The 1,011,008-nt window shown below is 42.2% G+C and overlaps 5 protein-coding genes, 2 non-coding genes and 2 pseudogenes across 17 annotated transcripts; 4 read left to right on the top strand and 5 right to left on the bottom strand.

Moving 5' to 3' along the window:
- The first annotated feature begins 15,748 nt into the window (after positions 1–15,748).
- KATNBL1 (katanin regulatory subunit B1 like 1) lies at positions 15,749–102,728 on the top strand. Of its 10 annotated transcripts, none has more exons than XR_008556149.1 (13): positions 15,749–15,881; positions 48,230–48,360; positions 53,359–53,399; positions 56,397–56,676; positions 63,829–63,947; positions 65,380–65,430; positions 65,518–65,607; positions 65,945–66,034; positions 66,642–66,735; positions 68,482–69,838; positions 71,746–71,916; positions 72,872–72,967; positions 102,709–102,728. XR_008556149.1 is itself a non-coding variant. In XM_054716386.1 (11 exons), exons 2-11 carry the CDS (start codon positions 48,244–48,246, stop codon positions 68,512–68,514), a joined length of 720 nt encoding a protein of 239 aa, XP_054572361.1. In that variant the 5' UTR covers positions 15,749–15,881; positions 48,230–48,243; the 3' UTR covers positions 68,515–69,940. The 10 variants fall into 10 exon arrangements, 4 of the variants coding, with proteins under 4 accessions (XP_054572361.1, XP_054572359.1, XP_054572360.1 ...); XR_008556152.1 differs by lacking the exon at positions 102,709–102,728 and adding an exon at positions 96,990–97,331 and having other exon boundaries at positions 68,482–68,726; positions 71,785–71,916; XR_008556151.1 differs by lacking the exon at positions 102,709–102,728 and adding an exon at positions 96,990–97,331 and having other exon boundaries at positions 68,482–68,726.
- A 10,771-nt stretch (positions 102,729–113,499) lies between these two features.
- EMC7 (ER membrane protein complex subunit 7) lies at positions 113,500–130,320 on the top strand. Of its 2 annotated transcripts, XM_008142955.3 has the most exons (5): positions 113,501–113,803; positions 119,434–119,553; positions 123,124–123,262; positions 125,706–125,786; positions 129,891–130,320. In XM_008142955.3, the coding sequence occupies exons 1-5, from the start codon at positions 113,568–113,570 to the stop codon at positions 130,041–130,043; spliced, it is 729 nt and encodes a 242-aa protein (XP_008141177.1). In that variant the 5' UTR covers positions 113,501–113,567; the 3' UTR covers positions 130,044–130,320. The 2 variants fall into 2 exon arrangements, with proteins under 2 accessions (XP_054572357.1, XP_008141177.1); XM_054716382.1 differs by lacking the exon at positions 119,434–119,553 and having other exon boundaries at positions 113,500–113,803.
- A 15,937-nt stretch (positions 130,321–146,257) lies between these two features.
- On the bottom strand, positions 146,258–147,847 carry CHRM5 (cholinergic receptor muscarinic 5). The gene has a single exon (XM_054716380.1). The coding sequence runs from the start codon at positions 147,845–147,847 to the stop codon at positions 146,258–146,260; it is 1,590 nt and encodes a 529-aa protein (XP_054572355.1).
- An 8,425-nt stretch (positions 147,848–156,272) lies between these two features.
- On the top strand, positions 156,273–335,882 carry AVEN (apoptosis and caspase activation inhibitor). Its single transcript, XM_054716381.1, has 6 exons — positions 156,273–156,626; positions 207,082–207,259; positions 327,046–327,116; positions 331,249–331,344; positions 334,301–334,664; positions 335,457–335,882. The coding sequence occupies exons 1-6, from the start codon at positions 156,390–156,392 to the stop codon at positions 335,570–335,572; spliced, it is 1,062 nt and encodes a 353-aa protein (XP_054572356.1). The 5' UTR covers positions 156,273–156,389; the 3' UTR covers positions 335,573–335,882.
- LOC129149220 (U2 spliceosomal RNA) lies at positions 201,174–201,305 on the bottom strand (annotated as a pseudogene).
- Positions 209,782–209,883, top strand: LOC114232059 (U6 spliceosomal RNA). Its single transcript, XR_003618108.2, has one exon. It is a non-coding gene; the product is annotated as a U6 spliceosomal RNA (small nuclear RNA).
- LOC103287467 (lupus La protein-like) lies at positions 215,026–219,928 on the bottom strand (annotated as a pseudogene).
- Positions 335,883–336,918: 1,036 nt separating the features above from the next.
- Positions 336,919–730,355, bottom strand: RYR3 (ryanodine receptor 3). The gene is made up of 106 exons (XM_054715636.1): positions 730,287–730,355; positions 727,903–728,135; positions 710,457–710,505; positions 708,760–708,879; positions 677,712–677,819; positions 644,441–644,515; positions 642,192–642,270; positions 635,887–635,999; positions 634,866–634,965; positions 631,551–631,644; positions 626,663–626,737; positions 624,618–624,774; positions 615,435–615,608; positions 611,618–611,739; positions 597,911–598,079; positions 596,158–596,293; positions 592,305–592,400; positions 590,433–590,551; positions 584,567–584,700; positions 582,017–582,258; positions 572,601–572,793; positions 561,912–562,128; positions 558,188–558,292; positions 555,802–555,905; positions 554,486–554,569; positions 552,681–552,840; positions 549,180–549,327; positions 548,192–548,397; positions 547,449–547,623; positions 539,084–539,292; positions 537,274–537,449; positions 536,355–536,391; positions 534,679–534,842; positions 531,202–531,367; positions 524,612–524,698; positions 524,051–524,277; positions 521,705–522,500; positions 519,463–519,663; positions 515,305–515,407; positions 514,390–514,527; positions 492,710–492,983; positions 491,064–491,178; positions 489,436–489,565; positions 487,973–488,076; positions 484,962–485,097; positions 472,370–472,550; positions 471,067–471,175; positions 467,025–467,145; positions 456,506–456,675; positions 454,004–454,224; positions 449,212–449,302; positions 447,171–447,311; positions 445,558–445,721; positions 443,420–443,498; positions 438,962–439,051; positions 437,943–438,089; positions 437,704–437,766; positions 436,557–436,632; positions 436,324–436,447; positions 432,465–432,580; positions 431,805–431,872; positions 430,804–430,925; positions 426,416–426,465; positions 425,954–426,014; positions 423,913–424,151; positions 422,422–422,503; positions 417,419–417,549; positions 410,881–411,201; positions 408,487–408,727; positions 401,031–401,118; positions 400,833–400,925; positions 396,356–396,370; positions 393,726–393,896; positions 393,359–393,418; positions 391,715–391,846; positions 390,918–391,030; positions 388,033–388,129; positions 386,342–386,448; positions 385,890–385,941; positions 384,627–384,683; positions 383,589–383,688; positions 383,348–383,427; positions 381,650–381,726; positions 378,156–378,229; positions 377,889–377,906; positions 377,385–377,465; positions 376,844–376,932; positions 375,627–375,755; positions 373,583–373,687; positions 364,453–364,534; positions 362,471–363,801; positions 360,518–360,576; positions 358,573–358,741; positions 357,340–357,426; positions 356,377–356,577; positions 353,224–353,354; positions 349,373–349,415; positions 348,788–348,915; positions 348,316–348,376; positions 347,860–348,006; positions 344,148–344,282; positions 342,492–342,648; positions 341,313–341,377; positions 340,816–340,916; positions 337,928–337,979; positions 336,919–337,025 (listed from the first exon to the last, which is right to left on the bottom strand). The coding sequence occupies exons 1-106, from the start codon at positions 730,353–730,355 to the stop codon at positions 336,930–336,932; spliced, it is 14,910 nt and encodes a 4,969-aa protein (XP_054571611.1). The 3' UTR covers positions 336,919–336,929.
- A 164,600-nt stretch (positions 730,356–894,955) lies between these two features.
- MIR9223C-1 (microRNA mir-9223c-1) lies at positions 894,956–895,041 on the bottom strand. Its single transcript, NR_130520.2, is given in 1 exon segment — positions 894,956–895,041. It is a non-coding gene; the product is annotated as a microRNA mir-9223c-1 (primary transcript).
- Positions 895,042–1,011,008: the final 115,967 nt, after the last annotated feature.

Below are 1,011,008 nucleotides of genomic sequence, written 5' to 3'. Positions count from 1 at the left end.
AACCTAGATTCTAATCCTGACTCCGAATGAACTAACTACCTGAGTCACTTTGAATTTGGAACTCTCTTGGCCTTAATTTCTTCATCTGTAAAATGAGGGACTTATACTAATTAACTTCTAAGGCTACCTTTCAGTTCTAAAATGTATAATTTTTGCACATTTTGCATGTTATTTCATATACATAGAAAAAAAGACTCAAATGATAAACACATAAAGGAGTAATGGGATTTCAGAGCACTTTTTAAAGTTGTATTTTCCGCCCTAGCTGGTTTGGTTCAATGGATAGAGCATCAGCCTGTGGACTGAAGGTCTCAGGTTCGATTCCGGCCAAGGGCACATGCCTGGGATGCAGGCTTGGTCCCCCAGTAGGGGGCGTGCAGGAGGCAGCCAATCAATGATTCTCTCTCATCATTGATGTTTCTATCTCTCCCTCTTCCTTCTTCTCTAAAATCAATAAAATATATTTTCAAAAATAAATAAATAAAGTTGTACTTTCCCATACTTTTCCTAGTTCTCTGCATTGTGGATTTAGAAAAATATAAATAAGTGTTTTTAAATATAATCATGTATGGTGATGGATGGTAACTAAATTCATTGTGGTAAATATATAGAGTATATATGGTATATTTGCATACAATTGAGTATGGGAAATAGTTTATTCTTATATTATTACATCTTAATTATTGTATTATTTTCCATATGAATAATTATAAACCTACTTTTGCCCCACCCTGTATACATATATCAAATCATTAAGTTGTACCCCTAAAACTAATTCAGTGTTACATGTAAATTACATCGTGATTAAAAATTTAAGGAAGAAAGAGAAAAATATCATTGTAATGAGGTAACATTGGTTAATAACATAAGTTTCAGGTGTACAAATTATAATTCAACTAGTGGCCCGGTGCACAGAATTTGTGCAGGGGGGCGCTGGGTTGTTCCTCAGCCCGGCCTGCACCCTCTCCAATCTCAAAGGATGTCCCTACTGCTAGTTTACAGGGATCGGGCCTAAACCGGCAGTCAGACATCCCTCTCACAATCCGGGACTGCTGGCTCCAGCCGCTCACCTGACTGCCTGCCTGCCTGACTGCCCCTAACCACTTTGCCTGCCGGCCTGCCCGCCCCCAACTGCCCCCTTCCGCCAGCCTGATCACCCCCAACTGCCCCCCCTGCTGGCCTGATCACCCCAACTGCCCCCCCTGCTGGCCTGCTCACTCCAAACTGACCCCCTTGCTGGCCTGCTCACTCCAAACTGACCCCACCCCTGCTGTCCTGATCACCTCCAACTGACCCCCACTGATGGCCTGCTCACTCCCAACTGGCCCCCCTGCTGGTCTGCTTACCCCCAATGGCCCCTGCCGTCCCATTCTGGCCTGATCACCCCCCGGCGACCCAAGGCTCCTTTTTTCTTTTTTTTTTTTTTTTTCAGCACCTCCTTGAGGGGAGGCCAGGGCCAACTGGAAGCAAGTATGTAGGATTTATTTATCTTCTATAATTGAAACTTTGTAGCCTTGAATGGAGGCCAGGGCGGGCAGGAAGCTTGGCTTCTTCCATTGCCGGGGCAACCCAAGCTTCCAGCTTGCTCCAGCTCTGTGGCCAGCCGCCATCTTGGTTAGGTTAATTTGCATACTCGCTCCTGATTGGCTGATGGGCATGGTTTGGCATAGCGGAGTGATGGTTAATTTGCATGTTTCTCTTTTATTAATGTAGATATCTGTATAATAGTACTAGAGGACCGGTGCATGAATTCATGCATGGGTGGGGTCCAGCCAGCCCACCCCGATTTGGGCTGATTGGGCTGGGCCGGCCATGGGGAGGGTCCGAGGGCGGTTGGAACTCCCAGTCGAACTCCCGGTTGAGGGGACAATTTGCATATTAGGCTTTTATCATATAGGATACTCACCACCCAAAGTCTAGTTTCTATCTGTCACAATACATTTGACACCCTTTACCCATTTCACCCTCTCTTCACCCAGTTATAATATGACATGATTCTAAACCTAGAAGCTTAATGGTTCTCTGTCCTGGAGTCACCAGAGACTCACCTTGGGACCTCTTAAAAATACTGATGCCTGATGCAAATCAAAACAACACTGAGGTGCCATCTCACACCTGTCAGAATGGCTATCATCAACAAATCAACAAGCGACAAGTGCTGGAGAGGATTCGGAGAAAAGGGAACCCTCCTTCACTGCTGGTGGGAATGCAGACTGGTGCAGCCACTGTGGAAAACAGTATGGTGTTTCCTCAAAAAATTAAAAGTGGAACTGCCATTTGACCCAGTAATCCCACTTCTATGAATATACCCCAAGAAAACAGAAACACCAATCAGAAAGGATATATGCACCCCTATGTTCATAGCAGCACAAACTACAATAACTAAGATTTGGAAACAGCCTAAATGCCCATCAGCAGAGGAGTGGATTAGAAAACTGTGGTACATCTACACAATGGAATACTACGCTGCTGTAAAAAAGAAGGAATTCTTACCATTTGCAACAGCATGGATGGAACTAGAGACCATTATAAACTGTTGAACAAAAATAGAGGCAAAGAAGCATTGAACAGACTGTCAAACTACAGCAGGAAGGTAGGGGAGGGTGGGGGGGTAAGAGATCAACCAAAGGACTTGTATGCATGCATATAAGCACAACCAACAGACGCAACACGCGGGGGCGGGGGGGCGGGGGGATGTGGGCAAGTGCCAGGTGGAAGGGGAAGCTAGGGGGAGGTCAATGGGGGGTGGGGGAGGAGACATATATACTACTATTTGTAATACCTTAATCAATAAAATAAAATTTTAAAAAATACTGATGCCTGGGCCACACCTCCAGTGATTCGAATCATTTGCTTAAGGTGGGACATGGGCATCAAGTTTTTTATAGTTCTCCAGGTGATTCTCCTCAAGGACAAAGAAGCACTGACTAGAGCATTGCATTTTGCTTAAAAAAAAAAAAACAATGTTTGAATTTACACAAAGTAATTTAAGCAAATAATCAGTTTTTGAGAGCCTTCCACCAGACTAAACTTGAATTAGAAAATAATGGGAATGCTGAAATTGTAAAAATACATGTTAAACTTTGTTTACTTTGTGCCTTTGAGCAAATATGATTTTAATTATAGAAACTGTGGGAAGGTACACCATGATTCCATAGGTTATACCAGTTTTCTTGTTTGACTTTTATAATTTGTGCCACCTACACATTTTTTGTAATTGTGTTTGTATCTCATCCCTCCACCACCTCTTTAGGAGTCTTAAGAAGCTGACTAGTTTTAATACTTCATGCGATTCTCTTCAGAGCAGTTGCCTTTGGATTGAAACTTGACCAAGTACATTTTCTTTTCAAACAACCATATTTAGAAGACTAGATCTCTCTGCGGGGGCGGGGGGAGCTTTTATAGATACGTTTTAAGTCTATGCCATTTAACTATGTCTATGATGAATCTATTCAGCTATCCTCACTGGTCCAACCAGTTCCCCAGTGTGCCCTAAAAGCTTTTAAGCCTTTTGACAGCTTCAGTAAAATGGGCTTCCATTGCAAACCCAAGTTTTTTGTGTTTACTATCATTATTGCCTTCTGAAAAGGACTGCCCTACTCTATTTTATTCATGATGCAATTTATTTCATGTCAGTAATGGGGCCTTAACAATAGGAAATTTTTGTCCATTTTGTCTGTTTGCATGGTCAAACCTCATTACTGAAAAACAAGTTTTTATTATAAGATCCCACCTTGCTAGTTATTGCTAGGTTTCTGAATCATTTCTGGGTGGATTACATTTTTTTCAAGTTCTGGTTCATGACTCTGCAGTGTCACGTCACCCTATCAGCAGTGGCATGAACTAGTAAGGTGCTGGCAGATGTTGGTTAACAAAAGCATTCTTCCTTAGCAATTAACTTTTTTTTTTTTCCATTTCAGGAGGACTGTTGTGTAATTCACATTTTAACAAGTTCCCATTATAGCACTTCCCTCCAACGCTTGCTTACGAAGCTGGGAGGATTGCCATTCCCACAGATCCCATTAAAGGATAAGAATGAACCATAGCATGAGTCATAATGATGTGTTACTGATGGCCTAACATGTTTCTTCAAGCTTGGTTACTCTGGATTCATTCTGGTAATTAATTTCAGCTATCTTGAAAGTGGTCTAAACTGTCTCTACATCAAGTATCTGAATGACCAATTTAGGTCCTTTGTGGCATTGTTTACTATGTGCTAATTTTTAAAAGCCTTAATTGATTGGTTCAGATATAAAGCATTGTTTTATAGCCTGAATTTGTTTGTTTGTTTGTTTTTTGGAAGGAGGATTTTAATGGACTTAATGTTTGTGTCCTCCCAAAATTTATGTCAAAGCCCTAACCCCAACTGTATTAGTATTTGGAGATGGGGCCTTTGGGAAGTACTTAGGGTTCCACAAGGTCATGAAGGTAGGACTCTCATAATAGGATTTGTGTTCTTATAAGAAGCGACACACAAAAAAAGTATATTATTGTCTAACCACTATTCTATACACCTGTAACTAACATATAATAATATTGAATATAAACTGTATTTGAAAAATAAAATTTAAAAGTCACTAAAAAATAAAAAGAAATAAGAAGAGACACAAGGGCTTGCTCTCTCACTTAGCCAGTGAGGACGCACAATGAGAAGGTGGCTGTCTTCAAGCCAGGAAGAGAGCTGTCACCAAGGACTGAAGCAGCCAGAACCTTGATCTTGGACTTCCCAGCCTCCAGAACTATAAGAAAATAAATTTCTGTTGTTTAACCCTACCAGACCTGAGGCCCTGAACCTAACTGTCCCCTATACCTGGACTCCTGAGCATTAAAGAGAAAAAATCAACATGATATAGAAAAATGTTAGTTACATGCAAACAAGTGGTTAGAATAAGATGGAACTTGGAGACATTGTAGAAAATAGGTACTAGGCAAAGTACAGAAAATTAGGTAAAGCAGTATAGCGGCAGATTCGGAAATTACCGAAAAATCGGTACAGTGGTCTGGTAGCCTTAAGCCCCTGAGTCTGTGGTATTTTGTTATGGCAGCCTGAGCAGACAAATACAAGGATGAAGTTGGATTCAGAAGAATTGAAGGAGAACATTAGTACCTTTTGGTACATATACATAACTGTAGGGTTGTTTAATTTGTAGGAGCTTATTTTGTAAATGGAAACATACTACACACTGTCCATTGACTTGGTTTTTTTTCCCCCACTTAGTCTATCTTGGGTGCTTTCCATGCCTGTCACTCAGATCTACCTCATTCTTTTTGAAGTCTACAGAGTATACATGGCATGGATGTATGATAATTTAGTTAACTAGTTCACCATTGATGGACATTTAGGTTGTTCCCATTTGTCTCTACTATAAAAAAAAGTTACTGTGAAAATCCCTGAGTAGATTGTCAACACAGTTCTGTAGGAGAGTCATACAATTAGAATTGCTTACCACAGAGGTTATACAGTTACAATGTCCATAGGTTCAAACAGGCCCTCCAAAATGTGCTAATTTACATTTTTAAGGGTTTGTGGACTAAATATTTTCTTGTAAGTCGAATAGTGTCAGTCAAAAATTCACATCCACCCAGAACCATGTGATCTTGTTTGGAAATCAGGTCTTTGCAGATGTAATTAGTTAAATGAGGTGGATTATGGTAGGTCCTAAATCCAATGACTGGTGTCCTTATAAGAAGAGGAAAGGACGAATACACACAGGGAAGATGTCCATGTGACAATGGATGCAGAGATTGGAGGGATGCAGCTATAAGCCAACAACTACCAGAGCTAGGAAGCGGCAGAAGGATTCTTCCCTAGAGCCTGCAGAGGGAGAGCATGGTCCTACCAACACCTTAATTTTGGTCTTCTAGCCTACAGAAGTGAGAGACTATATTTCTATTGTTTTAAGCCACCCAGTTTCTGGCACTTTGTTACAGCATCCCTAGTAAAATAGTACAGGTTTCTAAGAGAGGTTCCATACAAATGAATTAAGCTAACCAGGATTAGCTCAAGTGGAAAATAACAATAAAAGCTGCCAAATCAAATCCTAAACTTTCAAAAATTTGCACAAAAAGTTTAATTTCCTAATTGCTATGATTATTTCCTCTAATAAAGTGATTTTTTTTTTTTAAATCCTCACCTGAGGATATGCTTACTGGTTTTTTTTTTTTAGAAAGGGGGAAAGGGAGAGAGAGAGAGAAACGTCGATGTGAGAGAGAACATTGATTGGTCACCTTCCATACATGCCCTGACTGGGCATCCAACTTGCAATCTAGGTAATCGAACCCGCAACCTTTTGGCATTCAGACGACACTCCAACCAACTGAGCCACACTGGCCAGGGCTAATAAAGTGATTTCTTTTTTAAAAAAGTAGTTTAATTACAAAAGAAGGACATTTATTGTATAAAATTTATTGTATAAAATGGAAAATACAATAAGTAAAAAAGAAGATAATCAACAAATCCTGCCATGCAAAAAAATTTTTTTTCCATAGACATTTTTATTTCGATTCTTCTAGATGTTTTTGATTTATATTTATACTTACTTAGCATACTGTTTTATAACACTATTTCATGAAGATACATATTTTTATTTTTTAGAAAGGCAAAAGGTATGGCTAAATTTTTATTTCAGTTTTTCTTTAAATGTCTCTTACAGCTCTGCCAGATGTTCAGGCTCTGCTGCTTTTATCCAGCCCTGGCTATGATCAGGAGGCTCCACCCCCACCCAGCCTGCAGCTGGAACTACATCTCTTTCTCAAGACCCCTACTAGTCCCGCTTCTCTTTTTAGATAAGAGTAATTGTTTAGAATACTTGTGTTCTCCTTTTTAAAATATTCAGAATTCAACTAAGCTTGAGCAGCACTAGATAAATCTTTCTTTTAGATACTCACAATTAACGTTAGTATTTAAAGGGTCTGAGAAGTGCTATGGTAAAGAAGTATTTGTTTTTTTTCTTTTTTTTATTGATTTTTTACAGAGAGGAAGAGAGAGGGATAGAGAGTTAGAAACATCGATGAGAGAGAAACATCCATCAGCTGCCTCTTGCACACCCCTTACTGGGGATGTGCCCGCAACCAAGGTACATGCCCTTGACCGGAATTGAACCTGGGACCTTTCAGTCCGAAGGCCGACGCTCTATCCACTGAGCCAAACCGGTTTCAGCAAGAAGTGTTTGTTAATCTAGCAGTTACCAAACTTCTGTGGCCAAGGAGGCCTTTTCTTTTTCTCTTTTTTTCAACCTGTCAACATCTTGTAGAACCAGTGTTCTGAAGAATACAGCTAATTTTGGGTAAGAACTCAAGCCAGTTTAGGTTCAGACTCAATGTTGTTATTGCAAGAGTGGTTTTGCCTTGAAGTGAATCTAATCAGTAATCTTCTTACTGCTCCCATCTCTTTTTTTTTTAAATATATTTTATTGATTTTTTACAGAGAGGAAGAGAGAGGGATAGAGAGTTAGAAACATCGATGAAAGAGAAACATCGATCAGCTGCCTCTTGCACACCCCCTACTGGGGATGTGCCCGCAACCAAGGTACATGCCCTTGACCGGAATCGAACCTGGGACCCTTGAGTCCGCAGGCCGACACTCTATCCACTGAGCCAAACCGGTTTCAGCTGCTCCCATCTCTTGAGGCTGGGGACCTGCTGTGTACCTTTAAGTTCCCTTCCCAAGGACATTATCCTGCTTTTGATAATTGTTGCTCTGCCCATTTCATTCTCTTCCTGTCTGCCCCCTGCCCTTGAACTCCTCTTCACTCCCTGTTTGTTAAGAGGCCGAAGTAGTATTGAACCTCCTAAGCAACTGCATGATTAGACTTACTGTGTATGGTCATACCTTTCAGATATTCAGTACTGATTTCCTGGCTATTAGTATCACAGTGAGTCTGTCTCCCCAGCATTGGCCCCCACTCCGGGAGCTGGTCCTAAATTTTCTAGCTCAGAATAATATTTCCCAAGGCAGCAGCCAATCATATTGTGTTCTCTATCTTGAGGGAAAAAAAAAGCACTGAACAGATAAAGTCTTATAAGACTAGAGGATGTTTTGCAGAGAGAGACACAATCACTGTGCTAGGTACTGGTGTAGTGTCTTACATAGGTTATCTTATTTTCCAACAACACCTGAGAAAAGAGTATTATTATCCCCGATGTGCAGTTAAGTAAAAATGGTGTAGAAAGGGCCCAAAGGCAGTGACTTAGGCTTCCAATGGAGGTGAACCTTGCTCCAAAGCAAGTTTTCTTTCCCTTCTAGCTTGCTGCCCTGTACCATCTTCCACTTGGTGAGTGTACCCTAACTATAGGTAATCTACTTGGGGATTCAGATTTGAAAATTATAAATACCAAATATTTCCACCTGCTTCTCAGCTGTATCAAAGACAAATTGTCATAACAGGAGGATTCCTTACCATCCAACACTACCTACCACTCCTACCTTCCACCTGCCAGAAAAACCCCAAGTAAAACTGCTGCTTCTGTTGAAAAAGATAAAGTATGTATTTATATATGGAAATCTGTCCATGATGTAGTATTTGTGAAATGGGAATAAGACTAAGTTATATGACATGTGTACTGCCAGCCCATTTTATATGTATATTTGTACATATATGTTTACAAATACAGTACATAGAAAGATTCATCCACTTGTTAATAAGAGAACTCTGGTACCATGTAGGGGTGGTTGGGAGGAGATTTTTGCCTTGTATTTACATATGTTTCTGTACTGCTTTATTTTTGTTTTACAACCAGCAAGTATTATTTTTTTAATAATTAAAAAGAGCCTGGCAGGTATGGCTCAGTGGTTGAGCATCGACCTCTGAACCAGGAGGTCACGGTTCCATTTCCAGTTAGGGCACATGCCGGGGTTGTGGGCTTGATCCCCAGTTGGGGCGTGCAGGAGGTAGCCAATCACTGATTCTCTCTCATCATTGATGTTTCTCTCTCTCCCTCTCCCTTTATCTCTGAAATCAATAAAAATATATTTAAAATATAATTTAAAAGATAAATACATATTTACACATTAGGGAAAAAAACACCCTGATGCTTCTGCCACCAAGGAGGTCATTAGTATTGTGGTGGTGTTTAAAAATCATGAATCTTATAAACTAGCAGTGAGATTTGCTCATTTTCGTTGCTTTTGCCTTATCTGAAATGCTCCCTACTTCCTTCCACAGTCAGCACAGGAAGGTGGGGAAGGGAGGAGCAGAAAAAAAGGAATCAACTTCTCACTTTGCCAAAATCAACCACCTGGAATTTTCCAAAGGCTCAAATGCTGAGCAGCGGATGTAGTTACTCATGGGATGGATGAGCTATTGCTGTCTATAGATGTGAGAGATAAACATCAGTGGGCTGCCTCCTGCACACCCGCTACTAGGGATCAAGCCTGCAAACCAGGCTTGTGCCCTGACTGGGAATGGAAACTCAGTACATGGGATGATGCTCAACTAACTGAGCCACACCAGCCAGGGCCATTTATTTTTTAAGTTTCAACTGCCATTTTTTAAAAATTCTTTATCGTTTAAAGTATTATACGAGTCTCCTTTTTTTCCCCATTGACCACTCCCCCGCCACTCCCACTCCCCCCCCAGCACATGCCCTCACCCGCCTACTGTCTGTGTCCATTGGTTATGCTCATATGCATGCATACAAGTCCTTTTGTTGATCTCTTACCCCCTCACCCTCCGCCTTCCCTCATAGGTTGTACAGTCTGTTCGATGCTTCTGTGTCTCTGGTTCTATTTTTGTTCATCAGTTTATGTTGTTCATTATACCCCACATATGAGTGAGATCATGTGATATTTATCTTTCTCTGACTGGCTTATTTCACTTAGCATAATGCTCTCTAGTTCCACCCATGCTTCAACTGCCATTTTTATTATGTGCATTTCTACAGACTGGCATGGATTGACCTACATAATATGATACTTAGTATATCTCACTTTTGTTCTTAAATATACATTTGCATAGTACAATATCTCAGAAAATATATTTTCAAGTAGAAACAGTGCTTATCCATGAGTAATAGACCTTCAAGGGTTTCTAATGATTTTTTTTTTCTTTCTCAAATACCTTTATTTGATCATTTGAGATCTTTAAAACCTGCCAGGTGACTGCATACCTTTTCAATCTTCACTCCTGCTACTCTCCAGAGCTCTTTTCATTCCAATAAAATCAGGATAGACAGTGGTCCTGGTGTTACCAGAAAGGGAGGGTGTCTGGAGCCGGCGGCCTATAGTGTGAGTTCTTGGCTTCGTTCAGAAAAGATTTTGAAATATGAGTCCAAGTGATTTTGAGAGTATGGTTATTACATCTGGGGACAGTGAAACATGGAAGGGCCTAGGATAGAAGAAGCAACAGAAGAGAGACTAGGAGGGGCTACTTTGGCTCTCTAGAAACATTACGGGAAAGAAGTGAGCCAAACTGGGGCTCCTATCAGCTCACTAAAGAGAGAAAAGGGGGCCTTGGAGACAGGTTCAGGGGGTTAGCCCAGGACAAGCAGCTGCTGCCCATTGCTCCCCTGGTCGTAAGTCTCATGGGGGGGGGGGGCAGGGGGGTCCCTTAGAGCTTAATAGATGCACCCCTGTGGGGGACGAAGAAGAGGAAGGGAAAGGGGTGGGCATGCTCCAAGAAGGAGAACAGCACTTGGTCCTTTGTCTTGAGGATTTTAAAGGCTAGAGGTTTAGGGGAGGTCTTAGGGGAAGATTCAGTAGAATGTTCATCAGCTTTTCCAGGTGTGCCCTTTCTGGGTCATGGTCTCCACTGATTGGTCAGTGCCAGGGTCATTCACTTGCCTGGTTTGGATGCTTTTCTGGGCCTGGAGCTGAAATACAACTGAGGCCTAGATGTTATCTCCAGAGAGGAAAGGTCTAGGGGTCTAAACCACAAAGCAAGTGATATGCCGGGGGAGGAAAGACCACCCTGGGGGCGAGGTCAGTGCCAGTTTTGCCCACTGCTAGGCAGCCCAGGCTTTCCACCCTAGTGACCTGTATCTGGCTGTAAATTGCTCGGCCAGTTTGTTCAGCTATCTGTCTCTGTTCCCCCAGTCCACTTGCCAAGGAATTTCCCTAGCTTTTTACTATCCTGCCTCACTTACTTTGTACTTCCCCCCACTGTCTGGAACACCCTGCCTGTCGAAATCCTGTCTAGCATGTCAGGCCTGGCTCCCACGTTCCTCCACAATCCCTCCCCTAACTCTCCAAGAAATGTATGTATGACTTTGCATGAGACTTCTTTTCTCATGGGAGTGTTTATGGTTAGGGTTACTCCATACACTGTCCCTGAATGACGTCCATACCCTTAAGAGAAAGGGTGAGAAGCAGAAAGGCTAACTCCGCTGCCCTTCAGTCAGATGGAAGGAATGTTTAAGGCAGTGAGAAGGAAGGAATGAGGGAATGGCCCGGGGTTAGATCCCTCAGAGACTGGCCACTGTGAAGGTTAGCGGTAAACCCACTTTCTGTGCACAAAAACTGGTTCAGGGATAATAAAAATATGTTTGATCTGCACTTTTTTACACACCAAGAAATTAAAAACTTGACCTTTGCTGGTTTTCTCAGTGGTTAGAGCATCAGCCCATGGACTGAGGGGTCAAGGGTTCAATTCCAGTCAAGGGCATGTACCTTGTCTGCAAGCTCTATCCCCGGCCCTGGGTAGAGCACAGGCGGGAGACAATCAATTCATGTGTCTCTCTCACATCAATGTTTCTCCCTCTCTCTCTGTCTCTCCCCTTCCCTTCCACTCTCTCTAGAAATCAATTGGGAGGGGTGGAGGAGGGATTATCCTGGGTAAGGATTAACAACAACAACAAAAAATTTAAAAACTTGCCCCTGGCTGGGTGGCTCAGTTGGTTGGAGTGTCATCCCATGAACCAAAAAGTTGCTGGTTCGATTCATAGTCAAGGTACATACTAGGTTGTGGGTTTGATCCTCAGTTGGGGGGCATACAGGAGGCAACTGATCAATGTTTCTTTCACATTGATGCTTTCTCTCTCTCTCTCTCTCTCTCTCTCTCTCTCTCTCTCTCTCTCCCTCCCCCTTCCTCTCTCTCTCTAAAATCCATTTAAAAAATATCTTCAGGCAACAATTTAAAAATATAAATAGCCCTAGCTGGTTTTGCTCAGTGGATAGAGCGTTGCCTGTGGACTGAAGGGTCCTGGGTTCCATTCCAGTCAAGGGCACATGCCCAGGTTGTGGGCTCCATCTCCAGTAGGGGGCGTGCAGGAGGCAGCCAATCAGTGATTTTCTCTTATCATTGATGTTTCTCTCTCTCTCTCTCTCTCTCTCTCTCTCTCTCTCTCCCTCTCCCTTCCTCTCTGAAATCAATAAAACTATTAAAAATAAAAATAAATAAATAAATAACTTGACTGAGCTCCAAGGGAAAATAATTTCAACTTTATTGATTTAGAAGTGTCAATGAAGAAAATTGACCTGCATTTTCATCATTAAAATAGTATATATTTCAAAAGTAGCAATACAAGGCCATTTTTTACAATTTCACCTTAAATTATGCTGACACTTGGCAGTCACCTGAGCTCTATGGGCCAAGGCCGCTCATCCACTGGTATAACCCTCCAAACCTGAGTCTGGAGATGAACCTGCCTGAGACACCATGCCCTAAGAAGCTCGAGAGGTGAGAACATCAAGATTCTGCTCAGGCCTTCAGACCACCTGGGTCTTACATAGTGGAGATGCTTCTATATTAACACAGCAGATTTCCGAGTCCCCGTTATTTGTCTTACCACATCATGCAGCATCCCTTGAGTGTAAGTGCTGTCTCACACCTTTTCCACCTTCTGGTGAGGGCCCAGTACAAAGCCTCTTATATAGTGGGTCATCAAGAAATTCCTGTTTATGATAATGGTGATGAAGAAATAGCTTGAGAGAAAGTGACTTCACCCATGTGTACTGAATTTTATTTTCTTTACAACTGCACACCTACTTAGTGGAATGTTCTAAGTTGCAGATACCTAGAACGCAGGGCTCCTGCTTTCTTCACTCACCCTGCTGGGCTCTCTCTCGAGTCCCATTTGTTAACAGGTGTGGCCCCACACATAGGCATGTTCCTGCTTGTGCTTGGTATAATCTGAGAGTAGTTCAAAGGCATTGCTAATGCAAAACACATCCTAAAAATATTTCTCCCACGGACCTAAATTCATGCCTGAAAATTTCACCATTGCTTAATTTTTTACAGTAAGAGCCCTGTTACTAGGGAGGAAAAAGACATTGTTATTCTCAGGGCCAGAGAGGAGTAGAACAGAGTGAAGCAGAGTGTGCATCCAGAACAAACTGGAGCAGGACAGCGTGGACTCGACCATATTGGAAAGAAGCACTGCTGTCTAACCAGAGAAGCAAGTCACCCTCAGGAGACCCCGACACAGGCCACTTTGCCCCAGGGACACATCATAGCCATGCCCTTCCACAGCTGTGCTGTCTCATAATTGAGCTGTAACACTACTGAGTGGCCGCCATGCTGTAACATAATTAAGCTGTTGGCACTGAATAAAGTTTGGTTGACAGACCTTAACAGACACCTTATCAAAGGAGATGTTCAGATGGCAAATAAGCATATGAAGAGATGCTCCACATCGTATGTCATCAGGGACATGTAAAGGAAAACAATAGGATACTACAGATCTGTCAGAATGGCCCAAACCCAGAACACTGACAGTATCAAATGCTGGTGAAGATATGGAGGAACAAGAACTTTCATACATTGCTGATGGGAATGCAAAATGGCACAGCCACTTTGGAAGACAGCTTACTGATGTGGTTCAAACAACTTTCATATTAATATTAAGGTGCTTTGGCAGTTTCTTACAAAACTTAACGTACTCTTACCGTAGGATCCAGCATCATGTTCCTTGGTATTTGACAAAAGGAGTTGAAAACTTATGTCCACACAAAAACTTGCATATGGATGTTTGAGGCAGCTTTATTCATAATTGCCAAAGCTTGGAAACAAACAACCACTCACATTTATTATAAGATGTCTCTTTCTGGTTTAAATACTTAGGTGAAATTGTCAGTGAGATTCTATGGCAATGGTTTAAAGAGCTTTGAAAACAGTATAGGTATTCTTGCAACCCCTTTACCCCCCAAAAAACAAAACTTCTTACTTCTTTGCCTATCATCTACATTTAATAGATAAGGTGATACTTTTAAAAGTAGTAAATGTATGAATATATTATTTATTTTACATAGAGTGATTTAACAGGGAGCTGACTTTGTTTTTATTTTCCTTCATTTAATAGCCATTTCCCGACTGTGTACATTGTAGCTGTCACTATATAAGAATACAAAGGTTTAAGTTAGTTAAAAAAAATACATTGTTATTTTCACCTAATAACATCTTAGCTCTGGTTAGTTTATCTGCCAGGATACCCATTGCTCTGAACTCACATAGTATTTAGAATAAACCCTTTTATCACTGCATTCAACATAGTGTATTGGAATGATCTCTTTCCCTGTTTTCCCAAGCTACTGTGAGATTCTCCAGGCTATCTCAAGCACCTGGTACAATGTCAGTGTGGCACATAGTAGACCCTCAAAAATATTGTTGTGCCAAACATAACCAACCTGTTTCTTAGGCAAGCCCTGGAGAGTTCTGTAAGGAGTGCCTAAAAAAGTGAATCAAAGGATGTAGTCTTGCAGTGAGGATATTTTCCATCAGATGCATTACTTGAGCCCTGGCCGGGTGGCTTAGTTAATTGGAGTGTTGTCCCATACACCAAAAGGTTGAGGGTTCTATTCCTTGTCAGGGCACATACCTAGGTTTCAGGTTCAATCCTTGGTCTGGGAGCATGCCATGAGGCAACCGATCGATGTTTCTCTCTCACATCAATGTTGTTGTTGTTTTTTTATTCTCTCTCTCTCTCTAAAAGGAAAATAAAATAAAACATATTCTCAGGTGAGGATTAAAATAAATGCACTACTTGATTGGCTTCTGCAAGGGGTGAGAGGCCCATCAAAGACTACTTGCTCCTGTCACATTTTGGTTAACCTTGACCAGTGGCTTATTGTTGAAGATGGGTAGACTCTGCCTCCACTAAGATAAAGAGAATTACCCTCAGTAATTAAAAGCATGTCAGGGACAGACCCAAATTTAACCTCATACTTGAGTGTACCCCATTCCAAAGAGACTAAGCCTGCTTCCTGGGGACAGGGTCTGCATCATGCATATTTCTTGTGTTCTTATGAGTCTAACACAGAGTCTGACACATATTAGGAACACAAATATAATAGCTAACAATTATATAGTGCTTACCATGTGCCAGATACATTCTTCTAAAGCATTTTATATGTATTAACTCATTTAATCCTCACAATAGTGAGGCAGCTATTACTATTACCCCCATTTTACAGATGAGGAAACCAAAACACACAGGAATTTATATGGCTTACCCAACGTCACATAGCTCCAGAGTCCATGCATTTAAATCCTTTGTCCAGTGCATTTAAATGGAAGTGACTAGATCTCTCCCTTGTACCATATTTTTATAGCAAATGGTTTGAACCACTTAGGGTACAGTCTCCTCCCCTCCCCCCACTAGATGGTCATTAGCACAAGGTCATTCTTTGACTTTTATCATCCTCAGTTTCTAGCGCAGTATTACCGCGAAGTAGCAAGACTAGTGTGCGTATCTGTGACCACCAGGGGGCACTGTGGCCACACGCCCTCTTCCCCCTCCCTCCGGCGCTACCCGAGAGGGGCGGAGCCAGCGTTGGGCGGAGCCTGAGAGACGCCCAAGGGGAGCAATCCCGGCGGGCCCCGCGCGCGGCCGCGTTTGAATGGCCCTGAGTGGGGCTCGGCCCGGGAGCCCGGGGACGCTCTAGGCTTCCGGGCGCAGTTGGTCAGCGCCAGGGCTCGACTGAGGCGCCGCGGGACGATGAGGCGCCGGTAAGTGGCGGCCGGGCCGTGCGTGCCCCCGCCCGCAGCTGCCCGGCCGGGGCCGGACTTCTTGTGGGGCCTGGCCGCGCCCTGGGCCCACCTGCAGGCCCCGCGGGGCCTCGGCGCGGCCGGTGGCGGGGCTGCCCGGGTCGGGGTCGGGGCGCGAGGCCGCGGTCTCCGGGGCGAACCCCCTGCCCGGCCGCAGCGGGGAAGGTCGGGGCTGCGGCCCCGGGGGCGCGAGGGGGCGCGAGGGGTGCGGGCGGGGCGGGGTGAGGCGCGGACGGGACCTGCTGTCACTGTTGATCTTCGGGTGGAGCCGACATCTGCGGCCCGGGGAGCGGGGAGGACGGGACGCGCGAGGCGACCTGTCGGAGGGCAGCTTTTCCGCAGCCGCCTGGGCCCGGCCGCGATTTCCTGGTGTTCTGGCGGCCTCTCGGTGCCCTGACTGATAAGCTTTTGTCTGGCAGGACAAAAACTGGACATAACTGCATAAGAAATGCCGGTTACAACCTTAAAAGACCTCATTGTGTTTTCTGAAAAGTTGGTCAGTAACCACCTAAGCCTTTTTCTTTGCTCCCAAATGGACTTAAATATGGAGATAACAAAGAGTTGATTTGTTTTCTTGTGGCTTGTCAAGTTCCTTGAAGACAGAGTCTGTCTATGTCAGTTTCCTTGCAGATTAAAAATAAGTTACTGTAACAGAAATTCTGTAATAATCACCAGCTTAGCACCAGCACACATTCTGAGAAACTGGTCCACGTAGTAACTTAAACTTGTAAATAGCTTATCCTGCTTTTTTGTAAAACCAGCTCCAGACTGGAATCAGAACCTTAGACATTGAGGCTTTTTACTTAGGCCAATAACTAATGGTGTAATAATAACAATGGTTACTATTTATGTTGTGCTTTCTGTATGCAAGCCCTGTTTGGAGAGCTTCGATGCGGGACGGATACTGTTGTCCCCATTTGACAAGGAGGAAACTGAGGCACAGAGAACTAAAGTGACATGTACAAGGACACACAGCTAATAATTGCTGGGGCCCACGCAGGCTGGCTTCCAGCGTGTGACTATGCTGCTCTATCTAGTCTGTTGCCTTCTTTGTATGTGGCTTTTTTTTTTTTTTTTAGTTCACAAAGCGCTTTCATTTCATTTACTTCTCTCGGCTTGGATATAATATAGATGTGTGCAAAGTGTATTTGTGCCGATGCATACCCAAACACTATAAAATCGAGTTGTCTGCTCTTGTTGACCACACTTAAGTTTTGTACACTGAGTAAAAAATCCAATCCATTGGGTATTTTAAGATAAATGGAGTTCATAAAGTTCATGTTTGTGCTATAATTAATAGTTTTAAATCCTTTGTATCATTTCCTGAAAGTGTAGAGAACAGTTCAAAACCTACGTGTTCCCAAAAATTTTAAAGGGAAGGAAAAAAAGCCCAACACTAGGTGTTCCCGAAAATATACCATTAAATATTAATGGTTTCATTCTGAAAACGTTTTGAAGGTTACTGAGCATTTCGAATGATTATACTTAACCAACCGCTCCATTAGGTTCAAAAGCAAATTATTCAATAAGAAAACAGCAGCTTACACTATTAACAGCAGTGCATTTAAATTCATTCACCAGTTGTCCAGCTTTTGATTGCCTCTCTGCCCAGCTCAGTGTTAGCACAATAGCTATACAGCAGAAATGTGCCTGAGTAACCTCCCTAAAATTCTGAGGGAGGTTACTCTAATTTGGGGTATGAGATTAACAAACAAACATATATGTGTATATGTAATGCTCTATATTAGTGGGCGTATGCTGAACTGAACTGAGCAAATCAGTAAAGCTTCTGCAGAGAACTGACAATTGAAGGATGGATATAGGCCACTGAATAGAAAAGTATGAATGGGAATTTTAGTGAGGAAACTGTTCAAAGGCTTGGAATTGAGAATGAAAAGGATTCTTCTAGGAAGTTCCTTCTGAGAAAAATAAGATGTGGGCAAGACTGAGGAATGTTTTTTAAGACATATATCAAGAAGTTTAGGCTTGAGAGATATACGTGTGTGTGTGTGTGTGTGTGTGTGTGTGTGTGTGTGTTTGTGTGTATGTATATGAGCAGATAGATATATGATTTTGGAAGTTTTATAACTTTTCTTTTTTTAAAATATATTTTTATTGATTTCAGAGAGGAAGGGAGAGGGAGAGATAGAAACATCAATGATGAGAGATAATCATTGATTGGCTGTCTCCTGCATGCCCCACACAGGGGATCAAGCTGGAAACCCTGGTATAAGTCCTGACAGGGAATCAAACCATGACCTAATGGTTTATAGATCAATGATCAACCATTGATCCATGGAAGTTTTATAACTTTTAAATGTATGACTCTCAACTGGGGGCAATCGGCCTCCTCCCCACACACACATTTGGGAGATGCCGCTGGCATCCAGTGGATAGAGGCCGGGAATGCTACTAAACATGCTGCAATAGGATAGGCCCTTCATAAGAAATAATTACCCCTAGCATCAGTGGCCCTGAGACTGAGAATCACTATTTAAGTTGATTGTTTATGTGGCCAGTTCTGTTTCCATATGCTGTAGATAAGTATGAATGATGAGTTTTAGGAGCATGTGTACAAGCAATAGTAAGTTGGGGAGAAGTGGGCTCAGAGACCTCAAGAAAAAGAAGGCTGTTGTTAGTCCTGGGGAAGGGAGAGACTGGAGGAAATAGGATAAGAGCAATGAGAATAGACAAGGAATGGCAAAATGAGACAATTTTTTAAAAAAGGATTTTTTCTAAGTTTGAAAATAATGTATATTTATGGTAAAAAAAAATTTAGGAAATGTGGATAGAGAAAGTGTGAAAAAACAACACAGTTATAAACTCCCTCAAACAGGAAGAACAACTGTTAACATTTTCATGTAGAGTGGTTCCTTTCAAATCTTATAACTATCTTCTCTTTTATAAAACTAGGATTATACATTTTTCTCCCTGTGGTGGTTGGATGTTTTGTTTTGACTCAGCATATCATGAATATTTCTCATTTTTCATTTGAAAAATGTTCTTTTTAATAGTCAGTCTTTGTTTTTTGTATGTATTCTTTTGAAATTGGGAATTTTGCTTTATATTCACAGGAGACATTTTGAAGGAAGAAATATTAGAATATGATGACTGATTAACTATAGAAAAAAATTAGGGTAAAAGTCTACAGTGTCTCTAAGGTTTTAAATCTGGGAAACTAAAAGAATAGTGGAGCTACTGAAATAAATATACACGCTTGTAATGCTTTTCGTTTTAGGTATGTAAACTGCCATTCACAGAGACACATAATAACATTTTAATGAGGACCCTTGATGCCTATCACCTCACATTCTTCCTAAAACTCCTATAGTAGTTAATCTTCCTTTAATTTTCTTTCCTTTTAATTTTCTTTTCTTTTTTTTTTTTTACTTTTTGTTTTTTTGTACTAAGCTTTTTTTTTTTTTTTTCCAGTTCTTTCTTCGCAAATCTTCCCCTTTCACCTTATTGGAAAGATTTTTAGAAATACATTTTCTGTTAATATCCTAAATAAGGCTCAAGTTTATATTGAATTTTACTTTGAGGATTAAAGGACTAGTTTGGGATTTTTTTTTTAATGTATAGATTGCTACAGTTTATAAGCAAGAGGTGAGTATAATTCTTTGGGGGAGGAGAAATTATCTTTAAAAATGCTTGCCAAGGCCCGGTTGGTGTGGCTCAGTGGTTGAGTTTCGACCTATGAACCAGGACTTCCTGGTTGGATTCTTGGTCAGGGGCACATGCCTGGGTTGCCACTGGATCCCCAGTAGGGGGTGTGCAGAAGGCAGCCAATCGATGATTCTTTTTTTAATATAATATTTTTATTGATTTCAGAGAGGAAGGGAGAGGGAGAGAGAGATAGAAACATCAATGATGAGAGGGAACCATTGACTGGCTGCCTCCTGCACACCCCTTACTGGGGATCAAGCCCGCAACCCAGGTATGTGCCTCTGATCAGAATTGAACCCGGGACCCTTCAGTCCGAAGGCCAACGCTCTATCCACAGAGCCGAACCGGCTAGGGCTCGATGATTCTTATCATTGATGTTTCTATCTCCCTCTCCCTTCCTCTCTGAAATCAATTAAAAAATACATATATTTTTAAATGCTTGCCCAGTGATGGGATGCCTCATAATATCACACCAGTCAGTATTACATTGCTACTTTATCAATCATTATACTTATTCAGTTAACTAGAGGCCCAATGCATGAAATTCGTGCAAGAGTAGGCCTTCCTTCCCCCAGCCACTGGCACTGGCTTCCCTCTGGCATCCAATGACCCAGGCTTCCCTACAGCCTACGGCAGGCACCCAGGACCCAGGCTTTCCTCGCAGCCCTGGCTTCGTCTGGAAGGACATCCGATTTAATTAGCATATTATGCTTTTATTATTATAGATTAAGAACCATTGTTCTTAAGGACTCTAGCATAATCTTTTGTTGATTTTTTTAATTCTCAAAGGGCAATCTGCCCTTATATCAAGGTCTTAGGGTATCCTTCACATACTGATCAGGTACTACAAAAATTAATCACAAGTGTTAATAGATTGGTAATAGATTTGTCCCAAATCATGAAGATAGAGTGTTAAAATTAGTGTAATAGTATATTAACCTATGTTTTTGAGAGTCATCTATCTTATTGGTGTATCCTTTCATACATAGAATCTGTCTATCTTGAAAGCTTCAGAAATATCTTTAGTAGTTAAACAAGGGGTCAAAAAGAATCCTTAAAGGTGACATTGTTTTGTATATGTATTTACATATATTTTCATTTATGAGTTTAAGAAGACAATTAGAAAAGTTTAGAGTATTTTTCCTTCCTGTGAATATTTCCAGAAAAACAGTGGAATGTTCTAAGAGGGAGAGTAAAGGATATTTACCAAAATTTGCTAATAAGATAATCATCTACTTGGCTTAAGAAACTCCAAGTGTTCCCAAAGATTCAGATGTTTATATAGCCATTTAAGAAGAAATGTATAGTATACTATTAGTAAATGTATAGTATACTATTAGTAGTATTTGTTGAAAGTAAAAGTCTAAAAGGGAAACATCTCCCTCTCACCTAATCCCCCAGTCACACATAGCTTCTCTCTAGAAGTGACATTTGTCCCTGGTTTCTTCTATATCCTTCCAAAGATAATCAGTAAATATATAAGCAATCACTCATGTACACATTTTTTTTTTACCTAAGTGGTAGCATACTGTTCTGCACTTGCTCCCCACCCCCTCTTCCAGTATAAAGTCATTGAAAAAATTAAATTTATTGGTCCAAAATCACGATAAAGATGATGATAAACAACCACCTAGCTCTCAGAATTTAGCTAACTTCATGTTCCCATTTTTAATCCCAATTCCTTAATGTAGACTGCTCAGTGGACCTAGTTATTAAAACCGAAGAAGAGGTGGTGGGAATGGTAATTCCCCTTTAGCATCAATTTTATACTTTTTATTTCAGGGTGACTTACTTGGTTATAAGAAAGTTGGAATTCAGTTTGGTCTAATTGATTGTAATGATGTGTTATCATGTTGTACCTACTGAATTTCCAAAAATCTGTGTTTTCATGCTTGACCTGCCTTCCTGAATTTGACATTGTTTCTCAGACCAGCCTTCCATGGGAAACTGAATTAAGAGAAGGTGGTGTGATGAATCATCATTCAGCCAATACAAACACTGTCAGGGTTTATTTCAGGTACTAGGGTTTTGACTTGTTCTGAACATGGAATCAGATTAAGGGGACTTATTTTTATATTTTGAATATTTAATGATTATCAGGCTCTGATGACTTGGTAAATTCATTTCCTATAATAAACCTAGCAAGTGTAGGAGACATTCCAGGTAACTTGGTGGGGTACCCTTTCCCTGGACAGTGCATGAATAAGTACTGCTTGTATTTGTTTCTGTCCTCTTTTTCTTCTTCTCAGTGTTGTTCACTTTCTTCCCCCAGTCCTGCCCTCTCTGACACATTCTTTCAAAATGTTAACTTTAATTAGATTAGAACCTTAGAAGGGATTAAAAAGCTCCAAACAAAACTAAACACTCAATAGAAGATCATTATTCTAGCAGTCTAATAGTGTCTCATATAGCTTATAAAAGCACAGTTAACATTCTCTTTGTCACTTTTAGAGTGCAAGTGTTTGCTGCCTTTGTACAAACTCCCCTCCCCACCCCTTGTAAAATATACCTAAGAAAGAGATGTCACACTTAGGGAATCATGTGATCTTTTGAATCTGGCTTCACATTATTAATCCCAATTGGGATTTTGTTTTTGTTTGTTTGTTTTGAAGTCTTAGGATAAGTTATACCAGCTCTATACTGGGTCACATAATTGTTCAGCCCAACATTTGTTTTGAACACTTGTAATAGTTATGAAAATTAATTGTACACATTGGTTAAAATTTAGTGGAACACCTACTGAGAATCACTAGGCAAGTCCTGCTGTACTAGAAGCTATTACTCTGTAAAATGATTCTATGAATATCTTTGCTTTAAACCATGCTCTTCTACTTCATAGCTTAACTCAAAGAGCAATTTTTCTTCCTAAGCTCTTTAGATAAGTCACCAGGGATATCGGCATGCTTAACATATTGTATTACAATTGCTTGTTTTTGTTTTTTTCCCATTGTAAACCTTGTGGAGATGATGAGAATTTTATTACAGGAAAGGGAAGTTTAAGGGTACAAGCAGAAATGAGGCAGGAAATTACCAGTAGCTATAATGTAGTTATATTATAATACCAAAAATTCAGGTCACTGAATTTTATAATTTTTACAATTATTTTGTTGTTTTTTTTACATAAGAATTTGTGTGTTTTGAGGCTTATGAAACTATGTCCTATTAATGTATTGTTTTCTTATGTTAAAAAAGAAACTTAATCCTTTTATTTAAAATATAATTTTTTTACTGTAGAAAGTTGAAACAGAAAAGTAAATGATTCAACCGTTAATATTACTTTTTAGAAAGAACTTGTATCCTTTGTTTTTTCCCTCTCATGCTACATGTGCACATAACAGAAGAAACAACAAATTTGGAAACTGGTAGTAAAATTTGCTGACATCACAAATCGTGTTTTAATGAACCAAAGGCACTTGCTTCATTAGTGATGTTTATGTATAACTTAATAATACCTAACATATACAGAGTGATTAACCCAGACATTGTGGTAAGATTATTTTACTTAATCCTCACAACACTGCTCTGAAAATAGGAACTTAGGTAACTTGACTAAGATCACATAGCTAGCAAATGGTTAAAGCAGGACTCAGACCCAGGAACTCTGACTCTAGGACTGTGTTTCCCATCACAACATACCACCTAGAGCTTTCAGTTTAATCATATAAGAAAAGTACAACTTCATGTTAAATCTTTCAACAGCAAACTAAAACATGATATTTATTGTATGTCAAATTTTCAAAGGTAAAAAATTGATAATAAGGAATCTTCTGTTATTAAGGACTAGAGGCCTGGTGCACCAAATTCGTGCATGGGGGCGGGGGGCTCTTCAGCCCAGCCTGCAACCTCTTGCAATCTGGGACCCCCTGGGGGATGTCCAACTGCCAGTCCCTGTGGGATTGGGCCTAAACTGGCAGTCGGACATCCCTCTCACAATCCAGGACTACTGGCTCCTAACCGCTCACCTGCCTGCCTGCCTCATTGCCCCTAACCACTCTGCCTGCCTGCCTCATAGCTCCTAACCACTTGCTTGCCTGATTACCCCTAACCACTCGCCTGCCTGATCGCCCTTGACCACTCTGCCTGCCTGCCTAATCGCCCCTAACCGCTCACCTGCCTGCCTGATTGCCCCTAACCACTCGCCTGCCTGCCTGCCTGATCACCCCTAACCACTCCCCTGCCTGCCTGATTGCCCCTAATCACTCTGCCTGCCTGCCTGATTGCCTCTAACCACTCATCTGCCTGCCTGAGTGCACCTAACTGCTTACCTGCCTGCCTAATCACCCCTAACCACTCTGCCTGCCTGCCTGATTGCCCCTAACTGCTTGCCTGCCTGCCTGCCTGATCACCCCTAACCTACTCTGCCTCGGCCCCTGCCACTGCAGCTTTGTCTGGAAGGACATCCGGAATGACATCCAGAAGGTTGTTCGGCTGTCTGGTCTAATTAGCACATTATACTTTTACTAGAAACCCGATGCACGAAATTCATGCACGGCGGGGGTTGTCCCTCAGCCCAGCCTGTACCCTCTCCAATCTGGGACTCCTGGAGGGATGTCCGACTGCCCGTTTAGGCCCGATCCTGGTGGGATTGGGCCTAAATGGGCAGTCGGACATCCCTCTCACAATCCAGGACTGCTGGCTCCCAACTGCTTGCCTGCCTGCCTTCCTGATTGCCCCTAACCGCTTCTGCCTGCCAGCCTGATCACCCCCTAACCACTCCGCTGCCAGCCTGGTTGATGCTTAACTGCTCCCCTGCCAGCCTGTTTGCCCCCAACTTCCCTCCTCTGCCAGCCTGGTCACCCCTAACTGCCCTCTCCTGCAGGGTTGATCACCTCCAACTGCCCTCCCTTGCAAGCCTGGTCCCTCTCAACTGCCCTCTCTTGGGCCTGGTCCCTCACAACTGCCCTCCCTTGCAGGCCGGGTGCCTCCCAACTGCCCTCTCCTGCTGGCCATCTTGTAGTGGCCATCTTGTGTCCACATGGGGGCAGGATCTTTGACCACATGGGGGCAGCTATATTGTGTGTTGCAGTGATAATCAATCTGTATATTACTCTTAGATAGGATAGAGGCCTGGTGCACGGGTGGGGGCCAGCTGGTTTTCCCTGAAGTGTGTCACAGATAAGGGTGGGGGTTCCCTTGGGGTGTGGGGCGGCCTGAGCGAGGGGCCTATGGTGGTTTGCAGGCCGGCCACGCCTCCTGGCAACCCAAGGGGAGGCCCTGGTATCTGGAATTTATTTTCCTTCTACAATTGAAACTTTGTAGCCTGGAGCAGAGCCAAGCCTGGGGCTCCCTCCGAGGGCCAGCAGCCATTTGTGTTGGGGTTATAATTGAAACTTTGTTGCCTTAAGCGGGTGGGCCCGGCCAGGGTGTTCGGAAAGCTTTGCTTCCCCTGTTGCCGGTGGCAACCCTGGCCTGCTCTCTCAAGCTCCATTCTGCCGCCATTTGTTTGAATTTGTTTACCTTCTATAATTGAAACTTTGTAGCTTGAGTGGAGGCTTAGGCCTGCAACGGCTATGGAAAGCTTGGCTTGCTCTGTTACCTGGGAAACCTTGCTCTCTGTGGCTGTAGCCATCTTGGATTGGGGTTAATTTGCATACTTGGCCTGATTGGCTGGTGGGTGTGGCTTGGCTGGTGGGCGTGGCTTATGTAGCAGAGTGATGGTTAATTTCCATATTACCATTTTATTAGAGAGGATTATTATAGATTATTATAGATGTTGATAGTGGTCATTCTCTATTTCTGTTGCAAGGACTCTGGATGTGGAGGGCAGCTGTCCATCTCTGCCACATTTGCCAAGCTTATATTGTTACCAATATAGTAAATATAACAATTTGTTTTTTTTTAGATGTTTTATTTACTTTTTTCCTTTTTTAAAAAAAATAAATCTTTATTGTTCAGATTATTACAGATGTTCCTCTTTTTTCCCCCCATAGCTCCCCTCCACCCGATCCCACCCACCCCATGCCCTTACGCCCCACCACTGTCCTCATCCATAGGTGTAAAATTTTTGTCCAATCTCTTCCCGCACCCCTCATACCCCCTTCCCCCCAAGAATTGTCAGTCCACTCCCTTTTTATGCCCCTGATTCTATTATATTCGCCAGTTTATTCTGTTCATCAGATTTTTTATTCACTTGATTTTTAGATTCACTTGTTGATAGATATGTATTTGTTGTCACTTTGTTGTTAATAATTTTTATCTTTACATTTTTCTTCTTCTTCCTCTTCTTAAAGAATACCCTTCAGCATTTCATATAATACTGGTTTGGTGGTGATGAACTCCTTTAGCTTTTTCTTGTCTGTAAAGCTCTTTATCTGACCTTCAATTCTAAATGATAGCTTTGCTGGGTAGAGTAATCTTGGTTGTAGGTTCTTGCTGTTCATCACTTTTGAATATTTCTTGCCACTCCCTTCTGGCCTGCATAGTTTCTGTTGAGAAATCAGCTGACAGTCGTATGGGTACTCCCTTGTAGGTAACTAACTGTTTTTCTCTTGCTGCTTGTAAGATTCTCTCTTTGTCTTTTGCCCTTGGCATTTTGATTATGATGTGTCTTGGTGTGGTCCTCTTTGGATTGTTTTTGCTTGGGATTCTGTGTGCTTCCTGGACTTGTAAGTCTATTTCTTTCACCAGGTAGGGAAAGTTTTCTGTCATATTTCTTCTAATAGGTTTTCAATATTTTGCTCTCTCTCTTCTTTTGGCACCCCCATAATTCGGATGTTGGTATGCTTGAAGTTGTCCCAGAGGCTCCTTACACTAGCTTCATATTTTTGGATTATTTTTTCTTTTTCTGGTTGAGTGTTTTTTGCTTCCTCATATTTCAAATCTTTGGTTTGATTCTTGGGGTCCTTTGGTCTACTGTTGAATTTCTGTATATTATTCTTTATTTCAGACAGTGTATGCTTAATTTCTGACTGGTCCTTTTCCATTTTTTTTTTTATTTTGGCATTCTCATTAAGATCCTTAAAGGTCTCACTAAGTTCCTCAGAGGTTTCTAGAAGATTCTTGAGTAACCTTATAACTGTGGTTTTGAACTCTATATCCAGTAGTTTGCTTTACTCCATTTCTTTCATTTGTGATCTCTTTCTTTGTCTCCACATTTTGGCTGCTTCCCTGTGTTGATGGAGTGGCTTTGTATGGTAGGTGACCTATAGGGCCCAGTGGTTCCAATCACCTGAGGTGGACACTCTTGGTGCACCCCTTTGTGGGCTGTGTGCACAGTCTTGTTGTAGTTAAGCCTTGATTGCTGTTGGCACACTGGGAGGAATTGACCTCCAGGCCAATTGGCTGTGAGGACCCGCTGTGTCTATAATGGAAGAACTGCTGTGCTGGAGACACCCTTATGGGGCAGGACTTGCTTTAGTGGGGCTTTGCTGCTCACTGAATCTGCCTCTTGAGTGTGTCACTTATGTATGTGAGGAGTTGAAATCTGGTGTCGTCTCACACTGACCACTAGGTACACTGGCTCCTGGATCTCTAAGGAGGTGCAGGTCAGGTACTGTCTGAGGCCACCCAACAGGAGCTACAGCAAGATCTGAAGATTTCTCCTCTTTGCTTGGGGTTTCGAAGTTTTGGAGCTGACCCTTCTGCAGTTTGTTAGGTTAAGCTGTGATAGGGCAGGCCAATCATATGCAAAAGCCGCTGTGCACAGTTTGGGTGGGTTTGTAAATTAGTTGGGGTGGGGTCTCAGGGAATCATAGGGCATGGCAAACAGTGATGGCTGCCAGTCAGTCCTCTCTGCGTCTCCGTGTTTCCGCGTCTCCGTGCCCCACACCCCAGCGCAGTAAACAATGATTCCTGCATGCACCTCAGCAACAGAGCCACCCTCACTTTCCGACCCGATGGCAGACAGTCCTGCTTCTCCCTGTAGGAGTCCGGGTCCCCAGAGTCTTGCCGGAAACTGGAGTTCAAAGCAGTCTGGAGCTTGTGTCTCCCTTCAGATTGAAAAAAACAGCGCACCCAGTCCCTAGCCCGATTCGCGCACCTCCGTACCTCTGCTTTTCTGCGCCTGGTACATCCTACCTGGTCTCAATTTTCTTTTCTCTTTCCTTCTAGTTATAGAACTTCTACTCAGCCAGCTTTCTCGTGGTTCTGGGTGATAGTCATTTTGTCTTTTAGTTGTAGTTTTGTATGGTTGTGAGAGGCAGCACGTACAGGTGTATACCTTATGCTGCCTGGTTTTTTTCTCTAAATATAACAATTTAAAATAGGAGCTTAAAAGCATCCTATCTAATAAAAGAGAAACATGCAAATTGACCGTACCTCCGCTATACCCACCAGCCATGCCCACCAGCCAATCAGGAGCAGGTATGCAAATTAACTCAACCAAGATGGCGGCAGCCATGGAGCTGGAGCGAGCAGGAGGCTTGGGTTGCCCCTGGCGATGGAGGAAGCCAAGCTTCCTGCCCGCCCTGTCCAGCCCTGGCCTCCGTTCAAGGCTACAAAGTTTCAATTATAGAAGATAAACAAATCCCCAATACCTGCTTCCAGCTGGCCCTGGCCTCCGCTCAAGGAGGCGCTAAAAAAAAAAAAAAAAAAAAAAAAAGGAGGGGCTGGGAGCTTGGGTCACCAGGGGCCATGGCCAGCCTGCAAACAGCCATCAGCCCCTCCCCCAGGCAGGCCAGGCATCCCAACGGGACCCCCCACCCTGAAGGGGCTGTGGCCAGCCTTCAAACAGCCATCAGCCCCTCACCCAGGCTGGCCAGGCACCCCAGCGGGGACCCCCACCCTGAAGGGGGCAAGCAGGCCAGCAGGGGCGGACAGTTGGAGGTGAGCAGGCCAGTAGGAGAGGCAGTTGAGGGCGAGCACACTGGCACCGGGGGCAGTTGGGGGTGATCAGGCTGGCGGGGGCGGGCATTTGGGGGTTAGCAGGCCAGTGGCGGGGGGCAGTTGGAGGCGAGCAGGCCAGCAGGCAGAGTGGTTAGGGGTAATCAGGCAGGCAGGCAGTCAGGTGAGCGGTTAGGAGCCAGCAGTCCTGGATTGCGAGAGGGATGTCCAACTGCCAGTTTAGGCCCGATCCCTGTAAACTGGCAGTAGGATATCCTTCGAGGGGTTCCAGATTGGAGAGGGTGCAGGCCGGGCTGAGGAACATCCCCCCCACCCCCGTGCACAAATTTCGTGTCCCGGGCCACAAGTTGTCTTTATAAAAACTAAAACTGTAATTCCTTGGATAGACTGGATGAAGGCAAGTGACTCAAAAACTTCCTATCAAATTTGGTATAGGTTAGAAAGCTAAAGATAAATGAAGTAAAACTATAACCATTTAAGGATTTTGCACTGATAATGCTTTGTGAGTACCATTAAGTTCTTGAGCCATTTAAAGAAAGTTGGAGTAGAAATCATAGATGATGCATATGCATGATTTTTAGATTTTAAATGAAAATGTATTCACTAGCCTGGCTGGTGTGGCTCAGTGGTTGAGTGTCAGTCTATGGCCCAGGAAGTCATGGTTGGATTCCAAGTCAGGGCACATGCCTGGATTGTGAGCTCAATCCCCAGTAGGGGGTGTGCAGGAAGCAGCCAATTCATGATTCTCTCTCATCATTGATGTTTCTCTCTCTCCCTCTCCCTTCCTCTCTGAAATCAATACAAATATATTTTTAAAATATATTTTATTGATTTTTTACAGAGAGGAAGGGAGAAGGAGAGGGAGAGGGATAGAGTTAGAAACATTGATGAGAGAGAAATATCAATTAGCTGCCTCCTGCACACTCCCTACTGGGGATGTGCCTGCAACCAAGGTACATGCCCTTGACTGGAATTGAACCTGGGACCCTTCAGTCCACAGGCCGATGCTCTATCCACTGAGCTAAACCGGTTAGGGCTATAAATACATTTTTAAAAAAGAAATAAAATGTAGCTGAAACTGGTGTGCAGGAGGCAGCTGAATCCATGTTTCTCTCTCGTCGATGTTTCTAACTATCTCTCTCCCTTTCTCTCTGTAAAAAATCAATAATATATATATATATTTTTTTTTAAAAAAGAAATAAAATGTATTCACTAGCGTGACTAAAATTAAAATAATAACATCAAATAAGACTGTGGAGCAATTGAACTTTCATACATTGCTAATGGGAATGTTAAATAATACAATCACATCGGAAAACAGCTTAAGTTTATTTATACCTTAATAAAGCTGACTTTTAAAAATAAAAAAGGTCATCACCACAATACCATTCAACTAAAAATCATTAACAATAACTAATAATAATTATTTATGCTCATCCTCCCTCCCTCCCTCTCTCTCTCTCTCTCTCTCTCTCGCTCTCTCGCTCTCTCTCTCTGTCTCGCCATGTCCTGGAGTGAAGATTGAAAAAAAAAAAAAGTTTGTCAGTTTTCTTAAAATGTTAAACATACACCTACCGGTATGGCCCAACCATTCCACTCATAGGTATTTACCCAAGAGAAATGAAATCTGTTCATACTAAGATTAGTGAATGACTATTTTATAAAAATATGTTTTTATTGATTTCAGAGAGGAAAGAAGAGGGAGATGAGAGAATCATTGATTGGCTGCCTCCTGCACGGCCCCCGCTTGGGAATCGAGCCCTCAACTCAGGCATGTGCCCTGACCAGGAATCGAACCATGACCTCCTAGTTCATAGGTCTACGCTCAACCACTGAGCCATGCCAGCCGGGCAGTGCATGACTATTTATAACAGCTTTCTTGGTAATAGCTCAAACTGGAAACAAATTGTGGTATATCCACACAATAGGATACTGGTTCTGCAGTAAAAAATGAGTGGACTGTTAATACATGTAATGCATGGATGAGTCTCAAAATAAGTATGTTGAGTGAAGGAAACTGTTACCCTCTTTACCCCCCAAAAGAGTATATACTACATGATCCTGTGTTTATATAAAGTTCTAGAAAATGCTAACTATTCTATAGTGACAGAAAGTAGATCAAATGGTTGGGGAAGGATTACAAAAGGGCACAGGAGGAAATTTTTAAAGATGATAGATGAATTCACTATCTTGATTATGGTAATGGTTTAATGGGTGTATACATAAGTATACTTCAGATATGTACAATTTGTTATATGTAGTTAAATTTTAGAGATGTAAACAATTAACTCCTGCCCTGACCAGTTTCGCTCAGTGGATAGAGCGTCACCCTGCGGACTAAAAGGTCCCAGGTTCGATTCTAGTCAAGGGCATGTACCTTGGTTGCGGACACATCTCCAGTAGGAGGTGTGCAGGAGGCAGCTGATTGATGTTTCTCTCTCATCGATGTTTCTAACTCTCTATCCCTCTCCCTTTCTCTCTGTAAAAAAATCAATAAAATATATTTAAAAACAAAACAAACAAATCAATTAACTCCTTAAATCACATATCCAGCCAATATTTAAACCTCCTTGATTTTAAACAGGTTTTTAAAACTAGGATCTAAGCAGTGTCCACTCATTGCATTCAGTTGATACAGTTTCTTTTATTGATTTTCTTTTCCTTTTTTTTTTTTTTTTCTTTGAGCGAGAGAGGAAGGGAGAGAGAGAGAAACATTGATGTGAGGACAAAATATGGATTGGCTGCTTCCTGCATCCCCCCTACGGGGGATGAGCCTGCAACCTGGACATGTACCCTGACTGGGTATGAAACTGGCAATCTTTTGGTGCCCAACCAACTGAGCCATACCAGCCAGGGCAATACAGTCTCTTTTAATCTCAATCAATCTCTCTCTCTCTCTCTCTCTCTCTCTCTCTCTCTCTCTCTCCCCAAAGTATTTGTTGAGGAAACTGAGTTTTGTGTCCCAAAGACTTTCTGTTTTTCTAGATTTATCCCCATAATAGTGTTTATTAGTTTCCTCTTTGTGTTCTGTATCTTGTAGATGGTAATAGGTAGGTGAGACTTGATTATGTTCAGGGTAGATTTTTTTCACAAGAATATTTAATAGTCTTGTTTTATAGTGTTAACTGTGTATCACATCAAGGGCATATAATGTCTGGTTGTTTCCTTTTTTGTGAAGCTAAAGTTGATTAGTGGTTTAGATGTTGTCAAATTGATCTATCCATTATGAAATTTCCCATCAGCTTCTATATCTTCTTTTTTTTTTGCTTTTATTTATGGTCAGATTGAATAATCATTTCTGGGGAAACAAAAGTATGGAAATAAGGAAAGCTCTAGATACTGATATTTTGAGTATATATGGGCTTTGCTATGGTTGCTTAAATAGAGAGCTTTGCTTCATTTCACTTGTACAATTTCCTGTTTGTCTTCAGGACTCAAATCTAGTGTGACCTGAGATATTTTCCAGGATGCTTTGGTGCCTCTCAAATTAGATGCATTGCTGCTGCTTTTTCAGCAACTTATACTGTCTATTCTTTTATAGCACATAATTGTTTTGTATTTATTGAGTTTCTTGTCATCCTTCCCCACTAGGCCATAAGCTTCTTGAGAAATAAGACATGCACTTCTTTGTTTTTCTCATTTATTTTTTATTAAATTTATTGGCATAATATTGGTTAATAACATTATATAAATTTCAAGTGCACAACTTTATAATACGACATCTGTATACTCTTATTTTGTGCTCACTACCTAAAGCCTAATCTCCTTCCATCACCAAATATTTGATCCACTTTAATCTCTTCATCCTTCTCCACCCCCTTTCTCCTCTGTTAACCCCCAATCTGTTGTCTTTATGAGTTTTTCTGTTTGTTTTGTTTAAGATATGTACTTCTTATTCATCTCTTGACATATGATAGGTGCTCAGTAAATGTACGTTGAATTGAATACATATGCTTTCTTTCCTTTAATCATTTAAAAATGAACCTTAAAATACTAGGACTTTGTAATAATCTTCATTTGCTCACTGGAAGATATATATATGTAGTTTTTGTATATATTTAAATTAACTAAGAGTTGTTGAATTGCTTTAGGTTGTGTATATAAAAGTATAAAATCAGGCCCTTCCCACGAGAAGTTTTGCAGTCTAGTTGGCAAGAGGAAACACACCTGGGTCAGTTAGTGCCGATGTCTTACATGTAGGCCTTCAATTACGTATTAATTGTTAAAGTCCTAAGCTATGTGATAATAACTAAGTTCCATTAAAAGGTGGTGAAGGAAGAGATAAGTGAAGATAGGAATCAAGAAATGCTTAAGAGAGGAAGATTTGAACTCAGTGGTTATAGTCAGAGGCTGTGATGAACTAGAAAGTAGGGAAAGGGACTTCTCAGGGAGAAGAAACAATTTGTTTCCATAAAAATCAAGTATTAGGAGAGGCAGAAAGTTTTATAGCAAAAGTTCAGAAAATGTTATAAAGACCTAACGTTATAAAATATCCTTTCTGTGTTCAAGGATGCTTATAGTGAGTTTAGGAGTCCCTACCATTTCCCGTGTCTTTTTGTGAAAGCTTTAATGTGGTTAGTTTAAGATTTTGCCATCTTCTCAAAAACTGACTCCCTTGATCTCTTTAGTTGGATAAAGAAACTGGTGTGGGGAGAGGGGGGTAAATAAGTTAACTACTACCAAATGATTAAAACTTGAGATAATATTTTGAGTGATCAGTGTGATTTCAAAGTAATGGGCAAATTCTGGGGAGAGAAAGAGCACTAATGTTGGAACTTCACAGAGAGATCAAGTGAGTCAGTTTATGAGAAGATGGCAAAAATGTAAACTAACCACATTGAAGCTTTCACACACACACACACACACACACACACACACACACACACACACACACGAAAAAGTGGAGATTCCTGAACTCACTTTACCTTTTGCAACAGCATTGATGGACCTGAGAGTGTTATGCTAAATGAAATAAGCCAGTCAGAGAAAGACAAATACCATATGATCTCACATGTGGAATCTAATGAACAAAATAAACTAACAGACAAAATAGAAACAGACTCATAGGTACGGAGAATAGATTGACAGCTATCAGAGGGGAGGAGAGTTGGGGGGCTGGGTGAAAAAAAGGTGAAGGGATTAAAAAGAAAACAACTAATAGACAACAGTATGATGATTACCAGAGAGAAAGGGGTTGGGGGAAGAAGAAGAGGCGGACGGGTGGATACATGGTGACAGAAAGATACTTGACTTTGGATGGTGAACACACAGTACAATATACAGATGTACAATAGAATTGTACATCTGAAACCTATATAATTTCATAACTTGTTACCCTAATAAATTTAATAAAAGTAGAGAAAAAATTTATTGTCAGCAAGGTTTTTTATTCGTTTGGAGTGAGACAGGGTAAAAACACACACATCTCTACTTTATAGTTGAGGAAAATGAGGCTCAGCTGCTTCCAAGGTCACATAGCTAGTTAAATGGGAAAGGTAAAAATTTGAACATGGGTCTGTTTGACCTAATCTTTTAGCTATACCAGCCTTTAAGGTCAGATGAGTCTTTAATTTTTCACCCAAATAGTGAGTTGTGATAGCTACTGCATAGTGAGCACAAAGCTTTCAGAGAGCTGGGAGAGACATGGGCAACCTAAAGGCCTTTGCAAATTAAGCTTTTAAGGCCCACTGGTATTCACGTGAGAGGACTCACTCCACTTTATTGCACAGAGAGGGCACTGAGGGCATCTACCATCCTCAGGGTCAGACTTAGCCCACATGATTGAATAGAACAAAGAGAAAGCCAGAGGGGCTGGCGTTAGTAATCACCAGTCAAAACATAAATATTCCAGATGCTTTGAGGAACATTTCTGGAACTTCCAGGCCTGAAGTTTCTTAGGAAAAAAAAAAGAATGGATATGGCTCAGTGGAGCCATATTCTGTCATGTGCGTAGCTGAGTGTCCAAGAAGCCTGGTGAAAAACCATGAATGACATGTGCTCTGCACTCCAGTTTTTTAAAGTCAGGCTGTTGATATACATTTACATGAGTTTTAATGTACATACAGTTGTGTGATCACTTTCACAGTCAAGATACAGAACCTGTTTCTCACCACAAAAAGTTGCCTTTTATCCCTTTGTAGTCAATTTCTACCTTCCCCCCAGACTCTGACAACAATTGATATTTTTCTTTCCCTATAATTTTGCCTTTTCTATAATATAAAAATGAAGTTATAGCCCAGCCCTTATAGCTCAGTGGTTGAGCATCGACCTATGAACCAGCAGGTCACAGTTCTATTCCAGTCAGAACACATGCCCAGGTTGCAGGCTTGATCCCCAGTAGGGGGTATGTAGGAGGCAGCCAAGCAATGATTCTCTCTCATCATTGATGTTTCTTTGGATGTCTCTGTCTCCCTCTCCCTTCCTCTCTGAAATCAATTAAAAAAAATTTTTTTTTTTTAATGAAGTTGTATAGTACTTAGCCTTTAGAGTCTGGCTTCCCTCATCCTATCTAATAAAAGAGTAATATGCAAATTGATCATCACTCCAAGACCCAAGATGGCTGCCCCCATGTGGTCAAAGATGGTCATCACAAGATTGCTGGCAGGGGAGGGCAGTTGGGAGCAATTGGGCTGGCTGGGGAGCAATTATGCATCGATCAGGCTGGCACAGGAGAGTAGTTAGGGGGTGATCAGGCTGGCAGGCAGAAGGGGTTAGGAGCAATCAGCCAGGCAGGCAGGTGAGCGGTTGGGAGCCAGCACTCCTGGATTGTGAGAGGGATGTCCAACTGCCTGTTTAAATGGGCAGTTGGACATCCTTCGAGGTGTCCCAGATTGAAGAGGGTGTAGGCTGGGCTGAGGGATACCCCCCGTGCACGAATTTCGTGCACCAGGCCTCTAGTTTCATATAAATATTGAGTGATAATATCAGTAATAACTTACATGTAATCTCATTTTGATCTTCATAACTATATTTCCATTTCACATTTGAGATAACAGATTCAGGATAGAATAAATGACCTGCCAAAGTAACGAGCTAGGACATTATAAACCTGCATCACCTGTCTACACATTCACCCTTAATCTCTCATCTTAATGGAGAGGTAGGCAATATAGTATATTGGTTGAAAGTAGAGGCAATAATGACAATGCCTGGGTTTCAGTCCTGACTAAACTTTATTGCTGTTTGACCTTGGACAAATTATGTAACCTTTCTGTGCCTCAGTTTCGTCACCTATAGAAAGGGCATGATATGCTCATAATATGATAATGACTATGGCAAAAATATAGTAAGTTTTTTTATAAAGGCTAGCTATTATTTTTAATAATATTATTGTTATTTGATTAATACCAATGCAATGGAATTTTCCTGCCTTAAGAAAAACTTCCTGACCTCCCCATATTAAAAAAAAAAAATAGTAGAGGATGTTTTGCTCTTTTTTCCCCCATCTAATTTAAAAAATTATTAATTTCTCTTGGTAAGGTACTTGATTGTGAAGGTTTTCTACATTTAGATAAATAGTTTAGTCTTGGTGTAGTAAATCAATTCCACAAACTATGTTCCTTGGAACATCTGCATCTTTTTATGTATGTTTGGCAGAATTTTTAAAAAAAGGATGGTGGCTAAGTTTGGGACCCAGAGTTAAATAAAATTATGCAGCCTTCTCAGAGACTTTTATTTTAAACTAGAGGCCCAGTGCAAGAAAATTGTGCACTCGGGAGGGGGGGTGTCCCTCAGCCTGGCTTGTGCCCTCTCGCAGTCTGGGAGCCCTCAGGGAATGTCTGACTGATGGCTTAGGCCTGCTCTCTGCAGTCACTCGGACATTCTTAGCGCTGCTGTGGAGGCTGGAGAGGCTCCCGCCACCGCTGCACTCAGCACTCCCCCTGTGGGAGCGCACTGACCACCAGGGGGCAGCTCCACATTGAGCGTTTTCCCCCTGGTGGTCAGTGCACGTCATAGCAACCGGTTGTTCAGCCGTTCAGTCGATTTGTATGTTAGCCTTTTACTAGAGGCCCAGTGCATGATTGAATCATGCATGTGTAGGGTCCCCTACACGCTTTCACTTTTCGCGGTGGAGCTGGGTGCCTGTCCGCTGGTGCACCAGGCCTTTCAGAAGCCTCTGGCTCGGCGGAGGCTTCTGATGAAAGGCCTGGTGCGGGAGCAAACAGGCACCCAGCTCCCCCACTTTCGCTTTCGATCACGGGGGAGCTGGGTGCCTGTCCGCTGGTGCCGGAGCAGACAGGCACCCAGCTCCCCCACTTTTGATGGTCCGCGGCCGCTGAGGGGGGCTGCCGCGGACACCTGGCTACCCTGCCATTGAGAGGCGCAGCTGGGTGTCCGCAGCAGGCCCCCTCAGTGGCTGCGGATCTGGCCATTGAGAGGCTCAGGGCGCGGCTCCCGCCCCCTGCGCCTCTCAACAGCAGGGTAGCCCCCCTCAGTGGCAGCGATCCGTGCCTCTCAATGGCCGGATAGGCCACCCCGAGTCCCGCCCCCCAGCCTCCCGCTGCCCAATCGTGGGCTTAGCGGAGTGATGGTAATTTACATGTTACTCTATTATTAGATAGGATTATATAGGATATATTTATTGATTTCAGAGAGGAAGAGAGAAGGAGAGAGATAGAAACATCAATGATGAGAGATGTTTCTGCACACCCCACACTGGGGATAGAGCCCAAAACCATTTTCCTGAATTGGAATCAAACCGTGACCTCCTGCTTCATAGGTTGATACTCAACCACTGAGCCACACCAGCCGGGCCACAGAGCCTTTTTAATATATTGAATTAATTTTCAAGAAGTAGTTTAGCCCTAGCTGGGTAGCTTAGTTGGTTGGGGCATCGTCTCGATATGCCAAGGGTGTGGGTTCCATCCCCAGTCAGGGTATGTATACAAGAATCAACCAATGAATGCATAAATGAGTGGAAATAATAATAATATAAGAAGTAGTTTAACATGCAGCATATTCAAATTTATTTGAACAGAGTAAAACATCCATTAAAATTTCTTTGAATACTTTAAACATAGTTTGGAAAATTCAGTAGGAAACTATTGGGGATTTGAGGATTTTGCCATGAACACTATAGGCAGTGATAGTAAAGGATGATCTATAGGGGCCAGGAACAGAATGTTGTCAGGAAAAATCAGATAATTCTTACAGTAATTTAGATTTGAAGTGATGAGACTGGATATCTGACAGTGGAAAAGGGAAGGTCAGAATGGATCCAGGAAATATTCTGCAGGAAGATTGAAGAAGATTTAGTGATTGTTGGAAGGAAGGAGAGAGGAGTCAAATTAACTACCAGGTTTCTAGTCTGAGAGAAGATTGATGCCAGTAATTTAAAATGTAGCTAGGAAAGGCAGCTAGTTGGTTTGATATTGGAAGAGGTTGAAAAGATTAGTTTTAGATGTGTTGACTTGGACCCAGCAATGGCAGGTCAGGAAGCTGAATACATAGAAGTTAGTGAAGAGACTAGATCTAGAGAAATAGCTGAAACCATGAAAGAATATTTTTCCAATTTTAGTTTAGAGAGAAAAGAGTCATTGAAGATAAAGGAACCAAAAGGGAGTAAGGGAACAAGGAGAGTCAAGATAGTGCTGTGTCATGTGAACAGAACAATGGCATTGACATGATAAAAATGCTAAATGGTAGATGAAGAATGAGCAGTCTTTAGAGTTGGCTTGGCTGACCTTGATAAGCATTATCATTGTTTAAAGGCTTCCTTATAGCTTTAAGTGACCTTGAAGATGCAATTTTTTCAGAGGAGAGGGCAAAATAAAAGTAAGGTCGTAAAGGGTTAAAAAGAAAATGGAAACTAAAAAGCCCTCATTGTAGAAATTTGGCAGGGAAGAGAAGTGGAGAAAGAGTATAGGCGTTGATAGAGGAAACCTGAGCATGGTTGAAAGCAGGAGAGGAATCAGTTCAAAGGGAGAAATCGAAGATAGAGAGTATATGTGGGAGCTGACACCCAGATGAGGTGAGAAGGCAAGAATTGAGAAAATTAGATGGAGTGCCCTAATTTTGGAAAAGTTAAAATAGATTCTTCTTATAAAATGTTACCCTTGTGTGTTGGCATTTACAATGTTTTCACTTTTTTACTATAAGGGAGTTGAATAACTAAGCTACTTTTTTATAAGATAGTGACTTCATTATGTTAAAAATATTTCTTCAGATTATAAAAATAATTCATGTTCATTGTAGAAAATAGAGAAACCTGTAAGTGAAGAAAAAAATCACCTGTAATTTCATCAGCAATATATAACTTGTTAATGGTTTTATAGAGCCCTTTTGAATTGATTGACTTTATATATTTTTTAAAACCAGGATTATACTATATATTCAGTTTTCTGTTCTGCTTTTGTTTGTTTATTTATTTTAATCCTCACCAGAGGATATTTTTCTTATTTTTTTTTTAAGAGAGTTTGGAAAAGAGAGAGAGAGATTGATTGGTTGCATGCGTCCCGACCAGGGCCAGGACTGAGCCTGCAACCAAGGTACATGCCCTTGACCAGAATCAAACCAGGGACCCTTCAATTTTAGGGCTGAAGCTCTATCCACTGAGCCAAATTGGCTAGGGTTCTGTCCTGCTTTTTAAGATGCTATTATTCTGGAACCTTCTTCCACTTCACAAAATAGTCCTTGTAAGTAGTGTGTTTAATATTCCATTGTAAGCATTGATCCCATTTGGATCAACCATGGCATTCTCAGTTCTCTTTTTAATCTCCTTATTTTACCTGACCCAAATTCCATTGTTAAACACTAGTGTCCCGGTGCACGGATTCATGCACATTGATAGGAAATTAATTAGAAGAAATATTTTAATATTGCTATTTGCCCTTTCTCTATAATAGAAGTGTTAACCAAATTCATGATGGACAATGACAGATCAAAACTCACACCTGTGATTGGCGCCAGTGAGAGCTTTATATGTATTGATCATGCGTGAGTCAACTTAGCCTTTTATAGATATAGAATAAACTTGCTTAATTAGACCTGCTTTCTGATTTAGCTAAACTTTTTGTAGCCCAGTGAAGCACCCTAACTTCTCTTTCAGGTAATTGTCAGCAACACAGCAATAAATATCAACACGAAGCAAATTATTATTGTAGATCACGCAGAGAGAACAAAGGATAAAATATTTCACTGCAGCAGTGTTTGACTATATTCTGCACAGTGAGAAAACCTGAAGTCATTTTCAAGGTCCACCATTTCTTTTTTTTTTTCTGCAATGACAAATTTATTACAAAAGTAATGAGGAGAAGTACATTATATAATGGAAACAAGGTGTGAAATCAAAACCATACTCGGGGGGGGGGGGGGTTAAATATATAGTTTTAGATGTGTCGATTATAAAACAAAGAAAAAAGTAAATCACATTAAAATGAAGAGGTTAAAGAGCCCCCATATAAACATTACTGAGCATTGTGTCCACCATTTCTTACTTCTTTTCAGTCTCGTCAAGTTTTTAAACTTTCTAAATCTCCATTTTCTGGCTAATGAAAGAAAATAGGATTCTACTGAATCTCCTATCTACCTACTGCAGGACTTCTGTGAGGATCAAATGAGATGAGGCACGGGAAAACGCTTCACAGACATTTAGTTAAAGTGTAAAATGTTTGCACCTGGCTATAAAGTAAGTCAGGTTCCTGGGCTGAAGAAACTCCAAGGAGGCTAGTAGCTAGGGAGAGGAAGCCGGGTGTTGCTACGTGACATCATTACCCAGTGCCCACAGTGACCATTTCTGGGCTGGGCTGGGCTTGGATGTGGGCTGCATTTTGCGCCATGGGGTCTTGGCAGCATTGGCTGCGATTTGATGGGGTGTCACTCCGGGGTGGTAGCGGGGCCTGTGTCCCACTTGCGGGAAGCCGAGTGTTGCTTTGTCGGTGATAGGTCCGAAGTGCCGTTTCTATGTAAATGGCCAGTGCACGTCATGGCAGCTCCTGTGTTGAGCATATGCCCCCTGGTGGTCAGTGCACGTCATAGCGACAGTTGGACAGTTGGAGGGACACTTAGCAAATTAGCCTTATATATATATAGAATATATATAAATAAGTGCTACAGATGACCAGAGGAATTATTGAGAGTCTGAGTTGAATTTAGGAGGAAGGAATCAGTATCCCCAGGCTCTAAAGATTGTCTCAGAAAATCTAATCTTTTTTAAAAATAGATTTTTATTGATTTCAGAGAGGAAGGGAGAGGGAGAGAGTGATAGAAACATCAGTGATAAGAAAGAATCATTGATTGGCTACCTCCTGCACGCCTCCTACTGGGGATTAAGCCCTCAACCTGGGCATGTGCCCTTGACCGGAATTGAACCCGGGACCCTTCAATACACAGGTCAACGCTCTATCCACTGAGCCAAACTGTCTAGGGCAGAAAATCTAATCTTTACCTTCTGTTCCTTTCCCCTTCATTGAAGTTCTTGAAGAAAAAAGTCCAAGTTCATTCTTCCCTTTAATTTTTTGTGTGGTAGCTGCCTCATAGAGAAACCAATGATTTGTCTTTAAGCTCTATAAATTCCCTTTGGGAGTTTATAGGGAGAAATAAAGGTTTCCTTATAGGGAGGGGGAGGAAAGGATGGGAGGTAGTTTATAGTTTATGTTCATCTGTCCCTCCTTTGTCATTTCCTCAGAAAAAAGGTACTCTCGTCTTATTTGGCTATTCAGAAATGAAAAGTGTTGACTGTACTCTAGTTGGTAATGAATTGGATTCAATTAATGAAAACAAAGATGTGGTAGATTGACAAGGATTCATTCTGTGCCTTTAACTGGCTGACTGTTGTTGGGCAACTTACTTGATCTCTGGATTAAAAAAATAATTAGGCTGAAGCTTTAAATTCTAAAACCTCTTTATGTATTTTTTTAAAATATATTTTATTGATTTTTCACAGAGAGAAAGGGAGAGGGATAGAGAGCTAGAAACATCGATGAGAGAGATACATCGACCAGCTGCCTCCTGCACAGCCCCCACCGGGGATGTGCCTGCAACCAATGTACATGCCCTTGACCGGAACCGAACCTGGGACCCTCTAGTCTGCAGGCCGACGCTCTATCCACTGAGCCAAACCAGCCTCGGCCCTCTTTATGTATTTTATTATTATAAGACTAGAGGCCTGATGCACGAAAATCGTGCAAGAGTAGGCCTTCCTTCCCCCAGTTGCCGGCACCAGCTTCCCTCTGGCACCCAGGACCTGGGCTTCCCTCGCAGAGGGAGGCCCTGCCCACCCACCACTGCCCACCAGTCAGTGGCCTGGGCCTCCCTCTTTGGGGTGATCATGGAGCCCTCCAATTGATCGCCCCTCCAGCTGGTGGCCTAGGTCTCCCTCTGCAGTGATGGCTGGGCTCCTGACCAATCGCATCGCACCCACCTTGGCTGGCCTGGTGCCAGTGGGTGTCTTAGTGTAGTCCCGGATGGTCGTTCGGATGGCCATTCCGCTGTTTGCCGTTCGGTCAATTTGCATATTACGCTTTTATTATATAGGATAGTGATTATAAATTTTTAACCTCAAGACTCTTGGCAAGAATACCATACACACCCTTTGTAATATTGAGCATGACTTTGGTGGTGGTGATTGGAGGAGAATCACTGATACCAGAAATATTAGTTATTATAATTCTTTGTATACAATCATGCTTTGTTTTTCAAGAAGAGGAATGAAATTGCCTAGTGCAGTCTCAGGCTTAAATACAATATAAATAATTGAAATGCTATAGTATATTAATAGAAAAAGAAAGTTTAACTTAATTTGATCTTGAGCTGTAAGTAACAAGTTATTAGAGACAAAAGTCCAGACATGTTTCATTCCTGTGTGATGAGCTTTTCTCATTGGGAGTAGGTAGAGAGTATCTGAACACTTAGAGCTATTTAATCTCTTGATTTGGCAGCCATTATAGTAAATTATATGAATATATCTGTTTTCATCTTTCTGGTATGAAATGACTACTATATTAAGGCAGTTCATCCCTTCAGCTTCTTTTGCATGCCACTGTTTTTCTACCTTCTCAAGAGAATACCCATAGCAATTACTTTATTGTCTTTACTTAAGAAATACACACTATATTAAGTGTTCAGAATAGTTAAGTTAGTATTTTGTGCTCTTCTTGATACCTCCTTTATCTCTCAAGGCCTTGCTTCCTTTTATTCTTTTTTCATTAAAAGATTATTCTTTCTATTTTCTATAATCAGTGTCTTCACCCACTCTTGATCTCATTCTGATTATTCTCTTTTTGTATATTATCAAATGGCACCTCAGAAATACCTAGGAGCCTCAATAATTGCTTTAAACTATCTGAGTAGCACTGTCAAATGTTCTTGGGAAAAAAAGAGAATCCTTTATTATTGCCCAAGAAAGGTACTACCAAATTTATAAGGCATAAAGCAAAATGGAATTTGTGATATAAAAATCCTTTGTAAAAAGACTACCATTATAATGTTGATAATTTTCTTCACCTTTTTAAGCTTTATTGAAATACTAGAGATCCGGTGCATGAAATTCATGCATGGGTGGGGGGAGGTTTCCCTCAGCCCGGCCTGCACCCTCTCATAATCCGGAACCCCTCGGGGGATGTCCGACTGCCGGTTTAGGCCTGATCCCACAGGGATCCCTGTGGCATAGAGCCTAAACTGGCAGTCGGACATCCCTCTCACAATCCGGGACCGCTGGCTCCTGACCACTTGCCTGCCTGCCTGCCAGATCGCTTCTACCTGCCTCTGCCTACTTGCCTGATTGCCCCTAACCACTCGCCTGCCTGCCTGATTGCCCCTAACTGCTTGCCTTCCTGCCTGCCTGCCTGGTCGCCCCTAACTGCTTGCCTGCCTGCCTGCCTGATTGCCCCTAACCACTCTGCCTGCCTGATCACCCCTAACCCCTCTGCCTGCTTGCCTGATTGCCCGTAACCACTCACCTGCCTGCCTGATCGCCCCTAACTGCTCACCTGCCTGCCTAATCACCCCTAACCACTCTCCCTGCCTGCCTGATTGCCCCTAACTACTCTGCCTGCCTGGCTCATTGCCCCTAACCACTCCACTGCCTGCCTGATCACCCCTAACCACTCTGTATGCCTGCCTGATTGCCCCTAACTGCTCACCTGCCTGCCTGATCACCCCTAACTGCTCGCCTGCCTGCCTGATCAACCTTAACTGCTCGTCTGCCTGCCTGATTGCCCCTAACCGCCTCTGCCTCGGCCCCCACCTGCTGCTGCGGTTGCCTCTGCCTTGGCCCCCGCCACTGCGGCTTTGTCCGGAAGGTTGTCTGGAAGGACATCTGGAATGACATCCAGAAGGTTGTTCGGCTGTCCGGTCTAATTAGCATATTACACTTTTATTATTATAGATAGCTTACATACCATAACATTCACCTGATTTAAATATACAGTTTACTGATTATATATAGAATTGTGCAATCACCAACCCATTCAAAGTTTAGAACATTATCATCACCTCCCAAAGAAAACTTTGTTCACTTGCAGTTATTCTCACTTCCACCCCTGCCCTAGACAACCAATACTCTACTTTCTGTTTCTATAAATTTTACTTTTATGGACATTTCATATAAATGGAACCATATAATATGTGGTCTTTGTGTTTGGCTCTTTTCACTTAGCACAGTATTCATATATATGGTAGCATGTATCAGTACTTCATGCCTTTTTGTTGATGAGTAGTATTCCAAGTGGATATAACTTATATTCTTTACCCATTTACTAATTGATAGACATTTGGGTCTATCCCATTTTTGGCTGTTCTGAATAATGTTGTTATGAACATTTGCATACAAGTGTTCTGTGAACATAAACTTTCATTTCACATGAATAAGTATGTAGGAGTACTTATCTCCACATCTTTCTCAACACTTCTTATCTGTTGTTTTTATTATAGCCATTCTAGTGGTTGTGAAGTAATATCTCATTGTGGTTTTGACTTGCAATTTTCTAATGATGTAAAGTCCTTCACTCTTTAAAAAAAGGCAACATTGTATGGTCTTTAAAAAAACTGTTTTAGCCTATGAAGAAATGAATATTTTTCTATATAAAAGGGAGATAGACTATCAATAAATGTTATTTTCTAAATGCAAAATATTTAAATTCTATACATTTTAAAAATGTGTGTGTGTGTGTGTGTGTGTGTGTGTGTGTAATCAGGGTTAATTTATGGATAAAAGATTCTGGAAGTTTATACTAGAAAAGGTTGAATTAAATACAGAAGGTAAAAGCTGTTTCAACTAATTATCATTTTTACATAGTATAGAATGGACTTATTCATTCAACATGTGCCTATAGAGCACTTTGTATTGCCAGGTGGTGTTGTAGGCCCAGGGAATGTAAAAATGAAAACAAGCAAGATCCCATCTTTCAAGGAGTTTATATTCTAGTAGAGAAAACATATGCTAAACAGATATATACTGTATATCTAATAGTAGCAAGTATTATCAAGAAAAATGGTAGGGAAGGGTAAGGAGATAGGGAAGTGAAGTTAGGTACTGTGGGTCAGGGAAAGTCACTAAGAAAGCAAACCATCCTAATATATAAAAACCCAGGGTCTGTAACATCCCAAACGACCAAAGGCTAGACCGGCCAGAAGTCAGTGCTGGGTTGCCATGGAGACCCACCACTGACTGCCACCGCTGCGGGCGCCCCAACCCAGCACTGACTGCCGAGGGGGCTGCAGATCAGGCCCAAAGAGAGGCCTGGAGAGAAAAGCAGGGTCTGATCCGAGCCTCCATGGCAGCTGTTGATCAGCACTTGCCTCTCTCTTTTGCTCCGGGCCTGGCCAGCAGCCACACCTCTCTCTCAGGCCTCTGTTGGGGCTGCTGATCAGCCCTGCCTCTCTGACCAGGCCCGTTGATAGGCCCAGAGATGCTGACTGGCATAGAAACCGACCAATCAGAACCAAATCTGGGTGAATGTGAGGAGCCAATGGCTGCCTAGGAGGCAGAGCTTTTGACGCTGACTGGCATAGAAACCGACCAATCAGAACCTAATCTGGGTGAACTGCGAAGGCAGAACCTAAGGTGGGGGCTAAGGAGGGGTTTTAAGGGCAATAGCTGTTTGGTATAAGGTGTAAGAAAGCGGTTCAATTTTTTAATGACCAGTTTGGCAGTATAGTGCATGTGGCTGGCTATCAGTCCATATATAGGGATTATGTATTTCTGTCTGCCGAGAGCATCTCCTCCTGATGAAAAAGGCTCCCCTGCCCCATTTAAGCAATCCTATCCTATATAATCTATCTATACTACTAAAAGGGTAATATTCTAATTAGACCAGGTCAACAGGCCATCTTCCAGACGTCTAACTTCCTTCCTGACAAAGCCATGGTGGTGGGGGCCGAGGCAGAGGCCGTTAGGGGCAATCAAGCTGGCAGGGGAGGGCAGTTGGGGGCGAGATGAGGTTGGCAGGGGAGGGCAGTTGGGGGCAACCAGGCCGTCAGGGGAGGGAAGTTGGGGGTGAGATCAGGCCTGCAGGGGAGGGCAGTTGGGGGCGAGATCAGACCAGCAGGGGATGGCAGTTAGGGGTGATCAGGCAGACAGAGGCAGTTAGGGACGATCAGGCTGGCAGGGGAAAGCAGTTGGAGACGAGATCAGGCTGGCAGGGGAGGGCAGTTGGGAGCAACCAGGCCCGGAGGGGAGGGCAGTTTGGGGCAAGATCAGGCCGGCAGGGGAGGGCCGGGAGGGGAGGGCAGTTAGGGGTGAGATCAGGCCGGCAGGCGAGGGCAGTTGGGGGCAACCAGGCTGGCAGGGGAGGGCAGTTGGGGGAAACCAGGCTGGCAGGGGAGGGCAGTTAGGGGCGATCTGGCAGGCAGGCAGGTGAGCAGTTAGGAGCCAGTGGTCCCAGATTATGAGAGGGATGTCCAATTGGAGAGGCAGCCCTGGTTACCTGAGCCTCGGGCGGCCCCAAGGCTTGCCTGCGCCTCGGGCTGGCCCTGGGCAGCTGGTGGGCTGAGGGGACTGGGGGACTCCGGAGGCAGGCACGTGGAGCGGTTGGACCCGCCTGGGGGCAGGCTCGGCTGTGCCGCGCACCTGCCGCCCCGGCGGGGCTGAGGGGACTGGGAGCTGCCATCTTGTGGCTGTGGGCAGTGCCATCTTCGAGGGTGTGGCAGTCAATTAGCATATTTCCTCCTTATTGGCTGTTGGCTCCACCATCTTTGTGAAGGCATGATGGTCAATTAGCACATTCCCTCTTTATTAGATAGGATGTGTTTTCCTCTGGGATTGAGCTTTTGCCCTCTTTTCTGAAGTCTATAAGCCTGGTTGCAGGCCTCTGTGAGGCAAGTGGTAGAATAAAGGTTAGAGGTCTTAGTATTTACTATGTAAACTTTCACTTGATCCTCTTCCCCACCCCTGTATATAATATGCTCCTTTCACCCTCATTCATGACTGGTGTTACCCATCCCAAAGATTGTGTTTTAAATTTTCCATACTATAAAACTAGTCTTTTACTGGAATGGGGAAGGGGATGTAGGGATGGATCTAGGTGTCTTGAATGGATATTCATGTTACTTGTTCTTAAGTCCACCTTTATCCTCACTTATTGAGGTCCTCAGTATTGCCAGTTACTGAACCTTTTGGGGATTTTCCTTTTCACCTTTCCTCACTGTTGATTTAGGATTTGGCTTTCTCAGATCTGCCAAGTCATTTATCATTTCCAAAATGTTGTTGCCATCATTTCCTCTTCTTTGTCCTAATGGGTTTTATGTGTTTAAAAACTTTTTTCTGTCATTGTAATGGGGTCTCAGATAAGGGTGTAAGTGTTTCGTCTCCTATTTTTAAATGTCTCTCTTCCCTTAAAAAAAAAAAAAAAAAAAAAGCTTTGACCTGTGTTGTTCAGTTGGTTGGAGCATACCAAAAAGTTGCTGGTTCAATTCCCGGTCAGGGCATATACCTAAGCTGCAGGTTCTATTCTGGATCTCTGGATCTCTGGATCTCTCTCTCTCTCTCTCTCTCTCTCTCTCTCTCTCTCTCTCTCTGGTCAATAAGCATATCCTTAGGTGAGGATTAACAAAACAAAACAAAAAAGCTTAGCTCATGAACAAACCCTTTATGATCTAGATTCTGCCTATCTCTTCCAGCCTCATTTCTCAGCGTGCTGTAATCCACCCCCAGCCTAAGCTCCAGTCACATGCATCTGCTTAAGATAATGCCAGACAAACCATGTTGCTTCATGCCTTTCAATTCTGCACATGCTGTTTGTTCTTTAAGACTTTCCCAGTGAAGTTTTGCTCACTCATATGGATGCCCCTCAGTCAGTGCTTATTATATTAATGTAGTTATTTATTTACTTTTTTAAAAGTCTCATCTGAGAGGTTTCTTAACCTGGAGTACATTGGATTATTTTTTTCAAAGGTACAAGAAAGCTTTGGAGAGCTAGCTACAAGAATGAAAGAAAAATGTAAGGGTTAGGCATAAACAAGTCAGATATATATATATAGTTTGATTTTGGTTCCTCTGTCTGCTGCTTGGGGTGGTATATGTGATTTGGTTCAAAAATTTTAGGCTTCTGTAGATTTGAATGCCATAATTACTACTCTACACATAGATTTGATTTCATGACCTGTACGTTTAAATTTAATATATGGCTAGTGATATGGAAAATGGGGAGATTGACATTTTGTGTTGGGCCAAAATACATGCCATGTTATTATTACTGGTGACGTCTAAAAAGAATGAGAACAGAAAGACCCTTAATTTCATGAAATGCCCTGCTCTGTATTTAAGGTTTTTAAAAGTGTGTAGATTAGAACTGTGTTCTCTGCTTTACTCATAAGCCGTTTTTACATAGCGAGCTGTTTTCGTATTTTTGTATGTGTATTAAGGAAATGGTTAGGCTCTTTTGCTTTTTGTATTTTCCATTTATTCTTTTTATTTTGTTGTCTAGGTATTTAAGAGATTATGGCATCTGAAACCCACAATGTTAAAAAACGGAACTTTTATAATAATATTGAGAATCATTCCATTGATCGTCCTAGAAAAAGGATCTCTAATTTCACTAATAAGAACATGAAGGAGGTAAGTCCACAGTTTCTAGGTAACAGGTAAGACAGTATTTTAGTCTGTTCAGGCTAAGAATACCATGACAGAATACTTTAGACTGGGTGGCTTTAAACAACAGAAATTTATTTCTTACAGCTCTAGAGGCTGGGAAGTTCAAGATCAAGGCCCAGGCAGATTTGGTGTCTGGTGAGGGCCTACAGATGACTGTCTTTTCACTGTGTCTTAGCATGGTGAAAGGGGTGAGAGCTCTCTGGGGTCTCTTTTATAAAAGCAGTAATCTCATTCATGACCCAGTCACCTTTCAAAAGCCCAGCCTCCTAATAGGATTTCAACAGGAATTTTGAGGAGACACAGGTTTTTTTCATTTCATCACAGACAATTTAAACTATTAGGCGTATGGGTAATCTGGTTAAATTATTTAAAAAACAAGAGATACCAATTCTGTTTAACTTGCCAGAATTAAGTAGAATTAATGAAATATTGAAAACTTTATATTATATTCAGAAAGCTCTAAAAATTTTTTGGCCCGTATACTGTTCTGATAGGATATAATTTTGATATTTTAATTTAATATTAAAGAATATTTTTAATTTTTAAATTATTTATTTATTTTTATTGTCTAATATTTTACGTATGTCTCCTTTTTCTCCAATTGACCCCCCCCACCCTCCCCCCGCAGCCATTCCCACCCTGGGCAAGCCCCCACTGCCCCGTGTCTGTGTCCATTGGTTATGCTAATATGCATGCATACAAGCCCTTTAGTTGCTCTCTAACCCGCTCTCCCTACCATTTGTCTCTAGATGTATTTTTGTTTATCAATATATGTTGATCATTATATCCCACATATGAGTGAGATCATGTGATATTTATCTTTCTCCTATTGGCTTATTTCGCTTAGCATAATGCTCTCCAGTTCCATCCATGTTGTTGCAAATGGTAAAAGTTCCTTCTTTTTTATAGAGCACAGTATTCCATTGTGTAGATGTACCACAGTTTTCTAATCCACTCATCTGATGATGGGCACTTAGGCTGTTTCCAAATCTTAGCTATGGTAAATTGTGCTGCTATGAACATAGGGGTGCATATATCCTTTCTGATTGGTGTTTCCGGTTTCTTGGGATATAGTCCTAGAAGTGGGATTACTGGGTCAAATGGGAGTTCCATTTTTAACTTTTTGAGGAAACTTCATACTGTTCTCCACAGTGGCTGCACCAGTCTGTATTCCCACCAGCAGTGCACGAGGGTTCCTTTTTCTCTGCATCCTCTCCAGCATTTGTCGTTTGTTGATTTGTTGATGATAGCCATTCTGACAGGTGTGAGATGGTATCTCATTGTTGTTTTGATTTGCATCTCTCGGATGATTAGTGACTTTGAGCATGTTTTCATATGTCTCTGGGCCTTCTGTATGTCCTCTTTCAAAAAGTGTCTATTTAGATCCTTGGACCATTTTTTTGATTGGATCGTTTATCTTCCTTTTGTTAAGTTGTATGAGTTCTCTGTAAATTTTGGAGATAAACCCTTATCTGAAATATCATTGGCAAATATGTTCTCCATGCAGTGGGCTTTCTTGTTGTTTTGTTGATGGCTTCTTTTGCTGTGTAGAAGCTTTTTATTTATTTTTTTCTTTAATTGCTCACTAATTATTTTTGGTATATATTTTAAGGAAAGATATGCCAGGAAACAGTTATAAATGTGTATATTTAACACCAGGTATAAATGTATATTTAAGCATCACTGCTTCCTCTTTCCTTACTGTCAATAATTTGGTTGCAGTCTCAGGACTGCTTATCTTTTTTTTTTTTAAATAAATCTTTATTGTTCAGATTAATACAATTGTTCCTCTTTTTTCCCCCCATAGCTCCCCTCCACCCGGTTCCCACCCCACCCTCTGCCCTTACCCCTCCCCCCCCCCACTGTCCTCATCCATAGGTGTACGATTTTTGTCCAGTCTCTTCCCGCAACCCCCACAGCCCTTTCCCCCCGAGAATTGTCAGTCCACTCCCTTTCTATACCCCTGATTCTATTATATTCACCAGTTTATTCTGTTCATCAGATTTTTTATTCACTTGATTTTTAGATCCACTTGTTGATAGATATATATTTGTTGTTCATAATTTTTATCTTTACCTTTTTCTTATTCTTCCTCTTCTTAAAGAATACCTTTCAGCATTTCATATAATACTGGTTTGGTGGTGATGAACTCCTTTAGCTTTTTCTTATCTGTGAAGCTCTTTATCTGACCTTCAATTCTGAATGAGAGCTTTGCTGGGTAGAGTAATCTTGTTTGTAGGTTCTTGCTATTCATCACTTTGAATATTTCTTGCCACTCCCTTCTGGCATGCATAGTTTCTGTTGAGAAATCAGCTGACAGTCGTATGGGTACTCCCTTGTAGGTAAATAACTGTTTTTCTCTTGCTGCTTTTAATATTCTCTCTTTGTCTTTTGCTCTTGGCATTTTAATTATGATGTGTCTTGGTGTGGTCCTCTTTGGATTCCTTTTGCTTGGGATTCTGTGCACTTCCTGGACTTGTATGTCTATTTCTTTCACCAGGTGGGGGAAGTTTTCTGTCATTATTTCTTCAAATAGGTTTTCAGTATCTTGCTCTCTCTCTTCTTCTGGCACCCCCATAATTTGGATGTTTCGCTTGAAGTTGTCCCAGAGGCTCCTTACACTATCTTCATATTTTTGGATTCTTTTTTCTTTTTGTTTTTCTGGTTGAGTGTTTTTTGCTTCTTTGTATTTCAAATCTTTGACTTGATTCTTGCGATCCTCTAGTCTGCTGTTGGATCTCTGTATATTATTTTTTATTTCAGTCAGTGTATGTTTAATTTCTAGTTGGTCCTTTTTCATATCCTTGAGGATCTCACTAAATTTATTGGTGGTTTCTAGAAAATTCTTGAAAAACCTTATAACCGTGGTTTTGAACTCTATATCCAGTAGTTTGCTTTCCTCCATGTCTTTCATTTGTAACCTCTTTCTTTGTCTCCACATTTTGGCTGCTTCCCTGAGTTGATAGAGTGGCTTTGTGTGCTAGGTGTCCTATAGGGCCCAGTGGCTCAACCTCCCCCAGTTACCTGAGGTGGACACTCTTGGTGCACCCCTTTGTGGGCTGTGTGCACAGTCTTGTTGTAGTTAAGCCTTGATTGTTGTTGGTATCACTGGGAGAAATTGACCTGCAAGCCAATTGGCTGTGAGGTACAGCTATGTCTACGGTGGGATAACTTCTGTGCTGGAGACACCCTTATGAGGCAAGACTTGCTTCAGTGGGGCTTTGGTTCTCACTGAGTCTGCCCCCTGAGTGTGTCCCTTATGGATCTGAGGAGTTGTAATCTGGATGGTCCTACTCTGACCCCTGGGTACACTGGCTCTTGAATCTCCAAGGAGGTGCTAATTTAGTCTCTATCTGAGGCCACCCAGCAGGAGCTGTGGAGAGATCTGCAGATTCCTCTTCTTTGTTTGGGTTTTGGAGGTGCCCATTTGAGGCCCAGCTGTGAAGCAATGCAAGATGCTGTGGGGCCTTGGGCCTTCTTTTGGATATTCTGGGTCCGTGGTCGGCAAACTGCAGCTCGCGAGCCACATGAGGTTCTTTGGCCCCTTGAGTGTGGCTCTTCCACAAAATACCATGGCCTGAGCGAGTCTATTTTAAAGAAGTGGCGTTAGAAGAAGTTTAAGTTTTAAAAAATTTGGCTCTCAAAAGAAATTTCAATCGTTGTACTGTTGATATTTGGCTCTGCTGACTAATGAGTTTGCCAACCACTGTTCTGGGTCTCTCTGACTCAGCTGCAGTTTATTAGGTAAGTTTAGATTTCAAAGGACCAGGCCATTCATATGCAAAAGCCTTTGTGCACAGCTTGGATGGGGCGGAGTCTCAGGACAGAGCAAACAGCAATGGCTTCCCGTCAGCCCTGCCCTAAGAGGCCCCCGGGTCTCAGTGTCCTTTGGTAATCGCTGCAAGCACCTCTGAGAGAAAGCCGCCCTTGAGTTCCACCTGCTGCCAGACAGTCCAGTTTCTCCCCGTATGAGTCTGGGTCCACAGAGTCTTGCCCGGAACTGGAGTTCAGAGCAGTTGGGAACATGTGTCTCCCTCCGGATTGAAAAAGACAGCTGCGTACTCAGTTGCCAGCCCTCTCTGCGTGCGCCTCCGTACCTCTGCACTTTACTTCTGCAGCTCCTCTGAGTCTCAGTGTGCTTTTCTCTTCCCTTCTAGTTGTAGAATTTCCACTTAGCCAGCCTTCCTGTGGTTCTGGATGATGTCCGTTTTGTCTTTTAGTTGTAGTTTTGAAGTAGTTGTGCGAGGCAGCAAGTTCAGGTGTTACCTATGCCGCCAACTTGGTTTCTCTACAGAAGCTTTTTATTTTGATGTAGTCCCATTTGTTTATTTTTTCCTTAGTCTCCATTGCCCTAGGAGTTGTGTCTGTAAAGATATTTCTACGACAGATGACTGCTATTTTGCTGCCTATGGAGTCTTGTAGGATTTTTATGGTTTCCCATCTTACATTCAAGTCCTTTAGCCATTTTGAGTTTGTTTTTTGTGTATGGTGTAAGTTGGTGATCTAGTTTCATTTTTTTGTATGTATCTGTCCAAATTTCCCAGCACCATTTATTAAAGAGACTGTTTTGACTCCATTGTATGCTCTTGCCTTCTTTGTCAAATATTAATTGAGCATAATGGCTTGGGATGATTTCTGGGTTAAAGAGGAATCTTAAAAGTGCTTTTTGTTCACCATTGTAAGGCATATCAGCACTGATATAATTTCTCTTAAACCACTTTAAAATTCAACTTATTAAGTACCCTGTAAATATAATATGTGACTAGTGGCATAGAAAATAGGGAAATAGATATACCAAAAACATCTCTATATAATGTTGTTGTAACTAATGATTGAGATAAAGCAACTTTAATCTGAAAAACTTATCTGTTGAATCTCAGATTTGTTAATATCAATCACAAAGTTTACATATTTTTATTTAAAAACTTAAATGTGCTACAACTATCTATTTTAATTTTTCAGGTTAAGAAATCTCCAAAACAGTTGGCTGCTTACATAAATAGGTAAGAGCATCTTTAAAGTTTGTGGGAAACAGCAAATGTTGAAAGCTGGATAAGAGTAAAAATGGGGAGAAAATAAGTATTCTCTTTTATTATAATAATTATCTTATTCTCAAACATTTCCTTTTTGCTAGTCATTGTGCTAAACACATCAATATTATCTCTAATAGTTACCACAGTCCTACTGGGTAGGTTTCATTCCCCCCTAACAATTGATGAGGAAACCTAAAGATCAGAGAAGTTAAGTGATTTGTTCAGGGTTATGCACCAAGAAAGTGGTAAAAATGGCATTCATTCTCAGATTTGCCGAACTTTCTACTAAACCACTGTTTCTCAAAGTGTGATCTGAGGACCCTGGGGGTTCCTGAAGCCCATTCAGGGAGTTTTTGAGGTTACTTTAGTCATATCAATACTAAGACATTATTCATCTTTTTCATTTTTATTCTCTTACAAGTGAATAGTAGAGTTTTCCAGAAGCTACATTTGATATCACAATAGATTGAATGGAGAAGGAAATAATGAGAATCCAGCTGTCTACTATTAAATAAGATATTAGAGATTTTGTAAAGATATAGAACAATGCCATTCTTCTCACTGTGTGTGTGTGTGTTTGTGTGCGCGTGCGTGTGTGTGTGATTTTATAAAAATATTCTGTGTGAGCCCTGCCGATGTGGCTCAGTTGGTTGGGCATCGTCCTATGCACCAAAAAGGTTGCTGGTTCGATTCCCAGTCAGGGCACATGCCTGGATCCCCAGTCGAAGGGATTGATGTTTCACTTTCACATCAGTCTTTCTCTTTCTCTTTCTGTCTCCCTTCCTCTCTCTCTACAAGTCAATAAAAATATTTTTTAAAAATCTGTGTTAATCAGTAACAAGTCTATTATTTTTAAAAAAATATGTTTCTTTATTGATTTCCGAGAGGAAAGGAGAGGGAGAGAGAGATAGAAACATCAATGATGAGAGAGAATCATTGGTCAGCTGCCTCCTGCATGCCCCCTACTGGGGATCGAGCCTACAACCCAGGCATGTGCCCTTGGCTGGAATCGAACCTGGGACCCTTCAGTTCGCAGGCTGATGCTATTCACTGAGCCAAACCAGCTAGGGCAAGTCTATTATTTTTTAATGATTTAACACATTTTCTCAGTTTTAGTTCCTAATACAGTAGGTATCAAGTATTTCCCACATAAAAAAAATTATTTTGAGACCTCAAGAATTTTAAAAAAATTTTAATTAAATTTATTGGGGTAAATTGATTAATAAACTTATATAGGTTGGTTTCAAGTGTTCAGTTCTAAAACATTATCTGTATATTGCATTGTGTGCTCACTACCCAAAGTCTATTCTTCCCTCACCGACTCCCTTTATCCTTTACTAGCTTCCCACCCCCCTTTTCCTCTGGTAACACTATACTGTTATCTATGTCTATAGTTTTGTTTGTTTGTTCATTTGTTGTTTTCAGTTTTATATCCCACATATGTATGAAGTCATATGGTTCTTGACTTTTTCCATATGACTTAATTTACATAGCATGATATTCCCAAGATCCATCCATGTTGTCAGGAATGGCGGTATTTCATCTTTTCTTGTGGCTGAGTAGTATTCCATTGTGTAAATGTACAACAGCTTCTTTATCAAATCATCTATCAAAGGACATTTCCGTTGTTTCCTTATCTTCGCCACCGTGAATAATGTTGCAGTGAACATGGGAGTACATATATCTTTTAAAATAAATTAAGTTTTTGTGTAGATACCCAGAAGAGGGGTTGCTGGGTCCTAGGATAACTCTATTCTTAGCTTTTTTGGGAACGTCCATATTGTTTTCCATAGTAGCTGTACCAGTTTACATTCCCACTACAGTGAATAAGGGTATTTTTCTCTGCAACCTCTCCAACACTTGTTATTACTTGTCTTGTTAATAGCCATCCTAACAGGTGTGAGGTGCTATCTCATTGTAGTTTTGATTTGTATTTTCCTAATAGCTAGTGAAATTGAACATCTCATCATACCTGTTGGCCATTTCTATGTCTTCTTGGGAGAAGTGTCTGTTCAGGAGACTTCAAGAATTTTTAAGAGTGCAAAGCATCCTGAGGCCAAAACTTTTGAAAACCACTATATTAAACCATGAGATGTGAGATGTGTTCTTTTGTGGTTTCTTATTAAAATAAAATTAAGTATACTTCAACTTAATAAAAATAAACTTTAAAATATTCAAATATGTATAATTATTGGTCACTTTGTTAGAAAAAGTTTAGGTGATTAGAAATTGTTATAATTTTCTTACTTCAAAAATGGCCAGTAATATTTCATTTTAAAAGCATCTGCCCTAACCGGTTTGGCTCAGTGGATAGAGTGTCGGCCTGTGGACTCAAGGGTCCCAGGTTCAATTCCGGCCAAGGGGCATGTACCTTGGTTGCAGGCACATCCCCAGTAGAGGGTGTGCAGGAGGCAGCTGATCGATGTTTCTCTCTCATTGATGTTTCTAACTCTCTATCCCTCTCCCTTCCTCTCTGTAAAAAATCAATAAAATATATTTTTAAAAATTAAAAGCATCTAGCCAAAACCAGTTTGGCTCAGTGGATAGAGCGTCGGCCTGCGGACTGAAAGGTCCCAGGTTCAATTCCGGTCAAGGGCATGTACCTTGGTTGCAGGCACATCCCCAGTAGGGGGTGTGCAGGAGGCAGCTGATCGATGTTTCTCTCTCATCGATGTTTCTAACTCTCTATCCCTCTCTCTTCCTCTCTGTAAAAAATCAATAAAATATATATATTTAAAAAAAATTAAAAGCATCTAGTTATGCCTCTTTATTTTCATTCGGTATAAAGTATCGTCCTGTTCATTGCTTTTCAGATCGTTTGTAATTTCCCTCTTTAAAATTTAAGATTTTTAAAAATTCTGTTTACTTCTAATTTTACTGGATTGTAATCACAAAATGTGGCCTATTAAATTTTTCTGTTTAAAAACTTTTAAAGGTTTTAATGTGGATCTTTTTTCATTTTTACAGAACAGTTGGACACGCTGTTAAAAGCCCAGATAAACTACATAAGGTGATCTATCACAGAAAGAAAGTTCATTATCCTTTCACAAATTCTTGTTTTAAAAAGAAACAGTCCCCTAGAAGTGGGGGCTGTGACATGGCAAATAAAGAAAATGAACTGGCTTGTGCAGGCCACCTGCCTGAAAAATTACACCATGATAGTCGAACATATTTGCTTAACTCCAGTGATTCTGGTTCTTCACAGACAGAAAGCGCATCATCAAAATACAGTGGGTTTTTTTCTGAGGTAAGTTAAGTTTATAAACTTAACTATTATTCTTGCTATACTCTTATTTTTTTATTTGCCATAGTCTGCTATTTGAATAATTGCCACACATTGAATTCAGATTTATTTGAATGATTGTAACTCCTGACACAGTTTTCTTGATTAACCAAATTTGACTCAGTAGTTTATTCCATTTCTCTTAAATTAGTGATATCTGAGGTGACTTCAAATGATTGACAAGCTGGTGTAAATACCCAGAATGACAGGTTGGACAGTAGAGATTTAAAGGAATGTAAAAGAAATCCCTCTCCCTCTCCCTCTCCATCTCCCTCTCTCTCCCTCTCCCTCCTTCTCTGAAATCATTAAAAATATATTTTTTTTTAAAAAGTGGACCACCAAAACCAGTTATCCAAACACATTTTGTTGGGCTCTCAAAATTACCTAGTAGATGTTTTATTTTGGCAAACCTACTAAGGTAGGCTGTTCTCTGGATCTGGCAAAATTAGTTATTTGAATAAGCTCAAGGGAATTTTTAGGGGGTGATAAAAACATTCTAAAACTGGATTGTTATGATGGTGGCACAATTCTGTAAATTGGTTATAATAATTGAATCACATACTTTTTTTTTTTTTTTTTTTTTTTTTAATATATTTTATTGATTTTTTAGAGAGAGGAAGGGAGAGGGATAGAGAAGCTAGAAACATCGATGAGAGAGAAACATCGATCAGCTGCCCCCCGCACACCCCCCACTGGAGATGTGCCCGCAACCAAGGCACATGCCCTTGACCGGAATCGAACCTGGGACCCTTCAGTCCACAGGCCGACGCTCTATCCACTGAGCCAAACCGGTATCGGCTGAATCACATACTTTTAATGGATTAGTTTTATGGTCTGTAACATATCTCAAGAAAGTCATTTATTATAAGAATCATTTGAAAAAATGGTTTGATAAAATTTATAAACACACATGAATTTATAATAATTATTACTTGTTTATTGTATATGTTGTAGAACATAAACCCAAAGGAAAAAATGATCCATAATCTCAACATTTGGAAATAAAAGTATTAAATTTTATTTATTATTTTTTAAATAAATTTTTATTGATTTCAGAGAGGAAATGAGAGAGAGAGAGAGAGAGAGAGAGAGAGAGAGAGAAAGAGAGAGAAAGAGAACGAAACATCAATGATGAGAGAGAATCATTGATGGGTTGCCTCCTGCACGCCCCACACAGGGGATTGAGCCCCTAGCCTGGGCATGTGCCCTAACTGGGAATCAAACTGTGACCTCCTGGTTGGTAGCTCGATGCTCAACCACTGAGCCATGCCAATTAGGCTTTATTTATTTACTAGAGGCCCGGTGCACGAAATTGGTGCACGGAGGGGGGTTGTCCCTCAGCCCAGCCTGTACCCTCTCCAATATGGGACCCCTGGAGGAATGTCCAACTGCCCGTTTAGGCCCGGTGGGATCGGACCTAAACGGGCAGTCGGACATCCCTCTCACAATCCAGGACTGCTGGCTCCCAACTGCTTGCCTGCCTGCCTTCCTGATTGCCCCTAACCGCTTCTGCCTGCCAGCCTGATCACCCCCTAACCACTCTGCTGCCAGCCTGTTTGCCCCAAACTTCCCTCCTCTGCCATCCTGGTCACCCCTAACTGCCCTCTCCTTCAGGGTTGATCACCTCCAACTGCCCTCCCTTGCAGGCCGGGTGCCTCCCAACTGCCCTCTCCTGCTGGCCATCTTGTGGTGGCCATCTTGTGTCCACATGGGGGCAGGATCTTTGACCACATGGGGGCAGCTATATTGTGTGTTACAGTGGTGATCAATCTGTATATTACTCTTTTATTAGATAGGATAGAGGCCTGGTGCATGGGTGGGGGCCAGCTGGTTTGCCCTGAAGGGTGTCCTGGATCAGGGTGGGGTTCCTTTGGGGTGTGGGGCAGCCTGAGCGAGGGGCCTGTGGTGGTTTGCAGGCCGGCCACGCCCCCTGGCAACCCAAGCGGAGGCCCTGGTATTTGGAATTTATTTTCCTTCTACAATTGAAACTTTGTAGCCTGGAGCAGAGCCAAGCCTGGGGCTCCTTCCGAGGCTGGCAGCCATTTGTGTTGGGGTTATAATTGAAACTTTGTAGCCTTAAGCGGGTGGGCCCAGCCAGGGTGTGTGGAAAGCTTTGCTTCCCCTGTTGCCGGCGGCAACCCTGGCCTGCTCTCTCAAGCTCCATTCTGCCGCCATTTGTTTGAATTGGTTTACCTTCTATAATTGAAACTTTGTAGCTTGAGTGGAGGCTTAAGCCTGGCAAGGGCAGGCGGAAAGCTTGGCTTCCTCTGTTACCTAGGAAACCTTGCTCTCTGTGGCTGTAGCCATCTTGGTTTGGGTTAATTTGCATGCTCGCTCTGATTGGATGGTGGGCGTGGCTTGTGGGTGTGTCGGAGGTATGGTCAATTTGCATATTTGTCTATTATTAGGTAGGACTAGAGGCCCGGTGCATGAAAATTCATCCACTGGAGGGGGTGTCCCTCAGCCTGGCCTGCCCCCTCTCACAGTCCGGGAGCCCTCAGGGGCGGGAGGCAACCTGGCGATTCAGGGGAAGGCAACGCCCCATCACACCTCTGCTGCTGCCACTGCCGGCAGCGCAAGCCTCGGCTGGCCCTGGTTACCTGAGCCTCGGGCCAGCCCTGGGCGGCTGCCCAGCCGCCATCCGAGGCTTGCCTGTGCCTTAGGCCATCCCTGGGCAGCTGGGGGGCTGAGGGTACTGGGGGACTCCAGAGGCAGGCTCACAGAGAGGCTGGACCTGCCTAGGGGTGGGCCCGGCCCTGCTACATGTCTGCCACCTCAGCTGGGCTGAGGGGACTGGGCGCCGCCATCTTGTGGCTGTGAGCGCCGCCATCTTTGAGGGTGGGGCAGTCAATAGCATATTCCCTCCTTATTGGCTGTGGGCGCTACCATCTTTGCGACGGCATGAGGGTCAATTAGCATATTCCTTCTTTATTAGATAGGATTTTTAACAAAGCAAAAACATTTTTTTCATTCTAAGAAGGATTTTAACAGAAACAGTATACCTGAATGACATGTATATGTGAATTTAAATTTAAGAACAATAATAATAATAGTTATAACATAATAACATAATAGTTATTAGTCTGTAACATAGTATGGGAAGGGAGAGTTTATATATTATTTTCCTCCTGTGTTTTATCAATTTTAGAGGTTTCAGTTGTACTTAGATATTAATGGAAGCATTCATCTGTCTAAACTTTGTAAAAGAAGATGAGCCTTGCTCCCGTGAATTGAGTAAATGATGAGTTCTGTTCCTACAGCTGTTTAAATTCTTGTTGAGCCTAAGAGGCACACTTGCCTCACTAAAGCAAGAATGTTAAAGAGATACACAGTCTTTTTTTTATTCTTCAATTATAGTTTATATTCAGTATTTTTAATGTATCTTTTCATACTGTACACATATTTTATAATTTGATGTTTAACAAATTTAGATATTTTTCCATGTGATTCACAGTTCTATAATTTTTTAATAGATACACAACATTACATTGAATATACCTTAATTTCTTTACTATGATTTGGTAAACTTAGTATTGTTTCTCTCTGGCATAACAGCTTTAAAAGCATTTTCTGTGTCATATAAGCAGGAAAAGTTTTTTTTTTAACTAAAATGGCCATAAGTGGTATAGTTAAATGAAGATGAGCATCATATTTAGGATTATAATTACAAGTAAAGAAGAAATAAAGAAAGGTAGAAAATACATTATTATTAAACTAAAACCATAATGAAGTGATGCAAAAAAAAAAAAAACTATTCTTTTTGCCAGTGAAAATGTTCTCAAAAAATTTGATACTGAAATAATAGAAAGTGAGCAATGATAGGAGAATGAAGAAAGTGTGTATAGTATATGTAAGAAAAGAGGAAGGAAGGAAAATTTGGCTTAATATTGAATTATCATGGAGCCTAGAGAATAGGATGGTAACTAAACATTAGTGTTAAAGAGAATCACTGTCATAATAATTCATTCACAAATATTTATTGAAGGTTCTCTACTGTGTAATGCATTTTGCAGGCTTTAAGGAAATAGATTGGTGGGTAAAAAGTAGATACTGCTCCTACTTTCATGTAGTTATAGAAGTGAGGTGGCCAACACTAATCAGATAATCATAGAAACTACATACCTTGAAGGAAAGGAACATGTAATATATAACCTAAAAATCTGGCCTTGATTGGGATCTAGGTTGATTCCTCAGTTGAGTTGAAAGAATAAACATTGAGTGCAGATGCCTTTAAAAAAATTTAAGTTGTGTATTTGAATTAGTGCCATGGTGTAAGACATTTTTTCAAGGCCCTCTTTTTACTTTGCTTTCTGATTTATTATTATTATTATTATTATTATTATTATTATTATTGTTAATCCTCACCCAAGGATGCTTTTCCTTTTTTTTTGGAGAGAGGGAAAGACAGAGAGAAACATTGATGTGAGAGAAACACATTGATTGGCTGCCTCCTGCACACACCTCTACCAGGGCCAGGCTTGGGAGGAGCCTGCAACCCAGGTATGCGCCCTTGACAGGAATTGAACCCCGGACCCTTGTGTCCACAGGCCTAGGCTCTGTCCACTGAGCCAAACTGACTAGGGCTGCTCTCTTATTTTGATTATTTTTCACAAACCTTCCTTATACTCATACTTAACTAATACATTTATTGATTTATCTATAAAATAACCCTTTTTCCTGATTGGCTAGTGCTTGATCTAAAAATCTGAAAGTAATACCATATTATTTTGTCAAAGTTCAAATACACATAACCTTGATCTAATTGTTCCAGTTCTAAAATCGATCCTACAGAAGTATCTGTGCAAGTGCACATATTTACATGTATAAGAATGTTCATTGTTGCATAGTTTTAATAGGGAAAAATCAGAATCAATCTAAATAAACATAAAGACTAGAGAATATGTAATTGCTTTTCAAAAATGAGTTTGATCTATGCTTTGGCATTTAAAAAATCCTCATAATGTATAGTCAAAAAGTAAGGTTTTCAAAAATACACATAATATTTTCATTTTATAAATGCCTAATTTGTCTGTCTAGAAATGGTTCTGAAAAGATGCATAACAATCTGGTAACTGATTACCTCTGGGCAGTGATATAATATGTTTTGTGTGCAGGTAGAGTAGCTACTTTTAATCTTATGCAGTTCTGCATTATTTAAATTTTTAATAACAGGAATATATTATTTTATTATATAGAAAACATGAATAAATGAATCAATTTAAATGCTTGTCACATAACTGAATTTTTTTGGTTCCCTTCTCATATGCTATTCAATAGCTAATGACTAGGCTATCTTTACCTTTTCCTTTAATCCATATTATAAATTGAATCCTTTAATAGGTGACCTAAAAACAATTTATTTTATAAATTATTTGATATTTAAAAGAAAAATGGTAGCAGGTAAGGAAAAGTACTGGTAAAAAATAAATAGGTCCTAAGTGTATTCAGATCCTTTGTTTACAATGTTCAACTATAATATATATATCCTATCTGATAAAAGAGTAATGTGCAAATTAACCATCACTCTGCTACACCCACAAGCCATGCCCACCAGCCAATCAGGAGCAAGCATGCAAATTAACCCAACCAAGATGGCTGCAGCCACAGAGAGAGCAGGAGGCTTGGGTTTCCCCAGGATTGGAGGAAGCCAAGCTTTCCGCATACCCTGGCCTCCCCAGGCCTCCACTCAAGGCTACAAAGTTTCAATTATAGAAGATAAATAAATCCCAACAAAAATGGCCGTGGCCACGGAGCTGGAGAGAGCAGGAGGCTTGAGTTGCCCCTGGTGATGGAGGAAGCCAAGCTTCTGCAGCCTTGGCCTGCCTTGGCCTCCGCTCGAGGCTACAAAGTTTCAATTATAGAAGATAAATAAATCCCAGATACCAGGGCCTCTGCTTGTGTCGCCAGGGGGCGTGGCCGGCCTGCAAACCACCACAGGCCACTCGCCCAGGCCGCCCCACACCCCGAGGGAACCCGCACCCTGATCTGGGACACCCTTCAGATCAAACCAGCTGGTCCCCACCTGTACACCAGGCCTCTATCCTATCTAATAAAAGAGTAATATGCAGATTGACCATAACTCCAACACACAAGATGGCTGCCCCTATATGGTCAAAGATCCTGCCCCCATGTGGACACAAGATGGCCGCCACAAGATGGCCAGCAGGGGAGGGCAGTTGGGAGGGACCAGGCCTGCAAGGGAGGGCAGTTGTGGGCGATCAGGCCAGCAGGGGAGGATAGTTGGGAGGGACCAGGCCTGCAAGGGAGGGCAGTTGGGGGCTATCAAGCCTGCAGGGGAGGGCAGTTAGGGGTGACCAGGCCAGCAGAGGAGAGAAGTTGGGGGCAACTGGGCCTGCAGGGAAGGGCAGTTGTGGGAGACCCATGCCTGCAGGGGAGAGCAGTTGGGGGGGACCAGGCCTGCAGGGGAGGGCAGTTAGGAGTGACCAGGCCTGCAGGGGAGGGCAGTTAGGGGCAAACAGGCTGGCAGGGGAGCAGTTAGGCATCAATCAGGCTGGTAGGGGAGTGCTTAGGGGGTGATCAGGCTGGCAGGCAGAAGCGGTTAGGGGCAAAAAGGAAGGCAGGCAGGCGAGCAGTTGGGAGCCAGCAGTCCTGGATTGTGAGAGGGATGTCCAACTGCCCATTTAGGCCCGATCCCTTGAGGGGTCCCTGATTGGAAAGGATGCAGGCTGGGCTGAGGGACATTTCGTGCACCGGGCCTCTAGTATATATATATTTATTTTGTTGTTGTTGTTGTTGTTTGTTTGTTGTTTATATGTTTTGTAAATGGAGTCACCTTTGTATAATTTTTTAATTTTTAATTTTTATTTAATTTATTGGTATGACTTTGGTTAATAAAATTATATAGGTTTCAGGTGTACAACCCTATAATACATTATCTGTATATTGTATTGTGTGCTTACCACCTCAAGTCAAGTCTCCTTCCATCACTGTTTATCCCCCATTACCTTCTTCTATCTGCCCCCACCCTCCTTTCCCTCTGGTAATCACCACCTTTGTATAATTTTAAAATATGTCTACCAGAATAATTTAATTAAGAAAATTATTTAATATCATGTTTCAGTGTGCTTTTTAAGAAATTAGATTATTACCTTTCAGGTTTCTCAGGATCATGAAACAATGGCACAAGTTTTGTTCAGCAGGAATTTGAGATTGAATGTAGCTTTAACTTTCTGGAAAAAGAGAAGTATAAGTGAACTTGTAGCTTATTTGGTGAGGTAAGTGTGACCTTTTTGTTCAATAAAAAGTAATTTCTAGTATGCTATTTAGAAGTGCCTCTTCTTTTTTATTATTACTGGCTAAACTATGTTTAGCTTCAATAGAAACAATATAGTTTAAATTACATTCAACACCAGTTAAGAGTAACCAAAATAAAGGAAACCATCAGTTTTATCAGACTGAATAAAGCTGTTACCTTCTCTAAGATTCTTTTTTTTTTAATATATTTTTATTGATTTCACTAATGAAGGGAGAGGGAGAGTTAGAAACATCAATGTTGAGAGAGAATCATTGATTGGTTGCCTTCTGCATGCCCCTTACTGGGGAATCGAGCCTGCAACCCAGGCATGTGCCCTGTACCAGAATCGAACCCAGAACCCTTCAGTCCGCAGGCCGATGTTCTATCCACTGAGCCAAACCAGCTAGGGCTTCTTTAAGCTTCTTATCCATTATACTAAGAGATACCAATATTGGAAAACTAAACCTTTAAGAATCCCCTTTGAGTGAAAATTTTAAATATTACCTTCTCAAATGGTAGTGAGGCCTTCCTTTGCCACCTTATTTAAAAATATACATTTCTTTACTCCCTATCTTTTCTGTTTTATTTTCTCTGTAGCATTTACCACCATTTGCATGTTCTATATATTTTACTTGTTTATATGTTTTCTAGAGGCCTGGTGCACAAAAATCATGCACTTGGGCGGGGGGTTCCCTCAGCCCAGCCTATGCCCTCTCGCATTCTGGGAGCTCTCAGGGGATATCCGACTGCTGCGGAGGCAGGAGAGGCTCCTGCTACTGCCTCTGTGCTCGCCAGCTGTGAGCCTGGCTTCTGGCTGAGCAGCGCTCCCCCTGTGGGAGCGCACTGACCACCAGGGGTCAGCTTCTGTGTTGAGCATCTGGCCCCTGGTGATCAGTGCACATCATAGCAACCGGTCGTTCCACCGTTTGGTCGATTTGCATATTAGCCTTTTATTATATAGGATTGTCTGTCCCTTCATTGTCCCACCCACCTCCAACTCTCTCTCTCCCTCTCTCTCTCTTCCCCTCTCCCCCTTCTCTCTCTCTCTCTCTCTCTCTCTCTCTCTCTCTCTCTCTCTCTCTCTCTCTCTCTCACACACACACACACACACACACACACACACACACACACTAGAATGCAAGTCCTATCTCTTTGTTTACTGATGTACCCCCAACATCTGGCTAATCATACACACTTGGATTATTTGTTGAATGAGTGAATTTCTCAAAGGCAGTGTGAGGGTCATCCTATATAATAAAACCCTAAGCCGGCAGTTGGAGACCTCCCGAGGGGTCCCGGACTGCAGGAGGGCACAGGCTTGGCTGAGGGACACCCCCCCTCCAGTGAATTGGGCCTCTAGTATGAAAATAATTGAAGAAATTATCTAAGTAATGCTATTTTTGTACCCACAGGATAGAAGACCTTGGAGTGGTGGTGGATTGTCTTCCTGTGCTTACCAATAGGTAAAAAAAATATTTTTCAGAAAATAAATTAGTTTAAAAAAACAAATTATGACCTATTCATATTTTTATGACTTGTATTTATTTTAGTTTACAGGAAGAAAAACAATACATCTCACTTGGCTGCTGTGTAGACTTGTTGCCTCTTGTAAAGTCACTACTTAAAAGCAAATTTGAAGAGTAAGTGCTAATCTGAATCTCAAGTCATTTTTCTTTTTCAACATTCTGTGCCCTGTGAGTGCATTAGTAGTAGATTGAGTTCCTTAAAACATACATGGTTTCTCTTTTTAACTTGCTTATAGTCCATTTAAGAAAAGAATATGAAGTGACTAAAGACAATTACAGAAACATCTATAAACAAGTTATATAAAATACAGTTTTGTGAAATAAATGTTTAGAAGAGGGAAAGGTCAGTGTAATATTTGCGTTGGGTTATTTTTGAGTAGTGGAAGTATTATTTTATGTAAAGGCTTCTTAGATGAAAATACTTGAATTTTGTAACAAAATGTCATTTCAGATATATAATAGTTGGTTTAAACTGGCTTCAAGCAGTCATAAAAAGGTGGTGGTCAGAACTATCGTCCAAAACAGAAATTATAAATGATGGGTGAGTATACCTTTAAAGGTAACCTTATGCTTCTAAATTTTATTTTATTTTACTTTTTTTCCCCAGAAAAGCAGTTGGATTTAACTAGATGATAATTTTATTGTTTGATCATCAATATATAATATTCTCTTTATTTTCAGGGAAATATTAAATTGGGATACTGTTCATATGTGAAAATTACACATAGAAGTTGAATTTCAGAGCCCAGTAACCTCTTCCTTTAGCAGAACCCTACTCCTCATTTTAGAAGGAAAAAGCACAGCAGTGATTTAACCATTGTAATGAGTAAGGGAGAGAAAAAGAGATAGTCCTTAGTGGAATAAGTAATGAGGCACAGGAATGGAGGTATCTTGCAGAGTCCTTTAGCTACCTAGACACTAACCTTAGAATCCAGTTCTAAGAACTATATTATAATCATCATAATTTGAGTATTGCAATTAGATTTAGTATTTAGTTTCTGTGATTGGCATGTACTATTTTAAAGAGTTGCCTGACTTCAGTAGTATAATATTCTCTAATAAATACTTGAAAATTTTAAAACTATTTTCATTAAATGTATTTACTACCAAAGTTCATATCATATTTGCATTTTCTTTTTTCCTCCTAGAAATATTCATATTTTAAAACAACAATTAAGCAGATTGTGGGAACAAGAAAACCATCTTACTTTGGTTCCAGGATATACTGGTAATATAGCTAAGGTAATCTATATTTAAGGTTAAAAATTAATATTTAAGCTTAATTAAAATTTAGAAGTAATATGAAAGTATGCATTTATAAATGAATTCTTTCAAATCTTGAGACAAAGTAATTCAGTACTATTCAGTAAGATCTACAGTCAGTTTCATATTTGCAAATGCTTATGGTCTTCTGGATATGAATGTGACTTTGACAGGGAGCACAAAATTACCCATTGAATGTGTTTGAAATATAGCCACAGAAATAATGTGTTGGAGGTTGTTTAATGACCTAGTTCCAATCAAAGAAAAATATTTGAAAAAGTTAAAACTTCAGGTAAGGAAGGCATCTGAAGATTAAGTGAGGAATACAATTAAATGTTTTGGGGGTCTTATATTTTACTTGATATGCTCTTTAGGGAAGTATACTGTTCAAATCACAATATGAATTTGATATTGGTCTTTATTGATATATTTGTCTCTTAAAGGAAAAGGTACATTAGATTTTTAATATTTAAACTACAGAAAAGATTGGTATATAAAACACATATACGCCGAAACCGGTTTGGCTCAGTGGATAGAGCGTCGGCCTGCGGACTCAAGGGTCCCAGGTTCGATTCCGGTCAAGGGCATGTACCTTGGTTGCGGGCACATCCCCAGTAGGGGGTGTGCAAGAGGCAGCTGATCGATGTTTCTCTCTCATCGATGTTTCTAACTCTCTATCCCTCTCTCTTCCTCTCTGTAAAAAATCAATAAAATATATTTAAAAAAAAAGAAAGTCTAGAAATTAAAAATAAATAAATAAATAAATAAAACACATATAATTGCAGAAAAAAGTCATTGTTAAATGTTTCCACCCTTTTACTGAGCATATTGCTATCATAAATGGGCATTAGTCAGAAATATAAATATTTTTTTAATTTTAAAAAGTATAATATACTAAATAAGAGGATTTATGTTATAGACTTAATTGTAAAAATTTTCTTGGATACTTTTCAAGGACAGAAGCAAAATGATGTACCAAGCATGTGTTTTACCACTGTGTATAATTTAACTTTGTAGAATTTTTAATGATTAAAATATTATAAACAGAAATCAGTTTTCCAGAAGTATTTTTCTGTTGTTCTTTTGATAATGGTGGGGGCGGGGGAGAGACAATGAAGCATAAAAGCTGAAAGAAATTGGAATGCTTTAGAGCATACCTGATATATCACATTATTCTGGAGGGGTCTTAATATTCTTGGTAACAGAACTGAAAAATTAATGTTTTCTTAGAAATTTGCTTTTGATTATAATTTTTTATAAAGAAAGAAGCTTTATTATGAACATGAGATTAAGATAAAGACAATATGGAGTGATTAAAAGTTCTATGAAGTTTCTTAAGCTATGATAAAAGACCTCTTTTATAAGATTAAACACTCAATTATAATTTTCTTGAAGGTAGAAATCAGAAAGATAGGCTATCATCAAACTGAAAGAATTGTTGTTAATGATTTAATGATTTTGCCTAGCTATAAAGACAGAATTGCTTGATCACAAGAACCAAACCATTTACTCAGCATTTAGCAAACATTTATTGAGCCCTTGTTGTGTGCCAGGCCCTGTGCTAAACAAATGCAGATTAACAAGTTGAGTACACCACATCATTTACCCTCAAAGGTTACAAAGGGAAACTGAGGCAAATCAAGTAACAAAAGGGAGAAGAAAGGGGTTGTGTATATATATATTTACTGTACTAGCTAATGAAATACTTTTGTTTTATTTTCTAAGGATGTAGATGCTTATTTATTACAGTTGCATTGAAAGACTTCATCTACTAAAGAGCATTTGGTTATTCAAAACATCCCTGGACTATATGATTTCCAAACAAGTCTCATTGGAGAACTGTGAACTGTGGAAGAAATCAAAACCTTTTTCTTTTAAAGCCACGTATGAAACCAATAACAAAACCCTAACAATCTACTTCACATTGAAGTGGAAAAATATCCGAAAGGAGCAGCTTCAACTTTAATAAGGTGAAAGTGCACTATGAAGATTGTTCACCTTTGCTGCATTTGGGATTTATATGGTTGCTTGGCAAGAACTACTGGATCTTAATGCAATCCTTCATAAGAATATACTTTATACTATGTGAAAAAATAAGACAAAACTTATAACTAGGAAAAGCAAAGACCAATCATCATTACTTTTTTTAAGATTGTGTTTTATAAGAAAACACTCAAATGTGTGCAGCTATTTTCTTATGTTGAAAGACTTTGAAAGTTTTAAACATCATAGCAAATAATCAATACTAAAAGTTTTTTTGTCCACACTGAGATACTGTGTAAACAAAATGCCTTAATTATTAATAAGCCAATGTATATGATACCAAGATCTGTTTTAAAAAAAAAGTAAAACCAACCATGCTTCTGGCATGAAAGTTATGGAATTAAATCAGGGGTTTCCATTCATGTGGAATGTTGTTAAAACTTATTCCGCACCATCTTTAAAACTTGAGAATATTTTTAATATCTCTAAAAATTTTTTGCCGGAATTGTCATGTCATGTATGTATGTGTTATTACTATATAAAAGAAAGAGGTGAATATGTATTTGTATGTGTGCTTAGCTGGAAATGTTCATAGAGTTGGCTAATTTATATTCACTTTCTATTGTATATAGATTTCTAATATTTTCAGTTCTGTATCATTTAAGCTTCATTTGAGTAAATTTACTAAATATTCCCATTTTTTGCTTTTTAAAAATCTTGTTTTGTATGAATTCTAGTTGTTTTTCACTACATTATGATTTAAAGAATTATATACAATGCTTTAGCAATGTTTACAGTTAGTGCTGACCTTATATTTTGAATTCCAATACTTTATATTACTACCTCCTCCAATGGTTGGTATGAAATGCCAGCAGACTGTATGAGGTCTTTTTATTTCCTTAATACCATTTTTTGGTGTCAAGGACCCCACTTGTGGAATGTCTTCACAGCTGTATATTTTAGCCTGTCTTGAGAGTGATTGGGCTTTAAATACCACTATTGTTTCCTACATCATCTCATCTTTAATGAGCCCAAGATGCATCTGAGCAAAGATTCTTAGTATCAAATTTCTGTGCAGTAATCCTTCAAGCACTTGAATGTAAGTCTTTAGCATTTACCCAATTAGTGACTACTGATGTGAATCCTAAACAAGCATCTTTATTGGTTTAAAAATATTAAAAATGTTCTCTTTTACTGAGTTCTCCTTTTGTTTAGCTATATTCCATATAGCTATGTATTCTTCACAGTAGTAATTGGCTCTTTTCTTAAGTCTTTAGGATAATTTCAGTGTACTGCACTTCTGTGATTTAAGAGTTGAGTTATTTAAGAACTCATTTTTCAGGAGGTGGGAATTTGAATCGGAAATCTGAATCATCTCTGTGAAACCTTAAGATGATGAAATATAACCTTTCTTTGTTCCTATTCCTTTAGTTATCACTTTTATCTAATAGTTTGAACTAGTTAACTCAGAGCATGGTGCTCCTGAGGCTAAGGACAGGAGCTTTACTAGTACAGGTTCATTCATTTTACACACATATACAGAACTATTCATAGTTACAGACTGTACCTTTTCTTAGGTATCTGTCTCACAGATTCAGCTTTTGGTCACAAGGAAGATGGTGTGTATACTTAGCATAAACCCTCCACCTCAAATAGAAAGATATCTCAAATAATTGGTATATGTAATACTGTAGACTTTGAATCTAATATTTAAAACAATATAATATTAAAAATAATATAATATCTAAAATACTGTGTTATTATAATTTTCTCTGATAAGATCATTGACAAAACAATATCTTCTAAAATTAAACTTCAATAAATCAAACTTCAGTAAAAATTAAGTACAAATGAAACATATTAAGAAAATTCACTTCCTCGTTCACACTGAGTTCTTGTGCTTAACTTTGGGTTTGTTGAAGGAGAGTTGATACTCCATTTTATTTACTTGGAGCTATATAAAGCAACAGTCTTTAGCTCACAAAGATTATTCAATGGCACACATTCCTAATTCTTGGTCTTTGCAATTGGCCTTCATACCTACCTCTCACTGACTGAGTTATGATTAGTATTAGTTGATTTTAAGATTGTTGATAAAAGATGTTAGGTAAGTAAATATTATTGAACACTTCTGTTGCTATAAAGCTCTTAGCATGCTATTTAACCAGAAGAGTGTTAATATCCAGAAAGAGCCAAAGAAAGTGTTTACAAAATATTTTGGCTGTTGTATTGACCTGGATTAGGACAATTGCTGTCTGTCATCACTCATTTGTGGCTGTTCTGCTAAGCAGTATACAGAACTGAGGGACTACCCACGGTTTCTATGCCTTACTACCTCTTCTACCTTTTAGGTTTTCTGTACTGAACTTTGCTAACTTTGCAAGTCTAAGGACAGTTTATTGAAGTGATAGAGGGTTATAATCAAGTAATTTGTTTCTACTAGAAATAAAGTGAATGGTTTTTGTAATAAGTGATCATGATCAGAAAAATGGTTAAAAGTTAGAAAGCAAGCATTATCAGATGGTTTTAAAAATTAATCTTTTGACAGTAATTTTAAAGGTAATTGACAGATTATTACATGAGTCCTGAGATGTGAGGATTTGGGTATCTGTATCTACTTTGGGGAATCATTAATGTCCGCACTAAAGTCTAAGGGCTACTGAGAAATTAAATCCTTATCCATTCCCCTAAACATATTTGGTACATGTCATATCCTAACCTTAAAAATTGTGTGTGTGTGTGTATTCAAGGCTATATTTCTGGCCTTTGAAATAGTAATTTTCTCAAACTTGGAGCATTTCTACATTTGGCAAGTTATTAATATAATTAAATTAATATCAATGGTAACTAATTTGAGTAAAGATTATTACCTGTTAAATACTGATAATAGAAATCATGTAAATGTTTACTTAGTTACTTAAATGAGTCAAGGAATCTGAAAAAAGCACACACTGTAATTTAAGTTAATATTTTGTTACTCATTCCCAGTATCTCTTCCTATTTAAGAACAAGATGGTAATGTCAGTTGCCTTTATTGATTTAAAGGGGAAAAAATAGAATCACAAGCAGCTGACTCACTGGAGTGGTCCATTTGGATGCACTACTTCTTATCCTTCAATATAGACTATTATTTTCTGGATTACTTCAGGTGAAAAAAGTATTGCTGGACATTTGTTGGTAGGTATTTACTTCTATGTTATTCTTCCCCCCCCCCCCCCCCTCAATTTCCAGTTCTTCTAGCTGTGAAAATTGTCATAAAACAACACACAATTCCCCCCTCCTTTTTTATTCTGTAACAGGAATATAGAATAAAAAGTTCCTCCCTAAACACTGTATGCTTCTAATTTGTAGTGTAGCTTGATTGATTCAATAACAGCACCGACTATAACAATAAAAATAAGTACTGCATATAATATACTCAGTATACTGAGTATACTTTTGTGTCTTTTTTAATTAATTTATTTTAATTTTAGAAAGGGGGGGGAGAGAGAGAGGAGAGAGAGAGAGAGAGAGAGAGAGAGAGAGAGAGAGAGAGAAAGGTTGTCTCCCACACTTGAATCAAACCAACACCACCTTTTGGTGTACGGGATGATGTTCCAACCAACTGAGCCACACTGGCCAGGGCCTGAGTACATTTTCCAATGCTGTACTTATTTCAAGTATTGTAGGCATTATTTTCTCAGGGTTAGATTATTGATTAATAGTATCTGCTAAAATCAAACTTAAGTACAAAACAGAATACAGTTAACCCTGGAACAACCCTGGCTCCCCCACCCCCTGCAATCAGAAATTCACATATGACTTTTGATACACCCAAAATTTAACTACTAGTAGCCTTCTGTTGACCAAAGGCCAACATAAACAGTTGCTTAACACATATTTTGTGTTATATGTATTATATGCTATATTCTTTTTTTTAAATTTAAATATATCTTATTTTTATGTTCCTGGCATCTTCATTTCTCCCTCCATCATATCACTTCCACACAAAAGCATCTCGGTGATTTCATAGTAAAAATAGCTGATTTTTCCAAAGCTCTAAGAGAAGTTAGCAATGTACACATAAAACACTTTCAGAAATTATTTAAATTCATTAGTCACAATTGTTCTCTCTTTTATTGACATAAAACAGCTAAAGATGGGCTTTCCAGAGAACTCCAGTGAAGGCTTTACCAGGGGAAAAATAGTAGGACACACACCATGAAACCAGAAGAAAAGTTCACACCAGGTCAGTGATTTACAGCTCCTAGGTTAATGAACTGGTAAGACTTGGGATGAGGAAGAATAACAGTAGCAAGAATGCATTGTTGGCAGACTTGAGTAGGGGAAAGGGAATGTTGACCGAGGAAGGAGAGCTGGTGCTAAGTATGACAGCTGGCAGGTGGGTCATCAGAGGCCCATTTACACCATCAATACCTATGGGTCATCCTCACCACTGCACAGATGTCTTTTTGAGTATTAAATTGGCATCCTCTAAAGTATCTCTTTCCCTTTGGGAAGAAAATGTCCTGTTATTCACCACCTCCAACCTCCCTCATTCCTCAGAATGCTGCTGTTTATACTTGAGACATTCTTCAAAATAATTTTAGTTGGTTGTGCATTTTACAATCTGCACAGGGAAACTGAGGCACAGTTGTAACTTTTCTACAAAGTGTTCCAGCCTAACACCATATTTCTATACAAAGCCTTGTTGAGAGTATTACAGATGTCCCCCCTTTTACCCTCATTACCTCCCTCCACTCATTTCTCACCCAGCCCTAGGCTTTCACCACACTATTATCTGTCCATAGGTAATGCATATATGCATATAAGATCTTTGGTTGATCTCTTCCTTCTGAGATTCGTTAGTGTGTTTTATGCTTCTATGCCTCTGATTCTATTTTATTCACCAGGTTATTTTGTTCATTAGATTTCTTGTTCGTTTATTTTGATTTTCAGATTCAATTATTGATAGATATGTATTTGTTGCCATTTTATTGTTCATTTTGATCTCTTCCCCTCTTCCTCCTCCTCCTCCTCTTCCTTCTTCCTCTTCCTCTTCCTCTTTTTCTTAAAGAATATCCTTCAACAGTAGTTTTATGGTGATGAACTCCTTTAGCTTTTTCTTGTTTGTGAAACTCATTATCTGACCCTCAATTCTAAATGAGAGCTTTGCTGGGTAGAGTATTCTTGGTTGTAGGTTCTTGCTATTCGTAACTGAATATTTCTTACCACTCGCTTCTGACCTGCAAAGTTTCTGTTGAGAAATCAGCTGACAGTTTTATGGGCACTCTCTTGTAGGTAACTAACTGCTTTTAAGATTCTGTTTGTCTTTAACCCTTGGCATTTTAGTTATGTCTTGGTGTGGGCCTCTTTGGGTTCCTCTTGTTTGGGACTCTTTGCGCTTCCTGGACTTGTAAGTCTATTTCTTTCATCAGGAAGGGAAAGTTTTCTGTCATTATTTCTTTAAACAGTTTTTAATATCTTGCTCTCTCTGTTCTCCTTCTGGCACCCCCATAAGGTGAATGTTGGTATGCTTGAAGTTGTCCCAGAGGCTCCTTACACTCTCCCATAGTTTTGGATTCTTTTTCTTTCTGCTGTTCTGATTGGGTATTTTTTGCTTCCTTATATTCCAAATTGTTGATTTGATTCTCGGAATCCTCTACTCTACTGTTGAATCCCTGTAAATTATTCTTTATTTCAGTTAGTGTATGCTCAATTTCTGACTGGTCTTTTTTCATGTCTTTGATATTCTCATTAAGATCCTTGAAAGTCTCATGAAGATTCTTGAGTAATCTTATAACCATGGTTTTGAACTCTGTATCCAGTAGTTTGCTTGCTTCCATTTCTTTCATTTGTGACATGTTTCTTTGTCTTCACATTTTGGCTGCTTCCCTGTGTTTATTTCTATGTATTAGGTAGAGCTGCTATGTCTCCTGGAATTGGTAGAGTGGCCTTGTGTAGTAGGTGTCCTGTAGGACCCAGTGGCTCAGCCTCCCCAATCACCTGAGCTGGGCACTGTAGGTGTGCCCCTTTGTGGGCTGTATGCACTATCTTCTTGTAGTTGAGCCTTGATTGCTATTGAAGTCACTGGGAAGAATTACCCACAGGCATATAAAGACCAGCTGCGATTACAGCGAAAGACCTGCTGTGCAGGAGACACCCTATGGAGCAGGACTTGCTTCAGTGAGGCTTTGGTGCTCACTGAGTCTGCCTCTTGAGTATGTCGCTTGTGGATGTGTAGAACTGTAATCTGCTGTGGTCTGAGGCAGTTCACTGGGTGCACTAGCTCTAGGGCCTCAGGGAGGTGCAAAGTCAGCCACTGACTGGGGCCACCCGACAGGAGCTACAGAGGGAACTGCAGATGGCTGCTATTTGCTATTTGTATTGGGCTTGGAGGTGCCCAGGTGAAGCCCAGCTGTGAAGCAAGGCAGGCTGGTGCTAGTGCTGGGTCTTGGATCTTTTAATGATAGTTTTGGGGCACTCTGTCACCAGCTGCAGCTTGTTTGAGAGATTTTAGCGAAGTCTGAAGCCTGAGCCAGGACAGGCCATTCATATAGAAAAGCTGCTGCAAACAGCTTGGATGGGGCTGCAAATTGTATGGGGCAGGGTGTCAGGGAATCCCCAGGGTAGAGCAAACTGTGCTCCAGGCTGATGGAGACTCAGATATGACTACCAGTCAGCCCTGTGACAGGGGAGGTCCCAGCACAGGAACAGTGACCCCTGCAGCACTCTTGTCTGGGAGAAAGCCACTCCTGAGTTGCTGTCCCGATGCCAGACAATGCCATTCCTCCCTGTATGTGTCTGGGTCCCCCAAAGCCAACCGGGTGCTGGGAGATCAAGTAAGTTCATGCACCGGCCCTTTAAAATGAACATCTGGATCAATCTCCAGGTCACTCAGTCACAATCCCTGCTGGTTTTTACAGCCTTGTTTTGAAGACTTCTCTTCCCAGTTCTGAAACCCTGGGCTGGGGCTCTGGAGGTCTGGTTTGGGGCTAGGACTCCTTGCTCCTTACAGGCAGCCTCCACAGAGACTATCTCCCTTCCAGTTAAAAAAAAAACAGTTCATGTGGGTATCAGACCAGCCCATTCCTTGCCTCTGCCCCTCCTACTACCAGTCTTAGTGTGCTTTCTTCTTTACTTGTCTAGTTGTAGGACTTCCATTCAGCCAGCTTTCAGGCGGTTCTGAATGATGGCTCTGTACAGTATTTTAGTTGTAATTTTGATGTGGTTGTGGGAGGCAGCGAATATAGGCATTTACCTATGTCGCCAGCTTGGTTCTCTTTGTACATATACTATATTCTTAAATAAAGTTAACTGGAGAAAAGAAAATGTTATTAAAATCATAAAAGAGAAAATACATTTACAGTATTAAAAAATATGCATATAGGTGGACCCGCACAGTTCAAACCCATGTTGTTCAAGGGTCAATACCACGGTATTTTCTTTTATAGCCTGTAATTAATCATAAAACAAAAGGGCAGTTACTGTATACCAGGAGTTCTATGAATAGGCAGCCCCATAGTTGCCAGTATTTTTCATAGCAAAGCTAGTTATATAGTATTGCTTTGATACACAAATGATAATTTTCTGAATTATGAAGTTTTCAGAGATGCCAAGAGCCTGAATAAGGATTTAGCCCCTAAATACACTTGATTCTTGTGTTTTACAATATTCTGGACTTTTTTTTTTAATGTCTTAGACCCAGGCAAGTTTGTTGTGACTCTGAATTTATACCAAAGCTAAGAAAAGTTGATCCAAAGTATTTTCTAGGATAAGAAAGAGTTATTGTGGGTGTCCCAGAATTGCCAGGTTTACTTGTTTCTAGAGTTATTTTATTGGATTTATCAACCAAACTTTCATCATGGAGCCTGGACTAGGATTAGACCTCACCTTACAGGAGTTAGGAGCTAAGTTAGCATCCATTTACTTTCCTACTTTCATTTAAAAAGAAAGCAAGAAGGAAGAAAGAATAATAACTGCAGCTTAGCCTCAACAACAGCAGGAGAAATGAAGGTTGATACCTTTCTTTTAGGCAGGTTCTAAAGCTTACAAAATGTTTAGAAGAGGCTTATCATTTTTCTTTAGCCATCCAGATTCCTTTTCTGCTATTTAGAATAGATGATAAGAAATCATCAAAGGGGTGAAACCAGCTCACTTTTTAATCTCTTCTTTGAAGGTGCCTCTGCCTGTCCCTTAGACATTGGTGTTCTTCAAGATTCTGTCTTATGGTCTTCCTCACTCTACCATTTCCCTGAAAACTTTTCTTATTTTCATGGCTTCCTTTACTATCAACATTAATTCTTCTCATTTTGGGAGTGAAAGAAAGGCTATTTTTGGGGTTCAAGTAGACATGGATTTTTTTACAGGTTGAGAAAATACTGAACTGTATGTTTGTCATTCTCAAAAACATGTCTTGCCCTAAACCTAACTTAGCTCATAAATTATTTATTCATTGCCTACTGGAAACATCCATTGGGATATCTTGTAGATATATTAAATGCAATATATCCAGAATTGACCTCATTCTCTACCTCCACTTCCCTCCACCTACCCTACCCCGCCCCCACCCCCATACAGAGGGACAAAAAGTCTGTTCTTGCTGTATCCTGGGTTTCCATTCTCATTGAATAGCCCTAACATCAGCATTTATCAAGCCACAAACCTGTGAATCATCTTTGAATCATCTCCAACTCACTGAAATCCTGTTGAGCACCCCCCTAAATTTTACCTTTCTATATCTCTCCACCTTTCCTGCCATTATCGTAGTCTACATTATTACAGCAGCCTCCTGACTCTGGCACTGGTCCTTCATTCCTACAGCTCATTCTCCATACATGCTGCCCTGGAGTAGTCTGTAAAGCACAAGTCTTACTGTGTCACTCCTGAGGCCTCTTAGGACAGAGTCTGAACAGTGGGATTTATAATCTTTTAACAACATTTCCTCTCCTCCCAGTGCTCCAGCTAGAATAAACTTGTTTCAGTTTCCAGAAAGCATTACACTTTCTCTGCAAATGCTTCCTTTGTCTGAACACTATTGACCCCCAAGTTCACACAGTTATTCCTTTCTTAGCCTTGAAGTCTCAGCCTAACACAGTTCCTCTGGGAAGCCCTCTCTGGAGCCTCTTCAGCTGTAAGAGGTCTCTGGCCACAACTCTTGTCTCAACCTTGTTCTCTTAACACTACTTATCAGTGTTTTGTAATGCTTATTATCTATCTTCCCAGCTAGATTAATAGTTTCATGAGATCAGAAACTCATGTCACATCCCCAGTACCTAACATAAAGCCTGACAATTAGTAGGTATTTGAAGACCTGGGGTGGGGCAGGAGCCTGGGGGAGAGGAGCAAAGAAGGGAAATGGGGGACATCTGTAATACTCTTAACAATAAAAATAATTTTTTTAAAAATGCAAGGGTGTAGCATCTTTGGGAATACATTGTATGAGGAAGTAATTTAGTAATCCAAAGCTATTTCTAATAGCATAGCAGCTAAAAATGAGTGGTTCTAAAATAAATATATCCTGTTTTATTCTCTCACTTTTTTTGTTATAGATTAGTTTATAAATGCTTATGCTATAACAAAACAAAACTTCAGCTAACATATGTTTGATTCTTAAAGGTTGTTACATTTGTTTTTCTATTGTATTGTTTCTACATTCCACACAAAATCCATGCAAATGAGGACCATATATACAGTGCAAAATTAAGATATTTTCTGATAATGTATAAAATACATGTTGTTTTTTTCTTGGAATTAAGGTTATCCCTTTATGTTTCTTTTCTGCTTTCATCTTAGAATGGTTGAGAATCATATGAAATAATATGTTTCTTTTTTAAATTACTATTATTCTTTCATACCTATTTATGAAAGTATAATAATGAAAAGAAGAAAATTAAATAACCATACTATCATCCACCTAGAGGAACAATTATGTCTCTCCTTCTAGATTTTCTCTTATGTGTATGGGTTTTTAATACAAATGAATTTCATGTATTTAGTGTAGTTTCCTACTTTCCATACACTGGAAAAGCTTTTTGTTTAATCAAATACACAAAAGGGTTCTTTCCATGGGAAAAACACAAACAAAAAACATTTTCTACAAAGTCTATTTATTGAGGTGCTTCTAACTGAATACATTTCTCGTCTGCCTAAATAATTGTTTTTTTTAGTTTCTGCATGCTTAGTAATCTACCCCCGAAGATTAATCTCAGGGCTCCACCATCCCACCATGGCCAATGCCTGCCATGTTCTGCACTCTGTCACCTGCTGCCGACGCTCTCCGTGTTCCGTGCACCTCCTGGTGGTCAGCACACGTCATAGCGACTGGTTGTTCGGTTGTTTTGCGGTTCAGTCTATTTGCATATTAGGGTTTTATATAGACAGATAGATGTGGAGTAAAAAGAGGGTGATTTTCTTACAAATGGGCACACTAGTGAATGATCATTCTCCTATAGTGTATTAGTGTTTTTACAGTACTAACTAGGCAGAATTCCCCAGTCTTCGTCAACTCTTAAGATCATACTTTATATTGGCTTGCTTTCACAAATACCATTAAAATGTTTGTTTTAAAGAACAATTAAACTTTATTCTTCACATAGTTATTGGTGATTTAATCTGGTATAGTTTTGTTTTGATTCACACTTATTAAACCAATTAACAGCAAAACAGATCAATAGAAAAATGTTAGTACCCTTCTAACTAATTACTTTAAATATTCAAATATTTTATGAAAGATGACTATATAGCAATTGAAACAAAATAAATCTGTTAGGCTTTTAAGAATGTCCGATAGCCCTTACCGGTTTGGCTCAGTGGATAGAGAGTTAGCCTGCGGACTGAAGGGTCCCAGGTTTGATTCCGGTCAAGGGCATGTACCTTTGGTTGCGGGCACATCCCCAGTAGGAGGTGTGCAGGAGGCAGCTGATCGATGTATCTCTTCCATCGATGTTTCTGACTCTCTATCCCTCTCCCTTCCTCTCTGTAAAAAATCAATAAAATATTTAAAAAAAAAAAAAAAAACCCGAAGATTTATTCACTGAATAATTTTTTTTTAAAAGAATGTCCGATAATATTGATTCGGGGCCATTTAATTGTTGTCTTAGTCTAATTAATCAATCATTTCTTACTTGGCCTTACCCAGGAAGGTGGCCTGAGAGTGAATGGAGTGTGGACTGTGAATGGGTATGGGGTTTCTTTTTGGGGTGATGAAAATATTTTGGGATTTTTAGTGGTAATGGTTGTACAATTTTGTTATCATACTAAAAGCCACTGAATTATATACTTTGTTTTTATTTATTTTTAATATATTTTTATTGATTTCAGATAGGAAGGGAGAGAGAGAAAGAGATAGAAACATCAGTGATGAGAGAGAATCATTGATTGACTGCCTCCTACATGACCCCTACTGGGGGGTTGAGCCCACAACAGGAGCATGTGCCCTTGACCAGAATCGAACCAGGACACTTCAGTCTACAGGCTGATGCTCTATCCACTGAGCCAAACCAGCTAGGGCTGAATTAGATACTTTAAATGCCACTGAATTGTATGTAAAAAAAAATTCATATGCTGAATTTTATGGTATATGAATGATATAGCAAAAACAAATAGTTGAAATCTTAAAAAATCATTTCTGCTTTGTCAGAATCCATATGTTTAGTTTAATGTGTAATAATTTCATTCTACAAATCTTCAAAATATGAAATAGCTAAAGTTTGCTTTAAAGTTTCTGGTGATAACTAGAAATTATGCTTTGGTACATTATCTAAACTAGTTATTTTCTGTAAATGTCATTAAATATAGATATAAGTTTGGAATTAAATAATGATAGCTAAAGTGATTTTAATAATTGACATGTGCTTGGTGTAATCTTCAGGAGAATAGCTAAAGTTTTAGATTAGTATTACACCATACATTTTCTTAAGCTTTTCTTGGACAAATCATATAATTTTGTAATTAGGACTAAATGAAAATAGCCTGGCCTGTTGTTGTTTTTATCTTTATTAGGTTAGTGGAACCTAATAATTCTTTGAAACTATGACCTGATATGGGGGGGGGGGGAGACTCAGTATAAATTTTGTGTTTAAATGACATAAAAATTAGGGCTTTTCTTTTAAATGTTAATTCAGCTGCCAACTAAGGAACTGCATTTGAAATCAAATACTTTAATTAAAAGATATTTATAAAATGTCCACAGCGTCCAGGAGCTGCTTGTAGCAGCTGGCACACCCACATTTGTCATATCACATGTGGTATGAGTTTCATGTCTGCTACTTTTATCTCTTGATCCATCTTTTCTTCCAAGAAAAAAGCCACAGCTGACTATATAGAAGAAAAAGCTTCCTCAAGTACAATCTGGTAATATTTATTAGCAGTGATCTGAGTAAATTGTAACATTGATAATTTAGAAATATACATATATAACCACTATAAGCCAAATGTTTAAGATAGCAAAGAAACATATTTGGTTCAACATTCAACAGTTAAGTTGTTAACAAGTGTTTAAATCTATATGAAGAAAGAGCTTCAAAATTAATGTTGAATCTATGGGTATTTTTTTTCTTCATTAACTTAGACTAATTAAAATTTATTTTCTCATTCTGATTATACAGCTCTCTAAACATTATATATCAATTAAGTTTTCCAAAACATTTATTAGAAAATTAAGAAGTTGGTTTTATGTCCCAATGACTGCTAACAGGTATGATTGTGGCTATGTCTAAAGTTCTCTATTTACTGCATGCCATTGTTTCTGATAATGAGCTGGTTGAGGCAGTGAGACTGTATGTAATAAACAGATTACTTGCTATATGCTTGTTGATGTTAAGCACTATGTAGGTACAGTCACTGTCTTCAAAGAGCTGTTCCTTTTTTAAATTCAGATTCCCTTTATTTTTTAAATTTATTTTTCATTTCAGTTGACATTCAATATTATATAGTTTCAGGTGTACAATATAGTGATTAGACATTTAACCTTATGAAGTGATCACCCCATAAGTCTAATACCAATCTGATACCTTACATAGATATTAGTGTTATTGACTATATTCCTTATGCTGTACTTAATATCCCTGTGACTATTTTAATAACTGGCAATTTGTACTTCTTAATCCCTTTTACCTTTTTCAACCATCCCGCCAAAGCCCTCTCATCTAGCAACAATCAATTTGTTCTCTGTATCTATGAGTTTATATTTTGTTTTTTAGATAAGAAAAATCATGTGGTATTTATTTTTCTTTGTCTGACTTATTCACTTAGCATAATATCCTCTAGGCCCATCCATGTTGTCACCACAGCAAGATTTCTTTCTTTCTTTTGGCTGATTAATACTCCATTGTATATATGTATCACATTTTCTGTATCCATTTGTCTATCAACTGACACTTAGGTTGATATCTTGGCCATCCTATATAATAAAAGGCTCATATACAAATTGTCCCCTTGTTCGACTGACCGGGAGTTTGACTGCTCGCTATGACATGCGCTGACCACCAGGAGGTGGCGTAGAACAAAGGAAGGCCCCAGCCGCAGCCGGGGGAAGGAAGGCCCTGATCAGCCCTGATCGCCAGTCAGGCCTAGGGACCCTACCCATGCACAAATTTCATGCACCAGGCCACCAGTTGTAAATAATGCTGCAGTGAACATAGGGATGCATATATCTTCTTGAATTAGTGTTTTAGATTTCCTCAAATATGTAGAAGTGGAATTGCTGGGTCATATGATAGTTCTGTTTTTTAAAAATATGCTTTTATTGATTTTAGAGAAGGGAGATAGAGAAAGAGAGAAACATGAGAGAGAAACATCAATTGGCTGCCTCCTGCATACCCTCTACTAGAGATCAACCCTGCAACCTGGACATGTGCCCTGACCAGGAATAGAACCTCTTGCTTGGTACATGGATGACATTCAAACAACTGAGCCACACCAGCCAGAGCATTATAGTTCTATTTTTAATTTTTTGAGGAACCTCCATTCTGTTTTCCATAATGGCTACAACAATTTACTCAAAGAGTTGTTCTAAAATTCTAAATGTACTGCAATTCTAAAACTGTACTACGGAAAAGACTTTGAAATCTTTAGTTTTTATGTACACTTTTAGGAAGAACCAGATCTTAGCAATTTTATACTCAAATGCATATTTGAGTATATTGTTAACATTTTTTTCTTTATGTAGTACATGTTACTTTTTACTACATGCCTGGCTGCAGAAGAGTAAAGCTATTTAGGTGTTTATAGGTCCCTCAGACCCTTTATAATAAAAACTCAAGTAGTAATTAAGATTAATAGGGAGTTTTGTATACCATGGCCATCCCTGTTTATTTTTAAATTAGATATATGATATTCAAACTTACATATTGGTTCATTATTCACACTTAAGTCTTTTGAGAATAGTGGCATCAAGTGGATTAAGGTACAACTCAAGGACATTTTGTATCCTTTCCTGCATATTATGACTTGTTTAATGGGAAGCTGCTTGGAAGTTATCCTTATAAGAACTTGATCCAAAAGAATTCTGATCACACCCTTTCCAGATCATCTTAAATGTATCTCAGTTTTTAAAGCTTTATTGAGGTGTAATTGATATACAAAAGCTGCACCTATTTAATGGACCTATTTGATGGGTTTGAACATATACAGAGATGTGTACCTGTGATACCATTATCATAATCAAAGTATTGAACATTGTATCATTTTGTGTGTGTGTGTTAATTAAGAACACTTAACTATAAGATCTATCGTCTTATGAAAATTTTAAGTGCACAGTACAGCATTATCCACAATAGCTAAGGAAACAACCCACATATTCATCAACAAACGGATGAAGAAAATATGTTATATATATATACAATGGAATATTATTCAGCTTTAAAAAGGAAGAAAATCCTACCATTTGTGACATTATTCTAAGTGAAATAAGTCAGCCTCAGAAGGACAAATACTACATGATCCCACTTATATGAGGTATTTAAAGTTATAAACTTACAAAGCAGAAAACAGAATGGTGGTTGCCAAGGCATGGCGGGGGAGGGGGAAATTGAGGGTTGCTCAGTGGGTATGAAGTTACAGTTATACAAAATGAATGTGCTCTGGAGATCTGCCGTATAACATAGTGCCTGTAGTTAACATTAATGACTATCTTATTTAGCCATTAATGGCTTTGGAAACTGAGGTGAATGCTCCATCAAAGAAATGGATATAATTCAGATTTTTGCTAAAAAGGGTTATTTTTTTTCACTTTCCTTTACTTATGATACTTTTTTTGTTTGCTTTTTTCAACATGCCATGTACAGCTAGTGTAGGTAGTTAGTTATTGATAAAGGAAGGGACAGGTAGAATCAGACATTAAGCCTGATTATCTAGGGAGCTGAATCAGACATTAAGTCTGATTAACTAGGAAACTAGCATTTACAGACCCTCCCAAGGGATAGCTGCATCCTCCACCAAATGGATGCTAATCCCCAAGCAGACAAGAAGAACTGAGAACTGGCTTTCCAATATCCTCAAGGGACAACCGCCTGTTAGCTGGGATTATGGCGCGCATGTGTGTGTGTGTGTGTGTGTGTGTGTGTGTGTGTGTGTGTGTATAAAACAATAGGGGAAATTTCTTTGCTGAGCACATGGGTGGTGAGAGCCAAGATGGCACAGAGGAAGGTAAGCACTTGTACAGTAGAAACCAGATGTTAAGACAAAACTTTTGTGCATGTGCAATAGGAGCAAAAATGGCAACATAAAGGGGAGGAGTCTAGCCTGGGAAAATCAGGGAAAGGATCAGATAGGATAAGAACATGGGACCCTAAAAGATTCAAGAAAGGGATTGGTTAGAGGGAGGGCCCAGCACAAGCCCACAAAGAATTAAGAAGATTGGTTAGTTTGAAAGAAAGCTTATCCTTTTCCAAACCCAAGGAGATGTAATCAAAGCTTAAAAAAGGCTCATTTATTCGTGCTCTTCGCCCCTCCCCCCATAGCAGCTGTGTGGGCTGAAGTGTAGCACCTGGCAATAGTACAACTGGGAATAAATACTATCTGGACTACTAGGCTCATGGTGATGGTTTTACAGTTCTGGATCCTTACCTTCCTGGTGGGCACTTGTGCTTAATAGGCCCAGACTTCTTCCACAGCAGAGGTAGTTGAGCCACCTGGTCATGGATAGGACAGTGGGCACCTGGGGGCAGTCCTTTGTTTCTACTCCAATAAACCTTGCCACTATTGCTCACATCCTCCTATGTGTGAGTCCCTGAAATGCTTTTTTTAAATTTAATAAATCTTTATTGTTCAGATTAATACAATTGTTCCTCTTTTTTCACCTCATAGCTCCCCTCCACCCAGTTCCCACCCCACCCTCTGTCCTTACCTCCCCTCCACTGTCCTCATCCATAGGTGTACGCTTTTTGTCCAGTCTCTTCCCACACCTCCCACACCCCTTTCCCCCTGAAAATTGCCAGTCCACTCCCTTTCTATGCCCCTGATTCTATTATATTCACCAGTTTATTCTGTTTATCAGATTTTTTATTCACTTGATGTTTAGATTCACTTGTTGATAGACATGTATTTGTTGTTCATAATTTTTATCTTTACCTTTTTCTTCTTCTTCCTCTTCTTAAAGAATACCTTTCAGCATTTCATATAATACTGGTTTGGTGGTGATGAACTCCTTTAGCTTTTTCTTATCTGTGAAGCTCTTTATCTGCCCTTCAATTCTGAATGATAGCTTTGCTGGGTAGAGTAGTCTTGGTTGTAGGTTCTTGCTATTCATCACTTTGAATATTTCTTGCCACTCCCGTCTGGCCTGCATAGTTTCTGTTGAGAAATCAGCTGACAGTTGTATGGGTGCTCCCTTGTAGGTAATTAACTGTTTTTCTCTTGCTGCTTTTAATATTCTCTCTTTGTCTTTTGCTCTTGGCATTTTAATTATGATGTGTCTTGGTGTGGTCCTCTTTGGATTCCTTTTGTTTGGGGTTCTGTGCACTTCCTGGACTTGTAAGTCTATTTCTTTCACAAGGTGGAGGAAGTTTTCTGTCATTATTTCTTCAAATAGGTTTTCAGTATCTTGCTCTCTCTCTTTTTCTGGCACCCCCATAATTCTGATGTTGGTATGCTTGAGGTTGTCCCAGAGGCTCCTTACACTATCTTCAAATTTTTGGATTCTTTTTTCTTTTTGCTTTTCTGGCTGAGTGTTTTTTGCTTCTTTGTATTTCAAATCTTTGACTTGATTCTTGCAGTCCTCTAGTCTGCTATTAGGTCTCTGTATAATATTTTTTATTTCAGTCAGTGTATGTTTAATTTCTAGTTGGTCCTTTTTCATATCCTCGAGTGTCTTGCTAAATTTATTGGCCTTTTCTAGGAAATTCTTGAAAAACCTTATGACTGTGGTTTTGAACTCTATATCCAGTCATTTGTTTCCCTCCATTTCTTTCATTTGTGATCTGTTTCTTTGTCTCTGCATTTTTGCTGCTTCCCTGAGTTGGGAGAGTAGCTTTGTGTGGTAGGTGTCCTCTAGGGCACAGTGGCTCAGCCTCCCCAGTTACCTGAGGTGGACACTCTTGGTACACCCCTTTGTGGACTGTGTGCTCAGCCTTGTTGTAGTTAAGTCTTGATTGTTGTTGGTATCACTGGGAGGAATTGACCTCCAGGCCCATTGACTGTGAGGATCAGCTGTGTCTACGCTGGGAGAACTTCTGTGCTGGAGACACCCTTATGAGACAAGACTTGCAAAATTGCAAAAGCCTCTGTGCTCAGCTTGGATGGGGCGGAGTCTCAGGGCGGAGCAGACAGCCTTGGTTTCCTGTCAGCCCTGCCCTATGAGGCCCCTGGGTCTCAGTGTCCCTCAGTAATCGCTGCAAGCACCTCTGAGAGAAAGCTGCCCTTGAGTTTCACCCGCTGCCAGACAGTCCAGTTTCTCCCCGAATGAGTTGGGGTTCCCAGAAACTTGCCCGGAACTGGAGTTCAGCGCAGTTGGGAGCTTTTGTCTCCCTTCCGCTTTATAAAGCCCAGCCACATACTCAGCCTCCCATGCATTCAGCAGTCAGTCCTCTCTGCGCGTGCGCGCCCCTGGACCTCTGCCTTCCACAGCTCCCGAGTCTCAGTGTGCTTTCTCTTTTCCTAACAGTCCAGATTCCCCCCAAATGAGTCTGGTTTCCCAGTGTCTCGCCTGGGACTGGAGTTCAGTGCAGTCGGGAGCTTCCTTCTCCCTCCCACTTTAGAAAGCCATTCATGCACTCAGCCGCCTGTGCACACAGCCGCCTGTCCTCTCTGTGTGCGAGTCTCCGTACCTCAGCCTTTTGCAACTCCTCTGAGTCTCAATGTGCTTTTCTCTTTTCTTCTAGTTGTAGAATTTCCACTCAGCCAGCTTTCCTGTGGTTCTGGATGATGTCCGTTTTGTCTTTTAGTTGTAGTTTTGATATTGTTGTGCAAGGCAGCAGTTTAGGTGTTTACCTATGCCGCCATCTTGGTTTCTCCTGAAATACTTTCCTCTGACTCTTCGGAAGAATCCTATTTCACTGGCAGCACATCTTTGTTTATATTTAATCCTATATAATAGAAGTCTAATATGCAAATGGATCAAACGGCAGAACGACAGGCAGAATGACTAATCACTGACCACCAGAGGGCAGACACTCAATGCAGGAACTGCCCCCAGCCTGCACGTTCTAGGCCAGCCAAGGTGGATGCCAGCGGGGGGCCCCCAATCCCCCTGCCAGTTGACCCACAGAGGGAGACGCCCCACTGGTTGCCTCCAAGAGGCCAGTGGGAGCCCCCTGATCACCCCACTGGTCGCCCCGCAGAGGGAGGCAACGGGCGGCTGCGGCAGGGGAGGGGGGGACCGGCGAGCAGGCAGCTCCAGGCCAGCCAAGGCAGGTGCCAGTGGGGGCCCCCCGATCACCCTGCCAGTCTCCCCACAGGTTGGCCCTGATCGCCGATCAGGTCTAGGGACCCTACTAATGCACGAATTTCATGCAGCAGGCCTCTAGTTGAGATTATAAATCTGCTATACTATACATGCCCTCAGTGCTTGTGATGCTGAGGGGCACCAGGGAAGGCCAAGGCAGGCCTTGATCCAATATCGATGCTAGGGCCTCACTTCTTGTCACCCCATAAGAAAGGATTCAAGATGGAAAAATTTAGGAAAGCACAGAAGATTTATTAAAGTGAAAGTATGCACTCAAGAAGTGAGAGAGGGTGACCTCAGAGAATGAGACTTTCCTGATGGGGACTTGGAGGAAGGTTTTTATTAAATGTAGGCAAGGACGGGGGATAGGGTGGTCCTTGGCTTTTGACACTGGTAGGGTGACTGCTGACACAGCTTATCCTCATCCCTTCTCTCCAAATAGCAATTTCTTTTTTTATTTTCCTAGAACTGTCATGGCAATTCTGGAGGTGGAGTGGTCCTAAAACTGCAATTCAAATTTATTATAATGGGCCTGTTGATCACTCTTAGGTCAATAGGGCTGTCTAATCTGGTTGAGACCAGTTTTTGTTTGTCTCAACTACAGGAAATTGGAGAAGGAGAAAGGAGGGGTATGCAGAGGGTAGGAGAACAGGTGGCTAGTAAAAGTCACATCTGCAATGTTCCAGCCAGGACAGAAAAGGGGAAAAGTATCCCCCTCCTTTGTTCCCTATTATAGCTTTCCTGCCTCACTTATGTCCTTCATCATACTGAGTAATGGCTGCTTGGTAAATTCTAAGTATCCATTTTTCACTTTTTCTTTCATGAGTTGCTACAGCAACATTCTTTCTAAATTGCTATTTTTGGCTCTTCATAAAAAGTCACATTTTAATTATAAATGATATGCAAAAGTAAAGCTGTAGATCTCCTTTGGACTTCTGATACCATCATCCTATATAATAAAACCCTAATATGCAAATTGACCGAACAGCAGAATGACCGGTTGCTATGATATGCACTGACCACCAGCTCAACGCAGGAGCTGCCCTCGAGAGAGAGGCAACCGGTGGTGGCGATTTGGGGGTTGGGGCTGGCCGGCAGGTGGCGCCAGGCCACCAGTCAAGCCAGGTGCCAGTGCGCCGCCCCCCCTCCCTCCCCCCGATCACCCTGCCTGCCTGTCGCCCCACAGATGGCCCTGATCACCAGCCAGGCCAAGGGACCCTACCCTATGTATTGGAAACAGTCTCTTAGATTTAAAAATTAAAACCTGGCAAGGCTACTCTAACACTAAAAAAAAACAGGATGATGAAGTGATGACATGCATAGACTCTGGCTTGCACATTTTGTGGTCAGCCCTGATTCTTACACTTATAACTGTGTGACAAAGCCAGTTACTTAACTTCTCTCTGCTTCAGTTTTTCCACTCATAAGATGGGGAAAATGGTACTACTGCCTCAGAAGGATCATGTTATGTACTACCTTTTATAATCAGAGCAAAAAAATGTAGCTGCCCATACAACAGCAAGATGCCTTTCACCTGTATGAAAAGTATGGTCACTGGTGCATGCAGCATCCTGGATTGTGAGAGGGATGTCTGATTGTCAGTTTAGGCCCGACATCCCCTGAGGGGTCTCAGATTGTAAGAGGACAAGGCTGGGCTGAGGGACTGCCCCCTGCCCCACCCCACCCCCACAGGAATTTTGTGCACCAGGCCTCTAGTCTTTTATAAGAAAAAATGTATATATCATGTGAAATCATGGACTTTAAATATACCTATCCCTTGCCTTCTCCCTGAGATACCATTTTAGCTCAAGTATCACTGCCTGGGGGAATTGGCATTATACAGTGGTTATGCAATGCCTGCAGATTGTGTTCCTAATGTACAAGATAAAGCCATATGCCAAAAGCACTCCCTTTGTAGGGGTGTGGTTAGCCTAGAATAAATGCATTCTGTGATCTCTCTCAAATGAAATTGCTGAACTTTCCATTCCAAAGTTGCTTAAATTCTTGGGAATTTGAGTTTTCCCTTTTTTTGTTTTAATTAAATTTTTTATCATTTTTTTATTTTTCAATTACAATTGACATACAATATTAAATTAGTTTCAGGTTTACACCCCAGTGACTAGATATTATAAAATTTGCTAAGTAATCATTTCAAAAAATCTCATACCCATCTGACACCATGACTATAGTTGTTAAAATATTTCGTAAGCTGTACTTTTCACCCCCACAACGCTACTATAACTACTAATTTGTACTGCTAAATCCATTCACCTTTTTCATCTATTCCCCCAACCCTCTCCCATCAGGCAACCATCAAAATGTTCCCTTTATCTATGAGACTGTTTCTTTTCTACTTGTTCATTTATTTATTGACATTTTATTGTTCATGTTTTTAATCTGTTTTCTTCTTTTTCTTAAAAGAAGACCCATTAACATTTCATGTAATACTGGTTTGATGGTGATGAACTTCTTTAGATATTTCTTATCTGTGAAGCTCTTTATCTGACCTTCAATTCTAAATGATAGCTTTGCTGAATAGAGTAAAGTTGGTTGTAGGTCCTTGCTTTTCATCACTTTGAATATTTCTTGCCACTCCCTTCTGGCCTGCAAAGTTTCTGTTGAGAAATCAGCTGATAGTCATATGGGTGCTCCCTTTAAGGAAACTAACTGCTTTTCACTTGCTGCTTTTAAGATTTTCTCTTTGTCTTTAAACTTTGACATTTTAATTATGATGTGTCTTGGTGTGGGCCTCTTTGGGTTCCTCTTATTCTGGACTTTCTGTGCTTCCTGGACTTTTATGTCTAGTTCTTTCATCGGGGAAGGGAAGTTTCCTGTCATTTTTTCAAATAGGTTTTCAATTTCTTGCTCCCTCTCATCTCCTCTCGCATCCCCATGATGTGAATGTTGGTACACTTGAAGTTGTCCTGGAGGCTCCTTACACTATCTCCATGTTTTTGGATTATTTTTTCTTTTTGCTGTTCTGATTGGGTGTTTTTGCTTCCTCATATTCCAGATCACTGTTTTGATTCCCAGTGTCCTCTACTCTACCATTGATTCCCTGTAAATTAGTCTTCATTTCAGTTAGTGAATCCTTCATTTCTGACTGGTTCTTTTTTATGGTTCCTAAGTCCTTCTTCATGCTGTTGAAGTTCTCATTAAGTTCCTTGAAGTTCTCAGTAAGTTCCTTGAGAATCCTTATGACCATTGTCTTGAACTCTGCATCTGGTAGTTTACTTGCTTCCATTTCATTTAGATTTTTTTTTCTGGAGATTTCTCCTGTTCTTTCATTTGTGACATGTTTCTTTGACTCTGCATTTTGACTGCTTCCCTGTGTTTGTTTCTATGTATTATGTTGAACTGCCATATCTCCTTGAGTTGATAGAGTGGCCTTGTGTAGTAAGTGTCCTGTAGGGCCCAGTAGCACAGCCTCCCTGGTCACCTGAGCTGGACGCTTCCAGGTGTGCTCATTTGTGGTCTGTGTGAACTGTCCTGTTGTAGTTGAGTCTTGATTGCTGTTGGTGTCACTGTGAAGGATTGATTCCCCAGGCCAACAGGCTGTGAGGACCAGTTGCAACTACAGCAAAAGAGCTGCTATGCAGGTGTTGACCCTATGGAACAGAACTTACTTCAGTGGGACTTTGGTGCTCACTGAGTGTGCCCCTTGAGTGTGTCATTCTTGGAGGTAGTTGGGTTGTAATCTAGCATGGCCTGAAGCTGTCTTTTGGGTACACAAGTTCTGGGGCCTTCTGGAAGATGCAAAGTCAGCCACTGCCTATGCCCTGCCTGGGCCCACCTGGAATGAGCTACTGAGCGATCTGCAGATGGCTGCTACTTGGAGGTGCCCAGGAGAGGCCAAGCTGTGAACCAAGGTGGGCTGCTGCTAGGGCCAAGCCTGGGGCCACTTAGCGAGAGGTACAGAGCACACTGAGGCCAGCTGCTGCTTGTCTGAGAGACTTCAAGAAAGTCCAAAGCATGAACCAAGAGAGGCCAGGTGTATGGAAGAGCCACTGGAAATGGCTCATGCCCCAGTGTGAGGCAGGCAGGAGGCAGCCAATCAATGATTCTCTCTCATCATTGATGTTTCTCTCTCTCTCTCCCTCCCTTTCTCTCAGAAATCAATAAAACTATATTTAAATGAAAACTTCAGAGAATTGAGGCTCAGAGATTTTCAGGTGAACTGGGTTTCATTTATGTAGATTAGGATAAATGAGTCTGACTTCAGCTTAATACCCCAAAATAATAATTAACTCTGATTTGTGATGTCGTCTATATACTATACAACTTCTGCTTTGACACCACAGAGGAAGAATATCTTGATAGAACTATGCTAACTTTGGCTTAGAAAGACAGATTTAGACAATATTTTATGTTAACTGAAATCTTTTTTATATTTCTGAAACTTGGTGGAGAAGCTGAGCTAAATCTGCAATGCTTAATAAGCTTAGCTCCTTCACTCTAGTCTGACCTGCCCATTTTTTGTTTACTTAAGATATTAAAGACCTCAATAAATATACAATAGCCAGTTGATTATAAGCTTTGACTATCTGTATTTATAGAAACATTACAACACTTTATTTGGAAGAGCACCTGGTACATGCATTCATTACCTTCTGAGAGGATTTGCTGAGTCACTTGATTCTGTTTGTGATACTTCAGGACATTTAGAGAACTTAAACATTATTCCTATGAAGAACCTCAAAGCTATAATTGTGTTCCACAAGCACATTTTTTTACTGCTACATTCAAATCTTAATTTCCATTCATGAACTCTTCTGACATTTTATACCTATTTACCCAAGACAAGTCAGATTTATGAGAATCAGGTAATCTCTCCCCTTTATTTTTCTCCCAAGAGCTGTTAGTATTTTATTGCAGTTTTATATTAATAACCATCCTAATTATTTTAAACTTTTAATTTAATTTTTTCTATCACCTTTTATACCCTCTATGCCCTTTTCCAGCTCCACCCATCCCTCACCACCCCCGCACATTTTTCTAATCATTTGACCTGTTGATATTGTACATTTGTTATTGCAGATCAAAGATAATGCTAAAGAACACAAGTATTTCACCCTTTTTAGAAGCATAAAAGCCCTTGCTGTAATGGAAGGCCCTCAGAATAAAGAGTTTCTGGAAATTATAATAGCTAACACTGACTGCTGAGTGCCAGGCAGTGAGTGTTCTGAGTACTTTACATGTACTCACTCATGTTGTCCTCACAAAAACCATTTGGTACTGTAATTGTCCTTATGAGGAAATGGGAGTACAGAGAATTTAACTGACTTGTCCAAGGCTACCACCCAGCTCCTGAGTGGCAAAGCAGGCAACCTGACTCTAGAGTCTGTGCTCCTAACCATTAAGCTATAGTCCTCTCCCAGAATAGTAAGAGAAAGAAGGTGGGTGGGCATGAGGGCAATCTAAGCAAAATTCTACCTTTGAAAATGGCATTTAATTAAATAGGTATTACTATCATCCTTGGCAGTTATGTGAATTTTGTAATTCTTCAAAGAATCTATTTTATTCTCCCAGGATATGTGTGTAATGTTTTTCCTTTTGCATTATACATATTAAATCTTACATGGATATTTTGATTCGTTTTTATGAAATTTCAATTGTTCTTCATAGCAATCACTTCTCTATAATATATCTAAAATATATCTTATATGTTTATACCTGTTATAAAAAAATATTAACAATGTATCTTGGCTACTACAGCACCAAACAGATCTTCCCCATAGTGCTGTGCCTTCCCAGCTATAGGTAGAGCAAGGAAAGAAAAACTTCTGTTTAAAATTAATTTTGCTAAATATAGCAAGAAATCAAAGATGTTTCTTCTATTTTTCCTTAACTGTGAACATTTTAGAAGATATCAAAATCTCTTTTGCATCAAAATTGACAAGATCAAGTCTAATCTGTTGCTAAATTATAATCCACCAAAACCCTAATGGAGATAAGCAAAACTAAGAAAATTGATGCTAAAATAACTCTAATTAGCCTGTGCCTTAAGTTAAAGCAAGAAAAAGAAACAATTATGCTGCTATTATATCTAAAGAAGTTTTTTTAAATTATAGTTTAATCTGTGAAAGGTATTCATTATTTGTATATGTGAAAGGTATTCATTATTCAATATATATATATATATATATATATATATATATATATATATATATCCATAGGGCAGAAATCTCTAGGAAGAGTAATATGCCCAGGTCAGTGTGACTCAGTTGGTTGAGCATCATCCCATGTACTGAGAGGTCACAGGTTCTATTCCCAGTCAGGGCACATGCCCAGGTTTTGGGTTGGATCCCCAGTAGGGAGTGTACAGGAGGCAGCCGATCGATGTTTCTCATTGATGTTTCTCTCTCTCCTTCTCCCTTTCTCTCTCTCTCTCTCTAAACCAATAAGAACATATAAAAATGTAACTAGGACACCCTATAGTAAGAGTCACAAAATAAGACTTCTAATCTGAAGGTAAAGTTAAAATGATGTTGGATTCCTTTCTAATCTTAATTTCTTAAATTAGAAGGCTTGCATTCTGCCTACCTCACCCTTACTCCCCACCATAATATCCTTAAAATGAACAGGAGGATAATAGCATTTTCCTGGGAAGTCTATTGCCAGGGATACAGGTTTCATGAGTGAGAGTCAGTTTCACAAAAGGCTGCCTCCTTTGATCCTGGGAAGTTTAAGGATGAGGAATAAATGGTTACATTTTCTGCCTCTTTCCCCAAAAGTGAGTTTGGAGACAAAATTCTTAAGTTAAACCATCCTTTTCAGGCTTCAAATTCTTGTCCTCCCCTCTTTCTCTTGAACACTGTTTACTGGTGTTCTGGGTGTTAGAAATATAAAGATCAGCCCTAACTGATTTGGCTCAGTGGATAGAGTGTCGGCCTGCCGACTGAAGGGTCCAAGGTTCAATTCCGGTCAAGGGCATATACCTTGGTTTCGGGCACATCCCCAGTAGGGGGTGTGCAGGAGGCAACTGATCAATGTTTCTAACTCTCTATCCCTCTCCCTTCCTCTCTGTAAAAAATCAATAAAATATATTTTTAAAAAAGAAAGAAAGAAATATAAAGATCAGTCAGACTTGGCACTGCCCTCAAGCAGTTTCCAACTTCAGCAGAGTGTGTTAGGCTCAGTAGTGGAGGGAAATATAGGACTTTGTGGGGCTCACAGAGTAAGAAGATCTAACTAGACTGTGGGAAAGGAGGCCATAAAGAAAAGATTCACAGAAGTAACCCAAGTTGAAGGCAGGTGAATAGGAGTTAGCTAGTTGAGGAATGGCAATCCAGGCAAAGTAACCAGTGTGTCTGAAGGCATTGTGGATGAAGCAAAAGGCACACTGTGGAAGTGACAGTAGATTTATATGAGGGGCCAGATAATAAAAGATTTTGTGAGTTTTGAGAATAATATTCCAAGTCCTTAAATTTGAGTCAATCTATGTATATAAAAGCCTACTATGCAAATTGTCCCCTCGGGCCTTTGACCGGGAGACTGGGAGTTTGATCACTTGCTGTGATGTGCGCTGACCACCAGGGGGTGGCGCAGAATGAAGGAAGGCCCTGGCCGTCAGCCAGCAGCCAGGGAAGGAAGGCCCAAGCCAGCAGCCAGAAGGCCCCGATCGGCCCTGATTGCCAGCCAGGCCTAGGAACCCTACCCATGCACGAATGTGCCTCTAATATTTAATAATTCAAAGCAATTAAATTTCACTCAAATTTATTTGTTAGACAACTTATTCTGTCAATAGTGTGGAAAAAGACTTGCATGGGGCTCAATGGAAGGAAAATGCTCTGTTAGAAGGCTACGAGATGACCCAGGCCAGGAGGGAAGTCATCTTGAAATAAAGCAGAGGCAATGGAATAAAGAATAAGATAAGAAGGAGATTAAAGTGGACATTGTAGGAATAAGTGAAGTTGGTGTTTCAGTTGTCCATTGTCCTAAATTTAATTGGCATACCAACAAGGTTGCAGAATATATGATCAATATAGAAAAATCTATATTTCTATACAGTAGCAATGAGAAAATTGAAAATGAAATTAAGAAAACTTCCATTTACAGTAGCACCAAAAAGAATAAAGTACTTAGAAATAAATTTAACAAAAAGTAGTTTTATACTCTGAAGACTATAAGACATTGTTGAAAGAAATTAAAGAAAACCTAGATAAAGGGAAACATCTCGTATTAATGGTTTGGAACATATTGTTAAGATAGCAGTATTTATGAAATTGACCTACATAGTCAATGCAATCACTATCAAAATCCCAGCTGACTTTGCAGACATGGATAAGCTGACCCTAAAACACATATGGAAATGCAAAGGTATTAGCCAAAAAATCTTAAAAATGAAGAACAAAATTGGAGGACTCACACTTTGTGACTTCAAAATTTGCTATAAAACTACAGTAATCTGGACAAGTAGTACTGGCTTATGAATAGATGTATAGATCAATGGAATGAAATTGAGGTTCTTGGGGGAAAAAACCCTTAGATTTATGACCCATTGATTTTCCACAAAAACAAATGGGAAGAGGATAATTTTTTCAAGAAATGATCTTTATCCACATGCAAAAGAATGAATCTGGACTGCTCACATCACCCACAAAAATTAAAATGAACCAGACTTAAATATAAGAGCAAAAACTGTAAAACCTAGAAGAAAACATAGGTATAATTGGATTAGTCAATATTTTGTTCCATATGACACCAAAGGCACAAACAACAAAAGAAAAAATCAGACAAATTGGACTTTATCAAAATAAAAAACTTTTGTGCTTCAAGGGATACCATCAAAAAAGTGAAAAGACAACCCACTGAATGGGAGAAAATTTTTGTAAATCATATATCTGATAAGAAACGTATCTAGAGTACATTTTAAAAACTATTATAACTCAATAATTAAAAGTCCCAATTAAAATATGGGCAAAGAATCTAAAATAGACAGTTCTACAAAGAAGATATACAGGGCAGATAAGCACATAAAAAGTTGTTGAACATCCTTAGTCGTCAGGGAAATGCAAATCTAATTCACAATGAACTATCACTTCAAACTCACCATGATGAAAAAAGACAGATAATTACAAGTGTTGGCAAGGATGTGGAGAAATTAGAACACTCTTATAATACAGGTGGGAATATAAAGTGGTGCAACCACTTTGGAACAGTCTGATAGTTCCGCAACAATGAAACAGAGTTACCATATGATCTTGAATTCTGCTCCTAGGTACCCAAGAGAAATGAAAACATATGTCCTTAAAAAACTTGTACATGAATGCCGGTAGAAGCATAATTCATAATTTTAGGGGCAGAAATAGAATATTGGGGACCAGCTAGAATTGTGAGAAATGTAAATCATGCTCTGTTAACCATAAATGTTTTATTCTGATTAAAGAAGACACATTCTAACCTGGCTGGGAGCTTACCTGGAAATGCAGCCCATCCTCCCCATTGAGAGCTGCCTATTATCATGGGAAGATTAACAACTTTGTTGCAGAAACCAGAATCGCCAGCCCTTTGAAGACCCCCAGCCCTTTGCATATCACTAGCCCTTTGAAAATCCCTAGCCTATATTACCTGTTAACTGCCCATTTAGCATACCATTTTACCTACTTTCCCATGTAATCTTTGTCCTTCTACCCAATATAAACAGCTGACTTATGGAAAGAAGGAGAGCAGATTTCTGTGAATGACCAGCTGCTCTCCCATACTGCCGGCAGTATTGGAATAAACGCTCATATATGATTCAACCCTGTCTCTGCTTAATTGGCTCAAGTAGTGACAGCACGAACCCATTGATTGTCTGGTTACAATAATAGCCCAAAAGTGCCTTATGGACAATGTTTGTTTCCCCTTCCAATTCATACATTGAAATCATAACCCCCAAAAGTGATGGTATTAGGAGTTGGGGGCCTTTGGGAGGTGATTAGGTCATAAGGGTGGAGTCATCATGGATGAAATTAATGACTTAATAAAAGAGACCCTAGAGAACTCTCTTTCGCCTTCTGATATGTGAGGATATAGTAAGAAGACAGCCATCTCTGACCCAGAAAGCAGGCTGGCACCAGATAGCAAATCTGCCAGGATCTGAAACTGTGAGATACAAATATTTGTTGTTTAAACCACCTACCTATTCTATGGGATTTTTCTTGTACTGGCCTGAATGGCCTAAGACAAAGCATAAACAACCCAAATGTCCATCAACTGATAAATGGATAAACAGTGGTATTGTAAATGCAGTATATACATACAATGAGACATCATTTGATAATACAAAGGAATGAAGTATTGATATATGCTGCAACATGGATGAACCTTGAAAACATGCTAAATGAGTGAAGCCAGTTACAAATGACCACATTGTATGATCCCATTTAGATGAAATGTCTAGAACAAGAAAATCAATGGAGACAGAAAATATATTATTGGTTGCCTGGGGGTGAGGTGTGAAGATTGGGAAATGGCAGTTAAGGGGAATAAGAAGGATAACCAAATTTGATTATGGTGATGGTCACATAACTCTATGAATATACTAAAAGCCATTGAATTTTACACTTTAAATGGATGAGTAGCTCAATGAAGCTGTTTAAAAAAACTTAGTGAAGTAAAAAAAAACCCTAGTGAAGTAAAATAACAACTGGTTTATTACGCTCACAATTTTGGGAGTCAGGAATGTGGGCAGGGCACACAGCAGGAACAGTTCCTAGCTACTCCCCATGACTGGATCCTAAGCTGGAGTGACTTGACTGGCTAGAATTGTCTGGTATGGCTCAACTCAGGTCATAGGCATTGGTATGCTGGAACCAGCTTGGAAACTAGGAAAGCCAACTGCACAGCCCAACTCCACCATCAGTAGCATGACCTGATAGCTGTAATTGGTCATGGTGGGAGTGTTTACACCACACAAATGGGAAATACTACAAATCAAGATTTCCTCATTGGAGTGTTAAAGCGAAGTACAAAGAAAAAAACCCACACTGATTTCAGAAGCCTCTCTAAAAAATGCCTGTAGTTGTTTTGTTCTTTGTTATTTTTCTTTGTTTCCAACTAAGATCTTAACAGAAGGAACAAGCTGTTAGCATGAAGGAGGTGTTAATAAGATGGCAGAAGGAAAATTAAGACTAGAACATCCTCATGCTAAAATCAGGCAGGCCTCTACCAGCCTTGTTTTCCATGTGACTATCACCATGTGACATGCTCTTTCAGAAAAATAAATGACAGTAGCACTTTTGGCTAACAGACTGTTATGCATGTAAACACAGAGATTTAAAACCATACCTTCAGCCCTGACCTGTTTGGCTCAGTGGATAGAGCGTCGGCCTGCGGACGCAAGGGTCCCAGGTTCAATTCCGGTCAAGGGCATGTACCTTGGTTGCGGGCACATCCCCAGTAGGGGGTGTGCAGGAGACAGCTGATTGATGTTTCTCTCTCATCGATGTTTCTCTCTATCCCTCTCCCTTCCTCTCTGTAAAAAAATCAATAAAATATATTTAAAAAAAAACAAAACAAAAAAGATACCTTATTGAAAAAGACCCTGTAATCGGTGCCTGCTGTGTGCTGGCCTTTGTGGGTTCTGTACTAGTAAGCAGGTGCACACATGGAAAAAGGAAGTGAAGTAAGTGGCAGAAAGCATGTGGAGGGAGGAGTGTGGTTGTGTGTGCTGTTGTTTTGTTTGTTTTCCTGTTTGGTGGGTGTAGTTGGATACTGTTTGATTATTTTAGATTGAAGGAATCTGGGAAAGAAGTTCTTTGTACTCAAATAGCAACTTCAGATAGTACAGATCAGCGATTTCCATTCCCTTTCATCTCATGACTCACATAAACTAATCATACTAAAATTCTGTGGCTTACCAAAAAATATATTTTTTGCTAATCTGACAAAAAAAAAAGGTATAATTTTGATTCAATCACACAAGATGGCTATTGTTGTGTTGGCTGTTGTCATTTTATTATTTGACAATTGAAGGGAAAAGAGGTCAGTGTCCCTGACTAAACAGCCAGGTATTGCATGTTTTAAAAATCCTTGTGGGAGGCATGGATAATTGGAGCAGACTGACAAATCTCAGAGGGCAGGATGGTGAGGAAGATGAGAAGAGATCAACCAAAGAATATTTTAAAAAGAAATTCTTGCAGCATACTGGTTGAAAATTGCTAGTATAGATCAAATAGCAATTGTTTTCCAGACAGACACTTTATAAGATTACTGTGGACAGAATTTCTTTGTCTTCTAATTGGAATAGTTTTATTACTGATGTAGACTAAATTGCTGTGTTCTTCCTATTTTACAGTTGGTTGGGATTAGATAGGCTTTAGAAAGAAAAGGGTTTAAAGCACCCCCATCAATAATCTATAATAATAAAAGCATAATATGCAAATTGACCGAACGGCCAAACAGCGGAATTACCATCTGGACGACCTACCAGACGACCTTCTGGACGAAGCCAGGGCTGCGAGGGCGGCCGAGGCAGCCGTGCTGCAAAGGCCTACTCTTGTGCAGAGAGCCTCTAGAAACATAAGAGTCCAACCCCCTTTAATTTGCTCAGAATCTGTCTGATTTAATCACTTCAACTCACTGCTGCTAGTGACCTAACTGGACCTTCCTCGAACCTTAATATGTATGGCTTTAATAAATTTAGAAAATACTATAGGCTACTATTTTGGATGGTAAAATTTTATCATTCTATTAGGCAAGTTGTCTGAGGTAGGAGTTTAACGGAATTATTAAGTTTTCTCCCTTATCTCATGCAACCAATGGCTAGAGGGTTTTTTCCACTTTACAAGAAAATCAAGTCATTTCCTGGTGGTGTATTGCCTCAGGATAAAGTACCTTGGCTTACTAGACCTTTCATGTTCTTGACTTTGCTCATCTCATCTTGATATCACACACACATACCACACATACACACACACACACACCCACACCATATACCACACACCTCACACACCATGCACACACACAACACACATCACATACCACACTAAAACCACACACCACACATACAATACACACACACACACACACCATGCACACACACCATGCACACACACCACATAGCACACTCACACCACATACCATACACACACACACACACACACACACACACACACACACACACACACATCACTAGGTGCCAGTGTACTCTTCAGCCAGTTTGTCTGACACGCCCTGCAATTTCAATTCCAGGCTTTCAAACTTGCTGTTCCTTTTGCCAAGAACACTTCTCTCTCCCTCTCCCTCTCGGCTTCTCCCCTCCCCACCTTCTAAAATAACTTTCTTGAATCTATGAGTCTTAATTTATTCTTCACTTCCAATTTTTGTTTACATCAGGTGTGCCACCTTTGTGCTCTGAAAATGCTCTGCACCCCCCTGCCCCCCAATGATGGCACATAGGTATAACTGGCTATATTTAGTTTACCTATTTGTTAATAGCTTCTTAGGTAGGATCAGTCTGTTTAATTCACCACTGTATCCCCAGCTCCCAGCACCATGCATCCTAAATAAGAAATATTCAATACAAATTTTTTTTTTTTTGAAGAATGAGAAAACAAAGGAACAAAGGGCTTCTGAATGCTTTTAGCCAACCAGAATATTCAGATAAGACCCAGGTGCCTGTACTTATCGGTCTCATTCTTCTTGGCTGTAGCCACCAACTGGCACCTGCTTTTCTATGAGGGGAAGAGTCTCTCAGTAATGGAGCTCCTGTAACAGGACCCCGCCACGCTGTGGATGAGCACATCTGCAGACCCTCTGTCACTGCCATGGGGACTTGCTGCCTTACACACGGGTCATTCATTGTAAGACGGCATATTTTGTTGCAGGATGAAGGTACCAAATAGACAATAGCTGTGACAATAAGACACCCAACACAGTACCCTTTACAGCTTCATTGTTTCATAGATGTGCTGATAATTCTGATAAAACCCAGGGGGCCTCTAGCAGCTCATCAGGATCTCAGCTGGCAGATCTTCTGTGGAGGTTGATGCCCCCACCACACTGGTTTCTTTCCTCTGACGCGTTCCCAGGGAGGGGTGTGAATGGGGGGCTCAGTAACTGTATTGTCTGCACTCTCCAGCTCTGCCAGGGACTTCACTGTCAGCTTCTGCCCTTTTCTGCCTCACCTCACCCCCCACCTCCCACCGATGCAAAATCATAAAGTGTTTTGGAAATGAAAAGTTGTTCTCATAGGAAAAGATTAGGGACCTTTGAGAACCAGAATTGGGTAAGTCTGGGATAGGGCAATTGAACTGCTCTATTGAAAATAGAGTTGCTGAAGATTCTTTATCTGAACATTGTTCATATTTAGTTTAACCCAGTGGGTTAGAGCATCTGGCTAAAAGAACAATGATTAATGCTGTTTGCCGATTACTGTTACTGCTTTTCTATCTGGTATCAGGACATAGGCCTCTCACCACTGTAAGACCAATTTTTTTTTTTTTTTTTTTTCAGGAAAGCATGCTGGTTTTGAGGGAGATGTTTGGTCAGGGATAGAACATCAGTTTCCCAAATCTTGGATTCCATAGTTGTTTCTGCTGTGTGGCCTCAAATATAACACATGTCCATTTCAGGCCATTAATATCTTTCTGTAAAATGATCTCTTTGTGTAATTATAGGGGAGTTTATGAGGAATGGAAGAGACTAGATAAAATTACTTACTTTAAAATAGATAAAACATTTTCTTGTAGTGTGTATAATTGAAACACATGTATATTTTGCCATCTCCTGGTACTAATATATGGTCACAGAAAGCTTATTAAATTGATCCTATTTCTGCCTTGACTGGTTTGGCTCAGTGGATAGAGCATTGGCCTGTGGACTGAAGGGTCCCAGGTTCGATTCTGGTCAAGGGCATGTACCTTGGTTGCGGGCACATCCCCAGTAGGGAGTGTTCAGGAGGCAGCTGATTGATGTTTCTTTCTCATGGATGTTTCTAACTCTATCCCTCTCCCTTCCTCTTTGTAAAAAATCAATAAAATATATTTTTAAAAATAAATAGAAAATAAATTGATCATATTTCTAATTCTGTATTAATCATAACAAGGTCACATTGAAATAATCTAGTGATTAGTCACCATAATAAAACTGCCATTAATTGAGTGCTTTTCACATGCCTATAGCTGTGCTACATGCCCATTCTATCATCTCATTTAATCTTCATAACAACCCTGTGAGGTAAGTACTCTAATTCCTGTTTTCTCTCTATGAGAAATTGAAGCCCAGCAAGGTGAAGCCACTCGGCCAAGGACTCACTGTTAGTAATGGACACAGCCAAGATTCAAACTCTGGTTTGACTCCAAAGCCTGTGTATATATTCATCACCCCTGCACTGTTCTAAGCATTGAATTTAGCTGGAGAGAAATTTGTTAGTATCCTGATATATGAACATAATAATTTTGACTTCTGGAAATTTGCTACTGATAGCTACACAGGAATCCTTCTGCTTAAAAATGAAGTATTTTGCCCTAGGTGGTTTGGCTTAGTGGATAGAGCGTCAGCCTGCAGACTGAAGGATCCTGGGTTCAATTCCGGTCAAGGGCACATGCCCAGTAGGGGGCATGCAGGAAGCAGCCGATCAATTATTCTCTGTCATCATTGATGTTTCCCTCTTCCACTCCCTTTCTCTCTGAAATTAATAAAAATATATTAAAATTTTTAATACTTAAAAGAAAAAAAGCATTTATATTATACTTTGTTTTCTAAGTTTTCTACTTATTTAAAAATGCTTACTCCTGCGATGGGTCAGTAGCTCTCCAACGTGGAGCACTAGTCACCTGGGAAGCTTGTAAACATGGGAATACCCAGGGCCCCATCCCAGATCCACTGAGTCACATTCCCTGTGGGTGGGGGCCAGGCATCTGATGTTTAATAAGCTTCCCAGGTGATTCTGACACACATAGAAGTTTGAGCATCACTGAGGTATGTGAACAGTAGGAGGGTTATTTTTAGGAATGATAATTCTCAGGTTTGTAGATTTACTTAGGACCTCACAGGAAATTTGTGAGTGACTAAACTACAATGCATAAATTCCAAGCCATTATCCTATCTAAATGTATAGAATAATTCTCAATTGGCAACATCAGTGGTATGACCTCATGTAATAGAATTTATTATCTCCTTTTTTTTCCTGTTGAAAGATTGCTTATTAATGATAATAGCTAGCACTCAGATTTATATATGCTGAGTCTTTTTCATTTGGCATGTGAGAAATGATGATTGTATTTCCTGAAATCACTATTAATAAGATCTCAAGGAGTTTAAAACAACAACTGTTCGGACTCCAAATAAAGAATCACAAAATCCCAAGATTAAAATCGTCATATACAGCCATATGTTACTTGAATTCTCCTTTATGGCATCTCCACCAAGTGGCTGAGTGGCCTATTTCTGCTAGATAGCTGGCACTTTCTGGCAACAGTCCATTCCGTCTTAGAAAGTTCTTCCCCTTACTAAGCTGAACTCTATTTTTCTAGAGCTTTTGGTCCTAGTTTTAACCCCTCATCAGAACTTCTTACTCAAATCTGTTAAAACCTTTGCTCAAGGAAGTAACCCCCTGATGGCTGTGTTCTGGAAGGTCTCAGGATGCCTTGTTGTTTGGTGTAAGCTGTGTGCTCCATGGCCAGGCCACCTGTCAGGCTATTGTCTGTATAGATGAACTTAGAATTGCAGGCTTAGATGAAATTCATGATTCATTTTTAAAACATTTTTTAGTAATTCTATATGGAGATATTTATTTGGGGTACTTAAATATAGAGTACAAAAGGCCAAAGAAATGGATGTGATCTTATACTTTGTCAAAGTATTCTAAGTGTTCCATTTTACATTCATTTCATTAGCATAGTGTTGGATGTAGCAACCGGATTAAGAGTTTTACACATCGCTTTCTAAGTTGTTCAGAACTTTCTAAAAACCTGATGGTTGTCAACAGGTCTCTTCTAAGTGAGAAATATAATGTATCTCGGCTTCCTTTGATTCATTTGCTTTTTTGAGGCTCAAAAGGAAAAGAACATTTGTGTCCTCATTGCCAAAAAAATTCTGGGATGAAAGAAACTTTAAGACACGAATTTCAGATGGAAATGACACTGAATAGTAACATAAAAGAGACATTGCTGTTCAACTATAATTTATGGCAAAGGTCAGCTATGCATCCAAGAGCCAGTCTGTTCTCTGATATAATTTTCCTGGGGACAGAATGAAAGAAGAGCATTTTCCTCTATTCCCACTGATGCTTCCAGACTTTTGCCCTTCTATCATGGATCATCTTTCCTGAAATTATTGTGATCTCTTTTTGTCACTCTTAGCCTAGTCAAGATATTTCTCCACCACCTCCTTAGCATCAGGTTCTACTTACACTCACTGCTGACATCTTCAACATTCACATTGAATCTTCAGATGTAAAACAAAGTACAAGCAAATTCCCAGGTCTGAGTCAATTGTATTTATTTTATAAGAGACGAATATGAAGTTATAGACATGTTCTGACAACTGAAAAACACTGTGGGAAATTCTATATCTGCTTTAGTATTAAGGGATTGAATGACATTTGAACTAGAATAATACATGTCTTAAAGTCTGGTTTTTGGAAAATTATGTTGATTTGTATCACTAAATTTTCTAGGGTTAACTCCCATAGAAATTAACAGATAAAGTGCATTAACAGTGACTCATAATTAAGAATAGCAGCAACTGAAAATTATGACCAACTCACAGCACTGCTGGTGCAGTGTTTCGGACAGCCTTCTGTCTGAAAATTGTAGGAATTCTAACTATCTGCCTCTGCTCATTAACTGTGGGAGCGCAGCAGCCTGCCAAGTATTGTGTGGCTGCCAGTCCTCCTCTTGGAATTCTTAGTTAGAGTCTTCGGTAAACCAAGGCCAACTTATGTATTAGGCACAGTAGGCACAGTGCCTAGGGCCCAGAATACTTTTAAGAGCCCTCAAATGTGTCTTAATTTCCTTTAAAATAAAAATAAAATAATGAGTATATAATAATGAATCTGCCTGGGTTATATATGTCTTTATACCAATGTAGTCATAAAATAGAATTGTGTGTGTGTGTGTGTGTGTTGTGTGTGTGTGTGTGTGTGTGTAGGAAGGGGTCTACAAGGGTAAAAGTGCCTGGGGCCTCCTAAAATCATGTACGGCCCCGTGGTAAGCTCTAATACTCTGTTAATGTAGCTCATAAATACAAAAATTGAATAGTTCTTAATAATTCACAAAATATAGCATTTAGTGTTATATGAAATTCTATGGAACTGCTTGTGTGTGATCATAAGAACTAAAGAAAGAACCTGTATTTTAGTATCTGGAATGGGGGACCCTCATAGTCCGTCCACCCATAAGCAGAGGCCCATACTTTGATGATCATAGCTCTCCCCCACAGATCCCTGCTCAAAGTCTAGTTCAAAGTGTAGTCCAAAGCAGCATACATGAATTTGTTAGAAATACATACTCTTAAGGATCTGCCCTGGCCGGTGTTCCTCGATGGTTAGATGTGTTGGCCTGTGCACCGGAGGGTCTCAGGTGCGATTCCCCATCAAGGGCATGTACCTAGGTTGCAGGTTCCATCCTTGCGCACACAGGAGGCAACCAATCAATATGTCTCTCTCACATCAATGTTTCTTTCTCTCTCTCTCTCTCTCCCTCCTCCCCCTCCTTTCCACTCTCTAAAAAAAATCAATGTAAAAATATCCTCTGGTGAGGATTAACAAAAACCAAACAAAACACTTAATCAGAATGTACGTTTTTACCAAAAATCCTCAAATGATATGTATACATGGGGAAATTGAGAAGCAATTTCAGTTTCAGAAGGATCTATACCTAGGGAGTACCCTGCATTCTAATAAAGAGGACTTCTTCTTTATAAGTGATGTGATTGAGAAAAAAAAATCCTTTATCAACAACTCTCCCCTAAAAAATGAGTAGTTCAGATCCCATAAGAAGCAGAGGAATCTTCTAACAAATGTGTAAAATGCGCTCATAAAAAGATAGTAAGAAAACTATAAATCTCTTAGAAGAAATTACAAGGAAAAGTTTTGTGACATTGGATTGGTAATGATATCTTGGCTCTGACACTGAAAGTACAGGCAACAAAAGAAAAAACAATCATTTTGGATAACATCAAAATGTAAAAGCTTTTGTTATCAAAGGGCACTACCAACAAAGTGAAAAGGCAACCCATACAATGGGAGAAAATATTTGCAAATTATATATGTAATGAGTTAATATTCAGGATATATAAAGAACTCCTATAACTAAACAATAACCTCAAAACAACTCTTACAAAATGAGCAAAGGACTTGAATAGACATCTCTCCAAAGAAAATATGCAAATGACTAATAAGCACATAAAAGATACTGAATATCACTAGTTGTCTTAGTCCCTTTGGGCTGCTATAACAAAATAGTACAGGCTGGGTAGCTTATAAACTGTGAGAATTTATTTCTGACAGATCTGGAAGTTGGCAAGTCCAAGATCAAGGTACTAGTATGGTTTTGCTCTGATGCAACCAGCTTCCGGTTCACAGATGGCCATCGCTGTCTTCGTATGGTGGGAAGGGCTAGTGATCTCTGTGGGCTCTCTTTAGTAAGAGCACTAATCCCATTTACAGTGGCTCTGTCCTCACAACCTAATCACCTCCTAACGGCCCATCTCATAATACCATCGTTTTTAGGAGTCAGGATTTCAACATGTGAATATTGAGGGGACACAAACATTCAGTGCATAGCACTAGTCATTAGAGAAATACAAATCAAAATCATGAGATACTGCTTCTCACCCATTAAGATGGCTATTATAAAAACAAACAAACAAACCAACAGAAAATAATATGTTGGTGAGGATGTAGAAACATCTGAACTTTTGTGCGTTGCTAGTAGGAATGGGAAATGGTGCTGCTGCTGTGGAAAGCAGTATGCTGATTGCTCAAAGAATTAAACATAGAATTACCATATATCCCACTTCTGGATATATACTCAGAAGAAGTGAAAGCAGAGATTCGAACAGCTATTTCTACACCCATGTTCATAGCAACACTATTCACAGCCAAAGATGGAAGCAACCCAAATGTTCGCCACCGATGAATGGATTTTAAAAAGTGGTATATACATACCGTGGAATATTATTCAGTCTTAAAAAGGAAGAAAATTGTGACACATGCTACTACAACAGGGGTGAAATTGGAAGACATTATACTAAATGAAATAATCCAGTTAAAAAAGACACATACTGTATGATTCCATCTTTATGAGCTATCTAGAGTTGTCAAATTCATAGAAACTAAAAGTAGAAATGGTGGTTCCCAGGGGCTGGAGGCACGGGAACATGGGGAGTTGTTTAAGGGGTATAGAGTTTCAGTTTTGCAAGATGAAAAAGTTCTGGAGATTGGTTGCACAACAATGTCAATATACTTAACACTACGTAACCATACATCTAAAAATGGTTAAGAGGGAAATTTTATGTGTCTTTTACCTGTTAACGAAAAAAAAAACATTGAAACCTGTAAAGAATTTTAGTGAGTTTATTTGAGCCAAAATGTCGACATATGCCAGGAAGCAGAACCTCAATGAATTGAGATAATGCTCCGGAGAATGCAGGGTTACATCTATATTTATACCTTGAAATCAAAGAAAAGGGACGTAGGTGAGTTACATGAAATCCATTGAGGGAGGTGGGACAAAGCAAAGCGGGGAAACCTCTGGGATTGGGTGAAAAGTTAAATGATGGACATGTGCTTCTCTTACAGAGATAGATACAGGATACTTTAACGTAATTAACAGTTGACAATTAACTTGATAACAATAACAATGAAGGAATGTCCCAGTGCCATTTGTTGTGCCCTGAGGGGTCCGGGTAAAAAGGAAGTTACAAGTTACCCAGACATCTCACAGACATCTCACAGATATGTTATCTTAGAGGCAAAAAGGCAAATGGGCTCAGGAAAGAAGATCTAAGTTGATCTTTGTCAGGGAAGATATCGGACTAGGACATGACTACCCACTATAACCTGTTTGTAGTTAAATATTTAATTTTCAAACCATCCTTTGTGGTTATTTCAGGTCTCTGAGTTTGCAAGACGGCCACGTAGGCCTCCCCTGAGCTTGTCAGGTTAGCATGTGGCTCCTTTCTTTCACATACCAAAGTTTTTATAGAAGGACAGTAAGACTCAAATCAAGGCATGAAGAAGACCCTGCCTTTAGACTTACGCACAGACGTAGAGAGAGTTAATGTTTTATAAAGGCTGGCATGTGAGGCAATTGACACAGGGACAGTGCAAGGAGGGTTAGGGATGCTTTGTGTGAAGCTGGAGTTCAACTACTATTGCACTTCTCAGATCCTGTGACTGGTCTCAGAGCCAATCCTTTAGCCTCAGTTCCTGTGGTGCATTGGACATTCCTATACTCTCATCATAGGTCCTGGAGAAGCTGGGTCCAACAGGCCAGAAGAGCCCAAAAGCACACAGGGTAGTTAGTGTTACATGACTCCTTCACTCTAAGACATTGATTTCTTATTCACTACTAGAGGCCCGGTGCATGAATTTGTGCACCAGGGGTTCCTCAGCCTGGCCTGCGGGATTGGGCTGAAACTGGCTCTCCAACATCCCCCAAGGGGTCCCAGATTGCGAGAGGGCACAGGCCAGGATGAGGAACCCCACTGGTGCACGATCGGGGCGAGGAGGGACTCAGGAAGTTGGCCAGCCAGGGAGGGACCACAGGAGGGCTCCAGGGCGTGTCTGGCCCATCTTGCTCAGTCCCAATTGGCCGGACCCCAGCAGCAAGCTAACCTACTGGTCGGAGTGTCTACCCCCTGGTGGTCAGTGCATGTCATAGTGAGTGGTTGAGCGGCCTTAGCAGATCATTAGCATATTATGCTTTGATTGGTTGAAGGGCTGACTGGACACTTAGCATATTAGGCTTTTATTATATAGGACAGTAATTAACAATACTTATATTTTACTGTTTACAAAGCACTTTTGCAATAATATCCTGGGATGTTTAGAATTTTGCCTCTTATTAAAGATTATTGTTTTCTCCTCATGTTTATAAATGGATTGCATTTCTTCACACTTCCCAAATTTGTTTTACTTGGGTTTTTCACAGAATTTGAAATTTGGAATAAAGAGTACTCTGAGAGAACTTAGAGAGTAAACTTAAGAAAGTGAAATCTTTCCATTGTAATCTAGCTTTTCAGGACATGAAGGCAAATGAGATGCCTCTTGTACTCCCTTTGAGAAGGGTGGATGCCACATCCCAGTTAAGAGACTTCCAGAGGGAACTTCAGAAAGCCAAACCAGGATCCTAGTTGATGAAAGGCATTTTTAAATAGTAAGTGAATTGGCTCTAGTTTATTTGCATGAAAAAGATTAGCTAAGCTATTTTAAATAAATGAGGTTCAAAAACTCAAAAGGACAGCCCTCACCTGTTTGGCTCAGTGGATATAGCATTGGCCCATGGACTGAAGGGTCCCGGGTTCTATTCTGGTCAAGGGCACGTACCTTGTTTGCAGATTCCCCAGCCCTGGTCGGTGCATGCAGTAGGCAACCAATCAATATGTCTCTCTTACATTGATGTTTCTCTCTGTCTCTCCCTCTCCCTTCCTCTCTCTCTAAAAATCAATGTAAAAATATTCTTGGGTGAGGATTAACAAAAACTGTAAAAACAAAACTCAAAAGGACAAAAATCACAAGTAAAAAGCAGGGTGTTTGAGGATAATCACAGCTGAGGTTTCCCAGGTATTACCTCATTTTATTGCACCTCATAGATGTTGCATTGTTTATAAAGATTACCACTAACTTTATTATGATAATAGCTTTATTTTGGTGATCTGAAACTGAACCCATTATATCTCAAGGTATGCCTGTACTCTATTTAAAAACACACAAACTCATTGATTTTAATATAAGGGAAGTAGCTAAGGGCATGAGGATAACCAACTATCTCTTCTATGAGAACCAATGTAAGAAGAATAGCTTGTAAAGCACCATGACACTGAAAGATGCTGACAAGCAGAATACTGAGACCAGGAAAAAGATCAAAGCCATAACCAAAGATGCCACTTCAAGTGATCATAAAAACTCTAAATAAGGATGGCAATTGTTTTTTGGCTGATTTAAATTTTAAGAGTTCAAAGTAAATTCATATATATATTAGAGGCTCAATGCACAAAATTCCTGCAAGAGTAGGCCTTCCTTCCCCTGGCTGCCAGCACCAGCTTCCTGCTGGCACCAGGGAGTTTCCCTCGAAGAGGGAGGCCCCGCCCACTCACTGCAGCCTGCTGGTGGGTGGCCTGGGCCTCCCTCTTCCGTCCGATCATTGGGCTATGCCCAGGCCCCTGACCAATCGCATTGCACCCGCCTTGGCTGGCCTGGCGCCAGTGGGTGTTATAGCATGGTCCCGGATAGTTGTCTGGATGGTCATCCTGCTGTTCGGTCGTTCGGTCGATTTGCATATTACACTTTTATTACATAGGATACACACACACACACACACACACACAATTAGCTTTTGCCTTTATTTTTAAAAATAGCTTTATATCTCTATAACTTATTTTTATAAAAAAATTGCAAAATCAAAAAAACAAGAAAAAACAAAATAAATATTAGCTGTAAAACCCGGAGTGAATCTCTGTTGGTATAACCCAACATTTATAAAAATTCTGTGTTGTGTTTTGAGTGTCTCTGTTCCTATCCTTGTTTGCCCCCTTGTGGCCATGATACGAAGAAGCCAAGAGCCAGGCAGCAAAAAAGGAGAGAAAAGCAAAGGGCCTGGATAATAAACAGGTCACCTCTCACTTTCACGGTATTTTCCATAATTAAGATATATGGATCTCCTTGAAATCTATATGGGTCAGGGTCTTGGCCAGAAATACATGGGAGACTTGAAGGGGTGACTGTAAATTTTTTTTTCATTAAACTTTCTTAGAAGTATGGGCAGTGGTAAGGGAAACGGAAAGGGATGTCCTACTGATACCTCCCATGGCTGAACCCAACTGGAAGCACCCAGAGGACAAAGGAAACCAATCACTTATTTATTTACTTAAACTATGTTTTTATTTATTTCATAGAGAGGAAGGGAGAGGGAGAGATGGAAACATCAATGATGAGAGAGAACCATAGAATGGCTGCCTTCTGCATGACCCCTACTGGAGATCGAGTCTGAAACCTAGGCATGTATCCTGACCAGGAATCGAACCCGTGAGCTCTTGGTTGAACCAAGTTTTTGCAGTCCTTCACAATCCACCTTCCAAGGCACAAAGCAGTAAAGGTCAGAAAGTGGATCTGGCTGGGCAAACAGAGCAAGTCCAGTACGAAATCTTTCTAACATAGTTCTTTACAATTACAAGTTTCTTTTATAAGGTACGAGTCCAAGGGCTACATTCTGGAATAATTCTTGTATAATTTTTCACTGAATATCTATGCAATTCCTGGGGGAAGAAAACAGATGAAACTTCACGCTACCTGAAAACATTACTTAGGCTTCTCTCCTCCATCTAATGACTGTGGAGGTATAAGTTTTAGGGGTTCAAAACATTGGGTACTCTGGTATAAGAGTGAGAATAAGGTAGGGGGAAAAAGAGAAAGGCAGAAATGGGGATATAGAGAGCTCAGTTGCTGTTTGCTGTTGGTCTTCATCCACCCTTGCCCCACATAGAAAGTAAACTTCTCAGATCCTACGTGGGGTATTGAGACCAGCACTGATTATTAGTCAGACTAAACGGGTGTCTAAGACACCAGCAAAGCAGGATCACCAAAAATATGTGAAAGAAAATCAGAACATTTGGGGAGGAAGCTATTTTTATCCCAGCATATTTATAAATGTTGTATCGTTTTAGAAAAGCGGAATGTTATTTCATACTTTAGCATAGTTTTGATGATTGCTGGTGGTGGGAAGGGTTATAGCACATGAAAATATTTTTATAGCAGACTTGCTCCTTCCAAAGACCAAATGTGAAAAAAATGGCTATCTTCAAAAGACTTAGGGAATGTTCTCCTAAGAGGCTGTTGCTGATGTTCAGGAGAATAGAGTACTGACCCCCCCCCCCGCCCCCACACACACACCTTCCGGGCCAATATAGCCAGGGAACCGGTTATATTCATCTCCATTTGACCCCGTCTGGGGACCACCATTCCTGTGCCCTGATAAATGGTGGGGGATAAATGGTGATGGAGACTTGACTTGGGGTGGTGAACACACAATACAGTGTACAGACAGATGATGTGTTGTGGAATTGTGCATCTGAAAACTGTACCCTTTTGTTAACCAGTGTCCCCTCAATAAATTCAATAAAAAGGAGAAGGAAATGAAAGGCTTGCCGATCTCTGAAATCTCCGGCTTAGCCCCAAGATCAACATCGGCAGGTGTACCCCCTCCCCACAACGTTGTTATGCTCACCAAAAAGCATCCGAGATAGGACGAATGGTGTAGTGTCCGATAAATGTCCCCCAACTCTTTCCCTTTTCACCAGAGGCAACCCTTAGTAAATAGTTTACGTGTTTTTCCAGCTATTTTCTCTGTAGAGACATTATCTCTCTTGAACACACAAACGGGGGCCTTTTCATCTCATACGTCTTGGGGAATCTCTAGAAGTTCTTTTAAACGTTTTTTTTCCTGGATCTACGTCTTCCGAAGCCTTCGCCTCATTTGCAGACACGACTTCAGATCCTTGGCCCGCTCTGTCTTATCCTCCATTACTCCCGTGTGGTCCCAAACCTCGGTGGTTGCCACAGCAACATACTTGGCACCACTGTCCTTGAGCGGGCGGTCCTTTCCCTCGACAAGTTCCTCAGCCCGCGGGCCAATCACGAGCGCGGGGTGCGTCCGCCTCCTCTCCGCTTCGCACGTCGATTGGCCAAAGCTTCCGGGTTTGAGCCCGCCACTTGCGCCGAGGCCGGGCGCGCCGTGATGACGCAACCGGCGGCGCGGTGCCTGGGAGACGGGGAGGGCTTCCGGGGCCGCGGGTCGGACCGCGGAGAGCGGCTGTCATGGCGGCCACCCGGTGGGTCTTGCTCTGCGCCCTGCTGCTGCTGCAGCTGGCAGGGAGAGCCCGCAGCTCGGAGGCGCCCGGCGCTTCGGCCGAGGGGTCGGCAGGGCTTGGGGCCGGCCTAGGAGATCGCTTCAAGATTGAGGGGCGCGCGGTGGTTCCCGGAGTGAAGCCTCAGGACTGGATCTCGGCGGCCCGAGTGCTGGTGGACGGAGAGGAGCACGTCGGCTTCCTTAAGTGAGCGTCCCGAGGGCGTTGGGGGGCGTTGGGATGGAAGCCGGAGGGGAAATCCCCCCAGGAGAGCGAAGTGTCAAGACCTGGCGACGTTGCCGTCGGCGGGTGCAGGGGCGGGCGCCCCACGGTCTGTGCCCGGAGACCTTGGGAGGAGGGCGGACGCTTCCGCTCCCAGCCCCGCGGCTCAGAAACGCGGCCGGCAGGTGCTGGCCTGAGGGCCGGAGCCGGGGGCCGGTTGTATTCATCTCCGTTTGGCCCTGTCTGGGGACCACCACTCCTGCGCCCTGGGGACAGAGGGACCATTATTTGCCGCTTGCTGAATTCTTTCCTTTGAATCTCATCTGGCTTCCCTGGAATCTGGCCGTCTTTTGCATTCTTTTCAGTCTTTTTTTTTTTTAGCTTGATGTTGTGTAGAAAGATGCTAAGCAAGTGGGAGTTATGAAAGCCCAACGGGCTTCTAGTGATGACATCGATTGGGAGGCTGATGCTGCTTCTAAAATTAATAGGCCCCGAAGTCCCTAATCAAAGCACCTTTTTCGCCTGGAGGTGGGGTGGTTGTTCTTTTTTACACTTGAATTCATCGTGGGATTGGCAACATCACACTTGGCATTTATGTAAGACTAGGGTTTCTCTGTGTTGCTTACATGCATCCCTATCTTAAAAGACGTGTTGAATTTATTAGCGCTCTCGTTTTGTGGCAGCCTGATTTTCGGATGTCTAGACAACAAATGTGATGTTCCAATGTTTTAATCGCTGCTTGGAAAGGGAAACTGCGAACTGAAAGAAAATATCTAGGAAAGGAAGTGTTTATCTGGTGGGTTTGTACACCACCTAGCAATATCTGAAAACCAAACCGTTAAATGTGGACATTGAATTCTAAATTTGATTTGCAAATATTCAGATCATTCAGATGTCTTTGAATGAGAATTTCAACCTTAGGTTAATAAATAATGACAAGAAGCTTACAATCATTATTTTCATGCTATTTGTCATTAAAGATCTGACATTAGGGTGTTCTTTAGGTTTACCCTAAATAATGTTTTAATGATAAAGTTTTCATTAAACTTTGGAAAATTAGCCTTACTTGGCCATTTGGCCTCTCTCTGCTGCAGTATACAATTATTTTTCAAAGCATTATTTCCATTTTAAAATAACATCTAAGTAACATGTATTGAAGAAAATATAAATAATAAAGTAGAGATAACAAACCTTAATATTTCATTGTGTCTTTTCCAGCCTTTTTGGAGTCATATGTCCTATATTTTTAATAGTAAAATACAACATATACACTTTGTAACCTGCTTTTTTTGCTTAATATTTTGTGAGCAGCTCCTGATACCATTTTATGTTTTTACATTTGTGTGTAGAAAGTTTGATTAAGAATTAATATAAGGAGTTTGTCCTGGCAAACTTGTTGGAAGAGGGATAGGTAATTTGTCTTGTACCTGTTATGCATAACCAGCATGCAGTTTTGATTTACATTTATGCTTAATGGAGGTTATTTGGGACTTGGTTAGTAGAGATGAAAGGAGTTTGGCTTGAGGACTCCCCATGCCACTTCTTGCTTTTATCACTATGTATATAAACCATAATTTATATACATCCACTGAACCAAACCAGCTAGGGCGGTAGTTTTCAATTTTTGACAGGAAGATTATGTACTATACTTTCATTAACTTTTATTATGGACAATTACAGACATGAACTAAAATAAACAGAATGGCTTAGTGAATCCTTAGGTACCTATCACAATCTACTGTTTGTTTAATGTGTCCTCTATACTTCATTTGTTTTTTTTTTAGGCTATTTAAATATGATCCTAAAGATGATATGATTTCACTTATAAAAACATTATTTCGTATCTCTAGAAGATAAAATCTTAAAAAAATAACACACCATTATTGATTCAACAAAATTATTAATACCATAACTTTATCTAATAATACCCAGTCCATTTTTATGTTTTCCTACTTATCTTTAAAATGTTTTTGTGGCCCTGGCCAGTGTTGCTAAGTGATTAGAGCATTGGCCTGTGCACCAGAGGGTCTTGGGTTCAATTCATGGTCAAGGGCATGTACCTGGGTTGCAGGTTCAATACCAGGCCCTGGTTGGGGTGAGTGTAGGAGGCAACCAATCAATGTGTCTCTTTCACATCTATGTATGTCTTTCTTCATCCTACCCTTTTCCTCTCTCCCTCTCCCTCCCTCCCTTCCTCCCTCCCTCCTCCTTCCCTCTCTTCTTCTTCTCCCCCTCCCTTCCACTCTCTCTAAAAAATATCAATGGAAAAATAATCCTAAAGTGAGGATTAACAAAATAAATCTATACTAATAAAAGGGTAATGTGCTAATTAGACCAGGAGACCTCTGGGAGACCTTCTGGATGTCCTTCCGGACAAAGCCATGGTGGCGGGGTCGAGGCAGAGGCGGTTAGGGGCGATCAGGCCGACGGGGCGGGGGGCAGTTGGGGGTGAGCAGGCAGCAGGGGAAGGCAGTTGGGGGTGAGCAGGTCAGCAAGGAGGGAAATTTGGGGGTGAGCAGGGCGGCATGGGGGGCAGTTGGGGGCGAGCAGGCTGGCAGGGGGGGCAGTTGGGAGCAAGCAGGCCGGCAGGGGGTGGCAGTTGTGGGTGAGCAGGCCGGCAGGGGGGGGGGGGGAGTTGGGGGCGATCAGGCCGGCAGGTAGAGTGGTTAGGGGCGATCAGGCAGGCAGGCAGGCGAGCGGTTAGGAGTCAGCGGTCCCGGATTGTGAGAGGGATGTCCGACTGCTGGTTTAGGCCCGATCCTGCTGCGGGATCGGGCCTAAACCAGCAGTCAGACATCCCCTGAGGGGTCCCGGATTGCAAGAGGGTGCAGGCGGGCTGAGGGACCCTCCTCCCCCAGCCTCTAGTAAGTAAGTAAATAAATAAATGCTTTTATATATTTGTTATTTCAAATAAAGATCCAACAAGGAAGATCTACATCTGTACAGTTTTAAAGCCAAGTTTAAATTTTTCATTATAAAATTTATCTTTATAAAGTAAAATATTTATCTTAGGATGAAAAATCTATTTGCATTTTCTTTAGGCAATTACTTATGCTATTATTTATGTTGCACAGTCATTAGTTCAATTCTGGTGTGGCTTTTTTTGGACCTAGAAAAATGTTTTGAGATTCACTTAGTTAGGGCCCCATCAAGAAACAGAAGATACACTCAAATTAGGTAATTCAAGGAAAGCTTAATGAAAAGATTAAACAGTGTTGTCATGGTGTAGGGGGACAGCCCTAACATTTACAACCTCAAGGCCATTATTATTATTTTTTAAAATATATTTTTATTGATTTTTTTACAGAGAGGAAGAGAGAGGGATAGAGAGAAACATCGATGAGAGAGAAACATCGATCAGCTGCCTCTTGCACACCCCCTACTGGGGATGTGCCCGCAACCAAGGTACATGCCCTTGACCGGAATCGAACCTGGGACTCTTGAGTCCACAGACCAACGCTCTATCCACTGAGCCAAACCGGTTTCGGCTCAAGGCCATTATTATCATCTCCAAGAGGAAGGGAAGTAAAGGTTACTGGGAGCTAGATGGGAAGAAAGGACTGCCTGAAGAGGAGGTGGGGTTCCTAAGCTCCTTTTCTTCTCTTCCTCCAGTGTACTGAGAAGAGAGTCGTGGAGAGTGGATTTGAAGGGTAAATGGAAGACATCTAGTTTAGGAATAAAATTATCTTGGTGTTTACATTTCAATTCTGTTTTTAGTTTAGTGTGTACTTTGAAGTAACAAGGAATAACTTCTTTTTCTTTTTTAGTGAATATTGTGGAAGTGACAGGAATCAATTATTCCTTTAACAGTAGAAGAGCTCAGTGATAAGAAACATTTTAAAATATTATTATGATACTGGGAATTCTCTGATAAAGTTGGTCCTTTAGAAACAATCATTTGTTTTCCTGAAACAGAAACTTCTTTTTCCTCAGGATGGCAGTTTCTCATTATCAAAACAAATTAATTTTTATCTGTGACCATGAAATTAGCCCTTAATGGGGTGGTTTTCTAAACCCAGAAAGTTTAGAAGTCAGTTAGGAAAAGATAGATGGTATTTTTTGTTATTGTTGTTCTGTTGTTTGTTAATCCTCACCAGAGGATATATTTGCCTTTTTTTTTTTTGAGAGAGAGTGAAAGGGAGAGGGAGAGAGAGAGAGAAACATTGATGTGAGAGAGAAACATCAATTGGTTGCCTCCCACATGTGCCCTGACCAGGGTGGGGATTGAGCTTGCAACTGAAGTATACGTGCCCTTGACTGGAATCGAACCCTCAACCCTTCAGTCCAAGGTGGATGGTTTTAACTACAAAAAAGAAAGAAAGGAGAACAACAGAGTGCAAATTAAAATTAGAAAAAAAAAGCCATTTTAATTAAGAATTTATTGAAGAGGATTGGCAATATTGGAACTACTACTATTGTAGTAATCCTACCTAATAATAGACAAATGTGCAAATTGACCGCACCTTCGCTACGCCCAAGCCACGCCCACCAGCCAATCGGGACGAGTATGCAAATTATCCCAACAAAGATGATGGCTAATTTGCATATCAAGACAGCTTAGAAAGAAGCCAAGAGATGCTGAAGGGAGCAAAGCTGCGGAGAAACAAGCAAGCCGGGGGGAGGAGACAAGGGAGGAGCGGAGGCGGGGCCGGGGGACAAGAGAGGAGCGGAGGCGGGGCGGGGTAGAGTGCAGCAGGAAACCCTATTGCAGGATTTTTCCTGCAATGGGAACGCTAGTCTATATATATAAAAGCCTAAGCTACTGTTTGACCATTTGGTTGCTATAATGTGCACTGACCACCAGAGGGCAGATGCTCAACACAGGAGCTGCCCCCTGGTGGTCAGTGTGCTCCCACAGTGGGAGCGCCGCTCAGCTGACCAACAGGTGCCAGACGCCGGGCTCACAGGCCCTTGGCTGGCGAGTGCAGCTGGGGCTGCACAAGCCTCTCCCATGGACACTCCCCCTGCGCGCCCCTCCCTCATCCAGACCGGCCGGAATCAGACTAGCATTGGGACTGACTGGGCACAAGCCCGCAGCTGCTTCTCGGTCATGGGTGCTCGGTATTGCCCTAGGATGGGCGCTCGGAGACTGCAGTGGAGTGGCAGTGAACCTAGTGGGCGGTGGCGGCAGCTGCAGGCACAGCAGGGCCAGGATGAGTGGGAGTGCGCCAGCCGCTTCACGCACTACTACATTCCTTGGGGTATGTTGGACTGCCGGCTTCTGCCCCATCCCTGCAGGCCTCGCCGAAGGACCCCGCTGGTGCACGGGCCTCTAGTAATGTATATTGATAGTTTCCCTTGAATGAAGACATGGCTTCAGGACAGGAACTGTGCTTCTGTGCTTGTTATCTCTGTCCCACAGAGGGAATAGAAGTACTTTCTATGTCAGGGTTCTCTGCTACTGTGGAGTGTCGGGTATTTTCAGAACCCATTCAGTGTAATTATGGAAGCTGAAGCATGGGGCAACTCTTGCTAATTTGGGAGTATTTTTTTTCTAATTGCTCTGAATGTCATTCTTGGGGGAGTTGATTTGCGGGTTAACAAGATGATCTAAAACATTAGAAAAGAATAAGCTATTGATCAGAAGTGACTAAATATGATTTTCATTTTTCCAGGACAGATGGGAGTTTTGTGGTTCATGATATACCCTCTGGATCTTATGTAGTGGAAGTTATATCTCCTGCTTACAGGTTTGATCCCATTCGAGTGGATATTACTTCAAAAGGAAAAATGAGGTCAGAGCAACTGATTTAATTTTTACCGAAGTGTGGGCTACAGTATTACTTAAATTGTTTTAATCTGAGGATTGATAATATTGTAAAGTTGAACTTCCTTCTGCTCTGGTTTAAAAGTTATTTTAAATGTCTTAATGTGATTATATAGAGAAGAGATAAGATTGCTTACTATACAACAAAAGCACTGTGAAAGTTGTAAATGAAACGTGATTAAAGTTGGAAATAATTTAATTTTCCTAAATTGGAAATATTATCAATCACCTGTTTTTCATTGGGATTTTTTTTGAGAGAGAGTAAATCTTTTATTTATTATTATTATATTTTTAAAATTTATTTCAGAGAGGAAGGGAGAGGGAAAGATAGAAACATCAATGATGAGAGAGAATCATTGATTGGCTGCTTCCCACATGCCCCCCACTGGTGATCGAGCCCCTCGGGCCTGTGACCTTGACTGGAATTGAACCCGGGACCCTTTAGTCCATAGGCCGATGCTCTATACACTGAGCCAAACTGGCCAGCGCCATTGGGATATTTTAATAATATCTTAGTACCTATTTGATAGTGTGTTGACCTCAACATTTCTATTATTATTTTTTGGAATATTTAATGTGCAATGGAAATTCAGTATCTTTTGGGAAAATAATAGATTATATTGTAGAGTTTATTTTGAAGTGAGATGATGAGAAGAAAAAGAAAAGCACAGCGTTAGAGGCTGGCAGACTAGGAAAAATTTCAGAATTTGAGGTGAAAAGAATTTTGGATTAATTCAGGCTGTGAACATGGAATACCACAAATACATTTGCAGTTGGAATCGGTTGTGTAGATATCCAGAATGTTCAGATTCAGCCTTTTGTTATAACCTCCAATATATTTATTTGTTTTATTATTGTATTCTTTTTGTCTGACCTCACCAGGAAGTATATGAAGCAATTTTTAAAAAAATATATTTTATTGATGTTTTACAGAGAGAAAGGGAGAGAGACAGAGTTAGAAACATCGATGAGAGAGAAACATCTATCAGCTGCCTCCTGCACGCCCCCCACTGGGGATGTGCCCGCAACCAAGGTACGTGTCCCCGACCGGAATCGAACCTGGAACCTTTCAGTCCGCAGGCTGATGCTCTATCCACTGAGCCAAACCGGTTTTGGCATGAAGCAATTTTATGTATTTAGTTTTCTAGCTTTATTGAGGTATAATTAACAAATATGAAACAGCTTTAAATGGTAATATCTCTTCTTTGTTTGAGCTACCACAAAATTATTGCATGTTGCTGTAATAAAGCACAAGTCATGTAATGGCAAAAATAATTTGGGGGTTAGAGGAGCTACATTTTATTACTGACCTTTTCAGTATGTGCCAAGCCTATTCAGGTTGATTTATAGCTACCCCAAATTGAGATGACATAGAGATATGTTCACTTAGTACCATAATATTTACAGTTGAGTTAAGTGTTTACTTTTAAAATGTTTTTCTTCTTTTTTATGCTTTTTTTAGTTAAAAGTTTTTAAAGTATGATATGTAAATATGCTATAATTCAAATAGAGTAACACACAGAGCTCTCTTATCCTTTTTGTCAGCTGCATATTAGACCATGAGTCTATTTGCCATCATTTTCATAACCAACTCCTACTGATAGACATGTAGGATTTTCTTTCTCTCTTTTAGCATATATAGTAAACAGAGACAGTTATTCTGTAGTATTTTAAGTTCTTAATGTTATCACAAAACCAATATCAAGATGTCATTAAAAATGCATTCTTTGTAAAAAAATTTTTTTTATTGATTTCAGAGAGGAAGGGAGAGGGAGAGAGAGATAGAAACATCAATGATGAGAATGAATCATTGGTAGGCTGCCTCCTGCACACCCCCACTGGGGACCGAGCCCACAACCGGGCATGTGCCCTTGACCAGAATCGAACCCAGGACCCTTTAGTTTGCAGACCAACACTGTATCCTCTGAGCCAAACCAGCTAGGGCTAAAAATACATTCTTTAGAAACAAATTACTTTTCTCTCTTTTTGAAGTTCAGTTTTTATCTTAGATTATTCTACTTTGTCCAAATTCCAATCATATTTCTTGATGTTGGCTATTTAGAGCAAAGGTGAAGCTTGAATTGAAGCTAATACCTTGCAAATATGTTCATAAATAATCTGATGAACTAAATGATAAATGGATTGCTTTAAAGTACATGAACCTCATTAGGTCTGAACTTTCTCATTCTTTTTAGGGACAGAAAGATTTTTTTTAAATGTACAGGTAAAATTCTAGTATGTAAATATAAATCTTAAAGGACTTATCATGACTTTTTATACATTTTGAATTGCAAGCTTGGAGATGGGGGAATATGTAGATTACAGTATACATTATATACAGGTTAGAAAACTTTTTTCCCCCACTTATATGTGGAATCTAATGAACAAAATAAACTGACAGACAAAATAGATCCAGAGACATGGAAGCATGCAACAGACTGAGGACTTCCTGAGAGGGAGGAGGAGAGAAGAGATCAACCAAAGAAATTATATGCATGCATACATAACCCATGGACACAGACAACAGTGGGATGAAGGCCTGGGGAGGGGAGGGGAGTGGGGATGTCCCTCGTTTCCCCCATTGCCCCCCTCCACCCTTAGAAAAACTTTTTAAATTGCAAACACTGAATTCTGGAGGGAATGAGAGTTGTTAAAAGGGAACACTTGCCTGTTAAAAACGAAATTATTTTTATTCTTTTTACTCTGTTTGAATTTTGAATTTGTAGTCTAAGCAAATAGAAATATTTTTCTAAATATGGAAGTTTTATTTGCTTTTTTACCTTGGGAAAAAGAGTACTTCCTGCTTTAGCATTTAAGGACTGGTTGCAGCAGTGGGATTCATATTCTCAGATTCATTCCTGATGATTGGATGCCTGAAGCATAGATAAAAAGAAAACAAGGACCTTATCAAGTGGGATTCATATAAGATCCTAATATTCTTGCCCTGGCTCATGTGGCTCAATTGGTTGAGCATTGTCCCATGCACCAAAAGGTCACTGGTTCAATTCCAGGTCAGGGCACATACCCAGGTTTTGGGTTCAATCCCCAGTTGGGGTTTGTGTGGGAGGCAGCCAATCAATGTTTCTCTCTCTCCCCCTCTCCTCTTTCCCTCTCCTCTCCCTCTCCCTTGCCCTTTTCTCTCTAAAATCAATAAAAAACATTTTTTTAAAAAGATCCTAATATTCTTGACCAATGTTTTATAAGCGTACGTGGTAAGTTAGTTTAAAGTATATGTGGGACTTCCACTTCTCACATTTTGGCCGAATGTAAAACCTTAGAATGCTGGATAAAATATGTATCGTTATTTCTTTTAAATGTGTAGCTTGATTCCAAGTCTTGTGTTTTTTCTTTACATTTTGCTAAATATTTTAGACATATAGGTAAAGCTACGTTGATCAGACTTTCAAGTCAAAAGTTTAGATATCTAAGTATTTGGGAAAAGCTAAAGGTAATTATAAGTCATTGCTTATAGGCAGTTCTTTGAACTAGTAATGTTTTTAGTAGAATTACTGATTTCTTTTTCATGTTGTTTTATCAGAGCAAGATATGTGAATTATATTAAAACATCAGAAGTGGTCAGACTGCCCTATCCACTTCAAATGAAATCTTCAGGCCCACCTTCTTACTTTATTAAAAGGGAATCATGGGGCTGGACAGACTTTCTGATGAACCCAATGGTATGTATCAAGTTATAACAAAGTATCTTTACTAATCTCTAAGTTTTCAATTGCTTCTAAGCAGTTGAAAACTTTAAACCCCTATGAGATAGAAAGCCGACATCAGATTGTTGGGTGAAAGTATAATTAGTGGATTTCAGGAAAATAGTGCCTTGGGAATATATAATGAAAAGAATATAATGAGAATTGCATGGTAGATTTGACATTGTAATTTCCAGTCAGGGCACATACCCAGGTTGTGGGTTCAATCCTCCTGTCTGGGCGCTTGTGGGAGGTAACCAGTATTCTTCCCTCCTCCCTCCTCCCTCCTCCCTCCTGTCTCCTCCCTCCTTCTGCCTCCTCCCTCCTCCTCTTCCCTCCTCCCTCCTCCCTCCTGTCTCCTCCCTCCTGCCTCCTCCCTCCTTCCACCACCTCCCACCTCCCTCCTCTCTCTCCCCCTTTCCCTGTTCCTCTCTTGCTCAAATCAATAGAAAAGAATTAAGAAAAAAACACTAACAGTACATTCTTTAGAGGTAAATTGACTTTTTTTTTGCTGCTTTTGAAAGTTGAGTTATTGTTAGAATTGTCTAAGTTTTGATCGTTCTTTGCTGATAGCTATTCAGATTACAAATAGGAATATTTGGGACTGTACATCCTCTAGAGAGGAATAAATTAGTACCTAGAATCTCCTATCAGGGATAAAGAAACAAAAGGATAGAGAAGATAGGAGAAATCAGCAATGAGACTTCATGTTCCAATTTCTTTCTTTTTTAAAAAAAAATATTTTTATTAATATCAGAGAGGAAGGAAGAGGGAGAGACAGATAGAAACATCAATGATGAGAGAAAATCATTGATTGGCTGCCCCCTGCACGCCCCCCACTGGGGATGGAGCCTGCAACCTGGGCATGTGCCCTTGACCGGAATCGAACCTGGGACCCTTTAGTCTGCTATCCAGTGAGCCAAACCGACTAGGGCTCCAATTTCTTTCTTTATTATTATTATTATTATTATTATTTTTATTTATTGATTTGAGAGAGAGACAGACATTGATCTGTTGTTCCACTCATTGATGTTTTCATTGGTTGATTCTAGTATGTGCTCTGTTTGGGGACCGAACCCACATCCTTGGTGTATTGGGACAATGCTCCAACTAACTGAGGTACCCGGCCAGGGCTATATTCTGATTTCTGAAATTCATGGAAGCATATCCAAAGCTATAAGCTTCTAGGACATCTTTTGAATTGATCTGCTAAAGTAGTTGCCTAGAAATATATTGCTCTAGAGGATGTACATTAATGAGAGGTACATTATAGTTTTTTCTCCAAGAACCACAAAGAGCAGCCCAGCTGGCTATCAGGATCACCAGTCCCAGTGCCCGACTACAGATTAAAGAGAGTGAATAGATAGTTCTGTTTGCAAACTATTTGTGTTAACTAAAGCTATAAACTACAAAATGGTAGATGGCACAAACTCAGAGTAAGGTGTCTATAAAATCCAAACACATACGTATAGACAAGGCTTTTATATTCTGCAACAGTCAGACATTGAAGAGTACCTTGCTATCAGTAAAGCTGGTTCAGGAGAATTGAGGTGGTTGCTACTAGTTTTATTCTATACCAAGGGCCCAGTGCACGAATTCGTGCACCTTGAAAGGAACTGTGGGCCGCGAGGCTGCGGTGGGCACAGGGGTGGGTCTCAGCCCATTTTCTGCGCCCCTGCCCAGCCACTCCCGCCATGGCCCCTAATCCCCTGTCTGCTGGCAGCCCCGCTCCCGCCGCCACCACTCTCACGCGCTGATGGCACCTGCCCCGCTCACACCCGCTGATGGCACGGAGTGATTCAGGCAGGCGCCAGCAGTGGGTGCGAGAGGCAGCTGCTGGCCCCGATTGCCCCTCAGGAGCAGGGGGAGGTGGAGAAGCCCTGAGGGGCGATTGGGGCCTGCAGCTGCCGCTCACACCTGCTGATGGTGCCGAGTGATTGGTGCCAGGTGCCAGCAGCGGGTACGAACAGCGGCTCTGGCGTTGGCAGCAGGTACAAGTGGGACTGGTGCCACCAGCAGGTGCGAGCACCTGGTGGGACCGCAGCACGCTGGAGCAAAGAATTTTCAGTAACCACCAGAGGCTCCCCCCAGTGACAGCAACTGTTGCTCTGCTGTGGTCTGGTGCCCCTGCTCACCTGCTCCACCATCCCGCCGAGGCCAATGCCCACCATGTTCTGTGCTCTGCCACCTGCTGCCGACACCTGCTGCTGACATCTGCCATGTTCTGCGCATGCCCCCTGGTGGTCTGCGCACATCATAGCAACCAGTTGTTCGGTTGTTCTCCTATTTGGTCTGTTTGCATATTAGGGTTTTATATATATAGATACAACATTTAAATCTTTAATTTTATCATTGATTAGGTGCAGATTTTGTTCTGTTAAGTGGAAAGAAACATTTTCTGATTTTTTTTTTCCCCTCACAGGTTATGATGATGGTTCTTCCATTGTTGATATTTGTACTTCTGCCCAAAGTGGTCAACACAAGTGATCCTGACATGAGACGGGTAAGATGATTGCCTAGCTGTGGGTTTTTGAACCATATTCTGATGCCTGGTCCATCTATTGTGGCTGGGTAGCTTGGATCTTTCAGCTTTATCCTAATTTCCAAGCCAAATTCATCTAGAGGTTGTGCTAATACAGTATTATGTCCCTGGCATTTAGATAGTCATTACCATTGCACCAGATAAATTCATTTGTTTCTGCTTAATAAAGGCTGGTGTCTCTTCATATAGCCAAAACATTCTACTTAGTATTAGACTCTGTGCCTCACTTGTTATAGAGTTGAAATGTGTAATAATCCTGGTACAAATACACCTAACGCAAATATTTTACAAAATGATAGCTTCTTATATTCTATTTTTACTTTACAAAACTCTTTAGAGTACACATTTAGTTTATGTGTTCAGACACATGAAAGAAATTTGAATAGACCAAGGGAGAAAAATAAAATAGTGGCTTTCAGACTTTGTATCACAAAACTGGACTGGGGAGAGGAGTTGCCAAGTAGGATGCTTCAAGTTTAGTGCCACAGCTTTGTCTCTTTTAAATTGGCTTCCATATAAAATCATCCGTTTTTAAAAAAATCATTGTCCATTCTTCCACTTAAAACAATCAATAAATATCTTCTTAGTTCCAAGTTTTCCCATTATAATTAATGTATTGATGTGTTGACATCTTATTCATTCCTGAAAAACATTTACTAATCAATTCTAGGTTCTTGATACTGGGGAATATGCAACTGAATTATTATATCATCCCTGTCATCAATAAGTTCATAATCCAGTTAAATGTAGTGTAGGAAATAGAATGGATTTGTAAAAAATTCTTCTTGCTAAGATAAACATAAAATAAATAAAAATGTTTGCTGAGATAATAAGTTCTGTAGAAGGTGAGGCATTTTATTCCAAGCTGGAATGACAGAAAAAGCTTCGTGGAAAAAGAAAGCTTTATAATGTTTTATAATATTTTATTGCTAAATTTTGGCATCTCTGCTTCAGTGTTGGTCAGAAAGTGTACATCCTATAGATTCCTTGTATCTGTTAAGCCAGTTAACTCTCTGTGGCATCAACAGAGGCAGCATTAAAAGTCACATTGGATTAAAAATTAATTTACTTGCAAAGTACTTTGCACATGGTAAGCAGTATAAAAAGTTGTTCATTCAAGAGCTTCAGGTGTGCTCCCTCTCCCAGGAGTATGCCTGTGTCTTTCCCTTCACCCTCTTCTTCTCTCTCAGGCATGCATCTTCTAAACTCTAAGGGTCCCCATGAGACTTGCAACCAGGGGAGCAATGGTCAGTGGCAGCTCATGCTGGACTAATCCCCTGAACCTGTCTCCAAGGCCCCCTTTTTTCTGACTTCTCATTGAGCCAAAGCAGCCCTGCCTACGCTCTCCTGTTGCTTCTTCTGTCCTAAGCTACTCCTTGTTTCACTGTCCCCATCTTTAATAAATGTAATCTCAGAATAAAAACAAGAAGAGCTTCAGAATTGAACAGAATAAAAAATAGAGTTGAGCCCTAGCTGGTTTGGCTCAGTGGATAGAGCATCGGCCTGTGGACTGAAGGGTCCCAGGTTCAATTCCGGTCAAGGGCACATGCCCAGGTTGTGGGCTCGATCCCCAATGTGGGGTGTGCAGGAGGCAGCCAATCAAGGATTCTCTCTCAGCATTGATGTTTCATCTCTCCCTCTCCCTTCCTCTTTGAAATCAATAAAAATATATTTAAAAAAAATAGAGTTGATATATTTTTGCAGGGACTCAAGACTTATTACCATATACATTTAATTCTTTATTATTAGGACATGTTAACATATTTGATTTATATTTATAATGTTTCTTTTCCTGACCTTATTTGTAAAAGCACTTACTCCTTGAAAACCTATGTATAAATTCTTCCTTTGGGGAGAAAGTCCAAGCTAATACCCAAAAGGTATTAAATTTTAAGTGATAGATAATATAGTATTTGCTATTTTTTTCATGTCTGAATTAACAGTTTTAAGTTCACTTTTGGAATGTCACATAAAATTCAAATGAAGCAGACATTATATTAATATTGCAAAAGTGGAACAGTACTTTGTGGGTTTTTGGCTTAATAAAGGGGAAGACAGACCTTAAAGTAAAAGTGTCAGACCCTTATCCTGTCCTGCCAGTGACTTGTTTGTAGCATTTGTGTTGCTTGCTTTAGATGTTATAGTTGAGGTCACCCAGGTCATATGGCATAACTGTATTACTAAGGGCCTTAGGAATTAAGTCTTAGAAATACTGCTATTCTCTTCCAAATTATGCTGATACCTTGATAGATAATTAAAGATTGATGTTCTGGTTATATATATCTAAAGAAAGTGTGAGTTTAAAAAACACTTGTCAAAACAAGAAAGCATTGTAATCAGAAAACAAAGTGGCAGGAATATGATTACATATGTCTATTATTAGAGGAAATTCTAATATATAAAGAGCCAGGGTCCGTAACATCCAAAACGACTGAACGGACGACCAAACGCCAGGCTGTGTGTGCAGCAGGCTAGGGTGGGCACGGACTGGCAAGCGGGCTGAACTGCTGACCTCTCGGCCCCTCCTGGGTCGTGGGCGCTGCGGCAATCCAGCACTGACTGCCGCCGCCAAGGCGGGTGAAATGCGATTGGTCAGGGGGAGTCCCAGGCCACTGGCTGGGAGGCTCCGCGATTGCCCCAAAGAGGGAGGCCCAGGCTACCCAGCCAGCGGCAGTGGACGGGGCCTCCCTCTGCGGGGCAATCAATTGTGGGGCTCCCAGACTGCGAGAGGGCACAGGCTGAGCTGAAGGACCGCCTCCATCACCACCGAGTGTACGAATTTCGTGCACCGGGCCTCTAGTGCCTTTTATAAAAACACTAGGGGCCCAGTGCACGAATTCATGCACCTTGAAAGCAACTGTGGGCTGTGAGGCTGCAGTGGGCACAGGCGCGGGTCTTGGCCCATCCTCTGCGCCTCCACCCGACCCCTGCTGCCACCACTCTCACGTGCTGATGGCACCAGCTCCACTCACACCCGCTGACAGTGCGGAACGACTGGGGCCGGCGCCATCAGCGGGTGCAAGTGGCGGCTGCTGCCCCTATCGCTCCTAAGGAGCAAGGGGAGATGGAGAAGCCCTCACGGGCGATTGGGGCTGGCACCTGCTGCTCGCACCCACTGACAGCGCCAAGTGATTGGGACTGGTGCCCGGTGCTGGCAGCGGGTGCAAGAGGCAGCTGCCAGCCCTGATCGCCCATCAGAAGCAGGGGAAGGTGGAGAAGCCATGAGGGGCGATCAGGGCCAGCAGCCGCCACTTGCACCCACTCACGGCGCCAGGCAATCAAGACCAGTGCCAGGCGCCAGCAGTGGGTGCGAGCACCGGGTGGGACCATGGCGCGCAGGAGCAAAGAATTTTCAGTAACCACCAGAGGCTCGCCCCAATGACAGCACCTGGTGCCTCGCTTTGGTCTGGCGCTCCTGCTCACCTGTTCCACCACCCTTCCACGGCTGACGCCTGCCATGTTCCGTACTCTGCCGCTTGCTGCTGACACCTGCCATGTTCCACGCGTGCCCCCTGGTGGTCAGCGCACGCCATAGCGACTGGTTGTTCAGTTGTTTGGTTGTTCTGCCGTTTGATCTATTTGCATATTAGCCTTTTATTATATAGGAAGGATAAGCTGAGTCAGACCCTAGGCAAGCATTTATTGGACATTTACTAAGGATCAAAATGCATCTATAATAATAAAAGGGTAATATGCTAATTAGACTGGACATCATTCCAGACGAAGCTGGGGCCGGAGCGAAGCCGCCCAGGTCCCGGGTGCCTGCCAGCAGCCAGAGGGAAGCCGCCTGGGTCCCGGGTGCCTGAGGGAAGCTGGTGCTGGCATCCGGGTGGAAGGAAGGCCTACTCTTGTATGAATTTTCATGCATCGGGCCTCTAGTACTGGTATAAAGGAGGCACGAAACATGGTTTCTGAGTGCTTTTGGGTATGACAGTGCATCATTGCTTAAAACCAGTGCCTTTCACTTGTTCTACTCCTTTCCTTCTTCCTTCATGGAAGTGTCAGCTGTTCAGTGACCCAGGGATCCCTGTGCCTTTCATGCCATTATGCTTTCTTTTCCTGCAGGAGATGGAGCAGTCGATGAATATGCTGAATTCCAACCACGAACTGCCTGATGTTTCTGAGTTCATGACAAGACTCTTCTCTTCAAAATCATCTGGCAAGTCTAGCAGCAGCAGCAGTAAAACAGGCAAAAGTGGGGCTGGTAAAAGGAGGTAGTTGGGCAGTCCAGAGCTGGCATTTGCACAAACATGGCAACACTGGGTGGCATTCAAGTCTTGAGGGAAAACCATGTGAAGCAACTACTGTAAACTTGAGTCATCCTTAAAGTTGATCTCCTATAACTGTTGTGTGTGATAACTCTTCAGTACATGTTTTGAACTTGGTACACAAGAAAACCCAGCTTTTATCCTTGTGTGAGGTCAATATTGATGTCACTGAATTAATTACAGTGCCCTATAGTAAATGACATTAATAAATTATATGAAGTACTATACATTATGTATATTAAAATGTCTTAACCCAGAGATAAAATTATCTTGTCATTTTTTCCACTTAATGTTTCTTTTATTCCTGAAAGTTTTCTTCTGTCTTTCATTATCTGAGGCTTGAAGTTGATCCTTCCTGTTTAAAAAGTGGTTGATATTTTTAGAACAGCGTACACCATGTTCTTTAGCCAGATCCTTCAAAATTCTCAGCCCTGCCCTGCCATTTAGCATACCCCGATGATTGAGGTAAAACCATGTGTTCCTGACATACTTTCAGTTTTTATTATTATAGTTCGTTTCAGAGTATGGATATATGAATTAGAATACATGTTATCGATTTTTAAATTCTGCTTACCAACTATGGTATTCATTATTGAGTATCGGCTTTGTGCTGTGATTGATTCAAGGTGCCTGTCTCAACAGAGTTTACCACGAAGAGAAGAAGGACAACTAGTAATAGGGAGTGAATGGCCAGGGGAAGGAAATGCAGCAGGAGGAGAGCCTTCTAGAGCCTGAGGATAGAAAACCAACCTTAGAACTTCATGTAATATTGGAGGTATAGCACAGGTAGCTTTTCAGTTCCCTCATCTCTCCATCTCTGATTCTCAAGAGTTGTTGGAATATAAATTACTATTTTCCAATCAGGGGTGTCTCAAAAACTTATTATTTAAATAAGTTACAAAAATTTCACACCTTTTCTTATGGGTTGTTTTAATTAAAGAGGAACTCTGAGGCTATCGTATTGCTTCTAATAGAGGGCTCCTGTCCTCTCCTGTGTTAAAGACCTCCCCTATTGCTTTTTTTCAGGTTATTAAATCAGCAAAAAACTACAAAAAAGATTGGTTCCAAACTCTCATTTTCCTTTTTGTAATAGGTGCCATTGTTCATTTTGAAATAAGGTACATAAGTTTTCTTTTAAAGAAATAAGTCCCAAATGCAGGGTATTTACATTATATAAAAGAGGAACCAAATCTCTGTTTGTATTATAACACTAAAGTAACCAAACTGGTTATTTTATGAATGATTAATGTGAGAACTAGGTCTTTTAAATAGAGTAATTTATTGAAAATAAAATATTAGAACACTAGTTAAGTGAAAGTTATATTTTAAAGTAGAAAGAATATAGTAAGAGTCATAGTTATATGACCAGAAGTCATCTTGAAAAAATTTAAAAAACAGATTGTCAGAATTTGTATATGAAATCCCTAATGACTTATGACAAAGAAATTAGAAAGCACATCCAAGGAAATTACCATTTCAAGTGTTAATGAAGAATCTATGTGTGGTTATTTTACATAGATTCTAATACCATCTGAATATTATATATATAAATATATGTGTATATATATATATAAATATATAAATACACATATATTTCCTACTTCCTTGAGTTCTTTCTGCTATTCCCCATTTGGAGACGATATTATTTTGCTCTTGTTTAGGGCCTTTCTTAGATTCAGTTTACATGTAGTATCTCCTTTGAAATGTAAGCTTCATGTTTTAAAATATTTTAAATCTACTAAATTAAACCTGAGTAGTGACTTTGTGCAAAACAACTTTTTTTGTGCAAAACAACATACATATATATCCCTTATGTTGCAGAATGTTACTATATCACTTGCATATGAAAATCTTATCTTTGCATAGAACCTTCATCAAATGCTTAGTGTACTTACAGATACAGAAATGATTGTATATTATTAGAAAATAGGGTTTAGTGCGAAGAGCCCCTGTTTACCTGCTAACTTGCTTTGTGGCTTTGGGCAAGCCACTTTCCCTCTTCGGACCATGTCTTATTCATTGTATTTCCAGCATTGAGCATGTAGACACACAATAAATATTTGTTCAATGAATAAATAAATGGGCCTCAAGTTTCCTCATCTGTGAATTGAGGATTAGGATTCGATCTGTAAGTTCCTTCTCAGATCTAAAATTCTACTTACTTTTAACCCAGTCCTATTATTTCCTACCCTTAAGAATCATATGATCAGTGATCAGTGCCAGCTTTCTCATTTTTAAAAAAATGTAGTTTTATTGATTTCAGGGAGGAAGGGAGAGGAAGAGAGAAATAGAAACATCAGTGGTGAGAGAATCATTGATCCGCTGCCTCCTGCACGCCCCCTATTGGAGATTGAGACTGTAACCCAGGCATGTGCCCTTGACCAGAATTGAACCTAGGACCCTTCAGTCCGCAGGCCAGTGCTCTATCCACTGAGCCAAACAGGCTAGGTATAGGGCAGCTTTCTCATTTCCTACTTCCTTGAGTTCTTTCTGCTATTCCCCATTTGGAGACAATATTATCTTGCTCTTGTTTAGGGCCTTTCTTAGATTCAGTTTACATGTAGTATCTCCTTTGAAATGTAAGCTTCGTGTTTTAAAATATTTTAAATCTACTAAATTAAACCTGAGTAGTGACTTTGTGCAAAACAACTTTTTTTTCCCTGCTCATTCTTACAAGGAAGTCCTGATGGCCCAGGAAGTATTAATAGCACCCAAGTTTTGTTTTGTTTTGTTTTTAAAATATATTTTATTGATTTTTTTACAGAGAGGAAGGGAGAGGGATATAGAGTTAGAAACATCAATGAGAGAGAAACATCGATCAGCTGCCTCCTGCACTCCCCCTACTGGGGATGTGTCCGAAACCAAGGTACATGCCCTTGATGGGAATAGAACCTGGGACCCTTCAGTTTGCAGGCCGATGCTCTATCCTCTGAGCCAAACTGGTTAGGGCAGCACCCAAGTTTTTTTAAAAAATATTTTTATTGATTTCAGAGAGACAGGGAAAGGGAGAGAGAGATAGAAACATCAATGATGAGAATCGTCAATCAGCTGCCTCCTACACCTCCCACCCCTCACTGGGGATCAACCCTGCAACCCAGGCATGTGTCCTGCCTGGAAATGCAATTGTGACCTCCTAGTTCAAGCATGTCAAACTCAAAGGCTAACACAGGCCAAATAAACAAGGTTTAAGTTTATGTGGGCCACAAAAAACCAAAAGCTTCAATTTTCATAGAAACGTAGGTTTATTTCTATAGGGACATGTTGAATACAAAGGGCTGAAATAAATGAGTAATCGTTAACATAAAAGAACATTTTAATAAAAATTTTTTCTTGAACATTAACTTATCAGACACTGAATAACTGCACAAATGATTAAGCATAATGAAAACAAACCTATTTTTCTTGTTCTCCGAAAGCAAACACCAAACAAGTCAGTCCAAGACTAATGATGTGGCAATTGGCTACTAAAATATTTGCTGCTAGTATTAGTGGAGAGAAATGGTGCGCCTGTGCGTAAGGGAAATGAATGCAACACGATGATAGTAATCAGTCATTACCAAATGTAGTTCGTTATTAATAATTATGTATAACTGGATATTGTAAAAATTGAATTACAAAATTTTTATTAAAACGTTTCTTTCATACTGTTATATTGGCTAGGCCACAAAAATATTCGTTGTGGGCTGTACGTTTGACATGCTTGTCCTAGTTCATAGGTCAACGCTCAACCATTGAGCACGCTGGCTGAGCAGGGATTTTTTAAATCCTTGATAATCCCTTTAAAGTGAATTCTGATCAGCTGTGTACCACTTCATGAAGTCCGAGAAAGGAAATGGACTTAAATTGTAGCAGAAGGAATTTCAGTTGACCCTTGAACAACATGGGTTTGAACTGTGTAGATACACTTACATGCAGAGTTTTCACTTGACCACCCAGTTCAAATCTGTGTTGTTCAAAGGTCAATTCCACGGTTGGAAATCTGTGTGTGCAGAGGGCTGACTGTAGTTATGTAGATCTTTGTGAGGGAGGTCAGCATCCCTAACCCCCAAGTTGTTCAAATGTCAACTGTAGTTTGTTGTGAAGTTCTTGGCGTGGTAAATAAAATTGTGGAATCCCACTCTCAGATTTACTTTTCTTGGAGTTCTTAAAAAAGGGGGCAAAATGTCAGCTCTTAGGATGGTTTATATATGCAGCTACCTGGTGGTCTCTCAAGTTTCCTCCTATCCCAAAAAGTAAATTATTTTATTCCCAGAATGTGAAGAATGATAGGATGGATAAAATATTAGTGGAAGAGGAAATGAGATATAACAACAAAATTGGACTGTGGGGAAGGAGAGAGAAAAATCTAAACTCTTACAATAAGGGATTTCCTTTAACATACATCTGTTGATTGTCATCCAGTTTACCCCTTGTAACTGGTTCTCCCCTGAGGAGAGGGTGCAACCCGAAGGAGTGTTCTCCCAGCATCTGTATTTGTGGAATCTGGCCCTGCTTTTATAGGCATAGCTGATCGTTCCAGCGGGGACATCTAACCCAGGCTAGGCTGAAGGCTGTTCCCTGGGAATTTGAAATTAAAACTGCGGGACTAGAGGAGTAGATGGCAACATGAATTTACAAGATGTTTACGGCTATGTATTCTGTCATGTAAACTGCAAAGAAGAGAAAACAGGTTCAGAGAGAAAGTATAGGATGAAGCAGATGCATAGAGAGGAGCTGAAATGGGAGGTGAATTTTGAGAATAGTACCTTCTATCTTTTCCTGAGTTGACTGCTTTCTTGCCCTTGGGACCCGTGGAATACTGCTATATCCTATAGCCGTGGTCGGCAAACTGCGGCTCGCGAGCCACATGCGGCTCTTTGGCCCCTTGAGTGATGGCTCTTCCACAAAATACCACGGCCTGGGCGAGTCTGTTTTGAAGAAGTGGCGTTAGAAGAAGTTTAAGTTTAAAAAATTTGGCTCTCAAAAGAAATTTTAATCGTTGTACTGTTGATATTTGGCTCTGTTGACTAATGAGTTTGCCGACCACTGTCCTATAGTATAGTGCTGCCGTGTCTTACTTAAGCTAGCTCCAGTAGGTTTCCAAGTGTTCTAACTTACATACTTTTTCAGAACTGACCAAAATGATGTCCAACCTGCCAAAAGCCTCCTCCATTTCCTTTAGTCATATAAAATTGACTCTGTTGCCTTCATATTCATCTTGAATGAATGCTCAGAAGGGACTTTCTGACTTACGTCCTGGCTCCTGGCTCCATCACTTATTAATTGTATGATAAACTTGTTCACCCTTTGCCTGTCTTTATTGGCATGCCTCTCTCCTTCCAAGCTCTCCTCAGAGAAGGGGTGGTGTAGTCAAGAGAAATTGACTTCCAAGAGAAAGCAATTCTAGTCCTAGTCTGTGGTGCCTGGAACGTCAGGCATTATAAAACTAAAGGTTGTTCTAAAAGGCAAATCTGATGGGGTCATTCCCCTGTTAAAACCCTTTATAGACGCTCTATAGACTTCAAGATAAACTGAATCCTGACCACTGTCCCTCAGGATTCACTTTTTCCCCACATCCTGAATTTTTTGCATTTCTCCACTTTAAGCTCTATATGCACACTCATCTCTGGGCCTTTTTGATTATTTCTTCCTCTTAACTCTCTACCACACTTCCCCCCCACCCCCCCCCCACCCCACCCCCGCCCATCTTTTTCCCTGTCTACCTCTTACATCTTATTTACAACTTAGTATAGAAATTACCTTCGACAGAAGTCTCCCAGGTGCCCCAAGGTTTGGATAAGAGCCTCTTCTTTGTTTCCCTTTATGCCTGTACTTAATACCATGATAGTACTTCACTGTATGGGGTTCCTTGTTCTCTGTTTTCCCTCTCTGGACCCTAAGCTACCTGGGCTGTAAGGCACTAGTAATACACCAGTCCTGTTCTCAAGGAAGGGTAGAATGAACATCAGTTTCTCCTGTAAAACATTTCTGAAGTGGCTGCCACATAGATCTTCATAATGTATTGTTGGGATCCCAACTCAAATTATTAGACAAGGGTAGAGTTCAGAGACCTATGGCGAATTAAGCTTCTACTTCTAAAGGAACCAGAAAGATACTAGCCTTGCCAGAAAAACAAAACAAACAAAACATCCCCTCACAAAACCTAGGAATCTTGTCTTGCAACCATCTCCTACCTCAGGTATGCACATCCTTACTTAGTAAAGAATACACTGTGAAATACCTATCCTATATAATAAAGAGGTAATATGCAAATTAACCATCACACCCTCACAAGATGGCTGCCTACAACCAGGCCGGCAGTGGGTTAGTGTGGGACAACCAAATGTCTGAACAAGCAGGCTGCATGGGGCAACCAGGCTGGCAGGGGGTTAGTGAGGGATGATGAAACAACTGAACAAGCAGGCTGCGTGGGGCGACCAGGCCAGTGGGGGGGGGGGAGCAGCACGCAGAGGCAGTGGGGGGCAATCAGGCCATTGGGGGTGCAGTTAGGGGCGACCAGGCAGGCAGTCAGGTGAGCAATTAGGAGCCAGCAGTCCTGGATTGTAAGGGATGTCTGACTGCCGGTTTAGGCCCGATTCCAGGGATTGGGCCTAAACCGGCAGTCAAACATCCCCCAAGAGGTCCCAGATTGGAGAGGGTGCAGGCTGGGCTGAGGGGACACCCCCCCCCCATGCACGAATTTTGTGCACTGGGCCTCTGGTACTATTATATATGTTCCAAGGGCTATTAGGTGAGATGACACCATGATGGGCAAAATAGCATGAACTCTGGTCTCAGAGCTTAGAATTTAGTGGGAGAAATAGACCAAACTCATACAGATGTGTAATGAAAACGTTAATAGGTACTCCAAGGAAAAGTCGGAAGTGCTATAAAAGCTCATAACATGGGATATGATGAGAAGGCAGAGGCCAAATGGAGGGCCACTTCCCTGAGAAAGTGACCTGTGAGGTAAGACGAAAGAGAAGGAGTTATGCCGAAAGAACAGCATAGCCGGAGCACTCCAGAGGAGGGGGGGTACCTGGAGATGCACTGCAGGCCCGAATTCACCTGATCCCAGAGAGCACACCTGGCTCCTCTCAGGACAAACCGTAAGGGAAAGTATTGTGGGGGAGTTCTGGGGTGACCTGGCTGTGCCTGCTGCTAATCGGTCTTAGAGCAAACTGTTACGTGAAAATTATTGCCAATAGCCTAGAGTCTGGTAGAAATCTCAGAATTCCAGAACCTTCGAGATAATATAGTAATTGGAAGAAAAACAAGCCTTGCCTTCCCTCTTGCCTTGCTACCTACCCACCTCTGGTTCAACCTCAGATCTTTAAATGATGTGGCCCAGCGGAGGTCTGTGGCATAAAGATGCCTTTTCCCTTTTATCCTCTTTGGAGCTGATGGGGGTTGGTTGGGAAGGCCTCTCTGGGGGCTCTCAGCTCCTAGGTGGCGCGCTCAGTCCTCTGACTCTGAACTAGCTGCTCAACTTGAGATTCTTTTCTGTCTTCACTGCTTCAGGTTGTCTGTATAGAATTATGTGTGTGACTTTATGTATTTGATTTTCAAAGTGTTCTTGCAGGATCCTACTGACAACTCCTCTAATTTCTGCATTACCACCTGACCTCTGCCCTAGAGAAGGGTTTGAGATATGGTATAGGACAGTTAGGCTATATCCAGATGGGGCAAGACTCCTTTCTGAAAGGCATAGCATCCTGGCATGTGGCCCAGGAAGTTGGAACCAATGGGGAAAAAGGCCCAGAGGACTGTGCTCCTAAGAGCTTCTAAATGGAATGTTGCATGTAATCCAGATTCATTTTGTTACTCTTCACCCACCCTCTGTCTTCCGTCAGGTAAGGGTTCTATCCTTTGCAGTTCAGACTTTGGTGCTAATTTACTCTTCTGTGCCAAAGAGCATGGTGAGAGAAGCCTGGAGAAGGGAAATGTTTGTGCTTGGGGAGGAGGAGACTCTCAAGCCATCACCGGGGTGATTCTCTGTCCCTCATTCTGTTAGTTTCTATTCCTGAAAGGCAGGGACAGTGTCTTGTTTCCTTTTGCATCCCTAAGGTGCCCACATAGGTCAATAATCATTTGCCGAACAAATGGAAGTTTTTAGGCTGCCTGGATGGTGTTTCTTGGATCTAAGAAGACGGTGAAGGAAAGGGTGCAAAGGTTTGGGGCATTTGGAGGAGGTGGCTCCAGTGACTAGTAGAGGACAGAAAAAAAATGATTAAAAATGAAACAAGGGTTACTGATTCTGAATAGAACCTATTCATTGTGGAGATAAAAACCCAAGTGCTTTCATTACCACTTTTATAGGTCAGGATCAAGTTAATAATCCATTCTTCCTGGTTATGGATAGTGAATAGGTTAAGGTCTTTATTTTGTCCCAATCTGAGATTTAAACCTTCAGGGCCCCTGAGAGGTGGTGCTGGGAATTTAGGAAGGAAACGTTCCCTTGAATTTCTGAGCTGCACACTCAGAGAGCTTAGCTCAAACGAGGCTCCAGATGTGTGGGACTAAAGCCTCCAGAGGTACTCCTTGCAAACACAGAAGGAGCTTTAAAAATCTGGTTCCATTCCATTAGTTTCCTGTATTGTCTCAGGCCAGGAGAGAAGAAGCCAACATGTACTTGAAAAATGCTAGGTAACTGTCCCATGCCAGTCAAGACTGCCTTGCCCTGCCCGGTCCCTGTGCTGGCGTTGATGCTACATATCTTGGCAGTGGCTCTGAAATCCTTCCCATTTGATCTACAGTTTGTTCATCTATAAAATAAGAGTGTTTTCCTTGCTTGGATATTGTTATGGGTTGAATTGTGTCCCCCAAAATATGTTAGAGTCCTAACCCCCAGTACCTCAGAATGTGACCTCATTTGGAAATCGGGTGTTTATGGAGATAATCAAGTTAAAATGAGATCATTAGGGCAACCTAATTCAGTATGACCGGTGTGATTATAAAAGGGGGCAGTTTGGACACAGAGACAGTTGCACAGGGGAAGATAACGTGAAGAGACCCCGGGAGAAGATGGCTATCTGCAAATGCCCGAGGCTACCAGGAGCTGGGAGCAAGGCCTGGAGCAGACCTTCCCCAGGCCTTCCGAGAGAGCAGGGCCCTGCTGACGCTGGACTTCTGGCCTCCAGAACGGTGAGATAATACATTTCTGTCTTTCTAAATCATCCAGTTTGTGGTACTATGTTATGGTAGCCCTAGGAAACAAATTTTATTTATTTATTTATTTTCAATTTTCAGTCTGTGACTCATTGATAAGTCACAATTAGCAAAGTTTTTGTTGTTGCTCTTTTTTGCTAATCCTCACCCAAGGATATTTTTCCATTGATTATTAGAGGGAGTGGAAGGGAGAGGGAGAGACAGAGAGAGAGAGAGCAACATCGATGTGAGAAAGACACATTGATTGGTTGCCTTCTGCACGTGCCCTGACCAGGGCCAGGGATTAAACCTGCAACCAAGGTACATGCCCTTGACCAGAATCAAACCCGGGACCCTTCAGTCCGAGGGCTGATGTGAACATGAGGATTGCTGAACAGCACTTAGCAACACTGTGTGTTTTAGGAAGTGTATATGTGTAGAAAATCATTGCTAATACAACTCTTTGGAGGACTGCTCTTAGCAGGACCATAAGGGCATTTGTGGGGGGGCGGGGAAAGGGGGGACCTCTGATGGTATGGGGCTTATTTGAGGGCCATATAAAATAAGAAGATTAGGACTTTTTGGACAAATAGATTGCCATAAAGCACACTAATGTAGATAAGTCTGGATGATGGCTTTTTCATTATCGAAGCTAAACTTAAGATGGTTGCCTCCCCCACCCCACACATTAATTCATTGAGGGAGATGGGGGACAGTGCAGTTCATTGGGAGGATACTTTGCCCAGATGGATGGGCGCTCTTTGATTTTAATATGAATATTTATTTGAGTGTAAGTCTTTTGCTTATTATTACTTAATGTCACTAGAGTTGTTCAACTTGTTCTACTTGTGTCCTCATTAACTGAAGCAATTTTTGAACATAGTAATTTGACGCTATCCCTTCAATCTTAATCCAAAAAAAAAAAACCCCCAAAAAACTGCAAACAAATATTGGAACTTTACTAAAATGTTAGTTTTTCACAGTGATATGGGAGTGGCAATTCTGAAACTCTTAAAGGATTGAGCAAATTGAGCAAATGAGCAAATGATGATTCTCACTGTTGGAGAAGGGAGATACACATATGGAAAAGGAAGAATCCTGTGGTGTAGGATTAGAATTGCATATGTCAATATGAATTCATTGCTCTTAATAAGTGTTCACATGTACATATTTCTTTTTAAAAAATATATTTTTATTGATTTCAGGAGGGAAGGAGGGAGATAGAAACATCAATGATGAGAGAGAATCATTGATTGGCTGCCTCCTGCACACCGCCTACTGGGGATCAAGCCCACAACCCGGGCATGTGCCCTGACTGGGAATCGAACTGTGACCTCCTGTTTTTTTTTAAAGAATTTTTAAAAATATTTTTATTGCTGTCAGAGAGGAAGGGGGAAGGAGAGAGAGAGAGAGGGAGAGAGAGAGAGAGAGAGAGAGAGAGAGACATCAATGATGAGAATCACTGATCAGCTGCCTCCTGCACGCTCCCTACTGGGGATTCCCACAACCCTGGCATGTGCCCTTGACCAGAATCAAACCTAGGACCCTGCAGTCCGAAGGCTGACATTCTATCTACTGAGCCAAATCGGCTAGGGTGACCTCCTGGTTTATAGGTCAATGCTCAACCACTGAGCCACACTGACTGGGCCATATTTCTTAGTTTCAGTCTAATAGTAATGAATATATCCTGAGTCCTGATCTGAGTCAGGACCATTCTCTACTTAATAAAACCAGGGCTCCTTGAAGAAATGGCTGACTCCTGGGCTGGGGTAGGGAGAGTCAAGATGAGCCTGGAACTTTTTATTGTACCAGAAAGTAAGGGAGTGCTAAGATAATAGGATATGTCTAAAGGTCAGTCATCTTGAAGCTCTCACTGCTTAAATTTGTGACAATTTGAGCATTGAAATGATGATGGGAATGGATTTTTTTTTTCACTCCTCACCCGAGGATATTTTTTCCATTGATTTTTAGAGAGAGTGGAAGGAAGGGAGGGAGGGGGAGAGAGAGAGAGAGAGAGAGAGAGAGAGAGAGAGAGAGAGAGAGAGAGAGAGAGAGAGAGAGAGAAGAGAGAGAAGAGAGAAACAGAAACATCATTGTGAGAGAGACACATTGATTAGTTGCCTTCTGCACACACCCCAACCAGGGTTGGGAATTGAACCTGCAACCCAGTATGTGCCTTTGACTGGGAATCGAACCCATGACCCTTCGGTGCGCAGGCTGCCCCTCTAACCACTGAGTCACACCAGCCAGGGTTGGATTTTTAACCCATTTACTAAAATAAGAGTTATGCCCATCCAGCGTGGCTCAGTGGTTGAGCATTGACCTATGAACCAGGAGGTCATGGTTCAATTCCCGGTTGAGGCACATGCCCGAGTTGCAGCTCAATCCCCAGTAGGAGGCGTGCAGGAGGTAGCTGATCAACGATTCTCTCTCATCATTGATGTTTCTATCTCTCTTTCCCTCTCCCTTCTCTCTGTAATCAATAAAAATATATTTTAAAAAAGAATAAGATAAGAGTTATGAGTTCATAATGATAATAAGTACCTAAATAAATTAGAAAGGAGGAAAAAGCATTCCCACAATAGAATGCCAACCACTTGGCTATCATCATAGTAATAACATGCTTGGGTGAGATTAATAAATATATGCTATACTTATTGGGTGAAAACCTGATGACTCACAGGAAATTTATATAGGCTCAGTTTCTTTCCCCAAATTATTAATTGCAGAGAGAAAAATAGTAAATTTATAGTGGAGAAACCTGGCAGGGTGTTGGGGAGACCTAAACCAAGTGATCATTATTAACATCACCAACAATAGGGTTTTACATCACTTCCTTCTGATATATGTGATACATGGAGGATAATTTGCCCAGATGGATGGCAAATTATAACACTGTGTGATATTCCTGCCCAAATCTAGACAAACATTAAACTGAACTTAATGAGGAAAGATCAGACAAACCCATGAATGATGGAAATTATTTTTAAAAATTAGATTGAATGTACTCTTAAAAAATGACTATGTTATGAAAGACAAAGGAAAGCTGAAGACTTCTTCTAGATTAAAGGAGTCTAATGAGACATGACAATTACGTGCAAGTGTGATCCTGGATTAGATCCTGAACTGGAAAAGAAATCCTTATACATCATTTGGACAGCAGGCAAAATTTGAGTATGGACTGTATTACAAAATATTGTAGCAATGTTAAATTTCCTGATTTTTATATTTGTATTGTGGTTATGTAGTATAATCTCCTTGTTCTTAAGAAATATCCACTGAAGTATTTAGAGATAAATGGACACAATGTTTGCAATTTACTCCAAGTGGTTGAGAAAAAATATGTGTGAGTACACACACACACACACACACACACGAGCGTACAAATATGGCAAAATGTTAACAGTTGGGGCACATGGGTGAAGGATATAGGAGTTCTTTGTACTATTCTTGTTCCTTTTCTCTTAAGTTTAAAATTATTTTGAAAAATTTTGTTTTTTAATTTCCTTCGGGTTCCTTCTTTGATACTTAAAAAATGTATTTCCCTTCTCTCTCCCACTTGCCATTTGAGGTCCTTATTAGGTAAGAGTTTGTGTAATCTCACTCTTTACAATTGAGACGTCCTGGGGGGTGGGGTGGCGGGTGGAAATTGGTATCACTTACAATGGAGGTGAAATGACTAGGGCTCCAGCCTTTTGAGCAGTTGAAGAGGAAATGCAGCTGCTGTTGTTTTTTTGCAGGGTCTGTACCAGCTAAAGGGCTGTGGTTTGGGGTCTGCCCCACCTCCCTTGTTCTGGAGGGAAAGGGAAGCATTTTATCCCAGGAATCTTGTCATCATTATTTCATCTTAATTTGGTCATTGGTAACTGAGAGGAAAGGGAGAAATCACAGAGGTAGAAAGAGGGATGTGTATCCATTCTTAAGTGGCCAGGCCATACAAATGTGTGTGGGATCTCTAATCAGATGGATCTATCAAGCTAACCTGAGACCATTTTCATATTTAAATGCTTTGTATTGGACTACTGTGTGGTTAAATTTCTTTCATTTCCAGAATGATGCTTGTACAATAAAATAAAGCAGCCCAGTCCCCACATCCTTTGCTATAATTCCAGTATTTATAATAGACAACTGGATATTCCAATCCAGAGATTAGGTACAGATTTCACAATTACAAAGAGCCAAACATCAGCAACTCCCTCAAAGGACATTCACCAAAGGAGCAAAGCAGAGGCAGGAATATTGACAAAATGCTTTAACCAAAAATTGTACTGAAAAGAGATTGCTTAACAAGCCATCAAATTCACAGCCAACGAGAAACACGATGTTAGCAACATAGCAGCATCCAGTATGTAACTAGTCAAACAAAGCTGTACATAGTTTACCATAGAAGAATTTGGGAGTCAGAGTGCATAGAAGGTCAAAGATTTGAAGTTAGCACACCCTACCCCCGCCCCCCCTCCAGGTTCCTGCAGTTTACCATTGGGCCTTCATTCTGAGGACCTACCAGAGGCCCAATGCTAGTGCCCCCTGGTAGTGTGGGCATTTATTTATTTATTTTGGTCTATGTCAAAGGGCATAGGTAGTCTGCAAAACTTACTGTCTCCAAAAGCCAATGATGGGAGAAGGGGGTCCTAATAGATGGTGGCAGGAGAAGATTTGACCTTGGGTGGTGGGCACACAGTGTAATAAACAGATCTTATAACAGAAATCCACACCTGAAATCTGTATGTTCATGCTGACCAATGTCACCCCAATAAATTTTTAAAAAGCCAATGATAAGGAAGCATAGGCCTCTCCATTAATTTCACATATGATGAACAAAAGGTCCCAGGTTGCTGTGGAGTGTGAAAGTGTACCTTCAACTCCGCCACCCATCCCCACTTCAAGTTCTGCATTCTTTTGTTTGAACTGGCTTGTTTCTCTTATCTCTCTCTGAACAGTGAATGCCCAACATGGGCTTAAAGTACTGTTATTCTCCTGGAGTGATTTTCATTTTTCTCGGGAACCCAAAGCCTTAACCTAAAAAACCCAACTGTTTATCTAGAGCTGGTGGAGCAGGTTTGCTCATGAAGTTACACCCTGTTAGCATCACATAGGCTGGGGAGAGTGTCTCCTGGAGAACTGAGCCAATTAAGATTCTCTAGCAAATTCTTGGCAGGTGTCAACCTGCCCGCACAAAGGCTCAGCAGCTACATCGCTTCCAAGATGTTACACCTCAGCACTGGGTCCCTATAGGGCTGGAGGGGCGCCCTGGGCTTCTGCTGCCGTGGAGCAGTCTTGGGACTTTGTGAGAGGCTGGTTTGCTCTTCAGGTGTCAGGTGTAGCTCTCCTTTGCCCAAGTACACGCCCAATTCCCAGGACAACTAAGCCAGCTATTTTTACATCTCCTTAGCAAAGGAGGTTGAGAAAGAACTGGCCTATATTCAGCGAAATGAAGTCTGGAGATTTTTAAACACACTGCAGATACAGTCAACAGGTTAAATAAGGAGACCCGTCTGGCTCATCTTTAAATTTCTCCTCAGAACTGCACTGCTGCTTTCTTTGTGGACCTTTAATTATATGCACTATTTTATAGTTTCAATTTCTTGCACATTGGCTTATTTTCAAAAGTATCAAAGAAACAGATTCAGTTTGTTTATGTACACAGATTTCAATTAAATTTGGCTTTTAATCATCCTGATACTCTAATGTATGTTATGTCGATATAACCGATATATTTTCATACATTATTATTACCTACATTTTGTTTTTTTAAAGCCTCATCTTTCCTTTATAATGGCCATAGCCAGCTTCACTGGAGTTCTCATCTTTGACCATGAATTTGGAGAGGAATGAATAAGTAAGTCATTTCTGAACCATGATTCAAGCACCTATTTAAAAAAGTAATAAAACCTTTCCCCTGCTGTCCCTCCACTTTTGGCTGGAGGCTCCACAGTGACCTGCTTGTGCCTGGGTGTGAACTGGGGTCTGTGTGAAATGAGGGAAATTGGGGGCCTGCTATATGACCAAGGAATAGTTTCAAAAGCATGGGGTGAAATCAAATTTGTTTTCCACAATTTGCCTCAGGTTTGCCTTGCAAAGAGATTAGAAATCAAGACGGCTGAAAACAGTTTAAGAGAACCCTGAGGAATCGCCTGGAGAAGATCTTTAATCAGTGAAGGACTGTATTAACAACTATTCTTCCTAAGAATGGAACATGAATAAAGGGGCTTAAATGGGCACAAAATAGAATGCACAATATTTGTTAAGAAAAAAAAAGGGAAATCCCACTGGTAAAACCTAAAATAAGTGACTATGGAGACTGGACCATATTTATGAGCAGAATAGAGTCCCCTCTCTAGGATTGGGTGTGATCAGGTTTCAGGTCCTTCCAGCGCAGGATTCTGAAAGGAAGGATGGGGACCAGCTTAGATTTCAACGGATACCAGGAATTGGCATCAGTTGTAAAAGGGAATAGCAAGAGCTTTGCTCAGGTGTAGGGACAGGAAAACACCACAGCGCAGAACACATAATAGCTGTATAATAAATACTTTGTGAATAAATACTGACTGGTTTATAAAGAAAGTCTTAGAAGCCAGTTGAATACCACTCTTGTTAACAGGTAACACTGACTTACATTCCCCTGGTTCTCACTGACACAAGACAACTTCATAGACACATACATACTGCACAAAAGTCTATGACATGTTTGCACAGGGGAGACGTTTCCAACTGGTCCCTGCTGTTCCCCACAGAAGGTTAGACAAACGTCCCCTCAGTCACTGTCCACCGTGACCCAGCATGCCTCCCGCCTGTGAAGCCGCAAGCCCATTCACTTCAATGGCAGACTCCTGCGACATCAGGTGACCTTAGTCACAGACAGGAATAATTCAGTGGGGCAGCAACTGTGGCAGGTGGGACTCCTTTCTTTGGGCAACAGATCTCAAGCCTTTACAAAGTTCTCAGAGACTCAAAATGACAGATGTCTTTTTTGAGCATCAACAAATCCGAATCAGGAAGTGGATGATGGTCCTTCTTTTGAGGGGAGTGGTTAACTTTTCAGGGGAGCTTGCTGTTCCCCTGCCAGAACAATTTTTCTTCCACTTTTTTCTTTTTCCATCGGCAGAGAAGCAGCATCTTAAAGGTCTTCCGGAAGGTTCTGTTGCAGAGGGCATAGCAAATGGGGTTGACAGTGCTGTTGACGTAGCACAACCAGTAGCCCAAGTGCCACAGGGTGACGGGGACGCACTTGTCACAGAAGGTGGAAACCAGGACCATGATGTTATAAGGGGTCCACGTGATGATGAAGGCCAGCAGGATGGCACTCAGGGTCTGGGCTGCTTTCCTCTCCTTGACAAGGACCATTCTCTTCCGCTTGGTTATTTGGTGGCTGAGGTTGGGATCCAGGCCTCTCGTGGAAGGGTCCTTGGACACGGGGGAGGAGCAGGGCATGATTTTCACCTTGCGACAGCCGTTGTTGGTCTCCTGGGTCCCATCCGCTTTCACCACCAATCGGAACTTGTAGGCCACACATTTCTGACTCTTGGGTCTATGAGCAGCTGCTGGAGACAGGAAGTATTTGGGGGTGTCGTAGTCATTTTTTTCAGCTTGGCCTTTCACAAAAGTTTCCTTGGTCTCTTCAGCACTGAAGTCCTCCTGTGGGCTGTCCTTGGCCTGACTCTTGTAGACCACCTGGAAGACAGGGTCAGCGGTGGGCTTGTCCTCATCCTCCGAGGAGGGGCAGCTGCTGCAGGTAGTGAGCTGCTCAGCTTTGTCCCACTCAGTGCTTGGGCCGGAGGCCTGGGCCGGCTTCGCAGGGGTGCTCCTGCGGGAGGATGACCAGGAAGCGTGGCTCCGTTCCCTCTGGGCCAGCGTGGGCCGCGGGCAGCCAAAGCAGCTGAGCAGAGCCTGGTGAGCTGGCTTTCTCTTCTCGGTTTCAGCTACAGAGTCAGAGCCCTGGAGGTCAGCAAGGTCCTTGGTCCGCTTCTCTGTTTCCCGGTAGATTCGGCAGTAGAGAATGGTCATGACAGAAACAGGAATGTAGAAGGCAGCAATGGCGGTGCCGAAAGTGATGGTGGGCTCAGAGAGGAACTGGATCTGGCACTCATCTGGAGGCACCGTTCGCTCCCCCACCAAGTACTGCCAGCAGAGGATCGCTGGGGCCCAGAGGATGAAGGAGATGAGCCAGGCCAAGCCGATCATGATGCCAGCCCTCTTGGGGGTACGCTTGGCCCGGTACGTCAGGGGTCTTGTGATAGAAAAGTAACGGTCAAAACTGATCACCAGAAGATTCATGACGGAAGCGTTGCTGGCCACGTAGTCCAGTGCAAGCCAAAGGTCACAGGCCAGACTCCCGAGAGCCCAGCGTCCCATGAGGATGTAGGTGGTATAGAGATTCATGGAGAAGACCCCAATGATGAGATCTGCGCAGGCTAAGCTGAGCAGGTAATAGTTGTTCACCGTCTTCAGCTGACTGTTGACTTTGAAGGAGATCATGACTAAGACGTTGCCCACAGTGGTGATCAGGCTGACCACAGCAGTCACAGCTGCAATGGTGATGACTTCCCACAACCCATGGCGTTCCAAAGGCTGGTGATTCACTGGGGTGCCATTGACAGTAGTTGCATTGTGGTAAGATTCTCCTTCCATCCTGGTGCAAGAATTTACATTAGGAGTAAGTCAGGTTCTATACTGTTCTTTATCTAACACCTCTTCTGGGACAGCATCTGGAAGAGAGGGAAATACATTATCTTCACTTGCCAGCATGAATTTCTTTTCCACTCATTGTTTATAATTTTTAACAAAATACTGAATGTGGTCCCATACACATTTGGGGCGAGATGCTAAAATAAAATCTCTAAAGTTTTTTTGAATTCTCACCCTAGATATTTTTTTAAAAAGTATATTTTATTGATTTTTACAGAGAGGAAGGGAGAGGGATAGAGAGTTAGAAACATCGATGAAAGAGAAACACTGATCAGCTGCCTCCTGCACACCCCCTACTGGGGATGTGCCCGCAACCAAGGTACATGCCCTTGACCGGAATCGAACCTGGGACCCTTCAGTCCGCAGACCGACGCTCTATCCATTGAGCCAAACCAGTTAGGGCCACCCCAGATATTTTTATTTATTTATTTTTTTTGAGAGAGAGGAAGGGGGGGAGAGAGAGAGAGAGAGAGAGAGAAACAGAGAGAGAAACAGAGAGAGAGAGAGACAGTGATGTGAGCAACATCAATTGCTTCCCGTATGTGCCCCAACTTGCAACCTTGTAGTGGACATAAGGACACTCTAATCAACTGAGCCACCTGGTCAGGGCAAATCTCTGAAGTTTTGAACATTTTTATAAGGGCATCCTCCCTTTGCTTATGATTAATAATGCCTGAGTGCCTTTCATGTACAGGAGGCTGCTGCCCTCTTGTGGTTCTGAAAGGCAGTTTTTAAAAGGAACTGGGAGGATGAGAGCAATGGAAAAGGAAAGAGACTTGGATTGTTGGGGAGTATTAATGAGGAGAAAGCATGTTACATTGTTATTTTCTACTGCAATAGCCTTAAGGTCAGACACTTTTTAAGCTCCTGGTGATAAGTATTTAGCTATCGTGCACTGGAGAAAAAGACAAGTTGTATAAACTCTATAGTCCAATTATTTAGATTATTGAGTCTAATTATAAATTCAGTTATTAAACATTATTGAGGCATTGTTGTGAGCCAAGACTATATTACAAAACCTCACCCTGACTTAGTGCACAAACTCCCAGTGGGGACCTGGTTTTCATTGAGAGGTATGAAGTTTGCCCCATATGCTGAAGATGGTGACCCTCCCTTGGACTATTTGCAGTGTCATAGAAAAGTTTTAAAATATATTTTTTTTAATTTTTAATTTATTTTTTCTTTTTAAGATAATTTTTAAATTATAGTTGACATATAATATTAATTTCAGGTATACAACAGTGATTAGACATTTATAAAACATATGAAGTGATCACCCTGATTAATCTAGTATCCATTTAACACCATACTTAGTTATTACAATATTATTGACTATATTCCCTATGCTGTACTTTATTTTTTTTTATATTTGCATGATTTAAAATGTTTTTATTGAATTTATTGGGGGTGACATTGGTTAATAAAATCATTGGTGCAACTCTATAATACATCATCTGTATATTGTATTATGTGTTCACCACCCAAATATCTTTTTACTTATTTATTTATTGTTAATTCTCACCCAAGAATATTTCTTCTATTGACTTTTAGAGAAAGTGGAAGGGAGGGAGGAAGGGAGGTAAGGAGAGAGAGAGAAATAGAGACAGAGAGAGAGAGACAGAAAGAGAGAGAGAAACATTGAAGTGAGAGAGACACATCGATTGGTTGCTTCCGGAACTCACCCTGACTGGGCTGGGGATTGAATCTGCAACCCTTGACCGGGAATCAAACCTGGGATCCTTCAGTGTGTGGGCCGATGTTCTAACCATTGAACTACCATCGAGCAATACCTGGACCCTTCTGGTCAGGGCCAAATACCTTTTTAAAATCTGACTACAAAGTAATATGCTCTTTGTAAAAGTTGAAGCAATGTCCAATTGTATAACTTAGAAAACAAAAGTCTCCTCTAGTTCCGACTCACAGAGGAAGCAGTGCTAACAGGTTAGTGTGTATTTTGACAGCTTTTCTTTATGCATATTAACCAACATTTAAATACAGTTATTTTAAAAAATATATATTTCATTGATTTTTTACAGAGAGGAAGGGAGAGGAATAGAGAGTTAGAAACATCGATGAGAGAGAAACATCGATCAGCTGCCTCTCGCACACACCCCCACTGGGGATGTGCCCGCAACCAAGGCACATGCTCTTGACCGGAATCAAACCTGGGACCCTTCAGTCCGCAGGCCGATGCTCTATCCACTGAGCCAAACCGGTTAGGGCTAAATACAGTTATTTTTAAGTGGTTGAATTTTTTTTAAGTGGGTGAATTTTTAATGTTTACACTCTGAATGTTGTTTTTTACTTAAAAAATCATCACAGACTTCTTTTGCATCAGTAAATCTTTGGGATCAAAGAAAAATTTATTTTATTTATTTTTTGCCTTTTAATGATGGCTCACTATTTCACTTAATGAATGTACTATAATTTACTTAATTCCCCATTGATAAATTCCAAATTTAAAAATATTTTATTTTCTAGTTTAAAAATTTATGTACATGATAAAAGCTTTAATGGTTACACAAAGGAAAATGGTAAAAGATAGGTCTTCCTCCCACCTCTGACCTCCATACTCTCTAGCACCGTTTTCCAGAGGTAACCAGTTACCATTTCTTTTTTTCTTTAAGCTTTTTAAAAAAATGTCTTTTTATTGATTTCAGAGAAGAAGGGAGAGGGAGAGAGAGAAACATCCATGATGAGAGGGAATCCATGACTGGCTGCCTCCTGCACGCCCCCTATAGGGGATCGAGCCTGCAACCCAGGCATGTGCCCTTGGCTGGAATTGAACCTGGGACCCTTCAGTCCACAAGCTGATGCTCTACCCACTGAGCAAAACTGGCTAGGGCCAGTTACCATTTCTTATCTTTCCTTCCAAACAATAATGTGTGCATATAATATATATTTGATGATATATGAAAATAGCATTACAAAATTCCAGGCACCATGGCATGATGATAGGAAGCAGAGAAAGGAGGCTTTTTGATGGCCCTTAGAGCATGCTATGTGGCAATACCTGCTCTGACTGCTGGTCGGTTTTGACTTCTTTAGTAACAGTAATTGATATAAAGATGACAAATTTGTGAAGGGCTATATATTTTTTGTTTTATATTTTAAACTGTATCTTTAGATTTTTAAAATCTCAAATTCAATATGGCACTGATGACATTGTCTTGTAACAGAATCCAGATTCTCCTACCTTCATCATCCTGCACCCTTCTCTTTCACATCCCGACTAACGCAGTCCAATTTACCTATGAAATATTTCTCTTATTGGTCCCTTTCCATTCCTGCTGCTACCACACTGGTCCAGTCTCCTGATATCTTATACCAATAACTTCTTGGTATCACCAACATCCAAAAGTTGGCAAAGTAAATCCCAAGAGTGCCAGATCACCAGACTCACCAGAACCTGAAAAGATCAAAGTTACTTTGTACCCTACAATTATCTGGGCAAATGCCATCACAGACTGTCTTCCAGTTGTCAGTACCAGGCTGTGCAGTGCAAGAATTTTCTTCTTTCCTCCCCTCCTTCCTTCCTTCTTTCTTCCCTCCCACCCTCTCTCTCCCCCTCCTTTCAATCAATATTTATTGACTGTCTATTATGTGATAGTCTCTAATGCTGGGGGTACTATGGACAAGACCCTAGTGGGGGTATAGATAAGTATCTGGGGGTTGGTTCTGCATGCCATAGGGCACATATGAAGGGCATCTAACCCAGTCAAGTGATGGTGGGGAAAACACACTCGGAGGAAAAATGTCCAAGCCAAGACTTAAAACATGAATGGGCTTTAGCTGGGCAAAAGGGGTGGGGTGGAGTTGGGGGAGAATGTTTCAGCCCCACCAGGGAAGCGCTTGTTTGTAAGCCCAAAGGCAAAAGGAGGCACCCAGTCCTAGGAAGCCTGAGATGTGAGAGGTGAGCCTAGAGTGGTTGAGGGTGGGGTGAGAGGGGCAGGAGTGGACCTGAGAGACAAGTCCTCTTTCTGGGAGAACTGTGTCAGCTATTTCCAGACTCCCCACCTGCTCTGAAGGTGGTCCCAACACCCACGGTGCTGGGGAGACATAATAAAATGAACGGACTGCTTGTTGAGTTGTTCTAATCAAGTCTTCAAAATAGAAATAATTGGTGTTTTGGAAGGATTTAATTCCCACTTAATTTTAGTGAGCAATTTATAACAGATAAATTGAGTGCATATCCTCTCTGACCTGATTCTTTATTTGCAAAAATAAGGAAATTGGACTATAAAATCTAAGATACCTACATTTCTATGGTTTTGTATTTTACGTAACGTGATGGATAATTGTATTTGTCCACCTGATTAGGCTATGGTACCCAGTTGCTTGGTCAAACAGCCATGTAGATGTTGCTGTGAAGGTATTTTTTAGATGTGAATAACATTTAAATTAGTAGACTTCAGGTAAAGCAGATTACCCTTCAGAATGTGGGTGAGCCGCATCCAATCAGTTGAAGGTCATAAGGGAAAAGACTGAGGTTTGCCAAAGAGGAAGGAATTCTGCCTCCAGACTCAAGACTATGGCACTGACTCCTGCTGGAATTTCTAGCCCTCTGGCTTGCACTGCACATTTCAGACTTGCTAGCCCCCACAATTGCATGAACCAATTCTTTAAAACTCTCTCTCTCTCTCTCTCTCTCTCTCTCTCTCTGAAAAGCAGAATAAACTCGTTGATACATGGAAAAGCAGCTCATTTAGAGTGGCAACATCATCTCATAATTATACAACTGAACCTGGCATTGGGAGCTTCAGGTTCAAATCACAGCTTTGAGCTATGACTTTCAGCATAGTACTTACCCTCTCTAAATTTCAGACTCAAACTTTTAAAGTGGGGATAATAAAGAGTCATTACCTCATAGGAATATTTTAAGGATTAAGTGAGATAATCCATGTTAAGTGTTTCTCAAAGTGCCTGACACGGTAATATTCATTACAAAGCTGCAAGCCATCTGGCAGGAAGGACATCAGGAGACTCTTCCTGCTGTGGGAATGGGTCTGAGGCGTGGTCTATTAGGGGACAAAGTGGGGTGAGACCATGAGGCAGTACTTTGGTGTTTGAGATACTGGCTGTTTGAGGTCCTTTGTGGTACAAGTGATATGTCTCCCTTTAGTTTGTGTAGCTGGTTTTCTTCTAGGGGCAGAGCAACTTGTTCCCAACCAGCAAAACAGAATAACCTTGAAGAGAGCCAAGGCTAACACAGTCTTCCTCCAAGTCTGCTCATTAAGACTATTTCAAGATGCTTGATTGAAAAAAAAATGGTTCCATGGTCAGTAAGTTGAGAGAATGCCGTATCCTATATAATAAAAGCGAAATATGCAAATAGACCAAATGGTGGAACTGAGTGGTCGACAAGGGGTGGGGTGGGGTGGGGGGGTGGGGCTGGTGAGCAGGCGGCGCCAGGCCAGCCAAGGCACTTGCCAGAGGGGGGGGGCGGTGATGGAGGGGGGCAGCGGTGACCAGAGGCTCCTGCACGCCCCCTACTGGGGATCGAGCCTGCAACTCCCAACTGGGAATCTAACCATCATGGGTTGACGCTCAACCACTGAGCAACACTGGCCAGGCTCAGATAACTTTTATTACAGCATATTGTCATATTGTTTTATTGTCTAATTTTATTTATTTATTTAAATCCTCACCCGAGGGTATTTTTCCACTGATTTTTAGAGAGCGTGGAAGTGAGAGGGAAAGACAGAGAGGAATATCAGTGTGAGAGAAACACGTCGATTAGTTGCCTCCTGCACACACCCCGACCAAGGCCGGGGGCAGGGGATGAGCCTGCAACTGAGGTACATGCCCTTGACAGGAATCGAACTTGGGACCCTTTGGTCCACGGGCCGAAGCTCTCTACCCACTAGTCAAACCAGCTAGGGCTATTGTTGTCTAATTTATAAATTAAACTTTATCTTATGTCTGTAGGTACAGAAAAAACGGTATATAGGTTTCAGTACTATCCCCAGTTTCAGGCATTTGCTGGGGTCTGGAACATATCCCCTCAGGGGGACAACTGCGTGGTAGAGGCTGGGATCCCCTTAAACACTAATGCACAGGACAAGCTACCACCACCAAAATGATCTATCTCTAAATGTGCCAAAGTTGAGAAACTCTTGATTTGTGCTAATGTCTGGTATGAGATTTATATGTGGATGTTCACCTTGGTGAGAGCCCAAATCTGTGGTGTGTGTGAAACTTAACCTGTTTCTGCCTCCACCCCCAACAAAGCCCTGATTGGCAGAAATTTGCCAATTTCTGTGGTGTAACAGTTTCCACTGTGGCCCATTTCAAGATATCAAGTTTATGCATTGACCATAGAATTAGGAAGAGACAATGTACCACACCTTTATCAGTTCTGGCCACACAAGGGGGACAGGTTGTCCACTGGGTTCTTAAAAATAATATTCATATCCATCTGTATCTCCTCTATGGTGTGCAGAGAAAAGGATACAATGTTCTCTACTCTTCTCATTTTCCTGTTGTTTTAGTGTTTCTCTAGAGGTAGGATTACTTGAGTTCAACATGGGAATGAATAACTTAATCCTGAACACCATGGTAAATCTTAATTTTACAAGTAGAGACAAGGGGAAAAAAAGGGGGGAAATACTATTATCCTGCCCTGCTAGCATGGCTCAGTGGATGAGCATCGACCTATGAACCAGGAGGTCATGGTTCAATTCCAGGCCAGGGCACATGCCCAGGTTTCGGACTCCATCCCCAGTGGGGGGCGTGCAGGAGGCAGCCAATCAATTATTCTCTCTCATCATTGATGTGCCCTTCCTCTCTGAAATCAATAGAAATATATTAAAAAAATACTATTATCCTGACAACATTCTCTCCTGCATTCCCTCTCTTGACTAATGGCATCAACTATTTGGTCATTCAAGCAAGAAACCTGGGCATCAATCCTAACTTCTCATCCCCCTGACCTTCCCACTTATACGTGGACACGAAGTCCTTATAATTCTTTAGTCTCCTCTCTGTCCCTGTTATCTTCCTCCTTGGAGCCCAACTTAATTCAGGCCCTATTTGTGGCCTAGATTTTTCCAATGGTTTCCAAATGCCTTTGCCTAGAATTCTAATTCTCCTCCACAGAATAGCAACCAGGCAAACTCCTGCTCAACCCGCAGGCCCTGGCTTAAGGGTCTATTTCTCGTGAAGCCTTGGGCAACTACTCACTTAGGTATAGTTTAAATTTTCTTCCCCTGGGCCTTCACCTTGAACCACCCACTGTACTCACCACACTACTGCAATCATCTGTTTACAGGAGTATTTTTCTTGTGGGAAGTGAGCTATTTGAGGGCAGACAATGTTGGTTTTTTTTTTTTTTTTTAAATCTTCAGGACCTAGAACTGTGCCTGAAACTGAGTAGACAACTAAAACAATGAATAGTGTTGTGTGTGTGTGTGTGTGTGTGTGTGTGTGTGTCTTTTTTAAGCCAGAAAAGACTGGGGGGGAAGAAAACACTTGTTTTGCAACACTCATTGGATGATGGACATTTTAAGTCCTTGGTTTTATTTCATGTGGTTTCTGCAATACAAAGTTAAAAATGACTCCCATGTACCCTTATAACTAATTGCCCTCTTCCCTTGGTTAAAAATATAGACTAATCCATGAAATGGACTACTTACTATTTAGGTATAAAAGAAACCAAACATTAATGAGTCTCAAAAAATTTCTGCTGAGTAAGTGAAACACTCGGATAGCCGGCAGTGAGAATGCCAGTTCCCCCTTACCTAGCCCTGTTACACCAGGCGAGTTAACTTCTCTGGGGTTGTTTCCTCACATGCAAATGGGGATAACAGGGCCGTTAGCGGGATTTCGTGCTCCTGTGCTCAGTAAGAGGGAGCTAAAGCAGTTACTTCTGCAGGCAGTCTCTTGAGGACTCCAGGGCCTGGCCTCCCCATCACCAGTTTTGTGCCCCTCTCTCCCCTCCTGGTTGCTGGCTGCAGTCCACACCCACCTCTCCCCTGCGACCCACCCGCCTTTTCCTCCACACCTGCTCTTGAACCCCGAGTTCAGTACCTTTAAAATTATATTCATTCTTAATAATCAGGAAATTAAACTGCAAAAGTAGTTTTATGCAAATTCATCCATATTTGTGTGTGTGTGTATATACACATACACACACACACACACACACACACATACTTTTTTTACAAAAACGAATTTATATTATACAAACTGTTCTATAACCTGTCCTTTCACTCACCACTGTCCCTACCCCATACCCACCCCGTCCCACTGCGGGCTCCCCCAGGTCGGGCCTTCATCGGAGCCCCCAGCCCTCCCCGGCCCAGCTCCCGCCCCACCTGCCCGGCCCGGCCGCCCCGCCCCCGCCCCGGGCTCCGTCCCGGCCCGGCCCGCACGCCGCGCTGCAGGCACCGGGCCCCTCGCGGCTCCTGCGCGGCCGTTTCCGGTGGGGCGCGGCGCCTCCGCGCGGCCCGGCTCCTGCGCGCTCAGCACGGCTGGCCGCGGCCCGATGCAGACGGACCGCGGAGCCCGGGGCGGCCACGGACGCCGGCCCGGCCGTGACCGGCCCGGCGGAGATCGCGACCGCGAGAGGGCGGGGGCCGCGGCGGCGGCGGCGAGAGGCGGCGGCGGGGACGGAGGCGGCCGCCGGGGCCGCGGTCGGGGTTTCCGCGGCGGCCGTGGACGAGGCGCCCCGCGGGGCGGACGCCGGGAGCAGGGAGGCCGGGGCGCCGGAGCCAGAGCGCCGGTAAGAGGCGATGGTTGGGGGAGTCGGGACCCGGGCTGGCGGGGTCCCGGTCGCGAGCCAAGAGCCGTGAATGGCGTCCCGGGCGCGCGCGCAGGGACGGCCGCGGCGCCTGCGCGGGGCGGGGGGAGGGGGGAGAGCGCGCCGGGCGTGCACGTGGCGCCTCCGCGGGTGCGCCTCTCGCCTCCTCCCCGCTGGGTGGGCCCGGACCCAGCGGGGTCCGGGGACGTAGTGGTGCAGAACCCAGGGCCCCAGGCGGTGTCGGGGCTGCAAGCCTAGGGGGCCGGTTGGCTTCGGGCGGGTGTCAGTGGGAGTGGGTGGGAGTGGGGCCAGGGCGTGGTCTCCAGGACTTAACACTTGGGCAGCCTTGCCTTACGGGGAGACATTCCTGCTATTAGCAGAGAAGGGATTTTTAAATTTATTTTTTAGTCTGTTGTGTTCACTGTGCTATGCCTGGCACACCATAGGCACATAATAAATGTTTATAGAATGAAAGAATGGCCCCGATGGACTGGACTCATAATACTTGGGGATGGGATCAGATGCATAATTCTCCTTTATAAAGTGTAGTTCTCTTTTATTATATACTAGTGACCTGGTGCACGAAATTCATGCACATCAAAAGGGGATTAATTAGAGGAAATAATTTAATATTGCTATTTGCCCTTCCTCTATAACAGAAGTGTCAGAGATGAAAGAAAATTAGTAAAATGTATATGAAAACCTTCCTCCTGTCAGAGTCTGGGGCGCACCACGGGACTCAGAATCAAGTCCCTGCCCACCCACAGGCACCTCAAAATCACGTGAGACCCACACCTGGCTGGCCGCCCCCCTCCCCCCACAATTGGGCTAGATCCAGACCAGGCCAGTCCCACCCTTGTCAAGCCCTGCCGGGCAGGGGGCACAGCCTCAGGTCCCCTGTCAAGCCCCGCTGGGCGGGAGCACAGCCTGAGTTCCCCGACCCAGCACTGAGGGTGCACCTTGAGGTCCCCCGTCAAGCCCCACCAGGTGGGGGGGCGTGGACTGAGGTCACCCGGCCTGGCGCTGGGGTGGGGGGAGCAGCCTGAGGTTCCCTAGCCCAGCACCAGGACGGGAACCACACCTTGAGGTCCCCTGTCAAGCCCTTCGGGTGGGAGTTGCAGCCTGAGGTCCCCTATCAAGCCCTGCTGGGTGGGGGGCGCAGCCTGAGGTCCCCTGTCAAGCTCCACGGGGGCGGGGGAGGGCGTAGTCTCAGGTCCCTGCTGATTGCTCGTTAAGGCTCCTTATGGGAACTTGGCCTCAGCTGTGGGTGCAGCCATCTTTGTGACGGAGTGATGGTAAATTAGCATATTTCCTCTTTGTTAGATAGGACTAGAGGCCCAGTGCATGAAATTCATGCACGGCGGGGCGGGGGGGGCCCTCAGCCTGGCCTGCACTCTCTCCAATCTGGGACCCCTTGGGGGATGTCTGACTGCCGGGGATCAGGCCTAAACCGGCAGTCGTACATCCCTCTTGCAATCCGGGACTGCTGGCTCCTAACCGCTTATCTGTCTGCCTGCCTGATCACCCCTAACCACTCTGCCTGCCTGCCTGATTGCCCCTAACCGCCTATGCCTGCCTGCCTGCCTGATGCCCCTAACTGCTCTCCTGACGGCCTGATCGCCCCTAACCACTCTGCCTGCCTGCCTGCCTGATTGCCTCTAACCGTCTCTGCCTCAGCCCCGCCACCGTGGCTTTGTCCCGAAGGACGTCTGGAAGGACATCCGGAAGACGTCCGGTCTAATTAGCATATTACCCTTTTATTAGTATAGATATGTAGGAACCAGGCCACTGGCTTTTGTCTTTTTGCATTTTCAATCAATAAGTGTTTCAGCAATCAGGGCTGAATTTAATAGCGATGTGATCGATCTGCCGTAACACATTCATAAGGAAAGTTCTTAGAGATCACAGCAGGGAATGATATGGACAAACTGTTACTCTACTGATATTCCAGCTAAAGTAGTTAGATGACTGTGTTTTTGTGAGCTGTTCTGCTGTTATTTTAACACTAGAGGCCCGGTGCACGAAATTTGTGCATGGAGGGGGGTGGTCCCTCAGCCCAGCCTGCACCCTCTCCAATCTGGGATCCCTTTCACAATCCAGGACTGCTGGCTCCCAACTGCTCGCCTGCCTGCCCTTCCTGATTGCCCCTAACCGCTTCTGCCTGCCAGCCTGATCACCCCCTAACCACTCCCCTGCCAGCCTGATTGATGCCTAATTGCTCCCCTGCCAGCCTGTTTGTCCCTAACTGTCCTCCCCTGCAGGCCTGGTCACCCCCAACTGCTCTCCCCTGCAGGCCTGGGTCCCCCCCAACTGCCCTTCCCTGCAGGCCCGGTTGCCCCCAACTTCCTCCTCTGCCAGCCTGGTCACCCCTAACTGCCCTCCCCTGCAGGCTTGATCACCCTCAACTACCCTCCCTTGCAGGCCTGGTTCCTCCCAACTGCCCTCCCCTGCTGGCCATCTTGTGGTGGCCATCTTGTATCCACATGGGGGCAGCCATCTTTGACCACATGGGGGCAGCCATCTTGTGTGTTGGAGTGATGGTCAATCTGCATATTACTCTTTTATTAGATAGGATTTATAGTACAAAACTGCCTTTATGTTTTGAATTCTCATGTGCACAGGTAAAAAAAAAATTTTTTTTGTATTGAGGCAAAATTTCCTATAACGGAATTATTTGCAATATCTTCAGGGCACAGTAGGCAAGACATCCCTGAAGATAGCTGTATACAGAAATACAGAGCTGGAAAAAGATTTCAAGTGTAACATACTTAACCTTGTTAGGGTCAAGGTAAGTAAGAAGTAAAATATGAGTGAGGTATGAAGAAATACTTGGTGTCAGCTTATCAGGGAACGAGGGAAACTCAGACCAATTTAGTGTGCACACGTTACCTTTATAACAACATTATTTATATATACATATAACTTTATATAACTATAACAACTTTATTTTTAAAGCAGCTTAAAGTTATTTAAACAACTTTATGTATACGTATATATGTAACATCTTCAATTTGACAGGTTAATGGACTTGCCTACTGTCATAGCTAGTGGCAGAGCTGGGATTTATACCGAGTTGCCCTGAACTCCACTACATTTTATCTTTAATTTTTGTGAACCAATCACCACTTTTCTGAGAACAAAGTAGACACTCCTTGTCTACAGGGATCATATTTTAATAGAAATTGTAGTAATGGTTCTTTTGGGACTTACTGAAGTGTCTGGTGCAAAGGCCTTTAATAAAAACTGTCTTTACCTCGTTCAAGTGAGTGAATGAAGAAAGTGCTTCTGTTGTATTTATCTCTGTTGAACTAAATTGAGTAAAATGACAGTCTATCATTTAGAGGATGAATAATATTCTTTTCATTTATGCTAATACTGTAACCCTTTCTGTTAAATTTTTAGGGTTTATCTTTTTTTGGAATGGTTTTTAAAATTTCATCTTGTATTTTCTTTTAGGAGTTTCTCATTTCACAGTTTGATTCAGTGTATTAGTCATGTGAATGTGTGGCACAGTGCCTGGGCCATAAATAACAGTTGCAGCCCCCACCAGTTCTACCACTGTTACCACCACCCTCGTATTTTTTTTTTTGGGGGGGTGGGGGAGGAGGAAGATAGGAAAGGCACTGGCATGCTCCCAGGAGGGAGCGAGCCCCACCATCATGTTTTCAGGCAGAGCTGGATGAAGAGATGTGGGAAAGATTATTCCTTCATTTTGGTTTGGGTTGGTGACCTAAAGGTCCCTTCCACTTTCAGAGTCTGAAGTACTGTCCACATTTAGGCTTGCTAAGAATAACATTATTGGTGCCTAAAGATTAGGTGGGACAAGATTGATGGCCTTCCTGAGACCATCTTGTTCTCATATCTCATGGTGCATTTGTGCCAAAATGGAGATTAATTGAAATGATCAGAAAGAAAAAAATCATAATAGAGTTTTAGCTGTGTAAGGACCAGTTGCCTAACTCTGGAATTTAGTACTGTTTACATACAGACTTTGCTTTCTGTTTTAGACTGACCATGACACATACATGGCTTGTAAATGGAAAATAAGACAAAATAAAACTAGATAAAAAAACTTCTAGATACATAATACTCCAAGGTAACTACTTAGTTGAGTACATAGCATCTGCGAGTCTCTTGCTCCTAAATCAGTCCTTCTGCAGATGGTACGAACCCAAAGACCGCAGAGTGTGAGTAAGCATCCTATATAATAAAACATGCTAAGTGTCTAGTTGTCTGGTCATCTGTTCAACCAATCAAAGCGTAATATGCTAATGATATGCTAAGGATGCTCAACAGCTCGCTATGATGTACACTGACCACCAGGGGACAGACGCTCTGACCAGTAGATTAGCTTGCTGCTGGAGTCTGGCCGATTGGGACTGAGCAAGATGGGCCGGACATGCCCTGGTGCCCTCCTGCAGTCCCTCCCTGGCTGGCCAACCTCCTGCGACCCTCCCTGGTCCCCATCATGCACTGGTGGGGTCCCTCGGCCTGGCCTGCGGGATCGGGTCGAAACTGGCTCTCCAACATCCCCCAAGGGGTCCTGGATTGCGAGAGGGCACAGGCCAGGCCAAGGGACCCCACTGGTGCACAAATTCATGCACCAGGCCTCTAGTACATCATAAGACTAATTATCTTCATTGAATACCCACTGGGAGCATGAGGTACTTGATGCAATCAGTAACTTAAAAAAAACCCCAAAAACCCACATACTGGGGTTTGTTAGTATTATATTCATCTTTTCGATGAGCTATTAGCAAAGAGAAAGTCAAGGCCTATTGGCTTTCCTTGGAATTTCCCCCATCTTTTCCTCCTTATAGTTAATGATAGTAACTCACAATTATTGAGCACTTGGTATGAGATGAGAAAACTTAGGCAGTTAAGTAACTCACAGTTAGGAGAATTTAAATAATTTATCCTTTATCACTCAGCCAGCAAATTGCAAAGCCTGGATTCAACCCAAGCATTTTGATTTGAGGACCTGTTCTTTCAACGACTACCCTAACCTGCCTCTGGAGTGACTTTGAGATTTGAAAAGGGGATGTGTGAAGGACTGTTGAGTGATGCTTTTCACATAACCTGTTTTTTCCTGATGTTTCAATATGGTTATAAGGCTTTAAGGTAATACTGATACCATCTTCAGTTATTATAGATGTCAGATCTTAGCTTTCTTGCTCCATATCTATATGGCAGCTGCTTTTAATCATCTACACGAATAAAAGAGAAATATGCAAGTTGACCATACCTCCGTGACACCCATCAGCCAATCAGGAGCGAGTATGCAAATTAACACAACAAAGATGGTGGGTTAATTTGCATATGCAGGTGTGGAGTGGCTGGGCGGGGTGGGATGCCTGCTATGAGGGGGAAGGCGGGGGGCAGAGGGAGCTACAGGAGCGGCGTTCCGGCCCAGAGCGAAGACTTGCAGGCTCCCGGGCGACCGGGAGCGAGGACTTGTAGGCTCCCGGGTGGCTGGGAGCGAAGCCAGGGGAAGGAAGGCCTATTCTTGCATGAATCTTTGTGCAACAGGCCTCTAGTCTATAATAATAAAAGGGTAATATTCTAATTAGACCAGACGTCCTTCCGGATGTCATTCTGGACCTCCTTCCAGACGAAGCCAGGGCCAGAAGGACCAGCCAGGGTCCTGGGTGCCTGCGGGCAGCCCAAGGGAATCCGGCCCGGGTCCCAGGTGCCTGTGAGCGGCCGGAGGGAAGCCAGCCCAGGTCCCGGGTGCCTGTGGGTGGCCCAGGGAAGCCAGCCTGGGTCCCGGTTGCCTGCCAGCGGCCAGAGGAGGGAAGCAGCCCGGGTCCCAGGTGCCTGCTGGCTGGCGGCTGGAGGAGGGAAGCCTGGGCCCAGGGTGCTGGAAGGAAGCTGGTGCCGGCAGCCAGGGGAAGGAAGGCCTACTCTTGCACGAATTTTCATGCATTGGGCCTCTAGCCTAAGTGACTGAACGACTGGTCGACTGGTCACTATGACACGCACTGACCACCAGGAGGCAGATGCTCAATGCAGGAGCTGCCCCCTGGTCGTCAGTGCGCTCCCACAGAGGGAGCGCTGCTCAGCTGACCAACAGGCACCAGACGCAGGGCTCATGGCTGGCCGCCGCAGCCCAGAGACCGCAGCGGAGTGGCAGCAAGCCTACCGAGTGGCAGTGGTGGCGGCAGGTGCAGCGGGGCGAGATAAGCAAGAGCGGCAGGCGGTGTTGGATTGCCGGTTTTGGCCCAATCCCCGCAGGCTACGCCGAGGGACCCCATGGGTGCACAAATCTGTGCACTGGGCCTCTAGTGTTTTAATAATTTACTAGAGGACTGGTGCATGAAATTTGTGCACCCAGGGGGCATCCCTCAGCCAGGCCTGTGCTCTCTCGCAGTCTGGGAGCCCTTGGGGGAGGTCTGACTGCCGTGGAGACAGGAGAGGCTCCCACCACCTCCACTGCGTTCGCTAGCTGTGAGCCCGGCTTCTGGCTGAGCGGCGCTCCCCCTGTGGGAGTGCACTGACCATCAGGGGGCAGTTCCTGCGTTGAAAGGGATTGGGCCGAAACCAGTTCTCTGACATCCCCCGAGGGGTCCCGGATTGTGAGAGGGTGCAGGCCAGGCTGAGGGACCCCACCGGTGTATGATCAGGGATGCAGGAGGTTGGCCAGCTGGGGAGGGACTGTGGGAGGGCTCCAGGTCATGTCCTGCCCATCTCGCTCAGTCCCAATCGGCCAGACCCCAGCAGCAAGCTAACCTATGGGTCCAAGTGTCTGCCCCCTGGTGGTCAGTGCATGTCATAGCGACTGGTTGACCAGTCGACTGTCTGCCCCCTGGTGATCAGTGCACGTCCTAACGAGTGGCTGAGCGGCCTTAGCATATCATTAGCATATTACACTTTGATTGGTTGAATGGATGACTGCACATTTAGCATATTAGGCTTTTATTATATAGGATGTCTAATAAAAGATAAGGTAGTTGTTTATAGCTGCATTAAGGAAGGTAGTAATTGGAGGCATTTTTTTCCTGACCAAACTTTTGCTTTGCAAACAATAGTGTAAACCCTTTGCCTGAGGATTTGACATTTGACATTTTTATTGCTACTATTTCACTCAGTAAAAGGACTTTGATGTTCAAGTTTACTATGAACCTGGACGAAGACAGATGTCAAATCAAAGTTGCTGGCAGGTTTCTAAGGCACTTGCCCCTTCATTGTTGCTGGAAGGAGTCACCCTAATAGTGTCAGACAGAGATTAAAAGCTCAAACTAAATGACAGCCTCTAGACTATATATCTTTCTTTTCTTTAAAAGAAAGACTGAAGCACTTTTGGTTAAAAGCTGAATGTTTCCCCCCCACAAAATTGCTTTAAGATTAGCTCTTCAAAACCCAACCCATGAAATTGACTCTCCTGTTGCAGACTGCTGCTCAGACACTATAGCTGTTTTGGCATCCTTATCCTTTCTAATGTGTCCCATTTTGAGGTTTCTTTTTCTTTGTTTTTTTAAATTTTATTTTATTTTATTGATTTTTACAGAGAGGAAGGGAGAGGGATAGAGTTAGAAACATCAATGGGAGAGAAACATCGATCAGCTGCCTCCTGCACACCCCTCCACTGGGGATGTGCCTGCAATCAAGGTACATGCCCTTGACTGGAATTGAACCTGGGACCCTTGAGTCCGCAGGTCGACGCTCTATCCGCTGAGCCAAACCAGTCAGGGCAAGGTTTGTTTTTCTTACTGTCATTTCACTTACATATTTCCATTATTTTTTAAAAAATATATTTTTAGCCCTTTTAATAAAATATATATATTTTAAAAAATATATATTTTTATGATTTTTTACAGAGAGGAAAGGAGAGGGATAGAGGGTTAGAAACACCAATGAGAGAGAAACATGGATCAGCTGCCTCCTGCATGCCCCCTACTGGGGATCAAGCCTGCAACCAAGATACATGCCCTCGACCAGAATCGAACCTGGGACCTTTCAGTCCACAGCCTGACGCTCTATCCACTGAGCCAAACTGGTCAGGGCCATATTTCTATTATTGATACAGCTAACTTGATTCTTAAAACTTTCTGCTTGTATTCGGCCTGAACTATTTTTGATAAATTATGTATGATGCTGTACTTTAACATTTCTAACATTTTAAGTCATTGGTTCAGATAGTTTCAGAATATAAAATTTCCAGCATATTGTATATATAGACATATTAAATGGAACCATCACATCATTGCTACACCTGGATAGAGTCTAAATACTTTAGTGATTTCATAGTCACCATCATTCATTTAAGAATCACATTCAGCTCTTTAGCAGTGATAAGATTTACATTATTCCTTATTCCTTTTAACTTGTGTTTTTTAAAAAAAATATATTTTATTGATTTTTTTTACAGAGAGGAAAGGAGAGGGATAGAGAGTTAGAAACATCGATGAGAGAGAAACATCGATCAGCTGCCTCCTGCACACCCCCTACTGGGGATGTGCCTGCAACCAAGGTACATGCCCTTGACCTGGAATCGAACCTGGGACCTTTCAGTCCACAGGCCGACGCTCTATCCACTGAGCCAAACCGGTTAGGTCTTAACTTGTGTTTTAAAAAAATTTATCTTTATTGTTGAAAGTATTATAGATATCTCCTTCTTTCCCCCTGCCCCCCCCACTGACCTCCTCTATCCTGCCCCTGCCCCCCCAGACCACCACACTATTATTGTCTGTGTCCGTGGGTTATGCATATATACACATAATTAGCTTGTGTTGTAATTCTGTATCTCCTACAGAACTTAATTCAATGTAATATACAGGGTGGGGCAAAAGCAGGTTTACAGTTGTGAATATGGAAAATAACAATTATTAATAAATAATAATATAAAAATAAACTGTTTTGCATACTCATAACTGTAAACCTACTTTTGCCCTACCCTGTATTTTTGAACTAAAACCTATTTTAGTGATCATCTTTTCTGCTTCCCTGTAACAAGTTTTTTTAAAAAAATATATTTTATTGATTTTTTACAGAGAGGAAGGGAGAAGGATAGAGAGTTAGAAACATTGATGAGAGAGAATCATCGATCAGCTGCCTCTTGTACACCCCCTACTGGGGATGTGCCCGCAACCAAGGTACATGCCCTTGATCAGAATCGAACCTGGGACCCTTGAGTCCTGCAGGCCGACGCTCTATCCACTGAGCCAAACCGGTTTCGGCCCTGTAACAAGTTTTGATTAAAAACATGTTTTATAACCTTAGGTATACTTTTTTTCTTTATATTGAGTTAAGATTACATTGATAAAGATACAGTTTATTTTGATTAGCAATTATTACACATAAGGGTAATTTTATTGTAAATGTTCTTATTTTCCCTAATGAATTTACTAAGGTATCCATAGGTGAATATTACTTACTAGAGGCCCAGTGCACAGTTAAAATTGTGTGAGGAGGCGCCTTGCCTCCCACCGTGTGAGGAGGCACCCCGCGGGCAGCTGGGACCCGCACCTGACTTGTGCAGTGCTGGCCACCGTGGGAGTCAGGCCAGACCGGCGCCACCGGGAGCCGGACTGGCGCCGCGGGGGGCCAAGACCCATGCCTGACTTGCAGTGTCCCCAGCCACCCTGCCTGTGTCAGCTCTGGGGCTGCCCGAGACACTGCGCCGGCTCAGGCAGGCCCCCCTGTCTCTGTCTCCATCTCCACTCCGGGCCTCACCTGCGCACGCAACCTCCTCCTGTTCGGTCCAGTCGTGACCTGTTATGGAGTCCCGGAATAATGTGCATATTACCTCTTTATATATATATGGACTAGAGGCCCAGTGCATGACATTCGAGCACTCGGTGGGGGGGATCTCAGCCTGGCCTGTGCCCTCTCACAGTCTGGGAGTCCTCAAGGGATGTCCAGCTGATGGCTTAGGTCCACTCCCCACCTAAGCCAGCAGTCAGACACCCTTAGCGCCGCTGTGAGGGCAGGAGAGGCTCCTGCCACTGCTGCTGCACTCGCCAGCCATGAGCCTGGCTTGTGGCTGAGCGGCACTCCTCCTGTGGGAGCACACTGACCACCAGGGGGCAGCTCCTGCGTTGAGTGTCTGTCCCCTGGTGGTCAGTGCGTGTCATAGCGACCGGTCATTCCACAGTTCAGGCGATTTGCATATTAGCCTTTTATTATATAGGATTGCCTGGATGAGACAGGATTCAGCATCAGTTGTTTTCCTAATTTTTGTTTTTATAGATGTAAGCACTGAGAAACATTGGTAGATGGTAATGGTTGGAGTTTCATTATATGTGTGACTACATTCTTTGAATATCTTTAATTATATGCCAAAATAATTATTATAAAAAATGTTAATGATCTGTCAGCTGTCAACTGGATTAGGCTCTCCTTCAATTTTGTTGAAAGCAAGGAATTGGAAATGATCTGATTTGCAAAAGGACTTGTTACTCCGTCTTTAGAATTATACTCTCGCAACATCTGTCCCTATATTTAAAATGACCTCTCTGCTTGGGGACTCAGGGAACACACCATAGTCAGAGTGAGAATGGCTGAGAAGGGTTTTTTTTTTTTGGGGGGGGGTGGGTCTGGGGGAGGTTTGGGCTATGCATCATTTGCAGACTATGGTTTCCAGTTATTTGTCATTCTTAACCGTCACAGTCTCTGCTAGGATGGAAAATGGCAAGCTCTTAATTTGAGACCACCAGGCTGTGTTTCCTGGAGAATTAGGTACTAGCCCATTGGTGCTCTTTCCTGTGATTATTTCCCCCTGTATTGGGCAGCTGGCCTCTAAAGAGGTCAGGTAGCTCATTTGATCCTAACCACACCACAGCACAACTTTCTAGCCCTTTTTAGAAATTAAGTTATTATAAAGGTGTTTTCTATTCAGATGGCACTATTCCCAGATGCACTTTGAAATATCAAAGGAAGAATTAAAGACCATACTGACACAACTATTTCTATTCTATAGAAGCTACCGATTAACTTATTGGGGCATTAGATTCATTCCTTTTGAAATTTCATTTTTTTAAAAAAAATTTTATTGATTTTTTTTACAGAGAGGAAGGGAGAGAGATAGAGAGTTAGAAACATCAATAGGAGAGAAACATCGATCAGCTGCCTCCTGCACACCTCCTACTGGGGATGTGCCCGCAACCAAGGTACATGCCCTTGACCGGAATCGAACCTGGGACCTTTCAGTCCTCAGGTCAACACTCTATCCACTGAGCCAAATCAGTTAGGGCGAAATTTCATTTTCTTTTGCTAGAAGCCATATGTGTGGTGTGTGTGTGTGTGTGTGTGTGTGTGTGTGTGTATTTTGAGGTGCCAAGAGTAAAGGCTTTATACTTTCTTTTTCTTTTGGATGCAAATAATCAAAAATTTGGTTTTGTCTGAAAAAGGAGCACTGGATAGACATATGTTATAGATATTTCACTTTTGAGTGGATTTTGTCAGAGGATGTTGAAAAAAATACAAATCGATGTGCTTAATTTTATCCTGATGTTGCTAGGATGATGTTTTTAGAATTTGACCAACCTGATGTCAGTCAGCCTTAACTTGCTAAAAAGACAATTTTTGTAAAGAACACCGCTCCCAGGGATGCTTTCCCTGCCAGCTATTGGTATGTGCACCCAGGATGAAAATGAAAAACTACGTAGGAGATTGATAGAGTTACTTGTTGTACACTAACAGTCCTACATTTGTGTCCTCTTGCTATTAAGTACTGATATAAATATATCTGATCCCTATTTCTTTTTTTATAAAATATGTTTTTATTGATTTTAGAGAGAGAGGAAGGGAGAGAGAGAGAGAGAGACAGAGAGAGAAACATGGATGAGAGAAACATCACATCCATCGGCTGCCTCCTGCATGCCCCCAACTGGGGATTGAGCCCATAATCCAGGCATGTGACCTGTGGGGGAATCCAACTGGTGACCTCTTGGTGCATAGGTCGATGCTCAACCTCTGAGCTACCACAGCCAGGGCTGATACCTGTTTCTTTAACACCAAGTCAAACTTATGTTGTAGGATAGTAATCACACTTTTTAAAAAAGTCAATTTCAGAGAGGGAGAGAGAGAGAGAAACATCAATGATGAGAGAGAATCATTGATTGGCTGCCTCTTGCACGTACCCTACTGGGGGGTTGAGCCCACAACAGGAGCATGTGCCCTTGACCGGAATTGAACCTGGGACCCTTCAGGCCACAGGCTGACGCTCTATCCACTGAGCCAAACCAGCTAGGGCAGTAAACACATTTTAATATAATTAATCTAAGTAAAGCATCATTGGGATGACAGGACTGTTACCGAAAATCCATATATTAGTGGGTTACCAGTGCTGCGATTCTTCCATTTTTGTATTTAGCTGTGAGCAGTTACTAATGCTGAGAGATTTTGTTAATGGGTGTGTTTTCTGTGAAATAGTCGCCATATTTAGATTTCAATCATCTTTGGTATAAAAGAAACAATTACAGCTGCATTTTGGGAAAAATTTAAAATATCTAGTATTCCTTCTCAAAGTCTAATGCAGTGTGAATTTCATTTAAATAGAGGATTTGGAATCTCTGGTTCTGTTGAGTGTGAATCTCAAGTTCACATCCCAGTAGTTGGAATGATATTGAGAAGTAGGCTATTTCACCCTCATGCTTTCCTTTTGCTACAAGGCTGGCAATAAAATAACATGTCCTTGTTTAGTATATGGGCTTATTAGAGCCTAGTCTTATATTATTGAAGAAGGTTTAACCCCTGTTGCAGATTCACAAACTCCAAGTCCTTTCAAAGAAGTTACGAGTTTTCTGGGAGCAAAGGTTGGTGAAAATGAGTATTTCCCTTACTGTTCTTCCCCTCGCTCCCAGGTTACGTTTTAGCTTGCTGCTGCTTTTATATGTCAGTGTGACTTTGTAGAACAATTCCTGTTAAGTTTTTAGAAAGTATTTTTCTCTTCACAGCCAAGAGAATCATTGAGTTCAGAGGTGACCAGAAAACATTGTTTGAAGAGCACACATTTTCCATGCATTGGGAGGAGAAGTTAAGCAGCTGAGTTGATTAGATTTTCAGTTTTACAGTGTGGAAGTAGACTGAAAGGAGGTGGTTTTTAGACAGACCTGGTGGGGAGTGGGGCTCGGGTTTGCACCTCACCAGTTTTCCACGTGGCTTCCTGGTGGGCAGGGAGGGGCGGAGAAGGTGCTGTTGGAGCTTGAGGATGAGTGTCCACTCTGGGGGGTGGCACCAAGGCGATCCCTAGCTTTAGTATTAGACTTGGAGAATTATGGTCAAGGGTGTAGATCATATAATTCAGAGACAAATAAATAACCAGGGTATAACTTCTCAGGCCTACTAAGCATTCTGCGTTTTGTCTGTCTTCCTCCCCCCCACCACCTGTGTTTTTTAAAATCTTTCTTTCAGGGGGAGATACCACACGATGGTCAATGATGTATATTTTGGAGTCTTAACAGACTGGTTAGAATCCTACCTCCCAACCCCTCAGATGATCACTTTAGTGGATAGGCCAAGTACCTGTCCCTTTTCCTCCCGTCTCTCTTTCCACACACGCACATACTATATTTTTTAAAATAAAGATTTAAAAAATCTTTCAGAGGAAATGGTAGACATGATGTCACTTTACCCTTAAACACTTAAGTGTGTATTTCCCCAAAGCAAGGGAAGTTCTTACATAGCCATAGCACAACTGTCAAAATCAGGAAATCAGCATTGATATAATACTATTATCTGTCCTTACTGAAATTTTGCCCATTGACTCAGTAACATCCTTTATTAGGCTTTGAATCTTGAGGTAATGACGTATAGCTGTAGGAGAATTAGAGACTCATTATGGCAGGTGCCATGGCATCCTAACCAGTGTATTTCTCTTACGTTACTGTGGCTGAGTTCTCAGATTCCTGCTTCCTGCTTGTTTTCTCCCCCTGCACCCCCCTCCACCGCAGCCTCTAGACTTCTCATTGATTTTACAAGCTACCTGAAATTCTTTTAGTAAATTCCTTTTCTGCCCAAGTTAGCCATAATTCTATAGTTTGCAACCCGACCTCTGCTGTTGTGTTTTTTACACTTTCCATTCACACGCTGAGCTCCCATGCCACCTTTCTCTGTGACGCGTCTGGTTTTCCTCAATTAGCGTCTATGTGGAAGTATTTAGCAGGCAGGTGGTGCAGGCTGAGTGTTCCTCGGCCCTGTCCTTCGGGAATTCAGGTCAGGAGAACCCTTTCTGTTTCATTTGCTTTCGTTGCATTAGTTGAAGTACCCTGCTCTTGGTGGTTGAAAGCTCAGTAACTAAAAAGTTACTGCTCTCCCAAGGGCCCGGTTTACATAAGAGCTTTAATTCACATTGGGTTTTACATTTCCCTAGTCCTAAGGCCATTAAACTTTTTGATTTAATGCTGGCAGCAGATTCTCTATAAACTCTGAGGTTGAAACAGGAATTTTAGTACACAGAAGTTTTATATCTATAGAATCCCTTTTAACTATTTTATTCTCTTTTTTCTGTTTTAAACTCATTTGTTTGATATATTATTCAAGCTTGATTATTTTATCTATACTTTGTATCCTTTGCTACTTTTTACCTTTGAATTTTTTTGTCAATCATTAAATCGTTTTTAAAAAGCTGCTTATATAATTCTGTATTTTTTATGATATTTGAAATGTTAGATTCCATAGGTAATTTTAGTATTTATTTTTTCCTTAACTATTTCTTAAACTATTAGTGATGAATTGGCAAGAGTAGATTTTTGTTAAAATTAAACTAGAATTTATTTATAAAAGTGTGCTGTGTTTATTCTATGTACAGAATAATGGGATTGGATAATTTTTAAAAAATCTAGCAGGAAAAAATTAAAGTACACCGGCTTTTTAGTAGTACTCCTTTCTACTGTAAAACGAGGGCAGGACTAACGCAGGACAGAGCATTTCTTGTGCCTCATTTTTCCCCTCATGCATAATTTTTTATTGTTACACACAGCATTCTGGGTAGAAGACAGTAGCATCATAGGCACAGCTTTAAACCATGGGCACACAGACAAGTGTCTAGTAGTTAGAGCCATCTAAATTTTTAGCTTAATGATAAAATTCTAGGGTAATAACAGTAACGATACCAAGGCCATTCATTTTGATGATGGCTAAGGTAGTTCAGTTTGTGGCAACCAGTACTCTCCTTTCTAGAATGTCTTGTGCCTCCATTTTAAAATTATTATTAATTTTGTTTCTTTTGATAAATGGGAATTGTAGGTTCTTTATTGCTTCAAAGAGATGATGTAAACATAAATTAGGTTGCTTACAAATATTTAAAAAATCCTTATTAGTTTTCTTGGTGATACATTTCCTAATGAAACTATACAGAAAAAAAACAACAAACTTTAAACTTTTTTTTTTTTTAAAGTGTAGATCATAGTAAGTATTGTCTGAACTTAGATTCTCTTGGTGGAAGTTGATACAACCAATAAATGAGGCAATTTGACATCAAAATTTAGCCTGTGGCCCAGCAATTCTATATTTAGCAGTTTATCTTACTGAACAAGTTAGCAAATACAAGTAGGCAGTTGTTCACAGATGATTGTTCACTGCAATGTTGTTTAAAATAAGGAAAACCTGGAAACAACTTCCTAAATATCTATCAAGAAGGACTGGTTAGCCCTGACCGCTTTGGCTCAGTGGATAGAGTGTCAGCCTTCGGACTGAAAGGTCCCAGGTTCGATTCCGGTCAAGGGCATGTACCTTGGTTGCGGGCACATCCCCAGTAGGAGGTGTGCAGGAGATGTTTCTAGCTCTCTATCCCTCTCCCTTCCTCTCTGTAAAAAAATCAATAAGATATATTAAAAAATAAAAAATAAATAAAACACTAGGTTTCCATCATAGTGTGAGCTCATAGGATGGCATTGATGGGGTTAAATTTAAAAAAAAAAAAAAAAAAGAAGGACTGGTTAAATATAAGATGGTATGTCTATGCAGAGGAATACCATGCAGCTGTTAAAGAATGGGGCAGGTATGGAAAATGTTCAATACCAAGGGAAACACTTCAGATAAATTAGTGTAGTATCATACCATTTGTGTGAAAAGAAGGTACTCATTTATATGCATAGAATATTTCTGGAAGGCTGTCTAGGAAACGTGTAGTAGTTACCTTTGGCGATCAGGAGGATGAGGAAACTTCTTTTAATATCTTCTGTACTATTTAAATTTTTATTTTGTTATCATGAGCATGCATTACTCATATGTTGAGGAAATCAGTTAAACAATAAAACTTAAATTAACTGAAAGTGCTTCTTCACAGGGTAGGACCTGAAAGAAATCCTCACATTTAATTGATTATCGGAACCTCCCTGTGAAAGAGGCAGGCAGTCTTAGATGTAGTTTTACAGAGGAAGAAATAGTAATTGGGTGGACTTAGACATTTTTAAGGGTACAGCCAAGTAGTTGGTGATGGGATTGATAGTTGAACTCGAGGTTTCTGACTTCTAGATTGAGATTTATTGTTTTTTGTTTATGAATGAGCAAAACAACTAATTCTGAATTGTTAATTTTGAATTGCTTCTTCCTCTCCTAATATAATTATGTACTTTTCATGCTTTCCTATCAAGCATTTCTCTTTTCCTTTCGAATATAGCAAGTGGTTTGGCTGTGTTGAATTGTAGTTCATCCTTTAGATCTGTTGACTTCAGTTTTTCTAGTTTATTTAATATGTACCTTATTATTCTTTGAGATTGCAACAGGTGCAGTAGTAAAATATGGAGATGGGAATTTCAGGTGTCTACTAAATGACTTAGGAATTGAGGCTTCTGCCCTGTACCCTAAAGTCGAGGTGTGTGACTTCACCACACTCTACTTCCCAGGCTGTAAAAGGCATACTCCCATCCCCAAGTTCTAGTTCCTTAAACATACGTTCTAAGTGGGCTGCTGTGATATGTGACATTTAAAAAGATTCTGAAACCTCCATTTGCCTTTCCTTCTCAAAGTTTTTCTTCCTAAATTGGGGACATTTATAAAAAACAAGTATTAATTCATTTTCGTTCTATCACTTATACAACATTTAAATGTGAAAAGTCTTTAAGAGACTACTCAGTTTTAGAATGCCATCTTTATAGCTTGTAATCAGTTAAATTATCCTTGTTGATTAAAAAGCTTAAGTGTTAGATTGAGAAATGCTCTGTAAATACACATTCTGGAAGCTCAAATTGCTTAAAAAATGACTGTGATGGTGATGCTTTATTCCCCCCTTTATAAAAAACTAAATTTATTGGGGTGACATTGCCTAATAAGATTATATAGGTTCCGCCCTAACCCGTTTGGCTCAGTGGATAGAGCGTCGACCTTCGGACTCAAGGGTCCCAGGTTCGATTCCGGTCAAGGGCATGTACCTTGGTTGTGGGCACATCCCCAGTAGGGGGTGTGCAGGAGGCAGCTGATCGATGTTTTCTCTCATCGATGTTTCTAACTTTCTCTCCCTCTCCCTTCCTCTCTGTAAAAAAAAAATAAAAAAAAATAATATATATAAATAATATATATATATAAATATATATATATGAAGATTATATAGGTTCCAAGTGTACAATTCTATGACACATCATCTGTATATTGCATCATGGGCCCAACACCCAAAGTCAAGTTGCTCCCCATCTCTATATATTTGACCTCCTTTACCCTTTACTGCCCCTCCCACCCCCTTCCTTTTGGAAGCCACCACCCTGTGGTCTGTGCCTATGATTTTTTGTTTGTTTTTCTGGTTTGTTCATTGGTTGCTTTCAGTTTTATATCCCACATATGAGTGAAATCATATGGTTCTTGACTTTTTCTGTCTGACTTATTTTGATTAGCATGATATTCTAAAGATCCATCCATGTTGTTATTTTCTTTTACAAAAGTTCTGCTTACAGGATTTTTTTAAAAAACAAGTGAATAGTAGTTAAAAGCAAATGTGTAAATGCTTTTTGCCTATTCAAATAAAGGGCCATCGAGCCATCTGTCAAATGAAGGTTGGACTAGATGTATGAACTCCAAGGCCCTTGACCAGCTCCAAACAACAATGGAAAGAACCTTTCAGGCCACTCCCAGGCACCGTCTGTTGCACAGAAGGTGTGTCTGCTCACAGCTGAGACGAAACAGCCACCAAAGCACAGTTTTAGCAGTGAACAGCAGGTGGGGTAAGAAGTCCAACATTTTTTCAAATGGAAGTAACATTCATTTCATATTTGAGTCGTCGAGGGAACAATCATGGAATGCATGCAAAGCTGAGTATGTTCAAACCTTAGCTGAATAGGTTAAAACAACAGTAACAATATCTTCATAGTGATTGTAATTCTTTTTTTTAGAGAGAAAGGAAGGAAGAGGGAGAGAGAGAGAGAGGAATAGTGATGAGAGAGAAACATCTATAGGCTGCCTCCTGCACACCCCTGCTGGGAATCAGTCCCCAACCTAGGCATGTGCCCTGACCGGGAATGGAACCTGTGACCTCCTGGTGCATGGGTCAATGCTTAACCACTGAGCCACACTGGCCGGGTGTGATTATAATTCTTTATTGTCAATTCTGATTGCTTCCTGGATTGTTGATATTATTTCAAACCAGACTGGAAAATCTAAGAAACGATGTATACTCATCATTCTCCTTTGTGTTTCTCCTTTTGTTAGAATAGTACAGTCTTACTCATTGGGGAAAAGAGTAGGAATAAGAGAAACACGCTATAGAAGAATATCATCCTTTGTTGATGGGGTTTCTTATCTTTTGCATGTGTGGGCATTACCTCTGGCTGATCATCAATGTGTATGTCATGGTCAAGGGTAATTCAGGCAAGGATAATTAGTAAATGTGTGAGTTTAATATGCCATTTAATATTTTATCCTTAACATAGGTATTTTTAGGTGAAAATGTTGGCTCAGAGCACATCAGAATCTAACAATTTTTTAAAAATCTACAAGGATGGTTTAATTGATAATCTATATATATAAAAGCCTAAGTGACCGAGCAACCATATGACCAGTCGACTGATTGCTATGATGCGCACTGACCACGAGGGGGCAGACACTCAATGCAGGAGCTGCCCCCTGGTGGTCAGTGCACTCCCACAGCCAACCTCCCATGGCTGGCCAACCTCCCGCAGTCCCTCCCCCCCCCCCCCCGGTCTGGCCGGTCTCCCCACCTGCTCCTGCATCAGCCCCGATCACTGGCCAGGCCGAGGGACCCCACCTGTGCAGGAATTTGTGCACTGGGCCTCTAGTAAAGTATAATGATGGCATTCTAGAACTGAATAGTCTCTTAAAGGCTTTTTACATTTAAATGTTTATAAGTGAGAAAGAATGAATTGATACTTGTTTGTTATAGGTGTCCCAAATGTAGAGACTGACGTGAAGTATAAACTCCACATCTGTTATGGATTATCATTCATGAAATTTTAATATAGTTTCATTTGTTACTGAGCACTGATGGCTTAGAGTCAAGGTAGAAGTGAAATGTACAGAATAAATTTTGTGGAAAAAATCGCAGACTTTGGGAGTCGTCCTTTTCTTTTGGGTTATTAGCTTCTTCTGATATATTAACTTCTGTGTCCACTACCTTCTTTTCTGGATTGTAAAAACTGAGTTTGCAGTTGCAGTTTACATATATAGTGACTTTTTGGTGCCAAAGCCATCTGTACCTCCCCACTTCCAAAGCTGGTACATCTTTAAAATGACATATATCTTAAAAGAACTAGAGTCCCGATGCATGAAATTCATGCAAGAGTAGGCCTTCCTTCCCCCGGCTGCCGGCTCTGGCTTCCCTTTGTCACACAGGCCCCGGGCTTCCCTCGCAGCCCCGGCTTCATCCGGAAGGTCATCTGGTCTAATTAGCATTTTATGCTTTTATTATTATAGATTATTTAAAGAGGCACCTTTATTTTTTAGTGCAGGAGCTGACTGTATACATTGTATAAACATACAATTGGCCCGTGTCCTTCTCTATAACTTCACATATATATTAATATATTAATGAACATATAAGTTGTATATTAATATGCTATTTGGAAGCTTTTTATATTCCCAGTTGTTTCCTTTTTGTTTATGGTACTTTATATGACTTGATAGTTTTCCATAATGAATATTTTCTGGGCAAAAGAGCTTCTCTATTTTGTTTTCTGACATAAATAATGATGTTATGGGCTGAATGTTTGTGTCCCTCAAATTCACACATTGAAGCCCTAACCCCCAGGTGACTGTATTTGGAGATAGGGCCTTAAAGAGGTAATTAAGGTTAAATGAGGTCATAAGGGTGGGGCCTACCCTGATGGAGCTGGCGCCCTTATAAGAAGAGGAATGGAGAGATCAGAGTGCTCTCTTCCTTGACATTATGAGGATACAGCGAGAAAGCAGCCGTCTACAAGCCAGGACGGGGCCATCACTAGACACTGAATTTCCTGGCACCTTAAGTTTGGACTTACCAGTCTCCACAATTGTGAGAAATAAGCTTATATTGTTTCAGCCACTCAGTCTGTGGCATTTTGTTGTGGCAGTTCAAGGTGACTAATACAGGTGGCTCACTTTCTAACCACCAATAAATAGGTATTTAAAAAAAAAAAACCCAGTGGTTTAATGTGACGACTTCAGATGAAGTAGATTAAGAAACTGAAGGGAATTTTAATGCTAAGGACATCTGACTATTACATTATTGAAATGAATAGCGCAGCCTGCTTTTTCCTGGAGCTTACATATATCTGTTCTTTTAGTTCATATTTTTTAATTCTCTTATTATTTGTGATTGTTTACTTCACACATATGATTACCAGTAACATTTTTTCCCCTTTCCTTTAAATGGCATGTGGTAAAAATACATTGAAAAGTGTGTGTGTAAAGTAGGGAGTGATAGATTAAAACAAGATTGGCAAATTATTTATAGTTTTTGAAGCTGGGTTATGGGTACCTGGGGGATTTAGTGTACTGTGTTTGAAGATTTTTATAATAAAATTACAAGTAAGAAAACTAAATGTAGTCTCTCAGTTTTATAGTAGAAAAAGAATAATTTGGCATTTGAGATGATCATTTATGAAATATATGATGTTATTTTTGGGTGGATTATGCTTACCTTTATTATTTTTAAAAAATTTTAAATGGAATTTCTTGGGCATTGATTAATGAAATTATATAGGTTTCAGGTGTACAGATCTACAATACATGATCTGTATGTTGTATTGTGTGTTCACACCCCAAGAGAAGTCTCCTTCCATCAACATTTAACCCCTCTTTACCCTCTTCTACCCTCCCACCCCCTCTTCCCTCTGGTAATCAACATACTGTTGTCTGTGTCTATTAGGGTTTTTGTTGTTTTTTTTCCCTTCTTCACTCATCTTTAAATTTATGATTTGACTTTGTTTTTTTAAGAATATATATGATATTTATTTATCGATGATACCTAAATAAAGCTGGGAAAAATAAAGTGATTATTGATATGCTTGGATTGATATGTACCATATTTTTTTTGTTTTCTATATCTTGTCCTTGTTCTGTTTTCTTTTTCTTTTTTTAAATTTTCTTTATTGATTAAGGTATTACATATGTGTCCTTACCCCCCACCTTGCCCCCCACTGCCCCACTCATGCCCTCACCGCCCTGGTGTCTGTGTCCATTGGTTAGGCTTCTATACATGCATACAAGTTCTTTGGTTGATCTCTCCCCCTTACCCCCACCCTCCCCTACCTTCCCTCTGAGGTTTGACAGTCTGATTGATGCTTCTCTGTCTCTGGATCTGTTTTTGTTTATCAGTTTATGTTGTTCATTATATTCCACAAATGTCTGAGATCATGTGATATTTATCTTTCTGGCTGGCTTATTTCGCTTAGCATAATGCTCTCCAGCTCCATCCATGCTATTGCAAATGGTAGGAGTTCCTTCCTTTTTACAGCAGTGTAGTATTCCATTGTGTAGATGTACCACAGTTTTTTAATCCACTCATCTGTTGATGGGCACTTTGGCTGTTTCCAAATCTTAGCTATTATAAATTGTGCTGCTTTGAACATAGGGGTACATATATCCTTTCTGATTGGTGTTTCTAGTTTCTTGGGATATATTCCTAGAAGTGGGACCACTGGGTCAAAATGGGAGTTCCATTTTTAGTTTTTTGAGGAAACTCCATACTGTTCTCCACAGTGGCTGTACCAGTCTGCATTCCCACCAGCAGTGCATGAGGGTTCCTTGTTCTCCGCATCCTCGCCAGCACTTGTCACTTGTCATTTGAGAACAACTCTATTCCAACAAAATAGACAACTTAGAGGAAATGGACATATTCCTAGAAAAATACAACCTCCCAAAACTCAATCAGGAAGAACCTAAAAAATCTCAATAGGCCGATAACTATGGAGGAAATTGAAGCAGTCATCAAAAAGCTTCCAGCAAACCAAAGCCCGGGGCCAGACAGCTTCACAGGGGAGTTTTACCAAACACTCAAAGAAGAAATAAAACCTGTCCTCCTCAGACTATTCAAAAAAATTCAAGAGGAAGGAACACTTCCAAGCTCATTCTATGAAGCCAGCATTACCCTAATACCAAAACCAGATAAAGACAACACAAAGAGAATTACAGGCCAATATCTCTCATGAACATAGATGCCAAAATCCTCAACAAAATTCTAGCAAATCGGCTTCAGCAGTACATCAGAAAGATCATACACCATGACCAAGTAGGATTTATCCCGGGGATGCAAGGATGGTACAATATCCGCAAATCAATAAACGTGATACATCACATAAACAAATTGAGAGATAAAAATCACATTGTTAGCCCTAGCCGGTGTGGCTCAGTGGATAGAGCGTCAGCCTGCGGACTGAAGGGTCCCAGGCTCGATTCCGGCCAAGGGCACATGCCTGGGTTGCAGGCTCGGTCCCCAGTAGGGGGCGTGCAGGAGGCAGCTGATCGATGATTCTCTCTCATCATTGATGTTTCTATATCTCTCTCTCCTTCTCCCTTCCTCTCTGAAATCAATAAAGAAATATGTTTGTTAAAAAAAAAAATCACATAGTTATATCAATTGATTCAGAAAAGGCATTTGACAAAATCCAACACCCTTTCTTGATAAAAACCCTCAGCAAAGTGGGAATAGAGGGATCATACCTCAACATAATAAAAGCCTTATATGACAAACCTACAGCCAACATCATACTCAGTGGGCAAAAACTAAAACCATTTCACCTAAGAACAGGAACAAGATAGGGATGCCCACTTTTACCACTCCTGTTTGACATAGTACTGGAAGTGCTAGCCATAGCAATTAGACAAGAAGAAGAAATAAAAGGTATCCAAATTGGAAAAGAAGATGTAAAACTCATTATTCACAGATGACATGATACTGTACATAGAAAACCCTAAAGACTCCATAAAAAAATTGTTAGACTTAATAAATGAACTCGGCAATATAGCAGGATACAAAATTAACACCAAGAAATCTGTGGCATTTTTATACACCAATAGTGAATTTACAGAAAGAGAGATAAAAAAAAAAATCCCATTTACCATTGCACCAAAAAAATTAAGATACCTAGGAATAAACATAACTAAGAAGGTAAAATACCTATACTCAGAAAACTACAGGACACTGAAAAAAGAGATAGGGGAAGACATAAACAGATGGAAGAACATACCGTGTTCATGGATTGGTAGAATCAACATCATTAAAATGTCCATACTACCCAAAGCAATCTATAGATTCAATGCACTCCCCATTAAAATACCAACAGCATATTTCACAAACCTAGAACAAAATTTCCAAAAATTAATATGGAATAAAAAAAGACCCCGAATAGCTGCAGCAATCCTGAGAAAGAAGAAAAAAGTAGGAGGGATCTCAATACCAGATATCAAGCTCTATTACAAAGCCAATGTTCTCAAAACTGCCTGGTACTGGCACAAGAACAGATATATAGATCAATAGAATAAAATAGAGAACCCAGAAATCAACTCAAACCACTATGCTCAATTAATATTTGACAAAGTAAAGGACAGTCTCTTCAATAAATGGTGTTGGGAAAATTGGACAGATACATGCAAAAAAATAAACTAGACCACCAACTTACACCATACACAAAAGTAAACTCAAAATGGATTTAAATATAAGATAGGAAACCATTAAAATCTTAGAGGATTCCACAGGCAGCAAAATCTCAGACATATGCCGAAGCAATATCTTCATTGATACAGCTACTAGGGCAATGGAAACTAAAGAGAAAATAAACAAATGGGACTACATCAAAATAAAAAGTGTCTGCACAGCAAAAGAAACCATCAACAACACAACAAGAAAGCCCACTGCATGGGAGAACATATATGCCAATGTTATCTCCGATACAGGTTTAATCTCCAACATTTACAGGGAACTCATACAACTTAACAAAAGGAAGATACACAACCCAATCAAAAAGTGGGCAACGGACCTAAATAGATACTTTTCAAACGAGGACATAAGGAAGGCCAAGAGACATATGAAAACACTAGAGGCCCGATGCACAAAAATTCATGCAAGAGTAGGCCTTCCTTCCCTCGGCTTCCTTCCACACCCGGGACCCGGACTTCCCTCCTCCGGCCACCAGCAGGCACCCAGGACCCGGGCTGGCTTCCCTCCAGCACTGCCTTTATCAGGAATGACGACGTCTGGTCTAATTAGCATATTACCCTTTTATTATTATAGATGCTCAAAGTCACTAATCATCCGAGAGATGCAAATCAAAATGACAATGAGGTACCATCTCACACATGTCAGAATGGTATCATCAACAAATCAGATTTGACTTTGTTTTGACTTCTTGATCTGTTAAGACTGGGTTTGAAGTGGATTTTAACATCACGTTTAGCTCTGAATGATGGAGAGTAAGATGGTGAGATTAGCCTTGCATATTTATGTTCTGTAGGTCTGCCTTTCCATCATTTAGGATACAATCCAGATTCCTAACTATGCCCTATAAGGTCCATGATCTGATGGCTGCTTGCCTCTTAGGCCTACTGCTTTGCTTTTTCTTCTAAGTTTGACCCATTGTAGCTATGATGCTTGCTTTATTTCTGATTCTTGAATGTGGCAGGATTGTTCTCCTGCGGGCCTGTACATGTACTGCTTGGAACATTCGTCTCTACCCCCAGAACCTGGCCTGGCTTGCTCCCTTAGCCTGCCTGGTTCTCTGCTTCAGTGTTATCTTTGACTATTCTGTATAACAGTGCCCTCCTCCTTCTCCAGTTACCCTACTTTATTTTTGCAGTATTTGTCACTACCTGAAGTCACTGGGTTTTACATATTTATACAACCATTGTATATTTATTTATTCATTTGCTTGTTGTTTGACTCCTATGGTAGAATGGAAGCTGCTGTATTCCTCCACATTAAACTGTGCCTGGCATAGTACAGGCTCTCAGTAGCTAGTTGTGTGATTGCATAATGGATTCTGTGTTGAAGTCCGGTGTTACTTCCAGTATTCTGGAAACATTCGTATTCATCTTCTGTTAGCAGGTTTATGCTTTTCCTATTACAGCTAAAAGCAGTAAAGGGAAAGCAAACCTACTCTAAGGGCTCCTCCCTGGACACAGTCCACTGTTTTGCCATCAACGAAAAGAGCCAGAATGAGTTTAAATGCCTCTGCCAAAGAAAAGCCTCTTCCAGAATTCCTAACAGTTTCTTTCTTTGATGCCTTAACAGCCTGAACATGTGTAGGTTAGTTTCTTAGCCTACCACTCTCTCACCAACCTGATGAGCAGCTGTTTTCAATGAAGAGTGAACTACCCTCTGGCCTCTTAAGCCTGGTGTGGCTGGGAGGGAAGGCGAAAGATGGAGGCTTATAGCGGCCAGGTAGTTTTGTTTTCCTTTCCTGCCTCCTTTTATTAAGGGTCTGACATAAATAGTGACACCTAAGAGGAGGATAAAAATGTGCGCCAACTGTCATGGCTTTATAAGAATCAGTGATGGGGGTTTCTCTACCCTGGCAATACCCTCAAGTGGACAGTGAAATGGGCTCAGGCGTGCAAGCTGCCCTGACGTGAAGTGGTCAAGAGAGATGCTGCCTCGGCAAGTAACTGAAATTACGGGGAGGACGCGACCAAGGTGAAGGCAGCCCACTACGGCCTCTTTCTCCTGCTGATTGCAACGGAAAACTGTGGACAAATTGATCACTTGACTCAAAAAAGTAAAGAAAAGCTGGCAAATTGAGAAGGGAGTGGAAACCCAGAGCAGTGACCTGTCTGGGGGACCAGCGGGGTGAGTTCCTCCTTGTTTTTCTCTTCTCTCTGGCCTGGAGGCAAGGGCAGGCTCTCAGCAGAGCTGCAACCATGGTGCAAAGGCAGCTAAAATCCTAGAAAATCCCATACTTCTGGCCAGGAAAGCAGGAAAATGCAGGCTGGAAAGTATGGGGGAGTCCCTCTATGTTTTTTTTGAGTGAGAGGGGTGAGGGGGACTCTCCTTGGAGAACCAGGGTAGCTGGTGGTGTCAACAGCTGAAATGTCTGTAGAAATCCCGTCTTTCTGACCAGGGGAACCTGAAGGAAGGGGCCCCTGCAGTCCAGAGAGCTGTGGGAGAATGCTCCTTTCTTTCTCTCTCTCTCTCTCTCTCTCTCTCTCTCTCTCTCTCTCTCTCTCTCTCTCTCTCTCTCTCTCTCTCCCTCTCTCTCCCTCCCCTCCTCTCTCCCTCTCTCCCCTCTCTCCCTGCCCCCCCCCCCCCCCCTCTCTGCTTTGTCCTCGAGGGGCAATGTGGGCACCTGGAACTCCAAGAGAAACCCTGCCTTCCGGTTGGGGGTTGGGAGAGTCCTAGAGAGGAGAGAGCTGAAGGGGATCCTCTCAGGTGTGTGACTGGCCTGAGGCCAGGCCGCGCCCTGGGCTGAGCATGGGGACCTGAAGCAGCCAGAGCCTGAGAGCCGAGGGGACAGCGGCGCTTCGCCCGCAGCAGGTGAAACAGAACCTGCCGCCTGAACCTAACCACACTGATTGCCCGATAAAGTGGAACAAATAAGTGAAATCATAATGTCCACCAGAGGATTTTTAACAGTAAAAACAATGCTTTTTTTTTAAAAAAAAAAAAACACAATGTAAGCAACTTCATATTCAGAATTTTATCCTGTACCTAAAATTTCACAATATGTCAGGAAGATGTGATTAATTCTTGAGGCAAAAGGCAATCAAATGCCAGCCCCAGGATGGCCCAGATATTGGAATTAGGAGACAGACATTGAAGCAGTTATAACTGTGCTCCGCGAGTAAAACTGCCTTGAAAGGAATGGAAGGTTAGCTGTTCTTCTCTTAGACAGAAACATCGGGGGAAATGTTTGTGATTGTGGGTTAGGCAAAAATTTCTTAGCTATAGTACCAAGAGCGTAACCTGCCCAACCCCCCCCCCCAAAAAAAAAAAAAGATAAATTGTACTTCATGTAAATAAAAAACTGCTCTGGGAAAGACACTTCAGAAAATAAGAGCTCTGATCAGGTAGCTCAGTTGGTGTGGGAACCCTAGTCAGGGTACGCTGGATGATCAAGGCCCCTTTGCCCTACGCAGGTGCGAGGGCAGCGACTCAGTAGTGGCAATATACCAGTTGTTCCCAGCCCGGGGCACACGCCCCGCAGGGGGGCAATTTTTAAGGGGGACAATTCGAGAAGGAGTTATTAACTGAACTTTTTTCATTTCTTATGATTCTAGGGGCCTCATATACAGTATATAAATATATATTGTGACATGTTTATGCATTTCACTTCTCCATTCTATGTTTTGAAACTTTATTTGCTATTTTTTCATATCACTTCTTTTTAAAAAAATTTCTTAGTGATTTCTTCCTCAGTACTTCAACTGTCCTTTCGTTCTTTTTCTTTTTCATGGATGCCATGCTCTTTGGAAGCTTGTTTAGACCAAGTTAATGGCCTTTTAGGCTTCCTCCACGTGAATAGGAGTTCACTTTTTGAATGATAATTATGTCACGGGGAGGGGGGTGGGCATCAGGATTTTAGAGATGCTTAGGTGGGGCATGGCCAAAGAAAGGCTGGGAACCGCTGTCATATGCGTCCTGCGCAAGCGCACCCTATGCAACCTGTTTATGTTAATGTAGCACCAGCGTCACTAATGGCACGAGGCCCTCTTTCCTTTGACTGTGGATGTACGTTGCCACTGACCAGCTGGTGTGCGGCCGCTTTTGTGGGGCTCCTTTGAAGAACTGCTTTGTGCCATGGCTTCTGTAGTAGCGATGGCTGCGTGGTCTACAATAAAGCCTCTCCTAAACGCCTAGGACAGTGGTCGGCAAACTCATTAGTCGAACAGAGACAAATATCAACAGTACAACAATTGAAATTTCTTTTGAGAGCCGGAAACCGACTTCTGCGCATGGGCCACGGAGTTTCAATCGCACTGTACATGCGCGCCCGCACGTGGTATTTTGTGGAAGAGCCACACTCAAGGGGCCAAAGAGCCGCATGTGGCTCGCGAGCCGCAGTTTGCCGACCACTGGCCTAGGACTTCTCAGGCCTTCATCCGATACCTGGCGTCCGAGGAGCTGTGCTGCCGTGTTGGTTAGAGCGTCCTCCCAGTAAGCCAAGGGTGCAGGTTTAGTTCCCCGACAGGGCACATACAAGAAGCAACCAATGGCTGCAAAGTGAGTGGGACAACAAATTGATGTTTCTCTCTCTCTCTCTAATCAATTAAAAAAAAAAGAAAGAAAGAAAATGAGAAGCGAAGCCACCACACTGAGGTTATATGGAAGATATCTGGACTTTCTACTCAATTTTGCGATGAACCTAAAACTGCTCTAAAGAAGAAATCTATTAAAAAAAAAAAAAAAAGCCAAGCCACAGACTGGGATAATATATTTTTAAATCACATATCCAAAGAGGATTTGTATCCAGAAAATATATAGAACTCTCAGAACTCAATAATAAGAAAGTAAATAATGCATGAAAAAAATGGGGAAAAGATTTAAACAGACAATTCACCCAAGAAGATATATTGATGGTAAATAGCCTAAGACGCTGAACATCATTTGTTAAGGAAATCCAAATTAAAACCACAATGAAGAACCACTGTATGTCCATTGGAATGGTGTAAAAACCTGCCAATACCACATCTTCGGCAGTTTCTTATCAAGTAAACATATACTTAACGTGACTCAGGAGTCCCACTCTTGGGTATGTATTTACCCAAAAGAAATGTAAACTTATGTGTGTGAATGCTTATTGGGGCTTTTTTTTCCACAATTGCCAAAAGCCATGCACACCCCAAAGATCCTTCAGCTGGTGAGTGGATACACAAACTTTGGCACTTCCACACCATGGACTGCAACTTGGCAATCCGAAGGAATGAACCACTGTTCCTTACAACTCGGATGATCTGCCCTGAGTGCGCTCTGTGAGTGAAGGGCGTCTGGGAGGGGTGATGGGGCTGCTCTGCATCTCACTGTGGTGGTGCTTACGGGACTCCATTTGTCTAAACGCCCAGGACTTTGTATTTTACTATATGCGGATTGGACAAAGGAAATAATCATGGAACCATCGAGTCATGATTTTGGTCAGATCCTCAACGGGTAAGTATTCTAGGCCGAGAGGACTGTTACTTTTCAGGAAGTACGCTGGCAGTTAGTGGTGGGGCATCAGCCCCCTTCAGAGGTGGAAGGGAAGAGCCTGGCCACCGGCAGACTTGTATGTCAATCTGTGGTTTCTTTTTTTAAAGCGATGGAGCTTCTCTGGGTCAGGGTCTGTTCCTGTAGACTCTCACTGTCACTGCTTTTTGAGTGGCTTCAGGACCACTGTAGATGAGAATAAGAGGAGTTTCCCTTTTTCTCTTGAACCTTGAATGGGGATAAAGCCTCAAGACTGGTCTTGGGGATTGTGTAGCAGGAAGCAAGGTTTATCTTGCTGGGGACATTTTCTTTGGGATACACTCTGTTTCCTAGGGTCTCCTTCCTGTCCCTCTTTTCTCTAGGGCTGTCGGAGACTCCCATTCAGAGCTATCTTGATACATTGCACCCTGCACATGTTCTTTTCTTCTCTCCTTGTCAAGGTTGTGACAGTGACAGCGAGTCACTCTCAGGAAAGGGCTTTACACATCAAGTTCCTTCCATCTAGTCAGTGTTATCTCTGTACAGAAGTCCCAGCGGGCACTGTGTGGGGCAGATGAGCCTTTTTGTGCTAAGCGTATTACAGGAAGGTACAGCGTTTTCATCCTGCCAAAGCTGAGTTCACGACCTAACAGGCTTTAGCTTTTCCAAGTTTAATCCTCTTGAGCGTGGCGATTATCATTTTAAATTCACAGGCCTCCTCATTGGAGGAAAGCAATACTAGAGTTTAATTTATGCTTCTTCCACAAAAGCGTAGTATTCGGATCCTGTTGGTGGGATCTAGAGAAGGTGGAATAAAGTGTTGCTTTAAATTTCTATGGAGCAGAGAGAGCCTCGCACTTCTAGAAAAGATAAGGCACACATCATGTCGGTATTGCTGGCTCTGAGGGAATTTTACCAGCATGCAATTATTTAGGCTTGCTGTGCCGGCCCAGCCCCAGGGCCCGCAGCTGTGTGCTCTGTATAATCCTGGCCCTGGGATTTGCATTCTGTCCTGGCGGCTCCAGAGCTTTGGGAAAATCCACCTTTCTCTCATGCAGGGTAAAAAGCCATCCCCCTTCCGTAGGCATCTTTGCTGCCCTTTCTTTTAATTAAAGTTTTTTTTTTCCCTCCCCAGTGTTGGAGGAGCTTCCTAAAGGTCACACTTGAAAAGGGCTGCTGAAGAGAAATGCAGATGATCGTATTTTGTTCTTTTATGGGGGAAATTTTCTCTCGAATCTCTCTGTCTGAAAAGTGCATTTTCTTTTTTTTATTTCTCAATTTTGGTTAAAATAGTGTGGCTTGGAAGGAAGGTGGCTTTTTTGCTAATATGTAGCCACGATGTCATGCAGCCAGTGGCTGAGGAACAAGAGAACACTGTTCAGCCAGGACAGAAGACCCTGCCCGCCGAGCGCCTCTCACATGTCAAGCATTGTGTGGCAAAATAGGTCTTGGCTGTAATGCTTGCACTTGTCTTCATAGCAAACAATGCTGTCGTATTTCAGCTATAAAATATTTGCACTTGAAATCTCTATGTACGATTTTTGCAGTAGTTATTTGATTTCCACAGACTTTCTGGGAGCCCATTGACATGAGCGCCATGAGTGCTCGAGTCCTTTTTCTTCATGTTAATGTTGGCTGGGTAAGTGCTCTTTAAAAAAAAAAAATTATTGATTTTAGAGAGGAAGGAAGAGGGAGAGAGAGATAGAAACATCAATGATGAGAGAGAATCTTTGATCCGCTGCCTCCTACACTCCCCCTACTGGGGATCGAGCTTGCAACCTGGGCATGTGCCCTTGACCGGAATCGAACCTGGAACCCTTCAGTCCACAGGCTGATGCTCTATCCACTGAGCCAAACCAGCTAGGGCTGGGTAAGTGCTCTTGAAGAGAAAAGAGTTGAATATACACAATATTCAGCGAGCCCACAAAGGAAACATTATGCATTTCACACAATTCTGTCCACCAGGAAAGAGATGAAAAGGAGGATCAAGTCAAAGAGGAGCTTCAGATGGTAGAGACTAGCTCTCTAGAGAAGGAGGAAGTGTGTGTCACATTATTTCACAGATGTCAGTAAGATACACGGACAGAGAAAGACTTCTCAGGTGATAGGTCTAGTGAGCCATTCCTCATCCTTCGGTCAGTGTGTGTCTAGGGCTGTCCCACCTGAGTTAAATGCTTAGAAGGAAGAGAATCCTGGCCTCTGTACTTTAATGTGAAATGGCAAGTGAAGCAGCTTTTATCAGCGAGGGCTCAGGTGTGGTCCCTGTCTAAAGATAGAACCACTAAGAGTTATGTGGAGATATTATCTTGTATCATCTGAAATTGGACCCTGTTAAACTTACAGCTTTCGGCCATAAGGAGAGTAAGATTGTAGTGTAGTCAGGGGGTCTGAATGGAGGTAATACATGGAGCTTTCATGAGGCCCACGAATTCGCGCTGCGCAGCTGTAACGGGCTCCAGTTGCTAAGGCAAGCAGTGAGACTGGCAGTCCACCTGCCCGAGTTGTGAGGTGGGGCAAGTGTGCTCTACCAGGTGGCGGCATCAATCCTGTAATTAACAAGGATAGATTAAGAGCACACCTGTTCGGTATGGTTTCCTTGTTTCACATTTCACCAGTTTGTCACTGGATGACATCATCTTCTGTTTTAGTTTGCTCTGAGGTACTTCCTACAGGTTTTTCAAAAATGCTCATAACTCCCTTGTTTAATTGCACAGTTTTATTTATTGTCATTGATGATGTGTGTCCCCCTCTCTCCAACCTCCGGTCATATTTATTTATTCTGTCAGTGGTTTCTTACTATGAAGTAAGTGATTTCTTGCTATTTTAAATGATTATTATGAATGGGTTGCTGTGTTTTGTGGGTCAGATTTGTTCCCGTGTGTGGTTGGTAGGTTTGTGGAGTGGGTACATGGCCTATGTCAACTGCATTTCACCTGTGCACATGTAGTTGATCATGTGTAAGGAAGATATGCCTGTCTTCCAGGGCTTCCTTGAAGTTAAATAAGATAATTGAATGAGAATGAGTTTTGAGAGATGCAAGATAGTGTTATTGATACAGGGAATATGGTTGAACACATCAGATGATAACCCCTCCCTCCCTCCCTCCCTTCCTTCCTTGTTTTTAAAGTTTTATGAGAGTTTACTCAAGCTAAAAGGACAACAATTGTCAGGAAGCAAAATCTCAACGGATTGAGAAAAAGCTCTGGAGAATGGCAGTTTTGCAGCTCAGATGATTTTTGAATCATCAGTCTCTGGCTTGCTACATGTCTTTTGCCCCTTGAACAGTCTCATTATTTTTCTCCTGGTACTCAGAACTTTGTGTAGAACCTTCACAAAGGTGTTAGAAACTAAGAGACTTGGCCTTAGCTGGTTTGGCTCAGTGGATAGAGCGTTGGCTTGGGGACTGAAGGGTCCTGGGCTTGATTCCAGTCAAGAGCACATGCCTGGATTGAGGGTTGGATTCCCAGTAGGGCATGTGCATGAGGCAGCTGATCAATGATTTCTCTCTCATCATTGATGTTTATATCTCTCTCTCCCCTCCCTTCCTCTCTGAAATCAATAATAATAAAAATATTTATCTATATATAAACAGAAACTAAGAGTCTTAAAACAGTAGAGAAAATGATTTATTTTACTAAAATTTTGCTCAGCAAAGAGATGTATTTGCAGAAGCACAGGATTACATTTTAGACATATTTTCCTTCTTTCTCTGCTGTAAAGACCTTGGCCAAGTTTTTTCTGAATCTCATTTCATATCTAAAGCCTTGGGGCTTAAACCAGATGATCTACAAGGATGCCTTAAGAGAGAGAGAGAATTGTTTAAAGCAAATTTCCAATTTGCCTGCTTGGATTAATATTATGGAGCAACTTTGTCAAGGTATTAGTAAGAAGGTCTCTTTTAAAGGTAGAAAAGGAGCCCTAGCTGGTTTGGCTCAGTGGATAGAGTGTCAGCCTATGGATTGAAGGGTCTTGGGTTTGATTCTGGTCCAATTTCAGATGATACAAGATAATGCTTGTTCAGGCTCGTTCCCCAGTAGGGGGGTGTAGGAGGCAGCCAATCAATGATTCTTTCTTATCATTGATGTTTCATCTCTCTCTCCCTTTCCCTCCCTCTCTGAAATAAATAAAAATATGTTAAAAAATAAAGGTAGGAAAGGATATTATCTAGTAGTAAAGCCTTTATTTTATTTATTTTTATTTTATTTTATTTTATTTTTTAAAATATATTTTATTGATTTTTTACAGAGAGGAAGAGAGAGGGATAGAGAGTTAGAAACATCGGTGAGAGAGAAACATCGATCAGCTGCCTCTTGCACACCCCCCCACCGGGGATGTGCCCGCAACCAAGGTACATGCCCTTGACCGGAATTGAACCTGGGACCCTTGAGTCCTCTATCCACTGAGCCAAACCGGTTTCAGCAAAGCCTTTATTTTAAGGCATGGAAAAGAGTAGATGACTTCATAAAAAAATCTGGAATTATTGAACCTGTTGGGTGCATTGGATAAAGTACAAGAGCTTACACAAGATGATACTAGTGGCCCAGTGCACGAATTTGTGCACATTGAAAGGAAATTAATTAGAAGAAATATTTTAGCCCTTTCTCTATAATAGAAGTGTCAACCAAATTCACGATCAACAATGACAGATCAAAACACGTGTATGATTGGCACCAGCAAGAGCTTTATATGTATCGCCCATGTGCGAGTCAACTTAGCCTTTCATATGTCTATATATATATAAAAGCCAAGCAACCAGAAGGACAGAATGACGGGAATGACTGAAACGACTGGTCGCTATAATGTGCACTGTGGTGGCCAAACCAGCCCGATCTGGGCCCTGATTGGTGCCCCGATTGGCGCCCTGATTGGCCCCCCAACCACCCATGGCCCCTCCCCCTGTCCTGCTCCGCCCCCGATTGCCCCCTTACTCCGATCTGGGGCAGGGCCGGCTGCCCAACCTCCCACATCCCCTCCTCCCTGCCAGCCTAGCCCTGATTGGCTCCCATTGGGGCTGGCCACCGGACCCCACCTGTGCACGAATTTGTGCACCGGAACTCTAGTATAGAATAAACTTGCTTAATTAGACCTGCTTTCTGATGTAGCTAAACTTTTTCCAGCCCAGTGAAGCACCCCGACTTCTCTTTCAGGTAATTGTCAGCAACACAGCAGTAAATATCAACACGAAGCAGATTATTATTCTAGATCATGCAGGGAGAACAAAGGGTGAAATATTTGACTGCAGCAGTGTTTGACTATGTTCTGCACAGTGAGAAAACCTGAAATCATTTTCAAGGTCCACCATTTCTTCTTTTTAGTTGGGTCAAGTTTTTAAACTTTCTAAATCTCTGTTTTCCGGCTAATTAAAAGAAAATAGGATTCCACCGAGTCTCCTATCTACCTACTCCAAGACTTCTGTGAGGATCAAATGAGACAAGGCATGAGAAAACGCTTCACAGACATTTGGTTAAGTGCAAAATGTTTCCACCTGGCTATAAAGCAAGTCGTGTTCCTGGGCTGAAGAAACTGCGAGGAGGCTAGTCGTCGCTAGGGAGAGGAAGCCAGGCGTTGCTACGTGATGTCATTGCCCAGATGGACACTTAGCATATTAGCCTTTTATATATATAGAATGCAGATCCTCTGAGTGTTGCTGGAATAAATAATTGCTGGGCAACAGAGTTTTCAATCCTTTAGGAACCTCTGAATAAGGCTTACCGAAATCATCCTTTTATTGGCTTCTTATTAGAATTGTTAGCCACACAGTAAACGGGACATCACATGAAAAATCTTAAGTGATAAACATTTCAAAATAGCTGCTGATAAGGGATGTCTTTGAGGAAACTGTTTAACTTTATTGGAACAAGGACAAGCTCTCCATGCTGTCTAAAATGGCACATGGTGATGGTTACTTTGCCGCCTCGTTTTGTAGGGAGAGTTGAGCACTCTGTTCAAGGCTTTCTGATGAACTGTGAACAAGTGGGCTGACTGGGTGAATCTGGGGTGGGTGGGTGGGTTCTTGGCAGGTAAAAAGACATTTGGGAAATCATATTATTTTGATAAGCCAAAGAGATGATTGGAAAGGCAGTGGTTTAACTCGGATGTGAAGAAGAAACAAACCTTTGTGAAAATACCTATGCTGTTGTGAGCTACCTATGCAGCTCACCAGAGTGGGGGAGTCCCTGTGTTTCAGTTCACTCTTCTATGCTCTGTGGCATACAAGCACACAGACACTTGGGTTTAGCTAACAGTGGGGCTCACAGGTTTGGAGAAAAGTTTGTTGGCTGGATCAAAAACTCCTGTGAGAAAGATTTTATGAAAGATTCAGGTTACATTTTGCAGTTCAGAAGGTAAATATTGCTGAGATACTTTTGACCAAAGTGTGGTATAAAGGAAAAGGGGGACACTTGTGAGAGCAAAGAGGCTTCTACATGCAAAGAATGAAGGAGCAGGAAGGAGATAAGTGACCATATGAGAGCAACAAATACCCACAGAGTCTATCTCAGTGGCTATCTTTATTATAATGAGTTTTTTACATAGTTAAAAAAAATTCTGTTGTGCTGATTAGATAGTACTGTGAACTTCATTCTAACAAAGAATCTAGAAAATAGAAAATTTTGGTGACTGTCAGATCTGGGGTGTATTGTTTGAAGGAAAGGTGAAGAGCCTCGGAGGTACGGGGAATGGAGAGGAAAGCTGTACCCTCCACATTCTTGATTCTGCTAACAACCGGTGATTACCTCCTTCATGCCTCTCGTTTTTATAACTCTTAGAAACCAAGTAACACCTATGAGGAAGAGATATGAACTTGGAGAAGGAAAGAGGTGGAGTGAAGAACCCCATGATCTGGGACATTGAACACCTATTTTGTGGATTGGTTTACCTTTTCCTCTGTTCCCAGATACATTTCATGTCACTTTTTTAATGTATTGATGTCTGAGCAAGATGGAGACTGGACAGCTGTTCTTTTCTTTTCATTTATTTATTTTTTATCATTTCCCCTAAAGACTGGGTGGAATTTCTAGTTACATACTTAGAACAGTAGAAATTGTATTCTAATAAAACATTTTTGGATGCTTTTGTTGAATTGATTATAAAAACGCTCCTGTCCTTATAATATCTTTGTCCTTATAACAACATAGTATGGGATTTGACCGTTATCCTCTGATGTCCCTGATTTTCATGTGAAATCAGTTTTCCCAAACTTCTAACAGAGGGACACTCTTAAGGATAGCTTTTCAGATTTCATGGCTCTGGAGCACTCTCTGCCGTTTTTTTGAAATGCAAAAATGTGGACCTTTTCAAATCTAGTATGGCCCTGCCCCTCCCCCCCAGTTTTCCTTTTCTCTTTTTTGTATCTGTTCTGCTCAATTTGGATTCTCTTTAGGGTGGAGTTTTGTCCTGCAAAGGAGCTTTGCCCAGTTACTTTTTGGGACTTCATAGGGCCAGACTCGGCTCCTTCAGTCTTTTCTGTGAACTTGTACTCCCCAGCTATCGAGAGCCTGAGAGCCAACATTTTTAGCAGCTGTTTGCAGTGAGCCTACCAAACCAGAAAGTTTCTAGTGAGCACCTGCTGTTTATTTTGGGATGCTCAGGTTTCTTAGTGGCCCTTCTCTCAGCGGGCCCCAGTGCTTCCCTCTGCTTTCTCTCAGGGTGCTGGTACCATGCAGATCTTGTGACTGTTGGTGATTTGTTCCTATCTGCCCATATTCAGGGTGGAGACACCTTGCTGCCTCGATTTTTAAGATGTTTTCCATGGAGTTTTGATTTTGCTATTTTACTTTCTCTGTGTGGCGTTTATTGGAGGGAGGGGGTTGGGAAGTCTAAAATACTTTGTTATTACTGCCACCATCTTCCCATAATCCTTATGCTTGTTTTTCTTTTTTCTTTCAATGTATCTTTATTGATTTCAGAGAGGAAGGGAGAGGGAGAGAGAGATAGAAACATCAATGATGAAAGGGAATCATTGATCGGCTGCCTGCTGCATGCCCCCTACAGGGGATCAAGCCCACAACCCGGGCATGTGCCCTTGGCCGGAATTGAACCTGGGACCCTTTGGTCCACAGGCTGACGCTCTATCCACTGAGCCAAACCAGCTAGGGCTTGTTTTTCTTTTTTCAAGCTTGCTCGTCGTTGACCGCCCTGGGTTTTGTTTTGGTAACAGCTGTTACTCCTTGGTTAGAAGTGTGTTCTTTGCTAATTCTCTCCAAGTCTGGGAACCACTTCCAGCAGGAGATAGTGGCAGTTTCCTTCACTAGACTAATCTCAGGCTGTGTGTCCAGGGCTGGGGCTGAATTATCCTGTTCCCTCAGCCTGAAATGCCTTCCTCCTCCTCCTCTCTGGCCCACAGGGCTGGTCCTGAAGGCTCCCTACAGCCTCTCTCCTCCATTGCTGGTGCTTTTTCTCTGCTCCCATAATATCTGATGGATGTTGTGTCATGTTTTGTCACACTGCTTTAAAGTATATGTTTACTTTTCTGATTTCCTCCCGGGACTGTGGGTTCTGAAGGTGAGGGACCGTTTCTTAGTTTTGTATCCCCACTACCTGACCTGGTGCCTGGCTTGCAGGAACTACTCAAGAAATGCTTGTTGCTGCCGAAACTGGTTTGGCTCAATGGATAGAGCGTCGGTCTGCGGACTGAAGGGTCCCAGGTTCGATTCCGGTCAAGGGCATGTACATTGGCTGCGGGCACATCCCTGGTAGGGGGTGTGCAGGAGGCAGCTGGTCGATGATTCTCTCTCATCGATGTTTCTAGCTCTCTATCCCTCTCCCTTCCTCTCTGTAAAAAATCAATAAAAAATATATTAAAAAAAAAAAAGAAATGCTTGTTGGGGGAATCTTGGCAACTGTGTCGTTAAGGAACAAAAGCAGCCCTCTTTGTATGCTTTGTAGGATAGATAGGAGGAAAGATAAGTGCCACTTAGAGTCATATTTAAAGAAAGAAATGTCTTGAGAAGGAACTGTAAAGGTGACTGTATTCTCAAGATTTGTGGTAGGAAGGAAGCAGCCCTGGCCAAGTCACATCTGCTGAGTCCTTTTTGATTATAAGCACTAAGAGGTTGTTGGAATTTAAGAGATTTAGATCAAACAGTGATAATGATTAAGGAATTGGAATTTGTGCTTATGAAGGAAGCAATATAGTCAATCTGGGTAGAGAACACAGTCACAGACGCAGGCATAGGGTAGACCGGCCCAATGTGATTTCTACATAATTCAGCGTGAGGGCTGGACTAGGGCTACGAGGTTCCCTCTGGTTCCATAATTCTTTACATGTTAGTTAAGTTCTCTTCCTCTGGTGGTGGGTTTTGGGGAGAATCTTAAAGTTGGCCAGATGAACAGTTATTTAGTAGTCTGTGATTTTCTGGGAAATGGAAGGTTAAAACCTCAGTAACCAAGGAAACCAGTCCTATGCTAGTGGATAAGAGAGGTGAAAATTTAACTGAGGGGAGTCAAAAGAAAATCTGGCCACTTTTCAGCATTAAGCTCATGCATTGCAATCCCAGGGGAGGTGAAAGAGGAAGGTGACCTGAACTACCCACGTGCCTCCTTAGCAGAAAGAGGGAACTGTCAGTGGCGCTGGTGGGGGAGTATGGTTTTTTGTTTTTAATCCTCACCTGAGGATATGTTTACTGACCAGAGAGAGAGAGAGAGAGAGAGAGAGAGAGAAGAAAGAGAGAGGGAGAGGGAGAGAGAGAGAGAGAGAGAGAGAGAGAGCGAGCGAGCGAGCATGGTTCCCTCCCACACCTGACCAGCAGTTGAACCCACAACCTTTCAGTGTATGGCATATGTACGCCGATGCTCCAACCAACTGAGCCCATCAGCCAAGGCTAGCCTGAATTCTTAATGAGGTTCAAGATGTAAAACAGATAAAATCAACCTGATTCTATTGCTCCCCCTCCTTCCCACAGGGACTCCGTATAAAAGGACTTCCACGGAGTATAGTTTAAAATCTCCAATTAGTCCAATTGCTGCAGTTTAATTTTCCAAACTACCCTTAAGTCATGGAAGCATAAAACGCTGAAGGTCTTTACAGTAAGTCTAGCCCTTGCGTGGGCTGACAGCAAATGGTAGAATTACCTTTCTGTGCCGCCTATTTTTAGCCAACTCTCTGAAACAAAATCACCCACCTGAGACAGATGTAAGGACTTAGGGAAAGAAGATGCAGGGATTCAGGACGAGTGAGGAGGCCTGTGAGGTGTCACTGAACAGCTGCTTGGAGGATTGGGGCACCATATTCTCTGGCATAAGATCCCTGTGCCCCTCTTCTCTCCCAGGGGCTGATCACAGGGAGGGACAAGGAAAGAAGCTGCTATCAGTCGAATTTGAATATAGTCTGGAACGCTTTTCCCTCATTCTTAGTGGCCACAGAATTTTGGACCTCAAATACTATGTACATTGTTCTAGGCTTAATAGATAATTTAGATGTATGCCATATGTTGCATTTACTATTTTTCAAATATGATCATGCTCTAATGTGTGTTTTATACACAATGACTAATGGAAACATTCTTCTTAGTATACCTGTATACTATATATATAGTATATACATTTTTATTGACATTTAGCTTATTGAAATACATAAAGCTGTTTTTGCTAGAACTTTTTTCTAATACAAAATCTGCTATTGAGCTCTTTAATTTTTTAAAAAAAATATTTTTATTGGTTTTAGAGAGGAAGGGAGAGGGAGAGAGAGATAGAAACATCAATGATGAGAGAGAATCACTGATCGCTGCCTCCTGCACGCCCCACACTGGGGATCGAGCCCACAACCTGGGTATGTGCCCTAACTGGGAATCGAATCATGACCTCCTGGTTCATAACCACTGAGCCATGCTGGCTGGGCATTGAGCTCTTTAATTTTAATGGTTTATGAAAGTTTCTATTGTTAAAAAGATAATTTTTTAAGTAGTGAAGCGACAGTTGCTGCTTATAGACAACAATATGGTGATTACCAGAGGGAAAGGGGGTGGGGGAATAGGAGAGGGGAAAGGGGGGATAAATGATGATGGAAGATGTGACTTGGTGTGGGGAACACACAATACAGTGTACAGATGATGTATTACAGAATTGTATACCTGAAACCTGTGTAATTTTTGTTAACCACTGTCACTTCAATAAGTTCAATAAAAAATGATTTATAAATGTAAAGGTAATTAACATAATGATATATTTTAAAGCTTGATAACATTTAAAATTTTAAAGTAGGGTGCATTAATACAATTTTCCAATTATATACATTGTAACATTTTCGGTTGGATATGTTTGACATTAATTGAATTTGGTTTCCAGTGATTTTGTGTTGGAGGGTTTCCTGAAATGTGTTCTCGCTCATGTCTTTCTATCCCACTTGTTCCCTTCGATGGTATAATTACATTTTGTGAGGAACATAGGAAACTGTTGAAAAAATGTGATTGCCTGTTTCAACCTCTTTATTAGGGTCAAAGCAGGAAAGCCTTTTGCAGCCCTTTACTCCAGAGGAAAATAGAACCTTCAAAAGCTAGGTTCCTGAGTACAAAAGGCTTTAAATTGCATCTGTTGTCTCTTGTTATATATTACTAGAGGCCCAGTGCACGAAATACGTGCTCTCGGGGGAGGGGGGGGTCCCCCTCAGTCCGGCCTGTGCCCTCTCGCAGTCCAGGAGCCCTCAGGGGATGTCCGACTGCTGCAGAGGCGGGAGAGGCTCCTGCCACCGCCGCTGTGCTCGCCAGCCATGAGCCCGGCTTCTGCCTGAGCGGCGCTCTCCCTGTGGGAGCGCACTGACCACCAGAGGGCAGCTCCTGCATTGAGCGTCTGCCCCCTGGTGGTCAGTGTGCATCATAGCGACTGGTCGTTCCGCCGTTCGGTCTATTTGCATATTACTCTTTTATTATATAGGAATAGTAACTTCTGAAGTTTTACTGGCTTATCTGAATGCTCTTCATGAGAAAGATCATCTTTTAAATAACTCTTGTCAGACTGTTGCTTTTTTAAAAGAAAAGATAGAGGATATTTTAAAAAGAATGTTGCCCAAACATACTGTTCAAAGGCTGGCCAGTTAAATTAAGCAGACTGTAAATTAATGTAAATTGTTGTACATTAAATAGGACCACAGCTTCAGTGAATGCATCTTTTTATTGGTTCTGTTGTGCATAGAGTACCTTTTGTCTATTTGTCCTATCCATTATTGAAAGTGGGATGTCGAAGTTCCAGCTAGTGTTATACTTGTACTGTTTCTCCCTTCAGTTCTGTCAGTTTCTGCTTTATCTATCTACTAGAGGCCTGAGGCACAAAATTCGTGCAAGAGTAGGCTTTCCTTCCCCTGGCTGCTGGCACTGGCTTCCCTCTGGCATCTGGGACCCAGGCTTCCCTCACAGAGGGAGGCCCCGCCCACCCACCTCAGCCCGCCGGTTGGTGGCCTGGGCCTCCGTCTTTGGGGCGATTGTGGAGCCCCCTGATTGATTGTCCCGCCGGTTGGTGAACTGGGCCTCCCTCTGTGGGGCGATCATGGGGTGATGGCCGAGCCCCTGACCAATCGCATCGCACCCGCCTTGGCTGGCCTGGCGCCGATGGGTGTCATAGTGTGGTCCCGGATGGTCGTCCAGAAGGTCTTTCAGATGGTCATTCCACTGTTTGGCCATCCAGTCTAATTAGTATATTACACTTTTATTATTATAGATTTTGGGGTTTTATTGTTAGTAGCATATGTTTCTATGTGTATAATTATGTCTTTTAGGAACATGGACCCTTTTATTTTTGTACTAGTAGCCCGTTTGCATGAAGATTCGTGCAATAGACCTTCATTCACCTGGCTGCCTGCACCAGTTTTCTGCCGGCACCGGGGACCCAGGCCTTGGCTGTGGCCACCGCCTTCTACCTTCTTTCAGGGTCCGGGCTTGGCCCTGGGCGGTGGCCTTGGGCTCAGCTGCACCCAGCGTCCCTGCGACCCGATTGCAGGAGCAGACCCCTAGGTCAGCTTGCTCCTGCCATCGGAGCAGGCACCCGGCTGGCGCCCAAGGCCCGGAAAGCCCTTGGGCTCCGCCGCACCCCAGCCGGGTCCCTGCTCCGATCGCAGGCACCCGGCTGGCGCCCATGGCCCGGAAAGCCCTGGGCGGCTTTCCGGTCCATGGGCTCCGCCCCCAGCCAGGTCCCTGCGATCGGAGTAGGCACCCGGCTGGCGCCCAAGGCCCGGAAAGCCCCGGGTGGCTTTCCGGTCCATGGGCTCGGCCGCACCGCACCCCAGCCGGGTCCCTGCTCCGATCGGAGCACGCACCCGGCTGGCGCCCAAGGCCCGGAAAGCCCTTGGGCTCCGCCGCACCCCAGCCGGGTCCCTGCTCCGATCGGAGCACGCACCCGGCTGGCGCCCAAGGCCCGGAAAGCCCCGGGCGGCTTTCCGGTCCTTGGGCTCCGCCGCACCGCACCCCAGCCGGGTCCCTGTGATCGGAGCAGGCACCCGGCTGGCGCCCAAGGCCCCAGCATCCCTGCAACGGTTTCCTGGTGGGCGTGGTTGATGGGCGTGGCTTGGTTGGTGGGCGTAGCGAAGGTGCGGTCAGTTTGCATATTTGTCTATTATAAGGTAAGATAATGTCCTCCTTTGTCTCTTATAACAATTTTGCCTTAAAGTCTATTATCTGATATAATAAAAGCCTAATATGCTAAGTGTCTGGTAGTCTGGTCAACCGATCAAAGCGTAATATGCTAATGATATGCTAAGGCTGCTCAACCACTTGCTGTGACGTGCACTGACCACCAGGGGGCAGACGCTCTAACCAGTAGGTTAGCTTGCTGCTGGGGTCTGGCTGATCAGGACTGAGCGAGATGGGCCAGACACACTCTGGAGCCCTCCTGAGGTCCCTCCCTGGCTGGCCAACCTCCCACATTCCTCCCCAGCCCTGATCGTGCACTAGTGGGGTCCCTCGGCTTGGCCTGTGCCCTCTTGCAATCTGGGACCCCTCAGGGGATGTTGGAGAGCCGGTTTCGGCCCGATCCCACAGGCCAGGCCGAGGGACCCTGCTGGTGCACGTGCACCAGGCCTCTAGTTTCTTATATATATATTTTAAAAATTTTTTTTTATTTCTTTATTGATTAAGGTGTCGCATATTTGTCCTCTTCCCCCCATTCCCATCCCACACCCCTCCCCACGGATGCCCCCACCCTCCTGTTGTCCTTAACCATTGGTTAGGCTCGTATGCATGCACACAAGTCTTTTGGTTGATTTCTCCCCCCTACCCCCACCTTCCCCTACCCTCCCTCTGAGGCCCGACAGTCCGATCGATGCCTCCTTGTTTCTGGGTCTGTTCTTGTTCATCAGTCTATGTTGTTCATCATTTCCCCTAAATGAGTGAGATCATGTGTTACTAGAAATATAAGAACCGAATGTGAGACGAGCAATAATAGTTATGCTGACGGCAAATGAATCAGTCTGTAGTGAGTTTCTTTCTGGACCAACAGTTCTTTAGAGACCTAATTTCAATGTCCACCAGTTCCTTATGTGTACATGTTGGCACTGACTTTTCAGCTCTGGATGGTGGACAAATGTGGTAATGCAGGTCCGACTCCCTTTGGTTTGGTCTCACCCGGACCCAGGAGCGCGCGGCCTCACCCGGTCCTGGGATCCAGCCTCACCCTGACCTAGGGGCGTGCGGCCTCCCTAGTTTCTTATATTTGTGTAGTCACTATAGCTCTCTTGCATACTATTGGCGTGAAATTTTTTCTCATTTATACTTCATTATAATGACATTTCTGTCTTCAAATTTAATGTGTCTCCTATAGAACTCATAAGTTGTATTTTAAAATATTCATTCTGTCAGTACCTGCTTTTTGATTGAATTGTCTATTCTGTTCACATTTAGTGTTATTGATATAGTTGAATATTTGTCTGCCTTTTTATCTTTTGTTTTCTCTGTCTCATGTATATTTTGTTCCTCTCTCCTTTTGCATGAAGTGAGTATTTTTTAAAAAGTATATTTTTTATTGATTTCAGAGAGGAAGGGAGAGGGAGAGAGAGATAGAAACATTAATGATGAGAGAGAATCATTGATTGGCTGCCTCCTGCATGCCCCCTTCTGGGGATTGAGCCCACAACCTGGACATGTGCCCTGACTGGGAATTGAACTGTCACCTCAACAGATCGACGCTCAACCACTGAGCCACACCATCTGGACATGAAGTGAATATTTTTAAACTGATAAGAACAGATACTACACTTGATCTTAGCCAAAAGGCCGAGAAGCGATGAAGTGAATATTTTTAATGTAACATTTTAATTTCTTTAGTTATTTTTTCACTTTTCAGTCATTTCTTATATAAATGTGCAAAATGTACTGTATACATTTTAGCTTATCAGAATCTGCTTTAGATTTATACTTAATTCCAATAAGATAAAGGAACATTACTCCTATATAGACTGTTCCCCTTTCTCTTTTTTATGGTATTGTTAATACACATTACATCTGTATGTAATAAAACCAACAATACATTGTTATAATTCTTACCTTATGCAATTTTATATCTTTTATTTATTTATTTATTTTTTATTTTTATTTTTTATTTTTTTTCCAATTTTTTTTATTAAGGTATTATATGTGTACATATTTTACCATTGCCTCCCCCCACCCCCCTCCCATATATGCCCTCACCCCCCAGAGTTTTGCATCCATTGGTTATGCTTATATGCATGCATACAAGTCCTTTGATTGATCTCTTATCTCCCCCACCTCTCCCTAACTTTCCCCCTGTAATTTGACAGTCTGTTTGATGCTTTACTGTCTCTGTATCTATCTTTTTGTTCAAGTTTATAATGTTCTTTATTACCCATAAATGAGTGAGATCATGTGGTATTTTTCTTTCATTGACTGACTTATTTCACTTAACATAATGTTCTCCATTTCCATCCAGGTTGCTGCAAATGATGAGAATTCCTTCTTTTTTATGGCAGCATAGTATTCATTGTGTAGATGTACCACAGTTTTCTGATCCAGTCATCTGCTGACGGGCACCTAGGCTGTTTCCAAATCTTAGCTATGGTGAATTGTGCTGCTATGAATATAGGGGTGCATATATCCTTTCTGATTGGTGTTTCTAGTTTCTTTGGATATATTCCCAGGAGTGGGATTACTGGGTCAAATGGGAGTTCCATTTTCAGTTTTTTGAGGAAGCTCCATACTGTTCTCCACAGTGGCTGCACCAGTCTGCATTCCCACCAGCAGTGCACGAGGGTTCCTTTTTCTCCGCATCCTCGCCAACACTTGTCGTTTGTTGATTTGTTGATGATAGCCATTCTGACAGGTGTGAGATGGTACCGCATTGTTGTTTTGATTTGCATCTCTCGGATAATTAGTGACGTTGAGCATGTTTTCATGTGTCTCTTGGCCTTCCTTCTGTCTTCTTTTGAAAAGCTTCTATTTAGGTCTGTTGCCCATTTCTTTATTGGATCATTTATCTTCCTTTTATTAAGTTGTATAAGCTGCATGTAGATGTTGGAGATCAAACCTTTATCAGTGATGCCATTTGCAAATATGTTCTCCCATGCAGTAGGCCTTCTTGTTGTTTTGTTAATGGTTTCTTTTGCTGTGAAAAAGCTTTTTATTTTCAATTTTATATCTTTTAAAAGCTATGAGAGAAGAAGAGTAAGCATGTACTTATAACTTTTGTTATATTAGCCTTTTTATTTTCCTACTAGAGGCCTGGTGCACGAAATACATGCATGGTCGGGGGGTGTTCCTCAGCCCGGCCTGCACCCTCTCCAATCTGGGACCACTTGGGGGATGTCCGACTGCCGGTTTAGGCCCAATCCCAGGGACATCCCTCTCACAATCCGGGACTGCTGGCTCCTAACCGCTCGCCTGCATGCCTGCCTGATTGCCCCTAACCACTTCTGCCTGCCAGCCTGATCGCCCCCTAACCGTTCCCCTGTCGGCCTGATTGACGCATAGCTGCTCCCCTGCAGGCCTGATCACTCCCAACTGCCCTCCCCTGCTGGCCTGATTGCTCCCAACTGCCCTCCCCTGCCGGCCTGATCACCCCCAACTGCACTCTCCTGCCGGCCTGATCACCCCCAATTGCCCTCCCCGGGCGGCCTGATAGCCCCAACTGCCCTCCCCTGTCGGCCTGATTGCCCCCAACTGCCCTGCAAGTCTGGTCACTCCCAACTGCCCTCCCTTGCCGGCCATCTTTTGGTGGCCATTTTGTGGCGGCTATCTTGTGGCGGCCAACTTGTGGCCATCTTGTGATGACGTGAGTGTGGCCATCTTGTGGCGATGTCGTGCATGACGCCACCTAGGCTTTTATTATATAGGATTTCTAGTTTTGTTCATTTGTTTCTGTGTATTTAAGTTTCCATATGGAGTCATTTCCTTAGTCCAGTACAGTTTTGCTCCCAGCTACCTCCCATGAGCAGGTATTTGCAAATGTATTGTTGGGCCTATAACATGTAGAAATATAATTATGCACACATTGTTTTATAAAATTGCTTTTAAAATCAGTTATGGGAGTAGAGGCCGTATCAGATACATGATTTGCAAATATTTTTTCCTACTTTTTAGGTTCCATTTTCAATTTGCTGATGATTTTCTTTGCTGTGCAGCAGCTTTTTTGTTTGATGTAGTCCCATTTGTTTATTTTTGCTTTCGTTGCCTTTGCTTTTGGTGTCATATCCAAAACATCACTGCCAAAACTGATGTCAGGGAGCCTCTGAGCTATGTTTTCTTCCAGGAGTTTTGTGGTTTCAGGTCTCACTTTCAAGTCTTTAATTCATTTTGAGTTGATTTTTGTGTATGGTGTGCTGTGCAGTTTTCCTAGTACTATTTATTAAAAGACTGTCCTTCCCCTATTATATAGTCTTGGCTCCTTTTTCATAAATTAGTTGACCATTAGTGTGTTTTTATGCCAGTACTATACTGTTTGATTACAATAGCTTTGTAATAGGGTCTGGTGTTTTTCTTTCTCAGATTGTTTTGGCTATTTGAGGTCTTTTGTGGTTCCATACAGATTTTAAGATTGTTTGTTCTATTTCTGTGAAAAATGCCTTTGGAATTTTGAGAGAGATTACATTGAATCTGTAGATTGCTTTGGGTAATATGGATATTTTAACAATATTATTTTTTCCAGTCCATGAGCACAGACTATCTTTCCATTTGTGTCTTCTTTAATTTCTTTCATCAATGTCTTATAGTTTTTAGTGTATACCAGACACGTTTCAGAATGATGATGTTAGTATAATAATGCTGTCTGTATATTTATAGTTTTCACATTGCATTCATCAGTATTTTATCTCAGATCTTTGCAAAAGGAACCAAACATAAAATCTTTAGGAGTTTTTAAGATACACCTTTTTCTAAGTTACATCAAATGTCTTCTAACCTTCATTACTTCTTACTACCCTCTTGTGATGGAGGCTAATGACAACCGTCCTTGTTACTGCGGTTGGTGGGGGTAATGAGATCCTTGTCAGTGCTTTTTCTAAGTTGGGGATTAGTGAGTATCCAATTCTGTGAAGTCCAGCCTATTACAAACATTTGGTTAATATTAAATGATGATGATGGCAGGGCCATTAATTCTGTCTAGGTCTCCTGCCTCCCATGTCAGTGCTTGTTTCATTGAGTTCATAGTTCCTTAGGTGTTTCAGATCAGAGCCCTCTTTCATATCAAGCTAATTACTTTGTCCAGGTTTACATTTTTGCCATGTGTTATACCTATGTTCAGAAGTTTTGTATTAACTGGGGAAGTCTCTGAACTCTGATTACCCAGTGGGCCAACAAAAGAATATTGGATTTTCCCAGATTAAACCTTTCTAGTATTTTCAGCTCTAGTTCTAGCCCCCAAATTCTTATTAGCTACAAAGCTATTTTCTTTAGAATGTCCCTGGTATTTGTTATTTATATAGCATATCTCATTCAGTCACATGCCTTTCATCTGCTAGCATCTTTTCTTTCTGAGAAACTTCTAGTAATGACAGGAAAGCTCTAGGGTTCAGGCAGTCTTTGCAATGCCTAGGTTATAATGTAGATTGCCATTTTTGTTTTTGTGCTGTCAAGGAAGCTTATGGTGATATTTGAGGGCTGAGAGTGATCTTGGAAGCTCAGTTATTTCAGCGTTTCATGAAAACGTATGCAATTTGAATTGAGGATTACTGACTAACATTAAATCTGTTAGGTGAGTGGTTGATGGGTAACTAGAAATTTTTAGTGGAACAAATAATACCACACAGAGAAATTCCTAGATGCAAGGGTGAAAACATAGTGGGTGGGTCAGTCTTCATTACCCAAACTCATTGGTTATTCTTATATTACTTATGTGGGCTTAGCCTTTTATCATCTGTCATTTGATGTAATGTTTTATAAAGTTCAGAGCACCCTCTATGATGTATTTTAGCCAAAAAAAACCCCACACTTGAACATGACTCCATTGGGCAGTTAGATTTTTAAAATTTGATATTTCCTAGAAACTAATCTACAAGCAAGCACTATAGGGAAGCAGTCAGACAGAAGATGAGTCCTTCTGCCTGACTCAGTAAACCAATATCATAAAAATAGAGATGTGCTATATTCAAAGAGACTTAAGGGACAAACAATTTGATACAGTGCATGGTCTTGAATAGGATACTGACTTGGGTAAGCCAGCTGTAAAGGAATTTTGGGGGTTAGGGAAATTTGGAAATAGTCTAGATGTCATATGAAATAAAATTTACTGAAATGGAGAGGTCGGAACTCACCAGATTTTCTTTTCAAAATATTGATGAGAAAAATCTGGTTACCAAAAAATAGTATATAGATAGAAAAATATATAGACAGAAAAAAAATCTGGAAATACATGCAATAAAGTGTCAGTAGTGGTACTTTCAGGTGATGGGATGATGGGGTTTCATATATTATTTTTTGCTTGTTTTCCCCTCCCAAGTTTTTGCATGTCCTGTTTCTGTGTTGACACAAACTTATTTTTAAAAAATATATGCTTACTCATCCTGTACAGATGGGTTGTTTTAGTATATTTCACAAGTTTTTTCCTTGATAAGATTTTATAATTTTTAGGATACTTTTTTGAACTGGACTTTAGATCCTATATGCATCTCTCTTTTCTTTACTTTTTTATTATGGAAAATATTAAACACATAGAAAAGTAGATAGAATAACATAATGAATTTTTATGTTCCCATCATCTGGCTTTAGCAATGATCAGTTATGCCCAGTTTATTTAATCTGTACCCACCATTCCTTTCCACCCATTATTTGAAGTAAATCCCACATCATTTATTTTCATTCATAAATAGTTCACTATTTAGTTATGAAAGATAAAAACATAACACACAATACTAAATATATAAATAAAATAATATACTTATTATAATCAAATATGCAGTCATTGCTCACCTTTCTTCACTTGTCTCATAAGTGATTTTCTCTAATTATATTGTTTGAATCAGAGTTCAGATAAGTTCCCGACATCACAACTGGTTATGTTCCTTCTCCACCATTCTTTCCCTTTCAATTTATTTATTGAAGAAACTAGGCCCTTTATTTTTAATAATTTCTCACATTCTGCATTCTCTCTCAACCTTTGAATGCCTAAGACAGGAAACTGTTCTGTAGAATGCATCTGAGCAGGGTTCCCATTTAAAGTTTACAATATAACATATTTATGGAATGTTTGTAAAATCTGTAAATTGAAAGGGTCCGTTTCTATCCTGAAGTCCTTTGAGTTTAACACTCTTACAGCCTTGATTATTTCGGTAGGAGGAAACAACTATTGAAGTAGGATACAGTGGGGTGGACTTGAGAGAGATCAGTCACACAAATTTTAAAGTAGGAACTTGCCAGATTTCCTTTTCAAAGCTAAGTGAAAATTTACCCTGAAAGTACACTCTGGTGTAATGGGATTATCTTGAAATATTACTTAACTATCCTCAGAGAGCTCGGTCAGTAATGTGCTCTCTAATGTGATACCTTGTACTCCTGCTGAGGCTACTGAGGTCAAGATTTACATTGACTATGTATTGATTTTCTCCAATGATTGCAGGTTGAAGATGGCAGTGATGCAGAGACCTATGGAGAAGAGAATGATGAACAGGGAAATTATTCTAAGAGAAAGATAGTCTCTAACTGGGATCGATATCAAGATACTGAAAAAGAAGTCGATAATGAAAGTGGAGAATCGCAGAGGGGGACGGACTTCAGTGTTCTCCTCAGCTCTGCAGGTATGAATTTCAATTGCTCACACACTGGTTGTGCCATGAACGTTGCAGAGACATTGATGTTCCTTTTTAAGTCACATCTTTTGTCCCTTGGATTTTTAAATCCAGATAAAGGACAGTGTGTCTAATGGCTTGCAAGGATAGAATGGTGTTTCTCTATGTGGAAGGCAGAGTTTCCGTGTGCTGATGTAATGACTTAACCTTTTGCACTCGGATGTCGAGTGTGACTCGACACGGTTAGCATCGGTAGCAGCTCGTATGTCGAGCCTCACTTGACACGTAGTTTCACCGCGGGGGGAAGGAGGATTTTTGTCTATTTTTCCAGTATCTTTTCTTGTTTTCATTATCATGAAAGGACAAGTAAAATGTAAATGCCGTCTCAACTGATGCCGAAAAAGAAAAAATGAAAAACCGATAATGCATGTGAAATTTATTAGGAAACTAGTACATGATCTTGTTGGAGAATTCAGAGATGGTACACTAACTTCCAGGGGTAGATTATTATCCACTAACTTAGAACAACGTTTAGATGGAAAGCTCCATAATCACACCTCACCCTAACAAAAAACACAAAGATTGTGTTGTTTGTTCTAACAGAAAAATCAAAGGAGGAAGAAGAGAGACGATTTATATTTGCGAAACATGTGAATGTAAACCAGGTCTTCATGTGGGTGAATGTTTCAAAAAATATCACACCATGAAAAATTATAGAGATTAAAGTTACTCTTTGAATGTATCAATAATTTGAAATATAAAAAAATCCAAATAAATAAGTTTGTATGAAAAGAAACTCCAGTTTTTTATTCTACTGCTGCGCTTTGTAAAATCTGGGGTATTTAAAAAATTAAATCCCGAGTAGAATAAAGGAATCGAGAAAAAAGCAAGCGAGTGCAAAGGGTTAAGTTGCCGTTGAAGTGGATAATAGTCTTCATAGAAATGAAAAATGCTGAACTATACTCCTCTCAAGTGGGCAGTCTGAGAAACAGCAGGGTTTTCTTTGATTTCAGAGGAATTGGTCCTTATGTTTATAAAAAGCTTTATAGAGTTTCTAGAATATATGATATTTTTTTCCTTATTTTATAGCCAGAAATGTGCATGTTAGTGGATATGCACATATTGGAGACATATACACCTGAATACCAAAACTTTCCTTTTTTGGTTTGAACAGTCTTCTCTTTCATTAGGGTAAAAATCTCATTCCTTCTAGGGCCAGCTGTGTTGACTCTCATCGATGTGGAACTGGAGGGTAGTTACAGGAGATAATGGGGCAGGGCTGGTTTTATAGATGGCCACTCCCTGTAGGATGGGACATAAGAAATTGAAGGATGAATGGAGGACAGACTAGTGGTTTTTAGGGGTTAGGGATGGGAGGGTGGGAGGTGAATGTGGTTATAAAAGGGCAGTATGTTGGAGCCTTGTGGTGCTCCATCTGTGCAAGTGATAAAATTGTGTAGAACTTACACACACACACACACACACACACACACACACACACCCGCACACACACCCAAGTGAGGGCAAATGAACCAGGGGAAGTCTGAATAAGATTGGTGGATTCTGCCTGTGTCATGTCCATATCCTGGAGGTGATAGTATACTGTAGTTTTACAAAATGTTATCATTGGAGGAAACTGGGCCAAGCATATGAGATTTCTCTGTATTATTTCTTATAACTGTACTAGAAGCCTGATGCACAAAAATTCGTGTAAGAGTAGGCCTTCCTTCCCCCGGCTGCCGGCGCCGGCTTCCCTCTGGCACCTGGGACCCTGGCTTCCCTTGCAGCCCGGCTTCATCAGGAAGGTCGTCCAGAAGGACATCTGGTCTATTTAGCATATTATGCTTTTATTATTATAGATTATTATAGATGTGAATCTACAATTACCTCAATAAAAATATTGCCAGGTTAAAAAAAATTTAAAGGATTAAGATGGGAGAAGCAGTGAGATAATATAAAAATAATATTTTCAGTTTGTTTTGAATTCCCTGCTCCCCAACCTTTATGTTGCTTTAGAGTTCTGCCTTTTTTCCGGTCTGCCTGTATATTTTGAGTGCCTGAACCAGACTAAGAGTTATAAAGTGATGAGTTCTCTCCCAGCGTATTAGTTGGAAAGAAAGAGGTAAGTGGAGCGAGTATTAGTGTGAGTCAGAAGAGCGGGCTCAGTCTGGTGTCATTATGTGTAAGGGGCACACAGTGTAACCACCTTAGGTAGAGGATTGCTGATGGCATCCAACTCATTGACTGTTCAGGGCCTGGTGACTCATCTTTTTGCCACTCAGATGAGTATTTTTCTCTTGTTATCTGCATTTTGGCCAATTATGGGTCTAAAAGCACTTTTATTCAAGGTTGGAGAAATATGAAATGTGTGCTGGTTAGCTTCAATTTTTATCAGTTGTTCTGCTTAAAGATTTCCGGGAAAATTGAGGTAGTGCAATAAAATTAACATGTGGACTACCTGTGGATTTAATGGAATCAATTGTGCAGTCAATTGCCACGACAGTATCTGGCACTAAAAGATACTGCAGACTGTTCTCTTGGGCGGCACATGTACCAAAATTGGAACGATACAGAGATTAGCATGGCCTCTGGGCAAGGATGATACGAAAATTCGTGAAGCATTCCATAGTTTTGAATGTCAACTGTAATGGAAAAAAAAACCTGCATAAATGTTTGAAGGCGATTCAGAATTCTAGTCTAAGGCAGCAGTTATGCACATTGGCTTATGGTCTTGGTTATTTATTTTAGCATTTATTTATAACTTAAACCTGGCATGGTTTGGGTGTCAGGTATATATATATATGTGTGTGTAAAAATATGTATATATATATATTTGTAGTCTCTTTGCTTACTGATTTCTTAAGTGGCTTGCTTATCTGTGATTGGTTTTTGGGAGATCACAACTGTCACATCTTTTGATATGTGCTTATATTTCTTCCTTCCTCTGATTTATTATTTCCTTGTCTCATACCATAAGCCTGGGAATAGCTGTCCTGCTGTCTTCATATATGTTGGAGTGGGCTGTATTGGTTTACTTTAAGAGGTGGAGTTCATTCTGTGGTCATAAAATATTAAGAATATCCTCTAGACAGGCTGACCATTCTCCTTGGAATGATTCTGCCCTTGTTTGTGTAAATCAACATAACAACCCAGGAAAACATATCACTGGTTTATTAGATGTGCACATCACAAACTTTCTAGATATCGCCAAATTGCTCTCCAATGTGGAGACGAGCTACAATTCCTAGAGTCCACTGTCTTTGCCAATATGTAGCACTGTTAGAATTTTTCACGGTGGCCAGCTGGCCGAATGGTATCTAGTTGTGGTCTGTTTAACAATTATTTGAGCCCCCACCATTCCCGGGTACTGTTGTAAAAGCCAAGTATAAAGCAGTGCACAGAACAGACAAAAACACCTGCGACACGGCGTTAACATTAGGGGATGGAAGACTCAGGAAGGAAAATAAAAGTAAAGTATATAGATCTTAAATGGTGATAATTGCTCAGGATGGAAATGAAGTGGGGAGGGGCTGTTACAGCTTTAGAAAGGGTGAGCAGAGAAGGTCTTTCTGAGAAGGTGGCATTTTGAATAAAGACTTGAGGAAGGTGCGGGAGCAGGCGTTGAGGCTCTGTGAGAAGTGTTTCAGGCAAAGGGAGTAGCAAGTTCCAAGGCTTTGAGTCTCTGAGATGAGCGGCCACTGGAAGGTTTTGAAGAGAAGAGTAGTATAGCTAATTCATATTCTAACAGGATCACTCTGGCTGCTGTGCTGGAGTAACCTGAAGACCGGAGAGGGAGGGAGCAGGTAGACCAGTTGGGCTATTGCAACAATGCAGACAAGCGTTGATGTTGGCTGTGGCCAGGGTGGTAGCAGTAGAGGTGGTGAAACATGGTTGGGTTTTGGATTTATTTAGAGGGAATTGCATATAGGTCTTGTGACTATGGAGAATAAAATAAAACTATGCACAGGTATGACGCCAAGTTTTTGGCGTAACAGCTAGAAGAAGGGGGTTGCCGTTATTTGATATGGATAAAACTGTTGGAAGTGCTCAGTTTTGCACATAAATTCATATTAAGTGAATTATATTAAGCGAATGATGTTATAAATATCCAAATGACCCTTGGCAAAAAAAAGGTTCCCCACCCCAGATTTACAAAGATGTGGGTAGGTTGTAGGGAAAGCACAGAGATAGTACAGTATGGGGAGGGCGGGTAACAGCAGGGGTGTTACCAGCCCTCGCTCCCGGAACTCTGAAGGAGGTTCATGGAGAGCAGTTTACCGGGAGAGGATAAATCACCTTTGGTCAAGAGATCTAGCCAGTGAAGGAGACTACACAGGGAGAAAGACAGGGGAATAAATACTCTGGTTTTTAACTCTTGTCTCCTCCATTCTCCTGCCAGGGCTTCCCATAAGCTTAGCCTGCTGGAGGCCAGAAGGCAAGGGAGGCCTGTTACTGTCATCCATATAGACCAACTCCTAAGGCAGAACAGGATGGAGAAGGTTAGGGGGTGAACCCGGAGTAGCAAATGGAAGAGACTCAGCACAGCATAGAAATTCTTTACTAAGTACAAAAGTAACCAAAATTGGAAGTAACTTATCAACATTGAACATTTTGATTTTTAATATTAGACATTCAAGTTCAGCTATGATGTTATGGTCTTTCTTTAGTGTGGTTTAATATAAGGATCACAGGCCTCTTAAGTTGAACAAGTGTGGATTTGAATGCTATTCTACCATGTTTCTGTCCGACTTTAGGCCAGTGATGGGCAACCTTTTGAGCTTGGTGTGTCAAACTTCGCCAAAAAACTGAGCATAACTCGGGTAGTGTGTCACTTTGAGGAAAAAACATTATTTTGCAAATGTTTCATCCTCGGCATGCGGCCGCCTCAGCAGGCCGCGTGTCATCAGAAATGGCACACGTGTGTCATAGGTTCGCCATCACTGCTTTAGGCAATACTATTTCTCTCACTAGGAAATGCAGGAATAGAAAGAAATAAGTGCTTGATTTGATAATGTCAGCATGTTATCTGAAATTCACCATTAATTTTTGTTCTGCTTTAAATGTAACTATGGTGCCTAGATTTAGTATTTATCTATTTTTTTCTGTTGATAGCTTAATTAACTGTATTCAGTAAAGTCAAATAAAGTCATTTTCCTCCTTGAATGTTACACATATAGCAATGGTTGCCAGTAGAATTTACATATCCTCATTTTTCTGAGAAATTAAAAGTTCTTCTTGGGTATAATAGAACTGATTATTGAGTGTATTTATGGACTAACTGATGGTGGTGGTCTGAGTCTCTGAGCATTTAAAAGTTGGTGGTCTTAGGTTAATTCATAAAAAGTCTTTTCCTCTTTCTCCCATTTTGCCACCTATAGTTGTTCCTCTGTTTTTCTCCTCATTCTCAGTGTCTGCCATGTGGCAAATGAGTAATTCAGACTTGGTTTCTCAGACAAGGGCTCTGCACTTTGAACTGTTCTTTATATTTTATTTTTTATTCTAGAATTAGCTGTGCTAGGCATACACCTCTGTGCAGTTCTCAAATGTTGTTTTTGAAGGCAGACCTTTAGCCGAGAGTACATCTAGTTTAACTTGTTTTCTCCCAGTAGGATTTCCATTGTAACAATGAATTTTTTGCAGACCATTCATAAATTTAAAGAGTAAATTTCTGTTGCACACACTGTTAGTGTATATGTATATTGGTATATTCACTTTGGAAAACAGTTTGCCATTTTTCAGTAAAGTTGAAGATTCAGTCTTTCCACCTTTGGAAGATACTCTAGAGAAATTCTAGACATGTGCACCAATGTTCATAGCAGTATTTCAGAAGAGTCACTTATAGAAGCAACTCAAATGACCATGAACAGTGGAATAAATACATAAATGAGCAGACTAACCTAAAATGAAAAGACCCCCCCCCCCCATTTCCTCAGTAGGATTCTATTTTATATACTAGAGGCCTGGTACACGAAATTTGTGCTGGGGGGGGGGGGCGTCCCCTCAGCCCAGCCTGAACCCTCTCCAATCTGGGACCCCTTGGGGGATGTCCAACTGCCGGTTTAGACCTGATCGGGCCTAAACCGGCAGTCGGACATCCCTCTCATAATCCGGGACCACTGGCTCCTAATGGCTCACCTGCCTGCCTGCCTCATTGCCCCTAACTGCCCCCCTGCTGGCCTGGTCACCTCTCACTGTCCCCCCCACCCGCCCCCTGCTGGCCTGGTCGCCCCATGCAACCTGCTGCTTAGTCGTTTGGTTGCCCCTCACTAACCCCCCTGCCAGCCTGGTCGCCCCACTCAGCCTGTTCGGTTGTGATGGTCGCTTAGGCTTTTATTATTATAGATAAGTTCAAACTTAGAAAAAAGTAAACTGTGTTATTTAGAGATGCCTATTTAAATGGTAAGATGAAAGTCAAGGAAGTGATTATTACAGAATCAGGATTGTGGTCACCTAGTGGAGAGGAGGGGTAGTGATTGGGGAGGGGCATAGAGCAGGTGTCCAGGGGGTGGGGGAGACTTCTGTGATGTTGGCAGTATTCTAGTTCTGACCTGGATGATGGTTACTTTTGTTTGTTTAATAATTCTTTAAATTGTGTATGTATTACCTATTTTATTTAGGTATCTCACTATACAAGGACAAAAAAAAAATCTAAAAATGATAGAATTTTAGTTGCCACCACAGACGGTGGGAAGTGTTTTTGGCGAGGTAGTCCTTCAGCTCGTGCAGGCAGCATGCAGGTGCCTGCTCTGTCTGCGTTGCTGGCCATGGCAGTGGGAGCTCCTGCTTCCAAGTGGAGGATGTAGGAAGGGGGCTAGTTAGTATGAAATCAGACCTTTCTTGGTAGGATTGGGAGTCTTCAGATTTTTTTTTAGGACTCTTTCTGTAAATATAATGATGCTTTCAGCCTTTCTTTTTAAACAGTATTCTTGCAATTCTGTGTTACGTTTCACAAGCTTTGAGGATGGTATCATACTCTCATTTCACATTCAGGCATAAAATGTTAGGTCTTTAAGCAATCCGCCCCCCTACCTTTTTTTCCCAAATGATGAGTCATTGAATTAATGCTTTGTTTCTTTCTTTCAAGATGTCACAGATAACTAGAGTTAAAAAATGTTTACTGCATGAGCAAAATGCATTGGAGCAATAGTGAAGATGATCATGTAAAAAAACTATGTGCAAGTCTATAAACTGTTTTTAAGTGGGACAAATAAAAATGAAACGGTTAGACTACAGTTTGGTCAGCAGAGTTGTCTATGCATATTTTCATTTATGTATCTTCTTCAGTGTAATTTTATGAAAAGTTAATTTTGGGAGATTTTAATATAATGACTTTCGTGTCCTTTTGCCAGCAATTGGGCTGGAAGGGAAAAGGAAAAGAAAGCATAGCAGTCTAGCAGCCTGTACTTTTAAATTAAATTCTGGACTTTTTCTTCCCATGAAGCAGCAGGATAGTGGTATTGTCCTCATCGATTCAGTTCATTTTTTCCTCTTTTTAAATGGTATGTATTTTATTAGTTTTACTAATATAGCCTCATATTACAAAGGCAATTTAATAAAAGAATCGTCCTTTGATATTTGAGGCATTTGAAATAACACAAACAGAACTATACATTAAAAAAATTCTTTATTTGGATAACAACAACCAAACAAGACAGGTTAAAACACACAAGACAGTCTTCCCTTTCTTACAACTGGACATTGAAGTGGGCCCAGTTGGCCTTTCTCTTTCTGACCTCCAGAGATGCAAGCAGCCGAGTACGTAGACATTTGTTTGCTCAACTCCTGGTGTCTGCCCCGTTCTGTGTTTTCTGTTGTTTTGAGGCAGGTTCTTCCTTGTTTTTGCTGGTCCAGCTGCACCGTTTTCATCAGGTTCATCATGGTTATCCGCTTTCATTCTCCTGCCCTGAAGCTGTACTTTCCTTTACTAGACCCAGCCTTGGCAGCTTTAATTCCTTTTCCTTTTCATCTGTGACCTTTTGATTTCCATTTGTTTAGGGATTCTTGTTGATCCTCTGTGATTTTTTTCAGTTCCGCTTTTCTACCTCTCCTAGGGCGTCCCATATCTCTCCTTTGTTCCTGAGTTGTAGGTTACCATTATTGGCTTCGTCTTTTTTTAGGGCTTCTTCAGCTTTTTCTTTAAATAGGATTATTCCCCCTTTTGTTTCTCTGATAGAGTCTATCCTTTTCATTAATATTTATTTATTAAATTGATTGGGGTGACATGGGTCAATATGAACATACAGGTTTCAGGTGTGGGTTTCTATGTTACAAGATCTGTATATTGCACAGTGTGCCCCACCACCCAAAGTCAAATCTTCTCCTGTAAAGTCCATTTAATTTTACTTCCCCACAATTTGAGGAAAGGAAGTGTGGATCTACTCTAGAGGTTTGATCATCTAAATCACCCAAAATTTCAGTAAATATCCTCTCTTTTCTTCTAGAGTTTTCATTTCAGCATCTATAGTACTTCTGTTTTTCTTCTTGTTTAGCTCTTAATTTAGCTTACACTTTATTTTGCTTCATGCTTTTTTTTTTTTTGCAAAGTAATCTTGAATAGTATTCGAAGGCACATGGATTTATTCTTTTGGGCAGGTGTTTTTGTAAACTTTAGCCTTTTTAGTACTATCAGACACTGAAAATATTGATTCCTTCAATGCTTTGTATAATGTTTTTCTCATTTGAAGATTTTGTTTTTGACCCTTATCTTTTAATCTTTCTTTTATGTCACCAAGGGTTGCATCAATTGGGAAGTCTTTTATATAAATGGGTCTATTTTTACATAATTCTTTTATATTTATGAGTCATCAGAAAGACCTTTTATACTCATGAGAGAGGTTTGCATGGAGAGCTTCTGCTTTTTATCTTTATCTTCATTTATTTCCTTTGATTTTCTTAATGCTTCTGTTAAAGTTTAACATGTTGAATTTTATTATTATCGCCACAGGTATCCAGATTTCATTCAATTTGACAAGTTCCTTTAAAAATTGTCTCATGGCAAATTAGTTACTAAAATAATACTCGATTTGATGACAGATTTTGCTCCCCGAGTAGCCATTTTTTCAGTCACCGTTTTCATTTTCAACAAGTGAGGAAAGCTGTGGAGTTGCAGAATATCTTGCACGTGGACCCATTTAACTGAGTGGCACTATGGCCCAATTATTTTTTTAATTTTTAATTTTCTAGATTTTTTTCTGAAGAGTTGTAAAGATACAAAGAATTCCCTTATACCCTTCACCTAGGGTGATATCCTTTTCCTGTTCCAAATCAGGACACTGTGTTAATATTTATTTATCTCCTTAGTCTGCTCTAATTTGTGGTAGTTTCAGTCTGTTCTGGACCTGTCACTGTTGAAGAATACTGGTTAGGTATTTTGTAGAATATTCCTCAACTTGGGTTTTTCTGATGTTTTCTCATGGACTAAGGCTATGGATTTTAGGGGAGAATACCACAGACATGATGTGCCTCCCTTGTTGGATCTTATCAGTGAACACATAATACCAACATGACATTACTAGTAATGTTAACTTTGATCACTTGGTTAAGATGGTGTCTGTCAGGTTTCTCCATTGTAAAATCACTTCCCATTATCTGTTTATTAGATGAGTGACTAATTGCTACTCACACTCTCGGGGATGGGGATTAAGGGAGAGTATCAAGGAATTTATGAGCATATGTTAAAACAATGACAGTAAACAGTAAGTAGCTTGAGGCTATGCAAATACCCTGGTTCTCCTTAAAGGCTCAGGGGAACCAGTTCTCTCAGACTGAGTCAGAGGGTTGCCTCAGATAAAAGTTCAAATTGTAGATGAATGGATAAAGAAGAGATACAATGAAATATGACTCAGCCATTAATAAGAATGAAATCTTGTCATCTGCAATGATATGGATGGACCGAGAGGGCATTGTGCTGAGTGAAATAAATCAGAAAGACAAATGCCAGATGATTTCACTTTTATGTGGAATCTAAAAAACAAAATAAATGAACAAACAGAACAGAAACAGACTCATAGACACAGAGAGTGGACTGATGCTTGCCTGACGGGAGGGGTATTGGGGGGATGTGTGTAAAAAGATGAAGGGATTAAGGAGTACAAATTGGTAGTTACAGAATAGTCATGGGGATGTAAAGTACAGCATAGGGAATATAGTCAATAATAGTGTAATAACTATGTATGGTGTCAGCTGGGTACCAAATTTATTAGGTGATCACTTCATAAGTTATATAAATGTCTAGTCATGGGGTTGTATACCTGAAATTAATATAATATTGTACATCAACTGTAATTGAAAAAAAATTATTATTATTATTATTATTATTTTTATTTTATTTTTATTTTTTTTCCCAATTTTTTTTATTAAGGTATTATATGTGTACATATTTTACCATTGCCACCCTCCACCCCACTCCCATATATGCCCTCACCCCCCCAGAGTTTTGCATCCATTGGTTATGCTTATATGCATGCATACAAGTCCTTTGATTGATAGAAAAAGTCAAATTGTGATGACTAAATAATTGACCTTTTTGTTTAAGCTTTATTGCAGAGCTATCTATATTATAAACAGTGTTGTTCATGTGTTATTGACTCTTCTGTCAATCTCTTAAAAGAGTGGAATCCTATCTAATAAAGAGGGAATATGCTAATTGATCATCACTCTGTCACAAAGATGGCTGCACCCACAGCTGAGGCCAAGTTCCCATAAGGAGCCTTAAGGAGCAATCAGCAGGGACCTGAGGCTACGCCCTCCCCCGCCCCCGTGGGGCTTGACAGGGGACCTCAGGCCACACCCCTCACCCGGTAGGGCTTGACAGGGGACCTCAGGCCGTGCCCCCCACCTGGCAGGGCTTGACAGGGGATCTCAGGCTGTGTCTCCCACCTGGCAGGGCTTGATGGAGGACCTCAAGGCACGCCTCCCGCCCTGGTCTGGGCTGGGGGACCTCAGGCCATGCCCCCCGTCCTGGCACCGGGCCAGGGGATCTGAGGTTTCATCCTTTGCCCGGCAGGGCTTGGCAAGAGTGGGACTGGCTGGGTCTGGATCTAGCCCAATTGGGGGGGGGGGGTGGCTGGGTCTGGGTCTCACGTGATTTTGAGGTGCATGTGGGTGGGTGGTGACTTGACTCTGGGTCCCGTGGTGAGCCCCAGACTCTGGCAGGAGGAAGGTTTTCATATACATTTTACTAATTTTCTTTCATCTCTGACACTTCTATTATAGGGAAAGGGCTAATAGCAATATTAAATTATTTCCTCTAATTAATCCCCTTTTAATGTGCACGAATTTCATGCACTGCGTCACTAGTCATTTATATTAACTGAAGGGGATTAATGAGGGCACATCTGTGAAACAAGTAAAACATCAATAATTGATTTTAATTTCTTCCTCATTAATCAGTTACAAAATGCTTATTTTTATCTCAGCATTTGTGGCTACCAAGTTAAGAAACTATATATGCATGGATTGGCAGAAGTAGGTTTATAGTTGTTGGAAGGAAAATAAATAATAATACAAATGAATAAATAGTAATTCAAGGAACAATTATAAACCCACCTTTGCTCATCTCTTTTTGTATATACGCTGAATGGCCAGATTATTATGATCTCAGAGATCATAATAATCTGGCCACTCAGTATATATCCTATATAGGTGGTGATGGGAGCCTCTCGTGACACTTTGGGGGATGTCTGACTGCCAGCTTAGGCCCGCTCCCCACCTAAGCTGGCAGTTGGACATCCCCCAAGGGGTCCTGGACTGCAAGAGGGCACAGGCCGGGCTGAGGGATCATGACTAGGGGAACATTACTCTTCTTACTTGCTACTTGTTTCATTTATACTGAAAAATATGAAAAACAAAATATGGATTTATTTCCCATTTAGGTATTTGACTACCTATTTTAGTACCTGAGGCTTTTATGCACTCATTTATGCTTTGCCTGCTCTCAGGCAGTGTCTCCTAGGAAACCCAAGCATGTATGTTTAATATTCATACTTTATGCTCAGACTGTATATGGCCAGCAGGCCACACACAACTAGAGAAATGGGAGGGAGTGTTGAATGGGAGGGAGTGTTGCCTGAGAGGCAGTCCATTTGGAGTGTTCATGAGTGGGACTATGTGTACTAGGACACCCTTATATAAGCAAAGCAACAGGTAAAGTGAAATCATTTCAGAGTAGGCTGCTTGGTGAGCTCTTGTCAAGTTAAGACACTCCCAGTGCACTGGTAGTTGAGTATTTGAAAGGTATGCCGCTAACAAAGATATTATTAAACTGGTCTGTGTAGGAGTGTGCATGTCTGTCAGCTATACTGTGTAATTCCTAAATAAGAATCTGCTGTTCCTGATGGAACTTTAAAATAATGTGTTTTCAGCGCTACATATTTGATTTTCTTGTACCTAATCACCACGCCGCCTGGTTGCTATGAACCATACTAGTTTGCAATGGGATCATTTAATAAAATAGCACTAATTCAACCAGAATATTCGAAGTCTTCTCTCGTGTTACCTTTATGCTTTTTTTTTTAAAACTTGAAAACTCAAAATCAGAGTGAAAAAGTGACTTGCTTCTTGCTTTGAAACCAGAGAACAGATAATTAAAAACTCTCATTGCATAATGAATTCACAGCTGGAACAAGTTAGTGTTCACCTGGATGGTTTCTTCGAATACCAGTCTTCAGTCTCTTGCATTGCTCCTGCTATTCAATAACCAGCAGTTGACTTAAGAAAAACATACAGCCACATATAAGTTGCTTTTTCCCTGAGCACTTAAGGTCTCTATTGCTTCTCTGCACATGCCTTTTAGATTCCCTAGGGTGCCAAACTACGTTCTTTCAGTTGAGTGATGTTAGTGTATTTTGAACTTTTGGTGTCTTTTCCCTCATTCTTCAAGGAGCATCATAGAATGTACATCCAGAAACAGAACATATTATTTGGTCCATATCTTTTCAATTTTTAGATGGGGAAACAGACTCATATAAGTTGGGGTTTAACCTAAGGCCATGTAGATATTTGTTGGAGATGAATTGCTCAGATAAGTATCTTTTCTATAGGGTCACAAATGATTTCTAAATCATAGTAGTGTACACTCCACTGAATTCCAGTTTTTATTTGGGAGAGGAATTTGAGTAGGTTTCTTTGGGTAAACTATTATCAGTTGGTATGTAGAAAGGAAGTAGAGATAATTTTTTTTGTTCTGAGTTAAAAATTAGGAATATTTTCAAGTGTATAGACGCTCCTAAATATGTTAATATTTTTCATAAATATTCATATAGAGTGCAAAAGAAACTTGAGGTACTATATAAGTCTGTTTTTTATCTGTCTTGTTCCTATACCCCTACTCCCTGCTCTTGCCTGACATGGACATGTATCTCTTCCCTCTATCCACCTTCTGAGTTTGTTTTTGTTAGACCTGGGGTTGAGGTTATTACTCACTAGTTTCTAATTTATGTCCTCCTAATGTATCTTGGGTGTGGGAACCCTAGGAAAGGCAAAAACTGAGGCTGATTTCCATTTTTATTAGACCCTTCAGGGACCAACTTAATTTTCATTTGGTATTTTTGTTTACAGTTTTTTAATGTACTGATTTTCCTTTTAGCTCCTCTGTCCACATGGATTTACCGTAGTCTAGTACCACACTATAATTTAGTGCCACAACATGTGTAGAGGGTGCTCGGGAAATGTGAACACTACAAAAGTGCCACTTTGTTCAGAATGGCCAATCTGCAATGCTTCTCTGCCTAGAGAGAGGTGTTCTCTCATTGTCTACTCGGATCCGACATTTTTCTGGACCAGTTTGTTGTAGTTTTATTCAGGAGCAGTGAGTTTTGAAATAGCCTTTCTGATGTAAGCTGGCTGCTTTAACGGGGAGCATTAACTTACCTGAAGATCATATTTTTGGATGACCATATTTTAGAGTCTAATAGAGAACCTGTGATTCTCCGTTTGTAGAAACAGAGTTTCAAGGTTTAACATTTTACAAACGTAGGTATAGGGATAACTGAAAAGGGAAATATGCTTGGATCATCCTTTCAAAGTGTCCTTGAAGGAGAGAGAACATGTGAATTGTGTGTGGTAAAGTCACTGGTTGGGATACAGCAGCCTGACACTAAGGATGCTACCTACCGTAGTAGCCTCCTAACGAGAGCGACTGTGAATGCATGAAATTGGAATTTTTTGTGACATGCAGTATTTTATGTGCTTGTGAATGAAGGCAAGGGGAGAGTAGGAGGAGGATTTGTTTGACCCTGTCCCTTCTTCAGCACTTGTTGAAGTGTTGACCAGGTGACCTTTTATGGCAGCAGTATGTGAGAAACAGTATCTTTCAATTGTTTGCTGAAGGCAAGCTTCCCTGTCTCGCTGTAAGGTGTTTATTGTGGTGGTTTTGCTTATTTTGTTTTAAAAAGAGAACGGGTGGATTTTCTGACTCATTAGAGTGAGGATATGCACATTTCAGACTTTTTTGGTCCTGACTTGAGCCAGGAACACATTGTTTTAAAGTAAGATATTAACTTGCTACAACTAGCTTGTGCCTTTGTGACCACAAGTTCAGGTATTTCTTTTCTACATAAGAAATTACTGTTGAGAGTTGATTTCCTACCCAAGGGATCCTGTAGTATTGATTACTTTCCTTCTATCCAGATGTCGCTGTGTCACAGGAAGCTGACTCAGGGGGAAGGTTAAAGAAACTAGCCTATGATTCTGTTGCCAAGGACATTGTTTCAAAAGTTCTTCTGGCCATCTGAGAAAGGAAAGTACAATAAATGGTTTTCTGTGTTTTTTTTTTAAATCCTCACCTGAGGATATGTTTTTTTAAAATTGATTTTTAGTGAGAGAGAGAAAGAGAGACAGAGAGAGAGAGAGAGAGAGAGAGAGAGAGAGAGACAGAGACAGAGAGAGAGAGAGAGAGGTGGGAAGGGAGGGGAAGGGAGGAAAAAGGAGGGGAGGGAGGGGAAGGGAGGAGGGAAACATAGATTGGTTGAGGCCTGTATGTGCCCTTACTGGTGATTGAACCTGCAACCTAGGAATGTGCCCTGACTGGAATTCGAACCCACAGTCTTTTGGTGTATGGGAAGATGCTCCAACCAACTGAGCCACCAGCCAGGGCCAATAAATGTTTTTTCCCCCCCAATAAATGTTTTTTAAAAAAATCTTTGTCTCAGCCATATCCAGTAGCTCAGTTGGTTAGAGTGTCATCCTGATTTATCAAGGTTGCGAGTTTGATCACCAGTCAGGGCACATACAAGAAGCAACCAATGACCTAGCCGGGTGGCTCAGTGTTCGAAGGTCAGTCTATGCACCAAGTGGCCCCTGGTTCAATTCCCGGTCAGGCCCAGGTTGTGGGCTTGATCTTCAGGGTGGGTAGGGGGGCTGCAGAAGGCAGCTGATTGATGTTTCTATCTCTCCTTCTCCCTTCCTTTCTCTCTACAACCAATAAAAACATACTTAAAATTTTTTTTAAAAAAAGAAGCAACTACTGAATGAATAAATAAATGGAACAACAAATTCTCTCTTTCTCCTCTCTCTTTCTCTCACTAAAATCAATTAAAAAAACCTTTGTCTCTTGTCTTGGTATTTATATTTATTTAAAGTATTTGTATTGAAGATAATTGTATATTATGGTTATGAAGGTCCTTTTCCTGATACTTAGAAACCTTAATAAAGATGTATAAGTTATAACTAGCTCTAACACACTTATCTCAAGTATTGCCTGCTAGAGTTTTTCTTCCCAGACCTATTTATGGAGGACCATGAAAAAAATCTGATGCAAAAATGGCAAAAATTGATATTAGTTAAAGCTGAGAGGTAAGTACATGGGTTGAAATAATTCAAAGTAAAATATTTAAAAATAAATAGAATCTCAAGAATATATTTCAAAAGACTTTAAAGCCTTTTAGGGAGAAAAAGAGATTGCTCATTTGGAAGATTAGGTTCAAAATAGGAATCATTTGAGATTTTGAAATAACAGTTATGAAACTTCCTTAGTATATAGGAACTAGTGCTGGAGATGATCAGTAAATGGAAATCATTAATTTATTACATAGTCATAATAAAATATTACATAATACATTTATGACATAACTAGTGGCCTGGTGCGTGGATTTGTGCACATTGAAAGGAAATTAATTAGAAGAAATATTTGTGCGGTAATTACGTTACTGCAAAAATTACATGTCAAAATAGTATATATAATATAGTATTATAAAATTAAAACACGTGTACAATTGGTGCCAGCGAGAGCTTTATATGTATTGCACATGTGCGAGTCAATATTTATTTCTAAATTGCCAGTGTGCATCGTATGTACCGGCCGGTCGGATGGACGTACAGTCAGTCATTTAACCTTTTATATATATAGACTAGAGGCCTGGTGCATGAAATTCGTGCATGTGGTGGGTGTCCCTCAGTCAGCCTGCACGCTCTCCAATCTGGGACCCCTTGAGGGATGTCCAACTGCCCTAAATGGCAAGGCAGTCGGACATCCCTCTCACAATCCAAAACTGCTGGCTCCCAACTGCTCGCCTGCCTGCCTTCCTGATTGCCCTTAACCGCTTCTGCCTGCCAGCCTGATCACCCCCTAACCACTTCCCTGCCAGCCTGATTGACGCCTAACTGCTCCCCTGCCGGCCCTATTGCCCCTAACTGCACTCCCCTACCAGCCTGGTTGCCCCTAACTGTCCTCCCCTGCAGGCCTGGTCACCCCTAACTGCCCTCCCTTGCCAGCCTGGTCACTCCTAACTGCCCTCCCTTGCCAGCCTGGTCCCCCCCAACTGCCCTCCCCTGCAGGCCTGGTCACCCCCAACTGCCCTCACCTGCAGGCCTTGTCACCCCCAACGGCCCTCCCCTGCAGGCCTGGTCGCCCCCAGCTGCCCTCCCCTGCAGGCCTGGTCGCCCCTAACTGCCCTCCCTTGCCAGCCTGGTCACTCCTAACTGCCCTCCCTTGCTAGCCTGGTCCCCCCCAACTGCCCTCCCCTGCAGGCCTGGTCACCCCCAACTGCCCTCACCTGCAGGCCTTGTCACCCCCAACGGCCCTCCCCTGCAGGCTTGTCACCCCCAACTGCCCTCCCCTGCAGGCCTGGTCACCCCCAACTGCCCTCCCCTGCTGGTCTGGTCATGCCCAACTGCCCTCCCCTGCAGGCCTGGTCACCTCCAACTGCCCTCCCCCTGCAGGCCTGGTCACCCCTAACTGCCCTCCTCTGCTGGCCTGGTCACCCCCAACTGCCCTCCCCTGCAGGCCTGGTCACCCCCAACTGCCCTCCCCTGCAGGCCTGGTCACCCCTAACTGCCCTCCTCTGCTGGCCTGGTCACCCCCAACTGCCCTCCCCTGCAGGCCTGGTCACCGCCAACTGCCCTCCCCTGCAGGCCTGGTCCCCCCCCAGCTGCCCTCCCTTGCAGGCCTGGTCCCCCCCAACTGCCCTCCCCTGCAGGCTTGGTCCCCCCCAACTGCCCTCCCCTATAGGCCTGGTTCCCCCCAGCTGCCCTCTTCTGCTGGCCTGTTCGCCCCCAACTGCCCTCCTCTGCTGGCCTGGTCACCCCTAATTGTTCTCCCTTGCAGGCCTGATTGCCCACAACTGCCCTCCCCTGCTGGCCATCTTGTTTTGGCCATATTGTGTCCACATGGGGGAAGCCATCTTTGACCACATGGGGGCAGCCATCTTGTGTGTTGGAGTGACAGTCAATTTGCATATTACTCTTTTATTAGATAGGCTATGTTTCAAAACATATTTGAAACATTTTTTTGGGGGGTGGAAAATGATATTTCCTCTTGAAAAAAGGTTGCTTTTCTTCAATATATCCTGCTAGATATATAGATATATATGGTTTGTAGTTTAAATACTTAAGGTCTATCTCACTCTCAAAGTCAAGTAAATTACAGAGCCCACAAACCTGGAATCAACTCAAGGAAACTAAAATGTTTGGCACTGTGTTATAGGTGAAAACATATTATAAAGGGGGCTTCGTGGTATTTCCAACAGTTGAATTCCATTGATTTTTTAATACTGAATTCTGACTCTTATTATGACAAATTCTCACTGTTTCATTTCCATGCCTTCTTAATTGCAAATGATGTAATTTTCTGAGATTTTGTTAATTTTAGTTACTTCTGTGAAAATTTAACCCACATTATAGATGTTTAGTCCTTGTTTACCTACTTGTGATTTATGTGAATTGTAGGTCTTGGTTGCTTGATCATTGTTGAGACAACAGATTAATTGAGTCGTATTCTGCATGTCTCAGCTGCACTGTTTGCCACCTGTGCCCCCTAGGGCTAGCAAAAACTATTGCGTCACATACCTCACTCCAGGAATTTTGGAGTATTTGGTGGTGTCTGTAGTGAATCGAATGCATATGTTAAAATGCAGAATACCTTTGTGGATCTTCTAGATGGCACAACAATTACAGCACATATACCTTAGGAGCCAGTCCAAGAAGGGGCGGGGAGAGCAAGGAGAGATGGGATGTGTAGGGTCTCTTCTAGCTAGCAGGGCTCTAAGCTTACCATTTCAACCCAGCCACACTAGATCTACTTTTATATGGTTTATACTAGTATATCTTGATGGTTTATCTAAGATCTTGTTTGAAAGAATGTAATACTACTAAAAATGATGGGATATCAAAGGTCAAAAACCTTGAGTTGTGCACACCAACATCAACCCCCAGATTTCTGTGGGGACTTAACCTCACCCACGTGCCTGAGCATCTCTAGAGACTAGTGGACTCCATCCCGACACACATGTTGATGAATTCTAGAGTGAATGCTGGCCTCCTTCATCGCTCTTCCTACCTTAATTTCTATCAGAGAGGATAAGGTATAGAATAAGCTTTAGTCCTTGTCCCTGCTGTGAAAGAGATCACCATTGTTGGGATAGATTTAATAGTAAATTGGACACGTTGGCTCTGAAACTCAGAAAGGAGATTGGACTTGGGTACTTGCATAGATTCATTCCTCACACAGGGAGGGAGAGAGCATAGAACAATAGTAAGATTTTAAGTCTGCCCCTTCGCCACTCTCATCTTTGAGTAGGAAGCTGATTGTAGTATCACTTCAATTTCTTTTGCAAAATGCTTATCCAAATTCTCCTGTAATCACTTCTTTAATAGCAGGGCCAATTTAGATCTTTTTGGATTATTGATGAAGTTCTAGATCACAATGTTATGGCAAATATGATTTCCATATGTCTAATACAGCAAATAGGGGATACATTTGATGTCTGTATTTGTACACTTCATCTATAATAATAAAAGCATAATATGCTAATTAGACCGGATGTCCTTTTGGACCACCTTCCGGATGAAGCTGGGGCTGCGAGGGAAGTCCCGGTCCGGGGTGCCAAAGGGAAGCCGGTGCCGGTAACCGGGGGAAGGAAGGCCTACTCTTCCACAAATTTTGTGCATCGGGCCTCTAGTGATAAATAACATACTTCACAGACCTGCTCTCATTATAGCCAGTAGTCTAGTAGTTGGTATAATTGCCCCAGAAAGTTCCCCACTTGGGGACTTTTCTGTACTTGTCCTTTTTGCTAATTACTAGTGAGCAGAAGATCAGGTATATTTTAGGATCGTATTCTTCTGCTTGTTTGATGAGATTGCCCTTGAGAATGTATTAGAATACATTTCCAAATTCATTTTGCACATCTATTGATTAACTAGTCCTGTGCTTACCTTGGGAATAGACAAATAAATGAGATGTGATCCTCATTCTTGAGGCCCTCACCCATGAGGATTCAGAGTTTGGTAGGCAAGATGAATGTATAAATAGGTTTCCAATGCAGTATAACAAGATGCCATAAAAGAGGTATGATCCAAGTGCTGTGAAAGTTTGTAGGCATGAAAAACTTTCGTATTACTACAGGTTACCCAGAAATTGCTGCGTGCAGAGGAGTGTCCTTGCAACACATGAAAGAAGACATGCAGCTGATGAAGGATTAAATATTAGAGTAGCACCATCTAATATTTAATCCTTAGATTGGGTTCTAAGCCTGATAGATTTAGATTATGCACCCCCACCCCCTGCCCCGGCATATTTAGATTATTGCACCAAGAAAATTCTGTAAACAAATGAAGACATGGAGACAACTGAACTGGAAACTGTTTTTGATCTTTGCTGCCCAAAGAGCATATTATACATTCATATAATAAGCAGTAAAGAGGAAGCCCATGTATATTTCTGACAGTGACCTCAAACTATGGGTCTATTAAAGTGGTAATGTTTTATGATTGATCTGCATTCTCGAGTTATTTCAATATCACCTCCAATATCATATGAAAAATGTAATTTGGCAAGATCTTCAAACAACTGTTGAATAATAGTGGTAGTAATTAACCAGTACATAAGACTGGAAAAATGCTTTAAGAATTCTGTCACATACCATTGTTCAAGCAAACTGTAACTATAGATAACAAGACCTCAGCTTGGCTTGTAGTTATTCATAGAGTTGTTATTCTTTTCTCATACATCATCTATATTGTCTCTGAGTCTAGGAGGCTAAGACACCAGTGACTATTGTTTTGAATTGAGACTGTTGCAGCTAATCAAAGGATAAACTGTACCTGTGCTCTGTGTGGAGTATTGGTTGTTCTGTCCTTTGCAGCTAGAGCTGCATAAAGATGATAAAAAAAAGGAGAGATGGTGCACAAGCAGCTCTCGTTTTGTCTCCTTTGCTGAGCTCTTACTCCCAAATTGTTTTTATTATTTTTGCAAATTTTTAAAAGACTTTTGTAGAACACAGTAGGTTGGCTTATTAAAGAGATTCCTCCTCTTTTATGAATTCATATTTTCTTCTTCCCACCCCCATTTTATAATATGTGCCTTCCACATACTAATTAATCTATGTCATGGGATCGCCTCATAATCTTTCTTTAGGAGTCTCTCATTCCGAGAGATTATTTTTCATTTTGAATGTGTGAAAAATCTTCTCAGTTTCCTGAGTAGCATCAGTATTACTATTGGAACTCAGGTGAAATTTTGCTCCTAATTCCTCAGTTCTCTAGGTTCCACTTCCATTATTGTCTGGTTAGTTGCTGGTATTTTCCTCACTCCCATTTTACCATCATCTGTGAATATTATTAATGTAATGTTTACTGCCTTTTGAAAATTATTAATGAAGAAAACTGTGAAATGGTGCTTTTTATATTTAATAGTTGATGCTGTGAAAGCATCAACTGCAATGGAAGGGTCTTTCTCTAATCCGCGCCTCTGTAGTGCCTCTGTGATACGCCTTGAAATGATAGTGCTCACATGTCTCGCAGCTAGTTCACACTGAAAGGATATAATCATCTGTTTGATATCACAGCCACTTCCCCAGCTACTGATTGTGATGTCACACATCAAAGACTATTCTCTCTCAGCAGGAAGACGCTGGAGAGGAGCTGAATCCCCATGATGAACTATCATCCTATTCAAAGCTGGTCAATTCATGAAGAAAAGTGGCCATAATAAGCATCAAATATGCCAGCTAGTTGAAATATCCGGTTGAATTAAGCTTGGAAAACTTTTCCATTATACTGGAATGTTAAAGAAGGCCTTTCAAAAATTTTAAGGAAAATTTGAAAGTTATAGTAATGCAGATGCCAGTAAACATGTAGTGCCAGTACCATTGAATAAAATGTTAACATTTAAAAATGAATTATAGGTATAGTTCTAATTTTATATACAAAACTATGTTGCTTGCTATTTCAGACAAAGTTAACATACGAAGTCAACAGAGACACTAAATGGAAGTACTTTATTTTGACCTGAATACCTACTTTCATTTTCTCATGGGTTAAATAAAAAGTTTATAGCCTTTGGATGTTTTAAAATGTGCAGAAGATGAGGATATAGTGATAAATATCATTGCAAGGACAAAATATTTGCTCCATTTCAATGAAGCATCCAGTGACACACAATCCTATTATTTTTATAATATACTTTTATATAGCATGCATAAAATACATTAGGCAGTCATTGACTACTTCCCAAGAACCTTCAACATTTTTTTTAAGTTGTTAAATCTATCAACACAAGGGGAAAACTTCCATAAATCAAATCTTCAGGTACTAGCATAAAATTCCTTGTCCATTTGTACCCATGGGATACTAAATAATTTTTGACTTTTTAATACATAATTGATAAAATTAGCTAATTGATGAAATTTAACTAATTGATAAAATTAGCTAATATTTTTTATTTTTCACTAAAATGAAGAGGAAAATGTAGGTTAGTCCACATTACTGTAGTGTTTTAAAAGCTATTTTTAAACTTCAATGATCATTATTCAGAATGGATTATGATAGAGAAAAACCTTGATTTAGATGGGAAAGAAAATGAAGACTCATTGGGACTGTTGCTGACCTGAATGAAAGGGGAGGGGAGTTGTATCACCCATCGATTGCCATTAGGAGATAAGTCATAGAAGCAAAGTCCCCAAACTGGTGGGATATGAGTCTCTGAATGTTACAATGAAGGCATAAAATCCAGAAGACTTCAGAAATATAATTTTATACCCCCTTCAATTCTATTCATTGGAAACAAATTGTTGAACATAATATTGTTACTCTCATATTTTTTTTTGCTAAAGTTAATTAAATTATTCAATTAGTTGAAATATTAATGTTTTCACTTACCAAATACATAATATACAGACTTTCAAGGCATATCAGTTTACAAAATATATCATAATAAGGAGGAAAAGATGAAAAGAATTAAGGATTCAGGTAAATCTCAATGTAGGCAAAAAGTAATACTTTACTTTTAATTAGAGCTGATAATACAAAGTAACTATATTTAAATTTCTTAATAAATAAACATTTTTCTTTGCAACAAATTGATACATTACACTGTCACTGCTTATATTTAAATTGCTGCTTTCTTCTGGTCCTGGAAATTGATGGGTGAATTTCTATAATGAATTCAGATGCAAAAGACTTATGATATTTAAGGTTATTTATAGATTGCCTTGAAAAGAGTGACGGGATCATGTAATTCTCTCTATTAAAATTTGAAAAGAAAGAATTCAGTGAAATAGAAGAGAATAGTTTCAAATTTTACTGTTTTTTAGACAAGTACTGAAAATTACTTCTGATAAATTTCCTTGTATTGTCAGATCTCCATAGTTAGGTGTGATTTGCTTTTGTTTCCCGTATCTTCTGTCTTTTAAGATAATAGAAATATATTGTTTGTTGTAGAATTTCTTTATGAAAAGATTGGCCTTTGAACTTTTCCTATTGAAGTTATAAGAAAACTAATAGGGTTGAATTTTGGCTAAAAATCTATGTAGGGAATTAAAATCCTGACAATCCTGTGTGTGTGTGTGTGTGTGTGTGTGTGTGTGTGTGTGTGTGTCTAGAAGTCTCCTTATGGGGTGATTTCTAGGGAATTTCTAAAAGGCACTATACCCTTTAAAATTCTTTGATGGCTTCAGTAGTTCTTTGCATTTTACAGTTTGGACCATTGATCTGAGTTAAAACTGTTAAAATACCAGACATCTTTTTGTTCTATTGTTAAATCAAAAAAATGTCTTTATTTAGTCTCTTATAAAAATATGCCCAGGACCTTCAGGGTAAATTCAGCCCATTCCACTGAAGGGTCATACCCAGTTCACTAGAGATTGTTTTTCTTTACTGTGAATGAGAGGGACAGCACAGCCTGCTCTTTTTTTGTTATGACAAAAATCAGTCATTGAGCTTTGTCCTTTTGCATTAATAGAAATAATATAAAACACACATTAATTTTTTCCTGTTTTACCAAGTGCCTTCGGAAGCAAATTTCATTTGAATATGTTCAGTTAATAGCATCTGTGAATGGCTCTTGTGCCCCATTCATGGCTCTCTCCATGCATTTTTTCCCAGCCATTAAATAACACAAAATTGGGATTTTAAAAACGAAGACAAAGATGGGACCAAGCCAGTAAAAACTGAATGGGATTACTTGGGTGTTTTATTATTATAGTTAGGAATGATTATTTTATGTAGCATAAGTGAAAATAAGACTTCACCCCAGAAGGCTTGAGTTTGCATAAGGATTGCATAAAATTGAAATCTCCCGGCTCATTCACAGCATCAGCAGGTTTAGTTTCATAGTCAACATATAATTCAGTGTTATAAAATTAAATCTTACCTGGTAGTGGTTTGTTTGAAGCTCAGTGATTTGAAACTCTGGCTGGAAATTGTAAGCTTCGATACCTGAGATGCCTTCTCTACGTGCCTTTCGTGTTTTCTTTTGCCACTGTGTTTGATTTCTTGCAGTGCCTATATCTGTATTCCTGGTAATCCTGTAGCATTAGTCAGGGCAGCATGCAACAGATGAAGATTCCATTCGGATAGGGTTATAGAAGTCGAGGGTGAATTTTGCCTTTATCTGATGGCAGCAGTTGATCTGACCACGGACAACCTGAGTGTTCAGAACTTATTAAAAATTCATTGAGTGTTTCAGCAATGAGCAATCCTGGTTCTTTCTATAGACGCATTGCCTTCTGGAAAAGTTCCGTCCATATTTCAGGATGATGCACACTCCAGAATCAAGTTGCTTAAGAAATTATCTGGACAGAAGCATTCCTTGTTTTTCCCAACTTTTCAGTCCATTAGCTTCTTTCTGTAGAGACTGAAGGGATTTCTTCTGTCCTCCTCATGCTTCTGTAACACACCGTTCTGCTACACTGTTTTTGAATAGGGAGGGAAAAATCCAAAAGGAAGTACAGCTTTATCATATCTCCGGACAGTGAGTATAGTTGGCATGAATGAAGAGCTGATGTGAGCTATTCAAACCAGACAGCACACTGACGGGATGACGCTTTCATACATAATAAGCCCATTAATTACTTCTCTGATGGACAGCAGTGTGCCTGAAAGGGAACGAGGAGGGAGCAGATGATCGCACTTGGCTTGCTAGGTGCTCTCGAGCAGCTTGTCACTGACAAGTGGATCCAGGAGAAGCTGCAGCTTTGGAATATGATCAGGTAGAATGGGCTAGAGGTGTTTCGGCAGACAGTTAAGTGACGTATCTTGGAAGGAAAAAGAGAGCAGAGCACAGAGTTAGCTGGAATAAGGTTCTAACATGCTTTTGAAAATGTTCATTTTCTCCTGTTAGTCCTTTTGGCTGGAGGAAAGGACTCTGCATTTAACCTATGCATTGTTTGCAGTATTTGCTGAGCTCTTTCCTCTTGGTATAGTTTTCCCTAAAGAAGGGAAATAATTTTTTAAAAGTCTTTGAGATAGAAAAGTGTGTCATGAGTTTTGAAGATTTGTAGCAGGGAAAAGGCAAGCCTGTTTTTACACATCTTTGGGCACATGCATTTTGTTGTGGAAAAAGCATTGCGAGTCATCACTAGGTAGACAATTTTAGTAGGGTCTTCATTTAAAATGTTTCTTAAATTAGATGAGATTCTAAGTAGCTGTATAAAAGAATAGATCTAAAAATGACAACTTCATGATTTTTGTATTCCATTTTTTTAAATATCAAAAGATGTTTTTTCCTACTTGCCCACAGAGTCTGGAGTGTTTCTGGACAATAGAATGCTTATGTTTTAAAAAATTAGGAAAAATATCAAACATATATAAAACTACAGAAATATAATATGTGAACTTCTATAAACCCATTGCCCAGATTCAGTCATTACCAAGATGTTGCCACATTTAGCCTCATTTATTATTTTTTTTAGCTGAACTATTTTAAAACAAATCTCATTTCATCCCCACATACTTTAATATGTATATTTAAAAAATATGGACACTTTCCCACATGTCCACTGTGCCATTATCATACCCAACAGTAGCAATACTTAAAATTAACAGTAATTAACAGTGGGGCTGATGGTTAATAATTCTTTGGGGTCATATAATCATAGATTTTTAAAAAAATTAGAATCCAGACACAGTCCACACTTTGTAACTGGTTATTAGGCCTTAGAATTTTAAACATTGACTTAGATGATCACATATGGGAAAGAAGTAAAATTCCGTTTTATAGTGGTCTTCTCCATACACTTATAATATGAATACCTACATAAGAAAAAAATATCTCTAGAATATTTTCTGGAAGTTTTTCCACTTAACATTATTCATGAATCGTTATAGGGTAACGATTGGCCACTGGTTAGATTCATTGCTTCCTCTAAGTTCTTCTTGACTTGGTCTGGAGGAGGTGGTTCATGATTCTACCCCACGCTCTTGAGGCTCCCTTTGGGGTTGGACAAATTCAATCAAATACATTCCAGGGCCAGTTCTACTTTATTGCTTGAAAAATACCATTTTGCTTGTTTGCCTCATCAAAAAAAATAGAACATCTCTATAATAAATACTCCAGGTGTTAAGCCAATGATTATGAAGCCATTTCCAACATTTGAATGTGACTTAGAGTTCTATGAAGATCTAGAAAGAGAGAAGTAAAAATCAGATGGCCCCATTGTGTTCATGAGGACCACTGCCTATAATACTATGTGATTATACATGATTGTATTATATTGATAGATAAATTATTATATATATTTTCAACAATATCAGGTTTCCCCCCCTATGAATTTCTATTTCCTATAAGATTTGAACTCCCAGCTCCTTTCTGAAAAAGCAAAGCCTTTGTCTGGCTGCCCTCTCTTCTGCTGAAATTCATTCTCATGTATATTCTCTCTGTTTATCTTCCCCCCACCCCCCATCTTCCAAGTTGGCTAGATGAAGGAGAATGTGAAGGTGAAATATGGGGAGCCATTAAAGGGGCATGGATGGGAATTATACCTAGGCTCAAAGCCACTACTGAAGACCATGCTCCATGTCTATTTGAGGGATACAGAATACAGCCCTCCTGAGGTCTTCAGATCATGTTTCCTGTCATATGTCATGTTATGGCGTGATTGTTTGGTAGCTTTGTGTAGCACTCTTATTTTTCACATTATGCCCTGTCTCATATCTTGCTGAACAAGGCGTATAGGTATGTGTTTATTACCTACATATGTGCTTTTCTGAGAGCTCAGTAAGTAGTTACTATTACCATTATATACAGATAAGCTGAATAGAAAAAGGAGAACCAAAATGCTTCTTTTTCTAAGTTTTCTTTGTAATTTTTCTCCTCAACATGTGTACTTTGCAAATGTCCAGGTTCCACTGTATGGTTGGTGAGAGTGGTTCTGGAGGGAACTGGATGAATAGATTGTGAGTGCATTTTTGGGTGCAAGTCCCCACTCACTTTCAAATCATCATCTCCCAGTGGACTAACTGCAAACGGAATTAATAGGAAAACATTGGCCGAAGCAGTGACCTGTGGAGTTCCAAACCCAAAGTAGGGGACCTCTGCCACTGAGAGAGTCACTTCTCCAAGATTTTGCTGTTGGTATTCCTGATGTCGATCTTGTTTTTAGAAGCTACATTTATTTTCACTTTCTATAGGAATGGACTTGATGCTTTGAAGGAAGGAATGGTCTCTGTGAATAATATTGTTCAGCAATCTAGAAGATCTAGTAGCTAGTGGCGTGGCTGGCTTGTTCTCCCCACCCCAAACCCCCATTTGAGGGGTTCTTTTTTTTTTTATTGATTTTTTTTTACAGAGAGGAAGGGAGAGGGATAGAGAGTTAGAAACATCGATGAGAGAGAAACATCGATCAGCTGCCTCCCGCACACCCCCTACCGGGGATGTGTCCGCAACCAAGGTACATGCCCTTGACCGGAATCGAACCTGGGACCCCTTGAGTCCGCAGGCTGATGTTCTATCCACTGAGCCAAACCGGTTAGGGCTGAGGGGTTCTTTTTGATGCGTGTAATAAAGCACAATTTTCTTTTGTTCAGATTTTCCAATTCCCATTATTGTCATGTTTAATCTAAACTCTCCCATTTCCACTATGAAGTTGATCAAACAACTTCAGAAGTTTCATAGGCATCATAGACTTTTAAAGAGCTTTATATATAAGATAAAATCTCCCCCTAAAGTTTTTTTTTAAGGTATATTTGGTCCATATCTAGAAATATGCTCACAGCTGTTTTTGAGTCTTTGTGAAATTATAACTGCTTTTATAAAGAAAAAAGTATGTCTTTCATTTCTTAAATGAATAGGATTTGTGATTAAAGGTTTCATCTGTGGCAACTACTTTTTTTTAGGGCATTTTAAATATTCATAATATCAATTAAATATAATTATTTTTCAGTTAATGTACCAAGAAAAAATGTTGCATTTTAAAAGACTATTGTAGAATCATGAAAGCTCTTTCTAAAATAAATATGTTTGATGGCCTAGAACTTGTGATGTCTTGATTTGAACTAATAAAGCTGTAATACCAACAAGTTGAGCCTTTGGATTAAGTTGTAAAAGTAAATAAATTGAATTGCATGAAAAAAATATGCTTGCCAGGCTGGTGTGGCTCAGTGGTTGAGCATCAACCTATGACCCAGGAGGTCACAGTTCCTGGTCAGGGCACATGCCTCGGTTTCAGGCTCGATCCCAAGTAGGGTGTGTGCAGGAGGCAGCTGATCAGTGATTGTCTCTCATCATTGATGTTTCTATCTCTCTTTCTTCCCCTCCTTTCTGAAGTCAATAAAAATATATTTAAAAAAATGCTTGGCTGCTGCTCTTGTTAAAGATGTCAAATCTTTGTTGGCTTACACGGGTCATTCTAGATCATTGGGAGCTCATTAATTGTAATAATTGACAAATACTTGATTCCTTACTAGGTACATGACACTACTCTAGGTTCTTTGAATGTATAATGTATCTATTTTTCATAGCTTTGAGGCAGAAACTGTTATAATTTCTACTTTATTTTTTAAAATTTTATTCTTCAAATACAGTTTACATTTAGTATTATTTGGTGTTAGTTTCAGGTGTACAGCATAGTGGTTAGACAATCATGTACTTTATACTAAGTGTTCTCCCTGATATTTCCAGCACCCACCTGGCACCATACACAGTCACTTCTATTTTATAAAGGCGGGAACTGAGATGCAGAGAGGTGAAGTAACTTGCTCAAGTTGGCCCAGCTAGTTAGACCTTGAATTGTGGTATGAATCCAGTGAGAGTCCCTCACTGAGAAAAAGATCAAGGAGACATGCCCTTTAAGTGTGAGACTCTTGAGTATAATTTTGAGAATGGTACCTCTTCAGCATAACCAACATTCTATCAAAATGGGGTCTGCAGTTTCTCTGAGGTCACAGATGACTGGCAGATGACCCTAGTAGTTGACTATCTTTGAGAAAAAGACAGTGAATTTAATATAGAAGGACTGTTTCCATCCTAGCTTCCATGCTTAGAATTTATAAAGGGGTGATTTTATTTTTCTTTCAAAATTGTTTACTTTATTCTTTTATAGCCTCTCAAATAACAATATATTTTAGAATACTAGTCATTTATGTTTAAAGACATTTAAACTGAGTGTGGTGCTATGAGAGGCTTATGAACTAGATTTGTTGTACTTTATAATAAAACTAATTATTAAGAAACAATTAAAGGGGACATAATGTAATACTTTTAACAATAAAGATAAAAAAAGAAATTGCTTTCTTCATAATGTATCACAATCATATAAACTGTGTTTTCACCTTCTTATGTGGACTTGTTTTATGCTTATTTTTAACCTTCTTTAGATCATTACTCTGTCACAGCACTGCCTAGGGCCTTAACCTGTGTCCTGGTGTTTGGTCCTTTCCAATCTGTCCTCCTCCTGATTTTTACTTCTCTTAGTGAGGTGCAGACACCACTAGAGGTCTCCAGCCCACACAGTAGGAAGCTCTGATTTTGCTGGCACACCCTACTCAGTGGAATGGATATGTCCCTTGGGAGATTGGTTACTAATATTTCTCATTAAGTATTTATTATGTGCTTCTTATGCTCCAGGTCCTAGACTAGGCTATGTCCTGGGGGTAAATTAAAAAAAAAAAAAAAGGTAGGGTCTCTGCCTCCCAGAACCCTGCAGTCTAGTGAGGACACTGAAGTGTGCGCACATGGTGGTCACAGAGCGCTTGTTAGGCACGGCCACCTCACATCCTCTTAGATCCCAATTACCAGGGTCGTTGAGACTTCCAGGTTTAGCAGAGTCACTCATACTCTTGACTTTCTCTGTAGCTCTTCATCAACAGTGAGGTCACTTCTGCTTTCTTGGTGAGCCTGATGCTGCATCTTAATGGCTCCTGCCAGCCTGATGCTCAAGGGCAAGTAGGGTTATTCGGCTAGGCTCCAGGTTTTGCTTCTGATGCCTTTCTCAGCAGCGGATCTTTAGGGAAGCACTTCATAAGGAGTCAGTCTCTCCCAATCCCAGGGAACAAGGCACCCCCCACAATTTGGGACATTTCCATTTTGCTTTGTTAGAGATTTCCTTTAATAGAGGATCTGTGTCCTATATGCATTTCTTATAGGTTAGTGGGTTCAAGTAAAGAGTTGTCTCATGGTAACATGTTTGTGCACTTACTCTGCGTGAGCCACGAAAAGCCCCTAGCACAGTGCCGGGCACATAGAGGGCAAGTGTTCGCTGTCAGCAGTTGGCATTATTATGAAGGAACTTGATTTAATTTTAGTGCTGGAAGGACCTTCAGAGATGATTTAGTTCATTTCATACAACAGGTTTTAGTCTTTTTTCCCTTTTTCATTCAGGCTGTATAACTGCAGTTGTTATCTCTGTTCCATATTGGGAAGGCCAAAATTTTGACTCAGTCACTATCAACTTATCGATTACAGGATTTCATAAGAATTTGTATGTGGATAAATATTTTGAACAAAATGGCAATTTTGAACTTTAAAAGAAGTTAAGGGTGAAATTGGGAAAGTACTAAAAAATATTTCAACATTAACAGTGATGATCTAGAAAGCCAGGCAATTTGTTCGTCTTTTATCTGTAGCAAGAGTTCCAGGGGAATTCTGAAAATAACAGGTAAATGGCCTTTCAGAGGGTAGACCTACTGTTTTTTAAAGTGTAGAATTCTTAAATACTCAGGTGAACAATTATTGAAGAAAAAGTAGCTTGGTTTCAGAAATGAATAACGATATGGATAAATAGAAACTATTGGGTTATATTTTAGATTTTAAAAAATATTTGGACAAAGTTTATGCCTTAACGTTGTCAAAAAATAATTAACAGAGCCACTTTAAAATGGAGCTTTAAAATTGCATGTCTTGTGCCTCCAATCTTTGGAATGTTAAAACAAGTCAAAATAACCTTTGGACTGGAACTAAAGCAACATTGTGCCCCAAAGAACTGTTTGCAAAGATAACAAGAAATCAGTTATTTGGACTACTGGACTAGGAATTAAAAACATTGCTTGGAATTAACATCACTATGCTGTATTATATATCTGCACCAATAGAAATGCCTTCCTTCTATTGATGTAATTGCTCACTTTCCCTTTCTCATAAATACCCCATTGCCTTTGTCTCCTAATCGGAACACTGTTTGGGCTTCTGCCTGAATTAGTGCATCCTGATCTCAAACACTTGTTGCCTCTCACTTTGAAAGGCTTTTTAATTTTTAGATAAGCCAAGTCTATTTAAAAAACCTTAATAAATAGCTAAATATATAAATAATCTTGGGTACCTTTAAGTGAATAGGTAATTGTCGGAACCAGCAAGAGAACTATAGGAATAGACATCAGCTATTGCAATTGGAGGAGTTTTGGGGATCCTCTAATACGAGAAAGTTTTCAGTTAACATTTTAATAAATTAATTGACAGGTAGAGGTAAGAGGAAAGCTCTAAGATTCGCGGTAATATATAATGCCATTCGGGATGAGTCCTAGGGTAGGGCGTATGAGTGAGAAATGGTATTTGCATTTAGTGTGGGCGGGAATAAGTGAAAATAATCTCGATAATAACTATGTGATGATATGCAGGAAAGTGAGGGGGTGGTTATAGGAAGGTTTTCATGCCTTTTCTGTTTTTTTTTTTTTTTTTTTTTAGGGATAGAGAGTTAGAAACATCTCTGAGTCCTGTGTGTCATGGTAAGAAATTGGTAGACCAGCAAGGAGATTATTGTGTTGCTTTAAGTAAAATATGATGGTTTCTATCTTAGTCCACAGACTGGGTGGCTTAATCAACAGGCATTTGTTTCCCACAGTCCTGGAGCCTGGGAAGCCTGCGCTCAGGGTGCGGCATGGGCGGGTTCTGGTGCGGCCCTCTTCCTGCCCTGCACATGCCTCCTCCTTGCTGTGTCCTCACAGAGCGGAGAGAGGAAGCTCTGGTTTCTCTGCCTCTTCTTAAAGGGCACTAATCCCATCATGGAGGCTCCACTCTCCTGCCCTCATCTGGACCTAATTACCTACCTCCCAAAGGCCCCTTCTCCTAATGCCATCACACAGGGGATTAGGGATTCAACATGAATTTAGTCCATAACAGTTCCTTAGACTAAGATAATAACAGGAAAGGAAAGAGATAGACAGATTAAAGGAATATTTTGGAGGTATAAAAGATAGAACTTGCTGATGAGTTGGCTGTCTGGGTGTGATGGAGAGTGAAGTGTTACAATGACTCAAATGTGTCTGGGGCAACCGAGGCTGGAGATGCCATTTGCTGACATTGGAGAAGCTGGGTGGGGAGCAGCTTTGGGAAGGGGAAGATCAAGGGAGAGAATATTGAACAAGATGGGCAGTGGATCCGGTAATTCTTACCTTCTCAGACACTGGGGCATGTGAAAGAATACTGTATAATCATTGCATTGAGAATCAATATACTCCTGTATGTTATAGGTATTTTTGGAAATAGGTATTTTTCTTGTATTAAGTGATGGTTTTTTTCTTGTCTCAGCTATTTACATGCAACAGATACTTATCATGATTCTTTCCTTGTAGATATTCTAGGGAGGTAGGGAAGTAATTGATCTTTCAATTTTCCTGCAGGGGCTGTGGCTTGGAAAAAACACTCTAGGAAAAATGGGGTGTGCTCCTCCCTGCCTCCTTGTGCCCCAACCCGGTTGAGAAAAATTTCTTTCTTTAACTTCTATGAATGCTTTTTGACCTGCCCAAATTATTATTATTTTTTATCCAAATTCTTCAATGCTTTTTAATTTCTTGGTCGCACTGGCTTATAGGCAGGAAGGGCTTTTCCTTCTCAGATAGTCCAGACACCTAATTTTTCTAGATAAGAAAGCTGCACATCTGCGAGGCTGGCATTTACTCAGGGATGCAGACCTTGCAACAGGTTAACAAGTAGATAACCCCAAGCATTGGAATCCCAGCCTATAGTTCTTTCCATGAGACATACTGTTTACTTAATTTTTCTCATAAGAGAAATCCTTATGGATAAGGAATAAAATGTTTTACAAGAAATGCTTGATAAGTTAAAAATGGCTATATTGTTCTGTAGAGAGATTTCGTATTTGTAAGTTGATAGGATTGATACAACGTCCTCAGGTGAACAGTTTAACACCTAAAATAACTGCATTGTTCTAGGCACAGGCTGTACAAAGGTGACTAAGGAGAAACTCTGTTCCCAAGCAGTTGACATGGAGAGGGGGAGACACGCATCTAAATGAACAACGTTGTCCCTAGTGTGATACTCACTAAAGGAGCCACAGGGTTGGAGATAAGATGGGGCTTGCAAGCCGGAGGAAGTAGATAGTTTTGCCTGGAGAGACCAGGGAGGTTTTCTAGAGGCGGTGCACTAAGCCGAGTTGGCGAGTTGCTTTTTGAATCCCTTCTAAGAAGCCCACTTTATTTTTCTAGTTTATTGCAAAACACTAACAAGAGGCTTGTTGTGTACTGAGTGAAGAATGTGATTTGAGATTATATATAAAACATTGCAAACATTTCTTACGGGTATGGCAACAAAACCTGCCACGCACACGCAGACTCTCTTTTCCTCTTTTTAACCCATGTATTCTAGTTGCCATAACAACCTGATTATGGTAGTGCACTTGTGACTGTGGTTGAGATTGTGTCAGCAGTTCCTTTATAAGCTGCAATTTTCAGGATTTCAAATTCAATGTCATGTTCTCTTCAGTGACATGTAAGTTCCATCTATCTATTGATTTCATTTTCCAGTATAGTTGAGTACCTAAAAGTCATTCTCCCTTCCCCTCCTGTTGAAAAAGTCCATATATTCAGTGCTCAGGATTCTGCTTTGGTTTGCGAATATTTTTTTGCTAAAAGAAACCTCCCTATCGGATCAAGTTCTCTTCCTTTATAATGAGGAAATTGAGGCACCAGGGGGTTAAATAATTTGCCCAAGGGCAAATAATTCAAAGGAATTTAGTAGTCAGCACACTTCCACACTGGTGGTGGTCAGCAGCAGCCCGTACTTAGGGAACCCTTCGGCCTTTGATTAGATCTCACAATGACATGCCTTTAATTTACTTAACTATGTGTCTCTTTGTATATTTGATGTATGTCCTTTCTCATCTAATAGCATTCTTTTGTCACACACAGTCTGGATTGAGAAAATTTGTTGATATGTCTGTCCAGTCTCCACTAAATGGAGCTTCTCAGAGTCAGCCAATTGAATTTCTCAGAGTCATGCCTTACCCGTTTGTCCAGCATTTGCTGCGGAAGAACAGCTCAGCCTCTTCTTCCTTCTTGCTGTGACTCACTTCACCTGGCTTCTCATTTTCCTAGCTGCCTGCTTCTAGTTCTTAGACCGAATGACCTGTCATGGGTGTGCTGTCATTTGACTTTGCCATGAGAGCATGAGAGGAGGAGATGGGGACAGAGGAAGTGAGCAGGACTCCTAGGCAGAAGGAGAAGCCCATGAAGTCTGGGAACTGGAGGGAGCTGGCGTTTTGAGGGCTGTTACTTGGACTGAAGTACACAGTGGTCAGAGACAAGTTGGAGAGTCTAAGGGGCCTGAACATAGACTCGCACTGGACTTACTGCTAAGGAATTTGAACTGTATCTAGTAGGTAATGGGGACCGATTGATTGAAAGGTCATAAGGGGAGTGGTATGGGATTACCTAAAACTACTAGAATTGAAGACTGAAATGTGAATAACAAAAGTGAGGCATCGATAGATACACATTCCCCAAAGTAGAAAAATGTTAGTGCACAGAAGGAGCAGTGAATTCTTTTAGAAAAGAGGTGATATTTCAGCTGGATTTTAATGGGTAACTGGGATTATACCAGGCAGCGAAGTGGGAGAGATGGCATTGGAGAGATGAGAAGCAGTTTGAACAAAGGATTGGAGGCAAGGACATGCTTGGCGCACCGATGTTGGTGCGGTGTAAGGTCTGAGAGGGCCAGTGGCTCGAGATAAGGCTGGATAAGTAGGCTTATAAAACGTTCACTAAAGGTTTTTGGTGCCTCAATAAAGAGTGCAGACTTCATGTTCTGGAATAGATAGAAGGACGCCATGGTCTTTCAGAAGGAGCAAGAAGGCATTGAGCTGACATAGAGATATAGCTCTGGCAATTTAGAGACTGCCACGGACAAGGAGAGAGGTAGAGGTTCCTATTCTACTAGACCAGGTCAAAAGTGAAGGTGCCTGTTGAAATAGGGTGCTGGCATTAGAAGGATTAGAAATGGAGGGTAAGAATTGAAGAGCAGACACTGTCCCTGCTTTGAACAGGAAGCAGCAGGGTCACAATTAGCAATTATGTGGATTTTAGCCTTCTCCATTTTGTCTTGTTTTTGCCCTCAGCTTTATTGAGTAGTCAAGAATTGCATATAATTAATATGTACAATTTGGTGATTTTTGGACATATGTGTATAATCATGTTACCACCAACACTGTCAAGGTAATAAACATATCCATAACCTCCAAAAAAAAAAAAAAAGAATTGAAGAGTGGAGGCATTTCAGAGGTAAATTTATTTATCAGATGTGGTGATTGACTGCAGAGAGCAAAGGAGGGGAAAGATTGGAAGAGGGAGTTTTTTCATTCAAGCTTCTGGATGGATTATTTTGCCATTTATCAAGGTAAGGAAGACAGGAGGAGGAGATAGATTTGGGTTAAAGATAATATTTAAAGAATTATATCCAAATTTTAAAAATTCAGGTGTAGTTTACTTACAAAATGCTCAGATCCTAGGCAAACATTTTGATGAGTTTTGACAATTGTGTACACCTGTGTAATCACCTCTAAAACAAGATGTAGAATAGGGGTTCTCAACCTTTAATGCTAAAGAGACATCTGGATGACACCTGCACAGTCTGTAGCACCCTCCCCGAGTTTCAGATCCAGGAGCTCTGGGGCAGGGCCTTGGGAATTTACATTTCTAACAATCCCAGGTACTGCTGGTTAAGGGGCAGCACTTTGAAAATTGCTGAACTTTATGGTCACATCAGAAAGGCTTTTCTCTCTTTTCCCCACTCCCCAGGGAACCATGGTTTGATTTATATCTTCATGATTAGTTTGCCTGTTCTTGGATGGCCTACAAATGAAATTATATTGTATATAATCTGGCTTTTTTTCACATGATATAATGATTTTGAGATTCACCCATGTTATTGCATGTAGTTTATTACTTTTTATTGCTGAAGAATATCCTATCATATGAATACAGCAACATTTGTTTATTGACTCATAGACATTGGTTTTAGTTCCAATTTTGGGCTATTATGAATACAACTTCTATGAATATTTATGTACAACTCTTTGTGGCCATATATGTTTGTTTCTCTTGGGTAAGTATCTTGGAGTCGAAATGCTGGGTCATAGGGTTGGTTTATGTTTCATTTTCTAAGAAATTGTCAGATCATTTTTTCATAGTGGTTGTAAATATAACTAGTTGAATTTTGATTAAATATTCATTGGATCTAGTGAGGTTGGTAGATATTGAATAGACCAGTGGTTGCCAACCTTTCGGACCTCACGGACCACCGGTTGGCGACCACTGGACTAGACTGAGGGACTTTTGTCAAAGAAGAAAGGGCTGGGTGGACAGGGAAGTTTGGCAAAACTACCCTTTGGGTCATACACTGAGTTAAGCAATAGAGATGCATCTCTTCTGCAAACCCTACGGAAATTTAAATCTGTGGTTGGTCTTAAAAAATATAAATCACTATTTATTAAAAGAACATTCATTAAACAGTTATTGTGTGCTGGTCACATGACAGTACATTGGTCCCAATCCCTACCCTGATAGAGTACATTCTTGTATTTTAAGAAGGTTTAAGACAATCAATGTCTTAAGTTTAACCTGCTCTTAAATCTAGTTTATCTGAATGTCATTATTTCAGAAATCCTATATACCAGGAAATCCTGACATAAGCAAAAATCCTCAAACCCCCAAACTCCAAAGCATTTCAAGTCATTGGGAAAAAGATGGATTTGTAAATCAGTGATGTTGGTCCAAGTGGAGTCATTGCCTGGGAAAAGAAAAGGGATTAAAAACTCACACTATATAGCAGGTTAAAGTCTATGTGGATCAAAAATTTTAATATAAATTTAAAAATTCATAAAAATATTAGAACAAATCACTGACAAATTCTTTCCGAGTGTCAGAATGGGGAAGGTCTTTCTAAATATAGCAAAGTTCAGAAACCGTAAAAGAAAACACTGAAATTTGATTAATAAAAATTAAGAATGCCTGCATGGCAACAAACCATAATGAAAGCCAAAAGCCAAATGATTATGTGCATGGAGGTGGGGTTGGTGGAGAGGATCATCACTTATATCACAGAGAACTGATTTCCAATGTATATGATGAGTTTTAACAATCTTATTAAAAAAGGGCAAAGGCTATGAGCGGACTGTTCACAGAAAATGAAATGCAAATAAATGAAAAATGCTCAACCCACTCATGATAAGAGAAATGCAAATTGAAATTAAACTGAATACCTATTTTCAGCTATCAGAGATCAGAAAGTTTGATTAAAGGTGAAGTTGGGTAGTTGGAGAAGGGCATTTGGGTTGAGGGAATGGGAGGAGCAGAGAAATGGAGGCCGAGAAGTCGGGTCAGCAAATTAGAGCAGGGCATGGACTGGGGATTGGGGGCAAGCCTGCTGACACTAGCAAGGAGTGACAACAAGCTAATGTCAGGGGAGAAGATAGGGAAACCAGACACATGAAAAGCAATAACTACAAATGTTCATTACTGTAGAGACCAACAGCCATAGAGGTATCAGCAGCCCCAAAATGTCACTTTATAATGATTGATCAGGGTCATCACAAAGGTTACAGTATGCCCAGCATTTTCCTTTTAAGAAAGCATTCAAGTAGAATTTTAAATGAAATTAAGCACACTTAATAAATGGTAATTTAAAGATAGATTTTATTTTCAGTTTTCTCAAATTTAATTTTTAGGGAAAACTATATTTGAAGATGATGAATAAATGGAATACATCTGAACTGTTTTAGTTGCTTATTGCTATTCTTAGCTTCTCTTGCAGTGACTTCTGTTACAGCACTGAATGTTTAAGACAATAGTGGCCACTCCTTTGTCTCTCTCTGGTTGCTAAAGAATAGGTGGTATAATTTACAGATTGGGAGGGACTCATACTAGACTTACTGCTAAGGAAGTGGAGTCACAGCAAGAAGGAACGGCAATGCTTGGTTTTGAAAAAGCAAGTAATATGTGTAATTTAACAGAATGGTGCTTTTATTTTTTATTCCCATTCTCTCTCCTCCCCCATGTTTCTTATCCTTTTACTACTTCTGCTTCATTGGCCATTCTACTCTCAGAGTTCTAAAGTTATGATCCTCTTTTAAATGAGGTTATATCACTCTTCATGATTAGTTTAGTATTGGAGGCAAAAGGTTAGATCAGATAACTACTTGAGATGCCTTTTGGCCTAGGATTATCATTCTCTGCAGCACTCCATGGTTGTACTAGTAAGCATTGTACATTGTGGATTGTGCCTTCAGATTTTACAAGTATTAGGGGCAAATAGGGCACCAAATATTTAATGAGATTCTTGGCTACTTATATTTCTAACAAAGAATTTAATTATATGCTCAACCAAAAAAGTTAATTTACATTTTCCTTCTCACTCACAATTTGGTTGCTGTCTAGATTTAAAAAAATTTAATTCTGTGCCCAAGTATATCCAACAGCTCCTTTGAGTTACTAAGGCAAAAGCTTAAGCAAAAAGATAAACCTAATAGAGTACTTTGACTGCTAATCAGCATAGATCCCCATAGGATTTTCTGATAGGCAAGGCTGAAGGTGCTATTAAAAAAGAAAAAAGACTGGGATGTTAAATAACTGGTATCTTCTATGGCTTCTGAAAAGCAGGTATTATTTTGTATTGGATTTTTGGAAGGCACTGTTCAAGATGTTAGTACTCTGTCCAGTGCAAAGCTGTAGGAAAGATGCCTATTTGATAACTTTTAGTGGTCCTTTCAGGAACTTGTCTAGGCAGAAAATCTAATGACGGAGAAATGGTGATACTGATAACTCAGGTGTTATTCATCTCAATTAAGAATTGGGTTTGTGAGACTCTGAAGTAGATGGAAAAAAAATCTTGTTTCCTGATACTGGGATACTTAGGCATCTATGTGTATCCTTGAAGTGCTTTGTTTTCCTCTGTAGCTCCCTGTGGACAGGGCCATGCCAGACTTGCTGTTCCTGTGAGTATGTAGCTGTCCTCTTACAGTGCCATGTTAGGCACTCACATGTCGTTATTGGTGATCGGCACATTTTTGTCTATATCAGAAAATTAGGTGAAATTGAGTTGGCATTCAAGCAAATGCATGTTTTATTTATGCTATTTTTTCCATTTATGCTGTTTGGGGAACCATTTTTTTTTAAAAAAAGTTAGTACTGTTTTATCATTCATGCAATTTCATATCCTTTCAAAGAATCATTGTAATTTTTTGCCATTGAATGTATTGATGTCTGACTCAGAAAGAAAAGAAATACTGAAATTGCAGTGAATGAGACCTAATTTCTCATTTCCCTCTAACCAACAAACATGACAGGAATCAATGTGGCAGGCAAAGCAGGATACATTTTGGAGTTGTCTTCTAAGATTCAGGGAAGAGGTTGCAAGATGTATTCTGTCTTCTCAGTGCTTTGCTTCTTCCAACTCCCTCCATCTGTACCTCTGGAACCTAGAGTGAATAGTTTTCTCTTTTGACCTGGAAAACAGAACTGACTTATATTTCTAAGTGAAGGCGCTATTAATCCCCCTCCTCTCATTGGTGAGCTGCTGTTATCTATATAGCCACCTTGGTTACAGACTATCTTTCTAAAGCTAGGCCAGACAGAATTTGCTTCTATATACATCTTTTGTTCCTACTGCTACGTAAACCCTGGGTTATCCAGAGATCTTGCTATTGAAATTGAATGGATTTTTGAGCTCTAGAGCTGTGCTTACTTGGGTGGAGATGGTGAATTGTGTGTGGTAGGTATTTAGGAAATTAATGTTTGGTATTGGTCTTGCCCAGCTATTTCTCTGAAGAATAGAAGCATCCTTGTCAGTTAAGATACATTTGAAGTCTATGAATGAAATTTTTCTCTTGTGCTGTCATGGTTTTACCTAAACAATTTCTTCTTAGCTCTAAAGGATGAGATTGATATTAAAGAAAAAGGGGTGGGAATCTGTAGATTGAAGTCTGAAAGGAAGTAAGAGAGGATATATTATACTAGAGGCCCGGTGCATGAAATTCATGCACGGGAGGGGAGGAGTGGGGGCTATATCCCTCAGCCCAGCCTGCACCCTCTCCAATCTGGGACCCCTCGAGGGATGTCCGACTGGCTGTTTAGACGGGCAGTTGGACATTGCTCTCACAATCCAGGACTGCTGGCTCCCAATTGCTCGCCTGCCTGCCTTCCTGATTGCCCCTAACCGATTCCACCTGCCAGCCTGATCACCCCCTAGCCACTATTCTGCCAGCCTGATTGATGCCTAACTGCTCCCCTGCCAGCCTGTTTGTCCCTAACTGCCCTCCCCTGCAGGCCTGGTCACCCATAACTACCGTTCCCTGCAGGCTTGGTCCCCCTCAACTGCCCTCCCCTGCAGGCCTGGTCCCCCCCAACTGCTCTCCCCTGCAGGCCTGGGTCACCCCCAACTGCCCTCCCCTGCTGGCCATCTTGTAGTGACCATCTTGTGTCCACATGGGGGCAGGATCTTTGACCACATGGGGGCAGCCATCTTGTGTGTTGGAGTGATGGTCAATCTGCATATTATTCTTTTATTTGATAGGACAGAGGCCTGGTGCATGGGTGGGGGCCAGCTGGTTTGCCCTGAAGGGTGTCCTGGATCAGGGTGGGGGTTCCCTTGGGGTGTGGGGCAGCCTGGGCGAGGAGCCTGTGGTGGTTTGCAGGCCGGCCATGCCCCTGGCGACCCAAGTGGAGGTCCTGGTATCTGGGGTTTATTTACCTTCTACAATTGAAACTTTGTAGCCTGGAGCGGAGCCAAGCCTTCTGCTCGCTCCGTGGATGCAGCCATTTCTGTTGGGACTTATGCATCTAATATAATTGAAACTTTGTAGCCTTAAGCGGAGGCCTGGACCGGCCAGGATGTGCAGAAAGCTTTGCTTCTTCCATTGCCAGGGGCAACCCTTGCCTCCCGCTTTCCAGCTCAGTGGCTGCTGCAATTTCTGTTTGGATTTGTTTACCTTCTATAATTGAAACTTTGTAACCTTGAGTGGAGCCTAGGCTGGCAAGGGCAGGCGGAAAGCTTGTCTTCCTCTGTTGCCGGGGAAACCCAAGCCTCCCTCCTGCTCTCTGTGGCGGTAGCCATCTTGGTTGGGTTTATTTGCATATTTGTTCCTGATTGGCTGGTGGGCATGGCTTATGGGTGTAGTGAAGGTAAGGTCAATTTGCATATTACTCTTTTTTTAGGTAGGATAAGTAATGCAATTGGTCAATACTGCTTTGTTTGTATTTCCACTCTTTGCTCTTCTGGAACCCTAAGGATAAAGAGCAATTTTATGCTCACCACACACTGGAGATATGGGAGAGGTAATATCAGTAGCATCATTGTTGGCAAGGGTGCACTGTACATGCTAGATGAATTCAGAAAGAGAGGGTATTAAAAATGTGCATAATGGTTATAGAATTATTGAAGTTAGGCAGAGAAAATGTGCTAAAGATGATGGATGCAGAGCTTCTGTTTAAGAATATCTGTCTCAAATAGATTGGGGAGGAAATTTGGGTCAGATATATCTGGAGCCATTTGGGCAAAATGTCTCCTGCCTTCAAGGGGACAAGAGGAGCACGGGCTGGGGAGTAATGAGATGAGGAGCCCCATGCAAAAGAAACGGGGATTAATGCAGGGGGTTGAAGGCTTGTTTAATCTTTATTTAATTTTTGGCTCAGGGAATAAAGGCAGACGTATTAAATTGACATGGTCAAAGTAGCACTTGTTAAGAACCTGTTTTAGGAAGACTGCGAAGCAGTGGAACCCAGGGGACCAAACGGTATTTGCCTCCTTCCCACGCGGAGGCCTTCATGAAGCTCTGCTGCTGAAGCCGTCTTCTCTCTCACACACTCACCCTTCTCTTAATTACGCTTTCCTGGCACGCCATGCTCTCTACCTTGTACTGCTGTTTTATCTGATTTTTCTCCCGAATCCACTTTTCCCTTTCCTTTAAAAACTCTCCCTAATTCTCATTTCCGTCCTGAAACTTCCCCCAGTGCCCCAGTGCAGTCAGTTAATCCTTTCTTTCTGTGTCCTCTTGGCCCTGGCTGGGTGGCTCCGTTGCTTAGAGCATTGTCTGGGTTTGCCAAGGTTGTGGGTTCGATCCCTGGTCAGGGCACATACAAGAATCAACCAATGAATGCATAAATAAGTGGAGCAACTAATTGATGTTTCTCTTCTCTCTCTCTCTCTCTCTCTCTCTCTCTCTCTCTCATCACTAACAACAATAATAAAAGGATATTTCCTTCCTGCATCCTCTCTCTACCTCGGACCTGTGCTCTCACAGTGATTGTCATGACTTGTTTGAGTGTCTGTCTCCCTTACTGCTTTTGAGCTTCTTGAGGGCAGAGGCAGTGCCTTTCATCTTTGAGGTCCCAGTGCCTAGCAGGATACTTGGTATATGATAGGATATCAATACTAGTAAACATTGAAATGAGTTGAATTGTCATATTTATTTAAGAGTTCAGTAGATGTTTATGTTCTCCATTAATTGAGGTTCTAACAATGTTTTAAGAATAAAAGCACAGACAACAATAGGGTGTTCCAAAAAATGTATATATACACTTTGGTGTTAGAGAATATGTACTATCGGTTTACTTTAAATTTTTTGGTTCATAAGAACTGAGCTAAATAAAATTACTTTTGTTCCTTTAAAGTTGATAATCACCTTTACAGCAACCATGTCATAGCACTTGTATTAATAATCTGAACTGTTATTCATTGATTTTGGAGTTGATCAGAATCCTCCTATATAATAAGAGAGGAATATGCTAATCATCCGTTATGCCTTGAGGCGTAATGACCAACGGTGTAACGACCAGATCACGGATCTGCAGGAGGGTGGGGCAGCAACTACAAGTGGGCAGTGAAAAGCTACAGGAGGGGGCAGGGCAGCAAGCAATGAGGGGGGTAAGGGGGAGCTACAGGAGGGTGGCAGAGAGCTACTGGTGCACGGATTCGTGCACAGGGCTACTAGTATATTTATATGAATTGTCAGATTTAAACAACCTTCAGAAACTTTATTTTAGATGCGTTCTTTAGCTCCTGCCACTACAGTGATGGTTTTTCCCCTTACATTTTTAGTACCTTGAGCTATTTATTGAAAGATACTAAAAGTGTTAAAAGTATTGTTGCTCTCTTTATTGTTATGCCTCTTATATCTTTAAAATATTGATGTTCTTTAGACATTTAGGGATTTAAAATTTACTTTTTAAATATACAAAATAAATTATTAGTTTAGTGATGCTTGATTCTTTTTTTTTTTTAATATATTTTATTGATTTTTTACAGAGAGGAAGGGAGAGGGATAGAGAGTTAGAAACATCGATGAGAGAGAAACATCGATCAGCTGCCTCCTGCACACCTCCCACTGGGGATGTGCCCGCAACCAAGGTACATGCCCTTGACCGGAATCGAACCTGGGACCCTTCAGTCCTCAGGCCGAGGCTCTATCCACTGAGCCAAACTGGTTAGGGCGATGCTTGATTCTTTATATCAGTTTGTACAGCAACTGAGAAAGCTGATATAGACAATTAAGAGACAGTATTTAATATTCTTATATGTATATTGGATATTTTAGAAATTGCATGTTGTTTCATGTTAATATCTGATTGTGTATATACTTGAGTATGTCTATACATATAGTATAGACAAAAATCAAAAGATTTTTCCTGTCATTCTTGAAAATAAAAAACCTTTAAAATGGTTGGAATTGTTCATGGATTTTCTACCGAGCAGACACTCATTATTGCAATAGTTTCCATCCATACAGACATTGCATAGCTATCATTCATTTCCAAATGATTGTTTCCAAGGGAGTCTAAGCAATTATACTTCATGGTAAAATTACTTCTTTAATTTAGTAGTTCCCAAGTGCATCTATATATCATAGATATTTCTGTTTTTCTTGTCTGTTTCTCTCACTCTTTCATGATGTTTTTCACTTGTTCCATTCCATTAGTTGGGGTCCAGGGCTCAGTTTGCAAGAGCTCGGACTACCCCAGCTGCTTGGCTTTTCCCTTCCTCACACGGGGAGCAATCATCGTTCTTTCTTTGCCCATATCAGTTTCCATCTGACGCATATGTGTCTGTCCACCTGTGTTTTCTGTAGTGGGTTCTTGTAGTTAGATGGGAAAAGGGGCTGGCAGGGTGATCTTTGTTTGCCACCTGTAACTTAATCCTCCCATTTCCATGGAGGACAGCTGCAGGGGGGGTGGATCATTGCTTCAGTGGACCCTTCTGTCATCTGGCCTCCCACCCCACCTCACACCCGGCTGCCCTTGCACTTCACCTACCCTGTCCCGTCAGTTGCTATACTGTTCGCCCATGGAGTTTGCTTCCACTTCTAGGTCTTGTCCCCACCTCCCTCTGTCTGGAATGTTCTTTCTCTGGATACCTGCCTGGGCCACTTCTTTCTTTCAGATTTCTGCTTGGTAGCAAGAGCCACACCACACGCCCTGTCCCCTGCCTGGCTTCCTTCCCCTGGCTCCATAGTCACATCAGATCTGTCAGGCTCAGTGCTTATTTCTCCCCACTAGAACGGAAGTGCCTGGGGGCAGGGCCTTAGCTTTGTTCCCTCAGACTTGGGGGCTTCTAGACTGAGCCTGGCACAGAGTAGTTGCTCTCTATCAGTTGATCAGTTGAATGAATTTCTCTGGAGAAGTTTTCCAGCTGGTGTTGGAGCGAGAGTTGATTACATGATTGGTTAGGAGATCTGGGGAGTCTAGCTGCACCATCCCTGCCAGCACACATTCAGAGACATCTGTGCCTCCCATCTGGGCTTCCCTTCTAAGGTTCACGTGACTAGGGCTGCCAGGTCAGTTACCTCCCATTTTTTACTGCTGTCATTTCTTCTCTGTTCTTCTGGATTTAGGCTTAAAAATGTCTATAGCAGTTACTTAAGTGAGAGTTCAGGAGGGAGTGGAGGTGAGATTTGTATTTAGTTCACTGTTAAACCAGAAGTTGGGCTCTTTATTCATTCCTATTTCATTTACTTATACATTAATTTATTCCATGCATTTTTAAAATATCAACTTTGTGCTAGGCACTCGGACTGAAATTATATATATATATATATATATATTTAGTTCCTGCTCTCACTGAGGCTGTGTCCTAGGGTTAGTCAGTGGTGAATCTTGATGAAAAAGATCAGGATTTTTTTTGTACTATTCTTGTCTTTGTAAGTTTGACATGATTGAAAAATAAATGCTTTTAAAAAACATTTCACTCAGGAACTAAATGGCAAAGAGCCTTCTATGGCATGTCCGATATCCGGATGGCTTTGTGAACCACTGAAGGTTTAAGGCAGTTGAGTGCTAAGGTAAGTTTTGGGCTTTAGAAAGATTAATAACTCTGAGTGTAAACTAGGATGGGTTTGAGGCATATGTGACTGGAGGCAGGGAGAGCAGGCTGGAGGCTTTTGCAGTAATCCAGAAATGATGAGGGCCTAAAACGAGACACTGAGGATAGACAAAGGCAGCTTTCCCCCTAATATCCATTTTATCGGATTCCCTGGGAGCCAAAGCTGTTTCTGTGGTAACAGAACCCACTGACATCCCATTATTAAGGAAAGTGAGATTGTTCTTATAGACTAAGGGTCTCTGGTGGTGGCACCAGAAACGGTACTAGGATTTATGACAAAATTGGCACTGCCCTGGGCAAGAAGACTTGCCGGAAGGTAACTGGGTGATTACTGACAGCTCCGTGGCTGCAATTCTGAGACATTGCCCAGACTAAATTCAATTGGTCTGATAGAGAAAATATTGGAATTTGCACTAATACAGTTGTTTAAAGTTATCTCAGCCAAGTATTATAACCCTATTATATTGGGTTGCATATTTCTATATCATTGGACAGCCTTTGCTTGCTCTTGTTGCTATGGAGAGTCTGTCCCTGCTATGCTAGGCTAATCTGTGCATTAAGGATTCTCTATATATCTTCTTTTTGGAAGAGCCTTTCTGTCATTTTTACTTCAAGTGTTTCTCTCTCTCTCTCTCTTTTTAAAAAAAATCTTTACTCCTTGAGGATATTTTTCCCATTGGTTCTAGAGAGAGTAGAGGGGAGAGGGAGAAAGAAAAGGGTAGGGAAAGAGAGGCGGGGGGGGGGGGGAGAGAAGAACATCATGTGACAGAGATACATTGATAGGTTGCCTCCCACACATGACCTGATTTTAGGGGCGGGGGCAGGAGCACACGTGGAGCAGGGATCCGACTTGCAACCCAAGTTTGTGCCCTTGACCGGGAATCAAACCTGAGACCCCCCCAGTGCGTAGGCTGATGCTCTAACTACTGAGCAACACAAGTGTTTCTCTTTTAACAAAAGAACTTTTGGTAAATTGAATATTTTAAAATTTCTATTGACTTCCGTTCCCATGTGGGTATTGTTCTTTGTGCTTACTGTTATGGGAACTTCATCTAAAACTACAGTCCACACAGATCCTAGTTTTCCCATATAGTGTAACAGGTGATTGAGAAGAACTGCAGATCTGCTCAATTCCTTGCACAGGTAATAGGCCCCCAGCACTGAACAAGGCACAATGGGCTTCTCTGATCTGCTCAGGGGCAGGGGTTATGGCCTAAGTAATTTTTATATTCCCTGCAGTTGCCGCAGTGTAGCTGCTGGATCACTGTTGAACTGGGCCGAGGAAGTGGAAGGCTGTGTCCTGGGAGCCACATTAGCTGCTTGGGACTTGCAGGCAACTTCATTCAGCAGGTGTCTGTATGTGTTGAGTAAATATGGTAACATCAATTTTACTTAAAGATTTGGGCTGAAGGAAGTGATTAAAAACATTAAAAAATTTGTGGTAAATACATACAACATAAAATTTACCATCTTGGTCATTTTTCAGTGTATGATTCAATAGTGTTAAGTATAATCCAATTTGAAACAGATCCCTAGAACTTCTTCATCTTGCAGATCTGAAACTTTTTAGTCATTACATAACTCCCCTTTCCTCCTTCCTCACCTAAGCCACCATTCTACGTTCTATGAATTTGACTACTCTAGATACCTTATATAATTAGAATCATGACATATCTGGTTTTTTGCAACTGGCTTATTTCACTAATGTCCTTACGGTTCATCCATGTTGTAGCATGTGACAGGATTTCCTTCCTTCTTTTTTTTTTTTTCAGAATACAGAGATTTCTTTTTTTTTTTTTTGACATTTTTTTTTTATTGAGGTATTATATGTGTACATATCTTACCATTACCCCCCCCCCCCCTTCCTTCCTTCTTAAGGCTGAATAATTTTTTCATTGTATGCATACATTTTATTAACCCATTCATCTGTCAATAGATACTTGGTTTGCTTCTCCCTCTTGGCTATTGTGAATGGTGCTGCTCTGAACATGGGAGTGCTAACATCTTTTGGAGATCTTGATTTCAGTTCTTTTGGATATATAACCAGAAGTAAGATTCCTGGATTATATGGCAGTTTGTTTTTAATTATTTGAGGAACCTCTGCTGTTTTCTGTAGTGGTCACAACATTTTACAATCCTAACAACAGTGCACAGGATTCCAATTTCTCCACTTCCTCAGCATCACAAAAACATTTCTATTAAAACATGTATACTATGGTGTTGCATCTTACGGATTTCAAATGAATTTTCAAGGTTAAACAGAAGACTTCATATAAATTTTGACTTGATGATAGATCCTCTAATGAAAGTGCTTTGGTGGAAACATTTGAGAAGATCTGGATTACAAAAGAAATGCTCAGGGTAATCGATATGAGGAGAATTCATGAGTGTACATGGAGATAAAGAACATCTTCTTAAAGCAGCGTGTCTCGAAGTACAACTCCATCTTTAAACACTTAGCACAATAGGCATGTAGGAGGGAAGTGAAGACTTCCTGAATGGGAGCTGGAAGAATGATGGTAAAGGGAATTGACAGCAGGAAGAACGTGCATTAATGTAAAAAAATGTGATCTCATAATTTTATAGTCATAGAATTTGACATTGAGAGCTAATTTACTGTGCTTTTTCTTCTCTGCAACTGGATGTAGTGACTGTGAGTTTATTTAATGAGGACAGGTTCACTATTTTTATTGTGATATTTCATCAAGATCTGACACTAAGTCTTCTGGTGCCGTCATGATTTGGGTCACAAAATCCTTGGAGTGGACTTAAAAGACTTGACAAACACCATTTTGTTAGCTAATCTGTTATGACCGAGTGTTTTGATGATGGTGATTTAGGGTAGGCTGTTCCTTTGTTTTCTTTTTCTTTGAAATAACTGGAAGGAAGAAAGAACACTTACTATTAAGAGAGCAAATGCTGAAAAACTCAAGTATTTAGATACCTAACAAGATGTTCTACTTTTTGCAAGTATTGCCCATTATGTGTGACTCTAAGTCAATCTTTATTCAAGTGTTTATATTTTCAACATGAATGTTGAGTATAAGCCTGTTGTCTTATGTTTCTTTTTATATATATATATATATATATATACATATATATATATATATATATATATATATATATAATTGATTTTTTACAGAGAGGAAGGGAGAGGGATAGAGAGCTAGAAACATCGATCAGCTGCCACCTGCACACCCCCCACTGGGGATGTGTCCGCAACTAAGGTACATGCCCTTGACCGGAATCGAACCTGGGACCCTTCAGTCCGCAGGCTGACGCTCTATCCACTGAGCCAAACCGGTCTCGGCGTCTTATGTTTCTTTTTTAAAAATTTGCCTTTTTTTAATCCTCACCCGAGGATATTTTTTCCATTGCTTTTTATAGAGAATGGAAAGGAGGGAGGGATGGAAAGAGGGAGGGAGGGAGGAAGGGAGGAAGAGGGAGAGAGAGAGAGAGAGAGAAAGAAAGATTGACATTGATACAACGAGATACAACGATGTGAGAAAGACACATTGATTGGTTGCCTCCCATATGACCCTCGACCGGGGCCAGGGATCTAATCTGCAACCCAGGTATGTGCCCTTGACTGGGAATTGAACCCGTGACCTTTGGTGCTTGTTCTAACTGCTGAACCACACCAGCCAGGCATTCTGTTTTGTTTTTTAATATGAACTGTGCAGTTACCAAAACTAAAGCTAAAACAACCAGGCAAGAACAGATATCAGTTACACTCTGACAGGGTACTAGTGGTTTACTGGTATGTACTTGGACCAGAGAGCTGGTGATGGTTTTATCACACTGACCATGTTCTCTGGTTGGTATTTTTCAGGTACCTGTATAAAGAGGCAAGTTATACTGTTTGTCTGATGTTAATCTTGAAAAATTGGATGTTGGAAAATTAATATTTAGAAATTAGTCTAATATTTTTGAGTAACATAGAATGTCAGAAGTGAAAAACAAACAACAAAAAACAAATCAGTTTCAGTTTAGGAATTAAATATTATCACATTATGTTTAAGCAAGCACTTTCCAAAATGCCTTCTTGGAGCACTAAAGTTACAGAGTGTTAATGTGGTATCCTGTGAAGAAAGGGTTTTGTTGTTGCTTGGGTCAATCAGATTTCTATACTGTTTCTCAGAGCCTTTACTATTTCCATGTTCATTGTGAATTGCTCAGAATGAAGTATAGCATCCAGCATTTCTGAAATATTTGTGGCACTCTTTTTTCTTAGAGCATCTTGCAGGACTACTATTCTGTAGAACAAATTGTAGAAAGTAGATTAGGAATTACTAGAGCCAGAGTTTTATTGTAGGTCACAGGAGGGAATTATGGTGCAAATGAGGTTGAATCCCTATTGTCAGCCAGAGAGATAAGAATCCCACAGATCACATAGACATTTGAACTAGATGTTATGTGTGCATCCTGATCCCCAGTTTCACAATCTGACTGAAGTCTGCTTTGGGGACACAGCACTGGTGGTGAGCCGTTCTGCCAATCAGTGAATCCTGTATTTACACTTTCAGAAACTAGGGAGAAACCAAAAGGTTGATTGATAAGAGGCGGGAATAAAAGGAAGTTATTTTGTTGAAATATTTGGTGTTACTTGATTTTGAAAAGAGATGATAAGTGCCTAAATGGTTCTTCAAGGTTGTTAAGAGGAAACAGATGCTGATTTACATTATATCTAAGTCCAAATTATTATTTTCAGCTCACTGTACCACATCATCCCCATCTGTGGGAAGGGTATATAGAATCATAGAATTTTAGAGTTTCCAGAACTTTTAACAATTATTTCATGGTATTTTTAAGGACAAGAAAGCTGAAGTCTAGAGATATTAATGTAACTCAATTCACAGCTAGTTTATGGCAGGGTTTAGACTGGAATTCAGGTCTCCTGTTTACTAGTTTAAAATTCTAGTGCATGTTTTCAACTTTCCAGTGTGGCAGTGAACTAATTCGCTCCCGCTCCCGCTCTCCCTCTCTCCCTCTCTCCCTCTCTCCCTCTCTCCCTCTTTCTCCCTGTATTGTTCCTTTAGAGTTTACCTCTGTAGGGGACTTGCTCTTTAGCATATTTTATTCAGTTGTACATGTTACTCCATAGATAACAATTGATACCGATTTCTAGCCTCTGATTCTATCTCCTAAGACAGTGCCATTTTATACTGGCAATTCGTGAATTATAATTGATGATAAAATTTGATCAAATTCTGTTGACCACATTGTAAATTCAGTGATACTTTAGTAAAGAAGAGGGTGGTGTGAAAGACTGCTGGGAGGTTTCAAGGCTTTTTAATGGCTGGGAAAGTGACAATGCCATTAAAAGAAATAGGCATATCTGATGCTGTGGGTTTGGCAGGAAATGTGATGTTTGTGGTTAGCCATCTAGAGCTACCATATCATTTATTCTGAAAATGTAATTTACACATGCTCAATCTAAAAAACTGAACAATATGGCATGTTGATTACTATGTTACTGCTAATAGGTTCTATGTAAATGTGTAGCAAGTGGTTCAGATTTGTAGGAGTTCTTTGTATATTCTAGAGATAGACGTTCATTTTTGTTGGTTACATTTGTGAAAATATTTCCTCCCAGGAAATGGTCTGTTTAAAAATGTTTTTATTACCTTGCACAAATAATTTAATAAATTAAAGCAATAGCCCTAACTGGTTTTGCTCAGCGGATAGAGCGTTGGCCTATGGACTGAAAGGTCCCAGGTTCGATTCCGGTCAAGGGCATGTACCTTGGTTGCGGGCATATCCCCAGTAGGAGGTGTACAGGAGGCAGCTGATCAGTGTTTCTAACTCTCTATCCCTCTCCCTTCCTCTCTGTAAAAAATCAATAAAATATATTTAAAAAAAATTAAAGCAATGGATCGTAGATTTGAAAGTAAGAACTACTATAAAATTTGTGTGAACCATGAGAAAGAAGACACCTACTAAGAAGGGCTCCTGGTGGCTAACTGGGCTCAATTAAAAAACAAACAAAAAAGCAAAAAAACAGAACCTAGCTGCCATTTCTACATCGGGACTTCTCATGCAAACCTCACTTCAGGGAGAAGCGTGTGTTGAACTGCCTGCCTCTGCATTGAACTAACTGCCTGCCTGCACCGTGTCCTGCCATCCAAGCCAGCCCTTATAAAGGAGTTCCCGGAATCCTATTTACGCCAATAGGTCTGAGGTATTTTCCATCCAATTGGAGCTATGCTGCTTAGACCAGCCAGAGCAGCTCTGTTCTGACCAATCAGGACAGTGCCTTCTGGACCAATCATACTGTGAGGATTTGGAGTCTTCATTTGCATGTGGACATACCAATTAAGCCAGCTCCCCTCTGGCTATGTGGGTGCACTTTCCCTTTTCTTTTTTTTTAAAATATATTATTTCGGAGAGGAAGGGAGAGGGAGAGAGAGACACAACAATGATGAGAATCATTGATCAGCTGCCCTTCAGTCTGCAGGCTGATGCTCTGTCTACTGAGCCAAACTAGCTAGGGCAGCGCACTTTCCCTTTCTATCCAAGACTGAACACTGCTTCTCCCCAGCTGAGCTGAAACACTATGTCTTAACTTAGTGCACAGAGCAGTGCTGTGCAAAGCAAACCAGCAGGGAGCAGAACATACTATTGAGGAGCAGAGCAAGGGCCTGGCCCCAGGGCCATCTGGCCCTCGGGCTGCCCCACACCCAGCTGTATCACAATTGAGCTGTTTGGTGCTAAATAAAGTTTCCTTCTTCACTGCATCCCAAATTGGGGATTCCTGTTTGTGTTGAATTGGCACCAGCAGCCATCGGTTGGCACTTGTAAATAAAAACAGGAGAAAATCTTGGAGATATTGAGTTAGGCAAGTATTTTTTTTTTAGATAGAACTCTAAATGAATAAAGTATAAAAGAAAAAAATTGATAAATTGGTCTTCATCTGTTTTAGTCTGGTTGGGCTTGCTATTCCAAAGGACCATAAACTGGTGGCTTAGATTATTTCTTTATTTTGGATATTGCCTTCTTTTTAACTTTCTGTTGAATTTAATGGGGTGACATAGGTTAATAAAATTATATAGGTTTCACATGTACAATTCTATAATACATCATCTATCTGTTGTATTGTGTGTCCATCATCTAAAGTCAAGTCTCTTTCTGTCAACATTTACTCACTCATTATCTTCTTCCACTTGCCCCGACCTCTCTTTCCCTCTTGTAATCATCAAACTGTTGTTTTTCCTGTGGGTTTTTGTTTTGTTTAATCCCCTCACCTTTTTCACCCAGCTCTGCAACCCCTCTCGTGTCTGACAGCTGTCAGTCTTCTTTCTGTATCTATGAGTCTGTTTCTATTTTGTTTACTTTACTCACTAGATTCTACATATAAGTGCAGTCCTATGTTATTTGTCTTTCTCTGATTGGGTTATTTCACTTACCATAAAACTCTCCAGGTCCATTGATGTTGGTAACATTTCCTTCTTTTTTGTGTAAATGTACAACAGTTTTTTATCCACCCATTTACTGATGGGCATTTGGGCTACTTCTAAATCTTGGCTATTGTAAATAATGCTGAAATAAACATAGGAGTGCAGATATTTTTTCAAATTAGTGTTTTAGGTTTCTTTGTTTATATTCCCCAAAGTGCAATTGCTGGGTGATAAGGCAGTTCCAGTTTTAATGTTTTGAGGAAACTGCATACTGCTTTCCACAGTGGCTGCACCAATCTGCTATCCCGCCAACAGTGGACAAGGGTTTCCTTTTCTCCACATCCTTGCCAATAGTTTTTTGATTTATTGATGATAGCCATTCTGACAAGTGTCAGGTGATATCTCATTGTGGTTTTAATTTGAATTTCTCTGATGATTAGTGAGGTTGAGCATCTTTTTATATGTCTGTTGGCCTTCTGTATGTCCTCTTTGGAGAAGTGTCTATTAAGATCCTTTGCCCATTTTTAAATTGGATTTTTTTTTTGTTTTGTTAATCCTCACCTGAGGATATTTTTCCATTGATTTTTAGAGAGAGTGGAAGGGGGAAAGAGGAGGAGGAAGAGGAGGAAAAGGAGAAGGAGGAGAGAAAGGTGAGAGAGACACATTAATTGCCTCCCACATGCACCCCAACCAGGGTGGGAGATCTAGCCCGAAATCAAGGTCTGTGCCCTTGACCTTGACCCTTCAAACCCGGGACCCTTCAGTCCATGGGCCCATGCTCTATGCCAGGGGTCCTCAGACTTTTTAAACAGGGGGCCAGTTCACTGTCCCTCAGACCATTGGAGGGCCAGACTATAGTTTAAAAAAAACTATGAACAAATTCCTATGCACACTGCACATATCTTATTTTGAAGTAAAAAAACAAAACAGCAAAAACACCCGCATGTGGCCTGCGGGCCATAGTTTGAGGACGCCTGCTCTATGTACTGAGTCAAACAGGCTAGGGCAGATTGTTTGTGTGTGTGTGTGTGTGTTGAATTGTGTAAGTTCTTTATAACAACTTATCAGATGTATTATTGGAAAATATGTTCTTCCATTCAGTAGGTTGTCTTTTCATTTTGTTGATGTTTTCTGTGCAATGCAAAAACTTTTTAGTTTGATGTAGTCCCACGTCTTTATTTTTTCATTTGTTTTCCTTGTTTGAGGAGATATGTAAGAAAAAATATTGCTATGAGAAATGTCTGAGATTTTACTGCCTATGTTTTCTTTTACCGTTTTTATGGTTTCAAGAATTACATTTAAGTATTTAGTCCATTTTGGGTTTATTGCTGTAAAAGGTGGTCTGGTTTTATTTTTTTTGCTTGTATCTGTCCAATTTTCCCAACCCCATTGTATGTTCTTGTCTCCTTTGTCAAATATTAACTGACCATAACCGTGCTGTTTTGATACTATAGCTTGTAGTATAGTTTGGTATCAGGTAGTGATTCCTCCATCTTTGTTCTTCTTTCTCAAGATGGCTTGGCTATTCGGGATCTTTTGTGATTCCATATAAATTTTGGGAACATTTGTTCTATTCTGTGAAATACTGCCGGAAGCCAATTCCAGCATGTCATAATTGCAAGAGTTTCATCAAAAGGTTGATGGAACTTGGGGACTCAACAAGGGCTGAGTCACATATGTTATCGCCTATTGGAATGGCTAAAGGCATTTCCCCAAACCTGAAAAGGATGCATTAAATTGATTGCTTGCTGCCAGACAGCTCAGGGCATCTTAATCTACATGTTATTGCCTCCTGCTGGCCTAACACCTGAACAGCCGCAGGCTATTCCCCAATCTGACAATGGACTCTGTAGACAAACTCTATCCTTTGAAGTGTATATCTACCTCGCCTTAGGGCAATTTGGGTTAATAAAAAGCAAGGGTTCCTGAGACGAGGAGAACTTGGTTTCTTTAGCCAGGCTCCTCTGCACCCCCATATGACTTTCTTTTCTTTTTTATTTTAAATTTCTTTATTGATTAAGGTATCACATATTTGTCCTCATCCCGCCATTCCCATCCCACACCCCTCCCCACACATGCCCCCACCCCCCTGTTGTCCTTAACCGCTGGTTAGGCTCATATGCATGCACACAAGTCCTTTGGTTGATCTCTCCCCTTTATCCCCACCCTTCCCTACCCTCCCTCTGAGGCCTGATAGTCCGATTGATGCCTCCTTGTTTCTGGGTCTGTTCTTGTTCATCAGTCTATGTTGTTCATTATTTCCCCTAGATGAGTGAGATCATGTGCTATTAGAAATACACTTATAAGAACCGAAAATGAGACAAGCAATAATGGTTATGGTGACAGGCAAATGAATCAGTCTGTAGTGAGTTTCTTTCTGGGCCAACAGTTCTTTTGAGACCCAATTTCAGTGTCCAACAGTTCCTTATGTGTACATGTCAGCACTGACATTACAGTTCTGGATGGTGGACAAATGGTGGTAATGCAGGTCCGACTCTCTCTGGTTTGGTCCTGGGCAACCTGCAGTGATGCACAGCTGCTAACTGCTAGTACCCCCATATGACTTTCAAAATTAAGTTTTGTCTCTGGACTCTTATTTAATTTACACACAGCCCTTCTCCAGATTGCTGAACCCTTCTAGATGCCAGATCAAGACCAACTGGCGCCAAATGGCATCCAACGTCCGGCATTAAAATGCCGTTGCTATCTTGATAGGAAATTGATTGAATCTATAGATTGTTTTGGGTAGTATGGACATTTTAATGATGTTAATTATTTCTATTCATGAACACAGTATATGCGTCCACTTATTTATATCTTCAATTTCTTTCTTCAGTGTCTTATATAGTAAGTCCTTGGGTTACGTCAGAGATCCGTTCCTACGGCGTGACGTAACGCGATTTTCGCCGTAAGTTGGAACCCACCTACATAAGCACCTACGTCACTCACATGGAGCACATACACAGCAGTGATGAAGTGAAACAGTAAAAAAAATTAAGAGAAAGATAATTCCTGACCTTTACTTGTGGTAAATAAATAATAAAAAACATAAAGCACATATGTACATACGTCGAAATGACGGAACTTTTATTTTTAATAAATAAATGGGAGATGGCGATGTAACCATGAATTGCCGTACGTTGAGTCTGATGTAACCCGAGGACTGTCTGTAATTTTCTGTGTACAAGTCTTTTACGTTCTTTGTTAATTTTATTCCTAAGTATTTTATTATTATTAATCCTCACCTGAGGATATTTTATAGAGAGTGAAAGGAAGGGAGGGAGGGAAGGAAGGAGGGAGGGAGGGAGGGAAAGAGAGAGAGAGAGAGAGAGAGAGAGAGAGAGAGAGAGAGAGAAACATATTTTTGCTAAGTGATAGATTGAGCCTCAGCAGTGAGGAATTACTTTTATTTTTATTTTATTTTATTTTATTATTTTTTTTTTAAAATTTCTTTATTGATTAAGGTATCACATATTTGTCCTCATCCCCCCATTCCCATCCCACACCCCTCCCCACACATGCCCCCACCCCCCTGTTGTCCTTAACCACTGGTTAGGCTCATATGTCTGCACACAAGTCCTTTGGTCGATCTCTCCCCTTTATCCCCACCCTCCCCGCCCCTCCCTCTGAGGCCCGACAGTCTGATCCATGCCTCCTTGTTTCTGGGTCTGTTCTTGTTCATCAGTCTATGTTGTTCATTATTTCCCCTAGATGAGTGAGATCATGTGCTATTAGAAATACACTTATAAGAACCGAAAATGAGAAAAGCAATAATGGTTATGCTGACAGGCAAATGAATCAGTCTGTAGTGAGTTTCTTTCTGGGCCAACAGTTCTTTTGAGACCCAATTTCAATGTCAAACAGTTCCTTATGTGTACATGTCAGCAATGACATTTCAGTTCTGGATGGTGGACAAATGGTGGTAATGCAGGTCCAACTCTCTCTGGTTTGGTCCTGGGCAACCTGCAGTGACGCACAGCTGCTAACTGCTAGTATGGCAAGGCGACGTCGGCGTCTTCCATCTCTGGACTGCTTCTCTTCTGTCTTCATGGTTGGAGTAGTCCTGTCGATTCCTCTCTGTTGCTGGAATCCACATGGTCTCGGAGTTGTTTTCTGAAAATATACAATAATATTCTTGACCAAAAGTTAATAAAGGAATATTTTCTATAAATTTGACTTGGGATCCTATTTCATTTTTTGCCCAAATGATTTTCCTCTGGCTTGTTTTGACACCTTGTGTGTTTTTCATGGGTGTCTTGCTTTTAGCCTTACAATTAATTTTCTAAAGTATTAATTTTCTAGATGTAATTTACTTACAGGTTATTTTTCCTTACATGATATTCCTCTACTATCCCCTTCTTTTTTGATTTAAATGTTAGGAGGCTTTTGAAAATTTTATAATGTAGTCTTGATGGCTTTTAAATTTTATTTTTTTGCACTATAATATTACTGGTTTTTAAAAAAATATATATTTTATTGATTTTTTACAGAGAGGAAGAGAGAGGGATAGAGATTTAGAAACATCCATGAGAGAGAAACATCGATCAGCTGCCTCTTGCACACCCCCTACTGGGGATGTGCCTGCAACCAAGGTACATGCCCTTGACCGGAATCGAACCTGGGACCCTTGAGTCCACAGGCCGACCCTCTATCCACTGAGCCAAACCGGTTTCGGCTAATATTACTGTTTTAGGTTCATTACATGGTGCACAATTTTATCATGAGATGAACTACCAATAAAAATTTTAGTTAACACTTTAGGAACACCTTTTTGTCCAGTACAATTAATTTTTCTAGCATATTCGCTTGTTTCAACTAGCCAATTTAAATTTGCCTGAAAACTTGACTACTATTTTACTGTCAAATTTATTACTCTAACAACAATCTTATTTTACCCTGTAAATATTAGTGGAAAGGATTATTTGCCTTCTTGAGTAGGTCCTGAGCATTCCTGGTGGTAGGCTGGATTTATATATCATAAACCCACTTCCCCACACCATGGGTACAAGACAACTCAAACAATTCTTGTTGGAGTAAGAGGGCAGCTGCTGTCGGCCAAGTCTCTGTCGGTCACCTGGGTCCTGATCTAGTGAGGAATTTCTTTAGTAATGAAAGTTATTTTTTCAAACCAATCTTTTACCATTATGGGTTTGCTTTCTCTTTTTGTTGATGCTGATTTTAAAAGTTAAACATATTTGATAAGTGGAATATGAGCTGGTTGATCTGTCTTAATAACTTGGGATCCGAATTTTCATTGCAAGTGGAAATGACTTATTAACTGATCTGGTGATTTAAAAATCAATATGTTGAATGAGGCTTCACTATTTAAAAAAAAATAAACTTGTGGAACCGCCCTGGTCAGTGTTTCTGAGTGGTTAGTGTCAGCCCGCGCACAGAAAGGCCATAGGTTCAATTCCCAGGCAAGGGCGGGTACCTGGGTTGCAGGTTCATCCCTAGTCAAGGCCCATGCGGGAGGCAACCAATCAATGTGTCTCTCTCATATCGATGTTTCCCCTCCCTCCCTCCCTCCCTCCCTCCCTCCCTCCCTCCCTCCCTCCCTCCCTCCCTCTCTGTCTCCCTTCCACTCTCTCAAAAAATCAATGGAAAAAATATCATCGGCTGAGTATTAACAAAACAAAAATACTTTTAGAACCTTTTCTGACATTTTGAGGGAGTTATGTGCAGTCATAAAAAGTATGTTGGCCATGCACATATAACAGAATTGCACATTTATTGTATTTGGTCCATTTTATGATTAATTTTCTTTAGAAAAAAGAAATCATCTCTCTAAGTATCTTAGTGAGTTTCGATCGTTGAGGTTATTTTTAGAGGCAGAGCCCTTAGATTCTTCTGGAATAAAGATTTCCCCTTAGATGCCTTACCTCTGAGACGTAGTGTTTCGACGCTACATATTTTGTTGGAGCGAACTAGTTTTTGATTTCTTACTTCTAACTTTCTGAAGTTTCTCACTGAGTCCTTCAACACAGCCAGTGTTAATGTGTGATATAGTCATATTAGAAAGTGATTGAATCATAGGCAGCATCTTATCGGTATTGTAAAGGTAACTGGGGAATGGGGCAAAGCTGTGGGGAAAATTTGTCATTTTAACAAACTGAACCTTACAGATGAAAAAAAAGTCATTTGTCATGTTTGCAGCCATTTGATAAAGAGATGGACAGAATGTTCTTTTGTATTATAGTGATGACTGGCTTCTGTTGTAGCTCTCCATCTGGTATTGATTATTGAAATACTGAAGGCTTTTGTTATTGGCCACTATCTAGTTGTCCTGTGTTCTAGCCTGGGGTTTCTCTGCATCTTCACATGAAGCTGGGCAAATCACTCAGCTCTAACCGTGTCCCCTCAGAGCTTCATAGTCTTGCTCCTGCTTCTAAAAGACCATTGTGCTCCAGCAGGTCAGAGAGGGAGAATTCTCCTTGGAATATGCTCCACTCCTCTCAAAGACACAGAGTGCTTGTATGATACTGTGATTTCTAATAAGAAATATTTGTTTGGTCTCTGTCCCCATTTCTGGCACAAAATCCTAAAACCCTTGGAATTTCCTTGGTGATTAGAGCAATAAAGGTGTCTTTTGTTATGTTAATAAAGTGGCTTTTGGATAGCCCCTAAGGATGGGGTCGGGCTGCCAAGAGAATCTGTCATGTATTAGAGGGCTGGAACTTTCCGTCTCACCCTCTGGACCTTTGGGTTGGGGAGACCCTGTAGAGTTTGAAGCAACTGCCAATGGCCAGTGATTTAATTAGCCACACTGGGCTGGTGACCAGGTGGAGGTTCAGGGAGAAAGGCATGCTCAGAGTGCAGGGAAGCTGTGTGCCCTTCCCCCACACCGTGCTCTCTACATCTTTTTCATCTGGCTGTTCCTGAGTTATATATATATCCTTTGCAATAAACTGGTAATCTGGTGAGTAGAATAAACTCGTTTCCTGAGTTCTGTGAGCTACTCTAGCAAATTAATCAAACCCAAAGAGGGGGTTGAGGGACCCTTTGGTGTATAGTCAGTAGGCCAGAAGCACAGGTGACAACCTGGCCTTGTGATTGGCATCTGAAGTGGAGGACAGTCTTGTGGGTCCAAGACCTTAACTGTGGAAGCTGGTGCTGTGTCTGGGTAGATGGTATCAGAAGTGAGCTGAGATGCAGGACACCCAGCTGGTGTCTGAGAATCGCTTGGTGGTGTGGGGGAAGCCCACACGCTGCAGTCCCTGTCAGAATAAGGCTGTGATGACCTCTGATTCTGGAGCTGCCAGGCTGTGAGAAGGAGCACGGTTCTCCCAGGTTTTCTTCATCTCAAGCCCTCATTGATCAGGCTGTGTCCTGTAAAGGGAATGTTTGAAGCAGTGGCTTTCAAACTTTTTGAACAGGATCCAAGTAAGAAATACGGTTTATATTGCTGTCCCTTCTCCACACATACCAGACATAAGAGATTCATGAAACATATCTTACATTTACCATGTACAGTGTTTTTGATGTATCCTATTGTTTATTTCATTTTGATACCATTAAATTGATTTTACAAACCACTGATATGTCAAAACCTGCAACTGAAAAATAATTCAGTCTCAAGGAGACTCCTTTATCATTTTCCTTCCTAATTGCATATTATTCCTGTTGCAGTTTAACTTCCTCATAAAAGTAATGCTCCAAAATGTGTCTGTTGTAATGTCTATGTACATACAGTTTGTCTTGTGCGTGTCTACATGTAACTGACAAGATCATGTTACTGAACTGAAGGGGTTGGTTTGCCTGTGTGAGTTCATCAAAGCCCAATCAAATGCAAACAGGAGTTTGCATCTGAGAAAGTAAAGGTTATTTAAGGAAATGGCCCCAAGCCTGGAGTCACAGGTGAGGTAGTGCTCTGAGAACACCTGGCTCCCTGATGGCTTCTAGGGGATGGGTTCTGTAGGGGAAAATCATAACATGGTGACTAAGGGAGCCAGGGTCCTGGTCGCTAATGATGGGTTGGAGCCAGAGTAGGGGGTAGTTGGTCATCAGGTCCTGATATCAGCCACAGGGTTGCTTTGCCTGGTTTCACAAGGGTGTGGTCAGTGGGGTCATTCTACTTTTTTGGGCCAGGAGCTGAAACACAACTGAGGCCTAGATGTTATCTTTAGTTTGACTGGAAACTCTGTGGTCAACACACCCGAGGCTTTGCTACTAAGACCGATGCTGACCAGAACCTAAGTGTCCTGAGGACTTAATGATTAAAGGAGTCGGGGCAGGCAGGCGTTACAAGGAAGGAGGGAAGCAGATGAGTCTTGGTGCAGGACTAGGCTAGTTTGAATCAAAAGGAAAGAAAGGAGAAAAGGTCCTATTAAAACACTAGAGGCCCGGTGCACGAAATTCGTGCATGTGGTGGGGGTGGTCCCTCAGCCCGACCTGCACTCTCTCCAATCCCGGAGCCCTCAGGGGATGTCCTACTGACGGCTTAGGCCCGCTCCCCGTGTTCTCTCCCTGTTCTCTCCGGGCGAGCTCCATCCATGGCTTGCCTCACCATGCATGCAATCCCCTCCCACCCACCTGTGCGTGCAGTCTCCTCTTGAGCGGTCGTGACGTTATAGTGTCCTGGACAATTTGCATATTCTCTCTCTCTCTCTCTCTCTCTCTCTCTCTCTCTCTATATATATATATATATATATATATATATGAAGTTTCTGTGTGGTTGCAATTACTGTATGACTTTTCAACATGCGTATTCACTGGTGGAAATGGAGACTTCAAACTATTTTGTAATATTAGTTACAAATTTGCTAAATTTGGTATATGTTATTAAATAGTACATATTACAAAAAGGACCAAAGGTTCTCAGAACTTGGTTTTTATTCTTTAGATTTCTGCTCATTTGCGTCAGGAGTGATAGCTTGTTTATAACATCTGATGCTTTCTTAGTGATCTGCACCTTGACCTGTTAAGATGTACTTATTAACCAACTTGATGATTTTCTAATTTTTACAAACTAACTTTATAGGATGCTGGGTAGTACATTTCCCTGGAGATCAGTGCCATTTCTGAATCAGTCCTGTCCTTGTCAGTGTGGTGACTCTGGTGTCTTATTCTCTCTGTGATCTCTGTCTCTTTCTGTCAGGGGGATTATTTGGACTATGATGAGATATTTTCTCTGTTGCAAATTAGTTGTACTTCTAGCTGTGAGAAAGAGATCTTTCTAACCAATCGGCTCTTGTATTTTGCCTACTACATGAATTCTAATGACCAAGGTCTTTATTAAGAAAAAAAAAAAAAGGATGAGCCTGCCCATGGTGGCTCAGTGGTTGAGTGTCGACCTATGAACCAGGAGGTCACGGTTTGATTCCTGGTTAGGGCATATGCCAGGTTTTGAGTGTGATCCCGATTGTGCAGGAGGCAACCAATCAATGATTCTCTCTCATCATTGATGTTTCTATCTCTTTCTCTCTAAAAATCAGTAAAAATATATTTAAGAAGAAAAAAAGATGAAATTAAATATTTAAAATTAAATACTTGGTTTTGCTATAACCTTGTTTATTTCATTTTATTTATTTATTTTAAATATACCTCCATTGTTTTCAGAGAGGGAGGGAGAGGGGAGAGAGAGATAGAAGCATCAATGATGACAGTTATTGATCAGCTGCCTCCTGCACGCCCCCCACTGGGGACCGAGCCCGCAACCTGGGCATGTGCTCTTGACCAGAATTGAACCCGGAACCCCCCCAGTCTGCAGGCCAACGCTCCATCCGCTGAGCCAAACCAGCTAGGGCTATAACCTTGTTTATTTTAATGAATTTAGTGAAAACATCCAGCATACTTTGTTTTTTGGCAAATACATAAATTTAAAAAAAGGTTTTAAAAGGTGTCTTATAAGCCTAACCAATGGACACAGACACCAGGGAATGAGGGCATGAGTGGGGGAGTAGGGAGGGGGCAATGGGGTGATGACGACACATCTGTAATACCTTAATCAATAAAGAAAAAAAATCTAAAAATATTACACACACACACACACACACACACACACACACACACACACAAAAGGTGTCTTAATTTGATAGTTATGTGCTGGGTGAAATAACGTAAAAATAAACCTATACAAAAGATCCTATAAATGGAATTTCAGTTTTGAAAGCTGCCTTATGTTTTAAGTGAAGAGGGATAATGGTTTATGATTCAGACTAAGATAATGTACTCATTACTTACACTGTACCTGTCACTGGCAGTCATTCTGAAAGAAAAGCACCTGCAGGAGCTTGTAGCTTCTGTTTTTCCTCAGCGGTAGGTGGTGTATGCAAGTGAAGTACGGGATCTGCCCAGAGAAGGGAAGGAAAGGGGGTGTTTACAAATCATGAACTCATGGTTATCATGATTATCATGCCATTAGTTCTTACTATTTCTTAAATTATAACATATTGCTTTTCATTCAGAATTTCATATTTAATCCGATCATCCTAAGTTTTGGATTCATAGTGACTATTCCCATATCATTTTTCATTTAGCAGGAAGGTATTCATTCATAGGCTGTTTTATATGAAAGGAAGAGGGAGTATTTTGCTTAAAGTCTTGAAGAAAAGAGTTATGGATTATAATTTATGCATATTTTATTCATGCTAACATTCTTTTGTAGAAAGTCTCCTTATGTCCAGGACCTGGCTTTTACTTGGTTTAAACTGAACTTCACATTAGTATTTAATTAATAAACTGTCTTTAGGGATTACTAAAGTGGTTCTTTTTTGCTGATGGACCCAAAATAGTAAGTGTGTCATGCTTCACTTGTGTCAAGACGCTATCCTGAATCCTATTCTTTTTTTTTTCTTTCTTTTGGTGTTTTTGATATATTACAAAAAAAAAATCTTTATTGTTGAAAGTATTACATGTCTCCCCGCTCCCCCCCCCCCCGCCCCTTTTACCTCTTCCAGCCAGCTTCCACCCCCCACCCCAGGCCGTTACCTCCCTGATGTCTGTGTCCATGGGTTATGCATATATGCATACAAGTTCTTTGGTTGCTTTCTTCCCACCCACCCACCCTTCCCGGCATTCCCGCTGAGGTTTGACAGTCTGTTCCATGCTCCTATGTCTCTGGGTCTACTTTGTTCATCGATTTATTTTGTTCATTAGATTCTACATCTGAGTGAGATCATGTGATACTTATCTTTCTCTGACTGGCTTATTTCGCTTAGCATAATGCCCCTCAGGTCCATCCATGCTGTTGCAAATGGTAAGAGTTTTTTTCTTTTTTTATTATAGCTGTGTAGTATTCCATTGTGTAAATGTACCACAGTTTCTTTTATTCCCCAATTAAATAGTCTCAACTCCAGTACATAGTTCTGCTCATTCCTGAAAGATTAGGAAACCACAGACAGAGGGACAGAGAAAGATTATTTGTAAAATGATGGAAGGTATTTGTTAATTTTTTCTGTTGTCTTGGGGACTTTGCCATATTAGGACAATTTCCTAATCTGGTCCTCAAATGCGGTTCATTTATGGGATTCCTTTGGTAGATCCCAGACAGACAGGACTGTCCCCCCCTCCCCCAGCAGCAGTTATGCCATTTATAACCAAGCATATTTATTTTCATCAGTCTGTAATCACATAATTTTAATTCAGTTCCCTAGTAGTTTAATGCCTTATGTTCCTATTTGTTCTGAATAAATTTCCCTTCTGAGATATGTGAAGATTAAATTTCTCTTGCCTGCTTCACTGTGTATTTAGGGATACTGTGTTTCCCATTTATCACCTGCCGCTAATCTTTAGCGGTGAGATTAAATGACATTTGTTAGAGGGTGTTTTGATCTATCTTTGAAAAGGGTAGTAAAGAGTAATTCATCATAGTAATGCCTTTTTTTCTTCTTCTATTTTGTGTGCAAATTTAGGTTGCTTGCTAAAACATTCGAACTTTGTAATGGTGGTAGAGAATTCTTGCTTTAGTTTCGTGGCTTGTTTAAATAATAAGAAATCCGATAAATCCTTGAAGCATTTGTAAATGCAGCAGCCTTGAAAGGTAGCCTCCTTTCCCGTGGCAGCTCACGAGGCTGGCGCCAGCACCAGTCCGTAGTTTTTCTTGTTTTCCTTTGACCTGGGGGTTGGCACAGGCCTGTCTGTTGAAAGACAGTCTGCAGCTATGAGGTGTCCACCACTCGCTTGAAATCACTCACATTATGAAGTCAGGACCTTGGCAGTGTGATGTTAGACTTCCTGGGTGACTGGACGTAACATTTCTGTGCCTCAGTGACTAACAGTCCACGCAATGTGTGTGGGAAGCAGAATGCGTCAAAGCACAACTAAGACTCTGGTGCTAAGGTGATAAAGTGCACGCTTTATCTGCTGGACATATTGATGATTCTGGGTCACGCATCCCGTTCTCCACTTCTCTGGGTCTAAAGCCCCACCACGAGCACCATTTCCCTCTCCCCAGTCAGTTGCTTCTTGGCGAGCGCTCTGCCTGTTTTACTCCAAGCTCCTGTACCGTTTATTAGTCCTCGGAGTGCACTCAGCCTAGACTTGCTGGCCGCAGCCCTCCCTGCCATGGTTCTTTCCGGCGGGCGGGGGCGGGGGGGCGGGGGGGACCTCTTCCCTGCCAACTTCACAGCCCCATCTTGCTGGCCTCATTTCCGTTGTAAAATTTAGAAACATCTCTCTGCCTCCCACCAGGTCCTGGGCAGCCAGATGTGCAACATTCCATCACTGCTGAAAGTCCTGCTGGGCAGCGCTGCCATTGAGGGCTGTGTTAGATGCATCCAGTCCAAACTCTCACACCTGCCCCACATTTCTCTCAAGACTTGTGACATATACTCATGGTCACTTTACAACTTTTCCGCATTTTCACTTGGCTGCTTCCCCCCACCTGGAAGCACCCCCTGCTTCACCCTGCTTTCCACTTCTCTAAATCCTACATCATTCCACTTTAGTTATGCTCAGTATGTGCAGCTTTATTATGTTGAGCAGGTTTTAATTTATTTTTCAAGTTTACATTCAATATTATTTTGTATTATTTCAGGTGTTGAGCTGGTTTTTGTTACTTTTTGGAGGATGGGGCCAGACCGGACCCCTGGTCCTCTGAATGCCCTGTATGCTTTAGGCATTAAGTGGATAGTTAGTGGAGATGGAGATGGTCTATATTAAGGTCTATAAATTACCACCCGAAGGCCACATCTGGCCAACTGCCTGCTTTTGTAAATAATGTTTCATTGGGAACACAGCCACATCCACTTATTCATTTATTGCCTATGAGTGCTTTTGTACTGTAATAGTGAGTTGAGTAGTTGTAGCAGAGATCAAGTGACCCACAAAGCCTAATATATTTACTATTTGGTCTTTTGCCAAATAAGTTTTCCAATTTGGTTTGCATTTGTAATATTGCAGGCTCCCACAGTTGCATGTCTTAGAATTTGGAAGTCCCAGAATAAGTCAATTAATATGCTAGATGAAGTGACTCTGATTAGTTTTTATTAATACATTTGCTTGGCTATTATATTGTAAGGTTACATATAATTATCACCAACATTATGGAAGTTAAACACATGTTTCAGGGTAGAATAAATTCCCAAGTACTCCTTTAATTGCTCAAAGAATATTTGACTAAATCTTACCTTACTGATTCTTTTTTTCTGCCTAATGAGATTGTTTCATTGAAATGAAACAAAGAATGGTAATTATCAAGTTCATTTCCACTCTTTTTACCTTATCCCTTTCTACTGCAGTTTGCCTTAATCTTGTAAAAACTTTCTAATTTTAAAATACAATTTACATTCTTAAAATATGTGTTCTTAGACCAATTTAGAAAGTATAAGATTTATTTTATATATTTATTAAAACATATATGATACTGATTAGAATACCTGTAAAGCAGACATAAAGTCAACATTAATTTATTCATTCCTAACAAAATTTTGATTAAGCTTAGTTTATAGAACAAAAAAAGAAAAGAAGAAACATTAAAATATCAAAAGTGAAGCAGACAATGCATTTCATGAAATAAACTGTTCAAAATAGAAGAGTCTTTGAGATAACACAGATCCATAAGAATCAGATCTTACCCCACATCAGGCTTTATTGATAATTTACTAATAATTGGTTACACAATTTATAAGACATATTTTAAGGGGTTATATGTCATAAATTTAAAGATTCCAGATTTAATAACCATAAGTAATCCTAGGCAGATTTGGTACGTCCTGATAAAATAATTCCATAGATCAGGATTCTTTTGTTGTTGTTGAAATAGGAAAAGTTAAAGCCAACATTTTTCTTAAAATGTTCTAAAAAGTCAATCTGAAAGAGGTTGAGTTACTTGGGAACTAGTTATGCCTTCAAGAGGTGTTGAAGATGAGTCCTGATGCCAGAGGAATTAATGCCTCCTAAATATAAGACATAATCAGGGACACTGAGTCAAAAGCCAAATTTTCTATAATGGAGATGCCATCTAGCTAGGACAAATTTCTCCTTATTAAGCTCTTTGAGCCCAGGAGGCTTAGCAAGGTGGCAACAAGGGAAAGTGCCCTTGTTATCATAGTTCTTGAAATAATAACTAGCAACTTCAAAGAAGTATAAGTACAAAGTAAGATGCTCTGGACTTTTTTTTTTTTAAGACCTAGTATAGACAGTGATAAATAGTGGAAGGAAATAGACATGTGGAAAATGGAATCCATATTCACGTAGATAAGGAGAATCAGTGAAGAATGGGGACTATCTCAGAGCTTATAGTTATCATTTGTAGATTATTTTTAAATTTTATTTTTCAATTACAGTTTACTTCAATATTATTTTGTATTAGTTTCAGGTGTACAGCATAGTGGTTAGACAATCATATACTTTACAAAGTGTCTCTTCCCTGGCCCCCAGTATTACCAGTATCCACCTGGCACCATACGTAGTTATTATCATGTAATTGACTATATTCCCTATACTGTACTTTACATCCCCGTGACTATTTTGTAACCACCAATTTGTACTTCTTAATCCCATCACTTTTTTCACCCATCCCTCTCATCCCTCCCCCTCCCACCTCTGGCAATCATCAGTCTGTCCTCTGCATCTATGAGTCTGTTTCTATTTTGCTTGTTCATTTATTTTGTTCTTTAGATTCCACATGTAAGTGAAATCATATGATATTTGTCTTTCTCTGACTTATTTCACTTAGTATAACATCCTCTAGGTCCATCTATACTGACACAAATGGTAAGCTTTCATTCTTTTTTATGGTTGAGTAAAATTCCGTTGTATAAATGTACCACAACTTTTTTATCCACTCACCTATTGATGGGCACTTGGATTACTTCCATAGCTTTGTAAATAATGCTGTAAGACTATGTGGGGGGTACACACATTCTTTTTTAAAAAAAATATATTTTATTGATTTTTTACAGAGAGGAAGGGAGGGGGATAGAGAGTTAGAAACATCAATGAGAGAGAAACATCGATCAGCTGCCTCCTGCACATCCCCCCACCGGGGATGTGCCCGCAACCAAGGTACATGCCCCTGACCGGAATTGAACCTGGGACCCCTCAGTCCACAGGCCGGCGCTCTATCCACTGAGCCAAACCGGTTAGGGACACATATTCTTTTGAATTAGTGTTTTGGGTTCCTTTGGACATATATCCAGAAGTGGAATCTCTTAGATTATACAGCAATTCCTTTTTTTTTTTTTGGTTAATCCTCACCAGAGGCTATATTTTCCATTGATTTTTAGAGAGAGTGGAAGGGAAGGAGGGATGGGAGGGAGCAATGAGAGGGGAGGGGGGGGGAGAGAGAAAGAGAGAGAGAGAGAAAGAAAGAAGAAACATTAATAAGAGAGAGACACATTAATTGATTGCCTCCCACATGCACCTTGGTCAACCCAGGGAATCTAACTTGCAACCCAGGTATGTGACCTTGACCAGGAATCAAATCCTCAACCCTTCAGTGCGCTGGCCGATGCTCTAACTACTGAGCAACATCACTGGGCCCATTTTTAATTTTTGAAGAACTTCCCTACTGTTTTCCATAGTGGCTACACCAGTCTGCATTCCCACCAACAGTGCACCAGGGTTCCCTTTTCTCCACATCCTCAAGAACACTTATTGATTTACTAATGGCCTGGTGCACGGATTCATGCACATTGAAAGGAAATTAATTAGAAGAAATATTTTAATATCGCTATTTTCCCTTTCGATATAATAGAAGTGTCAACCAAATTCACGATTGACAGTGTCAGATCAAAACACATGCGTGCAATTGGCACCAGCGAGAGCTTTATATGTATCACGCATGCACGAGTCAACTTAGCCTTTTATACATATAGAATAAACTTGCTTAATTAGATCAGCTTTCTGATTTAGCTAAACTTTTTCCAGCCCAGTGAAACACCCCAACTTCTCTTTTAGGTAATTGTCAGCAACACAGCCATAAATATGAACATGAAGCAGATTATTATTTATTTAACTGCAGCAGTGTTTGACTATATTCTGCACAGTGAGAAAACCTGAAGTCATTTTCAAGGTCCACCATTTCTTCTTTTCAGTCAGGTCAAGTTTCTAAGCTTTCTAAATCTGTTTTCCAGCTAATGAAAAGAAAATAAGATTCCACCGAGTCTCCTACCTACCTACTCCAGGACTTCTGTGAGGATCAAATGAGATGAGGCACGGGAAACCACTTCACAGACATTTGGTTAAAGTGTAAAATGTTTGCACCTGGCTATAAAGGAAGTTGTGTTCCTGGGCTGAAGAAACTCCAAGGAGGCTAGTCGCTAGGGAGAGAACGTCAGGCGTTGCTGCATGATGTCATTACCCAGTTCCCACAGTGACCGTGTCTGGGCTGGGCTGGGCTGTGGGCTGCATTTTGTGCCATGGGGTCTCAGCAGCGTCAGCTGCGATTTGGTGAGCTGTCGCTCCGGGGTGATGGCAGGGCCTGTGTCCCACTTGGAGGAAGCCGAGTGTTGCTTTGTGGGCACCAGGTCCTCAGTGCCATTTTTCTGTAAATGGCCAGTGTGTGTCACAGCAGCTCCTGTGTTGAGCGTCTGTCCCCTGGTGGTCAGTGTGCATCATAGCAACTGGTCAGATAGTTGGACACTTAGCATATTAGCCTTTTATATATATAGATTGATGGTAGCTATTCTGACAGGTGTGAGGTGATAACTCATTGTGGTTTTAATTTGCATTTCTGTGATGCTTAGTGATGTAGAACATTTTTTCATGTGTCTATTTGTCTTTTGTATGTCCTTTTTGGAGAAGTGTCTATTCGGGTCCTCTGCCCATTTAAAAAATTTAAAAATAATGTTTTTATTGATTTTTAGAGAGAGAGGAAGGAAGAGGGAGAGAGAAATAAAAACATTGATGAGACAGAAACAACATTGATTGGCTGCTTCCTGCATGTCCCCTCCTGGGGATCAATCCTGAAACCCAAGCATGTGCCCTGACTGGGAATTGAATCAGTGACGTCTTGGTTCATGATTCCATGCTCAACCACTGTACCACACTGGCCAGGCTCTGCCCATATTTAAAATTGGATTGTTTGTTTTTTTGGTGTTGAGTTGTATGAGTTATAAATTTTGGATATTAATTCCTTATCAGATGTATCATTGTTGAATATCTTCCCCCACTTGGTAGGTTGTCTTTTCATTTTGTTGATGGTTTCCTTTGCTGTGCAAAAACTTTTTAATTTGATGTAGTCCCATTTGTTTATTTTTTCTTTTGTTTCCCTTGCCTGAGGAGATATATCAGAAAAAATACTCTGAAGAGAAATGTTTGAGATTTTACTGCCTGGGTTTTCTTCTAGGAGTTTTATGGTTTCAAGTCTTACATTCAAGTCTTTAATCCATTTGAGTTTATTTTTGTATATAGTATAAGAAGGTGGTCTAGTTTCTTTCTTTTTTGTTGCATGTATCTGTATAATTTTCCTCACACCATTTATTGAATAGACTGTCTTTTTCCCCATTGTATGCCCTTGCTTCCTTTGTCAAATATTAATTGACCATAAAGGCCTGGGTTTATTTCTGGGCTCTGTATTCTGTTTCATGTCTGTTTTTATGCCAGGACCATGCTGTTTTGTTTAAGGTGGCCTTGTAGTATAGTTTGATATCAGGTAGCGTGATTCTGCCAACTTTGTTTTTCTTTTTCAAGATTGCTATGGCTATTTGGGGTCTTTTGTGATTCCATATAAATTTTTGGATTATTCTAGTTCTGAGGAGTACACCACTGGTATTTTGATGGGGATTGCTTTGCATCCATAGATTGCTTTGGGTAGTATGGACATTTTAATGATAATTCTTCCTATCCATGAGCACAGTATATGCTTCCATTTATTTGTATCTTCTTTAATTTCTTCCTTTAGTGTCTTATAAATTTCCGAGTTTATATCTTTTGACTCGTACTAAATTTATTCGTAGGTATTTTTTGATGCAGTTGTACTTTGTAGACAAGTGTTCAACAATAGCTATAAATGCAAAACATGGTAAGAAGGGTGAGGGACTAAATTAGATGCTATTAAACCAATTAATTCAGCAAGATTCTTCTGATTAACTAGTCTTTTAAGAGTCAGATTTAAAAACTGTAATTGTTAGGAATAGAGATGGCTGTTAACTAGTAGGAATGAATGTTTCCATATACTTATCAAAGGAGTACAGATTAAGTTGGTTAAAAGTAAATTACCCTTTTCCAAATCAATAAACTAGAAGATAATATTCAATATTGATAAAGGTATAGTGTGAGAGACACTGTGATTATGTAGTTAATGGCAATTTAAAATTGACAAAAATGTAAGGAAAACATAATAATATTATTCCAGATATATAAAAAAAGTTTTTTTCTCTGTTCTAATAACTTTACTGTTCTGAATCTTTCATAAAGAAGTAGAGGATCAGATAAAGATTTGTGCACAAGAAAGTTAATTCAATCATCATTTATAATGAAAAATGGGAAACCCTCTAAATTTCAACCAATATTGGAACAGTTAAGTTGTGTGGTAACCCCAAGAGGGAATATTATACAGCCATTAAATTTGGGTCATAGAAGAATATATGGTAACTTTGGACAGATTTGTGATTCAATATTGATTTTAAATGTATACTACAATGCATGCAATTTGGGTACAATTGTTAACTCAGGACATCATGATGAAAATAAAATGAGGGTTTATCTCAGGATGGTTAAATAACAGTTAATTTGAGGTTTCTGTAAATATTTTATGGAAATTAAAAAAATTCTTATTTTTACTTTTATAATTAGAAAAAAATGTTATTAAAAATGAATAGCTGTCCTCCCCTGTAATCTGTGCACCCCATCGTGGGCTCTCTAGTGGCCTGATGTCACAGGCAGCCAACAAAGGCATTGGTTTGCCTGCTCTGAGTCCAGCCTGGCATGAGTTAGGTGTTCTATGCATGTTTCTAGGTTTGAAATGAATCTCTAGGGAGGTTAGACCTAATTACTTTGCCTCTTTCTCTCAGTAGCCTAAAGAGAACAGAAACCTTAATGTAGAGTGTCACTTTGTTAAAAACTAAAATTCAGTGTGAAAAACTATGGTCACAATAAGTGGTTGAAGCTAGACTTTGTAGGAAAGCAGTCAAAAATTATCAAGGGCAAACATAAATTTAGTGATTGAAAATTGAAAGATGAGGAAGTATATTGAGAAAATGAATCATCAAACATTTATTATCTTTTATGTACTTGCCACTGTGCTAGAAGATCCAAAGGTGAATCAGATGTGGCCCTTGTCCTCAAGCTCACAGTCTAATGAGTCAGAAGGACATACTCACAAGTGAGTCATTAGGAAGGCAGGTGACAAGTCCTCTGGCAGAGCGATGACTAGGCTGTGTGGTCTCAGAAGAGGGCCGCTAATTCAGGCTAGGGTGGGCGAAAGGAACTTTTCTGGAAGGGTATGATGAAGGGAGATGACGGTTAATCTTAAAGTGTATAGGATTGAGGTAGATGAAGAAGAAGGGGACAGATATTACAGAGAAAAGGGACAGCAAGAGCCAGGGCATGGAGTAGAGACACATCCCAGTAAATGGGAGGGTGAGGGGGCGTGTCTGTTACTAGAGTGTGAAGTGGCAGGTAGGGGTCAGACTGAGGAGGTAGGCAGAGAACAGACAACAGTGCCCTCCGCCCTGTCCTTAAGATTTTAGACTTTATTTTCTACATAGTGGCCTTTCAGGGGTTTTAAGCACAGAGTAACCATGAGATTTGCAAATTAGGAAGACTCTCTGGTGGAATATATGGCATGTGACTAGAGGTACAATTCTAAAGGAGAAAGAGCAAGCAGTTAATGGCCATTGAAGTAAACAGGACAGGGAGGAGGATAAAGATCATAGCAGGATTGTTAAGAGTAGGAAGGAAAAATCAAGTGTGTATATTTTAATACTAGTTTGTTAAAAAATTTCTTGCATCTGTGTATACACACACAGAAAAAAATAACTGTAAAGTAAGAACCTTATTAAGACTATGACATCACCAATGTTAATTATCTTTAGGTAGTAGGAATTTTTTCTTTGTGTTTTTCATGTATTTTGCTTTGAACGTGGATTACTTTTATCATCAGAAAAGGAACATGGCCTTTTAAAAATAGTGGGAGAAAAATAAAAGAGTACTGGGGTTAAGATATAAATAAGATTTAGGGATGAGACTGCTATAAGAAGGAACACGATAAGGTATTGACCAAAATAATAATGATAATAATAATAATAATAATCCTATCGAATAAAAGAGTAATATGCAAATTAACCATCACTCTGCTACACCCACAAGCCACACCCACAAGCCAATCAGGAGCGAAAATGCAAATAAACCCAACCAAGATTGCTGTGGCCACAGAGAGCAGGAGGGAGGCTTGGGTTTCCCCGGCGATGGAGGAAGCCAAGCTTTCTGCACACCCTGGCTGGCCCAGGCCTCCGCTTAAGGCTACAAAGTTTCTTTTTTTTCTTTTTTCTTTTTTAAAATATTTTATTGATTTTTTTACAGAGAGGAAATGAGAGGGACAGAGAGCTAGAAACATTGATGAGAGAGAAACATCGATTCAGCTGCCTCCTGCACACTCCCTACTGGGGATGTGCCCACAACCAAGGTATATGCCCTTGACCAGAATCGAACCTGGGACCCTTTGGCCCGCAGGCCGACGCTCTATCCACTGAGCCAAACCGGTCAGGGCAAAGGCTACAAAGTTTCAATTACCGTATTTTCCGGCGTATAAGACGACTTTTTAACCCATGAAAATCTTCTATACGCCCAGTCGTCTTATACGCTGGAAAATACGGTATAGAAGATAAATAAATCCCAATAGAAATGACTGCCACCATGGAGCAAGCAGAAGGCTTGGCTCTGCTCCAGGCTACAAAGTTTCAATTGTAGAAGATAAATAAACCCCAGATACTAGGGCCTCCGCTTGGGTCACTGGGGGGCGTGGCCGGCCTGCAAACCACCACAGGCCCCTTGCCCAGGCCACCCCATGCCCCAAGGGAACCCCCTGATCCAGGACATCCTTCAGGGCAAACCAGCCGGCCCCCACCCATGCACCAGGCCTCTATCCTATCTAATAAAAGAGTAATATGCAAATTGACCATCACTCCAACACACAAGATGGCTCCCCCATGTGGTCAAAGATCCTGCCCCCATGTGGACCCAAGATGGCCACCACAAGATAGCCAGCAGGGGAGGGCAGTTGGGAGGAACCAGGCCTGCAAGGGAGGGCAGTTGGGGGCAATCAAGCCAGCAGGGGAGGGCAGTTGGGAGGGACCAGGCCTGCAAGGGAGGGCAGTTGGGGGCGATCAAGCCTGCAGGGGCGGGCAGTTAGGGGTGACCAAGCTGGCAGAGGAGGGAAGTTGGGGGCGACCAGACCTGCAGGGAAGGGCAGTTGGGAGGGACACAGGCCTGCAGGGGTGAGCACTTGAGGGGGGTCCAGGCCTGCAGGGGAGGGAAGTTAGGGGTGACTAGGCCTGCAGGGGAGGGCAGTTGGGGCAAACAGGCTGGCAGGGGAGCAGTTAGGCATCAATCAGGCTGGCAAGGGAGTGGTTAGGGGGTGATCAGGCTGGCAGGCAGAAGTGGTTAGGGGTAATCAGGAAGGCCGGCAGGCAGGCGAGCAGTTGGGAGCCAGCAGTCCCGGATTGTGAGAGGGATGTCCGACTGTCCGTTTAGGCCCTATCCTACCATCCCTCGAGTGGTCCCAGATTGGAGAGGGTGCAGGTTGGGCTGAGGGACACCCTCCCCCCGTGCACAAATTTTGTGCACCGGGCCTCTAGTAATAATAATAATAGGACCAAGAGAGGTAAGCAGGCACAAAGAGACAAATACTGTATGATCCCATTATATGAGGTTTCTAGAGTAATCCAGCTCAGAGAAACAGAAAGGATAATGGTGTTTGCCAGAGACAGGATGTGGGGATAGGGTGGGTTGGAGTTGGGGATGGAGAGTTGTTTAATGGGTACCCATTAAACAAAAAGAATGTAAAATATCTCAATAATTTTATATATGATTTTATAATAATTTTATATATTATAATATTTTGGAGATATTTAGTTGAATAAAATATATTAGTATTAACTGCACTTGTTTCTATTTTTTTTATAATATGGTTAGAAAATTAAAAATTACATGTATGGTGCCAGTTATTCAACAATACTGCTGTGAAGAAAAATTTCAAATATAGATCAACTTTTTAAAATGAGCTAAACTATAGTGTCTAGAACTGCATTGGGTGATAAAGCTTTAATTGTTTAAAGTATTACATATGTCTCCTTCCCCCCCAATTGACCCCCTCTGTCCCCCCGCCCCCGACAATACTATTTTTTAAAACATAGGAAGTAATTACTACAAACCGAGGGCAGTGGTTAGTAATAGGGGAAGGACCTGGCTGTGAATGGGCTGGAGCAGAAGGAAGATTCCTGCTGCACCAGCTTCTATTTCGTGACCCAGGTGGTGATTGCAGAGGTATTTACCTCTCTTAAGCACATCCAAGTATCCCAGATTTGGCCAGTTGGAAGCCCCTTTAGCTAGCTGTTCTTCTCTACTTGAGACATACCTGATAACTTTTTTGTTTCTTCCTTACTTTCTCACATTCAGGATGTTCCAAACTCATCTTATACCTGCTCTATCCCAACCCTAGAATTGGCCATTTCTCTCAGGAGCCCTAGTTCTTTTTTGTTCTAATAGTTTTAAAGACCAAGATATGGACACTAGGTCATACATTGTTCCTGAGGTGTCTTTGCTAAGTGGCCAGAGCTAGAAAATAGATATATGTGTGTATACACGTATATACATATATTGATACATACATGCATAAGAGCATACATGCATATGCATGTATACATCTCTACATACATATATAGTATATATTTTTGTAATCATGAATTCACACCAGTACTTCCAATTCCAGTCTATCCCCATGGGTTCTTTCTTGCTTTTCTCTCTTCCGTACTTGTATGTTCCTCCCCACAGAATGAGAACCATGACACGCAGCGATATCAACCCATTCACTTATTTGCACAGTGCCATAGTTCATCTAGTATAGTTTCTACCACTACAAAAAACAAACCTACTAGAAAGAGTTCAGGATTTATTGGCTATTTTGCCCCCACAATTCAAAGACACAGTCAAATATGGTGTTTATAAATTTGAATTAATTCTTTCTCCCGTTCTCCTTCAGTGTGGTTATATATAGAATTTGTTTAAAATACAAAGGAGTATGTTTGTTTATTTTGGTTTTAGGTGTTTCTTCCTCTACTTGCTTTTACTGATTTAATTTTCTATCTATCTATCTATCTATCTATCTATCTATCTATCTATCTATCTATCTATCATCTATCTGCCTGCCTACCTATCTGTCTAATTAACTAATGAAGGAACATTGCCATCTTTAAAAGTTAATACTATATAAGACACACCCAGGAAAGTGTCACATTCCCTCCTATATCTCTCCTAACCCACTTCCTCCAACCCTTGTAGGCAATTTCCATCACTGTTTTCTAGCTTATTCTTATGTTTCATTTTGTAAGAATACCTTTTCTTCTCACATACTGTGTCCAGACTAGGCAAATCTGTAGAAACTGAAAGTAGATACATGGTTACCTAGCGGGTAGGGAGGTTGGGGTCAATGAGGAGCTAATGGGCACAGAGTTTCTTTCCGGGATGATGAAAATGTTCTAAAATTGTGGTAATGGTTGCAAAACTCGATAGGTACTAAAATCCATTGAATGTGAATTGCGCACTTTAAATGGTGAGTTGTATGGTATGTGACTTACATCTCAATAAAGTTATTATTTTTTTAAAAAGGTAGCATGTCTGATGTACTCTTTGTACTTTGCTTATTTTACATCTAACTAACTATATCTCCTGGAAATCACTTCCCATAATTTCATGGAGATCTTTTGCTCTTTTCAATAGTTTCTTAGTTCTTCATTGTGTGGATATAAAATAGTTTATTCAGCTGACATCCTGTTCTTGGATTTAGCTGGTTTTCAGTTGTTTTCCATTATAAACGGACCACAGTGAATAACCATGTGCACCTGCACTCTCCCACTCGCTGTTGGAGGGTTATCTCCAGGGTGCATTCCTAGAAGTGGGATTGCTGGGGCAAAGGGGAAATACATGTGTAGTTATTAGGTAATGCCGATTTTCCTCCATAGAGGAGGTCTTTTTTTGCAATGAGTGAGTGGCTGTCTCCCAATAACCTTACCAACAGAGTATATTATCAAGCTTTTCAATTTTTGTCAATATGATGGCTGGAAAATAGTATTCCATTATGTTTCAGACTTGCATTTCTCTTATTGTGTGTCAAATTGAATATATTTTATTATTTTAAAGACCACTTTTATATCTTTTTGTGAATCACCTTTTCATGTTTTTTTTAATTTATTTTTTGCCTGTTTTTCTGTAAATTTTTGTTCTTGTTCTTCTGCCATTTAAAGAAACTCTCTGTGCCTGGCTGGTGTTGCTCATTGGTTGAGCATTGACCTATGAGCTAGGACAGTGGTCGGCAAACTGTGGCTTGCGAGCCACATGCGGCTTGCGAGCCATGGTTTGCCGCTTTGTTGACTAATGTGTTTGCCGACCACTGACTAGGAGGTCATGGTGTGATTCTGGGTCAGGGCACATGCCCGAGTTTCAGACACCATCCCCAATAGGGGGCGTGCAGGAGGCAGCTGATCAGTGATTCTCTCTCATCGTTGACATGTCTTTCACTCTTTCTTCCTTCCTCTCTGAAATAAATAAAAATATATTTTAGAAAGCTCTTTGAAAGGTATTTACCCTTTTTCTCTGTTGTATGTTGCAAATATTTTCTCACAGATTGTCTTTTTGACTTTGCCTATGCAAAAGTTTTAATTTTTAGCCAAATTTTCATATCTAGATTTTAAATCGTAATTAGGAAGCTTTTCCTTATACTCATGTTAAAGAGGAACTCGCCAATACAGTATTTTCTTCTAGTACTTGTTGAGTTTCGTATTTTACATTTAGATCTCTGATGCATTTGGGGTTTATTCTGCATAGTTAGAAATATCTTATTTTATCTTTTTCCAAATAGCTATTCAGTTGTACCAATCCTATGTATTAAAAAGGCTGTCTTTATCTCAGTGGTTTGAGATATATCTCTAACATATGAAAGATATGGATCTATTTCTGGACTTTCTGTTCCATTGGCATCTCTGTATCCATGTACTTACACACTGTTTTAACCAGAGGGGTTTTTTAACGTGTTTTAATATTTCTCATGGTTCTTCCTTTTCAATGTGTCCTATCTGTTCTTATGTGTTTATTTTATTTTTTTTCCATTTTTTTTATTAAGGTATTATATGTGTACATATCTTACCATTGCCACCCCCCACCCGACTCCCATATATGCCCTCACCCCCCAGAGTTTTGCATCCGTTGGTTATGCTTATATGCATGCATACAAGTCCTTTGATTGATCTCTTATCTCCCCCACCTCTCCCTAACTTTCCCCCTGTAATTTGACAGTCTGTTTGATGCTTTACTGTCTCTGTATCTATCTTTTTGTTCAAGTTTATAATGTTCTTTATTACCCATAAATGAGTGAGATCATGTGGTATTTTTCTTTCATTGACTGGCTTATTTCACTTAACATAATGTTCTCCGATTCCATCCAGGTTGCTGCAAATGATGAGAATTCCTTCTTTTTTATGGCAGCATAGTATTCCATTGTGTAGATGTACCACAGTTTTCTGATCCAGTCATCTGCTGACGGGCACCTAGGCTGTTTCCAAATCTTAGCTGTGGTGAATTGTGCTGCTATGAACATAGGGGTGCATATATCCTTTCTGATTGGTGTTTCTAGTTTCTTTGGATATATTCCCAGGAGTGGGATTACTGGGTCAAATGGGAGTTCCATTTTCAGTTTTTTGAGGAAACTCCATACTGTTCTCCACAGTGGCTGCACCAGTCTGCATTCCCACCAGCAGTGCACGAGGGTTCCTTTTTCTCCGCATCCTCGCCAACACTTGTCGTTTGTTGATTTGTTGATGATAGCCATTCTGACAGGTGTGAGATGGTACCTCATTGTTGTTTTGATTTGCATCTCTCGGATAATTAGTGACGTTGAGCATGTTTTCATGTGTCTCTTGGCCTTCCTTCTGTCTTCTTTTGAAAAGATTCTATTTAGGTCTGTTGCCCATTTTTTTATTGGATCATTTATCTTCCTTTTATTAAGTTGTATAAGCTGCCTGTAGATGTTGGAGATCAAACCTTTATCAGTGATGCCATTTGCAAATATGTTCTCCCATGCAGTAGGCCTTCTTGTTGTTTTGTTGATTGTTTCTTTTGCTGTGAAAAAGCTTTTTATTTTGATGTAGTCCCATTTGTTAATTTTCTCTTTAGCTTCCATTGCCCTAGGGGCAGTGTCAGTGAAGAATTTCTTTTGGCATATGTCTGAGATTTTGCTGCCTGTGGATTGCTCTAGTATTTTTATGGTTTTCCGTCTTATGTTTAAGTCCTGTATCCATTTTGAGTTTATTTTTGTGTATGGCGTAAGTTGGTGATCAAGCTTCATTTTTTTGCATGTATCTGTCCAATTTTCCCAACACCATTTATTGAAGAGACTGTCTTGACTCCATTGTATGTTCATGCCTCCTTTGTCAAATATTAATTGAGCATAGTGGTTTGGGTCAATATCTGGATTCTCTATTCTGTTCCACTGATCTATATGTCTGTTCTTGTGCCAGTACCAGGCTGTTTTGAGAACAGTGGCTTTGTAATACAGCTTGAAATCTGGTATTGAGATCCCTCCTACTTTATTCTTCTTTCTCAGGATTGCTGTGGCTATTCGGGGTCTTTTTTTATTCCAGATGAATTTTTGGAGAGTTCTTTCAAGGTCTGTGAAATATGCCATTGGTATTTTAATGGGGAGTGCATTGAATCTATAGATTGCTTTGGGTAGTATGGACATTTTAATGATGTTGATTCTCCCAATCCATGAACATGGTATGTTCTTCCATCTGTTTACGTCTTCCTCTATCTCTTTTTTCAGTGTCCTGTAGTTTTCCGTGTATAGGTCTTTTACCTCCTTAGTTAAGTTTATTCCTAGGTATCTTAATTTTCTTGGTGCGATGGTAAATGGGATTGCCTTTTTAGTCTCTCTGTCTGTAAGTTCATTATTGGTGTATAGAAAGGCCATAGATTTCTTGGCGTTAATTTTGTATCCTGCTACATTGCCGAATTCATTTATTAAGTCTATTAGTTTTTTGATGGAGTCTTTCGGATTTTTTATGTACAATATCATGTCGTCTGCAAATAAAGACAGCTTTACTTGTTCTTTTCCAATTTGGATGCCTTTTATTTCTTCTTCTTGTCTAATTGCAATGGCTAATACTTCCAGTACTATGTCAAACAGGAGTGGTGAGAGTGGGCATCCCTGTCTTGTTCCTGTTCTTAGGGGAAATGTTTTTAGTTTTTGTCCATTGAGTATGATGTTTGCTGTGGGTTTATCATATATAGCTTTTATTATGTTGAGGTATGAGCCTTCTATTCCCACCTTGTTGAGAGTTTTTATCAAGAAAGGGTGTTGGATTTTGTCAAATGCTTTTTCTGCATCAATTGATATGACTATGTGATTTTTATCTCTCAATTTGTTTATGTGATGTATCACGTTTATTGATTTGCGGATGTTGTACCATCCTTGCATTCCTGGGATAAATCCTACTTGGTCATGGTGTATGATCTTTCTGATGTACTGCTGGAGCTGATTTGCTAGAATTTTGTTGAGGATTTTGGCATCTATGTTCATGAGGGATATTGGCCTGTAATTCTCTTTCATTGTGTTGTCTTTATCTGGTTTTGGTATTAGGGTGATGCTGGCTTCATAGAAGGAGCTTGGAAGTGTTCCTTCTTCTTGAATTTTTTGGAATAGTCTGAGGAGGATAGGTTTTAGTTCTTCCTTGAATGTTTGGTAAAACTCTCCTGTGAAGCCATCAGGCCCCGGGCTTTTGTTTGCCGGAAGCTTTTTGATGACTGCTTCAATTTCGTCCATAGTTATTGGCCTATTGAGCTCTTTAGATTCTTCTTGATTGATTTTTGGAAGGTTATATTTTTCTAGGAATATGTCCATTTCCTCCAGGTTGTCCAGTTTGTTGGAATAGAGTTGTTCGTAGTATTTTGTAACAATCCTTTGTATTTCGTCGGGGTCTGTTGTTATTTCACCTCTTTCATTTCTGATTTTGTTTATTTGGGTCCTCTCTCTTTGCTTCTTGGTGAGCCTGGCTAGAGGTCCATCAATCTTGTTTATCCTTTCAAAGAACCAGCTCTTGGTTTTGTTGATCTTTTGTATTGTTTCTTTGGTCTCTATGTCATTTATCTCCACTCTGATCTTTGTTATTTCCTTCCTTCTGGTTACACTGGGCTTTTCTTGCTGCTCTTTTTCTAGCTCTTTGAGTTGTAGGGTTAAGTAATTTATTACCATTGTTTCTTGTTTTTTGCAATAGGCTTGTAGAGCTATGAACTTCCCTCTCAAGACTGCTTTCGCTGTTTCCCATAGATTTTGGATTGTTGTGTTTTTATTGTCATTTGTTGCCATGATGTTTTTTATTTCTTCCTTGATCTCTCTGGTGACCCAGTCCTTGTTTAATAGCATGCTGTTTAGTCTCCATGTGTTTGATTTCTTTGGATTGTATTTATTGTAGTTGATTTCCAGTTTTATGCCACTGTGATCTGAGAAGACGCTTGATATAATTTCTATCTTCTTGAATTTGAAGAGACTTTGCCTGTGACCCAGCATATGGTCTATCTTTGAAAATGACCCATGTGCACTTGAGAAGAATATATATTCTGTGGCTTTGGGGTGAAATGTTCTAAAGATGTCAATTAATTCCATCTGGTCTAGTGATTCATTTAGGATTGCTGTTTCTTTGCTGATTTTTTGTTTAGAGGATTTGTCCAGTGGTGATAGTGGGATATTAAAGTCTCCTACTATGATTGTATTGCTATTAATCTCTCCCTTGAAATCCTCCAGGAGTTTTTTTATGTATTTGGTTGCTCCTATATTGGGAGCGTATATGTTTACCAGAATTATTTCTTCTTGTTGGATTTCTCCCTTTAGTATTATGAAGTGGCCTTCTTTATCTCTTGTTATGGCATTTACTTTGAGGTCTATTTTGTCAGATATAAGTATTGCTACCCCAGCTTTTTTTTTCATTTCCATTTGCCTGAAAGATATTTTTCCATCCCTTCACTTTCAATCTGTGTGAGTCTCTTGTTCTGAGGTGGGTCTCTTGTAGACAGCATATATATGGGTCGTGTTTTTTTATCCATTCAGCTACTCGATATCTTTTGATTGGAGCATTTAGTCCGTTTACATTTAAAGTTATTACTGAAAGGTATTTGTTTGTAGTCATATCTATTTTTGTGTCTGTATTCCTTCTTACCTGTTTATTTCTTCTTTTTACAGTATTCCCTTTAGCAATTCTTGCATTGCTGGTTTGGTGGTGATAAACTCCTTGAGCCTTTTTTTATCTGCAAAGCTCCTGATTTCCCCTTCAATTTTGATTGATAGACTTGCTGGATATAGTATTCTTGGATTCAGTCCTTTGCTTTGCAACACTTTGTATACCTACTTCCATTCACTTCTAGCTTGTTGTGTTTCTGTTGAGTAATCATTTGACAATCTGATGGGTGTTCCTTTGTAGGTAACTCTCTGTCTCTCTCTTGCCGCCTTTAAGATTCTCTCTTTATCATTTATATTTGCCATTGAAATTATGACATGTCTTGGTGTGGGTCTTTTGGGGTTGATCCTGCTTGGGACTCTCTGTACTTGCGTAACTTTTATCTTTCCCAAATCCGGGAAGTTTTCTGTCATTATTTCTTCAAATAGATTTTCTAATCCCTGCTGCTCTTCTTGTCCTTCTGGCAGCCCTATTATACGCATGTTACTTCGTTTCATGTTGTCCCGAAGCTCCCTTAGGCTTTCCTCCTGCTTTTTAATTTTTTTCTCCAATTGCTGTTGAGATTGAGCTTGTTTCTGTACCTGATCTTCTAACTCACTAATTCGGTCCTCTGCTTCTTGTAGTCTACTGTTGAAACTTTCCATGGTGTTTTTGATTGTAGCTATATCACTTTTCATTTCTTCCTGATTCTTGCGTAAGTTGTTTATTTTCTCATCCATCCGATGTATAAATTCCATGACCATTACTCTAAACTCCTTTTTGGTCATGTTGCAAGCTTCAGTTTCACTGATTTCCTTTCTTGGCGACTCCACATTTTCTTTCCTCTGTGAGTTATTTCGTTTCCCCATTCTGGCTATCACCAGAAAGCTCAAGCTTCCGTTTGTGTGGACCTGGGCCGTGTGCTGTGGGGACTTCGCTCCACCCGAGTTTCACTGAAGTGCTCTGACACTAGGACGTGTGGCTGCCTTTGGTTGGTGGGAACCAGACTTGCCCAGGGTCAGTGTCCCCAGTGTTCCGTGTGGTCTCGTGTGCACACTTAGAATCAGGGGCCCTGTCTGCACCACACTGTTGGTATGTGCCGAAAATGAGATCCTTAGCATGTGCCAGGAGTCAGAGTTTCCCTGTGTCTGCACCAAGACTAGAGTGTCAGAGTCTCTGTTGCCTTGTGCGGTTTCTTGTTGAGAATCAGGGTCCCTGTGTGTGCATGCACCAACAATTGGGGTCGCTGGCTCTTAGTGTGAATGCGCTGTGAGTCAGGGATCCCAGACAGCTGTGTCCGGCGTGCCAAATTCCCTGAAGTGGAGCTGCGTCCTGAGTGTGCTCTCTCTACTGAGCCAAACTGGCTAGGGCGCACACTCTTAATTTCCTGAAGGTGAGCTGGCTATGTGCACTCTACCGGAGTCCCGGAAGGGGGGCGGAGTCCATCCTGCGCACCAAATTCCCCAAAGGGAAAGCCCCTCTGTGCAAGCACCAAGATTCCCCGAAGGGGGAGCTGTGACCCGCAAGCCAAATTCCCCCAAATTCTCCGAAGGGGAGCCCTCTGTGCGCACTGACAGATTTCCCCAACAGGGAGCTGCTTCTGTCCCGCGTGTGCGCCAAATTCCCTGAGGGGGAGCGAGTCCCTGCGCAAAGCTCTGTGGCTTGGGCGAGGGGCGGATCTATCAGTTACAATGGCGCTATCTGCGCGCCTGCGGGGAGGGGGATAGGCTCTTTGACTCACGGAATTCTGCTGGGAAGTCTGGATTCTTGTTGTTTGTTGGTCTGAAGCTGTGATAGCAGTTCTCTGTCCCCAGTGACTGCAGGGTCCTGGTTTGTGTCAGAAGCCAGGATCTGAGTCTCAGGCAGCTCTGTTTCTCAAGATGGCGTGGTCTCCGCGTCCGCAACAGCCGCGGAGATGTGTCCGCTTTGTGCGCGGGGCTCCGCCGTCTAGGACTGCCTGGTTAGGCAGCCCCTTGGAAGACGTGCAGAATCTAACTGACCCTAGCTCATACACACACACCACACACGTCTACACTCTTCTCTATGGGTTCCTCACTCACACTGTCTCTCTCCCTACCTTCCTGCCGGTCGCCATCCTCTTATGTGTTTATTTTTACATTTGGACTTTATGAAGAATAACTATAAGCCAGTCAGAGAAAGACAAGTACCATATGATTTCACTCATATGTGGAATCTAGTGAACAAAATGAACTAACAAGCAAAATAGAGATACTCACAGATAGAGAGCAAGTTGATAGCTTTGGTTGAGTGGGGGTGGGTGGGTTCTGGGCTGGGGTGGTGGTGGTGGAGGGATTGAGGAAAAACAGAAAAAAAAAGAGAGGAAAAAAAACTCATGGACTCAGACAACAGTGTGGGGATTTCTGTGGAGGAAGCTGTGGCGGGGGAGTGGAATAGGGTATGGGGGGTAAATGGTGATGGAGGGAGACTTGACTTGGGGTGGTGAACACACAATACAGATGATGTGTTGTGGAATTGTACACCTGAAACCTATATAATTTTGTTAAGCAGTGTCACCCCAATACATTCAATAAAAAGAAAAGGAAAAAAAGAATGACTATAAATCTACTCTAAAAGAGTTCATTGCTATCTTGGGGGATTCCATTAAATTTTACATTAACTTAGGAAGAACTGACATTTCTTTTCCACTCATCCAATCTATATATATAAAAGCCTAAGTGACCGAATGACTGCACGACCAGTCGACCATTTGCTGTTGTGCACACTGACCACCAGGGGGCAGACGCTCAACGAAGGAGCTGCCCCTGGTGGTCAGTGCGCTCCCACAGCGGGAGCACTGCTCAGCTGACTGATGGGTGCCAGACTCAGGGCTCACGGCTGGCCGCAGCCTGCAGACCACAGCGAGCCTACCGAGCTGCAGCGGCAGCAGCGCAGAGTGGCCAGGATGAGCAGGAGAGGCAGGCAGGAGCAGCAGGTGGCGATGGACTGCCGGTTTCGGCCTGATCCCCACAGGCCACGCCGAGGGACCCCAATGGTGCACGAACCTGTGCACCGGGCCTCTAGTGTAAGTATAATTCATTCACCTCCTCCCCACTCTGTGCAATTGTTTACTTCCAAATATGCTGTGGACCCCACATTACAGTGTTGTTATTTTTGTTTTAAACATGAGTTATCTTTTCAGGAAATTAATAGAAAAGAAGAAAGATGGTCTTTTATGTCTCCTCACATATTCGCCATTTCTAGTGCAAGGGTTACCTTTTTATTTGTTCAGGTTTAGGTTGGTGTTCTAGAAGTGGTGGAGAGGACAGTCTTGCCTTGTTTCTGATTTTATTTTTGGTCATTTTATTTTGACTCAGTGGGCTGATTTTCAGTTTCACAGGCAATGTGTACACGTTAATGACAGAAGTAATTTGTGTATGAGAGTTACCACGGCGTTAGATCTCATGTCAGGTTCGCTGTATTTGCCACTTGGCATATTGCTAGTCACCCTATCATGGGCCTCAGGAAATACTGCAAGGTAATTTTAATATTAGGTGAAGCAAAACATAATTAGGAATACAAATCTGCGCAAATCCCCTGATGTTCCATAATGTGCGGTGCAGTCCCAAATTAATGATGTTTTGGTTGTCTCTATTATCTTCTTCATTAAGAGAACAATTGTAGTGTTGAATACTTGGGAATTAGTGTTGTTTGGAACCTGCATGCATATTTCTGGTCTCTTTAAAACCAAATCAGTTTAAAAGTTTCACATTTGGTTTCGGACTTTGTTTAAAAGCAGCCATGGCTACTGTTGAGGCAGGAAAGGAAGAAGCTAGGAACATTCCCTGTCAAGTGGAATGCGGAAACTGAGACAGACAGCCGAACAAACTGGCCGAGCAATTGGCAGCCAGGTACGAAGGTCACAGGGCAGAAAGCTCCGGGTGCCTAGCAAGGGGCAAAACTGGTGCCCGACCTCACACAGGGTGGCCTTTTCTCCCCTGGCATATTGCTGCTTTTTCGGTTTAGGCTCCCTGACCTTTCACATTGCTGGTTATGCAGTTTAGACCCCTGACCTTTCCTCCCTTAGAGATAACATCTGGGCCTCAGTTGTATTTCAGCTCCAGGCCCAGAAAAGCAGCAAACCCAGGCAGGGGATGCCAGGAACAGCTGCAGCGACTAATGACCCTGGTGCTGACCGGGCAGTGGAAACCACAACACTGAAAGGGCACGCCTGGGAAAGCTGATGAATGTTCTATTGAGATTTCCTCTCAGGCCACCCCTGAACTCCCAGCCTTTAAAAGCCCTCAAAACAAAGGGCCCCCCCACTGCTCTCCCTCCTGGGAGCACACCTGTGCCTTTCCCTTCCCACCTTCTTCCCCCAGAGGCGTGCCTCTCCTAAATTCTCTGTTCCCACGAGACAGGCAACCAGGGGAGCAATGGGCAGCGGCAGCTTGTCCCGGGCTAACCCCCTGAACCTGTCCCCAAGGCCCCCTTTTCTCTGACTCTCCAGTGAGCTGACAGCAGCCCCAGGTTGGCTCACTTCTTTCCCATAATGTTTCTGGAGAGGCAAAGCAGCCCCACCTCGTCTCTCTCCTGTTGCGTCTTCTATTCTAAGCCCTTCCTTGTTCCACGTCCCCAGCTTTAATAAATGTGCCCTCAAACTCAGCTGGAGTCGTATTGTGAAATCTCTCCTGCAGGACGTCGGGAGCCCACACACTAAAGGCCGGCCCGAGGTAGACCCGCTCCGGGCCGGGCCCCTTTCTAGTAACTCTGTGTTTGCTAAAGCCTCTTTATATCTTTTTTCCTATTATGTCTTTTACATGATAATCTTTAAACAACGTATTCCTATCTATAAACAAGTGTTAGATTTTCACTAGTGAGTATTAGAAAGTTCTCACCGAATATAGATTTTAGTCGCTGGCCTAGAGAGACTCAGTTTCCCCCTTTGCCATCTGCGGGAATGGAGTGCACATGAGTGCCATATGTCACCAGTCTGGTTGTGATGATTGATTTGTTCAATCCCCAGTGAGACAGGCTTATCCCTTCCTAGAGACCACGATAGAGCGGAGATTGAAGCCACTAAGCGTTTCAAATGGGCAGAACTGCAACTAAAGCGCCCTGTTTGAGAGGGATTAGGTTACACGCTGATGGAAATCTGGACTTGGTGATGTTTTATATTGTACTTTTCTCTTATACCAAGAATTGTCCTTAACATTATAGGAAATAATTTTATGAGAAATCTCATTTAGATGCCCATACTTAAGTAACTTTTTCTATGAATATTTTACTTCTCTCAATTTTTTTAAAAACTTCTCATAAACCTAATTTTAATGACTACTATTCCATAAATGATACTTTTATATATTAGGCAAAAACTACCATATGATGTAGAATACCTTCCAACTATGTATTATCTTTGTAAAACAGAGAGAGCATGTGGGGAGCACGGGCATTTATTATGGTTCTTCTAAAAGACATACATGTGTTCTTTCACTTAAACTTGACAATAGATCTATGCAGTAGATAGTATTAATTCTTATTTTACATAAGAGAAAGTTAACAGATTAAATAACTCTCCTAAGGTCACAGAGCTCATGCGTTGTGGAGCTGAGCTTTAGACACACGTCTCTTTGACTTCTGTTACCGGATGCCTGTTCCGAAGATCCACAGGTAATTTACATAATGCAAGGAGTCTGTAGGTGACACACATCTTTCCTGAAGGCTAGCGTTTCTGCCCTTTCCCCTCATCAAATTCAGTTATTGGAAGGTCCAGCAAAAAATGGTGAATAGACTTGCATTTCTCTCTCTCTCTCTCTGTCTCTCTCTCTCTGTCTCTCTCTGTCTCTCTCTGTCTCTCTCTCTCTCTCTCTCTCTCTGCCTCTGAAAGTTTGAAAGTTCTTGTGTGCCTTGAGCGAACATCTCTCTCTCGATGTATAACTGAGAAGAAACAATGTCATTCACTAGCTGTCAGCCTGTAAATAATGTGAAGTTTACTGATGTTCCTTAATTGTTATTGCAATGGTGTGTGTAATTTTTAACAAATTAGATTTCCCTCTTTTCATATTGTCAATTAGATGGATACACAGTGATTTGTCAGTGTTTGCATATCATATATATGCTTTTATTTTCAGAGCTCTGTATTATTAACCATTGTGTTTAGCTCTTCAATGGACCCAGTTTATGGCTCAGAAATTATTTTATAAACCCTTGCCCTTAGATTTCAAATGTAATTTATGCTTTTAACAAAGAGTTCTTCTCCCACTCGGCCTTGCTGTACTAAATACTAAATAAAATGTGTACCTCTTTTCCAGACATTGCATGATTTCTAAAAGCCACTTTTAATGAAAAGTGTCTAGTACCACGTGAAAGGCTCTGTAAAATATTTTATCATTTAAATGCGACTCATTAAGGAGAAAAGGGAAAAAATGAATGCTCGGATGAAAACAGCCGAGGCGGGGAGTGTGCTGCGGATTTTGTTGTGCTTGCCGTGGATTCTCTTCCTGTGCTGAGAGGCAGTGGCGCTGCCTGGTCTGCGGAACAAGCTGTGAGGTGGAGTTGGCTTGACCAGTGTGGCATCGGCATGGAGGTGGTTTTGGTCCTGGGCATGGTGGGAAAAAGTGGAGATGCCGGAGCGTGTCCCGAGAAGATTAGGAAACATTTATGGAACATCTATAAATGTTTTTGAGAGAAGATTTTAATGAGTTGGATTCAGTGCAGTTTAGTTCTTGGAACTGTTCTCACTGTTTTAGGTTCTCCCTTCTAATTCAATGTTGAGTCACAGCGATTCATTGGTTTAAAGTTGCTTTTCTTGCAAAGAACTCAAAGCACTTCCCTAGGGAATATCTGTGATCGTGGTGTCGGCCCCGAAGTGGGCAGGTGGAGAGCTGAAGCGACAGGTAGCCAGCAGTGGCAGTGGAACTAGTGCGCCTCCTGCCTCTCGGTTAGAGCTACCTTGTGTCTACCGGCCAGAGCTCAGAAAACGCCCATTCCCTGGCAGGTCTGTCCCTGCAGGAGTAAATGCCTTGGTCTGGCTGCAAACGTTCCTGTTATTCCAGCCTCACCAGCGTGTCCCATGAGACAGAGATCCTGAATGAGCAAGGCTTCCTCGGGTGAGTTGGGCCTTTTACGAGCTGCACTTTCTAGATCCTAGAGCAGAAATTCCACGAGTGCTCTGTGAGAGAGGAAGCCTGTGCCCACCATCGCTGTCGCCCTGGGCTACGTGAATGCACACGCATACCGCTAGAACTATCATCCGGTCGCAGTTACTTGGCCCACTTTTTGCCTCTGTGGCCAGTGTTCTTCCAGCAGCAGGACAGAGCCTGGCAAGTATGGTGTCTGTAGTAAATGTGTTAGCTTTGTATTGTTTTCATTTCTCTTTTGTTCTTTCCTGCTGGTGATTTCTAAGTAGATACTTTAATAATTGTGGGGCAAAGTTCACAGCTACCTCACCGCTGCCCGCCTTGTCTGTTTTTAACCCTCCCTCTAGCTCCCGTTGACAGGTCTCGGCGGAAGGAAAGGAGTGTGTGCCATCCACAGGTGCCAAGGGGACCCCCGCAACAGACTCATTTTGATAGGCTGTACCTTGCTCACTAAGCAGATGTTTTAATGCTTAAAAGAGTCCTAGATAAATGCAAAGTTAGGTGTTTATAATTTTAATACCTGGTGGATTTAGTAATTTTAGTCTTTCCAAAATTCTTTTGATTTTAAACATTTGAAAAATGAAATAATACATAAATGTTTTTTCACGGGTGGGTTGATGGGGGGATAGAAATATAGCAGACACTTTTAGCATCTAATCAGATTTTTTTACTTCCAAAACTAAATTGCTAATTTCAAGGAGCCGTGTGCAGACAGTGCCTGCAGTTAAGAAATTCTCCTCTTTGTCTACGCGATTTTGTATCTTACAGCAAACATTATTGTTAACAGAAAGAAGAGAGTCCTTCTTTCTTATTCAAACCTTGAACTCGTAACGTATCAGTATTTATCACATTACTGTTAGTGAATCAGTATAGCATAAAATCACTTTATAATTCCAAATGGGCAAATAGTTTGTTCACATGAGAGCCCTTATGTTTCTTCCCCCCCTGCATGTTTTACTTTGTCTTGTTCTCTGAATTGCCAGCCTTTTACCTAGCTTTCTGCCTCTCTCCAAGGTAGGAGGCACAAAATGTCACCTTCGTTCTGGGTGTGGAAGGAAAGATGTTTCTGCTCCACGCCTTCCCGAGAAACCTGGGTTCCTGCAGAATCGCACAGTAAAAGAACAGGGCTTAAGGGGAAAAGAGGGGTCAGAGCTGGCCCCTCAGAGCCTCAGTAGCTTTGTAAACTGATCGCTAACAAGCTCAAGCACCCAAACAGTACCTAGTAATTAGGGAGATAATTTGAGGGAAACTGGCCATGCTGCAAATCCCCATTTGTCACTCAGACCCATGTGACCGCTGTCGTCTTTGATGGTTTCTCCTTTCCCCAGCAGCAGTCCCCTGCATGAGCCAAGAGTCAGACCTCCTGTAGTTTTGTCCACTAACTGGATTATATATGTTTTTTAAAACATCGATTTGTATACAGTAGCCAAAAGGGGAAACTGTGATGCTCATTGATGGATGAATGGATAAACAATCTGTGGCACATACGTACAATACTAGAAGCCCGGTGCATGAAATTCATGCACGGCAGGGGGTTGTCCCTCAGCCCAGCCTGTACCCTCTCCAATCTGAGACTCCTGGAGGGATGTCCGACTGCCTGTTTAGGCCCGATCCCACCAGGATCGGGCCTAAACGGGCAGTCGGAATCCCTCTCACAATCCAGGACTGCTGGCTCCCAACTGCTTGCCTGCCTGCCTTCCTGATTGCCCCTAACCACTTCTGCCTGCCAGCCTGATCACCCCCTAACCACTCTGCTGCCAGCCTGGTTGATGCTTAACTGCTCCCCTGCCAGCCTGTTTGCCCCCAACTTCCCTCCTCTGCCAGCCTGGTCACCCCTAACTGCCCTCTCCTGCAGGGTTGATCGCCCCCAACTGCCCTCCCTTGCAAGCCTGGTCCCTCTCAACTGCCCTCCCTTGCAGGCCTGGGTCCCTCCCAACTGCCCTCCCTTGCAGGCTGGGTGCCTCCCAACTGCCCTCCCTTGCAGATCGGGTGCCTCCCAACTGCCCTCTCCTGCTGGCCATCTTGTAGTGGCCATCCTGTGTCCAAATGGGGGCAGGATCTTTGACCACATGGGGGCAGCTATATTGTGTGTTGCAGTGATGATCAATCTGTATATAACTCTTTTATTAGATAGGATAGAGGCCTGGTACAGGCCTGGTTTGCCCTGATGGGTGTCCCGGATCAGGGTGGGGTTCACTTGGGGCGTGGGGCGGCCTGAGCGAGGGGCCTGTGATGGTTTGCAGGCTGGCCACGCCCGCTGGCAACCCAAGGGGAGGCCCTGGTATCTGGAATTTATTTTCCTTCTACAATTGAAACTTTGTAGCCTTAAGCGGGTGAGCCCGGCCAGGGTGTGTGGAAAGCTTTGCTTCCCCTGTTGCCGCCGGCAACCCTGGCCTGCTCTCTCAAGCTCCATTCTGCTGCCATTTGTTTGAATTTGTTTACCTTCTATAATTGAAACTTTGTAGCTTGAGTGGAGGCTTAGGCCTGCAACGGCTATGGAAAGCTTGGCTTCCTCTGTTACCTAGGAAACCTTGCTCTCTGTGGCTGTAGCCATCTTGGATTGGAGTTAACTTGCATACTCGCCCTGATTGGCTGGTGGGCGTGGCTTGGCTGGTGGGCGTGGCTTATGTAGCAGAGTGATGGTTAATTTGCATATTACCATTTTATTAGAGAGGATTATTCAGCTTTAAAAAGGAAGCAAATTCTGACACATGCTGCAGCATGGATGAGCCTGGAGGACATTATGCTAAGTGAAATAAGCCAGTCACAACAAACACTTGTCCTGTACGATTGCGTGTATGTGAGGTTCTGAGAGGAGTCCAATTCAGGGAGATGGAAAGTAGAGTGGTGGTTGCCAGGGGCTGGGGTGGGGGCGAAGGCTTTGTTTAATGGTACAGAGTTTCAGTGTGTGACGATGAAAAAGTTCTGGAGGTGGATGGTGGTGGTGGTTGTAGAACACTGTGACTGTACCTAATGCTATTGGACTGTATAATAAAAATGATTAAAGTCGTATATTTTTTCATGTGTGTTTTATTTACCACAAATATTTTAAAAAATGGATTTGTAAAGTGTAGATGAAGGAATAGTCTTTTATCTGTTGGTTGTAAATATTTCCCCTACATGTCACTTGTCTTTTGACTTCATAGTTTTGGGCTCTACAGCCACTTTACATTTTATGGAGTTACATGAGTTTTGTTTTGTGTTTATAAAGGTCTTCCTCACCGCCAAGGTTATGAAATGTAAGATTTACCCATGTTTTCTTCTAGCACTGTCACATTTTTGTATATTTGTGTCTTTGCTCCATATTGAGTCTATTTGGGGTTGTCAATCTTGTGGCGTGGGACAGTGCGGCAGGGGCATTTCTTGTTTTATTATTTTAGGACTTTAGGGACACAGCCTTCGCTCTCTGTTGGATTCTTAGGAACTGCTGAATTTTAACTTGTGTACGGTTGTTGGGATGGAGGTGAGGGGAATGTGTGCCTCCCAGGCAACTACTTGACAAATTATAAGGATTTTTCTAACATGCTGGCCTATACAAGATCCCATTTCCTTCCTTACTGATGAGCAAATACTTTTTTTCAGTGTGTGAAAAGCATGGAACCAGGGGATTGACAATGACCCTTAAGAAACAAACATGTCATCTGAAATAAACAATCCAGTTTGGAAGCAAAATAACTGGCCTCGGTACCCCAGGCTTTCCTCTGAGATACCTCTTAAAATTCTCAGAGCGTGTCATGCCAACCAGCCTCGCGTGGCTGCCCTGGGGACAGAGTAGCCTCTGAGCACAGAGGAAAGTGACAGCCTCTAGTTCCATCATTTGAAGTCTCAGTGTGTGCTTGGTGGGTGTCAGCAGAGAACTGGAGTTGGGTGAGCAGGGACACGTCCCAGTGATATCGGAACACTGGAACACTAGGCCAGTGGTGGCCCAGATGCCACGCTGAGGAGACATTCCAAGTTTATAACCAATTTTTCTTTCATTCATGGTTTGGTGGAAAAAGCTAGGGACCATTGGACCATCACCTAGAAGAACTTGGTCCTTATTTCTGCTCTACCACTAATTAGTTATTTGACATTGGAAAGTCAGTCACCCACCTTGGGCCTCATTTTTTAAGTCTGTAAAATGAAGTAGTTGAATCTGATAATTGCCAAAGCCCCTCCGGTACCTCTAATAGTCTGTGTAATGTGTCAGCACAGAGGGCTTACCCTTACACGATTTATATATGTTTTTGAAATACAGTTAGAGGGACAGCACTCGGACTCCTTCGTCTCACCACTTCTTCCTTCTTTCTGGCCCTGGCCCAGGGAATCTGGGAAAGGGAGGAGAGCTATCTCCTGGGCACGGCTGAGGAGAAACGATGAGGTGCTCACTGCTAATTATTGGTTGACTGATATTGCCATTTATGAAATTGAACAATTAGGAGTTAGAAAGAGAATCTGATTTAAACTTGTAACCTATTGTGGTTGAAGAGAAATACGACACCAAAAGCTATTTTAATTTACTTATCTGGCTATGCAATCAGATTTTTCCTGTTTTAAAATTTTTAAAATTTTTAAAAATTGTTTTTCTGAGAACATTCAGACAAAATGTAGCTTTGTGGGAGAGTTGACCTTCTAGATCCCAGAGGGTTTCAAGGATTAATTTCCATAGAGCAATTACAATTGCGTGGTCCTAGAAAAGGGCTTAGAGAGAAGACAAAGGGGGTGGAGTGGGAAGAAGGTGCTTAAATACAGGCATAGATGCTAGAACAAGAACACATGCAATAACTGTGGCCTTGGCATTCTCACCGTGAGTTTCAGCAGAATTGTTGGCAATTAGATTCTCTATTCTGTGTGCTTTTTTTTTTTTTTTTTTTTTTGTAAAAACAAATGCTATCATTCGAGGATTTTCAGCTTTATAACCGAAAAGGATGAGTTGGTTTGCGCTCAGGGAATACTCTTTTGGAGAGAGGCATTACCTAAGAAAACAGTTTTCTCGTCAAGTTAGCAATCTTACTACATTTTGTACTGTAGCTTGCAATTTAACAATAGAAAAGTCTTTTACTGAAGCAAATAAATATAAACACTTTTGAATTACTGTTGTATTTTCAAGGGGGAACCATTTCAGCAGATGAATGACATGAATTCCACACAGTAGCAGAGTGGGGCCCTCCAGCTGTTTCTAGTTCTGATATTACATGTTGGCTGGATCAGTGGGACAAATTGCAACCTGGGTGATGTGAACAGTCCAAAAGACCATCCATTTGAAAAGTCACCTGTCTTATTATGTGAACCTCTTTGCTGTGTTTTCTGGGCAGGGATGAGAAAAGATCAATTTTTACTGCTGTTGTTCCCTTAGTGGCCCCCAAAAACATCTATGGAGTGAAGTGCAGGCTCCTTATTTAGGCATTTTACCTCTTGCTACCTGGACCTGATTCTCACCTACCTTTCCAATATATCATTCTTAGAGCTAATGCTTTCATCAAATTGGACTCCTTCCTCTTATCATTCTTGCCTGCCTCTGTCTTCTAACATGATAGCATTTTTTAGAACGGCCTTGACTTAGAACGGACTACTCTTCTTCATATCTTCTATCCAGGACCATTTCAAATACTGTTTTTTAAATACCATGAAACCTTCTCTTAAGCCCCCTAGAACTTCTGAACCACTGCACTTTTTTTTTTTAAACTGTCATAGCTTTTATTATTATTATTTTTTTATTTGAACCACTGCACTTTCTATGTCTTTTTGTGTTGTCATATCTTTGCCTTGTTTCAAAGCTATTTCTGTGTATTATGGATTGAATTACAGTTAGAGAGACTGTACTCCGACTCATTCATCTCACCACTTCTTCCTTCTTTCTGGCCCTGACCTAGGGAATCTAGGGAAGGGAGGATAGCTGTATCAGAGCTATCCGAGGGAGAAACAGTGAGCTACTCACTGCTAGACATAAAGCTTATGTTTAAGCTTTAACCCTCAGTATTTGTGAATATGACCTTATTTGGAAATAAGGTCTTTGCCAGTATAATGAAGTTCACATGAGGTCATGCCAGATTAGGGTGGGCTCTAATGCAATGACAGGTGTCCTTAATAAAAGAGGGAGATTTGGACATAGAGAGACAGAGGAGAGAGACAGAGGAGGAAGAAGGCCATGTGAACAAGAGGCAGTGTTGGAGTGATGCAGTGACAAGGGAAGGAACACCAAGGATTGCCAGCAACTCCAGAAGCAAGGAAGAGGCAAGAGGGATGCTCTACCAGAGCCTCTTGAGGTGCAGGGCCTTCACCTTAATATCAGACCTTTAGCCTCCAGAACCGCAGGAGGATACATTTCTGTTGTTGTGGGCTCCCCTAAGTTTGTGGTACTTTGATAAGGCAGCTCTAGGAAACCAATATAGTATGTTTATCTAATCTTTACTGCTGCCCTGCCCACGTTATGCTGAAAATTGATTGAGTTTGGGCTCTGATTTACTCATCATTTCCTCAGCATTGACAGATTACTTCAGCTGTTTTTTAAAATAAATTCATGTCTTTGAGGTATAATTTATGTGCAGTAACATTTACCCTTTTTAGGCAATATCAAGACAGGACATTTCCATCAACCCCAAGTTTTCCCCTGTGTCCCATTGCAATTCCCTCTCCCTACCCCAGCCCCTGGCAACCACTGATTGGTGGGTTTTGTCATTTTCATAGAATGTAGTCTTTTTTGTTTGACTTCTTTCACATTGCATAATGCATTTGAGGTTCATCTATGTTGTTGCGTTTATCCGTATGTTTCTTTTTATTGGTCATTCAGCTGATTTTTATTGAGTGTTGTTATGCACTAGCTATTGTGCTGATGCTCTGCAGATGCAGTAATGAATACCCACCTTCTTGAGGTTTATGGGTCAGACAGGTACAAAACAAAAGAATGAAGAATATCACAAGTGCTTTAATGGCGAAAGTGCAGTGTATTATGGGAGCACAGGGCAGAAACATTTCACTTAGATTTGAAGGACCATGGACCATGGAAGGATTCCCAGAGTAACTGATGTTGAACTTGAGACCTGAGGATGAGTGTTTACAGTCCAAGCAGGTGATGGGAGGAACAAATGCAAGCTTGTCACAGCTCATGAGAATTAATTGTTAAAAAATTAGGATTTTTTCAAGCTGATTGTTAAACCATTGCTAGCTTGAAATTGGCTATGGTGGGAGTATTTACACCATGGATGTTGTTGAGCACATCAAATCAGGACGCTCCCCCGCCCTGACAGTTTTCCTGTATACCATACTGGGTGGACAAATAGAGGAGATAGTTAACAATGAAAGCAAGAGAGAGCTTGGTGTTTTTGAAGAACTAAAACAAATTCAGTAGATATGAAACATAAAATGTTGAGGGGAGACTTGAGGGCCAGAGAATTAGCTAGGCACCAGATGTATTGGGGAAGGCAAGCTATGTTAATAAGCCATAATGTCCTTGTCTGCTTATTTTAATATGTCAGGTAATTTTTGATTGCATGTCAAAAATTGTGAATTTTATCTTCTTGGGTATTTCACACTCTTGTAGTCCTATACATCTTAGGTAGTTTTATTCTCGGATGCAGTTAAGTTTTACCTGGAAACGGTTTGATCCTTTGGGGTCTTGCTTTTAAGATTCCTTGGATGAGACCAGAGCAATGTTTAGCATCAAGTTAATTATTCCAACCACTGCAGCAAGACCCATTTGAATATTCTTTCTGATGCTCCATGAGTTATAAGGTTTTCTAGTCTGACTGGAAGGAACAGCACTATTCCTGGCCCTGTTTCGAGTACTCACATGCGTTCCTATAATCATTTTGGGTTCTTTTCTTGGCCTTGGGCAGTTCCTCACACCTTTGCAGTGATCAGAGTCTGCTGAATTCTTGAGGGGGACCCTCTCTGATTGCCATAGTTCCCTCTCTTTGAAGCTCCCCCTTTTCTGGAATTCTCTCCTGAAAACTGTTTACTTAGATTTCCTGGATTCTTAGTTTCATCTTCTCCTTGTGGGGAGTCTGCTGGACTGTGCCTAGTTTCCCCCAGATTTTTCTGTTGTTTCAGGTGGGAAGATAAGTTGGTTCCTCATGCTTCATCTTAGCTGGAAATAAATGTTAAACTTTATCTGAAATCAGTGAAGGGCTGTGGTTGAGCTTCGACCTATGAGGTCACGGTTCGATTCCTGGTCAGAGCACATGCCTGAGTTTGGCATTTCCGGCTCGATGTGCAGGAGGGGGCACGCAGGAGACAGCTAATCAATGATTCTCATCACTGATGTTTCTGTCTTGCTCTCCATCTCCCTTCCTCTGTGAAATCAATAAAAATATATGAAAAAAAATAAAATCAGTGGAGGGCAATTGACGAGAGCTTTAAAAAATGGGGTGACAGGATCAAATTTGCATTTGAATGTAATATAGAGAAGGGATTGTTCTGCTTACCTAGTGGACTTACTGGGGACCTGAGACAATTATGTTAATGGAAGGTACGCCAATTAGGACACTATCGCAATAATTCAGTTAAGAGAGCGTGGTGACCAACAACAGGGAATCATCAGTATGATTTGACAATAGTGTATCCGTGTAAGAAATACCTGTAAGGGCCCTTTTGGCTCTCTGAGCAGCACCACGGCGGTGGGCAAGAACAAGCGCCTTACGAAAGGCGGCACAAAGGGAGCCAAGAAGAAAGTGGCTGATCCATTTTCTAAGAACTGTTGGTGTGATGTGAAGCACCAGCTCTGTTCTGTACGAAAGATAGATAAACACTGGTCACGAGAACTCAAGGACCAAAATTGCATCTTGCTCTCAGCAGCTTTCAAGCATACAGCACAGTATTGTTAACTATAGTTACCATGCTGTCCATGAGATCCTTAGAACTTACTCTAACTGGAAGTTTCTGTCCTTGGACCTACATCTCCCCCTTTTCCCAGCTGCTGGCAACCACCATTCTATTCTTCACTTTTATGTGTTTCTTACTTTAAATTCCACAGGTCAGTGAGAGCATGCAGCATTTGTGTTTTTCTCTGTTTGGCTTATTTCACTTGGCATAATGCCCTCCAGCTTCAAATTATAGGGTTTCCTTTTTTTTTATATTCCTGTGTGTGTGTGTGTGTGTGTGTGTGTGTGTTATACATACATACATATATACAAGGGGTTGGCAAAAGTAGGTTTACAGCTATAATACAAATAAATAATGCAGTAATTAATAAATAATACAAAAATTTAAACCTACTTTTGCCAACCCCTGTATATGTATATATACATATATTTAATACATATATATCACATTTTCTTTATCCATTTAAGGATGTTTAGGTTGTTTCCATACCTTGGCTATTGTGAATAAAGCTGCAATGAATCATGGGACTGCAGGTATCTTTTCAAGATTCTGATTTCATTTCCTTTGGATATATACCCAAAAGTGGAATCCCTGGGCCATATGGTAGTTCTATTTTTTAATTTTTTGAGGAACTGCCATACTGTTTTCCCTAATGGCAGCACCAATTTACATTCCCACCAACAGTGCATACAGGTTGCCTTTTTTCCTCATCCTCGCCAGGATATTTATCTCTTGCCTTTTTGATAATAACCGTCCTTGCCTTTTTGATAAAAGCATGTGAGGTGGTTTCTTTGTGGTTTTGATTTGCCACTTCCCTGATGATTGATGATGATGAGCACTTTTTCATGTACCTATTGGCCATTTGTATGTCTTCTTTGGGAAAATGTCTATTCGGGTCCTTTGCCCATTATTAATGGAATTATTTGCTTTTTTTGCTATTGATTTGTATGGGTTCATCATTTATTTTGAATATTAACCCCTTATCAGATATGGTTTACAAAACTTTTCTTCCAGTTTTGTAGGTTGCCTTTTCAATTTATTGGTGATTTCCTTTGTTCTGCAGACGCTCTTTAGTTTAAGTAGTCCCACTTGTTTAATTTAGTTTTTATTGCCCATGCTTTTGATATTTTATACAAGAAATTATTGCCAAGGCCAATGTCAAAGAGTTTTTTCCCTCCTATGTTTTCTTTTATGAGCTTTATGGTTTCTGGTGTTACATTTAAATCTCCATCCATTTCAAGTTAATTTTTGTGAGTGTTGTAAGATAGGGGTGCAGTTTCATTCTTTCACTTGTGGATATCCAGTGTCACCAGCATCATTTATTGAGAAGACTGTTCTTTCCCCATTATGTGTTCTTGGTGGCCTTGTCAAAAATCAGTTGGCTGTAGGACTTTTTCTCTTTCACTGATCATGTTTATAGCTCATTGGTTCATAAATTTTTGCCATCCACTTGCCTTGAATGGAGGTAATTGTTAGAATATTTTAATTTAGAGGTCCATCCTTAGTTTCTTTTAATAATTCTTCAGATTTGAGAGCAATTGAAGATATTTATATCTTCTCCTTTCCACATGTTCTTATTGAGCTCCTTGATTTACCAGACAGTTCTGATTGCAAATATAATTCTGTATTTCATGTTTCTGTTGTATACTTTTAGCAAGCTTCATGAAAATAACATTTGATATTTTTCTTATTTTTTTATCCCATACCCCCTTTCTGTCACACAGATCACTTATATTTGTTTGCTGATTTATTCTTTGATTTGTACATTACTCATTTGCTTACTGATTCTTGCGTGCATAGGTTTAAGCATTATTCATACAATAAACGCACGTTTACTAACTGCCTACTGTGTGCCAGAAACTGCACTCGTCCCAGGAGTATGTGATGATGAAAAGAATGGGCTCTGACAGTTTAAGAAAACGTGAGATGATTGCTTTAGTGAAGGTGTATGTGAAATGCAGAAATGATCTTGGCTTTGTGTGGAGCAAGGTGGCAAGGATCCCCCACAAAGTTCAGATACCTTTGTACCTCAGTCTCAAGGAAGTAGAAAAACTCCGCAGCATCAGGGAACAAAAGCCTAGGCACTGTATCAGTGATCCATCACTGCTACCAGAGCAAGATCAGTGTGGCCTACAGTGACGGGGCCTCGGGCTGACACCTTATGGCAAACTGGGTTTGTAGCTGCCTTGCCATGCCCCCACCCCATTGATGGAGAACATATCTCTTTGCACATCATTTTCACAGCCAGACTTTGTGCTATGCTCCCACTCCCCACCCTTCCCAGTCAAATTGTATGTCAGATTTGCTACACGTGTAGTTAGTTATCCTTGTGGCTCTGATGTACTGCAACCTGAATTAAGTATCCCCCGCCGTGCCCCCCTGCCGCACACATCCACACAGTGCTCTCATAAGACATTTTGTCTGTCATTATATGTTCTGCAATTGCTTATTTATGTAACTGTGAACTCAGCAAGGGCAACAGTGGTCTATATAATTTTACACTTGATCTTGGCCAAAAGGCCAAGAACTGATGCCTATATAATTCTATACTTTCAGCACTAATTATAGTCTTATCTTAGTGAATTTTGTTAAATGAATAAACAAGAATCTTTATAGTTTTACAGTTTTCTTCATATAGGTCGCAACATTTCTTAAGTTTTTGTTGCTGCCATTGATGGGTTCTTTGCCCCACCCCAACCATTGTCTAATTATTTATTGATAGTATGTGGAAAAGTTATTGACTTTTTAAAATTTATTTATCTGTAATGAGCCTCCTCCTGAATTTCTCTAGTGTTTCAGGTAGATACCCTTGGCTGGTGTTACATTCTTGATATTATAGCTTGAGAAGAGGTAGTTGGAAATTACTGAGATGTTATAAAATTATTTTCTACTTTTAAAAATGCTTCCTTATTAAAGGAAAATTAGATATGTTGTTTCAGAAGATATTTTAGTTTTCCTATGTATTAAATCAATTAAGTATTATCTAAATAAGAAGTAAACTAAATTCAGATTTGGTTACCAAATTCAGATTTGATTCCCCCCCACCCCAGCCCCAGCAAACCTGAGCCAAATGATTAAGTAACATTAAAAATATATAGTTGTGAGGCAAATTTGCTGTTATTGATATTAATGAGTTATACAGCTGAACAAGGTGAACATGAGGTTGATTTGGTCATTGGAACATCTGATACATTGATGGGTGTGAATTTTGAGATTGTCTTTTCCCTCTTACTCCATAATAATGTTTTGTGATGATAAATTATATACTGTTATTTGGTGTAGAATTATCTACACTAATAAAAGAGAAAGATGCAAATTGACCGTACCTTTGCAATGCCCACCAGCCAATCAGGAGTAAGTTTGCAAATTAACTCAACAAAGATGGCGGATTAGTTTGCATACACAGGCGCTGAGTGGCAGGGGTGGGTTGCAGGCGTTCCGCCCCTCCCCAGCCACTCTGGGCCTCTGGGCAGCATGGGAAGGTGGAAAGGCGGCTCCGGCCAGAGCAAAGGCTGTGCCGGCAGCCAGGGGAAGGAAGGCCCATTCTTGCACGAATCTTTGTGCATCGGGCCTCTAGTTTCTAAGTAAAAGAAATTTAATATTTAGTATTTATATGTTTTTCTTTTTTATTATGATAGAGGAGCAATTTATAATGGGATTTTTTTTTTTTTTTAAAAACATCAAGTCCTGAAAAGTACTTTGAATGCCTTACAACAATGGCAGTTCTTTCTATGGTCCTCATAATTTAGGCGCTAATAGTTGATGTTTGGTCTTTGAAAGCAGTGAGTTACTCAGGTAGAGTTTCTAAACTTAATCTTTTTATTCATTCTCATTCAAGATTACAGTAGAAATTTATTGTAAAAAGCAAATGTGAGCTTTCAAACAGTCAATCTCAATACGTTGCTATCACTGTTTGCATTTCATTTAATCCTGTGGTCCCATGGCAAAAGGTTTTTTCCTTTGCTATGATCTGTTTACAGAATTGGTGCAGGCAACTGAATCTGAGTCTGAGATGGATTAATTGACATTTTTGGGGGAGAGCCTTGGTGTAACTTGGTTTGGGGGGCATAATATATCTCAGGATGGAGCAGCATCATAATTTCTACTTACTGTTTGGTGATTATGTTAACAACTATATATTACTAAGCATTTGTTACCCGTCAGTGACTGTGTTAAAACAATTGTATGTGGATAGCTCATTGAATCCTCAGAATCCCACAAGGCTAGGGACTATTCTTATTATCCCCATTTGACAGAAAGTTGAAGCAACTTTCTTTAAGATACACAGTCACTAAATAGTGGGGTCAAGATTCAAATTCAGATACTTGACTTTTCAAAACAAATATCCCTAAAATAAAATCCCCAATTCTGTTCCAGTGGCTCACTTCACTTCTTTCCTCTCTTTTCCCCTTTCTTTGAAAATTAGGTCTGAGGATCTGATTTGGTATCCTTCAGGCTGGTCTCACTTTTTCCCTTGGCACCCCTGATTATATTTGAGAAAATGCAGCCCCTCACCTTTCAAGGTGTCATTGACTATTCAGTGACATAGTATAGTGTCATTGAATCTGTCAGGTAAACTTTTGCTGTTTCTTGGAAACATTATAAGTAAGTGGATATTAAAGTCTTAAATGTATACCGGCGTATAAGACAACTTTTTAACCCAGGAAAATCTTCTATACGCCCAGTCGTCTTATACGCCGGAAAATACGGTACTCTGTGAATTTCCTTTTATATTCAGCTACTGTATTCCTTGTTAGCAGTGTTGACTTTATATGATCATTGGATCTGACACTCTAGACTCAGTTACCTGGTGCTAATAATAGTGTCCATGAAGGACCTCTCAGACTGAAAGTTGACTCTGGTCCCTGTGGATCTAGCCGGGGATGGGTTGCGTGAGCAATTAAGAGTAAGCTCTGGAAAACTGTGGTACATCTACACAATGGTATACTACGCTGCTGTAAAAAGAAGGAATTCTTACCATTTGCCACAGCATGGATGGAACTGGAGAGCATTATGCTAAGCGAAATAAGCCAGTCAGAGAAAGATAAATATCACATGATCTCACTTATTTGTGGAATATCATGAACCACATAAACTGATGAACAAAAATAGAACCAGAGACATAGAAGCATCGAACAGACTGTCCAACCTATGAGAGAAGGCGGGGCACTGAGGGGAAAGAGATCAGCCAAAGGACTTGTATGCATGTATATGAGCATAACCAATGGACACAGACAGTAGGTGGGTGAGGGCATGAGCTGTGAGGAGGGAGTGGCTGGGAGAGGTCAATGGGGGGAAAAAGGAGACTCATGTAATACTTTAAACAATAAAGAATTTAATTTGAAAAAAGAATATTCACAGTGGGGTTGGTAAAATAAATAATAGTACATGCATATAATGAAATAATATTCGATTATTTATTCCATTTCAGAAATAATTACATTGGGAAATGTTCAAGGATTTATAAAGTGATTAAAGTGGGTTATTAAACTATATAAAAAAACAGTAAGCTCTGGGCTTTGGTTCAGTCTTGAGTCAGAGCAAGCATGTCATCATGGGTCTTGCTTGTGCAAACCATGTGGCCTTTCATGACATGCATGATTGATAGTCTTTGTTGAGTAGAGCTGCTTTGAAACATTAGGAAGTCTCAGTGTGAGATCTCCCCTTTCCATTGGTGGCCTTCTGCGTAATGCTGGTCTCTGCCGTTTTATTCTATATCAGTTCTAAGACTTTTCCCCCTTCACATAGATGGTTAGTACATATTTTGTTGTAGTTTATGACTTTTCACTGCACTGTGAAGCCAGTCTACTGTGGTCTTCATGCTATTAGCTGATCACAGGCTCGGCAACCAACCCAAGACAAGGGAAAAGTTAACCATGTTAATGATATTCAGGTTATCAAAAAAGTTAAAGTTAGAAATAATAAAATATATGTAAACAGCATAATCCAATCTTTCTCTAGAGACAGTAAGTTACCTGGAAATACTTTGCAGCTATAGAATTATAAGCTTTTGAATGTCACAACTGTTAAAAAAAAAAAAGTATTTCTCATTTGGCAGGAGATGGCCCTCTCCGGAAAAGAAACCAAAGGAAAGCAATGCCAGAATTTATTCTATTTAAACAGTTTTACATATATATTGGATTTAGAAACATTGACATTTCAAATAGCTATTTTTTCTTCACCCTCCACCAGAAAAGAGAAAACCTTAGCATCTTCTCTTGGAAAGGGGTGTTACAAATTGAAATTTTATTTTGCAACAAAACTCTACTTTACAATTCAATGGTAATTCTGACTTAAAGGCAATTTTAGCAATATTACACCTTCACAATGACAGCTATAAATGCATAAGGTTAATATGTATCATTCACTAAAATTTAACTTGTGAACACAAAAGAATGCTTAGTATAGTTTATTGGGAATAGGTACGTGGAGTAGCAGGAAGGTTAGGTTCCCCTGCCTTCGTGCCGGAAGCCCTGGGTCAGGCTGCCCATGTGCCATATTCAGCAGAGGCAATGAACGGACCAGACTTGTAGACATCAGGTTGTATGTGTACTGGGACGGGGACCTGTGTGCAGTCGGTGCTCCCTTTCTTTCCCTTCAGCCTGTGAACTCTGCAGCGGGGACAAGAGTCCTGCCGCTCCATACGCCCCACAAAGCCTTCTGCCCAGAGCATGGGCTGAAGAGCCTCAGATGTCTTATAATTCCCTCTTTAGAAATCTCAATTTAATTATGTACCATTTTTTGAACTTTCCTAGAACAGAATTTTCCTGTATTTACCCGGGACACGAATCTACTTTTCTTTGCATCCATTTCTGAATTACCAAGATGGGGAAATGGCTTGGAAAGTAACTTGTCATCTCTTCTACTTGCTACCCCATTTTCTTGGAAAACAAAATGGGTTCAAAATTGGATACAAGTACACCACCATTTTCCTGGGTGACCATGATCTAATCTCCTCTCATCTGAAAAAGCCAGTCAGTTACCATCCTGCATTTTATATGATGTCATTATTGAGAACCATACAGGCTGTGCATATTATCAATCATTTCACCTTTTAAAAAACTTTATTACAATTTAAACTTATTCTAATTTCATTACAAAATGATACTACTGATGAGCAACTTTAGGTTCTACTCATTTCCTAACCATTTCAGACAGACAGTGGGTTTGGGATATTTTCCTCCTGTCCAGATAACTCTAAAAGCCAACATTACATCTTTATCTAAAATTGGATTCTGTCCTTATACATTTTCATTAGTTTTTTTCTGATTTAAAAAGCATTCATCCAGAAATTGAATTTCAATCTGATCAAACCTCTAGTTTTAACTATTAGTTTATAGGAAACGTAGAGGGGGAAAAAAAGAACAGATTAGACAATGATATGGGAGTACAAGTCAGCAAAATCCAGAAAGTGAAAAAACTGATAGGTTAAATGATCTGGTTTCCTCAATGAACTGTGAACACTAAAGAGGTTTAAGGGACACATCAACTAAATGCATCCTGGGGTATTTATTTGGATCATGATTTGAATACAGCAACTATAAAAAACAATCCTCCTCTCCCCCAAGAGAAACCCAAAACATTTTATGGATATATTTAATTATTATCTACATATTTGATAATGTTAATGTATTATTTTTATTTATTTATTTTTAAATTGAATTTATTGTGGTGTCATTGGTTAATAAAACTGTCTAGGTTTTAGGTGTAGAATTCTATAATACATCAACTGTACACTCTATTGTGTTTTCACAACCCCAAGTCAAATCTCCTTCCATATTCATTTATCCCCTCTTTAATCTCTTCTACCTCCCCCATCTCTCTTCCCCTCTGGTAATCACCATCCTGTTGTCTGTGTTGATGAGTTTTTTCCCCCCCTTAATCCCTTCACCTTTTTCACCCAGCCCCATAGCCCCCCTCCCCTCTGACAGCTGTCAGTCTAATTTATTATTTTTAATTACTGCCATTTATTAATATAATATTATTTTAGTATTTAAAAAGACCTTATACTTTAGAGGTATATACCAAAGTTAAAGAAAAAAAAAAAAGGATACTATTTGGTTAATACCCAGAAAGCCCCAGATGGGACTAAATTTGCAGAGTTGAATGATTTTTAAAAAAGGCCCTTAACTTGCTGAATTCTGCCCAACGGCATCTCTCTGAAACACAGTAAACATGAAACTGAATAAAGCTGGTTAATTATATTAAAAATGATTGCTAAAACTTGTCAAATAACATTTGGCAAACAGATTCCACTGACACCTTGCCTAGCTAAGGTTTCTCATACAGTGGCAAAAGGTTTAGAAGATATTTCTTCCTTTGAAATAGCAAAAGCAAACCCAACATTTATTACCCTCATCTTACTGCTAAAACATAAGAGATACACCACTGATACAGAGATACTACTCTGATAATTCACTGCCACAAATTCTACCTTGAGCTTTGAAATCTTGAAAAATATTGCTACTTTTGATAACACCCATGAAAAGCAATTCTTTTGAGAATACAATAAGACACAAATATACTCATCAAAGCAGAAACACTTGAGAGGGAGCATCCAAACAACAGGTGCTTCTTTATAGCTAATCCACCAACATTCCTGCAACGCCACAATGAATGTATTCTGAAAAGTTTTAAGAAAAGCTTTTGGAAACTCAGTCACATTTTAAATATGTCATGGAGTCTCAGTAGATGAATCTGCTCATGAATCCTTTGTAAATCGGTAAATTATTGTTCAGTTTATCGTTACTGTCTTATAATTTTGTGTTTTTATATATCAGATTTCCTTAAAACTCACCACTCTGTCTTTTAGATATGGAATGGAAAATTTAGATAAAAAGAAGCCAAGCATGCTCTAAGGCAGCTGTAAATAATGAGAATCAACACCCCTGCTACTGACTTTCATAAACAGATCTACCAAACACTAGGCAACTTGTGACTTTCCAATGAAAGCAGTGTGTATCATTGATATGAATAATGCCAGGACCAAACAGTGCTCATCAGAACGTGTTGGGTAATAACCTGGCCCCACATCTGTCATCAGTTTACCTTCCTGTTCAAGTCCAGTGCATATGTATGGCAGTATCAGAACTCCCATTCCCCAAAGGAAATAATTTTATCATCTAGAATACAGTACTGTGCGCAATTGCTTGGCCTTTTTTCTTACAGATTCCATTCATTTCCAAACTTATTTAGGGCAACAGCTGCCCTCCCACCCCCACTTCCTTCAGGAAGGCTGTTTCATACATTTATAATACAGTTAGATTCTCTTATCAGAGTCTACATTTTTTTCCTGGTATCCCCTGACCTCCCAAATTGGTTTTTAAATTTACATATATTACAATTCACTCTTCATGTTGTAGGCTCTCTAGGTTTTGAGAAATGCATGATGTTTTGTATTTACTATCATAGTATCATAAGAATAGTTTCACTGTTACAATCCCCTGTACTCCACCTGCTTTTATCCCCTCCCAAAACGCCTGGGAACAACTGACCTTTTTACTCCTGTCTCTATAGTTTCGCCTTATCTAAAATGGAATCATACAATATGTAGTCTTTTCCGACTGGCTTCCTTCACTTCCTAATATGCATGTTTTGTTGTGCCGCAGTAGCTTATTTCTTTTTATTGCATTGTACATATGCAGCATGGCTGTTTTTGTGCAACTTAAATGGGAAAATGCCTAGAGTGAGATTGTTGGATTGTATGGTAAGACTTTGTTTAGTTTGAAGTTATCATTATTATGGATACTCTTATTCTAGAAAACAAATGCTACTGATAGCCTTATTCTTTTAGGTAAGAGAATCTCCTCACTATGTTTTAGCATCTGATTGTCTTCTCTATGTTTTTTTATTCTCCATGTCATTTTATTGCATTAGCAATAAACTCTTACCCATTTGGAAGACCAAAAAAAAAAACAAAAACAAGAAAAGAAAAAAATGGTTTGGTAGATGGCATATAGCCACAGTAATGTTTTTTTAGACCGATCCATTGCCATATGCAGACAGAGAACTTTTGAATCTTTCATCCTCTTTGTTTTGAAGGTGACCATTTGACAGCCCCTCCTGTTCATTTAAAAATTTTTACTGTTTGTGTTGTCTTGTTTAATCTGTACAACATAAGGACAACTGGTCACTTACTGTGTGCCTGGGTACTCATATAAAATATGTTTGACAGGGGATGTCCGACTGGCAGTTGGGCATCCCCCAAGGGGTCCCCGATTGGAGAGAGTGCAGACTGGGCTGAGGGAACCTCCCCCCTACCCCGCCCCCCTGTGCACGAATTTTGTGGACCAGGCCTCTAGTTTTGTTATAAAGATCTTGCATTATACTGGAAACTAGAATTTTATCTCACACTTCTCTCTTATCAGAATTGGAAAAAACGATTGAAAGGCATGTAGCCTCTATAATTAGCTTTAATAATAATTTGAGAAGTTTGAATGTTGCAAGTATTTCATTGAAATAATTGGAGACAACTCATATTTCAGTGAGCATAATCACTACACTTGCAGCTGACCTTATTAGCTACCTCTTAAGTAGGACTTTCTGATAATTTGTATAGAGGTTAGTTGCTTCCCCAATCCATATTTATTCTCCTGAAACTCCTGGTTCTTATCTGGGCACATGGCCACTCTTGTGGCTTGATAAAATGATAGGACACAGCTCTGGCCAAAAGAGAAACGAGTGGAAAGGTTCTATGGTAGTTTCTGGGAAAACTAACTTAGCAGATAGATGATGCCTGCCTTCTGCCCCTTTTTCTTCTACTCTTTTTCCATCTTGCTGTGTGGAATTTTGATGGGGGTAGTAGGAGCTCTGGTCATCACCTTGGATCATGACTCCATAAGAAAGGCAGAGCAATGACCTGGAAGGAGCCTGGGCCACATACCAGCCTTTGACTGCCTAAGTCTTGACTTTTTTAGTTGACAGAGATAGAACCTTTTATCTTGTTTAAGCCATAACTTTCCATGTCTTTGTTTCATGCAGACAGACATAATCTTAGCTGACACACTATTTTACTTCAGATCAGTTCTAAGTCTTATGACTTCATTGTTCATGGGAGGATTGATCTCTCTATTTTTATTTATTCACTTTTATCTCATCACTTTCTCTTACCTGGAAAGTTCTGTGCCGGGATTTGATGTTAGCCTCGTTTCTGGAAATATTTGATCTGAGAAATTGTACTAGATTGTCTACAGTGGTACAGGGTTAACATAAATTATTCAACTATTTTGAGGGAAACAGCTAGATTCTAGAATGTCAGCATCATCCTTCTATCATAAAGCCTAGAACCCTTTCATCGTACCTGAGTATATTTGGCTTTTCCTTCTACGTAATCCTTGCAGATGGGGAAGCAACTTCTTAGGGACCTTGGGAAGAGAGGCACATCTATTATGTAGTGCTCAATGTGGATATTTGATGCTCAGGGGCTTTGGGGGCCCCACACCTGGTGAGAAAGCTAATGATAAGTCACTGTTGAGCAGAAGGAGAGATTTTTCTTACCTCTCTTGTTCTTTTGGCTCAAGCTGACTTTTTAAAGTTAATCACTGTAGTGGCTTGTATGGACTTCCTCACAAAGACAAAGTGTGAGCTGTTGCTTTGTTTTAGGGTAGTTATGTTTGAGTGCTTGACATCTGCATCGAGAGAGGCTCATCCATTGAAGCTTGAAGTTAGGGGAGGCAAGACTTTTTATGTCCTATAGATTTTATGTCCACAAATCTCTGAATTGATCTGTGGACTTAGGATCCACTTTTGACCTTCCAACTATCTTGTAGAGAGAACAGAGAAATTCAGAGAGAAGAAAGGGTATGTTTCATTTCCTATAGCAGTTATTGTAGTGACTGTTGGGGGCATATTCTTTTTTTAATGAAGATTGTGAACTTGTCAACCTACAAAGTTAGTTTGTGTTTTCCCAGATACATGGCGTCCTGGTTGAGGGCATATTTCAAGGGCTGTGGGGCAAATAAAGGAAGGTGATCACGATAAAGAAAAGCTAAGAACATGTAGCTGAAAGTGAAATACTCATCCAGAACTAGTGGTACATTCCTCTTGCTTTCGAGAGTTGGTTTCCAAAAGAATGCACCACAAAGGTCTGGGCCAGTTTTGTGAGAAAAAGATCCAAATATCTAGGACAGATGTCAGTTATGGGAATTGTCACTAACCCTATCATTGGAACTGGGTATTATTAGTTGGGGCACATTTCCCATCTTCATATACACCTAAATCTGTATTGTCGAAGCTGAAAGTCTTTGCAGGTTTCTTTTTGCCCAGATAAAGATTATTCCTTGTAACCCCATCTTAACTTCCACTGGAGAGTGTGGTCATGTTAAGTACTTTTGTTTGGCAGAAAGCCCTTCTTTGCTGATCGGGCTGAAAGGGTAAGCTTAAAATTCAAAGATGTGTTATCTATGGCTAAGCTTTTAGAAAGCATAGTACTGCAGAATTCTAACAAGTTTAGTGTCCACGTTGCCATTGATCATAAGACATGTGTTAGACCAGTGTAAGAAGTGAGGCAGAATGAGAATCCCGGGTATTATAAATAAAGTGTTGGTATATTTATTTCTCTGATGCTATCATTATTAGAATACTTAGAATTCTATGAAAACACTCATTTTTTAAAGTACTATAGTAGTTATTTAAAGGAACCCTGAGTGATTCTTTTCCCAAGTTTTTGAGTTTGGATTTTCATACCTTCAAACATTGTCAACATGTCAAATATTAGTGAACGAAATGGCATAAACTATTTATTGTTTGCTTTTGTTCTGGGGAATTCAGATAGCTGAGAAGCCTAGTGGAAACAGTGGAAAGAGCTTTATTAGTTGTAGATATAATAATAAATGCTAGGAGCCAAGAGGTCTTGGTGTCCAGCCAATAACTGGCTCTGTGGCCATGGTCAGGCCATCGAGCCTCCCCAGACCCAAGGTTCTTCCTTGTTCTATAAAGAGAAGGTGCATGAATGGCATCTGTGATTCCAGCTTTGAGATCTAGGGATATTTTGCCTTAAATGCATTCTGAGAAGGTCTCTGCCCTTAGGAAATTTAGCTTTTTTCCAGATTTCCTTATTTCTGTTTGGCTCAGTTTCAAAAGTAATAGGTACTTGTTGTTTACAAAGGCAAATAAAACCGGGGCATGTATTGTACAGAAAGGAAAAAAGTTTCCCTTAATCCCACACTCTGAGAGATAATCATTCTTAAAATAAGTATATAATTATCTCGACTTATTTCTATGCATATATCAGTATTTTTGTGTGTATATGTATATCTCTATCTTACTCATACTAAACTAAAACTTGATTTTTTTTCACATAACAGTTGAGTAATGGGTATCTATTCTTGTCAATACAGATAAAGCTACCTTATTTTTTAAATGGCCTCATAGAATGTCATTAACTAAAATTCAAGGCACACCAAATACATACTTTGACCAAATGGTCAAGTGTGAAATCATATTTAGCTGAAGCTAAAGTGAAATAATGCTGTTGTAGAATGGAATTCCAAAATACAAGAAAAACATCTGAAAATTGAATAAACCTGTTGGAATTTTTAAAAATATATATTTCTATTGATTTCAGAGAGAAAGGGAGAGGGGGAGAGATAGATATAAACATCAATGATGAGAGAATCATTGATTGGCTGCCTCCTGCACACCCCCTACTTGGGGGTTGAGCTCACAACAGGAGCATGTGCCCTTGACCAGAATCGAACCTGGGACCCTTCAGTCCACAGGCTGACGCTCTATCCACTGAGCCAAACCAGCTAGGACTATTGAAAAAATTTTATAATAGTTCTTGGCAGCCAGATTTAATTTTGATGATGTGCAGTCATTCTCATTTCTCACCACGGTCTTCTGTTAGATTGTCCCCACAGTCACGTGATGCTAAGTAAATGGTGGCCTTCAGCTGAGGTGGGTAGAGGAGCAAGATGTTGGGCTAGCTTTGCCAGGATGGAGTGTTGGTGGTGGTACTTAGCAGTTAAACTTGTCCTCTATTTAATGGTAACTAGATAAAGAGCAGGTTATGGACCAGGTAAAGACTTATCTCTTCATTAAACCCTAGACTTGGAGATTTGTTTGCTGATTATGAGTTTCATTGAAGGAATCCCAGAAATTTAAGCATTGTGCACTGCTCGAAACATTCGTTCAGAGTATTTTCAGAAGCATATGTAAGATTGCTGCCATCCCACATGTCTAATTGTCCAACATTTTTGCTGCTTCACACAATCAATTGAAAAAAATCTGCCATTAATTTTTTCTCTAGAAATGTGGCTTTAGAGCAATGTAATTGACTTTCAAATTATAACAAGATTGTTTCAATATCACCTGCACCTCAGATTTCATTACATGCACCCTAACCTCAGCATTGTGACAGGAATAGAATTATGTGAGACTTTTTATTATGTAAAAAAAAAAAAGTGAGCCCTCAAGGTACATCAGTTTCACTTTTTTAAAGCATATTCTAGTGAACAAATTTTGTTTTTAATAAGCTATCATTGGGTTTAGTAGACCTGCTACTTTGGTATTCTTATCTGCAAAATAGAAGGGTCTGGGGTTTTTGTTGCAGTTGTTGAAGCAGCCTAATGGTCACTTGCTGCTCCTCCGTGTCGTTTGAGGACATTGTATGAGTTCCAGTGCCTCTTAGAAGTCATGGAATTAGTCTTTGGCTGAAGAGGAGGGACGAGAGTGCTGTGTTCCTTTAATGATGCCTAGTTCTGGTCAGTCCACTGTGCTGTTAATTACTTTCTGAACATACAGCTGGTGAGTGCTTCCAAAACTTGGAATGCTTATGACTCCCAAGGCATGCTCCCTTCACCGTTTGTTCCATTGTTGACAACAGCTGGCTGTCACTCTTCTCTGCTGGTTTCCGTTCCATACTTATTCAGCTGGCGACACCATTAGTGAGAGACCAGGAGCTCTGAGCTCTCAGAAGGGGAATAAAGCAGGAGCAGAATCGAATCACTGCTAATGTACTGTGCTGTCTCACGTCACGAATGTCTCCAGTTGTCTCTACATGTGCACATATGTGATGTGCAAGACATGGGGTGGCACATTTGGTAACACTACCATCGCTTTCGTGCAGGTTGTGATAAAATTCAGGAAGAATTTCGGAAACGTTTTCTGGAAGCACTCTTAATTCTAGGATTCATCATTTTGATAAGTGTGAACACCTTCATATTCAGTGAGAGGATTGGAGGAGTTGCTATTCCTCAGTAGTCATTTTAACAAGCTTATTTTTCAAAATTAGCCACTTTATGCTTTATTTATTGGAGTTTTAAGTTGTGTTGAAGTTTGGTAACTGTAATCAAATGTGTTTTAGGTATCTCATTTTCCTTAAAGCTTTTTTTCCTATATTTTTTAATGTGTATACTTTATATGAATTGAAGATGACTTCATGGCTGTCGTGTGTGTGTGTGTGTGTGTGTGTGTGTGTGTGTGTGTGATTTTATAGTTTTTCCTAGTCTTGAAATTTTCACATTGCAAAATCGCAAAATCCAAGTCTGATAACTCCAAAATATTGTTTATTTTCCTTTCTCTTAGTTTTTTTATTATCTCAGTCTCATCTCTTGATAAGCCTGCTGGTTTTTAATGAATTTTGGACACAGTGTTTAAAAGATGGTAGAGATAATTTTAGGCTATGTCATTTTCTTCTAAAAAGGATTTCTTTTGCTTCTTATAGGCAGAGTCAGAGATTGATCTGATTCACAGATTTGCCTCAGACTTTGTGGGGGCTGGCCTATTCCTACGTCGTCCCTATTCTAAGATGTAGTTGTCAGGGGTCCCGCATGTGAAAGCCCTGATTTTTTAAGACTGAACTGCAGTTTTTGTTCGCCCAATGCCCTAAGGCTGGCACAAGGTCTCTGCAGCTTCACAACCTTCCTGGTTATGCTCAGTTTTTCATTCTCTCAGCACCCTCCATCCCCCCTTTGGAAATTAACCAATGCCTCAAAGGAAAAAGCAGCTCTAAATATTAGACTTACCTCCTGTGCTTTTCTTCTCTCTCTAGACCTTTGTCCCTTACGTCCTCAATGCTATGGTAGCTCTCTAATGTCTGCAGATAGATTATTTCTTCTTCTTTTTTTTTTTGGCCCGGTGTTCCTAGTTCTTAGCAAGAAGATTAGTTTGCAACAAGCTGTTTAGCCATTGTTGGAATCTTACCTGTATTTGAAAGTAAATATTCAGATATTAAAAGCCTTGTTTGCATTGCTGATTATATACTAGTATTATAGTAATTTGTACAATCATAGGATCATTTATAATATAGAAGTTCAGGAATGCCAAAAATAAGCTATTCAGCTATTTGGTTAAGTTTTAAAAATCCACTGAATTGATTTTTCAAAAGAATACCTCTGATTTGCCATTTTCAATTTCTTTATAAAAATTTTTATTTTTTGATTACAGTTTATATTTATTATTATTTGTATTAGTTTCAGGTGGACTGTATAGTTGTTAGACAATCATAACTTTACAAAGTGTTCCCCTCTCAATATTTCGAGAACCAAGCTGGCAGCATACAGAGTTATTACAGAATTATTGATTATATTCCCTATCCTGTACTAAAGTTACATCCTGTGAGTATTTTGTAACTACCAGTTTATACTTCTCAATTCCTTTATCTTTTTCACCCAGTTTCCCAACCCTTCTCCCCTCTGGCACCCATCAGTCTGCTCTCTGTATCTATGAGTCTGTTTCTATTTTGTTTATTTTATTCTTTATGATTCCACATATAAGTGAAATTATATTGTATTTGTCTTTCTCTTTGTGACATATTTTACTTAGCATAATGCCCTCTGTATCTATCCATGTTGTTACAAATGGTAAGATTTAATTATTTTTTCCTTCTTTTTTATGGCTGAGTAATATTCCATTGTATATAGGTACCATAACCTTTTTATCCATTGATCTATTGTTGGGCACTTGGGTTGCTTTCAGATCTTGGCTATTGTAAATAATGCTGCAGTGAACATAGGGGTGCATGTGTCTTTTCAAATTAATGTTTTGGGTTTCTTTGGATATATTCCCAAAAATGGAATTGCTGGGTCATACAGCAGTTCCATTTTTGAATTTTTTGAGGAACCTCAATACTGTTTTTCATAGTGGTTGCACTAGTCTGCCTTTTCACCAGCAGTGCCTGAGGGTTCTCTTTTCTACACATTTTCACCTTGTTGTTTGTTGATTTATTGATGACAGTCATTCTATCACGTGGGAGGTGATATCTCACTGGTTTTAACTTGCATTTCTCTGATGATTAGTGATGTTGAGCATCTTTTCATATGTCTGTTGGTCATCTGTATGCCCTCTTTGGAGAAGTGTCTATTCAGGTTGGCCGCCCATTTTTAATTGGGTATTTTTCATGTTGAATAGTTTGAGTTCTTTATAAATTTTGGATATTAACCCCTTATCAGATGTATCATTGGTGAATATTCTCTCCCACTCAGTAGGTTTTTTTTTTCCTTTTGTTGATGGGTTTTTTGCTCTGTAGAATCTTTTCAATTTGATTTAGTCCAATTTGTTTATTTTTTCTTTTGTTTGCCTGAGGAGATATATCATAAAAATGTTGCTAAGAGAAATGTCAGAGGTTTTACTGCCTGTGTTTTCTTCTAGGAGTTTTATGGTTTCGAGTCTTACATTTAAGTCTTTCATTCATTTTGAGTCTGTTCTTCTATATGGTGTAAGAAAGTAGTCTAGTTTCTTTTTTTTGCACGTATCTTTCCAAATTTCCCAGCATTTATTGAATTGATTATCTTTACCCCATTGTATATTCTTGCCTTCTTTGTCATATAGTAATTTGCCATATAGTGTGGGTTTATTTATGGGCTCTCTCTTTTGTTCCATTGATCTATTTTTATGCCAGTCCCATACAGTTTTTATTATTATAGCCTTGTAGTATAGTTTGATATCAGGTAGCCAGATTAATTTTTAATTTATTGATTTTTTATTAATTTATTATTTATTATATATATACTAGAGGTGTGGTGCATGAATTTGTGCACAAGTGGGGTCCCTCGGCCTGGCTGGTGATTGAGGCCTATCAGGAGGCTGGCCAGCGAGGTGAGGGACTGTGGGGAAGTTGGCTGGCCAGGGGGAGGGACAGCGGGAGGTTGGCCAGCCAGCCCCCGATCAGGGCCGATGGGGAGGCCAGCAAGCTGGGGAGAGGGGCCATGGGAGGTTGTCTGGCTGGCCAAGAGGGGAGCCATGGGAGGTTGGCAGGGGGGTGGGGAAGGGCTGCAGGAGGTTGGCCGGGGGGGGGAGGGACCATGGGAGGTTGGCTGTGGGAGCGCACTGACCACCAGAGGCAGCTCCTGCATTGAGTGTCTGCCCTCTGTGGTCAGTGTGCATCATAGTGACTGGTCGACTGGTTGTTTGGTCTTAACGGTCGCTTAGGCTTTTATATATAAACTAGAGGCCTGGTGCATGAATTTGTGCATGGGTGGGGTCCCTTGGCCTGGCTGGTGATCGAGGCTGATCAGGGCCATGGGAGGTTGGCTGGGGGGGAGGGGCCATGGGAGGTTGGCCATGGGAGGTTTCAATTGGGTTCATCGGGGCCAGCCAGCCGGGGGAGGGGCTGCAGGAGGTTCCGATCAGGACCATCAGGGGCCAGCTGGCTGGAAGGAGGGACCGCAGGAGGTTGGCTGAAGGAGCACACTGACCACTAGGGGGCAGCTCCTGCATTGAACATCTGCCCCCTGGTGGTCAGTGCACATCATAGCGACTGGTTGACCTGTCATTCAGTTGTTTGGTTGCTTAGGCTTTTATATATATAGATACTAGTGGCCCAGTGCACGAAATTCATGCATGGGGGTGGTTCCCTCAGCCCAGCCTGCACCCTCTCCAATCGGGGACATCCCTCTCGCAATCTGGGACCGCTGGCTCCTAACCGCTTACCTGCCTGCCTGCCTGATCACCCCTAACTTCTCTGCCTGCCTGCCTGATCGCTCCTAACTGCCTTTGCCTGCCTGCCTGATCTCGCCCACAACTGCTCCCCCCTGCCAGTCTAATCTTGCTGCCACCTGCCTTTGCCTGCCTGATCACCCCTAACTTTCCTCCCCTGCTGGCCTGATCTCGCCCCCCAACTGCCCTCCCCTGCCGGCCTGGTTGCGCCCAACTGCCCTCCCCTGCCAGCCTGATCTCGCCCCCAGTGGCTCTCCCCTGCCAGCCTGATCTCACCCCTAGTGGCCCTCCTCTGCCGGCCTGGTTGCCCCCAACTGCCCTCCCCTGCCGGCCTGATCTCACCCCAACTGCCCTCCCCTGCTGGCCTGATCTCACCCCCAACTTCCCTCCCCTGCCAGCCTGATTGCCCCTAACTGCTTCTGCCTCAGCCCACACCACCATGGCTTTGTCCAGAAGGAAGTTGGAAGTCTGGAAGATGGGCAGTTGACCCGGTCTAATTAGCATATTACCCTTTTATTAGTATTGATAGATTATATAGGATAGGATTGCTTAAATGCGGGGGGGGGGGGGGAGCCTTTTTCAGCAGGAGGAGATGCTCTTGGCAGACAAAAATACATAATCCCTATATCTGGACTGATAAGCAGCCATATGCACTATACTGCCAAACCGGTCATTAAAAAATTGAACCACTTTCTTACACCTTACACCAAACAGCTGTTGCCCTTAAAACCCCTCCTCAGCCCCCACCTTAGGTTCTGCCTTCGCAGTTCACTCAGATTACGTTCTGATTGGTCGGTTTCTATGTCAGTCAGCGTCTAAAGCTCCGCCTCCTAGGAAGCCATTGGCTCCTCACACTTCACCCAGATTTGGTTCTGATTGGTCAGTTTCTATGCCAGTCAGCGTCTCTGGGCCTGTCAACGAGCCTGATCAGAGAGGCAGGGCTGATCAGCAGCCCCAGCGGAGGCCCTAGAGAAAGAGAGGCGTGGCTGCTGGCCAGGCCCTGAGAGAAAGAGAGAGGCAAGGGCTGATCAACAGCTGCCTTGGAGGCTACGGATCAGACCCTGCTTCTCTCTCCAGGCCTCTCTTCAGGCCTGATCCACAGCCCCCTTGGCAGTCAGTGTTGGGTCACTGGAGGAAGAAGTGGGCTGGACCTGAGTTCTTGAAGTATAAATAGAATATAAATGGGCAGAAGTGTGTGGGTCTCCAGACAAGAGGGACGGATTAAAAAAGAAATGAGAATAGAATGGAATATGAAGTATGTTTGGAATGTGAAAAAGGCAGATTCTGGAACAGAAAGTCTGAAGAAATAGGAAGTGGCTTAATGAGGCAGGACCACATTTTGGAGGATTCTGAAAGCTAGGCAGAGAAATAATTCTTCATTTATAAATTAGCTGTTTTTAAAGCAAATAATAGGATAAGTACACTTACAGAATAAGCCTATGTCAAAGCTCGCTGTACAGGATCATCTTTCATGCACTTATGTTGATCTTACATGTTCATTTTCCTTTATTCTGAGAGTTTACTGTATCATGATTCATATTAACTAATCTAAGACACATTCTTTGAGTTTGGTCTTGCATTTGTCATTCTAAGCAGGTGATTTTTGGAATGATGATAGAGGTTCATAACCTTACCTCAGAAAGAGATTTTAAGTTTCGTATTGTGGATCAGGCTAGAACTGCTATCCTTCAGTCCTATTTTTCTCCTTCCTTTTCTGCTGTGCCCACCCCCAAAATAATAAATATTAGTTTCCTTGCTTGCCTTAAGCAGATGAAGTATGCTAAATATGGGTAGAGGGCCTGAACTGTTTGGTTGCCTCTCAATAAGCATGTAGGATGGTGGCTTACTGAGAGCTGAATGGAGCAGTAAGTGCAGGTTCTAACACTATTTCATGTGTGCACCTTGCACAGGCTGCTGTGCAGTGACGTGGAAGCCGGAGCCTTCCATTGTACCACTGAGTTCAGGATGGTTGGCTCTTCAGAAATGGCACTTTCATCCCATCCCGCAAGGGGAGTTTAGAGAATTGAGTGTTTTTCTTGGGCTTTTCCATAAAGTTGTATGTTTTTTATATTTCTAGGGGACTCCTTCTCACAGTTCCGGTTTGCTGAGGAGAAAGAGTGGGATGGTGAAGCTTCATGTCCAAAGCAGGTAAGATGGTTTGTGTTGAATGTGGTGGGTCGGCTCTTTTCAAGACTGGAAACTAACACCTCTGATATTATTGTTGAGCTAGAGTCTTTATGTAGGAAAAACTTTAGGAATTCATGGACAGTTTAGTTTCAGTTACCTCAATTGCTCATAACATTTTCAGGGAGCTTACATTTTACAGGTCCTTGGAGCTAGAGTTCACCTTTGTACTTGCCCATCTATGTGACTTGCTCACAGACTAGGTTGCAAAGGAGAAAGCTGAGAGTCATGATTTTTAGTGGACTACTTTGCCATTTGGGCTTCCTTCTTTTCCATTTCTGAAAATTCCTCTTAGGGTTGAAAATTAATTTTCCTTCCACATTGTTTTTGATGTTGAGAAAAATCCTTTACTTTATAGCTTTAAATAACTCTTCTCCCAGAATTAGGTGAATAAAGCTATAAAATAAGAATAGATATCATATATGTCTTTCAGTGAATCCATAAAGCCCAAATATTTTATTTGCTTTGTGCTCATGCTATGTTTTCTTCCTTAGGAATTTTGATTATTTTTTCATGCACGATTTCACTGATTTTTTTCATATGAAAGATAAGATATTTTCACCCCTTTAAGATGCACAGAGAATTGTTGGTGGCTTGTCATGTACTCTCTGATTAGACCCCCAGTGATTAGACAGTCTGTCCACAGTCTCAGACAGGTGGCTGAGCAGCAGACCCAAAGCCCAAAGGTAAGGCACCCTCCTCCCCATTCTGCTACCAGCTCAGTACACGCACTGTAGGCGGCTCGTTTTATGTCTGGGCTGGGGTTGTATTTAGTTGTTTGGGATGGACATTGTCTTATACAAATTGAGGAGATGGAAGTTACTGTAAAAGTACTGCCTGTAACTTTGCAAAGAGTATGTATTATACAAAAAGTTGGGAGTTAAAAATATTTGTATTTGTTTCAGCCTCTTTGGGCATATACATGAGAGTTCTAGGACAAGTTGAAATCACAAACTAAGGTCATTGATGAATGTGGTGAAAACCAAACAACTCACTTTGACTCCTTTTGTGTTTTTTTAAAATTGATTTTTAGAGAGAGAAAAGGAGGGAGGGAGGTGGAGAGAGAGATGCGAGAGAGAAACATGGATCGGTTGCCTCCTGCACGTGCCCCGACTGGGGAGTGAAGTCACAACCTAGGTACTAGTATGTGCCCTGACCAGGAATCGACCTTTTGGTGCATGGGATGATGCTCCAACCAACCGAGTCAAGTTAGGTCCTCAGAGGACATCCTTATAGGAGAGGGACCCAGCGCCCTCCTGCTGACTTGCCTTCGCTTGTTTGTGGCTCAGGTGCAGGCTGACAGAGACGGTAGCCTGGCAGCAGGGTTGGTGCTTAGCCGTGCTGGCTCCGTCACTATTGGGAGTTTCCCGAGGTCCATGAGTGGGATTTTCATGTCTTTCCTTTGGACATTGCGGGACATGTGTGGAGGGAAAGGGCGGGAGGAGAACTTCTTTGGGTGAAAATATAGATGTTTTTTAAAACCACTTTTTTTCTTATTCCGTCTTTCATTTTTGTTGACATAATGACTTGTTCAGCAGAGCTTCCCTGAGCGAGTGTTGCGTGCTTGCTGGGCCAGATGCAGTGGTTCCTGAGCCTGGCTTCTAAAGGTGCAGCCCCCAGGTCCCCCTCCTGACTCTGGTTCTGAGCGAGGCTGAGAATCTGTGTCTGGAAAGCTCCCCAGACTGGGGTCCCTGAGTCCCACACGAATGTGGCCAGTGCTTTAGCTCCTGAGGAAGGTGGGCTGGGCTGAGGAAAGGCTATGGAGACTGCTCTCGGAAAGGAAGAAGAGCAGAACTAAAGGAAAGCAGTTCTGGACTTTTTTTTAAAGCTGCAAAGTGGAGTTTCTAGCAGGTTCTTTCCTCACCAAGTACTGTACCTTTACAGAGACTCAGAGCGTAATGAGGTTCCTGGACAGAGAGGAGCTGCAGGATTAGATTCTCACTCCCCAGACAGACTTCTGTGCACACTGAGGGCAGAGGTGGGGGTAGGGGGGATTGTCTGAGTTGGGCTGCTCCCCTCTGCCAGCAAGGATTGTGCAGGAGAGAAGACACCAGGGTGTCCCATTGCAGACCAGGCTGTGACTCCAGCTGCGAGTGACCATCAGAGTTGGCCAAGTAGGTATGGGGACTGCGCTCTCCAGGCAAAAAAACTTGTGAATTATTTTAAAGCTAACTCATGGTTATTATTCCAATTAAACCTATTTTAAAGTTAACGCTTTACACAATTTACTTCATCCCACTTTGTATCTAAGGCCGTCAGCTTTAGCCCTTTAAGGGGGAAAGTGTTACAGTGGTATTTGATGGCAGGCTCCTGGCTCCGGGACTCCTGCAAGGAGACGAGGAGCAATCACCCTGGTGGCTCGAAGTGTCTTGGGCATCATGGAGGTGGGACAGTGTCAGCTGGGCCTTGGGTGACGGTGGGAATTAGAAATGTGGGGGAAGGAGACATTCCAGTAGCAAACAGCCAAATGCCCAATATTCAGAACGCAGCTCACAAGCACAGCAGGCCGTCCCCGTATCTGTGTGGTCGTCTCACGGACTCCTCATTGTTTATGATGCACCTTACAGTCATGCTGCACGTGATGCAAAAGAGGGCAGAGGAAGTTTGGATACTTTTAGCCAGACCCCAGCACGTCTCAGCGGTTCTCCAGAGAGCTGAGAGCAACAGGTCGTAGAGGGCAAGTTCTCACTCTTTGTAGGCTGAATGAAGGGGGTCTACCTGTGTGACTTTGCAGACCCCTTGGCTGTGGGAGGGTGAGATTTCCAGGTTGTAATTTGCTGACTGACCCAGGTGTTAAGCATTCAGGATCACACCTTACTAGTGGGTTGAGAGAGTTTCTCCAAACTGGCAAACAGGAGCTTGGCCATGCTGGGTGTGATCAGAGCACGCGGGTGCTGAGGTCAGGGCTGAGGAAGGGCTGACACCTACTGAGTTTCTCACTTTCTCATCAGGGCTTCCTTACCTCCGCCCTGTTCCCCAAATACATTCATTAATATTTAAATGTAAGTTCCTCTTTCCCAGGACTAGGGGCCCCAGTTGGTGCCACCAGCGTTGCTTCCCTAATAATCCAGCCATCTTCGGAAAATTCCAGCAGGGTGTTGAAAAGCCACCTTGTTTCTTGCGATCCGTGTGCCGTGGTGGGGATTAGGGCTAGAGTGGGTCTGGGTTTCATTTCGGGGCCCTTCTTGAGCACAGCAGGAATGACAGAGTATTTCCATCATAAACTCCTCTGCCCGAGACATTCCTGCGGTGGGATCGAGGTTAGACTGGATAGAGGAGCGCTGGATGCTCTCTAACTTGAAGTCGGTGATGATAGAATAAGACGTGCTGGGCCTGTGCTGTCCTTGGTAGATGAGGTGGTCAGTGATGTTTGCCTCTAATGTGAGGTCATTGTAACCACCTTCTAGTTTTTTCCTTCTCTTGGCTGCCAGGGCTCCAAGAGCAGCTGCTATGCTCTTGGTAAGCCATGTGATAATCTGGAATGCTTTTTCAAATACTGTCCTTTTGGGAGGTCATTGTATGGGTATGAATGGGAAGGGAGTCAAAGGGAGCTTAGTGTTGGCCATACACAGCACGCTGCCTGCTCGAGGGTGAGTTTCCATCCTCTGCTTTCTTGTTAGCAGGTACCTCAGGGGCTCCTTGGGCCGTGCCTCTCAACCCATCTTACTGCCTAGACAGCTCTTCCCCCCTCTCCTGAGGGTCAGCACCTGCATTTGAGGGTCCACTTAGATTCCACGGAATGCTAATTTTTCTTTCAGTTTGCCAGTAAGTCCAAGAGTGTCCGGTTTCCAGGTTATCGTGCATTCCTGACGGTGGGGTACGCACTCCCCGCTGCTGCTCCGGCGGCGTGAGCTGTGGCTCAGGAAGCTGGTGCTTGGTTCTGCTCATCTTAATGCGGAGATGATAGACATAACCATATCAAGTGCGATCTATGATCTGACTTACTCCCAGCTAAAGTAACTCGGGGGTGGGGGGGAGGGGATTTATTGAGTTACTTTCGTCCTCTGCTCTTTCATTTCTAGAAGGTCACATGTAATAATCACCAGGAATACATATGTATATGTGTGATCTATGTATCTTTCTTATTTATTTATAGAATTCAGCATTTTATGTGGACTGTGAGTCATTGGTTCAAGCCCTTCAAGAACTGCCTCTCCCCCTCCGACTCAATGTTGCTGCTGAATTGGTCCAGGTAAAAACCCTGATGGCATCTTCGAGCTGGCGTGGGTTAGGGCAGGAGAAGAAAGAGTGAAAAATAACCCCTGGCAGGATGTCTCAGACTCAGCCTTTCCTCTTATGAAGCTGAGGGTTTTGTATCAGGTAGCACTTTGTAAAGTTTTAAGGGAGAATGAGTTAATTTTTTAAAGATTTTTTTTTTTTTTTTTTTTACATTTTATAGTTGAAACATTTTAAAGAATCAGATGTAATGGAGTTGAATGAAATGTAAAAGTATAAAGTCTGGCTGGTACAATATTTATGTTTGGTACTAAGGATGCGGTGGTTGAGTAGACAGACATGGTTCCTGCCCTTGTGGGGCTTAATCTATTGGGAAAGGTGGGTATTAAACAGATTATCACACAAAAGTACAAATCGTGATAACTGCTAGGAAGGGTTAGCACAGTGTACTGTGGGATTATATAACAGTGAACCTGATCTACTCTGCTGTGATTAGGAATGGATTTTCTGAGGAAGGGACAGATAAGCTGAGATCCAAGGTAGAAGGCCATTTGAGTTGGAATTTAGACAAGGATCTGTTTAACAGCACTGCTGCTGCTGACACTAGCAAGAGCGTGCTGGCTGTGGATGGCACGTGGGCGCGGGGTTGGGGGGGCATGCTTATTGGTTAATCCGCACTTACAAGAGGAGAGGAGAAGAGGGGGTGCAAGTTAGGAGGCTGTCGCACCGGTCCAGGCGAGTAATGCTGTAGCTTGGAAAGGGTGATGACGGTAGAGGTGGCATAGAATTGGAGTTTTCTAAGAGGTACTTCCAAAGAAAAATTAAGAGGACTCAGTGAATGACTGAAATGGAGAGAGAGTGAGCAAAGAATTATTCTAGGTTTTTTCCCAGCTTGTGCAACACTGCTAGGTGGGACCAGGAGGGGTGAGGTTGGGATATTAGGGATTTGTGCCTCTGAGATATCAAAGTGAAAATAGAAGTCAAATAGACATAGAGATTTATAGTTCAGAATTAAGGGCTAGAAATAGAAATTGGGGAGGTGATCCTGTAAGATGGCGATTGAGAGGAAAGGACTGTATATAAGGAGCTTCAGAATTGAATTGTGGCTCGCTTGACTTTTTTTAAAAAGTGAAACCCTGGATAGTACTAATTTTAAATAGAATCCCAGCAGCTAAAATGATTAACTTTGCTCTTCAGTTGAATGTGATGCTGTTTCTATTGCACTCATGAGTCTCACATTTAGGGCAGCAAGTAGGAGGAGAGGTAGGGCAGAGAAGTAGAGGGGATTTCACTGGCCTCTGATGGGAATCCCTGTTCTTTAGGAATGTGGCGTGCATTTGGGGTTGTGACTGGGAGAGGCTGGGTGTCCCAGTGTTCAGGGTTCTGACATGTTTGGTTTGGTCCCACACGATGAGGAATGGTTAAACAGAACACACAGGGAACCACAGAGATGAAGGTGATGGGGGCCCAGGACTCAGGAGAGAAACAGGAAGTGTCGTGAGCATTTGAAAGTGAAGGATGTGTTGGTGGTAGGCCTTAGAGTAAAGGTAAATAATAACTGCAGTAACTTTGAAAACCAGGCTAACTTGTTTTAAAATCCCGCCCCCCCCGCCCCCCGCTGCTTTCTGTGCCATGATGCACAGCAGTTATTCTCAACTGTGTTTCTATATCAGAACCCCCCAGGGAGGTAATAAACAACCAAACCAGGTGTCCAATTCCAGACACCCGGAAACGAAATCCCTGGACTGGAATAGAGGACCACATTCCGGCTTTGTCCTGCACACTGACAATATGAACATTTACGTTTGTGCGTGTAGTCATACTGTCAGAAGCCTGAAGAGTTGTTAGCAAATTGGATCTGCTCAGGGTGCTTACATGTCCAAAGAGGGGACAGTGCTGCCAATTGTGGCCAACCTTCATTCTAAACTTATCTACTCTGATGCCATGTTGGTCACACAGGCCTCCTGCAGGACATTGTTCTCAGCCTAGCTCTGCATTGCAATCACCTGCAAATTTTTACCTTTTATTACATCACTAGAGGCCTGGTGCACGAATTTGTGCATGGGTGGGGTCCCTCAGCCTGGCCGGCGATCAGGGCCCTCTCGCCCAGACCCGATTGGGGCCGGCCAAGGGGAGGGACCGCGGGAGGTTGGCTGGCCATGGGAGGTTGGCTGTGTGAGTGCACTGACCACCAGGGGGCAGCTCCTGCGTTGAGCATCTGCCCCCTGGTGGTCAGTGCACATCATAGCGACCGGTCAACCGGTTGTTCGTTTGTAATGGTCGCTTAGTCTTTTATACATATAGGTAACGTAGAGACAGAAAAGTGCATGCAAAGGCAGTAGTTACCATGGACTTGGCATCCAAATCAAGAATCAGAATGTTGCCCGCACTGCTCAAGCCACCGTTTCCCCACTGCTCTGAGTCAGTTTCCCTAAAACCACTGTCTTGACTGCTAATGCTAAAGATCAGCTTTGCCTGCTTTTGGCTTTTTACAAATGCAATCAAGTAGTATGTTTTTCTTTCACGTCTGACATTTTTTTATTCAATTTGCCTCTTCACCTTTATATTAATGCTTTCAAGTACAGTGAACAGATCTGATTTGCTAGTTACCTCTTGGTCCTTTTACAGAGTTTAAATTTAACTCTCATCACAGACTTCAGTGTGCCTTCAGTAGACCTGTGGTATGTGATTTCTCAGGCCTGAGAGAGGACATGGCCCTTTTGATTTCAACTTCGAGTCAGTCAGCACAGGGCTGAGTGGGGAGTGCAGCCCTGTTATGTTTCCGTGAGGTCGCCCGCATTTACTCCATGTGATAGTAAGGAGGGTACTGTGACAGGCCCCCACCGGAGACCCTTTGTGAACTTCCTGTTCCGATTCTAAGGCAGTTTGATGGCTTCCTTAGCTTCTGTTTCTGCTTGAGCAAATGGCACAGAACTCACATTTTCAACGCGGCTATTATGCTTCTCTTTCAGACCGCCCTTCCTTTAGAGCTTCCTCAGGTGAAACCAAAGAGAAAGGATGAAGGCAAGGGACTAGGCATGCAGTTAAGAGGGCCCCCGGGGCCTGGAGGAAAGGGGTCCATGTCTGAGCTGAAATCTGCACCTGCTGGCTGCCCCGGGTCCCTGGGTAAAGCTAGCCCAAGACCAGGCCCTTCAGAGGGCTCCCAGGAACCCGCTTCCCCCCTGCAGTCAGCAGCGGACCACCTGGAAGAAGAATTAGATCTGCTGCTTAGTTTAGATGCGCCTGCAAAAGCGGGAGCGAACATCTTACCAGACCAGATGCCCCAGGACCTGGAATCTGAGAAAGATGGGGAGGTGCTGGCTCAAGAAGAAGAAGGTACGGTTTTCATTTTATTCCCTATCCATCTTCTTGATTCCATGCTTTTGTGAGAACAGCCTCACCCGTGTCACATCCACACACATCTCCATTGGTATCTGACGTCACTCTGGCATCGTCCACGGACATCTGTTTCTGTGCTCACATCTCCGCTTCCCCCCAACCTGACCTTTCTGACAACATTCCCCTCCGATATGCGGTTCCCAGAGCTGCTACCTGCCTGATCGCAGTGTTAAACATGGGGCTGCGAATTGAACGTGAACTATAAACTGGCCTTGAGATATTTGTAGCCCTCCGCTGTGCGGCAGCAGACATTTTAATCGACTGTCTGAACAGCCCAGTTAACCAGCTCTTCCTTCGTTTTACTGTTTTGATCTTGTTTTTTACAAGAGAAGGACACTTTCTTGTTTGTGCGTGTTCCATGAGGCGGTGGCCCATCTGATGTGGAGAGGCCCAAGGCGAGGCCCCAGCATATTCTGCGTTCAAGAGCCTTAATACTTTCCAGGATCGCTACAATAGTACACAGAAAACCGAGCGTTGGTCTTTTTAATAAACTAGTGAACTGTGAAATTCAACTTGAGAATGAATAGAGGGGCAGATTTCTACCCTATTCACTTGTTGAGGTATTATTGTATCTTCTTAGGGAGTAGGAACAATAATGGAATGTTTCCCCTTGCTTTAAGCAAAGTAATAATTGTGGCTGAATTATATAATGGAACAACACCCAGGGAAGCTGTCCCCCTCCATCCTGGGACTAACGTGAAGTTGTTAACATTGCCTTTATTCCCCTAGTTCCTGCAGAACCATCTGTGGCGGAAGAAAAGATTGTGGAACCCGAGCAACCAAGCACATCCAAAAACGTTACCGAGGAAGAGCTTGAAGACTGGTTGGACAGTATGATTTCCTAACGAAAAAGAGAAAGAAAAAAACATGCCTGACGTGTAAGGCCGGGCCCATGGCTGTCCTTGAGAGCAGCTGGTTTACGAGCTTGCCCCGCGCCAGTGTGTTCCATCAGCTCACACAGTGCACACCTACCTCTGTGTTTGACAACAGCCACAGTAATACATTTATGAGGCTCGGGGCATTTTTCTCTGACTTAGTCATCTCACACTCAGGAAGGGCGGAGATGCGCTTGTTTCCAGCACAGCAAGTGCTGCTGCTGAAGAGAAGAGAGCAAGCAACAGGGCATGCATTTGGCCAAATAAACCAATGCTGGTCTGTGGAGTGTTTTTCCTTTTTGTGAAGGGGTTTAGGGGTTCTGTTTGTCTCCTGTCCCTTTCCCAGCAGCCACAGTGTGGTTGTAGAATCATCCAGAGGTGGTGCATTACAAGAGGCCAAACCACGGATTGGCACGTATCACTTTATTGCAGTGGGCACTTCATTTTACTTAAGATTCACCTAAACATAGTGGCTCCACTACTTACGAGGGACCATAAAGCATTACTCAATTTGGCATAAGATTGAGATTTTTTTGAGTTTTCAGTACAGTACTTTTCTTCTAATAACAGCAATCGACAAAGCTGTTACTGAGAGAAAAATTATATGAATAACCTTCAAGTGCAGTTTCTTAAAGTAAGACAGAAGATCAACACAATTATTTAATGGGACTGTCCATCCGAAACATAAACATAAAAAACTTGCATAGCTATATCTAAAGAGGTTTTAAGGCACTTAATCGATATTTCAGTGTCGACAAAGTGTTGTTTTTTTCTGTTTTCTATTTCTTTAACTGGTTAAAGCTTTTCAAGCTGATTCTGGGTACATTCACTAGTAAGTACCATGGGAAAAATTGGACTGCAGTTAAAATGATTTTTTGTAGTTCAGACCATGAGTCACTCGTGGATATTGTCATGTGGCATTCAAGTGTTTAAAATTTCATGGATTATGCATCCAAGACTTCATACTTCTAGTCCCTTTCTCAATGCTGCCATCCTGACAAACACGTTACATTAGAACTGAAAATCTTGAAGGCATTCAACTAGAGTCCTTGATTTAACATTTTGAAAGGTTATCTCCCACAGGGTTTGTCCATTAGGCACAAAGAGTCCAATCAATTCCAAAATATCACAGAGATTTTTTTTGTGTGTGTGTGGCTTCTTTTGGGGGTTGTTTTTACACAGATTTTTTAAACAAACAATTTCTTGATGTAAGGGAGGCATTTAGAAAATGTCACCTTTCAAAAACGTTGCATATGAAGTGTAAAAGAGGATTTTAATTTCACTTTAAGTTGACAGTCCAGACTTGGGGAGTGTCTTTCATTCAGGTTTATCCAAGCTGATCCTCATATTGTTTCCGAAAGCAGTCACCAGCTGGGAAGAAATCCCAACACCTTTCTTGGTACATCTTCCAGACATACGATTCCTGAAATAATCGGGGGGGAAAGGTAACTTCTTTTTAAACCACAGTAAGCTGAAGCTCGAAAACTCTGTTTTTGCTCTATTTGTCTCCCTTTAGGAATATTGATGTGGATTTATATGAGGCTCAACTGGCGCATTCATTCTTGTTCTATTCACAGCCCATTTTGGCAGCAAGAGGTTTCTTCCCATTTCCTCCTCCAGAACACAGAAACCAGCTCAGTGATTGGCATAAAAATACTTAAAAGATCAGCAATAGGCTGATTACATGTAATTTGTAATTGGTAGAAGAATGCACGATGGGGACCATGGAGGGCTGGCTTAGGTAGATTAAAGCCAGCTCCGGAAACCCGCTGCCCTCTCCTAAATGTTCGAGCTTGAAGACTTCCTACAAACCCAGTGATGGTTGAAAACTTGGTTACCTGCCTCTTCTGCCTGTGTTCTCTGTCTTTACATCTCATATTCAATCATAGAATCCCTTTGACACACACCTTCATTCATACTCTCACAGCCACCCCTCCCCTCCCCCCACTCAGGATTATCTTTCTTATGCCATCCTCACAGCTGCCTCTGCTCCCCCTGTTCTTTGTTCTCACCACCCACTCAGCTCCTCCTTGTCTTTTGCTCTGTAATGCTCCCAACCTCCAGCTCCTTAACTCTGAAGGGTGTGGAAAATGCCAGTGTCTGTTGGAAGGATAACCAGGGCTCTTTTGGAATAGAATGGAATTGCTTTAGAATTCTGGCTTCTTAAGTCATGGTGGAGTGACGCAGAAAGCAGTGGGGAACAGCGTGATGCTGATGGGATCGCCTGTCTCCGTCAAATAGCCTGTGCTCAGCCGATTCTTGACACTTAGGCAAAGGAAGTGCTGCTGTGGGGGGTGGGATGCTTAATTAGACTTTTCCCCTCACCTGACCCGTGTGCTCTGTTTCATCTTTGTTAATCAAATACATCAGGAAGAACCTGGAACAAGGAAAAAAGGTATAATAAATGAGGAAAAGGCAATGTTAGATACTTCCGTTAGGAAGCCTAGTTTCATTTACTTAAAGGAATCAGAGGAAGGGTTCACATATGCTTTTTAGTATCATGCTGTCCACTAGGCCTTTCTGAATTGGGCAAGTGTGGCATAGACTCAAACCGTCGTTTTCTGATGATAATGTTAAAATTAGCCTTTTCATGAGAAGAGATCCCTTTTTACCGTCCCCAGAGCTTAAGCTAAGATCCCTTGTGAGGAAGCATTTTCACTACCATTTTATTGTTTAAAAATATCCTAATTCAAACAATGAAGTGGTATCCCAAACTCTTCCCGCATAGTTTTCAGTACACCTATTCATCGTGACATAAGAATGTAGATCAGTGGTTCTCAACCTTTCTAATGCTGTGACCCTTTAATACAGTTCCTCATGTTGTGGTGACCCCCAACCATAAAATTGTTTTTGTTGCTACTTCATAACTGTAATTTTGCTACTGTTATGAATCATAATGTAAATATCTGTGTTTTCCGATGATCTTAGGCTCTATAGCAGCGGTTCTCAACCTGTGGGTCTCTATGAAGTAGCAACGAAAATAATTTTATGGTTGGGGCTCACCACAACATGAGGAACTGTATTAAAGGGTCGCAGCATTAGAAAGGTTGAGAACCACTGAGATGCTCTAGCCGGTTTGGGTCAGTGGATAGAGCGTTGGCCTGCGGACTGAGGGGTCCCAGGTTCGATTCTGGTCAAGGGCATGTACCTTGGTTGTGGGCACATCCCCAGTAGGGGGTGTGCAGGAGGCAGCTGATAGATGGTTCTTTCTCATCGATGTTTCTAACTATCTCTCTCCATTCCTCTCTGTAAAAAATCAATAAATAATATTTTTTATATTTTTAAAAATAATGTAGAATTAAAATTACCAGTATATGGGGTCTCAAGGATACGGGATTTTTGGAAAATATTTAAGTTGCCCCGATTCTTTCAGAAAATACAGTTTTGTTTTTGTTATAGATAACTGAGCAATGCCAAAGTGGTTTCACTTGCTCAGCTGCGAGTGTCTGAGGTTTGGGTCTGTCTGGAACACACAAGCATCCCGGGAGGCCGGGCGCACAGCTTGCATTACACGGCCTCAGAGACAGCTGCCAGAGGAGCCGGCCTCGTGCCCTTCAGGAAAAAGACCGAGCTCTCGGTGAGAAAGAGAAAGTAGAAATATCTCTCTTCGGAGGGTGGGGAGAGCTAAACCCAGATTTTGAGTTCTCTCAGGGTCCCCTGCGTTTATAGCTTCAGATTGTGGCCCACAGTAGAGGCTGTAAACATATATTAGTTTCCTCCTCCTTTGTTTATCACACTAAGAAACGAGGCCTGGCCAGTATCTGACCTTGGAGACTTAGGCACTTTTATTTGAGAATGCACCATTTGGGTGGGGGGTGGTGGTGGAGTTTAAACATGAATAAGATGGGTTCTTTCCCCTGAAGCTCTCTGCTAGAGAGGCACAGAGAGAGAAACAGACTATTAGAATATAGAAGGCTAGCAGAAGACGTAGAAGAGTCCCAACCCAGGTAATGCTCTTCCTCTCTTCTCTATTCACTGGTCCTGACATGTGGCCGTGCGCTCACCTTTCATAGAAGGACATCCACCGGACCCCCTCCAATAAGATGCAAACTCTCTGAATGAGAACGAACAAGGATGACTACCCAGACTTGAGGGAGGGCATGCCAAAGTTAATGTTTAAAAATTTGTGTTTTTGTCTTAAGAAATTCTTAAACTGTTGTCTCTTTGACAATAACACCTTTCCCAAAGGCTATCCCTGTTCCATCTTAAAGAAAGTTTAGGATTTTCTAAATACAATGTGGACTCAGAGGGGAAGGGCTAGGCCAGGGAGCCAACCCCAGCAGTGTTGTTGGTGGTGGTTTTTCTTTTGTTGCAAATGATCTTAGAGAATCTGAATTATCAGGAAATCTGTATTCTCTATAAATTCTGTAAGTTGTAAGTTTCACAGGCAGTTCACAGAACATCATAGGCTCTGGATAACTTGTTCTGGAGTGAATGCTTTACCTCAGGTGCTGGGATAGAGCAGTGTGAAAATGTCCCCAAACCTCATGGAGCCCAGGTGTCACCAGGAGAGGAGGACATGGTGGGGACTGAAAACTCACTACGGAATCCACTGTGTGGACCCAAGGCCACCTTGACGAGAGCAAATGTGAGGGGTGGGAGGGAGAGGAAGAAGCAGGGCAATGGCTGTAAGTAAAAATGCAGCCACAGACTTTTGTCTTTGTCTAGGACAGTGGTCGGCAAAGTGCGGCTCTGTTGACTAATGAGTTTGCAAACACCTTCCCCTCTGAGTCCACATTGTATTTAGAAAATCCTAAACTTTCTTTAAGATGGAACAGGTATAGCCTTTGGGAAAGGTGTTATTGTCAAAAAGACAACAGTTTAAGTTCCTTGAAAGACCTATTACAGCTAGCTAACTACTTATTAGCCCCACTTATTAAAATCCTACCTATTAGGATTTTAAAAGTTTGTATTGGGATAGGAAAATTCCAGCAAAGGAAAAACATTGCTGGAGTTATGTGACCTTGAGATGGGTTGCGGGATTGACCTCCGCTCAGAGCAGGAACAGTCCATAACACAGGAACGGTCTATGAAACATGGGAGGCAGGGTGCATGCACAAGGACACGGGCTCCTGGGCCTTCTTGCCTAATTGCCACTACTTCTCAGAGAAATGGGAGGAAACAGCATCAACAGAGACTGAACTAAGTGACTGTTGGCGTTACTCTACCACTTCTTCCCCACCCCGAAACCCCTATCGACCAAGAGTACTCACAAGTAGTTGGCTAAGTTGTGCTCTTGTAATGTGTGTGTTTCAAAACCATGAGGGGTTGTGTCAAAGTAGTCATTGCCAATCCCACAGATGAAACACTTAGTCTAGAAAAATAACAGAGGCAGTAAAGGTATTAGGAGGCGTGCCATTACAGGCAGGTGGAAAAAGGGCGATGATATCTGCTTGAATTGCGACACTGAAAGATATTTCTCTCTCAGATGCTTCAGGCACTTAGTCATCCACTCCCTAGTGCCACACACTTAGCTCCTAGCTAGCTGAGGATACCTGCTCCTGCCCCAAGCATGGGACATGGTGAAGGCAGCAGGTGGAGCGGATGGGATAGTGTAGAACACAGAGGGTGGAGCACTAAATGCCCAGAGCTGGTAGGTAGGCACCCAGAAGAGGAAAGGAATGGAAAACAAATTTTATTGGTAATTCTGCCTAGGGCTGGCTGTGAGATAGAGAACTAGAGTTGGAATGAATACTCAGAAGAACATTACCTCCATATCTTCTCGTACTTGTTCCTGCTGGTCTCTCAACTCTCCAAAAGCATCAATAATAAGACCTGGGGTTTTAAATATAAAGACAGATAAAGTGATTTAAATAATCTGTTCAGGGTAGAGGAATGATAGAGGGAATGGCACAGACCACTTTGTTTTGTAAAGTAAATCATCAAGTTTATTCAGAGAAAACATACTCAGAAAAAAACAATGCTTGTTTTTAAATGCTGCATCCTGGCTAAACATTCTTCCTCTCACCTCACCTTTCTGCAATATGTGCTAACTACTCCCTCCTCCTAGAGACACTTTCCTCTCCGCCAGCCCCTCCCCCCTGTTTGGCTCCCCTCTCTTCTGTCTCCTCTGGAGCTCTCTGCCTTCTCCTAGCACCTGACGCAGGGATTCTCCTCAGTTTCTTTGCTTCTCTTGCTGGGAAACTTCTGCACTAACATCTTTGACCACCACGATGGGCCTCATTTCTGTTGTTTTTATTATTTTACATGTCTTACGTTATTTCATTCCTGACTTGCTCCTTGAAAGACCTATTACAGCTAGCTAGCTACTTATTAGCCCCAACGCCTGCACGTCTTGCAGGTACCATAACTTCAACTAAAGTCATCCCATTCCTCTTAATTCCTGACAAGCATTGGCTAAATCTCAGTATCCCTTCCCCGAAAGGAGAGAAAACCTGTCACACTTTCATAGCTCCTCTCCCAGCCCCCAGGAGTCAGGAAGCTGTGGGCCAAGGCTAGACCCAGGACCTCTAGGAAGCAGGACAAGCAGGTAATGGTCACTTTAGAGTGGGGAGTGGCAGGAGTGGCCCTCTGTAAGGATTCTCAAGTTTCTTGTATAGGCAAACCTCGGAGATTTGCGGGTTTCGTTCCAGAGCACCATGGTACGGTGAACCGTAATAAAGTGTGAAGGCCTTGACTTCAATTTGTAAAAATAAATGCAACATTTTATTGTGTAAAACCCAATAAAAGGAGGTAAGCCTATATCAGTGCCTGGGTGGATCTTTGGCTTTCTATATGGGCCAGGCCTCATACGTAGTAGATGTTCAATAAATGTTGAATTAACAAATGAGTGCATAAACCTCTCTCTATAAAACGAGGCTGTAGATGCAGGATGGTAGAGAGAACTAGATTAAGCCCTGTTCATACTTAACGTAACTGGCGAACATACCTTGAATGATGGCCAGCAAGATGACAATGACAAAGAAGAAAAAGGTGATGTCGAAGACAATGCGGTACATTTCATAAGGATCCCCAGCGGGGTCTTCAATCTCATCGCCAATGCCACCTCCAGCTCTCACTCCCACGTACATGTGGAATAGGTAACACTAGGCAAGAAAAATAATGCCAATTCAAATACAAGTTGCAGAGTTGTTTTTAGCAAGATGATCAGATCATTCATTTAATTAGATCAACGTATGTCAGCCCTGAGCCAGGGGAAGGGTGCCCGTCAACGATACCAGTATTCCTGCTGCTCACTGCGCTCCACTGCACCCTCCAGCCAGTTTGGTAAGAGTGCTGTTACATGTAGCCTTTAAATGACAATTTTTGCTCATATTTTAAAAAGTTTTGAACTTTTTGATACAAGAGAATTCATTTAAGACATGTATAAGTTAAAAGACCTTTAAACCTGATGAGTATGGCATATACCAGATATGAGTTTCCCCTCATTTAACTGTAAGGGCGCTGGGCTCCAGCCTCTGGAAAGAGGCTCCTTCTAATTCTTCTGCATTCCCCTTACACCCAGGAGGGGAGGGATTTCCGTAGCATCTGAGAGAATAGACTTTCCCTCTCTCTGGGCTCCAGCTCTCAGAGCAGGGCACCCTTCATATTGCCTCCTGCCCCTCCTGCCTGGATGGGTTAGGTCCAGAGGAAAAGGCAGACTTACAACCGGTAAATAAAAAGCCAGGGGCAGCACAGAGATGGGTCACACTGGTGCTCTGGCAACTGTAGTGTTGCTGTCACATGAATATTTTCCCCCCTCCCCCCACCCCAAGAAAGCATAGGAGAGTTTATAGCCAAGAAGTCTGACCCATTTTCTAGAGAAATGACCACAGGCTGGGGCAGTTCACTGTCACCCGTCCCTGCCTCACATTCTTAACTGGACATCTGGTCACCAGGAACCTCTAGAATTGCTACTGCAGCTGTGCTCGCTCACCCTGAGCCGTGCCCTTCTTGCCCACAAGGGGCTCTCACTGGGAATGCCCACCTGATCCTACTGCTGTTAGGTTTTTTCAGACTACGGTGGTGAAAGAACCCGCGCTGGCCCTCGCTGGTTTGGCTCAGTGGATAGAGCGTCAGCCTGTGGACTGAAGGGTCCTGGGTTCGATTCCATCTAAGGGTACATGCCTGGGTTGCAGGCTCGGTCCCCAGTAGGGGGCATGCAAGAGGCAGCCGATCAAGGATTCTCTCTTATCATTGATGTTTCTATCTCTCTCTCCCTCTCCCTTCCTCTCTGAAATCCATAAAAATATATTTTTTCAAAAAAGAACCCGCTCTGGCTTGGGGAAATAAATTGGGCACCAGATCCTTGGGACTCTGCTCTCAGAGACAGAATCAAAAGCTTGCCTTCTATGGATTAGATACAAGTATTCAGAACACTGCCACAAATACAGGTGACCGGTGACCTGCTCCTAGCTGAGCTGCTCTTCCACAAGCCTCAGGTGAGTGCCCAGGAAACTCCATCACTACTGTCTCTCTGGGACACCTTCCCCTGGGAATGCGACATCTATATTCTGCTCTGTAACTCTACCACTCGTAGTTCCCCAGACCATCCACAGCCCTTTCCTAACGCGACAGGTGGCCAGGGGCCTGAGAGGGCTCTCACCGTCATCATGTCGTCACACTTCATGTCGGGCTCGTCGTCATCCTCACTCTTGTTGTAGAACTTGCGGAAGAAGTTGAAAGCCACCACGGTGTAGAGGTAAACCACCACGGCCAGGAGACCCACGGTCAGAACCAGCTGCGGGGGGAGAGAGAAGGAGAGGAGGTGGGTCTTCTCCACCTTGAGATGTTCCTGGGCGAGGCCAAGGAAACAGGAGGGTGAGGCCGAGCGGGGGACAGAGGAGATCGTAGATAGAAACAGGCTATTGGGACAGAAGAGTAATGATGGGGTGTTATGGACTAAATTGTCTCCCTCAATTCATATGTTGAAGGCTTTACCTCCAATACCTCAGAATGTGACTGTGGAGGTAGGGCCTTTAAAGAGGTAATTGCATTGAAACGAGCCTGGCAGAGTGGCCCTCCTCCAATCTATCTGGTGTCCGTATGGGAAGAAGAGATTAGGACATGGAGGCAGCAGATGGCTGCATGTACATAGGGGATGAGCAAGTGGAAGAGCAGCAAGAGGGCAGCCAGGTGAGAGCCCCAGAGGCCTCAGAGAAAGCCAAACCCACCACACCTTGACCTGGACTTCCCGCCTCCAAAACTGAGCAGACATGTCTGTTGGTTAAGCCCCCTAAGCTGGAGCAGTCTGGTACCTGGGGCCAGTGTAAACTAGGGATGTCAGGATCAAACAGTGAAGGTGCCAGGAAGAGGATTACCTAGTTTTATTACAGCGAGAGCAGAGACCTGAAGCTTCATGATGCCGCTTCTACTTTAACGCTGCCTCTGGAGAAACGCAAGGTTCTCTGGACTGGCAGGTGGCCCTACGTTACACTGTTTCATAAATAACCATGGACTGGATAACTCACAGCTTTGAGGTTACTATGTGAATTATTTATGATGGTTAAGTGACATTTTTCATAACCAAGATATCTGCCCAGGACCTCTGCAAGGGTCAAAGGGCATGTTCATTTCCTGGTGTTAGGAGTTTCTACAAACAAGGAGCACACAGGACCTGCCCACCTGGCCTACACGAGGGACTAGGTGCTGAGCAGGAACTTTGAGAATCAATACGTTAACGTCTCTGTCCTGAAGGAGCTATGTAATGGGTGGGTCTGGGCGCCAAGATAAGTAGCAGAAGAGACATCTACAGGAATTTCTTGAACAATGAATAATAAGCTACCTAACTCTGATAGCAGGCTTTACAGAACCAGCTGGTTTTAGAAAATCAGAAAGAGCCCGGGCTTTGCACTGAAGGAAGAAAGAAGCTAGTTGTGCCATTTAGCAGCTGCGTGGTCTTGGGAGAGACGTGGCCTCTCTCAGCCTCCACTCTCTTACCTGCCATGTGAGCATAACATCTACCTTACAAAGCAGTTGTGAGCCTGTCGCAGTACTTGCCCATGGTACAAGTCGGGCACATTAAAACAAAAAATCTTGCCAGAGTGTATGCAGCAAGGCCATATAAAAAATTCACTGTTTAAACTTTCCATTTAAGTTACAGTCTTAACGCCATTAAGCCAAATCAATAAAAACTGAAGTTCAATATCTGAGTAATTCTAAAAGAACATACCGAACTGGCATTCCACAGGTCACACTGGGAAACACCACCTTTATAGGATCAAACTTCCCAAGATGCCCATGTTAAAATACATAATGCCTTCTCCCAGGAACCTGTAAGTAAGCATTCAGCTCTAAGCCAACTTCTCTCTCACAGGTTCTGTTATTACCTCCCCAAACTTCAGCTTCTTGTATGTGGCAGCAAATTTCTATCTCTAGCTTTCTCCATTCTTCTTTATCACCAACCCAAACTAGACGTATTAACTGTTGTGACTACCAGAAGCCTAGAAGAAATACTGAATGATCTAATATACCCTAATTAATAACTGATGACCTAGCATTTTTTCATTTCAGAACAAAGGTCAACTTGATTTTTTTCTGCTTGGAGTCTTCATGTATTTTTAAGGTGTACAACCTGATGATTTAATATATCTATACATGTAAAATGATGACCAAATCAAGGCAATTAATATATCCACCACCTCATATAGTTATCATTTCTCTCTCTGTGTGTGGTAAGAACACCAAGATCTACTCTCAGCAAATTTTAAATATATGGTACAGTATTTTTAACTATAAATCACCTTGCTTTACATTAGATGCCAAGAACTTATTCCTCTTAAAACTGGAAGTTCATACCCTTTGACTAACATCTCCCCATTTCCCTGACTCCCCAGCCCCTGGTAAACACTATTCTACTCTTTGGTTCTATGAGCTCAACTTTTTTAGATTCCACATATAAGTGAGATCATACAGTATTGGTCTTTCTGTGTCTGGCTTATTTCATTTAGCATAATGTTCTCAAGGCTCATCCATTCTATTACAAATGGCAGCATTTCCTTTTTTTATGGCTGAATAATATTTCATTGCATGCATGTATATACCACATTTTCTTTATGTTCTTCCATTGATGGACACTTAGGTTGTTTCCATATCTTGGCTATTTAGAATAATGCTATAGTGAATGTGGGGGTGTAGCTTTCTTTCAAGATATTACTGATTTCATTTCCTTTGCATATATACCCAGAAGTGGTATTGCTGGATCACATGGCAGTTCTAGATTTAATTTTGTAAGGAACCTCCATACTGTTTTCCAAAATGGCTGCACCAAACTGGGCACAGTTTGACTTCCTTCTTCTCTCCTCCTACAAAGGTTTAGAGGTGTGCAGACAAGTCTCATCCACGGAATTGCACTTAATTGGAATGCTAAAGGGTCTGAGTTTGTTGACAGAAATAGCCATTAGAGAATTTTAATCAAGGGTTCACCCTGACAATATTGTCCAAGATAGACTGGATATGGCAATGGTGATATAGATACATGTCTTTTAACATTTACTATACTAATCTGTATATAGATATACTACTATATCTATATTAACTCAGCTTTTTATACATAAACACACACATGTATGTATAGCTGTTTATGTATGTATATATATATACATGTCTAAATCATTAGTTCTTAGTTGGACACATATACCAGAAGTACCTGGGGAGTTTTTAAATTACAATGACACTTGTTAACCTCCAGTGAGTACATCAGATCCATTGAGGAAGGGGGAGGGATCTCAAAGTGATGATATGTCAATTACCTCCTTCTCTCCCCCTCTTCCCTGCTTTACCTAAATGTTAGGGGTTTCTGAATTAACCTCTTAAATGGTGGCTACAATTTTATTTTTAACTAGAGGCCCAGTGCATGAAATTTGTGCAGTCTGGCCTGCACCCTCTCTCAGTCTGGGAGCTCTTGTGGGATGTCTGACTGATGGCTTAGGCCCAGTTGGACATCCTTAGTGCTGCCCCAGAGGCGGGAGAGGCTCCTGCTGCTGCTGCACTCGCCAGCCATGAGCCTGGCTCAGGGATTCTGGCTGAGCAGCACTCTCCCTGTGGGAGTGTACTGACCACCAGGGGGCAGCTCCTGCATTGAGCGTCTGTCCCCTAGGGTCAATGCGTGTCATAGAGATTGGTCGTTCGCCGTTCGGTCAATTTGCATATTAGCCTTTTATTATATAGGATTGGCTGCAATTTTATAAAAAGATCATTAGAAAGGGGTATTACACACTGTACATGTACCTTCCTGTTATACACTAGTTGTGCCACTTGTTTTGGTTAATTTTCCACATCTAGGTCCATTCCGTCCTGTGCTAGTATAAACCCAGTACCTGTTTGCCATTATGAGTTACAGACGATAGGATGGTCCTCAGTGTCTTAAAGCCCATGGCGATATCCAGCAGGTGAGCAGCGAAGAAGAAGTTGTTGTAGTGGCCCAGGATGGACATGGTTGTGTACCAGGCCAGGTAGAGAAAGGACTGTGAGGATGGAAGAAATTAGAGGCTTTTCTGGCATCCATGCTTCCTGATGCTCACTGAACCATTTTTTCTCAACTTTGGGGACAGAGTGAGGATAGAGGGTTTTTAGATGCTGAGTTGCTGTGAACCAGCCTAAGAATTGTCAAGTGGAACCCCATCTACCTTACACGACTGCACAAGAGAGGCATGTCCCAGCATCGTCAGGCCCTCAATCTTTCTGCACATGCTCTCTAGCTTTGTCCTTGTGGCATTTAATGCCATTCCTGAACCTGGGGCACAGAATCTTGTTTCTCCAGATGCCATACTTACGTTGTCAGTAAAAACAACTCCCAGCTTCCAGATATGGTACTTCATGTCGATGGAACTTAGCCTAAAGGGGAATAAAAATTTTAAAAACATGTAAATGTCAGGCTTTAGTAAAGTGTTTAATAAGGGGGAAATTAAGTTTTTTCTCTCTCAGGTTTAATAATCTAAATATGACTTTGAGCTTCTTTATCAAGTTTTATGTGTTCCCTGTGAGACTGAGAAAGGTAGAATCACCCATCCTGAAATTTTAATTAGATTTTCTCTTTGAGTCAGGCATCAAGGCTGATAGGTCCTTACATTTTTTTAAAGCAGTGCTCTCCCAATATGTTAGAATCCAGAGGAAACACCTAAGCCAGACCGGAGCCTGGGAGAACAAAGATCTGATGGAGATTTTCCTCTTTAGCACCTTGAAAGGGCTGGAGAAATCAAAGGGTCTACTTTAGCCAGACTGGATTTTAACGCCTAAGCTCTGTACCATGACACCAGCGAGGCCGCCTCTGCTTTGGTCTCTTCTACGGGGCTAAAGTCCAGGGCGTTTTTGTCCAAACCCAGGAGTTCAGCAATGCGTTCCGCTCCGTAGAGATCACCATACTTGTTTATCACCTAGAGCGGAAAGGAGGACGGGGTGAGTTGGGCCACATGTCACTAGCCATGCTTTCTCTAGCCCCGTGTCCGCGGAGGTCTGCTGTACTCCGGGCTCTTGCAAGGGGTTCATAAAGACATGATTCAAAATGCAACAGGAAAATAAAGAGAAAAAAATAACCTCCAAAGAAAACAGAAATGATAAAGGCAATCAAAAGAAAATTGCTTTTTGAGCTGCTAGCTTTTTGGAGGGGAAAAAAAACAACTAGTGTGCAGAAAACAATGACTGTTAAGCTGTTAAAGGCAGATAAGGAGAGGAATGAAGCCAAACACCCACATGTGTTCATATACACCCCTTCTGTGACTTACTCTTCCCCGTCATAAAAGTAACATCAATTTTACTCATGTTTGTCTATGGAGAACTTAAAGCCTACATTTCTTTGGTGGGCATGGAACTCACCCCACTGACAAGGCATACCTTTCTCTTTACAAACTTGTCCCAGTAGTTATTAGGGAAAGATCTGAAAAAAAAAGAAAATGAAAAAGGGGGGTTCTTAACATCAAGGCCAAGCACATCAAGAGCCTTTGCAGTTAGTTAGCGTGTCTGGATCTGTGATCCTGGGGTGTTTGTCCTGCTCACTGAAGGATTCAAAACTTGATTGAACTTCAGAGTCTCCACAGGACTGACATATGGTTCCACTACTTTGAACCGACTTCTAAGCACTTGGAAAGCCACTCTGCATTTTCTATTTAAAATTATGGTTAAGAGCCAGGGACTGCGATGACAGGATTAGACAGAAGCAGATATGTTTATTGATCCCAGTATTGAGTAGAAACAGAACCCTGTAGGAAACAGCTGTTTTTAACCTTCGTTCATTGAGCGCCTAGTGTTGTCAGTAGCTGGGGTCGGTGCTGGGGATCAGTGGGGCAACGCATAGACAAGGTCCCTAACTACATAAAGTTTCCAGTCTGTGAATCATCTTTAGTTACTTTCTATAGCGTGTGGCTTAACCGGAATGCTCTTCCATTCCCTTCTCCATTCCCATATAATCCTGTGGGGTCTGCTTTCCTCGGGGTTTTAGATCGCTCTCTCTTTTGGAGGTGGTTTCCTAAAACATCCCATCCCTACCCGCCAGGGGGAACTTCTTTCTTCTGCCTGGCATCTTCTGCTAGTTCCACTGCAAATAGTTTTCTGTTGTTCAAGTCTGGAAAGAACTGTCACTTTCAGGTATGTCGGCAAAACCATTTAAAATATTTTGCTCCTCTGCAGAATGACAGGTTCTTCCTGGGAGGGTTCCTTGTGAGGCTAGATTCCAGCCCAGGAACTGCTGGCCCTTGGCACATACCTTTTTCCTTCTGCTCTCCTTTGAGTCATTCTTGTTGGATGTGGAACACACAGTCTCCTCTCCTAGAAATCACCCAAGTTGGTGGGGAGGAAATGGGGGCCTCCCCCTCTGCATGGGCCTCTCAGAACAACCCTGAGCAAATGCCACCTCTCCCCAGCAGTTGATAGTTTAAAAAATTTTTTTATATAGTTAAAGCAGCTTCTTGTCTTAAACATCCAAATGCCACCTAAAAGCAAGAACAAATGCTGGCTTTATAGAGTAAGTTACTAATAGGAGGACCGAAGTAATTATGCTGACTTTCTTCTTTGTATATATTTCTGCTACTTGATTTTTTTTTTATGCATTGCATTTAGAATCTAAAATAAAACAAGCAAAAATCAAGCCACACTTCCTCTGTCCACACTGATATCCCCTTTCTCTTAAATCCATTATAAAAACGGTCCATAACATACAACTCGGCCTTGGCCACATTTTGTTGTAAGTGGAAAATTACACAAGTGGTGCAGGGCCACTGACCAAAGGCTCTAGGCAAGACCCTTTTGCAGATGATCTTCCTTTGGTCTGAGTCTATTTTGTCCCCTGACTAGGTATGTAAGCTCCCTGGAGATAGAAAACATTTTTACTTGGTAATATTCCTTGGAGAGTGGGATAGAGAAAAGAAACTTCAGAAGGGAAGTACATAAATAAATGATACATCAATATATGAATGGTCGAGAAAAATAAGATGCTCAACCTCTTTGGAATTCACAATGAGATGCCACTGCTCACCTGCCGGCTGAGCAAAACGGATGGCAAGTGCTGGCAAGGAGGCAGCGAGCAGGAACTCTCCTACAGTGCTGGTTGGCAGGTCAATTGGGACAGACATTTGCATACTCTGGTCAGCAAATTGTTCTTCTGGGTCTCTATTCTACAGGAACTCTTTTACTTGTGCATGAGTTATAAAACTGTTCATTGCCCACTATTTGTAATAGCTAGAAATGAAAACACTTGAAATACCCACCGCCTGTAAATATCTGATAACATTCTCCTATCAGTGTTTTGAAAATGTTTTGAAACATTTCAGTTTTGCAAATGACAAAACTATGGGTACACACATCAGCATAGGTGAGTTCTCCTGCTATTTGACCCAGTGATCCCACTTCTAGGAATATATCCTAAGAAACCAGAAACACCAATCAGAAAGAATGTATGCACTCCTATGTTCATAGCAGCACAATTTACAATAGCTAAGATCTGGAAACAGCCCAAGTGCCCATCAGTAGATGAGTGGATAGAAAAGCTGTGGTACATTTCTTCCATGGAATACTATGCAGCAATAAAAAAGAAGGATCTCTTACCCTTTGAGAAAGCATGGAGGGACCTGGAGAGTATCATGCTAAGTGAAATAAGTCAGTCAGAGAAAGACAAGTACCACATGATCTCACTCATATGGAATTTAATTAATAAAATAAACTGATGAACAGAGTGGATCCAGAGACATGGAAGCATGGAACAGAGTGTGGAATCTCAGAGGGAAGGCGGGAGAGGGTGGGTGGGTGGGAGGTAATCAACCAAAGACCTTGTATGCATAACCCAGCTGGTGAAAGCCAGGGGTGGTGGTGGGGGACAGGCTGGAGGGAGTTAATGTAGGAAAAAAGGGGATATATGTAATACTTTGAACAATAAAGATTAAAAAAAGAGTTCTCAGACATGGCACTGAACAAATGATTCAAATGACTAACATATAGTAGAATTTCATTTATATACAGTTCAAAAATAGTTACAATGAACCAATATCTAAGGACACACACCTAAGTACTAAAACTCTAAAGCAAGAAATGATTATCACTTAAGTCAGGAGAGTAGTTAGGTAGGGGTTGGGGAGATAGGATAAAGAAGGATCATAACATCTGGGACCACAGAGCTTTCAGCAATGTTCTATTTTTTAACCTTGGTAGTTCAATTTACTATTATACTTCAAAATATACATATACATTTTATGTTTTCTATATGTGTGTTTAACAAGATATAAATAATATTAAAAATGAAAGCTCTTCATGATATATAGTTAACTGAAAACAACAGGTTACAAAGTATTACACATATTGCAATGCTGTTATTATGAAAAAAGTAAAGATTCATTTATCAAAAAAAAATTTAAAACATCTATTTATTTATGCATTGTCCTCCTTGTGGACACTTAAAATAAGTTTTAGCAGCTATCCTTGTTGGGACATTTTAGTGTTCTTGCCTATCTCCTTAGGATAAATTTCTCGAAACTGAACTGCCTTTTTATTGATATTTTTGGGCCATATCATTTTGTGCCACAAACATTACTGATAATTGCAGAAAGCTTACCAAAGAATTAAATTATTTCATAGTGCTCAATATTTCTTGCCGTAATGTCCAAGGATCCGAAATGGAGCTTGACCCTCTTCCTTATTTGAAGAGATTGGCAGGCACAGACTTTTGGTTTGCACACTCACTTTTCCCCTTCAATAAGAGTCTTCCCTTTCTAGAGACTATCTACAAAGCTCAGTCGTACCTTTGTAGAGCTGCCTCTCACAGTCTGCTGACCATCTTTGGGGAAGAAGCAATTTCCTTCTTCTAGGGGTCAGAGCTGTTGTTTCTAGATGTGCCTGTTTTAATTGTTACAGCTAAGCGTTTCAACACAGTTGCCTTTGTTCACCTATCCAGCTCTATTTCTTTACTTTGCTTTCAGGACATTAGTTTATCTTGCAGCTTTCTCACTTTCACAATGAATACACTAACATTAGAGCATTACCTTCACTAATGATGGCCATTTTTTGAATAGTTAGGGAAAGGGAATGACTAATAGCTTGATGCCACCATGTGCCAGGCACTGGGCCAAGCATTAACATCCCTGGACTGTAGAAGGTGGTATTCTCATCCCTCTATTACTGAAGAGGGAACTCAGGCTTAGAGTGTGTGTGTGTGTGTGGGGGGGGGGGGGGCGGGGGAGGGAGGGGAGAGGATAACTTACGGTGTGTTGATTACCAAGCGGTCCCATTGCCCCTTGATGTCATCTTCAGATGGCTGTTCGGTGATATACAGGCCATCAAATTCCAGCTTCCTGGCAATTTCCTTTTCTCTTTTGAATACCACCAAAGGGACCTAGGAGGGGAGGACACAGTTCCTCAGTGAAGGCTTCCTAATTAAAGCACTCTCTCCTAAGTATTTCAATAAACTGTCCTTCCACCTTCAGGGCAACAATCTCTTTTTAGTGGGATTCTTAGGATGCCTAATTATGTGTCCAGAGTCAAACCTCTTATCACTCCTTGGGCTAGTACAGCTTCCTTTCCAAAAGCTGATCTTACTTGGGCCATCCTTTAAGGTTTGGGTTAAACAACTGATATTAATGCAAACCGGACTTCTGAGCCATCCTCGTGAGAAGGCAGATGGGTCCCTGGGGAAGAATGAGTTAGGTCTCCTCAGACTCCTAGGCTGGAGTTGAACTAAGAAGGGATGATAGACTCTTCTAGAGTTGATTCGTTAGCCATGGGAATACCATGAAATATGCCACCCCCCATCCCCATCCCCAGTGGCTAGGGTCATATTCATCTCATGGCTTTGACATTTGGTGAATGAGACATGGTGTGATGGACAGAATGAGAGGGCTCACTGGGCCCGATACTTAGTCTTTCTGGATTGAGGTTTTCTTCCTCAGAGGCTTTCCCAGGAGCGTGCCTGCCAGGTAGGAGGGCTCTTATTTGCTCTCAACCATCACTCCCTGTTGTCTTGTTCTAAGTCTGATTTTAGATGCCAAGTGGTGGGGTGGCTATAGAGATCTACCACACAGAAGGGTGGGGAAATAACTCATCACCCCAACCATCACCACACACACACACACACACACACACACACACACACACTCACTCACACACACACCCCAAATATGGGACAGAGTCAGTGAGGTCAGAGGCTGCTGCTGAAATCCCGGGGGAAATCAGAAGAGCCAGAGCACCTCTAGCCAGAAAAGCTTAACTCAGACAGAACCAGGCTTTCTCCTTGGCTGGGAAGCCACTGGTTACTTAGCAACATCCTTGAGACCTTGGTCTCCAAACAGTTTCTTCCAATAACTCTTCCTTAAAGCTAATGGCATCCAAATGCCTCACTCTGCCCCTTTATTTCCAAGACAAAAAGACAAAACTTAGATCATGGTTTGTAAAGAGTTACCTCTTGTTCTTTCTTCTTTAAGACAATGAAACAACACTGAGGAAAGAAAAGACTAATGCTCGCAAGATGGCAAAGGCTAATAATAGGCATCGCACACTGGGAGGAATCAATGACTGCTGTCAGCTAATGGATGATGTGGGAGGGGAAACAAAGATAAAGCCACGCTGACTAATTTCTGCTGTATTTTGAAATGACTCTGAATAACAATAGTAATACCAAGTTTTAGAGCCGTTCTGATCGCTGGGATTCAAAGCATTCCCCTTCAGTCTTCTAGGAGTTTGTATGGCTTTGTAAGTAGGATTTGCACATTTTATTCCCTAGAGAGTGTTTCTCTAGGCCAGCAGTGTATCTGCACCCTACACAACAGGTGAGCTGCTCTGGGATGGTGACCTAAGGAGCAGCAGCTGGCACTCTTAGTTACTCTCTGACGTTCTATGCATATGAGTGCTTTTACGCATAGCAGTTCATTTAATCCTCCAGCAATGTTCAGGGATCAGTGGTATTATGATACTCATTTTTACAGAGGAGGAAACAGAGAGATGGCAGGTTAAATGGCTGAGCTGTGAATCCAACTCAGGTAGCCCGGCTATCAAATCTGTGCTTTTATTATTACAGTGGGGTCCTCTGTGTAGTTTAGGGCAGCGGTTGCCAACCTTTCGGACCTCACAGACCACCAGTGGTCCGCAGACCACCAGTTGGTGACCGCTGGTTTAGGGCACACGCTCTCTTCAGCAGGGTAACTGAACTTCCCTCATAATATCATAGTTCACTGGGAAGTGAGGGCCACACAGATAGAAATATATTTCCTGGGTTTTTCCCTGGGAGGAGATGGCTTGGTAAAGAGCCAAGGAGATGTCCTACTAAAGAGAAGTAAAAAAAATGTAAACAGAAAAATATGTGGCACAGTAGAAAAAGAACTGGACTTAGAACACCAAACACAGAATGACTGAAGACTCATGTAACTGTGTTAGTGTCTGAAGATATAACTGTGGCCCCAGCGAACCTGGTCTCCTAGTATTAATGCCCTGTGCAGCCCTCCTCACCCCTGAGCCACAGTGAAGCTGGGCCGGCCCTGTGACTTGCTTTACCCAGAAGAATGCAATAGAAATGACACTGGCAGTTCTGGGCCTGGGCCTTAAGAAGGGCTAGCAGCTTTCACTTCTGTGCTCTTTTTGGAAACTCCAAGGCACCAAATGCAAGAAGTCCAGCTACCTGGCTAGGGAGAGAATGTGGAGAGGCACATGGACAGGGCAGTGCGTTGAGTCTGCATGGAGAGGCCCAGCTATGCCAGCCTGCCAGCCGCTACCTCTCTACTGTGCAGGCGTGAGCCAGGGCCACGATGGACAGTCTGGCCCAGCTGAACTCCCACATGCCTGCTGATGTAGCCGCCTTCACATGGAGCAGAGGAGCTGCTCAACTGGCCCAGCCAGTTCACAGAATCAGAGAGAACAAACATCATTTTCAGCCACCAAGTGTAGGGGTGATTTGTTATCAGCAATAAACAGTAACTGAAACTGTAACTCATTAAATTTTCTCCTGATGTCTCGAAGAGTTAAAACTTAATAATTTTTGAAAGGTGAAAAGCATTTTTGTAAAAACTTCAATATAAATGCAAAGATCAGAAGAATCTCACATGACAAGGTTCATGTGTGATTTAGACTGATGCTTCTAATTTTATGAAATTCTACAAGTGGTGCCTGAAATGGGACTCAGAAAGCAAGGCTTCTCAAAGGATGGGGATGCAGATCTTCTGGGGATCATGTTACAGTACAGATTCCAATTTAAAAGGCCTGGGGCGGGGCCCACAATTGTATGGGTCTAACCAGCTCCCAGGTGATACTCAGGATGCTGCTCCACAAACCTCAGTCTATTAGCAGTCTTAGAGAACCAAGGGCTGGGTTCAGAAATGATGCTTCCTCCCCAAGGAGTCAGATTAGATTCAGAGTGGACAGCAACTCACCTTGAGGCAGTAATAGCCCACCACGCAGACTAAAGAGATGATGGTGTGGATAACGGCCAGCGCCCGCAACGTTGGGGCCATGTACCCAGTGCTCTCCTGAAGGACAAAGAACACCATTGCTTCCTCCTCCTCATCATCACTGAAGGAATGCCACAGGTTCACCACATCCTCTGTCTCCTCTTCTAAAGGCTCTTCAGTGACCTGGCCAAGACACACACTCTTACAAACACCAGGAAGAGCATCCGCCGTTGGGTCTCCCCACGTACTTTATGTCGCTGTGCAAATAGCGGTGACTCAGCATTCCTTGCTGAGTGTGAGATTTTGGGGCAACTTATTCCTAGGAATCCCCAGTAGCTCTAATAATTGCAAACAACACTTTAAAGAGACAATATGTATCTTCTGAGAAAAAGAAAAAATATTTAAAAATTAGGGAAGTTTTACTAAAAATTAGTAAAGGCCTATCATTCATGAATTCATTCCATGAACATTTATTATGTGCCTGCAGTGTGCAAGATCCACTTATCAATGCTCTACATCTTCATTTCTCTTGATTAGTCCCTCCTTTTCATTATTCAGAAACAACTGTTAATTCTCCCTTCATAAAGGTCTAAACATGGGGACCAATTATAATGGCTCTCTCTGTTACCTTATTTCTCAAGGAAATAACTGCATTTTGAAATGCCTTCCAGTTCCTAATAAAGGCTCAAAGACATAGCAGATTCCCAAAAAATATTTGAAGAATTTATCAGGTAATGAATAGAACCGTGAACTACTGGAATAGCGTCCTTGCAGGCAGTCTCTCCATTCTTCCCCTTGCTGAAGATGACACCCTTTTTAGAAGCCAGTGTCTTAGAAATGTCTTTAGATATTAGAATCTTAGCTCTAATTTCTATTATTATTTTTTTTAAATGAAGTACATTTAGTGAAGTACATTTAGTAAATGACCTTTAAATGAAGTATCACCTTGTAAAAGAGCAGGATGAAGTTGATAGCGAAGGCTACAAACAGAGCGAGGAACCTCAGGTTGTAGAAATTCCTGGCCAGGTAATGCTGAAAAGGAAAGGACAGGCAGAGGCGAGGAGCTTTGCAAGGAAAAGGGGACTTCCTTCTCTCCCACAGAAGGTCGCTTCTCGTTAGAAGTTTACACAGGACTAGTTCTGTTCTTTGGTAACCAGTATTCTAGGACAATTCTGGCCTTCTTGGGATTTTATTTGAGAGAGGAACCAAAAATGATGATTTAAAAAAAATTGCTTAGAATTATGCTCAAAGGAACCCTGGCCCAGCTTGTCCTTCAGGGAGCCAAATGCCAGACATGCCACCAGCAGACTCAAATGCTGCTATGAAGGCATGCATGTGTGTGTGGTGCATGTGCATGTATGTGTGTGTGTGTGTGTGTGTGTGTGTGTGTGTGCGTATACTGAGCACTTCACACAGAAATTAGTCTTTTGGGACATTATGGGTGATTGAAGTTTACAAAAAACCTCTCTGCAGTTCCTACCCTGCATGCAACCACACTGACCTTGGGTGCCTGTCCCTTTGTAAGTCACAGTCCCAGAGCCCCTGCCTCTCCCTTCTCACAGCACCATTCCCATCCTCACTGCCACCTTCCTGAGAAGATCAGCATTTGAGGACTAGGATGGCAGCTGCATGGGGAAAGCGCTCAATCTCTCTGTGGAGGGCTCTCACCGCAGGTGCTGAGGAAGGGGTTGTCCTGGCATCAGCAGCTGTACCTCAGGAGGCAAATCATCAGAGAACCGCAGAAGCTAGGCTGAGGGTTGATTGCATGTGGAAGAACAGCTTTTGGGGTCTGTTGTGAGAATCCACCTGACATAGGTAGAATCTTTCTGCATCCCTAATGATCCAACTACTCGTGAACTTTGGCCGAGGAGCAGCTAAGTCCCCACATGACACAGCTAGGAAGAGGAATTCCCATGCTGTCCGAGACAGCACAGGGCAGAGAGGGTACCCACAGTTGGCCAGGGAGCTGGAGCACTTGGCTTTTCACAGGTTAACCTCTTTTGCTTTTCCTCCAACACAAGAGGAGCAGGCAGATAAATGAGAAGAGGAAATGAAGAGGAATGAGAAAGTGAGGGAGCATAACTAACCAAATTTTGAAACAAAATCGTTGCCATTTTTCTGAGGTTTTCCTCGGGCCAACTCCTGCACCAGAGGTGGGGCCTGGGCTGGAGCGCTTACCAGTAACTTGGTCTGATAGATTTCCAGCCCTTTAAAGAAATTAGCCATGAAGGCTTCAGGCTTCTCGACTTTCTGCCCACGCCTCCGCTTCTTCTTTTTTGTTGCCTCTGCCCACAGGACCTTGGCTTGTTCTTCTCCGGCTGTCTCCTCCTTCTCCCCATCTTCCATGCTGCAGGAGCAAGAAACCCACTTAGCACGGAGGCCAGGGGGAGGCCTGGCCAGACAGGGAGACTGAATTCAAGTCTGGTAATTCCTTCTTGGGAGGTGGAAACCTCAGCTCTTTATCACCCATGGTGCCTCGACATCAACTGTGTACTTAATGAGTGGTGTCCACTTTGATGAGCCATGGTCATAGGTGTACAATAGTTATCAATACGTTTGTAGTCTTTTTCCGAAATTTGGCTTAACTTTTCTTCTTCAGAGAAGTCCTTTATTATTTATTTTTTAAGACTTAATTTGAATTAGCAATAGTACCTATTCCCCAAATTTGTGGTAGGGATTAAATGAGATATTGTGTAAATACCTTAGCATAGGGCCTGGCATGTAATAGGTATTGAATATATTAGACACCATCATCATCAACATTATATAAAGTTATGAAATGTCAGTGTTTGATAATTTGGCCAAATGGTGAAATTCTGACCTACTAGTGAGATGATAAAATTAACAAGATTAATAAAATGTGTTTATTGTATAGCTGGGGTAAAAGGAAATATACCCAAAGCTTGAAAAATACCTATCTATACGTATATATAAAAGCCTAAGAGACCTCTACAACCGAATGACTGGAACAACCAGAATGACCTATGGCATGCACTGACCATCAGGGGGTAGATGCTCAACACAGGAGCTGTCCCCTGTTGATTAGTGTACTCCCACAGCCAATCTCTTGCAGCCCCTCCCCCCGGCCGGCCAACCTCCCATGGCCGCCCCCACAGCCAACCTCCCACAGCACCTCTGGCCCCTCCTCCTGGGCCGGCCAGCCAACCTCCCGCGTGTGCCTCCCCCTTGGCCTACCAACCTCCTGCGGCCCCTCCCCTCCAGCCGACCAGCCCCCCTGATAGGCCTCGATGGCTAGCCAGGCCAAGGGATTCCACCTGTGCATGAATTTGTGCACCAGGCCTCTAGTTTCTTATATTACTACTAGATGTCCGGTGCATAAAATTTGTGTATGGGTGGCAGTCCCTAGGCCTAGCTGGCGATTGAAGCACAAACGTCTGGTGTGGAAGGACAGGTCCCAGCTGACCTCTGGGCCCTGGGCAGCACCTGGGCCCCTAGCCCCCGCATACCCTCCTCCACCTGAGTCATGGCGCCCAAGTTCCCACATGGAGATGTGGTGAGTGCGGACAGATGCCGCAGGCCAGGGTGCAGCATGGGCCTCTGGGTCACTCAGTGGCATTCATGGAAACCGGGTGGGCAGGGCGCTCTCTCCCGTCTGGCCTCTCGGACCAGTTCCTGTGCAAACCCACAGGGAGCCTGACTGCCCCTGTGATCCCAGCGGCTGCAGCCTGGCTCACCTGGAAGATGCCGCATAGGTGTGGGGTGGGTTCCTTGTGGGCGCCTGGCACCTGAGTGCGGGCGGGGCTTCCCTGGTGTGTGAGCCCTGGCATCCCAGGGGAGGGTAGCAGGGAGAGTAAGAGTGACACCCCACATTCTCACCACACCTCCGTCCCTGTCACCCCTGCCCCCAGGTAGCTGGTGAGAGGTCGCAGTGCATTGCTGACACCCGCCATGTTTCGTGCCATGTCCTGGTGGTCAGAGCACATCATAGCAAGCAGTCGAACTCCTGGTTTCCCAAACAACCACCCGAGGGGACAATTTGCATATCAGGCTCTTATTATATAGGATAACATTACTATAGTTATTTACCACAGCAATAGAATAGTAAATGCTATCAAGAACTGTCTAACATGAGTTTGAGTCCTCGAAGCTACCAAGAACTTACTCTGCCTTTTCGGGTTCCACTTTTCCTTCTGAGTCATGTGCTGCTTTCATCTCTGCTGCCTAGATAAAAACAACAGTCAGTCAAGTTCTCTCCGAATCAGTGCGTTCATGTGAAGAGCCATATCACTGGCCACTTTCATCTCCTTGGTCAGAAGTCCCAATGGCTTTCTCTTCTCCTGCTTCTGCTTCTCTCAGGGTCATGAAGGTGAGTGTCCTGCTACATATCCAGGTGCTCTGGAGAGATGCCAAGACAAAGATTTCAAACCTGAAAACTCCACTGCCCTCTTATTATTAGTCAACTCAAAGAGAAAACTTGTGCTTGGATACTGTCAGAGCCCCGAGGCAGTGGTCCCACTACCCCATGGGGTCAGGGAGAGATGGTCTAAATAAGAGCCTGCTTCCATCAGACAGGATACCTGCCTCATCTTTAATCCTCTTAGCACCCACTCCCCCACGCCCTCTGCCTGATGACCACTGCACTTCGAAGAAAATTCAAGCTCCTTACTGAGGCCTACATGGCTACAGGATGATGGCCTTTCATTCCATCTTGCACCTCTTGATTCCTTACTTCCTACACCCAAACACCAAGACCTCATTTTCTTTCCTGGGACATTCCAAATCCTTCCCTGCACCAGGACCTTTGCACCAAGCATCTCCTCTGCCTGGAGTGTGACTGCGGTGCATGTGCCTGATATCCTTCAGGACATGGTTCATAGGACACCTTGTTAGAAGCCTCCTTGACCGTCCTATTTAAAGTAGGGCCCACATTCACTCTGTAACACATGTCCTTGCTCATTTATTTTAGCATGTGTCACAAATGGTAATTATCTTATTTATTTGTTGTCTTCTTCCATTAGAAGTTAAGCTCTATTAAAGCAAAAATGTCTTTCCTGTTAACTGAGTTTTCATAGCCTCAGAACACAGCTTGTCATGTAGCAGGCCTTGAATGAATCCAATTATGTTTATGCCTTGGGGCTACATCAGGGAGCCAAATGGAGTAAAGAAATTAATGTTGTAAGAATACCTATGATTCTGTTGATTTCTTCCCTGATTCGAAAAGCCAGGTGAGAGTTCTCTCCTGTACATATCCTTAGCACCTGGCATTCATCCTTCCTAACGTTCTTTATGCCTATACAGATTTATCCAATATCTCTCTTTTTCACTGAATTATAGGGACAATGCATTTTTCACTTACCACTGTATCCTCAGAGCCAAAAACAGTGACAAGCACATATTAGCTAGTTAATAAATATTAATGTAATGAATGAATAAAAGTTGTCATTGGGCTCTGATCTCTTTACATTTCTCTCCATACCCCCTTTAGTGCTAGAATGATGCTGTGAGTTGGATGCTGTAACAGAGGGAAACACCCATGACCAAGGGTTGACCAAGGGCCAACATCCATGACCAAGGGGCTCTGAATTACTATTATCTTATTCTCTTAATCTAGTCGACTCAAAGTCCAAATTTAATAGTGGCTGCATCACAATAATGAAATGTCCCAGCAGATAAGACTCACTGGGACAATGTGCTAAATTATATGACACCATCTGAACCTTTTGGGACACTGCAGAATTATTATCTCACCAGAAAAACCTCCTCTTATGTTATACTTGGTTTTCTATGCTTTCAGTTTACTGAATGAACCTGTCTACCATGAGAACTAACCTTCTAATAAAAGTGTGGAAGTAAGGTGAGCATCACAGATCACCATGTTTGAACTCTACAATGTAAACTGAAGACCACCCAGCAATTAGACACTGAGACATCCATTTATGCCTTGCACTCCGCAGACATGGGAGAGCTAGAATGATGAAGTCAGGGCAATCATACGAGAGCTGGTGTCTAATACATTGTTGGCTCTCAGGGAGTTGGTGTCAGTACTAGTTGCAAAATATAGTAGCAAGTGTTTTTCTGGGGGTAAAGGAGGAGGATGGAAACAAATTATGCTTACCTGTACTTTCCTTTTCTTCCGCACAGTACTCTCTAGTGTAGGGGGTTCATCTTTGCCAATAATCTCAGAGAGGTCACCCAAACCCACTTCTGGCCCATGCTTTGAGCCACCTTCTTTCTTGGAGTGGAATCCAAAAAGATCTGACATAACATCCGCATCTCCTTTATCACCCTTTAAAAAGTGCACCAGTTCAGTGGTGATACCCGGCTCGGTCCCTTCTGCCCTCTCAGCCTCCAAAACATCATCATGGATACCAAATTGGGTTGGATCAGGCATGTCCCCCAGGATCTTGGTCACCCTGATGTTCTTTGCCCCTTCTACCAGGCCCCCTCCGAATACTGTGTTCCACAGGATCTGAAAGATTCCCCCCAAGATGGTGAAGAACAACTGGAACAGCCCCACAAACAACATCCAGAAGAACGAGAAGAACACCTTTACCAGCTCCTTCACAGTCATCTTTTTCACCTTCCTGTATTGCTTCCTGAGGTTCTTCAGGGTTACCCTCTTTAGAAAGTTGGCCACATTTCTCTTCACTGAGGCACAGGCCATGGCAAATGCAGAGGCAGACTCAAAGGATCTGTCATCCTCTTCTTCCCCCTCAATCTCTATTGTGTAAGAAGAGTCTTCATCTTCCTCCTCCTCCTCTTCTGGTCTGTCAGTTGAGTCAGATTCAGAGATCTGAGATGCTAACTGCATTTCAAAGATGGTATCCTCACAGAAGTTCACAAACAGTTCCATCTTTTCCTGCTCCCCGCCTTCATTGACAACATCGAAGATGAACTGGCGCTTAGATTCCTTCACTTGGGGCTTTTCCCATTGAGTTCGACTGGATTCACTGATCTCAAAATAAACACGCTCAATTTTCTTGGCACCACCCATTATCTCAATGCGTCCTAGGTATGGTTCGAAGTAGTTTAGCACACTTTCTGCTGGGTCCAACAGACATTTAAGGCGAGAATCATTTGGCATATGCTCTGAGAGATTTGTCAATAACACTGCCACATTAAACCCTATGTCCTTGGCCGGCTCATGGAACCGGTCGACAAAATCAATGTAATTAAACATGTCATTCTCATCAGCTTCTGCACAAGAAAGGAGAAAGTCAATCTCTGACTGTGTGTACTGTTTTTGCCCTTCCATGGCCTTCTGGAATTCTTTTTTGGAGATAATCCCTTTACCATCTGGGTCATATTCTTTGAAGGTGTCTGAGCTGGTTAAGTCTTTAAGTTTCAAGAACATGTCAAAGAATTTCAAGATCATTTCTACATTGGTAGATGACTCTACCAGTGTGTCAACCATCTGCTTGCCAATAGTTCCATTTACCACATTCCCTGTGAGGCAGGTTCAAAAAGACATACAAATATATTAATAAATCCAAGCCATTCTGTAACTGGTCAGGTAGCTATTTCTAGAAGACTTATGTACCAAATCAGTCAGTTCTTTTCTGACTGTGATAATTTGGAAATGGGCAGGAGGGATCAGCAAGCCATAAAGACTACATCACTAGGAGCCAAGGGGGGTAGAAACAGAGGGAGAAGGAGATGGCTATCCCAGTGCCTTTTATCTGGCTTGGGGCCTAGGAATTGGTTTTGTTATTAGGTTATTGGGGACACATAGGAATAAGTGGTGCCCCTCTCATCCCCTTAGACCTAGGAGAGTGACCAACTAGATGGCTGGCATACACACTGGCAGCCAGATGTATTGAAAAGCAATGGGGAAAGGGAGAGAATAGGGAAGAGCAAAGCTTAGAGGTTTTCCCCAGTTCATTCTGGCTTTCCTATTGTCATAAAATAAGTTGGTTTCAGGCTTTGTCCATCAGACCATGTTCCTCTCATTCATGTTTTTTTGATGAAAATTTGGCTTTCTAACCAATGTTATATGGCATGAATGACCTGCCAGGAGGATAATCTGCGTGATTAGTATGGTTAGCGCTTGGACCAATTACAGTTGTGTGAATGCCTAGTTATACCAAACAGCCCAACCTTCCAGGAGGGACAGAAGCATCACCACCATGTCCTGAAGGAGATCCAAGAGTTCCTTCAGCAGCTCGATCTGACTGGAATCCTAGAACAGAAACAGGAGATACCCCTGAGCTATCTGATCCCTCAGCAAAGTACAGGGCAGCGAGCAAGAAGAGCCTGCTCTGGAAATGCTAGGTGAGGGTTGCGTCAGTCTCTGGAATGAGTTCCCTTCTCATTGTGAATGCGGACGTCTTACCATCCACTGTTTGTAGCGTCAGGAAGCTGCCTGGAGCAGGGCATGGCCAATAGCATTCCTTTACAGCTTTCCTTTTATTAGCACAATGTGGCAGATATACCACTCATTGTCCAAAACTACTGAACAACCCAATCCACCAAAGAGCTGTTAGGTATCTCTATAGTTTATGTTGTTGTTCTTGATACTGGAGAAATGCTAGTGAGCTTTTTGGGAATACTATTGCAATGCAATTAAGGCATTGAGATTAAAATCACTAAGTGGGTTCTCCTTTTTTTAATGGATTAATTTAGGTTCTCCTGATTCTAGTTGGTGGTGATCTGGGTGCCACTGGTCCCTTAAAATGTTATATAATTGAGGCTATTCCTCCGGATGGTTTTGATACTAGTCTGTTTGGTTTTAATTTCAGCATTGCAGACAGGGCATTGGCGAGTTAGCACTGTGCTTTGCACCCTACATCACAGAAGGAAGACAATCCTTGGAGGATCTGAGGTGGGCAATCAGAGGGTGAGATTAAAAAATGCATCTGGGCCACACTCCTTTTACAGACTCTTTGTAAAGACAGTTACTTGTCTAGCTCTTTTTTTTTTTTTTTTTTTTTTTTAATTTCTTTATTGATTAAGGTGTCACATATTTGTCCTCATCCCCCCCTTCCCATCCCACCCCTCTCCCCACGCATGCCCCAATCCCCTGTTGAACTTAACCGTTGGATAGGCTTATATGCATGCATACAGGTCCTTTGGTTGAACTCTCCCCCTCCCCCCACCCTCCCCCTACCCTCCCCTATCCTCCCTCTGAGGCCCGATAGTCCGATCGATGCCTCCTTGCTTCTGGCTCTGTTCTTGTTCCTCAGTCTATGTTGTTCCTCATTTCCTCTAGATGAACGAGATCAAATGTCACTAGATATATACTAATAAGAACTGAATGTGAGACGAGCAATAATATTTATGCTGACAGGCAAATGAATCAATCTGTAGCGAGCTTCCCCCTGGACCAACAGTTCTTTTGAGACCCAATTTCGATGTCCAGTAGTTCCTTATGTGTACATGTCAGCACTGACCCCTCAGCTCTGGATGGTGGACAAATGGTGGTAATGGAGGTCTGACTCCCTCTGGTTTGGTCTCGGCCGATCCCAGGGGCACGGCGTCACCTGGACTAAGGGGCACGTGGCCTCACCCATACCCAAGGGGCGCGTGGTCTCACCCGGGCCTGGGACCCAGCCTCACCCGGATGGATCGAGGGGCGCACGGCCTCACCCGGACCCAGGATCTGGCTTCACCCGTACCCAAGGACGCTTGGCCGCTCCCAGACCCAGGGGCACGTGGCCTCACCCGGGCTTAGTTGCACAAGGCCTCACCTGGATCCAGGGACACATGGTCTCTCCCGGACCCAGGGACGCTTGGCCTCTCCCAGACCCAGGGCCACTTGGGCTCACCCGGGCCTAGGTGCACGAGGCCTCACCCGGATCCAGGGACACATGGTCTCACCCGGACCCAGGGACGCTTGGCCTCTCCCAGACCCAGGGCCACTTGGGCTCACCCGGGCCTAGGTGCACGAGGCCTCACCCGGATCCAGGGACACATGGTCTCACCCGGACCCAGGGACGCTTGGCCTCTCCCAGACCCAGGGCCACTTGGGCTCACCCGGGCCTAGGTGCACGAGGCCTCACCCGGATCCAGGGACACATGGTCTCACCCGGACCCAGGGACGCTTGGCCTCTCCCAGACCCAGGGCCACTTGGGCTCACCCGGGCCTAGGTGCACGAGGCCTCACCCGGATCCAGGGACACATGGTCTCACCCAGACCCAGGAACGTTTGGCCACTCCCAGACCCAGGGCCACTTGGGCTCACCCGGGCCTAGGTGCACGAGGCCTCACCCAGATCCAGGGACGCATGGTCTCACCCGGACCCAGGGACGCTTGGCCTCTCCCAGACCCGGGGCCACTTGGGCTCACCCGGGCCTAGGTGCACGAGGCCTCACCCGGATCCAGGGACACATGGTCTCACCCGGACCCAGGGACGCTTGGCCTCTCCCAGACCCAGGGCCACTTGGGCTCACCCGGGCCTAGGTGCACGAGGCCTCACCCGGATCCAGGGACGCATGGTCTCACCCGGACCCAGGGACGCTTGGCCTCTCCCAGACCCAGGGCCACTTGGGCTCACCCGGGCCTAGGTGCACGAGGCCTCACCCGGATCCAGGGACACATGGTCTCACCCGGACCCAGGGATGCTTGGCCTCTCCCCGACCCAGGGCCACTTGGGCTCACCCGGGCCTAGGTGCACAAGGCATCACCCGGATCCAGGGACACATGGTCTCACCCGGACCCAGGGATGCTTGGCCTCTCCCAGACCCAGGGCCACTTGGGCTCACCCGGGCCTAGGTGCACGAGGCCTCACCCGGATCCAGGGACACATGGTCTCACCCGGACCCAGGGACGCTTGGCCTCTCCCAGACCCAGGGCCACTTGGGCTCACCCGGGCCTAGGTGCACGAGGCCTCACCCGGATCCAGGGACACATGGTCTCACCCAGACCCAGGAACGTTTGGCCACTCCCAGACCCAGGGCCACGTGGGCTCACCCGGGCCTAGGTGCACGAGGCCTCACCCAGATCCAGGGACGCATGGTCTCACCCGGACCCAGGGACGCTTGGCCTCTCCCAGACCCGGGGCCACTTGGGATCACCCGGGCCTAGGTGCACGAGGCCTCACCCGGATCCAGGGACACATGGTCTCACCCGGACCCAGGGACGCTTGGCCTCTCCCAGACCCAGGGCCACTTGGGCTCACCCGGGCCTAGGTGCACGAGGCCTCACCCGGATCCAGGGACACATGGTCTCACCCAGACCCAGGAACGTTTGGCCACTCCCAGACCCAGGGCCACTTGGGCTCACCCGGGCCTAGGTGCACGAGGCCTCACCCAGATCCAGGGACGCATGGTCTCACCCGGACCCAGGGACGCTTGGCCTCTCCCAGACCCGGGGCCACTTGGGCTCACCCGGGCCTAGGTGCACGAGGCCTCACCCGGATCCAGGGACACATGGTCTCACCCGGACCCAGGGATGCTTGGCCTCTCCCAGACCCAGGGCCACTTGGGCTCACCCGGGCCTAGGTGCACGAGGCCTCACCCGGATCCAGGGACACATGGTCTCACCCGGACCCAGGGACGCTTGGCCTCTCCCAGACCCAGGGCCACTTGGGCTCACCCGGGCCTAGGTGCACGAGGCCTCACCCGGATCCAGGGACACATGGTCTCACCCAGACCCAGGAACGTTTGGCCACTCCCAGACCCAGGGCCACTTGGGCTCACCCGGGCCTAGGTGCACGAGGCCTCACCCAGATCCAGGGACGCATGGTCTCACCCGGACCCAGGGACGCTTGGCCTCTCCCAGACCCGGGGCCACTTGGGATCACCCGGGCCTAGGTGCACGAGGCCTCACCCGGATCCAGGGACACATGGTCTCACCCGGACCCAGGGACGCTTGGCCTCTCCCAGACCCAGGGCCACTTGGGCTCACCCGGGCCTAGGTGCACGAGGCCTCACCCGGATCCAGGGACACATGGTCTCACCCAGACCCAGGAACGGTTGGCCACTCCCAGACCCAGGGCCACTTGGGCTCACCCGGGCCTAGGTGCACGAGGCCTCACCCAGATCCAGGGACGCATGGTCTCACCCGGACCCAGGGACGCTTGGCCTCTCCCAGACCCGGGGCCACTTGGGCTCACCCGGGCCTAGGTGCACGAGGCCTCACCCGGATCCAGGGACACATGGTCTCACCCGGACCCAGGGACGCTTGGCCTCTCCCCGACCCAGGGCCACTTGGGCTCACCCGGGCCTAGGTGCACGATGCCTCACCCGGATCCAGGGACACATGGTCTCACCCGGACCCAGGGATGCTTGGCCTCTCCCAGACCCAGGGCCACTTGGGCTCACCCGGGCCTAGGTGCACGAGGGCTCACCCGGATCCTGGGACACTTGGTCTCACCCGGACCCAGGGATGCTTGGCCTCTCCCAGACCCAGGGCCACTTGGGCTCACCCGGGCCTAGGTGCACGAGGCCTCACCCAGATCCAGGGACACATGGTCTCACCCGGACCCAGGGACGCTTGGCCTCTCCCCGACCCAAGGCCACTTGGGCTCACCCGGGCCTAGGTGCACGAGGCCTCACCCAGATCCTGGGACACATGGTCTCACCCGGACCCAGGGACGCTTGGCCTCTCCCCGACCCAGGGCCACTTGGGCTCACCTGGGCCTAGGTGCACTAGGCCTCATCCCGATCCAGGGACGCATGGTCTCACCCGGACCCAGGGACGCTTGGCCTCTCCCAGACCCAGGGCCACTTGGGCTCACCCGGGCCTAGGTGCACGAGGCCTCATCCGGATCCTGGGACACATGGTCTCACCCGGACCCAGGGATGCTTGGCCTCTCCCAGACCCAGGGCCACTTGGGCTCACCCGGGCCTAGGTGCACAAGGCATCACCCGGATCCAGGGACACATGGTCTCACCCGGACCCAGGGACGCTTGGCCTCTCCCAGACCCAGGGCCACTTGGGCTCACCCGGGCCTATGTGCACGCAGCCTCACCCGGATCCAGGGACACATGGTCTCACCCGGACCCAGGGACGCTTGGCCTCTCCCAGACCCAGGGCCACTTGGGCTCACCCGGGCCTATGTGCACGCAGCCTCACCCGGATCCAGGGACTCTTGGCCTCTCCCGGACCCAGGGCCACTTGGGCTCACCCGGGCCTAGGTGCACTAGGCCTCACCCCGATCCAGGGACGCATGGTCTCACCCGGACCCAGGGACGCTTGGCCTCTCCCAGACCCAGGGCCACTTGGGCTCACCCGGGCCTATGTGCACACAGCCTCACCCGGATCCAGGGACACATGGTCTCGCCTGGACCCAGGGGTGTGTGGGCTCTCCCAGACCCAGGGGCGCTTGGCCTCGCCCGGGCACGGGATCCAGCGTCATCCGGGTCCAGGGGCACTTGGCCTCACCCGGACCCGGAGTCCGGCCTCACCTGGACCCAGGGGCATGTGGCCTCACCTAGACCCAGGGACGTGAGGCCTCACTTATACCCAGTGGCGTGTGACCACACTCGAGTCCAGAGGCGCGCAACCCCGCCCGCACCCGGGTCTCAGCGGGGCCCCGTCTTCCCGATCCCAATTCCTGCCGGTCAATCCCCCCTCAGCAATTCCCCTGGCCATCCTTCCAGAGCTCCAGTATGGCTGCTGCAGAACTCGTCGGGCGGCGGCTCGGCGAAGCTCCGGTGCACCCGGTGCATGGCGGTGGGCCAGTCTGGCGTCGCTGCGTCGGCCCTTGGGTCTGCATCGGTGGCCGGTCGCCGAGCATGCGCACCTGGCCGCTTCCGGGGCGTTGAGATTCTTGACGGACTCAGAGGTCAGCAAGCGCGGAGTCTCCCACCCCATGTCTCATAGGGGCTCGTCTGTCCGTGCTTGGCTGCCAGTGGAGCCGTCCCCTCAGCCGGAGACCGCCGGGGGAACTGCGCCGAGCACGTTCCAGGCCGCTGTTGTATCGCCTGAGCCATAGTTCTTTTGTGTCGCCTGAGCTGTAGTTCTTAAAGTGTGGTCTTTGGGTCACCGGCATCAGCATCATCCCACATACCCCTCTTTTATTCTAGTTGTAGAGCATCTACTCAGCCAGCCCTATGGTGGTCTTGGATGGTGTCTGCTCTGCTCTCTTGTCGTAGTCTCAAAGTTGTTGTGGTAGGCAACAATCAGGCTTCCGCCCTATGCCTCCATCTTGGTCCTCCTTTGTATAGTTAAGTCTTGATTGTTGTTGGTGTCACTGGGGGGGCTCTCTTTGTCTATAAAGGAAGAGTTGCTGTGCAGGAGACACGTTTATGGGCCGGGTCTTGGTGCAGCAAAGCTTTGGCGCTCACTGAATATTCCCGTTGAATGTGTCCCTTATGCACGTGGTTGAAATCTGGTATCATCTCCCACAGACCACTAGATGCCCTCGTTTCTGGGTCTCCAATGGGGTGTAGATCAGCTACTGCCTTAGGCACTCAGCAAGGATTACAGCAAAAACTGTAGTTTCTTCCTCCTGTCTGAGTGGCCCTGGAGCAGTCCGACTAGAACAGCAGATCATCTGGTCCGCTGCCAGAGGGCAGGCCACCCACATGCATAAGCCATTGCTTGGGGCGCAGGTGTGCCTGCAAGACTTGCGGGGCAGGTCTTCAAAACATGCGGGGCGGGTCCCAGGGCGGGGCGGGGTCTCAGGGCGCCAACAGGCCATGGTGCGGCGAGCCTCGATGGCTGTGAGTCTGGTCCTTCTGCCTTCCATGTATCTAAGTCCCCTCGTTCCGCACTCCAGCGCAGCAAACACTGATTGCTGGGCGCACCTCTGCAAGAGTCCCGCCTCTCCCCGCAGGCATCTGGGTCTCCCGGGGTTCGCCAGAAGATGGGTTTCAGGGTGATGGAGAGCTAATCTCCCTTAGGTTTGGAACAAAAGCCCCTTTCCCCCGCCACCAGCCAGACCCACGCACCTCCACACCTCATCCCCTCCGATTTCGCTGGGTGCGAGGCAACAGAACAGCCTTTAACCTCCGCCGCCATCTTTTTCAAACTTCTCAATTTGTACTTCTTAATCCCTTCATTTCAGTCAACTCTACTGAAGTCTAGCGCCACCGGGAGGTGCACGGAAAGGGCGCCCGGGCCTCCGTCCGGTGCGCGGTGCGCGCGTCCCGCGGAACCAGGCGCGCGAGGGCTGCGCGGCTGGGACAGGCGCTGGGCGGCCGCCGAGCTCCAGGCACCGCCATCACCGTGTTCCGGACGTCGCCGCCGCGGCGTCCCCCCAATTTATACTTTTTAATCCCTTGAATTCAGTCAACTCTACTGAAGTCTAGCGCCTCCGGGAGGTGCACGGAAAGGGCGCCCGGGCCTCCGTCCGGCGCGCGGTGCGCGCGTCCCGCGGAACCAGGCGCGCGAGGGCTGCGCGGCTGGGACGGGCGCTGGGCGGCCGCCGAGCTCCAGGCACCGCCATCACCGTGTTCCGGACGTCGCCGCCGCGGCGTCCCCCCAATTTATACTTTTTAATCCCTTGAATTCAGTCAACTCTACTGAAGTCTAGCGCCGCCGGGAGGTGCACGGAAAGGGCGCCCGGGCCTCCGTCCGGTGCGCGGTGCGCGCGTCCCGCGGAACCAGGCGCGCGAGGGCTGCGCGGCTGGGACGGGCGCTGGGCGGCCTCCGAGCTCCAGGCACCGCCATCACCGGGTTCCGGACGTCGCCGCCGCGGCGTCCCCCCAATTTATACTTTTTAATCCCTTGAATTCAGTCAACTCTACTGAAGTCTAGCGCCGCCGGGAGGTGCACGGAGAGGGCGCCCGGGCCTCCGTCCGGTGTGTGGGGCGCGCGGCCCGCGGGACCAGGCGCGCGGGGGCTGCGCGGCGGGGACGGGTGCTGGGAGGCCGCCGGGCTCCGGGCGCCGCCGCTGCGGCGGCGTCCCCAGCGTCCCGGGCCGGGCGGCCTGCGGGGGCGGCGGAGTTGCGAAAGTGAGTGAGTTTCCCAGGGTTTCGCCCGGAATGGGGTTCAGTGCAATCGGAGCCGGTGCTCAGCGCACTCCGGAGCCTTTATCTCCTTCCTGCCAGTGAACTCCGGCCAGGTCATCAGCCGCCCCCTCCTCTCCGGTTCCATCCTCCCCGCAGGCGCGTGTGCTCGTGTCTCCGCCCGTTTCTCCATACCTCAGGCTTTTACGGCTTCCCCGACTGTCCCCGTGGCCTTCTCCTTCCCCCCAGCTGTGGGCATTTCAGTCCACCAACTTTCCTGTGGTTCTGGACGATGTCCGTTCTGACCTCTAGTTGTATTTTTGAAATTGTTGTGCCCGGCTGCAGGTTAGGTGTTTAACCTATGCCGCCATCTTGGTTTTTTGTCTAGCTCTTTAAATTTCAGAGGGACATGTCCCAGCTCTGGTGTATGTCACGGCTTTATGCGAAATAGACATGTAGAATATTTGAGCTGGAAGAGACCTCAGAGGTTAGCTATTCTAATTCCCAATATTTTAGAGTTGATGAAGCAAAAAACCAGAAAAGGGACCTGACTTTCTGAAATTTACCAGTGAGGAGGTGGCAGGACCAGGCTCCTGTCTCTGAAGCCCCTCACCATGCTGCCCCAGTTGGGTTGACATAGGAGTCAATCAGCTGACATGTTACTGCCAGATAAGCAGCCCTCCCAAGAACTCTCTCTTCCCATAAGGCCAGAGTCAAAAGGGGAAAAAAAAAACATGAAAGGGTTAGATAGCACATTCCAGAAGGGAGGAGGCAGATGTGACAGCCTTGAACATTGTAGGTACACATTATTTAAATTGATGCTACAAATGTTATTCTAATCAACCTGAAACATCCTGAAGTTCTCCCTCATGGGTTGCCATGGAGAGAGATGATCATCTACTATATACACTACATTTATTTGTTCATAATAAATGCTCTGAGCGAGTCTGAATCATCTTGCCAGAGAGATGGGGAGTGGAAAGGAAAGGCGGAGGTGGGGAGGGAGGGGGAAGCAAAGGTGAGAGAGAAGGCGTAGGTGAATTAAAGAGACATGCAGATAGTGGACAGACCAGACAAGGCCATCAATTGTTATAAATTGACAAAGCAGTGACAAGGAAGCAAAAGGATTAGCACCATAAAAAGCAAATGTTGAGGCAATTATGAAAAGGATAGGTTGGTGGGACATAAGGAAGGAAGCTGCATCCATGCAAAAGCCTGTCTGGGACATTCACTCCCATCTCCCATTTAGACCCAGGGTTTTAAAAATGAGAGCTAATCTGCTTGACTTTTTTAGCCATTTGATCAAGCAGCCACATCTACAATGGGAATACCAAGGGGGTGAGGATTAATTTAGCATTTCACACCAACAACTCACTGGGGACCGGCCACAGTACCTGAGAGAGTTTCATCTGCATGTTAGCAAACACATGGAGGAAGCCGACCACCGCATCCCACAGCCTGCTGTGAGCCAGGCTCTGCTGGTTCCCAATGCAAGGGCCCTGTGGAGAGGAGGAATCCGATTTCACTGCAACATCACGAGCTGCTCTGAAGGGCTTAGCAAGGGCCCATGACACTAGCTTATATGAACAGATAGCTCCTCCCCAAAGTCACATATTTTGTGCTCAATATTTCCCCAGGATATTAGCACCCCCATCATAGCATCCTATGTCTAACAAAAGCCAATAGGAATTTCATAGTCCAGCGATGTCCAGAGATTTTCTTTTAGCCTTAGAATATTTTCTTCAAAAAATCTTACACTGAAGAACATCATTTAAAAAAGTTCAGTACTCTGGTTGAACAAGACTGAAGGGCACTCCTGCTCACTTTCATCCACACCTTGGCATACAAGGGGTCTGAGGAACTCAAGGGTTCCGTGGAGTCCAATGTGAAAATCAAGCCCTAGCACATCTGTTATCTGGCAAAGCTGCTTGGAGAATGCTATGAGCACATGGTTATCTGTTCAAATAAAAAACAAAACAAACCCAAAACACTGAATAATATTCCTGGTCAATTACTTTTAGGATTTTCTTACCATTAACCTGAACTTTAGGTATAATACCATCTCTATCTCTTCTGAAAGCCAAACACAGAGGGAAGACAATGACCAGTTTGCATTTTTCATGTTAATATCCTTTCCAATTTTTGCAGATCATTATTGATCTGCTATTTCTTATTGTAAACCCTTCCTTATAGTTTATTTTTCCTACCTTTTAATCAATTCCCAAATGACCCTTCAGTAAGAAATTTCCGAAAAGAACACTGATACTATCTCATGTTCTGGAAGAGTCTTGACAGAATTCCCAGGGAAGAGGTGAGCAGGACAAATATTGCCTGCTTCCTTAAATCATGTAGCCTTATTTAAAAATCACTGTTCATGTACATTTGGTATCTGATCCCTAGAAACCTCTAGATTCTTTTTGGAACAAAACCCTTTGTACAAAAAAACACACAAAGTGTCTGCTTTGTGTTAGGGTTAAGTGCTGCATGGGGCATTCTGAAAATTGGAATGGGTTCTGCAGAGAGCAAATCTGATGCTTGTCAAATCTGTTCAATGGTCTTCGCAGGCATCTCACATTCTGTGACACTTCAGATGAGTCACCTGTTCCTAGGTTTATCTCTCCAGGTGACAATGATCAATCTCTCCCTTAAAATCTTCCTTTAAATTTAATAGTCTTAGTTTGTCTTAATAAGCAAATATGATCTGACTGTGCCAGTTGATTCCTCCTATGGATCTTTAAGAAACATATGCAACATCACTGAGGACTGTGACATGGCTACTGATTTTATAGCAAATTATGCCCCAGGGTGTCCTCTTTTCATGGTAGCTAGACTGCTGTAGGCAATGAACAGAGAATACTGTGAACAGAAAAAGAATGCTACTAGTTCTAGACATTCAACCTGAAGTTCACTTGTGGACTTAACTGGCATTCACATAGCTTATGTACTTCTGAAGTTACCTTATCCATAGAGTTCATTTCTGACAAATTCATAGGATGTCATTAATTCTGTTTTTAATCTCAAGACTCAAGGTGACATCATTTATGCCTTTATTCCTTCATTCTAGCAATCACTTCTTTACTCCACTATCCACACTTATGGAACACCTATGATGTAGACATTGTGCTAGAAATGAGGAATTTTAAATTGAATGAGAACATTTTGTCTGCAAAAAGTTTTCAGTTAAGGAGGGAAAGCAAAATATAACTAGATAAATGCAAGTGTGACAATGCTATGAATGAGTCACAGTGGGGACCCATAAACCATAGCTTCTCACAGAGTGTAGGTACTATTGGTTCCTATTTACAGAAAAGAAGTGTTGTCAGCAATAGGGCTAGATACACAGTCCATCCGTGCACCCACATGTTCTGTAGGGAATGCAGAGCATGGGGATGTTGAAAATGTTCTCCTTGTGTTTGAACATGCATTCCGTGCACATACCTGGATGTATTCTGTAAGAGAATTGAAAATCTGCTTTGTGACCACTAGAGCTTTGGAAAAATTGTGCTGTCCAGATTCATCAATGATGTCCTTCCCTGAATAATACCAGTAGAAATCACTGATTGATTCCTAAGAACAGACAAGTAGTTTAGTATTTCTCTGTCTTCAGTTAGTGTAGCTAAACTCAACATACAGGAAGAATACAAGATAATCCACATCTCTAAGACCTCTTCATTAAGACAGGAGCCTGGCACTCTGGGAAGAAGCACAGAGATAGCTGATCCTGGCATCTCTGAAGGACAGATGTCCCTCTGTAGGAAAGAAAAGATAGGAGAGAGGACAGCTGGACCTGGGTGACCATGATATAGGACAATTTACTCAGAGGAAAAATGTACCCTAAAGATAAAGATAATGATTATCACCCAAATCATCATGATAACAACACAATAACTAACACTATAAGTGCCAGGCATTGTTCTGAACTTATTGTATATATTAAATCTCTCAATCTTTACCATCACCCTTTGAGACCCATTTTACAGACAAGAAAACTGGAACACAGGGAGGTTACATAGATCGCTCTGTTAAATGGCAGAAGTGCATGAAGAATCAGCAGAGAGAAAAGAGAATCCTTTTTATGTTTGTGTAGATTTTCTTGATATTATTTGGATTTTCCTTCAAACAATTAAACCAAGTGACTTCTCAACACTAAGAACTTGTAGACTCATTTTATTCGGACCACTTTCTGTAACCTTTTCCTAGTGAAGAATCTTTTCTCAGTCACAGGTTGTTTGATAGCTCCAGGACATCGTGGCTAGGTTTTCACTGGCAAAACTAAAATAAACCAGCATTTCATAATAGATGATATGGTTTTAAACCACTTTCCCAGGTCAGTCTTCAAACATTCAAATACACGTTTTAGGCACAGCAGGTTCTGGAATAATTGTCTTGTTGAATGCTGTTAGGTTACACTATTGGTGAGATGCTGTGGGAACTTAACTTTTGTTTAAATCAGTTAGCCTATGGCAAAATTGGTTCCATTATATGTTGTTTCACTTAAAGTTGAAGAACCTATTGATGATGTTGAGGACTTACTGTATTTTACTTCCTCTTACTGGGGTTTTACTATCTTCTGGGCCTCCCTGACCTCATGTAATTAGCTGTCTTTAGCTTTTGGAAGTACATCTGAGACATGCCACCATCCACGGCCCACTCACCTGAAGACGCAGAAGGTAGTCCACAGTGCTGATGATGATGTTTACGGTGGTGGTGTTACCCATCTGAGTCCGCAGGAAATTCTGAAAGTCTAACAACAGCAGGGTTGGGTCAGAACCTGTCTCTGTCTTGCCTAGAGAGCTGGTTGTGCTTTCTTTGCTAAACTCAGCAGAAGCACACTATGTGAAAAACCTTACGAGGGCATCCTGTTTAGGTCTTGGTGGATCTTGCAGGACAGAGTCCTGACATGAGCCCTCCCATCCCAGTGACACCAGAAACCGGACCTATTGAGCCTTGAGGGCCTTGACAGAAAGGGCTGTTAGTTTCACATCTGAAGATCCTGGAAGCAGCTTAGACTGGGTAGTACTAAATAACTTTAGTCATGAGTTCAAGGTCATTTTACATAGGGTTTCTTATTTAGGAATGAATTAACTGTTGTCCTTAAGTTAGCTACTGCTGGTATTGAATGTGGCTTCTTGAATGGAATCAGAATTTTGCACCTGAATGCTGTTTTCCCTTGACAAATCTCTCTGTTCCACTTACCATTGTTATGTCCTTCACAAAGTAACTGTAGGAATCTAAAGAGATCTCGTGTGAACTCGTCATTCTGGAGTACTTTTTCACCTTGAAAACAGAGGACACTGGTGAGCATTTGCTTGCTTCTCAACACAGAACACCTTCTAATACAAATGACTGCAAAAATGCTTCATGATCTGTGTCAGAATGCTTTGGAAAGTGAACTTTGTATGAATGCTGATCAACCTGATTAACCCGGAACTGAGGCTGCACAACACAATGATCGGCAAAGCTAAAATATTTAGCCCCAGGATGCATTTGTAAGGAAAATAACCGGGCTAGTGGCAGGAATGTTCACAGACCATAACCCTTGCTTGCTACATGGAAAACCCTTCTTTAATTAAGCATCAAACTGTTGAGTTAAACAAGTCATGCAACCATCAAGCCTAAAATGTGTTGGAACTGAGGCAATTAAATCGATCCCTTAGGATGCACCCATGGTAGGAACTCAAGCCAGAAACTCACACTTACCACGCTCACGAACAATGACTGGTGACAAGAAAAAAAGAGAAGAATACAAAGTAAGAAAACCATAAACACCATGATAAACTGTCTTTAGCTAGCACTGGCTCTACGAACACATCCAGCCTGGATGATGGTTTTATCAAAGTTACTGACGGAAATATTTTGCCGAAATGGAGCAAGTCCTCAAAGATCAAGGAGCAGGGGCTCTAACAGGAAATAGTTAAGATATTTTTTTCAGGAAGAGAGTGGCCTTCACATTCATTAGTTACTTACGTGTTCCTTCCTCAGTAACCATCCCCAGGCCTTCAGCTTTATTCTGCCTCTCAAATGCATTCAAATCAAGGACACTTGTAATAGACAAAGGAAAGCAAGTTTCAGGGCTGCGCACACCGGGAAAATAGATTTCTAACGTCAATGCACCTATTGACTAAGATCCTGTCCTTGGGTTTTCACAAATGCACTAACACATCACAGTGTGTTTGAGAGTCAGGTTTTGTGCCGCCAGTGTTTCCCAAGGAAGCCTAGTGCTCACAGACCTTGTCACATCGTGAAGAGGGGCAGAAAACCTTGTGGTGGCTGTCGTTTTGTCCAGTTGGAGTCCTTTCTTATGAAGATTTAAAAAGGCTTTTCAAATAAAGAAGGAACGATTTGTTTCTAAGATCTTTCAAGGGACATTTACAGTAAGCTGCATTAATTAATGTTCAACTCCCTATTTTCTTTGAGAATCACAAGGAACTGGAGCTTTTAGTGCTTAGGATGAATACTGATGGAGGGTGCAACAAATTTCTAGATTTCAAAGGTCAGACCCTTTGAGGATTCTGTATCATTCAGGAGCCATATAGTAGGTGAGATTAAGCTTTCTGGAGGCAGTGGTGTCCCTAGGAGTTCCTGAACTTTTAGCAAGTTGGCCTTCATTTTTGTCCCTACTTTCCCCAACCTTCCTAGTCACGGCCACCATCAAATTCTACTCAGTCAGGAACCTCTAGTACAACCACCAAGCTTAATAATGAGCACACTGTGTGATCATATTATTTCCAATTGGGGCTCATTCTATTTCTCTAACAAACTCTAGCTCCTTCCCCAATCGGAAAGGTTTCATAGAACGTCAGGTCTCACAAGACTATAGCTCTTATGGAAGCTTATGGCTGAACCCATTAAGATTCTGCAAAACCTACTCTGCCTTTTACCATTGGGCAACGGAAATGGCCATCAGCTTGGAAAGACATTATTGGAAAATCCAGAACCTCTTTTTCCCTTTTAGGGAGTCACAAACATGCTGCAATTTAGATGAATTTGAAAGAGAAAACAGTGAAAATTCCTGTTGCCATCTTGTTGGTTCTTCCCAGATCCTACTGTCAAAAGGGCCAGTTCAATAACACAAATGACCCCTTTCATTTGGTTTTGCTGTCCAAGAGGATAACACAGAACAGGACATTTGGACATGACTGCTTTGAAGCAGCAGTTCTGATTCAGGAGGCAATCTAAGCAACAGACATTTCTGACCCTTACTCTATCACGAAACACTCATTTCAAATGTTTAAATTTCTCTAATGCTTAAATGTTTTACAAATATGTATTATGTTTATAATCGGCCTAAGACGACTAACATACCTTCAAACTTCTGTTAGAACTCATTTGGCTTATAAGGGTATGTCATCTGTCCCTCCAAGTCAGCCTTATAAATGAGTTTAACAATATTAAGTATTGCTGACCACCAAGGGAACTCTTAGGATTTTAATTGAGACTTTCATGAGCAATATGGAACTGAACTGCCTTGATTTTTGCCACCCGAGTGCACATGCACAATTTTACCTTTGGTGAGTCTGGTCTGGCAATATTACATTTTCTTTTTCTAAGAGAGGTAATAAACAAATTGGCTCTCAGTGTGGGTGGGGGAGGTAAGAACAGGGACTGTATTGCAGCTCAAATATACTCCCTCCAGCCCCAGAGTACAATACTTACCCAATCAAGTAAGGTTAGTAAAATTATGAAGTCCACCATAAGAAAGAATGTTCATCCTCCAAATTTTCAAATGGAAAATGTAATGTTCCATTTTAAAGGATATTAACTGGAGGCAAATGAGCCAGATAATTATAACTTTGAATTATTTTTAGAATGAGTTGCAGACTGTTCAGAAATATATGTAAAAATTAGAGAATAAGCTGACACTTTTCTTAGATTTCTGGCTCATTTCTGAAATGAGCAGGTATGGTAACCTGACTTTAGGTTAAGAACTGTTCATTTGTCAGTAGGTTTCACCATGCGGGGAGGCTTACACACTTCGTAATATGCATGGAAAGTTTAATGCTTTGTTTTTTAGATTATGACAAAATATTCTCATGTTAGCATGTACCTCTGTCAAAATATGTACCCACCGAATATCTATTCAGGCTCCAAGGCCAGTTAAGACTAAAGATTAACAAAGTGCTTAATGAAAACATAGGCTTGAGTCATAATGAGGCATTCATCTTCTTTTCCGGTTTGATTTTTATGAGCATAGTAGAGGCCCGGTGCATGAAATTCATGCATGGGGGCGGGAAGGTGTGTGTCCCTCAGCCCAGCCTGCACTCTCCTTAATTTGGGACCCCTCAAGGGATGTCCGACTGCCATTGGGATCGGGCCTAAACGGCAGTCGGACATTCCTCTCACAATCCAGGACTACTGGCTCCCAACCGCTTGCCTGCCTGCCTGCCTGATTGCCCCTAACCGCTTCTGCCTGACAGTATGATTACCCCCTAACCACTCCCCTGCCAGCCTGATTGATGCCTAACTGATCCCCTGCCGGCCCGATTGCCCCTAACTACCCTCCCTGCTGGCCTGGTCACCCCTAACTGCCCTCCCCTGCAGGCCTGGTCACCCCTAACTGCCCTCCCCTGCAGGCCTGGTCACCCCTAACTGTACTCCCCTGCAGGCCTGGTCACCCCCAACTGCCCTCCCCTGCAGGCCTGGTCACCTCTAACTATCCTCCCCTGCAAGCCTGGTCATCCCCAACTGCCCTCCCCTGCAGGCCTTGGTCACCCCTAACTGTCCTCCCCTGCAGGCCTGGTCTCTCCCCCCCCCCCCCTGCCAACTGCCCTCCCCTGCAGGCCTGGTTCCCTCCAACTGCCCTCCCCTGCTGGCCTGGTTCCCCCCAACTGCCCTCCCCTGCAGGCCTGGTCCCCCCAACTGCGTTCCCCTGCAGGCCTAGTCTCCCCCAACTGCTCTCCCCTGCAGGCCTAGTCCCCCCACAACTGCCCTTCCCTGCAGGCCTGATAACCCCTAACTGCCCTCCTCTCCAGGCTTGATTGCCCCCAACTGCCCTCCCTTGCAGGCCTGGTCCCTCCCAACTGCCCTCCCCTGCCAGCCATCTTGTGTCCATGGGGGCAGCCATCTTGTGCATTGGAGTGATGGTCAATTTGCATATTACTCTTTTATTAGATAGGAGAGAAACTCACACTCAGTTCTGAGGATAACAACATAACAAAAAAGGAGGTGAGGGTGATTAACAAACCAAAAACGTGTGTGTGTGTGTGTGTGTGTGTGTGTGTGTGTGTGTGTGTGTGTCTCCAATGGACATTACATTTTCCCCTCTGAATACTATTTGAATATTATCCTGAAGGCTGGAGGAACAATACCCATCCATCCTCTTCACTTTCTCCAGTAGGTGACTCCTTTCTCAATAATTTCATGATAAGCCAGCTTACTTCATGGCCCTCCCCATATCATTTCCCCTTCCCTTGAATAGTGAAGAGTTTAAAAACTGATGTGGGTGGTTTTCCCATATTTACCTGCAAGACTGCATAAGACCAGAAAGGCTTTGAAAGAATCCAGCATCCTTTTTCTCCTTTAGGTAATCTAACATTTTCTGCAAGGGAGATACATTTTAAAAGAAAAAAACAATGGAAACTATAACACAAGTACTGATCCTCTAATTGTAATGGAGAAATGGCAAAGTCCTAGTCAAGTAGGCACATTGAGTCAGATCCACAGTGGTGGGTTGTTACCCTGTGGACTTAAACCTGCCATGTGTCTGCCCCCCACACTCCCTACTTAACAGAACCTGAATCATTAGGCGGGACATTTCTATAAAATCCACTGGAATTTCTGCTAGGGCAGCATAGTAGATCTTTCACATTCATAGACTTACAGCTTGAAGTCTCTCCTATTTGGGAATAAGCACCAAGACCATGATTTAGTAATGTTTGTGGTTGTGAGGTATAATCTGAACAGCTCCCACAATGAGTTTGACACACTGAAGCAAGGAGCTTAGCAGTAATGAGCCTCTATGAGAGCTCAGCATTTCTTTCACAATCAGACGTTGTTTCCTCTCTTCTCTGTTACTGGGAGGGCAGGAACTTTGTCTGGCATAATAATATTTGTTTGTTTTTTAAAAAGGCCCTTCAAGAAAATCAACTGATGAGGTGGTGATGGAGAGGGGTATCTTAGAAAATGGTAGTTCTCTTTTTTTTAAAAAAATATATTTTTATTGATTTCAGAGAGGAAGGGAGAGGGAGAGAGAAACATCATGGATGAGAAAGAATCATCTGTCAGCTGCCTCCTGCACGCCCCATACTGGGGATCGAGCTTATAAACTGGGCACATGTGCCCTGACTGGGAATTGAACTGTGACCTCCTGGTTCATGGGTTGACGCTCAATCACTGAGCCACACTTGTGGGGGCAGAAAATGGTAGTTATTAATAAGACATTTGTTTGGGATTAATAAAGGCTGGGAAAAATGATATTCCTAGTGGTAGTTAGGAGTTTGGATTCTCAAAAGCCTTGGGATTTAAGCCTCACGAATGCCAGAAATATTTGAAATGTCACACAGGCATCTGCATACAGATGCTTTGAGCCAGAGCACTGGTGGCACCGGTGCATGCCTGTCTTCCGCAGCCATTCCAATTCAGATTGTTGAACGAATTCTCTGTGCCAGGCACTCTATGCTAATGTGCTATCATTTAATGCCTGCTGGCAGGGGATTTTATGTGCATCACTCACTGCTGCACCCTGCACCCCTAGAGCAGAGCCTGACTTCAGGGCATCACCAGCAATCACTAAATAGTTGTTGAGTGAATGAATGAGCAAACAACAGGTATGTGGGATTAACTGAGCAGGCTCCTTGCTCACAATAGGGCAGCTATTTACTTCAATGAAAAGGTGAAGTAAAAATTTAAACTTTAGAAGACGTCTTCTAGAGCATAATTATGCAAAAAAAAAAAAATTAATGGTGAAAAAACAAAATGTTTTTCTCTTTGAACCCTGTGTAAACCCTCTCCATTAAGTACACATTTGCCTGTCAACTCCCAGCCTGCTTTGATTGGTGTCCCCAGCTACTCTGATCTAATGGGTCACTAAGGACAAATACCAGCAAAGATGACTCTGGGTGGTGGCCCCTGTAGCTGAGTCAATGCCTCTTCCCTGAAGTGTGATGGCTGTCGATGGGAATATCCCAGGAAGCCTGACTCCCTCTGAGAGTCCCCATTACCTGTTGCACGCCGGCGTTGCCTCCATTCAGAATGGCAATCCCCAGCTTCAGAGTCTCAACCACCATGGGGCTCCGCTCACCTGTTGTGAAGATTTGATTGAATCGCCAAGGAAAGAGAGGGTAAAGCCCACTTAAATCCCAGCAACTGGGCTTTATCGGGACTCTTTCATAATGACTTCATTTCACAGTATGAATTCTTGGTGGAAGTGACATGGGCCCATCCAGAAGCCCCGGGAATCACCTTTGCTGGCGCTTATCATCTGAAGGACCATCTCGGCAGCTCCGCGCTCATGCAGCCGAGCTTGCTGATAGAGGGTTTTCTGCTTTTCCATTTCTTTTTCCTAGAAAAGGTACACAGGGACAAGGTTTGCTTACCCCCAGGGAATTCCCTGTGGGGAGGTAAGTTGAGAGAGAGAATCTTTACCTGCCTAAGGAAGGCAACACACAAAGAAGAGCTTTGAAGTTTATTGTCAGATGCTACTCAGCTTTCCAGAACTGTCCACCTGCAATTCACTCATATTTTGATGACTAATTTTCCACTTTTGATAAGAAAGGCAACATGGTCCATTCCTCTTTTATACTCTGATTATAGGAAGTGACCTCAGATTAAAATGTGTTTGATTTCAATGTCCTGCCATACAAAGAGACCTGCGGAGTGGTCACCTGGAGTTTACCTGTGAGACTATAGAAAACACCCACTTACCTAGGAAGTTCAGACCACAGTCAACAGAGACTCTATTGGATATGGGATACCAGAATGCCAAGGCTTTCCAGAACTGTAATTATATTCATATATTGTCACTGTTGTGTACTTTGTCTATAAAAGAGTACAAGTCAACTAATATAGTTTTATCTTGGGAGATTTAGGGTTCTGCATTGCCTCAAAAATAAAAATCGCTATTACTGTACTACATTTACAGATCAGTAGGGCCCAAACCATCCCAGTGTCTTTGTTGCTTTGAATTTTCATTTTTGGATGTTTGAATTTGTCCTTCTTTGGCCCATTACTACCATACTTGGGTAGAAGTATAAACTTTCCCAGAAGAACTAACCTAGTAGGTGGTTTGCTGACTGACTGGCTGCCTGCTACCTTTCCTCAGGCAGGCAGGCAGACAGACAGACAGACAACAGAGCCACAGCTAACAGAGTGCTTTATCCAGGCAGACTTTTGTGTTTGCTACCAGATACACATGGTGGGTGGGCCACATGGCCGTCAGCACCCACCTCTGAAGGTTGGCTTTGGAGGATGGCCCTGTCTTCAGTCTTAGTGAAAACTTACTTCAAATGTTTTTTCCTTGTCTTCCTCCTCTTCTTCATCCTCCCCATTCTGACAACTCTGGATTCGGTGGAACAGAGAAAGGAGACAGGCAATCACATTACAGGTGGATCTGAAAATCAAGACTGGCCCGCTGTGCGGCAGGGGACAGGACGCAATTCACAGGACCTCACGCCTGTTGTAAAACCAAGGATGTTCTGACCACTGCAGGGCAACTTTCTACTCTACATGCCACCTTTGCAGTTACAAAGAGGTTCAGAGATGAGAATGGGAATGCCAAGACCACACAATTAATGAGGACCCATCTGGTTTAAACAGAGACCTGAATTCTCTCACCCAGTCAAGTTCTAGTGTAAATCAAGAGATAGGAGCACAGGGAGCTGTCCCTTTCGGAACAAGAACCAGGGGCTTGGGAAGAAGATCAGAGACACCTAGAATGTAAATCCCTAAGTGCCCCTTCCCATCGTGGCCACGTGGTATATCTGGCCAAGGAAAAGGTGCTCTGTACCCCAACACGTCCCCTTTCTGCCTGACACGAAGGTTTCCCATTTGAGAAGGAGCAGTTCCCTTAGCCCAGTGATGGGCAACCTTTTGAGCTTGGTGTGTCAAACTTCGCCAAAAAACTGAGCATAACTCGGGTAGTGTGTCACTTTGAGGAAAAAACATTATTTCGCAAATGTTTCATCCTCAGGAGCAGCAAATGTTTCATCCTGGCATGCGGCCGCCTCAGTGGCCGCGTGTCATCAGAAATGGCTACGCGTGTCAGTGCTGACATGAGTGTCATAGGTTCGCCATCACTGCCTTAGCCACTCTGCATTCCAGAGGTCACCGTCCCTCCAGGCGACACAGAAACAACATCTCTGGCCCTGCTGCCTCCTTTAGAACACTAGGATCTCCCTCTGTTTCTGAGCCTGTTTCCAAACGTACTGAACTTCCTTTGCCTACAGATGTGTTTGAACAGTTGGATGCATCTGAACACTGAGTGAAAATGCCAGGGCTGTCTGTATGTCCAGGCCCTGTTTAGCTGGTTTAGATCTGTCATGTGATCCTAGCCACTAGTACCCACTGTTTCTGCAAAGCCTCAAGGTTTCTTAGGAGGACAGTGGAGTGGTTTATTAGTGTCACCCGTATGGCACATGGACTGTGCTCTGCTTGGAGCTCATGTCATGACCGAGTCCCAGGCCTGCTGCTCAGCATGACAGATTCTGTGCTGAAGAGGTCTAAGGAGAGAGAATGACTGAGACAGTGGGCAGGAACCAGGTGTACCTTGGCCATCATGCTGGAATAGGAGGTGTACAAAGGGTCGTCTTCCAATTTGCTGGAAAGAATAAAGGAAATATTTAGCAGGCTACCTTCAAGGCCCAGTGGAAAAGACTAAGAGCCACATAAATCTTGAATGACATATGTACTAGTGAATTAATTAGACCCCCCCACCCCCACCCTGATTCTGAGAAACCAGTCTGGGAATCGGAGTGGGCACTGGCCTGCCATGGAATTCAGGGAGGAAGGTTACAGTGTGAGGCTGCTTAATCTATTAGACCAGTGAGTGTCTGGCATTATGATGAGAGGGCCGTGGCTTATGGGGTTTCCCTAGATGTTTCCTGATGGCCAACATGAGGGCAGCAAGGAGGGCGGCTTGAATCTGGCAGCCCCTCTGCAGGCACTGCCATCCGTGAGAGGAGGGTGTGGGAGGGAGCGGGTGCCTTGATGGTGCTGACCTCCGCTCCGTGAGAGCATTGCGGCTGAAGTGGAGAACGATCTGGTGCAGTGGGTCTGGCTGCTTTTCCGTCTCCGCCTCCTCCTCCTCTTCCGCCCTGGGGGATTTCTACACAGACCAATGCAAACAGGTTTTAGGCGTGGATTTCAGCACGTGCCACACAACTGCATGCGAGCAGAGAGAAGGCAAAGCGCAAGGCACAGAGTGCGTCAGACTACAAGCACAAAGAGAAACCACTATGTCACGTATTTATTTCAGGACAGAAGCCCTAAGGGTGCAGGGTTTGGCATATAAATGGATATGCTTTTTTTCAGTCAAAGAAACATTCCAATTTTGGGTTAAAACAAGATGAAAGGAAAAGCCAAAGCCTGACTACAGCCGAGGCCTCCACACCCCAATCAGCAAGACTCATGCAAGCTCTGGGCACCCGAGCTCAGGAGGGCAGCCCTGGATAGTCACTGAGAGGCTGGGCCTCTCATCTGAACTTGCTTTTGGAGAACTCGGCTGGAAAAGGGATGAGGCAAGAGTGACACAGCCCTGGAGCCATTTGGGGGCTAGTACTACTCTAGACTCAACCTGGCTCAACATTTCTCTTTCCTAACCTCACTCCTGATTCTAAAATTCTTGTTCCTGAGAGATGCCATTCTGGAGCTGCAAGCCTTACAGTTTCTCCTCTTGTCGAGTCTCTATCTCCTTTTACAGAAAGGGCTGATGCCAGAGGTAAAAGTGAGCTCTCTAGCAGCTGATGCCAGAGGTAAAAGTGAGCTCACTAGCACAGCTAGCAGGGTGGACCATATTCAGCAAACTGGTGAGAACTGCATAGATTGTGTGAATGGTTCAGAAGAAGTACACAGCCGAAATGATGCTCACTGTCAACTTCACACTAATCGAGACTGAAGGGCACATATGAAAACAATGAGGGCCATAAAAGACAAATGGAAGGAAAGTAGTGGAGAAAATATGAAAGGGAAAAAAAAAGAGGGGCAGAGGGGAAAAGAAAGAGAATGATAGGAAGATATAAAAAGAGGAAGAAACGTGGGAAACAGTGAATATGAGAAACACGGGGCAAGAGTAACAGAGAGAATAAGGGCTAAGAGAAAAAGATAAGTGAGAGAAATAAGAAAAAGTGAAAAAATAATCAACCATGGTTCGGCTAAAGGATAGGAGGGTTTATTTTTTTCCTGGACCAGGATGCAGCTCTGTGGTCTGCTACAGCTCCCTGCCTCCCCGCTGGGGTATAATTGTAAGTAGTTTTACAGTGTGATGTCTGTTAGAGATGGGGCATGACACATTTTCTGAGGGCCAACTACAGAAACATGGAATGTAGGAAGGGGATTTAGATGTGCCTTCCTAACACAGATGCAGGGCCTGGGCTCGGGCTGGCGGCCTCCTGCGACCAGTAGTGCTCAAAACTTAGCGAGAATTTCCCATGGCATGGCCGTGCATCCCAGGAAATATTAGTTGTTAATAATGATGACGAACAGGACAACAGTGATTAGCACCTCCAAGTGAAATTCATTCTCTGGCTCTTATGGTCATTAGCAGGGCTTCCCCCTGATAATTTATGCCATTAGTTCCTTTCAAATTTACACACTGGATTTTTGCGAATCTTTAACTGTTATAACGCACACACAAATACAGAAATCAAATTCATTCACACTCATATCTGCTCCCAGTTGAGTCAGTACTTACAGCCAAATCCTGTACTAGTCTCTCTTCAAAGGAATACTCCTCTGTTTCTATCCAAAATCTCTGATAGCCATGGAGGAAGAGGTTAATAGAGCGGTGCCTGAGCGGAAGGGGTGAGAGTGAGGTCAAGAGGAATCCATGGGACACCTTACTTTAGTTTGGGAGGTTAACAGTTAGTAAGCAGAACGGACTTTTGTACAATTCTTATCCTCTGATTGGTCAGAGTAGCCAGAAGCACACCACCATAAGCATTTATTTCAAAGAAATCAGAACCCTCTAACACAGTGCTTCCTAAATGTCTGGGGCACCTTCTGAATGAACTAACAATGGTTAGTGGAAGGCCAGGAGGTAACCACGATCCTGGTCTTACAAGGTCTTTATCACATTTCCTCTTAGGAACAGTCCAGAAGTATTTGTTTAATACAGCAGATTGGTTCTTCCTTTTTGGCCGACCACCTCTCCAGGTGATCCCATCTAAATCATGCTGTCGGTGAGTGGGTTATTCTCAGATATACTTTACAGGGCCTCCAAGGAGCCATGCCTGCAAGGCGCTCCAGCTTTACTTAGGAAGTCAAGGCTTGGGCGAGCTGCGCTCAATAGCATGACTCCAATGTGCCCTGTGGGTTCTGGCTGTGGCCCTGGTTGCTGAAAACGCTGAATCACTGGCGCAAGCCACTCGCTCCCTAGAAGCCAGGTTTGACTTCTGGGAAAATTAGCCACTGAATAGCAGTCAATGGGTTACCAAATGTGAGGATAGCAGTGAGGAGGGAAGGAGAGAAAAGGAAGATGAAGGTCAAGACCAGAGTCATCAAGACCCTGGCCGTGGTTTCCCGTAAAACACAGCCATTGCTAGCTTTCTTTAAAATCTGACCAATCAGAGCTATGTAAAAAAATTGCACAACTTTGTGTCTTTATGGTAATGTTAAATCATGGTCAAGGAAGGAGGAGTGTGCAGAGAATGAGCAGGTCCCTCCATAGGTTACATTACCATTAAAATGGGTATAAGCCTGTCATACTGAGTTTTTTCATTAACCTTTTCCAGCCAAACCCGTTGAAAGGTGCTCAGGAAGAAATTGTTAATTTTGTGTCTGGAGAAAAGCACACAGGTTTTCTTTTAAAAAACTAACATCAGAGAAACAGTTTCCACATAATAAAAGCAATCCCTTTAGCCCTTTAGTTTGGAAGGTTCCATGCAGTCTACGACATAACAAAATGAAGAAGGGGTGTGGTCTCCCCCATTAGCTCCTTAGACAGTTTTTATTGTTGCTGTTATGAAATCTCCTTACATTCCTCCACCCTAAGGGGAAATCCAGGGCAACCTCCCAAAACAACTGGGTTAGGGGTAGGATGGCTACGTTTCATCAAGGACACAGTGAATTCCTGAACTTACTGTTACCCACACAAGGGTAGAGTTGCTGAAGGAGCAACCAAAATATGAAAGGGTGGTAGTAGCATCCTCAGTGTGTTTTTTTTTTTAAAAAAAGCTTGTTTTTGAGAGGTGAAATTTCTGCCTAGCTGGTCCTGGAGATATGAGCTTAGAGCTGAGCTCTTCTGGAGGCCAAATTAGCACAACGTCAGGCACGAATCCCCACCAGAGAGGAGTGTGCATGCCTTATGATATTTCACCACTTCTTGAAAACAGACAAAACCCTATGCTTTTTGCTTTTTCTACTGGGCTATGAATTTCTTTGTTGTTTTTTGGCTAGGACTTCAGCAGCCTTCATTCCCATGACAGCTTGACTTAATTTTCAGCTTTTTATTAATGAATTCTATTTGATTCTGTGGTGCCTGATCCCCTTCCAAAGACACTAGTCTGTTTTCTCGAGAGACTTGGAGAAGCAGGTGTGTCTCAGAGGCCATGATTCTCTACCATCTTCAAAGACCCCAACTAGGGAAGCTCAACTGGCCAGTTGACTCAGGAGAGGGTTACAGGACACTCTGGACAAATGATGGTCAAGATGAACAATTTGATAAAAGTAAAGTGTCAAGCATAGAAATAGTACTTTATCTGATTTTCCAAAAAACCAAAAACCTACCTGGGATTCAGAATATACTTGTCCAAGTCAGTTTATTTTTCCCAACCAGGTGAGGATGTTCCTATTGATTTGAATGCTGATAAAGCAGAGGCTGATACATAATTATCAGCTTTGTTTATTGATCACAGACCTGACCTCACTAATTCTGAAATTAGTCTGAGGATGGAATGTGATCACATCACCAATGACAGTGAGTCCACGGGGTCAGTGCTGGCCCAATCTGTACCGGTACTCAGCACGTGTGTTCACACACATTCCAGACAAGCCTTCACATAATGTTAAACTCAGGGTATGGACTAAATACCAGGATAAAGGCATCATGTCCATGACTAGCCTCTTGGGACCGTGCCCTTTCTTCACCTTGAAGGCACATACACTGTGTAATGTAACTCAAGTTACATTTCTGTACCTGCTGAGGAAACACAGTGATTTTGGTGTCATCCAAGTGCCTGAGCAGAGAAATATTGTTTGATCTGTTGATGGAATTTAGAAGGAAGTAGTTGACAAAACAGTTCCTTTATTCCAGGGTGCCTTTACATCCTCACAAAGAACCCCACGTAGGTAAAACTAGAGAGTTTCCATATGCTTACGTGGCTGACTTCATGTGCAAAACAGTGAGCTGAGGAAGGCATGGGGTCCTAGGGAATCTCATCTGGTTTCAGTTTTTATGCTCACCTGGATTGCCTTAGCAGGCCATTATACCACATGAAGACTGTAATGGCTCCATGGGTGAAGGACTCCAATGTCTACCTCTTGGATCATGAGTGTCGGGGCCAGAAGAGAGCCCGGCTGTGGGAGGATACCTTCATTCCCACCGCTGGCTCACAATACAGAAGATGACAGAATACTTGCCTGGGCAGGTTGTAGAGAGGGGCCATCCTGAAACAGGCCACCACCGCCCGTTTCCGCTGCTTAGACAACAGCTTGTGCCAGACTGCCTTCTTGGACCTCAAAGGCTGCTCCACCTGAGGAGAAATCACATGGGCAGGGGAGCACAGGCTGACAGGGTGGCGAAGGTGGTCATCTTCAGCCCAGACTTCTCAACCCTGCAAGAATTTTGATTTCTCAACTGTAGTCAGTAAGATGTACCCATTAGTCCAGTGGTCGGCAAACTCATTAGTCAACAGAGCCAGATATCAACAGTACAATGATTGAAATTTCTTTTGAGAGCCGAAAACCGACTTCTGCGCATGGGCCACAAAGTTTCAATTGCACTGTACGTGCGCGCCCACATGTGGTATTTTGTGGAAGAGCCGCACTCAAGGGGCCAAAGAGCCGCATGTGGCTCGCGAGCCGCAGTTCAGTTTGCCGACCACTGCATTAGTGGATGATTCAATTTGTGGAGGTATTAAGTTTGCTTTCTTCTCCTAACTGTGGTTGACTATTAACAGAAGCTTTACAAATGGGTAGGGAACTTCAACAGGTCATTTGAGCTAATGGCAAACATTTGTAAAACACTGGAAGGGGAAAGAATTGAGGAGTCTTCTACCATGAAGCACCAAGATGACACCTGGGTGTGAGCTGGGATGATCCTTGCTTCTTGTTTTCTGTCTTACAAGAACATTATTAACTAAGATCTGAGTGTAGACAGCAGCTTTGTATTATCCAAGGTAGTCTTGCTTCCCCAGTCCTCAGCAGATGCTCCTTACCTGCTCCAGGTGGAAGACAGCTGCTGAAATTCTCTGCACACGCTCCACGGTCTTTTCTGGATTGGACGGTTCTTCACTCTTCAAAACATCCTTGTAGAGATTCAGTTGCCACTTTACAGCCGGATCATCAGACTGAAAATTAAAGCTCATACATGAGATGAGGCATCTCCGATACCTCCTGTACTGAAATAACCTTTCATGTCTAGCACGGTTTCATATTAATCAAGACGGTGTTCTATTATTGCCCCTCTCTTATTTTCTCTATTAATTATCGTCTTCTGGAATACCATAGATGCTGTGCAGGAACTTCTCATTCTAGCCCATATGTCCCTTAACTCTTCTATTCCTTTCTCTACACTGAATTCTAATTCCTTAAGGCAAACTTCCAATTCATAAATTCTTTTTTAAGCTGTGTCTAGTCTATTTTTTTTTACACATAAATTGGATTTTTAGTTTCAATGACTATTTTTGATTTTTATAATCACTATGAGGTCTTTTTCAATAATATCTTCCTTCTTCTTAACAAAGATTATGTCCAAGTCTTGATTTATGGATTCTATTGCTACTTCTATCTCTTTAAATATTTTAACCACACTTAAACTCCTTTCTGCAGTTCCTTAGGCTTGAATTCTTCACTTTGTTGCATTTTCTGGCTAATAGCAGTGGGTTTCCTTTCACACTTTGTATTTTTTAAATATGACCTTGTCTTTAGGAGGAGTTCTATTAATTGGCATCCCAGCCCATATCCCAGGGGGTGGAGTCTCTACAAGTGGTTTCATGGTTGTCTTTGCAGGAGATCCATGTATTTCACTGGTTCAAGGCTAATTTTATATAAGTTTCTTGCTCTGAAATTATGCACAATATGAGTAATTAAGTCCCACAGCTATCTTCCTTTAAGGTTATTAAAAACATCAGCCCCTAAAATACATATCTAGTACGGAGAACTCTACAAGTTTTCCCAACTGCATCAACCTCTCCTCAATACTATGATTTAGTATGTCTTCTTTTTTCTGCCCTTTTTGGGGGAGTATGTCCCCCTCCCCTATCATTCCTATATGTTTGGGATGAAAAGAAGAGGCTATTTGTGTCAGCCCAGTTCTCCATCTCATGGAATAATGTATCTGAGGAAAGAGCTGTTCAGATTCACAGGCCTGGGAAAATATCAGATAGCCTTTACAATAAAAAAAATTTATCTTCATTTTTCTGATTATATCAACTCAGATACAAAAAGTTTGTTTTCAAATCTCTAGAGCAGGAGGTGCCAAGATTTCCCCCAGGTGTCCTGCTTCACAGTTTAGCAAGCACCACTGTCAGTAAAGCTGAGGCCTGACCCAGCCCCGAGCCCCCTCCTTGTATTCATGCTCACAGGACCACATGAACACACACACCACAAACACCTACGGTCTCTGCTCACTCACTTCCGGGCTGAATGGGAGTGAGGAGAATGCTTTACTGGACGCCTCTTAGCAACAGCAAAGGAAAGAACAAAAATATAAAAATTAAGGGCAGGGAGCTAGTCCTACCAATTTAACACAAGTACTCTGAGACTGTTTTTAGAAAAACATGAGTAAATTAAGCGTGAAGATGGCACCCGGAAGCCAGAAGGAGGCCTGTGTGGGTCCTCATTGTCTTCCTGTGCATCACCTTTTCCTGCAAGTGCAAGTTATTCCGCAGGTGTTCCTTCACCTCTTCATCGGTGTCCCTCTGTGGAAAGAGATGTTCCATTTTATTCCCAGAGGTCACTATGCAAATGTAAGGTAGGGTGCAGGACGTATAGACAGCCAAAGGAGAGTTTTGCTGGGATCTTTATTCCAAGAACGAAAGAAGAGAAATGACAGGCGTGTTCCAAAGGGAACATGCTAACTCCCGAACCAGCTCCAACAATGAGGGCGTGCTGCCTTAGCGCACCTTGGGTTCTGTCCATCTGCTCCCACCCTCCACCCAGAGGAGGACAGAGCGCCTGTCCCCACCACCTGTCTTACATGCTCAGCCACGGCAGGCGGGCACTTACGCAGCTGTATCGTGATTTTGCGAGGGAGATCAGCTCCTGATCGCCCGGGGTGCACATATTCAAACCAATAGGCAACATTTTCTTGAGCGCAGCCACGATGAGAGAGGTCTGGATGGAATACAAGTCTCCCCTCCGCTTCGTCTTCTTCCGCTCCTGGTCCTGCCCTCCAGACTAGGAGACGAGGGTGACATAAACAGAGGGGCTCAGTGATTGTGAAGGGGGCAGCCTGCCTCCTTGTGGCCCTGTCAGCACAGGCAGGGCCTCAGTACATTTCGAAGGACAGTAAAAGGAGTGTGTTCAACAGCCAACCAGGTGGCCCTGAAACCCCAGCCCCCTCCTTGTGCGCATGCTCACAGGACCACATGAACACACATACCACGGACACCTACGGTCTCTGCTCACTCACTTCCGGGCTGAATGAACAGATAAAACTGGTGTTTTCAACAAATGATTTGAGAACTGGCCAAATGACTCTGGCTCACACTTTCTCATCCCTCACAGGGAGAGTTCATTCAAGGAAGCAGTGAGTTTCAGAGAAGAGTCCAGTGCACTGGGCTGAGGCAACCAACCCAGGACCCTCAGTGTCTACAACACACGGTGGTGGGGTAGGGGGGCTCAATCAGACAAGGCACTGCGGTGACCGCATTTTTCATGATGTCAGGCCCTGCAAGAGCAAAGCTTCCCAGGCAGTACCTTACTAGCAGGACTCTGCTTCAGCTAATGGGCACCTGCTGAAAGTGTAAGTGTGTGTGTGTGGGTGGGGGGGGAGGGAGTTGGGGGGGAGGCTGGAGAGCCAGAAGCAGAAAATGAAGTCAGGGACACCGAGGAAGAGCAAACTGGTGCTCACCAAAGCTCTGCTTCATGAGGTGCCCAAGAGTATCTGCAGCAATGAGGTGGCAGCCCTGCAATGTGCACGGAGCCCCAGGGCCCTGGGAGCAGGGCAGAGACCAGATGCCAACCCTAGAACTGGCGTCTAAGACCTGGGACCCTGGGCTGGAGCAGAGTTCATTTCATACAGGGCTGCCTTTCAGAGAGAAGAGGGGGGTCAGAATGAACAGTGCCTTGGGAGGATCTCTTTAAATTACTTTCCAAAGTGTGAAAGGTTCATAATTATTAATAGACACTCTTAAAACGATGCTATTTCTGTCACCCAGGTCTGGCAGCTGCACCTTCAGGTGGTTATTTCACAGAAACCTCAGCAAAGCCCCTGACCAGTGAGGGAATTCTACTGGCTGCAGGGCCACCGTGGGCCGGGTGCTCCAAAACAGCAGGTCAGACCCGGACCGCAGTGGGAGGCGGCAGTGAGAAATATGAGCGGGAGGAAGAAATGAGGCTAAGAAGCAGCGGCTTCTTGTGTTCCAGAACACGGTCAGAAAGCTGGCTCACACAGGACCACAGGAGTCCGCGCTATCACTTCCCGAGCGCTTGCAAGGTTCCGTCATGTTCTACCTCCGGTGCAGAATTCTAAAGGTTGCAGCTAAGGCTAAACTCATTTACAGTCTAAATTATCCTTGAAAATGTTTCAAATCATTCATGAAGGATACACCCCAGTTTTAAGTATATAAACTATGAGATACCCTGTACATCTTATAAATTTAAAAGATAACTTGCAGCATGCTGTTTACAATACAGTAAAAGTGCAAAATGTAACGATGTGGATTTGATTCACAATTTAAATAGTTTATTGCTCACTCTCTATTTTATCTCACCAGTCCCAGCAGTTTATGATCAAATGCTGCTTATAGGATGTGACTCCAATGTGCCTGCTACTGAAATAAGACATTTCTAATCCTCCCAACAACTCTAAAATAGAAACAAGTTGGTTTTATCGATGAGAACATGATGCTCAGAAAGTAAGTGATTCTTGCAAGGTCACAAAACAAGTAGCATCCGAGTCAATATGTAGACCCCAGCTCTCTGTCCATGGCTCCCTTTCCCCTTTCTAACCAAGGGCTACCTGGGCCCAGTTCCTGCACACCCCCCCTCTCTCCACATTCCTGAGGGAGAGTGCTCGGGACAATGGCAGCAGATACACGTTAATGAAGAGATAGAGAAATATTTCCAAGCAAGAACCTGTACGGATCACTGGAAAATTGCCTTAAGGTTTATTACACCATATATACATTTTATGCAAAAATTCATGGTTATCTGCTGATTTCAAATCCTGGAGTTTAGTCCTTGGAAAACCCTCTTTGAATCATAGGAACCTTGCACAAGAGGCAGGAATGTACAGTGTGAAGGGCTGGGACCACTGACAGTAAGTGGGATTCTGACTCTGCAGGGCACAGCAGGGGAGCATCTCCCAGGTCCTAGCCCTGTCAGTATCCCTATCCTTGTTAGCATGCTGGCCGCAGGGTGGCAGCTTAGGAAGGGAGCAGAGCTAGCAAGGAGACCTCGGGTAGGTTAGGGCGAGGCTTGGCTGGCTTCCCTGGCTTTCCCATTCCAGGGTGGGTAGGCCTACATTCACTCTTTGACAGGCAGTTGTCTTCCCTGGAGCAGGCCTGGGGACATCCAGGTGAGAACATCCATCATGTACCACCCCCCGCTGGTGATCACAGGGCAGAGGGTGGCCAGAGCCTGAGACCTCTAATACTAGAACAGAAAAGACACGTCATGCATTTGACCTGTACCTTTACTTGCATGGCCTGTGTGGAAAGACAAAAGAAAAGAAACAAGGAGAAGAGTCAGTCAGTAACAGCAAGGGTCCAAGGCATAAGGTACCACATGTTAGTCATAGCTTCTGAGCCCCAGTTCCTCAGCCAACACAACAGAAACTCAACCGCTCTGGGAGCCAGTTGAACATGGCATGTAGAGTGAATGGGAGATTAGGATGGAGGTTAATTTGGCCATAAAGACTTATACCCAGACCAGGCAATGCACCCCTGGGCCAAGATCCTCTCAGAGACCAGCCTTCCAGAGTGTGTGACATTCACACCCAGGTCTTCAGATAAATGCTCTAGACCTAAAGTCTTTCCTGCTCCCCCTTACTTTCACCTGGGTGAGCTGCAGACAATCTGTCATGTAACCAAAGACCCCATTTTGTTTTTCTTCCTTCCACCCACATTATCACCTCTAGCAGATCTGTGGTTACCAAAATATGTAAATGTCTAATTACTATGTTGTATACCTGAAACTAATCTTATATGTCAACTATAGTTAAAAAAATAAATTTAAAAAAAGAAGAAGAAAAAGAGAGGGCAGACCTGTGCTCAAGGGTGATGGGTGTGCTTCTGCTAAAAGTTTGCTTTTTAAAAAAAGGACTCTAGGAGTATCTCAGGTGGTTCAGAATCACTCCACAGCCTGAAGGATGGAGCACCTCCCTTCTTGTGTTGTGACCTTTATATACCTTAGGTCAAAGCCTCCCACATCCTACAGGTTCTCATTTTATTCTTTTCTTCACATGTTGCTAAGATTAGTTAACTCAATGCATTTTTGCTAATACTGGAAATAGGTGGTGTTTTGTTTTTTTTTTAAAGTTGCCTAAAGCTTTTTATTTTCTAAACAAAAATTTATGAATTCCTATAAGTTCAAAATTGTTTCATTTCCCCCAGTAGTTGAAGATGATTTTATGTGTGAACTTAAGGAAAAAACACAGACTTTTAAGGGATGGAGGAGGTGAAGAAGGAAAGAGGGCAGAGAGAAGGCGAAAGGAGAGGTAGAAAAAAGAGGGAGAGAGGTGAGAGGGAGAGGGAGATAGAGAGCACTCAAGCTGCAGATGTACAAGAACAAGAGAAATAAAAATAAAAACAAAAAAGGTGGGGGGCTAGAGGGATGAGAGAGAGAGAGAGAGAGATTGAGATTGAGAGAGAGAGAAGAATAGAGGAGAGAAGAGAAGGGAAGAGTGAATAATAGGCGATATTGGAGTAAGAAGAAACACACCCACAATTGTGAACACCCTTAAAAAACAGACATCTTCTAAACTGTTCCCTGTCCTTTTACAGTACACTGAAACCCCTCATGGGGTGGAGTGGCTTTACATAATGAGTCACTCCAATATTTCCTGCATCACAATTCTTTCATTGTTTAAAATCTTGGTCAAGGAACTGGCATTTCTTGGGCTAAATGTGTTCTAACTTACCATTGCCCTCCGAGGAAGCTGCTGCCATTTTTCCAGAAAACAAAACCAGTTTAAAAACAAAACAAAACAAAAAAAACATGTGCTCAGCTTCATTATGTTTAGCTTAACATACATTTGCAAACTGGTGTTATATGAACAAAATATACAATGAGCTCTCAAAAACCAATCTGCTTTCGCCTCCAGAGAACTCACACATCTTTGAACTGACCTCAGTTAACCAAGTCTGAGAAGGGTGGCCCACTGTACATTTTTCTCTGCTTCCCTTCCATTCGCATGGCGAGTGCAGTGTGTGGACATGCAGCATTCCAGTATAACGGCTGCCATGTGCACTGCGGCCAAGTCCACTTACACACCAGAATTCAATTACGAGGAGATAAAAGCAAGCACAGGTGACAAGTGACCATTCAGAGCAGGTAGTAGGGAGAACCTCTCATTTCAGGGAGGCAAAGGCAATGAGAATTCAGTTGATAATTGAAAGAATATCCCCCCTTCTCAATATGTAATTCTACATCCAAAAAAAAAAAAAAAAAAAAACCCAGCAGAAATGACTGTGAGTTGCTGTTTGGGAGGCATGTATCTCTCTGAAATAGTGCCCTGCACATATGTAATATTATTTTCCGCCCTAGAGATGCAATTTGATATTGACTTTTAAACAAAACATCCCAGTAGAGCTGCGGGGAGTCAGAGGAGGTAAGTGAATGAGGCAAGGCCATACCTCCAGTCAAGAGTTGGGCCAAAGGTAAGACTTAGCTTACTTTTAATCTCTAGTCCTATTTACTATCACATTTTGTGTCTCAACAGATGTAAAAGGAACAATATTAACATTTGTTGCCCCGAGGAACATGGCAAATATTATTTAATATCTAGGGAGGGTCCTCACATCCATTACACTATAACTTTGACTTTATCCCATGTGGCTCAGAAAAAAACTGGCATACAATGTCAATGGGAATGAAGTGAAAGTGTTTGCTCCTATAGACTAACCTTATCAACAGGGGAGACGCAAAGATTCTGAATATGACCATCCTCTGACAAGACAAACATACGCTCTTCCTCATACAGTGATGTGAATGAACATGATTTCAGGTTAGTTTGTTAGTAGGTTAGTTGTGAAATGTCAATTCTTTTCACCTCATCTCTTTCCAAGTGTAAACCCAAGGACCCAAGTATCTACTCAGCACCAGAAGGTTGGGATGTCTTTGCCATTTCTGCTCCTCTGGGATCTGAATCCTTGTATCAGAGTCATTTCCACTGCTTTGCTGTCATAGCTGATGATGACAATGAATTCTAGCTGGTTCAGTCCTGAGCCAATGGATATACTCCAAGGTGAAGGTAGCATGGAATCTGCCCGGGATTTATTTAGGTAGGCAGGGTCAAAGGGGAGCCTGTGGTGGCTGTAAGAAAACCCTTCAGAGGGAACTTAAGATAAATGTCCAGGGACCAGAAGTCTGAAATATCCTATATACCTGACACGAGCAGCAGATGTGTTTGCTAAAAGTTGAATGCAAAATAATTTTTTGAAAATCAAATAAACAATATAAAGCTCAAAAGGACCCACCATAGGTAAAGTTCCTAAGATTCCTCTTGAATGTGAATATGCACTCCTGATTGCTCCACTTTGCATGTACACAATTTTATTTATAAAACTTTATAGGAAAGTGTATATCAGATTCAAAACTTCAAGAATCATTTTTTTTTGGATGCTGGAAGAAGTATTAGTGTCAACATAGCTAAATGATGGAAGGGCGGGAAGTTCAGAGTGACTGAGCTGATCAGAACTAGCCAGACAGGGTGGAGATGAGTGTTGATTTTTGGGGTCCTACCAGCCCCTTGTCTGCAGCTCCACATACATAGGTCTTCCATATCAAAAGATTATTTGGAATGATGCCCCAAGAACTACACTACAAACCTATCTTTCCAGAACAGATTTTCACTTTTGAGGGGTCCGCAAGCATACTCCACCTTCATATTCCTCTAAGTCAGCACTGTACCAGCAACGAGAGAGACACACATCCCAGGTATTACATGTCACTTATACTTCACATACATAGTCAATACTCATTGAGGCATGCTTCTCAAGGGAAGAGAGTCAAAGGTAAGCCATAACAGCTGGTAACAAAACATCCCATTTAAGCCAGGGGTCCTCAAACTTTTTAAACAGGGGGCCAGTTCACTGTCCCTCAGACCGTTGGAGGGCCAGACTATAGTTTTACAAAAAAAACTATGAACAAATTCCTATGCACACTGCACATATCTTATTTTGAAGTAAAAAAACAAAACGGCAAAAACACCCGCATGTGGCTCGCGGGCTGTAGTTTGAGGACGCCTGCATTTAAGTAAGCCTGGCTTTTGTATATACACCTGAAGGAGTGTGTCTCAGAATTCTCTCCAATCAAAATAGCAAAGCCTTTCTGTGTAGAGCTGACCTAGAAGGACCTGGAGGCCAGTTCCCCTTCCCATATTCCTGCTATAGTCCTCCTTATATGTAACTTTTTTTTTTTTTTTGTCAGACAGATATCTGGTATGCCCTCTTTCAAACATTTCCTGCAGGGAGATGGACAAATGTCTCAGTTTCTGAATGCAACTCATGTGGAAAATAAACAGAAGGCATTAAGAGGTCAGCACAGTTGAAACAGAGCAGCTACTGGATGTTCCAGATAGGAGGAAAACAAGTATACTGTAAGAATATGTACTAATGAAATCCTCAAAGCAAAGTAATTTTCTAATCAGAAGGTGACTCTAGGCACCTGTATTTTTGCAACATCACCACACAGGAAGTCATTCTATTTTAAAATGCCTTAGGCAAGCCTTGAAACATAAACTTTTGGACATACAAGCAGCTATTTATTCATAAAAATGTGGTGACCATGCTTATTTGAGAACAGTTCTTCTGTTCATTCTCAAAGAAACAACAATGGAGGTTGTTGGTTTGACTTAAATGCTGTACAGAGTGGATTCCTTTATACATCAGAGATACATAGCTTAGGTGAAGGCTGAAAAGTCTTTGAAATTGATATCTAAGAACTTACTTTTGACATCTTGCTTTTGCTGTCTCCAGTTAAAAATGCCAAATTGTTAATTTCATTCTGAATCACAAAATTTTGCTCTTCCCTCTTGAAGTTCTAAGTGGGGGGGCGGGGAGAATAAAAAAGCAGACATTACAAGACAGTTCCCTGAGGCCTGTACCTTTCACGCTGTCTCTAAGCCCAGGGCCCAGGAGTCCTTACGTGAGACTTGCACCACAGTATGAAGACCTCTGCCACCATGCGGAAGAGCTGGTCAGAGTCAGCATCGGGGCTTTTGAGCCAGTTGGATCTGAGTTGAAAAGTAAAGGAATATGCATATGAAATTCAGTACTAATTAAAATAATCACACTCATTGGACACTGGATGCACACATTTATCCAGATAAAACTTTATTCCTATAAGGCTATCATCAATATACTCCTTCTATGCTTAGATATAGACATGTATTGTAGATATTTTAGAGGACTTACAATAACCATTTCCATTGTTTCCAAAGGATTCAAGGATTATTTTAGCAAACAGATGTTAGAAATCAACATTTCAAAACTGTCAAAGATAGGCTTTTTTTTTTTTTTCTTTAAGCGGATGAAGTAATTAAGGTCACACTCTAAGTTTTGGGACAAATGCCCTTTAATACATAAAGCAGGCAAAATCAGGAAAGTCTTGGTCGTTATGCCATCTAGTCTTGTCATTTACACTTGTCATTGTCAAACCTCTGAAATGCTGAGCACTTTACAAACAGTTCAGGCTTCATCACTTTTCCTTACAAAGCCAGTTTTATGAATAAAATCTGTAAGACAATATGTTTTTCACTGTTGACTGAAGTGCTTGGCAGAGACCAAATACCTCCTATGTCATCTGAAATTGTTTGGAAACTTCCCATAAATGGGCATTATCCATTTCTTTAAAAACATACACAAAACAGGCTTAACAAAACCAGCTGCATTTATTTAAAAACAAACAAACACAGTAGCAGCAAGAAGGCTAAATTGCAGTAGAATTCAGTCAACTTCTAAAAGTTCTCTTTCCCCTAAGTATCTTACACATTTGAGTTAAATTATATTTTGAAAGGGCTGGGTGAGCTGGCATTCTCAAATATCTATAAAGAGTGATGTAGAAATTAAATTGTCTATCGCCTTCCTTAAAGAAAACTTTGGCTTTCATGAATGGCCTGAAAAACCCAATGTCCCTTGGTGCATACAGGGTAATAGCTATCAAAAGCCAGTTCCCTAAGTCCTGGGACATCAGAATGAATTGCCCTGAGCAGCCTTACATTCTTCCTATTCACAGAGAGCACGCACCAGGCTAAGGAAGAAAGGTGAAGACTGAGGCCAAGACCACTTTTGGGTCCCTCTCTCATTTCCCGAATTCCTTACTGCCCTGAGTTCCAGCCTCACAGATGTTCTTATCTAATCCTTCTTGTTTTCTTTTCCAACCATTCTCTCCTTTATGTGGCAGACACTATAGGTTGTTTACTCAGTCTCTTCCCTTCATAGGAACAAAATCCCATTTTATTCAGGATGGCACTGTGCCCTGCTGAAGGTCACATTACCCAGCTTCCCCTGAGAGATCACCATGTGACTAAGTTCTGATCAATGAGCTGGAAGTGGTAGTTGTTGGATGAGCCTTCTAGAAAAGCTTTCTAAAAAGGGATCAGATAGCTGAAGGTGCCTTTTTGCCTTCCTGCTTCCTGTCTGGAATGATAATATGATGGTTCTAATTGGCATTTTGCACTATAAAGTAACTTTGAAGACGAAGCCAATGTTAAGGATAAAAAGACAAAGCACTGAGGGTCTCTGAGCAGCACCACACTAGTCCTGGGCTGGGTACCTCTGGACTTCTTTTATACGTGAGAGCTAACTTCTACTTTGTTTAGGCCACTGTAATCATGTATCCATTAGCCGGAAGCCAAATGCAATCCAAACTTGAGGCTTGAGATCGATAACGCTTTTTGATTTCTTTCATATTGATTTTTCAGGAGCACTTTTTCATGGTCAAGTGTCAAGTTTGATCAGAACTGGCAGCTGTTCATTCTTTCGTGTTTCGGTTTAAACAAGCCTTATAGGTTTGCACTGTGCCCTGAGTGGGAAGGGACGAGAGCCATAGTCTCTCCTACCAAAGAAAAGCACAGCCACAGGCAGTGTGGGTAGTAGCAGCACAGAAAACAACCTGAGGTCAACATTTCCTCCCTGGAGAAAGAGGACGATTTTGATCCCTTTGCCTTCATATGGGAAGGCAGTTTCTGCTGAATGAATTTGGTTTTCACCACTCTTCTTCTAAGAGGCAAACCTTTACTCTTTATTTCTGGTGAACTCCTTTCGTCAGGTTCAGAGTGGTGGGTGTGCATGAAGAATATCTAATTAAATGTCTCCCCCCATGTTCACAAACTCACTGCACCCCTCTCAAGCCAGATGAAGATGGTATTTGCAGATGAGAAGATCCTGACCTTGCCTTTCCTATTTTCTCAAAGCCTTTCTTCCCCTAACATGATGTACCAGGCTCATCTTCCCCTGCTTCCAGTCTCCCACAGAATTCATGACATCTCTTAATATTCAGACACTTGATCCTTTTGGAGGCACTAAGCTGATTCCTGAGTCTCTTTTCATCTGCACTGCATGCTGCCAAAGGGCCGTGGGAAAACGCAAGGCTGTAGGTGGGAAGAAGGTTGGGTTTAGAGGTAATGATCAGTGGGGGTGATGGCTGAAGCAACCCAAGTGGATAAAATTAATGAGCATATTAATGGAGAAAAGAAGCACAATAATAAACTCTTGGATGATGGCAAGAGTAAAGAGAGTTTGACTTCCATTCTCAAAAAGATAAGTTATCAGATTTTGAAAGAAAGTAAAGCCATGCTCCTATGTTCATGGTCAGGTTGTCTGACTTAGAGGGAGGAGCGTCTCTCAGCCTTATTCCTGAGCCTCCAGTACAAGACACAGCCTGAAGCAGTCACCACACAGGGTTCCCTTCAACAGGCTGAGAGATGGGTTTTCTCCAAAAATCACACTATTTAAAGTTGCTTACTTCCATGTTCTGATTTCCAGGGAGTTGCACTTTTTGAGAAAGTGAGTCAAGCCAGTGTGTCTTGTAGAGAGATTGTCCTGGACCTATGCTGACCTAATATCTTCTGGATGAGGAGATGGAGAGCTGATTTGCCCTGCCCTGCCCGCCCCATACCACACTTGGAATTCCTGCTTGTTCTGGGTCAGCCTCAGGCTGAACACTGACGCACGGAAGCTTCTCTTCAGAAGAGTGTTGCAGATGGTGAAGAAACTTGAAACACTGCCATGCCAGGGCTGAAGGAAGTACAAAGGTCTAATGTAACGAGGAAACACAGGGAGGAGGACAAGAGAAGATGGCACCCTTCAATATTTAAAGAGCTGCCACAAGAGAGATTGGCATTAGTTTTGTGTGCCTCTGAAGAGCAAGATCAGAGCCAATGGTAGGAATTACAGATTGAGCTCAAATGGTTTAAACTGTCTGCGACTAGAATGGGAGTTGTACGCAGGGAGAGGTGTATCTGTTGTTTATAGCCATAGAGGATAATCAGAGGCAGGAAATACACTGCTGGAAAAAGAAAGGGGGTATTTATTTATCCAGTTAGAGGGTGGATGAAGTGACCTCAAATATTCCTGCCACCTCCACCATTCTAGAATCCCAAGCCAGCTAATTCTTTTGAGTGAAGAAAGAACTTGAAAAAGGTAAAGGCACACACATAGAAGGAGGCATTTCCAAGCCAGGCTCAGATGACCATGATGCTCCCTGGTGTTCAGGGAAGAACGGGTTGAAAAGCAGGGATGAATGAATTAATGATGATCTCAAAGACTCTCTGACATTGCCATTTTTAGCACTGTCAAACACGGTGCAGGTGGAACACATTCTATCTTGAGTCTTGATCATCAATAGTGACAAATGACATTAAAGAGCTATTCTCAGAGCAACCTTACTCTACTTTCATTTTTGTTTTCACCTCAAACTCTGACAAATTCCTTCCCTAAACTGTTAACATAATATGTTAATCAGAAATGACTAAAATGATGACTCTCAAAGCAGGGTTTCTTTTGAGAAAGTGAGTCAAATGTCCCATAGATAGGTAAGGGATTATATGTACACACATACACAGTGTGTGTTTGTAAGGTATTTATTGTGAAATGCTAAATATAAGTAATCTTAAATTATTTTAAATAGTACATACAATTTGCCTTATAAAATAAATTCTAAAATGGGTATATTCAGACCTATTTTCTGCTCATGACAGAATGGCATAACACTCAAAATGTTAGGAATGTTCCCTCAAATATTCCTGAGGCTTTTGACTATCTACAATGAGGTATTTTAAAATCAAGCTTCCCCAAATTTGTATTTTAGGCCTGCAAGCGTTAAAGGGTGTGGTATAATAAGAAAGATCTATTTGGTCTTTGACTCCCACTAGGACCAACAATACTTTGTTCCTTTTCCTGTTTATGGTCATTAGTCTCCTATGTGCTCATTTCCCTCATCATTCAGTTTAAATTCCATAGTCAATCTTTATAATCACTAGTTTACATATACCCTTGACTCCCTAACCCATTTTTTCTTTGTCATACTCACTTTACAAACTTCCAACCCTGGTCAAATCAACCTCTCTTCCTACTCTGGGCCAAAACCTGGCAGCAGAATTGACTGGAGAAAAAGACTTTGAATTCATGATCATGGATCTCAAGTGGAGCCCTTAATGCTACTTGGCATCACACCACACTTCTTTGGTCTATCTGCTCTCCCACCTCTCCCTGGCCACTGTCTTATATCTTCTTCTTACTCCTCACATCTCTAAGCAACCTCTCCCCATCCTCACTCATAGCTGATCATCTTGCTTCCTACTTCACTGAGGATGGAAGCAACCAGGAAGGGATTCCTACAGATTCTACCCATCCATATACAGGGTACCCCTCCCAAAATGTATATACACTTTAATAGTTGATAGCTGTTTTGAAAATGAAATGTACTTTAATAAACAATGCCTTTATAATTATTCTGCCTTCCTGCCTACTGTTGTGAATGAACTATCTGAGGCTGATCCTTTGCCTGTTTAAGGGCATTGCTTTAGAAACAGATCTTGTAACATAGAAACCCACACATGAAACCTAAATGTTCATGTTGACCAAAATCACCCCAAACAATTTGATAAAATAAAATAAAAAGAAATCCTCTCTCACTCTGATCAATTTCCTCTTCTCTACTGGATTATTCCCATTAGTAAAGAAGCAAGCTGACAAGTCTCTCATCTTAAAAATTCTTCTCTTGACTCTACTTCTGTCTCCATCTACCATCCTATTTCTCTGTCCTCCTTTATAATAAAACTCCTTAAACAAGTTGTCTGTATTGCTGTCTCTAAATCCTTTCCTCCATTCTCTTCTAGTCCACTCCAAAGAGCTTTCATCTCCATTATTCCACTGAAACTGCTCCGGTCAAGGTCACCAATAAACTTCATTCATCATTCTTTCCTACTGGAAGGGCCTTATAAAGTTGGCACCCAGGACACATCATTCTGCTGGTTTCCTCCTGTCTCATTGGTTACTTTCTTTTAGTCTCAGGCACTGGTTCCTCCTCCTCTGTCTGACTTCTTCATGTTGGAGAGCACAAAGGCTGAGTCCTTAGAACTCTCCCTCCCCTTCAATCCTTTATCTCATCCAGTCTCCTGGTTCTTAAAGACTACATGCCAATATGTTGATGACTCCTAAATTCCTATATCTACATCGGACCCCTCTCCTGAACTCTGCACTCATATTCAACTGCCCACTCAACACTGTTATTTCTATATTGATGAGACAACTCAGATTTAACATGTCCAAAAGCGAGATCCTGATCTTCCTCTAAAAATCTTTTGTACCCACAATCTTCCTCAACTCAGCTGATAAAAACCCCATCCTTCCATTTGCCAGAATCATCTTTGACTTGACTCTCCTTTTTTCTTTCATCCCCTATCTGGAAGTCCCGAGGGCTTTACTTCGTAGTAGACCCAGAATCTGATATCTTCTGTCAACATTCATTATTACCATGCTGGCCTCAGCCAACATCAACTTTTTTTCTTTTACTTTTTCATTTTTTAAATTAAATCTTTATTGTTGAAAGTATTGCCTCCCTCCACCCCCATTAACTCCTTATAGCCCACCTCTTTTTAATTGTGGTAAAATACATAAAACATAAAATTGGTCATTACTGATATTTAGTACATTCACAATGTTGGGCAACTATTTCTAAAATATTTTCAGGACTCTAAAAGGAAACTCCAATCGCATTAAGCAGTTGTAACCCATTCTAGCCCCCACCAATCCCCTTCTAGTCTGGCAACCTCTAGTCTGCTCTGTCTCAATTAGCTCTTGACTGGATCATTGTAAACCTCCCAACTGGTCTCCTCACTTCCTTATTTGCCTCCATCCCTCACCATAGTGTTCAAAGAATGAGTCAGATCACATCACAGATGAGCTCAAAACCTCCAACTTCTCATTTCACTCAGAATAAAAGCCAGTCTTCACAGTGGCCTCCAAGGCCCTGACTCATGTTGCCTCTCTGACATCTACACTCTCTGCACCCCTCACTCTTCTCCAGCTGCACTAGTCTCCTTGTGATCCCTTGAACATCCCAAACACACTCCTTCCTCAGGGCCTGCACCAGATGTTCCCTCTTCCTGGAACACCCTTCCCAGACCTAACTTCATCTCTTTAGGTCTTTGCTCAAATGTCGCTTTCTCAGTAATGTTCTGTTTACAATAGTAACTCCACCCTACCCTGGCACTCCTAATTCCCCTTACCCTGCTTTGCACAGATTACTTTTATAAGTAAAGTGTATATTTAAATATAAAAGTATATATCCTACCTAATAATAGACAAATATGCAAATTGACCGCACCTTCACTATGCCCAAGCCACGCCCACCAGTCAAGCCACACCCACCAACCAATCAGGATGAGTATACAAATTACCCCAACAAAGATGGTGGCTAATTTGCATATCAAGACAGCTTAGAAAGAAGCCAAGAGATGCTGAAGGGAGCAAAGCTGTGGAGAAGCAAGCAAGCCAGGGGGGGGGGGGGGGAGGAGAAGGGAGGAGCGGAGGTGGGGCCAGGGGAGAAGGAAGGAGAGTGGGGCAGGCTGGCGGAGAAGGCGGGCTGGGGGACAAGGGAGGAGAGCAGGCGGGGTGGGGTAGAGTGCAGCAGGAAACTCTATTGCAGGATTTTTCCTGCAACGGGAACGCTAGTAATTATATAAATACTTATTTTGTTTATTGTCTGCATGCCCCACTCCCCTCCCAGAATGAAAGCTCCCTACACCAGACATCTTCATTTATTCTTCATTTATTTTGTTCATCCTGTTCCCCAATGCCCAACAGTCAGTAATATCTACTGAATGAATGTGTGACAGAACAGCAGAAGGGCAGGAGTGGGTCACTGCTGTCCTTATTCGACCAACTCCCTCTCACCTGTGGTATTTGAGGATGGAAGAGGTGGCCATGTCACTGACCATATAGAATCACTGGTCAAGGAAAGCATAGCTTGGAGGTCTCACACTAGGAATTATTGGGGGAGGGAACTGGTGGGGCCGCTGTGATCTCCCTCTATCACTTTAACACAACCAAACAACATCTTCCTCCCTGTGGATATGCTCCCCAGGCCTCCTCCGTACCTGTTGTTGTCCACATAGCGGATGAGCATGGGGTAGAAGGCATAGAGGTCTCTGCAGAGGACTGCGAACTCATCCAGGATGAGGAGCTCCGCCTCCTGAGTGTCCCCTTTGCTGTCAGCTTTCAGCTGCTCTTCCTCCTGCACAGTCTTGACAGCCTTTTTCTTCAGCTTCTCCAGAGTTGGGATGAAGTGGCTTCTGAGCAGGTCAGGCCTGGCTTTGCTGATGATTGGCTGGGCGTACACTGCGTTTGCAAACAAAGGGCCTCCCCCTCATTTCACATAGTATGACAATTGATGAAAGGAAAGAAGTGCCACTGAGAGGTTGAGGCTCTGAAAATCCATCCACTCAGGGTGGCACCTGTTCACACCTCCTAGTTCTTCCTAACAGATATCTTAAATCATTTTATAGTATGTTCATGCTGGTTTTGGCTCACTAGCTAGATTATAAACTCCCTGAAGGAAGCCTTTTGTTCATAATAACCAGTACTGTGCCAAGCCAAGAGTAGGCACTGAACTCTATGCTTTCTGGTTATTTTATAGAAAAAAATTGTTGCTAAAAATATAACCCAACCACAGTTCTCAGCACCCAACACTTGAGAACTATCAGCCCAATGCCTGGAGGCTCCCTGAGACCCTGAGGAAGGCAGACAAACTATTATCAGCAATAATGAGCTGAGAGGAAGAGGTGGCCACTAGAAGTCAAAGAGCAGAAACAAGCCTCAGTGGGACTTGGGACTATCATCCTGACCTTCTTAACGAGAAAGAAAAACTTTATGTCTCACCCTATTTCTTAAATGGAATATCCTATTGGTTCAATTCATAATAAAGAGCAGAACCTGAGTGCTTATATTAAAAAAGTGGAATGAAATGAATGAGTCATGAACTGTTGACAATGTTAATGTATATTTCAAAGTTTCTTTAGCTTAGGGCATTTTAACTGAAAATAGCCTGCTTTTCAGCATTTAAAAAATCTTATTTTATTTTATTTTTTTAATTTCATAAAGAAGACTGTTTTAGAAAGAGAAAGTGTCAGTAGCTCTCTGCTGAGATGCATTAACCAAGAAGTCGAAACTCAGAGCCGTGATGGCTTGGATTTCACTCCACACCTCACCCCTTACCCTTTACCCCTCACGGAGGTGCTTCTCTGCCTTGGAGCTATAATTGGAATGGCTATTCCAGATGTGGGTGATTTGGGGTTACTATTTAAAATTGATTTTGCTCAGGTACCAGGAATTAAGTGGCCTGATGGTAGAATTAATTCATCTGTGGAATAAAAGGCCAAGTTCCATTCCCCTCAGTGCCTCTCTTGCTGTGACATCTTTTCTCTCTGCTCCTCTAGGGGGCTAAGGGAGCTGTTCCTTTATCTCCTTCCTTCCCTTAATCCAGATTTACAAATGAGAGCTCATCAACAAATGCCTTAAGGTCAACAATATTCTTGGGCTAACAGGTAAGAAAAGAATGCCAACTTTATTTATTCATATCCACAGAAGCCCATCTCTACTATCTAGTAGCCATTAGCACTCAGTTCATTTCTGAGAAAAGAAGGAGGTAGGAACTTTTCTTCCTTGGTCATGCAGAGGAATGCCTACTAATTTATCTGGGAAGGGAAATACCCAGAGTTGGGCTGATACTCCCTGGGACTCAGCCACCATGTGTCACGGTCCAGGAGACTGACTATATGGGTGAAGCTGTTCTGGTGGACTCTTCTATCTAAACTATGGGTCCATCCAAAGCAAGGACTTTTCTATCTCCTCAGACTCTACTTTGACACAGAGGACACTAAATACTCATGGATTCCTGACTGTGGAAAGTATGGTTATTTGTTTTCCAAGTCTTTCCTTTCTTTGAGGTTGCTCTAGGAACAGAAAATCAGCTAACACCATTACCAAGAGCCTTCTGCATGCAAGGAGTTCCAGAGGAACACAACCCTCCCCCCTAAAAAAATCATCCCCAAACAAAGTGATACGACTATGAATCTAAATTAGAGAGTGTCCAAGAAAGCATAAAGTAAGATACAACTGCCAGAAACTTATAGCACGGCCCAGATGGCAGTGAATTTTATAGATGTGGAGAACATAAAGGACCACTTATCAAGAAAATAGGGACAATTATTACCAGAAGAGCAAAGGGGATTCTTAAGTACCAAAAGCAAATAAAGCCCGGATCATGTGCATCAGGTAGAGTTTATCAAGAAGGTCTCAGAGGCCTGGCCTAGCTGGGGAGCGGGCACGAGCACTTGCTCCAAGAAACTCTACAGAGGAATAAGTCGATTCTTTGTGCTGTTAAGTAACGGAGGTGGGTAGGGAGAACAGTTTAAAGATAGTCTAAGAGGTGAAAAGAGGCTCTAGGCATCTTGGTCCCTGAGCTGGGCTGGGGAGAAAGGCATCTGTGGTACCTGCGATGCGCTTCATCCAGGAGGCCTCATCGATGCCCAGGTTGTTGTTGATGATTTTCAGGATGTTGCCCAGGATGACACTGAGGTGTTCCGAGGTGACTTTGGTGCACCAGGGCCCTGTGCTGGGGGGCAGGTGCTCAGGCCCCTGCTCCCACCAGTAGGACAGGTAGTTGCAGAGCATGGGCAGGATCACCTCGATGACATGGGGCATCTCCGTGTACCGGGCTCCGGACTCGGCTAGGTGGTGGATTTCCTTCATGAGGCGTTCCAGCGGGGGGATGTCAGGACACATCTCTTCCACCGTGTCGGGCATCCCCAGAACTGGCCGAGAGCATACAGGAAGAACAAAGGGACAATAATTCAAAAGCACAATGATGCAACCTTCTCTCCTCTGTCCCACCCTCCCTTTGGTCAGTAGGTGTGAGTTTCCACCCCAGAGCCTTGCGCGAGGGAGCCCTGGATGTGGAGCTTCTGTCAGCTGAAGACTACAGCTTCCAGAGGCTGGGTTTTCCTCCCAAAGTCACACTCAGCTTGAAGCACTTAAACATAAGGTTAAAGGAGCATGACAGGGACCCTGCTGAGGGGCATTTCCCATGACCCCTCTGTGACCAAGCTGGTCTCTGGGCTTCTCCCTCCTGTCCTGAGTGCGTGCACAGCAGGGAAGGCGGGTCTAGTTAGAGAAAAGCCACTAATGGGTGTTTGGTTGTTAACTTGTGGTTCAATTACTGGGATGGCAGCTGCACTGCTTAGAAAAGGAAAGGAAACCTCCTCACATGTTGCCTCAGCTAGACCAGAGACAACAATACGTTCCATCCAGTTGGAAATTTTGGGAAAGAAACATTGCACATGAGTTGATTTCTACATTTACAACTGACCTGCGGTGAGCTGTCAATCACTTAAGCCTTTTTGTTCCTGCAGGCTTATGTGCAAGGAATAATAGCCCTGCCCTTTCTTCACACTGAATGACTGCAATCACTTCACTGAACAAGGACAGACGGGATGAAGTGGCAACAGAGTTCCACATTAAAGGTTATCAGATACAAGAGGAGCCAACGGAAGAAGCCAGGGGCTAGCTGCCCTGTTCTCTGTAAGGAAAAGGACACTTTCCCCCCAAAGCTGGGAAGAGAGATTAAAAGCATCCTGAGGTTCCTGACAGGTGAGAAGATAAAAAGGGCGCGGAGTGAGAGACACGGCAGGTTGAGAAAGAAGCACAAGCCCACAGCTCTACAGGTGCATCCCTTTATCTTACTGCTCCCCACAGAGTCCACCTGGGCTTGGGGGTGGGTACACACCACCCAAAGGCCAAACTTCTCACACTGGGCCAAAGCATCAGGCACGACAGTGGCTAGGGAGTCTGAGAAGCCACAGGAAAATGTGGAACATTTCCCCAGAGCATCAGTTCCACTAGAAGATTTGAGGAAGTGATTTTTGATACTAGAAGTCCAGTTCTCATGAATCTCTCAGGACAAAGCGGAAGCCTTCAAATAAACGTTTGTGTTCAGTGAAGCGGGTTATGTCTGCAGGCCCTGTGCTATTGGTGCTGCTGCTGGTTGGGGGTCTGCTTCAGACGTTGGGTCCACAGGAGCTGAAGGGTTAATGAGTGAGAGGCCAAGGCAAATTCTTTGGCCTTTAGAAATACTGGCTGATTGAAGGGGACTGTTTTGATTTCCCTCGTGATCATATTGCTTAGAGCAGACATACAAAATAACCCTGGCTGCCGTGGAGTGAATGAATCTGTAGCTGAGACAGGTGGTTCTGCTGGATGGCATGTGGCAACGCAGTGGACCCCGGGGAGCTCCCTGCTACGGAGCAGTCCCATGAGGTCCCAACACGCTTTCCCTAGGACGACTTTCTGTTGTTATCACTACGGCCTTTGGTAAGTATCAGGCTAAGGATCTCTCTGCCTTGGAAGTTAGGAGTGGACCAGTATTCTTTAACACCCAGACCATTCAAAAGGATTCACAGCATGAAAGCCAAAGACCCCTGGGTTCCCGTGATTTACAGTGGGAGGGAATTCCTTGGGCCAGGCATGGTCCCCTGCCCACCCAGGCTTTTGCAGAGAACAAGTCTAGCCTCTGTCTTTTAGCAGAACAACAACAATCAGGGGTGACCTCAACATGGGGGCCTGGGGAGACTCTCAAAAACAAAATAATTTTACACAGTGTCAGAATAAAGAGGTAAAGACAGAGGAGTCAAACTGTCTACCTCCAGCTCTGCACACAGAGCAATGCCAACCACCACAGTGCAACTGAAGCTTACAGTTGTTTGCTATAAAATTATAAATAAGAAGGCTCGTGTGTGTGTGTGTGTGTGTGTGTGTGTGTGTGTGTGTATATGTGCATGTTTAAATGGCATGTAGACAATACCTCAACAGGAATACTTTTTTTTTCCTGAAGGAAAACACAGCGTTGCTTGAGGTTTCTGCACTGGAGTCATTATAATGACCTTTAAAAGTTATTTATATGTAATTGGCTCTGGAGTAGAGGAAACATTTGAGATTCAGATGGTGTTTTGTACTTCAAATGCCATATAAAACCACAGAATGAATGCTGCTGAGTTATCTACCTGAAAAACAGCCTTAGCTGGGTCTTGTCAGAATCAGACACAACACTGTTAGGGAGGATCATTTGAACCCCTGCCCTTTCATCTTCTAGATAAACAATGTTTAACCTTTCTTATCTCATGGCACACATAAACTGATTACTAAAATTCTGCAGCACACCAAAAATATATATTTTTTGCTGGTCTGACAAAACATAGGTTTAATTTTGATTCATTCACACCAGATGGCTATTGTTGTGTTGGCTATTGTTATTTTTTTCATTTGACAATCTAAGGGAAAAGAGGTCAGTGCCCCTGACTAAATGGTCAGGTATTGCATGTTTTAAAAATTCTTGCAAAACACCAGTTGAAAATCGCTGTTCTACATCAATGGTTCTCAAAGTGAAGTCCTCCCACCAGCAGCAACAGCAAAGAAGTGATAGGATCTTCTGGGTCCAGACCCGCTGGATTAGAAACTCTATGGGCTGGACTCAGCAAGCTTCTTTCTAACCAGCCCTCCGAGGGATTCTGATGTATGCTGGGGTTAGAGAACCACTGAATTAGATTTTAAAGTTGTATATTCTTCACCGAGCAGCTCTTTCCTCAAAAAGAGGGCAGCAGAGAGCTTCACCTCTTTGGAGTGAAGGCAGAGCTTCCATGGAAACTGGACCTCCTTCCTCTGGTTGATTATCCCAATTAGGGTGTGCTGAGTAAACTGGCTGGTGATTAGGATGTTTTGGCCAATCTAATGTTCTGATTAATAGACCACTGCCACACATAACCAAAGATTTTATCTAGTTTTGAATAACTGGCACATAACAGTATTAAACCTTTTCTAGGCATCTCTTTATAATTTTTGGATGAGTCAGAAAATGCACCAGGATCTTGTAGGGTAGAAGAGTTACTAATATGAGTAACTGCTGGCAGAACACTAACTGTCAATTAATAGAGATGTCCATTTGGCTGAAGGCTTGATAAATCAGTTCATATTGTATTTCTAGACTGAAGACTCACCTCATTTGTCACCCTATACATTCCTGACCCTTCTTGATCCCTTCAGCCATCCACTTTATATAATGAATGAAGTCTACTTCAATAGAGTCTGTTAGGCCATCACTCATTCTCTGACTCCAGGCAAACCTGGTTACCCCACAATACATATTCATGCACAGTCTACTTTCCAAGAGCCATACACGTGATCAGCATTCACTCTTTGATTAACTGAATGCTGAAAAACATGGGCTCAGGGGACTTGGGTACTGAGTCCCACAGTATGTCACTGATGGATGAAGAACTATGTCATCTCTAATCACAACCTTGTCCCTTTTCTTCTTTGTGAGTAAGCAATGACGGGTACTTATTTTTTATTTATGAACATGTCTTATCAAATCAATGTAGTGGTATGTAAAATAAGAAGCAACATTTTTCAAATAGCTCTTGAGAAGGAGAACAATGGGACAGAGCTGATCCCCTCCCTCCCAAAGCCAATCTAGGTTTCCTCCATCTATTTGTCAAGCTCTCACTTTGCCTGCTGCTGTGCCTCTATGAGCTCAAGAGCAGAGTAGGTCTCTCTCTTTCCCAACATACTGGTGATACTGAGACAAAAGTGCACTATTTCTTGAATCCAAGTTGGAGCAGAATGAATGTATAAATGTCCAGCACGGTCGTGACTGGGCCCATATCTCTTTGGAACTGGGGAATAATGCTTGGTCTGGCATTTGCCTACAGATGTCACAGCCTTTTTCAACGTTACTAAAGCCACTCAGTTGCTCAGCTCCCACTCAGCTGCAAGATGTGACTCATTTATAATCATGAGAGGGTGGAAAAAACCCCAAGGTCGAAACATATTTTTGCTAGTCCAAGAAAGGAGAGAAAGGGTGAGATGAGGCTGAAGGGAATGAACTTGGAATTTTCATCAGAGACTTTGGAAAGTTGAGGCATCTCAGCAGTGTTTCTTTCTTCACCAGCCCTGAGAACACCAGTCTCTGTTGTATTCTTGCTCAGGAAAAGAGTTTTATAAAGCGGCCTTATCTAAACCATCCTGGTGATCATTTCTGAGGGCAAGGTGTTTCTTTTATCTGGAGTAGAAAAAGCAAATGGGGATAAGCCCACCTTGGCTGAGCACTCTGCATTCTTAGATGGGGAGACTGGTGGTAAAGAGTGGAGCATGAACCTGTACTCTCTTAGCACTCCCTCCCTTAGGATCTCATAGCAGCTTGAGAAGAGGGCCCGAACTGAATAGAATCGCTATGCTGTCCATCACTTGTTGGTCTGGTATATCAATATTTTAAGGAAAATATTAAGGTTCTGGTTTGAAATGGGTTACTGTTTTTTTTTTTAATTATGTTTTTTTTTAACATTATGTTTTTATTGATTTTAGAGCGAGAGGAAGGGAGAGGGAGATAGAAACATTGATCAGCTGCCTCCTGCACACCCCTACGAGGGATCGAGCCTACAACCAGATTATGTGCCCTGCCAGGAAAAAGAACAGGTGACCCTTCGGTGCACGGGATAACTCCCAACTAACAGAACCACCCTGGCCAGGCATGGTTTTTCTTGATATTGATTAGGCCCATGGTGTGGTAATTTTTACTTCATGTTACTTTTTGTTTCATGTTACACCAAATCACTGTAGTTCTTTCTAGTCGATTCAAGGTTTCTGTGTGAAGCTCCTCTATTCCACTGCCCTTCAGTGGGATCATAATTCATCCAGATGTGAGGACTCTCCCTCCCACCCTCCAGGAGCAGGTTTACAACCTGCCTTGCATTCCAGTTCTAAGTTCTTCTAGGATAGGGGGTGGAAAACCTTTTCTGTAAGGGGCCGGGGAGTAAATATTTTAGGCACTGCAGGCCAGACAGTCTCCGCTGCCATGACTCAGCTCCGCCGCTGGAGTGGAAGGGGAGCAGAATGTGCCATGGCAAATATGCCTCTTTGGCACAGGGATTATTTTGAGCTGATTATTTTTAAGAAACAGCACACAGAATCTCTGAAGAAGGATTAGAAGTTACCCTTTTGTCAAAGAACTCTACATTTATAAAAGGGATTTACATTAAAAAGGCAGTCTACCAGGAAGAGAGCTCTTACCAAGCAGGACTGTTTCATCTGAGAGACCCCTGAATGGCCTGGCAACCTTTGTTTACAAACAGCTCCTCTTCTCCCCTTCCCTACTGCCTCCTTCCCTTCCACGCCCCATGCCTTTGCCCCTTTCCTTAGCCCGGACAGTATTTAAGGCTCATTCCTTGGACTACCTTTCCAATCTCATATCTCTGTGGGGCACATGTACATATGTATGTGATTAAAATAGTTTTATTTTTCTCTTGTTAATCTGTCTTTTTACAGGGGTTTTAGCCAAGAATAATGCAGGGTAGAGGGAAAATTATTCTTCCTTCCCAACATAGTGCTAAAGCAGCCACAGCAACATCTAAACAAGTGGGTGTGACCTGCTCCAATAAAAGGTTATTTACAAAAACAGGCAGTGGGCTCATCATCATGGTTTGCCGACTGCTGTCTTAGAACTTAGGACAATGCTCTGTCCTTGTGTAATTTCACTTCCCTCTGGTGTTTTCCTGTTTTATTCTCCATGCAGATGGAGAACGGGTGGTCATCATCCTTGGAAACAGTCTCTCCTTGGACATGAAGAGCATAATTAGGTTATTAGTGCAGACCTGCCCTTCTGCTGACGCTGGAGAGGCGCCGAACAAGTCATCACATCCCCAGGGGGCTGGAGGAGAAGGCCCAGGGCAGACAAGAGAACCTGAGGTTTCAGGTTCTTCATTTCACAGGGGAAGAAACCAAAGTCTAACAGGAACAAAGGACTTGCCCATGCGCATTTTCCCAGCAAGTTGGAGACATGCAACATATCCAGCCCTGACCTCTGGCCCCTCAGAGCATGTCAAGCCGCAGTGCTGCAGGCCACCGCTCCCTGTCTGCACAGCCTTCCTTCCTGGGCTCTCCTCCCGGCACACACGGGCTGATGAGCTGTGGGAAGATACTTACTAGATCTCTCCCTGGGGGTTTTGGTGTTGAAGACCGAGAGCGGATTGTAGCGGTTAAGGGTGGGCTCCAGGAATGCCACTGGAATGGCAGCTGCCAGGGAAGCCAGGCATTCTCCAAGGGCAGGACGCTGTCTGGAAACAAACAAGTCCATTTAGAAGTGCTGCCACTCGCATGCTGGCCCCATGCGTTGGGGGGCCAGGCCCCTTCCCCAGGCCGCTTCTCTTTGATGACTCCATTGGACATCCCTGGGCCCTGGGCTCAGCAGGGCTGCATGCACGTCTTTCTCCCCCATCTTTTGCTGGACACTAACCAATGCTCTGCAATGGTCTCACTACTTGGAACCTAGTTATCAATTGGCTAAGGTGATATAATATGCTTTGTAGTTTTGTACTTATCTCCCAGCATGTCTGAGAGTAAGTTTTGCTGGCATCCAAACTGAATCTGATCCTCCTTGTCCTCAAAGTGCTTTGAAATCTTCTGTGTAATTTCTCTGTGTCTATTCTCTGATATGGTTGGAGCCTGTGTTCACCAGTGGGAACAGTAGATAATGGGCCAAAAGTACTAATTAGACACAAAATAAGATACCTAACTTCTAATAGAAATAATAGGTCCCAGAGCATCTTGCTTGAGTTAGAGGAAAGGCCTCTAACACCTATTACTTCTATCTCTTCCTTTCACAAACGTTTGAGTGTCCAGCATGTAATGCATTAAGCTCTGGATTTGAAATCTTCCTCTGAAACAAGCAACCAAACAAAAATAAAGTGCTTGGGATTCCCTAGTTCAGATTTTTGGTTCTCCCACTGAGAGGATTTGTGCTTGCTTGTGGGATGACCAAGTCTGCAAGCGTAAGTGACGGGAACCAGCCACTGGCTGGTCTGCGTGGAGCTAGTACTGAATAGTGTTTCCCCCTTGCAGGCCTGGGCTTAGCCTCGAGTTGTACTGTCTAACCCAGTGGGTCCTTTCTGCTGGTGAGACAGTACAGTGACAGTGCTGGCTTGAGGGCCCTGTGTGGGGCTTTTATCTGTTGCTTTCTGATGAATGAGAGAGCAGAGCCATCTGTTTTTCACCCACAAATATCTCCTCTTTGCCACCCATTGGAATGCAATCATGGACAGACCACACATTGGTCCTGTGAGTTACACATGTGATGTCAGCTCCCATATAAGGGAAAATTTCTTCAAACAAACCAATACTGTGAGTCCTTTATTAGACCACGATGCCAAGATAATCAGTGGGAAATGTAGACAATTGGTCTATAATTAAGAACTAGAAGGGCTTAGAGTGCTCAAGCCCATCTTGTTTGCTTTGCTCTGTGACTGATCAACTAAAATCGTGCACTGATGCTGTGAACATGAAGCTCACTAGCTAACCCCCTGATGCGGAGGGTGTCAGGCTGTATATCTGGGGAACCACCATGGAGAAAACTGCCAGCAAGAGTGGGCGCACTTGCAGCCAAGAGCAGACACTTAACCCACTGCTGCACTTCTGTGGAAACAGAAAGGCATTCAGCCCTCGGTTTCCCTGCAGCTCCCACCAGAACCTGCACCCAAGGCTGTGGAACCTGTCCTTCATGGTGACAACAGCCAACATATCTGGCAGCATCAAGAAGCCCGAATGTCAACACTGTAGGGTCTGTGGGCAGGGATGACAAGCATTTACTATGTGGTGGGGTGACTATGGGAGCCAGTGCTTCCCGAGGAGTAAGCCAGACAGTTTTAGCCTTTGTCTTCCTGTCTTTGCTAAGCTCAAGGCGGTGGGAAAGCGTGAGAAGAGAGGCATCCTTTTAACTTCAGGCCTGAGTGACCAACACCCCAGTGAACGCGGAGGCGAGGGCCCGTCTACCTCAAATACGAGGATCTACAACAGGCTGCTTACTCTTCAGTCAACACTCTTTTCGTTTAACCAATCACCGTGGCCAATGAAGAGAGATACTGTGTTTCTTCTCCTTCAGTCTTGCTTTTTGAGGCGGAGGAGGAAATAAAGAGCTAAATTGCGATGGAAAAGAAATGCCATGGGGAGGGCATCGAAGGGAAACAATGCTGGGCGAAAGTCAGGGATGAAAAGGAAGGGCAGACCTGAGAGCAAATTTTAGCTGGTCCAGGGAGATGAACCTGGGAAACAGCAGGCCCTGGGTTGTCTTGGTGCTAAATTGACCCATTATTCCCCTCTTTCTTACGCTGTCACCAAAATTAAAGTCATGAACTCATGACAGTGAATTTCTAGAACGTCAGTCTCATATGAAGGCAGTCCCGGGATGGAAGACAGTTTCCCAGTGCTGCACTGCCCAGAGGGGCACGCATGTCTCATCCTCCCGATATTAATTACTGAGAAACTGGAGTCTCCCAGCTCACCCCAGGACGCTTTCTAGTCTGGAGCTCACAATGATGCTAATTAGCCACTGGGCCAAAAGGGATATAAACAACACTTCTCCTGGCCTGAAAGTTCTATAAAAGTAAAGCTCAGAAGTCTGCCAATTAATGCTCCTGGCTGTGAGATACCAGAGGGAATGACTGTGACCTCCAGGCCCCAGAGAGACTGAGCTGATGAAGGCCTGCTGTTACAATACTTCTCTGGTCAATAGCGCCCCCCAGAGGGCAGTGTGGCTGTGGACCAATCACAGCAAGGGCTACACAAACAGCTCCATAGCAACCAAAGGATCTATCTTCTTGGAGTTTCTCACTGGATGTGGAAACTCTTTTGTCTTTCTCAGTTCACCCTGTCTAGTAGAGTATTTTTCATATATAGTACTTGGTCATGGTGACAGATTGAGGAGGGTTCAATTTGTATTTCAGTTTTTGTTACTTCCAAGTCGTTCTCTCAATTTTATTTCCATGGATCGGGACCTTGTTGCCAGGGACACAGGCAGAGACAAAGTCATCACAGCAATAATAATTACGCCTTGCACATATCTGGGGATTTGCAGCTGTGAAAGTTCCTCCATGTATATTGCAGAGGATGCTAAGGAGAGAAAACAACACATTGCAGAGGGCAGAAAGCAGGGGCAGGGATGGTACTAAAGAGCAATCTCAGAGGGTCAGGGACAGCTTGCAATGTTTGAGCAGCCTTGGTCAAAAGCAGCCAGGGAAAGAAGGAGAAGTAAATCTCTAAAGCATGTCTCACTTTCACAATACAAAAGAAAACCAAGGTGGTTAATAGCAGTAGCATCTCAAGTGTAGGATTTTAAATCATTAACTAGCAGACAGACAATTGGAGCAGCCTTAAGCTAGGTGCTTCTCCCAGCTGACTCCCACCACCACAGAGTGTACAGGCACAATATTCACAACGTTGCGGGGAACAGATACATAATAAAATTGCAATGAATATATGAATAAAGCATGAAAAGTCATATGAATCTTTTCTGGTCTGACATTTCAGAGTTGACCTTTATTTGACCTTTTTCTCCAAGAGAATAATGCACAAGCTTTTAAAAAATGTACAAAGAAACACATACACATATAGATGCATGTATATACATACATAAAAATGAAAGAATAAGAAATTGAGAAAATATTCACAAATGTTTAATGGAAGGAATTAATTAAAGACATCTTCCCTAAGTAAAATTCTTGACCAACTCCCATCAAATGGAAAATTTTAACTTAATTCTCTTGTTGACTTGGTATAATATGATTGAAACTTTTGTTTGCCCAGTTCTAAATGATAAACATATTCATATTTTATGTAAAGCAGTAAGGAAAACTATGCAACTATAAGGAATTAAAATCATAATCAAAATAAAGTAGTCATTAGTTTCTCAAACTCTTACATCCAGAAGCTGTGTGGAAGCTGTGATTATGAAGACAGACATTTCTTGAACATGTTTAGGTTACTAGCACATGATTTCAAGTCATAGTTCTTGAGTTTTTTTTTTGTTTGTTTTTTAAATTGATTTCAGAGAGGAAGGGAGAGGGACAGAGAGATAGAAATATCAATGATAAGAGAGAATCACTGATTGGCTGCCTCCTGCACAGCCCACACTGGGGATTGAGCCTGCAACCCCGGCATGTGCCCTTGACCGGAATCAAACCCAGGACCCTTCAGTCCGCAGGCTGACGCTCTCTCCAGTGAGCCAAACCGGCTAGGGCTAGTTATTGAGTTTTTGAAAGAACCAGAGTATTTTTTTTTTTTGAAATTGCAATAAGAATTTATGTAAGTTTTGATTTTAAACAAGGATTTATTGTTGACATGATAAAGGTACTATAAACTGAGGAGGCACACAGGGCATAGATATCAAGACACGTTTAGATGAAATAATTTCAAGTACAGATTGAATTCCTTCCAGTTTCCTCATTTGAAAGGGGGGGGGGGGAAGGAAAAGAAAGACTTCTAAGGATAAGACTAAGTCCAGAGTTTGGTTAATACTGTGTTTATCCCTTTAATCTTCCCCATACACTTAAACAGAATAACACAATGCATGGCATTTGACGGTGAAAAGCAGGGAGGGGGTCACAAAGGCCTCCACGCTCCAGGCAGATTAGAGAGCCAAGCTGACACCCACGCTCTCTGTCCATCAGCTTGTTCAGATTCAAGATTAATTGAAAAGCATTTCTGCTACCAAAGTGTGGCCTCCTTTGAAACTATAGCTAATCTGTCAGCCGAGAACGGTCAAGGCCCAGGATTGTATCAGATAGAAACTCATTAAACGCTAAGCAACTGCCTCATGTCCCTCGAGTTCCTCAGCCAGCTTTAACCACAGGAGTCCTGGAAGCGATTTGGAAGCTGTGATTATGAAGAAACGGGCATTTCTGTGACATTTTTTGGTCACTAGCACATGATTTTTAGCTTGGCTCTATTGCTCCTCCGCCAGCTATCTCCACAAAAGTCCTAAGTTTAAAAGCATCATTCCACTTCTTAACATTGCCATAAACATTGCATAACCTAGGCTCTCAAATTCACCATCCCATTTCAGCGAGCATTTTGATTTTGCTGGACTGAAAGGATGCTATCGTTAAGTAATGTTTTTCTGAGCCTGAACGTGTTAGCCTCCTGTGTTCACTCATTACCTTTCCACATAGATGTTCTTTCCTGTTCCCAGGGAGTAGAGGCTGCACAGTATGTGGTAGCAGGAAATCTGCACGTCACCCACTGGAAAGAACGAAAAGAGCGTCACTGCCTTGCACCATCACAGCTCGCCACCTCCCGCACACACGGAGAGGGTCTCCCAACAGAAAAACGCGTTGGCATCACCCGAGAGCCAGAGAGGTCTTTTCCTTTCTCTCCCTCCTCCTACCACCCTCCAGCCCTATAGCCTCTTTCTACCCAGGTTCTAGTTGCTGAACTGGGAGAGAAAATATTGATAGAAGACTCTCCTCCACTGAGCCATCCCAGTTCCTCTGTGGGGCTCAGGTTGGGGATCACAAGAAATCATTAGACCACCGGGTCCTTCCATATGGGATTTTTTTTTTTTTCTGAGTAGGAGGAGACACCGTAGTCAAATTTTAGCCAGAGGAACGTATTTCCTTGCTTTGAAAGGAAGAATGCAAGACATCTGAAGTTTTAATGTGCCTTTTATTCATTTCCTAGGAAGATATATACAATGTCTCTACCTCTTCCGAGTCGAAGCAAAATTTCTCATTTTCACCTGTCCCAAGTTCTCTGAGGGAAGTTTTTCAAAAGGCAATTTAATCAGATTGTGATTTTGCCACGTTTCCTAAGGGAAGGGCATGTTCCACCTGGGAACTCACAAGTTTATCTGCAGGCTACATGTCCCTGGTAATGTCTGCAACTCATCACATGGCTGGGACTAATTTACCACAGTGAGAACTAATTCAATTTTTAATTTTTTAACACGGAGGTGAGTTACTTCCATGACAGGAAATAATGGGCTGAGATGTTCCCACGCCACGCCCCCCAACCCCACGGAAATACTGACTTTCAGTTGTTCAGGGATATGGAAGACCCAGCTTTAGCTACTAACAACTAGTTAAATTAAATTAAATCATGTGCTAGCATTTAAAGCGTGAGACTGAAGCTTGGTGGCAGAATATTTGCAGGAGAGTTCTGTACATGATTCTGAATGCAAACTAAAGTAAAACCAATCGACTATGGTCTTCTGAAGCCCCAGATAAGGAAATGGTAGCAGCTTTCCTTTGCTCCTGGTATTCAATGAATAAATTAGGGCTTCTTAAGAGGAAAAGTGGTGTCTGAAAAGCCCTGGGAGCAATCCTGCTGGATTATTCAGATAACCTGTTCAAATTAAGTAGGAACAAAAAGCTGGGAGCTAAACCAGTGGGTGAAAAATTTTGGTCCTGAATAATAGTAGGAAAAAATGAAATACTATATACTCAAATTTGGGGATTTCTTCTCTTCCAAGAGTTTACTAATTAATTTTTAAATATAAAAAGAAAACGTGTGGAATGATTCTCTCTCTACTCCTCCCTCAAGGTCAACCTCAGAGACTGAGCCACACACACACACACACACACACACACACACACACACACACACTTCCTGTCTGTGGCCATGTGCATGTGAATCCACGGCATCTGACTCACAGAGTAAATCCACCCCGAACTGGTGCTGAGCCACATGCTCAAAGATGGACGTGAGGATGGGGAGCAGCGCCACCGTGGTGTAGTTAATATTTTGAGAGACGCCTTTAATCTGCGTTCTGGAATGGGTGAACTTCCCGAGCTTCAGGTTTTCTGAAGTCTTCTCTAAGTCTTCCGCAGCATTTTCAAAGAATGCGCGTAACCCAGCCTTCACCAGCTCTGAGCCTGACTTCATGACAGTCCTGTAAGCAAACAACGTTCAAAACCAGAAGCATTACCCGAAGCTTTGGCCAACCTTCTTCCTGAAACTGGTGACCGGCAGTGCAAACTGGGCAGACATTGGACTCCCCAGTCACCCGATGACACCGGGTCAGGAGAGATGGAGAGGGTAGTTAGCGGCCTGGAGGAACCTGGACCACACAGTCCCTAAGAGTAAGGCTAGCACTGGACGGTGTGCTCAGTTTGAGGGAATTTGTGTTCAACTCTCTGGAAACACAGAGGATGATTCAGAATGAAACTGATATTGGTCACTTGGTGTCTGTATCTGTCACAGCAGGCTACCTACTTCTGCAAAAATCTAATTAAAAGGACAGTGAGGGGAGTTTTTTTTTTTTGCAGCTCACTGTGGGATAAGCAACTTTGATAAGGCCTAGCGAGAAATATTCGCTCTCCTATGATGCTGGAGCTGAGAGAGAACAAAGAAATAAGCCCAGTGGTGCGTGGATTTCTACAGCTTGCAGGGTGTCCTCACTTGGAGGAGGGAAGGAAAAGGGACAGCCAGCCCTTTTAAAACAGACAACTTAATTCACTTCAAAAGCACGTGGGCATGGAGATTAGCTATGGATATCTGCGGCCCTCCTTCAAAAACCATTTTATAAAACTTAGAATTGGAACAAAGCCTACAAATCATCTATTATTTTCCACATGTCTACATCTTATTCATGAGCTGATGACAGGCTTGCTACAAGCACAGCTGCTTTTTACCTATGCTTTTATGATCACCCAACTAACCAGAAAAGTAAAAACAAGGACGTAAAGTCAGTGAGGCTTGATCCTATCCTGTACGTAGTCATGAGCTTTCTATCCTCCTCCTGACTTTCCAGTTGCAGTTTTCTCAGGAATGATGATCACACTGACCTGCGTTTTTTAAAAAGTGGACTCCCTCTCTCAAGGCCTTCCATGTTTCTGGGAGAAAAGTTCCCTCACTCATCCCACCTGCAAGGGATTTCAGTCCCTTGGGAGGCTTTGGTCTGATCTTGCAAACGTTGTGTTGTCCTAATATCTCGATGTATTTGTTTCTCTCAAAAACCTAAAAAAACCCTGAGATTTTTTTTTTTTTTTGTAACCATCCTTAGTTTGTGGTGGATTTTCTTCTGGCCACTCCGAGGCTGGCACCTCTCCGCTGCATCGGGCTGTATGTCTTTGACAAGAGCTCCACACAAGTGTGCTAATGAAAGCTCCTGCCAGTCCTTTCCACGGCTTCTCTCTTTCTTATCTCATCAAATATAAAATATTTATATTATCCGACTACATGTATTTTTAAGACTTCTTTCCTGTTCAGCCATCATTCCTACCAGACCCTCAGGCCATGGGCTCAAACTCTGTCTGCGATCCTGCATTTCCTCCCTGGGCCATTCCGGCTGCGGAGTGCCGTGGCTGCCCTCCCCAGGACTCTTAGGCCTTGCCACCCATCAGCAGCGCTTGCTTTTTTTGTGGAGAATTAGGTACAGAGTGGCACGGCACTGTGCCACATGATCTATTTTGTCTTCTCAAAGATGAACTTCTCAGGAAGAGAAGACAAGAATGGCCAGATGCTCAGCTTTTAGTGTTCAGCACACACCACAGTGGTAGCCCTCTGCCACGTGAACTGAGAAATGAGAGTGCTAACGCCAGGGTGAGAATCATCTTTCCCTGTGTCCCCCACCCCGCCCCCACCAGCTCCTGCAGAGCAGTGACATGTCTTCTTGTCAGGACAATCATGCGTGAGAGGAGAGGGTTAGAGAGGGAGTCTTGAGAAACGTTTGGAAAAGCTGGGCAGACTTACCTTGTGTCCAGTGTCTGAGCTAAGATGTGAAGGCAGCTCACCATTGTAGTAGAATCGCTCCCTAAAATAAAAAAATATCATTGTGACTTCCTGAACCATTCAACCCATCTTTCAAACAACCTTCTCAATACACACAAACCACAGCCCAGCATAATTAACCACCGACACACAGCATGCCAGGCCTATGGGCAGGAATGATGCGTTTATCTCTGGCCTGACATATTGCTTTAGGATGGATGTTGAAGGCAGAGCTTAAAACACTCATTGGTGTGGAAAATCTGAACTGTTTAAGGGATAGAGAGGTCATTTATCATACTTCAGACTAATTTTCTATGGCAAATTAAGGCGACACCTTGGTCCCCAGGCTCAGGTTGTCCGCAGGAGCCACAAATAAAGCCAAAATGTGAGTTCAGGATAATCACAAGAAGAATTGCACCCTTTAGCAATACCTGTCTCACTCACCGAAGAGGGAAATCCTGTGCCGAACAAGAGCAGCAAGTTTGCAGAACAGGCTGAAGCAGAAGAGAGCATGAGTCGGAGACGCACAGAGATTCAAGGATTAATTCGTCCCTCCCTCTGCCCCCCATGCTGTAACACAGAGAGCACTGAATGGCACTCTAGCAAGATGCACTGAGTTCTTCTCAAACAAGCCTCTGGACCACACCTGGAAAGCACATGGTTCTCGTAGTCTTGTTGGAGAGTCATGAAAGGCACCTCGTAGGCAGCTCCAACCTTACAGAGGACAAGCCTTCTGGAATAGAGTGTTCTGCAGTGAGCCGGTTGTTGCAAACCACCCCTTGCTATAGAGTACTATGATGTTCATTTGTATGACATTCAGGGATAAACAAGGGTTCTGGACGGAGACATAATTTTTCCATTGTTGCAATAGATGGCAAACTATTCTGCAGCCTTCACTGGGGTGTGAGCCCTTTGCTGGGAGATGGGCGGGAAGGTGGCGCTGGAAGAATGTTAATGGTTCAGGTATGAGCAATACTGTGTGGAGCACCAAACGTAAGAAATTGCTTTTCTTTGTCGTTTACCATTCATCAATGGGCCTGTCTGGGTTGCTGCCCTAGCTGGGTCCTTGGAGGCCAGGAACGCCCATCTGCTCTGCTTTTGTGCTTTCTGTCCCTAATCCTCGCTTTCCGCCCATATTGTCTGCCGTGGAAGCCCTGGAGGTCCAGCTGTGTCTACTGTTTTACTTTCCACAGTGCCTAAGAGAGGGCCTTGGGTAGCTGGAAAAGAGCCCATGGATGATTCTGAGCACACTGCCCATGGGCCCTGATGGACCCTGTGTAGGGGCACTAGGCTGTCATTTGACCTGTGTTGTCTGTGCTCGTAGGAGGAGATGCCTCTGAATTCTACCTGACACTAGCACAACTAGACAACCTGGCGACCCTTTCAGAAAGTAGCCCTTCCCGGAGGAACAGAAAGAGGGAAGGCTGAATAAAAACACTTGGTACTCCAAGGTGAGGCTGAGCTGGTTTCATTCAACAGCTTGTCACGGGCTCCACGCCCCACCCAGGGTGGAAGTCTTTCAGAGGACAGCTCAAACGGAGAAGAAATACTTCCCGAGTCGGGTGGGGATGAAGACTTGCTCACCTTACAGTGGTTTCCAGTGAACACCCTGGGCCTTGAGGGATGTCCCCTAGAAATCACAGCCCAAGTCCCTCATGGTTAGTCATTATTTCTGCAGTGGAAATAAGTTGGAACCCCCAGCCTAGAGCTTAAGAGGACTCAGAATGAGTTCATAGAAACTTGGCATCCAGCTAGTGTGAAATGAAATCTGGACTGCTTCTTTTTATCTCTTCCCCCGGAGTTCCCCCGCGCCCCCGCTCTGTATCTGGTATCTGATAACTCACAGAGTTGAGGGAAGGGGGCCGTCAGGAGGAAGGGGAGTTCTGTGGTTCTGTCCTGACCAGCTGGGCTGTGGGTGAAGCCACTTAATGGTGGTCAGTGTGTCAGTTTTCTCATCTGTAAGTACAGAGTAGTCACACTGCCCCTAGCTTTTGGAATTAGGGGCTTTCTTATTTCTGGTGAAATAAACACATGCTCTGTATACATACAAAATAACACCTTTCTAGCTAAAGCAGATGGTTTCCTGTTTGATCCTAATGCTAACATGGCTCCTCTTGCTGTGGGATGGATGTGCTTTCTCAGGCCAGCAAGGCCAGGGCCCAAAACTTCCACAGACTCCTCCTTGTCCCCTAGGGGGCCCATGATTTAAGCAGCAGCATTGTCCTTAGCCCAGAGTCATGAGAGGCCTAGGTCCCCTCTGAATTTGAAGGTGATAAATTAAAGGGACCCAGGAGAGAGCCTGGAAAACCTGGTGAATAGCATTCGGTGCAAAAGAGGTGGGGCAGGGGCGAAGGATGCCAACAGCAGGGGTCTGGAAATGTGAGCAGGTGCAGTGCGCACCACTGCCTATGCGGAGGGCGGCAGGCGCTGCCGGGTCTGAGAGCTATTTGCAAGGCTGATCAGCTCCAGGTTGTATGCCAGCCGTGACAAATGGTGCCTGGCTGAACAAATGTTACATTTCCATGAATTAATAACCTAAAAAAAATAGAAGAAAACAGACACACCTGCCCTCTGTTGATGTACCTGAGTATCTCATTTTTGCTCCTCAATTTCCTAACTTCTTACAAAATACACTGGGTGCATCCTGAAAATATTTAGAAATCGCTGGCCAGCAGTAGATTACAAGGGTATCCCATTTTGATAGCACGAGTTCTTCCTCTCTTAGCAAGTGAGGTTAAGTAATGGCAGTGCAGGGAAAATGACACTCGGTCCGGACAGAGGACTGGGCCTTTATTCCTGCCCTAGCTTACTCACTGTTGCTTTAGGCACTGTGTCAACCTGACCAAACCTCAGTTTCCTCATCTGCAAAGTGCAGATTATAATACACAGTGTTCTTAGAATTTAAAGCACTGGGATAATGATACCCGAGTGGGCACACTCTTCCTATGAAAAATTAAGCTCACTGCTTAGCCATGTGTGTTTAATAAATGCTAGCTAAATCCTAATGTTGAATATCTTCCCAAAGATGCTGATACTTAATAGCTGGGTCTTTATTTAGTACTAATGACCTGGTGCATGAAATTCGTGCACATTAAAAGGGGATTAATTAGAGGAAATATTTTAATATTGCTATTTGCCCTTTCTCTATAATGGAAGTGTCAGAGATAAAAGAAAATTAGTAAAACGTATATGAAAATCTTCCTTCTGTCAGAGTCTGGGGCGCGCCACAGGAACCAGAGTCAAGTCCCCGCCCACCCATGTGTGCCTCAAAATCACGTGAGATGCAGACCTGGCCGGCCCCACCACCATTGGGCTAGATCCAGACCCAGCTGGCCCCAGCCCCATCAAGCCACACTGGGTGGAGGGGGCGGGTGCGGCCTCAGATCGCCTGGCCCAGCACTGGGGCGGGGGGTGTGGCCTGAGGTCCCCCAGCCTGGCGCCAGGGCAGGGGTGCAGCTTGAGGTCCCCTGTCAAGCCTCATGGCAGGGGGTCCCCTGCTGATTGCTCATTAAGGCTCGTTACGGGAACTCGGCCTCTGCTGTGGGCGCAGCCATTTTTGTTATGGCATGACAGTCAATTTGCATATTCCCTCTTTATTAGATAGGATTATGTACTCTGTTCACCATCAGTGGATGCTAGGGAAGGATTTGATTATCTGCTTTCATTATAGTCTTTAACCTTTTGCACTCAGATGTTGAGTGTGACTCGACATGGTTAGCATTAGAATAAAGGAATCGAGAAAAAAGCAAGCGAGTGCAAAGGGTTAACTCTTTGTCATTTATAAGTGTAACTCTCCTTTGTCATTCATAAATCAAACACAGAGAGAACCTGAGGCATGGTGGAGTCCATCTCTGAGACTGATCATGAAGCATCCCTTTTGTTCTTCTCTGCTGAGGCATCCATATGTTATGCCCCATAACATGTAAAGGGGGTGGTGCTTTTTTTAAAAAAGCAAACAAACAAATAAACATTTTTATTGATTTAAGAGAGGAAGGGAGAGGGAGAGAGATAGAAACATCAGTGATGAGAGAGAATCATTGATTGGCTGCCTCCTGCATGCCCCACACTGGGTATCTAACCTGCAACCCTGGAATTGAACTGTGACCTCCTGGTTCATAGGTGGATGCTCAACCACTGAGCCTTGCTGGCTGGGCAAGGGCTGGTGCTTTTGATGAAAAATGTTTCCCTATTAAGAATTTAACTTGAATTATGTTGCTCTAGATTGTAAATCTCAGATTGTCCACACCAGAATTTGTAAGATATGAATCTGTTCCTAAATTTTAAGCTTAAAAGGCCTGATAAGAATGGGATTGAACACAGCATTAATCTGCTTCTTCTCAATGTTGTGTGTTTGCTTTTCTTAAGCTTGAGAATTACCTTCACCTTTTTCTAAATGTTATTTCAGAATAGAAGTTAACCTGATATATAAATTTTCCCTTAGCCCTACTAAAATCCCCAAAAAGTGCACTTTTCTATATATAATATAATAATCTATAATAATAAAAGTGTAATATGCAAATTGACCGAACGGCCGAACAGCCAAACAGTGGACTGACTGTCCAGATGACTTTCCAGACGAAGCTGGGGCTGTGAGGGCTGAGGCAGCTGGGGCTGTGAAGGCCAAGGCCCTTGCATGAATTTCGTGCATCAGGCCTCTAGTACATAGATATGAATAAAATTACTTTAAAAAACAGGTGATAACTAAAACCTCTGGGCCACCAATCATCAGGATACAGTTCATTTCTCCAAAAGACTCATTGAGTCTCCAGGAATCTGGAGGTTTATATAAACCACATCAGCACCAGGACCTTCTTTTTCTTGCGTAGACTCACCTGGCCACCATTTCTTTCTCCTTATGGGAGGCATACCCGCTACTGCTAAGGGGCTTCAGTGGGGATGACAGGAAGTAGAGGCGGTGATTGGTGAAGTACTGGTCAACCAGCGGGAGGAGCACCTGGAAAACCCACCAGAAGTTAACTTTTAGGAAGCCAGCCAAAGCCCTTCCTTTGACAAAGTTCATGCTCAGTGAGCAAAGGCCTCTGACCGGTGGCCTTCTAACACATTTTCCTCTTCTATGCTTGAACCCAGAGGTCCTGGTGTGTATGAAAGGATAAGGCCACCAATGAGCACAGACCCAAGTCAACATTGTTAGGGGTGTCCTGTGGGTCACCTGCAATGAGACATGACTTCCTGGGCATGGCATCCAACAGGTACCTGGTCCAGCAATACTAGCCTGGCACATTCTATCACTGCTTCTCAGAACACGGCTGACCCAAGGCCGCCCATGCAGTCAGTCCTCTGAATGGGGCTGTCTGGCAGAGACTGCTTACTGGCACCCAGATTCATCCCTCCATATTCTCTTAGCAATAGAAACCCCCGTGTTTCAGCTGGGCACAAGGTCACCAAACTGGAGAATGCACTATCCAGTCTCCCTTCTAGCTAGGTGAGGCTAAAGTGACTAAGTTCTAGCTATTGGGATAGAGCTTTTAAAAAAGTAGCAGCTTGCCCTCCCCTCTCCCTTCCCCCTTTTCCCACAGATGTGGGACAGGTGAGCCGGTTAGGACCACTCGGACACAGACTGCACCATAGGAGACGGTGGAGCATCAGAGAAGAGCCTGAGACCCTGGGTGATGCATGGAGCAGAGTGGGCTGCCTGCCTCCTCGGACCACCTTCCTGCCTCGGGAATGTTCCACAGGAGAGAAACATGAGAAATGTCTGTCTCATCGAAGCCATTGGAGTTTTGGATATCTTTGTGGGGTCGGCTTAACTTGTACCCTAAACCGTATGGATCCTAAGAAGAAAGTAATTGGGTAAGCACAGAGAGGCACTTACTTTGGCAAAGAATTTGATCTCCTGGTCATGGGGAGACCTTTCAGTTTTCCCACTGATGACAATGGCTTCTACAAAGACACAAGTGACACAAAGTTGGTCAGAGTTAAAAAACCAGAACCAGTCACAGCGTTTTAAAACAGAGAAGCTTTTCTCAAGGCCACGAACAGGCCATTTGACAAAGTATCTTTTATTTTACAAAGGACTTCGCAGTTGTGCTGGTTAGTTTCTTCCTGTGTCAATTGTCTAAGCTGTTGCACTATCCTTTTCTCCACTCATTTTTTTTTTAATTAAAAATAATTATTTTCTCTTTCTCCACGTTATTGATGAGAAAGGAGCTTCAGAGAGGGTAGGTCATATGCCCATGGTCTCAAAGCAAAACAAAGGGAAAGTTAAAATAGGACAAGTTATGTGAAAAAAATGACAAGTAGTTCAATCAAACCCAGCATGTGGAAACCAGCATGAAACTGATTTTTTTAAAGTTAGGTGGAGTGGGGGAGGGATCTCTGCCACTGTTGCCTCCCCAGAACCATATGCCTAAATGAATCATGAACAGCTACGGTATGAGGGCCTCATTCCTGGATAACGAAATATCAAATTCTTTGATATTATGAGATATTACGAGGAGCATACATGTTTGTGACATATGGCAAAGATACTTACCCAAATGGGCAATAAACTCTTGAGCAGAATCAACATATTTCAGGATCTTCTTCAAAAATTTATAGGCAAACCTCTTTTCCATGGAGGAGGCATCCAGCTCCATATCCTTCATACCTCTAAGGTTGGAAGCGGGTAAACCCCGGGAAGCAACAGAGATAACTACGTGACTTTGGTGCATCAGCAATCCTACCTGCATTGACTTCATTTTCCAAATGCGAATCCTTATTCTGGCTCAGTGACTCGACTCATTTGACTAATTTCCCTTTGTACCTGGAACTGCCTCCCTGAGCAGTTCCAGGTACACCTATACTACAATAATTTCTGAAAAGATTTTTTCAAACATATCTTTATAATTTATTCAACAGATAGTGAGCTGAGAATAAGTCAGAGAAGCAAGCAAGAACCCTTGCCCTCCTGGAACTTACATGCTAGCTTTAGATAGACAAAAATATAGAAAACAAGATATAAATTATATGGAATGCTTGAAGTTTATAAGTTTTGTGGAAAAAAAAAGAAAAGAAAAATTAAAGCAGGATGAAGGGGCCCCAGAGTGTCAGAAGTGCGGGAGAGCGGATTGCAGTTTTAAACAGAATAATCAGTGCTGCTCTCATGGGGTGCAGGATATCGGAGTAAAGGCTTGAGGGAGGTGAGAGAATGTGCTTATGGACATCTGGGGAAAGATCTTTGCATCTTAGGGAGCGGAGATGCAAAGGTCCTGAAGTGGGAGCATGCATGCTGAGTTGAAGGCATATGGCAGAGGCCAGTGTGGATGGCATAGAAGTGATCAGGCAATCAGGAGGGTGTAGGTGGGCAGGGAACTAAATCATTAGGGCCCTGTGTGCCATACTTTGAATTTTGCTTTTGCTCCGAGATGGGAGGCTATTGAAAGCTTTGAATAGAGGAATGACATGATATGACTTACACTGTAACAGAGTTACTCTAGTTGCTAGGTTTGAAGTTGACTGTGGGGACAAGGGTTGAAACACGGAGCCCAGGTAGGAGGCTCTTTCAGCAATCATGATGACAGCATGGAGGTGGTGAGAAGTGATCAGATATTAGCTATCTTACAGGTAGAACCATCAGAATTTCCTGAAGGATTGGACGTGGGTTGGGAGAAAAAGAGAGGAGCCAAGGTTTCTGGCTTGAGCACCAGAAGAAGGGACTGCCACTGAGGGAGGGGAAGCTGAGGTTGGAGCAGGTCTGAGCTGTGAGTAGCAGAAACCGGGAGTTCTCGGTGGTGTCAGGGACCTCGCTTCCTCATCTACATGTCCAAGTGCCCACCACAGGCTCTGGCCCATGGTAAATGGCCACTAGAACATGTTTCCCCAATTCAATTATCTTTCTTCTTTTCCCTTCTATTTCCTTGATTTTCTTGTTGGTTATAGTAAAGAGGAACTTTTCATTTCGGTGAGCAAGTGATTTATCAGCAAATCACAGTACGCATTCTTGGTGTTAAGATCAGGATTAAAATGACGATGGGAGCCTTTCTCACATGCCTCCCTGGAGGCTGTCTCCCGTGGCCTGACCTTTTCTGTTCGACAATATGGCAAATACGTTTAGTTATTTTTTTATGTGAGATATAACTGAAATATTTGTATAGGCTTTTAGTTGGTTTTCTGCTATTCAGTAGCAAAATTCTGTAGGAAACGAAAAGAAACAGCAGGTGGCTCAGCAAACATTTCTTTTAGGAGGAATGGCTCTATCAGATAGGAACACTGGCTTGCTTTTCACTCCACAAAGTGCTCAGCACACAGGTCCCCATGCAGCACAGCCACCACTGGCCTTTGACCAGCGGGAAAACAGGTTCTTCTTTTAAGACATAAGCAGCCAAGACCATTCTCATATAAAACATTCACCTAGATAATTCTGACAAACCTAAGTTTGAGATAAAACATCACTGATGCTTACTATTATTGTTATGTAACTTAATTAAATAGTATATAAAACAACAAAATGAAAGTGTCAAGAGAACTGTTGATTCTATGAGAACTAAGTTGCATATTTTGCAAAGACCTGAAATTGCAACCAAATACATATGTGTATGTATATATTTTTTAATCCTCACCTGAGGATCTGCTTTTTGATTTGAGAGAGAGAGAGAGAGAGAGAGAGAGAGAGAGAGAGGAAAAGGCAGGGAGAAGAAAAAAGATAGGAAGAGGAGGAGAGAGAGAGAGAGAGAGAGAGAGAGAGAGAGAGAGAGAGAGAGAGAGAGAGGAAAAGGCAGGGAGAAGAAAAAAGATAGGAAGAGGAGGAGAGAGAGAGAGAGAGAGAGAGAGAGACACACACAATGATTGGTTGCCTCCCATATGCACCCTGACCAAGGATAGAACCCACAACCTTTTGGTGTACAGGATGATACTCTAACCAACTGAGCCACCCAGCCAGGGCCAAATACATAGATTTTAAAGTAGGTATGGGTGAGAAAACTGTAAAAGATAGGGGAGGAAATAAAAACCAAAACCAAAACACCTAGAAGAATACTGAACTTCCATTGTTTAGCATGTGCCTTAAGTCTCGCTGCTTTAAAGAAAAGCCATGATTGCAGAGCTCTGAGGATGCACAATGGATGTGGTTTATTACCGCAATCAATGGGGAAGCATACGCAGAAAGGCCTGGCCTAGGGCCCAAGACTTGTGAATGACTGCATATTTACATGTTTTAAGTTACAATGAAATGTTTATGGTGTATATGTATAATTTGTCATGACTCTGCTGTAAATGAATTTTTTTCTATTTTATTAAAATATTTTTCCATTACTATTTACATTCAATATTATTTTGCATTCGTTTCAGATGTATCACATAGTGCTTAGAGAGTCATATACAAAGTGTTCCTCCTGATATTTCCATTAGCCACCTGGCCGCATAGATAGTTATTCCAATACTAGAGGCCTGGTGCATGAAATTTGTGCACGGGGGTGGGGTGGGAGTGGGGGGACAGGGGTGTCCCTCAGCCCAGCCTGCACCCTCTCCAATCTGGGACCCCTCGGACACCCTCTCACAATCTGGGACTGCTGGCTCCTAACCACTCACTTGCCTGCCTACCTGATTGCCCCTAACCACTCTGCCTGCCAGCCTGATAGCCCCCTAATAGCTCCCCTGCCGGCCTGATTGATGCCTAACTGCTCCCCTGCCAGCATGATCGCCCCCAACTGCCTTTCCCTGCAGGGCTGAGGGGACTGGGGGACTGAGGCTGGATGCTGTGGGGACTGGGTGAGGTGGGGCTGAGGGGACTGGGGGACTCTGGCTGGATGAGGCAGGGCTGAGGGGACTGGGGATCTGAGGCTGGATGAGGCGGGGCTGAGGGGACTGGGCACCACCATCTTGTGGCTGTGGGCCCCGCCATCTTGTGAGGGCATGGCAGTCAATTAACATATTACCTCTTTATTGGCTGTGGGCACTGCCATCTTGTGAGGGTGTGATGGTCAATTAGCATATTCCCTATTTATTAGATAGGATCATTGACTACATCCCCTATGCTACACTTTAGGTCCCTGTAACTATTTTGTAACTAACAATTTGTACTTCTCAGTCCCTTCACCCTTTTCACCCAGTTCCCCAACCCCCTCTCCTCTGGCCACTTTCAGTCTGTTCTTTGTGTATATGAGCCTGTTTCTGTTTTGCTTGTTAGTTTATATTGTTCTGTAACTGATTTTTAAAATTAATATTGATTGGTCCTGTTATATCATGAAAGAGGGCTTCATCCTGCAAAATAAAATTGTGTTTTGTTTTGTTTTTTCAAAGACACCCACTATCCTTGCTCTGACCCATTCTGTAGGCAGGTTATTAAATACCCAGAGAGGGAGACCACACCTCCAAGCCCGCCCAGCCGCGCTAACATCACCTGGAAGATGACTTACCTAGAAACCACGATGCCATTCACTTGGAGAAATTTAAACAGGTCCTGTGCCTTCTCTCGGTCCCTAGACTTCTCCTTGGCAGTCAAGGTGTCATATGGAACCAAAAGAGGGTGACTGCCACCACCTGGGTTGTTAAAGTGAGAGATGACAACATATTTGGCCCTTCCTTTGCACTTCTGGGGAAGCACACCTGCCCCAGCTCACCTTCGGGGGAGGTTGGGAACCAGGCTCACCTTTGCTCTCCAGCTCCAGCTTCTTCTTCTTGGCCCAGATGTTGTGATAGTTCTCAGCTATAACCTCCACCATCCCCTGTGTCCCACCAGACAGAGGACCGTCAGAGAGAAAGCAAGAAAACGGGCTCATGCCTGCCAGGCTTTTCAGGCAGCCTGGGGGGCAGAGCTCTACCAAATGCTAATGGTACATTAGTCTGTGCTTCGGCACCTCATCAGTTTTATATTTTCCCATACAACAGAAAACAGTTCCGGATTCTGCCTTTTCCTTATAACTTATTATCCTGGTGGTTTGATGCATTCACGAGAGACACACATTTCCATCTGGAAGTGCATTTTGGTGGCACTTGATCTGTCATAGGACCTGAGATTTGAGAGCTGGAAGTGCGGGTGAAGGAAAAGTCTAGAATCCCTGAAAGCCTTTAGCTTAGCAAACTAAAAATAGTCATGTCTTGGGGAAGACTACTGCAAATTAGATTTCCCAGATAGAATTCTTTCTATAAGGTTCATGAAACAGTGACCTCGAATGTGCACTTTGGAAAAAATCTTTCTCTAAAGCCAAAGGGTTGGTCTGAGGGAGCAATGGCCCCTGGCTGGGGCCGGTCACGCCTTGCAGTGTGTGCAGGAGGGCAGGACTGGGAGGAGGCAGCTTAAGGCCCTTAATTTCATCTTCTTGGTGTACGTGCCCAAGTCCTACTCGATTGCCTGTCTGCACCTTCTGGGAACTCAAGTGAATCTGCTATGGGATATGCAAGTGTCCTCATGGTTGGGGGGACCTACTGGGACTAGGAAAGCACCCCCGCCCAGGGGTCTTGGCACAGATTTTTGCCTAGCTATTATCAATTCTATTGTGGGTTTTGAAACAGTAACTTGTTCTTCCTTTTGTTGAGTGATTACCTGTTAGGATGTCCCTGGTCGAAGTACAAAGCCTCACCTTCTTAGATGGTTGCTTACTTCTGCTGAGCCCTTCCCTGTGGCCTCTGCCCAATGTGCCCCCTTTCAAGGTTTATATTTTAGTGGTGAGATGTTCTAGGCATTTCCCCCTTCTTCTTATTCTTTAAAACACAACAACCTCTTGGGAGAGCAATATATTCTGCACTTGGGGGCTTTAGCAAGCAAGCTGTGCTGTCCTGGAGGCAGGGACACTGACCTGCAGCTCCCTGGAGAGCGCCACGTTGCAGAGGTCCAGCGGGGCGGGGCTGTAGCTGTTGCCCTAGGGAAGCACAGGCAGAATGACCGGGGTTTGCCGTTGTTCTCCTTATTCTCACCAGCATCCCATCAGCCGCCAGAGATGGATCCCAGAGACCCCCAGGGCTCCCTATGGGTGGTCCTGGCCTGGGAACCCTCCAGGAGGGCTTACCAAGGCGGGCCCAGTGGTGTCCGTCATACCTGGCTGGCCTGGGACACGCTTCGAAGCTTCTCGTTTTCCCGTTGTTGAACTAGGGCTTCTGCTTCTTTGGTCCTTTCCACAGTCCAGCCCACAGCCAGCATGGTTTTCAGGGACTCTCTGGCTGGCCAGCGATAGATTTCCTTCTCCTGGAAGAAAATTGGAGCAGTAGAGCTTTGCAGGCACGCCCAGCACTCTGCCTGGCCTGTCTCCCTGTGGAAGTGGGTCCCATGATGGAGGGGGTGCTAACTGGTTCCAGGGTCCTCCCCCTAGCTCAGAATCCCTCCGCGGCACCCCACCGAAGCATGCAGTCTTTCTGGTGTTTTGAAATATAAAACCTCACAGTCTCCTGCCCCCAGACATCACCCACAGGCTGGCGATAAAGAGGAGCAAGAACAGAGAGTTAATTCTTTCATTCTAGTAGCTGGTTAAGAGGGGACTCGCCAGAACGCATCTGCCAAAGCTCTCCTTGGAGCTTGGGAAACAGAGTTTCTGAGATTGAGAATTTTCTTCAAAGCTTCACAGGTGGTCAATATGCACACAAGGTACGGATGCCGCCCTTTACGTGTGACCCCAGGCCTAACGTGTACCGAGAACCCTGTACGCTGATCCCCGTATCTTAGTTTAAAAAAACCCAAGAGACCTGCGTATTTCCTTGGGGACTCTCTTCTCTACTCCTATTATCTTCCCTGATTATCTCCCATCGCCCCTCTCCCCGCCTCAACAATCGAACAAAAGCCTTCCTAGTTCAGCTGCAAGTGGCCTACAAATGCATTTGGCTCAGCCTCTAAGTGCTGAGCTCTGCTTGCTTCTCTCTCCAAAGGGCTCTCAGAGCCTAAGAACAGACCAGGGGCTGACCTGCAGGCGTCCCGGGTGGTGCCTGCTGGTGAGTCCCTGAGGAGTTGACTGCGTTTGAAAGTCTCTAAGGAGCTGAGGGTGAATGTACCCGGACCTCCTCTGACACTGTCTCCAGGGCAGGACACCAGAAGCCCCGCAGTGTGACCTGAGGCCTACTCCTTACCTTCTCCGTCAAGGTCTTGAAAGGCCTTATCAGTGGATGGGTCTTCACGTTCTCGTCCAGGGAAATTCCATATTTCCACCCGCTCTGACTCTGCAGAAAGGTTCTCACTTCAATATCCTTGGCACCCAAGGAGCCCCGCTATGTGACCCTCATCCCAGCTTCTATCTTCACTGAATGAGTGGAATAATGGAGGGTGACAGAGCTTGGAAATTGCCCCCACAAAACGTCTAATGGATCCATGAAGGCTGTCAGGCTCTCTGCCCCTGAATGTTGAACTCTGCTCCTTCATTTCTTCTTGTTTTAGCTGCTGTCCCTTCCACTGACTCGCTTGTGTTTCAGGCTCACGACAGACAGAAGGGTTTCAAAAGACCCGAGAACAATGCTCTCGCAGTGTGCCAGGTTCTCAGGCAGGGACAGAAGTCAAGGCTAAAGGCCTGTGAGGACGGGACACGCTGGCCACTGCACCCCTGTCCGCCAACCCCATAGCAAAACTGGAGCATTGCAGGGAATCACAGAAGTTTAAGAATTTCAAGAGTCACTCAACAAACATTGTTTGCATGCCTTCTACTGTAGGTACCAGATTCTGTCCTAGGGACCGTAGGCACAGAGGCAAGCACGAGTCCCTGGCTTCCGTAACCTCACAGCTTAAAGACTCCTGGCTGCCCACTTGTGAACGTGCATATGTCTCAAGGTTCTGTCCCTTCTCACAGGGCACACTCTCCCCGGGTGATCCGATCAAAGCCCACAGTCCATATGAGGACTCAGTATGTCCAGCCCAGATGTCTCTCCTAATTTCCAAACCTACCTAAGCTCTGCTTCCATGTTTCCACAGGTTCCTCCAGCATGCCTGCACAGAACCTGCATTTTACTTTTCTAAATGGCTCCTCCTCTGGGGTTCCCTCGACCTCAGGGAATGGCACCAGCTTACACTCACTTTCTGAGCCAGAAATGTGAGAATCGTTGCCCCTCTTTCTCTGCATCTTCTCACATGGTTCCCCCTCCCATCTCCTGCCAGGATTTTAGATCAGGCCACCGCCAGCCATCACCTGGGTTACTGCACCAGCTTCTTACACAGGACCCCTGCCTCCAGTCCACCACCTCTCCGACCCATTTTCTACAGCACTGCTAGATGAGCTCTATAAAATCACACCCAACCGGTGATGTTAAAATTTTCTGGTTCCCAGCTGCCATCATGGCAAAATGCAAACACTTTCTGGCCTTTAATGCTATAGCAAAGAACTCATTGACTGTCTAGACTCATCTCACCATTCTTTCCCTGCCCGACTCCATGTCCTGCCATATTGAACTAGGGTTCCCTAAAGCCACCACACTCTCTCTGGCTTCTCTAGATCTGTACCTGCTGCCCCCATAGCTTGCAATACACTTGCTGTCCTGTGCCCGAACAACTACCTGTCCTTTACCACTTACTGTAGGTGTCACCAGCTCGAGGAAGTGTCCCGGGACCCCCATGACGGGATTAGGGACTCCTCCTGTGTGCGCTAACGCTGTGCTCATGCCCATCACAGCAGTGGACACCCTGTGCCACCATGGCTGATTTATTCTGTTTCTCCCACAATACTGTAGGGTTCTTTTATTTTTAATTTATTTATTAAAAAGTTTTTTCAGTTATAGTTTACTGTCAGTGTTATTTTGTATTGATTTCAGGTGTACAGCATAGTGGTTAGGCAATTATATACTTTTCAAAGTAGTCCCTCTGATGTTTCCAGTACCCACCTGGCACCACACATTGTTATTGCAATATTATTGACTATATTCCCAATGCTCTATTTTACATCCATGACTATTTTGTAACTACTGATTTGTATTTCTTAATCCCTTTACCTCTTTCACACAGTGTCCCACCTCCCCTCCCCGCTGGCAGCCACCAGTCTGGTCTCTGTAAGACTGTAGAATTCTTTTTTTTTTTTTTTTTTTTTTTTTTTACAGAGAGGAAGGGAGAGGGATAGAGAGTCAGAAACATCGATGAGAGAGAAACATCGATCAGCTGCCTCCTGCACAGCCCCTACTGGGGATGTGCCCGCAACCAAGGTACATGCCCTTGACCGGAATCGAACCTGGGACCCTTCAGTCCGCAGGCCGACGCTCTATCCACTGAGCCAAACCGGTCAGGGCAAGACTGTAGAATTCTTGAGGACAGGGAAAATATTCTTTTTCTTGTTAGATAATTGATGCCCATCTGCCAATGGTGGACAAATATGTTTCTTTTTTTAAAAAAAATATATTTTATTGATTTTTTACAGAGAGGAAGAGAGAGGGAGAGTTTGAAACATCGATGAGTGAGAAACATCGATCAGCTGCCTCTTGCACACTCCCCTACTGGGGATGTGCCCACAACCAAGGTACATGCCCTTAACCAGAATCGAACCTGAGACCCTTGAGTCCGCAGGCCGACGCTCTATCCACTGAGCCAAATCGGTTTCGGCATTGGTGGACAAATATGTTTCCTTGCAAATGTGAGGCTTACAGTCTAGTGAAGAGAGAGTAATCAAATACTAAACCAGTAAATGTATAGTTGATAACTGGCATAAATGTATAGCTGTTGTAAGTATAACTATGTAAAGGGAAATACTATGATGGAAAAGAACAAAGTGTCAAGAGGGCTAATGTCTGAGACATCTGGGAAGGAGGCATCCCAGGAATTCACATGTGGACGGGTATTTGCAGGATGAGCTGATGAATGGTGTGTGCATGTGTCTGAATGCAGATGGGCACCTGGCTCAGATTGAGGAGGGTTTCAGGCACGTATGTGTACATGTGAGTGCATGTGTATGCATGTGTTCAGTGTGTGTGTGTGTGTGTGTGTGTGTGTGTGTGTGTGGTGGGCAGTGGGTAGAAAGAAGGGGATGTGGCCGGAGGGCAGAGGGTGAAAGGAGAGGTGATGCTAGAGATGGTAGTAGAAGCCAGATTAGGCTGTGCCTATCAGGCCACATTAAAGATTTTGACCTTTATATTAAAAATAATTAGAAGCTGTTAAGGAATGTTAGCAAGGAGAAGGGGCTGTGATGGAGAACAGTGGTAGGATATGACCGGATCCGCACACTGAAGCTGTCACTTGCCTGCAGTGTGCAGGGCGGGCTGGGAAAATGCTCGAGGGGACACTAGTTAGGAGATCATCACAACCGTCTGGGCAAAAGAGGACGGCAGCTCGGACTACAGCCCTGGGGTGTGGCCAGAGACGGATTTGCACTGAGAAGAGACTAAGGAGGTAAATCCACATGGCTTAGTGATGGATGGGCCGTGGCCATGGACTGATGGAGGGCCACATTTCCCTCTTCTACAAGCTGGCCCAATGGCATATGCAACGAGTGCTGAGAAAATACAGATGCTCTAGAGCAAGGGTCAGCCAGCTATAACCCTTGGGCCAAGTCTGGCCAACCATCTGTTCCATAAACACAGTTTTTCTGGGCCCAGGCATGCGCCTTCATCTATGCAACATCTGTGGCTGCTTCTGTACTGTGATGGCAGAGATGAGCAGTTGCAACAGAGACTCTCTGGCCACAAAGCCTAAAATGTCCACTATCTGGCCTTTTACAGAATAGTTTAGCCAACCCCTGCTCTCGAACTATGAGGTATTGGCCCATTCTACAATTACAATGATTGTTGTGATCATCGGCCCCCAACAGGGATGATGGAAGAATAGAAGCTGAGCCCAGACCATTCCAAGGTTGAGCCAGTGGTGCAAGGTGTCCCTCTCCAGGGCACGTGGCATGGAGATGGTTTCTGTGGCCCCACTGTGGGCTTGCTCCTTGGCTTCACGCTGAAGCTGCAGCTGAGCAATGGCCCCAACCCTTAGCTGGCCGTCCCCAGGAATCCTGGACGTCTTTGGCACATTCCTCTCACTCTCCCGCCAGCATTAAAGGGCTGACAGAGCAATTATACGCATTAAGCAGGCTGACCTCATGTGGTGAGGAATTTTAAACACCAGATGGACCGGCTTATTAATAAGGGAGAGTCTGGGACTTATGCTGCCGCCTGCCATGGGAAGATGTGTATCCGCCCCCCTAGAATAAAATCCAGTCTCTTGGCAAAATGCAGGGGTAAGGCTTTTAATTTCATTTTCCCTTTTCCAAAAATGAAAAAAATGTCCAAGAGAAAATGTAATAAAAGTCTCCCACCCTGTATTAAGCATTTAGGTCGAACACATGTGAGCACGTACTTGGGTGCAAACTCCAGGGAATGCAATGTTGAGGAAGAAGTGAACACTCACAGAATCGATGGTCTTCTTGAGAGAAATACAGAAAGCAGAACCTGCAGCTTCTTCCGCCTATTTCTCTGACCTCCACCAACCCTGGGAGAGTGCTGCTCAGAAATAATGAATGCTCTCGGTCTGGCCAGCCTGTCACTTAGACACGTCAGGCAGATTTCCAGCATTGGACTCTCTAATGTTCTTGGGCCATTTTTCCCTCTGACAAATGTCAGCTGGAGGATAATCCCTACCTTGTCACAGGCCCATTTATCGTGTGAATGCTCAGCATACTTGGTGACGATGTATTCCAATTTTTCAGGCAAGGAGAAACTGAAATGAGAAGGAAAAAAATCAAATTACAACCTTGCCAAGCACCTCAGCCACATGTGCTAAAAAGATGGCCAGAACCAACAATCAGCCATCGAAGCTGGATTTGATCAATCAGCTAATCCAAAGCCGAAGCTGGACCCCAGGTACATGGAACTTTCTGAGCAGCAGGCGTGGCCGACCCGGCTCAGTTAGACACACCCAGGTCCAATCAGGGGACCACTCTGCAGGACGCTCTGCTGTGTAGGTGGCCTCCCTCCAGCTGTTCTGGGTTCTTTTGGCTCCTGAAGAACCACTTTGGCTCCTGGGCCAGACCTGCCTAGGTTACACAGTGCCTTCATCCAAAGACACTGGCCTGTCATCTTGTGGCTGCAATGTGGGAGTGGCAGGAATGATGGCTAGAGGACCAAATGTTACAAAAAACTGGGTGTCTACCTTTTTGGGTTCAGCGACTCACCTTTAAATACTAGAATTTTGGAAGTACACTAGACACCTGTTGTTTCCATTAGTTTAGCAGTTTTTGTCCCTTCTGTTGGCCACAGCACCTCCCTTTCCCTGTAAGGAACAAATCCTACATTGCACGCAGTCTTATGTGAACTGAGGTGGGCGCCTGACTGAACCATTCAGACTCACTCTCCCAGGAATTTGAATCTTGAGTCAGGCGAGACCAGGGCAGCACACTCTTCAGAAATGGGGGTTCATCCAATGGAGACACCTGAAGACTGCCCACTTGGCCACTCTGTCCTGGTGTCTGTTCCTGCTGAGGCTGGTTAGCCAGCCTTTCACTAGGTTCTGATAAGGACCCCTGATCCTTGCAATAAGGCCCCTTTCTGCTCACATTAGCCAGAGTTAGTCTCTATTACTCACATCACTTGAAGAACCACACTGATGTCAAGGTATATGCAAAGAAACCAGAACTCTCAAGTTAACATGGAACCACTCATCATTAGCACACAAATTGCTGGAGTATAGCATTGTCTCATAATGTTTATAAAAGCATCACATTATTACACCATTTGTTATCCATCAGCACACTTATATTTTCATTGAGTGAAGGGATCCAAAGTCAATACTGCCTTCTCTTTGGTCCCAGCTCGATGGCTTACCATGCCTCTTATCTCTTCCTTATAGCAGCTTCAATTCTGTTTCCCACCATCCATTCAGCTCAAGGCTCCATCTGATGGACTGTGTACTAATTGTTAACATATAACAGTTTTATATGTTATCAAAGCTGACAGCCCCAGGGAAGAGCTCAGGCTGTGGCTCTCATTTGAGAACTACTGCCACAAACCACAAGTCCGAGGGGCCGTATAAGATGTCTTACTTTCCCTGCTAACTCTAAAGCCGGTTTGGAGCTCTTCTCTTAGACTGTACCTGGAGATGCCCCAGGACACACAATCATAACTGGGGTGGACCCACCACCAGCCAAAATTGAGCATATGTTTCATCCATGGCCTAATCATCACCCAGGAGTGATGCTGGAGAATGAGAGGGAGAAATTTAAGGTGCTGTTGTAGGATTGTTCCCAAGTTTCAGCATCCCCTGGCACGGGGGAGAGCAGGACCAGTCTCTCAGGTAAGGACCCCATGCTGTTCTGCCGTCACACCTGAGCCTTGTCAGGACTCAGCAGAGTGCTACTTACAGAGCTGTTTTGATGTATGATGCAATTAGAACTGTACAGTCCTAATTAAAAAAAAAAGTGAAGATTTTGCCAAAAAACTCATTAATAAAGTTAATTGCCTCATTTGTCAGGTGGTTCTGCAATGTCTCAGATGATATTCATTGTGGAGAGCATCCGTCTCATAATAAATAAACCAACCCCACCCTCTAAAACAAAAGCCTAGCATATAATCATACAGTATGAAATCAGATATGGATGGATTAATCCTTCAGGAATCGAGGACAAGATCCAGTGCCTGATATGACTTGTGGTGTCAAGAGAAATGACAAAGTGCTGGTAGGAAAAAATAAAAAGACTCTTAAATTTCTTTCCACCTTCTGAAAGAGAAACACTGGCTACTGGGCAAAATATAAGACCAGCTTAGAGGTGATCTGGACTCACTTCATGGTGTTGATCGGTTTGGGGTCAAAGTTGCCGTCTGCATCCACTGAGATCTGCTTTTCCAATGTGGCTGAGATCCTGGTGTCTAAGTAATCCGGTGGCAAGGCCCCAGCGATAGCACTGAGACAAGGCAGGGCCATTCGGAAAAGATCTGGGTCATACTTCTGTGAGGAAAACCAAAGAGCGTGTTGGTACAGAAACCAGAACCCTGGCCACCAGGTGGAAGCATTCCCCAATTAGCTGAGAAAAGTACCATGCCCTCATTTGTCCAGGTCAACCAGCACGGGGAACAGGTAAGCCCTTTAACACACCTGGTGGAAACAAGGGGTCCTTGGAGGATGCCATCACAGACTGCAAAGCCCTCCAGTCACCATTTGCTTCAAGTTGAAAAATGTTAAATCAAGATTTAAATCAGTATCTCCTAGCCCTGGACAGGTGGCTCAGTTGGTTTGATACCAAAAGGCTGTGGGTTTGATTTCTGGTCAAGGTACATACCTTGGCTTTAATCCCTGGTTGAGGTGTCTGCGGGAGGCAACCAATTGATGCTTCTTTCTCATATCAATGTCTCTCTCTCCCCCCGCTTCCTCTCTTAAAAACAAAAACATATCCTTGGGTGAGGATTTTTTTTAAAAAAAGCTGTATCTCATAAATAGTTAATTGCAAGAAAGAGTTAAACAGGTTCTCGCTAGGCCAGAAATGTCTATAAACCTGCTTGCGGTAGAGGCATATAGTAACTGACCCAACCTGTAGCTGGAGAGGGCATAAGAAGCTGTGCTAGGCTCCTCAGTAGCTGATGTGGGCCATGTGTTGATATCACCAGCAGACTGCTCATAGCACATCCATTCTCTCTTGAACTGGCAAGGGAGGAATTCCAGTCAAATAACATGGGGTAGGGACAGCTTTGGCTCTGCTTACACAAACCAAAGGACTATAGGAGTGAAGACAGAGTAAGTGCAGGTGAACACCTACAACACGTTCCAGATTTCTGTAAGAAAGCCAGACCTACTCATGTTCTACCTCTAAAGCTGATGACCTCAAAACTTTAAATAAACTGGCTCGGGGGGCGTGGGAAGTCTGAGTCGCAGCTGTATTTCCATCAGGCAGTGTGGGAGGCTCTGGGTTCAGAGGCGCTCAGTTCTCCTCCTTAAACGAGTGGTTCTGATTAACCTCCCTCACTGTGGATTAAGTCTACTAGAATCCCACATCCCGATCTGAGTAGATGTCACGACTTCTCCTCTGGCTGGACCTGGCAAAGACCAGCTAACAGGGGCCCCACCTCCGGGAAGGAGTGGCAGTGGGCTCAGTCATGGAGACTGAGGCCAAGGGTGTTTTTGTGATTCACTCTGGTAGTCGCTCTTCCCTGTTCTAGCTTGGTGTGTCTGGCAAGTTATTCAATTGCTCTGAGACTCTTCCTCACCTGTAAAAGGAGGGTTAGAGCAGTTCCCATTTTAGGGGGTGGGGGTAAGGATGAGTGCCACACACTTGGGAAGTACTTGACGCAGTGCCTAGCACAGGGTAAAGCCGAAGAGCGATTAGCCGATTAGCCGTTATGATCTGTAGCAGCCGGGGGTGGCTGAGGGCCTTCCTCTCTGTTCGAGAAGCACTGCCATTACCTTGTGGGAGAGGGAGTCAAAAATCCCCCAGAAGAGCTTCTCTGTGAGGTGCAGCTCCTCCTCCACGGCGAGGCCGTAGCTGCCCCACCCCGAGGGCAGGCAGTAATACTTCCAGCACTGCTCATAGTGGCTCGTCAGGAGCTGATGGGTTCCAACAGGGCAGCACCAGTGGGGAGGGGTAGCGAAGATCCACAGGCATCAACAACATGCAGGGGAGAATAAAACAGCAAGCAGCCATCAGGAGAGCAAAACGAACATGAAAACAGGTGGGCCATCTAGAGACAGGCCCTCTCCGGGAATGGTCTGCTTTCCTGCCAAATGAGCTCCAGCCTGAACTGAAGCCGCCTAATTAATTCATGTGCCTCCTAAGGTGCCCCTAGCAGTTACTGAAAAATGGATCACTATTTCCACTCCAAATGAGAAAATTCTACACTCTGAAAGTAGTCACCGTGTGTTGTTCCAGTCAGTCAGGAGTAGGAAGAATTTCTTCTGAGACCTTTGCTTATGAATCTGGAAGGTGCTGGGTCATGCTGGTATGGGGAGGGGACTGTGAGTCTGAAGATTTTCTCTAGATTGATTACTGCCCAGGACTTCCTTCCCTATCTCTCCCATCTGATGGCCCTCCGTGTAACAACAGTTTCACATATGGCCAGCAGAGGGCAGAAGTACACTGCCAATGTTCCCATCCCAGCAGGTGGGATCCACATCCTCTAAGAGAGGAAAGGCGGGGGTTCGGAGTTGGTTGAAAAAGGTGAATGGATGAAGAAAACAAAACAAACAAACCAAAATTCATAGACACAGACAACAGAAGGAAAGGGGGCTTGGGGAAGGTAGAAGAGGGTATAGGGAGTGTAAACAGTGATGGAAGGAGACTTGATTTGGGGCAGTGAACACAATACACAGATGATGTGTTATAGAATTGTACACATGAAACCCACATAATATTATTGACCAATGTCACTCCAATATAGTCAATAAAAAATCCCTGATCTAAGAAGTAAAAGTGAGTTTACTGAGGACTATTTATAGGCTCCTCTGTGGGAGTCAGGATCTAGCTGACAGTCAGGCCTGCTGAGGAGGCAAGGCCAGCTTGAACTGTGAGAACCCTGGCTTTTCAGCCACGGTGCTTTCTGAGATCAGAATGGGGCGGTTAGGGTTGGAGAGACAAATGAGCCCTTGGAGGGCGGTGGAATCTCTGACAGTGAACAAGCTGCTCTGCTGGTGTGAAGAGAGAGGACTGAACTAAAGGCTCCTGGGAATTCTGTTTAATTTCAGTAAAATGCTTCTTGAAATCCTCGCTTGGACTATTTCTGAAAAAAGGAAAAAAAACTGTTAAAATCACCAGGCAGAATATTTGGCTATGGCTGACACCTTTAAAATGCTAATATTGCAGATGCCACAAAGGAAAAAGATAAAAAAAAACAACCCACCCTCTTGTGTGTGGGGTGATTCTGATGACCCCTGTCCCCCAGACTCAGATGCTCACAATGCTAGTGAGAAATTCAGGAATGAGGAAACAAACAAACAAACAAACAAACAAAAAAAAAAAGAAAGGAAGGAAGAAAAGGGAAGGCTCTGTGACTTTCCTTTTCATCAGTAAAGAAAAAGAATTAAAAAAAAAGGGGGGGATCTGTTATAAAATAAAACACACAAAACAGTACAGAAGAGAAAAGGGACATTTTAGTTGCTGTACTTAAATGAATAACCACAAGCCTTCAAAGGTTTTTGAGATTGAAAATATTCTGACAACCTCATTAGGCCAGGAAAGCACAAAACCCAAGTTGCCTCACTAACCTTTGCTAAATAACAAGAACTTGGTGGAAAGCTATGCCAGAAAATTGGAGCAGTTAATGAATCTGGAAGTCTCCTCCACCAGACACACTCAAGGAGGGGTTCATTTTGTAGGTTGCATCTTATTAGCTCTCAAAGGAGTGAAGCCCATTTAACACGTATTTTGCTCCCAACTCGTGAGGACATCCTGTTCTACAAGGCAAGTTTCCTGTGCCATGGACTGCATTTCTGTCACAAGCACGAGGTTTACCTTAAGGGGCATTTTGCAGTATTCATTGAGCTGGGGCACATCAAAAACAAGGCGTCGCAGGAGCTGCTGTAACATGGAAGGCCTCAGGTGACTGCAGCAAGGAATAGGAAGAACAGGATAGAATAAAAAAATAAGGAAGAAAGTAAGAAAGAATACAAGAAACACTCAGCAATAACCATTTATTAGAACTAAGCCTCAAAACAATTAGCTCCTAAAAGACAAGATCTTGTAAAGCACAGCCCATGATAAAACACTTCAAAGAAATAACATAGGTAAATACAGAAAGAGAAACATGTGGCTAATAAATTGAGGTACCTAAGGTTCAATTCCAATCACCAGGTGAAAGGGTGTTTTAGGGTCTATGCACATTCAAAGTAGAGCCACTGTAACAGAAAGAAGGGGCAGGTGCTCTTATTCTAAGGATCCCAAGTCCCCCTGAGCTCTGCAGAAGGAGAAGCTGGAGTTGACCAGCTGCATAGTTGGAATCTGAGGCCACCTACTGGTATGATCTGAAGGAAAGTTTAAGGCCCCCCGAGTTACTATCTGATCTTTGAAATTCTCATTACTGGAATAATTTCTTTGGGCTAAGTCTCCATCCTCAAAAACACTCCCTTAAACAGCAAAGGCACTAACTAATTAGAGAATGATTTATCCAATTATTGAAGAGTTTATGGCCTTGGCATTGGATGCAGGTGAATTCTGAGATAAAGGAGAGATAAGCAACATTGATTTAGCCTTTATTTTCAGATTGCCAAACTTTTAAATATATTTTTTTTAGATTTAAAAAATTATTTTGCAATTATAATTGACATTCAATATTATAATAGTTTCAGGTGTATAACATAATGATTAGACATTTATATAACTTATAAAGTGATCACCCTAAGTCTAGTACCCATCTGGCACCATAATATTACTGATTATATTTCCTATGCTATACTTTACATACCTGAAAGTCTTCTGTAACTGCTGATTTGTACTTCTTAATCCCTTCACCTTTTCCACCCAACAACCATCAGTCAGTTTATTCTCTACTAGAGGCCCGGTGCACGAAATTTGTACACGGGGGTGGGGGTGGGGAGGTGGTGTCCCTCAGTCCAGCCTGCACCATCTCCAATCTGGAACCCTTCGAGGGATGTCCGACTGCTTCTTTAGGCCCGATCCCGGTAGGATCGGGCCTAAACGGGCAGACGGACATCCCTCTCACAATCCAGGACTGCTGGCTCTGAACTGCTCGCCTGCCTGCCTGCCTGATTGCCCCTAACCGCTGTTGTCTGCCAGCCCTATCACCCCCTAACCACTCCCCTGCCAGCCTGATTGATGCCTAACTGCTCCCCTGCCAGCCTGATTGCCCCTAACTGCCCTCCCCTGCCGGCCTGGTCACCCCTAACTGCTCTCCCCTGCAGGCCTGGGTCCCCCCCCCCAACTGTCCTTCCCTGCAGGCCCGGTCACCCCCAACTTCCCTCCTCTGCCAGCCTGGTCACCCCTAACTGCCCTCCCCTGCAGGCTTGATCACCCCCAACTGCCCTCCCTTGCAGGCCTGGTCCCTCCCAACTGCCCTCCCCTGCTAGCCTGATCACCCACAACTGCCCTCCCTTGTAGGCCTGGTACCTCCCAACTACCCTCCCCTGCTGGCCATCTTGTTGCAGCCATCTTGTGTCCACATGGGGGCAGCCATCTTGTGTGTTGGAGTGATGGTCAATTTGCATATTACTCTTTTATTAGATAGGATAGAGGCCTGGTGCACGGGGTGGCGGGGGGGGGGACTGGTTTGCCCTGAAGAGTGTCCCGGATCAGGGTGGCGGTTCCCTTGGGGCATGGGGCGGCCTGGGTGAGGGGCCTGTGGTGGTTTGCAGGTCAGCCACGCCCCCTGGCGACCCAAGCAGGGGCCCTGGTATCTGGGATTTATTTATTTTCTATTATTGAAACTTTGTAGTCTTGAGCAGAGCCAAGCCTCCTGCTTGCTCTGTGGCTGCAGCCATTTTTGTTGGGATTTATTTATCTTCTATAATTGAAACTTTGTAGCTTTGAGTGGAGGCCTGGGCCTGCCAGGGTGTGTGGAAAGCTTGGCTTCCTCTATTGCCTGGGAAACCCAAGCCTCCTGCTTGCTCTGTGGCCACAGCCATCTTGGTTGGGTTAATTTGCATACTCACTCCTGATTGGATGGTGGACATGGCTTGTGGGTGTAGCAGAGTGATGGTTAATTTGCATATTACTCTTTTATTAGATAGGATATCTATGAGTCTGTTTCTCTTTTGTTTGTTCATTCATTTTGTTTTTTAGATTCCACATATAAGTGAAATCAATGGTATTTGTTTTTCTCTGTTTGACTTATTTCACTTAGTGTAAAACACTTTAGGCCCATCCATGTTGTCCCAAATTAGATTACCAAGGTTTTAAAAAATCTAGTGGAATCTCTGGATTCTCTGCAGAGAAAAACATGTGTACATAATACACACAATCTGACAGAGATGGTCAGTTTGTGAACCCATGAATTCCTTCCACAGATGCCTAAGAACAATGGGGGTAAAGTTAGTCACTTTGAGGGTAAAGAGCTGGAATGTCGGGAAAGAAAGCCTTGGCGGCATCTACAAGGAAGATCAACAGAAACAGAGAGGGACAATAAAACTCATCTGTTTCATAACTTTTCCTAGAGCTGCTCTGTTGATAAAAAGCCCTGGAGTGAAAAAGGTAAGTCAAAATACACAGCCAGTCAATGGCCTTCTAGCTGACTCTAGTAATTATGATGTAAAATTCCTCAACTTTCACATTATTGTTTAGCGGATTAGGAATATCACTCAAGATTGACCAACTTGAATGAAATCAAGGCATGAAATAAGTCTCTAATCTAATAATTCCTGACTTATTAAAAATAAATAACTAAATTCAACCAGCTCATCACTGTATCTAGAGCGCATGTGGGCCAAGAGGAGGAGTGTGGAAGCCCTTTGAGTGTAGTAATAGGGCTGTTAGCTACATTTTCAGTTTGATGTAAGAGTCTAATTTCCCCAAGGTCTGATTCTTTAAAAGCATTTGCAGCTGATATCAGTCTCACCAACATGGTTTTAATACCAGGAAGTAGCCTATGCTGGGAGACAGGGCTCCTTGATTGGTCTGGCTCCTAAGACACCTGCTGAGCTCAGATCTAGCAAAAGCAGAGCAAGATCTGCAGCTGCTCCTGATGCAGTTACCAGCCAATTACAGAATCAATAGTGATAGGATTTCTAGTGTGTAAACTCATTATTTATTCCCTTGCCACCATTGAGAAGAAAAGCAGAGACCCATCTACACAAGTAACTGGGCCATTACTCTTCCTTTGGAAGTGGCAGAGTGGAAACCCAGGCAGCCTACTGATTCCTAAAGGCATGTAAGTACATCTACCCAGCTTTTTCTCTCTTTCAAGACCAAAAAATTCTATGAATGTAATTCTCTGCCAGTTATAATAATCTTGGAATGAATGAAATAGTTTCAGAGTATAGGCCCTGATTTTGGTGGAGGAGCTCAGAGAGAAATCTCTTTTATGAGGCCTCAGGGGAGGCCCCTCCCTCCCGGCCTCGTCCCTCTTTCCATCCATCCTCTGCCTCTATTCCACATCCCAGGCAAATAGTACTGAACAAGGACACAGCTGGTTCTCTGAAGTAGTTAAAGCCTGTAGGCCAGATGGTAGAAAGACAGCAGATATAGCTTAATTTTAATAAAGCATTTAAATAGAAGAACCTTTGTCTATAATAATAAAAGCATCATATGCTAATTAGACTGGACAGCTGAATGACCTTCCGGATGGGGCTGCGAGGGCTGAGCCCCTTGCACAAATTTCGTACATCGGGCCTCTAGTATTTAAAATATAAGTGTGAGACTGCTTTTCAGTTTGATGTTCTAAAAGAACCAATTGACTGTTTTTTTCTAGGTGACCCTAGCCCCTCAATACATGGTCACCCCTTGTGTGATTAGGAAACAGCTTATTCAACAAGAATCAGGACCATACCCAGATGGTCTGTGGGTCCCATCTCCAGGACAACCTAAAGCAGAGGTTCTCAACCTTGGCTGCATTATGGAATCACCTGGGAGCTTCAAAGGCTAGAGGTCTGGGTCCCATCCCTAAAGGTTGGATTTGGGGGGTGGAGGTGTGACCTGGGCACTGGGATATTAACCTAGTATTGCACCAGGCGATTCTCATATGCAGTGGAGGTGGAAAACTGGCTTAAAGCAGGAGACCTGGTCCTGGATCAATGGCTAAGACTGCCACCAGACCCGACGGAGTTTTTGAGGACTCAAGGCTCTTGGGTTGACTTAACCCTCTATCCTGGTGGCTCTGATGTCTGTGTGCAGTGGTGAAACCCCCTGTCCTTACTTCCCACTGGGACTTCTTCTCTTTGCTCCCAGGCTCTGAGGAGGTGGGCTGCTTTGATTCACTCTTACAGCTGGCCTCTGTGGGAAGGTCCACTCAGAGGGAAAGCCTGCTTCTGGCTCTGTCTTAGAAAGTAAAACAGTAGTTCTTAATCTGAATACTTCAGGCCTGAAAGATAGTCTCATCTCCTGGTCCACCAACCCTATGGGATAGAGCCTGAGTGGTGGCCCCGCCCCACTCCTCAGAGGGATCAAAAAGAGCCTGGGGCAAATAGGGGGATGTTTGGGGTAGGGTTGGTATATGGCAAAGGCCTGGATGCTTCCTCAGACTGGATTCTCCAGTTTTTAGATTGATAATACAATTGAATGCAGCTGACATGGGTGCGTACACACAGGTGACATGGATGCGCATGCAGAGGTGAAACACATGGGAGGGGGTACTTACTTGCAAATGGCAAGCAAACATTCTTCTATGGTGTCTCTCTGAGCTTTGGTGAGGGAACGCCCCTTGGACAGCCTGTATATTGTCTGCAGTGTTGAATCGATCAAAGAGGTGTAGTGCTCTGTTCCGGCAAAGAGAGGGGCGCACCTTGTGAGGAGCGGGAGCACAGCAGAACATATGTACCTATTTAGCGCCAGCGCAGCCTCTGTGGTGCTTAGGGACACCTAGGAAAGGGTGTTGGGACACTGGTTAATCTCTCCAGGAAAGAGCAAAGCTTACCCCGTGTACCCAGCACCCATCTAGCGGGCAAGGAAGCACACACATATCTATCTACATATCACAGCAGCAAAATGAACAACTTTGTACCTTCTCAACAGACTGATTTCTCTTTTGCATTTTAAATGAAAATAAAAGTCCTGCTAAAAATAAATAAACAGAAGAATGCAAAGGCTGGCTGATTCACAAGTATCCGGCCTCCTCCAAGAATTCCAAACTCTTCAAATCAGGTGACGGCCAATCTAACCCAAACCCTTGATGTTTGCGAAGTTCAACTACATTATTATCCCATTCTAGCTTTTTTTTTTTTTTAAATCACTTTAGGGAGACTCACAAGTTATCCTCTAGTGATTCTGAGATTAGTAGTTGGGTAGAGGCCATGGAAGCTCTCAAACTCACTGGTTTTGCAAAGAGACAGTGGAGGAGCTCTGACCCCCATCAATTTATGAACAATTCATAACCTAATAAATGACATGAGGGCAGACCTCAGGGGAATAAGTGTCCAAGGAATAGAAATGTAGGACCTTCTCTAAAATGATGTAATTCTCACACACAGTGTTCTCTCTTGTTTACTTAGACTGGATTTAGGGAGGGCTCACTTAGTGACATGAAATTTAGCAAAAGCATATTTAACTATCATTTGCAAAACTTAATAAAAGTTTTGCAATATTTCATCTCTGCATATCTCTGGAGATATGCAGAGATGAAATATTATCATTATTTTCTGTGATCATTGCAGTAATTATATTTGTAACTTGTGATTTGATAAACTACATTCCTGGTGTTCCTCTTAATTATCAGAAGTTTGTCTCCTAGAAGCTTGAGTAATCATACTGAAAGAGCTAATCTTCCACATTTATCACTTTAATAGAATTGTTAAAATGAGGAAGGACAGAGCTTTTATTGCAGTGGCTTAAAAGTTTTCAGAAGAGAATGCATGAAAACGTGTGCTGAGGAAATGAATAGAAAATTTCTTTTGTAGATAGTGCTGAGGTAAGCATGTGATCTGGACATCAAATGCTAGAATAGCATTTACTATTTATTTGATCTATAAAAAAATCAAATGCTTTGATCAGGAACCTTAGGAATGTCCCACAAGTTTAAAAAATTATTATTATTATACCTAAATTATATTATATATAGAGAAAGCTGAACACCAAAGAAGCTGTGGAAGTATTGTTGTAATTATCCAAAAGGATCATATGCCCTGAACACCTTCATGGTTCTACCATCTCTTAATCCCAAGCCACAGACAGGGGTGGAGCTCTCATTCAGTTTGGGGACTGTACTGCTTCTAGTTCCAGGTCACCCCATCCATTTCTCAGCAACCCATTCCAATGGAATCCATTCCAGCTAAGGTATTGACCACCTGACACCCATAACAGAACTTAGACTGCTATCTCTGTTGGACACCAGGTGGAACCTTTGAGAAACTTGATGACTGATCAAGAAGACATGTTCTTGCTCTTTAAAAACAAGCCTAAACTGGTGAAATGTTCTTAGACTTAAGCTGATTTAATTGTCTTTTCTCCTTGGACCCAGTACTCCTGGTGCATTGTGTCTCTGTTTAGTCCTGACCTGGGGCATCAGGCATCTAAACTCTTTAACTCTTGGGGCCTCGTGTTTTGATGTCTGTTGATATTGGATGGCTGTACCTTACACTTGACTGCCACACTTGGATTTGCCCATGGCCTCTTGTCCTGACCATGTCATGTCCTGAGCTCCAGACTATCCTGCCTGATAGCCAGTGCATTAAACCACGGGAGTGACGTGGGAAGAGTATTTCCAGCCTCTAATGCTGCCAGCCAGCCCTTTTCATAAGCAACAGAGCCATACTTTTCACATGAGGGTGATTTTGTCTCACAGGAAACATTTAGTGAAATCTAGAATTAGTCTGGGGGGTAGCAGGTAGAGGCCCAGATGCTACTAAATACCCTACAATTCACAGGATTACCCCCCGCCCCCCGCCAAACAAATAGTGCTGATGTTGAGAAACTTTGGAATAGAGGGAACTGGATTGAATATCTGAGATCATGTTTACATACATCTAAGTCTCTGGCCAATAAATTAATATCTTCCATTACTTGGTGCCTCTGTTTTCTTACCATTTAAAGCATGCTACTAAGATGTAACCAGTGAGTAGATTAAAAAGTGTTCACTTCTAAATCCAATATTACTAATTTATTTACAATGATGGGAAAAATATTTTTTCTTATTTTAGTCACTCACTGTATCGAGAGAGGCAGAGGCTCTTAAATCAGGTAAAAATCCAACCTCCAGCAGGTGGAGCAGAAAAGTTTGATCCTTAATACCGTAGACACGGTCCAAGAAGAGCACCATGGGGGACTTGTGGTCAGGGCAGAAGCTGGCTGCCATATTGGGCTCGCTGACAGACCCATCTGAAAGACACGCAGAGAAGGTCATTTCCCCTTTTTTATCTCAACAGTCACAAAGGCAACACAGAGTTTGTCTATGACTTTTTCTACTAACAGGCAACAGGAATTTTGGAAACAATATAAAATTGTGCTGAATCCAGTTTATACTGGCTAGGAAGAGCTGATTATTAAAATTTTAGGAGTTTTGTGAGCCAGTTGTTAGACATGCTCATTATTATTTCTTCAACCAGGTTTTCTATTCCTTGCTCAGTTTCCTCTCCTTCTGCCACCACTATTATGTGAATGTTGTTTCGTTTAGTGTTGTCCTAAAGCTCTCTTAGGCTCTCCTCCTGCTTTTTAAGTTTTTTTTTTTTTCCAGTTGTTGCTCTGCTTGGGTGTTTTTTTCTACCTTGTCTTCTAGCTTGCTGATGCAGTCATCAGCTTCTTATAGTCTATTGTTGATACTTTCTATTGTGTTCTTTATTGCAGATAAGTCATTCTTCATTTCCTATTGGTTTTCTTCATTTCTTCTTGATTCTTACACATGTTGTTGAATTTGTCTTCCATCCTTTTCAGAGTCCTTATAACCATTGCTCTGAATTCTTTCTTTGACAAATTATTTGCCTCCATTTCATTTACTTCCTTTTCTTGTGGGGGTTGTTTCTTTGTCCCCCCATTTTTGCTGTTCCTTTGTGGTTATTTCTATGTATTAGATCAAAGTCGTATGGCACCCATATTTTTTTGAGTTTGTCTTATATAGTCGATGTTTTGTGGGACCAAGTGGTGCAATCTCTCTGGTCTTTTGGCTGGGTATTCTAGGGAGGCCCCCTACTTGGGATATTTGGGTTCTCTTGGTATAGTTGGGTCTTGAGTGTTACTTTCCCATTCGTGGATGGAGTCTCCTCTCAGGGTGTCTGGTTATGTGGCTCACTCTCTACCACATTTACTGAACAGCACAAAATACAACTCGACAAGACACAACACACTCACAATGATAACCCCAATAAAAGTGACCACCAGAGAAAACAGAATTAGGAGAGAGAAAAGAGAGCAAAAATGATATTGAGAAAAGGAAAAAAGGTAAGAGAGAAAAGAAAAAGGAGGGAAAAATATACATATATGGGAGAAAACATCACAAAAAAACAGATAAACCAAAAAATGCAAATAACAAACACCCCCCCCAAAAAAAAGCAGGGGCGGAGGGGGAAGAATATGTAGAGGCAGAGCTTATATCCAGAATGTAAGGTTAAAGAATTGAATAAATAGGGGAATGGCCACGGTTCAGTATAAAGGAGGTAGAGAGAGAATGAGTTGATAAGAAGAAAAGTAGAAACAAAATAATCAGTAAATAAAAAATAAAAAGATAAAAAAATTAAAAATATTATCTATCTATATATCATCTATTTTTGGAAAAGGAGAATAGAGGAGTGAGCAGATAGACTTGAGTTTAGTGAGTGAAACTAATTAAGCAATTAAGAGAAGAAGAGAGCAAGAGAGGAGGGCAAAAACAAAAGCATAAAAAATTGGCTAGCAAAGAAAGAGAAAAGAGAAGGGTGCATAGACTTGGAGCAGGGGAGAGGAAATTAGATATATGAGTAAGCCATAGTAGTGTGCACAATAAAATGCTTAAAAAAAGGATATATGAGTAAGCCAACAGAGACTACAATAATATCATGTCAATAAAGCAGATAAAGAAGATCAATTTTTAACAAGAGGTAAAAAGAAAGGAGAGAGAAAAACGTTCTCTAGGTGTCCTCTGTCCTTTCCAGCCGCAGATTATCTCACCAGCAGTGTTTAATTTGCCAATTCTGGGTGGATGTTATTCGATTTATTTGTTCCTTCTATCTGCTCCGTGAAGCACAGGACACATCCACCTATTCGGCCGCCATTTTGACTCCCCTTCAACATGCTCATTATTAAAATAAAGTTTACAATTAAGTAAATTATATTTAAAAAGATAACAAAAACTCAAAATTCATTACTTCCTAATTATTCTCTTGAGGTTATTTACATCTGTTGTATTTGTATGTTGGAATTACAATACAATGGTGTGCTATGTGCCAACTCTCTGCTCAGTGACATCACAGTGGTAACTTGAAATCGTCCATGGTGAGAGTATCTGCATCACAGAAATGGGCAAATACCAGGAGTCAGGGCTTGATCTTACTGTTTTATTGATTTAAGACATAAGAAAGGGAGGGAGAAAATGTAAGGCAGAATAAATTTAAAAGTCTGTCATGTCTATAGCTATTACATCATAAGTAGCAGCAAACTGAGGAAATCTTCCAGTATTTTAAAAGTATTATTTGATTTAGATGAAATTTAGATCAGATCATCCTATAATTCTAACCTTATCTTAATGAAGAAGTTCAAAGGTGAAGTGGGGAATACCATGAAGAGAATACAAATTGCTTGACTTGGAGAATAAAGAAGGATTTTGAAATATGATAAAAAAGAAAAACAGTCTTCCTCCTACACAGCCCTTAAATTATGAATCTCTAGTCAGAGCATGTTTAAATACCATACTTCATGAGGCACCTTGAGAGCCACAAAGATTTCGTGCTACCCAGCCCAGAACCTCCTTTAGCCCAGTGATCATTGCAGGGTACTCGGAGAGCCAGGTGGGAAGGGACTTTCTGGACTGGAAGCTGCCTGCTTCTTCTCTCCCTAGGACTAGGGGAGCTGGATAAGAGTTAACCTCTCAGATACACCTGGTGTGCTGAGAAACATTTTTGTGGTGTATCAGTAAGATTTTTGTGCTCAAAGAGTTTGGGAAATACTGAGTTCAACATTTTTTTTTTTTAACCATACATGTTCTCAGAGACTATAATCCAATGTGCTTGATGAAGTTTTATAAAAATGTGATATTTTTGAGAGTGATGTCACCACGATTGAGGAGTAGGAAATCCCAGTCTCTGTATCCCACAAAGATCAACAATTAAACAGCCACCCATGAACAGAAATAGCACTGGTAGAGCTCAGGAGTCCACTTAAGAAACTTTAGCAATGCAGTGGAATAAAACACCTGAGAATAACCATCCAAAAAGGGAAGGAAGAGCAGCTTTATCTTGCCAGCATCATCCCATGCCCCAGGCAGCACTGCTCAATGCCAAGGGCCAACGCCTCAGCTAGAAAGAGATCCCCATGCTTGGAAAGGGAGGGGTGGGGAGCAATCAGCTTCTCCAACCTATTGGGGTACTACTTTGCTTTCATACTTGGTGAAAATCTGTCTTGTTACTAAAAATATTGCTGGACTTCCTGACTGTTCTCATCTTTTCCATTTGTGAATATGTAGAGGTTAATATATAGGGCAGAGGACAGACATAAGTTCAACAAGACTGACACTTGAGTCAGTCCAAATAACTAACAATTAAAATATCTTGTTTAATCAATAGCTATATAGGACACACCTTGGCTTTCAGCACCTATTAGAATCTTATGAGAACTTTTCTCAGCTTGTCTTGTTTTGTATGATAGTTTAGTTCCAGATATGTCTCATCTCCAAACATTCATCCAAGAGATTGCTCCAGAAACACCAGGCTGAATGAAAGAAACCTTTTCCTTCAACTGTATCCTCTAATGCACTTTGAGCCCTTTTGCACAGCAGAAGAGTTTATAATGGTAGAATAAAATGCTGTAATAGCAGGTTACAAGTCAATTCTATGACTTCATTAAAACTGTTGTCATTTAATATTAAATTAGGTCAGAATGTGTAAACATTTTTCAACATGGTTGATTAGGTTTTGAAAACTATTGTACCTAAGAGCCCTCTTTGTAGCTAAGCATTCTTCTTGAAGTATAGCAAAGTCTGACAGGCAGAATAGCTGGAGGCACGCTTAAGTCCACAAGTACAAATGATTTACTCTGCTGGCAATTATGTAAAAAATAAAATAATTAATTGCAATTGTACTTACTAAATGGAGCTAGTCTGTTTCTTATTAACAGGGCTGTTTGTACTACAAAATAACAGCATGACCTTAAACAAGACCTTTAAAACACTGAATATTCACAGGGAGCAGAAGCAGACGGGGTCTACTTCATACTATCTGGAATTCTCCTCCAGCTATGTCCATTCTTCTGTCATTTAAGTACAGCATTTAACACAGTGAGTTGATGTTAGAGGTGGTTAAGAATAAGAAAGATGGGCAGGGCTACTTGTATCAGCAGCACAGCAGGAGCCAAGGTGGTCCCCAGTGACCTGTTCTGCAGAGAACCTCGGCAGCTTTGGCCACTGACTAAACCAACAGCCAGCACAGCCATCACAAAACCCTAGCACATTTCACAGGTTTTCCGTGCTTGCAGATGCCCAGTTGCCTGAGTCTTCCTCCACTTCCACCCCCCTCACTGCTAGAACCCAAGATCTGTACTGGCAGCCTCTGCCGCTGTGTAACTTCAAGATGCCAGCTTGGACCCCTGCAGCAGATACCCATTGCCATCTGTGCATGGAAACAGACTCCCATCGCTGGCCTTTATTGCCATGCGTATATGGTGAGGCCCTGCAGCCATGGGAGGGCAAACTGACAACCAGGGCTGCCATAGCTGCTTGTGGGCCCAGCTCCAGCCCTGTCTCCTATCAATGGCCTGCACTGCTGTAGCTAGCACCTTAAAAAACATTTTTTTCAAATTGATTTTAGAGAGGAAGGAAGAGGTAATGATGTGAGGGAATCATTGATTGGCTGCCTCCTGCACACCACCACTGGGGATTGAACCTGCAACCCAGGCATGTGCCCTGACCACAGAATCAAAAGGTGACCTCCTGGTTCATAGGTAGACACTCAACCCCTGAGCAACACCAGCTGGGCTACAGCTAGAACCTTTAGTGGTGAACTTGTACATCACTGGCCAGAGTCTTGTCACTGGCCTCCACTGCTGTGCACCTGTGGCAAGACTCTGAAACAACACAAATGCACACCGACAGCCATGGTCCCCACAGCTGCTAGTGCACCTACAGGTGGCTCTTGTTTTTGATGCTGGCTGTGGCCATTGCCACTATGTGTGGGCATGCAACTGCTCTGTGCCACTATACCTGTAGCTGGTCACTGCAGCTGAGTGCATATCACTGGCTCTGACCGTCACCACTGCCTGCCCTGTCCCTAGTTGCTAGACCCAGAAGCCCACTAAGGACCTCAACAGCTCTTGCAGTCATTGAGGACTCCTGGCGGCTCTTACCAAGGACCATACAGTTGTCAATGTTGTGGACTCCAGTGTCCCTGAGTTGACAAAACATCACTCCTCCCCCAAGACCCAAAGCTGCTAACACCCCTGCACTTGGCACCCTGCTTCACTACACCTGGGGTCACAGCACACTCCAAAGTGCCCCACCCACAGGTGAAGGTTTTTCCTTACCAAAGTCAGTCCATAAAGTTTGGAAGAGAGGACTGATTTTTCAAATGTGCAGATAACTGTGCAAAGCTAAAGGTATCACAAAAAATAAGGAAACATGACACCAGAAAGGGACACAATAAACTTCTCGTAACTGACCCTAAAGAAATGAAAATACATGAATTGCCTGATAATTTCAAATAATTATTTTAAATGCTCAGAGAGCTACAGGAGAACACAGAAAAGCAATTCAATGAAATCAGGAAAACAATATGAGAACAAAATGAGAAATTCAACAAAGAGATAGAAAATATAAAAACATAAAAACAACTAAAAATTTTGGAACTGAAGACTATAATGATTGAATGGATGAATTCAATAGGATACTTCGACAGCACACAAATAAGTAGAAAAATCAGTAAACTCAAAGAAAGATCATTTAAAATTATTCAGTAAGAGGAACAATAACAAAAAAGAATAAAAAGGAATGAAAAAATACTAATGGGAAACCATTAAGAAAAACAATCTACATATTGGAGTTCCAGAGGGGAAGAAAGGGAAAAGAGATAGAAAGCTTAAAAAAATAATTGCTGAGAACTTTTCAAACCTGGAGAGATATGTGGATGTCTAAGTACATGAAGGTAATAAGTCACCCCCAAATTTCAATGCCAAATGATCTTCTCCAAGATACACTATAATAAAACTGTCTAAAATCAAAGACAAAGAATTTTAAAAGCAGCAGGAGAAAAAATAATTTCTCATACAAGGGAAATCCCTCTCTATAAGACTATGAGCAGATTTCTTAGCAGAAACCTGCAGACCAGGAGGGAGTGGGATGATGCATTCAAAACGATGAAAGAGAAAAACTGCCAACCAAGAATATTTGAACCAAGAGTTGGTCCCTTACATAAAAATGGTATATAACGATACATACAGTTAGCCATCCCCTTCTACAGATTTCCAACTGTGGATAAAAAACACCGTCTTTGATCCATGGTTGGTTGAATCCATGGATGCAAAAGCAATGGATACAGAGGACCAATTATACATTTATTGAAAAAAAAATCCATGTATATGTTGATCCAGACAGTTCAAACCTGTCTTGTTCAAGGATCAATTGTACATGAAAAATTTCTTTTAAAAAAAGTAGCATACCACTAAAAGGATCATGTACTCTGATCAAATGGGATTCATCCCTTGCATGCAAGGATGGTTCAATATACACAAATCAATAAATGTGATATATTTCATTAATAGGATGAAAGACAAAAATCATATGATCATTTAACCAGTTACAAAAAAGCATTTGATAAAATTCAACATCTTTTCATAATAAAAATTCTCAACTAATTGGGTATAGAAGAAACATACTTCAACATAATAAAAGCCATATAGACAAACCCACAACTAGTATTCTCAATTTTGAAAGACTGAAAGCTTACCTCTAGGATTAGAGTCAAGGCAGGAGTGCCCACTATTACCATTCCTATTCAACATAGCACTGGAAATCCTAGTTGGTGTAATTAGGTAAGAAAAAGAAATAAAAGGCACCCAAACTTAAAAGTAAAATGATCTCTGATGATGACATGACTTTGTATATTGAAAATCCTAAAGTCTCCACCAAGAATTGTTAGGACAAATAAGAAAATTCAGTAAAGTTTCAGGATACAAAACCAATATACAACATTTAGTTGTGTTTCTATACTCTAACAATGAAGTAAATGAAAAAGAATAAAAAAAACACACATATTTACAAAAGCATCAAAACCAATAAAATATCTATAAATAAATTTAACCAAGGAAGTAAAATATTTATACACCCCAAATTTTAAGACATTGATGAAAGAACTTGAATAAGACATGAATAAATGGAAAGAAATCCTATGTTCATGGATCTAAAGAGTTAATATTGTTTAAATGTCCATAATAATACCTGAAGCAATCTATAGATTCAATGCAATCCCTACAAAATTCCAATGTCACAGAAATAGAAAAACAATCCTAAATTTCGTATGGTACGACAAATACCCTGAATAGCCAAAGCAATATGGAAAAAGAATAAAGCTGGTGGCACCACATTTCCTGATTTCAAACTATGTTAAAAAGCTACAGTAATCAAAACAGTACATTATTGGTATAAAAGCAGACACATAGATCAATGGAACAGAATTGAGAGCCAAGAAATAAAGCTATACATACAAAGTCAAGAAAGATTTGACAAGGGAGCCAAGAATACTCAATGGAGAAAGGATAATCTCTTCAATAAATGGTGTTGGAAAATTATATTCACATGCAAAAGAATAAAATTTACCTGTCTTACACCATTCACAAAAATGAACTCAAAATGGGTTAAGAAAACTTAAGACCTGAAACATAAAACTCCTAGAAGAAAACACAGTCTTAAATTCCTTGACATTGATCTTGGTGATGATTTTTTGACTATGACACCAAAAACACAGATAATGAAAGCAAAAATCAACAGGTGGGACTCCATAAAAACACACACAACACACACCACAAAAAACTTTGGTACGGCAAAAGAAACAATAAACAAAATAAAAAGGCAACCTGTGTAACAGGAGAAAATATTTGCAGACCATATATCTGAAAAGGAGTTAATTTTCCCCCTCACACACATACAAATAAGGAACATACAATGAAATAGCAAAAAAGCAAGTAATTCAATTAAAAATGGAAAAAGATCTGAATAGAAATTTTCCCAAAGAAGACACAAAAATGACCTTCAGGTACATGGAAAGGTGCTCAACACCACTAATTATCAGGGAATTATGAATTATGCAAATCAAAACCACAAGATATCACTTCATACTTATTATAATGGCTATTATAAAAAAAACACAAAGGCTAACATGTGCTTGTGAGGATGTGGACTGTTGTGCACTGTTGATGGGAATGTAAACTGGTACAGCCACTATGGAAAATAGTATGGGGGTTCCTCTAAAAATTAAAAATAGGACTTCCATATGATCCCACTGCTGGGTATATATTAAAAGAAATAAAGTTGTTATCTTGAAGATATATGCCCCCTATGTCCATTGTGGCATTATTTACAATAGCCAAGATTTGGAAATAATCCAAGTATTCGTTGATGGATAAATGGATATAGAAAATGTGACACACACATGCTGGAATATTGAGACATAAAAATGAAGGAAATCCTGCCATTTGCAACAGTATGGCTGGACTTTGAGGGCATTATGCTAAGTGACATAAGTCAGACAGAGAAAGGAATTACTGTGTGATCTCACATATGAGAACCTAAAAACATTGAACTTATAGAAACAGAGAGTAGACTGATAGTTACCAGGGATTGGGGTGGTGGGAAAAATGGGCAGATGTTGGTCAAAGAGTTAAAAACTTTCAGTTATAAGATGAGTAAGTTCTGGGGATCTAATGTACAGCAAGGTGATTATAGTTAACTAGTGGCCTGGTGCACGAAATTTGTGCACATTAAAAGGGAATTAATTAGAGGAAATATTTTAATATTGCTATTTGCCCTTTCTCTATAATAGAAGTGTCAGAGATGAAAGAAAATTACTAAAATGTATATGAAAATCTCCCTCCTGTCAGAGTCTGGGGTGCGCCGCTGGACCCAGAGTCAAGTCCCTGCCCACCCGTGCATGCTTCGAAATTGCACCCAAGACTCAGACCCGGCTGTCCCCATCCCCACTGGGTGAGACCCAGAAGTGGCTGGCCCCACCCCCATCAAGCCCTTCTGGGCAGGGGGGCGCAGCCTAAGGTCCCCCGGCCCGGCACTGATGCGGGGGGTGCGGCCTGAGATCCCTGTCAAGCCCCGCCAGGTAGGGGGCACGGCCTAAGGTCCCCTGCCCCTGGTGGGCACCATGCAACCTCAGGTCCCTGCTGATTGGTCATTACATGTCACAGTGTGACAACCATTTGCATATTAGCCTTTTATTATTATGATACTATCTATAATAATAAAAGTGTAATATGCTAATTAGACCGAACATCCTTCTGGACAAAGCCACAGCGGGTGGGGGCCAAGGCCAAGGTGGAGAGGCCCCCGACTATGGTGGTGGTAGGCGAGGGCCAGGGCCAAGGCCCTTGCATGAATTTTGTGCATTGGGCCTCTAGTATTGTATATTTGAAAGTTGCTATGGGAGTAGAACAAAAGAATAACAACAAAAACAACAACAACAAAGGTAATTATGTGAGGTGAAGGATGTATTAACTAACCTTATTGTGGTAAACATTTTGCAATATACAAGTGTATCAAATCATTACATTGCATACCTTAAACTTATTATGATGTTATATATCACTCATATCTCGATAAAGCTGAATAAAAATGTGACACATTCTATAGCATTTCCCAAACTTACTTGACTCCAAACCCTTATACACCAATTAATATCTTTGACAAAAATGTTCCACAGAACACCAGTTTGGGAAACACTATAATAGTCAGAGTCATGCTATCTTTTTAATTCCTCCATCTGCTGGATGAAATTGCCTGGATAGCAGGTGGAGTGAGGAGGAGAAACTGAAGGCTTCTGGGAGAGTATACGTTTTGCAAAGTTAACATGGATTATTGCCAAATGTCACAAGTAGCATTGAGGAAAATCTGTTTATGCCCCATGGCCATGAGATACATAGATCGCACTGTGGCAGAAGGGAGCCTGTTCAGGCCCTATTGCTGCTCCAGGTGGCTGCACAATCTTGGGTATGTGGAGGCAGAGAAAGAAGGTAATGGTGAGAGCTTTCATTGGTCCCAGTCCATCAGCCTCCTTGCAGAGGGTTAGAGTGTTTCAAGGACTGTGAGATCTGGACTGTCCATATCTATGGGACGTACAGGAGTCTCTGACATGGAAGCAGAGGAGAGAACAGCCAGCTGGAGCCAGGAGGAGAGGAGATAATTCATCAGCAGAAAAGGCGCAAGACCTTCCCCGGTGCTGCCTGCCCTGTAAGTAGGAGCATGGAGGGACTACACTGGCAGACAGAGGCCTGACCCTGAAAGAATGGCCCCCAGTGGGGACTGGCAGCACTCAACCCTGAGCTGCTTCTCTTACCTTTGTTCAGGGAGGGCAGTTTCAAGGGGATGCTGATGATCCCAACCAAGTCCTCAGTGGGGACAAGAGAGCGTAGGATTGACCTGATCCGGATGGCTTCCCCTTTTCCTGTCTGGATAAGCTGCAATGCAGGGTTAGAGAATAAGATAAAGGAAGTTCCCACACCCTCATTCCACCCCCCTCCAAATCTCTGGCAGTGAAATGGTTCTATTTAAGGGCTGGGTATTCTTCTAAATTTCTGTAACTGCAAAAACATGACCACAGGGAAAGAGAGGAGCTTTCCCTTTTATTCTAGAAGAGGTGCTACTAAGGAGGTCACTTGGTGTGACTACAATGGTCATGCAGTTATGGTATCAAGTCTCAGCAGTAAATGTGGACCCTGCTGGTGATTCTCGGTGTGACAGCAACAGGGAGCTCTCTGGCTGTGACAGAGGTGTTGAGAATGTGGCCACAATTTCAGACTCCAGAATGCTGCTGAATGTAGAAAGACTTATGAATTTTAGTTTCCTAAAGGGATGATTAATGCTGGGACTGGAGGTAGACAAGAAGAGTGTAGAGAATGCCCTAGATCAGTGGTCGGCAAACTCATTAGTCAACAGAGCCAAATATCAACAGTACAACGATTGAAATTTCTTTTGAGAGCCAAATTTTTTAAACTTAAACTTCTTCTAACGCCACTTCTTCAAAATAGACTCGCCCAGGCCGTGGTATTTTGTGGAAGAGCCACATTCAAGGGGCCAAAGAGCCACATGTGGCTCGTGAGCCGCAGTTTGCCGACCACGGCCCTAGATAAATTGAGAATCTCAGTGGAGGTATTCTGGGATGGATGGCATGATCCATACAGCCATGAACGGGACAAGCAGCATGTACAGGTGACAACAAGTATGGGGTGACAAGTATGCTTCTGGACACGGGCCCTCAGGCAGAGAACTGAACTGCCATGAGCTCAAGATGGAATCAACCTTAGGTCAGCTGCAGGGCATGCTGGGATATGATGCACAGAGGCGCCAGGGAAAGAAAGCCTGTGCACTCACCCCAGCTGCCACCTCTCATTCCTGTAGGTAGAGGGATAGCTGTCAGTGATGATGGCATCTCCCCTCCCACCACCACTCACAGAGCAGGGCCCAGAGGAGGGATCTGGGAAGGTGTGTGTGTGTGTGTGTGTATGTGTGTGTGTGTGTGTGTGTAAGTGTCAGACCAGAGGGGCAGTAAGGAAGGAAGGAACTCCTTTCCAGATGGGGCTCTGATGGTGCAGCTATCTCATGCTGCTGTCTTCCTGAGAATAAGCAAACTCTGTAACTTATTTTCTGAAATGATGACAGGTGAGCAGGGGAACTGTCATCCCTGCACTCAAGACTGTAGAACACCTAGTATTTCCCTGGCTCCCTTTCAGTTTCTTTTATTTGTTTAAGGCACAGAAATAAAAAGATGAGCCCATGTGGGTAAAGCTGGTTTATCATAGTAGGAACTAGAATTCTAAGGATTCTGAACAGCCTTCTTTATCAAGATTTTGACTTTTGCCCTAGCTGGTTTGGCTCAGTGGATAGAGCATCACCCTGCGGACTGAGGGGTGCTGGGTTTGATTCCGGTCAAGGGCACATGCCTGGATTGCAGGCTTGATCCCCATTGGGGGAGGCACAGGAGGCAGCCAATCAATGATTCTCTCTCATCATTGATGTTTCTATCTGTCTTTCCCTCTCCCTTCCTCTCTGAAATCAATAAAGATATTAAAAAAAAAAAGATTTTGACTTTCTTCTAACAACAGTTGATCTAGGTTCTTCCATGTTGGAATCATTTCCCTAAACATGTGTCGATGGATTTGCAAATGGGCTAGACTATGTATTAAGCAAGACCCATGAAATCCTGGAAGAAAGGTAAGAGTGGACTCTTTAATGCAGTGTCCTAAACTACAGGTGATGACCAATTAGTGGGTTGTAAAATCAAGTTAGTGGGCTGTGATCAGTATTAAAGAGCATGAGAGTATTATAGAGTAGAAGAAATTAGAGTGCAATGTCCGTAGTAAGGATAAATTTCGTTTCTGGAATATACCTATACTAGGCGGCAACATAAATTATATTTCTTACTATGATCAAAACAAATTGTTTTGGTCAAAAAGTTTAAAAGACACTACTTTAATGGGTTCTTTTTTTATTAGTATTAAAAAATGTAACACACCCACTTGGCAGTGACCATTTATATAATCTCATCACCATCAGATACAACTGTTTATGTCAGCCTAATATGCATTGCAAGTGCTTTTGGGAAATGCTCTGTAATAATCCCAATGCTGTGAGCACTACAGAGAGAGGCAGGCAGGAGCCAGAGCCCAATGAGCAAGCCAAACAGTTCTTTCAAAGAATTATCAAGTTGTTTTTTTTTTAATTTAAAATATATCTTTACTGTTGTCATAAAATAAGCAGTTATTTCCTCTCTCACTTATGACGTGAGACTTTATATGAAACTAGCATTCCTGTTGCAGGAAGAATCCTGCAATAGGGTTTCCTGCTGCACTCTACCCCGCCCTGCCTTCTCCGCCAGCCCGCCTGCTTTTCTCCCTTCTCTGCCAGTCTGCCTCCTTTTCTCCCTTCTCCCCCGCCCTGCATTCTCTACCAGCCCGCCTGCTCTCCTTCCTTCTCCCCCCGCCCCACCTCTGCTCCTCCCTTCTCCTCCCCCCAGCTTGCTTGCTTCTCTGCAGCTTTGCTCCCTTCTGCAACTCTTGGCTTCTTTCTATGCTGTCTTGATATGCAAATTAACTGCCATCTTGGTTGGGATAATTTGCATACTCATCCTGATTGGTTGGTGGGCGTGGCTTGGCTGGTGGGCGTGGCTTGGGCATAGCAAAGGTGCAGTCAATTTGCATATTTGTCTATTATTAGGTAGGATAAGGCCACTTTCTCTCAGCCCACAGCAGAGGTAAAAAAAGGGAGGAGGAAAAACACAAGTTTTAACGTCAAAACTGGAAATCTGAGAAGACATCCCATGAAAACATCCCTTTTTGGCATGTCTGTAAAGCTTACCCCTGGGAAATAATCATGGATTATGGGAAGAGACTACTTTCCTGGTACCTAATGCCATGGTCATAAACAAAATAGGGTTTTCCATGTGGAGTAGCCTGATGGCCACCATCAAGAATAAACTTGGGAAATAGAAACAGACTCGCAGATACAGAGAACAGACTGACGGTTGCTAGAGGAGAGGGGGTTGGGGGTCTGGGTGAAAAAGGTAACGGGATTGAGCAGGACAGATTGGTAGTTACAAAATAGTCATGGGGATGTAAAGTACAGCATAGGGAATACAGTCAATAATATTGTAATAACTATGTACAGTGCCAGGTGAGTACTTGAAATATTGATGGAATCACTTTGTAAAGTATATGATTGTCCAACCACTATGCTGTACACCTGAAACTAATACAAAATAATATTGAATGTAAACTGTAATTGAAAAAGAAAAAAAGAGAAAATCATAAAAAATGAATTAAGTTGGTAACATTTTGAAGAAATTGAGGCATATGGCATATAATTTTGCGGGGCTTTTGGAACAGGATATGGGGAAGATATGCCCAACTAGTGCCAGAGAGAAATCACACGACACAGAGATTTGCCCAGGAGTCATTCCTTAGTCCCACTTCGAGCACATCATGAGAAGGCAGGGTTCTTTAGAAAAGACAATAATGTGGCAGAAAATAGAAGACAAATGAAAAAAAGGAAGACTAAATATTAGATGGTTTGACTTCATAGAAGAAACCACAGGCAGGAGTCTGCAGGAGCTGAGCAGGGCTGCTGAAGACAGCCCTGTGGATATCACTCATTCACAGGGTCACCAGGATTCAGAACCGACTCAACAACAGGTAACATACACACATTCCCTAGAAAGCTGCAGAGTCAGGTACCAGAGCTGGAAGCTATTTTTTATGTTAGCTAAAAGGAGCTGAGAGAACGTCATGACAGCACATGCCAGAAGAAAAACTTACATTCAGAAAATCTATAGTGCTCTTGGATCAAGCCCCTTCAAGTTGCCCTCTGAGAGCTCGATTACTTACATGCATTTCAGGAGCACAGCGGCCCAGTAGATCTATAAGAGCTGAGTAAAATGACATAATTGCATTGCCCATGTGTACGATCTCTTCTTCATCTTCACTGTCTTCTGTGCTGCTGAGAAAGAACCAACACAAGGAGGTGGGAGGAAGCCTGGCAGGTATGCCATGGCCATGTCATTGGACATGAGCTACATGATATGAAAATGCTCTGCTCATCCTGGGCATCAGCATCCTTTCCCTTGGACACCTTTCCTCCCTCCAGAAGCCAACCAGGTGGTTTTAGGCGCTAAGTTCAAAGGACCCAAATAATCATCCATGACATTCCTAGGGTCCCATGAACTTTAAGGCGTGTGTACTGACATCAGCTATCATTCAGACCATATACATTCATGGCGAGGCACCAGATTCCCCATAGTTCCTACTAACCATTCCTCCTCCTTTCCTTCCTGAATACACATGGAACACATTGGACAAGGAGTCAGGAGGGCTGCGTCCATGTTCTGGCTCTGTTGCTAATAAGCTAGATAACTCTGGGCCTCAGTTTTTTCTCATGTTACATGAGAGAGTTGGGACAGCTTATGTTTTAGGTTCTTTCTAGTTCTACTAGGTCACCTGCCAGAATAAATGACAAAAGGAAAAAAAAAAGCCAACCAGCTGGAGTTCTACCCACTCTTTACATTCTGGGGTCTAATCCAGAGGCTGTGATTGAAGAAAGGGACATGGACATAAGACACAATGAAAGAAAAGTCACAAGGCTATCCGCACCAACGATCTCCTTAACCTTTAAATACCAAGATTAGGGATGCTGTGATGTTTCATATTCAGCAGTTCTCTTTTTTACCTAAAGAATCAAATCAAAATACTTTCAGAAGAGGAAGTATTAAAAGTGAGGTATGAGATGAGAAACCACGTTTTAAAATACTGAAGGAAACAGTCTGGATTTAGACAACTATGGTAAACTTGGTGGTCCAGGCCTTGTAGCCTCTGCACAGCTTCCCCTGTGGTGATGCTGTAGGGAGGACAGTGTTGGCGAGAAGAACTGGCCAGACTTCTCGATTTGCCAATTGGTCTGAGTGGAGTAAGAAAAATGGAAGCGGGTGAAGGTGACATTGATCACTGGACTAACTGGGAGAGTGAAGACAGCAACGTGCTTGACAAAGTGATTTAAAATGTTTTCACCACAACTGTACAGAACCTGTGCTTCCTCTAGCGGGGGGAGTTAGGGACACGTCTTTAATGATTCCTGTATTGATATTTGGAAGTTCACCAACTAAACCCACACCCGAAGGCAATTCCATTCACTTACACTTCTCTCTTGTATCCCTGAGAGGGGAGGTCGAGGGCTGGGTTCTCAGAGATCTTAATGGCACCCTGCATGGCGGCCAACAGACCATTTCCTCCTTCACCCCGCAGGGCCGGGCCGAAGCACTCGGGGCGTCTGATGAGCAGCTTGACCACAACACTGGCATTTTCTTCCACACTTTCACCTATGGAAAGAGGCATTGTTTCCTTCTCGTTGGGAAGGACAACCCCAGGATTTATTTCCAATTAATGAGGCTGGGAGAATAGCATTTGACTGAGCTTGCCACTCACTCTTTTTTTTTTTAAATCCTCACCTGAGGATATTTTTTCCATTGCTTTTTAGAGAGAGTGAAAGGGAGGGAGGGAGGAGGAGAGAAAGAAAGAAAAATAATCGATGTGAGAAAGACACTTCAATTGGATGCCTCCCATACGACCTTGACCAGGGGCTGGGGATCTAACCCACAACCTAGGTACATGCCCTTGACCTGGTATCAAACCCTTGACTTTTCAGTGCGCGGGCCTATGCTCTAACCATTAAGCAACACTGGTCATGGTGCCACTCACTCTTAAGATCAGGAGGTAATATTGATGAAAAGAAAAATGAGCTTTGATAAATCAGGTCAGAATTTGTTTATTTGAAATATTACAATTAACCAATATAGAATAAAATCTTGCTTTTAAGTTCAGGCTTTTGTGCTGTTCAGATTATTTCACCATCTTTAGGTCCTCAGAGGGCAAGAAATACACCACGGAGTCTCCCACCAATTACAGATTAATTTACAGTTGACTTAGAGAATAAAAAAAACTTTATATATTTGCTAACTCCTTGAGGAGCACTTAAAAGGTATTTCCTTCCTTCTGTGAGCGCAGGTAAAAGAGTAACTCAAGCTGATGTGCCTCAATCAACCTGTGAGAGGGGACATATTAGCTCCTGAGCTATAGTCTCAGTCTAGTACCTGCCCCAGAACAACCAGGTTTGTGTGGATGGACCTCAGGGCATTCCTGAAATCATTTCTCCATGAAATAAACCTACTTGGTAAAGTTGCCTTGGTTATACTTAAAATAGCTCTGCGGGAAGCTAAAGGTTGGAGAATTATAGTCTACTGGTATTTTTCTTTGGAAGAACCATAGACCACTGAAGAAGTGATTAAGCAGTGTGCCTGTCACACCTAGAAAGGGACAGCCAATGCCTCTCAGAACCAATACAAAAGCCATTTGACAGCTGTTCAAACAGCTCCATAAAACACACCTTCTGTCTCAGTTACAATCTGAATTTGTGTCTGAGAATTCTTCTCTCAGACAAAACTCAAAGACAATACTTTTTGATGCTGTACATTGGATGGAGCCTAAAGAAGAACTCTTCCACAAAATCTTTAGATACTTTTTGGAGGATTGAGCTCTATAATAGAGATTGCATCCTGATATGCTGTTATATTAAATACTTATTTTTGCATAAAATTTACTTTAACTCGTAGCAGGCTAGAATAGTAAGTATTCATTATCTTACAGTTTCTGTAGGTCAGGAATACTGGAGTGACTAAGCGAGGTGGTCCTGGCTTGAGACCTCCTGTGAGATTGCAGCCAAGATGCTGGCCAGGGCTACAGTCTTCTGAAGGCCTGACTGGACGTGGAGGATCAGCTTCCACACTCACGCACATGGATGTTGGCAGGAGGTGTCAGTTCCTCACCATGCGCACCACTCCACTGGGTGGCCTGAGTATTCTCATGGCATGACAGCTGGATCCCCACAGAGCAAACGCCCCAAGAGGGGGAGCAGGCAGAAGTCGCAATGCCTCTTACAGTTTTGACACACATCATTTCTGCCATATCATATTCATTAGAAGTGATTCTCTGTGTCCAGTTCACACTCAGCAGAAGAAGAATCAGGCTCCATCTTTTGGAGAGAGGGGCACTGAAAAATCTATACGTACATTTTAAAAACCATCAGGGAAGTTTAAGTTCTGTTTAATAACAATTTTTATGAATCAACTTAGAAGTGTTGTAAGTAGAGCATCAGTATGGGAACCCAGAAAACCTGTCCTTTCAGTCCAGCTTTTTAGCAAATCATGGTGTGAATATGCACCCTGCACAATCTCACTGGGTCTCATCTGCCCTGTTGTGATGTTCATGTCTCTTCTAGGTTTAGAGTGAATGTATTAGTTTAACTCATATGCAGAGATTTCTCCCATAATGTCCAAGATTCACAGGGGCTGAGCTTGCTGTCCAAATGCTTGAAATTAGCTTGTGCTCATCTCCCACATGAACTCATACTTGAACACATTTGATGGGTCTTACAACCCTGGAGAGCCTACCTTATGTACCAGTCATAGTCCTTCTTGGTCCAGAGGTTGGCCTGCTGATATCCTTTCTTTTTAAAAAATTACTCAATCTTTTTAATTTCAGCTAAAATTCAAGATTGCAAATATATCTCTTTAAGCTTTGTAGCTGTGTAATTTGATTCTGAAAAATTTTCATTAAACTGAATTTAAACAGCCCATCAGTATGCATTCATTGCTTTATATTTCAATCCTTCAAAAAGAGGCTAAATTTTTTGTAAAGAAGTTTTTCTTCAAGTTTTATCTAATGTATAACATCGAAAAATAATTTGTTTTTATTAAATCCGAATCCATTTCAGGAAATTTCTGAGGAGATGCTAAAAGGGTAAAATAATCACAATAGTGGTCTGGCAGAAAGAACCAATGAAGAGAGAAACCAAGGAGAGTTTGAGTGACATTGTGCAATTTGCAGAAAAGCTCAGATAAAGTGATGATGCTAAGTCCTAAGGTCATGCTTTCCTATTAGTTGAAACTAAAATCTGTATCTGATAGAGTTTAATCACAGGAGGGATACTTAAAGAAAAGCACCAAGAACTCAACATATTTGAAAGCAAATATTCTTAGTCATAGGTAAACTAATAGTTCACTACTTTCAAATGCTTTTGACCCCCAAAACTTATCAAGTAGCACATATATCTATCCTCCCAGTATCATTTTTCATTTCAAGAATAATAAAGCTAGCCCTTCTACCATGTGAGAACACAGCAGGAAGACACCAAATTTGCTGGTGACTTGATCTTGAACTTTGTAGCCTCTACAACTATAAGAAATAAATTTCTATTTTTATATAAAAATAAGAATAATGAAGCTAAAACTGAAATTTCCAGTGTTAAAATAAGAGGGACTCCCCTCCCCACATTAATCAGCTTATTAAATATTGTACCAATTATTTAAGTTGCCAGGATGGAAACACTTGTGGATCAGCCAGCCTTTACCAGTGTGCTCTTCAACTTAGCTCTTCACACTGTCATCAGCATCATGGAGTTTGATGGGACATGGACCACAATGTGCAAAAGACTTTGAAAAAAACAGGCCATGAGTTCTATACTGAGTTTGCTATTGAAATTCATTTGCCACTTTAGCCTTATTTTATCTGAATCTCAGGTTCAGATTTAAGCCAATTAGGTTGGCTCTACCAACTGACCCAGGAAGCCATTCCTTGATTAGTGAATAGTGGGGGATACAGAGGGCAGCCTGCAGGAGGAAGGAACTAAAGTGCAACCACTGCTGCTAATTAGAGAGGGGACCATGGGAAAGAATTTCCAAAGGCTTCAGAAGGCACAGAGAATGGCATGATTAGAAGAGAGAGAGAACATTCTCTTCTTAATTACCTGTAGCTTAGCAGGCTAGACTGCCAACCAAATCCACTGTAGGGAAGATGAATATTGACCCTGAGGGCATTTTTCAAGGGAGTGAGAGATCTGAGGTAAATTAGGTTTGCCCAAGGGCTTACAACAATGCTTTTGCTTGAGTTCCAAAAAGAATAAAGCTTCATAACAGTGTGACTGTTCACAGTGACTTTCTTCAAAGGCTCTCAACACTGTCTTCACATTACTATCTTCTTTTCCACATTCCCGAAACATTGGATGGAAATGGAATGATTGCCCGTTTTACCCTGAAGCAGTCATTCTCACCACAGGGACGGTTAGTAGGGATGCAATGGTTTTCTTTTTAGTCCATCGCTTTCCTTACTCTATATTCTAACTACAGTCCCTGTTTTAAGGTCCTTGACCTGAAATGCTCTTTTCCTTCTCATTCCCTTGATATAAACCCTTGACCTAGGTAACTCCATTTTATCCTTCAGAGCAAGCTTGAACTTGGAAGTCCCAGAGGACCTGGTCTTTTCAAACATCGGTTCCTCTTCCTTGAAACATTGAACACAAGTATAACTAATTAATTGTTTGTATCTATTTGTGTCAGTTTTTCTCACTAGACTCTATATCTAATAAGAGCAGGGCATTATGTCTCTGTATGTTCAAGCATCTTGTTAACACCTGGCATATAACAGGTACTCAGAAAATATTTTCCAAACAAATGAAAATACTCCATTGAGACTCAAGATGGAAGCTTGAAATGATTGGATGGAAAGTGGAGGGTGACCATGCATCACTACATCATCAGGGCAATTATTAGCCTCTGTTTACAAGAACCTGATTTCTCAGACTTCAGTTAGTCCTAAGGAAGTGAACATATCCTCGCTCAAGTCCCAGTGCAATAAGGGAGATCACTGGGGGCCCAGCATGAACGAATCTAGAGATGCTCTCATTCAGTTAATTTAGAGAATCACAAGGCAGAGCTGATGGTCAGGACTCAATACCTTTTTTTTAAGTGCCAACTTTAATATGGTGGTAGGAAATTTGTATAAACAAATTAGTGAAAGTAGTTAGGACATAAAATAACCCCCTTAGTGCTTGGGAAGGGAGCTAAAGATGTGTCAATACCAGTAAAGTACTGTGACAGAATAGGGAAAACAGGGGTTGGTGGCACATTTGGTCATTAATCCAACCACTCATTGAGCCTGTATTAGATGCCAGTAGCTGATCCAGGAACAATGGGCAAGTAGTGAAGACAACAGTTAAGCCTGGACAGCAGAATGAGATGAGTGTAACAGGGCCACCCCAGCAGATCCACAGGCCTACAGCAGAGCTTTCCAGCCAACTTGCAGATATGTGAGCAAAAAACACATGCTTAAAGTATACGTCAGTGAGATTATGAAGTTGTTTGTTGTGTAGCAGAGGCTGATTGATAAAGGGGTGAGAGCAGAAGTGGGGAAACCAGTTTCCCTGCAACTGTAGTGGTCCAGGTGGAAGATAATGATAGCGTGGGGTGGGATGTGGTCAGTGGAGGTGGCGAGAAGTCAGGAGATTTCAGGTATATTTTAGGCATTGAATCAACAGAATTCTTGATGGATTGAATGTGGGGAAAAGGGAAAAAGTTGAATCAAGGATGCCTTCTAAGATTTGACTTGAATATCTACAAAGTTAGTTGAGCTAGTAAGAGAGATGGGAAATCTATGAGAAGAACAGGTTTGGGTCGATAATTATAAATTCAGCTGTAAGATGTACATAATTTGAGATGCTTGTTTAACTGCCAAGTGGAAATATCAAATAGGCTACTGGATACACAAGTCTGGGGCTCAGGGAAGAGGAAAAGGACAGAAACGTACATTTGGGGGATGATCCGCATTTATGTGGAATTTTAAACCAATGGACTAAATGAAAATTTGCAGGGTAGACTGACACAGTAATCAAAAAATTATAGAGACCAGTATTCAATCCCAGAATCATGCTACAATTTTGCCCAGGTGTCTAGAATTTGGGGGCCCTATGGATTTTTCACGAAGTATGAAATAAAACTTGGTTGATATGGGAGCCTGAAATCAGAACTGAGGAATGCCCTGATAGAATAGAATCCACCTGTTAAATATGGGCATTCTCATCGCATTGATGAAAATAACTTTGTGATGAGCTCATAATACTGCCATTTTGTGTGAACAGTTTTAAGGCAGCAGTTTTTGTACTGCTTTACTATTTCATCTAAAATGCACAATTTTATTTAGGTATCAGACTTCATTTACCATTCTTATCGATAAAATGACTGACAAAGAATTCATATACACATATGGGTTTTGGATGTCTGAGCCCACTGCCAAGCTGCTCAGCCACTCTCCTGCTGGGACCAGACAGGGAGCTGTGGTGACGAACTGCCGCACACTTTGCTGAGCATGAAAAGAGCAGGGCCAAACACCTTTTCACTCAGGCACAGATTCCTGATTTTGGTTCTCTGGGCTGGGTTTGCTATTGTCTTCTTTGAGTAATTTATTTTCTGTTACTTGTGTTGTTTTGACTACTTATTTCTGGGATTTGGTGCTGTTTTACTTAGAGGTTTTATAGATGGAGTCACATTTCCTTGCCTTTGTGTCTATATCCTTTACCTGACCCCAGTGAATGATTTCCGTCACCTTCTCAGGCACAGAGATTCAAGAGGTCCAGTGGGAGAATGAAGGAAGTGGGGAAGAAGAGAATGCACATGCCTTATAATAGGTGAGAAGGTGTAACACAGATGTTAAGTACCCAACCCCACTGGCCGTATCTCAAATATGTCTCACAGTCTACCTTCTCCTCTGACTCTTGAGTACAACACTGTTATTCATAATTGTCTCAAACTGTTATTTAAATATTTTAAATAGGTTAATGTTTTGAAAATTTGCTGAATCTTTCCAACTGTATTGTAAATTTGAGAATAAGCCTAACCATCCCCAGTCTTCAGTACCAATCATACTGAAGAATGGTTATTATATCCTTTCCTACTCTAAAAACATGAATACATAAGCAGAAATGAACCAGAGGATTCTTTTAAGCATCTGTAGTGACTATGCACTTCAAAGCTAATGTGCTACTTTGTACACTTGACCCTAAAATAATTTTCCAGCTTTATTGAGATAATAGAGGCCCGGTGCATGAAAATTTGTGCACTTCGGGGGGGGGGTGGGGGGATGTCCCTCAGCCTGGCCTGCACCCTCTCACAGTATGGGACCCCTCAGGGGATGTCCACCTGCAGGCTTAGGCCCACTCCCCGGGGGATTGGGCCTAAGCTGGCAGTCAGACATCCCTCTGGCATCCTGGGAGCCTTCGGGGGATGTCCAACTGATGGCTTAGGCCTGCTCCCAACAGGGCCTAAGCTGGCAGTCAGACATCCTTAACGTTGCCAAGGAGGCGGGAGAGACTCCCACCACTGCCGCTGCGCTCGCAGCCCTCAGCCCATCTTGTAGCTGAGTGGAGCTCCCCCTGTGGGGACTGACCACCAGGGGTAGTTCCTGCATTGAGCGTCTGCCCCCTGGTGGTCAGTGTGTGTCATAGCAACCGGTTGTTCCTGGTCATTCTGCTGTTAGGGTCAATTTGCATATTATCCTTTTATTACATAGGATAGTTGACATATCCTAAAAGATTTATGTCTCCCAGCTCAAAGGCCCTTCAGTACGATCTCCTCACACTACTCTGTTAAATTATGTCAATTTCTTTCTTCAAGACATTATTCAACACTTGCCTTCTTGCCCAGGCATTCCTAGATTCACTCTACCAGATTCCAATAAGAACCATCAGTTTTGGCATGCCAACAATCATGTGCACCACTATGTAGGTAGGTGTGGTTGATAACAGAACTTTTAGTCATTATTCTATATATGTTTCTGATAATTCAACTTAGGTTTGTTCTGTTTCCTGCTTTAATTTATAACTGACACCAAGGTAGAACTTGTAGAGTATGTCTCTTCTCAGTTCTCATAGATTCTCATAAAATCTTCACATGTCATGTGATGGATGTGCAAGTTATGATCACTGATGATAAATCTGCCCAGAGAAATTCAGCAAAGCTAGGAGATACTGTGTTTTCAACAACCAAGTTTGTAGCCTGGGGAATATATCACTGAAACACTCCAAGGATTCAAAGAAGCACAGAAGAACTCTTTCCTTCTTCTTACAGATTAGTAAGAAATCCATTACTTCTTGGAAGCTATGTTAGGAAGGGATTAATCAGGCACCCAGACATAACATAGCTTCTTGGAAGCTATGTTAGGAAGGGATTAATCAGGCACCCAGACATATCTGGGTCTAGACTGATTATAGAATTTGCAACTGCCGAGTAAATAGAAGCTTCTGAACTTCATTATTCTCAGAGTTAAACACACCCCAAGGCTTCCAGCTAGCTAATAAAAATAAAGTTGAGAAAATTATATACTTTAAGAAGTTCTTTTAAAGACAAATCTTGTTTAAGAAGATTTAATACAGACATTAAGAATGACTAGGAAATAATGTTATAAATAAATTGCCAATTTTGTTAGTTTGATAGAGCAAAAGCTTTGACTTGGCTTTTAAAAATGTGTTTAAGAAAGCATTAGCACCAAACAGTAATTTAATAATGCCACAGTTTTTTTGACAAGCTCAAAGGAAAAAAATGCTGTTTCTCCTTGTTCATTATGGAGACAGTGCTACCAAGACAATACTGCAAAATGATTGGACTGTTGTTTGGTCCCCTAGAGTCTATTTCTTTCACCAGGTGGGGGAAGTTTTCAGTCATTATCTCTTCAAATATGTTTTCAATACCTTGCTCTCTCTCTTCTTCTGGCACCCCCATAATTCAGATGTTGGTACACTTGAGGTTGTCCCAGAGGCTCCTTACACTATCTTCATATTTTTGGATTCTTTTTTCTTTTTGCTTTTCCGGTTGAGTGTTTTTTGCTTCTTTGTATTCAAATCTTTGACTTGATTCTTGCAATCCTCTAGTCTGTTGTTAGATCTCTGTATATTATTCTTTATTTCAGTCAGTGTATGCTTAATTTCTGATTGGTCCTTTTTCATATCCCTGAGGGTCTCACTAAATTTCTCGGAGGTTTCTAGAAGATTCTTGAGTAACCTTATAACCGTGGTTTTGAACTCTATATCCAGTAGTTTGCTTTCCTTCATTTCTTTCATTTGTGACATGTTTCTTTGTCTCCACATTTTGGTTGCTTCCATGTGTTGATAGAGTGGCCTTGTGTGCTAGGTGTACTATAGGGCCCAGTGACTCAGCCTCCCCAATTACCTGAGGTGGACACTCTTGGTGCACTCCTTTGTGGGCTGTGTGCACAGTTTTGTTGTAGTTAAGCCTTGATTGCTGTTGGTATCACTGGGAGAAATTGACCTCCAGGTCAATTGGCTGTGAGGACCAGCTGTGTCTACACTGGGAAAAATGCTGTCCTGGAGACACCCTTATGGGGCAGGACTTGCTTCAGTGGGGCTTTGGTGATCACTGAGTCTGCCCCTTGAGTGTGTTGCTTATGGATGTGAAGAGTTGTAATCTGGTATGGTCTCACACTGACCCCTGGGTACACTGGCTCTTGGATCTCCAAGAAGGTGCAAAGTCAGCCACTGCCTGAGGCCACCCAGCAGGAGATACAGAGAGATCTGCAGATTCCTCCTCTTTGTTTGGGGTTTGGAGGTGCCCAGACGAGGCCCAGCTGTGAAGCAATGCAGGCTGCCGCTGCAGGGCCTTAGGCCTTCTTTTGGACACTTTGGACCTCTCTGACCCAGCTGCAGTTTGTTAGGTTTTAGGTTGCAAGAGGGACAGGCCATTCATACGCAAAAGCCACTGCTCACAGCTTGGGTGGGGTTGTAAATTGGGTGGGGTCTCAGGGAATCACCAGGTTGGAGCAAACAGCAATGGCTGCCAGTCCATCCTTTCCCGGAGAGGTCCCCGGGTCTCTGTGTCCCAGGTCCCCATGCAGGAACAATGATGACTGTGAGCACCTCTGAGAGAAAGCCGCCCTCGCGTTCCTGCCCAATTTCAGACAGTCCAGTTTCTCCCCGTATGAGTCTCTACAGAACTGGAGTTCAGAGCAATTTGGAGCTTGTATCTCTCTCCCGATTGAAAGCAACAACAGCGCACCCAGTTGCCAGCCCATTTTGCGCGCCTCTGTACCTCCGCATTTCCGCACCTCCTACCAGTCTCAATGCACTTTTTTCTTTCTTTCTAGCTGTAGAACTTCCACTCAACTATGTTTCCTGTGGTTCTGGATGATATTTGTTTTGTCTTTTAGTTGTAATTTTGATGTGGTTGTGAGAGGCAGCAAGTACAGGTGTTTACCTATGCAGCCATCTTGGTTGTTCTCTCTAATTTCTTTTACATGTATCTTCTACATTCCATTCCTACCATCACCATTGTAATTCAGAAGCTTGTTATCCAAACCTGAGTCCAGAAGTAGCCAGTGTTCCTATTAGTACTTTTTTTTTGGAAAAAGATCTCCCAGCTCTCTGCACATTGAATCAAGATTAAACATTCCAGGTTGGCATTTAGGTTTTCCCCAAAAGAGCTGCCCAGTAGACCTACCTTTTAAAACACATCTTTTACTAGAGTCATCCACGTATCTACCTATCCTCTAGACCAGTGGTCGGCAAACTGAGGCTCGCGAGCCACATGTGGCTCTTTGGCCCCTTGAGTGTGGCTCTTCCACAAAATACTACGGCCTGGGTGAGTCTATTTTGAAGAATTGGTGTTAGAAGAAGTTTAAGTTTAAAAAATTTGTCTCTCAAAAGAAATTTCAATCGTTGTACTGTTGATATTTGGCTCTGTTGACTAATGAGTTTGCCGACCACTGCTCTAGACCAATAGATCACTTTGTTTCCTGAGCACAGCATGCTTTAACCTTCCTATCACTGTTCATGCTTGTCCCCAGCTGGATCACCTCTCCTACATCTCTGTCCCTAGAAGTTTGATCCCTTTAAAGCTCATCTCTAACATCACCTCCTCCATGAGGCCTTTTCTGATCTTCTCAACAAGATGTGAGTTACCCCTCAGGAAGCCCTCCAGCACTCTGTCTCTGCCTTACTCCACTGTAAATTCTTTGAAAGCAGAAGCTAAAATTCTTTGCTCAAACCAAATGTGTCTTAATATTACAGAGACACAATAAACATGAAAACAAAATGCACGTATCTTCCTACTGATTGGCCAACTTGCTAGAGCTAGATGCATTATGAAATGGCACTGTAGAGACTATGTTCAAAGGGCATAAAACAACTTACTAGCAAAGGGGACAGACTAACATTTGGTCTAGAGTTTAGTTCAGTGTGGTCCTATGTAACCAGTAGAAGTAATCCAGATAAGAACATAGCCAGTGGATTCCTTTACCTTCTTAACCTATGCAGACAGTCCCACTAAATGAGTCAATAAAGCTCTTGATCTTGACTGCAAAGGGGGCCACCATGAATAAATTGGTCCTGTCTATTTACATCATTTGATGAGCGTTATGCATCCTCAAAATACACTTTAAGAAAATTCTCTTTATTACCACAGTAACTGCATTAATTCTGGGCATGTGATCACTTCTATAGGAAGTAGAACAGACATAGAGGCTATTCTGAAACTGGAATTCAGCAATTCTGGAGATGAACAGATAGGGACAGAGAGAAGAAAATAAAGGTGATTAAGAACTGGGCTGGATGAGATCCAGAGGAACAAAATACAAACATTTCAAAATCTGTGACCCAAACAGAAAAAGGGAAAACTAGGCAAATGGAAATCATTCAAATATTAAGAATAGAGTATATTACAGTGAAGGAAGGTAAGCACATGGGATGGGGGTGAAGAGAAATAGAAAATAACATCTATACATATAAAAGTCAAGGAACTGGAATGACTGGAATGACGAGTCGCTATGATGCACATTGCAGTGGCCAACTGGCCTGATCGGGGCCCCGACAGCTTGCGCCCCCCACCCCAACCCCAGCTGGCTCCACCCCATATGGCCCCCTCCATTAGAGGCAGGGCTGGCCAACCTCCCGCATCCCCTCTCCCCTGCTGGCCTGGCCCTGATCAGCCCCCATCAGGGTGGGCCAGCCAGACCCCACCCATGCATGAATTCATGCACTGGGCCTCTAGTTGAAATATGATGGTCATATCATGTCAATATATTTTGAGATAAATTATCATACTTAAAACAACTGTTATGATTGCTTATTAGCTGCAATTCCTTTTTTAAATCACTTAACCAGCCCAGCTGGATTTATTAGCCTGCAAGACCAAACTGGGAGAAGGAAGAATGATCATAACTATGTTAAAACAAGTGAATTAGTATTATAACAGAATCTTGGAAGACAAGGTATATTTTCAAGAAAGCAGTCCACTTATTTTATACAATACTCAGCACATTATAGGCTAGGGCAAGTACAAAATTTTTGTAGACTTGGAATTCACTAAATATGGGAGGTGATTTGCACTAAGACGAATAACATTTAGTGTTGCTATAGCAATTTGTTTCTCTATGGAGTTACGTACCTTCTATAGCTATTCAGTTATTCTTGATTTATATTAATTAATTTATTCATTAGCCATCATTCCATCCATCCATCCATCTATCCATTTATACATCTAATAGTCTAAGGATCTGGAGGCATCTCTGCATTTAACTTTGTGAACTAGTAAGATGAATATATTAATAAGTCCCTCTTTTACTGATAGGAGAAGAGATACACAGAGCTGATAAGCCCAAGCCCACACAGTAAGTTTCTTGATGCATCTGACACTAGAACTGAGTACTCAGTCCATTGGATGCTTCTCTTAGTCCTCGTCTGGCCTGATTCTCCCTGATATCTTTCCACCAACTGCCATCTGCCTGTAGGTATCTATCATCTTTATGGATAGGAAGCAATGCAAAGGATCTTCTTTTCCCATATTTACCCACAACTGTGCCATCTTAGGTCTAAAAGGCATAGAATCCTTGGGACTCACTGTTTACGAAGACGGCAAACCTCAGGAAGGACAGGTACCGCTCCCCTTCAATGGGGTTCCAGCCAACGTCAGGGTATCCTTTGGCCAGCAGCATGGGGCAGCTCTGGAGGCCACAGCCTGCCAAGTAAGTCACCACCTGCCAAGAACAGTACAAAAGTAAGTGCCCAAAGTTTTTACAAAATAGCTTAAGTACTGTGCAATTCTGGGACCAGAAGGCTTTCATTTCCCTAAAAGCTAGAGAGAGCCCAAAACTTTTAAAGCAAGCAATTTAGTAGATTTGAAGCCAGAACCTCCAATTCATTTTTGTTTTCAAGTAATCAGCATGACTGATGATCACCCTTATGTCTGAGAACACCATGTGCTATCCAGTCCCTGGTTTTCCCTGTTCTGGCACGAGGAAGCTGCCTTTTAAAAATAGGCCTACTTAGGGTGCACCTGGGGAGACAGCGGTGGATCTCGGCTGGCCATGTACACTTGGCCACGGTGTCTCATGACCAAATATCCAGTCACTGGTCGGCTCTCAGTGGGCCCTTGACTAATCAGAGGTCCCTACTCAAGTTCTGCATCAACAACAGTTATCCAAGGGAAAGGCCAAGAGATGAAGGTTGGGGTAAAGAGGCTGCAGCCAGTTATAGATTAGGACTGGTAGTGTTCCCTTTGCGTCCAGGTTACCCGACACTTACCATAAGGTCTCAGCTCTGTGATCACGTAGAATGTTAGAACCTGCCCACTTTTAGAAGGTGTCAAGCAAAAGCCTGGCAAATAGGCATTTTCTTGAAATTCAGTTGTTATTCTAATATAACCTTGGATATTTTATGTATACAGGGAGAAGAGCAAAATCCACGGGACTGCAAAACCCTCCTAGTCAGGAATGGTGTCTTTTTCATTTTTCAACTCCCAGGGTGTTTAACCAATGTCACCCGAACAAATTTAATACAAAGGAAAAATCCCTAATGTCTGGCGCATACTAGGTGCTCAATAAATGTTTGTCAAGTGAATAATGTATTTGCTGATGTCAAATACTTGAACTCAGTTTGCAAGAATAATGAATCGAAGTCAAAACTCAGTAAGAAACTAAAGTCCTTCTTAAACCAATAAGGAAACTATTCTGTTTGGAGCTTAGATTTGATTTGGCCTTTAAAATGTCAGGAAAAACATCAATCAAGGTAGGAATTAGGCAGAGTTTTCAGGATTACAGGTACCAGACATTTCACTGGCCCCTAAAATGTGTGTGTGTGTGTGTGTTGCTGCAGTTCAGTCTTAAGGGGCATAATTTCTGTTGTGTTCAAAAGAAGGAAGGAACTGCAGCATTTATTGGCCCTTTCTCCATCTCTCCCAGGAACAAGCTTGGGAAATTTCCCGACACTGGTCTAAACAAAGTCTGTGCACTGTGCTAAGCTGCTGGAACCACTTGAAAGGGAGCAGCACACCTCATCATCCCCTTTACAGACTTTCCTAAGTCCCTGCTTCCCCCTCTCCCAGCCCCCTGGCCTCCATTGATCATATCTGCACCTTTCAAGAGATGCTCGGGGTCTTTGTTGAGCAGGGTCATTTGAAAAGATGAATGTGGCTGAGGAGGGGAACTGAGCACTAAACCTTGTGGCCCTGTCTGGTTGTAAGAGAACCATTAGCTACCTTTTTATACAGGCGCCAGTTTTCACCTCACCACCTAAAACACTGCTGTTTATTACTGTTTAAATGTATGAATAACAGAGTTCGAGTGAAGTCTGTCCCATCAGAGGCAGAGACCGCGGATGTACGTGGCCCTGTGGCACAGCATTTGAATGTGTGTGTATATGGGGTTATTTTATTTCTGTTCTAATCACTTCTTCTTATTGAAACCAGGCTGTGCTAAAATGCAAATCGTGTGGTGTTGCTCCTCTGCTTGAAGACCTCCAGTGGATCCATTCCTCCTGGCTCTACAGTGAGGCCCTGTCACTTCACTAGAGCATGGCCCCTGGGCCCAAGTACTTTTGAAGCCCGGCTCTGACCACACTTACAAGCCCCACGACATTGAAGATGCTACCTAATCTCTCTCTGCCTCAGTTTCCTCTCCTGTCACTGGGGGCAATAATAAACGGCATGTTTCAAGGCTCACGTGAGGTGATTCAGAGTGGGGTCTGGCAAGCAGGGATTCTGTAGGGCGTGCACTTCTGGTATAAATTGTGATGGTAGCATCAAGTCCAATTCCTTCCTCACCCTCATCTCTCACTCCCCCCACGCACTCTGTGCTCTTGTCATAGACAGCTCCCCGATGCTCAGGCACACCATGCTCTCCTCTCTGAACCTCAAACACTCCTGGCACGTGGATGACTAGCTCCTACTCACCCCTCAGCTCACCACTTTCTGAGTCTCCTTCCTGATCCCCTCGCCGGGGGTAGGAGCTGCTCTGCCATGCACTCCCAAACTCGCCCCTCAGGATGACCTCTGACTTGTCTCCCCTCCCCACTAGGATGCTCTTCCCCACACTCAGAGAACGCACTGTGACTCTTGTCAGCTGCCGGGTCAAGGAAACAGTCTCAGAATGGCGTGGGGAGAGGTTGGGTGAGTCCGCCCCGGCCACCACCACCAAGAGGCGCAGTTTATGGTCCCAGCGTGGGCAGCTCAGTTCTGTCTTATTTGTACGTGGACGGGTCATGTGTAGCATTGGTTTCCTTTATGCTGATTATACAGTTTTCTGTCATGTCTTTCTGGTATGTGAGTATAAACTTGGGGACCCAGAACTTGATCAGAAGCCATTGTTGCCTGGTAGTGTTCCATGTGGACCCGTGAGGCTGGGCCTCACATACACAAATGTCCACATACCATGCCTATGAGGTTGGCAATCTCTGCCCACGGGAGACGCTCTGCTCCTAACTATCATGCGCTGCCAGCTACTCACATTCCACCCCTTTTCACTGAGGGTGAAGGAGGTTCTGATGGAACCACCGAGCCTTTGGTCTGCAGCTGCTTGGCTTGGCTGCGCTGTACGCAGGAAAGAGCAAACACAGTGCCTCCCCAGGGCCAGGTACCTTCTCGAGGTCTGGTTCCTCTAAGCCCAGTGCTAACTCGTTGTTGTCCATCACGGAGGAAGCGGCCACATCTAGCGGAGTGGATCCCCTCATCGATGGGGAGGCTGAGGAAGGAGGAGAGAAAGAGAGAAAAAGGGACCCAGAGAACACCCCTTGCTGAGCTGAGACTGCAGTGCACACAACTGGCCAGCAGAGGACAGCAAACACTAAACCTGGCTCAGGTCACTGTTCTCTGAGGGGACCTCCTGCCCAACTTAAGAACAGCTCTATTTTCTTCCATGCTCCCTCTCCTTTTAATACCCCCCTCCTCCCATTACTGATTGAGTACAGATTAAGCTGGAAAATCAGTTCACCGGATCAACTGGGACCACGTATTTTCAAGTGCTTTTCTACATTGAAACTTCCTGGGGCCCTCATTTGATGATCACCCCACAGACGCAGATGTCGCCTGACAACTAAGCTCAAGTGACCGCCATTTCTGGAGCCACCACCTAGAATTTAAAAATAGCCTCAAACAGCATTTGCTCATATAGTTATCAGGTCACCAATGTTGTCTGGTTTTTCTTTGTCTGGTCCTTAGGCCAGAATTAAGAAAACCTTCAGGTGGCATTTTACAAAAAGGTCGGTAGCCTGAGGTTGCAGTTGATAAATTGGGAGCCTGAAATTTCAGATTTCACGTGCACGGATGTGTGTATCTGCGTCACTTGGTTTACGTACAGAACATTGAGTGAGGCACGTGTTTCATGCTACTTTTCTTGTGGTGGTGGTGGGTTCACACTGTTTATCCACCTTGCAGCTATGGAAAGCACTGGCTGGTTGGCCGATAGGACAGGTATGCTGCCTACAGCCAGCCTGCCAGGAAGGGACTGCATCCATGACCTTGGTCTCATTAGCACTGCTCCGTGGTCCACTGAGTGGGCTGGGAGGAGCTGTATCCCCAGATTATATCTGCAATTTCAGGCAGCATTTTATAAACCTGGTCCCAAGAGAGAGGAGGTAAAACTGTATGACCATGCCCACAAACCTGTCACTGGTGCTGGCTGGGAGCAACATCCCTACTCGTTGGAGAGCAGAGACATGGACTCATTATTTCACTCGTTTTTAGACCAGGCAGGGGTCCTTTTCCTATTAAAAAATCCCACAGAGCCTGGCTGGTATTGCTCAGTGGTTGAGCATCAACCTGTGAACCAGGAGATCATGGTTCGATTCCTGATTGGGGCACATGCCCAGATTGCAGGCTTGATCCCCAGTGTGGGGCATGCAAGAGGCAGCTAATCAATGATTCACTCTCATCATTGATGTTTCTATCTCTCTTTCTCCCTCTCCTCTCTGACATCCATAGAAAATATTAAAAATAATCCCACAGAATGCATGTGGCTTCTTTCCTTTCACCTCCTGAGTAGGTGGTCAGCAGGGGGAGTGTCACCTCTGAGCCCCAATGTGGAAGTTACAACGTGACTTACCTAGGCCAACACTGCTATTCTCCAGCAGGTAACTCAGGTGCTCAAACATGGCCTTCTGATTCTGCCGGCTAATTCGACAGAAATAGCAAAGGAAGCGGCAACAGCTAGCCACCATCTTTGGAAAAGCGATCTGTAGGGAGAAGTAGGAACTGTCAGAAAAAGAATCTATCATGAGGTCTTTCTGGAAAGTCTGACTTCAAAGAGTCCTAGGTTGAAGTCTGGCAAGCTGTGAACAGTTTGGGAAAATAAAATTTCTCCTTACCTCCAGCTTGTGCCAAGACTTATTCATAGGAGAGACAGAGAGTATACACCTAAGGAGAGGCTTCCAAAAATACTGACAGCTAGTTATAGTTCCTGAAATATCTTTCTCAAAGGAAACAGACATCAAACAAGAATCGCAGCCATCCTCAGATGCCACGTGAAATTGCACGACCCCACACCAGACTATTGTTTCTGACTAGGAAGGGGGCGGACAGAACTGTGATGGGAAATTTCAGGAGGGAGATGGGTGACACATGAGGCCCAGCGCTAGGTCAAACCCGAGTCCTCTGGGTAAAGGCTGGCCCTCCAGTTGTGGAAGCCTCAAGGCATCACCTTCTCAGTCTGTGAGTCTTCCCCAACTAGTTCTGTCCTTCTCTCCTATGAGCTCCTATAGCCCTTGTAACTGGATTCACACAATTTAGCACTGAGATGCCATCTTCTATTACTGTTGACTGTGTTTGGCTTCTCTGCTGATCAAAGTAATTAGCATCTCCAGGGCCTGGCCATGTCTTAGTTTTGATCCAATAGTGCTCAGTAAATGGTGTCAGAGTTAATCTCGCTCAGGATCCTAGGAAGCCCTCGCTTCCCCCATCAGAATCATGGAGGCGCTCAAGAAGCAATGTTCTGACACCTGCTCAGGCACCGAACCTTAGCTTAGGGATATTCTAGAGAGAATCTACTTTCCCAAGAGCGCAGACGGGAGCAAGTGAGCTTGGCATCTGTTCTTCTGTCACACCCTGCCTCTCAATACTGGCAGGATCGCTTTCCTAGGACCCCGGCTTTCTAAAATTTCCAACCTATTTTTGAAAACATACCCCATCTTCTGCTTTCAGAAGCTATCTGACTCTGAGGAGGACCCCAGACAAGTTGGGCCCTGTTTCCTCCTTCCTCCTTGCCAGCAGGAACTCCCCCTGACAGCGGGCACCTTATGGGGACTGGTCAGGACATCCTCAGGAGCGTGGCTCACAGAGGAAACCTGCACACTCCCGAGGGGATGCCGCCGGGATTGTTACTGAGATCTTGTTCTCCTTTAAAACAGCCATGTGCTGACACAGCACAGGACACACCAGGCTCCTAAGCGGACCAAGAGGAATTCCAGCTGGGAGGGGGCGGGGCTGCAGAGACCGTACACAGAGCAGCTGAAAGCCAGTGGAACGAGTGAGAAAAGCGCCCGAGCTTCCGAGGCTGAAGCTCTGGCTCTGGCTGGAGGCCACTGAGCAGCATCGTCCACCCGTGGGCTCCTTCCTGGCACTGTGTACACCCCTCCCTCTCCCTGGGAAGAGTAACTGAATCAATGGGCTCCAGCCATGTGGCTGCAAGCAGGTCGCCTCCTGTGTCCCTGCCCAGGGGTCAAGTTCTGGCATTACCTGAGATTTCTCTGCACCCAGCACGTTCACCATCACCTCCATCACCGTCTCATGCATGCCGAGGACGCGCATGAGGTTGGGGTGCTGGTAAAACACCTTGTTGTTCATTATGTCTCTAGGGTAAGGACCAGAGAGAGATGTCAGCTTGTGCTTACTTCAATGCTATGGAAATTCAGGGATGAGAACACACAAATGCACACACACACACTAAGGGTGAAACAGTGTAAATGGGACAGGCTGAAAATATAGTAAGAAGGCACTAGGTCAGTGGGAATGTGTGTGGGATATGTTTTTAGCTGATAGGAATAGTCTGTGCTCTTTTATCTCTAGTAAGCACTTGCTTTCTCTCTTTGAAACATTTCCTTCTAATGACATAGTCAGCAGTGGCTCCTTGGTCTTTGTACTTGTAATAGTTTTTCGGCAGCCTACACCACTGAGTTTCCCTTCCTCCAGGTACTATTTTTTTTTCTACTGTTGTCCTTATGTCTATGTCTCTATGTACTTCAGTTTTCTTAACCACAGGGCTGTATCCTTTTCTTAGGGCAACTGTATATTAGATAACAATGAGGACAGCGGTCCTCAGAATCCAATGTAAATTATCAACAACAAAATGTAAAAGGAATTACGTTTTTAAGTCATTGAACAGAAATTCACAAAATAAAGCTGCAGGCAAATCTGAGAACCGGAGCAGCTGGTGACGTGACTGTGTGATGTCTGGCAGGGGTTACCCATCCCACCCCAGTGTTGCAGCCACTAAGAGGAGACACCAGCAGCTTTTATTGCTGCTGTGTCTACTGCAAGGGCTGAGGGAGAGGCTGATTCGGTAGCTTTTCTGTCTTTCCATAAAAGACTCTACTGGAAGACTCTTCTTTGGAAATGAGTTTGAGGAATGCATGCATACCCCCACCCCATCTGGTATCCTCACAGTCCCTGCCCTGGGCCCTGGTGATAGAGGCTCGAGTGGTGGGATGGAACAGTCAACAGCGGGAAGGCTGCAGTTCTAGTTCTTGATTTTAATAAAGTGAAACTGTGAGCTGGTCAGTGAACCTATTTAGGCCTTCATTTTCTCATCTGCAAAATGGGCGTGCTATGTTACCCAAGTAAAGGAGGCCTTTTTAATGTCTAAAATGCTATCTTTTTGACAACATGGCTTCTAAGGATGAGACACAAGCTATTGTTATGGGAAAAGGTATCGCAGAACTGACAAAAATGATACTCAAGGATAGTCCCGAGAAAGAAAGGTGTAGTAATGTTTCAGAGGGAAGCCCCAGAAGTTTTCTAGTCACAAGCAGATAGGCTCAAAAGGTGTCTCTCTTATTGGGTTGAACACACTGTCCCTTCCTCTAATTTTTTTCAGTGCTTCCCTGAGACTATTTGCATCAGATTCAAGCTAAATAACTGTTTTTCTCCAAGACTCCTCTCCACTTCTTCTGGCAATGTCCCTTCACTCTGATTAGCAGGTAGCTTGGTCTGTCAGGTTATGAAAGGTGGCTGCTGTGGCACGGATGTAATCCCACAGGGGTGCCTGCAGGAGGGGCACACAGAGATGGTATATGATTTGACTCTGGAGCATCTGTACAGCAAGGTAAACCAGTTTTCCCAAGTGCTGTTCTTCTGAGACTTGCACTTCACCATGAATGACCTACCCCAGCCCATTGATCATGAGCAGCTCCTCTTCCTTGCCCATTCTGACGCTGAGGAGGCAGCGAATCTGGCCGAGGGCAGCCAGCAGGTTGATGGTGTCACTCACGGAGGCCTGGCTGATGGTGTAGGTCTTCCGCAGGGCCTGCAGCAGCTCCCCGATGCTGTCGTACTGCCTCCGGAGGAGGTTGAACATCATCCGGATTAGGTCTGCGTCCTGGATCTGGTCCTCCTGGGCCCAGCGGATCATCGTCTGTGAGATGAGTTCCTTCAGTGTCGCTAGAAGGACAATAGAAAGGACCAGTACTGTGGCCATCCCAGCTCAGGGAGAGCTGTGTACCTCAGCTACTTTATTCAATCATAAGACACATCAACAGCTGATCAAGGTTAACGCATTGTTTTTTTTTTTTAGAACAAAGCTGGAGGTATCATATTACCTTACTTTAAATTATACTACAAAGTGACTATAATCAAAACAGCATGGTATTGGCAGAAAAACAGACACAGACCAATGGAACAGAATTAGGAGCCCAGAAATAAACCCATGTGTATACGGACAAATAATTTTTGACAAAGGAGCCAAAAACATACAATGGAGAAAAGAAAGCCTCTTTAATAAATGGTGCTGAGAAAATTGTAAAGCCACATGCAAAAAAAAAAAAAAAAAATGAAACTAGACTACTATTTGTCCCCATATACAAAAATTAACTCAAAATGGATCAAAGACCTAAAAATAAGACCTGAAACAATAAATTACATAGAAGAAGACATAGGTACTAAACTTAGAGAACTTGGTTTTAGAGAGAATTTTATGAATTTGAGCCCAAAGGCAAGGGAAGTAAAGGCAAAAAAATAAACGAATGGGGCTATATATAACTAAAAAGCTTCTGCATAGCAAAAGAAACCATCAACAAAATGAAAAGGCAACCAATCCAATGGGAGAAGATATTTGCTAACAACAGCTCTGACAAGGGGTTAATATCTAAAATATAAAAGATTCATACAACCTACCACCAAAATACCCACACAAAACAATCCAATTAAAAAATGGGCAGAGGACCTGAACAAACACTTCTCCCAAGAAGACATACAAATGGCCAACAGATATATGAAAAGATGCTCAACCTCACTAGCTATTAGGGAAATGCAAATCAAAACTAGTATAAGATACCACCTCACACCTGTTAGAATGGCTATAATCAACAAGATACATAATAACAAGTGTTGAAGAGGTTTTGGAGAAAAAGGAACCCTCATTTACTGCTGGTGGGAATGTAAACTGGTACATGGAAAACAGTATTGAAGTTCTTAAAAAAATTAAAAATAGAGTTACATTATGACCCAGCAATTCCTCTCCTGGGTATATACCTGAATAACTCAAAATCATGTATTTGCAAAGATATATGCACCCCTATGTTCATTACAGCATTATTATCAGTAGCCAGGACATGGAAACAATTGAAGTGTCCTTCAATAGATGATTGAATAAAGAAGATGTGGTACATATATATAATGGATTACTACTCAGTCACAAAAGATGAAATACTGCCATTGTGACAACATGGATGGATCTTGAGAGTATCATGTTAAGTGAAATAAGTCAGACAGAAAAAGGCAAGAACCTTACAATTTCACTCATATGTGGGTTATAAAACTGAAAGCAACAAATGGAAAACAAGATAAATAATCAAACAAAAACTCAAAGACACAGAAAACAGTATGGTGGTTATCAGAGGGAAGGGATTGAGGGAGATAATAAAGGGTAAAGAGGGTAAAATACATGGTGATGAAAGAAGATTTGACTTGGGGTGATAAACACACAATGCAATACACAGATGATATATCATAGAATTGTACACTTGAAACCAATATAATCTTATTAAACAATGTCACCCCAATAATTTTAATTAAAAACATTCTAAGGATGGGGTATGGAATGCAGAGAAGTAGAATATGTTGTCAAGAGACACATATGTGCTTTTTCTTCATATGCTGCAAGAAAAGAATATTTCAATTTCATATTGAGGGTGCTAAATATTCTATTCTGATTAAATGATGTTTAAATAAATGCTGGAAATAGAAGACTAAATAAAACACTCTTCTTGCCTTCAGGGTGCTCACAAGCTAGAAATTTACATTTTAATTTTATAAAAATCAAATTTTATCTTTATTTTTTACTAGAGGCCCAGTGCACGAATTCATGCACCAGTGGGGTCCCTCGACCTGGCCTGCATCCTCTCGCAATCCAGGACCCCTTGGGGGATGTCAGAGAGCCAGTTTCGGCGTGATTCCTGCAGGCCAGGCTGAGGGCCTCTAGTATGCATATAAGATCTTTGGTTAATCTCTTACCGCCCTTCCCCCTCCCCCCTCCTCTCTTCCCTCTGAGATTCATCAGTCTGTTCCATGTTTCCATGCCTGTGGTTTCTGATCCTGCATTGAGCATCTTCCCCCTAGTGGTCAGTGCGCATCATAGCTACTGGCCAGTTGGCCAATAGTTTAGGCTTTTTTTTTTTTTTTTTTTACAGAGGAAGAGAGAGAGGGATAGAGAGTTAGAAACATCGATGAGAGAGAAACATCGATCAGCTGCCTCCTGCACACCCCCTACTGGGGATGTGCCCGCAACCAAGGTACATGCCCTTGACCGGAATCGAACCTGGGACCCTTGAGTCCACAGGCCGACGCTCTATCCACTGAGCCAAACCAGTTTCGGCAGTTTAGGCTTTTATATATATAGATAACATCATGTAATAAATACTAAAATGGGGCATGTGCAAGTGCCATGGGATAGAGTGGGGAGTGATAAGTTCTGGTGGATTAAGGCATGAGAAGAAGATGTTGGTGCTGCCTCTTTAGAGTAAAGCAATATTAAGCACTGGAATTTCTCCACCAGAGGCACTCCCTTCACATATTTAAAAGATACCACATACCACAAACTGATTCGGCCATGCCATTGATTTAAGAATTGTAAAGAATGATATAAACATACAGATACATTAGAAAATGGAGTGAAGTGGATAAGAATACTCTGTCAGGCCTAAAGGCTTTGCATTTGGACAGCTGACCATCAAACTGTGCTGCCCAGATCTCAGCAGGAGTCAGTGGGCACTGCATCATGGACTACTTTCACAAGCATCAAGAGAGAAAGACCAGAAGACTTTGAATTTGGAATTTCTCAGGGCTCATACTAGTGCACAGAAATACCACTGGTTGTACAAGTAAAGGAAAAATGGATGAAGTGGGACTCAAATCAGCTGTGGGACCTTCAGAGGTTGGACTAAATGGCCCTGAAAGGTGCTGATCGACATTGGTGTGGGAGGATGATCAGAAGGGCGAGGGAGAACTGAGCAGGAGGAGAGAGCAGAGGGCCCCTACCAGAATGGCTGGGTAGGCACTGCTCACCCCTCCCCATGCCAGACATACTCGCACAAAGTGCCGTGACAGAGGTGAGAAATGCTGCTTTTAAATCATAATTCCATCAAAGTCTGGCTCTGCCTGTCACATTTGTGCAAGGAATGAATGGCACCAAGAGCCTGAATTCAGACCTGGGAATAAAGGCAGAGCTCAGGGGACAATGAAGGTCACACAGTCTATCAGTGAAAGGACTGGGAATAAACTCAGACGGGTGCTTCATTGCCTGTGCCATCTCTAATAGTCTAGTTTTCTACCTCCATACACTATATATGGCAGGTGTCTGCTCTACATCCAGTCTTGGCTCATCAGAGGATATAAAAATAGAGCTCCAGAAGAGATCTAGATGTAAAGGATTAATTTAACTTACCACTGTGTCTATCAACACTGTGGGTATTTTAGGCTCAGATGAGAAACATAAGCTGAAAAACTTAAAAAAGGATACTGAAGGCAGAGAGTACAGTTAAAAGATGTTCCTAAGAGATCTCACTAGGCAGGGATTGCTGACTAATAGCTGTTAGGTTAGATGATATCTGAACCCCCTGGGGGGAAAAGTTATTTATGGGCTAGACTGGGCTCCTCTCATGAGCTTGTTTCCTCAGTAGCCAGATGTAGAAGTTCCTGTCTCCTAGTTACTATTCACAGTAAGGAATGAAAGCGAGACAAAAACATAAACACTCTTGGACCCAATGTAAGTTTTTTTAGTCCTGTAAGTACAATTCCCCTTTTAGCCTACATTTTGGGCTGAAAGAATTATAGTCTCAGCACTAACAAGCAAATTCTCTGCAGAGATAATACACATCATCACAATCCCTGCCACACTTGCAAAACAACAATCAGAACTGTCAATCAATCTAGGTCCATCCTCTTTTCAACAGGGCATTTAAAGTTATAATGAAACCAAGTAAATACTAGCTTTTACTCAACCTGGCTTTCAGATTAATTCAGGATTTGGGTGAGCTCTTAGCCTCACAATGCCTTAAAAATCCAAATCAATATGTATAGTCTAGAAAATGGAACATTTATGGCAAAATATCTCACTTGAGGGCAAATGGGGAAGGAAATAGCCCTTTTGCCTGAAAAGATGGAGCGGGGATCGGCCATAGGTTCTTTGTCCTTCAAGGTAAGAATAAGAGAATGGGATAAATAAATATGTGTGGGAACAAAGCTCAGTTAAAAACATAATGTGACCTCAAGATCACAACAGAAAAAGCAAGACTCATCACTGTTGTGTTACTGATGGACAGATGTAATTCATTGAAGGCATGACACTGAAGGCTATTCTTGTTGGTCAGGCTTTCCAGATGTGAGACTGAGGTCCAGAAAGTGTGAGAAAGAATATTAAAGAAAGAAATGGGAAGAAAACTGTGTGTGTGTGGGGAAGGAAACATTCCCAAGACCCCTGAAAAGCAATGTATTTTGTGGCCTGACACATGCTAGAGACCTAGCACCCACCAGGCAAACCTAAGTTGAATCAATGAATTTCTAAGGGTCTAAACACTCTGAAACTGTGAAAATGGAGCTCTACACCCCTGGCAGCTATGCTACTGAAAATTTCTCAAATTTTAATTAGCTCCCAAGATCCAGTGGCAGAGCAGCATCAATATCAGAAGCTAATAGGCCTCCATGTATCTGCACATTTGAGGATTAAAATAGTTAATGCTTATAACCATGTCGGGCACATATTGTGAGCTTTATATAGGTTAACTGCTATCTATACAGCAGTGATAAAAATTGTGATCCACATATCCTTGAGGTAACCAAGATCCTTTAGGCAGCTTGTAAGGCCAAATATACTTCCATAATAATTCAAAGGCGTTATTTGCCTTTTTCATTGTGTTGATAGCTGTTCTGATGATGCAAAAGCAATGGTGGGTAAAACTGTTGGTGTCTTAGCATGAATCAAGTCAGTGGCACCAAACTCTATTCTTTACTGCCACATCCCCAGGAAAATGCCCAGTTTCTCTTAAGACTGTCCTTAATAAGATATAAACAATTATTAATTTTATTAATAATAAACTTTTGAGTATATATCTTTTTAATACCCCATATGACAAAATGGGAGGAAGTATGCTGAAGCACTTCTCCATGTCAAATGGCGGTGGTTTCCTTGAGGAAAAAGACTTGTGTGATTGAGCTGCAAGCTAAACTAGCCGCTTGCTTCATGAAATATAATTTTCTTAAAAATGAAAGAAGTGAGTCTATCACGTCATGGAAAGCCAGTGACAGCATCTATTTCTCTGATATAACTTGAGTTTTCAAGTGAAAACTAGAATTTTGGAAAAAGTTTATCTGCCATTGTGAGTTTGACAGTTTCCCAATACTTAAATACTTTTCTTATTAAATTGTTACTAACAAATGTAATTTTAAAACATTTCATAATATAAATATGTTGACATTTGGAAGCTTTGCATAACTTGGTGAACCAATAATTTCCCAATGACCAATGCATCATGTTATTTACAAAATCATTCATGGGTAGAACATCATTCAACATGCAAGGCAGACCAATGCATTTTCATGTAACCAAGTAGAAGAATTTCTTTAATATGACTCTAGATTCCACATAGCAATTAACTTTTGAGAAACTACTACTTGTTGAGTTTTATTTTTAAAGAGGATAAAATAGAAGTTTAATATGTACACATGAAAAATTCACATAGGCATGATAATTCCATGAAAAGTCCAAAGACAGTGAGGCAACATTGGGTATATAAGACAGTTTTGGACAAAGGCAAAAGGGAGAGATTATAGAAAGGTTGAGTTTTTCTATAGTAATAAAGGAGAATTTTTACAATTATCTAAAAAAGCTGTTAAAACATTACCTTTTCTAATGATATATCTGTTTGAGGTCGATTTTCTTCCTACTCTTTAATCAGGTGTAAGAATCCAACTATCTTCTATTAAGTCACACATAAGAGACATATAAAAAATGCAAACCAATGTCACTCTTCTTATCATTGTTTTTGTAGTAAAAGTTTTAGTTGTTTTTATAAAAGTATGTTCTTTATGTAACACTAGAGGCCTGGTGCACGAAATTTGTGCATGGGAGGGGGGTGTCCCTCAGCCCGGAATGCACCCTCTCCAATCTGGGACCCCTTGGGGTATGTCCGACTGCCTAAACAGACAGTCGGACATCCCTCTCACAATCAGGGACTGCTGGCTCCTAACCGCTCGCCTGCCTGATTTCCCCTAACCGCTTCTACCTGCCAGCCTGATCGCCTCCTAACTGCTCCCCTGCTAGCCTGATTGATGCCTAACTGCTCCCCTGCTGGCCTGATGGCCCTCAACTGCCCTCCCCTGCCAGCCTGATCTTGCCCCCAACTTCCCTCCCCAGCTGGCCCAATCTTGCCCCCAACTGCCCTCCCATGCCGGCCTGATGGCCCCCAAGTGCCCTCCCCTGCCGGCCTGCTTGCCCACAACTGCCCTCCCCTGCAGGCCTGGTCGCACCCAACTGTGCTCCCCTGCAGGCCCGGTGGCCCCCAACTGCCCTCCCCTGCCAGCCTGGTCGCACCTAACTGCCCTCCCCTGCAGGCCTGATGGCCCCCAACTGCCCTCCCCTGCCGGCCTGTTCCCCCACAACTGCCCTCCCCTGCCAGCCTGGTCGCACCTAACTGCCCTCCCCTGCAGGCCTAATGGCCCCTGTTCACTCCCAACTGCCCTCCTCTGCTGGCCTGGTCACCCACAACTGTCCTCCCCTGCAGGCCTGGTTGCACCCAACTGCCCTCCCCTGCCGGCCTGCTGGCCCACAACTGCCCTCCCCTGCCGGCCTGGTCGCCCACAACTGTCCTCCCCTGCCAGCCTGGTTGCACCCAACTGCCCTCCCCTGCCTGCCTGCTCACCCACAACTGCCCTCCCCTGCAGGCCTGGTCGCACCCAACTGCCCTCCCCTGCCAGTCTGGTCGCACCCAATTGCCCTCCCCTGCAGGCCCAGTTGTCCCCAACTGCCTTCCCCTGCTGGCCTGTTCACTCCCAACTGCCCTCCCCTGCCGGCCATCTTGTGATGATGTCATGTGAGGGCGTGATGCCACCTAGGCTTTTATTATATAGGATAATGGTTTTTTATTATTTTTTAAAATGAATTAACACTTGTTTAAAAATTTCTGTTTTAAATTCAAATCCAGTAATATTGATAGGTACAATCCACATAAACAAAATCTTTTAGAGGTCTTTGAAAATTTTTAAGCATGTAAAGGGGTTTTGAGACCAAAAGATTTGGGAACCACTGATCTATGTAACAAGGTCTCTGCTGAGGGATGGCCATGGCTGAAAGGCTACACTTTCCCTCCATTAAGAGGAAACTGTTCCATGAGGCTGTGTGACTCCAATCAAGTAAGTGAGACATGAATCTTGAGAGCAAAAGCTTAGGAAGCTTTCTGTGTTTGTTTCTGGATTGGAGGTAGGGTAAATGTGAACATAAGAAGAGTGAGACATCTCACAATGAGAAATAAAAAGAGGATTAAAGAACCATTATTTTGAAAGCTGAATTCTGGCAGTCAGAAAGGGCCCCAGTCATTATTCATTCATCACTAGAGGGCTTTCCACCAGCCTGAGGGACCCTAAATGCTTCCCTCTTCTATTTGGGTTTAAGATCAGTCATCTTCAAAGCAAGGGAGAAGCCAGGTACCTTGCACACAGAGGCTGCGTGGCCTTCTTCAGTCTGTTCTGCAGACAGTGCAATGAAATGGGGTACACAGAGAAAGGTACACTACTGCCTGGGTGGACACTTAATCCTAATCCTTTGCTACTGACATTAGCTGACCCTTCAGCAATGACTTTACTCTCATTCATACTGGAAACCAGACTGTCCACTCCAGAAGACTGCTCGGAGTCAGTGTATCTAGGCCTCAGGACAGACCTTATTCATAGGTCCTTTCCTGTCTTCAGCTCAGTAGCAGAGTTACATCCAGTATGTCCCTTCCAAATTAGCTTATGAATCAAAGGGTATTTTCTGTTAAGTACCGAGTAAAGTACCCTACACAAAACTATTTCAAGACACAATCATTACTCACAGTGGCCTACTTAGGGGCAACTAGGAGCATTTAATGAGAAATAAAGTATAAAAAATAATGGGTAATACCTTTTCTTAAGAAATAAGATACTTCTTAGAATGTACAACATCTAGAGTAATATTTACATTCAAAAGAAATTAGAGAAGAGAAATAAAAGATCTCTTATTTCCCCCCCAATGGGTCCTTTATCTAAAGTTTGTATATTTCTAGACTAGGTCCACATTGCATGGAGACTGAAGAAGCAGGGCAGAGAAAGCTCTATCATGAAGTTAAGAGAGGCCTTTGAAGGGATGGCTGAGATGATCTAATGGAAGAGATACTCTTTGCTGTGATGACGCTGGAATGCCATTTTCCTTCAAGAAATGGCTTATACAAGCAGTCCCTGTAGTGAACACTTTATTTTTTCTGTCATCAATGGGGGAATGCTGACAATTTTGGCAGAAATTTCAACAGCAAAGGGAGTCAATTATTGAGATAAATTTGAACCCCTTTCTTTTTAAAAAATTATTTTTATTAATTTCAGAGAGGAAGGGAGAGAGGAAAGATAGAAACATCAATGATGAGAGAGAATCATTGATCTGCTGCCTCCTGCATGTCCCCTACTGTGGATCAAGCTCACAACCCAGGCATGTGCTCTTGACTGGAATTGACACCAGGACCCATCGGTCCACAGGATGATGCTCTATTCACTGAGCAAAACTGGCTAGGGCTGAACCTCTTTCTTAACCAAAGAGAGACAGATACATTAAGAACAGTTACAACTAAAAAAAAAAAAAAAGATTTCATTTTTTTGGTTGCTTTTCTAAGTTCCTCTTGGAAATGCTGCCCTTTAATGACTTAAAAACACTTTTATATTAATAGGAAACACAACTCCTGAAAGGGGACAGACTCCAGGAGAAGGCAAGGGTGAGGATGAGAGCTCAAATCTACTGCTTGATACATTTATGGCCCAGTATTTCTTTCTCTCTCTCTCTCTCTCTCTCTCTCTCTCTCTCTCTCTCTCTCTCTCTCTCTCACCTAAATACTCCACTTATGTAATGAAGTTGCTTCCACAGCCTTTGTTGCAACTCTAGGATTTTTGCCCACTGATTTACCTGTTTCAAGGAGGACTTGTCAAGCGCACTAGGTGGTTCAGATTATGGGTTTTTTAAAAAAGCTACAGTGTTCTTTCCAAAAAGGAAAAGAGAAAGAAAAATGTGTAACAAAACACATGTTTTCTGCGGAGATATAAAATAAATCCTATGAGACAGATTGCCTTAGGGAAGCTAGTCATGCACATGTGGTTTCCTTGGCGATTATAAATGGCTTCATTTATGAAAGTATTAACATTCTAGCTCACTCCACTTTCACAATTAATGTAATTAGGGAGAGTCACAGCTAGTCAACTATTTCAAATATATGATCTAGAAACTGCACTTGAAATGATTGTTCAGTCTAACTCGAAATGGAAATATTTCTAAGGTATTGTATTGTTTAGGAAGACTTGATGCCTGAAAGATACTTTAAAAGAAAAACAGCTACTTCACTACATGATTTTTGGATTGGTCAGATATGCTACTTAAGAAGAAAGGATTAGCCCTAACCGGTTTGGCTCAGTGGATAGAGCGTCAGCCTTTGGACTGAAGGGTCCCAGGTTCGATTCCGGTCAAGGGTATGTACCTTGGTTGCAGGCACATCCCCAGTAGGGTGTGTGCAGGAGGCAGCTGATTGATGTTTCTCTCTCATCGATGTTTCTAACTCTCTCTCCCTCTCCCTTACTCTCTGAAATCAATAAAATATATTAAAAAAAAGAAAAAGGATTAGAGTGTCTTTAAGTTAGAGCTGCCTTAGTACATCAGTTTGGGAGCCCAGGTATTGTTATTTACTTTCTTCCACTTCCGTTTTGTAACCTGCGGTTGGACCTCAGAACCCCCAGCTCACCATTCTGTGAGCTTTGTAAGAAAACTTCCTAGTGTCACTCACAATATTTGGTAAATGCCTTTTCTCAATGCTCAAATTACCGGCTTTGCAATGCCAACTACAATAAGAGAAAGGTAATTTATTCTCACAGTGCAGGTTTAAATGTTTAGGCTGCAGGGGTCTGGAAAGAGTCTTTTTTTTTTTTCCATCTCCAAATTCATTTGAGAGTCCAAGTGTCCATAATGTAATGAAGTTCATGCTTATTATAAAAAAGCAGATCGTGGCCTCTGGCAAAGCAAATTCCTGTAGTTTCCAGATTCCAAACCTATGCTGGGGTTCCATTTCTATGAGCATGCTCTTAAATCTGGGTCAGTTTGGAAGAGAAAGTCTTCTGATTTCATGGAGGAGAGGGAGCACATAATACTGCACTGGGCTTAGTTTAAACTTGGAAAACAATTTATAATGCTCACACTTACAATTGGAAAAGAAAAATAATTCTGTGCATCTAAATTATGTACACTGATTTTTAAATTCTGAGTGATGAAAAAGTCAGCTTGTGCTCTGCTGCAAATGCTGTGGAGGCCTGAACAGGTGGTAGGTCATTTTCAAGTGAGAAGAACAAGTGTATTTTGACCTCTGCTTGCTTCCTCCCTGTGGTAGGCTGAATAATGGCCCCAAAGATACTCACCGCCTCTTTCTCAGAATCTGTGAATATCAGGAAACCTTACAAAAGGCATGCTGCATAAGTGATTGGGTTAAGGATCTTTAGCTGGGGAGAGTATCCTGGATTATCTGGGAGGGCTAAATATAATCTAAGGGGCCTCATAAGAGGGAGGCAGGAGGGTCAGAGTCAGGACAAACCATGACAGAGACAGAGGTTGGACTGACACCATTGCTGGATGGGGCCACTAGTCAAAGAATGCAGGAGGCCTTTAGAAGCTGGGAAAGGCAATAAATGGATTATCTTCTAAAGCCTCCAGAGGAATGCAGTTCTATTAACCCACTTTAGACTTGTGGTCACCAGAACTGGGTGACAATAAACTTGTATTATTTCAAAGCCACAAAGTTTGTGGTAATTTGTTACAGTAGCAAGAGGAACTAAGATACTTCCACTGATAGAACGTCCTGGGTTGAGGGTTTCAGACTCCTCTCCCAAAGCTACAGCCAGACTGAGGGTCACAGTGAGCAAGTGGCTATAGAAGCTCCCACAGAAACTGGGACCTGAGAAACATCAGGTCTGTCTTTGCTGAGGCAGCCGGAGTCAGTTATCAGAGTACAGACTGTAATGCCCAGTGTTCAGAATCCCCAAAAACCCCCCAGGAAGGAGCCAAGACCCGCTGTAACTGCAAGAGAACCTTTATTCGTGCTAGCACGAGCTCTCATCTCCAGCGCTCACCGGGGACCAAGAGAGCTTCTCTCGCCAACACAAAGGCTTTAAGGGGGTCTCAAGCAGTGGGCAGGGAGAGTGTTTATGATTGGTCAGGGGTAGGGTGAGGGGTCCAGTTACACAAAGGCACACTGGGCAGCTTGCTTAAGGTGGACTGAGTCCACCTCTCTACATTCCTATTGGCAGGTTCATGCAATTGTTACATTCTCGCGGTTTTCTAAGAAAAAGGAGTTATATACATAGTTACACAGGGTGGAGGGTACAGTACATTTTGTGCTGTCCTGCTCTGCCCTTTCACAGACCTCATGGAGGTCTGCCTGGACCTGGCCGGAGCCTTTGCCAACCAGAACAGCAGCAAATGTAGACAGCGCCTCCTGCAGGACTGCTGTGGTCGAAGGGCACAGACAGCATGTGACCTAGTTCCCAGGACACATTCTGGCCTCCTCTCTCCCTCTGAACATCAAGGGCTAGAACTGCCAACATCTCAGCACTAGTATGGGGAAGATGCTGCCCAGGATAACCATCATGGCATAATGAACATTCCTGGCCACATGTCCGGCATTCATTCGGCCCTTCTTCCTTATAAAATAACCCAGATTTTGTAGAGATGTGCGCCTCTCCACCTGAGGGCCCATGATCCTCAGTGAAAGCCAAGGCAACCTCACTCCAAAGGTGGGCTCTGTTGACTTAAGTCAGCATTTAATTTTCTAGACACACTCATCGGTTCAGGAATGGACCTGTGCCCAAATCCTCTAATCAGTGATATCAGGATCCTTATTTCATGGACTTTTCTGCATTTCCCTTGGATACTGTCATGACTGGACAGGAGGCCAGAACTTCAGCCACCATCTTGCCGCCAGCCTGAAGGCGAAGCTGGAACATGTGGACAGTGATCAGAGCCATGGGAGTAACTGATCCGGTGTCTGGTTCCATCTCTAAACTAAGGTTCGCCTTGATCTTATCAGCTACTCTACCTGAGTTGGGCTTTGCTCTTTTTTGGATGAAAGCCTCTGATATGATAGATGTGCAGATGAAGTTCTTATGACCTATACTCTGTAGACTCACTTCAGAAGTTGAGATGTACACAATCTTCTAAGAACTAGAACAGTAAGTACACTGAGCATTATTTTATAGAACCTTTACCCAACATCACAATTAGTAAAAGACAGATCCAAATGTTGGCTGCTAAACTATAAATCATCTCAGAGCTGCTTACTTTCAACAGCTTCGTAACATTCAGAAAAATTAGTTATGCTTTAAAGTTCTATTATACTGTCTAGGTGCTTTCTCATAATAAACTAGGAAATGGATTCAGAAATAATCCTGAAAATCATAAAGCTTTAGCAGTCTTTCTAACTGACTCTGAGCTGGGCAGTTTATTCACTTTCCCAGAGCCTTAATTTCTTCACCGCTAAACTGAAGTCAGCAATGCAAAATTCATGTAGAAGAAAATGAAAACAAGGATGGTGTAGTGACAAGAGTGCTGGGGACTTGGTTCCACCTCTGGCTGCGGGGCCTTGGTCAAGTTGTTTAACTTCTCTGTGTCTGTCTATCCACTTTTATGAAGTCAAGTCACTTGTGACTTAATATTCTGGTATTCTGTCTCTCTGACCCACTGAGCTCTCGGAAGGGTTGTACTAATTTATTAAAATAGCAAAGGAAGGCCTAAGGCTTTCTTGGGAAGTTGATGAGCATCAAGAATTTCACCATCACATTTTAATACCAACTGACCCTATCGTGACATTACCCAGCTTGCATTTACTAACAGTAAAACCTGAGATTGAGAAAAACTTGAACATCCCAGGGGTACTGGCCACAGAGAGTGAGTGGCCATTATCAAGGCGTCACTGTGCACCACTAATTGCTTCCGTGAGGAGACGAGCTGTGGCAACTCGATGGCCTTTCTGACGACTGCCCTGACCGACGGCTGAGGGAGAACCCTTCCTATGTCAGGGGTCAGATGGCACAGCAGCCTGCTGATTTAATTGGGAAGGTTTACTGGGGAAGGTCTCATACCCTTTGCGCTCTGTGCCCCGGACCTTCCCCTGGGCTGCAAGTCTGCTCTGCATTAAAAAGTGGCCAGACACCTACTCCTTATTAGCATAGAAGGGCAGGGTAGGAAGTTAAATCCATCCACTCCAAGGGACTTAGCAGATTCATTATGCTAACCTCTCTGTGCTTTCCCGAAGCCTCTCTGGCCTGGCCATGCAGTAGGGACCAGTTTGCCTCATTCCACTAGAACAGGATGCTGTCTGCTGTCAGAAACCCTGAGAACAAGTGACAAGTCTCTGAACACCTGAAAGGAAAAGCCTGCAAAGACAACGTGTGGAGCGTTGTTCCTGAATGACAAGAAATAACTGCCCATTTACTGCATGTCCCCAGGGCCCAGTGACCGGGCACTGGCATTGATCCCCACTAGTAGCCGAGTCAGGACCCCAGAGGCAGTGCTGGTTCAGGGCCTGCCCTAGGCCCTGCAGCAGGCGCTGAATATCTAAGAAAGCGCCAGCTGTCACTCATCCTCTCTCTATTTGATGTTTGGGCGTGCACACGTGTTTCCATCTCTATTGGCTTCACTGGCTGGAGAATGAGGGTAAAAGTTCAGGCTGGCCAGAACTCTCTATTTCTTATTATAACAAGAGCTTCCCATGTGTCAGACTCTGTGCTAAACACTGCACCTGAACTGTCCTTTAACCCTCACGACCACCACAGAGGAATAGAAAAAGACACAGCAGGAACAGTTTCCTCAACAATGATGGTCATTATTAGACTTCTCCTCACTTCATTTTTTAATTAGGCAAAGAAACACTCCACTTAATTAGCAAGCCAAGGTTCCTGTAAATAGGCAGTCTGCTGAGGCAGCAGGGGGTGAGGGCTGGGGACCGAGGCCTGGACACGGAGCCTCCCGCCTTCATCCACAACTGGCATGATCCCCACAATTTGCCCAGTCAGTCAGGCCTGGCCTGGCCACCCTTGACCTTGGCTTGCAGGGCCGGCTGGGTGTGGACAGTTGAGTGGCACTTGGGTGTTTCTGCTAAGTCTGTTTCTAAATTTCTCTCCCTCAGTGGTGTTCTACCTTGGCCAGAGCCTCCAAGGGAGACAAGTGTGGAAGCAAAAGGACTGTTTCTCCAGCTGCTGGACACTCTCCCTGCCAGAGCAGCCCTGCAGACCGCCAGTGAAACCACCAATTCAGCCAGTCCACCTCTGTGGCCCCCTGGGTCTCATCCATCACCTGGAGATAATTAGCCTGTTGTTTTTGAAAGCAGTCAACCAGCCCCATAATCACTTCCTCAAAAAACATTTAGTTGATTAAATGATCAATGGTGACAATGGGGAAAAGAGCAGAGAGATCATATGATGTCTCCGATGGGCTTGTGAGGTATGTCTCTGAAATGAACATGCAGCAGAGGTAGGACCGCAAAAGACTCAGGGGACTGAGGTCTGTCTTGGCTCTGCAGGGGAAATAATCGAACTGCTTTTATTTTAGTTTCTACGGTCTATTCAGTATGGAGAATAAACTGATTATGGGGCAAGCTATGGAGCAGGCATCCTCAGTATCTAGGCTTCTCTAGCCTCTCCCCCGACCCCTGCAGGCCCTCTCCCAGTCACCCCTGCACAGTGTTCTGAAAGGGTAAGGGCCTGGACATGGAGCAGGATTCCAGTCTTGGCCTCTTTTTTACTTACTGCAAGAACTTTGCCCAAATTATTTGGCTTCTTTCAGCTTTAGTTGTCTGGTGTGCAGAACAGGAACCTGGCTGCCCTGGCTGTAGCTCAGTTGGTTAGAACATGGTCCCACACACTAAAAGGTTGCAGGTTCAATTCCCGGTCAGGGCACCCACCTAAGTTGCAGGTCTAATCCTCAGCCAGGGCATGTACAGGAAGCAACCGATTGATGCTTCTCTCTCCCTGTCTCCCCGTCTCCCTCCTTCCCCTACCCTCAACCCCTCTCACTAGAAATCAACAGAAGCATATCCTCAGGTGAGAATTAAACAAACAAAAACCAGGAACCTGGCTGCCACTGTACTGGTTGTTTGCTATGAAGACAAAATCAGATGAGGGGATGTGAAGCATCTAGCACAGTACCTGGAACAAAGCAGGTGCTCAGTAAATGTTAGGTTTTCGCTCCCATGACAACCAAGCTCTCTTCTCCATCACTAAAACACAGGCTACCAAAGGGCAGGCCTGACTCTGACTGATTCAACAGACGCAGAATGCTACCTGCTATGCATCTCCTGCCGAGAAGCACTGGACTGGAGCCAGTGTGTTATCTGAATGAGTTCTTCTCCCTGCTTTGCCTTCCATGAGGGTGAGTTGCTTAATGCCTTGGATTCTCCATTTCCTCATCTCCAAATACTAGAACATTACACCAAGCATCTCATGCACAGGGCTCTTCAGGTGAATGAGAGAGGTGTGAAAAATCTTGTGACTTCTAAGGAGCTAAATAAAAGTCAGACTCTGCCCCTTCCCTCTGTTAACTCAATCGCCCACCTCAAGGGATCCATAAAGACCATCTGTAACACCCTCCTCTTCCTCACATTTCTAATTGGTTGCCAAGATATGTCAACCCTACCTTTGCAAGATGTCTGACACCTCGTGTTCGCTTCTTGCTGTTGCCACCGGTGTCAGTTTTTTATTGCTGCTGTGACAAATCACCACAAACTTAGTGACAAAGCAACAGAAATCTACAGTCTCACAGTTCTGTCGATCAGAAGTCTGACCCAGAGCTGGGCTAACCTAGACTGGTTGTCAGGGGAGAGAACAACCTAACATTTATCTAGGACCCACTTTGTGTCAGGTACTGCGGTACGTGATGCTTCTGGGGGAGTAACTCAGTGGCTGCACATTTACATTCAGGGAAACCCTGCTTAAACTGTAGTGTGTGGGAAATACTGGCCTTAGAACTAGCAGGCAAATAGTTTTCTAGGGAATTAGCTGGATTGGGATATGAAAACAAAGTGTAACCCAGTATGGTGGGCTGCTACTATCAGATTTCCTCTCTTCATTCTCATATGATCTTTGATAAGATTGTACAGCTTTCATCCTCAATGGACTTGGAGTTAGTTTAGGCAAATCCAGTAACCCCGAACCAGCCAGCAGGATTCTCATGGGTGCAGGACATTGTTGCTTTCCGTTTCCTAGAAATGTTGAGGTTTCCCTGCAGATCATCTGGCCAATACCATCTTCTCATAAAAGCGAAATTGTACTACCTACCCTGAAAACCATGAGTCCAGAGCTTTGGCTTGGCTGATTTTTCGATGTTAAAACTTTGACCTTCTGAGTACACATAACCATGAGTCAAGTAGTGAGTTACCTCACAGATGCAGTAGGCAAGATAAAATGTGATGGCTTAAAATAGCCATTCTGTATGTAATACTTACGTTGGGGGTGCCTGATATATACACTGAAAAATTCTTTGGCAAGCTGCATAAGGCAATGGAAAGAGGGGGAATCAGAGTCAGAAGACCCAGACCACAGCTCTACTCATCTTGGTTACCTGAAGCTGGTGACATTCAGTCACCTGTACATTTTTCTGGAACCAGGTAACGGTGGAAAGAATAAAAGAATCCCTTAATAATCTGAGTCCTATATTCATTAATCAAACAATGGAAGAGTTAAAAAAATCAAAACAAAACACAAACCCAACAGTCATCCCTTGGTGTCTGCAAGGAATTAGTTCCAGGACCCTCTGTTGATACCAAATTGGATGGATGCTTAATTCCCTTATACAAGATGGTTTAGTATCTACACTAATAAAAGAGAAATATGCAAACTAACCATCACTCCACTACACCCACAAGCCACACCCACCAGCCAATCAGGAGCGAGTATGCAAATTAACCCAACAAAGATGGCGGCCGGACACAGAGCTGGAGCTTGCAGGAGGCTTGGGTTGCTCCAGCGATGGAGGAAGCCAAGCTTCCCACCTACCCTGGCCAGCCCTGGCCTCCGCTCAAGGCTACAAGTTTCAATTATAGAAGATAAATAAATCCTAGATACTTGCTTCCAGTTGGCACTGGCCTCTGCTCAAGGAGGCGCTGAAAAAAAAAAAAAAAAAAAGAAAAAGAAAAAAAGGAGGGGCTGGGACCTTGGGTCGCCTGGGGGTGATTAGGCCAGGATGGGATGGCAGCGGCCGTTGGGGGTAAGCAGACCAGCAGGGGGGCCAGTTGAGGGTGAGCAGGCCGTCAGTGGGGGTCAGTTGGAGATGATCAGGATAGCGGGGTGGGGGAAGTTTGGAGTGAGCAGGCCAGCAGGGGACAGTTGGGTGTGAGCAGGCCAGTGGGGCTGGAAGGTGAGGGCAAGCAGGCCAGCAGGGGGGGGCAGTTGGGGATGATCAGGCTGGTGTGGGGGGGGCAGTTGGGGGTGAGCAGGCCGGCAGGCAGAGTGATTAGGGGCAATCAGGCAGGCAGGTGAATGGCTGGAGCCAACAGTCCCGGATTGTGAGAGGGATGTCTGACTGCCGGTTTAGGCCTGATCCCTGTAAACCAGCAGTAGGACATCCTTCGAGGGGTCCCAGATTAAAGAGGTGCAGGCCGGGCTGAGGAACACCCCCCCCCCCTGTGCATGAATTTCGTGCACCCAGCCACTAATTTGTATATAACCAGCGCACATCCTCCCATATACTTTAAATTACCTCTAGATTACTTGTAATATCTAATACAATGGAAGTGCTATGTGAATAGTTGTTATATGGTATTATTTAGGGAATAATGAAAAGAAAAAAGTCTGTAAATGTTCAGTACAGACAAAACCATCTCAGGCCAAACTACATACTAGGTGTACCGGTTAATAATGCGGATTTTTTTCAATAGGTGGAGTTACACATATGTTGATATATAAGATGATTTGATATGTATGCTATTTTGTTGTATTGACAGCAAGCTTCAAAACTTCATAAGTCAAATTTTCTGAAGGTGTTAACATCATAGATATTTTTACACTTAAAAATGTCGAATTTCGTGCCAAAAAAAGAGCATTTGCGGGAAGTTTTAATTCATTACTTTATTTTGAAGAAAAGTGCTGCTGAATACTTCGGGAAGCTTAGGGTGAACCTGCTCCATCTCAAGATACTTGTGAACTCTGGTTTAAACACTTTAAAAGTGATGATTTCGATGTGAAAGACAAAGAAAGTCCAGGTCAACTGAAAAAGTTTGAAGACCAACAATTACAAGCATTATTGGATGAAGATGCATGTCAAACTCAAAAACAACTTGCAGAAAGATTAAACGTAGCTCAGCAAACAATTTCCAATCATTTACAAGCGATGGGAAATATTTTAAAGGAAGGAAAATGGGTGCCATATCAACTGAATGAAAGACAAATAGAAAACCAAGAACTCATCAGTAAAATGTTGCTTCAATGACACAAAAGAAAGTCTTCTTTGCATTGAATTGTGACTGGTGATGAAAAGTGGTATTTTGAGAATCCCAAATGCACAGAATCATGGGTTGATCCAGTTCCACCATCAACATCGACTGCAAAGCTAAATTGCTTCGGAAAGAAGACAATGCTCTGCCTTTGGTGGGATCAGGAAGGTGTGGTGTATTATGAGCTTCTTAAACCAGGTGAAACCATTAATACTGATCGCTACTGAAAACAAATAATCAATTTGAACCATGCTTTGATCATGAAACGACCAGAATGTTCCAGAAGACACGGCCAAGTAATTTTGCTTCATGATGATGCATCATCACACACTTCAAAACCAGTTAAAGACACATTAAAAGATCTTGCCTGGGAAGTATTAACCTACCCACTGTATTCACCAGACCTTGCTCCTTCAGATTACCACTTGTTCTGATCAATGGCACATGCACTTTCTGAGCAGCACTTCAAAACATATGAAGAAGTGGAAAATTGGTCTCTGAATGGTTTGCCTCAAAACAAGAAAAGTTTTATTGGGACGGAATCCACAAATTACCTGAAAGATGGGGAAATGTGTAGCTAGCGATGGACATTACTTTGAATAAAGCACTTTTGATGTTTTTCTTGAAATGATCGTGTTTTCTTTGATTACAAAATCTGCTATTATTAACCGGTGCACCTAGTAGTACACATAAGCAACAACGTAATTACGCAGAACCCAAAGATACAGAGGGCTGACTATGTGGAGTACTGTCAATTCACGATAGCATGTTATTTTCATCTATACTTCTCGTATTTTATGACATGCAAGGCTAAGAGAAATCAGATAAGCAATAACATGGAAATGTTGCCAATATTTTAAAGGATTTTGACCCCTTTATTTTAACTGGCTACATGTTAAAACATATTTTCCCATTCCATCAAGTTAAAAACAATTTTGGGGGTGTGGCAGTTAAACCTTTCCTAAGATGTTCTCTTAATACGTCAGCTCTGAGTGAGAGGCCTAGGTTATCTGGAACATGCGGCAGGGAATCCACATGCTGACAAGCAGACATGCTTCACCACCTTTTATTTCTATTTCTGGGACTCCAGGATGGAAGACTTATGACACAAAGCTTGGGCCTTTCATAACCCTGCTTGTGGAAGGGAAGAAATATGTGCTGAAGACATGGTCTCAGACTGGGGTGGCCTCTCGGGTTTGCATGTTCCACCAGAGCAGACAGAACACGGCCTTTCGGCCTGAGGCCCAAGGTCTGAGGTCCAGTGCTAGGTTACAAGCCTTGGAACCTGGGCACCATTCTTAGAGTCAGGGAGACTCCACAGAGCCAGGTGATTTCATCACAGACTCTGTTTCCCTAACATGAAATGGCCCCCTTGGAGGGAACCTAGTCGTGACATATTCTATTAGGAAGAAACATCCACTTTCAAAATAGACTCTCAGCAGGTAATACGGGTCAGCTCAATCTATTTTTAGTTCTGCTTTGGCAGGAACCACAAAGGGAGTCTAATCACGTTCTTTTGTACTTTTAGAAATCCTGCTGGCATATCCTCACCAAATACCCACCCTACCCGGTCCATGGTGACAGATGGGTCTGATCAAGGGTTGCCAGGACAACTGTTGCCAAGTACCCCATATACTTTTCCAGAGGCTTCAACACTTCTGCTGATAAATGGTGAGGATTCTTTCCTTTCAGAGATGGTCTGACAAAGATGGAAGGTCAATATAAAGGGCAATAAGATATATGAACCCCTAAGTTAGTGTTTTCAGACAAACCCATCATATCTTGACAGGCTATTGCTCTAGTCTATTATTTGAAAGCCTATTCTGAGATGGATAAGAACAGGGAACAAGATAAAAGGCAACTATATTAAACCTGGGAAAGTCCTTCTTCTTTAGACAAATGATATATTTGCAGAATCTGATACTAAAGACAGATTGATTATATATAATACGCAGACAACGCTCCTTTTGAAATGTTAATGGTTTGTAGACAATAAACTGCCCCGTAGAACAAATTAGGATCTTGTCTCAACATGGTCACATGGTAGAAGTCACCTATACTGTAAGGACCAAAGAAATGAATTTGGACAAGGTTTGGCATTGTTGTAAGAATAGAAGGTCAAAGTCCTTTAGGATATTACATTATGAAAATTGTAGCCAAAAAGCACACACACAAACACCTCCCTAAAACCCCACATCCTATTTCCTTCACTCCCCTTTTATTATTACTTTGTTTCCTCACTGGGAAATTTTCAATGCTCAGGAACCACAAGCAGAAGTGACAGACACAACAATGGTTAGAAGAGGAAGATGGTGGAAACAGAGAACACAGCACAGAAACATGTGTCTAGGCATTTTTTTAACTAGAGATACAACAAGAGCAGACCCACCACGCAATGGACCCCCTAGGTTTCAAAAGACTCTGAAAGTAAATTGCTTCAATGAGAAGAAAAGCATAGCTCAATATATACAACAATAACTACCACCTATTATAGCAGATACTTTCTTTGAAGCTAGACAGCCCATCTCTATCATAGATGTTTGTTAGAAAGCTAATGCCCTTAATTAGGTCTCAGAGGAGCCCTGCGCTGGCAGTACTGTGATGGAAAGGTCACTTACTAGGGCATCTCTCTTCTTCCACTGCCGGCTGGTGCTTTTCTGGCTTGGGAGGGCCTTTGATTTTCTGCAACAAGGCACGAAGTTTGCCAGTCCAAGAGCTGTCCTCCTCCTCCTCTTCCTCTCCCTCCAGGGGAACCCCTAGCAAGTCACAGCACACAGTGAAAATCTTGAACAGGATATGAAACCATGAAATGATTGAGAGAACATAAGAACTCTGCTTCTCATCCTTAAGTATTTGCCTATAGAATGTCTTTTCACAAGTTTTTTTTTTAAAAAAAAGATGATTTCTTGTGTATATGAACATCAAGTAATTTCAAACCCCCAACTTAACTCTTCTAACCTATATTTCCAAAGCACTCTAAAGTCTCTAGAAAGAGTTAACATGGAGTTATTTCAAATGAAAAGATCATCTGTTATCCAATATATTATTCAATCCACTGATATATAAGCAGCACAAATGCTAAGAGCCACTTAAAACCAATAGATATGTATCAAAGGGAGGAATTGCTGGCTTACAATCCTTTAGGCACAGACATTACAATAGTATATCATTGCCAAAGTACAAAGCAAAGGGGATCAGAAGCAGAGTCCCAAACCTAACTCTCTAACTCAAAGTGAGTTGGGTGAGGTTTATGTAGGACAAATTATTTTATTTCCTTCTTCAGAGAAACAGTCTGTTCTCATATCTCAGCACAGTCTCTTGAAGGTAGAAGACATTTCAGACACGAATTATGGCAGGATTATTTCCTGTATCTTCTCTGACCCAAGTAGTTTGGATAGAACCATTTCTTAAATAATTAGAATTGTAATTTTTAAATGGAAAAATAACTTCCCACCTTCCCTCCCCCTACTGGCTTCTAACGAAGGAGCCAGGAACCGACTTGTCTCTGACCAAGCTGCATGCTGGAAGCTCACCACAGTGAGTGAGAAGGTCCTCGTGGAAGTCATACAGCTCCTCCCGGATCTCGTCTGGGCAGGGGCAGTTCTCTCCCAGTTGAAAGTTAAGAAGCATGTTGATCTTTGAGGGACAAAGAAGAATGGCTAGTTTGTTCTCAGTGGTGGTCCAAAGAACTCAGATCCTGCATTCATCACAAATTTTATTTAACTCCTTTTTTTTTTTTTTTTTTTTTTTTTGTAAAAACGGTCAACATTTAAAACCTGAAACACTAATTCGAAAGAATGTATGTACCCCTATGCTCACTGCAGTGTTATTTATAATAGCCAAAGTTTGCAAGCAGTGTCTTTCAGTAAGTAGATGACTGGGGGAAAAAAAACAAAAACAAAACTGTGGTACATTTACACCATGGAATACTACTCTGCCGTAAAAAGGAAGAAAATTTTACCCTTTGCAACAGCATGGATGGACCTGGAGACTATTATGCAAAGTGAAATAAGCCAGTCAGAGAAAGACAAGTACCATAGGATTTCACTCATGTGAAATTTAATGAACAAACTAAACTACTAAGCAAAAGAGAGACAGACTTATAGATAGAAACAGATAGACAGCTCTGGTGGGGGAAGCGGGTTGGGGGTGTGTGTATAGGGATGAAGCAAAAATGAAAAAAAAAAAGAGAACTCATGGACATGGACAATAGTCTGGTGATTGCAGGAGGGGGGAAGGGGAGCATAGAAGGGATAAATGGTGATGAAAAAAATTAAATAAAAAGTTAGATAAAATATAAATAAAAGTAGCTTGTATTTTTTTCTGATTATAAAAATTTATTAATTGCACAAAATTTGGAAAATACCTAAAGAAGAAAATGTACTGATAAAACCAAAGAAAACCACTGTTAATATTTTAGTTAATATCTTCCAATCTTTATGTATGTGGGCTGAGATTATATATGTGGGATCTAGATACACTTTTGAAACTCATTTTTTTCTATTTAACAATTTATCTTGAGCATTTTCTTATTTCCTTAACCTAATTTTTTTAAAAATATTTTTTTTATTGATTTCACAGAGGAAGGGAGAGGGAGAGGAGATAGAAACATCAATGATGAGAGAGAATCATTGATCGACTGCCTCCTGCATGCCCCACACTGGGGATTGAGTCTGCAACCCAGCATGAGCCCTGACTGGGAATCGAACCATGACCTTCTGGTTCATAGGTCAATGCCCAACCACTGAGCAACACCGGCCAGGCCTTAACCTATTTTTTAATAGATGCATTGCATTTTCATTATATGGATAAATAGCAATTTATGTAAAATTTATGTAAAATTAATGACATGGTATGATACATTCAAGTTATTTTCATTTCTTATCCTTATAAATAAAGTTGGTTTTAATTTCCTTTTACATAATTTTTGTTCACATCTCTGACCATTTTTTAAAGATAAACTCCTAAAAGCAAAAGTTTGAGATCAAAAGGTTTGCACATTTTCATGGCTTTTGATATTAATTGCCAAATTGCCCTCCAGGAAGCTCATAGCAGTTTGTATTATTATCAAATTTATACAAGAGTGTGTATTTCTTTGCCATCTCCATTACAATAATGAGAGTTAACACATTTTCAAATATTTTCCAATTTAATGGGTGAAAAATGTCATATCCCTGTTGCTTTAATTTGCATTTAATTGGTGAGGCTGAACTTTGTTTTTCCACAATAAGGACCATTTTTATTTCACATTTTAGAAATATCCCAACTATGTTCTCCTTCCATTTTCTGTTGGGCAATTATCATTTTAAATTTTAATTAACATGTACTTTGCACATCTCTAGACTATTAACTCTTATAACAAATTTTCCAAATATATTTTCCAGTTTTTAGTGAGCTTTTAATGTTGCTTATGTGGCTTTCCTGACGTGCAGGCTTTATGTTTTGCAGTCAGTCTATCATCTTCTTCATTTATAGTTCTGTCTCGGGGAGTGTTATCCGTTTCTGTGCCATGGACCACTATTACAGCCTAGTGTAACCCATGGGTTCTTTTGCAGATCAATATTTTAAATACATGAAATAAAATGTAGAGGATTACAAAGAGAAACAATTATGTTGAAATCTAGTTATCAAGAGAATAAAAAACAAATCTGTGATATAATAACATATGTGCTTGTTTATTAGCTCATTAGACAGAAGGATCTGGTAGCAGATCTTATATCCACTGTGATCTGTAAGCATGTAATGAATGTGAGTGGTATTTCAACGGTATGAAAACCATTGCAATATGATATGAAAAAAAGATGCAATTTATGTTGGTGACAAAGTCAGGTCCTTGCATTGCTGCATACCTTAATAGTTAAAAAAATACTATTAGAGATTAATGAAAAGTTAGTAAAAATAAAGTGTTCATTTATTTTCCACTCAGATTCCTGGATGTCTGAATTCACCCCACAGACCCATAACTCCAGGCTAGTGAACATCTGGAGGGACTGGAGCAGTAACCAGAGGAAATCTTGTCCATTCTGCTGCCTCAGGCAGGGTAACCCAAACAACGGGCAAAAGGCGGTTTTCTCCTTCTGTTTAGGTTTCTAGGTTAAAAAAGTTTACAATCTCTCTAATTAAACCAGGAACCTTATTTACTATTGGTTGGAAGAGCCTTAGTCAAAGTTTCCACTGCAAACAATTTTTTGGAAGTAGGTAGCAGAATCGTCTATAATAAAATAATATTTATAAATAGGTTGAAAAAGTAATTTCTGTGGTTGTTCTGTAACATTAAATTATGGTAATTATAGCAATAACATATATTGATAGGTTGTTTATTAAATGAAAATAGGACCTGAAGATCTCTTTTCAGAATTAGAAAATTAATTTCTGTATTGACAGATCTTTCCCCCAGTGGAACACCTAAGAAGCAGGGACCCACCAGCCTGCAGGGCATTCAACCAAAAGTGGGGTGAGCTGAATTCTCTGCTGGAGGTCGTACCCGTCAATGAAGCCCTTTTGAAAAGGAAAGGTTTGCTGACTATATTTGGCTAATTTGCCACCATCATTTGACTAATCTTAGTTTTACTTACTCTTGTATTTAGTTCCATCCCCCAAGCATGGTTTTTTTCATTTCTCTGATTACTTTCTGGACATAGGACTGAAAATCTCTATCTTCAAAGGTTACAGAAGGATGAGGTAATCATATCACTGTTTTAAAATTCTAATTCTTATGCATTCTATTCCCCAAGTGGTTTTGCATTGCTCTCCCGTAAAACTGATCTCAATCTTCCACACCCTTTGCTGATATTAAATTCTTATTTAGAGAGCTTCATGGGTAGATTCCTTCTAGAAATGAATACTCTGGGAGTCGTGGCAGACGGGACAGCTGAGTTTGACAGCAGTTACTGTCCCTTCTTTTCTTGTCATTTCTAGACCAGCAGCATTAACATTACCTGGGAACTTGCTAAAAATGCAAATTCTTGGGCCTCACACTAGACCCACTGAACTAGAAACCCTAGAGGTCGGACCAGCAAATTGTATTTTATTAAGTTCTCTGGTGATTCTGATGTTTGTTCAATAATCACTGGGCTAACACATTAGGGAAGAATTTATTGAGTTACAGGCTTCTGAATTAGTCTGAAGTGACTGGTCAGTGGATTGTTTAGAAGGCTAAAGGAGGAAGTGATGGCTGGCCCAGGGGAGGCAGAAGAGAAGGTAAGGAGGCAGAAGCGGGCAAGAAAGGGTGGGAGCCCGCCCTTCCAGGAGCCAGGATCGTGAGCTGCACCCAGGAGGGCAGTGCACCTACTCCCATAAGTTGGGAAACGCTGACCATATTCTGTTGATCTCTGATAGAGAGCAGTGATTTCTGGAAAGATTGGACTGAAATTTTTAAAGTGGTGGATCCTTGCTGGGGTGCAAGTTGCATACTGACAGTGAGCCGCCTTTGACTTAGTGAGAGAGACATAGATGCAAGGGAAGGGAGAGAGCGCTGCCCTACGTGCAGGTCGGGAAGGGTTATTTCCCACCCAAAAGATAATTGGCAGATACTCCTCAGTTTTCAGATGAGGGCTGTCTCCTGGTGCACTGGGTCTTTTCATTTCCCACGCTTTGTGCTGCCAGGCACAGAAAGCATTCAAGTGCCTTGCACCAATAAGGTTCACATTCTTCCTCAGCAATGGGATGGAGGCTCAGAAAGGGGTTTTCACCTGCTCCTGTGGGGGTGAGCGGAACTCCTTGGTCTTCCTGGCGGTCAGGGCCGCAGACATGTTCAGGGCCTGCATGAGCTCGTTGTAGCGGAACTTCTGATTCGCCTGGAGCTTGGAGACATAAATGTCACCAAATGCCACAATGGCCTCCACTCGGTGCTGCAGCTCACAGTCACAGAGGTAGCTGAGGAGCTCACACATCTGCAATAAAAGTGCATACATATGTGAATAATGCTTTATGGAGGAAGCACCTAGCATCCCCATTTTGTAGATGGTAACACTGAGACTTAGGTGATTTCAGTAACCTCTCCAGGGTCACACAGTAGGAACAAGTTGGCCAGAATCCAGAGACCAGTTCTTCACCATTAAGGTCAGGAGAACAACAGAAATAAGCTCACTAAAGACAGAGTAAATCTCTCTGCAGAGAGAGAGATAAAAAACATTTCTAAGTGTGTTTTCCTCAGCTTAGTATAGAACCTGCCACTGAATTGCATTGCGAGCGTGGCTCCTGCCTGACATCCTCTGGCTCTCGCACTGTTTTTGTTTACAAGCACTGCATTTCTGTGATTAGTTCCTTAGGATTGTCACTATTAGAATTTACACCAATCTTGTCACTATTAGAATTTACACCAATAAGAGAAACAATAGCCAACCTTCCTGAGCACTAACTGTTCGCAGGACACTGTGCCAGGCACTTGCTATTCTTTGTCTCCTCTAATCCCTATGTTCCTGATGTTTTTAGTGAAGCAGTTCTATTAACCTATCCCCACTTAATCCTTCATGGGATTAACAGACACTTTCCATTTGTCTGGGTGGCGAGGGCTCTCGCCTACCTGTACACAGTCTCTGGCCTATCTGCAAACCTCCGTTCCTGCCAGGCGAACTAGGACCCAATGCTTATGCCAGTCACACATGTGATGCAACTACAACATTTAATTAAAAACTGTCGGAACCAATGAAATAGAAAAACTAAGTTGAATGACTAAGGGATGTCTGTAAAAGTTAAGTTTCCCCCCCGCAAAATGCTAAAAATTGGGTGTTAGACAACTACAAAAAAATGGGGCAAATCATAAAAATCTAGAAGCATTCTGCACTCAGCTTTCCAATTATCTCTAAATCTGCATGCAGTCTACTCGAACTGGCAGCTGTAGATGGTGCATGACAGGTGTCATCCATGCACAAAAGAGGGCTCTACGTGCCAGCCAGAGACTCACATTAAAGGACTCAGCCCTATATGAGACTAGCACAGTTATACATTTTAATACAACATTCATGGTTTATATGTAAAATTTGTGCTTCTCCTCCATATTTAATGTCTTGATTAACTGACCCCCTACCAATCGCATCACATTGGATAAGAGAGCTCCAGTGATGGATTACTTGATGGTAATGCATTTTATGATAAAACACATTTCATACTGTATTTTATAAAAATACATTTTAATTCTATGTTTTACTATATTACCATCCACATTTTACAAATAAGAAAGCTAAGACTCTGATGGGCTACTGACTTGGCAAGTTTATATAGGTGGTTAAAGGATGGAGGGTGGAGCAGGAGCTGAAATTCAGGGATGCCTGAGCCAGGCTCACTCATGAGGCAGACTGTTCTACTCTCCTCATTTCATTTATCTTTCCTCAGTTCCTAGAAGACAAATGTTATTGTCATCAGTTCTTTACCGACACTAGCTTACATCTGGTAAGACTATGTTTTAGGAAATGTTGAGGTTTCCTAGGTGATGCCAAGGGGACACTGCTACATTAGCCTCCTCTCTTCCTTGGCTTGTATGGCAGTTTCTAGTACATGTGAGTGCAACAGGTCCACATTAGTTTGGTGATCAGAGCGTGGACACAAATGAGAGCTGGTGATGAGTGTGGTCCCCCTAAGTGTCAATTCCTTGGGTTTACTCCACAGCCAAAGGCTCCTTCCTCTCTAGACAGGATCTCACAAATACATCCGTTAGCCCCAAAGGGCAAGAGATAAGACCAGGGCAAATCCATCACTAGTGCCAGAAAAACAGTTCTGAGGCGAGTGCCTTATTGATGAGGGTTGGTGTTTTCACTTTGGCTTGGGGAGACATATCCCATGTCAGAAATGAGCATGACTGGTGGGCACTTTGAGCATCTCTGTTACCCTCCAGGTTTAGGCCAGTATCCACAGTCCCAGCCTCACCATCACTAGGCTCCACTGTCTCGCTCCCCAGCTCTTTCCAAGGGCAGGATCTTTGATGCCCCGAGTTACCTGCAGCTTGACGGACTCCGGTAATCGGGTCTGTAACAAGCCTTTGACTGGAGCCTCCTTGCTGGCCTTTTCCCCAGCCTCCACTGCCTTCTCCTCCACCTGAGTCACTTCCTCCTTCTCGGCTCCCTCCTCTGTCTCCCCACTGTGCTCCCCAAACACAGACGGGTCGATCAGGAGGAGAATCTGCCGAACATCATCATCGTCAAACACCCCCATGACCAGCAGGGTTCCAATGAGCTTCAGCACAGGCACAAACTGGAACTCCACAGAACCCCCAACGGGGTCTCGGATGTGAGCCCCACTGCCCTGCACGGCCTCTGTCAGCATGCTCAGCGCCTTTGTCTTCAGAATGTCCAAGGGAATCTCGGGGCTCTGCTTCTGGTGCTCCTCACTGGTCATGACAACGCAAGGGGTGGAGAACTTGAAGCCTGGCTTCAGGCACGTTCTCAGGCCCACCCCAGGCAGCCCGTGCCTCTTGGACTTGTCTGGGTACAGGCGGATTTTCCTGGTGGTGCTGGTAATGGGGATGATGTACTCATTCTTCATCATCAGCTTTCTCTCCTTTGCATTGGCCAGATGGATGCTAATGAGCAGGTCATAGAAACCGGACCGAAGGAGGCCAGGGAGGTACTTGTTATCAATGGCGTAGAAGAGCTGGGAGAGGTCCACGTGGCTGCACAGGGCATAGGCTACGCGGCTATTTCCCAGGGCACACACGGCACTGTAGAGTCTCAGCGTGTGGTAATGGAACTGCATCAGGTCCTCCTGCTCACAGAGCTCCAGGATGTCCACACACCTGAGAATGAGACAATCAACCACTCCACTGCACGGTGTGGTGTGGTGTGTGTGTATGTGTGTGTGTGTGTGTGTGTGTGGGTGTGTGTGTGTGTGCACGCGCGTGCCAGAATTTAGCAGAATTCTTGCTCTCTGAATCCCCAGGGATTTCACCCAACCCAATGAAGGCAGAGGGCATAGAAGGATGAAGGCATCGCTGCTATACTTTCTCTTCCTGATTATCATTCCTCTCCCAGTTCTGGTCCACATCCCGTTTCTGATAATTCACCATATCTAACTACGAGGGTTTCCAAAGACTATAGGACTTAATAAGACTAGCTTACCAAATATTAATCTTCCTTTATTAGGGAAACCCCCCAAATCTGAACACTGAGAAACATTCAGGTATAAGACAAAGGTGACTTGGTCCTGTTAGTTGTAGGCTCAAGGGGATCTTGTGTTTCCTGATGGAAGAGGCCTCAGAAGATGTAGCTGAAGCCCTCCATCAAACTACCATCTGCCTCATCGTTATAATCTCTAATCTGCCATCATCCTGGGGCTTTCCTTCCCCTGAAAACAAACACACCACACTCTTGTCCACAGAGAAAAACATTTTCCAACTTGAGATGAGTTTGCATAATCAATTCACTTTCTCCCTCCTGATTTTAGAGGTGTGTTTGTCTGTGTCATGTTCCCTCATTTATGGGAGGTCTAGGGTGTGGGCTTGGATCTTTGCTTAGATTTTCCACTTTGTTTTGCTCCTCACCATGGATCTGAGGACCCTTGGCATTGGCTCCCATGGGTGGTCTGCTGGCCTTTTCTGCTCCTTCCCTACATTAGCCTGTCTGGCTGCTGCCCATGATCCAACAGAATACCCAATTGGGATCTGGGCAAGTGTCAAAAAACTCCACCCTCTATTTATTTTTATAGTCCAAGAGATCAAGGGGTCATAATATCCACAAAATAGAACTTATTTATTCTTACTATGCATAGAACTATACTATATTTTTACCTACACAATCTCATTTTTTTTTTCTCCCAGCCATCCTTTGGGCAGACATTGATCTCACTGTGTCCATGAGGAGACAAGGCCTGGAGTGCATGAGTAATTTACTCAAGGCCATGCAACCAGAAAGCGATAGAGCTGAGATTGAACCCAAGCTATCATCCAAGAGTGCCCCTTAACGAGGGGAGCCAGCAGCCTGATTCTTCATCTCTGAGCAAGTTAGGCATACCTCCTTCTCCTTCTTGCCACCAATAAACATATATTTTAGAGTCACACTAAGATTTTTAATTAAGTGCATAGACATGTCCCTGAGTACAGGCACTCAGAGCTGCAGTGAAGGCCCTGCAGTAGGCATATCATAGCGAATACTCTGCTGTTTCTGAGTGAATAACAAAAGCTGAGAAAGGAAAGGAGAGAAACTGAGGCTTTGGGGAAACCAATAGTCATCTTGGGGCTGACTGAGCAGGGCCCTTGGCCGATGAGGATGCTCCTCCTCCCCTCTGGGCTTGCTAGGCTCTGCCTCCCCACCCCCTGGGCTGGCCCCTCCACATGGGCACCCTCACTACCTGTTCTCCTCAGGGATGTGGAGCGCCATCATCTGCAGGGGCTCCAGGCACTGCACCACCCAGCCATGGCGCTCGCTCACCCGCTCTGTCTCCACCTTCAGGAAGCTGCTGGGCATGCGGCTCCAGAGCACGGGCTGGATGGTCTGCACGTCCAGCCGAGGGGGACACTGCGGGGCTGGGTTCTTCTCCTCGCTCTTAAATATGGCTGCTGACAGGGGCAATGCGGTCTGGGCCAGGCAGGAAGGCATGCGGGGGAGGGAAGAACACATGTGCAATACAGAGATTCTCAGCTGCTGGCCCATGTTAACCAACAGGGTTAGTACAAATTAAAGAGAAACAAATATATCCAGGGACCCCTAAGCCCTTTCCCAGCATTAAGTAAGACCTTGCCTATCGGGTTATATAAGCATTAATTCTTCCAGCATCCAATAGATGTGAGAGAAGGAGAACGTGAGAAGGGCACATGAGAAGCGAGAAGTGACAGAGTCCCTCTTATTCTGAGGCCTAATGGTCAACGTGCCTTCCCCTTCATAACCATTCCATGAGGGGACAGATACATACCTTCAGCTTCCCAAGTTCAAACTGAAACAAAGACGTGCTTGTGGGCTGCAGGAAGACTGCTGGGAACACTTTGGTATTGGGCTCCACCTGGAAACCAGAACAAATGGAGAGGTTTGTCCAGAATGATAAAATCACCGATAGCGAAGTCACTGGGTGTTTTAATCAGCGCCCCACTCTAACTTTGGCTGGAAGACGAGAGAGAAGTCATGGACTGGTAGGTCTACACTGCTCAGAAATTCTTTGAGACCTGGTGCCTGCTGGTAATTATCGTCTCTGCTTCCCACCTTAAATACTCTCTCACTCTCTCAACTTGGGTTGAACAATCCCACGTCCTTTCATTTTCTCTCTCAGGTGAATGAAGCCAACAGCTTTCTCCACTGCTCAGGAGGATGGTCAGAGCGGGGAGCTGCTAACTTGCCACCAAAGGTAATGCCCGCTCTTGGTCACTGAACAATGCGATGTTCTGGCTTTTCACACCGCACAGAGACACCGGCCCAGAGGAGGGGGTTCTTGGGGAAGGTACTGTAATTTCTGAAGGCAAATGGACATTGGTCAGACAAGCCCAGGAGGGCTAGCAGGGTTTCTCAACCTTGGGACGATTGACATTTTGAGCCTGGAAAGTCTTCGTTGTTGGGGCTGTCCTGTGCATTGTGGGATCTTTTGGTACCCCTGGCCTCTACCTACTAGATGTCAGTAGTGCTCCTCACCCTACCATAGTTGGCATAACCAAAATGTCTTCCAAGAATGCCAAATGTCCCTTGGTGAGAAAAGCACCCTCACTTAAGCACCGCTGCTTTGCAGGCAGGGCTGTGAGGCGCTTCCCTGGAATAGAGGGCTGCCTCCACCATCTCTCAAAACCTCTCTTTCCCTTGGTTCCTCTGGACTTCTCTCCATCCCCTTCTCTCTCAGGTTCTAGTTCTTACATTAAATGGCGTGGATTCACTGACTATCTAGCTGCCACTAAGTTGAGGCATGTGGGTTTATTTATGACATTGGGGCTATACTTATCATTTGCAAACTCTGATGCAGGGCTTTTGATCAGGCAGTGGAGGAGAAAATGGGACTCTTACTCCACTCACTGAAGTCTTTTGCCTTTAAGAGAATTCAAACATTAGGAGATTCTTACAACTCTTCTGACCAGCCAAATTATGGGATGGTGGGTACTATGGACATACCCTGAGGTGCCCCCCCCCCCCCCCGCAGTGAGTCACACTCATGTATAATCCCCTGCACTAGAACCTGTGTGCTGTTTCTGGCAAAAGTGAAAGGACTGTCACTTTATATTTGACTCCATCTCAGCAGACTGGACAGAAAGAAGGAAACTGCAGTGTTGTGAGAAGACCATGTGACAAGGAATTCCAGGGGATCTCAGGGCATTGAGAGTGGCTGGCCCTGGCTGCAGCCAGCAAAGAATGGAGCCTCCATTCACAAATGCAAGAAACTGAGTCCTGTGAACAACCACAGGAGCTTGGGGAAGAAGTGAGCTCCAGACAAGGACGCAGCCCGGCTGACACCTTGACTGCCGCCTTGTGAGACCGTGAGAGAGGACCTCGCTAAGCTATGCCTGAGTCCTCACCCATGAACCCATGAGACCATAAACATGTGCTGTTTAAGTCACTGAGTTCAGGGTAACTTGTTATGCAGTCATCGAAGATGAACACAGTGAGTTGTCTTCCTGTCACGATTGTTACAGGCTTCCTTTGCATCATGAACTTCATCAATACAGTAAGACATAAAGTTTATAAAAACACATTTTCATGGCTGTGACTTAAAAGATCGCATGGCTCAGTGCTACCATTTGCTTATGATGAAACAGGCCAGACTGTAAACCCTAGCCTTGTGCCCCGCACATGGTCATTCCAGCACACTACAGTGGGCTCATAGTTGAAGTTCAAATATTTGCTTTATCCCCAATGCTCCAGGTACCCCTGGGAAATAGGAAGAGATAAACAACTGTAAAAACAAATAGCAGTGATAGCTGCTTTATTAAGGACATTCGACAAATAATTATTTAGTACCCATCACACCCTGGATTTATGCCAGACACTGGGTTTACAGTGGTGAGAGATGGAACTAGGAAACTCTGATCTGATGCCAGTGTGACCTTGGCCATAGAGTAGGACTCATCCCTGGACTGGCCCCAGATTTCTCAATACCCATTATGTGACATCTAGAACAATGCATGACCCTCAAATCATTGCAGCCCGAACGAAGCAGAGCTCTAGCAACTGAGAAAACTTCATCTGCACCAGCAATAAGCCCTTGAGTCTGTGCTCCTTGTGGGGAGAAATGTATCCAGCTGAAAGTTCTCTGTGCTGACCACTATCACACCAGTAGGGGAACTATAGGCTGAAGATGGGGGCATGATGTTAGGTCCCTCAGGACTGGTCCCTACAAACTTCACAAACCACCCAGCCAAGCACCGGCGCCTCCTCACACCTCCCTCAGAAAGGAGGCGCTCTGAGAGCTTCCGAACGCCCTGGGGGAGGCTGCTTTCTACCCCACAGAGGACACTCCCACCACGAGGAACAATGGAAATTTCTCTTCAATCACAGAAATAAGACGATCACACAAGTGTGGGATCATGATGGATGTACACAAGGATAAAACTGGCAACTGGGGGTGTGGTAAGCAGAATCCTATCCGACTCTCATGACCCCTGCGTTACTCTGTGATGGTGTATGTCACAAGGCAGGAGGGGTTCTGCAGAGATAAGGAAGGGTACCAACCAGTTAACCTAGAGATAGATTATCCTTGAGGATCTAATCTAGTCACAGGAGCCCTTCAAAACTGGTGTTTTCACTGCTGGGGTAAGAGGGAAAGTCAGAGAGATTAGAAGCTTGACAAGAACCCCACATGCTCCTGGGGCTTTGAAGATGGAAGGGGCCACGGGAAAAAGGAATGTGGGCACCTCTGGGAGCAGAGAGTGACCCTGACTGAAGGTCAGCAAGGAAACAGGGACCTCAGAAGCCCAGCCTACAATCACAACTGAATGCTGCCAACAACATCCAACAACGCGAATGCAAGTTCTTCCAGAACTTCCAGATAGAGCCAGCTCAGCCAGCTGACACCTTGATTTTGGCCTTGTGAAATCTGGAGCAGAGATCCCAGTCAAACCTACAGAACTGCGAGATAATACACGTGTGCTGTCAAAAACTGCTAATTTTGGGGTAACTGGTTAGGCAGCACTTAAACAACCAATACAGTGGCTTTGCAGCGGAGTTGGGAAGTTTGACAACAAAGGTTTAGCCAACACTTGCTAGGTGCGAGGGGCTGTGTTAATGTGCAAGAGACCTGGCCATAAACATGAAAGCAGGCCCCTTCGCTTGAGAAGTTCCCACTCTGGATGGTTAGCTCACATTTTAATGGAATGGATGGCAAACCCAGATTCGGGTCTGCAGTGGAGTACCGCTGACAGTTTCCCCTTTGTTTTTAAGGTAGCTTTGTCCCTGGCTGATCTATGTTGTCCTTGCAATAATAGCCATTCTATTTCTAATCATGTATACAGGTCAGGGCATGGGAACTGGCCTGAATGCAAAGCTACCTCCTCGCGTGACACTGGCTCAGTTCTCAGAGCAGGGTGGCTGGGGTGTCAATCACCAAGGAGCAGTATCTCTTAAACATACATTTTATTTCCCATCTCACCTGTGATTACATTAAATGGGGCAGACAGGTTTTCAAATTCCCTAGCAGTCTTTAACGGGGGAGCTCTAAACACTTTGTTTGAGAGAACTCTTCTCTCATTATTTTGGTTACTGGTCCTTTCCCAATAAAGAGCCAGTGTATAAATATCGCTGTCCTGCTCCTTCAAAGTAATTGAAAAATGAAAATGGCTACATCTGCAGAATAACAATTATCTCGCTGCCAGGGGACCAGATGCACAGCCACACACGTCAGCGTCTCGCCTGTGATGAGAAGGGGGCTGGCTGGGTGTGAGCCTCCTCAGACCCTCTCCCCCATCCCCCCACGCAGAGCCTGGCTCTCTCCTCACTCACAGCAACATTCCTCAGGACAACAGGCAGGCCTGGGACCCAGAGCGAGAAATCAGGGTTTATACTTGTGAAGTAGAGGCAGGTGTTTGGGGGCCGGGGATAGATGCCAACACACAGCTCAGAGAAGACAAGTGGCCAGCCCACTGTCACCCAGGAGCTACCATAAAAGAGGAGGTTAAAAACAGCCAGTGTCCTGCCTGCTCTTTGTTATAACATCTCAACATCATGGGAAGTCTAGTCACCGCTGCTTCGAATGCCACGGGTAGTGATTTATTTAGGGACCTCCGACGCCCAACTAGCCTTAAAAGTTATTAGATGCTTTAGAGCTCTCTGCAGCTCAGGGAGGACCCTGCAGTCAAACTCATTTCAAATTTAATGGGAAAAAGCTAATGGATTCTGAAGACAGACTAATGTACATAAGCAGTTTCTCAGGGGACTTGGGGGAGGGTGGAATCACGAGAAAGCACCAGAAGAATAACAGCCTGGTTCCCAAAGGCCTCTTTCCGGGAACAGCTGGTTGGGCCCCAGTGCTGGACCGTGCCACCTGCGTGGTGGTGAGGATCCTACCTTTTCCGGGAACCCAGGGAGGTGCAGTCTCACGCGCTGCAGCAGGCTGTCCCCGGACCTCCGAAAGGGATGGGCCCTTCTGCTCTTAGCCACCAAACATTTCAGATTTGGGGAAGCTGCTCTCTCTCTCCTCTCTGGATGCCCTCTCCCCAACCACAAGCCAGAAAAAGGGCTTTATCCACTTACACAGCAGTGGGATGCTTTCATCAGCTGTACTTAGCTAAGCTTCCTTAAACAGGGCATGTCATTGTCCTGGGTCAGCAGCGTCCCCACTTCTTACCCATAACCCCTCCTTTCTAACTGGTGTTCCCAACCACTAACCACAAACGTCCCATACCAGTCTGCCCAGCAGTCTGTCCATTGTTCCTCAAACATATCTTATGCTTCCCTATCTGCATAATGCTTCTTGTGCCATTCTTTCAACCTAGTATACTGTATATTCCTCTCTCTTCAAGAGGAAGTTTTTTTGTTTTTTGTTTTTTTTTGCTTCAAAATTAAGGTTTCTCCACGCTAAACACTCTCCTGACCACTACTGATGGAGGCCAGCTCTTCCTTCTCTGAAGTCGAATGACACTGTCCACACATACATGAGACTCTCCATTCCATCCTCAGAATGTCGAGAAGGTTTAATACAAATTTAACTCCTTATCTTAGCCTTTCTGGGGTGTGCTCCATAGAACTCTAGGCTTACAGAATATTACTAACTGTTACAGTAAAAAAATAAAAAAGCTATTCTTGGTCAAATAGTATGAGAAATGCTTGGTTAGACAAGCATTTCTCAGACTGTTTTTAAAGTATTTCTCAAAGTCAATGTTCATTGCAAAACTTCAAACAGAGGATATAATATGTGGCATTCTCCAGCTTACCTGGCCTCAGGGATAAAAATCCTGCTTAAAGGAAACCAGGCTTCTTGTGCTTTTTCTTTTTTTCCCATTACCTTGTAATTTTATTTTTGTCCATATTTTTATTGTTTTGTCCATTTAAAAAAAACATTATTTTTCAATTATAGTTCACATTCAATATTATTTTATATTAGTTTCAGGTGTACAGCAATAGTGATTGTCAATCATATACTTTACAAAGTGGTCCCCTGGATATTTCCAGTATCCACCTGACCCCATACATACCAGTAGTTATTACAGTATTATTGACTACAGGCTTCTTGTGCTAATGACAGGTAAACCTACATGTGTACAACTGGTGGTTTTCCTGAGTAGCTCTATCAGAGCTCACAGTAATGCAATAGGGAAGCACATTATTTACACACGATGCATAAATAATTAAAAGGACCCTGTAAGGAATCCATGGGAATGAGAGGAACCTTTTGCAAAGTGAATACTGCCTGGCAAATTAATCCATTTTATGGGTCTATATTTGATCACAGAAGTTTCTTTCTTTTTTTATTTTTGAAAGTATCACAGGTGTTCCCCTCCCCCCCCCCATTGATCCCCTCCTCCTTGCTCCCGCCCCTGCCCCAGGCCTTCACTACACTATTGTCTATGTCCATGGGATATGCATATATATATGCATATAAATTCTTTGGTTAATCTCTTCCTGCTGCCCCCAACCCTCCCTCTGTCTGCCAGTTGCATGCTTCCATGTCTCTGGATCTATTTTGTTCCTAGGTTTATTTTTTTCATTAGATTCCAGAAGTTTCTTAAAGCAAGGAGTATCTCTGTTCACCTCTGAAACTTTGCATCTTGTATGGCACAGATAACATAAAAATTGCACAAGAGATATTTATGGAATAAATGAAAAACCTTTAGAGACCATCACCAAGGAAAAACCTTCTTATCTTCTAGAAAGATGACCAGCATATCTGATCAGTCAATAAATATGATATATACCCTACCCCCATTTTCCCCCTCTCTGGACAAAATGAAGCCACTCTGCTCCTTTTTTTGTTTTCTAAGATGGCCTATGGGCCACATGGGCTCATCACCTGCTGAGATGGGATGCTGAATATGGCAAGTGAGGAGCAGAGACCTAACACAGGAACACTGCTGTCTTGGCCCCAGAAGCCATCCCTACCTGGTAACAGGTGCCAAGTTCTCTCCCATTGGCGGAGAAGGACAACATGCCCATTGCCAGATCCACGAGGCAGCCGATCTCCAGGTCCACGTTGCTGCGACTTGACCGTTGGGAAGTGGCCACAATGTCCCCACCCCAGACCATGTAGCAGTTGCTGCGCTTCACACTAGGAGCCAAAAAGATGAAAGAAAGGCACAGAGTGGGGACTGGGGCTGTTTGCAATCAGGACTCAGGGATGGACTGCCCCAGGCCTTCTAGTTTTCCCCCATATAACTTTTTCTTCAACTAATTCATCTAGCTTCAACCCAGTTTCCTCAGGCACAAACCTCTCAGTTTAGGGATGTGGCAGTCTATCAGGCTACTTTGGTCCAGAGAGCATAATGTTTGGGAACTGTTTCCTGGCTCAAAATCACTTCAGCTTTCTGAACCAGAGAATGGGATGTTTGCATTCTGCCCTTAGAGATGGGAAATGGAGGCATAAGGAGGATACCCTCCACAGGCAGATTTATACACTGTATAGGCAGTTGGCATGCGAGGCCAGAACAAAACTCTGTGTTCAGAGTCCTAGCCCAGTGTCAGGGCACTTGGACACTCAGGGCTGCATTCCTTAGGATGGCAGGCCTGGGCCTGGGGAGACTTGTGGAGTAGGTCACGTTGGTCTCTAATGCTCTCGCAGCTCCCTGGAGTTCTACCCCACACTCTTCCCTAACTACCAGCTGGGAAAGAGTGCCTTTCTCCGCTAGCTGTCCACCACCCTGCAGAATGTAATCTCTATGGTAGGCATCATTATGTAGATTTAAAAGCCAACTATAATAACAAAAGCACCACCAAGTCTCCAAAGCCTGGTTCCTTAATTGTAAGATTTCAAATCCTGGGTGGGTTTAGAGAAGTGGCACAGGGGCAAAGGTGATTCCTGAGCCCTTTGCAATGGCTGTGGGCACTGGACAGCTGACTGGGTCTCCTCCTACACCCAGTCCTGGGGTACATCCTCTGAGGAAGCCGGTCACTTGAAGTAACACAAAGAGATTTTTCTCAGGTAAAACAAGAGAGTGAGTCTGTACCTGATGGAAGGGAAGCCCCTTTAAACATCCTATGGTCAATCTGATTTGACCTTGGAAAGTCAAGGTTTGATTAGAATTCTCCAAGATTCTTTCCAGCTCTAGAATTCTATTACTCCCTGCCCAAGCTCCCTCCCCAATCCCCCATCCTGTTCCCTGCTGGAAATCCCCTTTGTAAGTCACTTCATGGCCACTTCCCATGATCAGATCTGCCCTCCTCTCTTCTGGGGTCCCCACTGGGCTGGTCCTCCATGTGAATGCCCTCGGGCAGGGCCAGTGCAAAGTGCTCCTTCAATGCATTACAGCCATTGCTAGATTTCCATAAAGGTTAAACTGCAGCCATGTTACTACTGCTTCTTAGTAATTAGGGACTGAGTACATTGATTACTACTACAGAATTCAATTAATAATGTATTGAAGTGGTGAGATTCGTAGCCCTCAATTTGAGAAGGGCCCAAAATTGAAATACCAAAAATGTCTGAAGATCGACACTGCATTTCTTGTTATGTGAGACAAAAAAGTAAGAATTACTGAGCACCGACCATATAGAGGTGCTAACATGTCAGTTAGTTTTCACAATAAAAACTGTCACTGAGGCTCAGATAAATCATGGCCAGCAAGGCTCAGCCAGCAAACTAGAGCAATAAACCCAACTGGGATGGGCAATAAACCCAACTGGGATGCCTTTTGATTTTCTGGTTGAAAAGGAAAGTCTGGGCTGTCAATGACTTTCACATACTTTCCTCGTCAACCTGAACCAGGTGTTGCTTATAGCATCTACTCTGAGTCTTATTACATGACAGATGTTCAGTAATCCTTTATAATAAGAGAGAAATATGCTAATTATCCGTTATGCCATGAGGTGTAACAACTGACTGCGTAACGACCAGATCACGGATCTTCAGGAGATTGGGGCAGCGAACTACAAGTGGGTGGTGGAGAGCTATAGGAGGGGACAGGGCAGCAAGCTATGAGGGGGGTGCAGAGGGAGCTACAGGAGGGCAGGGCAGTGGGCAGAGAACTACAGGAGGGTGGCAGCGACCTACTGGTGCATGGATTTGTGCGCAGGGCTACTAGTAGTAATAGAAGTAGTTAATGTCTATTGACTGCATGGGCTGTGGCACTCTTCTAGGCATTTTTCTATGTATTATCTCTTTCAATCCTCACAATACTCTTTAGCAGCAATTTTCAACCCTTTTCACCTCATGTCGTACATAAACCAATTACTAAAATTCTGTGGTACACTGAAAAATATATCATATTTTTTGCCCACCTGACAAAAAAATAGGTATAATTTTGATTCATTCGCACCAGATGGCCATTGTTGTGTTGGCTGTCATTTTTCTATTTGACAATCTAAGGGAAAAGAGGCTACAGTCCCCGATAAAACAGTAAGGTATTGCATGTTTTAAAAATCCTTGCAGCACACCAGTGTGCTGTGGCACACTGGTTGAAAATCGCTGCTCTATAAGACTGGAACTATTATTCTCATTTTACAGGCAAGGAAATTGAGCCCAGGGAGGTTAGTGACTGGCCCCAAGTCACACTTCCAGTCAGTACTGGAACCCAGTTTAAAATACAGGCAGTTTGCTTTCAGAGTCTGTGCTCTGAACCACCTGCCCACAACGGTCCTCCTGACATAGCGCTTGTATCTGACCACTCGTCTTTGATGAGCCAGTAGCATCTAAAAAGCAGTGACTGCAGAAACATTCCTGACTTTGTAGGGCTAAAGGGCAGCTTGAAAAACAACTTCGTATATCTCTACATGTCTGCCTGGGGAAAGACTCCATCCACTCTCAGGTGGAAACAAGACATGGTCTCCTGGGTCACCTCTGGCCACAGTTGGCCAAGGCTGCTCTCTCTGGGGGCAGTGCCAGTGGACTGGTGGGAGGATGTGGGTGTGCCTAAAATGTGTTTTCCCTAAAGATCCCTAATTTTTACTCAGTGGTTATTAGTCATGAATTTGCAGTGTCTCTTTGATGTTCTTCATGCCTTCAGCCACGACACACTTTTGGGATGAGGCGTCCTGACTTGATCGGTTACTGTGTGATGTGGTGCATCATTTTCTTCTGAAGCGACTTCTCTCAGGCACCCAGGGATGTTTCTCTGTGTTGTTCTGTTGTAGAAAGCCGGCTTGCCCAGAAACCAGGGAGGAGTCTGAAATGGAGCTCAGACCTCCCAATTGTGCACCTGTATCTCCCATCCCTGGGTCATGTTTTATAGACATGATGAAATGACCCACGTTTTTCACTAATAACATGCCTCCCGCCATGGTACCCATCCCCACCTGTTTACTTGAGGATTTGAAGCCTGTGCTTCATTTCCCCTCCTTAATAGATGCTGAATGTTTCCTTCTTTTGGGTTGTTGGGGGTAAGGGAAAAACGGCTGCTCGGGGGAGGGAGTGAGGAGCCCCCTTACCTTTCGTGGACCCGGCCTCTTTCATCCCCCAGAGTAACAGTCACCGTACAGTTTTTATTCAGGTCAAACTTTTCACTGTAGAAGTGATAGTCCGGAGTCACCCATCCAACCCAGACGCAGGAGGGGTCTTGTCCGGCAAAGATGCGGATTGCGTAGTAGCATTGCTGGAGAGAGACAGCAGACGAGCGAGTGGCCCTCAGTTAGGGAAGTGTGCTCAGGTAGCAGGAATAGTACTGCAGCCCATTGGTTCCTTTTCTTTTTTTAAAAAGCATACCGGGGTCTAGAGGGGCACTGCACTGCACTCTCGCTTGGAGGAAGGCCTGGCTAGCGTTTGGCTTCCTTATTTGTCTCTTGTCTGTTGGGCTTGAGCATCCACCACCCTTTGCTCAGAAGATGCTGCTGGGGAAATAAGTGGCAGCCACTCAGAGTGGCCAGCACAGGACCCCAACCCTCTCATGGGCACCGACTTTGCCCCGAGAGAGGAAATAGTTGAGGCTCAGAGAACTCCTGCTACCCTTTCCACTTCTACAGAGAAAGCCAGGGCATATTTTTGGGAAAGTCTTGAAAAAGATGCTGTGAAATAAAGCCCCTAGAGTGGCCAAACATGCTTTACGTGGTCAGCAGGCTCATCGACACAGCAGTTCTTGGCGGATGTAATAACCACTTGTGAAGTGTATCCCTATGTTATAACAATAACTAAAGCTTTAAGGTAAGTGATTCCTTCACCATGTTCTTTATGAAACTGAGCACATTCATTCTTAATGAAGTTACTTCTATTCATCATCTGTCCTCTTTTTTAAACGGGAAGATAAAAGGGTAAGCCAGTCAGAGCTGGGCTGGAATCTTGGCACTGGCAGCTATTAATCCTGGGACCTTGGACAAGTCCTTTGTCCTTTCTGTGTCTCAGGATATATAATGCTGCCCATCTCACAAGGCTGCTGTGGGAATTAAGTGGGAAGGTGGTGCAATGTGCCTAGCGCAGTGCCCTGCACATTCTAAGTGTGTGACCATGGCAGCAAGAATCCTCTTCCCGATGGCAGTTAACCTATGAACTTGGGATGTAGGATCACATAATAGAAGGGGTGACATGAATTTCTTAAAAAACGTTTTTTTTTGTCAGGTGCTAAAAGAAGAATGAGAGAGTGAGAGAGAGAGAAATTAGGAAGTGTTGCTCTCTGACTACTATCTAGCTCTAGAAAAGGGGCCAAAAGCAGCCTTCATTTTTCAGGCTGGTTCCCTGGCTCCTGTTCCTCGTTTGAATGCTTTCAACATGGTTCCTGGCACTGCTCAGAGAGATGGGAGAGTTGATACATAGAAGTTTACATAAAAGAGCAAAGAAAAGGATTAAATTAAGACACTCCCCACCCCCCCAACTGACATTCATCTCCATTAGAAAGGCAGTGCTGGGCCCCTGGTGGCAAATGGGCAACAAGTACACAATAATGCCCAATTAGATGCTCCAGGTAGAGCTTCTGCCTCGCACTGAATCACTGTCTCTTCTCCCCCCATCTGAGAAATGCCAGAGATGTGTTTTGGAAGCATCAAGATGCATATTAAAAGACAGAGTAATTGGCAATTACAGAGAATCTCTAGACAGATCATTGCTAGAAGGGGCATATTACCAGGCACAGCAAAGACTCAAATAATTAAAACCATAATTGAGCACATTTACTTACTGTTGTTGTTTGAGAGAGTAGTTCTTGCATCTGTTTCCTGGAGGGAAGATAATCTGTGTTTTAGTTATTTGGCTGTAGAGAGAATCCCACAATTCTGACAGGCAATTGATCTCCCTTTAATGATGAAGGTGAGTTTAGGGAACTGTTTCCTATACACAAGTGATCCCAACTTGTCTTGGGATGTGTTCATTTGTAACCTGCTACCACAAGCCAGGGCTATGACTCCCAACTCCTGTCCCTCAGCCCAGGGGTTGAGGGTGTTGAAAATATTGTAATAATGTGTGTGGGGATACCTCTGGATATATTCTCCTGTTCTCTCAAGTAGCTGTGCTTGTTTAAAGCTTCGTAGACAGCGAAACTCTAGAGAAAACCTGGACAACACAGCTCCAAACAGGCAGACAAACATCAATGATTAAAAATAGAGATTGAAAGAAAGAAAGACCGAAAGGAATATACTCCTTAGCAGGGAGGGAGAAGTCACTCACTCATAAGTCACATGGCTTCTGGGCTGGACACCGGCCATAGTTATTCAAAGAAGGTGGTGTTGGCCTCTAGAACCTTCTAATTTCACACACAGGCAACAACAACTGCAGCCTCTTCTTTTACTCCAAAAGCGTAGTAATTTAGTGTGCAAGGAGGTCAGGGACTCCGAAGGCTCGAGAAGAGCAGAAACGTTTCCACTAGAGGTGACTCTGTTTAGCTTGATTGGCTCCCCTAATTATGCATTGCACACACACATGTGTATGCACAAGTGGGTATATACATTCAAATCCCCATTTCTTTACCTACCTGAGAGCAAAGGGAACCCTACCCACAGAGTCCTAGTTATGTTGAGGTAGAGTAAGAAACAGACAGACGGAAAGCCAACTTTACAACAGACGTGATGAGCACCTCTGAGGGCTGGAGGCCTGGCCCTCACCTTTTCTGGAAAGCGTCACTGTCCAGGCAGGGGCTGTGGCTGAAGGAGGAGTGGCACTCGACGGGCATGCTCAGGCGGAGGTAGATCATGCTGGCATTGCTATTCTGTGTGCCAAATGTCTTGTGGGTCACCTTGAGGCACGGAGGGCTGTCCATGGTGCTGTCGATCCTCATGACCTGGAAACACCATGGGTCTTTTATCTGACGCACCCACATGAGCCTGACCTTGACTCTGTCCCTCCTTCCCTCATTGACATTACATATGTCAAGACTTTCTGTGAATGATAAAAGTTGTCACCAGTGATGACCAAACCATTATTCTCATCATTACTTGGAACTTGCCCAATAGAAAAATAACAGATCTTCCTGTATCTGGAGAAATTAGAGATTTAAAAACACTCCTACTGGGTTTTCTGCAAGGTCAAGGGTAGAGAACAGGTGCAAGATTCGGGGAGGGGGGAGGGAAGTCTCTGGATAATGCAGCATGGTGTCCACTGAGGCTGACCTTTCAGGTTAGGGGGCAAGTGGCTAAAGAAAATCTTTCCAAAGATTCCCATTGTCAGTGGGCATGAGAATATCTAGAGGAGAGGACACTGGAAAGCCCTAAGCTCATGAGGAAAAATCACAGCTCCCTTGGAGGGTGCTGTCTCCCATCTGTGTATTTCCCATCTCTGCCACAGTCACAGCCTGAGCACTGAGGTTCATCAAGGCATCTCCAAACACTGAGGAAATTCCCAGCACCAGGGCATGGACATTGAAGGGAAAGGGGTTGGAGGAAGAAAGATCAAAACTAAAATTTAAAAATATATGTGTGTGTGTGTGTGTGTGTGTGTGTGGAGGGGGCGCATTGGGGAGGAAGAGAAAGTAAAATGGGACTTATAATAATAATGTCTTCATGTTCCAAGCATTTCTCCCTGAATTCTAGAGACTAGTTTTTATCCTGTGGTCTATGGATGTGCTTAAAATTTTTTGTGCAGTTTGTAGATTTTTCTTTGTGGAGCGTCTCTAAATCCCATTCATTTGTGAGCCAGCTTTCTAAAGCAATGGCCAGGTAGGAATCTGAGAAAGAAACCTCTCCATCATGTAAGACTGTGGGGGAAAAGTGGGGGTTGAGAGTTGATGCTTGTTGAATTTAGATCAGAAGGTGAGCTAAGGGAACTTATAATTAGGTAGAAGCAAGCCACTCAGTCTAATGCTTCCATGGAGCTGATCTGACTGACTTTCAAGCAGCACCCTCCCTCCCCGAACTATGAAAAAACCATGGTGGGCACGGGCAAAACGGAGGCACAAAGATGTAGAATCAGAACCCAAACCAGGCTCCTTATAGTCTTTGGCTCTGCTCAGCCCCGCTACAAGATGCCAGCATCATAACCAATGACTACGCCTCAGCTTAAAATGCTGGAAATGATTCTGGAGAAATTAAACCAGTTTATGAGCAGAGAAGAAGCATGTCCAGGACATCTTAACAGGCACTGAACTTTTTAAGGAAAACGACATTGAAGGTCTCTGAATACTGTATTACTATGACAATGGCAGTCCAGGAATGCCTGGAGAAAACACAGTGGCCCAAAGGCTTGGAGCCTGAGCTGCAAAGGGTATGTCTGCAAGGCGGTTGCCATCTGTAAGATGCCACTGAGCTGCCCCAATTAAGGTGTCTGCAACGACAGCTCTGCGGGCCAGCAAGGAGGAGGCTGGTAAGCAGCCAGGGCATGGGCTTAGGTAAGCAGCTGCCCTGTGCCAGGGGCATTAGCAGGAGATTAGTGACTTGGCCCATGTGCCCTGCCAGGTTCGCCCACGACGTGTAACATTACCTCTATCTGGGGATGATCCTTCGGCACGTTGACAAACGTTGGGAGGCGCTTGCTGAACCACATCGCGACATCTCGGTTCATGTTGACAGCAAAAGGCTCAAAGCCCTCTTGGAGGCCGCACATGGTATAAAACTTGAAGGTACTGGCGTCCATCCCGAGATTCATGCGGCCAATCTGAGACAGCCCCAGTGAGCAGATGGGCACAAAGCCTGCAGAATGGCAAACGAGAGCCCTGCCTCAGCCCACAGTCCCATCCCAGGACTGCGAGGAGGCCTGACTTTTGCCTCCTTAACAGCTTTGAGTCCCGGCCAGAAAGATGCGGCGCCACCCTTTGTCTTTCTTCCCGGCAGGTAAACTGAACAACAGGAGGCACATGGAGATGATGGCTGCCCGTGGTGTATGTGGGAAGGGAAAGTAATTTGGTTCAAAATAATTTTTGGGGAAAAAACAATCATCCAGCCAAGATTCTTCTTAAACTGTAAATAAACATAAGCTGGAAAAGTAAAACCAATAAGAGAAAAAGTTAAGTTGTTTACCTATGTCTTAGTTGAAACTGCTGTTGGGCCCTGGGAAATTTTAAATACTGCCCTAAACAGAACAGCATGAGAAACCTAAAGAAGGACTTGGTGCAAACACCTCACTTTTTCTAGGCCTCAGCATATCCCCCAGGGAAATAAGAGCTCTGGTGGTTTTTCCAGTCCCAGAGTATGGTTCTGAGAAGTTCCAAATGCTGACACTATGCCTCTGTTTACGAAACACAGTTTCCAGCCCCCCGTCCTCCTAGCTACTGAGATGGTCCCCGCCTGAGCAGGAAGGCATAATTTTTGAGCAGGAGCTGTGGGAAACTCTCTTCCCTCCTACATGTCTTTTCTCTCCAAGCTCACATCAATTTAACAACTGCCAAATAGGCCAAAGCAGAAGTTCAAATTGCTTGGTATTCTTCTTTGTGGGTATTTATAAATCATAATTGTGGACCAATAAATCAGCAGAGCCGGGAAAGCACTCATTAGCCCGGGTTTGGGAGGACGTGGGAGGCAGGCGACCAAGAGTGCTCAGAGGGGAGGAAGGGCTCTGAGGCTGGTGGCTGACCCAGGGGCTAGAGCCCCACAGAAGGAAATTGGCGTCCCTGCTAGGACAGGGATGTTTATTTAAGGGGAAATTTAAAAGCCGATTTTGTTAGCATTTATATTCAACAGTAAGAGCAGTTCCATTTCCATTGTAGAGACCGGGGCCAAAATGCGCTCCTCGGAGCACGGGTGCTTATACGCTGTTATCTAAGCCACAGAGTTCTATGTAAATCAGTGAAGTGAGTGAGAAGTAAATCCCTCACAAGCGAAGTTGGTTGCTTTCAGAAATGATGAACTTGTTCAGGACACTATTTAATACTGTGTAAGTCATTTCTAAATGAAGAGAGCTTCACTGCAATCCGAGCAGAGTGAGGTTGATGTCTATATAGAGATTGTCCTCTCAGGGCCACCAAGGACTGAGAGTAGGTGGTGGCCATGGCCCTCAGGAAGGTAGATGGACAGGCCAATCAGACTCGCACCATTCACACACCCTCCCAGGCACTGCTGTGCTCCTGGCATTGTTGCACTAGGGGGTCTGATAGGTGAAACCATCTCCTTTCTATGGACAGAGATTTTTATACATAAGGGACCTTTGGCAATCTGACTCCACTGTGAAGTAAGGATGCTTGTTGGCGAAATTCTTGTCCCTGATGGGATAGAGGCCTGGCAATATGCTATGAGAAGATGTGAAGGAGGGAGAAGAAACTGCCCTGATCCCATGGAGCTTATGGATATGAAAATGGCAAATGGACTAGAGGAGAATCAACCCCTACTCCCAAGACAGTGCTTTGGTCTTAGATGGGGGCAGGAGACTACCACCACCTGGAGCCATGATCATAAAGTGTTTCAGCCCGATGTGAGCAGAGATAGGATGTCTTAAGAAAATCTCTCTTTTCTTTTCTTGTCTATTAACGTGAATGGGGCAATAAGTGAGCATCAGGTGTAAAAGCCTGAGTGGGAAGAAACAGAGATGAGGACTTCTGAATACGAATAACTCCCTAGTCACAGTCAGGCGAACAATGTAAGGTGTATGCAGAAGGGAAGGAAGGTAATATTAGCATGGGGCCTTTTTTCTACAGCTTGGGCTCCTCATCATCTCTAGGCCATGAGTAGAAGAAACAGCACTCTACTGGGGATAAAACTGCACACTTGAGGAGGTAATGGACTTGACCAGGGTCATGAGAAGGGCAAGTGACAACACAGGACAAGATCCAACACCCTCTGACTCGTAGCCTAGCTGCCAGTCAGTGCGCAAGAGCGGGAGTAAACATTATAGGGACATAATGCAAACAGCAGTTCTGTGCCAGGGCAGGGAGCTGCGCTCATTACAGAGTAAAGTGTGGTCCCTACAAGGCGGGAGCCCTCTTTACAGGGGAGAGCGCAACACAGCCCAAGAAGAGGTGTGGGAACAGGAGTCAAAGAGGTGAAAGCAATGGGAGGGAAAGAGTGTGGGTACTTCCTGGGGGCTAAGTGGGTACAGCTGGGACAGCTCTTTAAAGCTGCAGCAGAGAAGCTACATTCAGACCTTAAGTCAGAAAAGAGAGAACCTAGAAAGGACTGAGAGCAGAGACAAATCTTTACAAGGCACCAGCACTTCCTCCTGGGGCAAAATACTTGATAACCAGCTATATTAGATCAGCTCCCTTCACCTGGTGGAGGGGCTCCAATGAATGATCTACCCATATCTACAACTTATTTATTTGAGGCATTAACACTTTATGTACCTTTATAACTCTTCATGATAGAAAAGGGGAACAATGACAATAAATCACAATAGATAATATTTATCAAGTACTTTCTAAGCACTGGGTTTATGGCTCTATAGGTTTATCTCATTATTAGCCCCATTTTACAGATGCAGAAACTAAGGCTTAGCAGGTCAAATGACTCGCTGGAGGCCTGTCACCTAGGAAGCTGCAGAGCCAGCACATGGACAAGTCAGCCTGAAGCACTGTCCAGAGCAGGCAGTGGGGAGTGAAGTTTTCTAATTCTTATCCACAATGACTTGATTTGTGATTAGGTCTTCCTTCCCTTTTCAAGCGATTTTCCTACGTGTCATGTCTTTGCCCAGTGTGCCTATAGAGCAGGCAGCCTGAGATCCATGACCACGAGACCTAGGCCTGAAGACAGCAGACAGCTTAGAAGCAAAGGGCCGTCACAGCTGGCCACGTGGCTCCCTGGAGTTGACCTGGATAAAGAAGTTCCATTTGGTAAGGCCCTGGGGCAGTACTATGAGCACTGACTCTTCTAAGCACTTAAACCACAGCTGCAAATGAGATAGGAGAAGCAAGATGGACAACTAAAGGCAGACAGAAATACCCCTCCCTTTTCGAAGAGGTGTGAGAAGAAAATTTGCAGATGGCATTACCTTGAACCAAGATTTGTATAGACTTCTTATTCCAGGAAGGGAATGGCAGGAACACCTGTGCTTGAGTCCTAGGGATGATCCCAGCTTCTGATACACTTTGTATCACAGGCTTCATACTGACTTCGTGACTAGGGAGAGGGGTAGCCAGGAAGTCATCTTTTTATAACTCAGGAGCTTGGAAGGAAACCAGTTCTCTAGAAAATCCAAGCCCCGAATCACTTTTAACCCATTTCAATTTGATGAAAGACATGAGAGCAAATCACTACCACTTATGGAAAAACAGATCTTGGAGAGAAGTGGTTAGATGACTGTCCAGACCATTCCTGGGGCGTTTCTGGTGTCTCAGCCCAACAGTACATGTATTACCCAATACTTTTCATTTCCCACTAAGCTTCACGGAAACAGATTTGAGGGACAGCACTGTTTGCCACAAGCCTTGCGGAAAACACAGGAAACAAAAGGCATGTTTGCCCTGCCACAGCCACTCTCTGAAGCATGGCACCCATCAACAGAAAGAATGGCAGGGGACCCTTGGTACCAACATGTTTGTGTGCAGTGGCAGTGACACTTCTGGCAAGGACATTTCATCTGCTGCCTATGGAAGAGCCGCCAGCAGAATTGGGGGAGCTATTAAATCCCGACAGGCTGATGGCAGGAACAGCGCAGGAGGCTGCCCCTCAGACCCCAAAGCTGCAGCAGGAGCAGGATGTCCCCCAGGGGAGTGGTGGCAGAGAGGCCGGACAGGAGACTGGCACGAAAGCCTCTTCCAGACGTTACATTCTGAGGTCTGGCAGGATGATCAGGATTTTATCTTCCTTCCCTTTAAATGGAATAAAAGAGAAGGCTAATAGCAAAGGTTTCGCCATGGGAGCTGCTGAGCTTCCAGATGCCTTCAGGTGACAACATTAAGAGCTGTGTTGGTCCAGGCCAGGGATGGGGTCAGGAACAATGATTAGAAAAACTCTAATGAGGCAGATAAGAGTATATCATCTACGATGCAGAAGAGGATGGAGATAAGGACTTATAAATAACCCAGAGAGGAAAACAGCCATGAATTTTAATGTCTGCCCCCATTCCTTCTCTCAAAGGAATAAAAACTTCCCACAGCACAACTCCCGCTGGGATAATGGCCCAAATCAAGGCCAGGAAGCTGGTGACCAGAACACAAACACAGAGGGGATTTTGCTTTATGGGGGCTAGAATGCACAAAGCATTGTGTTTTTCCTGCAACAGATGCTTTTCCTAGCAGCTCAAGGTGAGAACTGCTGCCTCTTTCCACTTTATACAGCAAACAGAGAGATGTTGTATGATTATTCTAGGCCGCTGTGCTATTGTTATCAAAGAATAGCATGCAGACTCCTTTTCAACGGCCCTTCCTGAGCCATCATAGAGCTAACTGAAAGATCCTTCCAATTATCTTGTCTCTGTTATTAAAGTGCAATATGATACTACAGTATAATGTGTTAACATAATACAATTCTATTCTAAAACCACTTCCTAGTAATAGACTTTGTTGTTATTCTGAAGGTCAAATCATGTCCCCGCACACACAAAGCCTATGAGACATCTTTTTCATTACAACAGATGATCTCTAAAAGCAGAGCTATCCTAATACATCCTCCTATTTTATAGTATTCCTCTGCTCAAACCCTATAGCGGCCCCGCCCCCCATGTCTTAGAGAGGGAAGTCCAAGGGTGCTTGGCCCACATTAGATGATAAAATTATCTTGAATGAAAAGATGGAGTCTTGGTATTTGAGGCTGAAATCTGCACCTTGTCTGTCTTTCCAGCTTCGTCTTCCATAAATTCCACATGCAAATCTTCCAAACTGTCCTGCCCTTTCCTGCAGTTTCCTGAGTCCACAGCCATTCTCTAGTTATGTCCTCTGAGTGGAGTACCCTTCCCCCGAGAGGTAGACACCTCAGATTCTTTAATGCTCAGTGCCAATCCCATTCCTATAGAATTTTCATTTTGTGTTAGTCATTCATAACCTATGGCTTTGCATTATTTTTTTTATCTTGTTTATTTATTTTGTTTTTAATTACTCAAGAAAAGCGCCCCCCCCGCCCGCCCCATTGATTTTTAGAAAGAGTGGAGGGGAGGGGTAGAGACACACAGAGAGAAACATCAATGTAAAAGAGACACATTGATTAGTTGCCTCCCGCATGTGCCCCACGGGGGCCAAGGAAGGAGCCTGCAACAGAGGGTTGACTGGAATCGAACCCAAGACCCTTCAGTCTGTGGGCTGATGCTCTATCCACTGAGCATAACTGGCTAGGGCAGTGGTGGGCAAACTCATTAGTCAACAGAGCCAAATATCAACAGTACAACGACTGAAATTTCTTTTGAGAGCCAAATTTTTTAAACTTAAACTTCTTCTAACGCCACTTCTTCAAAATAGACTCACCCAGGCCGTGGTATGTTGTGGAAGAGCCACACTCAGGGGCCAAAGAGCCGCGTGTGGCTCGCGAGCCACAGTTTGGCGACACTGGGCTAGGGCAAAAGCTTCTTCTTTTAAAAGAAAATTAGCTTTCTGATTCTGCGCTTGTGTCTTCAACACATTCACAATGATTTTCTGCTCCTCACTAAGGAAAGCACACTTGATCCTGTCGCTGACACCTTTAGCACACAAGGGTGCACCACTGGCCCTGCGGACACGGTTTTTCTTCTTAGACAATCTCATTAGAACTTTAGGTCCCACAGCACGAACTCTGAGAAGTCGACCCAGGCACACGCCATATACAGACTTTGGTTCTTTCCTAATCTTCTTGGTATAAAGGTAAACCATTCTATTACCAGGGGTCAGGTCAGCCTCACTTTGTTCAAGGCTGTATTGTGGGGCAGCCTCCGATGGATGCCATATCAAATGCAGGACCATTCTGGACATCTGTAGACACACACCGTCCCCAGAAGAGCGCATCTTATTTATTTTTACAACTGGAAAATGAATTCTTTCGGACAGGCACCACTTGCAGTTCTGAGTGCTGTAGACCACTGCTTCTCAGTTTTAATGTGTGTACAAACCAGAGCCTCCTGGCTGAGTGCAGTTTCTGGTCCGGTAGGTCTGGTGGGGCCTGAGAGTCTGCATTTCTAACAAGCAGACCACATTGGAGTAGCAAGGCTTTGGACTTACAAAGTTCTCTTAACCCTGCACAACAGCCAGGATTCTTAGCTCATCCTTATGTTGAGTCAAAGTCTCCCAATTAGTCAATCTCCCCCGTTCACGCACAGGAGAGCCAGGAAAAAGTCTCCTGTCTTTGGGCTCCTCCTACCCCAGGGAGCTCCTTTCCTCAGGGAGGAGCCTGAACCTCCTAGTGTTTCATTTTCTTCCACTGCCTGTCGGGGGTAGGGTGGTGGGGTGGGGAGTTGCTGGGTAAATATCTGTTTCCTTAGAGCAGTGTCAGAAGAGGTCTCATCTACATTGCCCTCACCCACCTACACATTTCCTCCCCTTTGCCTCTGAACCAGCCCACAGGCCTTGCTTTCCCACACATTTCCAAAAAATAGGATTCTTTCATTAGAACTCTTATTTTAAACCTTTCAGAAGGCATTAAAATATGACCCCATCTGGCTTTAGCCATCCTGTCTTTCTAGGAAAATACATTGACTTACAACCCTTTCATTTCTCCAAATATGTCGCTCTCAGAAGAACCTTTAAAGCTCTTTAAGGGTACAATTGGATATGAATGTGGTCAACAACAGGTATCTGTAAAAAGTGACTTATAAAGCTAAAAGCATTCTGTAAATAAGAAATATTTATATTATTATGTATACAGTTTCATATATTTCTGCCACTCTTGCCTATGCAGTCTTATATTTTTTAGCTTTGTCAGTAGGGACTATTTCTTTTTGAAATGTCTTAGACATTTAGAACTACCCAGGAGCCCTAATCATTTTAGAGGGGGAAATGAGATGCACAGGTGTTAAATCAAGTCCGAGATGCCATAGGTGGGGAACAGCAGAGGCAGGAGGAGAGCTCAGGTCCCCTGACCCAGAGCAGCCTCTTTTCCTCTCAGCCACTCTCCTTGTCTGTAAGGAAGCAGCAGAGAGTGGCACAACACCGGTGTGGGCACAGCAGCGGTGTGCACTCAGCGGGCAGTAAGTCATTGCTGTAGGATTTTATATCTGGTGAGGATGTTGTAACTGGGGGGGTCTGTCCTCTTATTCTCTGATCTGGATGGATAGAGTGAAGCCCAGAGCAGTTAAGCCAAGACACAGCTTGTTAGGAGGGAGTCAGCTGCCTCTCGGTCCAGTGCTCCTTCTCCTATGTGCCAACGACTTTTGTACACAATGAAGCCCTGTAGACAGGAAATCAGAGCGTCAATTGCTCCTTTGTGTGTCTAAAGTACTGCTCTGATTGTGGTCTATTGATGGACATTAATAAATGCCACTGTGCTCGGGCTTCCCAGCATGTTTGATTTTCAAAATAAATTGTATTTCATTCAAGGGAACAGCTAAGTTGAACGTTAGTGTTTCAATGGTTCTCATCAAAGCATCAAGTTGAATTACACAAACATGCAGACTGACAATTTAAATCAGAATAAAAGGATAATTCTTTAATTCACTGACTTTTTTACTCTGCCAGGGACATTAGTCCACATGCAATTAGCATTCCCTCTGTAACACTAGGCACCCTGGGGAAATTTAAACTGCCAAGGTGCAGATCAGGGAATTAGAGGAAAGCTTCTTACTCAATCTACCTGGAAGTTTACTAGTAGTACTTATAGTTTTGCTGTACATACCAACTATCTTCATTATTTATCTTGATTTCTTCAATAATGATAGTATAAAGGCTAGTTTTCACCAGCGGGGTTTCAAATATGCAAAAGACAGTGCACCCTAAATAAGAAGGTAGACGAGCTCACCCAGCTCTCCCTGGATTTTCCTACAACTCATGGAGTTGGAATGAAGGGAAAGGTGGTCGATTTACCATTCTCAATCTCGTAATCTGCGAAGGCAAGTTCTGAGCCTTTGTTGGTGATCAGCAGTTCCCCATTCAGTGTGAAGATCATTGAAGCATCATCCAGGTTAATCATACATCCAACCACATCTCCTGGCTGCCAGGTACGTCCAAAATACCCACTCCCTTGATGCCAACGCTGGCCCTAGGAGACAAGACCCCAGAGCTCTGAGTAATGCTAGAGAAATGACCAAAGAAGCAATTTCTCCTAACTGGTAGTGGTACCTGGTTTCTACAAAGCACTCACTTCTCTACCAGGGCCAAATCACAGGGAGGAGTGATCTATCTTACAGATGCATGAAACTGAGATACATAAGGCTCATCAGAAAAGGTGGCCCAAGTTTCCCAATACCTAGTCAGCTATGACAATAAGCAGGCCTCCCTCTAAGGCAAAGTGGTAAGACTTTCCCAGATACTGGCTGCATAGTGTTCTGTGAACCTCCTCTGAAGTAGAGGCACTGGGGTGAGGGACCAGGGCAGATGTGCAGGTGATTACAGAAAGAACTTGGGTGTATAGTCCTCCCCTTCACTAGAGCAAAGAGCAAAATGATAATCACTAGGTAATAATCTAATAGTGGTTTAAATTAATCAGTGGTGGTGGCCACTGATTTTGAAGCCAGAGACCCAGACACTCAGTACTTCCAACTTCCAGTGAAGTGTTTGGAGAAAGAAAAAACTTGGACTGAGGATGTGTGGACACTGTCCAGACTCACCCTGCTGCCTTCAAACACAAAGGCTTGATCATCAGCCCCCAGCTCAACATCAGGCCGACAGCCTGGTCTGGCCCAGCCCACACGCATGTCTCCTCCGGTCACCACCTCAAACTCAAAATACCACTTTCCAGATCTCACTGCATAAGACCTCTCTACCCGGAAGAATCGGATCTTGTCTATGCTGACTTTCTCCACAGCTGGGTCAGCTATCATGAGAAGGAAGGGGAGTTGGGGGTGCAGAAGGGAGAGAGAGAAAACACAAAACTTTATTAATTAGGTAGCATTCCCTGAAAGAATTTGAAAACAACAAAGACTGATGATAGATCTCCCACTATTTAATATAATATTCTGTTCATACTATAATAATCATCATTTGCATAATATCATTTTACAGAGGAAAAACTGAGACTCAGAGAGGTTAATAAATCACTTGTTCAATGTCACAGAGCCAATAAATCAAGAAGAGCAAGGATTTGAACCCAGGTCTGTCTTACCCCAAACCCATCCCTGTAACCACTTGAAATACTGCTCCAGTGACCTGGCACATCCTGGGGTATGGGATGACAATGACATGGTCATAAATTATAAGCTGGTGATTTAAATCAGTGAGAGAATTTCATTTAGGGATGAGATTACCTGGTCTAAAAGTAAGCTGATAGTCACATGTTTGGAAAATAAAAGAAATGAAGGTTTTGTGACCAAATAACCTGAAAAGCTCAGCTATGCTGGAGGATAATTTACTCCCTGTGGGACTGGGTCATAGATGTGCTCATCACAGACATATCTGTCAATGGGACAATGTTTTATTATCAAACATGGTTTCCCCATCCATCACCCTGCTTCTTAAAATACCCCATTTAGTTGAGTGCTCTTCAGCACCAGTATCATTTTTAATGGTACAAGTTAGACCTACTCAAAGGTAGCATTTCCCCAGAAGAGGACATGCTAAGTTAAATTGTGGCCAGAATGAGCAATCTCCACTCATTACCTAGTTCCTGGTCTGATGGCTCGATGTTATAGCCATAGCCAATGAATGTCCGGACAGCTTCGCGAAGGCTGTCCCTGTTTGACTTCTTGGTACGCTCATCCAGTAATGCATATGGCACCAGGCGGGGATTTCTTTTGTTCTTCAAATCCTAGGCAAGGCCAGAGAAAAAAGGTTTGGAGAAAATACATTCTGTCTTTACAAATAGCTTGGCCCACGCACACATTCCCAGCAACAGTCCCTTCTTCCTTGTGAGTCTACCAGCTCTTCTCCCAGTGCTGGGATATTTAACAATGAACATATTTACTCTCGCTTTCTGGGCTGCAGTCCCACGTCTCCCAGTGCCCCAGCCTCGGATGCGCCCATGCAGTTGCCCCCACCACCAGCCACCTCAGCGCAGGCCACAGCAGCTGAAGCCAGCCTCTTGGAAGCCAGGCCACCACACCCACCACCTCTAGTAGCTCTCTGCTGCTTGCTCTCTGTGCCCTGTCCACTGGGGTGGGGGAGTGCTCCCAGCCCAGAGGCCCTCCCTCCCTCCGCAGCCTGGCTTGGGAAGCTGGCCTCATGCTGGGGCTACTATGCCAGCATGCCCACTCAGCTACTATGGGTGCGACTCGGGCCCCACGGAGGCCAACCTGGAGAACGTGGACCCCAGCTCTGCATCCGGCTGCTGCAGATGGCCTCGGTGGTCAACTACCACCTGCTCCTTCCACTGGCCCCATTGATCCCTCTCAGCACCAGCCATTTAGGCGAGGGTGGCCATTGCCCAGGGACATCACCCCTGGAGCGGCTGGCTGGGCCGGCCACGCCCCCCGGGTCGCGATGGGTCCCGGTACCCCAGGGAGGCTGCTGGCTGTGCCCGGCCACGCCACCGGGGTCGCGATGGGTCCCGGGACCCCGGGCGGCTGCTGGCCGTGCCCGGCCAAGCCCCCCCGGGTCGCGATGGGTCCCGGGCCCCCCGGGAGGCTGCTGGCCGTGCCCGGCCACGCCCCCCCGGGTCGCGATGGGTCCCGGGCCCCCCTGGAGGCTGCTGGCCGTGCCCGGCCACGCACCCCCGGGTCGCGATGGGTCCCGGGCCCCCCTGGAGGCTGCTGGCCGTGCCGGGCCACGCCCCCCCCGGGTCGCGATGGGTCCCGGGCCCCCCTGGAGGCTGCTGGCCGTGCCGGGCCACGCCCCCCCGGGTCGCGATGGGTCCCGGGACCCCTGGAGGCTGCTGGCCGTGCCCGGCCACGCCCCCCCCCCGGTCGCGATGGGTCCCGGGCCCCCCTGGAGGCTGCTGGCCGTGCCCGGCCACGCCCCCCCGGGTCGCGATGGGTCCCGGGCCCCCCTGGAGGCTGCTGGCCGTGCCCGGCCACGCCCCCCGGGTTGCCATTGAACCTGGGACCCCCGGGAGGCTGCTGGCCGTGCCCGGCCACGCCCCCCCCCCCCCCCCCCCCCCCCCCGTCGCGATGGGTCCCGGGCCCCCCTGGAGGCTGCTGGCCGTGCCCGGCCACGCCCCCCCGGGTCGCGATGGGTCCCGGGCCCCCCTGGAGGCTGCTGGCCGTGCCCGGCCACGCCCCCCGGGTTGCCATTGAACCTGGGACCCCCGGGAGGCTGCTGGCCGTGCCCGGCCACGCCCCCCCCCCCCCCCCCCCCCCCCCCCCCCGTCGCGATGGGTCCCGGGCCCCCCTGGAGGCTACTGGCCGTGCCCGGCCACGCCCCCTCGGGTCGCGATGGGTCCCGGGCCCCCCTGGAGGCTGCTGGCCGTGCCCGGCCACGCCCCCCCGGGTCACGATGGGTCCCGGGACACCAAGGAGGCTGCTGGCCGTGCCCGGCCACGCCCCCCCGGGTCGAGATGGGTCTCGGGCCACCCTGGAGGCTGCTGGCCGTGCCCGGCCACGCCCCCCCGGGTCGCGATGGGTCCCGGCCCCCCCTGGAGGCTGCTGGCCGTGCCCGGACACGCCCCCCCGGGTCGCGATGGGTCCCGGCCCCCCTGGAGGCTGCTGGCCGTGCCCGGCCACGCCCCCCCGGGTCGCGATGGGTCCCGGGCCCCCCTGGAGGCTGCTGGCCGTGCCCGGCCACGCCCCCCGGGTCGCCATTGAACCTGGGACCCCCGGGAGGCTGCTGGCCGTGCCCGGCCACGCCCCCCGGGTGGCCATTGAACCTGGGACCCCCTGGAGGCTGCTGGCCTTGCCCGGCCACGCCCCCGGGTGGCCATTGAACCTGGGACCCCAGGGAGGCTGCTGGCCGTGCCCGGCCACGCCCCCCCGGGTCGCGATGGGTCCCGTACCCCCGGGAGGCTGCTGGCCGTGCCCGGCCCGGCCCCCCCCCCCCCCGTCTCGATGGGTCCCGGTACCCCTGGGAGGCTGCTGGCCGTGCCCGGCCACGCCCCCCCGGTTGCCATTGAACCTGGGACCCCCGGGAGGCTGCTGGCCGTGCCCGGCCACGCCCCCCGGGTCGCCATTGAACCTGGGACCCCCGGGAGGCTGCTGGCCGTGCATACCACGCCCCTCTAGGGTTGCCATCACTCACCAGGACCCCCGGAACTAAGAGGATTTGGCGCCGCCATCTTGGTTTTCTCAATGGCCAGTTAGGCCACCCGGAGTCCCGCCCCCAGCCTCTGGCAGGCCCAATCATGGGCATAGCGGAGGTGCGGTCAATTTGCATGTTTCTCTATTATAATGTAGGATATGCTTCCTGACATGCTCTTTGAGCCCTCCAATTCCCTCCCTACCATGGTTCCTTTCATAGTGGTCTTCTTGCTTCTACACATGTGTAGGTTCAGAGACTCAGATATGAATGAAAATGAGTACACACAGCTATCCCTAAACTTCCCTGACTCTAATCCTGGTATTTACCAAGAGGAAGGAAGCATTTCAAGAAGAGAGTGTGCCAGATGGTTTGGAGCTGAAATCTGGCTCTAAACTCTTCCTAATTCCTTGCTGCACCCTGGCTCTTAGACTGCCTCCTGCTCAAGCTAAGAATCCTGGCTGCCCAGGAATCTTGGACTGATGAACTGAAGGAAGGGGGGCACATGATTCTGGGAAGGCTGGTTTGCCCCTCTCCTGCTTTAGTGTCCCCTCCTTTTCACTCTCAGTGGTAGATATGTGAGACCATTCCAGAAATACTGCTGAGCTGTGATGTTGATTTGTGAGAGCCTTGGAGAGGGCATGAAAGCTCAATCCTCCACAAGGCATGCAGCTAGACAGGGAGGGGATGAAGGCAGATGCAGCCAGTGGACACACACACACAAGGGCAACACAATCACAAGTAAACCAGACTAATAAAAGAAAGTAAGGCTGTCCTTCTACAAAATTGGAATTGTGCTGGGAGTTAATATCACTGTGATGATTATGAAGACTGTCCAGGCCCAAGATTCTATAAATAATGAATGAGTTGAGGCAGGGAGGACAGAATGCAAGGGAAGTGGCCATTTTCCAATCTAACACCCACCAAAATAATGGCATGTTGATGGAGGATCACATCTCCTAACTTTACCAGCAGGCCTGACCCAGCACTTCTCACCTGTTGAATGCCATAGGTCCATCCTTGTTTTATTCTGTCTTTTGCCCAGACATTATGTGCATTTTCTGCAAGCTTATCCACTAAGATTTCCTGAGAAGGTAATAGCTTCACATCAGACAAATCCAAAGGGGCTGGTTTATAGCCATTAGACATGATGTAGCTACAAGTAAACAGAAAAAAAATTATATTTTGAACAGATCTGTATGACTCCCCCATTCCAGATTTTAGATCAATAGCACACGGTAAGAAAACTCTGAAAACAGGGTTCCAGTCACAGCCTCTATCCTGTGGCTGAATGGATAGCTCAATTCTATTTCAAGTCAATCGATGAAGCCCCTCATCCGCCATCATTTTAGTCAGTGTGTGTCACAGACTCAAAGGAGACTGCTGAGGAAAGTGGATGGTCAGTGCAAATCCATCCTTATTTGTAATGAAACACATATTGCCCTACAAATATTGGGCACATTTAGCATGCTGTAACACCACCAGAAGCTCTTCCATCCTACTTTAAAACACAAAAGGTTCTAACCATATCAGCAAGGACAGGACCTTGAGCCAATGGTTTCTTATAAATCAGCAGAGAATGACTGTTCAGTCTTGGAAAGTTAAACCTTTACTTTGGGAATTAAAAAAAAATCATGGCACTAGAGAATCTTTGATCTTGAAGTGACCTTAGTGGTTAGGTGTCTGGTCCAGGAGTCACAGCCTCAAATGTCTTTACTTTAAAGGTGACGTGAAGATGAGAAAAAGCAGTATGAGTCCAGGTAGATGCATGTGTGAATGCAGAGGACAGTCACTGTAGAGTGACTCTCAGAGGAGCAGATGCTCATGGCGACCTGGAAATGTGAGTCCAGAGGTGCCCATGGCTTCAGGATCAATGAATGCCCAGACCAGGGCCAGAACCTATAGGTGATGACTTGTAGACCAAGGCTCACACTACACAGGAACTTCTAAGCAGGGTGAGATTCAGGGTCTATTGTAGGCATAAGATACTGCCTTTCCTCCACCTTTTCAAGATGCCTGATCATGAGCTAGCCAATATGCATTGATTGCTGGACACTGACTCCTGTAGCCTGGGCCAGCAGACTGCTCCTCCTGCTGCTGCCTCTTAGATGTGCTGCTCTCAGGCTCTGAGAGAGGAGCTTGGGAGTTTAACAGGGAAGAAGGGGAAGAGAAGCATTTGATTAATCCTGGCAATGCCCTGGCTCCGTAACTAATTATGACACCTGTGTGAATGTGTGAGCATCCAAGTCTGGCATATGAAGGAGGGCATGCAAGCGAGCCAGTGCATGTGCCCCTGAGCCATGTGTCTGAATGTGTGAGCCCATGTGACTCTGAATGTACAGGAGAGAGGAAGAGTAGGGCACATCCAGAGTTAGGGGCCAAATTAAATCTTGGCAGAGACGCCCATTTTCACAAAGAATTTAGAAGGCTGGCCCAATGTGAGAGCAGTGGATCCTTGCTGTGGCTACCAACCATTTTCAGGGTCCTGTGCCAACTGCTATTTATAGACCAAAGGCAACACATCCAGCAGAGAGTGCTGCATGTCTTGGCTCAAAACTAACAATAGTAGTGTAGATCTGGGCAGAAGGAACAGAAAAAGGGAAAGGCTGGAAACACTTGTACTTTCGCAGGCTCCTGTCTGGGGGTTTCTGTGCAGCCTGAGGAACTGGAGGAGCCACCCTGACCTGGTACTAGCAGTACCCGGGGCTGTCATCTGTCTTCGTGCATGGGCCTCCCATCCTCCCAGTTTGAAAACCAGACTGAAGCATTGAAGTCTTGGACCATTAAAAGCAATCACCTACTTTTTGGACAGTTTGACCTTCTTGAGATCCTCTTCAGCAGCTGGGTTAACATGAGCGATGTGACACCCCAAGGCCAGGAGGGTTCTGTGATGAACCAGAGGGAAAGATTAGGCTTAGCTGCAAATATAGGATAGCCAGAACCCTGTCCCACATCCCAGTTGATAAAAGCAGACAGCTGTCATTCATTTAGACCACTGGCTTACCAAAGCTTTTCTGTAAAGGGCTATAGTAAATGTTTAGGCTTTGTGGGTCATGTGTCTGTTACTCAACTCTGCCAGTCTAGAGCCTGAAAGCAGCCATGGACAATAGGCAAACCAATGAACTTGGCTTTGTTACAATAAAACTTTATTTATAAAAATTAGTGGCCAGTCAGATTGGCCCATGGGCCATAGTTTGCCAACTCCAGATTTAGATGATAGTAAGCATAAGAATATTTAAAAAGTTGGTTCATAATCCCACTTTGAGACATTTTTGAGTTTACAAATTTGAATTAGAATTGTATCCTGCTTCTCTGATTCCAGGGAACAGATAGGATCATAATGGCAATTCTGGAGTCAGCGAGTATTGACTGAGCACTCCCCATGCAGAGCCTTGAGCTGCACTAGTCACTGTGAGGAAGCCTCAGGGTGACTGAAGACATCACATATATGAGCCCCTGGCAAGGCACGATGACCCAGCATTGTTATGCCAACAAACCACAGTGTTAACCTTTTGCACTCGGATGTCTAGTGTGACTTGACACGGTTAGCATCGGTAGCAGCTCGAGAAAAAAGCAAGCGAGTGCAAAGGGTTAAAATGTTTTCCCCTGACAACTAGAGAACAGAAATACAATACACAGAGAACAGTTAACAAGCACCAAAAGAAATTCAAGTTGGGAGATACCAACTTGGGCTAAAAAATATAAAGTCTGAATTAGGCTTTTAATCATGGGTGGGATCACAGATTTTGGTTTTTATATTGAATTTTAGTGAATCAAACCATGTTTTCTCATTGGTTTTTAGAAGCACCTTATATTTTTTTCCTGATTTAACCTAACTACAAAAAGCAGTTGGTGCTTTGATTCTGGTTTTGTTTTTTTCCTACATTTTCCCTCTCTCTGGCAAATAGCAAATGGCCTCTAAAGAAATATATATGCTAAATAACAATGGTGGATGTGTCATTCACTCTAAATCCTTTTGTGGCATGAATAATCACCCTCTAATTTATCAGAATGGGTCAGGTTTTCCAGGCAAAAGACATGTCTTTGAAATTTAGTTATACGGCCTTAAGTCATCCACTCACTGTTTAGTCCAAATTCAATTCCACTGAACACTCACTTTAAGGTTTCAGTTGACATTTGCAGGTTATAATTCTTCTCAGTTTCAGGAAGCTTTGAAAACTCCACAAGGCAGGGGTGTTGCCTTTTATTGTCATCCCGTATCTAGGTGACAACATAAAGAATATAATTTAAGTTCGACAGCTGGCACTGCCTTGGAAAACAGAAAAAGACACAGTGTGAAACATAGCCCAGGTAATCTCTATCAGGCAAGGCAAAGACAGCTATTTGCTGATAGGCAAATAGATGATCTTCTCTCTAGTAAATGATTCAGTCCCCGAGCTGCCAGTGGCTTGTGCTCTGTGCATTTGTTTCTAGCCAGGTATCTGCATTCAGAACATACTTTTCCAGAGAAGCAATTTTACACATGGTAGCCATGCTCCTGCCTGGCCGAATTCATGGAACTGCCATGCTACTTAACGGCAGCATTCTTCAGGTCATGAAGGACTACAGAAGCTGGACCAGTGCTGTCCAATAGCAATACAAGGTCAGCCACAAAGGTGCACCACACTTGTGATTTCAGATTTTCTAGTAGTCATATTAGAAAAGAAGAAACAGGTGAAATTAATATGAATGATGTATTTAACCCAATATATCCATCATATTGCCATTTTAAAAGTAATTAATATGAGATAATTTATCAGATATTTTATATTATTTTTCATAGTACATCTTCAAAATCTGGCATTTGTTATTCTTACAGTGCATCTCAATTCAGACCAGTCACATTTCAAGTGTCCAGTAGCAACGTATGGCCTATGGCTACTGATTTAGTTAATGAATTACTTCATTCATTCAACAAATATTTGTTGAGTGTCTGCTATGTGGTAGGTAATGAGCTAGAAGCTAGGAGTTCAATGATGAGCTGGGATCTAGCCCCATGAGTAGATACAGTCTAATGGGGCAGGATGCAATAAAATAATCCTATATAATAAAAGGCTAATATGCAAATATACCAAACGGTGGAACAACTGAACAACTGAACAACCGGTTGCTATGACATGCACTGACCACCAGGGGGTATGCTAAGAACATGGTGGGCATCGGCCGTGGTGGAATGGTGCAGGTGAGTGGGGGCGTCAGACCAAGGTTGGGCACCGGTCACTGTGATCTGGGCAAGCCTCTGGTGGTTACTAAAAATTCTTTGCTCCCGCCCAGCGCTTGCACCTGCTGCTGGCACTGGCCCCACTTGTACCCACTGCTGGCACTGGAGCTGCCGCTTGCACCCGCTGCTGGCGCCTGGCACTGGCCCCGATTGCTTGGTGCCATCAGCAGGTGCGAGCAGCAACTGCTGGCCCTGATCACCCCTCAGGGCTTCTCCACCTCCCCCTGCTCCTGAGGGGAAATTGGGGCAGCAGCCGCCACTTGCATTCACTGATGGTGCTGGCCCCAATAGCTTGGCGCTGTCAGTAGGTGCTAGCAGGGCCGGCACCATCAGTGTCAGTGTGTGGGAGTGGCGGTGGCAGGAGAAGGGCTGCTGGCAGACAAGGTACTGGGGGCCATGGTGGGAGGGGCCAGGTGGGGTTGTGGAGAATGGGCCGAGACCCGTCCCTGTGACCACTGCAGCCTCGCGGCCCACAGTTCTTTTAAAGGTACATAAATTCATGCACTAGGCCCCTAGTAATAGAAATAAAGGTACAGTTGCAATTGTGCATAGTTCTCTACAGGAGAGGTTTATGGTGTTATAAGAGCATACAGCAGAGAGGTGGTTAGATTCAAGGAGAATATTTCATGGTAGCTATACCAACATACGTGCTAGAGTGCAGGACCCCTCACAGTAACTAAGCTGAACCATGCATAATTTGAGACTCTCAGGGTCACAGGAAGCTTCAGAACTCACCTATACTAGTACTTCTGCCTCAGACATGACCTTACAAATCACAGAACAAAATCAATTTTCAGCCTCAGTGAAAAAAGCTTTCTCGTTGAAAGAGGCTCCTTAACCTCCTCTGAGTGTCCATTAATCTAAGTGATACGTCTGAAAACCATATTAAACAGATTCTGATTCAAGACAATGAATCAGCTTTTTATCACCCATGCAGAGAGGACCACTTTCCTAAAAGGAAAGGGAGATGACAGGGCTCTCAAAGGTGCTGAGAATGGACCTCACTCGCTGTTCCCTGATAAAGGAAACCATCATTTGGCAGTAAAAAGGGAAGTAGGTTCCTGGTTTTGTCTGTGCAGAGCTGGCCTTCCCAGCACTCCTGACAATACTAAACCAATGACCAAACAAGCCTGCTGCTGAACACAGCGGCAGCTAGACAGGTGGTAGTCAGGAGCGAGTTTTAGCGCAAGAGGCTCCCTTCCTCATTCAAGTCTTTGGGGAACCCTTCCAGGTAACAAGGCAATCCAACCATCCACCTCGGCCTGGCCGCTGGAAGCCGTACCTTGCCAAAAGTCCAGCCAAGCTCTATTTTGTTCATTCCCCAAAGCTCGTGGATATTTTCAGCCAGTCTGTCTCGGATCTTCTCTAGGTGAGGCGGCAAAACCACCTAAAAGGAAAAGGAACAAGTGTGAAGTCAGAACTACAGAGTCAACTGTACTAAATCTACCATAATATCTCTATGGATCAGGTGTTCTAGTTGACTTACTACATGTAACCCAGGATTCTTTCCTCTCTTGGCTTCCTCTCTGCCCGTCTCCTCTCAGTCTTCTTTGCGTGTTCTTCACCTGTGAATGCTTCCCTGGGCCATATATCCCCTCTCCATGCTTTCTCCCTGGGAGATCTCACCTCCCCGTAATGGGTACTCCCAAGTAAGTACATCTCCAGTCACGGTCTCTCCTGAAGTTCAGACCCATTGTTCCAACTGCCTACAGGATTTTCCCACCAAAGTGAACTCAATATGTTATTCAAAGATAAATTCATTATTTTTCCTTTTAAACCCTTTTCTCTTCCTGTTTTTCCCCCCCTCCTCTTTTTGCTAAAGGGCTTCACCATTGCTTTAAGCCTGGAAGTCATCTTAGTGTCTTCCCTCTTGGCATTATCTGTTCCCCCACCCACCTCCCCTGCCTAATCAGTCATAAAATATGTCATGTTTATTCACTAAGCATATTTCTGAAGGGTTCTTTCCTCTACATCAATCCACCTCATTATTTTCTCCCTGGACCACTGTAAGAGCCTCATGATGGGTCCTTCCCATCAATCTATACTGCATACTCTGGCCAGAGTGATGAGTCTATAAAAACAAAACCACATTAAAACACATTCTTCCTGCATGTCTCCAAGTGTTCCTTGGCACTCCTAAGACATAGACTATATGTCTTAACTAAGTGTGTTTCTTTAGTTCTCTCATCACGGTCCTCCCAAACACATCCTTTCCAAACTTCTTGAAATTCTTCCAAAAGGTCACACTATTCCACAGTTTGGTGCCCTTGCATATGCAACCTTTACCTTATACTCACCATGATACACAAATGACAAAGACTCTTTCCTTGACCAAACTCTAGACAGGTACTTCTGAGCCCTTTTTTGACTAGGCTCCGTCCTTGGCCTTGCCTTCAAGACCCTAGTTTTAGAATCATGCTCAATCAGTTTAATGAGAATCTACTACTCTTGTTATCTGATCACCTTCCATATCTGATGATTTCTTCATCCCCCACCATTTCCCAGGTGGCAGATCACTCCCACCTGCCTTCAGCTAGAATCCTAGTAGATCAGGTTGGCAAGAATCCATCCAACCCCTGATATTTCCTCTTAGTAAATGACCATCATTGACCACCCCAGGCCCTACCCCTCAACCTGCTCCTTGGCTGTAAATCCCCATTTGTTCTCGCTGTATTCAGAATTGACCCAGCTCTGTGCTGGAGTTCCTTTCCCCTTATTGCAATAGACTCGAAGTAAAATTTGTTTTTACCAATTTAACTGCTGTCCAGCTCTGGTTTTAACACAGACATCCTCAATATTTATCCTTCTGAATTTAGCTCAAATGTCACCACCTTTGGGAAGTCTTCCACAATTACCTTCAGGGAGAGTTTCTCTGTGTTTTCCTGGAACTTTGCTTGTCTCTCCACTGAGGTTACAAACTGTGGGCCCCGCCCAAGTAGTTTCTCTTAGGCCCCCATTTTAGTTTTAGTTTACTACTACAATAATAAAACAAATTACAACTGTATTTGGATTTTACTGGTTAACTAAGATAATCTTTTTAAACCAAGTGCTCCTTTAACTGATTATAGTCTGGAAGTAGATTTGCACATCGGAGGAACCACATGCTTCGGTGAAAGAAGAAAATGTGGAAAGAGGCCTCCACATATAACCCAGATCACAATGTCAGTGACCTCAGCTGGTGACTACCTAGGACGGAGTAACACTGGCTTTATAACTGCCTCCTAGAGGTCTGGGGGCTGGGTTGCTCCGAGCTGGGCTCCTTTCTCTTCAGGGGCTGTGGGTGGTTCAAGCACTGGGCACTGTTCCTGTGTAACCACAGGGCTCTAGTTAGCGATACTTAATCGGCATATTGGTTAATGTGCCCCAGGGAGAATGGAGTTGACTATGTGTGAGTGCCTTGTATTTAACTTCTCCTTTGACAATAATTTCACAGGATGGTAGATTCTAATAAATGACAAGGTCTCCTTCCAGGTAATAAATTGTACCTTTCCAACGAGAGCTTCCCTGTTATTTTATTTCCCAGCCACATTTCCCTAGACACAGGGTCCATACCAATTCACCTTTGGGTCCTGGCAGTACCTTTCTGGCTTGTGGATCTACCTCTGTTCTTTGATTTCCAAATGTTCAATTCTGCATGTTTAGAAACTCTTCTCACTCTTTGGTCAAGCCCTCTTCTCCTCCCTCATCAAAACTTCCCCTCACTTTTAAAATATCTTTGAGAGGCCCCATTTGTTCCAATAAGCCTTTTCTGAGTAACACACACTGATCTGGTAATTTAGTAAGAAGGGCAGCACAGAGAAGCAGGAGTCATGCTCCTGTTCATGTTCTTCTCGAACTTGGGCACTAGTAGCCTTGTGTACACAGAAAAGCTAATTAGGTTCTTTGGTCCTCAAACTTCTTGTCTAGAATAGCCAGGAACCAGAACCAGATGATGGAGTCCTAAGATCACCCTCACAGACTCCATAGTTTCCCATCTACTAGTACATTCTCAACTCCAACTACTGTACTAGGTGCTGTACTAGGCTCTGTGAAGCAGGTGAAGAAATGCTACAGGTCCTGTTCTATGGGACCTCACAATTATGAGCTACAGGACGTGAGAAGAAAACTCATGAGCATGTGCACACACTGAATGTAACAGTGTCATACGAATTATATGAAAAAATGTGTGCTGAGACCTTCTACACACCAAAAGAGCTTTATGCCTCCAGACCATTAACCCAAGCACCTCAAAAACAAATTCCCTTTTCATGTATTTTCTCTAACGTCTAGAAAAATGATTTGAGTAGCACTGGTTTATAAGAAATACTGAAAGCCGTTTATGCCCTTTATCATAACATGTGAACCCATCTTTCTCAAAATATAGACCTTAGAAGGGGAAAAAATGTCCATTTATCAGCACTTTTAAAGCCCTTCTCTCTCCCATTTCTTTCAGTTTTATTTCCAACTATTTTCCTATATACTTCTCTTCTTCCCAGCATCCAGCCACATGGGAATACTAGTACTCATTACCACCTGTCCCTAGTTGAGTTTTTACTTCTAGTCCCTTACTTATCCAACTCCTGTGAATTCACCCCATCCCCATTTAAGCTTATTGAGGGCTCTGATTGAATTCTATCCTCTTTACACAGACTCTGAAACCACTCTTGCTGAAAGTGTGTCTAGCATTTCCTTGTGCATACTCTTAATTTTGCAGTTAAAACATTTAGACTTTAAAAAGTAATACATTCACTTTTTAGTTCTTCAACTTGGTTGTGAATTCCCAGATAATACCAAAACAGTTCTGCCTATGCATCACAGAGCCTAGTACAGTGCCTTGTGAGTAGCAAGTGCCTAACTTGTCCATTAGTTGAGAAATCCTTAAAGAGCTCAATCTACGCCTATGGTGGAAACATGAAGAATAACAATGGTTCACATTCTATGACAATTCTATAGACAACAGAGAAAGAATGATGTAGCCCTATTACCTCATCCTCGTGGGTTGTCTCTTGTTGGCAGATTGAACCTACCTGACTGGTGTCTATGGGGCATGGGGTGAAAGAAGCCTGGGAGAGGAACTGGGTGGTTCCCAACAGATCTCTAATTCCTTCAGTGTCACGTTTATATTCTTTGACAGGCTCCAGTCTCATCTTTTCTTTTGGAAGCAAGGCTTCATAGCAAGGGGCATAGCCAGAGGGAGGCAGAAACTTAAATTCCCCATGACGTCCACCCATCAGGAAACGTACTCTGTGTCATTTGGAGAGACCAAGAAGAGAGAGGTTAAAAAATATCCCAGTCCAAATACGCACAAATTCAAGCTCAGTTTCCCCTACACCCAAGTTATTTTGTGGGAAGTGACTGGATTCAGACTCAGCACAGCAAACATCCTAAAGTGTGAAACAAAAGCAGTGGACAGAGGACTGAGTGTGGTCCTTAGTTGACCATGTCAGCCACGTTCTTAAAAGTTAGTTTGACTGTTAATATCACTAGAGTAAAAAAAATCTATACTCTAGTAGATAAATCATTACTACACACATTATCACTAGAGTATTAAAAAGAGTAACAGGGATGATGATATTATTCTCTAAAAATAAGATTGGAATCAGTGCATGAGAACTTTAAGTCTTTTAATCTGAGGGAGATTAGTCACACATCAATGAAAGGAAGGACGATATAAGTACCTGAGGAAAATAGGAAATTCTTATTTTTATACGAAGGCAAAGGATTTAGTAGCACCAGAGTATTAAACACAAATGGTATACATGCCAGGCAACATTAATAGAAATGATACACTGCAGAAGCTGCAGTTCTCCAAAGCAGCCATATGAGGGCGACTCTGAGGAAACATCCTCAGGTAGACGCGGCCAGAGAGGCCAAATGGGAACAAAACGTTTGCTTATTAGAGTCCTAGTGCTTTTCTTAGGGGCACAACCACCCTGCTGGTCTCCAAGCCAGATTCCCTGGCTCCCTTCACCGGTGCCTGGAGGGACCTCCAAAGGAAGGAGGAAGGACAGTTGGGGGCTCATAGTAATGGCAGGCACTAATTACCATGTGCTGAATCTTTTTCAATATTTTAATTCAGCATTCTGGCTGAATTTCAGCCCCAGATCTATAGGTTAGGTCAGCATTAGGGTTGGATCCCAAGGAGGAAAGGGTGAAAGTGAACCATTTCAAAATGATATTCACATGCTCCTAAGTTAGCAACTAGAAATACAGCTTTTCCAAGTCAACTGCAATCATGTTAAATTGATGGGGAAATGTGACTGAAGTTTTAAGTAATGAAAACATGGTAAGGTGTGCAGCCCTGCAGGGTCAACAATAATTTCACACAGGAGAAATCAATCCATACACATAGCATCTGCACACAACGCTCACCCCCTCCACTTAACCACCATTTACTGAGCTCCTGGGATTTTTGCAGTGTTCTCCACACTAAGGATTTAGCACTGAACAAAGCACAGAGTAGGCATCCAACTAGACAAACAGGTCTAATTTCTTATTGGGAGACATCCAGTGAGGGAATAAAAAGGGAGACAAAATAAGTTGGGGAAGAGAGTTGCTCCTAGATTGGAGTCAAGGAAGGCATCTCTGAGGAGGAGACATATAAGTTAACCCTTAGGCTGAAGGGGAAGATAATGAGTTCAAAATCTGGAGGAATAGCATTCCAGGCAGAAAAAAACATGTGCAAAGGCCCCGAGGTAGACAGAGCTTGGGTAGAGGTGGTATGGTGAGAACATGGAGCGCCCGAGGGGCAGAAGATGAGGTGGGAGGTGGCAGGGCTAGATCAGGCAGGGTCTGTGAGCCATGAGAAGGAGTTGAGATTTTCTTCCAGGAGAAACTTCTGAGGGATTTTAAGAAAAGATAAAAATTTTCAAGTTGCTCTATGTAGACAGGCCTGGGGAACAATTTGGAGGCAATTGCAGGCACCTGACACCCATCTAGTCACAGTGAGAGATGAGGGTGGGTTTGGACTGGGGTGATGATGGCCAACATGGAAACAAGCAGCGCGATCCCACTTTAGGGGGAGGGAATTAGGAATGTTAGGGATTGCTGATGGAGTGGGCATATTGTGTGAAGCGAGGTGAGGTACATAGAGGAAGGACTGCGACCCAGCAAAACTCTCCACTAGGCCTCACTTCCTTCACCTGAAACATCCTGGCAGGGCAGCCTTGCAAGAGGAGTCACAGTGTGGGCTGAGTCATTGTGACTGTGGAAATAGCCTGATTGTGAAAATGGAAAATAAAAATCTCTCCAAGTGAGAAACCTTAAGGTTTTTTTCCTTTCCAACACAAATACATTCTTTATCCCAACGTATTTTAAGATTAATTATAGAAATATGAATCCTCCCACTTTGCCATTTTAAAGTACTAAACCACAATGCTATAGAGTCAGCACCACAATTATTCCTTGCACATGTTCCTACATTAAATGTTATGCAACAGGGCATGATCTACATATATTAAGAATATGAACAATGACATTAAAACAAAATTGAGTCATTAGCCTGCAGTGTTACTAATTTCGTGAACCTTCAGGAAATAATGACTAAGCCTTGCAACCATTTGTTGAGAACTTCCCAATCCATCCGTAACAGAACAGACTGTGTTACTGACATGTGGAAACCATGGGGTAAAACGGGATCTTTTTGAACAAGAAATGAGTGTGGGATTTTTTGCCTTTCTCTCCTCATTGAGCATCCTTCCTGCAAGAAGCTGAGCTGGGAGCTTGTACGGCGGGTGTGTTCTTTGTTACTCGGAACTTAATTATTCTTGAGCTCTCTTGCCAGTTCTGTTTCGTTTTAAAATTTCTCTTACGTTTTAAAATCGGCTGTCTTCTTCTGGAAAGGTAACAAATCAAGAAGGGTGGAGTTCCATGTAGCAGTAAGGAGAACAATACTTCCTGCATGTATATTCAGTTATTAAAAGGAGAACGATAATGAAGATAAATCTTAATCTTATCTCCTGTAATGGCCACACAAACTGTAAAATGAAAAATTTACATAGCCAGTAATCAGTGTTTACTGCTTGCTGAAGCATTGTCTTTCAAGCCATTAAGCTATGCTTCAGTGGGTGGCAGGATTGGTCTTGGGTTGCTTCCAAGGCCTGTCAGACGGGAGCCCAGCTCCCAGCAGGTGGGACTGGACAGGAGCTGGCGCCAGGCACACCCACCGTCTGAGGCTCCTTCCCTCGCAGCTCCTTCCCTCGCAGCCCATGAGGAGCTGCCCAGAGACTGTGGGATGGGCTCCAGCAAGTCGCCACCACTATTGGGGGTCCTCCTCCTCCTCCTCACTCACTCACTGGCTCGCTCAGGGAAATCCAGACTGACCAGGTCGAAGGAAAGAACTAGGGATGAAATGTAGGTGTGAAGGAAATAATCAAAGGAAAGGAATGAAATGGCTGAAATCCACTTTATTTGAGGATATTAGGATGGGCTCCCCTCTGTCTCAGAGTTTTAGCAGATCTCCCAAAGGAGGACAATTGAGCGAATGCCAATTTTTTCACATCCTGGAGTGAGGTGCTGAATCAACTACAGAGGAGCTCCCAGTTCTTTTAGCTTCAGCTCACTGTGCACCTCCACAGGGATAAGCAAGGTAAGGAATTCACACGGAGAGAGAGAACTGTCAGGGAGAAAAGGAGGTGAGGGCTTCAAGGACCTACTCAGAAACTTCACAATTGGCCCCTGAGGCTTAGTAAGAGACACATTTGCCTGTGACAGGGCTGGTGGTGGGGAGAGAGAAGGTGGGAGCGGGGAGGGGAGGGAGAGAGCTCATGGGAAAAAGGGAGAGAGAGAGATGGGGCCAAGGAGTGTGCCTCTGGAAGGCCAGATAGAGAATCCAAATGAGCCAGCTGTCGGCCATCTCCAGAAAGGCAAATTACTGAATAGAGATCAGAAACCCAGGGGCTCAGGAGGTGGGAGGCCTGGGAAAAATGCAGAGGGAGGTTTGGAGTCAGAGGGAGCAGCCAACACAAGTGCAAAGCTTGTGTCAAAAGAATTGACGTGTCAGAAGCTTCCAGCTCGAGGCCCTTCAAGAAAACTACAGAAGGCCCCAGAAGGGAAAGAGGAAGCCGTTGCACAGCTGCTACACAAAGGTCTGATGCCACATGACAGCCTCATCAACTCCAGAGGACCAGCCCTTCCCCCAGCCATCTCACCCCCTGGGCTCAACTCTAGAGGGTCTGAAACAGGGAGGAGCTGGCTAACTGGGAGGAGCTGTACCAACAGGGACAAGAGGCCGACCTCAAATGTCTGGCCAAGTGGGGGAGGGCTCAAACTGGGTACAAATCTGGAGTTTTTATGTTCACATACATGGAGCTTTTAAATTACTGACAACATTGTTCTTGTTCTTAAAAGGAATAATAAGGATACAGAATCTGCCCAAGGAGTCCAGAGCATGGGTTTGAAGAGGTTAAAGGAGAAACAACCAAGTTACACCCCCCTAGTCTACTCCTGTCAATACATCCATTATCTGGCACTCAATGTTTGTCTTTGCAATCCTTTACCTCATTCATAAATGAGAAGTTTACAATTAGAATGTAAGTCTCTCTCTTCTAGGTGTATTCTTCCCTGCTCCTTGGGTTCCACGGACTCTCCCAGCATCACAGAAAAGGTCAAAGTTTTAAAAAAGATAATTTAAGAATAGATTTCTTAATTAAAATTAGTTATTCTTTATCCTCAGATTTTTCTCTGCATTAATGGATTTTAAAATCAATTTCATTAATCAATTTAATCTCTTCCACTAAAGCACTTGTGTCATCTTCTGGGGTCCTTCCCATGGCGCAGACACTCCATCAGCTCTCAAAGGTTTTTCTTCCTACAGTGATTACAGGAAGCAATTGTGTCCTCAGATTCCTCCACCTCAGAATGAGCAATAGCTTCAGTAATGGCCACCTGGGAGTACTGAAGTTTCGGGATGTGTGGAAGAATTTTCTATTTACTTGACGGATTTTGAAAATAGAGCAAATTGTATTGAAAAATCCTCATGAGCATTTTCATCTTTTGAGATTTGTGCGTTTTTGCTTGCCAGTTTGCAGAAGAGATGAGAATACCTATTGCAAATATCCAGATTTGAAAGACTGACCCATGAATAAAAAGTACAGTAAAAATCAAAGCTTTGCTGTGCTCAGAAAGGGCTAGGTTTCCTTATTCACAGGTTACTAGCAATCATGTGAAGACACTTTAGTCTTAGTTACTCTTACATGCTACTGACTCCCTCCCAGAGAGTTGGGATTGTGTCCCAAAGAACAAAAGGATACAGACTGTGGTTAAGAGGAGAAAGACTTAGCAAGCTTTTGTTGACCTGAATTCAACTCATAAGTCATGATTTGTAATGGCTTCTTTAGTCCATATTGCTTAGACCGGAGACCAATCTGAGTTATGTTACATTCCCACATTCATATTTCTTCTTGGCCAGTGTTCGATGAAAGCCCAGGGCAACCTAGCCAGTGCTCATCATGTTCTTCACAGAAGTATATTTATCTCAGCAATAATTTCCACAGCATTGACCACAGCAAGCTGGAAATAACTAAGCTGTTGGTTACCTGAGTTTCAGCCAAGTCCGTAGATACCAAGGGAAAACAAACAGCAACTGCAATACCAACCATCTTTGGATATTGTTGTTTTTATAAATTAGCAAGGGCTGGTAAAGAGTTATATAAGATGATAACATAATCTATGGGGAGTTTATAGATATAACATATACTCTACTACAGCAGCAATTTTCAACCTTTCTCATCTCATGGCACACATAAAACTAATTATTAAAATTCTGCGGCACACCAAAAATGTATTATATTTTTTGCCGATCTGACATAAAAACAGATATAATTTTGACTCATTCATACTGGACAGCTATTGTTGTGTTGGCTGTGTCATTTTTTAATTTGACAATCTAAGGGAAAAGAGGTCAGTGCCCCTCACTAAATAGTCAGGTATTGCATGTTTTAAAATTCTTATGGCATGCTGGTTGAAAATCACTCTACTACAGTGACTAATTCATCAGTTTCCTGCAAAACAAAATGTAGTGCCCAAATTTCACTATATCCTCAGTTTCTGCATAATGCTCCCCAGGTGGGTCATGCCATGATGCCATTTGGTAGGGTCAGACCACCTTTTAATAAGGGTTTCCTGGCATCTAAGTAGCTGAACCTTTTGGGTGGGCTCCAAGGTACATATGCCTCATCCCAAATTCTGTCCTCTATTGAACAAGGCTGTTACACCAAAGCCCTGCTAACTAATCACACTGGTCACAAATCACACCAGGAAGAAAGCTAAGAAGGCATATTCATAATAGAAGAGAGTACGTATTGATGTGCGGATTTTGTTAGTAACTACTCATGCTGCCTTTGACTTCACTGTGGGTAAACCTAATTGAAAAGATTTTTGCTTTTTGATGACTGCTGGCAGGGACATCCTAATCAGGTGTTGTTATTAACAAGACAGCTTGTAATTACAAAAAAAAATGCGGGGTCACCAAGATAAGACTTCCACCTCAATAAAGACCATTAAATAGGAGGCAATGGGGCTGTAAAAGAGAAATCTAATTTAGAAGCCATACAGAAGTTAAAACTGAGGCAATTTCTAAGTTCTTCTCTGATGGGAGAGGAATCTTCCTCTTGATGGGCAGAGCCTTGCATCTTGCCGGGAGAGACACTACATAACAGGCAAAATTCTACTCTATTGGGTAAAACAATAATTTGTTTTCAATTTTATTATTAACACATTTATTTTCAGTAAGATCCTTTAACTTGGAGTTAAGATCCCGGTTTCTCTTTCTAGCTCTCTGCACAACTGAACTAAAGCAGTAGAGGGGGAACTGCTGTGTTCCAGTACAAATCACACCTCACCAGCTGATGTGACAGTCAGTATTAGGACATCGATCCCATTTGCTCATAAGTGAAAATAAACCGACATAGGACCAGCACTGACCCTGACCAGTGACACCATGTGATGGAGTGGATGTACTTCAGCGAAAGGTATTTCCCAAGAATGCAGGCCAGCTGCGATCCATCTCTTCTCAGATCATATCATGCTCTGAGAACCAAAGACAGAAATATCTCAGAGGTGATATTTTCCTGACAGAAAGGAGGCTTGAGAGACATCAAGCCCCTGGCGTCCCACTGGAGCTTGCTGAGTTGCAATAAGCAAGAAGCTCTCATAACTAAGGTGTTAGCTTTTCAAGTCAGCACATTTGCACAGTTCAGTTTCTTAAATTCTCTCAGCAGCTGTGCCTTATAAATGGGTGAGCCATCTCATTTTTCTCCTCTGGGAACTCTGTTTCTCTCTCTCCCATGCACGGAGAAGGCTGCATGATCTACTAACCGAGGGACAAGCTGCTAGAAAGATCTACAGGTGGATACCTATCAGTCACCTATTTCTTCACTTGCTAGCTGCAGTTCCTTGCCAAGAAAATATTTTTTAAATCACCCCCCCCCCCCACCACCACATACACACCAAAAACACACACATTTAAAAGTCCTATCTCATAGCTCTGAGGGAGATTAGATGGGTGAGTTAATGATTAAAAATCATTATGCAGCAGGCAAGATTGGATGTACTATTCTCTAAACACAGAATATTCGGAAAAGTCCATTAACCAGCAGACTGGAAAAGACCCCTCTGGAGAGATTTGACTTCTAGCTAAGTGCTTCTCTCAGATGGGAAGCAAAACCCAGTACATGGGGTGTGGCGAAGATAAAGACAGGAGGGGCACTAGTGCTGGGCCTCCACGGCCATCCATCACCAGGCAAATGCCGGCCTGGGCACTGACGGCTCAGAGTCAGCAGGTTCTCCAGGAGAAGGCACTGAGTCCACAGGTGGACGGCCCAACGCTCTTGCCTTGTATTTAGATTTCTATTCATTCTCTTTATTTTGGGGGAATGGAGTGGGATGATGAGCAATGAGGCTTACACTGGTTTCCCCCAGCTGCCAGGGGGTCTTTGTCCAATCAGCTTCTTTGTGCTTATAGTGCCTATACCTTTCAATATGCTCCTTGTTTTTTCTACAGGCTCCTAAGGATACCGACGAGGAATGATATGTCACACCACACATATGAAGGGAGAATTGGCATGAAATTCTCATGGAAATATCATCCGCACAGAGAAACACAGGAAACAACTCCCAACGTTTAGAATTTAGTCCCCGGGGCTAATGTACAATCCTCTTGCTAAAATCTGTGATAAGTAAATTTACAAACCTAGCAAACTTTTACTATAGTGGTTCTCCTTTTCTTACAAGAATAGACAGGAATGATAATATTTAATTTCAATATATTATACCCATCTATATGAGAATGCTTATAAATATGCACGTGTGGGTTTGTGGGTATGTATGTGGCTATTGTGTCACTAGGTGTGTTTGCAAACATACATTACTGTATATCAGGCGTCCTCAAACTACAGCCCGCGGGCCACATGCGGCCCGCCGAGGACATTTATCAGGCCCGCCGGGTGTTTTTGCCGTTTTGTTTTTTTACTTCAAAATAAGGTATGTGCAGTGTGCATAGGAATTTGTTCATAGTTTTTGTTTTTTTTTAAAACTATAGTCCGGCCCTCCAACGGTCTGAGGGACAGTGAACTGGCCCCCTGTTTAAAAAGTTTGAGGACCCCTGCTGTATATACTGTATATGCTTGCAAATATGTGTCAAATTCTAAAGGCTGAATATCATTTTTAAAGGGTAATGTTTTATTCCTAAATAGTTTATTTACTGGAAACTGGACAGAATTTTTATCCTCTATTATAATATGTGAACATATCTTGATTTATCAGTCTGCAGGAGGTGCTGAGGCCTATCGCAGTGCTGTCACTCTGGAAATCCCATCACTTGGATGCTGGGAGCTCTGTGATGGCTTTTTTGTGGTCCCACAAAAACTCTGCTCTGCACAACTCTCCTCCTCTCATGGCCCTTTCCAATGGTTTCCCTGGAAACCACAGTGATCCTAACTAGTTTCCTGCTCAACTGATGGTGATCTCCTTAAGAGGCAGGAAGCAAGATGACTAAGAAAATTTTGGGAAAAAAGAGTTAAATTAGGATCTTGCCTTTCAGATGTTAAAATGTATTGTCAGACTGAAATAATAAAACATCCAAATAGTGCAAAGAAGAGGGAGAGCAATGAACACAATAGTTAACAATACTATGTAGACAATCAGCATGCATAGTACAAGTCCAATTTAATGTAAAAATATTGAGATGCATAAATAAAAGGGTAATGTGATTATCTCTGGTGGTATGATTATGGGGTCTTGCTATTTTCTTTAACCTACATTACTTTTGTAAAAGGGAAAAACAAAATAGAAAAATTATGTATTCAAAAGTAAATCACAAACTGAGAAGAATATTTGAAAACTATAAGGCAATAGTTTAATAGCCTTAATATATGTAAAAATGGTTCCAAAATGTATACCAGAAAGGCAGAAAACACAAAATTAATGAAGATATTGGTTAAAATAATACATGAAAACAGTAAGCATAAACAAGCTCAACCACATTGCTAATCAAATAGAAAATTAAGACTTTAAGATACAACTGTCTCAAATTAGCAAAGATGAAAAATAACCAATAACAGAAAAAGTTCACGAGGATCCATTCAGTTGGGTGTTCTCATATGTTGCTTTAAATGATACTCTAGACCCAATCCTTTATATGAAAAGTTTGGAGCTGTGTATTAGACTGCAGAATTCTTTAGATTTAAAGAAAGAAAGAAGGTTCATGTAATATATTAAAAAGTTCCTATAGTCAAGTGGGCAGCTGTACCCCATAATCAAGTACATTAATATTTCTATAGTTAAACATGTAAATATTCATAAGATGTGAAATAAAGGAAAGACTAAAAATAGCCTCATTTTTGTTGCTGATAGTTTTGCCACAAAATGAGTTTAGTTCAGATTTTGTGGTGAAATAAATCATAAAAAGTTTATGTTTCTCAGAGCCTTTTAGATTTCAAAATTATTGATAATAAATTCCAAACTGTTAAAACAATCTTTCTGAAAACCTATTGGCCACATAATTATAAACTTGGACTTCAAAAAGTTCATTCCTTTTGACCTACTTGTACGAGGCACTAAATAGAAATGCAGACAAAGCTATGCTCAAGGATGTTCATAATAATTTATAATGAAATGAAATCAGCATGAAAGTATAACAACAAAGTAATGGCTATATAATGGGAGAGCCAAATAAAAGGATATTATGTGGCTATATAAATCGTGTGCAGGAGGATACTTAATGACTCAGGAAAAGACTCATTACTTACTCCTGAAAGAAAAGTAATCAAGACATAAAACTTCAGATTTAGGGGGATGTCAATTAAAAATATACACACATATTTGTAGAATAAAAGATTTGAAGAAATCAAAATATCAAGAGATTATAGCTCAATGATGGGATCATGGGTGATATTTATTGTTTTATTTATGACTTTTATCTTTTAAAATTTTTATAATGAGCATGTTATACTTTTCATAATCGTTAAAGTAATTTTCTACACAGGATTTATATTATTCATCTTACTATTTATCTGAGGACATTCTATAACCCATGTAGTAGGTATGTGTTCCACAAGTATATATGGAGTGAATCAATGGCTTTGCATTGCTCTTCCCTTCCTGGGAGAGTTTGGCTTGTGGTGCTGAAGCCCTGAAGGAGATTTCCACGCTTCCAGCTCATAGGAGTGGTGGGAGGTGGGGTAATGGCTACTCTCCATGAGGTCACGACCATAACTTACTTGACACCTGCTGAAAAGCTCACCACAGGGAAGAAGAGCCCATCTGTGTTGAAGTTCTCAAACATCCCCTGCACAGGCTGCCCATTGATGCGGAAAGAGATGCTGGGCACCCCTAGGTCCAGGCAACAGCTCACCACGTCGTCTGATTTCAGGAGGTGCTGGTTGATGGAGGCCACAGCTCTAGGAATGCGGCCTGGTGAGCAAAGAACAAGAAAAAGGTGTGTGGGACTCTAGAGCTAGAGGAAATGCTCACAGGCCACCTGTGGGAGGTGGGAGGTAAGATGGCACACAGGAGGTCTGGACATGCTATTGCATTTGAAATGCAACCTGGCTTTCTGAAACAGTGTGAGATGAGCAATGAGAAATGACTTCCTAAGATGGTGAGTGGGCAGTCTGAACAGCATGAGTCTCAGAGGAAATTCTCAACCTGCCAGAAATGAGAACAAGCAAGAATTCAATCTGCTCTATGCGTGCTCAGATTCTGGCCTGGTGTCTGAAATAATGGACAGACTGCCTTTTGGTGTGTGTGTGTGTGTGTGTGTGTGTGTGTGTGTGTGTGTGTGTGTGCTCACTTGACCAAGGTCACACAGTTAGTAAGTGACAGAACCAAGACTCAAGCCCAGGTAGTCTCGTTCTAGACACACCCCTTACCTGCTACACACTACTGCCTCTTGAGTGGTATATAGCATATCAGTCATTCGTTTCATCAAAAGCATAGGAATAATAATGGTACCTTAACAACTATTGACAGCCATGAGGGAATCACTATACCCATTTTACAGATGTAGAAGCTGATGTTTTTGGTAAAAATCACAGGCTCAGGTTCATGTAGCAGGTAAGGACTTGGAATTAGAATTCAGCCCTCTGTGACTTCAAGACCTCTTGCCACCCTCACCCCCATGCCATCTTATTACAGAGCAATTGGAAGGATACCCACCTTAAGTGTGGGTGCAGGACTCTTCCAATTTGTTAGGAGCCTTGGAAGCCCTCACAGGGGTAGATATAGCCACTTTAGTATTGGATGCAGGAGCCATCAAAGTCAAGAACAGCAAAGCCATCTAGCCATTACACTATGTGGCAGAGTTAGCTTATTTGTTTTAAAGAGTTTTACTACCTCAGATAGGCAGAAAAACATAGTTACTTATACTCTGTATTGGTGACTTCCTTGTTGTTGTTGCATATATTTTTCATAAGATGATTTTGACATTTCCTGACCTAACCTAATGAGAAAATCACCTCTTGCTTTTCTGTCACACCATCCCATTGTGGAAGTTCTACAAGTAAGTTATCATACCCACTCCCCTCCGCCCCCAAGGTTTACAGTTTTTGGGAAGATTGCAACGAAGCAGCAGAAGTTAGGTGTTAAAATGAGGTCTTAGAAGAATTTATAAAATGTATCTTGTTTCTTGATTATAGCAGTAATACATGTTCATTACAAATGTTTGTCAGATGTATAGAAAAAGTAGAAACAAGGAAAAAATGTAACTCAATAAGAAATGCTTCTACTCTTTCATATATATACTTTTCATCCAAACTGGGATATTTAAGAACTTGTTTTTACTACTGATTAGATTAAAAACATTTTATTTATAATGAAACGGTCATTAGAAACTGAATTTTAATGGCTTTATACTATGCCATGAAAAGGTAACCTTTAAAATCCCCTTAGGATGTGTGTTGTTTATAAATTTTACACATATATCTATGCTATGTAATATTTCTATTCTCAGCTTAGAACTATTTAAACTTTTGATTATTTAATGTTTTGTTGTGGTTACTGTTTATTAGTGGTCACTGTTATTCTAGTAATAGATTCTAAACTAAGCAGTGGATTTTAAAATAGTAAAACTGCTACACTCTCCTTAATAAATAAAAAGAAAAAAATTAGATGCCCCCTTCTGGTTATTTTGGGTGATTGGCAAAACCTTATCGTATATACCCCCCACTTCCCACAAACAGTAATGAGCCCAGATACTGTGCTTAGGGTTGGGGATCAAAGACAGAAGACCCAGTTCCTGCCCTGAGAAGCCCATCATCTACTGGGAAATAAACATTCAAATAAAGAATTACAATTCAGTACAAATACTGGAATAAAGGAGATGACTTCTGGAGGTAAACGATATCAAGTTGACTTGAAGAATAAAAGGTTCACTACATAAAAGGGAAAGAAAAGAGCATTCCAAACAGAATGAATGGCTTATGCAAAAGCAGTGTATGACATATATTAAGTCCTCACTTAACATGGAGCACAGGTTCTTGGAAACTGCAACTTTAAGTGAAATGACATATAAAGAAACCAATTTTACCTAATGTACATGCCCAAATTGTCCCAGTCTGAGTGTCCTGAGATAGAAAGGCATGGTCCCACCTGTGCATGAGCTGCTGGATAATCTCTGGCCACTTGCTGCCCTGAACTGGAATAGTGGGTTAGAAAATCATGATCTTACTTTCTTATATGTATAGCTTACATTTATTTCAATGTTTAATATTTTAGAAGTGCTTATTTAGAAGTTTGATGCTTTTGTGACCAGAAATGCTCTAGAACTTAAACTCTTGTTTATATCAATTAGCCTCTGGTGAAATTGATCTCATTTATCTAGTGAACCTTTCTTTCTTCAAGTCAACTTGCCCCATGCTCCAACTACCAGCCAGAGTGTGTGGGTTTGACCCTTTTCCAATGTCCCCATTTGACAAGGCTGAGTACTCTTAGCTCCTTTCATGGAGTTTAGATATCCCAGGTCCCAGAATCCTTTCTTCCTTATCACAGTCAAGTCCACTAGGAAAGGAATCTGTGATATCAAAACTCAGCAAACCTGTTATATTGTCTCATTCTTGAGATTTTTTTATTTTCCCATTAAAAACAAATATTTCTGCTTCAATCGTTTCTTTTTCTATCAGGATAATGTCTGGGAAATATCACTGAACAAATCCCAAGAGATTTCTGTGAATTTGGGAAAACTGGAAACGAATGGAAACGCTAGATTGGACAACTACCTTTAAAAGTATCCAGATCCTTACTGGGTAAAAATATAATTTAGAAGGACCTTTACTTTTCTGAGAACATTTCAACTAGGACATGAGATTGCTTTTGTACATTCTGTGCTATAAATCCGTTCTATCTGGAGGAAGCAACTGCTAACCTTGTGAGGGGTTGCAAGGCTCCAAATGATTCAGAAGGGCCCTGCGCCCCATGTTTAAAAAAGATACTTATTCTTCCAAATTCTCTCTAATGAAGTGGCATGGGGTGGGGAGTGATCTTGAAGACACAAAAGGCTGAGTCTGAGTATAAAGCTCCAGTCTTTACCTGCTACAGAAAACTGGACCTGTGATTTTACTAAAAAAATCAGCTTCTATATCTGTAAAATGGGTACAGTGATGCCTCCATGATTATGTCAATAGTTATATGTAAGTTACATTATTCCTATGCTTTTGATGAAATGAATGACTAATGTGCTATATTGCTATATATCACTCAAGAGGCAGTAGTGAATAGCAGTTAAGGGACGTGTGTCTAGAACCAAACTCCCTGGGTTTGAGTCTTGGTTCTGAGGCTAACTGTGTGACCTTGAGCATGTCACTTACCTTTGTGGATTCAATTGTCCTCATCTGTCAAATAAATATAATACTGTCGTGGGGTTGCTGTGAATGTTGAATAAATTATCCCATGTAGAGTGATTAGAAGAGTGTCTGATGCATTATAACTTACAACAAATGCTATTAGTTATTATTTTTGTTTTGTTACTAGGCCAGCAGTGAATAAGCTTGCCAGAACACTGTATGAATATTGTCTTTTGTAACATTAGGAAGAAATAACAATATGGAGAATCATAGCATTAAGGACTGGTTCCAGAAAGTGATTTGAAAATCACTGTATTGAGTTATTGAAATCATTAAGTCCCTTTATTGATAGTGGTCAAAAAAAGTCACTTTCAAATATGGCTAGTGAATTTAATCCCTTTTAAAACAATGGACAGAAAACGCTGTAGCAAGGAAAAGCAGAGTTGGTGCAGAGAGTGTTTCTAAATTGCCTCAACTGCTTTCTTTTCAATATATTAAGAATTCTGAGTAATCCTAGAGACCACCCATAGAGACAGGCTGGTGGTGCCCTGGCTCTGCTGGTCTGAAGAAACCCCTGACTGATAGGCTCAGGCCCACCTGGAACTCCAGGAAAGGCCATTTCTAACCTAGCATTTTAGGATAAACGAAAAAGCCATTTTATCATCTGCTGCACATCTTCAGATTAACCCAAGGATATATTACTGCAGATTTAGTCTATTTTGATGAGTAATGTAGGTATCTGGAAACACTGATGCTCAGCACATCTATTACCCCGGGCACTGCAGAGCTTGGCATCTATATATATATATAAAAAGGCAGTGACTGTAATGACTGAAGGCTCAACCGAACATTGGAAGTCAGTCCTGCAGTTAGTGTTGGATTATCGTGGCGACCCAGCACTGACTGCTGAGGGGGCTGTGAATCAGGCCTGGAGAGAGGCCTGGAGAGAGAAGCAGGGCCTAATCTGTAGCCTCTGTGGGCAGCTGTTGATCAGCCCTTGACTTTCTTTCTCTCTGGGCCTGGCCAGCAGCATATCTCTCTTTCTCTCCTGGCCTCCATGGGGGCTGCTGACCAGCCCCGCCTCTCTGATCAGGCCTAGAGATAGGCCCAGAGATGCTGACTGGCATAGAAACCAACCATTCAGAACCAAATCTGGGTGAACTGTGAGGAGCCAATGGCTGCCTAGGAGGTGGAGCTTTTGATGCTGACTGGAATAGAAACTGAGCAATCAGAACCTAATCTGGGTGAACTATGAAGGCAGAACCTAAGGGGGGGGGGCTGAGGAGGGGTTTTAAGGAAGTTGGGGGTGAGATCAGGCCAGCAGGGAAGGGCAGTTTGGGATAAGATCAGGCTGGCAGGGGAGGGCCATTGGGGGCGAGATCAGGCCAGCAGGGGAGGGCAGTTGGGGGTGAGATCAGGCCTGAAGGGGAGGGCAGTTGGGGGTGATCAGGCAGGCAGAGGCAGTTAGGGGTGATCAGGTTGGCAAGGGAGAGCAGTTAGGGGCAATCAGGCAGTTAGGGGCGATCAGGCAGGTAGGCAGGTGAGTGGTTAGGAGCCAGCGGTCCCAGATTGTGAGAGGGATGTCCGACTGCCAGTTTACTGGATGTAAACTAGCAGTTGGACATCCCCCAAGGGGTCCCCAATTGGAGAGGGTGCAGGCTGGGCTGAGGGAACCCCCACACACACCCATGCATGAATTTCGTGCACCGGGCCACTAGTTATAATATAAACACAAATACTTAGACAACTGGAAAGAGAGAGGCTTCACTGGGGCTGGAAAGGTCTGAGTCATAATGGAGTGAGTTTTGACCAACAGGTACCTTGGGGTTCATGTTAGTAAGGAGACAGATAAAGACCCTCTTATATAAATTTGACTGTAGAGACACATTATCTTGATGAGTCAGAAGTCTTGTTAAATCAAGAGGCACAATTGTACTCTATTCATTCACTTCTTGTTATCACTCATTTCTTGGGAAGGTAAATTCCTCTTCTTCTTCTGATTTTGCATGGAAAAGTTGTTAACCCTTTGCACTCAATTGCTTTTTTCTCGATTCCTTTATTCTAATGCTAACCATGTCGAGTCACACTCGACATCCGAGTGCAAAAGGTTAAAAGGGCAAGGTAGGTGTGATCTCCTCCTGTGAAACTGCTCCCTAGCCAGTAATATACTCTAGGCTGCTCTGAGCCACATTCACCTCCGAATGCATATCTGAAAGGCTACATCAAGGCCATGCCAGGAGAGGGACAGTGGTGCCATGACAAGAAAAGAACCATTCCTCCCAGAGGGAAAATGCAGAGGCTGAGCTAACCTTGGGTTCTGTAGAGAGGGCTGGGCAGGGTTGAGAAGAGGGATATTTGTACAGCAGATACTTGAAAGAGAATTCACAGGCTTCTGTGGTGAAATAGACCTATTAAGACCGCCCTCCCGCTACACAGAGAAAAAGCTCACGGATACTCCCAGGATGTCACTCTGAAACTTCCTTTCCCATTCATCATGGTACTTGGGTTCTTTATCCCCTTAAGATGGGGGTACTCTTATGGTCTCGAGTGAGGGACCCAGAACTCTGGGCTTAGTCTTTAGGAGAACAGTGGATTTGCAGACAAGGAGGGAAGTTCAAGTCCTATTTACTGGGTATCCAGTGTGTGTCAAGAACTTCATGTCCCTCCTGGAGATTATTATGGTAGGTGAAATAAGTGAGTAGGGAAGAGAAAAATATCACATGACCTCACTTATATGTGGAATCTAAAGAACAAAATAAACTGAAAAACAAAATAGATCCAGAGACAAGGAAGCATGCGACAGATTGATGAATCTCAGAGGGAAGGAGGTAGGTAGAAAGAGATTAACAAAAAATTTATATGCATATATGCATAACCCATGGACACAGACAATAGTGTGGTGAAGGCCTGGGGAAGGGGCAGCAGTGGGAAGGAAGGTGTCACTAGGGGTGCGGGGGGGGGGGCAGGGAGACATCTGTAATACTTTCAATAATAAAGATAAATTAAAAACAATTAGAAAATGTCATGTCCCTCAACTCATTTAAATTCTACAAGAGCGTATAGCACATCTTCATTTTATCTGAGGAAATTAAGTCTTTGAGAGGTTAAGTCATTTGCCCAGTAAGCGGAGGAGCTGGGATTCAAACCGGGCATAACTCCAAAGCCCTGCTGTTTCTTATTGACTCTTTGCAATGACAAAGCATTGGAGGCACTGCCATTTTCTCCAGCCATGACAACATCTCTACTGTGCTTCCATAAGCTCATTGAAGACCAGTCCAAGGCAGTGGCTTAATTTATGCCTTCAACATGTAAGTTGAAAGTCAGTGGGCCTGGGCATTTGGATCTCAAGGAAAAGGAGAAAAACTGTCATAACCAGTTTCCAATATCTCTCCCTGGCCACCTTCCATTCCCTCCTATAGCAAGTAAGTTGGAGGGACATTTCCATTTTATTTCTTCATCAGACAATTATCCTTTCATCAGATAGTGCGGAATTCACTGCTGTCCTGGTGGGAGTCATTAACAGAACCCTATTTCATCAGCTGGAGCACATGCTGACATATTTACCTGCAGTGCCTTCTGTGAGATATATGTTCCTTGTGTGCTGGTTGGAGAATTCAGGCCCAAGGAAGCTTTGTATTTTAGTGAGCATGAAAATTATAAATCTCACAGACACTGATTTCCCTGCATCTCATCAGGCACTGAAGACTGAGGGATGAAGTCCCCTAAATGTACTTATATTACTAAGTGTGGGTAATGCTCAGAGAGCCACTGTCAGCTTCTGAAAAGCTGAGACCCAAGCCTCCTCCCCATCTCCAATCATAGAGGCACTGCTAGTGATAACTGGTGTGGGCATGTCCACCTCCTTAGTCTTCAGAGGAGTTAGGACAAGAGGCATGAGGGGAGCACGGTACTCTCCTGTGCACTGTCCATTCCTGTGCTCTGTCAACTCCTGGAATGATACACAATTAGATGGAGAGTCAGGTCCTAAATGCACAGACAGCAGCCCTTTCTGGATATACAATGAGTGGGCTCTCTGACTCCCTCCTGACTAATTTATGTGTTCATTCTGGAAATTCTACAAAGAGATAATCTGGGGGTTCCATGTAATGCTGCAAAGTCTGGAAAAGTCCAAAAATTTTTTTCTTTGAGAATTGTTAGTTTCTCTTTGAAACAAGAGTCCAATTTGCTTCATCCATGGGTGTAACTGTGTTTCATATTTCTTTAACCAACCCCAATGTGGAGTTCTCTTTGGGAATAGACTGGGATCCAAAAAATACTCTTGCACTGTGTTGGTGAGATGGTGGGAGATGAGCAGCAACCAGCAGGCAATGGAGTAATCATTGTCTCAAGTCAATGCTCTTCATTCCTTCACAGATTCAATTCCACCAAACTCAGGAGCTGTGGGTGGGTGTGAGCATGATGATGTTTCCTCAAATCACTTCCCTAAAGACAACTTTCTGAGAACCTTGTGACATGTGATGATAACCTAAGCTAAATGCTACTATTGCACAGCCACACATGATGGGGCTCTGAGAACTGAGGAGGCAAGACCCACTCCTACCCCATGAAGACAGAACCAGGGAAGGTTAAGTTGGGAGGATAAGGGAACAACAAGGCAAGACTTTCACCTGTTTTAACCCATCATCCTGCTGTTCTGCATCTGCTTTTGTCTGTACCATGCTGACCCTCGGACACACAAAACATGGACAGAGATGGGGCTTTCTCTTTCTTCCCACAAATAACCCAGGACAAGTATGTAAATACGTTCACACCATTCCTAAGAGTTTAAAAATGTTTAAAATGAATTTAAAACAGCACACACACCTACACACACAAATTGAAAATAAAGACCCATTGCAAGAAGCATGTCATCAGGACCTGAGCTAATGGTTTTAGCCTGAAAGCTAAGGGCAGAAGGAAAACGTGATGGGTTCCCAGTTACAAAAGAAAATGGACAGGTTCGTCATTTAGAGACAAACTTTTCCCTCCTACTGAATTTAAGGTAGAATGTGTGTCATGGTTCCTTATGTAAGAGGCACGCAGCACAATGCTTATGTAAGGGATTTCTATAAGGGACACAACTGCAGTTTTGCAAAAGATACAGGTAAGACACACTGCGGACAACAGACAGCGAGGGAGAACTCCTGTGCTGGGCTGAGAGCATGGGCGTTCTTGCATTTTCACCCGGCGGGAGCCAGTTCCTTCCTGCACAGCCACAGGCCGTGGACACACTTGGGGAAAACAATGTTTATCTTTAAAAAGGAAGCTTCAGATTATTTTTAACCACTTCTTGTACTGATTACCACCTCCGATGTGTCAGGTACAGATCCAGACATTTTATAAAGTGCATCATGAAGTAACATGGTGCACTGACAAGGTGTTGGGCTTATTGTCAGATCCTGACCCCTCCCAGTGTGACTGTGAATAAATGACTTAAATATTTTTATGCCTCAGCTTCCACATCTGTAATATGGGGTCAATATTATCTACCTTAAGGGGTCATTGTAAAGATAACATGGGATAAAATGTGTACAAAAGATATGTAGCTCACTGCTCAGTAATAAATGCTGTCTTTCTCCTTCCCTGTTTGTCCATATAATCCTGAAAGCCCCTGCTTGTACAGACACAGAGCTTGAGGAAAGGGAAGGGGCCCATACCGATCACGCAGCAGAAGTGCCAGAGTCATGGCTAAAGCAAGTGTCTCATTTCAGATCTGATGCTCTTCCCACCTAACCATCTCTAGTTTACACTCGAGTCTATATCATTCATACAGAAAGTGACAGTCTCAGCTCACACCAGTCAAGGCTCAGTCACCCCCAGAAAGAGATAAGGGGCCAAAGCTTTGGCAAAGTACTCACCTGACCAAAGGTGAAGTCCATCAAAGCCATAGGAGTATAGGTCATCCCCAACACCGTTGCCTCCCCATCCTTCTCCACCTCCTGGGTACGGAGCATAGCCTGAGGACGAGGCCCAGCCCACCCGCAGGTGTGTGGGCTCTGGCGTTAGAAAGGGGTCCACCTGGTCAATAATGAGCTCGAAGTACCACTTCTTGTACTGTGCTGAGCCCTCAGCGACTCCCAGGAAGATGTTTGGCCGAATACTAAAATTAAACATAGGGCAGGTGGCATTTACTGATTCTTAAGAACTGAGAAAGCAAATTGAACCAGAACAGAGGAGGCACTGCTCAATTAATCCAAGGGCAAGAGCAATTTTGTGTTTTTCATATTGTTCTAAAGTAGAAAAAGCTTTGAGCCTCCAACAATTTTTTTTGTTGTTGCTGTTGTTAATCCTCACCTGAGGATATATATACACACAAACATATATATATTTTTCTTCCCCCCCCCCACTGGTTTTTCAGAGAGTAGAACTGCAGGGGTTGGGGAGGGGGGTGTAGGAGGGGAGAGAGAGAAAAACATCGATGTGAGAGAGAGACATTGATTGGTTGCCTTCTGCACGTGCCCCGATGAGGGTCGGGGGATGGAATAGCAATCCAGGTACATGCCCTTGACTGCGAATCGAACCCAAGACCCTTCAGTGCATGAGCCAATGCTCTAATCACTGAGCAATACTGGCCATGGCAAGCCTCCAACACTTGATCACGTTCTTAGGAAGGTGTCAGGACAACATTAATTCCATTATAAAATATAGGGAACCTGTTTCTATTTTATTTTATTCATTTATTTATTTATTTTTAAAATATATTTCATTGATTTTTTACAGAGAGTAAGGGAGAGGGAGAGAGTGTTAGAAACATCGATGAGAGAGAAACATCCATCAGCTGCCTCCTGCACACCCCCTACTGGGGATGTGCCTGCAACTAAGGTACATGCCCTTGACCGGAATCCAACCTGGGATCCTTGAGTCCGCAGGCCGATCCTCTATCCACTGAACCAAACCGGTTAGGGCAAACCTGTCTCTCTTTAAATGTTCCACTCAAGGTAATCAATATTTACTGAGTGTCAGCCACAGGTAAAGAGGTTGAAGGTGTCATTTAGAGCTGCATGATTACAAATCCTCATTTTTATTGTAAGTGAAAGAAAGGACTTCTTCCATTCTTCCAGTAAATTGGTTTAATCACTCCCATTTTCATAACAGCAGCTTTGTCACCAAGTATTATTAATAACAATGGCCTTTTGAAAGCATTAAGAAGTCACATTAGAAATAAGCCAGACAGAGAAGAAAATACTGCATAGTATCACTTATATGTAGAATCTAAATAAAAATACATAGAAACAGACAATAGAAAAGTGGTTGCCAGGCGCTGAGGTGGAGGCAGGAAAAATAGGGAGAAGTTGGTGAAAGGGTATAAACTTTCAGTTATAAGATGAATGAAGTCTCAGGAGCTAATGTATAACATGGAGACTATAGCTGATGACACTGCATAATTGAAATTTGTTAAGAGAGAACTTAAATGTCCTTACCCTCCTCCCCTGAAAAGGGGAACCATGTGGGGTGATGGATGTATTATTTAATGCTTTGGGTAGAGTTCCTTCACAATGTACATGTATATCAAATCATCATGTTGTACACTTTAAATGTCTTACCATATTGTTGGTCAATTACTAGATATACTTCAATACAGCTGAAAAAAATAAAATTTGACCTAGATGACAGAAAAGGGGATGGGGGAAGAAGTCACTTTTAGGCAACCTTGTTAAGGGCCAGAGGTTTTAATGTATTTAGCGAAGTGGTTAAGAACTTGGGACAAAACAGAGTTTTTCTGGGTGTCTACTATTCTGGGCTGGGGTAGTGTTCCATTTTGGATGGGCAGGGAAAAACCAGGCTGGTCCCAAGAAGAAACATGTTGGTATGGATGGCTTAGCTCTGCTGGCTGCTCTATACTTCAGAGGGGAGGTTCTTCTCTCGCCATTACGGATCAGGAAGTGGGCCCAGGTGGAAAGTTGCTGAAGAACCTTGGGCCTGGACTAGGCATGACTCTCAGGTATGGACCAGCAGCCTAGAGTTCTGCCTGTGCCCATGCTTTCCATCTGACCAGCACCATTATTCCTGGGTAAATGGCCATGTGCCAGAGGATTCAATAAGCCATGGTATCCACATGGGACATCTATTCTGTAAGAGATTTTTAGAAAAAAAGTTGGTATATAGAAATAAAAATAAATACGTTATGAAGAAGATACAAGATAGATCTGTATTGATGTTTAAAATAAAATGTGGTAGACCACTTCTGGCCAAATTCTTCAGCCCTTGGGTGGTACATATACTCCTTGGGCACTTCAGGAGAAAGTGGGTTGGAGACCAAGGCCCTAAAAGAGAACACATGTACCTGCTCTCATCTTATGTGCCAGAGTCATCACAGAAATGATGGTGGGTGGCTTTGGAGTTCAAACCAGCCCTCTTCCCTGTCTGGAGACAAGATACCCCTTTTGGAATAATGATGGTGGCCTTACCTCGTCACGTCGTTAATCAGCCGTGTCTGCAGGAGCAGGTTTCTCCGGGGCAGCAAGTTGTCACAGATCAGATTCTGGTTGGCTCTCACGGCCACCCCATTGCAGAGACAGAGGGAGCACAGGACATCTAGAACCTGCAGCAAGACATGCCCACCAACTTAGGACCTGACTGCCAGGTGACAGGACAGAAGCAGGCTTCCCGCAGGGTGAGGGCCAGGTGACAGGAGGGAAGACCTGATCAGAGTCAAGGAAGCCTCCCCTCCACCCCAGACATGAGTAATGCCCCAGAGCCTTCAGCCTCTTGGAAAATGAGGCTGGGCTTCCTTCTATCCCCTCTGCCCTGGTCTTATGCCCTCTCCTCCAAATTGCACATGTCATTTGTGGTTACTGTTCTGTTAAAGTGGATGAGTCTGGGCTCTCAAGACAGACTACCTTGATTAATACCCCTTTCAGGGCCAGGACCAGGGTGAGAAGAGGCATCCAGGATACAAAATCCAGGCACCTCTTGGAGTTGTGCACGAGTAGAGGCCTGGGACGGAAGGCCCACAAACTGAATCCCGTGCTCCACTCTGTACCATGATCAATAGGCACTCATGCAGCTCTCCATGAAAGGCACTTGGGTTCCCATTGGGCTAAGTCCCTGGCAAGTCGTAGCAGGCTTGGGAAGCTCCTGTAGGTTGGGTAGACGTGATAGCAGGGCAGGTTCCGGTTTGTGGGTCTCTCACTGTGAAGATACTCTTATATTCCCAGAAATCCATCTTCAAAAGCATTTCACCTGCTCTCCTTCTCCCCTCTAGAGTGATGCCAAACTTGCAAGAGCACAGTGGCGCCTGAATCTGAGACCAGCCAGCAGCTTCGGTTCCTTTTGTTTGCCTGCTACCCTGGCCTCCTCCACCACATGTTGGCCTCTCGCCACCCTGACTCCTTGTGCATCATCCTCTTTCATTCAGATTCTGTGTTCCTGCCACGGCAGAGCACACTGTGCTGGACCAGGTACTGCTCCTCCCTGTCTCCCCTATAGGGATCCACGTGCAAACAGCAGTCCATAAGTAAAAGCCAGGACTGTAGCAGGCTGTAATGACAAGGAGTGGGTGGCTGCTTTTCAGTTTTTCAAAGTGGCCACTGGAAGACTCAATGCTTGGTGGGTTGGATGGCTTCAGGTTGTTGGTGGCATTTATATTCATAATTCTCACAAACCAGTTTTCTACCTGACTCCCTGAATGTCAATTTTGTTCCACATAAATACAAAGCACATTTATGGGTCAAGCAGAAAAGGATCCCAACGAGTTTTATGGATTCTTACCATCACCAGTCTGTGGAATGTATAGGCTGTAAAACTGGAAATCCAGAGGATAATTTCTCAAAGAAAAGAGCCATAGATGGCCAGGAAATTAAATACTTATCATCCAGTCTATCATACACTTTCATCTGTCTTGTCTTGGAGTGACAGTTGCAGGAGTTTTGCTGTCATAGCCAGAGGGAAGCAGAGCTTAATCTACATACAATATAACAGCAGAGAGTAAAAAAGCTCCGAGAAAGTACATAGCCTAATAGTGTCTCATCTATGAATAGATAGTGCCCTAAAGCAGTGGTTGGCAAACGTGCGGCTCTTTGGCCCCTAGAGTGTGGCTCTTCCTCAAAATACCACGTGCGGGCCCGCACGTACAGTGTGATTAAAACTTCGTGGCCCATGTGCAGAAGTCGGTTTTTGGCTCTCAAAAGAAATTTCTATCATTGTACTGTTGATATTTGGCTCTGTTGACTAATGAATTTGCTGACCACTGCCCTAAAGTATTGTGGCTGACATTGTTTAGGCCCGTGGTCAGCAAACTGTGGCTCGCGAGCCACATGCAGCTTTTTGGCCCCTTGAGTGTGGCTCTTCCACAAAATATCATGGCCTGGGCAAGTCTATTTTGAAGAAGTGGCGTTAGAAAAAGTTTAAGTTTAAAAAATTTGGCTCTCAAAAGAAATTTCAATCATTGTATTATTGATATTTGGCTCTGTTGACTAATGAGTTTGCCGATCACTGGTTTAGGCTATCTTTCAGAAGGCATATCTTTGGGTAAAATAAGGAATGGGGACACACCTCCTTTTCTAGAAAATTTAAATGGATTCTCTTGAAAGTGAAAGGAGTGTAGTGAGGGCCAGTCCATCAAGGGGACATAGACACTGTGCCTACTGGTCATCTGTACTTACCAATGGAGAAATAACATCTCAGAGACCTCTGGGATGTGTGACTTGCTGTGGCAGTTACTGCTGAGTAAGTCACCAGACTCTGTTTTCCTTCCTATCCTGAGCACACAAGAGACTGCATTTCCCAGTCTTCCTTGCAGTAATGTGAGGTCATGTGACCGAGTTCTTGCCAATGAAAAGTGGGTACTTCACTTACACTGATGTACTGGCCCCTAAAAACCCACACAGTCCTCTGTGCACTGTCTTTCTTTCCAGCTGGTTGTAGAAATTCAGTAAGAATGATAAAACCCAAGGGTCTCCTTATTCCAAATATGATCCAAGGAGTTTACCAAAAATACAGATGCTTAGGCACCACCCCTCCTATTCCCAGACTCACTAGATCAGAGACTTCATTTTAATACCATCCCTAGGAGATTTGTAATCACATTACAGTTTGTGAAGCCCTGCCTTAGAGGATGGGGAGCTGCTAGAGGGAAGGAGCCTGTCTCTGACCACACAGAATGGAGCCTTCCCATTGATTAGTCTTGAACTGAGACAAGTCCTGTTCATATATGTGAGTTTCCATCCAGTCAAGGTGAGGTGGGAATGGATTCTGGCTCTACTCATTCATTCCTTTTACTCATTTCTTACACCTTTAACTAACGTGTATCAAATGCCTGCCATGTATAACATATGGCACTATGGGGATTACAAAGCTGATCCCTAAGGATGCCACCCCCACTATCAATGGAGAAAGATAAGCCATATGCTTCTCCAATAACACCTGCTATGAAGGAACTTTGCATCTGTGAGAGAAATACGTGTGTAAAAAAAAAAAAAAACTATAATAAAAGGCAGAATGGAACCACCATGTAACAGAGTGCAAGTGGTATAAGGATTTAGGAGAGGAAACCATGGCCAATTAGAATAAGAAAAAGCTTCATAGAGGAAGTGGCATTTGAACTAAGTTTTGAAGGGAAGAATTTTGAAAAGTAGGGAGGTGATGCTGAGGGATCAAGGGACAGAGTGCATTCAGAAAACAGGGAGTGGGCAGTGTACACCATTCCTGTCCCTTTCACTTCAAGGATTATGTTCTTTCCCTCTACACTGTTTATATTTAACTTGATTATGCTTTAGATGAGTAGCAATGCTTCCTATAGTAGGAACAGAGCTAGCAACTGAAAACTCTTAGAGAGGAAGGGAGGTATACTAATCACCACTATTGTAGATACTCTCCATTCTAAGCATGTGATTACAGGGGACATGGTACAGACAGGAGTTTCTCAAACCCACAAGATGTAAAAACCTTTTAAAAAAGAAAAATGTCATGACTCTAAAGACCACTTTCATGAACTCTCAAACTTCAACCTGAGAAACATGAACTCATCATATGAAAATGCCTTCTAAGTGTGAATTCGTCACTACAAAGAGTTTGGTATACAAGATAACTTTAAAAATAAGAACACAAATGAAACTTTCTCACAGAGCATGTGGGCCCTGAATAACATGTTCATAGACTTCAGCTTGAGAAATCTGGAAGGAATATTAAACTTGGAGTTAGGAGACCAAAATGCTGGTCCTACTCTGCCAATAATTAGCCCTGTGGCCTCTGGCAAGTTGCTTATTATCCCAGATCCCTTGATTCCGCCTCTGTCAAGTGCAAATATTAATAATGCTACTCCATGGCCTCATAATGAGGACTAAAGAAAATGCATGTGAACACTGAAGACAGTACCTGGCATTTGTAAAATACAAAATAAATGTTAGCTACCATTATCCTCATTATTACTGTTGCTGTTGTTGCAAGAGTTGGGAGGTGCCTTGTGGCTGTAAATTTCTGCATATATTCAGTCACTGTCTTCTTGGAAAACTAAGTGAAGGTGCAGACACATGGGACTGGAGAAAACAGAGCTGCCTGGATAGGAAAACATAACTACGTTGGCATTTTCCAAGCAAAAATAAAGTCTCTCAATAGTAGTCTGGCCTGCACTCGGCACATTCTCTGCAAAGCTACTACAAATACCCCTCCTGATGATTTGAGACTGGACTTGTCTTTGAAAATATGTTATCCAATTGAGTAATCTCTAAGAGTAGAACTAAATTCATGGCAAGGAAGCCTTCATCCAAAAATCTATCAAAAGTCAAAAAAGGGACATCCTGAAGAGACTGTCTATGTATCAAGACCACGTTGCCTGAGCTTTGACAATATTGCCAGGATTGATTTCTTGGCTCTAGACGATTAAAGACTAATCTGCTGGTGCACATGGGTAACATATAAGACCAGGTATGGATTTCTAGTAAAGCACTTCAGCCTCAACTTATTCAACTGTAGAATGGGCAGAATAGTCATCAACCTGCTGCCAAGTGACATCCATTAATGCTTTGTGGTTTTTGGCTAAAAGATGCTCTCACAAACTGGTTTTTATGAAATGCATTATGCAGCGTGGTCACAAAGAAGCCCTGGGGACAATGACATGACAACAGCTTCCCTGTCTAAGGCTCCTTTTGACATCTGCTCATAGCTCATGGTTCAGACAATGTGTTACTCAGGTACTTATCAATTATTCTCATTACATTTTGCAGGTGGGAAGAAACATGTTGGGATACCGAGAAGCTGGACTACAGTTAGAACCTCATGCCTGCTTTTGATTTACCACATTTGGGAAAGCAATTACAGACCCCTCATATTTCTTTCTAGTCTTTGCCAAGCAATTTCACAGATGCTAAGGACCCTGGCTTTTTTTACTTCCTAAGGATAATACATATCATCCAAGCAATGCTGCAGAGGCTCATTCTCCTGGACCCCCTCAGGTGTGTCTTAAATGTGAAGTGCCCCTAAATGATGGCAAACAAAAAATATCAAGCTGAATTCCCTCCACTCTGCAGGATCCCAGCTATTGTTCCCCATGTCCAGTCATGCCATCTGCTTTTGAAATACACTTCCTCAATCTTGGAGTACCTGCCTAAATAGTCAGTGTCGCAACCTTCATGTATGAGGGGGATATGCTGAAGCATCAGGGTAAAATGTATTTTAATAAACTTTCCTCAAAGATCATTGTGTCTTTAGACATATAATTCCATAAAAATAGAGGTTAGGACATAAAGAGACCTCAAAAAAATTGATGTAGCATTCCACCTTAGTAAGTGAAGTGCTTTCATTTTACAGATGAAATAACTGAGGCCTAAAGTCACACAGCTGTTTTGTATCAAAGGGAGAGACCCACAGCTTTAGTCCTCTTGCTGGCTCATGTGGATTTACTTATTTCACTTAGTCTGACTCATGGTAAAGCCAATTTCATTTAATAACAAGACTTTCTACATTATTTGTATCTGATTTTTATATATTTACTTCATAAAGCTGGGATTAGCTGCTATACTGTTAAGCTCCTAGACCCTAGGGTGGGAGTGCATCCTAGCTGGCCTTGTATGTACTCTAGCCAAGTGCCTCACACAGTCTGCTGTGTGTTAAGGGCTAATGATGATGAGCAAGACTTGGAAATGGAGATCATCTAAGATCCATTGTGATTGTCTGGCTTGTAGTATCTCCTAGGCAAGGAAGGGTCTCTCAGAACCTGTTTCCCAATTTTTTTTTTTAAATTAAAGCCAGGAAAGAGAGCAGGCAACACAGTCTCAATAACACCCAATGGATATTAAGTGGCAGGAAGGGAAAAGCCAGGTAAAGTCAATCACCCACCTTGTGGTTCCGTCCGTGCTTATCCAGCAGGGAGATGATGGACTTGATGTGGCCCTCTGCTATCAGGTTTAAGGCTTCTGGGCTTTCAATCAGGATGCAGTGCAACACTTCCAAGATGCCTATGTGAATGCCACAAAAATCATTTGGACATTAAATTACTTACCGACCTGGCCATAATTTTGAAACCTGAGAATGAAAAGACCATCCTGAGGGGACAGAATATCATCAATTCTCTGAATCTATTAAATATTTCCAGCCAGAAGAAAGATGCAGTCATCTCTTGTAGACTTCAGGAACCTCTGAGGGCCAACCAGTTTGGAATTAGCGTTGAATTTTATTCAGTACCAACCCCATTCCCCCTTTCCTGGGCAAAGGCACAATACTTCTGTGTCAAAATATAGAAGAGCAGCTGTACACTGGAATTCTTTCTTTGATCAAACCAAGAAATACTTAATTTAAAAATAGAAAAACAGATGCCCAGGTTACTATAAATTCTAAAGGTCATTCAAGTAATTTAGGCAAAGAATATTTATGCAGACATGCATAGCCCATGGGTACAGACAGTAATGTGGTGAAGGCCTGGGGGGACAGAGTAGGGGGCAAAGGGGGAAGGACGGACAGTATTTGAAGTGTTCCTCAAATAAGAGTTTATCTAGAAATCAGCCCAGAAATTATTTTTATTTTATAAGCTCACTAAAAAATACTATTTGGCTTTGCTCCCTTTTCTTGGAACACTGAAAAGGCTTTTTGTGTTAAGTGGAGGCTTAAGAAAAACTAACTGGTGCCCCAACAGCCTGGCATCTATAAGGGTAAAACCATGATAAAAATTCAAGGGAAGGTCGGGAGGGTGGGTGAGTAAGAAGAGGTCAACCAGAGAACTTGTATGCATATTTGCATACCCCATGGATACAGACGATAGGGTGGTGAAGGTCTGGGTGGGGGGCGAGGGAGGGCTAGAAAAGGTCAATGTAGGAAAGAGGGCGACATATGTAATACTTTCAACAATAAAGATTTTTAAAAATAAAACAAAAATAACTCAAGGGAAGAAGTTGGCCAGTATCTTTCTTAGATTTATTGAGTTAATTCCTCGTCATTCTGTTTTATTCCACCCAGGGTTTTCATAAATTGCCCTGAAATGTAGTGTGGCCCATGTGTAAGAGATACTGAAGAAAACAGGTTTGAAAGACATGTAGGTGGATGGTCTTGGGAGAACCTTCCCTTGGTCTGTCTTGTCCAAGCTCCTGTCTCCTCTAGACACTGAGAAAGCATCCAAAACTTTCAGCTTCCCAGAGAGGGGCCCACACCTGTCATGTTCACTCATCGCCGAGGAAGCCAACTGCTGAGCCTGGTCACTTGGCCACTTACCAACAGTGACTACTCTCTTGGCTCAAGTTCTCTGTGAGTCATGAAGGGCTCTAGATATGAAGTCAAGGGTGACTCAGGAGTGGGAGAATCATCATTTCCTCTTATTCCACAATCATTTTTCATTCTTGCTTCTACCCCAAATTGTTAAGGGGGAGAGAGAGAGAGAGAGGGAGAGAGAGAGAGAGAGAGAGAGAGAGAGAGAGAGAGAGACTGACTAAGCAGGAGATCATGACCCTGGTGGGGGGGCAACGAAAGAATCCAGGGGATAAAGACGAAGACACAGAGTGAAACATGAAACAGAAGAGGACAGACTTGGGATCAGGTTAGAATTGTTAAAGTTATAGGGGTGTCAGGAAGATTTAGCTCTTTTTGTTGTTTTTGAAGTAATTATTTGATTGCAATCCAGTGGACAAAGCATTGTTCAAAGATTTAACGTTGTTTTCTTTTTTACAGAAAGGAAAAGAAAAAGAAGGCCACCTTCTCCTTTGGTGTCCTGTCAAGTCTTACCTGAGGAAGATTCTAGTCTGTCCAATTTGCTGATGAGCCAATCAAGGTTATTGGAGAATTGAGCACAATTGTTTCTGTTTCCACGGATGAGGGCAGCTGTGAACAAGGAAACGTTTGGTTAAAGGACACAATGATGGACATAAGAACTTGGGAAGCTGTTAAATATATTTCAGCTACTTAGCAACTAAAAGGAACTGAATGATAATCTTCCCCTCCATAGCCCTTTGATACAATCCAGTTTCTATATTTAGAAGAGTAGAAATCTAGCATTCACTCAAATACTTCCAGAGAATCTGCTATGTACCAGGTACCTGTCTAGTTGCTGGGAATAGAGCAATGGGAACATAACAGCAGAGTTCCTGCATTCATGAAGTAGGAGAAAGAGGTAATAAACACACAAGCCAATAAAATTACTTAACATGATAAGCAAAAACAAACAAACAAACAAACAAACAAAAAAAATAGTATCTGCTTGGTTATTTGCTTAAGAACTCAATTCCTTGCAATGTTCTCTTAAACCTAGCTAGAGATTTAATATTTTTCAGTGCTAAAAGGCAGCACCCAAATGAACACAGGTGGATAGGTTGGTAAAACTACTAGGTAAGTAATAATTAAACATGAAACTGTAAAATATATAGAACACATGAATATAGGACAAAGGTTCCCAAAGTGTGGTCTCTTGGATCAGAAAGTCAGTGTCACCTGAGAACTTGTTAGAAATGCAAATTCTCTGCCTTTGTCCCAGATCCACTGAATCAGAAACTCTGGGAATGGGACCCAGCATCTGTGTTTTAAACAGCCCTCCACCCAATTGTGATGCCTCCTCCTGTTTGAGAAGCAATGATAGATGGTATTGCTAAGGGAGGGAGAAATATGCTGTCATTAGATTTTCACCAAATCTAGAGCAGGAAGTAACCTTCCTTCTATAAGCCAACTGCAGATGTAACTCTGGAACAAGTCCATGTAAACTGACTGGCCCCTAGTAGCTTGATTTTGATGTTGTTGATTCTCAAAGACCGGGCTTTTACAGATGCTTGTAAGGTATTTGGATAAGGAAAGGTCTGCCTCAGGACCTCTGCTTTATATCTGCAGTTAGTGGAGGCCAGAATTAGTTCTGAGCTCCTAATCTTCTTTTCAGGTCAGCTTAAGCTCAGGGAGGCAGTCTGCCCAGGCTCAAGCCACAGTTTCACCACTTGCAACATGTATAACCTTGTGAGTTTCTGAGCACCAGTTTCTTTATCAATAAAAAGGGGATAATAGTAGTATCTACACCTCAAAGTGTTGCTCTGAGGATCAGAGATATTCCAGTACCTGGCACACAGAGCCCAGTAAATGTTAGCTACTATTGTTGTGATAATTATTACCGAGTTTGAGCTGTATCACTACAAAATATTAAAGTTGGAAGAGACTTTACAAGGTCACACAGTACCATGGCAGTCCAATCAGCCTGATACATTTTTGTTTTACAGAAAAAAATTTTTATTTAATAAGTAGAAAGAGTACACTCTAAAACAACAATAAACAGTATAGTATGATAAGTACATAGTCAATTATCATTATCAAGTATCACATACACATGTTTGTATGTGCTATACGCTTATAGAACAAGCACAGTAGGCTTGTTTACACCAGCATCACCACAAATACATGAGTACTACAAAGTGATTACAGCTACAACATCATCAGGCAATAGGAATTTTTCAGCTCCATTACAGTCTTATAGGATCACTGTTGTATATGCTGTCCATCATTGACCGAAATGTAGTTATGCAGCACATGACTATGTAGGACAAAGGACTAGTATCCAAAATATGTAAAGAACTTTCAAAATTCAACAGTAAAAAAAAATACCCAATTGAAGGAAATACACAGAGGGTAAGTGAGCATATGAAAAGAAGTTCACCATCATCAGCCATAGGAAATTGCAAATTAAAACCACAATGAGGTATCACCACACACCTATCAGAATAGCTAAAATAAAAATAGTGACAATACCAAATGCTGGTGAGGATGCCAATGAAGTAAATTGCTCAGACATTGCTGGTGGGGATATAAAACAGTATAGACACTGTGGGAAAGTTTGCCTGGTCCTCAAAAAGGTAGATATAGAATTCCACATGAACCAGCAATTCCACTTTTAGGTATATACCAACAGAATTGAAAACAGAGACTCAAACTTGGCACATATATGTTCATAGCAACTGCCTATCCACAGATGAATGGATACATAAAATGTGGTCTATACATAGAGTAAAATACGATTCTGCCCTAAAAAAGGAAGGAAATCCTGACACTCTACAACATGGTGAAGCTGGAAGACATGATGCTAATAAAACAAGCCAATCACAAAAGGACAAATATTATGTGATTCCACCGCATATATGAGGTAACCAGACTAGTCAAAATCCTAAAGACAGAAAGTAGAATGGTAGTTTCCAGAAAGTGGGGGTACAGAAGAAAATGGAGTTATGGTTTAATGATACAGAGTTTCTGTTTGGGAAGATGAAAAGATTCCGGAGATGGATGGTAGTGATGGTTGTATATCATGTACAGTTTACCACAATTTTAAAAAATTCCATGACCAAAGGAAACCCCTCCATCTATAGTGACTGGAAAATGAGAGGCAGATCAAGCTTCCCAAAGTGCTAGGATGTCAGAAGATCTTAATGCCTTGGTGCTTGCCTCACCCCAGCCCTCTAGGATTGAGATGGCTCTGTACGCAGGTGCAGGAGTTTCTTCTTCATCCTTTTTCTCTTTGTCATTCAGATCTTCTTCCTGTTCCACTTCGAGTATCAACAATGTCATGGTTTCTAGGAGGAAGTCTCCATTCTGGGCTGATTCTGTCCCAGCATATTTAATTTCCCCTCATTAACCATTTCGTTCCACAGACTACAGAGCCCATCTCTTGTGAATGCAAGCTGCATGCCTGTTTTCAACCATTTGGAGCCAAGTGGAGCCAAACAGTAAGAGTTGGAGGGCATCTTTCCTCCAGTTTCCTCCCAGCTGTCAGACCTGAAGGGCACAGGCCCGGCCACCGTGTGCCTGTGACACAGCCTCCTAGCCTCTCCTGGCTCGATTGAGGCCATGATCCCAGTGCGTCAGCCTGATCCTTGACATGGAGAATGGGTCTAACCTGATTTTTCTGGACTCCTCTCTGGCTCCCTTTCAACTTTCTATGGACTTCCTTTAATGAGAGAGACACTGCAGAGAAAAGCCCTAAAATGCTGCCTTGTCACCATGTCTGAGCAACTACTGGTGGCCACCTCTTTGCAGAGGCCAGTACTGTTGTCCGCTGTCCTCCTCCCACTGCCTGGCAGTTTGGGCTCCTATGGGGGTATTGGATATAGGAAGCACCCGAACATGACCACACACTCGGTGTTGTGAGAAGAAAATCTGGATGCTGAAACATCCTTACCACCTTTATTTTCCCACTGAAGTGAAATTAGGAACAGGCCAAAGCATCAAGAATCGTGACTGATCAATAAGCCAATAGTGAAAGGTCACCAGGTTTAAGGGAGTTAAAGCGGAGGTGTCAGAAGTGTAGAACTGGAGACACCTCATGTTAAAGAAGAGGAGCTGAGGTTCAGAGAATGTTAAGTGTCTGCCAAGGGTTTCACAGGTAGTTCTGGCAAAATTGATCACCATCTGTTTCACCTGCTACTGACTTCTTGCTCTCAGTTTAGAAAATACAATAAGCTACTAGTTAATGGAATAAATGGCTGGGTTAGAATCAAGTGGTTAATGAAAGGCTTCCAAGGAATGAAGTCAGATGACAATCTTGGTTTGTCCAGTGGAAATCCCATGGAGACCACCCTTGGAAATCTTCCCGGGAGAGGGCTGTGTGTGCACTTACCCAGCAATTTGTACAGGAGGTTCAGAATTTCTTTCCAGGCCATGCCACTCTCCTCCCTTGCGATCCCTGCGAAGTGTGCTACGCTGTTGTAGATATTTAAGCGATCAATGCACGTTAACACCAGGGCCAACATTCCCTGTGACAGCAAGTGGGGGGAAAAGCAAAAATTCCTGATGAAGGAAGTGGACCCCGTTCATTTTGTTCTTTCTCCTCCCATAACATGCAGTTTTTAAGGCTAATAACACTAATATGCAAATGGGCCTTCATATGCTGCCAGCTTGGGTTTTGTTTTTTCCCCCCTCCTAAAAACAAAATATTCATTTCTATGCCTCAGAGACCTAAATAGCATCAATTTGGGGAGTGAGTCAGCAGTCTCCCCTGACAGGGCTGCCCCACACATTTAACTCAAACCAAGGGCGAGTTGCGAAATGACTGACTCACTCAGAGCCATGGATATACTATTTAATTTTCTTTCTCTCTCCTTTAATAATTAAAAATAATTATTTTTTATTACTAAAAAATAATAAATATATTTTTTATTGATTTCAGAGAGAGAAAGGGAGAGGGGGAGAGTGATAGAAACATCAATGATGAGAGAGAATCATTGATTGGCTGCTTCCTGCACACCCGCTACTGGGGATCAAGCCCAAAACCCAGGCAAGTGCCCTGACCTGGATCAAACCATGACCTCCTGGTTCATGGATAGATGCTCAACCACTGAGCCACACCGTCCAAGCCTACCTCTTTTTTCTCTTAAATCTCAAATAAGTTCAAGAAATTCCAGTCAGCTACACAAGACAACCATGCTTGCTTCCTCCTCCTCAGCACCCACCCCCCCCGCCCAAAGAAAAGTGGGATTTAGAGACAATAAGACCGAAAGAAAAATTTTAACTACTGTTCCATCTAAATTACAATACTCTGCCCCCTGGTAAAAAAACATCTGTTCTTAAGGAGCTGTAGTTCCAGTGGCCTATAAGGCCTAATGTCCCCAGAGCTACTCTGCTTAGACCATAGACTGACTGAGCAGCATGCGGCTCTAACCCATGTCACTAACTTGGGAAATGCCCAAGGCACAGGCTCTGTCCCCAGGAATGAGGCAGGACGCTGCAGGAGTATGTAATTAATCCTCTCAACACAGAGATTTGGCCTGCTAGTGCTAAATCGCCATGTCCATTTTCAGAGAAGGCATGTGACTGACTTGTCTAAGGTCATGCGCAGAGGGGATGGAGCCAGACCAGGGCCCCTGGAGCCCCAAGTTAGTGTTCCCCTCATATCCAGGCCCCGACTCTAGGGACTCAGAGGCTCAAGGTCTAAGACTGAGCATCATGTATCTTTCAGACCAGCTCCTCAGCCATTTCTAATATGGAAACTGGGCATTTGTATTTTTTCAGACAGGTTTCCTATATAATTCTGACATCTTCCAAAATTGAGGAACTGCAGCCAATGCCATGGTCTAATAGCTGAGATTTACTGAAAATGGACTTGGGATGCACATGTGCACTGACGCTTTAAAATCTAACCTGGCTTGAATGTGCCAATGTACATTATTACCATGTCCACTGCGGCATAAGCCGGGGCGGTGGACAGGGAAGGTCAGCTGCCCATGAAGCCTTCCTTCCCAGTGTCCTCTTTTTCTGTGCTCTGTGTCTCTTTCATAAACATGTGCAAGCATGGAGACAAAGCTAATGCGGTCCCAGGGATATCTTAGCTGTGGACACAAAGAGAATCTTGACATTTAATTTTTTGGATGTACCTCTTCCTTGAAAAGATTCTGTCTGTTTTTGAGCGAGCGGAGCTTGTTCTGCTTGTCTTCATGCTGCATCTCCTCCTCCGGGGGCTGGAAGTAGGCGATCAAGTCCCGTAAGGTCTGCAGGACCTCTTCTATCGGCAGCGTCACGGGGGCAGCTGTGCGATTGTTTCCACTAAAAAACCCAACATGGACACGGCTCAGGCACTGGGCTTCCAGTAGGACCCTTGGAGCAACCACTAGGTCCTAGTTCCCATGTGCCACCGCCCCCGCCCCTCTGGCACAGGGCACTGTCTCCTAAGGTAGTCACTGCATGCATGGCAGCAAACTGACATTTGCCAACTAACAGAGTAACAGAAGAGAATGTTCTGATTCCATTTTAAAGCCACATTATAAATAAAGGGAAATGGCCCCTGGCTGTCTGCCACACTTTTTCCTTTTAAAATCAAAACACCTTTAAAAATAATAAACTTTTAAATCCATAGTTCTTTTTCACTATTACATGTTCTTCCTGGAAGAGGTGAAACAAGGCTGGGAGGGTTTCCATCACTGGACTCCCCCGCCACCTAGATCTTTGTCTTCCCTCTGTCTCTCTCCATGTGTCTTTTTGATATTGGTGTGCTTTTCATTTAAAGTTTCTGTGGGCATGCATGCACTCACCTGCTTCCCCCATGCATTTGCTGATCTCCTTCAATCTGTATCTGTCTCTTTCTCCCCTGATTTCCTGTGTGCCCTCCCTCTGTATCTCCTCCCTCCTCTCTTTCTCAGTATCTCCACATCCTTCCTCTCTACCTCAATGCCCCCTCCTTGCTGCCCCCACCATCTCCCTTTCTGCATTGTATTCTCCCCCTGGATGTGTCGGTCTGACACTGTTGGTCATACTTTTCAAAAAGACTTGTAATTAATCGTGTCAACACAGAGAGATCACAAATGTCCACAAAGGGTGAAATGAGCCCTCATCTTCCCCTCCCCTTGAGAGGTACATTGGTGAGTCCTTCTGAGAATAAAGGATATGAAGATGTTGGGGAAACAGACCCAGTCCCCAGGGAACTGCAACATTGGCCCCGAGGGACTAAGAATGGATTGCATGTGTAAATAATGGCAGGCCTTTTCCTTTGGTAAATTTCTCATGAGTTCTCTTTGCATTTATTGGTTATGTATTAATCTGGACACGTGAGAAGAAAAGATTGTTCTCCAGGCCTGAAGCAAAGACTGAACAAGCCTGAAAAATACTCAGGTTATAAGGTGACAACAATTCCAAATTTGTGTAAAAAGTGCCAGTTACATACAATGAAGACAGAACACCCAACACCAGTGGACTGCACAGAGAAGCACTCTCACCACCGCATGCTCTGGCCCACTGTGGGTGCTCAGGAAGTGGTTATGAATGATTATCTGGGATATTATTCCATGCAAAAACTGCGGGGAAGAGAATATCATGAAGACATGAGGCAAAGGTTTGGGATTACAAAACCCAATCAGAAATGACTTTCCAATTCTAGATTCAGTTAAGGGATGAACACATTTTCCTTAATATTCTCTCTCTCTCTCTCTCTCTCTCTCTCTCTCTCTCTCTCTCTCTCTCTCTCACACACACACACACACACACACACACACATTTTGAGTTTTCTAAAGACACTGATGCCAGTTAAGTCAGCAGTGTTTCTTCAAGTGCTAAGAAAAGATGGAAAGGAGAGGTTTGTTGGCATTTTTTTTTTAGCTTTAAAGGGCCAGAGGGTTGGAAAACCCCAGTGATAGTCACTGCCTTTAACCGTGTCATGCTCTTGTCCTTCAGTTTCACATCTGGAAAATAGGACAGGTACACTCTATGCTAGCCAGGGCCCTTCTGGGTCTAACGTTTTGTTTTGTGGTTTTTCGCTGCTGATCACTTCATCTTGCTCCTTGAGAAAAGATCACTATAACATCCTCCACTGGACTGAGGCAGATCCCTCCCTTGCTTCAAAACAGAACACAGACCACATGCCTGGCACTGGGGACAGTGGTGAAAATAGACATGACGTCTGAATGGCTTAATGGTGCTCACATTTTACTCTGGAATCCTGGGGAGGATACTGGGGTTTGGCGGGGAACAGGGACAAGATGATATCTCAATTCGGCACTGACTATAATTGGCACCTCTCTTACCCAATGTTTTCTGACTCTCTACAGCCACTGCCTCACTACATTCTCACCATTTGCCAAAGATTTCTTTTGTTAAATTCAAGTAAGATCTCAGGTGATTCTGAATATCTGCCAAAGCATTGCCATAACACATTTATATACTGTTTCCCTCCTAAGTGTAAGCTCAGAGGTCTGCTGGACAGTTATTGCCTCTTCAGCAGGACTGCTGAGACTCCCTCATCGCTCGCATTGCTCATCTGCCCGGTTGGACAGCTCCCAGCAACTGGACAGCGGCTGATGAGGCAGCACAAACTTCAACCTTTTCTTCTTCATTGTTCTTCCTCTTTCCTTCCCTATTCATTTAACTTTAATGTGCTCTCCCAGGTGGCCACCGCCTCCTTCTGGTTTGCATTTGTATACAGCATGTACTGTTGGCTTCTCAAAAGAGATGGGAGAGGAGAATGTAGTTCCCATTTGTGTGTTTATCTTTCACTCTCCACCTCTTGCAACATTCAAGTACTATGGCTTTTGTAGCCCTACCCCTGCCACATTGGTTTATTTTTCATTAGTCTTCTGTTCTTCTAAAACATCCTGTGGCTGGGAGAATCAAGTGTTTCCCCCACTGAGGGTGGAACTTCCAAAACAGCTGAGTGAGGAGTTCAGCAAACCTTCTCTCCCACAAAAAAATGATAAATTGGAAAAAATCATCCAAAATAACCCTTTAGAACTCTGGAAATTGACCAAAGGCATACCACAAATTGACAAGCATGTATTTAAAAATATGAACCTTGTAAGAACAGGTCTATGGAGTCTATGGTGTTTCAGCCTGAAGCTGTTCCCTTGCCTTCCCCATTTTAAAGAAAAGAAATTCTAATAGGTCAGGGCAGACCGTGTGTAAGGCCACCCACATGCTCAGGGAAGACCAGAGAGGAACCTAACTCTCTGTCTGTGGCTAAACATCAGCCTTCTCTGTACAAGCAGAAAGTAAAGCCTTAGACAAACTTAAAACTACCTCAACTTTAGTGTGTTATCTAATCCACATGGGTAGCAGGCTTGTCATATAAGAAATACGAAGGGAAGCCCGGCTGGTGTGGCTCAGTGGTTGAGCATAGACCTAAGAACAAGGAGGTCATGCTTTGATTCCCAGTCAGGGCAGATGCCCGGGTTTTGGGCTTGACCCCCAGTAGGCGGTGTGCAGGAGGCAGCCAATCAATAATTCTCTCTCATCATTGATGTTTCTATCTCTCTCTCGCTCTTTCTTCCTCTCTGAAATCATTGTAAAAGAAGAAGAAATACTAAGGGAAGTCCTTCAGACTGAAAGGAAATGATACCAGACAGTAACTAGAATCAAATGAAGAAAGAGAGAGCACTGGTAAAGGTAAGTATGTAGGTAAATACTATAAAAGATGGTATAAATATAAAAATGCATATAGGTATACTAGTATTTCTCTTTTATTCTTATAACTGATTAAAAAAACAAATGCATAAGACAATAATTATAAAACGGTACTGCTGGGCTTATAACACATGGAGAGGTGATGTGCATAGCAATATTATCACAGAGGAGCAGAGAGAGAATAGAACAATATTGGAGCAAAGTTGCTTTATTTCACTTGTTAAGTTTATATTAATTTGTTTCAAGTTAAATACACAGTGAGTTCCCTAGAGCAACCACAAAGAATATAACTAAAAAAAATAATAAAAAACTCAACAAAGGAATGAAAATGAAACACTAGAAAATATTTACTACAAAGAAAGGCAGTAAAGGAGGAACAGAGGACCAAAAAAGACCTGAGACCAAAATCACATAGCAAATAACAGACATAAATTCAACCCTTTGAATAATTACATTATCTATAAATAGATTACGCACACCAATAAAGGGAAAATATTGTCAAACTACATTAAAAAATCCAATGTATGCTATCTATAAGACATACCGTGTAGATTCATAGACACAAACAGATTGGAAGTAAAAAGGATTGAAGAATATCTACCATCCAAACAGTAACAATAATCTGCATATAAAACATTTGGAGTCACTCTAAAAGTCATACTTTAAGAAAAATAATGTTCATAGAGAAAATAGAGACACACTTTTCAACTATACATGACTCAATTTATCAGGAAAATATACCTATTATAAACATAAGCACCGAGTAATTGAACTCAAAACATGTGAAGCAAAAATGGACAGAATTAAGGGAGAAATAGACAATTCAATAATAACAGTTAGAAACCCAGACAAAGGCAAGGCATAAAGAGGGGGCTAACTATAAAGCTAAGCAGAGACACAGAAACCCTCCTTGGCACTCCACCTATAGGTTGCAGACAGAGCCCCAGGAAGATGAGTGGTATGACCGCCCTAGGGAAATCCTGATAGGTACCAGGCAGGTTTTTCTGGTTCCTATCCGGATTACGAGGAGAACTGGAGAACTAACTACAGGGCTTGGAATGAGTTCTATTCTGCTGCTTCTCAGTCCTATTACTGGAATGCTCAGAGGCATCCAGGGTGGATGGTGGCCTATCACATGAATACTATTTACCTACAAGAAACGATACATGGCAACCAGTGATGATGGCCATACCTCAGACAACCCCGAAGTATCAGCAAGTGTTACCCATGAACAGCCATCCTCCGTGACCTATAGTAGAGTGGCATTTTTGAGAACTTGAAAAGTCTTAAGGCTTTCTGCTGGGGTACATTTATTTTTCATATTGTTTTGACCTACTAAATGTATTATCTTATTTTAAGAAACTTCATGGGTTGTATTCTTGAAATATTTTGGGACAAAGGGTGCCATTTTCTATAAGCCATTCCAAAAAGAAACATTTGAAAAGACTGATATATCACTGCTTACTTAAGAAGATAAAAACAGTTGAGGTTTGAAAAAAATAAGTTAGATATTTCAATACTCCATTCTCAACCAGTTAATGTAATAAACTATATTAATATAGGACAAAACCATATGATCACCTCAAATGACAATGAAAAAATTTGACATAATCTAATACTCTTTTGAGATAAAAAACACACAAATAAAACAAAAACCTCTCAACAAACCAGGAATAGAAGAAAACTTCCTCAGCTTGATAAAAGGGCATCTACACAAATCGCATAGTTAACATCACACTTAATGGTCAAAGACAATGTTTCCCACTAAGATTAGGAACAAAACAAGGATGTCTGTTCTCTTCACTTTTATTCAGTATTATAGTGGATGTTCTAGCCAGGCACAATTGAAAGAAAGGAAGAGAGAGAGAGAGAAAGAAAGAGAGGAAGAAAGAAAGAAAGAAAGAAAGAGAGAGAAAGAAAGAAAGAAAGAGAGAAAGAAAGAAAGAAAGAATCTAAATCTATATTGGAAAGAAAAAAATAAAATCTCTATTCACCTATGACATGATCCTGCATGTAGAAAATTCTAAAGTACCCATTCCAGAAACCCCCACATTAGAACTAATAAAAATTTTTTCATTAAGTCACAGTATACATGATTGATCTTCAAAAACTCAGTTTATATACCAGGATTTACAAATGCCAGCAATGAACAACCTAAAATAAAATTTAAAAAACAATTACATTTGTATTGGCATCAAAAATACTTTGGAATAAAGTTTTAAAAAGAAGAGTAAGACTTACACACTGAAAACTATAATATCTTCCTGAAAGGAATTGAAAAAGAATGAATGGAGAGACATTCTATGTTTATGGATTGGAAGATTCATTATTATTAAGATAAAAGTCCTCCCAAAACTTATCTATAGATTAAATGCAATATCTATCAAAATCCCAGCAGGCTTTTCTTCAGAAATTGAAAATTTTACTCTAAAATTTATGTAGGAATGAAAAGAACCCAAAAGAGCCAAAATAATTTTGAAAAGTACAAAATTGGAGGACTCACTTTACCTGACTTTAATATTTACTACTATAAAGCTACATTAATCAAGACAGTGTTGATTTGGCATAATACAGATACACAGATGGAATAAAACTGAAGGCTCTGAAATAAATGCTTACATTTATGGTCACTTGACTTTTGACCAAGGTGCTAAGGCAATTTGATGTGGATGGACACATTTTCAGCAAACTGTACAGGGGCAATGAGATATCCACCCAATCCACATTCAAAAGATGAATTTAAATCCTTACTTTACTGTACCATACACAAAAATTTTGATTCAAAATGGATAATAGACCTAAAAATTATAAAACTAAATTATAAGAGCTAAAATTATAAAACTTCCAGAAAAAAAAATAGGAGAAAATCTTGGTGACTTTGGGTTAGGCCAGTGATGGCGAACCTATGACACGCGTGTCAGCACTGACACGCGTAGCCATTTCTGATGACACGCGGCCGCATGCCAAGGATGAAACATTTGCTGCTCCTGAGGATGAAACATTTGCGACTAGAGTCTTGGAGTTAGTTTTTTCCTCAAAGTGACACACTACCCGAGTTATGCTCAATTTTTTGGCGAAGTTTGACACACCAAGCTCAAAAGGTTGCCCATCACTGGGTTAGGCAAAGAGTTTTAGATATGACACCGAAAGCATGACCCATAAACAAACAATAAAAAGTTAAATTAGACTTCATCAAAATTAAAACTCCCATGCTGAAAAAGCACCACTAAGAAAATGAGGAGAAAAGCCACAAACTATGGGGAAATATTTGAAAATCATAAGTCTATAAAAAACAACCAGAAGATACAAAAAACTCTCAAACCTCAATGTGAGGACAACCAACCCAACTAAAAAAAAAGGCAAAAGACTCGATGGCATTTTACTAGAGAAGATATATGAATGGCTGATGAGCACATCAAAAGATTTTCAAAATCATTAGTCATTTTGGGAATGCAAATTAAAACCACAATGACATACCACTTTATATCCATTAGAATGACTACTATCAAAAAGTCAGACAATAACAACTTCAGGCAAGGATGCAGAGAAAATGGAATTTCATAGATTGCTGAATGGAATGTAAAATGGTGTATCTGCTTTGGAAAACTAAATTTTCAGTTTCTTAAAACTAAACATCCCCAATGTCCACTGATAGATGAAAGACTAAAGAAAATGTAGTGTTTATATATCTATCTATATAAAACCCTAATATGCAAATCGACCGAATGGTGGAACCACCGGCCGAACGACCAGTCGCTATGATGCACACTGACCACCAGGAGGCAGATACTCAATGCAGGAGCTTCCCCCAGCCTGCAGGCCCCAGCCAGCAGTGGGGGCTGGGGGAGGGGCTGGCAAGCAGGCAGTAGCAGGCCAGCTAAGGTGGGTGCAAGCAGGGACCCTGATCACCCTGCCCATTGCCCCACAGATCGGCCCTGATTGCTGGCCAGGGATCGCCAGCCCTGACCACTGCACCCTATCCATGCATGAATTTCATGCACTGGGCCTCTAGTAATATAATAATATTCAACCTTAAAAAGTAATGAAATTCTGATACACGCTACGATATGAACCTGAAGACATTTTTGTTAAGTAAATAAGTCAGACCAAAGAAGACAAATATTGTATGACTCCACTTATATGAGGTACTTAGAATGGTAAAATTCATAGAAATAGAAAGTAGAATGGTGGTTACCAGGGGCTGGAAGGAGGGGAGGAAGGGGAGTAATTGTTATGGAATTTCATTTGAGATGATGTAAAAATTCTGGAGATGGATAATGGTGATGGTTGTACAATAATTTGAATGCACTTAATGCCACTAAATTGTATACTAAAAATGGTTAAAATGGTAACTTTTGTTACGTATATTTCACCACAAAAGTATTAAAAAGTTAAACACAAATTTAGCAATTCCAGTTATAGGTATTTACCCAAGAGAAATGAAAACATATATCAAAAAACTTTTACACTAAGATCCATTGAAGCATTACTGATAATAACCAAAAAATAGAAACACCCCAATTGTTCCTCAATTGATGAATTAAACAGAATGTGAAGTATGTCAGCCTCTGTCTCTATAAATAACTACATATATATGCATATATGTATAAATATATACATACTAGAGGCCTGGTGCACAAATTCATGCACCAGTGGCTCCCTGAGCCTGGCCTGCGCCTTCTTGCAATCCGGGACCCCTCGGGGGATGTTGGAGAGTGAGTTTCAACCCGATCCCACAGGTCAGGCTGAGGGACCCCACCAGGGCATGATCTGGGCCAGAGAGAGACGCGGAGGTTGTCCAGCTGGGAAGGGACCACGGGAAGGCTCCAGGGCATGTCTGGCCCATCTTGCTCAGTCCCAATCAGCTGGACCCCAACAGCAAGCTAACCTACTAGTCAGAGTGTCTACCCACTGGTGTCAAAGCATGTCATAGTGACTGGTCGACTGTCTGCCCCCTGGTGGTCAGTGCATGTGATAGCAACTGGTTGACTGGTTGACTGTTTGCCCCCTCGTGGTCAGTGCACATCATACTGAGAGGTTGAGCAGTCTTAGCATATCATTAGCGTATTATGCTTTGATTGGTTCAACGGCCGACTGGTCGATTGGATACTTAGCATATTAGGCTTTTATTATATAGGATATGTATCTTCTGTATATATACACACAATCATACATATATAAACAATTATACATTTAGGTGTATACTAGAGGCCCGATGCATGAAATTCACGCAAGAGTAGGCCTTCCTTCCCCTGGCTGCAGGCACCAGCTTCCCTCTGGCACTCAGGACCTGAGCTTCCTCTGGCTGTCAGCAGGCACCCGGGACCCAGGCTTCCCTTGCAGCCCCAGCTTTGTCCAGAAGATCATCTGGTCTAATTAGCATATTACACTTTTATTATTATAGCTGTACCTCTATATCTATAGCTCTATCTGGTACACATACAAGAAGAATACTCTTCAGCTATATAAAGAAACAGAACACCATTATAAGTTATAACAGAACAGGGTTGAACCCTAGAATGTAATGCTAAGTAAAAAGGTCCAATTCAAAAGACCATATATTGTATGATTTAATTTACCAATTTAATGTATCAAGTGAGACAGAAAATAGACCACTGGTTGCCTAAAGCTGAGGATGGCAACTGGTATAAACTGCAATGGACATAAGGAATTGTTTTGGGGTGAAGCAAATGTTTAAAATTGTAGTGATGGTTGTACAGTTCCATACATTTATTAAGATTCACTGCTTTGTATAGTCAAAATAATAAATTTTATGATACGTAATACATTATAGCCAAATAAAGCAGTTTAAAAATATTTTTCTCATTGTCAGGCATTTAACTCCCACTTACTTTTTTAAAATAACAGCTTTATTGAAATATAATTCACATATCATACCATCAAAAGGGTATAATTCAAAGGGTTAGTGGTTTTTAGTAAATTTACAGAGTTGTGTAATCATTACCTCAATCGATTTTAGAACTTTTTCATCAGCTCTCCCCATCCCAATCCCATTAGTAGTCATGCCCCTTGTCTGCAATGACTACCCCTAGACAATCACAAATCTACTTTCTATCTCTATAGATTTTTCTGTCCTGAACATTTATATAAATGGAATCATGTTATATGTGGTCATCTGTGACTGGCTTCTTTCACTTAGCATACTGTTTTCAAGGTTCATTCATGTTGTAGTGTCTATTATACTCTATTCCTTCTTACGGACAAATCATATTCCATTGTAAGGATATAGCACATTTTATTTATCCATTCATCAGTTGAATGCTTGGGTTGTTTCTACTTTTTGGCCATTACGAATGATGCCGATTTGAACATTTGTGTACAAGTTTTTGCATGGACATATGGGAAATTGCTGAGTGAAATTGCTGGGCCTTAGAGTAACTCTATGTTTAATCTTTTGAGACAATCCAAAGTGGCTGTGACATTTTACATTCCCATCATCAGTATATTAAGGTTCTGATTTCTCTACATCCTGTCCCATACTTCTTATTAACAGTCTTTCTGATTAGAGCCATTCTACTGGGAATCAAGTGTTGTTAACTCTCTGTAGTGTTGATTTGCATTTTCCTGATGGCTAATGTTGTTGAACATCTTTTCATATGCTTATTGTCCATTTGTATATATTCTTTGGAGAAGTGGCTATTCACATCCTTTGCTCATTTTTAAATTGGTCCATTTGTCTTTTTAATGTTGAGTTGTGAGAGTCCTTTAATCTAGATACAAGTCCCTTATCAGATATATGATTTACAAATATTCTGTCCCATTATGTGGGTTTTTTTCACTTTCTTGATGGTGCCCTTCACAGCAAAAAAGTTTTTAATTTTGATAAACTCCAATTTATTTTTTTTTTTTTTGTTGCTTTTGTTTTTTGTATCATATTGAAGAAACCACTGCCTAAGCCAAGATTATGAAAATTTAAGCCTATTTTTTCTTTTCCAGGTTTTATAGTGTTAGGTCTTATAATTAGGTCTTTGATCCATTTTGAATTATTATTTTTGGTACATGTGTGAGGTAGGGGCCACTAACTTTTAAGAAAGCTATAGGGACAGGGGTTGAGAGAATTAGGGGCCAGATAAATAAAACTGCCTACTTCTAAAGAGACAGTTCTGGTAATAGCGTAGACTACATGAAAAACTCATGTTTGTGTGTAGCTATCTTTTTTGCATGTACCAAAACATTCATTCTTATACCATTTCTTTGAAGAAGGGGAACATGCTTAGATGTAATTCAGCAGAGAAAGGAGGAAACATTTTGCTCAGGGATCACAGGAAACCAGTGACAGAGCCAAAAACAGACAAAGGATGGTTGACTTGCCAGCCTTAGTTCTACCCTGTGGCAGGAATACATTCATTGTCTACTTTCCTTTCTCTGATTTAGTAATGGCCTCTGAGTTGCTGGGTACATAGTCACCAACCAGAGATTATATTTCCCAGCCTCCCTGCCGCTAAGTGTGGCCATGTGACTAAGTATTAGCCAACAAACTTAAAAATAAAGTGATCTACTTTAGGGTCATATCTTTTAAGCAAGAAATATCTTGCCATCCACTTTCTCTTTCCACCCCATTTTACAGGAGAGACTTCAAACATGGTGCTGATAAGTGACTTTTGATCATGTAAATCAGGGTTGGGGAAAGTCTGGCCTGTGGGCTATATAAGACCTGCAAAATCATGTGTTCTAGCTCTGCCAAGGCAACTGAAGGTGGGACTCAAAATTCAATAAACCTAGGAGCTTTTTTTCATAGTAACATAAATTTATAGTAAGTGAATTATGGTATAAATATCCAAATGGCCCTTGGCAGAAAAAAGTTTTCCCACCCATGATGTAGATGAAGAAAACATACCATGCCAGTGGTTATCAACTGTGGCTGAATATTAGAATCACATGGGGTAATTTAATTAAAAGCTGATGTTTGTTAATTCAAAAAGATATAGCACTATTATATTCATTGCAGTATTATTTACAACTAGAGGCCTGGTGCACGAATTTGTGCATGGGTGGGGTCTGGCCAGCCCACCCTGATCAGGCCGATTGGGACCTGGCCGGCGGGGGTGGGGGCCATGGGAGTTTGGCCAGCAGCTCCTACTCCCGATTGAGGTGGGGGGGCTGATTGAGGGCCTGAGGAAGGGGCTGCAGGTTGGCTGGCTGGTCCTGCCCCCTATTGGGCTGGTTGGCTGGCAGCAGTGTGCGTCATAACGTCCAGTCATTCTAGTTCTTCTGGTCATTCTGGTCGCTGACTTTTATATATATAGATAGTCAAGAGATGGAAATAACCTAATAGTCCATTGATAGATGAATGGCTAGAGAAAAAGTGGTACATATACACAATGAAATATTACTTAGCCATAAAAAAACGAATTCTTGCCATTTGTGACAACATGGAAGGCATAGAGGATATTATGCTAACTATAATAGAGAAAGACAAATACCATATGATTTCACTTATATGTGGAAGCTAAAAAGGAAATGAATAAATAAAACTGAAACAGATGAAAAAAACTGATGGTCACCAGATGGGAAGGGGTTGGGTGAAAAAGGTGAAAGGGATTAAAAAGTATAAAATGCCAGTCATAAAAAATAGTCACAGCCCTGGCTGGTTTGGCTCAGTGGACAGAGCATAGGCCTACAGACTGAAGTGTCCCGGGTTCAATTCCAGTCAAGGGCATATGCCTGCATTGAAGGCTCAATCCCCAGTAGGGGCCATGCAGGGAGCAACCAATCAATGATTCTCTCTCATCATTGATGGTTTTTTTTTTCTCTCTCTCTCCCTTCCTCTATGAAATCAATATATTTTAAAAAATAGTCACAGAGATCTCAAGTACAGCACAAGGAATATAGTCAATAATATTGTGATAACTATGTCAGATAGTTACTAGTCTTATCAAGTATATAAATAAGGTATATAAATATCTAATCACTATGTTATACACCTGAAACTAACACAATATTGTCAACTATAACTGAAAAATACATTTTAAAAAAATCTACAAAACAAAACAAAACTCTGGTGTTTGGATCTGAGCCCAGAGATTGATACAATTGGTTTGAAGTACCACCTGAGAATCAGAGAGTTAAAATCTCCGCAGATGAATACAATATGTGGCCAAGGTTAAGACCTCTACTCTGAGGCAGTGATTTGTAAACCTCAGCATGCACCAGTATCAACTGGAGAGACTATTAAAAAATATTTTCTGGGGTACCACTCCCAGGTGTTTCATTTAGTAAGTCTGGGGTGAAACCTGAGAACTTGTATTTTTAACAAGTTCCCAGGTGATGCTGCTGTGCTGGTCCAGGGACAAAAGTCTGTAGGAAACTTCAAAGCAGCAAGCCAGAAGGAACTTGAGCCCCAGTATGCAGACCACTTTCCTTAAAACACCCACCTACCCTATAATATTACCTTAAAGGGAAATGAAAGTTTATCCTGAACTGTAGCAGCAGCTTAGCTTACATCCTAGCACACATCCCCTGGATCACATTGTTTCAACAGGAAGAAAAGTAAAGGTATAATTCCCACCCCCCTCATTTTATGCAAATTCACATGTAAAATCTAAATCCTCTTGGCTTTAGAGATATTTGCCTACAAAAGAAGGGTGGCTTGGAACACTGTTTACGATAGAGTGCGTGTCTCGTGATAGTTGGTGAACACAATCCACAGAGCCCTGTTTTGGCAGCATTGTTGAGGCTGGGGGATTATAATCCAAGCAGGCAGTTCAGTTACCTCTCCCATTTAAGTCCCAGTCATAGTTGGGTAACTCAAGGCTTCCAATACAAATTTACTTGAATGTAAACCATAGCAATGATTCTGAATGATGTAGAAAGCCTTTCTAAATAGCAGCAGGGAGTGGATCTATGTCTTTTCCCTCCTCTCCTCTTAACACTCTAATACAAAAGGCACTTAGAGCACTTCAGCTCTTTCACTTAATTTCCATGAGAAGACCTTGGCTATTCATGACAACCTGAATCACCAATGGGGCTTGGACACTTGTTGGGCAAAGAGAGAGGCTAGTAGGAGGTCACCTGCATAGGGAATATGTTTTCAATCCCAAGCTCTCTTTGGTAAACCTCTTTGCTAGTGTTTAATTAGTTCCTAAAAACACTGACAGTATTAAAGGGAAGTGGGCAGGTGTGATTGGAAGGTCATAGAGTAGAAACTGAGATAGAAAGGGAAGGAATGCACATACCTTACAAACTGGCTGAATAAGGCTGTTGTGTTCCTGATGATCCGAGCAGCCTGGGACTCCTCGCGCTGGCATCTCTGTAGTGTTAATCCGTCATCCATGTGGCCTTCCTGGTGGAGGATGACCTGCAGAGCAAAGTACACTGGGTCCGGTTACACACACTCCACAGCTGGGCAGCCAACATTTCTTGCAGCGTTTCCCTTCACCCCTGTCCTCTTTCTCCCCAACCAAGTTCCCTCAGGTCCATTTTGAAAATGGGACATTAACAAAGTTATTTTGCCCTAGTACTGACAAGAATTGTCCTTGAGGCATGATTCTTTGATGAAAATAAAATTTTATGTGTCACTGTGGTATGAATTATAATAAATTCCTTGGGCCTAGACGGTAAATTGGAAAGGATAAAAAATACTTTATATATTTCTCTTAAAGTGAACACAAAACCTTACTCTTGGCCATTAAAAAGTCATTTTTTAGAGACTTATCCTTCAGAGATAAATTGAGAGAGAAGAAAGACACATTAAAGAAAATCCCTCTGCTGGGATCAGGCTTGCATTTCTCTCCTGAAGGAGAGAGAGGCTGGTAGGGTTGGCTCACTGTCTAACTGGGGAAGTAGCTCAAGGTGGTATCTGCTTCTTAGGGAGGCTTGAGAGATCCGAAAGCATAGACTCTGGTATCAGCAACCTGAGTTCTAGTCCTGCTACTCAATTCCTAGCTGTGCGACCTTAGGCAAATTCCTTAACCATTTTCTGCTTCAACTCTACCATCCACAAATGGACTTATCTTAAAGGGGTGTTTGGAAGATTAGATGATTTGCATGTAAATCATTTAGTATGTTTCCTAGAATATGAGGTACTCAATGAATGTTTGTTATAAGGGGGAGTATGTTACTGATCTCAGATTGGTTATCTGGAAGCTAAGCATACTTATTGATCACTAATGACATCATGACAATTTTTGGGTATGGCTAGCAGCTTTTGGTATGGAGGTCAGTAGTTTTTTTTTTTCTTCCCTAAAGGGGTCAAGTAAGTGCAGGTATTAACTGGGATGGTTGGACTCTAGTTACAATGAGGATCAAATCTTGATTCAAGATTCAAATTCCTGGCATAGTTTCCTCTTGAAATGAATAAGTGAAGGGAGACCATTTGTAGGTCTTGGGTGATTTGGAGTGGGAAGATTAGTCAGTCTATATGTCAAATAAAAAACACTCATATGGCTTTAGAAAATACCTTTAGAATAAGGATTTTTGGTCTTTCTCATTCTTAGCACAAAGAAACAGCTTATTTTCCTTCCCATGTGAAAGTCTCTTATGTTTTTTCTTCTGAAAATATGTCCTGATAGAATGAATTCACACAGGAAGTAGAATACTGGCTTGCAAGAGTTCATGTTCTCTTTTCGTAAAAATACATTGCATCCCATCTACATGTGATAGCTCCAGCATCAGTAAAGGATGCCCTTTGGAGTCACCATTTCAAAACATTAATTTGCCAGAACTTCCCAGCAACTGGTTAACAGTGCTGCATTTGGATTTGACAAAGCATTGCCACTAGGTTTACTCTGGCCTCATTCCCAGCTTTCTGGTCCCTACAGACCCAAATCCTTAGGTTTTACTTGCTCACATAACACATTCCAGCTGACCAGCCAAATAGGAAAGTAATGAGAAATGGGGAGATGCAGCGGTTAGCATATTGTTATGTCCCCATGGATCTCTGCAGCCCAGTTCCTAAGGTCTTTTTTTTTCCCCTTGGGGGAATTCCATAGCCCAATAGCAGAGAGCACAAGCCTGAGATATGAATGGGAGAGAGGCTATTTCCTTTAAGGTAAGTTACCATTCATGAGGTTTTTCACCGTGTCTGTTCTCCATTGGTTTCCCTAGGTTCCTGTTTTGTTTGTGTCACAAAATGCTGAACACAGCGATCGACATCTTTTGTATTTTTAGAGGGAAACTTCACCTATTCCTCACCAAATGTCAAGGGCTGAGCATTACAACACCATTTAGAAAGAGTTTCAAAAATCACCTGCCAAATTCACCTGCACATTTCAGCAGCTGAGTGGACCTAGGGACTATGGTTCTGGGAGAGAAAGGCAGGGTCAGGCACAGTAATTCCACACCACAAGCTGGGACCTCTCCTAGCTGACAGGGTCCTTTGAGTATGTCCCCTCCCAGGCAGAGTTACAGCTAAGATCCACGTGGTCCACTCTCTCTAAATGTCACTATTTTCTTAGTAGGTATGAAAACTTGTGGAGGCTCTAGGTGATATTATCATACTCTGTAGAGGATTTAGTTTTCTGTTAGGTTGGTAGGGTAGATGATGGATTTTTGGCATTTACTTTAAATCTGCCCTTATTTCTAGGGTATAGTCCTTGTTCCCAGAATAGAGCCCTTTTGGGGATTTAATTGAAATGTAAATGGTATTTTCAAGGGTCATTCCAACTTGAGGGACCCTGAACCCCAACCTCTGTCTCCCTAGTACTGCCACACTGTCCACATCGCTGCTTTGCTCTTCTCCCTCGCAGCTGCCACTGTCTGTCTGCTGTCTTAGCTTCACAGCCCATCCACGGGCAGCTCAAGATCCCAGAGGAAATTGCAGGTAGAATTTCAGGTTCACGTTTCTACAGTTCCCTCCATTCTGCAATCTTGGCCCCTCAAGTCACAGAAACCTTGGCTGACCTGGTCCCTAACCTGTCTCTCCATCCCAATGATGCTAGCACACACCCCATTCTTTGGTGCTGCAACTCAGCAAATACACCAGGTGAAGTGGTGACAAAGGTGGGGCTCACCTTAATGCACTTACAGTCTATTTGGGATCTTTAGTGCTCATGTCCTGGGTGCTCTGGTAGTTGAAACATTCAAATGGTTCACTTAATTTTGGTTGTGTTTTATCCAGCCTTTATAATTGTTTGCAGAGGAAGGGCTGGGCTCATATAAGCTATTGTATGGCCTCTTATTTAGTCTCTTTTCTATCTCCTCTTCATCATTTTATTTTATCTTTTCTGTATATTTTCCTGGTATGTTTTATTTTACGCAAAAGTAAGCTATTACCTTATGGTTTGCTCTCAACCTCTTATCATCATCAACATTCTGGGAAACTAAACTTTTCATTATCTCTACATTGGGTTGGGACACCTGAACTAATAATACCAACTAGAACCTCATCTAGGACTCCTTTTGACTAACCAATTCCATGTTTTGTGAGGGTTTTCCAAGAAAAAAAAATAGCATCATGCCGTTGGCATTTATTTTCTGGTTCCCATCAAAAGAAACTCTCTTATGGCAATTGACTTCCTGGTAAAAAGAAGATGCTGTGTGTGTCCAAGCCAGTTTCCCATGATAACAGGCATGATGGAACTCTCAGATCAGGATACATTCTCTGTGGAGACAGCATCATCCCACAATATCTCACCTCTCTGCATATTGGTTCCTGTGGGCTTATTATTATCATGCATTTGCTTTTTCTCTGTAGAGATTATATTTAGTCTCTATATTACAAAAACTGCACAATAACTCAATGATCCACTTAAATGGAGGGAGCAATGAGGTGGTTAATCCCCAAACACTGTACCACCAAAAGCCATTTGGTGCAGGTTATAGAGTCCATTGAACAAGTTCTACTGCTCCTCACATATGTGCCTGCTGTTTAACTTTCTTTTTTTCTTTTTGCACTGAATATGAGGTCAAAGTATGAAATTAGCCTGTATAATCAGTCACAGAACAGCAACTAAACATACATCATGTTCACCTAATTCTCACAATCACTTCTCTTGCCCCGTAGCTTCCACCTCAGTGTAAAAACAATTCTGGACAGCCTTTCTGACTCCTCACCTTTCTTTTCAGGGGTCCAAGGCGGGATGTCTTGGCATCTTGTGCTTTGTAGGTCACCCACAGACCACTGGCTACGTGCTGGACAAAGCAGACAGAATCTCCATACTTGATTTCTGGAACTCCCATGCCTTCTATATCTCTTTTGTGAGTGGAATCTAATTTCTCCTTGATTTCCTATTTCACAGAAAATGAAAAGAAACAAACGCAGGCATGTCTAATTAAACAGAAACACAACACAGAAAACAAATCACCCATGCTGAATTTGTAAGCCAGAAAACTGATTACCAAAATCATCATGATGCTTCTGGCCAAGCCAGGATTTCAGCAGCGCCTGCTTCCCTTATCTGCTGTTAATTGTAAAATCAATGGTTTCAAGTTTTGGCTACTTTAGTGATTATTTAATTTCAGTCCATGGGAAAAGGAGATGGCTGGTTGGTCTCCCTTTGGTTCTGATTTTATATAATTCTCCATTATATTTTCTACTTTTATAGTCCTGACTTATCTTGATAATTAACTCTTTACCAGTCAATTAACTCCCTTTCATAAAGTTCTGTATCTTCCATAATTTTAATGGCTATCTTATATAAATGCTTCAGGGACTTTAAAAATATCATTTATAGAAGTCAGAAGAGAAAGCAGACTTCTCGAGCATGTGGGGCTACTGGGCACAACTGTCATGCTCGTCACTTATGGCTTTCTCAGTTGTGTGCTGGGGTCATGGTTTCATTCTTCCATTGACACTGTTTCACTAAACTTATGAAAATAGGAGTTAGCGTGCATCAGGGATCCCCTTGGTGACAACCTGAGGTGCCTGTCACAGAATGAGTCTGCAAGTAGACCCATGTATGGTAACTCTGTCCCCTCTTCATCAATCAGGGCCTGTGTGGCTCTATTTCTATTTCTGTATTAAATTACTTATTTGCAAAAGCCATGAGCTTAGGAAGTATTTGGGGTTTTTTTCTACAGAAAAAAAAAATGTTGTGTGCTGTTCTCTCTGCTTGCGACAACTCCATTCTCATTCTTATGATAGAACAAGAGTAACATATGTATTGAGCTCTTACCATGAGCAAGGCAGTGTTCCAAATTCTTTACATATATTAACTCTTCATAGCAGCCTCTGTTGTAGCTACAAATATTATACCATTTTTACAGAGGAGAAAATAAAGGTAAATACTTTGCCCAAGGTCACTCAATAAGTAGTCAAAGGACCAAGATTTAAACCAGGAAGTCCAGCTCACCCTTCAGTACCCTGCTCAGATGCCACCTTCTCTGTAAAGGCAGAGTTATTCTCTCTTTCTGTATGTCCCCAACACAGTCTCATTCCTCTACTGAGCAATTAGCAACTCTAATTGTAAATGTGCTTGTTTAGATGACACTTTCCATTTGGAAGGCTATAAAAGAATCAAGGGCTAGTCCAGAGAATCCAGCATCTATCAATTACTTAATAAACATACATTGAAAGAATATATATCTGAGTAATTTCTTCTAATATATATATATATTTATATTTAAAATTTATCTTTATTGTTTAAAGTATTACAGATGTCCCCTTTCCCCCCCAATTGACCTCCCTCCTCCTTGCTCCTGTCCCCTCCCCAGGCCTTCACACTACTATTGTCTGTGTTCAGGGTTATGCATTTATGCATATAAATTCTTTGGATGATCTCTTCCCTCCCATACTCCCTTTCTAACATATTTTTCATTTCAGCCCTTATTTCTTTTCCTTCAAACCTTCATAAAAGTAAAATTAGTTATTTTTCACATATTTACAGGATCATTTTGAGCAATGTTAACACTTCAGAAGAAATTCTTATTTTAAATGTATGTTGAAACATTGGCTGGATTGTTAAATATGACTTCTTTCTCAACACAAACATTTCCAAAGAAACTTATTTTGATTTTATTCCTGCTTTCCAATAAAAAAGCTAATGGGAAAACAGAATTTGATATATTAGGATTTCTTTATAGGCAAGTGGTTAAGAGTACATTTATTCTAAATAAAAATAACAACACAGTGAATACTTGATTTTCACTTCAGAAATACCCATAATTCTGAAGCTACTCAGGCCAGTAAAAGATTTAAGTATGTCAAGTTTTCATCTCCAGCCTGTTCTGTAACCATAGGCAGTGCAGCAAAATAAAAATAATACATACTACAACACTGGAATGAGTGTTTGTCTAGTCCTATTTTGAATAAATTATTTTGCTAAGCACTTCACAATGACATCATCATCAGGTGAATTTACCAAGGACACTTTAAGAACACTTTCACTAACATTTCAATGGCCCTGTTGTTTTTATGTCTCCTCCTTTATAGATGATGAAACTGAGGGTTGCAGAGTTTGAACAAGTTGATGGTAAGTAGTGAAACAGAATTCAAAATCAAGTGTAAATCCAAAGCCCATTTGTCAGGTGAAGATACTTTTTTGAATTGTTACCATTATCATAGATACATATCAATTATGTTAATGATTTAGTTGTTTGAAGGCGATGATAAAGGATAAGTTGAAAATATATGCTATTATTTTATGAAAAATGGCTTTGGGTTTATATAAACTTTAGTTGTATATACGAACATATAATGACATCTAGAGGCCTGGTGCATGAATTTGTGCATGGGTAGGGTCCAGCCAGCCTGCCCCAATTGAGGCTAATTGGGGCTGGGCCAGCCAGGGGGAGGGGCCACGGGAGGTTGGCTGGTTGGCCGGCTGCAGTATGGGCCATAGTGACTGGTTGTTCTGGTCGCTTGGCTTTTATATATGGCTTTTATATATACAGATAAGGTGATATGGTTTATATTCAAGGTCTAATAGGAGGTTGGAAGAGAGAAAACTCTGGGCAGTTATAGATGATTTTATTCAAGATTGACACTTGATGTGAGCTCAGCCAGGAGAGAAAGGAGAGAAGGGATATGAAAGGGTATGGCATTCTACGAAGATGGGAATCCTGAAAGAGACCTGAACAAGGACTGTGAACTTTATACTATAGGTTCATGTTTCTCAATGTCAACAAACTTTCTGTGGGAAAAGAGGTTATTCGACAAATAAGGTATCTTCTTTTAGAAGTTAAAGGGAACATTAGGATAGTTTAATATGGAGTCTTATGAGTCCTACAGTAAAAAGCAAACAACAACAAAAATAATAAAAAAAAAAAAACCCTGCTAAATTCTGTTTAAGGTAGCATTAAATTTTATTGTCATAGAATTATTGCTTGGAACACCTTTCTGGAAGAGCCAGTGTAGGTAATAAAATCTACTGAGAATTTTAAGCAGGGGCATAACACAAAGGTTGCATCTTAGAATAACTGTTCCAGCAGCTGTGTGAATGATGGATTGAAAAGAAACAAGGCTAGAGATGAGTGAGTTGCCAGCTATGGCATTAGTAAAGAGCATGAGATCTTGAACAGAGAAAATCCTAATTCATCTGTATTAATTAGGGTAAAACTTGTTATTTGACACAGTTAACCCATCTGTATCCACAGAGGGCAACAAAGTTCCTTTCCAACAGACTAAGCACTCGAAATGTTTCAGAAGAAGAGGAGATATGGTAAGATGGGGCCCATTCATAGGTACTGGAGCAAGCCATCAAGAAAGCCCTGGTTAGCCCACTCCTTCCAAGATGTCTCTGGAGATACTTGAGAAATCACCTTTGGATTAATTTCTCCACCAATATAGCTCTTTTCTGAATTTCTGACCTTCAAATGACCTTAAAAAGACACTACTAGAGTCTGGCTGGCTGCAGAGCCTCTGCATGCAGAAGTAGTGGATGTGTCTGCCTCGTTTGTGAAGGTGCAATGAGTGGAAGTCATTGTGCTGAGTTCCTTCCTCCACCCTTGCAAATCAATCCCTCCTATCCCTGTCAGGTAGGCAGCACTATTGATATTTCATGCCCAAGGAGACAGACTCACAGGTCATCTTCCTGGTCTCATCGAATCCTCACAACAATCCTCCAAGACACAGTTCTTCACCCCATTTTTTATAGGGAAGAACATGAAGCCTGAACAGCAAATGGGAGAACCAAAATTCAAGGCCAGATTTCTCCCACTTCAAAGCCCAGGGTTTTCCTGCTTATTTGGTCCACTTTGAACAGTAAAAACTGGGGAAACCTCGATTTAAAATAAAAAAAAATTCCTTGTAGATTTAAAATAAAACTTCAGAAAGTGGTGCTGTCTTTAGATGTTTGGATCTTAAGGTAAATTTTCTCCTTTCCTCCTCCCTCATTTGTTCCATACCCTCTCTTTCCCCAGATGATAGGGTGGTGAGGAAACGGAGCATGCCAGGAGCCTGGCACAAGGGCAGTACTTCAGCATCAACCTTTCCATTGAGAGGGGGGCCATGAGCCCAGCTGCCATTTGTTTCGGGTCACAGAGGTTAAAGGTACCTGAGGATCCAGAATGCAGGGATGCTTTTCACACCCAGTGGAGAGAGCAGTGGGTGGTAGGGAAGAAGACAGTGCTTAGCACATAGTAGGTATTTGCTAAATGGTGACGAGAGAGAATTTCAGATTTTTAAACACTGAGGGAAAATGTCCTCTAATGGGAAACAGTGATAAGTCTATGCATTTATGCAATAAAATAGGCACAATTTGAGGTTCTATCTCAGTCATTTATTCAAGATTTGCTTGCACATTAATTTGCCCTTCTCTGAAATGAATTCAGTGTTGTAAACTGATGCTGAGACATGACATCTAAATAGACAGTGCTGCCATGCCAGAGTAAATATTAAATCACGTTATCTGACAATCCCTGGGGAACGGCCTTGCAATGTCGAGAGCATGGGAAGGTGATGTGAAATCAAATTCATAGAAATGTGACTTAGATATTTAAAATAATAAATCTTTTCTTCCTCAATGTTTGTAGAGAGAGTGTTATGACCCAAAATGATTATACCATGATGACAGAATACTTTTATGAAGATGGCAGGGGTTAGAGTAAAATGGATTTTACTGTGTTTTAATGTGTGATCATATTCATCTGTCCCTTCACCAAGCAATTTTCAAACATACATGCTTCACACTGTGCTGGGAGTCGAGGTTAGAACTAAGGGGGAGGTATGTGTGGTCTTGTCATCCAGGGTTCCTGGTTAACAAGTCAGTAGTGATGGCTGTAATGAAATCAGGAACAGGGACCACTGGAGGACAAGGGAGAGCTTTTCTCCTGTAAAGGCATTTGACATTCACCTGGAATGATGAGGAGTTCACTCATGAAGGCATGTGGAGGGGCAAAAAGCATTTTAGGTATAGGTTGGTGGTGAGAAATAAACAGCATGTTTGAAGACTGACAAATATTTAGTACAATAGAGTTCAAGGCAATGGTGAGTGAGTGGCAATAGGCATGATGGAAGGGTGGGATCTTAATCTTTTATGACAGACTTCAAATAAGGTGCAACTCCTTTAAGATCTCACATATGATACATGAGGGTCAAGGACAGATCTAGGCGACCTGGAGGCCACACTCTATCTTCTCCCACACCCCTTCCAGATTACAGGAATAACGTTTGATGCTGCAATTTGGAGGCAACAATACATCCCAGACTTCTGGTCTGATTTGGATCATCCCAGACATGGACAGGGGAAAAAACATTGAGCAGAATAATATTCTGCTCATTATTCTGTACAGGGTGGGACAAAAGTAGGGCTACAGTTGTGAGTACATGAAACCGAGTTTATTCTTGTATTATTATTTTATTAATTATTGTATTATTTTCCATACAAACAACTCTAAACCTACTTTGCCCCACCCTGTATGTTCACATAGCTTGCTCAAAGACCTCAGTTTGAGTCTGTCTGAGCCAGGCCATGCCAATGACTAGAAGCTGTTTGGTCTGATCACCTTCCACTAAGGCTTAGCCACACCCCTGTTCAAGATTCACAGGGACACCTGCCATCTTTCTCATAAGGGCAGCTTGCTAAGGATGGTAACACACTTGCAGCTGTTCCAAAGCCCTCAAATAAGTACTTATGGCTGTCACAGGCTAAGGCCACCTAACAGGAAGCACTGAGTGGGAAGCACATTGTTGTCAAAACTCACTGCCCAGCTAACCTAGTGTCATCCCAGAACACATGAGCCCCATCAGTGCTCCTCTGGGAGTCTCTTTTCTGTCTTCTAGCTTCTCCAACAAGCATAGAGGATCAGAAGAATGCCCTACCCAATCCCATTAACAAAGGCAACAATGCACCCTAGCTCTACCTCCCAGCCTGTCCAATGAGTGCTCCCAACCCCTGCGCCACCACCCAAGCCTGAAGCACTCTCTCGTCTCTATCACGTAACACCTGGAATAGGCAGAAGCTGGCAAGACGGCTCAATGCCCTCACAACACTGAAAAATAAGGCCATAGTTTCTTTCTGCGGGGGACCATGACTATTTCCCAGAGAGAGAGGAAGCATACTGGAGAGCTCACTTACAGAGGAGAGCCTGCACTTTTTGAGGTAAGACACATTCACTAAGGAGGAAGCTGGAGGCCCAGAGAAATCAAGGCATCACTAGCATTCTTCCACAGAAGCTCTCTGGATTGTACAAGGCAGAACTGTGTGTCCCCCCACACATTCTCTCTTTTTGTGTAGCTTCACAGGTAACGTCATACTCACACCATGTCCCAAGGAAGCCCTGATTGCCTGTGGGAACACAGCCATATCTTGGCCTGCGCAGAGCATAGGCCATTTTAATGTCAGTTCCTTTCAAATTAGAATGAAGGTAACTAGGCTGAATACTGTTGCACTGAGAGTTATTTAAAACCTCTAACATAGTAACTTCAATGAAATACAGCCACACTACCAAGCATAGGACGATGTGACTTATGGGTGACTTTTACATCCAGCTCCGCTATGCTGGCAACCCCCAAGGTGTCTCAGTGACGTACAGCCATCGGCTGCTTGTCTCCATGTGCATGGGAATGAAGGGACTTGGGATAATAGGCAGTGAGCCTTCTGAGGGTAGAATGTGATCATAGGCCAGAGTGGTGCCAAGTGGAAGGAGCATTATAAGGACTCTCTATGGTGCTCCGAGCTTTTCTGGATTTCCCTGGAGACCAGGGCATAGCGCTGAGCCATGCTCCACAAGGCTGACCAAGAAAGGAGTGGATGCAGAGTCCCCTTGGAACAGGATCTTGCCAGCTGCCTGCAAGGCCACCAGACTCCTCTGCTGTCATAGAGCAGCCCTTTTCTGAAATGGTAAAGTTCAGCGTCAGTACATCTACAGTGGGCTGAGGAGGCTGGGGTAGAGGGTTCAAATAAGAAAAAAGCCAAGCAGCCATTCTTAGAAAGGCATTTACTTGAATATCAACCATGATTAATCATTTCTTATTTTCCAATCTACCAACCCCCTTCACCCACTCTCACCCCAGACCTGACACCCATGTCCCAGTTGTGTCCTAGGGAAGAATGTGGTCTTGTTTATCTCTGTTCTTAGGACGTTTCCATTGCTTTGTTTCAGTGACTTTTTTAAGCAAACTGTACTGCCCTAAACCACTTCCTGGAGGCCAAAATGTTTATATATGTATGTATGTGTATACACACACACACACACACACACACACACACACACACACACACACATATATTTATCTTTAAAATCCTCTTGTGCTGGGAAACTTTAAACAAACAAACAAAAGTGAGAGTAGCATGAAAAAGATGTGCTCAGAAAACCAGAATGAAGTCAAGGAACCAACACACCATTGAAAGAGAGGCAGAAAATGAAGGTAATGTTGGTGGGGAATTTAGGGCAGGAAGCTCACATCTTTAAATATTTGAAATATGGTATGGAAAAAGCCTAACTTTGATATAGGGCAATTTTGGGGAGAAAAACCTATATGTATGCTAAGAGGTTTGCTGACTAAAAAGACTATAGGACTGTGGAAAGAGGGAAAACGAGTCTCAGCCCCCTGCTAAAAAATGGATAGTGCTGAAAGCCTGTCCGCCTCTGACTCATTAGGAGGCAGAGATGCCCCATAGAAAACTGGGCTGTCAGCTTCACACTGAGTCCTACATGAACGGAATAATCAATAACCTTTTCTAAAATCATGTTGAGAACACAATTCAAGATTTGTTTCCAGAAAAGAGCAAGGACGAATGAAACCAGAGATGAAGCTCCCCACGGAGATGTTGAGCTATCCTCTCATGAGGAGCAGACTTCCTGATAAATATGCACATGTCCATGCACAGCCTTTCTTATGCTTGGATGATCTTTCCAGAACAATCATAAAGCAACCGAGCATCCAACTGTCCATCAGAAGTTAGCTCAGCCCGCCATTCTGACCATCCAACTAGATCCTCTGAGTTATGAGGAGTCAAAACCTGCTGAACATTCAAGGTAGAAGTTAAAAAATAGTTCTCCATAAACATGTTAAATAGCAAAAGCTACATGTTTGGGGTTAAGCTAACTAACACAAGGTTCACTCTTAATGAAGGTTGGGGATGAATAGGTGAGAGCTAAGAGATATGGAGAGAAGAGATGACCTAGGAAAAGGATGAGAAAGGTATGGGTAACTTGGTATAATGCAAACAATTGTAAGAAGATGTCATCTCCACTGTCGAATTTCAGAGGGAAGACAGGTGTGGGTGGGTGGGTGGCTGGGAAGAGGTCAACCAAAGAACTTATATGCATATATGCATAACCCATGGACACAGACAATAGTGTGGAGAAGGCATGGGTTGGATGGTGGGGGTGGGATAAATGGGGGGAAAAAGGGACCTATGTCATACTTTCAACAATAATGATTTTTTTTTAAAAAAAAGAACGCCACATCCAGAATTATGCCTTCTCTAAATATTTCTGAAAGAAATAATTTCCTTGATTCAAACAAATGTAGCACTGAAACTCATAGGTATATGTTACCACTGCTGTATAGGAATGAATCTGTGACTTAAAGTATTAAAAACTACTTACAATGAAGTGTTAAACAATATTTCCATTAGCCTCTGAGCAAGAATGTTCATTCCTGTGATCCTTTTGTTTTCTCCTACTTTTCACTCTCCTTTAAAGTCTCTCTTAAGATGTCAACTTACATATAAGGTACCACATTCCTCTATGAACTCAATTCAACAGATACAGAAAGGAGGTGATTATTATAGGTTTAATTTCCAATTGTAGCTTGCTCCAGCCTACATTCTTTTCAGTCAGATTTCTACCTGGATGGTTCAGCACTTTTGCTTTTAGAACAAGGTCAAAGTTCACTTCATCAGACCTTACCTTTGATGCCCTGAAAGAGAAGGCCGTGGACTTGGTGTCTGACTTTACCCGGTCTTGCAGTATAAGGCCTTGGTCCTCAGTCAAGGCCAGGTAGTGTCCTGTGGTGAGATGCCGCAGCCGGAAAGCCTGGCCCCATTTGATGTTACTGCCACTCCAGCTGGGCAGTTGAAACAGACAAGAAATTGCTTTTACACAAAGATAAGTCCTTTTCAACATTTATCCTGTGCTTTCATATACATGCTAGCAGACTCATAACCCTTCTGGGGTTCATCCCCTATGGGACAAAGCACCAGTCTTCTGGTTTGCTCTAGGATTTCCTGTCTGCCTAAAACAAAGCATGGTGCTCCCTTGTGACCTTTCTTAAGAACTCCAACAAGGAACATGATCCTGGGGCACGAAAATAGTTTAATGTAACTGGAAGTTCCAAGCTTTCAATTTTTCCTTCACTCTACTGAAGCATCTTAATGAAAACAAAACAAAACAACAACAACAAACCAACCACGAAAAGAATGGGAAGGTTGCCTTTCAAGGGAAATCTGCTTCTGGGAAAGCAAAGCCTTTCCAAATGTGCCATCTAAACTTGAATATTTTTCTACCACAAAGAATCTTATCTTCAGAGAAACAGTAGGACTATTTGTGCTGCGTACACTTGCCAGAGAGAGGGAGAAAATAAACAAGCCTGATAAATTAATATTATGTTATATTAGAAGGCAATAAATTCTATGGGAGAAAAGTAAAGCAGGATGATTGATATAAGAATGGTCCTACATAAAAAAGTTTGGAACTAAACAAAAGTGCCAGGGATAAATTATCCACTGAATAACCTGTAATACATTTATCTTTTAAGTTAGAATAAAACATTTAAGAGATACATATGCAAAATTTTAAAGTAATTCTTCTCTTTATCCGACTCATTAGATATCCAAATTATATTGTTAAAATGCTTAAATTCTTCATGTTTAGGATGCTAGGGAAATAAACACCTGTTACTAGCACTCTATATACATACTTATTTTGACTTTTTATAACAGTCCATTAAGTAAGAATCACGGGCTAATATCCTGGGAATAAGAATGTAACTTTGAACAGTGCTGGAAAAATAATGTAAATACCTCAAAAAGATAATAAGTAGGTGCCCCTTAAAACCAGTATTCCTTAAACCAGCCATCTCCAGAGTTTTTCAGTAAAAATCTGTCTGTGTGTGTGTAAGAAAAATTATAATATATTCTTCTGATCCCTAGTGGATTATTTTGAGAACACTTTATGCGAGAGACTTTTACTTTGAACATGTGTCCAGGGGAGAATGAGCAGAGACCTAGAGAGAAAGTTAGAGAAGAAAACCAAGATGGCAACACTTGATCCTCCTCTCTGATTCCAAGCAGTTTAGCTCTAGCCTAACTTGCAGTCTCTCTCAGCAAAATAAAGGTCCAGACCTTAACTGGATCCCCTTTCAGTACCTGGGCATTTGAAGACCAGGTATTTTTACTCAAGTACTTGGCTCCAAAGTCTCAGCCTCATGTTCCTCCCATCCACGTACAACACTGTTCATGACAAGTTCTGGTAAGTACTGCTTCTTCACAGCTATGTTTCCAACAATGTTTTAGTTTTCCCTACCTCACGCCATCACAACCACCACACTGTCATTTAAAGCTAACTTTCCACTGAAGCCAACAAAGATACTGAGAGGAAGACTTATATGGATTCTCGAGAATCTGTTCAAGAAAACAAGTGGGAGAAGGGCGCTGATGGCTCAGCAGTCACGCTGGAGCTTACGTTTTGTAACCCAGCCACCACAAGGGCAGCAGGAGCCAGCTGGCTTCTTAATCAAAACAGAGGTCTTGGAAATTGTGTGTGTGTGTGTGTGTGTGTGTGTGTGTGTGTGTGTTGTTCTTTAAAAACAAAGTTACAGGCATTTTAGATTTAGATGTGGGCCAAGAACTTTTGAGAATTTGCCAGGTGATCTGAACCTAATGAAATATTTAAGAGAATGGACTGTACCGGAAAGGAAATAATCTTGGAAACAGCACCACCCTGACCCTTGTTACCTTATCCGTAGGGGTTCCACTCTCCACAGAGATCTGGCTCGCGTCCCAGCTCCCCCTGCTTCATAGAATATCCTCCTGTGAGCAGAGCTGGAGGTTAGTTCCTGTATGACACCGATCAGCACCGGGCAGGGGACAGCTCCCTGCGGAGGCTGCTCAGACACTGCTGTTTCTCTAAGTCAGCAAAGCTAAAATCAAGAGTCAAAGGGAGGCACACTTTCCCACTGTCTCACTCTTACGAAGGGAAAAAGTGCTCAAGGTGAGGGAATTGCTTGCCATATACATAGCCTGGACACTCACGGACCATCAGGTATACAAGGAAGGGATTGTCTCCATTTCCACACCACGAGTTAAAACAGCCCAGTCACATGAGACTGGATACTGAATGATCCAGCTCTTTCAGGTTAAGTGCCTTGATGTTTGACATCTTTTAAAACATATTTTCACTTCTAAAACATATATGCAGCACAGTGTGAATTCATTTCCACTGTTCGAGGAAGCTTGGAACAAAACTTTATGCTCAGTGGCTATAATATTCATGATTTTATTACTGTATTGTTGTCTCCTTTCCTGCAATAAGATAAGCTTGTAATGGGTTTTTAAATAAAATATTTTGGAATAATTTGAGATTTGCAAAAAAGTTGCAAAGATAGTACAGAGATCTCCCAGATAGTCTCCCTCAGTTTCCCCTAATGGTATCATCTGGCATTACAGTGGTACCATGTCAAAATGAAGAAACCATCGTTGGTACATCATCACTAGCTAAACTCATAACTTTATTTGGATTTCACCAGTTTCTCCACTGAATTTTTGTCTGTTCAGGATTCGTTCCAGGACATCACAATGCACTTAGCTGGCAGTCTCCCCCATTTCCTCTGGCCTGTTACAACTTTTCAGTCTTTCATTGTTTTCCATGACTGGCAGTTTTGACGAGTATTGGTCAGGTATTCTGTAAAGACATCTGGGTTTGCCCAATGTTTATCTGATAATTAGCAAAGTCTGCTTTTCAATCTGTATGATAGGGACCAAACTATCTGTATCACAGATTATGGAGAATTAAATAAACTATTCTAGTTGTCCCTGAATTACCTGGAATTCTAAATCCAGACACATTTTGAGAATCTCATTACCTTAGATTAAGACTGATCATTTAACTGCACTTAAGTTCACCTTTCTCTACCATAGAGAATTTGTACACATCAACTGGATCCCTCAAGTCCCTGAAGAAACTTGATGTAGGTTTTTGAGAATAGGTAATCAATAGAGGTGAAGAGAAAATTTTCCTTAACATAGCAGCATAATTATGAAATAGTTAAAATACAGGGCTTGGGAGTCAGGTGACCTGAGTTTGAGTCTGTCAGCTGTGTGACCTCAATCAAGTCCCTTCAGCTCTCAGTGCACTGTTTTTCTCATCTGTAAAGTCTAAAGAGGACACTTAAGTCACAGAACAGTTGTGAGAACTTAATGTTTTTTATTAATTAACTAGAGGCCCAGTGCATGAAATTCGTGCATGGGGGGGGGTGTCATTCAGCCCGCCTGCACCCTCTTGCAATCTGAAACCCCTCGGGGGATGTCTGACTGCTGGTTTAGGCAGGGATTGGGCCTAAACCTGCAGTTGGGCATCCCTCTTGCAATCGGGGACCGCTGGCTCCTAAACACTTACCTGCCTGCCTGCCTAATTGCCTCTAACCACTCTGCTTGCCTGCCTGATCACCCCTAACCCCTCTGCCTGCATGCCTGATCACCCCTAACTGCCTCTGCCTTGGCCCCCCCCCCCCCCTGCCGTGGCCTTGTCAGGAAGGACGTCCGGAATGACATCTGGAAGGTTGTTCAGCTATCCAGTCTAATTAGCATATTGTGCTTTTATTATTATAGATGTGCCCAAAGATGCTCACAGATGTACAAAATACTATGCATTGTGGGTTAATCCAAATTTTGTTTAAATTTAGATGTTTATACATGCATAGAAAAACACCTTTAATGATATGGGGATACAATGAAAAACTATATTAACAGTGGCTACTCTGGGTGGTGGGATGATAGAAGTCATTCTAAAATCTTTTCAAATGTACACATTATCAGGAAACACATAGTAAATATTAGGAAAGAAATCCTACATTACTTTTTGCTCCACCACCCCAGGTGTCTCTGTGCCATGCCTAGAATAGTAATGATACTGCACTAACCTCCCAGCCACACATGCTGGGATTTTCACTAATGCTTCTCCCTCTCAGTGAGGGATGGAGGGTCTCTAAGGAGAGCATGGAGTGGGTCCCCTGAGGTTGCAGGATTAGAGAACACTCTCCTTATGACCTCTAAAGAATTCTGGAAGGTTCCTCCTTCCCACCGAGAAAATACAGGCAATGTGTTCCATTTATTCTCTCAAGGTTACAGAGGTTGAAACAACCTGTTCCCATTCTCTAAAACAATTACCCCAGTAGGGGAATAGAGTGGGTGGTAAGCTGAGGTGCTTTTGAAAGCTTGGCTGACAGCTTAGCTTTGACTTCAATAGCTTACTTGACTTACCCCAGGGTGCTTGACAAGTCAGAGGCAGAGCCAAGGATCGGAGTTCAGAAAGCCAGATTGATTTTGGGTTTGCACCCTGGGACAATTGGCCTCTCTATCCAGCCTGACTCTGCTCTCAGGCTTCAGAGGGAACAGAAATGACTTCCTCCTGAAAGTCAGCCCCATTACAGTGCAATCACTTGTATGGGGTTTTTGGTGTGTTCTCTGTTCCCCATTCCTTTGTGCTCCCCCAGATTTCAGTCTTCCTGGCCATCCCAGCCAGTGCTGAGAATTTACCTGATGACATAAGACAACCATGTCATCATGGTCTTAATGTCATATGGCTTCTCTCTCACCTTACCTAGACATCAAATACTGCCAAGGCATCCTGCTTTAAGAGACCAGCTGACACAAAAATTCAGATTCCAGTACAATAAAAACTGATTATTAACCCCAGTCTCACCCCCTTCATACTTTTCTAAAGAGAAATGGATGTATCATTCTTATTTTCATCTGAATTTCTTTTTTTACCCAAAATACAAATTAGATCTCATGGAATCCTCAGCCAAGGGAGGGCTGCCTTCACTCTCATTTCAATGAGAGCATGTGTGCCTGCTTCAGGTGCCCACTTTGGGAATTCCTTTCCATCTGGTTCACTCTCCCCAGTGCCTCCTTTCAAACACCTGCCAGCCTTTCCTGGTTGTCAGGATCTTGTTGAACCACCTGACTGGAGTGCCCACCAAATGACAAGCTTCTCTAAGCAGTTTAGTTTCCGCACAGGCTGCTTCTAATATGGCTATAAACTCAATGACAGGTGTGGGGGGTGGAGTGGGGTAAAAGGGCCATGTGCAAAGTTAGTATTTCATTTCCCCAAAATTCCTATTCTTAAAAGAACAGGTACGAGAAGAAAGCACTAGGATATTCCATCTCAGATGTAACTCTGTGAAACTCACCCACAAAGCTTCAGTTCTTTATCCACCTGAAAACTTTCCCCTGATGCAGCAGAATAAAATATTAAAGAGACAGTACGTGGGCTACTGCATAATTCACTGTTTAAAGATAGGGAAAAGAAATTGCAACCGAATAAGATCACATGACATTGTGCAGAGCATGGAGTCCTGAATTCCAAGGGAAAGCAAGTTTGCCTAACCGTAGGACCAGTGCCAGGAGGCAGTGGGTGAATTAATCAGGCATTTGCAATCGGTTTGTGCTTTGTGTGTCCTAGACACTGCTCTGGTTCCTGTGTCACATCTGGTTCCCAAGAAGGGATACTCAGAGGACAGAACAAGTAGGAAGAAGACTCGGAACAATAAGGGACACATATTGCCAATGGATCGTTTCTAAGATGTATTTCTCCCAGTGGTCCTTTAATACATCAAATAAGGAATGAGCCCTGGATGGAGAGTCTGCAGCTCTGGCTTCTAGGCTCCCATCTCCCATCGGCCAGTGTGCAACCTTTAGGTAGGAGCCTGACTGCGATGATTTCTAAGTTGTGTGGATGTGGTCCATGGTTCTAATAAAGTGAAAGAAACAGTTAACATGGTTCCCATAGGCACGGTGCACAAACGAAGAATGTATTACCACCAGGATACCAGACTCAGTGCAGTCCCAAATTCAGTCTAATTTGGATCTGAGATTTGATTTTTAAAAATATATGTATATAAGATTTCTATAGTTGTAGAGGCCAAGCTCTTTATGCTCTTTTCCTCTGATGATAAACAGAATACTAAATCACCCTTCTGTATGAATTTAAGACCTGTATTAATATATTTCATCTTTAGGTTTGGATTTCTAAAATACATTCACTGAGGGGTCAACTAGAGGACCAAAGATAGCATCACCCTCAGCATCACCCTCTCAATGTTGCCCTTGGCACCATCCCTGCACTAAATCCAGCTCCTGGTGGATACTGACATTTGTTTCCTTGAATCCTATTTGGTAATACGCAAAAGGAAATCCCCAGACTCCACCTTAGTTACTTAGCTCATGAAAAGGGAATAATAGTGATGATCTGCCTGTGAAGTGCCAGGTGGATAATTTGTGTTAGTGCACAGACCTACTAGAATAATTAGGTCCATTTCCATTACCAAAATAAATTCTTCAGTCTACAGTGAATGCTACCAGAAACTCCTTAGTGACAGGAGCAACCAGAGAAAATGAAGGGGTCGAGAAGCATAGAACTACTTGCCGAAGGAGCAGTGTACCTATGTACCTGTGAGTCAACTCTAGTGTCCTGCCATTCCTGTTTACAAACTGCATCCCATGGCTGACGTGGGGTTTGCTATTGACCACCACTTACAGAATTCATCTGTGGCCACCTCCAAATGCAAGCGCTTCAGTGTGACTGGAAAGAGGTAGGAGGAGGAGGAGGAAGCTATTGGCCTACCTGTGCTGGGAATCACTCTGGTCCGTAGATGGTATCGTCAAACACTCATCATGACCGTGGAAAAGACGTACTACATGCCCACCAAGTAGGTATCCTATAAGAGAATTATATTCTACCATGAACTGATGCCAAGTTTAATAAAGAGAACACCATGTTTAAAAGGGTAAATTTGTTCAGGTCTGAGTCAGTTAATCAAAACACCAAGTGAGAAGTACTTGGGAAATTACAGATTCCATGAATTCAGGCCTCAGGCAGAAAAGACAAGAATGTCAAAACAATTCTGACATTGAAAGTTAAATAGGGCTTCAGGGATGAGCAAGTCCAACCTCAAAAGATAAGGTGAAAATAGTGTCAATTCATATAATTAAAAACAAAAGGAAAGTTGAGTTGCTACTGTTAAGGAGATAAGGATTTTCCAATTGCTTGTAACAATTCCACACCAAAACCATGGATGGGCCCTTACAATTTCACTGTGTATGCTTTGTGGCAAAATCCAAATCAGGTTGCTGAGAAAGAAAGAAGGTGCTGGGAAGGGGGTAGCAAACTGTTATTAAAAGTTGTCTTAGGAGAAGCTAGCTTTGGAATGCATTTAACAAATGCAGTTCAAACTTGGACACCAATCATACCACATGGAAGGGAAGGCAGAATGACATTCTGGTATTCCCGAGTTGACAAGCATAGATGGACTATCAATAAACGCTGCGCTTTAGAATCAGGAAAGGAACCTGAATAGCCATGGAGCTCAGAGATGGACAGGAGACAATGAGATTCAAGGACCTGATGACCAATTAGTCTTTGAATAAATTCTGAGCCTTAGTTCAAAGCACAGAGTAGCAAGAGAGGCGCCCCCGTCTGAGCTTTACCTTGAAAAAACAAATGGACATTTTTTATCCCACTGAGTTAAACAATTCTCCAGGCTAGTCTGTTCTCAGAAGATATATGAACTTAATATGCTCAATGTCTGTAGTAGGATTTTTTTTTTTAAATCACATATTTAGATCACTCTAGGGACTGGTCAAACTATTTTGGGTGTTGCATGAAAACAGTAGGAATGAGAAGTCATGCCAGAGGAGAAAAGTGTTAGCTGTGTATCTTGTGCAGGGACAGGCTGATATTCCCTTTCATTTTTTTTTTTTAAATATATTTTATTGATTTTTTACAGAGAGGAAGGGAGAGGGATAGAGAGTTAGAAACATCGATGAGAGAGAAACATCGATCAGCTGCCTCCTGCACACCTCCTACTGGGGATGTGCCCGCAACCAAGGTACACGCCCTTGACCGGAATCGAACCTGGGACCTTTCAGTCCGCAGGCTGACACTCTATCCACTGAGCCAAACCGGTTTCGGCTCCCTTTCATTTTTCCATCCAGGCAAAGCAAGTTTTCTTAAACTTCCCCAAACATTCAAACATATTTTTCCAATTTTTCTTTAACTTATTGTACTATTTCCAGTTGCATCTTTTTTGGCATTAAGATCATTCATGCCTGGCCCGTGGTGCTCAGTGGTTAGAGTGTCAGCCCTAGCAACAAAGGGTCGTGGGTTTGATTCCTGGTCAAGGTTGCAGGCTTGATTCTGGCCCTGGTCAGGGTGTGTGCGGGAGGCAACCAATTGATGAGTCTCTTTCACATCTCTCTCTCTCTCTCCTACACTCCCTCCATTATGCTCCCCCATGTCTCTATTCCACTCTAAAAATCAATGGAAAAAATAGCCCTGGGGGAGGAAATAACTACAAAAAAAGATAATTCATAATATACTGTAAGGGAATTCTTAATAGCCAATTTATTTAGAAAAGTAAAATCATCTATTATCATTCTCTTAATTAAATTCTCCATCGTCTCATGATGGTGAGACCATGGCCCACTTGGAGATCATCATTTACAGTCCTCAGGCTCCTCCAACCAATATTCTATCCACATGGAGAAAACTGCCAGGTACTGGCACATCACATTTCTTAATTGAAATATGCAGGGTGATAGGCAGGAAATAAGGGTCCTGATGACAGTCATTTACACTCTCAAGGGCTGGAGTGTGTTTCTCACCAGTGGATGCTGACAGGCAATTGTCTGCAGGCCCAGATGACACGTGATGAGCTACCCTCGGGTACTCAATACTTCTATAAGGACCTTTCTGACATGATTTGCAAATACTTTTTAATTAATTTCCACAAGCCCTCTGTTGGGTATGGAAAATAATTTTGTTCCTACAGTAACCATGAACAATTTAACATGGAGAAGATTCAGTCAAAACTTCATTGGGGAAGACTTAAACCCAGTTTCTAATTCCTCATAGAAAGGGAATGATTGACAATCAACATAGGGTGATGGGTTAATTTTCTCATAAAACAAGGGGGATAAACATACCCAGCCTTTTTAAAGCCTGGCACAAGTTGCCAAAAGTGGTAAAAGTCTGTTGTTTACTGATTATTCAGCTTAGCTGTGATGCCATCTGAAACCGGGGCATCACCTTGACACTCTCAGCTTACCACTGTCAAACATCATGTCACAGGAGGGCATTCCCAATCTAAAACTACTAGGCTCAGGATTAAAAACAGGGTTAAAGTCTGTGATATGAGTATTTTTTTTAAATGATGTTGCTCTAAAGTGTTACAATGTAATATGATAACCTACAGGTCGTTGGCATTTGATTATTCTGCCCAAATGTGATACTACTCATGAGTAAGGTAAGGCCAGTATATTTATTACATAGCTTGAAAGGTGCATTGAGTTTGCCTGGCTCCAAGAAATAGGGTATGTCGAATAGACTTTGATGATCTTACTTCCAAGGAAAAAATAAGATAGCGAGAATATTTCATTTATTATTGTTAAATGGCCTTCCATAAATACAAGTAGAACAAATGGCCAAACATACTTTTCTTAGAGAGAAAGTCCTTCTCCCACCTGTATGGAGAGATGCATTGGGAAGAAATTTTAACACCACCACCTTCTTGGCAAATAACCTCCTCTAAAATTGAAGTTGCTTAGTCTGTACACTTGTAACTATAACCATAAATAAAAATGAAAAGTTAATTGGTGAGGGAGGGTGCATATCCAAGTCCTAAATGCATCTAGTGCTAAAATACTAGGTAAAAGTGGACTCCAAAGGATTAAAAATAGTTCCAAGAATGCTCATGTCATCAGAAATCAGGACAGAAAATAATCCACGCCAACATCAGAGAAAGAAATTCAGGTAAACTCAAGTCATGCTCACTATGGGTCAAGACATTCACATGGGAGCTGGGAAGCAGCAGAAAATGTCAATATAGACAGCACAGGACAGATTGGCAGGCTGAGGGCTGCATGCATATAGAAAGCACACCTTCTTCGATGCTACTTCCTGAGCACGTAGGATGTACATTCCAGAGTGTTTGCATAAAGGAGGCATCCACTTGTATGTTAGCATTGGATATGGAGAGATGCTGTGGCAGAAACAAAGATGAGACAGCCTTTAAATCACTTGGCCAGTCCTGACAGAAGCCGCTCACCTGGAATTTCAAGGATTGAATTAAACAGCCTTGGTGTAATCTGACTCTTTCTACATAGCTGTGAAAGATTTCCTCCCTAATCTAGAAGCGGCTTCAAAGTGGGACACTTTATTCAGGGAAGAAGAAACATTTAGCTACAGAGGTGACAAATGTTGACTTCATCCCTTTAGCTGGATCCCTGATTCAACAGGAATTTATAAAATGTTTATTCTTGGTAGGACACAGGAACTCACAAATGGGAAAAATTACTCCAGTCTTTGATCTAGGCAATGTAAAATCTGCTAACAGGATTGGCAGAAGAAGCTTAAAAACTTATCTCTGGCATTTCTCTGATCTTCAGATATTCCACACATGCACCCCTCCTCCCCACCAGCCAAGGGCTTGATGTCAATGATGCTTGCCTATTACCTAGTCCCAGGTGTAAAATCTCACCTGCATCTTCCAACCACTATGACATCTCACATGCTGAAACACTTTAAGTTCTCTTTCTGTCTCCTACATAAGCTTATTTCCCTATATCCCATTCTTTCAGGCTTGTTCTTCACTGGACAAGAGCTAAGCAAGGTGATAAATTCACAGTAATGGCAACTAAAGAGTTGGCTGTCCCTGGAGGTGCCTGGGGCAATTTAGCAGAGTTTGCTGGTGCACTACCTTATGCTGAAAGGATAACTCACAGTTAAATTCCAGGCCCCTAGACAACCTGGCAGGGGAGAGGATTTAATCACCTCTCAAGTACACTAGGTAAAGGAGCCTGTCTTATCCTGTGCAACCTGCTGTGGCTCTGTTCTCCTTGACCAACCGTTCCTAAAGGAAAATATTCTGAGAATGAAGATGCCTGTGTTAGGAGGTACTTACAAGGTATCTTTCAGAGGACACGCTGACGAGGATGAGGTCATCTCCAATTCGAACTTTTTCTCCCTCGGACCTCTGTTTGGAAGCAGGATGTATGGTCCACCAACAGGCTTCTCCTACATAGAGACTCCTCGAGTTAGTCATTGCTTCATAGAAGCCATTGTCTCTAATTCTGTCCCTCACTCTCTTTTCTCCTGATGATAATCCCTCAAACACACAATCTCTCTCCTTCCCCTCCTCTCCAGACATCAATTTCTATTTACCTGTAAGCATTCCAGTTAATTCCATGTCTGCCTTTGCCAAGTCTATCATTCTCATTTCCTCTAGAGACAGACAGACAATGTTGGGAAAGAGTCTTGGAGGCCAGAAGCTATAGGAGCCTGAGTATTTTTAATACATATAGAAAAATGCTTTCTTCACAGGCACTTACAAATCTTTGTTTTAAGAATTGACTCCATTGGACGATTGATCACTTACAGACTTTTATCTTTGCCCAATCTCTCTATAAATTCTACTAAAACATCAGTATTTCTACTGGGAATGATGAGGGATTTTCAAAAGGCCTAGATACACAGGAACTAAGATAGGTGTGAAGTTGACAGCAATGAAGAGAAATTGGCATTTTGATAAAAAGAAAGCAGATAGATGGTGTTTAGCCAAGAGAAAGCTAAAACTCAAGTCTTTGGGGAAGAAAATGGGTGGGAAGCCAATCTTAATAAATAAAGCCATTCCTGTTGCATATTCCCCAGAAAGCCTCTAGAATTGGAGGTAACAGTTACTGTGAAGGCAACAGTAGAAAATGGGGTTGAAAACAGGAGGACTGGCTGAAAGTTTTAAAGGAACATTTAACCCCCTGCATCCCTTTTTCTGTCCTGTACAGCCAGGTGGGTATCTCTTCTTCCTCCACCCACAGAAGAATGGAAGCTCAATCCATGGAAAGACAAACCGTCAGAGGTGTGGTTTTGGAAACACCAGCCTCTGTCAAACAAGGAAGGAAAGAATATTGAAGAGAGAGAATAACTAAAATTCCCTGTCCTGATTAGTAATCCCCAGCGCCCTTCTCTTTGCCTCCGTCCCTCAGCTAGTTGTGATGCTGAACACCCCCCCTCCAACCCCCACAAATTTAGGATTACTCTTTAAGGAAGCCTAATACCCAAGATAAAAGATACTGCTGTTTGGGTGCCTCCAGGTATGTGCCTCAGTCCCATCTGGATTACCTGAGGTGAGGTTTAAGGGATGGCAAGTCACAGCCTCACACTCCGAGCTCCCAGTCAGCTTTCACTGCTCTGATCTAAACCTGAATGGACACAAAGGATCCCCTTTGTCTGAGGAAAGGCTGACATGAATGACAGGAGCAAAACAAAAAGGGGAAAAGGGATTTGGAAAAAACAAAGATTACAGACAGCCAAAAAACTTTTTTTAAAAATCTCATAATTAATCATTTCAGAGAGATAAGAAAAAGTACATTAATGAAACAACAATGAATGTATCCATGAAGGCTCCAGTTAGAGAAAAAGAAAACTTCTCTGAACCTGAAAAAGAGAGAAAGAAGGGATTATAGGATCAAGTGGAACAATTCTCCCTCAAAAAAGAATGAAGAAAAACAGAAATAAGAGAGAAAATAAAATTAGAAAACCAATGTAGAGAATTTCCAGGATACAGGAAACAAGAACAGGGAAAAGGGAGGAAATTGACAAAGAAATACTATTAAGATGTTCCTAGAGCTGAAAGACAAGCAGGTTGGAAAAGCCTAGGAAGTGCCTAGCACAATGGAGAAGAGAAATCCACACCAGGGTCCATTCCTGTGAGACTTAGAACAGAAAGGAACCCTTGTGCAGCCAGACCACTGTGGCATTTCAGACCTCAGGGCAAAAGAGAAGATCTAAATGGCTCCCCAAAAAATATAAACAGGTCACACACAAAGGATTAGAAATTAACAGCCAGACCATAAACTAGGAGAAAATAGACAAAAACCTGTGGGGTGCTGAGAAAAATAAAATTTCCAATGTAAAATACTATGGATTACTTGTGAAGCTGAAATTAAGAAACTTTAGATGACAACTGACCACCCATGAATCTTTTCTGTAAAAGCTACTAGATAATGGGCTCTAACCAGGAGGGAGAAAAACAGGCAATCCTGGAAATATGGAATCTAGGAAAGAGGCAAAGGGAGTTCTCTGGATGATGGAATGAGATTGAATCTAACCATGGGAGAGTGTCAGTTCTATGCAATAGTTTAGAAATGTATGAATGATTGGGTCACAGAAAAGAAAACAAACAAGACAATTATTAACTACCAGAAAACTCAAAATACAATAAAGTGAACTGAGCATAGTATATAATGAGTTTAATTTACAAATAAAAGTCACAGTTATAGCAATATAAGTAGTTAATGTTGATTTGGTAGTTACATATGAATAAATATATTGGGAGAATAGAAAGAAGACAGGAAAGAGTGGAAGGTAAGAGTTGTTTTTTATTATTCATTTGGATTCATCAATAGATAATACCTAATCTGGAAAGAATAACTAAGTAGTATATTATGTTATTCATAATAAAAGCCTAATATGCTAAGTGTCTGGTCATCCAGTTGTCCATTCAACCAATCAAAGCATAATATGCTAATAATATTTGAAGGTGTCTCAACCACTTGCTATGACATGCACTGACCACCAGGGGACAGACAGTCGACCGGTTGACCAGTTGCTGTGATGTGCACTGACCACCAGGGGGTAGACACTCTGCCTGGTAGGTTAGCTTGCTGCTGGGGTCTGGCCAATTGGGACTTAGCAAGATGGGCCAGACATGCCTGGAGCCCTCCCACAGTCCTTCCCTGGCTGGCCAACCTCCTGCGTCCCTCCCCAGCCCCAATTGTGCACTGGTGGGGTCCCTCAGCTTGGCCTGCACCCTCTCACAATCCAGGACCCTTGGGGAGGTCGGAGAGCAGGTTTCGGCAAAATCCTGCAGGCATAAAAGGCTAATATGCAAATTGACTGAACAGCAGAATGACTGGTCACTAGATGTTCACTGACCACCAGGGAGCAGATGCTCACTGCAGGAGCTGCCCCCCTGATGGTCAGTGCACTCCCATAGGGGGAGTGCCACTCAGCCAAAAGCCAGGCTCACGGCTGGCGAGTGCAGCAGCGGTGGCGCTAAGGATGTCCAACTGCTGGCTTAGGTCCGCTCCCAAGCCATCAGTCAGACATCTCCTGAGGGCTCCCGGACTGTGAGAGGGTGCAAGCCAGGCTCAGGGGACACCTCCCCCCCGCCACTGACTTCACGAATTTCATGCACTGGGCCTCTAGTGCTATTTATAAACAAATGCTAACCAATACCAGAGGAACTGAAAGTAGATGCAACAGAAAGAGGCAGGAATCCAAAACAGGGAGGGGTGGAGCAGAAGACTGATGTTTTCAACGGGCATAGGAGGACTCTATTTCTTTAAACTACGTGTAAATATTACTTTGATTAAATTTAAAATTTCATGACAAAAGAGGTTGACCTCTACATTTGCAGGGAAATGTGATACTTGTATCTATTCTGTACTCTGGGCCACCAAGGGCATTTGGGATAAAGTAGGTCTTAAGTAGGCACATGGGGGAAGAGTCTACTCATTCTCCTGCTCTCTCCTGGAACAGCTCAGTGGTCAGGGCTGTTCCCAGAATCAACAGGATATGGGCCAGTTGATGACCTTAAAATATATACAAGGAAAACACTAAAAGCACTATTTTTTTCATATTTATTTCCTCCTAAGTCTAACTCTACAATTATGTCTAAATGCTAAGAACAAGCAACAACAAAAACCCTTAAAAGGAGAAAAGAAAGAACTCAGTGATCAAAACCAAGGGGGAAATTATCACAAGTTATTTTAAGTAAGTCAAATTATTTAATATCCTCCATGTAGTGGTGATTCTAGAATTGCTCAAGAAACTGCCTCCAAACTTCTCTCCTCACATTCTCCTAGATATTAAACTGAACTATTGAGCATTTACTTGTTTTCAGCTCAGAAGAGGTTTCTGAACCAAAGGTGCATTCAGACAATGACCTGGCAGGAAACACAATGGCGCTCTGTTGGATTCTGAGCGAATCTCCTCCTGAAGTGAGAAGTCCCTCCCCAGGCAACACAAACTTATCTGCGCCGTCCATGCATTCTCCTTCTCCCTCACAAATACCAAGCTGGCCTTCTTCAGGGATGAGTTTGAAATGGATTTGTGTGAGAGAGATAAAATAAATTATTTTAAAAGGCTCTAGGTTTTCGTGAACACCTGGTCAACCCCTTTCCACCTGTCTTCTGCCAAACTCAGCTTCTGATCAGCCAACTTGAACGTGGGTTGGCTCATGTGTTCATCTGTCAGCAGACTTCATATCATATCTGTTTTTAGGAATTTACAGGGTAATATCTGATGCAACTTCCCTCTATTTTTATTGGAGGCTCTAATATTTAAAAAAATAGATTTCCTGAACACATGAATAGAAAGTGGTTTTTCTCACTTTCTTCCCAACTCTCAAAAAGTCTAAAGTCATTTTATTGATGTAAATAGAGCGACCTCATAACTTTTCTGATTACGTGCTCTCCAAGACTGACAGCTGGCTTATATTAAATGCCAACTTCCATTCAGAATGTGGTACTTCACTCAATTTATAATTTTCAGAAAATGTTGACAGCAACTTAGAGGAAAGTGTATTTTAAGAATAACACTTTAGCTGAAAACAAAGCAACCTTAAATCAAACTCAAATATATTCTTATTTTAGGGGGAAAATATAATGAGCTGAGGCAGGCCCACTTTTCTACTTTGTACAAATAGGAGGAGAGAAAGGGTTTCTCCTCAGGCATTCTGAGACACCACTGTGTCTGATGCAGGAACAGCAGGTACACATGGTTTAAACTCCAGAGTTTTTGTCTACATCATTTGCAAAATAAGATAATCTGCATCATTCCCTTCTGAACTGACAGTTTTAGAACATTCACATGGACTTTTGTTCTTTGGCTACCTAACAATGATCTCTTCCTCCTCTTTTGGGGAAAATGTTATGATATCAAAGACTGCATCCAGGAAGACTCTTTCTGCCATGGGACCTAGGCTGTTTTCTCTTCCCTGGTCTCTCTTTGTTCCTTCCCCTTTTCCAAGACTGGGGCTTCAGCTTTAGGGTGGGTTCTACCCAACATTCTTCCAGTAAATTCTCATTCTGCTAGAGATAGCCTGAATCAGTTTCTGCTGTTTTCAACCAAGAATCTGGATTGGTACATAGCCTAACTTCTAAACTGAGCAGAAATTCCATATGGAATGCCCTTGGCAGATGCTCAGATTTCCCATGAATGTTTCCAGCTACAGGGAGCACTCTACATCCCAAGGCCAGCTGCTCCTCTACTGAATAATTGTAGGATTAGAAAGTGGTTTCCTTCACTGATGTGAAATATACTTCCTTTCAACTCCTATCCACTGCTCCATTGGTCTTTGGAATAACCCACAGCAAGTCAGACCTTTCTTTGATACTATAACTATAATATAAATAAATAAATAACTATAGTTATCTTGACTGTCAATATTGGAACTAAACTAAAAATAAGTATATGATGTATATTGCTGGTGGTAAAAAACAATTAAGCAACATTTAATCATATAGTGAGAATTTTATATTATTTTTATTACTCCTTTAAGCCTTCTATTTAAAAAAGAAAAAGATTTAAATTTGGAGCTTCTATACTAGTATCATGACCACTTTTATAATATTTGACAACAATGCTTCAATTATTTAATGACATGAATTTATTTTCATTATGTTTATTTTTATGGCAAGCAGTTCTAAAATTTTAAGTATAAAAGTAAGTAAATTTAAAGAAAATATAAAGTAAATGATAATAAAGTTGATGCATTGGAATGGTAAAAACCATGATGGCCATGTCACTGACTAACATTTGAGAACATTTCTTTAGAAATAGCTGGTTCACAGCAGAATAAAATGGGACTACTCCTTTGATCTGGACTCTCTACTACATTATTGAAGCCCTTATTGTGCTATCTGTGTTTTTAGCAGTTATTACCATTGGTTCTTATCAGGAATAACTTCACCATTTATTTTCAGTACTTAACCCTATAAAACTGTTTTCTTTGAGACCGACAGACGGTGCTTAAAGCATTGTGTTCTCTTAGTCTTAGTTCCTATGTTTCCATCATGCATTCGTCATCATTCTCCAAAATTTTATCAGACCTATTTCTTGACCCCAGTGGTTAGTTGGTTTGAAATCCCAAATTCTGTATCCTTCCTGAGACCCCACTGAGCAGGAGATCTGGGAATGTGGACTTACCTGTGGCATGTTCCCGCAGGCCTACATCAAAGGCAAGTTTATCTGTCTGGGATCTTGATGTAGTCAAACATGTTAGATACTGTGAAACAAGACAGATGCTCGTGAAGTCATACTCTTCTATCAGGTCTTGGCATCTCAACACTAGTTAGTTCCCAGTTGTCAATGTCAACATTGAGCTACTGTGAAAAGGGCTTACCTTGTTCATTATTATAATACTTTTTAAATATACTTTTACAATATATTTAAAACCTCAAAGATGTTCTTGTCTGATGGCCTTGTGACTTAGCTTATGTGACTATATGTTGTAGAGATAAGTTTGACATATTAGGTATGCTTTAGTTCAAAGACACTCTGAAAAACCTTTAAACTGGAAACAATATAAATGGAACATAAATGACCAACAATAATAGAAAGACTGATCAAATTTGGTACTTATTTTTTATGGTCTGTTATGTTATCATTAATTGCTTTTATCAAGATTGTGTAATAGCATGGAACAAATACAAAACAGCATATTTGTAGGGTTAACATTATGCAAAATTGAAATGCCTAGCAACCAGGCTAAAAGAAATGATGCAAACTGATAGCAGAAGTTATCCTGGACAGAGGCACAGACTATGATGATTCCCCCTCTGCTATTTATTTCCTGTTTTTCAAATTTTCTACAAACTTTAAAATATCTCAAATTATGTCTATATATTTCCAATTATAAAAATACATGAGCATGCAAAACTTAACAATGATTTAAAAAAAAAATAAAGGAAGAAAACAAAGCCCTGGTCTGTTCCCCGTCTCCTCTATTGACAGGCCCAGCGGCTGACCTTAGGATTAGCCTGGGAGGCAGACATGCACTTGGAACGCGCTTTCTGGGTTCTACTCCTAGTTCTCTGCATCCAGAAGATGAAGAGTCACCGCACTGAGTGGAGCCATGTCTCACAGGCTCTGTTCTCAGAGCTGCTCGTAAAGGAGCAGTGTAGAGTTTATGTTGACCGTGAGTGGGATTTTTTGGAAGGGCAGTAAATCTAATGATCAATAACATGGGCCTTCATATCTCTACCACGATGTTAGCCTGAATTTTTAAGGCCAGGGAAAAGTGTGCTATTTGAGGTTTTGATTGTTGTATGTAGGTGGAAAAAAGAGAGGTATTAAGGTTTTATTTTCCCTTATGGATAAGCACCAGGTTCTGAAAGAAAAATGCTCACCTCTTAGTCCTAGAGATTGTCTGAGTACAAAGTTTCCCCACTCTCTAAATGTCCCCATCTCCTGCTTGGACAACCTTGCATTTGGTCATTTTTGTTCTCTGTCCTTTGCCATGAAGGACTAAAACAGATGAACGTTCAAGCTGAAAAGGTCAACTTTTTACCAGTGCTCAGGGAAAGAAATGCTGTAATGAATGCATTATTTAAGAGGCAGCTGCTGCTCCCGCTGCCAATCTGATAGTTTAAGCATTAAGATGAACTTTGCGGTGTGCTGCAGGTGTAAATGTGTGAAAGTGAAGTCTTGAATGAATTTAACAGTTTCCATTAGAACAGAGAAAGAAGACAAATCTTCCTTCCACAGATAGCTAGTGAGGATGCTACAGGCACAGATTATAGTTGATTGAGATCACACTAATCTCCTTAACTCCCTGCCAAAGATCTACAATGTCTGTTGTTTACAAATTTATTTAAAACTTGAAAAAAATTTTCAAGTTACATAAGTTTTCACCATTCAGGTTAATTTGGGGTTTAGATCCCTAATTAACTATAGCTTAGTCAGCTTTCTCCTGCCTCTGGATTAAGATAATACCTTCAAACTCTTCCAGCACTGAAGGCAATGGATATCATCCCATGTCCTTTAGCTAGTGAAAGAGGAAAAGATTTCATGAAAATTTCATTTGGTGGATTTTCGCCTGTGCTGGTTATCCTGCATACTCGAGAAGTCAGTTACCCCATAGTTTATTTGATCAATGAAGCAAATCATTACTGAGAATCTAGTATGTCAAAGTACTGTACTTGGTGAGATTATGTTTAGTTAAATAAAGACATGGTCCTTTCCTTCATGGAGTGGGGAAGAAGAGGGTCAGACATTATGCAAATGAAATATAAAATTGCAAACTGAGGTAAGTTATACGAAGGAAATGCCAAGACAACAAGGTTACCTCTGCTGTTACTTTGATCTAGACACTTGCTGGTTTCCTGTACTTTCCCCCCCTCTTTATCTTTCCCCTCCTCCTTGAATGGTGAAAGTGAACACCCAGATGTGCTTACCATTCCGCTAAAAGAGTGCCGCAGGAGAATCGCATGGCCATAGAGCAGGGTCCTGTGGCCACCCCCTTGTGCTGCCTGGTGGGGAAGGAGAGGGACAATGTCAGCACGGGCCAGCTTGTGGCCTCTCGCAAAGCAAAGCAGCACAAGAATCCTATAAGACAAACTACAAGGAAAAGAGACATTGCAAAGCTCCCAAGAAATTCATTCTAAAAGAGAGTGGCCAGCCTATAGGCAGGGTTGGGGTGGGGGTGGGGGGAGGAGACTCATGACCATGGTCATGCAACATCCTTGGGAGAGGGTGTGTCGGGCCAAACCTCTTTTCCAAAAGGGCCCCTGCCTGGCATCAGCAGAGACGCAGGGCTGTTCTACCGGAGCAGCTTGGCAATGAGATAGGCACTCCTTACCTTCCTTTGAAACTTCTCAGAAGCATTCAGAGTGAGAGAGAGAAACAAATGTGATGTAACTACAGGCTAGCCATAGGAAGGCAGCTTGGGGCAGGTGGATGGGCACATGCTGTGACTGGTGGTCTTTTTCCTTCATGGCTCTTGTGCCTTTTGCCCACCCACTTAAAGGGTCCTATTTACCTAAATCTCACCAACGAGAGGTAGCTTGGACATCGAGGCTTTAAAAGGGCAAATTCTGCAGAAATAGATCCTTCAGGTGAGGGACCATCGAGGTACCTTGGCTGCCTCACCAGGCAACTTCACTTTGGCTGTTCACCCAGTGGCAGCCCACCCAGTCGGAGCGGGAGGCACGAGAGAAGAGGCAGCCCTCCAGAAAGCCACTGTGCTGCTTCCTACCTTTTTCCTTAGTCGGATCCACATATAACCATTTCAACTGAGTACATGATATGAGACAAAACTGTCATTTCCAGGTAACGTGGAAAACTGAAATCTACAGAAAATTCTAGAATATTTTGGCATCAACATTTTCAATCTTTTACATAAATCTTTCTGTCATGTTAACCTGCCCTCAGATATGATCAAATTATTTTGATCACATACCCTTTTTAGGAAAAAATATTTGCACATAGGCCCCCCCCCCCCCGCATCCCCAAATATACACACACACAAAAAGAGAATCCAAAGCTTATGTTTAAAATTAATCATATAGAGAAATTATAACATTTTCCTTCTATATGCCAAGGGCATCTTTTATACACCACATTTTATTCGGAGCTACAGATTCACAGCCCAGGGGCCTGGTCTGAGATGCTGTACCTCCCCTGTATCTACCCTCTATCAGAGCCACAAGCAATGGGGGGAAAGCCGGGAGTGTGGAGAGAAGGCAGAGGTTGGATAATAAAGCCTGGAGTGATTTTTATTCAACTCAACTTGGATGAACAGAATCACTTTGTCAAAGAGATGATTTTTCATGTCATACAATAAGCCTAAAGAAAAGAAAAAAACATAAACATAGTATCTTGTTTAAAAAAAGTGGATAACTATATGTAACTCTCTCTCTCTCTCTCTCTCTCTCTCTCTATATCTATATATATATATATATATATATATATAGATATATATAGATAGATATATATATAGATATATACACAGTTATAACTTTATATAGTTATATAACTATACATAACTGTGGCTATGGAGCTATTTAAGACTTTAATACTATGGAGGAATTAAATGTTCTTCTTCACAATATTTCCAAATTGCTTGAAATCATTTGAAATAACCTTAGCTGCTGTATTTACAAATGTATTAACAGCTTTTGTTAAAATTAGTCATATTAAATTTTTACATCTTGTCAGTCCAACCGATATTTTCACTGTACATTGTATTATCACACATTAACTGAGAGGTCATGATGGCTTATGTTGTAGGTGTATGCTCCCAAACAAGTCCCATGTCTCAAATCGAACTACAGACTAAATCACATTTCCTAATGTTAACCATGGGTCACACCTTCCTTTTCATTTCTATCAAGTCTGTGAGTAATCATAAGTAAAGAGCCAAACATTGCTGACCCCAAAAAGCGGCACTAAAGAGCTTGTGCTCCTCCCTTCTCTGGCCCTCATGTCCTTTATTATGGTGACAAGAGAAAAGACACTAGAGAGACATCACTCGCCCACTGGGATTGAAGGGGACATTACAGTCCTGGAGTGTTCTCCCAGCCCAGCTCCTCCCTCTTTTGGGGCCACATTTCTCAGCCACAGGTGCACATCACTGGTTAAAGCAGAGGCTGCTGACTCCATTCCATCAGGCCTGGGGTGGGGCCTGAGAACCTGCATGTCTAACCCGTTGCAGGGGACAGGACACTGATGCTGCTGGTCTGGCGACCACACTGAGAACCACTGCTTTAAGGAAAGACCAAGCTTCATGCTAGAAGTGGAGGGGTTTTCCCTGCAGGAGCTTTGACCATTCTCCTCCTCCTCCTGGTGAGAGCCACTGTTGGGCACACACTACGCCTCAGGTGCCATATGTACCATCACAGCTCATTCTCATAACCCTCCCAGTTAGAAATGGTTTCCCACTTCACAGGCGACGAACCTGAAGCTCAAAGAGGGCATCTTGGCGCATGTCATACAGATGGGTGTGGTGAGAACTGCACTCAAAGTTAATTCCAGAACTTGAGCTCATTTCTCCCAGCTTTTCATAACATATTCATTAGCCTACTGTGTACAAAATGGGTGTACAAAGCACCAGGAAAATAGGATACAAAATACTTCCGCAGCTCCACAATGAAGGGGAATTCGCATCATTGCTGGAATTAAATGAGCCCTAATTATACAGCAGGCACAGAATTATACCAAGTGTTGTACATGAATCAACTCATTTTATCTTCTTAATTAGTACTGTGAAGTAACTATGGTAATTATCTCCATTTCACAGCAACACAAACTGAGGCTTAAAGAGATGAAGTAATTTACTTAAAGTTGTACAGGTTCCAAGCGCAGGACTAGGATTTAACAAAGACCAGGAATTTAGCCATATGTTCCATTGTCTCCTCCTGTATAGTCTGGTAGGGGAGATAAGACTGCATAAAAAAATTGTTATGAATAGAAACAACATGTCTGTTAAAAGAGTTAAAGACATAGAGCATTGGGACAGACCAGGAGGGTAAAGAGGGTGTTAAGGAATAGCGTTATGGAAAAGATAGACCATAACATCCTGATAGGACTGTTGACATGTAACGATGGTAAGAAAGAGGAACCCACATGGGTGAAGACCTGGAGGTGGAAAGTATGAAGTGCACATGGGGACTAGCAGCCATTTGTTTTACTGATCAATGTTGGGGGTCAATGGAAGAAAACAGCTGGAAACAAGTCAGGACAGATGCTGGGTGGGCTATGACGACTGTTCAATAGCCGAGGGGACACTGGTCAGTGTCACCATCAAAACTGTACCTTAAGGAGATAACCCTGACTGCAAAATGGTGGGAAAACTGGGGTGTTAAACTCTAGGGGCAGAAAAGATCATTTACTCATTCAGTTTCCACAAGATAATAAGGAGAGATTGGAGATAAAAAATCTTGGAGTCATCCTTTACTTCTTTCTTGCTCGCATAATACTCCACAGTCATTTCTAAGCTCCTGTGGTGCCACCTTCAAAAGAGATTTTGTATCCAACTACTCACCACCCCACTGCTACCAGACTAGTCCACTGCTGCCTCTCTCACCTGGACTATCATCATGGCTCCTAACGCTGCTTCCTGCTGTAATCTCCCTTTTATATTCTGAGTTAATACAGCAGGCAGTCAGAGCGTCCTTTAAAGACCATTGATCACATTATGTTACTTTCTTGCTCAACCCTCCACCCCCAACCTGCAACCTCCGACTTCCTTTCACCATAGCCTCCAGGGCATTGGATCAGGAGTTGGCAAATATTCTCTGTAAAAGACCAGATAGTATCAGGTCTATGATCTATTTTGAGTGAATTTTTGTACAAAAATTAGAAACAGTAGTCTAGTTTCATTATTTTGTGTGTGGCTTTCTAATTTTCCCAGCACCATTAATTGAAGAGGCTTTCTTTTCTCCATTGTATGTTTTTGGCTCCCAAGAAGATAAAGAAATGGCCAACAGATACATGAAAAGATGCGTAACCTCACTAGCTATTAGGGAAATGTAAATCAAAATTAGAATAAGATACCACCTCACACCTGTTAGAATAGCTATTATCAACAAGACGAATAACAAGTGTTGGAGACGTTGTGAAGAAAAAGGTGGGAACATAACTGGTACAGCCACTATGGTAAAGACTATGGAGATTCCTTAAAAATTAAGAATAGAGTTACAATATGATGGAACAATCCCTCTTCTGGGTATCTACCTGAAACATTTGAAAAATTTCTTTGCAAAGATATATGCACCCCATATTTACTGCAGCATTATTCATGGTGGTCAAGACATGGAAACAACCAGTGTCCTATGATAGAGGATTGTATAAAGATGTGGTACATATACAAATGGAATACTACTCAACCCTAAGAAAAGATGAAATAATGCCATTTGTGACTGCATGAATGGGTCTTGAGAATATCATGCTAATTCAGACAAAGTTAAGAACCATATGATTTCACTCATACGTGGGATAAAAAAGGGAAAGCAACAAATGAACAAACAAGAAAAACAAACAAAAACTCATAGACACAGACAATAGTATGGTGGTTACCAGAGAGAGGGGATGTGTGTGTGTGAGAGACTAGTAAAGGGTAAAGGGGGTTAAATATATGGTGAAGGAAGATGACTTGACTTTGGGTGGTGAACACACAATGCAATGTACAGATAATGTGTCATAGAATTATACACTTTAAACCCATACAATCTTATTAACCAATGTCACCCCAATACATTTAATTAAAAAATACCTACAATAGGACATAAAAAAGTAAAAAAAGGAGAAGAAGAAGAAGAGAAGGAGGAGGAGGAGGAGGAAGAAGAAGAGGAAGAGGAGGAGGAGGAGGAAGAAGAAGAAGAAGAAGAAGAAGAAAAAGAAGAAGAAGAAGAAGAAGAAGAAGAAGAAGAAGAAGAAGAAGAAGAAGAAGAAGGAGAAGGAGAAGGAGAAGGAGGAGGAGGAGGAGGAGGAGGAGGAGGAGGAGGAGAAGAAGAAGAAGAAGTAGTAGTAGTAGTAGTCGGATAGTAAATATTTCAGACTTGGCAGAATACATATGGTTTCTCTTATAGTCTTCTTTATTTTAAATAATTTTTTTTCAAAAGCCACCTGTACCTAGAGGTTCTATACATAAACAGACCATATGCTGGGCCTGGCCTCCTGGCTGTCCCTGCAACCCTACTGGATCTGGTTCCCTTCACTTCTCTGACTTCCTCACCTACCAGGCATGCTCCCCACCGCTCCCTCTGCTTCGGTCATATGGTCATTCCTCTGTTCCTCACACAGGCACGCTCCACTGCAGGCCCTGCACATGTGTTCCTCATGGCCTGGAATGCTCTTCCTCAATATTCTCATGGCTCATTCCCAGCCTTCTTTCAGTCCTGTGCTCAGATATCTCATTAGAGAAGTCTTCTCTCATCACTCCTTCTCATGGCATTTATTACTAGCCAATATGAATTCATATGTTATTTTGGATGTGTATCTACCCTCCCTAATGAACCACATCAACATCACTTTTATCAGTGCTGGCAATAGGAGGCACTCATTTTCACATTTCATATTCATTTTCCCTGAAGGAATAAATAATCATTGGTCTTTTTGTATCCCTTTTACAAATGGGAAAAGAGAAACTTTCCCATGGTCATCTTGTGAGCTTGGATTTGAATTTGGGTCTAACTATAAATTGCACTCTTTTCACTACTTAGTGCTAATTCTGGAATAACATTCTAGGAACGAAGACTGCATGGATCTATTCACAAGGAGGATCCAGACTCAAGACCAGGAGACTTTAATGGGATGGCCGTCCTGTCTCTGCCAGGAGCAACCTTGGCCGCAGCCACTGGCAGGAGGAGAACATATAGTACCACCTCAAAGGATGGGGGTGGGGCAGGGCAAAGCTGGTGAAGTGCCCTGATGCCATGTCCAGAGGAAAAATGTTCCACTAGATCATTAATTCAATCATCTCACTAGTAATTTCAAAATTCATTCCGTCACTGACATTTCTTTTGGTGATGCCCGGAGGACACTGCCTCCTGGTAAGATGAGCCTATTATAGCAACAAAGAGGAGGAAGAACTCTGTTCCTCTCCAGGCATACACTCATGAATGTTTCAAGACTGTTAGATCTCTAAACTGCCTTCTTCTGTAGTCGGAAACCCAAAATTCCACTTTGGAGGTCCCAGGTTCAGAAGGCCCATTGCTGAATGTATCATGCCTTCTCAGGGGGGCTTGGGCGGCATGACATTTTCTGGATGTGCACATGCGCTTGCATTTTCCTTTTCTTCCCGACCCCACTTCAGTTCCAGTCTGTTAGGCTATCAAGGATAGAAAGAAGCCTTTCTAGAAAGTCACAGAATAACATTCCCTACCCATGCTAGAGGCCCTTTATATTTTCCCAGGAGGTATACTTTGACACATGTGACAAGTAAATGAGAATGACGTCATTTAAGTAAAGAATAACCAACACAACAACAACAATAAAAAAAACACACACCAAAAAACAAAACACAAACCAAAAAAAAACAGCCAAGTAACATTGAATAGGAGGGGGAAAAAAGCAAGTAACCCAGTATTTTCAGTTATAAAACATAATGAAAGATTCCATTCATGATTGCTACAAGATATTACTTTTTTTTTTTTTAAGGAATTGACTTAGATGATGAGCTAGACCTTTAAAATGAACCTGAGCAAAATCTTTAATATAAAACTACAAACCTTTACACTATAAAATGAAATTAGATTTGGTTACATTCTCATTGTTACGGAATGAGAATACTCGTAATGTTTGTAAATGCTTGTTATCCTAAATTTAACTTATAGATTTAATGTGGTTTTAATAAAAATTCCAAGAAGGTATTTTGGAAATAACCTGCTATAAAATTAACTGGGAATATAAACAGTAAGAAGCAAAACTAATTCATTCTGGTAATGGTTCAAAAAGAAGAATGTAGCACAGTATAGGCAGTTCATAATCCAACCTAAAATGTAGCATACAATAAAGCAGATTTTTAGTATAATGGGGGGAATGGCAAGATTATCAAGCACAGATATGTGGATAGCAAATCAGAAAAGCATTCAGTAAGATCCACAAGAAATATGAAAGATAGATTCTGGATAGATAATAGAGTTAAATACTTCATTTAAAAATTAAATTCTAAAGCAACTAGCATGTAATAAATAGTACACATCCCTTTACAGACCTAATACTTATCCATGCTTTGAAATACAGAGGAACTGGAAGGAAACAAAAGACAGATAATGCCAAGATGACAAGACTTCAAAACAATGGAAACATCAACATTTAATAGATTACCGACATTCTTTGTATCATTTTGACAAAAGAGGTAACATCTCATTGAAATGTAGAAGAAAAACAAGATCATAAAGAAATAGAAAAAGGATATGAGTAAGCAATTCATATCAGGAATAAAATTAAAACATATGGGAGAGATTTTATTTCCTCCAAGGAGATAAAATGAAAGGAATGACGATTAAAGCAACTTTGGTATATCATTTTACATCATCTGAATTTGAAAAAATGGGGGAAGACCCTAATACTGTGAGAGCTGCAATTTAGCCAGTGTGATCCAATATAAGTTGGCACTGAGCAAAACCCTTTTGCAAAGCAATATCGGGATGCATGAAAGAGCCATAAGAAGACCATAATCTTTGCTGTGATAATTCTATTTATGGGAATAATTCAAGAGAAGCAAACAAATAAAAGTGTACATACAGTTGTGATAAGAGCATTATAACAGGGACAAAAAGAAACCTGGAAAGAACCTAAATATCTGAAAGAAAAATATTATCTAGTAAATCACAGGCTTCTTCAGGATGTTCTATCCTGCGACCATTAACGACCATTACAGGAACGAATGGAAACACAGAAAGTGTTCACCATAAACCACTGGGAAAAAGGCAGAATGCAAAATGCCTTTAACAATTTTATTTATTCAGTAACTAGTGGCCCGGTGCACGAAATTCGTGCATGGGGTGGGGGGGGGAGGTGTTCCTCAGCCCGGCCTGCACCCTCTCCAATCTGGGACCCCTCGAAGGATGTCCTACTGCTGGTTTACAGGGATTGGGCCTAAACCAGCAGTCGGACATCCCTCTCACAATCCGGGACTGCTGGCTCCAGCCATTCACCTGCCTGCCTGCCTGCCTGCCTGATTGCCCCTAACCACTCTGCATGCCGGCCTATTCACCCCCAACTGCCCCCGCCACTGGCCTGCTCGCTCCCAAATGCCCCTCCGCCAGCCAGATCATGCCCAACTGCCCCCCGTGCCAGCCTGCTCACCCCCAACTGTCCCCCCTGCTGGCCTGCTTGTCCCCCCTTCCCTCCCCCCGCTGTCCTGATCACCTCTAACTGAACCCCACTGACAGCCTGCTCACCCCCAACTGGCCCCCCTGCTGGTCTGCTTACCCCCAACGGCCCCTGCCGTCCCATCCTGGCCTGATCACCCCCCGGTGACCCAAGGTCCCAGCCCCTTCTTTTGTGTTTTTTTTTTCAGCGCCTCCTTGATCAGAGGCCAGGGCCAGCTGGAACCAAGTATCTAGGATTTATTTATCTTCTATAATTGAAACTTTGTAGCCTTGAGTGGAAGCCAGGGCCAGCCAGGGCGGGTTGGCTTCCTCCATCACCAGGGGCAACCCAAACCTCCTGCTCAGCTCCAGCTCCGTGGTTGCTGCCATTTTTGTTGGAATTTATTTATCTTCTATAATTGAAACTTTGTAACCCTGAGCAGAGGCCAGGGCCGGCCAGGGCAGGAAGCTTGGCTTCCTCCATTGCCGGGGCAACCCAAGCCTCCTGCTTGCTCCAGCTCCGAGGCCAGCCACCATGTTGGTTGGGTTAATTTGCATATTCACTCCTGATTGGCTGGTGGGCATGGCTTGTGGGTGTAGTGGAGTGATGGTTAATTTGTTAATTTGCATGTTTCTCTTTTATTAGTGTAGATGATCAGAAAACCTATGAAAATGAATATAGCCATTTGGTTTGTTGAGAGCCATCAGACTTTTGTTTTTCTGAATTTTTCTTTAACACTATTACCATGTTATCATTTTAACAAAAAGTATGTGTGTATGGAGGGCAGCAACAAGCTGCATGTATTTAAAGAAATGGAGTTCTATAAAAGTGTTTTGTCTATTGGTTACAATTTTAGTTGTTCAAGATGTGATTAATTTGCTAGAATCCTTAATAAATGACTTTCCCTACCTGAAAGATGGGCCAATGGATAGCTAGCCTGCCTGCTTTCAGGCATTGATTCCAGAGTGTTCAGTGGAAACCCCACAAAGGCAGCTTTTATCAAAGATACCTGTGACACCCTCCTAGTTCCCTCAGGCCCAGCGCCAGACTCCATGGGAAAAAAATTGCTTGCCACAGGGAGTCACCCCTGCTTGGATCCCAATTGTCCTGGTTCTTCTGACTGCGCTTGGTGGACCCTTCACCTGGGATCCCATCCTTGTTCCTCAAGCCTTGGTTTTTACACTGTTTCATGCTTCCCAAGACTCCTTTCCCAGCCACCAGATTGCACTTCTCTCTGCTACTACAGGCCATCAACCCCTTCGGGCTAAACTCCCAAGACCCCATACCCAGTCATCTCACTTTTCTCGGCGAGGTAAACAGATGGGACTGTCCAGCTCAAATGACATCCAAGGAACTGCTGGGGCATTTTCCAAACAGGTCTTGGAGTGTAAACTCAGGTAACAGGGACGATTTTGCCTCTTTAATAATAGAGCAGTACACTGGGGTTTAGAAAGTGTATTCCAGGGGTAGGAGGACGCATGACTGATTAGTCCCACCTGTGACCTGGAGTTAGAACCAGAGACCATGACAACAGAAACTCAATAAGCACATTCCTGTCCTCCTAATCCCCTCCCTACATGTGAAATCCTGAAAAACCCAACACAGGACACTAAACCCTTGTCATCACCACCTTTGCTGGATCAAATACCCTACTCTTCAGCTGGGTAGTAACCAAGTCCAGCTTTTCCTGGGCCCCCCACCCTGGGACATAAAAACACTGTACAAGTATAAGGAATCTTTTAAAAAATTTGATACCTTGATTTTCTACATGCAATGCGGTGGTTAATATGGATCTAAAACTCTTAATCAGAGGTTCCTGAATCATTGGCCACAGAAGGCCCCATCATCAGGATGAAATCCCCTGAAAGGGTTTGGGGCAGTCCAACCAGCAAGGCGCAGGCCCTTGAAAGGAGGCCTCATTCTTGGCATTCTCCATGGGCCTCTTGGGATAATGTTAAAAATTAAAATTATGAAATAGAATTTTAATGAAGTTCAGAAAAAAGGAGGTAGGTGTGGTAGCTGACAGTCCACTTCTCCAATTTCAGTGATCATGGCAGTCTCCCGGGTTGCCTTACTGAAAAGAAGGGCCCACATATCAGAGGCTGCAAAGCACAATGGGACCCCAAAGAGAAAAGGCTAAATCTGGTTGGCAGAGGGCCTATGGCAGTCATGGCTCCCTCTGCTGGTGTGCTCTCGCTGCAAGGTCAGCAGGGTGACTTTGACTCCAGGGATCCTGCCTCCCACACTCTCAGCGTGCCCACTCCCCATCCAAAGCAGGGAGTGCTCCAAAAACTGTATATAGAGACAAGCTCTTCTCCTTTTTTCTTTCATTTTTAAGAAGGGAAAATAGGCAGAACCAAGTAATCCATCTACCCATGACTGACGCCCCCCGACCCACCCCATTCTCAGGGTTTATAATTCATTGAATTCAACCAACCCACCTTCTTGGGGGCATCCAGAATTATTTTATTCTGGCTGAGAAGATTTGGCAATCTCATTTTTGTTCATGTTGTTATTTTCATAGCCATATGGAAGGATTTCAGGACAAAAGAATAAAAGGCCAGAGACTGACTGAGGAAAGCATAACGTCTGGGTCATAAACATCATCTTCGGAAAGAACCTGTACAGCAAGGAGGAATTCCCTCCCAGGAACATCTCGTTCACATGTTGGCCCAGGGGGTAAGTAAAACCTGAGATGTTCAGATGAATTAGGGATAGTAGAGGTGCCTCTGAGTTCATTTCCTGTGAGCCCTGAAAGCCATGAGAAGTAAGAGTCCCTGGATCATGCAGACTTAACCCCTGGATGCAGAACTGAGGATCACTGAGGAATCTTCTGCCTTTCTAATCTTTAAAAATGAGTTTCTGATCTATAAAAAGGGCAGACATGTGCAACTATTTTCCTTCTCCTCTCTCCCAATCCATGGTGTTTAGGAAATGAGTTAGCAACTTTTGGAGGTTCCCATTATGGCTTGGATTTTACAAACACTGATTCTGAAACAGGAGGGTAAACAGTCTCCACTGAGGGAACAAAGGCGGCTGTTAGGATGCCTCCAGATTGAACACGGGGTCACTCTGTGTTTTTCTGTGCTTTTCTTTGGGCATAGATGCCACAGGGAAACTACCCAGCCAGGATGGCAGCTCTAAGACGTTTCTTATTATGGTTCCTTTGAAAAAAACAAATTGGCAGGAGATATTTGTCAGGGTATTAATGACATTTACCTTTCTTATCTCCTCCCTACCCTCCTTCCAGATTTTTAAGAAGTTGACATTGCCGAAACCGGTTTGGCTCAGTGGATAGAGCATCGGCCTGCGGACTCAAGGGTCCCAGGTTCGATTCCGGTCAAGGGCATGTACCTTGGTTGCGGGCACATCCCCAGTAGGGGGTGTGCAAGAGGCAGCTGATCGATGTTTCTCTCTCATCGATGTTTCTAACTCTCTATCCCTCTCCCTTCCTCTCTGTAAAAAATCAATAAAATATATTAAAAAAAAAAAAAAAAAGAAGTTGACATTGCCAAGTTCAGTCTTTACATAAAAGGTCCCAGCCAGCCAGACTTGTTTTCGAGTCACTCCTCTAGTTTCTATTTGAACCACCCATACTCAGCAGTCCTCTGATGAAATAGTGGAGCAGCAGCCACAAGGGGTGGAGACCAAGAACTCTGTCCAATCATTTCCTTCTACCCAAAGTAAAAATATAATGAATATTTCCTGCAATGTGTTTAACATCTGAAAGTTCAGAGTAGCTTGACCTGAAAGTTCAGACAAGGTCTCTCATCTATTATTTCTAGGAAAAAAAAATTCACTGTTCATTCTGGAGATAATAAAATAGGAGTGTTTTGTTTTTTTTAAATCATAAAGTTGCTGTTGAGCCATACTGTGTACAAACAAATCTACCCATGTGGGCAATAAGGAAGAAGATGAACTCGATTATACTTTTTGTTTGACCCTCCTCCCTCTCTCCTGCACTCCTTAGTCCAGTGGTTGGCAAACGTGGCTCGCGAGCCACATGTGGCTCTTTGGCCCCTTGAGTGTTCTAATGCCACTTCTTCAAAATAGACTTGCCCAGGGCGCAAACTAACTTCTGCGCATGGGCCATGAAGTTTCAATCGCACTGTATGTGGGCGCCTGCATGTGGTATTTTGTGGAAGAGCCACACTCAAAGGGCCAAAGAGCCGCATGTGGCTCGCGAGCTGCGGTTTGCTGACCACTGCCTTAGTCTATTTTTCCCCTCTCCTGAATGTCCTTTGTCAACATAACTTCTTTTTCTTTTAATCCTTTAACCCACTTTGTATCTTGCTGGTAGTAATCAATTTGTCCTGTTCTCTCTACATCCACATAAAAAGCTCAGGGCCAAGTTTATCTTTCCAAGAAAAACAAACAAACAAAAAACGCCTGATCTTTCCTTGAAGTATGTGAAGTGACCTCCAGTGGAAAAGCGGAATCTCAGATCTGTGCATGTTGGGGCCTGTGATGGACAGGAGAATACTTACTCCTAATACTTCCTACCTGCCCATGGACCACATGATGCTCAGAGGCCAATGACATGATTTTCTTGAACCTCTTATTGAGTCTAGAGGAGTGGTTCTTAATTCCAGCTACCAGTCAGAATCACTGGCACAGCTTTAAAAATGAAAACAGGGCAAGAAAAAAACAAACTATAACCCAAAGGCTAGGTCATTTCCCTAAGATTCTCATTTGGTAGGTGTGTGGGGGAGCCTGAGCTCCTGGGTTTATCAGAAGCATAGCCAGGCTTGAGACCCCTCTTGGACTTCCCCAGACACACTGGACCCTTCATGCAAGTAACTGGTATGTTGCTTACAGTCAACAAGTACTACTCTGTTCTCAGAACCATGTCTGTTCTGGACCAGTGATTTTTCCTCTAAGCATTTCTCCAGAACCCCACTGAAGCAAAGAACGAACATGATTGCTTCTCCTTGTCCTTGGTAGCCTAGGACCAACGTTTGACCCTGTCTCTCTTTCAGCTCTGCTGCCATAGATGTGACAGGTGGAAAGACACAACTTTCTTCTGTGAAATCTGTGTGGTAAGGGCCCTGAACAATTCAAACTCCATAGAGGGAGGGTTCCAGGCCCACCATAGTCACCCTAGACCCACTCATTTTTATGTCGTCCAAGGTCAGCTAGACCCTTTCTGAGCTGACTCAGCCACAATCTGGACTTCCTTTCCCATCAATCTGGACTCTACAGGGACTGAGAAGACAAGGAGTTGATGGCAACAAAACAAAACAAAACAACAAAACAAAACAAAACAGAGCTAGTTAGGGGGAAGAGACTTTTACTTTCCTTTTAATTACTCCTGGTCACCCCTCCCCCACTCAGTCACTTCTAATCTGTTCTCATTCTGGTTTATGCATCCCTAGCTGCAACCAACTAGCTCTTTTGTCAAAGAGAAAAAAGTTTTTTTTGGACAAAAAAATGTCTCCTTTGCTGATCTGTGAATGGCAACTGGGGCCTGGACAGAATAAGTACCATCTGATCTATTTTCTCCCCATCGTGCAGGAAGTAAATTCATCAGACTAACATTGGGAGGCTAACCCATGGGAATGACAGTGAAACCCAACTTCCCTTGAGCTGCAAGAAACCAGAGCAAGCTTTATAGGCAAGGGGGAGAAGGCCCATTAAAATGAGCACCTGCTCTCTGAGTGAGGAGAAGAGAGGCTCAGAAATACTGAGTATGGTTTAAAATTTGAAACAAACAAACAAACAAAAAAACACAAAAAGTAAACAAAACTAAATCTCAGTTGTGCTAATGTTTTCCTCCTTCAATGTTTGAAAAAATAAAAGTCATTTCCCAGTGAGGTTGGTAGGTAACATTAATATAATGTGACAACTTGGCACTGAAAAGAATATTGCAAATAATGCACTATCTAAAAAAGAAATAAAGAAAATGATCCCATTTACAATAGCATCAAAAACAACAAATACTTAGGAATAAATTTAGCCAAGTAGGTGAAATATCTTTATAGTGAAAAATACAATACATTTCTAAAAGAAATTGAACAAGACATAAATAAATGGATAAATATCCTGTGTCCCTAGATTAGAAGAATTAATAGTAATAAAATGTCTATACTACCTAAACCAATCTAAGAATTCAATGCAATCTCTATCAAGATTCAAAGGGCATTTTTTAAAAAGGAGAAAAACCACTCCTAAAATTTGTATGGAACTACAAAAGACCCCAGATAGTCAAAGCAATTGTGTGTGTGTGTGTGTGTGGGGGGTGGGAGGTGGGGTGCGGGGAGAGAGGAGAACAAAGCTGGAGGCATCACATTTCCTGATTTCAAACTATATTATAAAGCTATAGTAATCAAAACAGTATGGTATTGGAATAAAAACAGACACATAGATCAATGGAACAGAGTTGAAAGTCCAGAAATAAACCCACACATATACAGTCAACTAATATTTGACAAGTGAGTCAAGAATACGCAATGGAGAAAAGACAGTCTTTTCAATAAACAGTGCTGGGAAAATCAAATAGTAACATGTAAAAGAATGAAACTAGACATACCATTCACAAAAATTAACTCAAATTGAATTAAAGACTTGAATGTAAGACCTGACTGAAGTCATAAAACTCTTAGGAGGAAACATAGGGAAAAGGCTCCTTCTCACATGGGTTTTGGAATAATTTTTTGGCTATGACACCTAAAGCAAAAGCAGTCAAATAAATAAGTGGGACAACATCATACATAAAAACTTCTGCACAGCAAAAGAAATGATCAATAAAATAAAAAGGCAACCTGCAGAATGGTAAAAATATTTGGAAATCATATGTATGATAAGGGGTTAAATATATAAACTATATATAAAAAACTCAGATAACTCAGTAGCAAAAGAACCCCAAGTAATAATTAAAAAATGAGCAAAGGACCCAAATAAACATTTTTCCAAAGAAGATAAACAAATGACCAAGAAGTACATGAAAAGATGCTCTACATCAGTAATCATGTGGGGAATACACATCATGACCACAATGAGATATCATCTCAGGCCTGTTAGAATGGCTGCTAAAACAAAGATAAGATATAACAAATACTGGTGAGGATGTGGAGAAAAAGTAACCCTTGTGGACTGTTGATGGGAATGTAAATTGGAGAGCAACCATGAAAAATGATATGGAGACTCCTCAAAAAATTAAAAATAGAACCAGCATATGAGCCAACAATTCTACTTCTGGATATTAATCCAAAGGAAATGAAAACATTAAGTCAAAGAGATATATCTTCACCCCTATGTTCATTTATAATAGTCAAGACATGGAAACAGTTTTCTGTCAACAGATGAACAGATAAACAAACAGTAGTTTATCTTTACAATGTAATACTTTCCAGCCATAAAAAAGAAGGAAATCCTGCCATTTGCAATAAGACTAATGTACCTTGAGGTCATTACACTAAGTGAAATCAGTTAGACAAAGACTGTATAATATCACTTACATGTGGAATCTAAATAAAGGGAAGGGTAGGGAGTGGGGGTATTGTGTGAAGGTTGTTAAAAGGTACAAACTTCCAGTTATAAAGTAAATAAGTACAGGGATGTACTGTACAACATGAAGACTATAGGTAACACCACTGTATAAGTAACATGACATATTAACCTTTTGCACTTGGATGTCGAGTGTGACTCGACACGGTTAGCATTAAAATAAAGGAATCGAGAAAAAAGCAAGTGAGTGCAAAGGGTTAAAAGTTGCTAAGAGAGCAAATCCTAAAAGTTTTCATCATAAGAAAAAAAAACCTATATGAGGTGGTGAATATGAACCAAGCCTATTATAGGAAATCACTTCAAAATCTTTGCAAGTCAAGTCATTATGCAGTACACCTTAAACTCATACAGTGCTGTATGTCAATTATCCTATGTAATAAAAGCATAGTATGCAAATTGTCTCCTCAACCGGGAGTTCATCTGGGGGTTTGACCAGGGGGCAGGGCTAGCCAGCCCACGGGGCAAGGGAGGGACCCTACCAGTGCACAAATTTCATCACCGGGCCTCTAGTATTTCAATAAAATGAAAAAAAAAAATACATTGTAGTTGAACTCTGCTCTTTACCCTGGAAGATACTTCTGCTGACTGTCAGTCAATCCTCATAAACCTGAAAAGGCAAATCTGTTATCTGAGAGAGTCCATAGCATGATAGAGAGTCAGAGGGACAGACAGATTTGGGACATGACAGCTATAAAAATTCCTGGTAACTTACTACTGTAAGTAATCAATATGCATCTGTAGCTGTTTATACAGCTTGAAGAATCAAGAAAGATCTTCCTTAACATGTAGGAAACTGTGCCAGGAAACAAAGGGATGGAAATGACATCCAGTAGGTACTTCATGAGTGCTTTTTAAATAAATAAAGGACAGCCCAGTACAATATAGCTGTTGACCAAGGGAAATCTGTTACCTTAAAGGGACAAATTCCTTTTATACAGGGTGATACATTTGGAAAGACAAGTGTAAATCAGGGGAAATGTTGAGTGATATTGGTTATTCACAAGAAAGAAAAGTGCCGAGGTTTATTAATGAGATTAAAATGAAGTAATGTATTTTTTTAAATGCACAGTCAATGAGTCCTTATGAGGGAAGGGATGGCAGAGCTGAGGAGCATTTTGCATTCCTGCCAACACAAAAAAGTCAGGTGAAACAAAAAATCAGTTGGAAGTGGACCTATTAGCACCAGGAATCAGTGCCTTAACAGTTAAGGCTTAACCTATTACTCCTGGTTGCCTTGGGAAACAGCTCAATCTAATAAAATCTAATCCAAGATTGCAAACGAAGTAAAGAGTGTCAGAGGTGAAGCAATCATGGTTTAGGTCAGTGGTCGGCAAACTCATTAGTCAACAGAGCCAAATATCATTAGTACAACGACTGAAATTTCTTTTGAGAGCCAAATTTTTTAAACTTAAACTTCTTCTAACACCACTTCTTCAAAATAGACTTGCCCAGGCCGTGGTATTTTGTGGAAGAGCCACACTCAAGGGGCCAAAGAGCCGCATGTGGCTCGCGAGCCACAGTTTGCCGACCACGGGGCTAGGTAGCTCATCTAGGGGACACACATCAGGCTTATACACATCCATGCATTATTAGCAACACTGATTTCAGTCAAAGTCAGTGGGTGAGCAATAGGACTACAGAATTGCTGGGCTCTCTCAAGAATGCAGTCTCATTAGTAAAAAGCTTAAAAGGGATCCGTGCCATAGGAAAAGGCAGGTAATGAGATAAGGAACTAGAATTCCATATACACAGGGTAATGAGACTGCATTCTTGACAGAGCCCAGCAATTCTGTAGTCCTATTGCTCACCCACTGACTTTGACTGAAATCAGTGTTGCTAATAATGCATGGATGTGTATAAGCCTGTTGCACTGCACATCAAAGCGGCAGCCCTGAAGGAACAATGAACTTGGAAACAGCAGTTACTCATACTCCTGGTGACCTGGTGGGCTTCTGGGATAGAACAGGGAGTCAATACCCCCATAGAATTGACAACCCTGAGCAGAGCAGAGGTTCTAAAATGCTAGCATTTTGTTTAAAATTCACCCTGCTTTTCCTCCACTATTGGAATCTCTAGATTAAATAGGTATAGAAACATGTTTTGAACCCATTTAAAGGCTGAGAGAAAGAATATGAATTTGAGATGTTATATTACATCAGGTCATTATTCCCCAAATTTGTGTAAACCCTAAAATTGGATCAGAGTTTACAAACAGTTCTTTACCAAGCTGGCATGAGAAGACCCCCATGAGGGCAGGACACAGGGCACAGCTGCCAGTGTTGAACCAGGGGGAGACAGTTCTACAGACTTGGGGGCAAAGTAGCCGGTTCTCTCTCCTCGTCTCTGTGCCCCCAACTACAAGTGCAAAGTGCTGCATTAAGTTTTAGAGAATCAGCCCAGAGCTCTCTCTGCTTGACTGACTGAAGGTGCCTCAGTGCCTAGGACACAGTTACCTGTAGGACTGATAAGATAAACTCTGGAGATTCCTGTACCCCAGTAGCAATCCTAAAAATGTTGAATACCAAGTCATAAACAATTATTTGAAAGATATACATACAGTTTTTTTAAAAAGTAGTGCATTCAACTTACCTTTGTAATATCTCGCCAAAGACACGAAAATGGGTATTTTCAGGAGTGCTGTGCCATGGGTTCTCCTCATTATCCCCACCCCCTCCATGCTCAGGGAGTCAGGAGAGAAAGCACCTTCTCAAGCAAATTCCTAAAGACTGTTCTTCAGCAGAAACCTGCGTGGTATGGGCTGCATTGCCTTTGTAACAGCTCAACCCCTTTAGAACAACATCCCTGCTCTCCTGCCCAGAGCGCTCCACCACAACAGCAGCAGAGAAATGGGGGGGGGGGGGGGGGCGGGGAACCCAGCTGCACATCATTTATGAGATGGCAGCAGGTGATTCTTATTGACGTGCTGGTTCCACTTTTCTCTCCATAACAAAAACAGGAGGCACAACTGGTGCCCATCATCTCAGAGCACCTCTCCCTTCCCTCACCCAGAAAGATGTGAATAACTGCAACTAGGGCACCAACTAGTATTACAGGTATTTTGTAAAGCAACAGCTTTTAAGCCATAGGAAAAGGCAGGTAATGAGCTAAGGTAGTGTTTGGGTAAACAACTGAGAACTTGGTACTCACTGTAACAAGTTCAAGAACCTGTGCAATTTCAACAACAGGAGCAAAACTGATCATCAGCATAGGTGCCAAAAGGGCATTAAATGAAAGAAAGAAAACTGTTACCTAAACCAGTGGTCGGCAAACTGCGGCTCGCAAGCCACATGCGGCTCTTTGGCCCCTTGAGAGTGGCTCTTCCACAAAATACCACGTGCGGGCGCGCACGGACAGTGCGATTAAAACTTCGTGGCCCATGCGCAGAAGTCGGTTTTCGGCTCTCAAAAGAAAGTTCAATTGTTGTACTGTTGATATTTGGCTCTGTTGACTAATGAGTTTGCCGACCACTGACCTAAACCATCACTATAATTTCCCCAAACCTCCACAAACCCCGCTTTATGACCATTATACTACTAAAAAGACATAATCACAGAAAATAAAAAGGTAGACCTTCCCACTTATAAAGTTGGCTAAATGAAACAAATCCTACATCGTCTTTATTGTCCTCATTTTCCCCTGCTGACTTTTGAATCCTTCCTCAAGGACAGACACCAGGACAGTGGCCAAAGCTGTTGAGGAGCTTCCAATGCAGCCCAGAGCCCACAGTTTGCAGATGGGCAGAACCAGGCCCGGAGAGTGGCAGTGCCCAGGCCAGAATGCCCAGCTCCCACCAGGCCAGCACTGTCTTCCCTCCACAAGAGCAACATCTCAGGACTGGGAAATAGGGCTCAGCCCCCGCCCCTCTCCCACCTCAGGACCAGCCTCAGAGTCAGAGGGGGCACTAAACTTATTGGGGGGGGGGTCATCTTATAAGTTATATAAATGTCTAACCACTGCTGTGCACTTGAAACTAATATATAGCAGCGGTTTTCAATTGGTGTGCCACAAGAATTTTTAAAGCATGCAATAGCTGACTATTTACTCAGGGCATTAACCTGTTTTCCCTTAGATTGTCAAATAAAAAAAAGATATCAGCCAATACAACAACAGCCATCCAGTGTGAATGAATCAAAATTATACCTTTTTTTTGGTCAAATTGGCAAAAAATATGATATATTTTTTGGTGTGTCACAGAATTGTAGTAATTAGTTTATGTGTGCCCTGAGATGAAAAAGTTGGAAATCGCTGTTATATGGAATGTCAAATGTAATTGAAATCAGCTGCAGGAGACTCCAGGTGAAAACAGAGGCATTCTTCCTTCAGCTTCCTTCTCCTCCTCTCAGGTGGCGCTCTAGCCCTCTGTGGAGCGGAGGCCTTTTCACCCCACGCTCCCCCTCATCCCCCACATATTCTTGTTCTTAGTCTCACTCTTTTTCCGTTGATGCCACCTGGTCATTTCATGCTCTTCCACTCTAAAACCAGACAGTTGAGTCCAGGGCTGGGGTGCTGGCCACGGAGTTCCTATTCCAGTGAGGATTAAAATGCCAGTTGAGATCAGGGTTTCTTTGGCACCAACTTAATTTTTCTTTACCAGAATACCCACAGAGGTGCTTTCTTAAACATCCATGAGACGGAAAGTAGTTGGAGTTTTTTCTAGTTCATACAATGTTCCTTACAAATACGTACTTTAAATGCTGGTAGCTATTAAAAGTAAATCATACAATCAAAGGAAAAGTATAATAAATAAACTGAAAGGTTTCTATGCTCCCAGAATTTCTTGAATTCCAGGTGGGCTTTATTTGTAAAAGATAAGCAGGTCTCTTAAAGCAAAATATTTTCCCCAAATTCAAATATCTTACAATTTAGGATTAAAACACATTCCTAACAATGCAGCTGAGATCCATTTTTTACAAACCATCACTGCCCCTGCCCTCCAATAACATTATTTTTCTTAAAACTTTCAGCACAATCTCTCATCAAAACTTTCCTCCCGCAAGAATAGAACTATTTACCTACTTATTACTATATGCTAGAGGAAGCTTAGATACCCCAACTCCTTCTCACTACCCTGAGAAACTTTAACAAAAACCTTTATGTCCCACCTGCGTGGCTCAGGTTGACCTAGGAACCAGGAGGTCAGGGTTTGATTTCTGGTCAGGGCACATGCCGGGGTTTCTGGCTCAGTCCCCAGTGGAAGGCATGCAGGAGGCAGCCAATCAATGATTCTCTCTCATCATTGATCTCTCTCTCTCTCTCTCTCTCTCTCTCTCTCTCTCTCTCTCTCTCCCCCTTCCTCTCTGAAATCAATAAAAAAAGTCTTTACACTTTTTTTTGAAATTAAAATGTAAAACACAACACACATACACATAAACAAAAACAAGAAACCACCTTTAGTTCAGCGATGGGAAGAAGCTCAAGCTTTCTAGGTTGACTAAAGTCATCATGAGGTGACTACACTTAACAGAGCATTCCAAAGTCCACAGTATGAATGGGAAGAACTACAGAGCTCGGGGAACATTAGCAAAGCTCTATGCTATCACATTTGCCAAACAACACCAGGATCACACAGGCATATTGATTTTGAATATGAAGCACTGACTTCAGAATGAAAAAAATTGCACCAATGAGAAGGCAATTCCTTCTAAAACTGAAGCACTGTATTCAGAAAGGGGGATGGGGTATTTGATAGAGTCTGGAGCTTTAAAAATTAATTCTGTGGGTTCTTTCACTTGAAAATGCTTCTCCTCAGGATATGAAGAAATGTAAAAAGCTAGTTAAACTTAATGGTTATTCTCAACTTTTGGAATTAACATTTAATTCTTTTGCTGGCTCACTTTGGGGATGTCGTGTGAGAAAGGGAGAATATGGAACTAGCTTTTTCCATTTTTATTATGAATTCCAGTCTCACGGAGGAGCAGAGCTGGAGTTGCATAATAGCCCTGGGAAAGGTCTGAAGCACCAAGCAGCTTGGATTAAGGCAAGGCTGCACACTTATCTTCCCAAGTCCGAACCTATGGCCATGGGCCATCTAGACCACATTCAGAAGGAAAAGAGAGATTTAAAACAATTTCCAGTGTCTTGAAGGAAAAGAAGCATGAATCCACAGGCAAGCCTTTCTCCTAATTACAGAGTAGCAGTTTAACATGAGCTTCTTGGCAACAGATTTCTAAGTGTGCAGCCACCTCTAATTCCACAAGATTGAAGTGTGTGGTGTTTTCTTATATGGCAGAGGCACAAAGAATGAAAATTCCCCTGAACACTCACAAGTGATAGGCCCAGCTCATTACAAATACAGCTGAAGCCAGTTGTCCATGCAAAGTACATGTATATTAAAGGAGTGAATAACATACCCATTCCGAGAGGTCACTGAGCTAGCAAATCAAAAACAAAACAGTCAATGGATATGTTAGTGGGTGCAGGTCTTGCTGAAAGCTTTTAAGTAATTTGAGGAACCTATGATACTTACTACATAGAAAAACAAACAAACAATGAGAATAAAGAGGGTGGATTTCCTGCCTGGTGAGGGTTTTATTTTAGCTAGAAGCTAGCAGTAGCCTTAGATGCAAAAATTTGTCTTTACTTCCTTTTCCCGGTTCAGTGCTGATGTCATCAAGAAACGAGCAAGCAAGCAATATGCTGTAGTCTAAATTTGTCTGTAGCACTTTTTCATAATTACATTATGCAAGAAAATCCCCCCTAAGGAAATGGTCAGTACCTACATCAAATTATTTGGGATTTTTTTTCTTAGAAATACTGTAAATAATCTATTAGATTTTTCTTATATCAAAAAGGGGCTTTCTTACCACAAAGTAGGTCTTTCAGATAGCATATTAGATATTAATTAGATATGTTATCAAAAGGTCAGTTCAACAATAAAATGAGTTACTTGCATTCATTTTCATAAGTATCAGCTTCTCAGAGAAACATTAAAATCCATTGTATCAACATAAAATCCTAAAATCATAGCGTAACACGAGAAAGAACTGTAAGGAGGGGAAGGGGGGCAAGAGAAGGGACATACAGCTCTCACAGACTGGGCAGTTGGCAGGGGTAGTAAGCCCAGATTGAACAAACAACCTGCTGGATGCTGGCCCTGGGGTTTAATGGCAATTTGGTCTATGAAAAAACATATTAAAAACTTTATTTTGGAGGCCTCTCATTACTATTTAATTTTTGAAAATAATGTCTGGCTCTTTGAAGAGAGAAATTCTGTCAGTGCTATAGAATGCATCCCATATTCTTCCACAAGACAATTTGCAGGAGTTTCATGTCTCAAACAAAATTTAAAATTATATCGCCATCACTTAGTTCTTCAGGGTTGCTGTCTATCCTCTTTGTCCACACCAAGGCAGAAAGAAAATGGACACATTGATTCATTCTACCTAAAATGAGGGGAGCCAGGGTCTCAGGAATAATGGCTAATACAAACAGGCTAGCATTTCCACAGCTAATGTGATAGCTTATAGTCATGGTCAGTCCAGGGGGAGAGGGGCAGTGACACTTTTCCATTTCAACTTGGTACACTGCAACCTTCACAGACAGGAGGATGTACTTCTGCATCTAAGCGATGTAGTAATCTAGAGAGGGCAAAACCAAAGCCCAGAGCAGGGAAGAGCTTTGCCCACAGTCAAACTTCCAGGTGATGGAGGTGTGAGGACTAAACCCAAACCTCTTGACCCCAAGCTTTGTCACCAGAACAGGCTGCCTCCCATGGGCAAATCTGTAAGGTGAACTCAAGCCCAGGGCAAATTTTAAAGAGTAGTTTTCAACATAACCCCCCAAGCTTTTACATGAAAGAGCAATTACACCAGGTACAAAGTATTCTTTTTGGATGATCAGAAAATAGGTTTAAAAAAACCCCACAAAACAATAGAAGCATCCAAAACCAGAATGCTATTTTTCTCCCTTTCAAAAGAAAAACAGGGGAAAGTCAAACAAGTTGAGAATTTAATACTGTGGTATACAGCTCTCACAGACTGGGCAGTTGGCAGGGGTAGTAAGCCCAGATTGAACAAACAACCTGCTGGATGCTGGCCCTGGGGTGGGGAAGTCCTCATTGGGGGCACCAAGGAGATACTTGGAGAGCTTGACACAGTGGCTTTTTACCAACTAGTGCAAAAGAAGTTCAGACTTGAAGACCTCATGGGGCTATGTTGGTGCATCCTGGTTACCCTGGTGTATGGGCAGAGTAGCAGTTTAACATGAGCTTCTTAGCAACAAAGAAGCTCATGGGATTTACATCATGCAATTTGCAGAAGTGACTGTACTTTTTCTGCAAAGGAAATTTTATATTCTATTCTAAAGGTATAATTGATGCCTACTGTTAGATTTGACTCATTCAATGATTTCCCTCTTTCAAAAAATGTACTCTTTAAAAAAATGTCAATGGGGATGAGGTTTATTTAGAATTATGTACATAGTTCCTCCATCAGTCTTGCTCTCTCCCCACACACATGCCAAAATAAATTCTCATTTTGCCCCTTTTCTGACAATTATGAAGGGAAGGCAGAAACCTCACATTAAGAGGCTAAATCTGGATGATGGGATATCCCCTCTCTTCTATAATATAGAAGTGACAGTGGGAGCTCAGGGCCCCAGAAATAGAGGTAGGGATCTTATTGGCCTTCTTTGTTCTGGATGACTATAAGATCTCTAAATGTGGGCACAGCTGGAGTTCAAACTTTAGACAAGGCTTCAAATTACTCGCATCAGCATCTATTTTGATTTGTTTATTACATAACAATGTCAGGGTAGATGCATCTTTAGCACATTCTTTTTTAATGATGTTATCACATTTTTGTGACTAAATTATCTATGATGATAAGATGGGTGAATGTCCTGAACTTGGCTATAAAGTATCTCATGACCTGCTCTTTAAGGACCTTTACATGAATAGAGCACAATGGAAGGTTATGCCACACTGATTGTTTACAAGGTCACATGATGTCAGGAGACAACCTCCTAGCTTCTCGGAAGGCATGGGAACCTCGTCCTCGGGCATGACAAATGTGCCATACCATTCGTGTACATTTCTCTAACAACTGTGCTATGTGTAGTATTCCCACTCTAAAGACAGGGGCAAATGAAAGTAGCCTAAAGCTTCTTTTTTAGGATTAATGGGACTTTCACATAAATAATTCAGTGAAGAAGCAAAGAGAGGAGCTAAATAAATAAAATCAGAAATGAAAGAGGTGAAGTAACAACTAACTACACAGAAATACAAAGGACTACGAAAAAATACTATGAACAACTCTATTCCAACAAATTGACAACCTAGATGAAATGGACATATTCTTTAAAAAAATACAAGCTCCCAAAACTCAATCACGAAGAATAAAAAACCCAAATAGCCTGATAACTACCGAAGAAATTGAAGCAGTAATAAAAAAATCTTCCAGCAAACAAAAACCCTGGTCTGGATGGCTTTACAGGGGAGTTCTACCAAACATTCAAAGAATAACTAAAAGCTATTCTCCTCAGACTATTCCAAAATATTCAAGAGGAAGGAACACTTCCAAGTTCTTTCTATGAAGCCAGCATTATTCTAATTCCAAAACCAGATAAAGACACCACAAAGAAAGAGAACTACAGGCCAATATCCTTGATGAACATAGATGCTAAAATCCTCAACAAAATTCTAGCAAATCGGATCCAGCATTACATTAGAAAGATCATACACCATGACCAAGTGGGATTTATTCCAGGGATGCAAGGCTGGTACAATATCCGCAAATCAATAAATGTGATACATCACATAAACAAATTGAGAGACAAATGTCACATAATCATATCAATCGATGCAGAAAAAGCATCTAACAAAATCCAACACCCTTTCTTGATAAAAACTCTCAGCAAAGTGGAAATAAAGGGATCATACCTCAACATAATAAAAGCCTTATATGATAAGTCTACAACCAACATCATACTCAATAGGCAAAAACTAAAACCATTTCCCTAAGAACAGGAACAAGACAGGGATGCCCACTTTCAGCACTCCTGTTCAACATAGTACTGGAAGTGCTAGCCCTAGTGATCAGACAAGAAGAAGAAATAAAAGGTGTCCAAATTGGAAAAGAAGTAGTTAAACTGTCATTATTCACAGATGACATGATATTGTACCTATAAAACCCCAAAGACTCAATAAAAAAACCACTAGACTTAATAAATGAATTTGGCAATGTAGCAGGATACAAAATTAACACCCAGAAATATATGGCTTTTTTATATACCAATAATGAACTCACAAAAAAAGAGAAACTAAAAAAAAAAATAAAATTCCATTTACCATTGCACCAAAGAAAATTAAGATACTTAGGAATAAACTTACCCAAGGAGGTAAAAGACCTGTACTGGAAAAACTACAGGACATTGAAAAAGGAGATAGAGGAAGACATAAACAAATGGAAGAACATACCATGTTCATGGATTGGTAGAATCAACATCATTAAAATGTCCAAACTACCCAAAGCAATTTATAGATTCAATGCAATCCCCATTAAAATACCAAGGGCATGTTTTACAGACCTAGAACAAACTCTCCAAAAATTCATCTGGAATAAAAAAAGACCCTGAATAGCCACAGCAATCCTGAGAAAGAAGAAAAAAGTTGGGGAGATCACAATACAAGATATCAAGCTATATTACAACGCCACAGTTTTCAAAACTGCCTGGTACTGGCACAAGAACAGACATATAGACCAATGGAACAGAACAGAGAACACAGAAATTGACCCAAGCCATTACACTCAATTAATATTTGACAAAGGAGGCAAGAGCATACAATGGAGTTATGACTGTCTCTTCAATAAATGGTGCTGGGAAATTTGGTCAGATACATGCAAAAAACTGAAACTAGATCACCAACTTACACCATACACAAAAATAAACTCAAAATGGTTAAAGGACTTAAATGTAAGACAGAAAACCATAAAAATCTTAGAAGACTCCATAGGCAGCAAAATATCAGACATATGTCGTAGCAATATCTTTACTGATACAGCTCCTAAAGCAATGGAAACTAAGGAGAAAATAAATAAATGGGACTACATCAAAATAAAAAGCTTCTGCACAGCAAAAGAAACCATCAACAAAACAAGAAAGCCCACTGCATCAGAGAACATATTTGCCAATGCTATCTCAGATAAGCATTTAATATTCAAAATTTACAGGGAACTCATACAACTTAACAAAAGGAAGATAAATGATCCAATCAAAAAATGGGCAAAGGACCTAAATAGACACTTTTCGAAAGAAGACATACAGAAGGCCAAGAGACATATGAAAACATGCTCAAAGTCACTAATCATCAGAGAGATGCAAATCAAAACAACAATGAGGTACCATTTCACATCTGTCTGAATGGCTATCATCAACAAATCAACAAACAAGTGCTGTCGAGGATGCGGAGAAAAAAGAACCCTCGTGAACTGCTGGTGGGGATGCAGACTGGTGCAGCCACTGTGGAAAACAGTATGGAGTTTCCTCAAAAAGTTAAAAATGGAACTCCCATTTGACCCAGTGATCCCACTTCTAGGAATATATCCCAAGAAACCAGAAACACCAATCAGAAAGGATATATGCACCTCTATATTCATAGCAGCACAATTTACAATAGCTAAGATTTGGAAACACCCTAAATGCCTATCAGCAGATGAGTGGATTAAAAATCTGTGATACATCTACACAATGGAATACTATGCTGCTATAAAAAAGAAGGAAATTTTACCATTTGCAACAGCATGGATGGAACTGGAGAGCATTATGCTAAGCGAAATAAGCCAGTCAGAGAAAGATAACTATCATATGATCTAACTCATATGTGGATATAATGAACAACATAAACTGATGAACAAAAATAGATCCAGAGACAAGGTAATACTGAACAGACCATCCAACCTCAGAGAGAAGTCAGGTGAGGGGGGATTAAAGATCAACCAAAGAACTTGTTTGCATGCATATTAGCATAACCAATGGACACAGACACTGGGGCAGTGGGAGCTTGTCCTGGGGAGTGGGAGTGGCGGGGGGTGGTCAATCGGGGAAAAAGGAGACATATGTAATACTTTAAACAATAATTAAAAAGAAAAAGAAAACACAAAGACACAAACAGCAAAAGCAGTTTCATTTGACGCATAAACATCAGCGTAGAAAAGGCAAAAAATCCTCTATAATAAAGGCCTAATATGCTAAGTGTCCAGTCGGCTGTTCAGCCAATCAAAGCATAATATGCTAATGATATGCTAAGGCCGCTCAACTGCTTGCTATGATGTGCACTGACCACTAGGGGCACATGCTCCGACTGGTAGGTTAGCTTGCTGCTGGGGTCTGGCCAATCGGGACTGAGCGAGATGGGCTGGACACGCCCTGGAGCCCTACCCAGCTGGAAAACCTCCTGCATCCCTCCCTGGCCCCAATTGTGCACTGGTAGGATCCCTTGGCCTGGTCTGTGCCCTCTTGCAATCCAGGACCCCTCAGGGGATGTCGGAGAGCCAGTTTCGGCCCAATCCCACAGGCCAGGCCAAGGGACCCCACTGGTGCACGAATTCGTGCATTGGGCCTCTAGTAAAAAAATAAAAAAATAAATAAATAAATAAATAAATAATTTGGGGGATTAAAGAACCACCTGTCAATGAGCATATCTGTGAGAAAGGTACCTGCAGAAATACCATCTTCCCAGGTCACATTTCCCAATCAAGGTGTATTAACAGTCTAGATATTTGAGCATTTCAAGTCAAGCATGACCTTATGTGTTCATGATGTTATGTGGTCTTATGTGTTGTATAAAGTATAACATAAATGTGGCCGCCATAACATTAATTATAATTATTTTATAGGCATATTTCATATCCTTTTTTGTTTAATGGTAAAAGTCTTCCAGTGATTAAGTCAACTTTTAGAGACAACCAGAGCCCTTATCAGAAGGAGTGCAGCTGGTAATTTTGTTAATCAAGGCCTTTCTTTTTCAGAAGCATTCATGTCAAAACCCATTTGTAGTTACATAGCGTTGGATGTAACATGCACCTGGTCACGTAGCATGGAACTCTCCTTCCTTTGAATATGCATATGTCTGAATGGTCTGTGACAGGCGGACGTGGACCAGAAAGAAAAAGAGGAACCAATATTCATTTCCACCACCCCCCGGCACTTAGTTAATTCTCACTCAATCCTAAGAGGTAGGTTGCATTTTAAAGACATGGAAACAAGGTACAGAGAGGAGAGATAATTTGCCCAAGAGGTCACCTGGACTGGAAACACATCTGCCTAACTCTGAAGAATCACCTTTGCTCGCTACAAATGCTGCATGCTCTATATTCAAGGTCGTTTCTATAGGATGATGGGAATAAGGACTCAGAGGGAGATGGTGACATCTCCCCTGGCCCCATGTCCTGCTGAAGGTGACTGGGTATTGCACATACTGTCTGGCCCATCAATCACAAATGTGAAAATACTTTAATGTTTGCAAGCAGGGATTGTATTTCAAACTCCAGACATTTAGCCCAGCTGGTGTGGCTCAGTGGTTGAGCATCGACCTATGAACCAGGAGGTCGTGGTTCAATTCCCAGTCAGGACACATGCTCGGATTGTGGGCTTGATCCCTGTTGGAGGGTATGTAGGAGGCAGCAGATCAACGATTCTCTCTCAACACTGATATTTCTATCTCTCTTCCTCTCCCTTTCTCTCTGAAATCAATAAAAATATATTTTAAAAAACTCCAGACATTTAATTGGCCACAGTGCCAAATATCTATTTGTTGGCAATTTTCCCCAGAATAAATGCAGATAAAATTTAATCAGAGGTAAAGAGACCCAAGGATGAGTTTAACTAGGGTGGATTCTGAAGTGCACCCAACGTTCTCTGCCCCGTTCCTCCTCACCATTTATTCTCCTTTTCAACATAAAGCTGTGTCCCCTGTGCTGTTGGCTGCAGCTAAGGACATAATAAACTCTTGTTGTTAGATGTGGAGCTGGACATCTTTGTTTTCTTTGTTAGCAAGAGTTCCCGCAGAATTGTAAATCTCTGCAAAAGGACTTCTGTACACTCATCATGTGAATAAACAAACAACTGAAGTCATTTTTAAATTGTTCAGCTGCTGCACAGCAGTGAACAGACATACCATGCAAGGACCAATTTATGGCTGCAAGGAAAAACCCACACTCATCAAAGCATCCCCTTTGGTGGCAGCCATGATCATTAGTGAACATAATATCTATTTAAATGCAGTAGGTACCTATTTCCAAACAGAAGGGACTGGCATGCAAAGGAGGTGTCATCCCATTTAAACACCCCTAGGCTCCTCAGAGAATCATTATGGTCTGTCATGTTAACTCATTTCCTTCTTTATTTTTCCTCTTTTTCTTTTTCTTCCCTGCTGAATATTATCATCTAAAATCAAATTAATTTCTAATAGTAAATGTGTACAGCAATCACTTCAGAAAAGGAAAACAATCATACTCAAGAGGTTATATACAAATATCATTTCTCATAATAAAGATAGAGAGCCCGGATGGAATTGTGAGAGAGTTCCAAGAGGTTTGGAGTTACTGAAGCTGCTGTTTAGGTAACTAATTAGTGGAGCCACCAATAAATAATAAAATCTTAATAATTTAAAAGGAGTATTCTGTCCCACCTTCCTCCCGCTCTCTTTTCCTTTCCTGCTAGCTCTAAGATCTCTGGTTAATAATAATACAATGTGTCAAGATGTAAAATAACTGTTAGATCTCTTTTTGTTTATTTATTTTTTGTAAAATAGCACAAAAAGGCAATAAGACACATTATCCAATGAATATTTAATAATAAAAATGTCATGAATTGTTTATTTTGGACTTGAGTCTTCAAAGAGAATAAACCCCCCAATAAGATTTAATGTATTGGCTTTTGCATAGTATATATTAAAGATAGGCCCTGAAATATATAGCTATATTGAGTAAACTTCTGCTATAACATGGCTAGTAATTAAGGGAGGTCTCATTCATATGTTCCAAAACTAAGTATTCAACCTTATTAAGTTGGTCTTTGCCTTCTATTTGGAAAATAAATTATTATTTATTCTTTTTAAAGACAAATTAATTAAAGCTATTACTTAAGTTCTTGGCAACAGAGAAGAACAAGGATTATAATCAGAACACTTGAATTTACTTTTTCATCTACAGGACTTCCTGAATCACTCACACTAAATGATAAAGAAAACAAAGTCCTTTGAAATGCAGTTTTTGAACAAAACAGAATGCCCAAGAGGCAATTCTCCAGTTAATATAGCTTCTATCTTCCCACTTTCTATCCTAGGGCCATAAGTAGGCAGGTCTAGCTGATCTTGGTTGGCAGTGAAAGTGATGATATTCCAAATCAACCAGGCTGCCCTCACCAAAGAAATTTGTAAATGATGAGTTATTAGTCTTGGAAAAACAGTTCACAATGAAAAATAAATTTTTTCCACTAAACTGGAAATGTTTGAGAGTGTGTGCCTATGGAGGAAAGCATGGGGTACTGAGGTCAATGCAAGGAGGAAGTGAACATAGACATCAATGAACATCAAAAGCACACAAAAAAATTCACCTGTGTTCATGCTCTAAGGAAGAAAACAAAGCTATTTTCCTGGTGGCTGATGAAAGCATTTTATTCTAAACCAAAAACAGTGAAGAATTACAAACATTAGTGTTAAGGACCCTAGAAAACTAATTAAATATTCTAATTTTATAGATGAGAACACACTGGTCTCAAGAGATTAGAAGACTTGTGTGAGATCATATTAGGAGCTGGAAGATGGCCTAAATGTAAATAGTGTTTCTCTTGAGCCAGTCATTGTCTCTTATACCATAAATGAGATACTTCTTTATTATGCAGGAATCAAGTAAAAATAATCCGTGCTAGGTATAGCAAATAGTTCTTACCTACGTGCACTTACTCTCCAGTACAGGATGCAAAAAATTAGACTTGCAATTATGTTAGAGAATGATAATAACTATTTACTGACTTTTGCTCAAGCAAGGCACCCATCCTAGAATTGCAGGGTTAGCAAACTCTTCTTAGTAGATCTAATACCTAAATTGGCTCCTTTAAGGAGAAGTAGAGATGACCTACAGGAAGAGAGGAGTAAGAAGCTGTTCTAAATGAAGGGACTTGCTGACACACATGATCACAGGCAAAGAGAACTGTCATTCTTCAGGAAGTGAAAGGAATTCAATGTGGTTGGAATACCAAGTGCCTGGGGGGATATGGTGAGAGATGGGGTACCAAATCCTGAAGGCCTTTTTGTCTACTTAAGGAACTTGGAATTTTTCTCAAGATAAGGAATGACAAAGGATTTTAAAATAGGGAGGTAGCCCAGCCAGCATGGCTTAGTGATTGAGTGTTGACCTATGAACCAGGAGATCACCGTTCCATTCCTGGTCAGGGCACATACTGGTATTTCGGGCTTGATCCCCAGTGGGGGGCATGCAGGAGGCAGCCAATCAATGATTCTCTCTCATCATTGATGTTTCTGTCTCTCTCTCTCCCTCTTCCTTCCTCTCTGAAATTAATAAGATATATTTTAAAAAATAAAACAGGGAAGTATAATGATTATATCTGCATTTTAGAAAGAACACTATGAACAGCTGAATGGGAAAAAGTGGTGGTGGTGGTGAGGGGTAAGTATAGAAGGAACAAAAGCAGTATAAAAGAACAAAAGAAGGAATAATACAGCATATAAGGGAGGTAGAAAGAGGTGTTTGCTTTTGAAATATTTAGGCCATAAAATTAAAATAATTGATGATAAATGTATATAAATATATGTGGGTCATTAAGGAAAGAAAAGGGTAAAAAATTATTCTGAAGTCTCTGGCCAAGGACCTTCTGAAACAGGAGATATGACAAATCATCCCTAAGTTTAATACTTAGGGATCATTTTACTGACCAATGTAAGAGAACCTCAAGACAGCTCTGTGTTTGGTCATCACGAGTGAAACTGTGGAGATCTGGGCACGTGTCAAAGATTCTGAATTCCAAGGAAATCTTTTCCAAACTGCTATAACCTGGTGTGCTCTACTGGGGCAGTCATAATTCTCCAAGAAAAAAGAACCTGTTTAATAGGCACCCTCCTATTCAAGGCCCTCTGAGCATCTCACATTTCCTGGTGGGTTATGGAATAGGGAAGGAGAGTAGGTTCAATATCTGATGCCCTGCTCAGGCAGCATCAATGGTGGTCTCTTCTATTTTTTTGGTGGAAGTTGGTTAATCAAAAGGAAGGAAGATTAGGATTGCTAAATAAGAGGAATTAAACTCAGGGAGAAAGATTTACTGTCTCCATATGAATCATCTCAAGGACCCTAAGGTTTTTCAGTTCAAAGCTCAAGGAACAAAATGATATATGCATTTTGGGCTATGGTGTGTCCCAATCCCCACCTAGGACATAATTCAGGTACTCACCCCTTCGCCACCATTTTCACCTGTGTTGGCAAGCATTTCCTGCAGGGCTCTCACCGAGAGGGACTGCTCCAGCACAAAATTGCAGACACAGAGATCTGGAGGAACACACTGTGGAAATAAAACCAGAATGAGGATACCTACTCATATCAGTTAGGGATCAGTCATGTAATAACACGTCAAGGACAAAAGCCTATGAATCAAAGTGACAGTTGAATGAATGGATGAGCAGGAAGATAAAAGGTGGCTTTCTCTTGTTCATGTTAAGATGGGTTTCATGCTGGATTCTAAAGGGTGAGAAAAATAAAATCCTCAAGAGGCAAGGGAACAGTGACCAAGATGTCAGGATCAATTTAACTGAGGACTGGAGGCATACAAGGGGGGAGAACACACATATAACCTCAGTGAAGAAGGGACAGGAAGGATAGGCTGAGCTACACCGATGTCTTGGAGGGACCAAAGGAAGAAAGCCACTGGGATCTCATCACCAAAATTTGTTAAGATGTTGATGGACAGACTAGAATGTGGCTCTAGATAATGATAACCAGATTAGGAAATTCATTTACTTAAAAAAAAAACACAACACCTTGATACCACAGTGTAAAAAGAACCAATAAAGGGAATTAAGAGCTATATAAATATACTTTTGGACAAAGAAATGTCCAGAATTATCGGAATTGATGACCTCTATAACAGTCATTCTAATTTGTTGTGTGCCCAGGTAATGTTATGATATTCTTATATGTTCTGGAACATTATCAACAACAGTTAAAGGGAGCCTTCTTTGTAACCTGACTAGTAATATCTAATGCTCATTGAGTACTTTCTCTGTCAGACACTAAGTGCTCTGCATGTACTACCTCACTTAAACCTCACGACTTCCCTATAAGGGAGAGATGATTGATATTCCAGTTTCCTGCCCAGGAAACTAAAGCACAGAGACGTTAGATCATCTGTCCAAGGTAAGGCTTATATTTGGCTGAGGTGGATTAAAATACAGGCAGTCTGTCTCCCAAGTCCTGACACTTAACTCTATGCTGTGTCTGCCTACATAGACTACAGAAGCTCTATGATAATATTAAGATATTTTTCACAACTAGAATACTTTCAATCAGCACATCTTTAAGTATGAATGACATTTATATAAAAGACAGTGGCTGGGATTGAGAAAGATAAAAAGACACACGAAACAAATCATTGCTCTTCAGGAGTTTACAATCCAGTTTCCCACAATTTCTCTGGGAATATGGTTTACAATCAGCTTGCATACCAAGCCTTTGTGATATTGGCAGAACTCTGACACCATGAGAATATCAGGAATGAGGAACGAGGACCAGAAGTCACCAGCAGCTATGTCTAACACTCCGAGACAGGTAGAGTTGTTTCCATGGAGCTCCAATTTCAAAAGTTAAAACCAGCACAGAGAACCTCTCTGACATCAACATTTTCATTTTTAAAATACAGATCATAGAATTGGCAATCTGTAAGTACCTCTTTAATTTCCAAGTGTTTGTACATTCTTTATCCCCCTCCCCAACCTCAATGCCTTACTTGCTGGTCCTGCCTACTAATCCTCTTTATTAAAGTGTTAAGACCGGCCCCACCGCCCCCAAGCCAAGAATGGGTAATTCTATCCCAAAGGCTATTGGTCCATGGGTGACATACATTTTAAGTACTTTTCTATTTCAATAACTTTTCTGCTCAGGGCCTCAACAGTGAGAAATTCTAAAAATCCATTCCTCCTAGAATTCTGGTATTACAGGAAACTGCCCAGTTCTCTTTATGAAAGTGTTGTAACCTAGGAGAAATTGTAACACCAGCAGGCAACAATTCCTTGCATTTCCTGCTTTGTTTTCAAAGTCTGTTCTTGCTATAGGTAATTAACTCATTTGTATGGGTCGTGAGCAAGCAGACAGCAGGTGATGCAGGGCAGAGCTTCACACCCAGGAAGTGTTTTTAGAGCACATACAGCATCATTACAAGAAGCATACAGTAATAGGATAAGGCATTTCTCTAAAGACCTTATGCCATAAACATATCATTCAACTCTCCCAAAATATGATGCCATCTCAGATGATTTTACAGAGGTCTTTTCCACCACTTCTTAATCTACTGTATTTCATATAACCAGAATAGGAAGCCGAAAAAGCCCTGTTTGAGTGTCTCCTCTTCCTCCTCCACTTCACTGGAGCATGTGATTTGGAGATTTCCTAGTCAGGAATGTTTGCAGTTATGGCTAGTACTTTACAGGATGCTCTTTGACTAATTGAATGATCTCAACATTCATGCTCACTTTTACAAGAACCCTGTTCAGTCCTTTCTCTTTTTTAAAAAAAATATATTTTATTGATTTTTTACAGAGAGGAAGAGAGAGGGATAGAGAGTTAGAAACATTGATGAGAGAGAAACATCGATCAGCTGCCTCTTGCACACCCCCTACTGGGGATGTGCCCGCAACCAAGGTACATGCCCTTGACCGGAATCGAACCTGGGACCCTTGAGTCTGCAGGCCGACGCTCTATCCACTGAGCCAAACCGGTTTTGGCAGTCCTTTCTTTTTAAGATGAAAACTTTTCACTGTTCCAAGTGCTCGAGATTCTGCCTTCACACGAGATTGTGCAATTCTAATCAGCTTTCTTTCCTCCCTGTGCATTTTTGCTTGAACAGAAGAGAGGAGCTCTCCCCCAACACTGCCCTCACCCATCCTGATGGAGGACCACTGAAAACATGGACACTAGGCATGCTCCAATCATATTTTTCTTTTCCTTCCAGATATTAAAAGGCCCATGGTGGTTGTTGTGGAGCGAAGGCGAGTGAATGACCACTGGAGCCCAGACCAAATTAAAATTTAGGGAGCCTTTATTAGCCGGGCGGCCTGATGACCCAGCGACTGCTCTGCCATTCTCCACGCAGGGAGACCAGAGAGCAGCCACGACCCTTTGTGTAGGACCGCTTTTAAGCACATTAACCACATCCGGTTTTTGCAGAACAAGAAACCCAAGACAAAACAGTTTTTCCCAAGCAACGTCAGGATCATGCCAATGACGACCATGTTATTCACAGGGTCATCCTGTTCTTCAGAAAGCTGACAGTGTTCTATGAAAGAAGGCCTATGTGCTGGGAAGGGGCCATGAGACCCTATCTCAAGGCCTGGCCTGGTGTCAGCACTGACAACCCTATCTGGGGCATAGTCCACAGCCTCTCTGGAAGCATGCTCAAAAATTCCCACTCTCCAACAGTGGTCATGATTTAATTATTGGCAATGAAAGGGTACATTAAACCAGATCACAGTGAGCATGGGGAGGAAGCATTTTATTTGGGAGCACTCCATCTGCCACTGGTTTACACAGTTTCCTTACAGGTTAGTTTTTCTACCTCTAGGGTGTGCTCCCTGCCTGGACTCTATGCTCGGGGATAAGGTCACATCACTCAAATGGCATGCACGTGGGCAGTCACAAAGGAAGGAACAGGGCAACAGGAATATCTGGAGAAAAAACAAAATGCCACTAGCAACTTCTTCATGACATGAGTGGAGTACAGAGCACAGAGCCATCTGACCTGCTACTCTAGCTGCCATCCTTAATTAAACTCCACACCAACTTGAGCTCCCTGCTACACATTGCCCAAGAAAGAGCAAAAGCCACTGGTCCAGCAAAGCTAATTTGCTTTCAGTGTGAGAGTCCCCCAGGAGGCCAGCTCATTGTCTCTGTGCTCTGGAGTCTGTGCCTCAGTCACTCTGTCTGGCAGGCATGGGGCATGTATTTGATGATTCTTAGCACGGAGAGAAGAGCTCTGTTGACATCTGTTCTGAAATAGCTCCTCATCACTCTCCCCAGTCCTGTCCTTAGACTACAGAAGCTCTATGTTTCCAAATGTCCTACAGAAAACCTTGAAAAGCCAGGGCCCTGGGTAAGCCAGGAACTAGGTATTCATTTAGCCCCACTATATGAAAAATAGTGAAAAAGAAGGCCTATGGACTGTTCATGTCCCATAAATTTATGTAACATCTTCCTCATTGCAATAAAAGTATTTTTCTGGACTTACTAGATCCAAATGGTGGGAATCTGATAGTCCTCTTACTAGATTCATTTAGCATTTTTCTACCTAGCATCCCACAATAAGCATTCAGTACTGTATTCAGACAAGCCTTCAGGGAAATGAATAGGTGAATTAATTATAAGAAGGGGGATTGACATTCCTCTATTACACTGTTAACTACAGTACGTTTTGGCTTATACAATTCTTTATGCACTGTAGTCTGTTTCACTAGATTGTGGGTATCTTGAAAAATGTATGTCTTATTCTACTTTTGGTATCCCCAATACATAGACCAGTAAGTACTCAATTCAAGTGTTTTTGAGCTGACTCTCTGTGTTCCAGAAGACTATCCAATATGTAGCTGTGGTTGCAGATGAATTGCATGAAGCACCCACCTGCCCAGCTGAGTCCCTTCTCAAGTCTCCTGCTTATTGTTCAAGAGATCCTTCTTTTTTCATTATCATGGGACTCCTTCTACTTCTCTGTTAATCAATCTGGCTCTCACCCAAACATGCCTAAATAATATGCCCTGTAAGTGCATCAATAAATTTGAATTAAAAGCAATAAAGGGCATATTGGTTAAGAGTGAACACTCTAGTATAGTACTACCTGAGGTCCTGTCTCTGTTCAAATACTTATTAGCTGAATGATGTTAGGCAGGTAACTTAGTCTCTCTGTACATTAGTTTCCTTATGTGTAAAATAAAGATGTAATAGTACTTACTTCTAAGGATGAACTACATTTTTATATTTAAAGAGATTAAAACAGAATCTAGTGCATAATAAGTACTCATAAATGTCAGATTTTATCCCACACAGAGAAGTAAAATCAAAACATCAGTAACTCACTTAAATGTTCATTTATATAACCAACTAGAGGCCTGGTGCACAAATCCGTGCATGGGTGGGGTTCCTCAGCCTGGCTGGTGATGAGGGCAGATTGGGGCCATCTTGTCCAGTCCCGATCAGGGCCGATTGGGGATGGCTGGCCTGGGGGAGGGGCTGCAGGAGGTTGGCTGGCCACAGGAGGTTGGCTGTGGGAGTGCACTTACACCAGAGGGCATTGCGTTGAGCATCTGTCCCCTGATGGTCAGTGCGCATCATAGCTACCAGCTGGTTGTCCAGTTGTCCAGTCATAACAGTTGTTTAGGCTTTTATATATATAGACTAGGGGCCCCATGCACAAAATTTGTGCAAGAGTGGGCCTTCCTTTCCCCGGCTGCTGGCACCAGCTTCCCTCCAGCACCCAGGACCCAGGCTTCCCTCTGGCCACCGGCAGGCACCTGGGACCTGGACTTCCCTCACAGCCCCTGCTTTGTCTGGAAGGTCATCTAGAAGGACGTCTGGTCTAATTAGCATATTATGCTTTTATTATTAGAGATATTTTTGAAGTTCTTATTTTGTGTAAGGATAGGCAAAACCTCTGCCCTTTAAGGCTGTGTGGTCTAGTGGAATGTTGGGGAAGCAAATGGACAATTTCCAAAGTATGATTCAAAATGTCCAGAGGTGAGTAAGAATGCATATAAAGAAGCACACCGAGTTGAATGTGCCTAGAGGAGTAGAGGAAGGAAAAGTGGGAGGAGGAGAGGGATGGGGAAGTAAGCAAAGGAAGGTGAGAAGTGAGGCTGAAGAAAAGTAGGTGTAAGATTGAGAAGAGTCTTGAGTCCCCTTGTCAAGAGGTTTGGACTTTATCTTCAGAACAATGGAACACAATTAAAGGAAGTTATGCAGGAAGAGATGTAACCAAATTTTCATCTTTGAAAGATCATTGCAGGTCCAGTGTGAAGGGGGCTAGATCAAGGCAGAGAAATACATTAGGAAATTGTTGCAATAAAGTAGTTACAAGGTGACAATGGTATGCATTAAATCAACTGCAGTGGAGATGAAAATAAGGGAATGAATTTGAAATATCTTGAGAAGTTAGGTGTTATAAGACTTGGTGATTAATTGGATGTGGGAGATGATGAAAAATAAGTGGAAGAAGACCAGTGTTTCTATTGGATGGTGCAGAGTGCAAAAAGATAGGATTCAGTGAGAACAAGCCACACCAAGTGTCCAAAAGACCACAGGGAGGGTAATTACTCTTGGCAAATTGTCCACTGGAATCTCCCATTTGGGCCAACAGAATGATAATGGGAGGGTAGAGAAGTTGCTCTGACTATGAATGGGTATCCCTGCAGATGCCACCAAGGTAGGGTCATCTAGGAGAAGAGGAGGAGTTTGAGAAAATGACACATATTCTCCACAAAAAGAGAATTCCTAGAGACCTAGCAAACAAAGTCACCCCAATTAACCTCACTTTGCTTTCCCATGTCCATCAAGCAGTCAGCCAGCATTTAGAGAGCACAATAATATGCATTCTGGACTGTGCAACAGCTGTGGGGAACAAAAGAGAAAAGTAAGACATTTTCTATCCTTTAAGGAATTTTTAACCTTCAAGAGACAGACCTACTATACATGAGACTTTATGAAACAATGCAAAGGAGTATATTCAATATGAATTTGAGGGGTATGAATATGTCTTGTAGGAACCAGGGCCCTCTCAAAGATGGTGTGATTAGATAAGGCCAGCCCAGGCTGGCTCTTGGCCCAAAGAGGGTTTATGTAGGCAAGGAGTTCCTGGCACACAGCAAGAACTCAAATTTTTGTTTAATAAATGAACAAGATGTGTGTGTGTGTGTGTGTGTGTGTGTGTGTGTATTCTCTTTTGTTTAAAATTCTATTAGTTGAAGTAGCATTATTAAGTTATGGGCTTTACACAACCTTTTCCCTTACTTTCCTTTGCTTTTTCACCAAAAGAAAAAGTCAAGTACTGGAAGTATTATGAGTCAGCAAAAGAGTAAGCAAAGGAAGGAGAAAGTAGTGGATAACTCCTGCTTACTAATTTTTGTACCTATACCTCCCACGTCAATCCCAGGACTGAGCAGCTAGATAAATGTCATTGATGTTGTGTCATATTTATGGGCTGGTGGGTTTACACGAACTCAGCCCTACTACAATGGCAGGCTACAGAGTCTTACCTGCAAAGTGAAGTAACTTCTAATGTCAATCACATGAGGAGAAGGAGTGACTATGAGAACAGAGGCCAGACCTAAGGAAGCAGAGCTGAGATAGCTGGGAGAAGTGAATCTCACATTCTTGAACCCACATTATGAAGAGTCAACATAGCCCGTGGGGTGTTCTTGGGCAGATGTTACAAAAGCATCCAAACAGTGACAAGTCTAAGGTAGAAAGCAAGGGATTCGGACAGGCCATTCTTTCCTCTGGGGTTCCATGTAAACAAGGACAGGAGCAGTGAGTATGTTAATTAAGAATCAGAAATTTTAATCCAGAATATAGGAGTACATTGGCCCTTCCATCTTTACTTTTCTTGTGTACTTCCATAGGGTTTAATAAAAACAATTTTTTTTGCAAGTTCTAGTCTACTTCGGTTAGATTATGTAAAGTGAGGAAAAATTCTTGGTCTATAAGTGAGTCAGAACATTAAAGAGAGCAAAGTGCTCCCCTGTGGCCCACAAGATGGTAGTAGGCATAATCAAGCAGGAGAACCACAAGACAGCAACAAAACTCAGGGGACAAAGCTGGGGGGGGGGGGCGGTCCTTGACAAACAGGACACCCCTATTCAAGAATAAGACTTGAAACTTCTGCATTTTATTAAGGAAGACTATGTCAATTGTACCCCTTCGTGCTCTCCTCATGCTGCTTGAGACTGCCTAGTCTGGGAATAAATTCTCACGGCTCTAGATTTCAAGTTGGATGTATAAAGGGAGACTGTTCTTAAGGGCAATTTGTCCTAACAGTCAGAGCTGGTCTCAATCTTCTACATGCTTTGAGTTGGTTCCATTTCACTGCACTGCCTCAAACAGGACTGATAATCATCTCTCTATGATGGCTCAATGTAGTCCCACTCAGAGACCATAGATGAGATGACTTTCCAAGCCCTTGGGGGCAGAAAACCATTCTCTCTTCCAGAAAATGTTCCAGCTCAACCAGGCTCCCTTGGGTACAGTGTGATGTTGGCTAAGGACCACTGTCCATGGAATAGCCTCAGGATAGCCAGAGATGGCACATGTAATTTGCATTTCAGGAGCTCTAAGCACTTTATAGACATTATCTCATCCACCTCCAGCAGACATGAGCTCATTTACAGACACCATATCTATTATTGATAATACATAATTATTTGTATTGTGTTTATACTTCAAAACTAGAGCAAGTCATTAACCAAGCTAATACCCAAATCCACCCCAACCAGGTTTTATTTAAGCATTTAGGCAGTTCAGTGCTTTTAAACCTACCTTTGCCACTTCTGCTAAGTTGTTGATAGTTTATAATAGAGTTATATAGTGAACTAGAGGCCCAGTGCATGAAATTCATGCATGGGTAGGATCCCTAGGCCTGGCTGGAGATCAGGGCTGATCTGTGGGGTGAGTGGCAGGGTGATTGGGGTCCCTGCTCACACCAGCCTTGGCTGGCCTGGTGCCGCCTGCTTGCCAACCCTGGTACCGCCTGCTTGCCAACCCTGCCCCCGACTGCCACTGCCTGTGGCACCAGGGGGTGGTCAGTACATGTCATAGCGACAGGTAATTTCACCAGTCATTCCGCAGTTCGGTTGATTTGCATATTAGGGTTTTATATAGATAGACTAGAGGCCTGTTGCATGAAGACTCGTGCAATAGGCCTTCCTTCCCCTGGCTGCCAGCACTGGTTTTCCTCCAGCACCCGGGACCCAGGCCTTCGCTCCGGCTGGAGTCTTCAGTCTTCACTCTGGCTGGAGCCTTCAGTCTTCTCTGCTCTGGCCAGAGCGCCGCTCCTGTAGCTCCCTCCACCCCCCGACCTCCCTCCTCATAGCAGGCCTCCCACCCTGCCCAGCTGCTCTGTGCCTGCATATGCAAATTAACTCACCATATTTGTTAGGTTAATTTGCATACTCACCCCTGATTGGTTGGTGGACATCACAGAGTTATGGTCAATTTGCATACCTCTCTTTTATTAGTGTAGATGCTTAAATTGAAAGCTTCTGCAAGTCTCTGGATTTCTACGAAAACAGACAGCTTAACACATTGTGGATCAGTAGTTTTATTGCTAGCTTTACCCAATGGCCAGATAAGTTTCTATTGAACAAGTACAAAAAATGTTTTACATAAATGTTAAAGGCACACTTTAAAATTAAATGCCAATTGCATTTTGAAGTTATTTATTACATGTTCTTACAAGTTAATATCTTTTTAAAGTATGAGACTTTGTAAAACACTGTGTAATATGAAGCGAGAATTCTCGTGATCTGTCTGCAATGTGTTAACAATCATTTTAGAGGTGGGTCAACTGAGATACAAAGGTATTAGGTAAAAATTCTATGGGCAAGTAGAGAAACAAGAATAGAATCCATATAACACATTTTAAATGTCTCTATTTACCTATCTATCTAAGTATTATTCTAAATGCTTATAAATATTATCTCATTTAACCCTTACCTCAACCTTTGCAGGGAAGAAATTATAGCCATTTTACAGATGAGAAAAATGGGACTCAGCAAGGTTGAAACACTTCTCCACAGTCATATGCTGTGGATAGCATTTAAATCCTGAATTTCAAACTCAACTCTTTCTGACTCATGCTGTGTCAACATTCCTGCAGAGAAGGTTCGCATCCGGACACCAAGACTACAGAATTCTATTCCCACTAGGCTACGCCCTCTGCAAACTCTTATACTCTAATAAAAACTTAAAGAATTTATATTGGGTTCTTGGCTATTTCAGAAAGAGGTCTCTATTTTGGAATGACAACTGGGAATACAAAGACTACAGACTGAAGTTGCTGGGACTGCCAGGGTGCCGGAACTTTATAAAAATCAAGATTTCTGGCAGGCAAGATCATTGCAATCTTTTCATGCACTTCCAAAATCTGGGACAAACTTTCCATGTAAGCTTTTTCTTCCCAAATGCAACTCTGGGCATAATGGGACAGTTTCCATCCAAGGACATACATGTGTGCATTTAAATCGTGTCTATCCAGATTATAAACATTTTGAAGAAAGAGATTTTGCCTGTGTTAAGAGCTGTTACCATGGAACAAGGTTGCAACACATAAAACTTTGCCTAGGTTTTCTATTTTTTAAAAATATTTTGCTATGGTAAAGGGTAGAGGGTCTTTCTGAAAATACATACAGAAACTATTCAAAACAGTTGAGTTTCAACTTTTTGCTTGATTTTTCTAACAAAAGCCATTATATGTAGACTGTAAGGTCCACAAAATTGAAAATGAATGGAAAACATTATTTTTGTGGAAGAGAAGAGAGAGATGTCAATATATATATATATTAAATGAAGTAAAAAAGGTCCCTCCTGATGCCTGAGGAATCAAGCGCAGGAATGTGATGCTCTCAGCATCGGGCAGTCTCTAGGTGGTTCTTCATTCGAGGGATGAGGGAGCTGCCCTGGGAGGACCTAAGCTGTGGAAAATCACTAAGGCGCTGCAAGGAGACTTACTAAGCAGAATCGTTCTCAGCCACGAACAGAGCGATTACAGCATCTGATGCCATCCTGGCCTGAGGTTTACTCCAAGACAAGAGTCAGTATTCAGAAGGAAAGCGATAAAAGTTGACTATATGCAAGGAAAAGGAAGAATGTTATCAAGTTATAGAAAGGTGTTGATATTTTTTAAAATAAAAGGTTTCTACTAGGAAATTAAATATTTACTTAAGAACACTTGCTGAAACATTTTCTATGCAAGGGAAGTAACACTACCACCTAGGAGCAGGAAATCCAAGTTGCAGGCCAATTTTCCCTTGACAAAAGTCTTGCCGAAAAACGCCAACCCCAAGTGATAAAGCACTGAAAACACTCACAATCGCTGCTCCTTTACCCCATCCCTCAAATGCCCAGGTACTGGATGTTCAACTGACACTGATCGACAGAACCATTACATCTAGCCTCTTTTAGGGAGAATGTTTATTAATTCAAGTGACAGCAACATTTGCAACATTGATTATCCTTGTAATGATGCTCAGACATTTCTCACTAGAGCTCACATAAATATAAGCTTGCTCTGGAGGCACTGATGCGGAAACATGGTGGGTGGAAGGATCTCCTGGGTGAGGCTGCTAACATTCCCGATCCCGGGGACCCTTCTCCAGTGGGTACTTAAGGAGTATTCCAGGCCTAGCCAATGTGGCTCAGTGGACAGAGCATTGACCTGTGGACTGCAGAGTCCTGGGTTCAATTCCAGGCCAGGGCACATACCTCGGTTGTAGGTTCCCGGCCCTGGTCCGGGCATGAGGGAGGCAAACAATCAATGTGTCTCTCTCACATCGGTGTTTCTCTCTGTCTTTGTCCCTTCCACTCTCTCTAAAATTCAATGGAAAAAATATCCTCAGGTGAGAAAAAAAAAGAACAGTAGTCCAGGTGTTCTCCAGGAGGCCTCTGACTTCTCTTTGAGAGACACTGCAGAGCACCTGGACCAAACAAGGAAAATCAAGTCCCTGGAGAGCAACTGATCCTTCCTCTAGGTCTTTTGTTAAAGGGTTCATCCAAATATAGGACTTTCTTTCAAATGAGTAACCCAATTATTTGAAATGCATGTGATTGTTGCTTTTATGATCTTGCCTCATATGGTCCCAACCAAAAATAACACCAAGGTGCCCTGGTCACCTCTATTCTGCCATGCATCAGTTATTTCTGGAAAGTTAAGAAAAATGTTACCAAGGGCCTGGCAAAAAGGAGCGCTGTGAAGCTCGTGTTCTTTAAAATAAGGGGAGGCCAGGAACATCAGAGACAAAACGCTGGGCAGCGGCTTGTCGGCCTGCCTGCTGGGGGAAGCATAACTGACGGGCGGGAGGGTTGATTTGGTTCTTGATTGAGCCAAGCTTTTCTCCCTGCCTGGCATGGTCAGCTTGTTAAATAACAAAGGTGTCAAGGGCTGGACACTTGGAACACTTGCACCTGGAAAAGCAAACTTACAGAGGGGCAGCAAATAATACTGTTTATGGGCAGAGAAAACCGAAACAGTGACTCTTTTTATGATCCTAAAAATATGGCCATAATGAAAACCCAGCTTAATGAGCAGCATAGGTAATGCAACGAAGTCTGTGGATAAGTACTGGGACCCTGAAGTTCCCAGTTTTCAATGGGAACTCCCCTGAGAAACCAGAGCTGTTATTCTGAAGAGCGTGCATATTAGACAAATAGCTGAGATCCGGAAAGAATAAAGGCACACGTGAGAAAGGAGATGAAACCAGCATGCATATTCCATGCTCCACAAATCAGGGGTACAGCATCCACTAGAGAAGAGCCCAGCATCCTGGGTGGTGGAGTCAGAAGCAGGTTTGACGGGCAGCAAATCAAGGGATGAGGTAAAAGCTGAGCGGGGCAGGCTGGTAGGAAAGCCTCGTCTCAGCTTACCCTTTATACTTCAGACTTGAATTTGGTTTACTTTAGTTTTGGTGGAGCATGCACCTCCCACGTGTTTCCTTTTGTTTTGCTCACACTCTCCTCTCTTTGGACCGATGATGTGGTTGTTAAGGAATTCAGAAACCATGGTGAGGCTTTTCCCTATCACCCAGCAGCGGTATCCCGCAGCTGCAGGACAGGAGACTTTTCATTGCGCACAGAAAGGGAAGATTGAGGAAAGCATTATGAGGCGCCCACGAGAGCTGAGAAAATGCCAAGCTGAAACTGAAGGCTGACAGAGAGAAGGGAGACACTGGGTGCCCAAGGAAGTTCTGTCCCCTGAGGCGCAGCTGTCACCAGTATCACTTGTTTGGAAGAACCCCACTGTACTGGGACCTCCCTGACTGCATTGCCAGCTCCGTGGGGCTCATGGACTCAGGATCTGAAGTAGGCACACAGCTCAGAACAACAAAGGGCAAGACAGCATCTTGGTTTCCAAATGGTTTAAAATTCCCCCCAGTGCTTCCTTCCCACTCTCAGATAGAATCCAAGTGTGGAGATGCAGTTTTTATTTTTTGCCCCTACATGGAATTTTTGCTTCAATAGAAATAGGCATATCACTATAACCTAAGTTCTGGATTAAAACGTGTTTAGCAGGAATATATGAATAGATGCTCATTAAGGTTGCAGTTTTAAAAATCTTTGTGGAAGTAAATAACAGTTATAAATATTTTTCTCCAACATTGGAAAAACCCTTCTATACCCCCATGTTAAACTAGACCTCATCCTCTAACTACCTCATAGTATCTGAGCTAAACTCCTACTACTAGATGTTTACATTTGCAAGAATTAGCATTACATGCAAGGATTAGTACTACATGCTCCCCTTTGGAAGGGGGCATGTATTTCTCATCACAGATATTTTTTTTATATTTTTATTGATTTCAGAGAGGAAGGGAGAGGGGGAGAGAGATAGAAACATCAATGATGAGGAAGAATCATTGATCGGCTGCCTCCTGCATGCCCCCTACTGGGGAATCGAGCTGGGCATATGCCTTGACCAGGAATTGAACCATGACCTCCTGGTTCATAGGGTGAAGCTCAACCACTGAGTAACACCAGCCGGGCTCATCACAGATATTTTAAACATGCACCTAAAGCAGAGATTTAGAACTGCCAGTCAGTAGCTACATGAATTAAAAACTTTCACTTAATAATAAGCACTGCTTCAGTGGATGGTAACAGAGAGACCTATCACCTCATTAGGGTGCATCTTCTTTAATAGCATCACCCTCACCAGGAAGCATCCAAGTATGGAGGATGGGCAATCATCAAAATGCTTTAGTTTTGGTGGATATCTGTTGAATCTCACTCTCTCCAAACCTTCCCCCATTGAAGTCACTCAGGGCATGAGCCAGTTCTGATCAACACAAGAAAAGCATGAGGAGACTCAGTTTCTTCCTACTTGAACCCAACCTATCACTCTGCATCTGGCGAAGCTGGCCAGGAAATCGCATGTCAAATACTGCCTCTGCCCAACCATCCAAGGTCACACGGCTGGGCCTTCACTTGAGTTCCTTTCCTCAGCTCCACTAGGAAACCCAGGTTACTGAGGGTCCCCACCCATAATGAGAGCAGATTGTGACCTTTCCTTTCTCTTCCCCTCCCAGATAATCAGGAGTTACCTCCAGTACATAATGGTTAATTTGGTGCCGTGAAAGAGAATGAACATACTGATGGAAACTAAGGAAGCAATGTCACATCTCAGAAAAGTAAGTCCTTGCTCATGGTGACCTTAGCAAAGTTTGTCAGACACTATGAAGATTAATGCTTCAAATTAGCCAGTTGCTCTCCAGTGCTATCTGTCCTTACATTCTCAGTGAACAAGATGGAGATGAAAGCTGTGTTTGGCTTCCTATTAAACTTCCACATTTTGGGAAAGAAGCAAGTACATTCATTACTATAACAATTGAAAACTTTCCATGGCAGGCTGCAGGGAAGTGAACGTGATGCTAATGAAATCAAGGTCCTAGCTTTGCTTCATTTTGTGATGACTTCTGCACACCTGAGTTGGCTGGCTACTAGTACTTTGTCAATACTTAGTCAGACAAGGAAACAGGTGTATAAGGCTGGTGACTACAAATTCAACCCTGCCAAAATTTCTGAAAGTGTGGTTTGAGGACCACCTCGCTATAAGAATCATTCAGGAGTTTATTTCAAAAAAAAAAATAAAAGCTGACTTCTGGCCCTACCCCAGACCAGGATGGGGATTGAAGGATATGCTCACTCACGTTTAGGAACGGCTGCCCTTCTGGGCAAATTCTGTGCCAAACCCCCTGATGCTGGTCGGGCTTATGATCTTTAAGGATAAAGCATTCTTGACATAACTTCCTTGGAAATTGGGTAGTGATCAAATCTGCAGCACTACTAAGTTTTCAACTTGAAACATGATGGGAGGAAATTGTGGACACTTTCTCATGAACATCAAAAAGTTCTCATCTTTCTTGGCTGTATTTTTCACCAAAAAGTAATACCCTTTAGCTGTTTACTAGAGGCTTTGCTAAAGGATAATATTGTACCTCCTGCATTCACTCAGTCTCAGAGTTGCATTAAATATTAAAAACCCTCCTCACCTTTATTTAGGTAAAAGAAGTGAAATTGTTTGAACCTAGATTCCACAGCTAATTAGGGTAATAATTCACATTTCAAATATCAAGTGACTGCTCTTGGGATGGAAGAGGTGGGGTAGAGATCAATTATTCCACCCTCTGTGCTCTCAGAGTGCACCTGAACCACCCAGAAGATGTGATAATCTGTTCTATTTTGAAGTAGAAATATTTTGGGATGTACAGGGAATTGCTAAAATAGGCCTGAGGCAAAATCCTTGATGAAAGAGCTCCAATAAAACATGGGTCATTAGGTCTATTTTTTTTTTTTAATTTTGTCAACCACTCCATAGCTGGAGAACAGCTGTTTGAGAGAGGTTTCCAAACAGCTTTCTTGTACCAGTTGTCCTCATCTTCTAAAGGCTTTGGATAAAGCTGAGCTGAGTTTAAGTAGAATGGAAGAAAACGATTTGAAAACATCCTAACAGAGAAAGCAGATAAGTCCTGGAATGACTGCATTAGGAACACTTAAAAAAAATCATTCTCTGAATTTGAATGAAGAAAAACAAAATAATTCTCTACAGTATTCTGAATTACTTAAAATTGCTGCGTGTCAGGAAATTAAGAACAAACAAGGTATTGTTTGCCAGTGATTCAGAAAATTCTCCAGTTCACATAGTTTGTTCAAGTCACTATTTAGAAAGAATAAAATGATCGAATAAACTACTGAAAAAGAGAAGTAAAGTTGTCAATTTAAATGTCTGAAAATTAGCCTGGCCAGCATAGCTCAGTGGTTGAGCACTGACTTATGAACTAGGAGGTCAGGGTTTGATTCCTGGTCAGGACACATACCCGGATTTCGGGCTTGATCCCCAGTGGGGGCCGTGTGCAGGAGGCAGCTGATCAATGATTCTCTCCCATCATTTATGTTTCTATCTCTCCCTCTTCCTTCTTCTATAAAATCAATAAAAATATATAAAAATAATGTCTGAAAATTTTAATTCCTAATCAGTTTTAAACATTTCCTTTATAAAACTCTTCTTGTGTGGCAGGCAGGCAAGCAGACCTGAGCTGCTATTCAGCATAACATTTTATAGCAAGTTGGAGGGAGAGCAAAACCAGATCTCTTAAATCACTATCCAGTGTTCTTTATAATAGTTTGATCTGTGAATTAGGACGATTTGCATAACTTCAAAAGATCGTGTAAAAAGTCCTAACTGTGACTTAAGTTTCATCAGTAGGTTTTAAAATACCCATGGGGGGAAAAAAAGATACATGTGACATGGCTTGGGTACTTAAGACTCAAGTTCTAACACAAAGGCAATGAATGCAGTGTTTTTCTTCCATGGAAAAAACAACAACCAGAAAAGAGACATTCTCCTAATCACAGAAAAAGAAAAACAGGCAAGTCTTTGTGATCTAATTAGTAAGTTCAGGAGTTAGTGGAGGACAAAAATAATACTGCTAATTGAGACCAAAATAGCAGCTATTAGGTCTGAAGAGCAAAGTACTAAAGCGTGGCGGAGGAGCGGGGGCTATGAATAATACCTGCTCATAATTCACCGGGGGCCACTTGCCTGCTGTGAAAAAGTAAATGACAAATGGACAGCAGAGCGGCAGTGCCACCTTACACACTGAATAAATTCTTTGTGAAGATTTCCAACGCTAAGGTACAGACTGTCTTTAAGTAAAAAAGAGGGGCTGGTATTGCCTCAAGCAGATAAGTTATCATGACAGCATTAATAACTCAACTAGGAAGGAGGACAATATAGATGAGGAGAGATCTCAGGGTTAAAAGGTTGGACTTTATTTTTTCTTTTTAACTAGGTCCTTGGGGCCAGCAAATGACAAATGCATTAATAAATTTGACGTGTATTGTGCTTGACTTTTATGCTATTTCTTTGAATTTGTTTCCCTTCTCAACATTGGATTATAAGTAATAACAGAGCATGTGGTTCAATTGGATGTAGAAATAAAACTGCTGGGAAAAACAGTCTAGCTGTTATTTGGGAAGATCTGGAAGATGGAGCCATGTTTTACAGAATCTGAGCACAGTTAGGATTGTACTCCAGCCCTTCAGCTTGATGAATTCACATGTAGACCAACATGCTGTAGAGATTTCAGAAGGAGCATGGCTCTGCCAGCACCTTTATTCCAGGTTCTATTCTGCAGAACGGTAAGATAATAAATTCCCGTTGTTTTAAGCCACCTAGTTTATGGAAATTTGTTACAGCAGCCCTAGGAAAGTAATGTGCTATATGAATAATCTATCCTATTTTATGGCCTCTCAGTTATTTTGCTTCCTGTTGTCAATGGTATTCCACACTCCAGTTCAGCCACTCTCTATCCTGATCATACACCTGGGGCCTGTTTTCAGCCAAAATGTTCCACTCCAAAACCTCTGATTGACACACTCCACTGTCTACCCATCCACTCATCTTCCAGCTTGCTTGCTTGCTCACTCAATTACTCTCATCACTATTTATATCCATTTGCAATACCATTCTCCCCTATCTTTAGTTCTCTCCTCAATCAGCTTAAATTCCAGATTTCATGGTCCAGTCGCCTAAACTCTCTTGCCCCTTTGTTGTCTATTACACTCACTTGGCAACACATTAACTGGCTACATTTAACTAGCCACTTTCTTCATGACTATGCTGGAACTGCTGAGGGCTGCTGCAGAAAATTGGTAGCACTAAAAATTCCTGGTTACCAACCTCAGCTGGCTGTCAATGTTGGGCCAGCAATCCTACTACTCTTCTCCAGGCAGCTTACTCTCCAAAATTTCTTCACAAAACCTACAGATCTACTTCCACTCTTGCCTTCTTTCTTTCTATTAAATGGAATAGGAGTTCTTCCTCTACTTAAGGCCAATGCCTTATCTCTGTTCTTAATAACAATCATTTCCACTCTGTCATCAATTTTCACACTAAACCACCCCTTCCCTCACCTGTATCTCCTTCTTCTCCTTCTCCACTTGTACTTTCCCTCCAGCATTTAAAAATGCTTATATCTTTCCTATTACAAAAATCCTTCCACCTCCACACCCTCTCCAGCTATCCCTCTCTTTCTTTCAGAGATGTCTGCAATGGTTGTCTTTATTCTACTTTTCTCTTACTCTTCTATGCTGCTAAATTGGTTTCTGCCCTAATAAACCCATTGAAAGAGCTCTCACCAAAGTTGCCATTGGCCTCCATGTCACATACTCCATCCTATTACTTGATCTCCAAGTGGCATTCTATTGACTATGCTTCTTCTTGACACTTCCCTTGATTTCTGTGGCTTCTCTGATATTTCACATGGCTATTTTCCCTCTTATCTCTCAGAATTCTTTTCTTTATTCTCTGTGTTGTGTTTCTCTTCCTTCCCTCATTTTTATTTATTTATTTATTTTTAAAAATATATTTTAATTGATTTTTTACAGAGAGGAAGGGAGAGGGATAGAGAGCTAGAAACATCGATGAGAGAGAAACATCGACCAGCTGCCTCCTGCACACCCCCTACCGGGGATGTGCCCACAACCAATGTACATGCCCTTGACCGGAATCGAACCTGGGACCTTTCAGTCTGCAGGCCGACGCTCTATCCACTGAGCCAAACCAGTTTCGGCCTCATTTTTAAATATTAACTTATTCTAGGCCATCCTCTCTTCTTAATCCACATTTCCCCCACTCACTCTCATAGCTTGATTTACTACCCTTAAGCCAACAACTCCTCCATCTCAACCTCTCTTCTAAACTCCCGATTCACATATCTAAATGTCTATCAAAATTTCCTCTTGAATGTTTTCCAGGCCTTTTAAATTTAGTATATCCAATATTCAGTTTATAAGCATCATCACCACCATTTATTCTAACTTTTTCCTTCCTAAATACACCCCATTTTACTAAATAATATACCTTATATAGGCAGCTAAAGCCCATAACACTAGAGTCACACCTGACTCCTCTTACCTTAATCCCTTTACCATCCTATGAATTCCATTAATTATACCTATTAAATTTAACCCCAGTCTATTCATCATTGTTTTACTTATGAGGAACCTACACAGCTTCCACAAGTTCATGTTTTCCTCAGACAATAAGCTCTTGTTCTTGTTCAGCCCCATCCTTACTTCAAACTCTGTGCCTTTACCTCCTGGCTTTTCATTTGCATATGCCAAAGCTATACTCAATTTAATGCCCTCAGTATCGTTTGTTAGTTCCCTCTCTCTCTCTCTCTTTTTCAACCTCAATATCTCCTTCTCTACAGCCTCCTTCCTCTCTGCCTAGAAACATGCTCGTGTTTCTCATCATGGAAACTCCTTCTTTACAAGCTAGATTCTGCTTCAAGACTATTTTCTCTTCTTTTATGACTCAGCTCCTTTCAAGAGTAGCAAACACTCACTGATGAGGTTCTGGTCCAGGTGATGATGGAGAAGCTCAAAATATAATAACTCTCCTGACAATAACAATTATCAACCCCAGACAAAATTTTAAAAGTAACTGTTTGCAAGCACTGGGAAGCTGGAGGGAATATGGCTCTTGAAAGATGGGACGCTAACTAGTGATATCCACATTTAACTAAATCCCACTCTGCCTGCCCCATTCCCCTCTGCACTCCTCTGTCCATGGATCCCTTGGGGGATAGATCCAATAAAAACAAATGAACAAACAAACAACTTGCTATGCAGTCAGAGGTCTTAATATGAGGCTGTCAAAATGTCTGGAAATTAAAGAAGAGAATGCTAGAAAGAAGGGAATCACCATAGACAATAAACCCCCAAATCAGCATACTAATTCTCCTCAAATGGTTTTCAACTCATCAGCTATACAGGCAACACTCTAAGTATCTGATGGAAAGAAACAGCTGCAGTGCGAAATTGAGTAGAAGTTTCAGCAGCTACCAGTTTTGAAGTGTCATAATTTGGTGTTCAAGTCTTGCTATATAGAGGGAGTTAGGAAACACTTCAGGATTTTCATTAAAACCCAAGAAGGTTACATCCCCGGATCAATGATGATACCTTAGAGTTAAAGGCAAAAATAAAATAGACCGAACCTCTACACGATCAAGGAAATCTCACCAGTAATTTAACTGACTGCCAGAAAAAAACACATTACTCTTCAGGGGAAGATGAAATAAACCAGAGTAACATTACTTTCAAGGTTTAGTATACAATTACTATACATTCAAATTAATAGGAAAATGTGATTTATACTCAAGAGAAAAAAATAGTCATTAAAAGCAGACCCACAAACAACCCAAGAACTACTATAAATATGTTAATAAATTAATGAGAAAAGTGGGAATAATGTAGAAGAGAATGAGAATGTGAGGAGAATATGTAAAACCTTAGGAATAAATTAATGGAAATTTTATAATTTATAACATTTGATTCACTGGAGAAAGTTAATAGCACATTTACATTAAAAAAGAAGAATCAGTAAAAATTAAGTCAACAGAAATTATTCAAGCTGAAAAATAGAGAGAAAAATTGTTTAGGAAATTATGAACAGTTTTAGTGACTTATGGAATAATATAAAACAGTTTAATATATAAATAATTGTGGCAGACAAAATATTTTAAGAAATAATGGCCACCCAAAGTTCCAAACTTGATAAAAAGAAATACCAAAAAACAAGCAATCCATAAAGTTCAGCAACACCCAGTCAAGATGAATACAAAGAAAATTACCCTCAAACACATCATTCCAACTTCTGACAATTAAAGAAGAAAACCTTCCAGAGTAAAAGACATTACTTACAGTGGAATTGATAACTAATTTTTCATTTAAAAAAGAGGCCAAAAGACAACAAAATACCATCTGTAAAGTGCTGAAAGAAAAAAGTCAAACCAGGATTTATATCCAGAGAAAAAAATCCTTCAAAAATAGAGACAAAATAAAAACGTTCTTAGTGAAACAAAAATTGGGCAAGTTTGTCTTCAATTATAAGAAATACTAAAGGATATCCTTCAGACTAAAGGAAGATGCTATCAGATGGAAATCTAGATATAGAGGAAAGAATGAAGAGCACTGAAAATGGTAACCATATGGTATAAAAGTATATTTTTTTTCTTTTCTTAATTTTTAAAAAAGACAAGTCAGTCTTTAAAACAAAGTAATAAAACACTGCACATCATATAACATACATGATAATAATAGCACAAAAGGTCTAAGGAAAGTGGTATAATATTAATTCAAGGGAGATTGTAACAAGTTAAAAATTCATACTGTAATCCCTAAAGGAATTATAAAAAATATAATACAAAGAGGTAGAACTAAAAAGCCAATAAAGGATATACTAGTAAAGTGAAATACTTAAAAATACTTGACTTATCCTAAAAAAGACAGAAAGGGAGAAACAGAGGAACAAAAACCAGAGGGACAAAATAAAACAAATAGCAAAGATGTGGACCAAAAACCCAAAAGTATGAATTGTTACAATAAATGTAAATGAACTGAATCAATATATAGAAAAGGCTAATATGCAAAGTGTCCCTGTGGGAGTTTGACGGGGAGCTCTATTGCTTGCTATGATGTGTGCTGACCACCAGTGGGAAGCATGGAATGAAGGAAGGCCCCAACCAGCAGCTGGCAGCCAGGGAAGGGAGGCCCCAGTTGGCAGCTGGAAGGCCCTGATTGGCCCTGGTCACCAGCCAGGCTTAGGGACCCTACCTGTGTACAAATTTTGTGCACCAGGCCTCTAGTACACTAATAAAATAGCAGAGATTTTAAATGGTGGGCAAAAGCAACACCTAACTATATGCTGTTTATAAGGGACATACTTTAAATATCTATAATAATAAAAGCATAATATGCTAATTAGACTGGTCAGCCAAACGACCTTCTGGATGTCTTTCTGGATGTCCTTCCAGATGAAGCTGCAGTGGCGGGGGCTGGGGCAGAGGCGGTTAGGGGTGATCAGGCAGGCAGGCAAGCAGTTAGGGGCATCAGTAAGGCAGGCAGAGTGGTTAGGAGTGATCAAGCAGGCAGGCAGAGGCAGTTAGAGGCGATGAGGCAGGCAGGCGAGCGGTTAGGAGCCAGCAGTCCCCGATTGTGAGAGGGATGTCCGACTGCCAATTTAGGCCCAATCCCACAGGGATCCCTGGCAGTCAGACATCTTCCTGAGGGTCCTGGATTGCAAGAGGGTGCAGGCCAGGCTGAGGGACCCCCCCAAGTGTACAAATTTTGTGCATCAGGCCTCTAGTCTATATATATAAAAGTCTAATCAACCGTTATGACCAAACGACTGGAATGACTGGAACGACCAGTCGACCAGTCACTATGATGTGCACTGACCACCAGGGGGCAGATACTCAATGCAGGAGTTGCCCCCTGGTGGCCAGTGTGCCCTCACAGCCAACCTCCCATGGCCAACCAACTGCTCGTGGTCCCTCCCCCTGGCCGACCAGCCCCCAACGGCCCCTGGTGCTAAACCATTTGTAGGCGACGTGCTTCTGGGTTAGAGTTTCATTTGTAGCAGAGCAGCTCCCTCATGGCGATCTATTGAAAGTCAGCCCTCAACACAAGGTTTTGTCTCGTTCTCGTCCTCTCCCATCCCCAGGGGCCATCCACTCTCTGTGGTGGCAGCATGGTGGAGAGGGAAGGAGGAGAGGGAGGAGGTGGGGAAATGCACAGAGGCAGGGCGCCGATGGCAGCGTCAGCATCCGTTCTTTCCACTCACAGCCCGGTGACCGTTGCCTCCTCTCCCATCCCTGCTGGCGCCTTTGGTCCCCAGGCTGGGAAGGGGAACCAGGGGTAGGTGGTGGGGGATGCGACCCCTTTCCCAGGGGGACACGGAGGGCCGGCTCCCTCCTCGTGGCTGGCTGCCAACATCCTGCAATCCCTCCCTCTGTCAATCTCTCCAGCTCCAGGCCCCAATTGGCCTGGCCCTGATTGGCCCTGATCACTGGCCAGGCCTAGGGACCCCACCCATACACGAATTCATGCACCAGGCCTCTAGTAAATTTATAAAGACATAAACAAGTTGAAAACAAAGATGCAAAACAAATCCCACACAAAGAGTAAGCATAAGAAAGCTTGTGGCTATATTAATATTAGTCAATGTATATTATATGACCAAGGATACACAGGGACATTTGATGATGACAAAGGGTTGACTCATCAAGAAAACAACCAAAAATATTCCTAAGTATAAATGAACTTAAAAATGAGCTTTAAAATGTATGCAATAAAAGTGACAGAGCTAAAAGGAGATAATAACAGTTGAACACCTCTCTTTCAGTAATTGATAGAACAAGGAGGTATAACTTACTAAGGCTATATAAGATCTAACACCACTATCAACCATCATGATCTTCATAAAACACTACATTCAACAACTAGAGAATACACAGGTGTTTTTTGTTTGTTTTTTAAGTACACATGGAGCATTCACCATGGTAGACCATATGCTGGACTATATAATAAGTTCCAATAAATTGCAAAAGGATTGAAATCATTCAGAGTATGTCCTCTGACCATATTAAAATTAAATTAGAAATCAATAACAAAAAATCTATACCCTGTTTTATTTTTAAAACCATTCACTCATTGCTTAACCCTTTTCATCTCACTTATTCTCTCTAATTCTTCATTATATTTCACTTTGAAAGGTCACAAATGTCCTTCTAATCCTTAAATTCAGGCCTTTAAACTATTTAATTAATTGATTCAGTACATGGGAAACCTGAGTTACACAATGGTTCCTGAGGACCTAATGTGTGTCTGGCCTCTGCTGGGGATAATAAAGGTGATGGCTTAAATGGTACTTTCGGTGTGTCAGGCACTGTCATAAGCACTTTACAACTGACCCTGAATAACACAGGTTTGAACTGGACCCACTTATATGCATATTTTTCTCAATAAATGTATTGGAAGTTTTTTTTGAAGATCTGCAACGATTTGAAAAAACTCGTAGATGACCTTTATGATTTTCTTATCTCAAGCTTACTTTATTGTAAGAATATAGTATATAACATACAAAACATGTGTTAATTGAGATTATTAGTAGTTAAGTGTTTGGGGAGTCAGAAATTATACACGGATTTTCTTTTCTTTGTTGAGAGAGAGAGAGAGAGAGAGAGAGAGAGAGACATTGATTTGGTATACCAATTATTTATGGATTCATTGGTTGATTCTTATATGTGCCCTGACTGGGGATCAAACCTGAAAATTTGGTGTATGGGGATGATGCTTTAACTAACTGAACTACCCAGCCAGGACCTATACACGGATTTCCAACTGTGTGGAAGTAGGAGGCGTCAGCACCCTTAATCCTTGTGTTGTTCAAGGGTCAACTGTATAATTATGAAACTGAATATTCATAATGATCCTATGAGGTGGATACAGTTTTAAAGATAAAGTAACTAAGTCAAGAAAAGGGAAGTCATTTGCCCACATCACAAACCTATTAAGCAGTAGAGTTAGGATTACCAGCCCAGGAAGTCTAGCTTCATGGCCATATTTCTTAACTGCTGTACTGCAGTCTTGGACTCCAGTGCTCCCAGAATGGTGGAGGACAGGTAAAAAGACAGTTAAACCATCATAATTCAATGTAGCAGATGTTCTGACTTCCCCAATTACAGTATATCTGTATCTTATATACTAACACACAGGCATTTAGTAATCTGACTATCCCCTTTTATAAATTTATTTTCTAGAAAATATATAATTTCTTTTATAGCATAAAAAATTAGCTATAAAACTTTAACACTGCTTCATGTGCTCTCTCAGAACATTTGTATTGTAGAGGTTTGTTGGATTTAAGCAAAATACATATTTCTAACTTTGGAATGTCAGGCATTTAGAGGACAGATGCTGGAAGGCTGTGGGAGGGGAATGAAGAGCTGCCCAGGTATCCTTAAATTCTAAACACATGGAGAAATAGGTCTTCTTTAGCCTTAAGTTGGATCTATGATACTTTTATTGCTGAGTATTATAGAAATTAGAGATTTGAGATTGGAAAGAATCTCAAAGAAAGTCATTGGACTATCTAAAGTCTTGTTCCTTTCTTGTGGGATTGTAAGGAATAAATGAGAGTATGTTGGCACCCACTGCAGTACAGGGCATATAGAACATGATCCTGATAAATGTAAAAAAAAAAAAAGTTCAAAATTTCAACTTGTCTCTTTATATTACATGACAAGGGTGATTTTTGTAAAAAAAGTTTTATGCTAGTTTGGCCTTTCATAAGGCCTCAAGCCCATCTACACTAATAAAAGAGAAAGATGCAAATTGACCATATCTTCACAACGCCCACCAGCCAATCAGGAGTGAGTATGCAAATTAACACAACAAAAATGGTGGGTTAATTTGCATACATAGGCACCTAGTGGCTGGGGGTGGGACGCAGGTGTTCCGCACTGCCCCAGCCGCTCAGAGCCTCTGGGCAGCGTGGGAAGGCGTAAAGGTGGCTCCGGCCGGAGGAAAGGCGGTGCTGGCAGCCAGGGGAAGGAAGGCCCATTCTTGCATGAATCTTTGTGCATCAGGCCTCTAGTAGAAAATAATACACACTAAAATACCAATCGGAAGTTCAGTGTACAACACCAGGCTGAGCCTCTGTCACTGCAAATTTACACAGACTTAGTTATTTAGGAGTAAACAGTAAATCTATTTCTGAGTGGAAGATAAAGATAATAGAAAATAAGTTATTTTTAGCCTAGAATTCTATCACAATTTATGTTATCTGCAAAATGACGTTTGCAAAATCACAGATGTTTAATCCAGGGTCTTAAGAGCCTATACAACTTTTCAGAAACCATAGCAGACTGCTCTTCATTTTCAAAAGGAGGTGAAGACACCAGGAACAAAATTTCTCCTGAAAATGTTCAGTTTGAATATTGGATTTGAAACTGAAATTCTATTTTGAATAAACCATAATCAAGAAGACAGACAAAGTGTTCCCCAACAGAGAGGTGGACCTTCATTCTGAGACACCCAGAGCCCAAGGACTTTAGACTAGCACTGGCTTTTCAAGGACACCAGGGTAAATTGTTTCACTTCATCAATTTCCGTTTTATCATCACTAAAATCAGCAAAACAAACAAATGACTCTTGGTCTAAAAAGTTCCCATATTTTTCCTACATTTTGCTGATGATCTAAAATTAAAGATGGTAGAAATAATGATTTAGAAAGGTGTTGATGTTCCCCAAACATCTGACAAGGCCACAGTGGTTTAATAATTGTCATCAATGAAGATTACTGTGGGATATGGCTTATGAAATTCTTTTCCCCTCTGCATGAGAATTCGACCTTCAGTTAGCTGTCCAATTTTGTTTTTTGGGACAACCTGCTAAAGTTGATATGTTAATTATGTTGCTAGGGAACATTGCCTACAGTAAAAATGATCCCTGATTGGTATCTTGATTCTTGACTGGGAACACTACCAGTACATTATAGCAGTGGTTCTCAACCTTTCTAATGCCGCGAACCCCAACCATAAAATTATTTTCATTGCTACTTCATAACTGTAATTTTGCTACTGTTATGAATCGTAATGTAAATATCTGTGTTTTCCGATGGTCTTAGGCGACCCTGCTAGTGGTTCTCAACCTGTGGGTCATGACCCACAGGTTGAGAACCACTGCTATAGAGCCTGCTAGCGGTTCACCACTGCTAGGTGACCCTGCTAGCGGTTCTCAACCTGTGGGTCATGACCCACAGGTTGAGAACCACTGCTATAGAGCCTAAGACCATCGGAAAACACAGATATTTACATTACGATTCATAACAGTAGCAAAATTACAGTTATGAAGTAGCAACGAAAATAATTTTATGGTTGGGGGTCACCACAACATGAGGAACTGTATTAAAGGGTCACGGTATTAGAAAGGTTGAGAACCACTGCCGTGTAGGAAGCCATATCTTTGTGATTCCCCAAATATGAAGACTCTTATAGCTGGTGTGGTCCTTTGTTGAGAGCCCCAAAACTGTTACAAGATACATTGGTTCCTGTGGTGCATGAGGCTTTTAAGCCATAGTTATTATTATACCTGTCTGATATAGACCTCTCTCTTTGCACCTGAGCTGTCACCTAGGGAGGATGGGTGGGAGGTGGGGAGTGGGGAGATTCAGAAGCCAATGCCTGTACCACTGCAAGAATCCTTAGGAATGCCTTACACTTCCCACAGGCAAGCTGCAGCTCCTGTCCCACTGAGCAGACTGGTGCCAAGTGGTCTATGAGAATCTTTTGAGTCTGGATGTTAAGTATAACAAAACAAGATCTCTTGGTGGAAGCTGCAGATACACAACAGATCACACACACACACACACACACACACACACACACACACACACACACAAGACCAGAGGAAAAATAATTAATCCTGGTTCCTGGGAACAGATGTTCTACTAAAAAATGACAGTAAATAAACATTTGCTGCTATCATAAATAAAATAAAGAAGCAATGTTTTTCTCCATGTTTCCTAGTCTTGATATAATTCTGAGTCTTTCCTACAAAACAAGATGCTTTTTAATTCCTGTAGCTGTGCTTAGTTGAAAAGGACACTGAATGATGGTGTATCCATCAATTGACATCTGCAGTTTCAGGAGAAGGGTGGGCCATGGCATATGGGAATCAAAGTGACAAGAGCTCTCCAACGCGCTAAGTAGTCTCCATGTGTACAGCGAGTGTTGATATTCTTATACTTTTGCTTCTTATTCTTCTACCATCTCTCTCATTGCTTCAAGAGGACCTCCTTTTCTCAGGGCTTGTACACTAAAAGTATACTTTGACAACCTTATCTCATCCATTCTTTCTCTGAGGTTTGTCTTCTCCTTAGAGTGCATCTCAATTTTCTCTCTCTGAGTTTCAACTAGATTTAAAAACCCTTGATTAGGAAAGCTCAAGGTCACTGGTTGACTCTGATAAGAGCAGTGGTTAATGTCTGTGCCTCATGCCCAGTGCCAGGCTTGGGAATACACTTTCTCACTTCATTGCAAGAAGTGATCTTACATTAGCTTCCAAGAACCTAACAATGGCTCAGCTAGCTGTATATTGGATGGTAGAGAATTAGGTGAGATATTTAGTGAAAAGGGAGGGGACATACAAGAGGGATGTTTGCATAGCTGTAGCTGACTGCAGGAAAGACTAAGGACACAGAAAATGGGTTCATCTAGCAGGCTGCTCCCAGGAATGGTGACAAAAATTTCCGAATACCTACCTACTCTAGCCTTTCTATGAACTTGACCCTGTTTTTCTGTGAGAAGCTCTCATAGTGCACTTTCCTTATTACTATGTGTAAAGAGGCATACACTCAAGAAATCTTTTTAGGAAAGCAGTTTAATACTGTTCATGCTCCTGACACCATTATTTCTACCTCTGGACACTTACTTATTCCAGGAAGCAAAAGTAAACCAATAAAGCCACATGCATGAATTTTTTTTAATAACCAAGAACCATTATTTTTATACCTAGGGCAGTGGTCGGCAAACTGCGGCTCTGTTGACTAATGAGTTTGCCGACCACTGACCTAAGGGATACAAAGCATTTTTAGGTTATGAGATACAGTTGTTTTTAATCTGCTTTACATTGTGTGGTTTAGGAAATATTAAATCACAATATCCAATGGTTATACAGAGTTTACAATGTACTAGGCAACTTACAGGTGCTATGTACTTCACATGTATTAACTCATTTAATCCTAATGACAACCTTATTAGGTAGTTACTACAAAATTCCCATTAAACAGATGAAGGAACTAAGCTCAGAAAGGTCCTGGCTTACCTGCTGCATGATGGAGACAGGATTCAAACTCTGCCAGTCTGGCACCAGAGCCTCACCAGAGCCTGTGCCCTACACCTCTGTCCCATGCCCCACTCAATGGATGATTAGAAAATGGTAGCAGTGGTTTCTAATTCAGGCCAACACTCCCCTGTATCAAACTGCACCTCATTCTGGCAGATGAGAAAACTGAAATCAAGGCTGAGTGACTTTCCCATAGTCAGATGATAAAAAAAATCACATCTGTAATACTCTCAACAATATAATAAATTTTAAAAAATGGTTCTGCAAGAAAAGCTGAGCCTGGAGGGTGTGGTGGTTGGCTGAATGTCAATTTGATTAGGCTACAGTATTCAGTTGTTTAATCAAACACCAATCTAGGTTTTGATGTGAACATATATTTCATCAATGTGATTAATATCTATAACCAGTTTATTTTAAAGGTGATTGCCCTTGATAGCATGGGTGGGTCTCCCCCAATCAGGGGTCTTAACAATAAAAACTAAAAGAAGACAATTGTACCTGAGACAGCATAACTCCTGCCTGAACTTCCAGCTGATCTGACCTAATAGATTTCAGACTTGCCAGTCCCAAAACTACATGAGTCAATTTCTTAAAATAAGTCCCTATCTATCTATCTATCTATCTATCTATCTATCTACCATCTACCTATCCATCCATCTATCCACCTACCCATTTACCCACGCACCCTCCCACCCACCCATCTATCTAGAGAGAGGGAGAGATTCTATTTGTTTTCTTTCTCTGGAGAACCCCAACTGATATAAGTATTTTGCCAGGACTGAGAATGCTGAGCACACAGATCTACTTGACATACAGATCATAAAAAGCAGAAACAATCCAAAAATGCAAGAAGAATAGTTTGGCTGAAGAGACATGACATCACATGCTATCACACAGGGAGGGACCAGAACAAAATATTCTCTCTGCCCCCAGGTCACAACAGGCAGACAGTTACAACAGTCTCAGCACAGTCAAAACTCAGAGTGTTGTGCTTGCTACGAAACACAGTCCCCAGTCCCCATGAGTCCCCATAGCAATAAATGACAGCTGGCAGTTAAGAACACACACTCAGATTTCTAGGAATTAATAACAAGAAAAGGAGTTCTGGAAGTATTAAAAGAACCTCCTCCATGAGTTCTGACGGTGATCTCAAGGCCTCCCTATGTCCTGGTGAACACAGACAGACAAGGCCCTCTAACGCTTGCCAATGCTCTAGGTTCCTACTGAAACATGTCCTGGGGCTGGGGACAGTTATGTTTTAAATCTGATCTGCTTCCCATTTGAGAAATAATGTGCCCTTTTCTTTTTAAATGAACAAACAAAACAAAAATAAACAAAGATACAGATAACAGATTGGTGGTTACCAGAGGGAAAATAGGTTGGGATGGGTAAAAGAGGTGAAAGGGGTACATCTACACAATGGAATACTACGCTGCTGTAAAAAAGAAGGAACTCTTACCATTTACAACAGCATGGATGGACCTGGAGAGCATTATGTTAAGCAAAATAAGCCAGTTGGAAAAAGATAAGTATCACATGATCTCACTCATTTGTGGGATATAATGAACAACATAAATTGATGAACAAAAATAGATCCAGAGACATAGAAGAATAAAACAGACTGTCCAACCTCAGAGGGAAGGCGGGGTTAGGGGGGTCGGGGTAAGAGAACAACCAAAGGACTTGTATGAATGCACATAAGCATAACTCATGGACACAGATGGTAGAGGGGTGAGGGCATGTGCTGGGGGGTGGAAACAGCTGGAAAGAGGTCAATGGGGGTGGCGGGGAGGGAAAGGAGACATATGTAATACTTCAAACCAGGGGTCCTCAAACTTTTAAAACAGGGGGCCAGTTCACTGTCTCTCAGACCGTTGGAGGGCCGGACTATAGTTTAAAAAAAACTATGAACAAATTCCTATGCACACTGCACATATCTTATTTTGAAGTAAAAAACAAAATGGCAAAAACACCCGCATGTGGCCCACGGGCCGTAGTTTGAGGACGCCTGCTTTAAACAATAAAGAATTTAAATTTAAAAAAAGGTGAAAGGGGTCAAAGGCATTGTGATGTGTAGTAACTAGGCTTTACTTTTGGGAGTGGTCACTTTGTAGTATATACAGATGTTGACTTATAATGCTATACACTTGAAACTTTAAAAAATAAAAATAAGTAAATGTGTCCTTTCAAATTTCTTCGCCATCCTCATCACCATCTCCCGGCAGCACCATTCCCTAAATGACTGCTTGGGAGACCAAGGGGGAAGGTGCCGGGCAGGTAATCAATCTCACCTTGGCTTCAGAAGTGGGTTCCAAGAAGCACAGGCGATTCCCAAGGCCCTCGGCTGCCAGGCAGAACTTCCTCTGCTCCTTGTGAACGTTGGCGATGCATTGGAGAACCACTTCGTCTTCCTGCAGGAAGAATAGACACACAAATGTGAGTGGTCAGGGACCCTCCTCCCCATGCAGAACCAGGTCCCCCAGTCACCTTGCTTTGTCTTTATCAGGTACACCGAGAGGCACATGCTTTTGAATATTAAATAGATAAAGGAGACTTTTATTCACATGCCTGATTCACATGGTATTACTGAGTACCTCCTCTGATGAAGATTCTGCTATGGAGTCATCAGGAGCAAGTACATGGAGTGGACATACTACATACATATCCAGACAGCATAGGCCTCACTTGTAAAATGTATACAATGCACACAACCCAGATGAGCAGATCATTTCAACACTTGAGTGAATATGAAAGCAAATCTAAGCAATCTCTCCAGATATGAAATAAGACAATAAGATGTGATTAAGGGAAAAGAGAATACAGCAGAGATGGGAGGGAAGTGGAATTCATTGAGGGAAAGTCTGTTTTGTGTGGGGGGCTGTGGAGGAGGCAAGAGTCATGTTTTGTCAGGGGAGGGGGTGTATATAGCAGGTGACACATTTGCCAGATATGACAGAAGAAACCTGGAGGGTAACAGATGTTTTAGACATATGGGAAAGGAAGATTGAGACTCCTTGAAAGTTCAGATTAAAAGAAGAAATTGGAGGTCAAGTAGAGGAGTCATTCTAAATTCCTAGGGAAATACCTCCCTCCTATGCATCATTCTCAAAAGCAGCCTCTTAAAATTTCAGAGACCTTGTTTGAATTGCATCCTTCTTGTCAGTGGTCAGAAACAAGACTCCATGTACACTGATATGATTTCTTCTTGCATAACTCTGCCTGAGGCTGAGAGGAAAACATTTCTTACCAATTCCTCCATTCTTGCTCCTCCAATCTATTCATCCATGCCCTGAATGCACCACTACTTGACTTTGAAATTCAAGCCTCAAAAAGATGTCAGGTGCGGTTAAGTTAAAGGAGTAACCAGAGATGACCCGGTTGGAGCTTCCTCCTTAGCTTCCCTCTCCTGTCCTCTCTTTCACCCCCATGTCCCCTGGTGTTAATGTTTGTCCAGGCAGATTAAATAGAAACAAGGTTTTATGAAATGGTGTCTGCACTGTACCTAGCCATATGGAAAAATAAAACCCTTCCATCTGGTGGGAAGATGAGATTCAGTAGCACTAAACTCCAAGAGAGGTGTCTGCTGGTGCCCAGAGACTGGTCAGGGGCTACGGGGATATGAGAGAAGCCACAAACCACAGATGAAAATCATGTATGAAATGAAGATTGAGAGAAGGAAAAAGTTCCATGCTTCTGTTAGCACTGGAATGCCACTGCTCATCATTAAATTGAATCAGTAATAAATTCCAGAGCCTCTGCTTATAGTGAAGTCAGAATTCATGGTCTTCATTTGAACTGAGACAGAAGAAAACTCTAGAACATCACTGCTTTCAAAACGTGAGTTCAGTGAAACCTCTGAAGAGAATAAATACTTTCCCCAGGTGGAGTCTCCCCCAGATCCTAGAATGACCAGAAGCAATACTATCCTCCTAAAGGGCATGGGCATTGTGGAGTGCTTGCAGCTGTCAAAATGATTGAGAGGTGCTACATGCACTGCGAAGCAGGGGTAGTGCGAGTTAAATGGTCTGTACTGCAGTCTTCAAAACATATAATTTTTCTGTCCAAAAATGTCAAGAGGACCCCCTATTGAGAAATATTAAATATCTAACACCTACACACAATTCACCGTAATAAACAGGCATTTGAAAATCACAGAAGCGTGATTGTGAGCCAGACTTTCATGACCCGGTGAAAGTCGAAAAAGTTTTCTCTTCAGAATTTGTCTAAAGAATCTATTTCCATGATCTTATTTCCCATGTCCTTTCCACCCAAAGGAGCCCAAAATACCTTGGCTTGACCTTGCACTAGCTGCTTCGAGTCTCTATGTGTCTTCTGAAATGTACCTGTCCTATAATTCACATCCTCATAACCCAGGCTGCCAATCAGCTAATGCAATGAGGGAACCTGCCCTGGCTCAATAACCATTTGCTGAAGAGCAGTCCAGCACAAGTCCTTCCCTAGGTCATCACTCAGGGCCACACACAGATGGGTGTGGGACTTGGAGCCAGATTTACCCTCTCCAAACACTTTCACTGCTCCCCACCTGCTGTCTGGAACTGTATGCTCAGTGCTGACCTGGCTACAGGCACCACCTGGAGTGGCAGTCTGTACCAGACAGCAGCTATTATCTCCACAAACCTTTAAGAAACAGACATCTGGAGCCTTCAAGTGCACAACACTGAAATCTTTGCACCACAGTTCCTTTTGGATAAGTTAATTCAACCTCATTTCTTCTCTCACTCCCTAGTAAAGCACAGAACACAAGCCTCTCCAGCTACCCGTCCTACCTAGTTTACTCATTCTTGTACCAATGTATACTTCCTCTTCTTCTATGATCTACCGTCCTTTCTCCCTTTGCTTTAAACCAAGCCTTTGAAATTGGTTTAAAATGGGAATTCCAGAGAATACCATTTCCAAGGAAGCCCCTTTAGCTGCAAATTCTTCCATATTTGGTATCACCCCAGAAGACTGTGTTCTCCCCACATTCCCCAGTGTCAAATTCAGATTGGTACTTTTTTACTCAGGTGCAAAAACTCTTATGTTTTGAAGTAGGTGATAGCTAATCTCCACATCTTCTTTGGAAATTTATCAACAGCCTAGTTACCACTTATCTGACACTTAATGACAATAAAATATCTGATAAAATTTTTGGTTAATAAAAAAAATTAGGTGAATTAGATTATGTAGGTTTCAAGTGCACAAGTCTATAATATATCACCTGTATATTGCATTGTGTTCACCAACCAAAGTCAAGTCTCCTTCCATCACCATGTATTTGACCCCCTTTACCTTCTTCTACCTTCTCCCACCTCCTCTTTCCCTCTGGTAATCCCATACTGTTGCCTGTGACTATGAGTTTTTGTTTGTTTGTCTTATTTGTTCAATTGTTGTGCTCTGTTTTATATCCCACATATGAGTGAAATCATATAGTTCTTGACTTTCTGAAGAATGATAGATTTTTTGATAGAGAAAATATCACAACTCTGGGGGTTTGTTCCACTAAAAATTTATGTGTTTTTGTACTATATGTTTAGCTTTTTTGAACTCTGATTTCACTGGAATAAGACCAAAAATGTTTCCCTTTTTTGTAGTACCCACAGCAGATTCAACTCAGTCAATATTAAATAACTATACCTCCCATCTATAAGAGAAAGAGAAACAAACTAAAGAGAAGAAGTGCTAGGTCGGAGGGCACAATAATCAGTAATGGTAAGACTTTTCAAACCCATTCTCATCCTTAAGGGCGAGGGGTGAAAATCTCTTAAGTCCCCAGGAAACAATATCTATAAGATCACAAAGGTTTTTCTGCTTTCTACCAAGGAATTCTAAGGTCCCTGACTGAGTTTTAAGGTGCCCCCCCACCCAGTTGAGTTCTCCCTCCCACCTCCAGCCTTATCTCTCCTTCATTCCTATTACCTTACTGTCTCCCAAGTAAGTCTTGCTCTGCCTCCATAAAATGCTGTCTCTTGAAAACCCCTGCATTCCTTTATTCAATTCCTCTGGTTTTCCTACCATTCTGATGGAGCCTTCCCATGTTCTCTTTCTTTTGCCACCTGTAAATATAAGAATTACCCAAGAGTAGGTCCTTGTCATTTCCCCTTAGCCAGCTCATCCATTCCTTAGGCTTCCAGTTTTATTCTCAGGAGTTGTTATGTCATCTTTACCTCCAACCTGGTGATATTCTAAGGTTCCAAACCTTCACCTATTCTTAACTACGTCCCTGGATTTATGAACACCTCAATATGTCGCAGTGCACTGACAGGTTTCCTTTGCAGTCTGTTTTTATGCTCCCTATGTTTGTTAAGGACACACCTAACCTCTCAGCAACCCAGACTCAAACATCATCTCCTGTCTCTGAGTCTCTTTCCCTTCCTCCTATAGCAAATGGGCCAGGGGAAGGAGAGACTGGAGGTCTGAAAACCAAGTCAAGGCTTCTATAACACCAGAGCATTCTTCCTCTGATTTGTTGCCAGAGGGATAGCTCTGACCTTATCATTTTCCTGCTGAAAATCCACAATGGCACTCTCGCCACTATCCACATAACAAATACAAAATTCTTAAACTAGCACTCGATGGCCTTCACTTTCCTACGTATTTCCCCAACTTCTTCCCTGTACTAGTAGAACTCCTTGGTGTTCTCTACCTCCATACCTTTACTCATGCTATCTCTAATTCTAAAGCTGCCCTGTTTTGCCCCTTTTTTCCATATTCATATATTACCTATCCTCCCAAGCTTAGCTCAAATCCCACCTTCTTTCATGAAACCCAAGTAATCTCTCTTCTCTGAACTTTCATAACAATATTACCAGACTCTTGTATTATGCTTATTTACATGCATGCCTTATCCCCACTATACTAGGTAATTTGAAATGGCTAACATTTACTGATCTCTGACTCTCTGACAGGCAATGTACTTTATGCACAATAACCTATTTAAGTTCAGATAAATACTATTATATAGGTACTACTGTTATCTCCACTTGACAAACAGGGAGCCCTTATACAAAGCAGTTAAGTAATTGCCTAAGATCTCATGCAGTCCATGCAGTCTGCATCCGTGCCCTCTCTCCTATTCCACTCAGCTGCCTCTGTAACCCTGGGAGGCAGGGTCCACATCGGGTTCACGTTTACACTTATCAGATTTCTCACTAGCATAATAGTTTATGCACATTACACATCCAATTGTCATTTATTAAATGGGTGTATTTTTACCTTGTAATGCCAGTTAATTATAAACTCTGTTAGAGCAGAAATCTGCTTCCCCTTCCAAGCTGAGAACATAATGTTTGGTAAACACATGCTGACTGATTGTGATATGGAATAAGAATAAAATAAGAGATTTCTCCACTCTCAGCCATATAACAAGAGTTATTATGGAAAGGGTCACTGTTTCATTGATGAGTCAGAAATGAATAAAAAAAGAACAGATGTTGGCATAAAAAAGTAATGAGGAATAAGCAATAATGAGGCTTTGGAGTTTATTTCAAACATTTTTAGTCTGTTTCTTAATTATTATTATTGATAACTAGAGGCCCGGTGCACAAAATTTGTGCACAGGGGGCGGGGGTCCCCTCAGCCCAGCCTGCACACTCTCCAATCCAGGACCCCTTGGGGGATGTCCGAACTCCCTCTCACAATCCGGGACCACTGGCTCCTAACTGCTCACCTGCCTGCCTGCCTAATGGCACCTAACTGCCCCCCTACTGTCCTGGTCACCCCCAACTGTTCCCCCTGCAGGTGTAGTCATTCCAAAGTGCCCCCCTCCACTGGCCTGGTTGCCCCCAATTGTCCCCCCCACCTGCTGGCCTGGTTGCCCCTTAGTGCCTCCCTGCCAGCCTGGTCGCCCCTTACTGCACCCTCTGCCAGCCTAGTCACCCCTAACTGCCCCCCCTGCCGATCTGGTTGCCCCCAACTACCACCCCTGTGGGCCTGGTAACCCCATGCAGCCTGCTTCTCAGTCATTTGGTTGCCCCTCACTAACCCCCCTGCCAGCCTGGTCACCCCACACAGCCTGTTTGGTCATCTGTTCGGTTATTTCGGATGTGATGGTCACTTAGCCTTTTATATATATAGATGATATTAACTATTCATTCTATATTGGACACTCTGCTGAGATGACCCCTAGATTGTTTAATATTCACAACAACACAACTATTTTAAGAAGGGGAAACCAAAGCTCAGAGGAATTAGGCAATTTTAATGGATGAATATTTAATGAAGTTATATGTGCCATCATAGTATGCATTTCAGTGTAATCCTTATAATCAGTAGGTACTAATATATATACTTTCTTTTTGTAAATTTTATTTTATTGTTTAAAGTATTACATATAGTAGTACATATATCTCCTTTTTTTCCCCCATTGACCTTTCCCCCAGCTTCCCCTACCCCCTATCACATACTAATATATATACTTTCAAAATGGAGATAAAGAGGTTGAAGTACAGAGTGTATGACGCAGCACGTAAGTAATAGAACTTGACCTTGAACCTAGGGCTATCTTAATTGGAAGCCAGTCCTCTTTCCCATGGTGCCAAACTGGCTCTCTTAACCCCAAGAGACTGATCTTTGCAATAAGTCTGAATTCATGTCTTCCTGACTCTAAGGCATGGTGATGGTGCTGATAAAAATAGATAGTTTCCAGCCTCTCACATGACCATACAACACTACAAAGTAACCCAACCACAGAACACAATGCCAGAGAGAACAGCCAGGGAGCTAAAAATCCTATAAAACAACATTTTTCTGTGCCCAATGACTACAATACTACAAGGAGTGAACATCATCTCAAAACTTGTAGCAGAAGGGGAAAATGATTAAAATCCAATGTATATTGTATGTCAGCATCCCTCCAAGCTATTCAGTATGCAAGCACCAGCTATTCCTGTTATAGATTCAGCTTGTGATGGTGTTGAGTGATTGTCCCTGGACATGAATATACAGTCTTTGGCTCTCTTTGCTTAGATTTCATATTATTATCACAGGTCAGCTCTGACAAAGTAAAGCTTTTACTATAGCCCTCCTCTAGCTATAACTTGAAAATGAATGGAACTTGCCTATTCTATCCCTGTCGCTTCTTTCTTACACCCTGGCTCATAGCCCAAGGCCAGAACAAGCTTGTTTGCCATCTCTGAGTTGATGGCTAGGGACACCGTGGTTCTCTCTCTTCTCTCTGGGTCATCTGTAAAGAACTTTTTTGGAGCAAAACAAAATGGCTGACAGTCCTATTTAAGGTAGATCATTCTGCAGCTGATGACAGCCCTATAGTTAGATCTGCACATCACTGGTACCAAGAAGCTCGTGAGCAGGGAGCACGTGGGACAGAGTGCAGGCCAGCAGATTTCATGGCCCACATTTAAGTGCAGAGGAAAATCCATAGTCATTTATTGCTTTAAAAATGGAAGATGTGTCTTAGCCACTCATCTTGAACATCAGGGATAATTTTAGAGAACTGATGCTAAATTATATTTAGCATATAACAAAGACATAGGTGAAAGAGCTCATTCTAAGACTTTTCTCAAAAGCACCTCTTGAAAAAAATAAGGGCTTTTGGATGATGAGACTATTTATCCCCACTTTTCCATAAGGATTAATGACACAGGTGGCTACTTGTATATTCTAAATAGCAATCATTTTGACTATTTGCTTCCTTAGATTCTGAGCTCCTGGGGGCAGGAGACTCTCATTTCTCTGTGAACTCTCAGTGTCTAGCATAGTGTTTGGTACTGAGTAGAAAAGCACAAATATTTGTGAAAATAATGAAAGAACTATATATTTTTTAAAACAACTAATACAATTAACAAAATAATTATGCATCAAATTGCATAATAAAGATCCTTTTTCACATTTTCTTACTCATAGTGTCTGGGATGCCAACATGGAAATAGTCGGGATTAGATGAAGGGATCTATTATACCCTTTTGTTTCCACAATGGCTCATGAGACACACAAATATTCTTAATATAATTTTAAAAATTATGAAGCCAAAGGTTATACATAAAGGAAGAGGCTAACTAGTCTCATGTCCAGTTCTCAGAGACTGACAATATATTGTGTCCCTGGGACATCTTTAGAAATTCTTATTGTTTTTGAATTAGTCAAAAATTAAGAGTGGCTCCAATTTCTGGTTCTTTGCTATTCATTGATTGTTGCAAAATTTAGTGAAATAGAAATTTCAGAATCCCAAGAGACAAAGATGATATACTCTATAATTCCTTTCTTGTTTAAATACTTTACTCATTTGTCTTATAGGGTGAATATACTTTCTTTTGCTTTTCCCTCCTGTATAGTAGCAGCTCCTTCTCAGTGTCCTTGGCTGGCTCATCCTTACATTCCCCTCTTCAATGCTGAAATAGTGCTCCAGGGCTACTCCTCAGGCTTCTCTTTACCTGTACTGCCCCCCTCGTGATCTCATGGCTTTGAAAACCATGTGTATATGGAGGACACTCAAATTTGTATCTTTTGCATAATTTTCAAATTTGCTCAAACTTCTCTGAACTCCAGACTCATTATCTCCAATTGCTTATTTAACATTTCTATGTGGGTGTCTAATTGACATCTCAAGTTCAGTATGTGCAACATCTGACTCCTGATCATCTCTCCCAAGTATGTTCTCCCTGTAGTCTGTTCTATATTAAGACATGACAACTCCATTCTTCAGGTGGCTCAGGAAAAAAAAAGATTTTTTAAAAATGGAAAACATCTTAGAGTCATATTGACCCCCTTTTTTCTCCTCCCCTCACATCCACAAATCCTACCCATTCTAGCTTCAAAATACATCCAATTGGATCGCCTTACATCCTCTTCACCACCACTTGGCTCCTGCCATCATCTATTATCACGATTATTGCAATCACCTCTGAACTTGTTTCCCACTCATATTTCTTCTCTATACTGTATCCAGAGGGAGGTTTTGAAAATATAACTGAAATCTCCACTACTCAGAACTCTCCAGTGGCTTCTCGTCTTACTCAGGAAAAAGGCAGAATTCTTTCTGTGATCTATGAGGTCCTGAAAATATTCCCGCTTTCCACAATCTCTCTTCCATCATTCTTTTGCTTGCTTAGCGTCAGCTGCACTGGCCTCCTTCTAGGAGTTCAAATCTTTGAAGCATGACTCTTCTTCAAACCCTTTGCCCATAATGCTCTTCTGCCAGATACTGGTAGGGCTCCCTTCCTCATTTCCTTTAGGATCTGCTCAGTGCCTTTTTTTCCAACTTCACTTACCACCTAAGAATATATATTTACTTGTTTCTTATCTCTCTTTTCCTTTATTAGAACACTAGAGGCCCAGTGCATGAAATTCGTGCATGGGGGAGGGGTCCCCTCGGCCCAGCCTGCACCCTCTCCAATCCAGGACCCCTTGGGAAATGTCCAACTGCTGGTTTAGGCCCAATCCCCCTAAACCAGCAGTCGGACATCCCTCTCACAATCCAGGACTGCTGGCTTCTAACTGCTCATGCCTGCCTGCCTGATCGCCCCTAACTGCCCCCCCTGCTGGCCTGGTCGCCCCCAAATGCCCCCCCCTGGCCTGGTTGCCCCTGCTGTTCATTCGTTTGATCGTCCCTCACTAACCCTCCTGCCAGCCTGGTCGCCCCATGCAGCCTGCTCTTTGGTCGTTACTGTTACTGTGACGGCATCCCGGACAATTTGCATATTTCTCCATTATTAGTATAGATAACACTCGTGGACACTGTTTTGCTCACCACTATATCCCCAATGCCTAAAACAATGCCCAGTACATGGTAGGCACTCAAATAGTTACAGAATGATAGACTACTCATTTTTCTCTCTATTAAGTACAATGCCCACAAAAATTTATGAATTCATTATACTCTTTTATTTCTTTATGGGAAGTGACAAACAATCCTCAGTCTCTGCTGGAGGGACCCACAGCCTGTAGGACCCTTTCTGCTCTAGCAACCAGAGGAAGGTTCTGTTCTCTCTTTATACCTCTCCCCATTGCCAAGAAGGCAGAGTTTGGGGCTTGATTATAAAATCTACTCAGCCTCTCCCATGGATGGATCCCTTCGGAACTTGCAGTGAAGCGAGCTAAGAGATACACATGCCTTGCCCTAAATTGATTAGAGAGACAAGCAGGTACTAGGGTTTACATATGTAACTAATTCCCTGTCATGTCAAACATGCCCTTACTTGACATGGAAGAATTCAGTGGCCTACAACATGTCCTCCTAGAAACAATGGTCAATTTGTAAAATTTTCTATTCTCATAGAATAGACAAATAGTGACTTGGTTGGTACCAAGGGAATTTCAGGCCCATAAGATGTTTTTCTTTTAAAAAATCAATTTCTTCCAACTGCTACAAAAAGGTTTTCTATAGAATTGTAATATCAGTATTTTGAATACTTCTATCCCAACCCAATGAGAACACATCAGGTAGTGACCACACTTAGGTGCATGCCCACACTCCTTTGGTTTCTTTCTCCTTTAGGCATATCGTTCAGGGAGAGGAACAAATGGGGAAAAATACTAATGCAAATCACAATGGTCCATGTCTAACCTCAAAGGTAGCAAGGGTTGATAATAAACTTACAGGAGGAAAATTCAGGTCTCTGGATCTAACATTGTCCTGAACCTGATTTTATAAAGGAGATTTGACCAGGAAGCTTCAACTTCCCAGTTTTATATTATAAATGCTGATGTTTGCACTGAGTCTCCACCTTGATGCAATCTAAGCCCTGTGACCCCAGAAAGACACAAAGAGCATTCTGATTCTACCACAGCACTACTGAGAGACCTTGATGAAACTGCACAATGATACCTGTATTTTTATGTTATTAGATTTATTCTTTACTTTTAAGTAAATTTCCTTTACTTATATCAATGGTTCCTGGACCTTTGGCTTCTAAGTTGAGGCATAGTTCCTTCCCTTGGCCATGCAATTGACCTGTGACAGCCCACCCACTTATAGCCTGATCTCCTGACAATACCTATGCTTACGGGAGTGAGCCATGTTACCAACTGCTCTTCTTTCTAGAGAATCAAGTAAGTATTGATGTTCTTTTTACTTATATAAGGCAGTGCCTCAGGCAGGGTACTTTTGGGAATTTTCTCCTTTAAGATTTGTAGAAAAAAGAAATGAAATGAAAATACGCAACATGTAGGACACACTCAGATACTCTGTGTATGTGCATAATCACACCAATTTACTGAAAGCCAGAACAAAGCATGCAGCAATTTCCACACAAAATCTAATAGCTATGAACACTGTGCCTTTTTCAAAAAGGATGCTGATAATGTTAGTAGATCTTAATGAATTTAATGGGCTGACATTTAGATGGGTAAGTCTTTGAAAACAGATCACTTAAAAGGCAAAAGAAGTGTTTTTATAATTGAATGGTACATAAAGCCGTATGAACTGTCCAGGACTCATTTCTTTAAAAATCATCCATTTCTTCCAGGTCCATTCAGAACTAAGTCATACATCCATGAGAAAAGTATTTGCATGCCTACTGATGTTCCAGATTCTGTCTCATGACCTGGGGTACAGTGGTGAACAAGACAGGCCAGGGATCTGTCCTCCTGGAGCCTCCCTGTTCTTTTTGAACATACAGAGTCAAACTGGCTTGTGGTTTGCAGAAATGATATAATTTAAGACCAGAAAAATCTATGACAGAGAGGAGAATGCAGGGAGGGATGTCTGAGCTACTTCTGTTTCCTCCCTGACTGTTTTTCTGCCCCAGGAAGAGTTCCCATGTATATGATTCTATTAGAGGTGTCCCCTCTACATAGTTACTCTTGGATTTCTTGTCTAAACCCCTCTTTTCCAGAATTCTTGTTTCTATCCCCAAATCCAGAAAAGGATTTGTTTGTTTGTATCCCTAATGCCTACCAGAAGGCAAACATGTCACGAATGCTTGTCAATTGAAAGGAATGAAAGTCAGGAGAAATAGTGGATCCGAATGTGGGTCAAATCTAAGTGAAAATCTAGAGACTGGGTTCCCCAAAAGCTGGGAATCAAAACCAGACACTGCCAGGGATCCTAGGTCCCGCCTCATGGAGAGTCAGCGGACCCTGGAAAACCAAGCTTATTTCTACTGACAGGATGACTCCTCAACACCACCTCCTGGGGCTGGGCTCAGGGCTTAGCTCTCAGTTTCATATGGGGTTAAGTAGGCTATTGTGCGCAGCAACTGCCTGCACTTGAGGATTTCGATTCCGCCAGGCTCTTTCTATCAGGACACAATGAATAAACAGCACAAGGGAAGTCATCTGCGGGCAGGCCACTCAAATATAAGGAGATTGCACCAGGCACTGGTGTAAGCACTTTATATTTCATAAAATCTTCATCAAATTAGTTATCATTATGCCCACTGTTGGTGCCCAGGGCAGGCTGCCTCAAGACATCCCACAATGGCATAGTGATTATTCAGAATTAAAATCCCTAGAGAAGCAGCAGGAGTGAGAGGAGCTCTCTGACTCTCCTCTGTTCCCCTAAATGCAGCAAACAAATCTGCCAAGGGATAGGTGTCCTCCCTGCTCCTGAGGGCTGAAAGACAACCTTATCAGGAGAGTTAAAAAATCCAGAGTCAAGAAGCCTATAAAAACAAACCTTGTAACGCCCTCACTAATTTACTTCCCCAGCCCAAACCTTGCACAGGTTCCTTTCTAATGAGCAGCAACTTTTTTTGTCAAGTTCTTGCAAATTTCTTGCTTTTTTGTCTAAAAAGTATTGAAGGCTGCCCAGTTTGATCATTTCTTTGAGTCTCATTTTATGATGTCAGAATCTTATTATTCTCCCACGTGCACATATTAACTTGGTTTCTCTCCTGTTAATCTAGTCTTGTGTCAATTTTATCATTTTATTATTAGTCCACCTGTAGGACTAATAATAAAATTAATCCTCCCTCTCCCTGACAGTTTTGATGAGCCAGCCAGGAGAACTTCCCAGCTGGAAAGTGATTTTTCTGAGGCAACTGCAGCTAAGAGATCTGGGTGTCTGACAATTCAGCAGGCAAACAGGTAAGCTTTTCTTACCTTCTTTAGCTCCTAAGATCTTTATCTGAGGGTCTGGTTTAAAAAAGAAAAAGAAAAAAAATTTGTCTCTTTCTAAATTTAGACTAGCAGGAGAAAGCATTGGTGAAACTAGTTTCTTAGGCAAATGCAACTCCAGTAAAGATTTGGTTTGATATTCTCAAGATCCATCCATGTTGTTGCAGATGCAATAGTTCATCTTTGATTCCCTGTGTTTTGAAACAGCCCCCTTATCTTTCTTAGGCTAACTCTGCCAATGAACTTTTGGAACTAATGAGGGCTGCATCCTTTGCATTCTTATGAGATGCCTCTTGTGTCTTTGGTTAAGCCATAAAAGGTCTATCGGTTTGAGTCGCTATTAAGATGAATAAATCATGCCCCTGAATGGTTAGATATTGATCCTGGATTGGAAAAACTTCAAAATTGAGAAGAAAAAAAAATCTTTAAAGAGGTCTCATATTGATATAATGGCTAACCATTAAGACTCTCTTAATAAAATTGGACAGAAATTAAAACAAAAATCAAAGTTGACTCATCTCCTTTCCTATTTGCCTTCTGACATTTGTAGATATTTGTAAAAAATCAGGACATTGGAAGAATAATTGCCGAGTACTTAAAAAGAAAAAGGGGGTAAAATGATATGACAGTTTGACTTAAAGACTCTCTAACAAGATAAAAGAACAGAAATGAGATTTTAAACCCAACATAAATTCCTTAAAACATACACACACGAAAAATAAAAAAACCTGCCCAAATATCATTCTACAGGTAAAGACAGTTCAGCTAGGCTCATATATGTTAAGTGACTGCAAGGAGTCAGATGGCGATTTTTTCAGTGCATCCATTATTCATTAATTTATTAAGTATTCATTAAATGCCTATTATACACCATGCACCGCTAGGTCCTGAGAATACAAAAATACATCAAAGCTAGAAAGTGGCTATTTAAATCCAGTTCAGTGCAACTTTAAAACCTAAGTTCTTCCAACTATACTAAAGTTCCTCTTGTGAAGAAAGTGCTTCAGTAGCTCCTATAATTGACACTCCCCGCCACCACTTAGTGATGCAGCTTTTCAAGTTCTCACCTTATTGGGGGGCAGGGGGAAGGCTCCAGCTGGAAGCTTCTTCTTTCTTAAATAACAGATAAACACTCAACTGTTTCTCAATGTTCTATCAAATGAGCTACAACTTCCAGCCCCTGGGCCATTCTCTCTGCTCCCCTCCCCAATCATGGCCACACTCCTACCCCTAAGCCGTGCCATAAAAATTCCCGAGCAACCACTACATCCTATGAACAGATGAAGAAAATGTAAGTATCCTCCTGCAACAAAAGTCTTCAGAGCTCTTGGCCAACCCAAAAGCTAATGAAAACCCAATAAAATTAAAAGCCTATGAGATGGGGTTATTCAATTAATTTAAGCCTCATTACTTGATTCATTTTGCTACAGAGACTAGAAGATACACCAGATCCTTCAGATGAAAAAAAAAAAAAAAGGATAACTTCCAAACAGCAATGTCTGGCTCTGAATCCTTACTTGCAATAATTTCAATCTCAGTCATGTTTGGGGAAACTTTATTCTCCCTATGGCTACGTAATTCCATGAGATTCACATATTCCATGAAATTTGGAGCAAAGCATGTCCATCAAGATTGCTGTGGAAATGCCCCTTGTCCAGATCTGTGTGGTCCATCTGATGACAAGTATCCACTGCTTCTTTAATGTTATTAGCCACAGAGAATGTGGAACCCAAGGTCCTCATGCACCTTGGCCCTCACAGGCCTCCCATCTCCCAGGTGGAGTATATGTGCAGGGTTTTAGGTCTCTGCTACCTGTGAAACCCCCACTTTTCTCTCCATCCTCTGAAGCAAGGCTTTCCCAGGTTTGGCCACTTAGCCTTACACTGTCCAAGCCTCATGGTCCATTCGCCACTAGGACCACCCAAATTTTCAGCTCCATGAGACTTTGGAAAAAAAGTCTCAGTTCCAGTCCAAGATAAAAAGAAGCCCCAGATCTCTAGGACACAAAGCACTTGTTGTCTTGTGGAGAAAGCAAAGGAAGAACTAATTCATTTTTATTCTATATTTTTTCCTGAAATTCTCTTGACTTTGATAAGTTTACAGGGAGACAAAATAAACCTGGCTCTACTGTAGAGCAGTGGGGCTAAACCCCATGTACACATGAGAATCCTCTGGAGCACTTTAAAAATATACTGATGCCTGGGCCCCACCCCAGTTCCAATGAATGGGAATCTCTGGGGAGGGGTTCTGGGTGCAGGTAATTAAGCTCTCCCCAGGTGACTCAGGTCAGAGGTAACAGCTGGGGAAATCAGAGTAGGCTGGCAGATATCCTCTCCAGGTATGGAATCACAAAAAGACACTTCCATTTGAGATGCAATAAAAGGAAAATAGTGGGGGAAAGATAAGGTACGGCCTCATTTCCTTTTAATCAAGGATCCCAAAGAGGCCACTATGGACTCAAGACCCTCCAATCAACAAAGCTTATACCATGTGCATGCCCCTCATTAGTTGTATTCCTCTAGAACAGAGGCGGGGAACCTTTTTTCTGCCAAGGGCCATTTGGATATTTATAACATCATTATCGGGCCATACACAATTGTTAATTTAAAAATTAGCCTGCTATATTTGGTCAGACACTTAAATAATTCACCCCTAATGCCTTGGCAAGGCCAGACCTAATGATTTTGTGGGCCTTATACAGCCCACAGGCCGAACGTTCCCCACTCTGCTCTAGAACATAGCCTGACTCCTTTCCTCTTTCTTTCCAAGCCTTTATAATGTTGCCTCATAAGATTTTTCCCTGAGTTCAGGGACTAGGAAGATGATCTGTCAGCTATAAGTAAGCAGGAGAAACTAATATCTCACAGACTTCTCCAAAACTAGAGAATTCTAAATATACAATGGACCAAGAAGTTTGAAACAGAAAACTAGCCAACCAACCAGCAATGTGGAATGCCCTCAATGTCCCTGGCACTATCTGTGCCATGATACTTGAGGATCCTTCCTCTCCCTTCCCAACCCGCTCCTAAACCCTCCTTGAAAAGTGTGAATAACTTCAAAAGAGGGCAAGTGAAACTATTTTGAATGAATAAAACTCTTTCTATTCCCTAGAGAAATTGAAGTGCTTTATAGCTGGGGTTAATTGAGCCTCAACATGTACAAGGGAACTGTTCACAGTGATTTTGGAAAAGAATCAAGGTTTCCTGCTCTCTCTTCAATAACACATTTCCTTTTCAGTGGCAGAAGTCAGAATATCTAAACAATGCTCCAAAGTTAGCCCATCTTACTTTTTCTTAGGCACATATTTTCTACCTGGAAATATGGAAAGGACAATTTTAGCCTTCTTTTCAAAATGTAGGAAATATATACGTTTGGTATCATACCTATTAAATAATTTGCATGATACAGAATATACTTCAAACTTTTGAAATCATAGCTCATCTTCAGGTAGCTATCCATGTGCTGAACACAAGCAACATTCTGTTCACTATGCAGTATTTATGGTCCTAGGGATTGAGAGCCTTTCCTTTAATAATTTTAGGTTGTAAGTCCTTGAGCCAATTTAGAATTAATCACCAATATTTGCTCTTTTTCTATAAAGCAGATCAGTGATACAGAAAGGCCCCTATTTTTTCCTGGAGGGCACTAATTGTAGCTCTGATTCAACCTTGACCCACTAAAACAGTACAGAGTAGACCACACCAGTAACAGCCAAAAACAGTACCCATCTCTACCAGCAAAATCCTAAGAAAGTGCTCATGATCTCATTCCTCCTGCATTGCCATTAATAGGGCTTCCTGTGCAAATAAACCTCCAAACCAAGATAAAGGAAGAAAAATGGTCCACATGGAATCACAGAATGTTTAGAGGGAGAGCACCTCAAGAGTCATTAAATCCAAACCTCTTGGGAGTTCATCTATACAAATGTCAAAGAATTCACATGCAAAGCACCAAATATACATAAAACCCAACTGAAACCAGCCAGTGTGGCTCAGTGGTTGAGCGTCGACCCTTGAGCCAAGAGGTCTCTGGTTCCATTCCCAATCAGGACACATGCCTGGTTGCAGGCTCGATCCCCAGTAAGGGGCATGCAGGGGGTAGCCAATCGATGTTTTCTCTCATTTATGTTTCTCTCTCTCTCTCCCTTTCCCTTCCTCTCTTTCTTAAAAAAAAAATCAATAAAAATATATATTTTTAAAAAACAACAGAGAACATAAAATCAACTGAAAGATGTAACACTATTTTGTACACTTCTCTTTCTGATTAAAATTTCCCTTGTCATATGCTTGCCTGCTCTGCCTACAGTCATTGTCCATTAACTAGTTAATCTTCTTGGCATTCTGCAAGATCAATTCTTTAATCTTTATTAGAGTTATTTAGCCTTTGGAATTCCCAGCAGAAAGTAAATTTATTATTCACCTGCAAGTATGGGAAGGATTAATATATGGAAAATGGCAACCATCTATTATCCACTGAGGTCAAAATGAGACAGGGTAGCCCTAAAAAATATATCTGAAGAGACTAAAATAAGATAGGAAAAAGGACTTACTGAAAGTGAGGGTTAAACACTACCATAAATTATCAAAATTGGATTCCAGTTACTTACAAACAATACAGAACTATCTTTTCTGGGATTTGTAAAGTATCTAGTGATTAGAATTCTATGAGAACACTTTCTATGAAAATAGCCATTAAAAAAAGATTACTTTTGGTCCATTTACCCAACTTTAGAGTCTTGAGACTCATGCTCCATGAATGTATAAACTGTGTTTAATTCTCCCTCTACTCTGTTTAGCATGGTATTATGTGCAAATAAATAGGTAATAACATATTCTTGCAGCTCTTTGTTATAACAAGGTAGGCTGTTTTGCCTAATACTTTTTTCTAGAACTAATATTCAGAGAACAGGATCCTGGGGCCTGTTCTTTGTGACAATGTGACCAAGCCTTATCCATTTGTTCAATGATATCTCTGCTCCTAGAGTCAATTGCTTACACTTCAGGTTGCCACCAACCTCCTATTTGTCATATCTGAGGAAATTTTCTGACCCTGTCTTTCTGACCTCTCTATGTGACAATGGACACTACCGATACCTTCATTTTCCTGGAAAAGTCTTCTCTTTTGTCTTCTAAGGGAATGCACTGATCTCCCAGTTGCACTTCTCCTCTTCTTACCTCTCATTTAGTCTCTGTCCTCAGGCCTCTGCTCTATTCACACTGTTTACCTAGTGACTCCATCCAAATGACTGGTTTCAACTCATACCTCCTTCACTGATGACTCCTCAATCTCTCTTATCTGAGCACCAGATCCCTATGTTAGAATGAAGGCTGCTTGTTCTCCATTTGGATATCCCTGACTCACTGTGGGTCAATTCACCCAAAACTCATTATCTTCCCTTTCCAAGACTTGTTCCTTCTCCACTCCCTGTATGGTTGACAGGCATCATCCTTCACCCACATACCCATGGCAGAAGTCTGGAAGTCATCTACAGCTCCTCTCTCTTGCATATCCAATTAGAATTTCCTTTACTTTGCTCCTCCTCCCCATTCCCATTGCCCTTGCCCCTAGAATTGCAATGGATTCCTTACTGAGGTTGGCCTTCTGTTCACTCCTCTCCATCCACTCTGCATGCTCCTGATAGAGTGATATCCCCAGAAGACAAATTTGAGCATCTCACTCTAGAGCTTAACATCTCAAGTGGTTTGCCCATAACTCAGATTTTATGGAGAGAATTCAAATTCTTCCTCATCTGGCTCCTGCCCTCAGCTCCACAGCCTCAGTTCCTACCTCTCCCTCCTTAGGCCCCCCCGCCATTGCAATCCTAACCTTCAGCCCTCTGGAGCTACTAGCTGAAGTGACAAGTTTTTTCTTTTACCTCTAAGCCTTTGCAAACACTGTTTTAGCCTAGATTTCCTGTCTCTATCACACTCCTCATTTTCTAAGACATCATGCACTTCACCCGATCTGGAAAGGCCCATCACATACTTCTGTAGTACTCTTTGCAGCTTTGTCTGCCTCCCTCTGTTGGCTGTTAGATAACTGAAGACAGGGACTATATCTGATTCATCTGTGTGCCTAGAAAAAGGCCTTGCACAGAGGAGGTGTCCAGTAAATTCCCAGTGAATGGATGATAGAGCTTAGTTGGTCCAGGATCTTAAGATTAAACTCAGCATGTTACACTGATATAGTCACAATTTAATTTCTACCTTTTAGTATTTAGGCCAGGTCACTGGATGGCAAAGTAGGTGAAAAGAAAAGGCCAAGGTTACATGCAATGGAGTAACAGGCTGGTTTAAACCAAGTCTTACAAACGAGTGCCTAGCTGCCTAGTCTGGCCAGTTACAGGCATACCTCGTGCTACTGCACCGTGCTTTCTTGTGCATCACAGATGTTGCAATCTTTACAAATTGATTGCACGGTACCCTCCAACAGCAAAAACGATTACAACTTGCTTTACTGCAATACTCACTTTATTGTGGTAATCTGGAACCGAGCCCACAATATCTCTGGGGCATGCCAGCACTTTGACTGAGAGTGCTCGGCAGTCTAACTCTGGTTTCTTCGCCTCCAGTCTTCTCTTTGCTGGAAACTCCTTGCTCTCAGGAGCCCTGTTTTTCAATTCTCCAGTATCTTCACTTTGTCGAGTGAACCCCAACTTCAGAAAGAACCAAAGGACCAGATGAGGTGATGTCTCCTAGCCTTAAGTCAAATTCCCATGATGCCTGTTCAGATTCTGACTTATTGCCAATTTTCAGGGGCAATTCTACCCTCCAAGCCTCAGTCTGACAAGAACCCAGCAAAAGCTCATTCAAAATGAGTCACTCATTTACCTAGAGACCCTCAGAAAGGAGACAATGGAAAGGCGAGGCCACGTCAGACTGGTTCCTCTCCAGCTGAGCCAAAGGGTTAATCATTTGTGTGTTCCTTTATGTGCAAGTTAAGCATATGTTTGCCTCTCAACTATGAAGCTACTGCTTCCTTTAGCAATAACACCCTCATTCCTTTTCCTTTAGGTAAAAATTCATGAACTAAAATCCATGTGACTATTGCAGAAGCACAAGGACAGTGCAACACCGCCTGCTCATTTTCCAAAAATAGCAGGGTCTGTGATATAAAGGCAGTCAACATCTGCATACAGATGCACGTTTTTAGGGAGGCTAAATTGTCATTGTTTATACTATACCAGTTGGTCCTTTTCACATTAAACCTAGAGAATTGTCATATGTTCTACTTGAGATTTCTGCCTTTTTATGGATAAGCAATTAGCATATAGGACTTTCTCATGCAGGCCATCATGGGAGCAGATGCTGTCTACCACTTGCGATATCATATGTTTTATGGAGAGATTGCTCTAGAGAAGGAGGCTATAAAAGGCCCCCAAACAGCTAAAGGTAACCACTGGAAAAAACTTGCAGAATCAGCTGCATCTGGGCCAGGATCACAGATAAATGGGTACTGAATGCCTAAAAGCTATCTGAATAGTAGTTAAGGGTTTGTTGTTGTTTTTTCCTACAAGACTTGCTTTTAAGATGGCACTTAACCTTCTCAACTTTCTTCAATTTAAGTTGACAAATGGATGTTTTAATAAAAGTCTTAGTATATTTAGAGCTTTGAGATAAAACTTGTTGCTTCACTATATTCCCCTTTGAAGCTATAACCTACCATTCAAGTCTTTGACCCCAGGAAGAAAATTCTAGTTTCAATAGCAGCAAACCTCATTGGAGTCTTTGAAGAGAGAAAAGAAGACAGAGCAAAGTGCCCTGGGCTCTGTGACTCTGGAGAGTTCATATGATAAGTTACACATCCAGAGAGAGAAAGCCTCCATTGGCACTAATGCATTTTGCTTCAGGTGTTTATGTAATCATGGTTCAAGCACTGAGATGTTTTTAAAGTCTATCTTGTGCATTGAGTGATTTTGCTACTTTGGTTTTCATATGAAATCCATTATAGCAGAGCAGAGAAGAGGACCAGGCTCTGAAGTCAGACTGGCTGGGTTGGAAGCTTATCTCTGAATTGAGTCATGTAGCCTTGGGCAAACTGTGTTTACTTCTTGCCTCAAATTTTTTTTTTCAGTTGTGAAATGTAAATAATAATTTCTTTGTGCATTGTTTGAGATTAAATGAGTTGGTAAATATAAAACCCTTGAAACAGTACTTGCACATAGCAAGCACTCAACTGATAATAGTATTTTGTTTTTATTACTATTATTTTATTGAAGCCCTTTATGAATATGCAGAATTCAAGGGTCTATGTCTCTTTATAACAATATACTAATCTGCTCTTTACAGATGTATCACTGATGGCTCCAAAGTTACAACCATGAATTAGAAGAAAAAATTGGGCTAGTGTTTTATTTATTTTTTTAATTCTTTATTGTTTAAAGTATTACACCAGTGTCCTTTTTTTTCCCCATTGACCTCTCCCCTGCCACCTCCTCCACCAAGCACATGCCCTCACCTCCCCCCTAGTGTTTTTTGTTTTATTTTGGTTGCTTTTCTTACAAGTGAGATGCTCCTTGAAACCTAAACAATATATAATCCCCTAAATAGATTACTGACCTAAACCTACCCTATCAGTCCTGCTTTTGGAGGTTAAAGGAAAAGAAGTCTTTTTTCTGTCCTACACTGAACTGCCAGCACCCTGGGTATTGACACCCACCAAGACTGACTCAAAAAACAACCAGAAACAACTGTTCCACTGTCTTTATGCCCCATCCAAATAAAGGTTAGATCATTTTCATTCTTTGAAGTCAGTTCTAATTCTAGGGAAGAGACAAATAAACATGCCCTGACCCATAAGGTTTCACCCCACACTCCAGTTCTCGTTGATTGCTGGAGTACAAAGGCCCTTTCCTGTCCTCCAACCAGACGTCCATTGCCCTCGACAGTTTGATTAAGTCTGTGATCATGATTTAATAGAAAAAGAACCAAAATGAAATTCCAAAGTCCCCGGCTTGAGAACTGATTAGATTACTTGCTAGCTGCCTGGCTTTGGGTAAGTCCTTACTGCAATGAGGCTTACTTACAAAGTGAAGTTAATAATGCCCAAGTCAAAGACTATTGTGAGAGGTACATAACCTTGTGTGGAGATGCATTCTATAAACTGTGAAACACAGGACAAGAATAAATAGAAATAAGTCAAGTTGTTAGCCTTTAACTTTATTTTTTAGTCTCCCGGTCTGCCTGGGATCCTACTGTCCTTGCCCTGTAACCCCTAGCTCCTGTCTGGACTTGATCTCTGGCCTCTAAATCTTCTGGGCTCCCTTCCACTCAGCCAAGTCACGGACGCATTAATAATCACGGAGTTAATGTAACCTGTTTGTCTGCCTCCTCATCTGATGTGCAGTCTATTTTTCCAAGTTTTGTTTTGTGTTTAAATTTGGACTCCTCTTTCCTGACATTCCTGACAACTTCTAACAGAGCTATTCAGCCAGTGGCATGCTTCTATTCAATTTCTATATTTGAACCTCTACTAGGCAAATGGAACTGTTACTATCTGAAAGGTGTATGGAGGTAGGATGGGATGGAGAGGAACAGAATAGGGTGCAGGTTTGAGGCAATGACTGCCAGCGATTGCTAACTGCTGGGGAAAAGATGAAGGAAGCCACCATTTATTGAATGCCTGTATAAGCCCGTTCTGTGAGAGGCACTATATAAACAGAACTTCATGAAATACTAACAATAACCTCACATGCATTTTATATGTAACAAAACTAATAGGGTTCACAGTATATGTCATTCACCCCTATCTACACAGTGGTAGAGATGAAATAAGAATCTAGGTCTGCTGGAATGAATCAAGAGAAAAGTCAGCTCATCTCTGCTTCTCTTCTGCCAGCTTCAGGTTGCCTCAGCCACCTCAACAAGTCTCTGGTAAGGGCTACAGGGCATCTTTATTCTGCTTCTTTCAGAGATCACTGCAAGTCTCAAAGGGGATGGGCATAGGCACTTGAATTTGTGAGCTGGAGAATCACGATATATGCATCTTACTTCGGAGTAGCGAGAAGCTACCAGAGAAGGAGATGTACGGACATACAGTCCTGTGGTTCAGAACATGGATTCTGGAAGGCTTTTCTTTTCTGGCAACTATGTGTGAACTGGGCCCGACCAGGACTGAGTGCTTCTCAAAGGTGAGATCCTCTGGGCTCTGCCATCTGAATAAAGCCTACATATTAGCCCATAAACTGCCACTGTATTCAAACAAATGCATTAAGAGACCAGGCCTTGCTACACTCTATCCAGTAATAAGCAAGGCCACTTCTGGCTCAATACCTTCCAAGTAGTTTCCTCTCTGCGCTCCGGGCCCTGTAAACTGCTTTGGGGAAATATTTGACTTAGGGCAGCTTCAGATGAGGACAGGGGTTGGAGGGCCTTTGCTTCATGCACACATGGCGGGGCTTGGTGGAATCCAGTCCCTCTCCTCTTTGCCTCTGAGCCTTAGGAATTGATTATCCTATATAATAAAAGCCTAATATGCTAAGTGTCCAGTGATCCAGTAGTTGGTTCAACCAATCAAAATGTAATATGCTAATGATATGCTAAGGCCGCTCAATTGCTCGCTATGATGTGCACTGACCACCAGGGGGCAGATGCTCTGACCTGTAGGTTAGCTTGCTGCTGGGGTCCAGCTGATCAGGACTGAGTGAGACAAGTCATACATACCCTGGAGCCCTCCCATGGTCCCTCCTCTGCTGGCCAACCTCCTGCGTCCCTCCCTGGCTCCAATCGTGCACCGGTGGGGTCCCTCAGCCTGGCCTGCACCCTCTCACAATCCAGGACCCCTCAGGGGGGATGTCAGAGAGCTGGCTTCAGCCCAATCCCGCAGGCCCGGCCGAGGGACCCCACTGATGCACAAATTCATGCACCGGGTCTCTAGTGTGTTATAAACTCACCATCAGACTCTTAGCCGACAGACTCAAGATCTAATTATATAGGTGGATGTCTTCTTTGAGCAGAAGGGCATCAGAGAATCTCAGATTCTTGGTCAGCCTGAGCCCACAAACCCCTGCTTGGGAGAGGCCATGTAGGGTGGGTGATGCCCTGGCATTCTTCTGTTTGTAAGGTGTCAACAGAACTTGCTCCCTGCTGCCTCATCTTCTCTCTAGGTCTCAATGCTTCAGTCACAGTAAGGATGAGTGGATTGAGGTGAGAGGGATCTTGGGGATACTTTCCTCTCTAGTAGGGAATGGTAGGACTGCCCATAAGTACACATTCAAAATAGGTTGAATTTCCTTTTGGTTATTTCTCCACCTAATCCACAACCTATTGCACTTCCCAATTGCCCTTTGTCCCCCTCCTCTAAAAATGTCAGTGTCTTTATGCTTCCTTCTGGCTGAATACCTTCCTTTTATGCCAGCATGGGCATCCAATCTTTGGAGCAAAGAGATCCATGTTCCAAAGTTGCTGAACTACTCCCTCACTCCTTGTCAAAATGTCCATGCTCTTGATGATAGCCATGCAGATAGGTGTGAGGTGCATCTCACTGTGGTTTTAATATGCATCTCTCTGATGACTAGTGATGTTGAGCATCTTTTTATAGGTCTATTGGACATCTGTACGCTCTCCTTGGAGAAGTGTCTATTTGTTTATTTTCTGATGTTGTCTTGAATTATTTATACATTTTTGATATTAACCCCTTATCAGATGTATCATTGGCAAATATCTTCTCCCATTCAGTAGGTTATCTTTTTTTTTTTTTTGATGGTTTCTTTGCTGTGCAAAAACTTTTTAGTTTGATGTAGTCCCGTTTGCTTATTTTTTCTTTTTTTTCCCCCCTTGCTCAAGGTTATATATCAGAAAAAAATATTAAGAGAAATGTCCAAGATTTTACTGCCTATATTTTCTTTAGCAGTTTTATGGTTTTGAGTTTTACATTTAAGTCTTTAATCAATTTTTAGTTTATTCTTGTATGCTGTGTAAGAAAGGGTCTACTTTCTTTTTGCATTTATCTGTCCTATTTTCCCAACAAACAACAAGGATTGGTGAGGATATGGATAAAAGAGAACCCTAGTATACTGTTGCTGGGCATGCAGATTGGTGCAACCACTATGGACAACAATGTGGAGTTTCCTCAAAAAATTAAAAATGAAATTGCCTTATAACTCAGCAATTCCAATTCTGGAATATATCTGAAGAAACTCAAAACACTAATTTGAAAGACTATATGCACCCCTATGTTAATTACAGTGTTATTTACAATAACCAAGATATGTAAGCAACCAAGCACCCATCAATAGATGAATGGATTAAAAAGCTGTGGAATATTACTCTGCCATAAAAAAGAATGAAATTTTATCGTTTGTAACAGCATGAATGTATCTAGAGGGTATTATGCTAAGTGAAATAAGTGAGACAGAGAAAGACAAATACCATATGATTTCACTTATATGTGGAATCTAAAGAATAAACAAATAAATAAAATAGAAACAGACTCATAGATACAGAGAACAGACTGACAGTTGTCAGAGGGGAGGGGATTTGGTGGCTGGGTGAAAAAGGTGAAGGAGTTAAACAGTAAAAATTAGTAGTTACAGAATAGTCACAGATATGTAGATTATAACATTGGAAATATAGTCAATAACATTGTGATAACTATGTATGTGGTCAGGTGGATACATGATTTTCTGGCCACTTTGCTGTACATCTGAAAGTAATACAGAATAATACGGAGTGTAAACTATAATTGAAAAATAAAAAAGAAAATAAAGTTTGTTAAAAACAAACAAACATCCATGCTCTTGATGTTATCCAAAAAACAATCTGATATTAAACTTTAGGAAACTATCATAATTCTTCTACTTTTATTATGGCATTTGTATTATTTTTATATTCAGTATGGGACTACACATTGCACTGTTACATTTTAAAATATATTACTGAGAAAACAAGTGTATTTCTTTAATATATTCAATATCCTGTCTCATAAATAGCCTCTCCGATGACCTCCAGTGATTCCTACCTCCTGGGGTTCACACCCTCATGTATTCCCTGATGCTTGAGTTTGGCTAGAACTAGTGACTTCCTTTGAATGAAAGAATACAGAAAAAAATGGTGTGATATCACTTCCAAGATTGGGTTACAAAGAGATGGTGGCTTCCATATTGCATGTCCTCTCTTGCTCTCTCTGGTGAGTGACAGCTGCCACATTGAGAGGTCCATGTGGTCAGAAACTGCTAATGTGGTCAATAGTCAGCAAGGATCAGAAGCTGTTAACAGCCAGGTGAGTCTGCTTATAGGCGGATCCTCCCCCAGTCAAACAGATGAACACCAAGATGACTATGGACCCTGGTAACACTTGATTTAGCCTGTGAGAGACCTGGGATCGGAGGATCCAGCAAAGCCACATTCAGATTTCTGACCCACAGAAATTGGGAAAGTATAAATGTTTGTTGTTTATGCCCCTAAGTTTGCAGGTAATTTGTTGTATAATAATAAGTAACACCTTACCTTGTATATCAAATATTCTGAGCATTGCAACTCTCCCCAGGACATTCTTCTCAGACCCTTAAGTCACAACTACTTCCCTTTCTGAACCTCTGGAAGGTGTGGATAATCCATCACCACATTCTCTCTCCACACTCGAGGCAGCCACTTCCAATCCATCAGAAAGGGCCACCAAAACAAAGTCATTTGTCCTCAGGAGCTTACCGCATGAAAAGTACTATCACCTGTCATCATCTATCACCTAATGAGGCCTACAATCATATTTCTGTGCCCTCGGTTCCCTTATTCTCTGATTTTCTTCAGGAGCCCAATTACATTGAAAGGGTAAGACTACAGAAATAATTGACTTCTGAATAAATCTCACCTTTGCTCCATCAGCAAAAGGTTCCTTCATTATTTTGTCACTATCTATAGAAACTCCTGCTCATGATTGATATTTTATGTACATTTCCTTATTTCATTTAGTGTTCAGCCACCTTCAAATTTCACTTTCAAAGCTTTTTCTTTGTTCCCTTCTTTAGAAATATTTATTCATTTTTCTAGTAAGTCTCCTAGTCTCCTCTGGTCAGGGTGTTTTATAAGTCACATAGAAACATGCATAAAGATTGGCCTCCTGCAGTCTTTCAGGGTTCTTTTCTTGTTCAACCAGTGCATCTCTTCAGTGTTAGATTAGGTAGCCTCAGAGTAAAGTGTTTTCTGTCTAGTCATATCCTACTCTTAAGTCTCAATTAAACATGATTTGGACCTACTAGTAAATGAGATGTCAGAATGGGAAATGCCTCCACACTCTCTCCTGGTTAGCAGCTGAGCAGACTTCTGCTTTCCCTGGGAGGAGCTGATCATACTCTGGGAGACTCTCAACGCAAGACTCAGCCTCCACAAGGCACTGGGAACAAAGACAAGGTGGCCAGCAGGAACCTGAAACCAGCTTAAGTCAGAGACACAAACACTTCACAGGTCTAGTTTTGTACTATCTAACTTCACTGTCAAAGACATGCAAGTTGTGCAGTACCATTTTCTATCTATTAAATTAGTAATCTTAAAAATAATATATTCTATTGTTATCTTAGCTCTGCTACTTTCTAATTTGGGGATTTGGGGTAAAATACTTAATTCACTGAGCCTCCATTTCTACCTGCTCAATTTGAGGTTTACTAGGTTCCAATACATGGTGAGTGCATATGAAATACAAAAGGACACTTATTACAATTATCATCTACTGAAGTAAATGACCACTAAAAGTTATGACCTAAGCTTTAGAACCATGTGGAATAACAGCACTCTCCGTGATGATTAAAATGTTCTATAGTCTGTGCTGTTTAATGTCTTAACTACTGGCCACGTGTAGCTACTGAGTACTTGAAATGTGATTAACATAAATGAGAAACTACATTTTTAATTTAATTTTAATTAATTTAAATTTATATAGCAACATATGGCCACTGGCTAGCATACTGGAAAATGCAGCATTAGAAGAATATCTTATCCATGAATAAGGCTAGCATTCTCACATTCAACACACAGGGAACACAAGTAGATGGCCTGCACTGACCAGAGAGCAAAATATAACCCTGACTTCTTAATGAGTCTCAGAGCCCAATATTTCTCAGAGGAGACCCCTTTGTAATCAGGCATGGGATGAAGAGGAAAGTTCTTTCAGGCAAAGACTGTGCATCTGACCTACTATTTGCAGGATATTCCATTCTAGAAGTACTGAAGAAAAGGTTCATTTTGTACCCAGTTATCATCATTATCACTACTTACTCTAATGGCACTTGCTGGCTGAAGTCAGGGGGTTCTCTATGTGAGGCTAAGGAGAGTATGGGAATTTAATGTAATTAAACCAAGTTCTAAACTATGAACAATGGATTCTTTATGACAATATATGAAATGTAAGCTGTCTCCGATTCTCTAACATAAGCACCTTATTTATTCTCATTTATTAAGTATTTATTATGGCAGGCTAAACACTAGAATCCAAAGGTAAACACAATTCTTGACATCATTTCTCTCATTCTAATCAAACTTAGAAATGCAACTAAAGAGTTGTGGTACAGGGTGAGAAGTACAATATGGTTGCATAAAAGGGTCCATAATCAATTGCATTTGTTGAAGTCATTGCAAGAACTGGTTGAGCAAAGTTGAGAATTTTTTATAGAACTTGCCTTCTCCAAAATGTGTAAGAAAAGGGGGAGTGCTCCTGGCAGACAAAAGGCACATGCCGAGCCCCACACCTCTGAGCAGCATCAGCAGTTCATGACGACACTGAGGGGGCAAATATGAGCAGAATAAGGAAAGTAAGTGGGGGGTTAGAATATCAAAGACCATCCTAAGGATTTTAGACTTCATCCCTTGGAAAATGGGAAAACACTGAAGGATGTCAAATAGGAGAGTCATATTGAGATTTGTGTTTTAGATCACTCTGAATGTTGTATGGAGATGGGCTGGAGGGAGGGCAAGACTGGAGGGAGGGCAAAACTGGAGACATGGGGTCAGTTAGAAGACACTTTCACTAATACAGGTGAGAAGTCAGGGTTGGGCTGGAGAGGAAGGACAGATATGGGGAATCAACAATGGCTAACAATACTGAAGTACTAAAAGAAAGGTTGAGTTTTATGGGAGGAGGGGTTTGAATAACTTGAAATACTGTTATGAACTTGATCCCCACAAATTCATCTGTTGTCCTAACCCCCAGTACTTCCAGATGTAACTGTATTTGGAGATAAGGCTTTCTCCCATCCCCCCCAAAAATATATTTTTATTTATTTCAGAGCAGAAGGGAGAGGAAGAGATAGAAACATCAGTAATGAGAATCATTGATTGGCTGCCTCCTACACGACCTCTACTGGGGATCGAGCCCACAACCCGGACATGTGCCCTAGACCGGAATTGGACCTGGGACCCTTCAGTCTGCAGGCCAACACTCTATCCACTGAGCCAAACCAGCTAGGGCTGGAGACAAAGCTTTTAAAGGATGATTAAATGTGCTCATTAGGCTGGCCCCCAATCCAATATCTCTCTATAAGAAAAAGAGATTAGGACGCCAGTGAAGACATGGGATGGAGGCAGCCATCCATAAGCCAAGGAGAGAGGCCTCAGAAGAAACCAACCTTGCTGACACCTTGATCTCAGACTTCTGGCCTCCAGAACTGTGAGAAAATAAATTTCTTAAGTCACTCTGTCTATGGTACTTTATATATTAAGTCTATTTTTATACTGATTTTCACCCATATAAGGAAATGTTGGTGTTTTTTCTAAAGCTTCTATACCTGGGAGGGAGAAGCTCAGTTTTCCTATGTCTTCCATTTCAAAAGGAAATCTTTTCCCCCAATCTCTTATGCCTGGTCCCCATGGGAACACTAATTTGAGCAAGAGAATCAGGAAAACAGAAGTTAGTGAGGCCAGTGATAATTAAAGGCATTTTCTACGGATTCTTAGTTTCCATCCTAGAATTCTCTCACGCAGAAAATACATATTAGGGATGGGAATATTCTTTTTTAAAACATTTTTGTTAATAAATATGTTTGTGTTGATTTTAGAGAGAGAGAGGAAGGAAGAAGGAAAGAGAGATACATTGGTTAGCTGCCTTCTGCATACTCCCTATTGGGGATCAAGCCCGCAACCCAGCTGTGCCCTGAGCAGGAATTGATGCAGTGAATCACTTGGTTCATGGGTTGACGCTCAACCACTGAGCAACACCTGCTGGGCAGGGGTAGGAATATTCTTTTATTTATTTTTTTTATTGTCTAAAGTTTTATATATGTCTCCTTTTTCCCTGATTGACACCCCGCCCCCAGCCATTCCCACCCTGGGCAAGCACTCACTGGCCCAGTGTCTGTGTCCATTGGTTACGCTAATATGCATGCATACAAGTCCTTTGGTTGCTCTCTAGCCCCTCTACCTCCCTTGCCATTTGTCTCTGGATCTATTTTTGTTCATCAAATTATGTTGATCATTATATCCCACATATGAGTGAGATCATGTGATATTTATCTTTCTCCAACTGACTTATTTCGCTTAGCGTAATGCTCTCCAGTTCCATCCATGCTGTGGCAAATGGTAAAAGTTCCTTCTTTTGTACAGCGGCGTAGTAAAGAAACTGCCTCCACTGTCCTCAGGACTGTACTCTGGAGAATGACACTGAAGCTACTCCTGGGAGGACATGTAAAGGTTTAAGGGAAGCAAGTCCATAACATCTAATTAGGTCCCTCAGTGACCTAGAGCCTTAAGGCTCATCTTCATTATCTAACTTAAAACACTTTCCTCTGTTCTTTATGACATTACAAAAATTACCTCAATTCTTCTCTATAAGATGTACAAAATATCACAATACAAAATAACTTTGTTTTAACTTTCATCAAAACAATACTCATTACATCTTCCCTTGAATTTCTTATTTGAGTCTCAAAAGGACTTTCACATTTATGCAAGTGCGTGTGTGTGTTTATTTGGGGGCAAAATGAGATGAGGAAGGACAGGAATTGACATTCACTATTTGAGGCTGAAAACTGAGAGGCGGGTTCTCCATGTATCTGCCACATTCCTTACAGGGGACCTCAATCAGGAAAAATAAGATGTATTTCTGTACATAGATGGCTAAAAGAAATTTCAATGTGAATATGCCCCAAACAGATCTTTTAATTTCCTCTCCTGTCTTCCTCAATACTGCAACTACCATCATTCACTCAATTGTTCAAACCTCAAACCTAAGATTTATTCTTGATTCCACCCTCTCCCTTATCCCCTTCCAACACCCAACCCATCATCCGTTACCATCACTGTCACCTTTAAAACATATCCCATCTTTCTGTCTCATGGCACCCTCACTGCTGACTGTCAGACACACACTCTCCCCACCTCTGCTCTGACCACTGTCACAGCTTCTTAGCTCATCCTCCTGCCTCCCTCTTCTCTCCAGCCTGGCTGGTTACCTTGGTACACAAATGGAATCTTTTCGCAACAACCCACTCCTCTGCTAAAATCCCTTCAAAGGTGTCATTTTTCTTTGGGTAAATCCAAAGACCTTATTGTGTCCCACAAGGCCTGGCATGAGCCATCCACTGCCTTCATCGCTACCTCAGCTGCCAAAATTCTCCCTCCAATTCACTGGGATGGACCCAATCACAGTTTCTTCCATGTGACGAGCCCTCCCCCTCTCAGGGCCTCGGAAGGAACCTACTGTTCCCTCTGCCTGCGATGCTCTTCTGCGAGCTCTGGGTGCAGCGGCTCACTCACTGCTCACATGTAGTTGCTGAGACAGCTCTTTGCCTTACCCTCCCTCACATGCTGTTAGTATATATGTCAGGGCACCTGCCACAGCCCAGCCCGTATTTATTCACGTGCTTTCTGGTGTCTCTCCTCCTCTGGAGTGTTAGCTCCGCAAGGGCAGGCAGGTCCTGTCTTCCCTGCCCCTCTGCCTCCACCGCTGTGCTTGTGCTGTGCAGGCGGCCACTGAGCAGCCTTGACCTCGGCGGAGGGGCGTGGCCCTTCACACTGAACCCAGCATAATGAGGCATTTTTTTGCTTCTTGCTCTAAAACTGAAATTAGCAAAATAATACTTTTAAACTTCCTATTTTCCCCAAAGCAAATTAAAATGCAAATCAGCTTCATTTGAGGAGCTACTGCTAAGAAAACTTCCTGTTCCAACAAGTGGAGCCAAATAACTACGTCACTTACCTGTCTGCCCAGTCTGTGATAGCCTCCTGGTCCCAGCTTTGCGCACGGATGCCGTTAGCAGCCCATGACGTAGAACAAAATCCCACCAAAATTCTGTTATTGTGGAAACAACTTGGTGTTTTTTTTGGCTAAAATTTTCATTTCAAAAAATGCTATCCACAAAGCCGTCAAATTCATTTCAGGCAGACGGGACATCTTGCAATGGCTGCTCCAATATAAGCTATGGGGTGTGGGATAACAATATCCTGGTCCAGCTGCCTCCTCCAGAATAGTGCTGTGTCCCAACGGAAGCGGGTTTCAGGCTGTCTTACATGGAACCCCAGAAGAATTGTCAACACAGAGGCTGGAATCACCAAAGGTAGCAGGAGTAGGATGAAGGCCGAGAACAAGAGGGAATAATAAGGCAAATGCAATAAAGAGCATCCTACTGCTGTGCACAGTGGCTGCCGCGCATCCGGTGAGTCCCTGAGTGGATGAGCAACATGGGCATGTTCACTTTGTGTCTGCTCCGTCACTTCCACACTGGGGTCCCTGGGTCTTGTAAAACAATAAAGGACTTGGCCACCTGACAAGTACTACTCTGAACAACATCGAAACCTTCCTTACCATCTTAAGTAAGCAACACTTGTGATAGGATATTGTCTCATTGTTAGAGGCTGTTTGCTAATTTCTCAGAATATGGGTTAATCTCTTTTTAAGTGGATTATAAACTTTTGCTTTATTAAGCAGCCCATGTTTAACATAATTTAGTCCAATGTTAATAACTTAGGCCCACTGTAATCAAGTTAATTATTTATGTTGTGTCCTTAATGTGTCTGGTAGCCTATCGGAACAGCCCCAGAACTGTGCCCTGTGAATTTTTCTGACTTCCGGGGTTTGGTTCATTTTCTAGATTCAACTAGAAATGTTTTGCTTTTGTTTATGCACTTTGTAATTCCTGCCTTTCTCCCACCATTTAATGTGCTGTGGTCTTGGAATCCACATTACTAAAATAATGATTCTAATTGAAGAACAAATATACTTAAGTATGGCCCTTCTCTATGGATGAATACAGCCATTCAGTGTTTTGGCTTTGTGGCATCTATTTTGTCTGCTCAGACGTCTTTGCTTATTATTAGATTAGCAGTTATATTTTAAATGTTCACAGATACTAAGTAAGTGATCTCCAGGTAAATGAAGTATTGCTATTGTTGACATTTTTGTCTGAAACTTATGTGGCTTGATGAAAGGAAATTTTAAAAATGTGGCATTTCCAAGCAAGTTGTTGACACAGTCACGTAGTTATAACCGGTGGTTCTAATTGTCTTTGTTATCAGCATCATCATTGTTGAATTTCACTTCTTTGCAAACTCATTCCCCTATTTTATTCTTCCAAAAGCATCACAGAAAACCATTTCCCATTGAAATCCTCAACTGTAATTCTATGAAACTTTAAAAAAAATTTTAGAAGCAGTCAGCCCTAACTGGTTTGGCTCAGTGGATAGAGCATCGGCCTGCAGACTGAGGGTCCCAGGTTCGATTCCGGTCAGGGCATGTACCTTGGTTGCAGGCACATCCCCAGTGGGGAGTGTGCAGGAAGCAGCTAATCAATGTTTCTCTCTCATCAGTGTTTCTAACTCTCTATCCCTCTCCCTTCCTCTCTGTAAAAAAATCAATAAAATAAATTTTAAAAAAATAGAAGCAAAGTCAAATGGTATTAAATATATTAAAAATTTAAGTTACCTAATATTAAGCAAAATAAACCAAAAAAAAAAGGAACACAAATGCTCAAAGATAAGTTGTATGAAAACTGCTAACTTGGTTCCCAGAGAACATAAATAGGAAATGACATGAAACAGTGTAACTAATTCACAGTGGAAATGCCAACTGCTTGGCTGAATATTATTTTCATAGCCATCTTTTTTCTCAGATGGAAAAAAAAGGGTAATTTATTATATTGATTACTGTATGCTTATTTGTCAACTCTCAAATACATATGTAGGTAACAGATGATACCAAGTTGAGAAATCAAAAATTTTCTATTTGTTAGGGATACACTCAGAAGTCACTCACTGACACTAACCCAAGTCTCTGGCTTTGAGCTCTCCCTGGTTTAATTCTACAGCCAATACCCTATGACCCAGCTGAGTGGTAGAGAAAATAAAACTTGGAAGTTTCTATGCATAATCCAAACAGCAATAACTGAGAATTAATTTACTGAACAATATGTCCAAAAAGTATGTTTTTTTCTGTATAAATAATTGCTATTCTCTCTCCTACTCTTATGGGAAAAAATGGTTCAGTCTCTGTGGAATCCAATGTGGTGACCATGTAAGGATCTAGGACAGGTATTTCATATTTAATAGTGGTAAGGTCCTTAGGACATTTTTAGAAATAAAGTATAACTAAAAACCCAAATGCCTAAAGCAGAGCATTCAGTTAAAAGAAGAGGGCTTTTAAACAATGAACTTATAGGGCATGAGCACTTTGTAAATTTAATTCTACGGTCACAGAAAATATTTGGGAAACCTGATTTGGTCAAGTAGCTGGGAGCAGGGGCTTAGGAATGAGACTGTCTGGGTTTGAGTCCCTACTTGTACTAGCTGTGTGACAAGGGAACATTACTTAGCCCCCTCTGCTTCAGTTTCCTCACTTAAAAAATGTGGATAGTAATAGCACCTACTCATCAGATACCTGTGATATTTAAATCATCTAATATATTGAAAGTACTTGGAACAATTCCTGGAAAATTGTAAGTGCTAAGTAGTGGCTAAAACGCACCTTTTATGCACAGATGATCTCTACAAATGGGTTTTTAGTCAAAGTGACATTAGTTAATTCTGTGACTGAAATGGATGGTCAGAAAGCCATGACAATTTGTCAAATAGAGAATAAAACATGACATGAAATTTCCTCTAGGTATTCTTCACTCTAACTGCAACCAGGATTTCAATAAGTGAATTTCTGTGAACCGTCCCATACATTTTGTCCATAGCACTCAGCCTTCTTTGCGCCTGCCTAGAGTGATGGCAGATCCTCACTGAAGTGACCCTGAAGATGTGTCTGGCTGAGCACTAAGTGCTTGATGATGACAGAAGCCGTTCAGCTGTGCTGTGCATGTAACCGGGGTAAGAAACCACTGCTACACAGGCCTGGTGACTTGAGAAATCATTGTTATGACAAGAACAAGCCAATGACTCTGGCTGCTCCTCAGTGCAGAGCTCTAAGCGCTTTTGCTGCTGACCTGCCTGTCATTCTTTCCCTTTTGCCCTCTACATACTTGGCAGATGCATTTATTAAAATGCTCTCACTGTGTCTATTTCAGTATTTGTTAAGGTGAACTCCCAGAACCACCTACACCAGACTTATCTGCATGTTTCAAAATCCAGTTTTTAGGACTCTACCAAGTAGAAAGATTCTATAGGGGTGGGTCCTGGGATCATGGGAGAGTCACTTTGATATGTACAGGTTTTAAAGGTAGCACTATTGACATTTTGGATCAGATAATTCTTTGTTATCAGGGTTGCCTGGTGCATTGTACAATGTTCGACAGCATCCCTTGCTTCTACCCACCAGAAGCCATAGCACTACCAATACCCCCATTGTAACAATCAAAAGCATTCCTCAACATGGCCAAATGTCCCCTTGGACTAAAACCACTGAGCTAGTCTATCCTTAAACACACATGGGGCCACGGCTTGGAGGACTACCTCAGTGAAGCATGAGCCTCACATGCTCACTCATCTGCTTCCTTGTTTAAATGGGTTCAAGGCAGCACTCCACACACTGAGGCTCCTACTTATTTTATTTCCCATAACACCTTGCATGAGGTTGGACTCAATTCATTAAAAATAAGCATTATACTTTGAAAATTTACAGGGACTTTGTTTTGAGCTCCCTATTGCTAGTTGCTCTGACCTCAAACCAGACCCAGAGAGTTTGAAGCCAAGGAGCAAGCTCTCACAGACTTGCCCTCTGATGCATGGTTATTGTAACTGTGGTCTAAGAAAATTAATCCCAGTGCATTTAGTGGTTACGAATAGCCTTACTCGGGTAATTACAACACACAAAAGACAACCTGTTTACAATAAGGAAAGAGCAAGCACATAAGTTTATGGATGAGAAGGGGCTAATGAATGATAATATAATCATATCTATCATTGTGTGTGTGTGTGTGCTTGCTTTCTGTATGTCAGCCAATGAGCTAAATGCTTCATGTGGGTTATTTCAATTAATCCTCCCAATAACCCCATGGCACTGGCACTATTATCATCCCCATTTTATTTATAAGGAAAGTAGAGACTTAATGAGATTGAGTAACTTGTCCATGATCACACAACGATTTTATAGTTGTAGTTGATCTAGTGTTAAAACATCTTGAATAAAGATTATAAATAGGGAATGTTCCCCAACCCATTTTATGTGATTAAAAGCACTTAAGGAGAACAGGAGAAAATCAAAGACTACTCTCATTAATGAGTATAAATTTAAAAAATGACAAAATAATGGCAAGCTCAATCTAATAAAGTAAGAAAAAGATATTATGTCATGATGTAATTGAGCATATTTCAGGGATTTTAAGATTGAGTACATAAATATACTTTCTGATGTTGCACCAATCACATTAATGGAATAAAGTAGAACAATCATATGATGATCTTTATAGATGCAAGAAAAGCACTGAATACACACACACACACACACACACACACACACACACACACACACACAACCCCTAGCAAACTAGGAAGTAAAGGAAACTTGCTTAAGTCATATTCAATGATAACACATTGGAAGGCCTGGCTGGTATGTCTCAGTGGTTGAGCACTGACCCATGAACCAAGTGGTCACAGGTTTTGATTCCCCTTCAGGGCACATGCCCGGATTGTGGACTTGATCCCCAGTAGGGGGCATGCAGGAGGCAGGCATTTGATATTTCTCATAGATGTTTCTATTTCCCTCTCCCTTCCTCTCTCTCTAAAAAATAAAAATTATTAAAAACATTGGAAGGAATCTTCTTAAAGATTAAAACAAGTCAAGTATATCCACTATCATTAGTACTATTCAAAATTGCACTGTGCAATGTGGCAAAAGAAAAAACTTGTCATTATTTACAGTCTATATAATTTCTTGCATAGTAATCCCAAATGAGTTCAAAGACAAATAGATATATTAAGAATTTACAAGGCTTCTGGTTCTAAGATCAATGTCTAAAACAGCAGTAAAGGATCACAAAACAAAGTTTTTTTTAAAAAATAAATGACCAGACTTAAATAACAATAGCAATAATGCATAAACAATGAAAATATAATACCAAACAATTACAGGACTTATTTTTTTTTAACATAGTGAACTTTAAGCTAATAGAAATCCTTACCTCTTGGTTCCTAAATCAATACTGGTCCATCCCCTTTCCTTTCTACTTAAATTCCACAAAACCCATAAAAACATTCTAATGTTTGATGTTTATCCTTTTGTATGAATTCTCATAAGGTGTAGATTACAGTCTTATGTGCATGTATATTTACCTGACATAAATGGTAATGCACTATTGATTCCATTCTTTCATTTAGTTATTATATTTTAAAATCTATCAATTTCAGGAGAAAATCACAACCTTTATTGAAATTAAAGAAGACCTGAATAAATGCACCATGATCAAAGGTAAAAAATATATTTAAGATGTCAATTATCCTGAAGTTAATCTAAAGAGTCAGCATAATGTAACAAAAATACCCAGTGTTTGTGTTTAACTTGACAAATTGATTCTAAAAATTATATGGAAGATAAAGGGAGCAAGAATAGCAAAGACACTTGAAAGAAGAATAGTAGGGAATAAGGAAGGGATGCTTGCCCAAGTACACAACAACACACTTTTAAAGTTATAGTAAGATAATGTGGTGCTGGGGCAAATATAAATACACAGACCAGTGAAAAAATATAGCTCAGAAACAGGCCACTGTGGCTGGCACTTTAAGCTGACTCACTCAATACTTGATATTATTTATTAGTATTTAGATAAATATCTACATGTAACAAACCCTAAATAGGAGCAAGAGAATAACAAATACAAAGTTTTGGTCAGAGGTTACCTCTGAGGAAGGAGAGATTCAATTAGGGAGAGACATACAGGTATTGATAATATTTTGCTGCTTTAGCTGAATAGTAAGTATATGAGTTTTTTAAATCTTTATTCTTTGTACCTTACATATAGATAGTATATGTTTTATCTGCATAAAATAATTCATAAAATTGCCACTATTTCACACAAAACTCTATTTTCAAAATGTTGCTGTGAAATTGGTCAATGTTGTTCTATAGTGTAGAGAAGAGATAGATTTAGAGACATGGAAATAGGGTGAAGAATAAATAGATCCAACAGAGTTCTAAAACCTTCTAGAGAGTCAGTATACTTTGAAATCTTTATATTTTTAATTGATTTCAGAGAGGAAGGGAGAAGGAGAGAGAGATAGAAACATCAATGATGAGAATCATTGATTGGCTGCCTCCTGCATGACCCCTACTGGGGATCGAGCTTGCAACCCACGCATGTGCCCTGACCAGGAATCAAACAGTAACCTCTTGGTTCTGAGGTCAATGCTCAACCACTGAGTCACACAGGCTGGGCTACTTTTAAATCTTTAAGTGTGCAGATGGCACAAAGCTCTTGCAGCTAATAAAAACTATAAGTACTACAACCACCAGGACATTGGAGGTAATCTACAAAGCAAATATCTAAGGCTGTAACTGGCAAGCAATCAACAAATAAGCAAACAACTGGTGTATTTCACCAAGGGCAAGCAAGCACCAGTCAATATTTACTGAAAATATAATCCATACTTTACCATTTGCCTGATGAGCTTTCTCTCTGGCACAAGTTAGAAAGGATGACTTGATGACCTCATAAACTATTTTTAATGACAGTGACCTCCTGTGCTATTGTCTAAAAAAGTGGCCAACCAGTTGTCAACCGCCATCAGAAAAGATACAAAATATTATCCTATGATTTTGGAGAACAGGGGTCCTTCTGCACTTGGTACCTTATGTGCAGTTCAAATTGGTGCAGTTCAAATTGTTGCACTGGAAGAAAATGTAACTGATCTGGTAAAGATTCAAAAAGATTAAGTATAGTGATCAAAGGGCTGAAGTTGTGTCCAACAGGTCACACTAAAATTCAAAGAGTTTGCAAATTTGTAAGGTGAGATTTGAAAAGAAATGTAAATGAAATGTATCAACTTATCCAAAGGTATGGACAAGGCCTCTCAAAGTCTGAGAGAAGGAAGAGGAAACTGCCATAACTGAAAGTCTGAAATATACTAACTACTAAGGTTAGGTGCTTTCTCATTTTATTTTTAAAATACTGTAAGAGTAATCATGTGAAACTCATTACTATAGGATCAATATTTAAATGACTACTTCTCATTTTTACCTTTTCTACCCTTTGTTCATACCTCTATCACTGCATTCATTTTTTACACATTAATCTTTTGTAGTGTCCTGTAATCTCTTTGAGAGTATCATTACTTCTTTTTCATCTTTTATGTCCAGCACAGAGTACCTGACAAGTTTTGAGCACTTGGTATGTACTTATTAAATGAGATAATGAATGAGCAAAATAGATTTATGTAAATCTAAAAGGCATACAAATGGTATAATAATGGAATAAAGAGTCTTGGGAGACATGCCTAACTGCTGACACTAATCCTATATAACAAAAGCGTAATATGCAAATCAACTGAATTGCGGAACGACCAGTAGGCGGGGGTGGGGTGGGGCCAGAGAGCAGGTGGCGCCAGGCCAGCCAAGGTGCGTGCCTGCGGGCAGAGGGAAGGGATGGCGATGGCGGGGAGGCGGCAGTGACCAGTGGTGGCGGAGGGGCGATGCGAGGGGGGAGGGAGGCTCAGGGCCACACCTGCCTGGAGGGAGGCCGGCAGCAGCGGTGGGGTGATGGGGGTGACAACTTCCCCTGATCAGCCCTCCTGGTCGCCTCCCGCAGAGGGAGGCCAGACTGCGGCTTAGGCCCGCTCCCCCTGGGCCTAAGCCGATAGTAGGACATCCCCTGAGGGCTCTCGGACTGTGAGAGGGCGCAGGCCAGGCTGAGGGACCCCACTCCCCGAGTGCACGAATTTTCATGCACTGGGGCCTCTAGTGTAAAAATATCACACAAGGATGCTCTTATGAAAAAACAGAGAGACAGCAAGCTGAGCAGTGTAGGGACCTGGATCCAGCCCATGTAGCAGTTTTATGCTCACACACACTAACAGAAGGCACATACCTGACTATATACAACATAAAATACATCTCTCTGCTACAGATAGCAATAATTTAGAAGCCCATTTAATCTTCCTCCAGTGTGTTTGCTTGAGTCAAAGACTAATGAAGGAAAAAGTCAATATAGGTTTTGGGCAATGGACAACCTAGGTTAAAGGGTTGATCAATACACTAATTTGAGGCAGCAAACATGACTGGCATTATTTCCAGACTATACGACTAGATTAATTTAGGCCAAAGAGTTGGAGTTATTGATTTTTCTATCCTCACTTCATATAAGCCAGACATTGATAAAACCAATTCATTCAATTAGAATTATTGGGACTAGATGTATTCACATCTGGTGGAATGCAAGTGGATCCCACAGTTAAAAATTGATGGGTAAGATGGCTGCCTCTATCTCAAAACTAGTTCCACAGTCACCTGAGAACCCGACGTAAATGCAGCATTGTTGCAAAGCTCAGGAATGGAAATCTGAACTGACAAGAAGTTTCACAGCCCAGAGGGAAGGAAAAGTGTTAGAATAGCAATTTTTCTCAAACAAATGATCCAGCTACAGGATTAAGGCTGGCAGGTTAAATGTCGATGTGCTATTTTCAAAACTATGTTTATATAGTCCTATAATGTCCTTTGTGCTCCCTAGATATCAAGCTGCTCTCCCTTTCAACTTAAAGCAGACACTTGGCTTTTTTCCTGCTGTGCTTGTCATCTTTTCACGTTGGCACCTATGATTTTTATGATCCTCACAAGTTGCTATTCATGACACTCATCTTGGCTTTCTCTAAAAAGCTCACTCAGCCATGAGAGAACATGCACTTATTCTCGTTTGGAAGTGCATAATTAGTATTTGTGAGGTACCTGTAAGTTAAACAAGAGCCATCTGTTATACATTAGTATTTTACAAGTAGCCAAATCCAAAATAAGTCCTGGGAAAGGACCATGAGTGAGGGTAACCCACTGACTTAGCAGTAGAAATAATCCCTATCTCCAATAAGTCAAGTTGTTATCTGAAACTAGAGGCCTGGTGCACGAAATTCGTGCATGGGGTGGGGGCATGGTCCCTCAGCCCAGCCTGCACCCTCTACAATCTGGGACCCCTTGAGAGATGTCCGACTGCCCATTTAGGCCTGATCTCACTAGGGTCGGACATCCCTCTCACCATCCAGGACTGCTTGCTTCCAACCATTTGCCTGCCTGATTGCCCCTAACCACTTCTGCCTGCCAGCCTGATCACCCCATAACCACTCCCCTGCCAGCCTGATTGCCCCTAACTGCCCTCCCCTGCTGGCCCTGGTCCCCCCTAACTGCCCTCCCTTGCCAGACTGGTCGCCCACAACAGCCCTCCCCTGCCACTCATCTTGTGGCAGCCATCTTGTGTCCACATGGGGGCAGTCATCTTGTGTGTTGGAGTGATGGTCAATTTTCATATTACTCTTTTATTAGATAGGGTATGTTAGCAGATCACTTGATGATGCAACCCCCCACCCCCAAGTCCCACAAACTACCCAGTCCCAAAAGGGGCAATGCTCTTCTTTTTGTTTTAAGCTTAAATTAAATCAGTTATTATGAACACACATTTATTTGTCTTCTTGGCATTTCAGAAAAAGTTAAATCCTCTATGATCATCCTCCATTCTCATCTCCTCTCTTTACAGAGGTAAAAATTAGATTTGTCTCCTCCCAGATACACCTACAGACACATACACTCATATCTATGTGTGATTGTACATAAATGCAGCAATAGGAACAATATGGTATCTCATAAAACACATATATATGCCAACTTTTCCCCTCTACTCAGTGATCTTCTGTGTTGAGCTTGGACAGATCTAGCCCATTCCCTTTAATTGCTTCATAGTTCCTTTCCTATGGTATGGAAATACCTCTGTTAGTTGTCAGTGGACACTCTTATGCTTACCTCCTGCTGGATATACTGAAGTAGAAACACTGGGTTGAATAGAAACTTCCAAGTCTCCTTCTAACATGGCTGTGCCCATTTATAGTTCCACATTCTCACTTATTCTTGATATTCTCAATATTTTTATTTAAGACACTGCACTTCGACCCACTCTTTTTTTGGATCCCTGAGTTTAGTCATTTTCCTGGGCAGGGATAGGGAAGGCGGCTTTATAAAAACAGAGATAAGAAAGCAATTTAGAGGCTGCCAGCAGTCAATGAGCTTACTAGCAATCACATCTTGGAAAACAAACACATACACTCCTCTTCCCTAGTTTCCCCTGATGTTGGCTGGAAATCTCACTCATCCACTTGCACACATGCCCCTCTCATTTCAGATCAACCCCAGGAAAACCTAGCTCGAAGGCCTCCTGTGCTCTGGAGACCCTCTGGCTAAAGGTACCATAGAAAACAAAGAAACATCTTTATCCCATTGGTAGTATTTTTCTTTGCCAAAGAAACACTAATAATGACCCATCTTTTGAAAAGAAATCTTGTTTATGCCATACAATATTTAACAGAGCTCTGCCTGTCCAAAAGCCTGTTGTCAGAGCTACACTGTCACTTTAAGCAGCTTCCTAAATTACTCAATGGATTTTTATGATTTTTCTATACATGTTCAAGAAGTTCTCAATCAATCTATTTAAGCAAAATGTATAAAGATGTCCCTTAAAATAGTGTTTTGAGAGAGGATGCAGGGAATGTTGGGGAAGCATTCAGAGTTCTGAGTTTTTCTTCTCTTCAAAGAGCTTCATTAAAAGCACAATGAAAACGTAAATAAGGCACAGCACATTTTAACCAGTGAAATAGAGAACCATTAAAAGCTCAGATCTGATCATCAGGGTCAGCCACCCCAAAGCCAAGAGGAAGAAAGAGAGAACTCCTGCAGAACTACATACTTGCAAATTATTATCTGATATTTTAAAACTTTTCTCAGAAGAGGATAACTTTATTGCTGCAAAAAAAAGGTAGTTTATAAGACAAAAATTAAACCTCTTTGAGCTACATGCCAATCCTCAGTGACTCCTATACTTTACTAATGTAGGATACTCATTGGGCTGAAAAAAGAAAAAATTTCCTTGCTTCCTCACAAATTTCCACATCAGCTCAGAATAACAGAGCAGAAATGAAATTATAACTTCTCTGGGGTCTGTGGTGGCAAAACTCTTAAAAACATTTAAAACACATTGAAAGATTAGTCTTCTAGGACTCCTGCATCATCTGTTTCAACAACTATCCTAAGGGAGTGTTAGAGAACACAAAGGGTCAGTGTGAGAAAAGGAGAAACAAATTCCTGCGGTGTCCCATCCCTAAAGTGCTATTTCTTTTCCAAGATGTCAGAACCACTGGCCATTTGATGGCTAGAAGACAAGGTTCTTATGGAGGTGCTGCTCTTAAAATGCTCAGGTTTCAGCCTGGCCTGTGTGGCTCAGTTGGTTGAGTGTCACCCCATGCACCAGGAGGTCACTGATTTGATTCCCAGTCAGAGCACATGCCTGGGTTATAGGCTAAATCCCCATTAGGGGGTGTGGAGGAGACAGCCAGTTGATGTTTCTATCTCTCTCTCCCTCTCCCTTGCTCCCTCTGAAATCAATAAAAAACATATTTTTTAAAATTCCCCAGTTTCAACAGTAAGGAATGTCAGTAGCTTAAAGTAACAGAAGTCACCAGATATGAAAATCACATTCAGGTATGGGGTTGCATTATCTCAGGCATTTTTCAAACTTTAGCCCAGGACCAGATGGCTTCACTGGTGAATTCTACCAAATATTTTAAAGAAGAATTATACCAATGCTTCTCAAACTCTTCCAAATTATTGAACATGAGGGAATACTTTCAAACTCATTTTACAAGGCCACATTACCCTAATACCAAAACTAGACAAGGACACTACAAGAAAAAAACACAAAACAAAACAAAAAACAACAACAAAAAAAACACAGGCCAATATCCATGATGAATATTGATGTAAAAATCCTCAAAAAAATATTAGTAAACTAAATCCAACAATACATTAAAGGATCATACACCATGATAAAGTGGGATTTATTCTAGGAATGCAAGGATGGTTCAATATCCACAGTTCAATCAATATGATATACCACATTAACAAAATGAAAGATAAAAACCATGATTATCTCAATAGAGCATGAAAAGCACTTGAAAAAATTAAACATTCATTTGTGATAAAAACACTTGATAAAGTGGGTATAGAGTTCATGTACCTCAGCCTAATGACAATCCCACAGTGAACATCACACAATGGTGAAAAGTTGAAAGCTTTTTTTCCATGATCAGGAGCAAGACAAGGATGCCCACTCTCACCACTTTTATTCAACACTAGAGGCCCGATAAATGAAATTCGTGCAAGAGTAGGCCTTCCTTCCCCCAGCTGTTAGCACTGGCTTCCTTCTGGCACCAGGTACCTGGGCTTCCCTCCCTCCAGCCACCGGCAGGCACCCAGGGTCTGGGCTTCCCTGCGGCCACCAACAGGCACCCAGGACCCGGGTTTCCCTGCGGTGGCCAGCAGGCACCCGGGATCCAGGCTTCCCTCGCAGCCCTGGCTTCATACAGCTACTTAGCATAGTACGCTTTTATTATTATAGACTAGAGGCCCAGTGCATGAAATTCATGCATGGGGTGGGTTCCCTCAGCCCGGCCTGCACCCTCTCCAATTCGGGACCCCTCAGGGGATGTTTGACTGCCGGTTTAGGCCCGATCCCACAGGCCTGTGGGATCGGGCCTAAACTGGCAGTCGGACATCCCTCTCGAAATCTGGAACCACTGGCCTCTAACTGCTCACTTGCCTGCCTGTCTGATTGCCCCTAACCATCTCTGCTTACTGGCCTGATCGTCCCTAACTAGTCTGCTGCTGGTCTGATCACCCCTAACTGCTCCCCTGCCTGCCTGATCACCCCTAACCGCCTCTGCCTCAGCCCTTGCCACCGTGGCTTTGTGCGGAAGGACATCTGGATGGATGTCTGGAAGATGTCTGGTCTAATTAGCATATTACCCTTTTATTAGTATAGATTATACAACCTAAGCTTTAAGGTAGAATTGCATTAGTAGAAATGAAGAGACATTTCATTTAAAAATGTATATTGGTTTGATATGATTCAAATCCACTTGTTTATGACAAAAATCAAGTCTTTAAGAATAGGATTGATTGCCCTAGCTGGTTTGGCTCAGAAGATAGAAATTCAGCCTTCAGACTGAAGGGTTCCAGGTTTGATTCTGGTCAAGGACACATGCCTGGATTGCAGGCTCGATCCCCAGTAAGGCACATGCAGGAGGCAGCTGATCAATGATTCTCTCTCATCATTGATAGTTCTATCTCTCTCCCTTCCTCTCTGAAATCAATAAAAATCTATTTAAAAAAATAAAAGAATAAGATTGCTTTGCTATCAAAGCCAAGTATGGTGTGTCATTCGTTGTCCCTGATGAAGTCTGAGCAGCTCAGTTGCTAAGTGACTTCTCTGGGTTCTTATCAAATAAAATCCGTGGAGAAGCAACTATGCACACCATGCATTTAGGCTATAAAGACTGAAAGTTGGGGAGGACAGAGTGCTTCTGGGGTAGGAGACAGTGAGGGTCAGTGGCTGGGAGCCAGGGAAGACACAGGAATGCCCAGTCCCTGGAAGTACAGGAGGGTCTGGGATATACAAATCTGCTGGGGGCGGGGTCAGGCCCTGCGCTTCGAGAGGTCAGGTCTGGAGGGAGGACAGGGGTGCGGTTCTGGGGATCTCCTCTCTGTGAGGCTCCTCCTGCACCCCTTAACCCCCTAACCTGTCCATTTGGATGAAGGAGGTGGGAAGCAGGAATGCTATGTCTGGGCAGGACGCCCCTCAGTCCTGGATCTCTCCCAGGGTAGGGGAGAGGTGTTTGTACTGGTTTATTTGATTCTTCTTACATGTTGAAGCGGGTGGCAGGGGAGTGTCTGCCAGACATGATTTCCTTCTGCTTGCTTGCCAGAGCTGCCCCACGTGATGCTTTTTCCCTTCCTTTCCTGCTGCCCTGAGCTAATGTGCATGAGATCCCCAGGGACGAAACTGGGGCCCCCTTGTATTGCATGAAGATGGCACTCCACAGGAACCTGCATGATCCAGGGAGGGTTGGGGTCATTCACTGTGGGAAAGGCTCGATTTAAATGAAGCTGTTGCTTAGATAAGTTTTGGCTGAGCTGTTTGTGGAGGGTTTATCATCCCTTCTGGCTGTTTCCTTGGTAACCACAAACTCAAGATAGCAGAGCTGGGGGCCGCCCCTGGGCCAGGTGGCCTCCAGGCCAGGCAGTGCGGCAGGCCTGTGCATGCCTCCACTGGGGGGCCGCCCTGGGCCGGGCTGCATGGAGGCCATCTTGGTGATGGCAGTCCCTGCCCACCCGCTCCTGCTGTGCATGCCTCCTGCTGAGCGGCCATGATGTTACGGTGTCCTGGCTAATTTGCATATCCCTCTATTATTATATAGGATAGTAATAGAAGTCCTAGCCATAATAATTAGGCAAAAAGATACAATAAAAGAAGAAAACACATATAAGTCAGAAAGGAAGTAGTAAAACTGTCTTTGAAGATGATATTATCTATATATATAAAAGCCTAAGGGACTGGACAACTGAATGACCAGTCGACCGGTCTCTATGACACACACTGACCACCAGGGGGCAGATGTTCAATGCAGGAGCTGTGCGCTGGTGGTCAGTGTGCTCCCACAGCCAACCTCCTGTGGCCAGTCAACCTCTGCGGTCCCTCCCTGCAGCCTGTGGGCCCCAATCAGCCCTGATCGGGGCTGGATGAGACGGCTATGGGCCCTGATCACTGACCAGGCCATAGGACCCCACCTGTGCACGAATTCGTGCACTGGCCCTCTAGTCTTATATATAAAAAATCCTGAAGACTCCATAATATTATTATAACAAAATAATTCAGTTAAGTTTCAGGATATAAAGTCAATATAAAAAACCAATTCTGTTTCTATACACTAATAACAAACTATCAAAAAAAGAAATTAAGAAAATAATCCTATTTACAACTGCATCAAAAAGAATAACATTCCTATCAGCAGATGAGTGGATTAAAAAATTGTGGTATGGAGAGGAACCAAGATGGCGGCAAAGTTAAACAACTAAACTGCCACCGCGCACAACAATTTCAAAAATACAACTAAAAAGACAAAACGTCTACCACCCAGAACCACGGGAAAGCTGGCTGAATGGTAGATTTACAACTAAGAAGGAAAAAGAAAGGAGAACAAACGTGGAAACGCTGAGGTACGGAGGCGCGCGTAGCGGGCTGGTGGCGGGCAACGGGGCGCGCGGCTTTTTACCAACCCGAAGGGAGACAAGCTCCCAATCACTCTGAAACCCAGTTTCTGGGGACACGCGGGGGACCCAGAAACCTACGGGGAGAAGCTGGACTCTCAGCCATCAGGTCGGAAAGTGAGAGTGACTTTCTTGCAGAGGTGTGCCCAGCAATCAGTGTTTACTGCACTGGAGCATGGGATGCGGTGACTGGGAAACACGGAAAGGCAGAGACGGCTGATGGCAGCCATTGCCAGTTTGCCACGCCCTAGCCTAGTGATGCCCTGAGACCCCGCCCTGCCCTGAGACCCCTCCCCGCACATTTGGCAAAGCCACCCAGGCTCCACACAACGGCTTTTGCATATAAATGGCCTGCCTTGTGGCAGCTTAACCAAATCAACTGAAGCTCCAGTCAGACTGCTCCAAAACCACTCAAGCAAAGAGGAGAAAACTAGTTCTTGCTGTAGCTCCTGCTGGGGGGCCTCAGACAGTAGCTGACCTGCACCCCATTGGAGATCCAGAAACTAGGACATCTAGTGGTCAGTGTGAAACGACACCAGATTTCAACCACTCTCATAAGGGACACATTCAAGAGGAAGACTCAGTGAGTGCCAAAGCCCTACTGGAACAAGTCCCGCCCCATAAACATGTCTCCAGCACAGCAATTCCTCCTTTATAGACACAACGGGTCCTCACAGCCAATTGGCCTGGAGGTCAATTCCTCCCAGTGACACCAACAACAATCAAGACTTAACTACAACAAGGCTGTACACACAGTCCACTAAGGGGTGCACCAAGAGTGTCAACCTCAGGTAACTGGGAGGCTGAGCCATTAAACCAATAGGACACCTAGTACACAAAGCTACCCTAACCAACTCAGGGAAGCAGCGAAAATGAGGAGGCAAGGAAACAGATCCCAAATGAAAGAAATGGAGGAGAACAAATGAATGGACATAGAGTTCAAAACCACGGTCATAAGGTTTTTCAAGAATTTCATAGAAAAGGCCGATAAATTTAATGAGACCCTCGAGGATATGAAAAAGGACCGACTAGAAATGAAACATACACTGACTGAAATAAAAAATATTATACAGAGACCCAACAGCAAACTAGAGGAACGCAAGAATCAAGTCAAAGATTTGGAATACAAAGAGGAAAAGGACACGCCTCCAGAAAAACAAGAAGAGAAGAGAATTCAGAAAGTAGAAGATAGTGTAAGAAGCCTCTGGGACAATTTCAAGCTTACCAACATCTGAATTATGGGGGTGCCAGAAGAAGAGAGAGAGCAAGACACTGAAAACCTATTTGAAGAAATAATGACTGAAAACTTCCCCCACTTGGTGAAAGAAATAGACTTATAAGTCCAGGAAGTGCACAGAACCCCAAATAAAAGGAATCCAAAGAGGACCACACCAAGAGACATCATAATTAAAATGCCAAGGGCAAAAGACAAAGAGAGAATCTTACAAGCAGCAAGAGAAAAACAGTTAGTTACTTACAAGGGAGCACCCATACGATTATCAGCTGATTTCTCAACAGAAACTATGCAGGCCAGACGGGAGTGGCAAGAAATATTCAAAGTGATGAATAGCAAGAACCTACAACGAAGACTACTCTACCCAGCAAAGTTATCATTCAGAATTGAAGGACAGATAAAGAGCTTCAAAGATAAGAAAAAGCTAAAGGAGTTCATCACCACCAAACCAGTATTATATGAAAAGCTGAAAGGTATTATTTAAAAAGAGGAAAAAGAAGAAAAAGTAAAGATAAAAATTATGAACAACAAATATATATCTATCAACAAGTGAATCTAAAAGTCAAGTGAATTAAAAATCTGAAGAACAGAATAAACTGGTGAACATAATAGAATCAGGGGCATAGAATCGGAGTGGATTGATAATTCTCAGGGGGAAAGGGGTGTCTGAGTGGGGGGTATGGGAAGAGACTGGACAAAATCATACAACTATGGATGAGGACAGCGGGGGGGAGGTAAGGGCAGAGGGGAGATGGGAACAGGGTGGAGGGAAGATATGGGGGGGAAAAAGGAGAAACAATTGTAATAATCTGAACAATAAAGATTTATTAAATTAAAAAAATTGTGGTACATCTACACAATGGAATACTATGCTGCTGTAAAAAGGAAGGAAATCCTACCATTTGCAACAGCATGGATGGAGCTGGAGAGCATTATGCTAAGCGAAATAAGTCAGTCAGAGAAAGATAAATATCACATGATCTCACTCATTTGTGGATTATAATGAACATAAACTGATGAACAGAAACAGATCTAGAGACAGAGAAACATCGATCAGATGCTCAAATCTCAGAGGGAAGGTAGGAGAGGGTGGGGGTGAAGGGGAGAGATAAACCAAAGGACCTGTATGCATGCATATAAGCATAGCCAATGGACACAGACACCAGGGGGGTGAGGACATGAACGGGAGTGGGGTGGACAATGGGGGGATAAAGACACATATGTAATACCTTAATAAAGAAAAAATAAAGAGTAACATTCTTAAACGTTTAATAAAAGTGTCTAAATAAACTTTTTTCAGACACTTTTATTTTTAATTTAAAAAACTTCTTATTTTTCAATTTTAGTTGACATAATATTATATTATATTCAAGTGTACAACATAGTGATTAGACATTTATATAACATGTGAACTGATCACCTCAGTGAGTCTAGTATGCATCTGATTCTATGCATAGTTGTTACAATATTATTGACCATATTTTCTGTCCTGTATTTTATATCCCCGTGACAATTTTTTAATGTAGGAATAAATTTAACCATGGAGGTAAAAGACCTGTACACTAAACACTGTAAGATACTGATTGATGAAATTGAATATGACACAAGCAAATAGAAATATATTCCACACTTGTTGATAATAAAAATTGATATTGTTAAAATATCCATACTACCCAAAGCAATATTCAGATTCATATAATCCCTACATGATACCAACAACATTTTTCACAGAAATAGAACAAACAACCCTTAAACTTTCATGGAACCATTAAAGGCTTCAAATAGCCTAAGCAATTCTGAGAAAGAAGAACAAAGCTGGAGGCATCCTGGCTCCCCGATTTCAAAGTATACTACAAGGCCATGGTAACCAAAATAGTATGGTGTGGTCATAAAAATACCAAAAACAAATATCAATGGGACAGAATAGAGAGCCCATAAATAAACCTATACATATTTGGTCAATTAATTTATGACAAAGATGCCAAGATATACAATGGGGAAAGGACAGTCTCTTTGATAAATGTTGAAAAAACTGAACATTCACATGCAAAAGAATGAAACTGGACCATTATCTTACATCTTACATAATCATTAACTCAAAATAGATTAAAGACTTGAACACAAGACCTGAAACCATAAAATTCCTGGAAGAAAACCTAGGCAACAAGCTCCTTGACATGGTTTTGCTGATAATATTTTGGATTTGACATCAAAAGCAAAGGCAACAAAAACAAATAAGTGAAATTACATGATACTAAAAAGCTTCTGCACAGCAAAGGTAACACTCAACAAAATAAAAAGGCAACCTACTCAATGAGAGAATATTTACAAACATATCTGACAAGTTGTTAATATCCAAAATATATAAAGAACTCGTGTGCAAAGGAGATACCACTTTATCCTGTTAAAATGGCTATTACCTAAAAGAAGTAAGTGTTGGCAAAGATGTGGTGAAAAGGGAATCCTTGTGTGCTGTTGGTGGGAATACAAATTGGTGTAGTGACTATGGTGAACATGAAGGTTTCTTTTAAAAATTAAGAATAAAACTACAATACGATCCAGCAATTCCATGTCTGGAAATTTATCCAAAGAAAATGAAAATGCTAATTCAAAAAGATATCTGAACCTCATGTTCATTGCTACATTATTTACAATAGCCAAGACATGGAAATAGTCTAAGTGGCTATTGATAAATGAGTAGATAAAACAAATGTGTTACACACAGAAACATAGCTACACACAATAGAATATTCAGCCATAAAAAAGAATGAAATTTTGCCATTTGCAATAACATGAGGGCATTATGCTAAGAGAAATAAATCAGCCAGAGAAAGAAATACCATATGATTTCACTTATAAGTAGAATTAAAAACATAATAAAGTAAATAAAAACACAAACCCATATGTAGAAAACATCGTGGTTACCAGAGTTGGGGTGGGTGGTGGGCAAAACAGGAGAAGCTGGTCAAAGGATACAAACTTCCAGTTCTAAAATAAATGTCATGGGGATGTAATGATGCAGCATGGTGACTACAGTTAATAATATTGTATTGGATATTTGAAAGTTGCTAAGAATGTAGATCTTAAAATTTCTGATCACAAGAATAAAATTCTTATAGTTATCTGTGGTAATGGATGTTAATTAGATTTATTGTGGTGACCACTTTGCAAAATGTGGTCTAAGCAGGACCAGTTAAAATGTTATTAAAATGTTAATAAAATTAGATATGATTAGACATGTCTAATCACTAGAGGCCCGGTGCACAAAATTCATGCAAGGGGCTCGGCTCTCACAGCCCGGCTGCCTCTGTCAGCCTTCACAGCCCTGGCTGGCCCTCGCAGCCCTGGCTAGCCCTTGTAGCCCTGGCTGCCTCGGCTGGCCCTCTCAGCCCCTTGCAGCCCTGGCTGGCCCTCGCAGCCCCTTGCAGCCCCAGCTTCATCTGGAAGGTCGTCTGGTCGTTCTGCTGTTTGATCTAATTAGCATATTAGCTCTTTATTATATAGGATTATGTTTTATACATGAAACTAATATAATTCTATATAATAAAGGTCTAATATGTTAAGTGTCTGGTTGGCCGTTCAACCAATCAAAGCATAACATGAATTGTAGTTTAGAGGAAATTAATGCTAAGGCCACTTAGCTAATTTAATGCTAAGGCCACTCAACCGCTCACTATGATGTGCAATGACCACCAGGGGGCAGACGCTCCGACTGGTAGGTTAGCATGCTGCTGGGGTCCAGCTGATCAGGAATGAATGAGATAGGCCAGACACACCCTGGAGCCCTCCCACAGTCCCTCTCCAGCTGGCCAACCTCCTGTGTCCCTCCCCGGCCCCAATCATGCACTGGTGGGGTCCCTCAGCCTGGCCTGTGCCCTTTCACAATCCAGGACCCCTTGGTGGATGTCAGAGAGCTGGTTTCAGCCAAACAGTGGAACTACCAGTCACTATGATGCACACTGACCATCAGGAGGCAGATGCTCAATGCAGGAGCTGCCCCCTGGTGGTCAGTGCGCTCCTACAGGGGGAGAGCCGCTAAGCCAGAAGCTGGGTTCATGGCTGGAGATCACAGCAGTGGAGCCTCTCCTGCCTCCGCAGCAGTCGGACATCCCCCGAGGGCTCCCAGACTGCGAGAGGGCACAGGCCGGGGCTGAGGGACCCCTCCAAGTCCACTAGTGTTATATAAGTAAATTATATCTCAATTAAAAAAACTTTTATGAAAATCCTACCATCGCACCCCATGGATTCATGTTAACAATGTTGACATTTTTTTTTCATTAAAATGTTTCCTCTAAACTACAATTCATTATTTATTATCACATTTAAAAATCAAGTCACAGAAAATAATTGTCTGAATTAATTGGGTCTGACTATGTGAATACAAAAAAGAAAAAAGAAAGAAAGAAAAAAAGAATAAAGAATTAAATTTTCTTAGAATTGGAATGGGCCAGAGAAGTTTTCCAACTCATCTTCCTCTTCAGAGAGAGGAATGAAAACCCCCAAAGAATTTAGGGTAAGGTTTTGTTTCCACATGGGCATTTTATTTTGCCCTAAATGGATGTAGGAAGACTCAGAACCATGGGTCTCAGGTATTTTGTGTTTGTTGTTTATTCAATAATATAGAGGATTTTGTTTATCCAAAATAAATTCAGTAAGGATTATTAAAATGTTAATATCCTAATATCTGCACACACAAAGACAAATCTCATAAAGGAAATTAAGGGAGAGAAAATGAAACCCTTTTTGGAGCAGAGCATGTCAAACCTGAGGTAGTGCCTACCGTTATTATTTACTGAGTGCTCACATGTTAACTGTCACTGTGCCATTTGATATTCAATAAGCTTATTCACTCTAATGCAACACAAGAGATGGAGAAAGATATAGAGAAAGAAGGAAATGTACCATGGTTCTACCTGTATGATAAACAACAGATTTTATCTAAAAATTCCAGATTGTTCAGGAATATCAGAGTGGCCTTCTACTACTGCAAGCCAAGGACAGAGACCTGAACCTTTCCCACAAGGAGCTTACTCTACAAAGACAATGGGAATATGTGGCAGCTTCTTATACCTGGTGGTTGGGATAGACAAGGCAGAAAAGGTGAGGCCTCTTTGGCTGGAAGAGTGGATTTCAAAAGGCTTCATCAAGGCAGCATTTCTAGTCTACTGGAGACCTGCCCTTTGCTTTTCTTTTAATGAGAGCTCCTATCCAGAATAAGACTTCCTGACAGGCACAGGTGAAGGGCTATGCAGCTATGACTCTTATTTAACATCAGACTCCAGTTTAATGTTTTATGTTAGTGAATCTGGACCCCCTCCCTTTTCCCTTCTGGCTTTCACTGTGATGACTTTGACCGTGACTGGTCCTGCTTGGAGAAGTGACTGGTCCTGCTTAGAGAAGTGAGAGGAGCCTTGCAGATGCATAAATATTCATTTTAGAGAGAGCCGTGAATAAACTTTTAGTGATGCACCAACATACAATATCCAGTTTCAGAAAATAAAATTCAGGGTTTTTTGTCAATATCCCAGAATATATTTTTCAAAAATACTAATGTTAAATATGAACTGAAGAGAACACTCATAAACACACCAATTGTAGCTATGAGCAGAGTTTTCTATTACTAATTGCCAATCATCATATTTTAAATCCTTTTTGATTCTTAATTGAAGATATCTTATGACACCAGCTCTGTAAAATGAGACAGGGGCTAAATTCAAGAAAGAATAGAACATTAAATGTTGACTCTACTGTATTTTTATAACGAACACCCACTGACTTGCATACTCATATACTTGCATACTCATTTCTGTGCTTTGCTGCATATTCTCCTCCAAACCTTGCATCCATCCATCAGAAGCACTACCTATCCAGTAACTACAAAACCTAGCAAATAATTGTTCAGCATGGTGGAATGGAAAAGAATTAGCCCTGAGAATCCCAGGACTTGCTTTCCAGCCCTACTTCTGCCTCCAATCAGCTGTTGATTTACTTCACCTCTATGAGTCTCAGTTTTATCCTTGTTAAATGTGGGTGATAATAAAACATTAGAGCAAGCATGTCAAACTCAAAGGCTAACACGGGTCAAATAACTGAAGCATGTGGTATGCGGGCCGCGAGTTTGACATGCTTGCATTAGAGGGTTATTGAAATGGTTGAATACAATTAGAGGTATGTAAAAGTATTTAATAAACCATGTAACTCTTGTGTAGTTTTTGTAACTACGAAACTGCCTTTAGTACAAAAATATTACTCTTACTACTAAGTGGATGGCAAGGTGCTACTTCAGGGGCAATAATTTTTAATAACTAGATAAAAAAACAACAACATGGAATAATGAGTGCCTGTAGCCTACTATCTTTCAAACTCAGGAACAAAGGCCCATCCTCACTTCCAAGGCTGGATCCAACCTCATCTCAAATCTGAAAGCAAAGCTGAAGCCCATCAAGGACAGCAGTGGACGCCCACAATCGCCACATTTTCATAAAAACAAAGAAAACTTTCAACTAAGCAATTTCAAAGTTTTGAAATCATAGTATTTCCAAGTGCTAATTCAGTTCTTGACATTGACTTCATTATTCTCTTTTGCCTTAATTATCAAGAAGTGCAGAACTAAGTTTTATGCCTAGCTTTGAAGAGGATGCTTAGCTTTTGCTTTCTGTTAGAACTTTTCTCCTGACTCACATCTCTTCCCCCTTTTATTAATGTCTTTTCAGAAGAATGCTACTGACTTTGTAGCTTTTATTATAAGACAAGAGAGTCAGGAAGGAGGTTGTAAAAAATGAAGGAACATATACACACATTTTCTTTAAATATAAAAAGTGACAAAATTATGAGTCTCAACCTAGTAGAAGAACTTCAGACTACACAGTCAGCATTAGAGAACTCATTGGAGATTGTAGACAAAGGAGGGTGAGTTTGTTGAGTGTTTATTTCTGAATTGCTGCCTATTGTGAGCTCCTTCTTGACTTGCAAACAGCAGGATTTTTCTTGTCTCTCTAGTTTCAGATTTCATCAGCAAATGAAGAGCCGAGTCAGGACTACAAGTGGCCCCATCTGTCCACCAAGAAGAATTAACTATTTTGGAAATAAAATAATGCCATGAGGAGTCAGAATTTCCAAGCACCTCTCAAAAAAAAAATGGTAGAGACTACAATTTCTCCTAGATTTTACATTCTCAGAGTCACGATGTGAGCAAGAAGATTTATCTTGAGAAGGCTCATTAACAGGAACATCTTATACAATTCTATGTCTCCTAAGGGAGACTATTAAGTGACTTACACAAACTGGGTGTTCAATAATGTTGTTGAATAAATAAAACAATGTCAAGAGTAATAGCAGCAAATAATATTTGCCCATGGTTAACCTTTAAGGCATCTGTCCTGATGACATGAGCACATGAAAATACAGATAAGTTTAAAGACACAGAAACCCTACTTACAAGTCTGAGCAACCATGTCAAGCTAGAGAACACGGGGAGAAAGAAAGGCTGGTTTCTGTAAATGACTTGGTAAAGTAATTTCCATATTCATATTTTGATCCAACCCCTACAGTATGCATGATATACAGTAAATAGGTATGATAAATGAGATCAATCAGAGAAGGCTGTCCAAAGCAAAAGCACCCCTGGACAATCACTGTAACAGAGGTAAGTGAGCCATGACCCACCCAGCATTCCAGGGAGGGCATCCATAGGCTTGAGAATCAAGATACATTATTTAAATGCAGATCAATCAGGCAGAGGGTAGAGCAGGCACTGGGCTCTGGTCACAGGAATGTACTGGTCTATAGCAGCCAGTGGCTCAGAGGGCTGAGGCAAAGGAGTGAGGCAGCAGAAAAGGCTCGCAACCCAGGCTCTCAAAGGGCCTTTTATGAACTGCCAAGCAGTTTGAACTTTGTTTGGAGAAAATAGAAATACCAAGTAGTTCAAGCAAAGGAGTTCTATCATCATGATTTTAGAAAGGTAAGTGCAGGCTGCATAACAGGCCCCAAATTAACAATTACTGACATGCTTTATGTGCCAAGCAAAGTACCAAGAGCTCATCATGCAGTGTCCTCACAACAGGCCAATCAAGTGGATACCATGGTTTTGGAAATTGATAGTGCCAACCATTACACAATATTGTGAAACTATTTATGTCACTAAATTGTACACTTTAAAACCATGGCAAGGACACAGAGTTTAGTGAGATTAAATGACTTGTCCAACTTATCACAGCAGTAGTGGCAGAGCTAGGACTCAGAGCAGGGTCTGATTCTGATGCTTGTGCTCATACAAGTAAAAGGAGAGGAGACCACAAATAGGATCTCCAGCCCAGAGACGAGGAGGATCTGGACCAGGGCAAGGAAAGTGGTGCTGTATAGGTTGACATAGTGCAACAGCCAGGAGCTTCAATTTTAGCAAATTGATCCTGAATGCTTCAGAAGGGATTTCAAAACAAATGATTCTCTAAAAAATTTGAAAGAATGTTCCAACTACAAGCCTTAACTAAGACACACAGTCTACAATCAAGCATCATTTTCTATGGCAAAAACAGGAACACTTGCCTTAAGAAGCCTCATGAACAAAAATGTCTTCAAAGTTTGGTATTACTCACTAGAAAACATCTTTGCATATCCCAAACTAGTGGGCACACAACCAAAATGAAATTGTACTCATGTCCAGTAGGATGGCTATAATAGTAAAAGAAAACTGCAACAGAAAAGGAAAAGAAGTGTTGGCCAGGATGTGAACAAATTAGAACTCTCATACACTGTCAGTGGGAGTGTAAAGTGGTTCAGCCACTGTGGAAAATATTTTTGTGGTTCCTCAAAAAGTTAAACATAGGATTATCATATGTCCTAGAAATCCCACTTCTAGGTACAGATGCAAGAGAACTAAAAACAGAGATTCAAACAGATATGTGTAGACCAATGTTCACTGCAGCATTATTCACAATAGTCAAAAGAAAGAAACAACCCAAACATCTACCAACAGATTACTGCATAAACATAGAATGTGTTTTATACATACAATGGGATAGTATTCAGTTATAAAAAGAAATGAAATTCTACAACATGATGAAACTTGAAAAAAAATAATTCAGACACAAAAGGACAAATATTGTCTGATTGCATTTATATGAGCTACCTAGAGTAGGCATATTCATAGACACAGAAAGAAGATTAGAAGTTACCAAGGCTTGGAGGCGGGTGATGGGGAGTTATTGCATAATGGTTAGAGTCTCTAATGGTTTGGGGGCATAGAAAGTTTTGGAAATTGATAGTGCCAACCATTACACAATATTGTGAAACTACTTATGTCACTAAATGGTACACTTTAAAATAGTTAAAATGATACCTCACTGTCGTTTTAATTTGAATCTCTCTGATGATTAGTGACTGAGCATTTTTTCATATGTCTCTTGGCCATCTGTATGTTGACTTTGAAGAAGCATCTATTTAGGTCCTTTGCCCATTTTTTAATTGGGTATTTGTTTCCTTATATATTTTGGATATTGACCCCTTATCAGATGTATCATTGGCTAATATGTTCTCCCATACAGTAGGTTCCCTTTTTATTTTGTTGATAGTTTCTTTTGCTGTGCAGAAGCTTTTTATTTTGATGTAGTTCCATTTGTTTATTTTCTCCTTAGTTTTCCTTGCCCTAGGAGATGTATTGGCAAACATATTGCTACCAGAGATGTCTGAGGTTTTCTTCTATCCCTCACACCTGTCAAATGGCTACCATCAACAAATCAACAAATGACAAGTGCTGGCAAGGATGTGGAGAAAAAGAAACCTTAATACATTGCTGGTGGAAATGCAGACTGGTGCAGCCACTATAGAAAACAATATGGAACTACCATTTGATCCAGTGATCCCACTTCTATGTATACATCCTAAGAAACCCAAAACACCAATTAGAAAGAATATATGCATCCCTATATTCATAGCAGCGCAATTTATAATAGCTAAGATTTGGAAACAGCCAAGTGCCCATCAGTGAAGAAGTGGCTATAAAAGCCATGGTACGTTTACACCATGGAATACGATGCAGTAGTAAAAAAGAAGGATCTCTTACCTTTTGGGACAGCATGGAGGGACCTGGAGAGTATTATACTAAGTGAAACAAGCTAGTCAGAGAAAGACAAGTGTCAAATGATCTCATTCATATGTGGAATCTAAATACATCTGTTAATTGGGTTACTATGAAATTCTACTTAACAGACGGAGCTGATACGAAGAGGAGGATTTCCAGTCATCAGAAAGATATGTTTCTAAATTAAAAATGAGCAAATTGACACTCTGACTGACAAACTCCCATGTATTTTGGTTAGCATGTTTACAGCCTAACCAGCCCTACATGAATATAATAGAAAGTGAGCACTTAGTTCTTTAGGTTTGAGAGTTCCAACATCAAAAATGACATAGTCCCAAGTGTACAACATTATTTATGGCTGGAGAAGTGGTTAGATTAAGCAAGACCTCTTCCCAATCACCTCCTTTCCTCCTGCCTTTCAAGAGACTGCCTGGTTGTCATGCTTCCTAGATGTCCCCCTTTTCATCATTTATCTAATTTCCACTCTGCTCAATTTTTTTTTAATCTACAACTCCCATTTATATCACTACCAGGAAACTCATTCCACATCCCTAATAACCACTTTTAAAGTAAACATTTGACCATTTATGAGTTAAAATCCCCTAAGAACCTCTGGCCTAGTTGGCCAGGAACCACCACTAAAGATGTGTTCATTGAATTTCTACCTCCCTTGTGCTACTCTGGTCCTGCTAAGGAGATCTTATTGCTGGATCCTCTGCAAAACAGAGAATTAAACATGCATATAAAAATCTCATTCTTGTGCGTCTTTAGAGCTTCTTGTTATCAATAAGCCAAGGGGAAGCCTGAGCCATTGCTCCAATGTGGCAGCCTGGCTCCTACCAAGCACTTGAAAATGACTGTGTCCTGGGTCTTGTCTCCTGGAGGTGCCACCTGACACTGCAGCAGGTGCCTTGTTAGTCTTCAGAGGCATCCCCAAAAGAAACAAGCTGGACTCTGTCGTGATTGTCCCCAGGGGCCAACCTGAGAAGTTCACCTAAAGGTCATGCCACATTTCATCAGAACCTCACAGTGGCTCCTAAGGTGCTCATTTCAGAAGGACGTGGCTTGGCCTAGTCCTAAGGCTCATAAATCCAGGGTCAGAGAAGGCTTCCATATGTCCTTCGATAAGTCCAATTCATAAGTCCTCACTCACATGCTCCCCATCTCTCACACTGAGGACGGACCCATGTTGTAGCTGATGCCACAGCAAGAAAAGACGGTGAAGTGCATAGGAGGGCTGAAGCCCTCGGTTTCAACTCTGGCTCCTTGACTTAATCTCATGTGCGAACCTGGCACTGTTATTCACCGCTAAGCCTCTGCATTCCCAGTTTCATTCAGGCATATAGATACATGAAAAGCTGGCCCCCAAAATAGCACTGCTAAGAACTGACCATTACAAACATAAGGTCCAGAAGCTTGAACTTGACTAATTACTGAGATGGATTCATGAGCCTGGCTCTTCCAAATCTGAGGCCCCGTGGCTGTCCTCACTATAGGCTGGGCTGGATTCTTCTTGCATTGCTCCCATTTTATTTTATCCATTTTAACTCTCTGGGAGCTCTAGAGACTTGAAGCAACAAGGAGACAGCAGCTCAGTGTGGGTCCCTGGGAGACTGAGGGCTGAGGCCAAACCACAAAAGCAATATCAGAGAAAACACTCTTGACTTTAAGTCAAAAGACTTTAAATTGCCAATTTTTTCAAGAATAGGTTCGGTTTATTCCATGGTTAAATAAAAATAAAGATAACACTGTTACTCAGGGGTGATGTGAAAAATGATGGTAATTCAAAGTCTTGGATGCTTCTGAGTCCTTTTACATTGTGGCTGTTTTGTGCTTATTGTACCAAGGAAAACACTTTCACAGTCTTGTGGTTTTGAAATGAGATATCCTTCTCATGTTGGTCTGTTGTTTTTAATTTAATTTATTGAATTACAAGCATAAACTTCTAGATACTAGCAATTCTGAGCGATGTAATGGGCCCAGCCAGATTACTGAAGGATTGAAAAAGCAGGTGAAAGTGGACACCAATTTACAGTATCCTTGTGCCCCTCCCTGTACCGGGTATTAACCCTTCCCCTCCCATAATTAAAGTGCTTGATTTACTGAAGCTCCTTTTTTTTATAGGACAACTTTCTTGACATATAATTCACATTCCATAAAAGTCACCCTTTTCACCTGTACAATTCAGTGGCTTCAGTGAGTTCACAAAAAGTGTGCAATTTTCACTACCATCTAGTCTTAAAACATTTTCATCACCTTGAAAAGAAATGCCAGGCCCATTAGCAGTCAGTCCCCTTTATACCAGCCCCTGGCAACCACTAATTTTTATTTATTGATTTTAAGAGACAGAGAAACAGACCAAGAATTGATTTGTTGCTCCACTTATCTATACATTCATTTGTTTATTCTTGTATGTGCTCTGACCATGATTGAACCAGCAACCTTGGTATCTGGGGACAACACTCTAATCAACTGAGTTACCTGACTAGGCCCCCTCCAGAGGCTTTAATTCCTCTGCAGAAGACTCAGATCTTTATCTCTAGCCTAGATCTCTCACAACAGTCCTCTGGTCCATATATTCCTGGCTTTCTGGGCATCTCTTCTTGAATTTCTCACAGAGAATTTAAAGTTAAAGGTGTCTAAAATTTAGCATATTCTCTCCTATTATCCCTCGAAGCCACCACCTCCTCCTCCAGTGTTCCTTACCTCACCGTTTACCTGGGTTTCAGAATCAGAAACCCTGACATCATTCTTGAAGTCTTCATCCTTTGCCTTTTTCCTCCACATCCAGTTATCATCAACCCCAATCACATCTTCCCCAAGTTATCCAGATTACTTTCATTCTCAATGCCATTTTCCTAGTCTAGGCCTGGACTTTCAATCTGGAGTGTGAACAAACTCCAACTTGCCTTTAGCCTTGTCTCCTTCCAACCTATCATTAGCCCCAGGGTGACTAACTCAGAACAGCCCTGGTTAGATAAACTCCCATGCCCACGGCCCTTCCACATACCTGACACAGCCTGCAGAGTCTTACAACATCTGCTCTCTGCTTCTTTCTCTAGTCTCATCAACACCACTCTCAACTCTAAAATTCAGACCTAGGTGTCTCCTCCAATTCACTAGGCTTTTTCTTATCTCCAGACCTGTGTTCTGGATAGAATGAATAACAAGTGAAGCCCTCTTCTCAACCTCCCCACTTTCCCCCTTTTGACCTGGATAACCTATTTAGGTCTCACTCAGTCATCTTTTCAAGGCAATTCTCCCTAACTAAGCACCACTCCCAATAAATGGTTAGAGGCACCTCTTTTTTGTTCCCATGATACCTGTACTGCTGCCACTATAGCATTTTTCATATAATTTGAATCATCTGTTTACTTGCTTCTGTTTCCCACCAGTCTGAGCTCTGTGAGGGCAGGGGTGGTGTCTGTCCTTCCCCATGAATCCTCAGTCTCTAGCACAACACAGGTGCTTTCAACCACTCTTAGAACAGCAGCTCGCCATCTGCCACATACAGGCGATGGACCTGCTGGGATTCCATTTTACCAACAGTGGGTGCTGAGCCAGGATATTTTTGCTTTTTTATTTTTTCTATCTGGGCATATTTCATCCTGGGCCCTAACAGAAGCAAACAGATCCCTTTCTGATATGGTAGGCAAAGAACTAGGCAAACAACTCAAACATTGGTTTGGTTTTTAAAATTTCATTTCTTTTTGTCTCTAAAGGAAAGGAACAAGAACATACTGCATATCTGAGACCTTATTCTCGTGCTTCACCTGTCCCTGACCTGCTTTGCTGAAACTGACTATTTTGTGCTTTACCTTTCTCTTGTGCAAAATAAGGACGATAAACTCTACCTTGTCAGGATGTTGCGAGAACAACTAAGAAGAGATATGAAGGTACCTTAACTCTGAAAAGGTTGGCCTACAAGAAAGCCAACAGATTTGCCTTGCACTTATAGGCCATTATAAAAATATTAGCCAAACTTGAATGCCCACACAAGTAACATTACACACAAGAGTGCATTACGCTTTGCCGGGGCATGAACTCAGGGCCCTGGGGTTGAGAGCCCCAGGCCATCTGAGCACCTTCCCGCTGACACTCTCTCTCTGACTCTTCTGTCTCTGGGTTGCTCGGCTGCACGTAGGGAGAAAATCAAATTTTCTTTTTCAGTTTTGTTAGATGAGTAACACATCCGTTTCCCCTATTCCACCCTCCCTGCAACTCAAATTCTTGAGAACGAGGCTGGATTCTCCAAAGGAGAAAGTGTGATTGGGGTAACACATTAAGGGCTGCTATGAGACGTCACCTATTGTCTGATAAATTCATAATTATAGGTTGCATCTCTGCTCCCTCAGAGGCACCATAACAGTCTCAGTTTTTAATTCTGCTGGTGGAGAGGAAGACGTTAAATCATTTAAGAGACCAGCTGTGTTGTACTTCAGCTGCAAAATACGAACGTTCTCAAGTGTGCTTGGCATATATTCTGAGCTGAAGCACCACTGCTTATGCAGGCAAAACGTCCTTGTACTGCAGATGCCCGGGAAAGCGACTGGGGACTGGATGAACATGCGGTCCAGTGACACCAGCGCCCTCTTGACGAGCACACACTGTGTCACACTTTCCTTCTGTTTCACATCTTGTCAATAGGCACCAATGCAACTTGGAACCATACACCACAAAATTCTGGAATGAAAAGGAGTCTTAGCAACAATCAGGTCTAATGCCTAAGTTTTGTAGGTAAATAATAATAATAAAGCCCAGAAAGTGTGAGCAGTCTAGTGGTCATATTGTCAGGTAAAGGCATTATTTCCATTAGTAAGTTTGATAGAGCCCTTCACCAGAAAGATCCTTTATTTCCTTACAACTTTTCAAACGAAAGTCCAAAGGAAATCACATCGATTTTTTTAAAAAAGGGAGGGAGGAGAAGCTGTGTTTGTGATGAAAGACAAGAGAGTCCAATATCCGACTGATTGCTTTGTGGCAGCGAGCCTACCTCCAATAACCAATACTAAGTTTCCTACTTGAAATGGATTCCCAGCCCCTTCCAGGAAAGCCCGCAGCAAGCAGACACAGGACTGACGCCTCTAAGATGCTTGTTGCAAGTGGAAGAATGTCAAGTCTGTTGTGTCCCTGTTACCAAAAGAGATAATGCAGGTTTCTGGAACCACAGTGGCTCTTTCAAATTTGACTTCTCTCCTTTACCTAATTCCTGATTCCTAGTGTGTGCCCATGTCTCCTTGGAAACCTTCCCCCGCTAATTTTCCCCTTGCTCTTCTATCTCTACTCTCTCTCTCTACTTAGGGTCCTGCCCTCCTGCCCATCAGGAGCTTAAGCTTTCCTCAGCAGGAAGCACACAGAGCAGGATGGCTGTGCACCACCCCCTTTCTCCCACCAGAGGCTACTCACCTCCCTGCCTTCTCCTGCACCCTCAAGCTTTTGGAAATGAGGAGTCATCTATCCTCATGGATGCCTCTTCCTTACTCCCTTCACTCCCTAACTCACTACCTCTGGCTCTGCCCTCACCATGCTAGCAGACTGCCCTGATTCCTCAAAGCATCTCAACTCCCAACTCCTGTTTTCTACACCATCTAAATATTTTGTGAATGTCTCCATGCCTATTCCCAATGTCTGAAGTGAAGGCTCTCACGTCTCTCGACAATGGCCTTTATTCCTGAGGGTTTCTGTCTTTGCCTTTCCCAGTAACACAATGATACTGCTTCCAGGGATAGTTGTCTTAAAAAAATACATATCAGAAACCCTGCTAAGAAACCTTTACTATAGCCTAGTTTGTTCTATAGGCTATGTTCTATAGGATAAAGACCAGTTTCCCCAATTTTTCCAGGATCATATTCGTCCACTTGCTCCCACCTCTGCCCACACTGAATTCTTGCTAGAATCCACTTTGTCCACAGCTCTTTCATGTCTTACTATCTCCCTTTATGCTTTTTCTCACCACCTGCAATAAGTGCTTCCCATTTTCTCCACGTGTTCTATTTCTACTTCTCCTTTAAAGTCTAGCTCACATGTCGATTCCTCCCTGAAGCCTCCCTCCCTCCCTGGCTTGCAGTGGTCATCCCCTGTCTCGCTGTCCTCTCTGCTCCTAAGCACCGGAACACTTCTCTATTACAACACTTAACATACTGCACCGTAATGATTATTTTTAAAAGAAGACTATCCCCATCTATCAGACAGCATGGCTCTTCCCCAAGGAATTAACAGTTCTCTACTTCGGTTTCATAGTTCTTCCATGTGTTTGGAAACCATACTTGCCATAGATAGCATCTCTTCCTAATGTTCATCCTTTGAGAAGGTTGCTAAAATATGATGAACTTTTGCCTGAGTCATAAATCTTTTGAGAATCATCTGAATTAGTGAGATGAGTTTTGGGAGAAAACAAATATGTTTTTACCAAGTTTCCTGAGAAATGTATCACCTTCTTTTTCTGACAGGGCATAACCACTCCTATTTCCCCGTCAGTAGCATGAAATGTTATACGAACACTGCATTTTTTTTTTCTTCAAAAGAAGACAGTCATTTTATCTATTAAAAAATAGTCTCTGGATTAAAATTCATAGTTACCAAGATGGTACACTTGCCTCTGAGGCTCAGAGATGGGCAGACCGTTCCTATCCTCCACAAGAGCACAGCAATAAAAAGATGGAGAAAACAGCCTAGGGAATCTTATTTTCATGAACAGAATCTTTTTCTCTTGATCAAGACGCAACCCCAGTTGCCTCCCTCCAGGGAGACTGACTTTCCTCCCCTTTCCCTGACACAGATGCCTACAAACTTGGTTTTCTCCATTTAACAAGCAAATCTGTTTGCAAACTGGAAGCTGCCAAAGTGGGAGGGTGTGAAACCTGCAAACTGGAGGACAGTTCTGAAAATGCAATTGTGGAGGAGTTTGATTTAGCCACACCGCTCAGCATCAGAGTTATAACCAAACGGGTGCATGCCCAGTAGTGCAGGAGAAGGCCCGGTCCCATCCTCCTGAGCCCTGCTGACAAACCCTCGGCCCTGAAGGGAAACCACGGGGCTTTCCTCTCCTTTCCCCAGAGGGCAGGGAGACCTCTGCCAACATGCACAGACATGAGGGTGGCTGCAATGTGATCCTACTGGTGACAACCAAGTTATTTGATGGAAACTCACACACCACCACCTGCTGCCTCTCCCAGGGCCATAAAGAGAGCCGGGGTTTCCGCTGTCGGCTTGCTCCCCTGGGAGGAATGGCATCAAAGCCCAGGTCCAGCTCGAGAACATACCTCTGGCACTTGGATGAGGTCACCAGCAAGTCAGTGCCCAGAACAACCCGTGGCCTTCCCTGTCTCAGGCCAAAGGGTGACTAAATGGAAAAGCTGCATTCCTTCGCCAGAAACTACTGACTCATAACTGTGTCTAAAAGGGAAATGGGTCTATTTCATTTCACTGGTCATTTTATAATCTCTATGCCTGAGCAACTATTCCCCATTAACTTAGAAACTGTTCACTAAGGAGCCTGGAGAATGGCAACAGCAGGTGTAATTGACACACGAGAAACCTAAATATGATATTACATTCACAGTAATATGAGATTTCTTGACAGACAACTGTGACAAATTCTTTTATAGGGTTAATTGAGCTCTAAAATGTCTTTATGGAGCTAATTACTACAGAAAACAACCAAAAGATAAGGAAGACAGACCAGACCTTTGCAAAGTGTCTCACAGTTTTCCCGTTTCTTGACGCTTATTGCGAGGTGATGCCACCAGCACGGTACCTGCATGAGACACTGTCACTGGACAACCAGCAGGAAAGACCTGCTCAGAAACACGGTTTCCTACCAAAGACACAGCAGCTCAGAAAACACGACCTTTTGTGTGTAGGCAATAAGGGAAATTAACTCTTAAGGTAACGTTGTTGCTGTGGTAAGTTTACTAAAAAAGCTCATTTGGAAGACAGCATGCCCAGGGAACAAGTGGTGCTTCTTAATTACCCTGCATGTCTCATTTCTAACCCAACCTTGTATCTTATTCCTTTTCATGTTCATATGTGGCACATTAACCCCTCTCACTATGTACATTTTGATAGAATATACATGGATTCATTTCCTTCAATCCTGGCAATTAAAAATGTCTGTCTTCATATTTATTTATTTCAGAGAGGAAAAGCCAGGGAGAGAGAGAGAAACACATCAGTGATGAAAGAGAATCATTGATTGGCTGCCTCCTGCACATGCCCCCACTGGGGATCGAGCCCACATCCTGAGCATGTGCCCTGACTGGGAATCGAACAGTGACCACCTGGTTCATAGGTCAATGCTCAACCACTGAGCCACACCAGCTAGGAAATAATTCTTAAAGGCAGGAAGCACATTTGCCTGTGTCACTTAATACCCCAAAGATGCCAAGGTGATGGCCGCATGTTGTATAAAGACAAGAACAATATATTATTTACATTTAACTGGGACATCTCATAACTTTTCTCAGGAGCTCAGCAAGACACTTAAGCACCAGGGAAGCAGACTTTAAACACCCAGAACCAGGGAAACCCAGGCACAGGGGTCTGAGCAGTGGGGCACCAACAGATCAGCTTTTGAGCCAGGGCTGGATAGCAGGTGGCAATGGTATACCAATGGGCACTCCACCCACATCTGTGCTGTGTATGGGTAAAAGAGGGCACTGCTACTATCACTCTGAAGCTGAAAGAATTTACAGTGGAGAAGAAACTCCTCTGAGAGATCTTTGTATCTCAACTAGAGGCCTGGTGCACAAATTCGTGAACTGATGGGGTCCAGCTGGCCTGCCCGGATTGGGCCAATCGGGACGGGCTGGCTGGGGGGAGGGGATGCGGCCAGGGAGAGGGGATGCAGGCAGTTGGCAGGCTGGCCCTGCCCCCTGGTGGAACTCCCGGTCAAGGGGACAGTTTGCATATTGGGCTTTTATTATATAGGATTCTGAGTCTCACTGATAATGAGATGAACATAAAGCAACCAGGAACACACTGCTCATTGCGTTCTCAGTAGTTGGTTTTCTTCACCTGATAAGCCTTTCTTCTTGAATCCATTATAGATGGCTGGTCCAGTGTTTGAATAATGAGGATGAACTTTAGTGATAAAAAGTTTGTTTAAACTTGAACAAATCATTTTCAATATCTTGACATGTAGTGAATAATTAATTTCCACTATGGAGACTACCTGCCTCTTCATTTCAATTCATCTCAGATGATTCCAAATAGGGAGCCCAGGCCCTGTTGAGTGTTCCAAATAAGCAAAGCATCGTGTTCAGTTATTTAAAAATACAAGAGGAGCAAAAATGTCACCAAGTCTGATAAGCTAGCAGATCAGACCAAATATCTACTTTCTCAGGGCTGTGATGTCTATTTCCTGGGTGGCTGCATTATATGAGTTTCTCACTACAAAAGATTTCTCTGGCTATCATTTATCACTGTACACAAAACCCCAGAATGCATTTATTCAGGGGGATGTATAATCTTTCCATGTTCAAAATCAAATAGTAAAAGAAAGCATTCTCTTTTAACTTGACCTCTACATTTGGGGGGTTTCTACTTGCTTTGGACTGCTCTGAGCTAGGGACATAATTTAAATCCCGGAACAACTGGATCCTGGTTCTTTCAGGAGTCTCTCAGGTAACAACCCTCCTCCAATCCAGGCTACTTAGTCTACAAGATAAATTATTGATTCCCTCCAAGAAGTGTGTCTTAATTTAGCTTTTTTTTGGGGGGGGGGCGGCATAGCTAGAACCCCAGGAATGAAAAAAATCCTTGAAATACTGTCTCTTACCTCTGGCCATCATGGAATGAAAGAACTAGATTTATGCTCCCGCCTGAAACAACAACAGCAGAAAAGGAAGATACTGTATATGAAACAACAGTTTTCAAGACACTGGACATCAGGCATGGAAGGCCTATGAGCCCTAAAACTGTCCCAGCTTTCTGCCTGGGATCATTCCAGGCTGGGACATGGGGAGGGGATGCCCAGGAGGAGCCTGAGTGAAGGAGATGAAGCTACGAATCTGGAGAGACCAAGGCAGTTAGGGTTCACAGACCAAGTGCCAGAGAGGCAAGAGCTGCAGAGAGGGGACCAGAAAGTATCCTGGGTCAAGAAAGTCTGTCCTATATTGCTAAGCAGAATGCAGTCACCTAGGCCATTGGCCAAGCGAATGGGAAAACTGGACATTATCTGCCTGTCAGCACTTGCAGACAGAAGGGCCAGTTGTTAGCAATCAAAAAGTAGAGCCCCTGCTGCCTTATGAAGAAGTGATGTTTAGGTCTTTTTTGACCCCCAGCTGGTGACACATGCACAGTGTGGATTTCTGCCGGATCTCCGAGAAGCAAATTTCTAGGCATAGATAACTCTGAGTAAGTAGGTGACTGTAAATCTTAAAGATCCATTTTTCTATTCTAGAGGAGCTGCGATTGTGGTTCAGACAGGAAATATTACAACTTTCTGTTTTGCTCAGTAGGATTACCAGATAAAACATAAAATGGTACCTAGCATTTAGGACATACTTATACTTAAAAGTTATTATTTATCTAAAATTCGAGTTTAACTGGGTGTCTTTTTTTTTTTTTTTTTTGCTTCTAAATCTGGAAAGCCTACTTTAAATGCTGTACAGAATAGCACTACTAGATTTGACTTCTGAGAGAAAAGGGGAAGGAAAGAATACACACACTGCAGGAAATGCTCAGACACACAAAACACAGGTTAACCCAGAATCCAGGGACTACGCTGGGAGTAAATGATTTTACAGGCCTCTTTTCTGTAGACCCCGTCATTCTTTCTTTGCTCATCTCTTTTGCTACCATGGATCAAGGTTTCTACTTAGTGAGTATGAAGCTATGTGACTCCCATCCAACTCTATCTAATGACACAAAGTCAAAGTTACCCAACTCGGGTCTTGGTATCAGGGTAAAATGGTACATCACCTCTCCAACGCTTTCCTATCTCCCTCAGAGTACACACCAACATCCTCACAGTGGCCTCCAATCTGGCTCTCTCACCCCCACCTGCTGTTCCTCTGTCACACCAAGCATGAGCCACCTCAGGACCAGGCCCTTCTTGTTCTTTCTGCCTGAAACTCTCTTAGAGAAGGCTCACTCTCTCTCTCTCTCTCTTCCATCAGGTCTTTTTCCAGTGAGGCTCTTCCCTTCCCCCACACATAGCCCACCTGTTACTCTGTTTTACTTCTCTTCTGACATATACATGTTCTTGCTTATTTACTGTCACTCTTTCTCCTAAAATGAATAGTCCAGTAGGGCAGGAACTTTGCTTCATTCATTGATATAGCCTCAGAACTTGCTCAAATCTGGCACATGTTTTGGAATTCAAGAAACATTTGTGGAAGGGATCATTGGACTGGCCTGAGGTGGTGCTCCACGCTTAGCTTTCAATTATGTCCAAACTGATCCTTCAAAAGACAGGGCTGGAGACGGTAGCCTGAAGCAGACTAGGTGGCTACCTACACTGTGTTATTTGAGGATTTGCAGGGCAAGGCTGCCTGACCCACAAATAGAGACCTTCTGTCCATTGTTTCATGGTAATTCTTTAGTCTTTGGCTCTTAAAAGCTTATCTTTGGGGAAAAAAAATCTCCAGTGCAAATGTTCTTGGGAGGCAATTAAATCTCATTTGGTCAGCACTTTCACTGTCAGGCTGATGAGAACAGATCACAAACAGAGGTTTCATGGAAGTGGAGTGAGGTTAGAGGTGGAGGAAAAACAGTTGGAGGATTCCTGAGAGGAGACCTGGAACACCAAAGGCCCAACTGTCAGGCCAAAGGGAGCTGGCCCATCTGTTATCAGGTGGTGCACTCCCTGAGACTCCTTCCTCCCTAATCACCTATGTAATCAGAGAAAGTGGCAATGAGAAGAAAGCATTTCTTTGGCATCCAATGGAACTCCTATTTCCATGTACCCATGCCAAGGCACAGAGAGTGCTCTAATGAACCAATTTGATACTCTTTCCACCCCAACCCCCTTTCCAGACACAGGGGTGATCTGGTAACTCAGGTTGAACTGCCAGAATAGCACATCCTTCTAGGTCCATGGCTTAGTTCAAGGGTAGGCACATGACCTAAATGGCCTTTTCAGAATTAATATGGATGATGGAGAAGAAAGGAACACATTATTTTCTCTAAGTAAGTGTTATCATTTTTATTTTCTCAGTGAGTCAACCAAGGCTTCCCAACATTGTCATTTGTCCAAGGTAACACAGCGAATTATAGAGCTAGGATACATTGTCTACAGTGGTGAGGATGCTATGGGCCTGGAGCCACTGTGGGTCTCTTTGCCCCCAGAGAGAACCTGCCTGAAAATGGAGCAGAGGACAGCAGAACCAACCAAGGGAAGCAGAACAGAGTTCTAATGACATCATCTAAATTTTCCTATCAACTGGGTCTGAAGCCAACAGCACTGCTGCAACTATCCAGTTACATTAGCAAATAAGTTTCTGCCTCTACAAGCTCATTTGAGTTGGGTTTCTGACACTTGCAAGTGAATGAGCATCATTAATATACATCATTACCACCAACAGGCCTTACCTGCTTGTATCAGGGGCATCAGTCTATTAAATGAGTTGACTACTATGCTTTCTATTGGAAAAACTATTATTGAACACATAGTATATATGGGCTAAAAGAATACATCATCACACCAGACAGAGATTTCATGGTTCTCCAGATTTGTTCAACCCTCCTGCTTTCTACTATGAAAGCCAAGATAAATCTCCTTGCTCCTAGAATTTTGTCTTTGGCCTGGCATCTTAGCCAAATAACTTACTGAAAAGGCCTAGGGAATATCCCTAGAGAGTGACCACAAGACGGTTTATAAGGTCACATCTTACCTGGGTAAGCTCCAAACCACATGCTTAAGGCAGTGTGTCAGGACTGGGGTTTAGAGCCTATCTCTGATGCCAGGACCACAGCCTTAAAGAATGAAAACCAGCCAAGACTGCTTGCTTCGAGCACTAAGCCACCTCTTGCACTAAAAATACCCACCCAAGAAGACCAAAGTTTTCTTGTGGGTGTTGGATACCCCCCAAAAATCATCACCTTTGATTTAGAAAATACATTTACAATATTTTCATAAACATTATCTTACTGGAGCAACCTATCTCCCAAATGAGACAACAAAGGCTTTCCAAGGTTGCCATTTGCCCAAGGTCACAAAGCTAGTTAGTTATAGAAGCAGGACTTAACTCCGTCACCTGACTTAAGGATTCATGCTCTTTTCACTCTGCTTCCAAGTTTTCCCAGAACACTTGATGTCTGATACAAAAAAAAGACATTTTTAAACATAAAGATTATGAGATTATATGCATATATTAAAGGTATATGTTTTGTCTGAAAGAACAAAAATTAGTCTGCAGGTTTCAAAAAATCAATTCAATTAGTGTCAGTCTTGTTTATACTTTTATTATGGACTTTTAACTATTTTTTTCATTTGCCTTAAGACTTTGTAATAGTGGTTAATACTTTTTGGTATTTTTTTTTTAATATAATTTGCTTGATTAGTACACTTTTAACAGTGACTCAAGCCTGGTGTTTTTCCAATTTTGACAGTTAAAAGTAATGAGCAGTAAGTAGTAAATAGTCATTCTTCCTTTAAAATCATTAATATGCCCGACTGGTATGGCTGAGTGGTTGAGAGTCGACCCATGAATCAGGAGGTCAGGGCACATGAGAGGGTTGTGGGCTCAATACTCAGTAGGGGGCAACCAATCAATGATTCTCTCTCATCACTGATGTTTCCATCACTCTCTCCCTCACCCTTCCTAACTCTGAAATCAATAAAAACATATTAAAAATAAATAAAATAATTTTTGGTACTCTATTTTATTGATATGTCAATTGTGCTAAGTCCGTGGTCGGCAAACTGTGGCTCGCAAGCCACATGCGACTCTTTGGCCCCTTGAGTGCGGCTCTTCCACAAAATACCACGGCCTGGGCGAGTCTATTTTGAAGAAGTGGTGTTAGAAGTTTAAGTTTAAAAAATTTGGCTCTCAAAAGAAATTTCAATCGTTGCACTATTGATATTTGGCTCTGTTGACTAATGAGTTTGCCAACCACTGGTCTAGCCCAATAATGAGTTTTTAGATCAGATCAAGTTACTTTCAGATCACAACCTCTCTCTCCATCTATGTGACTTAGCAGGTTTGAGGGCCATTGTTTTAATTGGCTAAGAAGGGGTGACCATTTATTTACCATGTAGAATTTTTGTGAAGATTAAATGAGCACACGAACACATAAATGTTCAATAAAAGTTCCTTCCCTTTTAAGATCATCAATATGTTTCATCATTTGTAGTCAAGAGTATAAGCTAAAAAACAATGCAGGCAATATTTTGATTTTACGTCCTGTCATCATTTCTACTAATGAAAGGTGCCACTTCAGATGCAAGCAAATTGCCATTTTTACCTCCCCATCACCCCTGAAAGGGAGAGGTAAACACTTCTGAAAGAACGAGAACATGTGGCCTGCTTTATACATGAGAAATACACATACAAAATAACTGTTTGTCTCAGAGTTGACAAGATATTCCATATGCTTTTTGGCAATTGCATTTATTTTTTACAACTTCTTTAAAATTATGGTTGGCTAAGAGTATCTCTTCTGGCGGTAATTTGGAAACCATCCAAAATATACTTTAAGGACAAATTCAGCCAAATCCAACTAAGAGTAAAGATCTTTTGAAGAAACTGGAGAAAACAGTGGACTGGAATATGCACAGATATATTACTCTTATTAATCACTTAAGTTCAGTGTTGTATGTCATGGACACAGAAATACCTGAATATAATTATTGTCCATGAAGCTGGTGGGAGACAAAATTATGTCTTAACTTTGCTGAAAAAGAAAAATGATTCCATTTATGTTTTCTAAAATTATATTAATTTAGGTCAATGCATCATACATATCTACTGAGAGTTTTGTTACAGAATTATTATTCTATAGTGAATTTTACAAATTGAGCTAGAATAATTTTCAGAGATTTCATCAAACCTACTAGTATTGAAAGACTCATCTTCATTTCTTATATGTGTGTATATATATTTATATACTAAAAAATGTTTGTATTTAATATGTACCAGGCATATACATCACTGGATAAAATGTACTATAGATACTTTTAAAATATTTCAATTGATCTGCTTGATTACTAAGAACATCTGACATCTACCAATAGAAAAAAAATCAAATCTCAGCATTTCTCAATATAGTTTTCAGAGTTAGTTTCATGGCTTTAAGCATCTATCTTATTTAGAGTTTAGACTTGCTTATCTTTACAAGCCCAAATATTCTATCAATTTAACTAAAGATATTGGCTCCAAGGTTAAAAAAAGAAAAAGCATTATCTCAAACTGGTTTAATCTGCTCCCTATGCATGGTTAGAAAGTAAATACAATATAAACAGTTCAGACATGCTAAAGAGATCTTGCTTCAGTTAGTGGGTTTCAAACCTCCTTATAGAGTCCTGGTTCAGAAACAAAGTCTTCAAGATTTCTCATGTCCAAATCAGCAGTTCCAGCCACACATTCATTCCTACACTGCTTCATAATAAAGATGCAAACTAAACTAAAATACTAACGCAAAATGCCATTAACTAACTCTGCCTTTAGTCATTTGATGGTGGACTGGGTCACCCATGGCAGGGTCATGACTGAGGTCAGCACTGCCCACCCACATCCATCTGTGGTAAGTTCACAACTGCCCACATCTCTGCAGCTGACACCACGGTCAACCTAATTAGTCTTGGCCCTATCAGACATATGATTTCATAACAACAAATAGCACCACGTCCCACTGAGACCTGAAAAAACACAAACTTGATATCCCAGCAGCGAATCTGCTGAGTCCTTGAGGCGGAGTCTTGGCGCCCCTGCCTCAGGGCCATTCTGGCTGACATGCTCATAGTCCATGCAGGATTTGCACTGTCGAAGCTAGAGGTCTAAGTCTAGCAGAGCTGTTTAATATTCAGCCTCGTATTAACAAAATCAACCAGAGCCTGTCTGTTATTTCCACCATAAATCATCTGGAAAGTAGAGGTCTGGGGTCAGCTGAGGAAGAAAGGATGTTTATCCAGGCAACTTGTGACTGTACAATTAGGACAGAGTCACCTGGTTAATGCTTTTCATGTACTTGATGCAACTGGTTTATAAAAGCTTCCTTTTACCTTCAACATTTTGGGAGTAAAAATCAAATTAGGAAATCTAAATTCCATTATCATTTACTAATCCAACCACTTAAGTGGTCTATAAAATGGAAACTGTTACAGTCTGCCTGTCCTACTAGGAAAGCACTTGTGAACAAATCAACCACAGATCAAGTATAAATTCATTAGTGCCTTATTATGTCTTTCCCATCTGATATTCTTACATTATACAGACATATCTGTGACCAAGAAAATCTCCTTGAAATATAGTAGGTCTTCGGGTTATGTCAGAGATCCGTTACTACAGCACGATGTAATGTGATTTTCACAGTAAGTCGGAACACACCTACATAAGCACCTATGTCACTCACATGGAGCACATACACAGCAGTAATGAAGTGAAACAGTAAAAAAAATTTTAAAGAAAGATAACAATTCCTGACCTTTACTTGTGGTAAATAAATAATAAAAAACATAAAGCACATATGTACATACGTTGAAATGACGGAACTTTTTTTTAATAAATACTGTAAATGAGAGATGGTGATGTAACCACGAAACAACGTATGTCGAGTCCAACGTAACCCGAGGACTGTCTGTACAACATTTAAACTAGTTTCCATTTCCTTTCCCTGAAACCACCAGCTCCCTAAATACCTTTAACCATGTCTGCAGATGTGTGTAGATGCTTCCCTTCTCCATCCACATCTTTATATAATCACTAGAGGCCAGGTGCATGAAATTCGTGCATGGGGCCGGGGGAGGGGGGCGTCCCTCAGCCCGGTCGGCACCCTCTCCAATCTGAGACCCCTCGGGGGATGTCTGACTGCCAGTTTAGGCCCGATCCCCTAGGATTGCAGTTGGACATCCTTCTTGCAATCTGGGACCGTTGGCTCCTAATCACTCACTTGCCTGCTGGCTTGATCCCACTAACTGCTCTCCCCTGCCGGCCTGATCCCTAACTTCCCTCCCCTGCTGGCCTGATCCCCCTAACTGCTCTTCCCTGCTGGCCTGATCCCCCTAACTGCTCTCCCCTGCTGGCCTGATCCCCCTAACTGCTCTCCCCTGCTGGCCTGATCCCCCTAACTGCTCTCCCCTGTCAGCCTGATCCCTAACTGCTCTCCCCTGCCAGCTTGATCCCCCTAACTGTCCTCCCCTGCCAACCTGATCCACTAACTGCTCTCCCCTGCTGGCCTGATCACCCTAACTGCTCTCCCCTGCCAGCCTGATCACCCCTAACTGCCTCTTCCTTGGCCCCACCACCATGGCTTTGTCGGAATGTCATCCAGAAGATGTCCGGTCTAATTAAACATATTACTCATTTATTAGTATAGATGAGGAAGAACCTCATCTTTCTCTGGTAGAGTGTACTACTCTGATTAAGGGGTCTTTGGGCCTTGTATGTTATCTTTCTAAAAAGTCATTTTTTTTAATTTTTTTATTAAGGTATTATATGTGTACATATCTTACCATTGTCTCCCCCCACCCCACTCCCATACTTGCCCTCACCCCCCAGAGTTTTGCGTCCATTGGTTATGCTTATATGCATGCATACAAGTCCTTCGGTTGATCTCTTATCTCCCCCACCTCTCCCTAACCTTCCCCCTGTAATTTGACAGTTTGTTTGATGCTTTACAGTCTCTGTATCTATCTTTTTGTTCATCAGTTTATAATGTTCTTTATTATCCATAAATGAGTGAGATTATGTGGTATTTTTCTTTCAAAAGTCATTGTTTTGAAAGTAACATGCATTCACTTATAAAATTTGAAAAATGCAAAGGATACAAATAAAAAGAAAGAAAATGAAATCTGTACATTTTCCCACTCAGAGATAATCACTGTGAACATTTTGGTGGATATCATTCAATTATTCAGATATAGATTTGAGAGTGCAGGAGAGAGAGATCATAATAATTAATTCCAAGATGCCAATCAAATATAAGGTTTACCATCCATATCAGAACCTTGTTGGGTAGGGCACACATTGTAAGATATATCTTTAGTTCAAAAATGTTAAACTATGGTAAAATGGGTCTTAGTCTTAAGGAAAAATATTTCTTAGTCTTAAAGAAATATGACCATCCTTTTTTCCACATGGCATCACACTAAACATGCTGTTTTGTAACCCATTTCCTCAAGTAAAATACTGTAAACATTTCACCATGTAAAAAACTATTCTACAGATTAGAAATTCTAGAATTTCCACATTATTATTTTAAAGGCTATATAGTATTCAGCTGGAGAAAGGGACAGAGCAGAATACAATCTTTAGAAGACCTGTTGCAGGAGTTTACCAGGTGGCTTAAATTCATGCAATACATATAGCGTGCTTGTGAAATCAGACACCTGAGACAACAAGAAAGTTTCAACTATCCTAACCAAGGCTATTATTGTAAGGATAAAAGTAATAATTTTTTGAATGAGCTGTGAGAAGTTAAAAGTGCTCCATTGATGGATAAATGGATAAAGAAATTATGATATATATTTTTTAAATTTAATTATTTTATTTTTACATTACACTTGATGTTTAATGTTATTTTATATCAGCTTCAGGTGTGCAGCATAGTGGTTAGACAATTATATAATTTACAAAGTGATCCCCCTAATAATTCAATTACTCACTTGGCACCGTACATAGCTTTACACAAACACACACACGAATATTATTCAATCATAAAAAATGAAATCTTGTCATGATGAACATTATGCTAATGAAGTAAGTCGGACAGAGAAAGACAAATACCACATGATCTCATTTATAAGTGGAATCTAAGAAAGAAACACACAGAGGACCAATTGGTGGTTGCCAGAGTTGTAGGGTGGAAGTAATGGATAAAATGTTTTGTAGTGTAAATAAATTAAATATTTTTTAAAGTGTTCTATAAATGTAGGTCAGTGCTGCTATCACCTGAAGGGAGGCGGCCGGTGATGTCTACACTCTATTACCCTTCAGGATGGTTGTTCCAACAGAGCAGTACTATTTTCAGACCTCATGATAACTGAGCAGAAGACATTGCTAAATAAGGTTCTCCAGGGACACACCTGTCCCGCAGCACAGAGAAGAGCCCCCGCTCACATGTGGCCCAGGGTTGCTATGCCTTTATGTCCTGGTAAACAGACAATCTCTCTCACAGAGCCAACAGTTGTTTCAGGGTGACCAGATCACAGTGGTGGTGAAGGCTGCTGGCCTGACAAATTGTTAATTTAAAATGTACCTTCCCAAGGTGCTTTGCCTTTAGGTGAATATGATGGACCCAAGCGGTAGTTCAGAGAGCAGAGGTGAAGGAAAAAATGGGGGGGGGAGTATATTAAACATTTACAAAAGAAGGTTCACAGAGTATTTTTGCCATTCAAGTCATAGCTTTAATGTGTTGAGTTATGAGTTGGGGGGAAGAAAGGGAGAGAGCGATGGTAACTTGAGCAATACCACTCCTCAATGGAAGCCAACTTTTGTTTTAAGACTAAAACATCAAGCACCCTTACTCCACTACCTTACAAAATCGCCCCTTGCCCTTACCTGGTTCTGCACAGCTCCCCATGAAGGAAGATGGTCTCTGTGAGGGAAGTTCAAATCAGTGAGAGACCTCAGCTCTCTGCAGCTCTCCCAGACCTCCGAGCAGGAAATCATGCAGGGCTGCACCTGCTTTCCCTTAGCCCGTGAATACGAGGAGCCGCAGGTCCAGGCAATTATCTTCCTCAATGGGGGTGGGCTTTAAAGGAAAAGAAGTTACAGAGGGCAGCCTATAGGGTGAGTGGGAAGAAAGTGGTAGGTAGATAGCGTTGGTCATTCAATTGTTATCCAACTCAGGACAATTTTAAGAGTGAAAGGTGTGCTATGAGTAATTACAATATCATAAACTGGGACTGTCCCAGTTTACATCTGGTTACCTCAGTGTTAGGACACTCATTAATGTGTTTGAGTCTCACAAATACAACTCTTGAGTAGAATTCAGACACAAAATAATTCAAACACAATTCCACTTAAATTTCAAAACATCAAAAATTCATCCATGAGGTTATAAGTCAGGTTAGAGTTTTCTTTGGGTGGTAGAGGTGATAATATTCAATTTCTTAATCTGAGTGGTGTATGGACTTTGTGGTAATTCATTGTACTGTTATGATATATGCACTCTTTTGTTCTTCAATTTTAGAAGTTTATTAAAAAGGAGGTTAGGATTTGATTGTACATATATGTGTGTGTGTGTGTGTGTGTGTGTGTGTGTGTGTGTGTGTGTGTGTCTATAGCCACAGCTATAATGATAATGATATAGAGATATGTTTCTTTCAGGTTTACTATACTGTCACGGCTGTTACTTTCTCCCTGCCTGCCTGTGGGTTTGGAAGGTAGAGGGAAAGCAGCTGTGGCTCACAAATATTTCAGGGTTTATTTTTGAGTATAGGGAAAGGGGCTTGGTTCTGGATCCACTAATTTATTAAATTGTAATGATGCAGTACTTAATAGTACTATAAATGTCCAAAATTGCCTAACAAGCAAATACAAGTGATCTATACTAATAAAAGGGTAATATGCTAATTAGACCGGATAGACCAGGCGTCTTCCGGATGTCCTTCCAGACAAAGCTGCAGTGGCTGTGAGGGCCGAGGAGAGCTGGCAGACACGGCAACCAACAGTGGCAGCAGAAATGGGGTGATGGGGGTGGCACCTTCCCCTGATCAGCCCGGTCGCCTCCCACAGAGGGCCTAATCCATCAGTAGGACACCCCCTGAGGGCTCCCAGACTGTGAGAGGGAGCAGGCCGGGCTGAGGGACCCCCTTCCCCAGTGCACAATTTTTTCATGCACCGGGCCTCTAGTGTTGTATAAGTCTCACCACAGTTAGCTCTATTTCTCAAGTGAAGAAATAAAGACTTAGAGGAGGAAGCTCACTTGTCAAAGGTGATGCCAGGATTGGGCCCCAGGTGTGATGGGTTCTAAAGCCTGTGCTCTTTACCATGATGTCTCCCAATTCTTAATTTACATCTGATGCTATAGTTTGTGGAAACTAAACATTCAGCCTAGAGAACCAAGAAATGCCAGCACAATCCAGGACGTCCATTCTTAGCATGCTATGGTGACAGTCCCCAGCGGCAACCAGGTACCCTGGTGACCAGAGACCCCACATCCTCCCATGTAAGTGAACCCCTCACTCTCCTCAGAGCCAGGTGACTGTGTCAAGTCTGCCCCCGGGGGTGCACACCATGCATCACCCCCTTGGTTCACAATCCCTGCCACAGTGCTCTGTGGTTATGTGGCTCATGGTGCTCCTGATGCCACCACCACCTCTCTCTCACAGCAGGCAACCAAGACCCGCCTGCCTGGGCAAGCATGGCCTGGGACAAACTCCTCTCCCCAAAATCACATGCACAGAGAAATCTCTCGTTTTACACACAGTGAAACTATTATCGATACATTTACCATCTGAAGACCTGTCAGGATAGCACATTTAGTGCTACCCAAATTTTCAGTGACCTCATTATTGTTATTCTCTTGATTCTCATTCCCATTTTTCTGACTGTGAGGCTGCCAAACACCACAGAGTTTAGGACTTACGTTCTTGAGAATGAAGATAGAACGAAGTCATCAATTCCTCTCACTGCTGCTACACCAAGATCCAGTATGCTTGATTCCCACAGACAAAAACCTATCAACTTGGCTTTGACCATTAACATCACCTGATCTATAAAGCTTTGGAAAAACAATCTTTTCAACAAAGGTAGTTTCCCCAATAGTTTATGCAAACAATGTGTGTTTGTCATACATTTAAAGCTACTTTAAATGTATAAAGGATCATTTTTTAAGAAGCCCTGAATTGAATATTTATCTTGTGGAATACTAGGAAAATAATTGAAATAGATTATACTATTACATACATATTATGTTTGATATACCAGGCTTTTAATATATGATAACAATCACATGTATCATGTTCCCTTCTTTGGGATACATATAAGCTCCAATTTTGCTGCAGATATTAGTCCTTGCCTTATTATAACAGTATTAATAGAGTATGTCTGGCTTAGTTTCTCGATCAAGGAAATAAAGAGGTTGGTTTGTGATATTTGGCCATGTAAGCATTCCTTTTCTGGGTTTCAAGGTCCATAATGGGGATTGAAGGAGGAAGGTGACTCTCTGAGTGTTATTTCCTATAGGATGAGAGGTCTGTGGCTGAAAGGCTAAAATCTCCCTAGGACTGTAGACCCAGGTCACCTGTTGTCTCACTGATGCCAGCGATCCTGGATACCAGGGCCAGGTCCCTCATACATGCTGATGTCTAGCACAGAGGTGCAGGGAGAAGCAGAGGTGGGGTTGGGGGCCACAGAGGCCTGAAGGCACAAAGAGGTTGCTTCTGAAAAAGGTCAGAAATGGAAGATCGGACCCTATCTGACCACAGAAGTTTTCGTCTGTCTCAAACAGAGTTTCAAAAATATGAATTTTTTGTCAACATATAAAATCAGGATATTTTTATATAATATTGTGTATTTACACTTTCCCTTGAAACTCTTTGGTCTCGAGTTCCTTCTCAGTAGCAACTGGCTGGAGTGAAGCAGCAGGTGTTCCCTGTAGATGAGGCACCTGTTCCCCCATGTGCCACAGGCCCCAGCACTCCTAGCATCTCCCACAGGCCTGTCTCACTCCATGTCATCTGTCTGGCTATGTGATCATTCAGGCTTGATACCTCTGATCTAGAGAGAGAGGAGCTGAGAAGAAGATGAGGCATTGGAGAACCTGTGGTAGTCCGACTACTTTACCAAAGAGCAGGTGAGCTTTCAGATGTAGAGTCCAGAAAAAGACACTTGAGGTGAAAACCACGACTGTCCCGGTTGGGCATGGGTCAAACATGCCATTCACGGTGTCAGTCAGCCATGGAACATGAAAGGGGTTAAAGATGCTCTACTTCCCACCCACCCAGAATGGCTATATTTTCCATTTAATTTAAATGAGAGCAATCCCCGAAGGCCTGTGCGGGCTCTTTTAGTGAGGTGTGCCGTTCTGAGCCAGAATAAGTCCAGCTTTCAGAACAACTCAAGTGGACCAACAACTGAATGAGATCGCTCAGACAACACCTACTAGTACATCCCTCCAGGCACTGGAGAAAAGTCATAAATTCAAAATGCCTGTGTGCCTGAATGACAAATAGGTGGCCCAGACATCCACAGGGGACAGGCACGGCAGGACAGATAAGAACTCAATTTCAAGGCGAGCGGTCCTCAAGATAAATCACTTAGCTAACCAGACAGGACTTAACAAGCAAGATCCTCAGAGTGAACTATGTCCACATCCAGGGCACGAAGCAACCAGATACGTTTTCTAGGATGTCTGACAGACATGGGGCGCTAGCTACAGAGGACGGACTTAGCAGAGCTCCTGCCCATGTCACAGGCAGCCTGTCCGTCATGGGTCTGGCCTTGATTCTATCGCCAGCTCAAATTTTATGCTCGGCCTGTCTCCCTAGTTTGCCTGTCAGTCATCTGAGAGCCGAGCCTGCCATGCAGAAATGTCCAGAGTTTCAGTACTTCTGTGCATAGCATTATACAGCAGTCATTGAAATAAAAGGACCCTGGCTGGGTTCCATTTTTAAGTTTTATTTTTAAAGAAACTATCACAAGCATAGCAGTGCTCCAGGAACTAATGGTGAGAAAGAATAATGCAGAAAAGCATCACCTCTGCATTAGAAGCACCGTCCATAATCGGTCCACTGCTGGAAGCTAGAGCCCCAGGTTTGTGACTAACGGGAAAAGTCTCACCTTGATGTGTGCACAGCTATGACAGTGGACACTAGTTTCTCACAATGGGACCTTAAAGCGGACTTGTGTGTTTGAGCAAAACGTCTTGTTTTTCCTCTAAAAATTACCTTGATAGCTCAGTCTTTGGAAAACACATGTTATTTTCTAGTCCAGTGATTCTCAGACTTTGGGGAGTTTGTAAAATCTCAATTCAAAAACTGTACATCATATTGTGCCAATTAAACCCAGGCATCAGTATTTTTAAAAAGTCATGATGCCCTGGCCAGTGTGCTCAGTGGTTAGTGTCGACCTGAGCATCCAAGGGTCTCGGGGTTGATTTCTGGTCAATGGCACATACCTAGGTTGCAGGTTTGATCCCAGGCCCTGGTTGGGTGCATGCGGGAGGCAACCAATCGATACGTCTCTTTCACGTAGATGTTTTTCTTTCTCTCCTCCCCTCTCCCCCCTCCCTTCCACTCTCTCTAGAAATCAATGGGAAAAATATCCTCAGGTGAGGACTGACAATAATAACAACAAAATTCCTTATGACTAGTGGTATACTCTATACCAGTCTGGCTCTCCCTCTCTTTCAAATTCCAAATTTATTTCTATCTATCTCTCAGAATTGGCTTTCAAATTCAATTCCCCTCCCTCTTGTTATTGCCCTAAATGGTTGCTACACTATTTGGAAATTAGCTTGACTCGTAAAAACCAGAATCAGCACATCCTGAGTCAGTGAAAGCCCCAGAGATTCAAAGATGAGCTTTTTTATACAGCATCATTTTAGAATCAAGTTAGTTTGTGGCTTTAGCCAAGGACCTCATGTAAGGAAGGAAAGGATTCTTCCACAGAAATTACAGTTCTCTTCACAGAATGACAACCCCAAAGAGATACTGAGGAGAAAGTCAGCTCAGCAACCAAAGTGACAACTTGTGACTCAACAAGATAGAAAAAAACTCAACAAGATGCTCCCTGCCCCCAGGCCTAAAAACAAAAGACCTGTAATCTGGGCCAATCTGAACTGCGTGGGAAGTTGGAAGGTAAAATGTGAATCGTTTTTCTCTCTCCTGACCACCGGACCCAGATTACTACATGCTCTGATATTCTGATTCCCCATCTCTCTTCGTGGCTCTGCAGAAAATATTTTAAACCATGTTAAATTCAGGTGGAAAGTCCGTGCATCCTGTAATGCCCTGTTTCTTTGCCTACTGCCTCAGCCCCTCGTGGAGTTGTCACCGTGCTCTGAATGGAAACACTGCCATGCAGTGTTAAGGGTGTGGCCTTCCACATTCCCCAACATGGAAAATGAGGATAGGAACACTTCAGCTGATTTCCTAAGGCTGTGGGAGAATGGACAGGTAACCTGTGCCACCTGGAGTCGGCAGAGGCACAGACTTTGGAACCTGCCACTTACAAGTTGGCCAACCTTGGGAAAATTGCTTACTTTCTGTGTCTCAGGTTCCTCATCTGCAAAGGGGATTGCAGCATCTGTCTCATGGGGCTGCTAGATGCATTATCAGACACCACCTTGTAGAACATTGTGTCTGGCACATGGTCCTTGCTCAGTAGCTGTGTATTTCCTTTCCTGGGGTAGATCGGGAAAGCCAACAGGAAAAGGCATGTTATGTTCCAAAGATCCAAGATTGGGAGCTTGCCTGGTTTGGGGCCAGTGTCCAACAGACTCTGAGAACTTCCCAACCTGGCAACATGCCAAGCCTAAAATCCATAATGGAAAGTTCCTAATCCTGAGTCCTACTAAATAATCACTCCATGTGTTTGAATTGTTCTCATCTTGCTCCTCAGCCATAAGGGGTCCAAGTAGGCTCACTATTGAGGTTCACTGAATAAATAACTGTTTCTCTCACTATAACCAATAACCTTTTTTGATTCACTCCTCTATTTTTTAACAGAAATTTATTCTCTCATAGTTCTTTTTCCTAAATATATATTTTTATTGATTTCAGAGAGGAAGGGCGAAGGAGAGATAGCAACATCAATGATGAGAGAGAATCATTGATTGGCTGCCTCCTGCACGCCCCCAACTGGGGACTGAGCCCGCAACCTGAGCATGTGCCCTTGACCGGAATCGAACCTGGGACCCTTCAGTCCACAGGCTGATGCTCTATCCACTGAGCCAAACCAGCTAGGGCTCCTCCTCTATTTTTTAATATGTGCTTCCTTCTTCTCCTTTTCCCCAGAAATGGCTTAGAAAATGTTGCATTTTCACAGTTGTTATGTAGGTCCCTGAGGGGAAGTTTGGGAGGTAAGGAGAAAGTTCACTTGATATTTATGCTGAAGTTTTAAAAACAAGTTAATTATTATGGGACAATACTGCAGTTTTCTCAGTCCTGGGATGTTTCAGTTCCTTAAGTCAGGTCAGCTATTAGATTCTACCTGTTAACATCCACTTAGCAGAACTGTTTCCTAAAAATGTTTAAGCAATTACAAAGACACACACTCAAAGACCAATGCAGTCAACAGCATGCCTCTTGATAGAGATGGCCTCGTGTGACAGAGGTGAGGTGGTACCAGCTTCTCATTGGGGCCCTTAGGGGAGCCTGTTTCCAGAGTTTCCAACTCTATACCCAGCGTAAGCTTTGCTGTTACCTCAACTACTTATCTGTAGCGTGCCAGCTGCTCGTGCAACTCACTGCCCCTGCACATTCCTAAAATATGCTTGAGAAATCATAACTGCATATACACATATAAACTTTCTTCCTTTCATTTTCAACATATGACACAATTATAAATTCTCCTTGCTTCAATTTCATCCACTTGGGTTTCTAGACTGTAGCAGATGCTGATGGCGACCCACTCATATACCCTCAACACCATTCCAGTGGAGGCTGAGGTCTTGCTATTACAAACATTTTCTACTCTTTACCTAAGGGGCTTCATTAGCCACAGGAGCCCCTCAAGTGGAACAGGCTGGAAGCGTCAGGAAGTTAATGATCCAGGTTGCAGCCTTCAAACAAGATAGAAAAGAACTAGTAAAAAAAATACTCAATTTCTCACCCCTCAGTTAACGACTCTGAGGCATGTTCTACACAGTATCCAAGGCCCCACGCAGGGTTCAGTCCCAGTTCCACAGGGGTGACCTGCTACTTACCCTGGGTTGGCTTCCTTCCCTTCCCTGCCTCACTTGCCCTCTCCCCTACCAATGCTTTCTAAAATCACCTTCCAAAGAAACTACTTGTACTCCAACCTCATCTCAAGATATGCTTGTAAGTCAGTCCAACATAAGACACAGATTCATTCAATAAGACCAAAAGGTTTACCACCACAACAAGATAGTCTCTTCATTTCTTTATTCAACAGAGCTTGTGTTTTTTTGTTTGTTTGTTTGTTTGTTTTTTTAATATATTTTATTGATTTTTTACAGAGAGGAAGAGAGAGGGATAGTGAGTTAGAAACATCAATGAGAGAGAAACATCGATCAGCTGCCTCCTGCACACCCCCTACTGGGGATGTGCCCGCAACCAAGGTACATGCCCTTGACCGGAATCGAACTTGGGACCCTTGAGTCTGCAGGCCGACGCTCTGAGCCAAACCGGTCTCGGCAGAGCTTGTGTTTTTGAGGGTTCACCATTTGCATGACCCTGTGCTAGGTTCTAGGGGTGCAAGAGTTAACAAGACACTATCTGTTTCTCATTAAATGTATGCCCTAATTGGAGAGACAGACATCAAAGGCTACAATTGATGGATGCTATAAAGACAAAGTGCAGAACACACGAATGTATAATGAGACCTATCTACATCTGGGGAGAAGAGTCCTCCTAGGAAGCAGCTTTGAGCCAAAGGCTTAGGGATGGGTAGGAATGAGCACAGTAAACAGTGGGTGGAATAGTATCCCACACAGAGGAAACAGCATGTATAAAAGCCCCGAGGCTTAAGGAGACAGCTTGCAGGGAGAAGACAAATGGGGCTGGAGCATTGTGGGAGAGCCTACACCCTCTCTAATCCCTTGTGAACTATCAAGTTGACAAAACACCCTAAAAAATACTGAAAGGACCATTTAATTTCATTTGGGAGTTAAAATAAAAGGTCAACACTCTTTTATTTTACTCATCAAATGATTTGTCAATTCTGTTTGGTTCAGCCCTCAAAAACTTGATTACTTTTAAACTGCACATTAAAAACATGAAATGTTAAAATTATTCTAAAGTAAAATTACTTGGCTTCATGGAAAGTGAAGCCTGAGTGGAGGCATACCAGTTCAGAACGGTCGGACTGCTAGTCCTTTCTTAGAAAATTTTGTCTATGTTTGAGAATTATTCTAATCCTTGATCTGGTGTGTGTGTGGGGGGGGAAGGGGGGAGGGTGGGTTAGTGGGGGGACGGCTGGGTGGTCTGGAAGGCTGAGGGGAAAGGTGCATGATTAATCTAATTTCTATTGTTTCATGTGTTCCAGAGATCATCCCCCCATATTTGGAGGTTCACTAGAAGGATTCATGAGACTCTGCTTATAGGACTCTTGGCTATGATTTATTACAGCCACACAGTAAGAACGCACAGCTGAATCATACGGAAAAAGCAACAGGCAGAGAAATCAATATCAGACTTCCTTACACCCTCTCCCTCCTCTGAGGGGATGCATTTGTGTGCGCTCCTTTCCCTGGAAACTAAAAATGCAATAACGTGTAATGTTTCTGCCCAGGGAGCCCATTAGAGATCCAGCACCCAAGCTTTTCCTGGGGTATGGTCACAGAGGCACCCTCTGCCTAGCGCGCACCGCTATTATGGATTCCCAGAAGTAAGCCCGTGTTCAGCGTAATCACACTGTTTGTAAAAGCAGTCTGGGCAGAGCGGACCACCCTTATGTCCTGGAGAATAAGTGACGACCAAATCCCCAAATGCCAGCTGAGGGCCAGCCTTAGAAGCAGACCCTTCTAAAGAAGGCCCTTGGCCTGCTATGTTAGCTCTCTTCTGCACTGCCACCACCCCTGTAAATGAGAAATTGTTAAACAAATGGGCCTAATTTTCCCCTATTTTCAGTATCAGAAGATCAGCAGATATAAATAAACAACCTACTAGAACATTTTATAGGAATTTATAGCGTGGCCCTGTGTGCTTGGAAAAAGTGTGTTAAGCAGCTCGGGTGAAATGTAGGCCCCTCCTGTATACAGGTATTGAAGCCGAGACAGAATAACAGATCGACCAAGAACTCCTGGTTTGTAAGTCTCAAACAGACAACACAAATAGGCTATACTTAATGCTTGCTGTCATTTGAAAAACCCATTTAAAACTGAGACCATCTCTTCTCCTGCCTCCCAACAGCAAGACTCCGCTTGGAATAAATGTGCAGATTTCCAGTAATGAAGCCAAGTCATCTAGTGACATAAAATCCATTTACCACACACATAAACAACTTTTCAGCAATGATTTACATATCTGAAATGAGAGAAATTGGAAACTGATCAGCATACCCTAAATAAACGACCCTCTCCATTGTCACTCTTTTATAGCCAGAGTGACCTTTCTTAGTGCTAACGCAGCATATTTATGGGATGCTATTTTCTCATGTAACTCACTGTCACATTACATTTCACAAATATTCCTGAAAGCTAAAACAGCTGCATAAAATAGTAACCCATAAACACTAAGCTCTATCCTTGAAAAAGCAATGTAAAAACATTAAATAAAATTTTACAAGGAAAGAAGCATTCAAAATTTCACACAAAATACCTATTTGATCTGCATATTACTTTTGGTCTCTGTCCATATGTATATATACTTTGTGAAGTTATGATCATATTGTACATCCATTTTCCCAGATTTTTAAACATACGACAAATATTTTGTGTCTCTATAAATATCATAATTATTATTCCATTCTATTATTTGCTATCTTAGAATCATTTTACTTTTAATAAATGGCTATTAAAAATTCTTAATCTGTACACATTGTTTAAAATCAAATATTTAAGAATGAGTAATAATGAAATGTTACAGTCCCCTTACCATACCACATCCCACATGCTGTCATTTCTCAAAAGCAACCACTTATAACTGTTCCTGTTTTATTTTATTTTTTATGTTTTTATTGATTTCAGAGAGGAAGGGAGAGGGAAAGAGAATCATTGATCGGTTGCCTCCTACACACCCCCTACTGAGGCTTGAGCCCACAACCCACGCATGTAACCTGACTGGGAATCAACTGTGACCTCCTGGTTCATGGGTTGATACTAATCATTGAGCAACACCAGCCAGGCTAAGAGTTCCTGTTTTAAATTTTTCTATGATTATATCCATTTCACTGTATTACACACTTATGTGATTATCAATTTGACTTTAGATATTACCTATTAATTATTATTTTTAGTGTCTTTAGTCTTTTTCTTCATAATTAGATAGCATACGTATCTTTATTTCTTCTTCTATCTACTATAGGCAATACTTTTTAAATTTCCCACTTTGTGAATAAATGAAGAGTTATGATTTCCCTTATCCTCCCCTTCATTCCTCCTTCCCAACCTTTAATTCTGAACTTCTGTAGTTCATATTTGTGCTTTTATATGTAAGATTGATATCTTTTACATGGATTCTATGGCCATGGCTGTCTTCTATGGCTTATTTATAATTTAATTCTAAAACTTGAAATCAATAAATAGTATCTATATAATGATGGCTCCATAAATATTGTTCACTTTGTTTTATTTTATTTATTTTAAAAATTTATCTTTATTGTTGAAAGTATTACAGATGTCCCTCTTTTTCCATTGACCACCTCTACGCCCTTTTCTGGCCCTCTCCCAAGCCTTTGCCACACTATTGTCTGGCCACGGGTTATGCATATATGCATGTAAGTTCTTTGATTAATCTTTTCCTACCCCCTACCCCTGAAATTGTGTTTGTTGCCTGCTTCAACAAATTGTGTTTGTTGCCTGCTTTGATTAATCTTTTCCTACCCCCTACCCCTGAAAGCAGTCTGTTGCCTGCTTCAGTGTCTCTGGATCTATTTTGTTCATCAGTTTATTTTGTTTATCAGTTTATTTTGTTTATTAGATTCCACATAAAAGTGAGATCATGTGAAACTTGTCTTTCTTTGTCCGGTTTATTTCACTTAGCATAATACTCTCCAGGTCTCTCCATGCTGTCTCAAAAGATAAGAGATTCTTCTTTTTTACAGCTGTACAGTATTCCATGTGTAAATGTACCATATCTTTTTTATCCACTCATCTACTGAATATTGCTCACTTTAGAGCTAAATTGTATAGTGTGCTCATACCTCCTTTCTGGACATTTTTTTATTATTATTATTATTCCTGGAGTTCCTAGTTGTCTTTGTTTTCCCTCTTGCAATGGTTTTCTATATCACATACTTATATTATTTAAAGAATCAAAGGTAGTAACATATCTATAGAATCTTTCCCCTATTATCCTTATTCTCTGGTACCTCCTTTATAAAGCAATATTTTCTCCTGTTCAAATCATGTCTAATTGGTACCCATCAGTCAGGACCTAGCTATCATCCTGGATTCACTTTCATTACACTCCTGTGCTGAAATTATTTCCAGGATTCCACCTTGCCTTTTGCTTGTTTGTTTTTCCCCCGCTCTTCTAACTTATCTGAAAATATTTGTATTCTACCCTTACACTTGTCTAATAGTTTTTCAGTACAGAGAAATCTAAACTGAAAATAATTTCCACTCAAAATTTTGAAGTTTTAACACTTAAAATATTGTATCCCTTGTGGCTATGATTCTGTTCCTTTGTGGGTGGCCTGCTTTTATGTTTGTTTTCTTCCTTAAGAAGTTCACAAAAGCTGAAAATACCTGTCCCAGGTATTCTGAACTTTCAGAAACAGTGTTTTCTCTGTAGATAGTGTTTGATTCACTTGTGCTAAACATTCAATGATGTTTTTCACTCTGGTCCTTCAATTTTAGGAAATTATCTTAAATCTTAAATATTTATTTGATACTTTTCTTTTTTCCCCCTCTTTTCCTTGTTCTCTTTTTCTGGACCTCCTGGATTTATCCTCTCTTACTATCTTTCTCTCATATTTTCCATCACTGTTATCTCTATCCTATTTTGTAAAAGAATTGTTTCAATACTATCTTCAACATTTCCAATATTTTAAATACTTCAACAGTCATATTTTAAATGTTTTGTTGTTCATTCCTTTTTTTAGAGCATCTTGTTTTATGGATGTAGTGTCTATTCACATTTTCATTGGACTTATTTCTGTTTTCTGTGAGGCCATTTTTTCTGTCTCTATATCTTATTTTCTTTTTTCCATTTTTCAGACCATCTTCAAATATCAGGTGACCCTTAGTTTCTCCTATTTAAGACTCAATCAATAAAAAGCTTACAGGCATTTCATCCCATCAGATGGCTACTATTGAAAACAAAACAAAACAGAAAATAAATGTTGGCAAGGATGTAAAGAAATTGAAACACTTGTGTGCTGTTGGTGGGAATGTAAAATGGTAGAATGCCATGGAAAACAATACATGGTTCATTGAAAAAATTTTAAAAAGAGTTATCATATAACCCAACTATTCCACTTCTGGATATATGCCCTAAAGAATTGAAAGCAGGGTCTCAAAGTGTTATCTGTGCATTCATGTTCATAGCAGCATTATTCACAATAGCCAAAAGGTAGAAGCAACCCGAGTGTCCATCAATAGATGAATAGATGAACAAAATATGGTATATACATGTGATAGAATACTCAACCTTAAAAAGGGAAATTCTGACAGATGCTACAACATAAACAATTTTTTAAAAATATATATATTTTTTATTGATTTCAGTGAGGAAGGAAGAGGGAGAGAGAGAGAGAAAACTGATTAAAAAGAATCATTGATTGGCTGCCTCCTGCATGCCCCCCCGCCCCGGGGATGGAGCCCACAACCGGGGCACATGCCCTTGACTGGAATCAAACCCGGGACCCTTCAGTCCAGATCGACCCTCTATCCACTGAACCAAACCGGCCAGGGCAACATGAATAAATTTTGAGGCATTATAATAAAGTAAAATAAGCCAGTAGCAAAGACAAAGCTGTATGATTCCACTTATACAAGGCACAGAGATCAAATTCACAGGAACGGAAAGTAGAATAGTGGTTGCCAGAGGCTGAGAGGAGGAGGAAATGAGGATTGTTTAATGGGTATAGAGTTTCAGTTTTGCAAGATGAAGTTCTGAAGACAGTTGCACAACAATATGAATATATTTAATAATATTGAATGTACATCTAAAAGTAGTTAAGATGGTTTTTTAAAAAACCAACAGAAAGCTGTAGCAGAAACATTGGGATCCTGGCCATTATTTCTCAGTAATTACCACTTCATCCCATGCTGGTATAATTTCAATTAGATTTGAATGTACCAGTTCATGGCAATTTTATCAATTTGAGATGTGATCAAGCTCAATATTAATATTATACATTCATATGCACATTTTTCTCCAAGAAAATGGGCTGCCTGACACCTTTAAAGTTATTCTGGAAACAAAAATGTTCATAATTTTGCTAAAATTAAGGCACCAAAGAATGAAAGGCCAGTTAGTTGAAGAAACTGCTCACAACTTAGGAATTCTGATTCTTAATTCACATCTCCTAGGGAGATACAAAGCAAGCAAGCAGGTAGTGTTGGGAGGGAAAGAATTTCAGGGTATATGAATATAATTAAATGCTACTAACTTCAGAAAAACTGACGTAGAAGGTAAAAATATTTTTCTAAAGATTCATCTTTCAAATCTATAAATTCTGTTTTCCTGAAGAACCCTAAAAAGAAACAGCAATATTGATAAAGAAAAAGTTGGAGGAATCATGCTATCTGTTATCAAACTATATCACAAGGCCGTAGTAATCAAAACAGCCTGGTACTGGCATAAAAACAGACACATAGATCGATGGAACAAAATTGAGAGCCCAGAAATGAACCCATTCCTTTATGGTCAATTAATATTTCACATACAAGGCAAGAGCACACAATGCAGTAAAGACATCTTTCCAATAAATGGTGTTGGAGAAATTGGACAGATACATGCATAAAATGAAACTAGGCCACCTTAATTTACCATGCCCCCCAAAAAAGGACTCAAAATGGATTAAAGACTAAAAAGTTCTTGCACAGCAAAGGAAACCATTAACAAAATGAAAAGATAACCCACTGAATGTGAGAACATACTAATAAATTATTTATCTGATAAGGAGTTAATATCCAAACTTTATAAAGAACTTATACAACTCAACACCAAAAATCTAATGAAAAAAATAAGCAAGGGGCCTGAATAAATACATCCCCAAAGAGGACATAGAGATGACAATAGACATATGAAAAGATGTTTAAGGTCAGTAATTATCAGAGAAATGTAAATTAAAACCACAAGGATATATTACCTCACCCCTGTCAGAATGGCTTTTACCAATAAATCAACAGATGACAAGTGCTGGCGAGGATGTGGAAAAAAGGAAAACCTTATGCTCTTTTGGTGGGAATGAAGACTGATACAGCCACTGTGAAAACAGTATGGAGTTTCCTAAAAAAACTAAAAATGGCCTGGCCTGAGTGGCTTGGTGGTTGAGCATCGACCTATGAATGAGGAGGTCACAGTTCCATTCCCTGTAAGGGCACATACCCTGATTGTGGGCTCCATCCACAATGGGTGACATGCAGGTGGCAGCTGATCAATGATTCTCTCTCATCATTGATGTTTCTATCTCTCTCCCTCTCCTCTCTGAAATCAATGAAAATATATTTTTTAAAAAATTAAAAATAGAAGTTGTGAAACCATAAAAGTTCTAGAAGAAAACGTAGGCAGCAAAATATCAGACATCTCACAGAGCAGAATTTTCACCACTACATCTCCTAGGGCAAGAGAAATAAAGGAGAAATAAACAAATGGGACTATATCAAAATAAAAAGCTTCTGCACAGCAAAAGAAATCAGCATCAAAATGAAAAGGGAGCCCACTGTATGGGAGAACATATTTGCCTATATATATATTAGCATAATAATCTCCAGGTCACTCCATATTGTCTCAAAGGGTAATTATTTATCATATATATATATCATATATATATATATATATATATGATATATATTATATATATTAACCCCTTATCATATATATATCATATATATATCATATATATATCATATATATATCATATATATATCATATATATATACTAGCTTTCCCGTTGCAGGAAAATTCCTGCAATGGGATTTCCTGCTGCACTCTACCCCGCCTCCGTTCCTCCCTTGCCGCCCGCCTCGCCTTCTCCTCCGGCCCGCCTGCGTTTCCCTTCGTCCCCGGCCCCGCCTCCGCTCCGCCCTTTATCACCCGCCTCACCTTCTCCTCCAGCCCGCCCGCGTTTCCCTTTGCTCCGCCATTGTCGCCCGCCTCCTCCCCGCCCTTGCCGCCCGCCTCACCTTCTCCTCCAGCCCGCCTGCTTTTCCCTTCGCCCCCGGCCCCCGCCTCCGCCCCGCCCTTGCCGCCCGCCTCGCCTTCTCCTCCAGCCCGCCTTCATTTCCCTTCGCCCCCGGCCCCGCCTCCGCCCCGCCCTTGCCACCCGCCTCGCCTTCTCCTCCAGCCCGCCTTCGTTTCCCTTCGCCCACGGCCCTGACTTCGCTCCTCCCTTCTCCTCCCCCCACCCCCATGGCTTGCTTGCTTCTTCGAAGCTTTACTCCCCTTTGCAGCTCTTGGCTTCTTTTGACACTGTCTTGATATGCAAATTAGCCGCCATCTTTGTTGGGGCAATTTGCATACTCGTCCTGATTGGTTGGTGGGCGTGGCTTGGCTGGTGGGCGTGGCTTAGGTGTAGCGAAGGTGCGGTCAATTTGCATATTTGTCTATTATTAGATTAGATATGTCATATATATATATATGACATATATATATATGAGATATATATATGATAAGGGGTTAATATCCAAAATATATAAAGTACTCATACAACTTAACAAAAGGAAGATAAATAAACCAAATTAAAAAATGGGCAGAAGACCTGAATAGACATTTCTCCAAAGACGACATACAAATGGCCAAGAGACTTGAAAAAAAATGCTCAAAGTCAATAATCATCAGAGAGATGCAAATTAAAACAATAATAAGGTACCGCCTCACACCTGTCACAATGGCTATCATCAATATATCAATAAACAACAAGTGCGGGTGAGGATGTGGATGAAAAGGAACCTTAGTACACTGTTGGTGGGAATGCAGACTAGTACAACCACTATGGAAAATAGTGTGGAGTTTACTCAAAAAATTAAAAATGGAATTGCCATTTGACCCAGTGATCCCACTTCTAGGAATATAGCCTAAGAAGCTTGAAACACCAGTCAGAAAGAATATATACAACCCAATGTTCATAGCATTGTTATTTATAATAGCTAAGATCTGGGAACAGTCCAAGTGCCCATCAGTAGATGAGTGAATAAAAAAGCTGTGGTACATTTACACCATGGAATACTATGCAGCTGTAAAAAAGAAGGATCTATTACCCTTTGAGACAATATGGAGTGACCTGGAGATTATTATGCTAAACAAAATAAGCCAGTCAAAGAAAGACAAGTATCACATGATCTCACTTATACTAGTATGTAGAATTTAATGAACAAAATAAACTGACAAACAAAATAGATCCAGATACATGGAAACATGCAACAGACTGATGATTCTCAGAGAGAAGGAGGGGTGGCAGGAAGAGATTAACCAAAGAAATTATATGCAGGTATACATAATCCATGGACACAGACAATAGTGAGGTGAAGGCCTGGGGAAGGGGTGGGACTGGGGAGGAGGGAGTCAATGGGGGAGACAAGGGGGCCATCTGTAATACTTTCAACAATAAATACAATTTTTTTAAAAAAGGGACTGTCTTATGACCCAGCGATTTTACTTCTAGGAATATGGCTAAAGAAACCCAAAACACCAGTTCAAGAGAATATATGCACCCCTATGTTCACTGCACCACTATTTACAATAGCCAGGATTTGGAAGCAGCCCAAGTGCTTATCAGTAGATTAGTGGATAAAAAAAGCTGTGGTACATTTACACAATTGAATACTGTGTAAAAAAGAAGGATCTCTTCGTAGGCCTGCAGACTGAAGGGTCCTGGGTTCGATTCTGGTCAAGGGCACATACCTTGGTTGCAGGCTCCTCCCTGCCCGGGCCCTGGTCAGGGCTTGTGCAGGAGGCAACCAATCAATGTGTTTCTCTCACATCAATATTTCTCTCTATATTTCCCTTTCTCTTTCACTCTCTCTAAAAATTCAATGGAAAAATATCCTTGGGTGAGGATTTAAAAAAAAAAAAAAGTAAAAGAAAAAAGAAGGATCTCTTACCCTTTGTGACAGCATGGATGAGCCTACTGAGTGTTATGCTAACTGAAATAAGCCAGTAACAGAAAGACAAGTACCATATGATTTCACTGATACATGAAATCTAATAAACAAACAAAATAGAAACAGACTCATAGATACAGACTGCAGACTGACAGCTGTAAGAGGGGAGAGGGTTTAGGGGGCCAGATGAAAAAGGTGAGGGGATTAAGCAAAGCAAGAAAAAACTCTTAGACACAGATAACAGTATGATGATTACCAGAGGGAAAGGGGGTTGGAAGGAGGTAAAAGAGGGTAAAGGGGGGATAAATGGTGATAGAAGGAGACTTGACTTGGGGTGGTGAACACACAATATACAGATAATGTATTATAGAATTGTACACCTGAAACCTATGTAATTTTATTAACCAGTGTCATCTCAATAAAGTCAATAAAATTTTAAAAAACGAAATATTGTTTCTGTTTTACAAAATAAGACATTTTTAGAGAAAAGAGGGCATTGGTGTCAGCTCATTTCTTAAAATTGTTGATGTAGAAGCAAGTCACTCCTGCCCCAAAACAGTAATAACCTAAAAGATGAGTATTTGGCTTTGCCATTCAGATTTTAAAAACACTCTGAGATTTTTTGTTTTAATGTAGGGAGATAATTAGATACTTTTAATTTCAGGGTCTCCTCACTACACATATAAAAGCATAGTGAAGGCAGTTACAGAACAAAATGATTTGAATCATAGGGTCCATCACTCAGCTAAAAATAATTTGTCGAGCTTAAGTATTCTGGCATTTACAGGGATAAAAGAGAAAATTTCCATTGTCCCTGTTGTTAGCCAAAGGAACATATTTTTCCATCTTCTACAAGGAAACAGACAAACAAAAATTACCATTGAGCACAAAGAATAGCACCTGGCTCTAACTCAATTCTGCCAAGAGGCCCAGAAGTAATCAATAAACACTTATTAACTAATCATGTGGCATCTCACTTCTCTAAGTGAAACGGCAAGTGTACAAATCCAGAAAATAACCCTTAATACAGAGGGAAAAAAGTCGGAGAATAAGAAAAAATGGCAGCAACAGGTCTTATATCAAATTTCACAGGAATCAGTTTAGCTTTCTTCTTTCTATACCTTCTGGGGATCATCCAAATGTGGAGGAAAAAAATCAAGGCTAATGTATTACAGTCATATTTTATCATCTCTTCCATAGTTACCCTTCACCTTTAAATGCTTATGATATAGCCTCATAAGTTCCACACTACCCTTAATAAACCTGTAAAAATTCATTAGTCCAAACAAATGCAAAGGACTCAATTTGTGTCCACAAAACTGAATTACAATCAGAGAAGCAAATGAATTATCCAGACAATTTAGACAAAAACCACTCTGATGCCCATGGCCTGTACTGTTTAGTAAACTAATTACCCCTTCTTTTTCCCTTTCAAGTGCCCAGAGAGAGGCAGCTGATCTAGGTTGCTGGACTCTCCAAAGCTTTTAAAAAGAACATAAGCAGTCAAGTCATCTTTCTTCAGTCTGGCTTCCCCATCCACAGTGGCAAGATTCTCAAGAGAGACCTAGATTTAAAACCTAGGAGACATTGTATGCATATATGCATAACCCATGGACACAGACAATAGGATGGTGAAGGCTTGGGCCGAGGAGGAGTCGCTATAAGGGGTTATTTGCGGGGGGCGATGGGGGACATATGTAATACTTTCAACATTAAAGATTTTTTAAATAAATTAAATAAATAAATAAATAAATAAATAAATAAATAAATCTGAGTAGACAGAACTAACTCCCTATCAAACAGGGGCAGAGTGCATAGGGCTAATGTTGCTTTGATGATCTCTCTCTATGGTCCCACTAACTAGAGATGAACTAGATTCCTATAGTTGTAAAGGTAAGACTTAGATGCTATGAACTCCATAAAAATGCCAGATGTTAACCTATGTTATTGGGTGTGAAGTCCAAAAGGAAATTCTTGAAGACACCAACAAGGACCACCAGTCTTCTTAGTCAAAGAATACTAATTGCCTAACAGAGGCACCTCAAATGTGACATGTCCCCAAACTCTGACAGATTTCAAAACTGTAGCTATTTTTTTTTTTTTTTGCGGGGGCGGGAGATCTTTTTCCTATGTTCCTTCTCTCTCTGGTGACACCACCACCAGACAGTCAGTTGCTACAAACCTGGCCGTCATGCTACACCCTTCCCTACTCCTCCTATACTAGTATGTCCTGGAACTCGGACATACTCATATTTCAGTTTTCCATCCACTGACCTTGACCTCCACCCATCATTTGACCCGCCCATCATTTCTCTCTGAGATTCCTTCAATAGTCTCCAACAACCACCTGGTCCCTCTGCCTCCATTAGGCACTTCTTCCATCTCCTTTCTCATTGCTGTCCTATGTTCTTTAAAAATTTTTTTTTCAATTACAGTTTACAGTCAATACTATGTTGTATTAGTTTCAGGTGTATAGCATAGTGATTAGACAATCATATACTTTACTGTATATTGTATTGTGTGTTCACTATCCCAAGTCAAGTCTCCTTGTGTTGCACCCAATATTTCCAGTACTCTACTCACCTGGCACCATTTATAGTTATTACAATAATTATGGACTATATTCCCGATGCTATACTTTACATCCCATGACTGTTTTGTAAGTACCAATTTGTGCTTCTTAACCCCTTCACCTTTTTCACCCAGTGCCCCAAACTCCCTCTCCTCTGGCAACCATCAATCTATTCTCTGTATCTATGAGTCTATTTCAATTCTGTTTGTTCATTTTTTTTGTTCTTTAGATTCCACATATAAGTGAAATCATATGGTATTTGTCCTATGATCTTTTTTAATGTGATCACCATCACTTCCTTATTTAAAAATCTCAGTGCCAGTCGTTCTAGGTGTAAAGATTTGCTCATCTTTTGAGATTTTTTTTAGCTAAGTTAAATTTTTAAATATTACCAATGGATATACAATGACATGGCATGTCAAATTTTACCTTAGCTCCAGTTAAGTTTCTTACATATCACAAAACTTCTCTCTCTCTCTCTCTCTCTCTCTATATATATATATATATATATATATCTTACATTTTTACCTAATTTATGTTGACAATCATTTAAATATACAGATATACTTCCTTTTTAATCTTTATTTTTTCCCATTACTATTTATCCCCACTATACCCTCTTCCACCTCTACCCATCCACTCTCCCCCAGCAATCACCATACTGTTATCCATGACCATGAGTTCTTTTTTTTTTCTTTTCTTTCTTGCTCAATCCCTCCACCACTACTCCCAACAACTCCCCCTCCACCAGAGCTGTCTGCCTGCTCTCTCTGAGTTTGTCTCTATTTTGCTTGTTAGTTCAGTTTATTCATTAGATTCCACATATGAGGGAAATCATATGGTACTTGTATTTCACTTAATATAATGTTCTCCAGGTCCATCCATGCTGTTGCAAAGAGTAAAATTTTCTTCCTTTTTATGGCTGAGTAGACATACTTCATTCTTTTGACTAGTATTCAATCCTATATAATAAAGAGGTAATATGCAAATTGACCATCACTCCAACACACAAGATGGCCACCCCCATGTGGACACAAGATGGCCGCCACAAGATGGCCAACAGGGTAGGGCAATTGAGAGGGACCAGGCCAGCAGGGGAGGGCAGTTGAGAGGGACCAGACCTGCAAGGGAGGGCAGTTGGGGGTGATCAGGCCTGCAGGGGAGGGCAGTTAGGGGTGACCAGGCTGGCAGAGGAGGGCAGTTGGGGGCAACCAGGCCTGCAGGGGAGGGCAGTGGGAGGGACAAGGCCAGCAGGGGAGGCAGTTGGGGGCGACCAGGCCTGCAGGGGAGGGCAGTGGGAGGGACAAGGCCTGCTGGGTAGGGCAGCTGGGGGGGGACTAGGCCTGCAGGGAATTGGTTAGGGGGTGATCAGGCTGGCAGGCAGAAGCAGTTATGGGCAATCAGGCAGGCAGGCAGGTGAGCGGTTGGGAGCCAGCAGTCCTGGATTGTGAGAGGGATGTCTGACTGCCTGTTTAGGCTCGATCCCAGGGGACATCCCTTGAGGGGTCCCAGATTGGAAAGGGTGCAGGCTGGGCTGAGGAACACCCCCCCGCCAATGCACGAATTTCGTGCACTGGGCCTCTAGTTTAAGTATAAACCTTAATATATGTAATCACATTTCTGTGGAAATTTGTTGGGTATTTTTTGTTTATTTGTTTCTGAGAGTAAAGGTCTAAATTACAATGAATGTTCAATCAAGTTCAAATATTTCAGCAGAGAAGTCCTTTAGGATCTGGCTGCTGCCTACACATGTGCTTCATCCCCTCCACTTCCCCATATGCAGTCTTCCTTCTGGCCACACCAAGCTACATGCAGTTCCCTAAAACACTGTCCTGCTAGGATACATCTGCCTGTAATGTGCTCTTTGCTCTTCTTTGTCTGGCCAACTCTCACTCACCTTTTAAAAGTACTCAGATTTTATTCTAATCTTGATGTCCCTTCTTCCCCTTCTGAAAGCCCTTGATTCCTATGCTACAGTACGCTCCACACATTCTGGTAATAATCTTCACACTTACCCCTGCCCAGCAGTCAAAACACGAGACAGATGAAGACAGGCATATAACTTAGCAAAATGATAGGGACTTAGAGGATTGAAAGAAGATGAGATGAGGCCTATGGGAGCACGAATGAAAGTCAACACCCACACTCTGTGGCATTGCCATGCAACAAACAGAGCTCCTGCAGGAAAAGGATGCTGTGGGGGCCAATAGTAGAACGTGCTCATGGGAGACAACCATCACACAGCAGCCTGGGCTAGGTGAGCCGTGAATACTGCAGATACCACAGGAGGCCAATTGAGTGAGAGACATGAAATCTGGGGCTATCAGGAATGATTTCCATGAGTAGTAGGGTTGAATTGAGCCTTGAAGGAAGGAAACATTCCACAGAGAAAGCCACAATTACACTGGGGCAGCCGAGGTTTGCCAAGGGCAGGAGGAAGGTGGACAGAGGGCTGACCTGAGATTGTGATGACTGGTGGACCAGCCCCAGTTCCTTCATGAATAAATTAAATAAATATTTATTGAATTTCTGAATGTTCTGGGCACTGGTAACACAACAGTGAAAAAAAAAAGAGAGAGAGAAAGAAAGAAAGAAAGGAAGAAAGGAAGGAAGGAAGGAAGGAAGGAAGGAAGGAAGGAAGGAAGGAAGGAAGGAAGGAAGAAAGAAAGAAAGAAAGAAAGAAAGAAAGAAAGAAAGAAAGAAAGAAAGAAAGAAAGAAAGAGAGAAACCCTGACCTCATGGAGCTTTCATTATTCCAGTTCTGTTGCTAATTGCCAGTGTCACTTTGGGAAAATCACTTCACTACTGTGTATCTGCCTCCTTGTCTATAACTAATGTGCCTTGGGAATTTCTGAGATCCCTTCAATCTCCAATATTCTAAGATGAATAGGAAGAGGTTGGAAATGTTTGTGGAATCACATGATGCTGAGCTGAGGGAGCTGGACTCCATCTGGGCAAAGGGGGGCTTGCTGATTTGTGCATGGGGAACACACCTGAGTTTCAGGAAGTTTAGGAAGATTGCTCTAATACACTGAAGACAGAAGAGAGAAAATTAGAGGTTACAATCAGTGTAGAAGATAATTGATCCTTATAAGGTGATGAAGCCACAGACATATATCTTAAGATTCAAAATCATGAGTGAAAAGCACAGATTTGATAGACCATGAATAGGCCACTTTTTCCTAAAAGAAAAAAAAAATACTGGCTTTAATACATACTGAGCTATAATGGCTTCATAACCATGATACTAACCAAGATTGGCAGAACTGGGAGAGATCTGTAGGCTAAAGACAATTTCGGATCTCTGTAAAAGACTAAGCTTAAGTGCATAAGTGTTGATTCCTGAGCTCCAAAGGACTATGGCATACCAGGGAAATACCATACAGCCTCCACCCGTTGTGAAACACTATGCAGGGTATAGCTTGACATCGAGTAAAACTATGACTGGCTGTGTTGTATAAGACGAATGAAGCCCAAGTAATGGGAGTTGTCTCCCCTGGTATTCTGATAAGTATATCATGTGGAATTTGCTATATTTAGCCCTCTCCCTAGAAAATTCTAGTGTGCTTATCACCCTAGTAGTTAATGGCTAAGCCATCTCGAGTTCAGCCTTCCCATGGCTAAAAGACTTTAAAAGTCACTCAAAGATAAATGGTCTCTGCCAGAAGTGCCTTAAAATAGAATGTTGTAAGGATCTCTCTGGTGCGAGTAACAGGCACTTACTTCGGAACACCCATCCCGAGTTCTACCTCCTGCCTCCAAGAGCAGGCTCTCTGGTCAGCTCCTTCGCTAAGACCGGCTTATAAATTCCATTGTTCGCTCCCAATCCAGTAAAAAGCAAACAAACAAACTGAAGAGTGATCTAGTCTAGGGTCGCAGGACAAATCAAGGCAAAGTCAGGTGGACTTTGCTAACAGAATAATGACAAATGCATTTTTCCCCAACATCAAACCAAGCCAAAGTCTCTTTTCAGTGCTTCTTCTGTCCCAATCTTCTCAACATAGCCCTTCAATTTCACTCCTTCTAAACTGTAGTAAGCAATGGCCACATGACTAGTCATTAACCAAGTATCCCTTTTATCCTTATTTCAGAGTATTACATCAGTTCATTAGTGTTATACAACGTCACGGGCGAGCACTTCTTCACTTTCATGGAATTACCAAGCAGCAGCCAGAACTGCTTGTACTCATTCTTTTTTCCTGACCAGAATATCAGAATTTGTTGTCTTTACCATCTCCATTTTACATGGGTATGAAGATTGACACCCAGAAGGGTAAAATAATTTATCCAGAGTCACTCAGAAGGAAGAAAAAAGAACATTTTTAGTAACCCACTCAAAAGCTTTTTATTAGATTAAATGTGGTATTAAAACATATTTTCAATCTACTTCTTTTCCTAATATTAACTTCTGAAAAGCCAAACAAATACTCAGAGAATAAAACACCTTTCTCATTTATTCCATTAAAAAAAATAATAGGTCCTTGCTCCTCATTTGCTTCTCCTTTGCACATCTAGGATTTCACTGACTATCACTGCAAACCAGCTTATCAGCAACCACATTAGCCTCTGTCACAGATGAAGATAAAGCCTCAAAATACCCACAATCCAAGATGCTTGGGACCAGAAATCCTTTAAAAAGTCTGCTATGTATGGCCTCTAACCACTTAACAGTACTTCTCTCAGAAAACAACTCATAAATTTAAAGTATTGTGGGGCTCAGAGCTGTTTCAGTCCTGACGTTCTGATCCCTCCAAGAGTCCCAGGGTCTGTGGAAGAAAGTACTGAACAGAGGGGAAGAAGCTGGCTGGACTGGGCTGGCTCCCCTGGATCTTAACTCTTGCTTGGATGTGTATGATGACAACTACTATTAACTATATGCTTATTCTATGGCCCCTGTGGATGTGTATGATGACAACTACTATTAACTATATGCTTATTCTATACCAAGCACTATGTTAAGGCCCATATGTATACTAATTCTTAAAATTCTCACCACAACCCCTTAAGGTAAGTAATATTATCCATGACTTTTAAGAGATAAAGAATCTGAGACCTCAGGAACTGTATGTGACATGCTCCAGGTCACCCATTTAGTAAGGGGCAGAGGGAAGTTTGAACCTGGAGGAATCTAGCTCTACAGCTCATGCATTTAACAGCTCTGCTATAAAACGTCCCACAATGAATGTTATCAAATTCTACCTTGCTCCTAGTCCTAACTTCTTCCCAGGCTCCCCTGTGGCAGAGACAATGCTCGTGTTTAACAAAAACTGCATTTCCCAGTCTCCCTTGCAGTTAAGTTGGGTCAAGTGACTGGGTAATGGACAACTAGATATGAGTGGACATGATGTGAGCACATCTAAGCCAGACACTTAAAAATGTCTCATGCATCCTTCAGCTTTCCCCTCCCCATCTACAGAGCCTTTTGGACACAAGTTCCAGATGGTGTAGTTATAAGATGGGAAGAGCTAGAGTGTCCCAGTCATTGTTTGGAGAAGAGCTGCCCAGGAGAGCCACTCAGCTCATGGTGCTCTGAGGATGAGAGAAGCTTTTATGAAGTTAAGCCACTAAGATCTCAAAATCAGCTTGTAACTACAGCATACTCTAGCCAATTCTGAGCATACGCCATGTGATCTACTTCAAGTTTAAATCTCAGGGCCCATTATTGTCTGCATCTGCCCAAATGAACCTGCATGATCCATGCTGCTTTCCTTGCTTCCCTAAGCTCCAAATTACCTTCCAGATCAAAAGAGGTTATGCTGTTTCTGCTAGATTTCTTTCAAAACATTGCCTCATGTAAGGATAAGTAAATAGATCAATGAAACAGAATAGAGAATCCAAAAATAGACCCAACAAAGACACTGAGGAATTCAATAGGGAAAAGAAAGTCTTTTCAACAAATTGTACTGGAACAACTGGATGTCTGTATGTAAAAACACAAGCCTCAACCCCTAATTCACTCCATACACAGAAATGAATTTGAGATGGAGTATGGACATAAATATAAAAGAACCATAAAACTTCATAAAGAAAACAGGAGAAAACATGATGTGGGAGTCGAAGAACATTTCTTAGACAGTTGTGGTAGACACTGTGATGCACCACCCAGGTTCCCACTCTGACCAAGACCCTCAGGCCCCCAGCTGCAGATGTAGGCTATTGTGACTCACAGACAAGTTTCTCTCTAGACATTTTCCCAGAAAAAGAGATCTGCTTCACCTAGAGTTACATTCTGTCCCTAGGAGCAGCCCTCATCCAATCAATGGTCAAATTGGGATACAAAGCATGCCCCCTGGTCTCAATTTGAGACAACTTTGAAGGGTTATCCTAAGAGAAATGAAACATGAGCACGCAGAAAGACGTACTCATGGTTCAGACTTGTTCATGACAGCCCCAAACTGCAAACCCAAATGTCCATCAGAGAATGAACTAAGTGTGGGATATTCACACAAGGGAATACCACTCAGCAATAAAAAGGAACAAACATCTACTACATCCAGTGGATGTAATAGATGATCTTTAAAACATTAGGTTGCATTAAAGAAGCCAGGCAGAAAATAGTACACATGGCATGATTCCATTATATGAAACACCACATCTGTTAAAACTATGACACTAGAGATTAGGAAGAGGCTGTCTCTGGGGTGGTGAGGGGAAAGTTGCTTGAGAAGTGTCAGAAAACAAACTTTCTGGGTTGTTAGAACTTTTCTATATCCTAGTGAGGATGGTGGTTACAAAGGGGTATACAATTGTTAAATCTTATCAAACTCTATGCTCAAGATCTCTACATTTTCCTGTATGTTTCAATAAAAATGTTTGCCTGAGCCTGGCCGGCATGGCTCAGTGGTTGAGCATCAACCTATGAGCCAGGAGGTCATGGTTCAATTCCCGCTCAGAGTACATGGCCCGGGTTGCAGGCTCGATTCCCAGTGTGGGGCATGCAGGAAGCGGCCAATCAATGATTCTCATTATTGATCTTTCTATCTCTCTCTCCCTTTTTCTTCCTCTCTAAAGTAAATAAAAATATATATATTTTTTAAATGCTTTCCTGGCATCTGGGCTGGCTCTTTCACCACCCACAGATGAGCAGGGTTCTCTACCATTGTTGGTCCCACTGCAATGGATTTAAAGAGTGGTTCTTAACACAATTCCCAAAGGTTGGAGTCCGAAACCTTGAAACTTCCCTCTATGGCTTCATCCAGGACTCTGCCCCTCTCCTTTAATTCACTCCTGGGTTACATCTGGCTGGATTCCCCCATTTAAAGGGGTTTTAAGGTTCTTTGAGGGCTGTGACAACTTCCTTTCCATCTCTGAGCTCAGTTGGCCAGACTCACTATTTTGCCAGCTAAAGAATCAGCCTTTACTCCATCCCCAGATCGGCGCGGACTTAATAACAATAACAGCAGCAATAACAGTAGTTGCCATTGCTCCAGTGCTTATACGGGTCAAGCAGTGGGTTCTGGGAGCCCTCCGACCTGCCCCAGCACATGCTAGCACAATTACATTTCTGTCCATTGAGTGTTTACTGCAATACACTTCACCTGCTCTCAATGACAACATTACCATTTCATTACCGTTCAGAGCACAAATTTGCTGTGTGTGTGTGTTTTTTTTTAAACCCCAATAAAATTCAATTCAGACCACCAGACACAACTTGAAACTGTCCCAAAGGAGCATGCTTGACCTGCAGACTTGAGAAATCTTTATCGATGCCACTAAGTGTGGATATTTCCCACTTCCCTCTGTTAGGCTGCTAGCGAAAGGAGAGATGAGTTGACAGCTAGTGACATGTCACTCAGCTGGGGAGGTAGCCACAGTTCATACCAGGTTATACCAGGTTCATACTGGGGATTCAGCATCTGAAATTAACTTCTTTTTCTTTTTTTTTAATTTCTTTTTCTGTGTTACTCATCTTCCTCTCTCTAGTTACCTATCTTATCAACATTTCACTTACTGATTAGCTAGCTGCTCCACTAGAGAATTTTTTTTAATGTATTGACTTTTATAGAGAGAGAGGGAGGAATAGAGGAAGGGAGGCAGAGAGAGAGAGATGTTTGTTATTCCACTTATTTATGCATTCATTGGTTGGTGCCCTGACAGAGGTTTGAACCCACAACCTTGGAATATCAGGACAACATTCTAACCAACTGAGCTACTTAGCCAGGGCTCCACTGGAGATTTGACAGAGCAAATAAAGATGCCAAATTAAACCAGCCACGTTGGTTTCCTGACAGAAGGACCGATTCAAGACATGGTGAAGAAGGTTTAAACCATCAGGTGAAATATGATTTATTTTCTTTAACTATCTGTAAATTTCAATTACTCTTTATAGCTTCTAGTCTCTAATTCTCTATTTCTACTGCAACACATTAAACTCTGGTTTTCACTTCCATTTGGTGCCTTGTACTATTACAAAATACCATGAATGCTGGCAGCTGTTGGAGGAAGGCATGAGTCATGTCTTAAATGGTTTGTATTTGGAGTTAGAAACAGATACCCTGTAGAACCAAATCCCTTGCCGGGGTTTAAATGGCTGGCTGCTTAATCCCCTGGAGATGTATATTGTATTTTAAAGGGTGCAGTATCAGAACTCTTGGCTATTTTTAAAGGAAGCATTAGGTTTTCAGCACCACATACCATGTAAGCTGCTTAAAAATTAAGCCATTAGGGCACTTCGGGATGTCCTCTGCTCTGAGTGACAGCCCTCGCTGCTGTGGCACCCCATAGCTCACAGGGTGGGCTGCACTGTCCTGAAAAACACGTTCCCTGGTTCACTCAGTGCCAGCCCTGGGGACCAACTGCATCTTCACGTAACCACGGTAACTGTGAAACAAATGAAGCAGTGTACTGCCTTTTTCTCACCCGTGTTTGCTACTTCCCACAGACCTCAGTTTAATCATTTGGGAACTATTCAAGGACATCCAATTTAATTGTTGTGGGTCTGCAGCAGAACTAAGCATGATGGTGCCTTTTTCTAAGACTGTCTGCAATTTAAAGCACATCAGAATATAAAAAGCAAGTCACCTCCTGGAAACTTATCCTGGACAAAAAGCAAAACCAAACAAAACATCAAGCGGTTGCTGCCTCAATATCTGACAAATGCCTAGAAATAAACATATTGAAATTCCACTCAGTGGTGTACCACCAACACTGTGATACTTCATAAAAACAGGAAGATCATCTATACCAGACCCTTTGCATGAATTATATCAGTTAGACCTTGCAGCTACCTTATGAAATAGGTATTACTCAGTTCAATGTACAGACACAGAAATAATGATCAAAGAAATCAAAGAAGTTAAATAACTTGTTGAAAGTCTGTCATCTGGTAGGTGAACTAGGAATAAATGCATCACATGATCTTGGTTTTCTCTGGCATTTCTATACAGATGGTAGAAAAAGAAGATAAAAACAAGTAAGGACTCTAAGAACACCATATGGAGATGTATTCCTAAGACAAGTTGATGAACAAGGACTCCCTAGGTCAGCCACTTGCAGATGCTTATTGGTGAATTTAAGAGAGAGCAGGAAGGAGAAGGCATGATCATTTTCAATTCCTGGATAATGGACTCAAAGAGAATGGGTCCCTCAGTAAATTCACTGGTAGAAAGGAGCAATGGCAGAGAGATATATGGGAAGTGGAAGTATAATATGTTGTGTGCTATTCCCCAGAATCATGTTGAAGCCCTAACCCCAAAGTGATGGTATTAGTACTAGGAGGCAGGGCCTTTGGGGTGAAAGTATGTTTAGATGAGTGCATGAGGGTGAGGCTACCATGATGGGATCCGTGCCCTTATATGGAATTCCTCTGTCCTCAATTCATTCTCTCTCTCTCTCTCTCTCTCTCTCTCTCTCTCATCCTCCTTTTAATCATGTAAGGACACACTGAGAAGATTTTTCCTGCAAGTCAAGAAGAGAGCTCTCACCATAAGCTAACCATGACGATATCCTGATCTTGAACTTCTAGCCTCCAGAACTGTGAGAAAGAAAATGTCTTTTTTAAGCCACCCAGTTTCTGGTATTTTGTATGGCAGCCCAAGCAGACTGAGACAATGTACCTGCCTGCAAAGGATGGGCAATCCAGACTGGGTACCAAAATAAACATAGAGACAATGGGTAATACAAGGGTGTCAATTGTTATGCGCTAAATTCAAAGTCGTATAATTTTGGAGAAGGCAAACCTTAACATAGATTGGAGTACTCAGGAAGGCTGCTAAGGAGTTGAAACTTGAGCAGAGCTTTAACTTGTTGGAGAAGAGGACCTGGCAGGTGAGAGGCCAGCAAAGCATAGTGAGAGGAGCAGGAGAGAGGGAAAGGGCACACTCAAAGTATCGCCTGAGTCGCCAGTGGAAGGAGGCCAGGTTCTTGGTAATAAGGACAGGACCTTCAAGCTCTTTAAATGCCGTGTCCAGGGAAGAGCAGACAAAGCTTTGTGAGCTGGGCAGTGACACTGCCAGAGCCTGAGTCTCCTCATTTACTTGGGAAAGCAGTGGTGCCTCCTTCCCAGCCCTGCTGTGAGCACTGACTGGGCTCACCCATATGGAGCAGTTAGAACAGTGCCTGGAATGCAGTGAGCATCCGTGAGTGCCAGGTGCCATTTGCAGAGCAGTTTCAGGAAGGCAAATGCCTCGTTGGCTGGGGTGAGTAAGCTTTGACTGAAGCCTCCAGGCCTTAGCTTCCTGGCAGAAATGCCCAATAAACTCGCTGATGCTCAGCGAGGCCCAGCAGAGCTGACCGTCACTGCTGGCTCAGCTCCCCAGCCCTTTGTTCCCTCCCAGCTGGCCCTGGACTCCTGGGCAGCAGTCTAGAACCCAGGTATTGCTAGTCATAGCTTGCACCATCCACTTCGAGAGTCAGTGGTTCCCATCCCAGAAAAAGATTCCTCTTGCTAGATGTCAGCCCGTCCCTAGTTCCCAGCTCTCCTTGCCCCTGGTGTCTTGTCTGCTGAGAGGCAACTGACTCCAAGTGACAGAAGGAGCTCCGGACCCAGGCCAAGGCCCTGCACTGCCGTTTCCCAACTGAGCAATCCTCTGACCCTCAGCCCCTTGAAGCTCCTGCCTGTTCCCTCATTCATAAAACGAGATAATGTACCTCCTCAAAGGGCTGCTACAGGATCACACAAAATAACTGTGCGTGGATGCTTTTGCTAAGTCTAAGTTACAAAGTAAATATTAAATAAAATATAGCTGTCCTGGGCTCACTTATTCATTGGTCAAATACTTACTAAGCACCCACTATGTGCCCGGAACTGTTCTTGGAGCTGGAGGTCAAGTAGGAGACAAAACAGCCCCCAATGCCTGCCTGGTGGTGCTTATGGTCGAGGGCCTAATCTCCCTGGAATGCAGATGGTGTTCAGTTGGGTCACACCATCTCTAACAGCTATTGCTCTGATTATGAGATCTCTTCCTTCCCAGGGTCTTATGGCTGTCTTCCCTGCCTGTTTTAAGTTGCTTTAAACCTGACTTTGCCTTGGTTCCAGTTTTCCCTGCGGTTCCTCTGGATGCTTTGCTTGACTTTCTCCATCCTGGCTCACAGCCTTGCTTGTCTTGCACCAAAGCTGCCAACATCCTGGCGTGACAATTCTCATAAAATGCCCAGCTGAAAAATGGAAAAATGGGTACATATCCCAACGCCAGTAAGTTTATTTTGCATCTCTGCCACAATAGTGATTGCCTACGTACAGGATGAGAACCACAGCCAGGAACTGAGAGTTAGCACTCTCGATGGCCAGCTGAGTCCAGTCTGCGAGCAGCATGGCCAGCCGGAGGATTTTCCAGCTCATCCCTCATTAGGGCCTGGACCTCTGTGTTCTGAGCCGATGAGGGCGACTAGGGAATGATGGCTGTTGATTTTCTGACTTCATGATTATAGGCCTCAAAATAACTCGTCAGTAGCAGGTGAGAGGTGGAGGTGGTGCAGACCAGGTAGAAACTGTGTCAGAGGGGGCAGGGTGAAGGGCTCTACCTCCTCAAATCTGCTCAGATGGAAACAATATCTTTCTCTAAAAAGTGTTCCAGCGTATGGTTTTTATAGCAGCAGGTAGAAGAAAAAGCCTTCAGAAACTAAGACATACTTCCAAGTCAAACCGATTTGGTTGCCATGGTACCAAGAATCCTACAGGGGGGAAACGATGCATTTTCAAACAGTTGTTTAAAATATTCAAGTAAATGGCAGTAAGATGGCTGAAAGTGTCATGAGGTCCCTTCTATTCGAGTGAACAAGCACACATCAGTGAGCTCTTCCTATGTCCTGAGCACATTATATTCAGTGTGGGAAGGTGCTGAGATGAATATGACACTGTCCATGCTCTAAGCCTTAGAGCCCAAGGGGTTTATACTTAAGTTGGGCAGAGAAACATTTCACAAGGAGAGCTAAAACATAAAGCAGAATGTGATTGTTACTAAAGGAAAGGTACAAAACCTATTCGTTTATTTACTTATTCAATCAAAGTATATTTGCATCCAAGTTGTCTTATAGGTACTGGGTATTCAGTAATAAGAAAAATAAACAGGATTTCTTTCTTTAGATAGATGAATGATGGTGAACGTGATAAAAGATAGATAGATAGATAGATAGATAGATAGATAGATAGATAGATAAACTGAAGGTAACAGACAGGATCTTATGACAAAAGTGTTCCTTGAGCACAGAGATGGGGAAAGTATTATCACTGGAAGGAGATGGGAAGACTTCATGGAGGAGGCAGGCAGTAGGGGAGCTCAACCATGGGTGATGATGAGATTTTAATAAACATGAAGGGAACCAGGGGCATCCAAAGACAAGGAATTGGACAAAGGCGCCAAGGTCTGAGTGTCAGTGGTACTGTGGACAGCAGAGGTTGGGTTTGGCTAGAATGTAAGGAGAGAGCTTGGAGGAGGAAGGAGCGAGGTAATAAGGTCTGTGCTGGGACAGCAGATCACAGGGGTTAAGACTTGATTCTGGAGCCGGCCTGCCTGGCTTGGCCACTTTCTAGGTGTGTGGCCTTCAGCAAATGACTTAATGTTTCAGGGATTCAGTTTCTTTCTCTGCAATAAACTGGGGGTTATGGAGCGTTTTAAGGATTAAGTGATTTTATAGAATTCAAATGTGTCAGGTAGTATCCGCAGCTAGCAATGCATGTTATGACTGAGCACAGAATGGTTGTCTCAGGTACAGCCTCTGACGGTGCTGGTGCCAAGCCAGAGCTCATGCAGGCCGGCCCCAAGCCTTGCAAGTGCCCCTGGTGATGACTGGAGGCCATTATTTGGGGGTGACTGAGGAAGGTAAAGCTTTCAGGATACTTCATTCTTCTGGGCCTTGCTGTAAGTTTGGAATTAAGGCTTGCTTCTCAGATTTCAAGGCCCTTGACCCCGCACCAGAGAGAAGCTTTCTCCCATTGCTCTCCCTGATGAGGGAGCCGGCTCTGCGCCCAGGGCGCAATGCTGTGGCCACTGCAGGTGAAGAGACTGCACGCCTGCGAGGTGGAGCAGGCACCTGCGCACTGAGTTCTCTTGGAAACGACGTGTCTCACTGGGAAGGTGCGACCATTTTATACTGAGCATGATCACCTAATTGAATACCACTAACGTGGACCGGGAGGCGCAGTTATCCACCTCACCACTCCCTGTGGTCGCAGCTTAAACAGCCTCAGCAAGGCAGCAGAGGCAAGGCCGGGAGCAGATGTGCTGCACAGACCAGCGTGGGGCTGCTGACCGCTGAGCCCTGCTGCCCGTCTAAATGCACGCCCCACTGACTCTACAGGAGAGGGTGATGCTGGTTAGCTGGGCCTCATGCTAGGGAACCAGCGTGGGGAAAAGAGAGAGGAAAACAATGACTACAGCAACGAGGCACGACTCCCGTCCTCTAGCCCCAAAACCAGGCCATGACCCAGAATCTAGTCCTACTTCTAGATCTGGATGAGCCGAGGTCATTCAAACTCAGCAAGGGTTCGCTTGTTCCCTGCACTGGGCCCTTACATCTTTCTGTGATTTACTTTTGTGACTTGGTTGCTAGGCAGGTTTTTCCATGCTAGGCAGGTTTTTCCAAAGGGGATGATTAAGCATACTGCGGAAAGTTAAAGGGTTTTTGCAATCTATTGGCAGAATAGTGAGATATAAATAAAACTAGAGTTCAGTTTAAACCTCTGTTGCCCTTTCGTACCTACACTGCTCATAATACCTATATTCTATTCTTTCTGTATGGAAAATGTGCGTCACATGAGTGAGGTGAAGAACAACTTTTCATGTAAAAGATCATTTGCAGCAGAGAAGCCACACAACTTTTTTTAAGTTCGTTTTCTCGGTGGGCCTCGATGTTCACATCTGCAAAATGGTGAGGCTGAACAGGGAGGTCTCCTGGGTTCCTTGCAACATACAGGGTCTGGGAAATTTAGGGGAATGTGTCATCACCAGATCAACCAACTCTGCTCCTGGGTGTAGTTTTAGGAATACAGGAAGCAGTTCAGAAATTGATAAGACTATATGTACATATGAAGAAAGAACTTAGTTGTTTTGTTTTTAAATCATAGTGTACAGCATTGTTTAACTTCTTAAGAACAAATCCCTTTCCTGGTAACCTTAGTATCCAACCAACAACTGTGCTCATTAGCAATGGTGGAATTCTAGGGCCTCATTTCTCTTTCCTCTCGCCACAGGATTACTCTGTGATGCGTTCTTATGAATGGAAAAGCTCTGTTTATGGAACGTCCTATAGTTCAGACCTTTTCATTAATTCAGTCAGACTTCCCAACATTTAAGTTAAATAAACGGAGATGACGTCAGAAAAATGGCAGTACAGAAATCTCTAGCACCTGTCCCCTCCCAGACATATCAGTTTAAACAACTATCCATGTATGAAAAGACCTTCACAAGAGCTAAGAAATCTGGATGAGGAATTATAGCCCCAGGAGGAAGTGAAAAGATGAGAAAGAATGCATTGAGGAAGGTAGGAGAGATAGGCTCACATTACCCCTGTCAGCACACCCTGCCCTGCAGCAGGACAGAGACACCTTCCCTGTAGAAGGAACATGAAATAGGCTCCTAATTTTACTGCAGACCCAGCACCAATGCTCTCCAGCACCCGGCTAACTCCTGCCACCTAAAGGGGCTCCTACAGTGCTCTCAAACCCATGTCCCAGCACATCCCACTACCGGCCAGGTCCCACGATCCAGGTGCCTCCTATAGCCTGAGGCTCCCCATCAGCTCCTGGGAACCTAGGCTCCAGGTGAATACTCACTAATGCAGGCTCCAGCTGGGCCCAGCACCAAGTTGACCACTCAGAAGCCAAGCCCCTGCCAGGCTGGCCACCCTCGAACCTAAGCTCCCATGAAACCAGGCTCCCGGCATGTCCCAGTTCCAGATTGGTCCCCACAGACTTAGATGCCAGGACCACCCCAGTGGTTCCCAGCGCCTGTCTGGCCCCTGTGGACCCAAGATTCGGATCTACTCATGAAGACCCATATCCCAGGCCCATCACTGAAGATTAAAATGCCAGATCTGCCACAGTGACTCCAGACTCCAGGACTGTCCCCAGGGACCCAGGCAGCATGCCTGCCCACCTGCTGGCCTTAAGCGCAAAACCTGCCCTCCAGCAAACTCTTTTGAAAGTGACAAGAAAGAGTTTTTTTGAAGCCAGCATTACCTTGATAGCAAAGCCAGATAAGGACACCTTAAGAAAAATCTAGGCCAATATCCCTGATGAGTAAGATGAAAAAATTCTCAACAAAATTCTGTCAAATTAAATTCAATAGCATTAAATGGATTTATACACCATAATCAGCTGGGATTTATCCCTAGAATGCAAGAATGGTTCAACATACACAAATCAATAAATGTGATATAGCACTTTAGTGGAATAAAAAGCATATGATCTCAATAGATGCAAAAAAAGCATTTGATAAATTCAATATCCTTTCTTGATAAACATTCTGAACAAAATGGATAAAGAAGGCATGTACTACATGTAATAAACTTACAGCTAATATCATACTCAATGGTGAAACTCTGAAAGCTTTCTTGCTAAATCAGGAACAAGACAAATGTGACAACTCTCACAACTCCTATTCAACATAGTACTAGAAGCCCTAGCCAGAGAAATTAGGCAAGAAAAAGAAATATAAGGCATCCAACTCATAAAAGAAGAAGTAAAATTGTCTCTGTTTGCAGATACTTTAGTCTTACATTTAGGAAATTCTAAAGACCCCATCAGCAAATTGTTAAAACTAATAAATGAATTCACTAAGTTACAGGATACAAAATCAACATAAAAAACACAAAAAAAAAACTCAGTCTTGCTTCTGTACACTAACAACAAATTGATAAGGGTTAGCTAGCTAGATTAATTAGGCAGATAGGAAGGGGAGGGGATAAAGGGAGGATGGGAGCATTTCTGGCCTGAGCAATTAAAACAGCCATAGGTAGATCAAAAGCAGCCCTGACCTGAGCAGCTGAGATAGTCATAAGGGAGATCAAAAGCAACTCCAATCTGAACAGATAAGATGGATAATGTTGCAAAATAAGGGGGAGAGGAGGTTGGGGAGGGGGGGCACCACTGGGCTTTGAGCTTTGAAATTAATACTATGTAGCAGAGTGACCAGGGAGGAAAGCACAGGGGTCCTGAATTAAGGAAGAGTCCAATTAGAAAGGGTCAGGTCCAGACAAAGAACTGCAATGTTTATAAACCAGAGACATAGGGACATGGGAGAGATTACAGATTTCAGATTTTTTTTAGATTGATATTTTTTCCCATTAGAGAGAGGAGGCAGGCTTTTCCTATTTGGGGGCCCCTCCCCAGGGGTTCCCCTTTGAGACACCCCTGCCCAGATGGAACTTGTATATGTTTCCAATAAACTTCCACATTTTTATTAAAGAGATCTGTTAGTCCATGAATTTATTCTTCAACTTCATTGGACAAGGAACCACAAGAAGAAGTCTGCACCCCAAACCACACGCTACCTGAATAAAAAGTAAAGAAAACAATCGCATACATAATAGCTTTAAAAACTATAAATTACTTAAACATAAATTTAACCAAGGAGGTAAAAAATCTGTACACTAAAAACTGTAAGACATTGATGAAAGAAAGTAAAAAAGACACAATCTAATGGAAAGGCATCAATGTTCATGAATCAAAAGAATTAAGATTGTTAAAAATGTTCATAATACCCAAAACAATCTAGAGATTCAATGCAATCTCTATAAAAATTACAATGGCATTTTTCACAGAAATAGAAAAATACAATCCTAAAATTTGTATGGAACCACAAAAGACTCCAGATATCCAAAGCAATCCAGAAAAAGGAAAACAAAGCAGGAAGCATCACAATTCCTGATTTCAAACCATACTATAAAGCTATAGTAATCCAAACAGTGTGGTTCTGGCATAAAAGACACACACACATGAATCAATGGAACAGAATAGAAAGCCCAGAAAAAAAAAAAATCCATGCATATAAGATCAACTAGTATTTGACAAGTGAGCCAAGAACATTCAATGGGGAAAGGGCAGTCTTGTCAATAAATGGTGTAGGAAAAAACTGGATATTCACATGCAAAAGAATGAAACTAAACCCCTATTTACACAACTTATAAGAATTAACTAGCAATGCATTAAAAACTCAAAGAAGAAACCATAAAACTCCTAGAAGAAAACATAGGGGAAAAGCTCCTTGACAATCTTGGCAATGATTTTTTTTGGATGTGATATCAAAGCTCAATCAGCCAACGCAAAAATCAATAAGTGGGATTACATCAAACTAAAAAGCTTCTGCACAGCAAAAGTAACAGTCAGCAAAATCAAAAGGCAAACTATGGAATGGGAGAAAATATTTCAAACCATCTATCAATAGCAAAAATGAAACAAACAAATAATCCAATTAAAATATAGGAAGAGGATATGAATAGACCTTTTTCCTAAGAAATCATGCAAATGGCCAACAGGCACGTGAAAAGATGACCAACATTACTAATCATCAGGGAAATGAAAATCAAAACCATAACGAGATATAACCTCACACCTATTAAAATGGCAATTATAAAAAAGGCAAGGAATAACAAATGCTGGTATAGTGGCAGAGAAAAGAAAACACTTATGCACTGCTGGTGGTAATGTAAATTGGTACAGCCACTATAGAAAAACAGTATAGAGGTTCCTCAAAAAATTAAAAATAAAATTACCATGTGGTCCAGCAATCACACTTCTGTGTATTTATCTGAAGGAAATGATATCACTATCTTGAGACATCTTCATGCCCATTTCAGCATTATTTACAATAGCCAAGACATGGAAACAACCTAAGTGTCCACTAGCAGATCAATAGATTAAAAATGTGAGATATGTATAATATATATAATATATATAACATATATAATGAAATGTTATTTAGCCATAAAAAAAGAAGAAAATCCTACCTTTTGTGACAACAGAATGGACTTTTAAGGCATTATGCTAAATAAGTCAAAGAAAACAAATACTGTATTTTCTTTTTTTTATCTGTGGGATCTAAAAATCCAAACTCAGAAACAGAGAGTAGAATAGTGGTTACCAGGGGCTTATGGATGGGAATAATGGGAAGATGTTGGTCAAAGGATACAAACTCCTAACTATGCATAAGATGAATAAGTCCTGGGATCTAACATATGGCATAGTGACTGTAGTTAACAGTACAATATTTTATACCTGCCTAGAGCCCCAATGCACAAAATCCATGCAAGAGTAGGCCTTCCTTCCCCCAGCTGCCGGCACCGGCTTCCCTTCAGCACCCAGGACCCAGGCTTCCCTCCAGCCACCGGCAGGCACCCAGGACCCGGGCTTCCCTCGCAGTCCCAGCTTCGTCTGGAAGGATGTCTGATCTAATTAGCATATTACACTTTTATTATTATAGACTAGAGGCCCAGTGCACGAAATTCATGAGGGGGGAGAGGTGTTCCTCAGCCCAGCCTTCACCCTCTCCAATCTGGGACATCCCTCTCACAATCCAAAACTGCTGGCTTATAACCACTCACCTGCCTGCCTGCCTGATTGCCCCTAACCACTCTGCCTGCCAGCCTGATCGCCCCCTAACTGCTCCCCTGCCAGCCCGATCGCCCCCAATTGCCCTCCGCTGCTGGCCCAGTCATCCCCAACTGCCCTCCCCTGCAGGCCTGGTCAACCCCAACTGCCCTCCCCTGTAAGCCTGGTCACCCCCAACTGCCCTCCCCTGCCGGCCATCTTGTGACAACCTGGGGGCGGCCATCTTGTGATGATGTGGGGGTGGCCATCTTGTGGTGGCCATCTTGTGACAATGTGGGGGCGGCCATCTTGTGAGGGTGTGAGGGTCAATTTGCATATTACCTCTTTATCATATAGGATAGTTGTTAAGAGAGTAGATCTTAAATGTTATCAACACACACACACACACACACACAATCCTATATAATAAAAGCCAAATATGCTAAGTGTCCAGTTGCCCAGTTGGTCATTCAACCAATCAAAGTATAATATGCTAATGATATGCTAATTGCAGGCCATTCAACCGCTTGCTATGACATGCACTGACAACCAGGGGGCAAACGCTCCGACCAGTAGGTTAGCTTGCTGCTGGGGTCCAGCTGATCAGGACTGAGTGAGATGGGCCAGACATGTCTTGGAGCCCTCCCTAGGTTCTTCCCTGGCTGACCAACCTCCCGAATCCCTCCCCGGCCCTGATTGTGCACCAGTTGGGTCCCTAGGCCTGGCCTGCACCCTCTCACAATCCAGGCTGAGCTCCCCCGCACACACACACCGAGTGCACAAATTTCGTGCACTGGGCCTCTAGTGGTAATTATGTAAAGGAATGGAGGTGTTAACTAACCATATTGTGGTAATCATTTAATAATACATACTTTTCAAATCATCATGTTGTACACCTTTAACTTAATTTGTTTAATCTTTGAGGCCAAAATAAATTACTTGATTAACTAATAAAAACAAATTAAGTAAACTGCATCTAAAAACTCTGAAAATGACAATAGAGTCACAAAAAGAATATCTAGTAGGAAAAAGGCAGGAGCAGGGAGGTAGGGGGAAAAAAGATAATGAGAAAAGGGAGAATTCAGGGAAGAAAAAGATGAGGTCTCTATAGCTATGTCTTGGTTATTTATTTTCCTTATACTTCCTGAACATTTTTCAGAAATGCAATGTGACAGAATTTGACATCTAGCAATAAACTGCATATATTCTAATGATATAACCACTAGGAGGTATCATAGCCTTTGGCTATTGAAAATAATTTACTTATGAAAATAAAAGTAATGTTTTGTTATGTATTTTTCACAGTTCTTAAATCAACTGCAATGTCTTCAGTAGCATTTAAATGAATGAATGAGTCCAATGCTCAAGTGCTAGCATGGCCTCTCTGATATCAGGTATATCAAATGCCACCCAGGCATCCTTGCATTCCTCTAGAGCAGTGGTTCTCAACCTTCCTAATGCCGCGACCCTTTAATACAGTTCCTCATGTTGTGGTGACCCCCAACCATAAAACTATTTTCGTTGCTACTTCATAACTGTAATTTTGCTACTGTTATGAATCATAATGTAAATATCTGTGTTTTCTGATGGTCTTAGGCCAGTAGTCAGCAAACTCATTAGTCAACAGAGCCAAATATCAACAGTACAATGATTGAAATTTCTTTTGAGAGCCAAAAACCAACTTCTGCGCATGGGCCACGAAGTTTCAATCGCACTGTAAGTATTTTGTGGTATTTTGTGGAAGAGCCACACTCAAGGGGTCAAAGAGCTGCATGTGGCTCACAAGCCGCAGTTTGCCGACCACTGTCTTAGGCGACCCCTGTGAAAGGGGTCGTGACCCACAGGTTGAGAACCGCTGTCAGGTATCGCATCAGACCATCGGAAAACACAGATATTTACATTAAGATTCATAACAGTAGCAAAATTACAGTTATGAAGTAGCAACGAAAATAATTTTATGGTTGGGGGTCACCACAACATGAGGAACTGTATTAAAGGGTCGTGGCATTAGGAAGGTTGAGAACCACTGCTCTAGAGACAGGTGGCTTGTCTCCCTCTGGGATGCTCCATTCTATCTGAGCTGTTAGAAAATGCTTCCTTCTGATGGGCTAAAATTCATCTCCTATATTTTCTACAGATCAGCCCAATTACTCTCCATTTGGGCCATGTGTAATAAGTAGATTCTTATATCCAAGTTGTTCCAAACATACTTTAAAACGTTTCCAATAGCTGGATCCAGTATCAGTTATTACATTTAAATTAATTAAAATCAAACAAAATTTAAAATTTCATTCCTCAATTGCATCAGCCACATTTCAAATGCTCACTAGCCACATGTGGCTGGTGGCTTACCCCAATGGACAGCATGGTCTAGATACACAGTAAGTTTTAAGTGTGATAACCACTCTTGACAAAAATTTCTTGGGCTCAACTCCTAAGTGTCATTTTTAAGCTGACATACTATCATTGAGAAAATACAAATTGACAGAAAGAATGTACTGCATTAGGTAATCCCTTCAAATAATTTAATTTTACTCATCACAGTAATACAAAGATGTACTTGAAAATAATTCCAGTACAAATATCTCAAGAGAGAGTATTTCTTTTAGCCAACACATACTTCTTAATATGGTACACATGTGAATTTGAACACTTACTGTAGTTAACTCCTACCATACCCCAGGAGGCCGCATGCCACAAGCTAGAATCCCCTGGCCAAAGGGTCCCTTGCACCCCAAAACCAAGCATTAGAAATTTGTACCAGAAGCCCTGGCTAGTGTTGCTCAGTAGTTAGAGCACTGGATTGCACATTGAATGGTTGCAGGTTCGATTCCCTGTCAAGGGCACATACTTGGGTTGCAGGTGGAACCCCTGGCCCCAGTCCAGCATGTGTAGGAGGCAACCAATTTATGATATCTCTCTAACATTGATGTTCCTCTCTCTCTCTCTCTCTCTCTCTCTCTCTCTTTCCCTCCCTCCCTTACACTCTCTCTAAAAAATAAATCAATGAAAAAAATATCCTCAGGTGAACAAAAAGAAAGAAAACTTTACCAGTTAAAATGCAAGAGATAGCTCCTGAGCCATTAACAACCGTTAGCATACTCACAAAAATCAGTCATCAAATGTAAGCGAGCCAATAATACCACGGAACCAAGACGTTTTAATTGGAATGAGGGAGGGAGGATAAGAGAATTTGGAGCCAAGGCCACACTGGCTGAGGAAGCCTCTCTGCAAAGAGGAGGGGAGGTGGGAAAGGAGGGCAGGAGCTACATAAGCTGCCTGCCTTCTCTAAGGCTGATTGACATGCCTGGCACCTCGTGATGTCCATTATATTTTTTATTTATACATTCAACCAATGGGCATGGAGATGCCACCATATGCAGTCTCTGTGTTGGGAAAGGGACAGGCAGGACAGGGTGAGGACACAAAGAAGTATGTAATTCACTAAATATATCCTAAAGCCACTACCCTTATTCTCTAATAGGGAAGAGAAGACCCAAGTCCAACTGATTCCATCACGAGGTAGAAAGTGTAGGTGGCATAAGGGAGGTCAGATAAGTTATACAGGTAACCCCTTGAGAATCCATAGGAGGGAACTATTAAAACTGTCCAGGAAGGCTGGGGAAACTTGGGGGAGAGGTGACCGGAGTGCTTTATCTTGGGCACTGAAGCTGGTCATGGTGCGTGATGCTTCAGGCAAGGGCTTGCTAAGCGTGCATTCTAGTGAGAGAAGACACACAGACAAGCATGGAAAGGAACACTGAGCCATTCAGCTCACTCAAAGCACTGTGTGGGTGAAAGATGAAGTGAAGATTGACGGGGAAGGCAGGCCAGCCTTGGCTGCCAGGCTAGGAGTTGAGTCCTATTAAGTACAAAGTTGGGATCCATAAAGGCCTTTGAATAGAAGGTTGAAACATATACATGTATTGATACAAATGTACAAGCTTATATTCATGACATGATGATAATGATGACAATGATGACAACTAATACTTATTGAGTGATTATGTATGCAGGCTCTGTTCTAAAGGGTTTACATGCATTATCTAATTTAATTCTTCCAACACCCCTATGATGTAGAGGAGAGGGAAAAACATCAGGCTGTTCATTTTGGAACACAGCAAAGAAAAAGAGAACAGAAGACAAAAATACCAAACAATAAATGCAGCAACACAAGCCAACAGGGAGTTCTTATTTACAAGAGCTGCAGAGCACTTGGTACAAAAAATAAGAGGTGACACATTGCATGAGGCAGGAGTGATGTGCTATAAATAACACAGCATTAACCCTGTCAGCTTCACCTCTCGTGGGATTCCATCGAGACATTCTGAAGAGGGTCAGGCTTGGCCAGTGGCCAGGCGGATAGATGGCCAGTAGCTGGGTGGCTCAGCCCAGTCACTGTTCTGCCTCCAGTCAGTTACTTTCAAGGGTTCCCCACTGAACCCGGCTCACAGAGGAAGATGCCGGGCTTAGATCACTCTTTCCCTAAGTATACTCCCCTGACAAGCATCCAAATCATCTGGGAATTGCCAAAATGCTGATTCCTAGGTCCCAATCCAGACTGATTAGCTCCAACTCACTGGGAGTAGGTTCTGGGGGTAAGAGTTTTTAAAACACCACCAGGTTATTCCTCGCACACTAGGAACTGGGGACCATTGGCTCTTATACTGGCCAAGCTGCTCCTACTCCAGAGGGGAAAATCATAAAATAAAAGGGCTCCTCAAGGCCGGAGAGCTGTGAAGCCAGTGTTCTGCTGCTTATTTAGCTAATATTTTACACTTATGATGCCGCCTGAGACTTGGGCACCTGCCCACCTAGTTTATTATTTTATTTTCTAGTTTATTATTTTATTTTTTTCCATCACCATTTATCCCCTTTATGCCCTCTTCCACCCTGAACCAACCCACCCCTCCTGCAACCACCACCAAAACACCCAATTAAAAAGTGAGCAGTTTATTTCCATTTCCTCTGCTCTGGCTGCTCTTTAAAAGGTGTAATACAGAATTCCTCACCCTCTTCTGTGAAGTCACACCTATTGATACCAGCATGCAATCCCCACACTGCTAGACTGCAGAAAGCCGTGCAAGGACAGGTAGTTTTATTCCTCTAATGTTTCTGCAAACACTGCACTAGTGTATATTTGCTCGCCGTCCTTCCAATTCGGCTGCAGATGGCTGAGGGGTCTATCAGTTGTAATACTTCTGTCACAAGTTCAGCAGCACCCAGTGGAAATCCCCAGGTGAAGAAGACAAAGGCGTCTTTATCCAATGGGAGAACTCAGATCTAGTGTCTGTTTCTCACCATATACACGGAAGGTGCAGTAGCAGCAAAGCCACGCAGCCCAGCTGATGACTTGCATGCAGGCCCACCAGCAACTCGGCCCCATAGGGTACAGCTGAGAGGCCTCCAGCTAGCGGGGAACATGCCACATGCTCCCATGAGAACAAGAGCTGCTGCTGCAGCTTTTCCCTCAATACGACTGCTCTGTGCTCAGAGGAAGAAGTTACTAATAAGGAAGAAGAAGAGCAGGAAGGGGAGTAGAGAAAGAAGGAATTCGAGGAGGAAAGTAGGTAAACAACCTATGCTCAACCCCAGTCTACTGTTCAGACCAAGTGCAGAGAGTCACTCTGAGGCATGGGTGAGATGCCTTAGCTGCTTGGGCTACAGCAACCTTCAAGGAAAGATTCAAATCTCAGGCACTTTGGAGCCAAACCAGCCAGGTGCAAACCCCAGGTCCACCACTTATGGGCTGTGTGCACTTGGGAAGATAATTTCTCCTCTCTAAGGCTCCAATTCCCCATCTGCACAACTCTTTCAATATCTGTTAAAGTCATCCCTAGGTATTCACTAGAGAGAAGTGAAAGTAAATATCCTCATGAAGTCTTGTACATAAATGTTCATAACAGATTTATTTATCAAAGCCAAAGACTGTAAAGAGCCCAGATATCTATCAGCTGGTAAACTGATAAACTGTGGTACATCCACAGAATGCAATACCCTCAGCAATAAAAAGGAACAAACTGCCCTGGCCAGTGTGGCTTAGTTGGTTGGGCATTGTGCCTAGCACCAAAAGGTTGCCAGTTTGATTCCCTGTTAGGGCACAGGCCCAGGTTGTGAGCTCAATCCCCTGTAGGGGGCATGCAGGAGGAAGCTGATTGATGTTTTGCTCTCACATTGATGTTTCTTTCTCTCCCTTTCTCCTCTCTCTCTAAAAAAAAAGAAAAGAAAGAAAAGAAAAGAACGAATTACTGTAATAACAAAGGTAAGTCTATGTATTAAATCTATATATTAAATACTAGAGACCTGGAGTACCAATCCGTGCATGGGTGAGGTCTGGCCTGCATGCCCCAATCAGGGTGGTGGGGGCTGATCGGGGGTGGGGCCGGCCTGGGGGAGGAGCCGTGGGCGGTTGGCCAGCCCCACCTCCAGTCAAACTCCTGGCAGAACTCCCGGTTGAGGGGACAATTTGCATATTAGCTTTTTATTATATAGGATATAACTTTAGTGCTTAGAAAAGAAACCAGACACAAAAGAGTAAATACTGCAAGGTTCCATTTATATAAAATTCTAGTAAAGAGAAACCTAATCTATAAAGAGGCTTGAAGCTTACTTTTTAAGGAAGGAAGACAGATAATCAATGCACAAAAATAGATTTTTGTTGATAAATGCCATATATAAAATAGGGGAAGGGATAGAGTGACAGAGATGCAGATTTTGATGGAAGCTGAGAGAAGGCCTCTCTGATGAGACTACATTTGAATACAGACTTCAATGAAGAGTGAAAGAGAGAGAGAGAGAGAAGAAAGAGGAGGAGGGGTGAGTCAAAGAAGATGAGGGGGAAGAGCATCACATCCCAAGCACTGGGAACTGGAAGTACAAAGGCCCTGAGAGAACTGTGTCTGGGGAGAAACCACTATGGCTGAAGCCAAGAGAGCAAAGTTGTGAGTGGGACAGTAAAGACCTGATCCTGCAGAGGCTCTGAAGACTGTCCAAGGGATTTGAAATGAAGTATGTTGGAAAATGCGTTGAGGCTTCTGTTTTGTTGTTGTTGCTGTTCCTTTGTCTGAAGAGAAGAAGAATTTTTTTATCTGATCTGGTTTATGGTTTAAAAGCATCGTGCTGGTTGCTATGTGTAGAAGAGATGGAAGTGGGTAAAGATGGAAGCAATAGTTTTAAGACTAGTGTAGTACCCAAGTAAGAGGTGATGGTGACCTGGACTGGGTGTAACTGTGGACGTGGTAAAAGGAGATCAGCGTAAATTTGGGAAGTAAAGAGTACCTACCTTCTAGGGTGGCTCTGAGAAAAAACTGAAAGGTCCTTCACATAATCTAAGCACCTGAAATAGTGCTTAGACTAGTACTTCGAATATTCTACGGTCCTGAAAGTGCTGAGTAGCACCTGGCACGGAGTTCAGTGCTCAGCCCTGTGAGCTAGGACTCTTGCTCCTCTTTGGTAGAACAGTCATCATCCCTTGGGAGAAAGCAATGCTTCATTTCTTTGGTCAAAGGGTTTTGAGCTGGCCTCACCCACACGTGCTTAATTACTGCAAAGGGGTTAGGGACTGCAAGAGAAGCAAAATTTAACAAAGTGTTAAATTTAAGTTAAAATAATTCTGGTCCCCCCTCCCCCCTTTTCTTTCTGTTACCCTTGTTTCAATAGGTATTACAAGGAGACTCAGTCAAAACTCTGTGAATATGAGACTTAGGCAGTAATTAAAGACCTCAGCTCCCTCTCCTGGGCTGAATCATGTCAAGCCACGATGTTTCTGCAGACCTTTTTCACATTAGCACAACAAAAACAGTTATTTGTGGAGACAGGGCTGAATTTGATGCATTTCAGCCTTATCTAAATACTATGTTTTTATGGGTCAGCTAGACATACTTTCAAACAAATTCCACATAAGCCAAATAGAGGCCAAGAGACTTTGCCAAGGGATGAACCCTGGGCATGTTTCCCTTATTACTGCTAGAGACTGAGATCAGAGGGGGGCAGCGGTGCCCCAATTGGTAGGTATCCAGCACAAGGGCCATACTTGCACCCCACCTAGCACTTTTTAAAGGTGTAGTAGCTTGATCCACTGTGGTTAATCTAGACAAGTCCATCAAGCTGGCATTATCATCCTCATTTTACCAAGGAGGAAAGTGAGGCTCAGAGAAAATTAATAAGTTGGCTATGGTCACTCAGCCAGGACGCGGACCCAACTTGATTCCATATTTTCCATTGCTTGAATCTGCCAGCATGGAAGGAAATAAGCAGAGGGAAGGAGAGTTCCCTGGTGCTGTTGCTAAGGTAAGCAGCAGTCAAGTAAGCCCCTGGCAATTTCAAACATCACTTACTGGCTGTATTGTTGTAAAAAAAGCTTGAACTAATATGCATATACTGCAGTAAGCCTGGGGGGAGGGGGGTCAATGCGGAGAAGGGGGACATCTGTAATACTTTCAACAATAAAGATAATTTTTAAAAAAAGAACTTGAACATGAACATAGTCCTCCTTCTAGTAAAGTTTTCCCATCTGGTCCAATATAATTTTGCCACTCATGTAAAATACTTCTCATCTAAAAGACCCAAAGCGTGATCAGGTTTAATGGTGATGACAGGAGAGGGAGGATACCATTTGTTTTTAAATGGTAATTAAAAATTAATGAAAAAAGAGATTATTTAATAAACTATTCATAAGTGAATTAACTCTAAAATATCCAGCATACTTATAAAGCTTATTACTCATTGTAAACTATGGAATCTCAGAGGGAAGGTGGGGAGAGTGGATGGGGGGGAAGAGATCAACCAAAGAACTTATATGCATATATGCATAACACAGACAATAGGGTGGTGGGTGGTGAAGGCCTGGGGGGGGGGGGGGGGGGCAGCTAGAAGAGGTCAATGGGGGATATACCAGTATGTAATACTTTCAACAATAAAAATTTAAAGTAAATAACTAAATAAATAGGCATGATAAAATAACATAAAATACAAAAATGCAGCAAATTAGAAATCCTGATAGGTTAGCTTGGAGAACTAGATTCTGATTTTAAAACTTGAAGTTTGATGAACATCCAAGAAGTTCTGAAACAGAGGAGGGACTTGGGGTCCTGACAGATTAGGGCAATATGGAATGAACTATTGTTGTGTCACTAGGGGATGAGAGTGATCCACAGGTCATGTTCCCATCTGGACAACTGTACCTTTTTTCTGGTCCAACATGGCAATTAAATATTCCAAGACAATTAAGTCCCTAAAGGGGCAGGATTTTTCTTTGTTTGGTTGGTTGTTTTTAGGAACTCTTTCTCAGATCATTCATGAACAGAGCTGAAGTAATTTTAGAGAAGTCCAGTGGGTGTCAATAATCCAGGTCTGATAGGTGGCAGAAGAGAAGCACTAGGCCCTCTTTCAAATGTTTAGACTTCTATTTGCTGCAAACACCAACCATGTCCAGTAGCAGGGCACATGGTGAGAAAGCAAAGACAGAGGCAGCAAACAGACAGGAGAGGGCAGGCAGAACAGAGGAGGGAGGATGGCAAACCACACTTCCACCCTCTGGAGACACTTTCAGGAGAGTCAGAGAATGAGTCATGAGCCACAGGAATCACTTCTTTCCAAGGAAGCACTCAGGCTAGATGATCTAATAATCAATGACTTCACCGAACTGTGATCCCAGAAGTCCTACTTTTCCACATTATAAACTACTAGAGGCCCGGTGCACGAAATTCATGCACTTGGGGGTGGGGGTTCCCCTCAGCCTGGCCTGGCCTGCGCCCTTTCACAGTCCGGGAGCCCTGGGGGGATGTCCTTAGCATTGCCAAGGAGGTGGAAGAGGCTCCCACCACTGCCGCTGTGCTCGCCAGCCGTGAGCCCGGCTTCTGGCTGAGCAGTGCTCCCCCTCTGGGAGCACACTGACCACCAGGGGGCAGCTCCTGCATTGAGTGTCTGTCCCCTGGTGGTCAGCACACATCATAGCGACCAGTCATTCCACCATTTGTTCATTTGCATATTAGCCTTTTATTATGTATGATACGCTGTAGATGAGGTCCCCTAGAACCATAAAAAATGCAAAAAATTCACTGTTAACTCATTCTCGAATTGCCCCCACTTAAAATCAAATTGTCCCCCCTTTGGGGCGTGTGCTGCACCGTGGGAACCACTGGGCTTGACACTTTTCCTCTCTGAGCTTCATTTCTGAATACATACGCATATACCATGGGAATTGTAATCTCTTCTCCGCCTACCTTACTGGGTTGTCATGAGGAGGTTCTGAGCTAATAAACCTAGAAATGTTTCATCAAGTAAGTGATGTCTAAATGGGAAGGGATTGCTATTTTTAAGCTCACGGGTACCTTCGCTGATTAGGGGAGGAGGGCATGATTGTTTCCTGGGAGGGTTCTGCAAGCCTTGGAAGGGCAGGCTCTGGTAAGCAGCCCCGTAGCGGTGGCCGTCCCTGGAGGCACTAGTGGGGGGCAGGGTGTTAGGGGGTGTTAAGGGGATGGCAAGGCTAAAGGGGGGGTAACTGTCAAACCTTCCCACTTGGCGCCATTCTTTAAATTGTACGTGGCTGTTTCACAGCTGTACCCGCTCAGGGCGGGGCTCCAATCTCCTGGAGCAGGGTGAGGCCAGGCCAGGGCAGAGCCAGGCAGGCTAGGAGGGCGGGTTTAGCTGTGCCCCTAGCAAGATTTAGCAAGCTTCTGCTGCAGAGACTTCGCTGCTGCTGGGGGGGCGGGGGAGGGAGGAAGGGGGGAAGGGTCTGACCCTAGGGGGCTGCTCAGGCCTGCCTCCACCTGGGTCTGGAGTTGTAGGGAGGAGAGGCATGGTGGGCCGTAGGCCCAGGGTGCCTCAGGGGCGCTGACTGGTGGCCGGTGTGCTATTGTTGTGGGTGCCCCTGGCAGGGGTGGTGGGGGAAGAGATCAGGAGTCGGAGGTGCGGGCTGCAGCTACCCCCATCCCGTCATCCTCCCCGGCCCCCTGGGGCTGCAAGGACTGGTGTCCATCCGTCCCCTCTTGGGTACGGGGGCTGGGATAGGGTGTCCATGCAGGGGGATTGGAAGAGCTCCCCGTGGCCACTTCCTCTTCCTTCTTTGCAGTCCAGGCTTCTGTCAGGCACTCTTCTCAGACCCCTGGGAACTTGGCTCTGGCCACCCACCCCCTGCTGCGCGTGCAGCCTCCTGCTGGTCTGTCAATATGCAAATTGGTCGTTACTGGAACACCATAATGGACAATTAGCATATTACCTCTTTATATGTATAGATTACTACTGACCATTTCTTAGATGCTTACTGTAAGCCAAGTTAGAGGGACGTTAATGCTGCATTGGACTCTGGACAGCAAACCTCAGTCATGTCCTGCTGAACAGCTTCCTTAAGACTTGGGAGAAATGTTTGCTTTCCAGATGCCAGAGCTTAAGTGGAGGCTTGTGAGAATCACCTAAGATTTATCTGATACTTCACCCCAGCAACTCTGGGAACCTCTTCACCCTTCATTCCCTGGATCTGAGCCTAGGTCCCTGGCCTCCATCCTATATCTTGGTCTTATCCTGGGAGCCTCTTCAGAAAGGCTGCCCAGCTTCTGAATTCCTCTTCACTCTCAGGATCCTCTGAGGTCACCTTGATCCATGTATTGTGGTCAGTCCCGCCTGACCTCTGCCCTCAGCCCAGGGCCTCAGGAGCTTAGTCTTGTTGAGTACAAGGGGAGCTCTGCCAGTGTTGAGGGAAAGAGACACAGATATCGGCATATGGTATTACAAAGGAGGCATATGTTTCTATTATTAAATTCACTTCCAAAGTGAATCTCCCTTCAGTCAAGGCTGCACGAGAGCTGATAACCTAATCCAAAATGACACCTCTTAAAAGCAGATTGGTTTTACAGTGTTAATATTTTTATCATTTATTCAGTCAATTCCAGTGGCCTGCTGCATAGAATTAAATTTCAGAAATCACCAAATCTCCAGATTTTAACAAAAACATTCTCAGATTTGCTAATAGTAAGTACTCAGAAAGATCCTAGTGCTTCTTATATAATAAATACAACTAAGGACTCCTTACATAAACTCACAACAATAGTGTTTGTAAATTATTTTTGATGAACTGTGATTTACCATAACAATCCATTATTCTAATTATTGCTTTGGCGTTAACAGCTTTTGTTGTTTGACAGCCTGTGATGCTTACTGAAATTAATGAATCCACAATCCCATAAAGCTAATATTTTATTTGGCTATATTCTTTCAAGTGAGTAAAATGAGCTGATCTTTCCTTTTCCATACATAATTTTGGGCAGTAAACTCAGCTAACTTGTGCTTCTACGTGTGTTTCTCCTGTTTACCTATAAATAGTTCACCTGTGGCAATTCCATGTCCACCTGGCTTTTCTAGGACCTTTGTCTCCAGCTCTGTTGAATATCAGAATGGTGAGAAGCAGGCCCTAGAAGTGTTTTTTTGTTTTTTTTTTTAATATATTTTTCTTGATTTCAGTGAGGAAGGGAGAAAGAGAATCATCAATGATGAAAGATAATCATTGATAGGCTGTTTCCTGCACTCCCCACATCAGGGATTGATCCCATAACTCTGGCATGTACCCTGACCTGGAATTGAACCATGATCTTCTGGTTCATAGATCAATGCTCAACTATTGAGCCACACCAGCCAGGCCATCCTACCAGTCTTGACAACTGGTCTTGACTAATGGAAAAAACAACAACAAACATATGGGAAATTCCCATTTGGTTCCATCTGTCTAAATATTTAGCTACCATGGGTTTCAACTCCACTACTAACTCATTATATAAACTTATTTTTATTAATACATACTATTTATTGCATGCTTATTATGTGTCAGTCACTGTCACAATAAACCGTCTATATAGAGAAGAGGGAACAGAGGGAAGAAAACTTGAGTAACTGGTCATAGCAAGTGGTGGGGCTTGCCAACCAGTACACTAGGCTGCTTCTCAATAGTCTTTGAGCCACCTTCTTGCCTGGCTATGCTGTGCCAAGGATTATGTTAAGGAGTTTTGTATGCATTTTTAAATCTCATTTAATACTCAAAATAAACATATGTATAGAATCACTTCCATTTATTGAGGGAGAAACCAAGATTCATAGAGATTAAACAACTTAACCTTTTCCCATCCATAATTTATTTATAAACATTTATGTTGATATGTTCTTAACTATCACTGTTTCTTCCATCTTTGCCATTGCATCTATCCGAAGAGAAAGGTCTACAAACTCAAATTAGAATTTTAAAGCCTACCTCCAAAGTGGCAGCCGATCACCATGGGGTTGGTTCTATGTGGATCCAGCCCCACCTACTGTGTTTTTCTCAGTTGTTTATAACAGTAATAATAATAAAAATAAGAACTGAAATTTTGATAGCAAATTGCACCTTTATTTCTATCTTTATGACAACACAGTGAAGAAGGAATGGTAATTATTTAGCTTTAGAAATAAGGATTTGTGTTTAGTTGATGTTACATAGCTTGCCAAGGTCAAGCATGTAAGAGGTAGAAATGAGGCTATACCACAGACCTTTCACTTCAAATTCTGGGCTCTTTCCAATAAATGACACTACTTTACTTAGATTCAGTAAACCTCATTATATGTATGACTCATAGAACTATACTCACAGTCTTTATCTACTTCTCAAATTCAACTACAGCTCTGCTGTCCATTTGCTGGCATATCTATCTGAATGTCCTAGCTGAAGGCCTTATTCCCTTGGATCCTGCATGAATTGGGCATTTAACAATTTTTGAATAAATAAATGAAGGATTTTAAAGAATATAAACTCTTATAACTGAGCTAAGTGGTGTAGTAGGGACCTGGAGAGTGGAGGTACTAGAAGATACTAAGCTCTCTTCCTCTGCACCCAGTTAAGTATCACTGGCATTAGTGCTGCCCAGCCCAGAAGACCAGGGGTGAGAGGCAGCCATTTCCTCTGGGAGCTCAAGACAAAGGGCCTCCACAGAGCCATCAGCAGTGGAAGCAACACCAGCCAGGAGACCCAGACATTCTGGATATCTTATGACTGGATTAAAGAGTCTATGAGGGAATATGGCAGAAGAGAATCTTGAAGGTAAACATCATATCTTTGTCTTATGGTATCCACAGTAGTAGCAGACCCATCTCTAATGCTTACCAGCAATGTGAGCCTGCACAAACCCCTTAAAGTTTTCAAACCCCAGTTTCCTCATCTATTCAACCACACAGGGCTGGTAGTAGGCTGTTAAATGAGGCATTGTATGATGCTAAATAAATACTAGCTATTACTAGATGCATAAGTCTTATTCTCTTTGCTATTAAATGACTGCAAAGTAAGAAACTTTCATAATTAAATATTGAACACACTATTTCCCCTAATCCCATGCTTCATTTGGAAGATAAAAGGAAGACAAGTCTACCCAAAGCAACTAATGACATGATCTTGGCTGTCAGGGTATATGGTGAATGCTGCTGCAAGATGGTTCTATCATAGACTGGACAAGGAAATCCAACTGCTTTACTTGAGCATTGCTAAGGAAATTGAGGATCACAGAAAAGGGTATGTTTTCAGATCAACTTTGCTAAAATTCCCTGAAAGACAGATCTACTTATTTTATAAAGAGTATATACAAGAGTTAGTAAGAAACTATCCCCTACCCCCACTCTTATACCATAACTTCCTGCCCTGCTCAGAAAGCTGATTAAATCAAGTCTAAAGCAGATTTACAAACCAGATGAAAGGCCTAGTATTCTTGAATAATAAAAAGTTAAGAGTTGCATTATGAAGTGATACTTGACACTTAGCAGTTCTTTTTGTGTAAAGATGATCTCATTGACAGGATTTGACAAGCCTCTTGATATTTCCCAATGGGTAGGTTCCAGGCTTCATGGGTGGCAACAGTCAAAATGTTTACTCTTAATGTGTGCAGTTTGCAGAAAGGAAAGCAAATAGGAGAAAAAAACTATTGCAGAAGTGGGGGAAGGGCAGACCAGATTCTAAAGAGAAATAGAACTGTGTGGACAGGGGAACACTAACAGTTGGGCATGTTATTACAGGAGGTTTCTTGGCAGGTGCTTCTGAGCAGCTGACTTTAACATCTGCAAGGTTGAATGCATCTCTAAGGGATTCTCATCAAGGCCACCTGTATCTTGGGTCATGACAATAAAGACTTATTAAATTTTGTATTCACCAACTTCTTTTGCTACAGAACTCAAAACCATTTGCTAGAGTCACAAAAGTGACCTCAGGAGGTCATGTCAATCTTTCCTTTGATTCTGGGCAGCTTTCAGATGACTGGATGTCCAATCTGCTCTTTAAAGACCTTTCAAAAGGGAGGACTCACAAGCTTCCATTTCCTAGAGCTATAGAGTTAGAAAATTATTTATTTTTTAGAATCTACATCTTCCCTACTGAGAAAGAGCTCTCTTTTGCATAGATGTTATAAGGATGGGTTGTTATTCTTAGGATGCCTTCTGAAGTTTCTGCTCTAGCTCTGGCATAAAAACATACCAAGATTGCCATTATCCCTTCCCTGGGGGAAAATTGCTCTTCATAGACTCACAGACATCTAGAACTTTAGAGCTAAGAAGAACCATCATGATTTGTGAATCTAATCCCTGATTTTATTATTTTTTAATTTTTATTGATTTATTGATTTTGAGAGAGATAACAACATTGATTTGTTGTTCCACTTATTTATGCATTCATTGGTTGTTTCTTTTATGTGACCTGACTGGGGACTGAACCCACAACCTTGGGGTATCAAGACACTGGTCTATCCAACTGAGCTACCTGGACAGAGCCTTCTGACCCCTGATTTTAAAGAGCGGATAATCCCCCACCAGCATGACCTGTGGTAAAAACTGGGACCAGTTTTGAGCAAACCACTACAACAGTTGTCATTTCCCAATCAAATTAAATGTGTCAGCAAGTCTAATTAGCTCTACCTTCCAAATACACTTCATTTATGATGGCTTCTCTCCAACTCCACTGCTGCCGTTCAGTCCAAACTGTTGTCTGGCTTTGCTTATCACAATCGCTCCTTCGTGTTTCCCTATTTCCACTCTCGTCCTCCTAAAGCCCCTTCTGTACACACCATCAAGAATAACCTCTTTTAAAAGAGAGATAAAGTCACATCAATATCCTCCTTTAAGTCTTTCACTTGTTTTTCTTTGCAAATAAAATAATTTAGAAATATCTTACCAAGGCAAAATCAGACTTGGCTATACATGACTAGTTTTTTCACAGACACTTTAGGATGTTCTCACTGAAATTCAAACTAAATAAAAATTATATCCATATCTCTTAGAGGAATGGAGATGAAACAATACTGGATTTGCTGCTCTAAACCTTTCTAGTTGGCATGACAAAAGTCATAAGAAAACCTCAGAGAGTAGGTTCTCTGTCTTAGGAAGCATTTTCCACGGGAGACTCCTTAGGTCTAGAAAAGATTTAAAAGCCTATAGTAAATACACTAAGAGAAGAGCAAACGGGTCCACGTAGTCCTAATATGCTAAGTGAGGCATTGGGAATTGCTTATACATATTTTCTAGAAATGGTCCATTTACAGCTTTAACATTGACTCTCTGCATAAGCACCATGCGTGAACAGAAGTGGGGATAGGCTTCTGCTTTACAAGCTAATTGTAATAGCCAACTTAGAATCTCAGTGAAACGAATCAAATATTTTGACACTAAAGCTTTTGCTTGTGAATAACATCTCACAAACTATTAGGTTAAAGAGTATCAGATCCAAAGTAACTGAGGTACAGAGAAATAATACCACTGTGTTTTCAAGCTACACACAACTAATAATGAGCAGAGCCAGAACTAAGCACTGAATCTCACAGGTTTCTGTGTATCTGCCTCCCCATTAGTTTAACCTAGTTAGATCAACAAGGGCAGGCTCCAAAGAGTAGTGGGCTTGGCAGAGCAGTGAGAATCTAGACCAGTGGTTATCAAGATAGGAAGTGGCTAGGGCGGGGAGGGGCGGAGTAGAAAGCACTGGTTGATTCAGAACAACTGATCTTGTCTGCCACCAGAAGGCTTCAATCCTAACACACTTTAAAAAAAATCAGTTACAGTTAGCATTCAATATTATTTTATACTAATTTCAGGTGTACATCATAGTGATTAGACAATCATATACTTTACAAAGTGTTCCCGCTGATATTTTCAGTACCCAATTGGCACCATACATAGTTATTACAATATTATTGAATATATTCCCTATGCTGTATTTTACATCCCATGACTATTTTGTAACTACCAATCTGTACTTCTCAATCCCTTCACCTTTCTTACCCAGTCTCCCAACTCCCTTCCCCTCTGGCTACCATCAGTCTGTTCTCTGTATCTATGAGTCTGTTTCCATTTTGTTTGCTTGTTTATATTGTTCTTTAGATTCCACATATAAGTGAAATAATATGATGTTTGTATTTCTCTGATTGACTTATTTATCTTAGCATAATGGACCATCCATGCTGTCACAAATGGTAAGCTTTTGTTTTCTTTTATGGCTGAGTAATATTCCACCATATATATGTGCCACTGCTTTTCCATCCACTCGTCTATTGATGGGCATTTGGGTTGCTTACATTGCTTGGCTGTTGTAAATATGTTGCAATAAACATAGGGATGCATATATTCTTTTGAATTAGTGTCTCATGTTTCTTCAGATATATACCCACAATGAATCTCTGAGTCATAAGGCAGTTCTATTTTTTTTTTATTTTTTGAGGAAACTCCCTACTGTTTTCCACAGTGGCTGCACTAATATGCATTCCCACTAATAGTGCACAAGGGTTCCCTTTTCTCCACACCCTACCAACACTTGTTATTTGTCGATTTATTAATGATAGCCATTCTGACAGATGTAAGGTGATATCTCATTATGTTTTTAATTTGCATTTCTCTGATTATTAGTGATGTTCAGCATCTTTTCATATGTCTATTGGCCAGCTGTATGTCCTCTTTAGAGAAGTGTTTACTCAGCCCTTTGTCCATTTTAAATTGGATTGTTTATTTTTTTGGTGTTGAGTTGTATAAGTTCTTTATAAATTTATACAACTCAAGAAATTTTGGATGTTAAGTCCTTATCAGATGTATCATTGGCCAATATGTTCTCCCATTCAGTGGTCTGTCTTTTCATTTTGTTGACAGTTTTCTTTGCTGTGTGAAAATTGTTTAATTTGATGTAGTCCCATTTATTTATTTTTTGTTTCCCTTGCCCGAGGAGATATGTCAGAAAAAATACTGCTAAAAGAAATGCCCAAGATTTCACTGCCTGTGCTTTCTTCTATGATTTTTATGGTTTTGAGAATTACATTTAAGTCTTTATTTTAAATTTATTCTTGTATGTATCTGTCCAATTTTCCCAACACCATTTATTAAACAGACTGTGTTTACCCCATTGTTTGTTCTTGCCTCTTTTGTCAAATACAAATTGACCACAAAGGCATGGGTTCATTTCTGGGCTCTCTATTGTATTCCATTGATCTCCATGTCTGTTTTTGTGCCAGCACCATGCTGTTTTGATTACTACGGCCTTGTAGTATAGTTTGATAATAAGTAGTATGATTTCTCCAACTTGTTCTTCTTTCTCCAGATTACTGTGGCTATTTGGGGTCTTTAGTGGTTCCATATAAATTTTTTTATTATTTGTTCTAGATATGTGAAATACGCTATTGGTACTTTGATAGGAATTGTGTTGAATCTATAGATTGCTAAAGCTATTCTTTGAGAGGAAAGAAAATGGTAATATTAACAAAACATGAAAGACACTGTTAAGAGGGTAAAAAGACAAGCCATAGAATATGAGAAGATATTTACAAAACATATATCTGGTAAAGTACCTGTATCTAAAATATATTTTTAAAAAACAAACAACTCAAAAATTCAACAATAAGAAAACAAACAACTTTAACAAGCAATTAACAATTAACAAAAAATTTAAAAAATAAAGGATCTGAATAGTCACTTAAGGAAGACATACAGATGGCAGAAAGCATATGAAAAGATGCCTCAACATCATTTGTCATTAGAATGACTAAATCCAGGAAACTGACATACCAAATGCTGGCAAGATGCTGAGCAACATGAAGTCTCATTCACTGCTGCCAGAAATTCAACATTTGGAAAAATTTGGTCATTTCTCACAAAGTTAACATAGTCTTACCATACAATCCATCACTCATGTTCCTAGGTATCTACCTAATTGAGTTGAAACCTTATGTCTACACAAAAACCTACACATGAATATTATTTATAGCAGTTTTACTCATAATTGCCAAAATTTGAAATAGCTGAAATGTCCTTCAATAAGTTAACGGATAAACAAACTAATACATTCATCCAATGGAATATTATTTGTTAAAAAAGAAATGAACTCTCAAGCCACAAAAAGTCATGGAGGAATCTTAAGTGCATATTGCTAAGCAAGAGAAGTCAGTGTGAAAAGGCTACCTACTGTACGATGCTAACTACTAGTATATGACCTTCTGGAAAAGGCAAAGCAACAGAGAAGAGGAAAGATCAGTGATTGCCAGAGTCTCAGGGGAAGGAAAGGGATGAAGCATAGGAGATTTTTAGGGTGATGAAATTATTCTGTATGATATTCTAATGCTTGATACATGGGTATCTGTCAGACCTCAATGAACTTCACAGCACAAAAAAACCTTAGTTCTGACAAATTTTTAAAAATCATTTAGGAGATCAGAAAAACTCAGAGAAGAATGAAGATAATGACATGAAAATTTAATTGTAATACAAATACATGAAACAACTTCACTGAAAGGAGAGGGGAAAGATGCTAACCTAAGTAACTTTGGAAATAAATGCTATCTGTAGGACTAAAGCAAAATGAACTACACATAGCACTGTACTCCAGTGGATGTAGTTGTTTCCCACAGGGGTATGGGTTAACAATTCTGATACTGCTGTATAGGTAGACCGGAACTGAACAATTAAGTTAATGGATGGCAGATGGTGGGAAATAGGTTTCTCACTGTGGGAGTGGAAATTATAGATAAGCAAAGGGAAAGCCTAGAATGATCCATGTGGTAATGTATCCGAATTGGAGACATCAATAGCACTCATGTTTAACTTACTGGAGACATAGATTATTATATGCAGAACTAGAGGCCCGGTGTATGAAATTCATGCATGGGGGCGGGGGTCCTCTCAGCCCAGCCTAGACCCTCTCCAATCCAGGACCCTTCAGGGGATGTCCAACTGCCACTTTAGGCCCTATCCCAGAGATCTGGCTTAAAGTGGCAGTCAGACATCCCTCTCACAATCCGGGACCACTGGCTCCTAACTGCTCACCTGCCTGCCTGCCTGATCACCTGCCTGATCACCCCTAACTGCCCCCCCGGCCAGCCTGATCACCCCTAACCGCCTCTGCCTGCTGGCCTGATTGCCCCTAACTGCCCCCCGCCCCCGCCAGCCTGATCACCCCTAACTGCCTCTGCCTGCTGGCCTGGTCACACCTAACTGCCCCTCCGCCAGCCTGGTCGCCCCCAACTGCCCCCTCCCTGCTGGCCTGGTTGCACCACACAGCCTGCTGTTCAGTCATTTGGTCGTCCCTCACTAACCCCCCTGCCGGCCTTGTCACCCTAGGCAGCCTGCTGGTCGTTACTGTTACTTTGACGGTGTCCCGAACAATTTGCATATTTCTCTATTATTAGTATAGATATTTATAGACATATGTGCATATAAAGGTTAGTATATACATGTATATTTGTTTGTCAGTTGAAAGAACCTAAAATAAGCACAATGCCAGTAGCAACAAGCTCACTTAGCATCTGGCACTTGATTTCTAAAATCATTCTCCAACAAAAGGAGAATGGCTGGGACAGGAAATATGCAAGGTGAATATGGAGCATATTCAAGTGCCAGAAATTAGGGAAGTGCTGAGAGAGAGAGAGAGAGAGAGAGGGAGAGAGATTAAAGTGATACAGGAGTCAACTGAAATAGCTCCTAATGGCCAAAGCTGGAACAACTTAAGCAACAAAATAAAGTGACATTGGATTATAACTCAAAGTCTAAAATAAATATCCATGATTCTATACTGATATAAATATGTCATTGAATAAATTAGTAAATGGGAGAAGAGACAAATCTTCCAAGCAGAAGACTTCCAAATAATTTATGTAGATGCTCCACTCTCAAGGAAGTGAAAACAAATTCCCCACTCCTAAGCATAGTGACTTCCCTCCAAAGAGAACAGTGTGGAAAGGAGGTAAAAAGCAACTTTACTATGGAGAAACCTGACAGACACTCCATCAGCCAGGTGATGGAGGTCAGCACCAAGAGTCATAAATCATGTTGAGAGTATGTACCTTTGGTGTAATGTGATGAAAATGGCGCTTGGCCTCTGTGATGTTCCTCCCCAAACCCGAGAACCTCAACCTAATCATGAGAAAAACATCAGACAAATTCCAAAAGAGGGACATTGTACAGTATACCTGATGAGTATGCCTCAAAACGGTCAAGGTCATCTAAAACAAGGAAAGTCTGAGAAACTGTCCCAGCCCAGAGGAGCTGAAGAGGACATGACAACTAAAGGAAATGTGGTGTCCTCAATGGGATCCTGGAGCAGAAAAAGGACGTTCGTTAAAAACTGAGGAAATCTGAATAAACTATGGAGATTAGTTAATAATAATGTATCAATATCAGTCCATTAATTGTAAAAAATGGACCATACTAATGTAAGATGTTAATAATAGGGAAACTGGGGCAGGGAGGGAAGTAATATGGAAACTCTGTACTACCTTCTCAATTTTTTATAAATGGAAAATTATTCTAAAAAATAAAGCCCAATAATGAACAAAATCAAAAACACTAATTTGTGTTCAAATGTGCTATTTTTTAGGATCTGCACAAATAAAGCAACACGATTATGCTGGTAGACTGTTGCTCTTTCTGCTGTCTCACAAAGAGAGGGTCACAGGAGAACTTGCCTACCAGTTACTTTGATGTCAACAGATTTCTATTTATGACAAGAGACCCCTCCAAATAGGGCATTTGGAAGTATTTTGAACTTCCAAAGCAATTAAACACATGCCAATTCTTACATCTGGATATGGACATTTGAAATCTTTCCCTGGATAGAGATGTTCAAGTTAGGAGGTGAAGCGGCATATAAACAATCCACTGTACTGCCTCCCAAAGGGTTCTGGGGTTCCTGGTCTTGTAGCTTCATGGATAGTGCTGTCATATTTTGGTGCAAGTTTTATTTGAGGATTCAGATACATAATTAAGAGAAGTTAATTTCTCCCATTCATTCAATACCACTGTTTTGAAACCACTGAGGTCAGTATGTATGAGCAATAGGATGTCATAGTGTTGTCTATAGAGAAATTACAATTCTTTTTTTTCCCAATAAATCTTTATGTCCAATTCCCCATCAGCTATGTGTCTCTCATCCCAACACACACACACACACACACACACACACACACACACAATTTTGTTTCTCCCTTATAGTCTAAAAATCACCTTTCACCTTTATCTTAAAAAGATAAAGAATGGTCAGTATCTTGTACTGTTTTAGAAATAGAAAAATATGTAAATGATAGGCTAAAATTATGATACACCCATTCAATGGAATGCTAGCCTTTTTTTTTTTTTTCAATTCTCATCTGAGGATATTTTTCCATTGATTTTTAGCGAGAGTGGAAGAGACAGGGAAAGACAGAGAGAAATATCAGTGTGAGAGGAACACATCAATTGGTTGTCTTCCGTGTGAGCCCAGACTAGGGCAACCAAAGTATGTGCCCTTGATCAGAATCAAATCCGAGACTTTACTGTCCACAAGCCGACACTCTATCCACTGAGCCAAACTGGTTAGGGCCTACATAGCCTTTTTAAATTAAAGATACTAACATGAAAAGATGTCTGAGATAACTAAGTAAAAGTATCTATAGACTAAGTAAACATAATTTTATTTTCTTTAAAAATATTTGTATTGATTTTTAGAAAGGAAGAGGGAGTGAGAGAGAGAGAAACACCGATGTGAAATCAAAACATGGATAGGCTACCTCCCATTAGCACCCTCCCACCCTGACCCCCATCATGATTGAGCCTGCAACCCAGGCATATGCCCTGACTTGGAATTGAACCCACAACCCTTTGGTGTAGGGGATGACATTCAACCAACTGAGCGACACCAGCCAGGGCAACATAATTTGATTTTATAAAAAAATGGCATGTTAACATATTCAGAGCACTCCAAACTGCTTTGTAGAGGGGTGGGTGCTATGATAAATAATTTTCACTTTCTTTGATTCCTGTAATGTTGAAACTTATAAATAGAGCATATTAATTTTGTAATTTGAAAATGTTTAATATTGAAAATGTCTATGTATTCCTTCTGAATACCATGTGGCCTTGTGGAATGAGGTGCTGGTAATACAGAGAGAGCTGTGCCCTCTTCCCTTTGAAGTTCTGCCAGGACCCACGCCGGGTCCATGAATGACAGAGGATGAAGTCTGAGGCCTCCTCCTTAGTCCTAGGTTACACACTGCCTCCTCCGGTGCTCAGTTATTATCTAGCACTCTGATATAAATGCATTTATAGGAGCTTTCCAGGAACCATAAGACCTTTGAGCTGTAAAGAACCTTAGAGGCCATCTCACTCAACCTCCATTCATTGCTGAAATGCTCTGTTGAATCCCCACCTGGAGGTTATCCAGAGGCTGGCTGGGCACAGGGATTGTAGTACCCCATAACAGCCTTTGTATTCATAGGAGTTTTATGATAAACGCCCCCTCCCCCCAACCAAATTTCTAAACATTGCTTAAAATTGTAGATGTTCAATGACATCCTAAACAACGATTTTAATGCTATGCCTAGCACAATGCATGGCACAGAGTAGCTACTCAAGTAATAATTATTGAATGCATAAGTTGATTGTTCACTCTGCTCTGTTCTTTCACCTGTGTTCACATCATATATTTGGGCCACTACACCACACAGTTCTGTCATACTGAACTAACAAAAAAGCAGTGAATCAGAAACCAAGAAACATGAGTTCTGTTTCTGGTTGTGCTATTGTCTGTACAAACGTAAGGAAATCATTTCACACTTTTGAACTCCTTTTTTCTACCAGTAAGATGTGGGGAGGACTGGGGAGGTGGATTTTAGCAATTAAATTCTGAAAATAAGCTATAGCACAGGACTTCTGCCATCCAATATGAATAATTGGGCCTAAGCTCAGGACTTTTCAATCTTATTAAATATGATCTTTATGTGTTGGTCTCTTATTTTGTGTATTGAGTCACATCTCCTAACTCTACTACTTTAGCTATCTAATGGCTGGAAATTTGATAACCCAACTGAAAGCAGAATGAACTGAATGTAGATTTGGTTGCCTAAAGAAACCACCTTCAGCATGTTTGTACTGTTATACTTATCAATAGACTTTCACCGAGAACTGGTTTTTGAAGTTAGAGTTGAGTGGAAACATTTGAGAAACATCTTGAAGGCCGTGGTCTTAAGAAACACCCAGAAAAACAAACAAAAAACAACAAATAAAACTCTGCCTAAGGAAAAAAAAAACACCCACGCTTTTTTTTTTTCTATATGAACTGGCTGATTCCAAAACTTCTTTTGGGGAAAAAAAAAAAGCATTCATTGCTAAGAATAAATATAAAAAACAAACAAATAGAGAACTGAAAGCTTTCTTAGGACACACTTGCCACACTTGTAGCTGCAGCCATCATCGGATCTAATTTTTCTAAATTAGACTTAAATTGTCAAGTGGTCAGTCCTGGAGAATATTTTCTAGAAAGAAATGACTTTTCATTGCTCAACCCAATGTTTCCAAAACGCATTTGTTCAACCATTCGGCAGATTAGGTTCTGAGATACAAGCTGTTTAATGAAGTCAACAGGGGCGTTTCCTTTGTCAGTGCAGGTTTACAAGGATGGATTGAAACCTCACCTTCAATGAGGGAAAAGAGTTTTCATCTGCTGATGCGGACAGGTAGCCTGCAGTAAAGCTGCTTTGTAAAAAGCAACAACAAAAATCCTAGCCAGTTTGAATTTCCACTTGAGACAGCATTTCAGTTCTCTTCCTCTGGCTGAAAATTGTCTGAAGCTTAAAATAAGCTTGCTAGGAGCTGCCATCTTTGGAAATCTTCTTAACCATTCTCCATTATACTAATCACTGCTCCAAAGCCAGAAAATATCAAGAATTACTACTGTATAGGAAAAATGCAGTTGCCCCAGACATCTTTCTGAATCACTAACTAGTCAAGCTATGTGCAACTGGGCCAGGTAATCAGAAACGGAAGCAAAAGCCTGCTTCCATTCCTGGAACAAGAAACCTCCCGCTTAACTTCCTTCCTCTGAAAAATGGAATTGAAACAAGGAGGACTGAGTATAATAATAAATGGCAAAGTATTCTGAAAATATCAAGATGTGTAGACAGGAAATAATCTGAAGGAAACGGGTGTTTTTCCACTGATAGGAACCATCTCTTTTCCTGAGACAGTGAAAAATAGGCAAGGATGATCATAAAGCACTCTTAAGAGGGAAAGGCTGGAGCATTCAAAAGACAGTTAAGTAAGAGCATCTGAAAAGTCAAATGGGGGGTGGGGAGGAGCACGGAGCTTGAAAGTGAGACAAAATAACCCAAAATAAATTATCTGTGTGATTCAGCAGGAAGTACCACAAAGAAGACTGTATAAAGCTAAGCACAATGGGAGGTGTTTGTTAGGCTGCAAAAGCGAACTGAATAAAAGATGAAGGTACTTTTTTTAAATTTTGCATTTGATAGGGAAGAGCAGTTTAGGGAAACGGAGTTTGGTGGGAGGCAAAGAGCCACCCCCATGTTGTTAAGGAGTTCAGAACTTTCAGAGGACCTGTGGAAACAGATTCTCCTTGCTTACACCATGACGACCCTGCCAAATACCCCCAATAAAGACAGCTCCATGAATTAGCTCATGGGCTGTTTTTTTAAACATTTTTTTAAATTTATTTTTGTGTGAGAGGTAATAAAATCATGCTCCCTGACTCCAAGTTCTCATTTCCATTATCAAAAAAAAAAGATCTTTGCTGTGGATGTTCCTTTGTGCCTTAATTAATTGAAGCAACAGAATATTAAAAACAATCAACTCCGGTTTTTGCAAAGCCTTCCACTTCTGCCCCTGAGAGGAGGGATTGTATCTAGATTCCTCCTCGCAGATGGCAATTTGTCCTCCAACATTAACTATGAGGAAGGACCTACAGGACAGAGTTTGAACAGAACTTCTGAGCTATGAGTTAATATCAGTAAGAAATGTCTTTTTTCCTTTGGTGGTGAGGTTAAGTCTTAGAGTCTGGCTGGGAAATTTATAGTTTGATTACAATAGCAATGTGAACCAGAAATCTGAGGCATAAATTCAGGTAGCTGGAGAATATTATTTTTAAAATAAAAACTCATGTAATTTTGAAAAGAAGCATCTTGTTTCTGAATTTTGAATTTGAGGGAAGGAGGAAGGATTCTGAATTGAGGACACTGACAGATACAAATTTATTTTAAATAAAGTAAACAAGGTAATTGGTAATATTGTGTACATGAAACTAGAGACCAGCCTTCCTTGAAAATGATTTTTTAAACTATTTCAAGTTATGGAAATTCCACCTATTGGTATATTTTAAATTCTTAATCAATGGATAGGAACTCATCAAGCACATGTGTAAAGGAAAACTGGCATCAGGGCTGAGTTCTAAGCACAAGAAATTAATGTCAAAACCCAATTCAGCTGAAAAGGATGAACATGTCTCAACTTTCAACAGGCCAAAAAAAATGTGTTTTGTAAGTTTAACTTTTATCATCTTGTATTTTATTCCTAATTTCTAAAAATAATTTTGAGGCCATGCAACAAATTGTCCGTTTTCTAAACCCCACACTGGAAATGTGCAGATGGAAGGGGCCAGAAGTCAGAGAAGGCTCCCAGCAGGAGCACTTATGTAACATATGCCGCCTTCCTAAGTGCTGAAGTGATCCACCCACCACAGCTGCAGGAGGACCTGCTGCTCACCAGGAAGCAGAAACCCTGCCCATCCGTTCCCAAGTTGATTCTCCTCCTCCCCCTGCAGAATCCTGGTTAGCGTGCTAAGTAGGTCTAGAGCAGCTGGATTGGCCAGGTGAATCATCAGACCTGAATTCTGTTCCCAGCCCGGCCACTAATTTGCTGGGTGGTTTTAGCTGGTCATCTTTGAACCTCAGTTACCTCCTCTGAGAAAGCATAATTCTGGTCTAGAAATGACTTACAATCTCTTTGAGTTCTAACATCTTTTGGTTTTGTAAAATCCCTTTTGGACAGAAGGCAGTGACAGATATGATAGTCGTTCTGGTCTCCTGCTGGCTGTGGACACCACCTTGAGGGAAGTAATGTTTGTCACTGGAGTCCTTCCTCTCCTCATTCTTGAGCCTTTCATATGAGCCTTTTTCAACAGGGGTTCCATGAGAGAATGAAACTCTCATGCCCTAAGCCATCCCCTCTCTGTAGTGAATGATTTCTCTCCTATGCATCTAGGTTGGTGCAAACTAGTTATGTACTATCCTTAGGAGAACTGAGCAAATAACCACTCAGATCAAGTTTCAGGTTGTGTGATTCAGAAAGGCTGCAAGTTGTTACCTTCCCATAGAATCATTATGGAATATTAAAACTAAAAGACTGTACAGATCATTCTATTCCAATGGTTCTCAAAGTGTGTTCCTAGACCAGGAGCAATAGTGCCTGGAAGTCTGTTCAAATGTAAATTTTCACTCACCCCAGTGCACCAATTCAGAAGTTCTGAGAATGGGGCTCAGCAATCTAGTTCAACAAGCCATTCAGCCACATGCTCATGTTTGAGAATCACTGCTCTCGTCTTTACACCTTATTTTCAGATGTAGGGAACAGGAGTGCAGGAAAATTTACTTGCCCAAGATGGTACCTCTGGTGCCTTAATTAGAACTCGGGTATTATAAACTGAATTATATCCTCTCCTCAAATATATATGTGGAAGCCCTAATTCCTACTGGGACTGTATTTGGAGATAGGGCAGGTCTTAAAGACGTAGTAATTAAGGTTAAATGAGGTCATAAAGCTGGGGCCTCATCCAATGGGACTAGTGTCCTTATAAGAAGAGGAAGAGACTCCAGGAATGTGTGTAAAGAGTAAAGAGTAAAGAGTAAAGGCCATGTGAGGACAGAGAAGGCAACCGCCTGCAAGCCAAGGAGAGAGGCCTCAAGAGAAACCAACCCTATGGAAACACCGATCTCAGACTTTTAGCTTCCAAAACTGTGAGAAATAAATTTACGTTGTTTAAGCCACCTCAGCTGTGGAATTTTATTGTAGCAGCACTAGCAAACGAATACACTGGGCTTTCTGATTCTCTTGAGAAGAATATTCCATTTTAATTAAGTGGTTTTAGAGTTCTGGAACAAGCTTCCAAAGTGCAAAGAAGCAAAGGCATCTCTAGGATAGCTGTTCTGTCAGCGTGGCAGACAGTGAGAAGAGGGCTCCCGGCGCCCCTGACCACAAACGTGCACACAGGTCAGACTCTGCTCACACAGTTCAAAGGTTAAGTTCTCCAAACTCTGACTTGTGTTACGGTTTTGCCACAGTAACATGAGAGCTGTGCTCCGTCATAAAAGGGTTCAAAGCAGCCACTAAAGCAGGAGAAGCTAAGAAAGATTGAACAACACAGGGGAAGCACTGTTTGTCTCTCCAGAAAGAGCACGCGGGAGTATTGGGACAGGTCTCTAGGAAGGGCAGTGGCCAAATGCCCTTTGATAGGCCAGCCCTGGAGAAAAGTGCCTTGTATACACTTCACGCTCAATCTGTGGTCTTCCTTTTCTCTTCCCTATTGGGCCACAAAACATCCCTCCTCTGGCAGTTCCACAGCTCAGGTGATGGCGTTTTTAATCCTCTGAATATGCTACCTGGAACCCTTGAGGTCACCTTTGACTTTTTGATTCCCTCATGCCCCATAACCAGCAGGCAGCACCAATCCTGCCCATTCGGCCTCCGAGATACCCTACAAATCCTTCGTCTCTTCTCTATCCTGGCTACCACTACTTTGGATGGCACTTTTGTCATCTTTTGCCTGAACTAAACCTGAAGACTTGTAATTGGCCTTACTGTTTCATATCCTCTTCGAAATATGGTCAGAAGTCTTCCCTCCAAAACAAAAATCTCATACAAGGCTCTTCGGAATCCTATCTGCCCTCCCAGTCTTCCCTTCGGACACACCCCCATCACCTTCACCAGCTGAGCAGCAGCTCACTTCCCCAGTCCTGACCCCGCATGCTCCTTCATTCCTCTGGGTCTATATGTAGTAGTCCCAACTCTTTCTGGAAAATGCCTGTTTTTCTGTGGTGTGTGAATGTGCATGCGTGTGTGTGTGTGTAATGTCCTATATGGCATAACAACTCTTGTGTTGCCACCACCAATATAAGAATAAGAACCAGAATATTAGCAATCTTAAGAAGCTCTCTCCTCCTACCTCCCTTCCTTCATCTGTCAGAGGTAGCAGATACCCTTAATTTGCCAGGGTATTTTAGTCTCTCACTTTCCTTTATAGTTTTACTACATGTACATGTACCCCTAAATAATATATTGTTTAGTTTTGCTTGTTTATAAGAAAAACCAAATGTTTGTACATTTTGAGGACTTGCTTTTTTACTGTTATGTTCATAAGATTTAACAATATCATTGTGGTAACTTTAGATGATTCACTTCTTTGTTCTCTATAAATATATATTATGTACATTTTTTTCCATTCTATTGTTGATGGGTGTGTTGGTTGTTTCCAGTTGTTAAACACTATTACCATGCTTGAACACATGACCATGTACATGTTCATGAGTTTAGAGGCTGAATGTAAGAAAACTATGGGGCCACAGGATATGTGTATGTTCAACTGTACCATATTATCAGGTAACCCCACTGTTTTCCAAAATGGCTGCACTAATTGGCAGTCATGATGTACTAACTTTTGCACCTATTGATAAATTCAGTCTGGTGATATTTTGTTTAGGATTTTGTATCTGTGTTTAAAGTGAACTTGATAATTTTCCTTTCTTAAATAATCATCGACTGATTCTGTTTTAAAGATTGTACTGGCAAAAAAAAAAGGTTGTACTGACCTCTTACATTAATTTAGGAGGGATTCTTCTCTTTACAGTATTTTAAAGGATTCTGTAAGATATCTGTTGCTTAACCTTTTGCTGTTGTTATAGAATTTGCCTATAAAATTATCTAAATCTTGTGTTTTCAGAGGAAATTTTTGATATGTTGATTCTTTTTATTTAATAGTTTATAGAGCATTCCAATTTTCTGTTTCTTCTTGAATCAGTTTTGATAATTTATACATTTTAAGGAATTTGATCCAACACCTAAGTTTTCAAAATTATTGGCATAAAGTGGCTCATAATACTCCTTTATCTTTTATTTTATTTCCTTTTTTATTGAATTTATTGGGGTGATACTGATTAACAAAATTATAGAGGTTTCAGGTGCACAATTCTGCAACACATCACCTATACACTGTATTGTGTGTTCACCATTCCAAATCAAGTCATAGTCCATCACCATTTATCCCCCCTATACTCTCCTCCACTTCCATCACTTTCCCCTGGTACTCATCATACTGTTATTCGTGTATTCCCTTATCTTTTAAATTCTGACTGCACCAGAGATTTAACAATATTATTCTTAATATTGTTTTCTTATGCCTTTCTTATTTATAATCAGTCTTTCAGACTCTGAGAAGCATTATTAATCTTTGCATTGCAACACAAACTTTGTGTATCACATTCTTCTTCTGCTCTTGCACACAGCCCATCTATTTTGGATCACCTCTCCACTGTCAAACCTGGATGAAGGATCACACTGCTGACTGAATGTGCTGACCAGCAACATGCTGTTCCTGTTGAGAGTTCTCTGTGCCTTTTGCTACTCTTCTTACCAGTTTTCACAGCCATGGGCTTGTACATCCCAAATAAAAGTACAGTGGTCCCCTCTTATCCATGGGGGACACATATCAAGACCCCAGTAGATGTCTGAAACTACACATAGTACCGAATCCTCTATATACTATGTGTTTTCCTATACTTACATATCTATGATAAAGTTTAATTCATAAATTAGACAGAGTAAGAGATTAACAACAACACCCAATAATGAAATACAACGGTCATAACAATATGCTGTAATAAAATAAAAGTTACATGAATGTGATTTCTCTCTGATAACCCATCTGATAACCGAGATGGCTACTCAGTTATGACCTGATGGGTAACAGGTATAGCATGGACATGCTGGACAAAGGGATGATTCACATCCCATCCCAGGAGGGATGGACCAGCATAGCAAGAGATTTCATCATGCTACTCGGAATGGCATGCAATTTAAAACATATGAATTGTTTAGCTCTGGATTTTTCCATTTAATATATTCAGACTATGATTAACTGCAAGTACCTAAAACTGCAGAAAGCAAAACCTCGGTGAAGGGGGGAGTGCTATAATAGAAACTTTAGTCTTTACCTGAGGTTCTGCTTTCTGGAGCACCCAGGCTAAAGCAGTCTTTTCAAATAAGCATATTTTGGCTTTGTTTTATGGGTCTTTATTTCTATTTCTGCTCTTGTCTTTATCATTTTCTTTCTCTTCCTTTCTCTGAGTTTATTCTGGTTTTGGTTTCTCTTTTTCTAAGTTCTTTTAGTTTTTCTTTTTCTAATTTAGATGGTTAATTCATTTATTCCAATTATTCTCTTTTTTTAATAGCAGCCCTTAAGGCAGAGGTCTGCAATCAAGAGCCATGGCCAAAACTGCCCCTGGCTGTTTTTATAAATAAAGTTTTATTAGAACATGGCCACACCCATTCATTTTCACCTTGTTGGTGGCTGCTTTTGTGCTACAATGGCAAAACTGAGTAGCTGTGAGAGAATTATGGGGTTAAGTAGTGATATTTATGACTTATTCCATTATAGAAAAAGTTTGCCAACCTCTGCTTTTTTTACAGACTGATTTAGAAATTTTAACTTGTATATTTAACTTAAAGTCTAAAATTAGATCTTTACCTTTGTACAACAATAAAAGGACCTATGAATTCTTTATCATCGATCCCTTCCTAATTTATATGTTCTGATTGTCCAGAATTTTGAATATATAGTTTTTCTTTTACCACAAACTTACTTATTGTTACTATTTCATATAAACTTTTGTACCTTTTTTTTTTTCCTTATCCTTTGCTATTTCTTCTCTGACCCTCTTTCTGGGATCATTTTTATTCCTCATAAATTATATCCTTTAGTGAAGTATTGTTGGTAGCAAACTTTCTTAGATTTGTTTTGTATATAAATGTTTTTGTTTAGTCTTCACTCTTAAAAGACCATTTCACTGGATATATTATTTTCAGCACTTAAGGTACAAATATATGTTATATGTATATGTTTTTGTCACAGTAGAATTATTTAATTATATACCTATTAAAGGACTTGTATAATTATTACATTGAATGTATACATTATACGTGTATTATTTTTGTCAAAGCAGAATAACTAGAAGCGTTGTCATCACTAAGTGAATCATGGACACTAAGAGTCTATTTTTAGTTAAATTATTAAGGGTCTATTTTATTTTCTAGCTAAGAGTCTATTTCTAATTTGCTACCAAATATTACTTAATTAAACTGGACTATGCTTCAGTACATCTTTCTAAAATGTGGACTTAGCAAGTGATATACTTTATAGGAACATCAGCAAATTAAACAGCTATAAGAGAATAGATGGAATAAATTTAAGGACAGGTTATTTTGCCTTCTTAACTATATGGGTGTATCCTAAAAAGGCTAGGCATCAAGAACATCTTTACATTAATATTTGAAAGAGAATGAATCAAGTTTTAAAAGGTTATTCTTCCAAAAGGCTCAAAGAATATTTGTCTTGAAAGAACTTATTAGCTCTAATGTATTAAAAAATATACAGTAGGACGAAGAGGCTGAAAACCTTAAACATCAACCTTTAAAATAGGTTCTTTCAACTCTACTCATGCAGAAAAGGCTCTATCACTTGTGAGGTGGGCTCCTGAGGGAGCAGCTACCCGAAAATGAAGTGGGGTCCTCTGAATTTATAGAGCACTGATGAGTCTGTATGCATTACATCCATCAAATGTACCTCCCCGACCCAAATAAAGACAAACCCAAAACACATATTAAGCACAAAGATGCACAAGCACATGGTCACATGGACCAGCTTTGACATGGCTCAGTGTTCCAGCAAAACTTGGCCTAAGCCACTGCCACCTCAACTGGACCCTGCAGTCACCTTCCAACTAGTCTTCCAGCTTCTACTCCTTTCCTACCACATGGAAGTCAGAGTTCTTAACCATGTCACTCCTTTCTTAAAACCTCCCAAAGGGCCCTAGCTGGTGTTGTTCAGTGGTTAGAGTGTCATCCCACACATCCAAAGGGTCACTGGTTCAATTCCAGGTCAAGGGAACATACCTGGATTGCAAGTTCAATCCCTAGCCCTGTCCGGGCATGTGTGGGAAACAACCAATCTATGTGTCTCTCTCACATCGATGTCTCTCTCTCTTCTCTCTCTCTCTCTCTCTCTCTCTCTCTCTCTCTCTCTCTCTCTCTCTCTCTCTCTCTCCCCCCTCTCTCTCTCTCTCTCTCTCTCTCTCTCTCTCCCTCTCTCCCTCTCTCTCCTCCCTCCCTGCCTTTCACTCTCCCTAAAAATCAATGGGAAAATATATCCTTGGGTGAGGATTAAGAAAAACAAAAAAATAAACTCCCAAAGGGTTCTCATCAGAATGACATCCTAACTCCCTACTAGTTAAAGACAGTAGAACACAGTGGTCAAGGGTGGAGTCCTCGGAGCCACACCACCTGGCTCTGGCGTGTTAACACAGTGTGAACTTAGGTAAGTTGTGACTAAAACGGAGGTAATAACAATGCCTACCTAATGTATAAGGCTGAAATGTAAGTTAAATGAGTTAATACATAAAGCGTTTAGAATAGTATGCTCCACTTGATCTATTAACTTGGCTTCAAGGTCCTGTTATATCTGATGTCATCTTTTTACCTCTAACTTCATCCTCCCCTTGCTCATTCCACACCAGCCTCTCCTGCCTTTGGGCCTCTGACCATCTCTCGCTTTCTCTCTTTCTTTCTATCTCTATCTCTATCTCTATCTCTATCTCTAGCTCTCTCTATCTCTATCTCTATCTCTATCTCTCCTTTTCTCTGTGACTTCTCTCTCATACCATTCAGAACTTGACTAAGATATAATCTTATCATTTTGCCTTAAATAACCACCAGACCTCTCCCCTGATTCTGTATTATTTTTCTCCTTAGCCTTTAGAAGTATATGAAGTTATATTTACTCCTTGTTTTTATGTTCATTGTCTGTCTACCACACTGTAGTGTAACCTTCGAGAGCGCTACATGCCATGGTTCCTATCATATCCCTAGTGCCCACTGCAGTGCCTGAGACATAGTAGGAACTCAAAAGTATTTCTTAAATACTAGAATAAATAAAATGCTTACTACAGCATATGGTTACTCATAAATAACCTGTCAATTATTAGTATTGTGAGATAATATTAGACCTGAAACTGAATTTAAAAATTACCTAGCTCCATTCATTGTAGAGAAAAATAAGCAATAGCCCAAGTTTGCCAAACTAGCAGCAGAGCTAAGACTATGACCCCAGTGCTAAGTAAGTGAGTATATTTTTTAAGAGCAAATCCTGAGAAAACTAAGATTTCACTGGTATTTATTCAAAGTTTAATTCTGTGCAACTATATCCATAAGACTGAGGAAGGGGACTGATAACCTGGGACTAGGGGGGCTGTGAGTAGCTATTCCTACTGCAGCTGTGATCTCTGCCATCCTGCTGGTAGCGTGCCTAGAATTTGTTATTAGTCCACTTATATGAATCAAAGCAATGAAGACTGATTTTAAAATAAAACTACCTAGGCACAGTCTTTGTCAATTTTTAATACCCTAGCTCAGATTAATTCATAGATACAGTAGCAAGATATCAAACAGAACCACAAAGTGAAGGAACACTGGACGGGTCGACTCTGGAAGGAAGAGTTAGAGCACAGGAGAGCCAGACTCTGAGCAGCACCCTCTAGTATGTGTGTAGGAAGGCACAGCAGCACCCTCCAGAATGTGTGTATGAAGATACAGTCAGCCAGTGGGAGGCACACTGGGGAGCAAAAAATTGCATTCTGGCAACTGTCCCTGTAAGATTATTTCATAAAGGGAGATGCAAGGATCGAGAAAACAAAAACAAAGAAACTCCTCTTTTTGCTTTACTTAGTACCAGTTTGTTTATGGGAATGACTAGAAGGCACGAGGAAGAAGTTTAGGTAAGTTTGATTGGTACATGAAAGACAATAGCCAATAAAGGGTATACCCCAATAATTTGGGGACAAAGAAATGTTACCCTGAAATGAAGTCAACAAGAATCATCTTCAGATGTTACTCATGAGATTAATTGGTCAGATGGTGACTCCATAAAATGTAACACAAAAACTGACCACCCTGGCTTCTGCCCAGAATGCCTCAAGCCTGTACAAGCAGATGGTCCTGGAGGACCCTCAGGGTCTTTGTCTTTAGACACAGGATCACTTCCTTTTGACCGTTTGCACTGCCGTCTTGATTTAGCAACTATTGCCTTCCTAACTCCCAACTTTTGGCTCCATTTCTTAGATTCTTCAAAATAGCTCCTTCTTGGTGTTATATAACCACAAACATCTCTCTGTGCAACAAACTCTGGAGTCTCCTGCAATTCTGGGCTGCTTATGCTGGGAAGAAACCAGTCCTGTGGTCAGACATTGAGTAAAAAATACACTACCATTTGCCAGATTGTAAGAAACAGATACTGTAATAGCAAAAGGGTTTGATGCTAAAATACATAATGAGAATTTTGAGAACTAGAGATTAAGCATTTACTAGCTTGGCTCCAGCTTCAAGTATATAATATGTGCTCCAGTTCTTCTGACCAAAATGCACCCGAGTAGAACACCTCTCCACACACTAAAATGAGTAAGCATGATACAAATATCTTTTCAGGAACATGTTTCCATCTGTCACCATCAATTCTTCACTTATCAGTTTAATGAACTTTAAAGACCATATAAATAATTTCTCCTGGTAAATATGAAGCCTGACTTTCTCATTTTTATATAAATCTTTTGGAACTTTTATTAGCATCACTCATGTCCCTTAGGAAGTGATGTCCCTGGGGACAAAACATTTTTAGGTTTTTTAAGAGACTAAGTTAAATATCTGATACTGACTCACTGTGGAAACCCAGCTTAGAACTAACTACCTATATAGCTCTTACCTATATATAAAGTAGAGGGGGGAAATCACTAGCACTTGTGCTTGATACATGATCTAAAAACCTTCTCTAAGTCAAGGGGGAGGCAATGGGCTTGGGAAAGAGGAGGAGGCGGGAGACAGTCCCTAGGCTTGCAGACCAGACATGCCGGATAACTACGGAAGGCCAGTAAGCAAGGAACAGCTGCTGTTGCTCTGACCTTACATCTCCTTTAGCTGGAGCCCTGATGGCCTACATTATTATTCCAGAGCTACACTTTACTTGTACTTATGCTTATGTTCAGAGAAAGACTGGGAAAAAGAGAGCTAGAAATGAGGAAATAGAGACACAGGTGATAACAAGGAAAAAAGAGAGAAAACACAATGTAAAAGCAAGGGATAAAGGAAAACATATGCATGAAAAGGAGGAGGAAAAAGAAAGTAGTCTTACAGGTATACACACATCTGAATGAGTGTGCGTCTGGGTTTATTTAAACACTGCAAAATGATTCAGACATTTCAGTGGCAATATTAGATCCAGGACCCAAAGTCTAAGTAAGACAATAATTGCACCCATTGTAACTTTTGGAGAGGAAGACTGCGGATCAATCTTAACTAAAACACAGGGAATATGTGGACTCATCACTGCATAGATGTAATGTCCCCCAAACTATATTGAGGCTGAAAGCAAAGGGAGTATATCTGAAGCATTTACCTTAATGGTTCCCTGTAGGTTAGAAATAGAGAGGAGGCTCATTTGAAGATGTAGCACAGGACCTTAGACCTGAAGAGAGGGATCTGAGAAGGGAGACCTGAAAACTAGGTGAGAGAAGGAAGCTGTGATGAATGGCCCTCTTGATTAGCACTTTTACAAGGGAACAATGCTAAACTTGGAAAGCACTCCAGAAAGATAAGGATGTTTGTGAGCAGAGCTGTATTAACGGCCCACACAAGGGAATCAATAATTCCTTCTAGGTGGACCTAGAGGTAGAGCTTAGCTGGAACATGAAGTATCATATTTCAAATAAACTTATGTTTTCTCCATTTTGTTTTATTAGTTTGTTCTATAAATGTTTATTCAGCAAATGCCATGGGCTGTGTTATGTTGGCCATTGGGAATACATCAGAAACAACAATAAAAATTCAGTCTCTGACTTAATCTCGGATACACACACTCCTTTTAAACTTCATGGAAAAGAAGATTTCTCTACCATGAAACAAAGCTCGTGCAATGTAATCAAGTACCAGATTGTTTAGTGCAGACAACAATAATTAACAATTACTTTCCAGTCATATTCCTCACTAGACTTTTAGCAAAATGTTATGCAAACAATTTGAATCCGTTTTGAATTTTTATCTATTTTTCCATGACTAAATCATAGGTCACTAAAGGGCAAGAGCCAGAGAATATGAAGTCTATTCAAGAAAGGGTTGCAAAATGCCACCCCCAGTGGCTTTAGAGGGCTGTGCACTCCTTGGACTAGGATTGCAGGAGTGCAGGAACCCAAGTTTAACAATCTAAGGTATGAAGGACACTGCTGGTACTTAACAGCCAGAGTCCTCAATAAGGCCTTTAAGAGGGCTATAACCCTTCAGTACTAACCAGTTTCTATTTTCTAGATGTGCTTGAAGTACCTACTTTTTTTTTCTGTCATCTCAAACCCCTTGGCCTGAGCCTAGGTGAATCATTTTCTGTAGCTATAGAGTAGTTCTCACTCCATGAAGAAGTAGTTTAGGTGCAACGTGAGACTCTTCTTTCATTTCCATTCCAGGGGCAAGGCCAGTTCCCTGTCAGGGGAGGTTCTCTCTTGCTAATCATCCCAGACCTCTCAAGGCCAGTCCTTACAGATGCACTTGCTTCAGTGATCTATACTTGTCCTTAAAGGGCCAACCAGATTCTCAAAGCATCAGATATCCAACTGTGATTTGAAGAAACCAATTTTAAAAAATCATCCTTACATAATCTATATCTATATATTCTACTTTACCAAAACCATGCATACTGAATTAATGTAAGTATATCTTTTGAAATCTTTAGAATTAATTGTATTTATATTACAGAGTTCTCCATTACCTAATAGGTAAAGGCCAGATCATCTTGATTTGCTCCCCAAATAGTTTTCCAACCTTATCTCCCAATAGTCTTCCATGTACCACCTATACTCTAGCCTTTATAGCTTCCTGAACATGTCATATACTTTCACACCTCTGGGTTTTACTTTGTAATGATCCTTCTGCCTGAAATATACTTTTAAGTCCATTTTCCATTGACCAACACCTTATAGAATTCACCCAGTTAAAATAATCCCTCTCTTCAAGCTTTCCCTAACTCCCTATTCAAAATTAACTATTCCTTCTAGAGTGCATAACTTTTACCCTTATTCATCACATATTTGTCCCAACTTATTGTTAGTTATTTAAAAGTCTAAATCTCCTACTATATCTATAATTTAAGATCCATGAAAATAAGATTTGTATTTTGCTCACATTTAAATCTCTGGTCCCTAGCACGTGCCTTTCACATAGTAAATATTCAACAAATGCTTGCTAGCTAGATGGCTGGATGGACAAATAACACAGCATCTCAGCTTCCCTACACAAAAATTAACAGAGGATTGCCAAGGCCTTTACCTATTTGCATAATATAATAATAAATCATAAATGTAATAATAATAATCTTAAATGTCTTACAATCCTTTTATAAAGGTATTAGTTACTATCTAGGTCAATAGACATTGAAAAAAAAAATACCTCAATTGGCTCATATAAGAAAGAGAGAGAAACCTCATCATAGTCTATTCAGGAGGAAATCTAAGAAGAAGGTTCAATAGAACCTGTAGGTCCTAAAGAGGGACCAGGGTTAGGGAGAAACAGAGACAATATAGAAGTAGAAATAAGCTAAGCAACATGAAAATAGTAAAGTTATTTCAGAGCCAAGTAAAAATCAATCCTGAATGATTCAATAACAAACTATTAATAAAATGGCTTCTCTTTATCTGTGGCTAGGAGTGAAGGCTAAGTTTTCCTCCAAGCCTACATGGTCACATGCCAGTGGAGGATGCTGGTGTCTGCTGTCTACAGCACTCAAGAACCCCATGGAAACAAAGGAGCCATCTAAAGTGGTTTCTGGTTTGTGTATAGTACAGATTAGATATTTGAAAAGCACACAGAAATCCTTTCCAAAGTAAATAATATAATAAACATTTCTCAAAGAAAGCATCAGTTTGCAAACACCTAGAAACACAAAAACTACAAAAATATCAACAGTCATTCAACTAGTGAGAGTTGGGCACACATAAATGTGATGGCACAGCCATCTTCATTTCTGTTTTCACAAGCTGACTTCATATAAGTCATTGAGGTTAGAAACTGAGACATTAGTCCCCATATTCCAAGTCTGAGTGACATCATGATATGGCTAGGTTTTTATCTTCATGGTAACACTTACATCAGTCTCACCAACCATAGGGCACAGAGAGAGAAACTTAGGCAGAGATAACTCAGTGAGGTAGGGGATTCATTCATATCTGTGGGGATTCATTCATTCATTCAAGTATTTTTGGAGACCTACCATGTGCCAACCACAATCCTTAGTACTAAGAATTTAGCAAAGAAGACAAAGACAAAATTCTGCCCATGAGGCACAAACAAGATATGTAAATAAAATATATAGTATGTTATTTTAGATGTTGATAAGTGGCAAAGGTGAAGAAAAGTAGGCATCAGAAAGAGACATTTAACATTAGAATCACTACTCTATTAATAGAAACCTATTATTGAGTTCCATCTAAGATACTGGCATCCTACCTTATAATAGAGAAACATGCAAATTGACCGCACCTCCGCTACGCCCACGATTGGGCCGGCGGGAGGCTGGGGGGCGGGACTCTGGGTGGCCTATCCGGCCGTTGAGAAGATCAAGATGGCGGCGCCCAGTCCTCTTAGTTCCGGGGGTCCCTGGGGCGATCGGCACCCCGGGGGGGCGTGGCCGGGCCCATGCAGCCGCTCCCGGGGGTCCCTGGGGAGATCAGCAACCCAGGGGGCGTGGCTGGGCCCATCCAGCCTCTGGGGGGGGGGGTCCCTGGGGAGATCAGCAACCTAGGGGGGCGTGGCTGGGAGATCGGCAACCCGGGGGGCCTAGCCGGCCCATCCAGCCGCTCTCGGGTGTCCCTGGGGATATAGGCAACCTGCGGGGGCATGGCTGGGCCTATCCAGCCTCTCCCAGGGGTCCCTGGGGAGATCGGCACCCCAGGGAGGTGAGGCGGGACTCGCCCAGCTGCTCCCAGGGTCCCTGGGAACATTGCAGGCATGTGGTTGCTGAGACCCAGACCAGGCCTCTGGCCACAGATTCATAGCTTTGCGGAGACCTAGGGCAGGGATCTGCCTCATCTGCAGAGAGACAGAGGTTCTGCAGTGCCCCCAAGATGTGGGTGGGCCCAGCCAGGGATCAAGGGGCATGGAAGGACTCCTGGCAGAGGGGCAAGGACCCTCACCCCTGAGGCGGGGGTTGAGGGGTGGAGCCACCTCAGTGAAGGAGTGCTGCACTGCAGGGTACTGGACTGACTGACATGATTCAGAGAAGCTCCCAGTGCTAATGGGCCTCGCTCAGGCGGCCTTCACACTTAGGAGGCAGTAACTCCTACTCCTACCTTGACCCAAAAGCAAGCTCGCTACACCCTGCCCCATAGCAGGGCATGCCTAGGCAGTGAGTGGGAAGCCTTCCACCTGCTTCGGAGAAGGGGGGGGCAGTAAAGAATGGGGGGAGAGGAAAGAATGTGGAACATCCGCAATGAAGAGGTGCTTGAGAATGAGGCTCAGAAGCCTGACTGGAAGGTTTGTTCTGTTTGCTGGGCGGCTGCCCCTTAGGAAGCGCAAAGAGCATGGCTCTGAGGGCTTCCTGTGTGCTGAGTCAAGTTCTACAGCCAACTGGAATTGGCCTCAGTTTCCTGGTCTATAAAATGGATGAAGCGTGTCCCAGTGCCTTCACTGAGCTTTGATGGCCAATTGAGATACTATATAAAGAAAATGAGGGAAGAAGTAAGAAAGAAAAGGAAGGACAAGCAACACAAAAGAAAGACTGAAAGGAACCTGTAAACCCATTGTCACTTAAATAGGGAATATAGTCAATAGTGTTGTAATGATGGTATGATGCCAGGTGGGTACTAGAAATATCGGGGAACACTTTGTAAAGTATATGATTTTCTAACCACTATTCTGTAACTAATATAAAACCTGAAATCAATACAAAATAATGTTGAATGTAAAGAAATGAAAATTGGAGTGAAATTTTAATAAATTTCAAAGTTTAAATAAAAGCTGTAAAGGAAGGAAGGGGAGAATAAAAAGTGTTTTTCATTTTGCCACTTCATTAAAAAGACAGTTGTCTTTATATGGTGCTTTTATACTTTTCTAAGTCATTATCTCATTTTAATTTCCGGGCAACTTAAAGACAAGATAAGTATTCCCTCCACTATTCAAAGAAAGGAAATCTTGGTGTCTGGTCCTAATGATTCAATCATCAAGCCCTTATTGTAAAGCAGGGTTAGTAAAATTTTCTGTGCAGGGTCATATCTATACTAATAAAAGCCTTGGGGGTGATCAGGCCAGCAGGGGAGGGTATTTGGGGGCAATCAGGCCCGCAGAGGAGCAGTTAGGGAGCAATCAGGCCAGCAAGGAAGCAGTTAGGGGCAATCAGGCAGGTAGGTGAGTGGTTAGGAGCCCGCAGTCCCGGATTGTGAGAGGGATGTCCAACTGCAGGTTTAGGCCCGATTCCACAGGGTTCGGGCCTAAACCTGCAGTTGGACATCCCCCGAGGGGTCCCATATTAGAGAGGGTGCAAGCTGGGCTGAGGGACACCCTCCCCAGTGCACGAATTTCGTGCACCGGGCCTCTAGTTTACAAAATAAGATTGACATAAAAATTATGAAATTAGTGATGAAATCAGTAATGCTTGGCCTCTTTGCTTCTTGATCCTTATCCTTTAGATGCCTTTTTTTAAATGTAGCCTCTCTTGCTCCTATTTCTCTAGGAGAGTAGTTGGCAAACCGTGGCTTGTGAGCTACATGCGGCTCTTTGGCCCCTTGAGTGTGGCTCTTCCACAAAATACCATGTGCGGGTGCGCACGTACAGTGCGATTGAAACTTCGTGGCCCATGCGCTGAAGTCAGTTTTCGGCCTGGGCGAATCTATTTTGAAGTGGCGTTAGAAGAAGTGGGGGCGACGGGAGACGCAGCCAAAGAGCCGCATGAGGCTCGCGAGCCACGGTTTGCCAACCACTGCTCTAGGAGATCCAGGGTAAGCTGCTACAGAATTAAATCTGCCAGTGCCTAGTGACCACTCCTTATCTTTCAACCTCAACAGCCATATCACCAGATCAAGATCTTATTCCTACACAATCTAACAATCTAAGAAAAAGTATAGCAACATCTAAACCCACTCCCTTACCCTTAGACAATACATTTGCCTTGGAGATAAAATGCCTTAATCCAAAAGAGTATCTTGAATATCAGGAATTCCATGCACCTTGTCAAAGGATGAGAGTCAAGTCTGGGGCAAAGGGCTCACATCCTTCCCAAGGACATATTATGCCGAACATGGGGCCAGAGAGAGGTTAAATCTAGGTCTCTTTTACTCTAAAACCCCAATAAACCTACTTTTTAATTTTCCTTTGATTTGGGGAGTTTAGTTCTGGGAGCCTCTTCTGGCTTTATGTGATATTTGCCTTCTTACATGCGTTCTGGAAGCCTCACCAGGACATAGACATGAGTGACATGCACTCAGCACAGTCAGAGACCCAGAGCAAAGCCCCCGTGTCAGTCATCACCTACAAACAGCTGGCAGTCAGGCATAGGTTCTGTTGTTCATTAAAAGTGTGATTCTGGGCTGCAACCTTCATGAGTTCAGAAAATCAAGCACAAACATACGCACACCCACAAGTTTGCATTTGGCTAAGTTTTCCAGGGAGCAGGTGGGAGAGCTGTTTAAATTTTTCCCAATTAGTTGAATTAGAAATTATAGTAAATAAACACTTTAAGTAAATCTTCTACTCTCCTCCCCCCGCAAATGTTTCCCAAATCACTGAGGAGCAGCTGCTTCAGGATCCCAGGTGGCTGTAGGAGGCGGGTCTGAGCATGGGTCCTGGGGGCCTGCCTAGGGGAAACCCCAGCTACTGGGGCGTAGGCTCTACCATCAAGATGAGAATTATATCAAATTATATATTGTAGCACAGAAGAGAAAATATGCATAGATGAGTCAGATGCTATGTTCATTATAGTTCTACAAACATTACCATATTTAATATCTCAACAGTCACGAGAAATGTTATTAATATCCCCGTTTTAGAGATGAGGAAACTGTCAGGTCTCATAGCTTGTAAATAGCTTGCAAATGATGAATCCAGAATTCAAACCCATGTCTGTCTTACCTGACGCTCTCAACTACTCTCTTAATGGAGACCACATGTGATAATGATATTGACACTGCTGACAATGATCATGGTGATCTGAAAATAATATGTGGTTCCAGAGAAATCATCAAGTTTAAGGTTGACAATAGGAAAGAACTAGGATATTCAATAGAGAAAAAAATCTGGTCTGGCTAGGCAAAATTTATACTAATAGTTATTTATATGAATTTTATACAATTATGCCTGATTATGATCCAATAAAATATTTATCTACAAAAATTAATGTCAGAATAACTTTGATCTAAATTTAATTTGATTAGAATAGTGAGCTCTCTGTACATATATAGTCAGGCTTCACTATTGCCCGGGTTCTGATATGCATGTGCGACATCTCCTCAGTATTTTATACTTTATAAAGCATGCTCTCGGAGGACATCCTTAGGCCAGACATTACCAGATGTTGGTGAAGGAGGTAGTTAATAGTAATAAAATAGGGCCTTGTTCTGGAGAATCTTGGGGCCCAATCGTTTCAGCCTGACCCTCCCCAGTGAATTAGTTATGATTCTATAGATTAGGAAACTGAGTCTGGAATCAAGTAGCTCAACTATATAGTTTAGTTCTCTATCCACAACTAAAATGGTGCAATATATTGCCAATTAGTGAAATACCCATATTTAACACCAAAAGAAATCTCTTTCTATTGTTTTTTAAAGAAATCAAAAGCCCACCCATTCTGTGTCATTTAGGGAAATCTCGCTTGAACTTTTTAAATGAAATTTCCTATATACTTAACCCAATTTAGCTTTCAGTGATTGAGACATGCTTTATGAGTGAAAATGAAGAGCTAATTTGAGTGATTCGATTTAATGAAAAACAAGGTGTACCTAGACCCCCTGTATGCCTGTCACTCTTAAATGTTTAACTAGGTAAATATTTACTCTCATCCAGGGAGGGGAAAATTTTTAAGAGTTACTAAATAGCCAACATCATCCAACTTAATTCCATGGATATCAGAGAGGGGCAAAATGAGAATAATGTTTGAGAGAGGAGGGGTGAGACTCAGAGGCTTGGGCCACTGCCCAGCAGCAGGGCCCCCAGAGGAAAGGGCCCTAAATATGTAACAAGAATGGAGCTTTCCATTAGGTTCATGCTTCATATCCGCAGACACGAGAACGGATCAGAGAAGGTGCAGAGCCAGACCTTTACAGTGGGATGACCTTGCGTTGCTGAAAATACAGCAAATTCACAGGAAGGTAAATTTCCAGATTTAAAACACGGTTGAAAAGAAATCTCCCAAACCAAGGACAATGAGTTGCTTGTGTTTAGGATTCTCTAAATCATGTTGTCCATCCCTTGATGTGAGTAATCAAAAGTTGCTGGAGGAAAAGCCAATCAGCATTTACATCAAGAAGCCTTACAACGTAGGCCCTCTGAGAATTGGCCTATCATTATGGGTTCTTGAGGCCATGTCCATTCCAGACACCTTTCCACCCACAGAGCCTAGTCTCATTATAGTGCAGCAGGATGCCAGGAATCAAGATCACAGAATAGCTATTAGGTATCATCCCTTTGTACTTTTCAACTATAAAATGAATGTGCAATGACATTTGGAGTAATGTCAATGTTTACACTGTTTGTCGAGAGAATATTAATAGCTAATACATATTTATTGAGGACTTACTATATGTTGGGCACTCTTCCAAGCACTTTATATGGATTAATTCATTTAATCCTCACAACCAGCCTTTGAGACGGGCAATATTATTACTCTCATTTAACACATGAGGGAAAAGGCACAGAAGTTAAGAAATGTCTCCAAGGTCACACATTTTAATAAGAACATTTTGTACTATAGAAGTATGAAAATTTTAAATTAATTGTTATAAATTCATCTGAAGTGACTGATGTCCTAGCTGCCTCAAAACGAGACTGAGTTCCCTCTCGACACTCAGCTGGGGGAGGCATGGGATGTTAAGGTGTCTTGCTCACCTATATAATTCTCCCCGTGACTTTTTCAGAGCCAGGCATCAGGATGTTGGTCAGTAAATGTTGTATAGATACCCTACTTACTCTAAATTTCATGATAGCTATATCCTTGCGACAATTTTAAAGGATGTTTAAAAAGCTAGCACAATCAGAATTCATTTTGAGGATCAAGTCTATCATTTATTAAACCCCATTCATCTGTCTGCCTGCCCATCTCTCTCGTATACACTGTGATTAATGACACATTGTCATTTACATTGACATTCTCATCCAAGGACGTTGATTGTGAGCCTGATCCTACTCATAAAAATATTCATGCATTCTAGGGAGCGCATTTGCTCCGAATCTGAGGTTTCATCCAAAGCTGCAAACTGGCAGGCAGCTCACAATCCTGCTGCAGATGTGTTTTGCTTGGCTGGCAGTGTTTAAGAATTTTGTTATTTGAATGAGTTTGTAGACCAGGCCCACCTTTCTTTGTAAAAAAAAAAAAAGGGGGGGGGGGGTAGGGAGAAGGCCTATTCACACATTTAGTCACCTGCCTGGACTCAAAATTTTTAAGTTTGTGAGCTCTGACCTAAATGTACCTAGTGATTTGAAGTCCACTGAAATTAACACCTCTGTGTCCCTGGAGTTTATAATCTATGGTTCATGCTTCAGAGTGATAGGAGCCTTTTCAGGCAATCTGGCAATAAATAACCTTTATTCCAAGCTACTCCCTCCATATACTGTATATACACCTAGTTCTCTTAGAAGAAACTTGGAGTCTCTTCACTACTATTTTTGAGTCATCTCTGATATATAATCACCATTGCATGATTTATAAGTGGATGAACTAAAACCCAGAGAAGGACAGACAACTCTGCAGGTATCTGGCAGTAGAAATACCACCAAATAGAGCAAACGCTTTAGCTCTGAGTTTTACCCACTTGACTGGTATGTTCTCTGTTACGTTTTTCATCCTAAAATCCTCTTACAAGTAAATGAGATTTGTTTATCACTATGACTTATCCTTTGACACCTCTTTTCTAGCCTGCCAGGACAGAAGAGAGGATGACTTGGTGGGGAACCACTGCTAAGGTTACGAACAACAGCCACATGTCCTGAATAATAACAATGAAGGGGGTGATGAGGGGCTCGCCCTCCTCCAGGAGTAGCTGCCCTATTTTGACTTGACCTCTTGAATTCAGCCTTTGGTCCAATATGGAGTTGAGATCAACTGGATCTCTCTTACTGCCCTAGTATTACTTACAGTCTGGACCTGCTCATGGCTTAGAGTGCTGCAGTTCCAATCAATACTTCTTACACTGTGGACACTCACGTGCCATTGATGGAGAACTTTCCATTTCTTGCTGTAGCTCTCTCCGCTCAGGCCCATTAAAGAACTCAACTGTGAAATTATTGGAGAGTAAATGTCAGGCCCTGTCACTGGTCTGTTGAGAAGCCTGCATCTTCTAATAAGATCCTTTTCTATTTGCTGTATTGGGAGATATGCAGGTCTTCTTGGCATTCTCTCTTTTTGCTGTAGGAACTGTGCTAAGTTGGTTTCAGGGACTCTGGATCATTTTCTTGGGATATGATGAGTAACACCTCAACAAATATGATAACTAATAGTGGAATTTTGCTGCTCAAACACTTTTCTACTTCAGGAAGGCTGTGCCTTAGTTCTCACTTTGATGTAGAACACCTCATCTTATAAAAATCTGAGACTTTCTTTTTCTGATTGTTGTCTCTGATTCTGAATTATCTAAAATGGAGTATTTATGAGCACCAGTCCTGGCTGCAAATAGTGCTTTTCCCAGTGCCTACCATGAGGTTGGCCACCTTCTCCTGTGTATCTCACTGCTTCCTCTCCTCTGATCAAAGGTCATAAGCAGGTACAGATGCAGTCTCTGTGGCACCACCCCCAGAACCTAGACTGCTCTGCCCTGATGCTTCTTCTGCCCACTCAGGGTTCTTCTAGAACCAGTACAGTGCTCACTTAGGTTTGCCCCTCTCGATAGTATTCCAAGTGCTCTTATCTTTCACCAATTCAATTCCTATTCCTTCAGGAATTGGTTCTGCTCAGCTGTTAATGATGCTAATCACTAATGGTACCCACTGAGGTAACAACTTTGCATCTCAGTATTTTGATGGAATTTCTTGAGTCAGTGCTTTATCCCATAGGAAGACCAGGGAGAAAGACAGCCTCTGTACATGTGTCACACTGACATCGATACCAACCCAGACTTTTATTCTTACACTTTCCTTACAGCTGTGCTGCCTTGCTCATCCCCTGGTCAGTTCCATAGCATAGATTAACATATAAACTGAACTCGGTGGAGAAATTGTTGATGGCTAGTAAGATTCTACACAGGCAGCAACAGCTCTATCTCCAGAGTTCTCTCCTGTCTCCATTGCACTCTTAAAGTAACAACAGCAAGCAGATGTCATCCCAAAAGGATGCCTCTATTGGGGCACTGAGTCCAATAAAAATATGACCTCCTTAAATAGATAAGACCTGAAATCAATGAGGAGTTCACTGTCTAAGAAGGTGGAAGGTGAATGATAAACAAAACACACACACACAGATAAAAGGGGTCTGGTGCCTCAGTGTCTCCTACCTGTAAGGCTGTGTCCCACCTAAAACGAAAAGAGCCCAGCATAGTCCTGCAGAGTCAGCAATGTGCCCTGAGCTAGAGACCGGAGGAACAGCATGTGAGGAGAGGAGGCACAGCTCTTTTGTTTTTGAATATTGCATCACCAGAGCTGATCTGAACTTTGGTTTCTAACAATCAGAAATGACATAAGGAGGGGGAAAATAATCTTGGTACCTCACAAGGCCCATCCCTGTAGTAGGATCAGGTCTAAGGTGCCTATACTTTCTCTTCCCTTGCTCCAAACTGAAGAGATGCTATGATGGCAAAACTCACTGGGGCAAGGGAAACTGCAGTGGCTGGAAATGTCTTTGTCCCTAAAATATCCCACTGACGTCCAAACAAGAGGATGGCTGAGAGGACACTAGTTCGAAGCCCTAAACATGGGACTTGGCTTGCTGGGCAGAAGTAGTGCCCTGCAGCCTCAGCATTGGCTGGGCTCCCACCACAAAAGCATCTGCTTCATCCAGGTGCAGCCAACAGGAACTCTTCAGAGGCCCTGACTCCCTAAACAGACACGACAGAAGCAGCAAAATCCCTGGGAGGAAAAGCAGGGCTGGTTTACAGGAAGGCTGGTCCCAATTCTCTAGGGAAAAGGAAGAATGGGCTCATAAAGGAAGTGGAAGGGAGGCATTGGGAAGGATAGCTTTGAAAGGAAGAGATATGGGATTCAATAAGAAAAGGTGGTCCTATGGGAAATAATTGCTCAGGTTATTTTCTAAGAAGACAAAAAATAACTGAATGCTCTGTTTCAGGCTCAGAATCCAGGAAGCCTAAGTGGCCTTATGAAGAATATTGCGCCTACTGATTTACCTTCTCCATCAAGTGTTTTAGTCAAATCACTTGAGAAAAGTGGCCAATTGCTTTAGTCAAGTAATTTCCCAGATAGATGTACTGGGGCTAGACCAATACTGGAGACGATGTAATGACTCTAAGATGAAAGGGAGGGCCTGTAGCAGAAAACAGATGAGAGAGGAGAAATGTAGCTCTGTTTCAACAAGATCCAGTCACAGTAGGGTTATTTCCTAGTGCAGGAGAAACACAAAGATAATATCCTACAAAGCAAGCCTTCTCCTCTCTTTGGGGGTATTATTGAAATTACCATTGCCTCTCCCCATACTTCTGTGAAGTTGTTAAAGCAGGTTCTATCTCCATACGGTGGGGCAAATGAAACTTCAATTTCCTTAAGTAACTTGTCAAGGTCACAGTGAACTAGGTCTAGAAAGAAGAATTTCTGCCTCTAAGTGCAATTTTAAATTACATAATTCCACACCACTGGGTAAATCTTGTATTAAGGGTACCTTAATCATAGAGCTAATTTAGAAGGATTTATATGGATGTGGAATTATGAGAAATGAACTAAAAAGTATTGGTATCTGAAGACATGGGACCTCCTGGGCCTACACAAGAGATTGGTACAATTCACTAGGAGGGTGCCAAATGTATTAGTAGTAAGGTAAAGGAACAATTAAATTATGAAATAAAATGTCATTCCCAGGAACAAGTAAAAACAGACAATCACAAAACAAGCAAAAGAGCAAATGAACACAAACATAATAAAGACCCATTTAAATACAAGTCCTTCAAAAATAATCATCAGAGTATTTTACTCTCCAGATAAAATCTTTCTTCTTCAACATTTTTTATCTTCAGATCAACTCGAAGAAACCTGAGAAATATTTTCCCCTCTAAATCAATTTTGAAAAAGGAGTAAAGAATTGTTTTTTTTAAAATGTATTTCCCTGAAGTGTCCTCATTCTGCTTAGCATTTAATTTTTAAATATATTTTTATTGATTTCAGCAAGGGAGGGAGAGGGAGAGATAGAAACATCAGTGATGAGAGAGAATCATTGATTACTACTGGGGATAGAGCCTACAACCTGAGCATGTGTCCTGGCTGGGAATTGAACCCTGACCTCTTGGTTCATAGGTTGACACTCAACTACTGAGCCACACTGGCTGGGCTATATTAGCATTTAGAAAAATCCACAGACATCAAACATACTTACTTCAACTACAGGCCTGTCTATGGTCTCACTCTTACACTTGGCTACAACACATTTCAAATATTTCCAAGTTCACTGTCACCATCACCTCTTCCCCAGTAGCTCAGCAGCTTAAAAGCCCTTAGGACAACCCTGGCCATGGACCATCAGTGCCTTGGAGGTAAGAGCCACCACCCCTAGTCCTGATGCGGCTTTCTGACACAAGTTAATTCCTTTGTGAGAAGGATCTATCTTCCTTCTCACAGCCACAGGGTCATCTCCCTGACAAGGAGGGATAGTGCGTGCCCAGCTGCTCTGATATGGCTCTTTATTAAGATGAGCTCTCTGAAAGCAAGGGAAAGAGTCTGAGAAGGGCGGGACGTGACGTTGGGAAGCTCAGAGTATGGAAATGTTGTGAGTTTTCTCATTTTAACCATCAAACTAATTCAGCCCAACAGCTCTCCAAAATCATACACTGGGGTATATGGACCTACCTTCCAGCACTCCGTCCATTACTGCTCAGTGTCACCCTGAGCTGCTGCGCCTGAAGGAAGAAGTCACTCGTGCGCGCCCCCTCCCCCTGCCTCCTTGAGGAAAAGCTATCAAAAGCATGACACTGGCATCACGCAGCTGTTACGTAAACAGACTCCACCGAGGAAGAAGCCAGCAGTAATCTACAAGCCACCAAGTGAACGTTCACTGTCATCCCAACCTGGGACAGCCTGCTCTGGAAGGACGTGCGCTCACTTTAGTGCCGCAGCTCAGATGCAGGGATTTGTTCTGCTCACCCTGCAGGGCAGGACCCAAGACGATGGCATTGGTCTCGATTCTCAGCCTGGTGCCTTCTCTTGTTCCTTGAGAGCAGCAAATTTAGATAGAGCAGGACAACTTTCTACAAGGAGGGCTAAAAATCCATCTTTAATAGGAAATGAATAGAAACGAATGTCTACTTAGTCCTGTTTCAATGAACTTTGTGGCGGAGAGGCGTTTGAAAAGAGAAAGCTGGGGTATTTTAAAGCTTAGAGGCTTTTCTTCCTTTCTTTTTAAATGGATACTATAGTCTAAGGGGGAACGCTGGGAGAGGAAAACATCTCTGCCTGGCTCTCCCGAAGCATGACGCGGTGCCGGCTCCACCAACTGTCTGGAGATAGAGTAATTGTCACTCTTCTAACCGTAACTTCTTGCTTTCAGATCAGCGGCTGGCAGGTTTATCTGCCTCTGAGCAGCTTCGAAGCCGCGTCAGTGACACTGGCTACGTCAGCAAGAGCAGTTGGAAGGGAGGTGGATGCCACAGCCAGCAGCGGTGGGAGGAAAATTTTAGCCTTAAGTAAAATTCTTAGGTCTATTTGTCTGGCTGACTCTTTCTCCCTGACTTGAACGACTGCCAGTGACTTCAGAGACCAGAAGAAGATGTGTAGTTTTGCACAGCTGTTTTCAGCGTTGGGGTACAGGAGCATTTACTAAACATCATCTGCTCCCACTTCCAAACCCCTTGTGTAGAGCCTGCCCCCTGCCTGGGAGGGGGCGGGCTTCAAATGTATCAAAGGATGCAAGAAGGTGAACATTACCACCCAGCAGGTGCCTAAGGCCCCACTACCCATGCGTTATAGTCATGGCTGCAGTGATCCTGGCCTGTTTCATCGATAGGTCTCGCTGCTTTCATTTCTGTCACTGTCATAATAAGCAGAACACCATAACCACCAATTTGATGAGGATCCTCGACATAATGCTATTCTATGGTCTATTTATTTTTAACAGGTTTAAAAACCTCTGCTTCTGGAATGGCAAACCTGTAAAGTTCCCGGATTTCAAAGATAGGATTCTATCTCATCATTATATCAACCACCTTCTAGTCCAGAACAATGTTACGGTGAGGAGGCATTACATGACTGACATATGATCAAAATGCTTTAAAAGATTTTGTTTTGGGAAAGAAAGAAACCCTAAGATAAAGGTAGGTGGGGGAGTTCAAACTGAAATAACTTCTCGAACCAAGGCATATTAAAAAGTGGAAAACTCCTGTCCTGGCACAGCCCTGTCATTCCTGAACCCCCTAAGAGCAGCAAGATAAAGACAAAATTTTATGCAGATCAAAACTTATGGTGATTAAGTTCAAAGAAATGATTTGGTTTTATTCATGGATACCGAAGGAGAGGGTCAGAATTTGGAAAGCAGCGGTTTTCCTTTCAGTATATTTTCAAGACTCTAACCTCTGGAATAATGCTCAATGCCAGGCTCTAGTGGGAATTTAATGTATCACTATGTAATGACAATTATCAGTAACTTGCTGGGCAACCATGGCCAAGTCCTTGATTTTTCTGTGCCTCAGTTTGGTCACCTGAGCCTATTTCTCTCTAATAAGCCAAAGACGAAGAAGTTAAGCTGCTTCACAGGGTTACTGAGGAACACACCTAAAAATACTTAAGGTGATTATGAGAACAAAAAGAAACAGTAATGTCACATTTGGAGTCCCTCGCCCCATGCTTACTTCTAGCTCTCTCTGGAAGCCATAACTGATATGCGGTACCTCTACAACAGGGGCCCTTCACATTGGTCCTGGAACCCAGGGGCTATGGATGGGCTTTACCAGTAAAAGGAGCAAGATGCCCAAGACATAGACGTTGAAGAACCTCTGCTCCGCAGTAAGCCTTAGTTGCAGGTATACTGAACAGTCACGCTGCCCCAGAGAGAAGAAAAGCCAGGGAGGTGGCCACAGAGGCCAAGAGAAACAGGTAGGACTGGGGTCGCAAGAAAACCACCAGGATTTTTCCTTGACCCTCTGGGTCATCTATTCAACACCGACCTTATCTGTCAGAAGGGATTTTTTTTTTCAATCAATAATGCCTAGAAGATCACTGATAATAAACAGAAGAAATGAAAGACTGAGGAGGGCACAAGGCAGGGAGTACCTGAGCTGCCACCCAGCCAATACACCGATTAGAAGGAAAGCCTGGGAACTCCACAGGGCGTGGGGAGAACGGGCATCTTTGTAACAAAAGGGCTGTGAACAGGGGCAACTGTGGGCCCCCTCTTGTGTGCACTGTGAGAGAGGAGGAGGGCGTCTGGGTCTGCAGATCAGATGGCTAATTCTGTGGTATCAAAGGGGTGGTGGGTCCCACTCTATCTCCCAAATGAGACCCAAATCCCAGCCCTGATAGAGAAACCATGTTTGGAAGAGAAATGAAAAGGAATTGTAAGAACGCACTTCAAGAAAAAGAAGGAATGGGCCAAAAGATGGACAAGAGCTAAGTTATGATTTTCAGAGACCAGGTCAGAAGGGTACACAAAAAGAAAGGAGGGAGAGGAAGAGAAGAATTTCGTTCTAATTTCGCAGAGCTAGACAGCACATATAAAAGGATCTAACACTTATAGAGCAATTTACAGTTTACAAAACATTATGACAGTCATTATCTCATTTAATCCTTATCACTCTGAAACGCTGGTTATATTTTCTCCATTTTACACGAGGAAATAGAGGCTAAAAAGGGCGGATTAATTGATTTGTTCAAGGTCACCTGGCTGAAATCAGAGCTGAGGGGCACCCCAATCCCCCCACCCCCACCCCACCCCCACACACACTCATCCTGGTTGTCATTCACCTTGAAAGTCTTTTCATTAACTTCTAAAGGGCAAGGTTGATGTGGCTACAACAGACACCCCTCACTCCATACCCCCCACCCCTTCCCCTAAAATCTGGGGCAGAGCAGCGCCCTCCGGTGCCAGGGAGGGGACCTGAGTGACGCTGAGCCACACACCGGGGTTTCCCTGTCCTGCAGGGCTCCAAGGAGCCGGGAGCAGAAGCCAAGGCTCCTCAAGTAACACTCCAGTAGCAGTTGCGGGCTTGGGGCTTAAGGTGCAAAGGGACAGCGCTGGGTGAATCCAGGACTGGGACCGAGCGTTTGTGCCCGCTTTTGGCGCTCGGATCTGGCTGGCCCCTGCCCCGCAGGTTCCTCCGGAGGCTTCCCAGTGCGCGGGGCCGCCTCCGAGGCAGGGGGCTGGGGTGCAGAGTTAGGGGTGACAGAGTGGGCCGACTCTGGGGCGAGATCTTCCACTTCTGATCCTCTGGGTCAGGGCAACCACGAGCAAGCCCTGGCTGGAAGTTTGGGCACCCAAGGTTTCAGGTCAAGTAGCAAGTTGCCAGGCGAGCGGTAGAGGTGGAAGTGGAGGTCTGGGATGGGGATGGAGGTAGGGGGGAAAGGGACAGGCAGGAGAAAGAGCCTCTTCCCACGTAGCCCCTCGCGGCCACGCGGGTGGGTGGCTGGTCCGCCTCTGCAGCCCACGGGTGCGGAGAACGCGCCGGGCACCGGGCACCGCGGCGCAGCGCAGCCCCTCCACGCCCGGCTCCGCGCTCCTCCCCACCTGCCCGCCACCTCGCCCCGCCACGGAGACTCACAGTCCGCAGGAACTGGATCTCGTCCTCGCCGCCTTCTCCCCCTTCGGCCATGGCTCCCGAGACGTCGGCGCTGCCCCAGCCTCCGGCGCGTCTGCTTCCCCGGCAGCCGCTCTGCGTGCGCTGGTGGCTGCTGCGCTCTTCTCTTCTCTTCCTCCTCCTCCTCCTGGGCCCCTGGCTCAGCTCAGCAGCGCCGAGCTAATCCCCGACCATATATAGGGAGCTGGGCTAACACTCCACTGCACTGCAGAGCGCCAGCGCCAACCGAGCAGCCCGCCTACCCCTCTCACCTCTCGCCCCAGCCAAGTGCGCTGCGGCCGTGGGCCCCGTGAACAGTGCTGCGCCCGGCCCGCGGTGCGGGCGGTGCGGGGCGGCGGGGCGCGGGGAACACGAGTGGGGGCCGGCGGACCTCCCCTCACCGCACCGCGCTGCGCCGCACACTCAGCGGAGGCGTGCACCCCGCGGCAAAGAGAGGGTGCCCCCTACCCAGCTCAGATTCCACACACAAAGGCCAGTTGCTTAGGTCCAGCGCAGCAAGACTGAGCACCAACCCTCTGCCCACTTTGCTCTCGTGGTGTGTGTGTGTGTGTGTGTGTGTGTGTGTGTGTGTGTGTGTGTGTTGAACTCGAATGCCTTGTTCCAACCTTAGTGCCTTGGAAGGCTGAGAGGGGTGTGCCTGTGGCTTTCTGAGAGGCAGGGAGAAAAGGGTGCAGTGAGGGTGTCTATCCATTCATAAGAAAGTTTGCTACTCCGGGGACAGCCCTTTCTGCACCGTAAGAGAGCCCCTGCCCCTTCAATATCCAAACAGTATATTTCACCAACCCCCTTGATTGTCCATTGCTGCCGGACAGGGTAACTTTTCTCTGTGCCTTAGGAAGCTTCCCGGGCTCCCATTCCCTCCGCAATTCAGAGGTCAGATGGCATCAGAACCCTTTCTCTCTGCCTACCTCTCATCTCCTAAGCTTATTCTGCATTTTTTCGGTGTCAGCTCTGTGGACACTAAAAGGGACAGAGGGGAGTATGTTCAGTGGGATCCCTTCCACGTCCTTGGGCTGCTGACATCCCACCCAGCCCCAGGTATTTAACTGGGGTTGAAGGCTGTCTGGATTGGTCCTCGCTAAAGCTGAGGGTACAGGGTGCCCCCTTCTGTTGGCTGGCCAGCAAGCTCCAGGGCAAGAGAAGCATTCCAGAGAGGGGTCACTAGGAAGAGATGAGGACCTCAGATGAAGAGAAACCCAGAGGATGTATGGGTGACAATTCTGGCCTGATGGTAGCGGAGGAAACTGGAAAGCCAACCAATTTCACAGTTCCTTCTGGACCTCTCTCTCCGTTCTGTCTTAAGACCTCTTTCCTGAGCTCGAGTCCCACGTTTTCTACTAGACATCAGAAATGTGAGGAAAAATATAACGTGTTTTTTTTTCTTATGTTGTATCCAATTTGCTCCCTTCTAGAGTCTGCACTTTCAGCCTACTTTCTCTTCTGAAGCCTGCCAAGAATAAGTCAAACCCTCTGCACATTGTGGCCCTTCACATATTGGAGGGCACCTGTCATGCCCACCTCTGTGACCCACCATCCTAGTCTTGTCTTCTCTTGGCTGAAGATTCCTCTTCCCCTCACCCATCCCCTGTAACACAGTTTGCAGCACCTCCACCCTCTTTGTCATCTTCCTGCTAAATCGTAGTGCTCTCCTTGTTTTAGACCGTCTGTACATGCAGCTTAAGATTAGATGGGCTATGGAGCAGCTCTAATGACACCTATTATGTTTGCATTTAACTAGAATTTCTAGGGTTGGTTTTTTTTATCTCTTCCACATGAACCACTAAAGTCAAGTCTTCCCCATTTGGGTCATATTCAAGTAGTGAAGTACAAGCTTTAAAAAATATTTCTTCCTATTGTAATTTATTTTATTAGTTCTGTCTATGTTTGCTTCTTTAAGATTTTTTTAAAATCTAGATTCTCCCATCCAAATTGCTAATTATACCTAAACTATGATATGACATACCTTTGGGGTACCACTAGACACCTTCTTAGGTTAACTTTCATACATTTGTTTATGATTATTTAATAGGTAAATAACCTACCTAAATATATTAGTTTGTGGGGCAAATTTCTTCTTATTCATTTTGATACTACAAATACCTTATCTTTTTACAAAAGGAAGAGGGAAAGGAGGGCTGTAACAGCATAAGAACACCCACTTGGATTCTTGGTGATCACATAACAGTATTCCATTAGTGTGCTCAAATATGAGCTGTTTAACTAGCCAGTCTAAGATTTATTCTGGTGCTCAGCCTATAGTTTCTTAGCCTATAGGTTCAGCCTAAAATTTGGGGAAAGAAGCACATATATCTCTATATGAAATCCTCTTCAGTTTTCTAAGGTTTTCCAAAAATTCACCAATAATAATGTTGTACTCTTAGAAGTTAATTCATCCAGGTCTGCATATATAACATTGAATGTGAGAGCCAAAGTCCTTGTTCTCAGTAATAATTGAAAGAAAAAGTGGGAAGAAAGGAAACTAGGGTAAGATATAGGTAGGTAGGTAGGTAGGTAGGTAGGTAGGTGGATAGATTTATTTGAAACTTTGGGCTCTGACATATGTTTTGTTATTAGTCCTCCCATCAAACCTGGGAGAGAATAAACTAGGGTTACGTTACCTGTCTGAACTTATACATCTGGTAAGTGGCAGAGCTGGCATTCAGACTTGCGTTGTCTAAGGCTAATACTTTCCAGTACTTTTCATACGATACCACCTTGTATCAGGACAGAAAGGTGGAAAATGTCAGATTCAAAACTGAGTCTCTCCCAAAACCAGTTACTCTTTGTAGAGAGCAGAAAACAGGAGCCTTAGGTCTTAGAGGATATAGTAGCTACTGTATTCTCATCTGAAAAAATCAAGCCTCCCAGGTTTTAAACCCCTGGAGAAAGCCATCAGCCATTATTAGTCAGGTGCCCACACCAGCCATTCAGTGAGGTGCCCACAGAGTAATAAAATACCCAAAGGTATTTGAATGTTGGGGTGTGTGTAGCTGATGCCAACAGCATCTGGAAAGCACATAGAAAGCACATAACAACAGTCTTAGGCTTGTGGGGCCAGATTAGAATGTTCTCATTTTATCTTTTTAACACTGCTGTACCTTTTACATATATAATTTTCAAAGGCCTGACAAAATCTGAAGCCTGATTATTAAAATAAAATTTGTGTATTTATTTTCCCCTCTGACAGATTCTCAAATGAAATATTGGTCCTGAGGGTTTTCTCACATAACAGGGCCTCTTATATGTGTTTTACCAGCAAGATGGATGTAGTTTTAAAATACTGATGAGAAATGGCCATAGTCATGTAATTTAGTATCTTATTTGGTATGCTTTGTTATTCATGGTGGCCAACTGCTCACATGGTGTTAATGAGGGTTGTGGATTCAATTCCAGCAGGACTGGTTAGCTTCACTCTGTATACTGGCCAAAGAGGCTGGTCCTTTCATTCTAGACAAGTGCCTTAAAAATCTTTGTTGATTTAACCATAGGGAAGGCAGGCCCAAGTCTGGTGACTAACTAAAACCTACACAAAAGCTAAGAGACCACACTGTATAAAGATAGCTTCACCAGACTATTGGAGTTACATTAAACTCTACACAACATTGAATCGGTCTTCAATATCCATTTCAGCTTCACCTCCCAACTACAGGAGTCATTTATTTGCTGAAAATAGATTTCTCCAGCGAATTGTGTTCATGGCTCTGGTCTGCCTTGATCCAGACTCTGCCTAGGGAAAGTATAAAGGGCAATGACAATAACTGTAGACATGAGGGGCTGACTCTGCTAGCTGTCATCTTTTTTTGATATATTACCATATACATAAGTACTATCCATATATTTACTGAAGATTTACTTATTTTTCCATTTGTGCTTTTTCTTCAAGTGTTTAAATTGTTAAGTTCTTTTATTGGTGGTAAGGCAAGAAAGTGTTGTCACGAATTAAGCCCATGAACAGAAATTATTCCTAAAGGAACACCTTGCCTTTGATTTGGTGCCAGTGGGAAGGATGACATACACACTTACAGAATGCTGATGTTAAGAAATGTTTAGCATTCATTTCCAAGATATTTGCAATAAGCTACTACGTTGATATATTCATTTGGTTCAAAGAATTGAAAGCCAAGAGCCTTATTAGTCACGTGTCCACACTAGCCATTCGGTGAGGTGCCCATAGAGTAATAAAATACCTTTGGACCAAAGAGCCTTGACTTAAATTCCTTTCTTCAGTAAGGAGGGGACAGGTGCAGAAAAATAGTTTTAGTTTTCTGCTATCTGCTTTATCAGATATTTAATCTCTCATTGCAACTGCTTAACACAGGCAAGGATCCACAGTTAAGGATACTTCTTGTAGCTGAGCATATAAAATGTCTTCTTTTTTTCTGTCACCTTATAATTGGAAGATCAAAATTAATATGCCATCTGGGGAAAGGCTCCTGAACCCAAACCACTCAAGAAGGGGACTCGGTCCCAGAGGGTTTTTGACTCTGAGTCTTAGCAGAGATGGAGGTACACTGGGCACACCTGCAGAAGCTGGGAGGTGGATCCTCCCACCATGTGTTATCCATTGAGCTGATCCATCTTCAGGACATCTCCAGCTGGAACCGTTTGTTAAAGCAATAGATTAAGCCAACCACAGTATCATCGCTCATTTTTATTCGCCTCCAGTCAACCTCTGTTTAACCTCAAACTTGTACTGTGGCTACTGTGTAGCATAAACTTTGACTTTAGGCCGATGAGGGTTTGAGTCCTGGGTAACATTATATGACCCCGAGAAAGTGATTTAAACCCTCAGAGCCTATTTCATCTTCTGGGAAATGGGGATAAAAATACCTACGTCTCAAGGTAATGATAAATAACTTAGTAGTTGGAAAATGGTTGCAAGTGTCTTGTAAAAGTGTACGATCCTGAGGTATTTCTTGCAGATCTGTTCCCCCTTCCTCCTCCTTTGTATTGGTTTCCAATGCCTGCCCTTCAGGTCTGTTTGTTCTTGTCTCTAAAAGTTCCATTCTCATTTGGCTTTTCATGAGGCCTTTACTCACACACACACAAAATAAGACACAATGTCTTTGATTTAAGGAAACAATTTACTGCCCCAATAAACAAAACATTCTGGGCAGACCTCATGCGTGTTAAGTGAATGGTGAACAACAATGCTGTTTCTGTGTTTGTTTCCTAAGGAGTTTTTCTCTGAGCTGTATTGTGTCTGCATCTTAAATGAGAAATGTATTCCGTTGCTATGGCATATTGAAATTGGAGATTTCTTCTGGAAGGTGGGGCTGTCAGCATCCAACCCCCTCAGGTTTTCCCTAGGGCTTTATGAGATTGAGATCTAACAGTTTATGAAACTACACTTAATCAGATAGGATTCACATGAAACTCAATGCCTTTGATTTCTAATGTCTACATTTTAATTCTTCCTGCAGTTCAGTGGCACAGATTTACTAAAGCTGCTGCCAGCAACAACTTGCTCTGACCTGCTACAGTTTTAATAGTTCTGCTAAAATAGGTGGGTACACAGTGGGAAGGAGACAATGAAGTTTTGTGTCATTTATTTCAGGTGGCAGGGTAAGACCTACATTTCAGTAAGTAAAAAATATAGGTAAGTAAATTTATTCTGGCTTCAGGGTAATGTTTCTATGGCCAACCCCAGGGTTGAATTTGTTCCTACAGCCTGTTCTGAGCAGATCCCATTTCCAGTATCTTCGAGCTAGTGAAATTTCCATAAAAATGATTCAAGGATGGTTCATTATGGATGTATAAAAATGCAACCAATTTATGGACATTTTTGTGTCCTGATATTTTACTGAATTCATTTATCAGTTCTAGTAGTTTTTTGGTGGAGTCTTTAGGGTTCTGCATATACAGTATCATTTCATCTGCAAGAGTTGGTTTTTTGTGGGGTTTTTTTTTATTGATTTTTTACAGAGAGGAAGGGAGAGGGATAGAGAGTTAGAAACATCCATGAGAGAGAAACACTGATCAGCTGCTTCTTGCACCCCCCCCACTGGGGATGGGGATGTGCCCGCAACCAAGGTACATGCCCTTGACTGGAATCGAACCTGGGACCATTCAGTCCGCAGGCTGATGCTCTATCCATTGAGCCAAACCGGTTAGGGCTGCAAGACAGTTTTACTTCTTCCTTTCCAGTTTCCATTGCTTTTGTTTCTTCTTCTCACCTGATTGCTGTGGCTAGGACTTCCAGTACTATGTTGAATAAAAGTGGAGAAAGTAGACATCCCTATCTTGTTCCTGATCTTAAGGAAAATGCTTTTAGTTTTTGCCCATTGAGTATGACATTGGTTGTGGGTTTGTCATATATGGCTTTTATTATATTGAAGTATGTTTCCTCTATTCCCACTTTGCTGAGCGTTTTAATCATAAACGGGTGCTGGATTTTATCAAATTTTTTTTCTGCATCTATCTATAGGATTATGTGATTTTTATCTTTCATTTTGTTTATGTACTGTAATACATTTATTGATTTGCAGATATTGTACCAGCCTTGCATCTTGGGACTAAATCCCACTTGGTCATGGTATATGATCTTTTTAATGTATTGCTGGTTCTGATTTGCTAATATTTTATTGAGGATTTTAGCATCTATGTTCATCAGGAATATTGGCCTGTAATTCTCTCTCTTTGTACTGTATTTACTGGTTTTGGAATTAGGATAATGTTGGCCTTGTAAAATGAACTTGGGAAGCTTTCCTCCTTTTGAATTTTTTTGAATAGTTTGAGAAGGATAGGTGTTATTTCTTCTTTGAATGTTTGGTAAAACTCCCCTGTGAAGCCATCTGGACCAAGGCTTTTGTTTGCTGGGAGTTTTTTGATTACTTCTCTAAGTTCACTAATTGTAACCTGTCTATTCAGATTTTCTGATTCTTTCTGACTCAGTTTTGGAAGATTGCAGTTATCCATTTCATCTAGATTGTCCAATTTATTGGCATGTAGCTGTTCATAATATTTTTTTTCACAAACCTTTGTGTTTTTTTGTGTCAGTTGTCACAATCACATATATCATGTTCATGGATAGGAGGAATTAAAATCATTAATCACTACCCAAAGCAAGCTATAGATTCAATACAATTCCTATCAAGATACCCATGGCTTATTTCATAGAACTAGAACAATTATTCCAAAAATTTGTATAGAACCACAAAGACCCAGAATACCCACAGTAATATTAATAAAAAAGAACAACATTAGAGGAATCATACTAGTTAATATCTAACTTTACTACAAGGCCATAGGAATCAAAACAGCATGGTACTGGCACATAAGCAGACATGTACACTAATGGAACAGAATAGAGAGCCCAGAAATAAACCCTTGCCTTTATGGTCAATTAATATTTGATAAAGGAGGCACGTACATACAATGGCTTAAAGATTGTCTATTCTGCCCAGCTCAGTAGTTGAGTGTCTACCTATGAACCAGGAGGTCATGGTTCAATTCCTGGACAGGGCACATGCCCAGATTGTGGGCTCGATCCCCAGTGTGGGGTATGCAAGGAGGCAGCCAATCAATGATTCTCTCTCACATTTGATGTTTCTATCTCTCTCCCTCATCCTTTCTCTCTGAGATCAATAAAAAACATGTTTTTAAAAAAGAGAGTCTATTCAATAACAGTTTGAAAAATTGAACAGATATATACAAAAAAATGAAGCTAGGCCACCTTCTTACACCATACATAAGAATAAACTCAAAATGGATTAAAGATTTAATATTAGACTCAAAAGCATAAAAATCCTAGAAGAAAACATAAGCAGTAAAATCTCAGACATTTCTCATAGCAATATTTTTTTCTGATATATCTCCTTGGGCAAGGGAAAGAAAAGAAAAAAATGAACAAATGGGACTACATCAAATTAAAATGTTTTTGCACAGCAAAGGGAAACCATCAACAAAAACAATCCAATTAAAAAATGGGCCAAGGTTCTGAATAGACACTTCTACCAGGAGGACACATAGATGGCCAATGGACATATGAAATGATCCTCAATGTCACTAATCATCAAAGAAATGCAAATCCAAACCACAATGAGATATCACTTCACATCTGTCAGAATGGCTACCATCAATAAATTTACAAGCAACAAGTGTTGGGGTGGATGTGGAGAAAAGGGAACCCATGTGCACTATTGGTGAGAATGCAGATTGGTGCAGTCACTATGGAAAGCATTACAGAGTTACCTCAAAATATTAAAAATGGAACTGCCTTATCACCCAGCGATTCCACTTCTGAGAATATATCCAAAGAAACCTGGAACATGAATTAGAAAGAATATATGCACCCCTATGTCCATTGCAAAGTTATTTATAATAGCAAAGATTTTGAAGCAGCCCTAGTGTCCATCAGTAGATGAGTGGATAAAAAAAGCTATGGTTCATTTACACAAATGGAATACTACTCAGCTGTAAAAAAATGAAGGAATTTTACCTTTTGTGACTGTATGGATGAGCCTGGAGAATATTATGCTAAGTGAAATAACCCAGTAAGAGAAAGGCAAATATCATATGATTTCACTTATATGTGGAATCTAATGAACAAAACAAACTAACAAACAAAATAGAAACAGATTCATAGATAAAGAGAACAGACTTAGAGCTGTCAGACAGAGGCGAGGTTGGAGGGGAGGGGGAAAAGATGAATGGATTAAGCAAAAATAAATAAATAAATATATATATATAATAATATATATATATATAAATAAATATATATAAATATATATATATATATATATATCCTATCTAATAAAAGAGTGATATGCAAATTGACCATTATTCCAACACACAAGATGGCCGCTCCCATGTGGTCAAAAATGGCCGCTCCCATGTGGACACAAGATGACCACCACAAGATAGCCAGCAGGGGAGGGCAGTTGGGAAGAAACAGGCCTGCAGGGGAGGGCAGTTGCAGGGGGACCAGGCTTGCAGGGGAGGGCAGTTGGAGGCAACCAGGCCCGCAGGAGAGGGCAGTTGGGGGTGATCAGGCTGGCAGGGGAGGGCAGTTAGGGGTGACCAGGCTGGCAGGGGAGGGCAGTTAGGGGCAATTGGGCCAGCAGGGGAGCAGTTAGGCGTCAATCAGGCTGGCAGGGGAGTGGTTAGGGGGTGATCAGGGTGGCAGGCAGAAGTGGTTAGGGGCAATCAGGCAGGTAGGCAGGCGATCAGTTGGGAGCCAGCAGTCCTAGATTGTGAGAGGGATGTCCGACTGCCCGTTTAGGCCCGATCCCACTGGGCCATCCTTCGAGGGGTCCCAGATTGGAGAGGGTACAGGCTGGGCTGAGGGACACACACCCTCGTGCACGAATTTTGTGCACTGGGCCACACACACACACACACACACACACACACACACACACACACACCCATTGGGTTACATCGGAGATCCGTTCCTATGGCTCGACGTAAAGCAATTTTTGCCGTAAGTTGGAACCCACCTACATAAGCACCTACGTCACTCACATGGAGCACATACACAGCAGTAATGAAGTGAAACAGTAAAAAAACTTTAAAAGAAAGATAACAATTCCTCACCTTTACTTGTGGTAAATAAATAATAAAAAACATAAAGCACATATGTACATACATCGAAATGACGGAACTTTTTTTTTATAAATAGTAAATGGGAGATGGCAACGTAACCACGAAACAATGTACATCGAGTCAGACGTAACTCAAGAACTGCCTGTATATATATATATATACTCCTAGACATAGACAACAGTATGGTAATTACCAGAGGGAAAGGGGTGTTGGGAGAGGTAGAGAGGATAAAGGGGAGATAAATGATGATGGAAAGAGACTTAACTTAGGGTGGTGAACACACAATACAATATACAGATGATGTATTATAATAACACACACCTGAAGCCTATGTAATTTTATTGACCAATGTTACCCCAATAAATTCAATAAATAAAACAATTTTTAAAATAAAATAATTTAACAAAGTGAACCTTTTTTGCCTCTACAAGGATGCACATTTTTCTGTTGGCAATCAGAGCTCCAGTGTCCTGGGATGTAAGCTCTGCATTTCAAATTCCTTCCCAATATGTCACTGTTGCTGACAGTTATGACAGAACTCTAATAAGAGTTCGGGAGACACACAGTGCTGCTGGGTAACTCCTGTTGCTCTTATCTAAGATCCAAATAAAAGCCAGAGATTTTAGGCTCTACTCACCACATTCAATCTAGAATTGAAGAGAAAATAAACATTCTAGTCCAGTGGGTCCATAGACAAGTAAAAATCTAGAGAAATTTTTCAGCAGTCCCATGATGTTACCAGCCTTCTATAATGCTATTTAAGAACATGAAAAATCCAACTGCTAATGCTTATGACAATTGTTTTATAGAATAGAAAAGATTTTAGTATAATAGTAGAAAGAACAAATCTTAGAATTAAAAATAAATCTGACGTTATGAATAACTCACTGATTTCTTTCTGTCTCTCTCGCTCGCTCTCCTTTTTCCCGCCCCATTTGCTGCAAAGAAAATGTAAATATCATCAGAGAGTTACACTGTTTTGGTAATCATCAATAAAGTTAATCTCCCTCTTCTAAGGTTAGAATACTGAGGGTCTCCGAGATGAACTGATTTGATCAAAGCTGGGACTAGAGCCCAGATCTCCTGGCTCTTTGTCTAGTATTTATTTTCTCTGCCTTCTTTATAATGGAATTCAGGATAATAGCCCAGAGGAACAGAAAGAACTTGGAGTGTCTTTTTAATCATCAAATACAACTATTTTGTCTTCTATAAAGTCATAATGTTAAGTGAATTTGCTATGGTCTAATTCTTTAAAAACATACAATACATATGGAAATTCTCTAATAGCCAGCTAGAGTACTGATTCCCAACTATTTACTAGCTGTTAAAACCAATGAGAACAAACAAAACAAATCCATGAAGTTAAAATTGGTGTCAATCTTAAAGATTCTTCACTTAAAGACTTATACATTAAAACAATGTGGTAAGGAGGTTTGAGGATTGGTGAAGCCCACACTTTGGGGTGGTTCTAGAATACCCTTTGCAAAACCAAAGGATTGAGTTACTAGATCGCATGGCTTACACATCACTTTTCACATATCCTCCTCTTCTTAGTTTCTATCTTAACATTCTAGTCACTGGGCTCAAAGTTTAAGAGAGACACCCTAAGTACTACATTTTCATTTTGGTCTTCATTCTACAACTTGAACCTTGCAGTATTTGGCCCTGTTGATAAGTTACTATTTCTTGGAACTACTCCCAATTCTTGGGCTCTATATCATGGCACCATTCTGACTCTCCGTCTACTTCTATGCCTCCTTTGATGGCTCCTCTTCTTCATCCTGACATCAAAATTTGGCTCTCCCCAAGATTCAATCCTGAACCTTCATTCTCAGTAAATTCAAGTGTTATTCTCTTCTATGGTTTCAGCCACAACTATTTCATGTCCAGTCCTTTATTATCAGCTCTTCCAAATTCCAAAATCACTTTTTCTAACTTCATGCTAAATATTTACAACTGTGTATGTCACTATTTCTTCAAACAAAATTCATCCCATAAGTAGGGCCCTCCCACTAATTCCTTTTCCACACCACCTGGCTTCTTCCTCCCAATATTTCTGTCTCCATCATTGGTCCCATTGTCCTTGGATGAACAATTATTAGAATGAAGGCCTTTTTCTTCCAGTGACACTGGCAAGGGAACCAGCAGAAATAATGAGTCAAGATATAAGGAGCCCTGACCTGGTTGCAAGGTTGGTTGGAGTAACCAGGCCATATACCAAAAAAAAAGGGGGGGGGGGGCATTGTTGATTTGATTCCCTGTCAAGGCACTTACTTAGGTTTTCAGATTCAATCCTGGTTGGGGCACATACAAGAGGCAACTGATTGATTCTTCTTCTTCTTCTTCTTCTTTCTTCTTCTTCTTCTTCTTCTTCTTCTTCTTCTTCTTCTTCTTCTTCTCTCTAAAATCAATAAACATATCCTCAGATGAAGATTAAAAAAATAATAATAAGACATAAGGACATGCTGCTTCTCCACCCCTGCTTTGGCCTCCATAACAGAATTTGCTGCATAAGAAACAAAAGTAATGCCTCCAATAAAAGTTACCTTCAAACCACAGACCAAGATCACCTAGACTAAAAATTTTAAAGCAAAGACAAGATTTTGGAGTTAATAAGACAAAATGAGCTTTGCCAAGGATTCCTGGAGGAAGCTGTGACTGTTATCCAATAGGCAGGATATCTACTTGGATCAGCAAATTTTGGAATTTCTTCATTATGAAAACTTATGCTTTGAATCCTTCTTCAACAAATATTAGCTTTGTGAACTTGGGTATGACAGCTAACCTTTCCTTGCCTCAATTTCTTTATTTGCAAAATGAAAATAAAATTAAATCATTTCAATAAGGTGGTTGAAGAACACAAGCAATCAATATCTGTAAAGCTTTTAGAATGGACGCTAAGTTAATGTCTGATTTTCCAGCAGCAGACCCTGAGGCAAGTATTTGGGAGATGATCCCAGGAAATACCTATCAGTGAGAAAATGAGGCAGGGTAGAGAAGGAAGGCAGTAAGAGGTAAGTTATCAAGCTAGTTATCACTGTGAGGAAGAGAAGCCTAATTTCACAGGGGAACTCTTGGAGTTAGTGAGAAACATCTATTGCATAGTCACCCTCTGAAGGACAAGAAAGCTAGCCTTTATATTACTGCCTCCAGTCAATCAGTGGTTAAAGCTGGTCTCAGGGTTGTGAATACTTTGGCATTACCACCTGTTCTGGCCACCAGAGAAAGCCCTCAGGCAGTTGAAAACTGAGCTGGCATGTATCCCACAGTGGTAGGGCCCAAGGAAATACATGAGGACATTGTCTATCAGCATGCTCAATAAATATGTTGCTGTTATCATTGCCATGGAAGTCCAAAGTCAAAACAGATGAAAGCCAGGCAAAGGTGGGAGTGATGAACACAAAGTTTGGGAGCCAATTTCTCTCATCCCAGGTGACATACCCAAGTCACCTCTACAGATTAGAGGTCCACAGAGCAGTTTATGGAGCACAGTTCATGGTGCATACCACTGGGAGTAATTCGAAAAACGTAAAAGTCCACTTCCTATCCTCAAGGAACTGTAACATAGCTTCAGAGACAAACTATAAATATAACACAATAAGGTGTACAGCAGGGGAAGCTAGGACTTGCTAAGTGTCCAGTGAGTGGAGCAGCAGTTGTTTGGAGGGGTGAGATTGCTACTGGCTGTGACAGTCAGATGGGCTTATAACCACAGAACCAGCTCAAAATGGTCCTATCCTGTTTAACAAGATACTGAGTTGTTTTTTAGGGACAACAGACCAAAACCAAAAATCATGCAGTGGCATCATGTTGTAGAGAAAAGAATTTTGACCTCCAGCTGCACTCAGACCAAAGTCTTCACCCCAACCCCACCCCCACAGAACCAAAGCACCAGGACATAACCTGAACTTCAACAATGGAATCCTTTCAGAAGTAGAGGGTGCATTGTCCAGGAAGATCTCACGTTGACTCCCTTTTACCATAAATGGCTGAGTTCCAAGGTTCTCCAGTTAAAACTTGCCTCACCACCACTTATACATTCCTGTCCCCCTAACCCCTTAAAAACCCTTAACCTAATCTAGCAAGTAAGATGGGTTTGAGGCACCATTAGGTCTCCCATCTTCTTCGTTGGCACCTTCTCGATCAATAAACCATTCCTTACTCCAAACTGAGGTTTTGAGTTTTGGCTTTTGGATATATTGGGCACATGGACTGTGGATCGGTAACAGTTTCCACTGAGTCAATAGGATTCAATTCAGCCCTATAGAATGATTAGAGTTTGATTAGAAGAGGAGAATCAGGGCACAATTTCCAGGAAGGTAGCAATACATTGATTGGGCCCAAGAATTCCCCTGATCCAGACACGGGGACTGCTGCTTAACACAGTCCCTCAGTTCTGCTGGAATAAAGTACCTTATGCTGGTGGCGAGGCTACTTTCCCCAAATACCACTTCCAGAGGCAGATCCAGCTTTCAGTCTCTCTCTCCACCATTGCGCTGATCTCTCATATAACCTACATATATAAAAGGCTAAGCTACCATCTGACAGGCCGAGGTGACTTGGCAGCTGTGGTTCTCGGCTGACGCATGCACACTGGAACCAGAGAGGAGGGAGCCTGATTCCAGGGTGTGTCACCCGAGAACCGCCCTCTTGCAATCCAGGACCCCTTGGGGGATGTCAGAGAGCCAGTTTCAGTCTGATCCCCGCAAACCAGGCTGAGGGACCCCACCTGCCAGAGGGACCCCACTCACTCTGCAGACACCCTTCGAGCCCAGCACCGCCCCAGGTGCAGTCAGCTGGGGAGGGACCACGGGAGGTTGGCTCCAGGATGTGTCTGGCCCATCTCACCCAGTCCCACCCCGCCGGCCACCTCCTAATTAATTTCCTTTCAATGTGCACAAATCTGGATACTGGGGCACTAGTAATAATATGATGATGCAGGCATTTTTATCACCATTTTAAAGATGAAGAGATTGATAATAAGGTTTAATGAATTCCCCTGAAGTTTCACAGCTAAACTTGGATTTGCATCCTAGTGTATCTGATTCCAAATCCAGACCAAATCACTATGCTTTGATACTTCCAGTTCAAGCAAAGAGAAAAAAAAGAACTCTTAGTTACTTTCAATTTGTGGATTGATCCATAGCACCTGTATTTATAGGTTGTTTAGTCTCCCTCAACACAGCTAGGGTGACTCCTTCTAAGGCTACATCAATCCAACTGCTGCAAGCTTATGGACAACAAACTGAGACAGGAAATGAAGAATAGATTTAAATCCATTTGAGTGAGTGCTTTCTGGCTTTGATCAACAGATGGTGCATTTATGGCATTTTTGGATCTCTAAAAGTGTAAGAATTCCTTGAGATCTGAGTTCAACCCTGTCTGTACAAAAATTGCAAGGCTTATTCAGCTAGTATTTAACATTCCATCTGTTACCTTTTGGCAGTTGTTTTTGTGATTTTTTTCTTTAATCAAAAGTACTCCTTACATGAAGTTTCCTTTTGCCATAACAGATGTGTTAAAGATACCATCATTTATTTATTTATTCATTCATTCATTCCTAGCAAGGCAGGTTAAAAAAAGCAGAGAGGGTAAAATATTATTCTTCATTACAAGTAAGAAAAGGGAGATGGCCAATAATGATCCTTCTATTTGGAAGATATAGATAGATATAGATATAGATATAGATATAGATATAGATATAGATATAGATATAGATATAGATATAGATTTCAGAGAGGAAGGGAGAGAAAGAGATAGAAACATCAATGATGAGAGAGAACCACCAATTGGCTGCCCCTCGAATGCCCTACACTGGGGATCAAGCCTGCAACCAGGCACATGCCCTGACCTGGAATTGAACCCTGATCTCCTTGTTCATACCTTGTCGCTCAACCACAGAGCTACTCTGGCTGGGCTGGTCTTTTTCTTTTGACATCTCCCTCCTCCTGACCCAGTCAGCATCCCCAAAGGAAAAGGCTCTACAAGATTCTGGAGTAGATCACAAGGCAGGGCAGATGCAGGCTCTGCTCAGCTTTGCTTAAATGATGGCTTGCTAATCCCTGAGGCCAAAGATCTTCTCCAGTTTTTCAGCAGATAACTCCATGACTGGGCATTGAAAATCCTTGGGTAAAATCACACCACAATGAAAGAAATCAAATATAAAAAGATAGCAGCCCTAGCCCTAACTGGTTTTGCTCAGTGGATAGAGCGTCGGCCTGCAGACTGAAGGGTCCCAGGTTCGATTCCGGTCAAGGGCATGTACCTTGGTTGCAGGCACATCCCCAGTAGAGGGTGTGCAGGATGCAGCTGATGGATGTTTCTCTCTCAATGATATTTCTAACTCTCTATCCCTCTCCCTTCTTCTCTGTAAAAAATCAATGAAAATATATTAAAAAGAAAAGATATCAGTGGAGGACATTTCCCCAAATATTCCAGAAATATTTAGGATATTCTGGGCTCAGCAAGGCACTGAGCTAAAACCACCTCTGTGTGTGGACATGCCATTTCAAATTTAGAATTTCATGAAGCTAGCAGGGGCTTGGAACATTAATGTTGAAAATTTAAGCTAGCTCCCTAAGGGGCAGTGAGTAGTCTTAATTGCCTGAAGGTGACATTGTGTTTCTCTAGAAGGATATACACAGCGATAGTTCCCTAAACTTTTAATGGTGGTGATGATAATAACAACAGTAGTAGCAGTAGCAGGTAACATTTACTGTGTGCCAGGTACTATCCATTTTTATATGTGTATTAAATCATTTATTTCTACTATCATTCTCTGCAGACAGTGATATTATTCTTTTCTACATCATAAGATGTGGCAAAGAATTCAAGTTACTTGCCTGAGGTCACATAGTTAATAAATGGTGGGATTTAAATTCAGGCAGTCTGTATTAGTTATCTATTGCTGTATAACAAATTACTCCAAAACTCAGTGACTTGAATCTGAGTGCAGCTTAGCTGAGTCCTCTGAGTCTCACAGGCTACATTCAAGGGGTCAGCAAGGGCTGGTCATATGAAGGTCTGATCTGAGAAGGATCCACTTCCAACATCTCATGTGTTTATTGACAGGGTTCAGTTCTTTGTGAATCGTTACACTGAGGATCTCAGCTCCTTTGACTGTTGGCTAAAGGCTGCTTTCAGTTCTCATCTCTCCAGCCTCTCCATGGGGAAGCTTAGAGCATGACAGTCAGCCTCATTAGAACAAGAATGCAAACGAGAGAGGGAGAGAGAGAGGGGGCGGGGCATGGAAGTCACAGTCTTTTGAAACCTAATCTCAGAAGTGATAGCCCATTGGGCCATATTCTACTCATTAAAAGTGATTCACTAGTTCCAACCCACATCCAAGGAAAGCAGATAATACAAAAGTCATGAATACCAGATGACATGCTCACTGGAAGCCACCTTAAAGGATGCCTCCCATACAGCCTTACTGTAGAGCGAAAGCCTTGACTAAGAGAGGACAGAGGTCACACAATTTCCCTGTTTAAATTCAGAAGAACCAAACCTATCAATAAAGAGTGTAGGGATGGGGAGGCTAGCTCCAGCCAGAATCTAAAGTTAGTAGTTTCAGGTTACTTGAGCCTCTAGAATTATATTTCCCTATCTGGCAAACTCTGACACCTATGCCATTTAGCTCAGAGTAAAGAAAATGAAGAGTTGTGAATAATGATCATTTCCCTAATTCCTACTTTCGAGTTAGTGATGGGAGCAGTTTAACTCAGGAATAGTCACTCTTCCCTCTTCCTCCCTCTTCCAGTTCTTTTTGTTGTTGTTGTTAATCCTCACCTGAGGATATTATTCCATTGATCTTTTAGAATGAGTGGAAGAGAGAGGTAAAGACAGAAACATTGATGTGAGAGAAATACATCGATTGGTTGCCTCCTGCAAGCACCCTGACCAGGGCCCAGGACCGGGAGGACCCTGCAACGGAGATAAGTGCCCTTGACCGTAATTGAACCCGGGATCCTTTGGTCCACAGGCCGACGCTCTATCCACTGATCAAAACCAGCTACAGCCCTCTTCCAGTTCTCTGTCTTTCCCTCTATAATTCTGTATGTATGTATGCACATCTCTGTGGCAATTTCTCTGCTTTTATTCTGTCTCTCCTTTGTCCGCCCCCATCTCTCCCCCCCCCCCCCCCCCCACCATCACCACACATATCCTATCTTCTTATTCTGGATTTTTCTTTATTCTTTGTCCTTGGTTGTTTTTACTTATACTTATTTATTTATTTAGTTAGTTAGTTAGTTAGTTAGTTAGTTAATCCTCACATGAGGATATTTTTTCCATTGATTTTTAGAGAGAGTGGAAAGTAGATGTTGGGGGGGGGCAGGGGGGAGAGAGAGAAACATTGATGTGAGAGAGACACACCAATTGGTTGCTTCCCAAACATTCGCTGACTAGGGCTAGGGAATGAACTGGAAACCCAGATTCATGCCCTTGATCTGGAATCAAACCCAAGACCCTGTGGTATTCGGTCCAATGCTCTAATCACCAAGCATTCCAGTCAGGGTGTTTTTACATTTTAATTTCTAAGAGGAAGAAGTCAATCAAACCAATTCATGAAAAAGTAGTATGATGGTCAGTTTTATGTGTCAACTTGGCTAGGTGATTATACTCAGTTATTTCATCGAACACTAATCCAGGTGTTTTGTAGATGTGATTAAGATCTACAGTCTGAGGACTTTAGGTAAAGATTACCTTGGATAATCTGAGCAGTCCTGATCCAATCAGTTGAAAGTAAGATTTCCTTGCAGAAGAAATTTTGCCTGTGGATGGTGACATCAGCTCCTGCCCCAGAGGTTCCAGCTTTCTTGTCGTGACAGCTTGCCCTGTGAATTTAGGATTTGCTAATCCTGCAGTCTTATAAGGCAAGTTCTTTCAATAAATGTGTGTGTGTGTGTGTGTGTGTGTGTGTGTGTGTGTGTGTGTGTGTAATGTACATATGTGGGTACATATCTAGATCTAGATTTAGTGGGAGCTTGGGAAGTTAATGTTGAAAATTTAGGTCTAACTCCCTCAGGGGCAGCAATTAGTCTTAATTGTCAGGGGGTGACATTGTGGTTTAGATCTAGATATATAACTAAATACAGAACCTAGTGACTCTTTCTCTGGCAGATTCCTGAATTACAGATGACATGCTTTCATTAAAATAAAAAAGAGTTGGATAACTTCAAGAAATGAGTTTTCAGAGGTACTTATTTTTCCCAGAGTAGAATTCTGGATGTTCCTTAAATTATGCCCTTCTGGCCCCCTCCACTTTGGACTGAGTTAGTCCTTGATGATATCCTCTTCAGACTTATTCAGCTATCAAATCTCTTTCCCATCAAATCTTACTTGTCATATTTTCATTCTCCCAGGGAACAACTTGCTAATAAACTTTTCTATTATTCTGTTTTACTCACATTTATGTTTATAGATCTAAGTCTTATTTATGCCTATTTAATTTATTTAAAAGATGACTGATAAGTTTACATTTATTTATTTATTTATTTATTTTTAAAATATTTTTATTGATTTCAGAGAGGAAGGGAGAGGGAGAGAGAGATAGAATCACCAATGATGAGAATCATTGATTGGCTGCCTCCTGCATGCCCCCTACTGGGGATAGAACCTGCAACCCAGGAATATGCCCTTGACCAGAATCAAACCCAGGACCCTTCAGTCCTCAGGCCTATGCTCTTTCCACTGAGCCAAACTGGCTAGGGCTAAGTTTACATTTAAATAGAAGCATTCAATGTTTTAACCCCAAAATAAAACTAATGGTCAGGTTTATGGCACCACAAGGGGCAGTGAAAGGGAGATACTTTGGGATAGGAGTACCTTTTCATGCTTCTCAAATCCTATGCTCAGGTAGCTGCCTAAGTGGCCATCCCCAGTCACATGACTCTTCTGTACTGTGCCAATGTGGTCATAGGCTTACATTAAGCCTTGCAAAGTGTCTGTGCCCAAACTCAACACAAAGATCACTGGTCTCAAAATGTGGTTTGAGGACCCCTAGAGGTCCCTAAAACACTTTTGGGGGGAATGGTAGGTCCTCCTTTTCTAGCTACATATCTGTGGTGAAACTATATTTTTTTCACATACTTCAATCAAAACAACATATCCCAATAGATTATAAATGAAGGAGCAGTTATAAGAATCATGCTGTATTTTATGAAGTCATTCATTAAAGATATTCTTTTAAATGTAAAACTATGCAATTTTTCTCATTAACTTGGGAAAAATGCAATTATTTTTTCATAAAACATGTTATAGGCAATGAATTTATTATTGTTATTTTAAAATAAATTAATAAATATTTTTAAAATTATCTGCTTTAATTTTGAGTATGATAAATATCGTTAGCTGTAACACAATAAACAAAAGCTCTTTGTGTCCTCAATTTTTAAGCTTGAAAAACTGCTGCTATAAATCACTGATTATATTTCTACTGGGTCAGGAAGCACAGTGGGCCCCTAGGGGTGACTGGCTGGACTCGGGAATTAGGAGCAAATTAGAGTGACAGGGAGCCTTGAGTCTGTCCCTTTTGCTAATGTCCAAATCTACAACAGAGGCCCTGTTTCATTTTCCTTCTTTACCTTCTGCAGAGTCCATCAGGGATGTGAGCACACTATATACACTCTAAAAGATATATATTGATTTTTGTTCATTTTCAATTGTGTAAAATGTATTAATTTAGAATTAGGAGATACCAGATAAGCTTAATGTAACCTTAAGAGCTAAAACCTGAGCACTTAGAGACCCCCCTCTCAGCTTATTGCAACTGCCATGTGAATCCAATGGTGGGGGAAGGAGACAGGAAGAAGGCCCAGTCACCACTCAAGAAGCAAGAGCTGGTCTCCCCAGCCTAGAGATATTCTCCAGTCCGTGGAGTCACGAAGTCCAGAAGATTCTGAAGCTTTCCTTTGGCTAGAGAAACTGGTCGGATATATGCCTATTTTTACAGCATGGGGTCTTAGATGAACTGTAGATGAGTAACTGATGATATAAACCCCAAGGTGTGCTACTTGTATACATGTTCCATTTTAGTACAGTGGTTAAGTCCAGATTTGAATATACTTACAGGTGCTGAGTCTAAGCTCACCTTACTGGCTGTGAGATCTTGAGCAAATATCTTACACTCTACCTGCCTCAGTTTCTTTATGTGTAAAATAGGAATAATAGTAATACTACCTGAAAAGGTTGTAATGAAAATTAAATGCTCTAATGTATGCCAAGTGCTTAGCACAGGAGCCTGGCACAGCAAAGAAAAAGTATCAACTACTATGACTATTATATATCTAACTAGAGGCCTGATGCATGAAAATTCATGCAAGAGTAGGCCTTCTTTCCCCCGGCTGCCAGGACCGGCTTCCCTCCAGCACCTGGGACCCAGGCTTCCCTCCTCCAGCTGCCTGCAGGCACCCAGGACCTGGACTGGCTTCCCTCTGGCCCTGGCTTTATCAGGAAGGACATCCAGAATGACATCCGGAAGATGTCTGGTCTAATTAGCATATTACTCTTTTATTAGTATAGATATTTCTTGTGTTAGGCAAAGTAAAGGGGCTGGAAGATAGACTTTCTGTTCTTATTTGATAGTTAATATTTAATAATATGCTAAGCACTAGAGAGACCAATTGATTTCCACAATGCTTACTAAGAATGGGAAGGGAAAAAACAGATCTCGTCTTACTTGGATCAAAAGCCCAAAGATTGAGGAAAAGAGAAGGAAAAGGAGGAGAAAGGGGACAGCCACTCCTTTACAAAAGAAAATGTGCTTCCACTTTGACCATCTGCTGTGTGAGTTTGCCACAATCCCCTTCAAGCCAACAGAGTCCCATTTTTTTTTAGCAGGAGCTTCTAAGGGAGCAGAAAGGACATCGTGTTGACTGGGCAGCGTCTTTGTTTGGTCCTGGGGCTGCTGGTTAAGTCTCAGGGCAGAGTTGGTTTTCAGGTCTGGAGCCAGGAAAACACACTCCTCAAATGCCCACATATTTGCAGTATGACATTGGGCTTGGATGCACTGTACTGAGTGCAGCCGCCATCTGATTTGTTTCCCAGGAAAGATTGTCTTCATGAGATATTATTAGGGATGAATGCTGTGAGCGGTGTGCACCAGGGACAGCAGCCACCTAACTTCAAAGGCTCCTCCCCTCACAGGTCCCTGCAAACGGGGCTGTGTCCTCAGCCTGCCCCAAAAAGATCTGTCAGCAGGGAGGGGACTGTGACTTGCATTGGAGAATCAAAGGGCTGATTTCCGGCAATGATACCCTGTTTGTGTGGAGACGGGCAATGAGAACTACTTTCATAAAGCAGCATGAATTCAGACTGAATGGCTGGCTCTGGTGTGTGTTTCAATTAAAACCAAAGTAAACAAGAAAATACCCGCTCCTGCACCAGTGATGTACTTGGCTCCACAAGAGGCAAACTAATGCAGGGGTCGGAGCAAGAGGATTCGGAAAACGAAATAACCAATCTACTTGTTTCAGAAGAGGGCACCAAAATAACAGAAAAGTTGGAAAGTATCAATACTAGATAATGTCTGAAAAGAAGCTAAAAAGAATGCATATTATTTCAAAAGAAAATTAAAAGATGAAGGAAAAGGTATAACAAAACCCTGTATGCTTAAAAGCTGTTTTCGTTACTAGTGGACGGAGGCGATGGAAGTGGTTCCTACTTGACTGTTAGGAATTGGATTATACCAGGAGAACTCTGGTACTGTAGAAACAATGAGGTGAGGGGGGGCTTTTCAATATATGTTCTTGTTTGTGGTACTCCCCCCTCAGCATTTGGGGCTCACTCCACATTCCAAGTTACCCTTTCTGAGAGTTGCACATCCACATAATTAGGTTAGGCCGCCCTCTGGTGGCACGGAGCTACTCTGGCTTCTGATAAAGCTTTCGTGTCCTCTGCTATCACTCTGATTTGAGTTCAATATTCTGGTAAGTAGTGTTTTCATATGTAGCAAATACAAACCTCACCATTTTTACAAAATGAAGAAACAGGGTACACCTAAGTATAGTTTCTGTTTAGTTACTTGTAAAGAATTCAGAAAGCACTTTAGGATCTTGAAGAACCTAAGTGATATTCATTGTAATATACTATTAATAGGGATTCTATGGCACTGAGATTGATACAATGTCTGATAAATAAGTGTTCACTGTTGATGGAAATCAAAACTCTCTGGTCATCCTGCATAAACCTACTTGAAATAAAACTGGGGAATAAAAGACCAACAAATATTGACAATATCTAAGAGATAAGAATAAATTTTAATAATTGGCATTCAATAATTGTCCAAGCAACACATTTAATCAACAAACATGATTCTAGTCATGGTATTGTTGCTATCTACCTCTGTGTTCTTGGATTTCATTAGTTTCTCCAATAGTCTTAAAATAAATTTCCTGTTGTTTTCTTAAAATACTTCTGATATTACTAGCAACCCAAATATTAGCCAAATTAATATTAACTCAATATTAATACTCTCCAGGAGACTGCAGTCACCATAGACCTAATAATATGTGCATCCACATTATAAAGACAATCAAAAACAATGAATGCATGAGGAAGGCTTCTGTGATTTGGAAGGCACTGGGAAATATGACAGAGTGAGATCAAAGTTGACATGTTATGGACACAACTTCAAGGAGAGAGCCTGACATGTCATCTCAAGCTCGGATTTTGGAGGCAGAGGCTGTGATGACTCCGGCTTTGGTCATGGGCAACCCAGGTCTATATGCCTGAAGCTATGAATGGGATGAAACTGGGGGCTGGGGCAGATAGCTCAATAGATGTCCACTACAAGGCAAACTCATATTATTCTTTTAAAAAAGTGAATAATCTCTTGCTTTGACCCTTGATAAGTATGTATCTATGTTGCTGCTGTTTTTGATAGTTAATAAGGAAGTGGATTTTTTTATTTTATTTATCTCATTGAATAAGGTAGTAAAACTTGAGCTATATTATTTGGTTAATATATTCTAACTTATGCCACAAAAAAAGGTCTTATGGTTCTGTAAATACTTATTATAACAAATATGGCACAATAAAAAAAATCTCAGATAAAAATACATCTGAGCCTATAATGTTTGCTATAAAACTCCATAATTTTTTTAAAATTCATTTTTAACAGGAGAGTTTGAGGCAGGAACAAAGATCTTTGATGAAGTACTCTTTTACTATGTTTTTGCCTAACAGGTTTATGTTTCCAGTGTCTTATATTAGCTATTTCCTCTAACATTGCAGGTAGTAGAATTTTTAATTTATAATTAGGGGAAAAAATTTGAGGGCTTTCTCAAGGTAACAAAAAAACTCATGAAAGAGTTCATATGGTTCTTGTTTGACCTTATAAAGATACATAAAGAATATATCTATCCATTGTTACATCTATTGACTAAATCTATATATTCTTTATGTATCTTTATAAGGGTAGCAAAGGTGAATAAGATAAAGTATTCCTGTATTTAAAAAGTTTGCAATATAGTGGGACCAATCAGACAACTATATGTATAGATATAGAAAATAAGCTGAAATGGATGCTTTAAAAATTCATAGGATTGAAATTTTAGAACATTAGGGGACCTTAGAAATTATGTACACTCTGGAGAATACTTGGTATCCAGGGTCATTTCATAATACTCCTGAAATATATTAGCCGTGTTTAGAAATGACCCTGTAATATCCTACCTAATAATAGACAAATATGCAAATTGACCATACCTCCGACACACCCACAAGCCACGCCCACCATCTAATCAGAGCGAGTATGCAAATTAACCCAAACCAAGATGGCTACAGCCACAGAGAGCAAGGTTTCCTAGGTAACAGAGGAAGCCAAGCTTTCTGCCTGCCCTTGCCAGGCCTAAGCCTCCACTCAAGCTACAAAGTTTCAATTATAGAAGGTAAACAAATTCAAACAAAATGGCAGCAGAATGGAGCTTGAGAGAGCAGGCCAGGGTTGCCGCCGGCAACAGGGGAAGCAAAGCTTTCTGCACACCCTGGCCGGGCCCACCCGCTTAAGGCAACAAAGTTTCAATTATAACCCCAACAGAAATGGCTGCCGGCCTCGGAGAGAGCCCCAGGCTTGGCTCCGCTCCAGGCTACAAAGTTTCAATTGTAGAAGGAAAATAAATTCCAGATACCAGGGCCTCCGCTTAGGTTGCCAGGGGCCATGGCCAGCCTGCAAACCACCACAGGCCCCTCGGTCAGGCCGCCCCATGCCCCAAGGGAACCCCCACCTGATCCGGGATGCCCTTCAGGGAAAACCAGCTGGCCCCCACCCCTGCACCAGGCCTCTATCCTATCTAATAAAAGAGTAATATACAGATTGATCATCACTGCAACACACAATATAGCTGCCCCCATGTGGTCAAAGATCCTGCCCCCATGTGGACACAAGATGGCCAGCAGGAGAGGGCAGTTGGGAGGCATCCAGCCTGCAAGGGAGGGCAGTTGAGAAGAACCAGGCCTGCAAGGGAGGGCAGTTGGAGGTGATCAACCCTGCAGGAGAGGGCAGTTAGGGGTGACCAGGCCGGCAGAGGAGGGAAGTTGGGAGCAAACAGGCTGGCAGCAGAGTGGTTAGGGGGTGATCAGGCTGGCAGGCAGAAGCGGTTAGGGGCAATCAGGAAGGCAGGCAGGCAAGCAGTTGGGAGCCAGCAGTCCTGGGTTGTGAGAGCGATGTCCGACTGCCCGTTTAGGCCCGATCCCTAAACGGGCAGTCGGACATTCCTTGAGGGGTCCCAGATTGGAGAGGGTACAGGCTGGGCTGAGGGACAACCCCCCTCCGTGCACGAATTTTGTGCACCGGGCCTCTAGTATATATATAAATGAAAACCACCCATTTTGCATTTGCACTGAGAATAAATTCCTCCTGATATTAAGCAAACAAAATCTTCACTTAATTTAATCTGTACTTTCTAAAGCTATGCTTACAATTTGTAAAAACTTTTCTTCATGATAGATATTCTAACAATAGACCCATCTCCCCCTGGGTTGTCTGGTTTTCAGGGGAGGGCCTGAAACTCCCTGTGTGCTGGTTCGCCTCCTCTGGAAAAAAACTAATTTTGTGTTGTCCTTAACATGATGTGAAAATGGGTCTGATCTAGTTGAAGTGTAATGGGCCACTTCATCTCACAGTAGTTGTTATATGCCTGCTAATGAATTATACACGAGTATGCGCTTCTGTGGCACCTGTGGCACATTGATGCCTTGTGTTATACTTGAATTCAACTGAAGACCCAGCTCCTGCTCCTGCTCCTGCAGCCATCATCCTGCAGAGAGAAGTAGTGTCATGGGAGGGAGAGGGGTCCAGGCAAGTCTAGTTAAGGAAATGGCTTTTTCACTAGTTAGATCTGAAGTACAGAATATGGGCATGTGGGCAAAGCTGGCCCTGGCCCTTGGATGGAGGGCCCAGGCTAAGAAGAAAATTAAAAGAGGGTGTCCTGGATGAGGGCAGGCCAGAAAGCAAGGGAAAGTTAAAAATGTAACATTAAAGTGCAAGTCAAGATAAACATAAAGCTACATAGTGAAATTGTGTCAATAAGTAACTGACAAGGATGGAAAGCAGATTTCAGAGGTGGAATATAGAAAGGGAACTTGAAGCAATTTTAGGTCTTCCAGGGGTGAGCTCAGAGAGGAAGAGGAAGCTCTTAAGAGGACCAGTTCCAGCACCTTCACTTAATCAATGTTTACTATGTACCATGCCCTGGGCTAAGCACTGATTATAAATGATGAAGACCATGCCCAGATCTCAGAGTTCCCACAGCCTCCTTTGGGAGGTGGATTCAGGCCATCTACCTACCTCATTGTGTGGGCAGCACAATGACACAGAAACACATGGGGGCTACAGAAGACCTCTGAGGGAAGTGGGAACTAGATGGATGAATGGAATGGGAAAGGACTTTCTCAATGGAAGAGAAACATCAGGAGAAGGCCCAGAAAATGAGACACAGTACGAAATGCACGGGAGCCACTGCAGTTCTGCATTGTTGGATTGTCAAGTGTTAATCACTGTAAGTCAGACTTTTCCTTTCCTGTACTTGAGACATTATGTTTAGGACCTACATTTATTAATCTCAACAGTTATAGTATTTGTTTTGCCCTTTCATATTAGTCTTAGAATATTCTCAAAATATCAAAGGTCTAGATTCACTATTTTCCGGGGCTATAGATCATCTGAAAATTTGATGAATGTTCTTTTTCTAGCTTCCTTTTAGTCCTCAATTTTTAAAAAAATGGTTGAACAGTACAGTGTCAAGTCCAGAGCCCTTCAGTAGTCTCTAGAGATCTCCTGCCAAATTGACATTGATCTAGCAATCAACAGCCTACACATATAAATGTTAAATTAGCTAACACTCCACAGCAATGAGAAATAGTATGACAACCTACAGCCAGGAATGGCAGGTTAGGATAACTTGGAAAGGACCCAGACATATACATGCACCTGCCAAAGTGGAGGCCAGGCATATGAAGATAGATCCACATGTCAATTCTGGATGGAATACAGTCCAACAAGCAGCACAACAGTATCTGATAACTGTGGTAACAGACAACAAACAAGTAGTCGACTGGGGAAGACAGAGAACGTGGATTTTGTAACCTAATGGAATGATTCCAAAATGGAAGTAGGGCAGAGTGATAGAGCAGATATTTGGAAATCCAGGGAGACATTCAGCATCAAGAGAATAGTCTATGATCTAGAAGAACCTTAGCTACTAGTCAAGTTCATGAGCAGAATTCCAATTCCAAGGGAAAATATAGTAAGGTGAAAATATGGTCCTGGAGGTAAATGCAAACCAGGAATGTAATGACGCATAGAAAGCCAGTAAGTACTGGAAGTAGTTATCAGAACTTGAACACCAAGTGGAAACTTGGTTTCAGAAGCAAGAAAACAGCTGAGAAATGCAACATAGAGTCAGAGCGGGGTGACATGGGCTGGACCACTTGACAGCCTCTTGCCTGAAACAATCTGAGCATGTATGTGGGGAATGAGTGGTCCCAGGTTTAGGGAGAGAAGGTCTCTATAGGCCAGGGATCTGTATGTCAACAGTAACAAGTAGCTCATATTTGTATACCCAGTCTTTATAGAAATATGAGCTACTTATTACTTATTGCAAGACTTGGTCACATGCCTTGGTCAGTTGGAGATGCCTCTATTATTTCCCTGAGCCATCTGTCTTACAACCAACCTTCTCACAAAAAGGAATGAGATTCTGTTGAAGTGGGATAAATCTGGGTAAAAGGTATTCGTAAATCTTTTGTACTTTTTTTGAAATGTTTCTGTAGATCTAAAATTATGCCAAATAAAAGTTAAAAGAAAAAAATAAAGCACATAATGTAGTGATGGAATGTAGTGTAGTGACTGACTAGGTGGCTCCCAAAAGGCTAGTGTCCAGGTGAGAGGTGCTAAGTACCAGGTGGAGGCAGGAGCAGACAGGAGAAGGAAGTTGGAGGCAGTCCACAAGCAAAGTTGCCTGTACATGGCAACTCTGCAGATATGATGCAGACGCTCAGAGGACTCGGAGTTTTCAAGTTAAGGTGACTCACAGTTGGAAACATCTACTTAATGATTCTGGTAGAGAGTTACTGATGACATTTCAAAATAAATCTATAATTCCAGAAAAGAGGTGTGAATGGAATAATATTGATACCGAATTTTTGGACTGGAACCCGGATTCTTTGTCCGCCCAAATCGAAGAATGAATCCACTGACAGAAAAGTGGTACAGCAAAGGTGAAGATTTATTGAAGAACAAGTACAGACTCCCACGTGGGGAGGGGGAGAAGGGTCCCACTGGGTTCTTTTTCCACAGGACTTATATAGGCTGCAGAATTTGGTGCCTTGATAGCCCCTCTGATTGGTCACTATTCCCTTAGACTGGTTACTATAGTAACTCCTGGGCTCAAAGGTCAAACCTCACATGGGACAGGTGAGGTTCTCCCCCCCTCCTTCCTTCTGAATGGGCTTCCTTCTCTTTATTTTGTAAATGTGACCTTTCTTGGCTACTTCCAGTTCCCTTGTCTTATGGAAATATACCTGTTACTGCCTCCTTGTCTTATGGAGATGTCACTGCACCTGGCTTTTGTGTTATGGAAATGTACCTTCTCCCTGTCTGCAGCCCCTTGCTTTCCATGGACCCCAATTCTAAAAAATCCCTAAACCTGCCTATGTGTCCCCCTAAAATTCCTGCTTCAATATGGACTGAGTCTAGAATCACTGAACACTTAATAGACAAGTAAAATGTGGTAGGATGTTTTGTTTTGTTTTGTTTGTTTGTATTAAAGTGTTAAGGAAGAAATGCTTACAGAAGACTGGAGAAAAACCAAGCAACACCCAGAGAAATGGAGTTACACTTTATTATTACGCGCGGGCTCAGAGGGAGATGTCTCCCAAATTTCTGAGCAAAATCATGGAGGAAGCTTTCCCTATTTATATCTTTCCACCCCCTTTGTCTCCCAAATAAGGGTTTTTCCAGACCTTACGTCAGATGACTAGCCTACAAGGTCAGACAGCCAAGTTTATCTTCCCTATTATTCAAGCAGCTAGAAAGCAAAGTTAATTTACAGAGTAAGGGGACATCTGAAAATTACAGAGTTGACTCAAAGGCAAGGGACCATCTAATAGCAGAGAATTTCAAACAGTAGTTTTTACAAAAATAGGGGTTAGCCTTCTCAAAAGTATCCAATTAAATTTAATTGTGGTCCAGCTGATAAATTTTTATTCGTGTAATGAACCAGAAAAAAATTGCATCAATCCCCAGTGAAGGTGAAAAGATGAAGACTGAGTACTGAAAGGTAAAAACAAGCCCCTCTCAGAGGGAAGGTGAGGGAGGGTGTTGTGGGGGAAGAGATCAACCAAAGAACTTGTATGCATATATGCATAACCCATGGACACAGACAATAGGGTGTGGGGGGGAGTCAGGAGGAGGGGGAGGTGGAAGCAGGTTAGAAGAGGTCAAAGAAGAAAGGGGACACATGTAATACTTTTAACAATAAACATTTTTTAAAATAATAAGAAAAACAACAACAGCAAACAAACAAGAAATCAATCCCCACAATTGTGAGATAAGCTCTCCAAACAGGGCAGGTGCTGGCTGGGCTGCCCATCCCTCTCTGACTCACCTCTCCGAGAGTCTGCCTTGGCCAAGTTCTGTGACTTTATCTGTTCACTCAGGCGACCAGGCTCAGTAAGAGAGGCCCCTCATGACCAGAGCTTGCTGGTACCTCTTGACTGCACTTCATATCCTGAAGTGTCAAGCCTCCACCCTCTCTGCTTTTCCCAACAAGCTTCTTCGCTTCTCAACAATTGTGGTATAATGTATTCTTTATTCACAGTTCTTCCTTCTGTTAGGTCGTTGAATGAGGAACTCATGAGGCCAGAGTGGTGAGGGATTACGAGTTTATTCCATCATCCGCACACCAGGTGGCTGAGTATGGATGGCTCCAGCATCCAATGATAGGAGTCAGCGGCTTTTAAAGGACTTTTGGCGGGCTTTTTTCTGGGAGGAGACTTCTTTATGCATACCCGGAGGGGAGATGATGGAATGTGGTCACCTCAAGTGAAATGTGGTCTCAGCAAAGGGAATGTCCATAGTGAAATGACCTGAAAAGCCAGTTCCTGGATGAGGAGTATCAGTTTAATTGCTCAATCAAACCTAACACCTTCCTGCCCTAGTTCACCATGTGGACTTTCACCCCGTGGATGGGGCCATGTGGATGAAAAGACAGGTGCAGGCTCTGAGCAGAAGCATCACCTGTTTCTGCTGCCGCTCTTGTCCTCCACCTCTGCCAGAACCCCTTGCCCTAACAAATGACTGCTTTCAGCCTGCTCCATGTGGACCAAACCCTGGACCCATGTCCGGACAAGTTCATGTCATCTTTGTAATTCCATCCCCCTTCCCAGCATTTGGCTAGGAATAGACTGGCGACAAAATTCTGCTAATGAGAGAAGTCTGCAGAGGGCTTTGGGGAAACCCAGGAAGAAACAGTCACTTCCTTAGGGCATTGTTATGACTGTATGCTACCCTTGGAGCTGCCTCAGTCACCTTCTACCAATCTCAGAGTTAAGATGACACTATGACAACAGACCAGAGCCTCAGTGGCATTGCCATGCCACCGAATCAGATAAGCCTGAAGCCTCTGCACTTCAGTTACAGAGGTGATACATTTCCTTATCGGCAGGTCACTGGAGCTGGGAAGAGATAAGAGGCCTGGGAAGTGACTGGCTGTGGGGTGAGAGGGAAACCCCAGGGCATAAGCTTAATGATGGACAGTCATACCTGAGCTCATAGACAGGGCATGGGGGTGACTTAGGTAGACTGGGTCTGTTCGTTGACTCCCTGATTAAGCAAAAGCAAAACAAAGCAAAACTGAAAGAACTTCCTTGGGATTTCATGTGCGTTTTCTCAGCCTGCGTACCAGAGTTATAAGTAACACAGGCTCTATACTCATATGTACAGAGAAGCTGTAGTTAATTTTCTATAAGCCTCCATCGTCACTAGCTACCAGGGAAACTTGCTAATTAACTTACTAATTAAAGTTTCTGTCTCTTAGGGTTTAAACAGTCTCCTTTTAGTTAAGCAACCAGTTCATTCAAAGTTCACTTTCCTAGTGGGGCTGGTATAAATCGTGCATTTTGGATGTCTCGGTCTCTGGGGTAAATTCTCAACCTTCCAGGGTGCTGCTCTAATCCTCTGCATCCCAAGAGGTACACAAGGCACCTGACTGGGTCCCTGCAGTGGGTGTCCTCTGGGGCCTTGCTGGTCTCTGCTATAGTAGGCCATGTTCAATCTGCACCCTTAACTGCTAATCATTGTAGTGGGATGGTATCTGTCCCTGGAGTCAGTGGTCCTAGGCACCTGGTCCCTCCGAAGGCCCCTCTTACAGGATCCTCTTTATCATACTGGTGCCCAGGCTCCCCCAGCCCTTCCCAGCCCTTTAGCAGGTCAGGCGAGTATCTCTGCAGGAGCCAGGATCACTGCCCCAGGCTCGCCCATCCAGTCCTCTCCATCACGCTGACCCGTGTTGGACTTGAAGCCAAGCAGCAGACCAGGGTTCCCCAAGAAGCTTAGCCTCCTCCAGACCTCTTCCAAGAAAGCAGCCCTGAGCCCCAGGACTGTGGATGCCTCAATACCGGCCTTAATGCTCTCACACTTTCACTCACTCAAGGCTTGGACTCCAGAGGAGGAGAAAATCCCTCTGGACATACCATCAATTGTTTTCTTCTCTTCATAAACCTGAAGGTGTTGAAAAGTTCAGGCTTATCACTTCTCCATCTTATCTCACAGGCCACCGCAGCCTAAGGTTCTAGGATCAAGACCACCAGACATCTGTGAACAAAATAGGGAATGGGACAAATCTGACAAGCTCAGGGGCCACATGGCAGGCCCGGCAAGCTCAGTAACTGAAAGAAACCACACAGGCTGGTCTGACTACAAATTCCTAACTGGACAGATCATGGCGGTCATCACATTGCAGGCCTATCGCTTCCTTAGCAAAGGCCAGTCCTTACCTAAGTGAGCTCTGCCCATTATTCCTATGCATCTACGATAACATGCCTTTGAAATGTCAGAGTAATTTTCTTTACAAGACCGTTTGAAGGCATAACTAAGAGTACCAGAGCACAGGGCCACAGAACGCTCATTGTTCTCGTGTTGCCTGCTACCATCTCTGGATGCTGTGAATGTTCAATGTTGACTATCGTGTACCCACCAGTGTAAAAGGTGTGTTTCTCCACTTTACTTTCTCTCCTCTCCTTCATCTGCCACCAGTAGACTCTATATACCTTCCTTATACTTTCTCCTTTGATTCTAAATGTATAAAATAAGCTGCAAAACTGCCATCCTCTGGAGAATTTTCTTGATCTGTTGAGGTCTTGCTTCCAGAATGTCCTCAAAATTTGGGTTAAATAAATTCTTATCAAACTTTTCTATAGGTTTTGACACTTTTTTATCAACACATTGATCTGCGAAAGAAGGGAGATTTGATACATAGAAATACCTCTTCTAGCTCCATAAAGCTTTGCTTTTAAGACTTTTTAATTTACTAAATTACTTAAGCAAAACCCCCCACAAAACTTTAGGTTTGAAATTAAAATTACCTCTTTTTTTTTTTTTAAATGTAGTATTAACCTTGTACTCATGTGGGACAATGAGCCCCAAGGTTGCTTAGAGGTAGGAGGTCACAGAGTATTAGACTTAAAGAAAAAAAAAAGACAATAAATTAATTATATCTACCTGTCTAGAAAAAAATATGTAATTATATACTAGTTAATATTATTATATTATGTTATACCATATACATGTATTTAGCCATACTCAATATTAGGGATTGAATGGAGACACTTGGGGGTGGCATCACCCTAGCTACCCAATAAAACAGCACCAATAACACAACATTTTCTCCCCTCTTCCATAGCCCCATTGCCAACCTCAGAAATGCAGGCTCTCTGGGCTTTCTGATCACTGATACATCCTTTCTGAATGATTTGATGAACAGTTAAAATTAGTCTTACAGATTTCTCCACTGTTACACTAAGGAATAAAATTGAAAATGCTACAAGATAACCTTTGAAAAAATACTATTTAAATGAAGAGGGTCTATAAATTTGTCTCAATGAATCTCAAATTAAAATAAGGAAGGCAATGTTTGTTGGGGAATTGTCATGGGATAGATCCAATATCAAAGCACACACTGAACTGAAAGGTAGGGGAAAATCGCCGACTTTTTCAGTATGGAAGATGAAATCAGCATTCAATGATGAATATGCTAATTCATGAGTCTATCCCTTAATCCCTTAACCCAGGGTCTTTCCTTATTTTTTTTTGTTTAACTGCAACTCATAATAAGAAATACATTTTATTTTCTGTGATGTACTCCATTTTGTTTGTTTGTTTTTAAATGCTGGTAATGACCCACTGAATTAATGTCATAGCCCTCTAGTAGATTATGATCTATAGCTTAAAAAATACATACAGCCTTTATTTTTTTTTAAGTTTATTTTCTATTGTTGACATTATTACAGGTGTTCCCTCTTTTCCCCGCTAAGATCTGGAAATAGCCCAAGTGCCCATCAGTAGATGAGTGGATAAAAAAGCTGTGGTACATTTATGCAATGCCTATAAAAATGTTTCTCAAAATGTGATCCAACGACACCCCCAACTCCAAATGCACACTATATCGTAACCTCCTGGGGTTCTTATTTTAAAATGCAGGTTATGAGGCCTTCATTTCTTTCCTCGACTCTGGCAATGGCTCCCAATCACTATTCTCATTCTGGCATGGATGACTGCAAACCATGGGTTCTAAAGAGCAAGGATGGACCAAAGAGAGAAGCCTGAGCTCAATGCTGAAGGAGGCTTGGCAAGCATCAGCCCCAAGGGGCAGGCGAGGGGGAAGCTGTGGGACAAATAGGCCAGGATGAGTGAGTGAGAAGAGAGGAAAAGCAGGGCAAGGGGCGGGGGCTGAGCCTTGCTGGATTAGCAAATGCAGAACAGAGCAGCCAAACAAGCTCCAGTTCGGGCCACTCTCTGTGGGTGCGGACCAAAAGCAGAGCCTCAGAGTGAGGCCTGGGATTTCAATTGAAATAAGCTCCCTGGGAGACTTTTATACAAATAAAGTTGTAGAGACATTGCTGGACATTAGTTATGCCATTCACCCTCCAAGAAGATTAACATTTGCAGCTTCAGGCAATGCAATAAGTGTGTAACATGCATTTATCCACCAAAGTGAACTTCAGTTATTTCACTGTCATAAGAAGATGTGCTTCTTCATGGCGGTCATCACACCTCTGCCCAGCCCTTTCCATCCCTTTACGGATTGGTTTCTTGTGCTGAGAGCACACTGTTGGGGCCCAGGAATGTGTCTTTCAGTGCAGTTTCCCATGTATTCCCTGCCATAGTTTCAACAAAATATTTCTTCTTCTGCAGGAGCCCCAGTAATTGGTTACAGTTGTTAACTGAAACTCAGACCCATTTCTCACGATCAGATGACTCAGGGCCCTCGTTCACATGGGACATAGGAGGGCAAACATGTGAGACTAAAGTGGGATTTCTGAATGGGGTAGCTTTGAGGGTACGATTTTCTCAGCCGGGATACACAAAATATCCCATCACCCTAGAAACCAAATTCAGAAAGCTAATATGTTCATTTTTTAATGAAGAAAATGTAACTATCAGGAAGATGGATGCACCCTCTCCCTGCAGGCAATTTTCCCGGGAACATTGCTTGGTGATGATGGCATTATAACAAGTGCCCATTGATGTCGGGATAAATGAATCTCCCTCTTCCCTAGGGACACAGTTGTCCCTCGCTCAGTAGGTCCCACTCCCAGGGTGAGGCACTTCCTATCCTGGACACTTCTGAGACACATTGCTGGCATAAGAATCTCTAAATCTAATTTTTCTTCCTCATTTTTACAAAACAAAATTTTCAAATTTTTTCTATTTGTTCATTAAAGAAAACAGCGCTAGTCAGTTTTGCTCAATGATTAGAGCATCGGTTCTCCCACTGAAGGGTCTGGGGTTTGATTCTGGTCAAGGGGACATACCTGGATTGTAGGGGGGTTGTGTGTGTGAGGCAACCAATTGATGTGTCTCTCCCACTGTCTCTCGCACATCGATGTTTCTCTCTGTCTCTCCCCCTCATTCTAAAAATCAATGAAAAAATATATCCTCAGGTGAGTATTGACAACAAAAAAAATCAATAAAAACATATTTAATAAATCAATAAAAGATTCTTTAAAAAAAAAAGAAAAGAAAACTCATTTCAGCAAAACACACTATATAAAAGACACCCTCCCAGAGAAAACTACTATTAACAACCTGGAGATTCTTCCAGACTCTTCTGTTTCCATCAATTGTTGTTCTGATCTCTTCTGAGCATAGTAGCCCCTGCTCCCACTCCCATCCCCAACCAGGGGTATATCCTAGTCTGGGTGAGGAATTGGGGGCAGGGCAGAGGCGGCAAGCAGAGCACACAACTCCGCACCTTCTCAGGGGTGGCATTCATGTGCTGACTATGATGGCAGCACCCTGAGCGGGCAGCAGTGTTGCACACAAACACAGAGGCAAACCCTCTGGGAGTCTGCCACAAATGCCCCATGAACTGCCCCTGCTCAGGGAAACAGACCTGGTCAGTAGGAAGCGAGGTGGTAATTATTACTAATATTTATGGACCTATGCCAATCAGTGTTTGAATATTTCTTGAGTGCTTACTTTTTCCAAGAATTTTTTCATACACCAGAAACAAATAAAATAAAACAAAATGGCTATGGGGAGAGGTGGAGGAAGGCATGGGGGGATAAATGGCGATGGATGGAGACTTGACTTGGGGTGGTGAACACACACTACAGTGTGCAGATTATGCGTAGTAGAATTGTGTGCCTGTAACCTTTATAATTTTGTTAACCAGTGTCACCTCAATAAAGTCAATAAAAAGGAAAAGCAAAATGAAACCCTGTTCTCATCAAAATTCCATTCTCATGTAGAGGTAAATAATGTTTTTAAACAAGTAAAATAAGTAGTATGTATTAAATGATGATGCATGCTATGGAGAATAATAAGGCAGGAACAGGGGTAGACTGGAGGAGAGTAGAATTTTAAAATCCAATGCTTAGGAGAAGCATTGTATTGGAGAAGGTGGCATTTGACTAAGCACCAGGAGGAGGTAAAGGAGTGAACCATGTAGGCATCTGGGGAGGGGCGCATTCCTTTAATCGGAAATAGCAAGTGACAAGTCCCTGAGCAGCCAGAATGGCTGGATTGGAGTCTGGAAGCAAGGAGGATAGAGGAGTCCAGGGTGGAGGCTAAATGGTGTAGGGAAGGGCCAGTTTGTGTTGGGCCTTGTTTATAGGCCACCATAATGACTTTAGCTTTTACTCTAAAGTGAAATGGGAAGCCCCTGGGAGAGGGAAATAGGAAAGTGACACATTCTGATTTCCTTTTCACAAGATGCCTCCAGCTTGCTGTGCTGAGAGCACACTGTTGGGGCCCAGGATAGATGGGAACTTGTAATACTCCAGGGGAGAGGACAGTGGCTTGGAGGTGGGTGGCAAGATTTGGGTATGTTTCAAAGATAGAACCGTCAGGACTTGCTGACAGATTGGAAATGGGGTCCAGAGAAAGAGGGAAATCAAGGCTGATAGGTTAACTAGAAGGATAAAGTTGCCATTTCTTGCAACAAAGAAAACTGTGGGAGAAGCAGGTAATGGGAAGAAGAGCAGGTGTTCAGTTTAGATATGTTAAACTTGAGGCACCTATTAAATGTAAAAGTGGACATAACTGTCCTGCAGGCATAAATATTCAGGTCAGCTTGTTATATGGAAGGAGATCACCTAAGAAGAAAGTATGTAGAGAAGAAAAGGGTCTTAGGCAGTGGTCAGCAAACTCATTAGTCAACAGAGACAAATATCAACAGTACAACGATTGAAATTTCTTTTGAGAGCCAATTTTTTTAAACTTAAACTTCTTCTAATGCCACTTCTTCAAAATAGACTCGCCCAGGCTGTGGTATTTTGCGGAAGAGCCACACTCAAGGGGCCAAAGAGCCGCATGTGGCTCGCGGGCCGCAGTTTGCTGACCATGAGTCTAAGGCCTATTTCTGAGTCACACCACTACTTAGAGATCAGGGAGATAAAGAAAAATCAGGTTATGAAACTGAGCATGAGAACCCAGTGAAGTAGGAGGAAATCGAGGAATAGGAAGCTAAAGTGAGGGATAAGGGAAGAGTCTTCAATACTGCAGATAGTGAAGAGAGACCAGTGGGGTTGGCATTGAGGAAATTATTAATGGCTTCAACAACAGCCATTTCAATGGAGCCATTGAAGAATGAAAGCTTAATGGGAGTTGTTGCAAGATAGCATTTGAGAAGAGGAATTGGAAATATAATAGATAATTCTTTCTGCAAGGTTTGCTCTGAAGGGAAAGGAAGAATGAATGGATTAAAAGAATGCCAACTTGCTCTAAGTGCTTTTTATTAATTAATTCATTAATCCTTGTAACAGCCCTGTAAAGTAGGAACTAGACTCATTCATAAATAAGGAAGAGATATGCCCAGCCAAGCAAGACTCATGGGAATAGTCTTCACTGGACAGGAGTGGAAGCAAGAAGCACATGGTTAATAGATCTACCTCAGATCCCAACAGTTGGTTCTTGTGTATCTTTATGAGTAGCCTTGTTTGTCTTAACTCAATGACTAAGGCTCCATTCCATATAATAAAGAGCCCAATTAGCATAGTATTATATTTAAAACCTCTCTCTCTCTCTCTCTCTCTCTCTCTGTCTGTCTCTCTCTTTCTCTCTCAGGAGTCAGGAGTTCCATTTACATCTAACGGGTCATTTCTGAGCCCGCCTGCCACTTAGATTTCTCACAAGCTAGCATACTTCTGTTTCTAGCTCAATAGCTTTTCTATTACATAGGATCACTACACAAAAGCATTGTGTGAGAAGGGTCTCAAAGTCTGGGACCCTTCCTAAGGAATAATAGAGGCTATTTTAATCAAATTAGAAGAAAATTGAAATATTTAGCATTTCAGTCCTTCAAGCTGATCATGTTTGCATGAATCACCTCTCTGATTCTAATTTGAGAAAAGGTTTCTGTGTATAACTCAACTTACCAATTAATAAAAGTATTCTTTTACTGTCACTATTCATTGCTTTTTCTCAATCCCAGTGTCACAATTTTACTTTGATGTGCAATGCAAGTAGTGACAGCTGATTGTATTGACAATCATTCCAGTTCCAAATACTTTAATCAAAAATATGTGTAACCATGCATATCTGCCAAATGTGAATCTTTCTTACGTCTTCTCCATTTCAAGTAGCAATTATAACTTTAGCATGTCTTTATCAGAGAAGGAAATATCTGCTTTTCTGTTTTTGGAAGAACACATGAGGGAAGATAGTACTTAATGCCTTAAAGCAGCCTAACAAAACTCTAACACTAAGAGCCCCATTCAGATTCTAGTTTTGAGACTTCTACCCAAATCAATCTGATTTCGGTTTGGAAAATTTTTTTCTGTTCTGCAAAAACACATTAAAAAACTATAGAAACCCCATTATTGTTTTAAAAAAGACAGCATTCACATCAGTTATTCAGTAAATGATGTGAGGACACAAGCAAAATAGTTTTATCTAATGGATGTCATTGTTACACCAATAGTTTTATTGTATGACACTTATCATCATCAGCCAGATAGATTGTGTATCCGCAATCCAAAATTCAACTAATTTGTTTTGGGGATTCAGCTGAAAGAAGAAAGTGAAATGTAAACCATTTTTAAATTTATTTATACCACAAATACTTATTGAATACCTGATATATGTCAGTCACTGTACCAGTAGCTAAGAATACAAAACTAGGGCAAATGGGTGCTTGAAAGATATATAGCATTCTTGTTAAGTGTACATTGGTAAGAGAAAATTCTATAACAAAAAAAAATGCTTATCTGGTGGACTCATTCTGACACCAAAATATTGATTACCTTTGCAATTTTGGGGTAGGATGAAATGATTCAGAGACTATCTATAATAATAAAAGCATAATATACTAATTAGACCAGACAACCAAAAGACCTTCCGGACGTCATTCTGGATGAAGCCACAGCGGCGGAGTTAGGGGCAATAAGGCAGGCAGGCAAGCAGTTAGGGGTGATGAGGCAGGCGAGTGGTTAGGGGTGATAAGGCAGGCAGGCAGATTGGTTAGGGGTCATCTGGCAGGCAGGTGAGCGGTAAGAGGCAATCAGGCAGGCAGGCAGAGGTTGATAGGGGCTATCAGGCAGGCATGTGAGTGGTTAGGGGTGATCAAGCAGGCAGGCAGAGGGGTTAGGGGTGATCAGGCAGGCAGGCAGATTGGTTAGGGGTCATCTGGCAGGCAGGTGAGCGGTAAGAGGCAATCAGGCAGGCAGGCAGAGGTTGATAGGGGCTATCAGGCAGGCATGTGAGTGGTTAGGGGTGATCAAGCAGGCAGGCAGAGGGGTTAGGGGTGATCAGGCAGGCAGGTGAGCAATTGGGAGTGATCAGGCAGGCAGGCAAGCAGTTAGGGGCAATCAGGCAGGCATGCAGAGAGGGTAGGGATGATCAGGCAGGCAGGCAAGCAGTTAGGAGCCAGTGGTCCTGGATTGTGCAGGATTGGGCCTCAACTGGCAGTCAAAAATTACCCCGAGGGGTCCCATATTGTGAGAGGGTGCAGGCCAGGCTGAGGGACACCCCTGCCCCATGCACAAATTTCGTGCACTGGCCTCTAGTCTATGATAATACTTAAGAGATTATTTCTAATTATTTTAAAGTTAATCAAAGGATTGAGAATGCCTGAACTCACACTGATGGACAAAAATAGTAATTTAACATGCAGGTAACTTAAATATAACTGACAGATCGATAAAGAGATAGAAATAAAATAAATAAAATGCTATATCCTGGTGTTTGTGAATTAACTTCCAATCCATCTTTACTACAAATTAGTGAATTATTTCTCCTCAGCTCCAGATTCTTTTTCTCTTCCCTGAGATTTCTACTGGGAGCAATTCTTGCTCCATGCTAGTCTGGCCATAAATGGTTGCTTCCTTGTATCAGGGCACTTGTTGCCAATTTCAAAGAATACATTCTGATTAGGAAATGTATAGGTTGATATGTTATGCGAGGTCCCCACTAGTTTCATTTCTTACGAGATTTCCTGTGTTAAGTCAGCATGGCAAAATGCTTGCCAATATATACTCATTAATTGAATGTCCCTGAAGCATTTGCAGAAAAAATAACACGTGTGCTGCATTGGAGTTGGAAAAGACATTACAGGTGCCACAATTCTTCCTTCATCTCTTAACCTTTAGACACACTTCTGTTTAGATGCCATTCAAATTCTAGGAGCTCAAGTTGTATGGGGGTTATACATTTATAATGGAGGTATATACATAATTCTGTGAGATTAAAGAAGAAGGGGTAATTAATTGCTCTAGGGGTTGGGGGTTTACAAAGGCTTCACAGAGGAGCTAACCCTTGAGAAAAGACTTCAGTGTCTGCCAAAGAAACAACTGAGGGGACTTTCAGGTAAAGAGGAAAGACATGGAGGGGGTAAACTTTCATTATGTTTAATTCAGTGATTCTTTTTAAGGAATCATAATCCAGTTTACTCTGGTCTGCTACAGAAGACGAGGGCCAACCATGGAAAATGATGAGACTGATCTTCAACTTTATGCATCTATTTCATCTCACAAAGACCAGCTCTCCTGAGAAGCTTTTCAACTCCTTTTTACATCAAAATGTATCTGTCTAGCTTCCTTCAGTCAGGACATTTGCTTTAGCTTTCCAAGGCAACAATTTCTCATTTCAAAAGGTCCAAGATAGTTCTGGCTGCTGTGGCTCAGTTGGTTGGGCATCATCCCAGGCACCGAAAAGTTGCTGGTTCAATTCCCACTGATCGCACATGTTGGGGTTTCCAGTTTGATCTCAAGTAGAGGGCCTGCAAGAAGCAGCAGATCACTGTTTCTCTCTCTCTCTCTCTCCCTTCCTCTCTCTCTCAAATCAATGAAAATGTATACTTGACAAAAGGTCCAAGATAAAACCTTAATGACTGATAATAACTGATAGAGTACTCTTTCTAGAAATAGTAATATTTTAACAGGTTGACCCTAAATGCAAAAAGGTTTACTGAATACTAATGAATCCTTATCTTTGGAATTGCTGGAATTTGGGCAGATTGCTGGGGATATATTTTAGTGCAGTAATGTCTGTTAAAACAGTGTAGAGAGCCTGGCCATTGTTCTAAGTGGTTAGAGCACCGCACTGTGCACCAAAGGGTCGCAGGTTTGATTCCCAGTCAAGGACATGTACCTGGTCAGGAGGCAACCAATAGATGTATCTCTCTCACATCCATGTTTCTGTCTCTCTCCACCCCCTTCCTTTCCTCCCTCCCACTCTGCATGAAAAGCAAGGGTCAATGGGGGAAAAAAGGGTACATGTAATACATTTTAAAATAAAGATTTTTAAAAATATGTAGGTAAAAAAAAAAGAAAAAAATAGCCTCAGATGAGGATTAACAAAAAAAAAAATCAAAACAAAACAAAACTGTGTGGAAAAAACTATGTGAAATATGATCCGTTCTTTGAGTAATCAGACGTTAATATTGTCTGTTAGCCATGGTAATCTTTGTTTCATTTGCCCTTTATAATCAAGATTCTATTTCTCTCAGTCCATGATGAACTGATTTCATTGGAAGCTGGGATGCCTTTTTGAGCCTTAATTTGTTTTAAAACTAGGAAGAGGAATGGCAATTTAAAAAAGTGCCAAGAAGCATTTATACTCATTTAGCTTAACAAGATTGCATTAAGTGTTTTTCTTTTCTAATGAAGCTTTTAAAAAAAGGTAATTTGCCTAACTTTTAAAAAATTTCTATGAAAAACCTTTCATCACTGTTCTGGTCCCCCTCCTCAACCCTAGTAAGTAAAAATGTAGCGGTAATACATTAATTAAATGTTCTAATCAGATTCTGTATTACAATTAAGTATTTTAACTATCCCTTAGATGTACTTGAGAAAAGGAAAAAGAGTTACTAATAAATTTTAGAAAAGATTGAAAGCTCACTCTATGGTTGTCAAGGGGCCACTATTAATGTCTGGGAGAAAATTCTACCTCGAATTTGGGCCATCTTTATCTTCCCGAGACAGTCTCCAGACTTGGGTTCTTTGTGCAGGGACTCTTGAGGAGTTGGGTTGTTCATAGGCATGATGACTATTTTTGTCTTTGTTGACTTTGGAACCATAATGTGGAAGGTTCACATTTTCAAGTGTCCCAGTTTCAATTACCTGGAGTTAAGCCCTCAGGGTGAGGCAGAAGGTGCGTGGAAGACAGTTACTATCAACCAGAGAAAGCGAGACGTGGTCTTTACTGTGAAGGACTAGGATGGAGTGCAGGAGGTTGAAGAGCTAACCAGCAAAGCTTGGAGCCACATGGTGAGCCTGGGATGACAGTCAGTTTTTAAGCCTGCTGCTTCTTTCTTATGAGGCCCAGTGGATATAAAAAGCCCTATGTTTAACTTCTCATTAGGTCCCTTCAGTTGTAATATTCTTGAATTGAAACGCTCTTGTTGTTTTTGTATCTGGAGAGATTCTAATCACCTCACTCTTAGTTTCTTGCCTCCTCATGTGACACCTGCCGATTAGACAGCATTCTAACTCACAGCTGTCATCCACAGCTATGTGACAGCAAACCACATACAAAGCTTAGATGGTAAAAGTTACAATATATTTTTCCTCAATCTATAATGTGGGCAGGACCCAGCAGGAATAGCTACTGTCTCCTCTATAATGTTATCTGGGCTGGTCAACTGGGGGCTGGAGGACCAAGCTTCAAGATTTCTCACTCACATGGCTAGAAAGTTGGCCCATGGGCCCGACATTTTGGTGCTTTCCATGGGCACCTCGGGCTTCCTCAAAGCATGGTGGACGATTCCAAGAGAACCAGGCAGAAGCTGCAAGGCCTTTTCTAACAGCTTCAGAAGCCAGTCAGTGTCACTTACACTGAATTCTATTTATGGAAGCAGTCAGAAGTACAGCCACATTCAAGGAGGAAAGGACTTGGACTTCATAAGGGAGTGGCCAGTCCTAGAAAGAGCTCTCTCTGTGGTCCTCTCTGAAAATGTGCTCTGCCGCTGAGAGGTGCCTGATGCTCTGTGTTCACTCTGTCCAAGTCCAGCCAGTTTTCAGTTCCATGGCTCTTCCATGGGACCTTCTGAATATGCGATAGCCCTCACCAAACCTTTCTTTATCTGCCAACTGCCTAATGGAAACTTAGTGTCTGAATTACTCTTCTACATTTAAATTAGCTTGTAGATTAGTTCTCTTATCTTTAAAATTAAGCACTGTGGAATAATTTCTCAGGTCCCTTGAGCACTAAACTCTGTATCTTTCTTAGTATTAAGAAGATTATACTTAAAGTATCTACTATGTACTTTGAAGAACATTCTATGCAACAACTGGCTTATATTAATGTCATGAAAGACAGAAGAAGGCAAAAGAACTGTTCCATCTATAAAGGGACTAAAAAAAAAAGACAACTAAATGCAATGTGGATGGGACCCTTGATATAGGGAAATGCTATAAAGAACACTATTGGCACAATTGACAAAATTCAAATACTATATAAATAATAGGCATTATGCAACTATGTGTTGAATTTAAATTTATCTAATTTTAATATGTTTGAATTCCAATACTTAGAGTGGCATGACTGATATTACAATAATTATAAAAATCAACAATTATTTATATTCCAAATAAATAGCCCCCCACCAGTAGCAGCAAGGCATGGTCAGGCTAGGCAAATAAATGGAACATATTTAACCAAATATTCTCCTTCAAATAGTGAGGCCCTTTAGTGACTCATGGAGCAACTAAACTCAGTGTTTCTCTGCTTTCATCTTTTATTTTAATATATTAATTTGAGAGAGAGAGAAAGGAAGGGAGAGAGAAGAGAAGAGAAGAGAAGAGAAGAGAAGAGAAGAGAAGAGAAGAGAAGAGAAGAGAAGAGAAGAGAAGAGAAGAGGGATTTGTTGTTCCACTTATTTATACACACCCTGGTTGCTTCTTGTATATGTCCTGACTGGAGATCTAACCTACAGACTTGGGGTCTCAGGACGATGCTCTAACCAACTGAGCTACCCTGCTTTCATCTGACTTCACAACAGGGCTTCTCTGCTTTCATCTGACTTCACAGCAGGCGAGCCTCTCACCCTTGCAAACAGCCTAGAAATGAAGAAAGTGTTTGGCTTCTGTTTTAGCACTGACTGCTCACACTGCTGCCTGCACCATCTTTCTGTCTCCCTTTTGATTCAGGACTTTGCCCATGTCTGGTCTGTCCCATTGGGATCTGCTCTATTGTTTGCCCACTTCTAAAGCTGCACAGGTACCCCCTCTTAATTAAAAGTCTTCTCCTTTTCTCTAGAGAGTCTATGTCTGTTGGATCCCACACTATGGTAACTCATGAGTCCTAGACTCTCATTGTCCTGTTTTTCTAAGTATTGGCATCAGATTTAAAAAGAGAATTCAGCCCTAACCGGTTTGGCTCAGTGGATAAGAGAGTCGGCCTGCAGACTGAAAGGTTCCAGGTTCAATTCTGGTCAAGGGCATGCACTTTGGTTGCGGGCACATCCCCAGTGGGGGGTGTGCAGAAGGCAGCTAATCAATGTTTCTCTCTCATCAATGTTTCTATCTCTCTATCCCTCTCCCTTCCTCTCTGTAAAAAATCAATAAAATATATTAAAAAAAAGAGAGAGAATTCAGATTCTCACCCTCACCCACTGCCAAATAGCAAGAAATTCTAATCTTGAACTCGTGTCTGTCATAAATATTAAGTAAAACTTAAATATTAAGGGGTCCTTATTTCATGGCTGAAGTGACCCTTGCATTTTTCAATCTATATTCCACAACCTTCCTGCTCCCCACCTGGTCCTCAGACTGATTCACCTGTCATGCCACCTCCCAGCCTCTTCCCACCCATCCACATTTCTCTCCCTCCCTTCTGTCCCTGAGCTTTATTATGAAGACAAATTTGGCTTCTTTCCCTCATTTTCCCCCTGTTCCTCCTGTCATCTGGAGCAATGATCTGTTCTTCGAGCCATAAACAGAGAGTGATGAAGAGCGAAAAGATAAACTAGCAAACACAAGATTCACTTTTCTGAATGGGAGATGAAACATGTATATGTTAATCTTTTATTTTAACGCCCATGGAAAAAAAAAAGGTAATTGTAAAACACCCCATAAGACATGAATGAATGTTGCCACCATATCAAGGTGCAAAAAAGATCATATATCTTTTTTTCTTCATAAAGTCAAGTGTTTTTTAGAGGAAACCATAGAAATGTATTGATATTGGGCATCTCATTGATCTAGAAAAGTTGGCTCATTTGACTTTATGAAGGAAAAAAACCACGTCCGCTGTGACTTTCCCATCTTGGCAGATTCTCAGTGATGGTTTCAACAGTCCTGTACTACACTTGGGCTAAAAGAAAAAAACCTGTTTGGCGGTTGCCTTTTCTAGAAAGCCTTTCTCTTCCTTTCAGCTGTTAATTGTGAACACCTCTCCTTCATCCCCCATACTTCCCAAGGGTACAGTAAACTCAGACATCAAGTACCCAAAACCCAGGCCTTTCCTCTGTATGTTTTATTGTGAAATATTGAATAAACATATTATAAAAACATATATGTAGTGTTTAAGGAATAATTAGTCAACACTCAATTGACTAACAAAATATACACCAGGAAAAAAATATACACTCCATAAGTCTCCTGTACCCTATCCTGTCTCTCCTTCAAAATATTAACCACTATTATGGATTTTGTGATAATTATTCCCTTGCTTCTCTTAATAGATTTTATTATCTGCATAAGTACTCTAAAATAGATTGTTCAGTGTAATCTACTTTGAACTTTGTATATCTCAAATTAGAATGCATACATTCTTTTGTGACCTGCATCTTTGGAGATTCATCCATGTTATTGAGTATAATTGAGGATTATTTATTCTGTTGTATATCACAACTTATTTCTTCATCTACTGTTGATGAAAATTTGGGCTGCCTTCAGTGTTTTTCTATTATTAACAATGCTGTGTAAAAATTATTGTCCTTCTCTCTTGGGGTACTTTTGCAAGAGTTTTTTTAGAGGATAGTAGTAATGACATTACTGGTTCTTTGGATGGGCTCATGTTCTATTTTGCCATTTACAGTTTTCCAAAGTGGTATTGCCAAAGTGGTTGTTTTCTCCAAAGTGTTTCCCATGGTTTTGACAATTTACATCCCACTAACAGTGTATAAGATTCTTGTTACTGCATATAAATTATTAGGCCATTCCTAACATTGTCTAAGTGAAATTTTTATTTTTCAGTGACTCCAGTAATATAAAAGGCAGCAAATTTTTCAACTACAGAGTCTGTTATAGGTGGTCTTACAGAGGAGAAATCAGATTTTAGAGTTTTCAAGAATCTAATGTTATCATTATTTTTTATCATAAATGATCCTGGTATCCTAAAAATAATACAGGGGTTCTTAGAGTATAGATCTCTCCCAAATATTAAAAATATCATGAGAAAAAATTTTTATCATGATGATATAATTTTCTTTTTTAGTGATAAAGCCATTCATTACATTTTTATCCTGGTATAAACTTTGATTAAAATTTGTACATACCATTGTTACTTGTGAACAACTCTCTCTTAATACAGGAAAATTTTATTTTATTCTATTAGTTTTGATTGACAACCTAGTCTTAATATTATGAAAAGTTATACAAAATGCAAAATAAGTAGATCTTTTCTAAATCTCAAAAGATTTATTTTTTGCATATTTGCATGTAAAACAATGAATGCAAGATCTTTAAAACTCATTAACTCTATATTATTGATCTTCCTAGTATACAGTCTAATGACTGAAAACTAATTTTCCTTAATCAGAAAACAGAGTTAATTCTTCACATTGCAAATATGTGTCTTGCCACGATATGATATTTGGAGAGAACTAAAATAGCATAATGACACAAACCCTTCTGACTTGTGGAATTTCTAACAAAAAGGTTAAAACTGTATTTTGCAGCCATGCAAATTAGCATAGACATCCTCTACAGCCTCTGGTACCAGAAGGAAACAGGAGCAGTTCTCCATAAAACTAAGCCTCTGAGAATAAAAAGTCAGAACAAAACAGTAAAAGGAGCCTTTAATTCTCTTTCCTAAGCTGCTGAAGCTTAGAGTTCCCTGGTGCATCATTGCAAGTGTATTGCTAGAATAGGGAGGGCCATGGGAAGTCCAAAGTGCTGATTGTTTTTACACTCTTTTTTTTTTTTTTAAATTGAGGTGCTTAAAATGCTTTTGTCATCTTGAGATACATACATACATAAATATATCATTCTTTTATTTGCTAGTATGACATGAATGAAACTATAGCAAGAAGGAGAGTATTTGGGTATTTATTCGCAGCAAATGGTTCACTTTCATGGCTTATATACTAGTACTGTGGAGAGATAAACCAAGAAAATAAAATACATGACCCATACCTTTAAAAGTTTGTATCTATGGGGACCCATGACTTCAAAATATATTACATACCTTAGAAAGACCAAAATATACTTTACTAATTAGTCATACATATCTAAGGGCTAATAGAGTTACTTGAGAAGCCAAGAAAAATATATTTAATTATATATTATAATATATATATATATATATTCTGGCTTTGCCATTTAAAAGAAAAATATTTCCCCCCTTTCTCTTCTGGCCCCAGGCACTCCAGGAGCCTTGGGCCTCAGTGTAGACATGGTCAAGTCCAAAACCACATTACACACAACCAGTCCTCAAAATGGTACAGAAATGGCACTAAGAAACCCCAATCACAAAGATTTGAATTGTTTTAGGGGGAAACCCCCAAGTTCCTGGGGACATGTATAGCAGACAGTTAGATAGGTATGAACAAAATATGGAATGTCACCAGGGCAATTTAGACTCCCTGACTTTCATACTGCTGTTCATGCAATTTGGACCCTCCCCTGATCTTCCCTTCCCTAGCATGTCACTAGTCATGTGATAGACACCCTTAGGGGAGGAAAAAGGGGAAGGAGAATAACTTTATATGACTCCCATCCAAGCCCTTGCATGACCATTCCCTTAAGCATTAAGCCCTCAGGACAATGAGGTTCTGGCCCACATCAAATAATCTTAAGAACAACACTTTGGGTCTGCTGACCACAGAGTCAGAATTTTGGTCAAACTAGAGATGACATTTAGGCTTCAGTTGTGTTTCAGCTCCAGGCCCAGAAAAACAGCAACATCACATGGAGCAATGCCATGGCTGACATCAGGACCAGATACAATGACTAATGACCTCCTACCCTGGCAACAACCAATCAGTAGAGACCATGACCATGAGGGAACACACCTGGAAAACTGATCAATATTATATTGAGATCCTCCCCTGAGACCTCCAGATAAAAACCCTCAAGTGAAAGGAGCACGTCAGCACCTTTCCCCTTTCTTCATCCCCCAGGCACTTTACCTTTGCCTTTCTTTCTCCTAAGCACCAGGGGCCCTTCTTTTGCTTCTGTAACTTGTTTCTTGAGCCCACACAGCCCAACTGGCTCACTTCTTCCTACCTCTGTTACTTTCTAAGTAAACTTTCTCCTTTGATTTGAGTTCCTTAACTCTGAATTCTTTATTTGCCATACTCAAGTACCATGGTTACTGAACTGAGACCCAGGCTAATTTTGCCAGTAACACCTGATGCTGTTTCTCCACTAACATATGCATTTTGCCAAGAAGCACAACAAGAAGGGCCTGAAGAAGATGCAGCAACACCAAGACCATGAATGCACTTCTGAGGCTATCAAATCCTGCATAAAGCCCAAGGAGGCCAAGCCAAAGATTCCAAAGGGCAGCAGCTGCAAGCTCAATTGACTTACCGATATTGCTCACCTCAAGCATGGGAAATGTGCTCATGCCCACATCACCAGGCTCTGCTGCCCAAAGTTCAAGGCCAAGGCTCAAACCAAGGCTCAGGCTGTGGCTGTGGCTACAGCTCTGGCTCAGGCTCCCAAAGGTGTTCAGGCCCCCATGAAGACTCCAGAATAGAAGTCTCTGTCTGCTGATGTGAGGATGGAAGGATTGGTGTGATCTCTGGGCTGCATGGGGCTAGTGTTCTCCTGTGCTCTTTGTACAAATAAACCTGAGGCTGAATCCTTCAAAAAAAAAAAATTCCATTTACAATAGCATTTGCCTAGGAGATAGGGAAACTAAATGCTGTATCACCAAAATTGGATCTAACCAGCTAAACTGTTGAAAGACTATGGCCTCGCCAATTGATTTTCACAAAGGGACAAAAACAATTCATGGAGAAAGGATAATTTTTTTCGACAAATTGTTCTGGAGCAATTAGATACCATAGGCAAGAAAACAAACCTCAACATAAACCTCACACCTTATACAAGAATTAACTCCAAATGGATCATAGATTTAAATGTAAACTGTAATACTATAAACCTTTTAGAAGAAAGCATAGGAGAAAATCTTAGGGACTTAGAGCTTAGTGATGAATTCTAGATGGCTATTCCATCATGGCCAGAACCTGGAGTCTGTGCTACTTCTCCCTTTTCTCCTGTCTGATGATTATAACCAATATTCCCATGAAAGGGCTGAGTAAGCTTGACTGGAGCTGACCCTCTGGCAGGAAATAGCTCTAAACTCTAGACAACAAAACACATGAGCATTCAGGAGGTACTGGAGAGTGAATAAAGGCAGGCATAAATTGGAGAAAGCTGACACTGGGAAGAAGGAAATGTCAGCGGGTGATTCCCCAATTTTATTTTTTATATGTGTAGAGCATAATGCCACAGGAAGATCAGAGTATATTGCCACCCATGAGAAGTTAGCCCAAGTTACTGTTGGATGTGTTATATACAGAGAAGCCATTGATTCCCCCATTTTTATCACCATCAGCCTGAGGACAGGTTGTGGGGGGCAATGAAACACCAGGAGAAAACCTGTAGTCTTTCTGAGCTAAAAAACTGGAGGACAGAGTTTGCGACAGTCAAAGTTCCAAGATAAAAAGTAAAGAGCCAGAGTTGGAGAGTCTCACATTGTGTGTCTATACGCTACCCCAGCTGTAGGCTAACCTCTAAACCCTGCATGCTCAGGGCAGTCTGCAAGCAGCCCAGCAGAGAATATCAGAACTGAATTGAGCCTGGCCAGTATGGCTCAGTGGTTGAGCATTGACCTATGAACCAGGAGGTCACGATTCAACTCCCAATCGGGGGCATATACCTGGGTTGCAGGCTCAATGCCCAGTGTGGGATGTGCAGGAGGCAGACAATCAATCATTCTCTCTCATGATGTTTCTCTCTCTCTCTCTCTCTCTGTCTCTCTCTCTCTGTCTCTCTCTCTCTCCCCCTTCCTCTTTGAAATCAATAAAAATATATTTTACAAAAAAACCTGAACTGCACCAAGAGTAGACTTCTTGCAGTTTGAATTTAACATTTGGGCAATGTCAGGGCTATCTTCATTGATTGCCTTTCTCTTAAGAATGGAACACATTTTCCTGGTTCTTAGTATGCTGAGCCATTATGAATTTTGAATGTTCAGTATTGTGTATGTTATCAAGAACCTAGGAAATAATTCATAGATACCACATGACTTAGAAAAGCACCTTTCAACAGCCCCTCAGATTCTGTTACATAATTCTTAATCTGATCTTTTTGATCCAGATTCAAAGCCTAGAACAATTCTTTCCAAGTAATGAAACCTGGATCAATTCTGGTAGAAACCATTCTGAACAACATGGTAAGTCTTCCTTTCCCAAATTGGAGTTTTTCTTCATCCCTTCCTCCCCTGTCCCCAACCCTCTTTTTTCAATAACTCTAGAGTGAGGCAATAAAGAGCTTCAGTACCACGCTCTACACCGTGGCAGCTATAAAGCGGCACAGCCTGGATTCAAACCTAGGCAGTCTATCTCGGGGTCTAAGCTCTTAGGCACCTGGCTATACTGCTTCTCTGTGAACAGGAGACAGGCACAGAGGTGGCTTTTTAAAAAAATATATTTTATTGATTTTTTTACAGAGAGGAAGGGAGAGGGATAGAGAGTTAGAAACATCGGTGAGAGAGAAACATCGATCAGCTGCCTCCTGCACACACCCCACTGGGGATGTGCCCGCAACTAAGGTACATGCCCTTGAGCAGAATCAAACCTGGGACCCTTGAGTCTGCAGGCTGACGCTCTATCCACTGAGCCAAACCGGTCAGGGCAGGTGGCTTTTATTGCTTCCCACAGGAGCAATTGAGAAACAGAAGAGAATATTTTGGTACAGGTAAGTGGCAGAATCTCGTGGGGGGTTTTTGTTTGGTTGGTTTTTTCTAGTTCGGGCCACATTGACTCTGTGGAAGCAAGTGCCCTGGAAAGGGCATAAGAAATTAGGATAAACACATCCATCACCCAGAAAATATGAGGCAGCCCCAGATTTCTGCAACTCTTCCTTCCTTCTGTTTTCAACCCCAAAGTTATATGAAAGTTGGTGGTTGGAGAAAGTGGCTATTTCTGATAAGTTCACGATGAAGGCTGAAGGGTGCATTTCACCTGCACTTGCCATTCATGTGACCCTGGGTATGGCCCCTTTCTATTATTCAGGTCCAGAACCTGATCATCTCTGCTAAACTCTGCTGGGAAGAGAGTTCCTGGTGCATTAATTTTCTTAGTTCTTTCACTGAAGACTCTAAAATTTTAGGAAAAAAATCACTTGACATGTGTAATACTTTCAATAATAAAGTTTTTTTATCACTTGAACTGTCTGTGCTTTTTGTTATTTTTTGAAACAAGGAGACGCTCTGAAGTGCTTCATGTGGAACTTTAAAGAAAAGCTTTGATTTATGACATTTCAAGACAGTTGAAGACTGAAAAGACCAGTTTTCAGGGTGGAATTTTCTTGAGTGCACACAAGAAAACACACATGTACCTTTTATTGTTTAAATTGGTCTCTTTGGCACTTGATGTTTAGAAAAAAAAAATCCTAATCATTTTACCTGGGTGTTAAGTTCAGAAATGGCCAGTCTTATTTCAAATTTTAGAACTGCTTGCTATAGTGTGTCTGACAACCCCAAAAGGCCTGCCCCATATATATTACCTGGGAAGTCTCTTCTGCACCTCCAACTTTTCCTTGTGGACATCTATTTGGTTGGAGGGCTTAACTGTCAGGAGGGCTGAATTCAACTCCTAAGCATTACATCAAACTTCTGTGATCGCCTCTTCCCTACCACTTCTATCTCCATTCCCAATTCTTCATCAGTTTTGCCTGAAGAAAGTAATTCCCCAGTCATTTATGAGCGTGTGGTTCACCTCCTACTGCTGGACCCTGGGCCGTCTCTCTCCTCATGCTAATGATGAATGTCTCTTTGCAGGCTGTTCCGGTGTCTGGCTTCATGGTCACAATCTTCGTTAGGCTGCTGGGTTGTGTGCTTTTCCAACTGCAGCACAAACCCGACCTTCTGGTGGGTGCCCTCCCTGTGCTAATGAGCAGGGACACCCGGAAGAGGCTGAGGGACATTTATTTCCCTTCCTCACTCTAGAGATGGAAGAGGTTCTACCATACCAGTCAGGAGTGGCATGAGGGCTTTACACCACTCCCCAGTGGAGCGGGTGCTGTGTGTGGCTTTGCTCCATGTGGGTGGTGGGCCAGGAAGGTAGTGGAAACCTTGACTCAGAGCTGCAACTCTGACATATGACCTCTGCATTTCATCCTCTTTCCTTGCTTTCCCTCACGAATGTCTCCCTTTCATATAAAGAATACGTTTGACCAGAGTTCGTGTTGGTCTGTGAATCCTAGGGCCTCTCTAGGCACTCACAGTTTCCACCCTGTGCTGTTGAGAAAAGTGAAATAAGGAAAACTCCCCCAGACTTAAAAAAAAATAAGGAGAGAAAAAATTATTTCTTAATTTGTTAGATACTCTACTCACTCTGGGGTGGGCACAAAGGGCATTCAATTGAGGAGCTACTAGGTGGATATAAGGCTTGCTTCTGTCTAATATTTTTCTTTTTATATAATGCTATATCTTAGAAGTGTGGATGTCCTGAAAAGATGACCTTTTTCATGTACACAAATAGTTATTCTTCTCATTTGAGAAGAAAATTACCCTAAAATTTAAGTGCCATATAAAAAGCAGTGAGTAAAATCAGAAAATACTTTAGAAATAGCCAAACACAATTTTGCAATTCAAGTGCTAATTAAAATGCCATCTTTCCCACAATGCCTCCTCTGATCCCTCCTGCCCGGAGACAGCCTCGCCTGCCCTCTTCTGACTGTCCCCTGCACCCTCTTTGGGCTTCCCTTAGTGGCCTGCCTATTGCTACCTTGTAGTGTCATTACTGTGTGCCCTGACTGTAGGTCTTCTGATCACTTTATTCTGCATCATCCCGTGTGGCCCCTAGCATAGTATCTATACAAAGTAGGTACTTAGTAAAAGAAGGAATGATTCCTTGGAGAGTTCGTATTTCTTTTCTACAGCATCTGGAAAGTGACAATTAGAACCATGAGCCTAGACCCTATGTTGTAAGAGCTACTCTTGCCCTAGCTAGTTTTGCTCAGTGGGTAGAGCATCGGCCCACAGGTTGAAGGGTCCCGGGTTTAATTTTGGTCAAGGGCACGTACCTCGGGTGCAGGCTCAATCCCCAGACCTGGTCAGGGCGTGTGTGGGAGGCAACCAATTGATATGTCTCCCTCACATTGATGTTTCTCTCTGTCTCCCCCCCCCACCCACACACACACTCCACTCTCTCTAAAAATTAATGGGCAAAATATCCTCAGGTGAGGATTAACAAAAAGAGCACCCTCTTTGCAGGTACAGCTATAGGTTACTGAAGTTCCTTTCAAAACCATTCTTGATACAGGTTTTATTTTTACTTTTAATTTCACTTGAATACCAATGTTGGAGTCAAAAAGACACAGTGAATGCTTGCTTTGGCTGTAGACATGATGGTCTCCCATGTTTTGGGGTTTTCTTGAGGATGTTCTGGGGGGAAGAGGGTGAATTGTCCCAGAACAAGGCTTTCAAAAAGTGAAAACTGATCAACACCACCCTCTAGTGGCCAAATGCATCAAAGCAAAGTTTGCTTTACTCAAAAGGCAAGAGTGTGATCAGCAAGTTGAAAAAAGGAAGATGGATCACTTGTCACCCCTGGACAAGTCTCTTTATGAGCTGTAATAAGTCCAATTAGTGTTCATTCATTCGACAAATATTTATTGATCCTCTTTCTTGGGGCAGAAAGTGTTCTAGGCATTGGGATTATAGCAAAACAGACAAAAATGTCTGCGCATATTCTAGAGCAGTGGTCGGCAAACTCATTAGTCAACAGAGCCAAATATCAACAGTACAAAGATTGAAATTTCTTTTGAGAGCCAAATTCTTTAAACTTAATCTTCTTCTAACGCCACTTCTTCAAAATAGACTCGCCCAGGCCGTGGTATTTTGTGGAAGAGCCGCACTCAAGGGGCCAAAGAGCTGCATGTGGCTAGCCAGCCGCAGTTTGCCGACCATGGTTCTAGAGGGTAGAGGCAGATAATAAACAAATAATTAAAATATAGAAATATCAGATTACATTAGGAGATATAAAAAAAAGTTAGGTGGGGAGGAGGAAAGGAGTACCTAGGAGCAGCATTTGCAAAGCTCACTTGAGAAGTTGGCATTAAATTCAAGACCTGAATGAGATGAAAGTCACGTGGATACTGAGGCGGGTAGCATGGCCGACAGGGAGACAGCAAGTACATGGCCTTGAGGCTGGAGTGTGCCTGGTACATTTAGGTTCCTTAGCTGATTCCCTATTCACTCTTCTGTGATGGTCCCTTCATTAAACTCTCTTCACTGAAATCTTCTGAGTTGAATTCTGGTTCCTGCCAGGACCATGGCTGATATACTGTCCCTTGGCCAGAAACATTCCTTAGACCAGAGGCTCACTGGCCAAGAAATGTACACACCAAGTATTATTTCCTGAGCCCTTCCCATCTCTGGTCACACAATCCCTAATAAGCTTATGGAGCTCAGGCTCTCCTCTACCCCCCAGCACTTCCTGCAGACTCATCCTAGACAAGACTAGGATGTCAACTTGGGAAAATACAGACTAGGTGGCCCCTCACTGGCAGTGAGTGATCAGTGGGGATTTGAAACCATGAAGCTGTGCTGGAAGTCCACATGGCAGAAGCACAGTGGGCTTTTCTGCCACCAGAGAACCTGCTTCCAGGTAGGAACCTGGCTCTAGAAGGGCCTGGATGGCATTCTCAAGTCTGGGAAGCAGAAGAAGCAGGTCACTGCTTTAAATGAGCGGTGCCGAGTTAGACATCTGACTCCAACATCTGGGAGCTTATCACTGCCAAATAGCCATCATTTTCTGAGAGATTATAAGACACCTAGCACAACAAAGGGCACATGGTGGGTATTCAAACAAATTGAGTTTCCTTTCTCTTATATTAGATGAAAGTTTGCCTCCATCCAGTAGTTAATCTTCATTCTGTCTTATAAAGCCACATAGAAAAATGACTGCCTCCTTCATATTTTAATCTCTAAAATTGAACAGATTTCTGTTCTCTAAATGAGCATTTCCAAGCTATCACATGACATGGCTTCCAGATCTTGTATTATCTAATTTACCCGTCCCTTGACACCCACTGAGATGAGCAGAATACTACAGATAAGATCTGACTGGCGAAGGACAGTAACATTATTCTCCTTTTATTCTGAACACTATGGCTTTCTTAGTGATGCCTAAGATTTCATTAGTCATTTTTGGAAGCTGTACCACACAAAGATAGGAGTTTGGAGTCAACCAAGATCCCTAACCACTTTGAACATGAATTATTCTTACTTTATATCTTCTCTGTTTTGTATTTGTATAGGTTGAAAAACAATATGAAATTCAGGACTTCCCATGTGCTCTGATAAATTTCATTTTGTTGGTTTGGTTGCTTGTTTCATCATGATTCAAAACCCTGATTCTATGAAGGAATGAACTAGTCCCGTGGTCGACAAACTTCGGCTCGTGAGCCACATGCGACTCTTTGGCCCCTTGAGTGTAGCTCTTCCACAAAATACCACAGCCTGGGAGAGTCTATTTTGAAGAAGTGGCGTTAGAAGAAGTTTAAGTTTAAAAATTTGGCTCTCAAAAGAAATTTCAATCGTTGTACTGTTGATATTTGGCTCTGTTGACTAATGAGTTTGCCGACCACTGAACTAGCCTATTTGGTGACCAGACATACTAGTAACTGCTACAGTAGAAATTGCTGAACTCTGTGTGCAGAGAAGCTTGAGTGTGAAATATTTGGCTGGCCTTGTAATAATTGGTGACCTCAGGCAGCTAGTTAGCCCTACCTTTTAAGTGGTTAATAACACTCTCCCCCAGGAGTGAGTTACAACAGCTGTGAGTCCTTTATTCTGAAGTGTAATTTCTTTGGGACTTACATTCAATTAAATGGAGTAGACACTCTCGTTTTATCTTCTCACCTATCTTAAAACTTAATTACCTGTTTACTATTTTGGACTACCCTTTTTTTTTTTTTATCATGGTAAAGATCAATTTCCTTGATAGAGAAGGCTGATGTGAAATAGGACTCTTATCTCTTAACATTATACCACATATCCTAAGAAGTGGACTATCCCTTTCATTTCTATTCCAAACACAGCTTTGAAAATGTCTTTTAAAAATGCACTTTATAATACCTTTTTGAAAACTTCAGTGTTGTCCTGAAAAAGGCACTGAATAAGGAGTCAAACTTTAGACCCTGGTCCCAGCCTTTTTGTTAGCTGATTTTATACCAGCTACATACTCTCTCTGGGCCTGAGGTTGATTTCGGGGTGCTTTCTAAGATCACTCATTCTGACATTCTTTGCTTCTATGAATTAATCCATTCAGGTCCTTACATGAGTGAGAAACAGCCTTCTTCCTAACCTTTTCCAAGCCTGTCAGGCTTCAGCCCTTCCACTGAGCTGAGCCCTTTCCTGCCCTTTCCTCTTTTCCCAGGGATCCCTCTGGAAGCCTGGAAGTGTTTCCATCACTTTTCCTTGTCAGGAGTCTTAGTGGATGATGCTCTAATAATTCTTATCTTCTTGAGAAGAAATAGTGTATCTTAAGAATGAGTTAGGAAGTTCATTGTGCCAAGCACTGCACAATGAATAGACAGGAATGCGGAGAAAAGGAGGGGGGGCAATCGAAGAAATAACCAATAAATCATGTCCTCAGAGACTCTCAATTTTGTAGCAGATCCCAGAACTCCACATCAAGGTTAGTGGTAACTGTGAAGTCTCTCTGAAGTATAACTGCTGGCTTAATGAGGGCTCAGAACTATCAATAGCCACACTTATAGAGCACTACTATATTGCAGACATTATGTTAGACACTTTCATATGGTCTCCATTTCACAGCTAGTAAATGGCAGAGCCAGGTCTCAAAGCCACCTCTGGGCTTCTCCGGGACACTTGCCTTTCATTTTCAGATATAATAGACTCTTGAAGTTGTCTTCAAATCAAATATTGGTCTGCGAATTAGTAGAACTATTGAATCAGTAATTGTAATCGGTTACTTTTCCATTATCTATTTTCCTCTCTCATCTGTAAGCCATTTACAGTTGCTATAGAGATCCAATATCATTTCCATTCACTGTCTTAAATTTTACTTTGGAGCTTAATTATACTTTAGTTTACTGATTCCCATTAAAATTAAAAATTGCTTGGATAAATGCTTTCTTAAGGCATTACCAGGGAGACCTGAGTTTCCTAGGGTCAGCCTGAGGATATATTAAGGCCATTGTCACTACAGGTGGGTGAAGGGGTTGAACCCAGGGAGTAACAGGGAAATTGAAGTCATCATTGGAATGGTGACTCTATTGAGAACAGCTTTGCCTGGGATGGCCTTTGGGGAGTCCATGTGAAAGCTTTACTTTTCACACAAAGCCATGCCACGTTCATGTTACAGCTTCTAGTATAACATAATTGGACTCGGTGGGAACTCAGCCCATTACAGGGTGGCATTGTCCCCTGCCAGCTGATAACCTGCAAAGCCCAGATGAAATGGTCGTGATGGGTCTTTCTCCCACACTCCATAAATACTCACCAGTTAGGATTTCATCAATTCCTTTGAAACCCTTGCCTCTACGCCATGGTCATCACCCCCTGTAGGTGGGTGTTAGCTTGAAAGAACAACATGAAAGTTGTTTTTCCCTATGGGAGTTGGTTCAGTGCTTTTGCATCCTGAGGGCCCTATGGTCCTTGAGCTCGAGAGCCACTAACTCTGTGGCAGGGACCTTGGGAGCAGGGACCATGGGGGCAGACGCTGCTGCTGTCCTTATGGGTCTCAGCTGACAGAGCTGCCCTAGTGTGGGGTTGTCTGCCCTTTGCCAGCAATCTGTAGGAGCCGGACCCCCAGCTTGGAGCTTAGTATTCATTTTCCTTCTGGGAGGTTTGTTAGAAGGTTGGTGAAACCTGGATCTCGTCTGAGGCTTTTTTAGACCCTGGATTTCTGAGACCCACTGAGCTAAGCCACAGAAGAGTGAAAGGAATAATGGCAGTGGCTTTCTTTTGTGAGAAGGACACACAAAGAAATTCTTGGGAGAATTACAATGCAGGGGATGAGAGACAGGGTGGGGGTGAGGGCTAGGGGAGCATGGCAGATGAGAAAAGTCCAAGAGGATCTGACAGAAAAGGAAAAGAATTCCATGGCTATGGATCCTTCCTTTGGCTAGAATTGTCCTGCAGCAAATGTAGATGGTTAAGAGATGCCCCACCTTCTAAACCAGTTTAACCTTGATGTGGAGTTCTGGGATCTGCTACAAAATTGAGAGTCTCTGAGGACATGATTTATTGGTTATTTCTTCGATTGCCCCCCCTCCTTTTCTCCGCATTCCTGTCTATTCATTGTGCAGTGCTTGGCACAATGAACTTCCTAACTCATTCTTAAGATACACTATTTCTTCTCAAGAAGATAAGAATTATTAGAGCATCATCCACTAAGACTCCTGACAAGGAAAAGTGATGGAAACACTTCCAGGCTTCCAGAGGGATCCCTGGGAAAAGAGGAAAGGGCAGGAAAGGGCTCAGCTCAGTGGAAGGGCTGAAGCCTGACAGGCTTGGAGAAGGTAACCTCAATTTTGACTGGAACTACATTTACAGTCAGCTTTAAACAAAACCACATGACAGTGTGAAAACCTCTACAGTTCACAGTTAGCTTGTAGTCTGGAAATAAGGGGTGAATCTGAGATTAGGTGCTGGAAGATCCACCTACCTCTCCAGGCATGGTCTATGGTTCGAGTACCTCTGGTTTGAAACAATCCTGAACCAATACAAGCCTGGAGCCCAGCCATGACTTCCTATATAATGGGAAACTTATCCTCTCCCCAAGGTTTTGTCCCACAAGGAAGATCACCATTGACCAATCTTACAAGAGAAAATGTCATTTCAACAAAATGTTATGTCTCTCCTATCTGTCTTACTGTATACTAGGAAAAATAGGTACAGAAAGATTGTGTTTTATGTAATTCCTACCTTGAAAGAGTTTATCTATTAGCAAGGAAAAAGGAAAGTATGAAGTCACTGTAATGCAAAGAAGACAGGGGGAAGTATCATTAAGAGGACACAGAGTGCCTAGGAGGCTCAAAGGAAACAGATTACATCTAGAAGAGGAAGGAGCTAATGGGGAGGTGTCATTTGATATAAGCAGTGACAGAGAGACAGGATTTCAACCCAAGACCGTGGAAGAGGAAGGGAAGGTGAGGGATAGTGATCCAAATACTCCCCCAGGCTTTTAAATAAACTAAAGTGCCCAGGGAGAGGTTAGAGCAACCCTGATCCTTTGAATATTCAAAGAAAATTCTTCCAACAGAGAGAATCTTAACAGCAGCTTACTTGATTAGTAATTGTTCAAGAGACATTATTCATTATTCACTTACATTTGCTATGCGAGAAAGAGTTCAAAACAGCTATGGCCGGTGTTGTTCAGTTGGTTGGGCTTCGTCAGTATACCAGTAGGTTGCTGGTTCGATTCTGGTCAGGGCACTTGCCCAGGTTGCAGGTTTGATCTCCAGTGGGAGACATGCAGGAGGCAGTCAATGATGTGTCACTCTCACATAAATGTTTCTCTCTTCTCCCTTCCTCTCTCTCTCTAAAAAAAAAAAAAAAAAAAAATAAATAAAAAAATAAATTAAAAAAGTGTTTTTAAGAAAGCATTCAAAATAGACTCAATAAACTTTTGTCTCCAATGAATTAGACCTTGACAGGATGGTGGGAGGAGACTGTACCAAATAATCCTAAGGGACCTCTGATGGTTCACAAACTGGCCCCCATACACAAAGAGCAGGGAGGGACTGGAGAAAAAGATACATCACTGGAGATTGGTAGGTGGCAGGCTTCATAAGAAAGGGAACATCTCTACGAGGTTTATTTTGAATGGCTCCAAGACAAGTAGATCTCCACACCTGCCCACCAGAATCTCTCAAGTTTATATAGAGGCCTTCACTGGGTTCAGTCACATATACCAACTGCACCTTACTTTCTCAAGGCTGTGTCCTTGGGGCATCTTCCAGTGTGGGGGAGGCAAGAAGAATTCACAATCCAAGGACATGATTGCCCCATCCAGCTCGCAGGTCCATCGGTGGTCACATCCTCTCGGCGATGCTCCACCACCCTCCCACTTTGATCATTCTGAATTCGTAAACATTCCAGGCCACTGATTCCCAGAGATACTCAGACCAAAGTGAAAATTTTTTTAGTAAAGAAAATAAAAAAGTAAAGGACATTTTGTGGGCCTGTAAAAGAGGAATCCAGTTACTTTTTTTATACCAGAGAGTCTAAATCTTAGTCACCCATTAGAATCACCTGGGGATATTAAATATATTGGTGCCTGGGCCCCAACCCAGGTATTTTGATTTTATTTAAGAGCAGTGTTAATTTTGAAAAGCACCTGCCACCTCCCCACCCCAGCTGATTCCAGTATGCAGTCAAGATTGCAAACCACTGCTCTAAAATCATTTAGAGAAACTGCCAGACTCTATGAAAAAATAACACAGAGGTGAGGAGAGCTATTTCCAAATTGGGAAAATAAGTGAGAAGAGGCAGGAAGACAGCTCTATGTGGGAAGACAGAGTTCACCTCAGTATGAAGCCACCATCCTAATAATTATTTCTTCATAATACAGCTGCTTTGACATTTTCCCACTGGGTCTACATTTGCTCCTACCTATTGATAAGAACGGTCTCTTTAGCATACTGAGTACTTTGTATTGCATGGAAAGACTATAGAGATCAGGGGAAAGCGACAACTTATCCTCTCCAGATGTAGGAGGCAGAATAATGCCCTCCCACAAGATAGCCATATCCTAATCTCTGAAAGGTGTCAAAATGTACCGCCTACGAGACTTTGTAGATATGATTCAGGATCTTGAGGAGAGATTATCCTGTGTTTTCCAAGTGGACTCAATGTAATAATCACAAAGGTTGTTACAAATGAAGGAGGAAATAATGAGAACCAGAGTTGGAGGAGATATGATTGACAGAAGCAGAAGTCACAGCAATGGCTTTGAAGGTGGAAGGAGACCATGAGCCAAAAATTGCAGGCAGCCTCCAGAAGGTGCTAAGTATTTTACACATGTTATTTTACTTAATCCTCATGACAATCTTATATCAAAGGTCCATCTACTGCCCCATTTTATGGAGGATGAACCGAAGACTCTGAGGGTTAAGATTTATATTTCTTTAAATCCAAAATGTCAGTAATTATAAGGTTCATCATTATATTATGTGCTGCTAGGAAGAACAGACACTGCTAATTAAACTGACACATATCATCAACACACACCACTTCTAATTCTAATTTAAAAATCACAAAATGAACAAGATACAAATTTCCATGGCTAGTCCTTACACTGTTTTGTAGAAAAATCAAATATTAAATTTTTTAAAGCATGTTCTACTTGAAATTTTTATTTTTGTTTGGAGCCACTGAAGCTGTGCTACACAGTACAGTAGCCACTAGCTACATATGCCTAGTTCAAAATGAGATGTGAGGTAAATCTAAAGCACATTTGTTCTCAAAGACTTATGATAAAAAGTAGTTAAATACATCACTAGTGATTTTCCATATGGATTACGCACTAACATGACAATATTTTGGATTTGTTGTGTTAACTAAGAGCGAACATTAACATTAATCTTACTTGTTTCTTTTTATCTTTTTAATGTAACTTCTAAAGAATTTTAAAATACACATGTGGCATTCATTGCATTGCTATGGGACAGCACTTTCTTAAAGTATGTAAGTAGTCTGCCTGTTGGGTAAAGCAACATAATTCTGGAGTTATGAAGCTATTTGGTGTCGTTTTTCAGAGGGGAAAAGGTGATGTTCACAAAACCTACAAAATCAAGGCAGGGTGAGGTGAGTCTGTGTGGAAGGAGTTGTTGGAAGTGGAAGGAGTCGGGACAAAATGCCTTGGCATTAAGTACTCATTTTGAAATTTGTTATTTTTAACTTTTTTATTGTAGTGAAATGTACATAACACAAATTTTACTATTTTAACAATTTTAAGCATCCAATTCAGTGGCATTAAATATATTTACAATTTTGTGCAATCATCAACACTTCCCATCTCTAGAACTTTTCATCTTCCAAGGAAATGATACCCACTAAATAACTCCCCATTCTTTCCTCCTCCCAGCCTCTGGTAACTACTTTTGGTTTCTATGAATCTGACTACTCCAGATACTTCATACAAAGTGAAATTATTTTGTAATAATAAAAAGTTTTATTCACTCCTTTTTTAAATCCTCACGTGAGGAGATTTTTTTTTCCCATTGATTTTTAGATAGAGTGGGAGAGGGAGAGACAGAGAGAAACACCAATGTGAGAGAGACACACATTGATTGGTTGCCTCCTGCATGCCCCTGATAAGGACCGGGAGCCTGCAACCAAGATATGTATCCTTGACTGGAATTGAAGCTGGGACCCTTTAGCTCTCAGGCTGATGCTCTAGCCATTGAGCCAAACTGGCTAGGGCTTCACTCCTTTTTAAGAATGAATAATCTTCCATTATATGTACATGCCACATTTTGTATATCCATTCATCTGTTTATAGATGAATATATCACTTTGCATTTGCAATGTTACTTGTAATTGTTCTGCTTTTGTAAAATGTTTGTTGATTTCAGAGAGAGAGAGAGAGAGAGAGAGAGAGGAAATGAAAGAGGAAGAAACATTGATTTGTTGTTCCACTTATTTTTGCATTCATTGGTTGCTTCTTGTTTGTCCCCTGACCAGAGATCAAACCTACAACCTTGGCATATCGGGACGATGTTCCAACCAACTGAGCCACCCAGCCAGGGCCTAATTGTTCTTTTGATAAAGGGCTTTAGCTTTGATTTACCTCGTATCTTTTGTAGTATTTACTGAAAGACTTATGGCATAGGTGGCATAGGGGTGCTCAGGTGATTTCTCTGAATAAAATGTACTTCTCAGAGCTACTTACAAATTAGGAGCACACATTTTCTGCCACGATGTCAACAGGTTTTGACAAGTTAGAAGAAACTTTGTTAACAAATGATTTGACACCAAGTCACACAGACAAGTCAGTCCTACTGAGATGCTGAATTCTCATGCTGGAATTTAAGACCAGGGACCCAGCATCATTCCACTGCAGTACTTATCCAGTGCCTCCTGCCTACTGCCTTGAGATAAGTAGACATTTTGTAAGGTTACGTGGCTCTGGTGAATCTGTGCAAAACAAACTAGGAACCAGGAACCAAACTTTTCCTACAATTTCGCCATCTTCCTCTGTTTACAAAGCTTAACACTTGGCCATTTGGCCAAGGAAAAATTTTTAAGGGCCATTACTCATTTTTAAAGAGCATGCAAAAAGGATGAATTCGTAGCTCAGAGTCAAAGATCTATAGTTGACATAAAAAGTAACTGGGGACAAGGGTCAACTGAATTAGACCAGGTACACAGGAAGGCTGCTCTGTTGAGGTGACATTTGAGTTGAGGACTAAAGAATGAGAATTAGCTAGGCAAGTGGGAGTCAAGTAAAAGGCATTCCAAGAAGAGAGAAGAGCAAAGGAAAAGGCCTTGAGGCAGGAAACCACTGGCTTTCCTCAGACTGGGGCTGGGAGGAAAAAAGAGGAAAGGGGGAGGGGAGGTTGGAGAGGAAGGGAGGCATTTCTTGTCAACAGCCAGAGTACATTAAGGACAACTCACATCCCTGCAGCAAACAGAGGTGCTGATGGAAAGAATAAGTAGCTCTAGGATTCCAGAAAGAGAAAGAGAAAACTGTAAATCTCCTTGAGATACTTCTGCATAGACGATGTGATATTACATGGCTGTGTTAGATTAGGTTAAACTATAGCCCAGATTCAGCTGGTATTCCGATCATGAATGCAGCTGGTATCTAATCAGAAAGCCTACACATGCCACTTCCCTTATCTGTCCCCAGTCAACACCGGAAGTTTGGGTAATAAAATGAATTTCAAAAATGAGTTTTATCTATGAAAGTAATGGCTAGTTAACATGTGTAAATGTTAGAAATTTGGCTTTTACTGGTTAAAATAAAGGTATGCAACTTTGTGAACTGGCCAAAACATTTTAAATCCACTCCCTACTCATGCATGACCAGAGAGAATAAGAATCCAGTGAGGCATATAGACTTTACCTTACGTATGGAACCTAACGCTTGATTCCAAATTAGTCCTAAATCCAGCTGTTGAAAATTGCTCTTTCCCTGCCTCTGACTAGAGGGTAACAGAATCCTGCCCATGGAATATTGTCACTCAAGCTTTGGTCAAAGCATCTGAAAAAAAATAAAGAAAAAAAAACAGAGGGCATCATTGGAGAGATGCAAATCAAAATGACAATGCAGTACCATCTCACACCTGTCAGAAAGGCTATCATCAACAAATCAACAAATGACAAGTGCTGGCGAGGATGCAGAGGAAAAGGAACCCTCGTGCGCTGCTGGTGGGAATGCAGACTGGTGCAGCCACTGTGGAGAACAGTATGGAGTTTCCTAAAAAAACTAAAAATGAAACTCCCATTTGACCCACTGATCCCACTTCTAGGAATATATCCCAAGAAACTAGAAACACCAATGAGAAAGGATATATGCTTCCCTATGTTCATAGCAGCACAATTTACAATAGCTAAGATTTGGAAAGAGCCTATGTGCCTATCAGCAGATGAGTGGATTAAAAACCTGTGGTACATCTACACAATGGAATACTATGCTGTGGTAAAAAAGAAGGAATTCTTACCATTTGCAACAGCATGATGGAACTGGAGAGCATTATGCTAAGTGAAATAAGCCACTCAGAGAAAGATAAATATCACATGATCTCACTCATTTGTAGAATATAATGAACAACATAAACTGATGAACAAAAACAGATCCAGAGACAGAGAAGCATCAAACCTCAGAGAGAAGGTAGGGGAGGGTGGGGGTAAGGAGGAGAGATCAACCAGGACTTGTATGCAGGCATATAAGCATAACCAATGGACACAGACACCAGGGGGGTGAGTGCATGAGTGGGAGGGTGGGGGATCAATGGGGGGATAAGGACAAATATGTAATACCTTAATCAATAAAGAAAAAAATAAAACAAATGGAAGAAAACAAAAAAAAATTAAGGTTAACTGAAAACGATTGTTATTTAATAATACCAGTGTTAATTATGTGACTTTTTTTTCATTTTAATTTAAAAAATGCTTCCCCCGCCAAAAAAAAAAAAAAAAGAGAGAGAGAGAGAAGGCAAAAACTTCATCTAGTTTACAGTATAGGTTGTATTAACTTGCTTGCTAATAAATGTTTGTTTAGTAAGTGTATGTGTGCTGGAATTTGGTCTGAAGTTTCCTTTTTTTAAAATCTGGTAGTAATGTTGGGGAGAAATGCTAACCCTCAGGCACCTCAAACATTTTAGTGACTAGGATTTTTTTGTTAAAAAGAACTTAAGAGAGCTTGCACCACCAAATTGATGTATATCTATTTGCAACACATTCCCAGTGACAAAAAACTAGCAGCAGTCATTTAACAGAGAGTAATTGGAGGAAAGCAAATTTCCTACATATAGATGAGAATTCTAGGGGTTGTTTTTTTTTTCAATTACAGTTTACATACAATAGTACTTTGTATTAGTTTCAGGTGAACTGCATAGTGGTTAGACAATCATATACTTTACAAAGTGCCTCCCCATATTGACAGTACAGATTGGTAGTTACAAAATAGTCTTGGGAATGTAAACTACAGCATAGGGAATATAGTCAATAACATTGTAATAACTGGAGGACTCTGGACTTCAAATCTCAACCATGAGTAACTGCATAAGAGCATGAATGTTTCCTGATATTAGCAATAAGGTCTGAAACATAAGGGAAACTCCATCCCAGAACTGGAGGCATGTGGCACGAGAACAGTAAAGATCTAGATAAGAGGCGCTAACACCCTTTAGACAAGGCTTCCATTACAAGAGGAATTGACACCTGGGAGGGCTGGGCAGAAGTGTAGGCAGGTGAAGATTTCCAACTCATTCCCAGGTGTCTTCTCTGTCTTCCCTCTGTGGCTCCTAGAATTTGTGTGCAAAGATCAAAAGGACCAGCTATCAAGATAATAAATATTATCTTAATACTCCACTCCCTTCTAATCTACTGAATAAATGAGAATATATCTGTGAAAATTTGTGTAGCATAATTCATTCTTATAAACTTTTCTACAAGATCCTTTCCAATCATGTTTTATAGTAATTTTTTTACCAATGAGGGTAGTTGACATTGTGTGTGGAGAAAGTTTGATTCCACACATAATGGAAATTATGGAATTAGAATTAAGGATTAAGTGGAAATTACAGAATTAGAATGCATATTCTTTTTCTGGATCACCTGTAGAAGGCCAGTAAAATGATAACTGGACCTAGAACAAAGAGTTCTTAGGATATTAAAAAGTTAAAGGGAGAGAAAGTTGTGGAGGCCCTAAGAATGTGCCTTGAAGACTTAAATTAAGGGAACGTAAACCCCAGCTATGTATGGATTTTTCACACTTATCCTTCTTCACTAAATGCAGGAGGGATTGTTAGACAAGTATGTTCCTGGAGATAAGACTCTTCTAAAGGTCAACTTTCACTCAATGACTCCTGATGGCCTTGCTGAACTTTCTTTGGACTGTTTGGCAGTCTACAACACTTCCACCCAACCTTTCTTGCCTCATTCCCTCAGTTGTGGTCAATTTGGCATCATAGCCAGATTATTCTACCAGCCTTTTCTGGCTTCCTCCTTATTGTCTCTCATAGGCATGTCATCTAATAACATTTTTGCATGTTTAATCACATCTAGTGTCTGCTTCTCAGAGAAACTGAAAGCGCAATTCTTTCTATCATTTTTTCTTAAAATATTTTAAATACAAAAATAGTAATAATTAATTCACAGCCAGTTCCTTCTCTCTTAGTCCTTGGGAATCACTAAAATCTTTGTTGAAAATGTGTTTATTTTAGAAGTGGGTATATAATACCTTTGGTGATCTTCATCTGAAGTTTATTAAAATCCAAAAGGGGTCCCTTTTCTAGAAACAAGAATATAATCCAGTTAGATGACAAATTTTAGTTTTTAGAAACCTCATTGGGTATCTTTAGAGATTTAAAATGCCATCCAGATATAGGACAACCACATCATTATTTTCATAAAACACATTTCCACAGTAGTAACCAAGTTTAGTTTATATACTTGTAACCAAATTAGTTATGAATGAGACCTCAGGGACCTTTTGTTCTAACTTATCCCTCCCCCTTTTTCTTTCAGAAGGAAATATTTAAGTCTAGATGAGTAAAAGGGCTTGCCCACACGTTGTTGGGTCAGGCATAGCTGCCCGAACGCTCAGCACCATGCCTAGGGCACCTCTCCATGCTGCTTCCAGCTGAAGGAGTCTCTGGGTGATGGACCAGCACTTAAGGGAAGATCTGCTCCATATTTAGAGTGGATCCTGCAAAGTCAGGGGAAGTAGAAATAAGAGAAAACTTATTTGTATGTGCTGTGAGAACCTGAATTCTTGTTTAATCTCTAACAACTGCTGCTTGGCCTTGGGTAATTCCTGTGACATCTCAGGACTGTAGCTTCATCTGAAAAATCTTGGTGTTAAACACAGTAATCTTCAAAGGTCCTTTCCACTTTCACACTTGAGGTCTTCTCTTGCCAGAAATCATGGGTAAAGGTGTTGCCAAATGATTAAATACAGAGTATAGCCAAGGCACGGGGCCAAAAAGTATTTGACTCTTCCTCTTTAAGGTAAATATGTAAATTTCTAAGAAAATTACACCACAGTGAGAGCTATGCTACATACTATCCCAGGATACACCGTACACAATGAAAACAGTATCCACAAATAACCCAAGTAAGTAATGTCAAACTAAAAAGACTATTTTGCTCTTCTCTTCTCTACATAACCCATTACCCAACTAATTCTATCTGAAGGTCCTTTATTATAAGTAATCTATTAGTTCACTAGCCTCTTCAAACGTCAAATCTGACTACAGTTAACACTTGACATCTTATGATTATTTAAGAATGGCACTGCAGTTATGTGGTTTGAAGTCATCTTGGAAATGTGAGGGGTGCTTTTGCCGATGTTAATAGAGAAAATTCCAAACTATTTATTTCACCTGTAAGTTTAGGTTCTGTGCTATGTTTTGATTGCCATATATGCTATCTTTTCTTATCTCCAGAGACAAGAAAAGATAGGTTGTTTATTAAAAATTTGAAAAAAATATTGCTAAGACCTTCTCACGCAGTGGTGCTGGGTTGTAGTCTATGCCCTCCAGCTGCTCTCCTGTCAATTCTCACCCTTTTCTACATGCTCTCTCTGGCCCTGGAGGTTGACTTGTATGGGCTTCATAAATAGAGCTCCCCAATTTCAGTTGGGTTCAGTCAGTGTGGAGCACCAGCAGCAGATAAGAGGGAGAGAGAAGGATGAGAGCAGGGTATTAATTCTTCTGGCTATTCCCTTTGAGGTTACCTCCAGCTGGTTGTGTCCCCAGGATAGAGGAACTCAGCCCTGCTCCTCCAGGGTTCTGGTAACTTGGGTCTCTGTGGCGTAAATGTGTGGAGAAGAGAGAGATCTATTGGACTGAGATCTTAGTTGAGTTTTGTCAGAGAACTTCTGGTGCAATGGATGGGAAACCTGGAGGAGGAGTGAAGGTGAGGAGAAATAATCTTGGCTGTGAAAAGAAGAGAAATAGGAGAAGAGTTCCTTGGGGAGGAGTTTTGAGAAAAGGGTTTTGTTTTTAGGCTAGAGACCTGAGAAAGTTTAAAGGCTGAGGAAATGTGAGCATAATGTGACTAGTGATAGATAAGCAGAGACCATATCAAAAGCCTGGGGTGGGGGCCGATTTGACTTGATCAGCTTGGGCTTTTAAGGAAGAAAATTGTGGTGACCATGTTCATGGACACACCTTCAAGCATGTGTGTGTGTGTGTGTGTGTGTGTGTGTGTGTGTGTGTGTGTGTAAGAGTTGATGGAGTTATTTTCTGGAAATTTCTATTCTTTCTGTGACATAAGACTCTGGAGTCAAGGAGTTAGAAGAACCTTTGGGAGTAGAGTTTTACCATCTGAGGAGAATGGAATGAGGAGCTGTCCGAGAACAAGCCAAGAGGAGTCATCGATGGTGTTGCAGGCTCAGCTAAGGCTGGAGGTTCTGAATCTCAGTGACTACAGGTGAAAGGACTGCTCTCAACAGCACAGGTATAGAAAAGTTTCAATGGGACGGCTCCAGCTTTGTGGGTATTACCTGGTGGTTGCAAGGCAAGCATACAAAGTTGAGGGTGCTGATGAGAGAATTGACAATGGGGTCCAGACTTAGTAATAAAGGAAAGTTTGGTAACTTCAGAAAAGTGGGGATAATAGTCTCAGGGGATCTTGGTGAAAATTAAATATGATAATCAACATACAAATCTTTATAAGGAAGTATGTAGGCAGGGCCTATAATTTTACTGTATTTACAAGTTAGCCTGCCACAGGATGCTGACAGGAGATATGAAACTTCTGAGACAGAAACAAAAAAGTTTATTATTCACAGCAAAAGCAGTGGCCAGAGCTTCATGCTCGTTTAATTTGGTTTTGTATGTCCCCCAAGTCCTATGAAGACAACACAAGGCCTGTGATACTCAAATACATATTGGGTTGACTTACAAGAAAGGGACACTAAATTGGGGGGTTTACCACTTTCTAATAAGCAGAAGCAAGCTTGCTTTTTGCCCAGGGAAAGACATTACCTATCCTTCAAGGTTACTTGCTGCAAACACAACTCTGAAAAATGGTCTGGCTAGAGTTGTCAGAGCCTTGCGTTCTTGGCATACCCAGCAAGAACATGCAGGAATGCTCAAACCTCATGGCATAATGCCTCTTACAATAGTATAGTGTATGGCAGATACTAGGTTTCCAACAAATATTAGCCATAATTAATGATCATGTTCTTATTCATGATTAAGTTGAATTCTTGTTAAAATTCAGGAGCTATAAATGAAAGAGTCAAAGATCCACAGTCAGGAGCAATATATGTAATTTCACCAGCAATAAGAGGTTTGATATTAAGCTTCAACAAAATGAAAACTCTGGAGTGTTTGACATAATTGTAGATAAAATGCAAAGAAAATAAAAACTAGAATATATTTGTTAGAGAAAATTATTCTTTCTAACACTGTAGTATGAAATATAAAAGTAGAACACATGATGAAGTGCCTAAAGCCATAAAGTAATCACATTTCTGAAAGCATAATGAGTAAGTGTGATATGCAGAGAAAAACTAAAAATGTGGCTGAGAAGGTTAATTTTCATATTAAACTATTTACCTAAAAGTTCAAATGGGAACATATAAAACTGGGGGAAAAAATTCCAGGGTGGTTCTAAAGTCAAGGAATGGACTAAAAATCTTTGCTAGACAACTAAAATAAGATCTTTTTATTTTTAATTTTTTCATATGATTTCCCTTACATATGGAATCTAATGAACAAAATAAAATTAACACAGAAAATAGAAACAGATTAATATATACAGAGAACGGACTGACAGCTGTTGAAGGAGAGGGGAGCTGGGGAGCTGGGTGAAAAAGATAAAGGGATTAAGCAAAAAAAAAAAATATCTCAACAATTCATAGATACAGACAACAGAAAGGTGATTAACAGAGGGAAAGGGGGGCTTGTGGGGTAGAAAAGGGGAGAGGAGGACCAATGATGACAGAGGAGATTTGGTTTTGGGTGGTGAACCCACAATACAATATGCAGATAACAGATTATAGAATTGTATCCCTGAGACCTATATAATTTTATTAACCAATGTCAACCCAATAAATTCAATAAATAAAAAATTATTGTTTATGATCTATGTTATAAATTGAAGGTTATAAAAACACAACACTTCAAAAAAGATTATCTATCTATCTATCTATCTATCTATCTATCTATATCTACCTATATAGAGATACTAGCATTCCCGTTGCAGGAAAAATCCTGCAACAGGGTTTTCTGCTACACTCTACCCCGCCCCGCCTCCGCTCCTCCCTTGTCCCCCGGCCCACCTTCTCCACCAGCCCACCCCACTCTCCTTCCTTCTCCCCTGGCCCTGCCTCTGCTCCTCCCTTGTCCCCCAGCCCACCTTCTCTGCCAGCCCGCCCTGCCTCCACTCCTCCCTTGTCCCCTGGCCTGCCTTCTCCGCCAGCCCGCCCGCCAGCCAACCCCACTCTCCTTCCTTCTCCCCCGGCCCCGCCTCCGCTCCTCCCCTCTCCCCTCCCCCCCCCCCCCCCGGCTTGCTTGCTTCTCCACAGCTTTGCTCCCTTCAGCATCTCTTGGCTTCTTTCTACACTGTCTTGATATGCAAATTAGCCACCATCTTTGTTGGGTAATTTGCATACTCGTCCTGATTGGTTGGTGGGCGTGGCTTGGGCGTGGCGAAGGTGTGGTCAATTTGCATATTTGTCTATTATAAGGTAGGATATATTGACTTCAGAGAGGAAGGGAGAGGGAGAGAGATATAGAAACATCAATGATGAGAGAGAATAATTGATCAGCTGTCTCTTGCATGCCCCACACTGGGGGATCAAGCCCAAAATCTGGGCATATGCCCTGACCAGGAATTGAACTGCGACCTTCATAGGTTGGCCCTTAACTTCTAAACCACACTGGCCAGGCAAAACACAACTTTTAACCCATACTTCAGCTTCTTTTCCTGGGAGTTTCTCTCCAACTTTATAAGATGATAGGGATCCTCTGCACTCTGATCTTGGTAGAGTCTTTACTTTTTCTTGTCTCTTATTCTTTAATGTCAAAATCTTTAAGATTGATTAGGTGTTCTCAAAGGGAAAGAGTTTTCTTACAATTGAATATTCAATAAAACCATATCCTTTATGTGTTCTCATATTAATCTTAACTAAAGGTGTATTTTATCAGGCTCTCTCTATAAGAATATGGTTCTAGAGGGTACTGGAAAATGCTATTGTTAATACCATGAGCTCAACCCTTCCCCAACAGTCCCCTAATCCCAAACACATATTCAGTGTCTAAGCCCTAGTATAATCCATAATTACTGATCTAAAGTTATTCAGGGTTTTTCTTTCTAGTTATAATTGAAAAACATTAAAAAGAAAACTAAACTAAAGCATGAAAATGGCATAGAACTGAGCTTAACTCCACCCAAATGAGTCAAATTATGGCCTAACTGTCTTCTAAGGTTTATCATTCTGTTAATAGGTGTTTTTATTTATTCTATTTCAGATTAGCCAAGTGATTTTATTTCAGATTAGCCAGTTGGGGGGCACCTTCAGAATCTGGTTTGTGAAGGATTTGGGACAGCTGACTTAAATTTCAACTGGATTTGCTAGCTCAGCTAGAGCACTGATTGTTGGTGTGGTTAAATAAATACCGTAGGGCCGAGGGTGTAGTTTTGCCAGGTTTATCTCCAGTGATGGCGAACCTATGACACGCATGTCAGCACTGACACGCGGCAGCTGAGGCGGCCACATGCCGAGGATGAAACATTTGCGAAATAATGTTTTTTCCTCAAAGTGACACACTACCCGAGTTATGCTCAGTTTTTTGGCGAAGTTTGATACACCAAGCTCAAAAGGTTGCCCATCACTGCTCTAGGCAGATCCCAGTTTCCTGCAGGCTCAAAATTCAAATACAACATCTTCATTTATGCATTATTATAAAGATGAAGGGAAAAAAAGAGGGAGTAATCCAACTATATCAAACTAAAAACTTTTGTCTAGTGGTAAAAGTTCAATGGTGGGACCTTTATAGAAGTACAGTTGACATACAATATTATATTAGTTTCAGGTGCCCATCATAGTGATTTGACATTTATATAATTTACAAAGTGATCACCCCAATAAATCTAGCAACCATCTGATGATGGTGGGGATTTTTAATCTCCCACATACACAAAATGAAAGAGGTTTATTTTTAAGAAGTTTCAACTTACTATTGACTTTATGTAAATGATATGTTTATGTGGGGTTTTTTAAAATGTATAAACCTCCCCAACCATTTCTTCCAAGAACTCAGATAGAAAGGACGCTTAAAATTAGCTTAATCCCTTACATTTGTCAAAGAGAAGCTAATTAGCTTACTGGGGTAAATAATTGAAAACAAGGTGCTTCATCCCCCACTCTTCCAATTTTTTAATGTAAATATATTTCATATGGTCAAGATAAAGTGTCTTTATCCGGTCAGTAGTTTAAGTAATCAGAATGAACTAATTGCAGAATACTGCCCTAAACCAATAATATGCAAGTCTTTAAAATAAAACGCGGGAGTGCGGAGGGCCCAGCAGCATCCAGGATGGAGAAACCCAGGCCTCTCCAGGGCTCCTTACCTTACTCCGAGAGCAGGCAGCCATGCTCCAGGTTCAGCCAAGAAGAGCTGCAGAAGCTGGAGAACTTCTTTAAGAGCAACCCTTACCCGACCCCTACGGAAATCCTGGACCTGGCGACCAGTTTGAACCGCGAGCTGCACCAAGTGCAGTTCTGGTTCAAGAACCGCCAGGCCAAAGAGGCTAAGTTACTGAAACAGTCCAGGCTGCAAGGCCCGGAAGCCAACACTGCGCCCCAGGACCCGGGATCCTGGCCACCTCACCCTCTGCCTGGGCCTCAACCTGCGCCTCCGCTTGAGCCTCGGCCCCCGCCTCCGCCTACACCTGTGCCTCCGCCTGCACCTGTGCCTCCACCTCCACCTCCATTTGAGCCTCGGTCTCGGCCTCTGCCTCTGCCTGCACCTGTGCCTAGGCCTCCGCCTCCATTTGAGCCTCAACCTCTGCCTGCACCTGTGCCTCTGCCTCCGTTTGAGCCTCAGCCTCGGCCTCCGCCTGCACCTGTGCCTCCGCCTCCATTTGAGCCTCAGCCTCTGCCTGCACCTGTGCCTCAGCCCCCGCCTCCGTTTGAGCCTAGGCCACGGCCTCCCTTTGAGCCTAGGCCACGGCCTCCGTTTGAGCCTAGGCCACGGCCTCCCTTTGAGCCTAGGCCACGGCCTCCGTTTGAGCCTAGGCCACGGCCTCCCTTTGAGCCTAGGCCACGGCCTCCGTTTGAGCCTAGGCCACGGCCTCCGTTTGAGCCTAGGCCACGGCCTCCACCTGCACCTAGGCCACGGCCTCCGCCTGCACCTAGGCCTGCACCAGCAGGCCTTGTGTCTCCGGAATTCTCTGAGGACCCCGAATTCTCTGAGGACCCCGAATTCTCTGAGGACCCCGAATTCTCTGAGGACCCCGAGTTCTTGGAAGAACCTGAGGACCCTGAGGACCCCGAGTTCTCAGAGGACCCTGAAGACCCCGAGTTCTGGGAAGACCCGGAGGATCTCGAGTCCTGGGAGGATGCTGTAGACAAGTTCTTGGAGGACCCCGAGGACTCCGAGTTCTCGGAGGACCCTGAGTTCTGGGAAGACCCTTAGGACCCTGAGTCCTTGGAGGACGCTGAGGACCCCGAGTTCTCGGAAGAACCTGTGTTCCCCATAGACCCTGAGGTCTCCAAAGACCCTGTGTTACCCAGGGACCCTCATGTTCCCTGAGGGCCCCATGTTCCCCAGAGGATCCTGTGCTCGCCGCGGACCCTGGGTTCTCCGAGGGCCCAGGTTTCTGCAGCGCCCCTCCTCCTTGTCCTTTCCCAGTCTTCCCAGCAGCAGAACCCATTGTGTTCAGCCACAGCCAAGCCTGGTGAGGTTCTGCGCAGGGCACCCAGAATATAGTCCAGGCTGCACCAGCCCCAGCTCCAGCTGAGCCCCCAGTCTGGCTTCAGGGCCCTACGCCAGACCCTGTTGTGACCCCTGATTTCACAGAGCTTCGCTCACCCTAAGACCCTTTGGAGGGACCCTCCTCCTCCACCACCTGGGTCCTAAGAAAAGGACGACTTTGTGGATTAGAAGGATTCGGCCCCTGGCTTTTTAAGGGATTGTGTCCCCGCAAACTGCTGTAGAGGTGTCTGGCCTGCTTGGTGCGCTCACGCGGGTGCGGGAAGTGGTGACTGCATGTTACTCTCCTGCAGCGTGAAGGAACCTCCATTGACCCAACTTTGGGAGGTGGCATTGCTGTGTTCACTGTGAGGCCACGCGGAGTCCTGCAGCTCTAATGTCCCCGCCGCATCATTTAGGGTGCACGTGACATTTCTGCGGGTTTTCAGGTCTAGGAAAGAGTTGCTGCTCATCATGGATGTCCACTTAATGGTGCTGCCCACAAACTCTCCAAAGGACCTAGACCAGCCTCGCAGGCCATTTAATTTCAATTGCATTAAATCCAATCCTGGCGGGAACTGACATCTTTCTACACTACTGGGCTTTATAAACTGAGTGAATTATTCCTTCACTTGTTTGTTTACAATGAGTCTTCATGAAGTGTTATTTTAATCATCAAGGTCTTAGGTATATATTTGTGTAGGTTTACTTCCAATACGTTTTTATTGTCTGACATTTTGGGTGATATTTTAAAACCTGTCCTGTTTATAGGATTCAGTTGACATATTATGTTATCAGTTTGATGCTATTATTTTAAGCCAGGGACTTGACTCAAATTGTTAAAGTTCTATAACTTTTTTAGACATTGTTTGGGGCTTGATAATTTTTAATTTAATAGAGTGCATGGATATCTTGTAAAATGAATAAATCAAATAAAACTTGAAGGACAAAACAAAGCAATGCTAAAGGTGAAGACTATCTCCTATCAGGTAATCTCCTCTCCCTCTCTCATATTCTAGAACTGTGTTTAGATTTGGGAATTGATGTCATGTGTCCTCTGGCAAGGAGCCAATGAGTCTCTGTTCCAGCATCTGGAGCCAGATGAATGTCCTGGGAAAGAAAAATCCAGCAGAGGCATCTGGTCACCTTAATCCTACCTTCACTCCAGGTGTGAATTTGTTTTAAAAAAAAAAATCACCTGAGACATAGCACAAATAATTGCATTTTTGTTAATGGTCCCATTTAGTAAAACAGCTGGCCTGTCAAGAATTCAGGAATAAACAGACGCTTTTCACTATGACAGTACTCTAAGCCACCTGCTGGCTCAGAGGCGGCAGTGCCTGTAAACAGTGTGGATGGGAGGGAAGATCAGATCCCCGTTAGGTGTGCCTTCCTCTTGCTCCTGTTTTCCCTTTTCCACAGGGAACGGTAAGTTCCAGCTCAGTAGTTAGCATTGTCTTCCTCCTCACATGACTCCAGTATCCAGGCCTTAGATGCTTTGTGTTAAATGAGAAATCCATCCCAAAATCCAAAAGTAGGAGTGATATCTGCTGGTGAGTAAATTGGGTTACCTTGAGGTGAAGCTGAGTCACTAAAGCAGTAAGCCCAATCTGGAGAGACTGGAGACCTGGGGAGATCTGAAGAGAGCCATCTGGAAGGACTTTAATTTGCATTCTGATCTCTAAAAGCTGGATTAGCATTGAAGAGAAAAAGTCCAAAGACCCTTGGCCCATTAGCATTTTAGCAATTGTTTGGGGTAGCTGTGATGTGGTGGATAGAGCCCAGTCTCAGTTCTTCTCTGCCTTATCTCAAATTTTCTGAGCTATAAAGAGTTGATATAAAATTAAATGATGTAATTAATGTTGAAGCACTCATGACTTTGCCCCCACAGGACATTTGAAAATGTCTGGAGATTTTTTTGGTTTTCACAACTGGGTGGTAGGTGGTACTCCTGTCATCTTGTGGGTACAGGCCAGGGATGCTCCTTGATGTCCTACAATGCACTTGGCAGGTTCCTCCTCCCCTACCAAACAAAGACTTATCTGGCCTCAACTGTCAATAGTGTGAGGCTGAGAAATCCCGTCTAGGTTCATCTTCTTGGTTCTGCTTTACTCAAGAAATTGGAGAAATGAAACCTTTACTGAGTTTCCTGAGTAGGTAAAAGATTTAGGGAGGGGTGGGTACAGGATGTTGGGGAGAGCAAGTTCAGGTGTTAATCTGAGTCGCTTATAGTTATATATGGATCTGATTGTCAGTGTTCACTGGCCTCAGCTCCCAAGTTAGTAGATCAATAGAATAGGAGGACATGGCTGAAGAATTTACAGAAATAGTTGGTACCTATTTCAAAGGGCCTGGGTATCTGGTCATAACCATAAACTTTAGATGGGGTGATATACTGGTGTTATATCAGTACTAGGGGCCCGGTGCAAGACGATTTGTGCAGCGGAGGGCGGGGGGGGGGGAGAGTTCCTCAGCCCAACCTGCTCTCCAGTCTGGGAGCCCACAGGGGAGCCCTCTCCAATCCTGGAGTTTCTGTCTGTCTTTGCAATCATATGAGCGAATTGTCTGAGACCCCAACCCAGTTTGGTTTGTTGCTCACAGAATAAAAGAGGCTTTTTTTCTTTGCTTCATTGGTGGTGATTTCCTGGAAGTTTTAGGATATCTTCCCTTTAATTTTTCCTAGACACTCTGATTTTACTTATGTCTCTCACCTTTGCTTTCCCTCCATCCCCCACTGCAACAGTAACTTGCTTCAGGCTCACTTTGCTCTAGTGTCTAGGAGATCTGTCTGTCACCAGAACTACTATCCCCAGAATTCCTGGTGCTCCTTGCGCTCTTGGTTTTCCCTTCCTGCTCTGTCTCCATCCCACAGCCTCCCACTCTGCCAAGTCCTCTAAGCCACCAGCTTCCCCTCTCTGCTCTCCAACTGGCAGCTTGGAGAGCCAAGTTCCCCAAGCCGCTCCACTCTCTGCCAGCTTTCCCGCTCTGCTCTCCACCCTGTGCCTGTGTATGCAAATTAACCCACCATCTTTGTTGGGTTAATTTTCATATTCACTCCTGATTTGTTGGTGAGCATAGCGGATGTATGGTCAATTTACATGTTTCTCTTTTATTATATAAGATGTTGGGTTTACAAAGACTCTTCCAGATCATTTAAGTAAAGAAGAGTCACTCCTTAAAAATTATGCTAATCTTAAGGTAAAAGTTCTTGTTTTGGTTCTGTCACTGGAAGAACTTTGGAAACATTGTCTGATTCCAGACTCTGACTTTTATGGATGTGCCTAGATATAGTGAGACTAGAAGTGATGAGACAGAATGATTCAGAAGATTGTTAGTGATAGAATGACTGAGCTTAATATGAAAGGGAAGCAGAAATGGAGAAATGGTAAATATTAATGACTAATTGAGGAACTCCTAAAGGCCTAGAGAATTGTTGACTCAAGAGGTCAATGCATAAATGTGCCACAAATCATGAGAGTTCCCTTTTGCCTCTGAGAAGCTTCTGAAGTTCCTTATAGAATCTTTGTATATTTCCACTTATTCCCTCCATCCAGGTACCTCTATTTTAGCTCCTGCTGTTTTTCTTAACTACATTCTACCTCTCTGCCTGTGACCTTTGACTGATGCCTCCACTAGACCTCTCTGGTTCCAATGCTTGCTTTGCCCCTAGATATGTGCCTCATTCTGTGCCTTGCCTCCCCCATACACCCACAACCACTAAGGCCAGACTCTGATGAACTCTAATGAACACAGCTGCCTGAGCACACCATAGGCTGTGTGTGTGTGTGTGGGTGGGGGGGGGGGGGCTTTCATGAGATTAAATCAGAGTGACCAACCCTGGAGAATAGGGGTTAGGGAAAGGTCTGAAAGGCAAAACCTCAGGATTGGTAAAATTAAAATTTTGGTAATCCACACCAGAACTTCAAGCAAAATGCTATATTTCTAACTCTACAGAATCTTAAAGATGTTTGTGTTTTGTAACATTTCAGAGCAACAGTACAATAGTGTTCATAACAAATGTTCCTTGACTGTAGGGATTTAGTCATATTTTCTCTTACTCCCAAAGACTAGCACATTGCATGAAACATGGTAGGCTCACAATATACATTATCAAGTGAAATCCATTTCTACCTTGTGTTTGTGTCCACTCAGAATTATGGAAAGACTAAAGGCCCAGTGCACGAAATTCGTGTGTGTGGGGGTGTCCCTCAGCCCAGCCTGCACCCTCTCCAATCTGGGACCCCTTGAGGGATGTCCAATTGCCTGTTTAGGCCCGATCCCACTGGGCAGTCAGACATCCCACTCAAAATCCAGGACTGCTGGCTCCCAATGGCTCGCCTGCCTGCCTACCAGCCTGATCATCACCTAACCACTCCCCTGCCAGCCTAATCAATGCCTAACTGCTCCCCTGCTGGCCTGATTGCCCCTAACTGTCCTCCCCTGCTGGCCTGGTTGCCCCCAACTGCCCTCCCCTGGTGGCCTGATCACCCACAACTGCCCTCCCCTGCCAGCCATCTTGTGCTGGCCATCTTGTGTCCACATGGGGGTGGCCATCTTGTGTGTTGGACTGATGGTCAATTTGCATATTACCTCTTTATCATGTAGGATTAGGCAAGCTGATGAAAGAATAATTGCATATAAAAAGAAAAGGTTAACTGTGTTTAATAGCTACCTCTTCTTATATGCTTTTTTAAAATATCTTTTTTCTATATTTTGAAGATATTCTCTTTTTAAAAAAAAAAAAAATATATTATATATATAAATATATATATATATTTTTTATTTCAGGGAGGAAGAAAGAGGGAGAGATAGAAACATCAATTATGAGAGCGAATCATTGGTCTAGCACCTCCTGCATGCCCCGTACTGGGGATGGAGCCCACAACCCGGCAGGTGCCCTGACCGGGACTCAATCCATGACCTCCTGACTCATAGGTTGACACTTAACCACTTAGTCACACTAGCTGGGATTATATTCTTTTTTCAAAAATATGTTTTTATTGATTATTTTGAGAGAAAGAGAGGAAAGGATAGGGAGAGATGGAAACTTCAATTGGGAGTCCACAACCTGGGCATGTGCCCTGACCAGAATCAAACTGACACCTTCTTGATACATGGGACAACACTCAACCAACTGTGCCCTACTACCCGGGCTCTTCTTACATTCTTGAAGAGGGGAAGACATAAATGAGCAAGGTATGACTTTGAATAATAAATTCTCACTATCTATACAAATCCAGGAAGTCCTGGAGGCTATTTTTGGGGAGGAATACAGATATTATTGGCCATTCTTAGAGATAGGACTTGAAGTAGAGAGGGAAACAGTTTTGAAATTGTTAATATCTAAGATATGATTCACCAAAATGCTTTGTTCTATTGGCATTGTATACACATAAGATGCTTCCTGGTGATCACAGGCCTTATGTATGCACATGAACACAGACACCTAATGCTTGGCTCACAGAGTGTTTGGGGACCAGTCCTTCATCTACAGTGAATCACACCTTCCCTTCTAAACACACATTCACTCAGTCACTCATTCACTCACACTGTTACACACAGATTCCTGATCCATTCTGGTTCAGGAAGGGTACACAGACAGGTAACTTACTATTCAGGTTAATGTAACAGTGTACCTGATTGTTTATGTATAGATGGCATCTTTTCATTTGAATCATTTAAAATATACTAGCACAGCTCCTTAACTTATATTAGATATTAATTACGACTCTCTTTGAGAGCCTAATAAATGGTCCTAGCAGTTTTTGCTCAGTGGTAAGAGTATTGGCCCACAGACTGAAGGGTTTCAGGTTCAATTCTGGTCAAGGGCATGTACCTGTGTTGCAGCCTTGATCCCCAGCCCTGGTCCGGGTGCATGTGGGAGGCAACCAATCAATGTATCTCTTTCATATCAATGTTTCTCTCTGTGTGTTTCTCTCCCTCCCTTCCACTCTCTCTAAAAATCAATGGAAAAAATATAGTCAGGTGAGGATTAACAACAAAAAGCTACAGACCATCTTTCCAGAAAAATGAACATGAGGGTACAGACACAATATTTTCAGGCTCATAATTTCAGAAAATGTATAGATACTTCTGAATGAGAACCTTAAAGGTCACATTTTAAAAATCTCTGAAAAAGGAATTGTGGGAAGAAGATGTTTATGAAGTGAATAATCATTCCATAATCAATGCACTGATGTTTATATTTACAACAGGGGTTGCAACTCGAATGTCTATGATGTTCAGTAAGGAAACCTAAATGAGTGACTCAGGGAGAACCTAATAGAACAGGGATTGCTAGGGATGTAGAGACCAGGTGGTCTTATGCCCCTTGTAAAGGCAGCAGCTACTCAGTCTCAACCACTTGTTGGCATTTAGGTTCAGTACTGCCAGAACTTAGATTTTTACAGAAATGCAAAAATTTGGATTTTAGTACATTTCCTGATTTTTAGCAGTCTATGCAAGCAAAAAGAAAAAAACGAAAAAAAAAACATGACTAGACTTCCCTCAAAATATTATTAAAAAAATTTAAATGTATAAAGAATTATACAGTGAATATTCAAATACTCACCACCTCAGTGGTCGGCAAACTCATTAGTCAACAGACACAAATATCAACAGTACAATGATTGAAATTTCTTTTGAGAGCCAAATTTTTTAAACTTAAACTATATAGGTAGGTACATTGTTATTAACTTACTTAGGGTACTCCTAAGCTGGCCTTTTCTAAAAACTCAAGGGTTCAAAGAGCCGCATGTGGCTCGCGAGCCGCAGTTTGCCGACCATTGCACCACCTAGTTTCTACAGGAAGCATTTGGTTATTTGCTTTATCACATAGTATCTATCCTTTATTAATCCCTTTGCCCATCCATCAGTCCATTTCGATTTTTATGCATTTCAATGTGAATTGGAAACATTAGTACACTTCCTTTGAAACACTTCTGGTTGCCCATTTTTTAAAATCTCTAGTTTCATCTATTTTTATACATTTACCTATATGTGAGTGATCATGTATATGTGTGTGTTTAAAATTAAGCTTGTTATTTTTATACATTCTGGGGTATGAAGTGATTAACTAGTAATGCCCCTGCATTGCTGTGGGTAGGACCAATGCTTGACGGTGTTTTACAGGAATTGTCATGTGTTGGGGTTGAAATGGGTAACATGGGGAATGATTTGAAAGTTTAGAGTCCATTTATAGCCCAGATCTAAATCTGGGACTTATTCTTTCCGCCTAGAGTTGCAGAATAAAAGCAACCCTTTCATGGCCACAAAGAGAATGGAAGGTGCTATATGGGAGGAAGATAATGTAGAAGAACTCAGCTACCACTGATCTCATGCCAAAGTGTCCAGGCTAAGGAGACAGAGAGGGATGGGGAGCTGAAGGCCCACACAATCAGACAAGCTGTTGCTATGGTAATTAATGGCAAATATCCTGCTGATTACATTGAAAAGAAGCAAAATCTTCATTAATTAGCAAAATATACACAATAACAATTAGTAAAATGGGTATAATTACACACTGATGGCATCTTTCTTCATGCATTGTGCCAAGCAGAGTACTAAGAGGTTTGCCACATTTTAATATTTTTAATAACAGAAAAATCAAATTATGAGATAGGTAGGAAACTGAGGTTGAGAGAGATCTTGTACTAGGTGTAGCAGTTAATTGTGGATTTTTTTCAATAGATGGACTTACACATGTTGATATATGTGCGATTTGATATGTATGCTATTTTGTTGTATTGACAACAAGCTTCAAAACTTCATATGTCAAATTTTCTGAAGGTGTTAACATCGTAGATATTTTTACACTTAAAAATGTCAAATTCCATGCCAAAAATATAGCATTTGCGGGAAGTTTTAATTCATTCCTTTATTTTGAAGAAAAGTTCTCCTGAATACTTCAGGAAGCTTATGGTGAACATGCTCAATCTCAAGATACTTGTGAATGTTGGTTTAAATGTTTTAAAAGTGATGATTTCGATGTGAAAGACAAAGAATGTCCAGGTCAACCGAAAAAAGTTTGAAGACCAACAATTACACGCATTATTGGATGAAGATGCGTGTCAAACTCAAAAACAACTTGCAGAAAGATTAAACGTTGCTCAGCAAACAATTTCCAATGGTTTACAAGCAATGGGAAAAATTTTAAAGGAAGGAAAATGGGTGCCCCATCAACTGAATGAAAGACAAATGGAAAACCGAAAAGTCATCAGTAAAATGTTGCTTCAATAGCACGAAAGAAAGTCTTTTTTTGCATCAAACTGTGACTGGTGATGAAAAGTGGATTTACTTTGAGAATCCCAAATGCACAAAATCATGGGTTGATCCAGGTCAGCCATCAACATCGACTGCAAGGCCAAATTGCTTCGGAAAGAAGACAATGCTCTGCGTTTGGTGGGATCAGGAAGGTGTGATGTATTATGAGCTTCTAAAACCAGGTGAAACCGTTAATACTGATCGCTACTGACAAAAAATAAACTATTTGAACCACGCTTTGATAGTGAAATGACCAGAATGTGCCAGAAGACACAGCTAAGTAATTTTGCTTCATGATGATAGACCATCACACACTTCAAAACCAGTTAAAGACACGTTAAAAGATCTTGCCTGGGAAGTATTAACCCACCCGCTGTATTCACCAGACCTTGCTCCTTCAGATTACCACTTGTTTCTATCAATGGCACACGCACTTTCTGAGCAGCACTTCAAAACATATGAAGAAATGGAAAATTGGGTCTCTGAATGGTTTGCCTCAAAACAAGAAAAGTTCTATTGCGATGGTATCCACAAATTACCTGAAAGGTGGGAGAAATGTGTAGCTAGCGATAGACATTACTTTGAATAAAATACTTTTGATGTTTCTCTTGAAATTATCATGTTTTCTTTGATTACAAAATCCACATTATTAACCAATACACCTAGTATATAAAAAATCACACTGTTGGGAAGTGGCAGAACTAAGATGTGACCCCTGGTCTGTCTTGTTCCAAACATATTCTCCTAATCACACAATTATACTGTGAATCCTCTAAAATATTTCAATATTGACTGCACAGGTTACATGCCTATGAAGTTGGACTTGGATTACAATATGGAACTGAAACCCACAGAACGTCATTTATAGAACATCACACACACACACACACACACACACACACACACAAAGGAATTTGACATAGATGAAAGGAGAGAACATATACAGCCTCAGAGTCCCATTAGTTAGCCAGAACTGGAAATTTATATAGGAAAGACACTTTATTGTATTTGTAGTTTGTAGCATATAGATTATACAGTAAAATGTATGTAGAACTCAATGGGTAGTATGCTTTCCATCTTTCATGACTTATCTATAGTAATAAAAGCGTAATATGCTAATTAGACCAGACAGCTGAATAACCTTCTGGACGTCATTCCAGACGTCCTTCCAGATGAAGCCACAGTGGCAGGGGCGGAGGCAGAGGCAGTTAGGGGTGATCAGCCGGCAGGCAAGCAGTTAGGGGCTATTAGGCAGGCAGGTAGAGTAGTTAGGGGTGATCAGGCAGGCAGGTGAGCAGTTAGGGGCGATCAGGCAGGCAGAGTGGTTAGGAGCAATCAGGCAGGCAGATGAGTGGTTAGGGGTGATCAGGCAGGCAGGCAGGCAGGCAAGCAGTTAGGAGCCAGCAGTCCCAGATTGGGAGAGGGATGTCCGACTGCTGGTTTAGGTCCCGGATTGAGAGAGGGTGCTGGCCAGGCTGAGGGACACCCTCCTCCCCTTGCATGAATTTCATGCACTAGGTCTCTAGTTCAGGCATCCTCAAACTACGGCCCACGGGCCACATGCGGGTGTTTTTGCCGTTTTGTTTTTTTACTTCAAAATAAGATATGTGCAGTGTGCATAGGAATTTGTTCATAGTTTTTTTTAAACTATAGTCCGGATCTCCAATGGTCTGAGGGACAGTGAACTTGCCCCCTGTTTAAAAAGTTTGAGGACACCTGCTAGTTGTTTCATAAAGTTCTCAAGTTAAACAAGTACTCCAGTGTTATAGCATGTTTTTTGGATAAGTCCCTCTTGACCATGCTATCAAAATTCTGGTGTCCCAGTGGGTGAAAATAGGTAAACCCCCCTGCCCCACTCCTATACCTCCCCAGATCTGCCTATAGATGTGACTTTTGCCAGTCTTATCATGTGACTTCAGTCCTAGAGATAAGTCACGTGACCTTTGCATAAGCTACTACATGTGACTTCAGTCCTAGAGATAAGTCACGTGACCTTTGCATAAGCTACTACAGCCCTTACACACCCTCAATCACAGTATTGATCTTCTGAGATCAAAATTTGTTTGGGCAGAAGGGACTTTACGGTAAAAGGGAGGCTCGTGAGTCTTTCCATGTGATACATGCAAATGAGCACAGCTCCCTATAGGCAGAATGGTGAAGCCATCAAACTTGTGTTCAAATTGCTTCTCTCTGCTGCCCTACTCTCTCACTGGTCATCCCTTTCTCCTTGGCATGAATCTCCTCAGGGCATCCTTGGTTTGGGTCCCATTATTCCTTTATCTCTTTCAGATTGGCCCATTGCCCATCAAGCTCAGACCTGACTCCTTTCTCTCTTCTCAACACAGGACTATACTATGTGATTGGACAGGAGGAAATTAATCTCATGTATTAATTTGAACTAAGACTAATGGCTAACACTAATCTGATGGATTGCTCTCACATTTTATAATGCCTTAGTTGAAGGATGAATGATGAGGGAACATTAGGTACCCAGGCTGAAACTTTGCAGGAGATCTCCAACAGAGGGGCTATTCCAGCTGCCTTAGTCTGACATTAACAATACTGAACTTAATGCACTGGGAGGAAAGTTCTGCTCTCTGTGAGTCAAGTGAAGAAACAACAGGCAATTCATATTTGTGAACTGTTAAATGAAAATTTAAACAATATGCTTTTTGCTTATCAAATGTTGAAGTTAAAAATAGATAATGAATGCTGTCGAGGATGAAGTGTTGATACTCATAGTGCAAGAGTATTGATTTGCGTATACTTTCTAAAGAAATTTGGCAGTTTGATAGTAATGGTTAAAGTAGACATATATACCCACATTATACATATATGTTGTATATGTATATACCCATACACGTGTGTATGTATGTATGTATATATATATATATACATATATATATATATGTAAAATATTTTAAGGCTTCATATGGTCAACAATGCCCTGTGTAATCTGGTCCTGCCTACCTCTCCAGACTCATGTTTCAGCCTCTCCTTTGAGCTCTGAGTCTATAAATACTGGCTTCTCTCGGTTCTCCAATACACCTTATGTTCCCTCTTGTCAAGGAGCATAGATTAGTTATTCTGCCTGGATGGTTATTTATCTTTCTCTTGACTAATCAATTCCTGATCATCTCTCAGATCTCAGTCGAAGTCATCTTCTCAGGAAGCCTTCTCAGACCACTACTCCACGTCCCCTTACCTCTTAAGGTGAACAGGTTCCCTTATCTTCTGTTTTTAGGGACTGCATTCCTTTCCTTGTGGCACTTAGCCTAGCAAGTACTGACATTCTCCTTTGTGTGATTATGTTATTCATCTGTCTCCCTTCAAGCACTGTATGCTCAAGAAGAGCAGGTTTGTGTTCACCTTGCCATCTCCAGTGCCAGGACAAGGTCCTGGTATTTAGAAGGTGCTCAAGAAATACTGATTAGGTAAATGAATGGTGAGATTACAATCAGTTTTTATTTCCTTTTTGCTTTCTTGTATTTTTCAAATTACAATGATCATGTGATACTTTCATAATAAAAAGAAAATCCAAAGAAAAGCCTTTTCTTCCCTGTGGGGCTACAGCTGTCCTCTGCAGATCCTTCTGTCTTTGGCACTGATCCCTCTGGCTGCTTTTGTTCTGGGCTAGTTTACGCCCTGGCATATGACTATGCTGCATTGTCTGAAGTTCTTCCCCAGGTGGGGTAATTCTTTCCTGCCCATCACCTTAGCTGATTTGCCACAAAGCAGGTGACTTGGAATCCTGCTGTTATCTCTCTCCTGGCCTCAAGGGTGCATCCTGGTGGCTTTGATGGCTCTTTGACAAAGCTGCATACCAAGCCTGTGTGCCAGCTAACGAAGAGCCAGTGTGATTTCACTGACTGTAAGCCCTGCTGTAGTGTCTGAGGACATATTTTTGGGCATGAAACCCTCACACATCATCCCACTCTACGCCCCCATATTCAAGAGAACTATAGTCATTATGACTTCTGTTGAGTCACATCTCAACTTTTTCAGGGAATTGATGTGAGTGAATTAATGGTTTCAGCTTAAGATCCAAGTTCTTGCTATATTCCTACAAACTGACCGCATAAATGCAATTATGGTTGTAGCTAAGTGAGAGTAATTTCTCCATATGGTGCTTCAGGTGGCATTTAAGATATTTTTAATATTTCTGTAGGCGAGCTAAAAAAAAAAAATCTTGTCAGTCTGCAAACATTTTACCAGCCTCCACAATATTCACCTACATATTGAAACGTTACAAGGAGAATTCATCATTTCAAATCCTCTTCAAAATTAGTTGGGAAATAAATAATATGGATGGTGCATCAGAAGAGACTGAGCCCACTCAATCTGAAGTGGTACCATTCTGGTGGTGTGAGTAAGCATTTCCAACTGTTATGTAAATCCTGACTTTTCCACAGACCGGTTTATCTTTTCTCAGACTGTGAACCCACGTTAAGTGACATTGTCACAGCACAAAGCCTTGTTTATCTGAGTTAGATCCCTAGATGTGCTGCAGAGATCGACATTCTGATGCCATTGAGTATTTTCAGGAAATGTGTGGGTGATGAGTAGCTATTGATCAACAGAATAGCATCTATATTAGGATGAATGTGGCAGCAGGCAAGTTGCACTTATCCGGTGCGGGAAGGAAAAGCTGATTACACAGCTGAGGGCAAATGAGGTGGAAACATCTTGGAGATTAGGTTTGCTCCCGGTGTCCTACATTTCACAGGGATGTGATCATTGGTTTCATGTTTAATGTCTCCCATGGATAGCCTTTCTCTTCCCATTGTCTTGTGGTTGAAATAAATCTAGCAAAATCTATCTTGGAGAAAGCTGCATGTATAAATTTACCTCAGTCAGGACAGAGAACATCAACATTGGGGGTCCTGTGGTAGGTGTTCTGGGATAACTTTCTCATCCCCAATCTGTGACAGATGAGGCCGGTGAGGTCCAGATTGGTTGAAGTGATTTAGGCCATATAACTAGTGAGTATAATGAAATGGTGGGCCCTTTCTAGAATTATTTGTTATGCTGTTATATCCTGTCAAGAGCACAGTCCTTCTCTGTGGGAGGGCAAAGGCCATTCCCCAGGGAGTGATTGCTGGGGTGCTCTTCCTGTCTGTATTCTCTTCACAACTCCCAGAATTCACTTGCAGTGTCTAGTCCCCATTTTCATTGCAGCTGTTCTCTCCTTGACATCCACACGTGGGTTCCACAGATGCCTGCTCCCTGAAATCAGCTCTTGGGTAAAAGATAATCCTTGCTCCTGACTGGCCACATAATGGGAATGTGGGGCCCTGAGGCAACAGATGATGTCACCTGAAACATCCCATCTCTTTATCCCCATCTAGACTGGAGTTCTTTCAAATGGAACCACCAAAATGTTTGTGTTTTCTGTGTGTCTGGTTTCTCTGCTTCTTTTTTGAACCACTTTTGATTTTCTTGGTCACACATTGATGTTGCCCACCCCAGGAAGGACAGAGATTCAATTGAACAAAAAAGATCACTTATTATATGCAAGGCATTTTGGAGGTGAAAGGGTAAAGAGCAACCAATCCTCTCCCTTGAGTTGTTTTTAACCCAGAGGCAGAAATACAGACATCTGCAGCCCTTTGTGGAGGGCAAGGGGAGAAGAGAAGTACAAACAACACACTACAGAGGCACAGAGTTGGAAATCAATTCTGACAGGGAATGAGGGATGGTTTCAGGAGGAAGTGGCTTGTAAGCTGGAACTTAATGGTGGGAAGACTTATCTCATTCTTTGAAAGGAAGCACTTAGTGGTTAAATTATGACATCTGTGGCTTTCATTGACAGTAGAAATGTACAACTGTAGGACTGGGAAGCTTTAGGTATATGTTAGAATCCATTTGAATCTAGAGCCTGGCTTATGTTTCTCTTTCTCTATTTTTTGCAGGAAAAGGATGGTTTAAGCTTTTGAAAATAATTATCCCCAGAGTCTAGTATAGCATCTAACATCTAGTATTGGGCATTTAGTAACTGTTTATTAAATGAGGAGCATATAGAACCCTAAATGTCCATATCACTAACTCTTAATTAGTGTATACCTTTGTATTGAGCTATAACCTTTAACTTACTTATATTTTGTCTTTATAATAGCCTCTTTGGGGAATATTTTTTCTTCTTCTTTCTTTTTGAACCACCTCCTACACACTCCTCCCTCCTAATTTTAGAACAAGTACATTATTTCCAAGTTTAATTAAAGGTCAGAATAGGATTTATGAATCTCTTCAGAAAGCTTTGAAACAATGCTAGAATAAGATTTTGGATTATATTCTCTTTTTTATTTCTAGGACTAAACTCTTATGGCCATGATATTTTGTTGGTTTACTTTAGAAGATTCCTATTTCAATTAAAATCCAGTTAGACTCAAGCCCAGAAAAAATGTGCCTCCTTCCCATCAATATCAAATCACACCTCCCATCTATGAACAAACTGACTTACAATTGTCCCTAACACATGTCAGAGGTGCTGCTTCCCTCCTGGAAGTGTTTCTGAAGCTGCAGTTTCAAGAAGTCAGTAGTCTGGGAATTGGGTCCCTCTAGCATAGCTTGTCAAATAATAATAACAATAATAAAATAAAACCCCAAACAAAACAAAAGTTCAAATAAATGAGTTGTGTTAGTGCTGCTTCTAATTCACAATCATGAGGTTTTTTAAAAAATATATATTTTATTGATTTTTTACAGAGAGGAAGGGAGAAGGACAGAGAGTTAGAAACATTGATCAGCTGCCTCCTGCACACACACCCCACCCCCCACTGGGGATGTGCCTGCAACCAACGTACATGCCCTTGACCTGAATCAAACCTGGGACCTTTCAGTCCACAGGCCGACGCTCTATCCACTGAGCCAAACCGGTTTTGGCCATAATGATGTTTTAAACATAACTGTTAACCTAGTATTGACTCAACTCCTAATTATGTGACCCTGGGACAATTACTTGACTGATCTCTCTGAGCCCTCAGTTTTCTTATCTATAAGGTAAAATTTACACACAGTAGATGTATGGATTGAAGGAGATAACTATAGATAAAAAGCCTATTTGGCTAATATTGTGGGTAAGAATAAATCAGAATTCCCATAAGCTATTATTTCTAGAAAAAAAATTTTTTTTAAGTTCTTTTGTGTGTGTGTTTTAATAGATTTTTAAAAGCAGGAGGGGGAGAGGGAGAGAGAGAAACATCAATGGGTTGCCTCAGGCAAGCGTCCCGCCAGGAATTGAACCCTTCACCTTTTGATGTATTGGCTGAGGCTCCAACCAACCGAGCCACACCGGACAGGGAGAAAAATAATTTTTTGAGGGTGAAAAATCATTTTAAAATAACTTACCAAAGTGTTTCTCACTTATTTAACAGAATCTGTTCAGGATAGTCTTTTGTTTAGTACCAGATAAATGATAAACTTTGCATTTATCAGAAAGCAGATTAAAGGCAATGCTCTTTCTTGCCTACCTACTTGAAGCAGAAAGGAATGCCATCCAAATCACAGACCAAATCACAATGTCATTAAGGCCTCAAATCCTCTTATGAAACATTTGAAGATAGTTCGTTCATTTCAGGAATGGTTTGACATTTGGGGGACAATAGTTTACCTTGGATCAAGGTGTATACTGATTCACCAGCACAGAAACAGTGGCAACATGATCTAGAACTCCGCGGTTTTCCAGCAAGCAGGTAGCCTCCGCTTTGATGCCCAGGCCTCATGACACGGGGACTCAGTCTTTCTTTCCCAGATATCCAAAACCCTGGCTCATCGTTTCGTCCAAACCAATTTAGCTCTTAACTCCAAATAGTCAAGGTAATTTACCTGCCAGCAGTTAAAGAGTTATTTGGAGGTGGAATTGGGGGTGTGAGAGAGACTAACATGAATTTGGGATTACGTGTGGATTCTATTTCTTGAGTTTTCCTCTTTGGCTTGTTTGAGCACTTATAATCGAGAATGGCCAGTTTGTGGGTACAGGGGCAGGGGCGCTGACTTGACCCCTGGAGCTGCACCAGCCAAGCTGGGTCCTGGAAGCGTGGGAACCCGGAGAATCACTGGAGTCATGGACCTGCCTCCTTCCCCCTTCCCGCTGTGCCAGGAGCAGGTCAGGAGAGAGCGCTCAGAGCGTGCCCGGACGCAGGGGATTGGCTCTGTCCAGGGCTGTCACCTTTGACCTAACCTACCAACCACCTCCTCCAACCCAGCCGCCTGAACCAGCTTTGCCCCCTAACCTCGAGGCGCTCTCAGCTGCTGAATGGGCGCCGTCGCCACCCGCCCCAATTGCTGCCCGCCCACCCCGGGCGCCGCTGCACGTTGTCATTGGTCGGCAGCCCTGCCGATCAGTCCGCAGCTCACCTCCCCCAAACAGCTCGTCGGGCCGGCGCGTGCTAGGGAGGCGGGACCTCGGGGCTGGGGGCGGGGATAGGGCGGGGCCTCCGCGGAGGCCGGTGCAGCGGCCGCTTTAGCTTCTGGCTCTGGACTCCGGTGCAGCATCCTCGCTGCCGCGCCTAGGGCTGCTGCACCTGGTCAGGTAAGAGAGACTTGTGTGCCTTGCTGGCGGTCTGCCCCTCCTCCCTCCCCCCCACACACACCGAAGGCTGCCTGCTCCGCCTCCCGGGGCTTCAGGGCTCTCGCAAATAGGCACCAAATCTGTTTTGACCCGCTACTGTGTCTCTCCCCTTCTATGTCCGTTCCTTCAGCTCCCCAACAGAGCGGTTTTGAAGTGCGTTGGTGGGGACCCCAGGGTGACCCTGATGCTCTTCACTACAAAACTGTCGTTCACTCTCAGGTCCCAGCCCTCTTGACTCGCCAGTGCAGTCTCATTCCCAGCTTGGCACGGGAAGGTGGATGGGGAGAAGGACGGGCGGGGGAGGGAGGGATGCAGCGCTCTGTTTTGAAGCTGGATGTGTTTAGTTCAGAGGGGGAGCACCTTAGTGGGTTTGGTTTGGGGACGGAAGCTGCTTCATGATATGACTGACAATGTATAGAAGGATATCTGTTGCTGCTTTGTGCTTATATTTATAGGTGACATTCATCATCACCATTTTCTTCTTTCATCATCATCATCATCACCGTCATCATCACCTCCACCATCATCCTTTCTCTTCCTCATCAGAGCTCCTCAAGTTCTGCAGGGTCAGAATCTGTTCAGGCATGTAAGTGCTGATCCCTCAAATAACAAGTAATGCCCTTGCCCTCTGAGGCCAGAGCCAAGTCCTCATTTAACTAAAGGACAAGTAGCTGGCAGCAGAGTGTAAATTGGGGGAGTTTCGTATCTCCATTCCCAGTTGAGATTGCCACAAAAAGAAAGAAAGAAAAAAAAAAGCACCCTTGGTTTTAATCATCCACCTTGCTGCTTGCTGACTTTTGGGGAGTTTGACACTGGCACTCACACGTTCCTGATGGGCTGAATGCAGAGGCCAGGACCGGTGGTGCAGACCTCTGCAATATGGGTGCTTCAGTCTTGGAGAGGTGAATGTCCAGACCCAGGCCCTTAGGAGGACCAGGTCAAGTAGCTTAGCATCTGACTTTCTTCCACAGTGGTTCAGTTGTACTAAAGCATGATCCATGTTTGCATACAGGATATGTGTCACCATGTGCTATGCCACCTAGGAGGGTTTAAGTTGCTGGGAGAGAGAATTTACGTTGTGTTACCTACAGCAGGTAGCATCTTATGGGCAGACCATTTGGATTCAATATCCCTTGCTCAGCTGTTCTTACGACTTATTACAAGATCATTTGGATCTTAGACTTACCTTTTTTCAGGAGGGAAAACAGTAAAGCTGAGAGCTGCACACCAGATTGTCATTGTGGAAGATATTGCTTTGAACGTGTTATAGAAGCCCTGGCTGGTGTGGCTCAATTGGTTGGAGCATTGCCGATACGCCAAAAATGTTATAAAAGTCCCAGGTCTTTGACCCTGGCTGGGTAGCTTAGTTGGTTAAAGCATTGCCCCGAGATGCAAGGTTGCAGGTTGGATCCTCAGGGCACATACAAGAAGCAACCAAGAATGCATAAGTAAGTGGAACAACAAACCAATGTCTGTCTCTGTCTCTCTCTCTCTCTCTATACACACACACACACACACACACACACACACACACGCATGCTCACTTCCCTCTCTTAAAAAAAAAAAAAAGTCCCAGGTCTTCTTGGTCAGAGATATCTAATCACTAGTCCCTTTTTTTCTCAACTGTGTTTATAGCCCATGAATAAAATGCCTTTAGATATACTCTAGGAACTAAGGAACAGTGGCTCCACTGGAGGGAAGCAATAGATAACAATTGGGAGGCAGTGTATCATAAGGCTAAACTCATAAACCTGTCTCATGGGTTCAAATCCTGGACTAACCACTTACTAGCTGAGTGATTTTGTCAAGTCACTTACTCTCTTAAACTTTAGTTTCTGGTTTGTAAAATCATGATATTATCTGCCTCATAGTGGAAATTGTAATGAGATAATATAATTAGAATGCTGAGTAGTTCTTGGCACATAGTAAGTGGGAAATGAATGGTAACTATTATTAATATTAATAATACTTGCCAACAAGGATAATGAAGGCCAGTATTCTAGCCCTAAAATGTGTATTTTTCCCATTGTCTTTACCCCTTTTTACTTATTAAAGCTGATGCTAATGGGGGATGGCAGTCATCAGGTTCCTCATAGGCCTCCGTCTTAGAGGGGTGGCACCTATTAAAGCCACCTGTGTTGGACGGACATTTCTCTCATCAGCTTGCACAAGTGCTTAGCACGCTCTCCAAAGATGCATTGAAGATGCAGCTCTAGAGAAGGTCTCTGGACCTCTGGGCCTGTCCTAGGCTGCTGCTTTCTCCTTGGCTCTTCAGTGCACTGACTTGGTAAATTGTGCTTTTTTACACACTAGTGAATGCATTGGCTTCTGCCCAGGAGAAGCAAAACTGCTTTTCTTCTAATGTCCCTGGGAATTGAAGAAACTCTAACTTGCCAGCATGGAAGAACTTGTGTCTTACAATATTTTTTTTTCTTGAAGAATAAGGTTTTGTCTTTGCCCGTGCAGAAAACAGCAAGTGATTACCAAATATCTCTGTGCTTACATTTTCTCGTTTAGAAAGAGGGGTTAAAAGTCTTATCTGCTCTTTTTGGATACTTTGCAATTTAGAGTATATTGCCTATTGTATTAGCTAGGGTCCATTCTGTGTATGGGATGGAAAGCCAGCAGAAAGAATTCTAAGCAAAAATGAGCATTTTGGGCTAACATAACTGAGTCATTAGCAAGCTATAATGTCTTGGTGAGGAAGCTGGTCTACCCTCAGCGGGTCCTGATATTCAGATGCTTTTGTGGTTGGTTGGTGATGTTTGGTCTCTTTGTCTCTATCTCTTTCAGTTCTGTCTTTTATGTCGGCTTTTCTTTCTCTGTCTTGGCTTTATTCTTTTCTATCACAGACCTTGTCCTCTCAGTGCCTTCATGAACTCTAGATTCACATCCATCTAGCTCTGTAACCTAAGGATAGCTCCCTTCTCTGGGTCCAAAGTAAATCTCAGGAAAGAACTGTGATCAGTCCTTGGTTACAGGATTAACCCTGCTCTGACCAGGGAATGGGGTCCTATGAGTACTATCATTGTCTGAGGGTGGATCTCATATCCTGGCCTTCCTCCTTTTCTAGGACTAAAATTGGTAGATCTGAAGAAAGGGGAATGGGAGGAATGGGAGCAGATTGGAATTGGATGTGATGATGGTAATCATTCTTGACAGGATTCAGAAACACTTCTCTCCTGCCTCACATACTGTGACTCAGAGTCCAGTTTTGTTCAAGCTTTGGACGCGTGCATGTCACCCCAGGCAAAGGTGTTCTAGATGATCTTGCCTTTAATGTTTTTCTTATTAAAACTTTACTTGTATAATTATAAAAATTCATCACAGATATTTAATAATATTCAGAGATCCCACTGTTGGCAGATCATGTTTGGGGGTTACTCAGAATCTCTTGTTGGGCCTTAGTTTTCACAGGAGTCATTATTTTTGGATGCACACAGTCTCTGTCTTAAAAATCAGCTTTGTTTTCAGCAGGTCTCAGCCTGTGTGTTGACAGAGTTACAGCCATTAATCTAATTTGCTTGATCTTGTAGAGATGCTAAACCATGGGAATTATATCCTCCATGAAGCAAATATGAGCTTGCACCAACAGGCTGGCCTTGTGAGGGAATTGAAACATCCCTGTGTTTAGTGTCTGTGTAGAAGAGCTGACAAAGCAGTCATCTGTGTGCCTGTAATATGATAATTATAAAAGTAGGAAGTTGAAAGGGCTATGAACCTTATCAACATGTAAAAGGCAAGATCTGGGAAATGGACCATTCCCTCCCACCTGAGTTTCTCAAGTTCTCTGGCTAGATGTAAAGCATGTCCCCGAGTAATCTGTATTTTTGTATTTCTTTAGGCTTTGAATATATCAGGCCATAGTATATATGTATGAAGCTAGCAGAGGGGAAAGAGTTGATCTTCCCTTTGGGCCCCCTCACCATACCTCTTTATTAAAATTATTAAGATCGCTTCATTCACCTCTGCAGGAATTGGACTGCTAGCCAGTTTTTTTTTTTTAAAATATATTTTATTGATTTTTTACAGAGAGGAAGAGAGAGGGATAGAGAGTTAGAAACATTGATGAGAGAGAAACATCGACCAGCTGCCTCCTGCACACCCCCCACTGGGGATGTGCCCGCAACCAAGGTACATGCCCTTGACCGGAATCGAACCTGGGACCCTTGAGTCCGAAGGCCGATGCTCTATCCACTGAGCCAAACCGGTTTCGGCATGCTAGCCAGTTTTTATTCTTGCTTTTTTAAACCAATTCATCTATTTCCTGACCTTAATAAAAACTAACCTGTATTGTGTTCCATCTTATTAGGGCTATGACTGTTTCTCCTTTCTAAAGAGTCATAGATCATTGTTAAAGACCAACATCTTTCAAATTAAATACTTTCTTACCTTGGTCTTCTGAGTCACAGACTATTGGAGAGAATATTTTGGAGGTAAGTAGGACTTTATTTTTATAACAAGAGAAAAACAAACAGAAGTTTATTATCATGTGTATCGCACTTACATATGAGAGTACCCAGACATGAGTAACTCCAAGGGGTGGAAAAGAACTTGGGCTTAAATACCAAATTAGGCCAAAGGAAAAAGAGTTTGGGGCTTCTGGGTAGAGAGGCAACTTATGGGAAGGTAACCAGAAAAGAACAATAAACAAGAGTTGTTTAGTAAGGTTTCTTATAGAGATTTAAGTCAGTTTCTTCTCCATTCATAAGAGTTATTAAGAGTTTTCCTCTATCTGGCATGGGAGGAAATATTTTTTATGAATGGAAATGTCTTTATAAATATGTTTCCTTAACAAAAGGAAAACTTGTGCACTGTTTTTAGAACTGTTCCTACATCTGTTGGTTCTCAATGGCCTTTAACACAGAATAATCCATATACTAAGAGGCATATTTTGGGGTAGTGTGTTTTCATACCCCATATTCTGCCCTTTGAAACTTCATTTTTCCCCTTAGGAAGTTTCATGTATCAAAGGCCAAGCTGGTAGCTATAGAGAGATTGGAGTTAGGGTTTGCAAGATAAGAGATCTGCAACGGAGGAGAGAAAACAAATATAGATTGGAATAAGAGTGAGAAAGCAAAAAATGACAAATTTAAATGCATTGCCCATCTTGATGAACCAGTCTTTCAGTCCTGGGACTAAGTTAGTCCAGTTAAACAGGTGTATCTCACTTCCGGGACAGTGGTATAGGAGGGAGTCAGGTGTGCACCTAAGTTAGGACTCTATAGTGTAAAAAAACCCCACTAAATTCAACTTAATAAATCTGGAGGTCTAACTAGCTTTATTCAATGATTCATTAATTTGGCAGCATCTCGTCTAGCAAATAGACCTCTGAGGAGCTGTACAAAATGAAATAATTTTATAGGCAGATGAAGGCAGGTCAAGGAAGTTATTCTAGTAGAGTAAATTTTCTCAGGCAAGGTCACCTTCCTTTTGCAGGGGAGGCAGGAGCCTATCAGGGAGATTACCTCACTACTGCTGACCAGGTCATTCCATTCTGACTGGTTAAGATTATATTATTGGGAGAGGCTTAAACTGCAGTTAGGTTAGGCATTATGTCTTGGTTTGATGACATCGCTTAGCACAAGTGACTCCATATGGGGCCTTTTTCTTTTCTAACAATAGTGTGAGCAATCAGGCATTTAATAGAGGGGAGAGGTTTACAGAAACAAAGGCAAATGGTTAAAACACTGTGTTTCCAGTTTTTGAGTCCAGAGCACAGTCAGTAAAAATTTCTAGATGCCTCAAAGCATCCTTAGAGATCGAGTGAGAAGAGTCGGTGGCAATAGTTTGAATGTCTCTGGTGAAAGCATTGCATGTTCAGATGGAACTTTCGGAGTGGCCTGTACAACAACAGGAATGCAGGGTAGCAGGACTTTTTAATCTTCATATTGGTCATTAGGATATGGACAAGTAGCTAATACAGCCAGAAAGTTGATTGGGGAGGATAGATAAGACTTTAAAGTAGGGCAGGAAATAACATCTTGTTGCTACTCTGAAGGTACTGGCACTAATATCCCAGTAGAAGTGCTCTAGTGTGCATGTGAAAGCAGCACAGAGAACATGAGGTGACCTGCAGACCAATACTTAAAAATCATCTAACAGAGCAGTGTGTGGGTGCTCTTTAGCTATGCTTGCCCTGTTTTTGCCCACATGAGTATCTGTCCACACTCATCCTGGCTCAGATGCTTTCTCCAATGATTTCTTCTATGAGAGAGCTGAGAACCTACTTATTAGGAAAAGCTAATCTCAGTGATCCACTCTCCATGGTAATTTTGGGAAATCACCGTTTCCAAAACCTTGATATTTGCACAAGTGAAGTTCCAATGAAATTCTCTGAAACAATGGCATTCTCTATGTATGTGAGAAAACCATCTGAGTAGCTAGCACTTAGATGATAATAGCACTTTCCCATGCTCCCCAAGAGCTCTTTCCAGTGTCTCCGCTTCTCTAAGTATCACAGAACAGCTTGTCTGTTCTTTGATGTTGTAAAGACTGCTGAGCAAGGATGGGGAAAGTATTTTGGAATGACAGTTGCTATCTTAGCATTTAATGATCTTTATCCTCTGAGAATTTCAGCAGGGTGGATATTATTTTAAATGTGTTTGGTCCCCAGAAGGCAGCAACTAAAATCTTTGTCCCCATTTCCAAAGGATGCATTGCTGCTTTGATCTGTTCACTTACTGAAAGCTCTCTGGTCTTGGCTGTGTCAGTACTAATAAAGCCGACTTCTCACCATTACACTGTGGCGTCCATATAACTTGATGTTCTATTCTGAGAACAATGCCCTCTAAGTCTATTCCAAGGGCAAGCAGTGAGTATGAGTGGCATGTTCCCTCTGTGTTCATCCTGTGCTTAAAACAGGAGATTTAAGCACCTTCCCTGGGTTTCCTAATCTGTCAGTAGGTACCTCTGTGCAGTACGTAGATGGTACTATACCTCTGGTATAGATGAACAAATCAGGGCTCAGAGAAGTTAATGTGCTTGCTTAAGAGTATGGCTATAAATGAGATCCAGGTGGCATTTACTCTACCTGCTGGGCTTGCAATCCACCTTCTGTCTTAGTAAGCCACAGAGAATATTCCTGGCTTTAAAATTTTTTAAACTTTCAAAGCAGGATAAACCATAAATATAGTTTAGTATTCTGGTTATGGATCTAGTGAAAAGCAAGAGTGGGTTTTTTTTAGGTATTAAAATGATTATCCTTTCTCTTTTTAAATAAAGACAGCCACTTTAGAAAGTTTTCTAAGCCTCGCTCATATTTAGAAAGCTTTGCACATAATTTTCTAAAAGCCCACAGGTCTGCAGGAAACAGAATTCGTTTACAGAATTGGCATCTGTCCTGTCCCCATTCGCCAATGTCCCTGTCTCCTTTTATGTCTGTTTCTGCTGCAGCATCTTCTACTTACAGGAGACCAGCTGGGCTTTTGAATCCACTCTTTTCTACCCAACCAACTCCCCAATAATATGAATAGAACATATCATGCGTAATAGGGGACACCGGCCTTGTGTCAAGGTCACTTTTTTTTAAAATTTCTTTATTGATTAAGGTATCACATATTTGTCCTCATCCCCCTATTCCCATCCCACACCCCCCCCCACACATGCCCCCACCCCCCTGTTGTCCCCAACCGCTGGTTAGGTGCATATGCTTGCACACAAGTCCTTTGGTTGATCTCTCCCCTTTACCCCCACCTTCCCCTACCCTCCCTCTGAGGCCCGACAGTCTGATCCATGCCTCCTTGTTTCTGGGTCTGTTCTTGTTCATCAGTCTATGTTGTTCATTATTTCCACTAGATGAGTGAGATCATGTGCTATTAGAAATACACTTATAAGAACCGAATGTGAGACGAGCAATAATAGTTATGGTGACAGGAAATGAATCAGTCTGTAGTGAGTTTTTTTCTGGGCCAACAGTTCTTTTGAGACCCAATTACAATGTCCAACAGTTCCTTATGTGTACATGTCAGCACTGACATTACAGTTCTGGATGGTGGACAAATGGTGGTAATGTAGGTCCGACTCTCTCTGGTTTGGTCCTGGGCAACCTGCAGTGATGCACAGCTGCTAACTGCTAGTATGGGAAGACCACGTCAGCGTCTTCCATCTCTGGACTGCTTTTCTTCTGTCTTCATGGCTGGAGTAGTCCTGTTGATTCCTCTCTGTTGCTGGAATCCACATGGTCTCGGAGTTGTTTATTGAAAATATACAAACATATTCTCGACCAAAAGTTAATAAAGGAATATTAAGGTCACTTTTTGATTTCTCATAAGCTGGTCCTGATTTCTTTTAAGTTCTGAAAATATAGGTTAATTCTAACTTTCGTGATTATTTGAAGAACTCCATGATACTCTAATGTCATAAGGGAAACTGTGGTAGATTGAAAAAAATAAACTTACTGTTTTCTCAAGCAGCATTATCTTATTTCTTATTCCATAATTATTGTGCCCAAATTATTCTCTAGGTAGGTGACAAGATATTTATCTAGTTGTATAGTGGAGAAAACGGAGATGAGGAGATAAAAAGTGATTTGCCCAAGGTCACTCACGGTCAGTGGCACAGCCAAGAATAGATCCAGGTCAGGTCACCCGACTCCCAGGCTTTGTTCATTACATCATTCAACTTCTCTTCAGGAAGTAACAGCCCTGCCAACCACAAAAATGAAAGGATAGTCAATACTCAGATGTAGTATTTGGGGCTTGGTATTTTTACTTTTTTTTTTTCATTTTTGGGAAAACTTATCAATAGCTTCCAAATTGCTGCAGTGTTGACCAGATTTAGGATCTTAACTAATGCAAAATTTGTTAATAAAAACAAAATTCTGTATCAATAGTTAATAATACTGTATTGTACACTTAAAATTTGTTAAGAGGGTAGGGCTCATATTGAGTATTCTTTCAAAACAAATAAAAAATTTAAAAAGATAAACAAAATATTATAGTCACTAGTTGGGCAAATGAGAAAGCAAAAGGGAGAAGTAGGTGAAGACGCCAAAGGGGTTGCCTAGGGAACTTGTTCTCGAACCACATCTGAGAAGGAAGAAATGCACAGGAACGGGAAGAAGGGGACTATGTCTAAGACTACGCATATAGAGGTATGGCATGGACCCAGGAGAATAGCATCAGGAAAAGTAAGGTCATGAATAAGAAGAGGATTTGACCAAAGTTGCTAAGCCAGTTTTTCTAAAAGAGAGGTTTTAACTTTACAATCATGAATGATATACAGATTCTGCTGTTTGAAAAAGATGAGGTCAAATTCAGAGAGAGGAAGCAGAACCACTCAATTCTCATTTTGCTTCTGTTGCTTCCATTCAGGGGTAGCAGTTGAGAATCTCCATCTACAAAGACAGGTAAATTAAAAAAAAATATATATATATATATATTTATAAATATATATAAATAAATAAATATATTTATTTTTATATATATATATATTTTTTTTACAAACCATGCTCATTTCTGTCTCAAGCATCTTCCTTCTGGGAAGGCAGAAGACTTACCTGCAATCCTTCTTAGGGTCACACCACTCCCCAGAGTTCTGCCAAGGCCAGGTGGCTGACACTGTAGGGCAGGCAGCATTGGGACAGGGGACCCTATAGTCACGGAGGCCCCTGACCATACAGGTTATGCTGTAGCACCCAGGGTTTCTACTCACATGGCTCTCTTAGTTGTCCAGGTCATTTTTGATCCACAGAAACCTTTTGGTGACATTTCCAATGGTTCCTTCTACCTAGATGTACCACACACAGCTCTGGGGTCTTGTGGCCTTTCTGGAGGCACTGCCAGGCAGCAGGGCCTGGCTCCCCACTCCTCCAAGATCCATAGGCCTTCTTCTCTCCCTTCCCAACAGCCCTGGAGAGATATTGCTCTGTTTCTTAAAGATTCTTTGTGTTCATAAATCTTAATCCTTTATATCTGCTTTAAGAAATTCCCTGAGATCTGTGAAGGATTTTAGAAAACAAAATTCAGAAATATTCTCCCGCTATTTCTCTTTTTTCTCTTGTTACATACCTCCCCTGATGCAGTGAACACCAATTTCAAAGCACCTGCCTCATTGGGGATCTAGCAAAAGGGAAATTAAAAGAAAGAGATAAATATCTGACATTACTTTCTTATAGAAGTACAGTAATTTTGGATGTCTGTCTTGTTCACATCCATTTTCCTTTTTCTGAAAATGATCCCCAGATACCAGCATGGGTGCCGTATACCCAGCACCATATCCCTGGCTCGGGCTACCTAAAGCAGGGACATCTCCAGGAGTTAAGAGTTTAGGTTGAAGGACTGAAGTGACCAAGAATCTCTGGAGTTAAGTCAGAATAAGTGAAGGCCTCAGGGAGACAACATAGGAGGCCCAGCCGGAGGCCACTGGTAGGCTGTTTCCTGTTCTTCCTGCTGTTGGCTTTTCAACTCTTACTCCGATTTCATGAAATTGCCCATGAATTTCATGAAATTGGATATACTTCCTTTTTGTTAAGGTAGACACAATCAGTTTCAGTTGCTTGCAACCAAGAGTAATTTAAGAATGGTCTTCAGCATTGCAAAGGCAGAAAAACATGGTGAAAAGGAAGCTGAAACTCAAGATAGATAATGAGATAGTAAGATAGGATCTAACTATTTAACACGTATTTGTCTAATGATTTAAAGTGACTGTTGCAAGAATTGTATTTGTGATCCTGGAACAACTTTTGGCATTTTTTGAGAAGCTGTTTTTAGCTGTGGACACTGCTTTGTCAGTGACACACTAGAGAACAGTGAGATGATATGCAGGGTTTTGAGGATGGAAACACTTCCATTTGAGGGCTTGCTGAGGAGACTGGAGTGCTTTAGTCATGATGAGATGTCTCACGAAACAGGACTGGCTTTCAGGTGTTCAAAGGACTATTGGCCAGGAGAGGAGTTGGATTCTGTCATTGAAGCTCTGGAAGTAAGAACAAGCACCAGGGGTAATGGAAATAGACTTGGTTCAGAATAAGGGACATTTTTTTTTTTTTTTTTTTTTTTACATTTAGGGCTGTCTGGAATGCCATGAGGTTTCCTTGTGGGGTAGAGAATGCTTTGCCATGGAAGTATTCAAGATGAGACTGGGTGGTCCTTCATGAGGGTTACAATGAAGGAGAGAGTCCCGCGTTGGGAGGGAGATGGGATGGGATGAATAAATTCTACGTTTTCTTTAAATCTAAAATTCCAGTATTTTCTCTGAATATTGTTAACTCCTAGGCTAGAAAAATGTCAACCCCCATTTTGACAGAATGCAATAGGATTAAAGCATTTCACAAATATAGTTTTATGAAAATGTTTTTTTTCTTTATAAGATGAAAAGGAATCATAGGCTACAAACTTTTATTGAGAGAAGACAGTTCCAAAAAGTAACAGAAAGTAAAAAAAAATATTTTATATTTTATAAATTAAAGAAAGAAATTGATGATGATTAAAGGTTTTACATCCAGATGGCTCACTGAATTTAAAACAAACAAAAAAAACAAAACAAAACAAAAAAACAACAACAACTTTCTCTAATGGTAATGTAACCATACAAAACCCAGGGAATACAAAATTATACCTAGAATTCTAGGCTACATGAAACTGAATATGTTTGTTGAGTTATTTTAAGAAATAAATCAGAATCCCAATTTCCCCCCCAAACTTTTATAATGGAAAATTGTTACTACAGCATCTTCCGTGAAACCTAACAAGCTCAGAGATTTTAGCCACCATTCCCCAATTGTCTTGTATAAATAAGCTATGGTAGTCCCTTTAACAACTATGCAACCATTTGTGTATTTTAGATTATTATTCTTAACTAGAGGGTAATACTGGATTGATTTAGTTTGTTATTTACCACAGCAAGCAGATGTCAACATTCAGTAAGGATACCTTAAACACAAAGGGAGAAGGAAAGCCACTTAGTTTGAAATCTGGTCTTAAAGACTCCATCAGACCAAAGTCTGACAACATGAAGCTTTTCATAATCTCTTTCATAATCTCTTATCTTCATGTAAAACCCTTTAAAATGTAAACATGCATTTAGCCATTCATTATCTCTCTATTCAATTTATTTGAGTGGGTTGCATTTATAAAAAACATTCAAAAGGATCCAGTCTCTTCTGCTTTGCAAATTGGATTCTCAAGTCATTTTAAAGACACCATTGGCTACATACGTATAAAACTTACTTTCTATTTTAAAGGAAAGGAAAGAAATATAATCATAAATGTAGAGTCTAATGTAAAGCCCTTTAGAAATCGTTTCTGGAAATGTAAAAATTACAAATAAGGTACAAAGAAGAAAATAACAATGATCTATATTCAAGAAATAATTAACTACATTTTGTCATATTCTTTCTCTCTATTTTTAGGGAACAGATTTTTTAAAAATCGCATTATGTTTATTATCAAGAATTAAAATGAGGCAGAAAGGTACAAAAAACAATTTTTAAAAATCGTCTCAAATAGTAATACAATTCTCATTGTTAACGTAGGTGAACATCATTTCAGACAAATATCTATCTATTGATGGATATTTAGATAGAAATACTTTTATAATTTCCAAACTTTTAAAATTGAATAGAGATGCTATTTATAACAAAAATAATTAAAATTTTAAAGCAATTTAAAAAACTGAATTGAAACTAAAGAATAATCAAACTTCAAATAGCTACTTCATTTCAAGGTATATTATTTCTTTTAAAAAATCTATGACTAAAGTGTCATAAAATATTAAGAAGTTGGAGTTATTGCCATTAATTACATTGCTGTTTTTATGACTACTTTTTTCTTTAGACAGTATAAATTGATCACACCTCCCCCTTTTTTTTAAGGGTAACACTTTTGAAACTTTCTCCCCTCTTTCTCTTCTACCTCCTGGATATTATTAGATATATTATTATTTGTTCTTGTTCAAGTTATAGTATTCCATTTGTCTCTGTGAATTTAATTTTAAGATTTATTTAATAGTAACTCTATGCTTAAATGAATTTAATGTGTACAGACTCTGGGTGGGATATCCTTGCACTTTATTTTCAGTTATTTTACCTACAATTAGATAAATTTCAACCCAGTAATTTGACACAGTCATTCATAATCCCTAATACTTAGGATCTCTGAAACCATTTAAGCCATTTTTCAGTCATTCACTAAAAATTTTTTGAGTGCCTCTTTGGTCTAGGGCATTACTGACCTTCAAAATTTCACTGTTGAATAACACATAGTCCCTGCCCTCTAGAAGCGAGAGCAACCAAAATATATTAAATTCCTACTGTGTTTGTAGTCTCAGTGCCCATCCTAAAGCCTGGTGTTTCATAAGCCCTCAATTAATACTTGTTTAATTGAATGGGCCTTTATGTGCCGTGAGCTGTGGTAAATGCATTAAAAGTTATGTCTAATTTTATCTTGACAATAAACCAATTAGGTAGGCATTTAAGTCTCCATTTTATAGGAGAGGAAGCTTAGTCTCTCTCAGTAATATCCCGGAGTTATACAACAGAATTTGATTGTAAAACTCATTCTTGTTTCATTACACCTGGCCTGGGTCACTTATGTTGCGGGTAATAGAGGAAAGAGGCACATGGACTGCTGATTATAATACAGTGGGGTGAGTACTCTAATAATGTGTATACAGTCTGGAGGTTTAAGAGGCTGCTTGGGGTTGAATCTCTACTATTTATTTGCCATACGACATTGAGCAAGCTCTTTCACTTCTCTAAGCCTCAGTTTCCTATCTGTCAAATGGAATTAATAGTAGAAGGGATAATGTGGAGTAAATGCAGGTAAAATATTTATTATAATGCCTGCCCCACGTGCTCAAGAAATAGGTGCCATTAATATTATTTTACAAAGTGCTCTGGATACTCAAAGGAAGGGATAGTTTTACATCCTAGATTTCCTGAGGAGGAGACATTTGGGCTTGGGCTCTGCTGTGAGCACAGGAATGCATCAGGTGAGAGGTAGATGGAGTCTGGAAAGGAAGAGAAACACAAAACACAGGACAAGAGATCCTGCTGAGACCCACAGCATTTGCAACTGCTAGCACATCCTTCCTCCACTGTACTTCTCGAAAGTGTGCACACAGGAGTATCTGTCTTTAGAGAGGCTGACTTGCAAATGACCATCGTATCTTACTGGACCATCTTCCCACTGAGAGGGTGAATCAGTCAGTGTCTGTACAGCTCTGAGGAAACGTGACAGGGCAGATTTAGGGCTATTGGTCCAGGAGGCCAAGGGCCATCCCAGGCCAGCGTAAGAGCACCTGCCGGTCCTAAGGAGCCTGCAGCCTGCCTGCTCTGGATCACTTTCTCAAACTTTTTTTTTTCCATTGTCCCTCTCCTTTAGACTTTTCCTTAATTGCCCACCCCCACCCATGAATTGATAATACCATAAATAGACTGCTTCGCTGGCTATGTACTATATGTTATCCCTACTTCATGCATAAAGAGAGTAAGATTTTCAACCCCCTCCCAAGAACCAACCCGATGAAACAGACTCCAGAGGGCCTTCTCAGGTGAGCTGCCGGTCTGCAGCTGATCTGAAGCCTGAGGCTCTGTCTCTGTGCTATGAACTGCCACTTTTTATTCTGCTTTCAGTGCACTTCCACAGCGATTCTTTCCAGAAGAATAATCTGGCTACTGCCTTAACCTTCCAACTGCTCTCTCTCTCTCTCTGCTTCCTCGCCTGCCCTTTCACGGTTGATTTTCCATATAGCAGCCCGAGTGACCTTTTATAATGTAATCAGGTCACGTTTCCCCTCAGCTTAAAACTCTCAAATAGCTTCATAATGGACTTAGCATAAAATCTGGACTCTATATGATGCCCCCCCCCCCCCCGCAGGTCTACCTGATGGAGCTCTTGCCTATCACTCTGATCTCTCCGGGTACCAGCCTCTGTGCAGGTGCGGGTGCTCCCATGGACAGACACAGCCATCAGCAGAAAGCCACAGGTGTTTGCAGTGGGTGGCTCTTGGTGTGAGGAGATAACTGCCAAGTGCATAAGGGTGGACAACGATGGCAGTGGCTACAGCACCAAAGGGCACAGGGAGGGTGGTTTTCTGTTTGGGGAAATCAGAAAAGGCTTCGCTGGAAAAGTGACAGTGTCGGAGCTAGGTATGAAAGATGTTATGAGTTAACCATGTGAAGGAGGACGGCGGCCACATTCTGTGCAGAGGGACCGGCATCTGCAGAGCCACATGGGGAGGAAGTGGCCTGCCCGTGAACCACCGACAGGCTGCTGGGGCCCCAGCCTGGTGGGAAATGACGCTGGAAAATTCGGTAGGGGCCCATTCCCAGAGGGCTTCTCAGGCCATGCTAAGGGCTGAAATCTGTCTTAAGAGCAAGATTGCCGCTGAAGGGTTTTGACTGCATGTGACTAGTGAGGAGGTGACAAAGTCAGATTTTTGTTTTAAAAAGATTGTGCTGGTTGCAGTGTGAACAACAAATAAAGGAGCATAGATCAGTCTGGAGGCACTCTGGTGGTCAGGTGGCCACCTGGTACTGGTTTGCCCAAGACTTTGCTGGTTTTAGTCCTTAAAGGCCCACATCCTAGAAACTCCTTCATCGTGGCATGCCAGCTGACAGGTCAGCCTGTGCTAAGCCACCATTCAGCTGGAGATTATGGCTGTCTCATGGAAGATGCAGGATCTTTTCTTTCCTAGGTTCACATCAGAAGAAACAGGGTCAGCATCATAATGCCCTGTTTCTTAAAGCCCCTTGGAATTGGCTGCCCCCAAATACACAAGCAATGCAGCAATGCACGCACACACACACACGCACGCACGCATGCACACACGTGCACACACACACACACTCCTAATGTACAAACTGCTTCAGGTAAGCCTTGATTTTTTTTTTCTACACAGGCCTGGGGGCATCACATTTTTGACGTCTCAAAGCCTGGAGCCTGCCCAAGTAAATGTAGACCTAGGTAAGAAGGTGGCTTAAATCATTGCCGCACCTTGTACTTCTGTTCACTGGCCTCCTGGCCCACTCTTTTTCCCCCGCTTCCTGGTTCCAGTCTTGCCCCCACCACATTGTTAGCACCCCCAATAACACTAAAGCATGCTCTTTGACCATACTGCCCTGCAGAGCACTTTAGCAGTTTCCAGTTGCCGCCTAAGTAAAGTAAATAGCTCCACTCTTAGATTTTAAAGCTGCCTCCCCTGCCCCCTTTTCTAACTCTTCCCACTTTTGTCCAAGTCCCCAAAGGCAGAAGACTTATGTCACTAAACCAACAAAAAGAATTGAGGAAGGAATACTGCTACTCTACTCTCACTACAAATAGCTAATTGGGCCAACTGTGTGTGCCAGGCACTATTTTAAACACATTGCATATATATTTATTAATATTCGTATTAATAAATGGATCACTTATTGGACAGACTTTTATTGAGCACCTATGACTTTCCAGGCAACCTGTCAAGCACAGGACACAACAGGGAACGAAGCTTCTCCTTTCATGGTAACATTCTACAGTGCACAGGGAGAGGTTGAGTACCAGGGATGTATAACGTGGCAGCTGACAAGTTCCATGGACACAGGTGCATTGGGTGAGGGCTGGAGAGTGACATCGGCCAAAGACATGCTTTCGTGTTGAGTCACCAAGAAAGTATTTTAATAAGGCATCATCTGAGAACAGATTGAGTCATAAAGATTCTGGGGCAGTTCAGGCAAAGGGAATCGTGAAAATATGTATTTTCATTTTATGTTGAAATCCTGAAATCACAGCTTTCATTTTTCTTTTAGGTACGGGTCAAGGTTTCATAAATCTATTTTTTCCACATCTTGTTTAATATCTGGGAGTATTTTTAAAAATCTCTTATATTCACTTTTCACATTTCCTGCTTCCATTTTAATCTGATCCTTATTGGAAAATTTGGTATCAATCTAGTCTTTTACTCTCTTATATGACTGCGTGTATTTTTTTATATTTTTCTCTCCCTGGCACATATGTAATGATGGAGATGATTATGATTTTTTGTCTATTTTAATTATGTTTCTTGGAAAGTAAAACTGTAGTCATCATTAATCATTAGTACTGGCTACATTATGGTAAGCCTGAATTTTTAGGCAGAGAAACGTTGGATTTACACCTTCAGATAATGACACTTTGGTCCACTCTTTACTGAAAAGCTTCCATCTTTAAGGCATGTGCTGTAGGGAAAACAAAGATGATGATGATGACCATCCTCCCCTTAGAGATATTTTGATCAAATAGGAAAAATACATCACAAAAAGGTTAATGGACAATAGGAGCCAGGGTGTATTGGGGTTCCATTTCTGGGTAGTGCAGATCTGGACCACATAACAAAAATATCAATTACTTACATAGCCCCTAGATGTGTCAGACTCTATGTTCTAAATGCCAACAGGCCTGTGAGGTATCATTATAACTTCTACTTTAGGTATGAGAAACTGAGGCACATAGAAATTATGTAGCTAGCTAAGGTTCCGATGCTGAGTGGAAGAGCTAGGATTTGAACCATAGCAGTATAGGTCCTAAAGCTGTGCTAAAGGATAGGAGGGAATGGGGCTCTGGCCCTCAAGACTCTAAGTCATGGAACCCAAGGACATCTGAAGTCAGAGTTCCTGGGCACAGTTAGGACTAAGCCAAAAATTCTGCCAGAGAAGGCTAACATATTGGAGACTGAGAGCAGGGCCTGGAGACATCAGAGGCTGGTTTAGACTATAAGAGCCTGAGAAGGGCCTTGAGTTACAGATTTTGCCTTTGTGCATGGAGTGATTAAAGCACCTCTTCAGATGGTACATTCTAAGTGCCAAATAGAGAGTTTGGCCCTAGCTGGTTTGGCTCCGTGGATAGAGCGTCGACCCATGGACTGAAACGTCCTGGGTTCAACTCAGGTCAAGGGCACATACCTCAGTTGCAGGTTCAATCCCTGGCTTTGGTTGGGGCACATGTTGGGAGGCAACCAATCGATGTTTCTCTCTCTCTTTCTCTTTCTCTCTCTCCCTCTCCCTTTCACTCTTTCTAAAACCAATGGAAAAATATCCTCAGGTGAGGATTAAGAAAAAAAAAGAAGAAGAAGAAAGAAAGAAAAGAAAAAAAAGAAGTGTTTGGATCACAGGGGAAAAATCCTTTCAATGTGCTAGGGTGAAAAGATCACTGTGTGCTGGGTCTCACTGAAGCTGACAATGAACTTCCATTTGCAATAGAGGTGGAAATAATAGGCCTTGGTTAATTCATTTATTTTTAACCATGTTATTTTTACATTTAGTGTTACTTGTTTTCCACAATTCACTTGCCTTCTTTCTAGTTTCTTGCATTACTAATGACAGGTCGGCTGTGTCCCCCTCCTTGTAAATTTCTTTATAGGCAAGGCTGTTTTCCTTGCCTGCTTCCTTCCCTTACCATCCTGTGGTGTCTTTGGGTTCTGATCCCACGTGTGACCTGAATTTGTCATCTACCTAGAAAAGTAATTCAGAGAGTGGATTCCATTTCTCTGCAGGAGGGGTGATGGAATTGGGAGGGACAATACAAAGCTGTTTTACTGATGGGGACACTAAAGCTCAAGGAAGAGTAAGTGACTCACAAAAGATTGCTGTTAGGAACTGGAAGAGCTGGACTTGAGCCCAAGCCTTCTCACTCTGAAGTCATTGTTTTTTCCTTGGTCTGCATTGCCTGGGTGGAAACTGTCTTACGTGAAATTATCAGTCCCAGTTGTGCCATGGGGTGAGTGCTCCCTAATATATGCCTTAAAGAAGAGATATTACTAAATGAGAGGTTCGGTCTTCTGAATGAGATTCAGTGAGCCTAGTCAGTCCTGTAAGGGATTTTCAGAGCCAGGGTTCTGGGGCAAACCATCTGGGTTCAAATCCCAGCTCAGTCACTTAGTAGCTGTGAGACTGTAGGCAAGTGAATTACTCATTCTGTGCCTCAGTTTCTTCATTGTAGAATGGGATAATAATCATACCTACCTCATAGACTTTGTGTGTATGTGTGTGTGTGTGACCATGAACTTGTTAAAATAGGTAAACCCTAAGAAGAGTGACCATTACCGTGTGAGTGATCACTAAATAATAGCAATTCCCTTAAGTGTTTAAAGATGTAGACTATTTCTTCATCTTTTGCTTGAGAACGAAAGCTCAGAAACACTCTTGGTACTCCTAAGTCATGTCTTAGCTGCAGGCAGACGCATTAGGATTTTGTCAATGCTGGAAGACCCATGACCATTTCAGTACCTCTTCTTAAGTGAAGCTGGAATTCTCTAAATTGGCTCCATAGCCTATCATTCCCTTTGATAGGGTAATCCTGAGAATGAAAATACTTCTGGGATGGCCAAATCATTTCAGTCAAAAGCTAAATGATTCATATCTGGTCATATTTTAAAAGTGAATTTTCTTATGGACAGGAAAGAGAATGTGCTATAAGTGAGAAGAAAGGAAGCACAAAGAGGTTGGTTAGAACAGCCAGAGACAAATCATCCTACATAATAAAATGGTAATATGCAAATTGACCGTACCTCCGCTATGCCTGTGATTGGGCCGGAAGGCATGGGGGGGCGGGACTTGGGGTGGCCGGGGTAGCCGATTGGGCTGGTGGGAAGAGCTGGGGGCAGGGACTCGCGATCGGCTGCCGCGCTGCTGAGCAGGGACCAAATGGGGCCGGCAGGACGCTGAGCGCGAGCTCAGTGTCTGCGCCATGGCTGTGCTGCGGCCCAGCAGGCCGTGCGGCGGGAGTAAACGGGCCTTTGGGGCCGCTCGCACACGTCCCCGCCCTGGCCAGCCGTGCGGCGGGAGTGAAGGGGCCTATGGGGCCCGGAGCTTAGCATCCGTGCGGCAGGGGAGGAACCAGAAAAATGGATCTTTCCAGTTCCTGATGCTGACAGCCCTATGGGTGCCGGGGTCCTCCACCTGCAGCCCCTAGTCACAGACCATCAGCCCAAGTCGCAGACTGGAAGCCCCCGCCAGCAGTCCAGATGGGACCAGTGTGGCGCCACGGTGGTGGGTGTCAGCGGGCATGCTACAGACATCAAATCACTGCCACCGAGGCCATCCCCCCCACACACACACTTGCAAGTAGTATGGTCCAAGGGGGTGACTCCTAAGGCAAGGCTCCCATGGCAGCTGATGCTCACCATGCCAGATGAGGAAGCCAGACCTGAAAGCCCAAGCCCCTGAGTACCCAAACTGCAGGGCGTCGTGGGCCAGGGCCCTGAGGTGGCCCCAGGACAAGCATCTTCCCAGAGGCTGTGCAGAAGGAGGGGAGGAACCTCTGGCTAGAGGCCGGGGTGAGGGATGCTGGCATCTTTGCAGGCCAAGACAGGGCTGAGGGACACCCCCCCCCCCCACCCCCGTGCACGAATTTCGTGCACCGGGCCTCTAGTCTAGAATAATGTGGATAAAATGTCTGACATACAGTTGGCCCTTGTGTGGAGAAATAGGGGCCACCTTCCTTCTTGAGTGTTTAATATATTTTTATTGATTTCAGAGAGGAAGGAAGAGGGAGAGAGAGATAAAAAGATCAGTGATTAGAAAGAATCATTGATCTGCTACCTCCTGCACGCCCTACACTGGGGATCGAGCCCAAAATCCAGGCACGGGAATTGAACTATGATCTCCTGGTTCATAGCTCGAAGCTCAATCACTGAGCCACACCGGCCAGAAAGGGAATGAGTTTTTACATGGAAAATACGCCTTTTGCTTTGGTGGCACTGCACCCAGGTATTCCTCTCAAACCTCCCTCAGCCAAGTTTCCTATGCTCATCTTGTTTTCTACAGTCTTATATAATAAAAGGCTAGGTGGTGTCATGCCCTTGTGTGATGCTGTCACAAGATGGCTGCCACAAGATGGCCACCACAAGATAGCTGCGTGCACAGCGGATGCGGAGCCTGGTGGCCGCTCTGCGTGGTGAGGCCTGGGGGTCCCGTGCAGTGCAAAGGAGGCCAGTCCCAGTGGAGGAGGCGGGTCGCAGAAGGGGAGGGCAATTGTAGGCGATCAGGCTGGCAGGAGAGGGCAGTTGGGGGCAATCAGGCTGGCAGGGAGGTGATCAGGCCGGCAGCGGAGGGCAATTGGGGGTGAAAAGGGCTAGCAGGGGAGGGCAGTTGTGGGTGATCAGGCTGGCAGGGAGGCCACTTGGGGGCGATCAGGCTGGCAGGAGAGGGCAGTTGTGGGCCATCAGGCTGGCAGGGGAGGGCAGTTGTGGGCCATCAGGCCAGCAGGGGAAGGCAGTTGGGGATGATCAGGCAGGCAGGGGAGGGCAGTTGGGGGCGATCAGGCGGGCAGGCAGGCAAGTGGTTAGGAGTCAGCGGTCCCGGATTGTGAGAGGGATGTTTCAGATTGGAGAGGGTGCAGGCCGAGTAGAGGGACGCCCTCCACCTATGCACAAATTTTGTGCACCGGGCCTCTAGTTTTCAGATAAATTGCTTATTTAAATGTGATTGTGTATGTGAGATTCCTTCAGAAAGCATAGGCATTGTGGAATTTTGAGGCATCATAGCCTCAGTTCAACTCTGACAATCCTATCTAATAATAGACAAATATGCAAATTGACCATACCTCCGACACACCCACAAGCCACGCCCACCACCCGATCAGAGCAAGTATGCAAATTAACCCAAACCAAGATGGCTACAGCTACAGAGAGCAAGGTTTCCTAGGTAACAGAGGAAGCCAAGCTTTCTGCTAGCTGTTGCAGGCCTAAGCCTCCACTCAAGCTACAAAATTTCAATTATAAAAGGTAAACAAATTCAAACAAATGGTGGCAGAATGGAGCTTGAGAGAGCAGGCCAGGGTTGCCGCCAGCAACAGGGGAAGCAAAGCTTTCCACACACCCTGGCCGGGCTCACCCGTTTAAGGCAACAAAGTTTCAATTATAACCCCAACACAAATGGCTGCCAGCCTCGGAGGGAGCCCTAGGCTTGGCTCCACTCCAGGCTACAAAGTTTCAATTGTAGAAGGAAAATAAATTCCAGATACCAGGGCCTCCACTTGGGTTGCCAGGGGGCGTGGCCGGCCTGCAAACCACCACAGGCCCCTCGCTCAGGCCGTCCCACACCCCAAGGGAACCCCCACCTGATCCGGGACGCCCTTCAGGGCAAACCAGCTGGCCCCAACCCCTGTACCAGGCCTCTATCCTATCTAATAAAAGAGTAATATGCAGATTGATCATCACTGCAACACACAATATAGCTGCCCCCATGTGGTCAAAGATCCTGCCCCCATGTGGACACAAGATGGCCACCACAAGATGGCCAGCAGGAGAGGGCAGTTGGGAGGCACCCGGCCTGCAAGGAGGGCAGTTGAGAGGGACCAAGCCTGCAAGGGAGGTCAGGTGGAGGTGATCAACCCTGCAGGAGAGGGCATTTAGGGGTGACCAGGCCGGCAGAGGAGGGAAGTTGGGGGCAAACAGGCTGGCAGCAGAGTGGTTAGGGGGTGATCAGGCTGGCAGGCAGAAGCAGTTAGGGGCAATCAGGAAGGCAGGCAGGCAAGCAGTTGGGAGCCAGCAGTCCTGGATTGTGAGAGGGACTAAACGGGCAGTCGGACATCCCTCAAGAGGTCCCATATTGGAGAGGGTACAGGCTGGGCTGAGGGACAACCCTCCTCCATGCACGAATTTCATGTACCGGGCCTCTAGTAATAAATAATCCAGCTGGGGCAGAGCCTCTCATTTGAGGGAGTTGATATACACAGGTGGGAATCTCTTGATGCTTTTGACTTCCATGGGAGAGCACTACTAAGTGTATGTGGCAGAAGGAGGATTAGGTAAATTCAGAATGTCTCTGCTTTGATGTGCATTAACTTTGACCTCACTGGAACCATCCCTGGCTGTTTGTGCCCAGTTCCCAGGCTGCAGACACACAGCCAGCACTGTGTGAACTGTTCTCAGACAAGTGTTCTTGACTTTTAATGATTTACTTCTTTATTTAAAAACAAAGGAAAGGGGAATGGATGTGGAGAAATAGGGGCCACCTGCCTTCTTGAATTTCTTATTAAGGAGTAATAAAAGGAGAAAATAGGTGGTAAAACACTTAGAAGACCAAGGGGATTTTCTCCTAGACTGTCAATTCCCTCCCCGGAAATAACCTAGGACTTCTCCATGATTGAGACCCTGGCCATTAAAGAATAGTTCTTTCCTCAGAAAGGAATCTCATTTTATTCATTAAAGCAAACATGTGGTAGGAAAAGGTCTCTCTATCTGAAAGTGCCCCTTAGTGTCCTGGGCTCCTTATTTACCCTGTGGGCCAGCATCCATTTTGAAACAGAATTCCTGATGCAATCGAAACATTACCCTTTGCTTTAGGAAACACTGTAGTGTGGAACATGGACATATTTCTGATTGCCCAACTATTCTGTAAGTCTGTATATGGAGGAGTTGATCATATACAGGGATCTTGTCATTAATAGCATTCATGCAGTATGGGAGTTCGGAATATGAAAAACTCTATGATATTTGCTCATTTGATTCTATGCTCCCAAAAATCTGGTGGCTACTATTGGGCTAGATGCCTTTAAATATCAGTGGATCAAATTTTGGGTGTTATAGAATTAAATGATCCAAGTAACTGAATCAAGAAAATGTTAATGATTATTGGGGTCTACTGCTTTTATTTGAAATGAAATTGTAATCATGTGGGATATTATTAAAAGAGCAAAGATGCTTTGCCTTTCCATGAGAAATATATGCTATACCATATGCAGAAAATAATACCTCTCAGGATGGAAGTGGTTCTGAAGGCCACTTCATCCAAGCACCTAGTCATTCACAGAGGTAAAATCAACAGGACCTGGGAATGGACTGGAATCTGAGAAGGGGGAGGCATTAAGGAGGACTGATAGGTTTATAGAACTGGATAATGATTGAATTTCCTTAGAATCTCTATCAATGTGCAGTGACAGCAAGTCCTCCAAAGAGACCCATTTCATTTGGATAACTTTGATTTTCCCTTCTTTGGGAAGGAGCCATATTTATCATTGAGTTTCTTCTCATCATTTTTGTATCACTCGCTTCTTTTTCACCATATATAAACTTAGTAACCCAGCATTCACTTATTTATGGGTTCCAGTGAGGCCACATTAATAATAATATCATATTATGGCGAACCTTCCTTTCTTCCTGTTTACATTGGACTTCATCCACTTCGGAAAACCTCCCCCATTGTTTCCTGGAGCCTCGTATGCTCAGCAGTCAGACTCACCTCACTGTGCTCCAGGCTCGTCCTCACTACACCTTGGCCTGGCCTCTGCCACCAGTGCCCTCCATGAAAACACTGCTGAGCACAGCAGGCTTCTGTAATGGGCTTTCTGAGTTTTTAGGGAACTGAAGAAGGTGGTGCATGGGGAAGAATGGCCCCTTTTCCAATGCTTGCTCACCTGGGCCCTGAAGCAGCACTGATTGGTCATAGTATTACAAAATCTTTTACGAACACAAAGAAATTTCCAGCCTTCTTTCTTCTGTTTGGTTCACATACTGTCCCTTTTTCTTTGTTCTCTCTCTCTCTCTCTCTCTCTCTCTCTCTCTCTCTCTCTCTCTCTCTCTCTCTCTCTCTCTCTCTCTCTTCCTGTCCATTACCCACAATTTGCCCTTTCTCTCTTTCAGGATTCCTATAACTAGATAGGTCTTCTTCCTTTTTCTGTCCCTCCATACAAAAACTTCTCCCTGTGTATTTGCTCACATAATAAGCTCATGAAGGGTTCCTCGCCCATCAGTTTCACAAAGAGGTGGACTGGATATCGCAGCCCAGGCTCAGGTAGGTCACTCCGTTCCACACCAGCTTTAGATTGGTCAGCTGCTCCATCATTTGCCTGTGGGATATATATGATGTTGTTCTCTTAACAGAAGACCTCTGGGAAGAACATCTTTCACTTATTGTAGTATTTAAGTGATATCACTTCCCACTCCCACCCTATTCTCTTCTTCCTCAAAGTGACATTCTTTAATTCTCCATCCTTCAAATTTTCTCTGGCCTTATTGAAATAATTTTCTTTCTCTTTAACTTTTTTTTTTTAAATCCCTTCTGATAAGCTAGAGTATTGAGAGACAGTCTTCAAGCCCCACTTACTTGAATGTGCTGTGCTGAGAGGACTGTTAATGTTGGGGTTAGACTAACTTTGTGTTGAAGCCTAACTCTGCCACTTCCTCCTTGTGAATTTTATTTATTATGATATATAAAATGAAAATGACAACCTTAAGAGGCCGAAGATAATTGCTAGAGTGAAATGAGACAACAAGTATAGAATTTATAACTTAATGTCAAGCCACATAGCCACTGTCAGTCTCCTCCTTCTTCCCTTTTGTGTCTCATCACTTGGTGACAAGGTGCATGGCATTGTACAGCTGGCTGTGGTTCATCACTGCATGGAGATCCACGTAACTCTCCTCCAGCATGTAGTGTGCCTTCCTCATCTTTCCCTTAGTCTCCCAGGTCACTCAGTACCGATGGCCTTTCTATGAAGTTCATCATGGAACCTCGAGTTAGTATGTGGGTTGATCAATTAGTCATAAATCCACATGTTCCACCTCTTTGTACCTTAGTAATGGTGTCACATTTTCATTAATACTGTAAAACCTGCGAACCCCTTAGATGTAAAACACACGTCTCCTACTTGAATCATTGTGTTTTATACACTACACATGGCCATACATTATGATGACAGCCAGTGATAGTAACACCATTTTTAATTGCATTTGTGAATGTGTTCATTGTGTAGATTTTACTGAAACACCTTAGGGTACTTATGGTATCTTGGTGACATTTTGCCTCTGGAAAGGCAATTGAGACTGAAGAAAAGGAATGAGTAAATGTTGTGTCCTGTCTCCCAATATCCAATTTAAGAAAACCCCATAGTTAATTTTTCCTCTGTTAATAATTACATTTAAAGAACCATTAGTGGAATTGAGTTTCCATGCCCTGCAGTTCTTTCATTATAAAATGAAATAGGTAATGCCCCAGAACATACTTTTTAAAAGAATGACTTGAATGCTATAAATTTATTTGGCTCACATAGTCCTCCAGTGCAGCCAAACGGATGTTTCTCCTGATGGCAGGAGGCCCTTTAAGAGGGATTTTCTTAGTAAATCCTTATCTCTTAATCCATATAGGATCTCCCCGCCCCCACCAGAAAATTGATTCATCATTCAAGTACATGTCCATTTTAGAGAACATTATCATTTAACCTGATTATAAAAAGAAATAATAGTGTACTCCCTAGTGATTCATGATTTGCTTTAGAACTTATGAGACAGAAATTTGTGCCAATTGCAACTTTTTATAGAGGGTTATAAAAAGTTATGGAATCGTAGGCCTTAGTTTCCTTCTCATTCTGCATTTTAACAACTATTGCGGACATATTTGCTGTACTTATTATATATTTACTTTCATTTCAAACTGCCTTTGCAACTTGCTACAGACCTTGTAAAATCTTCCTGCTAGCAGAAATGTGATCAGAGTCCTTTAGTTCCCCGGGGTTCCCTTGTGTGCTGGTAAGATCCACCACTCTTTCTGTTAGGAACCAGAACAACAGCCATTTGTCTCAAAATTCAGTTTAAAATTTTTGCATATTGTTATTTCTTCAATCTATGTAGAAGTCTTAGTAATCTCAAATTCACAAATGTTCTTATTAAATTGTTTTATGTTTTTCCAAAGGATTTTCCCCCTTTAGTTGTGTTTTGAGTCCCAGGAACATGGGAAATTTCTAGAAGCAGTGTGAGGTTGCTATAACAAATTATCTAGGGCAACCATCTATACCTCAAAGTATTGGCTGCTTCATCAGTTTCATAAATGTATACTTATCTTTACCTTTACTCTTTCCAACCTGCCATTCAGATAGCTGCAATTTTTTACTTCTAATATAGTAATACACTTTTTATGTTTGTGTCTTTCAATTGAGGTTAGTTAACAGATTGTTGAGAATGAACTTGTGGAATCATCTGGAAATGCTGCCAAACTTATATGGAAATGGAATAAAAAAAACCTGTTAGACATGTTCTATGCAACATTTACAGATATAGGAACAGTGGACATGATATTTTTGCATAAAGTGGTGAAATTTGTGAATAGCAATCAAATGGAATTCTCAGAGAAGCTTGGTTTATTAATTGGAAGATATGTATTGAGCCCAAGAGGGTCCTGTTTTCTTTGTTAAGTCAAGCCTTTGGGTCTGGCTGTGGCTGCTGTGACATAGAAGGTATCAGCCTTAGAACTGGTGAAATTAGGGAAAAGATAATTACCCTTTGTGGTTGAGACTTTAATTATCTTACATTCAGTTCTAGCAGGAATGTTGCAAACATTGCATGCTTTTTTCCTTGCTGCCATAATTTATATTCTGGCTGAGGGGCATAGCAGGTCATGGTGTTACTTTTTTAATCACCTTAATCTGTTAGCTATTATTTTCTAAAGAAAAGAGAAATAATCCTTATGTAGAGGTGTTAGAAGTCTCTCATGGGTCTCCCATCACAGATTCATTATCTTTCCCTGACATTTTAAGAAATGTAATATTTTGTAACTACTACATGCAGACTTTTAAGACATTCAGGCTTGGATTCAAGGTTCAATTTTGTTACTTAATAATTTGTAACTGTGGGCAAGTTACTTAACTTTTCTAAGCTTACATGGTTCTCATGGGTAAAATGCGGGAATTACTGGTACTCATCTCATAGGACTGTGAGAATTAAATGAATGAGGCATATGAAGCACTTAGCCGAGGGCCTAGCCCTGCTTAAGAACTCATGAAATTTTGGCAAATATCCTCTTCCTCATCCCTCTTCTTCCCCCTTTTTCCTTTCCTCCCCCCTCTTCTTCCTCTTTCCCTTCCTCTCCTTTCTTCTCAACCACGTATAAATCTAGTACCTATTTTATTACCACACCTCTATCTTAAATGTTTATGGATTTTTACTGCTTATCCCTAGATTATCTTCCTGCCTCTTAATTAGTCAACTAAGGAAAATGAGCCTGTTGGACAATGCTGGTGATTGTAGCTGTCTTTGCGGAAATGGCCATGAACTCTGAATTAGAATACAGTGAGGGGTTACCTTGTCCCTTTCTTGGGAGAGCCTTCTGTTTAACCATATAGCATTACTGGTATTGTGCAAAATACATCTCAAAATAACTAACTCTTAAAGCAGATTTTATGGAATGGCATTAGATTAAGATGAATAAGGGCATTCCTTGATTGCCATCGTAAAAGTAAGAGTTTGTGAAACCCTGATACCAACATGTCTCCCACAACAAAGCAAAGAGGAAGCAGACACACCTTACAACAGCAGTATTTATAAATTATGGTCCCTTGTAGGGTCTGAATATTTGCTCAGACATAAAACTCTTCTAAAGTCAGATTTAAATGAGAAACTTTTACCAAGGAGTGGGCTTTGAGCCCACTTGCTTCAGTCTATGTAGTACTGCATTGCATTAAAGTTCTATCCAACAACATATTTTTACGGCATTTTGTTTCTTTACTCTTTTTTATTTTTGTGGAGAGCAGCTACAGCATTTAGACAGGTTCAAGCCTCGGACTAATGAGAGGGCATAGTCTTCTCGTGGCAAAGCCGCATAGCCCTCCCAGCACAATTATACCCAAAGGCTATAGTTGTAAGCTTGACCTTATGGTCCGAACCTGTGGTCCCAGGTGGCTAAGTGATATAGGCTGTGGAAGATACAGCAAGTGCTGCCAAAACAAAGCTTTATAGAGTTCAAGTGCATGTAATCAAGTAGATTCAAAACTCGCAAGAACATTGTAAACATCTTGACCATGCCCTCACTTTGCCTCATGGGGTCTGACTATAAAATAAAGACTCGGCTTACAGGCTGGGGCACTGTCTCTCCATCCAAGAACAGTATCCCACCTGGCCCCAGCTATATTCTCTTATCTGTTTTCTTTAATCCTTCACCGACCCACCCTCAGGTTCACCACTGGACACAGTTCAATTTTATTTTATTTACTTCTTTTTTAAAAACTATTTTTATTGATTTCAGAGAGAGGGAGAGAGAGATAGAAACATTAATGATCAGAGAGAATCATTGATCTTCTGCCTCCTACATGCCACACACTGGGGATCAAGCCTATAACCTGGGCATGTGCCCTGACTGGGAATCAAATCATGACCTCTGATTCATAGGTCAGCGCTCAACCATTGAGCCATGCTGGCTGGGCTATTTGTTTGTTTCTTTGTTTGTTTTTTAAATAGTTGTCAGCTGTAGTGGGATAGTAGAAAGAGTACCAAACCAAGAGTCTGGAAACCGGGATTTGAGTCCATTTTATCGCTCACTAGTTGTGTAACCATGGACAAGTTACTCTGAACTTTCTGATGTCCTTTAACCTCTATGTGTGCAGTGACAATGACAACAACTGTCATGTCTACCTCACAGAGTGGTTGAGATTCAAATACAAATTCGAGCCACACACCCAAAAATGATTATATAGAATAAGCTTTGGCTTCTGTTTTATTTTTGTAGAGATTTTCCAGTATGTTATAAGACCTAGCCTGAGGTGTTGGTGGTTTCATAGTCAAGTCAGAGTTCAAAGATAGAAATGTTGCTTCTACAGTATAAACTGGCTTAGTGCTTTCTTTCTTGTAACATTGTAAGAATGCAAAGAAAATCATACAATTATAGTCTTTATGAAGAAAACTAATCATTGAGATGATAAATATGTACACTCAATTTCACTGCTTTCTATTGCATAATCATCTTCTCTCCTTTACTTAACCTTAGTCTTTGAGCATGAAACAACCCTCTTTCTTGTCAAGGCTGATCCTCTCCATGTGTCCTTCAGCCCATGTCTTCTTCTTCCTCTGGTGCCTTCCTTCATCTGTTGTCCCATATTTTATCACATCTTTCACTTGCATCACCAACATCTCCCTCTTTACTACCTCTGCCTTCTCAACTTAAAAAATACCTAAGTTTCCTTTGTCTTAAAAAATAAAACAAAAGTAATAACAAAGACAAAGCCTTGATAGCTGTACAGGGTATTACTCTTACTTCCTTCTCTAACCATCAGCTTTTTGTTTGCTCTTTGCAATGTATTTTGGTGTTTTATTCCTCCATTGAATTTACTATCTAAGATTTTGCCTGTAATCTCCCTTTGTAATTGTTTCTTTTTCAAACTCTTTGAAGACTTTGAAGATGTTTTCCTGAGCTCCTCATTCTTGACGCTAGTCTCTTCCTACTCCATTCTATTCTGATATTACTGCTAACTTCATCTTCCTTAGTTTAGTGCTCAACATACTACTTCCCTGATTAAAACCCATCGAATGCTTCCCATTTGTATATGAAGTTAGTGTTAACTTTCTAGCTGGATTCAAATCTTTCCATAATGTCTTATCACTGTCTCTCTTGACTTATCTCTCCTGACATGTAACTAAAAAGCAAAGTGAGTAATTTTCCCTTTTAGCAAATCTTACAGTCTAAAATTATACTCCTCCTCCTGAAATTCCCTTTTTTAATTGCTACCTGTCCAAATATTACCCTTTAGTGGGGAGCTACTTCAAATGCTTTCTTTTTCCTGAAGGATTTTCTTGATTCTATACACACAATGTGGTCTCTCCTTTCTTTGACCTTTATTGATCTGTTCTTGGATATCTTATTAAATGGGCCTCTTTCTACTTTGTATTGTAGTAATTTAGTTATTACTCTTGTACTCTTATAGTGTGTAGATTGTTCAAAGAAAAATTCCTCTAGGGGGAAAAGGGCTAGAATACTATTGCAGATCTACCTTTGTTTTTTTATCTTCTATTTGAAGAACAGTAGCACTGCACTCTATTCTAGGGTGAGTGGTAAGGAGACAAGCAGACACTCACTCCTTCAAAATCAAGCAAGAGAGGCATAATTCAAAGCTACCTAGACCTGAATGAGTAATTGAAGGGAGCAGTAACTGGTACCCAGAGGAAATAGCTGTAGCTGGGAAAAGGCTATCCAAGAGGAGCTGGGACACGCCTACTGAAAAACCATGGCCTAGGAAGGATGGAGCCAGGAAATATATATTCTGACCCTCTTCCATTCTGCCCTCCATCTGCTGCTAGTATTTACCAATGGCTAAATCCAGTAGAAGTCAGAGTGCAATGGAACTTATTGATTGAATCCATAAAAGTTGGTCTCTTGATGCTTAGAGTTGTGTATAGAGGGGTGTAGCCTGAATCTGATTGGACAATGGACAATTTGCAGTTTAATAATGGAAGTTATAATAATCTATCTTAGCAGTATTTGGCTCAGATGGAGTTATAGGGCATGACTATGCCAATGGCTGAATGAGTAAAGCTTTGCACTGATTGTCTTTTAGGGCCAAAATCAATTAGAAAATCTACAGTAAGCAGACAGAATGACTCCAACTAATTCTTGGGTCTTATTTTAGGCATTGGTGAAATATGTTATGAGCATTGAATAGCATCTACTAAAAGGCGATAATTTCCCATTATAATGAGATACAATAGACCTTTCCATTTTGGGTAGAGTGTCATGTACTTGCTTATCACAAAAAGAGTCAGGGAAGAAGTCACCATTAGCCCTATTGTCTTGTAGAGAATGTCAGCCTGCACTTTGTCAGAGGAAATGAGAGACATGAAGATTTCTTAGGATACAAAGTGCTCTTACGTTGAGCACAAGCAAAGAAGGTCACTTCGTAGACCAAATTAAGATGTATAATTTAGTGTGTGCAGCCTGTGAAGTTGCTGCCTTTTAATTCAAGCAGAATGAGGCAATGTTGCTTGAAATAGTCCTGTGAACTCAGCATGAAATTGCAGTGCTGATGTGTTTAACTCCACCCCATATTGCTTTCCTTGTTATTCTTCTTGTTGTTCCTCCTAAGATTTAACAGTCCTTTTCCCTTTGGTTTCTCATGTGGAAAATATGTGTGATGATTCAACATGGTACTCTGACTTGCTAATGGACTGTCACAAGCAAGAGTGTGCCTTGCTCCAAAGCCTTCTTTTGACATGGTGTGCACTAAAAAAGTGTGAGGTTCAAGTTCATTTGCTCAGGGCATACGTTTGTCTTCTTCAAAAAGGAGGAGTTTTGTGATCTTTGGTCATCTAGTAGGTGTCACCAAATAATATTTTGAATTATTGGATTGGAAACATAGAGATTAAATTTCTCATTTCACAAAGGACATGAAATTTGAAAGAAGAAAATATATGAGATACATGTATCCAGATACAGTCACTGGCAAGGATACTAGGCCGAATTCTGACAGTCTTTCCTTTGATTGAGAGAGTTGGGAAGACCCATTCTATGCTCCAGAGGAAGGCAGCTCTGTAAATATTCATTGATGATGGTGGAGGATGTGCACAACAATTTTGTAAAAATAAGTACAAATTATGGAAGAGAGTGGGAAACTAAGCGTTTGAAAAATGTTTGTGTTTCTTTGCAGTAATCTATCTTAAATTGCTTAGACTTTGGATGTCCACAATTGTAGGAGAGCTAACCCTAAAATTCCTCCTATGATCAGAAAACATGAAAATTTTAAAATAAGTTTCCTATGAGATGCTTTATTGTTGCCAAATTCAGGCAAGTCGGATTGTCTTTGTGCCACTGATATATCAATACCTATGCTATTGTGCATTCAGAGGAGAAACTTCTTTTCCAGTGACAACTCCTTATAATTAAAACAATTCACTTCGATTGTCAAACCTTACCTTTCATTGCTTATAATGTCTTCTGCTTAAACTTTGTGTTAAAGGATAAGAAAATACTAGGAGTATTTTCTCTACTTGCTTATATGATCATTGGAAACTCAGAAATTATGAACACATGGCATGAAGAGTCTGTTTGCACCTGGATTTGGACTCCCCAGAAACCTTTAGAAGAGTATTTTACCTTAGAAGCAAAGTAAAACATTTTTTAATCCTCACTGAGGACATATGTAGAAAGAGGAAGGGAGGGAGAGGGGGGGGGAGGGAGGAGAGGGAAAGGGAGAGGGAGAGGGAGGGAGGGAGAGGGAGAGAGGGAGAGAGGGAGAGAGGGAGAGAGAGAGAGAGAGAGAGAGAGAGAGAGAGAGAGAGAGAGAGAGAGAAGAACCATCTATTGGTTGCCTTCTGTATGTGCACCAACTGAGGATCAAACCTACAATGCAAGTATGTGCTGTGACCAGGAATTGAACTGGCAAACTTTTGGTGCATAGTACAATGCTCAGCCAACTGAGCCACTCCAGCCAGGCACTCTGCAACATTTAAATTTTTTTTTCATGATTCCAGGAATGGGACACTTTTCTTTTACAATTGATGGGGACTTATGTTTGCTGTGTATCCTGCCACAAACCATTTATGGCCAATGTTAAGTTGTACAATCCAAAACTCACTTCTTTTATCTTCTATATCCTATAGTTTGATCCCTAGTTGAAATGGTACAACACCATGGTTGTGACTGTCAATATTTTTATACTATTCTTCTACAAATGAAAATGTAGCAATAGAAGAAAAGTTCATGGTCTTTAAGAAGGGGTGATAGATAAAGCTGAAGCTAAGGATTTAAGTATGTAACTGGGGATGTGATCCTATTATTGTCAGGGAAGGGAGGAAGAAAGACTTGATTGTATTATGGAAGTCCTATGGTTTAATTTAACACTAGCTTCTGAGAAATGAGTTCTGGTCTCAGTTTGGTTTCAATGATTAAAACATTTCAGAGCTAGGTTTTACAGACTTGTAAAAAAGCATAATAAGAAGTTAGGTCATTGAACTGTATTTTTTGGCTACAAAATATGAAAATTCCTTTACTACCTATTTCTTTCTCGACTTCACTTAAAAAGTTTCTTTTCACTCCATTTATCCCTTAAATATCTATGTTTCCAAGACTGTTCTGAAACCTTTGCTGTTCTTGTTCTGCATACTCTCTTTGAGTAACTTCCTCCATTAACTTTAACTTCATATTGTATGCATTCCAACAATCTTTGTGTTTAGACCATTTATATAATGTAATTATTTATATGTTTAGATTAAGGTTTACCATTTTTTAAATTTATTTATGACTGTTGCCTCTTTTTTGTTGTTCTTCCTTTTCTTAATTTAGCCTTTCTTGTTTTCTTTTTAGTTTTTTAAACATTTTAATTATTTCATTTAAATCTCTCAATTTATTGATTATATCTCTATTTTTTTTAGTCAGTTGCTCTAGGAATTACAATATATATGCCTAACTCTTCACAGTGCAGTTAGAATTAAAGTACTATTATGCTTTACCACCATATCAGTCCCTTTTCCCACTTCCTTTTATGTTGTATTTGTCTTGTGTGTTATATGTACATACATTGCAATCCCATCAAACAATATTATATTTTTATGTACAACTGTCAAACATCTTTTATTTTTTAAACAAATCTTTATTGTTGAGAGTATTACAGATGTCCCTCTTTTTTCTCCCCATTGCCCCCGCTTCCCCCCCGCTCCATCCAGTTCCAGCCCTGCACCAGGCCTTCACACCCTATTGTCTATGTCCATAGGTAATGCATACATGCATATAAGATCTTTGGTTAATCTCTTCCCTTCCCCTCACCCCTCTGCCCTCTGAGAATCGTCTGTTCCATTTCCATGCTTCTGATTCTATTGTATTCACCAGTTTATTCTGTTCATTAGATTTTGTATTCATTTATTTTGATTTTTAGATTCAATTATTGATAGATATGTATTTATTGCCATCTTATTGTTCATATTATTTATCTTTTTTCTTTTTCTTCTTCCTCTTCTTAAAGAATAGCATTCAACATTTTATGTAATACTGGTTTAGTGGTGATGAACTCCTTTAGCTTTTTCTTGTCTGTGAAGCTCTTTATCTGACCTTCAATTCTAAATGATAGCTTTTCTGGGTAGAGTAATCTTGGTTGTAGATCCTTCCTAGTCATCACTTTGAATATTTCTTGCCATTCTCTTTTAGCCTGCAAAGTATCTGTTGAGAAATCAGCTGATAGTCGTATAGGTGGTCCCTTGTAGGTAACTAACTGCTTTTCTTTTGATGCTTTTAAGATTCTCTGTCTTTAACCCTTGGCATTTTAATTATGATGTGTCTTGGTGTGGGCCTCTTTGGGTTTCTTTTGTTTGAGACTCTCTTCCCTTCCTGGACTTGTAAGTCTATTTTTTTTCACCAGGCAGGGCAAGTTTTCTGTCGTTATTTATTCAAATAGGTTTTAAATATATTGCTTTCTCTCTTCTCCTTTTGGCATCCCCATAATGTGATGTTGGTATACTTGAAGTTGTCCCAGAGGCTCCTTATAATATCTTCATATTTTTGGATTCTTTTTTCTTTTTGCTCTTCTGATTGGGTGTTTTTTGCTTCCTCATATTTCAAATCATTGATTTGATTCTCAGATTCCTCTACTCTACTATTGAATCCCTGTAAATAATTCTTTATTTCAGTTAGTGTGTGCTTAATTTCTGACTGTTCCTTTTCCATGTTTTTGACATTCTCACTAAGATCCTTGAAAATCTCACTATGTCCCTTGAAGCTCTCATTAAGACTCTTAAGTAACCTTATAACCATAGTTTTGAACTCTGTATCCAATAGTTTGCTTTCTTCCATTTCTTTCATTTGTGACATGTTTATTTGTCTTCACATTTTGGCTGCTTCCCTGTGTTTGTTTCTATGTGTTGGGTAGAGCTGCTATGTCTCCTGCAGTTGGTAGAAAGGCCTTGTGTAGTAGGTGTCCTATAGGGCCCAGTGCTCAACCTCCCCAGTCACCTGAACTGGGCACTCTAGGTGTGCCCCTGTGTGGGCTTTGTGCACAGTCTTGTAGTAGTTGAGACTTGATTGCTGTTGGTGTCACTGGGAGGAATTGACCTCCAGGCCAATTGGCTGTGAGGACCAGCTGCAACTACAGTGGGAGAGCTGTTGTGTAGGAGACACTCCTATGGAGCAGGACTTGCTTCAGTGGGGCTTTTGTGCTTACTGAGTCTGCCCCTTGAGTGTGCCACTTGTGGATGTGTAGAGCTATAATCTGGTATGGTCTGAAGCTGTTCACCAGGTGCAATGGCTCTAGAGTCTACATGGAGATACAAAGTCAGCCACTTCCCGGGCCACGTGGCAGGAGCTACAAAGAGATCTGCAGATGCCTACTATTTGTATCTAGTTTGGATGTGCCCATTTGTGAAGCAAGGCAGGCTGGTGTTGGTGCTGGATCTTGGACCTTTTATTGATATGTTTGGGGCATGCTGACACCAGCTGCAGCTTTTTTGAGATATTTTAGCAAAGTCTGAAGCCTGACCCAGGACAGATCATTCATGTGGAAAAGCTGCTGCAAACAGCTTGGGTAGGGCTGCAAATTGGGTTGGGCCAGGTCTCAGGGAAACACCAGGAAGAAGCAAACAGTGTGCTTCAGGTGGATGGGGACTCAGATATGGCTGCCAGTCAGCCCTGTGACAGGGAAGGTCTCAGCACAGGAACAATGACCCCTGCAAGCACCTCTGTCTGGTAGAAAGTCTTCCCTGAGTTCCTGCCCTGCTGCCAGACAATCCGTTTCCTCCCTGTATGTGTCTGGGACCCCACTGCCTTTTGGCACTGGCCCTCAGCGGAAGCAAGTCCTGGTAAGTTTGTGCCTGATCCTTTAAGAGGGACACCTGGGTCCTCAGCAGCCTCTTTGTCCCTCAGCCACAACCCCTGCTGGTTTTTCCAGCCCAATGTTATGGGGACTTCTCTTCCCAGTTCTGGGACCCTGGGTGGAGTGTCTGGTGTGGGGCTCGGACCCCTTGCTTCTCGTGGCGGCCTCTGCAGAGACAATCTCCCTCTGGATTAAAAAAGCGGCCCACATTCCAGCCCATTCTGTGCCTCTCGTCCTCCGACCAGTCTCAATGTACCTTATTCTTTACTTCTCCAGTTGTAGGACTTCCATTCAGCCAGCTTTCAGGAGGTTCTGGATTAAGGTTGTTTTGTATTTTAGTTGTAATTTTGATGTGATTGTGGGAGGCAGTGAGTACCTGCATTTACCTATGCCACCATCTTGGTTCTCCTCCCCAAACTTCTTTTCAAAAACTCAAGAAAGGAGGAATATTATATTACATAGATAGTTATCGTTTCCTTTGCTTTTTCTTCATTCTTGATGTTACAAGTTTCTTCCTGTAACATTTTCATTGTCTGAAGAGCTTTCTTTAGAAATTTGTTTAGAGCAAGTCCGCTTACAACTAATTTTCTTACTTTTCCCTTATCTGAGAATGCCTTTATTTCACCTTTGTTATTGAAGAATATTTTTATTTGATATAAAATTCTGGGATAACAGGTTTTTTCTTTCAGTACTTTAAAAATGTCGTTCCACTTCTTTTTCCGAGAGTACTCTGAGCCCACCTGGCACTTCTGGTTGATCAGATGTCTGCATTTTTTTTAACCTTCATTTTATCACTCTTCTTTGAGGAGTTTCGATTATAAAACTCTTCCTCCTTTTACTCTTCCTCCACTTAAAATGTACCTTTGTATAGCTTTTTACTCTTTAGAACCAGTTAGAAAAGATCTGAGAAAAAGCATTCACTGAAGATATCAATGGTTAATAAATGATTATTGTGTTTCCCTTCCCAAGGAGATTTCCTTTAAGCATGGAAGCCTTAAATGAAGAAATGAAGTGCTGTACTACAGAATTCTAAGCTCCATGCTTGTGTGTAAAGATGTTAGCCACAAAGATATTCCTGGGATACCTCAAATTACAGGAGAGAGCAGCCACCTTTACTGATTATGTGATGTTTTAGTCACTTCGATGGTGAAGACATTTGAAAACCCATATAGGGCTAGCATTGGCTTTCAGATTTTTGCTTTTTCTTTATTCCATTTGGCCTTAAGTGGACAAGAAGTATGAAAGAAAGAAAAAAAAACTTGATTAAAACTACCGAATCACTTATTTAAATTTTAAACTTTAAATTTTTCACTTTTAGTTCTTTTGGCAAAATATGAATTGTGTTTAGAAGAGAATCCAAATTTGTGGCTGAATACCTTTCCCCCATTCTACTTTAAGTTAAATAGATAATGTCAAATCTTAGAAGGTGCTTCTTGGAGAGTAAAAAGGCTTGTCTTATTTTTGCAAAGTGATATTCCAAAAACAGGTTATTAAAATGCCTCTGTTTTCTAAGGATCTCAAAGTCCCCTTACCCCAGGATTTATTGGAGATACATAGAAGAGCATAAACTGAAGCCTAGTGAAGTTGAGAGACCTTCTCTAAGGTATATAGTGAGTTCCCATGTGGGGAGAAGGCACTTTTTTCT

The sequence above is a fragment of the Eptesicus fuscus genome, chromosome 5, assembly GCF_027574615.1.
Source record: "Eptesicus fuscus isolate TK198812 chromosome 5, DD_ASM_mEF_20220401, whole genome shotgun sequence".
NCBI lineage: Eukaryota > Metazoa > Chordata > Mammalia > Chiroptera > Vespertilionidae > Eptesicus > Eptesicus fuscus.
This window is presented reverse-complemented; position numbering and strand designations above follow the sequence as displayed.

Coding starts and splice junctions, on each gene's coding strand:
- KATNBL1 (XM_054716383.1), top strand. CDS start 48,244: ATGGCATCTGAAACCCACAATGTTAAAAAACGGAACTTTTATAATAAT. Junction 56,677..63,828: donor ACAGTGGGTTTTTTTCTGAG/GTAAGTTAAGTT, acceptor ATTACCTTTCAG/GTTTCTCAGGATCATGAAAC. Junction 66,035..66,641: donor ACAGAAATTATAAATGATGG/GTGAGTATACCT, acceptor TTTTCCTCCTAG/AAATATTCATATTTTAAAAC.
- EMC7 (XM_008142955.3), top strand. CDS start 113,568: ATGGCGGCCACCCGGTGGGTCTTGCTCTGCGCCCTGCTGCTGCTGCAG. Junction 119,554..123,123: donor ACTTCAAAAGGAAAAATGAG/GTCAGAGCAACT, acceptor TTGTTTTATCAG/AGCAAGATATGTGAATTATA. Junction 123,263..125,705: donor ACTTTCTGATGAACCCAATG/GTATGTATCAAG, acceptor TTCCCCTCACAG/GTTATGATGATGGTTCTTCC.
- CHRM5 (XM_054716380.1), bottom strand. CDS start 147,847: ATGGAAGGAGAATCTTACCACAATGCAACTACTGTCAATGGCACCCCA.
- AVEN (XM_054716381.1), top strand. CDS start 156,390: ATGCAGACGGACCGCGGAGCCCGGGGCGGCCACGGACGCCGGCCCGGC. Junction 207,260..327,045: donor TGTTCTCCTCAGCTCTGCAG/GTATGAATTTCA, acceptor TTATATTTCTAG/GGGACTCCTTCTCACAGTTC. Junction 331,345..334,300: donor TTGCTGCTGAATTGGTCCAG/GTAAAAACCCTG, acceptor CTTCTCTTTCAG/ACCGCCCTTCCTTTAGAGCT.
- RYR3 (XM_054715636.1), bottom strand. CDS start 730,355: ATGGACGTCTGGTTGGAGGACAGGAAAGGGCCTTTGTACTCCAGCAAT. Junction 384,684..385,889: donor ATTCCAGCATGATGGCCAAG/GTACACCTGGTT, acceptor CACCGAATCCAG/AGTTGTCAGAATGGGGAGGA. Junction 383,689..384,626: donor ACAAGGAAAAAACATTTGAA/GTAAGTTTTCAC, acceptor TACCTTTTCTAG/GAAAAAGAAATGGAAAAGCA.